This window comes from Trachypithecus francoisi, unplaced genomic scaffold (assembly GCF_009764315.1).
Source record: "Trachypithecus francoisi isolate TF-2019V2 unplaced genomic scaffold, Tfra_2.0 Lachesis_group2, whole genome shotgun sequence".
Taxonomy (NCBI): Eukaryota; Metazoa; Chordata; class Mammalia; order Primates; family Cercopithecidae; genus Trachypithecus; species Trachypithecus francoisi.
In genome coordinates, this window is record NW_022681465.1 from 98099310 (window position 1) to 99252742 (window position 1153433).

The 1153433-nt window shown below is 40.1% G+C and overlaps 4 protein-coding genes, 1 long non-coding RNA gene and 1 other non-coding gene across 18 annotated transcripts; 1 reads left to right on the forward strand and 5 right to left on the reverse strand.

Moving 5' to 3' along the window:
- Nucleotides 1–1391: 1391 nt before the first annotated feature.
- On the reverse strand, nucleotides 1392–1491 carry LOC117066288. Its single transcript, XR_004430265.1, has one exon. It is a non-coding gene; the product is annotated as a small nucleolar RNA U13 (small nucleolar RNA).
- Nucleotides 1492–192735: 191244 nt separating this feature from the next.
- On the reverse strand, nucleotides 192736–193179 carry LOC117064503 (60S ribosomal protein L31-like). The gene has a single exon (XM_033178602.1). The coding sequence runs from the start codon at nucleotides 193146–193148 to the stop codon at nucleotides 192771–192773; it is 378 nt and encodes a 125-aa protein (XP_033034493.1). The 5' UTR covers nucleotides 193149–193179; the 3' UTR covers nucleotides 192736–192770.
- A 134942-nt stretch (nucleotides 193180–328121) lies between these two features.
- On the reverse strand, nucleotides 328122–328618 carry LOC117065203 (NADH dehydrogenase [ubiquinone] iron-sulfur protein 5-like). The gene has a single exon (XM_033179746.1). It carries the CDS (start codon nucleotides 328574–328576, stop codon nucleotides 328256–328258), a length of 321 nt encoding a protein of 106 aa, XP_033035637.1. The 5' UTR covers nucleotides 328577–328618; the 3' UTR covers nucleotides 328122–328255.
- Nucleotides 328619–362357: 33739 nt separating this feature from the next.
- Nucleotides 362358–957430, forward strand: MAST4 (microtubule associated serine/threonine kinase family member 4). 9 transcript variants are annotated; one of them, XM_033179737.1, is made up of 31 exons: nucleotides 362358–363023; nucleotides 520717–520870; nucleotides 549476–549600; nucleotides 633602–633676; nucleotides 662310–662341; nucleotides 679625–679660; nucleotides 829898–829986; nucleotides 871819–871888; nucleotides 877116–877194; nucleotides 881949–882106; nucleotides 885176–885251; nucleotides 886971–887180; nucleotides 893005–893106; nucleotides 896613–896745; nucleotides 903940–904007; nucleotides 906668–906753; nucleotides 916245–916453; nucleotides 917852–917990; nucleotides 919901–920033; nucleotides 920910–921075; nucleotides 922944–923045; nucleotides 928517–928639; nucleotides 928828–928940; nucleotides 930955–931082; nucleotides 931430–931665; nucleotides 935651–935851; nucleotides 938865–939094; nucleotides 939688–939810; nucleotides 948311–948447; nucleotides 950473–950654; nucleotides 951003–957430. In XM_033179737.1, the coding sequence occupies exons 1-31, from the start codon at nucleotides 362655–362657 to the stop codon at nucleotides 954905–954907; spliced, it is 7989 nt and encodes a 2662-aa protein (XP_033035628.1). In that variant the 5' UTR covers nucleotides 362358–362654; the 3' UTR covers nucleotides 954908–957430. The 9 variants fall into 9 exon arrangements, with proteins under 9 accessions (XP_033035628.1, XP_033035629.1, XP_033035633.1 ...); XM_033179738.1 differs by having other exon boundaries at nucleotides 950476–950654; XM_033179742.1 differs by lacking the exon at nucleotides 935651–935851.
- Nucleotides 756110–772327, reverse strand: LOC117065204. 3 transcript variants are annotated; one of them, XR_004429855.1, is made up of 3 exons: nucleotides 759554–759727; nucleotides 758740–758826; nucleotides 756110–757696 (listed from the first exon to the last, which is right to left on the reverse strand). It is a non-coding gene; the product is annotated as an uncharacterized LOC117065204 (long non-coding RNA). The 3 variants fall into 3 exon arrangements; XR_004429853.1 differs by lacking the exons at nucleotides 758740–758826; nucleotides 759554–759727 and adding an exon at nucleotides 771794–772327; XR_004429854.1 differs by lacking the exon at nucleotides 758740–758826.
- An 11497-nt stretch (nucleotides 957431–968927) lies between the features above and the next one.
- Nucleotides 968928–985441, reverse strand: CD180 (CD180 molecule). 3 transcript variants are annotated; one of them, XM_033179748.1, is made up of 4 exons: nucleotides 985175–985441; nucleotides 980813–980960; nucleotides 972820–972986; nucleotides 968928–971540 (listed from the first exon to the last, which is right to left on the reverse strand). In XM_033179748.1, exons 3-4 carry the CDS (start codon nucleotides 972846–972848, stop codon nucleotides 969812–969814), a joined length of 1758 nt encoding a protein of 585 aa, XP_033035639.1. In that variant the 5' UTR covers nucleotides 972849–972986; nucleotides 980813–980960; nucleotides 985175–985441; the 3' UTR covers nucleotides 968928–969811. The 3 variants fall into 3 exon arrangements, with proteins under 3 accessions (XP_033035639.1, XP_033035638.1, XP_033035640.1); XM_033179747.1 differs by lacking the exon at nucleotides 980813–980960; XM_033179749.1 differs by lacking the exons at nucleotides 972820–972986; nucleotides 980813–980960.
- Between the last annotated feature and the right edge of the window lie 167992 nt (nucleotides 985442–1153433).

A 1153433-nucleotide genomic window follows, 5' to 3' on the forward strand; every position in this document is an offset into this window, starting at 1 on the left:
TGGGAGGATGAGGTGGGCAGTTCACTTGAGGCCAGAAGTTCAAGACCAGACAGGCCAAGGTGGGAAAACCCCGTCTCTACTAAAAATACAAAAATCAGTTGAACGTGGAGGCGGATGCCTGTAATCCCTGCTAAGGCAGGAGAATCGCTTGGACCTGGGAGGCGAAGGTTGCAGTGAGCCGAGATCATGCCACTGCACTCCAGCCTGGGTGACAGAGCGAGACTCTGTCTCAAAAAATATAAAATAAAATAAAATAAAATAAAATAAAATAAAATAAAATAAAACAAGGATTTGGGCTATAATGAATACTCCTGTGAATATTCTTAAACGTGTCCTCTGATACATGTAGGAGCAGGATTGCTAGGTCAAAGAGTGAACATATATTCAATTGGGTAGAGATGGACAAGTTCCAGAGTGGTTCTACCAAGTTACATTCCCACCAGCAGTGTATGAGTCCTGGTAACTACATATCTCATTGCCAATATGTGGCATTGTCTTTTTTTTTTTTTTTTTTAGTTTTAGCCATTCCGGTGGGAAGGTAGTAGTGTCTCATTTGGTTGTAATTCACATTTTCATGGCAACTAGTGCTATTGAGCATCTTTTCATAGACTTATTTGCCTTTTGTTTATTCTCTTTTGGGTAGTGCTCGTTTAATTTGGAATAGATTTCAACAGATGGCCTATCTGTCTGTATATCCATGTACATCACATATATATGTGTATATAGCTATATCTAGATGATATATAGCTGGATATACATAAATCTCTGATAAAAATGTTATTGAAATAATTAGTACATACTTTGCAATTGATTGAAAATTGGCCCTAATTCTCCACCTTTCCCTGTAACCACAACCTTTGCAATATAATTTGAAAATCCTCCCATAAAGAGGCAGTGTTAGTTCCCTCCAATCTTTGCTGATCTTTGACTTGTTTTGGCTGATAAGATGCATTGGAAGTGACAGTGTGCCAGTTCTAAGGTCGCGCCTGAAGAGGCCTTGTGTACTTTCTTCTGCTGCCAAGGTAACAGGCTGAGGCTAGCCTGATGGAGCCTGAGGAGTGCTGAGGCCCCCAGACAGTAGCCAGCACATTCTTATTAAAGAAGAAACATGCAAATTTGGTAAATGAACGTGGTCTCATATTTTAATCTGTATTCCTTTGGTTACTAGTAAGATAGAACATTTAAAAATCTGTTTAGTGTCCTTTGCTTGTTCACCTCCTTTATACATTTTCCTTTTGGAGAATTCGTCTATTTGTAGAGCTTTTTAGGTAAACAGAATATTAACTTTTTGTATTGTATATGGAAAAAAATGTTCTGTAGTTTTTTATTTCCTTTTACATTTTATCAAATTTTTATACGCAAAAATTTTAAGGTTTTTTTTTTTTTTTCCACATCAGTTGGGTAATATGCCTACATGGTAACAAACCTTGAAGGAGGCACATTTCACGAGTGTGAAAACCCAGTTATCATGCTTACCAACCACAAAAGGATCATTTCAGCTTTGTATGTGGTTAAATGTGTTAACATTTTTCTTTATAAGTCTTTTTTTTTTTTGGTGCAATGGTAAGAAAAATAGTTCCCTCTCCAAAGTTATATAGTTATTTACTCATCATCACCTATTAGGAAACACAAATATTCAAAGGAAAACATGGGAATTGATGGGCAATTCAAGAAGATAATGTGGGCATGAAGCCAGTATTAATTAGGATGCTTTCGTATGCCAGTGACAGGAACTCTGCCTCAAATTAGTTAAATATAATGACATTCTTTATTTTACATAAGAAATTCAGAAGTATGACAGCTTCCAAAATTGGTTAAGTCAGCAGCTCAACAATTTTTTCCACAAACATGTTTGTTTTGTTTTTTTCCTATCACAATGCCATCCTTGTGCGGTTGCCTTTGTCTTTAGGAGGTTCTTTTCACCATCACGCTGTGGCTGCCAGTGGTCAAAGGGCAACAGGCTTCCTTGTCCTATCCAGGGAAGAGTGAAGTGTTTCTCCCGGTCATAGAATGTATGCTCCTCCCTTCAGTATAACTGGGTCATCTAAGGTCATGGACTCACCCTTAGACCAATAATTAGAGAATACTAATTAAGAATCATCTTAGGTCAATCAGGATTCCCTTTGGGAATGAAAATTAGATGACTAAATATCTAACAGAATTGAGGTTTGGACAGGAAGGAGGAAAGGGAGAACAGATCTTAGACAGGTCACTGAGAGTGTTTGCTCCGGGTCCTTCTGGACATCCCTCAAATTGGGTGCCATTTCCCAATTTGTAGTCTTAAAAAATGTAGCCATTTCCTACATAGTCTAAAACAATTATGGGTTTTGGATTCAACTGCTCCCTGGTTTGAATTCAGGCTCTGTCATTTATCATCTGTGGCACGTGATGTAAGTTATTCAATCTCTTTACATTTGTTTCCCCACCTGTAAAATGGAAATAATATCTAGCTTGTCTGGCACATAGTAGATCTTCAATAAATTATTATTTTTTATTATGACCATTCATAAATCAGTTCATAGTTCCAGTTTCCTTAGCTGTTTTTTGTCTTATGACATTTATGTCGATTTGCGGTTATTATGCTATATTCTATCTGCTTTGAGGCCAGTTTTAAACACTGAGCTGACTTTTCTTTGCAACTGTATTTTCACTCGCCCTTCCACTGTCCTTCTATTTCTCTTGAACTTCTATGGGCTTGGGTGTTTTCTGCATTTTATACATGAATGGAATTGATTTTTTTTTCCAGTGAATGATCTCTAACTTACAGTTCTGAGGGTTAGCATATACAAAAAATGATTCTATGGTGAAGTTGCCAACTCTCTAACATATTTTAAATCATCTTTTGGTTTAATAATAAAAACCAACTCTCTTTTCCCATTTGAAATTACATATGTAAGCCGAGTTCTTTAATTTACATTACCTCATGCTATTCATGTGAAGCTGAGCTTCTTTGAAGCATCACCTGTGTGTGTGTGTGTGTGTGTGTGTGTGTGTGTGTGTATGTGTGCGTGTTTTCCCCCAGTGTGACACAAAGCAATCTGTCATTCTGGCAATGAAGAATGAGTCTCATAGGCAGTAGGATGGAGAAGCAGAAAGTCTCCTTGTGCTGGCATTCTGGGCTGATGACCTGGGGCCCTTTCACACGTCATAGCAGTCAGCACTAATACTCGGGTCATGATCAAATGAAGTGTCTGCAGCTGGCAGCTGTGATGAGCTGATCTGGAGCTGAGGCATACCTTTGTTTTTCCTTCCAATGATGGGAGTGACTGCTTCCCCCTTTACCAAAGCAATACATGAGCCATCTGGGCCTCCTTCACATATCCTGAAACACGCCACACCCACTGGTCTATGTGGCGGTTGTTACCTTTGCACAAAAGCAACATGCCCCCCACCAATATTTTCAGAGGCAATTGGATCTTCCTCCTCTCACTGGGTTTTCTGTTTCTTCCTTAAGGGAGATATCCCATTAGGCCGCAAGATTGGAAGACAGTATAGACTAATGATTAAGCCTACAGGCTCAAACTGGCCTGCCCATGTTTCTAGCTGTGTGGCCTTGTGCAAGTTAATTAACATGTCTGAGCTTCAGTTTTCCCATCTGCATAAAAAAGAGAACAGTACCCACCACAGAGTGGTGTTGAGAAAATGGCTTAGGGGATCCTGTACATTGTTTAGCATGGCTCCTGGCATGCAAATACCAGGTAAATACTCCACAGGTGGGAGTGTGGGTAAAAGTTGTTTTTATTTATTTATTTATTCTTCTGCCATCAGGGAAATTTATGGAAGATTTACACCTGCTTACTCACTTGGGAATTATTTGATTGCATTTTGCTCTATTTTTAAGTTGATTTTTGTTCAAACATTCAGCAAGCCATCCAATTCTGAACACTGTTTTGGAGACCAGTCAACACCACTCCATTACTCTGCAGGATGGCATTGATCCATTCAAAGGAGTTATGAAGAAGCACATCTTCACTGCTTAATAGAGAAGAACAGCCTGCCTATTTAGTGGAAAGCCTTATTGTTTGTAGTTTCCATTTTCCACTCTTGCTTTGTCTTTTAGAGGAAAAGCTAACATTTTGATGTTGTACCCTGCAGAGTTTTACGAGATCCTATGTGCTAGGTCATCTCTGTAGCAGTAAAAGGGCTTAGAGACAAGTCTAGGCAGTGAGTGGAAGGAAAATAATTGTTCTTCTTGAGTCTCACTGGACCATGGAAGCCAAGTGTGTATTGGAGGAGGCTGGTTGGTGCAATCAAATGGCGTTGACGATCCAGACATAGCCCCCTTGGCCACCACCAGGCAATGTAACTAGGTTTGCCATGTGGCCTGCATCATGGATCTTATCATGTGGGCACTGAGATAAAATTAATTGGTGGAAATCATGCTTGTTTTGTCTCTAAAATGTCCAGAGGACCCTTTTTTTTTTTTTGAGATAGAATCTCTCTCTGTCGCCCAGGCTGGAGTACAGTGGCAGGATCTCGGCTCACTGCAAGCTCCGCCTCCTGGGTTCACACCATTCTCCTGCCTCAACCTCCTGAGTAGCTGGGACTACAGGCACCTGCCACCATGCCTGGCTAATTTTTTTGGTATTTTTTTTAGTGGAGATGGGGTTTTACCGTGTTAGCCGGGATGGTCTTGATCTCCTGACCTCGTGTTCTGCTCACCTCGTCCTTTGGCTGGCTTTTATTTTGCTTGAGAAATAGCTTTGCAGACTGCACATTTCTGAGAGGACCTGACAGAGGGGGAGAACCTAAGCCAGGGGGACTCTCCAGCCTGGTGCTGTGGGGTCTACATCCAGAATAGGGTCCAGCCCTCTGCCTCTCTGTGTGCTCGGGAGGATGTGGCTCAGCAGTGCTGTTGAGCCCTCACACACTGTGGGAATGCATCTAAGAAGAGAAAGTGTTTCCTGCTACATGTCACCCGCAGTCTGTGGCCATGGAGGTCTCTCTGTCATCATCAGGATCTCCTTCCTCCTACCTCCTAACACCCAAGGCCTGAGCACCAAGACGCCACTGTCATGTCTCAGCACCACAGGCCCAGGACTTGAGCGGGAGCTCGTGGAAGGCCTTGTGCTTGGGGGAAGCATCTCAAAGTGCTGGACTAAAGGCTCTGGACATCTAGGGCAGTGTTCTCCGACTGTCGCGTGCATGGGAGCCACCGGGGAGCTTGTTGGTGTAGGTTCCATTTCAGGAGGTCTGGGGTAAAGTCCAAGATGCTGCATTTCTAACAAGCTCCTAGGCCATGCTGATGCTGCTGGTTCTGGGACTACAGGTTGAGAAAGGAGGGTCAAGAGCAGGTCTCAGAGTGAGGACCACCCATCAGCAGCAGCCACACCCCCTGGGAACTTGGAAGAAATGCAGATTTTGTGACCTGACCCCAGATGTGCTGAAACTGCAACTCAAGGGTGAGGGTCTGCGGGGTCTGTGTTTCAGCAAGCTCTCCAGGAGATTCCGGTATTTGCTCAAGTTTGAGAACCCCTGGTCTGGATACAGGACTGCTCAACCATTCTGGTATCACCAATGTGCTTTTTCTCAGAAATGACAGAGGGAAACTTAGAATATTAATGTCTTTATGTTTGAAGGTAAAGTTCCTGGACCAGATCACTGTGTAACAAATCTTGACATCAGTTGTTCACATCTGGCTATTTTCATTTGGCTAACAATTCTGAAGAAAGAGAGGCAAACAGCAACAACAACAAATCACAAAGGAAGTCCGTGCTCTCCTTTTAAAATTCACGTAGTACTGAACATTATAATTGAAGAAGTGGAGACTCCCCCTCCTCATGTCTCTACCCGTTTCCTGTGGAAAGTAACCACTGTTCACATCTTGACATGTAAAACAGATCTTTTTCTTCGAACAGTTAAAGGTTTATTTACAAACACACTATCTAAAGCTCCCTCCCCTTTTTTGTTGAGACAATGTCTTGCTCTATCACCTAGGCTAGAGTGCAGTGGTGCGATCATAGCTCACTGCAGCCTCGACCTCCTGGGCTCAAGCAATCCTCTCACCACAGCCTCTCGAGAGTAGCTGGGACTACAAGGGTGCACCATCATGCCCAGCTAATTTTTTGATTTTTTTTTTGTAGAGACAAGGTCTCACTGTGTTGTCCAAGGTGATCTTGAACTCCTAAGCTCAAACAATCCTCCTGCCTCAGCCTCCCAAAGTGCTGGGATTACAGGCATGAGTCACCACACCCAGCCAAAAGCCCATTTTTTAAATATAAAAATTACATTGCCAGCCAGGTGTGGTGGCTCATGCCTGTAATCCCAGCACTTTGGGAGGCCGAGGCACGTGGATCATCTGATGCCAGGAGTTCGAGACCAGCCTGTCCAAGTAGTAGCTGTCTCTACCAAAAATACAAAAATTAGCCAGGCATAGTGGTGGGCGTCTGTAATCCCAGCTATTCGGGAGGCTGAGACAGGAGAAGCACTTGAATCTGGGAGGCAGAGGTTGCAGTGAGCCGAGACTGTAACACTGCATTCCAGCCTGGGCAACAACAGTAAAACTCTGTCTCAAAAAAACAAACAAAACAAAACATTATGTTGCCTTAACATTTGTGAAATACTCCAGACACAGGAATAATAAAGCTCTTATAATCGCCTCAGTGATAGAGATGCAAGGAGCATTTGTGTTCTAATATTTGACCCCAGTTCCTGACACAGAGCTCCTAATGCCTGGGCATTTCCTGGGTGATTGGAGGTTCTTTGGTCTAACGAAATTACCCTTAGTGGGTTCCTGAATGGTTATGGTCACCAGGAAGACACAGCCCTGATTAGAGGCCTGAACTTTCAGCCCTCCCCTCCATCCTCTAGGAGGGGAGAAGAGTTGCAGATTGAGTTAATACTCTATCGTGCCTACATGATGAAGCTTCAATCAAAATCTCTAAAGTATGAGGTTCAGAAAGTTTCCAGTTTGGTGAACACATCCATATGCTGGAGAGGTGATGCACCCCAAGTCCACAGGGACAGAAGCTCCTGTGCTGGGGACCCTTCCAGATCTGGTCCTACATACTTCTTCGTCTGTATCCTGTACCACATCCTATATAATAAACTGGTAAATGTGTTTCCCTTAGTTCTGTGAGCTGTTATAGCAAATTATTGAACCTGAAAAGGGAGTTGTGGGAACCCCCAATTAGTAGCCACATTGGACAGAAGTGCGGGTAACCTAGGACACATTACTCGTGATTGCTGTCTGAAATGGGGGGCAAGCTTGTGAGACTGAGGACCTAACCTGTGACGTGGTGCTGACTCCAGGTAGTGTAGTGATTGAATTGTGTACACCTGTTGGCTTGTGGAGACTTGGAGAATTGGTTGGTGTGAGAAAGCTCCCCACACATTTGGTGTCAGAAGCGAAGTGTTGTAAGACTGAACAGTTTGGGAGGCCGAGGTGGGTGCATCACCTGAGGTCAGGAGTTCGAGACCAACCTGGCCAACATGGTGAAACACCGTCTCTACTAAAAATACAAAAAATTACCCGGGCATGGTGCTGGGCACCTGTAACACCAGCTACTCAGGAGGCTGAGGCAGGAGAATTGCTTGAACTCAGGAGGTAGAGGTTGCAGTGAGCTGAGATTGCGCCACTGCACCACTCCAGCCTGGGTGACAGAGCGAGACTCTTGCCTCAAAAATGGAAAAAAAAAAAAAAAAAAGAGTGGGTAAAGAAAAAGGAGTTTTTCCTTTTCAATATTGTTTTCCAATTTGTTTAGTGTATCTCACCTTCTTGCACAGGTATGTGGACATTTCTGAAAACCTCAAGTTCATAGGGCAGCTAGCACTGTGATCACCCTGTGTTGGTGTAGGGGCGCCCTGGCACAGCTCTTCCCACAGTGAGCTCCTGATGGGCAGCCAGGGTCCAAGGCTCCCTGCTGTAGCTGGGCTGCAATCTGTCCACTTCTCTGGTTGCTGCTCTAGAGAAGGCAGATGAGAAAGCACATGCCTCACGCCTGCTTCTGCTGAAGGCTGTGTAAATGTCTGTCTTTCTTCCCACATTCCATTTGGTTGGAAAGAACAAGTCTTTCTTATTTAATAGGTCGGTCTGGGGTCATATCTTGAGTCTCTTCTACGCTGTGAGAAAACTTGATGATCTGAATTGGTCGGCAAGGCTTCCAATACAGGAGGAGTGTCAGTCTGGGGTCAGTCCCATAGGGCAGCAATCGTTCTGGTTAGTTTTAACATACATAGATTTAATACATTTTGTTGGACAGCCTAGGGGAGGAGGTTCCAGTACCTTGCAGAACAACACGGCAGAATTAGCCCACCAAGGGTGTGGCGAGTGCTACTGGGGCCTCGGTAAACCTCTGCCTCGGCTGCAGGACTACATAGGCTCAGCCAGCAGCCAAGCCAGTAGAAAAGATCACTGTACTCTGCCAGCAGAAAAGCTGCCTCACTGAGGCTTTGCGGATCTTCTGTGGCATGTCTGCTCAGTTGAGTTCTCAGGGGGTCAGGGAAACAATCTTGCTTGCCAGCCTGCAGTGCGTGCAGCAAGGTGGGCTGGAAGGGAAATGCATGAGGTGATCTGCAGTACTTCCCAAGATCTGAAGACTGGATAAAACAAGGATGAAAGCACATTGGCTTCATATTCTCCCAATATTGTTATCAGCATAATTCCATAGCCACAATGTCCTTAAGCTTCATGTGTTTGAATGCTTCTAGAACTTGGTTAAAAAAAAAAAATCTGTTTTACTTTTTTAGAAGTTCGTCAGGCATTATATAAAGTGATGTGTCCTTTCATTTGTCCTTCACAAAGTGCCCAGTACCTACATCTCCAGGCCAGAACTAGGGGCTAAGGGGACCTCAAAATGAAAAAGGAGACAGCCCTGACTCCAACTCTAGTGGGGATCCATAGGAGCCGCCTAATAACAGTGATCATCACCGCCGAGCAGCTACTACATGCAACTCAGTGGCTGCACTTCACAAACCACCTCATTCATGCCTCAGACCTGCCCTGCCAAAGAAGGATCATCTATTACTTCGACAGATGAGCAATCTGAATTTCAAAAAGGTGGAGTAACTTGTCCATTGTCACAGCCAGCATGTGGCAGGACTGGAATTTGATCCCAGAACTGGGCAAAATCAAAGTTGATGCTCTTTACTTTCTATCACTGTTTCCTATAATTGCCTAAGATTTGGAATACAGCTACACATGCAGCCTCATCACAGTTTTACAAATTTAAGCCAAGTGTCAGCAAATTACGACCCATGGGGTCAAATCCAGTCAGTCATCTGTTTTTTGTAAATACAGTTTTATTGGAACACAGTCATAGCTATTCGTTTAAGCATCGTGTGTCGCTGTTTTTGTGCTACAGCCACAGCATTGAGAGGTTGTTGAACAAATGACCTGCAAAACATGCAATATTTACTATCGAGCTTTGTCCAAAGTTGGTCTTGGTTTAAACAATTCCAAGTGGATTCCTTTTTATCCTTTTTCTTTCCAATAAGGAAATAAAGGGAACAACAAACTCACCATTCAATGATTTAACGTTTCTGATTGTTTCTAGTTTTGTAAACTTTCCCGAACATGTGATGATGTGAGGTAGGGAGGTCCAGTCGTGTAGAGGGCAGCTCAGCCTTGGAAAAAACTGCGCTGAGCACTGCCACTTACTAACTCCATAAACTTTGAGAAATTGCTTAATTTGCCTAAATTGATTTGTTCTCATTGATTCACATGTTAATTTAAAAATACTTATTGGATACCTACTGTGTGGCAGATACTGTTCTACGTGTTGAAGACATAGCAGTGAACAAAACAGGCAAAATGCACACCCTCATGGAGTTGTCCTTCCACCAGGTGGAGGCAGACACTCAAAAAAGAAGTAGAAGTTTGTAGTAGAAAGATGACAATAAGTGTCGTGATGAAAAAGAAAGCAAGAAAGGGGGACGGGAAATTTCAGGGCAGGGAGAGCGTGGTTGGAAGGCTGCAGTTTTAAGTAGGGTGGTCAGGGAACTCCCAGTGAGAGTGGGATATTTGATTGAAAACTGGAAGAAGGGAAAAGAGGAAAGTAGGGGAAATATGGAAGAAAGAACATTCCAGCTAGAGGTGAGAAAAATAACAAGACCCTGAGGCAAAGTGTGTCCAGCACACAGAAGGAACAGCAAGGAGGCCAGAGGGCCCGGAGCAGGTTAAATGAAGAGGGTCCAGCAGGAGAGAAGGCCTGAGTGATCAGTGCTGGGGCCATCAAACCAGGGTCTGCTAAGTTATTGTAAAGATGTTGGCTTTTACTTTTAATGTGATGGAAAGCCAGTGGAGAGCTTTTGAGGAAAGAGGGACTTAACCTGATTTAATTTTCAATGTTTGGGTTTTTGTTGTTGTTGTCGTTGTTGTTATTTGTTTGTTTTTTTGAGACAGAGTATCACTCTGTTGCCCGGGCTGGAGTGCAGTGGTTCAATCTGAGCTCAGTACAACCTCTGCCTCCCAGGTTCAAGCAATTCTCCTGCCTCAGCCTCCTGAGAAGCTGAGACTACAGGTGCCTGCCACCATGCCTGGCTAATTTTTGTATTTTTAATGGAGATGGGGTTCACCATGTTGGGCCAGGCTGGCCTTGAACTCCTGACCTCAAGTGATCCACCTGCCTTGGCCTCCCAAAGTGCTGGGATTACAGGCATGAGCCACTGTGCCTGGCCTAATTTTAAATGTTTTAAATGGTCCACTTCCACCACTGCGTTGAGAAGAAACTGGACGTGGGGAGAGTGAGCAAGAGTAAAAGGCGTGACCAAGTAGAAGGTGACTGAAAAATTCAGGTTAGAGATTATGGGGGTTCAGACCAGGGTGGTTGTGGTGAATTGGAAAGATGTGGTTGGATTCTGGCTATATTTTGAAGGTAGATCCAACAGGATTTCTTGACAGGCTAGATGTGGGGTGTAAGAAGTATAAAGGTTTTTGATTCACACCTGTGGAAGAATGAGACAGCAGCTGGGGCAGGTTTTGGGGAAAGATAAGAAGTTGATTTTGGATGTGCTCAGTTTGAGACGGCCATTAGACAAATGGGAATATTAAGTGGACAGCTGGATTTATGAGTTGGGATGCTGGAAATTGATATTATGGAAGGGTGCTGTTGTTGGTAATGAATGGTAAGGGTGTGACCATGGGAGTGAGTGGCTGAGGTAGCTCTTAAGGACCTGAAAAAGATCATCCCTGTGGGTATTAAAATCACTGAGAATTTTGATACGAGTACTGCTGAAGAAAGTGGCAGTCAGCCAAACTCAAAACTCCTGCAGGAATTAGGGCAGTAATGTTGGCTGGGGGGCTCAGTAGATGACTGCCATAGAGGGCCAGTGGATGGGAACAGTGCGATGACATAGGACATGGAGCCCAGGGGAAGGGGCTTAGGGAAGAAGAGGGATCTAGAAATGGCAGTGAAGGGCAAAAGATAGCTATCCCATTCCTGACCAGTGGCTGAAGAGGCATGAGAGAGAAAATGTCCAGCACTTAAAACAGCTGCAGGAGAAGCAGTGTCCTTAGGCTTCAGTTAGAGCAAGAGGTGAAGGAAATGAGCTCAGAGCAGGCTGAGAAGAGAGATGACTTTCTTTTTTCTTTTTCTTTTTCTTTTTTTTTTTTTTTTTGGAGATAGAGTCTCATGCTCTGTTGCCCAAGCTGAAGTGTAGTGGCGCAATCTGGGCTCACTGCAACCTCTGCCTCCCGGGTTCAAGTGATTCTCCTGTCTCAGCCTCCTGAGTAACTGGGACTATAGGCACCCGCCACCACTCCAGCCAATTTTTGTATAGCATGTTTAGTAGAAATGGGGTTTCACCATGTTGGCCAGGCTGGTCTCAAACTCTTGACCTCAGGCGATCTGCTGGCCTCAGCCTCCCAAAGTTCTAGGATTACAGGTGTGAGCCACCATGCCTGGCCAACAGGCGATTTTCTTGAGGACTCATTGTGTGATCCTGCAGGTGCAGTGGAAGAATGTCAGAAGCTATGGGTGGGTAGTTGTGGGAAATAGGGGTCAGAGATGCTTTGGAGTCCTGGGCTTCTTACGGTGGCTGATGTAGCAGAGATAAAGGATCTGATGGTGACAAGGCAGAGGGTGTAGTCAGGGTGTGAGTGACGGGAGGAGGAAGGGCAAAGAGGTCTTGTCAGAGCACTCTGAGTTCTGCGACCCCCCTTGGCTCCTGCAAATGGAACTGCCAAGACTGGAGTGGGTAAAGTCTACCTTGTGGCATAAGGCTCTTTCTCATTCCTGGAGTGGGTGATGCTCCCCCTTGCCTCCTGCCATCAGAGTCACTGAGGTCATAGCAAGGAACAGAAACCTAGCTTTGGAAAAAGAGAGCTTGCTGGAAGATCTCTCGTGGGCTTCAAGGGCTGTCTGATGTTGGCAGCGGGAGCTCACGGTGCCTCTTTTCAGTCTCTGCTGCTAAGACTTAGCAACCAACTTTCAGTCTCTCTTGCTGTCAGTTCACATTTGGGCTTTTGAATGGCCCAGTCGACAGCATCAGGTGGTACAAGCATGTTTCCTGGGAAGTCACATTTCTGGACTGTGGGGCAGAGATTGGGGAGTTCAGGAGATTGAAGATGATTGTGAATTGGTCAGATACTTGCGAAAGTGTCTAATTCGCTAAACTTAAGCATCTCATCTAGAAGTGTGTCTGTGGTGTCACAATAGTATTCTTTTCATTCAGTTGAGCTGAATGAAATGAGATAAATGAAGACAGCACTTTGCACAGCACCTGGTATTCAGTGGGTACTCTATACCTATCAGCCGTTAGTTTTAGAACCATAGGGTCTAGTAATTTGTAATCTCGCTGAGGGACATGTTTGAACTGTTCCTGCTGTGTGTGAATCATTGGGCTCAGGAGGAAGTTGTGGATGAGGTGTGTGTGTGCTGGACAGGATGGGAGTGCTGGGGTCTAGCTAGGTCCCCAGCAGGACTCCCAGCCATGAACACTGACATTTCAGTGTGCCTTTGTTGTTCTTTATCTGGGTCTGAAGAGTGCACACTGCATTTCTATTTGTATTTTATTGCTTTTTATTGGAGGAAATTCTCCTATAGAAACTTGCTTGAACATGGGGACCCCTGAAGGTCTGGGGACTCATTCTCTGCTAATGCCAAAGGCCTCGGTCGGTCTCCTTTGGTGCCGTCTGCTATAGCAGCCCCTTCATCTCACTGACCTTTACAGCTGACCTCTGCTAGCTTCTTTTGTGTGGTTTTCCACTTAGTTTCTATTAGGACAGATCTTGAATGTGAGCGGCCATGCATTCACCCCTGGATGAGAATTTTAGTTAGCTCTTTTATTTGGTCATTTAGAATTTATTGGCTTATGTATCTATCTGAGCACTTGTGGATAAATGTGGGCATGATGCATGCGTATGCCCTCTATTGTGTGCTTTAAAGAGATCATAAATGTATCGATGGAAGTTGTATGATAAGAAAAATGAGGTTTGTGCTGAAATAATTTGGGTTCCCACTGAGAAACCTCGAGGGCACCTAAATGTACTAAGTCTGTAATGTATTATTGAAGAGGAGACTATTCTCATTCAGATCACAGTGATTTGCAGCTACTGCAAGGTCATGGAGACCCTTTCTGTGATCGCCTCTGGATTGTCCCTGGTAGCAGAGAATGCTGAACTGCTGATATCAAATGCTGATTTTTCTGATTTCTTGCTTTATTGCTGTGGATCTTGCTGTAAAACATGGTCACAATTTTGGGGAAATAAGCTGCTATAGACTTGAGGAGAAAAAGCCCTAAGGCATTTTTTTTGACATGAGTCATAAATAAAATACAGTGGTAACTCAGAAAATAGATGGCTATAAAAATTCTTTGAGTGTGTTACTGATGGTATTATTTGATCATTTTCCTCCAATTTATCCCATTAGATGTCTGAAAAGAGTAGAGAGGTGACCAAAGACAGGTTTTAAAATAGATGATTTTAAAAATATTGGCATTTTTTATGCCCACCTGCCAGTGACAGACTAAGTTTCTAAATACGGGAGTTTTCTTCATGATTATTTATGACGAATGATGAGACTACAATAAAGCATCTTATCAGTACTCATGTTCAGTCAGGATTGCCACTGAAGAGGGCATAGAATATACTGGTTTGTTCTCTTTATACTAACTATCATGGTGTTTTGTTACTTCATTCTCTCTGGTTTTAAATGATTTCATGGCAAAATACATACCTTATTCCTTTAAGTGGATTTTAAAGTAACCATGATGTGAAAAATACTGCATGGTTATTATGAAGTATTTTGATGCCATTTGCCTGATTCTTAGAAGAGGAAAATTTATAAAGTTATGTTATCAACTTGAATGGAAAAGAATCATATTTTTATTACATAGTAAAATTCATAGGGTAAACAGGATGTAAACATTAGACTTTGTGTATGGATAAATATTTCAATTGTCACAGACCATAAAACATTGCACCTACAATATACAATTAACTTCCCTCTAGACTGAAAAGCAGAGGAGTCTGCTTTATTCCTGGCCCTGTGTTGGGTCCCTTTTCTCTGACCTGGCTATAGCCTCACACCCTCCATGCTGTCTTGTGGCAATTCAAAGAGCTCCCAGGCCATGGTGGGGTAACTTGCAAAGCAGCTTTCTCACAAGCCATTGAGAGAGAATGGACAGTGTCCTAAATGTAGATTTGGTGTAGGATGTAATTCTGGCATCTGGATGGCCCTTCCTGAGTGGGCCAGGTCCGTTTTCATATGCACTTGTCAAGGCTGGTCCTGGCATGCAGACTAGGGCTGCATTAGCCCCAGGGATGCAGCGGCCATGTGGCCCCCCACAGAGATCCCTATCCACCGGCAAGACAGCAGTGTTGGACTCCAAGTCCACTTCTGTGCACCTGTCCCAAAAGAATGTAGCTGCCATTTGTGTGAGATTTGACACACCCTCCCCCAAAGCCAGGGTATGATAGTCCCCAGGTAGATGTAGTTGACATCTACATGAGCGCCTCAAGACCATTCCTATCATTTTTTCCCATTTGACTTTCCCACCTCCAGGCCTTTGCACAGATTCTCCCCTCTGCCTGGAACATGATTTTCACCAGCCCTTCTCTTGGCTACTTTCTACTTGTCTTTCAGAACTCAGATTAAAGTTCCTTCCCCTGGCAGCCTTCGGAGCCCCCAGACCTGACTGAGATGCTCTTCTAATCCCCCACACTTCTGTTAGTGAAGCCCTTCCTGCTCCCGAGTCAGACTGATTTGTATAACTGCCTCCCCACTAGGCTGTAAACTATTTTCTCTGTACTTTCAAAAACTGCTTCTCTTTTACATTTAAATATTTAACTGATCTTGACTTTGTTTTAGTGTAAAATGTGAAGTAAGGATTTAACTTTATTTTCCAGATTTGCTTACAGAAGAATTCTTTCCTTAGTCTTTTCCCTATCTACACTGAGAAGATCACAACATATCATTCAAAATTTGAGAGACCTCTACATGCCAGCCACAGTGGTTGATGCTGGGGATGCAGAAACGAGTAATGGACTGCTCCTGACCTCAGGAAGCTTCCCTTCTGTTTGAAAATACATCAGTATAAACAAGCATTCATTGGATTATATGAAATTATCATCTTTGTAGGTCAAAAATGGTCAAATATTGGCAATTTCGCATGGTTTAACCCAATACAAAATAAACACAGTGTTTTAGGTTGCATTTCTCTGAAAATGGAGCCCTAGAAAATATACGCATAGATGGTTTATTTGGAAATGATTCCAGAAAGAGACCAAGGAAAGGAGGGAGAACCAATACACAAGGATGCTTTTTGGAGCTGGCCGGCGTTCAGGCCACTTGTGTTTGAGCAGCTGAAACGTCCATGGAGTTTTGTGAAATGTGCCTCAGCATGGTCTGCACAGGGGACAAGGGGGGAAACTTAATCCACAAGGGGCCCAGCAGGATTAGTTACCTCCCTCCAGTTCTTCTGGTGGCCCTGTGCATGTGTCCAGGGGGTTTCTGTGGATGTGCCAGTCTTGGCATCAGAGAAGGCCTGGAGCAGGAAGTGAGAGATGAGCAGTGAGGGCTGAGTGGAGGTGCAGGCAGACTATACCTGCATGAGGCTGATCGAGTGGGCCTGGGACGAGTTGCTCTAGCAGTGGCTGCAGTGAGGGATGGCACTGAGAGGACATGAAGAGATGTTGGGTGCAAATGATAGTGGTGGTATATCCAAAGAGGAATGGTTAATTCTATGAGAGTTTGACTGGGGGGAAGTAAGGAGTAGTGACTAAGGAAATAGAGGAAACCTTCAAGGATTCATTGGCACCAGCGTAGGGGGCTGGGAGTGGGCATTTCGGGTGAAGGGAGCAGCAGGAAAGGACACAGCACACTGGGGGAGCTTGGAGTAGATTGACGTGGTGGACACGGGGCTGGGCGATGGGATGTGACTGGAGAGCTGGGCAGAGACCAGAGCAGGAAGCGAACTTGGTGGGGTATATGAATTTGCTAGGGATGCTCTTATGAAGTACTGTAAACCAGGCAGCTTAAGTAACAGAAATTTTTTGCCTGTAGGCTGGAAGTCCAAGATCAAGGTGTCAGCAGTGTTGGTTTCTTCTGAGGCCTGTGAGGAAGAATCTGTTCCATGCCTCTTTCCTAGCTTCCTGTGGTTTGCTGGCAATCTTTGGTGTTCCTTGGCTTGTAGAAGCATCACCCCAACCTCTGCCTCCTACCCTCTTTATACAGAATACTCTTCCTACAGTGCTGTCTCTGTGTGCATGTCTGGGTCCAATTTTCCCCTATTTATGGGGATACCAGTTACGTTGGGTTAGGGCCTATCCTAATGACTTTATTTTAACTTGATTACTTCAGTAAAGACCCTCTCTCCAAAAGAATGTTACACATTGAGTTACTGGGGGTAGGACTTCAGCATGTGCAGTTTGGGGAAATCAGGGAATCTGCTGGGAGTCAGAAGCTGAACGGAGCCGCCTCTGCTGGTCTTGGTGGGCTGTCAGTTCCCTTTGTCTTCCCATGTTTTGCAGTGAGCCGCAGGTGTTGAGTACTGCTTCTTACACCTGGGCTCATTTCTCTTCCAAGGATCTTACCTGCATGCGATGTTGCAAGGCAGTTCTGCGGGGGTGTATATTTAAATAGGGTTTTTAGAAAATGTCTTTGAACATATGAATCTGCAACATCTTTCCGGGGCTAGATCACTCTTTGGTCAAATTTTATGCCATGGATTTGCGATGATTCTCTTTATTTCTGGGACTTTTTAGAGGGTTATTATGTGTGTATATGTTGTTAAAGAAGGTTGGTGTTAATGAGATCGGGTTTTATTAGATCCTGCAGAGCTACTTACTGACAGGCTTTAAGGCAAGAGTGGCATGGTAGGATTAGTGTTTTTCAAAGATCGTTCTGAAAGCAAGATTAAAAAGGGATTTGAAGAACTCAAAGTTGGAGGCAGGGGTGCCAGGAGATGACTCAGGCAATGATTCAGGCACACAGCAATGAGAGTATGAACTAAGATTTGGATGCATGGAAGAACCCCCAGGAGCTTTAAAAACAACCCAGTGTTCAAGCCCCACCTCAGACCAATTAAACAATCCCTGGAAGCTGGGCCCACACACTGATATGTTTTTATTGACGTTCCCTAGGTAATTCCATTCTGGGGTCAGTGTCATGAACCACAAATCTAAGGCAAAGCAATGGGGAAGGTTAATGGCAGGTAGGGTTAAGAGATTTTAAGAAAGTAGAGTGATGGGCAGAAAAATAACTAGAATGAATATGGTGTCTTGCTTACTTAGGTGTTACTATAGCTACCAGGTATAATTTATACATTTCTAAAGAATTATAATATGCCGAGGTACACTTAACACAAAATTATATTAAATATGACATAATCTTTCTTTGATTCAGAAGGCATTTTGAGACCTGCCTACATATCTCTAGGACACTGTTACATACATAAATACACTTATCGTTAAACACCAAACTAGAGGTCCACACATAGAAAGAAAGGATTGCATCGCAAACTACTGCCATCCACATCTTCCTGTGACACCATTTCACCCACATCAGTGCCCTGCTCAGAACCTTTAATGACTCACCAGTGTTTACAAAATAAATTCCAAATTCCTTACCTGGAGATTCAGGACTCAAGGCTTCCACCCATCCCATAAATAAACCTGCTTCTCAGCCAGCCTGTTTTCTATGGGTTTTAGGCTACTTCACTGTGATAATTAGCATCAATATTGGGTGTGTGATATACACCATGCACTGTTCTAGGCACCAAATACTGTATTCTTTCTAGTTCTCATAACAACACATATGGTTGGCTTTGCTGTCTATCTTACACATGAGAAAACTTAGGTTCAGTAATGTTATGTAGCTTGCGAAGCTTTCATAGCTAGTAATTAGTAGAGCTGGGATTTAAATCCACGACTAAAACCCCTGTCATTCCCACCACACTACACTGTGCCCCAACGGGAGCACTTCAGTTTCTGCCATTTTGCATGCTGTAATTTCCTTCTGATGTGGTCCTCCTCCAATGCTGTGCTGGTAAATGTTTAATAGCTGGCTTTTTCAGTGTAACTTTGACATGAATGTTGGTTGACATTTTAATTTACATTAATGAGCACATCAGAACTTGGCTGTTTATCAACGATGTGAAGGACTTCTTTGCTGAATCAGATAATAATAGTGCTAGAAGAAGATTTCTTCCTTTTTTGGGATCATCTGCAATGTAACAACTACAGATATGAAATATTTTTAGGTTTCTTCTGCATGGTTAATATTTTTCTATCGCTTTCTTACCTCTAAACAACCAACAAAACAACAAATCAAGTCATGCTTTGTGGGGTTTCCAGATTTCTGTTGTGTCAATACTCTCACTATAAAGTTAGGAAGAGATGGACGGAGATGCACTCTTATATATACTATTTTCACTGTGGAGATACAACCAATGTAAATAATCTCAAGAACATAGATAACAGTAAAATGTAGTAAAATAGGAAGTGATGAGTTCTGAGTATTTACTGCCTTTTTAAAAAATTTTAGTTTAGGCCGGGCGAAGTGGCTCACGCCTGTAATCCCAGCACTTTGGGAGGCCGAGGCGGGCGAATCATGAGGTCAGGAGATCGAGACCATCCTGGCTAACACAGTGAAACTCTGTCTCTACTAAAAATACAAAAAAAAAAAAAAAAAATAGCCGGGCATGGTGCTGGGTGCCTGTAGTCCCAGCTACTCAGAAGGCTGAGGTAGGAGAATGGTGTGAACCCGGGAGGTGGAGCTTACAGTGAGTGAAGATCACGCCACTGTACTCCAGCCTGGGTGACAGAGCAAGACTCCGTCTCAAAAAAAAAACAAATTTTTTTTTTACTTTAAATTCTGGGATACATGTGCTGAACGTGCAGGTTTGTTACACAGGTATACATGTGCCATGGTGGTTTGCTGCACCCAACTTGTCATCTAGGTTTTAAGCCCTGCATGTATTATGTATTTGTCCTAATGCTCTCTCTCCCCTTGTTCCACACCCCCGACAGGCCCGAATGTGTGGTGTTCCCCTTCCTGTGTCCATATGTTTTCATTGTTCAACTCCCACTTATGAGTGAGAACATGTGGTGTTTGGTTTTCTGTTCTTGTGTTAGTTTGCTGAGAATGATGGTTTCCAGCTTCATCCATGTCCCTGCAAAGGACATGAACTCATTCTTCTTTATGGCTGCATATTTGCTGCTTTTGAAGATATAATTTATTTAGTGTAAATTTCTATAATTTAATTTTCAGTAACCGCCTCATTTAACAACTGCCTCACAATATTTCTGAGAATGTAACAATCAGCTCTTAGGAGACAGTATGAGCCAGTTCCAGCACACCACTGCTTTCCTTCTTCCTCCCCACTGGCTCAAAGTCTACCCAGTCTTCAAAGTCCAACCAAAACTCTAGCATGCTAGAAAACCTACGAGGAACATCCTTTCCTTCCTTATTGCCAGAAGAAAAAGAAAATCTACCACGTACAGTCATGCATCGTTTAATGATGGGGATTACGTTCTGAGAAATGTGTTGCTAGGCAATTTTGTCATTGTGCGAACATCATAGAGCATACTTACACCAATCTTAGGTGGTATCGCCTGCTACACACCTCGGCTATGTGGTATAACCTATTGCTACCAGGATACAAATCTGTACTGCATGTTACTGTACTGAATGCTGTAGGCAACTGTAACACAATGGTACTTGTATATCTAAACACAGAAAAGGCACAGTAAAAATACTGTATAAAATATAAAAAATGGCATGCCTGTATAGGGCACTTGCCAGGAATGGAGCTTGTAGGAATGAAAGTTGCTCTGGGTGAGTCAGTGAGTGAGTGGTGAGTGAATGGGAAGGCCTAGGACATTACTGTACACTATTATAGACTTTATGTACACTTAGGTTACACTAAATTTCTAAAACATTTTTTTCTTTCTTCAATAATAAATTAACCATAGCTTACCATCACGTTTTTTACTTTATACACTTTTTTCCTCATTCTTTTTTAACTTTTGACTTTTTTGTAATAACGCTTATCTTAAAACACAAACATTGCACAGCCGCACCAAAATATTTTCATTCTTTATATCTTTATTCTATAAACTGTTTTTCTATTTTTAAAGTCAAAATTTTTAGCTTTTTAATCTTTTTTTTTGTAAAAATGAAGACACAAATGCACATATTTGCCTAGGCCTCCACAGGGTCAGTAGCATCAGGGTCACTGTCTTCTACTTCCACATCTTGTCCCACTGGGTCTTCAGGGGCAATAACATGCATGAACCTGTTATCTCCTATGATAACAATGTCTTCTTCTGGAATACCTCCTGAGGGACCTGCCTGAGGCTGTTTTACAGTTAGTGTTAAAAAAAATAAAGTAGACTGAGTATACTCTAAAATAATGGTAAAAAGTATAGTATAGTAAATGCATAAACCAGTAACATTGTTGTTTATAATCATTGTCCAGTATTAGGTACTATACAGAATTGTACATGGTATCCTTTTATACACCGGGCAGCGCAGTAGGTTGGTTTACATCGGCATCGGCACAAACACATGAATAATGAGTTGCACTATGACACTGGCTGGCTACAATGTCCCTAGGCAATAGGAATTTTTCAGTTCCATTATAATCTTCTGGGACCACTATTGTCTATGCAGTCTGTATTAACTGAAACATTATGCAGTGCACAACCCCTGCACCAGGCCTTCTTTCGACCTAAATCCTTCCGAAATCCTTCAACCCTTTTAGCGGACACCAGTCCTTAGCCCTTATCTTATACTATTGCTCCATACTGTCTTTTGGTTTGAGTCAATCTGTTTCACCAACATTCTTTTTTTTTTTTGAGACAGAGTTTCACTCTGTCTCCCAGGCTGCAGTGCAGTGGTGTGATCTCTGCCCACTGTGACCTCGGCCTCCTAGGTTCCAGCGATTCTCCTGCCTCAGTCTCCCAAGTAGCTGGGATTTACAGGCTCCCACCACCACTCCCGGCTAATTTTTGTGTTTTTAGTAGAGACAGGGTTTCACCATGTTGGCCAGGCTTGTCTTGAACTCCTGACCTCAGGTGATCCAACCGTCTTGGCCTCCCAAAGTGCTGGGGTTACAGGTGTGAGCCACCATGCTCGGCCTGTTTCACCAACATTCTGACCACCTGTGAGGACAGGGAGCTTGCCTAGTAACCTTTGCACTTTCTGACAATACTTAGCATAATCTTCACACATGTGGCACTTGATACTATACTATTGATTTAGTTGCTTTTTGGATGAATTACTCATATGCAGTTGTAAAATCTCCATTTGTCCCCACCTCATAAAGTTGAGCACAAAAATACCAATCTGGTTCCAGGTGAATGGGAGTTTATTTGCCTGGCTCAGACTCTGCTGACTTCAGGGGCTGCAAAATTTGCTCAGCGTGACCTCGGCATGCGCTGTTCACATCTCCAGACTCACTTTTTTTGAAAAGATCATCTCTGACTCTCAGAACCCTGGCAGCCCACATGCAGGCATCATTACTGTACAGCATTTCCTGCCTCCCATGGGTCACCTCATCCTTTTCTTAGGCAAGAGTTCTGTCTACCTGTTGAATTTTGAATGAAAACCCAATGGACAGAAGCTCTGCACTGAATTCTCTATTCCTTGCTGAGCCTCCATGAATATGAAATATCAGCACAAAGGGGAGAGTCAGCAGGTAGAGATCAACACTATCCATATTTAATGGAGAGGGAGTCTGAGTTCACAGGTAGAAATGCCGAGTTAGAAGAAGGCCAAGTTCAATAACTTGCCTGTGCTCACTGAGTGAGTGTCTAGCAAAAAAGGAATGAATATCTTAAGACACACTTCTATGATTTATGCTTTAACATAGCACCATCATTTTAATGCCTGAGGAGGAGGAAAAAGAAAACAAGCAAATAAGAACAGGATGAAATAACTATTGGTAATCCGAAAACGTCCCTCATCTGCAATGGAGTACAAAAGAGGGGCCAGGGGCCCACATCCTTCGCCAAGAATCTGAGCTCTCTGTGACTTGGCAGCCCAGAATCTCCAACCCAATTTCTCTTTCCTTAGGAGGAAGACACTGAAACACTCCCAATCTCTACCCTCTACTAAACAGCCAAGGTTGCAGGGCAGAGCTGCCTGGAGCCCAAAGCACAGTAGTCTCCCTACTGGTCTCCAAGAATGTGACTTTCGACGTGGAACCCACAGTGATACTGGCCAGTGGCTCCCACAGTGGCTCTTGGTAAGGCTCTCCCAGTGACTGCATGTCCCAGCTTTTCCTTCTCCAGGCCCAGTGGTTTTTGACATCTTCCCAAGAAACTCCTCTGGTGGGAGCATGATCAGTAACAGTGGCTTCACTCACAGCGCCTGCAGTTCTCAATAACTATTCCTTCCAGAAACCCTCTTTGGGGTTCCCGACATCTCTCATGTGTCTCTAGCCTTCTCTAACAGGTGCCAGGGTTCTCTGTAGCTGTGTAGCCATCTGTTAGCATCAAATACACAAATATGTATATTCTTATAATAACCACATCGACAAATGAAACCTGGGTCCCATCACTTCTATTCCTGGTCACACATGCTCCTTTTGCATTGGACATAGAAGTACCAGTGAATATTACAACCCAGAAAGATCTAACAAATTCTTAACCTATGTTCAGTCAGACTATAGGTTGCATTCTTGTTCACATAGCTGCTTGCTTATTCAAATAATTGATCCATTCTCTAACCACCCTGATATTTATTGAGCATCTAGTATGTGCCAGGTACCATGGCATGGAGGATTAGACCCAGGTCAAAGTGCTCACAGTCTGGTAGTAATAATGATAATGATAATGATAATAATAATACTGGCAAATACTGATAGAATGTTTAGTATGCACCATTCCTCAGTAGCATGAGATAAATACTATTATTCTACCTGCTTTACAGATGAGATAAGCAAGTCTCAAAGAACTTGAGTTGTCCATGTTCACACAGCTAGGCAAGTAAATAGACAATGTTTCATGTCATAAGCCCATGATCCAGGGAAGCCCCACATGCATGGAGCGTACTCAGATTAAGGTGTGATTCAAACCTACCATGCTAATATACTTGCATTTAATTCTAATTACCTATCTACTATATACAGACATCTAATTCCAGGATTTTTCAGAGGTAATTAAATGTTAAAAAGAAGGAATACTTGTTTTAAAGAGAACGCCACAGGGAGGCACTAACAGTAAAAATGAAGTGTTCATTTCAAATGAGAATAATGTTCAGTTTTAGGGTTAGTGTGACCTGTAATTTACATGTGTCTTCCAGTGCTTCTGGCAAAACTCAACCCTCTTTCTGGAGAAGTGGTCTTTACAGTGATGAATTAGAAAGGGCCAGAAAGATTTGTGATTGCTAAAGAACTCTCAGGAAACCTCTTCAAAATAGGAAAGACCAGATGCATGGAACCAATTTCCTTCCATGTGGAAGAAGGTCTGCAGACACAGACAGGGGAGAGTCTTGAAGCAGCCGAGCCGCTGTCGACACTGTGGTGTCTGCTGAATGTCACCTCCCTCTGTTGTGCTAACACTGGCCGTTTTATTCACCCAAAGGGATGCCAGGTCTCCTTGCACTGATCTTTCGATAACTGACAGAGGGCATTTGAACCTAATCATAGGACCAGCAGCTTGAGATGCTTAATAAATACACACTCTGGCTATAGCCAGATGATGAGGGATGATACCAAATCCCTCATCAGCTCTCTCAATTCAGAGAAGAAGAAAAATCAATACACTGTAACCCCCCCAGGTTTCATGGGATTGCAAGAAGTTCTGCTGACATATTCGGCCGTTTGTGTGCTGTCCTGGAGAGGCAGTCCACGGTTTGGTTTCTGTCTTCTTTTGATATTCTGCTTTGGCGATCAGCTAAGAATCCTCACCATGATGAGAGCTGAATCCTCCTCGTGGTATTCTTCCACACGCGTTTGGGACATGACAGAAGTGTTTCCTGTCAGAAGGAGCAGAGGACGGTGCCAAAAGGAAGCAGCTTCAGGAGCAGTGATTCCACACTTATCTCTAGAAGAAAAGACTTTTCTTCCAAAGGTGCTTTTGCAAAGCAGTAATTCTTCATTGACATCTTCCTAATCATACTTTCCTTAACTACAAATGGTTAATCTTTTTAAGCAATAAAGGACGTTTCACTAAAATAGTACTTTGTTGGATGCTAAGAGATTTTGGGGCTTTTGTCAATCTGTTTGAACTGAAGTATGAACCACTGTCTCACTTTGGCTTTAATTATAATTCCTTGCCTTCCTGGCCTCTGGCAGATGACGAAGCATTTTCACATATATTTTCCTATTTTATTCTTCAGACAACTCAATCAAGGGATTAGGTCAGGCATTATATTCCTTAGTTTGAAGATAAGAAACTGATGCTCAGAAGGGTTAAGTATATCTGAACCCCCTAAGTGGCAGAGCTGGGATTGGAATCCATGTTTTCTTCGCAGCACATGCAGATATGCAAACATGTTTGTTTGAGACAGGGTCTCACTCTCTTGCCCAGGCTGGAGTGCAGTGATGCAAACACAACTCACTGCAGCTTCGCCCTCCAGAGTGCAAGAGATCCTCCCACATCATCCTCCCATGTAGCTGGGACCACAGTCATGCACCACCATGCCTCGCTATTAAAAAAAAATTTTTTTTTGGAGGAACAGAGTCTCACTTTGTTGCTCAGACTGGTCTCGAACTTCTGGGCTCAAGTGATCCTCCTGCCTTGGTGTACCAAATTGCTGGGATTGCAGGCATGGCCACCACGCCTGGCCTCAAGCATGTTTTTTTTGTATCATATATTCTGATTTTTATTGTATTGTATTGGACATATATTTGATTGCTTAGGGTTTCCTATGATTCTCTGAAGATTTCACAATATAGGTATGACCTCCTCAACAAGATTATGACTTTTCTAAATGTGGGGATCCTGTCTTGTGAGTACATGGAGTTCTGTACAGGGATGATGAGGGTGTGGTACATATGACATAGGGAAAGGCACTAGACCAAGAATCCACAGACTGAGGTTTAACCTTGATGATCCTGCAGACTGGCTCTGGGACAAAAGACAAGCTGCTCACCCTCTTTGTGCCTATGAAGTGGGGATCACAAATACTCAATATACAATACAATACACAACAGCGAAAACACAGCTAGACAAATAAAATGTTTAATAAACATGCAGTACATTAAATTGTTGTAAGAAGTGGGAACTCACCATGCACATATGAGGTATAATTTGTTAAAAAATTTTCACTATATAAACTTTAAAACACATTCAAAAGTAGGGAGAATAGCATAATGAACCCTCCAGACTCCATCTCCTAGGTACAATGATCAACTCAAGGCTTAACTTCTTTCATTTCTACCCCTATCCATTCCCCACCCACGCTGGATGACCTTGAAGCAAATCCAAGTCATCATAACTGTATGTTTCCTAGGGCTGCCATAACAGGTGGCTCAAAACAACAGGCATTTATGTCTCCCATCCCTGGAGGCTAGAAGTCTGAGATCAAGGTGTCATAATAGTTGGTTCCTTCTGGGTGCACTGAGGAAGCATCTGCTCACACCTCTCTCCGAGTTTCTTATGGTTGTTGGCAGTCCTTGGGGTTCCTAGGCTTGTAGATGCATCACAACCTGTGTCTTCATGTAGCATTTTCCTTGTGCTGTTGCTGTGTCTCTTCTCTTCTTACAAGATGCCTGTCACAATGCATTAAGGGCCTATTCTACTCCAGTATGATCTCATCTTAACTAATTATGTCCGCAATGACCTTATTTCCAAATAAGATCACATTCTAAGGATCCAGGGAAGATGTGAATTTTGAGGGTTACTATTCAGTCCTCTTCAGCTAGAAATATTTCTGCACATGTCTCTAAAAGAGGACTATTGTGATAAAATAAAGCCACAATACAATGACCACACCTCAAAAAAGAGCAATAATTCCCTAATATCATCAGATATCTAATCAGACATACATTTTTCTGAGTTTGTTTAAGTTAGGATCCTTATTATTTGATACATGTCCTAAAGATCTTTTGATCTGCATCACACCTACTTTTGTTTTTCCTTTGCTATATGTTTTGTTGAATAAACTGGATTGTTCATCATAGAGTTTCCCATTTGACTTTTGCTGCTTGCGTTCCAGTGATATCTTCTCAAGGTGATTGATGGCTGATATGGTTTGGCAGTGTCCCCACCCAAATCTCATGTTGAATTGTGATCCCCAGTGTTGGAGGTGGACCTGGTGGAAGGTGACTGGATCATGGGAGTGGTTTCTAATGGTTTAGCACCATCCCCCTAGTGCTGTCTCATGCTAGAGTTCTCAGGAGATCTGGTTGTTGGAAAGTGTATATCACTTCCCCCTTTTCTCTCTCTCTCTCTCTCCTGCTTTACCATGTGAAGATGTGCCTGCTTCCCCTTTGCCTTCTGCCATGATTGTAAGTTTCCTGAGGCCTCCCCAGCCATGCTTCCTGTACAGCCTGCATAACTGTGAGTCAATTAAACCTCTTTTCTTCATAAATTGCCTGGTCTCAGATAGTTCTTTATAGCAATGTGCAGACTAACACAATGGAGTTTTAAAAAGTCATACGCTAGGTGCGGTTGCACACACTGTAATCCCAGCACTTGTGGAGGTGGAGGAAGGCAGATCACTTAAGGCCGGGAGTTCCAGACTAGGCTGGCCAACATGGTGAAACACTGTCTCTAATAAAAATACAAAAATTAGCTGGGTATGGTGGTGCGCACCTGTCAACTCAACTACTTGGGAGGCTGAGGCATGAGAATCACTTGAACCCAGGAGATGGAGGTTGCAGTGAGCTGAGATTGCACCACTGCACTCCTGCCTGGGTGACAGAGTGAGATTCTGTCTCAAAAAAAAATCATATAAATTCGTGGATTTAATAATATTTGATATGTTTTAATATATTGCAATTATTAACCTATTAATACTCAAATAGATCCATCTTTAGCCAGTTGGGCCTTCAGATTGACTCCTGAATTATTTGTTTCTGTCTTTTTAATTTAATTTAATTTAATTTAATTAATTTATTTATTTTTATTATACTTTAAGTTCTAGGGTACATGTGCATAACGTGCAGGTTTGTTACATATGTATACTTGTGCCATGTTGGTGTGCTGCACCCATCAACTCATCAGCACCCATCAATTCGTCATTTATATCAGGTATAACTCCCAATGCAATCCCTCCCCCACTCCCCTCCCCATGATAGGCCCCAATGTGTGATGTTCCCCTTCCCGAGTCCAAGTGATCTCATTGTTCAGTTCCCACCTATGAGTGAGAACATGCGGTGTTTGGTTTTCTGTTCTTGTGATAGTTTGCTAAGAATGATGGTTTCCAGCTGCATCCATGTCCCTACAAAGGACGCAAACTCATCCTTTTTTATGGCTGCATAATATTCTATGGTGTATATGTGCCACATTTTCTTAATCCAGTCTGTCACAGATGGACATTTGGGTTGATTCCAAAAGAAGACATCTATGCAGCCAACAGACACATGAAAAAATGCTCATCATCACTGGCCATCAGAGAAATGCAAATCAAAACCACAATGAGATACCATCTCACACCAGTTAGAATGGCAATCATTAAAAAGTCAGGAAACAACAGGTGCTGGAGAGGATGTGGAGAAATAGGAACACTTTTACACTGTTGGTGGGATTGTAAACTAGTTCAACCATTATGGAAAACAGTATGGCGATTCCTCAAGGATCTAGGACTAGATGTACCATATGACCCAGCCATCCCACTACTAGGTATATAACCAAAGGATTATAAATCATGCTGCTATAAAGACACATGCACACGTATGTTTATTGCAGCACTATTCACAATAGCAAAGACTTGTTTCTGTCTTTGACATGACCTTAATAATCTTTGGTAGTAGCTTTCTTACTTTGTGGTATGACAAGATGTTCTAGGCTTGTCTTATACGTTTCCTCCTCCAGACTCAGACTTAGAAATTTAAGAAACCTTTGTTCCTTTTTGTGAGAAAAGATACTTAGAGACCACAATCTGGGCCCTAGGTATGCTCAGCACACTGAGTTAGTCATTGCTTCTAGGCCTCGTCAGAAGATAGAGCTAGGGATTTTTATTTCAGATAAAATATATTATTAGTTCTGCCAGGCATGGTGTCTCACACCTTTAATCCCAGCACTTTGGGAGGCTGAGACTTCAAGTGGGTGGATCACTTGAAGTAAGGAGTTTGAGACCAGCCTGGCCAACACGGTGAAACCCCAATTCTACTAAAAATACAAAAATTAGCTGGGCATGGTGGTGGGCACCTGTAATCCCAGCTAATTGGGAGGCTGAGGCAGGAGAATCACTTGAACCCAGGAGGCAGAGGTTGCAGTGAGCTGAGACTGCATTGCTGCACTCCAGCCTGGGCGACAGAGTGAGATTTTGTCTCAAGAAAAAAGATATGTGTGTGTGTGTATATATATGATCTATCTATCTAATACATAGAAATATATCAAGAAAATGGGTATGTATATCTAAAATTTCTAAAACATACTGTTAATATACATATATATATTAGTTCATAGTAATAGTTAAAATTTAGGATAAGGGGCTTTTTAAAACCACACCAATTGTATATCAATATCTCCTTTCAAGCTAAAAATCTTGCTTCTTCATGACAACAAAATACTCGTCTGTTTTTTCCCCACAATATGTAAATAATAGTCTTAGAAAAACTATACCAGCACCACAACAATCAATAATTTGATTACAGAAAAAGTATGAGATTATTTTTCAGTTCTTTTGTCATTAGGATATGTCCCACTAGAGATGTATGGCCAAATAGCTGGGTTTTAAAGTCAGTTGTGAATCCTCACCTGCCATTTCACTCACTTTCTTTTTCTTTGACTGATCATAGATATCATTTTTCTGTAAAGAGGCATTGCCCAGTGAGTGTTTTCTACCACCAGGGCAGGCTACCTGACCTACAGACCCAATTCTTCAGCCATCATCAGTATTACTTAAAAAAAAAGAAGATATTATAATCAAAGAAAGTTGGCAAAGTCTTATGATGGGCTATTTTGTAGCCATTCAGTGTGGTATTTATGAAGAGATTGTGTTGATGCTTGAAAGTGCATATGATAAAAATGGGGAGAGTGGGTTGTAAAAGTATATACCCAGAAAATGAACTCTGAAATCTGCTATCCATGCAATGAAACAAAGACTAGGCATACCTTTGTAAAACATAATATTAATAATTTAATATTAAATCTACCTGTTTTGCTACTAAAACAACAAAAAAAAGCCAATTGTAAAGGTACTTTCATTGCTATTATGCCACCAACTGGATACACATTTAGGCTCATTCATTTCACTTTACTTTTGACTTTTATGTTTTGTAAATTTTCATTTTGTTTTATGATTATATGAAATGTATATTTGGTCTGAAAGTGACATCCACAAAATAAGTCCCATTCAATGAAGTCCAAATTCTGTCTCTTGCCTCTCTCTTGTATCCCTTTCTCCTCTTTCCAGTAAGTAACATTTTATTCTTTTTATTTATGGCTGCTGCGCCATTTAGATAATACAAGCAAACACGTATGAACTATCATTCTCTTTTCTTTATAAAAATATAAATCTTTTAATATTCATCTAGTTTTTTTACTACATTGTTTTTAGTTTGGTCTCTCTCCCTCACTGCTCTGCTCCCCTGACCAGTACATATTTGGTATTTAGGAAAGTTTGAAATTGTGTGTTAATGGTTACCTTTATATGAGTACCTTTATATAAAACTCTTTGTTACACCTTTTTTTGCCTATTGTCTGTTGGTTGTCTAGTAAGAGTGATGTTGATATTAGATAGTGACAACTTCATCCCATACACTTCCAGCTCCTGATCTGAAGTCCTATCTTTTTACTCCTGGTTAATACCTAAATGTAATTAGTGAGTTTATCCTCCTTTTCATACATGATCCTCATTCTCCCTCCATAGTTGAGAGATGTACATTACTTATGTTGTCAGAGTGTATAGCCATTATGTACTACACTGTCTTCTTTACAGCCACCAATCCTTATGTTGATGTCTTTTCATATATTTAGTAGATGCCTTAGGAATGTTTTAATGGAAACACATTCCTTGAGTTGTTGAATGTTTGTAATTTTTTTTAAGCCCTTTGTATTTGTGCATCAGTTTGTTGAGATATCAAATCCATGACAAGATATAAAATCATTACATTTTCTTTCCTTGTGTTGCTTAAATATGTAATGACTTTTTTGCATAAAGCATTGTTGTCAAAAAGTCTGATGATATTTTGGTTTTCCTTTCCTCAGAAGTGACTTGGTTCTTTGGCCTGGATGCCCAAAGATACTTGTCTTTTCTCTTTTAAAGACTAATTTTACTAGAATACATCATTCTAGGCCAATATTCCTGAGTATATAGTGATATCTCATTAAGCAGTTTTGTAGTTTCAGGAAAGTTTCAATTTTTTTTATTTTCACAAAGCTTTACTGAATGATAGTTTTCAGTATTTGATCTGTTTCATTGCTTTGATTTTGTTTTTCAAGGACTTATACAATCTTGGGTCTTGTCTGTCTTCTCTAATTGTCAATTTTCTCAAATTTCTTTTACCTCTTCATTTCTTTTTTATTTAAAAAATGTCCAGCCTTCCTTCTTACATTTCTGTTAAGGCATGCTTTTGTGTTGCTTATGGCTTAGTCCTTATTTCTGAAATAAACTTTTCTTTTGTTTCTAAGTACTAATCACCTCCTTTTTAAATCTTTTTTTTCTCATCACCTAATTTATGTGTTTTTCTAATTCTTACTTGTTTCATAGATTCTATTATTTTCTTCCTTTTCGTTTTTAAAATAGTAGGTCACAGTTCACTCTAATTGCCCAAAGGGATGTTGTTCTGATCCTTATTCATGTTTTCCTTAGAATAACTTTGAATGGAATCAACTCTAATACCCCCTCCTCAAGTTTTTTTGGTCATTTCTTTAAGTGAAATGAGTTTCCTTGGACTTTGGCAAAAGAAGTGAGGGGCGACTGGGCCAGAGTAGTATGTTTAGAATCCTGGCTTTGGATCTTTCTCTTGTATTGTATTTGTGAAGTGATCAAAACCTTCTGAGATCTGAGACCCCCCCCCACCCCCTTTTACCTGGGGTTTGTCTTTGCATTTCCCTATTGTTGTTATTCTGTTTGATTTGGACTCTGCTCTCAGCAGTTTCACTTCAGAGTGGGACTTTCTCTTGGAAGGGAATTTTAGTTTATTATTTTTGAGAGTTTACAGAACCCAGACTGTTTAGGCACATCCAAATTTTAAATCTCACTGTGGTCTCCTTGGACATACTTGCAAATTGTAGCTTTGCAGAAACCCTTTCCAGTCTTGGTTACCAATCTCAGGATTTTGGTATTGCTCTTCTTATTGTTTCACATGTTCTTATCGATGATTAAGAAAAAAATTTCTAAAACATACTGTTAGGACTGCCATCGCTCTATAATCCCCTCACTATAGCTTAGCATTCCTCTTATAATAAATTGAGTACATTTTCTATATATTTAGGAGCCATTTTGCATTTCTTTCACTGTGAACTATGTGTTTATATAGCTTTAGAGCCTATTTTTCTTTTTTAAAAATTCAGATAAAATTCACATAAAATGTAATTGCTTTCTTAATCTTATTGTAAGTTTGTTCCTTGCTAGTGTATAGAAACACAGTTGCTTTTTATATATTCATCTTGTATCAAGGATTTTTAATATGAGATCACCTCATCGCTGAACAGAGAGATAGCTTTAATTCTTTTCTAAAGTGAATGCCTTTTATTCACTTTTCTTGCTCAATTGCCCTGGCTAGAACTTCCATTACAGTACCGTATTAAATGTAGATATGGCTATCCCTATCTTCTTCCTGATTATAGGGGGAAGTTTTCAGTCTTTTACCATTAAGTATGATGATGGTGTAGGTTTTTATAGATGTCATTTATTAGGTTGAGGAAGTTCTTATCTATTTCTAGTTTATTGTTTGTTTTTTTTTTTTAAATCGTGAAAGGGTGCTGGATTTTGTCAAATGCTTTTTCTGAATTCATTGATATGGTTATGTCATTTTTGTTTTTTATTCAATTGATATAATGTATAACAATTATATAATGTATTACAAATTATCAATTTATTCAATTGATATTAATGTATTGAATTTTTTTTTTTTTTTTGGATGTTGAACCAACCTTTATTCCTGGGATACATCCCACTTGACCATGGTGTATAATCCTTTCCATATGCTGTTGGATTCAGCTTTCCAACATTTCACTGAGGATTTTTGTATATTCATAACAGACATTAGTCTGTAGTTATCTTTTTTTTTGTTGTTGTGTCTTTGTCTGTCTTTGTTACTTTGGCCTTATAGAATGAGCTGGAAAGTGTTCCATCCTCTTCTATTTTTTGGAATAGTTTGAAAAAGATTGGTGCTAATTCTTCTTAAACATTTGGTAGAATTAATCAGTGAAGACATTTCGTCCTCACCTTGTTGGAAATACTTTGATTACTGATTAAATGTCTTTACTTATTATAGGTCTATTCAGATTTTCTATTTCTTCTAGAGTTAGTTATGGTAGTTTGTGTGTTTCTAGAAATTTTTTCATTTATCTAATTTGCCGACATACAATTATTCATAATATTATTTTATAGTCCTTTTTATTTCTGTAAGGTTGATAGCAATGTGTCCTCTTTCATTCCTGATTTTAGTTTTCTCTTTTTCTTCATCAGTCTAGCTAAAAGTTTTTCATTTCTTGGTTTTTTTTTTTTTTTTTTTTTTTTTTGAGACGGAGTCTTGCTCTGTCACCCAGGCTGGAGTGCTGTGGCCGTCTCTCAGCTCACTGCAAGCTCCGCCTCCCGGGTTCACGCCATTCTCCTGCCTCAGCCTCCCACGTAGCTGGGACTACAGGCGCCGCCACCTCGCCCGGCTAGTTTTTTGTATTTTTAGTAGAGACGGGGTTTCACCGTGTTAGCCAGGATGGTCTCGATCTCCTGACCTCGCGATCCGCCCATCTTGGACTCCCAAAGTGCTGGGATTACAGGCTTGAGCCACCGCGCCCGGCTGGTATTTTTAAAAGAACTAATTTTTGGTCATTGATTGTCTCTGTTGTTTTTCTATGTTCTGCTTTGTTTATGCCTGATTTAATCTTTATTATTGGCTTCCTTCTTGCTTTGGGCTTATTTTGCTTTTCTTTTTCTAGTTTCTTAAAACAGAAAATTAAGCTATTCATTTGAGATCTTACCCTTTTTAGAAGCAGGCCTTTAAAGCCATGAATTACCCTCTGAGCACTGCTTCTGCTGCATCTCATAGGTTTTGCTATGTTGTATTTTTGTTTTCATTCATCTCCATTTATTTTCTAATTTTTCTTGAGATTTCTTCCTTGACTCATTGGTTCTTTAGAAGTGTGGTGTTTAATTTCCACATATTTGTGAATTCTTCAAATTTCCTTCTATTGTTGATTTTCAATTTTATTCCATTGTGTTTGGGGAGCACATTTTGTATAATTTCAATATTTTAAAATTTCCTGAGTCTGTTTTGTGGCCTAAAATATGGTCTATCCTTGAGAATAATCCAAATGTTCTTGAGAAAAATGTGTATTTTGCTATTTCTGAGTGAAGTGTTTCATAGATATCAGTTTAAATCTAGTTGATTTATACTGTTGTTCTAGTAATTTTTTTCTCTGTTGATCTTCTGTCAAGTTGTTCTATTATTAAAAGTCAGTTAGGAAAGTTCCCAACGATTATTGTTGAACCATTGATTTTTCCTTTTAATTCTGTCAAGTTTTGTGTTTTTTTTTGTTTTAGGGCACCATTGTTATGTACATATATGCTTATAATTGTTACATTGCATTGATGTATTCATCATATTCCCATTATATAAAGTCCTTTGTCACTGTGACACTTTTGGTCTTGAAGTTTATTCTGTCTAATACTAGTATACTCATTTTAACTCTGTTTGCAAGGAGTATGTTTTTCTGTCTTTTAACTTTCAACCTGTGTTTGCCTTTCAAACTAAGTGAATCTCTTGTATATAGCAAATAGGTGGATCATGCTTTTTAGTATCCATTCTGTCAACTTCTGCCTTTCCATTCAATAGTTTAATCTTTACATTTAATGTAATTATTAATAAGGAAAGATTCCCTTCTGCCATTTTTCCATTTGCTTTCTAGTTGGATTATCTATTTTTATTCCTTAATTCCTCCATTACGGCTGTTTTGTGTGTTAAATATATATTTTCTAGGGCACCATTTAGGAATATCCTGATTTTTCTTTTCTTTTTGAAAGAGAGTTTGGCTAGAATTCTTGGGTGACATTTTTTTTCTTTTAGTACTTTGAATATGTCATCCCACTGCCTTCTGGCCTCCATGGTCTAATGAGAAATTGCTTTATTTAGAGCACCTTGTATGTGGTGAGTTGCTTCTTTCTTGTTTTCAAGATTTACTCTTCAACTTTCAACAATGATGTGTTTGATTTGTGTCTTGGTGTATATCTCTTTGAGTTTATCTTAATTGAACTTTGTTGGCTTCTTAGATGTGGAGAGCAATGCTTCTCATCAAATTTAGGAAGTTTTTGGCCAATATTTTTTCAATTATTCTGTCTTTCTTCTCCTCTCCTTCTGATACTCCTATTATGCATTTATTGGTATGCTTGATGGTGTCCAAAATGTTTCTCAGACTCTTTCCTTTTTCTTTATTTTTTCTTTCTGTTCTTTAGATTGGGTAATCTCAATTGACCTATCTTTCAGTTTACTGATTTTTTCTTTTGTTTGAAATAATTTGCTGTTGAACCTTTGTTGTAAAACTTCAAGTTTTGTTATTGTACTTTTTAACCCCAGAATTTCTATCTGGTTCCTTTTAATCACTTCTATCTCTTTATTGATATTCTAATTGGTAAGATATTGTTTATATGCTTTCATTTATTTCTTTATGCATGGTTTTCCTTAGCGCCTTAAACATATTTAAACAGCTGATTCAAAATCTTTTTCTAGGTACTGAGCTACCTCAGAGACAATTTCTATTGATATATTTCCCCCTGTGTATGAACCATACTTTCTTGTTTCTTTGCATACTTCATAATTTTTTTGTTGGACCCCGGAAATTTTTAATATTATAATGTGTAGATTCTGGAAATCAGACTCTTCATCTTTCCCATGTTTTCTTGTTTCTACATGTTGCAGTTATTGTTTTTGGTGGTTTTCCTGAACTAATTTTTTAAAAGTCTGTATTTTTGTCACTTGGGACCACAAAAGTGTATGTTCTGTTACCTTAGTGCTCAGCTAATGTTTGGATACAGAGTTCCTGACATGTTTTGAAATAAAAAAATCTTCCAGTCTTTGTAGAGGAGCACTATGTGTGTGTTGGGGTACAACTTCAATAAACAGCTTTGTTTTAGTCCTCACTTTCTGCTTCTGCAGAGAGTAAAGTCAGTCAGAGGCAAGAGCTTAAGGTATGCTTAGGTCTTTCCGGAACATGTGCCCCATCCTGTTTGTGTGTGGTCTTCCAGATTACCAGAAATATGTCGGAGCTTTTTGAAGACCTTATTCCCCAATACATATAATTCCTCAGCCTTTTCTTCTAAGTTTTTTTGTTAGTCTATTGTTTGCCCCAACTGTTACCCATTGCTTTGCATAGCAGTAACTAAAACATTTGCCTGTAAATGTTTTTGATAAATGTCCCTTGGGTAGCAGTTATAGTGCTCAGTGGGTACCAGTTGGGTGATCAATCTGTTTTCTCACTTGTTTCTGGATTTTGAGTCACAGTGAGAAAAAATTTCCCTCTCCGTAATTCTAGAGCAATTTACCAATGCTTTCTTATGGTGTTTGTATAGATTTGCTTTACATTTAAGACTTTAATCCATTTGGGTTTTAACGTAGTGTGTGGTGAGAGAAATTTATCCAATTTCATATCTTTCATATGGCTATCCAGTTATCCTCTCTGCACTGACTATCTTTTCCTACTGATTTGAGATGCCTACTTTATAATGTACCAAATTCCCATGTGCAGTTAGTTCTATGTCTTGGTTTTCTATTCTGTTCCGTTGGTTTCTCTAGTCTTGTGCCAATACGACACTGTTTTTCACTATAGAAGCTTTATAATGAAAAAAGTACTGTACTCCCCAAATCGTGTTACTTTTTAAATTTTTTTTTTCTTCTTCTGGTTATTCTTGCTTGTTTGCTTTCCAAATGAACCTTGTAATAAACTTGCTTTATGCCAGAAAAAAATTATGATGATACAGATGGTCCCTGGCTCACAGTGGTTCAACTTACATTTTTTTGACTTTACAATGGTGTGAAAGCAATAACATTCAGTAGAAACCATACTTCTAACTTTGAATTTTGATCTCCTAGACTAGCAATATGCAATGAGCTGAAGCTCCCAGTCAGCCATGTGATCATGAGGGTAAACACTCCATACTCTACGCTGTACTACTGTGTTGCCAGTGTTTTTTGGATACTGTGATTTGTGTTTTTGCATCCCATGATGTCTACAAAACATTCATTTTTATTTTTGTTTCATTTTCCCTCCATTTCCTGGTGACGAGACAAAATATCCATTTTTGACTTACAATATTTTCAAATTACAATAGGTTTATCTGGATGAAACCCCATCCTAAGTCAAATCTGTATTTTGTACTGGGAGTGTGTTTTGTGTATATATTATCTTCATAAGATCTGATATGCCAAAACATATGTCTCTGAATTTCTTCAAGTATGCTTTTGGAACTTTAAGGGGTGTTTTGTAGTTTTCCTCATAGAGGTTTTGGGCATTTCTTATTGCGTTTGCACATAAGTATTTTATTTCATATTTTGATGTCATAGACGGGGGCATTTTCTTCCACTTAACTGATTTTTGTTTCTATATATGAAATCTCTTAATTTTATAATCTGCTGTTTTACTGCGATTTCTAGTAGTTTTTCCATTGATTCTTGGGGTTTTCCAGATATAAAATATATCAGCTGTTGGGATATATATTTGGTAACTTTGTCAGAATTGTGAAAACCGCATGTTAACAAAGTTCTGGGAGTTAGTATTCAGTAATAAGACCCATTAATCAAGTTATTCTCTCATATGCTTCAACATTTTCTAAGATGTTACTTTGATTTTAGGCCTAGATCAGCCTCTTGCAAATATAATTTGTTTTTCTTTTGAGACAAGGTCTCACTCTGTGACCCAGGCTGGAGTGCAGTGGTATGATCACAGCTCACAGAAGCCTAGACCTCCCAGACTCAGGTGATCCTCTTACCTCAGCCTCCCGAGTAGCTGGGACTACAGGTGTACACCACAACACCCAGCTAATTTTTGTATTTTTTGTAGACATGGATTTCACCATGTTGCCCAGGCTGGTCTTGAACTCCTGGGCTCAAGTGATCTGCCTGTCTCAGCCTTTCAAAGTGCTAGGCTTATAGGCATGCAACACTGTGCCTGGCCGCAAATAGAATTTTTAAAGTAGCATTATCACAACTGTCTTAGTCTGTTTGGGTTGCTATAATAAAATACCATAAATTGGTGGCTTATAAACAACAGAAGTTTATTTCTCACAGTTCTTTAAGCCAGGAAGCCCAAGGTCAAGGCTCTGGCATTTTCAGCGTCTGATAAGGGACTTTTTTCTGGTTTGTAGAAGGTGCCTTCAAGTTGTGTTCTCACATAGTGGGTGGGGCAAGGCAGTTATCAGGGGCCTCTTCCCCGCCCCCCATCAATCCCCCCCTCCACCCCCGAGATGGAGTCTTGCTCTGTCACCCAGGCTGGAGTGCAGTGGCACAATCTCGGCTCACTGCAACCTCTGCTTCCCAGGTTGAAGGAATTCTCCCACCTCAGCCTCCCGAGTAGCTGGGATTACAGGTGCCTGCCACCACACTTGGCTAATTTTTGTATTTTCAGTAGAGATGGGGTTCCACCACGTTGGCCAGGCTGGTCTCAAACTCCTGACCTTGTGATCCACCCGCCTTGGCCTCCCAAAGTGCTGGGATTCAGGGGACTCTTTTATAAGGGCACTAGTTCCACTCATGAGGGCTCTGCCCTTGTGATTTGATTACCTCCCCAAAGCTCTACCTCCTAATGCCATCATATTGGTGACTGGGTTTCAATGTATAAATTTTGGGGGCACTCAAACATTCAGAACATAGCAATGACCCTTTATATCCTCAAAGACACATATAGACACAATCATACATGATCATCTGTTTTGCTTTTGAGAAATAAATGTATGTATGGGGCTGAATATATTCTACCCAATGAGGTCACCAGGCAAGTTAGTGCAGTATTTTTGAAAATGCTATCAAACCCATCACCTATAATTTGTCAAAGCTGAGGTAATAGTTCCTTAAATTTTGCTAACATTTTTTAAAATGCAATTTTGTGCCTGTCATTGCTTTTTAATCATAGTAATCCTATGTCACTACATGGGAGTTTGCTATCCCATTCTAATTCTGAGAAAACAGAGGCTCAGAGGCTAGTCACCTAGCTAGGAGTGGAGCAAAAATCAGAACTCAAATTTCCTAAGCCTTAATGTTCATTCTTTCCAACATACTCAAATACCTGCAAATCCTGCTGCTGCTCTTACAGCCCATTTCTTAGCTGTCCTCAGAGGAATCAGGAAACAGCTGCTCAGCATCCTCTATTGTAATATTCCTTCATATGCATGAATTCTGCGATTTTGTTCCCTTCCAGCTTCCCCTTCAGCAGGTTAAATAGCCCTGATTCTGTTCCTTGTAGAGTTTATCTTCCAACTCTTTTGTCAGTTTTAACAAAGAGGTTGTGACCCTTGGGTTCCTGCTCAACAGAGATCTTCCTCATTATTTTGTAACCTTTATACCTCCTTCCAGGGAGAGTTAAATAAAGCCTGTGGATTTTTGATCTGAATGTCTGGCAGGCACATGCTCACACAGAAAGGTTTCCAGCAGGGCTTGCTGATGAAAGCCTTACTCCAACTACGGAGTCTCATTCACGGCAAATGAAAGGTGGTGGCACCTCTGCTCATCCCCAAACCCACAAATGGGAACGGTGAAGGTCCAAATTCCAGAGCAAGTCCCATTTTGGCAGAAAGAGAGGTTTTAATGAGAATATTTAGAAACTAGGAACCGCTGGCTAATTACTCCGGGTGAACAATTCTTCTTTGGAAAGGCACCATCCTTTCAGCTTGCAAGTCATGAGTAAAAATTACCTCTGACCCAGAATTTCATTACTGCACCTGAGCCAGCCTGAAAACTGGAGAAATTAAATGGCATAAAATAGAAGGAATAAAAAGGAGAATAAACCTTGCACATTAACAGCTACACAGCGTTCTGGATGCTAAAGCACAAAGCATGTCAAGCACACTTCAGTGGATTTTAAGAAATCCACCAGATGCCACTTGTCCGTCAGCATCCTAGGGCTCTCTTCCTAGCCTCTTCTCTCTGTACCCACAAAAAAGGTGCCCAATTTGGATAATGACAGGGTGCTTTTTATCTTCCATAAACTACTACTTGCTTTTCTTCCTTCGGGGAGTGACACATGGCTGATATAACTGTCCTTCAGAGGAAATGGATTCAAGAGTCAGAGAAATGGGTTCAAATCAACCTTTCATGGATGACATCAACATCTGTTATGAAGGGAACCTGCATAGACCTTTGATAAAAGGAAGCTGTGGTACAGTGGAGAAAGCAGTGTTTGGGAATAAAAGGACCTTAGCTGGAATATTTGCTCTGCCATGAAATAGCTGGATACCTCAAGAAGCACTTCTCTGAGCCTCTAAATTAGAGTTGCAAACTGGATCTGGCCTGTGCATCGGTTTTCACCTGCAGACATCTTTATTTTGGCTAAATGTTTTATTTATTTTCCACAGTCCCCACCACTCCCTGGAGGTCAGACTTAGCTGGCTTCCCACTTTGACATCACCCACCTGGCTCCCCTAGTGTGCCATCGCTCGTCATTGCGATAAATCTTCTTAGAATAAGTGTATCTATGTTTCCCTAGTTTGCCGTTGCTCACTTGAGGTCATAATTTCCTAAAGTCAGGAAACTATTTAACTTATTTTCTTCTAGCACAATATTAGGGCAAATTAGTACTTAATAATTACTCATTGATAATGTTTGTGTGTGCTAACATACACCCTCCTTTTTTCCCCTTGCCCTTTCTCGCCTTTCCGGGAAAACCTAACAGGGTTAGAAAGCATGTTTGGGGACTGGGTGCAGTGGCTCACGCCTGTAATCCCAGCCCTTTGGGAGGCCGAGGCAGGCGGATCACGAGGTCAGGAGATCGAGACCATCGTAACTAACACGGTGAAACCTGTCTCTACTAAAAGTACCCAAAATTAACTGGGCGTGGTGGCACATGCCTACAGCCCTAGCTACTCAGGAGGCTGAGGTAGGAGAATCGCTTGAACACAGGAGGCAGAGGTTGCAGTGAGCCGCGATTATGCACTCCAGCCTGGGCAAGACTGTCTTAAAAAAAAAAGAAAAGAAAAGAAAAAGAAAAGAAAGGAAGAATGCATGTTTGGGGAATGGTCATAAGGTCAGATTTTTTTTACTTGGACTTTCCCTGCTCCAATTTGGACCTTCCATATATTTAGAGCCACAAATGCACAGGTGTCTGTGTTTGGAAGGAAATCGTTCTGGGTTTATTGTTACTTTATGCTAGCACATTGGGGATTGTGATGAAAAGAGACTAGATGTACAAGTAGAGCAGAGATGATCCCGGAGGTTATCTTGCTCAACACCTTTGTTTTGCAGAGGGAACAACTGAGCCCCAGATAGGGCAAGTGCCTTGTTTCGAAGCCCACCCCGAGAGCTAGAGCCCAGTACACCCTCTGTTGAGCTCCAGCTTCTATGTCTCATCCACTCCAAAGAGGCTGCATTCTGCTTGGGTCTTGGCTCAACACATTCATGTAAAACTAATTAAATATTTTAAATTGAATACCTATACTGAGTTGCTAAAATTGCATTTTTAAAAATGGAGGTAGTGATGTGTTCTTGTAGAACTAAAAATCTGTTGACTAAGTTTATTTTCTCAAAAGATTTATGAGTCGAGTCACAGAAACCAGATGATTAAAGAATGTAACGATTCATTCAATTACCATAAAATTTCTGAGTATTTAATCACATTTTGAGATAATCATTTAGTTATGCTAAATGCTTTTTGCTTACATTTTTCTTTATTTTATTTAGTATGAATTGTTTTATTGTTCCCAAGAGGATATAACTTTACAATGAGTTAAAATGTTACATTGCATTTTCTTTTATAACATGGAATTCAATTGTATTGCATCTAATTCACTTGTGTTCACTTAAAGGCTGGATTTTTTAGGTGTTTTTCAAGTTACTAGAAGTATAACTTCTCTTTTTCCTCATTCTCTTTTCCTTTCCTTTTTCCCCTGTTTTTCTTCACCCTTCCTCTTTCTCCTAAAATAAATCCTTTAGCATTCTCTCCTGCTGGCAAAGGTCTACAAAGCTGTAGCATGTGACAGCCAGAAGGGGCTATAGAGATTCTCTTGTCAGGGGTTCCTGACCTGTGGTTCACCCACACATGTGAAGTCCTAGGTGGGCTTTGGTGAGAAGCCCAAGAACTTTGTAACTGTATGCAAAATTGTGTGTTCATATGCACTTCTCTGGGAAGAGGGTCTATTGGCTTCATCACATTCTCAGAGGGGTCCTTAACCCCAAAGGTTAAGTAAGAGTTACTGATGAGTACAACAATGCCTCTAGAAATCCAAATAACTCATTCAGGACCACATGACTATTTAGTGACAGAACCAGGAGTAGAAACTAAGTCTTTTGGATTCCAATACAAGGTTTATTCTGCTACACCAAGAAAGCTGTTTTAATGAAGTTTTATATATAGTTGTTATGGCTCCTTAAATCCATATTTCATGGATGGTCTAATAATTAGAAACAAATTACTTATAAAATCAGATTAATTAAAACATCTTAACCAAACACTGACCGAAATGCTTTCTAAATTCCAGGGGCTTTAATTCCTTTCATATAAAATTTCACACACTCTGAGTATGTCTGATATTATATATAACTGCATACAAATAGAGAGAGTGTGTATGTTGGAGTGGGAAAAGGAGAGAAAACTTCCAAATCAGCAAGTGTTTTCTCCTTCTAACTCATGGGGGTTACTCTTCCTTGGGAGTACCCAGGATTTCTTGAAATCCCCAGGGTATACATTCTGCTATATCTTTCTCTTCTATTCAAACAAGTGTAACCGAATGCAAGGGAGAATGAAGCCCTTAACAATTGCCACACCCTGATAACTGCCGGTGAAGCCATAAGGACACTGGGCACCATTGCCAGGAACCACAGTCCCATGGAGCACTCTCTTGGAAAGCCTGCAGCCACCAATCCCCTGGTTTCATAAGCCAGAAGAAGACAGTGCTTTCTGCGGTACTTTCTATCAACTCTCTTCTACCACTCCTTATGGACACCTAATCCTGTCTGGGCGCTATGAGCCCTCCCTGTGGGCTGCGTGACCGGGAAAGATCTATGATCCTGGTCTTCACACTCCATTTTCGCAGTTTCATCAGCTAGTAGAGATTTCCAGCTTCATTGTCCACATTAATGTGAATTGTCTTCTTTTCAGGCACAAAGATCAACTCCTTCCCAAATGTTCTGATCATGGCCAGCTCATTGATTGTTAACGACTATGAATGGATATTAAGATTCGCCTCTCAATCTCTGTTTAGTCCCCAGTATGCAGAGAGAAGCCTTTTTCCCCCCTCCGATGGTAATAAAGATGATGATTTAATCTTTTTTTCTCATGCTGTAATAGGGTGGAGACGAATCATGCTGAGGCAGTTTAATCACATTTGTTATAATAGAGGCTGTCATTCTTTGGTTTCTGTTTTATTAGCAGCATTTAAATATCGACAGTAACTCAAATTGCTGCTCAGTTGGCCTAACAGCATGACATCTATTTCCAAAAAAAAAAAAAAAAAAGGGATGAAAATAAAGGAAAGAAAGGAAAGAAGGAATGTAGGAGGAAAGGAAGAAAGAAAAAGTTAACTAAGCTTGTGACAGAGGCCGTTTGAAGCACTGAGCCAGGCTGGGGTCTGCTTGAGAGGGTGCCAGGAGCCAAGGGTCCCAGAGAGGAGTGGCAGGGGGAGGCTGCCTTTGAGGCTGAGTCACTGACCACACATCCTGAGTGATGGGCTCCTGAGACCTTAGGGATGTGTGCCCCAGGGAGGACACTGAAGTTAGGTCTTCTCTAGAGCTTTCAAGTCTGGACTTTTTCCTGCTGTGGTTTCCCCCTCTGCCCACATAGATCCGAGGGTTATTGGATCTCCATGACTGATGTTTTGAGTGGGTCTTGACACTGCTGAGCTCCTCAGATCCACCCTTTCCCTCAGCAATGAGATGATCAGGTGATTTTGCTGCTGCATTTTCCCCACTGGATTCACCATCCCTCTCTGGGCTGTCAGGAGCAGGCAGTGAGTTTTGGCAAGCAAGATTAAGACCTCAGCAGCCCACAGAGGCATGTCTTCCAACTGTCTGGATAGGAAAATTCACTAAGCCTCAGGCTATGGTGACAACCGTGTGGCATCATGTTCTGGAGCACACAGCACTTGGTGGCAGCCCACTATTCTCAGAGGGTAGAAGGGATGAGTTTTTAATACATCATGACCATTATTTGGTCTGTGAGAAAGATCATCTGCTAGAATCCATTTCCTAGGTGGAGGGAGGGAGAAGGATGCTATGTAGCAGGCAAGTTTCACAGTTGTATTTCCTCGGCCATTAACTTAGAGTCTGAGTTTGAAAATTAGGTATCACCCTGTGAGCCTCCCAGTATGTGAGTGGCCATTATGATACATGAATAAATCTAAGCCCCTCATGGTAGAGACTTCTTTGACTGGCTTTTATACATTTTTTTTGGCAGAAGCTTCTTTAAGTGCTTTTCAGACTTTTTTTTCATTAAGATGGAAAAAATTTTAGATTATTTAGTAGCAATGGTGTGTGCGTGTGTGTGTGTGTGTGTATAGAGTTTTGGATCTTGATATTGAAAGAGGGATAGTCCTACAGTCTTTCAGGGGCAGGGGTTGGGAGGAAGGCTTGTAAATAAAAGAGACTTCTAGTTTATTTCTTACTAAACCATCTGTACAAACACCCATGGACCTTCATATGATACAAACATTCATATCAGCACCCAAAACTAGACAACCCATGTTAGTCCATTTGGGCTGCTGTAACGTAAATATCAAACAAAATACTGGATGGCTTTATAAACAACCGAAATTTATTTCTCACAGTCTTGGAAGCCGGGAAGTCCAAGGTCAAGGTGCCAGCAGATTCAGTGTCTGACTAGGGTTTGTTTCCTAATTTGTAGAGGGTGCCTTCTCACTAGGTCTTTGCATGGTGGAAGGGGCAAGGGGCTTCCTGGGCCTCTTTTATAAAGGTGCTAATCCATTCATGATGGCTCTGTCCTCATGACCTAATGACCTCCCAAAGGCCCCACCTAATACCATCACTTTGTGGGTTAGGATTTCAACATGAATTTTGAGGAGACATAAACAATCAGTCCACTACACAACCCAATGGCAGAATCTGGAAGGGACTCGCTGTAATTTTAAGGCAGATGGGATTGGACTAGGAAAAATCTACTAAAGCTTTAGTTCTTTTTTCCAAAGTAGACTGAAGAAAAAAAGTGTCAAGAGATATTGCATGTCTCCCTACAATTTGTCCTTGCACTAAAAGAACAGGTCCTATATAAATTGAAAATGATGAGTTTTACCTTTTGGGTACCCCTCTTTGAGGCTGGAAAGAAGATTTTTTTCCTCCCAGGTGCCTCCCTTATCATCTTTCTACATCTAGGCAGAGACTAAAAAAAAATCTCAAAATCATTTGAGCATATGTGTGAGTGCATGTGTGTGAGAGAGCATGAACATGTAGGTACAATAGCACTATACATTCTGGGAGATGTCATCTCCATGAATAAAGCACTAGGTTAGGAGCAGAGACATGAAGAACTTGGCAGAATTCCAGTCTCTCATGGAGTCTGTTAGTTCAACTATAAGGGAACAAGCAAGAAGATATATGTAGATACCTCTGCAGTCAGTCAAAGGATTATTAATGAAAACCTTCATGGAACTGAGAATTAGCTTGGTAAACTGGCATATTACACTGTCTTTTGACAAACTCTATTTAGAGAGATGCTTCATTCAAGGAAGACAGAATGATAATATGGGGCACATAAAAATATTGTGGCGAGCAAAGGAAGGGATATAATATCTGGACAATTCAGAGGACAGTCATACCTTTAAAATCGTCACAGTCCGGGCGCGGTGGCTCACACCTGTAATCTCAGCACTTTGGGAGGCTGAGGTGGGCGGATCACGAGGTCAGGAGGTGGAGACCATCCTGGCTAACACGGTGAAACCCCGTCTCTACTAAAAATACAAAAAATTAGCCAGGCATGGTGGTGGAAGCCGGGAAGTCCAAGGTCAAGGTGCCAGCAGATTCAGTGTCTGACTAGGGTTTCGGTGGTAGTCTCAGCTACTCAGGAGGCTGAGGCAGGAGAAAGGCGTGAACCCGGGAGGCGGAGCTTGCAGTGAAAAAAAAAAAGCCGTCACAGAACACAGGAACACAGCAGAGAAGAAAATTTCACAAAGATTTTGAACTTTCTTAAAATATGCATCAGGGGAGGAAGTCAAAAGTAAAAAACAGCTGGAACAAAGAGGCCGTTGGACAAGATGAAAAGAGTTAGATGAATCAAGAGATTGGCTCGTAGCTAGAAGGCAACTGCAGAATTAATGACTAAATTAAAGGCAGCAAAAGCAGAATTGGGGTGAAAAAAAGCAGAGTGCAAATGTCCTACAATCGCCTTTAAAGGGATTTTATTAATAATCTAGATTTTAAATTTCGGATAAATGAAAAAATTAAAGTGGATAGAAGAGGAGAATGTACTTAATTCTTTATCTCTAATAAGTGAAACTGAAAAAATATAATTATCTATTAGTTCTGAAGTAGATCTATGGTTAAAGAATTAATTTCAGAAGCTTGAAGTTATTTAGTGGAATTAAAAAGCTGATTTTCAAAACCCTGGATAATATAAAAACCAACCAAATAAACATAACACTAAAAAAAAAAAAAAGAATCTAGAGAGTAAAACATAAGACATAGAATAGGAAATAAATTATCCTTACTTAAAGAAATAGGTTCCATGTTCTCATGTTAGGTCAAAAAACATAATCCAACTTTATATTGCTGAGAAGCAATAGATCTAAAACAAAGTGAAGCAAATGTTTAAATATAAAAGGATAGGTATGTAATGATAATATAAAAACAGGGAAGGAATGTAAATATGAGGTAGAATATAAGGAACAAATTAAACAAGATTACGAGGCATTTTATATTGATAAAATAATATTTTTGACAAAATATATAACTGTCTTGAACCTTTATGAACTGAATAATATTACTTTAAAATACACACAACAATTGCTATTGGAAGTAGAAAGAGAATTCAAACATCACTAATAAAAGTTACTTTGTAACATATAATTGCTATTATAGAATTTACAATGAATAATTCTGGAATTTATGTATAAAATTTGGTTTGTGAATATAAATAAAAAAACCTTTTCCAGCATCCATGAAAACATAATTAAAACTACTTCAAATAGATCAAGAAAAGTAAGCAAATTTTCCAAAAACTAAGAATTAATAAAACAGAAAATTTAAACAATTATAGAAATTATAAAACACTTCTCTAAATAACTTTTGAGTCTAAATGGAAATAAAAACTGCAAGTACAGATGGAGGAAATAAGCATCATCCCAGAGCCTCATTATACCCTTAATTAGAATGTTCCATTTAGGAATTTATGGAATCTTTTCTCTGCATATCATTAAGAAAATACTAGAACAACTATTTTTAGAATGGATTATGTAAGATTTCTTATAGGCAATGGTTATTCTGAGGTTTCTAAATATATCTTCTTCTTCTTTTTTTTTTTTTTTTGAGGTAGGGCCTCACTCTGTCTCCCAGGCTGGAGTGCAGTGATGCCACCATGGCTCACTGCAGCCTCAACATCCTGGACTCAGGCGATACTCCCACCTCAGCCTCCTGAGTAGTTTGCACTACAGGCATGCACCACCACATTTGGCTAATTTTTACTTTGTATATTTCATAGAGACAGGGTTTCGCCATGTTGCCCAGGCTGGTCTCAAACTCTTGCGCTCACGGGATCCTTCTGTCTTGGCCTCTCAAAGTGCTAGGATTATAGGTGTGAGCCACCATGCCTGGCTCTAAATAGATCTTCTAACTTTACGAGGAGGCAGAGTCGCCCCCTCCCCCAATTAAAAAATTATTTATTTCAATGTGAAAGTAAAATAAGAAACAAAATTTAATTTCCAAAATAAGCAAAAGCAAAAAAAAAAAAAAAGCCCAACAATAAAACAAAATAAAACACCCAATAATAATAATAATAATAATAAAAACCACACACACAACAAACTGAAACAAAACAAGATACCACCACCACCAGCAATATCCTTGTGATGTGGCACAGTGCAAGACCATTTTCCAATCCACACCCTCTCCAAGTCTCCAGTTTGTCATTGTCCCACCACTCTCTGATTGTTTCACTCATTTAAATGACTTGTGTGGCTCTGTGCATTTGCGTTTGCAATCCTTGATAAAGGCTAAGAGCTGAAGAACTTAGATTCTTATTATCTTCTTTTGGGTTAACAGCTATTATGGAGGAGTTTGCACTCACTGAGCCTGCTGGTGGCAGGGCTGGGGCAATCACCCCAGGTGCAAAATAAGTTCAGATGAAGTCTGTACTGGGAAGGCTGCAGCAGGGCTCTGTCAAAATTCTAAGGAAAGATCACTGTCCAATCTTGATTGTGAGAAGAGTTAACTACATCTTCCTAAAGCAAAAGAGAGAAATGGAAAAATGATTAAGGAATGATTGATAGTAGTTGTAGATTTATTAGAATAGTTTAAGTAAGATTTCTTATAGGCCATGGCATTCTAAGTTTCTAAATATATTTTCTAGGTCTACTTCTTTCCTAGGTGTTTTGCATTCATTCATTTATACTCGTCTCATTCCAAAAAGGATTTGAGGCAGTTCCTAAGGTTGTGGCATATTAATAGGTGGGAATAGTCAGCCCCAGGGACAAGCAAAAGAGAAGTTTAAGATCAATAATAAGACCGGCTAAATGTCAGTCTGCTTTTTATTATCATGGGCACTGGCAATTCTAAACAATGTCAGTGATAAAATATTCCTCCTTGCTGAGATAGACCACTTCACTCTTTGTTTTAAATACAGATAATATTTGTATCTATTTAAAATAAGTGTTTGTATTTATTTTAAATTGCATTTCAAAATTGTGTATCATTTCACATAAATTGGAATATAGTTTGTATCACTTCTTCGTTTGTAATAAAACTTTATTTCCAGTGAAAAATATATGTGATATGCCTAAAGGATAACTGGTTGGATTTGTATAGTACCCAGCCCATGACTTGCTTAGATATATTAAGCTGCCTTTTTCTTCAGAGCATTGATCAACCATCACCATTAGCCTAGCCCCATTTGTGCAGTTTAAAGTTGAGGAACTAGGAAAAAATAAGATTTTTGGCATGTGCCAGTGTTTCAATCCTGCATTTAAAAAATGTCAGGAAATATCACTCTAATTTCTGTTTTTGAAACAGTTGTCATGTATATCTAGTGATTAGCAGGACTGACGTTGTGCCACATTTAGACTCTTAGTAAACTATTTGTTGGATGAATCTTTTCCCAAAACAGTGCATTTCTATAACTTATACCCATATGCATTTAATCCACTTTAATTTATAACTCAGGCCATTCCAAGTATCTTCTCATTGGTTCTTCTTCATCAGATTAGGATGTTTATCTTCCCTTGTGGTAAGCAAATGTCATCCTCTTCTTCATGAAGTATTTGCATAGTGTTTCATTTGTGCTCTCTTGCCCCATGAGAGGAAGGGGAGGTCTGCAAACTAAAAACCTTTTCACTCCTTGGTGTCTTGCCACTTTTCAGTTGTTAGGAAGCAGGCCCCACACAGGCAGGTTAATGTCTTCACTTGATGTGGAAATATTAGCAATCTGCTTATGTGACTTTCCTAAGAAGGTGTTAGGCCCGTGACTGTTCTTTGAGAAAACTAAGATAAAGCAACTGTATTTTAACAAAATGTAGTGCTTTCTGCCCACCATTCTCTTCATTTTCAATTATGGACTCCGGTGACACCTTGTTCCTTAAGAAAATTACTCTCCATTACTCAATTTTCAGGTACAAAATGATCTCCATCTAGGTGGGTGTCTACCGATTCCTTTTGGCAGTGGTGTGTGCCTGACATGGTGGGATGGTGAGGAGGGATGCCTGTGCAGATTGAAGATGTGGCTCGTATCAGCTGTAAACCTGCAGAGGTGTATTCTTTTGCTGCAATTCGGTGTTCTTGTAAGTTGTCTGTCACCATCAGGCTCATGAGAAAAGGGACCCAAGAGAAAACAAACCAGTTTGAGCCCTTGAGGGTCTTATGTGTGGCATAGTTCAGGCTAGTGTTACCAGGAGGGGTGAAATTGTTTGCTATTGCCCAGACTCAGAGGGCAAAGACAAGTGTGGCCCAGATTGAAAGGAGTGCAAGAGGGCTGTGGGCTGTGCCCAGGCTCATCCCTGACAATGCTACGTGTTGGATTTATCATGCTGGCCACAGGTCTGGGCAACCGAGCCCAGGTGTTAACATGTAACTTGCATAAATTGTTCAAAGGAGCTTTGGAAAGCATCAGACAAAAGTGTTGCAAGGAGAACAACACAACTGAGACAGGAGATAGACAGGGCTACAACCTCCTATTTTACAAACCTTCCTGTTCCCTTCTTTACATTTTCAGAGGAAAAAAAAAAAAAAAGCACAACATGCAGTTGTTTTATAGCTTGCAGAGGAGTGACTGACAATCTGTGGAAGGCCCACAAAGGACTGGCACTGGGGGATAGAAAGTCCTAATTGTCAGAAGCAGAAACAGGTCTAAAGGTTTTTAGACACCTCTTTACGGGGTAATTATGAATATTACTTGGAATATCTAATATGTTCTTGCAGATGTATTCAAATCCACACAATTTTTCTTTGGCCATCTCTCCTTTCTTTATGCTCATGTCGGAGTCCTTGAAAACTTGGATCCCTAGTGTTATCACATAGCCATATATTCAGGCAAATGGTCCAATAAGGGTTATATTAAAGTTATTTAACAACTGGCAGGGCAAACACCAACCAGTCAAATGGCACCTCAGTGAATCAATACAGATGCACACAACTGGCACAGCTGTCTTAGTACATGCTGACTGAGTGTCAACTCTGGGGATGACAAGGTGAGCTGACCTTGGGAACTTCAGAATGTCTTCATGAGCTGCCGCACCTCATCGGAAAACAGGTGTGCTTGCTCTTTCCCTGACCATGTCTGTCTATTTCTCTCTCACACAAGAGAAATGAGATTTATCAGAACCAGATTAAGGGTCGGGCATACCAAGGCAACAATCTATAAAAAGCACTAAAACATCACTGGAATGAAAGAGAAATATTACGCCAGTTAGCTTAGGGCTTCTTAAAAAACTGGTGAAGTATAAATTTCTCTCTTATTGAAATAAACAGTAACCTGAAGTGGAATATAAGGCACTGATCTATTTTGATATGTGTCTCTGTATGGAGCAAGATTCATGTGCAAACGCAGATTGCACCACCACATCTGAGACCTGCCAGCTGATGATTGCCTGAAGTCTGGGTCAAGTTCAGCTGAGAAATTGGAAGTAAACAAACTATGGTGTATTGCTGTATCCTAGACTTTGTAACAATGGTCATAGAATTTAGAGATTCCCAATAGTTTGTCACTGGTACACTGAGATGTCACAGATGGGTACACATGTGCTACAAGATATTGTTCCTTTCAGCCCTCAAGGTGGCTGGGCAGGGCCTGCAGCAGCAGAGCTCCTGAGCAGCATCATATGGGGCTCCTTGGAGGGCAGCCTGAGTGGAGCAGAGTCTGTGGCTGCTCTTTGGTGGCCCTGGGTGACAAGTGTGTTGAGCAACAGCCAGCACTTATGGCTCTAGGTTGGTGTGTTGTGGGAGGTCATGGTGCTCCACCACTCAGAGAGCACTTGAGCAGCCGCCTGCTGCAGAGTACATTGTTTCTGCCTGTTGTGCACAAGGGTCCCGTGGAGCTGTTGGAGAATTTGTGGTTTTGGTGCCTAAGGAGTGCATAATTGGATGTGGGGAGGGGTAGAGGTTGTATATGGTTCCTGTGGGCCCAGTTCCAGGTCCTGTTTTAGAGTTAGTCACTCTATGTATTTTAGTCTCTCTTTTCCTGCATTAGTTGTCTATTGCTGCTGTAACACTACCATAAATTTAGTGGCTTTTAAGAACATAGATTTACTATCATACAGTTCTAGAGGTCAGAGTCTGTAATGGGCTTCACTAGACCAAAATCAAGGTATTGGCCAGGTTGCATTCCTTCTGGAGGGTCTAGGGAAGAATCCATTCCCTTTCCTTTTATAGCTTTTAGAGGACACTTGCATTTGTCGGCTCATGGCCTCTTCCTCCAGCATCAAAGCCAACAACCCACCATCTTCAAGTGTCTCTCTGACCCTGCCCTCTGTTTCTGTTGTTGTATCTTCTCTGCCTGACTCTCCTGCCTACCACTTTTCCTTAGAAGGACCTTTGTAGTGACATTGGGACCACACAGATAATCAGGATAATCTCCCCAGCTTGAGATCCTTAATTTAATCGCATCCATAGGGTCCCTTGCCATGTGAAACAACATATTCACAGGTCTCGGTCCCTGCAGCAGACATCTTTACTGGGCTGTTATCCCACCTCCCGCACATGTGATGGCTGCCCTTGTCTGATCTGCAGCTGATTCACCCTGAAGGATGACATTCATGCCCTCTGTTTGAGTGTTATCCTTATTTCAAAATACTTGAGGTGAATAAGTTTATTGGATTATAAATCTATTCTCATCATTAAAAATATTTCATTATGATGTTGGCCAATGGGAAAAAAGGAGTGGTTACATTTTTAAAATATAATTTGAACTGTTATACATTTTTCAAAAGTTATAAAAATGACTTAAAACTTTGTATTATCATAATTATGAAAACAAAATTTCTCATTGATGTGACTCACAGACTTGAAGGATCATCATTAAAAACTCTTGATCACAATGCAGCCATTTCACCTTTAAAATCTGGTATAGGAAAGTTATGTTTGTTACATTCATGGACGCAAACTTGAGTTTCTAATTCTAATTTTAAAAAATGTAAAAATTACTGGGAAAGTAATATTCAAATTCAATATTTAACATCTTTCTTAATATTTTATATTTAATTTTTTATCATGATAGCATATAAAACAAAGTAATGAGGTGTTTTACACCAAGCTCTAAAGAGATATACCCATACCTCCCCCAGATTACCTCAGTGTACTCTACAAATATTATCATTTTCTATGTGTGGATAATGTGAAAAAAGGTTGGAGAGAATGGATGTGAGTGACATCATCCTTTGTGACTGTGTAGGACCAACTCATAGCCATTTTAAAGAAAATTCTACAAAATAATAGACTATTTCAATATAAGATTGATTGCTATGTTTAGAACACATAATAGATCCCTTATTTTGACCATAAAGAAAGAAGTCTATAGCTTTTATTCATAAAATATTAGCCTTTCCTCATGCCTGCCAGGAAATGCTGAACAAATTCTTATCATGTGAAGGGGTTCCCAACTATTAGTCTTCTGTGGGTACCCCATGTTTTGGTCTTTCCAAATTATTTCTGAAAGTTTCTTTAGGTCCTTTTTCTTTTTTGGAGACAGGGTCTCACTCTGTTGCCCAGGCTGGAGTGCAGTGGTGGGATCATGGCTCACTGCAGCCTCGAACTCCTGGGCTCAAGTGATCCTCTCACTTCAGCCTCCCAAGCAGCTGGGGCTGTAGGTGTGCACCACCACGCCTGGCTAATTTTCAAATTTTCTGTAGAGATGAGGTCTCCCTATGCTGCTCAGGCTGGTCTTGAATTCCTGTGCTCAAATAATCCTCTCACCTCAGTCTCCCAAAGTGTTGGGATTACAGGAGTGGGCTACTGCACCCAGCCCATCTTTGATTGTAAAATAAATCTGTAAATTTCAAATAATTTGAGTCAAAATGTCTGAAGAAATAATATTTCAGGCCAGGCACGGTGGCTCACACCTGTAATTCTAACACTTTGGGAGGCTGAAGCAGGCAGATTGTTTGAGCCCAAAAGTTCAAGACCAGCCTGGGAAACATGGCAAAACTCTATCTCTACCAAAAAAATATGAAAGTAGCTGGGCGTGGTAATGTGCACCTATAGTCCTAGCCACTTGGGAGGCTGAGGTGGGAGGATGTCTTGAGCCTGGGAGGTGGAGGTTGTAGTGAGCTGAGATTGTGTGGACTGTAGTCCAGCCTGGGCAACAGAGCCAGACTCTGTCTCATTAAAAAAAAATTTTGTTCTACTGTGGATTGCAGTGGACACATTTATGTTTATTAAGAAAGCCAGCAGAAATGACCTCGTAAGCCCATGACCTATAATGGGGTCCCTGTTCTACTGTGCATGGACACGGAGGAAGGGAAGTGAGTGCTGAAAGGCAGTTTCACGCAGTCCTGGCCACATAACAATGGACCTTGGGGCATGAACAGACACTTCAAAAGAAGGCATACAAGTTGCCAACAAGCACATGAAAAAATGCTCAACTTCACTGATCATCAGAGAAATGAAGATAGCTGCAGATACCATCTCACACCAGTCAGAATGACTTTTATTAAAAAGTTTAAAAAAAAATACCCAAACAGATACTGGCAGGGATGCAGAGTAAAGGGAATGCTTACACACTGCTGGTGACAATGTAAATTAGTTCAACCACTGTGGAAAGCAATTTGGAGATTTCTTGAAGAACTAAGAGTTGAACTACCATTTGACTCAGCAATCCCATTACTGGGTATGTATCTAAAAGAAAATAGATCTACCAAAAAGACATTAGCATTCATATGCACATTGCAGCCCTATTCACAATAGCAAAGACATGGAATCAAGTCAAGTGCCCATCGGTGGTGGATTGGATAAAGAAAATGTGTTACATATATATGATGGAATATGATGCACTTGTGAAAAAGAATGAAGTCCTGTCCTTTGCAGCAACACGGATGGAGCTGGAGGCCGTTATCCTAAGTGCATTAAAAAAGAAACAGAAAATCAAAGACTGCATGTTCTCACTTTTAAGTGGGAGCTAAAAATTGGGTATATATTGACATAAAGATGGGAACAATAGACACTGGGGAGTGTGACTGTGGCAGGAGGGAGAGGAGAAATGGTTGAAAAATGACTTATTGTGTACTGTGCTTGCTACCTGGATGACACGTTCAATTGTACTCCAACCCTCAGTATCATACAATGCACCAGGTAACAAAAGTACACATGGACCCCCTGAATCTAAAATAAAAGTTTAAAATAAAATATCTTTGTAAAACAAAAAAGAACAAACCTTGGTCCTGGAACACTTTCCTATCAAAAGCCTGCGTGGCCTGCGCTGGGCGTATTGGCTTGTGTGGAAATATCTTTGCCTGTTGCAAGCCCAGTGTATGCTCCTTTGTTCATTTTAGTCAGGTGCATCACATGGCACTGGGCCAACCTCGTCGCTGTATGTTTCCTCCCCAGGGAGGGGACCAGGTCCTTCTACTGCAGCAGGGGTGCACATAGCCAGTTGCTCTGTGTGGGCAGTCCGGAGAGATCTGCTGGCCATGGGGGACTGGCATACGTTGCTGAAGCAGCTCTTGCTGTGTCTCTTCTCTGTGTAAGTCAAGTGTTGCTCCATCCAGTGCTTGACTGCATCATATTTTCCTTGGCGACTCCAGCACCATAATGCAATGGGCAGAGTGTTAGGACTTGTCTTCCTGGTGGTTGGTATAGTGGTCATCTTTGCTATCCTCTTGGTCTTAGAAATCCTCCCTTGGGATTGGTAACCAGTGCATGGGATTCTCCTCCCCTGGGATTGATAATGGTGAATGACATTCTGCTTAATGTGGGGCACAGTGAGAGCCTCTTTGCTCCCCAAGGAACCCTTGGAAGGAGAGGCCAAGAGCAGCTTCCACAGCAGCACATGAGGATAGGTTGTAGGGAAGGAAGACAGGAGTTACTTGGGTAACCTGTGGCCTTTGTCTGTTCCAGGCATCTCTTCCCAAGCCTACCTCTCTCTTCCAGCCCTGTCATTCCTCCGCTCCAGGATGGAGAAGCTAGTGGTCCACACTGAGCTTCTGGCCCCATTTCATCTTGTAGATGTGAAGACAAAATTCTGTCCAAGTAGTCTTTCCCTGCTGAAGCTAATGCAAATTTGTTCTCTGCTCTCAATACCTTGTACTAATTGCCCAATGTTGTACCACCTCCCACGCCAGGTCAATGGTTCTGATACCTCTGTTTATGACATAGGGTGACATGCATAATAACTACCTCTTTCATTCCCCTCTTCTGATTCAGAAGGTCAGAATCCCTAAGCAGGGGTCACTTTAGTACTTGGCATGTATTGACAGTAAGTGCTCAACAAATACTTATTGAATGAGTGAATGTATAATGAATGAAGAAATGAATTTTATGGAACAGATGAGATTGCATACTAAATGTTTGAGGGAAAATTGTCAGGAACAGGAATTTACCAAGGGCAAAATCCTTAGGTCCCATTTTTCTGATGTGCCCTTTTTAGCTTATATTCTTAGAAGTTAATTATTTATTGAAAAAGTAGTTTATACTCCATTGCATCTATTTTTTTAAAGTTACAGAGAAGTATAAAGAATAAAATAAGAACTGTTTATAATCTCTTGTCTTGTCTCAGAGATAATCATTCCTAGCATTGCTGTATATTTTTCTAGACTTTTTTTCTAGTCATATATGCGTGTGTGTGTGTGTGTGTGTGTGTGTGTGTGTGTGTCCCTGTGTTGCAATAAAGAAATACCTCAGGCTGGGTAATTTATAAAGAAAAAGGGTTTAATTGGCTCACAATTCTGCAGGCTATACAGGAAGAATGACGCTGGCATCTGTTTGGGTTCTGGTGAGGCCTCAGGAAGCTTTTACTTACAGCAGAAGGCGACAGGGAGCAATGTCACATGTTGACAGTGGGAGCAAGAGAGAGAGCAGGGTAAGGTCCCAGATTCTTTTAAACAACCAAATCTCATATGAACTAACTGTGCCAGAGCTCACTTATCACCCCCACGAGATGGTGCTAACCATTCATGAAGGGTCTGCCCCCATGATCCAATCACCTCCCACCAGGTCCCACCTCCAACATTGGGAGTCACATTTCAACATGAGATTTGGAGGGACAAACATCCAAACCATATCAATATGTAGTATATATATGCTTTTTACAAAAACAAAATTCTGTGATCTTGTTTTATAAGATGTAACTCTTAGCAGTACAAATAAAACAGTGTATTTAAATGTTATATTAATGTAGATCATCATCCTTCCTATATATTTAGAGTTTATGTAGGTATTCACATGAGTGTGTGTATTCACATGAGTGTGTGTGTTTGTGTATATATACACATGTATGTGTGTGTACATATAAATATATATATATATATGTATGTATATAAAGAATCTTATATGTCAAGATCCCACAACTCTGGCCTCTGGCCAGGTTTCCCTGAGGCAAGGCAGTCAGACAGGCTGGGGCATGTCTTGGCCTCCCTCCCATATGGGCCCTTAAGTGGGTTAGTCACTTAACTTGTAGACTGCCTGTTTTTACCTTGTACTTTTTATCTGCCTTATAGGATTATTGTAAAGTTAAAGGAGATGAGATGCTTTCTGCTTCTCATCTACAACTCCTGATGCCAATAATGATCATCCAATAAATAAACGTTAATATCCTTCTCCTTTAAACTTTTGTTTTCTTTTTGAGACAGGGTCTCGCTCTGTTACCCAGAGGCTGGAATACAGTGGCGTGATCCTGGCTTACTGCAGCCTTGACTTTCCAGGCTCAAGGAACCTCCCACCTCAGCCTCCAGAGTAGCTGAGACTATAGGCTCACATCACCAGGCTTGGCTAATTTTTGTATTTTTTGTGGAGACAAGGTTTCACCATGTTGCCCAGGCTGGTCTTGAACTCCTGAGCTCAAGTGATCTGCCCACCTTGGCCTCCCAAAATGCTGGGATTATAGGTGTAAACTATTTGTGAAGAAAACGATTCATGCCTCTAAGTTACGCCTCCTGGCTTTTTTTCTTAAGTAAAAAAGATCCATTTCATGAAGAGATGAACTGAATTTACCATTATTTTGATAGTTATGTCAGAATGTCTCACCACTGCACCTTCACAATTTGCATGAATTACTGGTGCCGCCCAAGGCTAGCTGTCAGGGAACTCAGTACAGTTGCAAGGCGGTTTGTCACATCTTTATGTCTTTCTTCTTTCCTACACAGACATACCATTTTCTAATATGGAGGGCAGCAAACAGTAATGGCTAAAAGCAGTTTCAGTATCTTTTCTCCACTGCCTGATCATGTACCACCTCCCACCCTCAGGTCAATGGTTCTGATTCCTGTTTATGACCATAGTCTGCTGAGGAAGCCCCATCTTCTGCCTTTCTTATTTATTTATTTTTTTTTGTATTATACATTAAGTTCTAGGGTACATGTGCATAACGTGCAGGTTTGTTACATATGTATACTTGTGCCATGTTGGTGTGCTGCACCCATCAACTCGTCAGCACCCATCAATTCATCATTTATATCAGGTATAACTCCCAATGCAATCCCTCCCCCCTCCCCCCTCCCCATGATAGGCCCCGGTGTGTGATGTTCCCCTTCCCGAGTCCAAGTGATCTCATTGTTCAGTTCCCACCTATGAGTGAGAACATGCGGTGTTTGGTTTTCTGTTCTTATGATAGTTTGCTAAGAATGATGGTTTCCAGCTGCATCCATGTCCCTACAAAGGACGCAAACTCATCCTTTTTTATGGCTGCATAGTATTCCATGGTGTATATGTGCCCCATTTTCTTAATCCAGTCTGTCACAGATGGACATTTGGGTTGATTCCAAGTCTTTGCTATTGTGAATAGTGCCGCAATAAACATACGTGTGCATGTGTCTTTATAGCAGCATGATTTATAATCCTTTGGGTATATATCCAGTAGTGGGATGGCTGGGTCATATGGTACATCTAGTTCTAGATCCTTGAGGAATAGCCATACTGCTTTCCATAATGGTTGAATTAGTTTACAATCCCACCAACAGTGTAAAAGTGTTACTATTTCTCCACATCCTCTCCAACACCTGTTGTTTCCTGACTTTTTAATGATTGCCATTCTAACTGGTGTGAGATGGTATCTCATTGTGGTTTTGATTTGCATTTCTCTGATGGCGAGTGATGATGAGCATTTTTTCATGTGTCTGTTGGCTGTATGAATGTCTTCTTTTGAGAAATGTCTGTTCATATCCTTTGCCCACTTTTTGATGGGGTTGTTTGATTTTTTCTTGTATATTTGTTTGAGTTCTTTGTAGATTCTGGATATTAGCCCTTTGTCAGATGAGTAGATTGCAAAAATTTTCTCCCATTCTGAAGGTTGCCTGTTCACTCTGATGGTAGTTTCTTTAGCTGTGCAGAAGCTCTTTAGTTTAATTAGATCCCATTTGTCAGTTTTGGCTTTTGCTGCCATTGCTTTTGGTGTTTTAGACATGAAGTCCTTGCCCATGCCTATGTCCTGAATGGTATTACCTAGGTTTTCTTCTAGGGTTTTTATGGTATTAGGTCTAACATTTAAGTCTCTAATCCATCTTGAATTAATCTTCGTACAAGGAGTAAGGAAAGGATCCAGTTTCAGCTTTCTACTTATGGCTAGCCAATTTTCCCAGCACCATTTATTAAATAGGGAATCCTTTCCCCATTTCTTGTTTCTCTCAGGTTTGTCAAAGATCAGATGGCTGTAGATGTGTGGTATTATTTCTGAGGACTCTGTTCTGTTCCATTGGTCTATATCTCTGTTTTGGTACCAGTACCATGCTGTTTTGGTTACTGTAGCCTTGTAGTATAGTTTGAAGTCAGGTAGCATGATGCCTCCAGCTTTGTCCTTTTGACTTAGGATTGCCTTGGCAATGCGGGCTCTTTTTTGGTTCCATATGAACTTTAAAGCCATTTTTTCCAATTCTGTGAAGAAACTCATTGGTAGCTTGATGGAGATGGCATTGAATCTATAAATTACCTTGGGCAGTATGGCCATTTTCACGATATGATTCTTCCTATCCATGAGCATGGAATGTTCTTCCATTTGTTTGTGTCCTCTTTGATTTCACTGAGCAGTGGTTTGTAGTTCTCCTTGAAGAGGTCCTTTACATCCCTTGTAAGTTGGATTCCTAGGTATTTTATTCTCTTTGAAGCAATTGTGAATGGAAGTTCATTCATGATTTGGCTCTCCGTTTGTCTGTTACTGGTGTATAAGAATGCTTGTGATTTTTGCACATTAATTTTGTATCCTGAGACTTTGCTGAAGTTGTTTATCAGCTTAAGGAGATTTTGGGCTGAGACAATGGGGTTTTCTAAATATACAATCATGTCATCTGCAAACAGGGACAATTTGACTTCTTCTTTTCCTAACTGAATACCCTTGATTTCTTTCTCTTGCCTGATTGCCCTAGCCAGAACTTCAACACTATGTTGAATAGGAGTGGTGAGAGAGGGCATCCCTGTCTTGTGCCAGTTTTCAAAGGGAATTTTTCCAGTTTTTGCCCATTCAGTATGATATTAGCTGTGGGTTTGTCATAAATAGCTCTTATTATTTTGAGGTACGTTCCATCAATACCGAATTTATTGAGTGTTTTTAGCATGAAGGGCTGTAGAATTTTGTCAAAAGCCTTTTCTGCATCTATTGAGATAATCATGTGGTTCTTGTCTTTGGTTCTGTTTATATGCTGGATTACATTTATTGATTTGCGAATGTTGAACCAGCCTTGCATCCCAGGGATGAAGCCCACTTGATCATGGTGGATAAGCTTTTTGATGTGCTGCTGAATCCGGTTTGCCAGTATTTTATTGAGGATTTTTGCATCGATGTTCATCAGGGATATTGGTCTAAAATTCTTTTTTTGTTGTGTCTCTGCCAGGCTTTGGTATCAGGATGATGTTGTCCTCATAAAATGAGTTAGGGAGGATTCCCTCTTTTTCAATTGATTGGAATAGTTTCAGAAGGAATGGTACCAGCTCCTCCTTGTACCTCTGGTAGAATTCAGCTGTGAATCCATCTGGTCCTGGCCTTTTTTTGGTGGGTAGGCTATTAATTATTGCCTCAATTTCAGAGCCTGCTATTGGTCTATTCAGGGATTCAACTTCTTCCTGGTTTAGTCTTGGGAGAGTGTAAGTGTCCAGGAAATTATCCATTTCTTCTAGATTTTCTAGTTGATTTGCGTAGAGGTGTTTATAGTGTTCTCTGATGGTAGTTTGTATTTCTGTGGGGTCGGTGGTGATATCCCCTTTATCATTTTTTATTGCATCTATTTGATTCCTCTCTCTTTTCTTCTTTATTAGTCTTGCTAGCGGTCTGTCAATTTTGTTGATCTTTTCAAAAAACTAACTCCTGTATTCATTGATTTTTTGGAGGGTTTTTTGTGTCTCTATCTCCTTCAGTTCTGCTCTGATCTTAGTTATTTCTTGCCTTCTGCTAGCTTTTGAATGTGTTTGTTCTTGCCTCTCTAGTTCTTTTAATTGTGATGTTAGAATGTCAATTTTAGATCTTTCCTGCTTTCTCTTGTGGGCATTTAGTGCTATAAATTTCCCTCTACACACTGCTTTAAATGTGTCCCAGAGATTCTGGTATGTTGTATCTTTGTTCTCATTGGTTTCAAAGAACATCTTTATTTCTGCCTTCATTTCGTTATGTACCCAGTAGTCATTCAGGAGCAGGTTGTTCATTTTCCATGTAGTTGAGCGGTTTTGATTGAGTTTCTTAGTCCTGAGTTCTAGTTTGATTGCACTGTGGTCTGAGAGACAGTTTGTTATAATTTCTGTTCTTTTACATTTGCTGAGGAGTGCTTTACTTCCAACTATGTGGTCAATTTTGGAATAAGTGCGATGTGGTGCTGAGAAGAATGTATATTCTGTTGATTTGGGGTGGAGAGTTCTATAGATGTCTATTAGGTCTGCTTGCTGCAGAGATGAGTTCAATTCCTGGATATCCTTGTTAACTTTCTGTCTCGTTGATCTGTCTAATGTTGACAGTGAAGTGTTGAAGTCTCCCATTATTATTGTATGGGAATCTAAGTCTCTTTGTAAGTCTCTAAGGACTTGCTTTATGAATCTGGGTGCTCCTGTATTGGGTGCATATATATTTAGGAGAGTTAGCTCTTCCTGTTGAATTGATCCCTTTACCATTATATAATGGCCTTCTTGTCTCTTTTGATCTTTGATGGTTTAAAGTCTGTTTTATCAGAGACTAGGATTGCAACCCCTGCTTTTTTTTGTTCTCCATTTGCTTGGTAGATCTTCCTCCATCCCTTTATTTTGAGCCTATGTATGTCTCTGCATGTGAGATGGGTCTCCTGAATACAGCAGACTGATGGGTCTTGACTCTTTATCCAGTTTGCCAGTCTGTGTCTTTTAATTGGAGCATTTAGTCCATTGACATTTAAGGTTAATATTGTTATGTGTGAACTTGATCCTGCCATTATGATATTAACTGGTTATTTTGCTTGTTAGTTGATGCAGTTTCTTCCTAGCCTCGACGGTCTTTACATTTTGGCGTGTTTTTGCAATGGCTGGTACCGGTTGTTCCTTTCCATGTTTAGGGCTTCCTTCAGGGTCTCTTGTAAGGCAGGCCTGGTGGTGACAAAATCTCTAAGCATTTGCTTATCTGTAAAGGATTTTATTTCTCCTTCACTTATGAAACTTAGTTTGGCTGGATATGAAATTCTGGGTTTAAAATTCTTTTCTTCAAGAACGTTGAATATTGGCCCCCACTCTCTTCTGGCTTGTAGAGTTTCTGCCGAGAGATCTGCTGTTAGTCTGATGGGCTTCCCTTTGTGGGTAACCCGACCTTTCTCTCTGGCTGCCCTTAAGATTCTTTCCTTCATTTCAACTTTGGTGAATCTGGCAATTATGTGTCTTGGAGTTGCTCTTCCCGAGGAGTATCTTTGTGGCGTTCTCTATATTTCCTGAATTTGAATGTTGGCCTGCCCTACTAGGTTGGGGAAGTTCTCCTGGATGATATCCTGAAGAGTGTTTTCCAACTTGGTTCCACTTTCCCCCTCACTTTCAGGCACCCCAATCAGACGTAGATTTGGTCTTTTTACATAATCCCATACTTCTTGCAGGCTTTGTTCATTTCTTTTTCTTCTTTTTTCTTTTGGTTTCTCTTCTCGCTTCATTTCATTCATTTGATCCTCAATCGCTGATACTCTTTCTTCCAGTTGATCGAGTCAGTTACTGAAGCTTGTGCATTTGTCACATATTTCTCGTGTCATGGTTTTCATCTCTGTCATTTCGTTTATGACCTTCTCTGCATTAATTAGTCTAGCTGTCAATTCTTCCACTCTTTTTTCAAGATTTTTAGTTTCTTTGCGCTGGGTACGTAATTCCTCCTTTAGCTCTGAGAAGTTTGATGGACTGAAGCCTTCTTCTCTCATCTCGTCAAAGTCATTCTCTGATCAGCTTTGATCCATTGCTGGCAATGGGCTGCGCTCCTTTGCAGGGGGAGATGTGCTCTTATTTTTTGAATCTCCAGCTTTTCTGCCCTGCTTTTTCCCCATCTTTGTGGTTTTATCTGCCTCTGGTCTTTGATGATGGTGACGTACTGATGGGGTTTTGGTATAGGTGTCCTTCCTATTTGATAGTTTTCCTTCTAACAGTCAGGACCCTCAGCTGTAGGTCTGTTGGAGATTGCTTGAGGTCCACTCCAGACCCTGTTTGCCTGGGTATCAGCAACAGAGGTTGCAGAAGATAGAATATTGCTGAACAGCGAGTGTACCTGTCTGATTCTTCCTTTGGAAGCTTCCTCTCAGGGGTGTACTCCACCCTGTGAGGTGTGGGGTGTCAGACTGCCCCTAGTGGGGGATGTCTCCCAGTTAGGCTACTCAGGGGTCAGGGACCCACTTGAGCAGGCAGTCTGTCCCTTCTCAGATCTCAACCTCTGTGTTGGGAGATCCACTGCTCTCTTCAAAGGTGTCAGACAGAGTCGTTTGTGTCTGCCGAGGTTCCTGCTGCTTTTGTTGTTGTTGTTGTTAACTGTGCCCTGTCCCCAGAGGTGGAGTCTACAGAGACAGGCAGGTTTCCTTGAGCTGCTGTGAGCTCCACCCAGTTCGAGCTTCCCAGCGGCTTTGTTTACCTACTTAAGCCTCAGCAATGGTGGGCGCCCCTCCCCAGCCTCGCTGCTACCTTGCCGTTAGATCGCAGACTGCTGTGTTAGCAATGAGGGAGGCTCCGTGGGTGTGGGACCCTCCCGGCCAGGTGTGGGATATATTCTCCTGGTGTGTCCGTTTGCTTAAAGCGCAGTATTGGGGTGGGAGTCACCCGATTTTCCAGGTGTTGTGTGTCTCACTTCCCCTGGCTAGGAAAAGGGATTCCCTTCCCCCTTGCGCTTCCCAGGTGAGGCGATGCCTTGCCCTGCTTCAGCTCTTGCTGGTTGGGCTGCAGCAGCTGACCAGCATCGATTGTCCGGCACTCCCTAGTGAGATGACCCCAGTCCCTCAGTTGAAAATGCAGAAATCACCGGTCTTCTGTGTCGCTCGCACTGGGAGTTGGAGACTGGAGCTGTTCCTATTCGGCCATCTTGCTCCGCCCCCGGGATGCTCCCGCCTTTCTTATTACGTTAAAGGCCTGTAGTGCTGCTGGGGCAGAGAAGCCCACCAGAAGAATGAATAGTGACCCAATTTTTCTCAAAGGCCCAGCAGTATGTAATTATTCCAGTAATCCCATGGGCATTCAGATTGAAGTTGTCATCATACATGACAAATAATTATGAAGTCCCACTTAGCGTTTGGTTTCTAGGTATAATGAATGAGGTGGCAGAAGGTTTTTTGGTAAAAAGGACTGAAATCCATTTAATGCCTGGATGGACATCAGAATTAGGTGAAAGATGAATCATGTGACAGTCAAGGCAAGAAATGGTCTTTTCCAAAGTCGAATAAGCACTAGGTTGACAGTCTCCTGATCATTCCTTAGACTTTCTAGTTCCCACAACCTTGGGACTCTGCAGGTGCCTACTAGGTAAGTGCATGTTAATTTATTGTGTTTAGTATTTTACAATGATAGAAACTGTTCTCTACTTTGGAAGTGTGCAAAATAAGTTTAAATGTTGATAGTGTCTAACAATGTCTACATTCGCAGGTGGGGAAGAATTTAGAGAATTAAAAACAAATGTGTAAGCAGCCTCTTTAGATGAGCAAGGGTGGCTATTCAGGTGTCTACCTGTGGACAAAGTATAATAATTTGTCCTCAGGCGTAGTTGCTTTGGTGTCCTCTGAATGCATCCATGCCTGGTGGGGAGGGAGAATATTACCTAGCTTCAGTTTAGGCATAAATGAATGAGAACAAAAATGAGTAGGCTTTGGCATAGTTTTCAGAAAAGATCAGTGCCTGTTAAGATTTCTAGGCTCTTGTATCCTGGGAGGCAGTGGACAGAGATTGTTGGATAGATAACAATGACACTGCTGCCTCTGTAAGTGTCCTCATCTGCAAAATGTCTGGGTTCGACTGTCCAGCTTGAGCTCAGTGCTCCTTTCCTTCCTTGTCCATGGTTACTTCCTCCTTTGGCTCTTTCCCATTTATTTATTCATTTAATAATTACATAGTAAAGCACTGTGGGGCAAGACAGCCCCTGTCCCCCACCCCCTACCCATGTGACTCCAGGGAGTAAGAGAGACAGATAAATGAGCAGATGGTTGCAATCTAGTGGGGTAGGTGACATGCAGCCTGAGAAGGACAGCTGGAAAAAGGCAGGCAAAGGTATTGGGTGTTAGGAGGTAGGAGGAAGGAGATCCTGACGTGATAGGAGAACTTGAGAAGGGTGGAGAGGGAGTATCCCAGGAGAGGCCTGGAAGTGAGGGAACAAGCGAGGTATGTGCTATCAGGGGCACAACGTCCTTCTATTCTCTAACTGGGGGTCTGCGGAAAGCAGGAAAGTGTATCGTGGAGAGCAGTAAAGAGGTCAGGAAAAGGCAGGACACTGGAGGTTCTTTTCCTTTCTTTTTCTTACTTTTCTTTCTTACTTTGAAACCTCTCCACTTATGTGGACTTCCTCTAGCGTGGAAATATGGGGACGAATAAATCCCTCCCCCATCCACATTCCCCACCATCCGAGTGCTCTCAGACACGCGGGTCGGGTGGTAGGAGAAGTGATGGTGGGCTTCATTGTCCAGCAGAGCGGTTCTCAAGTGCTTGCAGACATCAGAATCGCCTGGAGAGCTTGCCGAAACACAGATCCCACAGACCCTCACCCTTGAGTTGCAGTTTCAGCACATCTGGGGTGAGGCCCCAAAATCAGCATTTCTTCCAAGTTCCCATGGGGTGTGGCTGCTGCCGATGGGCGGTCCTCACTCTGAGACCTGCTCTCAACCCTCCTTTCTCAACCTGTAGTCCCAGAACCGGCAGCATCAGCATGGCCTAGGAGCTTGTTAGAAATGCAGCATCTTGGACTTTACCCCAGACCTCCTGAAACGGAACCTGCATCAACAAGCTCCCCGGTGGCTCTCATGCACGCGACAGTCGGAGAACACTGCCCTAGATGTCCAGAGCCTTTAGTCCGGCACTTCGAGATGCTTCCCCCAAGCAGAAAGCCTTCCACGAACTCCCGCTCAAGTCCTGGGCCTGTGGTGCTGAGACAGGACAGTACTTGATGCTCAGTACAAGATGTGTCTTGGTGCTCAGGCCTTGGGTGTTAGGAGGTAGGAGGAAGGAGATCCTGATGATGACAGAGAGACCTCCATGGCCACAGACTGCGGGTGACATGTAGCAGAAACACTTTCTCTTCTTAGGTATATTCCCACAGTGTGTGAGGGCTCAACAGCACTGGCTGAGCCACATCCTCCCGAGCACACAGAGAGGCAGAGGGCTGGACCCTATTCTGGATGTAGACCCCACAGCACCAGGCTGGAGAGTCCTGCCAGCTTAGGTCCTCCCTGTCTGTCTGGCCCTCTCAGAAATGTGCAGTGTTGGATCTAAAACATAGAAAGAATGTTTACTGATCAAAAGTAAGAAGACAAACCACCCAGTAAGGAAATGGACAAAAGGTTTGAATAGACATGACAGAGAAGATATATCAAATGCCAATAAGCCCATGAATATATGCTCAACACCACTAGTCAGTAAGCAAACATGAATAGAACCAGAGTAGTGGGATACCCCTACACTACACCCATTAGAATGGCAAACAAATAACAGAACAAAATGTTGATCATAACAAGCATTGGAGAGGACTCTCATATAGTGCTGGTGGAAATGTCAGATGGTACAGTCACTTCCAGTTTGGCAGTTTCTTAAAAAGTTAAACATATATTTACCATATGACATAGCCCTTCCATTCCTTGGTATTTATGCAAGGAAATGAAAACATGTGTATAGAAAAACTTGTACACAAATATTCACATCAGTTTTTCTGGGTAATAGCTCCAAACTGAAATGAATGTCTGGCAACAGGACCATGGATAAACTAGAAAAAAAAAGCTAGAAAATAAAATGCAGGACAGATATGCACAATGTGGATGAATCTCAAAATTATTAGACCAAGTGAAAGATTCAGAATAACAACAGTCCATACTCTATGACTTCATTTATCTAAACTCTAGGAAATGGAAAGCAATCTATAGTGATAGAAAGCGGCTGAGAGACTGATTGCCTGATGATGGGGTGGAGGGAGGGACGAGGCAAAGGGATACCAGGACATTTTGCAGGGCAATGGAAATGTTTGTTATCTTGATTGTGGTGGTGCTTTTTCAGTACTGTACATGTGTCAAACCGATCCCATTGTGCACTCTAAATATGCGCAGTTTAGCGTGCTACCATCATACTCCAATAAAGTTGAGGGCTGTATGCCCCATTTCAGTGTTGGGAAAAGCAAGAGTGGGTGATGAAATGGCCACCCTCGGGGTATCTGATGTTCAGAGGCAAAACAGAGCCTCTTCCTGAGACCTGAAGAGGTCTCAGCAGCATAAAAACACCTGAAAGCTTAATAAGAAGGCTACAGTCAGAATCTGTGTGTCTGTTGACTGTGTCAGGACCCTGAATAGACTCAGGTAATTTACCAGACCTTTACTGGCCCTGTGTTGGTTTCAGAGATGGAGAACAAGAGCAAGACATACATAAGAATTATTAGGCTGGGCGCAGTGACTCACGTCTGTAATCTAAGCACTTTGAGAGGCGGAGGTGAGTGGATTACTTGAGGCCAGGAGTCAGAGACCAGCCTGGTCAACATGGCGTTTCTACTAAAAATGAAAAAAATTAGCCAGTTTTGGTGGCACATGCCTGTAATCTCAGCTGCTCAGAAGGCTGAGGCGTGAGAATTGCTTCAGCCTGGGAGATAGAGGCTGCAGTGAGCTGAGATTGCATCACTGCATTCCAGCCTGGGTGACAGAGTGAGACTCTGTCTCAAAAAAAAAAAAAAAAAAAAAAATTAAATGGAGAAATAGAGAGAAATAGAGACATGCAGAAGAACGATGAAAGGGCAGGCATTCATTGTTGGCTGGTGTGGGGACACAGAGCATTTGTGCGAGAGAGAGAGAGAGTGTGTGGGAGCGCTCTGCCTGCCCCCTGCATCCTCAGCAGGAAGTGAGGGTGAGCACAGAAGCTCCTTCATTTGCTACCTGGAGCTGCCATTGTTTAGTAGTGTCGTATTACCTTGGTTATTTACGCCTCTACCTCAGTTTCCTTACCTGTAAAATGGGGATAATACCTATCCCATAGAGTTATAAAATTTTCTGTTAATAAGCTTTATTTTTTAGAGCAGTTGTAGGTTTGTGAAGAAATTTTGCAGAAAGTACAATTTCCCATATACCCCTCCTCTCCCGTTCCTATTTCATAGTTCCTCTGGGTTTCAACAAATGCATGTCATGTATTCATCATCACAGTATCTTACAGAACAGTTTCACCGCTCTAAAAATCCCCTGTGCTCCATCTCTTCATTCCTCCCTTCCTTCTTCCCCCACAACACCTGGCAACCACTGATCTTTTTACTGTCTCTGTAGTTTTGTCTTTTCCAGAATGGCATATAGTTGGAATCACAGTAGGTAACCTTTTTAGACCGGCTTCTTTCACTTAGAATATGCATTTAAAATTCCTCTATGTCTTTTCATTGCTTGAAAGCTCATTTCTGAATAATACTTGATTGTAAATACGGACCAGTTTGCTTATCCATTAATCTACTGAAGGGTGTCTTGGTTACTTCCGGTTTTTTTGACAATTATGAATAAAGGTACTATAAACATTTGTGTGGAGGTTTTTGTGTCGATGTAAGTTTTCAATTCATGGGGGTAAATACCCTAGGAACTTGATTGCTGGAAAGTACAAGCCTATTTTAGGTTTGTAAGAAACTACCAAACTGTCTTCCCAAGTGGCTGTGCCATTTTGCATCCCCACTAGCAATGAATAAGAATGCCTGTTGTTCCACATCCTCACCAGCATTTGGTATTGTCAGTGTTTTGGATCTCAGCCATCCGTAGGGTTTCCATAAGCACTGAATAAAATGATGAATGTAAATCTCTGATCACAGGACCTGGTACAGAGGCGTTGCTTGGTATCCAGCAGCTGTTGTTACTATCTTTGGGTACCTTTCCTCCTTTCTCCATGCCCTCCCTCCTCTTCTTCACCTGCTTTAATTCTCTCTTTTATTTGAGGCACAGTTTTCAGTTTTTAGTCTTTGAAAACTCTTTATCCTCCTCTCTGCCAGCCTCTTCCCCTGAAATCCTTGCCACTTCTAATGAGACTTGTGACATGCATAGTTCAAGAATCACTTGCAGTATTAGTCAGAATTCTACAGAGAAACAGACCAATAGGAGATTATTTATTATCTATCTATCTATCTATCTATCTATTTATCATCTATCTAGAAATAATTTGTTTTAAGGAATTGGCTGCTCACATGGTGATGGAGACTGGCAGGTCTAAAATCTGCAGTTTGGGCTGCAGACCCAGGGCAGACCTAGGGGGCAGCAGATATGCAGTTCAAGTCTGAAGGCTCTATGATGGCAGAATTTCTTCTTGCTCAGGGGAGATCAATCTTTTGTTGTATTCAGGCCTTCAACTGACTGGATGAGGCCCACCCACATTGTGGAGGGTTACTGCTTTACTGAAAGCCCACCAATTGAAATATTAATCTCATCAAAAACACCCTTACAAAAACATCCAGAATAATGTTTGACCAAATATGTGGGCATTGTGGCCCAACTAAATCACATAAAATCGACCATTGCAAGTATGTGGATAGTGTTTTGACATTAAATTAAGAGCAGGAACCTTGTTCTGAACTTTTTCCATCCCAGCCAGCTCTAGCACTGAGGCAGATTCTAAATGGGCATGATAAATATTGGCTGAAAGAAAGCTTGAGGGAAAGAGTCCTTTAGCTACCTGGTTTCAGCTGTAGTATGGGGAGGGATAAGGTGACTGCCGTATTACCAGAGTGATCATTTACATTAAGATATTCTTGCTTGAAGGAATTCACTGCAGAGAATAATTTTGAATTATGTGAAAAATTTACAGAAATTTTAAAGATAATGGTATTTCCAAATGAATTAGGGAGGCAAATTATTAACTTTTGTGATTTTGACTACCTGCCTCCTCTCCTATTCCTTCTTCACTTTTGAAGGATATAAAATAAGAATGAACTGCAACTATACTTGCAGGTGTCCAAGGTTTCTATGGAGACAGATCTTTGCAATTATTACTTTGGGGGTTGTTAGGAACTCACCTGTGAGGTACAGCGAGTGGAAAGTTCTGAGAATCTGTGGCTCAGCCAACATGACTATGTAACCAGTCTTGGTTGGTGGCCCAAGGTATCTCTCCTTTCAGGGTTCAACCTCCAACCTTATTTCTGCTTCCTTCATGTTGGAATTCAAACTGTGAGGTAAATACACCATAGTACAGCTGAAGAAATAAGCAAGCAAAGGCCAAGGGGATCATAATACGCAGGGTAGAAGGGTAGAGACAGTGGTCAGGCAGATGTTAGCTCACAGGGACAAGAGAACAGAAGCATTTGGATAAATCCAGCCATCAGGAGCAACAACTGCTGTAAATATTGCTGAATCACACACTTTCAGAAGTGCGTTTTTGAGGGAATAAGATATAGCTGGAAGGAACATAAGATCAAAAGTCAGAAATTCTGGGTTCAGAACTTCAATCTGCCATACTTATGTGCAATCTTAGCTAATCCAAGTGGCCTCTCTGAATTTCAGCATGTTCATTTCTATATTTGGGAAATGAGATTTTATAATTATATTTTATCTTCATAGGCTATTGGAGCAATTGAATGAGCTACCATTTGTGAAGGCTCTATGCCAATATTATTATTGAGCTACACTCTTTCGTTTTACTAGGGGGGAAGCCGAGATTCAGAGTGGTTAAGTGATTTTTCCAAGGTAGGATATTGATGTTGTAAAGCTTCGTCTTTTCTGTCAGTGCCTTGTTGTTGACTCATGGATGATGAGAATCACTAACATTCACTGAGCAGTTACTGTGTGCCACAAACTGTGCTAAATGCTTTATGTGTATTTTTTCCTCAGCAAAACCTTATGAATTTGGTACTTGCATCAGTTTCTTACTACTGCATAATAAACCCCCATGTCGAGTGGTTTAAACCAATGCCCATTTATTATCTTACACTTCTGTAGCTTAGAAGTCTGGGCATGGCATGACTGAGTCCTCTGCTCAGGCTGAAATCAAGGTGTTAGCCAAGCTGTGTTTCTTCTTTCTTGGGGTTTTGGGGAGAATCCACTTTGAAGCTCATTCATATTGTTGGTTGAATTTAGTTCCTTGCAGTTACAGGGGTAAGATTTCCATTTCCTTGTTGGCTGTCAGCTCAGTCTTGGAGGCCTCCCACACTTCTTGCCACTGGGCCCCTGCAGGCAGTTAACAACCTGGTTGTTGCTATTTCTTTCAGGTCAGCAGGAGTTCATCACTCCGGCTTTTTTTCTCTGTGTCCAATTGAAAATGCTCTGCTTTGAAGGAGCTCACCTGATTAGGTCAGACCCACACAGACAATCTCCCTTTCTTAAAGCCAGTCAGTGCCGTATAACATAACCTAATCAAGTGAGTGAAATCTATCCTATTTACAGTCCTGGAAATTATACACCAGGGAGTATGCATCTTGGGGCCATCTTAGAATTCTACCTACCTTGGCACTATTATTAACATGTCCATTTTACAGGTGAAGAAACTGAGAACAGAAAGGTTAAGTAAACTGCCTGAGGCCACACGGTAGTAAATGAAACAGCTAGCGATCAAAACTAGGACTGGCTGCTTCCAGAATCCATGCTCTTAGGCCCTCTGTTATGCTATCTCTTGCTGCTGCCAAGACCCATGGGGCTCTTGAGAAGACCCTTTTCTTCTGATCAGGAGAGAATGATAGTGCTCGGTCTGACAAATAAATCTCTGTTGGAGATGGCTGTTTACCCATAGGCAGCAAAGTTTACCCATAGTCACCAAAGTTTACCCAGTGGCAATGTGGGCCATGAATATGTTTCTTCTGGTTACTATGCTGCCCTAGGCCAGCAAAAACATTCTGGGGCCCTTAAGTGATGCATGAATCCAGTTTCAGCCAACCTGTTGGGCTACTGCAAGAGCTGATTATGTCAAATGTCCGTTTCAATGTCTCTAAAGAGGTGTCTTGCAGGTGCTAGTCTGTTTTGCTTCCACCCAAGTAAAGCACATGCAACCCTGTGTACACAGTTCTCTCTCTTTTTCTCCTCCATCCTTTTGAAAGAGGCATCATGTGTGAGGACAACAGGTGTCTGGACATAGTCATAGCACCACCTATAGATGCAGAGGGACGCCCAAGCAGAGCCCATGCTTCATGATGCCCCCCATCACGTAGCCACACACCTGCCATCTCCTCCTTCATGGTGTCTGTGCCTCCCTTCTGATGAGGTGGATCTGGACCCAAATGCTGGGGCTTGGGGGATGTGGGAGGCTGGCCAAGGAGTGTTTTATTTCTGCAAGATGGTTCCCTTACTGCTCAGAGGTGAAATAAGCAGGGGAGATATCATGCTTGCATTTTATAGCCCTTACGTTGACCACGGGAGAGATTTTGGGGTTGAATGAAATATTCACAGTCACCCACATATTGGTTTTAGTATTCATCTCCATAGATGTAATCCTTTAAAAACACAACTTAAATTCCTTGGCTTGAATTCCTAAGCTTCTTTACAGAAATCAGGAAGAGAGGGTGTTCTTTGGTTGGAACTCACTGCTAATTAGGGACATGGTATTTTTGTAAGGGTGGGGAGGAGTGGGATTCTTCCATGGAGGCAGGTTCTGGAACCCTCAAAGCAGCACATTCGCAAGCCCAATGTATAATTTGGAGCTTCCATGTATGCTCTTGACATCTTTCCAAACGAGGTCTGGTAAACTTCTCCAGGATGTTCTTCCGTATTCTTTGAAAGGTGGTTGATATGGTTTGGCTGTCTCCTCACCCAAATCTCATCTTTAATTGTAATGCCCATAATCCTTATGTGTCAAATGAGGGAACTGGTGGGAGGTGACTGAATCATGCGGGCAGGTCCCCCATGCTGTTCTCCTGATAGTGAGTGAGTTCTCATGAGATCTGATGGCGCTATACGGCAGTTTTCCCTGCTCTTGCTTGCTCTCTCTCACCTGCTGCCACGTAAGATGTGCCTGCTTCACCTTCTGCCATGATTATAAGTTTCCAGAGGTCTCTCCAGCCATGCAGAACTGTGAGTCAATTAAGCCTCTTTTCTTTATAAATTACCCAGTCTCAGGTATGTCTTTAAAGCAGTGTGAACAACACTAATACAGTGGTTTCAGGAAGATGAGGAGAAAAGACAGGAACTCTGGTAGAATAGTAACAGTTTGTGCTTCTGTGGCAAGCATGGTAAATAGTAACAAGAGAAACAATTATTTGATTTGTTTGCTAGGGAGGCTCAAAAAAACCAAGTAGTCCCTCTAGCTTCATTGAGGGGATCCACTGGGGAGGCCTCAGGAGACTGGTTGAAAACACTGAGGGGGCTGGGCACGGTGGCTTGCACCTGTAATCCCAGCACTTTGGGAGGCCGAGGTGGGTAGATCACCTGAGGTCAGGAGTTCATGACCAGCCTGGGCAACATGGCAAAACTCTGTCTCTACAAAAACACTAAAATTAGCCTGGCATGGTGGCGCATGCCTGTGGTCCCAGCTACTCCAGAGGCTGAGGCATGAGAATTGCTTGAACTCTGGAGGTGGAGGTTGCAATGAGCTGAGATCTCACCACTGCACTCCAGCCTGGGTAACACAGAGAGACTCCATCTCAAACAAACAAACAAAAAACATAAAAAGATGCGGGGTTGGGTAATGGGAAGAAAATGGGAGGAAGGCAAGCAAGTGTAAGGAAGAAAGATGTGGCCTGTGTGTGAACTGGTAGGCAAGGCAAGGGGAAAAGGCACAAACTCCTGTGAGTTGTCCTTTGACTCCATGTGACAGTAAGTGATGGACTGTGGTATCTTGCCCTTGCAGGAGTTATCTGTGTAACCTGACTCTTGCCTCCTTACACTTCTCTGAGCTCCCCTATTGGATTATAAGAGTTTCTTGCACAAATACTTGAAATAATCTTGAGCATTACACACCTTTTGTTATTCTCAAAGACATCATGTGGTCTATATGACCTTGACCTTGGTGGCAGGGGCAGAAAAGCTCCACCCTCAGCCTTCCATGCTCTCTTCTCTTCCCTGGGGGCTTGAAATCCACAAACCATCCTCCCTTCCTGTTAGGTCTGCCGGTACTCCCACAGTGGAGGGCATTCATTGGGAGCAGGCAGGGAGCCATTGTACCTGCCTTAGTGAGGCTGCTGGCAGCAGCGAGTGGCTAAGGACGGTCGTGGGCAGCTGCATCATGGCGGCTTTGGTGGCACCAGCGGGCCTGTAGGCTCCTTGGCTCCCCATGGGCAGCAGCAGCAGCTCCTTCAGCAGGAGCACTGTGTGCAGGTTCTCGTCCACAGGCAGCAGCCACCTGCAGACAGTTGGGTAACCCCCTTCGCCTTGGTGCTCCTACGCCCACACCAAACCTTTTCTTTCTCGTGTGTTCTTCCAGGCCTTCTACCACTTCTATAACTAAACGTCTGTTTACATCCTTTTCTCCTCAAAATATCCCCAGGGGTTTCATTTTCCTGAGCGAACACCGACCCAGCCAGCAATCTTGCCCGAGTCTAAGATCATTCCCAAAGGGGGCCCAGACTCGCCTGTTTTTGTTCTCTTAGCTTTCAGGTTCGGTGTGACAGCTCTGTGGGGCCTTGCACCTATGGTTAAGAATCGTTAATATCATTGTCTTTTTTTTTTTTTTTTTTTCTTAAAGGCAACCAACCAGGAGACTGATGGACATATCAATACACTGTAGTGACTAAAGCTAGGGAAGAAAGTATAGGACAATGTACAGTGATAGAAATTTGAAGCTGAACTCCTCTTGACAGCCTCTGTCCTTCTACTCATCAGGATGTTAGCTGTTACACAAGCTTTGTCAAAAGGTGACAGAATTGTCAGTCAATGATGTGTGATGAACTTGGGCTGACACTAGTTGCTCTACTGATTTTTCTTAAGCTATACTACAGCAGGTCCTCAGATAATGTCGTTTCATTCAGCATCATTTTGTTATAACATTGATGAGAAAAAAGATCACTTCCCAGCTGAGGCCATTGTCTATGTGGAGTTTGCATGGTCCCCCATGTCTGTGTGGGTTTTCTCTGTGTACTCCAGTTTCTTCCCACATCCCGAAGATGTGTGCGTTAGGTGCACCGGTGTGTCTAAACAGTCTCAGCTGGAGTGAGTGTGGGTGTGTGTCAGTGCACCCTGTGATGGGATGATGTCCTGGCCAGGACTGGTTCCAATCTTGCAGCCTGAGCTGTTAGGATAGGCTCCGACCATCCGTAACCCTGAAGTGGTATAAGTGGGTGAATAATTATCTTACTCGTTTGTATTAATATTTCTTTTTTTTTTTTTTTAGATGGAGTTTCACTCTTGTCACCCAGGCTGAAGTATAGAGGCACCATCTTGGCTCACTGCAACCTCCACTTCCCGGGTTCAAGCAATTCTTCTGCCAGCATCCTGAGTACTGAGATTACAGGTACATACCACCACGCCTGGCTAATTTTTGTATGTTTGGTAGAGACAGGGTTTCACCATGTTAGCCAGGCTGGTCTCAAACTCCTGACTTCAAGTAATTCGCCTGCCTTGGCCTCCCAAAGTGCTGGGATTACAGGAATGAGCCACCGCGCCTGGCCTATTAATATTTCTTAAATGGATGTGTAGCTCACATTTATTTCAGTGTTTAACACTGGAAATGTTTTGGTCTTTATTTAGAAGTTTGGTGATGTTTTTGCAACCAGAAATATGCCATAGGAATTTAACTCTTGTCTATATCAAATAATCAATGGAAAGTTGTTATCTTTTCTCTCTCTCTCTTTTTTTTTTTGGTGGTGGTTGTTTTTGTTTTGTTTGTTTTGTTTTGTTTAGAGACAAGGTCTCGGTGTGTGGCCCAGGCTGGACTGCAGCGGCATGATCATAACTCACTGTAACCTCAAACTTTTGGGCTTAAGCAATCCTCTTGTCTCAGCCTCCCAAGTGGCTAGGAGGACAGGCATGTGCCACCATGCCCAGCTGATTAATTTTTTTTTTTTGGTAGAAATAGGGTCTTGCTATATTGCCCAGGCTGGTCTTGAACTCCTGGCCTCAAGCCATCCTCCTGTGTTGGCCTCCCAAAGAACTGGGGTTAGAGGCAAGATTGGTTTTATTTTAAGGTGCAGTTTCCAAGAACCCACAGATGACATTAAGTGAGGACTTACTACATATTTCACAAAGGGGATGGGTGATATGAATATGATTTACTTTTAGAGAATGAAGCAGGGCATGAGTGATTAAGTGATATTTTCAAATACATATTTATTTATGTATATTATTTTGAATATAGGTTTCAGATGAGATGATTTTAATTATGAGTGAGACTAATGGCATAAAGACCTCAAAAGGACTTAAGCAAAAAGAGATTTATTGGGCTCACATGATGAGAAGTCCAGAGATGGGTAGGCATCAGTGCTGGCTTAATCCAGGGGCTCTTGCCCCATTTTCCTAAGATGTTCTTGGCTCTGCTGGCTTCTTCTTCCTGGGCAAGGGTTGTTTCTACAAGCTTGAGAAGCCCTCAGAAAATCTTTTCTCATGTCTCCTAGGTCCAAATTCAGTCATTTGCTCTTCTGAAACCAATTACTGGGAAGGCAATGGAATGGTATTACCTTTGGAACATTCTGGAACTGGAAATGAGATTAATTTTCCCATATGGGCTACATGGAGGAGGATGTTTCCCTGAAGGAAATCAGGGTTTGGTTGGGGTAAAAGAAGATAAAAAGGGGTACCTGGATAATTAAGGCTGTGGAAGAGTGAAGTTCCTTTGATGTTCTGACTCAAAAAGCTCCCCATGTTATCTATGCAACTGATGGCTTACAATTTTTATTCATTCAACAGATATTTATTGAGCTGTTAAATCTGTGCTCAGTACAATGCCAAATGCTAGAGATACAAAGAATAATGAAAATATTGTCCTATCCCTTGGGGATTTTACAGTCTAGCAGAGGAGACATATCGGTGAAAAGATTATTATGAGAAATAGATGAGACAGTTGTTGGATAGAGATAAAGTGAAGTGTTACGAAAACTCAGAGGAAGAAGCAACTAAATCCATGGGTAAGGGGGCTGAGGAGCAGAGGTCTGGGAAGATGGGGGAGGCCGTTCCAGTCAGAGGGAACAGCATGTGCAAGGGCACAGAGGCATGGAAGAGGGTGGAATGTTCCAAAAAATAGGACTACCTGTGTGAACATGACACAAGATGAGCACGTGGGGAATGGTGAGAGATGAATCCTAGGATCCAGGTTATAAAGAGACTTAGACTTCATCCTGTACATGATGGGGAGGGGAAACTTGGTAGGTAGGGAGCCACAGAATAGGACTGAAAACGTGTTGTGGTTTCGGTGTGGACAATGAATTATGGGAGGTAAGCCCGAAGGCAGGGAGATTATTTCAATGGCCAAGTGAGAAATAAGAGGCAGTGAGGACCTGAACTGAGGGACAGAGGGACTGGAGCAGAGGGGACAAATCCAAGGGAAATTTAGTGGGAAGAACAAGCTGGTCCTGATAACTGCCTGAATCAGGGGAGAAGGGGGAGGTTGGGAGGGAGTTGAGAGAGAAGAAGGGATGACGTGAGTCTGGAATGTCTGCTTGAGTGGCCAGATGGTGATAGTGTCGGTAATTGAGGTAGGGGCCCCAGGAGGAGGAGGAATAGGTCTGGGGGAGGAAGACAAGTTCAGTTGTGGACAATTGAGGACAAAATGCTGCAGCTATTGATAGTCCTGGATTCCATCTAGGTGGCAGTTCCAGTGGCATCCAGAACTACCAGTCTAGAGATCAGGAGAGAGCTCTGGTATCAAGCAGGGCAGGATGGGATATTTGAAATAGAGGGCTAGGAAAGACCATTATAAAAAAGAATAATTCAAACAGACACTTGAATGAAATTATGAAGCAAGCCATGCAAATATTTCACACAGGTGGCTAGCCAGCTCTCCAAGCTGCTCTTCCTAATGGCATTAGAGCTGTGGAACGGAGTGTTGGTGGGAAGATGCTCACTGACCAGTAAAGGCATATCCTCCTCTCTCCTCCTCCAGGTCCCATGGGGCAGGAGGCTGTTCATCTGTGAACTCCAGTGAGGCTACTGGCCTTGCTGTTGAGTGTGCGGAGGACTACAGGATTCCCCAGACTCCAGCTATGCCCTCTTCTTCCCCCTTCCCACCCCTGATTTTTGAATCTGGCATTAGAACATCCCAGGTCTTCCCTTTAGGGCTTGACCTGTAGCCTGTATCTAGCTGCAATGAGCTCCTCTTGGTGCAGATACTGCTTCTGAGCACTAGAGGACTCTCCTGAGGACCCATCAGCCTGGATGAGATCCAGGAAAACGTGTCCTCTGAGGTTGGTTTCTTGTAGGATTGTGGTACAACGGATGAAAGCAGGGGTGTCCACTCTTTTGGCTTCCCTGGACCACATTGGAAGAAGAATTGTCTTGGGCCACACATAAAATATGCTAACGTTAACGATACCCAATGAGCTAAAAATCATTGCAAAAAAATTCATAATGTTTTGAATTTGTGTTATCTCCTAAATTTATGAATTTGTGTTGGGCTGCATTCAAAGCCGTCCTGGGGATTGGACAAGCTTGCATTAAAGCATCATACAGCTTATGCAAGCTCAAATTAGATTCTAATTTGGGCTTCAAAACCACCTTATCTGGTAAATGCAATGACTAAGACAAGAAACTCTCACAAAAGTCTTATTTCTTTTGTTGAATGAATGAATGAATGATGAGTACTTTTGCAAAATTCCAGGAGAATTTCCAAAAAGGAATGTGAATAGGAAGTAAAGCAATTGCTGTTTTCCTATACTCAAGGCAAGCCCCATCTGAATGTTACTCCCTGATGACCCTTCCTGCTGTTACTACTGATTTGGGCAGAGACTTTTACTGGCTTCCTGATAATAAAGCCTCATAGGAGGGAATCTCTCAACAACAGAAGGCTGTGGCTACTGGAACGCTGAGTTCTCTAAGACACATTGAAAAAATACTGTCTTGCTACAGTGAAGCCTTACTGTCATGGAATACACTGGACTGGCAAGACAGAGTTTATACTAGCCAGGTCTGAATGGTACAGTACTAAAAAACAGCAAATTCACTGGGTAAAAAGGGAGAACGTCTACCTTTTTTGGATAAAATGCATTTTTTTAAATCTTATTATTTCAAAAGGGAACATGCTGTTCGTTCTTCAACGAAGTTATTCTTCAGTGTCATACCATCTGCTAAGTTAGGTCCATACCAGGCAATATATCTTAGATTTTTGACCCACAAATGCCATATTCTTGCCGCTACAATTATCTACTGTGTCTAAAGGAAGCAGGTTTACAGTAAGCACCAATTTAAATAAAAATGAAAAATATAGCAGACTTGAAGATATTCTGTTCTTTTCTGTTACTGCTGCTACCATATTCTGCATTGGATGTGAGTTCTCAAGTTCTGGCCCATGGGGAATGGGCAAACTATACTATGACCAATAGGCGAGTTTGGTGAATCCATTGTTTTGCCATCCTAAAAATAATAGCCGTGAAGGCTTTCATATCTGCCACCACTAGATGTCACTAGATATCAAGCTTCTTAGAACAACTGCGTTACAGGCTTGAACAACTGCTCCCCTCATTCTATTAATACAGTATTTTATAACTGTATCTGTACTGTATACATTTTCCACATTGAATATTGTACATTTAATGTGACATTCATTCCTAGGAGTGGAGCTTCATTCTGACCATAAGGCAGCTTACTTTTTGGATAGGAATAGCTCCTCTAGCCTCTCCTTAATATGGCAAGTGAATTCAGATTTCCTTTGCAGTTAAAATATCCTGGTAAAGACGTGCGTGATTCTGTTTTCACATTGGCAAAATACTTGTCCTCTGATGGGTTTTGGCTGACTCAGTACAACGTGACAAAAGTAGAAGCTTGATTGCCTTGCTTGCGATTTAGACTCCTCAGACAGCGTGATGCTTTCATAGAGGTCATTTCAGCCATCTGGGGCCTTCAAACAGGGCCACCATGTAAACCATCTGGGACGGGTGAAAAGCCTGTACTGGTTTAGAGACCTCTATAGGAAAGGTCTTTGCTAAAACAAAACCCCTTTCTTTGAAGCCCCAATCCATTTATCTTTCTCTAGGCTTCCTTGTCATATTTTCTATGACAGCTCTCAAGGGACCAAAGCCAGCAGAATTTTCTATGCCTTGGGAATATCTATCTCCATCAGTAATTCAGACAGTGGGAAGGAGAACTTGTCGTGTATTCCCAAAGGGGCCCTTCAATTGTGCATTTGATGTTGACGACTTTCTTTGTCATGAAGAATGGAATTCAGGGGTGCACGGATCACACGGTCTAATGCTAAAACTTTGGACCTTTATGAGGCTTCACAATTTCCAGAGCCCTTTCACATCTACCACCTCATTTCATTCTCACAACAGTCTATTAAGGGAGACGGGGTGAGATTTTTATTTCCATTTCACAGGAGAGGAAACAGCAGCTCAGAAAAGTTAAATGGCTTGGCCTAGGTCCCTCAGCTACAAAAGGTGGTGTCATGACCCCCGCTTGCATCTCCAGGCTCCTGGGCTTTGAAACCTTTCTCCTACCATGACACCAAGTGGCTTCCTCTGGTGGAACTGTTAAGGGCCACAAGAAGCGGGCCTCTAGCAAGGCTGCTTCCTCAAAGCTGGCAAAGGATCAGAGATCTGTAGTGGGAGAATTCAGGGCAAGAGCAGAGGAGTCCCTGGTCTCTTGCTGCCAACTGCCCATCTTCTCATGATATCCATCCAAGGCAGACTAAATGATTCAGATAATTGCTTGAATGGCACTGCTTGCTGAAACTGTTATTTAAAAGATGTGAAAAAGAAGGAAAGCCTATAAAAATACTCAACAATTGCCAGACATTTTGGATAGAAAAAGTGTTCAAGATATAAAGCTTGTTTCACTCAAAAAAGAATAATTGAGAAGGAGAATTTGAATATTGTTGTCAAGTCAAAATCTAGAGCTTATCCTGACCTTGGAGTGTAAGAGAAGATGGACAGGATGGAGTAGACTGAGGCAATGGGAGCAACGGTGCCAAGTGGGATGAATTGACTGCCTTCCCCAACCCTGAGAGTCAGGCATGGGTGGGAGAGAGTGCTGGGAGAATTCTTTTGTCAATATCAGGAGCTACTGTTTGACTGAACTATATCTATAAAGCATTTTGCTAACCTGATGAAAACCACTAGCTAATCACTAAAATAACCCGTTAATCTGTTGAATGGGATCCCTTTCCTGATGAATAGAGACTTTGAAAAATACTGCTTAATCAATGATGACGACTGGACTAATTTTCTACTGCAGCCAATATTTGAATGGATGGAGCTGAAATTTCCTACTTACCAGCCATGGCGGTTGGAAGTAAAGGCACTGGTCTGGTGTTATTTCTGAAAGAGGCCCTACCAGCAAAATCCATGTTTGTGAACTCCTACACAGCTTGCTTTTCAGGCATATTCTGAAATACAGGTCTTTTCACCAGATGCCTAATTATTTCTTATGTCCAGCCCGAGTGTCATTTGAAAAACAGGCAGTAATGTTTGCCTTTGATTTCGGCGGTTTGTTTTGCAAGACTAGCCCTTCAGTTTTCATTAGAGCCAGTGGCTCTCAACTTTGGCTGCACCTGAAAATTGCTTGGTGAGCTTTTAAAAATTGCTGATACTTGGGCTTCACTCCTGAATGTTCAGATTTAACTGGTTTGGGGTAGAGCCCAGGCACTAGTATTTTTTTTTTTTTTTTTTTTTGCCTTCTACCTAATTTTATTATTATATTATTATTATTATTATTATACTTTAAGTTCTAGGGTGCATGTGCACAATGCGCAGGTTGATACGTAGGTATACATGTGGAATGTTGGTTTGCTGCACACATCAACTTGTCGTTTGCATTAGGTATTTCTCCTAATGCTATCCCTTCCCCATCCCCCCACCCCACGACAGGCCCTGGTGTGTAATGTGCCCAGCCCTGTGTCCAAGTGATCTCATCGGTCAGTTCCCACCTGTGAGTGAGAACATGCAGTGGTTGGTTTTCTGTCCTTGTGATAGTTTGCTGAGAACGATGGTTTCCAGCTTCATCCATGTCCCTGCAAAGGACATGAACTCATCCTTTTTTATGACTGCATAGTATTCCATGGTGTATATATGCTACATTTTTTAACCCAATCTATCATTGATGGACATGTGGGTTGGTTCCAAGTCTTTGTTATTGTGAAGAGTGCTGCAATAAACATACGTGTGCATGTGTCTTTATAGCAGCATGATTTATAATCCTTTGGGTATATACCCAGTAATAGGATTGCTGGGTCAAATGGTATTTCTAGTTCTAGATCCTTGAGGGATCGCCACACCGTCTTCAACAACAGTTAAACTAATTTACACTCCCACCAACAGTGTAAAAGCGTTCCTATTTCTCCACATCCTCTCCAGCATCTGTTGTTTCCTGACTTTTTAATGATCGCCATTCTAACTGGTGTGAGATGGTATCTCACTGTGGTTTTGATTTGCATTTCTCTGATGGCGAGTGATGACGAGCATTTTTTCATGTGTCTATTGGCTGCATAGATGTCATCTTTTGAGAAGTGTCTGTTCATATCCTTTACCCACTTTTTGATGGGATTATTTGTTTTTTTCTTGTAAATATATTTGAGTTCTTAGTAGGTTCTGGATATTAACCCTTTGTTAGATGGGTAGATTGCAAAAATCGTCTTCCATTCTGCAGGTTTTCTGTTCACTCTAATGGGTAGGATTTTTTTTTTTTTTTTTTTTTTTGCTATGCAGAAGCTCTTTAGTTTAATTAGATCCCATTTGTCAATTTTGGCTTTTGTTGCAATTGCTTTTGGTATTTTAGTCATGAAGTCTTTGCCCATGCCTATGTCTTGAATGGTATTGCCTAGGTTTTCTTCTAGGGTTTTTATGGTTTTAGGTCTAACATTTAAGTTTTAATCCATCTTGGATTAATTTTTGTATAAGGTATAAGGAAGTGATCCAGTTTCAGCTTTCTACATATGGCTAGCCAGTTTTCCCAGCACCATTTATTAATAGGGAATTCTTTCCCCATTTCTTATTTTTGTCAGGTTTGTCAAAGATCAGATGGTTGTAGGTGTGTGGTGTTATTTTTGAGGCCTCTGTTCTGTTCCATTGGTCTATATATCTGTTTTGGTACCAGTAGCATGCTGTTTTTGTTACTGTAACCTTGTAGTATAGTTTGAAGTCAGGTAGCATGATGCCTCCAGCTTTGTTCTTTTTGCTTAGGATTATCTTGGCAATTCGGGCTCTTTTTTTGGTTCCATATGAACTTCAAAGTAGTTTTTTCCAATTCTGTGAAGAAAGTCATTGGTAGCTTGATGGGAATGGCATTTAATCTATAAATTACCTTGGGCAATATGGTCATTTTCACGATATTGATTCTTCCTATCCATGAGCATGGAATATTCTTCCATTTGTTTGTGTCCTATTTTATTTTGTTGAGTAGTGCTTTGTAGTTCTCCTTGAAGTGGTCCCTCACCTCCCTTGTAAATTGGTTTCTTATGTATTTTATTCACTTTGTAGCAGTTATGAATGTGAGTTCACTCATGATTTGGCTATCTGTCTGTTATTGGTGTATAGGAATGCTTACGATTTTTGCACGTTGATTTCATATCCTGAGACTTTGCTGAAGTTGTTTATCAGCTTAAGGAGATTTTGGGCTGAGATGATGGGGTTTTCTAAATATACAATCACGTCATCTGCAAACAGGGACAATTTGACTTCTTCTTTTCCTAACTGAATACCCTTTACTTCTTTCTCCTGCCTGATTGCCCTAGCCAGAACTTCCAACACTATGTTGAATAGGAGTGGTGAGAGAGGGCATCCTTGTCTTGGGGCACTGGTATTTTTAATAAGCATCCCAGATGATCTAATGTGCAGTCAGGATTGAGAACCACTGCATTAGAGCAGCTACACTAGGTGAGCTGCTTTAGAGGATGCCCTTCTCACAGGTGTGGGTAACGGAGAAGCCCAGTTAGCATAGCTTTCCACTCTAGTTTTCTGTTTCCGTGAAAGAAGCTTTATTTAAATAACTTAGTGCAAACATCTACCAATCAATACTTATTTTATTTAAGAGGTAAATCACATTTTGGCACCAAATTGAAATATCTACCATCACTAGATATAATTTGCACCACAGTTTAATCCAATGCTTCTTACCATGTTTTTTGACCATTCCTATCAGAATCCTATCAGAATCTGAATGCTTGCTAAATGCAGATTTCTGAGCCCCATTCCAGACCTACTGAATCAATTACCTTGGGTGGAAGCTCAGGAATCTGCATGATAGCAGTTGTTCCAGGAGAGTCAACACTAATGCTTAACTGGTTTTCAGTTAGTATTAACCGTCTTTGTCTTGAGACAATAGTACATCTTAGTACTTTTAGTGTTTTCTTTTGTTGTTGTTGCAATTACAAGACTTCTAGCCCTCTGGTCCCCACCATTTCTCCTTCAGAACCATACACCTTTTTTTTTTTTTTTTTTCTGTATAGACTATTGGCTACTGAGAGGGTTGGCCTGATTTTAACCTTTCTGGCATCCTTAACGAGCTAAAATGTCCCTTGTATCTTCTCTCAATTCTGTCACAAAGCAGAAAAAAAAAAAAAAAAGAAAAATGAAGTAGCAGCATGATATCACTGATCTGCTTAAGAACCCTGTGATTGTCTATTTTCAATTAGCAGTTTCCCTGCTAGCTGGCCTCTAAGTTGCTCCAAGCTTGCCCCGGTAGCAGGTATCCAGCTGCTTAGTGTTTGCTGATTTATTTGCATCAAATTGTCCCTTAGTAACTGTGTCTCACCGGATCAAACACCTCTGCTTTTGGCACAGTTTTCTCTCAAGAGTTTGCAGTTACAAAGCCAAGCTCTAGCCATGATGTTGAAAACCTATCATTAGAGAGCATGATGTAATTGTGAAGTAGCTGTAAAATGGTTTCTCTATGCATATGAAATATTTCAGATTCATACTTTACTGTCTGTCTCCTGGTTCTGGCCTAACAGTAAAAAGATTCTAGGCCGGGCGCGGTGGCTCAAGCCTGTAATCCCAGCACTTTGGGAGGCCGAGACGGGCGGATAACGAGGTCAGGAGATCGAGACCATCCTGGCTAACACGGTGAAACCCCGTCTCTACTAAAAAATACAAAAAACTAGCCGGGCGACGTGGCGGGCGCCTATAGTCCCAGCTACTCGGGAGGCTGAGGCAGGAGAATGTCGTGAACCCGGAAGGCGGAGCTTGCAGTGAGCTGAGATCCGGCCACTGCACTCCAGCCCGGGCGACAGAGCGAGACTCCGTCTCAAAAAAAAAAAAAAAAAAAAAAAAAAAAAAAAGATTCTGGGTGCCTTCCTCATAATTCTACTATTATATCTTCTTAAAATCAAGTTGCCTTGAATTAAACTCCCAGCCACACTAAAGGATCAATGTGATGACTTTTGAGTGAAAAGACCAGTCAAGCATTTGCTAAGAGACCATGTTTCCACACCAAACACATAGCAATGCCAGAAATATTAATAAATTATTCAAAGTCAAATTTAAAAGAACCAAGTTGAAATCTTAAAAATGAGAAACAGTCATTGAAATAAAAAGCTCAGTAGATGGGTTACAGTATAGGTTAGATACAGATAAAGAAAGAATTAATGATTTGGAAGATGGAACTGACACAGTCTTTCATTTGTAGTATAGAGAGATCAAGAGATAGAAATATGGCATAAATTAGGAGTCATGGAGGATAGAATGAGAAACTCCAATGTACGTCTAATAGAAACTCTAGGAGCTAAGAATAGAGCTCTGTAAGGAAAGAATAGCAATAATGATAAAAAGCCAAGATTCAAAGGTGCAGTGGCAGAGTATTGTCTAAATATGGAGACATGGGTTTCTAGAAAGAAAAATGCAGAATGTCAAGAAGAATTGGAGGAGAAAAAAAATCTTTTGGTGAGTTCCATTGTGGCAGAACAGCAGAATATAAAATCCTAAAATTCACCAGAGTTAGCTATGAGCCAACAGCAATCAGATTGACAGCAGACTTTTCATTGGTAATTGTCAGAAGACAATAGATACTACTCTGAAACACTCTAATCCTAGAATTTCATATTCAGCTGTTAGGAAGTAACCTAAGCTTAGTCAATCACTGCCTTATTTTTTGGGTAAATTTTGGTGGCCTACAGTGATTAGTAGTGAGTGAGATTTCCTTCTGCACAATCTTGCCACCAGATAGGATATTTATAATGAAAGCAAGTATCAGGGTGAATTCTACCATGGTCACAAACATTTTTGGTAAGCAGGCACACATAATAGTCATGCTTGTTCTTATAAGGTCAAATAAATTATATTTCTCCATTCTTTAGGCATTTCTACTAATGCCTTGCATAAATGACTCTCTAGAGGCAGTTGTGATAATATTCTAGAAGCAGGATCAGCTGACTTTCCTGCTGGAAATTAACAGAGTCCTCTGTGAAATGGTAGAACATGTAGAAACAGAGCCCATTGCTTTGCAGGGAGTTCAGCTGCTGGCTGGACCTACTATTACACCCTGTTCATGTAGAAGTGAAGGAGGTACCTGTACAATATTCCTAACCAACCTGCATAGCTTGACCACCAATTATTTCAACAATGAAAAAATATTTCTAAATCATCATGCCGATTAATGGTGTCCTGTGGTTTTAGACAGCAGTATTTACTGGGCTTGCAGAAGTTGCCTCTGAGGAGTCTAATCTTGAATGCGATCTTTCAATTCTAATTAACTAACCTTGGAGTGTTTATCATTGATTGGGTACTTCCAATCTTTACCAACCACAACCATGGATTACAACTAGCATATATTCAGAAATATATGTCATGCTACTTCTTCTGAAATATTTTAAAACAAATTGTAGACTATATAACACCAGTTGGATGATATTTTAAAAGTGAGGGAAAAATGAAGATACTTTAGATATGAAAGAACTTGAAAAGTTTACCACTCACAGATAGAAATAATAAAGGATGTGTAAAGCTGGAATAAAAATGGACCAAAAAAAAGGTATGGGATGCAAGAAGCAAACAATAACTTATTTATATATTTAAAAGCAAAATATTACTAAAATTCTGACATAAAAATAACATAAGTTTATTTGGGAAGGGAGTTAAAGCAAGCTAAAGCTTAGGAGATAGATACAGATACCAAATAACTTTAGACTCAATTACAAAAATATAGTTAAGTATGTACTTTAAAATCTAAAGAGTAACCACTAAAAGAGTGTACATAGAAAGTGAAACTTTTATTATTATTCAAATTTAAAAAATTAAATTGCAAGTTTTATTACTTCAATAACAACACATAGATTTATTTATTTATTATTTATTTATTTATTTTATTATACTTTAATTTCTGGGGTACATGTGCATAACGCTTATATCATGTATAACTCCCCAATGCAATCCCTCCCTCCTCCCCCCTCCCTGTGATAGGCCCCAGTGTGTGATGTTCCCCTTCCCGAGTCCAAGTGATCTCATTGTTCAGTTCCCACCTATGAGTGAGAACATGCGGTGTTTGGTTTTCTGTTCTTGTGATAGTTTGCTAAGAATGATGGTTTCCAGCTGCATCCATGTCCCTACAAAGGACACAACTCATCCTTTTTTATGGCTGCATAGTATTCCATGGTGGATATGTGCCACATTTTCTGAATCCAGTCTGTCACAGATGGACATTTGGTTGATTCCAAGTCTTTGCTATTGTGAATAGTGCCGCAATAAACATACCTGTGCATGTGTCTTTGTAGTAGAGTAATTTATAATCCTTTGGGTATATACCCAGTAGTGGGATGGCTGGGTCATATGGTACATCTAGTTCTAGATCCTTGAGGAATCGCCATACTGTTTTCCATAATGGTTGAACTAGTTTACAATCCCACCAACAGTGTAAAAGTGTTCCTATTTCTCCACATCCTCTCCAACACCTGTTGTTTCCTGACTTCTTAATGATTGCCATTCTAACTGGTGTGAGATGGTATCTCATTGTGGTTTTGATTTGCATTTCTCTGATGGCGAGTGATGATGAGCATTTTTTCATGTGTCTGTTGGCTGTATGGATGTCTTCTTTTGAGAAATGTCTGTTCATATCCTTTGCCCACTTTTTGATGGGGTTGTTTGTTTTTTTCTTGTATATTTGTTTGAGTTCTTTGTAGATTCTGGATATTAGCCCTTTGTCAGATGAGTAGATTGCAAAAATTTTCTCCCATTCTGTAGGTTGCCTGTTCACTCTGATGGTAGTTTCTTTAGCTGTGCAAAAGCTCTTTAGTTTAATTAGATCCCATTTGTCAATTTTGGCTTTTGCTGCCGTTGCTTTTGGTGTTTTAGACATGAAGTCCTTGCCCATGCCTATGTCCTGAATGGTACTACCTAGATTTTCTTCTAGGTTTTTTATGGTATTAGGTCTAACATTTAAGTCTCTAATCCATCTTGAATTAATTTTCGTATAAGGGGTAAGGAAAGGATCCAGTTTCAGCTTTCTACTTATGGCTAGCCAATTTTCCCAGCACCATTTATTAAATAGGGAATCCTTTCCCCATTTCTTGTTTCTCTCAGGTTTGTCAAAGATCAGATGGCTGTAGATGTGTGGTATTATTTCTGAGGACTCTGTTCTGTTCCATTGGTCTATATCTCTGTTGTGGTACCAGTACCATGCTGTTTTGGTTACTGTAGCCTTGTAGTATAGTTTGAAGTCAGGTAGCGTGACGCCTCCAGCTTTGTCCTTTTGACTTAGGATTGTCTTGGCAATGCGGGCTCTTTTTTGGTTCCATATGAACTTTAAAGCCGTTTTTTCCAATTCTGTGAAGAAACTCATTGGTAGCTTGATGGGGATGGCATTGAATCTATAAATAACCTTGGGCAGTATGGCCATTTTCACGATATTGATTCTTCCTATCCATGAGCATGGTATGTTCTTCCATTTGTTTGTGTCCTCTTTGATTTCACTGAGCAGTGGTTTGTAGTTCTCCTTGAAGAGGTCCTTTACATCCCTTGTAAGTTGGATTCCTAGGTATTTTATTCTCTTTGAAGCAATTGTGAATGGAAGTTCATTCCTGATTTGGCTCTCTGCTTGTCTGTTACTGGTGTATAAGAATGCTTGTGATTTTTGCACATTAATTTTGTATCCTGAGACTTTGCTGAAGTTGCTTATCAGCTTGAGGAGATTTTGGGCTGAGACAATGGGGTTTTCTAAATATACAATCATGTCATCTGCAAACAGGGACAATTTGACTTCTTCTTTTCCTAACTGGATACCCTTGATTTCTTTCTCTTGCCTGATTGCCCTAGCCAGAACTTCCAACACTATGTTGAATAGGAGTGGTGAGAGAGGGCATCCCTGTCTTGTGCCAGTTTTCAAAGGGAATTTTTCCAGTTTTTGCCCATTCAGTATGATATTAGCTGTGGGTTTGTCGTAAATAGCTCTTATTATTTTGAGGTACGTTCCATCAATACCGAATTTATTGAGCGTTTTTAGCATAAAGGGCTGTTGAATTTTGTCAAAAGCCTTTTCTGCATCTATTGAGATAATCATGTGGTTCTTGTCTTTGGTTCTGTTTATATGCTGGATTCCGTTTATTGATTTGCGAATGTTGAACCAGCCTTGCATCCCAGGGATGAAGCCCACTTGATCATGGTAGATAAGCTTTTTGATGTGCTGCTGAATCTGGTTTGCCAGTATTTTATTGAGAATTTTTGCATCGATGTTCATCAGGGATATTGGTCTAAAATTCTCTTTTTTTGTTGTGTCTCTGCCAGGCTTTGGTATCAGGATGATGTTGTCCTCATAAAATGAGTTAGGGAGGATTCCCTCTTTTTCTGTTGATTGGAATAGTTTCAGAAGGAATGGTACCAGCTCCTCCTTGTACCTCTGGTAGAATTCAGCTGTGAATCCATCTGGTCCTGGCCTTTTTTTGGTGGGTAGGCTATTAATTATTGCCTCAATTTCAGAGCCTGCTATTGGTCTATTCAGGGATTCAAATTCTTCCTGGTTTAGTCTTGGGAGAGTGTAAGTGTCCAGGAAATTATCCATTTCTTCTAGATTTTCTAGTTGATTTGCGTAAAGGCATTTATAGTATTCTCTGATGGTTGTTTGTATTTCTGTGGGGTCGGTGGTGATATCCCCTTTATCATTTTTTATTGCGTCTATTTGATTCCTCTCTCTTTTCTTCTTTATTAGTCTAGCTAGCGGTCTGTCAATTTTGTTGATCTTTTCAAAAAACCAACTCCTGGATTCATTGATTTTTTGGAGGGTTTTTTGTGTCTCTATCTCCTTCAGTTCTGCTCTGATCTTAGTTATTTCTTGCCTTCTGCTAGCTTTTGAATGTGTTTGCTCTTGCCTCTCTAGTTCTTTTAATTGTGATGTTAGGGTGTCAATTTTAGATCTTTCCTGCTTTCTCTTGTGGGCATTTAGTGCTATAAATTTCCCTCTACACACTGCTTTAAATGTGTCCCAGAGATTCTGGTATGTTGTATCTTTGTTCTCATTGGTTTCAAAGAACATCTTTATTTCTGCCTTCATTTCGTTATGTACCCAGTAGTCATTCAGGAGCAGGTTGTTCATTTTCCATGTAGTTGAGCGGTTTTGATTGAGTTTCTTAGTCCTGAGTTCTAGTTTGATTGCAATTGCTTATTTTTGTCAACTTTGTCAAAGAAAGATCAAATGGCTATAGTGTGTGCCTTTATTTCTGGGTTCTCTGTTCCTTTCCATTGATTTATGGGTCTGTTTTTGCATCAGAACCATGTTTGGTTACTTATGGTATAGTTTGAAGTCAGGTAATATGATGCTTCCAGCTTTGTTCTTTCTGCTTAGGATTACTTTGACTATTCAGGGTCTTTTTTGGTTCCCTATGAATTTTATAATTTTTTTTTTTTTTTTTTTAGTTCTGTGACAACAACATTGGTAATTTGATAAGAATAGCATTCAGTCTGTAGATTGCTTTGGGCAGTATGGCCATTTTAGTGATATTGATTCTCCCAATCCATGCACATGGAGTGTTTTTCCATTTGTTTGTGTCACTACGATTTTCTTCAGCAGTGTTTTGTAGTTCTCCTTGTAGAGTTCTTTTACCAGTTTAGTTAGATGTATTCCTAGGTGTTTTATTTTTCTGTGTGGCAGTTGTAAAGGGGATTGCGTTCTTTATTTGGCTCTCAGCTTGAACATTATAGGTATACAGAAATGCTACTAGTATTTGTACATTGATTTCATATCCTGAAACTTTACTGAAGTAGAAAGTAAAACTTCTAAATCGGGGTAGAAAATAAAAGATTATGAATGTAAAATTTAGAAGAAATGGACTGAAAGACACATACTAAACCCAGGGCAGTGATTTTCTGGGAGTGAAAGCTTGGGAGTGAAAGTGAAAAAGGCGGGATGAGGCTCATGACTAGACAGCAAATAAAATTGTTAATTCTGCATCATGGTGATATGGAATTCCAAAATATTAATCTTTGCGATTGTTTTTGCATTGTTCAAAAAAAAGAAGTCCTAAGGAAACCACATGTTGCAGCTGTGGATCAGTTTAAGTGCAGCAGCTTGGAGGAAATCAAAGGCTTGGATAAAAGGCACATGGAATTAGTGCCTTAAAAGCAAGAACCAGCTGTTTCAGTTGTTGTATTAAGTAGGGACTCAATAAACTCTTGTAGGTAGAGGTTCGACTCTGAACATGCATCTACTTTCTTCCTGGGACTCCCAACCCCTCCAAACAGCTATCTTTCTCTGAAGGATCAAGATCTCTCTTGGGATCCTCTGTTGTTGTCTCCCTTGATCTACCCCTTCTGAGGGCAAGCCCCAGTAGACTCAAAAGTAATTATGGCTCCCTGGCCTAACCTTGGGATGTCTAGCCTTTAGGTATTTTCAAGTCACTTGGGCTCACTGAACCTTATAAATCCCTCTGTTGAAGACTGTTGAATAAATTCCTGGGAATATTTGAGGAAGCATCCTCAAAACAGTTCCTTAGCACTGCTGGCCTATGCCTGGGATGAGAGTATGCATGCTTCACCTTTGCTACGTGGGGGTGAGCTTCTTGCTCTACTGGGTGTTTGTGGCAGCCTTTCACCTCTCTTTGTAGAATTGCTGTCATCCTTTCTTTATGACTCCAAGAGAAACTTTACTACTGGAGGAAGAATATTCTACCACTTTGGGATGCTTCCAAAGAAATGGGATACCAAAGGAGTGAACTTCAGGTCACTGGAAGTGGCCAAGCTGGAGGGCAACTTATGGAGACATGGTGAGACTGAAAGACCTCTCAGGTCCCTTGTACTTCTGAGATTCAAGGATTTTGGGATCATTGGTGCTAACCCCTAGAATCAGGTTAAACCCTAGAAAACATGCTTGGATAGGGGGCCTCTAAGCAACTAACAAATGTTTCATGCAAAGAAGTAACACTATTGATAGACATTCTGAAGTCAGTTACCTTGTTAGATTAGCAAGGTATTTTCTAATGCTTCTGCGAGGCACCCATTATAGACTATCATAAATTTCATCTGTGAATAAAGCTCTGCTGCTGCTGCTTCCCCTGCAGTGCAGAACTGACCAGGGGCTCCTCTGGTGGAAAGCTATTTGCTTTGCAGTTAGCAAAGGGAATGAAATTCTTTTTGAACTCTTTGATGGGATATCCAGAAATTAAACTTATTCTACTGTCCCTTGAAATGTAAAGTTGCATGGCATCCATTTGGTATTTAGTGCATGCAATCTTGCTTGATGAGTTGTTAGGCGCACAGGTTTTGTTTCCTCAATTTACGTATTACCTTCCAGAGGGAGGAGCTGTGTCTTACACTTTGTGCCATTCACAGTGTCTAGCAGGGTATTCTACACATATTGGTGCTCAATGATTGTTTATTAAATCATTAACATGAGCCAATATAGAGCTTGATAGAAATGATTGAGGTAAGTTTGTTTTAAGGATGATAGTCAATGTGTCTCTCCAATAAAGACAATACTTGTCATTGTTTTCGCTCCTTTATCTTCACAGTCCACTTCCATATGTTCTCCTGTGGGTCACAGGACTGTCTGTACATCCATACAAAATGAAAAACAGGGGGAATGACATCCTAGAATGAATGATGGCAAAACAGCTTCAAAACAGCCAAGAAGACCAACAAAATATGGAGGGAAAACTGAATAAAATTAAATACCCAGAGTAATGCCTCCCAAGGCAGATCCCAAAACAAGGATTTGAGCGCATGTAACTCAACTGAGAGTTCACTCCAGAAGCCACTGGTAGATGAGTGGGGAAGGGAGACGAGAAAAGACGCCAGTAAAGGGTGCATGAAAGCCAGGCACCTGGAGCTGGGGCGTGTGGGAGAACGCTGGGAGACAGTGTGGGACATCCCCTGGGGTCATCGCAGCTGGATATTGATTCGGCAGCTTTTATCACTGGTTCAGGATACCTCTGGGGTCATTAATTCCTTGGCTCCTCCACCTTGCCCTATGTGTCAGCTGAGTATGTTCCCAAAATCAGAAAAAGAGCCCTCCTCGGTCAGACAGTCACAGGGGTTCCCAGTAAGCAGTGTTTGTCATGTTGTGTGGAAGTAGAGCCGGGAGGATGGACAAGTTTCAGGGTGCCACTACAGGTGGCACATATGCGTGCCGTGAGATAACGCTCTGTGCAGCCCGGGAGGGGACTCCTGTGGTGGCAGCCCACATTTCTCCTCCCCTTGGGAACTTGTTTGTCCCTGTCTCACTGTACCTGACTGGCAATTCAGCCTTGGCTCTGAGGTCAGCTTCCTCTGCCACCCTCTTTCCTAAGTGTTAGGCCAGGGCCCCCAACTTTGCTCCTGATGGCCAGGGAGAGCCATTTCTGGGCTCAGCACACTGGGGCAACCGAGAGAACAGTGAAAGAAAGGCTGTGTGGCTCTGACCATTTGACCTCTGCTGAAGTGGTATTTAAGGAGATTCAGCTCCCAGAGGTGTTTTCATGTTAATAGGTGGCTCTCAGTCTAGAAGTCTACAGGATTCAAAAGAGCAGGTGTGATTTGGACACTATGGCAGTCTATTTGTGGCAGGGCCTCAGGAACATCACACACAAGCAGGAGATCCTGGCTCAGTTCCCTCCCCGGTCCTGGCTCCACAGCCTCTATCTCCTCAGAGCAGGAGACTGTAGGAAATCCCATTTCCAGGCCACGGAGATGCAATAGTCCCTGTCCCACTGGTCCATATCCTATCCCATCAACACTGCCTGTCCTCTACTGGGAGTAGGGATCTCGGGGAGAGGGAATTCCCTTCTGGGCGGAGCTGGGCTGGGTGGAAGCCATACAACTTGAAGGGTCTCAGACTACCTGGGTTTGCATCCCTGTCCACTCAGCAGCTATAGGCCTTTGGAAAAGTTATCTAAACTCCCTATGTCTCAGTTTCTGCCTCTGTGAAATGGGGTAATAATTGTACCTACCTCACAGGGTATGTGAGGATGAAATGAGTTATTTTGTGAGAAGTGCTAAGAACTTCTAAGAAGTCCTGGCATAGTAAGTGTTGTGAAATATACAGGACAGGAGTGTGGAGCTGAATGACAGGGGATAGGGGCTCTAACAAGTGGTGGAGTTGACAAGCTGGGTGGCCTTGGAAGGGCCATTTAACCCCTTAGAATCTCAGTTTCTCTTTGTAATATTTATACAAAGTCGTTGTGGGAATTAAGTGAAGTAAGGATGTGAACTATTGAGCACAGGGTTTGTCCCACATAAGACACTTTGGGGCCGGGCGCGGTGGCTCAAGCCTGTAATCCCAGCACTTTGGGAGGCCGAGACGGGCGGATCACGAGGTCAGGAGATCGAGACCATCCTGGCTAACACTGTGAAACCCCGTCTCTACTAAAAAAAAAATACAAAAAATTAGCCGGGCGAGACGGCGGGCGCCTGTAGTCCCAGCTACTCGGGAGGCTGAGGCGAGAGAATGGCGTAAACCCGGGAGGCGGAGCTTGCAGTGAGCTGAGATCTGGCCACTGCACTCCAGCCTGGGCGACAGAGCGAGACTCCGTCTCAAAAAAAAAAAAAAAAAAAAAAAAAAAGACACTTTGGATCAGTATTCAACTGTAGTAGAAGGTCTCACTGAGGATTTGCCTTGCCTTTCGCACAAGAGATGAAATCACTGTGGTGAAACTGAAAAGGAAACTTTGTCCTTTTTGGATGAGGGTGGGAAGGAGAGAAGACGAGGTAGGCTTTGTCCTTTTTGGATGAGGGGGGAAGGGGACAAAGGGGAGCTGTGGGAACTTATCCAAAGGAAAAGACATCATTATAATGAAGGGCCATCTGAACCCCTGTGTTTATTGCAGCACTATTCACAATAGCCAACACCTGCAATCAACCTAGGTGTCCAACAACAGATGAGCAGATAAAGAAAATGTGATACATATACACACAATGGACTATTAATCAGCCATGAAAAGAATGAAATCCTGTCATTTGTGGCACCATGGAGAGAACTGGAGGACATTATGTTAAGTGAAATAAGCTAGGAACAGAAAGTTAAACACTGCATATTCTCATTCATATGTGAAAGCTAAAAAAAGTTGATCTTATAGAAATAAAAAGTAGAATAGAGGATACTAGAGGCTGGGAAGGGTTGGGGGAAGAGGAGGATAGGGAGAGATTTGTTAAAGGACACAAAATTATGGCTAGATGGGAGGAGTGAGTTCTAGTGTTCTATATCACTGTAGGATGACTGCAGTTAACAATAACATACATATAGTTTCATTTAGCTAGAAGCAGGGATGTTGAACAGGAGGAGAACCACTGGATTTCAAAGGCTGAAAAGAAAGATCTGCTTGCTTTCTAGGGGTTGGAGGCACAGGGATGTGGATTACAGGGAATTGAAAGAGTCAGAGAGTTCTTGCTATGAAAAACAATTCTGGGCCGGGCGCGGTGGCTCAAGCCTGTAATCCCAGCACTTTGGGAGGCCGAGACAGGCAGATCACGAGGTCAGGAGATCGAGACCATCCTGGCTAATACGGTGAAACCCCGTCTCTACTAAAAAATACAAAAAACTATCCGGGCGACGAGGCGGGCGCCTGTAGTCCCAGCTACTCGGGAGGCTGAGACAGGAGAATGGCGTGAACCTGGGAGGCGGAGCTTGCAGTGAGCTGAGATCCGGCCACTGCACCCCAGCCTGGGCAGCAGAGCAAGACTCTGTCTCAAAAAAAAAAAAAAAAAAAAAAGAAAAGCAATTCTGACAGAGAATCCCTGGAATCCTGACACCCAGAGGATGACTGAGGAGGGAGGGAGGGAGTATCACCTAAGAACTGCTGTCCTAGAGCCCTTGCTGGGGAGAGGGGTGCACAGCCTTCACTGAGCTGAGCATTAACGTTGACCATCCTCCCTCAGAGGCCCAAAGATATAGGGCCAGCACAGGGTGGAGGGAACATCTCAGACTGTGGGGAGTCAGAGTTCAACAGCCATGTTGGTGGCAGCAAGGAACCAGGGAGGAGTGGACTGTTCAGAGACCAGTGCTCTCCTGGCTTAATGTGGGAGGCAGGCTGGCCATTACTATGGGGCTGTGGTTATTAGGAAAATACTGGACTTATTGCTTTATGATAGGTTGGTGACTGAGGCAGTTTTATTTTATTTTTTTTTAGCGGGGGCGGGGGGAAGGAGAGAGAGAGATTGAGAGATGGATGCACGCTAGCTGTGGCCTGAATTAGTGGAGCAAGTCTTTGCTTTGTGTCTTATTGGTAAAGACAGGAGAATTCTTTAGTGCTCTAGAGTTGCCTCTTCCCACTGGGGCCTTTGGTCAGGAAAGGCAGCCATTCGAGAAACCCAGAAGCTGGACCTGTGCCCCTCCTCACACAGGATATCTACTAACAGGCATTTGTAATGACTTTGAAATTCATGCACTGCTTTTCTCATTTAATTCTCATAATAACCCTGCAAATAGGCATTTCTCTCCATTTTAGAGATGAGAAAATTGAAGCCTAGAGAGGTGCAGTCGTTTGCCCGGTCTCATGATAGAGGAGGTGCTCAAACCCAGGCTGATTTCAAATTCCATTTTGCTTCCCATATCCCATTCTCCCCCATGAGGTTTCACAGTGCCTGTGTGAAGTGCTCTGGATGTTGGGATTGAAAACAATGGCAGTTCTATTGCACACGTTTTTCTTTCTTGCTGGGAGTCTAGGCTTCTTTAAGTGCATAAATAATACATAAATTAGTATGTTGAGCTGATTCCCACACTTTTTCAACAGACCTTCAGTTCTTCCTGAGATCAATAAAGCTTAAAAGAAAAGAAAAAGCCAAGTCAGCTTGTGCGTGGATCCTGGACTTTGCTCTAATACAGACCACGCTCCTGGAGTGTAAGCCATGCTTAACGGCTCAGCTTTCCTGTCACTAATGAGGTGGGATGTGGTTATGCATTCAAAATCTAGCAAGGACAAAGTGAGTGCACCACTGATGAAACATGGAGAGAAATTTCTTTCCAAAGGGCTGTGTAAGAGGAGAAGCAGGAGAGGTATGTAAGATTTCTCGTTTGTGCGATGCATCCTCTGAACCACTGTGATGCCACGGGCTGCTGGACTTTCCACAGGGGCCATTAGGGATGAAATCACACCGATGGAATGAAAGGGAAAGTAACCAAAGATAACAGCAACAGCTCAAAACACCAGAAAAAGCAGCAGCACTTTATCTATCCATCACTGGCCCAACTCGACATCTGGAAAAGAATCCAGAGTAGCTGCCAACCAGATGGCCCCTTGGTCTAAGTGGGAGGAGGTACCTGTCCAGGCACATGCAGCCCTCCACAGGCTGAATTTCAGGCCCCCTTGTGCAGGGAACCCTCTTCCCAGCTGTACATGGTCCTCTGAGCATTTGCATGTAATTCTCTCATCTTTCCAGTCATTCTTCTCTTATTTTCCTTTTTTTAAAGGCTCAGTAGCTACCTTTTTTTTTTTAGGACCATGAAGCTGCAGCCTCTGACATGATATGTAGATAAAAGATGTCACGGGGATAAGAGCTAGAGAAAGCTTTAACGAGAAGAGCTTAGACCACTTTCAAAGCTCCTCCACAGTGCACGGAGGGGCCCAAAGCTGGCGGAGCGCTGGGTGACACGCTCCCGCTCGCACCAAGGCCTCGCTCTGATGAGCTGGGCAATTGGGAGACTGTTTGAACAGACCAAAGAAAAATATCAAAAGACAAATTGGAGTCAGGGAGAAAATGAATAGCCCATGATCTCCAAGGGAGATTACAGAGGTAATGACAAAGCAGGCAGGGTTTTAGAGGGGCTGTTATTCCAAGAAAGGTAATTTTGTTCAACTTACTTTTTTTAACGGAAAAGGGGATGAAGAGATCAGCACTAGCTAAATCATCACTGTCAGATAAAAGATAAATCTTTCATTAGGAACAATATCTTTGCATGCCCTTTTGACATTGAAGGATATATTTGATGTAAGGATTTGGGGCTTTATCAAAACTATAGTATTCTAAACTAAACAAAACCACAATGTCATGTTTTATTGGAGAACAGCCATAAAAAATGAAAAGAACTTTTAAGATTAATAGCACATTTTCCCTATAGGAGCTTTGCTCTTTTTGATAGTTTTTTAAGATCCATACTCACAGAATGTTTGCATATTCAGCAAACATAGGCTTAGATAACAAGAGGAGCTGCCTTTAACCCCTAGAGATTCAGACTCCATCCAGTCTTCCAGTGCCTGCCAAGCTTGAGGAAAGATAAAAGAAACCCTAACCAAGAAAAGACCCTCATGAAACTGTCCTGCTGCTCTGCCTCCTGGGACTTGGTGCTTCCACCAGGTCCCTCTTTCCTTCCTTTATCTCCCATTCTCATTGGTCCCCTCTATTACCTGGCCTGTACTGTGCACCTGCCAAGTCTCCTTGGGACTGGCATTGTGCCCATGTCATGGTTCTTGCCTTTGACTTCCCTAAGCCTGTGCCACATCACCACGCAGTCTGTTCCCATCCCCCTGGGGAGAGCTCTGCCACCTGGCTGGTCTCCCAACTCATTACCATTGGCTGCAATTCCCGAGCTTCTTGCCTTTCATCAGCCCCTAGCTTCTCTGGACATGATCTTCCAACCAGCCAAGTCTCCTCCTCTTGCCTGCAGCTGTGTTCCCACCTTGATATCTGTCCTACTCTGGTAGACAAATATCTTCCCCAGGTTTCTAAACCCTTGGTCTAGCTTATAAAATGCCACTTATTTAGGAAGAGTTCATGGATCTTCATTTTTGAGCTCTGCCGTTAATAGACTCAGAAACCCCACCCCTCTTCTGTGTTTCTGCTCCATTCTCTGGTGACTTAGACTTCTCGTCCTCCACCCAGTGTTTTTTCTCTACCAAGAGTCTCCATTACTCAGTGCATGCTCCCTTAGAATGTCAGCTTCTACGTGGCCCATTTAGCCACTTTGTCTTCTCTCTCTCTCTTTCCTTCCCCTGCTCTCTCTCTCTCCCTATCGGTTATAGGTTTACCTTTCAGCTTCCCTTAATTATTGCCTCACTCTCTGATATTTCTGAGAAATTTTATTTCACAGCTTGCACCTTTTATTTACTTATTTTGCATGAGTTTCAAAACATACAAACAAAGCAAAAGGCAGACAGAATTCTCCTACGAATTGCTTGTTCATGGGACGGGTGCCTACTTCTACTCTAATCAGTCTGGCTACGGGTTGTCCATTTACAGAAAGTACTGTGGATGTGACACCGTTTCTAGGAAGGTCTTAGGGGTGAAGCAGGCACCAGGACATGTCTAGCATTTACTATTTACTATAAAGTAAATAAAGTTCGAATTGAAAAGTAATTAAAAGGATCTAGCTATTCCAGGTGGATTAAAAAATGGCCTCAGATCTTTCCAGATTATCTGAGTTCACGAAGTCATCCAATCCTCAGGGAAATAAAATTAATGAAATCAGATTCTGAAATTCTGAAAAAAAAGAGAAAACGCACAAACTCAAAAAACAAAACAAAACAAAAAACTCTGAAGAGGCAGCTTTGTGCAGTAGAAGGAGTAGTGAATGAGACCCAGAAAACTTGGGTTGGAGTTATCTGTAGCACATTGCATGAGGCATTTTTCTGGGGCTGTAGTAGACACTGTGACCCTGCCCTGATCCCAATCACAGGCCCAGGGACCCATCTCCCAGCTGCTGTGGGCACTGAGATCTAACAGCTCACAGCTGTTCCTTTCTCTGGGAACCATCCACTTCTGATAGCAGCTCCCCACTTTTTGGGGGAAAGCCTACAGCCAGAGCCCTTCAGGCCAAGACTGAAATTTCTCAAGGTCATATCCTTAACCAGCACTTGCTTCTTCCTTATGCTGCTTCTCTTACTTCCTCAGATGTTTTTCCTGAAGAGCATTCCCTCAATAAATCATGGGCACCCAAATCCCTGTCTCAGGCTCTGCTTTCAGGGAATGTGTGACCTAAGATAGCAACTCAGTTTACTTCTCTGTGGAGTGAAGTGGGAGGCTGGGTTGATTAGCTCTGATGTCCTTTCCTACTCCGATATTCCTTGGTTCTTTTTTGTGCATTATCTCACTTCTATTTCCAAAATAGACCAAGCTTAGAAGAAAACTGGTGATAGTATTGGAATAGCTGCATTTCCATGTAGCTTACTGCATAACTGACATAAGCTAAGGGTGTCTTAGCTAATCAGATCTCAACACTTCCTTCGGTTACCCCTGGCAATGGGATTTGGAAGTGTTGCAGGGGTGACCATTGTGGCGTGATTTTTATCAGTGTGCTTTATTATACACACACAAAGTTCCTGGCTTTCTGAACCATGCAGACATTTCAGAGTGCTGAGTTCCTGGAATGTGAACCTATTCAGTCACTTCTATCAGCCTGACTTGGTACTTGTCCACACCTAGGCAGATATTTGGAAGTCTCACATGGTGTTCTTCACATAGAACAATTTGTAAGTCATTTACAGCAATAGGCAGACTGTGTTCCAAGTTATTTGTATCTAAAAAATGTTGGTTGCACATGATTGTATTATTTTCAGTCTTGGCTTGGGTCATGGAAAAACTGAAGATGCATTAGATCATCAAAGTTAATGGCACAAACAACCTTGCAAAAGAAAGGATCTTCTCTCAAATTAAATCTCTTATAATTCCTCTATTGGAAGGTTAATTCTAACTATCCAGTGTCTCCCCTTTTTTGTCTTTAAAAGTTACCAGCCTGGGCAACATGGTGAAACCCCACTTCAACAAAAAATACAAAAAAATTAGCCGGGGGTGGTGGCACGTGCCTGTAGTCCTAGCTACTCAGGAGGCTGAGCCTGGGAGGTCACGGCTGCAGTGAGCCATGATCATGCCACTGTACTCCAGCCTGGGTGACAGAATGAGACCCTGTTTCAAAAAAAAAAAAAAAAGTTAACAGCCTTTGCCAGAGCTTTCTCATATGACCATTGCCAAGTAGCCATTAGTGACTTTCATTTAGGAAACCATATTAAATGAACCTACTGAATATGCAGTTCTTGGTGTGGAACTCAAGATCTGACTGCTTTTTCTTCTACTGACTTCACCTTGTTAGCATAACAAGGTACTCAACACTCCTGTGGCTGAATGAGTTTAGCCATCAGTGGGAGATAATTATTCCCAAAGGGTTCTCTGAGTGTTGCTTAGGGAATACTTAGAAATACTTAGAAAATGCACCCCCAGCAGGGCTCCAAGTCAGCTCACAGTGTTCCTTCCAAACACGCAGAGCTAGCCGGGGATCATAGCAACGTTGAATTCAGAAGTAAGTGGCTTTCTGCTGTTTATGTCCCCAGATCTGAACAGTCCCGAGCAGAGACCCCTTAGGGAGCTCCCTCTGCCTTGGGCTTTGCTTTGAGCTCTGAATGGGGTCTATGGTGGGAGAAGAAAGGTGGGTGAAGGATTGGCATCTACTTATGGGCTTTGTACTAAGGGCCCTGCCTTATGCCAAAGGGACTGATGGAGTGGACTCAGGGCTCCTTCTACTGTGTGCTGTGTGTCCTCTTCAGTTCATTTTCCTAAAATCCAGGGCCATCCAGCTTCCAGGGTTCAGGAGAGGAACGGTTCGATGGGGACAGGACTGGGAGACAGAAGACCAGGCTCTAAAGACCAGTGTGAGCTTGGCCAAATCAGTTAACCAGACAGGACTTAGGTTTCTTCACCTGAAACCAAAGGGACCAAGGAGAAAATGCCTCTTTCAATTATAGAATAGTGCCATTTTAGACATGGTAAAGTATCAGAAATCATCAAGACCAGTCTCCTCACTGATGGATGAAGAAATGGGGTTGGAAGAGTCACTTCTGCACCTGCCAGGTCTGTGTTCAGAGTCACTCAGCACGGGAACTCTAATCACTGTGACTTCTGACTGTGCACCTGCCAGGTTTGGTGCTCGCCCCAAGCTTTGATGATGTTGATGACCCAGAGTCAGTTTCAGGGTTTAGTTTGAAAGTAAACTTTGGGACTCTCTGGACAGTTCCTGGCACCTAATTTGCATCTACTCCTCTATCCAGTGTAGGTAGAGTGGGTGTATAAGGGGAAATTTTAAAAATGTAGGTTATTGTCAATTTCCTTACATACCTGATGTTGTAATTTGAATGTGTCTCCTTCAAAATTCGAGTATTGAAATTTAATGGCCAGTGTGACAGAATTAAGAGATGAGACCTTGAAGAAGTGATTAGGTCAGCAGGACTCCTCCCACATAAATGGGATTAAGGCCGTTATAAAAGAGGCCTCACACAGCAGTGTTAGGCTGTCTTGCCCTTCTGCCTTCCACATGGGAGGATGCAGCATTCTTCCCCTCAGGAGGACACAGCAACAAGGCACCATCTTGGAAGAAGAGAGATAGGGCCCTCACCAGCTGGCACTTTGAACTGGGACTTCCCAGGCTCTAGGACCATGATAAATAAGTTTGTTCTTTATAAGTTACCCAGTTCCAGGTATTTTGTTAAACCAGCACAAAACTGACTAAGACTCCTGAGAAGAAGGTGAGGGGTTCATTGGTACAATACTCGGTTGGGTAGTGGTGGGAGTGGGCACTGGGTGTGTGTCCTACTCAGAGCATAGCACAATGGAGGTGGAGAGAAGATGAGGAGCATGATGCCTGATTGGTGATACAAAGGTATGGGTATTCCTCAGCATACCTCCTGGTGTTACTGATTAAAGGGCTATGGACTACTTCCGTAAAAAAGCTCAGACCTTGGACAGGTTCACTAATTCAATAAGCAGGGACACTACTGTGAGTTGTTTTCCAGGGCTGAGCTGAAAGAACACTTGATTGTCCTACAATGATGGAGTTACAGAGTATGGAGACCCAAGATTAACCTTTCCAAAGCACGCACTGGGAATTACTTTGGGTGTGGCTGTGGATAAAGGAGAGAAAAACTGAGAAACTCAGAGACAGAGTTTGAAGAGGACTTTGTAAGTGAAGGTTTCTACCATCCCTTGGTAAGTGTGCCCCTTTATGGAAGAAAGGGGCTGGCTCCCATTTGGATCTACACATCCCTGGGGAAGATATCAGAATTTTCCATTAATAAACTTAGGAGTTTTAAGATCCATAAAGTCTATGTGGGGAATTGAGTTGGTAGCCAAACCCTTGAATTAAAGCTTGATATCAGAGTCTCAGTAGGTGTGGGTGAGGTGAGGGGAGGATGGCATGGGTGCCTCACCTAAACAAATGAATCATGGAAAATACCTTGAATCACCTAGCCCCACCTTCCTCCCACTGCAGGAATCCCTCACACAACAGCTTAAATAGATGATCCTGTAGCTTCTGTTTTGGTTCATCCATTGACAGGAAACTAACAAACCTCTTAACAATGATAGGCTTCAACAACCCACTGTGGGCTGACGTTAATTGTTAGAGGTTGCTTCCTTGCATGAAATTAAATATGCCTCCCCTTGGCCATAGTTCTGCTCTCTAGAGCTAAACAATTATACTGACTTTCAACATACTGTCATTCCAAAGAGAGCTAGTCATCCCCCACCTTGCTCTTCCCCCACTGTTTTCTTTTCAGGCTAAATCTCCTCAGTTCATCCCCTCGTTGATCACAGAACACACTTCTAGATTTCTCTGGGCTCCTTTGGATGTCTTCTGATTTGTCAACATGAGCTATGACCTGGCCTCTTTCTTCTCTCTGTAAGCCAAGAGGACCATAGCACTGGGCTTTCCTGCATGTGGCAGTTACGAGTTTTCTGAGCCTTCCTGAATGATTTCTTTTGGCAGTCTGGCCTGCCCTGTGCCTAGTGACCATTTGTGGCTGCCCAAAGGTTGGGGGACTTTGCCCAGGTGGGAATAGTCTGACCTGCAAAGCTTCTTTCCCCAAGAAGTATAGGGGAACTAGGTTGGAAAAGCCTTGCCTGTCCTCTTCAGGGATCTGTCTATTCCTTAGAATAGTCTGCTTCTCTCATTTTCTCAAACATCATGGCCCCCCTAAGGCCCAAGGCCACAGCACAGAATTAATTTTAGTCCTAAAGAAGAGTAGATAATGATCTGGCATTCCTGATCTCCATCCATCCATCCATCCATCCATCCTCACATCAATCATTTATCAGCATGCACTGAGCCCTGACTTTTTCATAGGCAATGAACTAGGAGGGGAAATAGGATCTGTGAGATGCAGTTTCCTGCTGAGGAATCTCTCTTCTCTTCCTGAGCTTCACCCCTCTGTAAGTAGTCAGAGACTCAAAGAAGACTTAAGAAGATCCACGAAGATTAAGGCAGAGCCTCAAGAAGGTCACAATCTAAAGTAATTTTATAATGAAACATTTCAATGAGAGGTGATATGGTTTGGCTGTGTCCTCACTGAAATCTCATCCTGAATTGTAGTTCTCATAATCCCCACATATCATGGGAGGCACCCAGTGGAAGGTAATTGAATCATGGGGGCAGTTACCCCCATGCTGCTGTTCTCATGATAGTGAGTGAGTTCTCACAAGATCTGATGGTTTTATAAGGGGCTTCCCCCTTCACTGGGCACTCATTCTCTCTCCTGCTGCCCTGTGAAGAAGTGCCTTCCCCCATGATTGTAAGTTTCCTGAGGCCTCTCCAGCCATGTGGAACTGTGAATCAATTAAACCTGTTTTCTTTATAAATTACCCAGTCTCAGGTATTTCTTTATAGCAGCATGAGAATGGACTAATACAGTAAATTGGTACTGAGGAAGTGATGCGCTGCTATAAGGACACCCAAAAATGTGGAAATGACTTTGAAACTGGGTAACAGGCAGAGGTTGGAATAGCTTGGAGGGCTCAGAAGAAGACAGGAAGATGTGGGAAAGTTTGGAACTTCCTAGAGACTTGTTGAATGGCTTTGACTAAAATGCTGATAGTGATACGGACAATGAAGTCCAGGTGGAGGTGGTCTCAGATGGAGATGAAGAACTTGTTGGGAACTACAGCAAAGGTGTCTCTTGCTATGCCTTAGCAACAAATCTGGTGACATTTTGCCCCGCCCTAGAGATTTGTGGAACTTTGAACTTGAGAGAGATGACATAGGGTAGCTGGTGAAAGAAATTTTTAAGCAGCAAAGCATTCAAGAGGTGACAGAGCATGAGAGTTGGAAAAATTTGCCACCTCATGATGCAATAGAAAAGAAATACTCATTTTCTGGGGAAAAATTCAAGCCTGCTGCAGAAATTTGCATAAGTAACAAGGAGCTATATTAATCACCAAGACAATGTGGAAAATATCCCCAGGGAATGCCAGAGACCTTCATGGCAGCCCCTCCCATCACAGGCCCAGAGGCCTAGGAGTTAAAAATGGTTTCCCGGCCCAGGCCCCCACTGCTGTGTGCAGCCTAGGGACTTGGTGCCCTGTGTCCTGTTGACCCTGCAGGTGCACAGAAGTCAAGAATTGAGTTTTGGGAACCTCCATCTAGATTTCAGAGGATGTATGGAAATGCTTGGATGACCAGGCAGCAGTTTGCTGGAGGGGGAGGGCCCTCAGGGAGAACCTCAGCTGTGGTAGTGTGGAAGGGAAATGTGGGGTTGAGTCCCCACATGGAGTTCCCACTGGGTCATTGGCTAGTGGATCTGTGAGAAGAGGGCCACTGTCCTCCAGACTCCAGTATGGTAGATCCACCAACTGCTGGCACCATGCTCCTGGAAAAGCTGCAGACACTCAATGCCAGCCTGTGAAAGCAGCCAGGAGGGGGGGTGTACCCTTCAAAGCCACGGGGATGGAGCTGCCTAAGGCCATGGGAGCCCACCACGTGGAGCCCACCACGTGGGAGCCCACCATATTTAGAGCATCTACATGACCTGGATGTAAGATATGGAGTCAAAGGAGATTATTTCAGAGCTTTAAGATTTAATTACTGCCTCTTTGGATTTTGGACTTGCATGGGGACTGTAGCCCTTTCATTTTGGCTAATTACTCCCATTTGGAATGGGTGTATTTATCCATGCCTTTACCTCCATTGTATCTAGGAAGTAACTAACTTACTTTTGATTTTACAGACTCTTAGGTGGAAGGGACTTGCCTCATCTCAGATGAGACTTTGGACTTGGACTTTTAGTTTAATGCTGGAATGAGTTAAGACTTTGGGGGAATGTTGGAAGGGCATAATGATGTTTTGAAATGTGAGGACATGAGATTTGGCGGGGGACCAGGGGTGGAATGATATGGTTCGGCTGTGTCCCCATCCAAATCTCATCTTGAGTTGTAGTTCCTATAATCCCCATGTGTCATGGGAGGGACCTAGTGGGAGGTGATTGAATCATGGGGTCAGTTACCCCCAGGCTGCTGCTCTCATCACAGCGAGTTAGTTCTCATGAGATCTGATGGTTTTATAAGGGGCTTCCCTCTTCACTGGGCACTTATTTTCTCTCCTGTCTTCTTGTGAAGAGGTGTCTTCCACTGTGATTATAAGTTTCCCAAGGCCTCTCCAGTCATGCAGAACTCTGAGTCAATTAAACCTGTTTTCTTTATACATTAACCAGTCTCAGGTACTTCTTTATAGCAGCGTGAGAATGAACTGACACAAGGGGCCAAAGGGAATATCCCCATTACAGGGTACATTAAAGGAGATGTAAGAATCTCAGGCAGTAGTATAGGAAAACTGGGGAGGTAGGAAGAAATAGCAAGCTTAGTTCCAAAAGCATTACTTAGATCACCATTATGCCTTTTGTTTAATTGAAGTTTATATACTTAATTTGCTGAAAATTTATACAACTCTAAAAGAGAGTAGGATGTTTTCATATTTATGAAGAGAGGCATGGAATTTTAAAAACGCCAGGAATCCCTGGCTTGGAGCTTATTGGGAAGGGCTGGGCCCCCTTCCCTCACTACTTCTGTTCTCCCTTTCTCCTGAGATGGATGTAGTTATTTTTACTCTCACTGCTTATGGCTTACAGTTCACTGATTCTGAAGAATGGGGAATCTTTTCTTGGCACACCCTATAGATCACCTTCTGGGACATTTTCTACTTCAAGTCTAGCTGCCCATGGAGTGGGGAAGCTGAAGACTAGAAGAGAGGTTAGTCAGCAGGAATTGGCATTTTGTTGCTGTGTCCCCTATCCACTGTCTGGCTTTTCTGCAGGCACTGCCACTTCTGTGCGTGCAAACACCTTGCTTCCTGGACCACCTCAAACCCTTTCCCTTAGTGAAACTGAGTCCAAGCCAAAGGTGGCAGATAGTCTACTCCCACTGCATACCACTGGGATGGTGCTGACATCCCAGAGGATGGTGCCCATGGATGCAGAACAGTCAGTAGTAATGAAACTAACAGTTGGCTAGGAACTTATTAATAGCAGGCAGGGTTTGCAGCATCTCATTCAACTGCCTTGCACCAGCTACTGGAGCCAGAGGTAACACAGCCCTACCTCTACATTCCCATCCCTGCTCCCAGAATTTGCTCTATCTTCCAGGCAAAGCTTTCCCAGATCAAACTGCCAAAAGATTTATCTTACGTAGGTCCTGGGGGACTTTGTTCCTTTAGCTTTGTTTGCTCTAGTCAAGCACCTATCAGTTCCAGGTGGAGTTTACCTGTGTATATAGTAGGTGCTCAACAAATGTTTGTTGAATAAAAGATATGTTGCGCTGTTAAAGGAAGGATGTATTGGGCTGACAGCAGGAATGGTTTTTGCCAGGTAGAATTCTTGAATCTCGGAAATGATTTTCATGGAGGGAAATGTTCCCGTGTGTATTAAGAGTGATGAGCTGGTGTAGTTTTACTACTCAGTTCCCTGCAGAGAAGCTGGGCAGATCATGTGCATTAGAAAGTCTAGAGGTTGAGAAGGAGAGCCTAGCATGCTGAGTGTGTCCACAAACAGAGATATTAGCGAGGCATCTGGGTCTGACCAGCTCCCTCGGAGAAGCAGGTGGGCTGCCTCAGAGGAGGTATCTCACCAACAAAGCCCCATCCGTCTCAGTAAGTGGGAGCAGGGCTGGCTCCATAATTTTCAGGGCCCAGTTAAAATGAAAATGCTGAATCCCTTGTTCAAAAATTATAGACTTTCAAGATAGTAATGGCAGATCATTAAACTAATCACAAACTCTTCTAAGTGCAAGGCTTAGTGCAACAGGTCGGGTTACATGGCCCTGGGTGGGAGTCATTTCCTGTCCTTATTTCCACTTTAAAGGTAGACCAGTGGTAGCATTTTGGGAAAGTATTTTCAGTCAGCTCCTCTCTGATGCATTCCCTTTTTACTCTTTCCTTGGCCTATTAGCATTAAGCCCGCTTTGCTCTGGTTGCAAACTCACTGTTTGTTCGGCATTATCTCCTTGCTCTGCTATTAGCACCGAGGTCCTCCATGGTGAATAACATTATCTGTAATCCTTTCAGAAATGCTTAGCAGTATTTTTACCTCAATTTTACAAATAAGAAAACATATGGTCAGAGACACAAAGTGATTTGGCGAAGGCCACACAATTTGTAAGTGATAGAACCATGATCAGGATGGCTTCACAAACCCATAGTCTTTCTATTCTCTACCTGTTCTTTGAGGGTACAATTGTGTCTTAATTTCTGTGTCATCTGCAGGGCCTCACACATAGCAGGCTCTCAATACTTTTTCTTATGATAAGAGAAGCAGTCAGAGGTGAAACTTGAGAGATTTAGGGATCTTGACTCCCAGGTAGCACTCTGTTCACCTGGCTGGGGTACCATCCTGTCTATTTCTGAGCATCCTAAAATAAAGATAGTTGCTGTATGTTAGGGGTTTCCTGGATTATGGACCTCCATTGATGTTAAGGGTTTCCTTGCTTGGGCTTGATTTGCACTTCTTCCTGCCTCTCATAGGCACTGACCTCATTCCAGCCAACCACATTGTCCTGGATGGGTTCTCTGACTAAACCTATCTCCTCTCCTGCCCTGGGGAGCTGGGCTGATCATGCAGAAACTTAAGCAATTTGCTCTACTCTCTTTTCCCAAAGACTCAGCCAGAGCAGGTCCCCATCAGCTAGCTCTTTGCTCCCTTTCCCCCAGGCTTCACCCTGACCCCCTCAGCTTTCCCAAAGCCCCTCCCAAACAGAAGGTAAGTGGAATTGCTATCATCTCTTCAGGAAAGAGAGGAGAGAGCAAGTGAGCACACAAGCAAGGAGACCATTTTTAAATGATGCCAACGAGTCTACTTCCCATTCTTGCAAGGTAGGAGGAACACAGAGGTGAGCAGTATTCCAGGTAAAGTCATTGTGTGTGGCTATGACTCATTTTATGCCTAATCAGAACCCATTCCAGGTGCCTGCAAGACGTTGGAAGAGCAGGTTTCACCAACATTGTAGATTCATGTAAAATAAAGCTTAATTGCCTTCCTGCTTTCTAAAGCAAGACACACATGTACAGGTGTTTCTTGGCTTATATGTATTAGTCCTTTTTCATGCTGCTGGTAAAGACACACCCAAAACTGGGCAATTTACAAAAGAAAGAGATTTAAATGGACTCACAATTCCACGTGGCTGAGGAAGCCTCAAAATCATGGCAGAAGGCAAGGAGGAGCAAGTCACATCTTACATGGATGGCAGCAGGCAAAGAGACAGAATGCGAGCCAAGCAAAACAGATTTCCCCTTATCAAACCATCAGCTCTTGTGAGACTCATTCACTACCGTGAGAACAGTATGGGGGAAACTGCTCCCATGATTCAACCATCTCCCACTGGGTCCCTCCCACAACACATGGGAATTCAAGATGAGATTTGGGTGGGGACACAGTCGAACTATATCAGCTAATGAAGGGGTTACATCCTGATAAACCCATCATGAGTTGAAAATATTGTAGTCAAAGTGCAATCAATACACCTAACCTACCAAATATCATAACTTAGCCTTGCCTACTTTGTACATTCTGGGAACACTTACATTAGCCTACAGTTGGGCAACATCATTTAACATAAAACTAATTTTATAATAAAGTGTTGAATATCTCATGTAGTTTATTGAATATCTCCTGAAAGTGAAAAGTAGAATGGTTTTATAGGTACTCAAAGTACAGTTTCTACTGAACTCATATTGCTTTTGCACCATTGTAAAGTTGAAAAATTGTACATCAAAGCAGCATAAGTCAGACACCTTCTGTACGCTTCACTGTGCTTGACACACCCACTGCCATGGACAGGTCATGTGACCCAGAGCCTTTGCCCTGAAAGATTGTCTACCATTCCCTGCAGCCTGGACCCTTCATTAGAGCCACCTCTCTCTAAACTATTGCTGCCTTGCCTAGCTAAAATTCCCCTGAGTCTCTGAGTGTGCCTAATAATTTAAGACTCTCCAGTTCAAACTCTTCTCTCATTTTCCTTTGGGTGTGATTTGGTTAGTGCTTTGTGCAGCTTGGGATCTCACTTTGCTGAATTCCTTTTCCACTGGCTTCTGATGAAGAATAAATTGAGAGGGCTGATAGGGATGTTCTGCTGACTCTTGTTGTTTGGGACAAGGGGGTCTGTTGGCAAGTCTCATTTTGAAACTGTCACTTCTTGCAGAATATGCAATAGGACAGATTTTTACATAAATAATGTGGAAAATTGATTGTATGTGCCTGCTGGGTCAATAGGGAATTTCCCTTTTGGAATTAAAATTTAAGAGATGCAATTCTGAGAACACTGCAGCTAACTGAAACGTCCATTTGGAAGAGCATATTCTCTTGAGTCCTTCTGTGTGAGCTGGTTCAGGTTTCATGCTGTTTTGCCCCTCTCTGTTGCTGTATTTTGTAACAGCAGAGGAAGCGGGGAAAAACTCTGATCTTCTGATGTTTCTTTGACTATTGAGGCTAATTGTTCATTTGCTGAAAAAAATAAGAGACCAAGGGTCTCTAAAATACTACATTGTGTGTGTGTGTGTGCACGCACATGTACATATATGAGTATTTTTGCGTGTACATGAGTATACTCTTTGTCCGCGTGTGTTAGAAAGTGAGATGTGAGCATCAAGTTTAAAAATAAAGACAAGAACATTTTATAAAGAATATTCCCCCACCTCTTTTTTTGTCTTTTCTCCCACAAGGCACTGCCTTCCAGCTGTAATTACACCCTGTATTTAACACTTGCGGAGAATCACTTACACATGTCCCTGCATACTCTTGCATCTTCATGTTTATCTTTCAATATATAATTGCGGTAGAAAGACAAAAGGGATGATCAGATTTCAGGAGTAAGAAGCAAGCTGAAATCTGAGATCACAGCTCTTTATAAATGTTTGACTCAGGAAAGAGAATTCTATCTGCCGGACTTGGTGCTCAGACAAAGCCTCAAAACACAGGCAGACCTCCGCAGGCCATTAGAAAAACCATTTCTCTGGAATATGTGTCCGTACAGAGAGGACGAGGAAAAGGTGGTAAAAGCCTGCCTGAGATTGTAGCCACTGGAGACTGCTGATGAAAATTGTGCATAGCTGAAAGAGCAAATCGCTCTAGTTTTTCAGTGATTGCGCTGGATTTTGAAATTAAACCCAGCGGGGCGAATGTACCTGTCTGAGCTTCAAGAGATGTGGCAGGCTGGTGGACTTGTGGGCTTGTGAGCTACGAGCATCTATGTTTCAAGCTGTGGAGCTCTGTGCCTGTCCCGCTGCAGCATCCATGTGACTAGAGTCTCAGGACTGGTGATCTCTTTTTAGCTTACGGTAGTAGGCAGAAAGGAAGCAGATTTTACCTGGAGAGTGTGGTGGGGGAAGCTAAGGGCGGTGGCTTAGGTAGTAAATCACAGTTCCTTCTTTTGTTTTTTTCCACATCAGGGAGGCTTTAATCCTACTCTTCAGGCTAAGCTTAGGGGTGATTTAAACTGTTCAAAGTAAAGACCAGCTCTCAGAAAGCCTTCAAGATTTCTAATTTGGTTAGAATTTACTTGGTGCTAGGCGGACAGAGGTGCTGGAGTGTCTTCTTTTCAGCAAGAGTTAGGTTTTAAAGTCGGCTTGTGGGGTGAAAATTGCAGGTAGTCACAATTAGGCTTGAAAATCCTTTAACAAAGTATCCGTCAAGCTGCTTAGACCAGGGAAGGGTGGGGAAAACTGTGTGGTTGGAGGGGAGTGCCTGTTCTCCCTCTCCTCTAGGCTCACTTGGGGCATTTGCTCTCAGAAAATAGAGTAGGACTGGCAGTATCTAAGTTATTTTTCTCCCAGTCTCATCCAGCCAGCTGGGCATTCTTGAATGTGCTTAAGTTAAATCTATGTAGGATGCAGTTTTACTGCACCAATGGTGGACCAAAGCAAATGTGCATTTGCCTTATTTGGAAGAGGAGTGGGGTGGGCAGAAAACCTGGGACTTGATATCCTCAGCCTGACCTCAGGGACCTCTGGCTCCACTGCGACACATTTTCAGGGCCTCTAGCTAACAATTAATAGTTAATATATCATACTGAAAATGTGCTAGACATTGGTGAAAAGCACTATATATATATCAACCCATTTGATACCTATGATAATGCTATAACATAAAACTTTATTATCCCATTTTACAGATGAGGAAACCACATTTTAGAGCTCATTCACAGTTTTGTGCCTGAAGTAGCCTATGAAGAAGATGAGTGCCAGGAGTGTGTGGGTAGAGGCTGTGGAGAGGAACTGGAAATTTCAGCCTCTTTCTTGGGGTCCAATGGGGATGTTGTAAGTGGGAGGATCTTGCACTGCTCATCCACTGGGGCGTGGTGATGCCAGATTCAGCTGCCTTGCTCTCTGTCTCTGGGTTTTTGCACAGGCTGCTCCATCTGCCTAGCATATTTGTTCCCCCAGTTTCACCCCGGTAACTCTTATTCATCTTGTAATTGCCCTGTGGGTTCTTCTGGTCTGCTGACAGACAAAACCAGTTCACCGAAACCATGGTATAGCAGTAAAGAAAGAGTTTTATTGACGTGAGGCTAACCACATGGGAGACAGAGTTATTACTTAAATCAATCTCCCTAAAGGCTCTGAGGCTAGAGGTTTTCAAGGATAGTTTGGTGGCAAGGGGCTAGGGAATGGGGAATGTTGATTGGTTGGGGATGAAATCATAGGAGTGTGGAAAATGGTCCTTACGCACTGAGCCCCCTCTGGGTGGAGGGGGTCTCACAAGACCAGTTGAGTCATAAGTTGCTGGTCCAGGTGGAGTCAGCCAGTAGTCAGAAATGCAGAAGTCTAAAAAGACATCTCAAAAAGCCAATCATAGGTTCTGTAATAGTTATGTTATCTACAGGAGTGATGGGAAAGTTGCAAATCTTGTGACTTCCAGAACAATGGCTAGTGGTCATTTAACTATGCCTACATCTTAGCAGCATTAGGACCTTTCATTAGTTTTACAAAGGCAGTTTAGTTTTGGGAAGGGCTAATATCATTCTTGCTTTAAGGTTAAACTATAAACTAAATTGCTCCCGAAATTGGTTGGTCTATGCTCTGGAATGACCAAGGAGAGCTTGGAGGTGAGAAGCAAGATGGAGTCAACTATGTCAGATTTCTCCTACTGTCATGATTTTGCAAAGTTAGTTTCAGTCTCTCCTGGGCTCCTGTAGCTGGATTAGTATCTGCCATGCCCTCTTTCACAACCCTCACTCTGTCTCTTTTACTAGACCAGATCCTTTTAGCCAAGGATAAAGACTTTCCACTGCTGTCTCCTCAGCACTCAGCACAATGCCTGGCTCACTGTAGTACTCGGTGAATGCTTGCTAAATGGATGTTGAGTAAGTAAAGAGAATATAATTTCCTATCAAATTTCTAAAACACAGACACCTCCCACTTGATATCAGTCATCCCCTCCTAAAATCAGATGTTGGACACAAAAATGCTAACCATAGCCTATTTCTTATTATTTGAAATGGGAAAAATTACAAAATGGTACACATCAACCCCCAAATCTTTAGCCAATTTCTGAAAACATAGAAAAATGCCCATATGTAACTAAAAAACTTAGAGTGTAAAATACTTAAAACATTCCTTCATGATCCCAGACCACTAATGTGGTTATTGACAAACAACTGCTTTGAGGGCAGTGAAATCTTCTCTTCCTATGTCATGGCTTTCCTCTCTGGTTTTACTTGCTTCTACAAGTTTTTTTTCCCTATACTTTCTCAAATTTTGGGGACGTTTTACAATACTAAGCAAAAATCAAGGTAAATTATCCAAGTCTGTGGAAATATGTTTGGAGCAAGCATAGCACAGGCAGAGCGTGGCTCGCAGTGAATATGAAATCCTACCAATTGAATGTGGAATTTGCCTTGTCTTTTCCATAAATTGTTTGGTTAAAAATAATGCCCTAGTATGTATGGGTATGTAGATGTATTTTTTTTCCTAAAATTCATACATCACCTGAAAAATGTTCTATCATAGCCAGTGCCTTCCTTTCTTCCTTCTGTTTTTCCTTTCTTTTTTCCCCTTTTCCTTCCTTTCTTTTTTCTTTCAAAGTAATTGAGTCCATAAAATTTGGGTATGACCAAGGAAGGGATCAGAATATGCCACATGACATAAAGATTATTTTGAGTAAAAGGCATTTGAGAATCAACAGATGCAGGAAGAGCCTTTCTCTGCACTCCCTCATCTGTCTAAAAGCAGAATCTTCCAAAAGAATTCTGCTATCATAAATCCTGCTTTAAGGAAGTACCAGGGGGGAAAGGGTGACTCCCATTACCAGAGATGAGAAGTTGACACTGGATGCATAAACACACCTTATTAAAATAAGCCTTATTGTACTATGAGGAATTGATTGATGTGATTGTGGAGGCTGAGAAATCCCATGATCTGCTGTCTGCAAGCTGGAGCCTGGGATAACTGGTAGTATAGTTCTAGTCAGAGGCCATGTCATGCCAGAATCCTATTGACTCCGATAGAGATGGCAACGTGTCTGAGAGGTCAAGGAAGAGACCTAGAGACAGAGAACAAGACATAGGGTTTATTGGCGCGACTTACATACAGGGATGGTCCAGGGGTGGTGGGCTGGATAGGAGAACCACTATCATTTGTAAAAAGCATGCAGTTTATATAGCATTTTCACTTAGCACCCTCCACCTAGCCACCTTCACCTAGCAACCTCCATTTAACCCAAAACAAAGGGCCTCAATTCTGTATACAGCTTGTATTCCAAGGGATAGGCCAGAGGTTCAGATGTCCTTTATACATAAGGAGTGAGTCTTTACATTGAATTCCTTAGCTTGAGACTCTGAACACATATTCTTCTTAGAATATGTAGGGTCATTCTTAGGGCATGCTTCCTTTGTGGCTGTCAGGTCCCTCTGCCGTAAAGCCCAAAGGCCTGAGCACCAGGAGGACTGATGGCTCTAGCCTAAATTTGAAGGCCTGAGAACTACTGGAGCTGATGGTGTAAGTCCTATTCTGCGGGCAGGAGATGAATATTCAGTTCAAGTAGCCAGGTAGAGAGAGTAAATTCTCCTTTCCTCTGCTTTTTTGTTTGGTCCAGACCTTCACCAGATTGCAGGGTGCCCACTTCTGTTGGGAAGGACAGTCTGCTTTACTGAGTCCATTGATTCAAATGCTAATCTCATCTGGAAACACCTCACAGACACACCCAGAAATGACGTGCAACCAATTGTCTAGGTACCTTCTGACCCAGTCAAGTTGACACATAAAATGTACCACTTCACTTGCCTTCCGTTGGTTTCTTTATATATTTCTCAGTCATTTCCCACCATTTGTTGTTCCTTGAAACCCTACCCCCTTCTCCTCATTAGAATGGTATATAAGCTCCAAGTTCTAACAGCTTCTTTCTTTGTGAGCCACTTTCTTTGTGAGCTACCAAGTACCTACATGAATAAACACTGTCTTTTGTTTTATTTTCTTTTGCCAGTCTGTCTTTTGTTGGTTTAATTCATAGACCCCCAAATCACTGAACCTAAGAGGAGAGAAGAAAAGTTTTTCTTCCCTGATACTTTAAAAAGGTCCACTTATTTCGAAACAGGACAGAGAGCTGTCTTTTGTGAAGATTTATGAATGGTGATGCCAACATGGATCACCTGTCAGTTCTTTAAGGGCCAGAGACCTGTCCCTAACTCTGAAGCCCTGGCCCTGAAGCGGGCTTGAATCCCATTGGAGAAATCTGCCTACATGGCTCTTGGCTCCTGTGGCCATTCCTCCATCTCTCTGCTCTGTGGAGATGCCCCAAATTCTTGACTCATCAGTGTGATGAAGACACTACATCTTTTGTTATAAAAGCAAATATCTTACAAAAGCAGAGACATTTAATATTGGTTTTTCCCTTCTTTCACATGGTAACAGAACCCCTGAATTTTAGCTGAACATAGAATGAAGACTACATTTTCCAGTCTCCCTGTCAGTTGGTGTGGCCACATGACTGGTTCTCACCCATGGAATTTGAATGGAAGTGATATGTGTCATATCTGGGTTACATATCTGTGTCAGATCTTTTTGGAAGCCTGGGGATCAACAAAGATCCCCAACATTGTCATAAAACAGTTTTTTTTTCCAGCTAGACCTTGTGCAGATTGCTAGAGCTCAAGATTGCACAGCTCACGTTTAGTGAAATTGGGAACATATTCAGCACAGTCCCTGGCATGAAGGAGAAATTCAACGAATACATGTGTTGAGTGAATGAATGGATGAATAAAAGATGTTAGAGACCTAGGTGTTCATGCTGAATGTTGGTCTTCTTTCATTTTTCAGGATGGATGACTTATGAGTCAAAGACAGTCTTAGATATATTTTCAGTGCCTTCAGGCTGCTGATTGCTGTCACCTGCACCTCTCCATTACCTGTATGAGATCCCTCTAGGTGGTAGCACCCTCCTTATTTTGTGTGCCCACACATGACCCCAATCCTCTCATAGGAGTTTTGCTAATTTGTTGGGGCCTAAAAAGGAACAGACTTGAAACTAAAGCATGTTGTTTTATGGAATTTGCCAACCTGCCTTATATCATAGCTAGTTTCTTTCTTTTAAAAATGTATTCCATGGATTCAAGCATAGATTATCAAATAAAGGAACAGAAACTCACTCCTTATGTAGCAGGAAGAGGATACAGCGCCTTGGGTATGACAATCTTTTTCCATACAGGGTAAAGTAGAAAGGGCCCATTTGAAGCCTTCCAGAGTTCAGTTACCAAGAAGTGCTGGAGTTCTCAGAGCTTAATTTCCTTGTACCTGGTGTGGCTGCCTTGAACTTTGCTCTCAATTGAATCAGGCCTTAGGGTGCACTAACCCTCCTGCATAATAGATCTAGTCACACAGGGAGGGAGATAAGCCTGATGCTAGCTAACAGAGGCTTTCTAAGCAGCCTATATCCTTAGCACTGCACCCTTGGATTTTAATCTTTTTTATTTGGAAAAAACTATCACAAGGACACGGGGCTTAATAGCATTGATTGTCTTGATAGTTTGTTGATTAAGTCCAGGAGATGCTGGCATCTGCACATACATCTTATTAGGTATGATCAGGCAAGTAAATTGTCCCTGCCATCCAGCATGCTGCAATAATTAACTCTAATACCAGCAACTAAAAGTTAATCACAGCAGGTGTAAAGCCAGGCTCTCTTTGCCTGCAAAACCTGTTTCCCACCATGGCTTCATAAGGTGTTAGCTCTGAGACTTGGAACAGGTTCTTTGTAAAAGAGCCTTACTTTGCTGTAAAGGCATTCCACATAGTATTATTTTAATTTAATTAGGTTTTAAAAAGGTTAACCATGACATTTTAATAGCTTAAGTTTCATATTAATATTCTGAAAACACTGTTTAGGCCAGCCACTTGTGATTCAAAAAGATGTTTTTCCAGAAAATGAATTGACTTTTAGAACAATTACAGAAAAACAGCTTTCATTTGATTAAGATGGGTATCTTGCTATTAAAACACGTTGTTGAAATGAAATACATATAAGACATTGAAAAACATTAAAACTTTAACTTGATACAATTCATCTTTGAGGGAGGGAGATGGGGCAGTATGTTTATGGAGATTATCTCAAAGATGGCTAATGTCCGTCAGTAATAGGCAAATTAGTGGACCGTGCTTGTGATGTGCTGTGTGTTGTCAACCTAATGTTTTATTTATTTTCCTGAGAGCCACTGTCTTCATTAAGGAGTTTAGCGAGCAAAGTAAGATGATATTTACTAGCCTGGCAAAGGAATAAGCTCTGTTCATGTTTCTTCTTTTGCTATCATGGCTAATCATTGTTTTTTAAAAATAGCTATTCAATATGCTAATGGATCCTGTGGAAACAGGAATAAACCATAACTTCCCTATAGAGGGAGGAAGGAATAATTCAGTCGTACATGCACATATGGCTACTATGTGCCAAGCATTGTGCTAGCTTTGGGAGCACAGAGGCGATGAAGCCAGGGGCCTGCCCTCCAGATACTCCTGACGAGCAGGGAGCTGGCATCGATTATGCAATTAACCCTCATTATACAGTGTAATAGGTGCTTCTCTTGCCCCAAAGAAACACAGGGGACAAGTAATTAGTTCAGTCTGGTGTGATTGGAGATGGCTGCAAAAAGCAGGGAGGAGCTGGGACTTGAAGGACTAGATGATTTTGCCAGAGGTAGACTGTTGCTTAAACCAGTGATTCTCAAAGTTGGTGGAAGGTGTGGTGTGTGTGCTTTTGTGTGTGTGTGTGCGTGCGCACAGTGGTGTGTGTTTTAACCAGCTTTCCAGGTGATTCCGATCCTAACTAAAGCTCAGAACATGCTCATTCATGGCCCCTCTGGTCAACTGTGAGACATTTGACTTGACCAGAGCTTTGGGATTGATGGGGGTGTGGAGGGATGGGATACCAGGCTGTGAAGCTGGAAATGTCAAATGAGGTCAAGTTTGAAGCAAGGGAAGGGAAGATATTAATATTTATATTAGCTATCTGTGTGTGGGCTTTTGTAATGATGGTTCTGGTGCCAGGTAACAGGAACCAGCTGGAATGAGCTTAAACAAATAGGAAATTTACGAGAAAGATACCATGATATCTCATTGCTATCCAAGGGAGAACTGAACAACCAGGCCTCAGGAAGATATTTTTTTTTCTTTCTCTAGTTCATTATTTCCTTAGGATAGGTTTTCAGATGTAAGATTACTGGTTCAGAGAGTATGAACAATTCATGGCTCTTGAGGCATGTGGCCAAATAGCTTCTAAAAGTTTGTAGCAGTATACAAGGCCACCAGCATTAAACATAAACACTGGTTTTACCACATCCTTACCAACATTAGTTTTATCGTTTCTAATTTGATAGGGGGAAATGATACATCATTGTTGCTATTTCAATTGATTGATGACTAATGAAGTCATTAAAATTGTGATTATTGACCAATTGTGTAACCTTCTCTTCCCGAAAAGGATTTTTTTTTTTTTTTTATGAGGAGAGGACATACTCTACTCTCCAGAGATTCCGAATAACCATAATTCTAGTGAAATAAAGAGGAAATCATATTGGTTTGGGTGGTTCCAGAGCTATCAGCTTAACAATGGGAGCATCATCATTACTGTCTTCATTAGCAGCTGAAAAAGGCAAGGTGCCAAGAGGACCTGCCCAAATCCCAGCTCTGCTACTTACAGGCCTCGTGATTTGGCGTACGTTTCTGCACTCCTCTGAGCCCCAGTTTCTTCATCTGTAAAATAGGGTTAATCCGTCCTACCTACTTATGTGATATTTTGAAGATCAGAATGAGGTCAGATATTTGAAAATGCTTGATAAACTATAAAGAACTATAAAAATGTAAGCTATTGCTACTATTATATTGGCTTGTGCGAATGAACAGTCTCCGCGACATTGCATCAGGTCAGGACTTTTACCTTTGATTGAAAAGTGGAAACTTCAGCCTTTTCACTTCTCACACAAATGGGATTCATTTCATAGATGTAAATTCAGGAAAGATATTTACTGTGTTTGAGATATTTTTACTCCTGCCAGCAGATGATGGACTTCGCAAATATATGGAAGGACCTGACATTTCAGACCTTTTGGGTGCACAATTTTCTCCCGCTGTCCCTCCCTCCCTTCCTTCCTTCCATATGCTGAGCACTGGGAGCAAATAGCGAGCAAGAGGTGAGCCAACCCCCGCTCTCATGGAGCTTATGCGCTTATTCAGAAGGACATGCTGCCCAGATGTCCCTAGGTTTGGCATGAGTCTTTAGTTGACTGAACAGTGCTTTATAGTTTATGAGGTATGTTTATAGCAATCAATATATTGAGTCTCCCAACTTCACCATGAGGAGGACTAAGAGGCATAATATTTTGGAGTCAGAAAGGTCAGGTGTCTTGCCTAAAATCCCATGGCAGAGTCAGTTGTGGGGCTGGGACCTATGTCCAGTTCCCTGGTGACTAATTTGGTGCCTTTTCCGTGACAATACACTCCTCTGTCCTTTTCATTCTCATATTCGCAAGGGGTTAAACTTAGCCCTGCTTTGATGAGGGAATCAAAATGATGGGATTCCCCTGCAGAATCCTAACTCAACTTAAAACTGGCATGGCTTTTGTGATGTGTGAAATGCTGCTCCAAACATAATCAAGAAAAAAAAGCCTGGCAGCCAGAAATTAAAAAGCTAAAATAAAAGAGATACCGTCTGAAAAGTCCCCACTGACCTAAAAAACCAGGTAGCAGGTCCGCTGGGGTCAGAGGGGCTGTTGTTGGGAGGTGGCCGTGGCACTGCAGCAACTCAGCTCTGCTCTCTGCTGGAAAAATGTCCTATCAGTCAATGGAATTACTGGAGATGCTTCTGAGGGATAAAGGGAGATAAGTGAGCCAGATAGAAAGCTTGCAGAAAATTGAACGAAACCAGGAGAAGATGAGATGGGCTAAAAAAAAGCAGTTCAGGGAACGTGGGTAAGAGAAGCTTGCATTCCTTAGCCTGTATTCACTGAAGAGGGAGAGAAGAGGTGCAGTCTACACTACTGGCTGGAGGGGAAGGGTTGGTCTGAGACATGGGCCTGGGAATGGCAGTTTCACTGACTCCTCTGAGTCCTCTGCACATTGTGGCTGTACAGTAGAATGATTTACTCACCTGACAATCTCCTCCGCTGGGCTGTGAACCCTTGAAGGGAAGAACTACCGTGTCAGCTTTTGTGTCCAGCATCTGGTAGGGTGCCCTAGGCATATCCATGCTAGCAAGCTGGCATCACGGGATTGTGCAAAGCAATGTCTGCTAAATTTCTGTTTAATATGTTACAGTTTTCAAGCCTTTGAGATATTTTGAACATGAAATAATAAATGCTACTACCTACCAAGTATTCCCTGACTTAAGTCAGGGCAGGAGCATGGAGCTAGACTTGGGAAATAATTCTGTCCCATGAATCTGCAGGTGAAACATAGATATGGGACAATTACCCTGTAACCCAGGCCGGGGTGATTTTTAAAGATCCAAATTTCTGGGAAATGGCTTCATTCTCTGCTTTGGTCTCAGGGAAGAATGGTTTGACTGTTGACTTCTGAATCAGATATGAGCTGTACCATCCTGCTTTCTCATGGACAGAAACAGCCTGCTCTCTGGCTTCACCTTCTGAAGGCTGCAGTAGAGGAAGGTAATAACGAGTCTCTTTTCTGTACCTGCCTCCCTACTCTCTTGCTCCATCTTTTACCTTTTCCAGCCTCTTCCATTCACAAATGCCTGTAACCAAGACAGCAGCTGCCCGAGTACCTCCAATTTCTCCAGCTTTTTGGGACCACCTTCCGGTTGACAGTGCAATAGAATGGCTTGAATCTTTTTCTTGGGAAGCCTGGTATTCCCTCAGTATCACCAAGAATTATAGGTAGTCTTTTGTTGCTTCTCTAGCTCCAAGTCCTTGCTTTTAGTGAATTCTTCATCTTTTCTCCTTGTCTTTCCTCCTGTGTATACTGTCCATTTCTGCACATCATCTCCCCTACAGGGGCACAGCCCCTTCCTTCTCTTTTAATTCTCGGACAACCACACACACAAAGCCATGACCCCTGGCCGAATTTTGGGATACTGGCTTTACTGAGTACCATTGATTACATTGTCATATCACATAACAAATGGTTTTCACAAAGTCAGATTAAAAAATACAGATATTATTGGAGCTTCTTCATTTTCATTAGCTCTACTAACCACCATGTTGTTTTGGGTCTTCCACTTTCTTTCCTTCTTCACATCTCCTTTTTCCCTCCCCCAGTTGCTTTATCCCTCCCTTGCAGATTGCCTTTGGAAATAGACTCAGAAGAAGGAAGGGGAGGAACTGAACTGAGCCAACCCCAGTTATTCTTCTGAAATTTACCAATCGGGGGTACATTTGGAAAAAATAACTTCCAAGAAGAGGGATAAAAACCAACATGGCACATGTATACATATGTATCAAACCTGTACATTGTGCACATGTACCTTAGAACTTAAAGTATTTAAAAAAAAAAAAAAAAAACAGGGTGGAGAGAGGCCAGGAAAATTCTTCACTGGGAAACTATTCTAAACCTGTTGAAATGTGTTAGTTTGTCATTGTCTATTCTCAGCCCAGCCTGACAAGCTTTCATGTCTAAATGTAAAACAGTAGCCAAAAGGAGACTGTGATTTCTAGTGCTTCACTGCTCAGATAGTTTCATAAAGTGGATTCCTTCTGTACTTTAGCTGCCACTATCACTCTTTAGATGTTAAGTGTCACATGCCAGCCAGCAGGCAGCGCAAACCTTCACTGTTGGCTTTTGTTTTCATTTATTTCATGACAGCTGTCATTTAAAATCATCATTTATTGAGCACCTAATAATAGGCCTGGGCTAGGAATGGTGGGATACACACATTTGATTAAGACATGCTCCCAGCCCTCAAGGGAGTCATGCTGTAGCAGAAAATAAACGTAAGATTGTGTTATGTCCTCTAAATGGCTTTTGAAAAGATTACCCTACACTACCTGTGAAGTAGGGAAGGCAGATGATGATCTGACTTGAAGAATGACAAAACAGAAACTCAGAGCTAGGAAGTCACTGGTCTAGACTCTCACAGCTAAGAAATGATAGAACCAGAACTAGGACCTGTGGTTTTTGACTTCTGATCTACTCTCCTTCCTTGTATCATAGGTCCACATTGGGTATATCACATTACCAGAAAGAGAAAAGAATGTTCCAAACGTTATTGGATTGGTTCCACATATGGAAGAAACTTACCAGCTCTTGGGAAAAGGAATATGTTGTGGTAGGCAGTAGCTTTCCTCTTTATCTTTTTTCTTAAAAGCCAGTGTCCAAATGCATCAGCCTCAATAAACCACATTGGGATGATTTCCAGGGGAATTGTACTCCAAGGGGTGTTTAGCTTTTTCAGATTAGGTAGGCATAAATTCTTGTTTTATTAAAGTTGTTATCCTATTCATGGATAGATTTCTAAGCAAATATTACTTATGAGACCTGAATAATTGTTGACACCCCAGAGTTCAATAAACACTTACTGAAGGTACATAATTAGGCAAATTACATGATAAAGTCTATTTTGATATAATTTGCTATTTCTTAAAGCTTATTTACCTTCTCCTGGTTAAAGAAAGCAAGTGAGGAAGATGTGAACCATGAGTGTACAAAGTCTGTGAGGTGGTAAAATCCTAGAAAACAGAGAGGCAGAGCAGGCAGTAAATCTATTTTCAACATCATCTGAATCAGATTTTCATAGTGAACTGTCATTTTCTTTATGCAAGGCTTTATACATTCCAGAACTGCTGTCAGCCATATTGAAATGTATGTGGACTCTGTCTCCAGAGCCACAAAGCAGAGAAAGGAAGCAAACCTTCATGGCATTACTGAGCTGCTGAACAAACAGCTCTGAAAGACTGCCTGCTTCTGACTTGCTGCCTTATTGTTGGGTCAGGTTGATTTGAGGTTTTTGAGTACTTGTAAAACAAAACAACAAAACGAAACAAAACACATTTACCATTTTAATTGTCTCTTTTACTTTACTCTTTCATTAGCACAAATAATTGAGAGTTGTACTATTCTGAGATTTCTGTCTCTGATAGTGTCAAAGTTCTTCTGTAGGACTGTACACAGATTATCCAAACATGTGTAGGTCTTTGCTATGATCACAGAAAAATATATGACGGTTGTGTGTGAGTTGGTGGGAAAAAATTCATGGTGATTTATGTAAATTAATCAGCCCCTAGCATGGTTCCTGGCTTGGATGCTTGATAGTACTTATTGACTATAGATAAATACTTATTGACTATTGGGCTATAGACTTCTGATAAATGTAGAATAAATTCTTATCTCTCTCTTGAAACCATCACTATGATATTAAACACTTGTCTGCATATGGCTTGTGTGTCTTAAATATGTCTTGTCATATTACTCAGTATTATTTGATAAATAATTAGGATTGTTTAAGAATAATAATAATCATTACCATTTATTGTTTTGTAGGTGTTAGGATCTGTGCTAAGTATTTTGTATATGTTGCTTCATTTCATCTTATTAGAATTCTAGAAGGTAGGCATTATTATCCTCATCTTAAAAAAGAGGAAATCGAGGCTTTCTTTTGGTGGAAAAGTTCTTAAGAGAATATATTCAAATGTACCAGTCTTATTGTTTGTAATAAATCCTGTAAGTGTCTTCTTTAAGAAATGTTTCTCTACCTTAAGTTCTAAAATATATTCACCTCAATTTTCTTCTAAAAGTTTCAATTTTTTTGGACATATAAGACTTTAATTCATCTGGGGTTGACTTGAACATGTGGGACCTTTGATCTTATTCCATACGGACAATTATTTTATTTCCAGCTCTATTTAGCTAAGAGTTTCTCCTTTCTCTTCTGACATATCTTGCCAGCTCTGACATACAGCAGTGATCCACATGTGCATCCACACAATGAGATATTCTACAGCAGGTCAAAGCAGCCTACATGCAGAGATATGAATGAATCTGTGCAATATGTGATGGACTAATGAGGAGAGGGTATCAAAAACCAAGAAATGTGATGAATCAAATTCTGTCCATCTGAGGTCCTAGGAGAAAAAACACAACCCCAGATTAAAACAAATTAAATGATTTGCCCAGGCTCACTCGGCTGGGAAAACGGTAGAGCTTCAAAACTGTAAAACCAGTTCATCTGAGTCCAAACGCCAAGGTTTTCCACCCGACAGTGCAGCACAGTCCATTTTATAACCTTCCTTGAAGAGATAACATCTATACTTCCTACTGGTAAACAGAACAGCATGCAGAGTTAGAAGGCTCTAGAAGGTGCCTCCCTCTTGGATCCGTGAGGTCCTCGATCCATTAGCTATCTCCTCTCTCCCCTGCGTCTCCCACCCCCATCTCTTCTAGGCTCCTTTCCACTAACTGATATGCTTGAATTCTTGATTATGCTTGCATATACTTGCATCTTTGCATATACTTGCATCTTGAAGAAAGAAGAACAAACCTTCCTTTGACTGCTTCGCCCTCTCCTCTCAGCACTTGGTATATCTTGTCACGTTTCTCACTTGCTCATCACCCTCTTACACAGAATCCCTGAAGGGCAGGGTCAGCTTTCTTGTTCACTGTTGTACATACTACCTAACACAGGACTGGCTTGTAGTAGGCTCTTAATAAATATTTATCTAATTAATGAATAAAGGTGGTATACTTACATGTTTCGAATCCCCTATTTCTAGTTTTGCCTCATCCTAGACTCTTGAAAGAGTCCTGTTCTGGGGCGAGGGAGCGTGAAATTGTTCTAGATGGGGAACTGATGATTTAGTAGGCCAGCATTGTGGTCCAGCACACTGCTACCACGAGCTCCAGTTCTAGTAACCAGGTTCTTGTTTCATTCCTGGTCAATAAGCTTCTACCTCTTAGCTCAGTGCCAGTAAATAGATCCCTGCTCAATACCTCTGGCAGCCCAAAGACAGGTCCTGCAATGGGTCTTGGTCTTCTTGACTGAGTCCCCTCACCACATGCCCCAACACAGTTTTTCCTCCAGCCTGCAGCCCGTGTACTTCTCCCCAACACACCAACTTCATTCTGCTTTGTGCCTCTTGCAGGGGCCTTCCAGAGAGCTGCCGTATCTTATACACCTCCAGAATCCATCTGCTCACTTTTCTTCACGCAAGTGCCCATTCTAACATGTTGCTCAGCCCCAGAAGAATCCAGCCACCGTCCAGGAGGTCCTTAGGATCATTTCAGGCAGAACCACTAAGCCCCAGATTCTTGCTATCCATGAAGGATGGGAAGGTTGTGGGGTGAGTGGGAGGAGTAGGACAGGAAGGCAGAAGGGTAGAAGAAAGGAGAGCCCCAGGAAACTAGTAGTGGTCACAGTCTTGCTGTAGGTCCCACACCCTGTCCGAAGAAGAGACTCTGTCACGGGGGAGTGGGTGGCCCAAGCTGAGGAGGAAGCATATGTTGTTTGTCTTCTATTTCCAGTACCTACCACAAAGCCTGACATAAACAGGTAGTCAGCAGACGTTAGTGGCATGGCAGGAACATATTCTATGTGCAGGTCATATCCCTAACACCCTATGTGACTTTGGACTAATCAATTCACCCTGAGCCTCAAATTTCCCATCTGTTAACTATGGATCATCATGACTCTCATGTCATTTCAAGGGTGAAATTATTTAATGCACTTGGGAATGTGACATCAATAGCCTCCAATATTTGTTCAGTATGTTGCCCTATCAGTAGGAGGTTTTAAATATACATATTCCAATGTGAATATATTTATATATTTTAAAATTACATATTCATTCCACTATATATTTACATAATACATATTTTTAAGGGATTATGCAAAAATAAATAGAAGTTCTAATGTATTCTTCTCGTAACCCAATGAATGATCTTGTGCACCTCTGGGTTGCATTTATCTTACTTTGGAGATCATGACTTTAAAGTCTGATATACACATAAGGGGGAAGACAAAATATTAAACTGTTTTTACTCACAACACTTCTGACTCTGAATGCATGGTCTTTTCCAATGCCACTTTAACTCTCAGACACAAATTGGGGGTCCTACAACTCAATTCAGTTTTGACATTATCTACCTAGAGTCATCATCAGATTCCACAAATTAAGGATTTAGTCCCACAGGATTGTCCCCACATTCAGATGCCAGTCACAAGTCCCAGGTTGTCACTGGCACTTCTGACCAATTGGCTGTACATTCAGAGGGTTCCCACAATACACTCTGCAGGTTCAATAATTTTCTAGAATGACTCACAGAATTCAGGAAAGCACTTTACTTAGTATTAATGGTTTATTATAAAGGACATGATGCATGAACAGCCAAATGGAAGAGAGGCATAGGCCAAAGTATGGGGGAGGGCATGGGCTTTCCATGCCTTCTCCAGGTATGCCACCCTCCCAGCACCTCCTTGTGTTCACCAAATCCAAAGATCTCCAAACCTATTTGTTTAGAGGGGTTTTTTTTTTTGTAATGGAGGCATGATTGATTAAATCATTGGCCATTGATGATTGAATCCAACTGTATTAGTCCATTCTCATGCTGCTATAAAGGACTGTCCCAGACTGGATAATTTATAAAGGAAAGAAGTTTAATTGACTCACAGTTCTGCATAGCTGGGGAGGCCTCAGGACACATACAATCATGGTGGAAGGGGAAGCAAACATGTCCTTCTTCACATGATGGTAGGAAGAAGTACAGAGCAAAAGGAGAAGAAGCCCCTTATAAAACCATCAGATCTCATGAGAACTCATTCATTATCATGAAAAGAGCAGCATGGGGGTAACTGCCCTCATGATTCAATTACTTCCCACTGGGTCACTCCTGTGAGGCATGGCGATTATGGGAATTACAATTCAAGATGAGATTGGGTGAGGAGAGAGCCAAACCATATTACCAATCTCCAGCCCTATCCCCTCTCCTACGGTCCCCAGGTAGGACTGATAGTTTCCACTGTCTAATCCCATAGTTGATTCCTCTGGCAATCAGCCTTCATCCTGAAGCTATTTAGGGGCCCACCAAGAGTCACCTTATTAGCATAAACTCAGATACATTTGAAAGGGGCTTGTTATGACTAACAAAAGATATTCCTATTACCCCTGTCACTAGGAAATTCAGGGTTTTAGAAGCTCTGTGTCAGGAACCTGGGACAAAGACCAAATATTTATTTCTTATTGTATCACAGATGTCTACAGATTGCTGCTCATATTAGCATTTTAGTGACAAAAAAGTAATGCCACTAAAGTATTGCTCACTGATATTTTTCTGATCAATAAAGTACATTGTATCAATGGTAAAAATATACACCACTCCCTCCACCCCATAGGATTCAGTAAAGTTACTTTCACATTAAATTTTAAAATGCTGATCATAAACATTTATGTTTTTCCTGAGTTGGCTCTCAGCCAGAAAGGGTGGCTCACCACCAGTTTAATGTCACTAGTAGACACATGTGTTTCCTGGAAATGTAAATTCTTGCACTTATTAAAGCAAAATTCTCCTTAGGGTACTATAAACAGATGTTGTGGAGGCATTACCCATATCAGCAGAGAAAACTTCCCTTTTCTTGCTCCATCAAAGAAGTTACATTGGTGATAAGCTGGGGTTCATTTATTCCTTCACTTAACAAATACTTATGAGTACATGGCACTGGGATAGTCCTTGGAAATAAGAGATTAAACAGGAGTGATATGGTCTTTACCCTTGTTAAAAGAAAAACTTTCAGATAAATGTGACAGAGTTTAACTGAGCAAAGAATGATTTGCGAATTGGGCATTGCTGAACCAGAACAGGTTCAGAGACATTCTGGCATTGCCACGTGGTTGAAGAAGAGTTATAAACAGAAAAAGGAAAGTGACATATAGAAAACAGAAATGAGGTACATAAACAGCTAAATTGGTTACAGCTTGGTGTTTGCTTATTTGAATATGATTTAAACAGTTGGCCATCTTTGATTGGCCAAAACTAGGTGATTGGTACAAGAGTAGGTTACAGCCTGTTTACACATCCAGTTGGGTTACAGTTCACTATGTAGGCAGAGACCTTTAGTCTGAAATTAAAATATGTAAGGAGGAAGCTTTAGGTTAAACTTAATTTAACACTTTCAGGGACTTTACATACTGAGGTGAAAGACAACAACATACAAATGAAACAATTACAGATAGAGTTAGTCTATGAAGGAAACACTCTCAGTGCTGAGATAGTGAACTGTGGGGGTAGGCATGGAACCACCTGATGGTCAAGGAAATCTTCTCTGAAGAGGTGACATTTCAGCCTGATCTGAAGGATGGGGAGCCTTATGAGGAGTATGTAATCAGGCCCTGGGACAGAGTGTTGGAAAGCATGAGGTGGGAGAGGGAAAGGTTGGAGAGTGGTAAGCTAAAGGGAGAGAGGCACAATGCACAGTTGAAGAGGAAGATAGAGACCATCCTTGCAAGAAGGTAGAGACCATCCATGCAGGAAGGCAGGGGCCATATGATGCAGGAAGGCAGAGACCATCCAGGCAGGAAGGCAGAGATCATCCAGACAGGAAGGTAGAGCCATCCATGCAGGAAGTTGGAGATCATCTATGCAGGAAGGTAGAGACCACAGGCAGGAGGGTAGAGACCATCCATGCAGGAAGCCAAAGACCATATGATGCAGGAAGTCAGAGACCATCGAGGCACAAAAGCAGAGACCATCCAGGCAGGAAGACAGAGACCGTATGATGCAGGAAGGCAGACAATCCACACAGGAAGGCAGAGGCCATCCGTTCAGGAAGGTAGAGACCATCCAGGCACAAAAGCAGAGATCATCCATGCAGGATGGCAGAGACCATCCATGCAGGAAGCCAAAGACCATATGATGCAGGAAAGCAGAGACCATCGAGGTACAAAAGCAGAGACCCTCCAGGCAGGAAGACTTTACCTTGTTAAGTCAGGGTAAGGAATTGTGATTTTTAAGTACAATAAGAGATTATTAAAATGCTGGGAAGGACACTGTTTAGGGAATATGCTGTGAACAATGGGCTGCAAGCCTGGAATTGGGATGGGTGGTTTAGTGCTATAGTGGATGTGAATCATACCTCAAGTATGCAGCAGAAATGTAACTCAGAATCTTTTCTCTAAAAATTTAGCTTCCGCATTCTTCTGGGTAGTAGAAACTTTATCTAGAGTTTAGCTTGTATAGATTCTAGACAATTGAAGACAAATGCAGTTACTTCAGTGTTTACTTTATCATTTTAGGGCTTCACTGTTTCTCCTTCTCCTCTTTCCCCGAGGGCTAGTCGGGGTTTTGGGGTTTATTTACACACCCTCAGGGCCCTGGGGAGCTGGATTCTGCTCCATGGACAGCATCAGGAAGCCCAGCAGCTTCCCTGAGATGAAGCCTCTGTTGGATTTTTATCATATTTTCTTCCTCTCGCCAGGTTCTTGCAAATCAATAGGCCCTAGATTATTGAGACTACCAACTCTATTATGAATTTAAAACTGTCTGCTAAGAAACTCAGTTGAATTTTGTCTTTTCTCTGCACTGACGTAGGTACAAATGCAGGTCACTATGGGACAAACTGCAACAAGAATAAAACATTGCAAATGATTCCAAATGTTATCTCTGTACACTTTTTTTTTTTCCTGGTGAAGCATTGAATATTTTCTTATGCTGTCTCCCAGTCAACTGCTCACCTCCCACCTCATTGTCTGGCAGCAGGGAGCTGGGGCAGAAAAATAGCAAATCTATTCTTTTTGTGGATACGTTCTTTTCATGGACATGTTCATGAGGCATCCATTGCATCAGGGAGGATTAGGACATCATAGCAGGGAATGCAAAGAGGAAGAAGCTTCTTTGTTCTGCTTTGAAGTATTAAAATTAGATCTTAAATATCAGAACAATAGCAATGTCTTGAGAGAAAAAGATGCTCTGAACCTCTATGAGCTAAGGCCCTGGACTAAACAGTAGGCAAAGACGATGGGTCAGCAGAAGCTTTCTCCACTCCTAGAGAGCGGGTAAGGATTTCCCAGGCTACAAGGGCAGAGGCAAAGAGAAGAATGGTGCCCAGGCCCCCATCGCAGAAGGTGGAGAGTTGTTGCTTCCAGAAGAGAGTGAGGGAAGGAGCAAAGAGTGAGGCCTGGTTTTCTGTCAGGGGAAATTGTATTCCCCCGTGTGCACCCCTTACACCTTGAAGTACCAGGGGATGGGGAAAGACAGAATCCAGATGAAGAAAGGAGATCATCAGGTCAGAGTTAGGTTTCGGTTACAGCTGGGAGGCAGGGCAGGCATTTAGTTAAAAGGGTGAGGGCTGGGGACTCTGTTTTTCCTGGAATGTGAGTTTCAGGAAAGCCTAGGTGTCAGTGTCATATGAGAAGATCAGGTCAGGAGAAATGAAGTGCATGGTTGGCAGAGAACACAGATAATCAGAGGGACTTAGGTATTGGGCAGGAACCAGGGAACAGGACCGGGAGGCTTCGTGGGCTTATGTGACCCCAAGGGTTCCACTTCCAGTCACCTTGGAAGGACCTAGGTCTCCAGAGGAGCCTGGTGACTCCTAGCAGCAGCCTCCTGTGACTGAGGGGGCACGAACGAGCTTATGGGCTCTAAGATGAGAATAACAGTCATGGGCAATGAGTAGTTCCACATCCTCAGAGTGCCTTGTGCTTTGCTTGGTGCCTACAAGGTACATGGGAAATGGGTAATGAGTGAACAAAAATGTGGCTTCCCATTGAATTAGTTTGCTAGGGCTGCCATAACAAAGTACCCCAAACTGGGTGGCCTGAACAACAGAAAGTTATTGTCTCACATTTCTGGAGGCTGGACATCTGAGGTCAAGGTGTTGGAGGGTGGGTTCCTTCTGAGGGCTGTAAGGGAGACACTGTTCCCTGCCTAACTGCTTAGCTTCTGATAGGTGGCTGTCACTTTGCATTTGTTAGCTTGTAGGCACATCACCCCGCTCTTTGCCTTTGTGTTTAGTGCATTCTCTCTGTGTCTCCATCTTCATAAGGTCTCCCACCATATTGGATTGGGAGCCCATCCTGCTCCTGTGAGACCATGTCTTAACAAATTATATCTGCCATGACCCTGTCTGATGGGTCATATTCTGAGGAAGTGAGGGTGAAGACTTCAGCATCTGAGTTTTTGCAGGGACACAATTTAACCTGTGACACTTGTCTCCAGCTCCTTTTCTGCTGTATGGTCTGAACATCATCATTTGAACTACTGCTAACATGTATGGAGTTAGTTTCACACTTCTCATGTGTAAAAATGTAGCTTTTTAAGTTCTTTAGCTTTACTAGATTTCTACCACTAGTCACTACGGTAACTGGTACAGGAAGCCCAATCTAGTCATGTCCAGGTCAACTCAGTCCAATTCAGTAATTTCTCAATCTATTTGGGTTTAAGCTCAGTCACATTCAGGTAATTCTCACTCCCCCCGCCACTCCTTGGTGGGGCAAGACTGTTCTTCCCTTTGTGGGGACGTTACAATGCAGTGGCACTGAGGACATGCTTGGATTTATGGTCATTTGAGCTGACTTTCATGTACTGTGTGCTGTCTGGTCTTGATCATCGGCTTTTGGTGAAGACCCCCCACCAACATTTGCTGAAGTAGGTTGGGCCCACATCTTGGGACCACGCTGCCATCCGTAGCTGCATCTCACACTGATGTCCGTAAGACTCCATCAAGCTCTTTCCCTGGAGCATGGCCAGGATTTGCTCTCCCCACAACTGCTGGGATGTACAGGATCCTGGAAAGCTGCTCTCTAGCCCAGTGTTCTGGACTCTTCAAATGGTAATTGATCCTCTGTGGGTTTATCTGCAGGGCTTTCCAATGTTCCAGAGCTCCAAGTAGAAAGTCACCACCTGCCTCTTTTATTCCTGGATTTCCTGAAATATACTTAAGGGTTCAGCTGTCTGTTTTCACAGGATTCATTGTTTACAGACTGTTATTTCTTAGTCTACTTTTAGTGAGCTGTAAGCCTCCTGTTCACCTTTGCGTCCCCTGTACCCAGCACAGTGTCTGACACATTGAAAATGTTTATTAAAAATCTGTTGAATGAATGATGCTGGAAAGCTACCTTCTGGAGAGAATATGTGACATCTGCGGTGGATGCTATGTCTTAGAAGTTACAATGCAGTGGATAAATCATGGGCCCTGGAAGCAGAGCCAACCCTGCCGTCTGCTAGCTGTACCACCTTGGGCAAGTGACTTGAGCTCTCTAAGCCTTAGCTTTCTTATAGATGGGAAACAACTTCATAGGTTGGGATTGGGTGTAAATTATATAATGTATATAAAGTACTTAGCATGCCTCCTGCTGCTTAAGTAAGCACACTGTGAAAGGATGCTTTTATTATTACATGACAGGGCTTTCTTTAGTTTCTGGTAACTCCTCAGAGCTTACAGATAAAATGATTACCATGAGCTCCAATGAGAGACCAATGTTGCTTTGCCTTAAGTCCATGCTTGGCTAGTAGTTGAGTTGGGTGGATCAAGCTGAACTCTTGCAGACTCTGGAAAGGAGGAGTGAGAGCAGCCATGGCTGACACCTCCGTGTCGGGTCCCCTGAGAGCCATGGTCATCTTGGGTTTGACACTTGCAGGTTAGCCTAAAGGATGCGTGATCCTGGCAGCTGCTCATGTGTTCAGAGAGAGGGAGAACAAAGTTGCTATGGTTGAAAAACAAAACCACCTTTTTTTTTTTTTTTTTTCTAGAAGGTATCAGAAGGTGGATCTGGACTTCAAGTTCCAGAAGCATCAGAGATAGACTGGAAGATTCTAGGCTGTTGGGAAGGAAAAAGATGTATTTTCCTGGCAGGAGTTCCTTTTGGGATGTAGGGTATAAACTACTCTATGGTCACATGCTCTTATCACGTAATGAAGCAGTGGAATCTCGTTCTCTTCTGTCCATTTTTCTTTTCTTTGTTAACTATGTACAGAAAGGCCTGGGTGGGGTGGGGAGCGATGACATCACTATATTCTGTCTCTAGGTTGAGCAGAAGCCAAGTTGAAGGCTGGCTCCTATTTTCCACAATTAGGTCTCACTTCATTGGGGAAATTTTCCAATATCATTCTATTCTGTGCGCCACGCTTTTATTTTTACGGAGGAAACTGAAAGGAGTCTATCAAGTCTGAAGTGGTAGGTGAGTTGTCATAGAATACTGAACTCCTTGTTTCTGAAATGCACCAGGGGAAAATAAAGCTATTCACAACTGGTACCCACACACCAAAAATCAATCTTATGTTCAGAGTGGAGTTTAATGGAATAAGCAGCTAAACAGAAGGCTGCTTCTGCAGCCAACTCCTGCAACAACTTGCTGCCTTGGTTTTCTTGATTGTAAAATGGGGATGAGAATAACAATCCCAATTAAATTACCGGTAGTTATTTCAACTCCTAATAGCAGTAACTGATAGCATTTTTTCGAGTGTGATGTGCCAGGTGCTGTCCTTCATAGCCACCCTTAGAGGTAGGTTTTATCATTTCCATTTTACAGGTAGAAGAAACTGAAACAAAGGGAAGTTAACTAACCTAAGTTTGCATAGCCAGGAAGTTCAGGACCAGGACTTGGACTCAGGCAGTCTGACTCAGGTCAGCCTGTCCCTAATCATACTTTCATCTGGGCTCAATAATAAAGACCTGCAAAGACTGCTTGCTGGTGAGTAGTATGAGGTCATCTTCTGTTGAAGTGAAATGATACAGGAAAAGTGAATTTTCCTAATAAGGGAAGCTTTATTCTAATATTAGCCATTTGACAAAATATTTTCATGAACATCTCTTTTCATCTTTTTTTTTTTTTTTTTTTAGACAGAGTCTCGCTATGTCACCTAGGCTGGAGTGCAGTGGCCCAATCTTGACTCACTGCAAGCTCCGCCTCCTGGGTTCATGCCATTCTCCTGCCTCAGCTCCCGAGTAGCTGGGACTACAGGCGCCCGCCACCATGCCTGGCTAATTTTTTTGTATTTTTAGTAGAGATGGGGTTTCGCTGTGTTAGCCGGGATGATCTCCATCTCCTGACCTCGTGATCTGCCCGCCTTGGCCTCCCAAAGTGTTGGGATTACAGGTGTGAGCCACTGCACCCGGCCTTTTCCTCTATTCCTAAACAGAGTGTGCAAAAAGTGACATAGCCGTTTATACCCTGACGTATGTAACCTATCCTGTGAACCATGTGCCAAACCTGTTCTGATGCCTTGCCGGCACCCCCAGGCACTTCCATCTCCTACTAACCAATGTTAAAAGTGGGGAGAAAAAACCCTCAGCGAGTTAAGTTTAGCAGAGTTTAATTGAGAAAAAACCAATTTGCAAATTGGGCAGCTCTCAAAACCAGAACAGGTTCTAAGAACTCTGGCCAGCAACATGGTCAGGCAGTATTTATGGATGGAAAACGGAAGTGAGGTGTACAGCTTAATTGGTTACAGCTTGTGCTTGCCTTATTTGAATCCGTTGGTTGCCTGTGAATGACTGAAACTCAGCTGCTGTAATGGGCTGAGACTCAGCTGTTTGTTACAAAAGTATATTCCTAAATTAGGCTTTCAGTTAGTTTCCACGCTAAGCCAGGCTGCAGTTCCTTGCTCTTTATGAAGGACCCAATTGCAGAGGCAAGCTCAGGCTAAATTTAGATCAATTTAACATAAAGGAGACAGGTATTGATATTGACCCATTTTTCTGTTTATATAACTGAGGCCCAGAGAGGTTAAACAACTGGCTCTGGGTCACAGAGCCTGGATCGAGCCTGGACTTTAACTTAAGCATTTTGGCTCCAGGGCCCTGTGCTCTTCCTGACCGACATTCTGAATTATGACACTGTGGAGTCTCCATGGCATTCTAGTGGCAATGACCACCTTTGCTCTTTATTGATCCTTGATCGTTGGCTCTGTGCCAAATACTGTAATACTGTGCTAGAAATGCTAGAATGAGCTTGTCCAATCCGCAGCCTAGGATGGCTTTGAATGTGGCCCAACACAAATTCATCAACTTTCTTAAAACATTATGAGATTTTTTTTTTCTTTTTAGGTCATCAGCTATCATTAGTGTTAGTGTATTTTACGTGTGGTCCAAGACAACTCTTCTTCTTCCAATGTGGCCCAGAGAAGCCAAAAGATTGGATATCCCTGTGCTAGAACGATGTGCTGCATCTCACTCAACCCACTCCACAATTCCTCTGAATTAGGTACTGCTGTAATCCTGTTTTAGAGCTCAGGGAACAAAGACTTAGAGAAGTTAACTAACTTGCCCAACGGCACATAGCTAATGAGTGGCAGAGTTAAGTTTCAAGTTAATAGATACAGCACCAAAACTTGTGCTCTTTCAACTACACAACTCTGCTTCTCCATACTGGCCTAAATAAAACAGACATTCATGATTGCTGGTGATTCACACGAGATTTGCCCTCCCGGGGGGCTGGGCATAAGCTCCTTTGCTACCTTCTTTCTGCTCAGCTGCGTCTACCTTCTCCAGAGTTCCAAGTCTTGGTCTCTGTCACTCAGCAGTTCCCTGGCCTGGTGGGATGCATAGAGACTGAGCTGTGCTGGTCAGTGCTGGTTATATCCAGTTCACCCTCAGGCTGAGTCTGTCATTCAGTAATTTTGCAAGATGACCTAAGACCTGGTCCCCATCTCCACCTCTGTTCTTTCACTGGGGCAGCAATTTAGTAATTTTAAAAAATCTGTTGGGAACCATTATTAGATAGTGCAATTCACAGATACACAGGGACCCTGAGCATAGTCACGTGCTCCTTTGCGCAGTAGCACTAGGGTTATTGTTTCTATGAGGAGCAGGGTCAAATTCATGCTAATAGAGGGATATGCCTTCTTCATATGGAATCAGACAATGTTGTCTTCATAGAAAAATTAGTCCTCATGCAGCAGGCATAAACCTTTAAGTTTGAATTAGGGTGTTGAAGAATGCAGGCTCATTGGTCCTCGGAGCCCACCCAGGTCGGGTTCATTGTGAACACGGTCATCCTGGTTCCCATGGTTCTTAGGTGTGGTGATTCTCTGCTGCCTCTGGGCTGTGCTTGACACATAGACAACTTTGGCTTTGATTCTAGTCCAACTTGCCATGATGCACTATGCAGTCATTTTTCTCTGGAGTCTTTTTGCTTTTCCATTGTGGCTGCCAGGACTTGGCTCATTTTTGCTTTTATAACCCACAGAACAATTGATCTCTGTTCCTTCGTTTTCTTCCTTCTTTCTTTGTCCCGCCTTCTCTCCCTCCCTTTCACCCTTTTCTTCCTTCTCTCTTTCCCTTCCACTCTTCAACACAAACCTGAAGGAAAATATCTAAAAATAAAGAAATTCTGATCCCTTTACATTTTTTGTAGAAACCCTATTTGTATTTACCAAATATGACTTCTCTGTGGGCTTAGGCTTTTAAGACAAAAGGCAGACATATTTGCAGGCCCCTTCTGTTTTCTAGTCTGCCACATGTTTTCTACTGACTATAAATGTACTTTGGAGATACTGCAGATTTGGTTCCAGACTCCTGCAATAAGGCAAATATCTCAATACATGGAGTCACACGATTTAGTTTAGCTTTTCCAGTGCATGTAAATTATATTTATACTATACTGTAGTCTATTAAATGTGTAAGAGCATTATGTTTAAAAAACAGTGTACATGCCTGGATTAAAAAATATTTTGTTGCTAAAAAATACTAACAATCATCTGAACATTCAGCGAGTCACAATCATTTTGCTGGTGGAGGGTTTTACCTGCTTGTTGATGGCTGCTAACTGATTGGGGTGGTGGTTGCTGAAGGTTGGGTGGCTATGGAAAGTCCTCAAAATAAGACAGTAATGAGGTCTGTCATGTTGACTGACTCTCTTTCACAAAAGATTTCTCTGTAGCTTGTGATGCATTTAATAGCATTTTAACCACGTAGTAGAACTTCTTTCAAAATTGCAGTCAGTCCTCTCAAATCCTGCCACTGCTTTATCAATTACCTTTAAATAATATTTGAAAATTTTTGTTGTCATTTCAGCAACATTCACAGCATCTTCAGGAATAGATTTCATCTCAAGAAGCTACTTTCTTTGTTCATCCATAAAAAGCAACTCCTCATCCTTTCAAGTTTGATCATAAGATTGCAATTCATTTTATGGGTCTAATTCTAGTTCTTTTGCTATTTCTACCACATCTTCAGTTATTTCCTCCACTGAGGTTCTGAACCCTTCCAAGTAATCCATGAGGGTTAGAATCAACTTCTTCCAAACTCCTGTTAATGTTGATATTTTGACCTGTTTTTGTGAATCACAAATGTTCTTTATGGCATGTAGGATGGTGAATCCTTTTCAGAAGGTTTTCAATATACTTTACCCAGATCCACAAGAGGAATCACTATGGCAGCTATGGCCTTACAAAATATATTTCTTAAATAATAAAACTTGAAAGTCAAAATTACTCCTTGATCCATGGGCTACAGAATGGATGTTACGTTGGCAGGCAAGAAAACAACATTAATCTCCTTGTACATCTCCATCAGAGCTCTTGTGTGACCAGGCGCATTGTCAATGAGAAGCAATATTTTGAAAGGAATCTTTCCATTCTGAGAAATAGGTCTCAACCAGGGGCTTAAAATAGTAAACCATGCTGTAAAGAGAAGTGCTGTCATCCAGGCCTTGTTTTTCTATTTATGGGGCACAGGCAAATTCGATTCAGCATAATTCTTAAGGGCCTTAGGATTTTTAGAATGGTAAATGAGTCTTGGCTTCAACTTAAAGTCACCAGTTGCATAGCCCCTAACAAGAGAGTCAGTTTGTTCTTTGAAGCTCTGAAACCAAGCATTGACTTCACCTCTCTAACTAGGCAAGTCCTAGATGGCATCTTCTTCCAATATAAGGCTGTTTCATCTACATGAAAGATTTGTTGTTTAGGGTAACTACCGTCATCAATAATCTTAGCTAGACCTTCTGGTTTTTAACTCTCTGCAGTTTCTGCATCGGCGCTTGCTGCCTCACCTTGAACTTTTATGTTGTGAAGACAGCTTGTTTTCTTAAACCTCGTGAATCAATCTCTGCTAGCGTCACACTTTTCTTTTGTAGCTTTCTCACTTTTCTCAGCCTTCATAGAATTGAAGAGTGTTAGGGCCTTGATCTGGGCGAGGCTTTGGTTTAAGGCAGTGTTGTGGCTGACTTGATCTTCTTTCTAGACCACTTAAACTTTTCCATCTCAGCAGTAAGGCTGTTTTGCCTTGTTATCATTTATGTTTTCACTGGAGTCACACTTTTAATTTCCTTCAAGAACTTTTCCTTTGCATTCAAAACTTGGCTGTTTGGCCCAAGATGCCTAGCTTTTTGCTCATCTTGGCTTTCAACATGCCTCCCTCAGGAAGCTTAATCATTTCTAACTTTGATTTTGATGCCTGTAATCCCAGCACTTTGGGAGGCCAAGGAGAATGGATCACTTGAGGTTAGGAGTTCAAGACCAGCCTGTCCAACATGGTTAAATCCCGTCTCTACCAAAAATACAAAAATTAGTCAGGTGTGGTGGTGCACGCCTATGGTCCCAGCTACTTGTGAGGCTGAGGCACGAGAATCACTTGAACCCAGGAGGTGAAGGTTGCAGTGAGCTGACATCACACCACTGTACTCCAGCCTGGGCGAGAGATTGAGAATCTCTTTCAAAAAATACATAAAAAGAAAAATAAATAAAGTGAGATATATACAACTTCTTCCTTTTACTTGAGCAATTAGAAGCCATTATAGGATTATTCACCGGCTTAATTTCAGTATTGTTGTGTCTCAGGGAATAGGGAGACCAGAAGAGAGGGGAGAGATGGGGGAATTGCCAGTCGGTGGAACAGTCAGAACACAGACAACTACTGAGTAAGTTCACCATCTTCTATCATAGGTACAGTTTGTGGTGCCCCAAAATAGTGACAATAGTAACATTAAAGATCTCTGGGCACGGATTACCATTGTGGGAGGGGAAGAAGGTGACAGTGTCCCAGTCACTTCATGAGATGCAGCCAAGACAGTTAGAAGGACCCTGGTTATCTTGGGATGCCAGCAGATGTGGAGGGAATCTACAGACCAGCTGTGGCCAAGAGGATTTCTCATCCCTTCAGACCTCATTAGCAGTGAGGTCTGAAAGTACATAGCACTTACCTCCCTCCCATAGGTAGACAAATAGCCTAAAGGACAGGAGAGGTGGTGTTCCACATTTATGTGTCCAGCCAGATCTATCGAATAAGCCTATGTGGCAGCCAGGACATTTTTTTTTTCATTTTCCTTTTATACAAAAATGAATGAGATAGTTATTGCTCTTGAAAAGCTCAAAGTCCAGCATAAGAAACAGAACTTTGTGCAGAAAATTATAGTCCTTAGGGCTATGTGCGTCTGTACGTGTGTATGTGTGTGCTGACTATTTTCTTACATTTCTAATGTCTCTGCCCCAGCCTTCTTGAGGATACTGGAAATATTCTGCCCTGCTTGCCACCTCTCACCTCCTCTTTCCTGGAGCAGGAGCAGTGACTTACCTGTTTGCTGGGAAGGGGAGAAATTAACATCCACTGCTCCACATGGGAAAGAAGGATGTGTTAAGTTCAAGGTCCCCATTCTCACATGGCCCTTTTTCTTTCTCTTTGAAAACAGCTTCCTCTTAGCAGGTACACATGCATGCATTCTCTGTGTGACAAGAGATTTACTCTGTCACGGGAGGCCTGAAGTGCTCCAGCAGCTCTGGGTGGCCAGGTGAATAAGTCAGGACAAAGACAGGATGAGTGTACTGGGGGTGTGTGGCATATTAGAAAGCTCGTTTGGCTTCGGGTGCATCGCTTTTCCGCATCCAGCTTCATCTGTTATGTAATGAAGCTGATATTGTGAGCTCCATCTCTCAGACTCATGTGCATTTCTCAATTGATTCCAAAAGCACAGGGGAGGGATGTCATTTGTAGTTTCCCTTAAATCCTGTAACAGGATGAGCACGATAACAGAAATATGAACAGAGCATTATGGGGTCAAAGAGGAGGGAGTACTAGTCAAGAAAGACTTCACAGAAAAGGTGACAATTGAACTGGGACTTGAATGGAAGGCATTAGCCTATCTGATTGTTTTTTGTCCCCACCTCAGCCTTAGTGCAGAGCAGGGGACCCAGCAGGGGCTTCATAGCTGTCTGTGGAATAGAGAGATGACAACCCCTGGAGAACATTCTCTGAGAGGGATGGAGGAGTCCTGGGAAACATGAGAGGTCCACCTTCTGTCACACATAACCTCCCACCTTCGGTGGCCTGAGGTCCACATGAATGGTGCATAGCAAGAAGCACAGGGCCCTGCCTCATGACTGACCTCACAGGAGGATAGCATGCAAAGCTCTGGGTGGAAGAAACTCAGAAGGCAGAGACAGCAGGGTGGAGTGTGAGGAAAATCCAGTACCGAAAGTTCCGAAGTCAAGAAAATGCAGGAGCTTAACATGAAGGGCTTTGAAAAAAGTTGTGTGCTTGGAAGAGAAACCAAGGAGAGCAATTCAGGTGACACGGAGTCAAGACTTTTCTTGATGCAGAATGCCAACTTTGTTAGAGGATTTCTCCTGGGAATTGGTGGCGGGTAAAACATTAAAGGACTCAAAGAAAACCCAGTGCATAGGCTGACAACCAACTTTTATGGAAAACCAAGGACTAGAAAATTATTATCGAAAATTTGTTTTCTTGTGGTTAATCATTCCACATTTGAGAGCTGGTGGTTTTTCATGGATGTAATTAGGGATTACATTTTCTAGAGGACACTTTTCATGTCAAGCTGACAGTGACTTCAAAGACTAGGAAGGATGGAACTTCATGGAGAGAAAAAGAAGTGCCATGCTGACACAGTGAAGGGGATTTGACAAAAGCACCCTCCTGCATCATCAGCTTAAAAGTACCAGTAAACATGAGCTCATTTTTGAAATATAGTTGCAACTCTGTGATAACACACTCTTTGGGATCTCCAAGTGACTTGGCTGTGTGGAACTTTGCTGGTTCAGTCCAAGTTCACCTAATCTCTCTCTCTCTTCCAGTACATACTGGTATTAAAAATAGTCTCTATCCTAACGGGGGAAGAGGACGATAACAATACAGTGTGGCAAGTGTTGCAGAAGGGGTAAGTATAGGATGCTAGAGAAAGGGGGCCTAACCAAGCCCAGAGGAAGGTCACTGAAGGCTTTCAAAGAGGCCACAATATCTGAGACGAGCTACAAGAGGAGTTACTGAGATTTATTACTTGGTGGTGGCTGTTAAAGTCTTCCTTGGAGCTAATGCTTTGAATCTGCTCTTCTCTTTATGTCACTCCTAGCTCTTGACTTTTGACCACCTGCCTTACACATCTGTTTGGGACTACTAATATCATCAGTATCAGCAGTGTCCTGGCTCCTCTGTACCCACTTCCTCACCCTTGATTGTCTCAGCTGGCCCTCATGATGCCTTTGTGACAACTGACCATAGGTACCTGGTATGACCCACAGCCTTGTTCCATTTAGGCCCCTTGTGTGTTAATTAGGCTCTCCCAGACTTGAGGACCAAAGCCATGCTCCAGGATCGGAAGGCTATGTGAAAGTCACTGGAATTAAGGGGACAGCAGATGTCTCAGCAGCTGTGCAGTCAAGACTTCTGGAGATCTGGGACATGGTTCTGCAGTGATCAGCTTGGCATTTCCTTATAATAGAGGCTCTGGCTCCTGGCTCCAGTGACTCTCTTGTGCTTGACGCTTAGCCTGTCAGTCTTGGAGCTATCACTGCCTCTGCTGCTGCTGTTTTCCTCTGCTGTGGCTGTTTTCCCCTGCTCCTTATTCCCTCCATCTCTTGCATTTGAGCATCCTCAAGGAATTGCTTCCCCAAATTCTGGGTCTAGTTGACATTGCTTGAGTAGCAGCTTTTCTTTTCTTTTCTTTTTTTGTTATATTATTTTACCAACGTCTATATTAAAGACACAGAGTAGCAGCTTTTCTTGATACAAACATGACAGTGTATGTGTCAGGACCCACCCCATGTCTGTTTTGCCTAGAAGGGGACCCAGGGCATGGCAGCATCCTAGGTCTCCACCTAGGACTGTCTGGTCCTGGGGAGGAGTTTCCATTCCTGACCACACCCTTGGTGCCAGAATATCCAAGTATTCTGATCACAGCTCACAGAGTTTAGCCTGTACTAGGATTTCGACAATATTCTCTACCTTGCATCCCCAGTCTTGATTTTATCCTCATTGTGACATCATAGCTCACTGCCATGAACATATTATTAGGTTGGTGCAAAAGTAATTACGGTTTTTGCCATTAAAGGTAAAACCTAATACCTTCTCAAGCTATTATTCTTCTGAAACAATACAATCATGCCTTAGGATGGACCATGAGGGCTACTTGTTCCTAGGCTTGGTGATTGACCAGCCCTGCCTCAAAGACTCTCAGCCTGCCCATCCATGGCTCAGCTTTGACTCCTCACATGCTCTGGGCATTTACTTACTCGCTGGGCTTTCTTTCACTTCAGCAGACTTCATCTTACTCCTATCACTCTATTTGTTACAGTTCTAGGTTATATTTCTTTTAAAAAATTTGCATCATATCACCAATTTTCATCTTTTTCTTTTTAAGTTTTATGAATATTTTACTTTATTTATAGAGACAGAGTCTCACTATGTTGCCCAGGCTGATCTCAAACTCCTGTACGCACATGATCCTCCTGCTTTGGCCTCCCAAAGTGTTGGGATTATAGGCATGAACCACTCCACCCAGACAGTTTTTGTATTTTAAAATGGGAAGTAGAAAGCCCCAAGCTAAGGGTGTAGCCCAGGGTCTATCCCAGGCATAGACAAGGTAGGCCAACTCCAAAGAGCCCAGATCCCCCATACAATCCATACGATCTTCCATCCTGTTCCTGGAAAGCCTTCTTCTAGGTTGCAAAGCCAGCCATCTGGTACAGCCACACCACATGACACTCTTTTGGAAACTCTGCACAGATGAAGAATAAAGATTCCATCCCAAGGGCAATAAGTTCAGCCTCAAAAGTAACTCAGTAGAGCTACTGGATGTGACTGAGTCTTTAAAGGCCATTCAGGGTCTATGCTAAGGTGATTTTTGTCCATCATAGGAGGTCTCCAACTTTCTGCTATTGGCCAGGTCTACAAGCAGCATACACTACGAACTGAAGGGGATATGGGCAGTGTTTTTCTAATTTCAGTCTTTCATAGGCTCATCTTCATCATTTTGACTTTGCATCACCTAGACTATGATTTATATTTATTATTATGCTATTATTATTAACTTGTTTAAATCTACTGAAACAACTATAATATTCACTTTAATCTTATTATAGTATCTGTGAAATCATATTTTTGATATATTACTTATATTTTTCCTAATTAATATTAAATAAATTCAGAACAATTATAATAAAATATTTGCTTGTGTACACGTTAAGCATTAAGTCCTCTTGTATACCTACATGGGGACACATACCACACTTTGTAAAACACAGCCATAGAGGGCCTTTAAGTGACTGGAATGGAACACTTTTTTGTGTCAGCAGACTCCATTCTATGCAACTGATTCACCTCCACTTGAGAGGACTTCCAGAGGATTCTCCTTGATGCTTTGTCATTGTGGAAACCAAGGTCACTTTCACCAGGAACTTTAGTTCTTTACATGTGACAGACTTCAAACTCTCTCAGCTCAACAAGTATTCGCTTGCTCACTATATGCAAGGTGCCATGCAAGGTGCTATGGATGGAGCATTCACTCATGGCCCTACCTCTAAGCAGCTCCCTTCCTTTGTGACGTTACAAGGAAAGCGTATTTCCAGAGGACGATGGCAAAGGAATTCAAGTTCCAGTTACTATGATATGATGCTGTGCCAGAGACCCCACTGAGAAAGTCTGTGGCTGAGGCTGGAGGTCTAAAGGGAACCTCTCCCTCCCCTAAAACCCAAACCTTCTGACCACTCTTCAGCCCATCAAAGGATAGAAAATGAAACAGAGCAGGGGGAGAAGAGGAGAGAGAGACAGATGGCTAGACCTCCTCAGATCCATTTACATCTGCCACAAGGTCTAGTCATGTCCTAGAATTTCTAGTTCAGAGCCTCCCACCACCATCCCTGCATGGGGAGCAAGAAGAAGGGATGACGGAGAAGCCTATCTGGAGAAAGTGGCATTGAAACAGATCCCTCAAGTGGGGTAATGTTTCCAAATTCATAAGTGGATTTAAAGCCCCCTTTAAGGACAGAAATGTTAGTTCTTTCTGCCATTACCTCTCTGGTCAGCCTCCGTTCATCTGGTATCTAAGTAGAAATTAAGTCCATAAATATCCACAACAGGCAATTATTATGGTAGGGATCCCTGGAACAATCTCCCCTCTGGCCTGGGTAGCTCTATGAAAATGCCACTGTGCAATCAGACTTCCTGTCTTTGGTCACCAGTCTGTCTTGTAGAGTAGGAAAAGTATGTGGCCTTAGATATGACCCTGGTTAATGCAGGATTGGAATACTGCAGTTTGATTTTGTGCCAATGCTATGATAAGCATATTATGGCATGACTGTCTCCTAGCTGTATATATGTATGTTTTGTAAGCCTATATTTGAAAGTGTCACTCAGCAACAGTCAGGACCGTACTCAGGTGGTCTCATTTGAAGAGAAGCCCAATGCCCATCTCTTGGGGTCAGCTTAAACCAACAGAATCTGTGTTGGGTCCGAGTCACTGCTGTTCCACCTGCTGGGACTCCATGAAATGTTAAGATGGCATCACCTGTCCCTTTCTGCCATCAGTGTGAGCATAACTCTGCCTAGGTGGTAAGAAATTATAACCCTGAACTCCTAACTTCATCTGGGGACACTTCCTTTTCCTCCCCTCTGGATCTGGGGAGAATAGAAAGTAGAATGAAAGCTTAATTGGTTTTTTGCCTGCACTGTGAGTCTGGCTCTTTTTGTAAACTCCCATTAGATAGAAGAAAAAGAACCCACTTTATTTCTGCCACAGGAATGAGCAAATTAGTCCTTAAGCAGATGAATGCAACATCGACTCTGTCACCAGCTCACCAGCTGTCTAAAGAGGATGGATGATTCTTTAGACAACAACAACAAACACAGCACTTCATACACTTGTGAGAGACTCAACTGGAAGTTGTCTGCAACCTAGCAATTGCTAAAGGCTACTCGAGACATCTGTCACTTGAAAGAGATAGTCTAAGGGACACGCTCCACATCACTTTCACTGAATCCTCTAAGTACTATTTGTATATTAATTCAGGAAGCAGCAAGTGAATGCTTTTGAGGTCCTTAAAGAAAAGACTAGCAGGAGTTAAGACTGAATATTATGCTTTTGAAAATCTTGAGAGTTGATGGAACAGGGTTCATTTTGCAAGTGCCTTTGTATTTTTTGTATATTTATTTTTGAAAGTGTTACTGGTTATACGAGTCATGTTACATTTCCTAAAATTCATTGATAGGAAAAAAAATCTTTGACCAGATTAATGTATTAATTCTCCCAACAAACCTTCATGGAATGTTTTTTTGTGCACTAGGCTCTGGGCTAGGTATTAGAAAATGGATGAAAAAGTATGTTTTTTTTTATCTGAAATAAGCTCTGGGTAGCCCAAGCTGCATTCGTTTTTGCTATATCTGGCAGGAACACCAAACTAAATTTAGTGTTCAAGTACATTAACTACTACTTCCCATGCACAACTATTTTATTTTTGTTATTAATAAAATGAACTCTTATTTTTCTCATTGAAAAAACTATAATGTAAAGAGTTATTTCCCAGTGTAAAATTTTTATATAGTACAGAAAAGTTTGTCAGCTCTCTCTTCGTTTTACATCCTCTAATTGTGCTCCTTAGTGACACCATTAACTGGGTGTTATTCACGAGTCCAGCTGTGAAATACACAAACACATTCACTCTCACACACACTTGTGTTTTATGCCAGACATTTTACACACACACACACACACACACACATCCCCCAAGAGAAAGGAGATTGAAATGGAGTATCCCAGGTGCAGGCAGTAAGGAAGTGCATTATTATAAGAGAATTGTAAAAAATAACACAGCCTTCTAAAAGTAAATATGTTTTTTTTTTTTCAGATGGCATCTCACTCTGTTGCCCAGTCTGGAGTGCAGTGGTGCAATTTCGGCTCACTGCAACCTCTACCTCCCTGGTTCAAGCAATTCTCCTGCTTCGGCTTCCAGAGTAGCTGGGATTACAGGTGCCTGCCACCATGCCCAGCTAATTTTTGTATTTTTAGTAGAGATGGAGTTTCACCATGTTGGTCAGGCTGGTCTTGAACTCTGACCTCGTGATCTGCCCACCTCAGCCTCCCAAAGTGCTGGGATTACAGGTGTGAGCCACCACACCCAGCCGTAAATATGCTTTTTCATTAGCACCATGTACCAGTAAGTCTAAACAATGTCAGGGATAAAATACTCCTCCTTATAAGGTAAACTTCTGTCCCAGTCCCCCTCCCCTGCTGCTAAACCTCTGAACATACACACATTTATACATAGGCAAACACATTTATATAGGCAAATGTATAAAAATATATGTGCGCAACATATCTTTTGTAAAATGCAATTGGGATAATATGTATTATTCTTGAAATATTTTTCTATTCATTTATATTGGACTTTTTTCTACATCATTTCTTATATATCAAATTCTTTCTTAATGACTGTCATATATTCTATCATATAAATGTATCATAAATTTTCTGTCCAGTCCCCTATATATATATATATATATATTTATTATTACCGTGAAAGATAGATGAGTTTTGTTAATCCAGACTGATAGTCTTTTTCTTTTAGTAGGTAAGTTTGCCTCATTTACATATTTTTAAATAACAGATGTATCTGTTACATCTAATTTTGTCACACTATTTGGTTACAGTATATTTATATTTTGTGTTTATGTTTTTCCTTACTTTTTTTTTTTTTTGTTATTTGTTCTGTGCTTTCTTTTTCCTTGTCTTCTAATAATATTTGAAATTTTGATATAAACTTCTAATTTTTGTTTTATCAATCTTGGACAGTTTTTATACCACATCATAAAGGAAGAGGAAAAGTTATATTTCATGTTTTCTTCCAGCTCCTTCCCCTCATCTTACTTTTTATTATTTTTTTATGCTACTGAGATTTACAAAGTATACCAAGCTGAGCTCTGGGAGTGTTATGATACACTCAGTGGTCACCAACAGTTCTTTCATCCATGACTTTCCCATTCATGACATGACTTTAAACACTTTTTACTTATCTTTGGGTTGGGTTGGCTAGATTTTGTCATAAAGTGTCTTTTTTTTTTTTTAAGGACTTGTATATGTGCTATGTTATTAGAATTCGGCATTATTAAAATTATTTTTCTGCTACTTTTAAACATAAAACGTATGTTTCTTGGGCCACACACTTTTTCCCCATCAGAATTCTGTAGAAATTGTTTCACCCACTTTTTACACTGAATATTGCCATCGAGAAGACTGAGGTCAGGGATTTTCTCTTTTTGGGGAACATGTTTTTAATTTTTGAATGCCGGTAGGACTCTTTCTTTATTCTTAACTTCAGGGTCCCCACTAAGATAGGGTTCAAACTTGAGACTATATTTTTCCTTGAACAAAATTTCTATGTTCTAAAGATTTTAATCAGTAGATTTTTATATTTTTCTGTATTTCAGGTTTTCTTTTATATATCTCTTTTTTTTTTTTTTTTTTTTTTGAGACTGAGTCTCACTCTGTCGCCCAGGCTGGAGTGCAGTGGTGCTATCTTGGCTCACTGCAAGCTCTGCCTTCCAGGTTCATGCCATTCTCCTGCCTCAGCCTCCCAAGCAGCTGGGACTACAGGCGCCTGCCATCACGCCCGGCTAAATTTTTTTTTTTTTTTTGCATTTTTAGTAGCATTTTTTTTAGCATTTTAATATATTTTTTAGCATTTTTAGTGTTAGCCAGGATGGTCTTGATCTCCTGACCTTGTGATCCGCATGCCTCGGCCTCCCAAAGTGCTGGGATTACAGGTGTGAGCCACCACACCCAGCCAATATCTTTGAATATTTGTTCATTTCTCCACATTAGGAAGATCGTAGACATGAAGAACATCCTTACGCTGACTATATTTTCAGTATCATCTATTCTTCTGGTTACTTCTAATGCAGTATCTTCTCTATAATCTCTTTTATTATCTATTCTTTTCTATTTAATTTTGTATGAATTTCTTGAGCTATACCTCCATATTCCTGTTTTCAGTATTATATTTTCTTCTCACTACCTCTAATGTGTGATTGATTTTTATTCCTATGTTCATATTATTTTAAGTTTCTTCCAATACTTCTTCAGTTCATTTTAAAATTTCTTTTTATTCTTTCATCCTGTAATCTTTGATTCTATGGTTTTTCTTCTTTACTTTCCCCAAAGAACCTAAGTTCCGTTTCTTTATAAATAGAGTAAAACAATATAAAATTTCCTTATTTTTTCCGAAATGATTCTTTTTTGGAATAGGGTTTTTTTTTTTTTTTTTTAAATCTGCTTTCTTTTTGGTAGGTTTGTTTCTTACTTTTTAGGTACTCTTTTTACATTTTGCATCCTTTGTGCTAATATGTGAAGAGGACAAGTCTTTACGGGAGGATGTGACCAGGGAAAGCCATGGATGTTAATCTGGGAAATGTCTTATCAGAACTCTTTTTAGATTTCTCTTTCTCTACCCTGAGGTCACATCTCTCCCCAGTTTTCTGATCTTCCCCAGTTGGGGGGAGCAGATTATCCAGATAGGAGGTCATCACTGCTGTCAATGCAGACTCCAACTTACAACTGATTGCTTAAACCTTCTTTATAATAAAAATTCAAAACTACCAAATGATATAGGTTGAAAAACAAGTCTGCCCCTACACTGAACCCCTTCCCCTGAGGTAACCACTCTTTTAGTTTGTGTGTATTCTTTTGGACAAAGAGTCTATGGATGTACAACTCTATTGTTCAAATAGTAGCACTGTATATATATGGTTGAGTTTTCTCCCTTAGCAGTATGTGCTAGCAATTGTTCCATGTTGGCATATATGCTATCTGTCCAGTCTTGTTAATGCCACAGGGTATTCTTTTGGACTCACACTCAGGGCTTACTGTGCAAGTTCAGGCGTTCTCGGCCAGCACAAGGTTTCCAAATGATGAGGAGGAAAATCTTCATTCGTTTTAACTTTTTCCATGTATTTTCCCACCTCATGAGAGGCTGGAGTTACCAGGACCCCCTGGAGGCCTAGTGAGGGCCAAGGGACAGAGCCAGCAGTCCTCTTGTTTGCAGAAGATAAAAGGACAATCAGTAATCCCTGCTCATAACTATGCTTGTCCAAGCTTAAAATGCTAGACTAGGAGAAACTTGACTGTGATAGCTTGATGTAACAGGTATTAAATGGGAAAGAAGATTATGTAAGTAAATATGGTACTCTAGAGAGTTTTGTTTTTTCTCTCTAGTTCCCTTTCCTACAAGAGGGGATGAAAACCTCTAGGTACCAAAATGTGTTTTGTTTTAGCATGTCAGAAGCTTGGCTTATACAGCTGGCTTCACTCTATACCTAAAATGTTTTTCATGAAAACAATATAGTTATATCTGAAACTGGGACAAAAAACAAGTTAACAATATCAGATTGATTAAACAAATAGATTTAAGAAGGGCTGAGATAAACCATCTGAAGTTTTAACCTCTACAAGAGAGGTTTTTTTTTTTTTCTTTTTTTCAGACAGAGTCCCCCTCTGTCACCCAGGCTGTAGTGTAGTGGCGTGAACTCAGCTCACTGCAACTTCTGACTCCCGGGTTCAAGCGATCCTCTTGCCTCAGCCTCCCAAATAGCTGGGATTGTGGGTGCACACCACCATGCCTCGCTAATTTTTTTGTATTTTTAGTAGAGATGGAGTTTCACCATGTTGGCCAGGCTGGTCTTGAACTTCTGACTTCAGGTAATCTGCCCATCTCTGCCATCCAAAGTGCTGGGATTACAGGCATGCACCACTGCGCCCAACCGGGAGATTTTTAAAGCAAATCTTGGGTCTGATTTACTAACTTCCATCCATTCATGAGGATAGATAGAAATTTCTCCAGGGGGCTATTTGGAATGCATTTCCTGGTGAGGTGGAACTCTTCTTGTGGTGCTTTCAGCTGCAGGAGAATTCAGTGTATTGTCTCCACACAAACCTTCTACATACGCATTGGTAACTCTTGTTGATCTGTTGGTTGTTGTGAAAATGGAAATACGGTTGGACATTCTTATATAAAAGGATCTTTTGGCTAGGCACAGTGACTCACGCCTGTAATCCCAGCAGTTTGGGAGGCTGAGGCTGGTGGATCACTTGAGATCAGAAGTTTGAGACCAGCCTGGCTAACATGGTGAAACGTCTCTACTAAAATACAAAAATTAGCAGGGCACGGTGGCAGGTGCCTGTAATCCCAGCTACTTGGGAGGCTGAGGCAGGAGAATTGCTTGAACCCAGGAGGCGGAGGTTGCAATGAGCCGAGATTGTGCCACTGCACTCCAGCCTGGGCGACAAAGCGAGACTCTGTCTCAAAAAATAAAAATAAGAATAAAAAACAAATAAAATAAAAAAGGATCTTTTATTACATGTATAATATGTGCTTTCTATATTCCTGGCATTCTGCTAAGCATTTTATATGAATTATCTCATTTAACTTTCACAAACAACATGATTAGATAGAGTCAGACACCTGGGATCAAGTTTTGACTCTGCCAGCCCTAATTCTTGGCAAGATTGTTTGACTTCTCTGACTTTCTTTTCACCTGTATAAGGTGGGGCTACTGATAGCACTCACCTGGACGGTTGAGAAAATTAAATGAGGTAATGCGTGAAAAGCTCCCAGCAGCGTGAGTGTCTGGTACCTAGTCAGCACTCATAAAATGTCTTTTTATATTTGTATTATTACTCTTACTACTTCCATTTTATAAATGAAGAAACTGGGGCCCACACAAAGGGTGTCTTTTGCCATGTCACCGAGCCAGTAAAGCAGATCTAGGTAGAGACTGGTAGAGACTGGCAAAGGGTGTCTTTTGCCATGTCACCGAGCCAGTAAAGCAGGTCTGGTAGAGACTGACCTTTTACAGACGATACTGCCTGTCCTCTTCCACATATCCAACATCACATCTCTGGGGCTCAAGGCTTTTTGGGGATACCCTGTGCCCTAACAAGACAACATGCATTTGAATCTCCTCATACAATAGATGCATTCTCAAAGAACGTATTCACGTTGAGTCCTGTTTTTCCTTGGCCTTCATTATATGAATACTTTTATGATTGTGCCTTTCTTTCTTGCTCAATATTTTCATTCAAAGACTCATAAACACATTTGAGCCCTGATTTACTCTCTGGAATCTTAATTATTCTTTCAGAGTTTTTATCTATTTACTGCAGAATTGCCCCTTAGCTAGAGTTATTCATAGGAGGAGCTCAGGAGTCATTTATTCAATGTGACTAAGAGTCTTACATGTGTCCCTCCACCAATTAGTTATTGCATTCCTAAAATGTTTTGCTTAGAACAAAAGATTGTTTTATGTAAGACCAAGTGGGTATTTACGTGAGAGAGTTGTTTTTGTTTTGACTTTTTTGAAGTATGCAACTAATTATATCTGGAGACAAGAAGACAGCTTTTGTTATTTTAATGTCCTTTTTAGAAGATAACTCTCAAAATAAATGAAAGTATAGCTGATACTCATTATCCATGGGAATTATGTCCTATAAAGTCACTCTGAACACAAAATTAGTGAGTACTAAACAAGGGGAAATGCAGGGTTAAATTCCTGAGCGTCTCTGGTCATAACATTTTTTGTCAATCAATCAGTACATAACTCTATTTTAGGTGTGTGTCTGTTTAAAGATATCTTATTTAATATATAGTTGATTCATTAACATTGAACTCATGGCCAATAGCACTAACTCATGCCTGGAGGAAGCTTATCGAACACTGTATTTTCTCCTTAAGGCACATCACAGGCTTGCTGCAATCAGCAACAACAGCACTACATTTGAGGGCCATTTTAAACAGAGAAATCACCAACACAAAGCACAAAAATGCAAGGAATTTTTTTTTCATGAAGACAAATAGGAAGCAGTGCCAGCATGCCTCTCCCACTTTGAAGGGCAGAACAGTGTGTGGAGACTCTCACTGTGAACTTTTGTTCCAAGAATCACCATAAGAACTTACCAGGAAAACCAAAATAATAAATAGATCCTTTGAAAGAAGTGGCAAACTCCATGAGACAGGCAAAAAACTTTGAGTTCTCAGAGTGGGAGAGGGGGCAGCCTACCTGTGAGCAAACATCCCCACTGGGGAAATCAAAAAATCTAGATCACGGGAGGAGGTTTTAACCCTACTTAGAGCCAGAACAGATTTGGGGAGCAGCATGATATATAAAAGCAGAAGGAGCAGCAGGAAGATCCTGGTAGGCACTCCCAGTCTCCAGCTTGAGCCCAGGGAAGCCATCCCTGACTGTATCAACAAGAGTCCGTGGGGAAGGCAGCCATGAACTCAGTGAGGGGTTGCAGGTGAAAGAAGCTTCCAAATGAATTTTGTGACATAATTTTGAGTAAGTACAAACTCCCTCAAACAGAGTCTGGGGGACAAGTGGGAAGTGCTAAAGATATGCCTGCAGGAGCTGACCGCCCAGCATTGCAGGCAGAAGGAGAGGGCCATGGCCTGAAAGCCATGTGCTTGCTTTCTCAGTGGGGTAGCTTATGTCCTGGGGTAAGGTGTGAGTTCCATGTGCACAGTCTGCCTGGACCTAAACTTGGTGCCATTAGCAAGGCACTGCAAGAGCAAGACCAGACTCATTGCATGGGAGCTGGGTGAGGCCTAGAGCTACCGGCTATTCCCCACTCTCCTTGCAAACTCTACTGCACAGCAGAGGCAGCCATACTCCCCTCTTGGACATAACTCCATTGGTCTGAGAACCACCCCTTCATCCCCTACAGTGGCTGTGGCAGGACCCACCCAAGGAAAGTCTGAGCTCAGACCCACCTGACCCTGCCCCCACCTGATGGTATTTCTCTACCTGTCCTAGTAGGTGAACACAAAAGACATAAACTCATGGGAGCTTTATGGCCCCACTCACTCCCTGAGAAACCAGAAGACCTCCCCTGGCCAACTTAGGGAAAGCTCAAATTCTATTACTACTACTGCAGCTGGTGCTCTCTTGCAAGCGCCACCTCCCCGGCTGGAGGCAAACCAACTCAGGCCATTACAGCAACTCATGACAGAGTGGCCCTGCTCCCAGAAAGGAGAAAACAACAGCTAACACCACTGCCTGCAACACCCTGGCTAACCAGAGGTCCTGAGTCTGTCCATGTGACAACTTTACTGCCAGCATAACCAGCATTCAAGAAAGCCAGCACACTAAGTCAATCCACAACCGAGGACTCTCACACAGTCTACATCACTCTCCTGCCACCTCCATCAGAACAGGTGATGGTATCCATGGCTAGGAGACCTGAAGATGGATCACATCATTGGACTCTTTGCACACATTCCCTAGCAACAGCTTGGAGCCTATTAGCCCCGCTGGGTGGCTCAACCCAGAAGAACAATAATAATCATTACAGTCAAGCTGTCAGAAGCCCCATTTCTAGGAGAAGGGACAGAACACCACATCAAGGGATCACCCCATGGAACAAAAGACTCTGAACAGCAAGCCTTGAGTCCAGATCTTTCCACTGGTGAGAAGTTTCTCACAACAGAGACACAACGGGAGTGCTGGGCGCAGCAGGGGAAAGTCTGCACCTCTCCCCCAACAGGCAGGCAGCCTCTGTGATCATGAAGGGACTTGGAAAAGGAGTCTTTGTTCCCCACTGGCACTCCACTGCAGACACAGCTGGGGTTCTCCCGGCAGGGATGCAGCATGGATCCACCTGTAGACAGCCCTTCTGGAAAAATCCAGGGTGAGCACAGTCCCTCACAGTCCCCTGTGGGAGGAGAACCCCACAGATTCAGGCCTGCATGAGCAGCAGAGTCATAATTCCTCCCTACTTGGAACATCAATATTCCTATAGATTGAAAAAGCTCCCTGTCTGATCTGAATAGCCAAAACACTGAAACAGGAGTAAGGTTTTGAGGTGAATAGCTTAACTGTTTGCCTGGCAGGAGAGCTGAGGTAGCCCCCACTCTTCACCCTGATAAAACCTCAGCACATCTAATTGAGAGCTCCTCCAGCCACCCTTATCAAGGCTGGGACCTCAGGCCACCATTGGATACTTTATCTATTTACCTACCTTAGCAATAACTGGTGCCTCCCTAGGTTTACCTCTCCTACTGGTCTGAAGTCTGAATCATCAACTCAGTAAATAAAGTACTGGGGGAAAATTAAATAAACAAAGTGTACACCATGAGAAAAAGATAAGTTTCAAGACATCCCTGCCATTCCAACTCCATAGGAGACAATGAACTTGCCCACACATCAAGAATACAAATACAACAACCAGCACTGGGGAAAGCCAGTGCACCAACACACTCTATAACTAAGGAACTCATACAAAGTCTTCACCCCTACAATCACCAAGAAATAAATTATGCTAAAATAAACACTAAAGTCTGATCCTCAAGAGGGAAACACAAGAAATAAAACCACACATTCCAATAAAAAATAAATTCAAAAACAACTTGAAGAAATAGTCTACCCAAATGAGAAGGAACCAGAAAAGTAATTGTGGTAATTTGGCAGAAAAGGGTTCTATAACACCCTTAAAATGTCACACTAGCTCCCCAGCAATGGATTCAAACCAAGAAGAAATCTCTGACTTGCCAAATGAAAAATTCACAAGATTGGTGATTAAGCTAATCAAGGAGATACCAGAGAAAGGTGAAAACCAGCTTAAAGAAATTAAAAAACAATACAGGATATGGTTGAAAGATTTTCCAGAGAAATAAATATCACAAAGAAAAAACAATCACTATTTCTGGAAATGAAAGACACACTTAGGGAAATACAAACTGCAGTGGAAAGTTTCAACAATAGAACAAGTAGAAGAAAGAAATTCAGAGTTTGAAGACCAGGCTTTTGAATTAACACAGACAAAGACAGAGAAACAAGAATTTAAGAAATGAACAGTCTCCAAGAAATATGGGATTATTGTAAATGGCCAAATCTAAGAATAATTTGTGTTCCTGAGGAAGAAGAGAAATCTAAAAGTTTGGAAAACTTATTGAGGGGATAATTGAGGAAAACTTTCCTGGCCTTGCTAGAGATCTAGACATCCAAATACAAGAAGCTCAAAGAATTCCCAGAAAATTTATCACAAAAAGATCATCACCAAAGCACATAGTTATCAGGTTATCTAAAGTCAAGATGAAGCAAAGAATCTTAAGAGGTCTGAGGCAAAAGCATTGGGTAACCTATAAAGAAAAACCTATCAGATCAACAGCAGATTTTGATTGGGGTCCTATCTTTAAACAAAATAATTGTCAGCCAAGAATTTTGTATCCAGCAAAATGAAGCTTCATAAATGAAGGGAAGACAAAGTCTTTTTCAGACAAACAAATGCTGAGAGAATATGCCACTACCAAACCAGCACTGTAAGAAATGCACTGTAAGAAAGGAGTTCTAAATCTTGAAATAAAACCTTGGAATACACCAAAATAGAAACTCCTTAAAGCATAAATCTCACAGGGCCTCTAAAACAGTAGCATAATAAAAAACCAAGGTATTTGGCAACAAGTAACATGATGAATAGAACAGTACCTCACATCTTATTACTGACGTTGAATGTAAATGGTGTAAATGCTCCACTTAAAAGATACAGAATGGCAAAATGAATAAATATCTACCAAACAAATATCTGCAATCTTCAAGAGATTCACCTAACACGTAAGGACTCACATAAACTTAAGGTAAAGGGGTAGAAAAAGATATTCCATGCAAACAGAAACCAAAAGCGAGCAGAAGTAGCTATACTATATCAGACAAAACAGACTTTAAAGCAACAACGGTAAAAAAAAAAAAAAAAAAAGACAAAGAAGGACATTATATAATGATAAAATGATTAGCCTAACAAGAAGGTATTACAAAACTAAATATATATGCACCTAACACTGGAGGTTCCAAATTTATAAAATGATGACTACTAGACCTAAGACAGGAGACAGCAACACAGTAATAGTGAGAGACTTCAACACTTCACTGACAGCACTTGACAGATCAAGACAGAAAGTCAACAAAGACACAATGGACTTAAACTATACCCTAGAATAAACTTAATGGATATTTACAGAAAATTCTACCCAACAACTGTGGAATATACATTCTTTTCACCAGTACATGGAACATCCTCCAAGACAGACCATATGATAGGTCACAAAACAAGTCTCAATAAATTTAAGAAAATCAAAATCATATTAAGTATCTTCTCAAACCACAGTGGAATAAAACTGGAAATTAACTCCAAATGGATCCCTTAAAATTACCCAAGTACATGGAAATTAAATAATATGCTCTTGAATGATCTTTGGGTTAACAATGAAATCAAGGTGGAAATTAAAAAATTCTTGAACTGAAGGATAATAGTGACACAACTTATCAAAACCTCTAGGATACAGCAAAAGCAGTGCTAAGAGGAAAGTTCATAGCATTAAATGCCTACATTAAAAAGTCTGAAAAAGCACAAATAGACAACCTAATGTCACACTGCAAGGAACTAGAGAAACAAGAACAAACTAAACTCAACCCCAACAGAAGAAAAAATGTAACAAAGATTGGAGCAGAACTAAATAAAATTGAAACAAAACAATGCAAAAGATAAATGAAACAAAAAACTGATTCTTTGAAAAGATAAATAAAATTGATAGACCATTAGTGAGATTAACCAAGAAGAGAAGAGAGAAGATCCAAATAAGCTCAATTAGAAGGGAAACAGGAGCTATTACAATCAATACTACAGAAATACCAAAGATCAGTCAAGGCTACTATAAATACCTTTACACACAAACTAGAAAATCTAGAGGAGATGGATAAATTCCTGGAAATATACAACTTTCCTAGATTAAGTCAGGAAAAAATAGAAACTCTGAACAGAACAGTAACAAGTAGTAAGACTGAATCAGTAATAAAAAAAAAATTGCCAGCAAAAAAAGTTGAGGACCTGATAGATCCACAGCTGAATTCTATCAGACATTCAAAGAAGAATTGGTACCAGTCCTACTGAAACTATTCCAGAAGATAGAGAAAGAGGGAATCCTCCCAAAATCATTTTACGAAACCAGCATCATCCTAATACCAAACCAGAAAAGGACATAACAAAAAAAGAAAAATGTAGACCAATATCCCTGAGGAACATAGATGCAAAAATCTTCCATAAAATACTAGTTAACTGAATCCAACAGCATATCAAAAAGATAATACATCATGATCAACTGGGATGCAGGGCTGGTTTAACATACATCAATAAATAGATGTGACACATTGCATAAACAAAGTTAAAAATCATATGGTCATTTCAATAGAAGCAGAAAAATCATTTGACAAAATCCAGTATCCCTTTATGATAAAAACTCTCAACAAAATTGGCCTACAAGACATACCTGAAAATAATAAAAGCCATCTATGACAAACTCACAGCCAACATTATATTGAATGCAGAAAAGCTGAAAGCATTCCCCGTGAGACCTGGAACAAGACAAGGATGCCCACTTTCACCATTCTATTCAATATAATTCTGAAAGTTCTAGCCAGAGCAATCAGACAAGACAAATAAATAAAGGGCATCCAAATTGGAAAAGAAGAAGTCAAACTATTGCTGTTTGCTGATATGATTGTATACCCAGAAAACCCTAAAGACTCATCTGAAAGGCTCCTAGATATGACAAATGAATTCAGTAAAATCTAAGGATACAAAATCAATATACATAATAAATGAGTAGCACTGCTATACACTGAACAATGCCCAAGCTGATAATCAAATCAAGAACTCAATCTTTTTTACAACAGCTGCAAACAAACAAACAAAATCAACTTAGGAATGTACTCAACCAAGGAGACGAAAGATGTCTGCAAGGAAAGCTACAAAACACTGCTGAAAGAAATCGTAGATGACACAAATGGAAACACATCCCATGTTCATAAGTGGGTAGAATCAATATTGTGAAAATGACGATACTGCCAAAAGCAATCTACAGATTCAATGAAACTCCCATTAAAACACCATTATCATTCTTCACAGAACTGGAAAAAAAATCTTCAAATGTGTATAGAACAAAAGAGAGCCCACATAGCCAATACTAAGTAAAAAGAACAAATCTGGAGGCATCGTATTACCCGACTTCAAATTATACTACAAGCCTATAGTTACTAAAACAACATGGTACTGGTATAAAAATAGGCATGTAGACCAATGGAACAGAATAGGGAACCCAGAAATAAAGCCAAATACTTACAGCCAACTGACCTTCGACAAAGCAAACAAAAACATAAACTGGGAAAAGGACACTCTATTCAGTAAATGGTGCTGGTATAACTGGCAATCCATATGTAGAAGAATGAAACTGGATCCTCATCTCTCACTTTATACAAAAATCAACTCAAGATAGATCAGACTTAAATCTAAGACCTGAAAAAATTCTAGAAGACAATTGAAAAATTCTTCTAGACATTGGCTCAGGCAAAGAATTCATGACTAAGAACCCAAAAGCAAATGCAACAAAATGAAAATAAATACACTGGACCTAATTAAACTAAAACACTTCGCAGCAAAAAGGACAGTCAGCAGAATAAACAGCAACCCACAGAGTGGGAGAAAATATTCATAAACTATGCGTCCAACAAAGGACTAATATTCAGAATCTATAAGGAACTCAAACAAATCAACAAGAAAAAAAATCCCATTAAAAAGTGGGCTAAGGACATGAATAGGCAATTCTCAAAAGAAGATATAAAAACAGCCAACAAACATGAAAAAATGCTCAGCATCACTAATTATCAGGGAAATGCAAATTAACATCACAATGAGATACCACCTGACTTCTGCAAGAATGGCCATAATTTAAAAAATCAAAAAATTATAGAATTGATGTGGATGTGGTGAAAAGGGAACTCTTCTACACTGCTGGTGGGAATGCAAACTAGTACAACCACGATGGCAAACAGTATGGAGATTCCTTAAAGAACTGAAAATAGAACTACCATTTGATTCAGCAACCCCACTACTGGGTATCTACCCAGAGGAAAAGAAGTCTTTATATGAAAAAGACACATGCACATGCATGTTTATAGCAGCACAATTCACAATTGCAAAAATATGGAACCAACCTTAATGCTCATTAACCAAGTGGATAAAGAAAATGTGAGATACACACACACACACACACCCCCACACCATGGAATACTACGCAGTCATAAAACAGAATGAAATAATGGTTGTTGCAGCATATTGCATGGAGTTGGAGGCCATTATTCTGAAGTAACTCAGAAATGGAAAACCAAACATTTACGTCCTCACTTATAAGTGGAAGTTATGTTATAAGGATGCAAAGGCATCAGAATTATGTAATAAACGTTGGGGACTTTGGGGAAGGGTGGGAGTGGGTTGAGGGATAAAAGACTACATATTGGGTACAATGTACACTGCTCGGGTGATGGGTGCACCAAAATCTCAGAATCACCACTAAAGAACTTATTCATGTAACCGAAAACCACCTGTTCCCCCAAAAGCTATTTAAATAATATTTAAAAACTGTAAAAAAAAAAACATGCAAAACAATGTGGTACCAAACATACTGCAAAAAAGAACACTTGTCTACGGTGTGAAAGGAAAATAAGAACTTGAGACGCCAAACTCATGTTGCCAAAGGGAAAAGTTAAGCTCAGAAACTGAGTCACGCAAAAAAAAAAAACTGCCTTTTTTTGTTGTTCCTAAACAGATGGCTGTAAGATAGACGGCCACACATTTCCTCAGGCAGCCTCCCTCACTCTGACAATGTAAATTAACAGCACATCTTCACAGGTACAGGACAAAGACAAGGCTAGAAATTGTCCCTCTGCCTACCCAGGAGACAAATGCATATTTGACTTCTTCCACTACCCTATGTTTATCTTATCTTATGTAAAATGCACATTCACGAGAATGTGACCACTCACCTCACTAAATATCGTTTCTCTTTTTTTTCTTTTCTCTTTCCCCTCCTGCCCATTTCCCCCCCTTTAAATATTGAAACCTTCAAAACCCTCTTTGGAAAAAGTAGGGGCCACAGATCCTACTGTGACTTGTGTCTCTTTTTCCTGGGTGCATCCTCAACCTTGGCAAAATCAACCTCTACATTGATTGAGACCTATCTCAGATGCTTTTTTGGTTTACAACATTATGAGAGTTGAGACAGGAAGGCCTTGTGGACCTCAGCTTGGGACCTGTGCATTGGGTAGCTCAAATTTTTCACTGTGCTGCACATGCCCATGAATGACTGTGAAAGCCCCCAATCTTGATTCTGAGGTCACAAGCAGATTTTAGTAAGTGGGAAAACTGGCAAATTTGGAATCCATCAATGATGTGGATCAACTGTATTTTGCTTTTGAAATATCCCTTTTTGCCCAGCTTTAACTTGTGGACTTTGGTAGATTGATCTCTCCAATGGCCCTCATATTGGTCTCCCAGTGTCAGACCCCACCCTGCAACTCTTGGTTCCCTCCCACTTTGATTCCAGGCTTGGATAATAAACCTGATATGAACAGAAGCTTGAAAAGCACATGAGCATTTTCTCTTTCTCTCTTGGACCTCAGCCATCACCACAAGAACATGCCGGGCTCACCTGAAACAAGGGTAAGAGAGATAAATGGAGAGCAGAGTTGTCCCATCCGAGACCTTGTCTTCTAGACAAGACAACCATGAGCAGCCCACTGGCTGCCCACAGAAGAATGAGAGCCCAGCTGAGATCACTCCAGCCCCGTTCTGGATCCAGAGACCACGAGAAATAATCAGTCATTTTTGATTTAAGCCACTGTGTATTGGATGGTTTGCTGTACATCAGTAACGAACTGATATGAGACTTGAGCATCTCTAGTTTCAGTTTAGGGATGTTAGCCTTCAAGATCTTCCGGAAGAGCACCAGGCAGCTATTGATACTACTGCTACAGGTCAATGTCTCTGTCTTTCCATCATGTGGAAGGTGAAAAAGGAGCTCAACCATTTCAACATAGACCAGGGCTGGGGTAGAACTGAGAGTATGGTGTTTCACATCTAGTTTCCCAGGCCTTGATGAGGAGGTGCTCTCTTCCTTCCTTCCTTCCTTCCTTCTTTCCTTTCTCTCTTTCTTTCTCCCTTCCTTCCTTCCTTCCTTCCTTCCTTCTTTCCTTTCTCTCTTTCTTTCTCCCTTCCTTCCTTCCATCTTTCCTTTCTCCCTTCCTTCCTTCCTTCCTTCCTTCCTTCCTTCCTTCCTTCCTTCCTCCTTCCTTCCTTCCTTCTTTCTTTCTTTCTTTTTCTTTCTTCTTTCTTTCTTTCTTTCTTTCTTTCTTTCTCCTTTTTTGATGTAGTCTCACTCTGTCACCCAGGCTGAAGTGCAGTGCTGTGACCTTGGCTCACTGCAACCTCTGCCTCCTCTGTTAAAGCAATTCTCCTGCCTCAGCCCCCTGAGCAGCTGGGACTACAGGTGAGCACCACTACGCTCAGCTTATTTTTGTATTTTTGATAGAGATGGGGTCAGGCTGGTCTTGAACTCCTGGCTTCAAGTGATCCACTTGCCTTGGTGCCTCCCAAAGTCCTGGGATTACAGGTGTGAACCACCACACTCTGCTGGTGCTCATTCTTTTAATTGAGCTTTAGCTTGATTAGAACACAACAAGTTATTTTTTTTAATTCCACTGATAATGGTAGTTATTTTATTTATTTTGCACTGAAAGAAAAACCTCAGGCAGGAAAAAGGAGAGGTGGAGGTGGAAAAAAGGGACAGAAATAGTTTCTCATGTTCCAGCCTCAGAACATGAAGGGAAATTCACAAGGGGTACAATACATCAATAACTACAGTATATTTCTCTAGAAAAGCTGCCGGCCCCAAGGCATAATACAAGTTACACTTAAGAAGACCATAAACCTTTTAAAAGTCGCATTTTGAATCAAAATAATTTTCTTATAAAATATTAATTCTCAAAATGAGTTGTGAAATATGAACACAAAATGGCTTAGGCTATTTTTATTTCTGGCAATAAAGCTAAAAATTCTTAGAGAAAATGACAGCTACTAGAATGTAATTCTCAGAGTCAATGAGTGAAAATGTGAGTCTGAAATTCACTCAGATTTGATTGAATCGTGGAGTGCACAGTTAGTGAAGCAGCAGCAGGCTCTGTGCTAGGCACTGCAGGGCTCACCCATCCAGGCTGTCAGAGAAACCTCAAAATACAGCTGGAGCTCAAAATGAAATTTCAAGGAAACTCATCACTGTTTGGTTGCTCTGAATTTATTTTCTGGAAACTGAATTTTAAAAATGAAAAGGTAGATATGAACTAAAGACACAAACTAGAGGTAATTATTTAAAAACAGAAAAAAACCAAATTCACTTAATAAAGAACAGCTTTCAGGGGAACTGAAAATTCTTTAACTGAAAATTACCTTATGAAAATTTATGCAAATATGATACTTTTCAGTTAATGCCAAAAGGATCAGTTCCCTGGCTTATGAATTTTACTATTGAGGTTTTGGGTACAACAAATATTCATATTTTGATGCAGTCCTGTAACAGTATGGGTCCCTGAAGTCAGACTCTCTGGGCTCAAATCTTAGCTTTATCATTTATAAAATCTAGATTTTAAGTAAGTTTCTTAACTGCTCTGGGCATCAATTTCCTAATATGTTAAATGGAGATATTAATATCATCTGCTTCATATCTTTGCAATGTGCATTAAATGAGATGATATATGTAAAGTGTTCATTTTATGTCAACTATTAATAAGTATACATTAGCCGCAACCAAGAACAAGGCCTTTGTCTGACATTTTCCAAATCCATTCTCTGACCCATCCCTAGTGTTGATTCCAGTTCCATCCATGTTAATGCCTTCCTTTTCTTTTCCCCAGTAGTAAATCAATTTCAGGTATTACTATGAGAATCCCACCAGGTACACTTCCCTCCCTACAATATGTGAAATTGAACACTAGTCCTTCCAGGTTTGGCTGACTACACCTAAATCAGCTTCTTGGAGTGGGAGACTAGAGAAAATGGGGACCAATGGTCTCAAGACTGTTCAGAGAACCTGTTTCCAGGCTGCTGCTGAACCCCATAATGCCACTCTCCTGTCCTCCCAAACCCTGACCATCTTTTCCTGCCTCAACTTCCCTGCCTATCTGCCTCAACCTGGAAATTCCCCTGGTTGTTGGATCTGCGAATTCCCTGCCCAGGGATGGGCCCTGTTGATGACAGTCTCTAAAGCTATTTAAAGTATTTGGTTACATCTTTGTTGGATTTCCATGTGCTGTATTTGAAAGTAACCGAACTTTAATTCTTTACAAATTCATTCATATTTTTTCTACATTGAAATAATCTATTTGCTTATGGCCCTAAATTTCTGGGGATTTTCCACCCAACCCTAGGAAATCCTGTGCACCTGGTAGACTCTGAGGCCAAAATGTACCTGAGTAAACTGAATGTACATCCTTGTTCTCCTCCTAACACCTTTTCAAATCTATTTAAGTGCAATTCCAGTCCAGAGCCTCTGGCAACTCCCTATCGGACTTGCTGAGCTGACCTCCTGATTGACTGTCAATAGATCAATCCTCATCTTGCCTTATTTAACGTATATGCTCTCTTGAGCTCCTGTTACACAAGCAACATAAAGTGTGGGGGGTCACGAGGGGTAAGAAGTAATTTAGAGTTGTAGGATGAGGTACAATTTGGAAAGGCCTGACTTCAGCTGACCCAGCCTCCGGCGATAATTCCACGTCGCCATTCACACTGACTGTCATCAATCTTTCCTCTTCCAATTAGCCCCCTTCCCTAAAGAACAGTGACTCACCCACAGTTACATGGCATCCAGTACCAAAGCTAATTAGAAGTTAGGTCTCCAAGCAGTTCCTTCCTTTCCTTACCAAAAATTCCTCATGTTTTCAGAAACTGGAGTTTAAAATAAAGCAAAACAAAAAAGGATAATGACACCTCTTTGTGAAATGGAATCTGTATTTACATGCCAGCATGTTTATTTGGGATTAATAAAAGAACAAAGGAAGACTGGGGCAGGCTGTAATATTATTTAAATCATCCTAATAACAATAATGGCTAACATTTATTCAGCATGTACAATAAGCCACACATTGTGGCAAGAGCTTTCCATATTTTATTTCATTTTGACCTCCACCACCCTCACAATAACCCTGTTATTCATTTAAAAAACCTATAGTAGTGCTTACCATGCACTTGATAAATAAAGAAGAATACAGATGTGACAGGGACAATATTTTCCAAATATTAAGCCAGTGCATTGGAATTTTTCTCCTCTATAGTCCCTGGTAGCCATTTTCTCCCTTATTTTGTCCCTGGGAAAGGGGCAGGATTGTTTCATGTGACATAGGAAAGTCAAGGACAGAAAGAAAGAGGAAGAGGAAATTCTTTTCTCTCCATCCCCCGGGGCTGTGAGAAGAAGAAGGGGATCATATGGGAGAAAAAAGTGATAGAATCATGAGGCCTCTGACTGTGCTTCCTCTGGCTGGAGTCCAGGGGGATGTGGGAATGTGTGTTTGTGGTGGGACGAAGGAACACTGTTAGTTGAGGTAAAACTTGCAATCAGAGGAGAACCTGGCGAGACATCCTGTTTGCGACTCAGGGTGAAAACTGTCTTGCTGAATGAATGACAACCTGAGCAGCCAGGCTGTAAGGCGGAGAGAATGACTGGACCCTGAATGGCATGAAACAGGTCAGCAGTGATGACTGAATAGCTCCCTACTGTTCATGCCTTTATCTTCCTAAGTAACAGAATCCCAATTTGGGGGTAATTACTGACTCAGTTAACAGACTACATTTCCCAGTCACCATTGTAGCTGGAGTGGCCATAGAACTAAGTTACGGACAATGGAATGTAAGCAAAATTTGAGTGGAATTTCTGGGAAGGCCTTTTAAAGGAAGCCAGCCTGGTAGGGAGATGCTTCCCATCCTTATTTCTATTATGTCCTATAAATTTTTGTTGCATTATGCCCAGAAAACCGAACATAATGGCTGGAGCGACAGCTGCTATCTTGTCCCACGAGTTGACCTTGAGGACAGAAACATGTACAACAAAGCAAACAAAGTGAAAGCCTGGCTCCATGATGGCTTCATGGAACCACCACACAAACCCTAGATTATCTCCCTCTAGATTTTTTAAAGTAAGAGACTTAAGCCTCATGCTTTAACTCATCACTATTTTATTTTCTTGTTAGGTAGAGCTGAATGTGATCCTAACAGAGTCTCCTTCGTGTTAGGCTGAAGAGATTGTGGAGTAGGTGGGCATGCGGAGGTAAGTTCACAGTGATTGAGGTGAAGTGAAACTGCAGCTAAGGGCTGAGAGGCTGGCTACTTAATCTGGGGATTGAATAGGAGCCACAGCAGATTCCAGGAATTCACAGTTCCAGCAAGGGCCCGACTGAGGCCAAGTCCACAGAGAAGGTTCACCAGGCTCTGATTTAGCCAAGAGAATGGACATGAGAGACAGACACCACCATTGAATAGCAGTGGCCACCCTGCACCCAGGTGAAGAAGGGGGATCAGACGAGTCAGCAGATAGCACAAGGGTAAGCCCGGGTGGATCATATTTCCCCAGGAAGCTCCCCAAAGGCCAGCTGTTACCATGAGAAGGAGAAACAGGAGGAAGAGAAATGGTGAAAGATTTGGTGTTAATCTGAGAGAGACTGAATTAACTAAAGAAACTGCTATAAATGTTGGACTGGGCTTATTCTCACTGGATTAGATTAAATTTGTTTTCTTCCCCTACTATCCAGTTGGCAGTGAAGGGTATGAAAAGGATCAGTTCAGACACAGAAAAAACAAATACTAGATACATTTGTTTTGCAGATCTGAGCATGGCGCCTAAATTGGCTTCACCATGACAAAGGTATTTTTACCTCCATTTCACAGACGAGGAAACGGAAACCTGGAGTTCAGTAAATTTAAAGTCACACAGCTATTAATCATGCCCATATTTAGTATTCCTATGTCTAACAACTTTTAGGTATGGGGGCCCAACCTGCTTCAGTCCAAGAGAAGAAGGATTGGGTAGTTTGCACAGCCAGAGTTTACTTGCTTTGTGTGTTCCGTGTTGGGTAGTGGATTGAATTAGAATTCATTTTCAGTGCCTCTCCAAATTCTAAACTCCTTTCTGCTAGATTATGCAGTATTTAGGAACTCAGTGATCTTGATCTTACTCCAAAATATATCAGCATATGGATATAAACCTATCATTCTTGTCCACTGAGATTGTCAACATATACCTGATTTTTAAATGAAAGTCAAAAGCCTATAGATCAGCTCCATACATAAAGCAGCAAAACTGAGTCTAATAGATTTAAGGAGTACTGATTTATCAGGGTATAGCTAAAAGGAAGTGAGAATGGCAAATCCTGAAACATTGGCCTTGGATCCTTGAGCAAGTCCCCAGAGCTATGTTTTTCATTTTTTATGCATTTATTCATTCATCAAAAATTTTTTGCCTCCAATAAGCCAGGCACAGATTGAGTGGGGAAGAAAATAACTAGGAATAGCTGGGTAGAGGTTGATGTCTCCATGCTCTATTATCTTTTTATCATTTCTGCAACCTTTCCTACCTCAAATATTCCAATTATTCCAGAAAATTATATTCAAGCCCTCAAAATAGAGAATATCTAAAACACAAACATCTTGTAAATTAAATGCCTAAGGTGAGAGAAAAGGTGTGAGAAATGAATACGTAACACCACCCAAAGGGAAGATTACTCTCACTTAAATTCTAGACTTCAGTTTTGCAAGTTATCAGTAATACCTGTATTTATGATTTATATACTTGATTTGTGTATTTATAATTATGATTTATGTATATTTATCTATAAAATGTTAAATTATTAATAGTATGGCCTTTGACCTAACAATCCCAATCCTAGGAATTCTTTTTTTTTTTTTTTTGGCAATAGAGTCTTGCTCTGTTTCCCAGGCTGGAATGCAGTGGCATGACCTTGGCTCACTGCAACCTCTGCCTCCCAGGTTCAAGTGATTGTCCTGCCTCAGCACCCCGAGTAGCTGTGATTACAGGATTGTGCCACCACATCCGGCTAACTTTTGTACTTTTAGTGGAGACGGGGTTTCATGATTGGTCAGGCTATTGCTGGTCTCAAACTCCTGACCCCATGATCCATCTGCCTCAGCCTCCCAAAGTGCTGGGATTACAGGAAGAATTTATATTTTATTACCATTGTTATTATTATACTTGCAGAACGTGCAGTTTGTTTCATAGCTATACATGTGCCATGGTGGTTTGCTGCACCCATGTGCAGAACGTGCAGTTTGTTTCATAGCTATACATGTGCCATGGTGGTTTGCTGCACCCATCAACCTGTCATTTACATTAGGTATTTCTCCCAATGCTATCTCTCTCCTAGCCCCCAACCCCTGACAGGCCCTGGTGTGTGATTTCCCTCCCTGTGTTCATGTGTTCTCATTGTTCAACTCCCACTTATAAGTGAGAACATGCGGTGTTTGGTTTTCTTTTCCTGTGTTAGTTTGCTGAGAATGATGGTTTCCAGCTTCATCCATGTCCCTGCAAAGGACATGAACTCATCCTTTTTATGGCTACATAGTATTCCATGGTGTATATGTGCCACATTTTCTTTATCCAGTCTATCATTGATGGGCATTTGGGTTGGTTCCAAGTCTTTGTTATGGTGAACAGTGTCACAATAAATATACGTGTGCATGTGTCTTTGTAGTAGAATGATCTATAATCCTTTGGGTATATACCCAGTGATGGGATTGCTGAGTCAAATGTTATTTCTAGTTCTAGATGCTTGAGGAATCGCCATACTGTCTTCCACAATGGTTGAACTAATTTGCACTCCCACCAACAGTGTAAAAGCATCCCTATTTCTCCACATCCTCTCCAACACCTGGTGTTTCCTGACTTTTTAATGATTGCCATTCTAACTGGTGTGAGATGGTATCTCATTGTGGTTTTGATTTGCATTTCTCTGATGACCAGTGATGATGAGCATTTTTTCATGTGTCTGTTGGCTGCATAAATGTCTTCTTTTGAGAAGTGTCTGTTCATATCCTTCATCCACTTTTTGGTGGGGTTGTTTTTCTTGTAAATCTGTTTAAGTTCTTTGTAGAATCTGGATATTAGCCATTTGCCAGATGGATAGATTGCAAAAATTTTCTCCCATTCTGCAGGTTGCCTGTTCATTCTGTCGATAGTTTCTTTTGCTGTGCAGAAGCTCTTTAGTTTAATTAGATCCCATTTGTCAATTTTGGCTTTTGTTGCCGTTGCTTTTGGTGTTTTAGTCATGAAGTCCTTGCCCATGCCTGTGTCCTGAATGGTATTGTCTATGTTTTCTTCTAGGATTTTTATGGTTTTAGGTCTAATATTTAAGTCTTTAATCCATCTTGAGTTGATTTTTGTATAAGGTGTAAGGAAGGGATCCAGTTTTAGCTTTCTGCATATGGCTAGCCAATTTTCCCAACACCATTTATTAAATAAGGGAATCCTTTCCTCATTTCTTGTTTTTGTCAGGTTTGTCAAAGATCAGATGGTGGTAGATGTGTGGTGTTATTTCTGAGGCCTCTGTTCAGTTCCATTGGTCTATATATATGTTTCGGTACCAGTACCATGCTATTTTTGTTACTGTAGCCTTGTCATATAGTTTGAAGTTAGGTAGTGTGATGCCTCTAGCTTTGTTCTTTTTGCTTAGGATTGTCTTGCCTATACAGGCTCTTTTTTGGTTCCACATGAAATTTAAAGTAATTTTTTTTCCAATTCTGTGAAGAAAGTCAATGGTTGCTGGATAGGGATAGCATTGAATCTATAAATTACTTTGGGCAGTATGGCCATTTTCATGATATTAATTCTTCCTATCCATGAGCATGGAATGTTTTTCCATTTGTTTGTGTCTTCTCTTATTTCCTTGAGCAGTGGTTTGTAGCTCTCTTTAAAGAGGTCCTTCACATTGTTGTATTCCTAGGTATTTTATTCTCTTTGTAGCAATTGTGAATAGGAGTTCACTCATGATTTGGCTGTCTGTCTGTTATTGGTGTATAGGAATTCTTGTGATTTTTGCACATCAATTTTGTATCCTGACAGTTTGCTGAAGTTGCTTATCAGCTTAAGGAGATTTTGGGCTGAGATGATGGCGTTTTCTAAATATACAATTATGTCATCTGCAAACAGAGACAATTTGACTTCCTCTTTTCCTAATTGAATACCCTTTACTTCTTTCTCTTGCCTGATTGCCCTGGCCAGAACTTCCAATACTATGTGGAATAGGAATGGTGAAAGAGGGCATCCTTGTCTTGTGCCAGTTTTCAAAGGGAACACTTCCAGTTTTTGCCTATTCAGTATGATATTGGTTGTGGGTTTGTCATAAATAGCTCTTATTATTTTGAGATACGTTCCATCAACACCTAGTTTATTGCGAGGTTTTAGCATGCAGGGCTGTTGAATTTGTTGAAGACCTTTTCTGCATCTATTGAGATAATCATGGTTTTTGTCATTGGTTTTGTTTATGTGATGGGTTACATTTATTGATTTGCATATGTTGAACCAACCTTGCATCTCAGGGATGAAGCCGACTTGATCATGGTGGATAAGCTTTTTGATGTGCTGCCGGATTTGGTTTGCCAGTATTTTACTGAAGATTTTCGCATCAGTGTTCATCAGGGATATTGGCCTGAAATTTTCTTTTATTGGTGTGTATCTACCAGGTTTTGGTATTAGGATGTTGCTGGCCTCATAAAATGAGTTAGGGGGAATTCCCTCTTTTTCCATTGTTTGGAATAATTTCAGAAGGAATGGGACCAGCTCCTCTTTGTACCTCTGGTAGAATTCAGCTGTAAATTCATCTGGTCCTGGCCTTTTTTTTTGGTTGGTAGGCTATTAATTACTGCCTCAATTTCAGATCTTGTTACTGGTCTATTCAGGGATTTGATTTCTTCCTAGTTTAGTCTTGGGAGGACATATGTGTCCAGGAGTATATCAATTTCTTCTAGATTTTCTAGTTTATTTGCATAGAGGTGTTTATAGTATTCTTTGATGGTAGTTTGTATTTCTGTAGGATTGGTGGTGATATCTGCTTTATCATTTTTTATTGCATCTGTTTGATTCTTCTCTCTTTTATTCTTTATTAGTCTTGCTAGTGGTCTCTTTTGTTGATCTTTTCAAGAAAACAACTCCTGGAATCATTGAGTTTTTGGAGGGTTTTTCATGTCCCTGTCTCCTTCAGTTCTGCTCTGATTGCAGTTATTTCTTGTTTTCTACTAGTTTTTGAATTTGTTTGCTCTTGCTTCTCTAGTTCTTTTAATTGTGATGTTAGGGTGTTGATTTTCGATCTTTCCTGCTTTCTCTTGTGGGCATTTAGTGCTGTAAATTTCCCTTTACACACTGCTTTAAATGTGTCCCAGAGATTCTGGTACATTGTGTCTTTGTTTCCAAAGAACATCTTTATTTCTGCCTTAATTTTGTTATTTACCCAGTAGTCATTCAGGAGCAGGTTGTTCAGTTTTCATGTAGTTGTGAGGTTTTGAGTGAGTTTCTTAATCCTGAGTTCTAATTTGATTGCACTGTGGTCTGAGAGACTGTTTGTTGTGATTTCCATTCTTTTGCATTTACTGAGGAGTGTTTTACTTCCAATTATGGGGTCAATTTCAGAATAAGTGCGATGTAGTGCTGAGAAGAATGTATATTCTGTTGATTTGGGGTGAAGAGTTCTGTGGATGTCTGTTAGGTCCACTTAGTCAAGAGCTGAGTTCAAGTCCCAGATATCCTTGTTAATTATCTGTCTCGTTGATCTATCTAATATTGACAGTGGGGTGTTAAATTCTCCCACTGTTATTGTGTGGGGGTCTAAGTCTCTTTGTAGGTCTCTAAGAACTTGCTTTATGAATCTGGGTGCTCCTGTATTGGGTGCATATATATTTAAGATACTTAGATACTTAGCTCTTCTTGTTGCATTGATCCCTTTAGCATTATGTAATGGCCTTCTTTGTCTCTTTTGATCTTTGTTGGTTTAAAGTCTGTTTTATCAAAGACTAGGATTGCAGCCCCTGCTTTTTTATTTTTTTTCTCTTTCCATTTGCTTGGTAAATCTTCCTTCATCCTTTTATTTTGAGCCTATGTGTGTCTTTGCACGTGAGATGGATCTCCTGAATACAGCACACCCATGGGTCTTGACTCTATCCAATTTGCCAGTCTGTGTCCTTTAACTGGGGTATTTAGCCCACTTACATTTAAGGTTAATATTGTTATGTGTGAATCTGATCCTGTCATTATGATACTAGCTGGTTATTTTGCCCATTATTTGATGCAGTTTCTTATAGTATTAAGGGTCTTTACAATTTGGTATGTTTTTGCAGTGGCTGGTACCAGTTGTTCCTTTCCCTGTTTAGTGCTTCCTTCAGGAGCTCTTGTAAGTCTGGCCTGGTGGTGACAAAATCTCTCAGCATTTGCTTGTCTGTAAAGGATTTTATTTCTCCTTTGTTTATGAAGTTTAGTTTGGCTGGATATGAAATTCTGGGTTGCAAATTCTTTTCCTTAAGAATGTTGAATATTGGCCCCCACTCTCTTTTGGCTTCTAAGGTTTCTGCTGAGAGGTACACTGTTCGTCTGATGGGCTTCCCTTTGTGGGTAACCCGACCTTTCTCTCTGGCTGCCCTTAACATTTTTTCCTTCACTTCAACCTTGATGAATCTGACAATTACGTGTCTTGGGATTGTTCTTCTTGAGGAATATATTTGTGGTGTTCCCTGTATTACCTGAATTTGAATGTTGGCCTGCCTTCCTAGGTTGGGGAAGTTCTCCTGGATAATATAGTGAACAGTACTTTCCAGCTTGGTTCCATTCTCCCCGTCACTTTCAGGTGTACCAATCAAACGTAGATTTGGTCTTTTCACGTAGACCCATATTTTCTGGAGGCTTTGTTCATTTCTTTTCACTCTTTGTTCTCTAATCTTATCTTCTCACTTTATTTTATTGAATTGATCTTCAATATCTGATACCCTTTCTTCTGCTTGATTGATTTGGCTACTGATACTTGTGTATGCTTCACGAAGTTCTTGTGCTGTGTTTTTCAGCTCTATCAGTTCATTTATGTTCTTCTCTAACCTGGTTATTCTGGTTAGCAATTCCTCTAACATTTTTTCAGGTTCTCAGCTTCCTTGCATTGGGTTAGAACATGCTCCTTTAGCTGGGAGGAGTTCGTTATTACCCACCCTGTGAAGCTGACTTCTGTCAATTTGTCAAACTCATTCTCTATCCAGTTTTGTTCCCTTGCTGGCAAGGAGTTGTGATCCTTTGGAGGAGGAGAGGCAATCTAGTTTTTGGAATTTTCAGCCTTTTTGCGCTGGTTTCTCCCTATCTTCGTGGATTTATCTGCCTTGGTCTTTGATGTTGGTGACCTTCAGATGGTGTCTCTGAGTGGGTGTTCTTTTTGATGATGTTGATACTATTCCTTTCTATTTATTAGTTTTTCTTGTAACAGGCCCCTCTGCCACAGGTCTGCTGGAGTTTGCTGGAGATCCACTCCAGACCCTGTTTGCCTGGGTATCACCAGTGGTGACTGCAGAACAGCAAAGATTGCTGCCTTTTCCTTCCTCTGGAAGCTTTGTCCCAGAGGGGTACCTGCCAGATGCCAGCGAGAGCTCTTCTGTATGAGGTGTCTGTTGGCCCCTATTGGGAGATGTCTCCCAGTCAGGATATACGGGAGTCAGGGACCTACTTGAGGAGGCTGCCTGTCCCTTATCAGAGCTCAAATGCTGTGCTGGAAGGTCCGCTGCTCCCTTCAGAGCTGTCAGGCAGGGTCGTTTAAGTCTGCTGAAGCTGTGCCCACAGCTGCCCCTTCCCCCAGGTGCTCTGTCCTAGGGAGATGAGAGTTTTATCTATAAGTCCCTTACTGCAGCTGCTGCCTTTTTTTCAGAGATACCCTGCCCAGAGAGGAGGAATTTAGAGAGAAAGTCTGCCTTGCTGACCTGCGGTGGGCTCCACCCAGTTTGAAGTTCCCTGTGGCTTTGTTTACACTGTGAGGGTAAAACCACCTACTCAAGCCTCAGCAATGGCGGACGTCCCTCCCCCAACCAAGATGGAGCATCCCAGGTCAACCTCAGATTGCTGTGCTAGCAGTGAGAATTTCAAGCCAGTGGATCTTAGCTTGGTGGGCTCTGTGGGGTGGAACCCACCAAGCCAGACACCAGAGGGAATCTCCTGGTCTGCTGGGAATACTGTGGCAAAAGCACAGTATCAATAAAACTGAAGTAGAACTGGAGATCAACTTTTACAGATCTTAGATGGAACTATTTTCTCACTTTGTTAAATGAGAAAATTCAAGGGTCTTCCGTATGTCAATATGATGCTATTATTTGGTAATAGCCCATGAGGAGGGAAAATTTATAAAGGGAACAAAAAAAAAAGAAAGAAATGTTTATTTCTTGTTATTGAAAAGCACTTGCCAGATGAAAACCCCTGAATTTGTGCTGTATGCCCTGAATGTGAGTCTAAAAGGCAAATTGGTTCCTTATATTAATATAGATCTCTACAGTCAGCTAAATGTTTTAATGCTTATGATGTGACTGAGATAAGCAGGGGCATAAATCAGAAGTCAGACTGCCTGTGGGTTCCCGCCAGGTACTGTCCTTGCTTTTTCTCTGGGTGAAGTAGGAAGGAGTGTGAGGAAAGCAGAAGAGAGTTCAGAAGAATCTGATGGAAACGAAGCAGGGAAGGGCAGTAGAAAGCATGAGACAAGGGCACTACATGTCTTTGTCTCTCCATCTGATCTCTGTCTGGTCTCTCTATCTAATCTTCTCTCAACAGGAACACCTCCCAGTCTGGAGATGCTGCCCCATGGCCCATATTTGGAGCTGATGTGCTGAAGGATAGAGAGGAAGAGAAAGCTGTAGTTCCTCACCAGAGCCAAGCAGCCCCTCTGAGAGGGCGAGTCAATCAGGCATCCCCACAGCCTGTCCCACCAACTTTATGTGCCTGGCATTTAGGATTCATTAATCATTCAGTGGGACAGATTCATCGTGGCCAAACAGCTCTGTGTCACCATTTCCCTTGTGAATAGAATGTGAACATAATTAAATATTTGCAAAAGGTGGGCGACAGATGGGCTGTTTAGAACAACCTCATTTATGGTCATTAAATCGGACTTTTTGAGACAGAGCACCTGGAATGGTGACGATCTCCTTCCGGGAAGGAATTGTAAATCCCACACTATCTGGTGTCCGGTTCCATGAGCTTTCCCAGAATCCCAAGTGACTTTCCTACAGTCCCCCGCCCAGGTCCCCAGGTCTCCCCTCCCTAACCCAGATGCCACTATGGATCTTGCTTTCTTTCTCTCCCTGTCTTAGTACACGGCGACTCATCCAATACTGCTCAGGTCCTTCACTGCAGAGGAGCAGTTTTCAGCTCTTGGAGAGCAGACAGTGGGGGGATATGGGCCCTTACCTCTGGTGGCATGATGCATAGTCACCTCTGCTTTAGCTTCGCCCGTTCCTAAATCTTCTTCCTTTCCTAAGTGTGCTTGGGAGTGAGTTGCTAAACTACAAATATTGGCATACAGCTCATTTGTGGAAGTAATAAACAGCTCTCATGAGAAGGCTGATATGCATTAGGCTCTGCAGGCATGGAGATGTCCCAGAGTCCTGGAATCTGCATGTCTGAACTGCAAGGGCTGATGGAGGCCTAACTCCTCCTTTGGCATGTTTGGGCCCCAAGTTCAAGGGTTGTGAAGTGCTGTCTAAGTATGCACAGCTGGTCCTCAACACAGCTACTCTGGAAGCCAGTTTGTTCAGTTTCAGAGGTGTGCTTAGACACAGTGATTTGATATGTGGGTGGAGTGGGAGGAGGTTAGTTTTCCAAGGAAAAGGGAGAGGCTCTACTTTGTGGTTTCTTTTATTCTATGGTAACATTAGAGCCCTGCAGGAGTCAGGCCCAAGGACATTAAATTCCTGCATTAAACTCTGAAGGCTCATGCATTCCTTCACACTCTCATCCTAAGGCGTCCAGTCTCCTCTAGAGCTTCAGCCACAGATGCTCCCGTGCCACCCTCCCTGCTTCCCTCACGCATCCAGTCATCCCTCCTGAAGGCCCAGGGCCTCCCTCTCTTCGAAGTCCTCCCAGCAGCCCCCCAGCCTCCACCACTCCTGAGGAGCTTTTTTTTTTTGATGGAGTCCTGCTCTGTCGCCCAGGCTAGAGTGCAGTGGGGCGATCTTGGCTCACCATAACCTCCACCTCCTGGGATCAAGCGATTCTCCTGCCTCAGCCTCCCAGGTAGCTGGGATTACAGTGTGTGCCACCACACAGAGCTAATTTTTGTATTTTTAGTCGAGACAGGGTTTCGCCATGTCGGCCAGGCTGGTGTCAAACTCCTGACCTCAGGTGATCCGTTCACCTCGGCCTCCCAAAGTGCTGAGATTACAGGCGTGAGCCACTGAGGAGCTTTTTATACTCTGATGCAAGTGTTGGTAGATTCCGCGTGTCTGTCCTCTCCTCAACCTGCTTTGAGGAACTTGCAAGCCATATTTGAAAAGGACAATGAAGGCTGGTGAAGCACAAGTGCCACGAGCTTCATAGGGGCCTCATGAGGCCTAGAATCCCTGCAAATTTGACCTCCTGCTCCATGGTACATGCTTTTCCTCAGGCTCCAGCAGAGGAAAAGTCATGTGGGTCAGACCCTGCAGCAGGTGGCTCAGGGGAAAGCTTGAGTGGAAACAGGCCGGCTCCTGCTCCCGTTCTCTTCTTGATTTGCTTCTTTTCTTCATTGTCCATCTCTGACTTGCAGCCTTTAGCTCCAAGCTGCTTTCTGCTGCACCAGCCAGGAGTGTGGCATTAGAGGAGTTGGGCTACTGGGAGGTCTAAAGTTCCTACTTCTGCCGCTATCAAGTATAGGCCAAAATATTGAGGAAAAACATAGAATAAGATGAGAGATTTTGGTGAGATGTGGGAAAGAACCTCTTAATCATTCTGGTACCTACAGCCATCAGCACACTCAGAATTTTTGAAACTCTACCCAGAAAGCCTTAAGGATGGCACAGGAGGAATCTGTATCATTTAGTTTAGTGTGATTCTGTTCTGAGGTGGAAGGATATATTAGAGCTGTGTTTTCCAAATATGGTATTGTATGCATCCAGTGAATCATATATGTATTAATCTGTTCTCACACTGCTGATAAATACATACCTGAGACTGGATAATTTACAAAGAAAAAGAGGTTTAATGGACTCACAGTTCCATGTGACTGGAGAGGCCTCACAATCATGGTGGAAGGCAAAAGCCATGGCTTACATGGCGGCAGATGAGAGCCAATGAGAGCCAAGTGGAAGGGGAAACCCCTTCTAAAACCATCAGATCTCGTGAGACTTATTCACTACCATGAGAACAGTATAGGGGGAGTTGTCCCCATGATGCAATTATCTCTCACCTCACCCCTCCCATAACACATGGGAATTATGGGAGCTGCAATTTAAGATGAGATATCGGTGGGGACACAGCCAAACCATATCAATATACAAAATGTAGATGATATGTGGATCAACATTGCTTATTTTACTACTAAATATCCTAATTTTAATTAATCAAACAAATATCCTAATTTTAATATGTATTAGAAAAAAGTATAACCAACACAACTAAATTTTAATTTTATGGTTATTATAGCCTAGGATGAGGCTAAAGAAAGGTGATTCACTATATAGTTGATTTAGGAAAATATATTAAATGAATAGAATTATAGGCATGATGCAGGAATGGCAAAAACCACAGAGGTGGCACACAGAGGGCAGAAGCCAGGGAAATGGTGGACTCCGTGACAGAGCTCCCACCCTGGTTTCTCACTCCCACAACCTTTGTAAGAGTCTCAGCATCATTTAGATACTGAAGGTCTCCTTCTTTCACCCACTGTCAGTGTTTAAGGCATTGTGACAGGAGAGATTTCACCTGGCTAATGTGAATTTCAGGTGTTTGGTGAGGAGGCCCCTCAGCCCGACCTGGGTAATGAAGAGTTCTTCTCCCTGGCAGCGGAGGCTGCTCATCATCCGCCATGCAGTGTTGGGTGCATGCCCACTGATGAAGATAGAATGACCAGGCCTGCAGCATTATTAATGCCAGCATTGAATCTTTGAGCATCTGTAAGTGAAACAGTGACATGCCCTTCACTTAAGCCCAGGAGGACAATGAAAGCTAGTGTGCAGCTTGGATGGGAGCCAGAATCAGGCCTGTTGTCAGAGTAAAGAAATTCATGAAAGAAGATCTCATAGCAAGGGGTGAAGAAAGGAAAAAAAGAGGGGGTGGGTGCTGATGGAGAGGCAGCACATTAAAACTTTGTCCCTTGAGATAGGATGCACAAATGTCCCTGCCGCTTGAGGAGATTTATGACACAGAGGCCTGGGAGGGATTTGTGAATGCTGCTGATTACCTAGCCACACATCTGTCAGCCCTCCTACTCCCAAGTCATAGGCCCATTTGCCTTCTAGAATCAGAAGAAAGGGCTATCATGACATCTCTGTACAGACAGTAAGATGGTAGAATTCCCATCAGGAGGGTGTGCACCCAACAAAGAATGAAGGCATCTCAAGTCCAGTACAGATAGTAGTAAAATGGTAGTTTGGGACCCAGACGTTAGTATGCCTGGTACAAGTTTGCAAACTTAAAGGGACAAGGCAAGTCACATAACTTGAAGTGTGCCAGGAGTATAGGTGATAGGAAGTGCCAGAGATCATGCCACCCACCTGGAGGGCTCCGGGCCCCATTTAAAGGGGCAGCCACTGCTTAGCACCAGTCAATTGTTTCAATAAGGGAATTCAGGCCCTTGTTCCTAGACCTCCTGAGGTTTCAGGAAAAGCTAGGCATAGGTGTTTTTAAAATATATAAAATCTTTCAATTTGAAAACATTTAATTTACAGTTTTTTTTTTTTTTTTTGAAATCTTGAAGAGAAAATACTAGGTGGATCAAACAAAACTCATCCATGGACTGAATTTGGCCTGTGGCCCTCTGTGGTAGGCAGAATAATGGTCACCCGAAGATGGCCATGTCCTAATCCTCAGGATCTGTGGATATGTTATGTTACACGGCAAAGGAAAATTAAGGTTATAGATGGAATTCAGTTGCTAGCCAGCTGACCTTGAGATGGAGAGTTCCCTGGATCACACAGGTGGGCCCCATGTAATCACAAGGATCCTTCAAGTGGATGAGAGAGACAGAAGAATCAGAGACAAAGTGAGTTGATGTGAAGATGCAGTGCAACATTGCTGGCTTTGAAGATGGAAGGGGGCCGTGAGCCAAGGAATGTAGGAAGCACTGGAAGCTGGCAAGGGCAGGGAAACAGATTCTCCCCTCCAGCCTCCAGAGAAGAACACAGCCCTGTTGACATGTTGATTTTAGCCCAGGAAAACCTGTTTTGGGCTTCTCCACTACAGAACTACAAGGTGATGAGTTTGTGTTGTTTAAGTCACCAAATTTGCATGAATTTGTTATGGCAGCAATAGGAAACTAGTACAGTCTCTATTTTCAAACTCTAATCTAGAGAGTGAGAGGGGGAATGGTAAATACAGTGAAAATAGAGGAATACTGTAAAACTCTATTTATCTTTTCTAATAATGAGGGATAAATGGAGAGGATAAATGCTAGGCTTGGCAGCTTAAGTTCCTTAGTGGCCATTTTGATTAAACAATACCTTCCCAGTTAAGCAGATGCATCTGAACTTTAACTATGAGACACCAAGGCCAATACCAGGGGCAGTTTTTTGGATCAGTGGCTCAGAGGATCTCTAAGTCAATAGTACCCAGTTTACAGTGGCAGAGATCCTTAGTGCTTACCACTATCTGTGAGATGTGCTGCATTTCTCTGCCTCTCCTGTGGTTGGGTTGGGGACATATGGCCAAAGGGGTGTGGGCAAAAGTGACATAGGCTACTTTGAGGCCTGGTCCTTCAATTATCCCATATGATTTCCTCACTCTTCCCCTCCATGGTCACCCTGGAGGCCTTGTATTCCAGATGATTAAGCTACAAGATAGAGGAGGGCTGTCCCACCTGTGCCATGAGGAAGAAATATATTTTTGTTTTGTTGAACCACTAAGATTCTGGGACTGTCTGTGGCAACATTATTTACTCATTAGTTACTGAGTAACAAAACAAGATGGCAGAGCGGATGTGGAGAGACCAGGGAGTTGAAAACCCAGGAGAGATGTGTAAAATGGTTCAGAGTAGGACTATGTTCTGCCAAGTGTGATCTGTAAAGCTCTAATGAAGACTGAACACAGGTAGGTGGCAAACAGAGCATTAAAGAAAGGTCATAGGCATGCATTTATTTGACTACGTATTAGAAAATATTTTATCTAGTCTATATATCCACCCTGTAATTTCATAGATATGTTTTGCCTAGGAGTCAACTAGGAGTTTTATATTTTAGATATAAAAATTATTAAATAAAAGTATACAAGTGGTATGTAGGTATGGAAGAAAAATGCCAAGGTGGCATTTGAATAACTGAAATTTGGGGATGATGGAAGTAGGCATAGGAAAATAAAGGTGGGTTGCAGTATATCACTGGACAGAAAAGACAGCCACCATGGCTTTTGCTATAGGTCAAACACATTTTTTAGCTCTAAAATTCTAGGGCTTAAAGGAGACCTAAAACTACCAGCTCCTTGTTGCCTTTAAAATCATGTCCAACTTCTTAAGCCTGGCATTCAAGACATTCTACATATCTGAAATCTAACAATAGCTTAATTTGCCAGTTTAATTTCTACTGATCTGTGTACATGATTTTACCACCGAATTCCACCCAACTTGTAAGGCACAGCTCAAATCCCATTTCCTCCATGAAGCTTTATGGTATTGCCCCCAAATAAAAGTGATTTCACCCTCTTTAAAAGTCTTAGGGCACCTATTCCTGGTACCACCCAGATATTTGGTCTTTAAGTAGAGTTACTTGGGCAAGCATCTTGCCTTCCCATTTAAATTGTAAGCTCCTGAACAAGATTAATTTCATTAAATTTTTCATACTTCCTGATAATTTTTAGGAACGTCAACATATTCATTGTTATTTTTTGTTGTTAAAACATCTGTTTCTCATGCTTCAGAGCTTTTCAAAACACAAGCCAAGAATTGCTAGATATAGCAGAATTGAGCTCTCCTATGACATAAAGGTAATTTATTAAGCTTGATGTTTGAAGAAATTTCTAGACTTTAATGAAAATGGCTGTTGGGAATGTCACGGGGTTTGCTGTCCTGTAGTTTATTAAAATGGTCAGACTATTGGTGAAATGTTTTCAGGCAGGGTGTTCAAATAATAGCAACTACTTGAACAAATAGACCTCAAGTTTAAATAACAGAATTTTATTTCTCACATATCTAATAGTCAAAGCAAGTCAACTTTCCTTGACTGACTGGAATGTGATCATCCAGGAACCAAGGTTCCTTCTGTCTCATGGACGATAATGGCTTAGCCATTCTCTAAGACCTTGTCATGTGTATCCAGCTGGCAAAGATAAAACAGAATGTCAGGAGATGACAACAGGATTGCAACTCACAGCCCATGGGTGAAAACTAGCTACATGGCCACAGCTAGATGCTATAGGGATAGGAAATGTAATCCCTGGGTGCTATTTTTTCATCACAATTTTAAATTGTGCACGCTCTCTAGTTCATAGTTAAGAATGAGGACAGCCCACCAGCTGTCTTCCAGGTTTACCCACCACTTAATTTGACTTACAAAGAAATGTGGAGGGGTTTGGGAAATAATTGGAGCAATAGAGGAAAACATGGTGGAATAAGATGACCTGAGAACCAGGTGAAACATAAACAAAGCCCATCTGGAGCCTTAAATTGCTCTATTAATATTTTTAGGAGATGAAGAAAGCTCAGGTACTGGAGCGCAGGTATGCTGAGTTCTGGAATGGGAGAAGCACGGAGGGAGTGTGGCTCCTTTAATCTGTGTGTTTCTAAGAAGATTTATTTTGGGATTCCCATCAAGTGGAGGAGTAGAGTTGCCAGGCACTTCCATCTGGACGGCTTGCCAGGATATGCTGCTTCTGTGATTGTAACTACTGGATATGGGAGAGAAGAGCAAATAGCACTGGCACTCAGGTAGAACACTATTTTCTTTCATTGCATTTTCACCTATTCTTTCATTTGAACTTTAAAATAATTTGGTGTAATAGGGAATGTTACCATTTAACAGATTAGAAAAGCGAGGCATGGAAATGACCCAAGACCTCTCATTAATGTCTGAGTCAGGACTAGACCCTAAATTTCCCAACTCTACATTCAAGGCCAATTCAATTACAACACAGTCCACTCTCTGGGAAATAGTTGGTTTAGGCAAACATGAGAAATAAGTCAATTCTGGTCTCCAATCTTCCAGATTTTCTCTTCTATATGCTTTTGCTGTCTCAAAGATCAGTTCTCCAGTTTCAGTCAACACTTGCTCTTATTCCTTTGGTTGTGCTAACTTGTCCCTCTCCTATGGCCATTGGCTTTTTTTCCTAGGCTAAATCTAAACAGATGTGCCTCTATGAGTGGGCCTCCTGTGGGAGGATCTTGCGAGCATGAGGGCCTGTTCCAGCACCTATGAAATGTAATTAGACAATCACATGCTCCATAAAGCCAGTTCTGCCTTCAGCCAGCATTGTCAGAACCATTACTTCTTGCCAAAGTATAAATCACACAAGTCAAATTTTATAGCTGTGAAGAATTTTAGAAATCAGCTAATCTAGCCATTTATCTTTTGGCAATAAACATATGAGTACTTGAAAAGACATTCAATTCCACTAGTGATCAGAACAATGCAATTAAAATGAGAAGATAGTTTTTCCCTGTCAGATTGGCAAAATCAAAAATTTATCCAGTGTTAGAAGGGGTTTGGGAAAATTGGCTTTTTTTTTTATGTTGTTTTATGTGTAGATTAGTAAGTTGTTTTGGGGGGGTGGTACTTTGACATATTTCAAAGCAAAAATTTAAATATTGGTGGACATAGCAATTTTACAGCCAAGAATCCCTATACCTATGGAGGTGCATAAAGTTATTTATGTTCATAAATAATTGTGATTAATTATAATGAAAAAATGGAGAAAACCTAAATGTATTTCAATAGAGGAAGGGTTAAATTAATTATGGAACATTCATATTGCCATATTGTGAAATTTTGTGAAATTATTGAAAAGAATGAGTTAAAAATGTAAAATGGTACAATTGCTTTGGAAAATACTTGGCAGTTCCTCAAAAAGTTAAAGAGTTACCATATGACTCAGCAGAATATACCCAAGAGTACTGAAACCATATGCCCACATAAAAACTTGTGCATGAATATTCACACAGCATTATTCATAATAGTCAACAAATAGAAACAACCCAAATGTCCATCAATTGATGAATGAATAAGGAAATGTGGTATATTAATAAAAAGACATATTATTTAGCCATAAGAATAAGTATTGATGTATGCTACAATGTGGATCAACCTTGAAAATAGTAAAGAAACCAGGAACAAAAGGCCACATATTGTATGATTCTATTTATTTGAAATGTCTAGAAGAGGCAAATCCATAGAGACAAAACATAGATTGATAGGTTCCAGGGACTGGGGAGAGGAAGAGAATGAGGAGTGACTGCTAATTGGTATAGGGTTTCTTTTGATGATGATTAAAATATTCTGGAATTAGATAGTGGTAATGTTTGTAAAACTTTGTGAACAATATACTAAAAACTAATGAACTATATACTTTAAAAGGGCAAATTTTATGGTATTTGAATTATATAAATCTCAGTAAAAAAGAATGAATTAGATTTAATTGTCTGAAATTGAGAGATGTCTCTGGTCCATTGTAGGGTTAAGGAACAAGTTGTGGAACAGTACATAGCCTATTCTTATAACATAACAAAACAAACTATATCAGTCATGATCCAACCAGAAAAATAGAAAACCCTCTAAATATTTAAAACAGAGGAAATTTAATTCAGGGAATTGATTGAAAAGGTAAAACGTACCCTACAAACTTAGGAGATAATATTATCGGAGCCCAGATGCTGAGGTCGCTTATTGTAAGCAGGAACCACGGAGTGTCTTTCCGATGAGAGCTGAAGCCACAGAAAAATTGCAGCTACTACCAGAGATGCCACAACAACCAGTGTGATGGGGAGAAAGACGTTTGGCTTCTCTCTTCTTCCCACCCTCCAGTCTTACCCTATCACCCCACCTCTGCCTCCCTGCCATACACACACACACACACACATGTTGGTCCTATCTACTTGGAAGCCAGAGGGAAAGAGAACTTGAGAAAGCAGTTCCCAGAATAAAGAAAATGTGGACCAGAGCATGGATCCAAAAACAAACAGGCAGTTGCCCTACATGATCAACCCCTTTTGCAACCTGGCATTCATTCTTATTTGCTGAACAAGAGGCATTTGTCATACAAATCAAAATGTTCTCACTCTCTCCCAACAAGGGGAGACCCAAGGTCCCAGTAGTTTTCATATCCATTTCAAGCGCATGATTTCCAAGTGAAATTATCCTTCCCAAAGGTCTGGATGCTGTTTCTCCTAGTCTAGATGCCTGCTGACATAGCTGTAAAGTTAAATATCACCAACAATCATCATAAAAAAAGGGAAAAGGAAAGTAAAAGGAAATAATTGAATAATACAAACCTAACAAAAATATTTATAGCTGCTAGAGTCCTCATTTCTGTAATTGGTTATGAGACAATAGTTAATTTTTATAACTTCCTCTTTCTGTCACCCATTCTCTGTCACCTTGCCCTTACTCAGCACTCTACCTGGTTGGGGTCCTTGACCTGGTGGGGCAACTGAAAACACAATTCTTAGAGGCTCTGAGTCTTTAGTGGCCATGCCTTTGTTGGATTGTTGTAGTCTTCTATTGAACTTTACTTGGAAGTAATAAGAGGCATCTCAGCATATCTTCTGGCTCCAGTGATTGCCTCTTTACCTCCATCGTGTAGTAGCAATGCAATTTCCCCCCTGTTAATTTAAATCGACTTCATTTTCTGTGTTTTGGTGCAGTGACGTGAGGAAATCCAAATAGCTAGATGGCGGTTTCCCCTTCCACTTCCTGTTGAAGCAGTCCTCACCTGGAGACAACTCCAAGATTGCAGGAACAGGAAGCAAATCTCTAGGAATAAGTATAATAGTTAATGGGGTCAGTCCTCATTCCTTGGTTCCCAGACGCATGTGTTCTAGCTAGAGAAGAAAGCGCACCAACGATTTGTTGCAGTTAAAAGCATATATTGCATTCTACAGCATGGTACCAAACCTCACAGGGTGTTGTCTTTCATCTCGCACTGTAACTGAGTCTGCAGTGAGCCATTCCATCAGGCCAGCTGCTTCTGGGCAATTGAGGAATATGGTAAGGCTGGTAAATTCCATGAGTGTGAAGCCATTGCTGTACTTCCTTCACTATAAAGTGTATTACTTGCTCAGAGTGTACATGAGATACCATGATGATAAATGAAGAACTCCCTAACACAGTTCCCTAAGAACTCCATGGACAGTGGAGCTGACAGAAGAATGCAGAGCGCGTTATCCCAGGGAAGTTTTGGCATCCTGATGTAATTGAATGTAGGCAGTTGAATCCAAGTTTCAGTCAACCAATCAAGAAAACTGTGGAAACTGTTTCCAGCTGCATGAGCTAGAACATTGTCTGGAATCTTGAGTAAGTGAATCCTTATTGATAAATTCAGCCTCATCTCATGTTATTTTCTATTCTTGGACTCTCATCCTTCCAATTTACTTGCACAGCTGTTCTCCAGGTTCCTGCTCATATGAATTAGCATGATCCTACATTTCCTTTGGTGCATCAAATATTTTTTCCCAGAACAGATCTTGCTATTCTTCCCTGAGAGTACAGTGGTATCTAATTCTATTTATGCATCCTGAGCAATGAGAACTCATAGGAGTAGGTCTGGAGGAGAATAGTATCCCATTGCAGGAAGCTGCCTGAGATATGATCATTACATTAGAGACTTTAAACAAGGCAAGTCTAGCTTCCACAGACAGGAGAAGTCGGTCTGGCTCCACAAAAAGGGGCCAAGAGGGATTTGTCAATTCAAGCTTCTAAACATTGGCAAACTACCCAAATGTCCTCTCAAGACTCAGGATCCCATGTCTTCTCAACTAATGTCCTAATATTAGCCTATGAGACATGGCTAGGTTTTGTGTTAGTTCACATTGTAACTTGCAACATACACAATTAGATTCTGGGCCAAATCTTCAGCTTTCCACTCAGTGGTTACTAGAAACAAGAGATTATTTTAAGGATGCTAAAGAAGCCCATTGGTTCTGTACCTGTGCCTGAGCTGATAGTTTCTTTTCTGTACGTGTTTGGCACCTTTAGAAGCAGGAGCCCACCCAACAACTTATACCCATTGAATGAACAAGTTACAGTTGTTGTTTAATGAAAAAGACATGCTCTGAGAAATGTGTCCTTAGGTGTACTTTCACAAACTTAGATCTTATGGCCAACTGCTCCAACCACCATGGTATATGAGGTCTGTTGTTGACAGAAACATTGTTATGTAGCACATGACTGTATTTGATCTTCCAAAGCCCTGTCTTAACTGGCACATTATCCCAATCAACCTTTAGGTGACAATTTAAGTAAATGTGTTGCCACTGTCTGCCACATTTTACTTCCATTTGCAAGGAGGTAATCACTATATTTATGCTCTACCAGGTGAGCAACCCAAACCAGAATTTGTCTCTTCCTCTATCTTCCCCCTCCCTCTTCCTCCCTCCTCCCTCCTCCTCCTTCTCTTCCTCCTCCTTCTTCTTCCTCCTCCTCCTCTTCCTTCTCTTCCTCTTCTCTTGTTTCCTCTTCCTCTTTCTCCTCTTCTTTCAATAGTTTTTGGGGAACAGGTGGTGTTTGCTTATATGGATAAGTTCTTTAGGTGTGATTTCTGAGACTTTGAGGCACGCATCACTCAAGCAGTGTACACTGCACCCTGTGTATTACTTTATGCCCCACGCCCTCCCACCCTTCCTCCCAAGTCTCCAGAGTCCATAATATTATTCTTATGCCTTTGCATCCTTATAGCTTATGAGAATATACAATGTTTGGTTTTCCATTCCTGAGTTACTGCACTTAGAATAATGGTCTCCAGCTCCATCCAGGTTGACGTGAAGGCCGTTATTTCATTTCTTTTTATGGCTGAGTAGTATCCCATGGTATGTGTATGTGTGTGTGTGTGTGTGTGTATATACATATATATATATAATGTGTGTATGTATACACATATATATACATATATATATATAAATGTGATATATATATATCACATTTTCTTTATCCACTCGTTGGTTGATGGGCATTTGGGCTGGTTCCATATTTTTGCAATTGTGAATTGAGCTGCTATAAGCATGCATGTACAAGTGTTTTTTCATATAATGACTTATTTTCCTCTGGACAGATACCCAGTAGTGTGATTGCTGGATCAAATGGTATAAATAGTTCTACTTTTAGTTCTTTAAGGAATCTCCATACTATTTTCCATTGTGGTTGTATTAGTTTACATTCCCACCAGCAGTGTAAGAATGTTCCCTTTTCACCACATCCACGCCAACATCTATTATTTTTTATTTTTAAATTATGGCCATTCTTGCAGGAGTAAGGTGGTGTCGCATTGTAGTTTTGATTTGCATTTCCCTGATAATTAGTGATGTTGACTATGTTTTCATATGTTTGTTGGCCATTTATATATCTTCTTTTGAAAGTTGTTTATTCATGTCCTTAGCCCACTTTTTGATGGGATTATTTGTTTTTTTCTTACTGATTTCTTTGAGTTCATTGTCGATTCTGGATATTAGTCCTTTGTTGGATGTATAGATTGCAAAGATTTTCTCTGTCTTCCTGGGTTGCCTGTTTACTCTGCTGATTATTTCTTTTGCTGTGTAGAAGCCTTTTGGTTAAATTAAGTCCCATCTATTTATTTTTGTTTTTGTTGCATTTGCTTTTGGGTTCTTAGTCATGAACTCTTTGCCTAGGCCAATGTCTACAAGAGGTTTTCTAATGCTATCTTCTATAATACAATTTTTATGATTTCAGGTCTTAGATTTAAGTCTTTGATCCATCTTGAGTTGATCTTTGTATAAGGTGAGAGATGAGAATCCAGTTTCATTCTTCTACATGTGGCGTGCCAATTATCCCAGCACCATTTGTTGAATAGGGTATCCTTTCCCCACTTTATGCTTTTGTTTGCTTTGGTCAGAGATCAGTTGTATTTGGCTTTATTTCTGGGTTCTCTGTTCTGTTCCATTGGTGTATGTGCATGTTTTTATACCAGTTCCATGGTGTTTTGCTAACTATAGACTTGTAATATAGTTGGAGGTTAGGTAATGTGATGTCTCCAGATTTGCTCTTTTTGCTTAGTCTTGGTTTGGCTATGTGGGCTCTTTTTTTGTTCCATATAAATTTTAGAATTTTTCTTTTATAGTTCTGTGAAAAACAGTGATGGTATTTTGATGAGAATTGCATTAAATTTATAGATTGCTTTTGACAGTATGGTCATTTTCACAATGTTGATTCTACCCATCCATGAGCATAGGATGTGTTTCCATTTGTTTGTGTCATCTATGATTTCTTTTAGCAGTGTTTTGTAGATTTGCTTGTAGGGATCTTTCACCTCTTTGGTTACGTATGTTCCTAACTATTTTATTTTATTTTTTGCAGCTATTGTAAAAGAGGTTGAATTCTTGATTTGATTCTCAGCCTGATTGCTGTTGGTGTATAGCAGTGCTACTGATTTGTGTATATTGATTTTGTATCCTGAAGCTTTACTGAAGAATTTGTTTCTTAATTGAGAATCTGTTTCTTAAAACTTGTGCAAGAACTATATCATACAGCAAAGTAGAAACTTTTCTGGTGTTTAAAACAAAGTGAATCTGCAATAAGGTGAATACACTTAACACTACTGAACTGTACACTTAGAAATGGGAAAGACGGTAAATTTTATGTTATGTGTCTTTTAACCACAATTTAAAAAACTAGTGTGAGTCTAGTACACAGACTTGGTTTCATTCATGAGTAGGAAGTGAAAGAAGCAAATAGGAGAGAAACCATCCAGTGATCAGCAGGAAACCACTCCTGCCCCTCTACTGGAGGGACCGAGGGAGGGGATCATGTTTCTGTACCTTCAAATCAAGGTCATCCTCTGGGAGATGGAACCTGGTGGGCCTGTCATATGGGTTCTGAAGCTGAGGAGGAGGTGCCAGAGAAAGCAGAGAAAGGCTCTTCCTCCCTCCTACCCTCCAATCTTGTGTCAGTGCCTTCCATTGGCAGAGCTGACCAAGAGCCCATACAAAAGCAGAGCAGGAGAAGGGCAATGAGTCACTTGACCTGTTTGTTAATCTCTTTGTAGGTAGATATAAATGCACAGAAGTAGTCTCCAACAACAAACTTGTAAAAAATAATACATATAATATTCACTAACAATAGTATATTACTAGCCACTGCAGAGAAAACCTATAGTCCCTGCCCACAAGAAAATTGTCATTTGGGTTAGAGGTTGAGGGAAGAAACAGAGTTATGAAAAAATATAACACAAATAGGTTTTTGAGGTATATACAGCATTGAAAGAGCACAGTGAAGAGAACAGTGCTCTCTTAGGGGTTAGGGGTCATCAATGAACACATCATGGAGTGAGTAAATTCTGACTGGGCTTTAAGGCCTGAATAAGAAGTTTCCAGGCAGACAAGGGGAGAAGATATATTCCAGGCAAAGGAATCATCGTGATCGTGTGCAACTAAACAGTTGTATAAAGATTGAACTGAGTTATTATTGGCTAGTTATTCTAAGTATGAGGTTCTATCTTTGATTAAATACATTGTATTAATTTGATCAGATTTCTTTTTTGATTTTGGAATTACCTTTTGTTCTCAAGTCTCAGACATTTTCAGAGGTCCTTAAAAATCCAATGGACTATAGCACTACGCCTGTGGTGTCTAATGGTTAAAACAGCCCTATCTGGCCCCAAAGAGAAGAAGCTATAACCATGTCAACAGGCTGTTCCATTCTTCTGTGCCAGGACATGTGGCAGCCCAGTACCTAAAAGGGCATACAAAAGGCCATCTTCCTGCCTCTGCTGATCTTCCACAGACTCCTCTGTAGCCCATCTCAGGCCCTTTTCAGGCTGCACACATAAAGCAGAGGCCCCAGGAACTATGCCTTTTATTTTGGAAGACAGGATGGTCAGTAACCAAAAATGACTGCTAAGCAGTCAACTGATCCCATGCATGACCCACTTCACTTCTCCATCTGCACATTGGAAAGCTCCAGGCAACTGCTGGTGATATCAGGGGTAAAGCAGGGAGCAAAGGGTCCTAGCCCTTCCATTTACAAGTTGACACATGCACACACTCCCAAAGAATGTTTTATCCAATCTGTGTGTTACAGACTGAATCATGTCACCTACAAATGTATATGTTGAAGTCTTAACCTATAAAGTGACTATATTTGAGGATAGGGCCTATAAGGAAGTAATAAAGGTTAAGTCATAATGGTGGAGCCTTAATGTGATAAACTGGTTTCCTTATAAGAAGAGGAAGAGACACCAGATCTCTAAACCCCTTCTCTATACCGGCATAAAGAAGACGCCATATAAGGGCACAGTGAGAAGGTGGCCAACTACAAGCCAAGAAACAAACCCTTGCCAGAAATCAACCCTGACAGCAGCACTGCCCAGTCAGCATTGTTTGTTATGGCAGCCTGAGCTGACTAATACACTGTTCTTTAGATGTAAGTGATGTATTCCAAAGGACACATAAAGTCCAAAGGGTGTTAGGGAATTGGAAGTCGGATCTGTAAGCCTTGCAACCTATTATAGTCACTCTAGTTTCTAGGGGTGATCATGAGACAGAAAATAGAAAAAATAAAACAAAAAAGACAAATTACTGTAAATGAAAATCACAAAACTCATAGGAATCAAATGCTAAAAAAAGAGTACAGTGAACAATTAGGAAAAAATTCACCTAAAAATTAATTCTATAAAACAATCTTACAAGCTATTTATAATAATGCTTAAAATATTCAAAGAGCTAAATTTAAAAAGAATCCATAATAAAACATAAAACTGTGAAACAGCAACAACAAAGGAGAAATGAAGCAATAAGTGAAGATGAGAAAAGATTAAATTAGAATATTGGAAATAAAAAAATGTGATAATTGAACATTTAAAAACCCAGTAGATAAGATAAACTTTAGGCTTGTCACAATCACAGATGGAATTAATGGATTAGAATGTAGTATTGAAGAATTCATCAGAATGCAACATAGAGATTGAAGATAATTTTTTTTAAAACCTGAAAGCACATTTAGGAGACAAAATAGATAAATTAAGAAACTGTAACAGATATCTAAATAGGGTTTCCAGAAGAAGAAAGAAATAACAAAGAGCCATCTTTGAAAATAAAATAGCTGAGGATATTCCTGAATTGAAGAAAGACATGGTTTTGATTGAAAGTGCACCCTGAGATACAAATAGGATAAATAAAAGTTAAGCCAACACTGAGACACATTATAGTGAAACTAAAAAATACCAAGGATAAAGCCAAAAATGCTCTTACAAGTGATCAGAAAGAGAAGACACTTTATCTACAAGGAGAAACCAGTAAGACTGACAGCAGACTTCTCATCAGCAACAATATATGCCAGAAGACAGCAGATTAGTTTCCTGAAAACACAGGGAGGAATTAACAGTCAACTTAATATTTTACAGTCATTTAAACTATTATTCAAGAATGAGAGAAAAATAATAAAATTGTTAGAAACTCTGCATCTAAAAGAGTTTTACCATTCTCAGAAATAAATCATTACTTTTTTTTTGAGACAGGATCTCACTGTCATTCAGGCTAGAGTGCAGTGGCATGATCTATAGCTCACTGCAGCCTTGATCTCCCAGGCTCAAGTGATCCTCCCACCTCAGCCTCCCCAGTAGCTGGGACTACAAGCACGTACCACCAGGCCTAGCTAACTTTTTTGATTTTTTAGTAGATATGAGGTCTTGCTATATTGCCCAGGCTGGTCTCGAACTCCTGAGCTCAAGCAGTCCTACCTCCTCAGCTTCCCAAAGTGTGAGATTACAGGCATGAACCAAAGTACCCTGCTTAAAAAAAAAAAAAAGACAAAAAAAAAAAAAACCAAAAAACTTTTTTAAGATGAAAGCAAGCCCAGAGAAAAGGCTGAATTACAGTAAACAATTGTGTACCTACAAATAAATAAGTCTATTTTAGATTTTTAAAAAATTTTATTTTCTTATTTCAATAAGTTTTTAGGGAAACAGGTGGTATTTGGTTACATTAATAAGTTATTTAGTGGTGGTTTCTGAGATGTTGGTGCACCCACCACCCAAGCAGTGCACACAGTATCCAATGTGTAGTCTTTTTTTTTTTTCAATTTTATAACTTTATTTGATGTATTTGATGATCGGCGATTAGTTCTCATCCACACTGACTGTCTGTAGATTTTTGAAAGTGGTAACAGGTACATAGGTAACCAAAGTATAGAGCTTATTTGGTGAATCTTCATCCTCATTACGTTTTCTGGACAGCCGCACATGGATTTGATGTGGGACATTCCTTATTCCTTTGGCCCAGACAGCTTTGTTGAGCCTGGTATCAATGCACACACCTGGAGTTCCCATCTCCTTCATGGCAAATTTCCAAGTCTCTTTGAGTGCCCCAGGGGCACGCCTCCTGAAGCCCGCTCCATGGATGTGCTTGTGAATGCTGATGGTGTATTCTCGGGTCACCACCTCGTTGATGGCAGAACAGCCCTTTTTCTTCTCGCCACCCTTCTTTGCGGGAGCCATTCTGCCAGGTCCAAGTTGGAAAAGCTCAGTGTGTAGTCTTTTTATCCCTTGCCATCCCCCACCCTTTCCCCTGAGTCTCCGAAGTCCAAAGTATATGTACCATTCTTTGCCTTTGTGTCTCATAGCTTCGCTCCCACACATGAATGAGAACATACGATGTTTGTTTTTCCATTCCTGAGTTATTTCACCTAGAATAATAGTCTCCAATTCCATCCAGGTTACTGTGAATGTCATTATTTCATTCCTTTTTATGGCTGAGTAGTATTCCATGTTACATATATAACACATTTTCTTTATCCACTAATTGATTGATGGGCATTTGGGCTGGTTCCATATTTTTGCAATTGCAAATTTGTATGTCCACAATTGTTTCTTGTAGCTCTTTATTTCTTTTTATGCACACAATTTATTACCACTGAGACGGTTCTTTCATAACAAGATGGTTCTTTCTTTTAAAAAGCTGGTAAATTTAACAATTTGTTTAAAAATAATTAAAATTTTTGTGTGTGTTGAAAATTTGAGGGTTAAAAAAGGATAAATAACCAGATGGGGAAAGGGGGTAGTCATTGTTTAGTTAAAATGTGCTAAGTCCTTTTCATGTTCTAGAGGAGGATAGAAATAATGAACAAATTTAGACTTTGTGAGAAAATTCATGGCTAAATGTTTATGTTAAAAATTTAAAGATAACTGCCAAAGAAGACAAACACAATTTATAGATTGCAAGCCAGCAGAGGCAGACAAAGCAGAAATATAGAAAAATGTTATCAATCCAACAGAAGGCAGTAAAAGGGATAGGAAATAAAGATAAAGGATGGTAAGCAGAAACACAAAATGTAGTGGCAAAAATAACTCCAACTCTATCAGTGACCAGAATAAATGTAAGGAGATTAAATTCACCTATTAAAAGATAGATTGTCTGATTGGATTTTTAAAAGAGAAAGACACATTATATGCTGCACACAAGAACTACACTTAAACAAAGGCTGAAAAGAAAGCATGGGAAAAGATATGTCAGGCAGAAACTAGGCAGAGGAAAGCTGGGTTTTCAGACTAACTTGAATTTAAGGTGGAAAGCAGATGATTCTAAAATCTCAGATTTTCTCTTTGATTTTTCTTGAGGATTCCACAATGACCTACTGCATATCTATTCAGGGTCTCACAGTTATCTCCAATTCAGTTTTGCAAAACTGACATCATTTTCATTTCTAGGTTGTCTCTGAAGCAATTATTGGCCCTACTCTCCACATAGTTGCCCAGGTACTTTTGGTCCTCAGGCCTGCCACTTTTTTCATGGCCTTGCATTGATTATTAGGGCAACCAAAATATAGACTGTATTTCTCACCAGGGCCCGGAGGCTTCCTGGAAAAGGCATGAACTCATGTCTTTGAGGAGAGTGCCCCACTGAAGTGCCAAGAGCAGAGGCAGGCGGCTCCCTGCAGGCAGATGCAGTCAGGAGCAAGAAATTGGGACTGAACTTTCCTGTCAAAATTGGGTCCTGTCACCCCTGTCTTCTTTATCTGATCCAGCTCTCTCCAAGAGGGAGCAGAGTGAAGCAGTAATGCTGACAAAGCCAACAGCAGAAAAGAAAGCTCTGCTGAGTGGTGAGAAGTAGCTTAAGGGGGACAGAGGCTGGGAGAACAGTGAGTACTGTAAGGGTAGTGGGTGGGTGGTAGGGAAGGAAACTGCCGGATACAGACCTACCACTGTCAGTGTGTCAAATCCTAGCCCATCTGCATGCCTGCCTCAGAGAAGACAGGAAGGGGGAAGCGGGGGCAGGAAGTGTGGAAGCCTCAGAATATTTTGGCCCTGCTTGTATTTGACTATGTCAGTTCCAAGATGTTCACCTCAATCTGGCAGTCGACAGTGTCTTTTACAGCAACACAAATCAAATATTCTATTGGGTCAATGCAGAGCAGTCATTAAGTGACCCACCTCGGGGAACTGGATGCATCATTGTCGTCAAACTGGTACTTTGCTGTCAAGCAGGCACACGTCCGACTGCTAAGGCATGGTTATGTCATGACCCAGACTCGACCACGGGGACAGTAGCTGCATCGCCCTTGTAAACCCCAGGCTTCATTCGGCATATATCAGCATTCTGCCTTAATTGAATTACGTAAATACTCATTTTTTTTTAATGCAACAATGAGGCAATTCCTTAAACAGAATACATGCATTTTTGGTGGCTGTTTCTCTTCTGTACTTAAGGGGTCAAAGGCAAGGCAACCCTCAAATAGTTTGCAATGCTGGGAGTGGCCAGAACACTGAAGAGCAGGGAGGAAGCCTCTCACTTTGACAGGCCTGTAGGATTCCCCCAAGGGCTTAATTACTCTGCTGTCATGATCCTCTATTGCTGGCCAGAGACTGAGGCGTGGACAGACACTTGCACAGTCCGAACACAAGCCTTCCCATCCTGGCCCCCGTTTGAAGGGGAAGCAGTCAGGGCCCTGGGCTCCAGGAAGACCAGAGGAGGTAGGGCCCTGCCTCCTCCAAGCCCCCAGTGGTGGGCCACTGAGGCCTGCCCATCTGCCACACTGACTTGGTTTTAAGGAAAACTGTCCACGTGCTGCTACTCACTCCTAATTATCTGTGCTCTGGCCTGGCTGGCTGACGTGTTTATTTTGTGGCTGCCAGACTGGTGGAGATGGTTCTTTCATAAAGAATCACACCGCTTTCAAGTTGAGTTTTCTTTTTGCCCATCATTTGTTTTTGCAAACATTTCAGGATTAATTGAACACTGTTCCCCCTTCCAACCAAAACACATGCTCACCTTCCCTGCACAATATGGCCATCTTGGCATTTGATCATCTCTGCACACTTTCATTTCTGAGTCCCCAGTGCTGACAAAAGACCAGTCTCAAGTAACCCCAGGCCGCTACGTGGGAGAAAATTGAGTTTCATTTCAGATTAGCCCCTCCAGTTTCTGTCTCTGAAAAGCTCATTTTCTGTAAATCTGGGTTTGGATATCTTCAGGCTCACCTTGAGCATGCAGCTGCATATCTTTTGCTCGTCTTTTTAATTATCAGTATGGGTTTGGAAGCTTCTACAATATGTCATGTTTTGAGTAAGGGAAAAAGGAAGAAGAGAGTTAGCTTGGGGCAGACATTAGAAAGTGTCAAATAAAAATTGTTCTTCTCTAACATAATTTCACTATTAAGACACCACTGAAAAAAAGTAGCTAGAGATTAAAATGACTGTGTCTCCTTTATTTCTACTATTGCACACCTCATTTTGTAAAACAAAACCAAAAAACTTTCTATCAACCTCATTATCACCCCTTCTCTCTTTCTAGTGTTGCTTAATCCCACTCACACAGAAGAATCATCTGGGTATTTTAAAATGTACCAGTGTGTGGTAGACAGAATAATGGCCTTCCAAAGATGTTCCCATTCTGACCTCCAGGACCCGCTACCTTCCATGTGATTAAATTAAGGATCTTAGGTGGGAATATTATCCTGAATTATCCAGGTGGGCTCCAAAAGTAATCACGAATGTTCTTAAAAATAGAAAAAGGAAGCAGAAGAAGAGAGTCAGAGTGAGATGTCACCATGGGAAAAAGGCACAGAGAGATGCAACTTTGTTGGCTTTGAAGATGGAAGAAGGAGGTCTTTGGAGGTTTGAAAGGACAAAGAGACCAGGTGCAGTGGCTCATGCCTGTAATCCCAGCACTTTGGGAGGCAGAGGTGGGAGGGTCACTTGAGGCCAGGAGTTCGAGACCAACCTGGGCCACATATGGAGACCCCTTCTCTACAAAAAATAAAAACATTACTTGGGTGTGGTGGCATGCACCTGTAGTCCCAGCTACTCGTGGGGGCTGAGGTGGGAGGATGGGAGGATTGCTTGAGGGTAGGAGATTAAGGCTGCAGTGAACCATGATCATGTCACTCCACCAGCTTGGGTGATGAAGTGAGACTGTGTACAAAAAACAAAAAAGGCAAGGAAACAGATTCTTAGAGTCTCTGGAAAGGTCTGTAGCCCTTCTGACCTATTGAATTTAGCTCAGTGAGACCTGTGTTGAACTTGTGACCTGGAGAATTAGAAGATAATAAAATTGCATTGTTCTAAGCCACTAAGTTTGTGGTAATTCATTTCAGCAACCATAGGAAACTAATACATCATGTACATTTTCTCTAGACTACCTACGCAGCAGGACTGGGCACCACTGGGTTGCACTGTTTCCAGGTCCTCATTCCTCCCTGCTCCTCAGCCCCTTACAATCTGCTGCTGGGCCCCCAAACACCTCCGAAGCTCTTCTCACACACTAGTTGCCTCCTTGCTGACAAATCCCCTGGACACTTCTCCCTTCTTACTTTACTTAACACTGGACACTTGACCATTTCCCCATCCTGAAGCAGTCCCCTGCTTCAGCTTCCCAGACACCGTGCATCTACTGTTTCCTTGGCGGCTCTTGTCATCCTTGTGATTCTCTGGCTGCTGCTTTTCCTTGGACCAATCCTTAAGTGTCGATGCTGGGAAGGCTGCACATTAGGGTCTGTTCTCTTCTCACTCTCTATACTTTTCCCAGGATGTTTCATCTATCCCTTTGGCTCCTCTGTAGTGATGGATACCTACCCTAAATCTTTTGCTCTGATCTCTTTCCTGCCTTTCACAGCCATATATTCAACCATCTATCTCAAGCCCAGTATGTCTAATGCTGAACCCATTTTCTCTACCATAATTTCCTTCCTCTGTCCATGATGTTGTTATCCATGTGGCAACTCAAGCCAGAAACCTGGAAAGCATCCTGTCTCCTTCCACTCCCTTGCCTGTTCCTCACTTAAATCTGATGAATCACTTCTCTCCATCCACTCACTACCATCTTGGTTCAGGCTACCTTCATCTCTACCTGAATTATTGCAAGAGCCAAAGCCATCACTCAAAGACAAAAATGCCATGACTCTGTGGAAAACACTTTAACATCTCTCTCATTCCTTAGATGATGACCTTTTCACCTGTCTTCAAGTCATAGTGGCACTTTGCTCCTATTTTCCTGTCCAGTGGCACCTCCTCCCATGCTGGCCTCTATCTTCACCCCACCTTCTCTCCAAACTCTATGCCCAGGCCATTATGAACCACCGTACTTTAGTTATCTGAATTCACTATGCTTCCTCTTACCTCAGGCTTTGTACATGCCAGTCTCTCTTCCTAAACATATTCTTGTCCCACTCTGGGACTAGCTAAGTCATCCCAGGCATTGATCATAACCTAGCTGCTGCCATGGACTTTTGTCATTTTTTTAGCTGCTTAGCATCCGTTCATCCTTCCTTCAATATCCTGATTTCCTTCTGGAGAATTAACCATTTTTTCCTTTGTGTTCCCTTGGTTGAATGGTAAAGCCATGTGTCAGGCCCCTGTTGCAGAAGCTAAAGGGTGTAAACTCATTTCTCTCATGGCCCTGGTATAAGGAGGTAGATGAGCTGTGACCTAAGCTGGCCAATTAGATGCTTTCCTCCAGGACTTTGAATCTTATACAAATAGCACAAGGATGAATGAAACTGAAATCCCTCCACATTAGTGGCAGGGCTCTGACCAGATTGTTCTGGCTCTGAGATACTCCCTGGGTTCCTGCTTCCTAACCCTTAAAAGCTGCTTTTCTTTCTGTCCTTTATAAGCCTGTTTCTCCAGATTTTCTGTTTGTACTCAGTATCCTTCCATTAAATTCTTTTATATTTAAGTTAGGAAAACTTGGTTTCTGTTAGCTCTTTAACTGTATTTTCTCTGGCTTCGTAGCCTGGATTAAAAGCCTCTCCTGTGGGCTTATCCTTCTCAAGGTAGTTAATTTTATTTATTTATTTATTTTTATGGCAACAGAGTCTCACTCTGTCACCCAGGCTGGAGTGCAATGGTGCAGTCTCAGATCACTGCAACCTCTGCCTCCTGGGTTCAAGCAATTCTCCTACCTCAGCCTCGTCAGTAGCTGGGACTATAGGCACACACCGCCACGCCTAGCTAATTTTTTGTATTTTAGTAGAGATGGGGTTTCACCATGTTGCCCAGGCTGGTCTCAACCTCCTAAGCTCAGGCAATCCTCCTGCCTCAGCCTCCCAAAGTTCTAGGATTACAGGCATGAGCCACTGCACCCAACCCTCATGGTAGACATTAGAGTGTATTAAAATGGCACTTACTTCTCTTTCTCTCCCACTAGACATAAACTTTTTGAGAGCAGGGACAATACCTTGTTTGTTATTGTATATCCAGTGCCAAGGACTGTGACTGAGATATAGTAAGCATTCAATAAGCCTTTGAGAACAGTGTGAATGCAGTTTCATCCTTTGATGTGCACAGAATAAATGCAGAAAAGGCTCATAGTCTACTGGTTCCAATGTTTCCAAACAAGCTATTGCTAGCTTATTTACATTATTGCCAAAAGTTTTCATTAAGGCTTCCTCTGCCCATGGGCAAAGCGTGTAGACAATTGTGCGAAGTGTAAAGCAAACCAAATCAAACCCAAACTGAAAATATCAAAATAGAAACTTCCACTTCAAGGAAGATGAGTAGACATACTTTTCCCTATTCCAACCCCTAAATGCAGCAAAACTTCCTGGATGTATATAAAACAAACATAAGAAGATTCTGAAAGAGGGAGAGAAGGCAGACCAAGGAGGGACTTCTGAACTCATGCAGTGATGTGGTGGTGAGTTCCCTGAGTTTTCTTTTTGCTTCATATGTCTCAGACTCAGAGCGGAAGAAGCTAGCAACCTGGAAACACTAATGTACACTAATGTATAGACAGAAAGAACTCCACCAAAAACCTGTTCTGTCTAGGTAAAGGCAAACACCATAGAAAACTATGGCCCCATCCCAACCAACACCAGAGAAAGTTGAGGGGGGAGCCTAGGATTCAAGAGGTACCCAACTTCACTCCTGCTAGGGTGGTGTCAGAGAAGGCTGAGTGGGGAGCCAGGACTTTCATCCCCAATGGGTGGTAACAAGCACCTTCTTTTCTCCACATGGTACTAGTGGGAACCACCCAGGGAACCCGGACTTTCATCTCCATATAACTGTAACAAGGTGTGTATTTCCCCTTCCAGCTGGGAAGGATTTGTGGAGGCCTACTGGGGATGCGGAATTCCCATCCCACCTAACAATAATGAGTAGCTCCCTTCTCCAACCAAATGGAGCCTGTATGGAGAACACAGACTTAAACGCCCACTTGGAATTTAAAGTGATGCACCCTTTTGTACCCTGGAAGAGTGGTGTTAGAGCAAGCCAACTAAAACAAGGCTTAAATAAGATCCCAAACCACAGTACATATTGTCTAAACTATCTAGGTTTTTTTGTTTATTTGTTTGTTTGAGACAGAATTTTGGTCTTGTTGCCCAGGCTAAAGTGCAATGGTGTGATCTCAGCTCACTGCAACCTCCACTCCCAGGAGCCTGCCTCAGCCTCCCAAGTAGCTGGGATTACAGGCATGCACCACCACATGCGGCTAATTTTGTATTTTTAGTAGAGATGAGCTTTCTCCATGTTGGTCAGCCTGGTCTTGGACTCCCGATCTCAGGTGATCCGCCTGCCTCGGCCTCCCAAAGTGCTGGGATTACAGGCATGAGCCACCGCACCCAGCCAAAATATCCAGGTTTTAATGGAGAAAAAATGGATTTTTAAATAGAAATTTTATTAAATTTATTAAAAAAGATTTTTAATAGATTAATTATCACAAGAACCAGTGAGATCTGAAATAAAGAAACACAATCATCAAGATGACACAGTTGTTAGAATTATACAACAAAGATTTTAAAGGAGATATCCTAAAAATGCCTCAACTATCATTGCAAATGCACATGAAACAGATGAAAAAACAAAATATCTCATTAAAGAAATATAAAACCTCAGCAAAGAAAGAGAAGCTATAAAGAAGAACTAAATGGAAATTTTAGAAGTGAAAAGTATAATAACCAAAATGAAAAGCTCAGTTGATGGACTAAACAGCAGAATAAAGAGGAGAGAGGAAAGAGTCAGTAAATTGACAATAATAGCAATATCCAATTTTTAAGAATTGATGCAAAATAGATGCACGTAGTTTCAGGGTACAGCTGATGATATACTACACTCATATAATTTGTAAGGATCAATTCAGTGCACTTAGGATATCCATCTCCTTAAGTATTTGTCTTTTCTTTATACTGGAACCATTTAAAATTTTCTCTTATAGCTATTTTGAAATATACAATAGATTAGTGTAAACTATAGTCATCCTCTTTAGGACAGACCTAAAGAAGCAAAGTAAATCTTTGCTTTAGAAACTGAACTAATAATTACCATCCAAAGAAGGTGTATTAGTCCATTCTCACACTGCTATAAAGAACCACCTGAGACTGGGTAACTTGTGAAGAAAAGAAGTTTAATTGACTCACAGTTCTGCAGGCTGCATAGGAAGCATGGCTGGGAGGCCTCAGGAAACTTACAATCATGGTGGAAGATGAAGGGGAAGCAAGCACATCTTACTGTGGGGGAGCAGGAGAGAGAGAGCTAAGGGGGAAGTACCACACACTTATAAATCATCAGATTTTGTGAGAACTTACTCACTATCATGAGAGCAGCAAGGGGGAGATCTGCCCCCATAATCCAATTACCTCTGACCAGATCCCTCCCTCAACATTGGGAATGACAATTCAACATGAGATTGGGGGCGGGGGGGGGACACAGAGCCACACCATATCAGAAGGTGAGACAGTATTTGCAGTCTGAACCTAACCAGATTGATGACCTGCTAAAATAACAACAGCAGCATCAAAATCAACACGCTACAAAGGATTTTAACTGGAGTGAAAGTCTTCACAAGAAAACATCACATTGTCAGGATGCAATCCTGAATTACTCAATAAACAAAGAACCCAGAAACGTGACCAATTCTCAAGGGAAAAAACAATCAATAAATGCCAACCTATGTAAAACAGACATTCGATTTATCAGACAAAGACTTTGAAGTATGAGTATGCTCTAATGAGGGAACATAAGCATGCCTGAAATGAGAGGAAAGACAGACATCCTCAGCAGAGAAAGAGAAATTATTAAAAGAGCAAAATTGGATATTTTCAAACTGAAAAGTATAATATCCGAAATTAAAAATGCACTGGATTGGCTCAGTAATAAAATGGAGAGTATAGAAAAGTCAGTTAGTGGGAAGCTAAATCTACAGAAATTATCCAATCTAAATGACAGAGGAAAAAATTGTTCTCTTCAGTTCATTAAAATGTGTATGACTATGGAAAGGAAAAACTATAACATTGTCTGGTGAGATTTTCAACATATGCATATATAATACATATGTATATAATACGTATGACAACTATGACATAAAGGTCAGCGCTGGAGGCTAAAAGGATCTGTGTGGTTTTATGACACCTACATTTTACTTGATGTAAAATATTAATTTAAAATAGAGTGTGACAAGTCAGGCAGGTATGTTGTAATTCCCAGAGGAACCACTAAAAAAATTATAATTTAGAGATATATGCAAAATGCCAATAAATGAATTAAAGTGAAATTTAAACTAAAACATTTAAATTAAACTAAACTCAAATAACCCCAAAGAAGGCAGGAATGAAGAAAAAGAGGAACAAAAACAGATGACCTACACAGAAAACAAATAATAAAATGAAGACCTAAATCCAACCATATCAAAAATTAAATGAAGTATAAATGTAAGTACACCAAGAAATTCACTTTAAGTATAAAGGCACAAACTAAGAAGATAGTAAAAGATGCATCAAACAATAATAGAGGCTGAAATGGCTATGTTAATATTAGACAAAGCAGACTTGGAAACGGAATATTACCAGCAGTAAAGGGGGGCATTAAATAATGAAAAAAAGGTATATAAGGAGATATAACACTTCCAAATATGTATTCAGGAGTTGTTGTATTAATAGTTTGATTTAAAAAAAAAACTAGTTTATATATATATATATAGTTTTGAGACGGAGTCTCACTCTGTTGCCCAGACTGGAGTGCAATGGCATGAACTTGTCTCACTGCAACCTCCGCCTCCCGGATCCAAGACACTCTCCTGCTTCAGTCTCCCAAGTAGCTGGGACTACAGGTGCATGCCACTATACCCAGCTAATTTTTGTATTTTTAGTAGAGACAGGGTTTCACCATGTTGGCCAGGCTGGTCTTGAACTCTTGACCTCAAGTGATCTGCCTGCCTGGACCTCCCAAAGTGTGGGATTACAGGCGTGAGTCACTGAGTCTGGCCTGATTAGAATTTTTAACAGCTTATCTTGGCATTGTAGGCAGAGTCTAAAAAGAATGAGTATAGTCTTTACTGGAAATTTAAAAATAGTAATTATGGTATACCATCAGTTGTTTCCCAGTCTGTGAAACATCCTGTGGAAGAGCTTGTTCTGCCATCATACAGGGTAGGAATCTTGAGCCAATGTAGCAAATGGTTTCTGATAGGCTGACTCCTCATGTCTTCCCCTAACAGGTGTGAGTGTTTGACACTATAACTTTGATCTGGCATGAGTAATCGTAAATGATCCTACATGCTAACAATATTCTACTTATTGCCCTCAGTCCTAGTTTGCAGAATGCTTTCTGCCTACCAACTTACTGAAAGAGATACTGCTGGAAACCAAAGCCACGGCCTTGGAGATTCTCTCATCTCCCAGCTTGCCTGGCCCCCTCCTTCTTGACGTCAGGAGACCATGATGGATGTGTCTGGCCTGACATGCCACCAGCACGTGTTTCTTGAGTGTTCTTCTTTCCTGGGGTGGAGAGTCATGATCTGATTCTGATTCTTTCTATATTTTCTCACAAGGTAAGGGAGAGATTATGGGCCAGCCTATCTACTGGCTTTTCACCCCTTTGCCAACTGTTCTGCAAGTCACAGTATAGAATCTACCAAGGGAAGTTAGGAATCAAAAAGATGGTGGTGGATTGCTGCAATTAAATACAACCATGAGGGAATTATAAGAAATAAACATCAAGTCCAGGTTTATGTTTATTCTTTTCTTATCTTTTTTTCTTCCACCCCAAAGATATTATAGGTTTATGTTTAAAAGATCAATTTCATGATAATCAGCATATAGGAGGCCACTGTAAGAAACCCTGAGAAAATGGTAGCAAGGTCACCAAGAGTGAAGCTAGCAAACATCAACTTTAAATGGATAAGGACAAAGAACACACACATACCAACACACACACATAAACCTATGGACTATTCTCAGTCATGACGATCATTGCCACAACCCTCAATAAAATGTGTGCAAACAGATAGCATATTAAAAGATTAATATTACATGACCAAAGGAATTTACTCTGTGAATGTAAGGGTGTTTCAATATTTGTGTGTTTATTAATATATTTCACATTAATGGATTCAAATATTATAGAAAGATTTCCATCAATTTTTTAAGAAAAATTCAACATCTATTCTTGATTTTTAGAAAAAGTGTTAATAAAATGGGATTTAATAGATATTACTCTGTTATGCAAAACCCAGTATTATGCCTGTCAGGAAAAGGTAGAAGCATTCCTATTAAAATCCGGAACAAGGAAAGAACACAGCATCACTAGTGTAATTTATCACGGCCTGGTGGAGTTTTCAGCACAATTAGAGAAGAGAAAGAAATGGGTGGTTCAAAAGTTGGGATACAGGACATAAGTTATAATTATTAGCAGATTTATTTGCCTCAAAAAATCCAAGAGACAATATTGAAATACTGTTATAGTCAGGGAATGTAGCAAGGTAACTGAATAAAGGTAGTGTATAGAAATCAATAGCCTTCATATATGCAAATTATAATCAATAAGAACAAGAGGCCCCCAAGGGCAAATACCAAATACGTGAAATACTTAAGAATAAACTTAAGAAATGTACAAGATTTATAGAATGAAAACTTTAAATACTAATGAGGATCACAAAAGGACATTTGAACAAATAAATAACATACTAACTGATAGAAAATTATTATAAAGATATTAATTCTCCTTAAGTTAAACTAAATTTATAACATACTGTCAATAAAATGCAAACTGCAGTTTTTTTGAACTAGACAAACTAATTCTAAAACTTATATGGCCCTGATTGCTTAACGGATAAGGCTTTGGCCTCCTAAAATTTATATGGAAAAAATAAACAATCCAGGAAAACTAGGAAAGTTGTGAAAAAAAAATGAGGGAACTGTTTCTACTAGATATGAAAACATAATATTCAACACAATGCGACACTGAATGTTAAGTAGATAAATATACTAATAGAAAAAGATTAGAAAGTCTAGGAATAGATCCTCAAGCATTGAGGAATTTATTTTGTGATTTTCAAAGCAGCAGGTGAGCTGATTGTATGTTGGCATTTACCCCCATTCCCAACCTTCCATGCTCCCCTCTGTCACAAATATGCTGGCTGGAAGCCAGAGTGCCACATTTCTGGATTTTCTTGTCAGCTGCCTATGGTAAGGTTCTGCAACTGAGGGGCACTCACTGGTTGGGATTGAGGAACAAGAGGTGAGACGGAGCCATTTTTCTGCTTCTGGTGCCTCTTCTGGCTGCAGGAGTGGCATCAACAGCAGGTAACTTGGGCTGCACCAGCATTAGTAAGAATGGTAGTAGTTTGAGCAGCATCCTTAGAAAGTAAGTTCCTGGGTTCCTGGTCAATGTCTATGGGAATGTTCCAAAAAAGCAATGGCCCTGCAGCCAAAAGCTCAGCAGTGAAAATAAACTGCTGGTTTCCAGCCCAGGGTCACTAGCAGCATCATGATCACAGACTGATATCCCTTTCACCTTTTGCTTCTTTAGCCCTTCCAATTCTTTGTCACAAATTGTTTGCATTAATTTATTCTCTGCTGGGAATGTCTAGAGTACTTCCACATTTCCTAATAGGACACTAGCTGATCAAAGGAGAACATAGCAATTATTCAACAAATGATTTTGGTGAAACTAGGTAGAGTAACTCCTCACTTAACATTGTCTATAGCAGGGGTCCCTAACCCCTGCTATCAGTCTGTGGTCTGTTAGGAACCAGGCCACACAGCAGGAGATGAGTGGTGGGTGAGCATTACGGCCTAAGCTCCACCTCCTGTCAGATCAGCTGCAGCATTAGATTCTCACAGGACCATGAACCCTATTGTGAACTGCACAAGCAAGAGATCTAGGGTGCATGCTCCTTATGAGAATCTAATGCCTGATAATCTGAGGTGGAACAGTTTCATGTTTAAACCATCCCCCACCACCCTGGTCCATGGAAAAATTGTCTTTCATGAAACTGGTCCCTGGTGCCAACAAAATTGGGGGACTGCTGGTCTATAGGTAATTGGAAACTGGACACATAATGAAACTAACTTTACCATAGGCTAATTAGGAGAAACAAGAACTGAGTTCCTATGGCATATTTCTGGCACAAAAAAATCACCAAACTTCTAAATAAATACCCCCAACAGTTCTAATCTTAAACATTGAAATAAGTATGAGCTATACAAACATTTAAGAAAGATTAATAAAAGCCAGTAAATGACTAGCCAATTTGTGGTGAGTCAGTGAGTAATGGCAGGTGCAGTGGTGGTGGGTTAAATGAAGGAATAAATGTTTGCAAAGTGACAATTGTGAGGAGCACCTCTTACCACTAGGCAATTCAAAAGTGTGGTAGGCTTGCTGAGTGCTTTTGTACCTCATCGTTTATTGTTGTGCATTTGCATGATTATTGAATACTTTATGAATTTTTACTTTACAATAATCTGTATTCATTCATTCCTTCTCCAGCCTGCTTATTTCAGTTCAAGGTCAGGGTGTTCAGAGCCTATCTTGGCATCTCAGGCATAAGAGGGGAACCAACTTTGGATAGGACGTCATCCCATGACAGGGCACACTCCCACGCACTCAGTCTTACTCACACTGGGACAATTTAGACACGCCAGTAAACCTAAGGTGCATATCTTTGGGATGTGGGTAGAAACTAAAGTACCTGGAGAAAGCCATGCAGATGTGGGGAGAATGTGTGAAATCCACATAGAGAGTGGCTCTGGCTGGAAAGCAATTTATTTTTCTCAGCAATGTTATGAAGAAATCGTGAACTAAACAATGTTATTCAAGGATCTGCAGTCAACTTCTGGAACTAAAAAAAATGTTTGATTCTTTACCTCACAGCTTATACCAAAATATATTTTAGGTGAATCAAAGATTTGAATATAAAAAAATACACCACAAAAATATAGAAGAAAACAGACCAGGTGCAGCAGTTCATGCCTGTAATCCCAGCACGTTGGGAGGCCAACAAGGTAGGATTACTTGAGCCCAAGAGTTTGAGACCACTCTGGGCAACACAGTGAGACCTGTCTCCACAAAAATTACAAAATTAGCTGAACATGGTGGTATGCAACTGTAGTCTCAGCTCCTCAGGAGGCTGAAGTGGGAGGATTGCTTCAGTCTCAGCTACTCAGGAGGCTGAAGTGGGAGGACTGCAGTGAGCCATGATCATGCCACTACACTGCAGTCTGGGTGACAAAGCAGGACCTTGTTCCCCCACCAAAAAAGAAAACATGCGCGCACACACACACTCGCACGCATGTATGTGTATATATATGAACACATGGCAGATCGTTAACCATATGCTCAGAGAGCTGAAGGTGTTTTTTTTTTTTGAGATGGAGTTTTGCTCTTGTTGCCCAGGCTGGAGTGCAATGACACAATCTTGGCTCACTGCAACCTCTGCCTCCCAGGATCAAGCGATTCTCCTGCCTCTGCCTCCCCAGTAGCTGGGATTGCAGGCATGCACCACCACATCCAGCTAATTTTGCATTTTCAGTAGAGATGGGATTTTGCCATGTTGGTCGGGCTGCTTTTGAACTCCTGACCTCAGGTGATCTGCCCGCCTCGGCCTCCCAAAATGCTGGGACTCCAGGTGTGAGCCACCGCACCTGGCCCTAAAGGTCTTTCTAAGATGCTCCAAATAATATAAACATCTGAAAATTTAATTTCATAAGAAAGTTGGCATGAAAAAATCCCACCACAGAGGAAGTTAACAGACAAACAGGGAAAATATTTGCAATGCATATCCACAGACAAACCTCAAAATCCCAACAGAAAAATCAACAAAGGTAATGAACAGACAGTTTACAGAAAGGAAATATGAATGGTTTTCTTTTTCTAAACAAAACCATCAGAATTAATGAATGAAGCCATCCGCTCCTGAGCTTTTCTTTGTTGGGAATTTTAAAATTAATGATTCCATCTCCTTACTCATGATTGATCTGTTCAGATTTTCTATTTATTCATGATTCAGTGTTGATAGGTTGTATGTATCTAGAAATTTATCCGCTTCTTCCAGGTTATCCAATTTGTTGTGATATCATTTTCCGTACTACTCTCTTATGATCCTTTTCATTTCTGTGACATCAGTTGTAAGGTCTCCTCTTTCATTTCTGATTTTATTAACTTGAGTTCTCTCCCTCTTTTTCTTAATCTAGCTAAAGATTAGTCAATTTTGTTTGACTCATCTTGGAAGGTGTTGGATGTCTATTACCTTGATTGTGGTGATGAGATCATGGGCGTTTGCATATGTTCTAACTCATCAAATTGTACACATTAAATATGTGCAGTTTTTATATATCAATTTTACCTCAATAAAGCTGTTTAAAAAAACTCACAATAAGGAAATTGCACATTAAAATCACAATAGATACCATTTCCACCTATCATATTGGCAAAGATAAGAGGTAGAGCTTAATTTGCCTCCCTGTGAATGTGGTTGGACTCAGTGACTCACTTCTAATGAATAAAACATAGCAGACATGATGGTTTGTGGCTTCTGAGACTGTCATGAAAAGCGCAGCTATATCCTACTTGCTCTCAGTTTTGGCTCACTCTCTCTGGGAAAGGCCAATCGCTGTCAGGAGGACACTCAAGAAGTCCTGCAGAGAAGTCCACATTGCAAGGAACTGAGGCTTTCTGCCAGTAGTCATGTGAGTGAGACGTGTTGGAAGTGGATCCTCCCACCCTGGATGACTGCAGCACTGTCCAACCTCATAAGAGTCAGTGAGGCAGAAACACCCAACTAAGTTCCTTTAAATTCCTGACTTACAGAAACAGAGATGAGATACTACATGCTATTTTAAGCTGTTAAGCATTGTGGTAATTTTTTTTTTTCTCTGTGGCCCAGGCTGGAGTACAGTGATCTCAGCTCACTGCAACCTCCACCTCCTGGGTAAAAGCAATCCTCCCCTTTCAGCCTCCCAAGTAGCTGGGAGCACAGGCACAAGCCATTATATCCAGCTGATTTTTTGTGTTTTTGTAGAGATGGGGGTTTCACCATGAGACCAGCCCAAGCTGGTCTCAAACTCCTGGGCTCAAGCGATCGCCCACCTTGGCCTCCCAGAGTACTGGGATTATAGGCAAGCCAGTGTGCACAGCCTACTATTACTTTTTACACAGCAATAGATAACTAATGAACTCTTTCTGTAGTGGGATGTATGGGAATAGGCACCCTCATAAATTGCTAGTAAAAATATAAATCAGATCAACGCTATAGAGACATATTAGACAATACCTATTACAGTAAAAATATAATTCCACATTTAGGAATTGCTTCATTAATATTTCACACCTGTGCAAGTGTATCATCCAAAAATACACTTGCACAGGTATGAAATATTAATTAAGCATTGTTATTTATTGTAGCAGTCTCTGTAATGACCAAAGACTGAAAACAATCTAAATGTGTATAGTTACTAGGACTAGTTAAATAAATATGGTACATCTATATGATGAAATTCTATGCAGCTATTACAGAGAATAATGTAATTCTATAAACAAAGACCAAAGCCATGTGCCCAGTATACTACCATTATATTATACAAAAGAAGACTGTGTATAGATTATCTTTGCATAGATACACAAGAGACTGATAGTGGAAAAGATGGGACTCAGGAGTGGAAGAGAACTTTTCACTGTATATCTTTTTTTGATACTTTTTGGAAGACAATTATTTTATTATGTGTATATATTAACTATTCCAAAAATGAAAGAATTAGAAAACTAAAATAGATGAAAAGTCACTCATATTAAAGAGTGTTTATAATGTGTTGCCTGGAAAGCATTCTACTACAATCACGATAGCTAGGAGAATATCTTCACACGTGGAATATAACTTAAGAAAGTTATGACCTAAGCCATTGTATTTTCTTCTGCTAGAGGAAGAATAGATTTATAGGTGGTGGATGGTCTGCTTAGAGTCTAGATAAAGAGAAATCCAATAGGAAGGATTTGTTGGTGTTTACACAGACCATGGGAGAAAGGCAGTATTCAGCAGATGTAAGTACTTTAATACTAGGGCAATATACTTTATGTGATTCAAGAACATTCTGGGTTTTTTTGTTTTTTGTTTTGGTTCTGTGCTCAGTAAACTTTTAATTACTAATTGTTTCCCTAGGTTTATTTTTTTACAAATGATCTGCTTAATATTAGACACAAGTATCAGTCACTGCAAAAATACAGATCTCATTACAAATTTTTAAAAGGCATTTTCCTTTATACATCAATCTTTTGGAGTTGGATTTGTGTGAATCAGGCCAAAGAGCCAGAACAGCAATGACTGGTGTAATATGATGGAGTTTCTAGACACATAAAACTTAGGAGGAGAATCCACTCAGATTCCATCTCCCTCTGAGGCCTGGTGGAGTAGCCAGCCAATCTCTCTTGGAGAATTTACTCTCAACTTCTAAAATGCAATAAGCATAATAGAGCACAAAGGACAGCATGCTGAATAGCAGTTCATCCGAAAAATCCCCATGTGGTTTGATGATGTGATCCAGCTAAGAAGGCTGATGAAAGCTCAGGACTTATCATTACATAGGGACCACATAAATGAAAATCGTCATCTCACCGGGTTCTTTGTCTATTTGGAAAATCTTTGATGTTTATAATTTGAGAGGGGTGTAACCTAAGATCCTTACAAATTTCCAGAGTTTCTGATACCATTATAGGGCATCATTGGCACTATGAAATACATGCATAATAAAAGTCAAATTAAGATTTGGATTGGGGAAGTCAGCTAGGCTTATTCACTAGCTGGATGATTTAAATGACTTAACTGTTACACTAACCTGGTAGCATCAGTTACGTTTTGTTTTGTTTGTTTGTTCCATAACCATAAATGACTACATTGGATAGGCCTTTAGAGTCACTCACAAATAAGTGAAACTGCAAATGTTAACTTGGTGATTGTCAAAAGCCAACTCTACTGAACCTAGCTCTGGGCACCTCACTGAAAGGAATCATTGACTAACTTGAGAGGTTGAGTAGGGGAATATTTGTGTTTCCCTATACATTATCCATTCACTTACTCATTTGTTTAACTTATATTTATTGAACATCTCTTTGCCAAGAGCTATAGTATGTTTTTGGTAATCTGCTACTAGAAACAGCAGAGGGAACTTCAGATGCATGGCCAAAAAGAATATTTAAAGGGGACATGACAGCTGTTTTCAATCATGTGAAGAGGGAGAAGGCTTATCTATGTTTTTCCAGAGGGCACAATTAGGGAAAGTGAGTAGCAGCGATAAGAGGAGTCAGACTTGGGCGTAAATTGCAGAAGAATATTTGCCTTTGTGAGCTGACCAACAATGGAATCCACTGCGTTGCAAAACCATCTTTAGGCAGGTCAAGAAAACTGCCAAAGCACAGATAAGGAAGATGGGGCCCAGAAAGATTTAGTGACCTGGACAAGGGCACATGGCCAGTGAATGGAGGGCCTGGCTTGGAACCCAGAATGCAAGGCAGTGCAGGTCATTCAACCCTCGGCGGGTAATGATTTTAACTTTTGCTTTTTCAACCACAAAGCTTCATGATGGATTGTAATTTTGATGAAGTACCTGATCCAAGGCGAATGTATGGGAGTGAGTCCCTGAGCTAGCAAGTAAATACCCACATCTGAAACAGACTTTGAATTTCCACACATGTGGAATACACAATAATTCTTGTGATGTATAATAATTTCCTTTTGCTTCATTATGAAAAGCAGTTAATGCTTATGGTAATGAACAAAAAGTAAAGAAAACTAAGAAAGTGAAGGTTCTTACCAGAAATATGAAGGTTTGCATTAATTAGAGTGGTATGTTAAATTCAATGATGATATGCCTCTGTGAGGTGCGTTTGTTTCATTGGATGTGCCATAGTTTTGGCTATCTGCCACAGGAGTATTTGAAGTGTTCAAGGCAATGATCAAGAAGAAAAACAGTATTCTGTACTCGTTCCATTGTTTTCCACAAGTTCCCTTGTTCTTCTGCTCTAAATAATTTGAACACTAGTTGTAGGGAAACAGAAAAGATCCCTAATCAATTCTTACGGAGTATGGGGAGGTATTGCACACAGGTGTCTCATGACATGTGGCTTCCCTGCAGGTCCACACAACCCATGGAAGTCCCTGGCTCCTCTGACTTGTCAGATGTTCCAGGTTGGTGTGACTCCAAATACAGTCTTAAGGACAGACACCAAGTCCAAGATGTTTCTGCCTTTCCCTTTAAGGAATAGGCCTATTCTTGTCAGCTCTAGGCCTGAAGGCATTGTTTCAGAGTCAATCACTTTAAACATTTCCCCCAGAACAGCAGATGCAATTCAAACTTAAACACTGAAGCCGTAGCAGGACTTTTCTGGAACTTCCCAGCCCTCCATGTTTCCCTAACATAGTAGTTCTCAGAGAGCAGGCTGCAGATCTCCACCACCAGCAGCAGCATTAGGGAACTTGTAAGAAATGCAAATTTTCAATCCCCACCCCTGAGGCACTGCATCATAAATTCTAGGGGAGGCCTCAGCGAGCTGTGTTTTAATAAGCCCTCCTAGTGATACTGATGCAAGCTGGAATTGGAGAGCTGCTAGAAGACCTTCAGGAGTAGAAAGAGTGACTTGGGTTTAATGGTTGGTTTGATGTCCAGTCTTGGCCAGCCAGCTTTTTCTCCCCCAAAGGAGTGCTCATGGAAGCCAAAAATGATCTGAACATCTCTGTGTGCATCAAGAATCTACAGGGTTTGTCTGGGATTTCCCGGAACACAGGGCAGTAAGTAGAAAATGCTGTTAGATGCCTTCTGTTTGGCTCCCTGTGGTCCTGCCAAGGTTTAAGTGGCACCCAGATTTTTCATCAATGGAAATAGAGATATCAGCACACCCGTGATGAACCACAGAGAGTGATCCAGCTTGTATAAGCTGTGCCGAGACCCCCAAACCAGCTGCTTTTTGTATATTTCTACCTACAAAGCTGTCAATGCAGCAATTTTGCCAGCTCGAATTTTACACGAGAAAGCCAAAACCCAACCATTTATATGATTCATATCTTTTACTACTAGAACCTTACCAAATTAAATGTTCAATAACTAAAATAACAAATTCTCTGCCTCTCTGTATATTGTTCACCTAGCAAATACTTCAATCTCCATCATTTCCCTCTTCCCTTCCTCACTTGGTCCTTCTTTTTCTTCTTTATGGCAGGCTGTGTTTATGTGACAGCTGGTTTACATTGATATAAACATGCACCCCACTCCAACTGAATAAATGTCAAGAGAACAGCGGGAAGCCTATTTCTTCCTGTTACATTCTATCCCTGCTATCAATGTGTGTGCCCGCTAATGACAAGCAACATTTGCAGAGGCCACACCTGGAAGGTTGTCCACATTCCAAGAAGAGACCAGGGATAAGAGAGGTCTGAGTTATAAACCCAGAGTGGACTTTCCTCAGCAATACTTGGTCACACCTGCTCCCTGTTTATATTGTCAGTGTGTTTACCGAGGCCAGGGTAAAAAGCCGGAGACTGCTAAGAGGGGAGGAGACATGGAGGAATAGGGTGGTGGAAGGGAAAGACCTGAACTCGCATCAGCAACCCTGAAGCAATGTCTCCATAATTCAGTGGTTTGTGATTTGGAGAGAGACCACCAACACTTCTGGATTTTTTAAACAAAAAACATGATATTGGTCTGAAGTGTCATATTTCCAGGTGGTGCTCTGGTGAGCAGAGGGTTAACTGTTTAATAAAGTCTTTCTCTTTTCATTGAAGGCAGTTAATTTCAGACTTTAACCCTGAAATATCTGCTTTTTTTCCTGTGATCTGGAGGAAAGAAAGAGGGAAGGAAGGGGGAAAATACTATAATTAAGATATTCATATTCATACTCATTTTGATCTTCTCTCTCAAAGAGAGTCCTGAACACATTTCTCACTGAAAAATTAACACTAAAACCTTGAGGTGTGGTTCCCTTCAGCTGGCAAGGACTCGGGAGGCTCTCCTGTGGATTTCCTCTCAATTCCTGGGCAGGGGACCTGGGGCCAAATAAGGAACCCGTCCTTGTTCCACTGCTTAAGTGATGCCTGTTGACAGCCTGTGTGACATAAATTTTGGGTTTGTGGATGAAAATGGGCCTCTTCCTATAAACCACTCCCTGGTAGTTAAACAAAAGGCGATTGTTATGAATAGACCAATCTGGGTTGGCCTTTACCTGGGTGGCAGAATTCATTTTCCAGTGTACTTGTTTTTTTTTTTTTTTAACCAAACTCCATGTGCTAAATAAAGGCCAGTGGAACAGTAGGCAGTCTGTTTCATCCTATTATGTCTCTGTCTTGCTACAAACCAGTTTAGCCTCCAAACCTTCCTGACAATACAAGGCTTTAAGGGTGGTACTGCCACAGAACTCTGCATGGCAGGGCTGTCCTGCTGTTCTATTAAGAGTCAAGTTCCTGAACAGCATCAGGATCCTGTGGAAGCTGGGGTGGGTGAGATTGTAGCTAAACTGTGGGGCAGGGTCTGACTCAAGCTCTTGGAGGGTCTTGTGCCCCCCACAGGCATCCCCAACATGGAAACTTCCCCCCTAAACAAAATTCTGGGGCTGGGGGTTGTGGATTGGCAGGGGGTTGTTTGGGAGAAAAGATCCAGTACATGGTTAATGTAAAGATAGTACATAGGTTATGAAATGGAGGGCATTCCTAAAGAAATGGGGGCCCCAGAGCAAATCAGTGTGCTATTTCCCCAAACAGTTTACCATGTACAATTAATTACATTACAGTGAATTACAGGAGCTCTGAAGGTGACATATATAGAGCACATGCTGTGTGCCTAGGCATTGTTCATAACATACATGCGAATTGTCTCTCCTGTCCTTAATACCATGGATTCTCTCATTTGATCCTCTTAATAATCCTCTCATGCAGACACTCTTATTGTCCCCAATTTCACAGATGAGTGAATGAAGTTTAAGTAATGTGCCTGGGTCACACGAGTAATTTAAGTGGAAAACCGGGGGATTCTAAATCAGGTGCTGTAAACCTAGCCTTTACGCTTAACCACTGTTAAGAATGAGTCTCAAACTTTAACGGGCAACGAATCATCCAGAGATCTTGTTAATAGCAGAAATGAATTCCTAAGGTCTGAGGTAGGACCTGGGCTTGTGCATTTCTATCAGGCTCTCAGGAGCTGCTGGTGCTGCTAAGGTGCTCGAGGCTTCTGGCCACCTCTGGGTAGGAGGAAAACAATTGGCCCAAGGGCCTGGGGCCTGGCCTCCTCTCTCAGAGCAGTGTGTTTCCCATTGCACCACTTGTCCTCCCCTCCCTGAAACCCAGGAAGGAGACAGGGAAAGGAACATCTGGAATTTTCACTGTGACACTTACTCCTAGGCTTGGGAGAAGGCTCTGCATCCATGGCCATGCATCCCACCCCCTTCCTGTCTTCATGACCCTAGGGGCCAGAGTGTCCAGCAGCAAGAACATCAAAGCTGTACCACATAAGGCTGTTGATTTCCCAGCCCCAACCCCTACCCTTGTCTCTGTTCTGATCATTTAAACTACATCTTACAGCCACAAGAAAACATTTTTGTGCATTTCCCTTTTGTACTACTAGTGTAATGAAAACCCCCTGGATTAGAAGGCAGGGGCTTGAGTTCCATCCCTAGTTCACATCCTTTTTTGCTCAGAGGCTAGAAGCTTAACCTTTCTAGGCCTTTGTTTTCTCTATTTTAAATGGAGCTAGTAAAACTCATATGACTTGGGTCTGTGACCCCACCCAAATCTCATGTCAAATTGTAATCCTCGATGTTGGACATAGGGCCTAGTGGGAAGTGATTGAATCATGGGAGTGGATTACCCTTTTGGTGCTGTTCTCATAATAGAGAGTGAGTTATCACGAGATCTGATTGTTTAAAAGTGTGTAGCACCTCCCCGCTCTCTTTCTTCTGCTCTGGCCATGTGAAGACATTCTGCTTCCTCTTTACCTTCTGCCATGATTGTAAGTTTCCTGAGGCCTCCCCAGCCATGCTTCCTGTACAGCCTGCAGAAGCATGAGCCAATTAAATCTCTTTTCTTTATAAATTACCCAGTTTCAGGTAGTTCTTTATAGCAGTGTGAGAATGGACTAATACAAAAACTAATCCCCAATGTGTGGCCTAGGGATACTCTAAGGACTAAGAAACCTGCATTTATGAAACAATTTGAACTTCCTTGGAAATAATGTAATTTCTCATTATGGAAATGTGTAAATAACAATATAGGTATTGCCAAAGTCTATGAATGCCTTCTGTGGCATTCAGCAACTTATTAGGCTTGATGAACAGTTCTCCTTCTGTTTGGTTTTAACAACCTCTACTCATTACAGCATTTCCCTGAAGTAGTCAAAGGAAGTGGCTTGCTTGAAATTCACATTTGATTTCATCATCAGTCAAATCCCACTGAAGTGCCAGGACACTGCATTTCTAGAGACCGAATTTCCTATCGCCAACTCAGGCTGTAGTATCCGTGAATGGCCGGGCTTCTATACATAAACAGGCAAAAACGGGACAATTCCATCAGCTGTACTAGAAGCAGACACCCTGCAATGGAACCCAAACTGCTTCTTTGTTTCCCTAAAAATAGCCAGTCATTTGGTGAGTTCCAGACAGGTTCATATTCCCATCACCAGTTTGGGGGAGGTGGGGCTGGATTCATTGGAACAGCAAGAAAAAATTTTCCCAGCATTCTGGGAAGGAATGTAGGCTGAAGAATGTGTGTGACAGGCACTTTCAATCCCTATCCAAAGTGCCACTTCTCACTTTCTCTACAATGTGCAGGAAAATTGTTTTTGTCTTAGGGAATGATTGCTTTATTCAGAAAAGGAGACATTCGCCTGCAGCATTGTCTGCCTGGGAGTCGGGCAATCACATTGTTGAGACGGTGATTTCTCTTGTACATGGAATATCTTAACAGTCTTTCTATGACTTCATTACAAAGTTATGTTTTTATTTCCCCTCTCTCTTGGCATATAGCATAGAGTTCTCCTCCCTTTTCCCATTTGATTTTTGTTTGTTCTCCTGCCGAATGCATTGCAAAGTGAAGGGTTCACATTGCTGGTGACAAGGCTGTGGAATCAGAAATCATTGATAAGCATGGGGCAGGGCTGCACAAATCTAAATACACTAAGAGATTTGAAGGGTTCGTTGGTTTGTTTCCTGCCACACAGATTATCTTTCAATTTCATGTGAAGAGATGAAATGATATGTGTTTACAATTCACCAAATGTCCCTCAATCCAATCAGTCACCCCTCACACAGACCACCCCCTAAAGGCTGGTATATCTGGCTGCTCTGGTCTGCTTCTCTCATTTGTTGTTTTAGTTCTGCCCACCTTTTCTAGGTTTCCTCTATTTTCTCTTCACTCCACTTCCTCTCTTTTTCTCCTTTTAAGTCTTTACTTTGTGTCTGGGACAGCCTCCCACTTTCCTCCCCACCTCACTTAAGACTGAAGTCAAGATGTTCTCCTCTAGTCAATCTGACCACTAGTCAGATTTGTATCTAGATGTAATCCACTATGCAATCCCAGCATGCCCACCTTAATTTTCCTTTCCCCTCTAGTTTCTGATTATCTTTAAAAGAAGTCAGAATTGACTATTACCTCTCTTGATACGCGTGAATCCAATATAGTGTTCCAAATATGAAAATATGCCTCTTTTCTATAATCCCAGCACTCTGAGAGACTAAGGCAAGTGGATTCCTTGAGCCTAGAATTTCAAGACCAGCCTGGGCAACATAGTGAGACCCTGTCTCTACAAAAAATACCAGAATTAGCTGGGCATGATAGTGTGTGCCTGTGGTGCCAACTACTTGGGAGGCTAAGGTGGAATGAGCTGTGATTGCGCCCATGCACTCCAGCCTGGGTGACCTGTCTTAAAAAACAGGGGTGGGGGGATGGAGAAAGAAAATACGCTTCCAGTTGTTGTGAAAACAAAACCAATTCCTAATAATGTACACAAGTATCCCCTGCACCCAGATTGTGTTTTGGTTCTGTCTAAATTGACCAGTGCTGTCTTCTACCCAGTTCCCTTGTTGCCCTCTCCAGAGAGCAATACACTTAAGGGCCCAGGGTTTATTTCAAAGTTCAAAATGCCCCATCCTTTATGGACAGCCAGAATCGGACTCTTTCTGGTGTAGCTTTCTCAAGTTGCTGGCTACTGCAGGGGAGCAGAGGTTTCACCACCCGCTTCTTGATGACTGTTTGACCTTGAGCTGAATATCCCCATCTGCAAAACAGGAATGATAGTATATACCATGTGGAATTGTTGTTAAGGCTAAGATAAAATAATTTATGTAAAATATTTAGCATGGAGTCTGGCATATATTAATGGAAACAAAAATTTGTTAATTCTTTCGTTTGTCAAATACCTACAAAGCATGGAAAGAAGCTCCATTTATGACATGAAAGTGCATTTGCCCACTCTCCCCCACCACGCACAGCTCCTCCTCACTCTATAGGGAATGCTTTTGATTCACAAATCAATTCTCCCTTCTCCACTCTTAACTTTCATTTTTGGCCCTGGAGGCTGATATGTTCCAGCATTCTAGCTAGAGCTGTCTATGACTCTATACCAGGGAAGAACCATAGTAATCATTGTTGTTATGAGATGGACAAAAGTCCCCTCCTGACTTTTGGGGAAGACTTTGTCTATATGGCTTTGGAATGCTCTGTTTTTACGTTTCTACCCACAAAGAGTTGGTTGACATAAAGCATACAAAATAGTTTTCATTTCCTTCACATTGAAAGATCTTCTCTCACTTATCCAACTCAGGGCATTTGGTAAGGTATATTTTTAAGAAAACTTTTCCAACAGTGGAGACAGCTGCTGGAAAGTTTTTTTTTTTTTTTTTTCCATCCTAACAAAAACACTGAGGACGCTGCCCTGGCCTCTCATGTATGTGTTCTTGCTGGTAATATACTTTGGAGGCACTGTTTTACTTTCATTTTAAGTGCTTTGGACTTTAGAGAATTGAGTCCTGTTTTGTTTTGATTTGTTTTAGTTTAGATGTGTGTGTGTATTTGGCGGGGGTTGGGGGGAAGTATTTCATTGCCTGCCAGCTTTACTCTTTTCTATCTATCTTTTCTTAAGGCCTCTTTTCCCAAAGGAATGAATGATATCTATACACTTCTCAAACACTCAGTAAGACTCAGCCCCTATCAAACTCTAGAGCATCCTTCTTGGTAATTTAATATAAGGATGCAGAGAGTACGGTCTCACATAGTGAGCTCTGTCCAAGTTCTAAATCAGTTAATTCAATGGTCAATATACTGACCACATGCAGGTCAATTGCTCCATGATCACTAGCCCTTGATGTGATTTGATTTACCTAGATTGACCATTTTGGCTCAACAACTTAATTGTTCTGCAATTTAATATATTGTTTTTCTATTATTAATTATGACTGTGGAAATAGCCAGTTAGAGAAGAAAACTATTGAATAGGGATACCAGAAGGACACTTCTAAATCTCTCTGTCAAAATCACTTTCAGCTGGAACAAGTGTACACCAAGGCTCTGAACAAAATTCCCAGGCCGATCACTTTTGATTGATTTGACTGCTTAATTTAGTCAAAATACCTACCAATTTGATCAGGTGGCCAATTTGACTGATAATGTATATCTGACACTGCATGTACCCAACAGTGCATTCAAAATGGTCTCTATAGCAACTGTTTTCATTTGTTCATTTACTCATTAATCCAATATGTATTTACCAAGCATCCTACTATATTCTAGGGGTTCTGAAGACTGGGGCCACAATAAGAAACAAAACAGTCCTTGCCCTCATGGAGTTATGTTCTAGTGTGGAAATAGACCATAATCAGGAGAGCAAATAATCCATATAGTAATTTTATTTTTAATTTTTAACTAATTCATTGTTTATTTTTGAGTCAGGGTATTGCTTTGTCGCCCAGGCTTGAGTGCAGTGGCATCATCACAGCTCAATGCAGCCTCAACTTCCTGGGCTCCAGCAATTCTCCCACCTCAGCCTCCCAAGTAGCTGGGACTGCAAGTATAGGCCACCACGCCTGGCTAATTTTTACATTTTCTGTAGAGGCAGGGTCTTACTATGTTGCCAGGCTGGTCTCAAACTCCTAGGCTCAAGCAAGTGATTCTCCTGCCTTAACCTCCCTAAGTGCTAGGATTACAGGTGTGAGTCACCGCACTCAGCCCGTATAGTAATTTTAACAGAGAGAGGTGCTCTAAAGAAAAAGAAGGCATATGGTTGGAGAACAATAAAGAAGATCATTTTATATTAAGTGATTACAGCGAGCCAGTCTGCAAAAGTGGCATTTGAGTCAGTATGGCAAACCCACTATGTTGATCTCTTCCTGTCTGTCTACCCATTCTCTTCTGGGAGAAAGCCTGGAAAATTTTAGTTTTAAATCAATTTCCTTAATATCTACAAAAATTACTTCTAAACTGGCACACCATGGCTGTTTCGAGAGCTTTCATTTCTGCAGGTTTTACAAATTGTAGAAGATAGCGTAGATGAGCAGATTTTTCTGAAAGCCACAGTTTATGATCTCTTCTTTGTCCATTCAAACATGTCTTCTGTAATTTTTGCTTTTACTTGTGATTTAAGAGCCTTTATCTTCCCACAAAATAACAGATATTTAAACAGAACTTAAGCAAGTGCTCAGGCAAAAGTCCATTTCAGTATGTAGGGATGAAATAATTATACCACAAATAAAGCGTCTCTTCCTTAACAATCCTACTTCTTAAATAACATTTTAGTCAAATCTCACAAACCTTATTCCAAAAAAGAAAATGTCTTTGAAATTCCTGTAGTTCCAACCATGAAATGTGTCTGTTGTGAGTTTTTGGTTTCCTGTCAAAGGTGTTTTCTTCCTTACTGAAATCGTCTAAATAAAGTATCCGAAGCAATTGGGATTTGTCCAGAGTTTGTTTAGTTGAACTGAGAGGCTAATTGGATTTATGAGTTTTTCCAAGGGGAGACCATGGTTTCATGAATGCATCATTGCCTACCCATGTGGATTCAACATGTGTAAAGGAGAAAGATGCAGTTCTGTGCGTTTGTGGAAGCAGATACTCCCAGGGCCATTCTTCAGAAATAATAATAACTAGCATTTATTAGTGCTCTCTAAGTGCCAGGTATTGTTCTAAAACTTTTAAAAACTTATTTTTCCAACTCTTTGATTATCTTCATTTTATAGATAAGGAAACTGAGACACAGAGAAGTTTAGTAACCATTCCAAGATCACACAGCTAGAATGGGCAGAACCAGGAATAGAACCTCAGTTGACCATATCTGGAACTCACCCTCTTTACCTCTCCTTATGCAACGTCTCAGTGGCAATCAATAGGAGTTGCATATGCAACCAGTGTATACAAGTGTGACATCATGAGTTGCTAATGCTCTGGCATCCTTCCTGGTTAGTTGGTGGCCCATTCTGATTGGTAGGTACCCGTGCCATACTGATTGCTAAAAATTTTGATTCTATGGCAGCTTTAATCCACTTCCCACATCTCCAAATTCTGACTCTATGTCCTATATCTCATTTGCTGCAGAAGCCAACAGGGTATCAATTTTGCTGCTCAATTGTAGCAGAAATACAGTACAGAAACTGAAAGTGTTCTTTGTATTCTTTAAAGATCTGCTGTTTCAACTTATTCATTTGATACATGAGGAAACTGGAGCTCAAAGGTGAGAAGAGGTCCCCAGATGCACTCAGCTCTGTCCTTGGTCTAGAACCCAGGTTTCCTAATCACTAGACATCCTACTGTATACACCTTCTCCCTCCCCTCCACTCCTTCCATGAACTGTGGCCTCAGAAAAGTTCAGAGCATAGACAGAGATTAGGGAGGGAGTTCAAGAAGGGTAAAGAAAGGCGGAGAAGGAAAGTAACATACTTGCGACATAATATCCCATCAAAGCATTTTGAGATATTGCCAAAATGATTGATTGCCATGCAACTGCTCTACCTGGTCCTGCTGATCACTCCTCTCTGGTCTCCTGTGTGGCTTCATTACTCCTCCCCCAATATATAATATTGATGCTCTCCAGGGGTCTCTTTCAAAGAATACATTCAAGCCTATTCTCCTGGCCAACTTTTAACTGATATCACTTTACTTACCAATGACACATCAATGATTTATATATATTTCTAGGCTCCTCTCAAGATATTTCAAGCTGTCTATGGCCTCAATGGTTCCAGCTCAGCACATCAAAAAATAAAACCCATTATTTCCTCCCCAATCTAATCTTCCTCCAATATCCCTCCTCCATGACCCCTGTCTTGGTTACCACTAACACCATGAACCTGGCATTTGAAACACTATTGCTCCCTAACTCACCTTCTATTAATTGTCAAGACCTATTGATTAAACTGATGAAATCTCTCAAATCTATCTTCTTTCACCCATACATTAATGCAGACCTCCTTATCTTTCTCCTGCATTGAAAAACAATGTTGAATTAAGTCTAATATACATATACATTTAGTATGCAAATAATTGTACACCTGAACATACCCATATGACCAACACCTAGAATCAAGAAGCATAGTATTACCTGAACTACATCAAAGTCCTACCTTCTCAAAGACTGGTGGCTGAAATTCCACTGCTGATATTTGTTCATTTTCAGGTTCTAATAGTTACCAAAATTCAGATATCCAAGGTGGAGTAGTATTTCCAGCTATCATCAGTTAATGTATAGCTAAGGGTGTGAACGATTGAAGAGCACAGTTAATAAATACAGGAAGAAAGAGCATGGGCCACTGGGGAATCGAGAGACAGAAATTTACCCAAGGGTTAGAGAATTTTGCAAGAAGTGGTTGGAGATGCTGATCTACACTGCCAAAGACAAAACACCTGCCTGACTGTTTCACTGAGCACAGGCTCCTGTGGTAATGAAATAGGGTAATGATATCCCCTTGCCCCCAAATGTTCTGTTCATTATTTGGATTCAGTGATTTGTTGTAGAACTTGAAGGAGTCACAAATAAAAACAGCAGAAATAAAAGTGAGGGTGAAACTCCTGAGGCCTTTGAAGTTACAGTAGGTGAGACCTGAGGCCTTCGAAGTCAGAGTAGGTAAGACCAAATAATTGAAAATCCATTTATGAGTGTTTACCTAATTCATGTTATATCAATTTCATTCTCTGCCTCACGGTAGATCAAAGTAAAATTTTCTGTGTTGAACTGCATTTCAGGGAAGATCTTAAACAGTACATTGCTTATCCGTAATTTGGTCCAGAGGAAGGAGCACCTTGCAGCAAGGCTTGTATAGATAGCTTTCTTGTTCCTTTTCTGCAGGGCCTCTTTCTTTAACCTTTTTTTTTTTTTTTTTTGAGACAGAGTCTTGCTCTGCCACCCAGGCTGGAGTGCAGTGGCCGGATCTCAGCTCACTGCAAGCTCCGCCTCCCGGGTTTACGCCATTCTCCTGCCTCAGCCTCCCGAGTAGCTGGGACTACAGGCGCCCGCCTCGTCGCCCGGCTAGTTTTTTGTATTTTTTTAAGTAGAAACAGGGTTTCATTGTATTAGCCAGGATGGTCTCGATCTCCTGACCTCGTGATCCGCCCGTCTCGGCCTCCCAAAGTGCTGGGATTACAGGCTTGAGCCACCACGCCCGGCCTCTCTAACCTTAAGATTGCAATTTTACCCTCAACTATATTTATGCTTTTGGCTACTACTGCTACAATCCTACCTATTTAAATAGCTATTTGTGTAGAAAAACTCTCTAGTTTTCTTTATAGTCATTAAAAGAACACTCAGATTTATTTTTGATAACTTGAATATCGATTAATATTACTGGTTAAAGATTTTGAAAAAAGGGTCTTCTTTAGGCTGGCTCTCATGCCAAGAAGAATTGATACATGCCATGGAGTTATGTCAGAATAATTTTTAAGCCTAATTGAATAGTGAGAAAAAATTTTCAAACGCAATTGAGTTGCTCCCAACTCTATCAGACACTATTCAATTGCCCCTGAAGATATAAACAGGCAACTCAATTCCATTTGATTTCTTCAGAAATGACGGGATGGCTGCTGAGTAATTCAGCTGATTCTCACCTTCTCAAGCAGAGCTCAGTTATATTTAAAAAAAATGAAGAACATGTGGCTAAAGGAATACTTAGTGGATGCCAGTTAACAATTAATCAGATGCCTCTTTGCCCTGCAAAAGTTGGGCTATAGTGATGAAAGGAAATACTTAGGATACAGTAGCACTCACATACCACACATTTATTCCTTCATTAAGTAGTCTATGCAGTGCCAGGTACTGTGCTAGGTGCTAAGGCTCTAGAGGCCAGGTAGAAAGACTATAGTCATTTATCTCCCCAGCTCTGTTCTCCTTTTTCTGGTGACAGTCCCTGATTTGGGGATGGGGAATCCACCCTCCATGCTGAATCTGTGCAATCTAAAGACTTTTATCCCAAAATTTAGGGGTAGAACATGTGATCTTGGCTTAAGCCAATTACTGCATTACATTCCTCTGGCCACAATAATTGATTTAAGAGATGCCACATAGCTTAAACTGGTCTAATCAGAGTGAACCTCAGACTTTTAAGAGAGCTTTCCACAACAAGTCTTGCTCTTTCTGCTACCTGAAAGAATGCTTGCTCTTTTTTCCACCTGAAAGTTGTTGGCCAATAAGTTCATTTTTGGCCAACATCTGCCAACAGCAGAAAGAGAGAGCTCAAAGAAGTTAGGGCTCATCATAGAGCTTAAGCATTAAGCCACCACAGCAGAAGGCTCAGCCAAGGGATGGTGAAAAGTGGTTACAGTGAATTATTTGAGCTCGGAATTTAATTGTAGTGGAAGCTAATCCTAAACCCCTATACCTTGTAGCCCCATATCCAACTTTTTGTGTAAGAGATCAGCATGAATTGCTCAGTGGATCTAGACAGAAAAAAAAAAAAGCCTGAGCTGAGTCTATCTTCAATCTGTATTAACTTAGGATCAAGAAAACTGAGGTTGGTAGAAAGAGAGCAATAGAAATATAATAATATTTATGGGGGGGAAAGGAGTGGTTGGATTCTTTACTTCCCTTTATATGCTCTTCATCTTCAGGATGATACTGACTCAACTGAATGAAAAGTGAAAAAAACAGTTAAGATTTCTAAATGTGTAACTGTAAGTAACCAGTACAGTACCCGGCTTTTTAGTGAATTGATTTGCTGTCTGAGTGACCTGGGCAAATCAAAGACAAATAGCCTTAATATAAGCCTTTAGAGTGTAAAATACATTGAAAGTAACCAACAACTTGGAAAGATCTTAATGTGACACTATGGAATGAAGCGGAAATCCCCCTAGTTTACTCAAAATGCATAGTCTTCTGTGAAATACAAACTGAAGCCGAAGAGTGGAGGGCTTGGTTACTGAGAACAACCTGGAGAGACAGTGGGTAGTGGCTGACTCTTAGATGCAATTTGAGGGACACAAAGAAAGTCACTTCTCTGACCTCATGATTTTGTTAGGAATTTGGGTCCATTTAATATAATAGGAGAAATATACTGCCTAATAACAATCTAAGAGAAGGCATGAAATCACATAGCCACATCTTATGGCTTCAAGTGCTGCTAGATCATGTATGTGGCAATGATAGCTGCTATCCCTTGTATATAAATTTTAACATTGTCATCATCACTTTCATCATGATGGCAAATATGAGAAAAATGGGGCATGGGCACTCAACTTCTAGCTTCCTATCTGGTATGCCTTCCTATTCTTCAGAGACTGGAGAACTAAAAGAAGCATTTGCTAAACACCCTTGCAGCCAAAGTTCTTGATGACATTAGGTTTCTTTAACTAGATTCACCCAAAGGAGATTTGAAAGGCAGAAGTGAGGCATTGGACATCTTTCTACTGTTTTTGCAATATTTTTCTGGCAAGCACACTTGTGAAGGTGCTTCACAGCACCTTCTGTGGAGGATTTTCTGCAGCAGGATTTCAGTGTCCAGTCACTGATTTCATGAGCATCAAGAGGTGAGGTGTGGAGCACCCTTTTTTTTTTTTTGGCCAGTGCACATCTAGCAGGCAAGGGTGTAATCTTGGAGCTTCCGGTTGCAGCATCAGTAATGTCCTGATCCCTGGATCACAGCAAGGATACCATTGGGAAGTCAGCAATTCTAGTGGGAACCTAATGAGTAGCTACTTTCCTGCTTGAGGCCAAGGTAGCAGTTCCCCCTGACGACCAGTTATGTAGGGTTGTTCTTCGAGTCCCAATCTAGCTCCCTATTCTAGACTTTCTCATGAATCTGCAAGTACCCATGACTCTCTACTAAATCTGCTTTCAGATTTTTAGAATGCTGATTGACACAATCACCATGATTCAAAAGATAAACATTGAAAAGATAGAAAATAGTGGGCAGGTGGTGAGAGGAAGAGAATACACAAAGTGACTAAGTTTTGTGCTCAAACTTAGTAGAGTGAGGAGAAATAATTAAAATCAGGAAATCTTCAAGCAAAAAAGAAAAATGAAGTTAGATCCCAACCTTACAGTATACACAGAAATTTATTATTTTTATTTATTTATTTATTGAGATGGAATCTTGCTCTGTTGCCCAGGCTGGAGTGCAGTGGCGTGATCTCAGCTCACTGCAACCTCCACCCCTCTGGGTTCAAGCAGTTCTCTACCTCAACCTCTGGAGTAGCTGGGATCACAGGTGCGTGCCACCATTCCTGGCTAATTTTTTAGCATACACAGAAATTAACTCAAAATCTGTCAAAGACATTAATGTAAGACTAAAACTATAAAACTCTTAGAGGAAAGCAGAGGGGTAAAGTGTCACAATATTGGATTTGGCAATAATTTTTTCTTGGATATGACACCAAAGAAAGGCAACAATAGAAAAACTAGGTAAGTTGGACTTCATCAAAATTTAAAACTTGTGCATCAAAGGACAATGCCAACAGACCGAAAAGGCAACCCACAGGCTGGGAGAAAATATCTTCAAGTCATATATGTGATAGGGTTTAATATCTATAATATGTATTTTTAAAACTCCTACAATTCAACAACAAAAATAAACAACCTGATTCAAAAATGGGTAAGGAACTTGAACAGACATTTCTTCAAAGAAGATATACAAATGTCCAATAAGCACATGAAAAGATGCTCCATGACACTAGTTCATTGAGGAAATGCAATGTAAACCATAAGGAAATATCACTTCACACATATTATGATGACTATTATAAAAAGTCATAATCAGAATAAATCTGATTATTTGAAACCAAATAATCAGAAAATAACAAGTGTTGGTGAGGTTGTGGAGAAACCGGAACACTTGTGTACTATTGGTGAGAATGTGAAGTGGTTCAGCCCCTGTGGAAAATGATATGGTGGTTCCTCAAAAAATTAAAAATAGAAATCACAATATGATCCAGCAATTTCACTTCTGGGTATATATCCAAAAGAAATGAAAGCAGGGTCTTAAACACATATTTGTATGCCCATGTTCATTGCAACATTATTCAAAATAGCTAAACGGTGGAAGCAATTCAAGGATTCTTCAGGGGATAAATGTATAAACAAACTGTGATATATACATGCTATGGAATATTACTCAGCCTTAAAAAGAAAGGAAATTCTGGCTGGGTGCAGTGGTTCATGCCTGTAATCCTAGCACTTTGGGAGGCCAAGGTGGGCAGATCATGAGGTCGGAAGATTGAGACCATCCTGGCCAACATGGTGAAACCCCATCTCTACTAAAAATACAAAAATTAACTGGGCATGGTGGCACACACCTGTAGTCCCAGCTACTCGGGAGACTGAGGTAGTCTGAGAATCACTTGAACCCATGGGGCAGAGGTTTCAGTGAGCCAAGATCACACTACTGCACTCCAGCCTGGGGACAGAGTGAGACTCTATCTCAAAAAAAAAAAAAAGAAAAGAAAAGAAAGGAAATTTTAACTTGTGCTACAACATGGAAGAATCTTGAAGACATTATACTAGGTGAAATAAGCCAGGAAAAATTACATGCTTCCACTTTTATGAGGTATCTGGAGAAGTCAAATTCATAGAGGCAGAAAATAGAATGGAGTGTGAACCCCAAATATCTGAGACAGGTCTCAGTTAATTTAGAAAGTTTATTTTGCCAAGGTTGAGGATGCATTCCCATGACACAGCCTTAGGAGGAGGTCCTGATGACACATGCCCAAGGTAGTCAGAGCACAGTGGTTTTATACATTTTAAAGAGACATGAGACATCAATCAACATATGTAAGATGAACATTGGTTTGGTCCAGAAAGGCGGGACCACTGGAAGCAAAGGTGGGAAAACTTGAAGCAGAGAGGAGGCTTCTAGGTCATAAGTAGACAAGAGATGCATTCGTTTGAGTTTCTGATTAGCCTCTCCAAAGGAGGCAATCAGATATGCATTTATCTCAGTGAGCAAGGGGTGACTGAATAGAATGTGAGGCAGATTTGCCCTGAACAGTTCCCAGCTTGAGTTTTCCCTTTAGCTTAATGATTTTGGGGTCCCAATATCTATTTTCCTTGCACATTTCCCCCTTTTTCTTTTTAAAAATCTTTTGAAGAAAGCATTTTAGAATAAAATGAGTCTCTGGTCCCAGGTTTAGTCTGATCTGTCTTGGCTAGAATGGTTTATTCCTAAACAGTAGGTCCTGAGTTATAAGGAAACTTCATTTTTAGCAGGTTGTGAAGTCTCATGTCCTATGAAGAGAAAATAGGGGGAGGAAGGGAGAAGAACAATAACACAAAGGAACAATCCTGGAAAATCAATAGGCCACATTACTCTGAAATCCATACATCAGCAGGAAGGTATGAATACTGCAGTTCTGTTCTTTTCTTTTTTTCTTTCTTTTCTTTTTATTTTTTTGTTTGAGACAGAGTCTCACTCTGTCACCCAGGCTGGAGTGCAGTAGCATGATCTCGGCTCACTGCAACCTCCGCTTCCCAGGTTCAAGTGATTCTCCTGCCTCAGCCTGCTGAGTAGCTGGATTACAGGCACACACCACCACACCCAGCTAATTTTTGTATTTTTAGTAGAGATGGAGTTTCACCATGTTGGTCAGATGGTCTCAAACTCCTGATCTTGTGATCCGCCCACTTCAGCCTTCCAAAGTGCTGGGATTACAGGCATGAGCCACTGTGCCTGGACAGGTTCCTGTTATTTTTTTCTGAAGTTTGAGTTGTCTAGTTTCAGTTCCCAGGGCTTCACAAAAGCACAGCTTAGTTTTCAGTGACTGCAAATTAGGAAAAATGGAGGAAAAAGAAGGAAAAAAATTGAAAACATTATTTTGAAACCTTGTAGCAAAAAAAAAAAAAAAATTAGAATTTGGTCCAAACTGTAGAAAATAATAAAAATGGAAAAACATTAGGCAAGACTAGAATCTAATTTTTCTCTTTCCAGTTTACCATTTTTATTAAAAACAAATCATGGTAAGACTGATTTGCTTTATTATACTTGGCCTGATTATATATGGTGTAGAAAGAATAATTATTTTTTACATGGGCTTTTAAATTGTCTTTGATGGAACTTTGTTCCACAGAAGGAATCTCAGATAAGACTTTTTTAAAGCTGAGCCCAGCCATGGATCCATGGATTTTTGCCATCAAATACCTGTGAGGTGGGTGAATTCTTCTCCTCTTGAGGCTCCAAGATAAACATGGGGGCCCCTGGGCCTGTCAGAAGGTGACATTCTTTACTTACCACAGGTCAGGAACACTGCATAGGGACTGTATAGACAAGATATGAGGCCAGTTTTCCCAAGGGGCTTTTATTGGCTCCATAAATCAAGTTTGATTCTTTAAAGGAAAGCACACTATTGCAGTCAAAGCCTTGGTAAAATAACCAGTTTCTCCAGTTGTGCCCTGTTATAAGGAAAACAGATTCTTATTGCACTTATGCAAATAACTATATTGCTGTAAGTTAAGAATACTCACAAATAGTTTCCAAATTCTAGAGAAATCAGGTACAAAGGAACAAATATGTTCTAATTTTTGTTTGTAGCATTTGTTCATACTGAATCATAACATACTGAATAGCTCAAAAGAAAAGTTTTCTTGACTCTGAATAAACAAAACAAAGGATCAGCAACGTTTTAAGCAAAAAGTCAAAAAGATTACTTCAGTCTTCTACTAGTTCAGTCCATATAATTAGTTCCTGTTCTGCTTGATCATCATGAATATTTAGTTCTCCATGAACCCTGAAAGTTTTTCTTTTATTCTGATGTCATAATCTACAAAGTTTTCAAAAACTTGTATTCAAGAGCACCTGTTAGAGTTTTATAGTAGATTATAAAACGACCTTCTAAAGAGGACCAAAACAAGATAACAATTGTCAGTGAATGACAAAAACTTTTAGGGCAGCCATAATCAAAGACATGATTGAAAAGTAAATTTGTTACCTCAGTGGCACACAATAATTTAACATAATAATTATAATTATTACTGATGAAGTACACTAAGTCATACTGGAATTATAGAAATTTGCCATAATTTCAGAATGCATACAAATAACATATTTATATAAATACAGCTCAAAGAAAACAAACACCACTTCATATTTGACAATGTTTCCTATGTAATTTTTATACCAAATAAGCCAAATTATATCATTTTTGGACTCTAGGAAACCTAAAATCTTAAAGGATTAAGTCCATCAGAAAAAGACAATTTATAATTTAATTTTGAAAAGTTTGTCAAATATCAAAGGTTTAAAACACTTGATACTACAGGTCATTGTAAAATAAGTTATTCATTTGAACAAAGTAATAATGCAAGGATTTCAAAAAAAGGGTGAAAGCCTTAATTCTTTGAGAGAGGAGACTTAATTTTCCAAACAATAAGCCCTGAATGAACAGCATGAATCCAAATTAAGTTTGTTTTTCAAAAATTTATAAATAATGTATAAAATTTTAATCTTGATCATAAGATATAACTTCCATAAGCCTTTTATAACCATTATACACTTGATTAAGGAGTCGGCTAATGCTTCAAGAAAACCTTGTTAATCTGACACAGAGATCCATATGCTGGTCTTGCGTGAGTGTGCCTTTGATATTAATGATTAATTTATAGAGAAACTGAACTTATTTTATCTCTCAAAATTGGCCCTTACAATTGCACATGCCCACCTCTTCCGTGATAGTCCCTGGGCCTTGAGGAGTTGAATAGCTTTAATTTCTGGCCCTATGTCTTAGGAATGCAGTTTATTTTGATTGACATCTTCTACCAGGCCTGAAGATGAGGCTTTAATTGCTGTCAGTGTTTAAAATTTAGCAGGACTTAGTATCCTTTTTAGACCTAGGAGTCAAAACCCTGTAAGTCAATGTCACAAGTACTTTAAAAGCACATACAGAAAGATACACAGATGTAATAACCTTAACTTAAAAAAATTTTTTAATATTAGTTTTTTTCCCTAAGCAAACCAAAACTTAATAATAATGGCATAGGAATTGTTTTTTTTAATGTATTTATTATTATTATTATTATTATACTTTAAGTTCTAGGGTACATGTGCATAACGTGCAGGTTTGTTACATATGTATGCTTGTGCCATGTGGTGTGCTGCACCCATCAACTCGTCAGCACCCATCAACTCGTCATTTACATCAGGTATAACTCCCAATGCAATCCCTCCCCCCTCCCCCCTCCCCATGATAGGCCCCGATGTGTGATGTTCCCCTTCCCGAGTCCAAGTGATCTCATTGTTCAGTTCCCACCTATGAGTGAGAACATGCGGTGTTTGGTTTTCTGTTCTTGTGATAGTTTGCTAAGAATGATGGTTTCCAGCTGCATCCATGTCCCTACAAAGGACACAAACGCATCCTTTTTGATGGCTGCATAGTATTCCATGGTGTATATGTGCCACATTTTCTTAATCCAGTCTGTCAGGAATTGTTACAATAAACTGTAAAATCTGTTAGTTACCAAAAGGCGAAAAGAAAGATCTGGACTGCACAGAATATTATGTTGGAAGAAAACAATTCCTTTAGACCTTTAAGAAAACATTGTTAGCATTAGGTCACTACAAACAGAACTCGAGGACAGAACTTATATGAGGTGAAAGTGAGTTGAAGGAGAACGTTACTATTTTACAACCTTTAAAAGGAGAGAAAAGCCAGATATGGTGACTCATGCCTGTAATCCAAACACTTTGGGAGGCTGAGGCAGGTGTATCACTTGAGGTCAGGAGTTTGAGACGAGCCTGTCCAACGTGGTGAAACACCATCTCTACTAAAAATACAAAAATTAGCCTGGCATGGTGGTGCACACCTGTAGTCCCAGCTACTTGGGAGGCTGAGGCAGGAGAATTGCTTGAACCTGGGAGGCAGAGATTGCAGTGAGCCGAGTTCATGCTACTGCACTCCAGCCTGGGTGAAAGAACTTGAGATGGTCTCAAAAAAAAAAGGAGAGAGAAAACCAAAATAGTTGAACTTTAGGTTAAAAAAATTAAAGTCTCACATAATTTATTAAGAATAAATCAATCCCTTAAGAAAATTTCATTGTTCTAACCAAATATTTAGTGTTTAAGTGTTTTTTTTACATTATGCCCAGTCTCTAGAAAGACCATTATAATTTCCCTTTAATTATAGACAACATGACATTATAAAAGTTTTTTAAATAAATCTTCCTTTATGCACATGTACCCTAAAACTTAAAGTATAATAATAAAAAATCAATCAATCAATCAATCAGTCAATCAATCTTCTTATTGTGACTTACACAGACCATACACGATATGCTTGGACTTTCTAGTTTGTCCTGAATATTCCTCTTCCTTAAACAACCAGTCATTTTATTCTAGGAATAAATTTATCATACAAGATTCTTTCTCTATAAAGTTATTTCTCTTAAGCTTCTTATAAAAAAAAACCTTTATTTTTATAACTTTCTTTATATCTGTCTTATTTCCTGGTTCCTTTTATCTCATTTTATATGTAACCTTTAAATAAGCTTTGAATTAGACAAAAATTATTCACCTTTTTAAAAAGGAAGCACATTTTTTGAAAGAATGTTTTCCTACAAATACATTTGTATTGGAAAATACCCAAATAATGAAATATCTATTATTTATTTATTTATTTATTTATTTTTGAGACAGAGTCTTGCTCTGTCACCTAAGTTGTAGTGCAGTGGCACACTCTCAGCTGACTGCAACCTCCATCTCCTGGGTTCAAGTGATTCTCCTGCCTCAGCCTTCAGAGTAACTGGGATTACAGGTATGTACCACCATGCCCCACTAATTTCTGTATTTTTAGTAGAGGAGGGTTTTTGCCATGTTGGCCAGGCTGGTCTCGAATGCCTGACCTCAGGTGATCCACCCACCTTGGCCTCCCATAGTGTTGGGATTACAAGTGTGAGCCACTGCACCCAACCTGAAATGTCTATTATTTAATTTAATATAACTTTAGATTCTAAATTAAGATGAGTTTGTCTACAAGTATTTATCCAATTACATTTACCCAATTATTTTATTTTGATCATTTACCTAGATTATTTATGAAAACTGTGATTGTCATTATATAAAGTTATGGAACCACCATTGCAAAATTATAACTGAGGCAATGAAAAAGATCTGATCTAACTGATTCCATCTTGCTTTTAACCTCCAAACTGTCCTTGTTCATTCCTGGGTGTAGGCCAGACTAACTTTAGGGGGAACTTAGTTCATACTTTAGCTTTTTTATGGTTTTTTAAACCATATACCAAATTTTGACACCTTATAGTGTTTGGCAGGGATAAATATGAAACTGCTTAAGTAATAAATGCAAATAAAAATATATGCTGGCAATTCTTAAGACATTTCTAATATTATTATACTTTACCAATGATTTTTAAAATAGCTTGTTTATTAAAAATTGTACTTAAATTACATAAACTTGAAAAAGCAATTGACTACTTTTTCTATTTTCCTGATAATAATTAGAGCTCTTTTATATATTTTCAGTAGTGAAATATTGTGTACACAACACATAAACACGTAGATATATTAGGCATGCCAATAGAAGTACATCTTACAGATTCATAAAAACCTTTTTCCCCAACTTATACTTTCAAATTCTTGTTAACCTGTTTCAATAGGTAACCTGTATCCATTCTTGATAACCCTAGGCAGTTGTCAGCTAAATAGTTTTAAATTTGTATATTAAAGGAAACAACTCAGGTGAAAATAAAATAGTAAGATTTACATCACAAGGTACAGATAGAAAAAGTCTGGTGTGCTAGACAGAAATGAAAATGGATTTAATTGCCAATAAAACATAAAATTACATGCATTATAAAGGCCTTTTAAATACACACACACACACACACACACACACACACACACACACACACCCTATAGCTTTTACTTCAGAACTTTAACCATGAGATAAATACAAATTCACTGGCTTGCAAACAAAAAAACTATTGGATCCAAACTGTGGTTTTTTATCATAATAGAAAAATAACAGCAGATTTAAAGCAGGCAGAAAAGAAAATAGAGAAAAGGGAGAACTTAGGAACTCTATAGTTTGCAAGTTGACCTTAGGGTTCTTTTTCTTTAATGTAAATGTGCACAAAGACAATATTACTTCCATTTTACATAAACTCTGTCAAGTGGAGGTGCCATAAAACCTACAGAGTGTTCGCAAGAGGGTCATTCTTCTTGTTTTCTCCTCATTCTTAGATTATTTGTTTCACACTGTTTTTTTTTCTTAAGAGAAGGAACTGAGCTGTAGCCTGGGGTTTTTGTGTGGTGGATTGATGTGTGCTACTTGTAGACAGGACTCCACAGTGTGTCACCGGTGAGTTGTCTCTGCCCTCTTATGTATCTCAGTTTCTCTCTCCAGAGGTCTCTGACCTCTGAGAGGGCTCCAAACACCAGGTGATCAGCCCTTATATGCATTTCCTAGATGAGGTGTTTTTTTAAATTATTTTTTGTTGGGGATTACCCTTCAGAGCTGTTGCATGTTGCAGGGAGTCAAACCCACAGACACTCCCATGAGAACCCTGATCACCCGGGGTGCCTTTCAGCTGGGAGGAGGAAAATGCCCTTTCTCTTCAGAGCTGAGAAAATTCAGTCTCTCATTTACCTATGGAAAGAACAGTTCAGTTCCTCATGCAAATGTGCACAGACAAGCTGAATCGAGATTAATTTTGGGACAAAAAGCAAATAGAGAAGACCCTTTAGAATGCATCATCAAACTAGAATAAGGATCTTTAAACAATAACTTCCTAGGAGGAAAAAAAACAACAGCCAAGACTACTTCCTGTAAACTATGCTCAGCCACCCCTGCTTTGTAGCTCTCGTTCACCATTACACACGCCAAGGTCAAATCCTCTCACAGTATGAGGTAATCTCTGGTATCCCCAAAGCCAAAGAGGTCAGGTCATGCAATACAGGAAAACAGAGCTTTAGACCTAAGAGGAATCTGCCATGACTCTTGAAACTCCACAAAGGAAATAGAACACCCCAAAAGGGGTGAGTGGCACCTTTGTTCGGAATTTTTTAAAGAAGTTCATGTCATTAGAAGCCTTCTCTAGATTTTTGGTACTGTAGATGGCAAAAGAGGGGAAGGACATATAGGGTGGAAGAAAACAAATGAAAGAACATTTTTTTTGAAGACAGGAAGGCAAATACAGAAACCAAGTGCATGTTTTTTGGGGTTTTTTGAGTCTCCCCCCTTTGCAGCTGGGAGGAATTTTAGCTAACTTAGAGAGGCTTTGTTAAACTGTAATTTGGAATTCTCACTTGGATTTGACCAAGTCAGGTAGAGTTGGTCAAATCTGATGGGAGAAAGACCAGAGCAAACAACAACAAAAGCCCCCAGCAATATGATCACTGAGTGCTCTAATGGTAAGGAGAAATTAAGTTGTTAAACTTTAGCCAAGACAAAACCCCAATTCTGCTACTTACCTAAGGATGGGTCTCAGGCTGAAGACTGCCCTCTACCATCCTAGAAGCAGGAAAAAACACAAACTTGTCCTCTCTGCTGGGAGTGAGCTCAAACTTGATAAAGAGGCTACCTGACTTCCATCATCATGGAAACCAGAAATCTTGCCTTCCTTGTTGGAAGCAAGTAAAACTCAAAAAAAAAAAAAAAAAAAATGGGGGGAGAGTTATACAGCAAAACAAACTTTAGATCTTGACCAAATTTTGGGAGATCAGGGATTCTCTGGAGGGTGTGCTCCCAGATCTCAGCAAATTGTCGTATTGACTTGAGCCATAAAGTTAGCTCAGGCTGGTACCAAGCATCAGTAGGAGATTTGTCCGAATCCCTTCATGGTTACCAAAAATGTGAACCCTGAGTATCTGAGACAGGTCTCAGTTAATTTAGAAAGTTTATTTTGCCAAGGTTGAGGACACATGCCTGTGACAGAGCCTCAGGAAGTCCTGATGACATGTGCCCAAGATGGTCAGAGCATAGTTTGGTTTTATACATTTTGGGGAGCCATGAGACATCAATCAATGTATGTAAAATGAACACTGATTTGGTCCTGAAAGGTGGGACCACTCAAAGCTAAGGTGGGATGATTTGAAGCAGGGAGAGGACTTCCAGGTCATAGATAGATATGATAAGATGGTTGCATTCTTTTGAGTTTCTGATTAGCCTCTCCAAAGGAGGCAATCAGATATGCATTTTTTTTTCTTTTGAGATGGAGTCTTGCTCTGCCATCCAGGCTGGAGTGCAGTGGCACAATCTTGGCTCACTGCAACCTCCGTCTTCCAGGTTCAAGCAATTCTCCTGCCTCAGCCTCCCGAGTAGCTGGTATTACAGGCACCCACCACCATGCCTGGCTAATTTTTGTTTTTGCTTTTGTTTTTGAGTAGAGATGGGGTTTCATCATGTTGGTCAGGCTGGTCTTGAACTCCTGACCTCGTGATCCGCCCGCCTCAGCCTCCCAAAGTGCTGGGATTACAGGCGTGAGTATCTCAGTTGAGAAAGGGGTGACTTTGAATAGAATGAGAGGCAGGTTTGCCCTGAACAGTTCCCTGCTTGACTTTTCCCTTTAGTTTAGTGATTTTGGGGCCCCAAGATTGATTTTCCTTTCACAGGTGGTTGCTGAGTGGGAAGCAGATGGGAAGTAATTGTTTAATAGGTACAAAGTTTTAGTTGGAGAAGATGAAAAAGCTTTGGAGATGAATGGTGGTGATGGTTTCATGACAATGTGAATATACTGAATGTCACAGAACTGTACCCTTAAATGGTTAAAATGGTAAATTATAGTTATGTATCTTTTACCATCATTTCCAAAAAACAAGAGGAAAAATCTAGGCGATAGGTTTTCATTAGGAAATACTAAAAAAGGCCTTGGTAGGAAGTGGAGAAAGAAAGAATTAAGAGCAAAATACAAAATAATGGGAGAGAAGTTCTTGGGTAGCTTGGACAACAGATTTCATTATTTGAGAGTCACCTATCTCTAAACTTTTAGAAGAGCAATACATAAATATATTTCAGTTAGTATTATTATATTTTAAATGAGAAGTAATATACATTTGTGTAATGTTGATGTATGTTACACTAAAGTCAGAATTTCATGGATCCCATATGTCCATGTTTAGATCTCGGACTTAATTCTCCAGTAGGACATTTTAATCTATTTACAATGTAAAATAATAATGATAACAATATAATTTGAGAATTGGCATGGAGTAATTGTCCAGGTTAACTTGCAATAGTACACCATGTATTTGCTCTAACTCTTCTGTGTGACATCATAGTGAAGATTTGATTCAATTATGGAAGATAATCTGTTGGGACGAAGTGCCAATGATGTTTTTAAAAGAAGCTGTGAGTCCTGGAATACTTTGATTTCAAAGTATTAATTCCAAGGGGGACCTTTCTGAGATGAAGTAGTGAGGTTAGTTGGCTATGCAGCTTTCGTAGTCATGAAGAAAAAAGGAAGCACAATTCTTTTGTTAAATTAGCTTTGCATCACGAAAAAGATCTAAAAAATGATTGATTGCAAATATAATGTAGGGAATAGAAGCATCTGGTTCAGGCATAAGTAATGAGGCTCTTCAACATATGGCACTAATTTGCGTTTAAGCCTCTGTAATCTCACCTTTTCAAATTGCTATGCCTTTCTCAAGATGGGCTGCCCTGGATATCAATGTGGAGCAGATAGCACAGGGGAGAGCAAGGGTTTTCCTGGCCTGTCTCTGTGAGGAAGAGGTGTTCAGTATTAATAAAGGGCTTGGGGCAAGTGTGTGTCTCTGGCTCCGATCCAGCCACAATCACAGCTGAGACCCCAGAATGAAATGGCATTAAGTCCAGTCAGAAGGCTTTAAAGGTTTCAATTCTCCCCATTTCTAATGCAAAACTGAAAACCTAGCTTTGGCAAAGCACAAAAAGATAACTTTTTTTTTTTTTTTTTTAAGTCCTGCATCTCCATACCAAAGAGAAGTAGACTACATTTAGAGTCTAACTTGAACAAAACCAGAGAGGACTAAACAGCCTCTTCAAAGTTGGTGGCATCAAATGGATCTTCCTTTTCTTGTCCCTTGAAGAAGAGTTGCAACAACATTCCTTCCAACTGTGGTGTGTCTGCCTTCAGGATTTCTTAATCTCCAGGCAGCCACACAAATGCTGGACACTGGGCATCTGCACTCTGCTTCTAACAACTCACAGAATAAGAAACTGGGAAAAAATACATTTGCAGAGAGGGCTGTAGATGCCCAGTGTTTCTGAGGTCATATAGGGTAATGTTTCCTTTGAATTTAACTATTGAGAAAAATGTCTCTTTGGGAGACATTTCTCCTCGGGTAATGCCACATTTAGGCCTAGCGTCCCTCGATTTTCTGAGGAAAGGGTTCTAACCCATGACAGGGTCCTGCCTGCTTCACTCTCAACCTGACCCTGACTCAAGGCAGCTCGGTTACTCAACCAGCTACAGTCGTGATCTTTGGCATCATAATGCAGGTTATGTCCTTTTTCCAATCTTTGGGAACAAGTCCTGATCTTATAAACAACCATCCTGTCTTCTCATGGGAGAAGCTGTGCAACTTTTCATGACACTTTCTCATAAATCTAATTTTTAAATTGATTTAAAAAAAATAATTTAAAAAAGTTGTTCTCTGAGCTGACTCGTTGTCTGTCTCCCTCTGGTCCGCCCCCTACCACTCCTGAGAAGGAGTCTCACACAAAGTCCCAAGTGCCCAGGGCTAAAAATGAAGCTTTACTAACTCTAAACCTTTTCATATAGATTATCGCTAATGGTTAAGATAAATATTTGTCTTTTCACTTTTTACTTCATTGCTGACACACTTGAATTTTCCTGACAGTAGAATGCCAAGTCTTATCTCTTATCTCTTTGTTGGGGCAGTAGCTTTTGTTTTATGTTCTGCTCCAGGGAAACACAAGCAACTGATTTTGTAGAATTTTTCTCCCTCAGAAATGATTCATGTAATTGAGAGTTTTGAGGCCATGTAGACATAGCATATGCTTTCTCCACTTTTCTAATACTTGAAAAACCTCATATTGGTGTCTGATAAATTTTTAATTACTGATTTTAGCTTAGATTTTCAAACTGGAAGGCTCTTCTCATATTCTAAAGTTATCTCTTAAAGATGTATAATCTTTGCTGGGTGTGGTGGCTCATGCCTGTAATCCCAGCACTTTGGGGGGCCGAGGTGGGCAGATCACCTGAGGTCAGGAGTTCAAGACCAGCCTGGCCAACATGGTGAAATCCCATCTCTACTAAAAATGCAGAAAATTTAGCCGGCTGTGGTGGTGGGCCCCTGTAATCCCAGCTACTCCGGACCTCAGGCATGAGAATTGCTTGAACCTGGGAGGTGGAGGTTACAGTGAGCCAAGATCACACCAGTGTACTCCAGCTTGGGCGACAGAGCAAGACTCCATCTCAAAAAAAAAAAAAAAAGGTTTATTATCTCCATGAAAATCTATCAACTGAATTCAACTGAATAGTAGATGAAAATATAAGTTTTGGATCCATAATAATTCCCTGCTACAGTGAATACAAACGACCAGCTGAAATACAAACAAACAACACCCTCTTGTCCAATTTATTTTTCCTGTATATGTGATGGCTGCTAAACATGTTCATTTCCCCAGTGAACTGCTCTTCTTAAAGAGCATATCCCAATAGACTGGGGGAGGGGATAATTTAGAGGACACAAGATGAATGAAGGTATATCTGTGTTAAACTCCATGTGATTACTCCTATTCTGGAAACTGAATTATATTTACCCAAATTACAAAAATTGATTATTTGCACACATTTCTGGAAAAACTTTGGAAATGTCAAATTATACCAGTTAGGACTTTCAGATTATAGGTTGAAAGCATGGTCAAATGTATTTGGTAAACATAACAGCTACTTGTTGTCTCTGTGGCAGCAAAAGCTCTGGAAAAATCTGCAACTGGGAAGGCGATGAAAGGCTCTGGTCACTTGGTGCTTTCTAGAATGGAGCTGTGGCTCTGTACAGCAGCACTTCAGAAACCCAGAAGTAGCTGTCAGCTTGGGCAGGCTGGAAAAGTACATGATATCAGATCAGTCTGAGCTTCTCTCATTATTATGCTTGAAAACTAAGCTCTGATTTTTTCTTATCTTGCCCAAATTCCTATCTAAGTAAGGGGTCTGGGGAGTCACGCACTACAAACCATAAATTCTCATCAGATGGGTTTTATGAATCCTATATATTGTGACTTACTTTCCAATCTGACTCTGGCATAATATTATGTGACAAAGAAGAAAATCAAAATATTTTACCCCAAAACATGTTTCTTTGCCATACTTTGAAATGACCCTGCAAAACCGTCCTTTATGGAGAAAAATTTGCATCTGTAAAAACCTCTATTAAGATAGTTAGATCTTTTTCTTCCAGGTCCTCCCAATCCTGAAGAGATTAACTGAGAGTCTAGCACCTTTTAAAGATCTGAATAGGAAACATGTGTCATCTGTTGTCTCTAAGGGTAGCCACTATGAGACTTCAAAAGAACCTAGGTCTCCACAATCTCACAATCTTTTATCTCAACCAGAACATTTCCTTTCTATTGATCCCAGGTCTCTTTTTTTTTTTTTTTTTGAGATGGAGTCTCACTCTTGCCCAGGCTGGAATGCAGTGGGGTGATCTCGGCTCACTGCAACCTCTGCCTCCCAGGTTCAAGCAATTCTCCTGCCCCAGCCTCCCAAGTAGCTGGGATTACAGGTGTGCGCCATCACACCCGGCCAATTTTTTTTTTTTTTTTAGTAGAGATGGGGGGGGGTCTCACCATGTTGGCTAGCCTGGTCTTGAACCCCTGACCTCAGGTGATCCGCCCGCCTCAGCTTCTCAATGTGCTGGAATTACAGGTGTGAGCCACCCTGCCCAGCCGATCCCTAGTCTTTAGAAAATTCAACCAATTGTCAATCAGTCAACCAGAAAATGTTTACATTTACCTGTAGCTTGGAAGCCCCACCTCTATGGACCAAACTAATGCGTATCTTAAATGTATTTGATTGATGTCCCATGCCACTCTAAAATGTATAAAACCAAGCTGCACCCCAGCCACCTTGGGCACATGTTCTCAGGATCTCCTAAGGGCTATGTCATGGGCCATAGTCTTCATTTTGGCTCAGAATAAATCTCTTCAAATATTTTATAGCATTTGACTCTACATCGACATGCTTCATCTAGGTGCTAAATCTGATTAAATCTAATGAAACTTAAAAAAAAATCCATCTCTACGTTTTAACAGGAGTTATAACAATTATCCGTAGCAAAAATAGTTATTCATGTAAAATTTTGGGAGACTTTGCATGTTTACTGGAAGGTTGAGAAAGTGAGTCTGCTTTTGCAAGCTATTTAATTCTTTTTCCATTTATTTTCTTCTTCACTTTATTATACAAAGAAGAGGCACTATGCCAGAAGTTAGCTAATGTGAGCAATATCTAAGCATAGTTTGTATATGGGAAATATAGGTAATTAAATGAAAACATTACTTTTATAAATACTCAGTAACAAATGAACCCCATGGGAAACTTCTGTTTTGTTTGTTCCCTTCTAAATCCACCTTTTGCTTTCCTGCCCCTTTTCCATTTGTCCCAGCTTGTACTTTCTCCTTGTCTCTACCTGTTAATATTACACAATATTACTACAGCACAAAACACCATCCTTTATGAGGCAAGATGTGATCTCCACCTTTGACCTTCGTACAACTTAATTTCTGTGCCAGGCACTTGACACTTAACCTGAGAAATGGCTTGCATTAGAGTTAACAAAACAAAGGTCTTGATTTGACTGGGGCAGTGCAGATTTACCTCAGTTCCTAGCATCCCTTCTTATTTACCATTTGCCCTCAATTTTTTTTTTTAACAAAGATTTACTAATAATGTCATTAAAATGCGCCAGGATGGGTTTCATAGATCTCTATTTTGCACTACCACTTTATGCCACAATGTCATCTAGCAGTTTGGGGGATTCACACACTGAACAGAGTTCTCACTTGAACATGTAGTTAATTATAAAGATGACTGGGGTAGTCTCTCTCTTTCCCCAACATTTAAAAAAAATTTTTTTTATTATGCTTTAAGTTCTAGGGTACATGTGTACAATGTGCAGGTTTGTTGCATATGTATACATGTGCCATGTTGGTTTGCTGCACCCATTAACTCATCATTTACATTAGGTATTTCTTCTAATGCTATCCCTTCCCCATTGCCCCACCCCACAACAGGCCCCAGTTTGTGATGTTCCTCGCCCTATGTCCAAGTGTTCTCATTGTTCAATTCCCACCTATGAGCAAGAACACGTGATGTTTGGTTTTCTATCCTTGCAATAGTTTGCTCAGAATGATGGTTTCCAGCTTCATCCATGTCCTTACAAAGGGCATGAACTCATCCCTTTTTATGGCTGCATAGTATTCCATAGTGTATATGTGCCACATTTTCTTAATCCAGTCTGTCACTGATGGACATTTGGGTTGGTTCCAAGTCTTTGCTATTGTGAAGAGTGCTGCAGTAAACATTATGTGTTTATTACATGTGTCTTTATAGTAGAATGATTTATAATCCTTTGGGTATATACTCAGTAATGGGATCACTAGGTCAAATGGTATTTCTAGTTCTAAATCCTTGAGGAATCACCACACTGTCTTCCACAATGGTTGAACTAGTTTACACTCCCACCAACAGTGTAAAAGCGTTCCTATTTCTCCACATCCTCTCCAGCACCTGTTGTTTCCTGACTTTTTAATGATTGCCATTCTAACTGGTGTGAGATGGTATCTTATTGTGGTTTTGATTTGCATTTCTCTGATGACCAGTGATGATGAGCATTTTTTCATGTGTCTGTTGGCTGCATAAATGTCTTCTTTTGAGAAGTGTCTGTTCATATCCTTTGCCCACTTTTTGATGGGGTTGTTTGATTTTTTTTCTTGTAAATTTGTTTAAGTTCTTTGTAGATTCTGGATATCAACCCTTTGTCAGATGGGTAGATTGCAAAAATTTTCTCCCATTCTGTAGGTCCCTGTTCACTCGGATGGTAGTTTCTTTTGCTGTGCAGAAGCTCTTTAGTTTAATTAGATCCCATTTGTCAATTTTGGCTTTTGTTGCCATTGCTCTTGGTGTTTTAGTCATGAAGTCCTTGCCCATGTCTGTGTCCTGAATGGTATTGCCTAGGTTTTCTTCTAGAGTTTTTATGGTTTTAGATCTAACATTTAAGTCTTTAATCTATCTTAAATTAATTTTTGTATAAGGTGTAAGGAAGGGATCCTGTTTCAGCTTTCTACATATGACTAGCCAGTTTTCCCAGCACCATTTATTAAATAGGAAATCCTTTCCCCATTTCTTGTTTTTGTCAGGTTTGTCAAAGATCAGAGATGGCTGTAGATGTGTGGTGTAATTTTCTGAGGCCTCTGTTCTGTTCCATTGGTCTATATCTCTGTTTTAGTACCAGTACCATGCTGTTTTGGTTACGTAGCCTTGTAGTATAGTTTGAAATCAAGTAGCATGATGCCTCCAGCTTTGTTCTTTTGGCTTAGGATTGTCTTGGCAATGTGGGCTCTTTTTTGGTTCCATATGAACTTTAAATTAGTTTTTCCAATTCTGTGAAGAAAGTCATTGGTAGCTTGATGGAGAGGGCATTGAATCTATAAATTACCTTGGGCAGTATGGCCATTTTCACGATATTGATTCTTCCTATTCATGAGCATGGAATGTTCTTCCGTTTGTTTGTGTCCTCTTTTATTTCACTGAGCAGTGGTTTGTAGTTCTCCTTGAAGAAGTCCTTCACTTCCCTTGTAAGTTGGATTCCTAGGTATTTTATTCTCTTTGTAGCAATAGTGAATGTGAGTTCACTCATGATTTGGCTTTCTGTTTGTCTGTTATTGGTGTATAGGAATGCTTGTGATTTTCGCACATTGATTTTGTATCCTGAGACCAAGATGGCTGAGTAGGAACAGCTCTGGTCTGCAACTCCCAGTGTGATTGACGCAGAAGATGGGTGATTTCTGCATTTCCAACTGAGGTACCTGGTTCATTTCACTGGGACTGGTCGGACAGTGGGTGCAGCTCACAGAGGGCGAGCTGAAGCAGGGCGGGGCATCGCCTCACCCAGGAAGCACAAGCGGTCTTGGGATTTCCCTTTCCTAGCCAAGGGAAGCTGTGACAGACTGTACCAGGAAAATTGGGATGCTGCCCCCTGAATACTGTGCTTTTCCACACTCTTAGCAAATGGCACACCAGGAGATTATTTCCCCAACATTTTAAGATGTAGTGTCAACTAACATTTTCCTTTCAAGGACAGCTGGCAGGACACTCACTGATAAAAGCAAGTGCTTGAAATACAGGCAATGGAGGACAGCTTGCTCCGGCCAGCCTCAGGTGGTGGTGGGAGGAACTGACATTGTCGCTCCAGCTGGACACTTGGGTGCTCCAGCTGCACAGTCCTAACATCCATCGTGCACAGAGAGAAGGTTGTTGAAATGCTCTTGCTGGAGCGGATCTCTCCTTTACCATATGGTGCACACAAGTGTTGATTTATTTTATTGTTTAGTAACACTTTTTTTATTTCACAAAAAGCCCTATCATCAGCATGAGCTTGATTATTATCATTATTAAGATAAAACCCACAAACAAAAAACACCCACTATTTTAACCAATTTGAAATGTAAAACTCAGCAGTTTTTTAGTATATCTGCAACTTTATGTAACCACCACCACTGTCTAATTTCACATTTCCATCATGCCAAAAAAAAGAAAAAAAGAAGCCTTGTACCTGTTAGCAGTCACTCCCCACCTCCCTCTTCACCTGTTCTCTAGCAATCACCAGTCTATTTTCTGTCTTCAGGGACTTGCCTATTCTGGATATTCCATAGAAATAGAATAACAAAATATGTAGCCTTTTTGTGTCTGGCTTCTTTCACTTAGCACAATGTTTTCCAGGTTTGTCCATGTTGTAGCATATACCAGTACTTCGTCCCTTATTATGGTTGAATAATATTCCCCCATATGGTTATATCACATTTTGTTTATCCACTCATCAATGAAGGAACATTTATGTTATTTCTACTTTTTTACTGTTATGAATAATGCAACTATGAACATTTGTGTATCCAACATGTTTTCCATTCTGTTGAGTAGATACCTAGGAATGGAATTATTGAATCATAGGGTAACTATGTCTAACTTTTTGAGAAACTACAGAAGTGTTTTCCAAAGGGGCTATACCATTTTACATGGAATGTATGAGGATTCCAATGTCTGTACATCCATGTCAATGCTTGTTAATATCTGTTTATTTGATTATAGCCATCCTAGTGGGTGTGAAGTGATATCTCATTTGGCTTTGATTTAAATTTACTTAATGACAAATGATGCTAAAAGTCTCTTCATGTGCATGTTGGACATTTATGTATCTTCTTTGGAGAAATGTTCATCCAAATCCCTTGCCCATTTTTTAACTTAGGTGGCTTGTCTTTTTATTATTTAATTGTAAGATGTCATTATATGTTTGGATCTTAGACCCTATGAGATATGATTTGCAAATAATTTCTCCCACCAGTGGGCTGTCTTTTCATTCTCTTGATAGTTTTTTTTTTTTTTAAGTACAAATGCTCTTAATTTTGATGAAGTCCAATTTACCTATTTTCTCTTTTGTTGCTTGTGATTTTGGTGTCATATTTCAGAAATCATTGCCTAATTCAAGGTCATTAAGACTTATACCCATGTTTTCTCATAAGGGTCTTACAGTTTTATCTTTTACATTTAGGTTTTGGTTTTTTTTGGTCCCTTTTGAGTTAATGTTTCTATATGGTGTCAGGTAAGTGTCCAAATATATTCTTTTCTTATGGATATTCAGTTGTTCCAGCATCATTTGTTGAAAAGATTATTCTTCCTCCAATGAATGGTCTTGGCATTCCCAGTTATAGGATATTGCTGGACTCTCAATTCTATTCCATTGATCTACGTATCTGTCTATCTTTATGCCAGTAGTACACTGTTTTGAATACTGTAACTTTGTAGTAAGTTTTGAAATCAAGAAGTATGAATCCTCTGATTTTGCTCTTCTTTTTCATAACTGTCTTTGGGTATTCAAGGTCCCTACTTTGCCTTAACTTAATGTTCAGTTAGTGATTAAATAAAGATTGCTTTCAATGCCTGGAACCAAAAAAAATTCCCAATCTTTTCAGAGGGGCTCTGTTTGTGTGTCAGGTTTGCCTTCAACACACCTAGGATGTTTACTCCCCTGCTTTAGTCTGTACTTCCCACTTCTACAGAGGTCTTTCCTGGGCATGGACGTAGCTCTGGGCATACATGTAATCTGCTAGATTCCTAGGATTATGTCAGAGCTTTTCAAAGACCTTATTCCCTAAAGCATCTCACTCCCAACACTTTTCTGTCAAGTATTTTGGTTCATCTATTATTTGCCCCAGCTGTTATTAATATGTATTGCATCAGCAGGGACTGAAACATTTGCCCATGAATGTTTTTGGTAAAAGCTTTCTGCTCTTGTATCAGCTTTATCACAAGGGGAGTATCAGTCAGATGAGATCAAGGTAAGCCATTTGAGCAGGTCTTCCAGGGAGCCAAGAGACAGATCAACTAAGGACAATTTGCAGATGGTGTGTTTTCTGTATGCTCCTTTCCTGGTAAGGTACAGGGAATGTAAGCTATTACTATTAAGGCTACTGTTGAGATGGGGAATGGAGGATTGGACTAGGGTAGGTAGGTGAACATGCCACAAAACTTACTGAGATCCAGCTCATTTTTCTTGAATAAGTCCTCTCTGTGTTGCTGTAAGCTTTTAGTTGGTTTTCAAAGTTCCAAAAAATTTGTGATAGTTTTTGCCAGTTTTTTTCCATTGCTTTTAGGGGGAATGGGCTTTGGGAGTTCCTTATCCATCATCAATTTTCTCTCAGCAACGAACTTTTTAAGAACACATGTTGAATAAAAAAATTAAGAACTGAATTTTAATTTCTCAAGAAAATAAATGGTAGATGTATCATCTCAGCAAAAAACAATTCATTTTTACCAGTCACCATAGAGGTAGTGATGACATTCCTGACCACTTGAATATAGGAGATACAAATTTGCTGAAGAAATATCAAGATCTACTTTAAAAGTAGGTATTCTATGAAGACTGTATCTGAGACAATTTCACATGTATAGCTGCAGAAGTTTATTTACATATCACAATCTGAAATACAACTTTTTAAAAATAAAATGATTGCTATTCTAAATTAATTTCTCTCATTTTGACTCCTAAGTTCTCTTGTGTATGTACAAAAAATAGAATGATAACTGTCCATGTGTTGGGTCCATTAGCAAAAGAAGAAACTTACAAACAGATAACTGAGGTGTGTTTTATATTTGTGACATCAGATGCATCAGAGAGAAAAATCAGTCAAATTGATACAAATGGTGGTTCATTTTTTTCATCAAATTCATGGAGTCAAAGTAAATCTTTTGAAAGTTCATTGCATTGAATTTGAAATGTTTGACATCAATGTAGATTTTATTGTAAATACAGTTCAAAAGTTTAACACTGAAAATAAAATAATTTATTTTTATAGTGTTAATATAAACACAAATTTTGGTAGAACACAGACAGCATTGCAGCAATAGCAATGTTCTTACTAAATTAGGAAACAGAGCAGAAATGTATTCAAAATTAGTTGTGTGCAAACACAATTGATAATTGTGTGTTCAAACAAGCTGCAGTTTTCTACCAATCAAAATAGAAGTTTTAGTTATCAAGATTTACAAATATTTTTATACATGCACACAGTAACAGAACTGTGAAATTTTCTGACAAAGCTGATGCTGAATACAGAAAAATAGTTCAATTTGGCTGTAAAATATTTTCTCTCTTCATTGTCCTTCATCAGTTGGAATTTAGAAAATGTTGTGCCTTTGGAGAACTACTTTGTAAATTTACCTAAGTGACCTAACATGGTAGTATGTTATTTTGTAAATAAATCCTTCAAATTTTGACTGCATTTTGTTCAAAAGCCAGCATTTACTAATACACAGAAGCAACATCCTTGACAAATTTTATCCTATAAAATTAATTGCCAAAGAAAATTAGTCTGAATAGACCGAAAGGCAGTGCTTATGAAAATATTGAACTCAAACAATTATACATTTTAATTTTTAAAGGTAGAGTTGAGGCTGTCCTCCATTTAGTAGAATTTACTTTGAGCTTCCTGCGTACCTCAACTCCTGTAAGAGTGTATTTTCTAATCTAAAATATTATAGCCAGGCCAGGCATGGTGGCTCACACCTACAATCCCAGCACTTTGGGAGACCAAGGCTGGTGAATGACTTGAGCCCAGGAGTTCAAGACCAGCCTGGGCAACATGGCAAAACCCTGTCTTTACTAAAAGTACAAAAATTAGCCAGGCATGGTGGCACACGCCTGTAGTCCCAGCTACTTGGGAGGCTGAAGTGGGAGGATCACTTAGGACTGGGAGGTTGAGGCTACAGTGAGTTGTGATCATGCCACTGCACTCCAGACTGGGTGACAGAGAGTGATCCTGTCTAAAAAAAAGAAAAAGAATAAATATATATATAGTCTACCAAGAGAATTCAGTTTAAGATATCAACAATATCAAATTTAGTAATTATAAATGCAACTTTGAAAATATTAGAATAAATTTTATGAAAAATAAGGAAAAATCATACAAAATATACTTCAAAAAGTATATGGGTCAGAAAAATAACAATTATATACCATTAGAAAATAGATATAAATTTGAAAATTAATTAAAATACATGAATGTGTTCCAGGAATCATTATTCTGTTGTTTAATGTTCAATTAATCAATATAAGAAACTTTTGAAAATTTCACTTTAATATACATGGACATGTAATTTTGTTTGTGAATATATTCATTTAAATTTTCTAGAAAGTTTTTGTATTTGAAAATAGTTTGAAAGAACAGTTTTGTTGATCCAGTTATATCATGATACCAATTTGTTAGTTAATAAGAACAAGTCTGTAAAAATTATGTAACTGTAGATATTCTTAGTGCTTTTTTACTCTCAATGATATCCTGGTTTGGATGATAAATTACCCTAGTTATAATTATTTGTCATGTACTCAGAATGTCTGGACTTCTGGGTAATAGCAATAAATTGATATTAAGTTCTCTCTCCTATAAAGCCCACCAAAATGACTTAAGGGAATAAAATGCTTTAAGTCCATAAAGCCAAAGAGTAGAGGCATGGAAACAAAGAATGCAAAATGGCAAAAACTGCTGTCAGATTTAAGGCAGATGAATGGGGGTAACTTTAATATTAAACAGAGCCTCTGGCTTCAACCCACCTTTGTACCTACAGAGGGGAAAGCCCATCATTCCAAAAAACCCCAACAGCTTCAGGACATGTATAAAAGCATGGGTGAGGCATGAGGGTGAAAACCAGGGGTGTTACTGAGACAGCCTGGGTGATGTAGATTACCAGCCTTTCTCAGCTGGGGATTCTGCAGAGGATTAAACCCTGCAGAAAATGCTTTGAGTTACTAATCTCTCAATTCTCCCAAGGACGGCACAAACTTACAGCCACTCTCCATGTATAGGAGAGAAGTTTATTCATTCCATTCCCTATAATGGATGCCTTAACACATCAGAGCTGACGCCTTTTGCAGCACCCCAGCTTAGAAGGACCAGTTGGAACCTTTAGGGCCACCTGCCACTCTGAGTAGATACTGTTGAAAACATTGAATTCTGAAGCCCTTGGGCCCCTTCCTCCACCTTGCTTCCTGAATGCCAGGAAGGGGAGCATGCAGGTGAGCAGGTGCAGGAGCTGGGGTGAGTGCCTTTGGGAACTAGCAGGGACAAACACTGTACTGGTCTGTGGCAGTGTCTAGGGGTTGCCAGTGACCTCTAAAGTCCCAGAGGGCATGTGTTACAGTGTGTTCTTTTGGCTTTGCTCTCCAAGGATGGCTTACATGTTAAACAGCTCAGTGGAGAGTCAGTGTGACAGCCTCTTGCACCCGCACCTGGGTCCTTATCCAGTGCCCAAGAAGAAGTAAGTCATATAGACTTGAAGGATGATGAATGTGGAGATTTTATTGAGCAGGGGAAGTGACTTTCAGTGGGTGGGGAGCTGGAAAGGGGATGGAGTGGGAAGGCGGTCTTCTCCTGACCGTAGTCTTTGACCATACTACTTCCCCCATCATAGTTTCTGATGTCCAGCTGCTACTTCTCTTCTCAATGGTCAGATGCTTCCCTCTTCTGTGTGTATGTCCTTCTCTGCCATGCTGCTCTGCTCCTTTGCCAGTGGAGCTTAGGGTTTTTATGGGAACAGCTTAGGGTTTTTATGGGCAGACCAAAAGGCAATATTTGGGTGGGAAAACAGAAATGTGAAGTTCTCATTTAGGGCCATGAGTTCAAGCTTGAGGGCAGAGCCCTTGCCAGGGACCCTGCCCTCTTCTACTGCTTCTACTCAGTATTTCCCTGCCTCCTGTCTGTATGAAAGGGACTAAATCAAGAAAAGAGGAGTCGAGATCCAGAAATGAAAATCCAAAATCAGTGAAGAGAAGTCCCAGGATACTTGTGTGCAGCAGCCTGGGTGTCAGTCAGCTCCCAATGGGACAGAAGGACCAGGGATGCCAGGAGGGAGGTCTCCAGGAATGAATTATGACCAATAGATGATGTAATAAGTCTGACTAATGAAAAGTAGTGTCAAGAGCAGTTTTATAGAGCTGTTGGAACTGTAGGAAGAATCAGCAAAAGGCACACAGAAAATTAAGCAAATGAGAAAACAATAAGATCAAAGAAAGAAAATCATAAACATTACTTGGCTTAGCAATACACAACCTTGATTCAACCATAATTGTATACATCTTAGTATTAAGTAAACCAAAAATTGCGATTTAATCACTTTGGGAGATTGACAGTAGAGGAACCAAAGTTGTAAATGAATCTGTTTGTAAAAAACACATTCAACAAAACTTGACCAGGCTCCTGTTATGTGTCCAGCTTTGTGCTAGGCTGAGAGAGCAAGGTGATGAAGATGTGTCTGTAAGGATTGCACAGATGATGGGAGAGATTGCAAATTAATCTGTGTTAATAAGTTGTTTCCAGCAAATTCCCTGAGGCCTTGGTTACAGGTGTGCCCATTCCTTTCTGAAAGCTCGAATCCTTTGAATGGATGCCAATTTACAGTTGAAAAAGGGTTCTTAAGTTATCAATATTTTCACTGCAGGGACCTTTTCATTGTGAGCTTTTGGTACATTTAGTACTTATTCACACACAGTTAAGTGTTGTATAAAGTTAGAGACAGGCTGCAATCCTAAATTTCCCTTCCCAACCAGGTAGAGTGTTATATCCTTGGATCTCAAATATACTCAAGAAATTGCATAACTTTCTCCTCACTGCTCTATATTTATCTCTTGACAGGGGACTAAGCTCCACTAGTCTTGCCCATTTCCTTGGGCCTTTATGAGTAGTATAGTTCCCCAAGGATTCATTGTGTTATGGAACACTTATATGATTCACTTGATTCAGAAACAGGATGATTATCCTGCTTTAACATACCATTGGGAGGTCTGGCAAGGTCTGAAGGTGAACAACCTCTTTGACAAGAAAGGAGGGCATTTCCTGATAGAAAAATGTGATTAAAAAAAAATTAAGCCATTGGACCTCTCCATCAGAAAATGAAATCTTGAATCTTTGAAATCTCTATCCAATAGAATGTTCTGTGATATGGGAATATTCTGTGCTGTCTAATACTTTAGCCCCTATGGAACTGGATTTGTGTGACTATATAGCACATTGGACCATGAGGATATTTAGTTTTTAAAATGTGGTTAGTGAGAACAAGAAACAGACATTTTCATTTCATTTAACTTTAATTAATTTTATAATTATATGGCCACATGTGGCTAGTAGCTACCATGTGGGACAATGCAGGTCTAGAGAGAAGCTGTGTTATCTGGTTCAATAAGTCACTAGAAAATTTTTTAGAATTTTCTGAACCTCTTATTTTCTCTTATTTAGGAACTAATAAGAACCTAGAATTATAAGGGCCTGATTGATTATTTTAGAGAGAATGTAAAAAGGGAGAAGTAGAGATAGGCTTAGGGAATAAAATAATGCCAGGTGGAGGCTGAGGTAGCAGCTAGACATAAGAAAGACAAAAGTACTGTCTTTGAAAGATGAGAGTGATGGGGTAGGTGAGGGAAGGAAAGGGAGGGAGGTTGGGGGGAGAGAGGAGAGAGAAAGGAAAGAAGAAAAGAAGAAAAGAAGGAAATGAAGGAAGGAGGAAGAAGGAAGGAAGGAAGGAAGGAAGGAAGGAAGGAAGGAAGGAAGGACCCAATGGGCTTTCCTTGCCTGCTGCCTAGACAGAGACAATTTATCAAGACAAGGGAATTGCAGTAGAGAAAGAGTTTAATTTATGCAGAGCCGACTGTAGGGGAGACCATGGTTTTATTATTACCCACTCAAATCAGTCTCTCCAATAATTCAGGGATCAGGGTTTTTAAGGACAATTTGGTGAGTAGGGGCCAGTGAGTCAGGAGTGCTGATTGGTTGAGTTGGAGATGAAGTCATGGGAGTTGAAGCTGTCTCCTTGCACTGAGTCAGTTCCTGAGTGAGGGCCCACAAGACCAGATGAGCCAGTTCATCCATCTGGGTGGTATCAACTGATCCACTGGGCCTGCAAAATATCTAAGCACTCATCTTAGATTTTTCAATAGTGATGTTATCCCCAGGAGCCTCTAGCTACATGACTCCTAAACTATAACTTCTAATCTTATAGCTAACTTGTTAGACCTACAAAGGCAGTCTAATCCTCAGGCAGGAAGGGGGTTTGTGTTGGGAAAGGGCTGTTACCATCTTTGTTTCAAAGTTAAAGTATAAACTAAATTTCTCCCAAAGTTAGTTTGGCCTATGCACATGAATGGACAAGGACATCATGGAGGTTAGAAGCAAGATGGAGTCGGTTAGGTCAGCTCTCTTTCACTGTAATAATTTTCTCAGTTATAATTTTTGCAAACACAGTTTCAGAATGAAGGAAGGAACCAAGGAAGAAAGCTTAGAAAACACATCATTGATGAGTGACTGAGCCTGGGGGCTACCGGCTGCTAGGAGAACCCAGCCTACTGACAGATCACACTACAAATAGTGTGAACTCAATTCTTTTATTCATCTTATCAAATTAGCCACTCATTTATCTAAGTAATGTCTTCCAGTTTAAACATTTACATTACCATGAATAAATGAAAATGTATTTCATGTTGGTTAGCATAATAAAAGCTATAATTTTCTTTAAAATTAATAGATGAAGTCCAATATATACATTTACTAATTAGCTATTTGAACACCATGTGCACAATGGTACATGTACACAAACACACACTGATAATCTTACCTTACCGCATTTCCGTAAATTACCTAAATCCTTCCTTAATTTATTGACTGAAGAAATATGAGCAAAGAGCCCAAGGAATTTCCTGTCATTTCTCGAGAATGCATTATGTCTTCTCCTCAGCTTGGCAATAAGGGGCCCTAACTTGAAATGTACAACTTGAAAATTTTTCTCACACACACACACACACACACACATGCACACGCGTGTGTGCTGCTTAGTTTTTAAATAAGTCTTTGGGTAAATGAATAGATGACCAGAATCATCTGGGAGCTTACATTCTATCAAAAGAAATAGCAAGTTTCTTTGGTCCAGATTTGGTCCAATGCCTTTTGTCTTCAGAAAAGTATTAAAATGTATCCTAAATTATCATAGATCTGTAAATCTAGGCTCCAAAAGATACTCCCTTTGGAAAGTAAAATGTAATACAATTTTAAATAATTCAAGTTTGACTCACAACATTATTACCAGGGCTCACTGCCTCAGAGAAACAATTACTACATCAAAGGGGATTGTGGGAAGAATTAGTTAAAACTCTGTAGGTTGATGAAAAAGAATTGATTCAATGGTGTTTATTTATAATGAACACAAATATCTGTATCAATACTGGAAGTAATATGCTTAATTATATTTAGAACTTTATACTGGGTTCTAAAACACTTTTTGACTTCTTTCAAAAGTCAAGACTTGCTCAACAAGTCTTCATTTAAAGAGCTTAAGAGATTGGCAGGTCAGCAAATTTCAGCAGATTAGTGGGGAAAGAAACAGAGCACTGTTCAGGAAAAGAAAAAACAGACATTTTGGATAAAATGCTCTTCAGAGAGGCTGAAATTTTAGTACCCTTTCTTTCTCAGCTTCTTCAGTTCTTACACTAGAAAAGTATAAGGGTACAGATACATTTACAGTGACATACATTTGCCAATCAGTGACATTTATTGGGTCTGCCCTCTGTAGAAACATGAACTGACATAGAGTGAGGGATTTAAAAGAACTGCAAGACCAGATCTTCCTCTCAAGAAATTGCACCTGAAAATAAATGAAAAGCATATTCATAGAATAACACAGCAAGAGCATATGAATAGAGTAAAATCTCTAGGTACATAATTAATGAAGGCTCATTGAGTAGAGGAATTAAGAGAATTGGGTCAAGTTAATCAGGAAAAGTTCTCAAGGAGTGATTTTAAAGCCAGATTTGAAAGGTGAGAAAGAGTTTAATGGAATGGGATGAGAGGATACATCCCTCATTGCTTGCCTATCCCCGCTTACAGATGAGTGTAATTTGGGGCTTGCGCAGTCAGTGTCATTCTTCATGTTGGCTAATGGTGTGACTGAAGCAAGGCAGCGTTACACTGAAAATGCTGCTCATTCACAAGTGCCGTGTTACAGGGCAGGCAGGGGACAGGTTGGTATTCTATGATCCTCCTCTCTGAATGGCAACTTCCAAGCTAACCTCAGATCAAAAGAAATAACAAGAGTACAGAGGCTTCTTAAGAAGAGGCAACTGAGGTCAGGAAAGCATGCTGCCCATTTTGAAACAAAAGAGTTGCTAAGCAGAACTGACTGGAGGCACCATGAAAGAAGGAGGACCCATAGGGGAGTGCGCCCCCTGTGGACCACGGGGGTGGCAATAGAGCAAAAGGAAGCCCAGGTGTTCCCTACAAGTAGGGAGGAAGTGTGTTGCTAACTACCAGGTGCCAAATACCTACTTCTGCTCAGGTAAAGTGATTGCCCTCTCAAGGAGCAGGAATGGGCTGGGGGCGGTGTGCAGCAGGAAAGGTTTTGAGTTCAGGCGCTTATGATATGGTGTAGCAAATGTTATCCTAGAGGGGAGTGAGAACACAGTTAGGACCCAGGGACATGTGCTGCCTGGGAGATGTCTGAAGACCACAGAGCTTGTGAGTGACATTTGATTTTTGAATCAGGCTGTGAAGACTCAGTAGTCATTTTCTAGGTAAAGAAGGTGGGGAGGTCATTTCAAAGAGGGGAACAAGCTGGTAAGAAAATATAGAAGCATGAAAGGGATGTTTCATGTTTAAGCTATACATTTATTTTGTGAGATTTTTCTGCGTCTAAAAAGGCACAGTCTGCACCTTGGAGGAAAGACCCCTACCTTCTGGGCAAGGGAGAGATAAGGAAGAAATGTTGGTCAGCACACTTGTGAAAAGCCAAGCAGTCTCATGAATCCAGTTGCTCATTTGTAAGAAATCCCAAGGTCAGAAGAACACATTGGACGGCACCATCAGGGAGCTGTCAGCAAAATCCAGACTGTGGCAACTCAACCGACCTCACTTGTGCTGTAAGGCAAAGAAAAGGACTGTGGAGGTGTCTGTAGGTCAAAAGAGATTTAAAACACATTAGTGAAAAACTGGGCCAGACAGAACTATAGTTTGTGTCACTTGGTGAAAAGGAAAAACATAAAGGAACACAAGAAAGACTTCTATAGGGGAATTTGGGACCAGGGCACGTGATGGGATTTTTCCAATGACTGGAAAGTTCTTTTCTTGGTCTGAATGGTGGAATTGTTCATTAAGTTTAACATTTATTTTGTGAGGTTTTCTGTAGAAAAAAATTTTAAATAAAATTGTAAGTAAAGTTTTTCCAAGGGTGAACTGAGTTCCATGCAGAGATGAGTCTTATTTGTAGTCTTACTTGCTGGAGCCAAACCCAGCGCCATCTTAATTGAGCCAGAGAAAGGCTGACAGGAAAGATTGAACCTGCTGAAGGCAGCAGAGATCAGCTCTGCCTTACTCTGGCTGTGAGAGCACCAATGCTGGAAGCACACTGACCCGCCTGGTGAGCCATCCGCTTCCACACCTGCTTTTCCCAAGGCAGAAGTTTGTATCAAAAAACAGCCAAATAACAAACTATATGCATTACCCTAGGTTCTCCTTGCTAGAATGCCGCAGATATTTGATTCCTCCATTTACTGGGTAACTTTCAATTTTAGGTAAGTTGGCTGAAAGCGTGTTGATTAACTCTTCAGTTTGCCTTTTAAGATAGAGACCAACATGGGTCAAGGGCCAAATAAATAAATAAACAAACAAACAAATAAATAAATAAATAAAAGCATGTGCATGAAAACCCCCATGTCTTTCTCTCTTACCAATAATCTATGCATTGTGCAGGCCTGGTGTTGACTTTCAGATCACATCCCCCAGTCCCTGAGACAGTCGCACATGTTTGTTTTGTACTAAGGAGTTAAGCATCTCAAACGGTGGGTGTCAGCATTCAGTGTAGACGAGTGCAGCCAGACATTAAGCAAGATAATAATAAAGCAATAAGTAATATGGTTAAACAAATACATTCCCCATTGCCCTTGTCTTCTTCAAACATCTAATGCAGATGTTTCCGTCCTTATTAGCTCAGTGCTTTGGTGTCTCTCTGTTTTTCCCCTGGCATGGTGGAAGCAGTGTGTCTCGAAGAGAGCTTTCATATAGAGAAGGCTGTTAGCCTCTCTTAAATACAAGCAAGTAAAAGTAACTAAGGACTGTTTGTGTGTGTCTGATGCTTTTGATACTGGTCCCTGTAGTCATTCTGGCTTGCTCGTTTTAATGAGTAAGGTTTGGTCCTTGCTGTCTTCGTATGTATTATTAACTCCACACACAGAGGCAGGGAGGATATGGTGGGAATAACAAATCAAGGATCAGATGCTTCAGGTCAACAGGACATTCACAAACATACACTTTTCAATGTCATGACCAAGGTCAGTTGAAACTGTAATACCACTTGGCAGAGGGAGAAGAGACATAGGAAGAGCCTTCAAAGTTTAGAGGGAATGAACCAGCAAAAGTTAGCCAGCATGTGTTAGTTATTCATATAAGAGAGAGCTCACTTTAAATACTAGCTCTCATGCTGATCTTTTGTACAGAATTTGTGGGAGGCTAAAACCTCAGCTTCCTGGTATCCTTTTGAAATTAGTTATTCCAGATAGCTGAGCATAATGAATAGCCAGATATTCATCTAATTAAGCACAAAATATTTTTAATAGCTTATTGGGTGGAACTTTCTGGAAAATGTTTTATGTACTCTTCTGAATGGCCAATAGAAAGAGTGCACACTTTAAAAAACCAAGAAAGCTGGAATACTCACTGCCCTATTAACTAATTGAATGTCCTTTGGTAAATTAATTATCTTACTGAGCTTCTGTTTCTTAACCCTGTAAAATGGGCACAATTGCATTATATAGTTAAGTATCAAGTAAATATTGGTTAATTGTGAGAACTCTTCATTACTGACTTCTCTTAGGCTACCAGCCTGGCTCCAGTCTTTCACATTTTAGAAAGACATTGTCAGCAGGGCACAGTGGCTCACACCTCTAACCCCAACACTTTGAGGGGCCAAGGCAGGAGGGTTACCTGAGGTCAGGAGTTCAAGAGTAGCCTAGCCAACATGGTGAAACCCGGTCTCTTCTGAAAATACAAAAATTAGCCGGGCTTGGTGGTAGGTGCCTGTAATTCCAACTACTCGGGGGGCTAAGGCAGGAGAATCGCTTCAACCTGGGAGGCGGAGGCTGCAGTGAGCTGAGATTGTACCACTGCACTCCAGCCTGGGTGACAGATGGAGACCCTATCTCCAAAACAAACAAACAAAAACAAAAAAAGAAAGACATTGTCTGGAAAAATGCTAATGTCTCACCTGGAATGTCACAGAAAGGGTGGAAGGATACACTTGACGAAGTTGGAAGATTCACGGTTTGAGGGGTTCTAGAAGGAACTGGGATGTTTGTGTAGAGATGGTTCTTAGGGCTGAGTATGCAGCATCTGTGTGATATGGTTGAGAACTGAAAGTTTCCCTTGCCATCTACCTATCATCATAGGATGCCACTTTGGGTGAGACATTAGTCCTCTAGAACTTTTTTATTACACAGGGTCTTAGAAGGTGGCAAGACAACACACAGATCCCTCTTCAAGGAAGGTCACGCTGCCCAACTGCAAGGCATGTGCTTAGCCACAGCTTCCAGCTGTTACTTCAGGGTCAGCCTCAGCTTACTGAGCAAGGTCACACTATTTTTGGAACATCTGCCAGCCAGTGTCTGAGCAAGGGGATGATAGCTGAGGGCACTGAGAACATGCTTTTTTCTTCGTGGTTTTCAGCCAATGATTTTGGAAGACAGTGGTGCTAGGCCCTGGCCATTTTGGCCCAACTTTGGAGCCCTCTACTGGGCAGTAGTTCCCATTGGAATGGCAGAGACTGTCATGTCTGTATCACCGTCTGGGGTTTTTCCTGCCCGATGTTGTTTTCTCCTCTTTCCTTTCATAGTGTTACTTGTCTCAGCATCTGTCTGCTTCCCAGCACAGAATGGGTCTCACATCAGCTAGGGCGGGGAGGAAGCATTAGCACAGCTTAGACCAGTGAGTCAGGGACCAAGAATGGGGGAGACCTCTGCACAGTTTAAAGAGGACGAAGAAAGTTGTGAGTGCACATTAGGGGAGACTCCAGGCAGCCAGGGGACAGCTGCAAGAGTTGGGGTTAGGGAAGAGGGCAGTGCTGTCTTCTTTACCACGAGCTGAGGACCGGACATGGAGGCGGATCCACTCAGGGTCACGGCGATCAACCAGGAACAGGGACAGACACAAGGCAGGCAGGGAAGTTGCTGAACTGTGCTTTACACAGGTGATCTTCAGTCTCACAATAACTCTGCCAAGTTCGATACCATGAGAAAAAATGAGACCCAGACAGGTTTGATATTCGTTTAAGCTGGTAAATGGTGAGAGTCAGCCTGTAGCTCCCTTGAGCTGAGATGCCTCTGGAAAGGAGATGAATATTGCACACTTTTTTGGGTCCACTCAGCATCTTTTGCCTTTAGGAATGGGTAGTATTCATGCCTTTCTCATGGTGAAGGGTGGGCGGGCAGGGAGTGGCAGAACGCAGGCTGACCAATCAGATTACTCAAAATCCCTGGACTTAAATAATGAGCTGGGGAGAGCATGTGACCCAAAGGGGCCAATCAATGTATTACCCTGCCTAGGAAATGATTTGCTAGTGCAGGACTGCTAGGTCTAGGGTGTTTTGAAATGTTCTGAAGGGATTTTGGGTGACTTCCTTCAAGGAAGATGTCAACTTAAGTGTAATTACTATGAGTTGGCAGATACTCTAGAATCTTAGAAAGGGGAGATATAAGGACAAGTTTTAATTGTTCAGTATGTAATATTTAAAAAGGAAGGGCTGGGAGCAGTGGCTCGGGTCTATAATCCCAGCTACTCTGGAGGCTGAGGTGGGAGGATCACTTGAGCATGTGGGAGTTTGAGGCCAGACTGGGCAACATAGCAAGACCTCCATCTTAAGAAAACAAAATAACTTGAAGGGAGGGTTGTTGAGTATTATTTCAGACTTGTATGTGGAAAATAGATACTGTCTAGGCCTGAAATCCCAGACTCCAATGGCTGGTTTAACACCTGTCCCATCGTCAGGCTCCACTGAGCTGCTGCTTCGTGTCTCATTGGTTTTATGAAACACTTGCATTAGCTGGTGGTTGTGGTTGTTCTACCCTCAGGGAAAGTGCTGCTGCTTCTTCTCTGGTTCTAAGATGATATGTCTGACAGGGTCCTTGAAAGTACCTCTAGCGCTCCTTGTTTCAAAGATTGTGAGTCGTATTGTACACAGTTACTCCTCCGCCAACTCTGCCCCGAGGGTTTGGTTTGAGAGACGCATTCAGTGTTCAGCCCATCGCCCACAACTGCTGACTTGCTGGCTTCCCCAGCTCTCTATTTCACTGTCTCTCATCCTCTACAACATCATAGTATTCAACAGCTCATTAATATATGTAGTAATTAATTATACATTAATTATTATATGTAATAATAAACAGAGCCAATGGACTTGGCCCTGTTTTAGGTATTGAGGGTACAATGGTGCACAAGACAAACAAGTATTTGCTGCATTTTATCCTTTATTGTGTGTCATTAATCAGATTTCCAGAAACCTTTTTGAATGAAAAAAATTAAACTCTTGACAAATAGTGGTCTCACAAAGATGCTACCAACTGGTAAAGTCTTTCTGAAATAATTAGCTCTTCCCATTTTCTGATAATTCTGTCTAAATGTGCTTTATATATATTGAGACTATTGGGTTAGATGCATACAAATCCAAAATATTTTTAAAATATTTTTGGTTAATTTCTTCCAATTATCAGAGCATAATGGCCTATTTTATGCCTGGTTATTGCCTTAAAGTTTATTTTTTCTGGCAATATTATCACAAATCTCTTTTATTATTCCCTTATAATATCACTGCTATCTCCTTATGTTTAAACATTCTGTGTTGCAAGTTGGAAAAAACTACTTTAAAGTTCATATGGAACCAAAAAAGAGCCCACATTGCCAAGACAATCCTAAGCCAAAAGAGCAAAGCTGGAAGCATCATGCTACCTGACTTAAAACTATACTACAAGACTACAGTAACCAAAACAGCATGGTACTGGTACCAAAACAGAGATATAGACCAATGGAACAGAACACAGCCCTCAGAAATAATACCACACATCTACAAGCATCTGATCTTTGACAAACCTCACAAAAACAAGAAATGGGGAAAGGATTCCCTATTTAATAAATGGTGCTGGGAAAACTGGCTAGCCATAAGTAGAAAGCTGAAACGGGATCCCTTCCTTATACCTTATACAAAAATTAATTCAAGATGGATTAGAGACTTAAATGTTAGACCTGAAACCATAAAAACTCTAGAAGAAAACCTAGGCAATACCATTCAGGACATAGGCATGGGTAAGGACTTCATGTCTAAAACACCAAAAGCAATGGCAACAAAAGCCAAAATTGACAAATGGGATCTAATTAAACTAAAGAGCTTCTGCACAGCAAAAGAGGCTACCATCAGAGTGAATAGGCAACCTACAGAATGGGAGAAAATTTTTGCAATCTACTCATCTGACAAAGGGCTAACAAAGAACTCAAACAAATTTACAAGAAAAAACCAACCCCATCAAAAAGTGGGCAAAAGATATGAACAGATACTTCTCAAAAGAAGACATTTATGCAGCCAACAGACACATGAAAAAATGCTCATCATCACTGGCCATCAGAGAAATGCAAATCAAAACCACAATGAGATACCATCTCACACCAGTTAGAATGGCAGTCATTAAAAAATCAGGAAACAACAGGTGCTGGAGAGGATGTGGAGAAATAGGAACACTTTTACACTGTTGGTGGGACGTAAACTAGTTCAGCCATTGTGGAAGACAGTGTGGTGATTCCTCAAGGATCTAGAACTAGAAATACCATTTGACCCAGCCATCCCATTACTGGGGATATACCCGAAGGATTATAAATCATGCTGCTATAAAGACACATGCACACGTATGTTTATTGCGGCACTATTCACAATAGCAAAGACTTGGAACCAACCCAAATGTCCATCAATGACAGACTGGATTAAGAAAATGTGGCACATATACACCATGGAATACTATGCACCCATAAAAAAGGATGAGTTCATGTCCTTTGTAGGGATGTGGATGCAGCTGGAAACCATCATTCTCAGCAGACTATTACAAGAACAGAAAACCAAACACCGCATGTTCTCACTCATAGGTGGGAATTCAACAATGAGAACACTTGGACACAGGAAGGGGAGCATCACACACCGGGGCCTGTTGTGGGGTGGGGGAAGGGGGGAGGGATAGCATTAGGAAATATACCTAATGTAAATGATGAGTTAATGGGTGCAGCACACCAACATGGCTCATGTATACTTATGTAACAAACCTGCACATTGTGCACATGTACCCTAGAACATAAGCATAATAAAAAAAACAAACATTCTGTGTTTCAGATGTGACTCTTTTAAATAGCTTATAATTTGATTTAGTTTAGTTTAAAAAAAAAAACTAAACATGAGAGCCCTGTCTTTTAAAAATGTTGAATTCATCTACATTTGATGCAATTTCTGAGGTATTTGAATTTATTCTGCCTTTCATGTTGTGTTTTCCATGTATCATTGTTTGTATTTCTCTTTTGTTTCCTTTTCTGACTTCTATTAGGTTTAAACTTTTTAAAAAATCAACTTTTAATCCTTTTACTAGTTTGGAAGTTACACCTTTCATTTCTATTTTTGTGAGCTTTTTCTTTAAAAATTTTAACATGCACAGCTAACAACAAAATCTGAATTATTGTTACCTAGTGTTTTAGTTCCATCTTATTTTCAAAACCTTCACATCAGAAATTATTATTAAGCATATTGAATTTACCCACAGAAAAGAGGCCTCTTTACTCAACATTGCACCCAACTTCTTCTTTCTTGGTTAAATTTCCTTTTTTTTCTGAATTATGCTTTATACTAGTTCTTTCAGTTGAGGGTATGTGGTTTGTAAACTCTTTCAGTATTTGTCTCAAAATGTCTTTATTTTGGCCTTACTCTTGAATAATAACTTTGCAGGGCATAAAATTGTAAGTTGCCTTTTATTTTCTGTGAAGATTTGATTCTATTTTTTTTTTTAATTCGATTTGTTGCTGATGAGAAATTTGCTCTCAGCCATCCCGCTATAGATACTCTGTCTTCTCTGGTTGTTTATAAAATTTTTCTCTTGATCTTTGCATGCCGAAGTTTTGCTTCAATATGACTCAGTGTGGATTTATTTACATTTACCTTGCTTGGGGCTTGGTATGCTTCTTTAACCTAAAGATCAAGCATGTAAAATTCAGGAAATTTATCTACCATTTTCTTAAAATATTGCTTGTCATTCATTTTCTCTGGACCAGGAGTCAGTAAACTATGACCCACTGGCCAGACCTGTCCACTACTTGTTTTTGCAAATAAAATTTTCCTAGAACGTAGCCACACACATTTATTCATATAATGTTTATGGCTGCTTTTGTGCTACAACCGCAGACTTGAATAGTTTGGCGGATTATATGGCCTATGAAGCCTAAAATATTTACTGCTTATTTCTTTACAGAAAAAGTTTGACAACCTCTGCTCTAGACCCTCATTCTGAAACTTCTGTTAGACATAAGTGGACTTCATTCTATACTTTGTATCTTCAATCCCTAGTTTTCATTTTTTTATAATTTTATCTCTCTGTGCTGCATTCTGGGTAATTTTCTCTGGAGCATGTTTTAGTTAATCCATTCCTTTAAAATTATGTGTAATCTAATATTTAGTCCATCAATAGAATTATTTATTCAGTTCTATTTTTTATTTCTGGAAACTTTTAAATTAAATTTTAAAATCTGTTTGTTCTTTGCTCATTATGGCATCTATTTTCCACCTCCATTGCCCATTTTGAATGTTTTTAAATTGATTCATCACCTTGAGTTTTTATGGTAGTTAACCTTTTTGTATCTGCTGGCTCTTGTTATGGTGTGTCATTTCCTTTAGTGGCACGTTATTTTTGTTTGTGAGCTCATCTTCAGTGAAGATTTGATTTTTCTTCCTATAGTATTTTAGTGTGTCCCTGGGTTTTGGACATATCTCACTAGAGAAGGTTTAATTTTGCTTTTTTTCAGAAACCTCAGGGATTCACTGCTCTGGAATCAATGTTTACATTAATTTCTTGGATTAATAACTCCTGCACCTGTGAGCAATGAAAATTTGCCCTGCATGTTGGTACATGGTATAGGCTTGGGATTTGGATTTTTTTTTTAACTGTAGACTTTTATCTCTCTATTCAGACCCCGTAATAGAGATAAGCATCCTGTGCCTTACCATTTACTTTTCTGAGCCTGTGGCAAGAAGTTTGAAGTTTGTTGGGACACCTTTTCATCAAGGAGGCAACTCTTCCAGGATTCCAATTTTGGCTGAAATCTCATTTTCATGATTTTACTTTGAGGAGCACAAGGACACATTTCCTGTTCTCTATTATGACCCCTAGGAATAGTGCCCTATCCAGGTTTGATTCCTGGATTCTATCTTCCACCATGTCCACTCAAAGCATAGTGCTTTGGCTTCTGTTCCTCATCATTTCCTTAAAAAACACAAACAAACCCCTAACATATAGTAAAGTTGGCATGTTTGAGGTTAGAGTTCTATGAATTTTAATACATATAAATTTGTGTAATTAGGATACAGAACATTTCCATCATGGCAAATTTCCTCATCATTTCTTGCAGCTAGAGATTTATTTTAAGTTCAGCATTGTATTCACTTTTTATGTTATAATTTATGTATTATTTTTATGTATGTGTTTTAGGAATGGGGACCAGTTAATTCAGTTTGCCATGTTTTCAGGACTGCAAGTCAGCCTGTGCCCATTCTAACCAAAACGCTCATGGTAGTCATCAACAAATAATCCAATCATGTCATGTATTATTCAGGGTTCTCCAGAGAAACAGGCCTATAGGATGTGCAAATTAATATATACAAAGACATTTTCTTTAAGAAATTGGCTTATACAATTACAGAGGCTGGTAAGTCCAAAATCTTTAAAGTAGACTGTCAGGTTGGAGACCCAGGAAAGAGCTGATGTTGCAGTTCAAGTCTGAAGGCCATCTGTTTCAGAAGTCTCTTTCCTCAGGAAGGTCGGGCTTTTGTTCTATTCAGGTCTAAAACTGATGGGATGAGGCCCATCCACGTAAGGCAGGGCAATCAGATTTACTCAAAGTTATCCAATTTAAATGTTAATCTCATCCCAAAACACTCTCGCCCAAACATCCAGAATAATGTTTGATCACATATTTAGGCACCAAGGCACAGTCAAGTTGACAGATGAAATTAAGCATCACAACTCTATGCCTTGTCAACTTGGCACCCATATGCATCTTCTTAAACCATACTTAGTCATAAAAATAAAGACAATAACAGGGTCAGATTTCCACCTAACATGATACAACTATCTCTTTTTTTGTTTGTTTTTTGAGATGGAGTCTCACTGTGTTGCCCAGGCTGGAGTGCACTGGCACGATCTCGGCTCACTGCAACCTCCACCAAACAGTTGAAGTGATTCTCCTGCCTCAGCCTCCCAAGTAGCTGGGATTACAGGTGCCCACCACCATGCCTGGCTAATTTTTTTGGTGTTTTTAGTAGAGGCGGGGTTTCACCATGTTGACCAGGCTGGTCTTAAACTCCTGACCTCAGGTGATCCTCCTGCTTGGCCTCACACAGTGCTGGGATTATAGGCATGGGATACAACTATCTTACATGTAAGTGAAAATGTACTACTCTTTTCCCCAGAAGAGGATTCAAAGTCCCTGCGTGTTGCCTACTCTTCTTGATATCTCAGAACTTAAAAACTTTGATAAAGACAAGCTAAATACTATGATATGTATCTTATGTTAGGTGATAAAGGGATAAGAGTAGGAAGAAAACAAAGATGTCTGATACACACATACACATATAACAAAATAAGGAAGAAATGCTCACGAGAATGAAGTCCTTATTTCTGTAACGGGTCATGTGGTTGTAGCTGGTATTTATAACTGCCTACTTCCACTACCTATTCCATGTTCCCTTTGTTCTCATCAAGCACCTTAGCCTGTTATAGTTCTTTACCTGAAAACAGGGGGTTGGGGATGACATCCAAATCCTTCATTCCTGAAGGGTCTGGGCCATTCGTAGCCCAGCCCAGATTGGATTATAGTAGTTTTTCTGTTGACTTTAATCACAGGATATTGTAATACCAAGAGATGCCTTAAGGGAACTCCTATATTCCCGATGTAATCTTCATTACCTCCATCATGGGATTGCAGTCTTATTTCTCCCTGGTAGTCCGAATCAACCACCCTAGCCAGTGCAGCAACACCCTTCATTGTCCGTTGATTTAGAGGCATGAGGAGCCCAAAATGGCTGCATGGCAGAATCATTACTATGATCCTGGTTGAACTAAAACCTCTAGGCTAGCAGAGCATAAGGTCACAGGGACAGAAAACATTTTGCTAGTGAGTCACTAGGAGTAATAATGATGCCACTCCATTACCATCCCTTGATTCCTGGACCCATGAATCTTGGCTGTGAGTACTATATATCCAGTAGTACTATATATTGGAAACTGATTCAAAGTGTATACAGCCTTACAGAAAACCTTGCCCCAGCGCTGCAAGGTATTTCCACCTAGATGGCATGAAGCTGTAAGGCCTACCTATAACAGAGTCTTCAAAAGGCCATACCACTGTTCCAGCAAGCCAGCTTCTTAAGAATGATGGGGGACATGGTAAGACCAGTGAATTCCATGAGCGTGGGCCCACTGCCACATTTGATTTGCTGGGAAGTAATTTCCTGGATCAGGAGCAATGCTGTGTGGAATACCATGATGGTGGATAAGGCATTCTGTAAGTTCACAGATGGTAGTTTTGGCAGAAGCATTACGTACAGGGAAAGCAAATCTGTATCCATAGTAGTGTCTTTTTATTTTTCCTAGCACATAATGTTCTGGGTCAATCCTCCTTTCTAAAACAGTATACAAACATAAACACAGCTGATTACTTGTTGCAGGTACCTTAAAAAAAAAAAAAAAAAAAAAAAACTGGCAGTATGGAAAGCCCACGAAAGAATTAACAGTATTTAAAAACCAGGACAAATTTAATAACCCTTTATATAAATTTGCTGCATCCACAAAAGTATAGAAACGTTCACATTCCAGGAATCAACCTGAGTTACAGAAATTAAAACCTCTCCAAATGCATCCTCAGTTTTCCCTGGTATTAAACACAGCCATCTTCTAGAAAGAAACACCAGTGACCCATATTTTAAACTAAAGCACACAGTGCTTTTTGTAAAAAAGCAAAGTCATTTAAAGCAGCTAATTAAAATACCATTTAAGCAATTGCAATGGGTAACAGGATCATAAAATTATTAGCAAAGTAGGAGTTTGTCACTGAAGCTTCCACATGATCTTACAGACTAGAAGTAGACTGGTCAGGCTTCATAGACATCAGCTAAGTGAAGGCACCAAACTCCATTAAGTCCTCAAATTTCAGTGTCTTGTTTATCTGAGCATCACTAGAACAAGAAAAGAAAAAGCAATGGTAAGAGGAATATAGCAAGACCTATGATAGGGATTAGTTTGAAATTTTAGCCATAAAAGCTTAGTGTTGGTTTATATATATATAAGCCATCTAGGTCAAGTACTTACTGAATACTTATATATGCTTGTGCTTTGCTGGCCATTCTGGGGAAGGATAAAAGACGTATTAAATGCTATGAGATGCTTCAGCCTAATTGAAAAGACTTGGACAATTAAAGCTCAGGGTAGTGAGTATGACAGAGTACCAATTAGATGTGAGAGGTAGTGACTGCAGCAGATCTCAGGGAACTGTGAGATGCTGACCAATAGCACCCTAACCTTAGCAGCTATTCACAGCAAGGATGAATTCACGACCACATATAAATTATGTATTGTTTGGTTCTAATTTGGATAAAATATTTTTATAACTTAAACTACCCAGTCATCTGTGTTGCCTGGAACAAGAACTTCCTAGGAGGCCTAGCGATTCTGCCCTGCTTCAATTATAAATTCCATGCCCCATGGAGTTCTTATTCTTAAACCTGCAAGGCCTGGCCTAGACACTCCCAGGCAGATGGTGAACAGTGTGAAAGGACAGGCTAGCAAAGAGCCTCTGCCCTGGGAGCAGCACATATCTTGCTGCAGCCTTCTTGCCGGTGCTATACTCCCCAACTTTGAACTTTCAAAGTCTCTCTGCCTAGGTGTTCCAGCTATACCCGATCCTTTTACATTTCCTGTTCTCTGGATGGTACTTGCCTTGACTGCTGGGGTTGGCCTCCTGCTTCCAGTTCCATCTACTTCCTTCCATGTCCTTCATGGCTTCTCTAACCTGTCATGCCAACAGATTGCTCATATTGGTAGAACTCTGATCCCAAACAGCCGCTCGGAAACCCGAATTCACTCTACTCTGGATGATTTCACTCTTTTGACCTGGAAGAGGAAGAAAAGCCTTTAAGTGACTATCCTCAGAGATACCGTTTGGTGTTCTGCTTCCCTTATGCTTTCCATGTGGCTGTGCCTCAGGCTGCTGGCCACAGCCCATTTATTTTCTCACTTCCACTCTCTCTCCCTGGACAATCTCATTCCCTTATGCCTGTAAGCTTCATCTTTCCTCTGATGAATCCCCTGTCCCTCCTCCAGGTTTTAGAGTATCTGAACTGGCCAGGGACCTAAGCTGCAAGCCACAGAGGCTAACTCAGGCACTAAAGTAAATTATCAAAGAGATGTTGTGTAGCTCCCAGAGTTGTTAGAAAAACTGGAGAACAAGACATGGAAAACAGGCTGGAAGAAAGGGGGCAAAGCTAAGCCACAGCATTTGTCCAGGGGGGTCCCATCTGCCCCAAACACTGGATGCTGCAGTTTGTTCTGCCAGTGTTGCTCCTTGGGAAATGGATGTTGTTGTCACCTCCAGAATGAATTATCCACTGAACTTGCTTCTTTGAGCAACTTGCTCCTAATTCAGACTCTCAGATGGGTGCATCTGATTGGCCAAAACTAGATCATGTGTACATATCCTAGCTGCAAGGGGGCCAGGAAAACAAAAATCTAACCTTTTAAGACTTTATATTGGGATATGGGCTGTCCCCCATCAGGATGCATTCAGTGGGGAATTTTCCACCTATCCAAAGCAGATGACATTGGGCAATAGAAATAAGTGAGAGAGAAAGGGAAAGCAAAGAATGGAAAGGAAAGGAAAAAAAAAAAAAAACAAATGTCCAGCACAGAGACATGTTTTCAATTGCCCACTGTACAGCTTTACTAGATCTCTTACAAACACCTCAAACTGTGTGTCCAAAAGCAAACCCTCCATCATTTACCCCCAATGTATTCCTCCTCCTCTCTTTTCTTTCTTGGTATCTGATTGTTTCCTCATTCATCTAGTCACTCAAGCCCCTAAACTCAGTTATTCTCTCTCCCTTCTAATGCCTCTGGTCATCAAATGCTTTGGATTACATATACTTTATGTTTCTAAAATACATTTCTTTTTCTGAAAGGTCACTGCCATTCCTTCAGGCCCAACACTCATCAACTTTCATCTAGATGAGCACAGGAGCTCCCTACTATTCTCCCAGCTTCTGACATTTCTCCATGGCACTTGTCACAGTTGCCACTGCATTTGTTGTGGGATTGTTTAATTGTCTATTACCCATCATCCTCTTGGTCTACTTGATTCTGCCCTCTTAATGCCAACTCTGTGGTTATCTAACAGTAGAACAGTGAGAGAACCATCTCTAAATAAATGGAATTAGGGTTTTTTTATTAGAATCTCAGATGACAACCTTCTGCCTTTTCTCACCCTGAGAATTGTGACTATGGAGTCACAATGTTCCCCTGTAAACCTGACTCCTAGAAAAAAAGTAAACTGAAAGGAAACAAATGAGAGGCTAAGTACATCAAATTTCTTCTCAGGTCATCCTGAGTTCACTAGACCTGGAATGGAGCATGGTGCTTGTTGTCATTGTTGAGTTAGAAGTGTAGTAACTAGTCTGCTAGATGGTGCCCAGTGGGCCACATGTCTTAGTATTATCCTTTTCTCTTCTCTCCCGCATTGAACCTGGACTGGACCTGTGACTCTCTTTAACCGACAGAACTTGGCAGAATCTAGTGCTGGTCCTGGAACTAAGTCTTGAGAAGACCTGGAAGCTTCCACTTCTATGCTTTTGGAAATTCTGAGCTTCCGTGTTAGAAGAGTAGCTACCCTTCTGGAGACACCACATGGAAAGACCTCATGAAGAGGCCACAGGGCAAGGGAGAGGCCTTGTTCAACCATCTCCACCAAGGCCCCAGGCATATGAGAAAGCCAGTTTGGACAATCTGGTCCTGTTGAGCCCCCAGATGCCCACAGTCTCAGTTGACCACATGTGGAACAGAACAACTGCCCAGATGAGCCCATTCAACCCAGTGAATCATGAGAATAAGGAAATGGTTTTTGTTTAAAGCTTTTGTTTTGAAGTGATTCCTTATGCAGCAGTAGATATCTGAAACAGGGGGCATTGATTAGGTGTGTGGTCTTCTTTAATTATTCATTTAACTGAACTCCACTTCCAGGCATTTAGTATGTTCTTCTGTGGGTTGATATTAGCTATTGAATGCAAAACCCCTCTAGTTCACAATCAGCACAAGTCTTTGATTTTTTTTTAAACTCATTTGATGGCCTTTATCAATATTTGAAGCCCAGAAAAGCACACACATAACAAAACCAGAGCTTCAGTCTATAAATGGAATTGGCTCGATTATTCTTGCTCTTTTCTCCATCAGCCTTAGCATGGCACCATTACTGTGGTCCATGAGATAGCTGTTTAGGGCCCTGAAATAGATTGATCTAAAGTTCCTTTGGCAAGGAATAAAGACAATAATAGGTAGAAGAATGAAGAAGTTTTAATTTAGATAAATTTTATGAAGTAAGAAGGAAAATAAAAGAAAGCCACCACATTGAATAATGTTCATCATGTTTAAAGATGTTAATTCGACCCACTGTCACCAGGGAATGAACCTTATCTTGTGTTGACATTTCCCCTTACATAAAGTAGATTTGTCACTGGGAAGCAGCTGTCTGGCCAGGAACTGTGTCTCCCAGCACCTTCTGCATCTAGGTGTGGCCATATGACTAGCACTTACCAATGGAATGTCAGTGGAAGTGATATGTGTCGCAATAAGCCACGGCTTTTAAGAAGTCATTATTTCTTTTCCATGCTCCCTTTCCCATTAGGCTGGATATAAGTGACATCAAAGCCCTAGGGGATAGCAGAACTCCCAGATGGAAGAAAGCTGGATGTCTGAGTCATGGCAAGGAGAGCCATTCACCAACTAGGAAACCACCTAGAAATATTCCATGGGAGAAATAAACTTTTGTTGTATTTGAGCATTTCAAAATTTGAGGTTTATTTGTTGTAGCCACTAGCATTTCCCTAATGAATATAGTTGTTCACTTATTTGAAAATTCACATAGATTTTTTCATAGATGAGATCATTACTAGTTCTGAAATTAGCGGGGAAGTTCATTCATTTTCCTTAGCCTCTGTTCTTACATCTATAAAATGGGGCTAATGCTCTGGATCTCCAAGGATTGTTCTCATACCAAATGAGATACTATAGTATTTGCAATAAATGAGATACTATAGTATACTATACTATAGTATATATAGTATAGTTTATACTTAATTTATATATAGTATATATAGTCATATATAGTTTATACTATAATTTATATATACTATAGTATACCATACTATAGTATCTCTTATTGAACATTACCACAAACCAGACCCTATATAAAGCACTTTATATACCTTACCTCATTGAATCATCCCAATAACCCTATGAAGTAATTTCAGTTAGCCTCCATATTTCACACGTAAGAAAACAGAAGCTTAGAGAGGTTAAGTACTTGTCCCATGTTACACAGCTGGTCACGGCAAAGCTAGTATTTGAACACAGGCAGCCTGACTTCAGGGGCCACACACCCAGCACCAGGCCTCTCTGACTAGGACAATATAGAGCACCCAGCATGGAGCCTAATACATAATAAATGAACAATAAACTTGAATTTTATTTTCCCTCCACTTTGAAGAAAGAGACAATACAAAACCTAACTATAAACATATACATTTTTGGTTAAGTGCACAAAATGCACACATACACAAATTTACACAACCTTCGCTTTATTCACACTCATATTCACCTTAGTATGTTTAAACTAGAGCTAAAACTAGAATTTCCTGGAGTTCATGGACAGCACTGCTGTATAACATACACAGGTCATCCCAACCAAGAAGGTTATTTTGTGCTCATAGCCCAGCTGCAGCTGCATGCTTCAAAGAAGCAGCAAGAACACTGAAGAAATGAATCCCAACATGACTAATGCATTTTAAAGTTGCTTGTGAAACATTCATGTTATCGATCTGCTGGAGGAAAACCGGCAGAAAACCTAGCTTAGGATGGACATTACTGCAGGAAGTGCAGTAACGCTGGGTCCCTAAAGTCTTTCTCATTTCATTTAATATACCACATATTTTTTGAAGCAAACTAGTTTAAACACCTAGTCCGAAGTATATCTTAGAAATAGACTGAACTTTATAGTTTTGGTCATGCAGCACTTTGTATACCTGAAGTACTTTTTAAAAAATTACAAAACCATAATGGGAATGCTAGTGCTTTCTCTAAAGTCCTATCAACTATTATTAGATTGTCTATAGAACCCAAGCTCGGAGTGCTTTTTCAAAGAAGGTGCAGCAATTTTCCCCATTCTAATTGCCATACCAAGAGTAATCTGTCTTCTGGGCTTTGGAGCTGCTGAACCACTTTATTCTTTTGCCTAAAGTTTCGTCAAGGCAATATGCTTAATCAATGTTTGCTGATGTTTATGGTCTAATGCCTACTGACAGCAGGTGCAAAAAGAAAAAAAACGCAAAGTATATCCCCATTTGCATAAAAAGCTTCCTTAAATTCACCAGCATGCTGTTTTGCTGTAATTTTAGTAGACAGGTGATTTTTCATGGCACCTTCATGAGTTGCTTTTTCCCCTGTCACTGGCTCCATTTCTCTACCTGCTGTTCCCAGAAGCTGTGGTCTTATTTACGCCACATGTGGTAGCCCCTTTCAGACTATCTACTTGGCTCATTGATCAACTCTCCTTAGTGCTTGATTTTCATATTCTGGTCCAGGAAACAGACTCTATCCCTGAGTAACTTAGAAGCTGTTGCTAATTTATGTGTTAAGCCATGCCAAAGGTGGGCTATGGGATTGTACAGGCATATCCCAGAGATAGGCATGTTTGGTTCCAGACCACCACAATACAGTGAGTCACATGAATATTTTTGTTTCCCAGTGCATATAAAAATTATGTTTACATTATATTGTAGTTTATTAAGTGTGCAATAGCATTATGTCCAAAAATATATATTTACACCTTAATTTAAAATACTTCATTGATTAAAAAATGCTAAAAATCTGAGCCTTCAGTGAATCATAATCTTTTTGCTAGTGCAGGGTCTTGTCTCTATGTTGATGGCTGTTGACTGATCAGGATGGTGGTTGCTGAAGATTGGCATAGCTGTGCCAATTTCTTAAAATAAGAAGACAATAAAGTTTGCCACACCAGTTAGCTCTTCTTTCCATGAAATGTTTCTCAGTAGTATGTGATGCTGTTTGATAATATTTTACCCACAACAGAATTTTTTCAAAACTGGAGTCAATCTCTTCAAACCCTGCCACTGCTTTTTCAACTAAGTTTAGGTAATGTTCTGAATCTTTTGTTGTCATCTCAACAATGTGCACAGCATCTTCCCCAGGAGTAGATTCCATCTCAAGACACCATTTTCTTTGCTCATCCATAAGAAGCAACTCCTCATCTATTGAAGTTTGGTCATGAGAGTGCAGCAATTCAGTCACATCTTCAGGATCCTTTTCTCATTCTAGTTCTCTTGCTATTTCCACTGCATCTGCAGTTACGTCCTCCACTGGTCTTGGGCTCCTCACAGTCATCCACAAGGACAGAAATCAACTTCTTCCAAACTCCTATGAGTGTTGATATTTTGACCTCCTCCCATGAATCATGCATGTTCTTCATGACATCTAGAACTGTGAATCCTTTCCAAAAGGTTTTCAATGTACTTTGCCAAGATTCATCAGTGGGATCACTACCTGTGGAAGCTATAACCTTACAAAATGTATTTCTTAAGTAATAAGACTTGAAAGTTGAAATTTCTCCTTTCAACTGGGCTACAGAACGGTTGTCATGTTGGCAGGCTTGAAAAAAACATTAGTCACTTTGTACATCTCCATCAGGGCTCTTGGGTGACCAGGTGCATCGTCAATGAGAAGTAATATTTTGAAAGAAATCTTTTTTTCTGAGTACTAGGCTCAACATGGACTTAAAATAGTCAGTAAACCATGCTGTAAACAGATGTGCTGTCATCCAGGCCCTGTTGTTCCATTTATAGGGCACAGGCAGAGTAGATTCAGCATAATTCTTAAGGGCCCTACGATTTTCAGAATGGATTTTCAGAATGGTAAATTGGCTTCAACTTAATGTCACCAGCTGCATTACTCTCTTAACAGGAGAGTAAGCCTGTCCTTTGAAGCCAAGCATTTACTTCTCTCTAGCAATGAAAATTTTCGATGGCATCTTCTACCATTAAAAGGTTATTTCATTTACACTGAAAATGTGTTTAGTGGTAGCCACCTTCATCAATGATCTCAGCTAGATCTTCTGGATAACTTGCTATACCTTCTACATCAGCCCTTGTTGCTTTACCTTGCACTTTTATGTTGTGGCCACAGTTTCTTTCCTTAAACCCCTTGAACCAAGCTCAGCTAGCTTCCAACTTTTCCTCTGCAGTTTCCTCACCTCTCTCAGCCTTCATTGAACTGAAGAGTGTTAGGATCTTGCTTGGGTTAGGCTTTGGCTTAATGGAATGTTGTGGTTGGTTTGATCAGGTTTCCAGAGTATTGAAACTTTCTCCATCTCAGCAATAAGCCTGTTTCACTTTCTTATTTGCATGTGTTCGCTTTTGACTTCCTTCACGAACTTTTCCTTTGCATTCACAACTTGGCTAACTGGCACAGAGGCCTAGTTTTTGGCCTAGCCCAGCTTGCCACATGCCTTCCTCATCAAGCGTCATTGTTTCTAGCTTTTGATTTAAAGTGACAGATATATGACTCTTCCTTTCACTTGAACATTTAGAGGCCACTTGTAGGGTTATTACCACTTGTAGGGTTATTAACTGTCCCAATTTTAATATTGTATCTCAGAGAATAGGGAGGCTTCAAGAAAGGGGGAGAGATGGGGAAACAGGAGAGAGACAGGGAAGCATACACAGAATTTATCAATTAAGTTCACTATCTTTGGCGCTTGGTTCAAGGCACTCCAAAAATATTACAACAGTAAAATCAAATGTCCCTGATCATAGATCACCATAACACATATAATAACAATGTAAAAATGTGAAATATGCCAAGAACTATCAAAATGTGACACAGACATGAAGTGAGCACATGCTGTTGGAAAAATGGTGCCAGCTAGATGCAAGGTTGCCACAAACCTTCAATTTGTTTAAAAAAAAAAAAAAGTGATATCTGCAAAGTACAATAAAATGAAAATGAAGCACAATAAAACAAGGTATGCCTGTATCTTTTCAGAGACCTCAGAATAGCTTCACTGACCCAAACAATCTATTTCCAATGGTATAAGGTGAAAGGGAACTTAGCCTAGGGAAGTCCATTAACCTTAATGATAGTCACTTAGTTAATTACCCTTCAATGTGCATCTAACTATAGCCTTTTCCTTATTATTATTATTATTATTATTATTATTATTATTGCTGCAGCAAGGGAGATAAGTGGCTCACCTTTCTGTTCTCCATTAGGGAAGGGTACCTGATAAACTGAAGACAGTGTTCAGTGCTCCAGGCAGGCATTTTTTTCACTTTGGCTTCTTTATTTCAGTTGACCTTAGATTCTTTTAGGCTAAGGTGACAGTTTATTATCCATTTCTGTTAAAGGGGGGAAGAGGAGAAAAGCCTGGCCTCTTAGAAAATCTCTTACTGATTCTCTGGGTTATTAGTGTTTCCATGTCTACTCCTGTCCTGCCAATATGCTGGGTTGCATTGAAGATCATGCAAACTCGAACGTTGGTTTTAAACATTAAAGTAGTATTCAAAGTTAAGGCATTACTTTATCATGCTGAACTCTTAAAATTTTGATAGCACCATGCATTGACAGCAGACTGCTTTGAATCTCAGGGAGCTACAATTAAGGCAGCAAAATAGAACCACAACATTAAATGACTGTTTAGTTCGCTCTTTCTTGAGGAGGGGAAAACACACCCACTTCCTTAAACAGAAGCACTTCACAGACTCCCTGAAGACATGATACACATTTGAAAACAGCTAAGCTGTGAATGTACCACTGCTTCTCCACCTGTGTGGCTTCTCCCTCTACCACACATTATTTCCAAAACACTATAGGAAGATCTTGCTAAATCAGCTTTAAAAAATAATTTATAAAAGAGAAAAAGAGATGGGGGTGGAAAACAAGTCCTTCGGGGGTTCAAAAGCTCGGCACAGAATGACAAGGAAGAGAGAATGAAATAAAGCCATGCTAGAGAAATCTCAAAACAAGATGCATCAGAACCAATAGAAATTCAAGATCAATTGTGTCAGCAGATCAAAGACAAGACCCAGCATAGTGAAGAGTATTAACTATCACCAGGGGAGACGCATCCTACTTACTAGAGTGAAACAGACACTTTGTTCCTCTAAGGTGATATGGCTGGCTTTTGAGTAAAGATCAACCAAACTGAGCAAAGCAGTTACATTTTCCCAGAAGACTGTGGTTAGGAACTGAAGAAAAGGTAAATTCACTTTATAAAAAGCATTCTAGACAGTTTAGTTACCAGAAAATTTAGAGGCAAGAGTTCAGCCTCCCTGTTAGAGGAGCTATTGTACCTAAACAGGTTCTACATTCCCTTGGCAGGTATTTTGTAGGAAGATTTCCTCTGACTGTGCTTTAGTGAGTAACCCTTGCTGTTTATCTGGCAGGTACGCAACAAACCTGTTCCTCGATTTTAATTTAGCAGACTTAAATAAATGTATTGTTGGCTAAGAATCAGGAGCATGGCGTGATGGTAACAGTCAAGGTAGAAAGACTTGGCAGGAACTACTGGACAGATTTGTCCAGACTCTATTTAGAGACCTGCAGGAGATGGCGAGTGATAGCCTGCCAGTGCTCTGTCTAGCTACCAGGAGTCTGTATTCATTCCAGTACTGGAATACTTAAAACAATGCTTGAAATGAACCATACTGTTCATGCAGTACCAATGATATGCATACCTAGAAAAGTAAAAAGGGAACCAAGTGTAACTAAAATTGAAGTCTTCTGAATGTCTATCTTTTTGGTTAAGATAAGAAAGAGTGCTCTCTTACCAAGATATGATAATTACCCATATTCCTGATGGCCCATAGTCAATAGTAAAATAATTCTCAATTCTAAGGAGCAGATGGTGTAAACAGAGATAAAGTATCATGAACGGCAAGTGTGATTAAGCAAATGATTCAAAATGCAACGGAACTGACATATAGTGGTTATCAATGTTGATATTCACTAAATAGCAGTTCCATTAGACGAAGATAGAATAATGGGACAATTTGGCTATTAACTGAATATTTGTGTGGGCTGGGAAATGATGGGTATTGTGAAGTAAATTATCATTGCCATGCTGTACATGAGAAAATGGAACCACAGAGGAATAAGTTCAGCCGATTTGTTCTAAGGAATGGGTAGGTGTGTCTGGAATGATAATCCAGCTTGGATTTTTTGATTACTTCATTGTAACATAGTGCCTACCACTGCTAAGTCCATGTCAGAAATGTTTTTCACAGACACAGTCTCATAAGTTCATGAGTTCAGGTTGATTTGGAAAATTATGTCTATGAGATTCCAGACACCTTGTCCTTCCTGATCCTCACCCCAAATCTCTCAGTTGATAGAGTTTAGGCAGAGGTTGGATGAAAAACCTTAAGATTTCTGATTAAACTTGGCATTCACCTTAATTTCTTTGGCTTGAATTATCATTTGGAACAATTTCTTTCATAGATTTTGTATTCTACTCAGAGCAAAGCATTTAGCATACTTCTTACCTGTTGAATGAAGATGCCAAAGAGATTAAATGAACTGATAAGCTAATTTACTTACTCTCAAAGTATTTGTAAATCTCCCAGTTGGATTGTGGATGCATCCACTGCTTCTTGAAGTGCTTTATATTTTTGCTTTATATTCTAAGACTATATTATTATATGTGAACAAATTGAGTGAGCCTGCACCTCTAGACTGTGAACTTCACAAGTGCTTCTCAGTGCCAACTGTGGGACAAGACAGCTAAAGCAGGCTGCAGTTAGGCATTTCCCTTCCCCCAGGTTAACTTCCAATTAAACCCCAGGAGGTTAGAGTCTGGTTAGAGTTTCTCCTGAGAGCAGACCTTGTTAAGAACAGAGTGCAGGCCGGGCGCGGTGGCTCAAGCCTGTAATCCCAGCACTTTGGGAGGCCGAGACGGGCGGATCATGAGGTCAGGAGATCGAGACTATCCTGGCTAATACGGTGAAACCCCGTCTCTACTAAAAATACAAAAAACTAGCCGGCGACGAGGCGGCGCCTGTAGTCCCAGCTACTCGGAGGCTGAGACAGGAGAATGGCGTGAACCCGGAGGCGGAACTTGCAGTGAGCTGAGATCCGGCCACTGCACTCCAGCCCGGGCGACAGAGCGAGACTCCGTCTCAAAAAAAAAAAAAAAAAAAACAGAGTGCTGGGTGTGGTGGCTCACACTTGTAATCCCAGCACTTTGGGAGGCCGAGGCGGGTGGATCACAAGGTCAGGAGATCGAGACCATCCTGGCTAACACGGTGAAACCCTGTCTCTACTAAAAACACAGAAAATTAGCCAGGCGTGGTGGCAGGTGCCTGTAGTCCCAGCTACTCGGGAGGCTGAGGCAGGAGAATGGCGTGAACCCAGGAGGTGGAGGTTGCAGTGAGCTGAGATCGCGCCACTGCACTCCAGCCTGGGCGACAGAGCGAGACTCCGTCTCAAAAAAGAAAAAAAGAAAGAAAGAAAGAAAGAAAGAAGGAAGGAACAAAAAGAACAGAGTGCTTCTGGCATATTTCCAAAGCGTTCCTTTTCTCCTCCCATCACCAAAAGCATGAGGGGTATTTTCCTTTGATACTTACTATGAGAACCTGGTCAAGCTCTGGGAGATAAAACGCACAGAAGTATGATAACTTCTCTAGGACTGGGTCTCTCTGGAATTGTTTTTAACTCTCAGACTTGTCCACACATAGCCTCCAGCAATTTGACAATTACAGTTCAGGATTTCCTACCCCAGGACTGGTTTCTGAGGCAGTTGCCACCAAGTCTTTGCTATGGTAAGTCTTGAGTACGCACGCACATTTAAAATAATTTTTTCTTTCTGGTGAAGGGAATATTTTATCTTTATAAAGTATCCCTCTTTATCTCTAATAATGCTTTTGCCTTAAATTTTACCTTTTCTAATGTAGTCACAGTATTTTCATTTTGGTTAGTGTTTGGATGTTATATTTTTTTCCATTGTTTTGCTTTCAATCTTTCTATATGCTGATTTTTTTTTGTTATCTCTTGTAATCATATATATATATTTTTTAATTCTAGCTGCTGACCTTTGTCTTTTAATTGAAACATTCGGTTCATTGAATGTAATTGTTGCTGTGTTAGGAATTAAATCTACCATGTTATTATATTCTTGTTATTTCCATCTTTCTTGCCATCTTTTAGATTGATTAGTTTTTATTATTCCATTTCTCACCCTGCCCCTGGCTTGGTGGTTGTTCTGATTATCTGTTGTTACATAAGAAACCACCCCAAAACTTAATGACTTATAACAACCATTTTAGTTTGATCATAATTTTGTAAGTCGGGAACTTAAGGAAGGATTTAGTTGGGCAGGTGATTTCTGATCCACATGGCATGGCTGTGGAATGAACTTCTAAGGTGGCTTCTTTACTCATATATCCAGGCCATGGTGCTCTTTGGCCAGTCTCTTACTCCCTACCTTCCACTCACTCCACATTGTGACTCATCTTGTAGAGTCTCCCCATGTGGCTTGTTCTTCTCACTGCACAGTTATTCAAAATACAGTCATCCCTTGGTAGCTATTGGGGATTGTTTCTAGGACCCTCTGCAGATAGCAAAATCCAAGGATGCCTAAGTCCCTTTTATAAAATGACACAGTAGTATATGGATATATCTTAAGCACAACCTATCATATACTTTAAATCATCTCTAGATTATTTATAATACCTAATGCCATGTAAATGCTGTGCAAATAGTTGTTATACTGTATTGGGAATAATGAACAAAAAAAGTTTTTACATGTTCAGTACAGGTGCAACAATTTAGATTTTTTTCAAGTATTTCTGATTTACAGTTTGTTGACTCCATGGATGTGGACCCCACAGGTACAGAGGGCTAACTGTAGTCACATTTACATGAAGGCTGGCTTCCATGAGGCAGAAGCAGAAGCTGTCATACTAGTTTATGGATTTCTTGGAATTGACACAGCATCACTTTTGTCATACTCTTTGTCATACACTTTGTCACAAAGAAGTGACAGAGCCCACCCAAATTCAGGAGAGTAGAGAAATAGAGTCCATCTCTTTTTAGGAGAGAGGCAAAATCACATTGCCAAAAAACATGTGGGAAGATAGATGTTGCTGTGGCCATACATCTGCCACTGATTATACAGATAAAAAATATACATTTTTAAACTGTTTTTGTTTTGTTTTGTTTTGCTGCTTGCCTAGAGGTGGAAACATATGCACTGACTTATTATGGTTTAGTATACATTAATACTTTACCTCTTACTGGCCAATGAAAAGATCTTAGGACACTTTAAGTCTCTCCATTCCCACATTTATGCCATTGTTTTTACGTATTTTAATTCTGCATTTAATTACAATCACACCAGAAATTATTACCACTGTTTCATACATCAATATTCATTTAGATTTTTCCACATATTTGCCCTTTGGTTGCTTTTCATTCTTTCCTATATTTTTGAGCTTCCAACAGGAATCATTTTCATTGCATGTCCTTTAGTGTTTCTTATGTGTGTCTGTCAGTAACAATTTAAGTCTGTATCTTCTTTTTTGTATATTTCACTTTCATTTTTGAAATTATTTTTATTGATTACAGATTTATATTTTGCAGGTATTTTGAGGATATCATTCTATCATTCTATTGTCTGTTGACAGTCTGTTGACTGTCTCTGTAGAGAAGTGTGATGTTAATCTAATTGTTGCTTTGGGGCTCCTTTGGCTGCTTTTAAGATTTTTCTTTCTTTCTCTTCCTTCCTTCCTGATTGTTTGTTTGCTTGCTTGCTTTTAGTAATTTTGCCATTATATGTCTTGTGATTTTACATTGAATTATTCTGCTTGACATTTTTGGAGCTTCTTGAAAAGGCGCCTTCATTATTTTCACTATTTTTTGGAAAATTATCAACAATTATCTCTTTAAATATGGTTTGTGTTCTTTTCCTTTTATCTTATCCTTCTGGTGCTTCCATTACATGTATTTTAGATATTTTTCATTGAACTCCTGTTTATTACACTCTTTCTTATATTTTCTATCCTTTTTTGTTTCTGTGTTTCATTCTATATATACTCTTCTTCCAGTTCATGAATTCCCTCTTCAACTCTATCTAGTGTAAAATTAAGCATGTAATGAGTTTTTAGTTTTAATTGTTATATTTTCCCAGTTCTATATTTTACATTTTATTCTTTTAAAATGTAGTATCCAGATCCAACATGGGACCATTTATAATGTCTATTATTTCTCTTGGTTTTAAATTGCATGTTCTTGTGGTTCATGTGCCTAATTATTTTTTGCCATCTACTAGTGATTATATATTTTAAGATATAGAAATAACTTGAAGCGTAAGAAGATTTACCTTTATTCTTGGAAGGCAACAAGGGACATGGCTATTCCATAATCTTAATATAGGGATTGATATTATTTAAAGCTAATCTTCAGTCCCAGTGAGGGCCAGATTATTCTAATTTACCTCTGTTTCTAAGTTATAGCTTCTAGGGGTTCCAACAAAAATCATGGAAGTTTATTTGGGACCTTCCTTTTTCATGGGTCCTGGATTCCAATTTTTATTTACTTGAGGAGGCTGACAAAAATCTCTGCTTGGCTGGGCATGGTGGCTCACACCTGTAATCCCAGCACTTTGAGAGGCCGAGGCTGGTGGATCACCTGAGGTCAGGAGTTCAAGACTAGCCTGGCAAACATGGTGAAAACCTGTCTTTACTAAAAATACAAAAATTAGCCAGGCATAGTGGTACACACCTGTAATCCCAGCTACTTGGAAGGCTGGGGCAGGAAAACCACTTGAACCTAGGAGGTGGAGGTTGCAGTGAGCCAAGATTGTGCCACTGCACTCCAGCCTGGGCAACAGAGTGAGACTATATATATATATATATATATATATATATATATATGCTTAACTTCTCAGTTTCTCAGATGGCTTATTAAATTGTCAGTGCTCCCAGAAGATAAGCAGATTTAAGTGCTGAGCTTACCTCTCTGGTCTTTCTTTCTTCCATATCTTTACCTCATAATTTTTCATTGTTTTACTAGTTCCCCTGTATTTTCAATTTTCCTCATTAGAGGGATGTTCCACATTACCCAGTCCAATATTGACAGAAACAGGAAGCCTAGTCTCAAATAATTTAATTATAAAACAAGTTTTAAATTTTATGTAATCCTCATTAGAACTGGGATTGATTCAGAAAGGAATGCTAATATTGAAATATATGCTAGTTTCCAGTTATTTTTTAAACATAATAGAATGTGTGAGGCTTAACTTTTCACAAAATTCAAAGCAATCAAAAGGTGTTAAATAATAAATCGCCCCATTTTAAGTTCTTATACCATTCTCACCCACCCATGTTAAACCTTCTAATTTACATGAAGAAATCACCCTCTATTTCAAAATGAACTTTTATGCTTGCAGAGAGAAGCAGAAAATCACTTTCATAATCCAGAAAAGGTCAATTTGGCACCACAAGTGGAAAGGACAATAATTGATAACTGCTTATAATGCTCACAGCCCAAGTGAAAAGCAATATCTAAAGAACATATTTTATGTAGTTTTAAAACATCTATTGAGCAATTCCTGGATGTAAGAGAGTATACTAAGTTCTACTGATTCACAAAGATGAATGAATCATAGTCTTTCCTGTAGACAAAAGTTTTTCAGAAATTTATAATTATTTATTATTCAAAGCAGAGTCCTACTTGATATTAAGATATATATTATAAAGGGATAGTACAATACAGAAGTGTGTTGCTTGTCAGCAACAGGCAGATCACCCAATGAAACGAAAGAGAAAGCCCGTTAAAAGACTGGTAAGTACCTGAAAACTTAGTATATAATGAGGTGACATCCCAAATCAATCTAGAAAGAAGAGGTTAGTCAATAAATTATCCTTGGACAAATGGCTTTCCACCTGAAAAACTGAAATTGATCTTGCACATCAAGTAGAATATATAAACCAAATGTAAAAAGTAAAATCACAAAGTTAATTAAAAAAAGAGAGAATGCCTTTGTGACTTAAATTAAGAATCTCTTAAATGAGACTTAAGAAAGCATAACCCCCCCAAAAATTAATGGGCTTGTATCAATATTAAAGATTTCTGAATAACAACGGAAACTATCAATAGAGTTAACAGATGAGTAACCTTCTGTGAAAAGATATTTATGGCATCTAAAATGGACGAATGTTTAATAAACAGTATATATGAGTAATCCGTTATTCAGGTCTCTACCCAAATATTACCACCTCAGAGAAGACTTCCTTGACTTTCTGAATACCGCTGCCTCCTTACTGTCTATTCCTTTACCTTACTTTATTTTTCTTCATAACACCTATCAAACCCAACATTATATTATATAATTATGTGTTCATTGTTCTTTCCCTTCCCTAATAAATTCTAAGTTATGTGAGGTCAAGGTTTTTTATCTGTTTTGCTGAATTTATCGTCTTAGCACCTAGAACAATGCCTGACACACAGTATATGTTCAATAAAAATTTGTTAAAAATGAGTGAACAAACTTCTGAAAATGGACAATCCCCCAGAAAAGCATCAAAGGACAAGTATAGACAATTTCAGGAAGGGGAAATCTCAATGGCAAATATATGAGGAGATGGTTAGTCTGACATCAAAAAATGTGAATAAAAAGAAGCTTGAGAAAGCATTCTATGTCTACCAGATGGGCAAAAATTCAAAAGTTAGAAAATATAAAGGGAAGTAGGCAAGTGGAACCTCCTAAACACTGCTAGTGGGAATGTAAATTTGTACAGTCATTCTGGAGAGTCATCTGAAAGCATTCAGTAAAACTAAGGGTTTCCTTGTTACCCCACTCCTGGATGTATAACCAGAATAATTCTCACACTGATCCAAGAGGGGTAATGTATGAAGATGTCTATGGAAACATTGTTTGAGGTAGCAAAACACAGGAAACACTACGTGTCCTTTTGTAAAAGACTGAAACAATATAATATGGCAAGTGTATTCAGTGGAATATTATGCATCAGTCAGATGTAACAAACTAAATTTGCACAAAACACCATGGAAAGAGATTTTTGTTTCTTTTTTCTAATTAAAGTAATAGAATATTTTAAATACAATGTATTATCTAAAAGCAGGTAGACAAAATACATGGCTCTCTGATGATTACATAATTTTTCTGAGTCTGTGGCTCTTGGTAGGAAAAAGATTCCTTATTTCTCATAAATACTTTTTTTTTAAAGCAATTTTGGGAGCCTAATATCCACTCATTCTTATCAGTTTGTTTATATTCAGGAGAGTCATTTTCATTTGCAATTTCTGGTCAGTTTTAGAATCTGTTTAATATCTACCTTGGGGAATGAAGGGCTATGCAGTGCTGTTTCTGGATCTTAATTCACATCATAGCTTTGAAATTGAACAAAATTTACTACTTCAAGGTCTCTCCAACTGGGAATGTTAAAATGCAAATTTAGATTCATTAGATCTGGGAGGACCTGAGTTTCCACATTTCTGAAAAGCTCTAAAGTATGGCTAATGCCATGGATTCTCGGACTACACTTTATGGAAGGGGTTGTTCTTAGGGAATCTGAGATCTCACCCAGGGTCCAGGACAATTCCTAGATTTATGTACATTTAGCAGAAGATTGCTGAAGGGGCATCTGGGGAACTGTAATGTATAGATTGCTCCCCAAAGTCAGACTGGAGAAAGATGAACATGTTACTCTAAAGAGCTCCTGTGTAGGAGGTACTGATGCTGGCTCACACCTGAGCCAACTGCATGCATCTCATCCCAACTCCATGTTTAGTGACATTCTATTGGTATTAATAGCTTGAATTAATATTATTAATATTAATAGCTTGAAATCAGTCTTGGGGTCAGTATTTACACTATGAAGATTGGCAAATGCTACAATTTAGGGCTCTCTCCCCAACCCTGCAGAAAGCCAGTCTGCCAGTACACCACTCTGACCAGTATTCAATAGGAAGACTACTACAGATGACCTTGGAGTGGACCCTGAACAGCACAGGTGGGAACTATAATTTCCCACCATGGTTTCTGGTTGGGATAAGAGTCCAATTTTAGAAGAATCAAATAATAACCACCTCGAGTGGTGTGACGGAGAAACATAGAGAGTTACATGGAAAAATAGAAAATACGGCTTTAAAAAGAAAATTCATTCTCCTACATCCATGTTCCTCACTCCAAGCATGTGTAGGCCAAGAGTAAAGGAACATTATACTTGGATCAAGGGGTCTGCAGCAGGAGCTGATGAACTCTTAAAAACAAATTTTTCATTTCAAGTATTCATACATATTAAAGTCAGGGAGGGAAAATAGAGAAAATATATTATTTAGAACAGGAACACTTTCATTAAAGAATTAGTAAGTCTTTAGTGTTAGCTAAGAGCATGGAGGAATCAGTGCAGTAACTGGGGAGTTGAGTTCCTATTAAGAAACTCCTGCTAAGAAATTGCTTCAACTTATATTTAATGGCTTTAGACAAATTCTGTGTATTTTGGGGGGCCATATTTTCCTAGCTTGTAAAGTAGGACTAAAAATAGCTTTCGCCCATCTCACCTCCTCATAAGCTCCATAGCATGTTGGGATAATAAATTAGGTTGAAATGAAAGTTAGAAAATATCTGAAAATGACTTCGATTTAGAAATAAATGCCTATGTACGAGTTATTATTACCTGCAATCAGACACTCATGTCTTCCTTGGGTAGATTCAGTCCTAATAAAGCCCAATTGGAAAGTATAGTAAGTACGTAAAAGAAGTAAAAGCTATGGAAAATCTCAGTGAGCCACCGCAGGAATGAGCAAAGAGACTGACTAACATCCCTCATCCCAACAATGTGTTGTCATCATTGTCACACTCCTGTATTACACAAAAAAGTCCTGTATTATAACCACTAGCTGTGTAATTAATGTCTGTTCAGTGGCCAACTCAGGGCTTTCATTGCTTCTTCTAGGGGTTTATTAAATTAATATTTGCTAACATTTTTAGAAGGTTGAACTTTGAAATGCCTTTTCAAGGAACCAGTCTTGTCACACGTAATTTATATTCAGATTCAAAATCATACAAAACCAGCAGTTACAAGAGGTATAAAATATAATCTTAAGTTTGCTAAAAAGTAAAATAAATGGTAATCATATGTACCTTCAACAATATGGAAGACTATTTACCAAATTATTTCTATGGCTATCTCAGGATGCTAGGATTATGGATGATACTGATTTTCCTTTATATATTTTGCTTCTTTCTCTAAATTTTTAAAAATAAAGATTTATTATCCGAACAAAAACCCACACTCTTTTTTTGGGGGGGTCAGTTTTCCACGTTTAAGTCTGATACTTTCAACAACATTTCGTAAAACCTCGGATTTATAAGGCAACACTTTCAGAAAGAGTTAGGGCTTGTAATTTGATTGTTCTTCAGTATTGCTAGATAATTTTATATCTGGGATATATTCTGAAGCATCAACTAAAGCTTGTAAAGCCCCATAGCTCTACAAGAAGCTTTTGCTTAGCTGATGAATTGACATTTTAGAAAAAGCTGATTTGTCGAGTCACAGTTGAAAGTGAAGATTTCCTATGTCACTCTCCAGCACTTCACCTTCTGGTTCATTCTGCTTCTTTCTGTTCCTAAAATCCTATAACTTGCACAGGCACAGCTTGCCAGCTGGAACTAGAGTTATGGCAAACTAAGCATTGACATCATCTGGTCAAACACAGAGCCAAGGAAACGAACATGCCTGATATATGTGTATCCTGATTTACTTTGGAACACTATTCTATGGCTCAGAGAAAGTCAGTTGTACTTTTCCACATTACATCCCAAAACCCACATACCACTGGCCAAAGATGAGAGTGTTACAAATGGTAAGGAAAGACAGGAAAATCCACCATATCATATGTACTCTGAGCTGTCTGATTAGGGAAAGATTATGTCTTTGGTGTTATGTTTAGAATATTTTAACTCCAGAATTTCCATTCTAGACTATGTGACTTCACCTGCTTGTAATTTGCATTTTACGAAAAGAATCTGTAGCCCCTTAGGAGACATTACCTCATCAATCCTCCCTATGGTCCTCCAGGAGAGATGGGGTCAGGCATGTTAGGGAAGAGAAAGCAGAAATTAGGCTTTCTCTTTGGAACTCTATTTAGAGGCTTGGGCCCCAGTTCAGAAGGGAACGTGAGCTCCTGAGTCCATTGCTGGGGTTCCTGCACCGGGGAACCCCTCAGGGAAGTAGCTCTTTACTTCAGCACACCCCGTCTCTGATCCATACAGTGGATTTAACGGACCTTCTGGTAGAAGCTCCACTCTTCATCAGTCCCTTTCCCCACAATTTCTTTACCTCCCCAATGTATTCTCAAATCCCTTTTGAATTTAGCTCAAACATATAAACTATTTTGTTTGATCCCCTAGTGTTGACTTGTGATTTTCAGGCTCTTCATTCAAATTGCAAAAAAATAAAAAATAAAAATAAATAAATAAATAAATAAAATTGTTTAACACAGGGATGGTATTTTATGATTTCTGCCACTATTCACAGAACCCGCCTAGCACAGCATAACATACACCCTGTCCTCCACCTCTCTCATCCTCCACCTTCTCATATCTCCCCCTATCTAATCCTTCCCCTTCTCATACCTCCACCTGTCTCATCCTTCTCTTCTCCTTCACCCAGCATTATTTTCTGATTTGTACTTATTGCTTATTGAGTGTCTTCCCCCACTAAAATGTAAATTCCTTGAGGCAAGGGCTGTCTCTGTTTGGTTCATTGCTGAATCCCCAATGCCTAGCCTAGAATAGGGCCTGGTACCGTGGAGGTCTTCAATAAATATTCACTGAAGGAAAGAACTAATGCTCAAAGGAGGTGTTCAGTAAATGCAGTATGTAGGATGTATATATTTGTTATAACTGATTGTTGGGAGCTAGTTCTCCAGTTACTGTGCTCTGATGTCTTTATTTTTTTTAATCTTGTTCACAGAGTAACAAAGCAAAATATCACAATTGACAGCTTTGGGGTTTGCAGAGATGATGAGCCCATTTTTAATGGAGACTAGACGAAGGAGAGCAGAGGAAAGTCAGTTGAATTTCGTATTTAGAGGAGACATGTTTCCTGGCATTGAAGAAAGCTGTCAGCCCAAACAATTCAGAAAAATGTACCACCTAATAGAGGGGCCAGAGGGAGGTGCTACTGTGATGCAAATAGAGAATCAAGCACTTTGCATTTCTTCAGGTTTAAAGAACCTCAGCACAGGCTGCACCTGCTGGATACTTGAGGTGAAGAAACTGGAGTGCAGAGAGATGAATTTACTCATCATTGCACAGCAACATAACATCGGAGCTGACTTCCAGTCAGTGCAGTATACAAAATACTTTCTAGGAATTATTAATTTAAAAATAAATCTATTGGTATCCCACACCTAAGAAAGCTTCTGTGATTTCTCTTAATCCAAAAAGTATCTTAGCTAGTTTTACAGAGTCATTGATCATGTCGAATTGAGTGCAGCATTTTGTATAAGCTTCTGGTTGCATCAGCTCAAACTAGGTTATACCTTGGTTTAGGTAAATGAAGCAAACCTCCTAGGAAGACAAAAGTTCCTAATCTCACAGAACACTTAAATAGAAATCAATCTGTTGCAGCAGATACTTAAATTGCCTACAGCCTGTGAGTACACGAATAATCACCATGCAGGGGTGCTCTTCAGGGCCCCAGCTTTGAGCCTCTTCTCAAAAAACTGAGCAGGGGTTGAATCTGTCACTTCCTACCAGGCTGACAGCTTGAGGGCTGCTTACTGACAAGGAGCAGGACGGTAATGCTGTGCAGGTGACCTGCACAAGCCTTGAATTAAGGGTGAAGCTCTCCTTCTCTATTGAGAGCTCATAGTAATCCTTGTCCTTAGAATGGCTCTCTGACCACCTCTCCTCTTAGGCTGTGCATGGGATCAGAAAACACCATGAATCCAAGTGGCTTAGAAACAAATTAAAACTTCCTTTCCTACAACTTGAATCAAATTAATACTCTTTGTGGGTACTGTATTATGGAAATATAGACTTTGACATTGTCAGTTCCTTCAGGATAAGACTGCCTAGAAATGTGTCTACTTTGAAATTTGGAACAACAGTTAGCTGCCAGGTACTACTCACTGTCATCTAAATGTTCTTCGTCTCCTCCATATATACTCTTGTTATCCATCCTTTTATCGTTATTTCGTTTCCCTTCTGCCCTTCCTTTCTCCCTCCCATCCTTACTTTCTCCCTTCCTGCCTCCCTTCTTGCCTTTCTTCCTCCCTCCCTCTCTCCCTCTTCCTCTTTTTTCCCCTCTCCTCCCCGGATCCTAGGCCTGCCAATGACACTCACAGTCATTGCTTAGTTCTCTCCTGGGCAGGCATGGCTGAAAGAAGTTCCTGACCCCTTCCCTAGCACAGTTCTCAAGATGTTCTTCAACAGGTAATTTCTTTATTCAAATGAGGAGAATATTTAAGGCTATTGTATCAGTCCCCCTATTGCTGCTCTAACCAATTACCATGAACTTGATGGCTTAAAACAATATAAATTGATGATTTTATTTCTGAAAGAAATCCTAGAAGTCAAGATATCAGCAGGGCTGAGCTCTTTCTGGAGACTCTGTTTCCTTGCTATATTCATCTATTCTCGCATTGCTGTAAAGAAATAGCTGAGACTGGGCAATTCATAAAGAAATGAGATTTAATTGGCTCATGATCCTGCAGGCTGTACAGAAATCATGATGCTGGCATCTGCTCAGTTTCTGGGGGCACCTCAGGAAACTTACAATCATGACAGAAGGTGAAGGTGGGGCCAGCACTTCACATGGCCAGAGTGGAGGAAAAGAAGATGGGGGAGGTGCTACGGACTTTTAAACAAGATCTCCTGAGAACTCACTATCCCGAGAACAGCACTAAGGGGATGGTGCTAAATCATTCATGAAGGATCCACCCGCCATGATCCAATCAACTCCTGCCAGTCCCCACCTCCAATGCTAGTGATTACAATTCAACAAGAGATTTGGGTGGTGACAACATCCAAACCATATCACTTACCTTTTTCAGCTTCTGGTGGCCATCAGCATTCCTGGCTCATAGTCCCTTCATTCATGTTAAAAGTCAGTGACGTAGCATCTTCAAACCTCTTCTCTCTCTGGCCTCTGCTTCCATCGTCACATCTCCTCTGACTCTGACCCTCCTGCCTCCTCCTTATAGAGACCACTGTGATTACATTGGGGCCACCCAGATAATCCAGGAAATCTCCTCATCTCAATTCCTTACCTGAATTACATAGGAAAAATCCCTTTTGCCATGCCACATGGACATTTTTAGGAGCCATTATTCTTGGGTTTGGTTTTTTGGTTTGTTTTTTTGAGACAGAGTCTCACTCTGTCGCCCAGGCTGGAATGCAGTGGCACGATCTCAGCTCACTGCAACTTCCGCCTCCTGAATTCAAGGGATTCTACCACCTCAGCCTCCTGAGTAGCTATGATTACAGGCACTTGCCACCATGCCCAGCTAATTTTTGTATTTTTAGTAGAAATTAGGTTTCACCGTGTTGGCCAAGCTGGTCTCCAACTTCTGACCTCAAGTGATCCACCCACCTTGGCCCCCAAAGTGCTGGAATTACAGGCATGAACCACTGCGCCCAGTCCATTATTCTTTATACCACAGCTGTGAAGCCAGTGATCCCAGAAGCAAGTTACTGGCTTGAACATTCTCAAAGAACAATCAGCCTTTGGTCCTCTTGTGGGAATGAGCTCAGTTTCCCAAAACAAAACTAATCAATACACTGGCATGGTCTTGCTTCCAGGTGAATTGTAGTCTAAAAATGATTTGGTTCGGAGAAAGTTGGAGCAGTGGCATGGTCAAGCACAGCTTCAGCATACACCAGACTCAGGGTTTAAAGCCCAGCTGTCACACTTGCTATAGGACCTTGGGTATGTTTGTTTAATTATAAGCAAACGTTTGTTTTCTTAGTTATAAGATGGGATTAATAACTCTTCCCTTATAGGGTTATAGGATTAAATAAAATTATATATATAATAATACTTAATATGATGCCTGGTCCATAGATAATGCTTCATTACAGTTATTTCTTTTAACTCCTTCCTTAGTGATTAGACTGAAGGTCAAGAATGTAATTACAGTATGGCCAAAAGTAAGTAGGTTGAGAGTAGTAAAATAGACGTTGAGCAATGATATTTTAAGGTAAACTCAGAGGACACCCACACAATCCCATGGGGACTGACAAAATCTGTTTCTTCTCATCTGGCTTTAGTCTAACTACATTTTATGTGTCTAAATTGAATGAGGCTGTGTAAAGGAAAACCTGACCTATCTCATGCGTAAGCTTGAAGAATTGCAGAAACCAATTGGAATTTCTGCCATTCCCAAATTTGATTGAAACATATGATCTCAGGATTCAATCAGTCTTTAGGCATCATCCAGAACAATCTTCCAACAATGTCAGCATTCTTTGCTTGTCTTTGCTGAAACATTTTCCACAATGAGAATTTCTCTGCCTTTTGAATCATTGCATTGTTGGCCAGTTCTCACTAGAAAGTTTCTCCTTATTTTTAGCCAAAAAACTAATTTCCTAAAGTTTCTATATTTTGATTCTAATTCTGCCCTCTAAATTTATAAAAACTTAATACAATTTTCATATAACAATTTTACAGATGTATCCACTCTGACTCTTTTTGTCTCTAAGTTAAAATTCCAAACTTTCTTCAACCATTTGTTATTTACTATTGTTTTCAGGTCTTTCTAAATCTCCTAGTTGTCCTTCTCTTATTGTTCTCTGATTTACCAATGTCCCTTCCAAACTGGGTCACCCAGAGCTAAACAGAGTGTTGGAGATGTGATTATATTCATGCACACTATGTGAAACATTTCTTTTTTTGGAACTGGATTATATGTTAATTGATGAATTCTGATTTGCCTCAGTTTCATTCAAAGTAGTCACATAAGACTGTCATTTGGGCCGGGCGCGGTGGCTCAAGCCTGTAATCCCAGCACTTTGGGAGGCCGAGACGGGCGGATCACGAGGTCAGGAGATCGAGACCATCCTGGCTAACACGGTGAAACCCCGTCTCTACTAAAAAAAAAATACAAAAACCTAGCCGGGCGAGGTGGTGGGCGCCTGTAGTCCCAGCTACTCGAGAGGCTGAGGCAGGAGAATGGCGTAAACCCGGGAGGCAGAGCTTGCAGTGAGCTGAGATCCGGCCACTGCACTCCAGCCTGGGCGACAGAGAGAGACTCCGCCTCAAAAAAAAAAAAAAAAAGACTGTCATTTGGCTAATTACAAGTTGATAGTCAATCAAATCCCCAGGTTCTTTGTAAATAAGCATTTGTTTCCCCCATTCTTATCTGTTCAATTGATCTATTATATGTTTGTTGTACAAAACAGTATTGCAAAATGATAGGTAACAAGGAAATAAGTGACCCAGAATCTTATGAACATGACATCAGCAATTTTCAGTTGTCTATGTTCTCACACATATGCTTATATAAATTTTATATAATTTTCATCATAACCTAGATAATATTTCATATCCTCACTTTAAAGTGAAATATATTAACATTTTCCCAAACTACTACACTATTTTTTTATAATTATATCTACCCAGGCTGGAGTGCAGTGGCATGTCATAGCTCATTGCAGCCTTGAACTCTGGGTTCAGGCAATCCTCCTACCTTAGCCTCCTGAGTAGCTAGGACTATAGGTGCATGCCACCATGCCAAGCTAATTTTTTGATGTTTTGAGGAGACAGGGTTTCACTATGTTGCTCAAGCTGGTTTCAAACTCCCGGCCTCAGGCAAGCCCCGTGCCTTGGCCTCCCAAAGCACTGAGACTACAGATGTGAGCCATTGCATCTGGCCCTGTAATTATATATTAAAATAGCTGCATTAAATTCCATAGTAAGATGTATCATATTTATCCAACCATTCCCTGTCTCAGACAGGGAATTGAGGTTGTTCTATCATTTTACATAAAATTTTTTCCTTTGGGGGATTTTAATATATTCCTTTGAAATTAAATGACTCCTTGGGCCAAAATCATAATTTTATATTACTCTGTTTTAAATTTCCTCCATTTTAGTTTTATCCCTGGTCCAGATTTCTATGAGATGGCTTCTCAAATCCCCCTCCTCCTTTTCACCTAACATCATCTTTCAATTCAGAACAAATATAACAGAGAGTAAGTAAAACAAGACCCTGAGACTATAAGCTTTAATACCCACTTTAATTCCTTCAGGGAGCTCATGACTATCTCATACTCATGTAACAACCTCTATCAGTGTCAGCCTAAGAGCTCCTATTTCAGGGGTAGTTAGGAAAGCCATCCCTATCGCAAACATTCCTTTCATACTCGCTAGCTGATGCCTGCAATTAGTGGAGGCCAAATTTTGTAAGTTAGTTGGAGGCAGGCTGTGTGTGGATTTCATGTACCGTATTCCCAATTAGTTATGGGAGGATCTCAGTGAATATTTATTAGTAGAAGGAATGAAAGAATACAGTATAATTAAAGATAAGACTTCACAATTTAAATCAGCCTGGGGAAGATACCACTTCATTCACACTATTGAGTAAATTGTTGGTATTAGTTTTTTCCCTGGGAACACGTTTTACTATAAGGAAGAAAGCATAGGAAGCACTCCAGTTCTGCTTGAGAGAAGAAAATGATGGGCTTGGGACACCTAAAAAAAAAGTACATTATAATTTTGCCTATGGCCAGCCTTGTACTTTATAAACCTATCTATTAGTGCTATTACTAACCATAGAGACTTGTAACTTGTAGGACCTGCAGATTCTACATTATAAAATGTATGAGATGCTTTTGTAGCCTTCTATGTATGATTTCTGACTGGCCTGTTTAACTGGGCTAATGCTATTAACTGAACCTGCCTTTGATGTTACTACAGAAATGTCTGGGGGTGGAGGTAAGACAATGGGTAAAAGTAAAGACTTGACAGTGTGTATGTGTATAGAACTCTACTACTTCTTGCTAAAGATCCAGCAGGGTGTAGATGGTAGACTGGTATCCTTTCCTGACATTCTTCACACAAGTCAGGATCTGACCTAGGTAGGAAGAGTATTAGGGTGACCAATTGTCTGAATTTGTCCAGGATTCTCCAAGTTTTAACACTGAAAGTTCCACATCCAGGAGGCCCTCAGTCCTGGGATAACGGAGATAATTACCCAGTCCAGGAGCTGTCAGCAGTTTGATTCTCTGAGAATTAAATTGAAAAGGGGCAAAATATCCCCAGATTTTTAGATTGTGTGGCCATGCCCCTTGGCATGGTCTATGGAGGGACCATGCTACTGCACATTCACTCATTTTTATTTCCATTCATATTTGCATGAGTATGTTCACCAAACCATCGCTTAGAACTGTGTTCTGAAATTAGAGGACAGCTGATAGGAATATTCTGATGGGCCCAGGGAAGTAAGTATATGTCTGGGAGTGATGCTCTAGTGGGTACCTCAGTGGCACTTTCTGTCCAACCAGAGCAGTAAGAGACAATAGGTCCCTTGAAAAAGAATGGAAAGGCACCAGTTATTTATAATTCAACTTATGATTTTTGTTGATTCATCTTTAGGTTCCAGAATAGAGACACTCTCCCAGTTACTAACTTAGACTTTCAACATTCATATAATTAGTGGGACACTGCTTTTCCTCTTGCCTCAGAACAGCCACACTGCCCCAACATTTGGGTCTCATTTATTAGAGCATCACAAGCTGTGCTGGGTTGGAAACGTCTCCTTGTGGTGGATTCATTGTCTTTATCCTCTTTTTTTGTTGTCTTTTGTTTTTTGATATCCACAGATTAACTCATTACCTCTTCTATACACACATGTTGTTTTTAACTTTCCCTTCTTCCCCTAATTTTCTAGTCATCTCAGGAAAAATTTTCTTTTGTCATATTATACTCTTTTTCCTATCCTGTTTGCCTTTTACAAGTATCTACATTCATATGTGTGTGTTTATATGTATGAATATGTGTGTATACACACAGATATCTATATCCTTGTAGCCTGCTTAGATACACCTGTTTCAAGTAAAAAGGAGGGGCAGAGATTTGAATTAAATGTATTATAGTAAAAGGCCAGGTGTGGTGGCTCACACCTGTAATCTCAGTACTTTGGGAGGCCAAGGCAGGCAGATCACCTGAGGTCAGGAGTTTGAGACCAGCCTAGCCAACATGGTGAAACTCCATCTCTAGTAAAAATACAAAAAATTAGCTGGACGTAGTGGTGCTCACCTGTAATCCCAGATACTCAGGAGGCTGAGGCAGGAGAATTGCTTGAGGCCAGGAAGTGGAGGTTGCAGTGAGCTGAAATCGTGCCACTGTACTAAGACTCTGTCTCAAAAAACAACAACAAAAAAAAACTGTATTATATTAAAAGCTCAGGACCTTCAATTTCTAGAGCACTTGGAAGTGCTTGAAAGATTTCTTTCATAATTTTTACAAAAATTTTACAAAAAAGATTAATCATCGGCTCCTTTGCTTTCTACTAATTTAACCATCCCTTTCTCATACATGGTATTCAAAATAATAGAAGAAAATAATTTCCTACTCATATTTTCTTGTTTTCTTTTTAGAAAATGATAGCATTGTAGTAGCACCATTTTCTATTTTTTGTTCTAAATCTAAGGCATGTGCATCAATATTAGGTGTTAATTGAGGCTTTATGCAGTATATGAAAATGTAAGCACTATTTTATTAGGAATCATTAGAAACAGAGGGAAAACAGGTGTTAAGGTGGTCTATAGAAGCTTCTAGATGTTTGGGGAAATAACAGGGACAAGCACATCAGGATTTTGTGCTATGGGCCTTTATTTGTTATGAGACAGGCCTCAGAAGTCTTTAAAAAAGAGACCTGCAACCTCAGATGTGCTTACAGCAGAGAGTCCCAGTATGTTCCAGCAAGTTTCATTATACTCCAGTGGGTTCCAGCCTGAGACCATCACTGAGGGTGCTACTAAGAGGGTATCAGTCCTGCATGAGCAAGAAGTGATCAGAATTGTGGATCTGTCCTGCAAGTGCAACATCTCCTGGCCCATAAGGAAGGAAGGGGCATTTGTCTTGCCCTTCCAGCTGAATCTGCTTTCCTGAGATCCTGACTGATGGAATGAGGAGGGCAGTTCTAGGTCATCTGAGTTCCAAACAAAGACTTAAATTACATTTGTATGCCAGAGACTTCTTGTGTTTTATGAAGGTCTTTTCATTAAATCACATAGCAAACCTGTAAAACACAGCTATTATCACTATTTTATATATGCTGAGTAATTTGCCCAAGTTAATAGTGTATTTGACTTCTCTCTCTCCCTCAGCTCCAAATAATCAAAGTCCTGTTGATTTTTCCTTCAATATGCTATGCACACTCATTGCTCCCCTGTCATTGTCACACCATCAACCCTGTTCCCAGCCAGTGTCACTTCATGCCTACTCCCTGCAATCACCTCCTAACCACTCTCCTCTCTCCAGCCTGCCTTGGCATCAGGACATCCAAATAGCCAAACATTGCTGCTAGCGTTCAATGCTAGAGTCAATGTCAGGAAACCGCTTTAGCTATGTCACTTCCCTATTCAAATTGTTCAATGACACCTCCGCCCCCATCCCTCTACAGGATAAGGAACAAACTCTTCACCTTGACATCCACCGTCTTCCATGATATATCCTCAGCCTACTTTTTCAGCTTTAGTTCCTCTCACCCTGCATGACAGTCAAGCTCTTTGTACCTCAAACAAGTCTTACCCTCCATGTCCACACTTCTGCTTATCATGTTTCCCCACCGGAAATCCCACCTCTCCTTGCAGATATCCTCATGTTTCCCTGAAAAGCCACACTTAGGGTCTATACCACCCCACTGCTATTAATGTGTAGAGCCAGGTGACATCTCTTTCGTTTCTGTTTAATGTTCTTACTTTATCCTTTATGGTTATTAACTTTTCATGAATGTCCTTATTTTTCATGTTTTCTCAGTTATATAGGAAGCTCGGAGGCAAAAACCATGTGTTCAACTATTTTGATGTAGAAAGATAATATCTTGAAATATTAATCTTTGTGCTTTTGTTTTCTTCTTGTCCTTGTAAGTGACTTTCCTCCTCTCAGGCAGAGGCGTCCACACTGCCTCAAGCAGAAAGATGCAAGCAAAAGAAAAGCAAGAGATTGTCAATGTTCTTGGTGTGTTTTTTGTTTTTTAAACTTTTTAACAATTTGTTTAAATTAAACAGATTAATTGTTTAATCTAATAATTAATCGTTAAAAACAGATTAATTGTTTAATCTGTTTATACGGATTGTTTTTTAAGAATTAATGGGGAAAGTATGAGGGTTTACACCATACCTAGAGTTTGTACCATAAAAATGGAATTGGAAAGAGGATGTGACTTTCTAGAGGCCTGCATATTATTCATGGTGCACTCAGCCAAGGAGACGTCTGTCTGTCTCAAGATTGTACTGACACCTATTCAAAATGATCCACAAAAACACCTACTGCTAGTACTATGGTCCAAGACACTCATGACAGCACCAACAACCCTCAAAGACAATGAAGGCTTTGATGCCCTGGAGATGGAAACAGGAAGAAAAAGCCCAGCACTATGACTTGGGTAGGACCTTGTATTCTACTCTCCTTGTATCTGTGGTGTCCCAACCAGTGGTCACTAGCAACATGTGGCTATTGAGCACTTGAAATGGGACAAGTGTGACTAAGGAACTGAATTAAATAGCCACGTGTGGCTAGTGGCTACTGTATTGGATAGAGAGGCTTTAGAGAGCCTGACCCAGTCTATCTGATTCCAATGACTATCAGTGTCCAGCATAATTCCTGACACATAGTAGTCATTCAGTAAATATGTCTGGAATGAATTGATGATTCACACTATACAAATACCAAATACATGTTGACCACTGTTCAAGATGGATGTGAAGCCTGTCAGCTTCAATGTTCTCTATCTACTGCTCTTATTGTCCCAGATGTCTGTGGATAGAGACAAGGTCACATTAATATTGAAATCACAGCGCTGCAGTAGTTCATCATCTCTTCATGTCTCTCTGGTATTCTTACATTATTTCTGCTACTACTGCTTTGTAATAGAACACTCTCCAACTGGACAAAGCCTCCTTGTCCTGGGAGTCGCCCCAAGCCCTCAGATGGCCCAGACTTCAAGAACACCCTCAGCCCAAGGCTGAGCTCCATTTCACTTCCTAGGCCCTGAAGCAGCTGTCTATGTTCCAAGTCTCATTACAGGTTTTACATTTCTTTGTTTCATTTCATTTTGCTTTGCCTTAATGAAGAAGTAAACCTTTGAGCTTCTGGCTCACCCCAGTCTTTTGAAGCTCAAAAGCAGTTCATCAAGCCCAAAGACTAGGCTGAATCAAGTAATCAACAAATACTTGTGGGCTCTACCATGTGTAAAACTTCTATCTTTTTCAACCGGTAGATACTGAATCCACACCATAACACTTAATATCTAGACATCTTGCCATACTCCTACCTTCCATGTCCCGTTCCTTCATCTTGAAAGCCTGAAACTCCTGTGCATCTCAGTCCTTGGAGTTACAGACCCATTCAGGATCACCAGTTACACAAGCAAACAGATGCCAAACCAGATTGGGTTTGGGACTCAGATGAGTACCAGGTGGTACTCATCTGAGAAAAACACTTGGAAAACCGTTGCCTTAATTATTTGGTGGCTAGCTTTCTAGGAGGGGAAAAAAAAGAAGCATATTTGGATTGGATGTATGATAGTCCTCCAACTTCATCTTAGCTTTCATATGCCCTAAAACATTCCTCAGTAAAGATCTTCCTTGCCTTAATTCAAGAAGACAACAAGTTTGAAATATGAGAATTCTTAATACCTTCATTCTCAGCTCTAAAAAAAAAAAAAAAAAAAAAAACCAGCTCATTTAGGGTTTCTGTAAGTTCTTGGGCAACTTGGTTTGTAGGTGGTAGAAAGCAGTGATTCACTGCTTTCTGTCAAGACATTGTCACTGTAAAGACATTGAGTCATTTAAGCAAATCCTACTGTAAAGACTTGACTCATTAGGTGGAGCTCTATCTGCCATGTGAGTGCATAAGAGTCCACTGTCAGATGGAGAGTGTTATTCCAATGATATATCATAAATTACTGCAAAACAATGTACAACAAAACAACTCATTTTCTTTTCATCATTTGGATAAAATTTCCCAAAAGCCACGAAACATTTACTTAGTTCAGTTAATCCATTAACAAATTCAGTTATAATACAGATGTTTTATCCACAGGACAGTCAGCTGGATGAAATGTTCACTATCGCCACATGTTTTGCTGTCAGAAGATACAGCGTCACTTGAAATGTTTTAAGAACCTGGATTTTTATCTGTATTTAATCACTCTTCTGGTCAATAAATTCTACTTTCAGTGCAACAAAACTTCACTATGGCAATTTAAACTCCTTTCTCCTCATTTCTATCTTGTGTATCAGTAATGAACAATAGTGTTAATTATCTATCAGTAATTATTCTTAATTTATTTGAAGACAGTCACTCTTTATCTTTTTTATGCAAAATTACCTCCAGCCCCTTTTTAAATTTCCCTCATAGATCCTAATTTCAACCCTTAATTTGTTCATAACTGTTCTCTAGGCTCTATTTTTTCCAGGCCCTTCCTTGAAATCTCAGACGCCAGTTGGGAATCCCTTGCTCCTAACTGATGTGCCCTCATCACATGGGTCCTGATGTGAGGGCTGCTACTCCAGGCTCTTCAAGGAGCCTCTGGAATTCCTGGATGCCCCAGCCTTGTTCTGCTAAAACTCTCACCCATGATTTGGCAAAACACTGCATCCACATCTCCTCAGGTTTGAGGAACATGGTGATGTTGCAGGGTTTTGTTTTTAATAGTTAATTTTTAAAATATCAATGAATTCAAAGAGGCTACTAGTTTTATACAAATTGATTCAGTTCAGAGTTAAGTAAAACTGACATTGGGTCCAACTAATGAATGCAGCTCTGCTTGGTTCATTTTCATTTGGGGTACACTTTATTTTAAGGTGAGTTTTACATAAATGAAATTTAAGACAGCTCTCATGGATATGTGATGAAAATAATAATTATCTTTTTAACTGTGAGAAACCTAGGCTTTAGGCTACCCCTAGGGAAGAATCAAGCTATAGATAACAATGGCAGTGTCCTTCATTCTAATCCTCACCTACCCACTTTGTTACTGAAGCCTGAGGCCCTCCAGTCTCCTTTCTTCCAGCAGATTCTCAAATCTCTGGACAGCAGTTATCATTATTTAAAAAATGATTCTGCTAGTTATGATAGAAGAGGATGAAGTTCTGTCCTCACAAATCACACTTAGATCAGCAATTATCAGCCTTGGCTGCTGTGTCAGTTATTGCTGAATAGGAAATTTCCGCACAACTCGGGGGCTTCAATCACCCTTTGTTACCTCACAGGTTTTGTGGGTCAAGAATCTAAGCACAGCTTAGATTGTGGATCCTCTAGCTGTGGGTCTCTCGCAAGGCTACAATCACTGAAGACTCTCCACTTCCCAGTTCACTCACATGATTGTTGGCAGAATTTAGTTTCTTGTGGGTTGTTGGTCTGAGGTCTCAGTTCCTACTGATGTTTCGGCTGGAGAGCCCCACTTAGTTCCTTACTATATGGCCTCTCCATAGAGTACCTTGCATCATGGGGGCCAGCTTCAAGGGCCAGAAGCAAGAGGGCAGGAAACAGTGTCAGCAGGACACAACAGTACCAGTCACATGACCGCTGCGGTCTTTAGAAATGTAATTATAGAAGTGGTATCCCACCACTTATGCTGATTTCTGTTTGTTAGAAGCAAGTCAGTAGGTCCAGCCCACACTCAAAGAGGGGATTACGCAAGAGCAAGAAAAACCAGAGTCAGGGACTACCGGGGTTCTGCCTACTACTACTGCACATTAGAATCACGTGGGAGAGGAGCACTTAAACACCCATGCCCATGCTGCACCCCAGACCATTTAAATTAGTTTTTATCCATGAATGAGGTATAACTTAGATATAGTAACAAAAGTACACAGCTAATTGCCACCACAATCATAATATGATTGTGGTTATTGAATAATCTTATTATTCAATAATAAGATTGAATAATAATCTTATTAATCAATAACCCAGATAATTCCCTTGTATCCCTTTATAGTCAATCCACTTCCCTACTCCAGCCCCTGGTAACCACTGATCTACTTTCAGTCACCACAGTTTTGCCTTTTGTAGGATTTTGTGGAAGTAGAATCATATAGTACATAGTCTTTTGTGGTTTTTACTTCAAAGAATGCTTTTGAGATTCATCGATGTGGTTGCCAGTATCAGTAGTTTGTTCCTTTTTTGTTGTTGAGTAGTATTTCATTGCATGCATCTATGATCATTTCTTCATCCATAAAATCAGTTGATGGACTTTGGATTGGTGTTTGGCTGTCATAAATAATGCTGCTATGAACATATGAATACAAGTCTTTGTGCGAACATACATTTTTGTTTCTCTTGAATAAATGCCCAAGGGTAATGGTGGGTCACATGGTAAGTGTATGTTTAACTTTACACAAAAGTACCGAACTGTTTTCCAAAGTGGCTACTGCATTTTGCATTCTGACCAGTAATGTATGTGAGTTCCAGTTAATCCACACCCTCATCAATACTTGGCAGGCTTTTAAACTTTAGCCATTCTGATGAGCGTGAAATGATATTTCACTGTTGTTTTAATTTGCATTTCCCTAATGACTAATGATATTGAGCATCTTTTCATGTCCTGTTTTTTTTTTTTTTTTTGCAAATATTTTGCCCATTCTTAAAAAATTTGGAGTGTTTGTCTTCTTATTATTGAATTGTAAGTGTTCTCTATATTATCTGGATACAAGGCATTTAACAGATCTATGTTTAACAAACATGTTTTCCACGTCTGTGTCTTGCCTTTTCATTTGCAGGACAGTGTCTTTTAAAGCATGGGTCCCCAATCCCCAAGGCCATGTTCCTATCAGGAACCAGGCCACACAGCAGGAGGTGAGCAGTGGGCAGACAAGGGAAGCTTCATCTGTGTTTATACCCGCTCCCCATCACTTGTGTTACCACATTACCTCCTGAGCTCCACCTCCTGTCAAATCAGTGTTGGCATTAGATTCTCACAGGAGCACAAACCCTATTGTGAACTGTGCATGCGAGGGATCTAGGTTGCATGCTCCTTATGAGAATCTAATGCCTGATGATCTGTTACTGTGTCCCATTGTCCCCAGATGGGACCGTCTAGTTTCAGGGAAACAAACTCGGGGCTCCCACTGATTCTATATTATGGTGAGTTGTATAATTATTTCATTATATATTACAACATAATAATAGAAATGAAGTGCACAATAAATGTACTGCACTTGAGTTATCCCAAAACCATCTCCACCATCCCCTCAACCCCCAGTCTGTTTGTCTTCCACGAGACTGGTTCCTGGTGACAAAAAGGTTAGGGAATTACTGTTTTAAAGAGCAGTTTTTTTTATTTTAATGGAGTCAAATTTACTTTTTTTTCCTTTATAGTTTGTGCTTTTTGTGTCCTAAGAAATCTTTACCTAATGTGAAGTCACAAATATTTTTCCTATGTTTTCTTTGAGAAGTTTTGTAGTTTTAGCTCTTACATTAAGGTTTATGATCCATTCTGAGTTATTTTTTATGGGTGATGTAAGGTAAGGGCCAAGTTTCTTTTCTTTCCTGATGAATATCCAATTGTCCTACATGATTATTTCACTACTGAATTCCTTTTGGTACTTTTACTGAAAACCAGTTGACCATAACATTAGTGAGTGTATTTATGGACTCTGCTATGATCCATTGATTTAAATGCCTATTCTTACATAAATATCATACTTTCTTATTGTAGCTTTGTAGTAAGTCTTAAAATCAGTTAGTGTAAGGTGTCCAACTTTGATCTTTCTTTACAAAATGTTTTGTCTGGTACAAGCCACTTGCATTGCCTTATAGATTTTAGAAAGAGCTTGTGTATTTCTACAAAAAGACTGCTGAGAGTTTGGGAATGCACTGAATCTATAGAGCAATTTGGAAAGAATTGACATCTTTACAAAATTAAATATTCTAATGCATAAGCATGGTATACCTCTCCATTTTACATCTTTTTAAATTTCTTGCTGCAATGTTTTACAGTTTTCATTGTACAAATATTGTACATATTTTGTTAATCTGTAAGTCTTTCATCTGTTAGTGCTATTATAAATGCTGTTGGATTTTTTAAGTTTAATTTCCAAATGTTCCTTAATAGTATTTAGAATTGGCCGGGCACAGTGGCTCACGCCTGTAATCCCAGCACTTTGGGAGGCCGAGGAGGGCAGATCACGAGGTCAAGAGATCGAGACCATCCTGGCTAACATGGTGAAACCCCATCTCTATTAAAAATATGAAAAATTAGCCGGGCGTGGTGGTGGATGCCTGTAGTCCCAGCTACTGGGGAGGCTGAGGCAGGAGAACAGTGTGAACCCGGGAGGCGGAGCTTGCAGTGAGCTGAGATTGTGCCACTGCACTCCAGCCTGGGTGAAAGTGCGAGACTTTGTCTCAAAAAAAAAAAAAATACTGTTTAGAATTACAATTGATTTTGTATATTAGCTTTGTATTCTATAACCTGGTAAAAATCACTTATATTACTAGCTATCCTTTTACATTTTTTAGGACTTTTTACATAGCCTGTTTCACTGCTTCCTTCCTAATGCAAATTTTATTTCTTTCTACTGTCTATTGTAATTTTACTGCTTTCTTTCCAATCTATATGCCCTTTATTTCTTTTCTTGCCTTTCTGCATGATTTTAAGCATGATTTTAGCTGTAGAGTTTTTTGTACATGCACTTTATCAGGCTAAGGAAATTCCTTTCTATTTCTAGTTGACTGTGAGTTATCATTCTTAGATGCTGGATTATGTCAGATCTTTTCCTGACATCTATTGAGATCATCATATGTTCGTTTTTTCATTTTGTTTTTAGTTTGCTAATATTGTGGGTTACATTAATTGATTTTCAAAGTTAAACTAACCTTGCATTCTTGGAATGATATCCACATGGTCATGATAATATTACACATTGTATATATAGCTGGGTTTAATTTGCTAAAATCTTATTAAAATTTTATTATTGTTGGACCTTTATTTAAAAGGGATATTAGTTCTGTTGCTTTCCTTTCTTTGAATTTTTTTCTTTTGGTATTAAAATTAAAACAATGCTGACTTCTTAAAATGGAAGTACTTGAATAGAATCAGTATTATTTCTTTCTTAAGTGTTTGGCAGAGTTCATCAATGAAACAGTCGAGGTTTGACATTTTCTTTGTGAGAAGGTCAAATTACAAATTCAGTTACTTTTCTAGATATGAGACTGTTCAAGTGGTCTACCTCTTCGGTGAGCTTTGATTATTTTTATCTTTCAAGGAATTGATCCTACTAATCTAAGTTGTCAAAGTTATTGGTAAAAAATTATTCATAACATTTTCTTATTATCCCTTTAACATTCACAAGATCACTCTTGATATTGGCAATTTGTGTTATATATTTTTAAAGTAATCAGTCTGGGTAGAGTCTTATCAATTGTATTGATCTTTTCAATAATCACATTTTTGTTTCACTGATTTTTCTCTAGCCATTTTTCTTTTTGTTTCATTTATTTCTGCTCTTGTCTTTTTATTTCTTTTATTCTACTCATGTTAGTTGCAATTTGCTCTTATTTTTCTTGTTTATTAAGATGAGAAGCTTAGATAATTAAATTGAGATCTTTTATCTTTTCTAACATAAGCATTTAATGCTGTAAATTCCCTCCAAGGACGTTTTAAACTGCATCTCACACATTTTGATATTTTTGTTTTCATTTTTATTCCATTTATTTCTCATTTCTCTTGTAGTTTCTTCTTTGTCCTTATTTGTTATTTAGAAGTATTGTATGATTTCCAAATATTTGACCACTTCCCAGATATCTTTTTGGTATTCATCTCTAGTTTTGTTCTTTTGTGGTCAGAAAACATATGTCATGTGACTTCAATTTATTAAAGACTTGTTTGGGCTCAGAATATTACCTATTTTGGTGAATTTCAATGTGTGCTTTAAAAATATGTATTCTGCTATTATTGGATGAACTATTAAACATAGTTTCAAACAGAATCAATTATATTAACTGGTTGATGGTGTTGATTAAGTCTTCTATATCTTTACTATTTCCTGTTTACTTGTTTTACCAATGACTAAGATTAGAATTTTTATATCTCCAATATAATTTTGGTTTTATCTATTTCTTCTTTTGGTTTTATCAGTTTTATTATACTTCAGAACATCTATTATTATATGCATATACCTTTAGGATTTTTATGTCTTTCTGTGAAATATCCTCTCGTTACTATGAAACGTATTATTTCTTGCTCTAAAGTAGGACTGTCCAATCTTTTGTCCTCCCTAGGCCACACTGGAAGAAGAATTGTCTTGGGCCACATATAAAATACACTAACAGTAACAATAGCTGATGAACTAAAAAAAGAAATAGCAAAAAAAAAAAAAAAAACAAAACTCATAATGTTTTAAGAAAGTTTACAAATTTGTGTTGCATTGCATTCAAAGCCATCCTAGGCTGCTTGCGGCCTATAGTCCATGATTTTGACAAGCTTGCTCTAAAGTCTATTTTGTCTGATACTAACACAGCTATTCTGGTTTTTTGTACTTAGTGTTTGCATCCTAAATATTTTTCAACTCTTTTACTCTTAACCTATCTTTGTCTGTACATTTAAAGCTAGTTTCTTTTTTTTTGTAAAGGCATCATACAGTTGGGTCTTGCTCTTACTTTTTCTTAAAATCTCTACCTTTTAATTAAGGTACTTAGTCTATCTACATTTAATGTAATTATTTCTATGGCTGGTCTTAAATATAATATTTGACTGTTTGTTTTATGTTTGTTGTATCTACTCATTTCTTTTCTATTTCCAGTCTTCTTTTAGAGTAATACTTTTTAAATGATTTCATCTTATTTCCACTCTTGGCTTATTAGTGATACCTGTTTGTTTTATTTATTTTTAATGGTTACTCTAATGTTTACAATATACATTTTTATTTTATCAAAGAACAACGTCAAATAATATTAATATTATACCATTTTACATACAGTTTATGCACCTTGTACCTGTTACTTGCACTTCTGTACTTTCACTGTGTGTAATTGTTGCTATAAATTTTACCTCTTCGTATGGTTTGTTTTACATGTTTAGAATATATTTTTTTTTACTTTAAGCCATCAATATTTTTTGTATACGATTTTTAAATAGAGATAGAAGCAATATTTTATATTTACTCAAATATTTACCATTTCTGGCTCTCTTTAGTACTTTATGGATTTCCATCTGGTATCGTTGAACTTCCTTTAATTTTGCTTATAATTCATGTTGGTTGGTAATGAATTTTGGTTGTTTAAAATATTTCTAGTACGCTTTCAAATTTGAAGATATTTTTATGAGGAAAGATTTTTTTATTTTTATTTAAATTATTTTATTTTTAATTTTTGTGGCTACATAGTAAGTATATATATTTATGGGGTACATGAGATGTTTTAATATAGGCATGCAATGTGTAACAATCACATCATGGAGAATGGGGTATCCATCCCCTCAAGGGTTTGTTCTTTGTGTTACAAACAATCCAATTACATTCTTTTTAGTTATTTTTAAATGTACAATTAAATTATTATCAACTATAGTCACTCTGTTGTGGTATTAAATAGTGGGTCTTATTCATTCATTTTAACTATTTTTTATACTCATTAACCATCCCTACCTCCCCAGTAGATTTTTAGATCGGTATTTTGTTCTTTTCATATATTAAAGATGGTTTACTATTGTCTTCTCACTTGCATAGTTTCTTATAAGCAGCTTGATATTATTCTTGTCATTATCCCTTTTTTCATATAATGTCTTTCTTCTCCAGCTACTTTTATCAATTAATTTTAGTAATTTAATTTTAATGTGGCAAAGTACACTTTCTTTATTTCATTCTGCCTGAATTCGTTGAACTTCTTGAATCTGAAAGTTTACAGGTTTTATTAAATTTGGAAAATTTTGACCTTTGTTTACATGTTTTTTGTTCCCTCCCCTCTTTTTTTCTGAGGCTCTAATTACACATCTATTGGCCCACTTGATAGTGTCCCACAGGTCACTATTACCCTCTTCTTAGTTTTTCATTTGTTTTTCTGTTTCATTTTGGTTATTTCCATTATTATGTCTTCATATTTATTGCTCTTTCCTTTTCAGTGTCTATTTACTATTAATTCTACACAGTGTATTTTTTATTTAAGATGTTAGATTTTTTTCTTCAGTAGTTTATTTGGATCTGTTTTATACATTATTTTTTTCTCCATGCCATGGTCATGTTTTCCTTTATCTTCTTAACATATAGAGCATATTTATAATAGCTACTCTGTTTTTTCAGATTCTTGTCTGCTAGTTCCACCATCTCTGTCATTTCAGACTACTTCTGTTAATTGAGTTTTCTCATGCATTTAGTTCTTATTTTCCTACTTTATTGTAAGCCTGTTAATTGGTTATTGGTTGCTAGATGTTGTGAATTTTACATTGTTGATTACTGGATTTTGTGGTATTCTTTTTAATAGTGTTGGATTTTTGTTCTGGTGTACAACTAATTTACTTGGAATCAGTTGAATCTTTTAAAGACTTCCTTTTAAGTTTTGTTAAATTAAAAGAGTGGCCTTTAGTGGTATGGGGCTAAAGAATATCTGATTCCATCCTACACCTTATAGATTATGATTACTTTCCACTCTTGCTCTGTATAAACTCTGGAAATTGTTCTGCCTAAATATCCAGATGGTTATTTTCCTGGCATCAGATAGTTTCTGCTCAGACACACACAGATCAGTATGCAGGCAAAGACTCAAGAGGACCCCTCTATAGATCTCGAGAGCTTTTTCTCTGGGCAACTAGTAATTTGGCCAACAATATTTTACTCCCTGAACTCCTCTTCCTGTATTTTTACCTGAAAGAGACTACTGAACTTTGATTTCCTCATCTCTGCACTGCAATCTAAACTGCCTCCTAAGCAATAAACTGGTACAATTATTCAGCTGACCTTATTTGTTTACCCTCTGTCAGGAATCACAGTCTCTTGATATCTGCTGTTCAACGTCTGTGTAGTAGGCACCTTCTAAGATGGACCCTAATGATCCCAGCTGTTATGGTTTGTCTCTGTGTCCGTACCCAAAACTCATCTCAAATTGTAATCCCCACAGGTCCAGGGAGGGACCTGTAATCTCCACGTGTTGAGGAACGTTAGCAATTGGATTATGGGGGTAGTTTCCTGCATGCTGTTCTCATGATAGTGAGTGAATTCTCACAAGAACTGATGGTTTTATAAATAGTAGCTTTTCTTGCACACTCACATTCTCTCCTGCCACCATGTGAGAAGTCCCAGCTTGCCTCCCCTTAGCCTTCCACCATTACTGTAAGTTTCCTGAGGCCTCCCCAGCCATGAGAAACTGGGAGTCAACTAAACCTCTTTTCTTTATAAATCACCCAGTCTTGGGTATTTCCTTAGAGCAGTGTGAGAACAGACTAATACACCAGCCTACTGGCATTTGTACTTATATAACCCTCTCCTCTTGAGAGTGGGCTGGATCTAGCGACTAACAAATAGAATAAAGCAAGTGTGATAGGATGTTACTTCTATGATTAGGTTACAGAAGGCTATGACTTCTAACTTGCAGCAGATTCATGCTGGCTTTTGATGAGGCAAGCTGCCATGTTGTAGAGATCCAGATGGCAAGGAACTGAGGGTCGCCTTGGGCAAACAGCCAGTGAGTAACAGAGGACCTCAGTCCAATGGCTCACAAGGAACTGAATCCTGCCAGTGACCACCTAAGTGAGCTTAGAAACGGATCCTTTTCCAGTTGAGCATTCAGATGAGACCACAGCACTGAATGCCCTGATTGCAGCCTTGGGAGAGACCCTGAGCCCAAGGATCCAGTTAAAACATGTCTGGATTCCTGAACCACAAGAATGGTGAGACAAAAAATTGTGTGTTGTTTTAAGCTGCTAAGTTTTGGAGTAACTTTTTACTCAGCAATGGATAACTAATTCCATCTGAAAATCATTATTTTATATATTCTGTCTGTTTTTGTTCTGTCATTTAAGATATAAGGATAAATGAGGTCTTTCTTACTCTGTCTAGGTCAGAAAGAAGTCTCAAACCATTCAAATTAATATATCTAAAGACAGGACCAAGATAGTAATAGTTCGTAGAGCTTTTCAGATGATTTCAATATACAGACAACTACAAAAGCCACTGTCTTAATTAAATCAGTGACTCATAACCTTTAATGTTTATGTGAATCACCTGGGAATCTTGTTAAACTAAAAATCCTGTAATCCTAGCACTTTGGGAGGCCGAGGTGGACGGATCACCTGAGGTCAGGAGTTTGAGACCAGCCTGACCAACATGGTGAAACCCCGTCTCTACTAAAAATACAAAATTAGCCAGGTATGGTGACAGGCACCTGTAATCCCAACTACTTATGAGGCTGAGGCAGGAGAATTGCTTGAACCCAGGAGCCAGAGGTTGCAGTGAGCCAAGGTTGTGCCATTGCACTCTAGCCTGGGCAACAGGAGTGAAACTCCTTCTCAAAAATAAATAAATAAATAAATAAATAAATAAATAAAAATTAAAAAATCCTGATTCAGTAGTTCTGTAATAGGACCTGGGATTTTGCATTTGCAGCAAACTCCCAGATCATGCTGATGCTGCTGGTTTGTGGACCACATCTTGAAGAGCAAGGATTTAGAGTATTGAGTGCCTTCTCTTTATTTCATCTGTTGAGAAACTTTAAGTTTCTTAACATCTGTACCAAAGGATATTTGAGTAGCTTTACTCTCTAATTCAAAAACACCACTCTCCATTACTGAGTGCCTCATTTATTAAGTTATTAATTCAGCAAATATGTTTTTTATATTTCTTGTTTCACAACCTCTTTGCTAGATGAATGAGACACAGCCCCCTTTCCCTTGTAATCTGCAGCCATTCTCAGTTTAATGGATAAAGCAGACATGTAAGGAAGTACTTTATAATGTGGGCAGATAAGTGCAAAACTAGAAGCACAAACAAATTATGAACTCTATTAGGATGCAATGATCAGGGAGTCTTCTGAAGAGGTGATGTATAAGTTAGGTTTGGAGATATGAATGGCCTTCCCAATGTGTTAGTTGGAGAGTGATGTTCGAAGAGAGTAAATACTAGGACTTCCAGCTCTGCTTCCTCTCACTGCTGGAGAGCCTTAATCTTGGTGTCTCAGGCCTGGATTTTCAGGCCTCAGGCCCAGATAACTGTTTGCTGTCATTCAAATTGGATTCTTGGTGGTCTTCACCGAGGTCTTAAAACCTGGAGATAGGTATGCAGATTACACCTCACTGTCTTCACCCTCTGTGTTTAAGCAAACACATTTAAGAGATATTATCTTACTTTTAGTCTCAAGTTGGTTTTGTTATCAAAAAGTTTCAACTGTCAAAAATTAACATTTTTATCTTTACTCTTTTTATCAGAGTGGAGTGTAGGGGCGGGGAGTGGAACAGAGAGACAACACATGCTTCACATTTATTTTATACTTATCAGTGTTCCTGACTGTTCCTATCAGGAGAAATATATGTTGTGAAACTTCTTTCAACGCCCTTCCAAAATATTTCAGATTAACAAATGCCAGTAATAGATGACCCTAACTATGCAGAAAGCAAAGCAGAAAAGTTTAAGCTTTTCTCTACTGGGACCATAGGTAACTGTTAGCTTCCTTTGTGCAACGTAGGCTTGTGAACTGACGATAACCTAGAGTTATTCCCCTTGAGGTGGAAAAATCAGTCCCTCTGTATCTCTCCACAATTTCTTAATGAAGATTGGAGAGAAGAACAATACTAGATCCTCCCTATAGTTAGAACCTGAGGCCTCTTTGCTGTTACTACACTGAGCCTAAACTAACTCAGTGTGGCTAAGGTAGTAAAATGTATAATTTCTAACTATTCTGTGAGGTTTGTGGGCACTTCCCATCTAGACTAGCTTAGCTGAGTCCAGATTATTTGCATTGGCATCACTCATACATGTCTGTATTATTTAGGAATGGCTGGGACAGGGCTTCTGTCTGATAGGTCTTTCATCCTCCAAAGGCTAGCCCAGGCTTATTCACACAGTGGTGGAAGAATTCCCAGAGAGCAGCAGGAGATGGCAAACGCCAGTGTGCAAGCAGTTTTCAAGCTTCTGCTTGCATCGCATTTGCTAATGACCCACTTGCTAAAGCTAGTTACGTGATTACAGATCCAAGTGATGAAATCTACTCCACCTCTTGACGAGAAGGCAGCAAAGTCAAGTCGAAAAGGATATGCATATAAGGAATTGCAGTCCACCACAGGCAGCCACATCTTGCTTCTATTGTCAACACTCAGGTTAAATCATCCTGCACATCAGTTATTCCTAGCCAGTCAAGTAAGTACAGGCTGGTCACTAATTGTAACTTTCAGAATTACTTGTTTATTCATATGCAAGCTTGCCCCACTTCTTATTCATCTCCCACCACACAGCCACTTAAGTGGCTGCTCCTTTGAAATCTCGTCTTGCCTCTTGTCATGTTCACTCTCACTTGTCTTTTACCCCAAACACCTAACAACTCTGGCCTCTGCACATGTAGTTTCTTCAGGCTGGAAGGTCCTTCTACAGTTTATTCCTCTAGTGAATGCCAATGTGTACACTAATCCATAACTCAAGTAATACTGCTGTTCAATCCTTTCATGGCTTCCTCAGTTGGTTCTAGATAAGCTCTTACACCTGTGCTCTCAGGTCACCTCATGTATAACACTAGGGTTGTACTGTAACATCACATCAAAATCCATTATCACTCCCACTGGTCTATAAATCTCGTAAGTCAAAGAAAGCTTTTGGTCCTTTTCATCTTTCTGTTCCTGGTGCCTAGCCCAGGGTCTGGTTTGCAGTACATGCCCAGTAATTGTTGATTGAGAACATATGGTACATAGTAAATAAGACATAAGTAATGCCATACTCAGGTAGGTTATATGGTCTGGTTGGAAAGACAATATATTTGCCTGTGAAACATCTGGAGAACAATATAAATTATTTGCTGCAAGAAATAAGAGAGGGAAAAAATATTTCCTGATTCAGTTTCTGACATCTTATCTACCTTAAGTTCTTCCCTTTCCATTATATCTTTTTGTTTCTCTCCACCACCAAATCTAGTCTGTCATCATTTTTCTGCAGCTCCCGTAACAGGCCCTTTGGGTTCCAATCTCGGTCACTTTTGACCTCATACAAGTTACAGGTTATCCTCTGAAAATCTCCTTTTCTTCATCTGTTTCCTGAGGATCTGTGAGGATTAAATAAATCAAGACACCTAAAGGCACTTGGCCCAGTTCTTGATTCACAGGAGTGCTCAGTAAATATTAGTGTTTCTTAAGGTGCACAACATCATTGTTGTTGTTATGTTTCCAGGTCACTTCTACTGCTTTTGTTCTGTCCCTAGTCATTCCTTTCCTGAGTTATTACAATCACATTCTGGAGACTCTTCCCCCAACCCATCCTGCAACTTTTACCTATTTGCCTTGTCTAAAAGAAATCTGACCACATCTTTTGCATGTTTCAAAACCTTCCTTGTTTCCCATTGCCTGCAGAATTCAGTTGGAATTCTGGCTAAGGAGGCCAGAACTAGGCTAAGGAGGTCAGAACCTGAAGGGGATGGGTTCCTAGAGCCAGAGCCCCTGGGAGGAGATACTCACCCAACTATCACAGCCCTGCTCCAGTGAAAGAGGACTGCCACTCAAGAGGGCTCATTTCTGGAGTGTTTACTGTATGCCAGGACTATACTGAACACTCTACCTGCCTGTACCTCCTTTAATCCCCTCAGTATCCCTATGATGGCAATGTTATTGCTATCCTCATGTTATAAATGAGGAAACAGGCTCGCAGGGCTTAAGTAATTTGCCCAAAGTTGCAGGTAGGAAAAAAAAAAAAAGGTGCTAGGGTATTTTAAACCCTTGAACTCAACCAGTAGTTCTCTTCAATCATCTAAAACCATGTTAGGGTCTATTTGTTTTAAGACATTTTTAACAAAAAATTGCCTAAAGTAATATTTAGTGCTTAAAAACATCACAAATTCTACCAAAGTGGCAGAGAGGCTTCATTCACTCTTGTTAGCTCATTTAGCACCAAGATTTGCTTAGTTTTATCTTTTGTTCCCATGCCAAACCACAGTTAAATCTTGGTGTTTGGTGGAGGCTTTTCTTGAGCACCACGTTGCTTATAATTTAAATCTCTGCAGAACTGTTTGTGTTCCTGTAGGGAGATCACTTTACCTGGAGTTTTCTGTAGTTGGCTCTGGGAATGCTGAGAGTGCATGCTTCATCCTAAGTATGCGCATACACTACTTCCCTCTGGCCAAATTGTGCTTACCCATAGCTGTGTTGTACCTGGTTTCATTTCCCCAAGTATGTGGTTTTCTGCCCTTGTCAAAGCCAAGGATGAGTGGAGCAGTGAGTCACATGTGTGATCGTCACTGTTTTCTCTACATTTTACAAGAGAACCCACAGAGACTTTACCTGCTCCTTCTTAGATGTAATAAGAGATCAGAGAAAAGTGCTGTGAATCACTTGGCAATGATGAACAATGGCCTATGGCAGAGAAATGAATATGTCAGGTGTGTGGTTTTTCCAAACCTAAAATATTTGCTTTCGATGCACTTAGCAGAGTTTTAATTACAGGGTGTTAAAACCTTGGAAGTGTCATGGTTACTCAGCACTCAATTTGATGATCCTATGTAAAATAATAATAGCTTTATTGATATACAATTTACATATATTCACAAAGTTGTGTGACCATCACCACTATCTAATTTCGGAACATTCTCATACTCCAGTAACAAGTTCTGTATTCATCAGCTATCTTTATTACTCCCCTCCTCCAGCTTCTGGCAACTGTCTACTTTTTGTCTCTATGAATTTGCCCATTCTGGACATTTTATAGAAATAAAATCATACAGCATGTGGTCTTTTGTGATTGGATTCTTTCACTTAGCATAATGAGTTCAAGGTCCATTCATGTTGTAGCATGTATCTGCACTGCATTCTTTTTTATTACCAAATAACATTCTATTGTATGGATATACCACATTTATTTTATCCTCTCATCAATTAATGGATATCTGGGTTCTTTTCACTTTGGGATATTATGAGTAATGCTACAATTAACACTAATGTACAGTTTTCTGTGTGAACATATGCTTTCTGCTGTCTTAGATATAGACCTAGGAATGGAACTGCTGGATCATATGGCAACTCTGTTTAGCTGTTTGAGAAACTGCCAGACTATTTTCGTAAGTGGCTGCATCATTTTACATTCCCACAAACCGTGTATGAGGGTTCCAATTTCTCCACATTCTTGCTGACATTTATAATTTATTATTTTGATTATAACTAGTGGCTATGAAGTAGCATATCTTTCTGGTTTTTAAGTTTTACTTTTTGCAGTGGACTGAATGTTTGTCTCTCCCCTGTCTTTCTCCTCCACCTGCCATGTGAGGAAATCAGGAAGAGGGCTCTCACCAGAACCTCACCATGTTGGCCCCGATCTCAGAACTATGAGAAACAAATGACTGTTACTTAAACCACTCAGTCTATGTTGTTCTTGTTATAGCAGCCCAAACTGACTAAGACATCATGGTAAAATAGACATAAGATAAAGTTTATAATTTAACCATTTATAGTGTACAATTCAATGGTATTAACTGCATTCACAATGTTGTGCAACCATCACCACTATCCATTTCCAGAACTGTTTCTATTTCCCAAATAGAAACTCTATACTCAATGAAAAATAAATTCCCCATGTCCTTCTTTCCCCATTGAGGTTTTGACTTGCATTTTGCTAATGGCTAATGATATTAAACATCTTTTCATGTGCTTATTGACCATTTATATATATCTTCTTTGGAAATATGTCTGTTCAAATCTTGGCTCACTGCAACCTCTGCCTCCCAGGTTAAAGTGATTCTCCTGCTTCAGCCTCCCAAGTAGCCAGTTTCACAGGCACCCACCACCACACCCAGCTAATTTTTGTATTTTTAATAAAGACAGGGTTCCACCATTTTGGCCAGGCTGGTCTTGAACTCCTGACCTCAAGTGATCTGCCCACCTCAGCCTCCCAAAGTGCTGGGATTACAGGTGTGAGCCACTTAGCCTGGCCCCTTTGACCATTTTTAAATTGGGTCATTTCTCCTTTTATTGTTGAGTTATATATTCTGACTACAAGCCTACTATCAGGTATATTATTTACAAATATTTTCCTTGATTCCATGGTTTCACTTTCTTGGTAAAGAAAGCACAAGTTATTAATTTTGATAGTTTCATTTAGCTATTTTTGTTGTTGTTTGCTTGTGCTTTTGGTATCATATCTGACAAGCAATTGTGTAATCCAAGCTCACAAAAATTTACCCCCATATTGTCTCTAAGAGTTTTGTAATTTTACCTCTTATATTTAGTTCTATGATCTATTTTGAGTAATTTTTTTATATGGTGTGATGTAGGGATCCAACTTTATTTTTGCATGTGAATGTTTAGTTGTCACAGCACCATTTGTTGGAAAGACTATTCTTTCCCCCATTGAATTGTCTGGCACCATGACTAAAAATTAATTAACTGCAAATGGACTTTCACGTGTATTCCATTGATCTATATGTCTTTCTTTATGCCAGAACAACACTGTCTTGATTACTGCAGTTTGTAGTAAGTTTTAAAACTGGAAAGTGTGAATCCTCTGACTTTATTCTTGTCTTTCAAGATTGACTTGGCTCTTTTGGGTCTCTTATATTTCCATACGAATTTCATGATCAGCTTGTCAATTTCTGCAAAGAAGCCAGTTGGGATTTTTATGGAGATTGTATTGAATTTATAGATCAGTGTTAGTAGTTTTCACATCTTAATAATGCTATGTCTTCACATCCATGAAGATACTTTTCCATTTATTTAGGTCTTCTTTAGTTTATTTAAACGTTGTTTCATAGTTTTCAGCATATAAGTCTTGCACTACTTTTGTTAAATTTATTCCTATTTTATTCTTTTGATGCTATTATAACTGTAATTATTTTCTTAATTTCACATTTGGGTTGTTTACTGCTAGAAATACAATTGATTTTTGAATATTGGCCTTCTATCCTGAAATCTTGCTAAAAGTGTTTATTTGTTCTAATAGTGGTTTTTGGTGGAATCTTCAAGATTTTCTAAATATAAGATCATGTCAACTGCCATAGAGATAATTTTACTTCCTCCTGTCTAATCTAAATGCATTTATTTCTTTTATTTTCTTTCCTTCCTTTTCCTTGACTAATTTATTTTGTTTTTTTTTTTTTAGATATGGGGGTCTTACTCTGTTGCCCAGGCTATAGTGCAGTGGAGCCATCATAGCTCACTGCAGCTTCAAACCTGGGCTCAAGTGATCTTCCCATCTCAGCCTTCTGAGTAGCTGATACTACAGGCATGCACCACCATGCCTGGCTAATTTCTTCTCATTTTTATATTTTGTAGAGACAGGGTCTCACTATGGCTCAGGCTGGTCTTGAACTCTTGAGTGTCGTGATTCTCCCACCTCAGCTTCCCAAAGTGCTGAGATTACAGGCATGAGCTACTGCAACTGGTCTAGAATTTCTTTTGTCAGAAGAGAAGAAGTCAAGAAGGGCAAGGCCAAGAATGTCTAGGAGCCCAGTATCTTGCAAATAAATCTATTTGTTGATATTTTATTTTCTCATTCCCTGATTAAGAGATCTCTCTTCTCTGATTCCCCCATTTAGGAAGGAATGTATAACTTAAAGCAGAGTACTTCTTTTAAAACATGTCTTGGACATTACCCAGTGATCCATCAACCAGCATTCAACCAGTTGTCTTTTACCTCCAATCTCCTGTCTTATCCTAAACCACCATGCTGAGCACAAAGGGTAGAAAATATAAAATGTAAACAATAGAAACCAATGAACTTAGGTTGCTATTCATTTGTGTACCCCAACCACCAGATTATGCTTATCAGTTTTTTCTTTTTGGTATCCTCACCCTAGCTTGCGATATCTGATATAGTTTTTTTTCTATATACTCATCTATGTCGGTGTTGGGAAATAAATGTCCCAACTTTGGAGGCTATGTTTATCATCTGGCCTCTGCTGCACATGTGTTACTTAGCCTCCTTATTACCTGACCCATGTGGAGAATGTAAAGTGTCTTCATAAATCTAAATTTAATTTTCTCTCAATAAGAACTGGAAAATATGTCTAATTATAAGGATGCTATAGACTACAAAAGAAGAATATTCAATTCCTACTAATAACCCTGAGAAGTCTGAAATACTGTGTTATTTTTGGAATTACTATGTTACATTTTAGGCTGGCACAGCTATTTCTCAGAGAAGTGGCTGTAAAATAATAGAAAGAACAGTATGTTATGAGTGCAGTCCTGGGTTCTGGTCCTTCTGCATTTAGCTTGGTGTGTAGCCTTGGCTAAGTTGTCACTTGAGCTCTCTGGGCCTGAAATGAAAAGTTTGAACTAAAGAATCCCTCAAGCACTGATATTGCATGATCCTGTGATGTGTATGAGAGGTGCTGTCTGTAAACCTGGTAAAGCGGGTCTGTATGCAAACCAGTTCAAGAAGGCCATAACTTTCAGGAAGCACACTGCAGAAATGATGTCACCATAGCTACCAGGGCAGCAGTCTCTTGAAGAAGGACTTGCATGAGTTTCAATTTCACATCCCAACAAACTAGCTTGCATTGTCTTTCCCTCCAAAGACCACAAAGCAGGAGGGGAAGCATATGACAACATATGGTACTGGAGCATGTATTCTGAATGAGATAATTCTTAAGAACAGAGTTCATCTAAGCAGAAGGCGATGCAAATTCACAATCTCCTGAAGATTGTGAGTGTATTGCCTAGGGAGTTTCCTTTTTGATGTTCCTCCCACTCTAGCCTAATGGCCATCCTGAAGTACGGACAGAGGAAGGCCCAGAAAAGGTCTCCTAGTTATATGCTTGGAATCATTGCTCACTAATATGTCACATGTCCTAGTTTGCGCAAGGTAGAGTCTGTTTACACTTGTTATATTAGTCCATTCTTGCACTGCTGTAAATACCTGAGACTGGATAATTTATAAAGAAAAGAGGTTTAATTGGCTCACCATTCTGTAGGCTGTACAGGAAGCATAGTGGCTTCTGCTTCTGGGGAGGCCTCAGGAAGCTTCCAATCACGGCAGAAGGCAAAGCAGGAAGAAGGTGTTTCACACAATGGGAGCAGTGCAAGGGGACGTGGGAGGTGCCACACACTTTTTTTTTTTTTGAAACAGAGTGTTGCTCTGTTGCCCAGGCTGGAGTGAGTGTAGTGGTGTGATCTTGGCTCACTGCAACCTCCACCTCCCAGGTTCAAGCGATTCTCCTGCCTCAGCTTTCCGAGTAGCTGGGATTACAGGCGCATGCCACCATGCCTGGCTAATTTTTATATTTTCAGTAGAGGCAGGGTTTCACCATGTTGGCCAGGCTGGTCTTGAAATCCTGACCTCAGCTGATCCACCTGCCTCAGCCTCCCAAAGTGCTGGGATTACAGGCGTGAGCCACCATGACTGGCCCTTGTGCCACACACTTTTAAATAACCAGAACTCACTCACTATCACAGGGATGGCACCAACTGGGGGATGCCACTAAACCGTTCATGAGAACTCCACCCCCATGATCCAGTCACCTCCCACCAGGCCCGACCTCCAACACTGGGGACTATAACTTGATGTGCGATTTGGTGGGGACACAGATCCAAACCATATCACCTATTATCCCAGATTATTAATATTATTATTATTATTTTGAGATGGTGTCTCATGCTGTTGCCCAGGCTGGAGTGCAGTGGCATGATCTCAGCTCACTGCAACCTCTGCCTCCTGGGTTCAAGCCATTCTCCTGCCTCAGCCTCCCAAGTAGCTGGGATTACAGGTACCTGCCACCACACCTGGCTAAGTTTTGTATTTTTAGTAGACACGGGATTTCACCATGTTGGCCAGGCTAGCCTCAAACTCCTGATCTCAGGTGATCCGCCCATCTCGGCCTCCCAAAGTGCTGGGATTACAGGCATAAGCCACTGTGCCCAGCCTCAGATAATTATTAATAGGACCCTTCTCCTCTTTAAAGTCTCATGGCTTAGACAATAGATTAAATAATCACTATAAGAGCATGCTTATTCCTAGGTCCACCCATTTGTTTTTTTAAGAAATAAAATAAAATATTGTTCAATTAAATCCCTTCACTTGTTTCATTTTCTAACAGTATCAGCTTCCATCTATTGTGTACCCACTTGCAGCATGCTCTGGGCCAAGGTTTTAGACAGGAAATCTTATTCACAGCACCTTAGAGGGTATCATTAGTCCCCTTTAGATATGAGGAACCTGAGGCTCTGAGAGGAGAAAAGTAGCAGATCCAGAATTTGAACCTAGGTCGGTTGGCATCAGAAGCCTTTTGTCATTATGCTGCTCTGTGTTAAAAAAAAAAAAAAAAAAAAGAAAGAAAGAAAGAAAGAAAAGAGAAAAAACGAAAAAAAAAAAAAACAGAAAAAAGTATTTTTAACCTTCAGGAAAGGTATATTGTCTCATTTGTATTTTTAGATTTAGAATGCTAATGAGTGAAGCACTTCAGATCCTGGCATCAACACCCATTGTGTCTTCTCTCTGTTCCTCAGTTTCCTCTTCAGGAAAATGGGACTAATAGTAGTTTCTATCTCATGGCAGTGTTGTAAGGATTAAGAGCTAATATACATAGAGTGCTTAGAACAGTGCCTGGTGCACTGCACTCTTCTTAACTGTTAGTGTTATTATCATCATCACCTCCACCATCATCACGTGATTGTTTATACTTGAACAAAGTGCCCTCACTACACATGCTTCACTAATCAGCTCCTGCTCTCCGGCACCCTCAGCTCTTCCCAACTACTGCACCTCAGCCCGCCTGCCAGTTTCCACTTACCTCGCCATCTGTCTCTGATTGTATTAATTTCTCATTAACATCCTTTTTCTGTTATAATTTCAGTAAGTACAAAATATGTAAGAATTTTATGTTTTTACTGCAGAAACATAGTTTTTCTCCTTCTATCTACCACCTGATTCATCCAGCTTTGAAAAACTGCAGGGTTCTGCAGCAATACTTGAAACATTATAACTCGAAGAGGTGAGAAAACTGGGGTCTCTGTGACCACTTCTCAATTTTGCGATAATTCACAGTATCACTTCATCCCCCAGTCTCTTTAGCTCTGAAATGGAAAGAACAACGTTTAGTTTTGAGATTCTTATATGGAAGTTATAGTCTTTTTTTTTTTTTTTTTTTTTTTTTTTTTGAGATGGAGTCTCGCTCTGCCGCCCAGGCCGGAGTACTGTGGCCAGATCTCAGTTCACTGCAAGCTCCGCCTCCCGGGTTCACGCCATTCTCCTGCCTCAGCCTCCCGAGTAGCTGGGACTACAGGCGCTCGCCACCTCGCCCGGCTAATTTTTTTGTAGTTTTTAGTAGTCTTAAGGTAAAGAATTGGTAGGTAACTATTGACTTAGGCATCATAATGGTTGAAAAACTTAAAATGTTGAGGATCACATAGAAAACATATTTTTAAAGTTAAATATAATCTTTTTCTTATTACTCAAAAGAATAAAATGTTCATTGTTACATCTAATTTTCATGTATGTGTATTTCTAAATCGTGTGTGTAGATATAAACAAAAATGAGATAAACTGAAGTACTGTTTTACAGTCTGCTTTTTTCCTGTTACAAAGTACTGTAAACATCTTTCCATTCTAATAATATTCAGTACTTTTTCAACTATTTTTGGTAGCAGAACTAATTTTCTGAAAGGAACCGTCCTGCATAAGACAGAAAAAATTGAAGCTTTTGAGGCTGAAAAAGGAACGTGAGAGCCAGGGCATCATCCGCTGTGTCTCCCACTGGTTTATTTTTCTTCCCTACCCTTCAGTTGTTGCCCCTGCTATGGTTTGGATATGGGTTGTTTGTCCTCACCAAAGCTCATGTTGAAATTTGATCCCCAGTGTGATGGTGTCAGGAGGTGGGGCCTAGTAGGAGATGTTTAAGTCGCGAAGGCAGAGCCCTCGTTAATGGGGCTCTTTTTTTTTTTTTTTTGAGATGGAGTCTCGCTCTGTCACCCAGGCTAGAGTGCAGTGGCCGGATCTCAGCTCACTGCAAGCTCCACCTCCCAGGTTCATGCCATTCTCCTGCCTCAGCCTCCGGAGTAGCTGGGACTACAGGCGCCCACCACCTAGCCCGGCTAGTTTTTTGTATTTTTTAGTAGAGACGGGGTTTCACCGTGTTAGCCAGGATGGTCTCGATCTCCTGACCTTGTGATCCACCCGTCTCGGCCTCCCAAAGTGCTGGGATTACAGGCTCTTTTGGTAGTGAATGTGTTCTCATTCTAGAGAGACTGGTTTAGCTCAGGGGAATGGATGCGTTGTTATAAAACCAGGAGGCCCTTATATTTCTCTCTTAACATGTGTCTGCTTCCCCTTGAGCTTCTCCACCATGTTGTAACACAGCATGAAATGCCTGCCAGAAGCCAGGGCCATGACCTTGAACTTCTCAGCCTGCAGAACTCTGAGCCAAAAAAACCTCTTTACCTTAGAAATTACCCAGTTTCAGGTGTTCTTTCATTGCAACACAGAATGAACTATGACATCTGAGACACCACCAAAGAACCCTGTGGATCCAAGGATCATTACAGCATGCCATTCTATATGTAACCAATATCTCTTCATTTAGGTTATTTCCAATTTTTTTCTGTCATAAACAACACTGCAGGGAACATCCTTTTAGCTAATCTTGGCATTTGTTATTTATTTATTTATTTCCTCAGAACACCTTTTTAGAAGCAGAATTTCTGAGTCACAGTACATGTATAAATTTTTAAAAATCAATATTCCAAAAAAAAGGTCTTTTTAGAAAGTCTGTACAAATTAACCTACTAACCTTGGGTGTTTTCATTACAAAAAAAATCTTGGCCAAATGTTTTGGTTAATGGCAAAACCAGAAAATTCAGAGGAAACACCAGATACCATTAAACAGAGGAAGAGAGACAAGAATCTGTCACTTCACCCTATCCTTCCCCCCATACTCACTCTTTCCCTCAGTCTCCACTTCCCTCCCAAAGGAATTTTGTTCTTTAATGTTTGCAGAGATCTCAAAAGCAAAGACCCTACCCTCTAGAGCTTGCATTTTAAGGTTAAAAGATAATAAAATGTAGAGAAAAGCTTGCCCATTCCTATCAACTGGGCTTAGGACAAGTTCCAACATAGAAAACACTCTTGAAGTAGGAATTCAACATGTGCCATGTTGGTGTGCTGCACCCATTAACTCATCATTTACATTAGATATATCTCCCAATGCTATCCCTCCCGACTCCACCCTCCCCACAATAGGCCCTGGTGTGTGATGTTCCCCTTCCTGTGTCCAAGTGATCTCAATGTTCAATTTCCCCTTATGAGTGAGAACATGTGGTGTTTCGTTTTCTATTGTTGCAATAGTTTGCTGAGAATGATGGTTTCCAGTTGCATCCATGTCCCTACAAAGGATATGAACTCATCCTTTTTTATGGCTGCATAGTATTCCATGGTGTATATGTGCCACATTTTCTTAATCCAGTCGGTCACTGATGGACATTTGGGTTGATTCCAAGTCTTTGCTATTGTGAATAGTGCCACAATAAATATACGTGTGCATGTGTCTTTATAGCCGCATGATTTATAATCCTTTGGGTATATACCCAGTAATGGGATGGCTGGGTCAAATGGTATTTCTAGTTCTAGATCCTTGAGGAATCGCCACACTGTTTTCCACAATAGTTGAACTAGTTTACAGTTCCACCAACAGTGTAAAAGTGTTCTTATTTCTCCAAATCCTCTCTAGCACCTGTTGTTTCCTGATTTTTTACTGATTGCCATTCTAACTGGTGTGAGATGGTATCTCATTGTGGTTTTGATTTGCATTTCTCTGATGGCCAGTGATGATGAGCATTTTTTCATGTGTCTGTTGGCTGTATGAACGTCTTCTTTTGAGAAGTGTCTGCTCATATCCTTTGCCCACTTTTTGATGGGGTTGTTTGTTTTTTTCTTGTAAATTTGTTTGAGTTCTTTGTAGGTTCTTGATATTAGCCCTTTGTCAGATGAGTAGATTGCAAAAATGTTCTCCCATTCTGTAGGTTGCCTGTTCACTCTGATGGTAGTTTCTTTTGCTGTGCAGAAGCTCTTTAGTTTAATTAGATCCCATTTGTCAATTTTGGCTTTTGTTGCCATTGCTTTTGGTGTTTTAGACATGAAGTCCTTGCCTATGCCTATCTCCTGAATGGTATTACCTAGGTTTTCTTCTAGGATTTTTATAGTTTTAGGTCTAACATTTAAGTCTCTAATCCAGCTTGAATTAATTTTCATATAAGGAGTAAGGAAAGCATCCAGTTTCAGCTTTCTGCTTATCACTAGCCAATTTTCCCCACACCATTTACTAAATAGGAATCCTTTCCCCATTTCTTGTTTTTGTCAGGTTTGTCAAAGATCAGATGCTTGTAGATGTGTGGTATTATTTCTGAGGACTCTGTTCTGTTCCATTGGTCTATATCTCTGTTTTGGTACCAGTACCATGCTGTTTTGGTTACTGTAGCCTTGTAGTATAGTTTGAAGTCAGGTAGCATGATGCCTCCAACTTTGTTCTTTTGGCTTAGGATTGTCTTGGCAATGCGGGCTCTTTTTTGGTTCCATATGAACTTTAAAGCAGTTTTTTCCAATTCTGTGAAGAAAGTCATTGGTAGCTTAATGGGGATGGCATTGAATCTATAAATTACCTTGGGCAGTATGGCCATTTTCACAATATTGATTCTTCCTATCCATGAGCATGGTATGTTCTTCCATTTGTGTCCTCTTTTATTTCACTGAGAAGTGGTTTGTAGTTCTCCTTGAAGAGGTCCTTTACATCCCTTGTAAGTTGGATTCCCAGGTATTTTATTCTCTTTGAAGCAATTGTGAATGGAAGTTCATTCATGATTTGGCTCTCTGTTTGTCTGTTACTGGTGTTTAAGAATGCTTGTGATTTTTGCACATTGATTTTGTATCCTGAGACTTTGCTGAAGTTGCTTATCAGCTTAAGGAGATTTTGGGCTGAGACAATGGGGTTTTCTAAATATGCAATCATGTCATTTGCAAACAGGAACAATTTTACTTCTTCTTATCCTAACTGAATACCCTTGATTTCTTTCTCTTGCCTGATTGCCCTAGTCAGAACTTCCAACACTATGTTGAATAGGAGTGGTGAGAGAGGGCAGCCCTGTCTTGTGCCAGTTTCAAAGGGAATGCTTCCAGTTTTTGCCCATTCAGTATAATATTGGCTGTGGGTTTGTCATAAATAGCTCTTATTATTTTGAGATACATTCCATCAATACCGAATTTACTGACAGTTTTTAGCATGAAGGGCTGTTGAATTTTGTCAAAGGCCTTTTCTGCATCTATTGAGATAATCATGTGGTTTTTGTCTTTGGTTCTGTTTATATGCTGGATTACATTTATTGATTTGCATAGTTTGAACCAGCCTTGCATCCCAGGGATGAAGCCCACTTGATCATGGTGGATAAGCTTTTTGATGTGCTGCTGGATTCGTTTGCCAGTATTTTATTGAGGATTTTTGCATTGATATTCATCAGGGATATTGGTCTAAAATTCTCTTTTTTTGTTGTGTCTCTGCCAGGCTTTGGTATCAGGATGATGTTGGCCTCATAAAATGAGTTAGGGAGGATTCCCTCTTTTTCTATTGATTGGAATAGTTTCAGAAGGAATGGTACCAGCTCCTCCTTGTACCTCTGGTAGAATTCGGCTGTGAATCCGTCTGGTCGTGGACTTTTTTTTGGTTGGTAGGCTATTAAGTATTGCCTCAATTTCAGAGCCTGCTATTGGTCTATTCAGGGATTCAACTTCTTCCTGATTTAGTCTTGGGAGAGTGTAAGTGTCCAGGAAATTATCCATTTCTTCTAGGTTTTCCAGTTTATTTGCGTAGAGGAGTTTATAGTATTCTCTGATGGTAGTTCGTATTTCTGTGGGGTTGGTGGTGATATCCTCTTTATCATTTTTTATTGCATCTATTTGATTCTTCTCTCTTTTCTTCTTATTAGTCTTGCTAGCGTCTATCAATTTTGTTGATCTTTTCAAAAAACCAACTCCTGGATTCATTGATTTTTTGGAGGGTTTTTTGTGTCTCTATCTCCTTCAGTTCTGCTCTGATCTTAGTTATTTCTTGCCTTCTGCTAGCTTTTGAATGTGTTTGCTCTTGCTTCTCTAGTTCTTTTAATTGTGATGTTAGGGTGTCAATTTTAGATCTTTCCTGCTTTCTCTTGTGGGCATTTAGTGCTATAAATTTCCCTCTACACACTGCTTTAAATGTGTCCCAGAGATTCTGGTACATTGTGTCTTTGTTCTCATTGGTTTCAAAGAACATCTTTATTTCTGCCTTCATTTCGTTATGTACCCAGTAGTCATTCAGGAGCAGGTTGTTCAGTTTCCATGTAGTTGAGCGGTTTTGATTGAGTTTCTTAGTCCTGAGTTCTAATTTGATTGCACTGTGGTCTGAGAGACAGTTTGTTATAAATTCTGTTCTTTTACATTTGCTGAGGAGTGCTTTACTTCCAACTCTGTGGTCAATTTTGAAATAAGTGCAACATGGTGCTGAGAAGAATGTATATTCTGTTAATTTGAGGTGGAGAGTTCTGTAGATGTCTATTAGGTCTGCTTGGTGCAGAGCTGAGTTCAATTCCTGGATATACTTGTTAACTTTCTGTCTCATTGATCTGTCTAATGTTTACAGTGGGGTGTTAAAGTCTCCCATTATTATTGTATGGGAGTCTGAGTCTCTTCGTAAGTCTCTAAGGACTTGCTTTATGAATCTGGGTGCTCCTGTATCGAGTGCATATATATTTAGGATAGTTAGCTCTTCCTGATGATGAATTGATCCCTTAGCCATATGTAATGGCCTTCTTTGTCTCTTTTGATCTTTGATGGTTTAAAGTCTGTTTTATCAGAGACTAGGATTGCAACCCCTGCTTTTTTTTGTTTCCCATTTGCTTGGTAGATCTTCCTCCATCCTTTTATTTTGAGCCTATGTGTGTCTCTGCATGTCTGATGGGTCTCCTGAATACAGCAAACTGATGGGTTTTGACTCTTTATCCAATTTGCCAGTCTGTGTCTTTTAATTGGATGATTTAGTCCCTTTACATTTAAGGTTAATATTGTTATGTGTGAACTTGATCCTGTCATTATGATATTAGCTGGTTATTTTGCTCATTAGTTGATGCAGTTTCTTCCTAGCATCAATGGCCTTTACATTTTGGCATGTTTTTGCAATGGCTGGTACTGGTTGTTCCTCTCCATGTTTAGCACTTCCTTCAGGATCTTTTGTAGGGCAGGCCTGGTGGTGACAAAATCTCTAAGCATTTGCTTGTCTGTAAAGGATTTTATTTCTCCTTCACTTATGAAACTTAGTTTCGTTGGATATGAAATTCTGGGTTGAAAATTCTTTTCTTTAAGAATGTTGAATATTTGCCCCCACTCTCTTCTGGCTTGTAGAGTTTCTGCCGAGAGATCTGCTGTTAGTCTGATGGGCTTCCCTTTGTGGGTAACCCGACCTTTCTCTCTGGCTACCCTTAACATTTTTTCCTTCATTTCAACTTTGATGAATCTGACAATTATGTGTCTTGGAGTTGCTCTTCTGGAGGAGTATCTTTGTGGCGTTCTCTGTATTTCCTGAATTTAAATGTTGGCCTGCCTTACTAGGTTGGGGATGTTCTCCTGGATGATATCCTGCAGAGTGTTTTCCAACTTGGTTCCATTTTCCCCGTCACTTTCAGGCACACCAATCAGACGTAGATTTAGTCTTTTTTTTTTTTTTTTAGGATGGAGCAATCCTTTATTTTTACACACTTTGACAAGGAGGTTTTCTGTAAACAACTTTTCCAGTGGAGAACAGAGAACGGGAAAATCAGCCTCCAGATATCAGCAGCTGCTCTGCTCAGGGCTGAGGCTCCTCCTTGCCAATGTGGTGAGGTGGAGGGGTGTACTTCCCTTCCTTTATCAGCTTATCCCGCTGCCTCCTGATGGTACTCACACATTTTATCATTTTCTGCCAAAGCAAACACTCTACAAAATCATCATATTCTATCTTGCACTCTTTCTCTGCCCGGATAGCACCAATTCCATGTGTACATTCTATCCATTCTTTTTCAAAAGCATGGCATCGAGTAGCAATCTTGTAGGGCTGTTCAGCACTCTGGATTGTCCACCATTGATCTATGTTAAGGCCGAACCTTTTCTGGATGTCCAAGAAAGGCATGGCGATCCGATGCTCATACTCTTGTCTCTTCTCTGGCCAGATTTAGTCTTTTCACATAATCCCATATTTCTTGGAGGCTTTATTCATTTTGTTTTACTCTTTTTTCTCTACACTTCTCTTCTCACTTCATTTCTTCATTTCATTCATTTGATCTTTAATCACTGATACTCTTTCTTCCAGTTGATCAAGTCGGTTACCGAAGCTTGTGCATTTGTCACATATTTCTCGTGTCATGGTTTTCATCTCTATCAGTCCTTTTAAGGTCTTCTCTGCATTGATTATTCTAGGTATCTGTTCATCCATTCTTTTTTCAAGGTTTTTAGTTTCTTTGCACTGGTTACATAGTTCCTCCTGTAGCTCTGAGAAGTTTGATCGACTGAAGCCTTCTTCTCTCAACTCATTAAAGTCATTCTCCATCCAGCTTTGTTCTGTTGCTGGCGATGAGCTGCGTTCCTTTGAAGGGGGAGATGCGCTCTGATTTTTTGAATTTCCAGCTTTTCTGCCCTACTTTTCCCCTATCTTTGTGGTTTTATCTGCCTTTGGTCTTTGATGATGGTGATGTACTGATGGGGTTTTGGTGTGAGTGTCCTTTCTGTTTGTTAGTTTTCCTTCTAACAGGTGGGACCCTCATCTATAAGTCTGTTGGAGTTTGTTTGAGGTCCACTCCAGATCCTGTTTGCCTGGGTATCCAGCGGAGGCTGCAGAAGATAGAATATTGCTGAACAGTGAGTGTTGCTGTCTGATTCTTGCTCTGGAAGCTTCGTCTGAGGGGTATACCCAGCCGTGTGAGGTGTGAGGTGTCGGTCTGCACTTAGTGGGGGATGTCTCCCAGTTAGGCTACTCAGGGGTCAGGTACCCACTTGAGCAGGCAATCTGTCCGTTCTCAGATCTCAGCCTCCATGCTGGGAGAACCACTGCTCTCTTCAAAGCTCAGTTGAAAATGCAGAAATCACCTGTCTTCTGTGTCGCTCATGCTGGGAGCTGGAGGCTGGACCTGTTCCTATGTGGCCATCTTGGGCGTCCCCCCCCCCTTTTATTTCTTTACTTCCCTAATAAACTTGCTTTCACTTTACTCTATGGATTCGCCCTGAATTCTTTCTTGCATGAGATCCAAGAACCCTCTCTTGGGGTCTGGATGGGATCCCTTTCCTGTAATAATTTCTGTTAAGAATCTTGAATGTTACCAAGTACTTCTCTAATTTCATCTTTGTGTCTAAGAATTGGGTTGAATTTAAAGTAGTCACTTTAAGGAAGTTAGGAAAAATAAAGAGAAAGATTAGAAGGGAAAAATTTCTCCATTTTAACAATGTGTTTCACTCTTCTAAAATAAAGCATAAATATTAGGGGAAGGTCATTAACCTGGAGGAAGGCCAAGCACTGGGGCAAGGACATGGAAAGTGTGGGAGGAGACAATATGAAATTAAGATTGGTTTAACATATGAAACACCTTCTTGTAGTGTCACTGCTAAGTAGCTGGAATGGTTAAGAGCAATCACTCCAAGCCAAGTTCTTGGTGCTTCAGAAGGCTGCCACACTTTTTCCTCTGGATGAATTGCTTAATTACTTCATTTGTCTGAGATCTCATCGTGGAACTCATTTCTAAATCCATCAGGACCTAGAGGGTGTCAGGATGATGTAGCAGTCTTATAAATTTCTTTATATTATCTAGTAATTCTTATTGTACATTAAATGCTTCAGAATGACAGGAAGATGTAACTTATCATTGTGACTGGGAATGACTTTGAAAACATCTTTTTCTCCTTTTAAGAGGAGAAAAGAGCAATGGAAAGAGTCTTTCAAATCTCCAAATTAGTATTTAACTAAGTTAGCGTGAAACCTGTTCTCTTTCAAGCCCTTGATTGCTTTATTAGAAGTAATTGCTTATCTCGGTTTAAGAAAATTGATTGAGACAGGTTACTTGCTTTCATGTCTCATTTATATCCACTTTATATTAAGTATTTTGAATGCATTTTTAACCCTTAATGTTTTGCAGACTAGATAGGAACCTACAGAAAGAAGAGATATGTTCTTTTAACATCAATATATTACTCTTATTAAAAATATCATTCTTATTAATGTCAAATGGTCTTTTGGTACCTAATGATCTTGACAAGAACAACCATGTGGATTTGGAATCAGGAGAGAATAGGGTCATTTATCTGTGGTGCTGTGGGAGAGACATTTTCTTTTTCAATTTTCTTTCTCCATTTTCTTATTACAATTACTGTTTGGGTTCATTATGACAACTCCCATCATTATGACTGTTCCAGCTCACAAGCTGGAGAAAGATTAATGGTAGAAGAAAATACAGTCTTTGGCATCAGAGCTACATCTAGCTGTTAATATAACAGAGTAGAAATACATGAAATCCATTTATAAGATTTATGCTTGTGATGGAGAAAGTAGTACAAAGTATAAAATGTTAAGATGTAGAACCTGAAGTGTTGGCAGGTAGCCTGTGAATTTCAATCATTTATTCATTCACTCATTCTTTCAACAAATCTTGAGCATTAATTATGTGTGCATCTTGTACACTGAGCTTGAAATAAACTCTAATAAGACCCAGCCTCATAAGGGATGTGGGATGGGAAGTATGAGCACAGTGGCGGTTGGAGATAGGGGGCTTACATCTCTGGTTTTGACCATTCTGAGGACTTGAGTTTTGATTGTGATTATCTGGTGGGAAGCTCTGGTTCTAGGTGTCTATTATAATGACAACTAGTTTGTTTATTTGTTTGTTTTTTAACACAAAGCTTTGTTGTGAATAACCAAATCTACAAATGAAAACTGTATATTTACTAATTCATTCTGTAGTACAGAAACAATAAAAGCTCCACAGTGAGTCAATACAAGCCTGTAATTTCTCCTCACCTAAGAGATCGGTAATTCTTCCATAACTGTTGTAACAATGAGAAAAGTTTGGTGCAGGCTGGGTTACTTTCTTCCAAAATAGCAGTGTATCCATGTTGTTGCCTCCTTTGATGTTTTTAGAGATGCTTTCCTTGTTGCAGGTCCCTTGTAACTAACTTCAGAGAGTTAGACTTTGTATTTTTAACCTTGGGAAGGTCTGCTGTAGGTCTTGTTTGTGGGAGCACTCCAAATGTTCCCTCTGTGGGGTTTTCTTTCTCAGCTCTATAGCTTTGGGTGGGGTGTTCTAAAAACCTTTGAAGCAGAAGAGTCATTTCCTGTTTGGAGGCCTAAGCATAAAGAAAGCTCTTTGTCATTGCTCAGAAATGGGGAGTCCATGACAATTGCTGTGCAAGAGCATTCAGCACTCTTCCAGTAAGAAATAGGTAGATCGGGTGTTGCCCTTTAATCACTTCTTGCTCAACATCATGTAGGTTATAATCAGCACTGTTCTAGGCACTGGAGATGCAACAAAAGGCAGTGTTCCTATCCCTGAGGAGCTTATAGTCTGGTGAGGGAGTCAGACAGTTATGGAACCATGTGACTAGTGCTATGATACAGGTATGCAGGCAGGGGGTGGGTGCTATGGGATCGTAGAGAAAGGTTACTTAATCCAGAGAAGTTCAAAGCATTTAAAGTTTTGTTAAGTAGCATCATTTTTTGAAAGTTGATTACTCCAAAATAATCTGGGAACTTTATCTAAGATATTTTGTAGCTCTATATTAAAATATATGCATATATATGGAATTATATTTATAAAATAACAAATACATTTTGTACTATGTTTGTTATGGTAGCATTTTGTTATTATTCAATTTAATTAACCTTTAAAATGTGAGATATATCAGGAGGCAGTCAGGGAAGTTTTCCTACGAAGGTCTTACCAAAGCTGAGACCTACAGAGCAAGTGTCAGTAAGCCAGAGAAAGCCAAGAAGGGGAGAGGGTGTGTTCTGTAAAGGGAAACAGCACATACAAAGACCGGAGAGGTAGGGCATGGTAATCCCAGCACTTTGGGAGGCCAAGAGGGGTGGATCACCTGAGGTCAGGAGTTTGAGACCAGCTTGGCCAACGTCGTGAAACCCCATCTCTACTAAAAATACAAAAATCAGCTGGTGTGGTGGTGCATGCCTGTAATTCCAGCTACTCAGGAGGCAGAGGCAGGAGAATTACTTGAACCCGGGAGGCAGAGGTTGCAGTGAGCCGAGATGGCGCCACTGCACTCTAGCCTGGGTTACAGAGCAAGACTGCATCTGAAAACAAAACAAAAAAAGGCTGAGAGACAAGAAGCAATGGGTTGGGAAAGTTGGGTTAGTTCTTCCCATCCTGCATGGAAGAGGGAAGCCTAGAAGTAGGATGGAAGGGGGTGGAAGAGTAAGCAGGGGTATGATAGTGGAGAACCTTACATGTTCAACAAGGAGTCCAGGCTTTATCCTGAAGTCAATGGAAGAAGAGGGGATAATAAAGGACTTTGAAAAGGACTGAGACAAGATTAGATTTTTGGAGGATGAATTGAAAGAAAAAGACTGGAGGCAGGAAGACCAAGGGGATGCTGATGTAATAAACCAGGGAAGAGAAGATGGCAGTGTGAACTTAGGCAAGGGTCATGGAGAACTGAAAGAGATGATGGACTAGATGGTGACTTGGACTGGATTTGGTGACTGGCCAATGAGGGGATGAGAAAGAGGGGAGAATACTATTCCACCTTGGCCACAGCCTGTGGGTCCAGAATGTTTTGTAGGTAGAAATGAATTTTAGATATATCAGTCTAATTATACATATTTTTGGTAAATTTGCTGTAGAGACCAAGATAGCTTTTCCTTTCAAATCTCTACTGCATGAAATCACCTTATAGTTTAGACATCTTAAAATGCAAATCTCAGAAGTCTTACTTCCTCAGGGAGGTACATCTGTTCTTTCTACCAATTGGCGTGGGTTTTGGACCTTGATATTTTTGAATCAGTTACAGTCTCCCTGCCAGCTGAGGGCACACAACATTTCATTACTGGCAATACTGGAGTCAAGGAGCCCTGCCTATCCTGACTCTAGGTCTGGAGTTAGAGCCCATTGAGTCTGTGGTAGTTCCTTTTGCTTTTGATATTTAGTTAGTAGGAAAACTGAGAGGATATTGAATTTCATTAACACTTCCTTAGAAGCACATTTCCTTAGAAGCATGAATATTGCTTGGATTCTGAACACTTTGAATCTTCACCAAGAGAAGAAACCAAATGCCATGGCAAAAGGGTAAGAGTTGTCCTTTAGCTCCAGTCCATTTCTTGACATAAGCTACCTCCATCCTTGCACACCTACCTCCCATTTGGTATCTATTAACCTTCACCTACACTATGCCCTAAACTGCCTTCCCCTCCTCTTTTCCTCGACAATTTTACATATTTTGCCTTTCTACATTGAACTATGTGTATCCCCTTCCTCGCTGGCCCTCCCCACCATAATTGTGCTGTTGTATTTTATCCGTAAGACAGGCACTCTGCCCTATTCCACTTCTTAAACCTTAGTGTGCTTCAGAATCACTGGAGATGCTTGTTCAACTCCTGGGCCACTCGTCCTGTGTTTCTGAATCAGGAGAGCTGGACCAGGGCCTAGGAATCTGCATTTTAACAGAAGGTACCCTCCTCTGCTCCAGGTGATTCTGACTTGGTAAGGAGACCACTCTTTGAGGAACCCCACACTCTGCTGTAGCAGAACAGCCCTGCTTTTTGGTCAGGAGACCTGGAATTAGTTCCAGTGATGCCTCCACCAGTCCTATGGCTTTGGGGAAGTCACTTCAACTCCCTGGGCTTCTATTTCATCATCTAAATCCTGGAGAAGCAGGGAGATACATTACGCTAGAGACCTAAACTCCCTTGCTCCATGGCCTTCCCTTCTTTCCTGGCTGGCAAACCCCAAATCTGGATGGCTCTACTCTCTGCCTTCTCTTCCCTGCACCCAGGCTACTGAATGTGCTGAGAGAAAGTCACGGGTCAGTGGTGCTGCCCAGATGAGCTTTCAACACCATGCAAAGGATCGTGGGCCTCCTCCTGTCAGCAACCTCTCCCCTGCCTTTCCAAATGCTCTTCTGTCTCCTCAAATGCCAGGCCCAGCCATTCCTCCTGCATCTTAACATGTGAACTTACCTTTCAACCTATAGAGAAAGTAGAAGCCACGACAGGAAATCCCTTAACTTCCTACCACCACACCTGCAAATGCAGCGGCTTCCATACCTGTCCTTTCCTGCTTCCTTCTATTGCATTGTCTCTCCTCTGGGATATACCATTTTTATCTCAGATGCTCTGGATCTTGCTCTTTCAGGTTGCTCTGTCTGTCCTGTATCTTCCTCCTCTTCCTCTCTTCAGTTATATTCCTACCACCCAGAGATTTGTGCCGTTAACATATTGGTATAATCCTTTCAGGTTTTGTTTTGTTTTGTTTTAATGTATAAGAGTACATTTTATTATCCCTCATTGCAATTTTTATCAATTAAAGTTCAAAATGAAGCAGGGGGAGCTGAGTTACTATGTTATGGGACTTACAGGAACTGGGCCTCACAATTGTGGGAGGAGAGAAGTGAAGGCCCAACTTGAGAAAATTAGAGGAAGAGAGCAGTCATTTGTCAGTCATCTGAGAAGCCAAGCGCTCCCTCCTGGATTATCCAGGTGGGCCCAATGTGACAACAAGCATCCTTATAAGAGGGAGGCAGAAGGATGTGACTACAGTAGTAGGAAATGTGATGACGACTGGAACCACGCGAGGGTGGGGGCCTGAGCCAACACATGCAGGTGGCCTCCAGAACTTAGAAAAAGCAAGGGAATGAATTCTCCCCTAGAGCCTCCAGAAGATACCAGCCCTGCTGACACCTTGCCGTTAGCCCAGAGAAACTGATTTCAGACATCTGGACTCCAGAACTGTAAGAAAATAAGTGTGCACTGTTTTAGGCCACCAAGTTTGTGGTAATTTGCTGTAAGAGCCCTAGGAAACAAATGCACATATCCAGCCACAAAGGGAGACCACCACGGGAGCATCTCTGGAGACGTCTGTTGAAAGCTGCTGCCTCCGTAGTTATGTGCTCTAAGGATCTGTAGGCATCTGGTGCTGGGCCTGGGACCACTGTTTGTTGGTCAGCAGGGCTAGAAACAAGAAGACCTGGACACAGAGTGGAGGAGAGCTGGACCCCACTAGACACTCCTTTGTCTGTCCTTACTACGTCTGACGGAAAATAACTGCAGAAAGCAATGGCCACTTTATCATCTCTAAATTTCAACAAGCTCCTCTTGAGCCAGCCTTAGCCCGTATAGGGAACAGAACTCTGGGACCCACAGCTTCCACCTTAACTGAGTTGACACAGCACGTTCCAGCATAGGATCATATGGTTTTATTGGTTTCCCACCATACTGAACATTATGGCAAGAGCAGTTTACTATGTTGTGGGAGATTCTTCCAAACTAATTTAGAAGAAATTCTGATGAACCATTATTTATTTAACTTTCCTTCTATTATTATTAACTTAGGATGTTTTCCATTTTTCTCTACTACAAACAGTGCTGCAGCAACTCTCTGTTCATACAAATATTTGTCAGTATCTCTGACATTTCCTGGGAATGGATTCCTAGAAAGGAGATTACTGAATTAAAGGAAGTGAATTTCTACGGAGCTTGATGATTCCTGCCAAACTGCTTTCCAGAAGTGATGTATCAGTTTTCATTCCTATTAACATTGGCCTCAGGCCAGCATTGAATATTATATTTTAAATCTTTTCAAAGAGGCATTTCTTGACTATCTCTGATACAGGTGATCATTACTGGCTCAGGAATTGGATGTAAAGTGAGCTAGCTGGACTGGTGACACCTTCCCTTTACCTCCGTGGGTTCCTACGGCTTCAGAAGCTGCACCCTCGATGAAAGGGGACAACCTGTTCTGGTGAGGAATCTAGCATCTTTCAGTCAAGAACCTGGGGGAAGTATGTTGCTTAAAAATTAAATACATCCTTAGTAAACATGTTATGCACAAGAAAAACTGCTGTTCCTATATCAGAAATATAGAAACGGAAATAGAAAGCAAGTGATTTTCCCAGGTATAGCTAGCAAGTCCCTAGCAGGGTCACACTCAGGATTTTCTTTCCTGAAATTTTCCATCATGATTTAAAACATTTCAAAGCATCTATATTGTGCCAAAAATTAGATTCTGCATCACACATAGGAAAGCACAATTTTCGGCTTATTGCTTAAATACTAAATCACATTAATTGGCTGTTTCCCATTGTAAATATTTGAATTAATAAGGATATTTTTATCACACATAATTTTAAATGATCTTTTTGATTTTCAGCTTTGCTGCAACACAGATGGAACTAAAACAAAATTGTATAATGCTGAAGTGACCCAAGGAGAAAACTTCTCACGTAGATAATTTTGTGCAGAGAGTGAGTAAGGAGTCTATGCCACATCTTTCTCCAAATTTATATTTTCGCTGAAATGTAATGGGTAGACAGATAGTAATTGGTACAGTGAGAAATTAGTTCTGACTTATCTTCTCTCCAAACTGCAAAGTGTATTTTTATATACAATTTCAGAATGATAATAAAATGATCTGGTTTCCATTTATCAAAATGAGCGATGCTGAATGTCTGATGACTGGCTTGCTTTTTGAAATCTTATTTTAGAGTTATCAGACTGTCTGAGATCTTTGGGAAACTTCTGCATGAAGTGAGCCAATTGGCAAATAAACATCTACTTGCCATGTACAAACTATGCAAGGCTGAGCTACAGGGGATGTGGCAGAGATTATCGCTGGTTATCTCAAAATGGTCTCTGAACCAGCAGCATCAGCAGCATCTTGGAACTCATCAGAAATGCCTACCTTACACGTAACGGATCGGAAACTCTGAGGGGAGGCTGGGCAGTTGTGTTTTAACAAGCCCCATGGTGTATGCTAAAGTTTATTTAAGAACTCTGATCCCAAGAAACAGCTTAAAACACATACACACTCACAGGAGTCAGCTCTGGAAAAGAAATATTGTGCCATTAGCATATCAGAACATTTGAAGAAACCTTGAAAGAGCAAAGTTGATGTGGTCACATTGGCAGAGGAAACCATAGCCCAAATCACGCAGAAAAAATACGTTAGTAAGGGAATGAGAATGTTTTAGGAGGAACTCCAGAATAGGAGAATACTAAAAATGGCAGGGGCAAAAAAAAAAAAAAAAAAAAAAAAAAAATCTAGAAAAATTCCCGGCAAAAGCCGCAGCTGTGAGGAGCCTTGTACTCTCAGCCATGGTGAACCCCACCATGTTCCTCCACATTCCAGTGGACGGCGAGCCCTTGGGCTGCGTCTCCTTCAAGCTGTTTGCAGACAGGTTTCCAAAGACAGCAGAAAACTTTCATGTTCTGACCACTGGAGAGAAATGATTTGGTTATAAGGGTTCTTGCTTTCACAGAATTATCAAGGTTTATGTGTCAGGGTGGTGACTTCACACGCCATAATGGCACTGGTGGCAAGTCCGTCTACGGGGAGAAATTTGATGATAAGAACTTCATCCTAAAGCATACAGGTCTTGGCATCTTGTCTGTGGCAAATGCTGGGCCCAGTACAAATGGTTCCCAGTTTTTTATCTGCAATGCCAAGACTGAGTGGTTGGTTGGCACACATGTGGTCTTTGGCAAGGTGAAAGAAGGCATGAATATTGTGGAGGCCATGGAGCGCTTTGGGTCCAGGACAAGACCAGCAAGAAGATCATCATTGCTGACTGTGGACAACTCCAATAAATTTGATGTGTGTGTTTTATCTTCACCACCAGACCATTCCTTCTGTAGCTCAGGAGAGCACCCCTCCACCCCATTTGCTCACAGTATCCTAGAATCTTTGGGCTCTCGCTGCAGTTCTCTTTGGGTTCCATGTTTTCCCTGTTCCCTTCCATGACTAGTTAGATTGCAGAGTTGAATTAAGTTTATGATTATGAAATAAAAACTAAATAGCAGAAAGAAAAATTCCCAGAGCTGAACAATGACATGTTTTCAGATTAAAAGTACCCACAAAATGCTAAGCAGGTTGGAATAGACACATCTAGATGAAATTTTAGACACTAAGGATGAAGAGAAAGTTTCTAGAGAGAGAGGGGGAAAGAAAGATTACTTAAACAGGAGAATCAGTTTGGCATCAGACTTCTCATCAAAAACGCTGAAGACTAACAGGCACTAAGGAATCACTTCAAAGTTTTAAGAAAAAAATTATTTTGAACAAAGTATTGGGTTCCTGGAGAAACTTAACATTCAAGTTAGAGGGCAAAAAGAAAATGACAATTTTAAGCACAAGAAAGTCTTGTTGCATTAAAAAATTTACAAAGGGATTAAAGTTAAAAATATTGAGCCAGTTGGGAAACTATTTTAGTTTGAAAGAAAGAAATATTTGGATTACTGTCAGAATAATTCTCAAGAGGACATTTAGCAAAATTACACATTTTTAAAAACAAAAGCAAGAATAAAAGAGAAAGAGAGAAAGAGGAAGAGGAAGGAAGGATGGAAAGGGAGGGAGGAAAAGAAGGAAGGAAGGAAGGATGGAAGGAAGGAAGGAAAGGGAAGGAAAGAAGGAAGGGAAGAAGGGAAGGAGGAAGGAGGGAGGGAGGAAGGAAAAGAGGAAAGAGAAGGAAAGAAGGAAGGGAAAGGAAGGAGGGAGGGAGGCAGGAGGGACGAAGGAAACAGAAAAGGGAGGGAGGAGAAAAGGGAGAGAGGGAGGGAGGAGAAAAAGGAGGGAGGGAGGGAGGAATGAAAGAAGGAAGGAAGGAAGGAAGGAAGGAAAATTTAGGAACAAGTTCAGATTCAGCAGCTTAGTTAAGTGGCAGAGAAAAGTTATTACTCTCTGATACCCATTTAGTGGCTTATGTGAAATGAACTGGTTTTGAAGTTCGGTTTCTTCCACTTGGAATTTTGGGTTTTACATGCACAGCAAGTGTGGCTAGTACTGCATCCTTGTCCTCCCTTCCATGGCAAGGGCAAAGGACAAAAAACAGATGGACTTCCCTAAAGATTCATCATTGTCACCAGAAGAATAGCTGGGTTTCCTATGAGAGACTATATGCGGTCTTCCTTCATCTATGCAATTGGGGGACAGGAAAGGTATTGTTTGTCCTATGCAACAGTAGAGCACTGGTTTCTTCGCATACCCATATAGAACAGCTGGTTGTGCTCGCTTTGTCTCCCTTATTCCGGCATACAGGGAGTGTACAACTCAGCCATTCATTGACAGTTTTTTGACCCTGAAATATGTAAACAGAAGGATGGTCCAAAGGAATCACAATGTAATCCTCTCATAAAAGTAGTAACAGCTAGCTTTGTGTACAGACAGATTTCACAGAATTCTGATGCAAGCTTCACAAACAGTCCCATGAGGTGAGAGATATAATTATTATATATATATTTTTTTACAGAAGAATAATTTGAGGCTCAGAGGATTAAAGAAAACATCTAAGAACATGCAGCAAGTTAGTCAGTCTGTCTCACTTAGTGAGGACTTTCTGTGTGTCAGAACTTGCTGTTCCGAACACGTCTTTTAAAAAGGGAGTTAAGTCCCTCAATGGGGAATTTATGGGCTAGCAGAGGGAGATGGGTGGTGGTAAACATGTAAGGATATAGCCATAAAGATAATTTTAGGTATGGGAGATTGCCATGAAGAGGATAAAATAAGTCAAGTCGCAGGGGATGACTTGAGTTGCAGTGGGAGAGGGGCTGCTGCTTCAGCGTGGGTGGAGTTGGGGAAATTCTCTGGATTGAGACCTGAATGTTGAGAAGAAGGCATAAGAGGACTGGGGAAAGGACAACGTTTGCAGAGGAACAAGCCCCTTGATACAGCAATGAACTTGGCATGTACAAGAGGTACAAAAACAGACCAGTGTAGCTGGAACACAGTGAACAAAGACAAGGCTGGTAGGAGACAGGGTCCAAGAGGTAGGAAGAAGCCAATCATATAGAACTTTGTGGGCCATGGTAAGGAGTTTCAGTTTGGGTTTTATTCTAAGTGTAATGAGAAGTTTTATATATTTGTTTTCTTAAACATCTTTACTAAGGTATATTTTATATATCATAAAATTCAACTCTTTTGAGTGTGCAATTCAATGACTTTTATAATTGAATTAATTTACAATTATAAAACATAATTATAATTGTGTATTAATTACTGATAATTCAGGAGAGCAACCATCAACATAAATCAGTTTTAGAACATTCTTATTCTTCCAATAAGATCCCTCAGCCCACTGACAGTCATTCGTTTTTCCATGCAACTGCTAATCTATATTCTGCCTCTCTAAATTTGTCTTTTCTGGGCATTGCTGTAAATAGAATCATACAATATAAGGACTCTGGTGCCTGGCTTCTTTCACCAGGCATGCTGGTTTTGAGGTTAGGTAGGATGCGTTAGTAGTCTGCTGTTTTTTATTGCTGAACAGTGTTCCATTGTATGGATATGCCACAATTTGTTTATCCATTTTTCTGTTGATGAACAGGCAGGTTGTTTCCAGTTTTTGACTATTGTGAATAATGAATGCTGCTATGAACAGTTGTGTACAAGTCTTTATGTGGACACGTTTTCTTTCATTCCTCTTGAATACATACCTACAAATGGAATTGCTGGGCTACATAGGAATTTCAGACATTGCCAAACAGTTTTCCAAAGCGACTGCACCATTTTATATTCTCACCAGGAATGTATGAAGCTTCTCATTTCTCAACTCACCAACATTTTTTGTTGTCTGTGTTATTTATGATAACCATTCTAGTGGGTATACAACTATATCTCATTGCGGACTGAATTTGCATTTCCTTAATAGTCGACTGATGAGGTTGATTGTCTTTTCATGTCCTACATTACCAATGGAAGAGTTGTAAGCAAGGGAAAAGATATGGTATGATTTGTGCTTTGAAGACCAATCTGGTTACTAAATGGCAAGTAGACTATGGGCAGTTGTCCAGTTAGGAGATGGTTGCTATCATCCAGAGGGAGATAATAGTGTCTTAGACTTGGGTTATAATAATGGAGGTGAAGAGAAGGAGTTTGAATACATTATGAAGTTAGAGCCAATGGAAGTGGTTGATGGATTGGATATGGGATGTGGGAAAGTGAGGTATTTAGGTAAACAACTGGGTAGGTAGTGGTGCCATTTTTTTGGCCAAGGGGAAGCCTGATAGAGGAGTAAATATGGTGGTGATACTGGGGGGATGGTCATAAACAATACCTATTTTGACCACACTACATTTTTGGCATCTATTAGACATCCAAGAGGAAATGTTGAATATGGAATCAGGAGCTCAGGGGAGAGTTCTGGGCGAGAGATAGAAATTTGAGTCATCAGCATATAGAGGGAATTTAAAGCTTTAGGACCCAGGGAGAGAGTGTGGATAAAAGAGAATGGAGTGGAGAATGAAACCCCAGAGGCATCTTGAAAAAGTTGCTTATACAGATCAGCGGGTAAGGACGAAAATTTGAAAATTAGGATTGAGGTAAGGTTAGGCTAAGGGAAGCGTCAAGAAATATGTTCATTGACTGTACTGTCCATGACATAGCCACTAACCCATGTGGTTCAGTGAGCACTTGAAATGTGGCTTGTTGAATTGAGATGTAAGTACAAAATACATATTGAATTTTGAATACTTAGACAAAAACAGAAGAGTCAAGTCTCAGTAGTAATTGTTGAAATGATATTTTAGATATACTGGGTTCGATAAACTGTTATCAAAATTAATTTCACCTATTTGTGCTTTTAAAAATGTGGGTACTAGAACATTTAAAATCGCATATGTGGCTCCCATTATATATGCATTTTTTGGGGCAGTGCTAGTCTATAATGTTCTACCCACAGTCTCATCCTGGTTTTCCAGAAATGTCACTGTGGCACTTTAAGGCCTGCGTAGGAACTTGAATTTATATAAGAATTCTGTATTTCCCCCCTTCTCACTACTGCACTTGACTATTAAAAAAATGTTTTAAAAATAATTCTGTAGATATTTGCTACAAAGCTTTCTTAAGGTGCTACTAGGCATAGATGACATCCACAGCCTAAAAGAAGAGTGTTAATGTCTTGGGTGTTTTGAGTACATGTTTACATTGTGCAGATAGACCAATATTTTAGCAAAGACAAAGCCACATGGATCATTTGATCTTTGTTGAGCTGGGAAACTACAGTTAAAATGGACCTACTGACTGGGTGTGGTGGCTCACGCCTGTAATCCCAGCACTTTGGGAGGGTGAGGTGGGCGGATCACCCGAGGTCAGGAGTTCGAGACCAGCCTGGCCAACATGGTGAATCCCCATCTCTACTAAAAATACAAAAATTAGCCAGGTGTGGTGGTACGCACCTGTAATCCCAGCTACTCGGGAGGCTGAGGCATGAGAATCACTTGAACCCAGGAGGTGGAGGCTGCAGTTAGCCAAGATTGCACCATTGCATTCCAACCTGGGCAAAAAGAGTGAAACTCGGTCTCAAAAAAAAAAAAAAAAAAAAAAAAAAGAACAGAAAAAAAATGGAGATACCATATCCTTGATATTTGTAAGACTAACATGTCCTTGCTGGCTACAAAAAAAGTTCAATAAAATAAATTCTTTCTTCCATCTGGTTAAATACAACCTGATTAAATGAAGAGAAACTTGTTTAATAAGGTCACTATATGAGTTAGAAATGAGTTGATTTTTTTTCTTTTCATTATCATCTTTGAAATTCTTTACATACAATAAAAATCAGTTTTTCATCAAGTTCTTGTCCTATTGCTATTATGGCAAGAGTTTCCCTTTAGAAATAAGAAGAATTCCCTTTGGCTGGAAATCATAGAGGCAAACTGTGCAGATACAAGGTGGTGAGACTTCTTCACTCTTTTCCCTCTCCCCAGTGAATGAGGTCATTTGAACAAAGTAAATCCCTCAAAGGGATAGAGTTACACAGTTTTTATGTTTTACATGACAGATGACTGGGCAGATTTCATACATAACCCCGTGGGAGCTTTTGCAGTCTCAATATAGAAATTTCTCTAGGGCTTCTGATTAAAATACAGAATCAAGAGCTACAGTAACAGCTCATCCATTCAGTTCAATGAAGGATTGGAGGCCGAGTTTTGTATAGGTTGTTAGAAAATGGGAGCTAGGGCCAGGCACAGTGGCTCACACCTGTCATCTCAGCACTTTGGGAGGCCAAGGCAGGAGGACTGCTTGAGCCCAGGAGTTTAAGACCCGAGTGGGCAACATAGTGAGACACTGTTTCTACAAAAAATATTTAAAAATTAGCTGGGTATGGTGGCACACAGCTGTAGTCCCAGCTACATGGGAGGCTGAAGCAGGAAGCTCACCTGAGCCCAGGAGGTCAAGGCTGCAGTAATCTATGATTGCACCATTGCACTCCAGCCTTGGTGACAGAGCGAGACCCTGTCTCAAAAAAAAAAAAAAAAAAAAAAAAGAAAAAGAAAAAGAAAAAGAAAAAGAGAAAAAGAAAAAGAAAAAATGGGAGTTAGAAAATATTATTAATCTGCCATATTGATCCAGGTTTCCAGGTGGTCATTTCTATAAGGCTAGATCCTGCCTGTCCTACATGTGGAAGTTCTCTGAGATTTCACAGTACCTTCCTCAGACAAACTTTTGGAAGAAGTATGACTTTTCTGGATGTAGAATACAAAAATTGTTCATTTACTGCTTTGGTTCCATGTATGATAATCTTTTCCATTTTAGTTTGCTGTAGCCCTTTTAGAGTTCTATTTTCTGTTAATATTTATAACTGCTCTTAATATTCTATTATTTTGTATGTTATATAAACACAGTTAACATAAAGAGGAGAGGGTTCAAATTTCTATCACTTAATTTTTGAAGATCTTGAAAAGAGATGGTTCTTGTATTTAGTTCAGGACTGAAGGTAGGGGATTTTAAAAACATGCTGTTGGACTCCTGAGAGTAAACCTTTTGTCAGCAACACCTTCATATGTTGGATACATTTTAAGGGGAAGAGAGATCATTAAAGAAAGAAAGTGGTCATGCATGCTCTTCAACTCTATAGTTCGGGGAACCAGTCATAGGAATAATAGTGTTCCAGCCAGGGTAATCAGAGCAGATATGGCTAATAGATTTCAACCTGAGTTGAAATAATAAATGATTGATAGGAGCTGCCTGCAGCGCAGCTGTGTTAGAAAGGATTTTGAGGCCACATCTGGGTTCATAGGACAAAGTGTGATTAATGATGTCTGCCATGGTTGTGAGAGGAGGTAGTGGTGGTAGCCATGCCATGTATTTTTAATCCCTGAATGATAATCTTCTGATGAATAGAACTATCCATCCATGAGGTTTCCAGATTGCAGTTGGAAGATTATGGGCATATTTGGACAGCATGGAGATAAGATGCTAATTCTGTTTGGGCTGATTTTATTCAACTTGTAGTCAGAATGATTTCCTGACTTGCCAGAGCCAGTAAATTGGAGAATAAAGTATGTAATATCTGTATTCCCACTGCTTGGCTTAAACTTAAACACAGGACCATAATGCATCCCAATACAGGCGCAAATAGGATGTCACACAGAAAATGGGATATCAGGCTGTTTGAATTATCATTTTAATAAAAATCTTGTGTTCTAGAAGGTAGGGATGGATTCCTATTTACTTGCCTTATTTTATGCTTTGTTTAGTCAACACACAGAAATGTAAAGAAGAGAGTAATATTTACCCATAATGCCTCTGCCAGAGATAAACATTGCTAATATTTTGGTGTGGAACCTTCTAGAGTCTTTGCTATGTATATGTTTAAATCTGTTGGGATTATATCGTAGATCCTGTTTATAGCCTAAAGTTTTCATGTAACAGCATTTAGACTTCCTTCTAAGTTAATAAATATGACTGCATTATAGTATTTAATGGATCAATAATACTATCACTTTGATGAATACCCTTGTATATAAATATTTGTGCACTAATTATTTTCTTAGCATAATTTTCTAGAAAAGCATTTGCTAGGTCAAATTTATAAATTTTTGTTTTTATTTTAAGGGCTTTGATACTGTCTTCCAAGAAAGTATTAGCAATATACTTGATAATTCTTGAAGAGTATGACATAAAAAGCCCAATGCATTTTCTAAGATTGCTACTCTGAGAGGACAAGACAGCCCGAACTGCCCCATCCACACAGCCACACAGTTTCTTTCTCTACTCGATGATATTATATATCTCGATTATAGAGACCATAATAATTCAAAACTGCAGCAGCCAATTCAGAAGCAGGTATGCACACTTGGACCCTATGGAGTGGAATCAGGTAAGATCACAGCGGGTTGCTTGGTTCTACAGACTAAGCATAGTTCCAGCTGTCCCAAGACTGCTGAGCTCTTCCAAGGAACCAAGCAATTCTGCCTTGTACTTCCTAGGACTTGCTGGGCTCATGTAGACAGATTATGCAGATCCTCTGCTTCCTTCTATTGATTAATCTTTGAGGTTACCTGCAAGCCTGTGGAGTTGGAGAGGCTGGGGAATGGAGAGCTGAAGTCTAGAGGAAGACTGGGCTTCAATTTCCTGGGAGTGCTTCCCCTCAGAATGAACATTCTAAGGAGGGGGGAGTTAATGACCTCCTTCAAGGAAGGCTCCCACTGTCGGTGGGTCAGTTTTATTTTATCTAAATGTCTTTTCTTTTCTTTCTTTTTTATTTGTATAAATTTAAAGGGTACAAGTACAGTTTATTCCTCCTGAGACATATCTAACTTTATCCCATTCCATCATTTTATTTTTCCTTACAGGACTCTTTGACCTTCAAAAACTCCCCTTTGTCATTTGTGGCATCTGAACAAGTGTTCAGTGTTGTGTATAAATATCAAAATAAATGACTCATACATCATAGTTAACAGTATCTATAAAAAGTAGGAAATTAAACCTTAAATAATCTATGCCCACACAATTTAGGGAAAAAAGTTGTCACTGATTCACTTGCAAATAATAGAATCAGTATTTAGTGATTCTAACTTCAGATGTTTCATTCTCCCTATAAATGGTTGTGTTGGTACCTTTTTAAAACTAGTAACCAGAGCAACTAGAGCTACCTCTGCACATTGGAATGAAGAGCGAGCTAGAAGGCATGATAGAAGACTATGAGCTCATGATTTGCAGGGCGAGTTTCCAAACACACCCAGCCTGGAATGAACAGTCATTATCAGTGATAACGGAGTTTATTTTCTGACCTAGAAAATTTGTTGTGGAAACACACACACACACACACACCACACACACACCCTTCCCAAGAGACTAGAAAAAGAGTGCAATTTTTCAAATTCCATTTGTTTTCTTTTTTCTTTCTTTTATTTATTTATTAATTTTTTTTTTTTTTTTTTTTGAAACCGAGTCTTTCTCTATTGCCCAGGCTGGAGTGCAGTGGTGCGATCTTGGCTCACTGAAAACTTTGCCTCCTGGGTTCAAGTGATTCTCATGACTCAGCTTCCCAAGTGCTGGGATTACAGGCGCCTGCCACCATGCCTGGCTAATTTTTGTATTTTTAGTAGAGATGGGGGTTTCGCCATGTTGGCCAGACTGGTCTTGAACTCCTGATCTCAAGTGATCCACCTGCCTCAGTCTCCCAAAGTGGTGGGATTACAGGCGTGAGCCACCGTGCCTGGCCCCATTTGTTTTCTAAAAACAAATTTAAAAACTTTTAATTCCTTATTATCAGGCTATAAATAATTTGATTCCTTAATATGTGTGGACTATGCTATATTGTTTGGAATTGTGCCATTTAACTTGATGTCTTTTTACAAACATTTTTTAGTTTCATTAAATATTTTTCAAAAATATGACTTTTAATGACTGTATAGTTTTCCACAAAATAGATATCAGATTAATTTGACCAATTTCCAAATTATTTCTTTTTTGTTATAATAAATTATTAATAAATGTCTGTATACATAAATCTATGCATTTCTGATTCTTTTCTTAGGATAAAAATTAGAATTGAGCCAGTCTGAAGAATTTTATCCCATTTATATTTTAACTTATTTTTAAAAATTGAGATTATATTATATATATAGACTGTCACTCAGATTTTTTGCTTGGCAAGTTGTGGGCATTGTTCCACATCATTAAATATTTATTGAAAACATGACAGTCTGTTTTAGGGGCCACATGATAATGTACCTTTTGAATATACCATTATTAATCCCTTTTTAAAGCCATTTTCCTATTACTGAATAATCCAATTATTTCTACTTTTTTGATGTTATACATATTACCATTGTGGACATCCTTGTACATATACTTTATTTCATTAAGAAAATGTTCTATCACCGAGATTCAACAATTATTGGCACATGGCTAATCTTGTTTTGCCTATAACTTCCAAATCTCCATTTCCCGGTGGATTATTTTGAAGAAAATATCCCAGGACATTTTTGTTTCATAAAGTACAATAGGAAAGTGATCATTTGGCAGCAGATAACAGCATTACAGGGTCTTTTTGTTGGACATATCTAAGTTTTTAACTTGGTAATTTCTTAGAAAAGTCGTAGAAGATTCACAAGAAGTAGAAAATCACATTGTTAAAAAACGTGGTTTTCAAGTAAACACACTGTTCTTAATTTTACATTAGTAAATTTTAGTTTTTGCCAGATTGTCTGAAAACAAAGGAGTCATCATTAGGATATTCTGTCCAAAGACTGAGATAGAGAAAGTAATTGCTGCCCTTCCTAAATAAGCAAATGTTACCTTCTGAATATCCATAAATGGTAAAAAGAGAAAATGTTAAATATAACTAGAAGACATATTTACTTTATAAATTTTATAAAATGTTCTGTAATTTCACTTAATGCTTTTAGTGCTGCATGTAGGAAGAAAGAGTGAATGTGTGGTTCATAAGAGGAGAAAAACTGTTCATTCTCTAGAAATGCAGTAGCAGGCTTTTTAGAGTGTGATGTATCATGTACCCACCCACTCTGAGCTGTGTGAGGGAGCCTAAAACTATAAACACATCCCTAAAATATTTAAGTACGTCAGAGATCAGGTATCAGTAACAGACACTCCCCGTCCTTAGAATCCAGCCATATTATCGCTGCACAGAAAATTGTCAGCCCCTTTCTCACCCACACTCGCCAGCTTCCTCACAGAAGCTCCTTCCCCAGTTAGTCAACAAATATGTATTCATTACTCACAGAGGATTCAACAAGATGCTAGGTCTTGCTTTTAAATCTTTCCATTCACAATACTATTAGATCAAAATTATTTTTTCCAAACATAGGACCAATATTTCCTTAGTTCTGTTTTTGAAACCATCTGTCTGCTTCCTCTCTTCTTCCCTCACTAACTTTAAGCCCTTTGGTCTCTCTTTGAAGCAGTCACATTCAGTCTTCTTTTTTCTCTTGTTTTCTTTAGTAGCTTTTTGTGTTTTCTTATTTATCCCACCATTTTTTTTTTTAATTTTCAACATTATTTTCCTAACTTTGCTCTATTTTCAGGCTGCCACGTAAGATTTGATTGACTCTTACCTTATCAACTGCTCTCCCTGTATATCCTGGTTAAAAAAAGAAAAGCAAAATGAAAACAATAAAAACTACTGTCAAGTCCAAGCATTCACCCCCTAAAATGGCTGCCTTGTTTTTTGCTACTGGAAAGTTAGCCCTACTCAGGTAAACTTATTTTATATATCTTTAGTAAAAATCATAAGTTCTAATTAGAAAAGGTAACTTTGGAAAAGCTTTGCTTTGTAACCCCAGACCATTTGGAAAGCAATTTTACATACAAAATCGTGATTCAGGATTGATTGCTCAAAAGAGAATGAGAGACTTGAAGAGATGGTAAGAACTTCTAGTTTGGGAAAGAGAATGTCCTAGAATACTCATGCTGTAATTGCAGAGGAAATATCAATTTCCACTAAGATTTGTGGAAATTTGGAAAGTGGGTGGGAGGGAGAGGAACAAGGATGTGTTCGAAAAGGAAGAGAGCTAGAACTTGTGGAGAATTGCTTTATCAATAGCCTAGAAAAGTAAGTGGTTACAGGAATGTTCCATAATCAGAAATAGACAAAGATGTATCAATAAGGGAAAGTGATCCAGAAATTTAAGATTTGATTATTAGGAGGATAAAGGGTAAGTTAATCCTATTTAAACTCAGGATAAACCCAGGATTAAATTAAACAGTAATTAATTATAAGGATTATGAGAAAGGAAGATGCAATTGTATCAAGTATCTGACATTTCTTTAAATCATATCCTAATTATATGTCCTATTTAAACAGAGCAATTAGTAATACTAATAAATATTTGTGCTTGTCTGTTTTAATAAAGAATTTTACTTTCATGGACAGAAGCATAATTACAGGGGAAAACATACTGATCTCTCTCACTTAATAATGCTTATGGGACATCATTTCTGGGAGCAACAAAACCATAACCACCACTAACACTATGACAGCTAACACTATTTATAGTTTAAATGTTTATAGTCCAAGTCCTAGTGATGGAATAGAGTTCTTTAAGGATTGACCTTAGAAACCCAAATTTACAAAATGATAGCAAATGCGAGGCCAACTAAGAAATAAGTAAGTTGCCTTTTTCCTAACAAATAATCATCAGCAAACATTTTAAATTACATAATTTGATCACTTATTATGTGCCTCACCAATGTACTTTTATAATACCTTTGAAATACTATTGAATGTATTTTTTTGGTTCCCGTAAAGTCTTAGTTGCCCTGTTTCCTCCCCATTATATCAAAGGTATTTATTGTCTAAGAAATGTTGTATACTGTCTAGAATAAAGCAATTTTTACATTCAAGAAAGTTTTCAAAGTCCAAAGCAAAGAAAATAGGACTGGGAGTTCAGGAAGAGAATGTGTGGAGTGTTCTAATTACAATTACTGCATAACAAATCACCCTCAAACTTAGTAACTTAAAACAACCATTCAGTTAGCTCATGCTTTGGGAGTCAGGAGTTTGGGAAGTGCTTTGTGGAGGGATCCTGAGATATTGATGAGGGCTCCTCTCATCAGAAGGCCTGGCTGGGCTGAATGTCCAAGGCATCTTCCTCCTTGAAAAGCAATTATACTGGAGCTCATCTGGGCTCACCAGTGTGTCTACATGTGGTCTCTCCAGCATAGTAGTCTCAGGGTGTTTGGACTTCTTCTATAGTGCCTCGCTTCCCCTAGAGCAACATTACAAGAAAAACAGATGGAAACTACATGACTGCTTCTGACAGGACCTTCTAACTTATGCAGCAATCCTTCTTTTGGTTAAGAGCATTCCATTAACTAATAGAGCATTCTGTTGGTTAAGAGCAAATCCCTAAAGTCAATCCAGATTTAAGCAGAGAGGACCTAAGTCCCACCTTTCAGTGGGAGGAGTATCAAAGAATTGGAGGACATGTTTAAATTGCCCCCCCAGGGGACTGGATCTTAGTTCAGTTTTGTCAGATCTATAGACTTCGAGTAGTTGTCAAATTGTCTTGGTGGAGAGAAAGGCTAAACAGGATTCTAAGTATATAGACACTTGTGGGAGAGAGACTGGAATAGAGTCCAGTGAATAATCTAGTTGGCAAGAGTGCAAGGTTTGTGGAGAGAGGTCGAGAAAGTGAACCTGAAAAGATTATGGGGACTTGCATGCTGGGCTAAGAATTTTGGCATTTACCTTATTATCAGTGGGTAGCCCTTGACACACAGGAGAGTGGCATGATCAAGACAGTGTTTCCAAAAGATTGATCTGGCATGGAGGTACAAGATCATTGGAAGGGTCAGACTATAAGAAGGGAAGTCATTTATAAGGCTGTTGGAGTAATCTTAGAGGTAATGGGGCTTACTTGAGAAAGAAGGGATGATTGGAGAGTTATGGGAAGGAAAAGTCAACAGACTTGATGATCGATTGGTTATGGAAAAAATGTTGTCCACTGGAGAGTTAGTTGCATCCTATGGAGGCAACATGATGTAGCTCAGCTTTCCTGTGCGGACAGCAATGTAAAGAATTCTTCAACTCTTGAGGAAGTAACTCCTGTTCCTACACTAGACATCTGATTAAATAAGTACAATTAATCTTCATCCAAGCAATATAATCTGTAAGATCATGGTTTTAAATTAGGAACTGCCATAGGTCACCATAATTGTGAATTTCTTCATATTTTTGCATTTATAAAAAGCACTCAAGAAAACTTAATAATAACATTGAGAACAATAGCAACCAACAATTGAACTTCATACTATCTGGAATTTTACCCTATTCAAGAAGAGCTCTTGGCTTCCCCTGTTGGTAATCCATATTTCCATTGGTATGAACAGTCTAAGAATGGATATCACTCACTGTTTTTATTTATGGTCCATTCTACAGCTTTGAAATTAAGTTTGCATTGGGTGTTAGCAGATATTCATTACCTTTCTAAAATGCTACTTAAAAAACTGTTTGGGGAGTAGGTGGCAAAGGAGAAATCTCATATTCAGCTGGTTGATCCCATTCATAAAAGGCTACATTTAGAAACTCTCCTGTATTTATGGTGTATGCTGTTACTTCTACTAGTGGGCCAGGCTGACTCTCCTGGGCTTCTTTGCATCTTTTCTGTTTTAAAATAATCTTTATCTTGTTTCTGGGGTAAAGTTTTTGTGTTCTGTAAAATATTATGCAAGTCGACAGCAAGATATAAATAATGAACCATCTAAAGCAACATTCCAGCTAGCTAACACAATTTGAGACGCTGATTTATACTGGAATTTTCAAAAAAAGCACAACAAATGAAAAGGAGGGAAGAGACAACCCACTAGAAATGAAAAAATAAGATATAAACAAATCTTTCTTCACAAAGAACATCCCACGTATGGATGCCTGTGAGACTCAGAAATTATGCAGTCCTAGAAGTTGTGAGCCAAGTCTTCTCTGAGGTGCTTTTCTTTCCCCCCAAAGAAGTCATAACAGGTATATATAGAGAGATCTATAATGCCTTTCTGTTGGGGAAATGAAAGTACTTTCAAAACAATCTCATAACATTGTGATGGAGGAAATGATGGCAGGTTTTGTATTACCCCATCATACAGGTGATGGAGGCCCTGATAAATGGAGTCAGTGGCAAAGTCACAAATAGCAGCCAGGCCTTCTGATGTACAGCTAAGACTTCAGTAGTTAAATGAAAAATGTGTTCCTGGTTTGCTCAGCCCTTTCTCATCTTTCAGACCGAATATTTCTCATTGGTTTTAACCCTTGTTCATTGCAGCACAGAAATGCATTCCCCCCACTTCCAAGATACAGGGCTCCTGACTCTAATTTTAAATTTGAATCTTATATTACAAAATGATATCACAAACAATAAATGCTAAGATCAAACATCAAAAATATAGTTGGAAAGTCAAACTCATAAAAGCAGAAAGTAAAATGTTGGTTGCCTGGGGCTAAGGGGAGGGGAGATGGGAAGTTGCTGTTCAATGTGTATTGTTTCAGTTATATGAAAGAGTTCTAGAGATCTGCTGCTGTAAAACATTGTGCTTGTAGTTAATGATAATGTTCTGTAAACAAAAATTTGTTAAGAGGCTGATTTCATGTCATCTGGGTTTTTTAACCCCAATTAAAAAATATAATTGGAATGTACCCCTGCCCCAACAACAATAGCTTTATGACCATATGACCATACACTGATCTACTACAACTTTGGGGAGTGCAGCGATACTTTACTGTTTGGGGAGTTATACACCCCTTTTGAATCTGACAAAAGCTGTGCATGATCTCCCCAGAAAGATACACATCCACAATCACACGGGCTCCTGAAGCCACTTCCATGGTTCCATGAAAATCTTAGTTAAGAACCCAATACAGAAGGGAGAGCATGGACTTGAGAGAGACCTTGGATTAAATCTTTGCCCCATCTTACTGTGTGACTTTGAGAAAAACTATTCAATTTCTCAGCACTTATTTTTCTACTTGTAAAATGGGAATTATGCCCTTGAAGTGGGGTTATTGAGGAGATTAAATACATAATGCACATAAAGCATTTAGTACAGTGTCTAGCATATAGAATGCGTTTAGTATGTAATAATTCTTTTCCCTGATGAGATATTTAGTGGAGAAATGACTAATGTTTGGAGCAGGCACGCTGAAGCTGATGCTCAGGCCCACATCTACCTGATGGCTGAAAACATTATGCTAAGGGCAGATTGGTACAATTAATCAAGGGTTGGAGCCTTTTAAAGTCAAATCATTTTAGTTTACCCTGTTCGCCAAATCTTTTAATACTCCTTCTACATTATGATGGTTCCCTGTGGTGTGAATCCCATCTTCCCAAGATAGCAAGCAAAGCTCCCACATTTCTCAGTTTCTTTGCCGCCAGGGTGCAGTCATGTGACTTGGGTTCTGCTAATCAGATGCACATACAGAGATGCAGATACAGAAGTGATGCATATGAAGAAGCAGGTGGGGTGCAGGACATCAATTCTGCAGGCACAGATGGTGGGAAAGCCAACATGGTTTTGGAATCGTGAGGAACAGCCATTTCCTTCCCTGCCAGTTCTGCATTGAGGTTCTGCGGACTGTGGAAGCTCACTCCAGAGTCTGTTTCTTCACTTCTTCCAAAGACTCAGTGAGCATTCTAATGTCTTTTAATAATCCACTTCCTATTTAAACCAAATAGAATAGATTCCATGACTGGCAATGAAGAACCCTGACTTTCATAATGCTGATGTCCGACCATTTCATTTGATCTTCCTCCTGCCACAATTCCCTTGTTAATTCTGCAACAAGAATAAGTGTAATAAGGGATCCCGATATTCTTACGTGAGTGAAATTTACGTAAGAATGGGGCTTTCTATAAACAAGGGGCATAGACTTTTCCCACCTTGATCAATGTCCTGAGTAATGTCTTTGGGATGCCTGCAAGAAGAATTTTGCAGCTTTAGTCTTGAGAGCTCCTTAAGTGTTCCTTCTACCCTATTCACCATATTCATGCAAGCAGTGCTTACTAATTTGAATGTTTTAGGAAGGCAAATAGTTGCGAAGAAACTACTATGAGCATGACAGAATAATAGTGGTTTGAAGGGAAGCGTTCTATGCAATTATTATTTTTATTAAAATGAAGGACTATTCAGGAACGAGGCCACTTTACTAAACAGGTGCTTTTTTCCTCCTAAAATATTTTGGGTTCATTTGATCAGCCTATACAATGCTTAAACTTTTTATTTTTTGATAAACACAGACTTTTAATAAAGCTGGTTTAAAGTCACATGGTGGCGATTGTCTCAATTCTTTCAATAAGTATTTATCATGAACTACCATATGCCATATGTAGCGCAAATAAGATGCTGAATCAGTAAGATGCAATATGCTCTCTTGCCCTCAAGACTCTTATAACCTAGTAGGAAGACGGACAGACAACTCCAACATAGTGTGGTGCTCGGATCTGTTTCTTCCAGAACTGGAAATGGTCTTTTCTTCTGCCAGGGCACTCTTTTTTTTTTTTAAGTAGTTTAACCTCCAGTAAGAGGGATTTCTTCTTATACCTGAAACGTTAATAAGATTGCTAAAGTTTGGTGGAAACAGCACTCTTATCAAGATCAGGAATACATCATTAAGTTTAATATTATTAACAGCTTTTGGATTGCATTCAGATGTCTTATTTCCACCTGGACTGGGTGGAAATACAGGTCAGCACACCTGTATTTCTTAGGGTTCCTTGGTGGCAAGCAACTGCTGACTTTAGCTAATTCAATCAGAAGGAAGTTTAATGGTAGTTCCGAAAATGAAAGGAAAAGCTGGAGAATAAGACTTGGAAAAGTACTGGAACCATAGCCGCTCTGGATCTGGTTAATGGGAACTAATTGATAGTCTTGTCTGGATACCACTGATCTTGTGTTATTTTTCTCAAGATTCAAAGTCCAAAGATAGCCCAATCCTGTGTTGAAAGGTTGAAGACTGCTCAAAAGGAAATATGTAATTCCTTAACAATAAACTGGAAAGTTATCACCAAAAGAAAACAGAATGGATATAGGCAGCCAGATTCCAAATATGTCTACCATTATGTATATGCTTTGAGTATGAGGTTCTCATGGTGCTATCCATGGACATTTCCCTGAGTGGATATTGGCTTTGAACAGTGATGTTGCTACTTACAATGTTGTTCTCGACCCAAGCTTGGCCACCTGGTGAAGGCAAGATAGGAAAAAAAATTATTTTCCTTGTGTAAAGAGAAAGGAGGAAGGGAGGAATGGGGTCACTGAAGGCTGAAGTGGTAGTTCTCAATCTTGGCTACCATCAGCATTACCGAGGGACTTTTGCATTTTAATTATTTATTTTAAACTAATTTTAGACTTCAGAAAAGTTGTCAAAAAAAAAAAAAAAAAAAGGAGTTCCCTAGTACCCTTTACCCTGCTTCTCCTAGTAACATAATTCTAATAACAATATAATTATCAAGAACAGGCAATTAGCATTGGTACAGTATTATTTAGTAAACTACAGATTTTTCACTGTTTTTTTCCTCATGTACTTTTTTTTTTTTTTTAATTCCAGGATCTTATCCAAGATCACAAATTGTATTTAGGAGTTACTTTTTAGTTCTTGAAATGGTTCATCACACTTTAATTATCTTTCACAACCCTGATACTTCTGAAGACTAAGAACAGTCATTCTGTACAATGCCCCTCAATTTGGGTTTGCTGTGTTTTCTCATGATTGAAGTTATGTATTTTTGTCAAGAATACCACAAAGGTGAGGTTGTGCATCATAGTAAGGGGCTCAGGATGTTGATATGTATTAATAGTGATGTTTCTATGGTTAAGTTGCTGTTTCCTAAGGTTTTCATTGTGAAGTGACTATCTTTGTATTGGTATGTTAGGGGAAGGATTTTAAGTCTATGCAAATCCTTTTCTTCTCAGACTTTTGCCCTCAAATTTTGATGTACATTTTTGGGTTTCATCAACCCAAAACAATGACTGCTGTGGTGTTCTCCTAATGGTGGTTCTCTATTTCCCTCTTTTCTATGTTTATTAATTGGAACTCTATTGTGACGAAGAGCTGTCTCTGCTCCCTCTGCTTACTTTTAAATTTATTTCATTATTTATTTATATGAGTGTGGACTCATGGATATTTATTTTAGTCTATGACTTAAAACCCAATGCTATCATTATTTGTTTGTTATTATAATTTGAATTTATTATTTAAATTGCTCCAGCTTTGGCCATTGAGAGCTCCCTTAGACTGGTGTCTGCTTTCTTTCAGTAAGATCCCATCTTTGTTGAGCATTCCCTTAATTTGTGCACCATGAGTTATTCAAGGCTTATCTTGTATTTTACCTGCTTCAGCCCTAAAAGCAACCACTTCCCACCTGGGGAAGTCATTAAATTCTAGTGTCCATACCCCAAGCCAAGCCAATCAAATCCGAAGAGCTTAGAGGTGGGACCCAGGTGGAGGTAGTTTAAAAAGTTCCACAGGTGATTCTAATGTGCAGCTGAGTTTAAAAATCACTAGACTAGAGTGGTACTCTGCTAACATTAATGTGTCTATGAAGCCCCTGGGAATCTTATTAAGACTGATTGAGTAGGTCTGGGGCAGGGACCAAGCTTCTGTATTTCTAACAAGCTCCCACGTCTGCTCATTGTCAGATCGCACACTGAGGAAAAAGGGGCTAGAAGATAGTATTTCTTCAAGTACCAAAAGCCTTAAAAAGTATTCCTAGTGTTGCAAAGTGGCTTGTGGCTGCAGAGAAACTCACTATTTGCTAGCTAACTATTCAGCATAATTTTATTTTCTAATTAGTTGGCATTAGTGGTAGAAAGAACTACTTGCCATATAGCATAGATAGTCAAGGAGATTGCTCTAAGAATTGAAAATAGAAAATGACTCAGAAAGCAAACCTCCTTAATGAATAAAAGCTAGTAAATGTATTTGCCTGTCTTCTATTTCCTCAACAGGCAAAGGGTACTGAATACATCTTTTGGAAAAACAAAAAGTGATAAAAGAACATTTCATGCTGAAAGCATAGCAAGAAAATCCCAGATGTGAGTATCCATTTTGGAAGACAAATGCAAAAGATTGGAGTCTTCTGTGGGAAATAGGTCACCATTTTGTATTTTGTTTAAACAGAATCCCAAGGGAACATGATCCTCAGTTCTTTTTGTGTATTAGCTCAGTTCTTCCAGCTGTTTTTACAGCATGCATATTCCTGTCCAGCTGCTAAGCTGTCTTTGTCTCCTCAAGGTGGTTGGTCTCTAGGAGAATAAGAAACAGGTCTGAAGAGACACAAGGCGCAGTCAAGATCATTCCAACCACCTTCTTTCTATAGAGCCAGGCACATTTGTCCCATAAAATATCTCTTTGATCTCCAAATTAGGCTCATCTTCAGTAATACTCAAGGCTCAGAATACTTGATACTTCTTTGGGGTAGTCTTTTAAAAACACAGATTCCCAGATCTTTGGGTGGGGCCAGGAAACCAGCATCTCCCACTCCCCTGGCCATCTGATGCAAGTGTTCCACATACAACACATTCAGAAACTTTGATCAGAGAGGTCAGATCAGCAGTATACTCCTCTTCGGTTCATTACAGGCTTGTTTTAATTCGCTAACTTAGCTTAGTTTCCTATCCTTCGCAACGCCTAGGTCAGAGAACCCAACAGCAGCAATTCACATTATTCCTCTTCCTCCCCTGTTCTTTTTGACCATCATTTAAAAATTCTTCGACTTATCTTCTGGAGTTTTGTACTGTAACCCTTCCTTTCCTTAGATACGAACAAAAGCTTGAGAGGCTCTGGGGCTTTTCCTCCTGGCTGGATGATCAGAAACTTCCTGGTCTGTATCATGCTACACCCTTGGGTATAAATCAGAAACCCCAATCTAGCACACCTCAACAGCCGCCTTTTGATAGATGTTTACTTTGTCTTGAAATTGTACTTTATTAGTCATAGGGGAGTAGGCAAATCCATCATTAATAATGATAATAAAAATAGCCTACCAAAGTTGGATAATATCATCATCTTCATAATTCAAAGATAATCTGATATTCAGGATTTTTAGTGCATTAAATAGAAACATATTTACTTGTGATTTTGCAAAAATGTTCGTTCTGAGTTCATGATGTTCTATTTTCATCTATGTAAGAAAGAAGAACAACTGATCTTCCTCCCAACCTAATGTTTGGGAGAAAGGTCATGACACTGGGAGTAGACTTAAGGGTATGATAACTTGTGCTGGAACATCCTCCATCTGGCAGAGACAGCTTGACATTCACAAGAGGCCTCACCCACACGGCAGAGACTGGCAGAGACAACAGACTCCCAGAGGAAATGTCTCCCATCACTTCTGAGAACAACATAGAAACCAGAGGGGGGCATTCAATCACAAAACACAATGAATACTTACCAGATTCCCAGGGGTGCTGTCCTTGAATCAAACACTTTGGGAGCATGTCTCACAGAACACATGGAAACTGATTGCCTTGGAGTACACTGACCTTGTCTCTCCTCGCCTTAGGCTAATTTGGTTCTGTCATGTGAAGCTACACTATTGGCTTTTCAGGAGTTGTGATGACGTTGTTTTTATTTTTCTGGCTCCTGCCTATGGTGACATGGCAGAGAAAAAGCTGGGCTTTCACACTCATCTCTGGTCCCACAGTCTTCAACACTAGACACATTTATAAGAAGGTCTCTTGGAGAAGGCACATTTATGACCACCGAGGAAAATATTTATTATTTAATTAACAAGATAGGAAAGTTGAACTTCAGGATTTAGATAAATCAAAACTGATTTTGGTCCAGTGGTTTGGCCACACCCCAGGAAATTTATCCATGGGTCTAACTAGGATACTTTTGGGGAACTATCCTGACTCTCTGGTCATCTTCTATTTATAGTTATCCTTTGAGTTGGCCCAGTTCTGGTCTGGATACTCTTAGCCTGAACTACAGTTTATTTCCCTCACAGGAGGGTGTGGAGATGAACAAGTACACTTTTAAACTGCAAGTTTTGAAGTAGAGTTTGAAATCTATTTAGTGGACTATAACTAGCATCTTTATTTTCAATAAAATATGAATTTCAGGGTACATGGCTTAAAGGATGGGTAAGTAATGTCTCATGACATTTTATTTGTATTTGTACGTATGCATGTGTCATAAGTTCCAGTGTGAAATATATTTATTTGAGGTTCAGATTTAAAAAGTTCAAGAAATACTGATCTAGTACTTGACTTTGATCTGTAGAGGTTAAGAGCATAAATGCTGGGACTAAATGTTCAAATCTGAATCCTGGGTCCATCGCTTCTAGCTGTGTGACTTCAGCTGAATTACTTAACTTCTCTGTCACAGTTTTCAAACATTTCACAAATATGATACGGGAACAGTAATAGTAGCTACCTCATCGGGCTGATATGAGAAATGAGTACATTAACATTTTAAAGTGCTTAAAATTCTGCCTGGCACATAGTAAGTGCCTTAAAAATGCTTGTGGGACACCGCATGTTCTCACTCATAGGTGCCGATTGAACAATGAGAACACTTGGACACAGGAAGGGGAACATCACACACAGGGGCCTGTCGTGGGGTGGGGGGGGAGGGATAGCATTAGGAGATATACCTAAAGTAAATGCTGAGTTAATGGGTGCAGCACACCAACATGGCACATGTATACATATGTAACAAACCTGCACATTGTGCACATGTACCCTAGAACTTAAAGTATAATAAAAAAAAGTGGGAAAAACAAATATGTTCCTCAAGTATTTTCTTTTACATATTGAATCAATAGAGCAAAGTTTCTTCCCCATGGATATTTATAATATAGTATATACATATATATTTGAAAAAACTGCCTGTTTTGAGTGGCGTTGTATTAATACTAGAATGCCTAGGAAAGAGAGCCTTGGAACCAGACTGCTGGGTTCCAAACCACAGCTCCACTGCTTACTTGCCGTGTGACCTTTGCAGAGCCTCAGTTTCTTAATCAATAAAGTGGGATTAATAGAATCTGTTTCACAAGGTTGTTGCCAGGATTAAATGACACCATCCAGAGAAGATGCAGAGGACTTAGGCGATAATAACTATTGTCATTCTTGCTGTCGATTATTCAGAGCATGACCTTGCTTCTTATTGCCCTATGTACTGAAAAGCAACTCCTCCTCTTCTTTTATGTGCATGGCTGAAATTGTCATTTCAGTTCAGCTCTGGTGAATCAACCCTGTAAGGGCTCAGATCAAGACCAGAACTCCTAAATAGGAAAGGAATTGTGAGGCCCGGGTTAAATTCGGACTCTCCACTGTGCTCTCTCTTCAGCCTTGCTCTCACAACTTAGCTGCCACTAGACTTGACCTTTTGCCTCAGTAGGTCTTCATATCCCTCTGGACAATTCAGAAGCATCACACATGACAGCTGGGTTCCATTTTGCAGTATGGCTGTCTGAAGCAAGATAGACATATTTCCGTCCCCTTCATCTTGAGGGGAGGAAACTGATCAGGACAAACGTTGCTGTCCAATATGACGAAGCCCTCTGTGTGATGTATCGCTTGTAAATACCATGATAGCATGAAAGGCTCACTAGCTAAAGGGGCTTTCAATTAGGGTCCTCCAGTTCTTAAGGACCTTTGGCGAGGCTGCGCTGACAAAGAGCAATCTAAGATGCTCAAGGACCTGCTACTGTTTTTCTGTAACTCTTTCCTCTTCTCCCACACACATTTTTCCTGTATCACTTATCACAGGTTCTAATATGGGTAATAGAGCTATATAACGCAGTATCAATCTCTCGCTTGACCATAAGCTGCTCAAGGGCAGGGGACCTGACTTACTAATCGTTGTATCCCCTGCACCTGGCACACATCTCCATCAACGTACATGGAACTAAGGCGGTTGAATTTATATCCCAGGCCACTGTGCCAGAGCTCAGAATGGGACTAGAGTTGAGGGCAAGAGGGGAATCATTTATTTCCCACTGCTGAACTGAGTGCTGGCTTCCAAGGAAATTCCAGTCACCGGACAGGCAGCATCCTCCAGCCCCAGGGAAGGCCTTCAGGGTATTCTATTGGTACCTTTAGTAAAGTTTTCTCTCCTAGTTCTTAGAAGTAAGGAAAATGAAGCAACCTGTCCTGTATCCTGTTGGTTTACAACCCAGGGCTAGAAGAACCTACATTGGAAAGTGAATCCTTTTCATCCTCTGCTTAGCTGATCATACCGAGACAGACAATGAGTAGGACCACAGAGCTTGGTCCTAATTAAATACAAGAACATACTTTGTTATCTTCCTCCCTATCAAAAGGTTCAAGTCTCAGACTTAACATTTTAGTTTACAAACAGAAATAAAGACAGGAAATAGTCTTTTAAAAACTCTCCGTGTATCCAAGCCAGGCACTCTGCTGATGCATCATATATATTTGCTCTAAGCCTGCCCATAGCCAGACAAGACCAGCAGTAATGTAGCCATTTACAGTTGAGGAAATTGAGGTCCAAAGAGCTTAAACGGAAAAGCAGAGATTAGAGGTCACCCCCCTTTGGGTCCGCTCACTATACCAAGAAGTTTCTGCCCTTTTCCTCCAACACGCTGGTGAGTCCGTGTGCGTGCGTGACTGTGTGTGTGGTTCCTTTATTCCCTATACAGCCCCCCTTGTTCTTGTTTTCTTGATTCCGCTTTTTGGAGACAAAGTCCAGTTCTTCTCCAAGGTCTCACCATCCGCTCGCCGTCTCTCTCTGACGTCCCAAGGACAGTCAGTCACTCCTCCGCTAAGTTCGGAGTCTCCTGGGCTCCGATTCTGGTCTCCGCCCCCACCCTCCAGGTACCCCGGCCTGGTCCCTGCCCCCGCGCCCAGGCGCTCGGGCGGGACCACGGCCGGCTCCCGGGTCCCGACTGCCCTACCTGAGGCCCGCATGGCCGGGGGCGTCGCAGCCTCCGCCCATCGGCGCGCCTGCCCTTCCATTGGCTCCGCGTGCTGCCAGTCTCCTCGCTCCGTCCCGGAGGCAGGTTTTGCAGAAGCCGCAGTCCCGGCGGCTCGGGCGCAGCGCTAGAGTACCGTGGAGCGCAGATCGCGGACCCGAGCGGGCATGTCCCCGTGCGCGGGAGCACCCGTTTGCCGCCGGGCCTGGGCGGCTGTGAACTTAGCAGCGGGCTCCTGCGGCCCCGTCGCTGCCATGTAGTCGCCGGCAGGGCTCCCTGAAGTCCGGGAGCGGCAGTGCCAGTGAGCCTGAGCCCAGGAACCCGCGTCTTCCCCGGGAGGCGCTGAGTGCGCGCCGCGCCCCCGCCGCTCGGGAGGCGCTTTGGGCCTGACAGGGAAATGGGGGAGAAAGTTTCGGAGGCGCCGGAGCCGGTGCCCCGCGGCTGCAGTGGCCACGGCAGCCGGACTCCAGCCTCTGCGCTGGGCGCCGCGTCTTCTCCGGGTGCTTCCTCGGCCGAGACCTCCTCGGGCTCAGAAACTCTGTCGGAGGAAGGGGAGCCCGGCTGCTTCTCCAGAAAGCGGCCGCCGCCGCCGCCGCCGCCGCAGCCGTCGGGAGGCGCCCTGGGCGCCCGGCCGCCAGCCGCGTGGGCTCCGGCACGCGTGCTGCTGGAGCGCGGAGTCCCTGCGCTGCCGCCGCCGCCCCCCGGAGGAGCTGTGCCGCCCGCGCCCCGGGGCAGCAGCGCGTCCCAGGAGGAGCAGGACGAGGAGGTGGGCCCCGCCTTTCCCAAGCTCGCCCACTCTGGGTGCCGGCAGCCGGGCAACCCCAGCTTCCCATCCCGCGCGCAGGCGGTGGTCGGGAGAGCGCTGTGGCCGGAAGATAGGGAGGGACCCCAAGCGCTCTGCCTCGAGTCCGGGGCAACGACAGTTAAGGAGCCCCGCCGTGGGTTATTGACTTCCCTGTGGTTGTTACCCCCGTGTGTGTGTCTCCCTGTGCTGCCAATGGTGTGTTTTTAAAATGTCAGAGAAGCAAACTCCTTCGTGTCTGTATCTGCCTTGGTCGATCTGTGAGTGGATGCGATCTGGACACCTGGCGTGTCCCCACAACTCAGCTCCGATTCTCCGAAGTGGGCGTTGTTTTCCACCAAAGCACTTGGGCCGAGGGGCAGGGGGTTGAGGGGGAGAAATGGTGCCTTGGGGACAGGAGGTGGTGGGGGTGGGGGGCAGCGGTAGCCGCGGAGTTGTACGCGGGGGTTTCAGTGGCGCCAGCCCCCTGGGATCGCCCGCGGGTAATTTTGGCGCGTCCCCGCAGCGTCGGTCCTCTGAGAGAAGAGGACTACCCGCGCTCCCTTTGCGGCGCGGGCGTGCGCGCCTGCAGCTCCCGTTCAGACTTGTTTCCAGCGTGTCCAGATGAACGCTTGTCACTAAACCGAGTACGGATCGTCTTACCTTTTGCGGGGCGGAGCGGGGTGGGGGATCTGTATCTGCCCAGTTTCCTGGAAGGATGTTCCTCCAGAACTTGTGGGTCGCTTCCTGACACACTGAGCATAGGACTCTGATGTCCTCCTCGCTGCTCTCTCCAGCTTATTTTCTGCTTTTGGAGGACAGTTAAAGAAGCGTATAATTCTTCATGTCTCAGAGCCAGACTCAGTCTCAAAAAAAAAAAAAAAAAGTTTGCTTTGGACGTTTCTTGTGGGGAAGTCATCTTGATCAAGCAGGGCCACAAATAAAACATCACCCTAACATAGACTTATTGTGAAATTATTTCTTGAGTGCCAGTGTTGTATTTTCCTCATCTTGGATGGGGTTAGCTTTAGTAAATATTTGCCTTTGTCCCTTAGAGTAAGCAATCAGAGGCCAATGCCCTGGCAGTAGTCCCCAGGGCCCCCAGTCTGGAAGCAAAAACTGGATCTGGCACAAGGTTGAGAGGAGACGAGTCCTAGCCTGGCAGAGATGGAACAAGCCTTGGCTGCTTAGCTAGTTCTTGGCCAAGCCACTTGCAGTAACCATGACCCATTCCCTCATTCCTCTAAGCCCCCATTGCAAGGATCCTGGATAAGTGTCTGCAGGCCTGCTCTCTAGAACTGTCTCTGCTACTGAACTGTGAGACCTTGGGTATATTGTTTCACTCCTCTGAGGTTCAGTTCTATAATCTGTAAAAGGAGGAACTTCAAGGTAAAGTTCATTTTTACACTCATACTCCTGTTTCGAATCAGGAATTTCAGCTGAATCGATGGTTCCAAATCGATCCTAGCGGCAGGATGTCAGGAGTTTGCTGCATGCCTCACCCACCACAGAGCTACATCCTAGCAGAGATGATCAAACTCTGTACTGTCCCAGTGTTCCTCCCTGATTACATCTCCCTTTCAAGATGCGAGGCATGTGCCACGTGTTTGCCCCTTAACTTCTGCCTCCACTTCTAGAGATGAGCACACTGGCACTGGGAAGCTGGGGGTGTACCCTAACTTAATGATTCACCAGTAGATCTGGATTCAGTATTGCTGCTGGTAGAGAAGAGAGTAGTTAGTTGCTTTATGTTTTCTATTTAGCTAGGAGGGTGCTTCATGGTAAATGACATGGTCTTGCAGGTGGAGGGGAGGGATGTTGGGGAACTTCTGATCCCCATTCTGTCGCTGATTTATTGCCTGGCCTCAGGGTGACAGTGCTTTGCTTTGTTGGAATTGGATTTGATAACTTATTTCACAGGCAGTGCAGTGAGAATTGGTTGATTGAAACACATTTTGGAAAGTGGAATGATTAAATAACGTGGATCACTATTTGTGAAATCTCAGAATTACATGTAAACTGATACAGTATTGCAATTTATTATGTAACTTAACCTGTGGCATGGGATGCTGGAAATTGCCTAGGAGCAAAATCTTGACTTGCTCTGATAATTTTAAAGTGCAATGAAAACCAAACCATGTAGTTTTTTCCCCTCTTGTGGAGTAGAGGAATGATAGTCTTCGCGAAAGGGGTTGAGGTCCAGTGTGCATTTTCTGGTTCTTACACTGGCGATGGTATGGGGCAGGGGGTCTTCACTGTTTGTGGGTTTGTGGGTCTCTTTAAGGAGCAAATGAAAACTCTTTTGCCCCTCTCCTCAAAAAGCACACCAGAGGATTCGGGAATGCCAGGTGATAAGCACTCAGTTTAGTGGAAAGACGTGGGTTTGATTTCTAGCTCTGCCACCTTGACCAGTTGTGGGATTGTGGACCATTCAACTTTTGCAAATCTCAGCTTCCTACCTTCAATGGGAATAATAGCAATAAAGTTAGGCATTTTACACATGCTATCTAATTTAATCCTAGCACAGTAACTGACATATAGCATCAAATGCCAAGTAAGTGTTAGTATTTTTTAAGTTCACTTTTGATGACATTTTGCAAAATAGGAATAAAAAGTTGGGTTATCCTGTTATTTTACTGATGCATAAGTTATGTGCTACCTACTTTCAGAGAATCGGAGGCTATGTCTACTTAGCTTATACTCATAAAATGGGAATAAACCGGGAAACAGTTTTTATTTGTCTCCAGTTGTTTTGTGACAAGGCAATGCGAGTGTAATGTTATACTGCAGAAAGGCTCCGAGTATAAAGCATTAAAAGGCTTGTGTGCAACTCAAAAAATGGAATGAGGTTCATTTAAAGTTGTTATATCTAGCTTGGGGAATTGATTATTTCCAAAGATTTTTTTTTTTTTCTAACCATAACTTATTGTATCACATTTTGAAGAGCAGCAAAATTCAAGTTTCTAGTATATTATGGCAGTGCTAATTTCTTTGGCAAACTTGTTAAAACTGTTTTGAATGTATTTAGTAATGTCAACAGAGTTTGACCTATTTTTTACTTTATCTTACTGTCAACAATTGTATAAACTTAAGTCTGCCCTTAAAGCTTTTGGTGTCTTAAAAACAGTAGTTTAATGTGACAGTAATGGTAGCTTTTATGTCAAGCACATGACAGCTAGACATACAGCATGACTTTTGTTTAAGAAAACTGTATCTGACTTCTTCTCTTTCCCCAAGCCTTTGAATTTGGGGTCTGTGTGTGTTGAGTAGGTAGCACACTCATTTCTGAGAGTTAACACTGTTTAGATTGAAGGACTGTTCCCCTGACATCTCTGAGATTTGCCCTTAGGCATTCTGCCTTGTCCTTTCCCGAAACACCCTGTGATGACTTTAAGAAAGCACTTGGGTGCTGTTTGGTAACTGTCTCCACAAACTGGCCAAGGGCAGAAATTTTGTCTTTGCATGCCTAGCATGGTACGGTTAATATATTAGTAGAGGCTCAGTAAATATTTGTCGAATGAATGAGAAAAAATGGCATCTATGAAAATAGTTGCACATTTGATTGAAGGGTGTGTATGTGTATTCATTTATTTTGTCTGTTGTGAATTATGATATACAAACCTCTAGATCTCTTATCGAGAGAAACCTTGTAGATCACAGTGAGAAACGAATGGTTTTTCCAGGTAAATTTTGAACAAAGTCAAATCACTGAAGTTCCACTCAGAATGCTTTTGAAGAGACTTGTATATTAACTGTTACTGACTCTCCTTTTCACTGTGTTTATTAGAACTTGAAACGTGCAGGGATCCTTAGAATGGCAGAAAAGGGCTTAGTAATTAAAAGGATTTCCAAGTCAGCAAGAGACAACCTATTTATACTCTGCTACACTAAGGGACTTATTTTGTTGGTATAAGTTGGGAAACGGTTTCTCTTATTAACATAGGCTTGGCCGGGCGCGGTGGCTCAAGCCTGTAATCCCAGCACTTTGGGAGGCCGAGACGGGCGGATCACGAGGTCAGGAGATCGAGACCATCCTGGCTAATACGGTGAAACCCCGTCTCTACTAAAAATACAAAAACTAGCCGGGCGAGGTGGCGGGCGCCTGTAGTCCCAGCTACTCGGGAGGCTGAGGCAGGAGAATGGCGGAAACCCGGGAGGCGGAGCTTGCAGTGAGCTGAAATCTGGCCACTGCACTCCAGTCCGGGCGACAGAACGAGACTCCGCCTCAAAAAAAAAAAAAAAAAAAAACAAAAAAACATAGGCTTACAGTGATAGGATGACTTTAATTGTTCTATTAAGTGGTATATGAGCACGAGGACTGCTTTTAATATTTTGAATGTGTGTATGGGGTGGGGGGTTTCCCATGTGGTACTAATGCAGTAGATGAGTTTCTGGTGTTTGTTGGTTAAGACATTAAATAGCAAAAAGCAAGCAGGAATTCAGCAAAGCTTTTCATTGAATTTATATTTTATTAATCACAGAAGCTACATAATTCTAAAAGAGAAGTAGTGCATAAATCTTGGCATATTTATTATTTAGTCTACTTTTGGACTCTACCAAATTCAGTAAGAGCCACAGGATCAGAAAATCAGTCAACCAAAATGTATTGAGTCTGACTCTGAGACATTGTCCTGGGCACAGAGATGGTTTTGACCCCAGGAAGCTTCAACTCTAGTAAGGGCGATAGTCACTAAATACATGACTATGAATTAATTGGCTTCAAAAAGTGGCAAATAGGGAACAGGCTGTGAGGTAGCACGTGGCCGCACTTGTAACTCACTGAGTCTGGTGTTCAGGACTGAGTCACTGAGGAAGTGATCTGTGAGCTGAGACCCCCAGGATGAGCAGGAGTTAGGTGGGGGAGGGCAAGGGAAGGGATAGGTGTGATCCAGGTGGCAGGAGGCCCTGAAGCGGGAGAGAGCATGGGTCCATAGCTCTGAGAGGATTCTGAGTTGTTAGGTGTGGAGGAGAGAAGAGCATGACATCTCATGACATTTGATAGAGAAGCAGCAGCTGGGTCATACAGAGCTGTCTGGACTTTATTCTAAAGGCAGTGGGAACCATTGAAGGATTTGAAGCAAGGAAGTGACATGATCAGATTTGTATTTTGGGAGAGTCAGGAAGTATGAAGCCCACCTGCTGGTAACTGTTGGTATAGCCTAATTGTTCCAGAGTTGGAATTGATAACCTGATAAGATGTCCCTTTAGTAAATTGTGTGGGGGTGAGATGGGGTCATCCCTAGTAGCTTAGGTACTCCAAGTATATACATATACCTATGAAATACATACATATGAATACATATGAAATACGTATGAAATACAATATGAAAATACATACATATGAAATACTTTTGATCTGTTGAAGAGAACATCTTAGTGTTAATATTAATGTTACTTTTCACTGCCATGCCATTGTAACTCTAGTATTGAAGGAAAAACTTTATTGCCATGATGGGAGAGTGAGGAGAGGGCCTTGCAAATGCTCATTTCCAGAGTAAACTTCAGGGACGGATTTGCCTGGGGTGAGCATGAGGGGAGGAGGTCTGAGGTTGTACCTCTCTGTTGACAGGAAATGTGGGGTTTGTGTACTAACACGCATTACCAGAGTCTTTCTTGGATTTTCCTAAAGAGGAAAGGGTCACTACCAAAGAACGAAGGCTTTTACCCTTTCCACTTCTGGTCTGAGGTACTCCAGGGAATGTCAAATACTTACATTTTGCCAGTGTTTTAGAGCCTGTGACAAAGGCTATCCACTCAGACCTAGTGGATACAGTGCAGGAATCCAGGTGGATTTTTTTTTCTAGTTTGGCTCTGTAAGGAAGGGCATGGAAGTGGGGCATAAAGATGATAAACTGGAAAAAGAATCCATCCTCATAGGATGTGGCCCACAGTGAGAAGGGTCCATGACGTGGTGGCTTGGCCTTAGAGAAAGCTGAGTGAGGGCCAAGGGGTGTGCATCTTAGAAGAGATGATTGTATGTTTTAGATGAAAACCACCCTGTGTGTTTTCTGATTATGTTCTTACATTCTATAGTGTTGCCAGAAAGGGCTTGTGTTCTTTTCTTTCATCCCTTTAGAGTTAGCAGCCAGTGTTTCCCTGCTCTGAGGTCAGGGTCTGTAGTGACTGAGGGCACAGACTTTTGATCCTGGTTCAGCCACTTAGAGGCTGGATGACTTTGGCTAGGTTCTTATTGCTGAGGCTGTTTCCTCATCTGTAAAATGGGCATGTAGTTTTTATTCCTGAGGGTCATTATGAGGATTAATGAGATGTTTTATGTGAGTACCCAGCATGATGCCTGGTGCATAGTAAGCACTCCATAATGGTATCTGCTACTATTACTGAGTGTGGAAAACCTGGTTTATGCAGAGTATTGGTACCATCAGCACCATAGGCAGGTACATAATAAGCAGGAAACCTACAAGTCCCTTCCCTGATGGATTATGCTTCTAGCATATTTTGTTGGTAGTCCTGACAGGCTCTTTCATTCATGAGTAGGTAGATATGTAACAGTTATCCCTTTTAATTTCATGGGCAGAGCATTCCTTATGAGGTACTAACAGCAAGGCTTTATAGTATATGATTCATTAACCCTTCTATTAAGACACCGTTTCTCTTTTGCTCATGGAACCTGTTCTTAGTGATCAGTTATTAAATAATATTCTGCAAGACTTTATGAACATGTAAATTACTAGCTGCACCCAGAGATTTAGTCAGAAGGCAGTGTGTCAACCATGTGCTGGGGCTGGTGACATGACCATGTACTTCATGTCAGCTTCCTAGAATAATGATTTGGGGGATGAGAAAGGAATAGGAAGGAAATCGGGGATTGTCTGGAAGTCAACCTTGGTTCATATAAGTGTGAAAGATGGGGCAAGGCAGATGGTGTGCAGCCATCCCAACTTCTCAGAAGGGAAATTTGTTAGGAATGCAATAGAACTTTCAAAAATGCAAGGACTCCTCTATGCAGATTACCCAACACAAATTCTGTTTTGTCCCCTTTGAACAGTGTAAACATTTTGGTTTTTAAGACAAAAATGCAAATAACCTAGTAGCCCTTTTGATATAACTCAAGCTGGTGCAGTGATTGCAGTTCACTTCTCTTCCAGACAACTGGTGTTCTGCTCTATGCACTTGTTCAGGCTGACATTTACACAACTTTGAATCATTTCGTTCAAAGGATCTTGTTCTCTTTCATGTGTCCAGTATTTTGTCTGGCTTCTTATTTGGTGATGTTATTTTAGGTTAAAGCATACCAAAATACAAAATCAAGCGGAAGTCGGTTTCACCAATAGCTTCTGTGCATTTGTGTTTCTCCCTTTCTCCACCCTTCTCTCATCGCCCTCTCACCTGGTTCAGAATTCCTTGGAGGGATTGGATAAAAGTCACCTGTGCTTCCAGGGTTAGGCGAGAAAGCCAGGCCCTAAATGTAAAATGCTGGTTCAGGACTGTGGTCCTTGGTACAGACACATACTCTGAAGTCACATTTAAGTTTATGGAACTTGTGTGAAATTCCTGGTGGCTGTTCTAGCCTCCCTTAATGAAAAGCGGTCACTGCTTATTTAATGATTTGAATTCATAACTAGACACGTGTCTGCGAGACAGCTTATAAATTTGTATCCTAGGCCTGTACTCTTGCCAGCCCATCAATTCCCCTCTCAGACACAGTCGATATAATTTTGATCATGATACTTACTTCCACTGAACCTTTCAGTCCAAATGCTTTGTAATACTAGGGGGAATGATGGTAGGTGGGAGGGAAGATGGAATACTGACAAATTGAACTTCTTTTCTTAACTAATTTTCTAGGCTATCATGTGGAAAATGAAGAGTTAATTTTAATGTTCTTGGTTTGTGCTTTTGCGGTGTTTTCAATGGTCAGCAAGATCGCAAGTGCACCCAATTTAGTGTAGGTGGATGACTGTCTGTTAAACTCACATCAGGTGTTGGTCTTTTGGCCTCTTCCTTAGAACTTGGCTAGCTCCTTTTTTTTTTTTTTTTTTTTTTTTTACTAAGCTGAGAAGTTAGGTGTGTTCCTTTCTGGCTGGTGATTTTGTGCCTTTTTGTGTTTGTCTAACAAAAATAATCTCAGATTTCTTTCTTAACATTTTTCTTTTCAGGCATTTCTTCATACAGAGATGGATGTACCTGCTATAATGCAGGAAGGGCCCCACGGCCTCATCAGTGATAGGGAAACTCAGTTAAATTGGGTTAAAATTGGAAGCTAAACTATTATGTCGGTGTACACAGTCACCGAGACTGACATTCACAAAATCCTCACATTTGAAATTACTTCTTAGGGCAGTCATAGCCAGCGAAATTGCATTGTGGTATTGAAATGGAATGAAGTTGTGATGAAATCTGTTTTGTGTATAAAAGTTCAATGACTAATTCCACAAATTAGTTTATGAAATAAATTAGTTCCCTGTAAGTATATCTAGCTCCCACACAAGACAAACTCACAAAATTTGCTTTTTACTCACATACTTTTAGCTGGAGTGGCTTGATTGAAATAACCTGAGCCCTCACCTAGGCTTCATTTTAAGAGTGGCTCTGAGGATAATTAGACGCAGCCAAGAAGAGGAGGGGAGGATTGCTCTAGAGGAAAACCCAGCCCCAGAGAAAGAAATACAGAAAGGTTTTACTTCAGGAGAAGGGTTTCAGACATCCTAAATGAGTAGAATATATACCTGGAAAACCCAAGAAAATGTTGACTTTCCTGTCCTCGTGGCTCTTAGCAGACTAGTAAGTAGAAGCGTCCTGTTAAGTCTGTGCAACCTGAGCTTGAAAACTGAGGGTGCCTGAGCAGGAGGGCGAATGAGAGGAAAATTACTTGTCAAGTAAGACTCCCTTTGCCTTACATTTTGGTACTTTACTGTTCAAAATACTACACTGGTAAATTTTAATTCACATACTTTTTTATTTCCTTGGAATTACTTGGTTATTTGTTCTACAGTCATTGATCAAGTTTCCCTAAATGGCTACCCTGGGTTATTGTTGCTTGGGGAGTGAGATAGTCCCCAAAGAGCCTGTAAGACCTCTGAGGGTCAGCTTTAATCCACGGTGGTGGGTGGGTTCTCGCCACAGTGCAGATTCCCTTTTCAGAGGACAAGGGATTAAAGGGAAATTACAACTTTGAACTCGCTTGATTTTTCTCCTTAGAAACTTCAATTTCATTTTTGTTTTCAAGATTTCCACTTTTGACATTAAAACATTTCTATCGGCCGGGCGCGGTGGCTCAAGCCTGTAATCCCAGCACTTTGGGAGGCCGAGACGGGCGGATCACGAGGTCAGGAGATCGAGACCATCCTGGCTAACACGGTGAAACCCTGTCTCTACTAAAAAAATACAAAAAACTAGCCGGGCGAGGTGGCGGGCGCCTGTAGTCCCAGCTACTTGGAGGCTGAGGCAGGAGAATGGCGGGAACCCGGGAGGCGGAGCTTGCAGTGAGCTGAGATCCGGCCACTGCACTCCAGCCTGGGCGAAAGAGCGAGACTCCGTCTCAAAAAAAAAAAAAATAAAAAAAAAAAAAAATAAAATAAAACATTTCTACCTAGAGAAAGCTTAGCCTAAGTGTGTGAGCAGCCTGAGGGCAACAGTTTTAGAATTATCAGGTAAGACTGGTTGGGAAGAGTTGTGCTAGTAGAGTAACAACAATGACAATTTTGTAACATGCTAAAATCATACCGTTTTATATTCTTTTAAAGTTATTTTTGAATCACCAGTTTCTGTGTATCAGGTTACCTGTCATTCCTTGTTCTTATTCTTGCTTCTTTTTTTCTTCTTCTGTATCTTAAGCTTTGTCATCAGAACTTTAAAAAGAACACAACAAATGCTTTAGCTAGAAGATTGCAGAAAAACCTCTTGTTAAACAGAATGTTTGGGGGCAAAGCCTTTTTTGGTTACTGAATTTTATGATTCATAAAAGATTAATTTGAAAGTTCTTTTTGTTCTCACCTTGTTGCTTACCTCTTTTTCTAGAATGTCATGGTATGTTTTCCTGCCTTATTCTGTGCTGAACAAGCTATTTTTTTTTTTTAAATAATTGGACATCTTGTAGTGCTTTAAGGCTCTCTGGCCATCAATCATCTTTGAAAACTATTGAAGATGTGAAGGTAGAAAGTGAGTATAAAGGCCGGGCGCGGTGGCTCACGCCTGTAATCCCAGCACTTTGGGAGGCCGAGACGGGCGGATCACGAGGTCAGGAGATCGAGACCATCCTGGCTAACACGGTGAAACCCCGTCTCTACTAAAAAGTACAAAAAAACTAGCCGGGCGACGTGGCGGGCGCCTGTAGTCCCAGCTACTTGGGAGGCTGAGGCAGGAGAATGGCGTAAACCCGGGAGGCGGAGCTTGCAGTGAGCTGAGATCCGGCCATTGCACTCCAGCCTGGGCGGCAGAGCGAGACTCCGTCTCAAAAAAAAAAAAAAAAGAAAGTGAGTATAAAATTGTGCTGTTAACAAAAGTAGTTATCTTGATTTCTCTTTTCTCACTTTAAAAGCTGAAGTTAGCAAAATAAGTTCTGTTTTTGGAGGGTAGTGATGCATTATCTTTGTTCCTTCATTGTGCCAGGTTTTGTATATATGTTGTTAATATTTGTGGTGCTTAAAGTTTGCAAAGCCTTTTTTCATATTGCCTATTTTCCAAAGATTTCTCTTTGTAAATCTCTCCCACTGGTTTGCGAATCCCTCGGGTAGAAACTATGTCATATCAACTCAAATCTTGCAACAGGGAGGATGCATGGCGTATAGTGTGTAGTGACAATACGTTACACAAAATTGCAATTGAGACATAATGGGTGGCATAGCAACGTTCTGAACGTGAATTTACTCATTTAAGTTAAATAGTAAATGAGTATATGAATTTACTCATTTAGTTTTTACACAAGCCTTTTTGAAATTCAGTTGATAATTAAATTGGTCTACACTACCATGTTACAGCTAAGTGACCCATTCAACCTCATACAAGTGAGGATAAGAATGTAGGGAGATAGTGGGACAAGGGCAGGTTTGAGGAGATCATCAAGCCTCTTGGTCATCTCTGCATCCCAGAGCCTAGCACAGAACCTTGCATGATGTGGCACACAGTAATCAATGGCTAAATAAATGAGGATGCCATTTAGGGGATAGGTCTCTCTGCACTTAGCATAAAGGTTTAGATTAAGTGTCTGTAGGACTTTTGTTAAGGTTAGTGCTAAGACATAAAGCTGCTATAATCTTGGGTTTTAGGACATCAGTTAATGGGATGAGTGAGTTTCTACAAATGAAAGAGTTTGCCTGTAAACCAATTCTTATTTTCCTGTTGGCTTTGGGGAGTTGTATTCTGCCAGTATAATTCTTGGTTATTCATTAAAATCATACTTGTAGCAGTTAAGGCATTTTTGGCCACATGTTAAAAGGAATTATTTTGATTTCTGATGAAGTATTGACAGCAGGCTTTAACGTGTTAATGGTAATTATTAACACTTGAATAATTACTGTACTCAGTTCTCAGGGTAATGCTGCTGTGAGTGGAAATGGATTGCAGGAATTTCATCAGTAGTGAAAGTGTTGACCTGGAAATTGGGAAATCTGAACTCCTGCCTTGGCTTCTTGCTAGGCAAGTTATTAGCATCTCTGATCCTTATCTGTGATGAAATAAGAGGTCCTTCTTAGCTCCAGTTTTTTTGTTTGCCTCTTATTATAAAATATAACCTTTAAAACTTAGTTTTCATCACTCTACACTTTTTTAGAAATTGTTGATTGACGTTTTTCTTTTGACAGACTTGATAATTGGTGGTTTTCTGATTTGTCAATAGGCACCTATTCTTCCTGTCCCCCCAGCTTTATTAAAGTATAATTGACAAAATTGTATATATTTATGGTATACAACACGATGTTCTGATATATATACATTGTGAAATGAAATGATTAAGTCAAGCAAATTATACCCATCACCTCACATGTTTACTCTTTTTGTTTTTTTCGAGACAGAGTCTCTGTCACACAGGCTGGAGTGCAGTGGCACGATCTCAGCTCACTGCAACCTCTGTCTCCCTGGTTCAAGTGGTTCTCATGCCTCAGCCTCCTGAGTAGCTGGGATTACAGGCCTGTGCCACCATGCCTGGCTAATTTTTGTATTTTTAGTAGAGACGGGGTTTCACCATGTTGACCAGGCTGGTCTCGAGCTCCTGACCTCAGGTGATCTGCCTGCCTTGGTCTCCCAAAGTGCTGGGATTACAGGCGTGAACCACTGTGCCTGGCCCCACCCTTTTTTTTTTTTTTTTGGTGGAGAGAACATTAAGGTCTATATATATATTCTTGACAGGAATTCTCACAAGGACCCTTACTCATGAATTCTACCTTTCAGATAATGCTTATATAGGAAAATATGGATTACTTATGTTCTGCTTTAATTCCTTCACAATTATTTGGTATGTCTCTGTCAGTATCCCTAGCACGTGTTGAGGGTACTGTCTCACCTCCCAATCCCTGCGGAGGAGTTGGACTCCAGAGAACACCGTCAGTTCTGTGTTTGTCTTGATGCTGGAGCACTCTGCTGTGTCATCTCACCCATTCAAATGCTCAGGCTTCTGTGTGGCTTTTGAAATACTTAGATTTTTTGGATAGTCATTTTGAGCATGGCATGTCAGTTTTAGAAGAAGTCTTTTAATAGAAGACTGATAGAAGCAGCAGAGGAAAGCAGGGGGAGAATGCGAGTCTTCTTTTCAGTACAGGGTAACTTTAGAACCTATGAGTTAGGGTCTTAACTGTCTGACCTCGGACTGTCCTTTAGAAAATGCTGTGGTGTGGCTATCTGTTGAGTTGTTTTTGAAGTAATCTTAACACTAGAAGATATTGTTCTAGATGGAATCACAAAGGATGATTTTTGGTGCTAGCCCCTGGAGACTGAGTGCGGAATTGGATCTTTCTCCCTTAGATTTTTTTTTTTTTTTTCCTGCAAATCCTTGGATCAGTGGCAGAGTCTGCAGGCTCCAAACAGAAAGACTTAGGTTTGCATTTTGCCTGCTGCCAGGGATGATTTTCTTTGGGCTACATGTCACAAGTCTATCACTCCTGTGTCCTAGACCAACTACTTCTGATTTTTAAGAATTAATCTTTTAATTAAAAGGTTTGTAGGATCTTCATTGTCCTAGGCAGCCAGGGCTTTCCTGTATGTTCTGGACATTAGCTGCCCAGCCCTTAGTGGACTGAAAGTCTATTTACACAGCTAAGTTGAAATCTATCAAAACTTGTTTTTGACCAATGCACTGATTTTTTTTTTTTGCTTTTCAGACAGGTTCTGGCTCTGTTTCCTGGGTTGAAGTGCAGTGGCACCATCTCAGCTCACTGCAGCCTCTGCCTCCCAGGCTCAAGCCATCCTTCCACCTTAGCTTCCCAAGTAATTGGGGCTACAGGTGTGGCCACTGTGCCCAGCCTGATTTTTTTTTTTTTTTTTTTAACAAAGGCAGATAGTTCTCAGTTCTGGACTAACCTATTGGTGAGTTGTTTCATAAGTTTGTTTGAAAGTCAGTTGTTTGGAACTTGGAGTGTGTAGTACCATAGAAACGAATGGATGTGAAGCCAACCAAAAGAAACCACCATCTTGGCAAGCATCTGTGCTTTAGTTTCCTTTAGCACCACTACAAAGTACCACACATTTGGTGGCTGAAACAACATAAATTTATTGTCTCACAGTTCTGGTGGTTAGAAGTCCAAAATCAAGGTGTTGGCAGGGTTTTATTGGGTTGGTGCAAAAGTAATTGCGGTTTTTGCCCTTTTAATGGTAAAAATCACCATTAAAACGAATGGTTTTAAATCACCATTTAAATGAATGATGATCTGTTCCATGCCTCTTTGTCAGCTTGCAGTAGCCTTGGGTGCTCCTTGGTTTGCTGATAGCCACCTTCTCCCCATGTCCTCACATTTTCTGTCTGTACATGTCTGTCTCTGTCCACATTTCCCCTTTTTTTTAATAAGGACACCAGTCATTTTGGATTAGGGCTTACTCTAGAGACCCAGCTTAATTACCTCTGTAATCTTTGTCTACCTCCACATAGTTTTAAATGGTGATTGGGCTTCTAGATCAGCCTACAAAAGCTTAATTAGTTCCCAGGATGATAAATTCCTAGGAATGGGATAATAGTGCTAGAAATGGTGAAGACAGTAGAATTTTGAACCTGAAAAGCCAAAGGCTGTTTTACACCCTGTTTTGCCCAGAGAGGTTGAGTGAATACCTGGCCTGAGCATCGCCAGGGCCCTCTGCCTCTGTTAGTCCCTCTTGTCTCTTGGTGCAGTGCTGCCTCTAGCTTTTTGTTAGAACATGATTTCCACTGGGGCTTCTGAAGGCAGGTCTGTCTGCTCTGTAGTGTTGGGCAGTAGAGCAGCTTCTGGGGTGGATGACTGTGCACAGGTAATTCTCAACATCTGCATTCCTGCAGGAGCAGGGCCCTACCCTCCTAGGTGTTCTGAGTGAGGGAACAGGTAAGCTGGAAGAAGGAACTCACACATTCAGCCTTCACTCCCAGCCACGTTATGGCTCTGGGGAGCCTCTTGGAGACGTGTCCATGACTTTTCTTTGTCTTTAGGACATCTTCATTGGATGCCCAAGACTCCTTCACTAATGGGGGCAAGTAATTTTAACACAAAATTAAATGTCTCCTACTGCTTTTCAGCTCACTTCTAACAGGAGATGCCAGTGAAGGCTCAGAATTTAAGAGACAAAGTGGTCACTTCAGAAAATCCATCAGAATGCCTTTAAAAATAAACCAAGTGCTATCACTGGAAATAGTTACAGCCAAGGGCCCTGTGTCCATAACATTTTTTTCTTTGTGTAACAGAATTTATTTATGCAACACGTTCTAATTTGCGTGTTCTGTCTCCTGCTCACCAGCAGACTTTAAGACTTTAAATTATCTCATGGTTTTTCTTTTAGTTTAAATTCGGATAGTGGGATAGCTCCTGTAGATGAGGCTTTAAATAATTGCTATATGCCCTTGTTCCAATGAGGACCTTACACGCAAATGTGTGTTTTTAGGGACCTCTTTGTTTTTGGAACCCAAACCCACAGTTTGTGGAAGGATGTCTGCATCATTTCAATGTTTTTATTTATTACGCTGCAAGCTGCTTGTTTTCTCTCCTCTTTTCCCTTCCTCCTTCTCTCCTCCTCTCATGAGAGGGTTAATGCTGCATTGTGGAATTAGTGCAATTTGTTCTTCTAAGATATGGCACAGGCCCCATCAAAGTAGTCTATAGTCAAGTTCTAGCAATGAGAGTGATTCCTTCAGAGCCTCTCTTGATTCTCTTTAGGGATTTTCTGTGGCATTTAAAAGGAAAGTGAAATATGGGTTTTAAAAAATGATAAATACAGTCTTACCAGTTGATTTCATAATGAGAGGTGTAAGCCATTGCTGGGATACATCGGAAGGTGCTCGCTTTGTACTCCTGAAAAACCTGTAATCAGATGGTCACTGTCTTGAATTGTTAAAATACTGTTACCTGCAGTTTTTAGAAGTTTGTTTTGATATTTAAGGACATCTAAGGATGTATATTTAATTACTGCTGCTTTCTTTTCATTTGAATGAAAAGTGGTGGATTATATAACAATTGCCACTAAGGTATAGTTTTCTTTTTTTTTTGAGATGGAGTCTCGCTCTGTCACCTGGGCTGGAGTGCAGTGGCCAGATCTCAGCTCACTGCAAGCTCCGCCTCCCAGGTTCACGCTATTCTCCAGCCTCAGCCTCCCGAGTAGCTGGGACTACAGGCGCCCGCCACCTTGCCTGGCTAGTTTTTTGTATTTTTCAGTAGAGACGGGGTTTCACCATGTTAGCCAGGATAGTCTCTATCTCCTGACCTCGTGATCCGCCCGTCTCAGCCTTCCAAAGTGCTGGGATTACAGGCTTGAGCCACTGCGCCCGGCCTAGTTTTCTTAAACGTGAGTTTCATGGATGTTCAAAATTTTGTTTCTGAATGTGTAATACAGATTAATAACTTAAGTCATTACTCTTAGATCTTGGGCAGTCAGAATAATTTGAATTTTGAGGGGCAGCTTTAACAGCTTCCCACTTAGGATGTCCTAGAAAATGAGGGCTTGATTACAGCAAGGTTTTGTGTGTATGGCTTGTTTTAACCCAAATTCACAGGCTGGAGCTATATCTCTGGCATTGTTTCAAGTACTGTGGAGGTGAGTGGGTTGAGCCAAATCAACTTCTGAGGTTTAGGCTTCATTTTTGCAGTGTTTCTTTTTCTTTCCCTTGCCTGCTCACTTGACCTTCTAAAGGGCAGAAAAGGAGAACATCAGGCTGGCTGGACATCTGGGGCAGGTGTCTCAGGGCTCCTGATTCTCTTCCCAAGGGCCTTCTCAGAGTGCTGAGAAGTTGAGGAGGGTGAAGCCCAGAGCAGGCCTCTTTGGAGGTGAAGGGCTTCTCTTCTGGATTGACAAGTTCTGTAAAACCCCCAAGAAGCCAGGGTTTTGCTTTCTCAGGCTCCTGAATGGCAGCTGGCAGGGACCTCTGTGTGAAGGGACAGCTTAAGAGAGTGCCTGGACACTGCACACTCTATCTTCTGAATAGGCACACATTTCAAAATGTTTGCAAAAGCAAATTCTGGACAAGAAGAGTAAGACTTCCTTGCGTAAATAATAAGTACTGCCCCTTTCTTTCCTTTTACTAATAAGTTTCCCTGACAGCACTGCTTGCTGGCAGCTCTTCTCTACAATTGGTTGCTGAATTGCAGTGCTCAATTATCTGTGTAATAACATGCTATAAAAACATAGAAAGCCAGGAAAAAATGGTTTTAACTAAAGTGGTTGAGCCTTGAAAAGAGACACCTTGCACATTCACATCTGGACTGAAAGGAGAACATTAAATCTGTCATTAATGATTTAATTGACCGGATTTTTTTCTAAAAGGTAAAGGAAAGCATTAAAATGGAGTATGAGGCACTCAAATTACCTTCCAATACAACCAGGAGCAGTATTTGGGTTTAAATACTGCTGATTTAAAATGTTTGGGTTTTCTGATGCCATTAATGAGAAGTGATTATCTGTGGCTGTTTAGCTTTTGAAAATGTGGCTAGTGCATCACAGCATGCAGTAGGCCTCCAAGAAGGCCAATGCTGGGCACTGCACAGGTGCTTTTTGTACATTATGGCATTTAATTCCATCCTCAATCTTGCCAGTAAGGTGGGGGATATCACCATTTCCTGGTTAAGGAAAGTGAAACTTACAGAGATTAAATTTACTCATGATTCACATGATTTCAAAACCAGTGCTCTTTCACACTTCGGGTCAGTAAAAGCAGAGAAGGGCTATTTTTTTTTTTTTTTTTTCTGTTTAAAAGTTTCTCATGAATGGACGTATCGATTTATTGACAGTTACTTTTAAAAATGTAAAAGATTATGTAGAGCGTAATTGCTGAGCTGTGCCTGAATTCCTGGCTCATGAAATTGTGAGTTAAAATGAAACAGTAGTGGTTTTAAGCCTCTAAACTTTGCGACAGTCTGTAGCACCCAGTAGATAACCATACCCGTTGTTCTTTCTGTTCCTCTTGTCCACATGCATGCTCACCCTTTCTCCACAATCCACCCCTCCCCATGGTACCCCCTTGCGGAGCTTACCATTGAAGCACGGATTTGGAAAGGCCAGTGACCATGAACAAAGTAAAACATGAACGCATACTAATAAAGGGAGAAAGACGGTGCTCAGGAAGGCCAGGAATGCAATAAGCAGAATATTTAGCCTATGTTCCTGGCAGCTGGGCTTGGATAGGGAACTAGGTGCTAGGGCAGTATTTTTGGTCCCTGCTTTGACTCCATTTGAATCCCCTGTGGAGCTTTGACATTGTCTACACTGGGAGACCTTGATTCTGGGAGGAATCGGGGAGACCCCTGACTCTGCGTGTCTATGTGTGTTAAAGGCCTGCCAGGTGGTTCTGTGAGTTACCAGGGTTGTAGGAGCACTGGCCTCCTGCCCGTTGGCTTGTGGAGAAAGAGAATCTTGACTGCCGAGTGCTCTTTCCTGCCCACGGCCTTTTCTGTGCAGGAACTATGCTAGATGTTTGCACGCATCAGCCCTTTGATCCTCACAGCAAGTCTGTGAGGGTGCAGGGTAGTAGCCCTGTTTTATGGGTGAGGAAACAGGGATTTCAGAGAACTCAAGTCACTGGGTCTTCCAGTAAGTGAGAAGGACAGGATTTGAACCTGTCTGTTTTCCTTTCAAGTGTCTGACTTTGTTACTGTCTGATTTTCCCTGACCTTCTCCCTCAGTGTAACAAAGGATTTTGGACACTTGATTATACTTGCATTGTTCATGACTATTTTTGTAACATGTAGAAGACTCTAGATTTTAGTGTGCATGTTTTTGCTTAAAAGCATACTTACAAATTTATGTCACCACCCCAGCCTAACCTGTTGGATGAACATTAATGTTTCATTACAGAACTAAACACTTCCCTCTGTATTGAGGGGAGACAGACACGCTGGTTTAAAAGGCTTCAGATTAACTAGATGCGACTTTTGATGTTTACCGTGATCATTTTTGAGTGGATCTTCAAATAGCAAGGCAGCTATTAAAAGTGTTATTCCCATTAGGAATATTGTGCTTTTCATTTCTTTTAGTAGTCTGAGAATTGCTAGTGCACGTTTTATAAAAAGAAAAGGATTTTTTTTTTCTGACTTAATTTTGCTGAACTGATGGATATTTGAGTATGTGAAGAGAGAGGAAACAGAGAAGGAAGCCTGCCTCTCTCCCTTTCCAGGGCATGAGTGTCTTTCTGTGGTCTGTAAGCCCGGGAAAGAATGTTTTCCAACAAAAGCACCATTTTATAAATATAGTATTCTTTTCTTGGCAATGCACTGAATGCTGGCCTGTCACCCCGAGTCTTGTGGAGGGCAGTAGGGACAGTGGAAATAAAAGAAATTAGCAGGTGAAGAGAACACTTGTCTATCTAACACTTTTTTGTCATTTGTTAGTACTTTGTTCCTCAAATAGATGTATGGCCATTGTGAGAGAGTAACTTTTCACAGGAGGAACTATCGTAGACAGTTTTGCATTTGGGGATTTACCGGGGGTTCTGCTCCTGAACCTTTGAGCTCTAAACACATCAGGGGCTTGCTGGGTACCAAATTATGCCTGTGTCACTCTCAGAATAGGGACTTGGTGAGTGAGAGCCCCAGGGTATATGTATTTCATTCACTTGGATCTGTCAGGTCTTATCAACCTTCGTTAGGAATATTTTTCTCCCTGAAAACTCATAAAAATTCATGTTGTAATATCAATGCCTGCAGGATCCTGTGGAATTTTGTTGAGCTGCTTATACCCTTTTCTCCTAATAGAGATATAGAGAATGATACATTCTCCTCATATACACGGGTGCAAATGTGTGCTTGTGAATCTATACAGGAAGCTCATGTATGTGACAAAGTAAGTTTGTTGAGGGGAATGAAATAAACTAATTTTCCCCCCACTGAGTCAATATGACTAAGATATTTCTGTGCATAGTCTCAGAATACTCCATTCTGGGGAATATTTAAAATTTTATTAACCTTGTACATATTTTGCCAGATTCCTATTCAGCATACTTCTTTATTTTATTACCATAGTGATGCTCTGTTTACTCATATATCTGGAGAGAAAATTTAGTAGATTTAATTTACAAAGATTTATATCAAGGTCACCTTTTTGTTGTTTGAAACGATAGATTTGTAAGTTCTTACCAACACTGTATATGTACTTAGCCCTATAAAGAAAAATTATTTTATATATGTAAATATATATATAAAGTATCAGAAAAGATATATACAAGATATATAGATATAAGATATATAGACTTTATAGGATATATATTATACCAGAATTTTAGTGTTTTAAATATAGGTCTTGAATGAAAGACTTAGATTGCTTTTTATTCTTTTTTCATGGAGTAATAAGGAAAAGGGTAGTACTTAAAAATAGTTGTTACCTGATGATTATAGTTCATTGTTAGCAAAATATTCTATAGGACACATCATATCCCATTATGCTGAAGATGAAACCCTGGTATAGTAGAAGGTGGATGCTTGTGTTTTCTTTAGCACTTTCACAACAAAGCAATTATATTGTATTACATGTAAATATTTGTGAGTGGGGAAAATACATAGAAGTCTACAATACTACCTTCCCTTCTCATTAAAACCATATGAAGTTATGCCTACAAATTAAAAATATTGTAAAAGCTCAGTACAGTTTTAAATTTTCAACAAAGTTCTGTAGTACTTCTTTATTCGTAATAATAAAAAGTATCGTGTGAAATTGGTATGGGCACATTATCTCTAATACTTGCCATTAATAATGGCATTCAACCCTAACTGATGGCTTTTAAAAAAACAGCAAAGTATGCCCTTTAGTAAAACAAAACAATATGTCACATGTCTGTAGAAATGCTGTAGTAGAGAAAAATTTAGCTCTATGAGCAGTAGTCTCATTTATGGGAATGGTAATTATCTGTAAGTTGAGACTTAACATTTTTGTAGATTTTATGAGAAAATATTTGCTAGTCCTTGTTTTTCACATCTTTTTTTCCTCCTACCTCTGTGTCTGTCGATCTTTTCTCCACCTCATATGGGGACAATTCTGTTTTTACAGGTCCTGATTTCTTTTTTTTTAATGTCTCACCGGAAGTGATAACTCATTTTGTTAGAATGGTAGGGAGCTCAAAAGTGGAGGATTGTGACTTTAGTTGTGGCTTAATCAGCCCAAGCAGGTGCATTCTAAGTAAAAGAGATACTGTTTTAATGCAAATGTCCCCCCTAATTCAGAGAAAGGGAGACATGTATAGGAAATGACACAGCCGTTAAGTCAGAATTGTTTCTCAATAGATTGTTTTTTTTTCCCCCTGAATTCTCTGTGCACCAGCAGCAGTGTCCTGTTAAAGTGAAGAGAGAGATAAATGAAGAGGAGTTGAGGATGACTATGTTAATTTTTTGTTCTGAGGGATCAGAAATACTTAAGAAAAATGAAGTCAGAGATTTACATAAATAGGTGGTAGCCTCAGTAGTGTCATGTTCATTTTAGAGTAGAATTTGATTCTGGGGACCTCAAATAACAGAAGATGATTATATTCAAAATGTCCAAAGCCCTACTGTAAGGCAACTTTAACTTAAATGGCATGTGCCTTAACAGAGTGGCTTTATAGTGAGGTTCTGGAATTTTTCTCATTCTTTTGTCTCGCGGTGTGCTATTGTATGAGTAGCAGCGAGAAAATGTTTGGATAGCATGTCTAAGAACCAGAACATGCAGAGAAAACAGGGCTCTTATTCTACTTTGCATCTTAGTTAATTTGGTTTTTAGAGAAGCACAGTATTTTGACTTGAAAGGCATTAGCCATATCTTCTTATTTACTTGAGAAGTGGTGGTTACAAGAGTATTCTATATTTATTTATTACACTTTGCTTTTATGTTTTAGATATTTTCTGCATATTTCACAATAAAAAATGGTTTAAAAAATCACTAGTGTGTTCTAGACCTTTGAAGTCAACCATACCAATTTATTCATTCTTCCATCTACCCAACAAATACTAATTGAGCACCTACTGTGCATCGGGTACTGTTACTGGCACTGGGAATACATTAATGAACAAAGCAAGCAAAAGTCCCTGGTCTCATGGGGTTTATATTGCATAGAGAAGAGGCAGATACTATGTTAGGCAATGGGTTAGAGCAGGAGTTGACAATCGTTTTCTATAGAGGGCCAAATAGTAAATACTTCAGGCTTTGTGGGCCAGATGGTTTCTGTTGCAACTACTCAACTCTGCCACTGTAGTGTGAGAGCAGCCATAGCCAATGTGTCTGTGAAAGGGTATAGCGGTGTTCCAACAACACTACTATTTACAGAATCATGCGGCAGGCCAGATTTGGCCCACAGTCTCCATAGTTTGCAGACCCCTGTGTTAGATGGTAGTGCACCCTAAGAAGAAAAAAAAATGGAATATGGAGTGCCGGGGTGTGGGGTGAGGGATATTTATAGTTTTTGACAGCATGGTCAAGGAAGATGTTTCTCTGAAAGTGACTTGTGTGAAGATTTGAGCAAGATGATGTGTTTGGACATGTGTCTGTCTGGAGAGAAGGGGAAACAGCAAGTGCAAAGGCCCTGACGTGGAACATATCTCGAGAATTCAAGGAATGGAAAGAAGGCCAGAGTGGAGCAGAATGAGTGTGGGAAGGAGTTGTAGGAGATGAGATCAAAGGCTAGAAATGAAGTGTAAGGCCATGTCATGTCACCTTGTAGGTCCTTGTAAGGCCCCCCCTTTTTTTTAAAGCTTGGAAGTCAGTTTCATAGTCACTGGAAGGTTTTTAGTAGAAGGGTCACATGATCTAATTTTTAACAGGCTCACTGGCTTCTGTATAGATAATAGAATAAAGAGGCTTGGAGTGAAAACAGAATCAGTTAAGAGGTTACTGCAGTCATCAGGTGAGAGGTGAAGGTGCTTGGAGCAGGTTGACAGTAGAGGTGGTAAGAAGCAAACAGTCTCCGGATGTGTATTGAACATAAACTTGACAGAGTTTGCTCACAGAGTGAAAATGGGAGATAAGAATTGGAAAAATCAAAGAAGACTTCTAAGCTTTTGGCCAGGTGAACTCAAAAGGGTAGCGTGCCATTTATGGAGTGAGGAAGATGTAGGACAACCAGCCTAACGACAACCTTGCTGCACAGAATCCCAGACCCAATAAAGCACCCTAGTGAGATGTCAAACTAACCAAAGTTATGCCATCTTCCGAGTTTGTGTGTGCGCTGGTGGCCATAGGTGTCCTGTTCTAAGGCTGCAGCTTGTGCTCTCCGTGGTGGGGTTTGCTCAGAGCCTTCAGTCTGGTGCTAAGTTATGGACTTTGTGCTACTATGGGTCCCTGAGAGTACTGAATTCCTATGGGACAGGTGAAGATGACACAGATCCTTTGGGTGAATCCCTTTTGATCCATAAAGTTATCAAAAGAAACCCTGATATCCAGTGGGTCACCAGGGAAGCCCTCAAACACAGAGAGATGTGTGGGCTGACATCTGGTGGCTACAAGGGTTATGGCCTTATAAGAACCATGGTTCAAAAAACTAATACCAAGCCCTCTTAAATGCTTTTCAAAAAGTAGAAGAGGGAACATTCCCAGACTCATTTTATGAGGCCAGTGTCGCCCTGATTCTAAAGCCAGACAAAGACACCAAAAGAAAAGAAAACTATAGGCTGTAATCCCTGATAAACATAGATGCAGAAATCCTCAATAAAGTACTAGCAGACAACATTCAGTAGTACATTTTAAGGATCATACATCATGACCAAGTGGAATTTATCCCTGGGATGCAAGGATGGTTCAATGTACATACAAAGTGATATTCCACATTCACAGCATAGAAGATAAAAACATTTCAGCAGATGCAGAAAAAATATTTGACAAAATTTAACATTATTTTATGATGAAAAACTCTGAACCAAATAGGCGTAGGAGGAACTTAGTAAAAGCTGTATATGAAGAACCCACAACTAACACTATAATCAATGGACTAAAACTTAGTTTTTCCTCTAAGATTTAGAGAAAGGCAAGGATTCCATATGTCATCACTTCTCTTCAACATTGTACTGGAAGTCCTAGGCAGAGAAAACAGACAAGAAAAAGAAAAGGCATTCAAATTGGAAGGGAAGAGGCAAAATTATCTGTTTGTAGATGTCATGATCATATATACATAGAAAATCCTAAAGACTCCACAAAAACTGTTAAACTGATCAGTGAATTCAGTAAAGTAAGATAAAAATCAACATACAAAAACAGTGGCATATCTATACATCAACGATAAACTCTCTGAAAGGAAAATTAAGAAAATCTCATTTACATTAGCAAGAAAAAGAATAAAATACTTAGGAATCAAGGAGGTGAGAGACTTGTACATTTAATTATAAAATATTGGTGAAGGAAATTTAAAACATAAATGGAAAGATCTCATGTTCACAGATTGGAAGAATTAATATAAATTTTTTTTTTTTTTTTTTTTTGAGACGGAGTCTTGCTCTGTCACCCAGGCTGGAGTGTAGTGGCACTATCTCGGCTCGCTGCAAGCTCCGCCTCCCAGTTTCATGCCATTCTCCTGCCTCAGCCTCCCCAGTAACTGGGACTACAGGCGCCCACCACCAGGCCCGGCTAATTTTTATGTATTTTTAGTAGAGACAGGGTTTCACCATGTTAGTCAGGATGGTCTCGATCTCCTGACCTTGTGATCCGTCTGCCTCGGCCTCCTAAAGTGCTGGGATTATAGGCGTGAGCCACCACGCCCAGCCTGTTAAAATGTTTATACTACCCCAAACTACAGATTCAAAGTAATTCCTATCAAACTCTCAATGGTACCTTTTAGAGAAAAAGAAAAACGACCCCTAAAATTTATATGGGACCACAAAAGACCCTGAATAGCAAAAACAATCTTGAGCAAGAAGAACAAAGCTGGAGGCATCAAACTTCCTGACTTCAAATTATATTACAATGCTATAGTAATCACAACAGCGTGGTACTGCTCTAAAAGCAGATATATTGGCCAATGGAACAGAATAGAGAGCCCAGAAATAAACCTACATATTTATGGTCAACAATTTCTATAAGTGTGCCAAGTGTGCAATGGAGGAAGGATAACCTTTTTAGCAAAAGAATAAAATTGGACCCCTGTCTCACACTGGTCACAAAAATCAACTCAAAATGGATCAAAGACTTTAACATAAGACTTGGAATTGTAAAACTCCTAGAAGAAAACAGGGGAAACCTTCTTGACCTTGGTCTTGGCAGTACTTTTTTGGATATGGCAACAAAAGCGAAAATGATATTACATAAAACTAAAAAGCTTCAGCATAGCAAAGGAAATAATCAAAATGAAGTGGTTTTTTTTTGTACATGCAAAGCTCTAGAGCACTACCTAGCATACAAAAAACATTAATTCTCCTAATTCTGGTGGTCTCCCTCAGCTCACTGTGACACTTGGCCCTATTGTTCCTTTCCTTCATATGTGTGTGTGTGTGTGTGTCTGTCTTCTCCAGCAAGATTGTATTGAATATGGGATTTAGGTTGAGATAAATGAAAAGACAACCTACAGAATGGGAGAAGACCAACCTCTCTTGCATTCAGTTTCCTTCTGTGGTCTTTAAGCCTGTGGAAGGATGTTTTCCAACAAAAGCACTATTTATAAATACAGTATTCCTCATGGCAACACTATAAATGCTGGCCTGTCACCCCCATGACAAGGATATAACCCTTGTTGAGTAAAATATTAACAAATCTGGTAAGAGATTAACATCCAAAATATATAAAGAGCGAATACAACTCAATACCAAAAATACAAATAATTCAATTAAATGGGCAAAGTACCTAAATAGGTACTTGTCAAAAGAAAAAATTTAAATGGCTAACAGGTATATTTAAAGGTGTTCAACATCTTTCTTCATCAGGAAAAAGAGTCAAAACCATAAAAAGACAACAGATAAATGTTGGTGAGGATATGGAGAAAAGGGAATCCTAGTACACAATTGGGAATGTAAATTAGTATAGCCATTATGGCAAACAGTATGGAAATTCATCAGAAAATTAAAAAAGGAAGCACCATAGGGCCCAGCAATCCTACTTCTGGTTATATATCCAAACGAACTGAAATAAGGATCATAAAGAGATACTTGCACCCATGTTCTTAGCATTATTCACAGAAACAAAGACGTAGAAACAATCTAAACGTCACTCAAGAGATGAGTAAAGAAAATGTGCTATATATGTATACAATGGAATATTATTCTGCCTTTAAAAAGAAGGAAATCCTATTTGTAACAACATGGATGGAGCCAGAGGACATTATGCTAAGCAAAATGAGACACAGAAAAATACTGCATGACATAATGTAAGGTAGAATCTAAAATATAAATAATATAAAATCTGAAACTTATAGAAGCAGAGAAGAGAGTGGTTATGGGATGATATTAGTCAAAGGGTACAAAGTTTCAGCTATGGTAGATGAAGTTCTGAAGATTTGATGTACAGCATGGTGACGCTAATATTGTATTATATACTTAGAATTTGCTAAAAGGGTAGATTAAATCTTGTCACATACACACGTGCACAAATGGTAACTAGAGGTAATAGAGATGCATTTCACAATATATATGTATTCCAAAGCATCAAGTTGTACCTCTTAGATACTTACAGTTTTCATGTTCATATCTAAATAGAGCTGTTAAAGAAAAATCATGGGTTCCATGCACTACTGATGATTCTCACTGTATATCTTGAAGAAGGTGCAATAATCTTCCACTGCACTGTTAGTACATTTAAGTAACATGTAAAATACAGCACCAGTAAGCAATTTATGACAGTAATGTCTGCTTAAAATGTTCTGTAAATTCTCAGCTAGAACATTTGCAAATTGTTTCCCAAATGCATTGCAAATTTGTGACAGTTAAAGTGCAGCAATGTTTTAAAGACTGTAAGCAGCGTTTCCTGTTTCTCATAAGACAAATGCTGTAGTCTTACCTTTGTCTTATTAGAGAGTTTTATGTCAGTGCTGAAAATGCCGTGCTGTAAGGTATAAAAGGTATAAAATCCTTTCAAGGGGTGAGGGTTGAGATTTCTGTTAAACACCTAAGTGGAGATGTGAGAAAAAAAGTTGGATAAAAGCCTGGAAGTCAGGAAGGGACACCCAAGTGAGGGATGTTTGGGGAGTCTGCTGGTAGAGAAAGCTGTGGGACCAATGGGATCATTGGGATAGTTAGCAATGCCCAAGGCACTTCATGGCTTACAGGTCAGGGAGATATGAAGTAACTAGCAAGGGATACTAGGTCAAATGGCCAAAGATAGGAGGTTTGTATTAGTCTGTTCTCATGCTGCTAATAAAGACAAGTGACACTGGGTAATTTATAAAGGAAAGCGGCTTAATTGACTCAGTTCAGCAGGGTTGGGGAGGCCTTAAGAAACTTACAATTAGGGCGGAAGGGGAAGCAAACACGTCCTTCTTCACACACGGCAGCAAGGAAAAGTGCCAAGCAAAAGGGGGAAAAGACCTTTATAAAGCCATCAGATCTTGTGAGAACTCACTCACTATCACGAGAAAAGCAGCATGGGGATAACTGCCCCCATTCTTCAATTACCTCCCACCAGGTCCTTCCCATGACACGTGGAGATTATGGGAACTAAAAGATGAGATTTGGGTGGGTACACAGCCAAACCATATGAAGGTTTAAAAGGAAAACGGTGGTGTCCTGGAAGGCAAGTAAAATGGTGTTTTGAGGAAGAGGATGTGATCAACCATGTTCAATGCTACTGAAAGGAAGGCAAGACTGAGAAGTAAGACTTCGCCACGGTAGCAGTCATGGATGACTTGGTTTAGAACATTGTAGATAGAGGAGTGGTGTGTTCGCGTGAGAATTTTTAGATGCTGCAATGACTGCAAATAATTAAACTCAGCATATGCAATTTGGGCATCCGTGACCTGCATTAATGACTGCCATCTTTCTTCTAACCATTTATCACAGTCATTATCATTTTAGTATTATTAAAGGAAAAACTTCTTATAGCAAAAACTAGAGTTTATCTGTTTTAAAAAAAAAGCTGAAATAGGGAGCTGTAAAGCTGCTTTTACAACATTTTCATTGGTTTAATCCCAGTTAAGTCATGTGACTGTGGGATCTTGCATATTGTCACCCCAGTTTCACTGGGTTCACACCATGCTCTTTCAGACTTACTGGAAGTTTGAACAGATTAAGTACCTTTTAGCTCCTCTGGACAAAATGCTGTCTGTGCTCTGCCCCCCACCCTGTCCCCACCAATTGCTGTTTTATGTTGCTAAAAACAAAACTTTCTTTGATTTTTAAAATTTTTTAAAATTGATTTTTAAGTGTTTTTTGTTTTGTTTTGTTTTTTTCTTTTTTTAGAGCCAGAATTTTGCTCTGTTGCCCAGACTATATAGTGCAGTGGTGTAATCATAGCTCACTGCAACCTCGAATCTCCTGAGCTCAGGTGATCCTCCCACTCTAGCCTCCCAAGTAGCTAGGAGTATAGGCACAAACCACCACACTGGCTAAATATTTTTTATTTTTTGTAGAGGTGGAGTTTCACTGTGTTGCCTAGGCTGGTCTTAAACTCCTAGGTTCAAGCGTTCCTCCTGCCTTGACCTTCCAAAGTGCTGGGGTGGCAAGCATGAGCCACGGTGCCTGGCTTTTTTTGTCTTTTTTAAGTAGGCTCCAGAACTACTTAAAAATAAGGTCATTGTGAGTAGACCAAAGATGTAGGGGGAAATTGCTGCTTATCTATTTAGCTAAAATGACAGGTTGATTATTTACAGTGATTTCATCTAACGCAGTCACGTTGAATTCCTTTCTATTGATTATAGAGGGAGTTCTACTTGTGCTCAGAGGATAAAATTAATAGATTGGGAAACTGGAGCAAAGGAAAAATTATTATTATTATTTTTTTACCTTCAATCAACTTGCCCCAGCAAAGGGAAAATTAAAGATAGAGGGGCGGGGGGAAAGTCATAGTGAAGTTAGCATACAAGAATGTATGATAGCAGATCCTATGTATTTGCTGGAAGAGGAGGGCCAAACTTGCTTCTGGATTTCGTAGCATTATAACAGCCTTGGCAAAGAAGGAAACATGATTATGTGATTCAGTATTCTGAAAGCAAAAGCAAAGCAGTTACTCAGGAGAAGCAGAGCTTTTCTTGGTATTGAGGTCTGATAAAATTTTCCATAACATAGAAAATGTTGAATAGTGAATGTACAGTGTCCTTAGCAATGTCCCTGCAATAGATAGTCCAGAGTTACCTAGAATTGTATAATATCTTACACTGAGAGATCATGTTAAAAGCATGATTATATTAGGGATGCAAACAATGTTATCATTTTTTGGAGAAAAACCTTCTCAGCAGGTACTGGTGTTGTCCGCTTAAGGTCATCTTCATGTGCTTTGAAAGCTGAGAGAGAGAGTGCAGGCTGAGATCTTTTGGAAGTTGAGCCTGCATTGATAATCACCAGTATCCAGGGACAGGGTGCCAAAGAAGGCTGGGCTTCTTACTGGAATCCCTTTAGATAAAAGAAACATACTTGGCATATAAAATATGTTCTCCTTGCACCCAGATTCCTGAAGAAGGCTTGTTGCAAATTCTGGTTTTGACACTGGTAGTTTTACTGCAAACTAGAAGAGGTAAGCATATTTTCAGGGAGATCTGCATTTGATACCTGTGCAGTTAGCTCTGTGATGAGCCTGGCAGACTTGTGCCTTGGCCTCTTCCTTTGGAAGCCTTTTTCTTTCCCATCCCAGCTGTCCTGCTCTGCTCAAGTTTTAGCTAATTACTGAGAGCATTTCATATTTAAGATTTTGAACCATTTCCACCTGGGCCCACACATATCTCCATTTATCTCAGTGAAAGAATTTCAAGTGGAGCTTCAGTGTGTTTTACCACATTTATAGCAGCTGCTGTCTGCCTGTCTCCTGTTCCACTGGTATAAATTGAAATGTGATGGAATACTCTTGAGATATTGTGGGACCACAAGGAATTGTCTGCCCATGGCCTCTGGCTGCTGGGAGCTGATGAAAGAATGGGAACTTGTGGACTAATATGAAAAGAACTTATTAACAAGTTGTTATAGTGCTCAATAATTTTAACCAACTGGAAAGATGTCTATGAGTAGCTAATATTCACATTTGAATAGGAATATAGTTTTATTATCGCTTCTTGCCTTTTGGCTAAGATCAAGTGTAGGAATATAGTTTTATTTTGAAACTTTGAAATATTTGCCTTAACTATTAACTTGTAAGTAACAAGGATAGAGTGATAGGCTTTTTCAGAATGGGGTAAAAGGTTTAATAACAATTTTTACGTTTGTTAGGTCGGATCTTTATAAATAAGAAAGGACCATACTAGGGAGTGGTTCTCAACACTGGGTGCATATTAGAATCATGAGAGGAACTTGGAAAAAAAAAATCCTTGGTCCCACTGTCTAGACTAATCAAATCAGACTCCTGGGAATGGAGCCTAGGTATTTGCTGAAGTTCCCCAGGTGCTTCTGATGTGCAACCAGGGGTGAAAACCACTGCTCTAGGATGTTACAGACTCTGGCCGTCAGAATGCGGTGATGTCAAACCATAACTTTTTGGTTATAAAGAGTTAGTAAAGTCTTTAAAACTTGATCACTTTTGTTCTGCAGCATTATCATGTCAACTCCGCATTTTGTTTTCATCATTTTGGGAAAATTATGACTCTTTAAATACAGTGGGGAATAGTTATAATTTTGGATTTTGTGATTTGGGGGGAGGTGACTTGGGTAGCATCTAGACTGAAGTTTATCCTTGTTCTATCTTGAAAAGGAGACTTCGTTATAGACAGCATAAACAAAGTTGTAAGGGGAGTTTAATATAGGTGATAAAACAAATTTACAAACACCTTAGAGTTATTATTGAAATTTAAAGTATTCACATATTATATTTATTATTTTCTCTAAAGGTTCTATAAGGTTCCACCTGGCAAATCTCATTTACTGGTTTTTATCACAGTATGTATAGTTAAACTCAGACTATTTAGAGCTTTTTGAGAAAACATTATTTCATTATCTCAGTTTTCTCAGATAACTTATCCCAGCAGAGAACATTAGTACTTAAAAATAAAGAAGTGGTTCCATAGAGCGATCTCTCTGAATCTCTGGTGCCTTATAGATTTCTAGATAATTAAACTGTTTAACATTGGCTCAGGAGTAACATTACAGACACATGTGCTAGGCCGAAAAGGTGTTGCATTCAGGAGCAATTGGCAAGGCTGCTGTTTGTCCTTTTTCTGAGTGCCTTCAGACTACTGAGGTTTGAGTTCTACCTTATTTTTACTTTTTTAAATTTAAGCCTTGGTCTGGCTCATACCTTATTTTTATCTTTTTTTTTTTTCTATAGTAGCTTCCATGTTTTTTTCTCTCAATTTGTTGATTCTAATCTGCCATGGATCTGGAAACCAGGTGATCAGATTAGTTAGTATTGTGGGTTAGTTAGAATTGTGGATCAAATAAGAAAGAATAGGTTGTCAGTAAAGGCCTAAGGACTTCAACAAATAAAATCTGTGAATTGCCATAAATGGACTGAACGGACTTTTTGTTTGTTGTCTTCTGGTCCTTTACCTGTGTCCTAGAAAGCTGTGCTTGATGGTAATTTCTAAGTAGGGGCTAAGGAGTTGCTATGCAGAAAGCAGTGAATGAGGTGTTAAATGAAAAACATTCTGGAATTTGGAGTTTCTGTGTTTTGTGTATGCTTTTATTTCAAAATCCGAATCTCTGATTTCAGTACTGGGTCTTGCTGAGGAGGTAAGACACATACACACATGAAGGAAAGGAGCCACAGTAGGGCTGAGTGTCACAGTGAGCTGTGGGAAAACAGAGTTGGGAGAGTGAATCATTACGTAATGCCTTTTGTGTGCTAGGTAATACTTTGTATGTACAATAAGCTCCCCAGCAACACCGCCAAATAATGTAACTTTGGTCATAAAGCTGTTGGTGATTGCTGGGTGCTTTGGAGCCAGGCTAACAGCACAAGCTTGCCCTAGCTATAACCTCACAAGAAGAAGATTTTACATTTTGCATGATTTAACATCTTGGACCCTTTATGTAGTGTTGTGATAAGATTTTACTGTATTCACTTAATTCTTGAAAAAAACCTATGAAGTAGATATTGCCATCCCCATTTTACCAAAGGGGAAATTGAACCAAAGAGAATTTAAATAATCTGCCAAGAGTTGTTCATTAATAATTGGCAGAACTGGGATTTGAACTGAACCTAGGCAGTCTGACTTGAGACCCCCACGCTCCTGCAAGCTATACTCTGTTGTGTTGGAAGATGGTTGAGAGTGTTCTATTCATCAGTTGATTTTGGGTTTTTATTACAATAATATGCTTGACATCATAAAATTTTTCTCCTTTGGGTTATTTTCCTGGGAAAAATCCTTAAAATCTAGGTGTCATGGGTTAGATTGTAATTGCCTAAAATTTGTATGTTGGAGTCCTAAGTCCCACCATTTCAGAATATGGTGCTATTGATAGTTCTACTGTTGTTAACTTCTGAAGAAAGCTGTTAGAAGTAATGTAGAATTATTTCCTTAGTGTTTTTCATTTGCTCTTTTGCAAAGTAACTACTGGAGTGGTAGAAATGTGGGAAGTGTTTTTTAAATGCCAGCCCTAATGATGGGATTCATGTTATTAATACAAATTGAGTAGGGCCTTTAGAGAAGTCATCTGGGCTAAAATCCCAACTGTGAAATGGGAATGGCAGTGTTTGTCTCATGTGGTGCTTATTTAGTAGGTGAAGGATATTAGCCATTATTTACCCTACATTTGTGTACAGTGCACCCCTCTGCACACTGTCTGCAACCTAGAGATCTCGTTTCTAGTTTATCAGGTAGTTCATTACAAAGTTCTACTGCTTAAGTTATTTTGATAAAGTGAGTTCTCTCTGTGTATATGTATATAGGTGTGTTTTCTGACTGATGTAGATACTTGGTAATACTCAGTATAAAATATTTTCAAGACTAAAAATTATTTAGGCTTCGATATATAGAAGAATTTCTTATGTAATTCAGGAATTGTTGATAAATATGAAAGGAAATGTTTTATATATAGATAGGCAAAATACACATATACATGTGTATATAGATAAAACACATATAAATAGAATGATGAATCTAAAATAACAGGTAAAATACACATAATATACACACCCATGTAAATTTAGTGCAAATGAGTTTGAAATTTTTTCTTTTCATTCATTAACCAGTAATTTATGTTAATTTTCTGGTAGTCTATTCAAATATCCTGAATTTAAATGACTACTTACCACTGTAAAAGGGATGCTTTAGAAAACTGTACCACCTTTCTTCTGTGGCTTACATATTCACATCACCAGTCGTATATTCCTTGAGGCTCAAATACCCCAGTTTGAGAGTCTGATTCTGGGGCCTTCATTGCCCCTTTACCCTGTGTCTGAAAAGACCTTCAAGTTAATTTTTGAAGACAATCTGGTCATGCCTGTAGCTGTTTCATTGAATGACTTTTCTACAAAGGTGAGAATGCCATCTTTTCAGGAAAAGGTTCCTCAGCACTACCACCTCCAGGTTGTAGGAGCTGTAAAACATTTGAATTTCTACCTGACTGGCACCTGAAAGATAAGCATTAGGTATGTTACAGGGTGTACAACTAGGAATTCATAGACATGCAGTGATATAACCAGATTGGGAGGGGAATAGTTATAGAGACTTGTCTGCAGGTTATACAATCAATCCAATGTTTTTTAATTAAAAATATTTTATCACCATACTTTATTTGCCTGTCATTTGATCCATTTGTATAGCAATATCAGGGCCTTCCAAAAGTCCCTCTGGCATCCTATTGGATTCTGTTGGTGGGAATGTTAGATTTTTAGTAATTAAAAACTTTTAAAGATAGTTTCAAGAATTCAAATACTTTGTCAAAGCATTCACTGGAGACTGGGTTGGTTTGTTTTCCAACTAGATTACCAGCCTTTGTGGCTCAGTTTTTTAATATTTTTATTATTTTTAATATATGCCTATCGTTTTCATTTTTTCCTATATGCTAAAATTTGTTGCTGGATCAGTTCAGCCTACCAGACAGCTGATTCCTGAAAACTAGTTTTAGACTTGGTTCTTCTGAATGGTGTTTTGGTGCAAGGCCGTCAGCTTGCACTGTGGCACGCTCCTGAGAATCCCTGTGGAAACCTTTATGAGGATCATATTACACAGCTGCCTCATTATGAGGACACAGGGGAGACCTTCCCCCTGCTCTCAGTACTGAAAAGAGTTGTGTTGTTCTAGAGTAACTGCTTTGTTTCTTTTTTTTCATTCATTCATTCATTTGAGACAGAGTTTCGCTCTTGTTGCCCAGGCTACAGTCTAGTGATGCAATCTTGGCTCACCGCAACCTCTGCCTCCTGGGTTCAAGCGATTCTCCTGCCTCTGCTTCCTGAGTAGCTGGGATTACAGGCATGCACAACCATGCCTGTCTAATTTTGTATTTTTAGTAGAGATGGGGTTTCCCCATGTTGGTCAGGCTGGTCTTGAACTCCTGACCTCAGGTGATCTGCCCGCCTCGGCCTCCCATAGTGCTGGGATTACAGGTGTGAGCCGCAGCACCTGGCCATGGTTTGTTTTTTTTCTTAGGAACATTGTTTTTCATGCAACTCATCCTGTTTCTTCTTCACATTGCCCATGACCACACAGCCACAAGGCCTCGCTGTAGTGCCTAGAACTTCACATCATGGTTTTTTGTTGTTGTTTTGATTCTTTTAAAAAAAATAAATTTAGTCTTGTGCTCATCTTTTTTAAATTTTAAAAGATTTCTTTTTCCTGCTGATTTCTTCCCTTACAGAAAAAAATGCCCCCCTTTTTGGGGACTGCTGTAGGTGCTTTTTGGGACATGTTAGGGAGCAAATAATCATAATAGGTGCTCCGTGAATGTTGAAGCCAGTTTCATGTGGTCTTCTCAGCAATGAGCAATGGAAGTTGTTTATACTTTGTTGCAGCTACCTGAACCTTGGGGTTGTTGTGAGGACGTTGGGCTGGGCCCAGAGTAGGCCCTGAGTGGTGGAATCAGCTCTACCCCAGTTACTCTGTGAGGCCCAACCGGGCCCAATATTCTGAAGCCCAGTGTGAACCTTCTGCTACCTTCTCTTAGGACAGTTTTCTTCAGGGCTCTCTGGTGGTCCTGCCCCATCAGTGCTCCAGATGTGGCCAGATGTGCAGAAAACTCAATCCTGCCTCTGGGATGCAAGTCCTGTCATCCTAGTATTGTCTTTGAAAAACTTTGGGCCTTTATTCACAAGTGACAGAGGTCTATAGCTTCTCATTGTTGTACCTAATTCCTGTTAGGCTAGTTTATACTGCACACCTAAAGAGCACCAAATCTTCCTGGCTTAAAACAGCATTATGTTGCCTATCACAGGTCTATAGGGGACGCAGGCTCCCTGAGCAGCCGCCATTTCCAGCCTTGCTGGTAACCGTGAAGAGTGAAAGAGCTCTGAGAAGTTTCTATCAGCAGTTAAATGTCCTGGTCTAGAAATGACATGTTAGTGTTGTTTGCAGCTTCTTTGCTAGAACTTGATACCTGTTCCAGGCAATTCTGTTATGTTCCTGGAAAAGAAGAGAACCAGAAATACTTGGTTCGTCACACTAATGACTAGATTTTGTAATTAGCATTATGTTTTGTTTTATTGTTTATACTTACCTTCCTACTTTTATTCTAGAAAAATGTTTTCTAGGATATTTGAACTTCAGAAAAACAAGACAGTTTGGGGCAGAAATTAGTACAGGAATATGAACTGGAATCAGGTGTGCAGCTGTTGCAATGTGTGCATCAAAACCAACTGTGTTTGTTGAAGGTGGACATTGAAAGCTAAACTTTCCAGCAACCCATGTGAAGAGGAAACTTGTGAGATACACACTTCACCCATAAGATTGTGGATTTTTTCCTTTTCTTTCTTTTCTTTTCTTTTTTTTTTTTTTTGAGACAGAGTTGCCCAGGCTGAAGTGCAGTGGTGTGATCTTGGCTCACTGCAGCCTCTGCCAAGATTGGGGATTCTTAACATGGAGATGGGAGATGTCTCTGAGTTCCCTGAAATTGCATGCAAAGTCTGGCATGTGTACACGGAGAGAAAGGAGTCATAGCTTTTTCTCAGGGTTATGTATGACCACACTCCCTACCCAAGGTTAAAAATCAATGCATAAGATAAATATAGACTTTTTTTTTTTTTTTTTTTGAGACAGAGTCTCCCTCTGTTGCCAGGCTAGAGTGCAGTGGTGTGATCTCAGTTCATCGCAACCTCCACCTCCCGGGTTCAAGTGATTCTTCTGCTTCAGCCTCCCGAGTACCTGAGACTATAGGCACACACCACCACGCCCAGCTAATTTTTGTATTTTTAGTAGAGACGGGGTTTCACCATGTTGGCCAGGATGGTCTTGATCTCTTGACCTCGTGATCTGCCTGCCTCGGCCTCCCAAAGTGCTAGGATTATAGGCCTGAGCCACTGTGCCTGGCCAAATATAGACCTTTGAATCAGAAGATGCACCCTTGACTTGTGATGCTTAGCCCAAGCAGGAATTCCTCTCCAGGGTAAGTTTAGGAGATGGCCATGTAACAAGTATCTCCCGCACTTACAGTAGACATGAGGAATTTAACAGGCACGCTTACGACAGTGCTTTGCAATATAAGCTGATGGGATTCCACAGAAGCTAGTTCAATAAAAGCAAATATGTGAGGGAGGGGAAGGGTTGATACTCATTGGTGGTGGTGGTGGTTAAAACAATGAGAGATGAGGCCAAACTGCTTTTCTGCTGATCTGCCTAATCTAGATGCAGATTTAGAGAAGAAAAGGCAGATTCCATAATCCTGTGGGCTATGATCCCTAAACCCAGTTTTTGGTAAGTCTCTGGTGGTAATGACATCGAGATTGTAGTTACCAATAGTACCTGGGGTGTAGCTTTCCTGTGTTGCATGTTTTGTATGGCACAAATGGCCAGGATATACAGTATACTAAAGAGAATGTTGTGCTGCGTCTACTTGGAGATGAGCTGAAAGTGTGTCTGGAGAAGTGCTGAGATTGTCCTTAGAAATCTTTCCCTTGCTTAAGAGGGTGGTTAGCTTTCATCTTTTTCTATGTCCCAGAACATTTTAAACAGGCAGATTATATTTTTTGAAAAGATTATATTTTATTACTGTATTAAAGTAATGTGTCATTATTGTTAAAATCTCAGAAACTTAAAATATAAAAAAAATTCGTTTGTATATACCAGTGATCTAGGGATAACCCCACTGTGGAAATGTTGGTAGCCTTCTAGACTTTATGTACATGCATATACTTTTTATAAAACTAAAATGTGAATCATAAAACACATATGATTTAGCAATCTAGTTTTTTCCCCCACTTAAGCATTGTTCCATATTAGAAAAGCTAGACTTGTAAAAAGTGATTTTGTATTGTATAGATATACTAAAATGTAACTAATTTTCTATTGGGCATAGGATTTTTCCATTCACTTTTAGTTGCAAACCATATTTTGATTACACTTTCACGTAAGTGTTCCTGTTTGACCCTCTCCTTAGGGTAAATTCCTGCAAGTCAAATTGGTGGAACAAAGAGTAGATATGTTTTTAAAATGTTGGATATGTATTGTCACATCATCCTTTAAAAAAAGAATACAATGTAGGCCGGACACGGTGGCTCACTCCTGTAATCCCAGCACTTTGGGAGGCCAAGGTGGGTGGATCACGAGGTCAGGAGATCGAGACCATCCTGGCTAACACGGTGAAACTCTGTCTCTACTAAAAAATACAAAAAATTAGCCGGGCGTGGTGGCGGGCGCCTGTAGTCCCAGCTACTTGGGAGGCTGAGGCAAGAGAATGATGTGAACCTGGGAGACGGAGCTTGCAGTGAGCCAAGATCGCACCACCGTGCTCCAGCCTGGGTGACAGAGTGAGTCTCAAAAAAAAAAAAAAAAAAAGTAATATAATGTATATTAGTATTTTTCTCATACTTTTACCTGTATCAAGTGGTATTGTCCTTTTAAAAAAGTATTGCTCTGATTAAATGATTAAAATGAAAATATTTAAACATTTATGATTAATAATGAAAATATTAATCTTGTTTTAATTTGTACTTCTTTGATAACTAGTGAAGTTGAAAATTGTTATGTTTGTGGGTAGCTTGCTTTTCTTTCTCCAACTTGCTTGTGTCTTTGGACATTTTTCTATTAGGCAATCAATCTTTCTCTTACTGATTTGTAAGAGCTGCAAATATTTTTAGAGTAGCAATGTATTGATCCCTTCCTATCAAAATTAGAAATTGTTATATTGGGGAAATTTTCCAGTTTTTTTTGTAGCTTGAAAATTTTATTTTATTTTTATTTTAAAACTTTCTTCTGTTACAGATAGAAAGTTTTGATACATCTTCTTTTTCTTTCTTTTTTTTCTTTTGAGACAGGGTCTCTGCCTCCCAGGCTGGAGTGCAGTGGCGCGCTCACAGCTAACTGTAGCCTTGACTTCCTAGGCTCGAGCTATCTGATCCTCCCACCTCAGACTCCCTAGTAGCTGGTACCACAGGCACATGCCACCACACCCAGCTAACTTTTGTGTTTTTTGTAGAGGCGGGGTCTCACCGTGTTACCCAGGCTGGTCTCAAGTTCAAGTGATCTGCATGTCTCGGCCTCCCAAAGTTCTGGGATTACAGACGTGAGCCACCATGCCCAGCCTTTTGATGTATCTTTTTTAGTTGTAATTTATTCCTCAGTTTTCTTAATTAAATTTTTATGTTTTTTGTTTCTGTATCAAATACTTCAAATTAAATTAGCTCCCTAATCACTGTTAGGAAGCTTCAAGAGTTCCTTACTCTTACACTTGTGGCAGCTCCCACTCAGGGGTTCCTACCCTTCTTTGTGTCCTGAATTCCTTTGGGAGTCTGGGCAGGTCTTTGGCAGTGGTGTTCCCAAACAGGAATGGTGGGAGTGATCCCTGCTGTGTGTAGGCAAAATGCAGATTCATGGCCTGGAGAGAATTTAAGGACAATATTAAAACTGACAAACAGCTGGATTCCTTTTCTGTGCTGGCAATCCTAAGTAAGTCAACGATAGAATGCCTCTCTCATCCTGGGTCACTCCTGCCTTTCTCCCCTCAGTACACCTCTGTAGGTAAGTATCCCTTATCTGAAATGCTTGGGACCAGCAGTGTTTTGGATTTTTAAAAAAGATTTTCTAATATTTCCATATACATAATGAGATATCTTGGGGATAGGACCCAAGTCTAAGCAGAAAATTCATTTATGTTTCTTATATACCTTATACACATAGCCTGAAGGTAATTTATACCATACTTTAAATAATTTTGTGTAGCAAACAAAATTTGTGGACTTTGAACTATTGGAAAGCAAAGGTATCACTCTCCCACTCATCTCTGTGAACAGTCTGTGGTTGTTTGGCATCACCATCATTCCTGACTCTGAATCTATGTGCCTACTGATAAGCAGTTATTTTCTTACACTTGTACTGTGACCTGTCTTGTGAGGTTAGGTGTAGGATTTTCTACTTGTGATGTCCTGTCGGCGCTCCAAAGTTTCAAGGATGATGCTTGGGTTTTTGGTGTAATTGGGTGCCATTTACTGAGATGGGGAAAACGAACACTTTTGTGGGGAAAGCAGTAGTTAAGGGTCCTGTTTTGTACATGCTAAGTTTGGGATAGTTATTAGATCACTATGTACCAAAGTTTAGTGGATGATTGGGTACTTGAGTTGGAAGCTCAGATAGCATGTAGATGATATTTAATGGCATAGGAATTGATGAATTGTATAGAGAGAAGAGAATGGATCTTGGCTTAATCCCGAGGAGCTCTAATATCTAATAGGTAGGGGTTTGGAGGAAGGGAACAATTAGGAGACTAAGAAGGAAAAGCCAGGGAACTGAAGAAAAACCTGGATGGAATGATGTCATGGGAACCAAGAGAGGGGAGTATTTCAAGGAGGAAGCGGTCAGTGTGTTGATTACTACTGAGAGGCAGCGTGTGTGTGTGTGTGTGTGTGTGTGTGTGTGTGTGTGTTTTAAGAAGAAACAGAAAAGTGGACAACAACAAAAAATTAGTTGGAGAAGGAAACGTAGAAGAGGAAACACCTCGTGTTTTGTACATTTGATTTTTGAAATTAAGCAAGTGTTTTACATAATCGTAAAGCAAAATTAAGATTTAATCCTTCAAAAGCAACATGTAACAAATGCACATAATTATGTTGAGAAAGTGGTGTAACTATGTTCGGTGAAACTGTATCAAATGACTTTAAGCATGGTGTTTTAGTATATGCCTAAGGACAAAACACAGCCCAAAAATGTTTCAAGTGCTTTTAATAATCATATTGTTGATAATAGTGTTAGTTTCATTATTCTGAGACTGTTATGTGTGTATGTGGGATAAAACAAATGAACTATTTTGGTGTTGTTCAGAACTGGGATTTTTTATGTGTTTATGAAAGGAGATAAAAATGTAAGATTAAAGCTAAGTAAGAACCTTGTAATCTTGAATTTAAATCAGTATTATAAGTATGAATTCATGATTTATTTTTTAAAATTTTTGTGTGTATTTAAAGCACATGACTTGTTTTTATATTCATAGTGAAGTGATTAGTACAGTGAAGCCAATTGATATATCTATCATGTCACATGGTTACCTTTTTTGTGTGTGGTAAGAGCATCTAAACACTATTCTCGATAAATTACAGTTATGATTATAGTCCCCATGCTGTACATTTGATCTCTAGATTAATTCATCCTACAAAACTGCAACTTTGTATCCTTTGACCCACATCTCCCCATTCCCCCCCTCTGTTCTGCTTCCTTTTTCTATGTATACAACAACTATTTTTAGATTCCACAAATGAGATAATGCAGTATTTTTCATCCTGTGTCTGGCTTTCTTCATTTAGCATAATGTCCTCCTGGTTTATCCATATTGTCACAAATGGCAGGATCTCTTTCTTGAGGGCTAATATTCCACTATTTGTGTAGATAGATGGATATCTCACAATTTTTTTTTTTTTGAGAGGGAGTCTCTCTCAGTCCCCCAGGCTGGAGCGCAGTGGCGCGATCTCGGCTCACTGCAAGCTCCGCCTCCCGGGTTCACGCCATTCTCCTGCATCAGCCTCTCAAGTAGCTGGGACTATAGGCATCCGCCACCACGCCCGGCTAATTTTTTTGTATTTTTAGTAGAGATGGGGTTTCACCATGTTAGCTAGGATGGTCTCGATTTCCTGACCTCGTGATCTGCCAGCCTCGACCTCCCAAAGTGCTGGGATTACAGGCGTGAGCCGCGGTGCCCGGCCCACAATTTCTTTATCCAGTTGTCTGTTGATGAACACTCAGGTTATTTCCGTATCTTGGCTATTGTGAATAATGCTGCCATGAACGTGGAAGTGACAGTATCTCTATGAGGTGCTGATATCATTTCCTTTGGGTGTGTACCTAGAGAGGAAATTGCTGGACCATATGGTGGTTCTATGTTTAATTTTTTGAGGAACTCCCATACTGTTTTTCATAATGGCTGTACTTTATGGTCCATTAGCAATGTATCAGGGTTCCCTTTTCTCTACACCCTCTCCAGCATTGTAGTTTCTTGGTGTTTTTGATAATAACCATCCTAACGTGTTTAAGATAATATCTCGTGGTTTTGATTTACATTTTCCTTGAATCTCCTCTTTTGAGAAATGTCTCTTTAGGTCCTTCGCCTATTTTTTTTTTTTTTTTTTGAGACGGAGTCTCGCTCTGTCGCCCAGGCTGGAGCGCAGTGGCCGGATCTCAGCTCACTGCAAGCTCCGCCTCCCGGGCTCACGCCATTCTCCTGCCTCAGCCTCCCGAGTAGCTGGGACTACAGGCGCCCGCCACGTCGCCCGGCTAGTTTTTTGGTATTTTTAGTAGAGACGGGGTTTCACCATGTTAGCCAGGATGGTCTCGATCTCCTGACCTCGTGATCCGCCCGTCTCGGCCTCCCAAAGTGCTGGGATTACAGGCTTGACCTTCGCCTATTTTTAAATTGGATTATTCAGTTTTTTTGGCATTGACTTGTGTGTTTTTTATATATTTTGGATGTTCCCCTCTTACCAGATAGATGGTGTGCTCATTATTTATTTTTTATTTGTTGAGACAGGGTCTCACTCTGTTACCCAGGCTGAAGTGTGGTGGTGTGATCTCGGCTCATTGCAACTTTTGCAACACAATTCTTGTGCCTCAGCCTCTTGAGTAGCTGGGACTATGGGCATGTGCTACCATGCCTGGCTAATTTTTTGTATTTTTTTTTTAAGTAGAGATAGGATTTCGCTATGTTGTCTAGCTGGTCTTGAACTCCTGGCCTCAAATGATCTGCCTGCCTCAGCCTCCCAAAGTGCTGGGATTACAGGTGTGAGCCACCATGCCTGACCTCATGATATATTTTAAAAATGTGTTTGCTTGTTCCTCCACTAAAAAGGCTTAGAAATAATGTTCAGTCCAGTGGCAATGAGCATCCCTAGTGCTCAGATTGTGGTCTCTAAATATTACTTCCCAGTAATATTTAGAGGAACTAGGCTTTCTGGGATAAATGGCTGACTCCAGGTCTGGTGTGGAAAATAGAAATGATGGATCAGAAATAGCTTGTCAAACCAGAAAACAAGGAAGCTGTCAAAGACTAGTGAGTTTGTATTAAAAAGGATTCAGGTATCTCTCATTAGCTATACATGTGACAGTTTGGAGATCAATAAATATAACTATAGAGGATTGAAACATTCAATATATTAAAATCTATGACTTCAAAATTATACCAAAAAACCCTAGGAAAAAAATAACCAGTCTGCCTTTCCAATCGGAATTGCACCTCAGGATGATGAATAATTAATAAATTTCTCTTTATAGAAGTATTTTAGCTAATAAATGAAGAATTGATAGATTTAGAGTATTACTGTTTTGCACACCCTGATAAAATAATGGATTCAGGCAACGATCATTAATAACTCCTAATATCACACAGAGCTAGACATTATGTATTTCCTGATGCAAGTAGAAAGCACCACCTAGGATATATTCTTAAAAAAAAATTGAATCTAATTCTGTTCAAGTCTCTGGATCTAACTGCCAATTTATAAGAAATATAGTGGAAAGGGGAACGTGTTTAATGATACCATGTGGATGCAGTCAGAAAAAGCTGAACCAGGGGAAACTGTGCATAAGACAAATTACAGAGTTTCTTCAAATAAATCACAAATGATGAGAACATGGAAGGAGGAACCTCAACATTATAAAAGGCTTAAGTGTATCAATTGTATGAACATTATTTTCATCTTGGTTCAAACAGACCAACAACATCTTCAGACAATTAGGGAAATTGGACAGTGACTGGATATTTTATATTAAGGAATTACTATTCTTTTTTTAGGTGTGATAATGATATTGTTATGTTTAAAAAGAGTTATCTTTTAGAGAGACGTACAGAAAGTTGATGATATGATGTCTGGGGGAGTGGGCAAGGACAGAGGAAACAAGAATGACTGCAGATTTGGAGGCTGGATTTCTCTACTTGAAGTTATTTCTTTTAGAAATGACTCTTATTCTCACCCCCATCAAGAATAGCTAGATATAATTATGATGATATTACTTATGATTATACACACTGAGAATACTCAGTTCCGAGACTATTCAAACAAAATTGGTGGCTGAGCATTTTGTCAAATATTGGTTCTGAATTGTGTATTGTATGCTCTTACAATACCTGGTGTTTTTCCTCTGGGAGTTTAGGATGGGTGTGGTGTTAATAATACCTTGGAGTATTATTTGCTGTGGTTTCTATATTGTTATTTCTTATATAGCTGGAAAGCTGGGAAGAAAGGGTGCCATGCCATTGGTCTAAATTGAACCATACCTTTTGAACATAAACCATCATGTAAATGTGAATTTCAGAACATGGGCCATTTAATTTCTCTTTCAATGGACTGAATGATTGTTTAAAAAATATATATGGCTGACATGCTCAGATCTGTATTCTAGGGCAGAAATATTTCTTGCTTGAGTCGGTTATCTGACATTATAGAATTAAACATAAAAACAACTTGCAGGATAGACTTAGAAAAAATCCACTTGACATGTTTGTGTTTGCTTCCCATAAAATGTTGGGAACCATATTTTCTCAGAAGAAGGTACTCTTTGGACTTCCAGGAGTGCTGACTTCAGGAAATCTGTGCGGAACTTCCCTTATTATTGAGTTGAAACTCAGTAATAATATCTGTTGAAGCTATTGCTGTGTCCCTGTGATATGAAAGAGACTATATATTATAATGCCCACATTTGTCTTCTATTTAAAAAATTTTGTTTTTCAGCATTACAGTCACATGTAAAGTTCAAGGTAGCAAAAAGAATTAAAAAGAGCCACAATTTAAAACTGAAAGTAAACAAAATGGATATTTGAGAGGATTTTAGTGAGAGTGGTTTTCAGTAATTTATTGTTGTGCAGAGGACAGCTACCCTGTATTGCATCACCTGCAGACTAGGCCTCAGGCTATATGTTTAAATTTCTCTTTGGTTTTGGCTGTTTTTTTCTATGCCAGATTTTCCCTTTTGACATGCTTTTTGTTTTGCTAGTCAAAATGACTTTCTTTTCTTTTAAACATCATACTCCTTTTGGTTCAATCTACCTCTGAAAAATTAAACTGTATTCATTCTGTTTAAGTCATGATTAAGTTTAAATGCAAATGGAAAATCCATTTACATTCCTAAATTGTTGCTGATGTTTCTGATTCTAAGGGATTTATTGAGCTGGAAAGAAGAACCATAGCTTATTTTTTTTTTCCTTTAAATTACATTTGGGTGACCCAAATAGCCTTCAGAAGTATAAAATGAATTTTGACAAAGAGTTATATTAGTCATTATTGGCTATATGACTTAATAATATGTCCTATATTCTAGAGTCCTCTTATAAATAAAAGTGTTCGTCTGTAAGCTTTTTTTTTTAAAAAAACAAAAACAAAAACTGTGTTCTTAGATTGTTAGTACCCTACTGCATTTTAGTAGTCAATAAACTGTTGGAGAAAAGTCCAGTTTGACTTGATTTTTTTTTCAGATTTAGAAGGAAAATTAAGATTCTACTAGATGTATTTATGAACAATATCCATAGCTTGTCAAATCTTAAATTATTGGAATAGTAGCAAACAGCTTTATGTAATAGGGATTTACTCACCAGACCTTCATTTCTCTGGGGATTGTATTCAAGGGACATTTAGGAGATTTTTGGCTTTATGGCCAGTTTGCATTTAGGCAGAGGAAAGGATGAAAATACTAATTATTGTGCCGATCAAAGTCTATGCTTTAGGTAACTTGTTCATACATTCCCACCATTTTTCTCTAGTTGCTTTGTTTCTTCATTCAACTTAGAGAGAAATCTCATTGGCTCAGCTTAGAGATTGAATTTCCCTGAGAGAGGTACCTACACCTTGTGGAATTATTATTGTTCCAGAACAGTAGTATTCCATCTGATATGGTTGGCCTCCAAAGGATACAAGTAGGAATGGTCAAGCCTATAGAAAGTGGAATCCAAACTGACACTATACAGTCTCCCAAATAGGGATCTGGAAGAGATGATCATGAGGGCACAGTTCTGATGCGTTATGATTCTTTGTTTTGGACAGCTACATTTGAAGTAGTTTTTTTTTTTTTTTTTTTTTGTAAATGAAAATTGGATGTCATGTATAGGATATTCTTAGGTCTTTGAAATGTACTTGTCCATTGTCATAGCCAGACTCTGACTGTGGTGGGTATGGCCCAATCTTTTAATTTTGGGAGGTAATTTATCAAGGGGTAATACCCTGATGACAGTGTCAGAGTATCAGAACTAAGTGGAACCTTATGAATATTCCAGTAGAAGGATTAGAGGTGGGGTCAATGGATGAGCTCGGGGGTGGGGGCTTGGAGGTTGGAGGAACTGGTCTGTGTGCCTGGAGTCAAATAGAAAGTGTTGAGGCATGTCTGTTTCTTTTTGGAAGTGGGATGGGGAGGGGAGACACTGGGTCTTTAATCCAAATGATGGCACCTGTGCCCAGGAAAGATTAGAACCACTCTAAACCAAACTCTTTCATTTTGCAGATGATAAAACTAAGGCCCAGAGGGATGAAGAGCTGTACTTCAAGTCATTTTTCTGAGTCATTGGACAAATCTAGATGATGATCTAAGTTTCTGTTGCTCTGTCTGTTGTTTGTATAGGCACACTGATTCTTATAGACAGTTATCTAAAATGTGGCATTATAAATTTCGTTCTTGCAAACTCTGAAGCGGATGGGGAAAAAGTTATTCCAGTTATTTCTCAGAATTAAGTGCAAAGATGATGCCTAGGCCAATGTTATTTTAATAATATAGTTAAAAACTCAGCTGGGGCTTTGGGGAAGTGGTAGTGGTGTTAGAAATTTGAAAGTTGTGGAACATTTCTTTCACTTTTATTTTCAAGCACATATGTTGACCATTCTCAACCAGTGGGACATAGAGAAGGTATTTTACGCTTTAATTAATTTAGCGAATGTCTACATATAGAGGGACTTTTAACGCATTTTTTTCTCCCAACCACTTAAATATCTTGAAATCACACATAGTATTTGCTTAGCAGCCCTTTTATTATTAAAAGAGTAAAGGTAAATTAGGTTTAAAGTTATGTGCTTTTATTAAAAAAACAGTTTGAACTGCAGCATTTACAATTTTAGTTTTCACTTTTCAAATGCTGAAAAGTTTTTGTCCTTCAAATTCTGGTCCGTTCCACCTTTCTTTCCTTTTCCCCCTTTTCTCATGTATGGAACATTCTTCCCAGATTTGAAATTTTTTCCGTCTTTGGTTTTAAAACATTGTAGACAGAAATATTTTCTTCACATAAGACTTAAAATAGTTGTCTTTTGTCCTATATTGCTAATGTTCTGATTTCACTATAACAGGTTAAAATGTTCTGGAATTGAGATTGAGAGGACAGGAAATTATAGGACATTTGCCAATAATTGAAACGAGATTATTTTGTAGTTGAATTCCCCCTTCCCCATTTCATAGTCGTCCACGCTACAACATGCAGTAGGTAAATGTTATAAACACTTTTTGTCTTTCAATCAAATATCAGGATTAGAGAATATTTTGGTTATTAATCATTATTAATGGATATATTTTAAAAAATGTTTTATGATAAATCATTTTTATTGTTTTTAGAGCCCAACATTTATAAGGGATGCCACTGATTATTGGCAGACATCAGAAATTGAACTGTGACAGCAACATAGCAACACATCTCTTAAATCCCATTATAAGCTCTGATTTTAACCCTTCTTACAGAAGCCTTGAGCTTCTCTTAAGTGCTAAAAATTCTCTTCAATTGCTAGGCTTAAAAAAGTGACATTCTGTCCCTACTTGTCATTTTGGTTTATGTAGGAATAACAAAAACACGGTGATAAAGTATAAACCTAATATAATTTTTCCAGGAAGAATATAGCATTTATTATATTGTAAGGAAGAATATAGCATTTATTACCAATATTCATAGAGATATTAATTTTTTAATTCTGCTTTAACACCATGTATAAGAAAATCATTGTACCCTCTACTTCCTACTTAACTCTAATTCATGGTTAACTTATTCCTCAGCTTCAGTGGATGATGTCAGATGTGTCAAGAGCACTTTATGAAACCATTTATCATGACTGTGTAAGAATAGGCCAAATAACTCCAGAGTGTTGTAGCCCCAAGCAGCTCCACTCTGGCTGACAGAGCAAATGTCAGATTCAAGATAGACATCAGGTTTCTTTGTAATGCTGGGCTATATAACTTTAAAAGCTTATTGTTATCAATGTGATTGAAAATTTAAATGACTTAAAATAACCTTTAAATAAGGTGTCTTTCTTAGCTGTTTGTCTAAGTCATTCCTGTTGATTTCCTTTTTGGAGATATGCCCTCTGCTTCCAAGTATAATATAACATCCATTGGTTTTTTCCTGGCACACTTACCTGGCCATAATATTATAGGATTACGATTTGGGGTTACGAATGATAGTGCTTTGTATACTAAATTTCTGGCCAAGTCAACTGCCTCTTCGTAGCCCGTGTCCCTGTTCTCTCCTAAACACTTGGGATGTTTTTCTTTAGTTTGGCTCCAGGATCACTGATTGGGCCATCATTTAAATATTTTATACTTCTAAAACAAATCTTCAAATGTTTAAAGAAATGGTGAAGTAGGAGAGCCCTAACACTAGTCATTCTGACCTCTGATTCACCTCTCCTCCCACTCCCCAGTGATTACCCCATATCCTTGAGTACAACATCAAAACATTTTTTTTTTTTGTTTTCATTGCAAAATATCTAAGAAGTTGTTTTTACCAAGTGACACTGGGTATTGAATAAAAAATCAGTAATTATACTAGAGGTTCAAAGTTATTACCCAATGTTTTATATAAATAAACCAAATCTAAAAAATTTTTATCTAGAATTATCTGCATTATTTCAAATAAGGAAAAAAAAGGAAGTTAAAATGTCCTAAATAATCTAACTGTGGCGTAAGTGGTTTGTAGTTTGATTGAAGCTTTAGTATTGGTATAACCAAACAAAATTCCTGTGGTATGGGAGTGATGTGGGGTTCTCGGCTCCTAAACATAGTACAGGAAGTAAATGCCCAATTATATACTCACACCTGGCCAGCTCCTACCTCTTTTGCCACTGGCGGGCCATAAATGCTTCTTGAGGATTTACTACACCATTCACTTTTAATGCCTCAAGGAAAATATCTCAGTTTTTTTAGTTGAGCTTTAGAAATGTAGAGAGAAAGGTGGGAATTAAACCTAATTCTAACTATCTGTACTTTAATTACATTTGATAAGTCATTTACATTATTGATGCTATACAACTTGAAGGAAATTCCTTACTTCATTTGAGTGGTTAATGTAGGCCTGTGTGTGTGTGTGTGTGTGAGTGAGTGAGAGAGAGAGAGAGAGAGAGAGAGAGAGAGAGAGATTTAGTATTTCCTCTTTATTTTCAGGCTTTGTGGCAATGTGGTAATTTGGGCCATAATATAAAAAAAACAAAAAAACAAAAAAACACAATTCTGAAGCTGCTTTTTGCTATAGATACCAGTCATTTCAGGGAAGCTTTACTCAGTTATTTTTACTGGAGTTTTCTGTGCTATGATTAGAACAAGAAGATTTGGGAAAGTTTAACTTGGCATGGCAAAGAAGGAGCTGAGCAGAAAAATATTTGGTGAAAAAAGAATCAAATGAACAGGATGCTCAAGAGTGAAGTTCAGCAGAAGCAGGAAAATAAAACAGGGCGCCTGTGTTACGTCTCTTCCATAATTTATATTTTGGCTTTTATACTGGAAATGCCTCAGGTGTATATTTAATGGTAGCAGAGAAAGACAGTAATGGCTTGGTGACTTTTTTTTCTTAAACAAAATTATTCTGTTTTGTCTTTGGCATTCCTATTGAGTTTTTTACCCAAGACTCCAAAGAAAATGTCCTTATTAATTTTAATATTTCATTGCAGAGTAACAGTCTCAAAAGAATAGATTGGTGCTCGGTTGAACTGTATCCTGAGGTGTTTCTAAATGAAAGCCTTGTCAAATATTCTTTTTCTTTTGTGTTTCAATATTTGAATTGTCATCTCATAGAATGACTTTAGTATGCTTGATTTCCCAGTGCTGCCAAAATGAAGTTGGTTTTTACATTATTTGCAGGGTAGTCATACTTGTAGAATTAGTTCTTGAAGTGAAAATCTTACAGTAAGACTTGATGTTTTATGTTTATGACCATTCAATATGAATTGGGGCTGTTTAAATTAAAAATATTTACATTTTAAAAATCTTTACATTTCATTTTTCTACTTAGAATTGCTTAACTGGGTGTCTGGACATACCTTCAGAAGTATAAGTAATAGGTGTATGCTTTAGATTTCAAAAAGTATGTAAAGAATGTGGTGGTCTCCAAATGCCTGTGTTCTCTCCCTTGGTTGGGAGTTCAGACTCTTTCAGCTTTTGTGATTCAGTGTTTCATGGAAGCCATTTCCCTAACACTGAATCAATCAACTTGGTTGTCTTGCCACTTGTAGAGAGTACTTGTGTATAGATGCTCTTATTTAATATGGGCCAAATTTGAGCTGTTGAGTTTTGTTCCTCAGACATACTCAGGGTTGTCTCTCAGGTAAATGGATAAAGCATCAAATGAGAGGTGAGAACAATTGCTGTAATCAGTGCCTGAACACATGTGTTGGGCCAGGTTCTGTGCATGTCTCTCTAGTAAGCAGATGCACAGGAGTCTTCTATGAGTGGCCTCCACCTGACGTAGAGGAGCGGAAGTGGGCCATACCCTCACCCTTTTGATGTTCACAGCCATCTGTGATGCCTTTGATCGAATCATCTGTCAAGTCCAGCCCATGTCTTATCTCTTCTTTTCATTGTGGCAGCTCTTCATGTTTTAGCCTTTAGTTATTTTGATTGAACTATTGGAGCATTTTCTGCTCAGAGATCATTTCCACTGGGACGACTTCCCTGGTCCCATGAACTGGTCACATCCTCTCCTGTGTGCTTCTGTAACACCCTGCCTTTGTTCTTTCTGCTGCCTCTTAGCACGCTGGACCATACTGGCCTCTGTAATGACTGTTTCTCCCTCCTCTGTAAGGACCTTGACTATAAGCACTTCCTCTTTCACCCTGAATCCACAGTGTCTGCTATAATCCCAGCACTCTGGGAGTCTGAGGTGGGTGGATTGCAGGAGCCCAGGAGTTCGAGATCAGTTAGTCAATACTGCCATCTCATACACTGTGTTATTTGGGGTATGACATTTTATCAGTTTCTCAGTGATTGCCCATTGGCTTCTCACTTTCAGGGCCTATACCAATTCACCTTTTTTTTCCCCCCAAATGTCAGTCTTACCACTTCTTATAGGCTAATTGACCATGCTCTAACTTGGACCATGTATTTCAGTCAACCATTGCCACAATAATGTTGAATAACACTGTCCCTAAGTCAGCCTATTCAATAAACATTTATTCTCAGACTCATGGTCCTGCTAGTTGGATATGGACTGATCAATCTAGTCTCAGCTTGACTGGTGGCTCTGCTTCAAGCTGTGGTCTGGCCAAACTTGTCTCCTTGCTCTGGCTTGGGCTCGTCTGCTCCATATATGATCCTTCTCAGGTGCCCCAGGATGAAAGAGCAAGACTACTAGGAATCATTTCTCATGGTGATAGAAGCCTACCTGGCTCTATGGAAGAAAAGATAAGACCTGGTTTGTAGCATTTACCCATTTCTGTGGAGTAAATACTCCCACCACAGCCTATTTCAAGCTACCGATATGACATCACTGGAAAGAACAGCACAGTAGCATATCATTGGGTAATATTTTCATCATACAGCTAAAATACACAACCTCAAAAGCAAAAGTAATAGTAAAATGTAGTAAAATAATTAAGTTATGAATTTTGAGTATCATTGTTTTTCTATAATTTAATTCTAAGCTAATGTAATTTTTATGAGTATGTTTAGCCACCTGCCCTGTAAGTTCCTGAAAATTTAATCAGCATCATGAGCTGGTGCAAACTGGCTCCAGTACATCAGTGGGTTAGCCCAGATACACACATGGAATACTCTAATACAGCAGTACTCCAGAACATCACTGGATTAACCCAAATATATAACATGGAATACCCCACTTTAATACATCAGAATTCTAATACATCACTAGGTTAACCCAAATACGTGCGGTAAAACCTAGGCTCCAAACTGGCACATTGTCATTTCTGTTCATATCCCATTGGTCAAAACAAGTCTCATGGTAGAGCTCAAAGTAATTGCATGGGCAAGCACACTCTGACTCTAGGAGGAGGAGCTGCAGTCACATGGCAAATGGTGTGGCTACGTGGAGGGTGAAGAATTGGGGCTAGTGATTCAGTGAATCACTCCGGTTACATACTGGCTGTGTCACATAGTAGAGCAAAATCTGTGTTATGTTAACTGCACTTAACCCCATCTTTGAAGTGCTTAAATCATACTTTTGTGGGAGTACCCATGGCTATAAGTTCTGTTAGCAGATATGATTGAGAATCTGTTTTTTTGAAAAAAGTATGTCTCATACAGTGTAATAGCTGCTATTCAGGAAAGATTTAGGGGTAAAAATTAAGTCTGAATTTTTACTCTCCATATTGTAAGGCTTTCTTAGGAATAATAGATGCAGATTGTCATTTCCTAGTGGATTGCTACTTTATCGTTTGATCTTTTTATACTTTTTCCCCTGAGGACCTTTGTCTGGTATTACATACTCAGTCTTTTTCTCCCATGTTTTAACTTTGTGTGTCTTAAGTAGCATTGGTATCTTCAAAAAATTTGTCAGAATTCCTTTTTTGATAGTTTTTAATTCACTTCTAATTTGGGACAGCAACCAATAGTGATTGCTACCAGTGGCAACTTAATTAGATAAATTTCAGATACATTAGATGACAGTGGGTAAAAGATAGATTACTTTATTTCTGTGTGACAAATTCCTCCAAAATGTAGCAGCTTAAAACAGCATTGTCTGCTGATTTCTGGTGATCAGGAATCTGGATGTGGCTTAGCTGGGTGCCCCTTGGCCTTAACTCTTTCACAGCACTACACTCTAGGTATCAAGCCAGGCCTGAAGTCTCATCTGAAAGCTCAGCTGGGGGAAGACCTACTTCCTAACTCACTCATGCACTTATTGCTAAGATTCACTTCCTCTCTGGGTGTTGGCCAGAGAACTCCCTCAGTTCTGTGCTATGTGTACCTCTCCATGGAGTGAGCAAAGCAAGTCACAGTTTCTTTGTATGTTTCTAATGTTGGAAGTGATAAACTATAATTTTGCCATGTTCTGGTAATCTGAAGCAAGTCACTAGGTCCAGCCCACATTTAAGGGGAGGGGATTGCCTAAGGACATCAATCTGAGGATGTGGTTATTATTGGGGGCCATTTTAGTTGTTGCCTACCATAATTATATTGTTGTATACTGGGTAAAATTGTTTCGCTTTTATAGATTAGGAAGTGAGGAAGCAAAGAAGTTAAATTATTTGTTTCAAGGCCTGGGTGCTAGCATACAATGTAACTAGTTTTTCAGCTTGGATCTTCTTCATCGGAGAAGACTGTTTGAAACTTTGAGGTCAAAGCAAATGCTAGAATGTAAGCTGCATAAAGGAGATGTTCATTGTAATCATATCACCCTGCATAGTGACAGGAATGTAATAAGTATTTCATAAGTGCTTGTAGTGAATGAATGATTAAATGTCAATGAGAGTATGACTTTCTTAGCTGTTCCTATTCTCGTTTTGTGTTTATTTCCCTGACAACAGAAAAAGAGATGGTACAAAGTAACAAACACATTTAAATTTTAAAAGTTCATTAGCTTGGCTTATTTATATTACTGCAACTTGTTTAAAAATGGTTGCTCTGTTTTCCTAAGACTCAAGACTAAAGTAATGCAACAAATTTGACAAAGTAGTTATAATTAAAATTTGTTCTTTATTTCTGAAAAAGATGTAAAAAACAATGTATCTAGCTAAATATCCATGTTGCCTAAGAAATAGAATTCAATTTTTAATGCAAGCTGAGAGAGAATAACATCATTTTCCTAATTTATTTTTGTTGCCAGTTCTTAGTTTATAGTAGGTCTTAAGAATTCAGTTGCCTAAATGTTGTATGTATATTTATTTCCTTTTAGCAATATGCCTGGCTTTGAGAACTGTCTTTGGAGTTTGGGCATAAACTAATATTATGTTTAGCTTTCTTTAGGTTCCTCTTTTTATTTGAGGGAAAAAAAATTGTTTGCTCTCTTTGAGGCAAGCGCTATCATTGCTTCTCCCCACTAAGTACCAACCTTGAACGTTTGAATCACTGTGATCTTGATCTTTGCCTTGTCAGTGTGGTTGTTGATACCTTTGTCAGGCCATGCGGCTCTGTCTGTAAGGAGTAGTTCATATCATAGCCTGTGATGTCATAACTTTTCAAAAGGGCAGAACTGTGCTAGATCCATAGTAGATTTTCTATAGTTCATTCTTGCCATCAACCTCATTTAGCTAGTCTTAAGTGTTACCAGTTGGTATAAGGACTTAAATATTCGTTAATAGCACTCTGCTGTCTCATCTCCCAGGGCGTGGTAGCGTACATTCCTCTGATGCAAATGATGCATGTTAATTCTTACTCCCACTAAAATCACATCATTTCTCCCTTTCTGCTTTTATCCCCTTTTACCGACCAAGAGGTGGCAGTTGTGGGAACTTGCACAGTCTTCAGTGTTTGTTACTTCTCTCTTTACCTTGTCAATACCTGAGCGACCGTTCCACCTTTGTTGGTCTGCTTGCCTCCAGTCTTTTCTTACTTGGTGGATCCTGTAACTGCTGGGCCAGCCCCTTTCCAGTGCCAGCATGACATTTCCTACTCAACCTGTGGAAGTTTCCCTTTGATGATGTCACATGTAAATACTTCAGTGTTGCATTCAAGGCTCTTTCTAATCTGGCCCTTCATAATCTGTTGCCCTGCTGCCCAGCTTGCTTTCTGTTCAGCAGCATGAGTCTCACATGTGTCATTTCCAGATGGGCCAGGGTGATTCACATCTCCTTCCTTGGCATCTGCTTTGCCGACCTCCTCTCACTGTGCAAGGCCATCTGAACTCTTCTCTAGCCCTAATTTAATTCCTCCACCAAACTCCAGCATAAGTCTGGCTTTTTCCATGTATCCTCTGATGGCTACAGTCATTCGTCTCTTTCTTCCTAGGTGCTTGGAATCTATACCATGCCTTTTGACAGTGTGCATTTTTATCTAGCTAGTGTGTCTTGCTTCTTCAATAAAGTTGTAAGTTCTGTAAAGGAGGAGCATACCTATTACTTTTTTCCTTAGAGCCTGGCATAGTGCGGAACCACATACGTGTCCCAGAATTCATTGTTCAACAATTTTATATTGAATAGTTGTGTTTTAAGAAACAGTGTACCAGACATTCAGCCTCCATTGTTAAATGATCAGATAAAGTCCTTGCCCTCATGGGGCTTACAGATTAGGGAAGGAAGCAGATATTAAATAAACACATGCTGTGAAAAGTGCTGTCAAGGAATTGGTGTGTTGCGATAAAGAATAGGGGCTACAGAGGGGATGGTCAGAGGAGACTCCTCTGAGGAGTAATGTTTAATAATGTCCTGATGCTAAAGTTTAGTGTCTGGGAGATAGAAGTGATACAGAATAATCCTCCCTTAAGCAGTCAGAAGGGAGAGTGGTATCCATCAAACATCCTTCACCCCAATCGTTTTTATAAGGCAACCAAAAGCGGTTTGGTTCTAAAGGGCTGTGGTTGCTGTGGAGTAAGTAGATCTCTCCAGGAGCTTCATAAAAGGACTGGGAGCCCAGAGGCAGAGATGGAGTGGTCAGAGAAGAGACTGGAAGGGAGCTTGAAGATGAGGACAGAGCTACAGAAGGTGCTGTCTTGCAATTCTTGATTCGGAGGAGAAATGAGATAAGGGAAAGGTTCAGGTGCTTAGAGGAGATAGGAGAAAATTAAAGATTTAACTGTTAAAGTTTCTTTTGAATACAAATTAAGTATCATACAAATTAAGAAATGAAGTTTAGAGGAAAGAATAATTTACTGCATCAATAAAGCCATTTTAATAGGACAAATAATTGTTCATTTTATTGGTAGGTGGCTTTATTCAGAATTATGTTAAGATTATTTTTAAGCAGGAAACAAACAAGATTCAGCTCAAAGATGAGAGAATCACACAAAATTAAATATGGAAATTCTAGGTTGCTGGGATATGCTTTCTGTGATTATGTTTGGTTAGTGGCCAACAAGTGAATGCATCATTTCTTTTTTTTAGGGAATTTATGAATAGACTGAGTTCTGTTAACTTATTTACATTGAAATTGTAGGTTTTAATGAAAATCTAGAGACCTAGGTTCAATTATATTTGTTTCAATATTATAAATAATAATAATAGCTAATATTTAGTGAGTGCTTTACTAAATGCCCAACATTGAACTAAATGTTTTGCATGCATTCCTTGGTTTTACCTTCACCACAGCAGCAACATTGTGAAGTAGGCACTGAGTTTAGCTCCTGGGATCAGCTCAGACATGCTGCATTGTGATGGGAGTCTTAGAACTTTGGTGTTAAGTGCTTCATAACTGTCTTTAGGGTATTGATGCTTGCATGTTAGAAGATTGCTACACATTTAAAAAAATTGAGGTTCATGGGATTTTCATAGATGAATAGGTTTAAGCATATTGTAGTTGAAGGAGTCAAAAGAAATGGAAGTGATTTACCCAAGTTAATGTAGCTGGATAGTAGCAGAGCTGGAACCAGAATCCAGATATTTGGTTCCTGGTCAGTAAAAAAAGAAGACAAAGAGCCAGTTTTAGAAACTGAGAGTTACTAGGAAGAATAGTACTTTTGATGTTAAGAGATTTCAGTTCTAGGCGTGAATTTGCCAGAGACCAATGATCTTGATGCAACGCAACCTTTTGTCCCAAGTTTCTTTGGCAGGAACCCAATCTCAGGGTGGGTCCAGCCTGATTTGCCAGCAAATACGTAAACCTAGGGCTCCCTGAGGAGAGGAGAAAATACAAAGACAGCTCTTTGTTACAAAGAAAGCACCTAGAGTAGTTTCTCTCTCAAGTTTACACCTCAATTTGGGAAACAAGATGCATCACTTTGTAATTATTCTACACTTACTCATGCATCATAATGTGTGAAGTGCATGTGTGTTAACATTCATACTGTGGAAATTGCCTCATTAGTAAACAGGCCAATCTAGCTGAAGCATGGTAGATAGTATCTATTGTGAGGACAAAAAATGGCCTGCTGCAGAACTTTTAATATGTTTAAAAAATTGCAATCCACAAACTATTAGCAGTGTCTCCCCCCATATTTATTTTTTTAACTTGGAAAATATTTATTGAAAATGTAAGCCCTTAGAAATTTAATGGCTTTGAAAGTTCAATAGTAGTGTATAAAAGCTGGGAATGGCATCTTGAAGGAGATGAACCAAGAATCTGGGAATGAAGAAAGCAGGGCATGTGACTTCCCAGAGGATTTGAGAAAGGCAGGCTTGGTGGAGGCAACCACAGGTGGGCCAGAGGCATGAGTAGGGGCTGGTGCAGCAGAGGGGGGATGGAAGATCTTTCTGCTTTGTACTTGTCTTAATAATGGACTGACCACTGCATGTCAAATATTGCTCAGGGTTAGAGTTTGCTTAACTTTTTACAACCCTGAAATAATATAAATGTTGTCTCCACATTATCTTTCATAAGATTTGCCTTCTCTAGCATGTTTTCCTCAGAAATTGCCTGTTTGCTTGCTGATGAGGTTGGGAATGTTGTTAAATCCTGTTTCATTAAATTCTACATTTAACCCTTTTCCATTTAGACAGTAATTGCAATAGCTTCCCTGGGTACGTTAACTCCATTTAACAGGGAAAAATAGGCTTGTGTGTCTCAGCCATCAGTCACAGGGTTATCCGGTCTTTTGTAATTGGGCAAGAGGAAGCATTGAGGAATATTGATGAGAAGACTGTGGGGGTAGGACTCTAGATTCGATTAAAAAAACTCTGATGTCCTCTCTTGATTAGGTTCACTGGTTTTTCCATGCAATGCAGAGACAATTCTAAGGTAGCTCGCTTTATTGGCTAAAAGAATGCTTTTTGCATTGCAAGCACACCTGCTTTCTGCTGTGTCTTGACTTTATGAAGTAAGAATACCTCCCAGTTTTAAAGTACTCTAAAGTGTTAGGCCCACATATATTTTATAAGTTACTAAGTGAAATGTTTTTCTTCTCTAGTGCCTTGGAAAGGAAAAATGCCTTTGTTTATACCTGTGAGATACAATTCTTGGGTATGTAATGCATGTAAGTTCAGATATTGCGTGTATTGGTTTCATTTTTCCCAAGCAGAATTGTATTTTGAGAGCTCATATGTCTTACTTTGCCCAGTAGTATCAAATCTGTTTCTCCTTTATCTGTTTATTTTTGCAGTTACTGAGTAAATATTATTCACCTGTTTCTGAGAAGATTCAGTAAAGGTAGGAAACTTAAAAATGTTCATTCCAGAGGTTTTATGAATTATTTCTACTTCATGGATTGATTGCTGATCAGCTGAATAAATCATCTGTCTTTGCCTTCTTTTAATGACTAAATCTAGTCACCATTCATTGTTGTTTGGGTATTTGGATGTCCAGTCTAAATCAATAGCCTATCTAGTTTACTGACAGACAAGTATAGATAAAAATTATCATTGTTTTAACAGAGGACACTGTCTTATCACCAAGGAGAATATCTTCAGAGTCTCTAATAGTTTAGCAGTCTGCAAACTGATTACAATTGGACAATACCCAGAGACCCCTTAACATTCTAATTGTATCCTCATGGAATAAATTTATTTCTATCCTAATATTGCTTAGAAAAGAAATTGCATATTCTGTGTTAATGTGCTGATATTCCATCCACCTCCTCCATTCAGTAGTAATATTTTTCTTCAGCATTTTACAAATGAAGGTAAAATCGGTATTTGTAGTATAATTTCCTGTATACATTTCCAGTTAATTGAATTTTGCTTCGGTAATATATGGCTCTGAATGAAAGATACATGTGTGAGTAATATCAGCAAGGGAAGTTTAATTTCCATTCAGCTTGAGTTCTGCTTATTTCTGTGTGTTCTTTCTTCCTACTTTGCTGCCTGTCATTTCCCTTATCCATGAACATGACTGGAAAATGTGCCATGGTTACTGATGGTTGTACAGGTTTCTTCGTTCTAATGGAATGTGACAAAACATAGAAATGGTTAGATGGACCCCACCCATACAGGTTGGGAGATGGCAGAGCAGAAAATAAATGAGGAAAGTAAAAAGTTGAAACATACTTCTTAAAATCTTCCATAGTGCTTTTATGTGGGGGAATATATTTGTGTTAAACTATATGAAGAATATGTACAAGTTTAGTGTATGCATATATATATTTATGTTATGGATACTAGTGAACTTTGGATGATCGGTTTGCATTTTCCAGTCCAGGGTAACCTGGTGCTGCCACTTCAGGACCTGCTGATCACGCTGAAGAGAAGCATTAATTGGAATATATTCAGCATATAAAGAGAGCTGAGGAATAGGAGTAATTGAATACAGGCTATGTTTTTCTGCTTTTAAAAATTTGTATCATGAAAATATATAGGTTACACAGTTGGCTTTTAGGCATAATTGTGGACATACCTTTGATTCTTCAGCTAAACATTTTAGATTGGCCTGTCCAGACTAAAAAGGAATGCAGTTCCATTCTCGAGAAAAACAAAGTGTTACAAAGACTGGCCTATTTCCAGCCAAGTTTTATGTGAGCTTAAATGTGTTAACTGTAGAACTGTTAAGGGTTTTTTCCCCCTCTTTCCTTTTAAATCAATATCAAATTAAACCGAAGTAAGTGGAATTGTCAAGGCAACAACTAGCATATAGTTTTTCAGGGAAAACACTTTACTGAGAAAAGAGTAACCAGTATTGTTAAAATGAATTTGCAGAAAAGCAGCATTTTGTAAAATAAGCATTATGAGCTTGCAGGGTGTGGTGGGAAAAAAGCCTAGTCTTTGAGTTCGAGCACTGCCTAATGGCTCCTTCATTAGTGACATTTGCATGCCTCCTGGGTGCCAGACATTGTACTCTGGTTTAGGAATGCAGTAACAAATACATTTAGCTGGCGGAATGGCTCACACTTGTAATCCCAGCAGATTAGGAGGCCAAGGTGGGAGGATCACTTTAGCCTAGGAGGTCCAGACTAGGCTGGGCAACATAGTGAGACCTAGTCTCTACAAGAAATTAAAGAATTAGCTGGGCATGGTGTTGCACGCCTGTAGTCCCAGCTACTTGAGAGGCAGAGGCAGGAGGATTGCTTGAGCCCAGGAGTTCAAGGCTGCAGTGAGCTATGATTGTACCACTGCACTCCAGCCTGAGCGACAGAGCAAGACTCTATTAAAAAAATAAATAATTAAAAATTCTCACAACAGCTTGCAAGGTAGGTGGGGAAACTACCTTGCAAGTAGCCTGGATGCCATGGATGGCATGTTGATGGTGGTGGGAGGCAGACAAGTTCCTGGGTGAAAAGGGGTGAGTCCCTGGTAAGACCCTTCCTTCAAGCTAGGAGCAGCCTGAAGCCTGGGGACTGGGCTGCTAGTTCTGGGGGAAGTCCACAGCCTGGAGTGAGAACTTCCCTGATGGCTGTTCGGCCAGTCAGATGGTGGGAAGTATAGCTTCCTTGTTTGATAGATGGGAAGTAGCAGGATAGATGGGAAGTAGCAGGATAGATGGGAAGTAGCAGTAGCAGTTTGATAGATGGGAAGCAGAGACTTGAATATGGTTCATCTGATTTCAAATCTGTTTTCACTGATACATCGCATTGCCATATGCATCCATCTCAACTGGATGCTGTAGCCAATGAGACAATGGATTTGTAAACACATGTTAAAGTGTTTTTAATCTAAAAGCTGGCCTTAGTATCCAGAGTTTTAAAAGATTTATAGGCCAAATGGTGAGCTAAGCAATGCTGCATTTTCCTTTAAAGATTCTGTTTAAAGTCAGTTTAGCTTTATGTAGACCCTGTAAGTCATAACTTAAATTCTGATGCATTTTTTGTCTTCATGTATTCATTGAATCATTCATTTTGTCATTTGGCCAACATTGACTGATATTGTTCCATGTCTTTCATAGACTCTAGAGATGCAAAGATGAAGAAAACATAGTCTTCACAAGCTGCTTACAGCCAAACAAGAGATCCATAAATAAATAATGATAATGCTGTGTAGCGCATGTGCCAGCAGAGGTGTGAATAACTTTGTGAGGGATGACCTCACAAAGAGAACGAGGCAATTGTTCTGGGTGTCTTAGGATGAGTAGGAGTTTGCTAGGTGGGAAAGTGAAAGAGTGGCACATGAAAGTGCTACATGCGTGGCCGGGCGCGGTGGCTCATGCCTGTAATCCCAGCACTTTGGGAGGCCGAGGCCGGGGGACCACCTGAGGTCAGGAGTTTGAGACCAGCCTGACCAACATGGAGAAACCCCATCTCTACTAAAAATACAAAATTAGCTGGGCATGGTGCGTGCCTGTAATCCCAGCTACTCAGGAGGCTGAGGCACGAGAATCGCTTGAATCTGGGTGGCGGAGTCAGCCGAGATCATGCCATAATAGCACTCCAGCCTGGGCAACAAGAGTGAAACTCCGTCTCCAAAAAAAGTGGCATATGCTTGTGAAGACATTGAGATGTGGCTAGCTGCTGTACATTATCCACAGATGGGTATTTAGCCTCTTTCTTCTTCAAAACCAGAGGATATGGGATTATAAAAGTCAAGTCTCACATCATCTCCAACCTGACCATAACCAGGACTTACTTAGAGAACATCTGTAAATATTTAGTGACACTTCACTCCATGTTGTCTGCAGTATCTTGAAATTTGTGGTAAATACAATAAAGCTGGTATGACTTGCCTGACCATGGTCTAGGAAACACTGTCTTCATTTGCAAGTCAGTGGTTTTTGTAAGCCTCGGGAAAGATATTAATTTGGGGGATTAAACTATTTTTTTGATGGTAGCAAATATTTTAGAAACATTATATACAAATAATTATCTTGCTAATTACTAAAATGAAAGTAATATAATTAAATTCTGTAATTCAGACTTGTCAGTAATGGTGATTGGATTTCCCAACTCCTGTGTGAATTTCTAAAGTTAATTTCATTTAATAAAAGAATGTGTCTTCTTGAAAGCTTAATTTCTCTTAGCACCAGACTATTGCAGTCAGGCTTTCAATATTACTGCTTTGCTAAAATGTGAAAAATCACATGTTAGCATGTAGCATTTTTTTTTTTTATTGCAGTAAATATGCTGAGTTAATAAGTTTTGGGAGAGTAGTATTTCCTCTGATCCTCTAGTCATCTCTAATGTATATCAGCCAGGATTAGATTCAGTGACAGAAATGCAACGTGAACATAGTGGCTTTACCCTGATAGAGGTTCTCTGTATTCGCATTGAAGGAAACATAAGGTGGGCAGTCCACAGCTGGTACAGTGATTCCGATGTTCCTTTGGGAAATCCAGACCCTTCTCTCCTGACATTCACTCATCCTTGGCATGTGCGTGTTCCCTCTTGGTCTTCAGATTATTGCTCCAGTTCTAGTAATTGCATCTGCCTTCAATGGGGGGTGAAGGGGGAAGGGAAAAGACATGCTCCCGCTGTCTGCTTGGCTAGAAGCCCCTCTGGCCACTGTTTAAATTCCTGTCACTGGCCAGGACTGTCACTGGCTACTCATAGTGACAAAGGAGTCCAGGGAATGTAGATTTATTTTTTTTCCTTTAGTTTTTTGCCAGGCAAGTTGCTCTTCTGAAATAACTCTGAACTCGGCTAATGAGAAAGAAAAGGAGGATATTTGGTGACTGCCTATAGTATTTGTTGCACTACCTGCCCCATCTAAGGGTTTTCAGATCTGCCTGTTCACAGCCTGGGTCTTTCATGCATTTACCACATCAGCTTTGGAGATGGAATGAATATTTCATCTGGCAAGAGAAAGACCAAAAAAGAAAACTCAAAGCCAAAGTGGACGCCTGTATTTGCCCTTCATAAGTTAGGAAATGAAATGTGCTACAAAAAAGAATTTAATGTTTTTAACCAAAGGCTACACTCAAATATTTAGCAGTGATTGAATTCCAAGAACTGTGGTCAATTTTATTAATAGGTCCACCTAAGTTTTTGTTTTGAAAGAAACAGTGGGATGTCATAGTATTCTCTGTTATAAGCTAATATACTTTTTGGATGCTAACCAAACCAAAAGAGAGTCATGAATTATAGGTGATACTTCTTCGGTGGTGATAATCAAAATAAGTTGGTTTGCCCTATACTGTGCCCAGTATTCACTGTACTAGTTAATCCTTTTTTTTTTTAATGAGCACTTAGCCACTATTCTAGGCTCTGGGGATATAGCAGTGAAGAAAACAGACATTTCTGCCTTCATAGACCTTGAAATGTAGACTGTTGAGTGAATTCTATATTATCTGATAATTGGAGCTATTTTAAAAAAAACACAACACTCTTTGGACTATTCTTATTGCCCTTCCATTTTGCTTTCCTGTCTTTCAGAGTTTTGTTGGCTATATGTGAGACATACTGGTTAATTAAGTTATAGTCTTCCATTTCAGAGAGGCAATCAAAAGTTGCGAGAGAAAGACTTGTCTTTAGAGTCTGTCAAATCATTTCATTTTAAGCTCTTCATTTCACATTTCCGTCATGTAAAGTATCTTAATTACAGAATCTTTTTTATTTTCTAATTAAATATTGTAATACAGTTAAGGAGTTTAGTTCTGTAGACACTTCATAATATGCTTAAGAGCACTTAGTATTCTGAACTTTGAGCAATCCACAAACACGGTTTGTTTTAAAGATAAAGGGGCAGTAGTATTTTAAAAGCTATAGTTTAGTAATTGGAGTTGGAAGCATGCCGGGTACCTTTTATTGCTTCCATCTGTTTAAAGATAATGAAAATAAGAAATTGAAAAAAAAAATTCTAGGAGACTATAGATTATTAGCCATAGAATATTCCCTTCTTTTTTTTTTTGAGACAGAGTCTCTGTTGCCCAGGCTGGAGTGCACTGGCTCAGTCTTGGCTCACTGCAACCTCAGCCTCCCAGGTTCAAGCGATTCTCCTGCCTCAACCTCCCAAGTAGCTAGGATTACAGGTGCCCACCATCACACCCAGCTAATTTTTGTATTTCCACTAGAGACAGGGTTTCACCATGTTGGTCAGGCTAGTCTTGAACTCCTGACCTCAGGTGATCCACCCTCCTTGGCTTCCCACAGTGCTGGGAGCCACCATGCCTGACCTCTTTGGTAATTGTGGCCTTTGCTTGCTGGGCCCTCAGGATTGTATATTTGTGCTTATGCTGTATGCCACCCACCTCAGTGCGTGTATGTATACATGGATTGTTTTAGTATCCTAATCACAAACTCCTTTTTAGGAATGGTCTTTGTGACACATTTAGTTTTTAGGAGTGGTCTTCATCTATTACTGATTTCTTAGCAGTGAACAAAACAGACAAAATTCCTGCCTTCATGGAGTTTCAAATGTAGAAAGGAGACAATTAACCTTAATTTAAAAAATTGATGTGAAATGGAGAAAAATAAAGCAGGTTAAGGGAGCTAGGGAGTGATGAGAAGAGTTCCTGTCTTTTACTGGTTAGTTATGGGAAGTATCCTTGAGATGATAGCATTTGGATAAAGAGCTGGAGGAAGTGAGGGGTGATTCACATGGATGTCAGGGGAAAGGGTGTTCAAGGCAGAGGCAGCAAAAGGTGCATAGCCCTGAAAGGGGCATGTGTGACTTCTGACTTGTTCAAGGAACAGCAGTGGAAGCCACTGTGGCTGGAATAGAGTGGGCAAGGGACATTATCAGAGCAAAAATGGGACAGATTCTATAGGACCTGTGGACCATTGTAAGAACTTCGCTTTTTATACTGGTTAAGAAGAAAAGTCAGTGGAAGGTTTTGAGCAAAGGAATGAAAGACGTTTCTTGAGTCTTAAAACCAAGATCACTCTGGCTACCATGTTGAGGATTGATTGTGGGAGGCCAAGGTGGAAGGAGGAGACCAGCTGGAGTTACTGCAGTGATACCCAGGAGTGGGGATGGTGTTTGAGCCAGAGTGGTGGTGGTGGAGGTGGTGAGAAGTAACCAGAGTTGCATCCCATATGCATTTTGAAGATGAATTCAAAGATTCACTGATGGACTGGATGTGTAGGGTGTAAGAAAGAGAGGAGGTAACAAGAGTTTCTGGTATGAGAATAGAATTGACATTTACTGAGCTATGGAAGATTGCTAGAAGAGAAGGTGCTGAAAATCAGGAGTTTGAGGCTGGGTGTGGTGGCTCATGCCTGTAATCCCAGCCCTTTGGGAGGCCAAGGCAGGTGAATCACCTGAGGTCAGGAGTTCAAGACCAGTCTGGCCAACATGGTGAAACCCCATCTCTAATAAAAATACAAAATTAGCCGGACGTGGTGACAGGTGATCCCAGCTATTTGTGAGGCTGAGGTAGGACAATCGCTTGAACCAGGGAGACAGAGGTTGCAGTGAGCTGAGATGGCACCACTGCACTCCAGCCGAGGCAACAATAGCAAAACTCCATTTCCAAAAAAAAAAAAAAGAAAGAAAAAGAAAATAGAAAATCAGGAGTTTGATTTTGGTGATATTAACTTTGATGATAGGCTTACAAGACAGCCAAGTGTAGATATCTAGTAGGCAGAGGGATCTAAGAATCTGAAGTTAAGGGAAAAGGGCTGGAAATAGTACTTTGGGAATTATTAGCATAAAGAAGTTATTTAAAGCTGCAAGACTGGATGAGGCCATGAACTTGTTGTGTAGATAGAGAAGAACAAGGAGAGGATAAGACTTGCTCAAAAACCAAGAGAAGAAAAAACCCAGAATAGAAACATACAATTCAGAAAATGGGCACAGATTTTAAAATAAACTATCAGTCTGTTAAAAGATGAGACTGTGAATTTTGATAGGAGAACTGGAAATTTAAAAACAAATGGAAACATTACAACCAGAAAGTGAAATAATCAAAATAAAGAACTTAATGGAAGATTAGACTCATCTGAAAAGAGAGTTAACTGGAAGGCAAGTCAGATGGGCAACTTCAGGCTGAAGCACAGATAAGAGCTGAAGAGGTATGTGCAATGTGGGTGGAAGGTCTAACATACATGTCGGTGGAGTCTGAAAGAAGAGGAAAGGCGGAATAGAACAGAGCACTATTAGAAGAGGTAGTGGGTAAGAATTCCTCAAAACCAATTAAAGAGGAATGGGAGGAGAACTTGATGTAGTGCATATAGAGAATATTTTTGAAGAGTTTTGTGTGAAAGGGAGAAATGAGGTAATAGCTATTGGGACGTGGGGACAAGCAAGTCTTTGATTGTTTCTTTTTAGGTATTAGAGCATGCTTATATGCTGATAAGAACGATCCAGGAGGGAGACCAGTGGAACGGGAGAGAGTGGGGACAGTTGCATATGTCTTTTAACGGGTAACAATGGCTGGGATCCAATGGCAAGAACAAGACGAACATTTCTTCATGACCATCTCCAAATCCCTATTTGCCTTTAAATTAAATAATGAAGAAAGTAGATCTGCTGTAAGAATACTGTTTCTTAGAAAGCAGAGAAGTATTTTAAATGGTGTAATTCTTACTGTCTTTTATTTGCTCTAGTTTTAATAACATATTTAATAGCAACATTTCTCTCATGCCCTCACTCTGGTGATCACCTAACCCCCAACCCCGACCAACTTCTTCAGTATGGAGGCACTTAGGACATCTCAGGATGTCTTTAGTGGTAGTATTTGAAATACAGAGTCATTGTTAAGACGGGCAACTGGGGAGACTGATTGCTGAGGTTTGAATCACATTTTCTTACTTATTAGGTGTGGAATTTTGGGCAGTTTATGTCATCCTTCTGAGCCTCAGTTTCTTCAATGGTAAAATGTGGTGGGATGGTATATTAGTATCTATTCTATGAGGTTATTTTGAGTATTGAACTTGATAATAAATATATGTTCCTGTAGCAGTGCCTAGCACATAGAAAATAGTCCATACATGCTTCTTGTAGCAATCTCTGGTTCTGGAAAAACCTATTGGAAGTAGAAGGGTAGTTCTCACATTGGGTGTACATTAGAGCCCCACTGGGGCTTTTCAAAAATACCGATACGTGGGTACTCCCCTTTGAAATTCTAGTTTAATTGGTTTAGGTCAGATCCGAACACTTCAGTTTTTCTGATTTGCAACCAGGGTTGCAGTGGTCCAGGAAGGTTATTCGTTTAGTTTTTCAGTATATTCCTGCCCCAAGAAGATTTGTATTAGTCTTATATTTGCCAAGACCACGTTTACAAAGGTACTTTTGATTGAGCCTTTAAACCTTGGCTCATATTTTTATTCTGGATGACTTGGAAATGTTTGTGATGGTAATGATGTTTTCAGACCCCTATCTAATGGTAATGATGTTTATACCTCCAGACTTCCAGTCAGCTAGAAGTGTACCGTTCTTGCTTCCCATGTCATATCTGGTCATCTGTATTCTGCTGTATTCTCTTTCATGGAACTTACAGTCTAATAAAAATTGCATAAATCACACCAAATGAATTGTGTGGTATGCCCCAAATAAAATGGAGTATTCACTGTTGCACATTTGCTTTTTTCATTTGACTTAAAATATACAGCCTTTGGGACAGTTGTTATCACATTAACTCTACTATGGCAAGGAAAGCTAATTTAGTAGAGAAATTGACCGGAGTGTCTCATCTAATCGAAATAAGCATGAAACCACTTTGTTGTCTCTTCTTTTCAAGGACTGCTGTTTTTCCATAAAATTTATAAGCCCACAGTTTGATACTGAAGCCCTTATAATTCATGTGGCTGTGACTTTATCATTTTAAATATTAATTTCCTATAAATTAATAGTCTGAGAAATGTGAGGCTATTTAAAAATCACAGCTTGCAAATGAAATTTTGGAATAAACTTTTGGCATAGCTAGCAAAGGGGCCAGGTGAGTAAACAGATGCTTATAATGAAGTGTCACCAATGCTAGGGTAAGAATAGGGTTGGTTTGTGTGCAACCAGGTAGTGGGGCAGTCAGTGGGACTTGACTGGCAGCCTGCCAGAAAGAGGCAGTATCTGTAGTGAGAGCTGCAGGATGAGGAGGCGTAGCCAGATGCAAGGGGAAGGAAAGAGGTCAATATCATGCTTTGGGCTAAGGGGAAGAGCATATGGGGGTCAGAAAACTGTGTGGTCAAAGGAAAGTTTGACCATACCCATGTGTGCCTGTCTTGCATAATTATTAATAGCCCCTTTTTACTCATGCTTTAGACCATGAGTTAGGTATCTAGTCTCTCTACCCATGGTTGAAATTGAAACTTGTACAAAGGAATGCTACAAGAAAACATATGGGCATTATTTCGTTAGCTGCTCTTCTTTCAGATGGCCCCTCATTCACACCCAGCTAATTACTCCATTTGGAAATAGTAGGTTGTACTTAATACACTACTGTACTATAACTGCCAGTATCTTCTTCCTCTGGGAGAAACCTTCTTTATCTTGTTTTTCTTTTTCGTGAGATTCAGTCGCATTTTAGGATATGTGATGATGTTTTCTGCTTATTGTATTTCTCTCATCTTTTTGTATGGCCAGAACTAGGTCCCCAAATGCTGCTGGCAGAATTATTGAACGCAGTGATATCCAGTTAGCAACCCCAGAGTTGCAGTTTATCGCCAATTCTCACCTAGTTAATTCTCTGTCCTTGTTGATGCTGAGTTCCTACTCCACCACTTATGGTCACTGAATTTTAATCTGTTCTTCATTTTACTGCAGACAGACTGATATCTTAGGAACACTACCTATTTGCTTAATACGTTAGTCTATGGAATGGGGCTGCCGCTACTAATAGCATCTCTAACAAATTATCATTGATTTCTTTTTGTTCTTCAGCAAGTGGTGAAGAAATCTGGTATTCAACTTGTCAAAATGCAATCCATTTTCATGTATTCATCGTAAATTAAAAATGTTAAGGGCCAGGTCTAGTATTTATCAATAGTGAGCCTAGCTTTTAAAAGAATTGCATTTTGAAGTTTGCCTTATTTATTGAGTCATTTCCTATTCATTATATGGTAAGGAAAATCTTCCATTTGAATTTAAATGAGGAAGTAATTCCATGGGATCAGTGAGCTGGTTCACAGCTTTGTACCAAATGCCAGATCACTCAGAGTACAATCAAAGCTGTGCTAATTTGGAACAGTTTTATTTTATGATAACAACTGGAAATGTAAAGAAAGAATTAGAGTTATACTTTCTATCTTTGGCTTAATATTCTGTAGTTAGATGTCAGTACCTGTGGTCAGGAGGTCTAATGTAGGGAACTCTAATTTCGGAGTGGATTTTATATAGAATTTTTTATCCTGAGAGTCTTGTTTACAGGCTTTCTGAGTGTTAGTATCTCCTCTGCTTTATTACTTGCTTTGACTTTTAGTTTCCTTGCTTGTAGCAGATACGTAAGATGTTTGAAACTTATTCTCCAGGCTTTTTACTGACTTTATAGAAAGGGTTTGAAAGATCACTTTTCTGCCTCGGTTGGTAATTTGTATCCATTTAAGAAGGGAGTCTGGAGTGGGTTGTGGAGAGATGCTGAATCGGGGGTATGTTAGAGGGAACTAAGCAGATTTCCCACCTGTCCTAGTTAGATTTCCCCAAGAGGAAGACGACTCTTCTCTGTAAAATGGGGACAACAATAGTACCAACCCCACAAGGTGATTGTGAGGTCTAAGTGTTAATTCATGTAAAGTGCTTAGAATAGTGCCTGGAACATAGTAAGTGCTGGAATGTTAATTGTTGGTTTGGTATAATTTTGTTTAAGAGAATCTTCAGGACATCAGACTTTCTCAAGAGAACTGTCCATGTTTGTGAAATATGATTTGCTTAGTATTCAGAGGTAGTAGGAGGAAGCCGGAGGTGGGAGGAAACCTGGCTTTGACCGAACTTGATTGACAGCTTGTGGTTGCTGAGAGGCTAGCAACAGTGGGACGTAGCAGATCTGCTTTGGCACAGTGGAAGGATCCAGCGAGGGAGGATCTGAAAACTACCCTAGACTTGCAGAGACAAAAAAGTACCCAGGAAGTATCCAGAGCTCTAAAAATAAGGAGCTTACTGGATATCGCGAGACTGCAGCATCCTTAGTACATGTTCCTTTTTCTAAATCTCAGTCTAGTGCCTGTATAAGAATTCAGTTAGAGGAAAACTGTAGAATCAGTATGAGAATTTCCTTCTCCTCCAGCATCTACCACATCTCAGGCTTAGCTTTCAGGGAAGCTGGTCTTAAAGAGATAGAAGGGTGATCTTCTCAACCTCTAGGTGGATGTGCTCTGGGGCGGGGATGCTGCTTGAAGACTCACAATCTCAAAATGTGCCGTGGCTTCTACAGAGTGGGCGCTCCTGGTAGAGAAGGGGGTGTACCCTATGCGTATTTATTTAAAATGAGAAGAGATCAGTGGGTGTAGTGAAAAGTACCCGTTTCCACACAGCTCCTTTTCTTTGCAACACTGCATGGGTAAAACACATCTGAGGCTATTTGAGGATGGTTGCTGTGGGAGGAAGCAGGTGAGGATCACATACAAAGGACTGTAGAGTGTTGCAACCCAGTGGAGATTCTCCCTCCTGGGCTCAGCAGCAGTAGGAGAGGTAGGGAGCAGATACCAGGGAAGCAGGGTAGAGCTAAGGCTGCCTGGCGTTGGGCTGGGAAGTTGGACAGGTGAGGAGGGTCTGAACTTGAAGCTGCTGGTTAAAGAAGGTGTTTGAAGTGCTGCTCGCAGTGCCTGCACTGGAGAAAAGGAGACTATTGAGGGCCTGGAGAGCTTGCAAGAGCCAAGGGGCACTGTTTCTGGCATGAGAGAGCGAGTACAGTGGGGGTGGGGGTGTGGAAGGAGTGTTGCTTTTGGGCTGGGTTACTACTGGGTGTCGGCATTTGAAAGGTGACATTTGAGGTAAGCCTTGAATGAAGAATAGGTTTGCCAGGAAAAGGGGCAAAGGCCAAGTCTGAGGACAAAGCTTATCTCCTTAGTGTGAAGCTGAATGTCTGTCTGGCATTCAGGTAGTAGGAAGAAATGACAAGAGGTGAGCCTGGGAGGCCAGATGACTGCTGAGACGTTAATGCCTTGCTCAAATTTGTTTGTTTACACTGCAGAATTAGGGTGAGTTCCAGCGAAGGTGTGGCAATTAACCTTTTGCACTGCCTGGTTATAATTTTTGTGAGGCTATTATGGAAAGTGACAGTCCTGTGCGTCTTCATCTTATTCAAAGGAAACATAGGAGCAAATACGCCAGGGTCAAATAGAAATGGCTCTTGGAGTTACTGTGATTTTTGGATTAGTCATAGCTCTTGCAGACTCTTCTCCAGTGGTACAAATAACCACTCCTTAGTTGTGTATGTCTCAGTTTTAAGAAACATATAATTAAAATATTTTAATTTTTAATACAATCATACTCATTTGCAATAATTTACCAACTTCTAACCATTGATTACTTTTCTCTTAGGTGAATTGATTCCTTCCAGAGTTTATTATAAATCAGGATTGTGGAAGCCATTTAATTATGTTACTTGGTGAACACAAACTATCGTATTTTGGATAAAATATACCACTTGACATGAAAGTTTTGGCTGGGGAATTTCTCAGAAAAACTTTAATTGAAGGCATAAAGAAAAATATTAAGCAAGAAATTTCTTTTCCTTGAGGATGCCTGGCAGTGTATCTCACTAGAACTATTTTGCACTGACTTCCCTATAAGAACAAACACAGAATAGGTTCCCAAGAAGATGAAGGGCTATGATTAGGCAGTCATCTAGAAAAAGTAAGCATGATTTTTTTTTTTTTTTTGCCCTTTTGTAACTCAAAAGGTGAGATAAGGACATTACTTGAAAGTTTTCGAACAAACTAAAAACGTTACTCACATATTATAGCTTGCTTGGGACAATCTCTATTTACACTTACCTCAGCATAATTATTAATAGCGCCCTTTCGCTCTGAAGTGTCCCGGTGTGGAAAGATAAATCATTTTGTCACTTTACCCATCCATAGGCCTACCTCCTTGACACATCCATTTTTGCACTGATGTTATATTTTAATCTTTTACCATTGCATTAGTTTTTTCTTATATAGTTGCTGTGATAGTGTGTGTGCCGTTTCAGTCTTTTTCATTTAACCTGCTATAAGCATTTTCTACTTTGCTGCACAGTTTTTGTATTTTTTTAAATTGCTGCTGTGTCAGTTAAAAATGCATTTAGGTAAAACCCAACTGATAGTATCTTAACCAATAAGAAGTTTGTCTATTTCTATTTCACTTGGCAAGAGCTGGTGCAGTTGCTTTAGGACATTACCAAGGAAGGAGACCTCGTCTTCCCATTCTTTCATTCTTTGGGGCCTGTGTTTTATCCTCCTGCTGTGTTTCCAGCATCACATTTGTGTTCCAGTGTGAAGAGGGTACAAGAGTGAAGGGTAAAAGGGAATCTGCCAGCTAAGTCTGTCCCTTGGCAGAAATCTTTCCCTAAGACCTATCTAGCAACTTCTCTGAATGTTTTCTTGGTCGGAACTGACTCCTGTGTTTACCTTAAGCTGCAATAGTATCTGGGAAAATTTCCAATTCTGCACTGGAGGATGACCAGGAAGAAGGGGCTGTTAATAGCTTTTTGGTAGCCAGTCCACAGAGTCTGCCACAGCCATAAAATATGGTTTTGCCTTAATGTGGGAATATGGTTTTGGAGAGAGTAATTTTCCTTCAAGAGTTAACCGCTGCCTTACCACTACAAAACTCTATAACAGCCATGACTGAGCAAGAGTGATGAGAGGTTAATTTAAGCTCTTTCAAGTGAGGTGCAGTGATCTTACACAAAGTCCAAGTTGATTTTTTTTCCTAATATAATTCTGAAAATAAAACCAACTAATTCACCCACTCTTTAAAGAGTGTCTGTTTCATTATCCTAGATTGTGGTGAGCCCAACCAACTGTAGAAGATCATTAAAAATGTGAAAAAAATAAAGCTGTTTAATTTTTAAGAGCATCTTGTAATATCAGTGTCTTACACTGGCAAACTATAATTTCTCCCATTTTTTAGCTCAGTTAGAAACTCAACAATGATGAGCATGAATATTTTAACTTGTTCAAATCCTTCCAAGTGTCTTAATTTTGTTTGATTTAAACATGCAGTGTATTTTATTTAATATCTGTTGCTGCTGTGAATCCAAACCATGTTCAGTAAATTTTCGATACAAATAATGAAATATAATTGATTTACACAGACACATATGTGGGTTTTAGCTTACCATGTTTACCCAGATCCTGTGTGCATATGTGCATAACTCCTTGCCCCGAAGAAAAACTGCCCCTATCTATTGACACTTGGGAAACATCATCTTTTCGTCAGTTAAAAGCTTTATTAAGTGAAATGTCCTTCCCTTTTCCCTGCCTCTCCTTTTATCCCATGGTCAATTTTTATTCTCTCCCATCCCCCACAGGCAATCATTTTAATGTACATCTTTTTGTTTCAATGAGTGACTGCACAACCAGTATTGTTTCATTTGAATGCATTTTTGTCTTCTAGCTTACATTGCTTATATTATTTGCATTTCAAAAAAGTATATATATCCCCAAGGATTTTGGAAGAAATCAGGAGAGAGAAAGGATACATAGTATCTTAAATTACACGTTATATAAATCACCATGTTTCTCAGGCCCCTTTTTTATTGGCCTGTGTGCATACAGTTCCTGTCTCTTTCTGTCACCTGTGATGCATCCACCGCAGTTTACTAACCACTTTCTCATTGATGGGTTGCTTTTAACTTCTGGCCACCACGAAGGGTGCTCCAGTGAACATTTCTGTCCTTGTTGGCTTCTGGACCCAAGTGAGGAATTCCATGGGATTTATACCCAGGGGCAGGGCTGTTGAGTCATAGAATAATTACATACAGTACATCATTTTATAATGATCTGATCTCTTAATGCCTGATCTCTCTAGTGGCCTATCAGGTACATATCCCCCAGCCCTTACATGAGGGGTCCTCTGTCCCCCACATCCCTTGGTATCTTTAGCTTCCAAATATCTGCTGATCTGATTGGTGTAAAGTAGTAACTTTTTGTTTTAATTAGCTTTTCTCTAATTACCACTGTTTGAGCATGACATCAAGTGCATATTATTTTGTGGGTGTGTGAGTGTTTTTCTCTTCAGTACATTGCCTTTCATATCCTTTGGCCATTTTTTTTTAACTGGAGTTATTTTTTGTTGATCTGTAGGGATTTCTTGGGTATTGTAGAATTTAATCTTTTGTCAGTTTTATACATTTAAATTATCCGCTTACACTTTCTCAGCTGTTTATTAATTAACTTTGTCCATAGTAGTCTTCTTTAGATAGAAATTCTAAATTTTGGTGTTATTATGGTCATCATTTTTGTGTGTTTTTTTTTTGCAGATTCCTAGCCAATTACCTGTCTCCTTTCTTCTTTTGTTGTTAGATGTTCTAAAAGTATTTATTGTATCTTAATTTTGAAGAAACATGATTTTTACTTAGCGTCTTATGAAGTTACCATCCCTTTCTGAAACTTAAATTGCTATATATTTGTCTATTGGGACTACAATAGGCTAGATTTTTTTGTTTTGGTTTTGTTTTGAGACAGAGTCTTGCTCTGTAACCCAGGCTGGAGTGCAGTGGTGTGATCTCAGCTCACTGCAACTTCCACCTCCTGAGTAGCTGGGATTACAGGCGTGCACCGCCACACCCTGCTAATTTTTTGTATTTTTAATAGAGACAGGGTTTCACTATGTTGGTCAGCCTGGTCTCAAACCTGACCTTCACCTGCCTCGGCCTCCCAGAGTGCTGGGATTATAGGCATGAGCCACTGCACCCTGCCTAGGCTAGATTTTTTTTTTTTTGAAAGATCTCTAGATGGAGTAGCTAAAACTTAATAGAAATGGAAAGCTTTAATTTCCTTCATGGCTTTTGAGCCTTCATCTTTCTTTAGCATAACAAACTGGTCATCTACATGAAACTATACCTTGTATTTTTATGTTAGTTAAAAATTTAAAAACAGCATTGTACAATGTAAGGCTCTCAGGATTATGTAAAGTCTGAAAAAGTGATGAGTTGGAAAAGTCTATTCAACTTTGTTTCTCCAGAAGAGAACTTAGATACATAATGCGAAAGTTAAAACTTGACAGAAATATGGCTAACCATTGGGTCATACAACCTGATATTCCCTTAAAAATATGGTTATACTGCCTCGGAATTTTGAGAATATAAACTTAGGAAGGATGACTTGGGAATTAAATGCTTTATTGACCTATGCTGGAATGAAGTGTGATGACAAAGTTTTTTGGGGAGGAAAAAGGTAGTAAGGCATGAGAGAGTAACTGTCTTTCTTTTTGGCCGGGCACGGTGGCTCAAGCCTGTAATCCCAGCACTTTGGGAGGCCGAGACGGGCGGATCACGAGGTCAGGAGATCGAGACCATCCTGGCTAACACGGCGAAACCCCGTCTCTACTAAAAATACAAAAAACTAGCCGGGCGAGGTGGCGGGCGCCTGTAGTCCCAGCTACTCCGGAGGCTGAGGCAGGAGAATGGCGTAAACCCGGGAGGCGGAGCTTGCAGTGAGCTGAGATCCGGCCACTGCACTCCAGCCCGGGCGAAAGAGCAAGACACCGTCTTAAATCAATCAATCAATCAATCAATCAATCAATCAATCCAGAGGCCAACCACCTGCTGTTTGCTGTAAGAGAGTTTCTGGACCGTTGTGGGCAAAGACCACTTAGCTCTTCAAAGAAAAAAGCACAGGGATATGAGACTACTACTTGGAGTTCTGGATCCATTACAAAGGAAAAATATAAAATTTCTTGTTTGTTTTGTATTCTTGTTAAAGAGAATGATAAGATGGTTGGAAACGGTGGAAACAAGCCTTGATAAGAGGGATTAGAAACAAAAGACAAGTGAAAAGATTAGACAAATAGCACCTTTCAGTTTACATAAGTTCAGAGTCTCTCTTTTGGTTGAATTGCATTCCAGTGTCCTGAGAAAACCTGTAGATGGAATTGCTGAGCTTACAGCTGAAAGAATTCTGAATTCTTTCAGAATTCCTGGGGAGTGAGAACAGTGCCAGAAGCAGAGATAGTCACTTCTCGTTTTCAAAAGGGGTAAGGGTAGATTCTGCTGTGTTGCTATGGACCCTGGGCAGAATTCTAGATTGATTAATCAATAGATCTGTAGCTGTAGTCAGAGTCCTTGGTTGCAAATGGTAGAAACCAAATCTGAATAACTTAAGTACAAATGAATATTTTTAGAAGGATATTGGATATCTTGATGGAAACACTAGAGAACCAGTCTCAGAAAATGGCAGGCACCAGGAGAGGCCAGGCAGCTAAGAACACAGCCAGCCTGTGCTGAGGGAATGGAGGCATTAGAAGGCTGCCACAGTGCTCCTGCTATAGGACGGTCGCTGCTGCCTGCCGGACTCTTGACTCTGCCTGCCGTGTGCATTCGGAACTGCCTTCGCCTTCTGTGCCGTGCACTTCAAACGCACTTCAAAGCCTACATAGGCACACCTATTTGCTAAGCCTGAGTAAATTGTCTACGCTCTAGCTGCCTGTGTTCTGTGAGACTATACATGTATTTAGCTTCCTTTTTACCTTACTTAGTAGAAGGTGGAGTTCCCTCATCCCCATTAGGTCTCTCTCATTGGCAGAACTCTCAAACATAGGAAGGGTGTTCAGAAACTACATCCAAAAGGAATGGCAAACCTTCACTGCAGTAGTCCAGAAGAAGGGAAAGAGATTGCCACTGGAAACCAATGTGGTTAATGATGAGCCATTCATATCAGATGAAATTCATCCTTTCTGATAGGATTTCTCAGGAAATGGTTGTGCTGAATTTTAGAAAGGCCTTTCCTGAACTCCCCCACAAGTCTCATGTCTCAAGTCTTATATACAAATCATAACTGATTGAGCATCTGAATCCAAAGACTGTTGGGTAATGTGAGTGATGCCTGGAGGCATCTCCAGGGAGTGATCCTGGGCTCCTTGATGATTTGGCCAAGAACATCAGGGGGAGGCTCATCAAATCCGCTTTTGAAGTTAAGCTGGAAGGGCTAGGGAGTGCATTGACGAAGAGAATTAGGATCCAAAAAGATCCCTGTGAGCTGGAACAAAGAGCCGAATCTAACGGAATGAAATTTAATGGGGAATAAATATTACATCTTGTTCTGATGTTCAGGAAACCAGCTGCGTCTACGTGATGAATAAAGAAGGAGCCACTTTACAGCATCACATGTGAAAATGCCTTTAACATTTTAGTTGAATGGAAGTATATGAGTCAAAAGTTTGACATCTTTTTAAAAGCAAAAATCTCTAGTAGGAATCACGTGCATCCATCACAAGGTAGAGATTTGCCTTATTTTATGTGGCTTAGGTGACACATGAAATCTTCATTGATTTTTGGACACACTCAAGAATGCTTGCTTGGGCAGAGAGTGACCAAATGCAAGTGGATATAAAAGTTTGGCATGTGCAGGGCAACTAAAACAGTGAGTTATTACCCTTGAGACCTGGGAGACAGGTTAGCTATCTACAAATATAGGCAAGTGTCTGGAAGGAAGCACATGTGGTATGACTATGGAGGGGAAGAGTTAAACCAGTGAATGTCAGTTGCAAAGAGGGAGGTTTACAATACTATGCCCTGACTGTGCCTTGATGGAAAGTAGTAACTTGCACGTCACTTGTGACCGCTACTTGTGGCCAACTATGCTCTTGGGGGATATTCAGATATTTCATGAGCATATTTGCCCATGTTACTTACACAGGTCTTAAGTCTCCCTGAATGTTGAACTTCCCCAAGACTCTTTTCCTCATGAGGCTATTGAAAATTTTAATATCTGCATGGAGTTAGTGAAAGACTCAGAATAACTTTCAGACCTGGGAATACGAATTCATCATAAAGCTGGAAGAGAAAGTCTTAATAGAGAGCAACAAGAGATAGTAAATATTTGATTTGAAAGATGGGATCATAAACCAATCAGCGGAGCACTTGCTGAGAATGAAGTTTTTTCTTAATTGGCGCCAGGCTGCCATAACACAAGTGGCCGCTCTTTAGGAGCTTATAGTTTTCACATTAAAGGCATTTTACTTTAAACGTATTTTCATCCTGAGATGTCAGTATGTAGAGTTGCCTGGCTGATCAAGGAAATTCTAAAGGTAATTGCTATGGGAGTTTAACTTGCCAGAGACCTAGAGAAGTCTCTTTCATGCTTTAAAAGATGTAAACAAGTTGCAAAATAATGGTTCTGTCAAGAAAATCACACATCGATTCATCATCCAGTATTGGGAGTTGGGCTAAAGGGTTTATAAAACATCTCCTTTTTGAAGGTCATCTGGTGGAGTGGTGGCTTTAGGATTTTGTAGGTTTGTAGCCTGTATGATCACCTTTCTCAATGGACATTTATGGAGTGCCTCCTGCTACCATTATTGCAACAGAGGAAAATCTTGGCACAAATACCCAGAATGGAAGTTAAAAGTTTTAAAAGTGGTATTTTCAAGGTTTTTGGCCTTTACAGTGCAAACAAGTACATGTATCTTCTCTAGCAATAGTATTTATTGACAGAGATTAGCATAAAAGTAGTTAGCTTGCAGCACGGTTTGAAAATTGTAGCCTTGTAAAGGATCCCCAAGTTACAACGGCCATCACCAGAAACTGCATTGTAAAAGTCTGTGCTGGTGTCTGGACTAATTTTATTCCTTTGGCATTTCTCCTCCCTGTTCTCTAACCTCTCTTTTAGTTTATTGTTCTGGAATAATGAAAAACTATCTGAGGGCAAACACTGCCAGATATCCATTTTGCATTTGCTCAAAGTTTATGTGTTTGTTCATTTATTCAAAATTTGGTCAGCAATATTTATTGGGTGCCTACTGAGTGTCAGGGTACTAGTGGTGATTTTAAAAAATCCCTCTCTCCTGCAGCTGTGAGACTAGTAAGAGAGATAGAAAAGGAGATCTACTGTGTTGTGTCTGCTATGCAAAGGGAGCTTGGGATGCCCAGAGCAGAGGTATGTGTCTGAGGAAGTGTTCCCAAAGAAGTGATGTTTAAACCATGTCTGGAAAACTGGGTAGAAATGAGCCAGGCACACTTACGGCAGGGTGACTCCAGTAGCAAGATTAAAATAACATCTGCAGAGGTTTGGAGGAGGAGGTGGTGGGCCTGGAGATGGATTTGGAAAGTGTGACCTTTAGGGCAGGGTTCTTGTGATGTAGCTCTCTACCAGAATCACCCGATGAACTTGTTGAAAATGCAGATTCCTGTATCCAATCCCTCCCCCTCCCCTTGAGATCGTTTTTTCTGGAAGTGGGACCGGGCATATCTGATTGTGAAGTCAGGCAGAATTTGAGAACCTTCTATAGGAATTGGAAGCATTGAAGAATCTAAAGCTTTAAGTGCCGTGGTCAGGTGAGATTTTTAGGAAGATTTTTCCAATCTAATTTGCTGCAACATGGATGAACCTGGAGGACATTATGTTGACTGAAAGAAGCCAGGCACAGAAAGACACATACTGCATGATTTCACTTACTTGTGGAATCTAAAATAGTTGAACTCAGAAGCAGAGAGTAGAATGGTGGCTGTCTGGGACTGGTGGGGGTGTGTACAGGGGGAATGGGGAGAAGTTGGTCAAAGGGTACAAAGTTAGGATGGATAAGTTCCAAAGATCTATTGTACCACAGTGACTATAGTTAATAATAGTTGCTAATAATAGTTAATAATATAGTTGCTAAGTAGATCCTAAATGTTCTTACCACAGAAAAATGACAAGTGTGTGAGGCAAGTATGTTCATTAGCTTGAGTTAAGCATTTCACAAGGTGTATGCATATCAACGATAATTTTTTTTTTTTTTTTTTTTTGAGATGGAGTCTTGTTCTGTTGCCAGGCTGGAGTGCAGTGACATGATCTCGGCTCCCTGCAGCCTCTGCCTCCCGGGTCAAGTGATTCTCCTGCCTCAACCTGCCGAGTAGCTGGGACTACAGATGTGCGCCACCACATCCAGCTAATTTTTGTATTTTTAGTAGAGACAGGGTTTTACCGTGTTGGCCAGGATGGTCTCGATCTCTCGACCTTGTAATCTGCCCACCTTGGTCTCCAAAAGTGCTGGATTACAGGTGTGAACCACTGCGCCCAGCCCCCAATTTTTTTTTTTTTGAGACGGAGGCTCACTCTTGTCACCCAGGCTGGAGTACAATGGCATGATCTCTGCCCACTGCAACCTCCGCCTCCTGGGTTTAAGCAATTCTGCCTCAGCCTCCCAAGTAACTGGGATTATAGGCGTGCACCACCATACCCTGGTAATTTTTGTATTTTTAGTAGAGACAGGGTTTTGCCATGTTGGCCAGGCTGGTCTCAAACTCCTGACCTCAGGTGATCCCCATGCCTTGGCCTCCTGAAGTGCTGGGATTACAGGTGTAAGCTACTGCACGTAGCCTCAACTACAATTTTTATTTGTCGATTATACTTTAATAAAGCTGGGGAGGGGGATGGTAAGAAAAGATTACTCTGACATGAAGTCAGGTGAAAATGATGTGAGCCCGGAGGCAGAGGGGATATTGAGATAGTTCAGGGGAGAGGTAAGGGCAGGGATTAAAGCTCTAGTGGGGATTGGTGAGGAAAGCAACAAATCTAAATCATATAGAAGATAGAATTGGCCAGATTTAGTGGTCAATTGCATGTGGTTAAGTGGGGACAACTCCTCAGTTTCTGGTAGAAATCAAAGACACCTTATGCTCAGAGAGACCTCGGGAGCACTGTTGTGGGAGCTGCCCTGGTGGCAGGTGTAGGCTTGGAGCAGCTTCGGTGTCAGAATGTTTTGCCCTCTTTCATTTCCTAACTGAGAAAAGAAGATGGTATGTGTATAAACTCCTCTGAAGAGGAGACCTGGTGAGATTTTTCTCTTCTTTATTTGCATACTCTTACCTCTCTTGCTTCCCCACTAAATATCAGTGTATTTGGCAATTCTGAAGTGAACGTGTTGCATGGAAATCATCCATAGTTACACCATTCCAATGATTCTAAAGAGGTGGAAGCTGTAGGCTTCTCGGTGGGGGTGTGGGGTTGCAGGCTCTCCAGTTGGGCAGGCACTTACCTCTGTATTCTGAGCATATACACTTTGCATATGTCCTTCACAGCAGGCACTCAGCCTGCCCCATGCACAACTATTATTTGGCTGTAACCTTGACCACTGCCACTGGGCTGATGGTGGAATTCATCATCCTTTGAAACCTATATTCTGAATTACTGAGCTCAGTGTACAGTTTTTTCTTTATGTTACAGTCAATATTACTTGTATTATTTTTCTATTACACATAGACTTACAAACTCTCTGCATGTAAATTGGCTCCTTCCATCCCCTTTGGGTAAAGACTGATCATGAGCAGCTTGAAGAAAAAAGGAGAGCCTTCTATCCTTAGCAGAGAACCCAGTTTTATTTGTTTGGATTGGGCCTCTGGCCTAAGTTCGAAAAGATACACTTAAATTGGAGGTGAGCTGGGGAAAGGCTGAGAATACACTTTGTTCTGAACTGGGGTCCCTCTTAATTTACTAGTTCCTGGCTCCTTTCATACTGGAAGGATGTGCTAAATTGAGGCAGAGTTCTGTTGACTTTCTTTTTTAGAGGATTCACTGGTTTGTAATCTAATTTATTTGGTTGTCTTAGAAGAAAATAAGGGAAGAGGCACGCAGCAGTTGCTAACCCTGTATCTGTGCTGTCATTCATTGTCTTTCCTGACTCCCTCTGTCCTCCAGGGTACTTCCTAACCTCATTGACAGTCCCCTCGGCGTCTGCTGCCGGTGCCCCTCCTCCCTTAGTAATTAAAGAGGGAATGAGAATGTCAATTCAACTTCTCACTGAGGGTTGGCGCTAACCACAGAGCTTATTTTAGGGCAAGGCCTTTCCCCTCTAGCTTCTTTAAATCCCCTATTAATTCAGATGCTTTATTTACTGAACAAACAAGCTGTGATTTCACAGAGAACAGTGAACAGGGGCTATACTTCTGGGAGAGAGAAAAATAAAGCTCTTTGTGCTGTTCTGCTCATGCTGAAGCATGGGAGAGGTTTTCCCCGTTCTTTGTGGTGTCACCCCCCGAAAAAGGCAAACCCGAGGGAGAAAGAGTAAAGAGAGCAGCAATGTCCTGGTGGTTTTGATAAAAGTTCTTTTTATGGGCAAGATCTTTCAGGAGCCTCTTCCAGAGGAGGAGTCACCTTGACCTGGAGCAAGCGCACCTGAAGACATACCACTTGGTCTGAATGCCCAAGCACCTGGGCTGGTTGTTGACACTCCCTGCCACCTGGACTGGTTGTTGACACTCTTCTGGGCACAGTCCTCTGACCTCCCAGTCATGGTGGCGCATGCCTTTGGCCACAATGGGGATGAAGGCAGAGTATGATTCCACTCCAGAAGCTATTAACAATGTGATGCCACTCCCAAATCCAGAAGGTGTTAACAATGTGTTACCACTCCCAAATCCAGAAGGTGTTAACAATGTGATGCCACTCCCAAATCCAGAAGGTGTTAACAATGTGATACTACTCCCAAATCCAGAAGGTGTTAACAGTATGTTACCACTCCCAAATCCAGAAAGTGTTAACAATGTGATGCCACTCCCAAATCCAGAAGGTGTTAACAGTGTATTACCACTCCCAAATCCAGAAGGTGTTAACAATGTGATGCCACTCCCAAATCCAGAAGGTGTTAACAATGTGATACTACTCCCAAATCCAGAAGGTGTTAACAGTATGTTACCACTCCCAAATCCAGAAAGTGTTAACAATGTGATACCGCTCCCAAATCCAGCTTTACATTACCTCTCATACCTGGGCTGTGCATGTGCATACCAAAGGCATTAACTTTGCAAGTTTGTGAAGCAAAAATATATCGGGCTATCAGATTTAGTCTCAAAAGCACTTTTCACAGTGACAGTGTTTCAGAGCTAGAAGAGACCCTTAGAGAGCATTTCCATTCTCCTTATTTAACAGAAAAAGACCCAGAAATACTACATAATTTGCCTCAGGCCCTGTAACTTCTAAGCACTTATAAGTAACTGAGTCCCAGTGTGAATCCAGGTCTCCCGGTACTAATTCTAGATTTGCTTCCCCAGCTGTTGGGCAGGGATGACTTGAGTCAGAGTTTGAGCCAGTGTGGTCCAGGCCACCTGCATCAGATCACCGGGGTCCATTGAGAATGCAGGTTCCTGGGCCCTACTCCAGAGGGACTGAGTCAGCATCCTGGTGGGGGCGACTCGGCAACCTGCATTGGAAACAAACTTCCCAGGTGCCTATCACCACACTGGTGTTGAAAATTGTTGATGGAAGTCCTCAGGCTGAACTTGGGCTCTGCCCTTGTTCAGCTGCAGGCTTCTTCCTGAATGTGCTTCTTTGGCCCTAATTCTTTATATTGGTGCTTCTCATACAAAAAGGCACCGCTTGACGGATGAGAGGGCATTGCAGGAGGATCTGGGTGTTTTGGAAATGAACTGTGGTGGAGATAGTGCAGTTAGTGCTTACCCACCTATATCTCTGCTGTCTTCTCTGTCCTCCCAAGCTGCTTCTTCATTAAACAACAAACTTATTTTTAATTGTCATTGTTTTTCTGCACATCTTTCCTCTAAGGGACACTGGGCTCCCCTAGGTAGTTTTAGCATCATAAACTCACGTTGGGCTCATTTAGGGGGATGGGTGATGATGCCTGGAGCATCAGTTAAGGTGACTGGTTACTCCAGAGAAGGCAAGAGGACTGGACAGCCAAACAGTCTATCGTGTGTGTGTGCTAACTGCTTAAATGTGTACACAGGTGTCCAGGCTTTATTTCACATCATAAACACATGTGCTCCCTGACCTACATGAAGCCATCTAGCTTGGACAGGCCTGCCGCCACTCTCTGGTATGAAGCTTCACATAGAAGTTATAAGGCTGCCCCGTAGGTCAAGACCAAGAGCTGTCGTGAGTGGCCCCACACCCTAGAAATGGATTAGAGTCAACACCTGGCCTAGAGTGCTTGGTGCCTGAACTGCAGAGGCACTAAGGTTAATATCATCAGCATTTTCATGAATGCAAATTGCAGTTTACGTGCCTTCTTGTTCTTAGGAATTCTCAAAGAACAATGTGAGGAATCACCTAGACATTAACTGTTTCCACACATGAAAGATGCTGTGTCAGTGCTGCTAACAGTGAATTGCGTTCAGAGCAGAGCTGAAATTAAAGGTGGGGTCAGTTGAGTTAGGGCTGTGGAGTCGGATCTGCTTTGAATTCTGGGCATTCTGGGCCTACTGTGTGCCTAGCATTATAACTGGGAAAAGAGGACAGTAGTAGGGACTATCCTTAGAACTGTTATGTTAGATAATGCATAAAAGCATCTACTATAGTGTCTGGCAAAGAGTAAGGAGAGAAGTGAGCATTATGTATGTGTTGCCTTAGAGCGTGCCATTGGTAGCCATCTACTTATCTGAAGAGGTGAAGGGGTAGGGAACAAGTAACTGCATAAGTAAGCGAAGCAGACCATTTTTTTCCCCCTATGAAAAAGAGGTCTTGCTGTGTTGCCCAGGCTGACCTCAAACTCCTGGGCTCATATGATCCTCAGCCTCCTGAGTAGCTGAGACTATAGGCCTATGCCACTGTACCCCACTTCATCTGGATTTTAATTCCTCAAAGGCCCATCTTTGAGAAGGCTTTTTGTTGTATTGTAGATGGTTCTTTGGCTGTCCTCTTGGCTGGTGGTAATGAGGAACCCTGGATAGAATAAAGGGCAGGCGAAGGGGTGGTGGGGCCTTTGGAGGAAAGGAAGACTCACTGGAGCAGTCCTACTCCCAGGGCCTCCCTTCATCAGGGACAACACCCTGAATTTTAGTGTTGGTGTGCAGTCCCTTCTGATTCATCAGCATCTACCTCACTGTCCCAACACATAAGCTCCTCTTACTTCGAGGTCTCATCAGCATCATTTTGGCTGCTACATAAAAATTCCTTAATTAAACTTCCAATTCTAAATATGGAGGTTAGACCTCTGACATCACTTCGTGTGAAGCAAGAATACCATTAAGAGCTAACTCTTGGATGCCCCTTTGCAGTTTACTTACTTTGATTTTTATTCTGGTCCATTGGACTGTTGAATGCTTTCTGCAGGCTGGTGACCCTTTGTATTTAAAAGGTACATGTATTTAAAACATGTAATGATGTTTCCCAGATTAATCTAGCATTTAGCACCTGACCTGAGGTAGTAAACATCTGTCTCCATAGTGCTGTCCTTACACGTACTGGCCTGTCCTCTCTTAGATGTCTTGCCTTCAAGGCCTTTTCAAGCTAGGATCAAGGTTGATAGCTTACCAAAAGTAATGTAAGATGAAGGTCTCAAAGGTAACTTTGTTGTCATGCTGGCATTCCTGGGGCAGATGTCCCTGAGCAGCCATGCCTCCCTAAAAACCACTCTGGATACATGCAGATGACCTGCCTTGGGGTTGTTAAAATGTGTGTGCCCCCGAGCATGACCTGAGACTGGGATTTGGTTTGCCCCAGGATAGGTAAGCTAGACCCCTGGGATCCATCCTCCAGCCTGCTTTTCTAGCTCAGAAATAACCAGTAGGCCAAAAATTAAACATCGGTGTTCCCCTTGGTACTATGAGGCAGGCTGACAGATGCTGCAGAGACTGGTATTCCCATCCACCTGGCACCCAAGCATGTTCTTCAGGATGAAAGAAAAGTTGGAGTGGAGGGCAGGGGTTTGTGCTATGAAAGTAGGTATGACGCCTTAGGAATGACAGTGTCAGATCACACGAGTCATGTGTTTTTCGCCGTTATCTCTTAGATGTTGGAGAACAAGCATTGCAACATGAAGTACTAATGTGGCCATCTATTTTAAAAGACATAGTAGAGTGAGAGGATGTTTAAGGAAGTCAGTGGGTTGTGTTCCTCACTTCTGATGAAAGCTGGGGCAGTGCTTGCTCTGCAGAACCTTTTTAAAACATCTTTCCATCCAAATAGGGCACAGATCTAAGTGGCCCTCTCCCTGCATGGCCATCCTGGCTAGCCTACCACAGCACTTAAAGACTGACAGTGAAATTGGAGGAAAGGGAGGGAATCTATTTTACAGTTGTTGGAGGGAAAATGTAGTTGCTTCTTTTCTTCCAGCTGTACCGGAGCTTTTTTTCCTCTTTTCTTTTTTATGTTCTGTTCTCAAAGAGTACTAGTTAATGATTCACATGCAGTTACCAATTAAGTAGAAATTTCATTCGAAGCTACAGTAGGTTCAATAAAATGTGTTTGGAAATCAGGTGCCTAAATTGCTGTGGAAGAAATCTGAATATTTATGTATGCAGGCATTGTGAATGTGGGTGTATTTAGGTGCATGTATGTTTTATACATATACATTTGGCTAAAAGTCAGGGTTAAAAACCTGCCTAAAGGGCGAATTGCCAGTTACATGTCTAATTAATCACAGATGTGAGATGTAACCCTTGCTTTGTGGGTTATAAGCAGAGAGATTTTCATTTTCATCCCAGTGTTCCTGGAAAGAGTAATGCTAGTAATTTTGGGGGGCTTACAATATAAAAGTTGGGGAAAGAGGATGAGGGGTCACTGTCTCAGTTTAGAAATGCTGCAGAGAGCCAGCAGTTGCTGGTTATTGAGTCAGCACCTGCTGCTCAGTGCTTGCGGGAGATAAAAGGGCGTGATGCTGACTACTACAATTCTAGTAAGTTCTTCTGGCATAAGAGCAAGAACAAATGGATATCCGGTTGGGCATGAGTATTTGTAAAAAGAATAGCTGGCCAGGTGGGGTGGCTCATGCCTGTAACCCCAGCACTGTGGGAGGCAGAGGCAGGCAGATTGCTTGAGCTCAGGAGTTCAAGACCAGCCTGGGCAACATGAAGAAACCCTGTCTCTACAAAAAATACAAAAATTAGCTGGGTGCGGTGGTGCACAGTTGTAGTCCCAACTACTTGGGGAGGCTGAGGTGGGAGGATCGCTTGAGACTGGGAGGCAGTGGTTGCAGTGAGCTGAGATCACACCACTGCACTCCAGCCTGGGTGACAGAGTAAGACCTTGTCTCAAAAAAAAAAAAAAAAAAGACCCAAAAAAACAAAAAAAATCCCAAAAGAGTAGCTAAACACACAGTCAAATTAGTTCTTCACAGATGATTTGGTTTATTTTAAAGGATCAGAATATAAAAGAGCTGGAAGAAATTCATAGGGATTAACAAAACGTTTGCAGAATTGTTTTAATAGGGACGCAGTTGACAATTTTACTTTCTTCCTAGAGAATTTTTTCCTAAAAGAAATCATTGATAAAATAAGGAAAGAAAAAAAAAAATTGATCAAACTAGGGAACAAAATTCCCCCACAGAATGGTAGTGGTTAAGTAGGTGTTTCATAGAAACAACTAGGTTGACTGTAAGTTTGTCCTTTGAGTCGCCTTGGGGAACCATGTTTAGGAGAGAGCTTATTACCACATCCATTGCTATACAAAGAGATGTGCTTTCTACTCAAGTTTGCTTCAGAAGAAAGGGTAATGCTTGATCCTGTCACTTAACATACAGTTTAAAAATGTGCACTTTAGAGCAGTGGTCCCCAATATTTTCGGCACCAGGAACCAGTTTTGTGGAAGACAGTTTTTCCATGGACTGGGAGGAGGGGTTGTGGGGAATGGTTTCAGGATGAAACTGTTCCACTTCAAATCATTAGGCATTAGATTCTCAAAAGGAGCTCACAACCTATGAGAATTTATTGCCACCACTGATCTGACAGGAGGTGGAATTCAGACAGTAATGCTTGCTCACCTGTCGCTCACCTCTTGCTGTGGGGCTCACTTCCTAACAGGCCATGGACGGTCTGTGGCCTGGGTGTTGCGGACCTCTGCTCTAGAGTCACACCACCCACATTAAAATCTTGGGCCTGACAATATCTTTGTGATTTTAGGGTAGTATTAACCTCTCTAAGCCTCGGTTTCTTATCGGTAAATGAGGGTAACATTATTCACCTCATAGGTGGCTGTAAGATTAACTGCATTATGTAGAACAGTACCCAACACAATAATCTGTTTAACAAATGTTAGCCATTAGTAGTTATTACTATTATTATTATTGTATCATTATGGCTGTGTACACTTCCAAAAGTAGACGAAAAGTTTACAGAAAAGCCTTTCTGAGTAAGCAAACTAAAGAGTCTTAACAAATTTGCTAATTTTGAGATTTAAAAATGGGATAAAAAAACTGCCATGAAACTAAAGCTTAAAGAATTGTTCCTTAACATTACTCAGCCATTCCTCATGAGGACAGGATTTTTCTTCATTAACTCTGCTGCCAGGTTGGCATTTAAAAGTAGCACATTTTCTGGTATCAGGATTCCAGTTGGATGCTTCGGATTGGATTGCTTCCTCATTAGCCCATAACCAGCTCTTCCCCTGTGATTCTTCCCTGCCCTCCAACCTACATCATACGCTCTTTTAAAAAATTACTTTGTACATTTCAGTGTCTCCCGGAAGTTGCCCCGCCCCACTGTCCTGTAAGAGTTTGTGAGCTCAGAGGGTAGGGACTACAGCTTATACATCTTTAGTATCACCAAATACCTAAGTTGGTGCCATGTACGTAGAAGGCATTTATACAAAATTTAAAAATTAAGAGTATAGCCATTGTATGTCAGTATTTAGCTAATTTAAAAAATTTATTTCTAGGGTTTTTCAACTGTTGTCATTTGTAAGACTGAAATTCAAGTGTGCAAAGAATGTTCTTTTAAAATTTTTTTTCAGTGGATTAGTGGAAATCCTAATTTCAACTAGTTGTTTGATTTTTGTAGCTTTCTTATTTCCAGCAGCTTTTTTTGTTAGTATTTTAGATTCAGTGGGTATGTGCACCGGTTTGCTACATGGATATATTTTTTAATGGTGAGGTTTGGATTTCTAGTGAACCCATCACCCAAATAGTGAACATTGTACCCGATAGGTAGTTTTTAAACCTTCACCCCCTTCTTTTCCCTCCTCCTTATGGGGTCCACAGTGTCTGTCATTGCCATCTTTGTGCACACCCGTTGTTTAGCTCCCACTTATAAATGAGAACATGCAGAATTTGATTTTCTGTTTCTGAGTTATTTCACTTAGGATAAAGGTCTTTGACTTCATCCATGTTGCTGTAAAGGATGTGATTTCATTCGTTTTTATGGCTGTATAGTATTCCACAATATGTATGTGTGTGTATGTATACATACATATACACATATGTGTGTGTATGTATATGCATGTGTGTGTGTGTGTATATGCACCACATTTTCATTATCCAATCAACTGTTGATGGACACTTTGGTTGAATCCATGACTTTGATATTGTGAATAGTGCTATGATAAATATAACAGTGCAGGGATCTTTTTGATAAAACAATTTCTTTTCCTTTGAGTAAATACTCAATAGTGGGATTTCTAGCAGCAGTTTTATTTTTAAGGATTTAAAAATGACTTAATGTTAAGTTCAACTGATGTTTTTGTTTGAAGATGATGTGGCAGTTTTTCAGGTGCACAGGTGCGGCACACAATGTTAGCTCATGATCAAGTCATTGCATAAGTAGTTGGACTCTCCTTATGTCCAAATCTTATATCCATGAAAATTGTTGAGCATGTTCTCTGTTGGGTAAACCTTTAGCTTGGTTTGGACATTAATATGGAATGGCCCACTCTCCATCTATGGTCATGATAGCTTTTAGATTTGGCTTTTTAGCACAATTCCCAGTAGGTTCACAAGTCTCTGCCTTGGAGCATGTTGATGTCAAGTCTACCAAAACGAATGGCCTGTTTTCCAAGACTGCTGTGCCACACTGGTGTCAACTGGGCATATCAGTAAGGATGCCTGGAGTGATTTGACACGCCCACTCAAATGGATATGAAGTAACCTTAGGAATGTCTTGGCAGTTGTATCTTCTGAAGTGCTGTCTGCATCTGATTCAGTCATATCTCCTGAAGTGCTATATGGAAGTGCTGTAATGGTTTCAGACCAAGTTTGGATGAACTGAGCCTTATTGGGTGGCTAATTTCCACAGTTGCCATTTTGGAGGACTGAATTCTGCAGAAGTTGAACCAGACAGGGTAACAGGGGCCCTGACCTGTGTTGAGAAGAGGTTGCTCTCTCTTTATATCTCTTACTCTGTTTCCTTGGACAAGAAAAGTGCCACTCTTTCCAGAGACTCTCTTGGATCATTGGTGAGTAGAGTGCTATCTTTTTTAGTACTTCTGGAATAAGACAGAGGAAAGTATGATTTCTGTATGGTACCAAATTTACTTAGGGAAAAATGATTTCCATTCTAGTTTCAGTGAGTTCAGGAACTGAGAGCTAGGGTGACTTTGTGGACTCTTAGGCTATGGGAGGGATGGGGAAGAACTTTGCTTATACTGAGACTGGCTGTTAAAGCCAGTAGGACAGAGCCTGTAAGGACCTTCCCATGGCAGCTCTAATTGTATGTTGGGACCAGGGATGTAGTTAACTGAAGAGGAACATTATGTGAAATTTAGCTGAAAAGCCCTACATTTACAAGTATGTCTCTACCTCTCCTCATCAGAATAGAACCTCAAAGGGGCTTTTTCCCAAGCTTTTCAATGTTTATTCTATCCTTAGGAAAAAGTTTTAAAAGGAGGATCTGAGGGTCTCTTAGTAACAATGTCTTCAGTGTCAGTAAATGTCTTGCTTAAACAGTTCCTTTTTTTTTTGCAATTTAAGCTTTAGTGAAAATTAAAACAGTGGGTTACTTTGATCTGTAGAAAATTTCTTCATATTTGTGAAGACCATTAATTGGCACTTAGTATTCTTGTCTTCAGGCCATCTGACTTCATGTTGCTTTATCATTCTATCTTCTGAAACATCTTATGAGCTCTTAGAAGAGAGACCAGGGTCAGGTGCAATCTCTACTGTCCCCTAATCAGAGTTTCTTCAAATCCAGGAAGAGGAGAAGATTTATTTCCTTGGAGTACTCACTTAAACTGAGCCCTCATCCACAATTCAGTGCTTTTGCCTATTCTTGTCATTTCTGTCTATTGACTTTTATCATTTTTATGTGCGCGTTTCCCTTCCCAGGTGTTTCTCTTTCTCTTACTTTGCTTTCCTTCCTAAACCTACCAGCACTCTGTCTTCCCTGTTAAACAATAAGGCAGTGGGCTGAAGTTTATTTGACCTGCCTTGATCTGAAATATCCAGTGACTTTAAAAGTCATTTGGCGTTCTAAGCCTGCCCTTGTCCAGTGTACGCTGGTTACCTTTTGGAGTTTGTCTGTCCCCAGAGTTGATAAATAACATCTCCAGTGACTATGTAACTTTAACTCAGCATTTCTGAATAAACCATTTACTGTTTACCCCAACAGTCATTAAAATGTACAGTGCCTGGTAGTGTGTTGCACAGTGCTGACCATATGGAAACCATAAGGAGTGAGAGAAGGTGATGCCATCTCCAGTTATATTTGTTGAGTATCCTGCTAAACCTACTGAGTAGCAGTAACCATAGGTCTTTTGGGCTTTTTTCCCACATGAATTGGGCACACCTAGACTTGGCCCCCTCTATTGGAAAGCTGTAAGTGTATCATAGGCCGTGCTGTGGAAATTTTGAACAGCTAGAATCCTTTCAGTTGCATTAGTCACCATAAGTAATGATTAATCTGTGTGAGACGATGGAAAAGGTCTGACTTAGGGAAACTCCACTCCCGTTCCCTCACTCACTGGGCATGTGACCTTGGACAAGTCATTAGCTTTTTATATCTCAGTTTTGTCATTCAGCAAATAAGAACCACCATACTTGCCTTGTTTGCCACAGAGAATTGTTAATTTGAGGGTCAAATAATGACTGTAGAAGCACTTGAAGAACTTTGGAAACTTTTATCAGGGTAAGATATTATGTGTTGCTATTTAATAAGTATTATAGGATTCTGAAATCTGGAAAGGGGATTAATGTATATGCTTCTCTTATTTTAGAAACTCCACAACCCTTATTGAGGAATTGCCGAAGTTTGTTTTCATTGTCCAGGATTAGAAAGGGCTTGTATTTTTCTTCTAGTTATTGCTTCCCAGCCATGGGCTAAAATTTCAAATGCCACCGGCTAGCAGTTTTTGGAAGATTTTCAACTCCCTTTTCTTCAAATACAAGAATATTCTGAATGACCCTTATGTTCCTTTCTCTTTCCTTGATTACAGTCACTTCATCCAAGCAGTTCTAGCCTTTCTTCAGATACTTGTTTTTAGTTCTGAGAGACAAAAACAAAAAAGAAGCAATAGTCATTTAAAGAACTTCTTATCTAGCACTGTTGAAAAATTGAGGAGGTGATTTTTCAGAGAGACAGAGCAATGGAAGTTTTGGTAAAGGTGTCATCTGTACTTTGATAACCTCATTCCTGTTTTTCTGGAATATGAATGTGTTCACTGGTGATTCTGCTGATGATGCCTTTACAGGGGTGGCTACTCTTTTCTCCAGCGATAGATGTCCTGTGGGTCATCTTGAAGTAGAATGTTGATAGTTGCTTTCAATTTTAGACTGGTAAATAAGAATTGGACATTTGAATTTCAATATACTCACTGTGTAACTGTTATTGAGTATACTTTAAGTAGCCTATAATACTGCTTCATTTAACTTTGTTTTATCATCCTAATAACTCTTAGAGTGACAATAACTTTCAGATTAGCCACTTGCCTAGGGTTCTAAAACCAAGTAAATGGTGGAGCTGGAATTGCTGTTGTTGTCAGTCATAGACTAGATAGGTTTTCTTCTTCCTACACATTTTATCTACTAAAACATTTTGAAAAAAGATGTTTTTCTATGGGAAAAATCGGGAATGTCAGATCCCTTTGGAGATGGTTTATTAAGAATTCAGTACCTTTTCAGTATCTATTGGTTATGATAGCTTAATTTTAAATTACTACTTTTTCAAGTGTCTTAACTCCCCTAGGGTTTTTGCCAACCCCAAAGAAATATCTCATATGATATTAATGCCATTTATTGATGTGCAAAGACTAAATTGAGTAAAAAACTTTTCAGAGTAGATGGATTACAGTAAATAAAATGCCTACATAAAAAATGAACTTGGTGTCCGTTCAGGTTCCTGTAACAGAATACTATAGACTGGGTGACTTATAAACAACAGAAAATTTATTTTGCACAATTGTGGAGGTTGGGAAGTTCAAGGTTAAGGTGCTAGCAGATTCAGCGTCTTGTTAGGGCCCACGTTCTGGTTCATGGATGGCTGACTTCTTGCTGTGTCACCTGGTGGAAGGGGCAAGAGACCTCCCTGAGATATCTCTTATAAGGGCATTAATCCTATTGTGAGGGGATCTGCTTTCATGACCCAATCACCCCCTCCACAAAGCCCTGCCTCCTAATACTATCACATTTAGGATTTCAATATGAATTTTGGCAGAACATAGACATTCAGTCTATTGTTCTTAGTAATGGCCATCTCTTCATTCTCTATGGTAGTGATTTTGAGTGTCCTAGGCTGAGAGTTTATTAAGAATTTACAATGAATGCTGCACAATTTTATTTTGACTCTCCCCAGGGCAAGAATTTTACGTGTGTATGTGTAAAAATTATAGGAACCCAAGGATATATATAAAAAGTCTCCAGTGAAAGTCATCTTTTGTTTTTGTGTAGCCGTGAAAGATGCTAAAGATTACACTGCACTCTCAGGTATGTTATATGAAGTATGCTTCTTGCATTTTTACACTCTTTCTCGCACTCACGCTCATGTGCTCTGTGTCTCTTAGGTGTTCAATCGCATGGTAAGAGAAACATCCGAAGAGTTACAAGAACATTTAGCCTCAGTTCTAACTTCACTGGGCCTGAGGCTTGAGCACACTTATTCTTTCTGTTGCTTTTCTGTATCCCCTGTCTTCCTATATAAGCTCTTTTTTGCTCATATTTTGTTCTTTGTTCAAATCCACGTCTCTTTTGATGAGTCTCTCCTCTCTCTCTCTCTCTTTTTTTTTAAACCTTTTTGTAGGGCTTTCCTGATTCACATAGGCTAGACCCAGCTTGGGGAATAGCCCTGGTTCATTTCCCAGTGATGGAAGATGAACATGGGCTATTCTGCAAGCTGGGCTTCCATCCTTTGAATATTTGAGGCAATAGGTGTTCCACCATCAGAACACTTAAGCTAGTCTTTTACTTCTGCAGTGGACTTGTTAAATCATTTTGCTAGGGATCCTAATATATAAAACAACCAACTTGTTTGCATATCATTTATCACCTTTTGATTCCCTTACTGTTCTGCAGTCATCCCATTGTGAGGGCTCTGGTCTAGCTCATTGCTGACTGTCTTGCTATGTCCTCACTTGGTGGAAGGGGCAAGGGAGTATGTATTCCGGTGTGCTTTGAAGTAGTAGGTCAGTGGTAACTGTCAGCCATCTAAGAAGAAAAGAGAAGGAGTGTGCTTACACAGTCATCTGTCAGTTGAATAATGAAATCTATTGCTCATGTAAATATATTTCTCTGATTTTAAAATTTGTTTTTTTTTTTTGCTTCACTAACATGCTTCCGGGTGAACTGTAACAATGAATATCCACAATAGTACAAAGGTTACAAAATTTTACAAGATATTTTCTAGGAATCAGCAGGTCTCTTGCTCTATTTAATATGTTATTGGGACTGAAAATTTGAAAGTCTGAATTTAGCAGCCAATCCCCTGGGAACACGTTACTAATGTTTCTTGTCATGCTTTGCTTTGCTTTCAACAAGTCATTAAAGATCAGTGTTGTAATCACGTGAATTATAAATGTTTTACAAATGTTGACTGCGTTTCATACAGTTTACAATTGTAAGGCATCTAAAAAAAATCTAAGAATAAAATATTCCAAAAACTGTGGAAGTTTTATAGGTATAACAAAAGCTGCAAAGTAGAGACTTTATTATTTATCCTTGTATTCTTTTAATAAGTTAAGCTCTTTTGGAAAACCGTGATTTGGAAATGAAATTGTTGAACTACCAAGTGTGTGTTTTATTTTCACTTCACTACAAGAAAATGAAAGAAATGCATTTGCCACAATTCACTAACAAGATGAGCAAGATGTGATTTTAGGAAGATTTATTAAATGCCTACTATTGTGAAACACAGTGCTAGATGCTATCAAATGTCTTAAGATTATAAAACAAAGTGCTAGATGCTACCAAATCTCTTAAGATTATTAAACAGTGCTAGAGACTATCAAATGTCTTAAGATTAAAAAACAAAGTGCTAGATGCTATCAAATCTCTTAAGATGTGGTCCTCGCTCTCCTAGAATTTTTAATCTAGATGGGGTGCCTTTAGAGAGCAAGAAAACTGTAAGTGTACAAATGTGGAAAGAGAAACAAGCTATCAAGTACTTTGGGAGGAGTAGGAAGTTCTTATCCAAAGTTGTGGTGATCACACAAAAAGAGCTTTATACAAGGGGAGGGATTTGTTCTAACACTGAAGTATGGAGAAGGCGTAGGTAGCTAAGGATAGAATATTTTAGGCAAAGGGAATGGTACATGAACATACTTGAGGGAAAACTCAAGCTAGATTTAAGTTGGCTAGACTGGAGGCTTACAGAGAAGATTAAGTTGAAATTCACAGTGGCTGGGACTGGTTTTCAAGATGGACTAAGCTTCCGAATCGTCAGGGAGCACATTGAAAGAATCAGATACACACCCTGGACATCTTGAATTTGAATTTCTTGGAATAGAGCCTGGAGCTTGGGTGTTTTTTCAAAAGTTCCCCAGCTGAGTCTGAGGTGTGGGCCTGTCTGAGAACCATGCCATTGGCATGAGAAGCCAGTAAAAGTGTGCTGAAGGTCCACCCCTTTCAGTGGTTTCTGGCAGCCAAGAGTCCCTCTCCCTTAGCTCGTATAAGTCAGCTTGGAAGTAGGGGAGATATTCTCCCTGCTGCTGTTGCCGTTTCCAAGCTACTGTTCTTTCTCATTTTAAAATTTGTATTCCTCTAATGATCAGTGATGTTGAGCTTTTTTTTTTTTTTCTTTTCTTTTCTTTTTTTGAGATGGGAGTCTCGCTCTGTTGACCAGGCCAGAGTGCAGTGGCACGATCTGGGCTCACTGCAACCTCTGCCTCCTGGGTTCAAGTGATTCTCCTGCCTCAACCTCCTGAGTAGCTGGGACTACAGGCGTGTGCCACCACGCCCAGCTATTTTTGTATTTTTAGTAGCGATGGGGTTTCACCATGTTGGCCAGGCTGGTCTTGAACTCCTGATCTCGAGTGATCCGCCTGCCTCGACCTTAGAAAGTGATGGGATTACAGGCGTGAGCCACTGTACCCAGCTGATCTTGAGCTTTTTCTCATGTTTGTTGGCTGCATAAATGTCTTATTTTGGGAAATGTCCATGTCCTTTGCTCATTTTTAATGGCTTTTTTTTCTTGTAAATTTGTTGAAGTTCCTTGTAGATTCTGAATATTAGACCTTTGTTGGATAGATTGCAAAAATTTTCTCCCATTCTGTAGCTTGTCTGTTCACTCTGATGGTAGTTTCTTTTGCTGTGCAGAAGCTCTTTAGTTTAATTAGGTCCCTTTTGTCAATGTTTGCTTTCGTTGCAATCGCTTTTGACGCTTTTGTCATGATATCTTTGCCCGTGCCTATGTCCTGAATGGCATTGTCTAGATTTTCTTCTAGTGTTTTTATAGTTTTGCGTTTTATGTTTAAGTCTTTAATCCATCTTGAGTTAATTGTCTAAGATATAAGGAAGGGGTTCAGTTTTAATTTTCTGCATATGGTTAGCCAGTTTTCCCAGCACCATTTTTAAGTAGGGAATCCTTTCCCCATTGCTTGTTTTTCTCAGGTTTGCCAAAGATCAGATGGTTGTAGATGTGTGGTCTTGTTTCTGAGACCTCTATTCTGTTCCATTGGTCTGTGTGTCTGTTTTTGTACCAGTACTATGCTGTTTTGGTTACTGTCACCTTGTAGTATAGTTTGAAGTCAGGTAGCATGATGCCTCTGTCTTTGTTCTTTTTGCTTAGGATTGTCTTGGCTATATGGGCTCTTTTTTGGTTCCATATGAATTTTAAAGTAGTTTTTTTTCTAATTATGTGAAGAATGTCAATGGTAGTTTAATGTGAATAGCATTGAATATGTAAATTATTTTGGGCAGTATGGCCATTTTCATGATATTGATTCTCCCAAACCACAATGAGATACCGTCTCACGCTAGTCAGAATGGTGATTATTAAAAAGTCAAGAAACAACAGATGCTGGCAAGGCTGTGGAGAAATAGGAATGCTTTTACACTATTGGTGGGGATGTAAGTTAGTTCAACCATTGTGGAAGACAGTGTGGCAATTATTCGAAGACCTAGAACCAGAAATATCATTTGACCTAGCAATCCCATTATCAGTTATATACCCAAAGGAATATAAATCATTCTGTTATAAAGATACATGCACACATATGTTTATTGCAGTACTGTTCACAATACTAAAGACATGGAATCAACCCAAATGCCCATCAATGATAGAATGGATAAAGAAAATGTGGTACATCATGGAATACTATGCAGCCATAAAAAGTAATGAGATCATGTTCTTTGCAAGGATGGAGGTGGAAACCATTATCCTCAGCAACTAACACAGGAACAGAAAACCAAACACTGCATGTTCTCACTTTATAAGTGAGAGCTGAACAATGAGAACGCATGGGGATAAGGAGGGGAAAAACACACACTGGGGTCTGTCACAGTGGGGAGTGGGAGGAGGGAGAGCACCAGGATAAATAGCTAAAGCATGCAGGGCTTAATACTTAGGTAATGGATTGATAGGTGCAGCAAACCACCATGGCACACATTTGCCTATGTAACAAACCTACATGTCCTCCACGTGTATCCCAGAACTTAAACAAACAAACAAACAAAAAAACTGTACTCATTGAAGTACTTGTCTTTAGGCTTTAGCACCTCCTACAGGCTTTAGCATCAACCTCCTAGTCACACCCACTCATTCACTGATGTCATTCCTTCCTCCTTCACCTTCTACCCCTTTTCCTGAATACTTCTGTCATTCTCATAACTTGAGCATCAACATGATGGTCAAGTCAACATTCTGACCTCTCTGATGCTTGGCTTCCTCAGTCCAACTATGTTTTCTTCCCCCAACTTCAGCTGCACCCATGCATTCATGGCCATACTCTATGCTAGCAATTGGTTCTCAGAGTGTGGTGGGTCACCCACTGGATCCTTTCAAGAATCTGCAAGATTAAAATTGTTTTTATAATAATACCAAGACATCATCTGCATTCTTTTTTTACTACATTTACATTTGCACTGATGGGCAAAAGTAATGGTGAGTAAAATTGCTAGCACTCTAGTGTCCAACAACAGTACTAGTAGTTATTGTATCCTTTTGTCACTCACTTGCAGTAAATATGACACTTTCACTTAATATCCTGATGAAGCAGTAAAAAAAAAAAAAAAAAAAAAAAATCTTTTATTGTATCTCAACCCTTGAGAGTACTTTTAAAAAATATTCTGTGTGATGAAATGGGAAGTATGCAGACAGCATTTCTGCACAATGAAATATAGTTGTCTCAAGGAAAAGCTCTTGTGCGATTGGTGGGCAGACTATGGTTATCAGATGTAGACATTTGGCAGACATTTTCTTGAATGGAAAGAAGTCAGCTTCTCACTTCAAGGAAAACAACTGTATTTGTTGCCAGTGATTTTAAGTCTTCAAGTGAAAATTAGGATTTTGGAAAACTTATATCCGCTACCCTGAACTTGAGAGCTTCCCAATATTTAAAGACTTTTTTCATGTATCTGTTTTTGGAACATCTGTATAACTTAGGGAACCAGTATTTTCCAAATGACTGATGTACGATGCTTCAAAACTATGCATGGATAAAAGATCCATTCAAAATGCAAGATAGACTAATACATTAATGATATGGAAAACAGAAAGTTCATTGATATGATTGCAAATTTTAATTACAAATAACCTGTAAGAAACTAGCAATTGTTGAGTTTTAGTGTAATGTTGAAGAATATCCACAATTACCTGAAAGTCTGTTACAATAGTCCTTACTTCTTGCAACCACATGTACCTATGCAAGGGCAAATTTTCTTCAGGCAGTTGAACCAAAATAAGATACCACAATAGATTGAGTGCAGAAGCAGATATGAGATTGCAGCTGTCTTTTAAGCTGGACACACAAGAGATTTGCAAAAAGGTAAAAACAATGGCACTCTTTTACCATTTTTTAAAATATAGTTATTTGTTCATAAGGATATTACTTTTGCTGACATGTAATAAATTTATTTTAAAATGAATTATTATTCTCTGGTGTTTGAATCAGGGTGAACTAATGTTTTTTAAATGTCTGCTTTGATTTCTAATATGGTAAATATCAACAGATATAATCACAAGAATTTATCATAGATATGACACCTAATAACATTTATGAGTACGATGGGGGCCTGAAACCAAAGTCTTCAGGAACGGTTGCTGTCCTAAGCTAAGTGAACACCCATAAACTACAGCACCTCCCAACTCGATTCCCAACATTCCATGACCCACCCACTGCTTTCTATTCTTCCACTTGTGTGTACTTCATTTCTCCTTGGGAACCTCTGCTTCAGTGGTTCTACTTGTTTCGCTATCCACCACCCATCTCGTGGCCTGGCTTCCCTCCTAACCCAGTTTAGAGTATGTAGTCTGGACTCCTGCAAAATCCCTTGCCTCTCCCTTGCCTGATGGACTGGGCTGAACACACCCCTGACTTTGTAAATCCAAGCACCCCTACTTTCAGTTGCCACAGCTGAGTATCCTGGAGACAGCTGGGTAATCAGTCTCACTGGTGTAACCTCAGCTCTGCTGTCCCATCTTACTCATTCTCATTCCCTCTTCTCTCCTTGTCTCAACCCTACTCTCAGCTGCCTTACCCACCCCTTTCCATCCATCCCCACTCCTGCCCCCTCCCTTCTTAGGCTACTGTGTCCCTATCTGTTCCTGACTCTCCTCTCCCCTCGATGGCTGCTTTTTCTCTATCTCTTTTACAGGTACCTCTTTCTCTGCGAAGTCTACAGAGGTTGGAGTAGTTCGAGGTTTTATCCTTGGCTCTCTTCTCCATCTAGACATTTGCTTTAAGTGATGCAGCTATCCAGCCCTCAACTCTAAATACCGCCTGTAAGGAGTGTCTCCTGTACCTCTGGCTCCATCACTGTTCTCTCACAGGATCTCCATATTCATGGTCCATCTGTCTGCCTGGCCTCTCCACTTGGATATCTGCTGGGCATCTTAGTGAGCATAACAGAGCTTTTTCTCGCCATCTGATAAATGGCACCACCACATACCGTTAGACTCCCAAGATGTGAATTGTTCTTCATTCCCCTAGTATTCTTCACATCCTCCACACAAGTTCTGTGAGTTCTGTGGCCACTGCCTTTAAGCTCTCCCTCCATAGCCATAACCCTCTTGTGGGATACCCCTGTTCTCACTTGAACTCTTGGACTTCTTTGGTCTCTCTGCTTCCACTTTTACCTCCCTATAGTCCAATCTCTGTCTGTCAGCTTTTATCTTGTTTAAAGTATAAACCAGTTTACATCATTTCTCTGCTTAAAATCTGATGACATCTTAGTACAACTAGGATACTAGTTTACCACCTCCAGGCCCTATGTGATCCAGTCCCCATCTTCCACTCTGACCCTCCCTCCAGCACAGTCTTCCCCAGCCACATTGGTCCTCCGTCTTCCTTGCTGGTATCCTGTACTCATCTCAGAGTCTTTGGGTTTGCTGTTATTTCTTCCTTAAATGTTCTCTTCCTTAGATCTTACAGTCACACCATCTTATCATTTAATTCTCAGTCAAATGTGATCTTTCTCAGAAGTTTACTGACTGCCCCAGCAGCACACACTCCCCCAAGCCCTGGAATTCTTTTTTTTTTTTTTTTTTTCTGAGACGGAGTCTGGCTCTGTCGCCCAGGCTGGAGTACAGTGGCAGGATCTCAGCTCACTGCAAGCTCCGCCTCCCAGGTTCACGCCATTCTCCTGCCTCAGCCTCCCGAGTAGCTGGGACTACAGGCGCCTGCCACCTCGCCCGGCTAGTTTTTTGTATTTTTTAGTTGAGACGGGGTTTCACCGTGTTAGCCAGGATGGTCTTGATCTCCTGACCTCGTGATCCACCCGTCTCGGCCTCCCAAAGTGCTGGGATTACAGGCTTGAGCCACCGCGCCCGGCCCAAGCCCTGGAATTCTTTAGCACATTGCCCTATTTTATTTTTTCTTCAGAGAACTGCAGGCCCTAAGGGGTGGAACTGTTTTTATTGATGTTCATCCATTTCACTTTGAGCAGAAGTTCCAGAGGGATTTTTTCTTAGTCACCAATCCATTAATACTGTTTTTCTCATGGAACCAACCCAAATGCCCATCAATGATAGACTGGTTAAAGAAAATATGGTACATATACATCATGGAATACTATGCAGCCATGAAAAGGAATGAGATCATGTCATTTGTAGAGTCATAGATGAAGCTGGAAACCATCATTCTCAGCAAACTAACACAAGAACAGAAAACCAAACACCACATGTTCTCACTCATAAGTGGGAGCTGAATGATGAGAACACATAGACACAGGGAGGGGTACATCACACACCAGGGCCTGTCGGTGGGGTGGGGGTGGGGCAAAGGGAGGGAGAACATCAGAATAAATAGCTAATGCATGTGGGGCTTAATATCTAGGTGACGGGTTGATGGGTGCAGCAAACCACCATGGCACACGTTTGCTTATGTAACAAACGTGCACGTTCTGCACATATATCCTGGAACTTAAACAAAACTCTTTGTCTCATAGTAGGTGTACAACACATTTTTCTTGCATGAATGAATCAGTTACTAACAATGCAGCTGTGATTGTGAAACTAGATGTATGATAGAAACTGCATGGTTGCTGTTACAGACATTTTTGGTGTTGACGGCAGCCCAGTGTCTTCTGCTCTGTGGCTTTGCCTCTATCTCCCTCCTCTCCTCCCTTGAGGCATAATAAGGGTTTTATGGCCAAAACGGAAACTGGTAATTTTGTTTCCTCTGTTGGCAGCAAAGGGAATAATTAACTGTAGTTCAAAAAGCAGAATTACATTACCTTTGCATTTCTTAGCAAGGTGTTTTATAGAAATGATTCTATTATTTCATGATGGAAAATTGTGATGATTTATCACTCCATTGTAACCCCATACAAATTTTTGTTCTCTTTTTTTTGTATTCAAAATATCTTTAATCTTGGTAAAATCCTTTAAGCTTTACATTTTGATATGATATGCTTTAATGTTTTGAATTTTACATTAACCGTGTGTGTATGTGTGTGTGTGTGCGTGCGTGTGTGTGTGTGTGTGTGTGTGTGTTTCGAGATGGAGTATCACTCTGTCGCCCAGGCTGGAGTGCAGTGGCGCAATCTTGGCTCACTGCAAACTCTACCTCCCAGGTTCACGCCATTCTCCTGCCTCAGCCTCCTGAGTAGTTGGTACTACAGGCGCCCACCACCACGCCCAGCTAATTTTTTGTATTTTTAGAAGAGACGGGGTTTCACCGTGTTAGCCAGGATGGTCTTGATCTCCTGACCTCATGATCCACCTGCCTCGGCCTCCCAAAGTGCTGGGATTACAGGCGTGAGCCACTGGGCCCGGCTGACTATGTTAACCTTGTTAGAACTTGTTAAAATTAGGTAGACTATCAGAATTTTATAAGCTACAAAGTCACACAGAAACAGAAAAACATTGCCTATTGGAAGCCTTATTAATAGTTAAAACATTTGCTACTTTTAAAAAACTTCGCAGTGCAATACTCCTGTGGACCATTTAACAGTTTAAACCATTTAAAAGTATGGCTTTTAGTCAGTTTTTCCCAAAGACTCTCCTGCATGGATGTGTATCTTCTCCAAGTGACCTTTTGACTGAATATTCACCTGTTACGATATGATGCAAAACTGACTGGGCTGGGCGCGGTGGCTCATGCCTGTAATCCCAGCACTTTGGGAGGCCAAGGCGGGTGGATCACCTGAGGTCAGGAGTTCGAGACCAGCCTGGCCAACATGGCAAAACCCCACCTCTACTAAAAATATGAAAACTAGCCGGGCTAGTGGTAGTGGGCACCTGTAATTCCAGCTAACTGGGAGGCTGAGGCACAAGAATTGCTTGAACCCAGAAGGCAGAGGTTGCAGTGAGCCGAGATCATGCCATTGCACTCCAGCCTGGTCAGCAGAGTGAGACTCCGTCTCTCAAACAAAAACAAAACAAAACAAAAACAAAAAGCAACAGCTGACTCTGAGCGAGTCTTTTCTCTGTGTGGAAATGAGGCTGTGAGATTTAAAAAAATGTATATATATAGATACATATATTAGATCTATTGGATAACACATTCAAGTGTCCTTTTATTTGTATAAAATGGATTGCTTTTGGCTCTTTAGATCTTTTAATATACTGAGATCATCTTGGGAATTATTTAAGACTGATTTGCAAATATGTTTTTAATCTTTTGTGTTGCGTTATAAGTTCTATTTACATTTCCTAATAAAGCACATTTATTAATCATGAATATAATCATTAATATAGTTGATTACAAAAATAATTGTTATCATTACTATTTTATTGAAGTCATTACTAGTGCATTTTTGAACTTGTTTCAACAAATCATGATTAACTTAAGGTTTGCATTCTGGGAAGTGACCAAAACTTGAGTATTTCTCTTTATAGGTTGTATGACATGCAGTGATTCCCAAGACCTTTGAGATAAATCATACAACTTGCTTTTTAATGAATTTACTATAAATACATTGTCAGAGATTATGGAACTGCTACTCAATGTCTTATAGCACCCCACTGTGTTTTCTTTGTTGTTTTGCCTGGTTCTTTATAATTAGTAAGGTGTGTCCCCGTGTCTCTCCTCACAGAGAGGGATCTGTAGCTCTTATGTCTAATTTTCTGTTTCACTTCCTTGCTTATCTGTATTTCAAGCCTAGACATGTTTACCTGTCTAGTTTTTGTGGTACATTAGGCCTTAGTTTTCTGATGTAGCACACTGAGTTTCGCAAGAGTTCAAAGCCATTACTATTTGAATTTGGATGCTTCTTTAGTTAAGTCTTCATTTCAAAGATTACTTTTTCTGTTTTCTGAACTTGGTTTTCTGTAAACACAACATAAATCATGGAAAAAGTAGTGCATTTGAAATAAAAAATAAGGTCAGGTCCTGATGCTGGAATTTCACTGCCTTGAGCGAATTGCTTAAGCTTTTTTAACCTTCATCTGTTCTTTACCAAATGGAAGTGGTGATCATATCAACCTTATACAGGTTATAGGGTTTTTTTCTTTTTAAATGAAAATTCCCTATGAGAATTAGTTTTCACCTTTTAGAGAACTCTACTTTACCTAAAAACCTGAACTTTGCAAATTAAAAACTTTAGAAAATTAAATTCATATACAGTTCAAAATATACTAGACTTTTCCATTCACTTTTGTCTCTATTCTTGTTACTGAAAAAATATTTTTCCCTGTGGAAGTGTTTTGGGATATGATAGCTTTTGCTCAGATAATTGTGAGTCTTCAGTGAGTGCTACTCCCAGGAGAAGACTTCGAAGTTTCATGATAGAAAAAGTCTCTAATGTTGATTGACTCCTTGGCCCTTTCCTCTTTCTCCCATCAGGGACGGGAGCATTGGCTGCTGGGTCTCCTGGCCCAGGAGTGGGTAACTGCCTTATGGCAGAGCAGAGGATCCTCATCCCAGTGGTCCCTTGACTGCCATGGAGTTCACTCTTGTTTTTTATTCACTTACTACCACCAAATATTTATTTAGAACTTTCTATGGGCAGGCTCCATTCCACGCTCTGAAGATAGTCTTTCCTCTTATGGAGCTGCCATTAGGGGTAGAGGGAATGTGGAGATGGACAACACAGAAATAGTTACGTTATGTCAGTGGTCCAGTGGTGTGCTAAGATAAAAATAAAGCAGGGTAGGAGGTCCATGGATGGATGCTGTGCATGTATGTGGGGAGTGATATTTTAGATAAGTTGGTCAGAGAAGGCCTTTTAGTTAGGGTAACATTTGGGTAGAGGCCAGAATGAAATGAGACAGCCAACTTTTAAGGGAATCTGCAGCAGGAGGCTTCCAGGCAGAGAAGCAGCAAGTGCAAAGACCCTGAGGCAGGACTGTGTTTGAAGATAAAGAGGTGAGTGTGGCTGGAGCAGAACAGGCAAGAAAGGAAGAACAGGTTGACAGAGGAAATCAGAAAGTTACCAGAGACCTAATCAGGTAGGACCTTGAGGCCATTGTTAAGTCTTGGCCTTTTGTAATGAGTGAATGCAAAACCACTGGACAGTTTCAGTGTGAGGAGTAACATAATTCAACTTAAGGTTCTGAGAGGATCACTCTGGCTGCTGTGTTGAGAATAGACCACAGGAAAGTAGGTGGAAGCAGGGAGATCAGTGAAGATGCCCTTGTAGGAGTTCAGAAGGGGGATGACAATGGCTTTACAAGGAAGTGACCAGATGTGACTAGAACCTGGACCTATTTGAAGGGTGGGCCTATCAGGATTCGTTATGGATTAAATGCACATCCTTGTGGCTCCCTGACAAGGTGGCTGGCATAGCACTGCTAGTGCATTCTCCATCCTTCATGAGTGTGTTCCTCATGTGGGGAGGGGAGTGGGGGGAAGGAGGCTGTCAGCTTCTCAAGAATTCCTTTGGCACTTTGAGAAAGAAAGGCTTGATTCCCAGCAAACAGATTCAGGAAGAAAATGATGCTGACATGATAAGAGTTCTTAAGTTTTAAGCTTACTTTGTGCAGCATTTATGGCATAAGCAGTCTGAAAAATGATGCCTTTACCGAGTCATATATAAACAATAATATTGACCATCTTATATGTATGCATGGATGATCATTGTCATAAAAATCACTTTACATTTTGAGTAATATCTAGGTTTATTAGTTGAATCAGTGGGAGTGTGGGGGTGTAGGGATATGGAATGGGAGTAGCAAGATCAGCACTTTCTCTCCAGAGCCAGTGACCCAACTTCTGCAGGGTGAGCTCTACAGGGGTGCAGCAATGAATGAAGCAATGGAGTGTTGTTTTTTAACAGCTTTATTGGGATATACTTTATACACATAAGATGTGCTCATCTTGCCGGGTGCAGTGGCTCACGCCTGTAATCTCAGCACTTTGGGAGGCCAAGATGGGTGGATCACGAGATCAGGAGATTGAGACCATCCTGGCTAACACGGTGAAACCCCATCTCTACTAAAAATACAAAAAATTAGCCGGTCGTGGTGGCGGGCACCTGTAGTCCCAGCTACACAGGAGGCTGAGGCAGGAGAATGGCATGAACCCGGGAGGTGGAGCTTGCAGTGAGTGGAGATCGTGCCACTACACTCCAGCCTGGGCAACAGAGCGAGACTCTGTCTCAAAAAAAAAAAAAAAAAAAAAAAAGATGTGCTCATCTTGTGTGTACCATTCAATGATTTTTAGTAAACATACAGAGTTGTTACCCTCATGCTCATTTACTGTCACTCCCTGTTCCCTCCAGAAGAGTGGTTTTGTTATTCTTAGGCATGTCCAAGGTTTGGAAATAGTCATTAAGCTAGTATACAGGAGATCAAATCAGGAGGAAAGAAGTATGTTTATCTGTGCTCCAGTTTGATCTGTTTAGGCAATCAGAAAATGTGAGCTGTCTTGGAAACACAAAGATCATAACATTTTGAGTCACAAACTTTTATAGGAACCTGAAGCATTAACACGTGCAGACACCACTACCTTGTCCATATTTTACATAAACTACAAGAGTGTTGTAGGTGGATGATGATGGTCAGTGTGTTTTTAGTGATTGCCAGGGTAGAGGAAGGCCAAATAGACCAGTTTTCATCAACATTATAATGTTCCTAGGTTAGTGTGTTCCAGAGTTTTATGATTAAGAAACACACTTCTTAAGTACCTGAGGTTTTTTTTCCCCTGTAACCATTTCCATCTCATTTTATTATACCACATCTATTTGGAGTGCTCAAATCACCCTTGCAGAAGTACGCATGGTTGGGTTGACTCATTTGTTCATCAGAAAAATAACTGTAGTGTATCAAATACGTACTAAGTGCCAAGTGTTCAACATCAGTTTCCTTATCTGTGAAATGGGGATCCTGAGAACTACCTCATGGGTTGCGTATAAATCAGTTAATAAGTTACTCCTATCTATGTAACGTGCCTCAGTTTTGAGCTACAGGCTAGACTTGATTGACCATAGAGCTGCCATTCCATCCTTCATCTCTGTTGAAAGCTCCTTTCTTCTGCATCTTTCCTATTGCTTGTTGCTCTGCTCTTCCACTCTTAAAAGCTTGCTGCTAATCACTGTTGTTCTTGCTCCCTCACTTTCCTCTTTCTTGTCTTTCGTGTATTCTTTTCATACGTAAGAATCTTGAGCTCGCTTCCCAGGAAGCAGTCAGGGAGAAGTTTCAGCTGTTTTAGAGGGCTAAGCAGTCCTAGAGGTGGAGTCACTGAACCCAGCATGAGAGTTTTGGTGCTTCCTGGCCTGGGATCAAGCTGTGAATGTTTGGTGCCCACCAAGTCACAGTAATTGTTGCTCTACAGTCATCCATAGTTCCTCTGCTGACCCAGTTCTTGCACGGAAATTCATTCCAGAAATGTCCCGTAAGCCATCTCTAGAGAGCGGAAATTGAAGGATCAGGTTTCCTGCTTTTTATTTACATGTGGTAGTTTGGAATTCTGCTTGCACAAATTCACTTGAGATTATCTAAAGATTAAACTTACTGTGGTGCTGTCTGCATTTCCCTGTAGCCTCCTTTTTTCTGTTTTTAATGGGTATAGCATGAGCATGTTCAGAATAACACCAGAAACCTCACTGTAATTAAATACATGTGCTGCTTCAGTTCTAGAAAACTCTCAGGTGTGTTTCTAATCTCTGCTGTATATAGGGATTTTTTTAAAAAGATAAAAACAAAAGATATAAATGATAAAAGGAAATCTGAGCCAAATATGTAATTATACAGATGAATGTTGTGGTGTTATATTGGACAGCAGAGTCAAATCATGTTTCACAGGAATGGTTTCAGGTTCCCCCGAGTCTACTTTGACACCTCCATTTAAAATGCTGTGAAATGAAAACCTAGTTGACTGCAAAACTGCATTTTCAGAATGTATTTTTGTAGCCATACGCCTGGCACTTACCATTAACTATTATTTAAAAACGGAGCACTCAAAGCTTCATGATTTTTTAATCAGAAAATATGTTTCCCTGATTCCCTTACCATATATTCATTTTGCTGTAATAAAGGGTTAATCAGTCATGCAACCAAAATTAATAAATTCAAAATTCTTTTGCATATCATGTGAATAGCTAGCATTTTTGAATACTTGCTATATGTTGGGCAGTGTTTGAAGGTTTTATGTATGTTATTTTGTGTCATTCTTTTTTTTTTTTTTTGAGACAGAGTCTCGCTCTGTCGCCCAAGCTGGAGTGCAGTGGCCGGATCTCAGCTCACTGCAAGCTCCGCCTCCCGGGTTCACGCCATTCTCCTGCCTCAGCCTCCCGAGTAGCTGGGACTACAGGCGCCCGCCACCTCGCCCGGCTAGTTTTTTGTACTTTTTAGTAGAGACGGGGTTTCACCGTGTTAGCCAGGATGGTCTGGATCTCCTGACCTTGTGATCCGCCGGCCTCGGCCTCCCAAAGTGCTGGGATTACAGGCTTGAGCCACCGCGCCTGGCCATTTTGTGTCATTCTTTAATACCTCTTGGAGGTAGGTACTGTTATTATCCCCAATATTTAGGTAGGGAATCAAGGCTTAGTAAGGCGAAGTAACTTTCCCATAGTTACACATGATGTAAATAACAATGTTGTATTCTAAGCCAGTGGCCTTAGCAGGTTCTGTATGCTGCTTTGCATCTTAAAATATACTCGGAAAAAGAATCGATTGTGGAGTTTTATTGCTGTGAAGATTCCTAGGCTCTACTTTAAGTCACAAAATCTAGCCCCCCGGATGATGCTAGTTAAGTTGATCCAGGGATATATCTTTGAGAAATATTGCCATACTGTCCCCAAAATATTTTTTATCCATCAACAGGACAAAGGACATTAGGGAAATGCAGAGACCTTAGATGAACGAATCCATGCATTTGATGATGGCTGTAATCCACACCAGGGGCAGAGAGGATTCAGTAATGTCACAAAATGAGTTGTAAGACAGAGCCAGGCCCCAAACTCACCATTATTCATAATGCCATATGAAATGGGAGGGCAACTTAAAATTTAAAATTAAATTTATGAGAAGAGGAGGCAGTATTTGAGCTTCATAAGACACATTATCCTATATGTTCTTTTAAGGAACATTTAGTACTTGTTATAATGAGTACTCTTCGTAACTTCCTTTGGCTGAATGATATTCCACAAAAATGTAGAATTTTCCAAGAAAGTGTGTGTTCTGAGTAATGATGAAAGAAATAGTAATTTTTTTGTTAAAGTGATCAGGTAAAACCCTCAAACTAATGATTCATAAACATTCTTCATCTTCAGTTAGTCCATTTTATTCTCCATACGTGGCTGTTTTGAGTAGTTGCCATTATATGAAAAAGAGACTTAGTTCCCTGGTGTTGATCCAAAGATTTTGGCTTCGATTGACACATAGCTGTTGCAGAATTACTCATTGTTTATATTAAATATTTTGATTATAAGAAACTTTGTTTTTAGGCCTCATTAGAATGTTTAATAGTAAAATTTCTTCATACTCTCATGTATGTTAGAGTTCATAGTCAAGATGTATGTCAGATATGTAGTCAACAAACTACAGATGCCATGCTAGCCTTTCAGAGTTGCTGTAATTTCAACTTCTAGTTATACTCACAGGAACTTTGAAAGCTTTGTGGTGGTCTCGGAAATTCAGAGTGTGGGGTGCTGTCTTCTGTCCATTAACCTGCTTTCCTGCAGAGAGGCCCTCCCCGTGAAGAGAGCGCATTGTCTTAAGATTCCAGTAAGAGGCTCCTGAATGCCAGTCCCTCCTTGGGAGGTCCTGTCAACTAGCCAGTGATGTTGAAAGTGCTGGAAGATGTTGCCCTTTTGTGGACTGAAAATATGTCACAAACGGGCTTCCAGCTCACCATTCATTTGTTTCCAGCCATTGTTTCCAGCCAGGATTCTGGCACCTAGGTGCTGTGATAGTAGAGCCACAGCTGTGTGTTCCTCCTCCCTGGGTTGGGCTGCCATTCAGAGAAGAGGTCACTTGGTGGGTATACCAGTTTGCTAAATCTGCTGTAACAAAGTCCCACCAACAGGGGCCTTAAAAACAGAAATGAATTTTCTCACAGTTCTGGAGGCTGGAAGTTCAAGATCAAGGTGCCAGCAGGGTTGGTTTCATTATGAGTCCTTGCTTCTTGCTTGTGGTTGGCTCTCTTCTCTCTTTATCTTAACATATCCCTCTTTATCTTCCATGCCTGGCTGTCCTAATTTCCTCTTCTTATAAGAACACCTGTCATATTGGATTAGGTACTTAACCTAAATACCTCTCTAAAGATCATATCTCCAAATACAGTGAATTCTGAAGTTCTGGGGGTTAGGACGTCAACATGATTTTGGGGTACGGTGGTGGGGGAGAGCAGAATGTAATTCAGCTAATAACAGTGGGAAAATGTAAGCTTATAGACTGATGGAAACCAAGGGCAGGGGTGTGTGCTGTGGTAATGAACAATGGCTTCTACACTCTGGAACCCTGGTTGATTTCTTTTGGTAGCATATGCTCAGGAGTGCTTTACGAAAGACTTACCATGAAGATGGAGCCTATATTACCATTGACGACAGTTACAGCTACCGTTTGAGTGCCTGTTTGTACCAGACTCTTTACACGTCAACTCTGGTCCCCACAAGGACAGGACAAGGATGTTGCTGGTAGGTCCGTTTTAGAGAAGACTGAAATTCAAAATAATTAAATGACTTTTCTGAGTGTGCAACACCAACCTAGATTCAAACCCAGGTCTGCAAAGCTAGTCCTAGTTTCACTACACTGTGTGGCCTCTGTGTCTTGCTTACTTTTATTTGTGGAAAGAGTGCAGGACTTGGAGTTGGAAGACGAGGTTCGTGCCTTAGCTTAACCATCAAAGTCTGACTACCTTGGGGCAAATTTAACTCTGTCTGAACTTTACTTTCTTGACGTGTCACATGGTATTGGTGATAATATCTCTATCACTGGAAGTAAAAGCATTACATGAGAGTGTGAACAAACCTCTCGTAAGCTCTAGGTCATGTTGAATTTTGTTGTTAAAGGAGCAGTTCATAATTATACAGAGAATCTGGTAGTGGAACCCATCATACCTAATAGACTCTGGGTGAGCCACTCTGAGCTTTATTTACCTTTTCTTTAAAAAGGAAAGTAGTACCTGGCATGTGGTAGCCCATGTAGACTGTTCTGACCTCCTTATCTGAATTGAGGTTGCTGTTGGTTTCTGTTTTGTATAAACTTAGCCTTCCATTTTCTGTTATGATGAGCATCCAGCATTCATTGTCCCCTGGTGATAGTGAGCTGCATGCTTGGCTATTAAGGTTTTAGATGGGCAGGCTGTTGCAAACCGGCTTAGTAGCCATTAATCATTTAAAACAACAAAAGTACTATCCGGAAAGTGGAGTTTCAGTTTTCCATGCATCACCTTTGACCATAAGTGAATTTATTTCCTGGGTGGCAGCAGTGTTTCTAAAAATATAAATGATCGGGGGAAAAAGCATTAAATGCTAAAATTTCTTAATAATGGGCAAATGGGATAGAAAATGGGTTGGTAATAAGAAGTTTATCTTGAGAGATAATTACATCCTGTGCAGGCATAATGCATGTAACTTTCTTTACTAGGACCACAACTAGTTTTCCAGCTTGGTGTTCTCTTTCCTCCATGTCTGTCACTTCTTTATTCCAAAGGCATTTGAAATATTTTTTTTTGCAGGTGGCTGGCTGTATTACAGAAATATTCAGTGACATTAATTTTTTTCTTCTTCTGTTGAAATTATGAAATACTACCTATTTCCAGGAAAGCACCAAGAATATTGCAGATACCATCTAGCTTTTGCTATTGCTGATATTTTGCTTTGTTTGAAATTTTAAAAAAAAATTCTGAAGCTTAAAATTTACTGCCCTACTTTATAGGCACCAGGGAATTTGTTATGTTCAGGAATACTGAAGCATCAAAATGATTTTTTTTTTTGAGATAGGATCTTGCTCTGTTGCCCAGGCTGGAGTACAGAGGTGCAAACATAGCTTACTGTAACCTCAAACTTCAGGGCTCAAGCAATCCTCCTGACTCAGCCTCCCAATTAGCTGAGACTACAGGCATGTACCACTGTGCCTGGCTAATGTTTTTCATTTTTTGTAGAGATAGGGTCTTGCTATGTTGTCCTGGGTGGTCTTGAACTCTGGGCCTCAAGCAGTCCTCCCATCTCAACCTCCCAAAGTGTTGGGGTTATAAGCATGAACCACCATGTACAGCCCCCAAAATGAATGTTTAAGACCAAATTGGCATTCTGGCTATTTTGTCTCTGTTTCTTTTTATAATTATTATAAAACTTATATCAATTATATAAATTCAGTTAAGTTATATGTAATACTTACTTTGGTCAAATATTGTAAGAAATAATCACCAGACTGTTTGAATCCCCACTTTATAACTTACTGTCTTTGTGATTCCTAACCTCTTGGAGCCTCCTGTGGCACCTGTGGGTATTAAGGAGATTTGAAGCTTTAGAAAATGAGGTATTCCACTCAAATTTGGTACCATACAGGCAAGTGGGCTGTGAGCCATTTTAATGTTAGGACTGGCTATCTCCTTTTCCAGCCAGTGTTTTCTAGTGGCCCACCATACAGCTTGATACCCTTGACTCTCACAGTAAAAGGGGAGAAAAGTTCTGGTCTCCACTGCCTCTCTGCTTACTTTCCTGAAGTCGGCTCTTGCCGTCTGTGGAGTTGGTGTGATCCATTTCTGCTTTGATCCTACTGATAGTGCTGCAAGTTTAGCTGCTTCCATGTCTTTCCTGGATTTAGTAATTTTTGGTTATAGAAGTGAGTGACTGCATTGAGATTCATCCTGATCTGATTTACCAGAGGAAGCAAGCAATATTTGGTTTTTCACATGGAGAAATATTGTGTGTTTTTTTAAACTCTCCTTGCAATAGGCAGTGTCTGTTTTATAATATATGTTATACCATGTCAAGGTCAGACTATTTAGACTTTTATGCTTCTATTACTTGATAAATGGACAAGAGAGAAGGGTACTTTAGTAACATCTTGACCTTGTTAGGTGGCTGGGGTTTTTCTCACTGATCATTTTCCTTCCCCTTCATCTTTTTTCCTTAGATGTAGGTCTACAGACACAGGTTACATCTTCCGTAGCCCAGGGAATTCCCTGGACTTGCCTACTAAATTCTTATTCTACTTTTGTTATATAAAATAATAGGCTGATTTTTTGGGGGGAAAAATCAAGGTTATGGAGTCTTTTTTATTCGCAAATAGGTATCTTCCTTCTGTGAAAAGCATTGGTCGGTTGGTTTGCCAGGAATGTAATTCTTTCTCTTATGGACTCACCGTCTGGGTTGTCAGTGGTCTTGTCTTTCCCTTACTGTGTGAGAATGGCCAAGCTCCAGCACTGCTCCCGGGAGGTGCTTCCCCAAAAAGGATTTATTCTATGAGTCATTTGAATCTAATAATTAAAACAAAACAAAATAACATGTAGCTTTTAAAAAACATTGTTATTTATATATAATATATAGAGAGAACAGTAGGTACATTATGTGCATACAATTTTATGAATTTTCTCAAAGTGAATATGCCCATGTAACCAGCACCCATATTAAGAAAGCGGTTATTCCAAAAGCACCCTCACCTCCTTCAAGTCAGTGCTTCTTCCCTGAGATGAACACTAACCTCTAATACTGTGGATTAGTTTCGCTAGTCTTTGAACTCTATAAAAATGTCATCATACAGGATATTCCATTGTGTCTTGCTTCATCTACCAAATGCTGCATCCATGAGGATCATCCTTGTTGTGTGTAGCAATAGTTTATTCTTTCTCATTTCTGCATTCTATTATTATTTACCTATTGTGATTGTGACAAATTATCACAAACTTAATGGCTTAAAGCAATACAAGTTACTTCTTTTATGGTTCTAGAGGTCAGAAGTCCAAAATCAGTTTCACTGGATAAAAATCAAGGTATTGGCAGGGCTTATTCCTTTTGCAGGGTCTGGGGGAAGAATCAATTTCCTTGACTTTTCCAGCTTCTGATGGCTGCCAAGATTCTTTGGCATGTGGCCCCTTCATCCTCAAAGCATATAATTCCAATACCTGTTGCCTTTTCATATCACCTTCTCCTCTTCTGTCATCACATCTTCCTGCCTCCTCCTTATAAAGATGCTTTTGAGGCCGGGAGCAGTGGCTCACGCTTGTAATCCCAGCAATTTGGGAGGCTGAGGCAACTGGATTACTTGAGGTCAGGAGTTTGAGACCAGCCTGGCCAACATGGTGAAACCCCATCTCCACTAAAAATGCAAGAATTAGCTGGGCATGCTGGTGGGCGCCTGTAATCCCAGCTACTCAGGAGGTTGAGGAAGAATTGCTTGAACCCGGGAGGCAGTGGTTGCAGTGTGCCAAGATCACGCCATTGCACTTTAGCCTGGGTTACAGAGTGAGACTGCTTCAAAAAAAAAAAAAAAAAAAAAAAAAAGACACTTTGGATTATATTTGAGGCCTACCTGGATGATCTTGGATAATCTCCCCATCGCAAGACTCTTAATTTAATCACATCTGTGAAGTCCCTTGGCATGTAGAATAACGTTCACCAGTTCAGGAGATTAGGATGTAGATATTTTGGGAGGCCAGTTTTCATATTGCCATGCCCATTGTGTGAAAGTACTATCATTTATTTACCCATTCTACTGTTGATGGACTTTTTGTGTTGTTTTCATTTTGGAGCTATTCTAATTCATGCTGCATGAGTATTCTCAGTATTCTTGTGCATGTTGTTCTGTGACTGTTATACACACGTGCTAGTGTGTGCACATACACAATGCACACTTATGTAGTATGTATATATTTAGGAACCAGTCACATGGTAAATGTAAGTTTAACCTTAGAACATAATGTCAAACAGTTTTCCAAAGTGGTTGTACCAACTTCTGTCCCTGCTAGTAGTATATGAGATTGCCAGATGTCTTTTATAAAGAATAGAGCATAGGCCGGGCGCGGTGGCTCAAGCCTGTAATCCCAGCACTTTGGGAGGCCGAGACGGGTGGATCACGAGGTCAGGAGATCGAGACCATCCTGGTCTACACGGTGAAACCCCGTCTCTACTAAAAAATACAAAAAACTAGCCGGCGAGATGGCGGGCGCCTGTAGTCCCAGCTACTCGGGAGGCTGAGGCAGGAGAATGGCGTAAACCCGGGAGGCGGAGCTTGCAGTGAGCCGAGATCGCGCCACTGCACTCCAGCCTGGGCGACAGAGCGAGACTCCGTCTCAAAAAAAAAAAAAAAAAAAAAAAAAAAGAATAGAGCATAGTTTGGACCTGGCAGTTTTGTTCCAGAATTACACCCATTGTTAGCCCCCATTTTAGACCCTTTGTATATATTCCAAGGTTTTCCAAAGTATGTTTAGATGAATAGGAATCTGCAGAGACTGTCGGAGAAAAGACTTATTTGTCTTATTTTATCAAATGAATTCCTGGACCTTGTTGGGAGCCTCACACTGTAGAAGAACACATTAAAGGTCTTAATCTTGTTTAACTGTTTATTTGTTTGCTTTATGTCTGCCAAAGTGGATGGAACTTTGACTCAGTTTCCCTTTTGATATCTCAAAGAAATAGAGTTCCAAGAAATACCCTTTGAAAATTCTGGGGTATAAATTCTTGAATCATAACTCAGAATGTTCTTTGCTGAAAAGGTAATGAGAAATTTCCTTTTAGAAGGAAAAAATAAACCCACTAGTATGTCTTTGAGTATTCACTCCACAAAGACCTATCTATAGAGAAATAAAAACTATCAGAAAGTGGGTTAAATTTGCCCCTATTTGGTTTTGTTTTAGTGAAATGTATACATTAGGGAAAGTTGATTTGCAATACTGCAATCTTAAATTTCACATCAAGGAACCCAATGTAAAAAATAGTTTCTAGTAACTGAGAACGGTGTCAGTGTAATTCTTCCAAAAATATTTGTCCCTGATGTACTTATTTTCCATCTGGTTCTCTCCACCTATTCCCCCACACCTACCCCTGCTCTTACCTTTTTTTACTTCTCTAAATCAGCATGTAACAAGAACAACCTGCTTCTTGTTTCTTCTTTCTTTTGGTCTTTGTTGTTGTTGTTGTTGTTGTTGTTGCTTATTTAAATTCTAATCTTGTTTGTATGAGTGATGGTTCTCCTTGTACCATATAAAGGTCAAGATCCTTGCTCTGGGGCACGCAGCCCACCTGGAAGATACCCAACTCTCCTTCTTCAAACAGCCCTGTACCTTTCCTGGGTCACACAGTAATCTGCTAATGGTGATCTGGGGAGGACAGGCTGAGACTGATGGGACCATAGAATATGAGTAGAAGCAGCACTGAGAGTGGCTGAAATTTAGTTTTGAGGTTAAAATAACCAGTGTATGGATACCACTGAGCATGAGCTCTATAATTACTTCACCTTTCTTCCTTGGCTTATGTTGAGTGTCAAGCTAGACATGAATATATTACTCAAATATTAGGAAATACATTGTTCAAATAATATTTTACACTATGAAGTTTGGGCTTGTTACCCTCCTCCATTTCCTTTGCATTTCTTCTTCAATTGAATCAACATCTTTACTAGAACTTTTAAAAAAGGTTTTAGTTTGTGCATTACTTATTGCAAACGTTTCCTAATATGCCCTTTTGTGGGGTATGTTGTGATGCTTTCATTAGTAGATTAGTTGTCAGTATTTATCGCTTTCTACAGTGGCTGGTGAGACAAGTAGAGAATTAGAGTTGAGGTTCTAATCTAGTTTGGTGATTTCAGCTTTAGATCTGAAGACTTAGAAATGAGGCCTGGACCAGATGGCCTCTTATTTTCTTCATGATGGTCTAGTTCTCTCTCAGCAATGACAATCACAATAGCTGAAATGTATTTCCGTGTGCCTGATACTCATAAATACCTTGTATATATCTCAACTCATTTAATTCTGATGATAATTCCATGAGGAAAGTCTTTTTGTATTCCCATTTTACAGATAGAAAAGTTGAGACACAGAGCTTTGTTTAAGATCACCCAGATGGTAAGTGGGGGAGCCACCATTCACCCACAGGTGTCTGACACCAAGTCCCTCTTCTTAGTCTTTCTGCTAGACTGCCTCTCTCTGTGGCTACACAGATGAGTCACCCAAGCTGCTCTTTAGTCTCCAGTCTTTTTCAACTGCTTAATATACAAGGGGAGGACATGAGTCACCTGAGGGTGTGCAAATCAGGCCCTTTGCTAGTTGCGCATGGATATATTCTTGGTGGTCTTGGAGATTCACTAGCCACGAGTCTGTGCCTGTGCCTGTATCATCGAAACTGTCCACTAGGTTTTGGTGTTTTCTCCTTAGAGAACACAAGAATGATGCTCTCTGACTTTAAAAATCCAGGAACTGAGAAGAACAGACCTCCCATTTATGAAGATAACATTGAGCACCTCTCTCTTGATGTACCAGTGTCTGGACAGGCCTGGATGAATCCTGCAGCACAGTGATTCGAGTCATTGTCTTCCTTCCTTCATCTGCATCTTACTTTGGTCCTGTGCTCGTACTTGGCAAATCCTGTTTCTCCACTGAAAGTGAATTCCTTGAATTTTCTTAAATCCATATCTGAATATAATGCCTACAACTTTCTTCCATAGCTTTTTCTGCTGTTATTGCTTTTTGTCTTTTTTAAACAATACCACTTTTTGAATAATGAATTGTTGCTTTGCCGCATACTGAATGGGAGCCCCTGCTCATGTCCGGCCACTGGAGAGATGGTCTCTTCTGTCTGTTGTACTTTGTGGTCCCCACAGGTCCTACCTGTGGTTTTGCTGGGCTTGTTTGGTCTTCTGCCCTGCTAAAGCATTGGCTTCTCTCACGTACATTCTCTCCTTCCATTGTATTTGAATCTGTTTCCCCCACCTAAGGACAGACCTCTGGCAGACTGATCTTTGAAGTCAACAGATACGGGTTTATGTTACCCCTGGGGTCCATGATGACTTTCCAAGAGGCACTGGGCACATGGAGAGTAACAAGGAAATTATTTCAGATGTTCAACTTCCCTATATACGCTTTCCCAAAACAAATCCACCTGGGGCACAACTGGACTAATGGGTTGTCTGGCTTTACCTCTCCCAAATCTCATCACGTCATATAGTCACATGAAGTAACCCCCACTCCTCAGGGTGCCAGAAAAAGGGACAATGAGAAGATTGTTGTATAGAGGGCATGAATCTAATGTCTTAGAAGTTAGTCCTTTTGCAAATCAAATGTCTTCTAATTTTTTTAAAGAAAACTGAACATGACCCTGAACAGTTTGTCAAAAAATGATGATTATCATGTAAGTTTGTGTTTATGATTTTTTGGGGGCATAGATCTCAGGGATTTAAAGAATTAAGGGCCACAGCTATCACAACACTTCTTTCATTCTCATCAACTTATTTACATGAACAAGGCTTTTACTTTAATACCAAAAAATGGAGTGGAATCACTGTTGAAATATTGCTTCTTCTGACAATAAAAATATTCATTTATGGATACAGATATCAAATTGTCCTATCCATCTCATTGAGGAATGCATTTCCAATAAAAATTTACTTTAATGCTTTAATTTTTAATCATTATAAAATTATACATTTGTTCTGTCAAATTGCATTCTACTAATAGTTTTAATGATAATCAAGATTAAATTTTTAACATTTAGAACCATTTGGTCACAGGAAGTAAAAAATACGTTCTAATTTTCATAACTATTTTTGTTGGAGAAGGAGTAGGATAGTATGATAAATAAAAAACCCTAAAACATAAAAGTGTTTTATTAAGATAAAATTCTGTGGGAGAAATGGAATGGAAATACAAATTTAAGGAAAAAAAGGAACTATAAAAATTTGAGCATAAAAGGAAAGGTTGTTCATGTATTTTAAATAACAATGGATACATTTAAAAACTTGAATAAAAGCAGTTTCATTTTAAAATTTCAATATTTACAGTGTGCAAGAAATTATATACCATGCCAGAATTTAAACCTAGGATGAACAATTTTAGATTTGATCTCTGTGTGTGTGTGTGTGTGTGTGTGTGTGTGTTTAGAGAGGGGGTGTTACTCTGTTGCTCAGCCTAGAGTGCAATGGTGTAATCACACTTACTTTGAACTCATCAGCTCAAGCAATACTCCTATGTCAGCTTCCCGAGTAGCTGGGACTACAGGTGCACATCACTGTGCCCAGCTAATTAAAAAAAATTTTTTTTTTCTGTAGAAACAGGGTCTCCCTATGTTACCCAGGCTGGTCTTGAACTTCTGGCCTCAAGCAGTCCTCCCACCTTGACCTCCCAAAGTGCTGGGATTACAGGTATGAGCCATTGTGCCCAGCCTAGATTTTTGACTTTAAATTGTGTTAGAACATATATGTATTTTAATATTCTTTGTAGACCACTTTTCCAGGGCATCCGACCTGGCCAGGTAGGGCTCATGACACAAGCATACATCCCTTGTTTGTTGTGTTTTTTGGCTATCACCTTGACCACATAAACCATTGTAGTAGACTCCCATGACTAGAACTGGTGTCACCTTTATCAGTTATATCTTTCCCTTCTGTTTTGACTTAATTCCCAATAAGCCAAGCGATATCCATTCAACAAACACATGTCTCCCGGTGCATTATGCGTGGGTCTCACAGGTGAAGAGGACAAAATTCTCCCTCAAGGAGCTCATTCTGTAGGGGGAGACCAGCCCTTCTGATCCCAGATGATGAGTATTAAACTGGAGGGAAGCAAGGCTTTCCATGGCACACTGGACCCTGAAGAGGAGGGTTTCCTAGAGGAGCCTGGACTTGAGGCTAAGCAGGGCCCTGGAGGATGGGGACCCAGGATGGGCCCAGGACTCTCCAGCCAGGTGAGGGAGGAGGCTACCCTATACTCTGTGGTTTGGAGGTGGAGAGGAGGGATTCATTCCTGGCAAAAATGCTGCTATTAAGATAGAAAGATAGCCATGATTCTTGAATTAGGAGTCAAGGGGGCAGGGAGATGCCTATTTCTATGGTTTTCAAAACATTTCTTCTCGAATTTTCTATGTAGGCGAAGGTCAAAGTGGATATTTTTACTATGTTAAATTAGTAGCTATGCCTATATTCGTAAAGAAAAGCCTCCTTTGGCACTTTTAGTTTTGACTGTTTTCTAGCAAATTGTGGGTGAGTACCATATCCAGTATATTAATTTTGACATATGGTCACTCCCAGTGCAACCTCAGCCAAGCAGTCCCTTGGGGTTACAAAGGCATAGAGTTAAATTTCCCAAGTTGGAAAAAGGCTTTCAGAAATGAGTTTCTCACTCCACTGGAAGTGGCTTTGCTACCGTTTCCCTGGGGAGGTTGCTAGGCATTTAATAGATCTCCATGTTAGGAAAATAAAAATTCTTTCTAGCATTGCAGCCTAAGGTGTTTTTCCCCCACCCCTTGGCCTCAGATTTGTGTGGTGGAGGCTGCAGCTAATCTCCTTTATGTGTATATTTATAAAACGTTTCCAGATGATTATCTTTTTCCTGGTGTCATTTGGCTAGTCCCAGGTATTCATTGTCTCAGTCATTCCCAGTTAGGCATAGCTCTGCTTACTGCCTGAGGGAAGGAAGGAGGCCGTGGGACCGCTGGGTCTAAGCCTGGTTCCCACCACCTCCCCACAGCTGTTAGCCTTCCTCCGTCCCTGAGCTCTCACTGGGACATGAGGGACTGCATTTCAGCTGTGACAGTGTTTTGTTGCTCTTGGCCGTTGCACAGTGGCTTACATCCTGTGTGCTTTAAGAAAATGTCTCTTTCAAAGGCTCTTTTCAGAGTCCATGGGATGAGATGCACAGAGACAGACTATATATATTTAAAACCAGTGGTTGGTTTTTTTTTTTTTCTTTGCTAAGAAAATAAAGCATAAACAAATCAGAGGGACTCTATTTGAAGGTTTTTTTTTTTTTTTTGAAAGCACCTTTTACAGCTTCTCTTTCAGGATAAATGATTAAGTTATGATGTCGTCTTGCTCGTTAGACATACGGCTTCTTCTACATGCTGGCATTTTGGTATGGTGAAGGCTATTTTGGTGTCTCCTGAACCTGAGGACCCCATGAGGGCCTGGGCCAGTTCAGGGGCCCAGGAGAGGCTGATAAGAGAGTGAGTGTGCTTGGCCCCGTGTGTGGCGGTGTCTGTCTCAGGGCCCCTGCCTCTGGCAAGGTCATGTGGTACATAGCCTTTTCAGAGAAAGGGCCGGAGGGTTTTGTGGACAGCCTTAAAGATATCTATTACAGTGTTGTTTTGTCTCTTTGAAAATAAGAAAACTGAGCAGTTTTGAGAAATATCACTGAGTTTTTCACTAATGCCTAATCTCCCCAAGTTTATCTGGATGTTCTCTGTTCCAGTAAAGCCAAGTTCCTGTAAAGCTTCGTTATCCTCCTTGAATCTTCTTCCTCATTTGTATCGTGCATTTGAGGTCTTGTTCCCTCTCGAGCTATTCCATTTCTCTTCTGTGCTTCTTGCTTGACTTCAAGTATAGTTTGTGAGTGTAGCTCTGCATTTTGAAAGCATGACCTGGCGTCATCCTTAGTAATAGCTTTGTAAATTCACATGCTTAAGCATGTAGACTGTAACTTCCCTCTCCTTTGGTCTTTAACACCAAGCAGAGTTATACACTAGCATTACCTAAGCAACATCCAATTTCCGGAAGTGTCTAGAGGAGAAGTGGCAGGTATTTCAAATGCAGAATTGTTGGGGTGAGTTATGGAAGTGAACTGCATATGTTTGGGAATTATTTTCCTTTTGGGGGCTAAGAATCCAACTACAGTGGACCAGTATGAGGTTGCATTGCTGTAGGGCTCACCACCACCAAAGGCACCGCCTTGGGTACTTCATCTTGCTTGGCTATTTTAAAAGCTTTCTCAAACCTAATGAGTTGTAAGAAAAGACATAACTATTGCTTTTCGGAGGAAATATAAACTAGGTTTTTTCCTTATGAGTCTTCTTCCCAGTGGGAAATCACAGAGAAACAGGGCGTGGAAGGAGAAATAAGAGTTTTAAAAGTTTTCTTCCCTAGGCTGAAGAATTTCCTATTTGTGAACTATCAGCTGAGTAAACACTAAGACCATGTGTTTAATGGGTTATACATTATTGTAAATTGTTTACAAAATGAGATGAAATCTTGTCCCCTTGTTCAGTGTTTTACAGACTTGCTTTTCTTTTTCTTTTTTTCGATTTATTTTACTTTAAGTTCTGGGATACATGTGCTGAATGTGCAGATTTGTTACATAGGTATACAAGTGCCATGGTGGTTTGCTGCACCCATCAACCCGTCATCTAGGTTTTAAGCCCCACATGCATTAGGTATTTATCCTAATGCTGTCCCTCCCCTTGTTCCCCACCCCCTGCATTTCTTAATTCATTGAAATTTGGGCAAACACTAAGATCTACTACATTGTTGAAACAAAATGCAATTAAACCAGACTTTATTTTCCTTAAAGTATTTGTGTTTCATGTTTTGTTTCAGAAAGATTTGTAATTACTTTGCCTGAATTTATGCTTGAGAATTTTCAAGCAGTTGTCATAGTCATTGTACCATTACCTCCTTTGAGGAGAGGGAAGAGTTATCCTTATAGAGAGTTATGTATCAGTGGTAGGAACAGATATTCTTGTTCAAATGTATTCATAGTAATACCATTAATATTGCAGCTAATGCTTATTAAGCACTTACGTATTTCTGAGGTTAATGCAAAGGCCTTTGGTAGTTCATTGTGAAATAGGGTCTCAGATGTTGATTAGTGATAAATATTGTTTAATGTGAGTTTATTAAAATTTTTTATCAGAAATGATAATTTTTTTTTCCAAATGGAATGTTGGTATTTAACAATATGGTCACATATTTCTTGTGCAATTTTTTGAAGTTTTGATATCAAGGTTATGCTGACTTCTGTAAAATGAAATGGGAAGACTTTCCTTGATTTTTCTGTACCATGTAACATTTTCAATAGCATAAAAATTCCATTAAAAAAGATTTGATAGTGTTCCCCTTTAAATCATTGTCAGCATTGTCTATTTCCATATAGTTATTGAATTTTTTAGAGTCTACTTTGTGAATCAATTTTTGATAATTTGTATTTTCTTAACAATCGTCTCTTTCAATGTATTTTAATTTTCAGCATAAAATTGTATATATTCTGTATACTTGTATTACATTTCCTTTGTCTCTTTGGCTCTATCCATTTTCTTACTTCCTATGTTGTATAATAGTATTTTCTCTCTTCCTTGATGAGCCTTGCAAGAGGCTTGTGTATTTTATTGATCTTTTCTAAGAACCAGCTGTTCCACTGTTTATATTCTAATCCTTTAATTTCTGCTTTTATCTTTTTAATGATTCTTTCTTTTGTTTCCCTGAAGTTTATTTGGCAGGAGGTTTTTCAGCTTGTTGAGTGGAATAATTTTTTATTTTCTTGTTAAATAATTTGTAAGGTGACTTTTTCTCATTTTCTCTCTCCTCAAACTTTAAACATCTGTCCTTTCAGCTTTGCTTTTAGCCGATGACCTTGAAGCCTGCATTGGTGAGAAAATGGAAACAGAAGAGGGCGTCCAGAGACTCCCCCATCCCATTTCCCCACTGTCAGCATCCCCACTCCCACTCTCTCTTCCTGCTTGTTTTCTTAGGTAACTATTCACGCTTCTGCCTAGAGCCAGTCCTTTCCTGTGTTCCCCATCCTGTCTCCTCTCGCCTGGTTGAAAGAAACCTCCCAGCCTTTCTCCCCACCTCTTACGTCATCAGACTTTCCTTCTCTCCTGCATCGTGCATGTCCACACACAAGTATGCTGTCATTGTTTCATCTTCCATTAAGCTTCTCTTGTCCCCACTTTCTCACCAGATAGCTACAATTTTATTGCTCTGCTGTGCAGTCAGATTCCTCTGGAGTTTTACTTGTCTCAAATTCACCTCCCCCTACTCTCTCTTGAACCCCATCTATAAGGCTTTCATCCCTTTTTCCGTAAAGACTACTCTTGTTAATGTCATAATCACTGATCTCCACTGGTCATTGAAACATAATGGTCAGTTCTCAGGCCTCATCTGGCATGACACAGTAAGTTCTCACTCTTTTGTAATGTGTGGTCCTCACTTGGCCTCCGGGACACCTCCAACTCTTAGTTGTCTTCCTAACTCACTAGTTGCTCCTTCTCACTCTCCTTTGCTGGTTCTTCCTTTTCTCCTTGACCTCTTAATGTTAGAGTCCCAGAGTGTAGTTGTAGTCCTTCTCTCTGATCTGTTTTTACCCTGCCTTTGTGATCTCATCTAGTATAATGGCTACCACCTATAAACTTATAGCCCCCAAATTAATGTCTCTAGCTCTGAGATCTCTCACAAACTCCAGAGGTGCACATCTAACTGCCTACTCAATATCTCTATTCGAATGCCTGGTAGGTACCTCCAACTTAACCTGTGTCCTGAACTGAACTTCCCGTCTACCCACCAGTCCTGTTCTGCTGGACTCCTCCATCCCAGGAAATGCCTGCTTCATCTTACTAGTTGCTGAGGCTACAATGAAATCATTCTTTACTATTTATACTCCATATCTAGGCTATTGGGCAACTCTTTTTGCTTCACCTTCAAATATATCCAGAATCTCATCACTTCTCACCTTCTGCACTGCTGCTACCCTGGTCTAAAAGCAACCATTTCTCATTGCAAGTACTGCTGTAGTCTCCTAAGTGGTCTCTTTGCTTCCATCCCTGCCCTCTGCCCCCTGCCCCACCCCCATGGTGTGTGCTCAACAGAGGAGCCAGAGTGATCCTTTTGAGATGTCAGCCAGACCACTCTTGTGCTCAAACCTCTGAAATTGTGAGTAAAAGCCAAAATTCTTACATGTGACTTGGCCCCTGTTACTCCTCAGACCTTACCAACTCCTACTTTTTTATCCTTCATTCCGCGCCAGCCATGTGCTTTCCCTGTTTTTGAGATGTGCCGTGCTTTTGCCTCCTGTCTATTTTGAGCCTCTGTGTAGAAATGTTTCCCCTATCTAGGGGTTAATTCCTTTAGCTCCTTTAAGTCTTCACCAAATGTTATCTTCTCTGTAGGGCTTAGAGTGACCACTTGATTTAAACTGTAGTCTTTCCCCTTACTCGTTTACCTGGTCCTTTTTTTTTTTTTTAATGTAGCATTTTAAATGATCTATCAAATTATATAATTGATATTTATTTATTTTCCACCTCCCTCATCAGAATGTGAATTCCAGCAGGGTTGGGATCTGTGTCTCTGTTTTTCACTAATGTGACCCAAGCACAAAGAACAGTGCCTGGAACATTGAGGGAACTCAATGAATATTTGTCAAATAAATGAGTGAATTAAGGCTATGATTTTGCTGCGAGAAATATTGGCTGCAGCTCATAAAATTTTATATCCAGCATCTTCATTGTACTTAGTCTCTAACTAGTTTTCTGGGGTTTGTAATCTGTTTCTGAGTGAAGAGAGATGACTGGTTAGGGAGGCTGTCATAGCTGCATAGCGAGGGAGAGGTGTCTGGGGAGCGATACCCTCCTTACTTCTGAGTCGGAGTCTAAGGCAGAGAACAGGACACGTGCCGCATAGTTGAAAAGGGATGTGTCTGAGTCAAGGAAGTGCTGGAATTATGAAGCAACTTCCCACTATTTTAAATAAAGTCAATTAATGGAGTGAAGTGAGGGTGTTATAAGCAGAAGTATGGGTATATTTCTGCCTTTTCATCACAGTGGGTACTTTTCAGATTCTGACAGTAATCTGTGTCTTCAGCAGCCTTGGTTTTTGGAGGTATGAATATTCACTTGTAAGTCTTCAGTGGTACTTCAGTGAGAAATTGGGAGAAGTAGCACCAGGAACTTAGATACCATTTTAAATCAGGAATCTGTTAAGGTATCAGTTATTGGAAGCCCTCGTCCAGAATGTTAGTTGACCATTTCTGAGTCCTAAAGGATTCTTCTTTCTATTGGTAATTGAAATGATTCTTCCTAAACACAAAGGGATCTGTTTTAGATTCTAGACTCTTGCTCTCTCATATTAAGCCCTATTCATTAAATGTCATGAGAAATAGCCTAGAACTAAGTTTGTTCCACTGCTATGGAAGTGGCAGTGCTGGAGACTACAATTGCTGAAAGAAGGGTTAGCTTTGGAACTGCTGACTTTGCCCTTTCAGAAGGCTTCCTTCTGGAATTTTTAAACAATGGCATGAAACTATTGATAAGAAAGATGCTAATTATTTTTTATTTTTGATCACATATTGAGATGTGAATAATTTATTAATGGAAAGTGCCTGTTCCCTTATGAAAAATTTGAGCTTTCATTATGGCTTTATGAATCCATGAAAATGGGAATCTTTGGAGATGCTACTTGTGTGCTTTTTCAAGGAATGATCTTAAGTGAATTCTTCCTTTTTACTTTTTAATCATAGATTCTTGTATAAAATTTTTCTCACCCAGATCATTTAGGAGGAAAGACCAAATTACTTAAAACAAAATTACATTTTTATCAAAACATTACAGATGATGACTTCCTAGTTTGTTTCAGTCTCATTTGTAGGAAGAACATTTGGTGATGGTGAAATTTATGTCAGGCAGATCCTCCCCTAAGCAGTTGCTGGACTACCTCCCTATGCCCCCACCCCTCTTTGCCAAATACATGGCCAGGATATTTCTGGGGATAGTGAGTTGAAGGGAAACAAGGGGGATATTTTAAAAGTTTGACTCAAGAATATAAAATATAAAATTGTCACTCTTAGTGGAATTATTCTCATTTTATTTCTAAGCAAACATGCTGATTGCATGTTGGCCCACTTTACCAAGCAAGGTATTAATTTTCTTCCTAGCAGAGGAAAGAGCTCAGTTCACTGTGTTCTCTTTCCTTTTACAACAGTTATAACAACATTTGATTTGTGATATTTTAGTTGTAAGTTGTTGATTTAAAAATACACTTAGAAGGTGTGGAGCACAGGGGAATACAGGGCATGGTTTTGTGTATTGACCTGTCAACCCTGGTTAACTAGGATGTCACAGAGCAAGTTTTAAACTCAAACACAGTAAATTATCCAGGTGGGATTCTGGCCACTTGTGATGAGTTATGGATTTGGATTTGGATCGTTCTTGCCCTAGCTTGGTAACAGGGGAGTGTATTTATGTATTATGAAATGTAAGACCTTTTTGAATTATGGTCATGTGTCACTCATGGATGGGGATACGTTCTGAGAAGGATGTCATTAAGCAATTTTGTCATTTCGCAAACATCATAGAGTGTACTTCTACAAACTTAGATGGTGCAGCCTACTACACACCTAGGCTATATGGTATAGCCTATTGCTACTGGGCTACAAACCTGTATAGCTTGTTACTGTACTGAATACTATAAGCAGTTGTAACACAATCATAAGTATTTTTATATCTAAATGTATCTAAACCTAGAAAAGGTACAGCAAAATTATGGTATTATAATCTTTTATAATATATAATATATGTGGTCTGTGGTTGGTTGAAACATTATATAGCACTGACTGTATCTTAAATGGTCAATAATTTTTGCTTAAAGAATCTTACTAGTTGATGGCTTCGAAGATTAGGCTCCCTCTATAGGCCACAACCAACCCTTTGTTTCTCTTTGAATGTTCTTTTCTTTTTGAGAATGCTTAAAATTATTATTTCCTTATTTTCCAGCTAATTCTGCTTTGTTCTTAATGAAATATTATTTCATTTTAAAGAAATAGTGGTGTTTCTGGTCATATGATTTTTCTGTTTTTTTTAATTTTTAAATTTCTGCCAATTTTGTTCAATTGATATCTGAAGGACAAAGTGATACGGTATACTTTTTTTAAAAAATCAAAACACGTATTAATTTTTTTCTCAGTGTTTAAAAGATGGCTTTATGCTTTTTTTTCTAATTGTAAGTATTGTTTACAAATTTGTGTTTTACTAAAAATTACTTAATATGAGATTTGAACTTAAAGAACATATGCATATTTTATCCTTCTCCTTACATTTTTGATTTTTAAAATGATCATAAATATTGGATGTGCCTGTGACTTATTGTGAAATAAAAGCCTCCTGACCCCAAAGAGTAAGATGCCTGATGGTTCACTTGCTTCAGCTACTGTCTGAGCTTTAATGGTTCTATGATTAACAAATATGAATGCTCAAAATATGGATACTAAAAGCCCTGTCCTTTGTACCTTCATGCCGAAAAGGAGAATGTCTTTTCAAAATAGTGTTCACTTCTTTGATTTCTAAAACTTCTTAGATGGCCTGCCTGTACTACAGGTGTGTGATCTTATAACATTTCTGCTTGCTTTTGGTCAGATAGCTGGTCTGTCTAGCCTTATATTTCTTTCCATTCTGTGTCTATTGAATGAGAAAGAATATGAGGCAAAAAGAATGCATCCTATGTGAGTTTCCATTTTCACTTTTAAAAATGCAAATATTTATTGATTGTGTAGCAACTCTGTAGGAGGCACTGTGATATGTGCCAGGGATTCAAAGTTGAAATAGGTGTAATCTCTGATGTTGATGATATTCACTCATTTATTCATTGAGCAAGTAGTTTTTGAGTGCCTCTTATGTAACAGTAATAAAACAGACAAATAATTGAGCTGGCATTCCTAGTTGTGGAGATACACACAAACTAGATAATAAGTTAAAATCGGTATACATATACGAACATTGTGTGTGTGTGTGTGTGTGTGTGTGTGTGTGCGTGTGTAGATGTACACATAAGTTAGATTATAGTAATAAGGGGAAAGAATAGAAACCAGTGGAGGGAGCTAGGAAGGGGGTGGGGAGGCAATGATAGATTGAAAATTTAGATACGGTGGTCAGGGAAGGGAGGGAGGGTCTCACTGAAGTGATGTTTAAGACTTGGAGGAAGTAGATAAAATCCTTCTTGCCTAGTGGAAGTGGCAGGCGTATAGGTAATCTAATTTTCATGGGGACATGAGAGCAGACAGATGTAGAAATAGAGTATGCTGGAGTCCAGAGTAGATTCACTTAACCACATTCCAAGGTTCCAGCAAGCCTCTCTAGAAGAAAAGACTCCTGAGTGGAATCTCAAAGGAAGAGCAAGAGCACAGAGGCAAGAAAATGATAAGATAGCTGCTTGAGTGTTCCCACTGAGCAGTTACTGAGGCTGGAGTTGCAGTTGAATTTGGAAGGTGCTTGGGGTGACGTTTGTGAAGTGCCTGGTACACCATGCTAAGGGAACTTTGATTTGATTCTATAGACACTGAAGGCCTTTAAGTTGGGGACTGACAGAGTCAGGTCTGCATTTAAATACATCAGGGGCCCCTAATCCCTGATCTAAGGTTCTTACTGGTCCATGGCCTCTTAGGACCTAGGTCATACAGCAGGAGGTAAGTGATGGGCAAACGAGCATTACCACCTGAGCTCTGCCTCCTGTCAGATCAGTGGCATTAGATTATCATAGGAGCGTGAACTCTATTATGAACTGCGCATACGAGGGATCTAGGTTGTGTGCTCCTTATGAGAATCTAATCCTGCCCCCACCCCCAGTCCATGGAAAAATTGTCTTCCATGAAACTGGTCCCTGGTACCAAAAAGGTTGGGGACTGTTGAAATAGATCATTTGGCAGAGAGGTGGAGGCTGATTTAAGGGGACCATATAATATAGTGGAGAAGGGTTTGGAGACTGTTCCAATGGTTCTGGTGAGAGATGTTGACCTTAGTTAGGAAGTGGTGTACACAGAGAGGGGAACATAGTGGCCAGGATAGATTTAGGAAGAAAAGTCAGCAGAACTTGGTGGTTGCATGTAAGGGATGAAGATGAAGAAGACTCAAGTATGTTTTAAACTTATAGTGAAAAATACATTTATATCACAACCTGGTTCACATGCTACCAATATACACGTAACTAACTGATCATAGAATATGTTGCTGAAACAAAGTTTTACCTTACTGTAGCATACTCTGATATTTTCTCTTCCATTCTATTTCAATTTCTGCAAAATGCTAGCATTCACTCTGCATTGATTCCACTAATGGGTCAAGACCCCCGGTCTGAAATTCACCTGCACAGGCTTCTCCAGGTTATCCTGCAATGAACAGCATGTTTCTTCCTCCTTGGATTTCTTTGTGGTCCAGTGTATCCAGACACCTTTCACTCAGGGGAGAGAGGAGGAGGGCAGTAAAAAGTATTGTTTCCAAGTTCAGTGCATTATAGAAACATTTGAGGCAAAATTGTGCTGACCACTTGGTGAGCCAACTCATGGCCACATGGTGAGACAATTAAAGAGCTGCACACAAGGATGCGTCACGGCATGTCTGCCAAGAGGATGGTTATTTGTGTTGCAGATGTCATTTATGTGGATTTTTTGGAGGAATGGGAGAGGATTATCATTTTTTCCTACTCCCTTTGCTGCCAGAATGCCTGTTCTTAGAATACAGAGTTGGTAGAGTTTTGGGTGCCAGAAGGGCCTCAGAGGTCATGAGTCCACAGGTCCCTTGTCCAAAACTGCTGACTACTTGGTGTTGCCTGTGGTCATGGGTCACTGCCAACTCCTTGTGACTCACTTCAATCACTCTTTTTAATGTTGTAGTGGAAAGCCCCCTGCAGCTGTGGTGTTTGCTTCCGGGACTCTGGATTGGGTTCATGTTGAAAACCATTGTTGGTTTTCTCTGATCAAATAACTCAGGTTTTTAAGCTCTAAAATGGGGGATAATACCATATACTCAGTTTGATTGTTTCATGAGGATTAAATGAGACAACTTGCAGAAAGTATAGTGTCTGAGGCACAGGAAACATTTAAAATAAATGGCTACTGTTATTTTCTTCCTGTAACTAAAATATTATGGACATTGGCCTACTTTGCTCATTTTAATTTGCACTAGGAAAGATGTGGAGCCTTTCTCACTTTCATATATAGAATGAGCTAAAATTAAAGTTCTTCTGTTGGTGTATGCTGAAATTTTTAACAGTATAGAAATTTCCATGGAAAATAAAAATGCATTTGCATTCAGGAAGAAGGATACTAAAATACATCCAAGTTGAGATGGTTCCGTAGGTAGCTTCTTAAGGACCTCAGTTTTGAATTTGCTTAGGGTGAACAAAGCTGTTCAACAGTGCTGGCTTTATGCATGTGAATGACATACACATATCTATAATATGGAATATTTTAATTTATTTTTGCTATAGTCCTTTGCATCCTAGGTCTACAGTGCATGTGAAATGACTAAACTTAAAATTTTAAACATGAGATTTATTTGAATGATGGAAATGTCATGACTAAGAGATTGATTTCTTCTGACTAGTGTAAGTTAGAGTTTAGCTCAAATCATTAGTACAAGTCTATGGAAAAAGGTAACAAAAGACACCTTCAATGGAAGAATTTTATTGGGATCAGTTTTTATGTTCCCTTTAAGTCAGATGTGGAAGACAAGATGAAGGAATGTTATTTTCCTTTGGAAGAACATGGCAAAAAGCTCCTTAATAGAAGTTGTGATGGCTTTCTTTATACCAGTAGGTGGTATGTATAAGTTTCTAAGAAAATAACACCAAAAGTCTGTCCCTTCTGTTTGGGTCCTGTGGAGGGGATAGAGGCTTACACTGAGAGAGGAGGAGGGAGAGAAGATTGTTGAATGTTGTTTGGTGCCTGGGTTCCTTGGCTACCACCAGCTTTTTGACAATTTTTCTCTGTTTTGTAAACAAAATACTGTATTCTCAGGGAAGCTAATCGAAGCAAAACCACATAATATTGAGCTCTTAAATTTGCATTTTAGAAAAGGGAAAGAAGTGGAACAGCACTTAATTGACCCGTTTGAGTGGAAGGATAAGATAAGTGTGTGTTTTATGTCAGTGAGTGTAATGATTATGCAATTAGGAATATTTAGGTATGAATTTTGTACTGTGATTTGAGTAAGAATAGTATAGCTTTTATTAATGCTAGGCTTTGAAAGGGGATATCTGTTAAATGATAGAGCACATTAGAAATCAGGTATTTGGGGGTAAATGTGTTAATATGAACATTTACATTACAAGTGAAATATCTAAATGGCCTTTGTTGAATAAATGAGACTGTTGATTAGCTTTACGCCTTGAAATTCTATATATTTAAACAGCTTGGTACTTGTTTTGCTTCTGTTGAGCAGTGTGCCCACACATTTGGTCTGACTACAGCATTCTTTTTTCATAATGAAATGTATATTAACTATGCAGGCCCTTCATAGAGCAGTATTTTAATCATTCTTTATTGATTTATACATCACATCAATGCTGCATATTGAGGGCCTCTTATTCTAAGTCTGCTTTACTGGGATTCTCATTCTGTCTACCTGACTTGCATACTGTTCTGGGACCCTCTTAATTTCTCCCCGCCACTGTGGGAAGCCGTCGTGATTAGGAAGGCACAAAAGATTAGACGTATCATTGCTTTCTCTCAGCTTTCTGAGGTTCATAGGAGAAATAATGGGCTTAGAGAAATATTGTCATTGTCCATAACTGATAATAGGTATCAGAACTTATTTAAAATTAATAAATGCTAAGTTTAGAGCTTTGGCATGAGCCTGAATGATTTATTGCAAGCCGCAGATGCCAAGAGAATGTTTTGCATTTACCAAAGCAGTGAGGTAATGACGAGAGGACTGTCAGGGAGCAGCCTCATGAACGGTGGTTGTTCTTTGAACCTAGGGTTGTTGCTACAAGCTGGCCAATACGAATGGGAATATTTTAGTTTTTTTTCTTTTGTCCTAATGTTAATTTTAGAGAGAGGAAGTATAGATCTGGTGGATGTGGATGAAGGATGCATACATGGGCTTGAATAAATAAATCAAATCCCCTGACCTCAGCCTGCAACTTAAAATCTCATTTGGATTGAAAGACTAGAGCTAGATTTTACACATGAAGAAAACTCTGCCCACTTCATTATTATTCATGGTGAAATCCCCAAATCTCCTCCCTGAAGAGATGTATTCCTCCCAGCAAATTAAAACATCCTCTTTTTTTAGAGGCCAAATGATGATGCTGTCAACTATTGATGAAGATGAATAGGTAATTCTTTTCTCAATTTATACATTTCCCCCAACCCCCTCTACTGTTCAGGATGGGATTTACTCATTTAAACCAAGATCCAATATTTCATTTACTCTACTCTCGGTAGGTTGTTCGCATTGTGTAAATCTCCTGGTCAGGTAATGGAGGAAAATGTTTGAAAATGTGATAGCTCATTATAAGGGCATTTGACATAAGCATACTTGCTGATGATGGATTGCCGATCAGTGGTAATTTAAAGGGATTCTGAGCAGTAGTTAAGGCAGAACATTTTCCTCAAATTAATCAGTTAAGATCAGGATAGCTTAAATTACAAACAGCTTTCAAAGTCTGTAAGGAAAATGTGGATTTTGGAAGCAGATCATCCTGTGAATATACATACCCCTTATGCCTACCTACTGTGTGTGTGTGTGTGTGTGTGTGTGTGTGTTTCCTCTACTTAATTCAATTATGAAAGAAAACCTTGGTTGACAACATGCCATTTTACTTTATGGATCCACATATACCATCCCCACCCCTCCACCAAAAAAAAAAAAAAAAATAGGGAAAAGAGTACTTTACACAAATGTTGGAAAATGAGAAACTGGGACTAGAGTGGGAGAGTTGGCTTTTAAAGTTGTCTAGATATTGGCAATAGAAATAGATATCAAGTCCTACCTAAGTAGATATGGGAACTTTAATCAAGTATGTCTTTTCCAGTTTAACCTAGTTATACATACTGTATAAAATAAGCATTAGCCCACCTCTGAAAATTATTTCAGTTTTTGTTTATGAAAAAACTTAGATGGGTCACAGGTGAGTCATTGTTGTTTAGAGGCATTTTGGAGCTCCCATAGGATACACAATTGAATAATAACACTTCAGTTTAATCGTGACATGCTTTATGATAAAATAGCATTGGGTGCAGCTTAGCAATATCCAAAGATCAGAACATCTGTTATCTGCGGAGACACTGGGGTATATCTGTCAGACGTTTGCATATAGAACAAGGTGTTTCAGTTAATGTGTCATGATAGTTTAATTACATCACCTTTCTTGGGAGTTTGCTTGATTCCAGGTTCAAGAGCATCCAATGAGATGGCAACCTATCCATTTTTCTTTCTTCACCAGCCTTCACTTATGCTATTGCTTAGTTAGGTTATATCTGCTTATTTCTAAAACATACATATAGGAAAAGAAAAAATAGGTGTCTATCATTCTATTTGGCTTTTCTATGGCATTTAATCTTGGTTTTGAAAACCACTTTGTCCTTTTTCTTTCCCAACTTTTTTGTTTGTTTGTTTGTTAACAAAAGGCAATCTTTTCCTCTGGCTTATAGTCTTCTAGCTATCCTCCCTCCTTAAAGAGTGGTGGTCTTGCCTTTGTCTCCACTCTCATTTCTCTTGTGGTTTCTGTATTGCAACTTCCAAACTGATTGCTTCTGCTTGATGTCTCTCCTGCTCCTCTTAGCTGGATTTTCACCTGCTTTCTTGATAAATCCATTAGGGTGTCTCAGAGGCAACCTGAATTCAACATGTGCAAGAACAAATTTCCTATCTTTCCTCCCCAAGGCCAGCCACCCTTGCTCCCCACAAGTAAGAACCCCATGGAGATCTGTGACTCTGTCCTCCTTCACCTTCCCTTCAGGTAGGCAGAAAGACTGCTCACTTTGCTTTCCAAGTATCTGTCCAAGTGTTCTCCCTTCCTGTGATGCCAGTCTCACGCAGGCCCTTATGTCTCAACAGCTTCCTCAGTGGCCTCTTTTCCTAGCTCATCTCCTCTATCCAGTTCACGTCCTAGACTACTGCTTGTGTGGTCTTTCTGAAGCATGTGCCTAATTTGTACTATTTCTTAGCTTTACAATGTCCGGTTTCCTATTGCCTTTCAGATACTGCTGGTCATTCTCAGCACTGGTTAGAAGACTAGTTCATAAACTCATCCCAGCTTCCTCTCTGGCAGACTCTCCTTCCTATTGCCCTTTCTCCCACCTTCTCTATCTCTCCCCCAAGCCTCATTTTCTGGCCCCATTCATCATTTCTTCCACATACCACCCACTTTTCAGGCTTCCCCAGTTTGCCTCCGCTGTTGCCTCTGATAGAAAAGCTTTTCTTAACATTGCCTCTTCTTCCTGGAAGCCTTTGCTGACCCAGGCATCTTCTGTGTTCTTCTAGCACTTTGGACACACCACTCTCCTAGCACTGATCACTTTGTGCTATAGCTATTTGCTTAGGAAGCTGGCTTCTGACTGGTTTCTTAAGGGCAAGGACAATGCTTTGTGAACTTTATACATCTGGTGCCTGCCATATGTCGGCAGTCAACATTTGTTCTTTGAATGAAAAACTGAACAGTTGCATACTCCATCTGCAGATGCTCGGCATCTGGATGTGCTGGGGACTGGGGACAGAGATTGTCCCTTTTTCCACTTGAGCCTTGGTCTATTCTAGCTGGTGAGGAAAATACGTAGATTGGGTGGGACCCATGTGGTTGTGGAGTGGATTGATCCACTTGCTTCTGTCTCTTGCTCAGCTGCACGGTTTCTTTGGCTTTCTTAGTATTTCGCCATTTGATCTCTAAAGCCTTGCTTGTTTTGGAAGGTATGAGAATTATTTTTTCTGGTCCAATTTGAAAGTCCTGCTGTTCTCTGACTGCACCACACTCCCCCTTTTTTCCCAGCATCATAATCCAGGTCTTCCCTTCATTGTGTCTGTTTTTTATGCTTCAGCCTCCATGGCTGGACTTCCAACTCCAAGTCTCGTTCCAAGGCCACATTCTCCGGAGCTACCAGGCAAATGTGTCCCAACCTTTGCTTTAAACAAAAATAGATTCCTTTTGCCTGTCAAATACAGGCATTACATATAAGACTTTCCCTAAACACTCCCTTCCAATTGTCCTCTCTCTGTCTCCCTCCAACTCTTCTCTCTCTTCCTCTGACTATTCCTCTCCCGCTCCCTCTAACTTTTTCCCTGTTTCTCCTCCCTCTTCCCCCCACCACACACATGCACACACAGTTTTCTAACCCTATTTTTACAGATATGGTTTCCTTTCTTCAGATAGATAATTTACTAATTCCTACCACAGAAATTCATCTTATAGATATCTTTCATTCTGTGAGTTGGAACCCATGAATGGAAAGTTGGCTTAATGGGTCATTAAGAGATGGGGTCGCCCAGGCTGGAGTGCAGTGGCATGATCTCAGCTCACTGCAACCTCCGCCTCCCAGATTCAAGCGATTCTCCTGCCTCAGCCTCCCAAGTAGTGGGGATTACAGGCGCCCTCCACCACACCCAGCTAATTTTTTGTATTTTTAGTAGAGAGGGGGTTTTGCCAGTTGGGCAGGCTGGTCTTGAACTCCAGACCTCAGGTGATCCACCCACCTTGGCCTCCCAAAGTGCTGGGATTACAGGCATGAGCCACTGTGCCCGGCCAACTTGTGTGTGTGTTTTTTCTTTCTAAAGTGAAATTATAATAGAATATATCATAAAATGTACATTGCAGTATGGCTAAATTATTGCTTTGTGAAATGTTTACTTAGTGGTATAAGCTTACTGGGTAATAATATAAAATGTCTTAGTATAGTTTGTAGTTAAATAATTTTGAAAGTTACTGACATACAGTAATACAAAACCATTAGTTTCTTCAATATTTAACTAAAAGCTTACTTTCTTCATGAGCCGTTTAGTGACAAGATAATAGGCTGCATGTATCCCTGTCATCTAAGCTTTTCTGTCACCTTCCTTTTTACCAAATTTTAAATAATTTTATGGCTCAAACTTTGCCTTTCTCCTCCGGTACTATGTCACCTCTGCATTTTCAATGAAAATTTGTGGCTCTGTGACCTTGTATGTATCTACGTGTTTTGTATTTCTCCCATAGTTACTGTGTGAGGCTTCTAAAACTCCCCAATTAGATTGCAGAGTTTTGTGGGGGCCTTTAGAAACTTCTGGGCACCAAGTTGGATAATAGATATTAGGAACTTGGTGCATACTGTTATTGGCTGGCAAGGAAGAATAATCCATAGAACTTCCACTGGTTTGGAAGCTCCTGAACTGGAATCTCAGATGGGTTCTAGGGTATCATAGGCTACATTGTGTGATGTGGGTCATTTATCCATTGCACTCAAAATTCTTAATCTTGACTGTTTTCTACCTCATTTGCATCAAATTACCTTCCTTTTTAAATAGAAGAACTTAGCTGAAAATGATGTACCTGTGAATCTGTGTACTTTCTGTTCAAGACTAAGTAACTTCTTAATGTTTTCTGGGCTCTCACTTTATAGAGTATTGCTGTCCAATAGAGCTTTCTGAGAGGATAGAAATGTTCTATATTCTGCAGTGTCCAGTATGGAAGCCATTAGCCGCATGTGGCTTTTGAGCTCTGAAAACAGGTAGTGCAACTGAGGAAATGAATTCTTAGTTTAAATTAAATCTAAATAGCCACATGTGGTTAGGGGCCACTGTATTGGACGGCACAGTGTCGGAAGCTTGAAAACACATCAATTTGTATTTCTTTTTCTCTATTTTCTAGCTGTCGGACTCTCCCCACCCCTTGCATTCTTTCTCTTTGTTCTATTATTCCTTAATTCTTCCACTGGACACCTGTTAGCGTTCCATGCTCCACCCTTAAAAATATCCTCTGCCCTGTTATCCAAGAGCCTGTCTTGGAAGACACTGCAGAAACTATGAGAGGAGATTTTATTTTTATATTTTTTAAATCCTTGGTACCCAATTCACTTGTCATTCCTGTTTTCTTTCTGACAGCATAAATGCAGTTTATGTAGAGAAACTAACTTTTTTAAAAAGGGAAACATTCAGGTGAATCTTTTTTTCTACCAGTAATATAGCCCCAAATTATTTAAACCATTGAAACTAATGAGAAGTGCTCAGCTTGCTATCTTCGAACTACAGAAAATGTTTTATATTCAGAATTAATCTTACAAAATAATTATACTTAGTATAAGGATGAGGTTAAAAATGTAGATCTCACAAATTTAGGTTTCATGCAGATTTCATTTTAGTTCAATTACTATTGCTTGTAAAAAGTGATGCCAGAAATATTAGTAAATGTTAATTTTATATGTTACTTTTACATGAACATACATATTTTGTCCTCTGTGATATTTGGTATACAATAAGATGGAAGGTGGTGTTTTCAGCTACTTGGAAGAGAGGCTAGGCTAATATCTAATGTTACATATTATATGATACTTGCTTATTAAATAAAATCTTGTATTTTTTTCTCCTGGTAGAGCAAGATATACTTATCCTAGGATCCATGCACTTTGACAATTTATGGATAACCTGAATTTGTTAGCAAAATTTTGTTTTTATCTGTATATGTGTTTATTTGGAGAGAAGTATAGGATTTACAAAGGGATCTGCGACTCTTAAAGGTTAAAAGTCACTTGTTAGGTTGAGAGATTCTTGACTGTAGGAGCTATGTTTATCACTGTACCCCCACCCCCATTCGTAGTGTAATGTCATGACACAGAGTAATTACTCAAGAAATGCTTTTGAAATGGAATTGGAAACCATTTCTTTCACAGGTGACACACTGCCTTTCTTTTTAAGCAGAAGGAATCTATGAAGACCTTTATTGTTTCATGCTTCTGATGTTAGGTTTCCATTATTGCTGTAAGGTAGGGTGATATGGAACATTTAATCTTAGAGCAAATAGCTGTGGGGTTTGGGGGATCTGGAGAAGTTATCTTTCCCATTTCTATCACTTGTTTTCAGATATCCTGTTTCAAAGCTGCCTCCATAGCAGACCCTAGCACCATCTTATTTGTTAACCTTACCCGCATACCATTGATCCATCCTTTCCATCCTTATTCATAAACATTGTCACAGAAGTTAAACCAAACCTTGGGCTGCTTAATGATCGTCTCCCTGCTACCACTTACACTCCAACTAAGAAAGAGGCAAAAGATGCAGAATGCCAGGAGATGGAGAATACTTTGGCAACCATGTACGTGAGGGAATTTTTTTTTTTTTTTGGTGCTTATATGTGTATGCCTTGCCTTATATATGCCTCTTAGCCTGCTGACACACACACACAACTGGAGCTATAGATTGGCTCTGGGTCAGTCACTGAATTACTATTTAATAAAACAGCAAATTACCTAGAGAATGAAATGCAAGTTCTTGGGCAGGGAAGAAAGGTAGCAACAATGATTCAGCTACTGAAGATGACAATGGGTCAGTGTCACAGAAAGTGATTCCTACTAGGGCTATTTTACTAAGTTCTTTAAGTCTTTTTTTTTTAGACAAAGGTAAAGTATGAGGACATAAGGATTAAAGTAGTTTTTCTGCAGTCCTGCATTCAGGTACTGTTAACAGTGGTCTATTCTTGTCTTTGCTCTTTTGCAGTTCTTCAAGAGTTTGAGTCATGAAATGTGAAGCCTAGAGATGGTATGATGCACAGAGATGAAACTTTTTCACAGGTGATAGATGGAGGGCTATTTTCAAAAGATCAAGGCAGCAATGGAGGGTACCACTCTTGTACACTTACATATGATGAATAGGAAAACCTAGGGTTAGGAACTAGAGAATGCTATACTTGGTTGAACATGTTTGCATCCCCTCAGTTATATCCGAGTCATGTGGGCTGGTGTATAGTACATTCTGTGAAGTCACTATGAACACATCATTTGTATAACACTGCACATACTCCGGCTAGAGGACACTTGATATAGCAGTTACCTTTTCCTGTGTAAGGAATTATCCCCCACATTGAGTAGCTTAAAAAAAGTTTTATCCCAGTTTTTTGAGTTAGGAATTCAGGAGTAGCTTAGCTGGTTGGGTGGCTCTGGGTAATTCAGGAAGGTGCAGCCAGGACTACAGTCCTCTGATGGTTTGACTGGGGCTGGAGGATCCACTTCCAAGACAGTTCCTTTATGTTGCTGGCACATTGGTGCGGGCTGTTGTCAGGAAGCCTCAGTTCCTCACCATGTGGACCTGTCCATTGGGCTGCTGAGTGTCCTTGTGTTGTCCTTATCAATAAAAGAAAATGCAAAGAGGAAGCCACAATACCTCTTACAGTCGAGCTTCAGAAATTACACACCAGTATTTATGGTGTGTTTTGTTTTTCAAAAGTAAGTCACTAAGTAGAGCCTGCACTCAAGGGGAGGGTACTACCTCTTGAAAAGAGGAGTACAGAGGAATTTGTCTGCCTATTATAAGATTACCGTGCCTGGGCAGCTCAGAGTCCGTCTTTGACCTTGTATCTCTCTGTGTACTTTGATCCTTCTGTCTTCTACTTCTGGATTCTTTCTGTGTCTAGGGTACATACTGAAGAGACTGCTTCATCCTTTGAGGTCCTGCGCTTTTATGGAAGGAGCTTTAGGCTTATTAGAGGTTTCTGAGTGATACCTCTACAAGACAAGCCTCTCTTTTGCTAATATTGATCACTCCTTATAGCATAATTTCCAAGTCACTCTCTTGACTTGGATCAATTAGAGAATTCCTTAGGACCGCTTGAGGAAGATATGAAAAGAAGAGAATGAGGCTGATTAGGAAAGAAAAAACCAAAAAGTCCCACCTGTAACCTGACCTGCCATTTGTATTCTTCAAGAACATAGTTTTTGACTTAGTACCAGGAAGGACATGTGAGTTGTTCTAAATTAGAATGGGGTGCATTGTGAGCAAATAGTTCCCCTCAGAACTCATCATGCTGTATGAGCTCTGCAACGAGAGCTGAGAAATTCAACCACAGATTTTTACTGAACGCCTGCCCTATCAGTTGGGAAGCGTGATGACAACCCCTGACCCTCAGTGACATAAAGCACAAAGGGGTATACTCATGCTTTATATCCATTGTGTGCTGACTGAGGCTCTACCTGGCAGGGTCCTCACTCTGGGATAGACTGACAGAGCAGCCCCCATTTGGAGCAAGCAGTCACTGAAGCAGAGCTAGGTAAGAGTGTTCTGGAGAATCTCACACCCACAATTTAGTGCTTTAGCCTGGACAGGACACATCCTGCCTTTTCTTACACTCACTGGTCAGATTTTGTCACCTGGCCCTGTCCAACCACAAGGGGCCAGATAGTACAATATTATTGTATGCCCAGAAGGTCGAGAGCACAAAAGAGTCTACTTGGCCTTGGCCCTATTGGCTTTCATACCTGCTATGTGCCAGGCCCCTCTTCTAGCCTCTGGGGATTCATCAGGGAGCAAAACAGACCCTGCCTTCATGAAGCTTATGTTCTAACGGCAGAAGGAGACAATAAGCCAACAAGTACAATGTGCAGTGTGTTAGATGCTAGGTACGGTGGAGGAGAACATAGCAGGAGCAGGTGCAGAATGGGTTCTGTGTTCCAAACATGTTTAATGGAGGCCAGCCATAGATGGTCATGATGCCCTCCTCCCGATTGAAAATGCTCCGATGCAGGTCTGCTTTCTCAGATCTTGATTGTGCTGAATACTCAGCTACTGCCGGACCTTTTGCGCTGTGAACCACACCATACTTTTAGGCTGTTCATAAATCCCTTTCTTCTTCTTTGACATTTTATTTCTAACTTAAGTACCATTGTTGTTTAAATTTTTGTTATGAGATATTGTGACTATGTAAGACTGAATTGTAAGAAACCTTAGAAGGTTTTTGGTCGATGACTTCCCTCTTTTAGAGCAGTTATGGAAGTCTTAAATGATTGATACCTGCATTGCCATTGCCATTTTCCTATAGATTTTTTTTTTTTTTTTTTTTTGCTTAATTAGCTACCGTGATGAAGACTGCTTTATTATCAAGCAAAAAGGGCCGTCACTTAAATGCATTTGTGTGATTTAGGTAACAGTCATTCCTAAGTTTTCAAAAGTAATTTTTTATAGTTGAATTTCCTGCTTTTTCCTATATCCTCATTCATTGTGAAAATGGGGAAATGGCACATAGTTCTCATTTTTAGTGAAATATCATTTATGTAACATAAAGTGTAAAATTATGTTATGCTTCCTTCTTCAGAGGACATCGAGTTGTTTAGTCTCATCTTTCTTGGGCTGTGGGGGCAGCAGTCCTTCTTGCTTACTTTCCTTGACCTCTGTGTTTCCTGGGGCAGGAATTCTCAGGAGAAAAAGAGGAGATGAGTAGCACTGGTTTGCCTTAATTCCAAAGGGGTAGAAATAGATGCTAGAGAATGACTGGGGCCCTTCTTGACCCTGCTCCAAGGAATATTTAGAAATAGCCAGCCCTCCTCTCTTTTCACATATATAGAGGCATTTTGACTTTATTTCAGTCATCTCTTCACTCCCCCTCAACAGCACATCTCTTAACGCCCTGGGGTAGTTGTCATCTAATAACGTCAAGTATAAGTAGATGTTTATTCCTATGACACGTATGCCAGGTGTTCAGTATGTCAAGCCTTTTGCTCAGTGTTGGGGGCCGCACATAAGACATCGGGATTCAGAGCAGGCAGCGACCTATTAAGGAAGAATGGGATTATGTTTTCCCATGGCAAATGCTAAAACAGAAGAATCAGCTAAGCATTTTTTGAACATTTTTTTTTTCCTGCCAAGCAGGATGTTATTTTCCATCACTCTTGGTTTTTTTTTTTTTTTTTTTTTTCCATCCTGCTTTTTGTAGGTGACATTTATTGAAGAATACTTCCTCTCCAAGACATGCTGCTGTTGAAGTTTGTCGTGAATGATTTTTAGGTTTCTTAGTAGTATTATGTTTAGGGCTGTACTGGGGAATTAATCCATATCCTTGTCTTGGGAATGTTGGGAGGTAGTGAGAAGTCACCAAGAGGCATAACTGCCTGAGGGCTGCTAGGCCTGTGGGAGGAACGGAGTGCGGATGTGGGTGGGTGGCTGCTGGAAGACTCCTCAGTTGTGCCCTGTGTAAAGTTGAAACCCTAAATAAAGTCAAAAGGCCATCTCTTCACTTGAGGAAAGCATTAGAGGCTGATGTAAACTCTTAAAAGAGACAGAGGAAGCTGGTGGAAGGCAGCAGAGAACATGTTGTGAGGCAGGAAAGATTAGGCAGTTGCTGTATGTCTTGGCTCAGAACACTGGCTGATGATTGATCTTGAGGAACACAGTGAAAACGTGCTGTCTCTTAAATTTAAATTATGTTTGCTGTGGAGGCTCCTCAAGCAATTCCTGCTTGTGGAATGCACAGGTCCACATGGAAAATGCTGTATTTTTCTACCTTAATATTCTCATTAACTGTCATCTCCCAGAAAGAAGGTCCACGGAGTGCTTGTTACATCTGTGCTTGGCTCACAGAAGGCCTGCAAATGTTCGTTCTGTTTCTCCTTTCTTCTCTCCCATCCATCTATCTTCCATAACTGGGCTGTTTGTTTTGGAGGTGATCTTAGGAGGCTTACATAAATGTGGAGTTGGAGGAAGTAGAGAAATTCAGTGAGAACATGATTCAAAAAAGCAGAGTGGAAAAGGAAGCAGGCCCAGTGGAGCCTCTTCCACCTGTGCAACTTGGATCAGGTACAGTCGTTGCTCAAGCTGTTGGTCTGTGGCTGGGTGACAGTGCTGGTGCTGCCTGCGGGAATATGGAATGGGAAACAGTTTGGGAACGGCTTGTGTTTGACAGCTAACTGTGGGTTTCTGATACCTTGGGCAAGTCAAAGTAAGCTTCGAAAACCTCAGTTTCCTTATCTTTGAAATGGGGGTGATAGTAATACCACATCAGAGGGTTGTTTTAAAGATCAAATGCGATAATATTCTGAAAACACTTAAGATGGTGCCTGGCCTGTGTGGGAGAGGGCTGCTAGATTGTGACTGTGGAGAAAGGGGACATTGCTCACTCACCTTGCTTGCTTTTTCTCAAACATACTGAATGCACACTCTGACTTCAGGGCTTTGATACTTGCCATTTCCTTGGCCTGGAAGCTTCCACTCCCTGTGCAGCTCACGCCTTCCTTCCTTTGGGTCTTTGTTTAAATGCCCCTCTCTTGAGAGTGGTCTTCTCTGGTCACTAATATGATAGACTAACCCTCATTCTCTGTCGCATCTCCTGCTTTCTTCTTCACAGCCCTTATTACCACCTGAAGAAAGGAACTTCGTTCTGGTCACTAATGTCTGCACAGTGGCCAAACCACACTTGGCACATAGTAGATGCTCAGTGAATTTATATAAATCAGGCACCCACAAACCTGTTCTATAAAGGGCCAGATAGTAAATATTTTAGGCTTTGTGGGCTATATGGTCTCTGCGGCAGCTGCTCGACTCTGCTATAGTAGGCAGCATGTAGACACGACATAAATGAATGAGTGTGGCTGTCATCCAATAAAATTTTATTTGGCACACAGGCTGTGTTTGCCAATCCCTGGAATGTCAATAACAGTGAAGGTCAGGAATGTACCTTTAGTGGATATATTGGCTTGAGCTTGGTGGGAATAGGACCTCTCAACACTGGACTCTAAAGGTGACTGTAACCTTTAGAGAAATATGTGGGATTGGAGGAAAAAGAACCGCATAGCCCTGGTGGCAAGGTGGCCTGGCTTTTGGCAGCTGTGATGATAGTCATGGTCAGGAGATCGGTGTGCTTCACCAGCCAGGCCAGTCAGACGGGTACATCCTCCTAAATCAGAGCTGTTCTTTCATTTCTTTTGAAATGTTTTTTGTTAATTTTTAAACACCTACATGGCAGGGGGAATTCACTGCTTAAAATCCCTGTATAAGGAGAGGAAATCGAGTTGATCTACTATAAGTTCAGGTTGTTATATACTAGAGCCCTAGATTTATTGAAAGGATGAGCATCTGTACCCCCCAGAGCGGAGTGCTGTGTTCTCAAGCAAATTTCAAGCTCGCACTTAGAAGCTTCCCCTTAGCTTGTCTCTCGTTTCCAGTCTTTCGATCCACACGCCTTCATTGCAGAGCTGGTCTACCAGCGAGGTGCAGGCAGGAATGGGAAAATAGACACTTGGAGCGTGGAGAAGGAGCTGGGTCAGACGCTGACCGTACAGTTGCTCTCGCGGTTCATGTGCCCGAGTCTATTTTCAGAGTTCTTCAGATGCCAGTGTGTTCACGCTTCCCGAGGCAGCGGCTGGTTGGCAGTCCAGCTCATTAAGTTGTTCCCTGGGGTTCTTGTGTATTGGTGTATTTTGTTTTTGCCCTTTAGGGGGAAAGGAAACAGAATTGCTACTCTTATTGGCTAAGATTGGTTGTCATTTTATTAATAATTTTAGAATACATTTGTGTATAGATATGGTTAAAAAAACAAAAAGGAATGTGATACAACTCTCAAAGCGCCTGAGTGCTCCTGCAGCCGCTGCCCTGGCCTTATTTAGGCAACCCCACCCAATCCTTGGGGGCTGCCTGGAAGACTCAAGGGACTCTTGACAATAAATTATTTTCTGTTTTTACTACACTGTGGCTTCCGTTGAATACTTCTTGGTTTTTATTTTTTATTCATTTTGTTTTTTTTTTTTTGAGATGGAGTCTCGCTCTGTCGCCCAAGCTGGAGTGCAGGGGAGCGATCTTAGCTGACTACAAGCCCCGCCTTTCAGGTTCACGCCATCCTTCTGCCTCCGCCGCCCGAGTAGCTGGGACTACAGGCGCCCACTACCGCGCCCCACTAATTTTTTGTATTTTTTAGACGGGGTTTCACGGTGGTCTTGATTTGACCTCGTGATCCGCCTGCCTCGGCCTCCTAAAGTGCTGGGATTACAGGCGTGAGCACCGCACCCGGCCAAATACTTCTTTTAGTGGAGTTGTGAACCTGTACCCAAAGGTGAAATCTTTTCCTTTCCTGATTGCATGTGAACGTGGGAACGTCTTGAGTAACTTTGTGCTCTTGTAACCTACAGGAGAGTTTTCTTCTGACAGGCAGAGGGTTCAGGCCTGTTTGGAGCCAGATTGTCATCAAGAACAAATACATGGAGGAGGTTTGAGGAATGGTTGGTCAGCTAATCATAATTCAGAGTACAGTGTAATCAGGTGGCTCACATGCTCATAACTGGGGTGAATAGTAGAATAGGAAGAAAAGTTCAAGTAGATTTGTTTTCTAGGGAATCTGTCAAGCTATTAATTGTGAATAGTAGCTTGCACTTGGAATTCTCTCTAACTTCAGGGCCTTGACATTTGCCGATTTCCTGGCCTGGAAACTTCCACTCCCTGCGCGGCTCACCCGCTTCCTTCCTTTGGGTCTTTGTTCGAATGCCGCCTCTTCAGAGCGGCCTTCTCTAATCACTCATATGATAGGGTAGCCCTCTGATCCAACTCCTGCTTTCTTCTTGTTCACAGCCCTTTCTTCTTTTTCTTCTGTTTTTCTCATTGCATTTCCCACGTCCCCTCTTCCTCCTCAGGTATGTGCTTCTGTCATTTTATCCTTCCCCCTTTTCTCTAGTTCATGTTCCCTTGGGAGGTTGGCAGGTTAGACCTGGCCTGTCTCTTGGGGACTGGGAATCCAGTGGGGAAGGTTGCCTTGGGATTCAGCCCTGGGATGGCATGACCTGGGAAGAGAGAAGCTGGGGTATCAGTGCCATTACCCAAAGTTTTAAAGCAAGCCCTAAGTTCCTGTGTGCCTCCCACAGAGGTGGGGCGGGCATTTGGAAATGTTTTGGGCAGGCTGGCAGCACAGGTCTGGCACTGGGTCAGAGTCCAGGCTTCCACAGGCTGCATTTCAGAGGCAGGAGTCAGTCAATGCAGGACGCTGGGCACAAGGTGGCTCCCAGACCTGGAGTTCTGGGGACACAGGGCAGGGAGACTAGTAATGGAGAGGCAGAGACTCAGCCCAGGAAAACAAGGAGGATAGCAGGGCAGAAACCCAGTCAGATAGAATTGAGGGTAAGACGAATCTGTGCTGCTGAGCCAGGGGGGCTGCTGTTTTAAGGTCTTGGAATTTTAAAATTTGTTCTTGTGGATTATACTTATAATTATTTATTAATACATATTTATTAAAATTGCATATTATGTATCATTTGGCTAAGAGAGATGATTGGTCTTTGGTTCTACAGTGGGACACATCTTCGAGTAGAAGGGGGAGAGGACACAGCTCTGGGGAACTCGGGAGCTAAGCAGGGCATTGCGTGTTTTGAATATCTCTTATTTGGCCACTTTCTTCTCTTTTCCTCTTCCTCTGTCTCTTCTTTATCACTTAGTCATTTCCTTCTCTTTCTTCACCATTCCCTTCACGTTTTCTGGTTATTTTTTTGCTTTAAGAAGAAATAAAGCTGACAAGATAGTTCAGATGGCCCCGTGCCCCTCCATCCCCCAGAGCCATTTCACCCTCTTACCATTTGCCAGTTGCTCAGTGGTTGTCTTTCTGCATGATTTCCATTTTAACCACGTGGGGCCCCTGAGCTGCTGAGAAATCGCAACTCATGTTTCTTAAGAATGCTTTTCTTAAGAACGTTTATTTTGCCTCTTGGGTCAGAGCTATCCACTATAGAGTTCCTCAAACAGCTCGTTTTTCCTCTTAATATGAAGTCATGAAATGAATATTAATATTTAGCATTTGTCCAATTAAAGAACTGAAACATTATTTTCTAAGAAATATGTATTAGTTCTTGCACTGCTATAAAGAAATACCTGAGTGAGTACTTTATAAGGAAAAGAGGTTTCATTGGCTCATGGTTCTGCAGACTGTACAGGAAACATAGCAGCTTCTGCTTCTGGTGAGGCCTCAGGAAACTTACAATCTTGATGGAAGGTGAAGGGAAAGCAGTGCACGTCTTACATGGCAGGAACAGGACCAAGGGGGTGCTATATACTTTCAGACAACCAGATCTCAGGGTAACTCACTCACTATCACCAGAACAGCACCTAGAGAATGGCGCTAACCCATTCATGAAGGGTCCACCCCCATGATCCAATCACCTCCCACCAGGCTCCTCCTCCAACATTGGGGATTACAATTCAACATGAGATTTGGGTGGGGATACAGACTCAAGCAATATCAAAGAGTTTATTGTAAAGCTTTTTCCAGAAACTTGTATAAAGTTTATTTTTGGCTTCAATGCATGTTATTGAACAGAAGGTCAACAATTGATTGTTTTCCTTTATAGTTCTGAAAAAATGTACTAGGCTAAGAAAGGGTAGGGAAGGGGAAGAGAATAAACAGTTGAGAGCCTTTTTGGTGTCAGATATGATCCCAGCTGCATATTGATCATTAATTGACTGAGATCCTGTGAGGAGGATATAGTTATCTTTATTTTATAGATGAAATTAAAACTTGTTCACCTTAAATTTATATGGCTGATAAGTGGCTGGATGAAGTTCCAACTGTGGGCTTGCCTCAAACCACTGCGTTCCTCCTCACCATTGTTTTCTGATCCTTTCGGGTGGTGGAATGTGATGAGTTGCACGACGCCTTCAGCATCTGGTCCATAGGAAGCAGTTGCTGCCTAAAGAAGGGTAGATGTTTAGGATCTTACAGGCCCATATTATGATCTCTTGTGACCATGGGGTGGGCGAGACTGCTGTTTCTCTCTTACCTCTTAGAACATGGTGGATGGATTTGAAAAGCCCCCAATCAGAAGGAAAATTATTATAGCGTGTGTTTAGATACTGCTAATTATCAATTAATCGATCATTGATTAATGATCAATATACAGCTCCGTACTGCTCTGTGCTCCTTCCTGGACTGGCTTCTGGGTACCTGAGAAGACTGTAACCTATATGAGTAGATGCAATTGAAGGCATTAAGCAATACCAGCATTGCCCAGCAAACAAGGTAAGGAAAATAATTTATTAGGTGCTGGACCATAGCTCTGCTCAAAGCTGTAGAATTGCTTGTACCTGACTCTGTCCTGGCATTTGCCATGTTGTAGTGGTTGTGGTTTTGTGTCTGTGGACTTGGATGGAAGTGTCCCAAGGAAGATGACTGTGTCTTTTCTGTTTTCTAGCTTTAACCCTTAACACAGTGTCTAGTCCATAGTAGACATTTGGGTAAACAATTTTTTTAAAAAACAATTCTGGGTTGATAGAGTGTGTAGGAATAGAAAACCAGAGGAAATCATATACTTCATTGTAACAGAGTGATGAATACTGTGGGACTGCAGGAAGCACAGCACATAGGCAGTAGATCATGGGTGTAGAAATTTGGGTTCTGGTCTGCGTTCGTGCACCAGTCATCTTTCTAAATCTGGGCAGTTCATTTGACTTGTCTGGGCCTCCATCTTCCAGTAAAACCAGGAAATTCGACTGCAGATGATTTTTAGGTCCTTTCCACTGCTTAATGTTTTGTGATTCTGTAATTCTCACTTAAAAATTGCCATGAAAGAAACTCTAGAAACTACTTGTGTAGCCAGCCAATTAGGATTGAACTGGATCTTTTGGATTGGTTGACATCAGGTTCTAAGAATCCTGTTTTTGTGGAGTCTTCTCAGACTGGGGATGTAAGAGGAGGTTAAGGTTGACTTTCCAAGGCTTTGGGCACCTTGCCACAGTGAGCTTTTCTGTGGAACACAGTCTGGAACAAAGGGAGAAATGTGGGCTTTGTAGTTGGCCATCTTGGGCTTGATTTCTCATAGTACCTCCTAATGAGCTGAGAGCTGTGAAGGATTCATCTTTCTGAATCCATTTACTCTTTGGTGAAATGGGAATAATACTGCCTAGTAGGGAGTCTGCTTTCTCTGCCAAAGCTTTGGAAGCAGGCACATAACATCAGGTTTTGTGGCATCGTGTGGGAATATTCTCCTCTGACTTTAAATGGAAGGAAGATGACTGGTGAGCAGTGTATTCTGTTTCTGCTTGTTAAGCATGGTCAGACTCTTCAGTTATGTTACTGATGGGGACATGATGGTATCAGGGCAATTTAATGACTTCAGATAGGTAAACAACTTCAGGCATAGATCAAACACCTAAATAAAGGTCAAGGGAACATCTAGAATATTAAAGTGACAGGAAAACAGGTGATGTATATGCAAAGTCAAATTAGTATTTTCCATGTTCTCCCAGTGTCATTGTTCCTAAAGTAAACTTTGAGAAATGATTCATAATTTGAAAACTATGCACAAAGTGTGCCATGTTTTAAAAAACTATAAAATGATACTAGCTTTATTTATTTATTTTTTTTACATCTTTAGACTGTTGAATTTATTGCTTAATCACAGTCAGTTGCAATTAAATGCCTACAGTGTGGTGCTCTGTCCTTGGGGCTCTGATGAAATTGTCTTGCTGTTGGTGGATGTGTGCATGCTCATTGTGTGTGTGTGGGTGTGTGTGTATGTGTGTGTAGAGAAAAGGCATCGACTTTCTTGAAGTTGAGTTGACAGACAGTTGTGAGATAGCAATATCAAAGTGCTAATTTACATATTTCTCTTGGAAGGGAACAAAGAAAATCAATTCTCTTAAGAAATGAAACTAGTGATACAGCTCTGTTTATGTGAATGCCACTGTAGTTTGATCTAATACTGTATTTGGGGATGCTTCTGAAACACTTTATATTTCTATTGAAGTTTGTGATTCAGAGAATTAATTATAAAACCAAAAATGGAAAACGATATTGGTATCTAGTACATCTTCCAGTTTAAACACATTCTATTGATGCATTCTTTAAAAATATGGACATTCTTTGAGAAAGTGAATTGCAGTGAACAGTTAAATAGTTTGGGTAAATTGATGTTGCTCAGCAAATTATTTGCTTACCAAATCTTTGGTGACATGAACAATTTTTGCTAAGATTCTATCTGTGCTCTTCCTCTGCCCCCCTTCCTGTTCTCAGAAGGCTTTAGGATGACCTACAACCACACATAACTGAGCAAGGTGATGCATTCAGAAATAGGTGAAGAGAGACAAAAAGGAAAGCAAGTGTAAGGCAAGGGTTCTCAACAATGGCATTGCTGATGCTTTGAGCTGGATAATTCTTTGTTGTGGGAAGCTGCCCTGTGCATTGCAGGAAATTTAGTTAACCTCCCTGGCCTGTACCGATCCCAAGTTGTGACAACCAAAAGTGGGTTCAGATACTGCCCCATGTATTCTGAAGGGTGAGGGGGTGGAGGGAAAATCACTATGAGTTCAGAACTGCTGGTTTAGAGGATAAGGTGAAATCTGGACCAAGGTTAGCAGAGCACATGGACCTGTGAGGTCTCGATTGGACATAGGACATGCTATGCTTGTTGGCGATGGGGTGTGGGCTTTGCCAGGGGATTTCTAGGGACTGAAGTAGAGAAACATAGAAGGTATGTGGGACACGGGGTTCCCAGGATAAAAAGAATCTTAATGCAAAGAACCAAAAGGATTTTCTCCAGATGTTCCTCTCCCCAACTCCAGTGAAGCTCCCAGTGGGTAGGGATTTTTGTCTGTGTCATTCTTTGCCCTTTTGCCAACTGCTGTGCCCAGAGCAATACCTGACATACAGCCACTTAATAAATGTCTATAAAAAGAGATGAGTCTTCACAAGGAAGGATGCTATGCAATATAGGCCCTTCTTTACTTGTTTATAAGAACAGAGCGGCAGGATTTATAGGACCGCTCCCTCCCTCCCTCCTTTCCTTCTCTTCCTGTTCTTCCTTTTCTTATTCTTAGACGACATCTCACTGTGTCACCAGGCTGGAGTGCAGTGGTGCGACCTCGGCTCACTGCGACCTCTGCCTCTCAAGTTCAGGCAGTTCTCCTGCCTCAGCCTCCCAAGTAGCTGGGACTACAGGCATGTGCCACCACACCCAGCTAATTTTTGTTGTTTTTAGTAGAGATGGGGATTTCACCATGTTGGCCAAGATAGTCTCGATCTCTTGACCTCATGATCCACCTGACTTGGCCTCCCAAAGTTCTGGGATTATAGGTGTAAGCCACCATGCCTGGCTGGGACCATTTCTTATAGTATCATTAAATGGTAGAATGCATTCTGGGTGGTATAATCCAATATGAATGTCAGCAAAATCAATTAATAGGTCCCAGGATGGTATGGTCTAGGTCTTGTTGGTCTAAATCAATCTATAGTTTTTAAGATGCTAGGGAAGGGGCCTTGCATATTCTTCAGGCACTGCAGAGAATAATAAATGTTTTTCTATTCTTTGAGTGGTATAGAGCAGAGATAAGAGTGCCTGAGAGGTGTCACTCAGGAGGGCCCATTAAATAGAGCTGCAGGTTGTAGCAGACATCAGGCCAAGGGAAGGGGAGGGAGACTTGAGCTGAGCCTAGGGTGATAGTGACATTTACCAGTATCACTTGTTACTGAGTGTGTCTGTGTGCCAGCTCTTTTCATGCGTCATCTCTCTGCATCCTCACTGCATCTCTGAGGTCTGGTCTCAGAGAGAGGTAGCTTGTCCAGGACATGGCATTGGGATTCTGTTCCTGGCAATTCCCGTTGGGGCTAGGTCCCTTACCACTGTACTGCTCCGCTTCATGCCAGAAACATAGCTGTAGATGCCCATAGCATAGGCGATCATGCCCTAGAATTCTGTGCTCTGGAATACAGGTATGAGTTTTACAGCCTGAAATAATGTAAATGCAGTTTAAATCAAATTCTCACTTGAGCCATAAAAACAAAACCCAAACCAAAACCTTGGTACACTTGTAAAGAATTTAATTTCCTTGTGAACCATTGATGATGATGTACACTCACAGAGATGTTTGCCTAGACAGCCAAGTGACTTAGTACAGGACAATGATATTAATAACCATAGCTGACATTCATGGTGCACTTCCTTTGTGCCAAGGACTGTCTTAGGTGCTTTACATATATGTACTGTCTTCATCCTTACTGCCACCCCAGGAGAAAGATATGTATTGTTATTAACATCTTGTGGTTGAGGAAACCGGTGCAGAAATAGTTAAATATCTTAATTAGGATAGTAAGTGTTGGCTCTCATCTGGGATCCTAACCACTGTGGAATTAGGATGAAACCAATAATGAGTGTTTTAACTGTAGAAGCCTGTTCTATCAAATTTTAAAATATTGATTATAGGCTTTGGTTTGAAAGTAAATGAAATCCAGTTTTGAAATAAAGTCATTTCAGGTTGCCAATTTGATTCTTTATTGGGTGGCAGAGATGAGAGAGGGCAGTTAATTAGGATTACAAGCATAGTCTCTGCAGTTTTATAATCATCTATTTTCATATCTTTGGTTTCTTAAGATATTTAATATCAAGAAACAGAATAACTGAACAATGTCTTCATAATCTATGTTACTAATCAGTCTCATTCTCTTTGTCTAAGCATAAAAAGGACTTTACTGGTGAGCCTCTCATTATGTATGCAGATGACAGTGGTGATCCCTTTGAACTAATGAACTTTGGCCTTCGGGCACATGCATTCTGGATGAGTCTTTAAAATGCATGTGCTACATCTTGGGGATGAGTGCAGGCTTACAGAAAAGAGGAGTGGAGTAGGAAAAGGTTGGAATGATTTGGACAAATATATATGCTAGCAGGAATACAGTTAAAAAGTTGAGTAGTTATTTACGAATTACCTTTGGAGTTAGCCGTGTTCAAAAATTAGCACATTAATTTGGTATATGGAACAGATTCTTTCAAATGATGTGGTTTGCCATAACCTAAGAGTCTTTTCCATACATGAAGTGTTCAGTTTGTCAAAATACTAGAGACTCACTTTAGTTTCCAGTATGTCACCTTGAATAACATTAATATAATTTTATTCTATTTTTTCAATAATTAAAGCCCTTTATATTAAAAATATTTCTATTTTTTTCTGTTATATTTTAAAGTAAGAATCAGAGATTTGCAATTCATTTGCTTTTTCCACAAATATTCACAGGTGCTTTTTATGTAGTTTGCAGTGTTCTAGGGATCCAGCAGTGGACAAAACAACATAGTGCATAATTTCATGTAACTTTAATTTTAGCAGGAGGAGAACAACAAGAAACAAGTACCAAAGATCTCATATGTCATGTGGTGATAGATGCTCTGAAGAAAAATAAGAACAAGGAATAAAGGTTGAGCATGCTGTTTTACATAGGCATTTACAGAGGGCATCCCAGGAAGAGTGACATTTGAATAGAGACCCAGAGGACAGAGGGGGCACAATAGCTAATATCTGGAATGTGTCGCAGGTAGAGGAGATGATAAATGTAAGGTCCTGGGTGGGAAGATGCCTGGGGCATCCAAGGTCTGGCAAGAGACCAAGGTGGATCAAGTGGAGTGGCAGGAGCTGGGATTAGAGAGGAGGACTCCAGCAGTGGAATTGGAGCATCTGGCTTCATGTTTTAGAAGGGTCACTGCTGTGGTGCTGAGAGGATGGAAGCACAGAGACCTCTTGAGATGCTATTGCAAGAGAGAAGGGGGTGGCAGGGACAAAGGTGGTAGGCATAGAAATGGTGAAGTATCTTGGATGTATTTTGGAAGCTGAGCCTGGAGGATTTACTGGTTGGATATGGAGTGTGAAAGAGAAGTTAAGAACAACTGAAAGGTTTTGTGACATGAGTAGCTAGAGAAAACAGAATCGCCATTTACTGAAATTGGAAATTTCTCTTTCTGCTTATATGACCACTGTTAATATTTAAAAACTATGAATTACAGAACCCATGTGCTTGGGAGTAGACGTGTCTGAAAATGAGGTTGGAGAAAATTGTCATTTAAGAGGCTGAAAGTTCTGTGTTTGTGGACAGTTCTAAAATGCCTTTTACAGACGGATGGTATTACTAGGGCATACAGCCGTAGATAAAGAAATCTGTGGTCCATACTTGCAGATGATGGTGATGGTGATGGCGGAGACACTAACCAAAATTAGATCGAGGCTTGTAAATGATGTGCCTTCATTTTTACTTTTTAAAATTTATTCTTTTAATTGAAAAAGAAAAATTCTACATATGTATATGCATTGTAATGTCTTAAAATATGTATGTATTGTGGAATGGCCAAATCAAGCTAATTAACATATGTATTACCTCACATGCTTATCATTTTTGGGGAGTGAGAACACTTAAATCTACTCTGTGATTTTCAAGAATACAATACATTGCTATTAAATGTTAACTGTGTGCTTTTAATTCATCTTCATTGATATGGCCAAGCCACAGTGTCATCGTGGAGGATCTGTTTTTTCCTCAGCCTGATAATTTGTAAAACAGCATATAATGGGTGAGGGCAGTAAATATAGAAAATACAGGTATGAAATTCTGGTAATCAGCATTTCTATAGAACTGACAGTTTTGGAAACTTTCTTTCAATTCTGCATCACACTTACCTTAGTTATACACCTTTTGTCCCTTAAGATGCTAAATGTTTCTTGTGATAAACTGCTAGCAAGAGTGGGTATACATCCCTCACTTGAAGGTGATATGCTGTGCCCCTGTCTGACTTCTGCATTCAGTAATATTAAAGGAACCTCTTCCAGCTTTTCTATGGCTCTTGTTGGAGGTTGTAAGAACTAACATAGGAAATTTTAAGCAAATCCAGTCACTATAAATCAGTATTTACTATTGGTGCATGAGGTAAGGACTTGTTGCTATTTCAATCGAGGATACTTTGTGGCCAGCAGCATGTAGGTGACCACAGAGTAGGGCCTGGCCCTCCAGGAGTACACAGCCTGCTTAGGGAGAGGAACCACAAGTATCTGAAGCAAGGGTATCACGCCCAGGCTTAGATGCCCTTGAACATCAGTGAAAGTTTCAAGACAGCCTCTGTCTTTAGTTCAACTCCTTGTAGTATGAAGACTTTGGGAGTCTGGGAACACTGGAAAACATTAAAATGGAATCATTTAAAGGACAAAGTCCAAACTGGCATGTTTGATGTCTACCATAAGCTCTAGGGTGTGATGAAGTGTTTTAAAAGGGATGATGAGTATTTGATTCAGTACAAAAAATGAAAAATAAATTGCAGGGCTGCAGTGGACCATTTTTGAGAAGCTTTGACTAATGATAGAAAGAATAGTAAAGCCACTGACAACAGAGCAAATTTGGAAAAATGATCTATTCAGAGAGAGCCCTGTTGGGAGTGTGATTGGATGTGAAGAGGAAATGGGATCTTGGAGCATTGCACTGTGCTTATAGGTTTTCTGCTCATACTGTGCCTGAAACATTTGCAGCCCTCACAGTTCACTGCCTCAATTTTCCCAGATTTAAAATAATACTCCCTTCTTGGGGTTGTGATTTTGATGAAAAACCTTGGCTTGTGGACTAATAGCTCATGTCTATATATGTGTGATATGTGATGAATTAGGTTTTTTTTTTCTGTTTCCTCCTTGATTTCCTTCTCTTTCTTCCACATTTGTTCACGTCTTTTATGGCTTTGTTGGAAATATGTACGAAAATAACCTAATTCCTATGTAGGAATTATCTTCTTTCCTCTGCTTGTTTTTCTGCCCTCTGTGAATTTGTGATACAACAGTCTTCCCCAGAGTAATTAACTGTAATTCTACAAGCTGAAAAAATTTTAACTTCTGGTGAAAAATAAGTAGCAGATGCTGATGAGAAATATTACATGAGAAATATTTGTATTTTATGCAGCTGTCACTCATAATTAAGAGAAAATAACTAAGTAGAATGGACCCTAACTTGCTTGATTGCTTCACAGGGTGGGCATCCATTCTTAGTGCATTTACTGGGACTATTAAATAGTAGCTATTATGGGACATTTTGTTCAATGTCTATGGCACATTGCCACCTTGTGGCTGCAAATTTGTCTTGTAATGTAAAAGTAAATTTTTTAATGTTAAGTCTACCTGATATAATCTTAATGTTACATTTTTCCTAGTATTTATACTTTACTTTGTTCACTGAAGCTTTGAGACACCTTATAAGACTACCTGGAATATAGGATAGGAGAACTTAAGAGAATATTCTTGTTCTTAGAAGAGGCATGTTGAAGTATTTGGGAGGTGGGGCAGTGAAGAATCCTACTGCCTGCAACCAACAGTCACCGTGCATGTGTGAAGAGAGGGAGAGAGAGCAAAAGCGGTGTGGCAAAAGGTTAACAACTCACCATTGAGAATATGGGTGTTTACTGTTCCTGTAACTTTTCTGTAGTTGCAAATGCTTTTCTGAAAAGTTTGAAATTTAAAAATTGGCAGAAAAAATAATTGGGGTATTGAGCACAAAATTGAGCCAAAAAGGAGGCAAAAATAACCTCCACATTCTTTAATGATCTGACTCTAGATGAACTCAGTGATTTGGTTCTGCATTTTCTAGAGGCTATATGGAAACTTCTCCTTGGAGGCCCTCCTAAATAGGACACTGAAGTAATGAACAGCAGCCCTTGGCAAATACCTTGTGATAAGTTCAGCTCTGCATTTGAAAGGGTGTGGGTTTTTTTTTTCTTTTTTCTTTTTTTCCTTTTTCCCAAGTGCACTCTGGAGTCCCTTTTTCCTACTGATCTGGCTTTGATCTTGGAGTGGATGGGCTGCCAGTTCTTCAACGGCCTCTCACTAAAATACTGACCGGCAATGAGTGTGAGATGGTACTTACAGAGAAGTGCTTGAAATCCAGGTGTTAGGTCTTACTAATTAATACAGTTATGCTTAGGGGAATCTCTTAGTAGCTGAGCAGATGAGGTCTGTTCTATCTTAACTAACTTGGGAAGGGTTGCTCATAAACAGGATCAAATTTCCTTTCATGCAATAGTTTTTATTTTATTTCTATTTAATTATTTTTTATTATTTATTTTTTGAGGCAGGGTCTTGCTCAGTTGCTCAGCTTTAAATGTTACTTGGCTTTTCTGTTTTTAAATTTCTGCAAAGTTAACCTTTTTATGTACTTTTTTGAGGGATCTTTAATAACTAACTGGACTTATGTAGGTGTACATGAAAATTTTTGTCCTTTGCAACTATCTTAGACACATATTCATATGTACTTACTTGAAGGTGAACATTTTAGATGGTATGGCTCCATTATGAGAGGCTTTCTTATAAAAACAGGCAGATCTTGAAATAAGTGTTGTGACACAAGGGATTCTTTTGTAGAATGCTGTCTCTTGAAGTGACTTTGCTTTCTCTGATTCTTGTGACAGGTTTTCTTTTAAAAAGCTATAAAGTGATGTAGGGATGTATTGATTTCCATTAAGGGCTAGGGTGCTTAGAAATTTTTCTCCTGTACCACATATATTTGTGAGCAATATGTGAATTTTCTTTTGTAACCAACTAAAGAGAGTGATCTATTGCTTCTCTATAGAGCGACAATCTTCAGTTTTGGGGGAGACCATGTACAGAAAGACATATTTTATATAGTGACCTAGGATACACACACATACACATATAACTGAATAAAAGATTTCATGAAACAATACTTTCCCTTTGTTCATTGGACGCTGATAATTTCTATTCTATTGCATTAAAAAACACCAGTCACAATCTACCAAACTTGATTTCATGACCCACTAATGTGCTGTGACCCACAGTTTGAAAATCACTGCTGTTGAGATTTTGCAGCAAGCCAGACTCTCTTTCGGATGGAAATGTGACAATGAAATTCTGAATTCTCTAAGGTAGCAAAATTGAACATGGGATTGGACGAATGGGGTTTGAGAAGGAGAAGAAAGGAAGAAAAAGTGTGAATGACTGGACTGGTCTTTCATTCTAGGCTGTGCTGATGCCCTAGCCAGTGATGCCATTCTTCCTCTTTCTGCAGCTTGACCACCTATTATCCCCTCCACCCATGCCGTTTCGGAAATGCAGCAACCCAGATGTGGCTTCTGGCCATGGAAAATCACTGAAGTATAAAAGACAGCTGAGTGAGGATGGAAGACAGCTAAGGCGAGGGAGCCTGGGAGGAGCCCTGACTGGTGAGTCGTGGTGGCTTGGATGAGAGAAGGAATTGCGTTTCTTTACAGGGTCCTGCATGGCCCCAGAGTTCCACATGTAATCAGCCTGCTTAAGAATGGGCCTGCCCGGGCGCGGTGGCTCAAGCCTGTAATCCCAGCACTTTGGGAGGCCGAGACGGGCGGATCATGAGGTCAGGAGATCGAGACCATCCTGGCTAATACGGTGAAACCCCGTCTCTACTAAAAAAAATACAAAAAACTAGCCGGGCGTCGAGGGGGGCGCCTGTAGTCCCAGCTACTCGGGAGGCTGAGGCAGGAGAATGGCGTAAAACCCGGGAGGCGGAGCTTGCAGTGAGCCGAGATCCGGCCACTGCACTCCAGCCTGGGCGGCAGAGCAAGACTCCGTCTCAGAAAAAAAAAAAAAAAAAAAAAAACAAGAATGGGCCTGCCTCTGCAGACCATTTCATAAAAATGTTATCCAATCCAGAAAGCAGTTAAATTGAAAATTTTATTAATAAACTTTGCTGAAATATAATTTGCATACAATGACAATATCCCCAATTTTTTTTTTTTTTTTTTTCTTGAGACAGAATCTCGCTCCATTGCTAGGCTGGAGTGCGGTGGTATGGCGTGATCTCGGCTCACTGCAACCTCCGCCTCCCAGGTTCAAGCGATTCTCCTTCCTCAGCCTCCTGAGTAGCTGGGACTACAGGACACGCCACCATACCCAGCTAATTTTTGTATTTTTAGTACAGACGAGGTTTCACCATGTTGGCCAAGATGGTCTTGATCTCTTGACCTGGTGATCTGCCTGCCTTGGCCTCCCAAAGTGCGGCGATTACAGGTGTGAGCCACCGTGCCGGGCCAGTATCCCCAATTTTAAGTTTCCATTTGGATGGATTTTTGCAAATTTACACCTCAGTTGACTGCCGTGATCAGGATATAAAATGTTTCCCATGCTCTTCCTCGTCAAATTAACCCTCTACTGCCACCCTCAATGCCAAATCCTTGGCCCTAGGCAGCCATCGATCTTCTCTGTCATTATAGATTAGATGTACTTTCTCAAGGGCTCCTTTGTGTCTGACTTCTTTTGCTCAGTGTGATGTTTTTAAGGTTCACCTATATTGCTGCGTGTATTAGTAGCATATGTTTAACTTTGTCAGAATAGATTCTAGTGTTCTATACTACTGTAGGATAACTGTAGTTAACAATTATATATAATTTCAAATAGCTAGAGGGAGGATATTGAATGTTCCCAACACAAAGAAATGATAAATGTTTGAGATGATGGATATGCTAATTACCCTGATCTGATCATACATTATATGATTGAAACATCACTAGTACCTCATGAATATGTATAAATTATTCTTTGTTAATAAAAATAAAATTAGAAAAGAAACTGCCGAATGGTTTTCTAAAATTGTACCATTTTACATTCCTGATATGGATGAACGATCCAATTGCTGTGCATTCTTGCTAACCTGTGGTATTGCCAGTTTTAAAAATTTTAGCCATTTTCAGTGTTATACGGATGTATCACATTGTGGTTTTCATTTATGTTTCCTTGGTGACTGGATAATGTAGAACACCTTTTCATGGGCTTATTGGACAATTATTTGTATTTTGTGAAGTATTGGTTCAATTCTTTCACCTCTTTTTAAATTTCATTGTTAAAATTGAGAAATTTTCAAATCCAGAAAACTCACACATTATTTTTTACTGCAAAATAGCCAGATTAAATTAAAACCGAGCTTTTAAAAAGTAACTCACTACTTAAAAATTGTACGTTATTAACTATATTACTGGAAGCTAGATTTCCGTTATTTCATCAGAGTACTTTTTCCTCTAGATACAAATATTTTCAGGGAACTTTGTTTCTTAAAATCCCTAAACAGTGTTTTCTTTCCATGTGATGGTTTTGTCTGCCAGTTTAAAAATGGCCTGGAAAATAAGTTGAATTACTCATTTTTTTTCTTGGAGAACTATGATTTTGGCTTTTTGAAGATGAAATTTCTGAGAACAGAAGTGCTACTGCCACATGATTAGTGGAGTCTGGGACATCTGACCCAGTGTGCCACTCTGCTAGAACAAAGGGCCAAACTACCTCAGGGCAAGGGGGAGAAATTCATCAAAAAAATTGCTGCAGTTTAAGGCAAATCTTTTCCCTTGAGTTTACTGATGCTCTTCTAATGCTTGTTAGGATATTTTTATTTGCTTTCATTTGGTAAATGCAGACTATTTGCTTTTTAAAGTAGGAGATCCCAAAGATTATTCTAACTCTTATAGGTAAGAAAATTAAATCTTAAAGGTTAAAAGACTCATCCCCTTATTTATTAATTGCACTTAGGAAATTGACTAACCTTGATTCAACTATTTTTGACTGATAGGAGGGACAGTAATTGTTCTATCCACTTTTGCTAAAGCAGTTTACATAAAGCTTTAAAATAATGCATGGGTGTGGCTGTTGATGCAGATATATAATCTCAAACATGAAATTTGGCCTTTAGCTTTGAAAATAAATAGATGGACTTGATTCTCTTGTCATAATTTTAACAGCTCTAGCAAGTCTATCCTTAGACAATTAGTTTGCTACACAATTATTTTTGGTAACTAAATCTTTGGTCAGGTAATTTTTTAAAATCTTTAATAGTACTTAGAAGAGCTTAAAAAAATCCACTGAACATCAACCTGTTTTTGAAGACAGTTCCTTGAAAATTATATTAGAATATTAAAAAAACCAATTTTTAATTGTTCCTCTATATAGTTTAGCTGAAGATGTAATGAAATAATATATACAAAGCAGCTAGCCCAGGCAGCTGTTAGTATTATGTGCATAACTAATTGAATTTGGGGGGATTTGGAGTTGATGGGTGGCATGGACTCATGGAAATGAGTTTGGTACCCTGATCGACTGGCTTGCTACTTTGTGTTAGGCACTGTGGTCATATCGGGCTAGTGTCAGGTGTTGGAGCACAGAGAAGACAGCATCTTCCCTGATCTTTAAAAAATGTGTTTTCCACTAGTTTTAGGTAACTAAATAATTACATGTGTTCTCATCTTGGGACATACCCTGTTGCTAAACTTAAAATAAGCCATACTGGTTTTTCCATCAGAGGCCCATACCCGATCTAATCTGTTACTTAACGACTGACCACCTTCTCATGGTTTTATTTTGTTTTAATCCAAGGATCTTTTCTTTGGCAGTATTCTACTTTCCTTAAAACAAAGATTTTTGGTTTATAGTTGGACAGTTTTGCCAACCAATTATCCTTGATAAGGTTCACTAAACTTTTAGCTTTTTGAAAGGAAGATCTGTGATTAATTTATATATTTATCCCGAATAATGATAGCTAATATTAAAAGCTTACTGTGTAGCAGGCATTATGTTTAGGGAATTATATTTATTGACTTATTTAATCCTTGCAACATCTCTATGTGTCTATGAGGGAGACACTGTTAGCCCATTTTACACATGAGAACACTGAGCCACAGGTAGGTTGAGTAACTTCCTTGAGGTCACAGTTCTCACAACAGCAAAGCCAGGATTTGAACCCAGGCATCGTGGCTCCAGAGTTCATGCTCACAACTGCTACACTGTTCCTAGCATATTCAGTACCTAGGTTTTAAATAAATTCTTAATTCCAGCAGTATTAATTGGAGTGAATCTTAGATGGGAAAATTATTCACTCAGTTGGAATTTGTGGCTAACTCAATCTGTAGGGCTCCCAGTCATTTAATTGTAAAAATAAAGTAAAACTAGGCAATTAGTACATATTTAACACCTTAAAATTCACACATTGGTTAACCCAGAAATTCGACTTCTCAGAATTCATCACAAGGAAATAGTCATATGTCAAGAGAATTAACTTTAGTTATATTTAAAGCAGCACCATTTATAATAATTAAAATTTCATATTATCTAAATAGCTGGCAAATGAATACTGATTAAACATTATGGTATGCATATAAAATGGAAAACAACTGTAAACATTAAAAGTCATATTATAAAGAATATGTTTTAATACTGAAAGAGACTCACAATATATTAATGTGAAATCCCATTGTTAAATGGTCTCATAGTGTCTCATACTTCCTAAGACTTACTATATTTGTAATTAAATAATTATATACAGATGGTCCCCCACTTACTATGGTTTGGCTTTTGACTTTTCAACTTTATGCTGAGTTTAGTGGGGTATGAAATACATTATTGACTTAGGATATTTTTTACTTCTGATGGGTTTATCAGGATGTAACCCCACTGTAAGATGAGGAGCATCTGTCTTTAATGAGGAGGAGGAAAATACTTACTTTCTGCTAAGGAATTTTCTCAAACTGGAGTGATGGTTGAGTAGGTTGTCTTTAAAAATGGGCAAGTGAAGGATGCTATGGCCTTTTTTATACCCTGCAGCTTAATCCATGGGATAGTTTTTGAGCCTGAGTTTTTCTGTGGCATTTGGTGGTGTATCAGTCAACAACAGTAATGTTGTATAACTGCAACTATCTCAATGGTAGACAACAATAAGTATTTTTTTCTTGTTCAGATGGCTATAGGTCAGTTGGGGGTTGGCTGTAGGTCACTCTGGGCCCTACTGGGCTTGGTTCCAGGATGCAGTTTGGGGCTAGATTTGCTCTATGTGTCTGTCTTCTTTAGACCAGCAGCTACCAAGGCATCATCTCCTTATGAAAGACAGAAGCGTGAGAGAGCAAGTTCTCCTGTATAGGCACATTTCAAGTTTCTGCTGGTGTTATGTCTGCTAATTTCATATTGGCTAAAGCAAATGGTATGGTCAAGCCCAGAGTCAAGGGGTAGAAGCACACTTCCCTTTGATACCTTGGCCAGGATGCAGGTACAGTCATGCGCCACATAAAGTCATTTTGGTCAGTGATGGGCCATATATGTGACAGTGGTCCCATAAGATTATAACGGAACTGAAAAACTCCCATTATATGGTAATGTCTAGATGATCCTGATTCTGTGTAGGCCTAGGCTAAGGTGTTTGTATCTTAGTTTTTAAACAAAAGAGTTTAAAAAGGAAAAGAAAAAATAGAAAAATAAAAGCTTATAGAATAAGGATATAAAGAAGAAAATGTTTTTGTACAGCTCCACAATGTGTTTGTATTTTAAGCTAAGTGTTATTACAAAAGTCAAAGTTTAAAATTAAGAAGTTTATAAAGTAAAAGTTACAGTAGGGTAAGGTTAATTTATTATTAAAGAAAAATGTTTTTTTTAAAATCAGCGTAGCTTAAGTATACAGTGTTTCTAAAGCCTACAGTGATGTCCTAGGCCTTCATATTTACTCACCACTCACTGACTCACCCATAGCAACTTCTATTCCTGCAAGCTATTCATGGCAAGTACCCTATACAGGCATACCACTTTTTATCTTTGATTCTGTGTTTTTAAGGTAGCTTTCCATGTTTAGATATGCTCATACTGATCACTGTGTTGCAGTTGCATACAGTATTAGGTGCAGTTGCATGCTCTACACGTTTGTAGCCTAGGAGTAATCGGCTATATACCCTGTAGTTTGGTTGCATAGTAGGTTACACCATCTGAGTTTGTGAAAGTACATCCTATGATGTTTGCACAATGATGGAACTGCCTAAGGAAACATTTCTCAGAATGTGTCCTTTCTGCTCAGCAATACATGACTGTATGTACAGTTGTCCCTCAGTATCCACAGATCCCAGGTTCCAGGATACCGAAGTTCATAGTTGCTCAAGTCACTTATATAAAATGGTGTAGTATTTGCATGTAACTTACGCATATCCTTCTGTAAGCTTTAAATCATCCCTAGATGATTTATTTCACCTAATACAGTGTAAATATTAATATTCTGTAAACAGTTGCTGTACCGTATTTTAACATTTGTATTATTTTTATCATATCACTATTTATATTTTTCCAGATATTTTTGATCCACAGTTAGTTGAATCTGGATGTGAGAGCTGACTTTAATGTTACTCCAGAGGAGTAAAGAATTGGAACTGATAATTCAGTCTATCCTAGTTAGCTTCTTTTAAAAAAATCTTTTACAGTAAAATTTAACTATTTTTAAGTTTCAACATAATATGTATTCAATGTAGACAATTTAGAAAATACAAAACACTATAATGAAAAAGCCTAAAACCCCATAATTTCACTATGCATAGACACTCATGATTGAAATGTTCACATTTTCCTCCCTAACTAAACTTTTGAATCACTAAGGGCATTAGATTAAAGACGAGAAAATAACCAGTGCGTTTTTTGTAGGACTGGCATTTAAACAATAGACCTGGAGCTTACTATGCACATTACTGCCTGGATTTTTATTTTGGAGGCTGATGTATTTCCTGTCTTGAAGGTCGACAGTTTGCTAAATAGGCACCTAGAAGCCTCATGTAAACATTGACTGAGCTTTGGAGCCCCCTGATGAGGAAGTGGAGCATTATTCTAATTGTTATACAGACCCTTAAGTCTGGGCATGGATATTGTTGGTAATATGCTGACAGCTCACAGTGAGGAAGCTGCAGAATGAAGGACAGAATCTCGGGATCTTGAATCCTGGCTTCTTGATATGCAAATGCATGCCCCAAATCTTTGTCCTGCATTCTACAGCTGTGATGTATGTTGCAGCCTTAATAGCCAGAAAATGAGTGCTGCTTTTCCCCATGAAGAGAGTTTTTTTTTTCCCCCCAAATGTTTGGGTTGGTGGAATGTAAAAGAAAGACAAAAATCTATATATGTGTATAACATGCACATAATAATAAGAAATCAGCTTTGCAGACAATATAAACTAGAATTTTAAAGCTGTTAGAATCATGACGTTCTATCTTGGGAAGAAAGTTAAGAGAGTTTTCTTTTTTGGACTATGGAAATCAATTTGGAATAACGTCTGAAAATTTTTAAAAAGGCATTTTTTAGTGTTACTTTTTTACTTGAAGCGAGAAAGGAACAACACAATCCCAGAAAACATTCTTTCCTTTAAAATTAACCTGGAAGCTGTTGCTTTTAATTACTGTGTAGTACCCAATGGGTTTCTCATCCTAAAAGCCTCCTTAGCTTAGTGGGCAAGTCTGAAATAATTCAGATTCAAGATAATTTATATAAAGTATGGCTGTTTTATGGGTAGCTTCGGTATTTACTAAATGTCACACTTAAATACAACTTAAACTTTCCTATACACTCTAGATTTCTTCAGTTTTGTAACACCATCAAAAGAATGTCTGTATAAAAATGGTGTGTGTTAAGATAATGCTACATGCTATGATAAGCAAACCAGAAAATATCAGTGGCTTAACACAATAGTAGTTTATTTCTTGCTCCATGTAGAGTTCAAAGTAAATGTTTGGGTTCATAGGCAACTCTCCTCCCATGGTGACTCAGGGACCCACATTCTATCTTCTGGTTTTGCTCTTCTTAATAGCCTTGAGGTACCCCGTTTCCAGTTGGTAGAAGTGGAAAGAGAGACGAGAAACCCTTCTGACTTCTTAAAAGTCCCAGCCTGGAAGAGACATGCTAATTTCCATTCCTGTTCTTTTAGAAAGATCTAATCACCTGGTCACAGATGAATGTAAAGTGCACGTGTGTGTGTGTGTGTGTGTGTGTGTGTGTGTGTTGGGGGGGTGCTAGGGAAATATGGCCTTTGCTGGCCTTGCGTCAGCATTCAGCTAGATAAGAGATAGGGGGAGCAGGGCACTTACTAAGTCAGGAAAGACTAGGAGAGAAACAGATTTTAACAAAGACACAGGATGTCATGAATTCCGTTTTGAGTATGTTTGAAATGCCCGATGAGACATACTAAATAGGTATGTCAAGTAGGACTGTGGAACCACAGAAGGAGAGAAGCATCTTCAGAGGAGGAAATGATAAAATTATAGAACTGGAGGACTGATTTGTGGTTGCCAGGGATTAAGGAGGGGATGAGGTAGGAGGGAAGTAGGTATGGCTATAAAAGGGCAACATGAGGGATCCTTGTGATGATGGAAATGTTCTTTGACAGTGTCAATATCTGTTCTTGGGTTGTGATATTGTACTAAGGTTTTTTAAGATGTTACCATTGGGGAAACTGGGTAAAGAGAAGTACTTGGGATCTTTCTGTATTATTTCTTGTAACTGCATGTATATCTATAATTGTATCAAAATGAGATAATTAAAAAAGTTGTATCAGTAATCTTTTTTTTTTTTTTTTTTTAATTATACTTTAAGTTCTAGGGTACATGTGCATGACGTTTATATCATGTATAACTCCCCAATGCAATCCCTCCCTCCTCCCCCCTCCCCATGATAGGCCCCAGTGTGTGATGTTCCCCTTCCCGAGTCCAAGTGATCTCATTGTTCAGTTCCCACCTATGAGTGAGAACATGCGGTGTTTGGTTTTCTCTTCTTGTGATAGTTTGCTAAGAATGATGGATTCCAGCTGCATCCATGTCCCTACAAAGGACGCAAACTCATCCTTTTTTCATTTGCTTTAAAAAAAAGCAGAGAGTTACTGGATTTAGTGGCTTCATTTTTCTCAGTGCATTATGAGAGACCATGGGGAGAAGGGTTGCAGTTGGGAGGGTTATATGGGAATTGAGAAGAGAAGGAGGTATAACGTAGTCTTGAAGAGTAAGAAGGGAAGCTATAAATGTAGTAGGATTTCTGGAAAGCATTGACAGCCCATTAAAAGTCTGAGATCATGAATTGAAAGTGAAGGCGGTCTATGTGTTTGTGCAAAAGGTTAAAGCACCAGGGAAATTCATGTACTGGGTATACTGGTTCCAGAAAACAGAGAGAGGCCTGGTCAAGGGTCATTCATAAGAGTGGTGAGGAAGGTGGACCTGAGCTATACAGGAATGAGAGGCAGTTTTAGTGCCCATGGTGGGATATTTCTGGGGCTCGAGCCAAAGCCAGTGGGAATTTGGAAAGAGGACTAGAAGCTGGGACTTGGGTGCATGGTGGGGCTGGGGAGCGAGCGGTGGGTGAACTGAGTTTGACTTAACCAGCCCCTGAAGGGTGACTGAAATGTTAATATAGTCATGCATCGCTTAATGACGGGGATACATTTTGAGAATGTGATTTCCTAATACAAACATCATAGAGTATACTTACACAACCTACCTGGTTTAGCCTACTGTAACCTATTGCTCTTGGGCTACACATCTTTACAGCATGTTACTGTACTGCATACCATAGGTAACTGTAACACAATGGTAAGTATTTATTTATCAGACATACCTAACATAGAAAAGGTCCAGTAAAAATACAGTATTATACTGTTACAGGACCACCCTCCTATGTGTAGTCCATTGTTGACCAGAACATTACGCGGTACATGACGATGTTTTGAAATTTGGCGCCATTTGAAATTTTTAAAGGGCAAAGAATCTTTATAATTCTCATGATGTGCTCTCTTGTGATACTCCCAATTTGGGTTCTTGGCTCTTGGCCAACCAGAAAAAGCCCGGATCCACAAAGAATTGACACTTAAGGTTTTACTGACTTAAAAACATCCTGCTGGTATTTGTTTTACTAGTTCTTAGTATTTATAAAATCGCTATGCTGAAGGCACATAACTAAGGACAAGAATTCTCTTGAGTCACTCTAGTGTTGTTTTAGAACTTAAAAAATTGTGTAGTTCATCAGTAATAGCTTTTTAAGCTGAGGAATGTCTCGATGTATTTTTTTGAGTCACCAGGCAATGAACAGGCAATTCTGTTAGCATCTTCTTCCCAGTGACAATGCATGATTTTAAGAAGCTTTAAAACCATTTATTGTCTTTACTGCTCCTATGACAGTTTATATCCTGGATATTTTGTTTGCTATCTAGGTGTTCTAGATAGAAGGTGTGACTATTTTGATGTATTTTTGTAAGTGTTGCAATTCCTCCTTGTCAGGAGTGGGAAGGTCTCATGAGACCTCGACTTAATGGGATGCGCAGCTGTCAGCGAGTTCCTTTGGCAGATGCTGCCTCCCAGTGGCTCTCTGTCAGGGAGCCTTCTGCTGGAGCTCATCTCCCATGCAGATGGTCTATCGATGAGTCATTGCCCTTCTAACGGGCTTACATGGTGGTTCCCAGACCCAGGTCACCTGCCACTTAGAAACTGCCAAGTGGCCACCACCTTGTTCAGAGTCAGGCTGCAGCCTGTTGGGAGCCCAAGTCTCTCCTTCAGGCATTTTGCACCAGGGAAGCCTTCCCAGGAGGTGACAAGACAGGCATGAGGGGAAAATTAAGGAAAGAACCTGAATGAGGACTCTAAGAATCAAAAGCATTTCTCTTATACCCGGGGCAGATGAGAGACTGGGCTGTTTGCTTTGATGTGTACCTGAGCTCTGGGTAGTGTTGGGAGCCATGCTTTGTCAGCAAATCGGGCACTTCAGAGATCAGTTTTACAGTTCCGTACCTGATAGTTTGAAAAACTTAACACTTGGTCCTGAGAGTTAGTTAATGTTTTCCATAGGAGGCCCAGTTTCTCTTAAGATGCTTGAAGCCCCCTTTGCAGAGCAAAAGGTAACGTGGGCTTTCAATCACTGTTGACATAGAATTTCAAGATTACTCGGGCAGGAAAATACTCAGATACAGCTAAACCATTATCAGCTGCAAAATATGTTGGCTATCTGGACCTTTGGCTGGGTGTGTTAAATGTGGCAAACCAAACCCAGTAACTGGAATTCTTCAACATACACCAGAGAGGAGGATGTCTAGTAGTCCTTTAAAGTTTTTGCTGGCATGAATTTAAAACTTGTATGTGTGTAAAATTTTTTTTTTTTTTTGAGACAGAGTCTCGCTCTGTCGCCCAGGCTGGAGTGCAGTGGCGCGATCTCGGCTCACTGCAAGCTCTACCTCCCAGGTTCATGCCCATTCTCCTGCCTCAACCTCCCAAGTAGCTGGGATTACAGGCACCCGCCACCACGCTCGGCTAATTATTTTATATTTTTAGTAGAGACGGAGTTTCACCGTGTTAGCCAGGATGGTCTTGATATCCTGACCTCGTGATCCACCCGCCCTCGGCCTCCCAAAATGCTGGGATTACAGGCATAAGCCACTGTGCCAGGCCTGTGTGTAAATATATTTCTATCAGGAAGCTCTGTATGCCAGTTAGGCTAATGAAGAAACTTAAACCAAAAATGTACAGAATAACAGGATCTGTGAACAGAAGGCTTCCTCCCCCCACTCCCGTGCTCATTTCTTAGGTTCTAGTGTGATTCTACAAATAATGGGCTTTGGTCCTTCTCTAGGAAACATGATTAATTTATTGAATCCATATCTTAAAAATTTAAGTTGCTTTCTTCTTAGAATTCCCTTTAGAATAAGAAACTGATTTCAGGGCTTTTTTTTTAAGCCTGTTATCAAGGTGTTGAGCTTTTTGGGTGAGGCATAATCATATTCCTTTTTCTTTCCACTGCTTTTTAATTTTGTCTTTTAGTACTTCCCCCGAACTCTCTTTCTTTCTGACAGGATGGACTGTGGCCCAGGCGCGTCTGGGTATGGCTTTCCTATCCTTCATGCACTGTGCTCTTTTCGGGTCTGAAAAGCACACTGATCCAAGCTCATCTTCTCAGTTCCCTGTATTTGTAGACCCTCAGAGGTGAAGCGGCTTTAGCTCCTCTGTGAGTCTTTAGTAGAGATGAGGAAGCCACAAACAATGACTTGATTATATTACAGTTAACAGTGTGAAAGATTTATTGAAATACTGGAAAATTAGTACGAACTAGTAAATCTCACACTTCGTGTCCTTGAGTTGCTGGGGGAGGAGGAAGTAAGGTTGGGAAAGGTAAGAAGATGGTGGGTGGTGCCATTTCACACCACGCTGGAACGCATTTACAGAGCTGGACATAGGTAACTGGCTCTTCTGGTGATGTTTCAGTTTCTATTTTGTACTTTTTCCCTTTCTTCATGTTTCAATTTTTTTTTTTTTTTTTTTTAAGATCTTACCCTCTTATAGGAAACATGGGGAAAGGCTATGTGGCTTGACATATACTACTGGGTTCCAAAGTAAAAGGCCAGTGACATCTTATTTCATACAAACTGTAGTACTAATGAGGTGCTAACTGCTCGTGTACTGGAATTAGTAAACTGCACTATACATGAATCCCCTGGACAACAGAGGCAGAGAGTAGTAGGGTGCGATGCAGTAGGGAGTGGGAGATATAGATCAGAGAGAGAATGGAATCACTGAATTAAATGAAACAGAATTTAAAGAAAGCAAGTGATTTGCCTGGGTAGAGACAGCGTCTTGCCATCTTATACTACTGTTTCAGGGTGTAAATGGAAGAACGTGAACTGGAGATCTGAGGTCCAGATTCTAGTCCCAAGTCAACTTCTAAGTAGCCTTTATTGCTGGCTCTTAGTTTCTTCATCCAAGTGGGCGGGTTGGATCCTATACTCTCAAGGTCCCTTTGAGTTAAGTAGTAAATAATTTTAGCTACCGTGGTGAGGGAGGGAAAGTCTTTGTAGAAAATGGGTTTTCTTCATTTTCCAGCCCCTGCACCCTCCCTTGAACCCCTGTGCACACACACAGGCTTTATTTGTTGCTGCGCGAGGACTCCCACCTTTGCCTCTATTAGAGCTGCTAGTAGGTGTCCTGTCACTTGAGCACACTCAGGCCATTCATCTCTTGCTTACAGCTCATTTTTTGGTGGCCAATCAAAGCCACTGGGAATGTAGAAGTTTTTTTAACTTCCCAGATAGAAACTGAAAATGATGCTGACTTTATGTCAGTTCCACAGGAAAAAGAGAGGTAAAGAAATGCAAATGCCACCAACCGGGAAGTTGAAAGATTTGTAAAAATTAGTGTTTCTGATATATTAATGACTTTGGTGGTGGTAGCCCACATTTGTCATTGTCATGTTCCATTGTCATTCAAGTACTTAATCACCTCACATTGTGAGGGCTAAATTTATTTTCTTGTGTCTGCCTAGACAGATAATTTCTCTATTCTTTGACAGTATTGTCTCAGGCATCTGAATCAGACCTAAGCCTGAAGGGAGAGCAGAGGGTAAGTCCCCTCCTTGCATTTAACTCATTGCTGACTTGTAAAAGAGAGAATGATATTACTTAAATGTCTGTTTCCTTCTTTGAGTAAGAACACAGGGGCAATCGTATCATGGTTTGTGTCCTCTCTAAAATTCGAGTGTTGCCAGTTTGATAGTATTTAGAAGTAGGGCTTTTAAGAGATGATTAGGCTATCCTAGGGCTGCTCCCTCATGAATGGGACTGAGACCCTTTTAAAAGAGGCTTCTTTTACACAGCAGCATTTGGTGAACTTGCCATTCATTCTCCTTCCGCCATGCGAGGATGCACCAAGAAGGCCCTCACCAGACCACATGCCAGCACCTTGATCTTGAACTTCCAGCCTCCAGAGCTGTGAGAAATAAATTTCTGTTCTTTATAAATTACCCAGTCTCTGTTATTTTGTTGTAGAGGCACAAACTAAGACAAATTGTGACTGCTGTAAATTATTAATGCTGCACCCAATCCAGCTTCAAGAAGGATTTTGCATAAGGTTGTGCAGCTCCCAGTTTCCCAGTCTGTGTAAAGAAGAGGCATGTATGTATGTAAGTAACATACATGGGCATTTATGTGTTTATATGTATGCATGCACACACTGCATTGCACCCTTGGTTTTTATTTAGTTCCAATAATGTAGGATGGCCTGTATTTTTGCCCTAAGTTACTCTGAAGGAGAGTTAATAATTATGTATGTCATTGACCTTTTATTAAAACTTCTGAAACAAGTTTATCTGTGCTCAGATCAGGAAAAAAGGGTTTAGATTGGTCTCATAATTTGAATTCTTTCTTTTGTTAAATAATGACAGCTGAGTAAACCCACTGTTTCTCTTTTTGTCTTGGTTGCCAGGAATCTCAGTGCTAAGTGTTTTATTTTGGTTTTGCTCCATTTTGCTAGCTTTTGGCTGCAGTGGTGTATATGTAAATAACACTAAACAAAGTGGGGAATAATACATCACGCACATACCTGTGGCTATGAGTGTTGTTGTACCCCTGCCCTCTTAGGTGTATAAACTGATAATGAAACATGTAATCTTTAAGACCTTTTTCTACATTCAGATTCCGTTCCAAATACCGTCATGTTACTTTTGCTGACTCTTCCACTTCTCTCTCCTTTGATACCATCTTACGTTATTCTTTTCTTGAAAGATAGATTACTTTTAATTTTTTTATTTGTGTACCTATCATTCTGTTTGCTAGTTTATAAATTTATTGAGGACTTTTTCCTTGTATCCTCAAAGCAAAGCCTTGTGCATTTCTAATTCTTATATTGCCAGATAAAATATGGGGTATCCAATTAAATTTTAATTCAGATAAGCAACTAATAATTTTTTTTATTATACTTTAAGTTCTAGGGTACATGTGCACAATGTGCAGGTTTGTTACATATGTATACATGTGCCATGTTGGTGTGCTGCACCCATTAACTTATCATTTACATTAGGTATATCTCCTAATGCTATCCCTCCCCCCACTCCATGACAGGCACCAGTGTGTGATGTTCCCCTTCCTGTGTCCAAGTGTTCTCATTGTTCAATTCCCACCTATGAGTGAGAACATGCGGTGTTTGATTTTCTGTTCTTGCGATAGTTTGCTGAGAATGATGGTTTCCAGCTGCATCCATGTCACTACAAAGGACACGAACTCATCCTTTTCTATGGCTGCATAGTATTCCATGGTGTATATGTGCCACGTTTTCTTAATCCAATCTGTCACTGATGGACATTTGGGTTGATTCCAAGTCTTTGCTATTGTGAATAGTGCTGCAGTAAACATACGTGTGCATGTATCTTTATAGCAGCATGATTTATAATCCTTTGGGTATATACCCAGTAGCAACTAATAATATTTTTAGTATCCAGTGCTATGTTAGGAGCATATATATTCAAATTTACTTGAATTTAAATATAGGTATGCATCCTGTATTCTTATTTGCTAAATCTGGCCATCTTATCAATAAATACTGGAATGGTTCTGTGCCTAGGAGTTATCAGATATAGTCTCATAGGTACAGGCATGGTATGAATGGCAAGTGTTTAGAGGCATTATACATAGACATTCATTCAATATCCTTTTCGTGCACGTGTGTTGTGTGTGTCTGTGTGTGTGTGTGTTTTCCCCCTGTAGCTGCTTAGTCACATGGGAGTCAGGACCATCTTTGCAGACAACCCCAAGCAACTCTGATAGATGATATACTGTACTCTTTGATGTCTAAAAGTTTGTGTGCATTTGCCCTATTACAATGCCTTCAATAGTCACAGTGCTTTCTTTGTGGATCAAATAATGGGAGATGTAATGCATTTAATGAAATAGCTACAAGAAAATGACCTGGCTTTCAAGCTTGAGAGATGACCATTTGGAGGGTGATTGGAGCAACCAAAACACTACCTTCCCCCAACTCAGCCCACTGATTCCCCATAAGCATGGCTGAATTCTCTAAGTAGGAATGCTAAGTAGCTGGCAAAACTATTACCGTAAAACATGAAGCATTGACCCTGGAGTTCAGGGCTACTTCATGTCATCCGAGCTTTCAGAAGTTGTCAGCGGCAACTGACAATTGATAGACCAGAAATGGAAAGGATGAATTCCAACCCTACACCTACCATTAATTTTCAAGCAGTGCAGAGGCAGTCATGATGCTAATCTTGGCTTTGACTTTTCTCATCTTAAAAACAAGGGCATTGTTTTGTGAAGCAATTGGTGTTTTGTTAGGATTTAATTCAGCATGCAGGGTTGGATAACAATGGTTCTTAGATCCTTTTGCTTTGAAACCAGGCAGAGTGGGCATTAACTTTCCTCATAAGGGAGGAAGAGAGCAGGTTACCCAGTTCCTAACTGAGATCTTCACTTCAGAAGTAGGAACTTTTAACAAATGGCCATTTGAAGGCGCTGGAGGAGATGCACTATGGTATTTTTGAGGAAATATTTTATGGTTATGCTCTAGATTTCTTATTCATTGATCGATATTGACAAGCATTTCTTAAGACAAAAATATTACATTCTTCAGGTAACATACATAGATATTGTTGTTGAGAAAGAATTTGAAATCTGTTGGAATAGACCTAGCATGGAACTAGCAAGTGTTCCAAAGAAATAGATATGATTACATGATTGTGAAATACACGATTATGTGAATTAGACTGTATGTAAGAGTTTCCTTGTAAAAATAGAGAACCTGTTAGGAAATTTAGACTTGTCTGGAAGTTTCTGCATAGGTTGTGATACGGAGTTTATTTTGTCACCTCTATGGTGGCTTTTGTTCTTTTTGTTTCTCTTGTAAAACTACTGGTCCCCAACTCCTTAGCCTCTGTCATAACTGTTTAGATGTAGGGTGGTTGTCAGAAATGTTCTGTGTCTCAGGGTTGCCAGTGACATTTGAGGGCATCCATCAAAGCATCTTGGTGAGCAAAAGAGTGTCACTGAGTAGGATTCATAATTTCTCCAAGAAGTAAGATATCAAATATAAGTTGTCCTCTGGGGTATTGAGGTTAATTAGCTTACCTTGAAAATATACATTATATTGTGGAGATGGTAGACTCTTTTTGAGATGGTTTTTAGAAGAGAAAATCACAGCTGTAAGAAGTGACACGGTCTCCTCCATATCAAGTTTAAGGCCTCTGAGTTTTCTTCATTATTGTTGTCATTATAAAACAAACACTTGAGCCAAACTTAAATATTCTTCTAGGCAATGTATAACTAAATAATAATGAAAAATATGATCCTTGGGGGAAATTTAAATGAGAGACAGATGGAAAGTCAGTACACACAGACTTATGCATCTGGTTCTGTAAAGTCTAGTGTGTTTCACATGCAGGATATTGAGCTAGGTGTGACGTGGGGCTACAAAAACAGATGAGATGCACAAGTTACAGTGTAGTAGAACATAGTGCATACATAAATAAATGGCACTCTGTACATGTGCACCCACACATAGCAGTGGGTGGTGTGATGGGGGAAGGTAAGGGTAGTAGCCTTCCTGGTTGGCACCATTGGCATTGAATCCTACTTGTGGATTCCATTCCAGTGGTGCCAGAATAGGTAAAAGCATCGTGGAGGGGGACCTGAACTATCACTGAGCACAAATTGTGTGTTCAATTTTGTGCTGGGCACTTTAACATGTGTTACCTACTATCGTCATCACTAGAGGTAAGGAAATCGAAGCTCAGAGAGATCAAGTTGTTTATCCGGGGCTCTCTAGCTACTAAATGGTGAAAGGAGGATGCAAACTGATGTCTGACTGCTTTTCCATTCCGTACTCCTGAGTCCACCTGGTGGATGGAACAAGAACCGGGTATGCTCCAAGTTCTCAGTGCTGGAGAGAATTTGATCTGATCTGAAGATGACAAGGAGGAGGACTGTTTCCAGGAGGAGCTGTTTAACATTGAAAAGTAGAGTGGATAAAAAGTAATAATTTATTTTGGACCTTTTGTCAGATGGTATGATAGGTTCTTTGTTTACATTCTAAATTAATTCTCATCACCTCATAAGATTGGTATCATCATCATTGTACAGCATGTTTATGGTAACTGAGACTTAGAAGGTTAAGCCTATCCAAAGTCACATGGTGGATACATGATAGTAGCCAGGGTTTGATTTTAGGATTTAAACCTCATGCCTGGGACCTTTGGTGATAGATGTGAAATCAACAGTTTGATTTACAAGTTTAGAAATTAAGGGTCTTTCAAGGATCTGGAGGTGAACACATTTAGATGGAGTGAAATCTTAGGGTTGCACCGACTGGATTGAGAAGTCACAGTGTGATGGGGAGGAGGAAGAGATGACTCTTATTCATTTGATTATTATTTTAAAGAGGGCCAGGTACTGGTCCTCAGGGAGGTTTTAGAAAGGTATAGATAAGGCAGCTGGGGAGAGGGAGGACGAGAGGAAGACAGAAGAGGGAGCTGACAAGTAGTTTAGCAGCTGTTCCACATATCCACAAAATGACTCTGAGAAAAAATGGTTCTATTTATTTGCCGTTTCCTTCCATATATCTTGCCAGCAGCATTCATCAATATCTGTCATTTCCCAGGGGGGTTAGACATGTCTAGCAATTCATTCTACTGAATTATATTTCAATACGTGAATCGAGGGAGACCAGATTGCAGATGTTAACACTGACCTCTGCCCAGCATTGCGCAGACACCGCCACCACCCACCTCTTTGGGTGCCCTCACTCAGGCAGACATTCATTCTAAGCAACGCTGCTTGATGTCAGAATCTTGTTACCATGTTTTCATTAGGGTAGGCTCTATTTAATACTTCTTTAAAAATCAATTTTAGTTGTCACATTAGTCTTTGGTCTCTGCAACTGGAGTTTGGGACCAAACCATTATTTATTTTTTGATAAGAATTTTAAATCCAGAAAAATGCTACCTGAAGGACAACTGCGTTGGTGGTCTGGGTAAAACAGGGAGTTGGTGGCCAGGGCTGGGCCTTATTGCAGAATGGGAGAATTTGCTGGGTGTTGGTAAGCCCAAAGGCAGTGATATGCTTGTAATGATAGAAACATTATAGCTTACCAAGCTTTGTCGCATGTATTAATTTGGTTCTAATATCTGCCCTTATTAGAATTTGACTGAGAGTGATAATCTTGGTAGATAAGAAGAAATATTGTTTTTTTTTTTTAGGAACAAGTTAAGGGAAAGTAAAAGAAAGGTCAGATATATTTCTCTTTAAGTCTGACTTTAATGTGTTTCCATTTAAAAATAAACTATGTGTTAGCATTTTGATATCATGGCAAGAGTAACAGGGTGGCTATCTATGATTGAGGGTGAAAAGATGACTTCATCTTTGAATCACCTTGCCATATTACCCATACCAAAAATTATTCTGAACACTGCAGCTCTGGTTCACAGTGGCAGTGGCAGCTTGAGTTTCTGCTCCATAGCCTCACGGTTTGTTCAAAGACTTTGATTTCTGTATTGTAGACATGTATGTTCTATCGTTTTTCACCCGTCCCTAGTTCTCTCACAGCATGGAATTGGGCTTTTTAGTGACTCCTTAAAACATTTGTCAGGTACTTAGTCTGTCTGGGCTTGCCTGAAAGAAAAACTTCTGATACCCATACCCCTTGCTAGGAGCTTCCTTTCACAGTGATGCTCTGACTTGCTCACCAGGCAAATTTTATAGTTAGCAATGTGGTGTTGGCATTCTATGTTAAGTATGGAATGCTGGTGATAATATTCTAAAAAGTGAAATTGGGCATCTCTGGTGGATTTGAGTCTTGTGGAAAAACAGTTTAGCAAAAATATTTGAGTCTTACAATCTTGATTAAGACCTTGATGCCCTCTTGGCATCACCCTACTCCCAGAACCAGTCTTCCAAAAGACTTGCAGGTGCTCTTGGTCCGGCTTTCAGTTTCCTTGTCAGTTGGAGATCACTGGTCAGTAGTCAGTGATGTCTTTAAGCACTTATAGTCAAGGCTCTGCTTTGGACTTCCCTTGTGTAAGTAAACACACAGCATTTTTTTTTTTTTTTTTTTTTTTAAGGCTAGAATAGCAGTTCAATATAGGAGTCAGTGAACTTCTGCACTTTCTGGTCACAGATCTGTTGGTTTCTCAAATTGTATTCATTTATGCCATTAAGAAGAGTGATTTAGCAGCATTGTTGATGCTGTCTAGGTACAGTCATTCTTTTGCAGTGAGGACAAGAAATTGGAAGTCAGTCACCCATGTGAGTGGAAGATGAAGGGAACCATGTCTCTGTTGTGGGAGCACAGCTGAAGATGAATAAGGGAAGCTGTAATTGCCCGTGAGGATGACAGTCATGACGATGAGGGAACAAATGTTTAGGAGTGAGCAATGGGGCAGAGAAGAAGAATCTTTTGATGGCAATGGAATTAGGGTGATGGCTGCTGAGTCATGAATTCTGTCCAGATTTAGACAGTGACTCTTTCCGGTCTTTGCCCCTTCTTCATTTCTTAAGTTTGACAGGTTCTTTAAAAGCTCATTTCCTCTAACTTATAAATGATTGGGAGGGCTTATGTTATAAAGTATAATTTGCAAAAGCAGGTGGTGGTATAGTTAATGTGGATACATCCTTTTGGACAACAAAAAGGATCTCCTTATTTTTTCCTCTATAAAGTACAGTGGTATTGGCCAAGCAAGGGATTAGGGGGCAGGTTAAACACTGTGGTAAAATATATATATATCAAAATTTACCATTTAACTATTTTTACATGTATAATTTAATGGCATTAAGTACAACCATCAGCACTCTCCATCTCCAGAATATTTTCATCATCCCAAACTGAAACTTTGTACCTATTAAACAGGAACTCCCCATTCCTCACTCCCACCAGCCCCTGTAAACCACTGTTATACTTTCTATGAAAGAATGCATTTGACTATTCTGGATACTTCACATAAATGGAATCATACTGTGTTCAGAATTGGTTCCTTCTGGTAGTTTCTTGGTCTCGCTGACTTCAAGAAGAAAGCTGCGGACCTTCGTGGTGAGTGTTACAGCTCTTAAAGATGGTGTGTCCGGAGTTTGTTCCTTCAGATGTGTCCAGAGTTTCTTCCTTCTGGTGGGTTCGTGGTCTCGCTGACTTCAAGAATGAAGCTGCGGACCTTCGTGGTGAGTGTTACAGCTCTTAAAGGGGGTGTGGACCCAAAGAGTGAGCAGCAGCAAGATTTATTGTGAAGAGCAAAAGAACAAAGCTTCCAGTGTGGAAGGGGACCCCAGTCGGTTGCTGCTGCTGGCTTGGGTGGCCAGCTTTTATTCCCTTATTTGGCCCCGCTTGTGTTCTACTGATTGGTCCATTTTACAGAGCACTGATTGGGCCATTTTACAGAGTGCTGATTGGTGCATTTACAATCCTTTAACTAGACACAGAGCACTGATTGGTGCGTTTACAATCCTCTAGCTAGACAGAAAAGTTCTCCAAGTCCCCACTAAACCCAGGAAGTCCAGCTGGCTTCACCTCTTAATACAATGTCTGACCTTTTGTGACTGGTTTATTTCTTTCAGCATGTCTCCAAGGTTCATCCATGTTGTAACACAAGTCAGTTACCTTCCTTTTTGAGGCTGAGTAATATTCCATTGATATATATATAAAATTTTGTTTATATATATATATAATTTTGTTTATCCATTCATCCCTCCATGAATACTTGAGTTGTTTCCTCCTTTTGGCTATTGTGACTAATGCTGCTATGAACATGGGAATACAGATATCTATTTGAGCCCCTACTTTTACTTCCTTTGTGTATTTACCCAGAAGTGAGATTAAGCAAGAGAGATTTTACTAGATACAGGGGAAGGTAAAATGGTGAGAATGTCCCTCCTTCCAGGTTAGTGGTGGGTGTGAACTTTCTGGGAGCTGCTTTGAGAGCTTCAGTAGAGATGTCTAGGCAAAGAGAGGCTGTTAGCCAAAACCTATTAACCTATATACCTGTAAAGATATAGGACGAGAGAACAAGGTTTGGCAACAGAGCCTGTGCCCTGTCTGCCTGCTCATGGCACCAATTCAGTGCCAGCTTGCCATTGTTCTTTTTGTTTCTATTCTCTTAACTTCTTCAGTGCTACCCCTGTTCTTCCTGCCTTCCTTTTATAGCCGTCCTTAAAATCTCCCCAAAACCCCTGATAGCAATATCTGGGCCACTTCAGCTTCCCCTTTTCCTGGTTGGTACCTTAGAGGGATGTACACATTTTTTTCAGAGTTCTCCTGTATGACTGAGAACCAGAGATCATATCAAGAGAGAGCTTTGTTATGTAGTTACTAGGTCTTATTTTCTCTTTGATGTCCTGCTTGTAGTCCAAGAAAAATAACCTAAAATGTAAGACTATGGACTGGCTAATAAATATATGTTGCACTTCAGGTGATATGGAACTTTTTAAATGGAAGCTTTCAAATCTAGTCAGGTACCATTATTCCCCAGTGATAAAGTATGGCCATTCTGCTAAAATTATTGCAGACTTGGTATTTTTCTACTTCAGAGGGATACTTTCATCTTTGGGGTGCTTTGAAAGCATGTATCGTGGCTGGGCACAGTGGCTAACACCTGTAACACTCCCAGCATTTTGGGACACCGAGGTGGGTGGATCACTTGAGGTCAGGAGTTCGAGGCCAGCCTGGCCAACATGGTGAAACCCTGTCTCTACTAAAAATACAAAAATTAGTCAGGCCTAGTGGTGGGCACCTGTAGTCCTAGCTACTCGGGAGGCTGAGGTAGGAAAATCGCTTGAACTGGGGAGGTGGAGGTTGCAGTGAGCCGAGATCGTGCCACTGTACTCCAGCCTGGGGGACAAGAGCGAGACTTTGTCTCAAAAAAAAAAAAAAAAAACACACACACAAAAGAAAACACATTCCAGGAGAGGTAATATGTAGGCTTGATAGAACCAAGGCATGATCTGGGTCTAGATTCAGTAATGTATTTATTTTAATATACATATAACATACAAGGCTACAGAACTTTCCACTCTGTTAACTAGAGGCCTTTTGACTCAAACAGCAAAAATAACCAGTACAAAAAGTCCATTCAAACAACCCACACCTCTGTGGTTGAGATTTGACAAGCTCTTGTATCAATCCGTCCAACTGAATCCAGCTTTAATACAGACCTTTATTTATTGCCTCTAAATTTCTAGTCATGCCAGTAGAAAACATTTGATACATGTTTCAATAAGTATAGTAGAATTTTAGAAACATTTTTCCAAAGAACACAGAGCTAATCCAGTTCCAGTTGTAACAACAAGTTCAGTTCGGTATTAAAATAGAGCAGCCAGATTGCTAGGCAAGCTCACCTCTCATACGACAAATTAGAAATGGTATTATCCATTAATTTCCACCCTGTGCAGCTGAATAATGCCATTGACAGATGCTAATTTTCTTAAATTGTAGGCAGCAAATGATGCATGAATACGACAGCAACACACTTTTTAGAGGCTCTTGATAGTCATCAAAAAGTGAATTTATGTAAAGTTCGATGTAATCACTATCAACTATAGTATCATGTTAGTGCCTTCTAATGACTGTCTTAAATCCATCTGTTGTCCTCTTTTCTCTATTAACACTAATGGGGGTCTAGGCAGGAATAAAATATCCCATGTGTTGTATTAACAGACCCTCCAATTTATAACATTCATATGATTCCTCAGGACAAGACCTATGCAAATAACGACATCTAAAATCTAACCCATTATTGCATTATAAGCATTTCATTGTATATGTATATAAGTGCTTCCTAATTTTTTCCAGTGGTTTAACAAAATTTTATTTCTGCTCACTTTATAATTTAATGTGTGTTGGGTAGCTCTTGGTGTTTCTTATTTTTTAAGCTTATATTTATTGAGTGTTCATTCTATATTTTCTATTTTTAGATTTTACAACAGCCCTAAAGTTTGGCCCTGTTCTACGTAGGAACCTGAGGTTTAGAGAAATTCATGTTATAAGTGAAAGGAATTTAGAACAGGAACTCAGCAGTCTGACATTTAAGTCAACCACGACTAGAGCAATTAATTTTTTACCATTACTGGCAAGGATCTTTCTGTCCTGTTGGGCTTGAAGAAGGTGTTATATAAAAATATGGGCTAAGGACAGATCAGTTATTAGATGTCAAAGTCTTGTCTTTTGGGTTAGGCTGTTGAGGTAACAAAGGAATTGAAGGCACACCTTTGGTCTTGTTACCAAGATTGGACTTAAACGAGATAGCCATAAATGTACATGATGTTAAATTGAGTGATTTCAGAGAAGGATGAGATGGCATGCATGCTTGTTCTCAGTGGTCTCTGCTTGCTTTACAGTATCCTGTGAGATGTAACAAAACTGTAGTATTCAAAGCGTGGCTCAGAGTGTGGGGAGAGAAAGGGCATGGCTCAGGTGTTCCTTTCTTTGTGTTCCCCAGCACTGGGTGCTGGTTCTGGGTTCTGTTCAGAGTCCAACTTCTCATTGAACCATGCGTAGTCTCATTGAGCCAGGGTCCTAGCTTATGAATTTCCTGTACTGAGACCTTACCTGGGAGTTATGCCTGCTTTTGTTTCGCCCTCTCACTGGCAGAGAGAGAGCGCCTTTCCCAGTCCCTGTTGCTGTGACTTTGATGTTGAGATTCCTCATGGTACCTCTCTGCTACCATTCCCCATCAAATTTCTCCCCTGGCTCCTTGCTTTTCAACCTAGGACCTAGGAGTCCTCCACGATCACCCAGACCTCTGGGGTCCCTGACCTGGGCCATAGGAACTACCATCTTGAGGAGTTGAGGGAAGATGCTCCTGGCTAGTTTGCCATGCAAGAATATAAAATGCATTTTTTTCTATGAATTATTAAAAGTAATACTATAAAATATGTACAGAAATTAATAGAGAATAATTCTATACAACTCCATATACCTATCGGCCAGCTTTATCAAAGCTTAATATTTGCTACATTCTCCAGATACATTAAAAAATTTCATATTAAATTTATTAAAACCACAAGTCAAAAACTTAATTCCTCATTTACACTTTTAAGTTGAAGTGCAAACCCTATTATTCCCTGCTGGTACTTTTTAAAACAATAAAACATTACAGATCCAAAATACTCCTCCCTGCACCCACCCCTCATTTTCTCTGCCAGAGATGGCTACAATTCTGAATTTGCTGTTTATCACTTACAAGAAGAAATATTATTTGTTTCAATATCTTTCAATATGATTCTTTAGTGTGTGTGTGTGACCTGGCCTAAGTACCCAGTTACCATGTTTCATTCTGTTGCTATGGTGGTGGTGGAGGATGCAGGTCTTATGATAATATGAAGTGTAATAGTATATTGACTGCTTTTCCATGTCCTAGGTCGAGTGACTAAGTGTATTATCTCCTTTAATCTTATCTACCACTTTGTAAGTTATTATCCCCCTTTTAGAGATGGGAATATTGGGGGCTTGGAATTAAATAAGTTGCTCAACTGCATGTGACTGTAAAAACTGGGTTGCAGACTGAACATGGTGGCTCATGCCTGTAATCCCAGCACTTTGGGAGGCTGAGGTGGGTGGATCACTTGAGGCCAGGAGGCGGAGGTTGCAGTGAGCCAAGATTGTACCATTGTACAACATGGTAAAACCCTGTCTCTGCTAAAAACAAAAATTAGCTGGGCATGGTGGTGCGTGCCTGTAATCCTATCTACTCGGGAGGCTGAGGCAGGAGAACTGCTTGAACCCGGGAGGTGGAGGTTGCAGTGAGCCGAGACTGCGCCATTGTACTCCAGCCTGAGTGAAATAGTCAGACCCTGTCTCAAAAAACAAAACAAAACAAAACAAAACAAAAAACCCTAGGTTGCAGATCCATTAGTGCCTGATTCCAAGCCTGTGGTTTGAATCACTCTGCTCCCATCTTTCCAGGTGCTTTTCTCTCTTAATATATGTTATTTTTGTATACATATAGAATCATTCTATCTTAATTTATAACTTGTTCTTCACCTAAGCATATGTGATGAATATTTTCCTGGGGTAGATTGGGCTTTCGAGTCAGAATCCTGATTTTTGCCCATTTCTGTAGCTGTATCCCCTTGCCTAGTTATGTACCTCTCTGGGTTTAAACTGGAGATAATAATACGTATCCCATACGATTGTTAGGATGTGGCAGTGCCTGGTATATAATAAGGCTTCAATGTATTTTAGCTATTATGTTATACTTGTAAAGGAAATTTAAGAAAATTATCTGTTCAGTGGTTTTCTTCCTGTTGAGACTTCACCAATTATTGTTCTAATAGTATGGTTTCCCTGCATTTCAGTCAACAAACATTTATTGAACATTTACTAAGTGCCAGGCCCTATAACAGGTACTGGGGATACAGAAAAGAATAAACTTATTTCCTCACATCAGGAGAATTATATAGAGACAGTCTAATAATTATGTTCTGTTTTGTGTTATTATTATTATTATTATATTTGTTGAGATAGGGTCTCACTCTGTCACCCAGGCTAGAGTACAGTGGTGCGATCTTGGCTCACTGCAACCTCCGCCTCCTAGGCTCAAGCAGTCCTCCCATCCCAGCCTCCTGAATAGCTGGGACCACAGATTTGGCTACCACACCTGGCTAACTTTTTAATTTTTTGTAGAGATGGGGCCTCACTATGTTGCCCAGGTTGGTCTTGAACCCTTAGGCTCAAGGGAACTGCTCACCTCAGCCTTCCAAAGTGTTGGTATTACAGGCGTGAGCCAATGCCACCCAGCCTAATAATTATTTTCTACTAAAGGAAAAAAAGATTTGTTGAATTCTTCACTGAATAAAAATACGTTGCCTTTAATTTTTTCTATTTTACATTAAATTCTCCCAAGTTTTTTTTTTTTTTAAATCTACCCTCAGTTTTCTTTAAAATGAAGCATATGGAGGCAGAACAACAGTGAGGCTATAGTGGGTTCTCTCCATCATGTAAACCTTGGCGTCATATAGCTTCTGTACCTCTTATCATTCCCTTTCCAAAACATGAACAAAGAAAATGCAAATAAACTACAAATAAATAAATATAAATAAAATATAGAAAATGACATAGGAGGGAGAAAAAAATGGATTCAGATTATTGGAGGTGTATATATTTTTAACAAGTGAGCCCTTCAAATACTGAGTGATTTCTGTATTAAAGAAACCATTTATCCCTGTAATATTAATGCAGCATTCCTAAATGCAATCTATAGTTTTCCTGCTCTTCATCATTAATTACCTGCTTTTGGGCCTACAGGGGACCTATTTCTCAAAGCCATTCTTAGTTCAGCTTTTAGTTCACATTTCGAAATAAGGCAAGGAAAAAATTAAAATTCTAGACGTCAAATGCAACATACCTTGTCCAAAAATATGTCTGAATGTTTTCGGGATGGTGATCAGAACCACAGAGGTTCACTATCACGGAATCTTCAATGATAGTGTTTAAATTAATTGACATTTGCTGCATTTATTTGCTTGGAAAAGGTCAATTTATTATGTGGAGTTGGCAGGAAGCAGGTGACAAAAATCAGTTTCACATTTTGTTTTTGCAAGAATATATAGGTTGTAGAAAGAAAGTCTAGAGGAAAATCACTAAAGTGTTGATAGTGGTTTTCTTTGGTGTGATGATAGGTAATTTTTGTTCCTTTGTATATATTTGCATTTTCTTCTTGTGAATGAAAAGTCTAGCCCAAATAAAGAGGATACTTTTCATTTTTACTGCTGTTATGGCTAAATAGTTAACATTTACTGAGTACTGTACTTAGAAATTTCTCTAATGCCCTCAATAACTACGTAGTCAAGTCTATCGCCCCCATTTTAGAGATGGAAAAAACCAAGTCTAAGAGAGACTAAGTTTCCCAGTGTCATTCGGCTACAGAGCAGGATTTCAAAAGAAGATCTAATTTTTCTCCAGAGTCTGTGCTTTCACTCTATAATAAAAGAGTGGAAAAGCAATTTTGGCAAAAGAAGCCATTTTTTCCTCTGCAACTAAAATACAAATTTTTGAAAGCACTTGGCTTAAATAAAGCAATGGACTTCTTCACATGGACAATTGATGGGAGATGTCCCTAGCTCCTGTGCTTTGACAGTGCTGGTAGTTAGCATGTACAGTAATGGTAAACTAGTTAATGTACTGCAATCGTTATTAACCAGTGCAATATGCTTGTGGGATGCATGCCTGAGGGAAGAATGAGGAACAGATGTTACCTGTGCTACAGGGCCACCAGCTATGCATGCTGTAATCCCTCATGATTCTGGACAGGAATGAGACTGGAGTCCCCAACACATGGCCCTCAAATGAGATTCTCTGTGTGGTCTGCCATCTTGTCATTGTCTGTTTTTTTGGAAGAAAATGTCTACAAGCCCTTTCATCGTTTAGTAAATATTTATTGAGCAGCTATTATGGCCAGCAATTATGCTAATACTAGGGCAAAACAGATGAAAATTAAACACAGTCTCGACTTTTACTGACCTTTATTGCTATGTGAATATTCATATCCATCCTAACTTTCCTGAAGTCAAAAACCATTTCTTGTGTGTTAATATTAGTCAAGTCCATGTACCAAGGAAGTAACATAGTGTGAATTGGTTCAGCTGTTTGACTTTTAAAAACATATATGTATATATTAGAGTTCAAGGTTGATGGAAATTGCTCAGTGTACCTAGACTGACACTGATGTCCTGATTTATGCAAATGGATATAATTATGTATCCCACAGACAAGGTTGGATGGCCACCTGCACTTCAGAGAAAAAGGGCTGGGGGAGAGGCACCAGCCCCATTTCATCTTGAAAGAATTCTGCTTCCTTTTGTTGGTCATGATCTCCACTTTGTAGATTATTTTATAATTGAGTCCTAGATCACTTTCCATATTAGATTTTTTCAAAAAACACTTACAAATGCACACGTTTGCTTCTGTGATGCTAAGAATGCTTTGTGTACTTATATATATTCTCAACGCATTCCTTTGGTATAGGCAGATGGAAAAAAAAACCTCATCCTACCTTGATGAGGCTACACTCATGCAGGAGATGATGTTGGAGGTCAGGGCCAGACCCTGCCACTGGATCTCCTGACTTAATTAGAACACGTTTTCCCAGGTTGCTATTAATAAATGTTATTAGTGGGTATGGCAGAAGTAATACAGAACAAGGTTGGCCAGGAATAGACACCCAACCCTCACCCCCATTGCAATAAGACTACTGCCGTCTGCCTGTCACTTACATTTTCTTCTCTTTAACTCCAACAGGGAGATACCTCCTTCCAAACCCGGTGGCGGGACAGGCCTGGCAGGCCTCTGCGGAGACGTCCAACCTCGTGCGCATGCGCAGCCAGGCCCTGGGCCAGTCGGCGCCCTCGCTCACCGCCAGCCTGGTGAGTGTCCGCGGGCGCCGGTGGAGGCTGCTCCAGCTCACCACCTCCCTGGGGACAATTTAAGTTAATTGAGTTTAACTATATTTAAACGTACCCACGTGTGACGTTAAGCACAGATTTGGCAATGTGAAATTCCTTGCTTTCAATGTGCTAATTTCTACGCCTGTACCCAGTTTGGAGGATTTCTCTCAATTTTGGCCTCATCTCTACCCGTCTCCCAAAAGAAATGAAAGTATTTCTTGGCCTTTTTGTAGCTTTTTATTTGGAAGTAATATAAAACTTATGGAAAAGTTGCAAGAATAAGAAAAATTCTTAGAATACCAGTTTATCCTTTATCTAGATTTGACTAATTAACGCCTTGCCCAATTAGCTTAATTTCCTTTCTCTTTATGTGTATGTGTATGTATGTGTATATATGTACATACACACATGATTTTTTGAGCTATTTGAGAGTGCATCATCTATATATCATAGACCTTTGTTATCACGGTTATCAACTGGAGTAAATTTATGACTGATACAATCCAGTTATCTACTCTGTCACCTGTATTTCAGTTTTATCAATTGGCTAATTGATATCCTTTATAGCATTTTCCTTCTTCCAGTGTAGCATCCAGTCTAGGGTCATGTATTGCATGAAATTGTCCCTCTCTTTAGTCCCCTCTCATCTGGGATGTTTCCACAGTCTTTATCTTTTATGACATTTGATATTTTTGAAGAATTGTTTAATGGCTTGTTTTTAAGGGAATATTTCTCATATGTGTTTGCTCTCTCCTCATGGTGAGATTCAGGGTTTTGCATTCCAGGCAAGAATACGACACTGGTGATGTCATGTCCTCTTAAGGAATGAGCTCTGGAGGCCCATCACATCCATCTGCCCCTCTCTGTGATGTTAATTGCGATCATCCGGTCAAGGTGTTGCCTGATTTCTCTCTGTAGTTACCACTTTCTCTCTCGCAATCTATGAGCAACATGGGAGGTACTTTTAAGCAATGCAAATACGCTTTTCATCAAAATTTCCCCAAGAATCCATTGGTGATTCTTACCTGGATCACTCTTTTCTGTGTTTGAAAATGGCGATTTTTCCACCTTCAGCACTCTCCATAAATACATGTGTATTTGTTAGCAGCATGGACTCACACATTTCTATTTTTTCCCCAGTGTAGACTTTTATATTTAACATGCTTATTAGATTTTTTTTTTTTTTTTTGTGCTGGTGGCCCTTTCCTAGTTTTGGCCTTTGGCTCAACTTAGAAGTCTGTACAAGTTACTTTTGCATGGCTGGTAGGGTTGTATGATATGGAAATCGATTTTTAAACATTTTTTATTGATGAAGATGCAAATGATATATAAATCAACGTATTGTGTCTTCTAATTTTATGCATTGGTAATAAATTATGTTGGATATTTGCAAATAATGCAGTAATGGATAGAGATTTTGTTCAGGTCTAGTCTCTAGTCCTGCTTTTGCCATTAGATAGCTGTATAAACTTGGACAAGTCCGTCTCTCAAATTGTCTCACCTCATTTGTACCTGTAAGGTGAAAAGAGGCATTAAACAGTCTATAAAGTCCTTTCTTCTCTGGAATTCCCTGATTCTTCTTTCAGAATAATTTTGAATGTGTGAAATAATTATTTTTAAAGAAATTTATTTCAGGATAGTTTATGACTTCAAAATTGACTAAACCAAAATTCATCTTTTTTCTCTCATGAAAATACTGGGACTTTTAATTCACTTTTATTTTCATTTTTAGGGAAAAAATCTTGCTTTTTTGCCCAGGCTGGAATACAGTGGCGCCATCATAGCTCACTGCCACCTCAAACTCCTAGGCTCAAGGGATCCTCCTGCCTCAGCCTCCTGATTAGCTGGGACTACAAGCGCATGTTACTATGCCTGACTGGGGCTTATTTTTAAAAGATACAATTAACGTGATGGTAGAGAGCATTTTCCTCCATCCTACCCCCAAGTCCAAAGGGACTTTTTCTCCTTACGGAATTTTATTAAAAGCTTATTTTACTCTGATTATTTACTTTTTAAGGAAAGAGGAAAATACTTCACAATTCATGATTTTTTTTTGACAGAAGTGCTTTTTTAGCCACTGCAACTTTATTCTTCACACCTAAATAGTAATCCTGTATGTTTATTGTCAAGTCAATCATTGTGATTCAAACAACACTGTCACAAATACGTGACAGTGATAATATGTCTTCTTAAGTAATGTATCTTCTTTTTGTTTGTTTGTTTGTTTTTTGAGACGGAGTTTCTCTCTTGTTGCCCAGGCTAGAGTGCAGTGGTGCAATTTTGGCTCACGTTCAGGCGATTCTCCTGCCTCAGCCCCCGAGTAGCTGGGATTACAGAAGTGCACCAGCATGCTTGACTAATTTTTGCATTTTTAGTAGAGACGGCGTTTTGTCATGTTGGCCAGGCTGGTCATGAACTCCTGATCTCAGGTGATACTCCTGCCTCGCCCTCCCAAGGTGCTGGGATTACGAACATTAGCCACCGTGTCCAGCCATTCTTAAGTAATATATCTTTTTACTAATACTGATGGTCACATACCAAGAAACAGAAACGGACTTATTCACTGATGAAATGCATGTCACGTGACCTAAGATATTTGGGAAGAGGATGCAATAAGAACTATCAGTAGAAAACATGAGAAGAGTCCCTCCCAAAATCTATCAGATGATACTGTTATCAAGGAATCACTTAAATTATTAGCTTGTTTACCTGCAGGTTTTTGTGTTTATAGTGTTTGCTTAATATAACACTGGGGAAAATGCTGAAATACCATGTAGAAAACACTTATAATAGTACCTGGCATATAACAAGTCACAAATGTTAGCAATATTATTATTTTCTGTTGTTGTTACTATATTGTAGGTAAGCTTGGGCACAGAAGCCAGAATGTGAAGAGTCATTTACTACTAGATAGTGAATATTTAAAATTTAACCCCTATCTTTCCCTTCAGAGAGTTCATTAGTTCCTAATTGTAGTCTATGGAAAACTCTTTGCCCCTCACCTTCTGTTGTATTAAGAGCAGCAGCCAGAGAAGAGCTGCCAGACGGATGACCATCTTGATTTCCTTATTACTCTGCTGCCATGTGCCCAGATTTCGATGCCCTATCACTTACGTTGACATGTCACTCGAGTACATGTTAGTGACCTTTTCTGCTTTTGGTACCCCTTGTCAAACCACACAGTTAAAGGGGCATTAAAGTTGATCTGTTTTGTTTCTACCTCATTTAGATTGGATTATATCAAAATTACCTCTGCCAATTACAGCTAATAGATCTGAGAGAGAATTGTGCTGAAGAGGTGGGAATGTACACCTTGTAGAATTTTGTTCTTTGTGTTTATGCCAAATATCTCTCTGCTAGACTGCAAGCCCCTTGAGGGCAGAATTCTTGTCTGAATTTTACTTTTTACTTTTCACTGCTCTCAGCACAAGGCCTTGCACATAGAAGGTGTTCAATAAATAATGTTGAAGAAACAAATAATTATTTATGGAAAAGTGACTTTCTTTTTAGTTGCAAAGTGAGCATGATGGTGTGATTCTTCATGCTGTAATGGGTGGCCTAATAAGATCATCCATCTAAAATCTCTATGGCTTTGCTGTTCAGTGTGCATCTTACAATTGTGATTGGCCTTAAAGCCCATGTTACAGGCTAAATCCCATTTAGTGTCACATCAGCCGCTCAAAAAATATGGTGACAAAATTCGTGAAGAGATTATTAGTGTCTGTATTCAAGGAAATTTCATTAGTCTGCTTTTAAGCAATCATGTAGTCACATTTGTTTATATATTTTGTTGATTCATTGACTAAATTGAAGTGATATGTGTGTTCAAGTATGGTGGGGACTGGAAAAACAAGGAACCAAATTGGCTTATGTCCAGATGATAGCATTACACTCGATATAACAATTCCATGGCCAATTGCAACAACATACATTTCAGAAAAGTATAGGCCCTCAATGTGAGAAGTATTAATACGTTAGTAAGATATAAATGAAGGCCCTGAGGTTTGGTAGGTATGAATTTTAGTAAATGCATGACCTTTAGTGATTTAAATGCCATAGGCAAGCTTGAAGGTATTGCTAACTACCTTCTCAAGGAAGAGATTAATTCCTAGCCTGAAGTATCTAGTTTTCCTTGGCAATGCTAAATGTAGTTGTGTTCCCTTTCCCAGACACATTGGGCATTTCAGATAAATGGCATGTTGCCAATTCATCCTAAGTAGCCTGGTAGCTGGCAGAATACATGCTCAGCCAGTGTCCGCCTGCTGGGACACCAGCCGGGAGTGCTGATGAAGTGTCAGATGTATACTTCATATACATTAATCTGAAGAGGGGAAAACTCATTTTCCCGTTTGCTTCCTCCATCTTTCTGTCCTTCCCCACACACATGGGTAGTTTATCATAGAAGTCATAGTCGTCAAAAGCTGGGGGATTTATACAGATGCTGCTTTCTGGCAAGAAAGATGGAAATTTCAGGAGGCAAAAGCAGGACCAGTGGCAACTTATTTCTTTGTAGGAAAATAAGGTTGTAAGCCTTGATGCTGGAAGTTTAAAATGGCTTCTGTGGCCATCACCAGAAATATTCACTCCATTTGTACTTGGAAGTAATAGATAGATGGCAGAAGCACCATGAACATTAGTTTCTGGTAATTTTCTCCAGTTTTCTGTTTGGTTGGAATCCTGTGCCTCTCTTTTTTGTGTGAAGGTTTCATTTACATTCTTCCCACTGAGGTCTTCCTTGGCCATCCTGTTTCAAACTGTTCCTACATTGCTTGCCATGTATTTCATTTCCTTAATTCATTTTTCTCCATAGCTTATCACTGTCCAGTACACCATATCGTTTGCTTATTTTATTATATATCTCTTACTACTCTAATGCAAATTTCATGAAGGCAGAGATAATTCTGTTTTCCCAGCTGTCTCCTCAGTGCCTAGAATAGTGCCTGGCACATAGTAGGGTGCTCAGTGAACTTGTTGAATGCATAAACATATGTTTCTTTTCTGTACATTTTCAGTGCTCTAGAACAGACTCTTGTATATTTATGGTTTTGTTTTTAATCTGTGATCAGTTTCTTGCTTACATTATGTAGCCTTACCAAGAATCTGTTCTTCAAGCCAGAGAGAAATTAGTTATGGAAGCCTTATTCAGGAATTAAGCTGTAATCATTTAGTTAGAAAATGAGAATGAAAGGGAAAAGCAGAGTGGTTGAGAGCATGGGCTGCCTGAGCTCAACTCCAGCTTCTACAATTTATTAGCCTCAGTTGGGGCTAACTGTGTGGACTTCAGCTTCTTCCTTTGTGAAGTGGAACTAATGGTTGTAATAACCTCATAAGGTTATTGTGACAATTAAATGAATTAACTCTTGTGCGGAACTTTGCATAGTGCCTGTTACTCAAGAAATGCTGTCATCGATGTTCTTGGGGTTGGTAGAAAAACTGTTTCTTGGAGGTTGTGAGGTAGCTTTAGGTGGGATGGTATTATCCAGAAGGGAAGAAAACAAGCACTTTTCCCTTCGATCATTTGAATTGAGGTAGGAATTTAACCTTTTTGTCCTTACTTGCATGATGTGGGAGTTGCTTGTTTCTTTCTTTCTTATCTTTACTCAAAATGTGCCAACCAAACTGAAAAATATCTTTCTAGAATCCTTAACATTTTTGAAGGGACAAGGTGCTTTCAAATGCTATATTTTAACTTTTAAATATTAGGTTAAGTGGCATAATTTGTTTCTTCAGTGGCTGTCTTTTGACATCGTATACATTTATTTTAATTGAGAAATTATATTTCATGATGTTCTATAAATATGAAAACCAAACTATTTAAACTGTAATATATTCAGAGAGCCTTGATGAATATTCATCTTTTCCATTTGCAAAAAAAAAAATGCATTATAAGAAGTCAGGGAAAATTTACTAAATGTATGCAAAAGTGTATTTTTCCTTTTTAATTCATTCAGAATGTAGAGACATAATGTCAGCATTTATTTAGGGTACAGACTTTATTTGCAGTCGTTTAATATTATATCAATACTTCATTAGCCTTATAGCTCAAAAACAAAAACCTGATCTGAAGTCCAATTAGTTAACTCTGAGAGAGTATCTGTTAAATATTGATGTAGGAACAATTTGAATGCCCTTGAATAAATTGCTTAACCAAAGTTGTAGAATTCATCTATGAATTAACATTTCTCTATTGCTGTTATGACTCAATTTAAAGGCTGCATAATATTCCAGTATATGGATTTATCATAATTTACTAAACTGTTCCCTTTAGGTTATTTCCAAGTTTTTCCTACTGCAAATAATGGTGATGAGTAGATTTAAAATAAGTCCTTATTCACCTCTAATGATTTCTTCAGGTAGATTCTTGGGGTGGGATTATTGGGGCAAAGAATATAAGCATTGTTGACGTTCTCCATAGCCCTTGGTAAGCTGTTTTCTAGGAATGCCGTACAAATTTATACTTTTAGATTGGTAAAGTACATCTCACTATACCCTGGTCAGCAGTCAATACTGTTATCTTTAAAACTTTGTTGGTTTGGTTATAAAATTATTCTTTTAAATTTATGCTTTAGCAAAATCGATATGGTTATTGGACCTGTTGAACTCTTATGCTAAAGCCAGTAGATAAAGCGAATGTGAAATTAGGGTTATCTGTGCTGCCTCCTGTAACATCTTTCTTTTATTCCCTAAATCAGCTTACCAAACCAACTGTTGGTAACCTGTATTGCTCTTGGGATACAGGAACTGCTGAGTGTGATTACAGTGTGTGTAGCTGAAGGCATTATTCCACAGCTCAGAATTTTTTTCATCTGGAAAGTAGTAATCTCAATTGTGAAATAGTGCCTTCAGCTGTGGACATTATAATCAGAGTCTCTGGAGTGCTTGTATTCCAGGAGTAATACATCTCATAGTTATTACCCTCTGAGCTAGGTTCTGTTTATAGTGAAGGGATGAATTTTCATAACTCAGTGCTGAAATAACAGTGGGGAGCCCTGAGCAGATTATTATAGGACAGGCCTAATCCATGAAGATCCATCTCATTATAGGCTCACCTGGGCCCATCCACAGAGTAGCTGCTTTAACATGAGTCCGTAAATCAAAGATCAGCTTACAATGAAGTCTAAAATCCTCTCTGTAATCCAACTACTGTCTCTGTGAAAAGATACTGTAAATGTGTGTTCTTATTGTAAACACGGCTGGGTGCCCAATGGATAATTAGCAGGCATGTGAAGGGCATTGCGATTCGGTCTATGAAATATGTAGTGAAGACCTACATATTTGGGGGAGAAGTTTGTTTTTCCTAAAATGAAATTCCACTCAGAGCAGTCACTTAAAATGTCCATGTCTTAGTTTTTTTTCTCCTTTTCATTTTGCAGAGGTTAAAAAATGTTCATTACCTTCTTGAGGTGTTATCCTTCCTGGAAAGGATTGGGCACCAGCTGGAGCAGCTCTCTGCGTGGGTCTCTGCGTGGGTTTGCCTGGACAGACCAGTCAAGTGTGACTTCTTGTTATCAAAGGCCCATTTGACAGCCAGTGAGGCGAACGGTGCCCATATACATGATGTGGGTTTTAAAGAATAGAAACACATGCCCTCTTTTAATTATTTACCATCACAGAGGGGAGCAAAACAAATTTGGAACAGCAGTACTACACATATATGTACATAGATCTCTATGTGTTAGAGCTTATTTATTGCCTGTTTACCCAACTGGTATGCCCACTTAGGAGGTGGTCAGCTTGTCCACCAAGCATAAAGAGATGATCCATAGGGTGGTAAATGCCTGCACCTAGCTGTCCTATTCCTTACTGTATCTGTAGCACCAAGGGCAGTGCCTGATCTGTACTTAGTACTTAGAAAATAGTTATTTATGAAAGGAGCACTGAAGAGATGTTATTCTGTTTCTGTCATTTTTGGAGGCTCCTGGTGCCCAGACTAGCTGAATGGTCAGGCTGTTCAGGGTTTTACTGGTTTCCATGTTTGAAGAAATGATTAAAATAATGTGGCAAAGCAGTGACGGACACTGTTATGGAAATGCCCACTGGTGTGAACAGGTTCCCCTCTGGTGGACTGCTGGGGTGGCACAGCTTGTCCTTTCTGGCATCCTATTTCCTCCCATGGCAAAATACCAGCATTGACCTGTTTGCTGTCTTATTCTCAAAAGAAACCAAGAAACCCATAATAATTAGCTGTTTATTAGGGGAAAGGTATTGGGATATAGCATTTCCTGTCTTGGGAAAAAATGGAAAATTATCCTTTTACTTCAGAGGCTTCTTAGGAAATTCCTGGTTATTGTGACTCTGGGAAAACATGCCTCAATATGTTTCCTACCTTGCTTTTTCTAGATATAGTTTTGTGGTTAGTATAATGAATAGTAGTGGTAATTATACTTATTCCTGGTTCATTGGCACCTGAAGCTTCAATCTACTCTGGGATTCTGAATCAGTGTATTCCCCAGGATGCTTATTGATCATTTAACTGGCTATTAATGGATTCCCTCTTATCTGACTAGTATGAAAAACTGTATGACACGTGGTCTTGCTTTTAAGGAGCCTATAAACTAGTTGGAAGAAGACTTCTGGGAAATCCGAGATCAAGGTAGAAGATAACAACATGCTGGAGAGTTCAGCCATGAGAATTCATAGAAGCAGAAGAATGACTTGACCTGCAGGTGTCTGGGAAAACTTTGTACCTTGAACTCAGTGTTAAACATTGAGTAGATTTTGGTTAGGCAAGTTTCAAGGCCAAGTGGAAATGTATACAGTGTGATGGGGTGGGGAGTGGTAGGTAAAGGTGGACAGTGCAGTGGACAATAATGTTTCTTCCTAATGTGGTATTTCTAGGATAGTTGAGAAGGCAGAGGAACCACCTGAAAACTCAGAGGCTCATGGATATCAGTGATGAAATGAGTTCTGACTTAATCTGCACCCTAGAACCTCACCACCACCACTCATGGTGGTGCCATATAAAGTGGATGGTGAGCCTTCACTTCATTTTCCTAAGTTAAGCGAGTATCTTCAATTTAGGAAATCTCCAAAGTGGAAAGCATGGTATTTTCTGGTACTTTAGCCAAAAGGAAGTAAGTCTGTGCATTTGTTAGATTCGGTGGCTACATATTCATCATGGCCTACTGGATTGTGAGATCTTTGTGATCTGACACTGGTAATTTGTTTTTAAGTGTAATGTGGAGCAGTGTGGTAATGTCCAACTTGGCTACTTGGGATTTGCTAAATCTTTTATTGTTCAGGGTACATCAGCTTCCATTAAAAAAAAGTCTTCAACAATGAGTGCTAAGTAGTGGCAAGCATTTTTACAAATAATATGTAGAGGCATAAAGCCCTTGCTCAAGTTTTGATAATTCTGACCCCATACCTAGGACTGGTTGTCATTCCAAGCCCTAGTGCTTCTTCAGATTTGTTTCCTCGGATCCCAGACTTCTGTTCCTTCTGTCAGTCATTTACTGATTTGTCTCTGTATCTTTCTTTCCAAGATGATTCACCAACAAAACTTGAATTCTTCTCTGGATGGTGTATATTCTAGATAGTCTAAGAATTGAAGGTACATTATTGTTTTCACAGTAAAATTCTGTATTTACTGAGTAACAATTGGGTTCTAGTATGTCATGGATGAATATGTAACCCCAAGAAAACAGGGGCATACATTTATCATTCTTTTCACAAGAATTAATGCCTTTTCTAGTACTCTTAAGTAGGAAGTATCTCTTCATTGCCTGTAACCAACTTGTTTTTCTTTAATTAGAGATGCCTTCTGCCTTTGTTTATAAGGGTGCTTCGTTAGGTTTGTATGGGTATTTCTTTCCTTGTTTGTCTGTGTAAGTGTAAGTTGGCATTTTTCCCCCTTTGGTTCCTAAATACAGTGATGAAGTTTAGCTTTATAAATGTGTTGAACAAGTGATACTTTGTACCCCCTTTTTATAAACCTGTGATTTAAAAGTCATTAATTAAACTTTAAAAAAACTCTTGAGTGTTGTTCCTGTTTTCTGGATACATTCATCTCCTTGACAGATTCACACAATGGAGGGCTGAGGTTTCTCGTTTTTAAGTGCTTCTGGAGTTTGTCAGAATAGTGGGTGGCAGTGAACCACCTGCCATTCATTCCTCCGACCTTGGACGCCTCTTCCCAGCCTCTTGCTTATTCCGGAAAGAAAACTCTTCTCTACACAACTCTCTTCTCTGCCTGGACAATACCTGCCTGTACTTTAGCAGACACACTGCCTCTTCCTTGCCCTCTTTACCCACCCTCACCCCAACCCAGGGTACATGACCCTCCTTGGAATAGTGCATATCAGAACCAAAGCATTTATTATATAATTAGGTAGGACTGGAAGCATCTCTTCCTGCCTTCTCCCCCTTTTCTCATCGTCCCCAAAATGGCCTGAATGCCTAAAGAGCCCAGGAAAATGAGCTGCAGCTATTGAAGATATGAATCTAGGATATTTCCTTGGGTGGGCTCTTTTAAATGACACCAGATGAAATATCATGGACTTATATTTCGTTGTGCCCATAGCACCTCTACGTTTTAATTGAACTTTGAGAGCTCTGCTTTTGAATATGAACCCTGTTATTGGAGAATTTCATGGATGGAACAGATAGACCTTGGCTCACCCCTTTCCCATTGTCCGGAGAGATCATGCTTTGCTGTGGCCCTAACCTCAATTGTGATCAGTTGTGTAAGTACTTGATTTAGAATTTAATTGTTATAGGCAGTTTAGAGTAATGTTTAAGAGCATGGGCTCCAGTGCCTGGCTGCCTGGGTTGGAGTCTTGACCTTACCACTTACTGGATATGTGACCTTGACCAGAGAATATAACCTTCCTGTGCATCTGGAAAATGGGAATATTAATAGTACCTATCTCATGTCGTTGTTACTGGAGTCAAGTGAGATCATACAACTGAGGATATCCACTTGGAACACATAAGAACACAAAAATTATTAACTATTATTGTCATCTTGGACAAGAGGAGCTGATGTATTATTAGATTATGGAATTTAAGTTTCATTAAATGTACATCCAAAGTTTATGATTTATAGAACTGATTAAGCTAGCCTTGTGACGATAAGCTTTTCTATGATTCTTTTCAGGTAACTGCAGATCTGCCATGTTTTCTGCGGGATGACTTGTCGGACATGAGGCTTGTTTGAAATTAGAAGTTATGGGTGAAGGATAATATAACATTTTTGACATGAGTAGACTTTAAGAGATGATGCCTTTAAAAAATAAGAAGGCGTTCTTTCAGTTACATTTTGGTAGACGGGATAAAGAAAATGGGTGCAGATACACCATGGAATATTATGCAGCTGTACCAATGAACAAGATCATGTCCTTTGCATGAACATGGATGGAGCTGGAGGCCATTATCCTCAGCAAATTATCGCAGGAACAGAAAACCAAATACCGCATGTTGTAACTTACAAGTGGGAGCTAAATGATGAAAACACGTGGGCACAAAGTGGGGAACACCAGACACTGGGGCCTGTTTGAGGGTAGAGGGGTGGGAGGAGGGAGAGGATCAGGAAAAAGGACTAATGGGTGTACTAGGCTTAATAACTGGATGATGAAATAAGCTGTACAACAAATCCCCATGACACAGGTTTACCTATGTAACCTGCGTTTGTACCTCTGAACTTAAAAGTTAAAAAACACCAAATAAATAAATAAAAAGGCAACTATAAAAAAGAAACCCAACTCATTTCTTTTCATCCTTGTCATTGGATTACACAGAAGATTACACAAAAGATCAGGATCCTGCTCTTCGTGAATTTTCTTTTTGTATAAAAAATATGACTTGTGGGTGTTCACCATATACAACAAAAATGTGACTTGAACAGACATCTTGCTTTCTTTTGAATTAACATTTTGTATACTGCTACCATACTACCTGTATATTTGGACCTTTAGAATATTAACAATTTTTTACTGAAAGTATTATTAATATTCCCATCTTTTTTTGCCTTTGCCAAATTTGGCTATCATTTGCCCAGGTGTAACAAAGTTAGAAGATGCCTGTTGGGGCTCTAACGATTTTTCTGGTTCAGCCCATCAGTAAAAACATTTTTTAGTAAGCATCCCTAATATGTAAATGTATTTTAAAGTGATTGTTATGTGCTTAGAGGAGGTACTGAAGTATTTTTACAGGCCTGTGCATCTCCACTAGGAAACTGTTAGAGAGGACATTTACTGTAGAATTTCAGAAGGGACCTGGAGGCAAATTCAGTTGCCACTATCATCGAGAGGATTGGAGAATCCTGGGGTCGGTGATAGGGAGGTTAGGGTGTACTTGGAGTGTTTGCAGCTGTGACTGTCCGCCAACCTGTAAGGAAGTGTGTTAGCCATCAGTACTGGTACATACCAGCCATCAGCTTGAATATCAACATATGAAGTGTTCTAAAACCAATAAAAAGCGATGTTAAGAAATGAAAACTGATGTTCTAATGTTTGTTTTCTAAACCCCAGTTGATTATATTGTGCACCACTGGGGTGCCCATACCCCGATGTTTAGACCCCTGGAATAAACCACAAGATCTGATTTTTAAATCATCTGGAATAGAGCTTTACTGATTAAAAAGAGTTTTAAATATTCAGTGAGGCTGCCTGTCTTTTCTTTTTGGAAAGGTTTATTTTATTTTTAAGTGGAAAAAATAGCAGATCTTTGTTACAGATGTCATTAACTGCCACTAAATTGACACAAGTGTTGACAGCTATTGTGAGAACTATTTCAAAGCTAATTATGTTAATTAGAATGTAACATACCAGTAATTGCATGTATTCAAACATCATACCATCACTTTTTGTGTTTTCCAGATGTAAGACATTCATTTGTTGCTTGAAAAGCTGCAGAATTATAACTAAGATAACAAATAATTGTCAGCAAATAAAATTGGTTCCGTAGAAATATACTCTAATTGGTTAGCTATGTAAAAGACAGAAACAAATGTTAGCATGTTAAGAATATAAATTAGGAACATTGCTTATGAAATCCTTAGTTTTGGGCTTTTCATTTAAATAAGCCCTCTTATTGCAATTAATATTATCATTTGGTTTATGATCCTTAAAAATATATTCCCTTTCAGCATTTCTTGGGGTTCTAATTTAGCTTTCTTATACATGTTAGACGATTTGCAATTTAGATTTTAATTTGATTTCTATTCTTTCAAATACCATTTTTCTTGTATTTCATTTTTATTTAAAGCATGATTCTCTCTGTATTCGTGGAAGCTGGGCATAAACAAATGGCTAGAAAAATCAAGCTATTAAGTGAGCTGAGAACATAAAACATTTTAATAGGAATTTCATATAACTAAACTAAGTATTTGAGAGCCCAACCAGAGAATTATGGCTCTTTGAAAACAAACTTTAGGAGACTTAGTGTTCCTAGTCTACCCTCTGTTACAGTTCTTTTTTAAAAAATGCATTTCTACTGTTGACTTTAAATCTTTGTCATTTCTTGTATATGTAAAGGTTAAATGTGTCTCTGCTTAATGACTTGGGGGCCATATCTGTTAGAAGACTGAGTTTTGGTCTCTTAGGTCTTTAGAGTTTTGAGTCTGTTTTTATCTATTGAGAGTCTTAGCGTGAATATCTCTCTTCTAATTTGGGAGTATGGGGGATTGTTTTGTTTTTCCAGTTGTGATCCTCATAAATCACCCCAACACTTTCAGTGTCATGACCTTAATTCTCTAGGACATGCAATATACCTTTCCCAATTAAGTGGACTCGTGGTTTGGCTCAAGAGTGATAGTCTCAGAACGGAAGAGCACTTTTTCTTGACCCCTCTTAGAATGACCACTGTGTAATTCTGCTTGCCTATTCTGGGTTCTGCCTACTTTTCTGCTAAGATTTGTATTCAGTGTTTTTGAGGCTGCTATCATCCTTAGCATATAGGCTCTTTGCTTTGCTTTATTAACTGTTCTTCAAAACATAGCAGATGATGAAAAAGACTCGTACGTTTGAGGCAGAGAAACTTAGTACTGAATTCTAGTACTGACATTTCTTGGCTCTGTAATTTTGGATATCTGTCCCTTAACCTCGTGAGGCCTGGGGGTGTCCCTTAGTAAAACAGGAATGGTTAACCTGGCAACATTGTTGTAACAATTGAAGGACATAATTCATATCAGAGCAGATTGCTAAGTATTGGGTGTATTTCTCTATATACATGAGTCTGTTTCTGGGCTCCATTTTGTAGTTGGTCAATCCATCTGTCCCTGTGCCAATGTCACATTTTCTTAATTACTGTAACTTTTAACAAGCTTAAATAACTGGTCAAGAAAGTTCCCTTATGCCATGGTTGTTCTTCAAGAGCGTTGGCTGTTTTTGGCAGGTTTATCTTCTGTTTAAATTTGCTCATGAAATTCTGTAAGCTGATTGAGATTTTGATTAAAATTACATTAAATGTGTAGATCAATTTGGGGAAATTGACATTTTTATTATGCTGACTTTTACTATTCTAGAGCATGGTATATTGCTCTGTTTACTTAGGACTTTAATGTTTTTCAATAAGGTTTTATTTTTTACAGAAAGAAGTTGTACATCCTTTGTTAGATTTATTCTTTGTAACCTTACTATCCTTTAAAAATAAACATTCTAGCTGTTTGCTAATGTATGGGAATTCAGTTGGCTTTATTAAATGAAGATTGCTAATTTATAATGATTCTTATCTGTACATTTGAAGGAGGGGGTAATTTTGCATATAATAATCTGCAAGTAATAAAAGCTGTACTTTTTCCTTTTCCAATCTTTGTAGCTTGTCTTTCTTTTTTCTTATTTTCACTAATTAGGACTTCCAGGATTAAGTTGAATAGACGTGGTGATACTACACATCCTTGTCTTAATCATAAAGAGAATGCTTTCCACATTGCATACTAAGTATGATAAATGCTATGGGCTTTTTTTTTTTTTTTTTTTTTTAAGCTCTGTATCAGGTGAAGAATACGCCTTTTCTTGTTTCTTAAATTTGTCTTTTGCTATTAAGTGCTTTTACTACATTTGTTGATGGCCATTAATCTTACATTTTCAGAAAAAATACAACATTGTCATGACAAATACATTTATACAATATTTTCGTGCGTTTGGTTTATTAATAATTTGCTTAGGATTTTTCTATGTTTATAAGTGGCATTAACCTGTAGTTTTCATTTTTTGGACTATCTTTGTGTAGTTTTAATATCAAGGTTATGGTAGCTGAACAAAGTAGGAATGTATATCAGCCAGCTATTACTGTAATAGGGCTGCATAATAAATCACAATTCCCCAGTGGCTTGCATTAATAAGGATTTCTTGCTGTGGGTCTGTGTGTTGGCTGGGTTAACTCTGCTTTGGCCACTGATCTGTGGTTGGCGTAGCTTCCATCCAGACTGCAGTTCCGATGTCTGCTGGTCTACATGTCTTCCCGTGGGACCCAGGTGGAAGGGCAGCACTTATCTGTGGTATGTTCTTCACATGCTGAAGGTTGGAAACTCCTAGAGTGGTGAGCAGAAACAAGGACTAGACTTGGAACTGCCACAGTGTCACTTCTGCCCACTGACCAAAGCAAGCCACATGATTAAATCTGGCATCAGTGGAGTGGGGAAGTCTTATCTTTCCAATGGAAGCAGAGAGTGGGAAGGGTGTATTTGCTAAACAGTAATTTGATCTACCATAGGGAAACTTCCATCTTTTTCTAATCTCTGGAAGAGTTTAAGAATGGACTCTTCTATATGTTGCCTATAAAGGCATCTGGATTTGATATTTCCTTTGTGGGGGGACTTTTTTTATTATTATTATTATACTTCAAGTTCTAGGGTACATGTGCATAGTGCAGGTTTGTTACATATGTATACTTGTGCCATGTTGGTGTGCTGCACCCATCAACTCGTCAGCACCCATCAACTCGTCATTTACATCAGGTATAACTCCCAATGCAATCCCTCCCCCTCCCCCCTCCCCATGATAGGCCCCGGTGTGTGATGTTCCCCTTCCCGAGTCCAAGTGATCTCATCGTTCAGTTCCCACCTATGAGTGAGAACATGCGGTGTTTGGTTTTCTGTTCTTGTGATAGTTTGCTGAGAATGATGGTTTCCAGCTGCATCCATGTCCCTACAAAGGACACAAACTCACCCTTTTTTATGGCTGCATAGTGTTCCATGGTGTATATGTGCCACATTTTCTTAATCCAGTCTGTCACAGATGGACATTTGGGTTGATTCCAAGTCTTTTCTATTGTGAATAGTGCCGCAATAAACATACGTGTGCATGTGCCTTTATAGCAGCATGATTTATAATCCTTTGGGTATATACCCAGTAATGGGATGGCTGGGTCATCTAGTTCTAGATCCTTGAGGAATCGCCATACTGTTTTCCATAATGGTTGAACTAGTTTACAATCTATGGGGGAACTTTTAATTGATCCAAATTGTTAATGGTTATAGGACTATTCTGATTTTTAAATTTTTTCTTGGTGTTTTATGATTTTATGGAAATTTGATTATTTAACTTTGAAGATTATCTGTTTATGCATTCTATGTGGCATCTTCAGTTTTAAGTCTTTCTTCATTCTTAATATTGTTTAGTTTTGTCTTCTCTCTCTCACTTTGTTAGTTTTTCCAGAGTTTTGTCTACTTCATTAATTTGAAGTGGCTTCTGAACTTCATGTCATGCTTAGAAAGATACTTTGTCATCTTCAATTCTAACAATACTGTCTCATATTTTCTCTTCATATCTTTATGGGTTAATATTTAGTGTTTAACCTGTTTGAAACTCATTTTTTAAAGGAGTAAAGGAGCGGTTCATCTTCTTCCTCTTTTTCCGGAGATAGCCAGTTATTCCAGCATTATTACTGGCACCTTACTAATCTATAATACCACTTTTCACATATACTACATTCCTAAGTACATTATAGATCTGTTTCTTGACTCTGTTCTATTCCTTTGATTTATCCTCCTGTATTTGTATCACTCATCAAATTCTTCTCATTTCATGGTATGTTTAGCATCTAGGTAGGACTGGTAGAGGAGCCTTATCATGCTTGCAGTTAAATTTATTTTCACTTACATTTAAAAGACTTCTCCTCATTTTAACATTTTTCTATCCCTGGCAATATCTGTATCATTTTATTTGAAAACCGGTGAGACAAAAATCATCCCTTGTGAAAATATTGAACTGCAGCTACTTTTATATAGTCATAGTCCTTTTGGGTTGTCATTGAGGAGAGAAACTGTAGTTTTGTCAGTTTTCCTTGTTCAGCTCCTGGCCTGGGCACAGCACAGTGTTGAAAGGCCATCCCTGAGGCTGATGTGACTAGTTCTCTTGGAGTTTTATGACACATAACCCCGGACCTTGTTGCTTCCTGGAGCAGGACTCGATGATGACTGCAGCCATCAGCCTGCGAAGCTGGACCTGGGTGGTGGCAAGTGTCCAAAGGCTGGGGATATTTTCAGAGACAGGCGTTGAGATTGTGAGGTCCAGGTCTTCTTTTCAACTTAGAGATTTGCTTTCATTGCCAATCTCAGGGGCTACTGCTTTGATTTTTTGAAGGGAGAGACCAAGCTTCCTTTTAATTTGCAGTTGTGAAATTATAAATATCTCCAACTGCCATGCTAACTGTAGAGGTGTTCTCTGCTATGGAAACTTTTTCTTGCTGGCAATGTCCCAGGAGCCAACAAAAGGAGAAGCGAAACGTTAATGACTGTACCACTTTGCTGGGCATGAGCTTTTTCCCTAAACTGTCTCTACCCTGAGTTATTCAGAACATCCTCTGCCTCTTGTGCTGATGAGAAAGATGTGCTCAAAGGGGGGATGGGTGCTGACAGCACATCAGGAATAATTCCCCTCATCCATCAAGCCTGACAACCCTTGGATTCCTTACCCTGTCAAAGCAGGGAGAGGCTTGGGCAGGACTGAATGGTCCCCACTTGTCTGGCATTTTAAACAAATCTGCATCTGATATGAAATTAACTAGATACAGCTGAAGTTGCTGATGGCAGTAGTTTTCACTAAAGTCGGAAGCTTCTAACCTGTCCCACAGGCTGTAGAGTGTCACACACTTGCATCTAAATTATGAGCATCATCTGTGCCCTATATATGCTGAAAGTTCTTCATTAAGAGGGAAAGACTGGGAGTCCTACACCAGGGCAAATAAAATCCTGTTGTTGATCAGGTAGAACTCAATTTAGCTTCCTCTCTCAGGATCATAGATCTACTTGATCAATTGGGAAATGCAGGATTAGATAACTTCTGCATTCTTTATTGAATATTTTCTATCATAAGTTGAAAAATTCCCATAGACAATTTTAAAAAATGTTCTTAAACTGGAGAAAAATCGTGCATAATATACAACCATTCTTTTTTTTTTTTTTTTTTTTTTTTTTGAGATGGAGTCTCGCTCTGTCGCCCAGGCTGGAGTGCAGTGGCCGCATCTCAGCTCACTGCAAGCTCCACCTCCCGGGTTCCCGCCATTCTCCTGCCTCAGCCTCCAAGTAGCTGGGACTACAGGCGCCCGCCACCTCGCCCGGCTAGTTTTTTGTATTTTTTAGTAGAGACGGGGTTTCACCATGTTAGCAGGATGGTCTCGATCTCCTGACGTCGTGATCCGCCCGTCTCGGCCTCCCAAAGTGCTGGGATTACAGGCTTGAGCCACCGCGCCCGGCCTTACAACCATTCTTAACATCTTTAAACATACATTTTTTTTGTGCATCCTAGTAACATGTGATAGAAAATGTGCACTTTTTTTTTTTTTTATTACATCTCCTGTTTTCCCCAAGATGCCAGTCTTGGGCTGAATTTCATATCTCATTGGTTTTCTTGCCTGTGTGATTCGAATTTCTGCCTTTGGCTTTCTCTCTAACCCTGTTTTCCTTTCCTGTGGTTCATAATCTGGCAGTGGAACTCTGAGGGCTTCCATGTGGTAGCAGGTACTAACCCATTGTCCTGGGTACCATGTCTCACATCACTCTTATCTTCATTAAATGTTTAAAAAGCTTTTAATTTTTGTGGGTACATAGTAGGTACATATAGTCATGGGATACATGAGATGTTTTGATAGAGACATGCAATGCGTAATAATCATATCATGGAGAAAGAGTATCCATCCCCTCAAGCATTTATCCTTCATATTAAAACTCTAATTATACTCTTTTAGTTATTTTAAAATGTACAATTAAATTATTACGGACTGTAGTCACCCTGTTGTGCTTTCATATAGTAGGTCTTATTCATTCTTTCTATTTTTATGTGTATCCATTAACCGTTCCCACATTTGATCTCTTCCTACTCATTCCTCTAATTCCCCGTGCCCCACTTTCCCTGCATAGAGGAATTTGCATTCTCATGCTCATGGGAACCGTGGGGCTGAAGGTGCCCTGTCTGTTGGGCATTTCCTCCTCGCCCTCTCCCTAAACCTGGCGAGGACCTGGTTCTGGAAAGAATGTGTCCCTCAGGCAGCCGCTTCCCTAAGACTGCTCTCTTCCACTTCCACCCCCATCAGTGCTTTTGTGTTGGCTGCATTGATATCAAAGCTGATATTCCTGGATATCTCTAGATGGCAGCATCCACCTCCCTCTGCCTTGAGGCTATGATGGAAAAGAACAGTTGACTCGCTCCAAGGATAATGTTTACTATGCCGCCCTGGTCTTCACTGCACATGTTTTTCCTTGCCCTTTCTTCTATTTCCACGTGTATGTGAAACTCTGCAGACAGTCTTGAGGTGGAATATCCAGTACACTCTTTCCCCAGCTTCCCTGTCACAGTCTTCAACTCGCCAAGTCAGAGACATGAATCTAATCATTCTGTCGTGTTCAGTCCAGCGGAATTTTTTTGGGAAGAGCATTGCTTGACACCGCAGCCTGAGTTTGTTAGGTAGTTTCTTACAGGACTGCTCGGGGGGCTCGTGGGTAGTGCTGCTGTCTCATGAAGGAGGTGAGGTGTTAAATGGCAGGTCCTGTTCTCGTAGGCATGCCCTGTGCAGGCTGGGCAGCCCCTCTGGCTTGTGAAGCTCTGTTTTGGTTTTCTAAGCAATTCAGTTTAACATTCATGTCAAATAGCCCCTATTAACTAAATTAAGTTGTTTTTTTGGTTCAGAATACTTTATATTTAAGGATAATGCAGAGGTCAAATCAAGCACAGAAGAATATTCTGTTTTTAAAAGTAGTATTGTGTTGGAATTTTAGGCTAATTATACTTTTTGTGAACCTACCTGTTCCCCCGTGAAACTCTGGACTCCTTGAAGCCCAGCCAAGGTTGTGTCTCTGTGTCCTCTGCCGTTGCCAGATCAGGGCCGGGATACAGAGAGTGCTTCAGAAACATCACTGCATTCACAGCATCCTTTTGCCCTGCATTTGGTAGTGCCTGATCCTGTAGCACAGACATTTATCTCAGAATATTTAAACACATATTTTCTCTGTCTTACCTTCTGTGTTCTGGTGGAATCGTGTTCAGGTGATTTAAACAAAATCTGGAGCAGCTCAGGAGGCGCCTGTGTTCTACTGGAGGCGGTGCCTGTGTCCCAGGCCAGCCTTTTCCCTGCCTTCGTGGAAATTAAGCCCACGCAACAGAGATGAGCCAGACTCTGAATTGTAAGAAGCATTTTTGTATAGCACTTCTTTGGGAGCTGTACAGGTGGAAGAGGTATTTATTTTCTGAGGGTACTTTAAAAATGAGACCTAGAATTTCTCCTTGGATGGGAGGGATCATTCCTAACTGTTGACTACACCGTGGCTGCCTGTCAGCAGGTATACATCCCCCTTGTTCTACGTTTTTCTTTCTTAATGCCTTTCTCTACATAGTTTGAAGTAGAACTTCCCCCCAGCCCCCAAAATATGGTGTTCAGACAGTTGGCTTTGGACTCAGAGGGGAAGACGTATGAATTCATCTGGGAGAAAACTTACACGGAGCTGGCCCTTAAGGCATTTCTACAGTGATCACTAATTAGAAATGTTCTTGCCACGTGTCACTTTTCTAATCAACTAGAGGAGGCTTAATGGTCACCCATGTCACCATTACAAATTCAGAACTGTATAGTTGTGATTGGCAGTCGATCAACAACAACTTGTAGCGTCCTCATTTGGGGGATAATCTTCCTGGGAGGAAGAGGTTCAGTCATCCTGTTGTGGTGTTCCTTCCTTCATCGCTGCTGATTTGCATTTTCACAGTAGCTTTTTAAATACAAGGATGTATGAGAAAGAAAAAAGTAGCCCACAGTGTTACTACTCCATTGACATTTTTATAAGAAGTAAATATATAAAATATTACAAAATCCCAAGAATACAGAAAGGTATAAAATAAAAAATGATTCCTTTCTCTCTTTCTTCTCCCTATGAGTAATTATCACTATTTGTTTCTTGTTCCAGAAAAAAAATATGTACAATTAAAATATATGACTTTTTGTTTGTTTGTTTTCTGAGACAGAGTCTCGCTCTGTCGCCAGGCTGGAGTGCAGTGGTGCAATATCGGCTTACTGCAACCTCCAACTCCCTGGTTCAAGCGATTCTCCTGCCTTAGCCTCCGGAGTAGCTGGGATTATAGGCACACACCACCACACCCAGGTAATTTTTGTATTTTTAGTAGAGATGGGGTATACACAGTTTGAGACTTGCTTTTCAACTTAATCTGAAGATCTCTTATAGTAGTACATACAACTTTCCTGTGTCCTTTTTAATAATGGAAGAGTCATTGCATAGATGCACCATTGTATAAATTGCCTTGCCAGTCCCTGGAGGGTGGACTCTTAATAGTTTTAAAGCCTGTGAGTTCTGTGACGCCCAGTGTGGGAATGCTTGGCACACCATTACTTTTAGTTGTAAGGGGATTTGTAGTTGGTGAGGTAAGTCTTCTCCTGGTGTTTAATCAGGATGCCTTAGAGTATGTTGTGTTGTATTAAATGATGGGTGCTGTAACAAATACACTTGAAGTTCTCACTGGCTTAATATAAAGAATTTGTTTCTTCCTTACCTACAGGCCATTTTTTTTTTTTTTTTTTTTTTTTTGAGACGGAGTCTCGCTCTGTCGCCCAGGCTGGAGTGCAGTGGCCGGATCTCAGCTCACTGCAAGCTCCGCCTCCCGGGTTTACGCCATTCTCCCGCCTCAGCCTCCCGAGTAGCTGGGACTACAGGCGCCCGCCACCTCGCCCGGCTGATTTTTTGTATTTTTTAGTAGAGACGAGGTTTCACCATGTTCGCCAGGATGGTCTCGATCTCCTGACCTCGTGATCCGCCCGTCTCGGCCTCCCAAAGTGCTGGGATTACAGGCTTGAGCCACCGCGCCCGGCCCCTACAGGCCATTTTTGCAGGCCCATGCTCCATTCCCTGTGGTCACTCAGGGACTCAGGCTGACAGACATTCTGCCATCTTTATGTCACTTCCAAGGTCCCTCTGGGTGTTCACACCCTGATTGGGATATGGGAGAAGGAGTGCATGGGAAGTGTTAATGGGCTAGATCTTGAAGAGTGGCACACATCTACCCATATTCCATTGTCTGGAACTCAGTCTCGTGACCACACCTACTGCAAGGGAGGCTGGGAAATTTATTCGAGCTGTGTCCTCAGATGAACAAGTAAGTAGCCAGTTAATATGGCCAAAAGCATGAATAGGAGTGCTACCAAAGCATCTGTTGCCCTGAGAAGTGGTATGTCTGAGTTGTCTGCTGCCTTCTCCAATGTAGCCAGCATTGGGCCTACTGGCAACAGTTCTGGAAGGGCTGCTACCCACTCCTCTCTGCAATTCTTTCTGCCTTCCCTGCACCATCATAGGCTTTACTGACTGTCATAGGGTATTGGCCATATGTAGAGATTTTGATCCATACATGTGGCTGAACTTGAGCAGAGAAGGGAGGTAGCAAAGTGGGATAGGAAAGTGTCTGCTGAGTCCCCCAGAGGACTTCCTTGTGAAAGCAGAAGTTCTGATAATGCTGCTATCACTTTGCAGAATGACCACATCCTTTCCCTCTGTTCTTTTAAGTGGGGACTGTTTGCAGGAAAAACATCACTGGGGGCTTTTCGGGCAATGGCTTTCTGGAATAGAGCAGAGCCAGGCATGCACAGGAGCTGGACAGAGGCTTGGAGGATCTGCCAGGCAGAAGTGGCTCATGTTGGCCTCTCCTGTGCGGCCACCTGGGCTCCCTCACAGTTGGCCTCTGAGCACTGAAGAGAGAGATGTCAGTAACACTCTGCTGCCTCTCAGCTCTGCTGCTGAGGAATCCTAGCCTGGCTGTGGCCAGGAATAAACAGCTTATGGCCACATGCAGCTTGATTGTTTGCAAATTAGTGAAGGTAATACATTACTCTGCAACAGCACTCTGCTTTTTGTTTTTAATGACATCATTTTTGGGTAGGAGGGAAACATAAAAAGTAGCCTATATTCATGAAAAAAATGCCTAAAGGACAGACTCATGTAAACACATGAGAACTTTAACTGAGAAAATGATCCAGGAAAGATTGGGTAGAGGTACCAAGAACCTGTTTCCCAATCTTTTTTTGTTTTTATTCAAATAAATCGGATGTATTTCCTAGCTGGGGAAAGCCTAGGAGTATTTCTGATGTCTTGATAGAACATATAATACATTCTGGGTAGGTTAACATCTGTTATCTTAAGCTTTTTAGTAGTCAGTCATGTCAAGAAAGTCTAATCTGGTAAACATCTTGATTTAGCCATCTGTTAGGTCCTAGCGCACTCGCATTTAAAGGGAGCAAATGGGCAATAAAAATGAGTTTGACCTGTTACTCTCAAACAATGAGGGCATTGCACACTCTAAATAATGGTACCTGTCAGGTTTTTGGATGCTTTCCTCAGAAAGGAGAAAATATATTTAAAGGATAGCTGCAAATGCAGCAGGGGTGGGTAGAGAACCTGGTGACTTTAGGAATCAGTACTGGAATTGTGTACCTTGGCTATAATTTATCAAAACATCTCCAAGTATTTTACAGAGGAGTACATGAGTGCCCTAATTTTACAAATGAAGCAATTGATGGCTGTAAACTGCTTCTTAGCCATGGTCTAGGGCTATGTTCGGGTCAGGAGGGAGAGAACCGCAAACAACATGATACAAGGCTGGCACAGGCACGTTGGATAATGGTGAAATCGTATGCATTAGAAGGCCATCTATAAGTCTCATTACCACACAGCCATTGGGTACAGAGCTGACTGCTGAGCCACACCAGACCAGGAAGTAGGCCAAGGAAATAATCAATAGAAGATATATTACTGAAAATTAATATTCTGCTGCTGAATTATTTTTATCGATTTAGGGATTGTGAGAATGGCCTTAGACAATTTTATGAACAAAAAGCCTTTGTATTTCTTGAGTAGAAGACCAAAATAACAGAGGAAATCCCATCGCTAACACAAAACCTTGAAACATGGCCCAGGAAACAGAACACTTACTGTCTGTCGTCAGGAGAGCCCCTGCCTGTGTTTACTTAGAGAGGTGGGTTACCTTGCAGAACCACACGGGTACAGCTTCATTGCCGTGGTCAAATCTTGGCTCCGATAGAACCTGTGTTTAGTAAATAATCAGAAGAAACATTAATAGCGTAATCTACAAAGTGGAAAAAGAGCAATGCTTGCATTGTGTGAAGTGGGTCAGATTGTTGAATTAGGGAGATGTAGGACTGAGGGGGAATGTGTGAATTTTGAACATTTGGGAGTGGGGTAGAAGGCTGTGGTTTGCTCAGACAGACAGCTCTTCTGCATTGCCCTTGGTACGTAGTAATGCTGTGTACTGTGGGGCGCTGTCAGTGGGTTTTGGGAGCTGCTGCTCTTGACCATGTGTGGTTACCTCTTCCTGCTCCCTTCCGGTCCCATCTTCCCTGTTCTCTCCTTTTCCTTCTGAAGTCCCCACCTCTCTTGTAGTTTAGAAGTGTATTATTTATGGGAAATAAAAAGTTAGCTGATAAGAAGCAGCATCACTGGGGCTCAGTTTACACATGACTAAAATGGAGCATTTGAAACACATGGTTTCCAGCTCCGAAGTGGAATGTCTCTGGGATTCAGCTAAGACCGACCTTTCTTATGGAAGCATTTCCTGGAAAGTGTTAATGAGAATGCTGTTGCATTCCAAGAGCTTTTAAGGAAATCTAATTCCTGACAAAAATATTCTTAGGAAATCTTGCTCAATATATAGTTATTCATCTTTTATCACCTTCTTTTGGGGAGCTTTTCATCTCAAGACTTTTCTATTAAATTGAAAAAAATGTGTTTGGGTGTATTTTCACAAAAATGTATCGCAATTTTAGAGGAATATTCACATTTGCTGAATCTGGGTATAAGCATGTTTATTCTTCCACCTTTACTGGAGGTTTGAAAATTTTTAAACTAAAATATTGGAGAGTAAAACCAGACAAGTATGTTTTTCCCTCCTTCAAGGAAACTAAGACAAATGAAAGGAAACAGTTTATTAACTGAGTTTTCCATGGTCATACAAGAGTGTAGTGGAAGAACCAGAAAGAGATTCCAGCTGTTCAGTTGCCTTTCTTGTACTTTTTGGCCTTCTCTGCTCCCTTAGGAAAAGCAGATGCAGGAGAGTCTCCTCCAGGTGCAGCTTCTGAACAAAATATCTCTTAGTCTTGCAACATTGCCTTGTATTTTTACTTATAAATTATCCAAATGGGAAAAGCAGGAGATTGGTACTTAAGTGTCAGTTTTATAAAACTGCTAATTACATGGCATTGAGTAGATATTTCACCTACTGAGAAGAAATAGGTGGTTTTAGCTCTGAACCTGGAATTTTTGTTTCTGACAGCTTGAAACAGAAAATTGAGACCATAGGAAGTAGTATTTAGTTGTGAAAGAAGGAATGTTAGATGCAAATCTAGTAGTTTGATGGGGAGACAAAATAAGAAATATATGCTGCACTCTTACATTGCTTTCAGAATTGTTTTGTTGGAAGGTTACTGAGAACATGAGATAGTGTGATAAGGTCTTTAATTATCCTGCTTGTCTGTTCATCTCTGGAAAGTTAGGAGAGAGGAGTTGAACACTTTCTGCGTCACCCAATCCCAGGGACCTGTGTGGGTTAAGAAGAGGAATGGGCCTCCAGGGGCCACTTCTCAGGAGCAGACTATGCTGTTTGGCTCCTTCTCTCTCCCCTGGGACCTTAGGGAAGGCGATATTTTTCAGTTTTGTGATATTCCCTGTCCTAGTAATAAATTATGAAATCAGAATAACCTGTTTATGATCAACATGTACTTCAAACTTACGGCATTTGGAAAAAGTAAAGAATTGCTTACTGTGCCTCCTTAGTGCTGGGGAGCTCTTCGGTGCTTGGTCATCAACATGGGAGGGAGGTGATCACTTTCATCCTGGCCTCAAGCAAGCATTGTCCTGTTGTGGGGCTTTTTTCACCTTTGGCTACCTCCTTTGTGCCTAATCAAGCATGAGGAGCAGCCACAGGTGTGCAAAAGAGGCCAGCACTCCCTTCTGGCTCATTCGGAGCATCACCTTCTAGAGCACCTTTGATGGGACAGGCTCCGCATTTCTCATTCGATGATCCTCTGAAATATATTTCTTCTGATCTTCACCTCCAGAGACAAGGTGAAGTGCACTGATGGAGGTGATATTTTGTCCACTAGGTGGCACATCAGCAAATCTCCTTTGCAAAGGATGGAGGTAAAAATGTTGGGGATTTTTTAAAAGATGGATTCGTCAAGCATGTGAGATAAAGGTATGCTCTATGTGCAAGGTGATTCACTAATTCAACTGGAGGAAGAAAACGTTCTCATTCTCTCATTGTAACAAAATTGCCAGGAAGAACTTTTTAAATGCTAATAGACTGGTTGAAATTAAAAAGCTTTATGATGTATCCCGGAGATTTTTCCCCCCACAAAAGTTGGGCTGTAGATCACTGCCGCAAGTAAGAGAATGCTGTTAATCTTGCTAGCATTCTGAGTATATAGAATAATGCATGGAAGACGTTCAGACATCCTTGGTTTATATATTTGAATTATGTTCTGAAAATGGTGCATACTTGAGCTAGAGGGATTCCTACCAGTAACTTTTAAAAAAATTAGTGAAACAGGTTAGGTATAACTTACATTTGAAGGAATAGACTTCATGTTGCTAGAATGCATTATCAGTAATTCTTATTGCATGCACAACTAAACATAGCTAAATGAATAGCTCCATGCTGAGCATGTATTAGTTATGATTTTTATACCAAAATGTTTAAAGATACTTCTTTAGAAGCATATAAAGGAAGCAATATTTCTACTTCTTAATCCAAGTATCCCTTCTGAAAACTGAGTAGTAAAATTTGGAACACAGTCCCCCCTTATCTGAGGCTTGACTTTCTGTGGTTTAAATAGGTGAATACAGTACAATATTTTGAGAGATTACATTCACATGACTTTTATTACAGCATATTGTTATAATTGTTCTATTTTATTGTTAATCTCTTACTGTACTTTATAAATTAAATTTTATCATACATATGTATATTTTAATAGAAAAAAGCAGTATATATGGGGTTTGGTACTATCTGTGGTTTCAGGCATTCACTGGGCATCCTGGAACTTACCCCTAGAGTGGAAGGGGGGACTGCTTTTCTTATATTTCAGAAGACAAATAACGTTTTAAAACAATTCTGCTTTCTGGTGAAGTATTCAGATTTTATTATATTTTTCCCCCTAATGAAATTGGTATTATTTCTGATGACTTAGGGTATCGCTTTACCAATAAGAATCAGATGTAATTTATTAGGTTTGTCTGTAGGTAAAACAGAATACATACATCCTTTTGAATCCAGTTTTCTTTAGAGGACAGTTGAAGTGTACAATTAACAGGCTCCTCACAAACGTCCTTACCTGCTGTCCCAGAGGAGAGTGGTGACAGATTTTCAGGGTTGTCAGGTAAAGTCTGGAATCATCACCAGTGTTCAGGTGGCATTAGAGAAACCTCAAGGAGGAAAAGAAGGAGGAACCTGTTTGCTTTTAATAATTGAGTCATGTAATGTGTTTAGTAAAGCCAATATAGATAGGACTTATCCAGTTCACTGAACTTCAATTTTAGAGGAAGATTGAGGAAAAGTGCCTTGCCTTTCCATGCAAATGCTCGTCTTTGGTGAAAAGAGATTAAAGTCATATTATTTTATGGCATGCTTGTCTAACTCGCAGCCCAGGACGGCTTTGAATGCAGCCTAACACAAATCTGTAAACTTTCTTAAAACATTATGATTTTTTTTTGTGTGATTTTTTTTTTTCTTAAGCTCATCAGCTATTGTTAGTGTTAGTGTATTTTATGTGTGGTCCAAGACAATTCTTCTTCTTCCAGTGTGGCTTAGGGAAGCCAAAAGATTGGACACCCCTGTTCATGGCCACAGGAATCAGTGCTTCCTTTCCCTTCTGTTTCTCATCAATCACCTCTCTCATCCCCTCACCTTTCCTCAAGTTTTATAATCATTTATGATAAATATTACAGGAACATAGTAAGAAAGTCTTTTAGGTATTTGAGCTGTTTTATGTAAGAGTGTAGTAAGCAGAAGGAAATTACACTCTGCGAACCTGGAAAGAGGGAAATGGACAGAATTTGTGGGGTCTGGTTTTGTAGACCTGTACGGGTATCAAAGTCCAGGATGGTTTGAGGTTGGAGAGAATGGCTGCCTTAAGGAGCCAGGCCCACTGTACCCTGGCTGCCATCACACTGCATTTTCAGCTCCATTACCCGTGTTTGCCTTTGCACATGCTGCTCTCCGGGCTTGGCATGCTTCCCCCAGCTCCCCATCGTCTTCTACCCCACTTAGAATTTCTGCTTCCATTAGACTTGGGATTTCTAAACTTGTCTCCACGTGGGGATCACCTGGCATGACTTCAGAAACCACTTACTTCCAGAGATTGTGATTTAATTGGCCTGTTTTGTGGCCTTAGTTTTTTTTTTGAAATTTATAAAAGACCCTCTAGTGATTCTAATGTGCAGATAAATTTGAGAACTGCTATTTTGGACTCTGTTCACCTGCTCTCTCAAACGTGCCCTTACTCTTTACCCACCCTTCTGAGTTATTCCCTTCCTCGGTGCTTCTGTCCCACTAGCACCTGGAGTATCTTGTCCCCGTGTCTCTACTTATCTCCTTGTATTTTGTTTGTTTATTCATGTGTCTTGCGACCCCATGACTGCATTCTGGTGGGACTGAGCCTTTTTCCTCTTTCTATTCTCAACATCCATCGTAATGCCTGATTCATAGTAGATATTTAATGATTAGTTTTTGAATCAAGGGGCTAAAACAAAATAGTAATACAGTGATTTAAACAAATCGATTCATGTACTTCTGACTCAAGACATTTTTATTGCCCAGGTAGATATTTCTCCCTTACTTGAAAAACATTGACTCCCTAATCTCCTGTCATTGCTTAAAGCAATGATAAGTATATAAAATTAAAGAGGAATATGTTCTGTTGTGTGGTATTAGCTTGAGTCACGAAAGCCAGCTTTAGATAAGGGGACAAAGAGGGCTAAGCCTATATTCAATAAAGCCCAAGGAAGTGAGAGTAAAGTGCTGTCAATTTCTTACAAAATAATTCCCCATCGCCTCACTTAAAGAATAGTATTTATCTAATTGATGATAATCTGCTCAATTTATTATAGCATTAAAAATGCACATCAGTTAATATACCAAAATATTCATTGACGTGCCTGAGAGTTTTTAAATTTTATTTTATTAGGTGATAATGGGAGGCATAATTGTGAATGTTTGATTCTGGCAAAATACAATTAGTTTCTGTGAAACACATTGTGCATTAATGGTATCATTAAGATTAATGAATATAAATGAATGAGCTGGGGATTTCTAACAGAACAGAGGGACTTTATATCAGTGTATAAAACTTGAGATAGATTGCCTTGATTTTTAAGGATAATGTGCTAAAGCCCCTATTAAATTCTTGTATAAGCTAGAGAAACAATAAATCCAAGAAGTTAAATCAACTTCCAGAAGGATCAAACTTCTTAAAACATCTACTGTCATTTTTTGGAAGTCTGTTGTAAATGGATTTCGGTTAAAGAAAGCCATCCTTAAATTTTACTTTAAGAGCTATTTTAAAGACAACTTTTAATAGAAGTTTCCAGGTCCTGTATACATAAGAGTGCATGTACAGTTTGGTTATAAATCATTGCTCATTTAAATTAGATATGACTTTAGGGTGTTCTTGTGTCTTCCAGATATTCTACCGTAGACATCTATTACTTTCATAATTTTAAAATGTTATTAAGAAAACTAGACATATGTTTGTTTTTCTTGAACTAAGAGATGGAGAAAGGCAAAAGACAGAGCAGCTGCTCATTGGGGTCTTGGGGAAGAGCCATGGGCTCAATGTATACCTTGACCCCAATAATCATATGGTATTTTGAGTATTGATGCTCGACTCTGTGGTTTTGTAGTATAAAGAGAAACTTTGCCACTAAAAATAAAAAAAAAAAGAACAGATTTCACTATGGTCTGTGCCCTTGTAATTTAAGCATTGTAATTTCCACATCCTTTTGCTCAACTAGATAAATAGAAATACTGTGTCCTCAGGTGGTGCTTAATGTGACTTCTTCCTATGTATATATCTCCTTGGTCTGATCTTCACTTAATGCTTCTGTTTCTCCCACTATATGCATATGTATGCGTGGGTACGGGCACATTTGGTTTTTTATTCGTTTGTTTGTCTATCTGAAAGTTCTACAGGGCAGCGCTTGCCCTTGGATTGCTGCTGCAGTGGTGATGAGAAGGAGGACGAAAGTGCAGGAAGAAGGGGAGGTGATCAGGAACATGGCAGCTGCCTCGGCCCTGCGTTCTGGCCTACGAAGCCTGAATTCTCTTGTTAGCTCTCCCTTTTTTACTGTTTTCATGACCTTGGGCTCTTCTTGGAACCTCATTGTCTCATTTTCCTCATTGGTAAATTGGACTGGTCTCTTCTCTTTTTACTTCTCAAGAAACTGATGAGGATTAATGAGATAGAATCTGGAGCCCATTTTGTGTTACAAAGAGTCCACTTAAGGGATGCTAGAAGACAGAGTTAATGTCGTAGAGAAGGGGAACACACATTGCTTACCGTGTTATGTGATAGACTCTCAGGGAGCACTTCTCTTTCAACTGTTAACTAGTTGGCAGGTGGCAACCTCATTTCTGTTTGTGTCTGAAATGGATGGCATGTTAGCACAGGATGATAGGAAGTCAGACCAAATGTAGGGAGTAGTGGAATGGCGAGCAAGATACATGGAGGAACTTCTAGGCTTCTGCATTGCTACCTGAAAGAAACTTAGCTATTAAGAAAAAATTTATATATACCTCTCAAACCTATTTGGCCTCTCAGTATTTGTGAAAGTCACCAGAAGTGCTTGGCTATGTATGTGTAATGCAAACAAGATCAGAGTGAAGCTTGTGGTCAAAATCTTAGAATTAGTTTAACGTGATGCCTCTAGGTAGCCTAAGGCTGAAAACATGATCTTAAACTTAGGGTTTAAAATAGTCAGCTTGCACAGTCACTTCAGATCTATATTGTAATGCTTGTCAATATAAAAACACAGATGTAAGAAAGAATGCTTGATTGACACGAGGGATCCCATACTAATTTTAGTTAACATGTGTATCTTTGGTCAATCATATTTTAAATTCCAGGGTGACAAGCTTGGTTTTTCTCCTTAGAAAATTTTCCAGAGTCTTTTCCATTTTGTGTTTACTTTTTTTTTTTTTGAGAAGTTTGGCTAGGCAACAGTGCGTTTAATCTAGAACTTAGCTTCTCCTCACTGTGGGATTTTCTCTCTCTTTTTTTTTTTTTCCAACAGGGTCTCACTCTGTCTCCCAGGCTGGAGTGCACTGGTGCAATCTCAGCTCACTGCTGCTTAGATCTCCCAGGCTCAATTGATCCTCCCACCTCAGCCTCCCAAGTAGCTGGGACTGCAGGCACACAGCACCATACTCAGATAATTTTTGTGGGATTTTTTTTTCTTTCTAGAGATGGGGTTTCACACTTCTTAAACATTACAAACTATGTTGCCCAGGCCTGTCTCGAACTCCTGGGCTAAAGCAATCCACCTGCCTTGGTCCTTCAAAGTGCTGGGATTGTAGGTATGCGTCACTGCGCTCAGCCACTGTGGGATTTTAAAATACGTATATAACCTGAACGTGCTTTTTCTGATCTCTGATGTAGTAGCTATACTTGGAATATAGAGTCCAAAGTTTAAAAAATAATAATTTTCCTTGATCTTTTATCTCTTGGTACATCTTTTCACTTTAGGGATAATTGTAGGAATCTCTGTTTCAGAAGCTCATAAAATACTTAGATGATGTCGGTAGTATTATCTTCAGTAAATATACATGTTAACATATGAGCTTCTAAAGCTTGTGCAATGGATAGGCATCATACAATGGCAATACTGCCAACATCACTTCACTCATCTAGTTCCTTCTTAATCTGTATCTTAATATGACATATGGGACTTTGCTAAATATTAGGTCATGGTCCCAGTGTTAGCTGTGCATCATTTAGACAGGAAGGGACATAATTGAAAAAATATATATTGGAGCTATTTCCAATCGTCAGATCTTCATAAACACTCTCGTATGAAAAAAATGAAGTTCTATTACCCAGTTTTATTAGAAATGCTATATTTTGTTGGATTCGTGTGTTTGCAAAGTAGAGAATATTTTCCTGCTGTGATTGATGTTAGGGCATTTATGAGGATAGTCTGCTATATTTCATATGTATATGAGGGTGTCATTGTTAAAATGTTCAAAAGAAAATTATGTATGTGATTTATATTTTATTATTTCCTCCTAGGATGTAATTTTTTCAATACCATGATTCCTGTCATATTGTCAGTAGTGATTTGATGGCTAATATGCCAGAAATAATTAGATAAAAAAAAGATGATGCAAACGTCAAGGCAATATAGCTTTCTTGTGAAAAGACTTAAGCAAAATCATGCATGTTACCTTGTAGAAATCACCAATTGCATACATTTAAGACGTCTTCAGGATTGCAGGTGGGAAGGAAAACAGAGCTGAACGCAGGCAACATGGGATGTGGCTTATTTCATAGGCATATGCTTGCTACTGACCCCACCTGCAATTTTTGCTAAATGAAACGTGTTTTAGAAAATGCTACTCTTTGGATAAATTCAGACTTTGTTGTATTATCAGTGGGAAGGTGTGAGACACTCTCTTTTCTTTGGAGTGGAAAAAATTCCTTCTTTCCCTGGAAGGCAGACTGCCCTTTGTTTTAGTCTTTCTGACAGGTTTAAAGTGTGTTTTATTTGGTGAGAAAAAGACATATACAGTACATGTCTGCTGTGTCTTTACCTTTGTTAACTTTAGAGGTTAGAACTTTATTTAAAATTTCAAATGACTATTTTAAAATATAGGGAAAGAAAATTTGTGGCTTTGGTATTTGTTCCTGAGTGTGATATCACCTGGCACTTTAAATAGTGTGGAACCTGTTTCCAGGTGTCATTTTACTTTTGAGTTTTGATGACATGGTAATTAATATCTGGTTCATTTGTATGTTACTTTAATGAATAGTAAATATTCCTAAAGATTAGCCATTAATAACAGCAGGCAGTAATATTGTAATGTTATGACATTAATTTTATATGGTAATAAAGATTCATGTCAACCTTAGCTGAGGATTTAACCTGTTCTCAGAGTGAACATTAATGCTGTAGTGTGTGTTTTAGGCATGTGAGGCTCAGCTCATCACTGGTTTCTGAACTCTGCTGTCTGACTTGGGAGATTGGTGTTGAGGAGGGGCTGATGGGAAACCTCGGTGCCCTCCTCAGCCTTGAGCATGTTCAGGGCAGGATCCTTGAAGCCAGGAAGGTAGCTGAGCAGCTGTGTGAAGCAGACGCTTGGTGAGATAGTAATGGCCTGGAGGAGGATAGAGCATTAGGAGACAGGACTGTGGGTTCAGTAGGGAGGGACCAGGTGTCCACAGTAAGGGGCATGGGCTGCCTTTTTACCTTGAGGGCAGTGAAACCAGTTTCTCAATTTCCCAGAAGGTTGCCTCTTCTTCACTTCCCCAGCTTCCTGATGATAAGCCCATAATATTTTCATTTTACAAATGAGAAACCAAAGCTCAAGGAAGTTCAGGGACTTGCCCAGCCTACCAGGTTTCTCTTTGGCAACCAGGTTTCTCTTTGGCAAAGCCTGCACAGGGACTGGCTCTCAGCACCTGGTACTTATAAGTACACTGGGGAGGCATGGCTTCCGGGAAATCAAGGCAGATGTTAGAGTTGGGGTTTTTCCTCCTTTCTTCCCAGCACTGCTCAGAACAGAGTGAGTGGCCTTGCCCTGAGTCATTTCACCTAAAAGGAAAGAGAATTAAGGAGTTGCCTTCCATGGTAAATTCCAGAAAAAGCATCAGACTAGAAAATGAAGAGCTGCCAGAACCCCTGCAAGTTAGCAGGGATGTGTGTTATGCCTGGCATGGCAATGGAAAGGGTGCTCTTAGTTTTGTGGAATACACTTGATTGTAAATAAATGTGTTATATTTAGGACTGTGTAATTTTGAAGTCAGAAGGATGAAGAGTTGTTCAAACTCAGAGAGGAAAGTAGAAAGAAGCCTGTTTCTGACCAGCCCTCTTCCTCCACCCCTCCTGCCTGGGGGGTATCTCTAATTTCCCCTCTAAAGTAGCTGGGGGCCCTGCTGCTTTTCTCTTTTATAGGCACATGGCTCAGAGAATAGGGGATTGGAATGCTCTTTCTGGTGTGCTCTGACCATTGACAACTTATGATGTGCTCATTTTTTCTCAGGAGCTAAAGGATCTGACACCTTTCACATTATTAATTCACTTTGAAATCACTGTTTCCTTCTTTGTTTAAACTCCAAGAGGCAGTAGAGCGTGGTGTTAGGAGCCCAAACTCTGGAGTCAACCTGATCAAGGTTGGTATCCTATCCCAGCTGATATGGTTTGGCTTTGTGTCCCCACCCAAATCTCATCTTGAATTATAATCTTCATAATCCCCATGTGTCAAGGGAGAGACCAGATAGAGGTAACTGAATCATGGGGTCCGTTTCCCCCATGCTGTTCTCATGAGATCTAATGGTTTTATAAGGGACTCTTCCCCTCTTCACTTGACACTTCTCCTTCCTGCCATGTGGTGAAAAAGGTGGCTTGCTTCCCCTTCACCTTCTGCTGTGATTGTAAGTTTCCTGAGGCCTCCCCAGCCATGCTGAACTGTGAGTCAGTTAAACCTCTTTCCTTGATAAATTTCCCAGTCTCATGCAGTTTTTTTAGGTAGTATGAAATGGACTAATACACCACCCCTACCTTGGCTTGGCTGTGGAATCGAAGGAAATTATTTAACTTCTCTGAGTGTTGATTCCTCATCTGTGAAATGGGAATTATAATGGCTCTTCACTCATGTTGTGAGGATTTGATGAGATGATACATATAAAGAACTTATAGCAATGACTGGCACGTAATGTGATCAACAAATGTTGGCTTTTTTTTTTTTTTTTTTTTTTTTAAGATGGAGTCTTGCTCTGTTGCCCAGGTAGGAGTGCAGTGGTGCTATCTCAGCTCACTGCAACCTTCACCTCCTGGGTTCAAGAGATTCTCATGCTTTAGCCTCCTGAGTAGCTGGGATTACAGGTGTGTGCCACTACACCCTGCTAATTTTTATAGTTTTAGTAGAGATGGGGTTTCACCATGTTGGCTAGGCTGGTCTCGAACTCCTGACCTCAGGTGATCCACCTGCCTCGGCCTCTCAAAGTGTTGGGATTACAGGCATGAACCATGGCACCCGGCTGGCCATTGTTATTAATATTTAGAAGTGAGACATTAGGGAAAGTAAAGTACAAAAATTAAGAAGGAATTTAAATGTAGACACTAATCTCACAGCTGTGTTGCTCTTTGGCATTCAAGATATTATAATCACAATAATGGATGTATGTATTTTCATGAATCATCTGTTTCTCCTTTGTAATCTTTTATGATCTAATACAACATATTCATTGGCCACTGGCAGTTATCTATGAATGGAAAGAAGTAATCAGTGAATGAATGGAGATATTCATCCACTTGGCCATATTGACTTACCTCTGAATGAACATGTAGAAAGACATATGAACCCTTGGTCTGTTGTCTACAAGTAACCAATGGGATATCTATTTTATGGCTCTCTGCCTTGTTGAGAAGTAGTGATCGTGGTCACACTTAACGCAAGATGGTGTTCAGGAGAGATCCCACCCCAGACTGTAGTGATGGTGTTGGAAATCACATTCCTAGCACACCCAGACCTCTGACTGGTGGGATGAGGGACAGGGCAACACAGTGGTACTCCTCTCTATCACTCCTCTGTCACTCTTCCTTCTGGCTAGTGTGGTGGGAGAAACAACGTCTTTACCAGAGGACGATCCTCTCCACTGCCCTCCAACTTCAGCTCCCATGATTTTTGGGTAGGCAGTTCAGTGAGAGCTGCCAGATGGGGCTAGATTAGGCCAGTGGAGTGGAGTGGAGTGGGAACTCCTCCAGTGTTCCTCACAGTACTTCCTCGATGAACATTTCCGTTGCTGAAGAATGGGTAACATCAGAAGATTTGTTTACTTTGGGGTAACCAACACAGAACTAGTGAAGAGAGGTAACTTATTTCTAAGTACAGATATGTGTCACTTAACAGGGACATGTTCTGAGAAATGTGTTGCTAGGTGATTTCATTGTTGTGTGAACATCACTGAGTGTACTTACACAAAACTAGATGGTATAGCCTATTGCTCCTAGTCTACAAACCTATACAGCATGTTATCGTACTGAATACATAGTCAGTTGCAACTCAATGGCAAGTATTTGTATATCTAAACATAGAAAATGTACCTTAAAAATACAATATAAAAGATATTTCATATCTGTATAGGGCACTTATGAATGGAGCTTGCAGGATTGGAAGTTGCTGTGGGTGAGTCAATGAGTAAGTGGTGAGTGAATGTGAAGGCCTCGTACATTACAGTGTACTAGTGTAGACTTTACAAATAATGTACACTTAGGCTACACTGAATTTATAAATAATATTTTTCTTTATTCAATAATAAATTATCCTTAGCTTACTGTAACCTTTTTACTTTATAAACTTTTTAATTTTAAAAACTTTTGAATTATTTTGCAATATCACTTAGCTTAAAACACACATTATGTGGCTGTACCAAAATATTTTTCTGTCTTTATATTCTTAAAGTTTTTTTCTATTTAAAAATGTATTTTTTAACTTTGTAAACTTTTTTGTTAAAAATTAAGACACACATACACACACACACACACACACTGGCCTAGTCCTACACAGGGTCAGGATCATCAAGATGTCATTAGGCAATAGGATTTTTTCAACCCTATTATAATCTTATGGGACCACCATCATATATGTGGCCCATCATTGGCTGAAATGTCGGTATGTAGCACATGACTGCATGTGAAAAATATCTGGCCGTGTAAATCAAAGGACAAACCCATATCCTTGTACCAAACATCACTGTGGACAATATTACAAAATCTCAATGTACGCTTTTTTGAAATATGTTCAACCAGACCTTTTCTTTCCCGCTGTCTTTTCTCAGTTAGTATTTGGAGTTGTTATTGTTTCTGTAAACCATTTAATTGCAATAATTCTTAAAATTTAAATTTGACCTTTATGACAGTGACCATGGATTTTGAGTATTCCAGGAAGTAAATTATGCCTGTAATAGAGTGGGCATGTGGTGTATCCATACAAATAATTTTATTTTAATGAAATACTACAAAGCCCTTGGCTTTAGATTACAATTAATGACAAAGCCTACCAGATTTTATGATTTGAATACACGTGTAAAAGCAATACATATTGAGGCTGGTACTTTGTGAATTGACTTACAATATTGTGAACATATTCCATGAAGGTATAAAATTGCAGGAAAAATGAGTTTATTAATGGAAATTAGGCTATATCCTAATTATTACCTGTGAATAGTGTCATCATTTGAAGTTTTTATTGCATTTTAACACATGGCTTATCTTGATGAGAAAATATACAGCAAAGGGTAAATGTAGCAATTTTCCTTTTACTATTCCCTCCGCTAAGCCGTTATTGCTTGATGTTATTTTTCAGCAGCCTTTCATTTTTGTCCCAAATGTTTTTGCCTCTGGCTGGTTTTATTTCTTTAAAATGTATGTGTATCACTTCTCAAAATGATACATTTTGACAGGTAATCGATATTTTTTCATACTAGATTTGATGGTATGATGGTCATAATCCTCATTTTAGACTTAGTTAATGGTGGAACACTCACTTAGATTTTATTTCAAAATATTCCTTTGTTAAGAAACATACTTTTCGTCCTTAGCCAGATTCCCATTTATCACTCCCACCACCTCCCAAACACCTCGAGCTGCAGAGTGCCTAAGATGCACGCACGTCAGCTGACATTTTGACAGTGTGTCCTCGAAATGTCTTCTGATAGTGCTTCCAACAAGCTTACATGATTGGTCACAGAAAAGATACTTCCGGGCTCTCTACCTGTTTTGTTTTGTTCTCCTGATGACCCATTTTGTGTTTCAAGGGGGAAATCGATTTGTCCCCCCACGAGCCCTCCATCCCCCATCTCTTTCTCTATAGTGGGAACTTGGTGTCCTTCTCTAGACCCCGGTTTTTCTAGAAGGACCAGCACAATGAAGATGGTGGTCCTCAGAGTAGAAGTGTATGTGAGTACACCATGCTTGACTTTTGCTTTTAAAAATTGAGCTTCTTGGGTCAAGATATTTTCCAAACTCAGTCAGGACTTCCTTTTGCATCTGTGGGCAGATAGCAGTGACACTGTAAGTTGGTAAATATATTCGGAGCTGCTGCCAAGGCTTTGTCTAAAACAACTCTTGACATTCAGGGAACTTTTTGTGCTCCTCTCTCAGGAGGGTGACTTGAGGGACAAAGCAGGCAACAACTATCATTCCCTTTGTTTTCACTGAAGAGCCAGATTTTTTCTTTGCAGGAACAGATTAAAGTGCAGGTGAGCCTGTGAAGGTTGGGGTCTGTTCTCCACCAGCATTACAGATTGCCAAAAGATATAACAAGGCTGGCCCTTTCTCCCTCTCTTAGGTGGTTTTTGTTTATTTTGTCCTTTGATTTAAACAAAAAACATAGTTTTAAAAGTCTTTTTAAAAAATTCATTTGTGCTAGAATTTGTTGATACACTTTGACTTGAAGAATGACTAGTTTTTGTGCTGTGTTTTGCATTAGAGATGATATTACTCCTCCACATATAAGCAAGAGCTAAAATCTCTCTGGGGCTTTCTTCCTTAAGTGGTATCAAATGAACATGCCTAAGTGGAAAAATACCCTGACACCTTTCTCTGCTAGGTGTGGCATTTCTTGACAGGCTTCTCTTTGTATGTCTAGAGATGTACGCAAAGACCTTTTGGGAACATAAAATGCAATCAATTTTCCTCAGTGGTTAGATTCATAAATCCCTGAGCTATTTTTAATGACATAATCTAATCAATCGATAGCAAGCCTAATAGTGTGTTGACAGACAGAAAGAGATGGAAAATGAGTGGAATAGCAGGTGAATGGGTCGGAACCACTAGACACTTCCTTCCCCTCTCCCACATTTAAACATCACTAGATAACTGGGTTAAGTAAAATCCAGGAGTTAGTGATTTACAAAAAAATGTTTATACCTGTCTTCCTAACTTTCAAGAAAAATAATTAATCTGATGGATAGCGTGAAAGAGGTAGTTCTTAGACAAAGTACAGTTAGTCCTTGTATCTCTCTCAGGATCAAACTATTCTCTGAATTTAAATATATTTAGAATAGACACCAAGGAGGAATAATTTATTGTAAATTGGTAGTGTCGTATGTTGTTACTCCTGTGCCATGCCAGTAATGAAAACTTAATATTCATCTCTTGGTTGCTTTCAATTGAAATAAGATGAGGATGAGCGGAGTAAACAAGCTGAAACAGACTGTGAAATTGCACATGATGGGAATTTTTTTTTTTTAGCTGCTTATAGACTATACATAGGCTAAATATTCCAACTAATGATGGCTCTTAGAATCCTCCCCCAACCCCCGTTTTTACATTTTGGTCAGGTATCAGCAGAATTAAGTTATTATCATGAGAGAAATTAAAATCTAAACTGTTTCTGTCTTTGGGCTAGGAATTGACTGGCAGGTATTTATGTAAATGAATGGGCTTTCATGCTGGGAGTTGTAAAGGGTTCGGTGGCTGGAGAGCAGCTGCCCTGAGCCCTCCGTTTTCGGGTTTTCAGGCAGCATGTGTGTTCTGCTACGTTTTTGTTTTCTTTGATGCCTTCAGAAGAGATGAGCGCCAGGCATAGTGGTGCTGCTTGGCTGACCAGCTGTGCCCTAGTTTTTCGCCATCCCAATCAGCGGCTGTCTTTTACAGAGGTGTCTGTCACCGCTGATTTACTTAGCCACTGTGACCTTATAGTTGCTTCAGATGGGGCTTGACCCAAAGCTCCTGCCAAAAGCCATTTAGTGGTCTCCTGGAATGCCACAGCCAGCATTTTGAAGAAAAGAAAATAAGGATCTCACAATTTCCTGTCTAATAGCAAGAGCCTCCTCTGCCTGGATAAATGCATTAGGTGTCTGAGCCCACTTGCTGCTCTCTCCCACCGAACTGCAAGCATCCGTGATCTCCGAAGTTGCTGGAGTGAATAACTAAGCTGGACCAGCTGACTCTGGGCTCCAATCAGCTAGAGCGTGATGTAAGTATTTAGCAGCTGCCGGGCTCTGAATTAGCGTGCCGAAGTAGAGGTAGTACAGCATGGCTAGACTGTTGTGAGAGGCTCAGAGAAAGCAGAGGGTGAGATGGATGAGTCCAGCATTCTAAGACGAAGAGGGCTCCAGGTAGGAGACTGCTCCATTCTTGACATGTAGCATTGTCAGTGGCCAGCCATTGAGGATTTCAAAGTTCCCTTGTCATTCCTTTACTGGGCACGAATATGTGCATAGTTCTTAGTATCTACATGGCAACGCTATACGGAGTTTCTAGTTATAGGTATGACACATCACAGGGTTCAGTGAGGAAGCTGCTTTTGTCAGAGACAATAGATACGACTTTTAGTTTGACACTTTGGTGGTTTGTTTTTCTACTGGTTATTCAAGAATAGTTAAATCATGGCTGGCAGTGACAGCTGATGCACTGATCTGGCATGCTGTCAAGTGTCTGGGAAGTCTGTCGAGGGGTAGCAACTCCTTTCAATTCTGGGAACACAGGACTCAGTTTTGTGTCGGGATCAACCTCCGCTCGGCGGCATCTGTCTGATCGCCTTGCAGTTGTGTGCAGCTGCTGGGAATTTTCCCCGTCAGTGAAATGAAAGTTTTTGCTGGCAGTTCAATCAAAGTTTGCTGTAATTTGTTTATGTTGAGAGGAGAAAAGATATGTATCTCACTGCCTTGCTTTTTTTGTGCCCAAGTTTCTCTAATGAAATTACTCTGACTTTATTGTACAAATACATTCTGAGTTAAAACTTGGCAAATGAGAAAACTTGGGAAAAAAAAGAAACAACAAAACATCTGCTTGGCAGTTTATAAGTTTAAGGAAGCCAGAACATAAGTATGTTCAACATCAGTATGGCTAACTCCTGCATAACTCTTTGTCCTGTGTATAAGTGATATTTTTTCTTTGTGAAAGAATCTAATCATTAGCCATTGTTAAACTTATATATTATTTTCATATTAAAAAATGCTTGAGAATACAGAATATACAGCACATTTAGAAATGTTTCCTTAATATTAAGTCTTAGAATCTCAGCTGGTCTAGCTCTCTGCTTTTTGTTCTAAGTATCAATTATTAATACTAATAGTCACATTACTATAATATTAATATTATAATATAGGCAGCTAAAGGATTATTTGAAGCTAAACAAAAGAGGGATTAGAGAAGTTGGGGTTACATACCATCTATTGTTCAAACCTAAGTAAACAGACTACCTCCTTAATGAATTTCAGTGTGGTCATTGTTTTTGAATGCACAGTGTGGTTAGTCACTGCTGTGGATTTCCTTTTCTTTGTTTTCTTCACCTCTATAAAGTTCTGGTAATGCACAGCTGTTTGTGTCCACGTCCTCCTCGGGGTCACTTGTTAAATATGGAAAGGCTCTTTGTTAAAAAGATGATTAACTCTATTAAACTCTGAATAGTTCAGCTTATTAGTGACTGGATAGTAATTCTTCTGTGAGTTTTCTCTTTCATTTAATTCATTTTCAATGATCTGAAAATGTGTTTTTCAGAAGAAATTCCTTTTTGAGTTTTTGTCATTTCTGTAATATGTCTATTATCACAACTTCAGAGGAGATGGTTGAAGCCTATAGTGCTTGTGAGGGGCGTGAATTTCATGGGCCTCTAATTTTAGAAATAAAGGAACCATTATTTGTCATTAATTAAAATAATGGAACTGTTTTCTATTTAAAAGATTTGCTACAAAACAAAGGAATACTTACTAATATATTATTAGAGTGCTAGGTTTTTATTGTACTTAATATACTTTTACTACACCTGCTGTCCTCTGTATAATGGATAAAGAATATTCCTCTTCTGGATGAGATAAGTCTTCATGCTGTGAAAAATAACAACATAAAAGTGCTTAAAAGTTCTGCTACTTCATGGTTACAACTTCACCCTGGCTTAATACAAAACCTAATTTGCTTTTACTCCTATTGCATCTAACATTTAAAGAAAGACATTACGTAGAGTAGCTGTTTTTAGAAATTCCAATGTAAGGAGACTACTTACAGAATACACATTTTATGTATTTATATTACCACAGATGTCACTGTAGAGTTCATAAGAGCAACGCCACCTAGTGAATTTAAGAATTAACTTAATTTACAAATATAGATACCATGTGGAACATTTGAACCTGCCAATGAGGTATATTTGTGTTAGTAAAGCTAGGCTGAAACCTGCATATCTCCATTCCTGGCTCCAGCCCTATGTTGCAAGATAATCCTGAGCAGGTCACACACCCTCTTGGTGTCTGCATATTCTTCTGTAAAATGCACACTGTAATATGTGACTTTTGAGTGTACTAAATAAGTAGATGCGTATAGTTGAGTTATTTAAAATTAAGGGTCATATAACAAATGTACTAGCATCTAGGAGGAACTCAATAAATATTGTTGAAAACCCAGGGATGATTTCTGTTCTTTATAATATTCCATATCATTGCTCATGAAATGAACTTGTTGTATTCATACACCATGTTTGTTGTCTGAATTTGTCCTTAAGTTAGAACAGTTATCAATAAAGCTAGTAAACATTTATTTACAGGAATCATTATGACAGGCTAATATAGGGGAGTTTATATTATTTTAAAAAGCATCTGTGCATTGAATAGATACATAGTATGTGAGACAAACCAGCTCTTTAACTTAAAGCCCAGTGTGAAAAATCTGGAGTACACAGTATTCTAATTATCAAATCTAATTGTACAATCATGTATTATGTGTTTAGTATAAAATGATGCAGTATGTATTTAGGACCAATTTTAAAAAGTTCAGTACCTCTAGCTTTTAAAACACAAGACTATTAGTGGTGTTTTTAAAATTTGGACTTTGAAAAATTATTTTTAGTCAGAACATAGAATTTCTCAAAGCATGACAACCTCATAAAATGGCAGCACAACTGAGTTGTTCATCTGAAGTGACTGCACTTTTCCATCTTTTCTATGGACTGTATTAATATTTCCAGTACTACTGATAGCACTTCAATCACTGCCTTTGAAATGAGAATGAGAGAAAGCGGCCCCAGTGGTTCCCAGTGTTCGAATCTAGGAAACTTTTCAGACTGTATCTCAAAACATAGGGAATTCTGATGGGTGAATGGGCTTGGGCAGACCTTGTACTTGGGGCAATTTGAATTTCTAGACAGGTCTAATTCATCAAGGGATAACTGGCTCCTTTTGGGCCTAATATTCCTCATACGTGGATCATATTTTTTAACTGTCAGGGAAATTAATTGTTTCAGTGATTTCTGTTATATGTTTCTCTTTATTTGTTTTAATGAAAGTGTCCCTACCCCTAATGTGATAGATTCTAAGGCTGGAGAACAATGAACAACAGGCATCATAAGGCAGGCATGACTTACTAAAAGAGAGGGGCATCCCAGAGTGGCTGACCGATGCCTTTCCTGCCATCCTCTGGTGCTTTGCTCTGCCTGGCTTAATCTCCTGATCACACCCCTCTCACACCTCCTCCCCCCAGTTAAATATTACCATTTCCATCCACTTCCAGACTCTCACATGCAACTAGAATGTGAAAAAATGTTTTCCCCAAATTTCCTGTATGATGCAGTTAAACATCAACAAAAAACAATGAAATGTTTATTATTTAGACTTCTAGATCTGTGAGTGTGTTTAGTTTTTTTTTTGTTTTGTTTTGTTTGCTTCTCTTTCTTCTAAACCCGACCTCACAACCCCCACCCCTGTCCCCTGCCCTTCCCACCTTATTTGAAACAACAACAAAAAGATAACGTTCTTACCTTGGCCTAGGCTCTGATTTTCCACTGGCCTTGGTCTAGAATTCAATTTTAGAAAACAAAAAAGCAGATAGATTCTTATGTTCTAACTGAGCATCAAACTGCCTCTGTCTCATGGTGCATGAATGTATATTCAAGTCACAACATCTTAACGTTTCTTCTGTGTCAACTTTGATGTAATTATGGGTATGTTTAAACTTTATCTGAAATTCAATAGTAGGATCATTACATGGGAGTATTACTCTGTCTATATTCATTTGAAGAATCTGGGTGGCTATAGGGAAGAAGTCTAGTTAGAGGATTATAATAGAAACATTTATGATAATATTAATTCATCTTTGGGATAAAGCACTTTTGTTCTTCAGCAATTCCAGAAAGACACTGAGACTTCCTTGGGACAGGAAATATCCAGATGGCAAATGAACTTTTTGCAGTTGTGGGTCCTTAGTTTATTAGACAAATCAGTGCCATATCCGAGTGGTGTTTCTTATCCATTGGAGTAGTTCAATTTCTGCCTCTGAAATAGATATAGTGCTGTAGTTTCTATTTCCTGATCCTTAGGGGGATAAAAATGGTATGTCCTCAAAATCTTGTGTTCAGAAAAAATCCTATTTTATACTCTAAGAATTGATTTTAACTGTAAGATAAACAAATTTGTTTACTAGCTCCTCTTTTGCACCTTCTGGCTGTCTGGTATAATTGTTAATAAACTACAACATTGTCATCTCTGTATTTTGGTCAATGAAACAGCAATTCTCCAAGTCATTCTAGTTCCCACTTTTGATTTCTCTCTCTCTTTACTCCTGTCACCAAACCCTGTCAATTCTACCATCAAAGTATGTCTAGAGGCTAGGTCTAACTTCTACCACACGTGGATTGTGGAAATGTCTGGTACTCCACTGAACCCAGACCCATCTCCAATCCATCCTGCTTTTTAGCCTACAGCCCACATCACTGCTCTGGTGTAGATCCTCCTATGACTTTCCCTGATCTACTCCAGGATAGGCCAAAAATGCATACTGTGAGTTTAGCCACAGTCTTCCTTTCAGGTCTCATCTCTAAATCTTTGCCTTCCAGATGCATGTTTTATAACCTGTTCTCCCAGTGTTTGGAATCTCCAAACTGCATGCATCCCCTTTACCTACAATGTCCTTGCTTTATTTTGTACAAATTCTTCCTGCTTATTAGCCATTAATGTGAATTTTAATTTTCATGAAATATTCTATATTTACTGCATTCCGTTCTGAACTTGATAATAGCCATGATTTTATTTGCAATCTAATCCTATAACATGCATTATTTTAAATAATTTAAAATTATTTAATGTAGGAGTATCTTACACGGAAACTGTAAAACCATTGAGGATTACTGGTTTTAGAGTCAGATATGTGTTCAGTGACATTGAATAGCTCTGTAACTTGTGTTAAGTTTCTTGATCACTCTGAATCTCCACGTCCACATCTGTAAAATGGAGATAACTAAATAAGGCATTTAAAGGTTAAAGGAGATTATAAATCTTTTAGCACAGTGCCTGGCACATTGTACTTAATCTTAGCTCTCTTCCCTCTATCACTACGAAGACTTGCACAGCAATTTTAAGTAATTAAATATGGGTATCAGGCAGGGTCCAGGCAATGAAAAGATGACATACATGTCTTAGATAATTTGAGAAGAACTTAATAGCGGGATTGCTGTAAGAAGGATAGGCAGGAATTGGGAAAGTTTAAGAGATGGTGCAGCACCAGGAGCTAGAAGTGACAGGGAGCCATTACCACCTCTAGGCCTAAAGGGGTGAGAGAGGGAACAGTTACAGAACCCGGAGACAGCAAAGACGTGAGACAGGACCTGTGACCTTAGATAAAAGGACACAGCCAGTCATATCTGCAGGGAGGTACCAGGGGATATCTCAACCTTATTTTCTGAACTCTTGTTGTGCTTCCCATTAGCAGAAGCCAGCTTAGACACCAGAGGGCAAGGGAGCCCATGGACGTTGTGCATGCAGGCCAGACTCTGGGGCCCAGTATGGGGCGGGGAGTAGATCCAGATGGGCAAATGAAGTACACCTAACGCTGTTTTATAAGGAACACATGCTGAGCTGCTCCTTGCTCTTAGCATTTTGCCAGCCAAAGTCAGTGTTCAGGTGTTCATGGCCTACATCACTGGGGCCCGAACAGTTCAGGAATTCGAACAGATGCAAAGCTGCTTTTCATGAAAAGCCATGGCCCCCAGCCATTGCCCACTGTTGTGTGAGATAACATAGACTCTCCAGTCAGGCTCCTAATCCTCATGGGAAAATGTTAGTTCATCCCCTTCCATTTTAGTATCTGAAGCACATGGCACTCCTTTGAATCAATAATGCAGGATACCTGTGCTGCAGGTCCTGCAAGCAGTCTCAATTTTAAATTGCTCTGCTCTACAGATCCTGTGATAGCTTGGCTCAGAGAAGTGATGTGTGAGAGGAATAGCCCAGGAGACCTCTTACCATTTGTCTCCTGGATTCCCAGAGGTCTGCCCTATAGCACGTCCTATCACCAGAATGCAGTGCACCTACACCACCCATCTCTGCTCCCCTTGAAATCCCTTTACAGAATTACAACTTCACATTATGTCCTTGGCTTTTATTGAGTGTTGCTAAAAGGAATGACTGTGAGAAAACATCTTTGCGCTTTTTGTAAATCTCCCTTTGAAGTCTCATCCATTATGTTGTGCCCTGTCTCTTATATTAGGCCCACATGATAAATTAGCTTAGAGTTCAGCACTAAAAAAGTTTCTCCCTCTCTAGGTGAACCAGTTTACTTCTTTTAATCACATAATGAGAGCTGTGATCTATCCTGTGTCTTTCCATTCTTGCCTTAGCTATCCAGACCTGTTTCATGCTCAGTTGCAATAGCTTTCTAGATAAAATTAGCCACCACTTCATTATTAATATTATGGTTCCTTTTTAAGAGTTGTGTGGTTTTATTATATAAAAAATTAAGTTGCCTCAAAAGATTTCTTATGATGACCAAAAATTTTTGATACTGCATTTAAAACAATAAAATCATTTGAAAGAATGACAAAAGACAAAGGAGACTGAAAGCCCAGCTAATCAATAAACGAGATAAACTATAAAACTTGAGAATTACATGAACTTAGGAAGATCAATATGCATGCAACCACCAGTCATTTTGTTGTTAGCACTAGAGCATAACCAAATAAGATGTTTGACTTTACTTGAAACTTATATTTCAAATAAATTATCCATAACCACGGAGCTTTTTAAAGTGTCCTAGAAATCACTTTTTTATTTTTGGAAGCAATCAAAATCCTGGAGATTGGCAGGTAACATGAGATACACATGTTGGAGGACCACATTGCCATTAAAATCATGCTTTTGGACTGGGTGCAGTGGCTCACGCCTGTAATCCCAACATTTTGGGAAGCTGAGGTGGGCGGATTGCTTGAGCCCAGGAGTTTGAGACCAGCCTGGGCAACATAGTGAAAACTTGTCTCTACAAAAAAATACAAAAATTAGCCAGATGTGGTGGTGTGCGCCTGTAGTCCCAATTACCCGGGAGACTGAGGCCAGAGGATCGCTTGAGCCTGGGAGGTTGAAGCTGCAGTGAACTGTGTTCGTGCCACTACACTCCAGCCTTGCTGACAAAGTGAGACCCTGTCTGAAAAAAAAAAAAAAATCATGCTTTTGACAAATATTTAATGATATGGGGAAAAGCTGAAAATAGTGTCAAGTGAAAAAGCAGACTAACTGTCTATGTAATGTATGTACAGATCATTTAAAATGTGCATTATATGTTGGTGAGGTGCAGAGAAAAGGCAATGCTTATACACTGTGGGTGGGAACATAAATTAGTTCGGCCACTGTGGAGAGCAGTTTGGCAGTTTCTCTAAGAATTTAAAATAGAACTACCATTTGACCCAGCAATTCCATTATTTGGGATGTATCCAAAGGAATATAAATTGTTCTGTTGTAAAGACACATGCACGCATGTGCTCATTGTAGTGCTATTTACAATAGCAATGATATGGAATCAACCTAAATGCCTATCAGTGGCAGACTGGATAAAGAAACTGTGGTACATATGCAATTTGGAATACTGTGCAGCTGTAAAAATGAATGAGATCATGTCCTTTGCAGCAACGTGGATGGACTTGGAGGCTGTTATCCTAATCATACTAACAAAGGAACAGAAAACCAAATATTGCATGTTCTCACTTTCAAATGGGAGCTATAAACTGAGTACCCGTGGACAAAAACAAGGGAACTTAAGACACCAGAACCTACTTGATGGTGGGAGGAAGATGAGGACAAAAAAATGACATATGGGGTGCTATGCTTATTACCTGGGTTATGGAATAATCTGTACACTAAATCCTCATAACACACAATTTACCTGTAAAACAAGCCACATGTACCCCAGAACCTAAAATAAAAGTTAAAAAAGCAAGTGAAGTGTGCATCCTACACAGATACATAGACACACATACATGTGTCTGGGTAAAAGATCATGCAGGAACACGTGTGTGTGTGTGTGTGTGTGTGTGTGTGTATGTGTATACTGTAGCCTAGTGGGGTAGAAGGAAAGAGCATTCATGAGCTTTTGAGTGTTAACATTGTCTCTAACTGTTACTGCGTGATGTTGGCTAGGCTATTTAATTCCTCACCAATAAAATACTAGCACTTTATTTTAGCAGAGTTGCTGAGTATGAATTCAAATGAGGTATAGAAAGCTTAAAAGTATTTACTGTAGCTAATATTGAGAACCTGTTTTCTTTTTCTTCATTATCTAAAATAACATGAAAATGTACTAAAATGTTAATATTCATTATATCTTAGTAGGATATAAGAATTTTTCTTTGAACCATCCAACAGTAAGCATGTTTTACTTTATAATCAGTTAAATAAGTGGGTTTTGGGTGCCTGTTTGTAACTTTACTTTCCTTCATTGTCTGAGAAAAGCCTTTATGTAGTATTTAGCACCATCAATGAAAGGTCCTTAAAGGCTCTTTTCTATTTTGTGCAGTCTTTTGGAATTGAGCAAGATAAATCAACTTTAATTTGGTGCATGTCTCTAAACCTTAGGACGTGGTTCACCTGTAGCTGGCTGCCCTATTGAACCACCTGGAAAGCTTTCTAAAGCCTGTAGTCTAGATACAATCACAGCAATTCAATTAGCGTCTCTCAGTGGTGTGCAGCCAGAGTTGAAAACCCCTGCTCGTAGGGGATCAGGAGTCCAAGTAACACCCAAGTCATCAAACCTACAACTTCTCAGTATCCAAATGTAAGGTTTGACAGCCTTTAAAATGTATGTCAGTGCTTTGGTCTCCTTTCTTCAAGTGAGACTTGATAATATATATATATATATATTTTAATTTTTTAATGTGGAGGTGTATGGAAGGTGGATATACTCACCATATTTATTTTTTGAGCTTCCAAATAACAACAATGATAGTAACATGAGAGCTCAAACCATTAACCAACCTGCCTTAGGGGGGCAATTATCATAGTGGGGTAGCTGGAGGCAGCTCTAGACCATTACCTCGAAGGGACCCATGGCACTGGCAGTGTCCAGGTGCAGTTTTATGTTTTTAAAATTGCTGGCACGTGCTCCATGGTTTCCATTAGAAAACCACCTCCAGGGCATGATAAGACAGTTGCTTTGTCCCTTGATATGTTTTCCTAATGCTAGATATAATAATGCCTGTGCTTTGGAAACCTTTATCATACTCTTCAATAATGTACATGTTTGAATTCTCAAAACATTGGCTATTGTACTTAGATTGTGAATGTATATGCTTTTTTGATGAGGCAGTCAGGGACAGAACCCCATTCTTTACTTTTCTTTCAATAAATGTTTAATAATAATAATAGCATATATTGAACTGTTTGTGTCAGAGAACTGTGTGCTGTATCTTAAACTTACACTATTGTGCTTTTATCTTAGACTCTAGCAGTATAAAAATGGGTGGAATATGACACTGACCTGTGAGGTTTCTATTATGGTAGGTAAGACAGACAACAGTTTCTGAAATAGCAAGTGTTACAACTATCATCAGTCAAGATACAGGGGCCCTGAGCATGGCGCCCTGCTCTGCTGAAGGAGGCTGGGAAGGCTTCATGGAGGTGGAGATATTTCTGCCAGATGGTGAAGGATGAACAGGCGCTGATTAGGCAAGATGAGGATTATAGGCGGAGGAAGCAACAGTATGTGCAAGGTGTGGTGGCTGAACAGGGTGCACCTTTTTCAAGGAATTGCAAATAGTGCATGTGGGAAGCAGGAAGTAATGAGCAGAGTCTCAAGAATGATGCTGTCCGTGTTCAGAGATTTGGGCGTCATAGTCTAGCAACAGGAAGCCATTGAAAGACTGTAAGCAGGGCATAGAAATATTTTATCAAGTGAACTATTCTGTCAACTATTAATGAAGAATGCTTGGGAAGAGGCCAAGAATAGAAGCAAGATAAACAGCTAGGAATTTAGAAATGAGGAGGTGGTAGATGATGATGCTGGACCGCGTTGGTGACAGCGGAATGGAGAAAAGGCAACCAAAGGTAGAATTAACAGGACATGGTGACCTGTTGATGGCTGGCAAAAGAGAGGTGGAAGAAGCTTGAGGTGACGCTATGGTTTCAGGAGTTAGAGATTAGAAACAAGAGCAAGAGATAAATGTGACTTGGATGCTGAGAAGAGAATTAGTTCGTTCTGTGCATCTTGAGTTTGAAGCACTTGTGGAAGCCATCTAGGTGCAGATGTTCAGTAAGCAGCTGGATATGTAGTTTTAGACTTCTAAAGAGAGGTCGAGCCTGGGGAGAGACTCTAAAATTATCAACTTTAATAATTAATTGAACTAGACAATGAATAAGGAGAGAATGCAATTTTACCCAGACTCATAGATTTCTGTTAGAAGAGTTTTCAAGAATTGTACCATAATGTGTATCTTAACACTTATTTTGCAGGAATGGTTAAAATTACATGGTGCACAAAGTAGTTCTGTGGTTTAGTATCAGGTCTTGAAAATAATATGTCCAGTTTTGAAGATGTGTAGTTTTTTTTTTTTTTTTTTTCCCAAATTGCTTCCAACTTTGACAACTTGCCTACAAGTCTCATTCCAATACAGTTTTTAAAAGGCAGAATGAAACATCTCAAACTAGGGTCTGTAATGGAAAAAGCAATTTATTTTTAAATGAAGATGATGAGGTTGGTGTACGGTATTGCTTGAACACTGAATGAATTTAAAAGAGTGAGATTACATCAAATTCAGCCGACTTTTGTTCCATTTGAATGGAGTATCTGTAATTGAAGATGGGGGTTCAACTAAGAAAAACACATGACATGTACATTTTTATCAGTTTTCTTGTACTCTGTTTCCAGTTTCTTTGTGCACATGAGTGTGTGTTCACAAAGCCATTACATCGTATTGATAATTTTTTTTTTAAAAAACGGATGCGTTCTTGTGCAACAAATGAGAATACAAGCTTAATTTTACTAGCATCACTTTCTTTTTGAGCTTCAACCTAGTAGTTTAACACGTTGAGAACATGCAATCCTCGGGAAAGTGGTAGGAATTCAGAGGTAGAATCTGTAACAATGAGCTCAAAATGATTAGAGAAAACATTAAATATTTTCTAATTGGAAATTTTAAAATGAAAAATTTTTAGCTTTGTGCTAAAATTTAAAACCTAGGTCTAGAAATATTTCATTTTATATTTTTATCTTAACATTTTTCATGATGAGATAGTGATTATTTAATGTTTTTTAATTACCTGTTTTCTCAATTTTAGCATCGTTGTGAATGAAGGTAAACATTGAATTATATTGATTCAAGATTGATTTGACTATATTTTTTCATTAATAATATATTCCAAATATAGACTGTTAAGCTCACAGATTCATTTTCCATTTCTGTTTAGCAATCGAGCTAAGAGACAACATGGTTACTATGAATCAAATTTGAATAGTGTGATAGATTCAATCGTCTTAATTTTTTACTTCCTGTAATAGCCGTGTACATGCATTCCCTTGCTTGGCCTCATGATAGGCAGAGATACTCCCGCCCTCCACCTCTTGACTTTGGGCTCAGCCGTATGACTGTTCATTGGCCAATGAGCTATTAGTGGATGTGTCATGAGCAGAGGCTTAAAATACACTTCTGCAGGTTCAAAGTCTTGTACTTTGGTCATCTACCTTGAGAAGAAGATGCCCAGGATAGCTACTGCCTGTTTACTCTGGGTCCCAGAGCAAACGCCTGTGGAGCTGACATATGTAAACCTGCAGCTTGGAGTCAAGGCCAACAGACCCACGTTCTCCCTCTAGACCTACAAATGTGAGAATAAGCCACCAAGTTTTGTAATGAGTTGTTACCCAGCTTTATGATGACAAAGATGACTAATATGGGGAACAAGCTTATGTTATGGTTAAGAGTACTGAAGCATACTACTAGGAGCACTGAAGTCTATTACATTTCTGTTTGAATGTTGGCCCACCACTTACTGGCTTTATTTTCTTGGGCATGCTATTTTCTTCTAAACTTTATTTTGCCATCAGTAAGATATTATTACTTAGCTCCCAGGAACATGGTAAAACTAAATAAGATGTGTGCATGTAAATTACTTAAAGCAGTGCGAAGCAGAAAGTAAAATCACTGCAAGTTCATAATATGTTGTGGCTGCTGTTACTGTTGTATCTGTAGACAGCTGAGCCTCCTCTTCTCCTTCCCTTGCATCATATGGCTTTCCCGAATTCTACATTTATGACTCTGGAGCAGGTTAAAACTTTTCTGAGGCTTAGTTTCCTTTTCTATGATATGAAGATATTAAAAATTAGCTGACAGGATTATTACAATGACCATACCAATGGTAAGCAAATATCTAACTGTCTTAGTCAGTTCTGCCTGCCCTAACAGAATGTCATAGACTGTGTGGTGTGAACAGCTGACATTTGTTGCCCACAGCTCTGGAGACTCAGAAGTCCGAAATCAAGGTGCCAGCAGATTTGGATTCTGGGGAGGGCCCTCTTCCTGGTTTGCAGACAGTTGCTTTCTTGCTGTATGGTGGGAAGAGATACCATGTCTTTTCTGTTTTTAATAAGGGCACTAATCCCATCATGAGGGCCCCACCTTCATAACCTAATTTAACCCTAATTGCCTCCCAAAGCCCCCATCTCTAAATGTTCATACCATCACTTTGTGGATTAGGACATCAACATGTGAACTTTGGGGAGGGGGATTCAAACATTCAGACCACAGGGTTAGCTCTGGCTAGGCCAATGAGTACTAATAAAAATAGCTTTATTATGTTCACTATCCATATATTCTTTCACTCCCTTATTTATTCATTTCTTTAAGCTCGGTTTTTCATTCCTAGTTTTTGAGTTTCTATTATGAGCCATACGTAAGGCCTTGTACTTTTGACTTAATTCTTGGTTTCTAGCAATCCCTGTTCTCATTACAATGAAGTAAGAAAGACTGTGGAAGGCAGAAATTGAAGGAACAAAAGTGCTGCAATTAGGAAGGCATGATATATTAATAAGGTCATTCAAATAGTACTTGTGTATTTGTTATACTATCCTTTTGCTCCTGTGGGCTTTAAAACAGTAACTCTTTGGAATAAGGGGATTTATAAATGGCAAGGAGTTGCTAATGTGAAACCAGTAAAGGTTTTTGATTGTAGAATTACAAAATGCAAATTAGTAGAGATTCAGCATTAGAGGGCATGGTGAATGGGGTGGGGTGTGGAATCACGGGGGACCTCATATGTATAGTATGTCTCTATTAATCGGTGTAGCAGAGATGGCATCTAAAATGCTTTTGTTTTAAATGGACAAAATTTGCCAAACACCTTTTTGCCTTTCTACCTGGAAAAATGTTTTGATGTGTTGGCTTTCCATCTCCTGATTCTTCCTCCCACCCCCACCCCCGCTGCACTGCGGCACCGCCCCACCGCCCCGCCAAATGTACACTGCCTTGTCTGTTTCATTTCCACGTGTGGAAATGACCACATTAGCTAGTAGCTCCTGGTATTGTATGCTTCCTATCCAGAATTTGTTCCCTGGAAAACCTGTGTCTTCAACATACTTGCTTTGAAATTATTTTGATCTGTATCAGCGGGAATAAGTTTTGAGATCCTGGATATTAACTTCTGTATGCCACTCTCTCTAGAAGCTAATTGACTGATTTGAGGTGGAGGCCAGATGAGAGTCTATACATTTGACCAATTTCACAGAGCTTACCTTGCAAGCTATTGAAATGCAAATACAGACTAGCCTAGAGATTCTAAGAATTCACACATTCAGTTGTTTTCTTCTGAAAAATAAGCATTCAAAATTCATGCACATTCTATTATTCATGTGCCTTATATTTAGGTTCTGCTTGTATGTCTAGATAAATCTTATCACCATTATTTAAAATTTCATGAATGAAACTTTGCATCTCTAATACCAACATTAGCCTAGACCAATCAAAATAATTTGAAATGCAACCCTTAAATGAACTCCTCCATGTGTCTATATATATACATTTACATATACAACTTTGCCATTGCCTTATCTACAACTCTTTTAAATCTACCCCATGTAAAATAGGTAACAATTCAAAACCTCTTTTGTATTGTTTTGCCTCAGAAAAAAACAGTATCTTTGGAATGTGCTGCTTAAAAGACTTCTATGAGATAGAGCATTAATGTCAAAGCACATTTTCTTTGTTTGATAGTTGTCACATTAGTGGTCCTGAAACAGAATACTCTTTTCTGTGCTGTCCATTCATTTGTATTTTTAAGTCATCCACCACTTTTCATTTGTCAAGCACTTTAAAAAGAATATGTGTGTCAGCAAGACAGTTCCTCTGTCATTTGATCTACAAGTTAGCCTTCCTGAACAGTTAATGCCTTCAGAATCACTTTTTTCCATAAGCCATGGTCACTTAACAGAGGGGAGAATGATTTTCTTAGCCAGATCCAAGACTCCCCCAGCTGAGTCTCCTGCCTAATGCATGTTGGTGCTAGCACTAACATTTTCTGATCCATTCTTCGATATGTGAGGAGGCTGAGTATACGGCATTAAGTTTGGAAGAAGGAACATAGACTTAAGTGAAGTTCTTTGTTAAGCTTTATGTCCCTGTAGAGTGTTGATGGTGGTTTGAACTGAGTCACTTCCTGTCACTTTCTGGGAGCTATATCAGAAAAGACTTTATCAGTTCTCTTTGCTGCCTTTGAAGTTCTGTAATGTCTAGGTAGGGTCAGGTTTCTGGGAAAATAACAAAAATTCATGGGAATTTTGGTACACAACCAGGGTGTATTAGTGGCTCATACTTGGAGCACAAAGGGGTTTCACAAAGTAATGGAATTGGACCCTCTTTCCTAGTTTCATCAGTTATCCCAGGGTTTAGCTCCCCTCACCCCCAGGCGTTCAGATTTGCTCAGATGGATGTGCTGGCGGGGATAGTGGTGGTGGTGCCCGGTGGCTGCATCATTTCCTGCCTCCTCATGCAAGGAGGTGTCTTTCATTATACTAGCCCTTCCCGTCATTGTCAGACACTTTCCTTAAGTTGTTCTAAACTGAAAGCTGGTGTGAAGTCTGGCATTCATCTTTAACAGCTGGTTCCAGTCAGTCGTGTGTGTGTGTGTGTGTGTGTGGTGTGTGTGTGTGTTGGGGCAGGGGTGGTTATGGGTTCTTGGTTTCTGCTATCCACAATTCCCCCTACCTCCTGGGTTTTCTTAGTTATGGACTCCTATGACCTTTTCAGCTTTCAAATGCAGGCACACATTTATGTTCTTTTCAGTATTAATGGAATCACTTTGGACATAGTATAAGAATGTTGATTTGTTGGAGCATCTTTGGATTCTTTCTGTATGCTGAAAACAGTAATCAGCTACATTCTTCCTAGTACTGTCATCTCTTCGTATTAACTTGTGATCTACGGGAAGGTTTTAGCTCTATGGGGTCATCATTGGACCAGTCTCATGAGAACATTCATTCACTCACCCGACGGATATTTGTTGTGCATTTTTGCTTTGTGCGAGGCTGGTTAAACAAGGACAAATGAGACCCAATTCCGGTTGTCTTCTGGGTGCTTATGGCCAGAAATGGAGATGGCAGACTGGTAACTAGACAATGCAGAGTGAGTACTATGATGGTTAGCTTGACGTGACGCATAGTAGGTGCTCAAGAAAGGGATAAGTAGATGAGTATAAAGAGTGCTGTAAGAGTACCTAAAAGGATGCTCGTCCAGCTATGGAGGTATCAGAAGCCTGGCATCAGTGGTTGAGTTTGGCAATGATTACTGTTCCGTTCACCTTACATTTTGGGTCCTATTGAGAAATTCAAAGGGAGAGATCCAATAGACAAGAAGGATATATATGAGCTTGGAGAGAGAAGGATGCAAATGGCCTAGAGATAACAATCTAGGTGTCATTATATTATGGGTGCTAAATGAAGCCATGGGAGTGGAGGAGATTACCCAGGGAAAGCCTGAGGCGCAAGAAAGAAAGGAGGACCTAGAAAATAACACTGACCCATTAAGGTCACTCATCTTTTTTTTTTTTTTTTTAATTATACTTCAAGTTCTAGGGTACATGTGCACAATGTGCAGGTTTGTTACATATGTATACATGTGCCATGTTGGTTTGCTGCACTCATTAACATATCATTTACGTTAGGTATTTCACCTAATGCTATCCCTCACCCCTCCCCCTACCCCACAACAGGCCCAGATGTGTGATATTCCCTGCCCTGTGTCCAAGTGTTCTCATTCTTCAATTTCCACCTGTAAGTGAGAAAATGTGGTATTTGGTTTTCTGTCCTTGATACACTTTGCTCAGAATGATGGTTTCCAGCTTCTTCCATGTCGCTACAAAGGACATGAACTCATCCTTTTTTATGGCTGCGTAGTATTCCATGGTGTATATGTGCCACATTTTCTTAATCCAGTCTATCATTGATGGACATTTGGGTTAGTTCCAAGTCTTTGCTATTGTGAATAGTGCCGCAATAAACATACATGTGTGTGTGTCTTTATAGTAGTGTGATTTATAATCCTTTGGGTATATTCCCAGTAATAGAATGGCTGGGTCAAATGATATTTCTAGTTCTAGATCCTTGAGGAATTGCCACACTGTCTTCCACAATGGTTGAACTAGTTTACACTCCCACCAACAGTGTAAAAGCCTTCCTATTTCTCCACATCCTCTCCAGCACCTGTTGTTTCCTGATAAGGTTGCTAATCTTTAGGAACACTTTAAGATTAGTGGACCAAATGAATAAATAAATAGACATTTATTTATTGGATGGTATATATTTGGCCTTCTTCTGTGCTGGGACTTCAAGGATGCTCTTGAAAATTGTACCCTATGAAAGAATCATAAACATAACATTTATTGAACTTCTAAGTGCCACGTGCCATTCTGAGTGCCTTACATGTGTCAGTTCATTTCATTTCTATGACATACCCTTGGAGGAGATGCTGCTATCCTCAGTTTTTAGAGAAGAAAACTGGAGAGTTACCTGATCTTTAGTGAATTCAGAGAATTAATAAGTGACAGAGTCTGGCTTCAAACCTAGATACCTGGATTCAAATCCAGGGAGTTTGGCCACATTCTTAATGGTCTTATGCTTTTTTACCTTTCTGAAGTAGGCCAGACTGATGGCCCCACTTACGGTTATCATCCACTGTGACAAGTTCAGTAGAAGTTGTATCCAGGATAACATGGAAACTCAGAGATGGGTGTGGTTAGGGTATCTATGCGGAGGTGGTTAGTTGGGTAGAGGAAATTGTGATGAGTTCCACACATCCATACTTCTCCAATAGCCTTGAGGAGCTAAAGGTATGATGTATTTTTTTCAATTTTAGGCTTAGAGGGGGATATTAGTTCTTGATATTTTATCCATGAGAGGCAGGATGAGATAATGTCCATTATACTAAGAGGCAGGCTTTCCTGGTCTACGGAGGCACAGCCAGTTTGTTGCTAGAGATTAATGACGAGTCCTGGAGAAAATAGAGTTAATCCATGACTGTAAATTATAAAGTATGTAACTGTATCAGAAGAGGTATGTTATGGTATAAAATTTCTGGAATATTCTCTTGAAGGCTGAATTCCGTAAACTAGTTGGTATGTAGAGTCAGGCTGGTAAACAGAGAAATGAAGAAGGCCAGAAAATGGAGATTTTTTTTTTTTTTTTTTGAGGCGGAGTCTTGCTCCATCGCCCAGGCTGGAGTGCAGTGGCCAGATCTCGGCTCACTGCAAGCTCCGCCTCCCGGGTTTTACGCCATTCTCCTGCCTCAGCCTCCCCAGTAGCTGGGACTACAGGCGCCCGCCACCTCGCCCGGCTAGTTTTTTGTATTTTTTAGTAGAGACGGGGTTTCACTGTGTTAGCCAGGATGGTCTCGATCTCCTGACCTCGTGATCCGCCCGTCTCGGCCTCCCAAAGTGCTGGGATTACAGGCTTGAGCCACTGCGCCCGGCCGAAAATGGAGATTTAAAATTTTAGTTGCTGTTTAGGTTAATTTTAGTTCTTATAAGATAGGATGAAAGACATCTAAGGGGCTCATGGAGATAAAATGGTGTATGGAACATTTATTAATTTTATTATGGAAAATAATTTTGAGTTGTGTATAATTTGCCTACAACTTTGTATGACTTAACTAAATTCAGATATTCCTGCATTAGAATGTGTGGTTCCCTGGTGGTGTCTGCCTCCCTGGCACTCATTTCCCCAGTGTCTTCTTTATCAGCCCGTATTTTTCCATTTGGGAAAGATTTTCTTTCTTACTGGACATTAATTAGGAAATACATAGCCTCAACAATAACTCAGAGCTATTTTGAGTGTTTAAAGAAAGCTTGTTTAGGAAGATGGCAGTGCCATGAAAAGTAGGGCCAAAAGATGGTTTTGGAAAAGTTGACACTGATCCAGATCTAGGGGAGCATGTGATGTAGATCTGTCTTAATTCTGTCCCACGGACTGCAAGGATGGCATGTGACCTACACTGAGTCTAGCGGAGTGAGTTTCTGTCCCGTTACTGGGACTGCTGAGGCAAAGATGCTTTTTCTTGTTGGACATTAATTGGGAGATACAAAACTGTAACACGGCCAGGCATAGTGGCTCACACCTGTAATCCCAGCACTTGGGGAAACCGAGGCGGGAGGATCACTTGAGCCCAGGAGTTTGAGAGGAGACTGGCCAACATGGCGAAACGTTGTCTCTAATAAAAATACAAAAATTAGACTGGGCGCCGTGGCTCATGCCTGTAATCCCAGCATTTTGGGAGGCCAAGGCAGACGAATCACCTGAGATCAGGAGTTCAAGACCAGCCTTGCCAGCGTGGCAAAACCCCATCTCTTCTAAATAATACAAAAATTAGCCAGACGTGGTAGTGGATGCCTGTAATCCCAGATACTCGGGAAGCTGAGGCAGGGAGAATTGCTTGAACCTAGGAGTCAGAGGTTGCAGTGAGCTGAGGTCATGCCACTGCATTGCAGCCTGGGTGACAGAGACTCCATCTCAAAAAATAAAATAAAATGAAACAGCAACAACAATGACAACAAAAACACAAAAATTAGCCGGGTGTGGTGGCGGGAGCCTGTAATCCCAGCTACTTGAGAGGCTGAGGCACTAGAATCACTTGAACCCGGGAGGCGGAAGTTGCAGTGAGCTGAGATTGTGCCACTACTCTGCAGCCTGGGCGCTGGAACAAGACTCCTTCTCAATAAAAATAAATAAATAAATAAATAAAAATAATAAAAAAAAAAAAACCTTAACAGTTGCTCAAAGCTAATCTGGGTGTATGAAGAAAGATTGTTTTAGGAAAATGGCAATGCTGTGAAAGGTGAGGCCAAGACTTGGAAAGAAACCAAGTTCTTAGAGCCACTGTAAGGCCACTGGATCAAATGTTGTCCTAAGCAAAACCTCTTGCTGGACTTTTGTGTTACACCAGTGGGTAAATCCTTTATATTGTTTAAGTTACTGTGATTTGGGTATTTTGTTACTTGGAACAAAAAGTATCCTACTGTTTTGGGGTTTTAATTTGCTTACTATTTGCTTAAGATACAGATTTTTTTCTTTTGAATATTCAGAAATTTTTGTTTTGGTGTCAAAGTAAATTTAGTGTATTCCCTTTCTAAAATGTCTTGATTTTTCCTTCTACAAAGTTTTCTTATCTTTTGTTATTTTACAATTAAAACATGTTTTATATATAAGTAATTTGTTTATGACAAGATTAGAAAAGGCAGAAAAAAGGTGATAACTTAAGGAATGCAAATTTATTTCAGTGATTTGTCATAAACTATTATTTTTTTTTCTTCTTTGAAGGATTAGTATGTTTGTGCTTTTACTCTGCTAACCTCTTAAAAGCAGACAGGTGGTTTTTTTGTTTGTTTACTAAGAATTACTAGGCATGACTTCACCAGTGATCAGTTAGCGTCCATTACTACAATTTTTAACCTAAATGATTTGACAGTGATAAACAGCTGATGTGGCAAGTCTGTGAAAAGCTTTATATTGTTATTGCCTTTCATCACTTGTGCTCTAAATAATTGTTCTCATCTGTTGGCTGTTAGATGCAGTTTTGTGAGGATTAGGATGTATGGAACAGAAAATCCTGCCTAGTGATTTTTTAAAATTCTCTATTTCTTTTCCTTCTTTTCTCCCTAGTTTTCTTCCTCTTCTCTCCAGTGTGTTTACTTATGAAAGTTGTACTCATGATTGAAGATCCAGTTCCGTAGACCCTCTTGCCAGACCACATGTATTTCTGTAGCTGCAGCATTTATACACACGGCACAAGCAGCTGGGATGTCTGGTGTGCTCATATCAGAAAACTCTTGTCAAACATGTGGAGATGATTGCCTTTTATGCTGCTTTCCCCAGCGTTATGCTCTTCCTGCATCATGAGTTGAAGCGATGGAATTTTGTTGAGGGTCAGAGCCTCTGCAAAACAGGAAACCTGTTGCACTCAGTGAAATAATGACTCTCAATGTTCCCATTATGGATAATTGTGGGTGTCCTTACTCTAGGTTTCCTTGGCTCCTTTATGCATCTTTGTATTGTGATGAGGGGGTCATAAGCCAAACTGGGGTTCCATGTCTAGAGACTGACCGTGCAGCGTTGTTGCAGAGCTAATGGAAATTTTGGGGGTTTCTGTCTGGTTTTGTCTGGTTTGCTCTTTTCTGGTTCATACCCCAATTCGAAGCTGAGGAAGCAGCCAGAAACTAGAGTCTGTCAAGTCTTCGCTAAGGTAACATCTGTGCCCTTCTCCTGAGGAGCATCTCTCCGTTTGTTGGCTGGCTCTCCCTCCTTCTGCATCCAATTCCTTCCTCCTGTCTATTCTCCCCTTCACCTCCCCTTTCCCTTCTCTCTTTCCCCTACTCCTCTTCTGCTTTGCTCCCCCCTTTTCTCTTCTCCTGTCCTTTTTCATTTACTCCATCTGCTCCTTTCCTGGAGTTCACTTGGGCAGTTTTTTGCCCAGAGAAGTAAGCCAGGGTAAGGCATTCCTTCTGCAGACCCCCTCACTTAGCTGAGCTCTGGTGAGAGTCTGTGGAACTGCTTCTTTCCTGTCTCTTTCCACCCCTTGGGTCTGTAAACTTCTTAAGATCAAGAAAATTGTCTTGCCCCCGTTATACCCCCAACACATGGTCAATAAATATTTGTTATTTTCAAGGGCTGCAGTTAGCAGTTGATTTTAATTCTCTTTGTGTTTTTGAGCTATTCCATTAAGAATTTATGTTATGTATTATTTTTATAATCAGGGCAGAAAGTTTGAAAAGAAATATAATTTGATAAAAGCTGTGTGCACAATAGAGGAATCTCTCTCAAGGTCTGCTCAGATGTTAATGGGGTCCTTGGCAAAAGCATATTACCTCACAGGCATGAGGCAATTATTTATAGTGATTACATCAGCCAGAATAAAGATGATGAATTCTGGATTCTTGTCCCTTCACATCCTCTGACTCACTGAAGAATTCCAGGTAAAGAATTTGCCTGATTTGCCTTTTATTGCCTCTGTAACTCCTCCAGGGTTCAAGTTTAGAGCTTTTCTGTTAAAAAATAAAAAATAAAGCATTCTTTTGCCTCAACAGCTGAAGACTGAGGTGCTTTAGAATTAGAGAATTGTAGAATTTTAAGTCTAGGAGAGAAAACTTTGATTTAATCTAGCTTCATGACTTCATCTTTCAGCTAAGAACACTGAATTTCAGAGAAATAAAATGAACTGAAGTTATCAAAATAGTGAATGTCAAAATCAAGGTGTTTTTGTTCACAGTCGTCAAACATTCCTTTGTTTGTTCGCTTTGTCTTTCTACACGTAGCTGATGCTTGAGTTCTTCTGTGTGGCCACATTGAACTACAGGTGGAGCATCTCTTATCTGAAAATCCAAAATTTGAAAGGCTGTGAAATTGGAAACTTTTTGAATGCCAACATGATGCTATAAGTGGAAAATTCCACACCTGACCTCATGTGTGGATGGGTCACAGTCAAATCACAGTCAACCTTGTTTCATGCACAAGATTATCATTATTATTATTTTGAGATGGAGTCTTGCTCTTGTCGCCGAGGCTGGAATGCGATGGTGCGATCTCGGCTCACTGCAACCTGCGCCTCCCAGGTTCAAGCAATTCTCCTGCCTCAGCCTCCCAAGTAGCTGGGATTACAGGCATGTGCCACCACGCCCAGCTAATTTTTTCTATTTTTAGTAGAGACAGTGTTTCTCCATGTTGGTCAGGCTGGTCTCGAACTCCCGACCTCAGGTGATCCACTCACCTCAGCCTCCCCAAATGCTGGGATTACAGGCGTGAGCCACTGCGCCTGGCTCATGCACAAGATTATTAAAATTACCTTCAGGATATGCGTATAAGGTGTGTAAGAAACACAAATGAATTTCATGTATAGACTTGGGTCTTATCCCCCAAGATGTCACATTATATGCAGATATTCCCAAATCTCCCCAAATTTGAAACACTTCTGGTTCTAAGCATTTTAGAGGATTACTTAACCTGTATACTTTTTTTTTTTTTTTTTTTAAAGAAACTAAGGCCGGGTGCGGTGGCTCAAGCCTGTAATCCCAGCACTTTGGGAGGCCGAGACGGGCGGATCACGAGGTCAGGAGATCGAGACCATCCTGGCTAACACGGTGAAACCCCGTCTCTACTAAAAAATACAAAAAACTAGCCGGGCGAGGTGGCAGCGCCTGTGGTCCCAGCTACTGGGGAGGCTGAGGCAGGAGAATGGTGTGAACCCGGGAGGCGGAGCTTGCAGTGAACTGAGATCCAGCCACTGCACTCCAGCCTGGGTGACAGAGCGAGACTCCGTCTCAATAAATAAATAAATAAATAAATAAAACTAGTTCTTGCCTAACAGAAATTACTCCATTTCAGAGTGTTCATTAATATCCTTCAGTGTGTCTTCTGATTCAATTTAAATTGCAAAACCCTGTCCCAAGATGTTGCCAACATTTTAAGCCTTTGTTTTGAAGGAAAAAAATGCATACATGTGAGAAATGTGTTCTCTTATAGTGGAGAGAGGGTTTCTCCTGCAAGTACAGGCTGCTTAGGCAGTATTTATACTCGGTGCATGCCCAGCAACATTTCCCCATGGATGATAATGTCTTCTGTAATTTCGAATGGTTTCAAATCATTCTCAAATCCGATGGGATTTTAGCACAATATTTCATCTTGTCCCTGTTTATTATAAGAACCATAATCCAATCTTATCTGTCTATCTGTCTATTATATCCAAACATTCTGTAATATTTCCCAAATTGACTACTTTGAAGTCTACATTCTCAATTTCCTGCCCGTCTTTGTACCTATCTATTCCAAGCCTCAGCAAAAAGGCTGAGAAGAGAAAAAGAATTGGGTAGAGAATCTCCTTAACCAGGGTTTAATTGGAGGGTGGGCAGGAGCAGCAGTCTAATTGATTAGGCTGCTAGGCAATTTGAGGCAACCTCTTAGTAACACATTTTTGTTACACAAAATTTAACACCTATGGCGAGAGCCGTGAGGATGCTTTGAGTAGCCTCAGATGCATTCTTTTTGTGTTGGCCGTTGCTCTTAAAGGACAGTTTAATTCGTGTGAGCTACTGTTGTGGCCTGCTGTCGCTTTTATTCCTTGGGAAATGACTCTTCAGAGTCACCGTTTTCTTAATGTTTTAAAAACCTGTGCTACGTATCTCAATCCCTTTTTATTTTCATTAACACCACATATCACTGGATTACTGTAGTGCCTGCGCTTCTCTTAGTGGAGCTCCTGTCTGTATCAGTGTTTCCTTGGTGCAGACTTCCTTCTGAAAATGAGCAGTAGCTAGTTGTGGAATAATTCTTTTTGGGAACATTTTTGTCTAGACCCTTTCTTTTGACTGTTTTCAGACTTCCTAAGTGTGCCTAATTTCATCGTGTTATTTATTTTAGAGCTAGATAGGTTTTGGAGGTTCCTTTAGTTGGATCCCCTTAGTGTCTCATCCAGTGAGGTTATCTGACATTAGTAAACTCCCAGTATACTTAATGAATAGTCATTTCCATGAACAGTTTTAGTACTGGGCTCAATGTGGTGGACTATTTTGAAAATATAACATACCATGTTATAATGAAAGTTTACTAAATAGTAAATGTGCTAGACACTGTATGTGTGTGTGTGTGTATATATATATTTTATATATATATATGCGGTAATCCTCAAAATGGCTAGGAGTTATTAACTCCATTTTTTTTTTTTTTGAGATGAGGTCTCATTCTGTCGCCCAGGCTGGAGTGCAGTGGTGCGATCATGGCTTACTGCAGCCTCGACCTCCCAGGCTCAGGTGATCCACCACAGCCTCCTGAGTAGCTGGGACTACACGCGTGCGCCACCATGCCCAACTAATTTTTGTACTTTTTGTTGAGATGGGGTTTCGCCGTGTTGCCCAGGGTGGTCTCAAACTCCTGGGCTCAAGCAGATCTGCCTACCTTGGCCTCCCAAAAGGCTGATATTACAGGCATGAGCCACCATGCCTGGCCTATTTTTTTTTTTTTTTTTGAGACGGAGTCTGCTCTGTCGCCGGGGCTGAGTGCAGTGGCCGGATCTCAGCTCACTGCAAGCTCCGCCTCCCGGTTCACGCCATTCTCCTGCCTCAGCCTCCCGAGTAGCTGGGACTACAGACGCCCGCCACCTCGCCGGCTAGTTTTTTGTATTTTTTTTTTAGTAGAGACGGGGTTTCACCGTGTTCGCCAGGATGGTCTCGATCTCCTGACCTCGTGATCCGCCCGTCTCGGCCTCCCAAAGTGCTGGGATTACAGGCTTGAGCCACCGCGCCCGGCCTACCTGGCCTATTAACTCCATTTTACAGAAGAGGAAACTGAGGCTCAGAGATATTTGACAAATTGCCTGGACACCATAACACTTGTCTGTGTGGATACAAATCTGTTATCTCTTTGGTTTCCAATTTGTGCCACGGTCTGGCCCTTTCTTCCTGCAAAATAATTTTGAGGGAGAAGTTGGGCTGGATTTTTGCACAACTGAAATTCATTTAGACTATACTTTTGGCTACATTTCTTCCCCCAAATTAGAAACAGATAAATCTTTTGTATAGAAAATACCATTGCAGTGCAAGTTCTCAGAGCTCCATTGTGTCAGTGGGTTGAAGTAAGTTACAGAGATAGTTGTCAGTAATCTTCAAAGGATATCCTAATGAAATGTCAACTATCTTCCTTCCCTAAATAGAATTCTCATTATATTCCCTTTGGTGAGTGAAGAAAGAGATATTCAGAAAATATGATGAGCTGAAGAGGAAGACTGTAGGATCCTGTTTGAAAGTGGAAAACAGAGATGACATACTCTTCTCAACAGTGTCATAGTGGATGGTACACCCTGGTCAAAGCCCAGAGTGAGTCTTCAGAGGAGGGTGGTTAATAAATCTCAAGTCCCTTTGTGATTTTCCTCCCATATATTCTGATGTCTATTCCTTAGTTCATGGCCTCGTGCCATGATTGGTAGAGAGTCAAGTTATTGCTTGTAATGAAAATGAACTTTTGTTCAAGTCATGTTGGTTAAAGTGGATTCTATTAATGGGAAGAAAATAGAGGCATGTTCGAGAAGCCTGCATAAGCAGGGTGATAATTTAATCTACCTGGAGTAAGTGTAACTGTTCTAGTCATAGGTTTAATAGATCCCAAGTGTGTGTGTGTGTGTGTGTGTGTGTGTGTGTGTCACTGAAAAATCATTTCCCCATATCTTTGTTTTCTATTTATTCTAAATGATCATATTTATTTAAGTAGGATGGTTAGGTTAGGATTCTGTGGAAAAGCTGATGGTATTTTAAAAAATAAATAGTATTAAACAAGTGTTTTATGAATAAGTGAGAAAGAACCCTCCTGTTTTTATGAGTCTGTCCCTTCTTGTTAGTATATGGTGAGAGGGAAAAGTTATATCACAGAAGATGGAAGTCTCACATAAGTAATCTTGTTCAGTAACGATTACATGTGTTTATTCTGAGTTTGTGAAGAAGTTACTAAGTCTCATCAGAAAGAGGAGAATGTAGACTTCAAAATAGTTGATTTGGAAAATATTACAGAAGGTTTGGACATAAAGTTTTTCAATTCATTGCTTCATGGGTTTTCTGCCTGTGGGAATAGTTTTTTGAATGAATGGAAGGAAAAGACCTAATTCCTGCAAGGATTTTTTGTGGAAAAGGAAATCAGAATTCTTTTCTAAATATATAACTTATGTTTCAAACAGATTGAATAAACCTTTAAGTATCTTGCATCAAACATAAAGTGCATTTAATTTAGCAAAGCTATTTTAATTATATACTTAATAAATTACTTAAAGGCTCAGTAGAAATTAAACATTTATAACAAATCGTAGTTTAAAATAAGTTAGGGAAGTTGCATAAATAGATTTGCTACAAATTTTGCAAATTTGCCTTTTCCACAAAGGCAGGGACTATTTATTTATTTATTTATTATTTATTTATTTATTTATTATTTTTATGAAAGATGGTGTCTCCCCATGTTACCCAGGCTGGTCTTCACCTCCCCAGTAGCAGGATTGCAGGTGTGCACCACTGCCCCTGCCTAGTGTCATTTTTAAAAGTTAAGCTTTGTGCCTATGCTGCCTAGCACATAGCATAGTAGATGCTTATTGAATGAATATGTGAAAGAACAAGAATCAGACATCAGACACTCTCTGCCTAGAATGTTTATCCATATTCTTGTTGATTTAAAATCATGATTAGTGTGTATACTGGTTATCTGTGGAGTTGTGACAAATGACTCCAAAACATATCTGCTTCAAACAACAAATATTTACCATGTCATAGTTTTTGTGAATCAGGAATCCAGATGCAACTTAGCCGGGTGATCTGGTGCCAGGTCTGTTACAAGGCTAATATCAAGGTATCGGCTGGGGCTGTAGCCACTTCAAGGCTGGACTGGGGCACCACCTGCTTTCCAAGCCCACTCAGATCCTTGTCATGTTGTCCTCCTCATAGGACAGCTCGTAGCATGACAACTCACTTCCGTCAGACAGAGGGAGCATGGGAGAGAGCAAGAGAGGGCAGGCAGGTGACTCCTTCTTGAAAGGAGAAGTTACAGTCTTGTAACCTAATCTGGGAAGTGACACCTCCTCACTTTTGTTGTATTCTAGTCCTTAGAAGTGAACCACTAAATCCCATACTCAAGGACAGACTAAAAAAAGGTATGAAGACCGGGAGCCAAGGATGTTTAGAAACCATTGTAAAAGCTGCCCCATCAGTTAGAAGAGGAAAAAGACGTGAGCTGGGAGCATCTCCGCAAGCAGAAGCAGTCACCCTTTCCTCAGTGCTTTGGTATATTTTGTACCCGCCTTGACATTAGCCATTGTCACATTTTATGACGTGTGTGTGTGAATTCTGCCTTGCTAGATTTGTGAGTTCCTTGACGACAGAGACTTCATCCTGTTTATTTTTGTGTCTGTGTTCACATGCTGTTTGACCCTCAAGTATTTAGAAAATAGTAGTGCTATGCTTTGGGTCTGTGGCCCTGCCAAATCTCATGTTGAGATGTAATCCCCAGAGTTGGAGGTGGGCCCTGGTGGGAGATGTTGGATTGCAGGGTGGGATCCCTCATGAATGGCTTAGAGCCATTCCCTTGAATGAGCTTTTGTGGAATCTGATGGTTAAAAGTGTGTGGCACTTTCCCCACCTGCCTCTCTCTTGCTCCCGCTCTTGCCATGTGAGACTCCTGCTCCTCTTTCACCTTCTGCCATGATTAAAAGCTCCCTGAGGCTTCCCCAGAAGCTGAGCAGATGCCAGCACCAACCACTTTTCTTTATAAATTACCCAGTCTCAGATACTTCTTTATAGCAATGCAAGAATGGCCTAATGCAAGTAGAATCCACGATTAGGAAAAATACATTTAGAGCTGGACTAGGTGATGTTTGCTCGCTTCATTTGCATTCTCTTGAGAACAGAGCTGGAGATGAGGATTTGAGGGCAAATAGCTTTGGGATGTTGTCAAGAAGCAGAGATGAGGGAGGTGAGATAAGGAAGCAATGCCAGTGTAAGGGTGCTGTGATGGGCAACGGGAATGTCATTTGACTGACACCTCCTGAGACACACTGAAAGAAACACTCTGGAATTGGCTATCTGAAGGTCTCTTATTGGAAACCAGAGCATTTATCTACCACCAACTCCTGTGCTCTTTGGTAATGGTTGTTCTCCCAGAGGAATGGACTTTGTTTCACTTCTGGGCCTTAGTGGGCTTACATGGTTTTGGAGAATGCCTGGGGCAGAAGAAGAAAAGTGTGTCTATTTGAGATGCAATACTTGGCCAGGCCTGGTGGCTCATGCCTGCAATCCCAGCACTTTGGGAGGCTGAGTTGGGAGGATCACTTGATCCCAGGAGTTTGAGACCAGTCTGGGCAACATAGCAAGACCCTATCTCTAGAAAAAAATATTTAAAATTATCTAAGCATGGTGGTGTGCACCTGTGGTCCCACTTGGGAGGCTCAGGTGGGAGGATTGCTTGAGCTTAGGAGTCTGAGGCTGCAGTGAGCCATGATTGCACCACTGCACTCCAGCCTGGGTGACAGAGCAAGGCCCTGTTTCAAAAACCAAAACAAAAGAGAGAGAGAGATAGGACACTCTGCATGAGGTTAGTCCGAGCTTGCACTGAGTCACCACTGTGGCTAAGGCTGATGTCAAAGGGTGCAGGGAGAACCTGTGGGGTGTGATGCAGGCCTCCCCAACCCCCAATCCCACATCGGGGAGATCAGAGACATGGTTAGCCTTCACCTGGAACTTAAATGGAGAAATCCTTTTGTATAGTAGTTATTGGAAGATTTAAGTTGATTTATTTACTGTTTCCATTTGAACAGAAAGAAAAATGAGATATTGGTCTCAGTTTTGAAGAGTTATTAATTGCCCTCACATGTGCCAGTCAATGTCAGTGCTGTCTGGAGGAAAAGATTAGAAGTTCCTGTGTGTTGCCTTTATCAGGAAGACACATACTGACTGATTGCCTTCCTGATTTTAAATCTGATTTTGCTTATATCTGATTTTGAATCAAATACTGTGCATTTGCACAAAGACAGCCCTTATGCCCACATTACTGTAGGAAGATCTTTTGATTGTGCTTTTTATTAAATTAGACTGTCCTCTTGTTTTGAATATTGACCTAGACAAGAATTATGGTGATGTGGCTACATGTCCAGCTGTTAAATGTGGTCTTTAAAATAATTGGAAAAGGTTGTGAAATGCTGAATAACATAGAGAATGATATAACAAACACCTCTCTATCTGACATCTAAAATTAAAGTTTGTATTTTGTCATTTTTCCTCAGAGAGTATTCTTTATAAAAGCAATTGGACATTATAAAAAGAAGAAAACGTAAAACATAAAGGAAATGTAACAAGACCAAAAACCCCTCCTCAGTCTTCTGTTCCCTTCTCTGTTCTCCCTCCCAGAAGCAAACACTGTTGTAGATTTGATATGCACATTTCTAGTTTGTGTTTTTATTCTCTCATGTACATTTTGGAACTTTTTCCCCCCACTTAGAATAGGTTTTTAGATATCCACATTGATTCATACAGATTTAGTTCATTCATTTTAAGTGCTAGTTACTATTTCATCTCATGAACATACCAGAGTTTATCCTTCCCCCTAACAATAAACATGTTAGGTGTGTCTAGTTTGGATTTTTGTTTTCACTATTACAAACGATGCTTCAGTGGACATCCATGTGTGGATTGCTTGCTGTCTGTAGGTGAGTATGATTGTAGGATCTATGCCAAGAAGCAGAATTGCTGGGTTCTGCAGTATACACATTTTTAAACTTAATGGATATTGCAATAAACTTGTCAAAGTTCTGAATCATTGTATGTTTCTACCAGCAGATCTGTTTTCTTTTACACCAACATTTTGAGACATTTGGACTTTCACTATTCCGATGGGTGTGAAGTGACAACTTTGTTGTTTTACTTTAGTTTTTACTAAGTTACGCCAAAGAGTTTATGTATCTTTTTATATGTTTAGTGGTCATTTTGGGTTTCATCTATTCTAAGTTGTTGGGTCATATATTTTGCCCACTAATTTTATTATTTCCCTTTTTCTATTAACATATATATTTTAGATATTAGAAATATCTTATTTCAGTCTGCTATTTTCTTTAAAATTTACTTATGGTGTCATTTGTCATGTAGAGGATCGAATTTTAATGCAGTTCAATTTGCCAGTCCTTTTTTATGAGTTTTACTTTACCTATTTAAGAAATATTTTCCTATTTACAGGTCATAAAATATCTTTTTTTCTAAATTTATTTTTTCACTTTTTTAATTTTTTGAGATAGAGTCTCACTCTCTCACTCAGGCTGGAGGGCAATGGTACAGTCTCAGCTCACTACAACCTCCGCCTCCTGGGTTCAACTGATTCTTCTGCTTCAGCCTCATAAGTAGCTGGAACTGCAGGTGCATGCCACCATGCCTGGCTAATTTTTATATTTTTTACATATTGTAAATACTTTTGTAGTTTGTATTTTTAGTAGAGACAGATTTTACCATCTCAGCTAAAGATAGATGGCCAGGCTGGTCTCAAACTCCTGGGCTCAAGTGATCCTCCCACCTCAGCCTCCCAGTGTGCTGGGATTACAGGTGTGAGCCACCACGCCCAGCCTTTTTTTCCTAAAATTTTAAAGTTGTGTTTTGACATTGTTTTTAATTCATCTGATTTTTGTTTTGAGTATGGTATGAGGTATGGATCAAATTTATTTTTCCAGGCAGAGAGGGAATCTTTGGCGTATCGTTTACTTAGTGTGTCTTTTTTTCTTGTTTGTTTCACCACCTACAGTTTATACTACATTCACATTGGTGTTAGGGTCTGTTTTTCAGTTCTCTAGTTGCCCCAATCTATTTATTCATAAGTGAATCCCACATGATTTAACAACTGCAGTTTTGTAATCAATCTTGACTTTTGTAGGGCACATCTCTTATTTTTGTTCTTCTTTTATTTAGAATTGATTTAGATATTTTTGGCTATTTATGCTTTTAAGTAAATTTTTAAAATTGTTTAATTTCACCAAAACAAATCTACTTATAATTTTGGTTAGAATTATGGTGGCTCTTGAAATTAGTTTGGGGAGTATTTGAGCCTTTCCTTCTATGTATTTGGTATATGTTTCTGTTAATTCTGTATTCATTTGTGCCTATTAGGCTGTTTTACACTTTTCACTATTATAGATGTTCTTCATCCTTTTTGATAGATATATCTCTAGATGCCTTATGATTTTTATTGCTATTGTGAATTATATCATTTTTTAATGTTTTCTAATTGGTTATTACTAGTGTATGTAAATAGTATTTATTGTTTGTTGATCTCGTATCTAAAATCTCTGAGCTCTTTTAATAAAAAAATACATATATTAATAGAATCTCATATTTTAGTAGAGACATTCTATCAACTGCAAATAGAATAGCTTTCTGATTATTTGCTTCTTAATTTTTCTTCTATTATTGCATTAGTGAGGACTTTTAGTATCTTGATAAATCACAGCAATATTATAACGCTTCTTATTTTGTTGTGCAGCATGAGAATTAAATACTGCCTCTTTTTCTTGACTCTAATCTTCCTTCCTGTAATCTGTTAGGCATACATTAAGATTTCTTATTCTGTCCTCTCTGTTGGTAATTTCCATTCTACCTTTTTGGTGTTTTGACATTCCTTCATACTATACTATATTTAAGTGTTAAAATACTGAAGTTTTTGTTGGTGTTAGTACTTTTATTTAAGACGCAGGTCAGTGTCTTCATTGGTTCTCTCTCCAATCCCATCACCCCTGTCCTTCCTTGCCTCCCCATTGCCTTAAACCTGTTACCTTTCCCATAAACCCTCCTTGTTCCACCACCAACAGGACTGGATTGGAGAGTTTTCTTTTGACTAACTCTTCAATTCATTGACATCTTTAAACTATGTAGCAGTTTAAGGGGCATCTATATCTTACCACCTATTTTTATCAAATTCAAAGATAGTTAGAAAGCAGTGACACTGAGGAATGAATTAAATGCAGTCCCTGGTTTTGAGGAAGCTGGGTGAAGGCTTGTCACTGAGTGCAGTGTCACATGAGATGAGTGATTTAAATACAAGAGGAAGAATAACTTAATGAAGACAGTACAGTCTGTGAGCATCTCACATCCTCAGAGTGTGAGTGACAGCAGTGATGGCAGAAGAGAGTGCCGTGCTGTCTAAGGGCCCATCATCCTAAAAGTTAGGGAGGCATGCCTGAGACTGTAGGTCATATTGTTTATGGCTCTTTTAGAATTGGGCTTTTAATAGAGCAATAGATTTTGGTTGAAGTAGGTATTTGGAAGTCTCCAAAACATCTCAGCATACTTAAGGTCACTGAACTTAAAAAGTCAAACTGATAACTCAGTACCACCTTAAGGAAATGATTTGATGTATTTTATTAATCAGTTAGGACTAAGGAGAGGCTCTTTGGGGTAGTGGTTAAGAGCACAGACCCTGGCCAAATTAGATTTGAATTCCAGCTCCACTTACCAGCTCTGTGACCTCAGACACATTTTTAAACCTTTTACACATTTATTTTCTCATCTGTAAAATGGGCTAAAAAAAGCATTTCCTAGGGCTGTTATAAAGAATACAGTAGTTGATACGTATAATACACAACAGAGTGTAACACATAGGAACTGCTATATGTAACTGCTAATTATCTGAAAAATCATAGATCCACAAGGATATTTGCTCTTTTAGAGAGCAAATTATTGCCTTGCCATTTTATTGAAGCAATAAAAAATGCTATCCTGGCATTTGATTTTTGCCCATAACAGAGGTTCACAATTATGAGAAGTGGTGCTCACAGCTGTAGGTCATGGAATGCTCCTTATTCCTTTGGGAGTACTTCAGGATTAAGAATTAAGGAGTTAAAGACAGAAATCTTACAATGTTTCTTTAAATATCTTTCAGCTGCATAAGATTAGCACATTTTTCTTGGCAAAGATCACCTTTTTAGTTTTTTTTTTTCTGGAGTATTTTTCGTCAGCAGCCTTTCTTGTTTTTCCTTCCAAACATTTCCTGTGCTTCTATCTTTCTGTCATCTGCCCTTATTCTATTCCCCATGCCTCAGCACTTCCCTCCCACCTCTTCCCAGCCTCAAACTTAAAAAAAAAAAAAAAAAAAAAGGAAAAAAAAGCCCAAAAAACAAGTGTGTTCATTGATTGTTTAGCATGCTTCCTTCCTACTTTGCATGCCACTAGGCGTCTGGGACAATCAGGGTGGAAGTGTGCTGACAGCATAGGAAAGGCCCTGTGGATGGCGGCGGCACTTTCATGATGCAGTGGAGATCCCTGGCTGGTGGGCAACAAAATGCAGTGCCTGAGTCTGGTGCTAGGAAGGCCAGCTACGTGGCCATCTGCTCCTAGTCTGGAGTCACTGCTCAGTTATTTTCAAAGAGTTTTGCTCAGGATTTGCCTTATAATTGGGTCACAGTAACTGGAGGCACCTATTACATCCATCTGCTACATGTGATTTATTTAGGTGAAGACAGGGGATCTGAGATATCAATGGTCCTACAAAGTCTGGAGCTCATGGGGACCTGAAGCCCCTCTCTAGGTTCTAGTGCTTTCATTCAAAAATGTAAAAAATGCTCAAAATCCCCATGAAATCAATTATGTGGAGTTTATAACTGGAAGTGAATTGGGTCAGTGTTAGAGGTGATAGAAATCAGCAGGTGCTGAGAGCCTTCTCTGTGCCACTAATAACCAACATTTATTAAGTGTTTACTCATGCCAGGGACGTGCTGAATATGGCATAGGCATAATGTATCTCACAGCCCTGTGGAGGTAGCTGTTATCCCCATTTTACAGATGGGGAAGCTGAGGCTCTGCTAGGCATGTAGGGCCAGAATATAAACATCTCTGGATCATTTAGACCTTTTTCACTATGATAGAGTGCCTTCCACACATGCTGTGTGAACCCGACAGGGCAAAGCCTAGTAGTAAACCACTGTGGGGAGCCAAAATGCTGTGTTTTACATTCTCCTGTTAAAAGTAGGTGTTAAAGAGTGCAGAATGACATTATGGCAGTGTGACCTAAACATGAATGAGGATGATTTCATTTTCATTTATTTGAAATATGCAGAGTTCATGTCTTCTGAGCCTCGGGGCTTTTATTAATAAGAGGGAGGGATAAGATGACCTTTCATCCATATACCCCACCCTAGAATTTATAGTGATTACACCCCTGGTAGAAGATGTGATTATTGTTGTGTTATAGATTAACACTGTTCTATTAGGTGTTCAGTATTGTAATGATGATTAGTGTGTATGTGGGTTCTTCATCTGTTTCACATAGGAATCTGTGTGGTAAGAAACTGCCAGAAGAGAGAGAGTTGCGATAAATGCTATCGTACCCCAATCTGCAAAGCCAGGCTGCTTCTCCTTTCCTGGGACCCTGGGCATTCTCTTCATGCCTGCTAGGACAAATGAAACAAGTCAAAACAGCTTTGAGGAGTACAGCACATCCCCTGCTTAATTTAAACACCAATGAAGTCCAATTTTCAGAGCCATATTACTTCCTGGCAATAATTTGCTTTGGGTACAACTTACAGCTATGTTGAAAATTTTATTTTGCCTTCAGAAAACTGGTTTATCTTTAGATTTCCCCCCACCCCACATTTCCCTGTGGAAAATTGGTTCTCTTAATTTAGGTATCTTGTAATTTCACTCATTAAAAAATGTGTGCCATGTGATATCATTAGATTTTTTTCTAAACTGAAGGGACATAGTGGGCTGACATATGTGCTGCAGTATAATTGTGCTGTGTTTTTGGAGCTCCAGTCAGTAATTACATCCATAAACTTATTGTCTATGGTAAAATATGTTAACTGATCTTTGACATAAAATTCATTAATTTGAATCAATATGTAATGTTTCAAAATGCTCTAACAAAAGATCGTTGACCGATGGATGTAATATAGTCTAAGACCCACACATTTCTCTGTGAACAGCAGTCAAGGTAAACGTTTTCTAAATAGTTTGTCAATGCCATGATTTCCAAAACACACATATTATCAAGGCTACAAGAAACTTGAACTATGACATGAGCCCAATAATTGAATTTACTCATCTATAAAACAGAGTATCTTAGATATTTTTGATCTTTGTAAAATTGAACTAGCTTTCAGGCAGGGTCTTGGAGTTTCAGACTTCAGATCCCCGCGCCTAATTACCGATATGGATGCTGAGGTCCAGGAAGGCTGAGTGACTTGGCCCTGTATATACCACCAGTTTGTGGCCAGGGGGAGAATTGCATCAGTTTCTCTTCCCACTGTCCCTCAGAGAACTTCCTTCTCCATGGAATCTGAGTGGATTCTGTACAGAATGGCTTTTCTACTTCCTAATGTTGAATAACTTTAAAAGGTAAATTGAAGTATAACAGGGTTGGGAAATAAATTTGAATTCAGAGTAAGAATGGCATCAGGAATCCAATCCCAGGGTTTTCTTTTGACTTGAGACTGCAGACCTACAAAAATTACAGTAATGTGAAACCTTGACAAAAGAAAAATCCCAGTGATTAGATATGTGGGCTTCACAGATAATATCTAGTTCACCCCTTCAGCATTTCTGGAAAGTGAGAGCCAGAGGAAAAAATCTACTGTGCAGCTTCCCTGCTCAAAGTGTTTGCCTCTCCTCCCATCAGACACATAGGCACGTCCACAGTGTTTGTTTCTAAAATAGCACATTTTTGAAGGTGAAAAACACTTGCTCTTTAAGAAACTGGGACTGGGCAGAGAAGGAACAAGGGAAGGAGTCACTGTGGTTGTAGCTGCCGTTGGCCCAGTGGTTGTGCGGGTGCCTTCTGGCTTCGGTCTGACCTCCAGATCGCTTTGCACCTTTCCCCATATCTCCCTCCTCCTTGTTTCTCTCTTTCTCCTCCCACCCGTACCTCTTTCCCTTTTTCTTTTCCTCTCCCCATTTCTCATGCTTTCTTTTCTTCCCTCTGTACCCTTCCTTCTTCCTTTTTCTTTCTCCCACCTCCTCAGCTGCCACACGTCAGCCCTCTGGTGTCTGGTTGGGTTCAGCCCCATGGGGAGTCCTGGCAGGAGACAGGAGACTAGAAGGAGGTAGAATAAGAGAATGTGATCGAAATCATTGCTCCCTGGCTCCCTGCTGGTGACTTTAGCATTGGATGGCTGAATGCTTTACTGAAAAAGGAAGGACACCTGTCAGGTGACCTCTTCTCTTTTAAATTCTGGAAGCAGCTTCCTCCCTTTTCCTCTTCAGGCCTAGGGGTGGAAAAAGAGCCCCACTCCTTTGTAAGTAATCCCTTCATCAAATTCTTCTCAAGCCACCCAATGTGAGAGTTCGATCTATGTTTTGCAGGAATCCTGACTGAAACACTGAGTACGATTGAGCTGATGATGGGTAACTGTGCATCCCACACACACATACACTCTTGCTCCACTGATTGGTTTAATAAGTATTTATTGAACACCTACTAAGTGCCAGGTAGAGAACAGATGAGACAAAGTTCCTGGCTTTGTGGAGCTTACAGAAAGACAAACACATACGTATACAGTATTACGTCAGGTGATAATAAATGTTATGGTGTAAAGGAAGATGGAGAAAAGGAGTGATGGGTGCATCCCTCTTTTAGAGGAGGGGACATTTGAGCATTCCTGAATGAAGCATGGGCATTCTTTGCCAAATACTTAAGGGAATGTTTTCCAGTGAAGGGAATCCCAGAGATCCTGAGTTGAGAATGTGCTGGGAGGGCTCTGGGAACAGCACAAAGACCAGTGTGGCTACAGTGAAGTAAGAGCTGGGAGCCGGTGAGCCATAGGAGTCCAGACAGGCCGCCAGGCTGGACCCAGAGAGTAGAGGGAAGGGCAGGGGAGGTTTGGGAGGAAAGTGACGTGGGTTGTCTTATGAGAGTATCTTTGCATATTACGGCATCTGCCCTTGGTGGAATACAGAGAGCAAAAGTAACAGAAGAGAGAGATGAGGCTATTGCTGGAGTCTCCATGACTCAGATGGCGTTGTGGGTTGAATTGTGTCCCCCCGAAAATACATGGAATTCTGTATAACCCCCAATACTGCTGGTGGGATGAAGACACAAGGAGAAGACAGCCATCTAGAGGCCAAAATGAGGCTTGGAACAGTTTCTTCCCTCAGCCAACAGAAGAACCAACCCTGCCAACATCTTCATGTTAGACTTCTGGCCTCCAGAGCTGTAAGACAGTTTCTGTTGTTGAAGCTACCCAGTTTATGGTACTGTGTTACAGCAGCCCTAGCAAACTGACGCAGATGGCTTAGATGAGGTTGAGGACAGTAGAAGTAAGAAAGGGCTGAATTAGTAATATATTATGAAGTTAAAACCAGTAGGATTTGCTGAGGCATTAGACATAGGAGCAGTGCTAGTTGTTTGGCTCATGAGAGAGAACAGGAGAGAGAAACTGAGATCAAGGGTGAGACAGTAGTGTTGACCCCTGAGTCATTAGAGCCACTGGGTAGATGGTAGTTCTCTTTGCTGGAGATGACAAACACTGAGGAAGGTGGATTTGATGGGCAAAGGTCAAGAATTGGCAAGGGACATGTAAACTTTGCAATCCCTGTTTGACATCTCAGATAGTTGGAGATGTCAAGGAGATGTGACAGAGTCATACATGCCAGCTATGGTGACCATCACACTCTACCATTGCTACCTCTGAAACTATAAAGCTTGGACCACTCATTGCCACTGAGGGCCATGCTTTAGAACTGGTTTTTCAGAGGTAGGGTGGGCACCACTGGTTGCACACAGGATTACACTAGTCAATACACAAATAGTTTTAATTTAGCATTTAATATTTTTAAATATGTATAAGGAAAAATGCATATTACAAAGACACATTTTCAAGATATCATTACATAGGCCATCATTAAAATGGAAGTATTTAAGTTTTTTTAACAAGTCATCTATTTAAATAAAACTGTTAAGAAAATAGCACATGAACTATATGTAATAGTACTTGTAGTGCTGCATGGATATGGGAAAAATTAATCAATGATTGAAAGTTTGGGACACAACTTAAAGCATTTATAATGATGAGTTTTCTAGCCCTATCTCATCACAGTCTAAAAACCACTTTCTTAGGGCTGTTTTTAACTACAAGTCACATCATCAATTCAGTAAGTAAAGACGAGCATTTGTTTGAAAAATCTGGAAACAGGCCGGGCGCAGTGGCTCACACTTGTAATCCCAGCCCTTTGGGAGGCCGAGGCGGGTGGATCACTTGAGGTCAGGAGCTCAAGACTGGCCTGGCCAATGTGGTGAAACCCCATCTTTACTAAAAATAAGAAAATTAACCGGGCGTGGTGGTGCATGCCTGTAATCCCAGCTGTTTGGGAGACCGAGGCCGGAGAATCGCATGAACCCTGGGGGTGGAGGTTGCAATGAGCCTAGATCGCACCACTGCACTCCCGCCTAGGTGACAGAGTGAAACTCCATCTCAAAAAAAAAAAAGAAATCAGGAAGTAGAGTACATTGCTGGTAATTGCTGCCAAAAGTATTGGCAAGTATTGTTTCCTGATGTAAAATATGAACGTTACGGTGAAAAATAAGTAGCTGCTGTCTTCGGGTCTGCATGATGGTGGTATCCCATTTTGGTGACTCACTTCTCAAACTAATTGGAAAAGTCTGGGTTTAACTGGACTTTTCTGGAGATGAAGGAAAATGATCTCTTCTCCTTACAAGGTTATTAATAATAGAAGTTTCATAAATTGTGATTAGTTTTATGGGTTTTTAGAAGCCTATGATGTCATAATTGAAAATGTGCTCTACTTCTAAACGGCACATTTCTTTGATGTTCATTTGGGTTTCTGATCCCTATTTTGATATGCTTGATAATGGTTAAATCTCCCTGTCTTACAGATTCTGTCAATTGATTTATTTTCATGGAATATTTTTGACTTTGCATAATCCTATATGGCTTTACTTATGTTCAGGGACCCCTTTAATAGTGCCTATTTGTAATAGCTTTGTTACGTTTCAGTATAGTGTTTAGTAAGAGCTTTGGTTGGGGGTGAGATATGAACTATCTCAGAGGTGAGTAGATAAATTTATTCTTCTCTGAAAATGCATGTGATTCTTTTCAGAATTAAAACCCTTTTTTTTTTTGTTTGTTTTTGTTTTTTCTTTTGAGCCAGGGTCTCACCCCATCATCCAGGCTGGAGTGCAGTTCGTGATCACGGCTCACTGCAGCCTTGAATTCTTGGGCCCAAGTGATTCTCCTATCTCAGCCTCTCGAGTAGCCAGGACTATAGGCGTGGGTTACCATGACAGGCTATATATATATTTTTAAAGTAGGTCTTCTCATGTTGCCCAGGCTGGTCTCAAACTCCTAAGTTAAAGAGATCCCCCCACTTCAGCCTTCCAAAGTGCTAGGGTTACAGGCGTGAGCCACTATGCCCAGCTAATCTGAACGAATCTTTTGAATGGACTTTTAAGAAGCAGGCTGGTGGGCCTTCAAATACTTGTGTGCTCCAATATATGATTTTCTGGTTTTCTAGGCTAGAAGTGCCTAATGACAGATTTTTTTTTTTAGTGGAACTAGTGCTAAAATTATAGATATACTTAGTTTTAAATTTTCCTTATGCCTCTCATTTTGATGTGAATAACTTATACCTGATTTAAAGAATTAGGCTTTTATAAATTGTCTGATGTTAGCAACTAAATTCACTGGGCACCCGTTATTTCATGCCTGATACATTGTTTTCCATAGAGCATTCTTGTAAATATGTTTACATGATGCAAATTAAGCTAAAGTACTAAGCTATCAGATCTGTAATGTTAGGGGAACAATAATTTATTTAAAAAGTATGATGTGTAGTATTAAGGAATATTTATAATTTCTAAAATGACTTAATAGGAGAAGGCTTGGTGAAAGCATTTAGCATAGAGATGAAATATGTCTCATTAAGTTTCTTCATTATGCACATGTCAACTCTTCTTTTATTACTCTCTAAGAGTTTATTTACATAACTGAGGGTTGCTTCTTTTATTAATGATAGTTATCCCAGCAAAATGATTTTGGTTGGGTTCACCTAAGCGATAGAATGTGCTTCCCTTTCCACAAAACTAATGGTGAAGAATCCACCCCTTCCTCAGCCAGCTCCCCTTACAGTGAAGAGCCCTATTGGCATATGCAAATAAGCCATTCAGTTTAGAGCCCTGTGGGGCTTGCCCAGGTCAAATTTGTTATTTTGCTGATGTTGATGGCATTAACCAGGAGGTAAGTGATAGCAGGAGACTGATATCTCAGTCTGGAATGACAGTACCAGAGTCTGAAGGCTGTCATTTAGAAAGAGAAACGGATTCTTAGAATTTGGGAAAATGAAGTCACAGATTTTGCCTTTAGTGTTGCGTGACATAATTTAATGTTCTCCTGAACACGGAAAGCTATGTGAACAAATCTGTTATATAGGATCATCAGTTCCCTGTGATATCACTTATGAGAGCCCTGTTTGCTTTTTCAAAAATGTATAAAGTATTACATAATTGAACTGATACAGCTGTACTTAAATGACTAAGCTCAAAGGTTTAGAATTTGTACCTTTCTTGGATGTGTCATAGGATCTGGTAGGTAGCAAGACTGGGAATAGGGAAAGAAAAATATTTTCAGGTAGGATCTCCCTAAAGTGAAGAAGCAGGCATGTTCAGCTTCTAAGGAATTAAATTGTTCTCAAAGGTTACCATCATGGATCTAACTATATGCACCTTTCCACAAAGTCTCAGTGTCACCAAACTAACTAACTCACTCTCTCTCTATATATATATATGCATACACATAACCATCACAAACTTTTTTTTTTTTTTTTTTTTTTTTTTTTTTTTAGCAATAGAATACCAAGTGACTAGTTCATTGAAAATTAAGGTTAGTTTAAGGTATGAGTCACATGGAGAAAAACTTGTGGTGAGCTGTTTACAGTTCCTTTATTTTCACTCTATATGTAATGTATTAAATGACTTTAATCCTCCAGGCTCTTCCTTGTTTCTATGAAGATGTATTACTGGAATCTCTGCGTAAATACATTGATTATTTCATATCCCTATTTGTGCATTGCGAGCAGACTATTGTTACAAATTTATTGTACTTGAAAATAAATTAGATAAAACGGACACCAGGTTTCAAAAACCTAACCCTTGAAGGATGAGCTTGCTCTCTTTAAACTAGTCTCCCACCTACTGGGAGTTTAAGATTCAGATCCTGGGTTTAATATCAACATCTGCCCCCTGCCGAGTTCATAGCACAATTAGCTAATTAAAAAATAAAATAACATTTTCACCTTGGAGTCAGAAGAAGAGCAATAAACCACAGGACCAGGATTTAGTTAATTTGCGCATTGACTGTAATTGTGTATTTAATGCTGAGGTTAATTTTTTCCCGATGAGTGGGAGCCTGGCACTGTGCTTTGGAACTCTTAAATCAGTTGTAATCATTGCATAGGGAAGGTTAATAAGGGTGGTTATTCAGATAGATTAATGAGGATAATTTTTTTTTACATTTGATAACTTTTAGGGGGAAAAAAGCTTTAAAACCACCTTCTGATAAACCATTAAGTTGAAAGGAGCACTTTCACATCAAACTAAATAAATAATCCACAATGCTTTTTTTTTCAAACACTGTATTTCTCATGTGAAAACTCTTGATTCTATGGACATGGGAAGACATGCTTGGGTTTTTGCTTGGTTTTGTTATGTCCAATAGTCAGTAAGTCAATGGATAGATTCTCTGTTCTTAAAGCTTTGGTACATTTTCTAGGTCAGCCGAGTTTCAAGACTGTTTCCTTGCATTTTTTTCCCAGAGAGGGTAGAGAAAGAATGCATGTTGGCAGGGCGGTTACTAGGAAAAACATAATCCTGACTGGCAATCTGCTACTTAGAACGTTTCCTTTTTGAAAGGTAAGCATTATACTGTGAATGCCGAAGCAGTGATTGTTGGCAACTCAAGTGGGTGTGATTGATACAAGTCTTAAAAGTAATAGAGCTGTTACTCCTAGAAGAAGAAGGAAAAGAATACTTAAGTATTGTAATATAGAAATTGCATTTTGATCTAAGGAGGTCTTTTCACCCTCCTCTGTGAAGAGAGCTGAGCAAATGCTAGCCCTCATATGAGGGGCATTTCACTGCTGGTGTTGGCTGTCACTTGCATGGGGCCTTTAAACCCAGGGATTTTGTGAGACCATCTCCTGGTTGCTTTCATCTCCCTTTCCCTGGAGTTCATGCTCACAGTGGGTAGTACTTGCTTCTTAAGTTCTTGTTCACTGTTGTCCAGCTCTGAGAGATGGAGAAGTAAAACTCTATACCATTAATGAGGTCCCATTCCAGACTTCCCTTTTAAATGTAGTACCTTGGGTTTTATGTGTGTTTGGCATGGAATGAATAATAGGAAGGTGTTACACCTTTCCATGTGACCCATATGTCCAATATGTATACGAGGGCCTTAACAGGATCGGTCTTAGGAGAGACTACTCTTTTACATACGTTTAAATTACAAACTTAATGCTAAATCTCTGTTTCAGCCAATAAAATATCATATACATTTAGGGGCAGAGTTTATGGTGGCTGTCAGACACCATGGATTCTGCCAGGATGACGGAGAGAGGAGCTTCTCAGGCAGGACACTTGTCATGGTTTGGAGGAAGATTGTGATTTCCACATCATTTTGTTCATATCTAAATGGGTGGCAGTTCTAACCCTAAGCAGGCTCTGCAGTACTTTCTGTTAGTACAGGAAGATGGACTTCATATTCAGAGAAATCATGTTTCAGTTTCCCTTAGTATTTCTGAAATAGAGACAATTTTCAAATAATAGAAAAATGAAGATCTGATGGGAAATATCTTAATACTGGGTTGTGTTTGTGACTTTATTACACACATGCACATACAAGTTTGTTTATAACAAAATAACTTGCACATCACGTGTGCTTTTGTGGGGTAGAATGTGTCTTGTGTTTTTGTTGTTGATGTTTAGCTAAAACAAAATACAGTGCCGTTAAACACTGTCCCTCTCCCTTTTCTGACCATTTCTCCATCATCCCACACCCCACCTTCTCCCTTCCCACCTCTCGTTCACTCCCCATCTTCCATTCACTGTCAGGAAGGGCAGCCTCCGAAGAGCCATTTCAACTCAGCCCGACATCGCCAGAGACTAGTGGACCCAGCTGCTTCAAAAGTGAGTGTGTCCCGTTGCCCTGGGCAGCGGGTGTGCATGGCGGCATGGTCCCGCCGTGGTAAACAGGGTGTGGGGTTTTATTTATGCTGCTATATTCCAGGGTTTCAGAATATGGATATTGAGAGGAGTCAAAGTCTTCTCTGTTAAATCAAGACTATGCACATCAGTGGTATTCTGGTAAGTGTTTAACAGCCAGTCCTGAAAACAAAGTAAATCCCTGATGGTAGCATTTGCTGGTTTCCCTGGTGTAGATACTCCCACCCTGGCCAGTTTCCAGTACCGGTGTGACATCACTGAACTCAGAGCTGGAAAGAGAGGCCCAGTGGAACACTATTATGTAGTTTTTTCACCGTATAAATACAAGTGACGTAAACCCTCGTAAAACGTAGCAAACTACATAGGAAGTGTATCAGTTTTAATTATCTATTACCCTTGTTTTCAATATAAGATATTTACTTTAAGTTATTTTTAATTCACAATAATGGCAATTTTTAACAAGTGGCTTGGAAAGCTCCTGAAAATTTACCAAGCTGGGATGGGTTGTCTTCAGGGCAGCAGTTATTTATTTTACGTACATGTTGAGAATAGTCTTAAGCCAATTGGTCATGCCCAGTTCTTTTTAATAGATAGCAGTAGCCACAGAAAAGTGACTGAAGTTTTGCGTGAGGATTTGCTCATCCCACGCAGCTCAACTAAGTCTCAGGCCAGTTCTGTGTAACAGACTTTTATTAAACAGTTATTAGCAAATAGGTATGAAGCATTCATGAAGCCTGTCCTGTAAACTCAATGAAGTTCCAGCTTTCTGGCTTTTTTAAGTGCTCCAGTCTAATTTTTCTGGACAGTTCCACTCCAGGTCGACGTGTCAACTTTCCAGAGGCAGGATTCTCTCACCTTTTTAGTGGGCACCAGGGAGTGGGCATCCTCTGACCCAGCTGCTGGACATAAGGCCATTTAGCAACTGAACATCAGATGTCCTGAGGGTACAAGCTGTAGACATCCCTAGATTCTCATGCTCTGTTCATACAAGGGTGGAAAATTTTGCCAATTCACTTATCTTAAATACCACTAGTTTCATTGATGAAAACCTGTTATTAAACATCTGCCACGTGAGCAGCAAGCCACTGATTTTGATTTCACCAATGAAAATCCATTTGAGTATGCCAATTAGCAAAATCTGTGGTGTTGACTAAGACACAGATGCCTCTGATATAATGCTAGTTTACCACCCTGGTGAAGTCAATTCTGATTAGGACCACTGACTGTGTATAGGATATAATTGTTTTTTTTTTTTGTTTTGTTTTTTTGTTTTTTTGTTTTTTTTTTTTTGAGTCAGAGTCTCACTCTGTCACCCAGGCTGGAGTGCAGTGGCGTGATTTCGGCTCACTGCAACCTTCACCTCCTGGGTTCAAGTGATTCTCCTGCCTCAGTCTCCCAAGTAGCTGGAACTACAGGTGCCTGCCACCATGCCCGGCTAATTTTTGTATTTTTAGTAGAGATGGGGTTTCACCATATTGGCCAGGCTGGTCTAGAATTCCTGACCTCAGGTGATCCACCTGCCTTGGCCTCCCAAAGTACTGGGATGACAGGTGTGAGCCACCACACCCGGCCAGGATGTAATTTTAATCCATAAATATATTACATTGCCTATGCTGAAGTGTTTGAAACTAGACTACAGATGTCATAACTCTTTGTCACATTTATTAAGTGTCTAGGGCTTCCCTTCCCGCCAAGCCCCAGACAACTCGCTGTAGCTTAGTAGCGTCGAGATGAAGTCATGGGAGTTCTGTTGGCACATGAAGGAAAAAACAGACTAGCTTTGAATAAGTCATATGGTTTCATCATGTAACGTGAATTTTGCTAATGTAGAGCACAACTCAGAGTACAGTGGGGCCTTCTTGAACCCTGCCTAAGATTTTTCGCTAATGAGGCACTAAAATACTGGGTGCATTAAGTACATCTACTGTTATACACAGCGTGCACCTCTTGATTGGTGGTATTTTAAGGACTCAGCTCAGCATGTGCTTTTGTTCCCCCTCTTTCTTTTGTCCTGTATTCATTTCTTTCTGTCTTGGCATTTGCAGAAATACTGTGCCTCATCGTGCAGTGTGTTCTATAGTACACTGTAAATTAGCTAACTTTCTTCTACTGGTGGTGAGAGTCTTTTTGTTGTTCTGTTTTGTTTTGAGCAAGAATCATGGCTTCTTTTTCTGGGCACACTTGAAGAGAAACTCATTAAACTGCCATAGAGAAGATGTCTGTTGCCTTAATGTGCTTTGTGAATTGGTTCAGCCACATTACCAAATAGGTTTAAAAGGTTACATTCTTTCCTCCTCAAAACACTGCAGTGCTAGAAATTTGAGGAAGGCCTAAAAATGTTTTCTAACATTAGGAGGCCATAGGAGAAGCCACGGTTTGCTGTGTGGTTGCATTACTTGGACAGTAAATGGCAAATGGAAATGTGCATGTGTATAGCCAGTGACCTTTCTTTATAAGCACACTTTGCTTAGATTCTGCACTATGTCATTTTCAACTCAATAACCTGAGTCGTAGTAAAGAATTCTTACAAATTACCGATTCCTATATTCTGGGGGTCAGTAACAAATTACTGGTAAACCAGCTGCCAAATCTTTTGAGAACATTGATTTTATTGTGAGTCTACGTCGAAGTGTGTTCAGATAGAAATGTTTAGCTTTACAATGGCAATATGATATGGTGCAAATAATATACTGGACTGGATTGTATGTTAGGCTTTGTCATTAACCAGCTCTGTGGACTTGGGTGATCATTTAACACTGAGCCCCATTGCTCTAGATTTTCTCATCTGTGAGGAGAGTATAAGAAATGTTCCGTTAATCAAATATGGAATTGTTGCGTTTTTCCACTAAGGCTACTTATAACTAGATATATTACCATTTAGTCTGAGGTTTTCGCCTGGTATTTCTCAATCCTAAAATCTCTCTACAAATGTCATTCCTTATTCCTTGCATAGTATTATTATTAGGCAGTCTTCTCTCAGTATCTTCAGAGGAAGTTAATTTTTAAAAGAGAAATTACTTTAAAGCTATAGGGAAAATATGGAGCAGAAATAAGGGATTCATTTTTCTACTCAAGGAGTTGGCTTTTTTTTAGCCTGATTTTTTTCTTTGTCTTAGAAAGCCTTTTGTACTTTGAATCTAGAAAAACAAGCTTTTAAATCTGTTTTATTTGAATAAGAGTAAAGGGTTAGGGGAAAACAAAGATAAGTATTGTGCCTGTGATTGGCTAAGCTTGTCTGCTGGGAATTTCTAAAGTGCCTTTCACTTTGAGAATATGCTCACCTGTCTGTCCCTCAGTATGAGTGCTGTAATACAGCAAATGAACAAAGAATGAAGCAAAACGGGCAACAGGAATAGTAGTTCAAAGACCATGGAGCAGTTATTTGTGGAGCTGGTAAAGGCCCTGTTAAATAAAGATCTATTTGATGTGGGAGCATCAGGGACATGATCTGGTGGACAGACGAGAACACGAGAGTGTACAGAGGATTAGTTTTCAAATCTCCTGGCATTTCAGCACAAAAGAATGATGAAGATGTATTCTACATGAGCTGTCATTTTACGCTGGAAGCTTTGCTGATCCAGAATAAACAGGTTCATAAAGATGGTATGAGATTTTGAGTATGTGAGAGCAAATAGTGATAGGCATAGCATCTGATCAATTTCAAAACCCGAAAGTGTTGTAACAGTCTACCCTTCTTTAAAAAATGAACCAAACTACCCAAATTCACAGATAATCCAACTACCAAAAACCTGCATATAATTCTAAAATACATTATTTCTGTCTGCTGCAGGACTTGAAAATCTTTTATCCTAATTCTCAGCAATTTCTTTACTTTTCTCTAATGATAACAAGGTTTCTAAAACCTGGGCTTTCCTGCTGGGAAAATCCGCCCAGAGCTATCTCAGAGCAGATGGTCTTCTTTTCTCACTACTGTAAACCTTTTAGGATTGATCCTTTTTTTCATTTTTACCTATCTGAAGAATAAGTGTCTTTGAGACCTTAGAAACCCACTGTTCACAGGGAACAAGAAGCTGTCTTGGCCGGAGTTCATAGTTGCATAGATGATATAATATAAAGGTAATGGAAAATCAAGGAATTGTGTTTCTGTCTGTAGCATCAAAAAAAAAATAGGTTGATTTTTAAGCACTAAGGGGATAGGCTTTAAAATATCTACATTTTTGAGCCTTATTATGCATTGAGTTTCTGGATGGTAATTAACACCTTCCTAGTCTTAGGAATTTCAAGTGTTAAAGAATAATTTCTTCTTTTTCAGAGGGTGCAATACTTGTTACTATATTTAAAGACATAGAAAGATGAGGAAGGGATTGGAAGACTGGTTGCCATAATTATTCTGGGAGTATTTTAGTCACATAAAATGTTGTACTTTGTAAACTTTTTATAAAGGCCTTTCGGGATGATAAATTTCTAATAGAAAATTCTGGGCCGGGCGCGGTGGCTCAAGCCTGTAATCCCAGCACTTTGGGAGGCCGAGACGGGCGGATCACGAGGTCAGGAGATCGAGACCATCCTGGCTAACACGGTGAAACCCCGTCTCTACTAAAAATACAAAAACTAGCCGGGCGAGGTGGCGGGCGCCTGTAGTCCCAGCTACTCGGGAGGCTGAGGCAGGAGAATGGCGTAAACCCGGGAGGCGGAGCTTGCAGTGAGCTGAGATCTGGCCACTGCACTCCAGTCCGGGCGACAGAGCGAGACTCCGCCTCAAAAAAAAAAAAAAAAAAAAAAAAAAAGAAAATTCTGAGGCAGCTTATAGTTTTTTTGTGTTTTTACATCAGTCATTTATAAATTATCTTTGGTCCCAACTAAAATGAGCATGAATCTCATTTCTGAGACTTACTAACCATGACTTTGAGTCAATTACTTAATCACCCTGAGAAAATCACAGCTTCCGCATCTGAAAAATAGGGAACAAAATAATCTCAATCTCATCAGGTTATTTTGAGGATTAAATGAGATAATGCATAAACAATTTTTACCATATGGTCAGGCACTTAATGTGTACCAAATTACAACAATCTTTTAAGTTATGATTACTGTTACCATAGTTATTTGGTAATCATTTTTTCCCCTCATTTGTAAATAAGCAGTTAGGACCACATGATTGTTGAGGTAAAATGTCTGCATTATTAAAAGTCTTTACAGTTCTATGTATTTTTATTTTTTTATTAAAAAGTAATTGTAGAGACAGGGTCTCACTTTGTCACTCAGGCTGGAGTGCGGTAGCAGAGTCATAGCTCAGTGTGGTCTCTTAAGTCTTGGGTTCAGGTGATCCTCATGCCTCAGACTCCCAAGTAGCTAGGACTACAGGTACACGCCGTCACACCCAGCTCACATTTTTATTTTCATTTTGGTAAAAATGGGGTCTTGCTATGTTGCCCAGGCTGGTCTCAAACTCTGGGACTCAAGCAATCCTCCTGCCTTGGCCACCCAAAGTGCTGGTATGATCACAGGTGTGAACCACTGTGCCTAGCCCCAGTTCTACTATACTTTTTTAAAAAATGCTTATCGTACTCTCAGCAGTGTGTTAGCCATGGAGGAATATAAATTGCAGTATTTAATTCCTACCCCCTCGAGTGTCATTTAACTGGCAAAAATAAATAAATGAAGCAGAGACAGTAATGAATTGCCTGGTAAACACTATCAGTGCAATGTTGATTTTGAGTGGAAGGAGATCTGAGTGGCAGCCAGAGAAGGTGTCCTTGAAGTGGTGGTTTTCCATGTGGGTCTGGAAGGTGGGATGGGACTTTTTAAACAGCATAAACTTAGGCATGTCCATTATGGGAATGCATGCAGTAGTCATCGGTCGGGCCAGGAGATAGGGGATGTGACACAGGCTGAGATGAGGTGGAAGGTATGCTCCTGTCATGGCCCTCTGTGGTGGGAGACACTGCAGCTCTGAGGTCATGTGCCCTATTTTCAAACTCTGTATACCAGCTGTGAAGCAAAGGGAAAATCTTCTATCTTATCAGTACAATGGGGGAAGTCACACCATGTACCTCATTAGGAATGTTATCATTAGATGATCTGGTGAAGCCATTCCATAGAGTGATCAGGCTGTTTTGGCCTAAGTACGGCCAGTACTGAGTTAAATGAGACATAGTCTGCCCTATGACCCAGCAGCCTCAATCCTAAAGAGGGCATGTTTGTGTGAGGACATGTACCCAGGTGTCTTTTGGAACATTGTTGTGACAGAAAGTCAGAGGTTTTGTGGGCGTTGACAGTTGAGGGTGGTTGGGTAAATGGAGGAATGTCACAGAGTACCATTTAGCCATTGGAGGCAACAGCCCAAGGGAACACGCAGCAATGCGGATAGAGCCTAAAACATATTACTGTGTGGAACCAAGCTTAAAACATCAATTCTTCAGTATCATACTTTTAATGTCAGTCAATTAAAAGTACACACCATGCAATGTACATTTTATAGGAACATGTGCAAATAGCTGAATATCCATCAGATATAGAGAAACATTGCTTGGAGGCAGGAGGGAAGGGCCTAGGACTGGAAAGTAGCCATGCAGGTAAGTAAACGGATGAGTGATTGAGGAGTAGGAGGAGTCAGCCTACTCTCTCCTGTACACTTGGATCTGCACAAGGAGAAATTGGTAGGCAAAGAAATATGACATAAGGGAGGCTTAAATGCTTGAGAAGTGGATGCAGCCACCTGTAAGGTAAGTACTACTATGGGGAGCAATGGAGTAGCTAATACCGACATAGTACTCACTTGGGCCCAGCATACTCCCAGCTGCTTTACACAAGTGTGAACCACTTTCATCTGCACAGCAACCTGAGGATTTTGGGTACTGTTAACACCATGTTGCAGATGAGGAAACTGAAGCATGGTGAAGTTCAGTAACTTGCACAGGGTCACACAGCTGGTAAAAGTGAAGCCGGGATTCAAGCCCAATTAGTCTGACTTTAAGCCCCTGTTCTTAACCACTAAGCCTTGCTGACTCCTGATGGATGTAACTAAAGTGGAGATGAGAGGTAAAAATGCCTTCCACAGGTGGTACCACTGGCACGGGCCTCACATTTGCAACTGCTTCCTCTCTGTGGAGGCTGACCATTTTCTTTCAGTGTGTGCACATGTATATAAAACTTCTTATTGAAATATAATATAAACTCATTAGTGTACAGTGTGATGAATTTCCACAAACTGAACAAGATCAAGCAACGCAGAACAAGATGGACAGCCCTGAAAAACTAAGGAAAACAAAAACGTCTGTCATTTGTACCAGGTACTAAATTATGATGCTGGAAAACAACGTCATGAAAAACATAAGCCTTTAAAAGTAAAAACAATAGAAATGTAAAACTTACTGAAATTGCTAGCGGTATCAGGCCTTCCTAAGGCATAGAAAAAGCCCCTCTACCTTTTCATTGATTTTTTTTTTTTTTTTTTTTTTTTTACTACAGTTAGTTGCTTTTGTTATGACTGGCCAGGAGGCATGGATGACTCATGAAGGAAAGCAGAAAAATCTCTCAATGCATTTAAAGGCAGCCTCCTGTTATCAAACGATAAAGCAGTTTGAGCTGCAAGCGTTAGTTAGACATAAATAAATAGATAAATACCTATCATGATTGGATCATAAGGAAGACCTTGCAGTGGCCAGATAGATGAATTTTCTTCTCTCCTGGTCATCGTTTAACTCTGTAGGACAACTGTCTTAGATGTTCAGTGTCGATTCCTGTGGGCCACATTTGCCAGTTTGCAGAACAAAGCTATGACAATGTGTATCACACTAAAAGGATAATGTTTTCCCATATTTCAAATGGTCAATTCTATGTCCAGAAAAAGTGTCATGTTGTGTTTTGGGGCTACTCGTAACACATCTTCTACCTACCTGGCAAATTTGTACATAACAATTCAGAACCTTTGGGCAGTGAAGTTAAATAACTCACACAAGATCCCAGAGCTAGTAAAAGGTGAAGCTAGGATTCAGACCAGTTAATCTCTGTACTTTGCCGTCATAGCCTAGTCGTTGCCACCAACACCTAGGAAGGACTGGGCCTCTTTCCTGGGGCACAGACTGTGCTAGGCAATGCAAGATTTCTCAGGGTTCAAGAGGAAGGCAATATACCATCTATACCATCTTTTTTTCTCTTTTAGCCTGAAGTAATCGTGATGTTCTTTACACCTAAATACCACAGAAATCTTTTGTCCTAGATACCACTCTTCTGGCCCCTGGCTCCTATGGACCTAGGTAAAGCTGCAAAGCTGATGGAAGAGTGTGCATTCTCCTTATGGTTCCTAGCCCAGTTTACAAGGATTTTTTTTTTGTCTCCGTTGGCTTTAACAAGAACTGCAGACCCCTCACAATTCTATTGAAAAATGGGCAAAGGAAACAAATGAACAGTTCACAGAAAATCAAATACGAATAAATGGCTCATATGCATAGGAAATGATTCTCAACTGCCCTTATAAGAAAAGTACACATTAAAAATTGTACTGATATATATATATAATGTTTAAAATAAATAGAAGTTTAAAATAATATATATACACATATGCACACACATATATACACACACACATATATATTAATTACCTGTTGGTTTGGCAAAAATCTAAAACTGGGAGTATTTCTGGTTTCTAAAACTGGAAATCTAAAACTGAAAGTATTTTGCAGCTATACTTTCTGGGAAAATAGCTTGCTTTCTTTGTTTTGTTTTGTTTTTTGAGACAGTCTCACTCTGTCACCAAGGCTAGAGTGCAGTGGTGCCATCACTCACGACTCACTGTAGCCTCGACCTCCCTAGGCTCAGGTGATCCTCCCACCTCAGCCTCCTGAGTAGCTAGGAAAACAGGCGCACATCACCACACCCAGATAATTTTTGTATTTTTTGTAGAGATGGGATTTCGCCATGATGCCCAGGCTAGTCTCAAACTCCTGCGCTGAATTGATCCACCAGCCTTGGCCTTCCAAAGTTCTGGGATTACAGGCATGAGCCACTGGTCTGGGAAATAGCTTTCTGATAATTCTGGTAGGAATGTAGGTTAGAACAACTTCTGCAGATGGCAAATTGTCAGTGTTAATCAAAATACATGTACCCTTTGACCCACCAGTTCCTCTTTGGGGAGTAAAGCCATCCGATAGACCAGTGTACATGCTGAATGAGTCCTGGAAAATATTATTTATTATAGCATCCTTTTTAATACCAAAAGATTGGAAACAACCCAAATATCTTTTAGTAGTTAAGTGGATAAACAAAGTATGTTTCCTTTGTGCTATGGAATACCATACAGCTATATAAAAGACTGAGGGCTTTGCACTGATATAAAAGGATCTCCTGGTCAGAGGGAAAAGTCAAAGGGCCAAATAGTAGCCTTAATATGTTTCATTTGCTGTAAAAGTAGGAGGGGAATAAGACTATGTACTCATTGGCTCATGTAGTCAGATATTACATATTTGCTCATAAATTCTGGACAAGTTCATACAAAACTTAGAACAGTGGTTCTCTCTGGGAGAGTAATGTGGGAATTGGGTGAATGGGGGACTAGGATGGAAAGGAGTTTTTTAAAAACTAAATGCTTCTCTATACTTTATAGACTGTGGTAATATATTAACCTTTCCAAAAAAAGTGGGTTTTTTTAAACATAAAGAAATCCAGAGCCCTTGACCCAGAGTTTCTTCCTTTCATTCTGTGCCAGCTGCTAAAGCTCCCTGGTCCCTTTCAACTTCTACTGGATTCCTCCTGAATTGCCTAGCTTCCCCTTAACAATGGACCATTTGAGGACATTCACCATCCTCTAAAGTTTATTGCAACAAAAGGTGGAGAAGGAGAAGTAGAAGACGAGAAGGAGAAGTAGAAGAGAATAGAGCTTATCTCGTTTGTGTTCAGCCTAACATCTCTCTACTCAGACCCATACAAGTAATTCTAAGGAGAGTGGATTCCACTTATTTTCCATGATGCTATGTATAAGGTGTGATAGAAACATAGTATTAAAGCACCCAAAAATACCAAAGATAAAAAATATCTTTGAAACTCAGTTCCACTAATGCAATATATACTGACATTCCCTTTGTGGCCAAGCACTGTGCTAAGTGCTGGAGATTTAGTACTTAGACTTTTGGAAGGTGAGTATAACCAGCTGCCTTTTGAAGAATCACTCCTTCCCATAGACCTTGAACACTGTTTTATTTCTGTTGTAAGAGTAACACATATCCAGAAAAGTGCAAGTATTAATGAACTTTCACAAATTGACTCTACTCATGTAATCAGCACCAAGGTTGAAAACAAAACAGCATCACCAGCCCCCAGAAGATCCCCTTGTACTATCTTTGTAGCAAATTTTATATTCTATTTTGAATTTTCTATTGTTTTGAAGTTTTGTTTTTGTTTTCAAAATCTTATGTTTTTCATGATACTGCTTCCCAACATTATAATTTATTATCCAGCAAAATGACAGCTGTTTTGGTTTTTCTATGTTTTTAAGGAAAGGATGGGATTGAATTTTAGAACATGGGTAAAATAATACGTGTGAAGATCATACTCACTATGGCTATTAAAATTTCAATTGCTGCAATTTCTATGTTAAGTCCACTTGAATATTGTGACCAAAAACATCTGGGAGGAAAATTATATTTAGTCCATTTCTCTTTCCTAACACAGGAATGCAGTTATTTTTCTCCTGTTTTGCAGCTGGCAAAAGTTGAGTAGGCATAGGCGAACTGTTACAGTCCCACCTCTCCTATCCTTATGAGGACTTTTATTTTTAAAGACTTAAAAAAATTGGTGAATTATTATTTGTTGACTTTTCCTAGTCATCAGAGTTGTGCTTGCCAAAGACTGTGTAACAGGAAATTTGCCAAGATGGGATTAGCAATTTGTTTGGAGAAAGGGTGTAGGAAATATTTTAAATTTAAAGGTGAAAAGATCACAGACGAGGTTAAGTACAAGTTACTCAATTTGGCTTCTATTTACGAAGAACTACTGAAATTATCCCTTTACCTTTAGGGACTTCTGTGTTTCATTTGCCCCCAAGTCCCCTTACCCGTCAGGCAACAAAAACAAGTCAAAACATAACCAGCAACACCTTAAAAAAAATTAAGCATTTAACCGGGCAAGTTTTATCAAGTTTTGTCCTGCTTCTGTGGATTCTGGAAGGAGTCTGTTTCCTAGTAGTGCTTGAGAAGAGAAACCTGGCCTAGGTTTTGCTGGCCAGTGCTCAGAGGCCAGTGATAACTTTTTGTAACTGGTTTCAGTGTCTTGATAACTCTGTTGCCTGTTTTAACAAATTTCAGGTTAATGTGTTTTGAGTTCTTTAAATTTTATTTTATAGATACTCCCTTTCCATTACCTCACACACCTTTATCTATTTCCTGCCTGAAAAAAGAGATTTGACCCTGATGTGCCCAAGTATGGTTTTCCTTGAATTTATTCTGCCTAGGATTTGCTGAGCCTCTAGGGTATGTGGATTAATGATTTTCATCAAATTTGGGGACGTCCTTGGACATTATCTACTTAAATATATCTTTTAAACCACTTTCTCTTCTCTCCTGGGACTCCATTTATATCTATATTAGGAAGTTTAATATTGTCCCACAGATCTTAGGCATTCTTTTTATTTTTGTTTTGTTTGTGCTTTTTTTTTCTTGGCAGTTCATTTGGGATAATTTCTATTATTTTGACTTAACTTTGCTGATCATTTATTGTGCTTTACTCTGCCAGTTAGTAAGCCCATTTCATTGGGGGTGAGCCCATTTCATTCTAATATGTTCTTCAGGCTAGATTTTTCTTTTTTGTTTTTGTAATTCAATCTCTCTGCTAAAAATTCCCACATCTTCTTTATGTTGCCATACATTTGCCACTGTATCCTTTAGCATACTTTTTAGTCTGTCTGACAGCACCAGCATCTTGACTATCTCTGTATCTGTGTGTCTTCTCTTGACCATGGGTCATAACAATATCCAAACCTAGCTCAAGCAGGGAACAGAATGACTCAGCACCCTACTACAGTGTATGACGCAGAAGAGGCATACGTTTTTCTGAAACTAAGTAGTATTTACCTCAGCATCAGTTTCTACCGAGATTTAAAATGTTTGGCACCTACTTGAAAAATTACCAATACGAGAAGAAGCAAAAACTCCTATTTCTGAGATTTCCTTTACCACCTAGGAGGTAGACTATAAGCAGGGACCACTGCTCTCACTCCTACAGTCAAAATAAGCTGAGTAAGTAATAAAAATCATAGTTTAAAAAAATCGTAAAAAATGCTAAGAACATAAATCTTGAAAAAGTAAATTCCAGAAATTGGCAAACTCTTCAACGGAAAGAAGAGGCCCATGGTTTCTTTCACCCCGGTGGATTGGCAGGAAGAGGAGGAATCTGCCATGAATGAGGTAAGAGGGAATCAGCCAAATTGAAAACCTACTTTTCACTTCTAGCTTTTCTTTCTGTCTTCACTCATGTTGTGAGCAGTGGTCTCTTGTGTTTATTTACGTCCTATGTGGAAGTCTCAGAAATAGGAAATTTGTTCAAGGAGACTAGGAAATTTGCCAGTAGGGAAAAGAGTACAGAGACAAGCCTTGGCCATTGATAAATAGGGCACAGTTATGTTGTCCTGTCACTGTTGTAAACGCATGGACGTGGTAACACTCCTTATTTTCTGGATTTATCTTTCATGTGAACTGCAGGCCTACCTATGGTGTGGTAGTCATGTATTTTTATGCCTTGTGTTTATTTCTTTAGAGATTTGATCACTGTAGTACACAAGGGATTTGTTTCTGTAGCTCTTGCTTTTAGACTTTTTTTTTTTTGGATTTGTTGCTGCAATCTTGCAATTGTCCAAAGGGACACTTTATTGAATTACAGCGTAGGCCACCGCCTCTTTCATCATAGCACAATTCAAGACTGAAATTCTAAGTTACTAAGTACAATAACTGGTACATGGTGTGACAATAACAGTCTCCATTTTCCTTGTGGTCATTCTATGATTGCACTAAAATTAGGGCTCATTTAAACCCCCATTTTTCAAAGTGTATTCTTTCAGAAGCACATCCTATGTTTTCCCAAAAAGTGTTTCATATTAAATTTGCGTAGCACCAGAGATTATGTTCCTTGCTCTTAGAAAATAAAATGCTAATGATTGTAAAAAGTCTTGGGGAAATCTTAAAAGAAGTAAATCCTTTAAGCTATTAGTTTAATTAGGTGTTTCTCAAACTTCCTTGAATACAGAACCTTTTAGCAAAGGAACTTTAAGTTTTTCTTGTCAAAGCCATTCACAAAGTACAGAACATTCTTTGGGGAAATGTTGAGTTAAATGGACTCTGTTGCTCTATATTTTGGGGAGTATGAATAATTCATATTGGACTATCATTCTGTACACCTGGAAACATCTTCTCCACTGTTTCCTGAGAAGAACCCGGGAAGCTTGCATTTGGAGGAAGGAAGAGCTCTACCCCAGAAGCCTGTTTGGTTGCAGCGTTATGGCTTAGGTCTCCTCATTATAAGTGTTAATGTAGTAATGCTCTGCTACTGTAGGAGTATCCTGATCTCGGCTGCCTGACTTCTCCAAGGACTGTCCTAGTTTGCTAGTCCAGGAAAATAAGCTAGGTCAGCTGTCATATCCCCCCAAATGAAAAAAGACAGTTAGCTGCCTAGACTGCAATTGGAAGGAAAGGTCAATCAATATATTACCTTTCTTTCCATGTGTTCCTTGGCCGCCGGCAGAGTTGTGCCTTCTCACTAGTGGTGGTAATCTCTTCTGCTAAATTTTATTTTAACCTTGCAAATAGGTGAAAGGAAGGGCACAGTTAATAACGTCTTCCCCCATATACCTCTGAGCATATTATTTGGGCTGAATCTTGCCCCTCCTTCCCCTAGCAGTAAGGCCTGCACAGTCCTGCTTCGACAGAGTGTTATACAAGTAGCTGGTTTTATTTATTGTGGGAATTTCTCCTAGAGCTCTGTCATGCTCTTGCTTAGACAGAGTGCAAACATTTTTGTGATTCTTGACAGTAGCTGGGATCTACGTGGAATGGGGGTTTTCAAAACATTTCTCAGTCAATATGTTTACTCTACTTCACCAGCCATGCAGTGTGATACGGTGCATCCCCAATACTTGAAATAGACTGCAACAGGAGGTCAGAATGGAGCATAGATTTTCTAACACAGCATGTTAGATGAAATGATTTTGTGTACTTTGAAGTGGAAAATTCAATCAGAATTTTCCACACTTTTTAGTTAAAGCAACACTGTTATTTATTGATGAAAGGTAGACTGAGAAAAATACAAAATGCAGAGTCTAGCATATTATTTCTGGTCATAGCAAGAAATACTTTTCTCTTGCAATTTAATGAAAGCTATGCAAGATAAAAAGGATCTGCTTAAAATATACAGCTATGGAATGCTTGGAACATATGCCAATATGTTTAGCATGTGGGTGGATAAAAATGGAATCCAGCTTTGTAAGAGGTTTTTCATTAAGAAATGGACTTCATGCTTGATAAATGACAATTACAATTGCCCAGGTAATCCATTTTGGCTTAGTTTTAAAGTAACCAAGTTCATTTAAAGGCACCTGGGAGTATCAATAATAAATTAAAGGATAGATTCTCTAAGTTTTCATCAAAGTTGGCTTAGATAATATTTAAATTTATTACTAGTTTTCGTCTGTCCTTTGGTGCACTGAAGATACATCAGCATAACTACCTGTTATGTAGATGAATAATTTATACTTCCAAATTGCAAAACCTTAGGGTTGCAATGTCAGATTTGTGCATGAATATTTAAGATAGAATAATAATCTAATAGTAGAGTGCTCAGTGTGTGCCGGTTACTCTAGGTGCTTTACATATATTATTTCATTTAGTCCTCACAACAACTCTGACTTCTCAAATCTACAATATCCAGCGACGGAAGAAAGCCACAGAGAGGGTAGGTAGTTTACCCAAGGCCATATGGAAAGATGGGGCTGGCACTCACTTTGGCATGCAGACTCCCAAGCCAGACTTCTGAGACACTTTGCCAGGCCATGTACCTGAAGCTCTGCCACCTCAACATTTTCATCCTGGTGGTCCTAAGTAGGGGTGAGTAAGCCACTTAATTCAATTAGCATATAAGACTTGTTTTTAGATTCTTTCTTTAAAAGAGGCATAATTCTTCAAGAGTTTCTTTTACTCTAGATACTGTTATTTTTTTTCTGGTTGATATACAATTCAACTCAGTGTAATTCAGTTTTCTTTTTTAAACTAGCATTTAAAGTGACAGAACCGTTTAAAAGTATTAGTGCAAATTTAAAAGTATTGTCCAAATAGTGTAGCTTCAAATGATAGTTTAGGCTGCCTAAAACTTTGTGTTGTTCAAAGTTCCTTTGTTCTAATGTTGATTCTCCCCACCTCCTTTGTTCGAACTATTTTATATCATCAGTTTTTGTTGTTGCTCTGTGTGTGTGTGTGTGTGTGTGTGTGTGTGTGTAAACTTTTATTCTGAAGAAAGTGAGTCCAGAATCAACTATCAGTTTCATGTTTCCAAGGCAATCCAGTGTAACTCTGTGTAAAAACACATACGTTCTGTGTAATTCGGTAAGCATGCCAATCCAATACGATCTAGTATGCTTTTTAATTTTCGAAAGAAGAACCTAGTTAGTATAATAGAAACTAAAGTGAAAACCACCTAAACTCATTCATACATTGCAGATGGCTGCATTCATGTGTAATTAGGGTAGGGTCTTCTTGCTTGGAAATGACTTGATTTTTTGGTGAACAAAAATAAGTGGCCACCTTATGAACATTTTCTTAAGTCTCAAAAATAAGTGTCCACTCAGTTGTATAGTCTTTGTGATCCCAAAAAACCGCAGGGGATCGTTTTGACTTTGAGGGAAGGATTCTGTCTTTGTAGCGAGAACAAAATTCAGTCTTTAGGAAGAAGCAATTAAAACCCCAGAGCCTTTTATTGCTTTTTAAAAAAAAAAATCTCACTGCACTGAAATATTTTCTGCTAATTAACTGTCACAAATATGATGCCATTAAACTTGGACTCTCTTTGGTTAACTTCAAAGTCACTAACACGCACTATGCAACCCTCCCAAATCTATTTTGGAAAAGGGAAACAACTTGACAGATCTGTAATCCATGTTTTCAAGGCTTTTGTTTCTCATAGAACCTAATCCTGATTTAAGAACATGTTTTCATTTTCTTTGGGTAACATACACCAACCTTTTTGATGCTAGGGCTGTGTTGATGTCTGGTGTGTATTTGGAAACACGATGCCAGAGCTAATTTGCAAAGTTGATTTAGTACTAGTATTAGCCAGGAATGTACTTAGCTACAGGTAACAGAAAACCCAACTAACAGTAGCTTAAATAAATAGAGATTTATTTTTCTCATATACGAATATTTGTTGGTAGAATGTCCAGGGCTGGTGACATATGGAAACAGTGTCATCGAGGACCCTGGCTTCTTTTGTCTTTGCTCTTCTTTTTTTAATGTGAGGACCCTGACCTTGGGCAAATCATGACATAACTTTCCTAATACTCAATTTCCGCATGTGAAAAAATACTGAACATTCTTCCTATAGTTGCAGGATAGGGTAAGGCTTGCATGAAATCCTATATGAGAAAATGTCCCTTTCAGGAATAAAGTTGATGTTTAACACTGCAATGGCAACCACAGCTGTACTAGTTTTCACAGTGGTGATGGGGAGGGAGGATATGGAGTGGGGAATAGGGGATCTTACCTGCACCCATGGTCTTCATTCTCGAAGTTCTCGATTCCTGCATACTTTCAGATGATGTTATTTAAAATAGTACGTTGGAGAAAATACTTTTAAAAATGGCAGGTACTGTACCCTGTAACAAATAGAATCTATTACTGATTAAGTGATATGTATCTTCTATAAACTAATTGTTTATTCTGTGACCTCTTTACAATAAATTTCAGTACCATTAAAGGCTTAAGTTTACATTATTGATTATTTGAATATGTGTGTCATTAATCTTCCATTGTGCTCAGACATTTTATATGTACATTTTAAGTGTTGTTTTTGCATTTAGATGGAGAGGAATGGCCAGAAGAAAGTAGACTTGTGGATATTAGCTTCATATAGCACTTCAAGAGGTCCCTTGAGCTGATTTGCCAGTAAATTTCTACACTGAAATAGGCTTTCAGAATAAGGACTGCTAGATAAACCACAAGGTGTCCGTAGTAAATAAAAATGATTAATCTCAGCAGAGTAAATTCACTATCACTGGTCAAATAGTCTCATCCAATTCTGTTTCCTGGTTCTATAAAAAGCCTTTTTCTTTTTGTATTAAGGTTGTCTATAATTTTAATAGAACACTTGAATTATTACCTGATTTTAAAAAATTGGTTCATAAAAGGATATTGATTCTTCAAATTAGGGGTAGTTGAAATGTACGTATATTAGCAAACTGGTCCCTTGATGGGTCCTGGAAAGTCCTGTCAAGAAAACTCATCTTAAATCTATGTAAGAGACACCTTCTTAGAAATGATCACAATTCTTAATGATTGGCTGTGAATTGGAGAGTGAGGTTGGTGTGGAAATGCAAGCGAACTGAAAAGCAAAAGTGGAAATCTGTTAAGTAGGGTTCTTTCTAGTTGCTGAGTTTTTATTCCACATCATTGATACTCACTTCTTTCCCAGGGCGTTTTCCTGGGTAATGAGAAGACTCTAAAATCAAATAAAGCTTTTGAACATTGAAGATGTTTGCCACTGTTCTGTTGAAGAATCCCATAGATTTATAGTGATTCTAAAAGGTGTCTCATATCCACTATATTAACTAGCTTTTTAGAAGCTTATGAACATTGTAGCTTTTATTGATTCTAGGGAATTGGACCCAACAATAAGCAATAAAAGTCGATGGTAACTTTCTTCCCATATAGGGTTGTGCAGATCAATACCCTGAATTTACTGTAATTTGCTGGTAATGGATAGAACTGAAAACATTGTGGAGCCTTGTGGGGCACAGCTGTGCAGTGTTGCCTTTTTATCTAAGCTCACTGGAGGTCACAGGCTTTCCCAAGTAACAAGAAACGTAGTTAAGTGGCAGGGCTGATACGCATATTTATCAAGAGCCTTCATAAGTCATTCTAAGGAAAAAAAGGAAATCACAAAAGTTGTCCACAGTGACTTCAATTTTATAGAGATCCTGAAAGACCTCGATTTGCACTATCTTAAAGACAATTAAAATTCTAAATATGTAACTAGCATTGGTGTTTGATCTCCTTCTGCTAAAGTAATTTTCCTACTGATTAATAGCAGGGTGTGTGATTTCACTGAAGTCTAATTTGCTTCGAATCTTCCAATGTATTCACAGCCCTGTGCCCAGGTGATTTAGAAGTGGAGAAGATGTGCGGGTCACACACCCTTGCTCTTTCATTGAGTCCTTGTTGTCTCTTTACCATAGCTCTGTAGTTGTGCCCTAGGTTCCTTCTTCTAATTCAAGTAGTGCACTTAAATAGTCATAGCTGACACTAAGGGTGCTCTTAGGTTTAGGAGCTGTGCCACATGCAGGACATGTGTTAACATTAATCTTCTCAACACCCTGTAAGATAAGCTGTATTATCTTCATTTTGTAATTTTGGAAATTGAATCTTAGGGAAGTTAAAGTTTCTGAAGGATGCTTCCTGGCATTGACTTGGATTAGAATACGGGTATGTCTGAATCCTGATCCTATTTGTTTAATTACTAGAAAACATACAATTGACTTAAATAAGGATTGTTTTAAGCTTTGAGTTCAATTGATCTAATACATGTTTTATATTTTAGCTTCTTTTGTTATGAAGGACTGTGCCTTCTCTAATTTGATCAAAACTAGTTTCTTTAATTTTAAAAACGATGCAGAAACCTTTGCTTGAAAGAGACAGTTCTTTTGTTCTTTGAAAACAAAGTGAGCACACAAAGTACAATATGACTGTGGGCTGGAAGCTGTTAACCTTGATATAATAATGCACTTCACTTAGTATATAATAAACAATAATCTAGAGCTGTTATTCATGTAAGTGTTGGTTACTACTCAGCAAAACCCTGCAGAGAAGCATGTAAACTTTGACTTAAGAGACAGATTCTCCCTAGGTCACACCGACTTGGAAGACAGTATGTATACAGATGTCTGATTCTCAAGCTTGATTTTGACATCAAGGGTGTAACGTGTAAGGAAGCATCAAAACCCATAGTAATTGGCTAGAAAGGAAGCTTGTTTCATTTGTCCATTTACTCGAGGTTAGCTGATTATTTGACTTGTTACGCTTCTTCTGCTTTAAAAGGTCTGTGTTAAAAGTAACATATTCACAGGGCTTTGCTTCAAATAAAATCAGAGTCTATAAAAGTAAGTGTGAAATTTGCTTAGAAAGAGTTGCCAAGATCTGTGTTTTGTCTCTCCTAAGAGTAATTGACAGTGTGTTACCAACTATGAATGCAGCTTGATAGCCTATAGGAGGAGTCTGTGGTGCAAATGTATCAAGTCATTACTTGGTGATGAAAAATAATTAACATACTCTGGACTTGGGCAGATGTGGATTCAAAGACAAGCTAAGCCTTTTACCGGCTCTATGACCTTGTGTGAGTTACTTAGCCTGTCTGTACCTCAGTTCTCTCATCTGTAAAATGAGAATAATAGTGAAGTTTAAGATAATGTATGTCACTGTGCAGTAAATGTGAGATGCCATTATTAAGGTAGTGAAGGTAGATGAGCTTAGTAAAGAAAGACAGTTCCCACTATTTGTGTAAAAAATTTAAAGTGGAAAAGGTGGTTGTCATGAATGATGTTTAACTTTTCATCTAAGCAAAATCTGGGATTTTATCTTACAATTTGTCTCATATTCCTACTCATCAGGGACACGCTGGTATAACTTAAATGGTTTTGCCATCTTTTCATCCACTTTCAGATTTTCATTACGTTTAACTTCCGAAGGACCCTCAGTGCTTTTAGACAGTCTTTTTTCCTCATCTCTGGATGGTACCCTGTCCTGAGCTCCACCATGACTGTTCTAAACCGGCCCAGGAGTTGAGCATTTCCTCTCAACTCCTGTGGATCCTGTACACACAATTTTCTCTTGACTCTGCCCCTCCTCCTCCTCCTCCTCCCTGCCTCTTCCTTGTTCCTGGCCCTCAGCCATGCTTCCTGGATAATTAAAGAAGTGTCCTAACTTCTTTCCCATGTTGCCCTCCCAGAGCAATGTGACACCTTAATGCCAGAGTAATCTTTTTTAACATGTTGATTAGGTCATCTTATTTTCTTCTTCAAAATGTTCCATGAGCTCCCCATTGCCTATAAGATAAAGGCAGCCACTTCCAAAACCCGTCCCTGCCTCTATACTCCTGTCCTGCTGATTTTTCCCTCCTGCTGTCTGTTCCAGCCATGTTGTTTCATGACTGTGTTCTGTTTCACTCCACCCTACCTGATTGCGTCTGTTCTCTTTTCTAGAATTCCCCTTCCTCACCTACTCCCAAGGCTGCCTGGCTAATTCCCAGACATTGCAAAAGAAAGACCAGGCTCAAGTATTGTGTCACTCAAGAATTTTTGAATTACAAAGACTAGAAAACGCAAGTTAAACTGGTTTAAACAATAAAGAGACTCGATTGGCTCATATACCAGAGAAGTCCAAACACACGCAAGGGTAGATGTGTTGTTTCAGAGATTTCACCCAAGTCCCAGTTTCCACCAGGCTTTCTTGTCTGCCACCTGTGATGCCTATTCTTGTGGCTGCCATTAGCTTCATGGGTTTAATGCTACTTCTTTCCCATTAGATCTCTCGGACAAGGGAGGAAGTTCTTTCCCAGAAACCCTGAGCAAACATCATTTTGCATCTTACTTGCTCAGGTTGAGTCACATGTCATCTTTAAACCAATTACTTTGACCAAAACAGTGAGTTTTGTCATTAGTTTAATTGGAGCTTATCCTTGACATTGAAGGTAGTATCATTTCCACTGTATTTTGTTAGCATGAATAACAAGAAATGTTGGGGAAGAAACAGTCCTGACCCTCCTCAAAGAAACTGATCACCCCCCTCCCTTTTGTATTACTGAATTGAAAAGACCTCCATTCCAGGCCTTTTCACACTGCATTTTACAGTGAGTAAAGTCCTTTATCCCCAGGGTCTGGCATAGCACCAGCCATATCCACCTTTACTAAAAAGTGTGTGATTGAATAAAGGAAACCCATTTTGTCTGCTTTAATCCCCAAATGTGCCCTTGCCTTTGCCCTTGGTAGAAGAGTTTTGCCTTCTGTATTACTGAAAGTACAGAACTTCAAGTGAATTGCTCCAGTTTTACTTTGCTCCATCTTTGAAAACTATCCATTTTCACCTGTTCCTTTCTTCCTCGTTAGGGGAAGAGTGCCCTCTTTATTATCAGTACCAGCCTCCCTGCTTGTGTATTTATTCAAACCTCTCCTTTCAGTACCTCACATCACCACTGTCTCCCACTCTCTGGCATTTCCATGGTAGAGTATAGGGGAAAAAACTGGAACTGGATGATATAGGTTCATTTGATTCCACTATCTCATGGCTTTGCAACTCTGGTCAATTGCTGATCTCCTCTGGACTTTCCATGAGAAGACTTGTGTGTCCTATCCAGGCAGCCAGCTGATTTTGTGATGAAGCTTATAGACTCAGTTTATGATAAAATCTTTTAAGCCACACTAGACAGTGACTTTATCTGTATAAAGGGCTTATGAGAACTGATATCACAGTCTTGTTCATTTGGGTTCATGGCAGAAAAAGCCAACTTGGAAAGAAAGGAATAAGGTAGCTAATTTCTTTATTTTTCAAAGAAAGTGAGTGTTGTGGTTTTGATCAAATAAAATTTACATATAAACCCAGCAAGCATTTTGTTTTAGCCTTTTGTGGTTTATTTTGTTTTTTTGATGTTGTTGTATTTTTAAGTCAGAGTCTCGCTCTTTAGCCCAGGCTGAAGTGCTGTGGCACCATCTCGGCTCACTGCAACCTCCACCTTCTGGGTTCAAGCAATTCTCCTGCCTCAGCCTCCTGAGTAACTGGGACTACAGGCACATGCTACCACATCCAGCTAATTTTTTTTTTTTTTTTTTTTTTTAGTAGAGACAGGTTTTGCCATGTTGGCCAGGCTGGTGTCGAACTCCTGACCTCAAGTGATCCACCCGTCTCAGCCTCCCAAAATCCTGAGAGATTATAGGCATGAGCCACTGTGCCTGTCCAGTTTATTTTGCTTAACTTTACTAGCACAAATAAATATATGGAAGTGCATTATGATTATAGATACAAAAAGAAAATGAAATAAAATCTGTGAAAAGAGAAAGATAATTTAGGATTCACCATCCATGTCACATTTCCCACAAGGATTTTACTGTTGTTTTACAGGTTGGGTGGTTTGACTGTTCAGGCATTTCTATGGGGATCTCCTTACTGGTTTTCCAGCTTGACTACTGTCTTCATTTAGGAAAACATGTATTTATGAGCAACTTACTGGATTTTTCAAGTGTTGTTAGAATGTAAACCATTTTTGCCTTCTGATGATTTACAGCTAAGTCCTGTGTAAGATTTGGTTCTATGGTATGAACGTTTTTGTCCTTTGCTTCTGCCTTCACAAGTGACTCTCAGAAATGCAGACCAGAAAAATGGCACCCAAAGCATTTCTTTAGGAGATCCTATCCCTGGATGAGCCTGTGCACCCGGCTAATTTTATGCTTCGTCAAGTAGTGAGAGCTCCATTTTGAGTACCTTTCCTTGCCTCACACTGCTTCCCACTTGCAAAGGAAATAAGTAAAAACCTGAAGCTTTACCTTTGTAATCACAGCCTAGAAAATTAATATTCCCTAAAGAGAAAAACAATCCAAAGGCAAATGGTTTATGCAAACCAATAGTCCTTAGGGGGACTTAACTACCAACCTCTAATAAACAACATACGCAAACCACTCTCTCTCTAGATCTCTAGGGGTGGGGCTCAGGCGTTAGTATTTTTAAAAACTCCCTGGGTGACATTAATGTGTTGCCAGGCTTCAGAATCACTGCTTGAGCTGAATTATCTCATTCCTTTTTATTTTCTCTCCTCTGTTAGCATTTACACATTCAAGTAATACTGCATAATCTTGCACCTGGTGATAACTCTTTTGTTTTATATGTGTGTGTGTGTATGTTGCCCCAACTAGCTTTTAAATGTGTTTTGTTTTTCCTCATGTGTCCCTAAAAGCACCTGATATACTGCCTTACACATCTCGGCTTCTTTGAACTCTTTTCGTAAATTAATTGTTAGTGCAGAGTCCTTGCAGTAACTCAGTCATAGGATGAGGCCACCAATGACTAATGAAAGAAAGATGATGATGGGGAAGTGCATGCACTTGAAATTCATTGGTGTCAGGAAAGGGGTCAGGGAATGGTGTGTGCTGGACATTGCCACTCTGTTTCTGTGTGGGGTTTGGGAGTGATGGTGCAAAAGGCAAGTTGCTCAACTTCCAAATTCCCTTTGTTTTTTGGAGGAACTCTCAAAGTGTGGATCTTGGTAGACTTGGCCCCACCTCCCACTATAGTAGTGAGGGAGCCAATATTCCTTTTTCCTGCCCACTTGGAAGCTGGGGCAGAGACCCAGGTGTGATCATGTAACCCTCACAGGACACCTGCAAGGAGAGATGAAGTGAAGGTATGTGGGGGCAGTTAGGGATTCTTCCTGGAGGCTGAGCTCCCACTCAAGGTTCAGCTGCAGAAGTGTCCTAACTGGGCTTTTCCTTGGGTGTGGTCATACTTTCTGGGTTTAATTTTTTGGTTCCTGCCCACTTTCTGACCTTGTCTGCCCAATCATCCTATTGCCTTCAGGGGTGCCAGTAGCCGTCCATACATTGATTGTTTACTTGCCAGTCTCATTCAATTTCTGTTGCTTTCAAGAATCCCAGCTACTGGATAGAGCAACAGGTTAGTTAACAGTGCGTAGCACAATCCTCCCTTCTTCTTTATTTTAAATGGCAAAGCCCCCATGGCTTTGTAACCAGGTGTGTCTGTTTTCCTTTTTCTATCAATTATCTCCATTTCATCCAGTCCCGTAGCTTTACATACAATCTTAGTGTTAATGACTCCAAAATCTACCTCCAGCCTTAACCTTTCTCTTGCACCCAGATTCATTTGTCTAGTTGCCTGTTTGGAATCTTCTACTTGGAATTCTTACAGACAGACATCCTGAATGTAGCATGTCAAAGCTGAACTGTTTTTCCGTCTAACTTTTTGCTCAGGCCAAAAACTTATGACTTCTCCTTGCCTTGTCTTTCATGCTTCACATCCAGTTTCTGTGTAAATCTTACGAAAATGTCTCTCAAATCTGACTACTCCTTCCCATCTTCATTGCTGGTCCTAGCCAGAATCTCTCTCACCTACAGTATTTCTATAGCTTCCTAAAAAATTGGTATTAAATATTATCTTAAAGTAAGCTTTGAATATTTAGATATTTATGTGTTCATTTCTTCTGTTCTCCAGCCCCACAGCAGCCTTCCCTTCTCCCTGTCTCCCCGTTTTGATACGCTTTCTTTAATATTTTGGAATAATTTTAAAATTTACAGAACATTTACAAGATAGCTCAGAAAATTATTGTATACCCTTCTTCCAGTCCCTCAAAATGTTGACCTCATATGTAACCTTAATACATTTGTCAAAATCATGACTTTAACATTGGGACATTGTTGTCATCTAAACTACAAACTTTATTTAGCTGTCACCAAGTTTTCCACTAATGTCCTTTTTCTGATTGAGAATCCAATTTAAGATTCTTCGTTTATTCAAGATTCTTCATTGCCTTTAGCCACCCTTAGTCCTCTCTCATCTGTGACAGTTGGTCAATTTATTCTTGTTTTTCACAGCCTTGACAGCTTTCAGGAGCACTGGTCACATGTTTTTAGAAGGTTCCTCCATTTGGGTTCGCCTGAGGCTTTTTCATGATTCGAATGGGGTTCTGGATTTTGGAGAGAATACCACAGGCATGAAGTGTTCTTCTCGTCACATCATATCAGAGGATGGCAGCGTGATGTCAGCGTGGCTTACCACTGATGATGTTAACCTTGATCACTCAGTTATGGTGGTATCTGCAGGTCTCCCCACTATAATGTTGCTATTGTTCCCTTTCTCTATTCTGTTATTTGGAAGTGAGTCACTAGGTCTCAGCCCACTCTCAAAGAGAGGAGATTTAAGCTCTACCACTTGAAGAAGGAAGTATCTACATATATTATTTGGGCTTCTGTAAATGTCCTCTTTCAAATCATAAATTTACCCTTAGTTAGAAGAGTTCAGAGATTCTCTAAACATGTCCAGCATGTATAGCAATATTGTTTTGTTTGTCTATGAGTAGCTGTTAAATACTAAAAATTATAAATAGTTTTAAAATCACCACTGTGGCGATTGCTCGTACCTGTAAAACATTGCAGTTTTCTCCTCTGTCTTCATGAATGAAACAGTTGCCTTCTCTTTTTGAAGCTAAGGATGGCTGGGACAAAGGAGCAGAATCATTTACCCTTCTTTCTTGTCAGACTCTCCATGAGTTTTCTTCCTGGATTGGAGAGATCTTTTGGTATCCTCAGGTACGTTGAGAGATCTCAAAACTAACAGGATTCTCAGACAAGATTAATTTTATTTAATCTTTATCTCTAATGCAGATATTTGCTAGTTAACACTTAAAAGTTCGGGGAAAGGATAAAATATCAAGCAAGTAATGATAAACAGGAACTCTAAAAAATGTTAAACATCATTGAATCATCAATATCAATGAAAATCTAGAAATTTTTAATCTTAAGAATTTCTTTAATCCAGTGTCAACAATTAGCAAATTGTTTAGTTCAGATGGATACTTCTTGCTGTTTTTTCTTTTTTCCCTTTTTCTTTCCTCCTCCAATTCTTACCTGACAGTAAATTTTTAACACACACACCACATAGGTCAAGCACAAGCTTAGGTTTATGACTCAGACCAATACCACGTCTTATCTAATTATCTGAGTATGTGTTAGTGACCTTATCCTGACATTAAGAAAATAAAATGAGGACACATACACAAAGTACCGCAGGGACTTTGGCGATAAAATGCCTTGATGCTGTTCATTTACGTCTGACGGGTGCAGATTTATCAGCATGTGGCCCTCATCCATTAGGGCAGGAGCTGCTTCCTGCTCAGGCTGCAATTGCTTAGCCCTCCTGGTATTTGCAGACTTTTGCAGCTACTGTTCACAAGGTCTTGGCCACAGCACATTCATTTCTCTCACTTTATTACCATCACATGTGATTCCAATTTGTTACCAAATTGAGTTTCCAGTCCTGAGCCTGACATTCAAGCCGTCAGGTGGATTAGCTCCTTCAGCTTGGTTAGCGTGGTAGCTTCAGGTCAGTTGACAGTGGCCTATTAAATGTCCTTTGCTCCTCATCTTGGAATCTCGGCTGCCATCCTGTGGAGCAGCAGTGCTGGGTTACCCACTGTAACCTTTCTCCTTGTTTAGAACTCATAATTCTAGACCTACTGGAAAGACTTCTGATTAAAAGCAGAGTTGGTTTTTATCCCTTATCTTGCTGTTTCAGCAGCTTTTTCTCAGAGCAAAGCAGCCAGTTTAGGCTCGGGTCCTTTGGTGGAATATGATTGATGGAACTGTTCGGGTCTTATTTGGTCCCTTTCCTCTTATGTCTTCTGAGTGACCTATTTGCATATATAGTTGAAATAACATCTGATTTATTATGTTGTTGTTATTAATGATAATACCTCAGGTACCCTTTATGCGGCTGTCAGATCAACTTACTGGACAGAGCAGTATTATTCATTTGGTCTCTAGACCTTTTGCTCTGCAGTAGTATCAATTTCTTTCTAGGAGAAATGGCCTGGGTCTGGTACAGTGTGGTGTACTTTGTAATCTCGGCTACTCAGGAGGCTGAGGCAAGTGGATGCTTGAACCCAGGAGTTTGAGATCAGCTTGGGCAATGTAGTGAGACCTCATCCTAAAAATAAATAAAAATTAAAAATTAAAAAATATAGTGTGTTGAGCTATTACGTCTAGGAAGTTCTTTTTCTTTTCTTTAACCTGAATACAACACTGATTTCTCAATGCTTGTCGTAACCAAAGATCCACGTATAGAAAATTACTCATTGGTTTTCTATTTATGTTTCAGTTCCCAAGGAAAACGGTCTTGGTCAGAGACTTTTCTCTTGTCATTAGAGGTTTTAGTAAATGAAGGTATATTTATGTTTCAGAATCAGGGAGCCAAGTTCAGCAAACACTATAATTTCTTGGAACTAATCAAGGATTCAAGAAAAAAGCAAAGCAAAACAAAACAAAAAGGCACTTTACCACTGAACCCTAGAGCTCTTGAAAAGAAACCATTTGCTGTTGGGAGAAAGAAGATGACACTTCATTCCTAAAGTTGCTGATTGTTCTTCTTGCTTTTGAACAGTTATATGATTACTATATCTGCATGGAAATATATTTGCCAGTTAATAAGTAAGGCCTGCTGTGTTTAAAGCAGCAGCCACAGAACTCTCCTCTGCTCTGGTCTGACACTCTTGTGGCCACTTTCTGTAAGCTGTGCTGGAGTAAGTTGTGCTGTGGAAAAGTGATAGCTGAGCCTGCTGTCCATGACAAACATTGAAATAGTCAGTAAAAATAGGAGATAGGAAAGGTGAATTTGAAGCTGGTGGGGAAATACCTTTCAAAGGATAATGCTCAAGCACCTGAAAGGCAGAAAAATAAATGAGAATTATGGGCATGAATAACCAAATTTAGTCATAGTGTGCTTCATTTTGAGTTTAAATAGCCAAATGGCTCATCGCTTCCTATTCTTCAATAATTGACAGCAAGTAATTATTCTTGAGCTTTGAAAACTTCATTAGTGGATAGAGGTATTTCTGAATCTATTTTTGTTTATTTCTTTGGTTGGCTTGTTTTCTTGCGTGTTTTTTTTTTTTTTTTTTTTTTTTTTTTTTTTTTTTTGGTTTTCCACAGCCTCTTGATGATTAGGTAGATAAGAATCTCAAATTGAGAGAAGTGTGAAGGCACCCTTTTAAAACTATGAAGCACACTAATAATTGTCATGGCTGTCTGATTACCTTTTAGAAGTTGATTAAGGTGCTTTTAAATATCCCAATGAATAAATGGATGTTTTGAGAAATAACACCAAAAGGAAATCTTTTCCATTATCATTTAAAAAATAGAAAGTGCAATCTTTGGTATGCATAATGTTTTGCATGAATATATTTCTGTTGAGGGCAAATAGTTTGATTTAATTGTCTCTTTCATTGCACCTTTCATTTAATTATAATCCTGCAAAATGTCTCCTACTTCTTATAGCTAAATCCTATTTGGATAAATTCTTTGCTTGCTCAGATTTTCCGTATGCTCAATTGTAGGGCCATGTAACTCAACTCAGTATTTTACTGTAGTTGCTTTGGGAAGATTGATGGTTTTTCTGCTCTGGAATTCAGATAAGCTGTGTTTGTACCTTAAACACAGTGTGTAAAGAGAATCGTGTAAGAAGGGATCCAGCATAAAATTATGACATTAAAATGTTTTCAGTATAGGAAATGCCAAATCAAGCATAATGAGGGATGATACGTTCTTTGTTATCCATTTGGTATCCTAGTAATCTAAGGTTAATGCAGCATCACTTATATATGTTTTTTTTTTCTTTTGCAGAAGGAGCTGAGTCTCCCCAGAAGAGGAAGTTTGTAAGTAGTAGGATTTTGTTTCCTTGTTTTCTTTTTATTAATATATAGTTTATAGTATGATTCTTCTCTGATTCATTAGTGGCAATTGTAAAATGAATGATAATCAACTGAAGAAAACAAAAAACTGAATTTACTTATAAAAGTCAAACAGTAATAATTTCATAATTTCCAGGGTTTGTTCCATATGGGCATTGTAAACCTAAATGCATATTTATTCCTTGGAGAATCTTAATTTTTTTAATGCTGTTATATGATCAAGCAAAAACATTATTTGGTCAGGAGATAGTGTAAATTGATCTGAATCAAGAATCAGTATTCTTTATGATCTGAAATCCATGATATTTTTATACTATGGATTTTATATGGAGTAAATTATGTACTTTTGAATCTGAATTGGAGACTTGGAATCGGTTAAACTTTCCATTATTAGATCTAGATCTTATTGAACTGATTCATGTCATGCTCTTGTATTAAAATAATGGATTTATGAACTTTGACTTGATTTCTTTATAGTGTGTTTTAATCTTTTATTTTTAAGACCATTAATATATTTACACAAATCATAGTTGTTTTTTTTTTTTTTCCATTAGCAAGTTGCAGAATGAAATTGAGGACAGAATTAACTACCCTCAATATTTTACTACATTTAAAGTCAGATTTGTTATCCAATAGTAGTGTGTAAGGGCTGGTCTGGAAACATTTACATTTGATGTCTGATTTAAGTTGAAGAAGTTAGTAGATGGAGCACCTCCTTTAAAAAAATAGTATTTAAGATAAGTTTTTACAACTCTCCTCTTGGAGGATTAGAAAAAAATTTGGTGATTGTTGAAATATAGGGTTTATTCTAGGCTAAATTTTGGAAAATTTCAGCCTTTGCATCTAAGAACCAAAAATTCATCAGCTGTGAACATTTTATTACTGTCCATTTTGCTTCCTGTCTTTTGTACAAGTTTAGGCTGCCAGGCAGACACTGGATTATTATTTTTGGAGAATGTGCTGAGATAAATTGTCCACTAGCTTTTAGCTTCCATCTCTCTGTGCTAGAGTTTAACAGAAAATAGTTTGCTATAGGAAATGGACTTAGAATTAAACTCTTTCCTCTTCTGCATCATGATTAGGACTCTGTTGCCTAAACTTGTAAAAGTCCAAACTTTTTGATATTTCCCATCATGACGAGACAAAAGAAAAATAGAAAACTACATGAAATACTTTTATAGAAAAAAACTCATTTGCTTTTTTGCACTTTTCTTTAAGGCTTAAACACCCTTTCTTTTTTATTTGAAAACTTCAGAACTTCAGTCAAATCTTGCTTTTAGCCTTTTTAATAGATTGCACATGGGTTTTGTTTTTTGTTTCTTGTTTTATCACATTAGTGTTTCCAATAATATTATAAAGATCATGTTAATTACAGAATTAGATTTCATGTTTCTATTAAAGGGTAATTTCCTCTTTTGCACTTGAGTAAGTCTCAATTCTGTTAATGTTAGTTGATAGCCATAAGTTGATGTGGAAATATGTGATAAGGAAAGTATTTTAAGTTTCTTTATTTGAGAAAATGGGATCTTTAATGAAAAAAGAATAATGACATAAGTTGTTTGGAGCCCATCCTCATAGTAAAAGAAAGTTTGATTTACATCAGAGCCATTTAAACTCCCCTCCCTGTTAAAAGTCAATTGAGCATTCAGATGATGAGCATGAAGCACACTGTATATGTGTATGTGAACACAAATCTACTTTTTTTGTGAATTCTGGGAAAATTAGTATTTTCAAGTGAGGTAAACTAAAAATAAACATGCTATTTTGTATTTTCTGTTTAACACGAATATTCCCCAGAGAATTAACGATGCCTGATATAGCTGTGCTAGAACCCACTGTCACTCAGCATTTTTAGTGAATACTGTACAGAATGCCAGTAATTACTCTCCTCGTGCAAGGTTCTCTTATGACTTTGAGAAAGGGAAAATGCTTTTTAAAATAAATGCTAGAGTGATTTTGTACAAATCTAATGAAGCAAGGCACAAATGTATCTTTATTAGTATCAGCTAGCCAACATAATAGTACTTGATAATTAAACCTGTTAACACTTTCTTAGTTTATTTACTGCATACATGACTCCTCCATAAATGCTTTGAAATCTTTTTATATCTTCTCCCAGAAAGATTGGAGATTTGCTCCTGCTGTTCTTTTCAGTCTCTTCTTTGTTGTTGTTGTTCCATATTAACATAAGCAACTGCACACAGTGTGATATATTTCTTATTGTCTTTGGTTATATAGCAATGTGATCCAACTTCTTAGAGAGTGTGTACCTTGATAAAGACTGAAAAGGCCTCTTTTGATATATCTGCTGCTTCAAAGCTGTATGTCTTGAAATATAGCAGTTTTAAAATTGCATTTTCAGCATTCTGAAACTTACGGGGTTTTCCACATTTTTTTGAAAAATTTGAATATTGCTTTAAATAAGCTTAAAGATAACTTTTATATCCAGAATCGTGGTAAAAACATATATTAAATTGAAAACTTTCAGAAATGAAAGACCTCAGGAAATTTTTTTTTTGTTATTAATTGAAAGTATAAAAAAGCGAACTATTCTGTTTAGAAAAAGAAATTCAGATCCTCACTATTATTTATGATCATTTTAATGAGAACTAACTTGAAGACTCTCTTGTTTTATAAACATTTTTAAAGGGTGTAGAAGCAATGATTGTGACTGGGTAATAGACAAGAGAAGTGAGGGAAACAGCTTTCTAGGCAAGATGCTATTATGAGATAATCAAGTAACTCAAGATCACTTTTCCAGAGGCATTACAGCTTCCTAGACAGCTGGATTTTAGCTATTTCTCTTCTTTTTCCATTCAACGAATAGCCATTTGCCAAGGCTGCTTTTGATCCCAGATACTTCCTGTACTTTCCCCCTCATTCTCCTTGGAACTAAAGTTATCACATTGTCTTATCCCCCTCCTTCCAGCTACCTGTCAAAATCATAATATAGTCAGATAGTGAAATATTATACAGCAGGTAAAGTAACCGGACCAGAGTATACGTATCAGCAGGTATAATTATCAAGAATAGAATGATAAGTGCTAAAAGCAAATTCCAGGTACAAGATGGCATTTATATTATAAAACTTAAAAGTATGCAAAACAATATGTTGTGTCTGAATACAGGCATTTACAGTAAAGGTATAAAAGATGCATGGAAAACAAGTTTATGATAAGGGTCACTTACTAGTGGAGACAATGAAATAAATTGGATTTGAGAGGCCTCTGCAAGGAGTTTCACGTATATCATTAATGTGGTAGTGTGTATATGGGTGTTTATATTATACCCTCTGTATTTTTGGTATTCTTGAAATATTTTATGTAAAATACTCAGTGATTGTATGGAAGTAGGATTAAAATTGCTTTAACCAAGTGTTTATGTAGATTTTTAAGTAATTTGAATAATTATGTAAACATTCTATTTTGAATAAGAAAATATATCACACCTGTATTTGTGTGTGTGTGTCTGTGTGTGTGTGTGTGTGTGTATTTGGTTAATTTTGTCTCATAATGAAGATTGCTCCAAATAAATATGATTTGACAATAACTAAAATATCTACAGTGGCAGATACCAATTGGTTAATGCCAGAACATCATAGAAAAAATTATGATGATAAGTTGTGATAATCTTGAAATGCTTTAGTATATACTACCTGAAGCCAGGGGATGAAGCAAATGAGATAATAGCATTTATGGTGGTATATTATTACACTTAGCTTCAGAACTAGATTTGTTGCTTTAGATTTTTATCCCATCCAAGAGATGTGACTCTGAATGCCTGTTCTTTGTGTTCAGCAAGGTGCCCGGTATAGTAACTACATAGCGCAGACATTTGTGGAGTCTGTACAAATCTGTCTCCCCTTCCTAGATTGGGAGCCTCCAAGCAGTAGACCTGCCCTGTTCTCTTAGGTTCTGTCACTGTGCCTGCTCCATGAGGACAAGTGGTGATGCCATGGCTGGATGGCTGATGTCAGATCCTTCATGGTTTCAATTCAGTACGGAACACATCAACCTTCTGCATGTTGTTTGATTTAGATTTTTCTAATAACTAATTTGTACTGTCTGTATTTATGAAAGTGCCATTATTGTTGTGGTACTTTTTTTCTAAAATTCACCCATATTTTGCATGTAAGTCCTGAAATCACATTTCTAAGTGGAAAAATTCACAGGGAAATGTTTGTTTTCAGGCAAGGAAAGTGCAAAAAGTTGAAAAGCCCAAGATGTGAGCCCAAGATGGTTAGGAGCAAAACCAAGGTGTCCTTGGCAGCCATTATTTATTTTTAAAGGACTCCTTTGTGTTTTGTTAATTGCCTAAATAAACAGCTCTCCAGGACGGAGACGGAGATGCTTCTTTTTCATGGAATTCCCTAGAGTGCCTTGATGGTGTTTATACCCTGGAGAGAGGAGCAGGAAATCTGCTCAGGCCAGCTCCTGTGCTGCCTCCTGCTTTTAAGTGGTCTTGCAGATGTCTTCGTACAGAGAAGAAGGAAACTGTATTATCTATTCTTAGCAAATAGGTTCTCCCTGCTACTTAAAATGACCTTTCATCCACCTTGTTTAATTATAAGCCTGGTGCATTGTTTCATGGCTTTGTAGGTCTGGGATCTATAAAATTATCTGCAATTATCACTTTATTTTAGTAGAAGCAGTGACTAACACTTGGCAGTTTCTTAGCTTTAAGTTCTCTGGCCACACATGCTTGCTTGCTTGATTGATGGATTGGTTTATGATATTTGATTGCAACAGCTGTTTTAAATGTATTTTTATTTATAAAATTTTTCCAACTCTTTCGAAAAATAATTTCAACTTTTAGGTTCAGGAAGTACATGTGTAGATTTGCTACAGGAGTATATTGCATAACACTAAGGTTTGGGGTAAAAATGATCCTGACACCCAGGTAGTGAGTGAATATAGTACCCAAACTGTAGTTTTCCAGCCCTTTCCCCCTTGTCTCCCTGCACTAGTGGACCTAGTAGACCCCAGTGTCTATTATTCCCATCTTTATGTCCACACACATGCTTTAAGGATGCTTTTAAAGGAATATCCAAGGCCAGGCGCGGTGGCTCACGCCTGTAATCCTAGCACTTTGGGAGGCCGAGGCAGGTGGATCACCTGAGGTCAGGAGTTCAAGACCAGCCTAGCCAACATGGAAAAAATCCCATGTCTACTGAAAAATACAAAAATTAACCAGGCTTGGAAGTACATGCCTGTAATCCCAGCTACTCCAGAGGCTGAGGCAGGAGAATCATTTGAACCTAGGAGTTGGAGGTTGCAGTGAGCCGAGATCATGCCCATGCCAACCTGGGCAACAGAGTGAGACTCTGTCTTAAAAAAAAAAAAAAAAAAAAAAAAAGGGCTGGGTGCAGTGGCTTACATCTGTAATCCCAGTACGTTGGGAGGCCAAGGCAGGCGGATCACAAGGTCAGGAGATCGAGACCATCCTGGCTAACACGGTGAAACCCCATCTCTACTAAAAAATATAAAAAATTAACTGGGCGTGGTGGCGGGTGCCTGTAGTCCCAGCTACTCGGGAGACTGAGGCAGGAGAATGGCGTGAACCTGGGAGGCAGAGCTTGCAGTGAGCTGAGATCGCACCACTGCACCCCAGCCTGAGCGACAGAGCGAGACTTCACCTCCAAAAAAAGAAAAAAAAAAAAGAATATCCAGCAGCAGGAACCCAAAGCAGAAGCAGCTCCTAATACATGTAATAGTCCTGGAAAAGTACATCTCTGCATGCTGAGGAGTTGCTTACAGTATTCAAATTATCCCAGAGGCAATTTAAAGGGTTTTACTTATTTTAATTAACTGATCTAGCAACAATACTAGCAGCTGGTAACAATATTCCTTTTTATAGGATTTGTCAATGAAAAAGAGTCAAACTGTAAAATATTTGAAGGGATTTATTCTGAGCTCAGTATGAGCGACCAAGGCCTGAGGCATCATCCCAAGAGGTCCTGAGAACATGTGCCCAAGATGGTTGGGTTACACTTGGTATTATACATTTTCAGGAAACATAAGACACCTATCAATACATGTAAATTATGCATTGGTTTGGTGTGGAAAGGTGGGATAGCTGGGTGGGTGGTGCTTACAGATCATAGGTGGATTCAAAGATTTTCTGATATTGGCAGTTGGTTGAAGAATTATTATCTAAGAACTGGAATCAGTAGAAAGGAGTGTGTCTGGGTTAAGATAAGTGATTGTGGAAACTAGGGTTCTTATTATGTAGAATAGATGGTAAATGTCTCTTGTCAGGCCTTAAAAGGTATCAGACTCTTAATCTCTCCTGGATCAGGAAAAGTTCTGGAAGGGGAAGAGAGTCTCTACAGAGTGTAGATTTTCTCCACAAGAGACAGATTTGCAGAGCCATTTAAACATCTATCAAAAAATATATTTTGGGGTAAAGTACTTTAATTTCTTTCAGGGCCTGCTGTCATGTGATGCTATACTAGAGTCACATTGGAATTTGGTCTCTTACACTCCAAAGAGCCTGCTTTGTCAGTCTTCAGATCTCTGTTTTAATGTCAGCTGGTCAGTTGTGCTGAATTCCAGAGGGAAGGAGGGTATCATGAGGCATGTCCGACCCTCTCTTCTTATCATGGTCTGAACTAGTTTTTCAGGTTTGCTTTGGAATGCCATTGGCTGAGAGGGGGGATTCATTCAGTCAGATGGGGGACTTAGAATTTTGTGTTTGGTTTATATGTTTTTATGATTTTTCTCCATTCACCCTTTCGTTATTCCTCTGAGAGTGGTTGGAGTCTATTAGGACTGGCCTTGGAATAAGTGGGCTAGGTATCTACTGGCATTTGATAGTTTCAGGTCTGCTAGGAGGTCCACCCGCTCTGACCGCCAAGGGGATTTCCATCTTAAACACATCTGCCACATGTCAAACGTTCCAATACTAGAAATTCATCTGCCAGATCTTGGAGATGTCTTTGATACCTCACTGAAAAATGTATGTACCTTTGGTCAGGACAGGTTGTCACCCAAACTAAATTTAGCACAGCAGAAGAAGATTCATTAATGGGATGCTTCTGGTGAACTGGCAAGAAACAAGGCTAGCAGGAAGTTGAACAGGTATTCAGAACCATTTTACAGTGTGAATGCATTAATAAATGTATGAAAAGAATAATGAACTTATTTTACCGCCTTCTAATTTTGCCTTTCTTGGTTAGGGACAGTAAAGGGTGTCCAGAGATGAGATGGAAGATGAGAGTGACCAACAGAGGGAGAGAATATTGTCAAAAAGTAGTTAGGACTACAAAGCAGGGGAACTTGATGGTAGCTTCTGGGTGGAGCTGGGCCTGCTAGATTTCTGAGATAGTTTGTCTTACAGTAGATATATTTGTTGGAGAACTTTCTCCTTAGTTCAGCTAAAACTGGGCTCTTATCACACGACCAGGAAAGATTAGGCTCGTGGACATACAGAAGGGTGGGGAAAATGGAATTTACGGGGTGAAAAGGAAAAATAACTCTCAGCAAAGTGAGAGAGAGAGTCCTGCTAGGAGGTTTCCCACCTCACAGATAGAATCCCAGGTCACCACACGAACAGAAGAGGCCAGGCTCCTCCCCTTTGCAAAGGGTGCAAACTTCCCGAGGCTCTACCTCATCCTCCCGGGGTGCAGGTGGGCATTACTCAGAAAGAATCAGCTGAAAAAGGGAGGGCTTCATCCAGGACCTGCAGTCTGGTATTTCAGCCTTCAGGCTGTTTTAGGCTTGAAAGTGGGATTTTGTCAGGGACCCTTGGCTGTCTCCTGTCTCAATCATATTGAATTGTATGTATTGGATTAGGGTATTTCTAAAACTGGAATTCCTAATTTTGACACAAGATAGGAAGTGAGCTTCTGTATAATTGAATGGGCATAGGTCGATATGTGTGTGTGTGTGTGTGTGTGTGTGTGTGTGTGTATTTTTTAAAAAGACTTACATTCAGGCCTGTTATATATCAGAAAATACTGCCTTGATTGCCTGTTTAGAAAAGTAGTTTGAGAAAAATGAGATTATTTCTGGAAGGCAAGGAAAGGGAATCACCTTGGCTTTCAACTTACTTGAATTACATTGGTGAGATTTTCAGCAAAGTAAAGGCAATATTTCCTGAAAGAGGGAGTTTGATTCAAACAAAATAAAGGACATATAAACCATATTTGAATAAGTTTTAAAATAAATTTAGGTTTCTTAGCACTTTCTGTCCTTCCACCCCCACAAATATTGAAGCAAGAATTCAAAATATTCATTGTCAAAGCCACATGGAAGTCCAGTGTCATTTTGAATGTTAGAAACCCAAAAACAAAACGAAGAAAAAAATCGAGCGTCGCATCTGAATTAGCATTTAAAGTGGCATGTTTATATAAAAAGAAAACAGTGTAATCTATCCTGAGAGTAAAGAGAGGATTTCAGACTGTGGAAGAATGTCAATTGCATTTATATATTCATCGAATAGCCAGTTTGGTATTTGGCGCGTATTTGCAGCTTTCCTTATCACACATGCGTTTGTCTTCTGTGAAGTGGGTAGGGAAGAGATTTGGGAGATAGAAACAATGTAGGATTGATCTTCTTACCTTTGAAAATTATATGAAGACCTTAGTTTTGTCCCAGGGGAGAGGGTTAGGTTACCTGTGGGAGGTTTGTCAAAAATCTGTGTGCCTTGCCGAACACCCTCGGGAATGCAAATCAGAGTCTAGTGTGTATTGAGGGCAGGGTGAGGTAGAGGCTTGAGTACTTTTAACCAGTTTTCAAGGTAAATCTAAAATGCCACTCCCAGTTGAGAATTAATATTCTTAGCGTTTTGGTGGGTGTGCATAGTGGTGAAGTGTGCTTTTGGATAGCCAAGGGCAGGAGCAGAAGTTCCCTATTTCATATTTACTGGAATAACTTTTTAGCAAATCAGAATCAAGTAGGATTGGGGGCAAGTTTTTTAATGAGCAGTCCTTTGCGTCAACGCTTATTTAGAGGGACCCATTGAGAGAGGCGGATATCTGTGCCGTCTCACTAAAAGCCACCTTCTCACATCTGTTAATCAGTAGGTAATCCATCACTGAGTAGCATTTCGGAGCGTGGACTCAGAAGTCACACTGCCTAGGTTTGAATCCTGTCTCTACCATTTAGCCGACTGTGCGACCTTAACCTCTATGTACCTTAGTTTCCTAAAGTAGAATGATAATGTCATTGTGTCCTCAAGTTATTTAGAGGATTAAATTAATATTTGTAAAGTGTTTATAGCAATACCTGGCATACAATAAGTACTGTATATTTTCTTAAATAAATAAATAAAATATATTGGGAATTATGCCCTTCTTTCTCTCTCCCCAAATCATTTATTTTTGTCCTGTTGAGTTAGGCAAAAGACCACAAAGTAGGCTGGGGAAATCCCCTTAAAGCCAGCTCATTGGAGTAGCATTTTCTTAGGGGCTGTTCTGTTTCCATGAAGAGGTGTGAAAGGGGCAGTTGACCCCATGTCCTTGGATAGCTCTTTCATTTGTACCCAGCGTTGGTCAACCCTAAGGACACGAGCTCTCTGCACTGCTGTGGGGACAGATCCCACAGGTGTTCTGGCTCAGTATCATTAAGCCTTGAGGGAACTCACTTCCTGTCCTCAGTGGCCCCTCTATCAGATTTAAGCCATGTCTTCTCAGCAGGGTAATCAGGGCACTCCTTGAAATTGTGTTTTGGGACTGACAGGTGTTGAGAGAATAATATGGTATATTATAGCAGTCTATATGGAAAATTTTAATCATAGAATTTCAGAGCTGGAAGAAGCCTTAAGAGAAGTCTGACTGAAAATATCTTTATTTAGTAAACAAGGAACTAATGACTCAGAGGGTTTGAGGCTTGCTTGTGCTCAGGGAGTATATATGTTGATTGCAAACCATGACCAGAATTTAGGGTTCCTAACTCCCAAGGACTGGCAAGCAGCCTTTCCTTTTTGAGGTCAACATGCTTGGGTTAGAAACACAGATATCAGCAAGGGAGTGGGTACTGATATGGTTTGGCTGTGTCCGCACCCAAATCTCACCTTGAATGGTAAAAATCCCCATGTGTCAAGGGTAGTGCCAGGTGGAGATAATTGAATGATGGAGCTAGCTTCCCCCACACTGTTCTCATGGTGGTGAATAAGTCTCACAAGATCTAACGGTTTTATAATGGGAGTTCCTCTGCACAAACTCTCTTGCCTGCCACCATGTAAGACATGACTTGCTCCTCCTTCACCTTCCGCCATGATTGTTGGGACTCTCCAGCCTTGTGGACCTATGAGTCTATTGAACCTCTTTCCTTTATAAATTACTCAGTCTCAGGTGTGTCTTTATTAGCAGCATGAGAACAGACTAAGACAGGTATGTTTTGTTTTATAAAGAAATGAGAGCATCAACACCCACAGTATGGACCCAATAAAGGGTAGACCTCATAGAGTTTGCTTGTCACCATGTTTGTCATAGTTTCTTTGAACATTTTGGAAAGTAAAGCCTCAAACTTGCCTTAAGAGCGTCCCCTTAACACTGTAGCTGAAGGGGAAACCTGTAGCCACACACCCGGCACTACCAGGATGCTGAGTTTATCTCAGACTGTAAAGAGAATAGTGACAGCCACACTGGTGTGGTGTAATGGTCCCAGCTGCAGTAACTGGCAGTCCCCAAATATATTCATTATCCAATTAGCCATGTGAGCAGAGCAGCTGAATTCTGTATTGTTCTCTCTTTACCCCCGTTGTGTGGTAGCAAGTTGGGCCCTGGTAGCTCTAACAGGGAACTGTGGAAAGGTAGGACTTCTCTTGTGTCCTGGTGTTTCTTGGAATCTGTGCCATCTCCTTTGCCATTTTGACTCTTAAGATTTAAATTCTTCTTTCACTCCTTGTGGCAGTAGACTGTCACACCTGAGTAACTAGAGGGAAAAACCACACCAAAAGGTTTTCAGGGTTTCTTTCTCTACTTTTCTGAGTTAGGGACCTCACCCTCTGAGGATTTTGGTGGGCCATTTATTTTCCATCTGAATACACATGTGTTTTCTTTTCTTTCTTTCTTTCTTTCTTTTTTTTTTTTTTTTTGAGACAGTCTCACTCTGTCACCAGGCTGGAGTGCAGTGGTGCAATCTTGGCTCACTGCAACCTCTGCCTCCCTTCAGGCGATTCTCCTGCCTCAGCCTCCCAAGTAGCTGGGACTACAGGTGCACGCCACCATGACCGGCTAATTTTTGTATTTTTAGTAGAGACAGGGTTTCACCATGTTGGCCAGGATGGTCTCGATCTCTTGACCTCATGATCTGCCCACCTCGGCCTCCCAAAGTGTTGGGATTACAGGCGTGAGCCACTGCACCAGGCCCATGTTTTCTTTTAATAGGTTGTTTTATGACATCACCTCTTTTGGGATGATGTTGAGGGCTTTCCCATGCTTAAGTACAGGAACATGAGACAAACCCATGGAAATGCCAGTAACTGCACACTTCCTCCCAGTGACCGTGTGAGCTCTGCTTCATCCCGCACATCACTCACTTAACTTTTGACCAGCACCATAAGGAAATTCTCTGCAGATAGTTCTGTGAACACATTTGCATGAGAGGAAAAAGTTTTATTGATTACAGTCTATATGTTTGATTTGCATGTGGAAATGGGTGGCAGGAATCTGACCTAGCATAGACAGACACATTTAAAACTTTTTTTAGATTGCAAATTCTAATAATAAATTCAGGCCGGGTGCAGTGGCTCATTCCTATAATGCCAGCACTTGTAGAGGCCAAGACAGGGGGATTGCTTGAAGTCTGGAGTTGGAAACCAGCCTGGGCAAAATAACGAGACCCTGTCTCTACAAAAAAAGACAAAACAAAACAAAACAAAACAAAACAAAAAAAAAAAAAACGAAAAAACAACAACGACAACTACAAAAAAAAACAGAAAAAGTTAGCTGGGCATGTATCTATAGTCCTAGCTACTAGGGAGGCTGATGCGGGAGGATTGCTTGAACCCAGGAGTTTGAGGTGCTGTGATCATGTGCCTGCACTTTAGCCTAGATAACAGAGTGGGACCCTGTCTCTAAAAAATAAATAAATGAATGAATTTAAACATGTATATTGTAGAAATATAAAGTAATCTTTCAAGAAATATTTACATATTTTGTAGATGTTTATGTGAAGATGTTCTTTGTCAGAAAATACTAATTTAGCTTATGCTTTGTTCTCTTTATTGTGCAGAAAAAACGATTTTTAACTTTTGGTGTGTCATAGAGATCAATGGGATTAACCTTTTGGTAACATTAGCATCAAGTGCCTAACTCTTCCTAAACCCTGATTTTCCAGTGCAGTCTTTTATTGTTTTTGGGGGTAGTGGTATATGCTTTTACTTAGAGGGGTCAGCTTTGAGGCAGAGATTATCTTCTAGATTTATTTTATTTTTAGGAAATTGAGGAGGGCATTTGATTTGAGAAATTGGTACTGTGTGCCTTCCATGTGCGGCTGCTGTGGAACAAGTGGTAATGTTAATTGCAGGGAGAATAGGACCTTCCCACTGGACTAGCAGCAGGACAAAGTAAGGGAGACTTCTGCTCCTTTCTCAGCTCCTTTTGACCCCTCTCCCTAGGCAATAAACATTCAAGTTTGCTTTGTGTGGGGCACATGAGTGAGTTTACCAGGGGGTTTGTATGTCAGCACATAAACCATAGTGTTTAGTACCTTAACAAATCAAGAATCAATTATCTGCAAGAATAAGCAGAAGGTTTTTTTATGTCTAGAATAAATTAGCTTAAATGCTAAAACCAGTCCTTGTGGATTAAAGAAGCACTTGGAAGCAATGAAGTATATTTTTAAAATGCACTTGACATCATACACTGGAATGAAATTAATAGATCACTACACCAGTTTCATGTCTTAGAGGAATAGTGTTGGCTTTTTAAGGTGGATTTCTAAGGCACTACCAATATGTATGTAGATGTAGTTGAATTTGATAGAATCATGGGGAGAAATGCCATCAAACACCTGGTTAAAAGCATATTATTTGATTATTATCTTTGAGAATTCAGGCCACTTAGCTTTATTCTCTTTTTTCTTTCTTTCTTTTTTCTTTTCTTTTCTTTTTTTTGCTGAAAGATGTTGGTCAGACATACCTTTAAGATGATGGTGGTGATTGTCTTGGGAGGCACTTAAAAAGAGAATTAAAGCAAAGACACTTTAAATTGGTTTTCGTAGGGGTCTAAGTCTTTCCCTCCCAACACACACCACATCTACTATTTAATATCATCTAGGCTGTATTATGTTCATGTACCCAAGAATTGTGAATTCTGTTTGTGTTAACCCACAGAGGAGTTTAAAACCACAAAACAAAACCTCTAAAACTGCTTCCTTTCATGGATTCCCAAGTAGCATGATCCAATTTCATCTGTCTCTACATGGTATGGTAGTGAGGTTTTCCCCAACAGCTAGCATTGCATTTCTCTCTTAAAAAAGCATTATTGAGACGTCATTGGCATACAATAAACTGTACATAATTTAAAGTGCACAGTTTCACACATTGATATGTGTATACACTCATGAAGCCACCGGCACAGCGAAGATAATAAAATACCCATCTCCCCCCGAAGTTTTCTCCTGCCCCTTTGTCATTGCCTCCCCGCCCCCACATCCCCAACCAGACAACTACGAATGCTTTCCATCCCTAAAAACTAGTTTGCTTTTTTTTTTTTTATTTTACATAACTAGAGTGATATTGTATGCACCCTTGTTTCAGGCCTGGCTTCTCACTCAGCGTAAGTATTTTGAGATTCATCCATGTCATAGCATATGTCTATCATTTATTAGGGTTTTTTGCTAAGTAATATCCTATTGAGTGACTGTGTCAGTTTCATTAGTCTCTTGCCACTGGACATTTGGGTTATTTATAGCTTTTGGCCATTATAAATAAACCTGATATATGTGATCTTTAAATGTTTTCTTCCAGCCTGTGGCTTGTGTTTTTATTCTCTTTGTAGCATCTATTGAAGAGCAAAAGCTTTATTCGTTCTTTAAATGCTTTTGGTGTTGGATCTAAGCCATCTTTGCCTGATCCAAGGTCACAGAGGTTTTCTCCTATGTTTTCTTCCAAAAGTTTTATAGTTTTAGATTGTACATTAGGTCTATGATTAATGTGTTGATTTTTATACATGGGGGTGAGATATGGATTGAAGTTGCTTTCTGCATACACGTCTCTAATTGTTCCCGCACCATTTGTTGAACAGGCTGTTTTTTCTCCACTGAAATGCTTTGAACTTTTGTCAAAAATTAGTTGTCTGTGTATTTGTGTTTCCATTTACAGACTTTATATTTCATTGATTTGTCTTCATATCAATCTACTATCTTGATTATTATAGCTTTATAATAAGTCGATCTCAGAAGCATTAGTATTCCAACTTTGTTCATCTTTTTTCAAAGTTGTTTTGGCTATTCTAGTTGTTTTAATTGTAGAATCAGTTTGTCAGCTTCTACAAAAAAAAAACCTGTTGATATTTTTATTGAAATCATATTGAATCCATAGATCAACCTGAGGAGCTTGGAAAGTTGACCAGTATTTGTACTGAAATTCTAGTCTTAGAGATGGATTAAAGAGGACAGTGTGTAAGCTGATACAGTGTGGAAAGATGGGATGGAATGGCCCCCAGGTGTGTTGATGGAGGGGAAGGACCAGGCTGGGGAGTTTGGGTTGAGGAATGAGTGATCATAAATTAGCAAATACTTTGTCCAAAAAGCCCCTCAGAGAAGTGCAAGGGATGTAGTTGGGTGGGTGGTTCAGGGAGTAGCTCAAGTCATGATTTGAAGCTGAAGTCAGAAGGAACTAGCCACATTTCTTCTAGAAAGAACTATAATGGAGAGCTCACGCTTAGCATAGAGAGGAGGTAGAAGAGGAAGAGTGTGACCAGAGGAGGTTCCGTGGCTGGGGAGAGGACCATGGGTCCAAAATGTTGTGATGCAGGAGACACAGAGGGTGACATCATGCTTTAATGATTGCTACAATGCCTGAGTCTGATACAACAATGAAGGTCGGTTATACTTGAACTGATTGCTTGTCTAGGACAGTGGGTCTCAACTGGGGGTGATTTTACCCCCAAAGATGACATTTGACAATATCTAGAGACCTTTTTGGTTGTCACAACTATTTGGGGACCAGGGTTTCTCTCACTATCTTCTAGTGGAGAGAGGTCAGGGATACTTCTAAACACCTACAGTGAACAAGACAACCCCAAAGAATTATCTGCCCAAAGAATTATCTGTCCAAAATGTCAGTAGTGCCAAGGATGAGAAACTCAGGTCTGGAGAGTGAGAATCAGAAAAGAAGGCAGAGGCCCGGCGAGGTGGCTCACGCCTGTAATCCCAGCACTTTGGGAGGCAGAGGCGGGTGGATTACTTGAGGTCAGGAGTTGGAAACCAGCCTGTCTCACCTGAAAATACAAAAATTAGCCGGGCATGGGATGGTGCACACTTGTAATCCCAGTGATTCAGGAGGCTGATGCGGGAGAATCACTGGAACCCGGGAGGGGGAGGTAGCAGTGAGCTGAGATCGCACCACTGCATTCCAGCCTGGGCTTCAGAGTGAGACTCCATCTCAAAAAAAAAAAAAAAAAAAAAAAGGAAGGTGGAATGAGAGCTGATTGGTTGCTCTGAGATTTCATGTTTTCTTCTGAGGAGAAATATTTGTTCTCTTGTATAGTGACTGGGATGTTTCCCTGGATGATAAGAAATTAGTCTGTGGGACTCTTCTTTGGGGATATTTTCAGAAGATTTCTAAAAAAGGTTATCAAATAAAGCTAGTTTAACAAAAGAATAGCTTGACTAAAAGTAATTGGAAGAAAATTTTAGCATTTGAACTAGTGTACTTAAGAAAATCATTCTCTTTGGATGTGACACTGTCCATAGATGAGTTTGTCAATGAGTGTACTTTTCGATACAAGTAATAGAAAACCTAACTCAAAGTGATTGGAGGAAAACATTGTTAGCTGTGTAACTAAACAGTTGAGGCTGCACGCAGACGCTGGTCCCGAGGCTCAGTGCTGTCTCAGGGACACAGGTCCTTCTGCACTGGGGGGCTGGTCCTGAGGCTCAGTGCTGTCTCAGGGACACAGGTCCTTCTGCACTGGCTGCAGGCTTCCTTCCTGACTCATCCCTCAGTGTCTGCCTGCAGTTTCCAGAGTTAATGGAAGAAGAAGAAATTTTCGTCTCCTACCATTATGGGTTTCTCTTCAATTGGACCATTTTAAATTTTGTGTTTAATCCTGAATGTGGGAGTGTTTCTAGCATTGCCATCTTTAGCTTAGACCTGCGCTGTCCAGTGTAGTAGCTGCTAGCCACATGTGGCTCTCAAGCTCTTGCAATGCGGATAGTCAAAACTGAGATCCAGAAAAAGAATGCGAAATATCTCATTAGTAATTCTTATGTTAATAGCATGCTGAAATGATAGTATTTGTGGATATATTGGGTTAAATGTTATTAAAATTATGTTAACCTGTTATTGTGACTACTAGAAAATTTTAAATTGTATAAGTGGCTCTGAATTGTATTTCTGGTGTAGAACAGTAGCTTAGCGCGTTCAGGAGTCCTTGGAAATGGAGTCCACCCAAACTACATGACTGATACACAGAGGGGAGAGAGAGATGGAATGGATATTAAGCAAGTAGCCCCAACTGAACACAATGGTGAGACTGGCATAGGCAAAAAATGTTTGTTCATTTACTACTGTTTTACTAAAGATGAATGTATAGAAATACTACTGTACTACCATTTATAAAAGTTAATAACAGTTTTGAAAATTATGAAATTACTATTGTGATCATAGTAACTAGTGAAACAGCACAAAGATATACAAAGAGGAAGTAAATAATCCCCATCCCTTCCAATCCCTGTCTCTATCCACAACCTTAGGCAGTCATTGTTAGACTGGTGTGTATTCTTCCATTCTTCGCTTCATGTGCATATAGGTGCAGGTACATTTGTGTACCTTGATTCATTGCAGTTGTTGCTACTACCTGTCTTAAACAAGAATGTTAAACACCCACTCTTCGATTTTCTTTTGTCACCTTATCAGTCTGCCAAGTCAGTAGATACAAATTTATCAGATTTATTTTAATAATTATATTATGTTCTACATTATAGATATACCACATTTTATTTAACCATTTTCCTATTAACTGACATTCTTGTTGTTTTCAGTACTCCCTTTCTCCCCTCCCCACAACAAACAATGCTGCAATAAACATTTTTGTACCTATATCCTTACGTACTGGTCCTTTTTTTCCTATAGGATAGATTCCCAGAAGTGGAATTGCTTGGTCAAACGGTAGGTGTATTTCTAATTTTAATAGCTATCACTTTACCCAAAAGAATAGCAAATCACCTTCACACATAAGAATGTCCATTTCCTACATTCTCACCAGCACTGGATGCCACTGCCCTTAATTCTTTCCAACCTTATTACGCATGGTCATTAATTTAAATTGCATTTCCTTCACTGTCACTGGTGTTGAGTATATTTTCATATGTTTACTGTTCATTTACATTTCTCTTTTCTTCATTTCATGCTCATTTTCACTGCCCATTTTTCCATTTAGTAGTGTTTTTCAGTTTCTACAAACTCTTACATGAAAGTATTAATCTGTTCTTGTATGCGTGCAACTGTCTTTGCAGTTTTTATCTGTTTATGATGTCTTTTGCCAAATGAAATTGTTAATTATTATTTAATCAAATATGTCTTTTTCTTTATTGCTGCTGAATTATTTGTTTTGCTCAGAGTGGTATTGTCCACCCCAAGGTCATGCAGATATTCTCTTAAATTTTCTCACCATTTTAAAAAAACATTCAATCTTCAACTTAAAATTTTGTACACGAGATAAGGTAGGATTCTCTTTCTTTTTTTTTTCCCTAGATGGATGACCAGTTACTTAAGTCCTAGTTAATACAAGAAACTTTATTTTTCATAGGATTGAATTGTTGTCCTTGTCACATATAAAGATGCCATGTATATTTGGAACTATTTCTGGACTGTCTATTCTGCTCCTATCTGTCTGTTTCTGTGCCAACACCATTCTGTTTTGAATACACTGGCTTTTCTAGTGACTTGTAATTTCTGGTAAGTTCTCCTTCACTCTCCTTTCATACTTTCATGACTTTTTTTAGTCAGTTATTTTTCCACATTGTTCTGGTTCAACTAAAAATTTTAAATTGAAGGAGGTTTATCCTAGATGCTTTTAAAATGAAAGGTAATACAACACTACTCAATAAATAGAACCAAATATTTAATATTCCTCAATGTGGGGATCTCTTTACCTGATGCCACTAATTGGAAGAATATTTACTGAGAAACTAAAGATTACTTCTGTCAGTTTTAATTATTTAAATGTGATTTACTTTATCTCTGTGATGATTGCACAGTTATGCCAAGATGCAAATATTGGGATACAGCCATAACTTTTTAATTATCAATAATTAAATTATTGCATTAAAGCTTAAGGGGTTAAAGTTTTCAATGAATGTAAGTTTCTAGTTTTGTATGTCTGTTTATGTACCAAATTATGAAGTATACCCATATCTGGACTGGTTGAGAGATTTGTAAATATGATGTGAACAAAGAACTATAACTGAAATGCACAATAAACCATGTACTTTGGAATCTTTTATGATTTAATTATTTTTAAGCTTAATGTTGAATATTACATGGACTTCAGAAATTGTCACACTTGAAACTGTGGATAAAGTTTTCTGGTATTTGATAGCTTTTGACCATTCTTTTTAATTTACACTGTATTAATATAGTATTAATTGTTTTTACTGACATTCTTAATTTCTTTTTGAAATTCATTAGCTTGTATAATACTAAAGTAATAAATAGCTTGTGTTTTTCTAAAGGCATCTGAAATATTGGAGCTAAATACTAAAACTCGGATTAAAAATAATGGTAATTTTAGCTTACAAATGAAGACAAACAAATGTGAGGTCTCTATTTTACTTATGGAAGTAGAAGGACATCCCCATGTAGGTTCTACCTATGTTTACTTGATGAAGTAGAAAAAATTATTAGTTTGTTCTGTAGCCAAAAATAAAATGGTGAAATGATTGGTATATATGAATGAATGGTATATATATATAATGAATGGTATATATTAATGACATACTTAGATAAAATAAAATTGTTTTAAAAATTGAGATTTTGTTCGTGACCAGCCTGGCCAACATGGTGAAACCCCGTCTCTATTAAAAACACAAAAATTGGCCAGGCATGGTGACACGTGCCTGTAATCCCAGCTACTTGGGAGGCTGAGATGGGAGAGCTGCTTAAATCCGGGAGGTGGAGGTTGCAGTGAGCTGAGATCATGCCACTGCACTCCAGCCTGGGTGACAGAGCAAGATGCTGTCTCAAAAAGAGAAAAAAATGGAGATTCCTTCTAATTTTAATAGTAGTATAATTCACAGAAAGAGATTGATATAGCACTTTCTTGCATGTATATGAATATTAAAGATGATAATTAGAAAAGAAGGGGAAATTAAGTTATTTGCATTAAGACCAAAAAAGGAAGTCCACATAGAGTTAAACTGAAATCTTCCATATGAACTTATCATCTTTACTAAATCAAAACAATTTTTCCATCTCATTCAAAAGAAGGTAATAAACAGGCTGGGCATGGTGGCTCACACCTGTAATCCCAGAACTTGAGAGGCCAAGGTGAGCAGATCACTTAAGGTCGGGAAATCGTGACCAGTCTGCCCAACGTGTTGAACCCTCTCTCTACTAAAAATACAAAAAACTAGCTAGCGTGGTGGCACATGCCCGTAATCTCAGCTACTTGGGAGGCTGAGGCAGGAGAATTGCTTGAACCCAGGAAGCGGAGGTTGCAGTGCACCGAGATCAAGCCACTGCACTCCAGCCTGGGCAACACAGCAAGACTCCATCACAGAAAAAAAAAAAAAAAAAAAGGTGATAACAGTTACCTTCTCTAGTAGTCATATAAAAAACTAATAGGCACTTTATTTACCCTGATTTTGGTCTCTAATATTATTCTCCACTAAAGGTAATCAGGACTGTTTTTGGAACATAACTGGATGTCATGATTGAAATAGGCAGAATTTTGTTGGAACATTTTCTTTTTTTTTTGGAACTCTCTCTCTCTCTCTCTCTTTGTTTCTCTCTCTGTCTCTTTGTTTCTCTCTCTCTCTCTCTCCCTCTAACAAGGATGCTTTCAAGGATGTGTGGAGGTTGAGCAGATGAACCAAATTGAGGTAACTTCTGCTGGCCAGTAGTGAAAATTTAAGTAGCAAAGAGGAAATGGTAATTATAAGCCATTTTAACAAGTTGAACCTCTCAAAAAGCCAAGAGTCAATCATGATGTGTTCAGAGGTGACAAATGATACAAACTATTGCTAAATAAAAGGCATATTGTGTTTCCAGTATTTTCAAATAAGTTGCATTTTGAGCAACTTAAATTGTGTTTCCCACACTCATTTTAATCATTATCAAAATTGACAGAGTTGATAAATATAAAAAAAAGAGTATATTTTAAATATAACTCTGTGTATCTGTGTAAATTCCACATTGTTAATTTTAAGGTAAAATTGTTTTAAAATACAAGTAGAATCAGATTTAAAAACAGTAAAAATCACTATATAACAGGTATTGTAAGATTAACACCTGTTTCTTTTATAATACTTGCATTTAAGTGTTATAAATGTGTTTCTCTTTTAATACCTACATTGAAACATTGAATGTTTCTTTTCTTTTCTTTTTTTTTTTGAGATGAAGTTTTGCTCTTGTTGCCCAGGCTGGAGTGCAATGGCATGATCTTGGCTCACCGCAACCTCCGCCTTCCGAGTTCAAGCGATTCTCTTGCCTCAGCCTCCCGAGTAGCTGGGATTACAGGCATGCACCGCCACACCTGGCTAGTTTTTGTGTTTTTAGTAGAGATGGGGTTTCTCCGTATTGGTCAGGCTGGCCTTGAACTCCTTACCTCAGGTGATCCACCCGCCTCAGCCTCCCAAAGTGCTGGGATTACAGGCGTGAAAATCTTTCTTTTGTAATACTTATATTTAACCCTTGAATTTGTTCCAGGGCTGCTTAATTTCTAATGACTCTGGAAGATAGAGTCGTTTACATTAGAATAGAGAACTTTTCTGTTTTTGTGAAACAAGTGAACATAAACAACCAGAAAGCCTGGGGGTTGGAGTGAGGATTGGAGTGCGCAGACAGTGCTGTGACTGTGGAGTTTATTATTCCCAAAGCCAGAAAAATCACAGCAGCTGCAGTGGACTAGGACGCCCAAAAAGCCACTTATGATTAGAGGGTACAAAGTGATAAGTTGGGATGCACTAGAATAATAAAATAATGTTCACATGACTTGAAGAATAAGGTGGGGTGGCAAGGGGGTTGCCCTAAAACTGTAGCATTGGGTTAAAAAAAATATCATGTATGTTGATTTAAATGAATCAACTAAGGTTAGGTTAGAGCCCCTAAGTCTGACATAAGGATACTAAGCAAATGAGTATTCTGTGCTGACTAGAAAACAATAATATACCTCCAAAAATTTTCAGGTCTCATGTTCAAAGCAGCACTCCGTAAAGGCCGGGGACATCACTCCTGGACCTAATGAGGTGAGGTAAACTGCAACCCACCTTCGTCAGAGGCATTCTTAATTTGTATCAAACTGAAATAAAACCCTTATGTGACATTATAAAAGATGAAAAAATAGTACAACTAAAAATTAAAAGTGCGGCCGGCACGGTGGCTCACACCTGAAATCCCAGCACTTTGGAAGGCTGAGTTGGGCAAATCACTTGAGCTCAGGAATTCGAGACGAGCCTGGCCAACATGGTGAAACCTCATCTCTACTAAAAAGTACAAAAAATTAGCTGGTATGGTGGCACACGCCTGTAATCCCAGCTACTCAGGAGGCTAAGGTGGGAGGATGGCTTGAGTCTGGGAGGCAAAGGGTGCAGTGATCCTAGATTATTCCACTGCACTTCAGCCTGAGTGACAGAGTGAGACCCCATCTCAAAAGAAAACAATGAATCAAGATTAATGTTTTGCATACATTAATTATCAGTTTAAGACTTGTAAAGTTTGTGTACAAATGGCCAAGGTAAAATGTAACTTCATGTAATGTTCTAATTAAATAATAATATCTTCTCGTGAAAATGCTGCCTTTATTCAATAATACCTTCATGTATTTGGTACCATCTTAAATTGTCTCAGAATGAAATGCCACAAGTCTTTCATCTTTATTTTGCCTTAGTCCACTGGTCGAGTATGTTAAGCCTCCCACACACAGGAGGTAGCAAACTACTGACACAGCAGATTCAGTGCCTCTGCGGGACTTCCATATTGCTGAAATTTTAAACAGATCTGTCAGTGGGAAAGTGTAGCATCCCAAGACAGGATGCAGTTCTTTTGGAATACGGACCCACTCTGTTTCTGGGCTCACTGTGGAAATTGTAAATTAGCTGTAATTGTGACCTGAGTGCTCGTCTTCCCTGGTATCATGTCTTCTTGCTATTAAGAGATGAGTTGAGACTGCTCCATTTATTGAGATGAAGCCATTGGGTCAGTAGACAGTGACCCTTATTCTCTGTGCCTTAAAGAGAAATAGCAGCCTCTTTCCTTTGGGAACCTATTGTGAGCTGGTGACATGTACTGCCAGCTGCATGTAACTTCCAGGTTGTCATGTCAAAGGACTATCTTTTAAAGCGACACATTGAATTTGGTCCCTAGTTATGAATTCCCCAATACTTGTATACATCTAAATGTTTAAATGTCATCCTCTTCTCCTCATCCTCATCTCATTTCTGCTAAAAATGACACAAATTCTAATGAATGAAATAGCTACTTGCAAAAAATATATACTGTCTCTTCTAGTGTTGCCTTTGTTAAAGGCCAGCTTACTATTGCTTAGAAATGGATAGGACTATTGAGATGTATGAATAGAAAACTTCAAAAGTGAAGCTGTCAAAGTAATGGAAAATAAAGATATTTTAAATATAATTGCAGTTGAATTCAGTAGTGAAAAAAAGTCAAAGGATTTCTTCTTATTGCCATCCTGAGGTGTGGAACATTTTGTAAGAATGAGTAGGATATTCACAGGAAGGAGAGCACCTCAGCATTCTCCAATTTAGGGCGGCACATGTTCCCCAACCTCCAATTTATCTGACCAGGTCTCCACCGTATCTGTTAAGGCCCCTTCATTTTCATCTTCTCAGACGTCCAGCTGTGGAGCAGAAGATCACATTTGTTGGGGGCACTGCGACTGAACAAATATTTTCTTTTACATGGTGCTTTCAGAAGAATTCTTTTATCTCCTAGATGGCCAGGCTCCTTGGAAGCCTGAACAATGAAAAATCTGAGCGATCTATTTCGGCACCAGAATCCTGTGAGCTCAACAGACTTTGAAGTGGATTGCTCCCCATTGTGGGGCCACAATAAAAAGTGGAGTTTTTCATAGTCCTTGTATTAATGTCTGCAAAGCCAGCTGGCTTTGTAAAATGAGCGCAAAAGCAGTATAACTGATTAAAAGAAATGCTAGGTAGTGAAAGGCTTTCATACCCAATGTGAGTCTGGCAGAAAGCATTGTCCTCTGGGGATACGTTAATATTGGGGAATCTCACTCTCCCGTCTTCAAGGGTCAGCCGAAGACAATCGAGACAGGTGTTAGTCACAGGAGGCTTCAACATGAGGGCTGAAAAAGTACGTCTAGCTGGCCATTGAGAGAATTGCCACAAAACAAAATAATGCAACTGACTGATGAGGGAAGTGCTTTCTGTAGGTAGAACTTTCTGAGGTTGTGGCTGTCACGTTCTCTTTTTCCTGGCTTTTTGTGGTCATAAATCTGCATCCTGCTGTAACCCCCCCGATTCCACTGTCTCACACCTAAGGGTAGCCAAACTCATGATTCTTCTCAGTATAGTCTAAATGACTCTTGAGGTTGCAAAGATCTTGCCTGTTGGTTGCTGCTCTAGAAATCATCCTGCCTGTGTTTATAACCCTGCCTGCTGACCTTGACCTCACAGCACAGTCATATATTTCAAGTTGTTTGGGGAGAAGGGGGTTGATGAAACTTGGCCTTGTACATAAAGGGATTCAGAGATGTGGCAAATTGTTCTCTGGCTTCATAAGCTGTCATTCAATTATTGGGAAATGGCATTCAGGACCGAAGGACCAAAAAGCTCATCTTAAGATGCATTTTTAAAACCTGTCGTAAAAGAGTTAGGTGGCCCCTGGTTTAGTTGCTTTCCCATCATCAGGAAACCCTTTAATCCTTCAATGAATGACATATGATAGGATTTTAAAAACCAAGCCACCTTGCTGTTCCATTTTCTCCTTGCTGCCATCTCATCTCCCTGACTCATCAGATTTGGTACTGATCTGCTTACAAAGTAGGAAAGGCAGAGGGCCTGGCACCTGTCTATTCAGTTGAAATAGCCAATTTCAGAAGAGTTTGTACATTTTGACCTTTTTGAACTTCTATGGATCCTTTTGAAGAGGGAAGTAATTCTAACCTGGAGGCATGCCCAAGAATTATTTTGGAGAATAAACTGATATGTGTATCCCTATTATTGTGGTCTATCTTTCAAGTAAAAATATAGAATTTATAATATTTTAATAGGACTAGTTGGTCTTTGTAGAAAATAAATATTTCAATTGATCATGTAGGTGGCCATTTTAGAAAAACTAGAAAATACAGAGAAGAAAAAATGCATTTAAGATTACCCCATATTTTATCACTTAGGGAAAAGATAGTTTACAAAGCAGAGAACTGAGTTTTACTTCCATCTTTTGATGCACTAAATAATTTTTCCTTTAAGTACTTTCAGTGTTACAGTCTCAGCATTTAAGAAACAGGATAACATTTTATTTTACTGTGAAAATTCTTAGATCATAAAGCATGGATCATTTTTTCTGAGTATTTATATTGCAGAAAAATACATAAATGTGAAGAATAAGATAGTTTTCACCCATAATCTGACCATGTAGGATAGTCGGCACAAATGTTTTTCTATGTGCTTTTAGACTTCTTTTCTAAATTCTTATTTGATAATTATTGATTCTTGGCATGCGTTTTCTTTCTAGCTGGGAAGTACTTTCTGTAACTGACCGGTTGTGTATTAGTTGAGTGCTCTGCTTGCCCACAACATTTGCTGCATCTTTAAACAGAAACAGCTGGGAGAGCAAAGTATTAGACAGTTTTTAGTGGTCATGTATAGTTGTTTAGGGTACTGAGGCATTTCCCCAGTTTCAATAATTCATTTTATGAAATTCCAAAAGGTAACATTTTTCCTTCAGCTGTTGGTGATATTTGTTTAGGTTCAAGAAAGCTTTTACATTTTATGTGCAGGAAATCACTCTAAGCAACACATTTAATAAGTTCCAGTAGTCAACAGAGATGCTATATTCATTTAGGGAATATAAGAGATTTTCTTTGTTTTGCTTTAACACTTGGGGCTTTATAAGATTTCCCCAGAAACCAGCACTGTAGCCATTCTTAGCCAAGTTATGATGTATAGAGTGATTTATTGATCATGGAGGATTTCCCAGAGTTCTTCAGGATATATCATTAATGTAAGTTTGTATATACTGTCCTGCTGGAGGGGAGGCTCCCTAGGGGTAAGGAGTTTTGTTCCCTGCACTGTGCCTAGCATGTAACAGGTGTTCCATAAATATTTATAGAATATTGTTTTGTGTGATTTTTAAATCATGTGTCTCTCTTACTGCCTAGCACTCTCATTGACTAACCCTTTAATTGGTCAAGTAATTATTGAATTCCCACATTAAATTGCTCCAACTTTTAATAAGAACATGCTATGCTCCAAATATAATGGTGAATGTTGAGTCCTCCATTTAATGAGCTTCCAGCCTAGTACATTTTTTTTTCTTTTGCATTTAAGTCTTTTATGAGAACAGATGAGCGATGGATTCACTACTGATTAATGTTTTACCAGTCTTCTATATAAAGGAATACAATTTAATTCTCATCCATTTGGGATTTTTGTCAAGGAGAGATTTTGGCATAGGTGATGTAGGCTCCCATTTACTGGTATGAATTAAGGAGTTCCAGAAATAGATAACTATGCAAATTATTTTCCATTAGTCTAGCTTGAATTCCTTATATCACAGCCTCATTGGTGGTGGTGATGGTGAGATAATACAGGTGAAAAATAGATATCAGCTGATAGGAATAAAATTAAATTATGTTCTGGCTGGGCGCGGTGGCTCATGCCTGTAATCCCAGCACTTTGGGAAGCTGATTTGGGTCGATCACCTGAGGTCAGGAGTTCAAATATGGTGAAACACCATCTCTACTAAAAATACAAAAATTAGCCGGCATGGTGGCATGCACCTGTAGATAGTCTCAGCTACGCGGGAGCCTGAGCCAGGAGAATTGCTTGAACCTGGGAGGCAGAGGCTGCAGTTAGCTGAGATTGCGCCACTGGACAGAGCAAGACACTCTCTCTCTCTCTCTCTCTCTCTATATATATATATGTGTGTATATATATATGTATATATATGTGTGTGTGTGTGTGTGTATGTATGTGTGTGTCTATATATATATATATAGCATTGTTCCTATGGCTTGAATACATTGATAGATTTTTTGTTGTTTTTTTATTTTTGGGTTTTTTTTTTTTTTTGCTATATGAAGGAAGAAAAGGAAAGAGTTAAAACAAATGAAAGTAGTAGGACTGTGGCCAAGGAACACCATCATTTTGGGTGGGTTTTCTTTGTCCTAAAAGTATAAAGACATGCTAGAGAATAATCACCAAATTTACATCAGTGATTACATCTGAGGGGAGAGAGGGGAACTGAGATGAGAGAGAGTTCCAGAGCCTTCAGCTGTGTTTATGTATGATATATCAAGTTGGGTAGTTAATATGTAGGTAGGTATTCATTATGTGATTCCCTTCCTATGTTTTTTAATTAAAAAAAATAAAATCTGGAGAATGGATATGCATGGAAGTGAGATTTCCTCCCGTTCTCTTTTATCATTAAAGGGTCTGGCTTTCTTCTCCAGCTCTTATAGCCTCTTCTGTTTCCTGTGTCTTCCAGACAGATCCTGTGGCAAGATGGCCAGGAGAAGGAAAGAAAGAGAGATGTTATGGAAGCAGAGAATTACATTTAAGAGACAGTAACCCATAGAATACACTGAGATATTTGGCCTTGTTGAATCCTCCGAAGTGGGCAGTTGTAATACCTCCAGATGTGGAATTATTTACTTGTCCTGTTCTTTCACTCAGTTGGTTTCTATTTCTACATAAGCCTTTGACAGCTACATATCCAGGTGTTAATATCACATGTGCAGGCTTTGAAATTTAGGTACCCAATTTAGCAGCATCTGACTTCTCATTTTCTTGCTCATAGTAGTATATGATCCCTGTCAGGATGGAGGGGCCCTGTGCCTGCTGCTTACTCTCAACCAGTGAATATTCCTGGAAACACCCCTGAAGTCTGCATGGCTGGAGCCCCATGTGTATAAATGATGATGGCCAAAGGGGCTTGAGAAATAACTTGGTGGAGACAGAGAGTGGGCAATGATGTGGACGGACACTTGAGAGGAAAGGAAGCAATGTGCTGGACCCAGAAAGGTGCTCGAAGATGCTCCATCTGCCTTGTGTATCAGTTTGCCAGGGCTGCCATGACAAAGTATCACAAATCACGTGGCTTGAACAATAGAAATGTATTATCTTACATTCCAGAAGCTAGAAATCTGAGATCAGAGTGTTTGCAGGTTTGATTCCTACTGAGGACTATGAGGGAGAACCTGTTCCATGCCTCTCTCCTAGCTTCTGGTGGTTTGTGGGCAATCTTTGGCTTTCCTTGGCTTGCAGAAGCATCACCTCCATTTCTGCTTTTATCTTTACATGACATTTCTCTGGTCTGTACGTCTATCCCTGTGTCAAAATTCCACTTTTTTATAAGGACACAGTTATATTGAATTAGTGTCCACCCTAATGACCCCATCTGACCTTGATCATCAGCAAAGACCCTATCTCCAAATAAGGTCAAATTCAAAGGTACCAGGTGTTAGGACTTCAACAACTTTCCAAGGGCACAATTCAATGCATAATACCCCTCCATTCCCATCCCTACTGCTCAATCCTAGAAGGCAGATTCCACCTGCCAGCAGACATAGCCCAATTGAGCATGTTGTGGTTTGTGGGATGTCTCCTCTTTTCTTACTGAGTTCTTCAGAATGGGGTCCATAGTCCCATTGATAGACAGTGAAAGGAGTGTAGAAAAACACAGGGATAAGACAAATTACTTGTTGGGGAGAGGACAGTTGAAGGGTGCATTTGCCAGATTACAAAGTCAGGAAGAGGGATAAGTTGCTCTTTGCTATTGTTTCTTTCACGCTCGATCTGGGCTTTTCTCCACAGCTCATTAAGGCAATATCTAGTTTATCAAAATCCAAACAATCCCACTTTCAATAATGGCAAATAAATACCATCTCTACTACATTATCTGTTAAACTGGCCTTTGTGGGTAAACCTAGAAACCTCCCGGCTGTTTATAACATTGTTTCTCTAAGAATGTGGTCTGGTTTCTCAAACTTACAGATGCACTTCAGAGCACAGCTTTGTATGTTGTGGAGATTAGCTGGGGAAATAGGAGTTGGTGAGGACTAGGGGTCATGCCAGCCTGAATTCTTTTTCCATGTTGAGTGCTTCTGGAAGGATGCAGAGGGATGCTCTGGGCAAGGGTGCTCTTCTGTGCTAGAAGGCCATTGCCCGCTCAGTAGTTGTGTCTCCTTGGTGAATGGTGATTCCCCTGAGGTGGAGGAGATCATGCTCAGGCCCAGAATTAAAACTGACTGGGTGACTGGGAGAAGCATCAGCTAACCCAGAGTCTGTGTGTATTAGCTGTGTTCTCCAGAGAGAACCAATAGTGGATGGATGAATGGATAAGAGGGGATTGATTAGGGAAATCTGTTTATATGATTATGGAGCTTGAGAAGTCCCACAACAAGCTGTCTACAAGCTAGAAACCCTGGAATGACAGCATGGTTCAGCACAATACAAGTCTGAAAGCTTCAGATGCAGGGAAACTAATGGTGTAAATACCAGTCTGAGGCAGAAGGCCTGAGAACCTTGGGGGCCATTAGGGTAAGTCCTGGATTCCAAAGGCTGGAGAGTCTGGAGCTCTGATGTTCAAGGGCAGAAGAAGATACATGTCCCACCTCTAGGAAATGGAGAGGAGACAATCACCTTTCCTCTGTCTTTTTTGTTCTATCTGGGCCACCATCTGATTGGGTAGTGCCTGCCCACATTGAGAAAAAATCTTCTTCACTTAGTTCGTGGACTCACATGTCAATCAGTCTCCTCTGGAAATACCCGCAAAGACACACTTAGAAATAATGTTTTACCAGTTCTCCAGATGTTTCTGAATCCAGTCAAGTTGACACCTAAAATTAACCATCGCACTGTACTTCCCCTTTGCCTTAATGATAAAACTCTGCTTTTGTCAGGCTGGTGATGTTTTCAGCTAAAAGGATATACCTATCAGCCTCCCTCTCCCACAGCTAGATACAGTTATGTTACTACGTTCTGGCCGATGAGATGTAAGCAAAGGGAATTAAATTCAAGGGATAGACCTTTAAAGGTGGGGAGTTTTTTCCTTTTCTCCTTTATCTGGAATGAATTTGTATTGGCCAGAGCTCCAGCAGCCATATTGGTCCATGAAATAAACATGAAGGTAGACTCTACATGCTACGGATGATGGAACTGCAAGGTAGAAGTAGCTTGAGTCTGATGATTTGGTAGCTACCAAACCACCTCTGCTTCTGAAATTCTTTTACTTAATGAAGCAATAAGCTATTTTGCTTAATCACTTATTTGACTTCCCAGTTATCTGCAGCCGCAGCTAATTCTAACCCATAGAGAGACCCTTTCCATAGGAACCCCAACCACTATCCTGTAGAGGATATAGTGTGTTCAAAAAGAAAGGTCAACCAAGTAGAACGAAGAAAAGAAAATTGCTTTCCAAGACCTTAGGAACAACAGGTCTGCTGTGTGCCATGGTATCTTTTTCCCAAAGCATCTTGAATGTGAGCACGAAGAGAAGACTGAAACTGTACCCCCTTGAGCTACTTCCTTGTTTCATCAAATTTCGCTTTTATCTAGTACCATAGATGGTGTTGGCCATTACCATATTCTGCTAGCTCACATTGAGTTACAGCAGCAACAACATTTTGGCAGTAAAACACTGTTTTGAGTACTTCATTGCTTTTTACTGTTGTTTCAGAAAGGTGAGTAGAAAACAGAAGTATGTGCTGATTATCTGGTAAAAAGTGTAGTTCCCGTAAACTAAATGGAGCTGACACCACAGGGAAATTATCTGGCTTTCCAAAAAGGTCTAATCTTTAGCTTCAATAAGACATTCATTGTATTTGGGCCGGTGGTGTGTGTATATGATTGTGAATGAGAAGAACAAAGGTAAAGGATGTGGACAGATCAGAAGTATATCACTGAGTATATGAGGAAGAATTAGGAAGTTTGAAATGTTTTATGTCTCAAGGAATAAAAACTTCCCTGACAATACATATTTGACCCTTTGACATGCTTTCAGGAATGTATGAAGCAGGAAAGTAGAGAGCTGCCTTTATACCATTCTATCTGGGTTCACTGTCTTGCAGCAACTGAACCATTCTCTGATAGAACATCGTGGATTGAGAGGAAATAAGGATGGGTATGCCTGCTTTAGATCACACAGTGCTGGACCTTTGAGGAAGGAGAAGCAGAGATGGATAGAATTGTTGTGGCAGAACTGAGCTTGGTCCTGTGGAGGGTGTCCACTCTCCTTCCAGCTGTGGAGGGTAAATAAAGGTTCCTATAAAGCTTCTTTGTCTGTCTTGAATGATTCATGTTTCCCTGCATCTTTGGATTTACAACCAACCCTCAGAGATGAAGATCATGGAGGACCAGATTTAGGGGAAATAGAGCTTCTGAGAACTTATTTTATCTGTAACAAGGCCAAGTCAGTTTCTAAGCGTCTCATTCCAAAGTCACAATGATATGAGACCCTAAGTAGTATCTACTGCTTCAGGAACTGAGAATGCAATTCATGCTATCCATTTATACTTACTTGATTATATAAAATGAGATATTTTCTCACTGAATGTGTTTATACTTATTTTTATGGAGTTTCAGACATTTACAAGGGTTTTCTAAAGATTTATTTCTAATCGCAGGTCCTAGTACCCTGTTTTTCCCTCAAGCTATTAATTTTTCCAATTGTGAGTTTACTTTTCTTGGTGCTTATCAGGAACCTAACTCTTTGTTGTGAGGGTGGAATTTCTGTACTGGGTTTGTGGAAATCTCTTCTTTCTGTATCTTTTTTTGGGAGGGAGAGATGTTGCAATGAGGTTGGTGAAAGGAGCCGAGCCAACTCTGATTCTAACAGTTTTCTTAATTTATTTCTATTGAAGTTACTATAGTTGTTTTTTTTTTTTTTTTTTTTTTTTTTTTTAATGAGACGGAGTCTCGCTCTGTGCCCCAGGCTGGAGTGCAGTGGCAGGATCTCAGCTCACTGCAAGCTCCGCCTCCTGGGTTCACGCCATTCTCCTGCCTCAGCCTCCCAAGTAGCCGGGACTACAGGCGCCCGCCACCTCGCCCGGCTGGTTTTTTGTATTTTTTAGTAGAGACGGGGTTTCACCGGGTTAGCCAGGATGGTCTTGATCTCCTGACTTCGTGATCCGCCCGTCTCGGCCTCCCAAAGTGCTGGGATTACAGGCTTGAGCCACCGCGCCCGGCCTTATAGTTGTCACTATAGGATTTCATTTATTGATGTCTAGTTTTTCCATGGCAATCTAGAAAGTTTGGAAATGGTGTTTTCTTTATTCATGCAATACCTGGCCTCCATCACAAAAAATATTTAGTTCATATTGAAGACAGCATTGTTGCCTGAAAGGCACGTATATATTAGTACACGGTATCAAAAAAAAAAAAAAAAAAAAGGAGGAAATAGCATCCAATTCCCCAATACAGGACAATAATAGTTTCCCACTGAAATTACAACCAGAATAATACTGACACCTGGTGATCCCGTAGCATGGTCTCACCAAAGCTTTAAAAGTACATGGAAGGAGCCCTGAAACCATGTTATCTTCAGGAAATTATAGTTCGCATCCAGTTTCGTTTTTTCAGGGGTGAGGAGGAGTGGTATGGAGTATATCTTCAATAGCTTAGCTGGTAAGAAACATCACATTGACTTCCTCCTTCAGTGAACTATCCCTTCTGAATTGCTCTACATAAAATCTTAATGAGGGCTTTTTATACATAATCTGTTTGTCAAACTGTGATTTGAATTATTTGAGAGGTTTCTGGAGATGAGTAGGTAAAAAGTCTTCATCAGGTCTGTCACCATTATCAGAAACATGCCAAAACCTTATCAGTTTATATGAGGTTGGCCTTTTCATTGGGAATTATTGGGCACGGAGAGGGGGGTTCAGTCCTATAAAGGAATGCCTTGTTTTATCTTCTAGTTTACTTACTCAAACAGTAAATTCATAAGATGGCTTTTCCAAAGAAGACTCCAGTTTCTTTACTTTCTTTTAGCTGGATAACATGTGATTTTGGAAGTGGAGGTGACTGAGATCTCAAGGCTACCCCACAGGTTGTATATTTCAAGAAATAACACAGTTTGTTTTCTCATGAAAATAAAAAGGGACAAGTAGAGAAAAAACGATATGAGATAAACACGTGTTGAAATTGTGTTTATGCTTTGAATTAAATTCCTTGCATGGCTGATTCTTATTTAAGGCCAGAAATGATGAAACCTTGATCTGAAAGCTGCATTACAGACTAAAGAGGTGATGAAAGTTTTCTCCATATTGGGGTTGGTAATTAGCTATGCGTGGGTCACGGGTTGATGATTAGTTCTGTTCCTCAGAGCATGTCTGCAATCTTTGATATCTACTTAAGCTATGTAAATAATTTACACAGTTTTTATTATGATTTTTTTATTAGTCTTTGATAGAATGAAACCTGGTATTTTCTCTGACAAACCATGAAATTTCGCAATTAAATCCTTGTATTCATCTAAAGTCTGTACTTGGTGAAAATAAGTCTCAACAAAACATTGTGTTGGGGCTTTCAAAATATTATTTAGTGGTTCTTTGGCATCTAGTAAACATAGCTTTTCATAATTATTTCTAATCTCCTCATAGTTATAGTCTTTAATTCTCACCTAAATAAGAATCATATTTTGAAACCCATAGCCATTGGGAAACCAGAGATTTTTTGCTCTTCAACACCTGACTTTTGCATATCTCAAGTTTATTATTTTCTACTACATTTAGTCCACCATAGATTCTGTTCATATCTCTTTAACTGAAATAAGCTAAGTACTTATAGTTGTGATAAACTCTGTATGCCTTCATTGCACTTGTATGCCCCTTTTATATGGAAAAATCTCTAGTAAATATTTCAGTGGTGATGAACTGTTTTCATAATTTGACTCACTGGAAGTGAGATTGTGAGATCTGGAATTGCAGATACATGTGTTTAAGCTTCCATCAGCAAAACCCATTAATAATTGTTCCACATTCTTTTACTGCTGCAGAAAAAAATTATTTTTGGTCCCAACTTATTTTTCTCTTGATTGCATGCCATCATCTTCTCCTTATTAATTAAATAATGCACCTCTTACAGACTATTCTTATTCTATCTTGTTTGGGTATTCCTATCCTGGAATCAGTGGATAGCTTTCTGGAGTCTGTGAATTCCCTGAAATTGTGTATAAACATGTGTGCATGTTGCTCTCTCATGGACCTTCTCCCTCTCCCTAAATCTTAGGCTTCTTGTGGTACCGTGATCTGCCTGACACTTGTTCATTATGGAGTACCTAATGGCAAAGTGGCCGCATGTGGAGATTGCTGAGTTCAGTGCTTCCCAAGCCAAGTGGTAGTAGTTTGTCTTTATATTTAGAGGTATTCTTCTAATTTAAATAATGTATGAATGTCTTTAAAAGAAAAAAATCCATACCCACAATATTGACTTAAATAATTGTTATTTTAATGATACTTTTTTTTTTTTGCTTTTATTTATTTTTTTGAGATGAGGTCTTGCTGTGTTGCCCTGGGTGATCTCGAACTCCTGGCTTCAAGTGATCCTCCAACCTCAGCCTCCTGAGTAGCTGGGATTACAGGTGTGAGCCACCACACCTGACATTAATGCTACTTTGTTTATAAAGAAAAAAGTCAGATATAAACTTCTGTGTTTAACAGTTTTTCTGCTAAAGCAATTTAAAATAAATACAACATAATTGCAAAAAAGTAGCATGTAAAGTAACAATATGAATTTAATATTGCATATTAATGTGATACTCTGCTGAGACTAAATCACTCTTTACAATATGAATATACTATTGACTACTCTAGCAGAGGCTTCCTTTATTTTATTTTATTTTTTTGAGTTGGTATATTTATCATAGGCAATCTCAATTCTCCTATAACTTTTCTGATACAAAGCCTTTAGTGACGATTCCATGATATTCCATAATATCATTTGGTCCTCACTTCATTTGTGTATTAGACCTCTGATCTTTTCTCATTAGCTCAGGAAAATTGAAGCAGCAATATTTAGCCAACTTGATTATTAGTACATATGAAATATGGCACTGAAATCATGGGGCAGTCTGAAATTAAAGGATAGTAATCATACATTTCCTATTTTATAAGACTGCTAATGACATGGCAACAAAAATTTTAAAAAATGTATTAAGTATTAATATGTCCCTGAAAATTTTCTTTTCAGATTGCAGTTTGAGGAAGACTGGCATAGCATACACTAAGAGTAAGAATTGGTGCAAATTACTTTTAGTGGATTAACTCCATAAACCTAAGCTTTGCATTTTTTTGGTATTTGGCTTTGGCTGTCTCTTTGTCTAAACCCAGCCTTGCTCTTAGCTGTCTCATCTGCTACAGGTAAACTAACCTGGCAGCAAAGGAGGAATTCAAAGGGCGAGATGGCAGAGAATGTTGTCAAACCACGAGCTCTGATGAGTAAAAAGGTCTCTGCCATCAGTGGTAACATGGAACTCTTTACTGGATGATTCTATAATTTCTGTAAATATGTTTCCCAAAGACATATGCATTTGAAAGCGATAATTACTATAGTTAGGATCATGTCCACAGTGTTTTTTCAGGAGGTAAGGCTGTCTTCCAATCTAGTTCTGCCACTTAGCTGCTGTATGACTTTGCCTCTGCTAAAATGGGAATGGTGGAAATAGGACCAATCTGAGGCTTTCATGAAAGAGTGTATCAAAAATGCTTTTCACAGTCCTTGGCTTACGCTTGGCACCAGTGGATGTTTGCTGACTCCTAATGCCACTACCAGTACTACGAGAGAAATATTCCCAGTAACGACTCTTTGAATTCATTTCACATACAGAGAATACAAGTAAAGCTCTGAGACAGGCGTCCCCATTTCTCAACTTGCGGTTAAGTCATTAGATTTTGATACTATGTGGTATGATGTTTTTAGCATAGAAGGTGGTGTATTATCATTAGCTTTTTTATGAGAGTAATTACCATCTTCTAGGGTACTAATGGAGGCCAATTATATTGGAACCTTGCAACCTCATTACTACCCTCTGAATCTGCCCTTTTGCCCTTTTCCAGCCTGGTTATCCCTCCTTTAAATTCCCTCAGCTATCATTCTAGTGTGTCCTGTTTTCCTTTTCTGTACAGGGAAGCCTAAGGGAAGCTTTGTCAGCTCCGTACTCAGTGTGCCACTTATTGCCAAAGCAGTTGTAGCTGCATTTGCCACCATTGTTGAACTTTGTGCTCCTCGGTTGTCAAATGCTTCTCCATAGACACTTTTCTCCCTGAGTCTTTCTTCTTCTTCCTTTTTCCCCTTTCCTTTCCCTTCCCTTCCCCTTCCCTTCCTTTCCTTTCTTTCTTTTTTTTTTTTTTTTGACAGTCTTGACCTGTCACCCAGGCTGGAGTGCGGTGGCATGATCTCAGCTCACTGCAACCTCCGCCTCCTGGGTTCAAGCAATTCTTCTGCCTCAGCCTCCCGAGTAGCTAGGATTACAGTTGTGTGCCACCACACCTGGCTAATTTTTGTGTTTTTAGTAGAGACGAGGTTTCATCATGTTAGCCAGACCGGTCTCGAACTCCTGACCTCAAATGATCCACCTACCTCTGCTTCCCAAAGTGCTGGGATTACAGGCATGAGCCACCGTGCCTGGCCCCAAGTCTTTAATTCTAAAGTCAGGTTGCATTGTCTCCACTTAACTGATGTGAACACCAAGGCCCAGAATGATTATTTAGCCTGCCCGGGGTCTCAAAGCTATTAACTGACAGAGGATCCAAGCTCCAGTCTTTATCACTTCTTTGATAGTTCCCCTGTTTTCTTGTCTTTGTGTTATTCTGGTTTCAAAACGAGAAAGTGTGAATTTGCTTTGGGCAGGGTCATGTGTTTCAAATGGACTCTATCAATGGGAACATATTTATAGCAGTCTGAGTTTAATTCCTGGCTTTGCCATGTAATAGTTGCATGATCTTGGACAAGTTACTTAACATCTCTGGTCCTTCCTGTCTTCACCTGTGCGATGGAGATAGTCATAATGGCATGCTTATCATGGGTTGTTACAATGATTAAATGAAGTGATATTTGTAAATGCACCTGAAATAGTTCCTGACGAATATTAACCTTTATGTGGGTATGTTAAATAACAATGAAAATGACTTCAAATTACAAATCAATGAAAAAGTCTTTTTAAAATTTCTTTTCCCAGCATCATCTTTTTCTTAGATAACCTTCAGTGCTGAACTCCTTATGTGGCCCAAATCCTTGCTTTTAGAAAGTCCTGAGACTGATGTGTCTGGGACCTCACTTATATGCTCTTTATCTTTAGCAATATCTTCTCTGCTACTCAGAAGCTCTTATACCCATTTCTTAATTACTCAACGCTTTCGCCTGGATACCGTCTCTCCTCCTCACTACAGGGCAGCTTTAATTACATCTCCCACTGCTCTCTTTCTCTTTAATCACTCTGCAACAGACAAATTCCAGTAAGCTTTCACTCATTGGAGGTGGAAGGACAAGAATCCAGGCTTTACTATGGGAAACACAGAGAGGCCCTCATGTTATTTTTAAAGCACTTACAGTACTTTACTATTTAATAAATATTTGAACCCCTACTGTATGTCAGGCACTGTACATTTAGGTGTGAAAAATATTGGGGAGGCACAGTGAACAGAACAGACATGGCCCCTTCTAAACTTCATAAGTACTCATTCAAATTAGGAGAACAAAATCCCTCTCACCAGAAGGGCTAAGGGGTACCTCAGTGCACGCTCATATGTACTGCTTCATTTATTGCACTACCAGACTGTATTCCCATCTTTGAATCTCCAAGACCTAAAAGTATATGGCACCTAGTAGGCCTGGAACAAATGTTAATGGTCTAATGGATTGGGCATTTATTTTGGTGCATAGTAGGATAACATTTTCTTCCCCTTTTGCTAACCACTTTATCCTCCAATTACTTAGTAATCCTCCTCTCCTCACAGAAATTCTTTCAGGTTTAGTGATCTGTATTTTCTTTAGCCATTACTACATTATTTTTAACAAGGATTGACATATGTTTCTATATTTGCTCTTCTTTTACAGGTTTTTATGTAGTACATTCATCTACTCATTTTTTTCAACTATTCATTTTTTTCTAGATAAGTTAGAATCATGGTTGAGGTTCTCCTTCCATACTGTATTTCCCTAAGGCGCATATTAAAAGTATACATTTGAATTGGAGGGGCGGAGCAAGATGGCCGAATAGGAACAGCTCCAGTCTCCAACTCCCAGCGCGAGTAACACAGAAGACCCGTGATTTCTGCATTTTCAACTGAGGTACTGGGGTCATCTCTCTAGGGAGTGCCGGACAATCGGTGCTGGTCAGCTGCTGCAGCCTGACCAGCGTGAGCTGAAGCCGGGCGAGGCATCGCCTCACCTGGAAGCGCAAGGGGGAAGGAAATCCGTTTTCCTAGCCAGGGGAACTGAGACACATAACACCCGGAAAATCGCGTAACTCCCACCCCAATACTGCGCTTTAAGGAAACAGGCACACCAGGAGAATATATCCCACACCTGGCCGGGAGGGTCCCACGCCCACGGAGCCTCCCTCACTGCTAACACAGCAGTCTGCGGCGATCTATCCGCAAGGTAGCAGCGAGGCTGGGGGAGGGGCGCCCGCCATTGCTGAGGCTTAAGTAGGTAAACAAAGCCGCTGGGAAGCTGGAACTGGGTGGAGCTCACAGCAGCTCAAGGAAACCTGCCTGTCTCTGTAGACTCCACCTCTGGGGACAGCCCACAGCTGAGGTCCAATAGGGAAAGCAGCGGGGGCGGTGCAGAGGCGAACGACTCTGTCTGACAGCTTTGGGAAGAGCCGTGGATCTCCCAAGGCGGAGGTTGAGATCCGAGAACGGACAGACTGCCTGCTCAGGTGGGTCCCTGACCCCTGAGTAGCCTAGCTGGAGACATTCCCCACTAGGGGCAGTCTGACACCCCACACCTCACAGGGTGGAGTCATCCCTGAGAGGAAACTTCCAAAGGAAAATCAGACAGGTACACTCGCTGCTCAGCAATATTCTATCTTTGGCAACCTCTGCTGCTGATACCCAGGCAAACAGGGTCTGGAGTGGACCTCAAGCAATCTCCAACAGACCAACAGACAGTCCTTCTGACTGTCAGACGGAAAACTATCAAACAGGAAGGACACCTATACCAAAACCCCATCAGTACGTCACCATCATCAAAGACCAGAGACAGATAAAACCACAAAGATGGGGAAAAAGCAGGGCAGAAAAGCTGGAAATTCAAAAAATAAGAGCGCATCTCCCCCTGCAAAGGAGCGCAGCCCATTGCCAGCAACGGATCAAAGCTGGTCAGAGAATGACTTTGACGAGATGAGAGAAGAAGGCTTCAGTCCATCAAACTTCTCAGAGCTAAAGGAGGAATTACGTACCCAGCGCAAAGAAACTAAAAATCTTGAAAAAAAAGTGGAAGAATTGACAGCTAGACTAATTAATGCAGAGAAGATCATAAACGAAATGACAGAGATGAAAACCATGACACGAGAATACGTGACAAATGCACAAGCTTCAGTAACCGACTCGATCAACTGGAAGAAAGAGTATCAGCGATTGAGGATCCAATGAATGAAATGAAGCGAGAAGAGAAACAAAAGAAAAAAGAAGAAAAAGAAATGAACAAAGCCTGCAAAGTATGGGATTATGTAAAAAGACCAAATCTACGTCTGATTGGGGTGCCTGAAAGTGAGGGGGAAAATGGACCAAGTTGGAAAACACTCTTCAGGATATCATCCAGGAGAACTTCCCCAACCTAGTAGGGCAGGCCAACATTCAAATTCAGGAAATACAGAGAACGCCACAAAGATACTCCTCCAGAAGAGCAACTCCAAGACACATAATTGCCAGATTCACCAAAGTTGAAATGAAGGAAAAAATCTTAAGGGCAGCCAGAGAGAAAGGTCGGGTTACCCACAAAGGGAAGCCCATCAGACTAACAGCAGATCTCTCGGCAGAAACTCTACAAGCCAGAAGAGAGTGGGGGCCAATATTCAACGTTCTTAAAGAAAAGAATTTTCAACCCAGAATTTCATATCCAGCCAAACTAAGTTTCATCAGTGAAGGAGAAATAAAATCCTTTACAGATAAGCAAATGCTTAGAGATTTTGTCACCACCAGGCCTGCCTTACAAGAGACCCTGAAGGAAGCCCTAAACATGGAAAGGAACAACCGGTACCAGCCATTGCAAAAACATGCCAAAATGTAAAGACCATCGAGGCTAGGAAGAAACTGCATCAACTAATGAGCAAAATAACCAGTTAATATCATAATGACAGGATCAAGTTCACACATAACAATATTAACCTTAAATGTCAATGGACTAAATGCTCCAATTAAAAGACACAGACTGGCAAACTGGATAAAGAGTCAAGACCCATCAGTCTGCTGTATTCAGGAGACCCATCTCACATGCAGAGACATACATAGGCTCAAAATAAAGGGATGGAGAAAGATCTACCAAGCAAATGGAGAACAAAAAAAAGCAGGGGTTGCAATCCTAGTCTCTGATAAAACCGACTTTAAACCATCAAAGATCAAAAGAGACAAAGAAGCCATTACATAATGGTAAGGGATCAATTCAGCAGGAAGAGCTAACTCTCCTAAATATATATGCACCCAATACAGGAGCACCCAGATTCATAAAGCAAGTCCTTAGAGACCTACAAAGAGACTTAGACTCCCATACAATAATAATGGGAGATTTCAACACTCCACTGTCAACATTAGACAGATCAACGAGACAGAAAGTTAACAAGGATATCCAGGAATTGAACTCATCTCTGCACCAAGCGGACCTAATAGACATCTATAGAACTCTCCACCCCAATCAACAGAATATACATTCTTCTCAGCACCACATCGCACTTATTCCAAAATTGACCACATAATTGGAAGTAAAGCACTCCTCAGCAAATGTACAAGAACAGAAATTATAACAAACTGTCTCTCAGACCACAGTGCAATCAAACTAGAACTCAGGACTAAGAAACTCAATCAAAACCGCTCAACTACATGGAAACTGAATAACCTGCTCCTGAATGACTACTGGGTACATAACGAAATGAAAGCAGAAATAAAGATGTTCTTTGAAACCAATGAGAACAAAGATACAACATACCAGAATCTCTGGGACACATTTCAAGCAGTGTGTAGAGGGAAATTTATAGCACTAAATGCCCACAAGAGAAAGCAGGAAAGATCTAAAATTGACACTTTAACATCACAATTAAAAGAACTAGAGAGGCAAGAGCAAACACATTCAAAAGCTAGCAGAAGGCAAGAAATAACTAAGATCAGAGCAGAACTGAAGGAGATAGAGTCACAAAAACCCTCCAAAAAATCAATGAATCCAGGAGTTGGTTTTTTGAAAAGATCAACAAAATTGACAGACCGCTAGCAAGACTAATAAAGAGAAAAGAGAGAGGAATCAAATAGACGCAATAAAAAATGATAAAGGGGATATCACCACCGACCCCACAGAAATACAAACAACATCAGAGAATACTATAAATGCCTCTACACAAATCGACTAGAAAATCTAGAAGAAATGGATAATTTCCTGGACACTTACACTCTCCCAAGACTGAACCAGGAAGAAGTTGAATCCCTGAATAGACCAATAACAGGCTCTGAAATTGAGGCAACAATTAATAGCCTACCCACGAAAAAAATCCAGGACCAGATGGATTCACAGCTGAATTCTACCAGAGGTACAAGGAGGAGCTGGTACCATTCCTTCTGAAACTATTCCAATCAATAGAAAAAGAGGAATCCTCCCTAACTCATTTTATGAGGCCAACATCATCCTGATACCAAAGCCTGGCAGAGACACAACAAAAAAAGAGAATTTTAGACCAATATCCCTGATGAACATCGATGCAAAAATTCTCAATAAAATACTGGCAAACTGGATTCAGCAGCACATCAAAAAGCTTATCCACCATGATCAAGTGGGCTTCATCCCTGGGATGCAAGGCTGGTTCAACATTCGCAAATCAATAAACGTAATCCAGCATATAAACAGAACCAAAGACAAGAACCACACATGATTATCTCAATAGATGCAGAAAAGGCTTTTGACAAAATTCAACAGCCCTTTATGCTAAAAACGCTCAATAAATTCGGTATTGATGGAACGTACCTCAAAATAATAAGAGCTATTTACGACAAACCCACAGCTAATATCATACTGAATGGGCAAAAACTGGAAAAATTCCTTTGAAAACTGGCACAAGACAGGGATGCCCTCTCTCACCACTCCTATTCAACATAGTGTTGGAAGTTCTGGCTAGGGCAATCAGGCAAGAGAAAGAAATCAAGGGTATCCAGTTAGGAAAAGAAGAAGTCAAATTGTCCCTGTTTGCAGATGACATGATTGTATATTAGAAAAACCATCGTCTCAGCCCAAAATCTCCTTAAGCTGATAAGCAACTTCAGCAAAGTCTCAGGATACAAAATTAATGTGCAAAAATCACAAGCATTCTTATACACCAGTAACAGACAAGCAGAGAGCCAAGTCAGGAATGAACTTCCATTCACAATTGCTTCAAAGAGAATAAAATACCTAGGAATCCAGCTTACAAGGGATGTAAAGGACCTCTTCAAGGAGAACTACAAACCACTGCTCAGTGAAATCAAAGAGGACACAACAAATGGAAGAACATACCATGCTCATGGATAGGAAGAATCAATATCGTGAAAATGGCCATACTGCCCAAGGTATTTATAGATTCAATGCCATCCCCATCAAGCTACCAATGAGTTTCTTCACAGAATTGGAAAAAACTGCTTTAAAGTTCATATGGAACCAAAAAAGAGCCCGCATTGCCAAGACAATCCTAGGTCAAAAGGACAAAGCTGGAGGCGTCACGCTACCTGACTTCAAACTATACTACAAGGCTACAGTAACCAAAACAGCATGGTACTGGTACCACAACAGAGAAATAGACCAGTGGAACAGAACAGAGTCCTCAGAAATAATACCACACATCTACAGCCATCTGATCTTTGACAAACATGACAAAAACAAGAAATGGGGAAAGGATTCCCTATTTAATAAATGGTGCTGGGAAAATTGGCTAGCCACAAGTAGAAAGCTGAAACTGGATCCTTTCCTTACCCCTTATACGAAAATTAATTCAAGATGGATTAGAGACTTAAATGTTAGACCTAATACCATAAAAACCCTAGAAGAAAATCTAGGTAGTACCATTCAGGACATAGGCATGGGCAAGGACTTCATGTCTAAAACACCAAAAGCAACGGCAGCAAAAGCCAAATTGACAAATGGGATCTCATTAAACTAAAGAGCTTTTGCACAGCAAAAGAACTACCATCAGAGTGAACAGGCAACCTACAGAATGGAGAAAATTTTTGCAACCTACTCACCTGACAAAGGGCTAATATCCAGAATCTACAAAGAACTCAAACATATACAAGAAAAAAACAAACAACCCCATCAAAAAGTGGGGAAAGGATATGAACAGACATTTCTCAAAAGAAGACATCCATACAGCCAACAGACACATGAAAAAATGCTCGTCATCACTCGCCATCAGAGAAATGCAAATCAAAACCACAATGAGATACCATCTCACACCAGTTAGAATGGCAATCATTAAGAAGTCAGGAAACAATAGATGTTGGAGAGGATGTGGAGAATAGGAACACTTTTACACTGTTGGTGGGATTGTAAACTAGTTCAACCATTATGGAAAACAGTATGGCGATTCCTCAAGGATCTAGAACTAGATGTACCATATGACCCAGCTATCCCACTACTGGGTATATACCCAAAGGATTATAAATTACTCTACTACAAAGACACATGCACACGTATGTTTATTGCGGCACTATTCACAATAGCAAAGACTTGGAATCAACCCAAATGTCCATCTGTGACAGACTGGATTAAGAAAATGTGGCACATATACACCATGGAATACTATGCAGCCATCAAAAAAGGATGAGTTTGCGTCCTTTGTAGGGACATGGATGCAGCTGGAAACCATCATTCTTAGCAAACTATCACAAGAAGAGAAACCAAACACCGCATGTTCTCACTCATAGGTGGGAACTGAACAATGAGATCACTTGGACTCGGGAAGGGGAACATCACACACTGGGGCCTATCATGGGGAGGGGGGAGGAGGGAGGGATTGCATTGGGGAGTTATACATGATATGAACGTTATGCACATGTACCCTAGAACTTAAAGTATAATAAAAAATAAAAAAAAATAAAAAATAAAAAAAAAATTAAAAATAAATAAAAATAAATAAATGAATAAATAAATAACATTAAAAAAGTATACATTTTATTTAGGAGAAAGTGTCATCCGGTGGCATCTAATTTTTTCTTCCAGAAACATTTTTTATGTTCAGTCTAATGACACTGATATTAGTTTCTCTTTCTAAAGTGTTTTGTTCCCCCTTGTAGTTAACCCATATTTTTTTTATGGTTATACTTTTTATTTTAGTTTTGTTTTTATGTTAATAGTTTCTTCTTTTATATCACCTTTTCTTGTCATTGGTAGCAAAATTGGAATTTTATGGTTTTCTATGGGATCCATTCAGGGCACTTAATTTTTATATATATTAATTCCAATAGTTTTTCAGTTGAGTCTGGTTTTCTAGATATAAAATTATGTACAAATAATGATCATTTTTCTTCTTTTTCAATATGTTTACCTCTTTTAGAACTGTCATGTTGCATTGAATCTTATTCCAAATCAGCATTACATAATGATTATGGTAGATGGTTTTTTATTATAGTACTTTTAGTGCCTTATTAAGATAAATCTAGACTGTTAGTGTAAAATATGCTCTCTAGTATATGAAATATTAAAATTTTAAATGCCATATAACTGAAAATTTGTTTTTAGTTACATGGTAATTTTGTCACATGGTGCCTTGTTCATATTTAAGTGAAAGCTTCTTGCTATCCAGAAAGGAAAATGGTTTCAAGATAAGAAAAAATTGCCTGAATTTAATGGACCTATGTCTTTTAATCAGAAGAACACTGTCTTATTGGCTTTATAATGATAATGATTGTGTTCTATTCATGAGGTTAAAGAAGAGTTGGGCAAAGGCCCCCAGCTGTCCATTGAAAACCCAGGGGGACCTTCACCCTGGGTACACGGCCGAATCTGAGATACACCAAATTATACCTAAACCATAACCAGCCTTGACTCAGCTCAGCCATGATTGCACTAAGGTGATTAATTCTCTATCTGCCTATATGAGGAAGACTAACACCCTCTTGTAGAAAATAACATCCTTTAGAGCATGTGTTCTCAGTAGGTACAAGATTAGTTCCTCCAGTGTGAAACAAATATTAAATGTTACAGTGATTTGTGGACCTTCAAAAACCCACAACATATAAACAGATACAACTGGCAGGTTGGGGAAATTAGTAACAAAAAGTCTAATAGAGTTCTTTATGGAGATAATAGTGAAAAAATAAAGGTTGGGGAACACTGATCTAGAGCCTTTTCAATTTTTTAGTATAATACCTGATAATTAAAAGTTATAGATATTCTAAAAGACAAAAATATGTGACCAAAAGACAGTAGACAGACAATGTAATGTCCATTTGCAATTTTGCTTCAGAGATTGGAGTTAGAACATATGGACTTAAAAATACATAATTAATGTTAACTTATATTAATCAGTTAACAAAATATGTAAAGGAAAAACAGATGGAAATTTGGAAAATTTCATCAGAGAATTGAAATTTGTGAAGAGAGAAACAGAAAACTAAAAAGCATAATATCTGAAATTAAGAACTCTCTGGATGGGTTTAACAGTTGATTAAACATAGTGGAAGACAGGATTAGTAAACTAGAAAACAGGTAAATAGAAAATCAAACTGAACCAGAGAGGAAATAATATATAAATGTATGCCACTTGCAAACTGTTTGTGAAGTACCATCTTTTTCCATGTCCTTGCCAAAAATATGTATTTTAACAATATTTATATTTTACCAGTTTCTTTGTAAAGTGATATCTCATTATTAATTTGAATTTCACTCAGTAACAACATTTTACCTTTTCATTGTATTTTACTAGTTAGGTGTTCTTTTCTGAGAAATACCAATTCATATTTTGCTATTATGTATCTGGGGTCATTTGTATCAATTTGTAATTTTTTTCTGAGGTAATAATCTTTTGTCATTTCTGTTACAGATAAATTTTCTAGATCGATATAACATTTGTGATGAATATACTGTTTTATTTTACAATAAAAATCTGGATTTATTTGTATACAAGGTACCTCAGAGATATTGCTGTTTTTTTTTTTCCCAGACCACTGCAGTAAAGTGACTGCAATAAAATATCACAATAAAGCAGCACACAACTTTTTTGATTTCCTAGTGCATATAAAAGTTATGTGTATACTATACTGTAGTCTATTAAGTGTGCACTAGCATTTTGTCTACAAAAACAATGTACATTAGCCAGGCTGTGGTGGCTCATACCTGCAATCCCAGCTACACAGTAGTCTAGGGCAGGAGGATACCTTGAGTCTAGGACTAGAAGGCTGCAATGAGCTATGATCACGCTCCTACCCTTCAGTCTGAGCAACAGAGCAAGACCCTGTCTCATAAATATATATTTAGCCTTCAGCGAGTCATAATCTTTTTGCTAATGGAGGCTCTTGCCTTGATGTTGATGGCTGTTAATTCATCAGGGTGGTGGTTACTGAAGGTTGCGGTGACTGTGCCAATTTCTTGAAATAAGTCAACAATGAGGTTGCCACAGCAATGGACTCTTTCTTTCACAAAAGATTATCTGTAGCAGTCAATGCTATTTGGTAGCATTTTATCCACAGTAGAACTTCTTTCAAAATTGGAGTCAACTTTCTCAAACCCTGCTATTGCTTTATCAACTAAGTTTATGTAATATTCTAAATCCTTTGGTTTTATTTCAACAATGTTTACAGCGTCTTCATTAGGAGTAAATTCTACCTCCAGAAATAACTTTCTTTCTCATCCATAAGAAGCAACTCTTCATCCGTTCAAGTTTTATCATTAAAATTTAACAATTCAGTCCCATCTTCAGGCTCCATTTCTAATTCTAATTTTCTTTCTATTTCTACTATATCTGCAGTTCGTTTTTTCACTGAAGTCTTGAAACTCTCCTAGTCATCTGTGAGAGTTGGAATCAACTTCTTCCACATTTCTGTTTAGGTTGCTATTTTGACCTCTTTTTATGACCTTTTTTAGAAGGTTTTCAATGTACTTTGCCCAGATTCGTTAGAGGAATCATTATAGCTGCCACAGACTTAGGAAAAATATTTCTTAAATAACCCAACTTGGAAGTCAGAATTACTCCTTAATCCATGGGTTGCAGAGTGGATGTTTTGTTAGAAGGCATGAAAACAACATCAATTTCTTTGTGCATCTTCAACAGAGCTCTTGGGTTACAAGGTGCATTGCCAAAGAGCAGTAATACCTCGAGAGGAATCTTTTTTTCTGAGCACTAGGTCTCAACAGTGAGCCTAAAATACTTCATAAACTGTGCTGTGAACAGATATGCTGTCATCTAGGCTTTGTTGCTCTATGTATACAGCACAGGCAGAGCAGATTTACCATAATTTTGAAGGGCCTTGGGATTTTCAGAATGGTAAATGAGCATTGGCATCAACTTAAAGTTACTAGATGCATTAGTTCCTAAAGAGGGAGTCAGGCTGTCCTTTGAAGCTTTGAAGTCAGGCATTGACTTCTCCTCTCTAGCTATGAAAGTCCCAGAAGGCTGTATTGTCTAGATTGTAATCTGTTGTTTAGTGTAGCTAGATCTGGATAACTTGCTGCAGCTTCTACATCAGCACTTGCTGCTTCTCCTTACACTTTTATGGTATGGAGATGGCTTCTTTCCTTAAACCTCTGCTAGCTTCCATCTTCTGCAGCTTCCTCACCTCTCTTGGCTCTCATAGAATTGAAGAGAGTTAAGACTTTGCTCTAGGTTAAGGCTTTGGCTTAAGGAAATGTTGTGGCTGGTATAATCCTCTATTCAGACCACCAAAACTTTCTTCATATCAGCAAGAAGGCTGTTTTACTTTCTTATCGTTTGTGTGTTCACTGGAGTAGCACTTTTAATTTCCTTGAAGAACTTTTCCTTTGCATTTACAGCTTGGCTACTGTTTGGTGCAGAAGGTCTAGCTTTCCATCTGTCTTGGCTTTTGACATGCCTTCCTCATGAAACAATCATTTTTAGCTTTTGATTGAAAATTAGATATGTGTGTCCCTTCCATTTTCACTTGAACACTTAGAAGCCATTGTAGGGTTACTAAGTGGCCAAATTTAATATTGTGGTGTCTCAGGAAACAGAGAGGCCCATGGAGAAGGAAAGAGGTCGGGGAATGGCTGATCAATCAAACAGTCAGAACCCATACAACAATTATCAGTTAAGTTCATTGTCTTATATGGACACGGTTTGTGGTGCCCCAAAATGGTGATAATAACAACATCAAAGATCATTGATCATAGATTACCATAAAAGATGTAATAATAATGAAAACAGTAGAAATATTGGAAGAAGTACCAAAATGTAACATAGAGGCATGAAGTAAGTACATGCTGTTGAAAAGATAGTGCTGATAGATTTGCTCTATGCAGGGTTGCTATACACCTTCAATTTGTTAAATAATGCAATTTTCTGCAAAGCGCAATAAAACTAGGTATGTCTATTCTGAAAATTATACTGGAAGACTGTATAAGGTGATAAAAGATTCGCTTTCACAACATATTCTAAACAACATTGGTAAGCATATAGTTACTATGTTCTGTATTCCAGACTGTCATACATGTTTTTATGTGCATGTTTCTGATAGTTACGCATGGTAATTTAGCTTGATGACAAAAGCTGTTAGGGAATCCCAGTTAGGTTTCTTCATGACCACCTTCTTGGTCTTGGATTAATTATATCAGGTTACTTTATGCTTAAAAATTAATTAATGTAACCATTGTCCGACTTGCAAATTTAAAAGTTATTTAGGTATAATTAGCTAGTGGCTGTCATGCAGTGTGAAATATCTCTCTGGTGATGCTGGTATGAGAATGTGGGTGAAAGTGAGAGAGAGTGAGCATGTTGTACTATTGCAGATCTAAAACTGTTTGATTATTGGCATACATGTGTACAAAAATGTTTATTGATCTCTTCCTGTCATGATAAAGTAACCATAATCTATGTCATGCTTCCAATGTTTAAATAAGGGTAGTTATGTCAGGAATGATAGTGTAACATAATGATTACTTATTTTGTCTTTGGAAGTTGACTTTCTTAGTCCATTCAGGCAGGTATAACAAAATATATAAGCTGGGTGGCTTATAAACAGAAATGTATTTGTTACATTTCTGGTGACTGAGAAGTCCAATATCAAGATGCTGGAAGATTCTGGTGAGGGGCTCTTTCCTGTTCATAGATGGCCAGCTTCTTGCTGTGTCTTCTTCATATGGCTGTAGGTAGAAAGCGGCATGGCAGCTCTCTGGGGCCTCTTTTATTAGGTACTGATGCCATTTATGAGGGTCCTGCCGCATGACCTAATCACCTTCCCTTTCCAAATACCATCATATTGCGGGGTAGGGTTTTGGTGAAATGCAAACATTCAAACCATAGCACTGGCAATCTCCATTCTACCTCTTATCACCCCACTTAATATTAGAAAAATTAAATATCCCTTCTACGTCTTAATTTCATTACCAGTGAAATGAGGTTGATAATGGTATGTACCTCACTGAATTAAATATGATAATGCACATTGGGAGCTAGCCCAGAGCAACCATTTATAAACGGAAGCTATGGTTAGTATATCTAGCAAAAATTCATGTTCTCATTGTGTTTAGCATAAAGGGTGTTAAACAAGACACTGAGATAAAAGAATATTTTAAAGGTGCTTCCCCATTTTATAAAGTTAATTTTTTTTTTTTTTTTTTTTTTTTTTTAAGCAAGCAGTAAGTGCAGGGAAGTCTCAGGAGCCTAAATAGCTCTTGTTTTCTTTTTTCTTTCTTTTTTTTTGTGTGTGTGTCCATGTTATTTATTTATTTATTTATTTTTTATTATTATACTTTAAGTTCTAGGGTACATGTGCACAACGTGCAGGTTTGTTACATATATATACATGTGCCATGTTGGTGTGCAGCTCTTTGCTTTCTGCATGGCCACATGAGTTGCACTGCATCTGTTTCTAAAATAATGTGTTTAATATTCTACCAGTACTGAGAGTTGGTCCTGAATTGCCTTATGTGATAAACAAATGGGTTTGTAAAGTTGCTTCAGAGGTCACCATCTTCTACCCTTTGGTGGTTGTTCTGAGTACTTTTAAAATGAAAATCTTCAAAGCCATCTTTAGATAGTACCTTTGCTTTCAATCATGATAATGAAATTAAAAATGTTATTAAAGTGGTAGTAACTTGGCTTTAAATTGAAACTCTATATTAGCATAATAGAAGGCTTTAGAATTTCTTTCTAAATAAGACTTTCTTTGCAGGAGATAACATTTGTAAAGCATCTACCAGAGTGGCATAATAAATCTCAAATATCTTGCCTTGTTTTTCTTTTTCTCTTTCTAATATGTGTTTTGTATTACTTCTGATGTCTCATCTCCCTGTAGTTATAGAAACACATAGACTTATACTTAGGTTCTGTTATTAGTTTCTTATCGCTGTGTAACAATTTATCATAAACTTAATGGCTTAAAACACCCATGTATTATCTCACAGTTCTGTCAATCAGAAGCCTACACAGGGCTCAGCTGGGTCCTCTTCCAAGCTCTCCTGGCTGTTGGCAGAATTCATTTCCTTGCAAGAGTAGAACTCATGGCTCTTCCATGTTCTTTGAGGTTGGCAGTTCTCTGATGCTTCTGCTTCTTTTAAAGGACTTACCTGATTAGGTCACCTACTATAATCTCCTTTTTGATTTAGTCAAAGATGATTGACTGATGGCCTCATCATGGGAGTCATATCCTATTGTTTCCACAGGCTCTCACAGTCCACAGGACCATGGGGATTATACAGAGTGTCAGTTGTTGGGGAGGTCTTAGAATTCTGCCTGTCATATCCTGGGTTTTAAAACTTTTATATGGGGAAAGTCATTTAAGGAAGAAAGTAAATGAACGTCTGTTGACTAGGTTGCTAGGTACAATGGTGTGACTTCCATTTTATAAATGAGTAAAACTTAAATTTGCAGAGACTGATTGACTCGAGATATCACCAACTTAAAGGGCCAAATAGACATTCTTAGAGGCAAAAGCTCCAGTTGAGTGAGAGCCTGGTTTTTAGTTGCTTTTTCCTAAGCAGTTCAAGTTTCAAATGAACTCTTTCTAAACAGTTCACATTCAGGGGTTGTTTAAAACCTATGAACATATTTCCCCAAGGAAATCATGCTATAAATGATAAGTTCCCAGTTGGCTCCGCAAAATCCAACTCTACACATAGTCTCAGGACAATTGTCTTCAGAGTCATCCAGAACCTCTTGGGGCCTAATCCCTGTGCCCCATGAAGGTAGTTGAGGCCTTATGGCTGCTTGTGTGGGGAATGCCCCTCAGAGATGAAAGTTAACTGTGGCTCATCCAGCAACAAGGAGAAGCCCATACCGTGCCCTTAGCTGTCTCTGTGTCTGCTGGAAGTAGGTGAAGGCACTGGCTGCATCCACTCTGTTTTGGTAGGGAAAGCTTCCAACACTGAGTATTGGGATCATATTTAATTTGTCAGTTAGGTAATTATGGTATACCCTATATACAGAATCTTACTGGCTGAATGATCTTTTATAGAGAATCATTATGTAGTGATAGTAGGTTTGTTAATGGTGCCCATTAAACTTGCACATAACTTGCACAGCAGGTTAACTACTTAACAAGCATTTTTATCCTTCAGCTAGTTTCTTCAACTATGTTCCTTTGAATCTGTATAAAGAGATGGCTTATAAGGTTTATTTCAAACAGATATTTACGTGTTAGGTAGAAGCATTTCAAAATAATGCAGCCTGTCTTTTTCTTTTCTTCCCATCTTGAGTTCTCTCACGTTCTTCCTGTCTTTAAAATGTGCTTGAGAAAAGAGGGAGAAACATGAACAATTCCCAGGGAATCCCCGCAGGAAGAAGGAACCACTCTCAAACTGAAATTATTGAAGAGAACCATCGTGCTGCTCATGACTGGAATACAGAGGAGCTGTGTGTGTGGAAGGTCAGGCAGAAGGTGACTGAGAAGGAAAAAAGTCAGAGGAAGGAGTATCTGGTTTTATTTTTCTTTAACTCCTTTTGTTGCTTTGGTCTCTATTTTTATACCTCAGTGTCATGCTTCGTGACTTAGATGAAATTATTGAACTTCTTTATAGCTCTTCTAAACAAGATATTGATGTTTGCCTAAATTTAGACCTTTCCTAATTCTAAATTTTACTTTCTTTTCATTCACCACCTCAGGTAAAATAAATAAATAAATGAATTCTATTCCCTTTTGATCTTCATTTCAGGTTATTCAAAATGTATGGCTGACAGCCTTCAAAGGAATGATACAGGCATTGGATGTTTTATTCAGTATATTGCTGCTCTGCCCTTTTGTGCAGCTATTCAAATTGCTGTAGAAGTACCTGAAAGGTTGTCGTGGATTTTGCCAACGGTAAACGACAAGCGGTCATATATATGGTGAATGTTCCAGGTGTATTGGAAATTACCGTTGCAGTTCTATTTCATGGAAGTTTGTTTTTCATGTAATGCTAAAAGTTCAGTCTAAATTCTTTAGTCAGATAGATTCAGGTCTTACCTCACATGTAATATGTGGAGTAAAAATAATTCAGAATGCAATTACGAGTCAGGAATGCATAAAAGCACATGGTAACTTTTAAAACAGATTGTTTTTAATAATTCTGTGCCTTTGGGACAAATGACATTCTTTTTTTATGCTCTCCCCACTTTAGACATCCACTTTCTTTTTCATTGGCCGCAGTGAAACTTTGGAAGATCATTACCTTAGTGCCCCCTAATGAGATGTAAATAAAATGAATGATTACAGCTTGATTATGGTCCAGTATTTATGAGGCTCCTGGTAACTTGCTGCGTAAATTTAAGTATGTGAGTAAATTCTCTTAGGGACAGTCAATGTGAGAGTATTTTATTTTTCTTTCTTATTTTTTATGATGTACTAATTCTTTTCACCTCTGGGTTCTTTATTGTTGTTTCTGCCCTAGAAGAAGTAGGACCGTGGAAAATGAATATATTTTTTCTGCATGACTTTTATGGTCCCTGTAGGGTTTGGACCAGACCTGAGTTGCTGCCTGATCCTGACCTGTCAAGGAACATTGAAATAAAGGAATATGGTTTGTTTTTTTTTCTTCCTGTGCCCTATCCATCTCCCTACAAAGAAAAATGTATGAACATTTCTCTCTTCTGCTTTTTCTTATAAAGCACACCAACTTTCAAGTCTGAGCTTTTGTGGAAATCACAGTATAATGGGTTAACAGTCTTCTCTGATTCTTCGAGGTTTTGAGTATTTTAAGCTTTTTACTTTGCCATCTAGATATTGGAAGCTAACCTCCCACTCACTTTACTACTCAACGCTGCTTCTCTGTGCAGCCTCTTCTTTCTAGAATTGTTATTATAGTGAAATATCCATAGGAGTATCTTCCTTGCCTTATATAATCCTCCTCCAACCTGCAAAGCATTTCCCCATGGCAGGAGACAACTTTTTTCCTAAAGCTTGCACATATTGGCAAAGCCTGGTTGGGTAGTGTATCCTGGACCCCACGGGAAAAGTAAGTTGATTTTTTATTTAGATTTGAGATCATGGGTATATTTTAATTCTTAATGTTGGGTCTCAAGAATTTCCCCTCTTTAGAGTCAGTAGCTGATGATGTGAGGAGGCAGCATGAGCCTGAAATTGGTAAAGATACATTAATACTTATTTAATAATCTCATGTCGCCTGGAGACTGTAAAAAATCTAATCTCTTTCCCCTGCAAAATACAAAGGAAAATAGAGTGCCTAGATGACAGAGTTCTCATATGAAGTGGACTGTCTCTCTTATGCACAAGCCAAGTGTCAGAGGTTCCATTTCATCCTCCATACCCTGCGTATAAAGAAGGGGTGGGTGACGAAGGAGGCTGGCAGCTTAAAGACTTAAACAGGCTGAGGGACTAAGTTCCCAAGTTGGCTGGGCAGACAGAAAAGGAAAGGCAAGATGAGAACCCGTGCCATATTCCAAATTAGATTATTTGTTACAGAGCCAAAGACTGAGTTCCAAAGAGCCAAAGTTGGAGTGTGAGGAGGGTAAGATACGTGTGCAATCGGATTCCAGGTTTTAGATTATCTAGAGGCGGGAAGGCATTACTGGCGTTCATATATAAAGTCTCTGTGTAATGTTACCAGAGATTGCTCTTCAGTAGCTCTCTGCTTGTTTGGTTACAGAATTATCCGAACATGTGCTTTTATACTTCTTTTCCACCTCCTGATACCCAGAGCCTTTTGTTGTCCCCCTGCTCCCCAAGCTTAGGTAGGGCACAGCAAAATCCCTCAGTCTGTCTTTTTCAGGGCAGCTTGCACCATTCCTCCACAGCACTTTCCAAGCCATGTAACTACTCTTGGTACTCACAAGCCATGTCGCTGGGCTTTAAAATGCCATCAGTGTCCACTGGTGTGGCTGGAACTGAGTGAAACATGGCAAGCTGAACTTCTTAAGATGGCCCAGAGTAATTTGAATTTCTCTAGTCAAGAATGGGTAAATAAGCCATCTGGAAATAGTCTCCCGGTTGAATTTAACACCCCTTATGACTCAACTTTTAGTAATCTTTGTTAGCTAATTAGCTCTTTGCTTTGTCAGGTGCCCACTGTGTGTGCCAGCATGGTGTTAAGCACTTAATATAAAACAGTGACTGTAAAGGCATGTGACTCCTGCCTTCATGGGGCTTTTAATTCACAACCCCCAACAATTTTTTAATAGCACTTTTGAAAACATTGCATAAAGTCAGATATATATATACACACACACACACACATATATATATATATATGATATACATGCCAAAAGGTAAGCTGGAGGTACTTGTCAAAGAACTATGAATGCAAACAATAGCAAAGAGACAAAAATATTACATTAATGAATACATTACCTGGGCAAATACTACTGGAATCATTTTGTCAAGCAACTCGTCCATACTATGATATGGAAAAGTGTAGCTTACTACAGTAGAAATAATGTAGTAGTTGGAGTCAGAACTGATTTCAAGTCCCAGCTCAATCACTTATTAACTATTGATGTTGGGCAATGATATGTTTTTGCCCTGTGTCCCCACCCAGATCTCGCCTTGAATTGTAATGATCCCTCCATGTCAAGGGCAGGACCAGGTGGAGATAATTGAATCATGGTGGTGGTTTACCTCATGCTGTTCTCATGGTAGTGAGTGAGTTCTCATGAGATCTGATGGTTTTATTATATAAGAGGCTTCTGCCTTCGCTCGGCACTTCTTTTTCCTGCTGCCATGTGAAGCAGAATGTGTTTGCTTCCCCTTCCACCATGATTATAAGTTTCCTGAGGCCTCCCAAGCCGTGCTGAACTATGAGTCACTTAAACTTCTTGTCTTTATAAATTACCCAGTCTCAGGTATGTCTATTAGCAGAGTGAGAACAGACTAATACAGGCAAGTAATTAATTATTTTGGTTACAGATAGCTCTGTAAAATTTATCGCTTTAAGATTCTGTGTTTTCTGTTATACTTAGGGTTCTATGTTTTCCCACGGATTTGTCTTTTAATCCTATTTTTTGTGATTCTGATTTAATTTACTTTTAATTTTCTACTTTGCTTCATTTATTGGCCTAACAAAAGTTACTGAGTAGTCTGTGTATGTGTGTATTCTTATGTATTGCCTCAAATCCTAGATGGAATGATGCTGAGTATAAATAACTTTTTTAAAGAGGGAGTATATTTGAGAAGTGTCTGAAAGCTGTAAAACCTCTAAAATAGATTCTTTGCTTTATGAGAGCTGCAGCTTGAGACTTTGAGGAATCCCCAAATTCACAAGCTTGGAGAATTTTCAGAAACTGCAACCAGCACCTAGGAAAAAGAACATGATTCTTGCCTTAGAACTCCCCTTTGAAAATCCTGCCACTACTTTGCCCCACCCTACGCCATATTCCACCACCTTAACCACTATCCTGCCTCTAATAGCGTAGGTTGCCTATGCCAGAAATTTGAAGTTACATATATAAGTAGAGTCATAGGGTAAGTATAGTAGTATACTGTTTTTTTCTTAGTTGTGGAGAATATACCTAACATAAAATTTTTGTTTTAGCCATTTTTAAGCATTCAATTCTGCGCCATTAAGTACATTCACAGAGTTGTGCAAGTATCACTGCCATGCATCTCGAGAACTTTTTCGTCTTTCCCAACTGAGACTTTTTCCATTAAACACTAACTTCCCATTTCTCCTTCCCCTAGTCTCTGACAATAGCCATTCCACTTTCTGTCTCTATGAATTTAACTACAGGATGTGCCAAAATAGAGTAGTAGCTACCTAGAGCAGCCTCATAACAATATTTGTCCTTTTGTGTCTGACTTATTTCACTTAGTGTAATGTCTTTATAGTTCATCCATGTTGTAATGTGTGTCAGAACTTCTCTTCTTTTTAAGGCTGAATAATATCTATTGTATGGATACTACCACATTTTGCTCATCTATTCATCTGTCAATCAATGCCTGGCTTGCTTCCACTTTTGGCTATTGTGAATCATGCTGCTGTGAAAATGGGTATATACATATCTTAGTTCCTCCCTTCATTTCTTTGGGTATATACCCAGAAGAGGAATTGCCAGATCATATGGTAATTCTGTGTTTAAGTTTCTGAGAAGCTGCCATACCATTTTCTGCATCGGCTGCACCGTTTTACATTTCCACAGTTATACTTACTTTTGCTCAACATTATGCTTAACTTGATGTTTGCAAGGTTCATCCACATTACTGCTTGCAGTTGTGGGCCATTCAGTCTCATTGCTGTGTGGTGTTTCATCATGTGAATGTGCCATAATGTACTTAGCCATTTTGCTATTGATAAGCACTTGGGTAATTTTCAGTTTTGGGTTATTACAAGCAGTGCTACTATTAGAGGGCATTTAAAAATTAGGCCTTGGCCGGGCGCGGTGGCTCAAGCCTGTAATCCCAGCACTTTGGGAGGCCGAGGTGGGCGGATCACGAGGTCAGGAGATCGAGACCCTCCTGGCTAACACGGTGAAACCCCGTCTCTACTAAAAATACAAAAAACTAGCCGGGCGCAGTGGCGGGCGCCTGTAGTCCCAGCTACTCGGAGGCTGAGGCGGGAGAATGGCAGGAACCCGGGAAGCGGAGCTTGCAGTGAGCCGAGATCGCGCCACTGCACTCCAGCCTGGGGCGACACAGCGAGACTCCGTCTCAAAAAAAAAAAAAAAAAAATTAGGCCTTAAGATTCCATAGCCTTGTTATTTTCTTATGAAAAGGAAAGCATTAAATCGAAGACATTATTTGAACAACAACTCATAAAACTTTCCGGTTGTATCACTTGGTAATTTTTGTAGCACAAGTGATGGAATAGCCAACCCATGTTATCCTAAGAAAAGGGGACTTGGCTTATCCATGACTGAAAAGTTTAGGTGTCCAGCTTCCAGCAACACTGACCTATTCCTTGCCTCCTGGCCACATCAGTCCAACCTCTGATTTTGTCACATCTTCTCTAACTGTATCTCTTGTATCCCTCTTTTATCTTATAGGAAATCATGATTACATTATATTACAGATAATACAGAATAATCTCTTCATCTCAAGACTCTTAATCACATCTGCAAAGCCCCTTTTGTCATGTAAAATAATATATTCACAGGTTCTGAGGATTGCTACATCTTTAGAGAGGCCATTATTTTGCCTCCCATGATGTGTGTGTGTGTGTGTGTGTGTATGTGTATTTTTTCCCACTGATGAACCAATGATAATATTCCTCTCCTTTATAACTTTGTGCTTTTCTTTGGAGTTAGTAATTGGGGTGTTTTTCTTCTCTTTAGGTTTTATGTAGCTGTTATGAATCATTTCCACATTGTTCAGTAGAACTATAAAACTCTTGTTTGCACTTTCCATGTTATCAAACATATCGGATAACCTGTAAGTTTTTTTTCTCAAAGCCTCCTTCCTGGATGCTCCATTGCTTCTGTTCCAAGCTGGATGGTGTGCTATCTACGTCTACTGCATGGCGGCAGTTTTTGGTGATTTCCCTCACCCTTATTAACATCATGGTAATTCCCTTTGCTTCTCTCCACGTACCACCCTTTCTTTGATCTCAACCATTTCTCTTAAATGATTTATTTCATTGTTTATGTGGAGCACATCCTGCAGGAGCTGCTTGAGAAGAGGTGTACAGGTGGCAAACTTGATACCTTAGGTAACAATGATGAACCCTCTGTGATTGGGGAGAAAGAAGCCCATGTTGTCTGGGGAAGGAAGAGAAGGATGAGAGAGAGACGGATGAGGAAGAGAGGAAGATGTTTCCACCTTGGTCTTTTCTCATAATGCCTCTGTAGACCAGAGTCATGTCTTAGTCATTTTGCTTCTTTAATGCCTTGCCCACAGTGAACGCTTAAGATATGTTCTTCAGTGAATGAACACATACAGATAGACTCATATTTCCTGCTCTTTGAAGTGGTAGAGAGTCCTTAGAAGCCATTAGCCAGCTTCTTATAAAGACCTGCTCAAAAAATGAACTCCCATTATTAAAAGATGCCACCAAAATCAAGCCTGTTTCTTACCTCCTCATCATATCGAACATAAATCTGATCCCTTCTGTTAACTTTTATTCTACTCTCCCTGCTTCACCAGATGATACAATCCTTGAGACCCAAACTTATATATGGATCGTCTTTGCATCCCTGATAATGCCATGCATTGTATAATGCTCACTAAAGGTTTGTTAAATGACTCTTCATCACACACATGGCCTTTCCGATGTGCATTGAATGAGCCTGCCTTGTTCCAGTGTCAGAGACTTTGCAATTGCTGCTCCCTCTACCTGCAGCACTCTCCCCAACTCTCATGACCTGGCAATTTTAATCCTGCAGATGAAGCTTGCCCATCATCTCATCTTCCCAGCCTGATCTAAAGATACTGTCTGTTCCCTGACTCACTGCCCATCATCCTGTGATGGGAGTACCTGTCATTATCAGAAATGACCTTATGTGTGTCTTTATTTATTTTCCCTGATAAATGGAGACTTTATAGATGTACCTTTCTGTCTCACCCACTGCTGTATCTCCACACCTAGAACAGGGGCTGCTGAATAAAAGTGTATTAAATGAATGATATGAGCTGTTGAGAGAATGACAATGTTAATAACTTTGTCTAACCTTTACTGGATTATGTGAGTGGTTAGAGAGCACATACACATTCACCTTCTTTGAAAGTTTTCCTCAACTGTGCACATCTTTTAAGAATATAGAAATAATTGAGCATTCAGGGAACACGATTGCCCTAAGATTTTGTGTATTCCTTATGGCTGCCTTGGATCTAGAAAGGAAAAAGGTGAGAAAATATTGCATTGGGGAGATCTGTCCCTTGAATTTCATCTGAGTAGTCAAAACTCTTAGTTTAAATCCTGTCTGCCCAGGTGCCTCAGACACATGCAACTGGCTTTACTCTTGAGTCAGCCTATTTAGCTATGGCCTCAAAATAAGCAGTGGTGAAGCTTATTTTGTATGTAGTTTGGGTCATATTGCTTTTAAGAATTCCATATCTAGGTTGCTATTCCTGTATGGCATGGAGACCCTGATAATTAGGTTTCTGTGACTTAGAGACAATCTGAGGCTCTGTCTATAAAAAGCCATTTCTCCTGAAAACGGGGCAGAAGTATATACATACACTGAAATAATATTCCCAGAGAAGAAATGTGGCATGAGAAGCCAAACAGTTCGACTGCTCCTCCCTCACCCCATTTGAGTGCAATGAAATCAGAATCGGCATGTTAAAACTAGTCAGTGATGACGAGGGTCCTGCAGAAATTGACCCTTGTCTCTAGAGCAAGGTTTCTAGAATAGCACTTTTGATTTGGGTCTGGATAATTCTTTATTGTGGGGCAATATCTGTGTGCCATAGGATGTTTAGTGGCATCCCTGGCCTCTACTCACTAGATGCCAATAGCAGTAACCCCCTCATTCCCTGCTGTAAAGGGTAATACCAAAAATGTCTTCAGACATTGCAAAACCTGGTTGAGAACCACCACTCTAGAGAATGCATAGAAGGATCTAGCTTTAAACCATGCCTCTGGGTTTGTTTAAACCCCATATTTCCACCATTAATGCAGCAGTGGTAGGGAAGACTCCTTAACTTCCACCTTGTCATATATATATGTCTTCTCAGTCATATCAAAGTACTGTAATTTAAACCAATGTCCCCCCCCACCCAACCCACCTCTACGCATGACTCTAGCGTAGCCTTAGGCTCTTCTTCTGCATGCACGTGTGTACAGCTAATCCATAATGTATGCCTTCCAGCCAGCAAAGGTCATTTCTGGGTCTTCATGTGGTATCTGAACATGTCCCAATTCTCCAGTTTCTTAAGACTACTCTTTGAGGTCATTGGTCTGACACTGTTTAGTTATGTAGTACTGTGGTGAGCTACAATTATTTAAAAAATGAAAAATCTCCTGAATTGGTGGTTTCTGCAATATAGGGAGGGTCATTCATTCATTTTCAATGCGTATTTGTTGAATACGTATGTGGCTGCTCTTGGCGCTGGGAATAAACAGCTATAAACAACACACAACACACTTGCCTTCTTGGAGCCTACACTCTGATAGGGGAAGACAGACAGTAAATAAATATAACATATGTTAGGTGAAAAATACATCAAGATGAGAAGAAAAGCTGGGCGTGGCATCTCACGCATGTAATCCCAGCACTTTGGGAGGCTGAGGAGGGAGGATCACATAAGCCCAGGAGTTCAAGACAACTCTGACCAACATGGTGAAACACCATCTCTACTGAAAATACAAAAATTAGCTGGGTGTGATGGCATGTGCTTGTAGTTCCAGCTACTCGGGAGGCTGAGGCAGAAGAATCGCTTGAACCCCGGAGATGGAGGTTGCAGTGAGCCGAGATCACACTACTACACTCCAGCCTGGGCAACAGAGAAAGACTCTGTCTCAAAAAAAAAAAAAAAAGGGAGAAAGGGCAGATGTGGTTGCTTATGCCTGTAATCCCAGCACTTTGGGATGCTGAGGTGGCTGGATCACTTGAGTCCAGGAGTTTGAGACCAGCCTGGGCAACATAGTGAAACCCGTCTCTACAAAAAATACACACACAAAAATTAGCCGGGCATGATGGAATGTGTCTGTGGTCCCAGTTGCTCAGGAGGCTGAGGTGAGAGGATTGTTTGAATCCAGGAGGTGGAGGCAGAGGTTGCAGTGAGCCATAATTGTGCCATTGGACTCCAGCCCTCCAGCCTGGGCAACAGAGTGAAACCGTGTCTCAAAAAAAAAAAAAAGAAAGAAAAAAAAAGAGAGAGAGATGAAGAGAAGGAACACTAGATGAGGGAGTCTTGTGTTTTTTTTTTTTTTTTTTTTTTTTTTTTTTTTTTGAGACGGAGTCTTGCTCTTCCACCCAGGCTGGAGTACAGTGGCCGGATCTCGCTCACTGCAAGCTCCGCCTCCCGGGTTTATGCCATTCTCCTGCCTCAGCCTCCCGAGTAGCTGGGACTACAGGCACCCGCCTCATCGCCCGGCTAGTTTTTTGTATTTTTAAGTAGAGACGGGGTTTCACCGTATTAGCCAGGATGGTCTCGATCTCCTGACCTCGTGATCCGCCCGTCTCGGCCTCCCAAAGTGCTGGGATTACAGGCTTGAGCCACCACGCCCGGCGAGTCTTGTTTTTTCAAATAGGGTCAAGCAAGATGTAAAGGAAGTTCAGGAGCAGGATGTTTGGACATCTCAGGGGAGAAGAGTTCTAGGCAGTGGGAATGGTAAGTGCAAAGGACAAGAGGCAGGAGTGTGCTTGGTATATGTGAAGGGTAGTGAGGAGTGTCAGGGAGGGAGCTGTAGAAGAGCGGGTGTGGAGGTGTGGTATGGACATACCATATGGAGCTTTAGACTCCAGGTGAGACTCTTCTTCAATTTTTTATAAGACAAAATTTCAAACATACACTGAAGTGCAGAGAATAGTATAATGAACCCCTTATATGCCTATTACCCAAGTTTAATAAATTGTAACCAAAGCCACTTTAATTTTATATACTCTTACTTCCCCTCCCCAGATCATCTGGAAGCAAACTCTACATGTATTATTTCATCTGTAAATATTTTTGTATGTATCTATAAAAGATAGGGAATTAAAGGTGATCATGATCCAATATTATACTTTAAAATGATTGGCTAGTTTTATCAGATATCCAAACCATGTGTGTATATATAGGCACACACGTATATACATATACTCAATATATATTTCAGGCTGAAGTGTGTACATATATAATATCATGCTGATTATTTCCTAAATGCCTGATTATGTGTGTGTTTATTTATAGTTTGATTAGTTTGATATCAGGACCCATTAAAAAGTTCATATATTACAATTAGTTGATATGTCTCTTAAGGTTTTGTTTGTTTGTTTGTTTGTTTTTTGTGAAAACAGGGTCTTGCTATGTTGCCCATGCTGGTCTCGAGCACCTGGCCTCAAGTCATCTTCCCACCTCAGTCTCCCAAAGTGCTGGAATTACAGGCATGAGCCACTGTGCCTGGCCTTCTTTTAAACTTTGGGTTCCCCTTCCATCTCTTTTTCCCCCCATTACAATTTTAAGAAACCAGGTCATTTGTTCTGACTTTCGTATCTCGCTTTTACTGATCACGTTTCTGAGATATTGTTTAACATATCCCCTTGTCTCTAACCTGTAACTTGATATTTCGATGTAGAGACTTGGTTGTATCCTGGGTACTAGAGTCTTTTTGATAAGACTACTTCGTGTGTGTTGTCTTGAGAGGCTCCCAATGTCCAGGGTTTCTCTCTTTGTGATGTCAGCAGTCATTGGTGATCATGGCTTAGATTCCCTGGTTCTTTAGAGTCTGAAAAATTGTGATATTTTACGACCTCAATTCCCCCTTTATTTACCAATTGGAATGCATCTATAAAGTACATGATTTCCCCATCTGTGAGGTATAACTCATAGGGAATGCAGGGGATGTGCTTGATTCTTTCCCTTTATCAGTTTTCAAGATGACTGCAGTAGTTCTCTAGCATCCTTTCAAGGTGACGTAACTTTCTCTTCTTGAACTCATGACTTTAAACATTTGATATGTTGTAATACATTACCATTGTTGTTCCTATTGATGCTTGATTATCCCATTTGGGGCCAGATGTGCTAAATTTATGGCTTTTACTCACAGGGAAACTGTTGGAGGATTTTGAACAGAAGAGCAACATATTCTGAAAGAGATCACTCTGGAGTTTGGGTGTGGCCACCAAAGTGTGGAGGGTGCCAGGGAGGAAGTAGACCAGTTAGGAGGAATAATCTAGCCAAGATACAATGTATTTTGGATCAATGTATTTTGACATTAGGTGGAAATAATGGTGGCATTCTGGATCTTTTACATTGGAAAGAGGCTTATTTTGGGGTTTTGGAGGGCAGGATGGTGAGTTTTCTTTTGGGTGTGTTAAATTAAGGGTAGTAAAAGGAAACTGAAGTGAAAATGTATTGTAGTCCATTGGCTATATGGAACTGAAGTTTACTTCAGAAGATCTGTGTGTAGAAGGCTATGGAATAATATTCTAATGTGTTTCCTGAGATGAATGTCTACCTTAAAAGTTAAAGAATTTGGGGATTTTGCTTTATTTTTTGGTATAGAGTGGTAACTGATTTTTTTTCTTTTCTTTGTTTATCATAATCTGGCTGTGACACCCATGCTTTCGAACTTTCCCCGAACAACTTTCCTAAGGAACGTTGAGCCCTCTTTTTTGTGTTCTATTATATCTTGTTTGTTTGTTTGAGATGGAGTCTTGCTGTGTTGCTCAGGCTGGTCTCAAAACTGCTGAACTCAAGCAGTCTTCCCGCCTCAACCTTCTGAGTAGCTGGGATCCATTATATCTTTAGTATTTCCTTTTGTGAGGCTTTTTTCTCTACTAAATTACAATTACTTTTTACATCTCTATCTGCCTGTCTATGGAGTTGGTGACTATATTTCAGGTATGGATTTGTTACCTCCAAAGGGTAGGAGGATTGGTTGGTTCTGTGAGCTCACACTGAGAGATAAGTTGGTACCTAGTTAACATTAACAAATGGCCCAGAGCAAGTTGATAGCTAAGGATGTAGAAAAGAGTTCTGAGAATATCTTATAAACCTCCACAGGCCCATAAGCACCTTTGTGGAGTTAGAAACAGGGAGCCCTCCAGAAGGGCACAGAGCTGAGGGAGACTTCGTGAAAATGAGAAAGATGGGGTGGAAGCAGCCCAGAGCCAGGTGCAGGCATAAAACCATGGAAAGCAGACTAGATGTTGGTTCCACCTCCCTCCTTGCCCAGGGCACAACCTGAACAGCTGCCTATGGCATCCCTGCTTGGACAGGCCTCTGGGATAAGAGTAAATTTACAGACCAGGATCTAATCCTAGTATAGCCGCCAACTGTGTGCCCTCAGTTTCTCCATCTGTGAAAAGATGGAGTTTGAATTCATAGCCTTTGAAATATAACTGCTTGAATATACTTGCTATTTCTCCGTAGTATGGCACTCTCTCTCTCTCTCCTCTCTCTCTCTCTCTCTCTTTGAGTGTGTGTGTATGTGTGTGTGTGTGAGAGAGAGAGAAAGAGATGCCTTGTAGTACTTGAAAATTAGAGTTCTTGATAAAATAAAGCTCTAATTTGCTCTAGTGTTTCTCCTCAACAAACCAGAGGTTGCCAAGTTTTAAAACATTTTAAAATGCATTAGAGGAAGTGAGTCAGTTACGTTCTTCATACACTACAATGGAAGTACACTTAGTTCCAAGTTATGAATGCTGTCAAAAATTAGGTTCTTTGAATAAATACAAGATGAAACTTTCAGGCTTTCAAAATTCGTGTTCTCTCTTTCCCTCCTTATTCATATTAGATTGCTTTTGTAAAGTATACAGCACTGCGATCTTAAAAATGAGCTTTTCGAAAATAAAAATCCAAGTGCCAAGAAAAATCTCTTGCATTTCCAGTTGGTAGTTTCCTATTGTCGGGTTTGCCTGTTCACACAAGTCTTTGCCGTACAACAGAGTCAGACTTCCCCCAAATTAATGCAGTTAGTTTATTCCGTGTTCTCATGATTGCCATATATAGAGAAAGATCTAATTATTTTTATGTGGCACTATTCCTCATTTCTTTATTGGGGACTATGAGTGATTTAGTTAACTCCACCAAGGGAAGTGTAAGACGAGCCTCCTCACGGTGGCTGAATTCTATTCGAGAGCATCACAGGGAGGTGGGGAATAGTTGACGTGTGCTGAGATAAACTCTTTTAGAAGTGTGACACTGTTGCTTTATTTTTTTCCTCCAGTCTGCAGGGTGAAAAGGACTTTTCATTTCACTGAGGTGAAAAGTGGGTCTGTGAGTAAAGCGACTTTCTTTAAAAAAAAAAAAAAAAAATCAGAAACCAATTACTTGATATGCAGAGCTGCAAGCCTCATTCCTTTAACAAAATCAGTGCAGTGTGCACTGCCGTTAACCTGAGGAAAGCAGCTGACATCTCTTGATTACGGCTAGAGGTGGAAGGACCCAAACTTGCAGCCTCCCCCTCCCCCTCGAGAGAGTGTTAGTCCAGTCCTTTAGAGAGGTTCGGTTTGGCTCTCTGTCATCACCGGGACGCTGGCAGGGAGTGTGTGTCATGGTTACAATAGAGTGTGCTAACATATAGCAACCATGAAAGCCCAGCGGGAAAGGCTACAGATTCCGGGGCTGACCTTGGAGTAAGTATTGTCTGTCTTTAATATTTTAATGCTTTCTGCATGGCACTTGCTTTCCGGCGACCAATAGCTATTTAGCATTTGTTTGTACTGACAGCCTCAGAGCACTGCAGTGTGAGGTGGAGGAACATGTCTTAAATGCATGGTATTTGGTTTCAGCTAATGTGGACACCCAGACCAGCATTTTGCATTGCAGTCAGAGGAAAAGCATTGCTGCATATTTAAAGTTACTAAACCCCAGTTCTGGAAACATCTTAACAGCTCATTGTGAAAGAATGTATCAGTAGGCCATGGTGTATCTGTCTTTTTCTCCTTCTCTCTTACTGTTTGTTTATCCCCATGTTGCCTTTTTCTAAAGAAAGGCCTCTGTCTGCATTGAATAATAGAAGACATTACAATGGATTAGAGTGCAAGAGAAGGGTTATTTGTGACGTTCATTAGATGTGATCCATGTTTTATCTGTGCAACAGAATATTAATGAACTGTGGTACATTTAGAATCCTCTCTGCAGAATCTCCAGCCACTGCATGCAATGTGTTTACCTAGTTGAGCTGTGTGTTTGCTTAGCTGTTTTTTTTTTTTTTTTAACCCATTAACTCATCTGACTACTGCCTTCTGATGTAATGTAGCTATATGAACATGTCCACATCTAATTTGTGGCGCAGAAGTTAGACATCTGTGATGCAGGAAGTGTCAGCAAATTTTTATTTTAAATCTGTTAGTCAAAGATGCAGAAGCTGTGAGTTAGTCTGTGCTGGCACACTTAAAATAATAAACAGTAAAATATAAATCCGGTAGAAAAAATATAAATATCCCTCTTTCTAACTTACAACACAGATATAAAATTACATTTTAGTGAAATCTGTACAGTCCCAATAATCTCATACTGGACTGTCTCCAGAAAGAGACTGCAGGATGAGAACTGTGCTTGGTTCTGGGGATTTATTATTCATCTTGAATTTTGTAGATGCATCATACAAGAGAAATAATTTCCTTAATTAATAAAAGCATGACATTCTGAAGTGAATACTTTTCTAATCAGTCCTTGCTCTAAAATTGTGCCCTGATTTTATACTAACAAACAGCTCACTTACAAAAAGTTAGAGGGCTCTTACAACCTTCTTGCTAGCTGTGACATTCTTCATATTAGAGGTTTGAATAGTATTTACCCATTGCCCTAATATTTCTCCCATCACCACCCCCACCCTAACATTCAACTCTCACCATCTGTGTGGAATATTTTAGTGGCATGCACTCATTCTTCTACTTAACCCTCCACTCTCTAGTGTTGTGGAAATGCATAACTAAGCCATAGCTCAATGTTTAAAACCCAGGGGCATTAACCTCCGGCTTTGCTTTAGCCTCTGTTTTCTGTTGTGCTGTTTCCTGGCCGTTTTCTTTGGACTTAGTAGATATCATTTCACATTAGGCTTTTTTTTTCTTTCCTCTTCTTCCTTTACTTTCTTTTCCTTTCTTTCTTTTTTCAATCTTGTCTACATCAAGAGGAGACACTTGAAAGTAACTTTTTAAAAACGTGAACTCGGTTGTATCGAACATTCCATTTTATGATTAGAAGGACTGAGTTATGCCACGAGTTTTATGACCTTGCCAACGTTGACACAGGACATAACAGTCAGCTAAACACGGGATCTTTGGATGTTGTTTTGGTATCAGGCCACGCCCCCTCCGTCTGTCCTCTTATCTTGGTAAATATTACCGTGCATTTAAAATAGATAATTCTGTTTGCCTAGGGAATGTGAGAGTGAAATAGAGAATCACTCTTAAATATCATCATAGTATTAGTATGTGATTTACTTTGAACATTTCGTTTACCTTGAAATGCAAAATTACTCTAAAATAGACATAGCTAACTTTACATTCATTCATGAAGAAAGCTAATTCTGCAGTCTTTGAGTAAATTCATCTTCTAGCCACTGCAGAGGAATGTTATACTGGAAAGTCTTATCACTGATTCTATTAAAAGCAGATTTAATGTATATAAATTTAATTATTTGGCAATCTTATAGTCTTAACTCACACAGCAAATGTGTAGAACAGCTCTCGAACTTTTGTTCATGGGACATTACTGTTTTTCTTTCAGAAGAGTTTATTCCATAAGCACTGCAGCTGTGGAGTATTACATGAGCCTATTTTATGCTCTGTAGATGCAATCTAGAATTTTCCATCGGATTTATCAATACACACAGGGCAGTTTCTGATTCCTGTTTCAGATATTGAAATCTTAGGTGTGAGACATCAAATATATATTTCAGAAATTAATAAGTTGTTAATTTATAAGAAATTTATGATGCCTAAATAGCCTATGCATGGCTTTCCAGTTTCTGAGAAAGGCAGATTTTTTTGTTTTTTCTTTTTTCATTGTAAGTATAGAATCGGGTACGTAGACACTTCATAGTATTCATCATGTGTGTTTCCGCATGGAGACAGGGAGCAGCTTTAGTGCCTATGCATGCCGATTTTAGGACCAGAAGGAATAGATAAGACTGTTCTTAGACAAAATGATGGACATATCAGGGGACATTCCTGAGAGCTTTCCAATGAGCTGCTAAGTTAGAGTACAGCATGTTTAAGAGCAGCAGCTTTTGAATATGCTCTGAGTGTATAAGGAAAATAATTCCTTACTAATTCCAAGTCCTGGTACCAAATCAGAGAATGGTCTTAGAAGATATAAAACTTTACTCTATTGAAACATTATATTTTTAAAATTAGAGCATTTTGAGCAATAATTTTATATTTTAGTTTAAGACCAACACAGCCAAGTCTCAATTATCCATATAATGGGAGAGAAGGATGGCATTTAGAATTTGCAAACCATGGTAAACCCAAATCTGACTTTAGCCATCGTTGCCAACTCTCTGTGCCAATGAAGAGCATGACAGCTTGAATCAACCGAAATGCAGCTCTGTTTCAAGACCCCATTCTCTAAGATAGGAAAACATGATACAGTGTAGAGCCATCGTCCAGCGGAGAGGCAAAATCACATTCTTTAAGAAGCTCTCTGCACTAGCCAGGCATGGTGGTGCGTGCCTATAGTTCTTGTTACTCAGGAGGCTGAGATGGAAAGCTGTCTTGAGCCCAGCAGTTCAAGTTTGGCCCAGGAGGTATATCAAGACGCCATCTCTAAAAAAGGAAAAAGGCAGCCACGGTGGCTTACACCTATTATCCCAGCACTTTGAGAGGCTGAAGCGGGAGAATCACTTGAGCCCAGGAGTTTGAGAACAGGCTGAGCAACATGGGGAAACCCCATCTCTACAAAAAAAATACAAAAATTACCCTGGTATGGTGGTGTGTGCTTATAGTCCTGGCTACTTGGGAGGCCGAGGTGGGAGGATCACTTTGAGCTCAGGAGGTGGAGGCTGCAGTAACCCACTACACTCCAGCCTGGGTGACTAGAGTGAGACCCTGTCTCAAAAATAACAAAAAAAAAAAAAAAAAAAAGAAGAAGAAGAAGAAGAAGAAAGGAAAGAAACTCGTTGCACTTTGGCAGGAGTTTCTCTTGCTCACTTCAGTTTGAGAGTTGGGGCCAGAATACCTACAGAATACTTAGCTAATTTTTACTTTGATTAAAAATACTTGGTAACTGACTAGCATCAACTTCATGCTTTAATATCTTTGGTTAAATTGTTGTACTGTATCTAATTTAAGTTTTATCTCCCTAAAAATAAGAGACATGAGGCCAGAAAGAAAAAAAGATAAATGAACTCTATTCCAACCACACTGTGATGAATATTTGAGAACTGGCTGGAATAATCGTGGTGGTTTGGATGGTTGGGTGGGGAGTCGGGGGTGCAGGGATTATAATGGTTCATTGACAGTTGGATTTGAGAAGACCTTTCTGGAAGGTAAAATAATGTATAACTACCTGTAATAATTTTTGAAATTGTTTATTTTGAATATACGCATAGGAACACTGTTTCTCATTGCCCCTGAGGATTAGATAAAATATTGGGTCTTTGTTATAAGGAAGACTTGTTTTTCCTTGCAAAAGTGCTTAAAAACATATCTTCCTATGTGGAAATGTTAGTTGCTTTGCTTTTTAAAAACTACGGTATTTCACCTAAATTTTTATTTGCATTGTCTTCTTAATCTGGAGTAAAATATACTCAATATAAAATGGCACTGGATTTTCTTTGATGCAAAAATCACATGTCAAAGATATCTGCCAAGTTGCTTTGTGACAAAGAAAAGGCTCAAATAAAAATGGCAGCTGTAGTTTTTAAAATGTAAATTTCAGCAGGAAGCATTTTACTTGTTCTGTATTTTAGAGCTGAAAAGGGCAAGTGATTAGATGATTACCTAGTGGTGTTGATAAGCTTGCCGTAGTGATTCTGGCCTAAAGGGAACACAGTCCCTTAACTGAGCTATGCTATTTTTACTGCAATCAATTCTCCCACTTGGAATGACATTATTTTAACTTTCAGTCTCACTCCCAGGAGCCTGAGTCCAACCCCATCCAGCCCAGGCAGTCCTTGTAGTCCTCTCTTGGCCTTTCACTTTTGGAGGTAAGCATGCTCCAGGGCCTGCCCAGGGCTGCTTTGTCTTTCTATTGCCCCATTACCCACCACCAGCATTTGATTACTTCAGACTCTGCAATCCACAATAAACCATTTCTTCTTAATTGTTGCCCTAGCATTAACATACAGGGTGAGGAAACTGGTTGAATTGCTTACTTGGTAACTTACTTGATCACTTACTCCATGTAGCATATTTACTCGTATTTCACTTGGTGTCTCTTGACTCATTGTTCAATGTGTGTGTATATATGACAGTTTTTCATTTGCTTTCTTAGGAAGTGATCTGCACTGAATTCTGTAAGTTTTGGTCAATATAAAGATATAATGTATTAGTTTCTAGAAAACATTTCATAATTCCTATGAGAGTATCATAATACCTGTTGCCTGAAACTATTTTATACCCTATTATTTACAGGATAATGTATTTAAGTTGTCTAAAGGGTTAATATTTTTTAAATCATTTTTTAGAACTCCAAGATATATACTCCTCCCCCCTCACTCATAGGCTGATTATATTCACTTTTCTGTGTTAGAGAACTACCCCCAAGAAACTCTTACATTTTAGCATAGTTTGTTATAAGAATACATGATAGAAAATACTGCTACTATAGTATCTATAGTATGTATATTCTAATAGACTTTTCATGAATTCACTACTTAGGATATAGTGAATCTAACCGTATCTAATCAGAAGACATACATAGAGTACCCAGCATCCCTTTCCCCTTTTTAAAAATCCTACGGGGCTGGGCGCGGTGGCTCACGCCTGTAATCCCAGCACTTTGGAAGGTTGAGGCAGGTGGATCATGAGGTCAGGAGATCGAGACCATCCTGGCTAACACGGTGAAACCCTGTCTCTACTAAACATACAACAAACTAGCTGGGCATGGTGGTGGGCTCCTTAGTCCCAGCTACCCCTTGGGAGGCTGAGGCAGGACAATGCTGTAAACCCAGGAGGCAGAGCTTGCAGTGAGCCCAGATCCGGCCACTGCGCTCCAGCCTGGACGAAAGAGGGAGACTCCATCTCAAAAATAAATAAATAAAAATAAAAAATAAAAAATCCTACGGAAGAAAGTAGAATCAAATTATCCGTTGATGCAAAGGACAACTTAAATTTTTTTATGAATACTTTTCATTTCATAAATGCAAATGAATGATGAATTTGCCACTATGACCACTTCCTTAAAAATATTAACTTACAAGCCTTAGATGATGTGAGTGGGACAATTTAACACATTTGTTTCTTTATATTTCTAAAGTAAGGCTGAACTGAAATCTGCAAAGAATAATTGACTAGGGAAACAAATTAATGACTTGGAACTTTAGTTCTACTCTTCTGCTGATGGGATTATATTTATTATTGTAAAAGTGACTTTCAACATGAAAGGTTCTTGTAATAGCTTTTATAAAGCATCCTCTGAATTTAATAGATCCTAAAACATAAGAGTAGTTTTTTTTTTTTTTCCCTATCTGGAGAATTCCTTTGCTCTTCTAATGTGTCCATTTTGGTTATCCAACTGCAAGAAATTGAACTGTGTCCTGAACTTTTTTTCTTCAGTGTAATATGTTTTCATTAAATACAATACTCGTATTTCCTTTTCTTTATTCTTCCTAAAGGCAATAGGCTATTCAATATGAAGATGCCATCATTAGTAGAAGAGAAAAGAGAATTGGATTCAGTGCTAAGGTACTGCCGAGGAGGATGAGGTTCTGAAGAGTGTTTTGGGGGAAAAGTTTTAGTGAACTGGTTGCGTTTGAGCTGGACCTTGAAAAATCTTGGAGGTTCAGTGGGGAGGGATTGGTGGGGGCAGGGCAGGGGGTGAAGGATAAAACCAGACAGAGAAAAAAAAATCTAGGATGTAAGAAAGCATAGTATATGGTAGAAATAATGTGTGTCACTAGGACATAGGATAGGTGAAATAGAAGAAAAGTTTGGAACTGTATAGAGATTGATATAAACTTGAAAATTAATTTGGAGTCATGCATGCTATATAAGGCTTTGAATACTAAAGCTAAAAAGTTCGACTTTCATTTTGTAAGTGTTCAGGAGGCAGAAGATGTTTTGAATAAGGAAATGACCAATCTGAGTCCAAACTGAGGAAACCTACCTTACCAATATTAAGAATACATTGTATTTTAGGCAGAAACTCCAATGAGGATGCTAGTACAATATATCATGAGTAACAGGTCTGGGATTAGGACAACTGCAATAAGCTAAATTAAAATTTGCAAAGTACTTTATAGTTGGCCAACTGGTTTTATATACATGGCTTCATTCCATTTAATCCACCCAACACTACATGAGACAGAAATGAATATTGCCTTTGTTTACAGATGAAAATGCTAACATATATAGAGTTTAAATAGTAGCCTAGGACTCAAAATGAAGTCTCAGATCTTTCCACTGTGACTTACTTAAGACATACACATGCTGCTCTGAGATCATTTATATTGAGTTTTAAATATCTGGTTTAGGTAGACCTTGTGACCTTGTTTAGTCATTTTTATTTCCCCAGTGCCTCACTCTGTATATGGAATGTACTAAGTGCTTGAAAAATGCTTATTAAAGAATGAATAAATGAGTGAATAAGAAATAGAAGATGTATTAGTTACAGTGCTGCTAATATATCAACCACCAAATAAACATACAATGGCTCAAATACAATGGAATTGGATTGTTCACTCATAGATGAAGGGTTTGTGGGAGGATCTACTCCATAGAGTCATTAAGGGATCCAGGGGGATCTTTAACCCCTGGCCTTCAAGGATGCCTTGGGCATCAACATTTAGCTGGTGGAAAGGGAAAGAGCATGAAGGATGGTGCACTGACAGACCTGAAGGTGGCACACATCACTTCCATTCACATTTCATGGCCTGGAATGTGGTGTTCTGACTGTATCTAACCACAGGGAAGCCTGGGAAATATGGCTTGCTGGTGTCCAGGAAAAGGAGGAAATAAGTTTGGTTAAATAGTTAACAATCTTTGTTGTAGAAGTTGATGAAATAAGGGTGCCCCGTAGCAGGTGTTCAGTAGATAATTTTCAATGAATGACTTACTTACACTGCAATTTCTAGCATTAATGACTTGAACCCCAAAAAACAGAGTTGGGGAGGGAGGAAAATGTTGTAATGATGAGTCTGGTCATAAACACGGTGAGAAAGTTCTAGGTAGAGGTATCTAGTTGGCAGCTTGGAATTGGGTATCTCTGATAGTGTCCCCCAAAATAATGGTCTAATATTATAAATTGCAAGACTCAAAATATGTTCATGCTATTACCACAAAAAAAGCATGTATTGTATCCCTGCACAGATTTTGTTTTCCTACCATTGATTGTGACGGGTCAGATTTGTTCTTTATTCCTTTCTCGTGAGTGGGGCTTGAAGGTCTAGGAGAGAGTGGTGGTGGTGAGTATCACAGTGTCTGTGCCCTTTTGAGGTGCTGACACACAGAGTTTCTAAATATGGCAATAGACGATTCTATTCTTTTCATAGTAAAACCCTGGAGGCAGGCTATGCAGAGACATGAGTCAGCTCTCCATCTCCAGCAGAACTCCAGGGACTTCTCCAGGCCAGGCTTCCTGAAGGTTGGCCAGAAGTAAGACATCTGCAGCTTCCAGGACAGCTCAGTTGCTAAATACGACTTACGTTTTGTTTGGTATGTCTGGGTAATAAGACCTTGCACTGCTGTATGGAGGTTATAGTAAGACAAATTTGGACTCAGTATGAAATAAAGAATTTTCTAAGGAAGCTTTCTGAACTTTTAATGGGCTGCCTCATCAGACCATCAGGAAAGCCAGGCACCCAGTGAGCTGGAAAGATGCAGACTGTATTCCTGCACTGAGCAGAGGGTTAGACTACGTTATTCTCAAAAGCCCTTCCATCTTGAAAATCTCACACTTCTTAAAAAAAAAAAAAAAAATCTTCCATCAGGGCTGGAGAAATAGCAAAATACATACTTTGTCTACAAACTAAAAAAAAAAAAAAAAAAAAAAAGAATATATATATATATATATTTAGGCCATATATATATGGCCCTAAATATCAGTTTATTAGTTACCAGTGTGACAGCACCACTTTAAGACCTTAAGTGGAATTTATGTACAACTTTCCTTTCCTCCTTCTGAGGCAACCATAACTACTCAGAATTTCTCATGACCTCCAGTTCTTAATAAATTGGCTACCACTTAGGGGCTGTTTGTATAATGGTGACATCAATGCCTCCTGAGTAATATAGATGTGACTTGTGCCAGCTCCTAAACTGGACTGTGATTAGAGAGCAAGATTCCAGAAGAAGCTATCTCATTTCACATTCTCAGTGTCTTTCTTGGCACGGAGCATGCCTTGCTGTCAATAGGGACCCAGTAAGTAGCTGTAGGCTGGAACACCATTACTCAGTGGCCAAGTTTTTATTATGCCATAGTGATGTTCTTTTGTACTTCTGTTTCATCCTCCAACATCTTCCTGGATGATAACCACTCGAGAACCTGCTGGCTACATGTCCTGTGTTCCTTGTATTTTTCTTCTTCCATCCTTTTCTTTGCATCTCCATTTAGTTTCTGGAGTCTCAGGGTGGTAAATACACAGTCAGCTATGCGAGAGTTGGCAGTAGAGGAGGTACAGTTTCTTCTCCTTCCATCTCCCAAATCTCTCTCTCCCTGTTTCAGCTGTGACTGAAAACACACATGCCATGTTGCTGGTAGGATATAGTACTACTTCCAGAGAAGAATATTATCACTGTGCTATCACCTCCACAAGGACAACCATTTTTGTCTACTTTTTCACACGTGTATCCACAAAACCTAAAATAGTTCCTGACATACATAGGAGAGTCTCCGTAAATATGTACTGATTTAACGAATGAATGTGTTATTCCCTGGGATTCAAGCCTGTTCTGATGTTTTCACCTGTGCTTAAACATGAGATCGAGTTATATAGTAGGTATATTTTGAGAGCAGTGCTGGCACCTTGAGAGAAAGGGCTTATTTTTTGTTCTTCTATAAATAGTAAGTTATAGCCATCAAAATGTAAAAACTGAGTAGATATCAGTTATCTAGGACAAAGTAGAAAGGCATTGTTAATTAAAGTTAAACCCCAGCGTATATTAACAGATATGCCTGGCTATGGTGAGGGACAGAGAAAATGATACAAAAGTCATGGCAGATCACACATGGAAGAGGATAAGTTACTCTAAGGAACAGTAGAATAGAAGCGCTGGAGGGCAAGGCCTGTCTATCTTACATACTGCCGTCTCCCTAGCCCATGTAGCATAATGTGCTACTAAATAACTAGGTACTAAATAAATTATTTAGCTGTTGTCATTAAATGTGCTTTGAAGCAGTAAGAGAATTGTGAATTGGGGACTGCTTTTAAAAACCCGAAGCCCTTTAGTGAGTCTGTGTTCCTTTGCAGCCACGTTCTGTCTGTGACTGGGACCCTGCGGCACCTTTTAGAGCTGCCATTCTCCATTTCAGCACAGACCCCACCTAGCTGGCTTCATTCATTCACGGTACCTGACTAGCCCTGGAGACACTTGAGTTTGAGACTCCACAGACTAGGAGTCATAGTGCCTGAGTCTTGCTCACAGACCTTACCACATACAAGCTTTGTGACCTTGGGCAGGTGTTAAACTTCTTGGACGCTTGTTGTCTTTAAGAATCCCCTACCTCATTGGCAATGTAAGAACAGTAGCTTATAGATTTTTAGTGCAATAACTTTTTGTGAGCAAGAATGGAGCATATGGTGGTCCTAAGAGTGATTGGCAGGAAAGGTAGACAGCACCTTAACAGGGAGGGCATCCAGCATAATTCTCACCTAGTCCCGTTTGCCAAGAGCTGGCCCATTTGTCCTGTTGCTGCTTGAAAAGGTTACTGGGTATCCATGGCTGCCTGAATCCCCCTCACTTCACTTGTTGCCATGGTGAGGGGCAGACATCATAGCCATTTACCAAACACATGGCAATATGTTGTGGTTTTGTGTCTCCTTTTCACAGGGAACCTGTAAGACTAAGAAAGTCGCCTGATGGCTACACCGCTAAACCCTTTTAGTTTATTTTGCCTTTTCGGATGAGAGGGCCCATTTGTCTTTTTTATTCTGTTTTTCCCGCTTTCACTTTGTGGAGAACATTGGAACATCTGAAGATGCTCGTACCAGATGGTAATTTCTTTGTACTCTACAGACACCAGTTCCCGTGCTTTTGTGAATGTGATAGTTTAATGAATTCCCGGAATTTTGTTTCTGAATTGTCATGTAGGATCGAATCTGTGTCATGCAGGCAGTCTTAGGAATGGCTCAGCCAAGCAGAGATGAACTTGATTATGAACGCGGTGCCAGCCCTGTGGGTGTGGGGCTGGGCAGCAATGAGGAAGGTTGGTAGTCTCAGCTGTCACTGGGGTGGTATGGACAGGCCACTGAGCACTTCCCTCCACCCCACCCTTGCTGGTTTCTGCCAGTGCCACCACCTGGAGACTTACCTTGCTTAGTAAGAAAGAGGATGTGTGTGCAGTGCTCCAGAGGAGGAGAGGGTAAGGGTTAGGAGACTTCACGTGGGTAGCAGTAATGGGGAAGGGCAAGCATAATAAACTTACTGCAGAAAATTTGTTTCCTTTGATTTTTCTGAAATATAGTGTTTTTAAAATGGATATAAGCTCATCTGCTGTAAACTTGCAGAACATAGGGGATGAAGTCTTGTGAGGTCAGATGGCAAGCAGAGCTTTCAGGTCCATGGGGTCCTGGCACAGCTGAGTCCTTGCAGCGCCTTCACTCATCCATGTATAGACACCTACATGTTCCAGGTCCAGACAGCCATTCCAGGGCCATGTTTTTTGTCATGATTATTTGTGTTTTTTTCTCTATGCACTCACCTTTTCACATTAACTTTTCTGTTTTGTCTACTGTTTTGAGTTAAAGGCCCAAATTACTAAGCTAGATATCTGCATATGCAGCAGGTTAGTGTCCAGCATTGATGGGAGCTTGTGGCATGCCTGGCACTGTTCTTAGTGCTGCACATATGTTAACTCACACAGTTTTCACCCTGTGGCTGGGAGGCAGGTACTGTCTTCATTTTACAGATGTGAAAACTGAGGCACAGAGACAGACTTATCTGTGGAGCCCACACATCTCAGTTTGCCCAGATGCAGGTTGATATATGCCTTTTTTTTTCCAGTGGGATGCTCAAAAGCACCCCGCTTTCACTTTCGAAACCTCCAGGTTTGACCAACAGATTATGCCCTGTTCCCAATGTCTAGAAAGTTACCTGGTATGGTTCAAGCTCAAGTCTCTGACTGGAGAGCCTGTGCCCCTGTTTCTTCAGGACTTCAATTTGTGGTCATTTTCATTTACATTCACAGTGTAAGATTCCATTTACTGGCAGGTGGATTTGTTACTGTGTCTGGAGCTTTCTTGCTTGGTTCCCTAGATGTTTTAGTCCTCTGTTGAGAGTGCACTCGTGGGTATGAGGAGCATGTTTTGACTTATGAAGCCCAATATTACTTCTTTAAAATTTTGTTTTGGACAGAGCCTAGGTGATGGAAAGAAGGTTAAATTGGGTTTGCTTTGGAAATCAGGCCATGGGCCCCAGCAACTCCAGTCTGAGCAGCCTGTGCCTTGTTCCCTCAGCCCAGGCCAGCCTGCTTCGGCCCTGGGGGTGACAGTGTTCTCACCATTGCTGTGTTATTCAGAGGGCTCCGGGAGCCCTTTTAGGAGATCAACCACTTCAGGCCTGAGTAAGAATTCCTCACCCCATTTGCAAGGAGCCCGGACACTTTCTTGATACCATCCACTCTTAAACATTTCTTTGGACCTCGTAGCTCAAGATGATTCATTACTATGTAGTCTTTTCTGGGCCAAATATTGCGACTACTTTACTTAAGTAACTTTTTAAATTTTGGTTTTTGAATATATTGAAATTGTTCTATGGAGGCTTAACAGTTATCTTTTTTAGTAGATCTTCTTGGGGTGAATAAAAATTTACTTTGCTCTGTGTGTGTGTGTGTGTGTGCACGTGCATGTGTATGTTGGGAGGAAAGTTAAGTTGTATATTCCATTTTGTTAAGGCATTTCTTTGTCACAGGAGAAAAAGACATTTCACATCATTTTAAAAAACCTATTTCCAACATTTAAAATATGGATGCAGCCATTAACACCCACCCTGTTGATATGAGAAGTAAGTTGTGATGTTCTTTGAAAGCATAAGATGGTGATGATAATGTGAAACTCAGAGATGCCTCAGTAAAAGGAGTAATACAAATGCAAAAACTTTAAAAAATTGTCAAGTTTCTCCAGCAGTAACATAGATAATAATGCCTCTTGGAGGTGGTGTAAGAATTAATTAGGTAATGTATGTGAAATGTTCCAAGAAGAGTGTTCTGTTTTGTTATTATTAGTGTCATATTGTTCTTGGAACCCAGCATTCAAAATGAACTACAAAACCCGACCTTTGTATCAAGGCATGTTGCATATTCTAATTGAAGTGATAGTGAATGATGAGGCATTATGAAACTGGGAGAGCTGTACTAATGGTCTGGGGTGAAAAGGAGATGAGCTAAATTACATGGAGTCTTAGGCTTTTCTACTTACTTATCTGACAATTTGTTTAGCTGAATCATTACTGGCTCTAGTTAATAAAACATGGAGATACCCCATGTTGAGAGAACATGTATTTTCTTGTAGTGGTGTTGTTTTTTTCTCTCCTCTTTATATAAAATACAAATTGGGCTCAACTTTAATCAAGCTCTTAGTCAAAAGCCATCTGTAATTCTTCCCTTTTAAAAATCTTTGCAGTGTGCACATGTGTGGATTTGGGGGGCATGTGCGCATCATCCACTAGGAAGTCCTGTTGATTCTGCCTTCGCAATATGCGATGCTGACCACCTCTCCTATCCCGCCTTAGTCTGAGCCACTGCCATTTATCCCTTTTATCCCTAGATTTGTGTAGTAGTAGCCTCCTAGCATGTCTTCCTGCTTTAGTTCAACCTTTGCCCTCCTATGATCCGTCTCCATCCAACTCTCAGAGTGATCTTTGTGAAATGAGATCTGCTCCTGCTCAGAACCTTCCAGTGGATGCCCACTGTCTTCCATGATCTGGCTTCCTGCCATGTCTCACTCATTCCCTCTGGCCTCATTGGACTCTGCCTTTTCTTGAGCACTGCAAGCATGTTCCTTTGTCAGGGCTGATCATTCCCTGTTTCTAAATACTCTCTTCCTACCCCTTCAGCTTTCTTTTTTAAATCCCAAACCTGTTTTTAAGAAGTTGAAAAAATTTCATCTTGATTCACCGGTTAACACTTGCCACATTAGATCTTTCTCCCTGTCTTCCTTTCTTAGCCCCTAGATGTATTTAAACTTTTTTTTTTTCTGCTAGAGCATTTGAGAGTAATTTGCAGACATTCAGACACTTCACCCCTAAATACTTAAGCATGTATCTCCTAAGAATAAGTATATTCTCCTATATAACTATATTATTATAATAGCCTTAAAATTGAACATTATTATATGTGCTATGTCAGCTTTCTCCTGTTGTTTCAAAAACTGTGTCTGTAAAAGTTTTTTTTTTTTATTTCAGGATCCAGTTAAAGATCAGATGTTCCACTGCGTTGTTGTATCTCTTTCTTTAGTCTCCTTTAATTTAGAAAGTTATACTGTCTTTCATCATCGCTCAGTACTAGACAACTTTTCTGTTGAACATCCCACAATTTCAATTTGTCTGATGGCTTTGTCATCTTTAGATTCAGGTTAAATCTATTTGCCAAGAAAAGGTGATGATGTCCTCCTCATAGCAGCACACCAGGAAGTCCAAAAGCTGGTGTCTGCCACATTTTCCCTTTATGGTGATTATGCCTTTACCTTATTAAGTAATCTCTGGGGTCAAACTTTTAGTCCATATAAATATACTCTTCCCAACAAGATTTCACCCAGTGGTTTTTTTTTTTTTTTTTTGTTTTTTTTTTTTTTTTTTTTTGAGACGAAGTCTTGCTCTTTCGCCCGGGCTAGAGTGCAGTGGCCGGATCTCAGCTCACTGCAAGCTCTGCCTCCCGGGTTTTACGCCATTCTCCTGCCTCAGCCTCCGGAGTAGCTGGGACTACAGGCGCCCACCACCTCGCCCGGCTAGTTTTTTGTATTTTTAGTAGAGACGGGGTTTCACCGTGTTAGCCAGGATGGTCTCGATCTCCTGACCTCGTGATCCGCCCGTCTCGGCCTCCCAATGTGCTGGGATTACAGGCTTGAGCCACCGCGCCCGGCCCACCCAGTGGTTTTTGCATTCAATGATGACCTTGCTTTAATCATTTATTACATTGCTGTTTGTCACAATTTTTTATTTCTATTATTAGTTGGTGTTCCTCAGTTGAAGAATATTCCCTCTTTTCTCTCCCTTCATTTTTAGGAATATTGACTCATACATTTTTCTATAGAAGAAAATGGAAGACAAATATGTATTTGATGTGTAATAATCTATAACCAGCATTCCTCTTTTTGTTGGTCAAGTTGTCCTAAAATTCATCAGTGGGAAGTGGGAGCTGTTTAAGCTGGCTCCTGGGTCCTTTTAACATGATGCTATTAATCTTTGAACACCTCTTCACTTTCTGGCACAAGATGTTCTAGCTGTCCAGAACAGCTGAAGGAACACTGAAATGATACCTGAATGGTGCTCTCCTTCACTTCCTTAGCATCTGTACTAAATGTTATTGAATCAAAGGCCTTCCCTGGCCTCTCTATGACAGCATCACCACCACCTTTTGGATTGCTTCATGATATTTCTTTTTTTTTTTTTTTTGAGACGGAGTCTTGCTCTGTCACCCAGGCTGGAGTGCAGTGGCCGGATTTCAGCTCACTGCAAGCTCCGCCTCCCGGGTTTACGCCATTCTCCTGCCTCAGCCTCCCAAATAGCTGGGACTACAGGCGCCCGCCACCTCGCCCGGCTAGTTTTTTGTATTTTTAGTAGAGACGGGGTTTCACCGTGTTAGCCAGGATGGTCTCGATCTCCTGACCTCGTGATCCGCCCGTCTCGGCCTCCCAAAGTGCTGGGATTACAGGCTTGAGCCACCGCGCCCGGCCCATGATATTTCTTATAGTGAATTTCTCACCTGATATAACATTTATTTATTTGTTTGTTATTTATCTTACCCGACTAGCATGAAACCTACAAATTACAAGGGATTTGCCTATTTTGGCTATCATTGAGTCCCTAGTATCTGGCACATAGTATGTCCTCAACAACCACTTGTTATAGAAATGAATAAATGAATGAATTTATCCCCACCTTGAGCCTACATCATACTTTTCCAGATGAGCTACTACTGCTTTTCTATTTCATGACACTGAGATGAATCAGACTGACTGCAAGGGGTTTATAGATGTTTGTCTGGAGTTCATTGCAATTTTGCTTCTAGTAGCTTTCCTGCCTTTGGGTTCTGGTAGTATTTGGAAGTATTACTAACAATGCATTACAAATGACACTTCACTGCAAGGCACTTGCCATGGACAGTGGAAACATGTTACAATGCATTTCTTTCTTCTCTAGCTTCTCTGAACAGAAAGTTTGACCATTTTAGAAATAAAAAATGAAACACTTGACTATGTTAGAACTTTTTACCATGGAATATAATGCTGGCAACTAAAAATTCAGTAGAGTAAGGGTTTTATTTTCTAAATGGAAAAAAAATAACTATTTGTTCTCTACATAATACCTTGAAAGCTTTCATGGGATTTTCAAAGTATAAGAGTTGCTTCTTATCTTCAAAGAATTTCTATTCTAGCTGAGATTGTAAGAATTAAGAATATGGGGTGGGAATTGTGCATTAACACTTAATATAGCTGATGCATGTCATGGGCTGAACGGTGGCCCCAAAGATATCAGGTTCTAACCTCTGAAACCTGTAAACATTACCTTAGGAAAAAAGGAGTCTTTTTAGATGTGATTAATTTAAGGATTTCGAGATGGGGGGATTATCCTGGATTATCTCAATAGTCCCTAAATTCAATCATAAGTGTCCTTGTAAGAGAGGCCGAGGGGGATTTGGCCCACAGAGAAGCCAGAAGATGCAAAGAGCAGATTCTCCCTGAGAGCCTCACAGGGAGCCTGGCCTATTGACACCTTGATTTTGGCCCTTTGACACTGATTTCAGATTTCTAGCCTCCAGACTGGGAGAATATCTCTCTATTGTTTTAACCCACTAAGTTTGTTGTCATTTGTTAAACAGCTGCTGCAGGAAACAAATGCAGTGGTAAACTGCATTCTGTTGTTTTTCCTGAGACCCCAAAGTGATGAAGTGAGGGCAGTGTGGTGGGCACTTTCGCATTCATGTTACAGAAGAAGGAGCCCAGTGACTTAAACCAGCTGTTCCAACTCTGAGCCCAGTGCCCCTTTCACTGTGGCCCCCAGCCTCCTCCTAGTGACTGGAACCAGTGCTCACAGAGTGCTCATCATGATAGTTTAAAAAAGACAGACCACTGTGGCTGGAGAGATTAAGGACAAATGTGTGTAAGGTGAAAACACAAGGGTATCCTTAAAGGAGAAAAATATTGAGTCAGAAGGTGACCAATCCTGCTTCCCACAGTCCAGGGATTTAGTCCCTGCTTAAATGCTGTTTAGGCCGGGCACGGTGGCTCACGCCTGTAATCGCAGCACTTTGGGAGGGCGAAGTGGGTGGATCACCTGAGGTCAGGAGTTCGAGACCAACCTGGCCAACATGGTGAAACCCCTTCTGTACTAAAAATACAAAAATTAGCTGGGCTTGGTGGCGCATACCTATAATTTCAGCTACTCGGGAGACTGAGGCACAAGAATTGTTTGAGTCCAGGAGGCAGATGAGGTTGCAGTGAGCTGAGATCACACCACTGCACTCCAGTCTGGGTGACAGAGCTAGACTCTGTCTTAAAAAAAAAAAAAATACTGTTTAACCTTCCAGATGTTGGATACCTCTGAGCATTATATCCATGTGTCTGTCTGTGCATGGAGAAGAGAATCCCTTGCCATGTAGTTGACAGCACATTTTAGCTTTACCTCATGGAATCTTTGCCTCTGCTGTTGCCATGTGCATGTACCATGTACATATGGGTAACACCAACATGAGACTCCAAGAGAAAGCCACGGGATGAACTGGATGGTTCCAGCCCTCCGAGGCATTACCCCTTTCTGGAAGGCACTCAGATGGGCTCACTCCTTCTTCCTGGCAACCATCAGAGTTCTCCTGCTACAGGCCCTGCTGTGAACTGCTCCAGGCCTCTTGATCCACACTGCTGCCACTGCTGCATATATGATGGGTCCTTTCTGTTCTCTAGTTTACTAAACAGTCATTTTGCTTCTGTAAGCCAAGCACAATACTGGGGAGATGAAGACTTAAAAGGATTCCATCCCTCCCCTCAGGGAGCTCTCAGACTTGTATGGGAAACAGAAAGGGAACTAGCTTGACTGAAGTGTGATAGCAGAAGTATAGAGACGGTAATCTCATGCTGTCCCTCTGCCCACAGGTGCGGAGAAAAGAACAATGTGTTTAATGCACAGGTCTTTGCAGGCTCATCCTGGAACCAGGAGATAGAAGGGATTCCATAGGCTGTGGCATTCAGGAGAGAGATCTGGACAATTAACATCCCCACAGTGTCGATCTGGAGATTTTGGTGTGATGATTATAATGTGTTGTAATTCTTTACCCATTACCTTTATGAAACTTATAAACTACCTGAGAGCCTTGATCCTGTGGGCTTCCTATTTAGCTCAGTTTGAGATTAAATAGAATATGGATAACTAAGTACCCTTTTTAACACTTTTAATAGCCACTGACCCCTATCGTCAACTTCTTTGCATCTATAGTTTTCTATTGATAATGATTGGAAATATAAAATGAACTAAATTGTATAGACATCATGTAGAGAGTGGCAGCCCAGAGCTTTAAGCCAAGCTACAGATCTCTGTGGCATTGGGGTATAGGGTCAGCATCAGGGCTGATATAGACAGTCTCACCTTCATGAATATGAGGATCCTTTCTATTATCAGATTTTTTTTTTTTTTTTTTTTTTTTTGAGACAGAGTTTCACTCTTTTTGCCCCGACTGGAGTCCAATGGTGCCGTCTCCGCTCACCGTAATCTCCGCCTCCTGGGTTCAAGTCATTCTCCTGCCCCAGCCTCCCTAGTAGCTGGGGTTCCAGGCATGCGCTACCATGCTTGGCTAATTTTGTATTTTTAGTAGAGACGGTGTTTCTCCATGTTTGTCAGGCTGGTCTGAAACTCCCAACCTCAGGTGATCTGCTCGCCTCAGCCTCCCAAAGTGCTGGGATTACAGAAGTGAGCCACCACGCCTGGCTCTCAGACATTTTTAGAACACCCCACATGATCTCTTGATTGAGAAAGTAGGCCGGGCGCGGTGGCTCAAGCCTGTAATCCCAGCACTTTGGGAGGCCGAGACGGGCGGATCACGAGGTCAGGAGATCGAGAAAGTAGAAAAAGCAGAAAATGACTGCAACCTCAGGGCATTTACTTTTTTAAATTTTATTTTATTGATCACAACAGCAGCTGTACACATTTGCGGGGGGCGGGGGCAGGGGCGGGAACCTTCTGCCCCTATGCATGATCTTGTTTATTCAGTCTATTGTCAGTGTTTAGACCCATAAATCCCTCATAATAGCTTCTTAGGCATGAGTCGCTGTTCCTCACCTTGATGTCCGCATCAAGTTCTGCTCTTGGGTTTACATTGGCTGTTGTTTCTTTCCAAAAGGAAAAAAGATTATATATGACTACAGTTACAGAAATAAATGAAATGTCATTTGATTCTGTGTTCTTTTGTGAAAACAGAATCGAAAGGCTTTGGCATAAAATGTAGTTTTTTTTTTTTTTTTTTGTCAGTTCTGTGTATAGCTTTGCGCATTCCAGTGACATCTTAGAAAATACTGGCAACTATAGAGGATTCGAACTCAGAACCTAGAACCCAGTGATCATCCTGTCTCCAAAAGCATTTTTATTTCCATTCTCTGCTTCTTTGAAGTTTCAAAGTAGATTTTCTTTTTCAGTTGGAGATGCACCCCGGGGAGAATGTTCGGAACTTCATATATAATGTAGATGAAGGTGTAGGAGGTGTTAATGGAGACACTGAGGCCTCTTTAAAATTGTGAGTAGTGGGGGCAGATGCTCTGCAAAATCCACCTTGCTCCTTGTTCCTGTGGTTTAGATGTGGACTCAGAAAAAATATATAGTGATTAGTTTGGGGAAGCATGTTCAGCTGCAACCTACAACTGAGATTTCCTGAGTTCAGTTAACTAGGGAGTAAGCCTGGTGTTCTGCTTTGGAGAAACACCTGAATGGCCTTAAGGTCCAATTTGGGTTCACCCTCTAGATCCACTAGAGATGCCCCAGAAGCTAGAGAATGATCCTTGGTTGTGGGGGCCGGGACACATTTGTTTGTTCTTTCTACTACTAGGATTGGGCTGCTGGAATTGAATGTCATTAATACATCAAACTAGCTGTCAAGAGACCAAATGAGCTTGCTTTTGAGGTCCTTTCACACTCCAGATACTGAAATTTCAGGCAATAATTTGTCCACCTTGCAGGTATTCTATATATATTATTAGAAAATGTCATTGAACTTTGTGAGAAACAATGGTTATTGGAGCTCTTTTAGCCTCACGGCTCACAGTCATTAAGTGTGTAATTCACATATGTATAGAATACATTTAACTCAGAACTGTCTGCCTATTACGAGTATAGACAGTTGTTATGGATCTGACCAAGTTTTGCAGAACAATTCTGAATGATGTCATCTTTAATTTGTCAGGGGAAAATCATTGTCAGGCACCACTATTATTGCAAGATTTTTGGTGTGCAGAAGTTATCTGAGGAAGAATATATGCCTTCCTAACTTCAAGCTACTTGCTGGATGCAAAATTCTGTTTGGATATAAAGAAATGTTTTATCAGTTCTGAATAGCTGGGTTGTGGGGAGTAGATGAAATTTACTGTCTCTTGCAGTGGCTGAAATGTACATATCTGGCCAGAGATAAGTCCCCCAAGGGTCAAGGATGGCCTGGTAAGTAGAGCCAGCTGCAGCCACAATGCTAGATGCATGATAACGCCTCACACTTGGCTGTGTGTTCGTCACTTATACCTACCTCCTTTGAAAAGGATTTAAGGTAGTTTACAACAAAAACATACATGTGAAATTAGTTAAAAAGGATAAGCAAGTACTCAAACTCTAAGATACTTTTATGTGGCACTTGAGTAAGATAACTAATCTAATTGACGTCTGAATTTAACTTAGTTTCCTAGTAGTCAAAGCTAAAAGGGAAACAGACTAAAGAAAACATGTGTGGCTTTGGAGCTCTATGACTTGTCCTCATGTGGAATTTTACAAGAAGTCTTTCACGAAATGGCTAATGACCTCAATTCATCAGAAAGGGTGAAAATATATTTTAAATGAGTCTTTTTTAGTATGGCTCAACAAAGAATGTTGTAAGTTCTGTATTTGTTGCAAGAATATTGCTTCCCAGCAGTGATCTAATTCATCTAGGGCCAGAACTCAGAGATACATTTACATAGCGTGTCTCTTTGCCTTTCAGTTGTCACTCTTCTCCACCTAATTTCGATCATTTCCAAGGAGTCTTTTGTTTTAGAATAAATGCTCCGGCTGGGCCTGGAAAGTGTAGGTATTCTGGGGCAGTCAAGAAGAGAGCCTTCTGCTTTTGATGCTGGTGAAGAGCCTGAGGCCTGACAGTAACACGCTTCCCCCTCTTACCCAAGCAAGCAAACTGCAGGGATGTTTGCTGATCAGGATATTTTTTTTCTCATGAAAGAGTAAAGACTATGCTAAAGAAAAACTAGTGCTGAACTGAGACTCCAAAGCTCTGCACAGGGGATTATGGGAGAGAGCGTTTGGGCATAGAAATTTTAAAGTCAAAAGTTTGTAATCCTGTACCTTTTCCATTTACCTCATAATATGGTAAAACATGTGACTTTGAGTGGCATCACTTATTTTTAAGCCTACAAGTGGGAGTTTTTTTGCAAAATGTTACCTAGAATAGCTGAATATATTGATTTGATGAATACAGCTATTTAATAATGTTTTTATTTATTGGAAATTATCAGCTCAAAATAGCAATTTTGTTTTGGAAAGGCTTTGGACTATGCAGTCAAGTGTTCATTTCTCTGCTTTAGGAATGGCTAATAATAGATATTTTCTGACGACATCCACTCAGAAGTTTGTGTTGAGAAAGATTCTGAGGCTCCGTCTGGGACTTAGTGGCTGAAAACTGTATAATCAATCCGCAGTATTTACTGTGGTGATGGAGGGATGGGGGTGGGGATGGCAGCACCTGTGCCAGGGATTTGCCAATGGAAATTGCGTTCAGAAACTGGCAGAGTTGCATTGAATTTATTTTGTCAGAAATTGGCCAGAAGCTTCAGATGCTTCTAAAAACATCCTTAGTTTGTTGTTCTTGGAGAACATGGATTTCATAGCCCTATAAACAGATTTGGGTTTTTGAGAGAGAATGCAGACTAGGGCCAAGCTTATTTTTGCCCCATTTAAATTTGAGATTTCATTTTTCAAGAGAGGCTCTGACCCACTTTGATTCTGAGGGCTGTAGAGTAGTATTGCTTCTGGAGGAGCATTAAAAACTCAGTGACTCTGCCAAGATCAATTGGCTCAGTAATTGTTAAGTGCTCTCTAATTTGAGGACACTTCTCACACACAAACTCTTACTTGATTCTCCTAAAAATCCAATGAGATCATTCTTACTCTTTGTTTATTTGAACTTTATCCCATGATTTTTTATTGTGTTTGAGGCAGCCATAAAATGATTTGAGGCCTCAATTTTGTGGGACTAGGTAGAATAGGTGGAGTTGTTTGATGATGTTATTCTTATTTTAAAGATGAGGAAGTCAGGATTTACAGAGAGAGGTGGACTTGTCCTGAGTCTTACAAACTAGGAGGTGGCAAGGCCAGGATCTGGTCTGCTCCTGTATAATGGCCTTGCACATCTCAGCTTTCTGCAGGTGACATGTTCTTTTATCTTTTAACATCTTTGGCCTTATCCCATTCTGAACCATGAGCATCCTGTGTTTGAGAGTGTGTGCTTTCCTTTAACTTCTCCATTTTTCCTTACTTCCGGAGACTAAAGTCGATTCTAATAACAATTTGGTAAAGTATCTCACTTGGCATGGAGGGTCACTTAGAGATGTAATATCGAGTGATCTGAATGTGTCTTGACACCATGACCTGCCTAACTAGGAAAATGATGTCATAAAAGAGTATTTATTTATTAAAGTGTGTATTTCTGAAGCCACCGTGACAATCTATTAGAATTTCCTATTGGTAGTCAGGAAATTCTGACTACCAGAATTGATGTCATTTTGTTAGCATATCCTAACAAAATGACATCAATAAAAAGCACTTAAAGAGCTGACATTAGAAACAAAACTCATGTTCCCCTTGAGAATGTCATATTGCAGCTTAAGCCCATACCCTGGGCTGTCTGGCTTAGTAACAGCATCTTGCTTTGACAGCCTTTTGTTCTCCCTAGCTGATATTTTGGCGGTGGATATCAGCACATCAGTTTATGTGCTTTCCCTCCTGTAGGAACTGATTTGACTACAGTTGTGTTAGCTCATATTTTCTCCCTCATTAAAGTGCCTATTTGCAATTTGTTCGAAGGAGGTTGCCAGCCTGCAACCACTGTTGGAGTGTGGTGCCCTTTCACTGGTGATTAATTTGCACAACTATACAGGGTTCATTGTCTAGCTGGATTTAGTTTTCATATCAATCTGAATTACACTAAAATAGATATCAAGGAATGCTGCCCCATTCATCAGAGAGTTATAGCTTTTATTGAACACATAGCATTTATATCACATTTTTATTTAGGAAGCTAAGGGGTGAGTATTGCCTTCACTATGTAGCTAGCTTCATTTCGTGGAGGTAGATACGTGGTTTAAAGTTCCAACCCTTTGCTGCCACGGAGCTTTTCTTGTGCTCTTCATACCTATGTGCACCTTCTTCATTAAGAGGATATGAAATGTCAGAAGTAGTCAGTTTCTGCTCCAGGTAGCATTTGTGGGTGAGATCCCTGGTCAAACCAATGCATTGATTTAGTTTTGGAGACAATAGTTAATGCCACCTATCTTTGAGGAGCTACTTTTCCATGATCACAGATGGCCATACCTTAGCTTTGTTCCAGAATCTGTATGTGTGACTTTGGAGCTGATCATTTTCATGATTTTGGTAGAAGCTAGACTTTGGGATTCTGCTTTAATGGTGAAGAGAAGGTTATTTCCATATACCTGGTTCTCCCTCTGAGATATTTTAACCTACCATTTGCATGATACTTGCTTTAAGGGACTTGGGGCTATTTGCATAGCATCTCTTAAGTGCCAGTTTCCTCATCTATATATCGGGGAAGTTAACATTAATCTTCCCATGTTTGAGGATCATTAAGTACCAGGCACAGGGGAAATGATTAGTAAATAGTTGCTACAAAACTGAGGAGGAGGGGAAGGAGGAGGGATTAGAGGTATTTGCTTATGTCATGTTGTGATTTCGTTATTTCATTATGTAATGTTGTGGTTTGTCAACAGAGGGTTTATGCCAGTGTTATGACTTTATACAAAGCCTTAGTAGAGGTGGAGCTCCTGAAGGAATACAAACATGTAACCTATGACATCAGATCGTGGAGCTTATAGAGTGAAATATTGTTCAATTCAAACAGAGGAGGATGGAGAAAGAAGTCCTGGACCATGCATCTCAAAATATTTTGGCCGACAGTGTTTAGCGGTAACACAGAGGAGGCACTGTGTTCATTCACACAATCTTCATTTCAGCAGGTGTTTTTGAGAAGCTACCACCAGCCAGGCTGTGTTCTAGGCTTTAGGGATACAGTAACTGACAGGATAGAGAAAGTCTCTGCTCTCATGGAGCTTATATCCTAGTGGGGTGCAGGGATTGGGAGAAGAGGATATAACATAAACCAGAAAAACACTGCAGAGTGACAAGTGAGCTGCAGAGAAATAAAACAGGGGAGCCGTGGCTTCTTTCTTCCTGAAGGAGTGGAATGCAAGCTGGAACTAAATGACCAGAAGGCAACAGCCATGAGAAAACCAAAGCAAAAGCCTCACAAGTAAAGAGACCGCCCAGGGCAGGAGCAACCTAAAGAAGAGTGGTGTGGGCACAGGGCACACATGTGGATGAGTGGGCAGAGAGGCAGGGCCAGGTCCACAGGACTTCATAAGTTGGAGTAAGGAGATCGGGCTTTCCCTTAAGCAGGATGGAAAGAAAGCACTTGATTTTTTTATTTTAAGTTCCGGGCTATAAGTGCAGAATGTGTGGGTTTGTTACATACGTACGTAGAAAACACTTGATATTTTAAAGTAGGGCAATAACATAATCCATTTGCCTCTCTAAAGTTACCCTGGTTTCTGTGTAGAGGGTGGATTGAGCTCAAAAAGTAGTTTAGAATGAGAGAGAATGTTGCTTTGGACTACGGGGTAAATAGTGAAATTGGAGAGCAGTAGATGGATTCAGGCTGTATTCTGAAGGGGAAATGTGTAGGGCTTGCCAAGGGATGAGTTGGAGGATGGGGGCGGGACGGGGGACATTGAGGGAAACAGCAAAAACAAGGATGGGTCCTAGATTGTCCACCTGACTAACAGAAGATCACGGTTCTGTTTACATAGGTGGGGAAGACTTGAGAGGGCGGGGAGCAGGATCATGGAAGAAAATTAGAAGTTTTGTTTTGTTTGTGTTGAATTTGAGATCCTTATATGATACCCTTGTGAAGTCTGGAATTCCAAGGAGAAGTTAGGTCTGGAGAAGTAAATTTGGGACTTTTAGGTAAGTAGGTGGCGTACAGGGTCAGGGGACTGGATGAAGTCAACTAGTGAGAAGTAGCTTCAGGACAGATTCCTGAGACTGCAGATTGAAATGTCATGCTGAGGATCTGGAGAAGGCATGGCCAGAGATTAGGAGGAAGACCAGGCAGGTGATTTCAAAGAAGCAGAATGAAGAAGGAGTTTCACACAGGAGAGTGGTCTCCTGTGTGGAGTGATGCTGATCCTTCATTAGGAGGATATGAAATGCCAGATGCCGAAAAGTCTATGCCCATCAGTGCACAGGCCATGGAATTAAAGGACCATTTTGGGGAGGATTCAGGAGAGGTAGGTGAGTAGAAGGTAGAATGCAGGTGCTGGAAGAAATGTTCGACGAAAGACAAAAGCCTTTAACATGTCAGCAGCTTGAGGGGCCCTAGATTTTCCTGCTGGGCAAATTGGAGTTCTGGATCTTTGAAAGGTACCGAAGAACTATCCTTTTTGATGTCTTTCCCTTCTTTGTTACCAAATCAGGTTTATTTTTAGTGCCAGCCTTATCTGGGTAGTAGGCCTGGAATGATTTTATAACCTACCTATTTATTTTCCTTTAACCTGTAGCCTGCTTGTGTGTCTCTGTGTAGCTGAAAGAGACTTTGGAGTAGGTAAGATACAAGGTTGGGCTTAGAGGAAGGATTAGGTTTTGGGGTAAGTGGAACAAGGGTGTATGGGATGGGAAGGGGAATCAAAACAAAGGCAAAGAAGGTAAAAATAACTTTAATATGTGGGGCTGCTTCCTATGTCATTGAATTAGAAAAATAAAATGGCAATGTATTTAGCATAGTAGTGAAAACTTTAGCAGGTAGTACAGCAACAAGGGAAACCTAGCTTCATTGATTCCTTGCATCTCACCTACTTCTAAAAAGATTCAAGTCACCTACATGTAGACAGCACAGTGTAGAACCACTCATTCATCCTGTAAACATATATTGATTGCCGATAATGATCCCACAATAGAGGCTGTGCTACCAAGATGGGTGACCCATGACCTTCCCTCAAGGAAAACAGACAAAAAACAACCATAATACAGTAACAGACCAGAGGAAAGGATTAATTCTGTCTAATTCTGTTTCAGCAGGATGTAGAAGGATGAAAAGTTGTCTATGAGGAAGAGAGGAGGAGCTAGCGAGGTATCCTGTGCTGGGCAGGGCAGGGTCACAGCAGGAGCAGAGTGCAGGGCAGGTTCCCTGGGGAGCACAGTGCTGGGAAGGGCAAGGAAGAAACGTTAAGTGCAGAGTCTGGAAAGGGAAACTGAGCCCAAGCGGGACTTGACTTTTGTAGAGAGTATGGATCCGTATGTTTTTACACAGAGAAATACTTGCTCTTCATTTTAGAAAGAAAATCCGTAAATGTGCATCATATCCCTATGTCTTTTTCTCTGTTTATTTTTAGCCCTGTGCGTCCAAATGCTGGGAGAACATCACCCCTTGGATGAATTGCCACCACATTAAATAAAACATATCCAAAGCTCATATTCTTTCCTTTCCAGTACTTTCTCTCTGTCTCTCCAAATAGACATATATTAAAAATATATATGTATAAATTTAAATATATATATATTTATTTGTTTGAGTCAGGGTCTCACTCTTGCTCAGACTAGAGGGCAGTGACATGATCATAGCTCACTGCAGCCTCAAACTCCTGGGTTCAGTTGATCCTCCCACCTCCTGAGTAGCTGGGACTACAGGTGCACATCACCATGCCTGGCTAATTTTTTATTTTTTAGGGATAGGGTCTTGCTATGTTGGTCAGACTGATCTTGACCTCCTGGCCTCAAGCGATGCTCCCACCTCAGCCACCCGAGAAACTAGGATTATAGGCATAAGCCACCACGTCCAGCTAAACCTGTCTATATTTTGTTTCAAACAAATGTGCATGTACACGTGTATGCTCTTACCTCTCAAAATCTTAAAGAAGTGTAAGATTATATAAACTTACTAGATTCTTCATGGTGTTGCATGTGTTAGAGTGAATCTTCCTCAATGCTTGTATATTTAGTAGCCTGAAAGAATAAATGTTTTTCTAGTGGGCATATTTTAGCTGTGGTTTTTTTAAGTTAAATATGTATATAAGTGTGTATAAAGTTTATGTGAAAGAAATGAGAGCCTTGTTTTTGGGAGCTCTTCTGTGTCTTGAAGGTGACAGGTTTTTGCTTTCTTAAGTGACTTTGCAGATGAAAAAGGAGTCACACTTTTACAGTTGATTTGGTGTAACCCTCCTTCATCAGTGTCTAGCATATAGAGTATGCTGATGAGTCATGTGCAATGTGTTTTGAAAATCAGAACTTTTCAGATGAGCTGGAGGCCTATCCTGAAATGGCTTAGGACATAAACTGCTCAAACATAATTTTAATACTCTTTTTTTTGTGATTTTTTTTCTACTTTGTTTTTAGGTGCTCTGCAGGTTCAGAGAAACTTCTTTAGTAACAGACTGTAGAAATGATCCCTAAAGTATGGTGTTTAATTTCAATACTCTTAAAGGAAATCCAGTTTCCTTTGTAAAATGTTCCTTATGTAACAAAACTGTACTGAAAAAATGTGGTGTTTTTCTGTCTCTTTATTTTGTCTGCCTATACCACTGAGAAGTTAATGGTTTAAGGAAAATATTTCAAGCCCTACAGATCATGTCAAATATTTGGCTTGGTAGGATTAATATTTTACTGCAGAGTGACAATGCTAGTGCTGTCCTAGTTTTAGGGATGATTATGTAAACTAATGAGCCATCCATTAAAAAACTTAGGGAAACAAAAAGCTATTTATTATGTGGATTACACTGACTATAGTTAGGATTACACTGACTATAGTTAGGACATGGAACTATGAAACAGTTACAACGTGGTTGCATTTAATTAAAGTTGCTCTTTTTGTGATGCTAAGGTTAATAATTATGACACTGTGCAAATGTTTAATATTGCTTTATTAAAAAAAAAAAAAAAAACTCAGTGGTTTGTTGTTTTGTGCCTAGTTCTCCACTGGCCTAAAGCTGACTTTTCACTTAAGTTTACCATCCTCTGAATTATTTCCATGACAACAGACCCTAAGAATGCAGTCGGCTGGGGGCGTTGTAATTGTATACTTCAGCCACTAGAGGGAAGAGACTCCAGTATTTATTCTGGGGAAAGAAAAGGTGCTTAGTCGCTCTGATTCTGTCACTGACCTTTAACCTGAAGGGGGTTATCCTTAGCATTGGGATTACCCTTCTTCCTCTTTTAGAGAAGAAACTTTGGGAAGGAAAAGGTAAAATTAAGGATATTGGACCAGGGCTTGGTATATGGATATATCTGCCTGAAATTTGGGGTTCATTCCTTTCCTTCAAGACAGCTTCCAATGGGTGAGCCGCTTTGTTAGGGGAAGTGAGTGATTCTTCCAGAACTATTCCAGAACTGTTAGGTATAAAATAACAGTAACATGACTAACATTTCTGGAATATCAGACACTGTTTTAAATACTTTAAAAATACTAACTATCCTAGCAACAGTCCCATGAGGTAAGTACTATTATTCCTATTTTACAGAATAGGAAACTAAGGTACTTGGAGGTTAAGTAACTTATCCAAGATCACAGAACTAGAAACTACTGATATTGTAGTTAAAAACATGGGCAGTGGCTCCAGGATTTATGTTCTGAAGCACTGTACAATACTGCCTTTCCACTTACACCCAGTTTCTCAAGCATGAAGAGACATTCACAGAATTTTGACAAGTTTGAGTCTACAAAGAAGAGAGAGATTTTGGTTGAAAACCGCAAGAAAACTGTAGAATCAAAATTTATACCATAATTTACCTAGGAACACATACATTGTTCCCATTTTAATGTTTCTAGAATCAGGTTGTGGCTTACAGCTTTATTCAGGGAAATAAGACATATTTGTAAACATAATATATCAACTTCAATAATTGTTAAATTTAATGCTCACAAAAACGTTGCATTTGAAAACAATTTCTATTTTAGATCTTTGTACTTCATGAGAATTCCCAAGTGTGTGTGAGGATTACTGAGATATGAAGCAAAAATATAAAATAGTTATATTTTACAGGAAAAAAAGATCATTTGGGGTGTTGGTGTGTTTTAATTTGTTTGACAATATGTCAGATGGGGCTTCCAAAGGTAAGAGTTTCTAGGACCTTGACGTTGTTAAATGGCCTTGGATCCTGCCTCTTCTCTAGGATCCACGGAAGCATTTTCAAACTGCACCTGCCTCTCCTTGTACCTCCTTGCTCGTAATCGGGTTTAGGCTCCTTACTTTCCCTTCAGGAAGCCAGTTATTCTCATCAAGGCTTTAGAAACAGTCCTAGTGTTGAGCACCTGGGAGAGCTGCTTGTCTTCAGAGTGGTTTGACCCAGTCATTGATGAGTTGAAGTTTTCACTGTCTCACTGAGGCATGTGGCAGCTCAGAATTCATTCAAGCAAACTGGGCAGAGTCTGTGGTATTCAGGAATGGAGGCACAGCAGGAATGCAGGTCTGTGGCTTTGATCAAAACCCCTATCTGCAAACAAGCAGAACTCTGTGAATGTGGTGAAGCATAATTTTTTCCCCACTGACATTTTGAAATCAGCTCCCTTACAGAAAGAAATACAGTTTTGGATAAACTTTAGGGAGTTTCCAAAAATTTTCAATAAACAACACAGTCACACTAAGCAAAAATTCTTTACAACCCAAGAAGAATAAAACATTTTTCTAGAATATATAAAATATGGTAGTTTTATTTAGTAAAAATATAAAGGAATTTTAGACTATCTTAAATCTCTGTTTTAAAGGATTTTTATTTCATCCTCATATTCTTTAAATTTTTTAAATTTGTAATCAATGGCAGAATGTTCGGAGACCAGACACATAAATAAATGAGCTGAGAAATGTGCTTTTGTAGCTTTATTCTTGATCTCCACCTTAGGGCATTTCTGTGCTCTCCAGCAAGCCTTCACAGGTTTCATAGGGAGACACAGAGGATTGAGACTTAGAATTTGCCAGCTGTTGACAGATCTATGGAAGAGTCAGTGTGGTAAGAAGTTAATTTCATAAAATAAAATTTATGAATTGTCAATGGATTTCTATTATTCATGCTTGTTTTCTTTTAAAGACCTCTTTAAAAATGTACATGGCAGTAGAAACTATTGATTTTGTTTGGAAATCAGTAATAAACCCCAGAAATATAGTCTAGGTTGGGTATGGTGGCTCACACCCATAATCCCAACACTTTGGGAGACTAAGGCAGGAGGATCACTTGAGCCCAGGAGTTCAAGACCACCCTAGGAAAACATAGGGAGACCTCATCTCTACATAGAACTTTTTAAAATTAATCAGATGTGGTGGCATATGCCTGTGGTCCCAGCTACTAGGGAGGCTGAGGTGGGAAGATTGCTTAAGCCAGGGAGATCGAGGCTGCAGTAAGCTATGATTATGCCACTGAACTCCAGCCTGGGAGACAGAGGCCTTGTCTCCCCATCACAAAAAATCCTATTAGTTTATATTGAAATTTAAAGAGTTATATGAGCATTCTGTATTACTTGTCTCAGTTGTTAATAAACTTACTTGGTCATGTTTCTCTATGAGACTTTTTCTTAAGTTACTCGACTTGTAAGCTTCTAGGTATAAATCTCTTCTAGAGTTTCCTGGAATCTGACAGATTAGAGTACATGTGATTTCTTTGGAGAAACATATTATTTTATTTATTGGACTATTTCTTAGATAAATAGTTATGAATTTAGTTATTCCCTATTGAAATGCTGATTCTTTGGATAAAATATAGGTTCAGAATTATTTGAGTGAAAGCTTCTCAAAAATAGTGACTCTGAAATTTAGGACCTTAAATTGCTACCTCACTCAAAGAAGAAATTGTGTCCTAAACTGCTCTGAAGTATCAGTGGGTTGAGAGAAGGGATGTTACAGAGAGTACAGGCATGAAACAGTCTTCTGCTACTTTGCGACTATAAAAACTGGCTGGCTGGTTTGCCGATTCTGGTCTATTCATTTCTTCACTGTTTCCCACTTGTTCTTTCATTTGCTTCCCTTGGAGAGTAGCAAGTTGAAAAAAATTCAGTAGTTTTGGCATGGCTCATATTTAGGAAATGCCACCAAGAGTTCTTTTTCGTTTCTCCTCGAAAATTGCCCTTGTTTGGATATTTACATGTTATATCATGGGCATAACCCCTGGGTCCCGTGTTGACAGAGGAGTATTAGACTCACCCAGAATATTACCTGTCTTATATCTTTAAAGCACATATGAAATAGCCTTTGTGATTTGAGTGACTGGGCCAGTGTTCTCCATTATGTGCAGCAGGCTTCACTCCCCAATAAAGCCGAAAGTAACAGACAATACCTCAAGTTTTAGGTACTTTACAGATACCTGGCAGCTCTCTGAAGTATATCCAATCCTGTTTCTGGGACAAAATCACTGGATGGATCTTTCTGAGCCATGATTTTTGCAGTAATGTTTCTGAAGCTATAGCACTAGATACAAAGGATAAATATGAAAATGATTATTTTGAAAGGGGAAAGAAAGGACTCTGGCAGTATCTGATGCCACTCTAGATGTTAAATGTGGTTATGTTTATCATTTAGCCCCAGGCAGTTTATAGTTTAGGATTTTTGAATGATTGAAGGATGTGCCTCTATGAGCCCTCACCAGAGACAGCCTGGGCCTTACTGCTTTTTTCTGTGTGTTTTGCATCAAGCAGTGTTATTTCAAGGTAGCTGTGGTTCCTTCAGGGAAGAAGAGTTGGCAGCAAGGCAGAAGGATATAGTCATGGAGCAAGTCACTAAAGATTTGTAAATCACTCTTAAAATATATGATGTGATTTAATATATATTAAAACAATGATAGCAGAAATAAATAATAAATCACATAGGATGAATGGTTTTCAGTTTTCCGTGATGCGTACAAATCTTTTTCTGTATGCATACATGACTTTATGATTGCAATCATAACACAGGTGCACTTTTTTCTGTTGTTTTTTCATGTAACATATTACCATGCTGCTATATAATCTTCATAATGATCATTTTTGGTGTCTGCATAATTAGTAAATAAGTCATCTACTCTTGATAACTATGAGGAAAATAAAAGAGATAGTGTCTAGATCAAGGACTGATGTCCTTTTCAGTGTCTCGCATCTTCACTTCTGGTTTTCTCTAATGAAAATAAATAGGGAGATGGAGTGATGGCTACCACTCCTTGGGGAAGCCTGTCTCTAAATTCTGATGGGCAGCATCACCTACTAAACTCAGAAAACTCAGACTTCCAAAGTCATGGGTGGACTCTCCCCATCACCTTTGTCTTGTATTTTCATCTAAAAGTTTCTAAACTGTAAAGCCAGCTAGATGGTCACATCTTCTACGTTATCAACTAAACATTACTTCTTAGTTATCAATCTCATCTAAAGCCTTAGGTGAGATTGTGCAATACAGGCAAGAACAAGATGTAGGAAAGGGCAGTTGTGAAAGAGGAAGAAGTGTGCTAGGAGACGAGATGAACAGAGGGAGCCAATTGTGAAACATTACTCAGATGAGCTGATCTGAAGTCTGTTCAACTTTGTAACTCCTCCTAAGTGCGACGGAAGGTTTCACTGTGTAAGCTGACATTTCTGAGCCAGGAGCCCCATACTGTGAGGCGGTGGCCAGCAGATTGCAAACCTTGAGCACTGTTGATGTAGCACTCTTGATTCTCATCTGTTCTCTGCTATGGCTGTATGTGTTGATCATGTTTCCAGCAGGATTGAGTTTCTACCTTGGAAAAAGGTCACCCTGCTCAAGTTCCTGTTTTTATTCATCTTTTTAGAGGAGACAAAATAACACTTTACTTCAGCCATACTTATTGGGAAGGAAAGTAAAAACCCAATAGTGGTGCTTGGATCATTTATTAATAAACCTTTTAAATATGCCTGAATATCATGGACTTTTTATTGATCATTTTATTACTCATTACGAAGATTGTCAATAATGGCAGTGCTTTAAAAGAAAAATCATCCAGCCAATTGACAACAGCAAGCTGATTCTGGAAGCATCCCTTAGGGCTTATCTGTAGAAGTTGGAAAAAGAGAAAAATAACTGTTTTTGTTTTTAATTAACCTTAGAAAAAATGTGTGTGCAACCATTCATTCAGCTGAGTGTCTGGTGTGTACTCTGAGACATACACAGATGAATAGAAACTGTCCTTGTACTTGGAGAGCTTTAAGCATAGTAGGGAATTAGACCTGTAAAGACACAATTGTGCTGCAGTGGAATGACTGATATAAAAGAGACACGCATATGAATAAAAGTCATTGGGGAGCCAGGAGAAAAACCACTTATGTCTGCAGGAAAAAGTCAGGACCACTTTGCTGGAGAGGTGACCTTACAGCTCATGCTTGAAAGATGTCCTGGTTTCCAGGCAGAGGAGCTGGAAATTCTAGGAAGAGGGAACAGGATATGCAAAGGCAGTGAGGTGTGGCAGAGCTTACAGTGTCTGAGGAGCTTAAAGTAATTCGGTATTTCTGACAGGTACATAGACAACAGAGGGCATGTGTTAAGGGATGAGGCAGGAGAAATAACAAGGGATTATAGCATAAAATATTCCATTAAAAGAGATTTGATATTTTGGTGGAGTACCTCTCAAACTTTAAGAATCACCTGGACATTTTAGTAGAATGCAGATTTCTGGGCTGTACTTCCAGAATTACAGAATCAATAGATGTGCAAAAGACGCCCCCCCTCCAAAATCTGCATTTCTAACAAGCATTCCAGATGATTCAATGATGGTAAGACAGAAACCATGTGTGGAGAAACATTGCTGTAGAACAATGGGGACCCATTCAACTTTGTTACATGGGAGAGTGATATGACTGCGTGCACCTGTTTGAGCTGAGCAGTTTCGGAAGAATGGTTTCACATTGACAGTGACGAGCACCAAGAGGAAGGAACCGTACTGCATTAATCTACACAAGAGATTGCGGAAGCCATGACCAGAGTCATGGGAAGTGAGGAGAAGACATGAAAATCTATTGTTCCTTTATCATTTTATATGGAGCGAAAACTCATACCCAATTTTCTTTTATTTTCCAATTTTCCAATCTAGTGTATTTTTCAGCCACTTTTAAATGGGATTTGCTTTTCTTTTCAGTTTTCTATTACTGCTGTGTACATGTCATCTGGCCTTGTTTTTCCTTCTCCTTCATATATGGGCATTCTTAATTCTGTATGTACTTCATTTCCTAAAAGCTACTTGTAAAGACAATTCTTGTTTCACATTCTTTCATTCATCACTCACCTGTCACTATATTGGGTGACTTGACTGGCTGTTGTTCTCATTCCTATTAACTGGAGTAACTTCTCTTTGAAAGTTTTTTGATCACCAGGAACTTTAATACAGTTGTCTTCTATAACATGTATGACAGTACATTGAATACAAGAATATTTCTGTGGTTGGCAGCAGAAATGTTGTCTTTACCTTTCAGTACTCTCAGTCTAACTATATAAAGACAGTTAAAGCTGAATTATCTAGTCTCATGGGAAATAACAAGTTTGTGTGTTTTGGAGAAAGGAGGAAGTAATCCCAAATTATAGTTATTTAATTCTTTGAAATGCAGAGCATCATTTTTTATTATATACATGTCTTGATAATGTTAAAAGTAAGTTTGCTTCTCAAGAGTTCATTTTTTTTTTGAACAGTGAAAGAAAGCTTTCATTGTACAACACGACAGAGGGAAGCAGGTCTGGAATTCAAAACTGTTCACATAAATGCACAGCCTCACCAATCTGCAAATAATGACACATATATTCAAACAAAAGCAAAGCCCTGCATGGATTTAAAGCCCAGTCAGCTTTGAAAATACCTGTTTGCCCAGTTGCCATAGATAAGGTAGTAAAGACTTATATCTAGAAAACAGAGATTTTTTTTCATTTTCATATTATAAAATTCCTGGGAGTAGGAAAGACTTATTTTTAAAAGCAATTTTAGTATTTATTTCCAAGACTTATAGATCTTTTATTAATACATATGCATTATTTAGTGTGTGAAAAATATCAATCAAATTTTATGAAAATACTAGAGTAAAAGTGTGTATTGTTTCTTAAGTTTGTAAATTCTTCAAAGTATTCTAAAATTCTCAGAAACTTGAACTTTCAGGTCATGATAATAGGACTGTCAAATGTGTGGCTCCTGGAAATCAGAATTTTTTTTTGTTTTGTTTGTTTGTTTTTGAGATGGAGTCTCTCTCTGTCTCCCAGGCTGGAGTGCAATGGTATGATCTTGACTCACTGCAAACTCCACCTCCGGGTTCAAGTGATTCTCCTGCCGCAGCCTCCCAAGTAGCTGGGAATACAGGCGCGCACCACCATGCCCGGCTAATTTTTGTATTTTTAGCAGAGACAGGGTTTCACCATGTTGGCCAGGATGGTCTCAAACTCCTGACCTCAAGTAATCCAGCTGCCTTGGCCTCCCAAAGTGCTGCGATTACAGGCATGAGACACTGTGCCCAGCCGAAAATTTTTAAAATTTAAAACAACCTAGGCACAGCACAGTGGCTCACATGTGTAATCCCAACACTTTGGGAGGCTGAGACAGGAGAATTGCATGAGCCCTGGAGTTGGAGCTTGCAGTGAGCCATGATTTCACCACTGCACTCCAGCCTGAGAAACACAGCAAGATGCTGTCTCAACACACACACACACACACACACACACACACACACACACACGTACACAGACTTGTAAAAAAAAAAGTATAAAAAAGGAATCAATCATAATTCTGTACTTGTAGATGTTCATTAAAAATACTTTGTTGGCCGGGAGTGGTAGCTCAAGCCTATAATCCCAGCACTTTGGGAGGCAGAGGTGGGTGGATCACCTGAGGTCAGGAGTTTGAGACCAGCCTGGCCAGCATAGTCAAACCCTGTCTCTACTAAAAATACAAAAAATTAGCTGGGCATGGTGGCAGGCACCTGTAACCCCAGCTACTTGGGCGGATCACCTGAGGTTGGGAGTTTGAGACCAGCCTGACCAACATGGAGAAACCCTGTCTCTACTAAAAATACAAAATTAGCTGGGTATGGTGGCACATACCTGTAATCCCAGCTACTCAGGAGGCTGAGGCAGGAGAATCACTTGAACCCAGGAAGTGGAGGTTGCAGTGAGCCGGAGATCATGCCATTGCACTCCAGCTTGGGCAACAAGAGCGAAACCCCACCTCAAAAAAAAAAAAAAAAAAAAAAAATCATTGTTTTAGTTTCCTCTGGTTACTATAACAAATTATAACAAACTAGCTTAAAACTAGCTTATATTTATTTATTCTCTTAGAATTTTAAAGGTCAGAAGTCTGAAATCAATTTCCCTGTGCTGAAATCGAGGTGTCAAGTGGGCTGAGCTCCCACTAGAAGCACTGAGGTGGAATCTGTTTCCCTGCCTTCTCCAGCTCCTAGAGCTGCATTCCTTGCATTTTTTGGCTCTTGGCGCCTTCCTCCATCTACAGGCCCAGCAGCCTACCATCCCGTTTCAGTGCCACATTGCTGCTGTCTTCAAATATCCCTCTGCCTCACTTTCATAGAGACACTTGTGATTATATTAAGGCCCACCTGGATAGCCTAGGATGATCTCCGCAAGATTCTTAATTCCATCTGCAAAACTCTTCATGCTGTGTAAGGTAACATATTCACAGGTTCCAGAGATTAAAACCTGGGTATCTTTGGAATCTATTATTCAGTCTACTGTAATTCTAATTCTTTACTGGTTTTCTAAAATTCTATTTTGTGACTGCTTTAGGACTTATTAACAATTGCCCTTGTCTTGTACCTTTGGCTTTTTCCCCAATATTATGCTATTATAAGCAATTCTGAGATTAATTTCCATATCCACAAATCTTTGTGTGCATACTTGATTGTATCTTTTGTATAAATTTTGCATATGAAATTATAATTCAAATATATGTGTGTATATATTATATGTATGTGTATATATGGACACATACATTTATATATGTGTTTGGACACATATATGTGTGTCTACTACATGTATATATATGTATGTGACCATATATGGGTCTATGTGTGTATATGTTTTCATTTCCAAATTGCTTTCCAGAAAGTTAGTAGAGAGTACTTATCTTTCCCATGCCCTCACCAACATTGAGTATTATCCTTTTTTAATCTTTACCAGTGAAACAGGTAAAATTGATACCTAATTGATGTGTTTTTTTTTTTTTTCTTTTCTTTTTTTTTTTTTTGAGATAGAGTTTTGCTCTGTTGCCCAGGCTGGAGTGCAGTGGCATGATCTTGGCTCACTGCAACCTCCATCTCCTGTGTTCAAGCAATTCTCCTGTCTCAACCTCCCAGCTAGCTGGGATTACAGGCACCTGCCACCATGCTAATTTTTTGTATTTTTAGTAGAGACGGGGTTTCGCCATGTTGGCCAGGCTGGTTTTGAACTCCTGACCTCAGATGCACCACCTGCCTCTGCCTCTGAAAGTGCTGGGATTATAAGTGTGAGCCACCGTGCCCAGCCTGATTGATGTTTTAATTACATTTTATGATAACTAGTAAGAGTTAACTCTTGTCAAGCCTGACATTATATTTATGCCCCTATGAATCAACATTTCTTTTAACCTTTCTGTTGGTGTAGAAGTGATATAACTTAATAGAACTCCTTGACTAAATAACTTCATGTCCTCCCTGACATACTATCTTCTGATGTGTGGAATAATTGGAATTGATCTTAGCAATGGAAGGAAATTCCGATTGTTACAGAAGCATGTGATTTCTACCTCTCTATATGCTCCCTATATGGTACTTTGATGAAAACTCATACTTCTCATTTTAATGGCATAATTTTCCATAACTTTAGATGTATGATCTAGAAAAAATAAGAAAAGAAGAACAGATAAATTAACCTTAATCTTAAATTACTGAAAGGTCTTAGTGTCAGCTACTAAAGGGCTAAATATAACCATGCTGACCCACTTAAACCAAATTGACACTTCTTATAATTGCACTATAATTCATGCTCAAGAGCTGTATAAGGAATGATGCACCTTAGACCCAAGCTTCTGAATCAAGAAGCACCTTGTCCTTGAAGTTAATTCCAGATTGAGCATCTAATGCAATTATTAGTAACTGGGGTTCACTGTTACCATCAAAAAGCATTTAGCACTTCATACACAACTAGTTGTATATTTATGCTTAAACGCAATTCGTTACATATCGTGGTCTCTGCTGAGATATTGAAATTTGAAACAATAGACCTGCCTAATAGGTACAGCTTATATAGATAATGGAATGGACTCATGAACCCATGAAACTGAAATTGAAATAGACAGGAAAAGGTTTTTAAAACATATATAGGGTCAGTCTAAAATATTAGGCAGGTGGCGCTAACTTTGTTATCACACATCTTTCTAACCTGTAGCAAATCCATCCTCACTCTCTTCTTTCCCCTGCCCACCCCTTCACCCCCAATCCTTTCTCTATCTTTTCTTCCCTTTCTCCCTTTATTTAATATTCATCCCAATGGTGGTAGTGATGGTTTAAAAATGAGGGGATAAAGCCCCTGCCCTCAAGGAGCTCTTACTCTAATAGGGACTGATAATATACACAAACTGATTTGGATTTTGATACAGTGGAAGAACCCTGTCATGCAGGAGCTCTCAGGAGCGGAGCCCAGTAGAGGGATATCTAATTCATTAGAGATAGGGGACTCCCATGAAGGCTGCCTAAAGTAACAACAAGGTTGGTCTTAAGATAGGAGTTAGGTTTTCTCTTTGTTGGGCGATGCATTGATCTCCAAGTGTTGCTGTCTACTTCATAATTGGATTGCTGGTTTGGCTGGAGGCCAGTGCTCCATGTGGTTTATTGATAGATCTTCCAGACAGCTGTTTTAGAATGGAGAGATATACTCATCTCTGGATCTCACCCAGTAGTCTCCTTCTTTTGCATGACCCCTTCATCCCTGTAAGGATGCCACGTGTTTTCTGGCAGTGTGTTCAGCTCTTCTCCCATGGGGTGGAACTCTGTTGGGACTAAGCTGTGGAACTTCCCCTACTTGAAAGTCAGAAGGTAGAGTGCTGGAATGTGCTTGCAAGATGTGATTCTGCACCTTCCCCAGTCCTATGGGCTGTGCGCCATATGTGTATTCTACTCTACTTATCAATCATACATATCAAGGAGTCACTCACTGCCTTGGGAGGTAAGTGCTTCATTTCCCATATCAATGTACTGTCTTCTCTTCTATTTTGTTAGCTTATAGGTTATCTGCTAACCTTTTCTGTGTCTGATTTTCCTGGGATCCAGAGAATGCCTGAGAAAGACCTTGCATTCTCTTCCCATTCTGGCCAGTCTTCAGCCTGTACTTTACTTGCTTTGGACTGGATACTTTACACCACCTTTGGAGATTGCGTAGTTCTTTGCTCAACCTATCAGGAAATAGAATTCTTATGTTGTTTCCAGTTTTGTTTTTTTTTTTTTCTTTTCCTTTTTTGCTTCTGGGTTAATGTTTCTTTCATTTTACTCATTCACTTTAAAAACCTGAACCTCTCTTACTTTGTGGTATTATTTTAAAGTATTTTTTGGTATTTTCCAGGATGATACAACCTTGCCTATTATCTATCTTAGTTTTCAGCATTCAGACCTATCCCTACAAGTTAATTTTTGTCTATCTTTTTATCTTCCTCCGTATTTTAGCACTGTACTACAAATTTGTTTAATAATACTAGAAGCGCTTTCTTTCAACCTGTTCCTCATTGATGTAACTTTCTTCCCATTTCTATCCCAGTATTAAGCTTTATTTCTTGGGATGTACAAAATGATTACAAGGATTGCTCATTCAGGACAGCCAGTTTGCTGTTCACAGTTCTAGCCTCAAACTCTCAAGACTACATTTAGAGGGTATCCAAAGTGGACTTGAAGTTGAAGGTGTGGACAGCCCTGGGGAACTAGTCACTTCTAGTGCTCTGAAAATGGGGATGGGAAAAGGTCAAAGTTAGTCTAGGACACAATCCTTAAAATAGGCTAGGATCAGGTAGAGTGCTTATGAAATCTCGACTTAGTGTCTTATTGGGCATGGCGTCATGTCCCGAATGTCCTGCACAAGTAGCTGACAGCTTTGCAGATTTCACACCTCTACATTAGAAAACTGAGTCTTTTCATAGAATCTAAGTTCAAGATAAGACTCTGGGCATATTATCTCTTAACACTGTTCTATGTGTACTGGAGAAAACTCCTTCTTAAAGGGCATATGTTGCTGGGCGTGGTGACTCATGCCTGTAAGCAGTTTGGGAGGCTGAGGCGGAGGCGGGAGACCAGCCTGCCCAACATGGTGAAACCCCGTCTCTAGTAAAAACACAAAAAATTAGCCGGGCGTGGTGGCGGGCGCCTGTAATCCCAGCTACTCAGGAGGCTGAGGCAGGAGAATCGCTTGAACCCGAGAGGCGCAGGTTTCAGTGAGCCAAGATCACACCACTGTACTCCAGCCTGGGCGACAAGAGTGAAACTCCATCTTAAAAAAAAGGGGGGGGGGGGCTTGTGTCAACAGGTGGGCAGTAAACAATTCAAGTCAGTAAAAAGGACCTGGCCTTTTTTGGATGTAGGAGGGGAGGTAATAGTGAAGGATTTGACCCTTTCTTAAATACTTATTTCTTCCTAAGCTTGCATTTTAGTAGGATGACAAACATTTTTCAGTTTCATTTACCTTATAAAACCAAGGGCTGACAATATCATTCTGATTAAATGAATGAAAGTTCTGAATCACAAAGCTTGTCCATTGTTGTATAGGCTTAGTTGTTACACAATAGAAAATCTTGCTGAATATCTGTATATTGACCTAGACCAGCTCTAGTCTTAAGAATTTCCAATAATCTCAGTACCCTCTTTGTTCTGCAGTTGAGTTTTACTGCAGTCGCAACGATTGTTTCTGCCCATATAATTATTTTATAGGAAAATGTCAGTAGTTTTGACAATTTTAATTCTTGTGTTTACCTACTGCTCTACCTTCTGAATCATATGTAACCAAATCAAGTCAAACAGGTTAGAAGACAAGTCATACTTCAGTGTCACATCTACTCTTATCTTCATGAGTGTGGGAATGTACCATCCGCTTTCACTCACTATATTAATTCATTCTGGCGCCTCATGTACTTAACCTGTTTTTATTTTTTTCAGTTTGGATACAACCCAAATCCTCCTAAGCCTTTTAAATGCAAAAAAAAAAAAAAATAATAATTAAAGTATATGTAGTTAAAAATACTCATGTCTTTACCCATCTTTACCCATTCCTTTGAGAATTTCTATAGAGGCTTTCTCAAAATGCAGAGAGTGGAAGTAGTAATGACATCTGATGCCTGGAGATTGGGGTATCTGTCATTTAATCAAGAGAAGAAATAAACATTTTATGTCATTGATTTCTCCGTTTTAGTTGCTATCATCTTTATAAGTTATGCCCCATCTTTATAGGTTATAGGTTATGGGCTTTTCTAGAAAAACTATTGAGAATATGAGAGTTGGGAGGTATTGAAGTCCTCAGGTCTTCAGACCACCTAGAGGTTGTGTTCTACTCACTGTATCTCCTTCAAGTTTTCTCTGCTCCAACAGCTCTCAAAAAACCCACTCTTGTGTCAGCTCTTTTCATCTTTGGATCCAAACCCTCTTTCACATAGTTCCTATAGTTTCACATAGTTGTATTCAACTACTACTTGTTCCCTAAATTTTTTCTTCTTTACTTTCCACACAGAGTTCTTCAACCCAAAACTTGTATAGCACAAGTTCATGTCCACCTTGATTACTCTTCTCCATGCAGCTTATAATATGTAATTATCCCTCTTGATCTTGGATACCTACAAGTGAGCACAAAAAGTTATTCTCTGGGCTTGCCTTTGAGGAGGGGACATGGGACTCAAAAGGAGTTCCCCTTGAGTTGATTGTGACATTTCTTAGAGCCATGTAAAGACCTGAGGAATGTTAGCACTGATATCTTTCTAGCTACATGATATAGATAAAAATAAGAGAAAGTCTTTAGAATTTAACAGCATCTTCATGGGATTCTTAAAAATTCAGTATTCTTTGAGAAAATCAACAGATCTACTAGTACTAATAGTTTCAGTGCATCTTAAGAGAAGTAAGAGGTACTTGGGCTTCTGAAGTATCCATTCAAAAAGGATTTACTAATATTAAATGCCTATATAAACCCAGGAGCTGTCAGGTTCTAAAAATATGAAGATCAGTAAAATGTGGCTTTAGCCTTGAGGAACTCAGACTAATAGGAAAGACAGCAGTAAACAGTCAATTATACACAGTGTGATCAGCAGCCCAGTAGAGACATGTTGAAGACCCTAGAGAGTAGAAAGAAGCACATTGTGGGTGTCCTCTGCTCCAGTCTTATGCCTGTCAGCATAGTATTCTTTCAGCTTCTGTATACTGCCTACATTTATGTGCAGTGAGTGTGCAGACACTGCATGAAAGGGCTTATGTATACCATCTTCTCTTCATTTATATATGTCAGCCTCTTAGAGGTTGGTCCTATTACGGACCCCATATTGCAGTTGGGGAAAATGGGAAGAGATTTAAGGTCATAGTAAGTGTCTATCCAGAATTCAGACCCAAAATTTTGCTCTTAACCAGTGCTCTGTATCACCCCTCTCAGAGAAGCCTTTATCTGGAAAAATGGTTCCCAACCAGGGGTGATTTTACCTCCCAAGGGACATTTGGCAATGTCCTCAGACATTTTTAATTGTTAACACTGGCATCTAGTAGGTCGAGGTCAGCAATGCTGCTAAACACCCTCCAATGCACAAGAAAGCTCCTCAGACAAAGAATTATCCAGCCTATGTCAACAGTGCCGAGGTCTAGAAACTGCTCTGGAGCTCAGGGTCTATCTTTTGTGTCAGCCTTCAAAACATACTTTGCAATACTTAGAAATACTTTTTAAAGGAAGAGCATGGGGCAAAAATGCTGGACCAAGCTCATTAATATCTGTTGAAGTGTATTTTATCATTTAATGTCCCTGAATGTTTGGGATAAAGTCCCAAATGTAAAATTGAGAAAATAATACCTTCTTTGTCTACCTCTGGGTTGCAAGGATCTGTGGAGGCTCTGTAAGAATGTGAGGCGATAATGCATATGAAAGCCTTGTACACGAAACATCATCCAAAACTCTTGGAGCCCTTGGTGTGAAAATATTAATGTGGCCACAAGAATTAGATAAAGAAGATCCCACCGCAGGCTTCTTTTTGTTTACCCCGCCTACCTTGGCAGCTTACGCCCCCTCTACCTTCTCTTTATCCTCCCATCTTTGTAAGCGAGTTTGTTCCTAGTATTTACTGCATGGATTAAGCCATTTTTAGAGGTAATTTTTGCTGAATATATACTTTCTTGATTTAGTATTTCTTCCCATATTACACCAGACTTAAGGCAGCTAATTTAAATTATATTTTTTCTTTATGTACTTTATACAAACATTCATGGATGGGGAAGAGATACTTAAATACCATGCCTTTCTTCCAAATGAGTAACAAGAACATTCAGACCCCTTCATTCCGTCCTTTCAAGGTCTAACGTTCTTGAAGGGGCAATACTTGTAGCATTTGCCACATAAATGCCAGGTTGTGTCTTTCCACATCGGGGCTGATCATTACCTAGATCTGTAGTTGCCAGCCATGAAGAAAAACAGGTGTGCACCGTGGTCATTGATGGAACAGATGTAAACTCATCAATTTAGTATACTGAGGTTTTCGGTGAGTGTGGCTTCCCGTCCGCGTGCTTTTCCTATACAACCAGCGGCGTCCCGGCAGAGGAGTCACTGTGGACTTCCCTAGAGCGTTGTCAACTGCCATCCCTCCCGCGGTGAATCACAGGTCGGCCTCAGGTGCGCGCAGCACACACCCGGAGCAGCCGCGGGTTTATTTATTTATTTATTTCCGGGACGGATCCATTCCGGGCTCGGGGGAGGGGGAGCAGTGGCCGAGGCTGCGGGGCTGTCCCGGCACTGGCTGGGGTCGCACAGTGGCCGCCTGCTCCTTTTCCCGTGAGCCCCTGCTCCCCAGGCGCGGCTGGGGCTGGTGGGGGGAGCGGGGACGCTGGGGATGGGGGACCGGGAGAAGCTGGGGGCGCGGCCACCAGGCTGTCCAAGGACAGGGCCCTGCCGCCGCCTTCTTCCAGCCGGACCCTGGAAGGGTCTACAAAGGTGTCAGGTTCAAGTCCTCCAATAGGCCCATTTTTAAAAAGTGCTTTCAAGTTTCCGTTTTTTTCAGGAGGGGAGGGCAAGAGCAGCTTTTTCTATTCAAATTCTTTTCCTTGTATGTAGATACCAAAAGGAAACTCGGCACTGGGCATGTTCGGATGTGAATGGTTTTGCTGATAAGCAACAGCCTCCGGAACTAAAGCCTCAAAATAGTCGTCTCCCCCGCCCCCCGCAGAAGCGGCGAATGGTATCTGCCAAACAGATGACAAAGTACCTCGGACTGAATCCCACAGACAGCGTTTTGAGCAGAACGCACGGCTCAAGTCTTGTAATTACTGTTTATAGCTGGCCGAGCCTGACTAGGAGAGGGCAGACCCGAGAGGAAATCAGTTTCCCGGACCTTTGAGAGGAGACTGTGTGTTAATTAAAGACTAGGACGGGACGGGTACTTCTCAGACATGCTCCAAGTTGTTCTTGAGATCACAGTTCCCACCACGTTTTCTCTGGAGGGAGTGAGTAGATAATTGGGATTTTTTTGTTTTTTGGTTTTGTCTTTCTTTCTTTCTTTCTTTCTTTTTTTTTCTTCTTTTTCTTTTTCCTCCCCCCATTTTAGTCATATGGCCTTGAACCCACAGTGAATTGAAGAGAGAAAGAAATGGATATGTCTGACCCCAATTTTTGGACTGTGCTCTCAAACTTTACTTTGCCTCATTTGAGGAGTGGGAACAGGCTTCGGCGAACACAAAGGTAAAAACGCGGGGATCTCTGCCTGGAGAGGGAATGCTTTCACTTCCCAGGGGCCCACAGGCGGAGCTGCCTGTGGGTTTTGTGTATTGGGTGACACTTTGAAAAGTTTCTGCCCTGTTAGGGGAGGGGGCACTGTTTCAGGTATTTCATCGTCCTTGTGGTTTCCTGGGTAACCCTGATAAATGTGCTTCTCGTAGTTTTTCTCCTTTTGAAATGTGGATAATAAGACATTTCCATGTGAGAGGTGGGGAGAGAAAAAGGGAAGGAGGAGGAGGTACTTTGTCTAAGTCTATCCTTTGATCTGATCATGTTTATCCATTTCATTCACCCAGTCATTGAGGTTTCTGGTACTTCTGGTTGAGCCCTTCAGGTGTTCCTATTAAATATTTGACCTTTATAAGATGCAGATGTACAATGCAAGGATAGCCCAAGTTAGCTATTTCATACTATCTGTGGAGAGGCAGATCTACATAACTTTGTCATTTTGATTTTTCAATGGTTTGCTGACATTTATTACTAATACAGGACTGGCCTTTTCATTTTGTAACATATATTTGACAGAAAAGATGGGGGAAGAAAAAGAATTTTAAAGTCAAGATGAAGCTCATGCCACAAGTGACAGGCAGTTCCAAGAGTTTGCTGACACTTGTTTTGAGGGACTATGATTTTAAAGGAGGCATTTCTCGCCACATTTGTGTCCAGCACAGAAAAGTAGGATTGTTGTGCTTTTAAAGGGGCACACCCTCTGAGTTGTGTTAATACTGATTCTTTGTTTTCCTTCAAAACTTGCCTTGCATGTACATGTGAACATGCATGAGAGCAACTTTGCAGTCAAATAAACAGGATGCAGGCTATCAGATTGGGAGCTTCACAATCTCTATGCTTCAGTGTTCGAAGAACCCAAGTAAATGGTTTGTTCTTTTTGATTATACCTGTAACTTTTTGTAGTATAAATGTGGATGTGTGATACTTTAGAAAACTTAGTTTTTCCTTTTGAAGTTTTTCATGGTGTTTCTTACATTTCAGAAACATCCCGGAATACTCACATACACTGTTTATATACACAGGTGCACACACAAATCGCATGTGTACCTGTGTGTATGAGAGAGCCATCTGGCAGGTTTCAAAGTCATATTTGCTTTTTGATGCAGTTTGAAGTATTGAAACTACTAAACTATGTTGGATTCTGAAGTTGTGCCTTTTAAATAACGTGACTGTGTTTTTCTCATTCTGCCTTATATGGTCAGAGACTCTCTCTTGTAGTATTGCTCATTTTTGTTCAAGTTGTGTCAACCATGCATCAAACCTCCAAGAAACTGATAGAGTTGAAGGAGATACATGCTACACATGAACTGGGCCATTGCTGATTATGGTGATAATTTGTGTAATTTCTTACCATTTCAACTTGACAGAATCTCTTAAATATTTCTGAGTTGTGTAGTCCTGGCTGCGGTACAGCCTCTACTCTTCCCTGGAACCAGTTCTTAGAGAGAGAAGTCTGTTCTGGCATCGTACGTGTGTGTCTGAACCTTGTAGAGCAGTTGGAGCCTTTCTTCTTCCTACCTACCTGTTGACAGTATTATTGGAGAGAGTCAGATGCAGGAGGATTCTCAGGCTGTTCTGAGCCTGGCTTAAGGGCAGTACCTATCCCACCTGAACACTCCAATTCAGACAGCTCACACTGACAGAGAGCCTAGGTTCTAAGGTAACCTGAATTCTTCCCAGTAAAATGGGAGAGCATTGGGTGGGCTGTTTCCACCCCAAGTCATGAACCCGCATCTTCAGTTCGGCAAAATAGAGATGGAAGTGAATTTTGTTCTCCCCGTTTTAAGAGTAGAGGTTATGATAGCCTGTTTGTTGCTGGAGATATTCAGGTTTTGCAGTTTGGAAATAAACACCCCAAAGATTATCTCTACATCCATTGAGTCATTGTCTGTCTCAAGGGACTATCATTGCTTTATATTTATTATGTAGATTCGGAAGGCCAGGTGTCCTCATCTCCAGGGCAGCATATGTGGCTATCGCATCCTGTTATACAGTGATGAATTTTGGCTCCATGTCCTTCCCTAAGGACATGAAACATGTGCTTACATTGTGACTTCCACTTTTGGGATGCCCCTTAACTGTTCTAAATCCTGTTTCCTTTTCCAAGTTTAACCCCATACCTTACCTGGTTGAGTAGTTTGTCTCCTTTCCAAAGGAACTTTCTGTTCCCAAGTTGTCCTGTTTTGCCATCCTTGATAAGGGTGTCCCCAGTGTCCAGGTGAGGATGGCTTGCTCTCACCATCAATCAGATATGCCTTAACCCTTGAGATATCTCTCATTCCCAAAGTTAGTTCCTTTCCTGCACACTTGCTGACTTGTGTGACAGATTGTTCATTTTGAATATTTTATACCAGCTATTTGTTCGGACTCACATTGTATTCTGGAGGACTTTATCTTAGCTTTTTTAAAATATCAGCTTCTTGCTTCTATCAAAGGGTGAAATTCAGCTTTGAGCCTGTGAATGAGCATCTTAGAACTCATAAGGATAGAATGTTTGTAACACTTAAATGAGAGCTTGAATGGTTTCAGACTCTTACCTTAAACCTTCATTGTAGTAGAAATTGTCATCATGGAGACTTTTGGTTTGCTACATTACAGTTGCCTTATAGTTCAATGTGATGCTGGTTTGTTAGTTAATTTACTCTCGGAGAAAAATATTGAAGGTTTTTCTTATAACCCACAGCCCTACTTTTGCCTGTAACTCGTGGAGTTCCTGGGGAAAGAAGCCTACAGACGTACTCTCAGGCCTAGGTTCTCAAAGATGACACAGTACTGATGAACTGAAAGACTCTGTCTCTTGTGCTACGTCCCAAGGACGGTATATTGTGCCCTTCATTCTTTTTTGTCTTGACCATTGCAGACATGAGATTGTTGGAATGCACACTGGCTTTTGTCTACTGTTTTGCTGTACAGCTTACATATTCCATTGGAAATAGTTCCTTCTATATAACCGGCTTTGTCCTTCTCTCCCTTTCCCTCATTTCCTCAAGGTAGTCTCAGTACAGCCATTCACCTGCTGCTTTGAGGGACAGAAACCTAGGCTTAAATGAAGAGACTTTTTATACCAAAATGTGTTGGTTTAGACTGAAGTAATGATTGCATGTTTTAGAGATTTTCAGTTTCATAGGTCTGTGGCTATTCCATTCATTGAGGATCCTCTCACAACTCAGAATGGAAATGAGTTGGCCTGTATTCATGTCACTGCTTATGTTTATAGCATCTTTTCTTTGCCCATTGGATTAAAAACTTTTGGGGGGAAATGAATCAAGCTTCTCTTTTAATTACATCTGCTCTCTGTCACACCTTAAGCTACAATTGATTTCTAAATGTTGCTAAGTTTTGAGTTGGACCTTTAGATCTGCTGAAGTGCACTCTTGAGACTCCAGAAGATGCTTGTGTTTTAACCTTAATGTTCAGAAATCTGTCATGTTTTCATTTTGCTTAAGTGATAATCTCTCAACCTTGATGACGCCTAAATCAATAAAACCATTATCCATGCCAATGGGTAGTTTGTGACTCAGTACATCACTTTCAGCAAGTTTCCAAATTATTTTTTTGAGAACCAAAAAATAAGTTTTAGAGGTTTTTATTTTGGTAGTTTTTTTGTTTTTGTTTTTGTTTTTTTTGCAGAATTCACATTACTCAGCAATTGCTATGAACAGCAGGTACCTTCAGGGATCTTAAACTAAATCCTGTAGTTGTCAGGATGTATTGAATTTTTTATGCATTCGCCATCTTCCCTTCAGAAACATCTGTAGTGTTTGATAGATTTTCCTTTGTTTTGCTCATGAATGTATGTCATGACTATGAGAACTATGGAAATCCTCTTCCCTCTTGCCCTGGTATTCCAGGTGTTAGTAAACCTGTACTCACCCCTTTTACCCAAATCTCAATTAACTTCACATTTATTAAGCACCTAATTGTGTACCTGGGCACTGTGACCCAATTCTGAAAGCCATAGGCTTGCTGTCAATGAAGACAAGTAAATTAATCATTGCAAACCAGGATAATCCAGAAGTATTTACAAGGTACATATAAGCCATAGGAGTGGTCAGTGGGTAAGAGAGAATTTGGTCTTAGGGAGCCAGAAGAGACACCACATAGAAAAGGTTTTGAAAGATATTTTGGTATTGACGAAAGTGAAGAACAGAGCCTTTCCAAGGGGCAGGAGAAATGGTGTGTACGAAGGCTTGGTGACCTTGGCAACACAGAGTCCCAGGAACTAGACATGGCTTAGTGTGACTGAAGCAGAGAGTTGGAAGGGGCAGTACTACACAGTGGTTAAGAGGGTCGTTCTGAAGCGCATTTACCTGGGTTAACATCTTGACTATATGAGATTGGTTATGTTAACTTTGGACTTAAGTTGCTCCGTCTATAAAATAGGAATAAGTATTTATCTTATAGGATTGTTGTGAAGATTAAAATGCATTCATATGTGTAAAATATTTAATGAAATGACTGGCATATAAAAATTCTCAGTAAATTTTAGCTGTTAGTGTTATTGCTGTCATTACAAATGAAGATGAGTAGTGGGTGATGAAGCTGTGGAGGAGAGCTGAGGTGCTTGGCATTTGAAGGAGTTTGGTTTTGATCCTGTGCTGGGGAGACATGTCTAGCCATACTAGGGTTTAGGTCCGGGACTGAGGGTGAGACCTGGAAGCCAGTTAATACATTCTTGGGGTAGTCTATTTAAAAGATTTTGCCGGGCTAGATAAAGAATGAAGTGAGATTGTGCCTTTGAGAGATATGAAGGATATGACTTTGAGAGAAGTCGGTGAGCCATTGGCTCTGAGGGAAGAAGAAATATTCCATGATGGCCCTGGGGTTTTTGACACTGGGAATCAGGGAGAGGGAGGAACCACCTGTACTTATGAGAGTGAGGCAGGGGAAAACACGAGAACCTATATTATACTTGTCCCTTTTGTCCCCTGCAGCTCAGTTATTCACATTTATTGAAGATCTTTTGTACACTGAACACCATGGGATATTTATTCCTTCATTCAGCCAATATCCCAACCCTGTATCCCATGCTGGTCAAGGGGCACAGTGATAAATGAGATAGACAGAGTGCTTAGGCCTCACCAAGAAACAAGTGGCTAACTAAGTCAATTGCCAAATTGTGGTCAGTGTTCCAATGGCTGTAAGCAAGAACTGAGATGAGAACATAACCCTGTGGGGTGGTGATGGGAGTTACTTCAGATAACATGGTCAGGGAAGGTCTTTCGAGAAGGTGATATTTAAGGGAGCCCTAAAGGATGAGAAAGAGCCATCGTGGGAGGAGTTTGGGAACAGGCATCTGGGAACATCAAAGGCACTGAGACTGGGAAGAAAGAGCCCCCTGGGCAGGCAGCTGAGTACATAAATCCAGAGCACTCAGACAGGCTGTGCCAAAATAATAAACATGGGACTCACCATTAAGACCATCTGAGAAATACATCAGATTAATACATGGGAGAATTAAAGATACCCCACTTAAGGTGTGGGCAGAAATGCAGCGAGGTACGGGAAAAGAGACTTAGTCAGAAAAAGTCCCCTAAGAAGGGAGGGGACCAGGAGGGCGCTGTCCTGGAAATCCCTGGAGGAAAATGGTCAACACCCCCAGCACTCCACAGAGAGTTGAAGTGAAGGTGTGTGTTTTATCTGGCAACTGGAAACTCATGGATGATTTGAGCATGAACAGGCGCCCCAGGGTAGGGGTGTCATAACCCAGAAAAGAGTGAAGCAAGGACTTGGAGAACATGGGTGGTGGCCACTCTCTGTGGGCAGCTAAATACAGCAGCAGCCCAGCTATGATGGCCTTGCCTCTGCACATTCGTGGCTGGCCCGTCAGCCCTCCTCCCTGAATCATATCCCCTTACTCACTGTTGCTCACTTTGTTGTCAGCTTCATTGCCCAAATTGGCAATGACAGTTTCCTTTTCACCTCCCTCTGGAAGCTCAGATTTCTTCCACAGCCTTATGACTGTTCCCTTCTGACATGTTTATGTTTGGAGTTTCTGTTACTGTAAAGCCCTGACCGAGTGTCTCTGGCTCCCACACGCCACCTTTTGCTCTCCTCCTGAGGCCCTGGTACTCCAGCCCCTCCCTTGCAGCCTAGTCCACAGGAGACTGAAGTCTGGCCCCACTTGTTGCTCCTCTCCTCCTCTCCACGCCTGACCTGCAGGCTCTGCCCCTCCCTGAGTCCCTGCGCCCATTTCCTCCTACTCCTTGCTTTGCCCAGGCCTGTTTCATAGTTGCTTCCTTTCATCCTTGTACTTTCTTTATGCTCTTGACTGTGTCTTCGGCAGGCAGTACAGGCTTACAAATCATGCAGGGCTCGCCCCTTCAGTCCTTCTCTCATTTCTAGTTAGCTCTCACGTTGCTAAAATTCCATGACGCCGTCCAGCAACCTGGGCTGCCCTTGCTCTTGACCCTCCCCCACCCCAGCCTGGTCGGGGATACCCCTAGAGCAGAGGAGAAAGCCCAGAGCTTCCAACAGCTGAGTGGCTCCTGTTGAGAGCCTGGCTGTCCCAACTGTGGCAGCATTCTGCAGATTCTGGGCATCTAAGGCTTACCAGATAAAAAGGATGGAAGCAGAAATATGCACAGTTCAAAAATGTTGCTTTTAGCTTCTAGTGTGAAACTTACAATAGGTGATCACAGACTGTTTTGCCCCTGTAATATGTCGGTCTTTTGTGAGACAAGAGGGAGGAAGGAAGCGAGGAAAGGAGTGAGAGAGAAGGGGAGAGAGAAATGTGTGAGAGTGTAAAAAGTAGATTTCAAAAGAAATTCATTAAAAATAAAACATGAGAATTATGGAGCATATGCTGCATGGGGAGTCATGGACTATTCACTGCTATTGTGTGTGAGAGAGCGAGTGTTTCTGTGTGTGTGTTCTTCACTCAAGGCAGTGGTGGGAGTAGTATATTGATAAGTGCACAGTGATGGGTAGAACATTATATTCCTTAATGGTTTTGCTTGCTTCTCTTTACACATCTCTCCTGTTATCAGAAGCCCAAGTGCTGATACCTTTAAACAGGAATCATAAGCTTCAAGATAGAGACCATTTGCCTTCCGGGTTAAGGATTGACAGGTGTTAGGGTCAAGGAATCATTTGCGTTCCTGTATGGAGATGGCCCATAGAAGAGGAAGCTTGGAATAGAATTCAATCTGAATAATTTGGAAAAGTCCTCCTTCTGTTGGTTGAAATGGAAATAGCTGGTCTCTCACAGAGATGGAAACTTGAGGCCCTGGACCCCAGCCTCACCCTCCATACCCACATAGAGATGTCACACCCATCTCTAGTGTGAGTAAGCATGCACAAAGCTATGTTAATCTGAGCTGTCTTCACTACCTGTAACTAGTCATTTGGGAGTGACATCATGGTAACTGAGTAATGCTTTTGAAACTTAAATAGTAGAGCCAAGATATTAAAATGGTCCTGGGGCTACCTAGATGAAAGTAGGTACAAAGTGTGCATTAAATTGTCTACTAAAAGTAAGAGTTAGTCTCTATCAGTAGGAACTTGGTTTTTGTGATAATGTAGCACATTTTGTAACTAGATACGTCTCAAAAGTTCATATATTTGTTAATACTTGTAGTTCTGGTACTCTCCTTATTTCCAGGCAGACAGAAGAAAAGAAAATGAAAAATTCCACTAGGAACTTGGTTGTAATTTCTGAAAATGTTGACCTTAAACCTTATTAATAGAATAAAAGGACCTGTGGGAATTTTAGCTACATGTATGTCTATTGGACATGCCTATTTGAGAAGGTAATTATACTGATATCACAAGTGACATATCATATGGTTTTATTTTAAAGAAAAAAGACCATAGCAGAGAATGTAGGCTTTGATCAGTACTTGAAGATAAAATAGGTTGGTAAGAAGAATAGGCAGTCATTAATGTATGTCTCTTATCTGAAGCACCCCGTTGCTTACTTTATTATAGAATCCTGGAAATTTTTACATTCTGCTTTGTGGTCCTACATTTATCAGTGACTGATTTTGTCAGAGTTTGGGGGCTCTTAGCAAACTGTAATTGCAGGCACTAGTATAAGCAAAATGCAGATCTTGACATCTGGTAGGCCAACCACCATTTTTATTCTGAAGTTCTTGAATAAGCTTTTATCTGTTCAAAGTAAGTACCAGCACCCTGTGCCCCTGGAAAGTTTCTAACCTGACATGGAAGTTCAAGTGGCAGTCTCTTTTAGAGGTAGTATATTAGGTTCTAAGTGAATCACCTAGGTGGAGGGAATGAGAAACTGGAAATTGGTGAAATTTGCTGAGGTTTCCTAGAATTCAAAGGGGAAGAAAGCTAATGGATTTACCAGGCCCATTTAGCCATATGAGTGTTTGTTGAAGCTATCAAACAAAACAAAAGCTGTAAAGAGGTATGCTTTATTCTATCTAATTTTAAATGTTACAGTGTATGTGTATGTCTCACACTTTACTGGGTTTCTTAAGAGTCATTATTAGAATATTATCTAGTCATTGACAAATTTCTCAGCTGTGAAATCTATAGAAAAACACTGAATCCATAGCTTATATAAAAATCACTTATGCTCCTGTCACATTAATGTCTTCTAAAATGCAATATGATGAATATATTTAAATTGGGAATTATAATAATTAAATGTTTTACTTTTGTAGATTTTTGGAGGGGTTGAGGGAAAAAAATTATGTTTGACATGGGAAAAACTGCCAGCTGAATAAAGTACTCGAGGAAATATGGTAAATGAAGCCTTTGTTACAGTAAAACAATAGCCATTAAGTGGCTATTATGTAATGTTATTTCTTATGTCTGATTTGAGTGGCTTGTTGATCTTGGAACTTGAGATATAATTCCTGTAAAAATATTACTTTCACTTGCCTAATCTCAAGACTTTTGATACAAAAATCAAAGACTTTTCCAAATAGATTGCCTAGATCAGGAACTAAGCACTGGAGCTACTGAAGCTATGTCAGATTTTTTGTTGTTGTTCATGTAAGGACTGATTTTATCTACTTACTATTCCCTATCCTAGTACCCGTCCAGATAAACACAAGTAATTTGCTAACCCAAAAGCTGGTTTATTGTAAAATTAACCTAGGCTTGTTCAACCACTGCAAAGGGCAGGCGTGTGGCAAAACAATTGATAGGCACATCAGCTGCCTTGGCAAGTTGAATGGATGATTGTAAGTTCGCATTTCCATAGTGGGTCCCTAAGCAGAAGGATTTCTCATCTTTGATCTCAAATAGCCTTAGTGACCAGTGGAGCTAAACAGATGTGGGATAATTTGGGTGCTTTAGGTAATAGTTCTTGTTATGGATTCTGCAAAATAAGCCTCTAAGCTTATGAATCATAATTTCCTACATGTTTTAGGATTTGATGTCTGGGGTTATGTATTTGAACCATGGAATAAAAATTGCCATATTTTTACTGTGTGGCCTGTAAAGCTTATATGTAGCGTTCTTTCTTGGTAGATGCCTTCTCTCCTGTGAAGTTCAGGCAAGTTAGCCTTTGAAATCAAGGATTTTTAAAGTGAAAAATCAATAGTGGTTTTGTTAACATTGGATCCCAGGCTTGAGATCGGAGACCTGCTCTCTTCAGTCCAGAGTGCTTTTAATGCTATTTTACTAGCAGGTAGACTTCATTTTTCTGCAACACTGTGATTGATTATATATTATTTGATGGCTTCTTATAGGGGAAGCTCTTTAATCAAGAGCAATCATGGCTTTTCTTACCTTTTGAGATTTAGCCTTACAATTAGTCTACCTTCTCACATCAGATCTAGGGTGATTTGGGGGCCAAAAGGTACTGATACTGAACTGGTTAGATATTAATATGATACAACATTTTTATGCCATTTGTAGGATATAGAAACATTCCATGGAATGGGTCCCAGGTTGGAAATCCATGAGGGAAAAGGGTTCTGACTCTTGGCGCTGATAAACATATTCAGAAATGTTGTATTCCAGCCAGAGTAAATATATATGCCCTTTATACTTTTTTTCAGTTAGCAGAAGTTACTTCTAAACACTTATTTTGGCATTAAGGAAGCTCGTCATGACCTATTGTTCCAGAAAGATTATAGTCCTCGTTTTAAGCCAGTTCTTTAGTTCCCATGTAAGTGGCTTGCCCGGCCTGGAGCTGAAGAAACAACCCCGGCTTTTCAAACCTTCCATTCTTATATGTGTGCCCAGCAGGCAGTGGCTTGTAGCTGTTCCTTCAGCCACTTAACAGGTTTGATTTCAAAGCTTTTTAATAGAGAAACTAACATGTTTGGAGGGGATTCATGGCCCAACATTTATGGATTTTGTTGGGAAGTCTCAGGTGTGTATTTATCTTAAAGTATATGTTAAGGCCTACTAGATGAAATTAATTGTTTGTGCTTTGTTCTGTTTTGGTTTTGCCTTCTAGTCCTAGACTGAATTTCTTAAAATTATTTTAGGGATTGGATTGGGAGGGAGTAGTTCTGAGTCCCGAAGGCTATATACCTTCTCTTGCAGTTCCTTTTTTTTGGCTGCCTGGAAGCACTAAAGAGGAGTCAAGTGATTGTAAATTCGGCCAAAAGACAGAGAAACCAAGAGCTGGACGATTAACCTCTGAAACATGGGAAGTTAATTACATTTACAAACACTTGGAGGGGTTATTTATGAGTCATGCATCTCTCTGTGACCCTTTTACTGCTTTGGGAGCTTGTGGATGAGGCTGAATCACTCACTGAAACCTGATAACCTGATAACCTAGTTTGGCTAAGTTTGGCTTCTGAGAACAGGGTCTGAGGATTTATCACATCACCTCATTTTTTCATTTGTATGACAAATATTTATTGAGTTCCTTTTATGTGACCAGGGCTACGATTATCACCTGGGAAACGAAGATATGTATAGCATGATCCTTGATCCTTTTCTTCAAGTAGTTCAATCTAGTGGGCTTTAGACAGTAATACAGACAAAGAATTAGAGTGACATGCAGTAACTGGTAGATCTACCAACATCGGCCGAGGAGGAGGGAGGGGGAGAATATCTATGGAGACAGTTTGATATAGTCTCATTTAATCCTCACAACAACTCCATGAAGGATATGTTATTATATTTATTATACAGATGAAAAAATTGAGGACTAGAGAAATTACCTAACTGTCCCCAAATCTCACCAGTAGTAAGTAGTGAATTTGGATTAAAAACTTTACTATCTTATGGCCAAAAGAAATATAGCTCCAACAACATTCTAATTACTGAAAATAATATTTATAAAGCAAGATTTTAGTACCTTTTTAATTTTATAGGACAGTACCCCCTTGGCAATTCAGAAGATATTTGTGGAATATAGAGCTCTGATAATTTTGATCTTTCGTTTAGAAAATGCTGCCCGCTGTCTGAGGGAAGAGAGTGAAAAACAGAAGTAGGTTTTACTTTGTTTTAAGATTGCCACCTGCTGATTCTCTTTCCTGTTAATGGAAATTGTAAATGTATTCTGCTGTAATTTCCTCATCTTAAAGTATCACAGTGTATGATGGTGTTTAAATGGGTTTGTGCTTTTAAATTGAAGCTTTACTTACGGTGTAGCTCTGCACAGCTGCTGTCTTCCAGGCCTTTGAATGAGTAACACCCCACACACTCAGGCTTATTTTCCTGAGCTTTCCCTCTATGTTTTATAAAATCCTGCACATTCACATAAGTGTATATGTTATCCACACATTTCAAAATCCATGCCGATCTTGTAATAATGCATGTAGTTCATCCCTTAGAAAGGACAAAAATTCTTTCTGCTTATATGGATGGCAATACAATGGGTATGCCAGAAAATAACTGTTGGGAGATTTTAGAGATGAATTACTTATAGTCTTCTTTCCTTTTAAAAAATGTAACAATTTGTCTTGAAGGTGCTATTGCTAACTATTTTTAAGGAGGAGATGACTCAATGGCACTCAAATACACCTTTTCCTTTGAGAAAATTACTGTGTTTAGAGAACGGAAAAGTAACTGCTTTGTAATATATAAAACAATTGCATAAGAATAGACTATAAATAATCTACAACACACAAAGGACACAAATATTGTGTCCAGAATTCTCTAAATCACACACACACACACACACACACACACACACACACACACACAAACTTTACTGGCCATCTCTTAGCTTTTGATAATACAATGTTTTTGGGGAATAGCTGCCCCTACCTAAAGACGGAATGAAAGAAGTCTTCCCTCTAGGGACTTTGTTAAAGGTTAAAGAAAGTGTGTTTTATTACTACTAACCTAGACCCAAGACTTACTCAGATTTGTACTGACACAGGGTTTACCACTTGTATTTACTCCAGGCAACTAGGTGTTACTTTTGTTTTGTTAAGATAGGTTTATTGAGATAACATTTACACACGGTAAAATCATCCTTTTTCAGGTATGTAGTTCAATAAATTTTAACAAATAAATTTATGTAGCTAACATGCAAGTAAAGGTGTAGAGTGTTTATTTTTTTATTTTTTTATTTTTATTTTTTTGAGACAGAGTCTCACCCTATCACCCAGGCTGGAGTGTGGTGGTGTGATCTCAGCTCAGTGCAACTTCTGCCTCCTGGGTTCAAGCGGTTCTCCTGCCTCAGCTTCCCGTGTAGCTGGGATTACCGGTGTGCACCACTATGCCCAGTTAATTTTTGTGTTTTTAGTAGAGATGGAGTTTCTCCATGTTGGTCAGGCTGGTCTGGAACTGCTGCCCTCATGATCCGCCCGTCTCAGCCTCCCAAAGTGCAGGGATTGCAGGTGTGAGCCACCGTACCCAGCCGAGTATTTCTATTACCTCAAAAAATGTTACATAGATTTAGCAGTTTGATGATGCTGATATACGATTAGACTAAGACATTTGTTTTGCTCTCCTTTCCTATTTTATAATTATATTTTACATTTTATTAATATTTCACAATTTTTTCCTAATATCCTTTTTCTATTCCATCCAGGATACTATGGTACACTGTGTCATCTTCTTTAAAAATCATTTTTATTAGGAAATGATTAACACATAGTTAGATTACATGGTGATATTGTCAAGTGAAGTACCAGAAAAATGCATCAGAATGAAATACCTGAAAGATAAGCAAACTAAATTATGTGGTCCACTATTAATATGTAATAGCTCATTTGGACAGACAACAGTTGCTTATGCCTGTAATCCCAGCACTTTGAGAGGCAGAAGGGTCACTTGAGCCCTGGAGTTCAAGACTAGCCTGGGCAATATAGGGAGAGCATTGTCTCCATAAAAAATTTTAAACAGCCAGGCGCCGTGGCTCACACCTGTAATCCTAGCACTTTGGGAGGCCGAGGTGGGCTGATCATGAGGTCAGGAGATTGAGACCATCCTAGCTAACACGGTAAAACCCCGTCTCTACTAAAAATACAAAAAAAAAAAAAGAAACAAAATTAGCCGGGCATGGTAGCAGGCGCCTGTAGTCCCAGCTACTCAGGAGGCTGAGGCAGGAGAATGGCATAAACCCAGGAGGTGGAGCTTTCAGTGAGCCGAGATCGTGCCACTGCACTCCAGCCTGGGCGACACAGGGAGACTCCATCTCAAAAAAAAAAAAAAAAAAAAAAAAAATTTAAACATGCATACCTGTGGTCCCAGCTACTCCAGAGACTGAGGTTGGAGGATTGCTTGAGCCTGGGAGGTCGCAGCTGCAGTGAGCAATGATCGTGCCACTGCACTTCAGCCTGGGTGACAGAGCAAGACCTTGTCTCAAAAAAAAAAGTCCCTTTGATACTACATAGATGAAAAAACTTATAAGAAACCAGATAAACAGATACGACTAGCAGGAAATTGTTAAAAATAATTTGGGGATGTTTATTGGGGACGGAAACAGGGCCTTGACAGTGGAGGACTTGGAAGGTGTATAATTTAAGATATAGATTATGATTGTTGGAAAGTAAGCATGGAGATCAGAAGGAATCGTAGAGTTTTTCTATGCAGGTGAAGATGGAAGAAAATATGTATTTTATAAAAGATAAATTACAAGGGCCTTATTTGCTTTGTAAAATAACTTATCAAGTCCTTCCACTATTTTTATTATATTTTAATTTTAATGAACCTTATATAACCTTTAAACTAAATTTTAAACTAATACATGCTCAAGACAAAAAATGGGGAAAATATATTTTTAAAAAATCACCCCAAATTCTAGTACTCAGATATAACCACTATTACAAACTTGGCAGAGTAATATTTTTCCTCTCTGCATATGTGCACACATGTTGCATGCATACCACAACGCAGATATTTTATTGTACCTCCTGGTTTATTATCTGCTGTTTTCCCTTAATGAGATTCTTTTAAATGCCCAACTTTGCAATGGTAAGATTTCTAGAAATTTTAAAAAATACCTATAGTATACAAGAAGACTGGGGCGGGTTGATGGTAAGTCCTGGGGCATACTGGAAAGGAGTCCAGAGGCTGCTGTGCTAGTTAATGCGCAGCTGCACCCATTGTGGGCGTGTCCACAGCCAGCTTCCTGGTATGCAGTGGAGATGGAGCCATTGACACTAGTGAAGGCACCCTGGATGGGCTCACATTTCAGGTCCTGTTTTTCTCCTACTGTATTCGGATCTCTCTTGAAATGCTTCCTTTAAAAATACTAATCCTAGCTCAGAAAGACTCCAATTACCATCTCCCCACAGGCTTAAATGTTAAACCTCAAGATCTAAACTTTATCCCTTATGTATGTGAGCAGGCTTGCCAGATGGCAGGCCAATTAATATATTTTTGCAAGGTGTAGAAATGTTTTTTCTCCATAGGGGAACAATGAATCCATCTGCTCCTCATCTTCCTTTCCCCTCTGTCTTTTGGGGAAAATCATATTTAATTTTCAGACATAAGTTATGCAACTTTGTAAGTGATAGTTTCTGCTTTTTAAGGGGAGTAGTTTTAATAATTGAAACTTTTTTTTAACTCTAAAGATGTGAAGAACCCTGTCATGGACTAAAATATATGGACATCTAAGTTCTATCCAGGGAATTATTGTTGTTGAAAGTTGGGTATATAGAGTCATATGTTGAAAATCTGATTCATGGAGATATAATCTGGAATAGACTTTCAGAAACGTCTAGTTGAACCCCCTTATGGTGAGGTAGGAAACTAATGTTTAGGTAACAAAATTTCAAGCTGGTAAACAACAGAGATGGTCTGGGAATCTTATCTTCAGGTTCCAAAGTAGGACAACCGTGGTGAAAATAGAATCTTTAATCTCTTGAGGCGAAAACCTAGTTAAGATTCAACTAGGAGAAGTATGCTCATATTTATGCCTATTCTCCCTTGAGTTTCAGGCACTGAACTGTACATGTCACCTCTACAGTGTCTTTTTGCCCTCAAGTGGCAATTCAGATCAGCAGGTAATTAACTGTTTAGTGACTATGCCTTGCCTCCCAGTTCTGTTGAAAGTTCTGAAGGACAATTGCCACATCCTCTTTTAAAGTACTTATGGATGGTGTACTACCTGGTCATGGAATGAATGAATTACTGAATATATAGATACCAATGAGGTTGTTTTACAAAATTCTCTCAGAGAGTGTTGGAATTCTAGGAGCATGACCACATTATAGCCTTCCCACAATCTGCCACATTATCATACAGAATTTGGTTTCTTTTCCCTTTGGTATGAAGGAATTTACCACTGACTATTCCAGAAGCTTCTCTTAGAAGGATTGCTTCACCTGCTTACCATCATGTTTGATGTCCTCCATATTTTGGTATAGATGGGCTTACATCAGTTACTGTTAAACAAGAAGGAAGTCCTTAGACTTGGCATTATTTATTTTATTCAAGTTGACACCTTTTCCTCTGTATTCTTGCTAAGAGGCCCTTCTCATATAGTAGAAAGGGTTTAGACTTTGGATTTGGACAGACAGTTGGAATCCTGAGTTAGACTGTGACCTTGGCAGGCCATCTCATGTATGATACTTGGTTTCCACATCTTTCAGTATGGAAAAGAATCAGCAAGCCTTTTTTGTACCATAAGTAAAATGGATTGTGAAGCACTTAGAGCAGGTGTAGACAGACTACAGCCTACAGGCCCAATCTGGCCACTGCCTGGTTTTGTGTACTGACCTTTATTAGAACACAGCTACACTGATTCCCATGGGATGGTCTGTGGCTCTCTGTGCTACAATGACAGAATCGAGTAGTTGCCACAGAAACTCTGGCCTGCAATTATCTGGCCCTTGACAGAAAGACTTTGCTAGCCTCTTACCTAGGACAATCCCTGGCAAATATAGAGACTCAATAAATTGTAATTTTACTCTTTTTCCATTGGTTGTTTCAAGTTCAATCTTTCCTTTAGGCACTTTTTCAAGAAAGTGAGTTCAGGCATGACCTTCTCTGGTAACCCTTCTACAGCCGCACCCCACTTCTGGAGTATAGCCAAGGCCTTGAGCCGTGGTACAGGACAGAACATGTTGAAAGAGGTATCTTCATGGCCCCCACACCCTGATATGTATCATGTCCTGACTTGAATTGAATGTTGTGCATGTTACAGAAATAGAATTTTCTCTTATCCAAGTGTAAATACAGGCATGCTGTATAGATTGCAACATATCCCGATTTAGCTTAGATTATTTCTTACTATATATTGCAAGGTGAGTCCAGTCTATGCTTCTTCAAAAACTTATAAACAAATTTGAAAATACACTAAAAAAAACATTACAAATTACAAATACCATATTTAGCAAGAGACCTTCTGAAATCTTAAACCAGGAATTTCTGAAGCAACTCTGAGCCATTTGAACAAAAAAGTTCTCAAAGGAGCAATAAGATTTTTTTGGTGTGTTTATTTTGCTTTGTTTTTTAAGCAAAGTGAATTCACAGTTTCTTAGCAGTTTTGATTAGGGACATCCTGGTGTCTGATAGAAGACTAAGACTGAGAATAGACTGTGGTAGAATGTGCCAGGTGAGGACTTACTGGTTGATTACCACACTCTAACTCCCACACACAGTGGAGAGAAAGATGAGAACTTTTGAGAGCTGCTAAAGGCAGTTATGTTTGCTTGATATTTTTTATTTTAAAAAATGTACTGAGGAGTCATTTTTCAGGATACTAAAATGATTTATTTGTTCAGTATTTTAACATTTCCTTGTGTCTTAAAAATACTGAAGAAATTATAAGAGCATTACCCAAAATTTTGTAAAGTTCTCCTTGATCTGTCCCCTACTTCCTGCATATTTTAATATTTCCTTTGCTTTCACACAGTCCTCAGTTAGCATTCATTCCAACATGTTTTAATTCTGTATATACTTATCTGAATTCCAAGCTGACTGCGAGTGTCTTGAGGCACAGACTTTATGCCAGCATAGTGCCTGGCACATAATAGACACTTAATAAAGGTTTATTGAATGAAAGCACCACACAGTGAGCATATTTGTGCGTATAGCATTTTCTATTTGGACTATGTCCTTAGGATAATTTCCCAGAATAGAGATTGTTATGCCAAAGTGATGTGAACATGTTTATGAATTTTAATACATCATGCCAAGTAGCTTTTTGTCTACTTGAGGTGCCTTCCAAGTTTGTGACTCTCATATTGCATGGTACATTATTGCTAGAATGTCAGTCTGGTGTTCCATATTTTTCTATACCAAAAAAAAAGATGACAGTAGGGTACATTATTGCCAAATTCAAGTTTGGAATGAACATTGCATATACTTTAGGACGAAGAGCTTCTAAGGAATAAAATTCCCTCATGTGGAACTTGGGAAACAGGGAGGCAGGCAGCAGTGGCAAGGTACTGGGTAAAAGATACTGTTATGGAGCAAAGAACTTCTGGAGTTTCATTACTACTATGAACCTTTACTGAATTGCCATCAGAATTTCAAGGAAACAATTGAATATTTTTGTTTACTTTTCCCCTTTAACACATTTAATGTTCAAATATGAAACATCACTAAATGCAAATTGCTGTTAATGCATATTCTAAGTTCTGCTTTTAACAAAGTCTGAAACTGTTTGTGTAATGTATAATACATTTCCATCTTCAATAGATCTGATTTGTGTGTGTGAAATAAGATGGAGCCTCCATGCTGTGACCTTGAGCAACAGTAGCTTTTTTTTTGAGTTTGATATTTCCCCTCCCATATGCCTAGAATATGGCAGGCCCATAAATTACCAATGATAAATAGCCATATCTACCTTTTGGTGCAAGCATGTAATTGATGAACAGACAGAATCACCCAAGTGATACTTTATAAGATGGCTTGTAAAGTTTGTGGGGTCTAAGCTAAATAGAGCAAGAACAATGTTCTATTAGAAATATCCTGTGGAGATTGATGATTCTAATGAATAGGAAGGTTCAACAGATATTCTAAATAACTATGATTTATGATTACTCTAAGTTACATATTCCATTGTATATATATTATCGTCCAGCTTAGCTTCAACCCACATTAAGCCATGACTTCAGTTTCTGGGGAGACAGTGACATAAAGGAATGAGAAAAAGTTCTTACATTGTAGATCTAGCTTTCAGATAATATCCCTCATCTTTTCTAGCAATCTAGAGTCTGTGGGCCTTGACCTACTTAGACATTTTTAGGAGAATCTTTGAGAAGCCAAAAATTACATGGTAGCACGTGATCGTACATTGGTCATTCCAAGCCGTAGCAGCTGAAAAGGACTCTATGAACAATGATGTCACTGTTTCCAGAGCCCATTGCTTCAAGACCTTAAAGATACACCTAGGTGGCTGCGGAGAATCGAAGTGAGAAAGTCTTTCTGTGGGCCCTGTGTCCTATCATTTAAACAGTGCCAAATGAATCTTCATTATGTGGATCGGAGTGAACATGCTGGAGGACTAAGAACAGATCCTCCTAACCCAATGGCTTTAACTCTTTTAAGATAGGTACTTTTATTCTGAGTTATTTGCAAACTTATGGGTGGAGGGCAGGATGGTGGAGTAATTATGACATGATATTTTGAGTGTTTGAAAGACTGGCAAATGTAGGATAAATATGCCTCCTTAGCTTATTCATATTCTGCACTCAGTTTTTTTTAAATTTTTGTCCAATTATTGCTGCATCTCTTCTCCATTCTGTTCATGTCTTTTATTTTTTAGAATAGAAAAAAATGTTTAATTGTGTGCACATACAATTTACCATCTTGGCCATTTTTACGTGTACACGTTAGTAGTGTTAAGTACATTTACAGTGCTGTGCAACCACAGAATTCCTTTCATCCTGCAAACCAAACTCTACTCATTAAAGAGCAACTCCCCATTCCCTCTCCCCCAACCCCTGACAACCCCCATTCTAACTTTCTGTCTCTGTGAATTTGACTACTCTAGGTACCTCATTTAACTGGACTCATGTAGTATTTGTCTTTTTGTGGCTTGCTTATTTCACTTAGCACAATGTCCTCAAGGTTCACCCATGTTGTAGAATGTGTTGGAATTTTCTTCCTTGTTTCAGGCTGAACAGTATTTCATTGTGTATATACATATCTATATATATACACACACATAGATAGCTATATATGTACACACACGATATATATCTATATATACACACACATACATAATCGTACAAGCATATATATGGAGGGTATACTGTTGTGCTCAAAATGTGGGGTATATATATATACACACACACATTCAAAAGACTTTTGAATCTCTTTTCTAGAAAGGATTGTGTTATCTTCATCCGAAATAATGTTTAAGTACTATTTGCAGTCATTGAGGATAATCCTCTTTGATGGTAAATAGGTAAACTGATTTTCTGTTTCTTAGATGTTTGAGCTTTAACACTTAATATCTCAACTTGCTTTTGAATACCTTGAACGAAGAAACTGATAGGTCCACACGTACTGATGATGATGAAAGATTGTCAGACGGAAAGGGATGATGCTTGTGAGAACCCAGTGCCTCATTCAGTGCCTAGAACATGCTTCCATTTTATGTTTGTTCTTTTGGGGATCCTGTGTGTTTTTTTATTTTTAGCTAAGGTGATCTGGAATGAAACAGTGTAATGAGATGAGCCCTGAAGTGTGACTCCAGAGATCTTGTTTTATATAACTGTGTACTCCACGAATATGTACAATTATTATTTGTCTATTGAAAATAAGAATTTAAAAAGGGATCTTGTTTCTATTCACGTTTCTGCCACTAACTAGTTGTGTGACATTGGCAAGACATTGTAGATTCACTATTCTTACCTGGTTTTTTTTGTTTGTTTGTTTTAGTTACAGATTCCATTGGCAGTATAGTAAAGCCTATGGATGTAATTTCAGAATAATATTTTTAAATGTGTAACATAAAATACGTAATATTATAAAGGAAACCAATTATAATGAAATAGTCACAAACACATTAAAATATTTGTGATATATGTGGTTCTTTATTAGCACATAAGATGCCAAGATCTAGAGGCATGTCTAGTAACTACCGTAACTTTGAAGTGATAATGAATACAAATAATTTTTTTTTTTTTTTTGAGACAGGGTTTTGCTCTGTCACCCAGGCTGGAGTGCAGTGGCATGATCTCGGCTACCTGCAACCTCTGATTCCTGGGTTCCAGCGATTCTCCTGCCTCAGCCTCCCGAGTAGCTGGGACTACAGGCGCCCGCCACCATGCCCGGTTAATTTTTGTATTTTTAATAGAGACGGGGTTTCACCATGTTGGCCAGGATCGTTTCAATCTCCTGACCTCAAGTGATCCACCCACCTCTGCTTCGCAAAGTGCTGGGATTACAGGTGTGAGCCACCGCACCCGGCCATAATTTTTTAATGTATCTGCAACGACTGTTAATGTGATATGGAAAAATACGTGGCTAATACTGTGATGACTGATGCATAAATGAAGGCAATGTTACATTTCAGTTTCTGGTTAGTGAAAATAATAATTTTTTTGAACAACCCAAGTTCATGGACACAGTGAGTTATTTTCATAGACATCTTAGAAGTCCACAGACTCCAGGTCAGAAGTTCTCTGGTGTCTCCAGTGGCTTAAACCCTAGTAGTAGAGTGAAAAGCTGACCTGGGTGGCCTCTGGAGTTTGTCATGAAACTTGATTATCAGGGGCCTGGCATAATTGAGGGGACGTTATACCAAAAAAGCAACCTTTGATTTACCTGGTCAGCACTCCAGTCAGAAAAGTGCTGGCTTTCATCAGTTACATTTACCTAGCATGTAGCTAGGAAAGCCCAGGAGTATATTAAAATGAAGAGGAACTATATGAAAGGAGTAGAGTAATTATCACCAGGATCATTTGCCTCTGGAGGGCCCCAAGGCCAGGACCTGCGGAAAGGTGACTGTGTCCCCTGCACTTCATGTAGTTCTTTAAAGGAGCCTGTATTTCTCAGCATCTCACCATTCCTTTGTCATAACTGCATGCTTTTCCCTAATTAAATGTGGCCATGAATGTATAAAGATTGTGTACTGCACCTACCTACTTGTCAGGCTTGAATTGGTATTGCTCAGCTGGAAGTAAAATCTTTGAAATACAAAAAAGCTAAGGAAAAATAATGATAAAGCTCTTCTCATCTGTTAGTCTTAAAGCAGTTTGTTTTCTAGAGTTTGTAAGTGTTTTAATGATCAAGGTCTAAGTATGTAATGAATAAGAGAAGTGGTGAGCAAAATTTATCCTAACCTTTTCAGAGGAGTGAAGACATTTCTTCTCATTACCTACATACCTACCACCTTCGATGCTACATTTTAGAGGGGAAAGAAATATTTTAAGAGGCAACGCCTCAAATGCTTTTAAATGCCATGCCACTTGCCTACTACAACAGCACCTCACAATAGTTTCTAATGGAGAGGAGCATTCTTTTTGGCTTTACAGTTGCTGCATTAATGCCTCTGTGTTAATCCGGGTACAGACTCACAGCCTGATAGAATGGGGAGTAGAGCAAAGTACAGAGATTGATTTGTCTATCTGCTTGTGAAATATAATTCATGCAACCATCAGCAGAATGCTTTGTAAACATGGAATTATTTTCAGGTTATGAGATCCTCTACTAAATTAGATCGGAAGCTTGAAGCATAGACTGTAAGCAATTTTTCCTCCTTTAGTTGCTGCTATGGATCAATACATTTCATTGACTCTTCTAGGGTTTGCATACAATTTTCTATCATGGTCATTTATGCTAATCAGCATGAGACAGAATAATTGTAAATCATAGCCCCTTAGGCATACTTCTGGAATATTTGAGACCACAGAATTCTGTTTTAAAGAGAAGGAAAAAACAATTCATCATTTTTTAATGACTCATGGAGACTGATACAGATGTGGAGGGCAAAGACTCCCTCCTTATCTTTGGGCCTCACCTTATATTAATGTTTTAATTCTTAATGCAGATGAGAAAGAAACTCTTTGAAAATAAATCAGGTTTAAATTAGCCACTTAGGCCGGGCGCGGTGGCTCACACCTCTAATCCCAGTGCTTTGGGAGGTCGAGGAGGGTGGATCATGAGGTCAGGCTATTGAGACCATCCTGGCTAACATGGTGAAACCCCGTCTCTACTAAAAATACAAAAAAAAAAAATAGCTGGGCGTAGTGGTAGGCGCCTGTTGTCCCAGCTACTTGGGAGGCTGAGGCGGGAGAATGGCATGAACCCGGGAGTCAGAGCTTGCAGTGAGCGGAGATCATGCCACTACACTCCAGCCTGGACAATAGAGCGAGACTCCATCTCAAAAAAAAAAAAAAAAGCTAGTTACCTTTATTTGTGAAAATCCAAATATACCATGTTAAATATGGAAGGTAGAATATAATATATCCTATTTTTAATGATTTTACATAAGATTATTAAGTTATCTTCAAGAACGCTTGTTTATATAATTATTGTAAAATATCAGAGTTATTGCTAGAAAATATGTAAGGATATTTATCTACATTTTTAATGATATAATTCAGAGAAATAGCATAGAAGACAGCAGTTTTATACTTTAATGTTGTGCTAAGAAAGGTGATCTGAGTGCTGTTCACATTTATTGGCAGTACTGAACTCACTGAAATATGTAATCATTACAAAAAGAAAATAAAATATATCTGTCTTGACCAGTAGTTCATACAGATGTTCTTTATTCTCATCAGATTCCCAGCTATGCTGTGGAAGCAAAGTTGAATCTAGCCACATACCATATCTCTGTATGCACTCACAGATGAATGTAAATATATGTTGTGCACATAAGGATCTAGAGGGGCTAACTGGTACAACTGCAAAAAGAAACACAGTTTAGTGATGGATGATGGAGTCTTAGACATGGTTCCTGGATGCACAGTTGTTTCTAACCATAGAACTGCATCAAAGATGGCAGAACTTCCTTCTAGTTTTCTTTTGATAATTCCAAATAAAAACTTTACCTGTCAGAATAAAAAGTAGAAGCTGTGCATTTTATAAGAATAAGCCCTTTCACCATAAGGGTTTTCAGTCTAAAAACATGTTTGTGGATTGTTAATGAATAGAGTTGGATGAATAAGGAATATTTTGACTTTTAGTCTATATTAAGCAATTCAGATATGAAATATCCTTACTTCTCTGGAAGCTACTCTTTAGGGTAGGACCTGTTGTTATAACCACCTCTAAGTTTAAGATATGTAGAGGAGATTTCACTTGGAGATGAAGCTTGGAATTTGGAGCTGAGTGTAGTTGACTTTCCATCCTCTGTATTTATTTGTTCATTAATTCAGTAATATTAGTTGAGCACCTTCCATGTGTTAGGGATTGTGCTGGAGAGGCAGTGGTGAAGGACACAGATGAGTCTCTACCTTCTTGAGAGCTTGCAACTTTATAGGAAATGCTGTGGAGTTGGGTGTAGAGACAGGAAAACACAAAGAAGTAACAGAATTTACAGTATCGTGTGTGAGTACATGTCTGTCTTACCCCTCTCAGCCATGCCATGGTGGGGAATATTGTAGACTTTGAGGGCATCCAGGAGACACAAAACAAAAAAATGGGCTGTAAAAGAAGTAAACAACCCTGATGGGTAAGAGATCATCGAAATGTGGAAGACTATAATCCAGGCAAAACAACAACACCACCACAAAACAAATAGCTGTAGTAGAAAGAGACTCTGGAGTGAGAGTTGAGGAGAAATTCCATTAGAGTGACAAACAGGAAATGTACTCTGAGGGTAGGACGTTTTGTACAAAACACTGAAGGGTTTTGTACAGGACAATAAGATCACATTTGCCCATAGGAAAGATTCCTAGTAATGAGGGATTGAACTGGAGTTGTTCAAGGAGTCCAGGATCTGAGTTAGAGCAAGCATCATGGGCTGCTGGGGCAGATGGTGATGATGCCACAAGCAGATTGGTGGCTGTAAGAATGAAGGGAGATGCTCAGGAAGTGGATTCTGCAAGACTGGATGACTAACTGAATGATTAGAGTGAAGAAGAGCTAAAGTGGAGGTGGTGCTCATAGTTCTGCTTTAGCCTGTTAGATAATGGTGCCAATTGCTGAAATGGGGAACACAGAAGCAAGATATGTTGGATGAAGATGATAACTTCAGTTTGGGATTCATTGGATTGGAGCTTCTATAGACACACTCAAGTGGAGATGCTGGATGTGTGGATCTGGATGGAAGGCAAGAGAGTTCCAGATTGGGGATTAAGAGTCATCCACCACTGGGCATGGTAACTTATGCCTGTAATCTCAGTACATTAGAAGGCCAAAGTGAGTGAATCCCTTGAGCCAAGGAGTTCAAGACCAGCCTAGGCAACACGGCAAAACCCCATCTCTACAAAAATAAAAGATAAATTAGCTAGGCATGATGTCATGTGCCTATAGTGCCCGCTACCTAGGATGCTGAAGTGGGAAGATCACTTGAGCCTGGGAGGTTGAGGCAACAGGCAGCCATGATCACGTAACTGCACCCAGCCTGGGCGACAGAACAAGACCCTGTCTCAAAAAAAAAAAAAAAAAAAAGTCATATGAATAAAGATTAATGAAGAGTGCCAAAGTTATTTAGTGTTGAATATTTCTTTTCCAGGAACTTCAAGTATTTATGGTTTGCTTAGACCCAGGTCAGAGTCTAATGTTTCTGGCCCTCTGCATTCCCAAGAGAAATGGAGGTGGGGATGGGGAGACAATTTGTTATTTAAAAAGTGTTTTCTAGGAAGGACAAGCCATAGAGCCTTCCATATACTTATCTTTCCCATAGGCATATATGTTTTGTTTTACTTTGGAGTAATATTTGGGATGTAAACATCTTTGCTTGTAGGAGGATCAGATATCTACTGAAATTTCATCAAACTGCTAGCATGTTTCTTTTAGTTAAGTATACTGAGGGATCTCACCATTCTGTGTATTTCATCTCTAAGAAAAAAGAAATAAGGCTGGAGAGGTTTGAAAGAAATTGAGCAGGAAATTGGGGTTGCAGAATTCCATGGCAAGGTGATGGTGTTTTTTGATTGTTGGGTTTTGTTTGTTTATTTCTTTTTTGATAAGAACAAAAAGTGTTTGCTACTTAGAAAACCTTTATTGGCAGCATTTCTGGGTCCATGAAGAAGAAAAGTGAGGTGGACAGAATAGTAGGAGTTTTAGAAGGAAAGTACATTTCCTCATGGGAAAAAGGTAGGAGAAAGGAAAATATAAACTCATTGCTATTGACTTTATAATTTGATATTAACAACATTATTGAAATGGCTGTGGACCTGAAAAGTTTGTCCTGTTTACGAGTTTGTACAAAGTTAATCCTAATTATTCTGAAACTAAGACTCATTTTTTCCTACATTTGGACTTCTCTAAATTATATACTTAAATTTTGTGTAATGAAATTTTTTCAATTAAATAAAAATGTATTATATGTTTAAGGTTGGAATATACTAATATTTCACATGATTCCTTGTTGAGTGTTATATATATTCAGGAGCCTCTAGGAAATTGTAAAACCAAATTTCAAATTAAATGTATATTTTTATTATCCACATATTTTGTATACATATGGGTCATTCACATCCTTATAGGTTTTTATTTAACAAATCATTTCTTAGGGCAATACAACATAAAGGCTCTATAGTTAATTTAGTAATAGCATAGTATGATACCTCTATTCTGTATCTCTTTTGTTTTATAGTATTAGAAGCAATATTTGATGGCTTAGGTTTGTTTTCTTTTTAATCTTTGGCTTGAATCAGGTTAGCACTGAATGAGAGCTCTGAGATGACCATCTGATGTTTATTAGATAGCTGTGGTAAAATGGCATAATCATCATTTTGGTTTTGAAGAGGTAACCATAGCACTGGTGGCAAAAATGGATCATCTAAGTGACATTTTAACTCAGAAAATAAATACCGTTTCATTTCTGTACATCACCATTCCAGAGCAGGCCTGGGACAAATTGGTCAGAGTCCCAAGGGGTGATATTTAGAATAAGATCTGTTTTGTATTAGTAATGAGGCTGTGGTTTTAAGCCCTTCCATTCTGTTTTGTAGTTTCAAGGGAGTTTAGTTTAAAACATTAAAACCATACAAACATTGTATATTTGGAACACCTTACGTCTTCTAAGTGTTCTGTACCTCAGCAGTTTTTTATCTTGGGTGTTTGTGTCACTGTCTTACAATGTCTCCTTTTATAAAGCCTTGGGTATCTCAATCACTATGTTTTTATTTAGTATTTTAGTTCAATAGAACATTGTGCTAAAGAGGCCAAGGTCATGGATGTTGATTCTATGCCAGTTAACTGTTATGGTGAAAGTTTTTTCCTATAGCTTTAGCTGGTATTTTAGAACTTGCCAGAATTTGACTATTTTTGTTCAAAGTGTGGATAATGCTGCCTAACTCATTAATTGTCCTGTAAAAAGTAAAATTGATGTCTATTGGGTATAACACTTCCACATAGAATTTTTTTTTTCTGTGTGAAAGAAAGCATTTACTTTCATCTGTGGATAATCTCTGACTAGAGTAAAATGTATACATTTATTAAATAGATTAATATCAGTTCCCGGTGGGTGGAGATTATCAGTCTTTAAATTACTACCCTTTGCTGCTGTCCTCTGCATAGACACAGAGAATCTGTCAGCTCCCTGGCTAGTCCAGCAGAAAGCACTGGACATTTCCCAGAGTTGATGACAGAGGAGGGTCGTCTCTTGTCACGTTTTTAGCCTGATTTATTGCCCTTGAATTTTTTAATAAGGACATATTTTAAGTTCTGTCTGGGGACTAAGGGCTTGGATCATTCATGCAGTGAACTTTGAATAAGTTGGAAAGATTGGCTGGGCCCTATTATCATAATGGATGGCGACTATTTGACATTTACAGTGGTATGCTCCATTTGCACTAAAATAAATGAATTTGTATTTAGAAATGATTTGCAAAATTTTTCCCTTTCACACTTAAAGCAGAGGTTATTTGCATTCGAAGTTAAACACTGAAAAACTGCATGCAGACTTAGTGAAGATTTGTAAAATACATGTTAATTGGTATGTAACACCATTAAACCTGATTGTGCTGATCTGTTAGCTGGAGAACGAGCAGGAATCGTCTTGTTCCCGTATCCCTACAGTCTAAATTGTTAGAATTTCTAAAGACGGGGGACTTCTCTGAAGTGAATACTCCTGTCAGGCCTGTTGACCTTACTGCCTAGTGACCTATTTATAGGTGAGGATGGCAGTTCTCCCTGCTGGGTCAGTTTTTATTCCACCTTCTTTCGTTAGAGAACTAATTTGTACACCTCTTATAGGTGGAGAACTAGATCACTGGCGTCCTTTACTGCCTCTGATATATGTGGAAATGAGTCAGTGGAAAATTCAGTTACTCATCATGACCTACTTCTGTCACTTGCGTTGAAGGGGTGCTTATTTGTCAGAAGCAATCTGCCCCCCTTCCAAAAACTCTTGCTCCATGGCTGCTTTAACTCATTTAACCCATAGATTCTTTCAGAATGTTTGCAGTTGCCTGAATCTTTCTGTGAATTATCCTGCGGTACCTGTAATGCATTTTAGATTGAGCCTCTGGAGGCCAGTGAAAAAATCTGACTTTGTATAGCTCTCAGCGCAGCCTGACCCACAGTCTCTGCTTTCTAATGAAGATTCTAGGATCTTTAGGAGAAACTGTAAAATGGAAACTTCCACTAATTTAAGAAGGGGGAGATTTAAGAAAGGTTAGGGTTTATTATGACTAAACTTCCCCACCCACGGTTTCAGCAAAATTGATATTTTCTCATTTTTATTAGCTTATTCTTTCAAAATATTCATTTATTCAGCAAAGTTTAATTAAGCGTGCCTCTGTGCCAGGTATTGCATTAGGGTCACAGAAAGAACAAGATATATGCTTGTCTGCAGTGCCTAGTAGGAGAGCTATGGTATCATGTTAGAATAAGTAAGACCAGTTTTAAATACCATTTTTATTTTGGGGTAGTGCAGAATTATTTTACATCAAGACCAAAATAAGGGTTACTTCTTACCTGACTTGGTGATTTTCAGCAGCATAGTCTGGTCTGTCTGGAACAGTGGGTTTACCTATTTCATATGATCACATGTGTGGGTATGTACAATGGTTATTTACCATAGACTTTTAGGTAAATGATGAGAGGATTATTGAGAACAACAGAATTCAAAACCCTTGAAAAAGAAAATGATGTGTATCATATATTTTAAGCAGAAATACACAGACACACTTATAGTAACTACAAATAACATCTAGTAGCTCAGACCTATTGCCATTTATTTCATGTCCAATGTTGTACAAAGTATGAAAAGTGATATACCGTATTTATACGCATACAAGGTGAATTTCAATCCAACATTAAGATAATTACTTTATGTTGTAGAATAATATATAAATACTTTTTGCCCTGTTCTAACCATGCTCACAAATACTTTCAGGTTAAGAATGAATGGTCATACTTAAAATAAATAGAAACTAGTATTTGATGAGGAGAATGGTATTCCTTTGGAAACCCATCTCATTCTTGGCGGTTAATTAGTTCTTACTGTGAACATCTAACCCTTAAAAAAAAAAAAAAAAGAAAAACACTCTTGCTGACTTGATAACACTTTTTAAAAAGTGACAGCTATTAACATTAAAATAACAGTGAAATTTTTCTCTCAGCTAACTGATCGAGTTGTAAGGATTACTTTTTTGGGTTTTCATTCTTTGTGGGTGTGTGTGTGTATGTGTTTTTTTTTTTTTTTTTTCAGATTGTTGCAGATACTTCTCCTTTTTGAAGAAACTACACAAAAGGAAAAAAAAAGCAGTCAAGCTGAGCTAGTTTGACATAGTATATTGCAACATAGGCATAGTCAGGATTTATATTCTAAAAAAATATTCTGTGTTTTTTGGCCAAGGAACAGAAACTCCTGGTCAAAGTCATAAATGAAGCAGCCGATTCAAAAGTAACTGAGTGTTAGTTGGCATTAGTGAAACAGTCACAATGCTAAAGCAATGATGTGTGGTGCCCTGAGAATTTTGCTACATTATAGTGATCTAGATTTCCTAATATGATAAGTTGATTAACTTTGACTGTCCTGTGGAAAGACAGTCTGCCTGTGGGTTTTGTTTGTTTGTTTCTCATTACCATTGCCACCTTGACCCTGGCTTTTGTAACCACAGTCAGTGATAAGCAAAATAAGTTTAGGTTTCAAAGAAAAGTATCAGTTTATTGTCAAATAATATGGCATTGTGAATCCGCATCCACATATGCCATCCATCTGCAGATGGATGTAAACAATGAAGTATGAGAATAAATTTTTTAACTCTTATTTTATCTCACTTTAGATGTGTAACCCTGTTTATCTATTTGGTCTTGAATGAAAGAATCCCTTCACAGCAGCTTACTCTGTACAGCAGACCACATTTCAAATAAGAGATTAGAGCATAAACCAGTTGGCTGGTGACTTAAGTACAAAATGTCTTATCTAGCTTTGTACAGTCTATCCATTTAAACAACTTGCCTAAAAGGCTTATATCTTTTGTTGTGGTGTCATCACAAGCCACACCTAGAGAGTTTGTAATTGTTCCTTAGAGCTTATTCAGATGTTTTCTGCTAAGTTGCCTTTATGTAAGATGCTGAAAGCCACCTGGACCCTGAACTCCTGACATAATTGAAATGCTCTTTGTCACCACAGAAGCATGGCATTTCTGCAACCTATATGGAAAGGGCTCAGGAAGGAAATGGGCGGGATCCATGTCAAGTCATACTTGTGGGCCTGTTTAGGCTGGGTAGAGATAGGGGTAGGGGGCTGGGTAGAGATGGGGTAGGGGTTACGTAACAATGATTTCAAACCCACAGCGTCCCTTCATTCTCTCTGGTGCTAGATTCCTAACTTATGTGTTTGCTCCATCAGTTCTCTAGCCAGAAGTTCAATAGCGAAAGTCAGGTGACCTTCCTGAAATGTCAGACACTGCAGTAACAGATAATTCAGTCCATCTCACTAACCCCAGGACTGCGAGCTTTATGCTTTAACAAGTGACTGTGTGATTCTAGTTAGATTTGGCATTGCAGCTTTGACTTTGTAAGTTTTCTGCAAATTGGATGTGAGACACTTTATATTCCAATGCAATATGATAATCACTGCCCAAATATAAATTCAGTAATTAAAGCTTCAAAAGGAGTGAATATATTTAACAATAAAAGCTGGGAAAAGATGACGTCTGTGGAGTTCTTTATTATTTTAGAGTAGCTGGTTATGTCTAGCACTATAAAAATTGTGTGCTCTATGTGGATTTTCTAAAATGATAATATCTTCATTGATGAGTGCACCCCTGTAACTCAGAGGTTAACTTTGGTTAATTTATAAACCAAAAAGAAAGTTCCCCTATAGGACTGCTGGTTTAGAGTGAACCATAGAGACATAGAGATAACTTGCATTCACTTTCAAACCTCTGCAATTCAAGTTGTGTTTTTTTCAAACCTCTGCAACTCAAGTTCTGTTTGTGCTTTTTGCATTTTAAGTAAAGGAGTCTTTTTCTTCTGGCTTTGCTATTTCTGAAATTCACCAAACCTGCCAAAGTTTGGCTGGGTCTCTCCCACATCATCAATAACTATTAGAATGGGCCTGGCCTGGCTTGGCTTTGATTAGCATGGCTGTGACTACTCAAGGAACAGCCATTGGATTGTAATTTAAGGGGTGCAAACAATTCCTTTCATTAGCAAACTGTACGGTCAGCATTCTGTGCTTTGTTTTTGTTTTCACATATTAAGTCAGGTTCTGAGGAGGGACAGACTTTGGCTAAAAAAAGAAAAAGGCATACAGAATGTTGACAATTTCCTGAAAAAGACAGTTCGCTGGTATTGTGGGTTGCCGTTGAGTAAGTTGGGGCTGGCTGGTACTTCTCAAGAAAGCTGGATCTACTATGTCAAGTTTTCTACTGTAACTGCTTGCTATAGCCTTTCTGATGTGGCCAAGTGACACAGAAACCAGGAATCATCAGATTCTTCCTACTCATCAGAGTTACTTATTGTCCAAGCCCACATGGAGTGATGTGGCCTGTTTTAAGCTGGGATGTGGTCCTCCTTGATGCCCGTGGTGGACAGGAACATCTGTAACTGGCACTTACAAAGTAAGCTTGGCTTCCTTTCTTCACGGTGTGTTGCTCACCTCTATCCCCGAGCCACACAATGCCCACCGTGGGGCCTGTCATCTTCCACCCCTTGTAGTCCTTCAGTGGAAAGGAGTAGCAGGTCTTTGTTACTCACATGGTTAGCTACACAATCAGACACTACTGTGTTTAAATCATATCTAGGGTACTTATAACACCTAATACAATGTAAACGCTATGGGGAGGCCAGACAACACTGCCTCCCTCATTCCCCACCCTAGTCTCAGGAAAGCAGACCCCTCTAGGCTTGAGAAGCTTACCCATTGCCCTCCCTGTGGGAGTGCCTCAGGAAAGAGCCTGGGTTGGGGCTTGCTTTTAGCATGCCTCCCAACATCCACTCCCTTTTGGGACCAAAACGCATGAAATACCCTTCAAGGCCCAGGAGGCCAGACTCTGAATACAAAGACTTGGTACAGAGGAAGGAAAAAATACTTTTCATTCTCTTCCTGCAGAAAGAATACCACAAATTAATATCTCAATAAAGTATCCTGTGGCGGGACCCATTGCTCGCCCTCTCTAGCTTCTGCCTTTCTGCTTGGAAATTGTGGCTAGCAATATTTAAAAGGACATCAACTTTTCTTTATAAAACTCACATTTTCCAAGTTAAGAGGTTGAAATATTCATGATTAAAAATTTTTGAAAACCAGAGCACAAGCATACATACATTCATACTCCCATATTCCTGCCACTGAGAAGTAATCACTATTATGATTCATGTACATTTTCTTCCTATTCATTTTCTTTGCATTCTCTATGCAGTAGTCCCTCAGTGTCCTGAGGAGTTTTTTCCAGAACCTCTCTTGGAAACCAAAATCTGAGGATGCTCAAAATTTGAGGATATTCAAAATCTGACATAAGATGGCATAGTATTTGCATATAACCTACCCATATCCTCCTATATACTTTAAATCATCTGAGGGTTCCTATAACACCTAATGCAATGTAAATGCTGTGTAAATAGATCTTATACTGTATTGTGTAGGGAATAATGACAAGAAAAAATCTGTATGTGTTCAGTACTGATGCAATTTTTTTCACCAAGTATTTTCTGTCTGAATTCGGTTGAGTCTGTGAATGCATGGCTCACGGATACAGAGACTGATGTTTAATATCAGCCTTTGGATGCTATATATTTTCTCTTATGTCTTTGTAAGCATTTTTGGAGTAATCCCATCTTGTGGTTATAGTATAGCTTAAGTACATTTTATTCAGGATTTTTAGGAGAAAGAGACTAATCATTTGTCCTACACTGTCTTTTGTTCATTGTCTTCCCAGAAAAAGGCCAAAAAAGGATGTATGTATTGGGGAGATTGGTTGTTAATTGGCTTGATTAGAAACAAAACCCTGCCACATAAAAGAGGCAGTTAATTCTAGGGTGGTTGTTGAGTGGTCTCCAGTAAAAAGGAAAGGTCGGGTGCAGTGACTCAAGATTGTAATCCCAGCACTTTGGGAGGCTGAGGTAGGAGAATCACTTGAGCCCAGGTGTTCAAGACCAGCCAGGCAACATAGCAACACCCCATCTCTATAAAATAAAAAGAAGAAATGGAAAGTTAGTGGCTAAGCAGAGAGGTGATTGTTGAGGGTTCCAGCTTCCCAGTTCTTGGAAGGCAAGCCTGTTCTGTGTCAGGCTCAGTCCTTGTTCTCTTTTGAAATGCCCTCTCTTCCCTCAGTTCTAGACTTTGTCATCATTTGATTTTAGGCTAGCGTGACTCAGACAGAACTAGATCTGTATTGTGGGGTAGAGTATTAAAAATGCATAGCTCATTTAGTACATAAAAAACATTTGGAGGACAGGAGAACCAAAAAATGAGCTATCCTAAGAAGCGTTGTCAACCCTATTTCTATTCCTGGATCTTATCAATTTTTAATAAAACATTTAAAAAAGATCAGGGAAGCAGTTTTCTTCATTTCTGTACAAATTGATTAACTCTTTCTCCTGGATGAGCTAGAGATTAATCTTTTTGCGGTAAAATCATCTCTTAGAAGAGAGAGTAGAAAACTAATCAGTGTTCTTTCTCTAAGAGGAAGTTTTAACAGTTGAAAAATGACCCATCTCTGAAGCAAGGCTTTGACAACAAGAGCCAGGAGAATTTGGGAGATAGAGTTATCATCTAAAATTAATATATCATTAATTCTTTCTAACTATGGTGCCACACTCATTGCCTAGGGTTTTTTTTTTTTTTTTTCTTTTTTGAAACTAGAACACAAACATTAATTGTTGGTTCTTCTGGTGTTTGCTGTGATACAATAATCCAAAAAAATTATTTCATAGGTGGAATTATGTTTTGTTTAACAATATATTATGGACACATTAATCTTCCCAGAGACCTCTTCCATCAACCTTTTTCATATTTCTTAATGATAAAAAAAAAATTACTTCTTTGTTAAATATCTTCTCTTTCTACAGCACTTATTTCAGAAAATGCCTTAACCTAAGATGGGGTACACTTTGTCTACCTGGCTATTGAAATCTTTCTCTAACAGTTGCATTTCTAGTTTAGATGACTTTATATGCTGCTTTATCTTTATTTTTGCCTTTAGTTTCTCTCTTTTTTTTTTTTTTTTGACATAGCTTTTGTCAAATCTTAGGTAGACTGATTTTTATTATTTATTTTTGTCCTCCCAGTTATACAAAGTCACTTAACTGAACAATGGATCTATTTAATAATGCAAGGAAAAGTCACCCTCCCTAGATTTCCTGATTACAAACTCCTTGTAAGCACTTGTCTTGGGCCCTGGTACCAGTCCTCTGCCTGGGGCAAGATACTCTAAAAAATGCTGGAGGATTTTTGGTGGAGTAACATGGCTACTTACACATCAGAAAAACAAGTTGACTTAGAACAAGTAAACCAAATTGATGATGGTGTTGATGGAGTGGAGTGGGAGTTAACTTTGTCCTATGAAACTATTTATCTCCAAGTGCTAGTCTTCAATTTGTAGAAAGACAGCATAACCTCATGCTTACCACTCATCTGCCTTCCTATACATTATTTTAAAATATTGACACATTTAGATACAAAAATAGGTGCTCATGTGATTTTTTTTTTTTAAAAGTAAGTCGAAAATGATTTCTTCTTATTTGAAATACATAGCATCAATTTTTTGGTGTGCTGTCCAGGAGGCAAGCTAATAGTACAAAGTGTTTTCGCTCCTTACCATATACTTTTGTGAGTTCAGAAAACATTGCAGCCTACTGTAATAAGCAGTCGCTGAAGCTAGTATCTGAAGACCCAGGCCTCTGGAGAGAGATCTTTAATTTAAGGATGTAGAGAACACTGTTTGTTTTATATAAGTGAGCTCCACAATTTTATGATTATACTTGAATGAAAATATGTTATGACCACAAAGCCAAAGGAATGACTCGCTTGGTAGCTATTGACAGGTTTTATTTTCAAGATGGATTTAACTGCATTGTTGTTTTCAGACATATTTTACCCTTTCGATAGGATTAAGGGTCTATTTAGAAAAATTGTAAGTGGAAGTAAGCAATAGAAGAGTTCATGTTTATTTCTTTCATAGTACCATTGATTTCTTTTCAGTAAGTTGAGACATCCTAATTCTGGTCTGATATGCAGTTTAATTTCATGTGGGTGAATTATTCGGGATCCCTTTCAATATGGAAAGTTGACACAGTGGAGTCCCATCTGTCTATACTATTGAATTTCTGCTTAGAAATACTTCCATGTGAAGGTCAGGGATTCCATAGCTTTCATAAACAGGAATCCAGGGACACAATGAACAAGAACTCTCTGAGTCACTGCAGGGAATGCAGAATGAGTTTAGGTTGGGTGTCTGGTGAATATGGTGAGGAGGAATTGATGTGTTATCCTGGAGCTTGGAGTACTTACTAATAAGGACCAAATCTCCGACTAGGGACAAATGAGTTCATCTCATTAAACAGAAGGCTGAACCTGTGAGAAACAAGTGGTCATACCCATAAGAGGCAGGCCGGAGATCTGAAAGTGACTGAAACCATGGTTAAACTTTTCCTTATTAACTGAAGCACTCTGTCTCATCCCATCTCCTGCCATAGTTTTAATCTAATCCACACAATTTAGTGAGGCCTCTTTCTACACACAGATCCCTCTCCTATTTGCTTTCTTAGAGTCTAGGGAGTTCTTGGAGGACGGTAATGGTGGAAGGTACCCGACGAAAGGAATGACATCTTTAAAGAATTAAGTACAACAGAAGAATCTAAAATTTGAGGTTACAAGGCTATAAGATTTGCAAATATAAGATTTTTACTGTTGAGTTTGCTTTATTTTGAGATATATGTGTGTGTGTGTGTGTATATATATATATATATATTATCTCAGTTAATCTCCACATAGCCCTCTGTGGTCATTGATATTCTTTTGGTTTTTGTGAGAGTCTTGCTGTGTCACCCAGACTGGAGTGCAGTGGTGCGATCTCAGCTCACTGCAATTAGTGATATATATATATATCACTAATGCAATATATCTTATTCTGATTTGCTGGCCAGATTTGCTTTCTGATTCATGTTATAATGTGGGCATTAGTTCTTTTCCCCAAAGCCAGTGCTGTACGAGGATACTTCATATCATAAATCTGATTTCTGGGTTCTCTTGAACACTCAGAGTGAGTTATCTAGAAATAAAAAACCAAAAAGGTCATATAAAAGGAGGCATGGGAGGGGCAGAGCAAGATGGCCGAATAGGAACAGCTCCAGTCTCCAACTCCCAGCGCGAGTAACACAGAAGACCGGTGATTTCTGCATTTTCAACTGAGGTACTGGGGTCATCTCTGTAGGGAGTGCCGGACAATCGGTGCTGGTCAGCTGCTGCAGCCTGACCAGCGTGAGCTGAAGCAAGGCGAGGCATCGCCTCACCTGGAAGCGCAAGGGGGAAGGAAATCCGTTTTCCTAGCCAGGGGAACTGAGACACATAACACCTGGAAAATCGCGTAACTCCCACCCCAATACTGCGCTTTAAGGAAACAGGCACACCAGGAGAATATATCCCACACCTGGCCGGGAGGGTCCCACGCCCACGGAGCCTCCCTCACTGCTAACACAGCCGTCTGCGGGGATCTATCCGCAAGGCAGCAGCAAGGCTGGGGGAGGGGCGCCCGCCATTGCTGAGGCTTAAGTAGGTAAACAAAGCCGCTGGGAAGCTCGAACTGGGTGGAGCTCACAGCAGCTCAAGGAAACCTGCCTGTCTCTGTAGACTCCACCTCTGGGGACAGCCCACAGCTGAGGTCCAATAGGGAAAGCAGCGGGGGCGGTGCAGACGCGAACGACTCTGTCTGACAGCTTTGGGGAGAGCCGTGGATCTCCCAACGCGGAGGTTGAGATCCGAGAACGGACAGACTGCCTGCTCAGGTGGGTCCCTGACCCCTGAGTAGCCTAGCTGGGAGACATCCCCCACTAGGGGCAGTCTGACACCCCACACCTCACAGGGTGGAGTCATCCCTGAGAGGAAACTTCCAAAGGAAGAATCAGACAGGTACACTCGCTGCTCAGCAATATTCTATCTTTGGCAACCTCTGCTGCTGATACCCAGGCAAACAGGGTCTGGAGTGGACCTCAAGCAATCTCCAACAGACCAACAGACAGTCCTTCTGACTGTCAGACGGAAAACTATCAAACAGGAAGGACACCTATACCAAAACCCCATCAGTACGTCACCATCATCAAAGACCAGAGACAGATAAAACCACAAAGATGGGGAAAAAGCAGGGCAGAAAAGCTGGAAATTCAAAAAATAAGAGCGCATCTCCCCCTGCAAAGGAGCGCAGCCCATCGCCAGCAACGGATCAAAGCTGGTCAGAGAATGACTTTGACGAGATGAGAGAAGAAGGCTTCAGTCCATCAAACTTCTCAGAGCTAAAGGAGGAATTACGTACCCAGCGCAAAGAAACTAAAAATCTTGAAAAAAAAGTGGAAGAATTGACAGCTAGACTAATTAATGCAGAGAAGATCATAAACGAAATGACAGAGATGAAAACCATGACACGAGAAATACGTGACAAATGCACAAGCTTCAGTAACCGACTCGATCAACTGGAAGAAAGAGTATCAGCGATTGAGGATCAATGAATGAAATGAAGCGAGAAGAGAAACCAAAAGAAAAAAGAAGAAAAAGAAATGAACAAAGCCTGCAAGAAGTATGGGATTATGTAAAAAGACCAAATCTACGTCTGATTGGGGTGCCTGAAAGTGAGGGGGAAAATGGAACCAAGTTGGAAAACACTCTTCAGGATATCATCCAGGAGAACTTCCCCAACCTAGTAGGGCAGGCCAACATTCAAATTCAGGAAATACAGAGAATGCCACAAAGATACTCCTCCAGAAGAGCAACTCCAAGACACATAATTGCCAGATTCACCAAAGTTGAAATGAAGGAAAAAATCTTAAGGGCAGCCAGAGAGAAAGGTCGGGTTACCCACAAAGGGAAGCCCATCAGACTAACAGCAGATCTCTCGGCAGAAACTCTACAAGCCAGAAGAGAGTGGGGGCCAATATTCAACGTTCTTAAAGAAAAGAATTTTCAACCCAGAATTTCATATCCAGCCAAACTAAGTTTCATCAGTGAAGGAGAAATAAAATCCTTTACAGATAAGCAAATGCTTAGAGATTTTGTCACCACCAGGCCTGCCTTACAAGAGACCCTGAAGGAAGCCCTAAACATGGAAAGGAACAACGGTACCAGCCATTGCAAAAACATGCCAAAATGTAAAGACCATCGAGGCTAGGAAGAAACTGCATCAACTAATGAGCAAAATAACCAGTTAATATCATAATGACAGGATCAAGTTCACACATAACATATTAACCTTAAATGTCAATGGACTAAATGCTCCAATTAAAAGACACAGACTGGCAAACTGGATAAAGAGTCAAGACCCATCAGTCTGCTGTATTCAGGAGACCCATCTCACATGCAGAGACATACATAGGCTCAAAATAAAGGGATGGAGAAAGATCTACCAAGCAAATGGAGAACAAAAAAAAGCAGGGGTTGCAATCCTAGTCTCTGATAAAACAGACTTTAAGCCATCAAAGATCAAAAGAGACAAAGAAGGCCATTACATAATGGTAAAGGGATCAATTCAACAGGAAGAGCTAACTCTCCTAAATATCTATGCACCCAATACAGGAGCACCCAGATTCATAAAGCAAGTCCTTAGAGACTTACAAAGAGACTTAGACTCCCATACAATAATAATGGGAGATTTCAACACTCCACTGTCAACATTAGACAGATCAACGAGACAGAAAGTTAACAAGGATATCCAGGAATTGAACTCATCTCTGCACCAAGCGGACCTAATAGACATCTATAGAACTCTCCACCCCAAATCAACAGAATATACATTCTTCTCAGCACCACATCGCACTTATTCCAAAATTGACCACATAATTGGAAGTAAAGCACTCCTCAGCAAATGTACAAGAACAGAAATTATAACAAACTGTCTCTCAGACCACAGTGCAATCAAACTAGAACTCAGGACTAAGAAACTCAATCAAAACCGCTCAACTACATGGAAACTGAATAACCTGCTCCTGAATGACTACTGGGTACATAACGAAATGAAAGCAGAAATAAAGATGTTCTTTGAAACCAATGAGAACAAAGATACAACATACCAGAATCTCTGGGACACATTTAAAGCAGTGTGTAGAGGGAAATTTCTAGCACTAAATGCCCACAAGAGAAAGCAGGAAAGATCTAAAACTGACACTTAACATCACAATTAAAAGAACTAGAGAGGCAAGAGCAAACACATTCAAAAGCTAGCAGAAGGCAAGAAATAACTAAGATCAGAGCAGAACTGAAGGAGATAGAGTCACAAAAAACCCTCCAAAAAATCAATGAATCCAGGAGTTGGTTTTTTGAAAAGATCAACAAAATTGACAGACCGCTAGCAAGACTAATAAAGAAGAAAAGAGAGAGGAATCAAATAGACGCAATAAAAAATGATAAAGGGGATATCACCACCGACCCCACAGAAATACAAACAACCATCAGAGAATACTATAAATGCCTCTACGCAAATCGACTAGAAAATCTAGAAGAAATGGATAATTTCCTGGACACTTACACTCTCCCAAGACTGAACCAGGAAGAAGTTGAATCCCTGAATAGACCAATAACAGGCTCTGAAATTGAGGCAACAATTAATAGCCTACCCACGAAAAAAAGTCCAGGACCAGATGGATTCACAGCTGAATTCTACCAGAGGTACAAGGAGGAGCTGGTACCATTCCTTCTGAAACTATTCCAATCAATAGAAAAAGAGGGAATCCTCCCTAACTCATTTTATGAGGCCAACATCATCCTGATACCAAAGCCTGGCAGAGACACAACAAAAAGAGAGAATTTTAGACCAATATCCCTGATGAACATCGATGCAAAAATTCTCAATAAAATACTGGCAAACCGGATTCAGCAGCACATCAAAAAGCTTATCCACCATGATCAAGTGGGCTTCATCCTGGGATGCAAGGCTGGTTCAACATTCGCAAATCAATAAACGTAATCCAGCACATAAACAGAACCAAAGACAAGAACCACATGATTATCTCAATAGATGCAGAAAAGGCTTTTGACAAAATTCAACAGCCCTTTATGCTAAAAACGCTCAATAAATTCGGTATTGATGGAACGTACCTCAAAATAATAAGAGCTATTTACGACAAACCCACAGCTAATATCATACTGAATGGGCAAAAACTGGAAAAATTCCCTTTGAAAACTGGCACAAGACAGGGATGCCCTCTCTCACCACTCCTATTCAACATAGTGTTGGAAGTTCTGGCTAGGGCAATCAGGCAAGAGAAAGAAATCAAGGGTATTCAGTTAGGAAAAGAAGAAGTCAAATTGTCCCTGTTTGCAGATGACATGATTGTATATTTAGAAAAACCCATCGTCTCAGCCCAAAATCTCCTTAAGCTGATAAGCAACTTCAGCAAAGTCTCAGGATACAAAATTAATGTGCAAAAATCACAAGCATTCTTATACACCAGTAACAGACAAGCAGAGAGCCAAGTCAGGAATGAACTTCCATTCACAATTGCTTCAAAGAGAATAAAATACCTAGGAATCCAGCTTACAAGGGATGTAAAGGACCTCTTCAAGGAGAACTACAAACCACTGCTCAGTGAAATCAAAGAGGACACAAACAAATGGAAGAACATACCATGCTCATGGATAGGAAGAATCAATATCGTGAAAATGGCCATACTGCCCAAGGTTCTTTATAGATTCAATGCCATCCCCATCAAGCTACCAATGAGTTTCTTCACAGAATTGGAAAAAACTGCTTTAAAGTTCATATGGAACCAAAAAAGAGCCCGCATTGCCAAGACAATCCTAGGTCAAAAGGACAAAGCTGGAGGCGTCACGCTACCTGACTTCAAACTATACTACAAGGCTACAGTAACCAAAACAGCATGGTACTGGTACCACAACAGAGAAATAGACCAGTGGAACAGAACAGAGTCCTCAGAAATAATACCACACATCTACAGCCATCTGATCTTTGACAAACCTGACAAAAACAAGAAATGGGGAAAGGATTCCCTATTTAATAAATGGTGCTGGGAAAATTGGCTAGCCACAAGTAGAAAGCTGAAACTGGATCCTTTCCTTACCCCTTATACGAAAATTAATTCAAGATGGATTAGAGACTTAAATGTTAGACCTAATACCATAAAAACCCTAGAAGAAAATCTAGGTAGTACCATTCAGGACATAGGCATGGGCAAGGACTTCATGTCTAAAACACCAAAAGCAACGGCAGCAAAAGCCAAAATTGACAAATGGGATCTCATTAAACTAAAGAGCTTTTGCACAGCAAAAGAAACTACCATCAGAGTGAACAGGCAACCTACAGAATGGGAGAAAATTTTTGCAACCTACTCATCTGACAAAGGGCTAATATCCAGAATCTACAAAGAACTCAAACAAATATACAAGAAAAAAACAAACAACCCCATCAAAAAGTGGGGAAAGGATATGAACAGACATTTCTCAAAAGAAGACATCCATACAGCCAACAGACACATGAAAAAATGCTCGTCATCACTCGCCATCAGAGAAATGCAAATCAAAACCACAATGAGATACCATCTCACACCAGTTAGAATGGCAATCATTAAGAAGTCAGGAAACAATAGATGTTGGAGAGGATGTGGAGAAATAGGAACACTTTTACACTGTTGGTGGGATTGTAAACTAGTTCAACCATTATGGAAAACAGTATGGCGATTCCTCAAGGATCTAGAACTAGATGTACCATATGACCCAGCCATCCCACTACTGGGTATATACCCAAAGGATTATAAATTACTCTACTACAAAGACACATGCACACGTATGTTTATTGCGGCACTATTCACAATAGCAAAGACTTGGAATCAACCCAAATGTCCATCTGTCACAGACTGGATTAAGAAAATGTGGCACATATACACCATGGAATACTATGCAGCCATCAAAAAGGATGAGTTTGCGTCCTTTGTAGGGACATGGATGCAGCTGGAAACCATCATTCTTAGCAAACTATCACAAGAAGAGAAAACCAAACACCGCATGTTCTCACTCATAGGTGGGAACTGAACAATGAGATCACTTGGACTCGGGAAGGGGAACATCACACACTGGGGCCTATCATGGGGAGGGGGGAGGAGGGAGGGATTGCAATGGGGAGTTATACATGATATAAACGTTATGCACATGTACCCTAGAACTTAAAGTATAATAAAAAAAAAAAAAAGAAAAAAAAAAAAAAAACAATAAAAAAAAAAAAAAAAAAAAAGAGCATGATCCAGAAATGTGGATTTGATTTTTAAATCCACGAAAAAACAATAGAACAAAAAAATTCTGCTACATGTGTAAACACAGTTCTCTCCAGAGAGTTGTGTCTGGCTGGATCTGTTGGTTTGGGCAGGGATAGGGAAGGAAGTGCCTGCTTGACATGGGTAATTCGTGTGTTGGATCATCTACCTATGGATCTTTGAGAATACACTGTGGGGGAAGGAGTGTCCACATCATGTCCACATCTTACCTGTCTACCATGAGCCCGAAAAATCTGTACACAAGTGTATCCTGGGATAAAAATCATGCTCCACTTGGTAATATCGGACTGTCTGTCCACCAGGGTCAGACTTACCGCCTCCAGAAAAACCTCACAATCAGATGTAAAGCTCCATAGCTTGAGCCATCTCTTGTACCTGACCCTCATGCTACAGACTTAAAAATCTGGTTTGATTGGTATCCCAAGTACCAGCTCCATCTCTTAGGTGTGGATTCCTAGTTACCAAGCTCATGTGATTTCTATGTATGACCAGAATGCTGAGATATTAACTTTTAAGTGTACATATAATCATTATTGGGCCTAGGCCCTTCAAAAGTCTTATTCTCTGCTTTGTAGACAGTCTAGCAAGATTGTTAAAAGCGCAGGTTCTGAAGGCAGACTGCCTGGGTTTAGATCCCGGTTCTCCCACTTACTAGTTCTGTGATCTTGGACAAGTTACTGAACTTCTCAGTTCTTCACTTTTTCACATCTATAAAGATGTGGATAAAAATAAGTCCTACCTTATAGGATTGTCATGAAAATTAAACCATTGCTTGGAGTGTGTTAAATGCTTTGTCAATGTTAGCAGTTATTATTATTTTTGTTCTTTTTAATCACTTTTGGGCAGACCTCTCCATGAAGCTAATCAGAAGGTTGTCTGGGGACTGTGGTAGCAGAGCAAGATTGGGCCGATGTGCGTGGTTTTGACAGTTGTTCCAAATCACCGAAGTCTGTTGAGTGCAGGCCTTTGCATGTTGCTCCAGCTTGATGTTGACAATTAGAAGCCCTTGGCCAGTGTTTGAGTGGATCCTTTGAACTTGTGGTTCTGAAGTTTTTGTTTTTCTATGTTTCTAAAGCCCACCAATTATACTTCTTACTGCTACATTCTTTCGATAACTAGGATAATATTTACATTTACCATCAAGCCTTGCTGCTGTAGAACTAACCTCTTGTATAAAAACAAATATGCCTGAGAGAATGTATACCAGGGAGAAAGATCAAATATTTTATTTTGTTCTTTTTTCTTCCACAACATCAAGTACTCTAGAATTATTTTGATGGCTAAGATTTATAAAGCACTTGTGACTTTATAAATTAAAAAATTATAAAAAAAAGTGTGTGACAGGCTCTATGATAATTTCTTTACATACATTATCTCAGTTAATCTCCACATAGCCCTCTGTGGTCATTGATATTCTTTTGGTTTTTGTGAGAGTCTTGCTGTGTCACCCAGACTGGAGTGCAGTGGTGCGATCTCAGCTCACTGCAACCTCCGTCTCCCAGGTTCAAGTGATCCTTCTGCCTTAGCCTCCTGAGTAGCTGGAATTACAGGCATGTGCCACCATACCCAGCTAATTTTTGTATTTTTAATATAGGCAAGATTTCGCCATGTTGGCCAGGCTGGTCTTGAACTCCTGACCTCAAGTGATCCGCCTGCCTCGGCCTCCTAAAGTGCTGAAATTACAGGCATGAGCCACTGTGCCTAGCCATGGTTATTATATTATTATCCCTGTTCTACAGATCAGTAAATTGAGGCTTATCGGGTTTGGAATTTGACACTAGGTCTACTAATGTCAAGTCCTTGTATTTGATGGTTGCATTCTCCTAAAAAACTGAGTCCATTTAATTTAAAACAGAACTATCTCCTCCCTTGTAGAACAGAGTTACTGTATGTTCACATAAGAAGTAGTCGAGTATATCCATATGTCTCATGCAGATTTCTACCTTCCAATGTACCCTGGTTGTGGGAGCCACTTATCCTCCCTTCTTAGGCTCTGTTTGCCACTAACTGGTAGTGCTACGTTGGCAAGTCACTTCATTGTCTTCCAGACCTAAAATTCTGTTACTTACCCCACAAATAACAACAGCAAGGAACACTCATTACCCAGACTGAATACTGAGCATCTTAAAGGCCAGCATCTTCTGGTAATTCCCCAGCCCTCCTGTCTTTAGCAACAGAATTGGTTCCTTGTGGCCAATTTCATCTTTGCAAAATGAGAGAATGACTAAGAAAACATTAGTGGATGCAAATGAGGAAAAGAAAAGACATCTGTCAAGTTAATTAAGGGAAAACATTCCTTTGACCTCTTTTTTTTTCCCTGTGCTTTTCACCAAGGTGGGCTATTCTTCCTTCCTTAGAGACTACTTCCCTTTTCGTGTTAGAAACAAATAGTAAGGACCAAGCACGAAACTATGGGATAAACACACAACTAATTTTAATATCCATTTGGCAGTTTTCCTGTTGCTTCTCCATTTAGGAAACATTTTCTTCTACTTCTGCCCATTATCACAGCTTTGACATTCATTTCATTAACAGAATGTCAGTTTGCAAGATACTGAATTAGGAGCAGCTAGCAACAAAACATACTGAACAGAAAGACACTGGCTTTTTGCCACATGACTTCTCACAAAAAAGAACAAAGTGGAGCTCTGGTGTCGGTTTCTTATATTTGTATGTTTGTGTTCTGATTGCGGAGGCACATGAAATCAGGGACAGTTCACTTGTGGGCAGAACATTATGCCAAACTGCTATCTAAAAGCCAAATGCTGTAGAGCTGGGAGGTGTTAAATAGTCATGCTGTTCATTCTGGGCTTGAAATAAATTTCTGTTGAGTGTCATAAAAGGAGATTTGGTGGTCATGGAAGTAAGCCCCCTTCCCTTTTGTGGGTCAAAAATAAGCAGTCTTTGGGTCCTCTGAAGCAGAAGGAAGGATATTTTTATGGTTAGTGATTAGCTATGTAGCTAAATTATAGACTAAAATATATTCACCAAATTAAATAGTTCTAGTGGTAGCAAGTTAAACTGAGATTTAATTTCTGCATAGAGAAGGCTGAAATGGGTAAAACTATTTTATAATAATTCAGTTGCTATGTATATATGCAAATAAGTTTTGGATATAAGGACATCTCCCAATCAAGCTTTCTAAAGCCAATGACCCTTTCATAAAAGCAGTGCAAGTGGGACATGAGGTACAGGAGAAAAAAGTTAATAGTAGAATTTTACTGTGTTATTTCCCGAAAGGAAGACTGGAACTAGATTTAAGTTATTGTATTAACTCTGGCTTGGGACTGCCCCCACTGTCTAAGGTCTTTTTAAGAGTTACTTCCTTATCCCTGGCCAATTGAGAATAATCTAATGACATTAAATTAATTGATTAAAGTAATTTTAACAGTAGGACTTTGAACTTGGTTTTTCTGCTACTTGGAAAAAGATATATCAAATTGTGACTTTAATATACTTATATTGAGTACAAAACACGGAAGTTAAAAACAAAAAACAACTTGTTTATGTCACACACATCTTCCCTACCCCCAGCACACACTTGTAAAGTAGATGTTTAGAAAACCATTAATTTGTGTTTTGTGTATCTTTTCTTATTTGCCCAGTATGCCTGTTGACTTCTCTTTGGTCCCTAATAATAACTGAAGTATGGACAGCCAACCATTTGGATGTCTGTCTTGTAGGTATTTGATCTGACCTTTTCCCCTGTTATAAAACTGGCTCCACCACCTCCACTTTCCCCCAACTTTGCTACTTTGATAACCCAGCTCTAGGTAGGGCCAGCCTGGTCATAGCCGCTCTTTATCCTTGCAGGCTAGATTAGACCATGTGAGTTTTAAATGACTTTATACTACGTTTTAGGTAGCATCAGCCCTTGGAGAAGTTTCCCAAGTTACAGCGCATGTCCTTTAGCTCTTAGAGATAATTACCTGACCTTTCCAGTACTCTCTTCCCATCTTCATCTCAAATGGTAACACTCTTTATTGTGTGTCTTTGATCTTTGGGCTGTTGTACTAATCTTAAATCCAAAAGCCATCTCCGTCATTGACTCTCCCAGCCCTTGAGGTCCTTCCTGTAAATAGATGACCTGCCCCGATGACCGAGAATCCCTGGGGTGGGCATGCAGACTAGGTATCTTTTGACTCATGTTGCAGATAAATTGCACTAAAAAATTAATAGGCAATGAGATATAGGCCCTTCTTACATTTATTACTTTTTACTTCTAACATTTAAAAAAGTTGGATTTATTCTGCTACTATAAATCCTTCCTTCTTCCCCACTCTTTTTTTTTTTTTTTTTTAAATTAGAGAGGGTCTTGCTCTGTTGTCTAGGCTGGAATGCAGTGGAGTGATCATGGCTCACTGCAATCTCAAACTCCTAGGCTCAAGTTATCCTCCAGCTTCAGCCACCTGAGTAGCTGGGACTAAGGCACACACTACCATGCCTAGCTATTTTTTAAAATATTTTACAGAGATGGGGTTTCCCTATGTTAACCAGTCTGGTTTCAGACTCCTGGCCTCAATGAGCCCTCCTGCCTTGGCCACCCGAAGTGTTGGGATTACAGGCGTGAGCCATACAAATCCCATTATATCCAGCTTCTACTTGACTTTGATCATTGTGTCTTGCTCCCTCTTTTAATTAGACTGATGATCCCATTGCAGTTTTATTCAGAATGATATGTAAGTTGATTGTTCCAGAAGGATGTTTGATACCATGCATCCAGTACCACAGACTTCATCAGCTCTTTGTGTTTTCTTAGCTATGTACATTGCCTTGATCAATCCAGTAGTACTGGACTATAATATGACATTTTAGATCAGTTTAGTCTTATAAATTGGACTATATGTTTGTCCTCCAAGTTAAATTATAAACTTCTTGAAGGCAGGGACCACATTTAGCCAGTCATTCAAAAGTATTTAATGTATATCTATTCAAGTAATTTTTTTCTGTGTTCTTCTGGGTATCCAAAGGGATTCAGTGTTACATAAAATATAATCCTTGTTCTCAAAAAATTTATAGCCCACTCCTAGGTTGTAAGCTTCACGTACAATCCCAGGTTATGTGTTATGTTATTGAGTAAATGATCACCAAGTGATACTGTGTTTGCCAGGTTTACTGCAGTATGACAAGGTGAATGTCAGCCACCAATAACACGTGCTAATACTGTGACGTCAGAACCCTCCATGTTAGCCATGTAGAAATGGCTATGCTGATATGTCCAACTTTGAAATAGAGCCACAAAATGGAGAATAACTCAGGAGAAATGAGTTGTTAAAAAATGTACATTCATGCACAGTGTAACATTTCAGTCAACAACAGACCACATATATGAAGGACTGCATATACACAGGTGGTCCCACATGATTGTAATGGCATATTTTTACTCTACCTCTATGTTTAGATCCTGTCAACCTGAAAGGAAAAGTTCAAGGCAAAATTAAGATAAGTAGAGAGTTTCATTGGGGCTAAGTTTGAGGATTGCAACCCTGAGCAGAGATTCAAGTTGCTCTGCATATACACTCCAATTAGCAGCAGTTACAGGTGGATTTTTAAAGGGAAAGAAGAGGTAGTTCCTAAATTGTTTACCAAGAATTTATGTTAAAATGACACAAGCTATTAATTGTGTATCCATTGTCATTTCTGTCATAAATTCCAGGAACATGAAGATAATGAGTGAAGCAACTAGTCAGAAACAAAATGTCTTTTTTTTTTTGAGACGGAGTCTTGCTCTATCGCCCAGGCTGGAGTGCAGTGGCCGGATCTCAGCTCACTGCAAGCTCCGCCTCCCGGGTTTACGCCATTCTCCTGCCTCAGCCTCCCAACAAAATGTCTTTAAACGATTTTCCCCCAGGCAAGGTGAGGACGTGACTGAAGTCCCTACTCCTGCCTCTCTGGGCCTGATACACTTTGCATATTTCACGTAGCTCTGACTGCTCTGAGCTATTTTTCTTTTCTCAATACACAAATACCGTTGTGTTGCATTTGCCTCCAGTGTTCAGTACAGTAACATGCTGCACAGGTTTGTAGCCTGGGGTCCATAGACTATCCCATATAGCCTCAGTGTGCGGTAGGCTCTACCATCTAGGTTTGTGTAAGTGCACTCTGTGATGTTTGCACAAGGACAAAATAGCCTAATGAGGCATTTCTCTAAATGTATCTCTGCTAAGCAACAGGTGACTGTATTTTCGTCAGGCAGATCACTGAAATTACGAGATTATTTAGGGAAGTCATATGAAATGGATGGATAATCTGCAATGCATAGTATGTTCTGTAAAATTCTAGTGTTTATTGTTTATGAAAATGTATTTAAAAGCTGAATGGGAATTTATCTCACACTTCAGCAAATTTTTGTTATCTCTTTTCCAGATTCTGCCTTAGAGTCTAGTTATCTGTGAATCAGTCTTGTCTCGCCTTTTATACTTTAAACACTTTGAAACAGCTTCATTTTCTTATCTCACACAGTACTTTGTACATGAGAATAGACATTCCAGAAATACTTGTTATATTGGATAGTGCCTTTTCTTTTTTTTTTTTTTTTTTGTATTTTTTAGTAGAGACGGGGTTTCACAGTGTTAGCCAGGATGGTCTCGATCTCTTGACCTCGTGATCCACCCGTCTCGGCCTCCCAAAGTGCTGGGATTACAGGCTTGAGCCACCGCGCCCGGCCGCCTTTTCTAATATCTACATGTTCAGCTGTTTCTCTTTTCTTCTATGAAGACAGAGAATTAGGCCAGAACTCACTGTGGATTTTTCTTAATGGATTAGATATATTTCCAGGAAGTACTATATAAGCTAATATCTACTTTCCTATTGATTTTCTTCAGAATTTTTGAAAGCTTATCCCTTTCTCTAGCTATTGAAATTAGCCTAAATTTTTTTTTGTTCATAGGTGAAAGCAGTGTAGGCAACTATTCATTCCCATTGTAATTAATGCCTTTAGAAGAGGTTTTCTGCTAATAGAAAAGTTAAGTTCAAGTATCATGCCAGTAATGTCAATAATTACATCCCCCTGATCACTATGACCTGGATCATTACATTGATACAAATATGGAAAGGCCTGAGGCACTCGGGCTTGAGTCACCTCAGTATCATCACTTGCTATTTCTCCAAGTTTTTTGAGGCTGTACAAAAGAGCACAGACTGATGTAACACTTCCATTGAATTTTGGAGCTGTTTTTGTACAAACTAATTTTTAAAGTAAAATACTATATTTGAAAGCAGAATCACAGGCGATAAGAGTGCATTCAAGATGCACATCAATTCGACATCCTAACTGGTCCTCCTGCTTCCTCCTTTTAATCTAGCAGCCAGAATGATTCTCTAAAAACAAAACTCAGGTTATATTCAGAACCTTCCAACAGCTTCCCTTGTCACTCAGGCTAAAAACCTGACTCTGCACTGTGGCCTACAGGCTGCTGCAGACCTGCCTCCTGCCATGGCTCTACCATCTTCTGCTGGCACTCTTCCCTGGCTCTCTGCACACCTGCCATGCTCGCTTGCCTGCTGCTCCTAGAACACTCTGGCCTCAGGGCCTCTGCTTTTGCTGAATGCTCACTTCCTTGCTTTCTGGTCTTATCCTCTCTTACCTCCCCAGTGAGGCCTTTCCTAACCACCTGTTTGAAATTGTGAACTCCTACCCCTGCACTCTCTGTCTACTTTGTGCATTATTTTTCCTCCATCGCTATCTCATGTACCACAAATTTTACAAATTTATTATGTTCATTTTCTGCTTTTCCCTCCAAAATGTAAGCTTCCTTGAGAACAGAGACTTTTGTTTGTTTAGAATAGTGCCTAGCATCTTAGGCACTCAGAAAGTAATTTATTGAAGGAATTAATGAAAGCTTGGGAGGAGCCCTGATTTCATGGGCCATAAGGAAGATGATCCCTGTGAGTTTCTTAACTTCACATTAGTAGCAAAGGGTGTGTGACAAAGGCAGAGAACAACTTTGTTCTCTGCTGCCTTCTAAGAAGTAATAGTGCTTATCCAGCCAGCTACTAGGTGTGGCCTTGTGCTATTCAGAAAAAGTGGTGGAGATGTAGACTTGAAGATGCCTAGAAAGAAAGGGTTGACTGATTTACATAAGAAAGACAGTTATTTCTGGGAGAAGACAACAGAATGTAAGCAAAAGTAGAAATATCCAGGTGAAGCAGCAATAAGCAGGATTTGGGGAAGAAGTGTCCAAAAAGATTTTAAGAAATGTTTGCTTTATGTTGCATGATATAACATGATATAATTTTTCTTTCAAATATAGCCTCTTGTCAAAGACATTTTTCAAAGCTTTTTCAATCAAGTGCACAGAGTTCTAGATCTTTAATGTTGCAAAGAGGAAACAGAAATGCCCATGATATATAATTTTAGTGCATTTAGGAATCCTAAAATTTGCTTCAAAGGAATAATCTAAAAAAGGAATGAATTAGACCCATATTTATGTTGCCATGGTTAAACCTCAAAAACATAATGCTGAGTGAAAAAAAGTAAGTTACAGAATATCTAATTCTGTATAGATATTCATCCAAAAGTATAATTCATCCAAAAGTCAAAAACATGACCGTCATACAAATATGAAATGAACATGTATCAAATATTTTGTTTAACATATCAGTGAGGGCAGCAGTAACATATTAAAACAGGTTCAAAGAGATTTTTTAAAATCAGATATATATGAATATATATACATATATAGTCAGGAATTATGAAACAAATTTGCTCATAGATGCAAAATTAGTATCTTATAGGACATTGATAGTAAATATTTGAGGTCATCTTTCCTTGGGGTGGACATTAATTGTATCTTCACCAAATAAAATTCATTCACATTATTATGGATGAGAATCATTTGCATTAATCCCAGTTTTCTACTTAACTTAAGCTTCTACAGAGTTTTAAAATCACCTAGTCAATAGAAAAACAATGTATATACCTTTACAGAATCACATAATTCCCAGGGATCGTCTACTATACAAAGCCCAACAAGCCACTAAAAGGTAACTCTTAATTTCTTTTGTACAATTTCAAGTCTCTGTTTTTCCTGTTATGTGATACTACTAGTGAAAAGTGGAACCACACACATATAGTGTGGTTATACATATAGAGTGTGTGTGTGTGTGTGTGTGTGTATGTATATATATATATGCTACCATACCAAGAATGAACGGAAAAGCTACAAGCCCCAGTTCTTTCAGTAGTTGCCTTTTGGGGACTGGAATATGTTATTGGTTTGGACTTCAGAGAGTATATTTTGTTCTCTCTCTAATTTCCATGTCTTTTTTAAAGATTGGAAACCAATAGGACAAATGATACAGTTGCTTGTTCCAGTGTGGTAGGAATTGTTGGATTATTTTTCTATTTTTTAAAATTTTTGAGACCAAAAAAAAAATAAGTTTATGACTATTTCTCTCATCTGTTTCAACCTCTTCATTGTGAAGAGATGGAGATAGAAACCTGCTTAGTTTATAACATTTATTCTGCAGTACCACACTAGCTAGACAATTTCTGCCTTCCAGTCATGCCCTATTTCTTCCATTTCAGACTTCTTTGTTTAAGAAATATTCATATGATCATCTTCTCTTAAGGTGTGAGGAAACAGTTAACAGATGTTCATGGACAGTAAAGCTCTGGTCTATGATTGGTCTCCTGTGCAAATTTATCACATTTTCATCAGGACGAAGTAATAATTCTAGCTTTCCAGAATTACCGGGGCCCCTCTTACTCAATTCACTATATTATTACTGCCCCTCAATGGTGGTTAGTCTGATGTTTTACTGAATGTCAACCATTCAAATCAGCTGTAAATGTAAAAATCATTGCCTGTTGGGGTTTCCTCTCTTCATTGTTCTTGCCATGGTCAGAAATGATCTGAATTTATGTCTCAAAGTGAATGTAATTTAAAATTAAGTTGGATTTCAGCTACTCAGAGTAATTGGAAAAGGCCACAACCTGGTGGGCCTCGCAGTTTTTAGAGACCTGGTGGGGGATGGCTAACAGGTTCTTCTGCCAGGAAACAAGTGGCAGGCCCAGATGTGAAACTTTTACAGGTCCCACCAAGCCTTTCTTATGGAGCACGGAGCATAAGGACAACTTCTGCAGAAATGGAATAGGGTACTTGGAACCAAAAATACATACACCTCCTTCCCCACCCGCCTCCAGCTTAGTAGCCCATAGTCCTCTTTGTCCCTTACACTGAACCAGGCCTGACTTAGATGATGAAATACATGGCCTGTCTCTTTATCTTCCTAGCAAATGGGAGGTGCTTTTGGCAGCAATTAGGAAATTGAGAAGCTCCTTGTGAAACTGTTTTGGCAATGGTAACAGTGAACTCAGGGAGCAGGTGTGGTGCCTTGTTCAATCCTCATTTCGCCTGCCTGAGCAAAAACCATGCAGACAAATAAAACACTTCCTGGTGGTGACCTCATGTCACTCCAAAGCATCTCCACCCAAGCACCCATTCAGCTGTGACATTCTTACACACAGTGTTCTGCCCATGCCTGCTCACCTCCTACCCCTCAGTCCTTCTCCCTCAAGGTCCTATCATCAGAACATCTTTCCCCCTTCCCATTCTTCTCAGATTCTGTAGTCAGCAAGGTGCATTTCTTGTGCTCTGAGTTATCTTTCTGTGCCTCATAGTTGCCCCTAGGAGGAGCTTCCCAAGGAGGTTCCAGATAAATGAAGAAAGTAAAAATAAATGCTTACTTGTGATCATCAGCTTCTGTCCTAATCCATTGTTTATGCCATTGTCTCAAGTTGTTATATGACTGTTTTCTCAACCTAAATTGTGCATTTGCAAGTAGTGACTCTGTGCCATTATGTTAATAGAACAATAGTTGTCACCTTCTAAATTCAGAGAACAAACTGTGCATCTTATCCACAGAAAAGTAAGTTTTTCCATGTGCTGCTTCAACTGGAGAACTGAGAGAGGAGGTACTTTGTGGGAAATGGTTAGTCTCATGTTGGGCTTTCAGATTGGAGTATGGGCATGGTGGATGGCTTCTAGCTGTTGAAGAATGAAGTCAAAAGAATGCATTTGGGGATGGAATAGTTGCAACTTGAGTTCATAACTTTTCTTTAGTTTCATTTTTTGCGGTCATGTCCCTGTGTCCCTAAGGATGAAAACTGGAGATAACTCTTTACAAGCTCAAATGCTTGGATAAGGGTGAATAATAAAACAGAGATTTCTGTTACAGGAGAAGTAGTATTCATGTTTAATCTGGTCAGACATCACCTGTTTTTGCCTTGGGTGACTTTGCTTGAAAAAAAAAAAAGGAAGGCAGAATTGACTTAGTTGTGCTGGTGAAAAGGAAGGAGGCTTTAATTTGCCTGAGTGGAGATGTTTCCACTATTTTATCACTTAATGGATTAAATGAGTAGGCATGGCCATGAACACCTGGAGAGACTGCCTGACATGCAGGTGCCATAGACCTCTGCTTTCATGGGCAGAAAAGTATGTGATACCTGGAGAACAGGGGTAAGCTCAGCGTTTTGCACCAATGTTATTATTACTGTGGGCATTGCCAGGTGCTGTGGCAACCTAGGTGGCAGATACAGTTCCAACTCACTTGGAGTTTTCTTACTGTTGGGGTTAAGTGCTGGTTTTAATTCATTTATTGGGAATCAGATACTTAGAGTAATAAGATTAGGTGGCTGTCAGATATACCAGAAGCAGGTACTATTGAGATTGGATGACTCTTCCCTCCTGTACCCTGGAAAGGTTTTCTACAGAATATCTCAGTAGGGTCCTAGGATTTTAAAAGTATTTAGATATATATATATATATATATATATATAAAGGCCTAGGTATTTGGGAATGAAATGCAGTGTAAAGTGTCCCTCTACCCTTGAAAATTTTAGCAACAAATTCATTCATAAGGCTAAGACCCCATTTCATAAGTATAGAGATTTATCTCCTGTACATATGGAAATATATCTTAGCCTATACTATATAAACACGCCTTTGCTACTTTGGGAACATTTGATGTTTAAAAGCTTTCCATTTCATTGTCGAGAGAGATTCCAGAAAGTTCCAAGTCTGTTGTAATTTTAATATCATCTCTAGCTTCATTTTGAAAGGAAAAAAGGTTAGAGGAGACACTTTCAGTGATGAGTTATGCTTTGATTATTCATGGCATTTGTCAATAAGATATACCTTCGATAATTTGTTTTGTGTATCATACTACCCATACCTTAAATATGGTAAGCTGTTCAAATTCTGAGGTAATTTGTTTTTAACTTCTCTTCTTTTAACTTGCGCATGTATTCATAGATGAAGTAGCCTGTTTTCTTTCACTCTGCATTGCATTCATAATGAATCATCTGTTTATAAAGATTAGAAATCTGTGTAGAGAAGTAGACGCACCCAGGATGACTGTAATGTAAATCTGTTAGTATATTGACCAAACAAGTATATTTTATTTGTGGGTTTTATTTAGACATTTCTTTTTGAGATTTTTTGAATCACATTTTTGAAATCACTTTTCTACCCCTTTTTGATAGACTTTAAATAACTAATACAATTGTGAGGGTTTGTTGTTTGTGTTTTCATTTTTTTAAAATCTAAATTGTTCACTATTTTGCCTGTTGTGGTAATATATGTATCTTAGTGTGTATGGTAATATACATTTCTTAGAAAATTTTTAAGTTTTTCTTTAAGAAATAACATTTTCTAAATTTAAAGTATATCAGTATATTTTATACCTAGTTAAGATATTCATTAGATTACTATTTGCACTGATACACATTTCTTATTAATTTTATTTATACATATAAACAATAAATATGTTGAAAAGATTTTTATACATGATGTAGGTCAAGTGCTAAACATGAAAAAATATAGCCATTTTATAACAACCTGAATTTCAGTTAATTTGCTGAAAGAAGTTTGCTGACATTTCCAGGACATAAATCTGTCATTTATAATTTCTTCTATTAGCAACAGCAAGTTAATATATTTAATATTTCTGTATTGGAATGAAAGGAGACATTAATTTGAATTAACACTAAATATACAGTATCTTTTAAAAACAATCAGACTGTCTGATTTAATGATTGTGAATTTAATAGGTTGAATACATACATTTCTTGATAGATGAGTTGATAATATCCAACCCACCTTCATAATTAAATATCAAAAGTCTTTTCTTATTAACAACTGCTTTAAGGCTGAGTAAACATTATCTTAATTAAACTCACAGATAATACTAGGGAATGCTGATTGCTGCACTAAGGAAAACACAGTGATGCAGCCCGACCTTAAGAAATTATAAATATGGGACTGTTGACAAATGATAATAAGCAGCAAACATCTAAGAGAAGATAACTCCGAAGTTCGTATTGGTGAAAGAAATTGGGTTTGATTTTGAAATGTATTATTTGAATATTTAGAAATGTTATCTCACTGTACCTAAATTAGAAGTCCAGAGAAAATTCCTGTTTCAGGAATCTGGTATAACAGAGGTCTGTCCTGCATTAAGAAGGCATTGCAATAAACTCTTAATGGTGGTTGAGGGCAGCATAGTGTGGGAGGATAGAGGCACAGAGCCCTAAACCTTGTTATAGGTGAATTAAATGAGGTAACTTGCTGAGTTTTATCACCCTCCTGTGACTACTGTATTGCTAATAGAGAATTAAGTGCCAATCTATTTTGAAGAAAAGCAAATGAAAATGAGATAATATCCACTTCACCATCCGCCAGTTTTGTATTTGTCTTATTCTTTAAGGCTTGTGAAAGTTACTTTGAAATCAAATTAGCCATTTTATAACTTCCTACTAGCAGAAACAGGAACAAATTGTTGCCCTGTGCTCATGTGTATTAATTTATTTCTAAGCTCTGGGTATTCAGGATCAAACCAGTAGCTAGCATGCTTGTGAAAGAGGACCATCACTATTGTTTTTATACACTGGGATCTGATTTTATGATTCCAGAACATTTACCTTAATAAAGAATTTGTGAATGCCATATACAAGATGAAAAATGAATGAGTGGTGAGATACATTTATCTTAGGCATCAGCTATTCTGTTGACAAAAGGCACAAATAAGAAATTTTGTCTAAATAATTGGATTTTTAATTAGTGCATCATTATAAGATTAACATCATTGCGCTTCATTGCATGTAATTTTGTATTAGAAATTTTGTGTCAACGAAGATGCTACCTGTGGTTTGCTGATTTGAATCCTTAATTTATCACTTGTGTGTATGGCATGTTGCATATTTGCAGTCAAGCGCTGGAAGAAGGTATTTGATTATTGCTCCACTGGTGGTAAGGAATATTGATGGTGTTGTGCTTTATGAATACATTATATTTTCTGATATTCAAGAGGCAGCCACCCCTCAAATATTAGTGAATGCATAATTGTAATAATTTTAATAATAACATGAGCAGATAGGTTGTTCAACCTGGTCCATGTCTATCTGGAACATGCTTGAACATTATCGATGCTGTATTCTTTTTAAACGTTGTTTTTTCTTTCCTTTTGATAGTTGCCGAACAAGCAACCGGAAAAGCTTAATAGGCAATGGGCAGTCACCAGCATTACCTCGACCACACTCACCTCTCTCTGCTCATGCAGGTAATTGGTTACCATTTCTTGAGTTTTGTTTTATTTCTTTATTTGTTGGTTTTTAAAATAATTAATGCATTTTGAGATTTGGTGTGTCTTCACATGTTATCTTTGTTTTCCTGTTGTTTTATCCCTAAGTTGTTCTTTGCAACATGTTAGCCCAAATCTTATCCTCTCTGTTTAACTGTTTGGACTCTAAAATATAGAATTCCTTTTTATATGGGGTCCCTTTTTAATTATTTCTTTCTCCATTTCTAAATGCCTGGATGATACAAGACATGGTTTCCATGTTAGGAATATCCTTGGGAAATGTAAACATGATAACTCATATGAAAAGTACTCATGTTAAGAACTGTTCAGCATATTTCTCCCTAAAATTGAACTTGTCTGATATATTGTGATGGTCATTTTAGGGACAATGAAGATTTAAGAGACAAAGCCTTTGGCCTCAAGTATGTTATAGAATTATAAGGAAGGTTAGAGCAGTACTGTAAAAACTGGACAATGATAACTGCTTTATATGCTGTTTTTTTTGTTTGTTTGTTTGTTTTTTGTTTTTTTTTCAAAGTTCTATCCATGGTGATGCAAAGAAGAGAAGGGTTAATTCCAATAAAGAAAGTCTGGAAGCCTTTAAAGGAGCCATTTGCCCAAGATGTTGAAAGATGAGCAAGACTTTGTTGGCTGGTAGAGATGGAGTGAGAGAAAGGGAATTCTCAGTGTATGGCTAGAGTGTGGGATGTGTGTACTTCATTAAGAGAACATAAGGATGGAAAGGCAGAGGAAGGTCAGGAAGTGGGAGGAAGTTTCACCTTGAAGCCCTTTTAAGGATTTTAAGGAGGATCTGTGTTATAGGAAGGTATCTTCAGGATTGTGAAGGATGAAGGTTAGAAGAATGAGCTCTTAGCCCTACTTCACTGTACTCTTGTGAAAACTCTTAATTTGACACTCGTGTTCTCAGATGATCTTGACTTCATATTTAAATGCAGGGCTATCACTCTCACCCAGAAAGCAGTTCTTAAGCTCAAGGGGCCTTTCAAGTTCAGATTGGGAGTTGTCTGTTATATCACTGGGGAGAAGAAGGGAGAGAAAAGTAGTTGCTCCTTTGGAGTGAAATTTTATTTTCTCTGTAGAAATAATTAAAGGAATTAAAGGTGGTAAAGTAAAAAGGTAAAAGGTAAATAGATAAAATTATGACACTGTAAAATGACCACTAACATCTAGAAAGGCCTCTGCCAGGTAAAACCTTAGAGTTGGAGAAGCTCTTACACAGATGAAGACAAGTTCTAGACCACTCATTGCAGCATCATCTGTAATAGCTAAACATTTGAAGTAACCTAAGGTCTATGACTTGGAAAATGGATAAATGAATTGTGGCATAGTTATATCCAAAATACACTGTGCACATAGAAAACAAATGAACAATACTCAGATTTGCTTGGATGGAGCTCAAATATATTGTTGAACAACAAAAGCAAGTCACAAAAGAATATTATGTAAGCCTTTCATATGAAGTTAATATGCTACATACAATATTTTGTTCAGGGAGATATATATATATATATATCTACACATACATACATACACACACACACACGATATGTATTTATCCTACAATATGATTATATTCTATACATTCATTGTATTATATTTTATGTATTTTTATAATGTAAGAGCCTAAAGGAAAACATGATATGATAATATTAAAGACCAATTTCATGATAGTAGTTACCTCTGAGAGGGCATGAGAGGGATATAATTAGGGAGTGGGTGTAAGCAGTGGTAACATTATATTTCCAGGGCTACATGATGAGGATACATTACTTCTATTACTACCATTTCTGTTTTTGAGATTGATATTACACCACTGTCATTGAAGTCCTACAGAGGGTCAAACAATGCCAAATACCTTACTTGGGACATCACTCTGGCACCCAGCACAGTAGTGTATGCTAGATGCTAAGTGAATGATGGATTCTGTTTTTTAGTATATAATTCTGTGATTTAAAGATTTTAATTTCACTCCTCTTTATAGTATTTATAGCAATTTCACCATCCTTTATGTGCCTGTTGATTAGTCTTTTATAGCTGTGATTTTCTTCACTTCTAATATTGAGAAGACAGAACATGTGGCTAAGACTTTAATGATCCTTTTAATTATTTTTCTTTTCTCTCATAGACTTAGCTTAAGTTCTTTCTCCTTCAATATTAATTTAGAATTTAATCAGAGGAGTGGGCAGAGGGAAGTCTGTCATTCAGGTTCTAAGAGTGTTTTGTTTTTGTTGTTTTTGAGACAAAATCTCCCTCTGTTGCCCAGGCTGGAGTGCAGTGGCACAATCTCAGCTAACTGCAACTTCTGCCTCCCGGGTTCAAGGGATTCTCCTGCCTCAGCCTCCCGAGTAGCTGGCATTATAGGCCATGCCACCATGCCCGGCTAATTTTTTTTTTTTCTTTTTGTATTTTTAGTAGAGATAAGATTTCACTCTGTTGGCCAGGCTGGTCTCAAACTCCTGGGCTCAAGCAGCCCTCCTGCCTCAGCCACCCAAAGTACTGGGATTATAGGCATGAGCCACTGCACCTCACTCAGCATTGTTTTTCTATATGTTATGGAGCCAACAGATTATTGTTCTCTCAGAGGCGGTAGAAGCCTGTCAGACTTTCTGTGAGAAGTGGCATTTATCACTGTCTGATAGATTCCTATTTCTGTATGAAAGGAAGAACATGTGAATACGATACAGGACTAGGTCTCACATCTTGATAACATGCAGCGCCTCTTTACCGGCCACTCCTTTTGCCTCACCCTTTCTATTGCTACCTTCTCTATCCTGCATTGGACACAGAGTGCCAGCGAGGTTTTCTAAGCATCTCCATCAAAATGAGATGGAAAAACCTCCATCTTTCAGCACTTATTAACCTAAAAGATGAAATTGCACTTTCTACTTTTCTTAGGTGGGGATTACATGAACCAGGCCAGTCATCACGGACACATCATTTGTACCTATCAAATGTATCAGTAGAGAGTGCTCTGGGGAGAAAGAGATACTGGCATACACGGTGCTCTGGAGCATGTCTTCACAAAATAGTGTTTGTGGGGGGCCAGAGATTCCTAAAAGAACAGTGAATAGGACAGTCTCATTGAAAGATAAAAAAAATAAAAAGAAAGAAAAGGCATAGAAAATCACAGGCTCTCACGTCCAGGAAGATTCTAAGCATGAAAAATAATCCAGAAGTCCCAAAGGGAAAAGACTAGTGTATCTCTCTTACAATGAAAATTTCTATATCAAAAACAAACTCAGAAGAAATCAAAGTACAAAAAATGTTTGTGCCCATAACTGATCGCCAGTTTACATGAAGAAATTGTGTAAATTGATATGAAATATTGAATGCATCAATAGAAAAATGGGCAAGAGATGCAAATAGCATGACATAAGGAAAAAATGGCCAACAAAACATGAAATGATATGTCATTGCAGTTATTTAAAACAGTGGCCAGGCACAGTGGTCACACTTGTTATTGCAGCACTGTGGGAGACTGAGGCAGGTGGATTGCTTGAGCCCAGGAGTTTGAGCCTAGATGACATAGTGAGACCTCATCTCTACAAAGTTTCTCAAAATTACCCAGGCATGGTGGCACATGCCTGTGGTCCCAGCTACTCAGGAGGCTGAGGTGGGAGGATCGCTTGAGCTGGGGAGATCAAGGCTGCCATGAGCTATAATGGTACCACTGAACTCCACCCTAGGTGAAAGAGATGGTGTCATTCACCTAGCATGGGGCCAAAACCCTTTTTTAATTGATAAAATTCAGTGATAGCAAAGATGTGGGGAAGCAGTCCTTTTCCCATGATCTAAGGGTTGATGTGAATTAGTGTAACCATTTTGACTAGTGGTTTTCAGTATTGGTGAATATTTCAAATGTGTTACCCTTTTGCCCAGCAAATTCATGTAAAGGAATTTATCTTACTGATATTCTCATAAAATAACAGAAAATTATAAGTATAGCATGGCTTTTGTACCTAGCAAATGGAAAGGTACCAGTTTTCTTATTTAAATTTTTCTTCAATAATGGACTAGTTAAGTAAATAATGATTCAGGTGTATAACCCAGCACTAAATAGTTGTTACAAAGAACAAGGTGGGCTTTTATGTGCTGGTACTGGAAGGATACACAGGATACATTATTAGGTGAAAACATTGCATGTTGTCATTTCATGTGCATCTGTGTTTTAGAGTGTGTACATACAGATGAAAGCACACTTGTATATTCATGCATAGTCATAGAAATTTGTGGAAAAGGAAAGGAGAAACTGTTAAGTGTTTAGGGAATAAGAAAGTAGGGAAATTAGCACATAGTACCTTTCTGATAAAAATAAGGCTCTAAAAATAAAACCCATAAGAAAACAATATAATATCTGCAGTAGTTTTCTATTGCTGAGTAACAAATTACTCATAATTTACTAGTTTAAACAACATACATTTATTAATCTTACAGTTCTTCAGGGCAGAAGTCTGGGCAGGCTCACCTGGGTTCTCAATGCTCAGGGTATTATAAGGCCAAAATCAAGGTGTTGGTTGAGCTGAGCTCTTATCTGGAGACTGGGAAAGAACTCACTTCCAAGCCCATGCAGTTGTGGACAGATTTAGATCATTGCCTTTGTAGAACTGAGTTCCCTGCTTCACCCTGGCTATCAGCAAGAGGCTGCTTTTCAGCTCCTAGAGGCTGGCTGCCCTCTGCGATCTCATAGCCAGCAGGCCCACATCCGGTCATTCTCACACTTCAAATCTGACTGCTCCTCCTTCCATCAACCAGAGAAAACTCTTGCTTTTTAAAGGCTCATTTGGTTGGGTGAGGCCCCACTCAGATATCCTCTATACTTGAAGGTCAACTGACTTCGGACAATTACAGCTTAAAAATCTCTTCATAGTAGTATTCATTTTTGATTGAATAACTAGGGGACTGGAATTTTGAGGAGACCATGGTTAGAATTCTGCCTACCACAGTAACACTTCATATTGTATTTTGATTTAGATAGGTAGAAGTGGGAGCTCTAAGAGTGATACTTAAGAGGATGAGCCACAGAGGAAAAGGAGATAAATAACTGAGACACAATGACTCCAGGCTTTTAAAGTGCTTAGGTAGCAAATGTAGCCCTGTTGGCCAAAATACCTATTTTCTGTGTGTTCAAAAGTTATTTTACTGTGAATTTGCAGGTGGCTACTTTGATGTATTTTTAAAAGTGTTTCTATAAGGAAGGATGGAAAGGAGTTTCACTTTTCTGTTGGGCAACTTTAGGAGTTATTGAAGATAGGAAATATCCCTAAATCTCTGTCTATGTGTATATATAGATTTAGGTTACAAAGAAACTTCATTTCTTAAGAGTTAGTCACCACTGTACTTATGCAGCTGTGTTCTGCTTGTTTGTTTAGGGTAGGCACATGGAAACCAGGCAACAAACACAACATTCCGAATCCCACTCTTCAAAATGAATCACATGAACATTTTAATGCACATCCCTTCATTATCTTCTCTGCCTCCCACCCCACAATCACCCATGGGGCTTTGACTTAACAAATAAAACTCAGCTTGTAACTTAAGAGGGTTTCCAAGGAGAAACTATATGACATCATGTACATTTTTTAACATAATATCTTCATTATTTCAGAAACCTCTTAAAGACCTTTCTCTTTTTGATTTAGAGTCTCTCTTTTTGAGCCACACATGAGAATTGTTTGCAACTTGCTCACCTTGCACTTCAGCTATATCAGTTCCACTGCCCTCAATCTTGCAACTCGTTCATTAGATGAGATACTAAATTGGATAGTGATAAAGGCAATGGTTTTATAAACAGGCATGTTAATGCAAAGAACTGAAAGTTAATAGTCTGGCAATAAGGTAGATAGGGAAAAATAAACAAGGCGGACTAGTGAATTCAGAGAAGACAGTCTAGGGTAGAACGGGGTAAGTAGATATTCCAGTGTGCCGGAGATACTCCTGGGAGTATCACTGATATAACCTAGTGTCATCTTTGTATCAGCATGAAAGTTTGTAACATTCTACTGCCCCAGGACTTTAACCTTGGAAGATGTGTAGTTGGGCCATAAGGGATTTAGTAAAACCTGAAATTTTGGCACACAATGCCAACCAAGCACTTATCTGTTTACTAATATGCATATGACTGTTTCATTTTAAAATTTCTAGAGATTTTATAGGCTATATTGCCATGACTCTAATCTTCAAGGCTTGGTTTGCTTTAAAAGCATGAGTTTCTGATTATAACAGTACAGCTAATAGTTTGTAAGAAATACGAGAAATCACCTGGGAAATATAAATCCTCTATCAACCCATTACTCAGAGATAACCCCTGTTACCAGTTTATTGTATCTCTTCAGTCTTTTTTCCTGTATGTACTCCGTGTGTGTGTGTGTGTGTCTGTCCATCTGAACATGTGACTGAAATGCCTATGCTGAAACTTTTATTCTCCCCTTATCATCACCAAATAGTACAGTGTTTAAGAGTCCATCAATACAAGCCAAATATAATATCTTAGTATTTGTAATGTACATGTTTTATTTCTATGGGATTTAGACATTTTCCATACTCATTAACCCTTAGTATCTCCTTTTATTATTTACCTTTATTTTTATCCTCAGTCCCTCTCTTTTGTTTAATTTTTATTTTATTGGTTTATAAGAAGTGAGAATTGATATTAATCTTTTATAATCTCACCAGTATCCTTTTTCAGTTTGCCATTTCCCTTTTTATAACAGTGAGTTGTTTTTTTTTTTTTTTTTTACTAATAGAAGTTATTATTTTTCTTATTTTTCATTTTTTTTTTTTTTTTTTTTTTTTTTTTTTTTTTTTTTTTTTTTTGAGGCGGAGTCTCGCTCTGTCGCCCGGACTGGAGTGCAGTGGCCAGATCTCAGCTCACTGCAAGCTCCGCCTCCTGGGTTTCCGCCATTCTCCTGCCTCAGCCTCCCGAGTAGCTGAGACTACAGGCGCCCGCCACCTCGCCCGGCTAGTTTTTGTATTTTTAGTAGAGACGGGGTTTCACCGTATTAGCCAGGATGGTCTCGATCTCCTGACCTCGTGATCCGCCCGTCTCGGCCTTCCAAAGTGCTGGGATTACAGGCTTGAGCCACCGCGCCCGGCCTATTTTTCATATTGTGCGTGTGTGTGGTCCAATCTGTCAATCTTTTTTTTTTTTTCTGATTTCTTCCATGTTTGTTGTTATGTATAGTTGTATAGAGTTTTGCTTTTTTAACAAGACTGGTCTTGCTTTCAGCATCACCTGCTCTGATCTCATTGCTTCTCCTCCCTCTTTCTGCTTGACAAGTTCAGTATCGGTGACGCGTTTCTTTACCTTTTCATACTCTTAGTCTGTCAGTATAGGGTGATGATTTTCCTAAGCAGTAAGTTTTTGGGCAAAAAAAAAAAAAATCTGAATTCTTTCTAAACTATATTGGTGAGCCTACAATGAAAGGACATCTGTAAGCCAAATGGGCATTACAACTGTTTTTCACCTCCCCAGACTCCCGGAGTTGACTTACACACACACCTTTCTGCTCAGGTATTTGTGGTACCATCAGATTTTCATGCAGTGCTCAAAGGAGAGGCTATTACTTATGAATTTTAGGTTACTGGTGAGAACAGTTTAGTCATTAGAGATGAATGATCTTTAGGTGCCAGTGAAAAAATTCTCTTTGTAAGATGAGGCTGGGCTGGGCACAGCGGCTCAAGCTTGTAATCCCAGCACTTTGGGAGGCTGAGGCGAGTGGATCATGGGGTTGGGAGATCCAGACCATCCTGGCCAACATGGTGAAACCCTGTCTCTACTAAAAATACAAAAATTAGCCAGTGTGGTGCTGCACGCCTGTAGTCCTAGCTACTCAGGAGGCTGAGGCAGGAGAATTGCTTGAACCCAAGAGGTGGAGGCTGCAGTGGGTCAAGATCATGCCACTACACTCCAGCCTGGGTGACAGAGCGAGACTGTCTCAAAGAAAAAAAGAAAAAAGAGAAAAAAAGTGAGACTGGAGACATGGCCCTGAGTGAAATATTGCCTTTGTTGTGTTTATTTTGTGACTTTCATTCAGAAGCCTTCAGCAGATTTTCCATGCTTGAAATATTATTTCCCAAATAGTTGAACCTGCTTTATAGATCTTTAATAAAAATGTTCATTCAGCAAGACAATGACCTCCTTTGGCTGCATAGACATGATAGTACAAGACAAATAGTTCCCTTGCCTCTTTAAATTTGGGGAATAGGATAAAGGAAAATTATGTGCTCACAGAGATGTAGCAAATTAATTGTTAGCCTTAGTAGGAATTAAGTTTCCTGCTGCCCCACATAACCACTGTTTCTTTAAAATAATATTAACTTTCTTTTTTTTTTTTCAAAGGGATTTCTGACATCATACATTTCCTTTTTTAAAAAAATTTATGTCAGTCTCAACAAAATCAACTTGTAAAACCTTATCTTCAATTTAGAGCACCTTGCTGTTGTCCTTGTAGAGTGTCATTTTATGTTGGTAAAACAGGCAAATCATGTGGCTAAACTTTATCCAGGTGATCCCTTTAGTTAGCCATGGGTAAAGCATCACCTTGGAATCATCTAATTTTATTAAAACCTTTCTCAATGAGTCCCAAAATCAGATTTCTTATAGTGTGTATGTCCAAGCTATATCATTTCACAGTGCATCTATTCTGTGATTTCACGTCATTTCGTTAGTAAGTTTCTCTGCATTAGGGAGAATACCATCTTTATGTTCCATGCTGCTCTCACTTTTTTTTTTTTTTGTCCTTAGCCTTTGTGTAATTGCCAATTGTTACTTAAGTAATGACACATCTTGCCCTTCCTGCTTAGGGAAAAGAATGATAAAATCAGATGGACTGACGTCAGTCAATGTGTTTTCCTAGTCTGGGGTACTGCTTTGTGTTGAGTCAATAATCGGGTGTATATACCAACATCGTTAGTCTTTGTTAATTCCTTTATGCAGATCCATCTGCCCTGTGCCCTTCATTTATCATTTTCGCCCTTAAGAAGTCAGTAATGTTGATGTATAATCTATTCCTAATAATAATTCAGTGACATTGTTCATTATTTCCCTAATCTCGGGGTGTAAGAGAACTTAATCTGAATGGTCTTTGATTTAGATTTTTATTCTCTCCTTTATTATAAATCAAAGCTGTTGGAAACTGATGCCTACATTTAATTTTAAAGTTCCTCCATGTTAACAAAAGTGGTAGCAACTTTTTTTTTTTTTTTGTAAGAACATGAGTCATCCTGGGCAGCTACTCACAGGGCAGGTTTTTCATTCTGTTTAATTTTGCTTTTTAATCAAAATTTTGCAGCATTTTTGTTGTATTTATGTATCCACTGGGGACTTTGTTTAGCTAGGGTTGGCTGCTGAAGTCCCAGCTGGATCTTAATTACATATTTTCCATGTTAGAATTGACAGTCCTTAAAGAAATATTGGCTGTGGGGTGAGAGAGAGTTGGTCAAAGGTGACTTCCAGCTTGCTGAGAATATGGAACACTGGATGGGGCATTTCTCAAGATGGAAGAAATAAGAAAAATGAATCAGAGGTCATACTTAAGAGTTCACTTTGCTGCATATTGGGCCAACTTGCTCATGACATCCAAGTGATGTAAATAGGCAGTTGTTGTTACATAGGTCTGAAACTCAGAGGTTGTCTCTGTATTGGCGATGTCAGTTGGAAGCCATTAATTCACTGATGGTGTTTAAAACCATGAGAGGGGAGGAAATCATTGAAGGGAGAGTTGGAGTGAGAAGAAGCCAAAGCCTGGCTCTACAATGCTAACATTTGAAGGTCCTGAGAGGACACATGGCCAGCAGGAGACTGAGAAGCAGAAACCTGAGAGGCCGAAGGGAAGGTGGAGAATGCAGTTCCATAGAATCCAAGAGCAGACAGGTGCCCAGAATGAGGGAGGCATCCATCTTAACATCAAGTCAGCCAGCCCTATCAGGCGCTTCACAGATGTTCACTGAAATAATAAACAATTGTTTATAGATAAATGGCCAAAGCCTCATTTGACTCTTAGGACCAAAATTCAGCATGTGCCCTAATGCAAGTCAAGCATTACTTCCCCCAAAAGAGGGAGTCTTCCTTAATACTGAAGTGCCTACAAAGCCCTATACATCATACATTATCTTAATTACTTTATTTTGAAAGTAGTTTTAGCAGATCCTTTATTTGCCTTGTCCATAATATAATCCGTTTCAACCATTGCTAAGCTGAATGGAGGCTGTTGCCTTTCAAACTCTTCCATAATTTAGTTGCCAAGGTGAGACTGATATACAACCTCCCAGGTCCACAAAGCAGCCAAGCTGGGCAGTGCTTCACCTAAAGCAAGGAAATCTAAAATTTTCTTTTTTTTTTTTTTTTTTTTTTGAGACGGTGTTTCGCTCTGTCACCCAGGCTGGAGTGCCGTGGTGCAATCTCGGCTCACTGCAAGCTCCACCTCCTGGGTTCACGCCATTCTCCTGCCTCAGCCTCCCAAGTAGCTGGGACTACAAGCGCCCGCCACCACGTCTGGCTAATTTTTTGTATTTTTAGTAGAGACAGAGTTTCACCATTCACAGGATGGTCTCGATCTCCTGACCTTGTGATCTGCCTGCCTCGGCCTCCCAAAGTGCTGGGATACAGGCATGAGCCACCGTGCCCGGCCTAAAACTTTCTATTTTTGACAGAAAATTGACATTGGGAATTCTTGAGGTTACTTTTTCTATGAGAAGAGATTCTTATAAATTTTAGAGAGGGGAAGAACTCTTGAAAAACTGGAGTCTCAAAATAGCCAACTTCTTGAAAGTTACTGAGATAGGATAATCTTTTTAATAACAAATTTTGTAAAAAAAAAAATACAATTGGAAATTAAAATAATTGGTTTATCTGCTTTGTCCATTTTTGTATTTGATGTTTTCAGATTTAAATCTGGTACAGCATATAATTACATATTTTATTGCTTAAAATGTCTAAATAAATAGTATAAATGACAATGTATTAGTATATATATTCTAAGTCCCTGAAAGTTCATATATTCAAACTGGGAAAAATAATTTTCTCATCTGCTAGTTGAAAATGAGAAATTGCCTTGTGTCTAGGATTGCTTTTGTTCTAAGGTATGATCAGTGACCACCTAGAAAGTAAAAGGTACATTTAAAATTCTTACTAAGCCACCTCTCACTCTTGTGGTTTTGCAAACATGGTGGTCTCTGATGGGACAGTTTCAGTGACCATCATAGTGATTTCTGTGGCTTTGGCTTTTCTGCTCCTAGCTCACTTGTCAGCAGTTTACTCTCAGGTTTATCTCTGAATTTGAGTTAGAAATCCTCAGCTGTGTGTAAATAGAGACTGTCTTCCTCCTGTCATTAGCTGGTGAGAGAGTGTGGATTTGTATCACAGGCAAACTAACTGTTCCACAGAGACAAAAGGACTTGAGGCAGGGGCCCTGTTAGCATGGGGATCAGCCAGCTGTCTTCATTAAGTGCTCAGTGCCATAGACAGAAGGCTGAATGCCCAACACAGCCACAGTGGCCTGTACCCATCAGGCAACCGGTAAGGGAAGTTTAAAAGTCTGTATCTTAAAATCAAGTATATATGCCAAAAAGCATTTTCTTTTTTTGGCACATTTAACTATCATGTACAGGAATGATATCTCTATCTTTGAACTTATTCATTCTGGCATAATTGCAGCTTCAACTTTATGATGCTTTAATGCAGATTTTTGAAATTGACTGCAGCAATGTATGAGTATTTCTCTACAAAAGCCATGTAAACTGCAAACTTTCAAGTTCTAAGCTTTCATGTTTGGAGTAACAGTGGGTAATTGCAGAGCTTGTCATTAAGTGTTTAGGTGTGCACACACTGTGGTAACCCAGAAGTTTAGAGGGTTCAACCCTGGGGAGGAGGAGCCCATCAGCAGTCTGCACTAGAGTTGGTAGCATATTTTGGTTTCCCTAGTCAAGGGAGGAGAGAGGTGAATAAAATTTAGAAGTGTATAAATACAAGAACAGTCATAATAGTTTTAGGAGGGAGAGATGAATTTTGATGGAAAAAAATCTGAGCTGTTTTAGATGCTTTTAAAAATATTTTTAAAAACTTCTTCTATTTACAAAAGCTGTATATTTTCAGTATGAAAAACTTGGAAAATACAAGAACAAAGAAGAATTGAAAAATTATCTCTATTGTTCCCCTTAAAAGAAACATACAGATAAAAGAAAATAGCAATAAGTAAATATAAATCTATATTCTTATCCATTACTCAGAATTAACTACTTAACATTTGAATGTATGTCTATGTATTTTATATATCTATATTATACTAGTTATAACATGTTTACATAAATTTCTATATATAAACATGATTTATATATATACATTTGTATATACATGTATAAATGTATGATCATAAATATAATTTTATGTCTATATCATTTTCTTTCAGTGTTATGTTTTGACTGTTTTTATATGTCATTAAATATCTTTTTTCCCCTAATAGTTGGTTTCAAAAGATACAAAATACTCTATTTTATGAAAGTGCCATAATTGCCTCCCCCTAATGGACATTCTGGTTGTTCCCAGTATTTTTGTTCTTATAGGTAATGTTGTGGTGGATAGCATTATTCATGAATCTTTGCAATCAACTCTGATTAGTTTCTCAGCTTAATCCAAGAAAAATGTTCTTTCAGGTGTTGGCCTTTTATTGTCTTGTGTTTGTGTTGTTGGGCTTTCCATTATTTCCTTACTTAGATTTTTGAGGCCTTAGAAGCCAAAGATTGTATCCACAGGAAATGCTCTTTAATGCTTGCTGCAAATGACATTTAATAAGCATCAAGAATGTGTTGTATAGGCACCAAAATAACTTTACACATATCTAAGTACCTCTTAAGTATGTTCTCCCTAGCTGAAACAATAGCTAGTTGTGTTAAACTTCCAGGAACTTTGTACCCAGTGACATCATCATGACCTGATGATGTCAGTGAGATGAATGAGGAAGGAACTATTGCAGGAGGCTACAGAGCCTGTCACACTTTTGTTCCTCCCAGACATTGAGGACTAGACTTTAGTGTTGAAACCCCCATCTACTATGTAACTCAGAAATTCTGCTGCCCGAACCCCTTTGATTTTGAGATGGCTGACAATTAATGATACACTAAGTGGTGTACTTAATAAATACTGGACCTCAGGGTAAAAGATCTGGTCTTTGCCTAGCCCTCCCAGTTAGTAGCAGTGCTACTTTGGGCAGTTCACTCTCTGGGTCTCAACCTCCTCATCTATCAAATGGAAGCAGTCAAACTTGCTCTTGGAACCTCATATGATTGTTTAAATGGGAAAGTATTTTCAGTGTTATAAAGTACAGCAACAGTGTCAAGTTTTTAGAAACTACCAAAGGATTATTACAATCTGAATTTATAGGTAGAAATCTATAGCTAGAAATGATAGGACATCATAGTGTATAAATACAAAACAAATTAGGACACAGGCTTATTGGCATCTCCAAGTGGATTATTGACAAAGGCATGTGTCATCCATGTAACAGTGTCTGCTGGGACACACTTTCAGTAGTCTGTGATATTTTCATTTTGGTATACCAACCTTTGGAGGTCCCTTTGCTAGTACAGTTACTCTGGTTGAGAGCTGATTTGGGAAATTAATGGCATTAAAAAAAAATCAACTCCAGTGGATCAGAACCACGGCAGTTCCAGAGAGGCTGCCTCAGTGATAGGGAGTGGCAAGGGTGATCTGGTAGTGGGATTCACAGCCTCTACCCCACCTTTGCCTCATTCAACCAGAGAAGCTCAACCATTTGGACTAAGGAATAATCTTTTGCTTGAGCTTTAGAATTGGTGTACACACACATACACGTGGGCTTGAAACCATTCTAGGGAACGAGACCCAGTACACCTAGGGTCCAGGATCCTGTGACTTGCTGGTGTCTGAGCCAGCTCTGGAGCTCTGCTCCCCAGATCTCTGCATCTTGCACTCCTCCCAGTGAGGCCCTGGGGTCTGTCCCTGAAGACGCCTTCTAGAAGAATCAGGAAAGACCTGGGACATCTCCAGAGTCAGTGTGAGCCTTGATTCACTCTTCTCTCTGGGTCCTGAACACAGTGTTTAGATGAATGGTTTTCTTCATTTATGTTTCATCTGTCCTATTCTGTTATATTAGTCTGCTCTCATGCTGCTATGAAGAAATACTCGAGACTGGGTAGCTTATAAAGGAAAGAAGTTTAATTGACTCACAGTTCTGCATGACTGGGAAGGCCTCAGGAAACTTACAATCATGGGGGAAGGTGAAGGGGAAGAATGGCACCTTATTCCCAGGGCGGCAGGAAAGACTGAGAGCAAGCAGGGGAAATGCCAGATGATTATAAGGCCATCAGATCTTGTGAGACTCACTTCCTATCCTGAGAATAGCACGGGATCCAATCACTTTCCCCGGTCCCTCCCACAACACGTGGAGATTATAGGAAATACAATTCAAAATGAGATTTTAGGTGGGGACATAGCCAAACCATACTATCTGTCAAAGAACTTGGGTCCCCCATTTAAATAGATAGTGGTGGGGGCAGAGCAAGATGGCTGAATACGAACAGCTCCAGTCTCCAACTCCCAGCGGGAGCAACACAGAAGACCGGTGATTTCTGCATTTTCAACTGAGGTACTGGGGTCATCTCACTAGGGAGTGCCGGACAATCGGTGCTGGTCAGCTGCTGCAGCCCGACCAGCGAGAGTTGAAGCAGGGCGAGGCATCGCCTCACCTGGGAAGCGCAAGGGGGAAGGGAATCCCTTTTCCTAGCCAGGGGAACTGAGACACACAACACCTGGAAAATCGGGTGACTCCCACCCCAATACTGCGCTTTAAGCAAACGGGCACACCAGGAGAATATATCCCACACCTGGCCAGGAGGGTCCCACGCCCACGGAGCCTCCCTCATTGCTAACACAGCAGTCTGCGATCTAACGGCAAGGCAGCAGTGAGGCTGGGGGAGGGGCGCCCGCCATTGCTGAGGCTTAAGTAGGTAAACAAAGCCGCTGGAAAGCTCGAACTGGGTGGAGCTCACAGCAGCTCAAGGAAACCTGCCTGTCTCTGCAGACTCCACCTCTGGGGACAGGGCACAGTTAACAACAACAACAACAAAAGCAGCAGGAATCTCTGCAGATGCAAATGACTCTGTCTGACAGCTTTGAAGAGAGCAGTGGATCTCCCAACACGGAGGTTGAGATCTGAGAAGGGACAGACTGCCTGTTCAAGTGGGTTCCTGACCCCTGAGTAGCCTAACTGGGAGACATCCCTCACTAGGGGCAGTCTGACACCCCACACCTCACAGGGTGGAGTACACTCCTGAGAGGAAGAATCAGACAGGTACACTCACTGTTCAGCAATATTCTGTCTTCTGCAACCTCTGCTGCTGATACCCAGGCAAACAGGGTCTGGAGTGGACCTCAAGCAATCTCCAACAGACCTACAGCTGAGGGTCCTGACTGTTAGAAGGAAAACTATCAAACAGGAAGGACACCTATACCAAAACCCCATCAGTACGTCACCATCATCAAAGACCAGAGTCAGATAAAACCACAAAGATGGGGAAAAAGCAGGGCAGAAAAGCTGGAAATTCAAAAAATAAGAGCGCATCTCCCCCTGCAAAGGATCGCAGCCCATCGCCAGCAACGGATCAAAGCTGGTCAGAGAATGACTTTGACGAGATGAGAGAAGAAGGCTTCAGTCCATCAAACTTTTCAGAGGTAAACGAGGAATTACGTACCCAGTGCAAAGAAACTAAAAATCTTGAAAAAAGAGTGGAAGAATTGACAGCTAGACTAATTAATGCAGAGAAGGTCATAAACGAAATGACAGAGATGAAAACCATGACACGAGAAATACGTGACAAATGCACAAGCTTCAGTAACCGACTCCATCAACTGGAAGAAAGAGTATCAGCGATTGAGGATCAAATGAATGAAATGAAGCGAGAAGAGAAACCAAAAGAAAAAAGAAGAAAAAGAAATGAACAAAGCCTGCAAGAAGTATGGGATTATGTAAAAAGACCAAATCTATCTCTGATTGGGGTGCCTGAAAGTGAGGGGTAAAATGGAACCAAGTTGGAAAACACTCTTCAGGATATCATCCAGGAGAACTTCCCCAACCTAGTAGGGCAGGCCAACATTCAAATTCAGGAAATACAGAGAACACCACAAAGATACTCCTCCAGAAGAGCAACTCCAAGACACATAATTGCCTGATTCACCAAAGTTGAAATGAAGGAAAGAATCTTAAGGGCAGCCAGAGAGAAAGGTCGGGTTACCCACAAAGGGAAGCCCATCAGACTAACAGCAGATCTCTCGGCAGAAACTCTACAAGCCAGAAGAGAGTGGGGGCCAATATTCAACATTCTTAAAGAAAAGAATTTTAAACCCAGAATTTGATATCCAGCCAAACTAAGTTTCATAAGTGAAGGAGAAATAAAATCCTTTACAGATAAGCAAATGCTTAGAGATTTTGTCACTGCCAGACCTGCCTTACAAGAGACCCTGAAGGAAGCCCTAAACATGGAAAGGAACAACCGGTACGTACAGCCATTGCAAAAACATGCCAAAATGTAAAGACCATCGAGGCTAGGAAGAAACTGCATCAACTAACGAGCAAAATAACCAGTTAATATCATAATGGCAGGATCAAGTTCACCCATAACAATATTAACCTTAAATGTCAATGGACTAAATGCTCCAATTAAAAGACACAGACTGGCAAACTGGATCAAGAGTCAAGACCCATCAGTCTGCTGTATTCAGGAGACCCATCTCACATGCAGAGACATACATAGGCTCAAAATAAAGGGATGGAGGAAGATCTACCAAGCAAATGGAGAACAAAAAAAAGCAGGGGTTGCAATCCTAGTCTCTGATAAAACAGACTTTAAACCTCAAAGATCAAAAGAGACAAAGAAGGCCATTACATAATGGTAAAGGGATCAATTCAACAGGAAGAGCTAACTCTCCTAAATATATATGCACCCAATACAGGAGCACCCAGATTCATAAAGCAAGTCCTTAGAGACTTACAAAGAGACTTAGACTCCCATACAATAATAATGGGAGACTTCAACACCCCACTGTCAACATTAGACAGATCAACGAGACAGAAAGTTAACAAGGATATCTAGGAATTGAACTCAACTCTGCACCAAGCGGATCTAATAGACATCTATAGAACTCTCCACCCCAAATCAAGAGAATATGCATTCTTCTCAGCACCACATCACACTTATTCCAAAATTGACCACATAATTGGAAGTAAAGTACTCCTCAGCAAATGTAAAAGAACAGAAATTATAACAAACTGTCTCTCAGACCACAGTGCAATCAAACTAGAACTCAGGACTAAGAAACTCAATCAAAACCGCTCAACTACTGGAAACTGAACAACCTGCTCCTGAATGACTACTGGGTACATAACGAAATGAAGGCAGAAATAAAGATGTTCTTTGAAACCAATGAGAACAAAGATACAACATACCAGAATCTCTGGGACACATTTAAAGCAGTGTGTAGAGGGAAATTTCTAGCACTAAATGCCCACAAGAGAAAGCAGGAAAGATCTAAAATTGACACTCCACAATTAAAAGAACTAGAGAAGCAAGAGCAAACACATTCAAAAGCTAGCAGAAGGCAAGAAATAACTAAGATCAGAGCAGAACTGAAGGAGATAGAGACACAAAAAACCCTCCAAAAAATCAATGAATCCAGGAGTTGGTTTTTTGAAAAGATCAACAAAATTGATAGACCTCTAGCAAGACTAATGAAAAGAGAGAGGAATCAAATAGACGCAATAAAAAATGATAAAGGGGATATCACCACCGACCCCACAGAAATACAAACTACCATCAGAGAATACTACAAACACCTCTATGCAAATCAACTAGAAAATCTAGAAGAAATGGATAATTTCCTGGACACTTACACTCTTCCAAGACTAAACCAGGAAGAAGTCGAATCCCTCAATAGACCAATAGCAGGCTCTGAAATTGAGGCAATAATTAATAGCCTACCAACCAAAAAGTCCAGGACCAGATGGATTCACAGCTGAATTCTACCAGAGGTACAAGGAGGAGCTGGTACCATTCCTTCTGAAACTATTCCAATCAATAGAAAAAGAGGGAATCCTCCCTAACTCATTTTATGAGGCCAACATCATCCTGATACCAAAGCCTGGCAGAGACACAGCAAAAAACAGAATTTTAGACCAATATCCCTGATGAACATCGATGCAAAAATCCTCAATAAAATACTGGCAAACCGGATTCAGCAGCACATCAAAAAGCTTATCCACCATGATCAAGTGGGCTTCATCCCTGGGATGCAAGGCTGGTTCAACATTTGCAAATCAATAAACGTAATCCAGCATATAAACAGAACCAAAGACAAGAACCACATGATTATCTCAATAGATGCAGAAAAGGCTTTTGACAAAATTCAACAGCCCTTCATGCTAAAAACGCTCAATAAATTCGGTATTGATGGAACGTACCTCAAAATAATAAGAGCTATTTATGACAAACCCAGAGCCAATATCATACTGAATGGGCAAAAACTGGAAAAATTCCCTTTGAAAACTGGCACAAGACAGGGATGCCCTCTCTCACCACTCCTATTCAACATAGTGTTGGAAGTTCTGGCTAGGGCAATCAGGCAAGAGAAAGAAATAAGGGTATTCAGTTAGGAAAAGAAGAAGTCAAATTGTCCCTGTTTGCAGATGACATGGTTGTATATTTAGAAAACCCCATTGTCTCAGCCCAAAATCTCCTTAAGCTGATAAGCAACTTCAGCAAGTCTCAGGATACAAAATTAATGTGCAAAAATCACAAGCATTCTTATACACCAGTAACAGACAAACAGAGAGCCAAATCAGGAATGAACTTCCATTCACAATTGCTTCAAAGAGAATAAAAGACCTAGGAATCCAACTTACAAGGATGTAAAGGACCTCTTCAAGGAGAACTACAAACCACTGCTCAGTGAAATCAAAGAGGACACAAACAAATGGAAGAACATACCATGCTCATGGATAGGAAGAATCAATATCGTGAAAATGGCCATACTACAAGGTGATTTATAGATTCAGTGCCATCCCCATCAAGCTACCAATGAGTTTCTTCACAGAATTGGAAAAAAACTGCTTTAAAGTTCATATGGAACCAAAAAGAGCCCGCATTGCCAAGACAATCCTAAGTCAAAAGGACAAAGCTGGAGGCGTCACGCTACCTGACTTCAAACTATACTACAAGGCTACAGTAACCAAAACAGCATGGTACTGGTACCACAACAGAGATATAGACCAATGGAACAGAACAGAGTCCTCAGAAATAATACCACACATCTACAGCCATCTGATCTTTGACAAACCTGAGAGAAACAAGAAATGGGGAAAGGATTGCCTATTTAATAAATGGTGCTGGGAAAATTGGCTAGCCACATATAGAAAGCTGAAACTGGATCCTTTCCTTACTCCTTATACGAAGATTAGTTCAAGATGGATTAGAGACTTAAATGTTAGACCTAATACCATCAAAACCCTAGAAGAAAACCTAGGTAGTACCATTCAGGACATAGGCGTGGGCAAGGACTTCATGTCTAAAACACCAAAAGCAACGGCAGCAAAAGCCAAAATTGACAAATGGGATCTAATTAAACTAAAGAGCTTCTGCACGGCAAAAGAAACTACCATCAGAGTGAACAGGCAACCTACAGAATGGGAGAAAATTTTTGCAATCTACTCATCTGACAAAGGGCTAATATCCAGAATCTACAAAGAACTCAAACAAATTTACAAGAAAAAAACAAACAACCCCATCAAAAAGTGGGCAAAGGATATGAACAGACATTTCTCAAAAGAAGACATTCATACAGCCAACAGACACATGAAAAAATGCTCATCATCACTGGCATCAGAGAAATGCAAATCAAAACCACAATGAGATACCATCTCACACCAGTTAGAATGGCAATCATTCAAAAGTCAGGAAACAACAGGTGCTGGAGAGGATGTGGAGAAATAGGAACACTTTTACACTGTTGGTGGGATTGTAAACTAGTTCAACCATTATGGAAAACAGTATGGCGATTCCTCAAGGATCTAGAACTAGATGTACCATATGACCCAGCCATCCCACTACTGGGTATATACCCAAAGGATTATAAATCATGCTGCTATAAAGACACATGCACACGTATGTTTATTGCGGCACTATTCACAATAGCAAAGACTTGGAATCAACCCAAATGTCCATCAGTGACAGACTGGATTAGAAAATGTGGCACATATACACCATGGAATACTATGCAGCCATCAAAAAGGATGAGTTTGCGTCCTTTGTAGGGACATGGATGCAGCTGGAAACCATCATTCTTAGCAAACTATCACAAGAACAGAAAACCAAACACCGCATGTTCTCACTCATAGGTGGGAACTGAACAATGAGATCACTTGGACTCGGGAAGGGGAACATCACACATTGGGGCCTATCATGGGGAGGGGGGAGGGGGGAGGGATTGCATTGTGAGTTATAACTGATATAAATGATGAATTGATGGATGCTGACGAGTTGATGGGTGCAGCACACAAACATGGCACAAGTATACATATGTAACAAACCTGCACGTTATGCACATGTACCCTAGAACTTAAAGTATAATAAAAAAATAAAATAATAATAAATAAATAAATAAATAGATAGTGGTGGTGGGGTTGGAAGAAACCTCACTTCTCCAAAAAGAAATACAGGCATTTTTTTGTTTACGGGCATTTTGTTGTGATATTTATAATTTATGGGATCTTTTAAGTATAGAAAAAAATTCTAGTATTATTTTAGAAATGAACTATATTGCCGTGGTACATTAAAATAGTAGTCAAGAGATAAGCAAGATAATAGTAAGCTAACAGGTCCCATGCAACTAAGTCAAGTCAAGAATAGTCAGCAGGAGATGGCACCTACCTGAGAAACATGTGGGCTGAGAGAGGAAAACTTACTAACCATTGTAATAAAAACCGTGCATTTCCTAAGTATTCTGCTGACCCTCCTGCTGACACCCTTCTCATTGGTGGAGAGTTGCTGATACACGTACACCTATGGACGTTCCCCAAAGCATGAGCATTCTACAGTGGTCCGTGTATTAAAGTATCCGATGTTTATGAACAGAGAGACTGGCATTTAATTACATGGACTCTGCTCATCTTTTATCCTTGGATATAAAGAAGTTATATTTCAGGTTAATTTTCTTAAAGTTTTATCATGGTCTGCTAACAATCAAATATGACTTTGAACAATTCTCTTAACTTGGCTTTAATTTCCTTTTCTGTTAAAGGAGGAGGTTGGAGATATATATACCTATACATATATATATATAATTTTTTAATATTCCTTCTAAGGCTGTACCTTCATATTTCTAGTTTTTTGCCTTTAAAGAAGATTTTCTTTCACCCTGTGTTCTCAGGATTAATTTATATCTGCCTTGTGTTCTCCATTGGAGGCATGCTTTTAATATTCCAGGTCTGATGACAAATGATACTCTCAGCATCTAAAATATTAAAGAGAAGAGAATGGGTTAGCAGGTTGGGCCCAACAGACATAAGATGTGAGGGCATGCCCGAGTGACCCCCAGCATGTTCTGGATATGTACTCCACATTTCATTAGCATGTGAGGATGGACGTGTCCTTTGGAAGGAACTTTGAGAGGAAAACAGGTTATCCTGTGGACCATGCCTCCCAGGAACTTTGAAGGCCAGGCATCCCCTTGTTTATCTGGAGAAGCAACACATCGCAGTTTGTGGTAATTATATCTATCTGCTGGAACAATTAGGCCTAAAGCCTATTTTTGCATATGTGGGAATGTACTGGAAGTTCTGCAATAGTTACCAGAGTGACCGGCCAGTGTTTGAAGGAATGAACGTAGTTTTGAAGGCTTTGAGAGAGAGAAAATGTGTGTGTGTGTGTGTGTGTGTGTGTGTGTGTGTGTGTTCCTCAGCAAAAGAACATGCCCTACTTCAGTGTTTAGAGATGCAAATCATCTTAAATAGGCCAAATGCAGGAAATGAAACAAGTTCCTTAATTGGTAAAAAGCCCACTTCCTTGTGGGATCAGTAATTTGGCTTGGGAATGAACACATTCTAGCATCCTTGAAATTGAAAGAAAAAAGAAATAGGTGAAGTGGTTCACATTTGGTGCTCTTATGCCATTATTTCAGTAGGAAATGTGGGTTTTAAGGTTATCATTTCATTTGACAGTTTTGATTTCCAAAAGAGAGGGACCAAATGCAAATTTTTCTCCCTTCTCTGGAGACATAGGCAGACTTTTAACATCAAGAGATGTACATACCTCCCCTGACAACACATTTCACATAAGCAGTGTCGGTCTGCCCTGTCAGTGGTCCTGTGAAGCTGTTTCATTTCATCCTACTGTTCTTATTGTTGACAAAAATGAGGGAAGTTCATTTCTTCTAGTGATGTGAGCTTTTACTGTTTCTGTCATGAGTGCAGTGTGCCTATCTAACCTGAATCCTACTTACCATTCATTTCCTGAAATTGTCTTTACTAGCAGGGTAGAAGTTACAATATCTAAATTTAAGTTGCTGACCTTTATATACTTCAGAATGAGCAGTTGACTTGTGAGTTTATGTTTGATAGCTAAATATGCATTCTGCTTTTTATTAAAATACCCATAACATCTGCCACCACCACTTATTTATAAAACTGCTATAATACTGGAAACTAAGAACATACCAATGATCATTCACATCTTGAGTAGGAATGAATCCTGTTACCTGTGTCAATACAAAATCTCATGTCAGTAATCAGCTCATGGCTAGACCACAGAAACAGTATGATAGTGAGATAGGCAGGAGACAGAAGGTGGATTTCACCTTCCTGGACTGCATACCCTGACATCAGAGACTATATACCTGTCCCCACAATCAGAATAGTTGGCAGTCACCACCCAACCCCACACCACAAAGAAGCCGCATTTTGTGCTGATCAGAGCCATCCATTGCCCTCCCAACAGTATTGTCTTTCTGCAGGAGATTTAAGAAACTATACTTTCCAGTATTAAACGTCCCACATCAGATAAATTGGAGATTCATTTATTAATCTGTAATAATATGCCTTTTTGGTGGGGGAGCCAGATTAATGGAACAAAATCAATGATCAAAAATAGTATCAATGAAGACTTTTATAAGTCAGAAAACAGTAAAATGGGTACAAATAGTGGAAACAAACAAAACTCTGCTCTAGAGATAGTCTTGTGACTTTTAAATTTTTAAGCAAAGAAGGCAAGAGACCTACAAACAACTGAAATTATCTGAGCAGGATAAAAAATAAAATAATTGCTAACAAAGGAATAAAATGCATGCTGACCTCAGTCATACCTTTCACTGCTAGATAATGATGTAATGGCCAGAGAACTCTATTTGCTAAGAAGATGTAGGTAAGTAGGGAGGGAGGTAGGTAGATAGATAAAATCATATATTTAAGAACACACAAAATAAGTCCATGGAGCTTTCCTGGAAAAGTCACTTAAAGATATACAGAGATGGCTGGGCGCAGTGACTCATGCCTGTAATCCCAGCACTTTGGAAGGCCAAGGTGGGTGGATCACCTGAGGTCAGGAGTTCAAGACCAGCCTGACCAATATGGCAAATCGCCGTCTCTACTAAAAATACAAAAATTAGCCTGGCGTGGTGGCGTGCACCTGTAGCTCCAGCTACCCAGGAGACTGAGGCAGGAGAATTGCTTGAACCCAGGAGGCAGAGGTTGCAGTGAGCCGAGATCATGCCGCTGCACTCCAGCCTGGGCAACAAAGCAAGACTCCATCTCAAAAAAAAGAAAAAAAAAAAAGGATATACAGAAGATGACTGAAAAATTAAAATGAACTTAAATTGGAAAGATGAGTTATAAAAGTACTATAGTATTGATAGGAAAATGAAAGTTTAAAAAGATAATTTAAAATGTAGCATAAATGATAATCCACTAATAGCAATATAGATCTAGAACTCATATTACCTAAGAGACAAGGGTGACAGAAGCACACCAGAAGCACACATGTGCGAAGTTCCTTAACTTACTTTCAGGTGTGGGGGAGGAAATAAGAATAAATATTGTATTTCTTTTCAACTCATTAATTAAAATATGCATGCAGGTGTGTTTTTTAAACATTTTGGAATAAAATTTACTAGCATGAACAGCAATTATTTCCTTTTATGTAACTGAAGATAAAAATAACCAGCAAGGAATAAGAAAATTATCAACTTTACTTTGAAATATAAATGTTACAATTTGGTAGAACAGTGTAAGAATTATTTACTGTGAATTTTTGGGATTATAAGAGTGCTGATTAGTTTAATATTATAAACACTGTTAATACATCATAGCAGCGTATCAAATGTTCATCTGAATAGACATTGAAAAAGCCCTTGATAAAATTAAACATCCATTTCTGCTGAAAATTGTTTAGAAAATGAGAATGAATTGAGAAATCCATAATGTAGAAAGACGTCTAATTTAGACTAATGGCCAATGTCTTACTTTAGTGAAATACCAGAAGCATTCTGTTAAAATCTTTCTCCATTTTATAACACTTTAGTCTACACATTCTTTGCAGTCAGATAATACATAAAATGGAAACAAAATATGTAATTCAAAGATGGTAAAATTTGTTACGTTCATATGACATAAAGAACCTAGAAAATCCAAGAGAATTCAGTGAATAAGTTTTAAAATTAATAATGAAGTAGATTGTATACAAGATGGATATATAGAAGTTAATGTTGTTGTATATTACCAACTGTGACAAGTTAGAAATGATAGTGGGAGAAAGGGATGATATTCTGTGACAGCATTCCATGCCCTTTTCCCATAACCCCACCCCCACTGCCCACCCTCCACAAGGGCAGAAAATATCATTCTTTGAAATAACCAGAAAACTTCAAAGGGATTGCTGTGAAAACACAACAAACTTTATTTGAAAACGAAACTGTTATGAATAATGGAAAGATATGTCCTGTTCATTGGTGAAAAGGCTAAATATTGTTATTTTCCCCAAATTATAGTTTTGATGTACTTTCAATTAGACTTTTCATGAGTATGTATATATGTGTGGTTAACTGTTTTCTTTATTGCAAATACTGAATGCACTCTGTCTAGTTTAAGCAGGGGAGGAATTTATTAAATCATATTAGGTAGCTCACAGAATTAGTAGTAGTATCAGAGAGTGAGCATTGAAGGCCAAATACCCTAAAAGAACACCCAGCCCACACCATGGCACTGTGCCAGAGCAGGTCCAGCTCCTGCTGCTTCCGATCTCTGGGTTGCAGAAACTCTTGACACTGATGCTCCCCAAAAGGAATGACTCTGCTGCCACTTTTGTCACCAAAATTTATTTCTTTGGCAGGTCTTCTTATTATTGCGTTGTTTCAAGCCAAAGTTGAGTTTAGCTTAAAAACTCAAAAAAAGCCTAGCCTGTATTCTGACTGCAAGCAAAGTTGGAAAAGTGAGTGGTGGCGTCAGCCCTGCAGAGGCAGGACTCAGCTCACGATATGGGAAATTCCTCTTACATAAGGAGGTTGCTTAGAAGATAACTGGGGGACCAAAAAGATGACAAGTGCTTACAGTGGTAACTTGACGTGATGACTCCAGGGTACATCTAGAAAACTCAGTAGATACAATTAGCCAAATAAATTGGGGAATTGGACCTGACCTACCTGAGATTAACACATATCAGAAAGTGACAATACAAGCATTCATATATGAATAAGAACTGGAAGGAATGGATGAAGATATATTGAAGAAAACATCACAAACCACTGCAAAGGAAATAGTTTAATCAACAAATGGTACTGGGAAAAGTATATGAAAAATACTTAAGGTGAGCTTCTTTCATACTGTATACTAAAATTATTCTCATATGGGTTTTAAATTACCTGTAAAAATTAAATGCAAAAAAGGAAAATTAATATATAGTTGAACATTTAATGTACTTAGGATGGAGAAATAACTTCTGAGTATGAAAAAGTAGAAGAAATCACTGAAAGGAAAAGATTTATAATAGAAATTAAAAATTCTGTAAGTTAAAAAATACTGTGAACAAAATTAATACACTAACAAATAACTTAGGACATATCTACGAGAAGTATAATGGGCAGAAGATCAATATTGTTAAGTCATAAAGAGCTTTTTTTAATGAACGTATGACAATATTACCCCACTAAATAAATAGGCAAATGACATGAACGGACATCTCACAAAAGAAATAGAAATGACAGATAAACATGAAAAGTTCAAACCTCTCATTAATCAAATAAACGTACAGCAAAACAATGAGACATCAAATGATGAGACCTGATTTGCAAATATTAAACAGCAAACATGGTAATATTCATTTCTGATGATGGTATACTGAAATGGATATTTTCACTACATTAATGTAAATTTACAATAGTTTTAAGAGAGCGGCTTGATATTTTATGTCAAGAACCCTAAAAATAGTTCACATCACTTGAACTATTATTTGCATTTTAGGAAATATAATTTAAGGAAATAATCAGAAAAGTACTCAAATGTATATTTTAGGATGTTAATTGCAGCATTAATATGTAATATTACAAAATTGGAAACACCCTAAACATTAAATACTAAGAAGAGTGATGGTTAAATTGTAGTCCATCTGTATAATGGAATAATTTGTAGCTATTTAAAAATCACATTTTAGAAAAATATTTAATAGCATAGGAAGATTGTAATTATAATCTAATTATAAAGAGCAGGACACAAAACTGAGTATGGTTTGTGATCTAATTTGAAAGTATATTTGTGTATACATGTATACACTGTAAAAAAAGACACTACAATATTACATTAGTAGGGTTACCGATTTCATTTTTATACTTTAATGTATTTTGCAGATCCTCTGCCATGATCATGTGTTAGAGTCAGATTTTAAAAAGTTATTTTAAAGGTGAGCAGTTCTTTTCCTATAGATTTTAAACATTTCACTAGAAAAATTCATGTGCATATTGCTTTCACCCTCACCATCTGCCTCAGTCTAAAACAGTTAAACAGTTTTATGTGTAGCGTTTTCCAATATTAGTAGCAGTACTAAAGTTATCCCCTCAGTCTAATTTGTCCTTAGTCAGCCCCACGGTAGTGATGGGCATATGTTACTATCTTCTACCTAACATCCACCTAGAAAGGTATACGTCTGCTGGAGGTTAGTGTAGGATCTGAATGAAGATTGGAATGGGTTTTTTGTTGTTTTTCTTGTTCCTTTTTAGAGAGGGTTTTGCTCTGTCACCTAAGCTGGAGTGCAATGGGATGATCATGGCTCCCTGCAAACTTGAACTCCCCAGGCTCAGGTGATCCTCCCACCTCAGCCTCCTAAGTAACTGAGAACTAGAGGCATGCACCACTGTGCCTCACTAAGTTTTTGTATTTTTTGTAGAGATAGAGTTTCTCCGTGTTACCCAGACTGGTCTTGAACCTCCTGGGCTCAAGTGATCCACCGGCCTCAGCCCTTCCAAAGTGCTGGGATTACAGGCATGAGCCACCACACCTGGCGTTGGAGTGTTTTTTTATGACATGCATTGCTGAATAAAAATGTCATTGGTGGGGAGTTGAGTTCATTGATGTTGTAAAATATTACAAAACTATTTAGCAGAAGTTTGTCATCTTTATCTTTTAGTTAAAAAAAGTAAATAAAAAATGGCCTAAGAAACATTGTTCTCCATTAGGATTCCAAAATGATAAATCTGTTAGCCTTTAGGGGAAGGGTCAAAATTTTGTTTTGCTGTAACTATAGGTCATAATATATAAAAGCTAAGCACTTCCTTAGGCATTATCTCACATATTTTTCCACCTGATAGCACATTTTTAAGTTGTAACATCATACTGTGAAATGATTAGCTATTATAACATTGGAGGTTTTTTATTTTTGAAATTATAATTTAATTAATTTAATAACCAAATGTAGATCTTGTTATTTATTATCTTTATTATTATCTGTTATTTATTATCTTATTGGTAAAACAGAGCCAGGAATTCCTACTGTAGTAGCCCTGGGAAACTAGTCCAGGTGTAACATTGCCCGTGATTAATTGGTGATGTACTCAGCCTGACACCATCCCACTCTACTGCTCCACTGTGGGAGATGCACCTTGATTGCCCAGTGGCCTAATCTGATCCAATGACCTCTTTCTGGGAAAGAAAAAAAAAATTGAACCTGAGCACCCTGCAGTATTTGATACCAGGAACCATCTCCAATTTCTTGAGTAGTTGTCTTCTCTTGCTTCCTACGGTGCTTGCTTCTGTATTTCTGTTCTTGTTGGCTCCTTTTGCTTCTTCTACCATTTTAACTATTGGAATCCCTTGGATCACATTCTCTGTCACACTTACTTGTAGCGTAAACTCTTTTACCAAAGTCCTCTCTTTCATGTGTGTGCTGATTTTTCCCACAGCTTTATCTTGGGTCTGGACATTTCTCCTGAACACAGATGCATGTGTCTGTTTACTAACACTCTGTCCATCTGATTGTGTCGCACCAGCACCTCAAATCCAGCTGTTACCCAATACCAAATTGATTTTCTCCAATTTCTGTTTATTCTCTCTGTTATTAGCAACATCATCCACCTTGTCACTCAAACTAGAAATCTCAGCATCATCCTTTGTTACACCCTCCTCCCACTTTCCCTCTGAAAAGTGTTTTACCCCTGAGCCCTCTCCCCAGTGCCACAGCCACTGGTTCCGGGATGTTGCAGTGACAGAGAACTGGGAGCCTGCTTTGGCACTTCCTGGACTCCACCTCCATCAAATCTCTCTCAGACACTGAAGCCCATTTTTTTGAAAGACAAGAACTTAGTTATGTCTTTTACCTAATGTAAAACATTTCAGGGTTCATCATGACGTACAGGAGTATGGTGGTTATTAAACTGATTCCCAGAATGGCAGCAGCATCCGCCGCCACCGCCAGACTAGTTAGCAATACAAACTCTGAGGCTCCAACCCAGATCTACTAAGTAAGTGGCTGTGGGGGGTGGTGCCCAGCACTCTGTGGTCTAACACATTTTCAAGGCGATTCTGATACACTCTATAGTTGGAAAATTACTGCCCTGTAGGTTCTAAAGCCTGGCAGTGCATTTGAGTCACATATGGAACTTAAAGACATACCCAGACCCAAGGCCAATTAAGTCAGAAACTTAAGGTGTCTGGCCTGGCCTGGCCTATATCTTTTTAAAAGCTCCCCAGAGATTTTGATACAGAGTAATGGTAGAGAACAACTTAAACTGTAAAATTCACTTTTTTGTCTTTTCCAGCGGAATCTAAAGTAGTGTTTCTGAAACCTGAATGCACACTGGAGTCACCTGGGAAGCTTTAAAAATGACTGATGATTGCCCTCCACCTCCCTCCCCGTTCTGATTTAATTGGTTTGCGGTGTGACTTGGGCTTTGGGGTTTTTTAAGTTCCCTAGGCTATTTTAATGTGAAGCCAAGGTTAAGATCACTGTTCTAAAGCTACGATTCAGAAACACTGTTGTGCCTAAGAAGCACCTGGAGTACTTGATAAAAATAAGGGCCCCACTCAGACAACGAATCACCTGGAGTACTGCCGTGAAGAGTATTTCCAACTGGCCCCCGACTGTGGTAGTTATGCTTTCATCCATCCACTTTGCTCCTCACCATTCACTGCTCTGCCTTAATTTCCTACAACTCCCCGTCCATGGCATCAGATTACTTCACTTTACTTAAATGTGTCTTGCTTAAATCATTGGAAGAAAGTGTAGGTTATTCAAGCCAATAAATTGTCCTAAATCAATTGATTAGCCATTTGGAAAAGAGGTAAGCCGGACTGCTATCTCACTCCTTCCAAGAAATAAGCCCCATATAGATTTAAAAAAATGAATTAAACAATAAAAGTACTAGAAAAAGGCCATATGCAGTGGCTTACACCTGTAATCCCAACACGTTGGGAGGTTGCGGCAGTTGGATCACCTGAGGTCGGGAGTGTGAGACCAACCTGACCAACGTGGTGAAACCCCATCTCTACTAAATACAACAAAATAGCTGGGTGTGGAGGTGGGTGCCTGTATTCTCAGCTGCTGGGGAGGCTGAGGCAGGAGAATCGCTTGAACCTGGGAGGCAGAGGTTGCAGTGAGCCGAGATTGCGCCATTGCACTCCAGCCTGGGCAACGACGGCAAAACTCTCTCAAAAATAAATAAATACATAAATAGGAAAAAAGTATAGATACATTTGGAAAATAATTTGGGATTGGAGAAGGGCTTTCCAAACAAGATAAAACACTAAAAGCCATAAAGGAAAGTGGTTGACAAATTTGATTAGATAAAAACTTTTCCACAGAAAAGTTACCATAAGCAACATTAAAAAGTAAACATAGATGAGAAAACCAGTCTTCAATATATTGACAATGTTGCCTTGATGTGGAAAAAATAAAAATAAAAAATAAAAGACTAACAGAAGAACTCAGTGGAATAAAGTATGAACTCTGCGTAGTTTGTACAAAAAGAAACACAAATCGTCAGTTAACATTAAAAGATGCTCAGCTTCACTCATAATCATCTGAAGAAACATGATAATTAGCTTGTTAATTAGCTTGATTGTGGTAATCATTTTAGAATGTATTTGTATAGCAAAACATTACATTGTACACCTTAAATATGTACAATTTTTGTCAAGTATACTTCAATAAAACTGGAAAGATAGATAAATAGATAGATAATCTCAAGCAATCTTATGTTATCTATCAAATTGCCAAAATCTGAAAAAATTTAGTATTGGCAAGGTGGAAGGTAGACAGCATCCTGTATGTCACTAGTGAAAATACCAGTGCGATGTCTTTGGAGAGCAATTTAGCGAGAAGGACCAAAGTGAAAAGTGCACTGTACTCAACTGTACCCACCAGTTTTGCTCATAGGAATTTAGCTCTTGGAAGTAAGTTTGTAAATATTTAGAAGATATTCACTGAATCTTCAAAACACTAAAATCAGTGTAAATATTCATTCATAAAATACTAAGTAAATGATGCTAACTGAAATATTGGAATATTATTTGCTGCTGAAAGATGATAATAGAGATTTAGATGGGCTAACTCAGAAGGTTACAGATAATTAAAAAATAGCAAATATAGAACTTTAAGCTATATAAATATAGAGCATTATATTTGATGTATTATTTTGGGAGGAATTTTTTATACACATAATATATGCTTGTGAATATACACATATTTCTAGATAGGTACATACCCTATCAAAAGAGGTCACTTCTGAATTGTAGGACTGGGGATGGGGAGGTGGAGGTGGAGATGCAAAGTCTGGTACAGAGCCTGACACAAAAGTGTTTGAATGAATCAGTGAATGACAGAGGTTGAGAGAGGTTTTTTGACTTTATCGTATGTCTACTTGAATCATTTGAATTTTTTTCCATGTATATATAATTGCTTTTGTAATAAAAATTAAAATATGTAAAAACATGCAGTTCATTTTTGGGACTCTGTCCCTTCATTTTCCTCTGCCTCAAAGCCTTTCCTTTCACTTTTTCCTCTAGATGCAGATCGAAGGTTGCCCCTGCAAAGCTATCCATTATTGTCTCTTCCGAATTCACTTCTTCCCTATTTTATTGTTACCACCATGAACACAGTTCCATATGCTGGATCTCTCTTCCTTGCCTTGTGGTTTAGAGGCTTGTGGTCAGGGATGGTCTGATTCAGCCTTCTTTCTGCAAAGGCTACCAGGGGCCTGCAAAAAGGGAGGGAAAAGTGGCAGTGCTTTACTGTCCAGCTTCTTAGCACTAGTCTGCCTTATAGTCACACCTGACCTGACACGCAAAATAATTCACCATTTCTGACCCCTTGAGTATTCTCAGAATACAAAGCTTTGGCTTCATTAAACATAGCCTTCAGAATGGTCAGCGTTCCATTGCATCCATTGTCACTGCCAACATAACTTGAAGGAAGCCCCAAGTATCATTTGTCTTTGACTCTCTGGCCCCAGCTAAGTGTCCTGCATATATTAACTCTGCATAAGTGCTTGCCAAATGATTTAAAATTTTTAAATATGTGCCTTTTATGTACTTACTTTTTCATTCAAAGAGGGACTTAAAGACCCTGCCATGTCCTTTAAGAGAATAATCCCCACTTTTTTTTCCCATCTCGGTGCACCCCAGAATACCTGAAGGATTCAACACCTTGCAATAGTAACTGTGGCTGTGTAAGGTAGTGATTCTCTGAAGGTTGACATTTGTGCATACAGAATCTCAAGAGTCGCATGTGACTTGAAACAAGCTCCACTAATCACACTTATCAATTATTTTCAGATTATCTACTAAAGATATCATGGATGCATGTACAGAACATAATGAAAGGATCCGAATGGCCATATTCCTATTATGGATAAAGAACAAATTATGTTTTTATGCAAGAGGGAATGATAAGAAGAATTAGAGTGAATACTCTTAGTTTTGCTTCTGATAATCAGTTGTTGAATCTAGATCCTGTGCCTTGATTTTAACTGTCCTAATAATTTTAAATATTCTAATATTACATGGACCGTATAATAGGCATTCTGCCTCTTATAAAAATGAAAGCAAGCACGAGATGCACAGATTTTAAGTCAAATATTCATGTTTGTTAGGTACTGATTAAAATGAAAACTGGTTTGAACAAACATGAGTAAAGTTGATAGTGAAAATGTAAATATTATGGTTAATGTTTTCTTTATATATTATATATAAATATATAATAAATATTTAACATATATAAATATGTAATAAATAAATATATTTTTTTTACAGAGGTTTTTAAAACTTAGCCTAGGAACACAGGAGCAATAGAAACTTAGCATGTGGGGAAGGGTTCCTATTTTAGAGGGAAGGGAAAACTGTTCATATAATTGGGTAAGAGTAGCAATAGGATTTGGGGTGGGAGAGGTTATGTACCTGCTTAACCCAGGAGGATACCTGTGGGCATTTGGGATTTCTGGATTATTGACATGGTACGATATACTATTTGTTTGGTTTGATAGGGAAGAAATTTCAGGTCTTAATGCTGTTTTGACAATACTTAGGTCGAAGTGAGGTGAATGTATAAAACAGACATCGAACTAGTATGATTGAGACAAGGAAGACGAGATGCTGAATTATGGGAGAAAATAGGGAAGTGAGAAAAAATTTTAAGACTTCCTGGTTAAGAACTCTCAGGGACAAGTGGAAGCTTAGAACATGATCTACAGTATACGAGGAATTCTAAGGCTGTGGTTCTCAACCCTGGCTGCACATTAGAATTATCTCATTTAAAAGGGGTTGGCCAACTTCACCACTATGTAATATATCTCTGTAACACAACTGCACTTGCACCTCTAAAACTATAAAAATAATTTTTTTCAAATGTTGACATATATAGCATTTGATTTGTAAAATATTCTAGTGTGATAAAGGATACTTTTTGTGAAAATAAAATTTCTATGCTCCAGATATATAGAAAGCTAATGTTGTATGAATAAGATCTCAGTTTTTCTATTATTTGTAATGACATTTTAAATGTGTTGCAGAAAGTGCCTGGGATTCATCACAAAGGGAAAAATAATAACTGTACAATGAAGAACTGGTAGACACCACCTTAGCCACGTGACCAAAGTTATCAATAACAGGATAAATCAATTTAATGTACCTCTGGATATGTTACACTGAGAAAGATACTTCATTACTTACATGATATTGCTCCCCTGCAAATTTCATAACCTAAATCTAGTTATAAGGAAATACTACACGACCCAAATTGAGGGGCATTCTGCAAAACAACTACCTGCAATCTTTTTTTTTTTTTTGTGACGGAGTCTCATTCTGTTGTCAGGCTGGAGTACAGTGGTGGGATCTCAACTCACTGCAGCCTCTGCCTCCACGGTGCAAGTGATTCTCCTGCCTCAGCTTCCCGAGTAGCTGGGACTACAGGCACATGCCACCATGCCCAGCTAATTTTTGACAGGGTTTCACCATGTTGGCCAGGATGGTCTCCATCTCTTGATCTCGTGATCCTCCCAAAGTGCTGGGATTACAGATGTGAGCCACTGTGCCCAGCCTACCTGCAATCTTTAAAAGTGTCAAGGTCTTTAAGGCAGAGGTACAATTGAGGAACTGTTTCAGACTGAATGAAAACAGAGAGACATAGCAACTAAATGCAATGCGAAATGCTGGATCAGATACTAAAGCAAGAGAAGAGAATAGCCCTAAAGGACATTATTTGGACAATTGGTGAGATTAAATTTAAATATGGAGTACAGATTACATAATAACATTGTATCAATATTGTATTTCCTAATTTTGAAAATCGAACTGTGGGTGTGTAAGAGAATGTCCTTGGTCATAGGACATATATACAAAAATTTAGAGTTATAAGACCATGTTTCTGACTTATTTAAATAATGTTAAAATCCAAATTTAAAAATATGGAGAGAAATAGTAATAAAGTAATTGTAAATGTTAAACAGGTGAATCTGAGGAAAGAGAGCAGAAGCTGTCTCTACTATTGTTACAGCTTTCCTCTAAATTTGAAATATAAAAAGTGTCACCAAAAAGGGAAGTTGGGATAGGGGTTGGACGTCATTTTTAAAGCTTCAAAGGTGGTTCTCATATGCAGTTCCCATTGACACCTGTTTATTGATCTAAGGAAATGGAGGAAGTGAGTGTGAGAAAAATATTAGAGGAATAAATATCTACAAGCCAAGAGTTTCCAAGATTTCCTGTATGGTTTATGGGAACTGAAAAGTCAGAATTCTGATTTGATAGATTTCTTAGCACATCACATGTTATTTTATTATGAAGCAACAGGGTTAAATGCCTTTGATCCTTTAAGTCTGAACACACTTCTGAAGTTAGAAATTGAAAAATGATTAACTTAAAAGGAAAAGGAAAACATCTTTTCACATATTTTGCTTCTTCTAGATAGAATTCATGTGTACCAGAGGCAAACAAAATGTTTAGCATTTGTTAAATGGGGCCACATTAAAGTTAGTGTTTATTTTTTAACTAAGAGCCAAAAGAAAGAGATTTATAATAGAGAATACCTTGAGATGGAATTTAGAAAGTTATATGGATATGTGTTTCATTTAAATACTTTCTGTTTGACTAGAAATTACTCAGCAATTGAAACAAACAGTCTGAGAAAAACCCATTTCCTGATAACATCCACCCTTCTAGGAAAAAGGGGAAATTATGTGTATCTAATTATGTTAAGGAATTAAATCCCTTCATGTAAGATAGAAAAAAAAAATACGTACGCATTAGGTTACATTCTTTAACTCAGAGTCTTATCCAGGTTCAGTCTATAATTAATTATGTAAGATTAATAGAATGAATCAAGTTTCATGAAATTGCACGAAGCTTAGGAATATCTGTTACAGTGGCTATGTTCTTACCTCCCTTCCTTGACCTTACAAATGCTACTCAGTAACTTTAAACAAGCGGTAAAAGTCATCTCTTCTCTGTTGCTAGGAAGATGAATTACTGTAGATGGGAGGAAAACATACAACTAAAAATCAACTTTCTTCATCACTCTTGACATTCAGCAGTCTTTACTCGGGATCACCTTGAGATGTGACATCAATTCAGAGTAATAAGGAAGGGTCAATGAAAAGCTAAAACATTCTCAAGAACCCATTATAACACATCTCCAAGGGATTCCTGTCAATGCCACGGCATTTCAAATACAGTACACAAGTTCCAGAGAAACAGCTTCATGAAATGGAGACAATGGGTATCTGTGTGAGTCTTATGACAAGAAATTGACCTCTTATTGGGTCTCTCTTCCACTCCCTACATGTGTTTCTCTCTATAACCTCATCAGTCATTCCTTAGAAAACATTACATGTCCATTTATCAACAGTCTATTGTGAAACAGTTTTCTTACAAAGTAAATATATTTAAGGGCTTTGATTTAAGAAAGTTTCTTTGTCGCATGGATAAGGATCCAGAACTGATTTCACGAAGTAAGTCTGGAGTTGGATATACACATCTGTATCTATTAGTAGACATTTAGCTCTTTACATTGTGTTCACCTATAATTGGTTCTAGCAGATAGCTCAAAGCCCTGTGCATAAATAGAACTGATAAATAATTATTAAAGTAGAAAAAAGCTGTTTTCAGCTTGCTATATAACAGGGACGAGATTAGACACTGAGAACTCAAAGTACACTTTTTGTGTATCTAGATGTATAACTGGAGTTTATCCCTTACCATAACTTACAATTATAAATTATTTAGAGAAAGAAGTGGAATATTGTCTACCTATTGTTATATTCCATTTAGTTTTACGTATGGGGACAGGAGACAGAATGATTAAAATGATCATTATCCAAACTTTAATATTTAGCCTGTAGAATTTTCCTTCTCTACAAATATTTTACTTAGCATTGTTGACTGGTTTGAATGAAATAGATTAGGGCCATTAAATTCATTATGCACTAAATAATGAGATTAAAAAATGTTATTTGCTCTAATATACAATAAGAAAATTGTAACAGGATTCTTCAGTGTTTAGGTACTCTAAATGTTACATTTGAGAACTGCAATTAAATGTAACATTGTTATATATGATTGCAGAATTGTGGACTATGAATACATTTAATATATTTGAAATTATTTTATGTGGAGCCTCCATAAGTAAAAAAAAAAAAAAGACTAAAGCTTGCCCAGGTGTTCAAGTTTTGCCCTTAATTCTCTCTCACACTGATAAACCATATTCTCCCTCAGTCTTCTCCATCTCAATTGATGCCACCATATACTCACTTGCTTCTAAAATCTTGAAGTCTTCTTTGCGTTCTTTTCCCCTTTATTCCACGCAATCCCATTTTCCAGCAAATCCCATCGGCTCCACTGCCAAAACGTAACAGCTCTTCAATCACCCTATCTAAATCACCATCTCTCTTACCTTGTCTGTGCTGGTAGCCTCCTAACTCATCCCCCTGCTTCCGCTCTTGCCTGCTTAAAGCCCACTGGCCACAGAACAGCTAGAACGGTCTTTCTAAAATGTAAATCAAATCATGTTATCCGTCTCTATAGAGTAGATGTTTAGTAAATACTTGTTGGCTCAGTCAAGCAGTGAGTAATGGTGCTATAACTATGGAAGGGTCAATAAGACAGGGACAGGAAAAACCAAAGATTCAGAGAGCCCAGATTATAAGAAAGCCTTGATTCATTGTGTATAATTCTGTCTTTACTTGAAACTTAAGCATATGAGTCTACTTCTATTCATTAGCCTGCCTGTGAACACTTGACAACTTACCCAGAGAATTCCACTGAAGGCCAATCAAGGTTTTTTCTTGGCCACTTAGAGTCGAAACAGCTGCCTAGGTTTAATTAATATTCTACAATTATATCTGGAGAGGAGCCAGTTGGAGACAGGTGTCTAAATGAAAGGGAGATTCCTAGCTCTTTTCATGAGTCACCTGTCTGGGTCTGGTGAGATGGATTCAAAGTTCTCAGGGGAACGGAACTGTTATTTTACAGAGTTCACTCTGGTTGAGGTTCCTGCATCGTGTTCCAGTGCCCACTTTATCTGCTGGTGTTCATCATACAAGGAGATCCTAGGTTTGATTCTGTGAAGTTTGGTTTTAGGATTTTTAAGCAGTGTCCATTTGCCAGGAATCTCCAACACAGCAATAAGAAACACAGCACTGATTGTTATGGTGCAAATGTCACAACTCATTTAAGGGGATCATCAAGTAATGGCAACATGGATTCAAATGGGGGGTTTACTCTTTGATCCACCAGGAGTTTAAATGGCAATTATCATTCATTCTTGGATTCCCTCAGTCTTGATAGAAATTCAAGTCATCAGAAACTATCATTTCGCAAACAGACAACTATTAAAAGCACATTAATAATCTATAGAGGGCATAGCATATGCCTTTTAAAAAGATTTGCAGCTTGCTTCTCGTAGCAAAGACACAGGACTTCTCCAGTCTAATTATAAAGTAATCAAACAATTTAATTAATCTGGAAATCACTTTCTTAACAATAGCTGCCGCTAAAATGAGGCACCCTGTGTAGTGCCATTAGGTAAAGTATGTTTTTCCTACACTGCTTATGTATTAGCCATGCTAGTGCCCCATGGGGACCATGGAGTTAATTACCTACCTAATGCCTGACCACTACTAAGGTTTACTTTACCAGGTCAGAAACAGCAGCAGTGATACCAGCAGTCTATAAAGTATCCTAGCCCTCAAACATCCAAGAGCCAGCAAATCCCTGAGAGCAGCAGGATTTTAGTTATAAGCAAGTGCTGCACATATGGGCAGAGAATTAACTGGCACCAGTTTTCATTTGGGAGTCTCTCAGGTATTGCTTTGCAGATGGGTGGATGAATTCAGAGAGCAGTGCTATGAGGAGTGAAGGTCATGTATAGGACTCAGGTTCCACTCCTTCTTGCTCTCATCCTGGGAAAGCACTGTGCATATGCACAGCAGCCAAGTCCTCATTGCTGAGTTTGGAATACATAGTATGTGCTTTATAATTTGGCCTCTTCTAAATTTTGATCACTGTATAACAAAATAGCATTGCTAAGTCTTCAGAGACTGAGTAGGAATCAATTTTTATTTCAAATAAGAACGAAGACTTCAAAGATTGACTTCTACCTGCCAAATCTGCTAGTCTTATAATTCCTCCCTAAGGAAAATGGAGGAATTTCTGTAATACATAACACAGAAATCTATAGACTGCTCATTTGCCCTTTTCTTCTGTTACCACCACCACTCCATTTCTCTCCCAAAATTTCCTATTAGGGGATCAGTCATTTTCCCAATCTACGCACATTGGAAACATCAGTCACTTTTTTAGCCTGTATCCTTTTTCACTTGTTTCTAATCCGCTGACGACTATGCTTGGTTTGCCCACCAGAATATCCTTTCTATTGGCCTTCCATGTCCTAGTCTAGGTCCCTCCTCCTCTGCTACTCCCCTGGGCACCCACACCAAGTACACTCAGGCCAGCTTAGAACCTCTGGCATCTCTCTCTTGCCTCCAAGTATTTCTTAAAGCCTCTAACTAATCAGTACCAATAAACACAGCTCACTGGCTTTCCCAGTCCCAATTCCCTTCAGCCAGAGAAACTGTCTCGATTGCTTTGCCCTACTGTGTTTGGGTTGTTTCTGACTCCTTCCTGAAGTCGCCTTCTGTTTCTCCTCTTACCTAAAACCTGCTAAACTGCCCCCAAATTGAGCTAGAGTCCCTTGTCCTTAAGGAATTATCAGTTTCTCTAGCCCACATCATTCTCACTCATTTTCTCTAATATCCTCTGACAGTTAAGAGCCTTAATGATAATTCATGTGTGTATGTCTATGTGTGTGTTTATGTGTGTGTATATATATATGTGTGTGTGTATAAAGATATGTATGTATATATACTTGCATTTTAATTTAGCTTTTTGGCCTGACATGAAACAGAAACATCTGTGATTAGTAAGCTAGAACCAACACCTCTATAGTCTTGAAGTTGAAGATGTGGGAATTTAAGTTAGGTTTTACAGCAGTGTAGTAGATGAGAAGAAAATGAGGAAAATGTTCAAGCAATGGACCTAGAAACGCAGCCTAAGATGCGAGGGCAAAATCTGAATATGGGAAATGGTTAATGGCAGCCTTGTCTTTTGTTTGTTTTTTTTTTAAGAGCAGAGTTAAATTCACCTTTTTATCTATGTCTCTGCCTGTTCCTCCTGAAGATGATGGGTCAGCATGGGAACCATACATTAATATCCCGAAAAGTGAAAAGGGTTTTAAGTCAATTCCTTGTTTCTTCCTTCTTCAGATTAAAAAATATATATTAATAAGCTCTCTATTGTTCTAGCTGATCACATTAGAATCTCCAGATATAGTGTTTTCTTTCCAAAGCACACAGGGCTAAGAATTTGGTGCCAGGTTTCATTAGCCTTATGGTTTCATTTTAAGTGAATAGGTGTAGCAGGGATTGTTCTTAGAATGTCTTGGCTTCAGATAATCAGTTGTTGTGTTACGCCTAATTATTTACTGGTAGTTTGCTCTATATGGTGTGTGAGCAAATTGAACACTTTTACCAAATGAAAAACAAAATTTATGTGAATATTTCTGGCATTAGATTATTTCCTTTAGGAAACAAAATTTTTAGCCATCTTGAAATTTGAGATTTTTAAAGGAATATGAGGAGAAATGTACAAGCTAAATTAGGGGTGTCAGGAGAGGGGATGAAGGCTGTTGAGAGAAGTTGAAAGAACTTAATTTAGCTGTGTAGATAAATGGACAAAATGAATCCTGTATTACTGGATGGCAAAAGCAGAATTCATTTCTCCAGGGGCCCAAGGAATAACAGATGCAAAGCCGTGATAAATTTCATTGCAGCAGGGGGAAAAATGCTTCATGATTCTCTATCCATAAAGAAATGGGCTTCTCAGCTCTTCCCAGTTAAATGGCTGTGATTGTGCTGTCTGTCATAAAGTTAATGGCATTTGTTGAAGACGTCACTATAAAATTTGCAACCTTAAGTTAATTGAAGAATTTCAGTAGAGATATAGTCAGTCCAAACGTCCTCAAGGTAACACTAAATGTATCCTCCTTAATGTGTTAGTCTATTCTTTCTGCACACTGGTAATAAATTGTTTACAGCCAGGTACTGACTTTGATGTAAAATCTTGTATTCCTTACACCCAATTACAGTAGTCACTTTCATTAAGAAACCAGTAATGTGGCACTTGACTTGCTGTTAGGGATTAAATGTAGCTTCCTGATTTATTTTTCCTTTTTCCTTTTTCTAGAAGGTACAGGATTGCTTTGCAGCCTTTCCTTGCCTACTTATTTAAACCAGCTACAGTTCCATGTGGTCCTCAGACAATTCCGCCAATCTAATTAAACATGCAGAGGGAAGCAGGGTGGTCTGGAGCATCCTGAACTTGCCCTCGCCAGCTGCTGGCCAAGCTTTCTCAATGATCAGCAGCAGGTTGAGTGGGCTAATGGAGAAAGTAACAAGCCCCAGAGGAGCTGCCCTCCTTCCAACGAGCAATCACTGCTCCACACCACCCCTGAAGGCCTGGGGAAGGTGGGCTCTGCCAGCCTTTGTGTGGCTGTGGCTTTTTGAGGCTGCCTGGTCAGTCACAGTCCAGCTGCTTAGGAGCAGAGGGATTGTTGAGGAAAATATTGACAAGGGGTAATCCTGCTGAGCCACTTGGCAATGCTGAGATAGATCTGGGTCATTGAGAAATAGGTCCAAACTGCTGTGGTCTTCCCAGTGTTTTACAACTAGTTCTGACACATCCACTTTTAAAATATGTGCTTCAGAATATGAGGATTTATCTTCAGGAACCCAGACTCTTATTCAGTCTACTGTAAACAAAAAGTACTAAGGCTGCCTGCTAAAATGGAAAACACCTCCAATTGAAGCATATGCTTAGCCTTGCATCCTGCTCATTGAAATGTTCGCATCTGGAGGGTCACAACCAAGACTTGTATATATTCGTTACTCTATCAGATTGAAATATTTGTATTGTTATATCCATGCAGGACTCCTGGTTGGTGATATAGCTGAATGTGTTTATTCATGTGTCTCGCACACTTAAGAAAGCTGTGCTGGAACTCATGCTCCCCCATCCCCATCTCCTCCCCCGGCCCACCCCACCATCCCTGGTCCAGGTAAAACTAAAGCATTATTGGAGGAAAGGACGTTCTGCAGAAATGTAAATAAACTTATTTCTAAGGAGAGGATTCTTGAGGTGAAAATGATACAAAAACAAAATCATGTAGTAAAATTTTCTCTTTTTTCTCTCTCTCTAGGAAATAGCCCTCAAGATAGTCCAAGAAATTTCTCCCCCAGTGCCTCAGCCCATTTTTCCTTTGCACGGAGGTAAGGACTTTATGTGAGTGGAGGCATAAAGTCTTATAGAGAGAATCCCATTTTCCTCTCCCGCTCCCCACTTTTCGGCCTCCCCACCTCTCCCCCTCCCCGCGTCTTGCCGTCCCCGCTTCTCACCCTCCCCTGCTCCGTGCCCTGTGAGGTCCTGCTCATTATTCTGTAAGGCCTTCTCCAAAGCCCCACCAGCCAGAGGAGCTTAGGCTGCCACAAAGCTTTGTTTTAACACACCTGCTTTAGCAGTTTCAAGCCAGCAATTTAGTGATCCCATTGAGAAAAAGCCACGCATGGGCTATAGGATGTTTTCTGCTTTCTCTTCCTATCATGTTTGCAATTGGGCACCAGACGTCAAAGATAGATGTCTTATAACTCGACCACTGAGTCAAGAGGAAGTGTTTTTGTTGTTCAGAGGATAGCAGGCGCACAATGTCATGTCACACCATGTTCATTGTGGATTTTCTGCTATGATGTAGCCAAGTCAGAGGAGTGTGCACAGTCATGTCTTCTGTGTTCTGCATGTGGAATTCATCTGCTTCGCCCTGTCAGATGCAGTCCTTCACCTTCCTGGGCTCCTTCATCCCTCTCACGTGCATAGCTTGTCCTCTTCTGCCCAGGAAAAACACCAAAAAAACAAAGTGGCACCTTCAGCCAAGTTTCTGAATATTCAGGAGAAACTCGGTTTATGATCTGAATGTCCTAGATATTTACTCAGTTTTCCTCAGAGACCTAACTATGTCCTGAAGTGGATTAAGGTAGCACTTAATAAAGACACATAGGTAGGTTAAAAAAAAATTGTTCTTACACACATAACTAACCAGCAAAACTTGCAGTGCCCTCACGACCGTTTGTCAGCATGTCATGCATTTTACATTACTAAGTCTAGAAAAAACAGTTGCCACCTTTTCAGATTTCTGTGTAATTAAGATTTCATTATGAATCTGATGTGAAAAGGTTTGTTCTTTCATAGTTAAGTTGTTTCCCATCATGTGTTAAATGCCTTTATATATCTCACCATGGGGACAATATAAGAGTGATAAAAACATCATCTCCAGGGAACTTATTGAGACCCAATACGCTGTTTTTACCCCCAGCTCCAACTTCTCTTTTTTTAGCTTCTTAAGTACTGTAAGAAAATGTACTGGTCCCAGAAAGCTTGTTTGCCCAATGAATATTAATTCATAATAGTGCTACTATTCCAAGTGGAAAAAAATCCTATAAAAATTCATAAATAAGTGTTTACTATAGTCTACTATAGTCTTTAAAACCTACCTCTGTAAAGGGGAGAATGCATTTATTATAAGTAATAAGAAAAATGGAAATCTCATGGAGTGCATTTAAACATGACAGAAATCACAGTATCTTAATCCTGGCAGATTTATAAAAATGAAGAGAATCTAATAATTAAATAGGTGACTGAAGGACACGTGAATCTGGTTTCCATGCTATTAAAAAAATACATAAACCCCCCAGGCATGTTAATTTTTGACGAATAAACCATAAACCATGACAGGAGATTATCACAGGAGACCTCTAGTTCATTTTGCATGAATTTCCGAATGGAACTCCCTCCACACTCTTCAAAAAGTATTAATTTAGATTAGGACATGAATGATCATCATTTTAAACTGTTATTCAAGTAACCAGTGTTATGAAAACTCAAATTGGTGTATTTTTATGTAACATCTGGGATATTTCTCTCCATTTTAGAGTTGATTTTTCCTCAGGCGACGTGGAGATTCCACTCCTAGGTCACCTTCCATTTGGTGCGCATTGCTGAGCCTTTAAGAAGTAATGTCATTTTGAGACTCCCACATTTTATTGTTTTGTAAAATTTAGTCCAACTGAGGAAATATTGCTCTGTTTTTAAAAGTAGTCTTGGGTAAAGGAATAAAAGTCTGGCTTATTAATCTTTTCTGATCTTTCTTACCTTATGTGGTAATACTTCCCTAGTAGCCATAACCCTGTAACAAAATAGTCCAAGTATAGACTACAAAGTATGATGACACAGACTTGCTTTCTATATTTTCAAATGCAGATTTGAGAGTGAAATTATCGAATTAATTTTTTACTACTAAGTAAAATAAAAGATGAAAGTGAGAACCATAGTATAGATTTTGTCTGGAGCAAGGAAACATTTTCACATTGCTAATTGTGGTATTAATTTACAATCCACCTGATTGTGGACCTACTTAATCCTTTTTTCCCTGGTGGTAAAATGGAGGTAAAAATACTCTCCTGCCATTCCCAGAAGTTGTGGAAGTTTATGTTTTGCAGATTGCTTTCACTTTTGTAGGAAACATAGAGCCTTCCAAGAAATGCTGTGGGTCTCTCCTAGTTGCCTAGTTATTATGCACTAGGTTGAATCTCCAAGTGTATTTCTACAAGCCAATTACTACGACAAACTTGCCTGCTGAGTTCAGGTCATCAGACAATTGTTGAGTACTGGGCTGGAAGTCAGGCCTACTAAAGATCATTGGCTCTTGTTATCAGTTTCCAGATGAGAGTGTTTTTCCTGCTCCGTTTCTGTTTTTATGCATTTGAATCTGCTGAGTCTGATCATTGTAACCTCCCAGTTACACCTCCAGAATTCTGGAGTAGATTTTAGTTAACTATATTGGCATAGTTCAACTTTTTCCAGCATCAACTGGAATATTCGGTGTATCACTCCAGATAACTATAACAATAAATCTGCTTCTTCTTCATACAGTTAGAATAGCCAAGTTGATATTGGAACTGTTTATTCTTTCTTTGTTGTGTACCATATTAATCTAAATTTTTGTGAGTGGTATTGAAATAAGGGTTGTTATTTTTTTGCTGATCTTTTTTGTGTCCCGTGTTCCCATCAGATGTTTTTCTCTTATTACTTTTTAATTTAATGTAACACCAAGATTCCCACCCACAAGGGAAAAGACTCTTTTCAAAAAAGGCTTGTTGCATTGGCAAGAATGTAGTCTTGTCTTCCTGTAACATTTTAACGGTAGCTACTGCAAAGAAAAGACAACATTGTTAGCAGGATCCAAATTGTACTTGTGTGATAGCTTTCTTGAAAAAAGGGCATGTTCTCTCAAGTACTGTATATAGCATGTACAGTGACTTCTGATGTGCAGTTGTCATGGTAATGAAAATGCAGTGGTTCTTTGTGCTCCATTTGAATAAATAGACACAGACAACTTAGGGAACTTTATGAGTTGTAAATTATTTCTGGTCCGTGGCTGTACAGAGTACTGAGCACATTCTTGTTTAAACATCTTTCTAGTTGTGTGTTTTCCGGAGCAAGCAAATGTAATTTATGCTTCAGAACTAATAAGAACATGTCTTCTCTTGGAATTGCTCATTCATCTGAAATATGTTCATTGATACCTGAGGGGAAGGAGAGTTAATGAATCACAAAACAAAATCATAGCGGGGGGAAATGGTGTCCCTCACTCTTTCCAGAGACTAGTTTCTGATCATTGCTATTAAATGGACTGAACAATTCTTTTAAAATCATATCCTTTTCTTACTTTATCAAATTGGAGGTGCTTAAAATATATCGTGCAGGTATGGATTCTTAACTGTTTAATAAGTGTCCATTTAACAATTAAGTATCTTTATAAACATGTTATATAATTACTTTCTTCTTAAATCATTAACATTTTCAGTTGTTTAAAAGTATTTCAAAAGAACATATAACTTATCTCAATTTGTTTTATCTGGTATATTTACATACATCTTATTTTGCTTCTTTTTTTTTTAACATACTTGATTCAATTGTACTCCAATCATGGTACAGAAATGACAGGTAAATTTTACTAAAATCTTAACATTGTGGTAGTTCTGTGATTTGTCCACTTGACTTTTTCCATTTTGTCTTTATGGACCATTTGCATTTATTGGAGTTTATATCCATGGCAGCCTATAATTTTATTTTTCCATGAATATAAATTTAGGCTAAAATGTCAGTTTTTTACATTAACATCTAACGGTGACATTTCTCAAATTCAAGCCTAATACTGTTGAATTCCCTAACTTCAACTTATTGTGAATGTGTCTCTGGTAAATTTTGTCCACTCTTGTCACTTGGCAAGTTAACATAATTACAAACGTAATAACACAAATTACGAAATGTCCATATATGACACTGCAGTCTTATTGATCTAAGAATGCAATGTTGCTGATTTTAAAGTGTGTGTTTCCTTTTTTGCCCCTTGGCAAATTTACATAGAACATTCAAAATGTTCTATGGCTTTTAAGGCACAATCTTATTCAAAATTGCATTTAAAGTAATAGCTCTGGAATGCCAGAGATTTCAGAAAATTTGCTTTCTGGTGTCCCTTTCCCTTTGCAGCAGTATTGTTTCTACTGCTGCATTCACTCATCTGAGACCCTTGTAATGACCCTTATTCACAGCCAAACTCCAATTGAGAAACCACCCATTCTGTCATCACTTGAAGATACAAACCACCCTCTTCATGGCTCCTGCCAGCTTTGCCTCTAAGACTGAGGCAAACAACTTAGTCTTTGCATTAAGTTCTATTACTGATGGAGAAGGTTTCATTCTGCCCCGACTGTTAACCAGCCAGAGCTGGGCTGCATGCTCAAAGACTCGGCAGGAGGCTTTGCTATAACAAGCCAGGTCATGTCCGAAGGCAGTAACTCTTAAGAGATTCTAAGCATAAGGTCAGTTACTTACTTAATGCTAAAGTTATTTGACACTTCAGGCCTGAGCCAGCCATGAACCCAATGATCCCTTCTTCCCTAAGCATGATGAGTAGAACTGTTCCCTTGAAAATCATAAGCAGAAAGTGTTTCAGATGCAAAGAAAGTCCCCACAGGCTCTTGTGCCATGCTGGAAGTCAGCCCCTTCCAAAGATCATTTGCTCTGGTTATCAGTTTCCAGATGAGAGTGTTTTCCTCCTCCCTTTCTGTTCTTATTCATTTGAATCTGCTGAGTCTGACCATTGTAATTATCCCTGGTATTCATTTTGTCAGAGTATGTTAGTGAGACATCAATAATATGGATCAACCCATTCACTTTCTACTTGTTTGGTTGTATTGATTCAGTTTAACTAAAAGTCAACCTACTGTATAATGTTTGTTTACCCTGACCCTTGCTGAGCATTTCCACATCCTCACAGACTATGTTTGTATCATTTGTTTGACTAAAAATACTTAGTTTCCCTGGAGTTCCCATGTGACAGTATGCCAGCGTTGGCCTAAGCTAAACTCACTTTCTCAATAGGACTGATGGACGCCGCTGGTCGTTGGCTTCTCTCCCTTCCTCTGGCTATGGGACAAACACACCCAGCTCTACGGTCTCTGTAAGTGCCTGATTTTTTTTTTTTTTTTTTTTCTCTTCCTCACAACAACAGAGCTATTACACAGGCAGTGTTCTCTGGGTGTTTCCTGGTAGGGAGGAGAAGATAAATTCTGCATGTCTGACACTCTGAATAAGCGACACATCAAATGATGGCCTGACAAACATAAAAAGGACATACTTTCACTGCAAGCTTTTAAACTGTAGTGCATAAATTGAGGAAGTTCCAGGATCACACGTTTGAAGGAGATTGGAAGCTTTCATTTTAATAACATTTGGTGTAGTTTGGGGGAAAAAACACAATCTAGTTTTATTGCTTTGGTTCCATGCCAGTGACATTAGTGCTAAAAATGCCATTGAACTTTCACAGACTGTGTCTTTCTTCCTATGTGGCTTAGAGGTTTGTTTTGTTTTGTTTTTTTCTCTCCTTCAAAGAAAAAAAAAGGCAAGTCTTAATTTATGCCTTCTAGGTAAGAACTTTCTTTTAAGAAGAAATTAAAACAACTTGGAAGAAGGTTAAGATAAATAGAGACATGGTGGAATTATGAAACTAGGATAGAGGAAAATGGATACTCTTGCCTCAAACTTAACATTTCAACAAGAGACCTAGCAATTACTGGAAACAACTCAGTAGGTTAGATCTATGTTTTTTTTAGTTTACATTAGTAATCATGTGGGATAACTGTATCTGCAGGGCTGTAGAAACAAGTTGGTCATTTAGATAGACCTAGTAGGTTGCAGATGTTCAGTATATGGAGTGATCTAGCTCTATTTGTACCAGCGAGGAATGTGGACCTAGAGCCTCATTTTGTCAAAATCTCTGGTTTATTGTTTAGGGATATCCATCTATTGTATTTTTTATAGCCCCCAGCACTCCATTAAGCACATAGATTTAGCCACTTAATAACACTTGAATGACAAGAAACTACAGTTAAATAGATAAATTCTAACTGGTATCACCTCTGCCTTATACTGATGTATTTCCAGAATTCCAAGTATAATAATATAGCGTAGATTTTCTGGAGTACCTTTAAAACCAAATTATTAAAAACTGTTGCATTATTTTTACCATCTCTTTTTGATATTTCATTGAGCAAAGGTAATTTATTTTTCTATCCATTATTCCATTTTGTTGTGATATATGAGTCTATTGTCCATTTAGATCATATTTTTAGAAACATGCTAACAACCTTGAGTGGTTTCAGAGGCACATCAGCATCAGTAAAGGATGCTTAAAAGTCCTGAATAGCATGAATGAATAAAATTGTCAGTAAATAATAGTGAAGTAATCCTTGATTCTTATGGCAGTCAACTATCAGTGGTTATTGGCCAGTATTTTAGATGTGTCTTTTAACTCCAATTTTTTTTTTTTTTGTTTCAACTCTATCACCTTGCATTGCCTTCAGTCAAGTTTTATTATAACTTGGACATAGAAATCTCTCTTTTGCAAGAAAAATAGGAGAGAGTTCAGGATTTGTATTCTTTCCATCTTTAGTAAGTCATTCATTTTTAAAAGTGAATACATAATAAAAGGTGAGCTACATAAAATCAGACCCTGTTTGGTAGAAATAATTTTTAAAATAATTTTGTTTTATAAATATCTGTTATATGCCAGGCCCTGGTCTAAATTCTTAAAATGCATTGGCTCATTTAATCTTAGCAACATCCCCTATCAGGTAATTGCTGTTTTTTTTTCATTGTATGAGCCAGAAATCTGAGGCACAGAGAGACTGTTTAACTGAGTGACTGTTTACTGTTCCATTGTTTTCTCAGTAAGAATATGGTGAGCAGTTTTAGAACCCAGTCTCTTGGCTCTTTTAAAGGAATTTACATGGTATTTCTTCAGATAAACCTTGTAATTAATAAAGCTGACCTGGTCATCAGTCCAAATGGAATCGTTGCTGTCTCTAAATTCTGTTTGTGCCTACGGAAGACACCCCCAAGACCGTTTTTAGTCTACACACATACTTTGTGTTTCTAACAGCTCTTCTCTGAAGTGTTTATTTTATTGGAGACATTAGTATCATATAATTATTGGGATCAATATTCCAATTTTTTCCTCCCAAATGAAATTTGAGCTTCCAGAATTACTCCTTTTGCCAACAGACAGAAGGGACTATTTAGATTATGAACTGCAGGTGCTGTAGTGTGAAAGTTCAATTATTTTTTTTCTTTTTATTGGTTATTGATAAAAGTGATGAGTGAAAACTAGAAAAGCTACTTCTCTATTTTTCTCAGTTTCTTTGTGGTCCTACTCTTTAAGTATTAGGGCAGAAAGTGTGTAAAACTTCTTAGTAGTTACAAGTTTTTCTTTTTTAAAGCTAATCTGAATCACCTTTAGATTCTCATTTCCCTGGGTTAACTGTTAGTCATTTAGCCAATCAGAAATGTACTTTAACTATTTAAAAAATCAAATGTAGAATATATACAAATAAAATTGCAAGCACTTTGAAAATATAGTTTAAACTTTACAGATAATTTCAGCTGTTGTCTGAATGCCAGACTGAAATGTAAACATTATAATATCTGTATCCTTTGGTTATTATGGAAACTGCAAAATTGCTAAATGTTAAAAATGCTATATTCTGAAATTGGAAAGATTTAGCCAGATGAAGTAAATCAGTCCTCCCAGAGAATATTCAGTGTTGCAATTTCTTCTAACATCACAGTTTGCAGTTAAAATTAATTTGTGGAGCTTTTCCAATATGATATTCAGATAATTCTTAATTTTGAAATAAGTACTATAGAATTGTAGCAGTCAGAAGACATTCTCCCATATGTTTCTTATCAGATAAATTATTTTCTGCTGAGTGAAAGTACAGAAATAAGAATATAAGTACTCATAAAAATATGAGGTATGTCTATAAAATGATATGATTTAATAAAAAGTAGAAACTTGTATGTGCATATGAATACTATCCTTGGCAAAATGGTTACCTGCAGAGACTAAATGCTTATTGAGTGATATCGTGACTCAGAAAATGGTTTTGGAACTCTAATTGCTTTAAGAACTAGCAGCATAATTTTTTTTGTATATCTTCATTCTTTGGACCCTTCTCTGAAGTCAATAGATACTGTTCCTGTGCAAGTACAGTTGCATAATATCTTGAGCCTGGTGTGTTTTGAAATTTTCACTTTGAGAAAGGTAACATCCCTGTTCTGTACATAACAGACCAGCAACAGTGGGGCCAGCCGCTCATAATCAAATATATTAATATTTCTGCAGCAATTTGAATCAACATTCACACTAAGTAGATTAAATAAATATTTTAAACAGCTTCACATCAGTTCAGTTGGTGCTTTGCCACCAAAAGAGATTACTGTAAACTTAGGAACAAACTTCTGAGTTTGTGGGTTTTGAAATCTTGGATACAGGATTGTGGACATTGATTTACCTTTGAGACATATCTGCAGATTCTTAATTCTGTTTTTCTATTTGCTAATTTCCTTATCTTTCCTCTGATCACCACTGCTTATCTCCTGCTTGCATTGATTTTATTTTTTTTCTTGATTTCTTGACTTGATTTAGATCATGTGTTTTATTTCTTTTTTCTTAGTGAAAAGTGTTTAAGGCCATGACTGTACTTACTGAATAGAGCTTTGATTTATCTCATAAGTCTTTCTAGTAGTGTTCTCATTTTTTTATTGCTTGTAAAATAATCTCATTACATTATAAAAATTCCTCTTTGTCTTAATACGTACTTAGTAAGATGTTTTATAATTTCAAGTTATAGGAATAATTTTTAAGCTTTGGGCATTAATTTCTAGTTTTGCTACATTGCAGTGTTTTAGTATTTATGAAGGGTACTCTTAATATAATGATTTTTTTTAAAATGCTTACTAGAACTGACATTTTAAAATAAGTAGTGTCTTTCAAAATGTGCTTATTCTAACCATGTTTCCATTTACTTAAAAATTTCTCAGTCTCTTTTATTAGAATTACTTAGAGAGTTTACTTCCGACTAAAAATGAAAACAATAGTTTCTTTGCTTTTTAGTTAAATGTTTCAGATTGATTAAAAGCAGGGTTATTTAGCTCTTCACCTTTCCTGTCTTTCCTTGTTCCAAATGTTGAATGATGATTTCTAAAAAGCAAATCTACAGGCATGTAACAAAAAACTCAACACCACTTGAAAGTTTTTTTTTTATTTTAAGTTATAGTCTCAGTCCTCCACTCTCCCTGAGAAAAAGGAATAAAGAAAACTCAATTCCAGATTTTAAAACAATGGCTTTATTGAGAAAAGTATCTTCTTTAATCCTTCCCCTGTTTTCCTCATGGCACACTCTGATGCATTATAAAAAGAGGTTTCGTTGTCTTATTGACCATCTCATATCATATCATTTATTTTATGTTATTTACCTAAAAGTCAGTATTTGATTTTGAGCAGCAGTAAACTCGGGGGTGCCATGTTCAACTGAAAGCTAATCTGCGATACAGTGCTCCCTAATGTCACTCCAGTGGTCGCTTTCTTGCTTTGGCTTTGACTGGTTCCGATCCATTTTCAGAGCCTGGGTTTTCTCCAGAGAGAAAACTACCTTTTGGGAAATTATAAACAAATGAGGCAAAATATGGAAAGCATTTTGAACTCTGAGAGAGAACATCAAGTTATACATTTAGGCAGTATTTCTTACAACTTTAACCTGAAAAAGAAACAATAAAAATGGTAGTATTACCCAAGTTTAACTCATCGATCTCTCCTATTCATTTGAAGAGTTTCTTTCTGAAGTAGTTATGTGACCTCACTTTGGTTTGTTTCAGTCATCCTGTTCCTCCCAGGAGAAGTTGCATCAGTTACCATACCAACCAACACCGGACGAGTTACACTTCTTGTCGAAACATTTCTGTACCACCGAAAGCATCGCCACTGAGAACAGATGCAGGAATACGCCGATGCGCCCCCGTTCCCGAAGTCTGAGGTGTGTGGGCCTGGCTGAAAATCATTACTTAATTGGATTCTCTATTTTCAAACATTTTGAGTGAAGACTTTGGTCCATTAGTTCATGTGTGTGTGAACTGACTTGCAAACTATTACAAATACAGCGTGATGTTTCCATGTACACATAATTTTTTTTTTTTTTTTTTTTGAGACGGAGTCTCGCTCTGCCGCCCAGGCTGGAGTGCAGTGGCCGGATCTCAGGTCACTGCAAGCTCCGCCTCCTGGGTTTACGCCATTCTCCTGCCTCAGCCTCCCAAGCAGCTGGGACTACAGGCGCCCGCCACGTCGCCCGGCTAGTTTTTTGTATTTTTTTGGTAGAGACGGGGTTTCATCATGTTAGCCAGGATGGTCTCGATCTCCTGACCTCGTGATCCGCCCGTCTCGGCCTCCCAAAGTGCTGGGATTACAGGCTTGAGCCACCGCGCCCGGCCCATAATAACGACTGAAAGGCATCTTATAATTTTCCTTTTCAGTTCTCACAATTTGCTGATTGCAGCAGTAGTAGTAATCATGATGGTCTCAGAACTACCTATGAAAACGTCTAGCCACTGGAAATTTCAAGGCAGTGCAAAAGCAGTTAATGTTGTTATGTTAAGAAGTAACAGCTTGGTGGAAATAGAACAACAACAAGAATAGGAGGATTTTTTAAAATTCCAGATTCCATATTACAAAATATCTTTTTATTCTTTCTTCCCGTCATAAGTCTTACTTTCACTAAGACTGTGAACACATTTTTAGGAGTTTGTGTCACCTGAAGTTTGTGGATGCCAAATGTAGTCCACTTGACACTGAATAGGGCCAGTTTTACTGTGAGTTTGTTTCTTTAGGAAGCAGAATCTAAAACAGAACTTCTTGTTCAGGATGTTTCTCCGGGAGTGCTTTTGAAATTAGCACCTGTGGAAGGGAAGGGGGAGGCAGGATTGGGCAGAGGGAGAAGTCCAGCAGCTTTAGCCAACTCCACAGAGAGCTCGGGAATGACAGGACTCAGCAGAGTTGCTCCCTTGGCCCAAATGTGCCTTCGTTTACATCCCTACCTCAGTCATTGTGTCCCTCACTGGATATGGCACCCTGGGAAAGACTCAGCCTCAGGCGAGATGACTTCTTGCAGCTGATGCCATCCCTGCAGGGACTGACAGCTGAAGGTTTCTGTGGACAGCACTCCCAGCAGCCGGCCAACAGGTCCTTCTTTGAAGCAGGGATCAGGACAGGGCATCACCTTGTCCACTGCAGTGTGAGATCTTGATGCTATAGAATTAGTGAACTTTGATATCTTAAGGTTTTATTATATTAAAAAATAGCTTGTTTATTAGGTGGTCAGTTGAATATCAAAGTTTAATGAGAAGCAATTTGCCTTTGTACTTTTTGTCTTCACTTAGTCTCATAAGCTAATAGTGAATATAGCCACACTGGATAATTGTGAGACATGTTAGATTATTCTGAGATATGAAATTAACAACTGGTTTTACTATTTCATCTGCAGGCACCGTGTTTTACCACATGGGTGCCATTTTTTGTTTTATTAAAGGAATTCCTAAGATGCGTAGTGTAAGCTGTATCCCTTTAGGAATATAAATACACTGAAGTTGCATAACTATATACCACTAGGAAGGAAGATGAACCTACTATTGAAAGAGTAAAGAAGAATGCACAACAGTTGTATGCCTCTGTTTCATACATAATGCCTACCTCAGCATCCCAGATAAATATTTTCTAGGCTAGAAAATGGATTTCAATTATGACACCTGTGCCATGGAAGACTCAGACCTTTTCAGTGATGTGTGGCAGACCACAGGTGTATGATAAAAGTGTGAAATTACACTGTTAAACATGTCCTAGATGTTGCTATTTGTAGCTACCCTATTTTGTTTTATTTTGCAGTTTGTTAATTGTTTTCCAGATCTTATGCAAGCTCACACTATGTGCAGAATATAATTTCAATTTACAAACACTTTCTGAACTAGTACTGTATTGTAACTATGATGATTTTGTGGCATTCCACTTCTTGAGCTTTCTTTTTCAGTCCTATTCAGAGTGTCTCTGTGTTTGTGGGAATGTATGTGTGCATGTGTACTGATGACTGATTGTCCCGACCTGCAGGACAGTCGAACGGGCCCTGGAAGGGGGAGTGGGAATGGAGGAGACAAGAAAACACAAGAAATGGAGACAAGACAAGTAGCCTGATCAAGTCTCGTTTATTGAATGCAGGGTCATGCCTTATATAGGCTGGCAGAGGAAGAGGTTGGGCCAGGGCGGTGACGGGGGGGCCGGGTCTTCTCAAATTACAATCGCGCATGCGCCGTGGGTTTGTACTGGTCCCGGCGCGGGATCGCGCCTGCGCCCTAGGCTGCATATCTTCCTGGGCGGGAAAATGTTTACGCGCGCGCGGGAGCAGTTTGGGCGCGCGCGGGAAAAACAGGCGCACGCGGGAAAAGCTTTGGGCGCGCGCGGCAACAGTTTTGGCGCACGCGGGAAAACTTAGGCGCGCGCGGGAAGGGTTTGTTTTTTTTTTTTTTTTTTTGAGGCAGAGTCTCGCTCTGTCGCCCAGACTGGAGTGCAGTGGCGCAATCTCGGCTCACTGCAAGCTCCGCCTCCCGGGTTCACGCCATTCTCCTGCCTCAGCCTCCCGAGTAGCTGGGACTACAGGCGCCCGCCACCTCGCCTGGCTAGTTTTTTTGTATTTTTAGTAGAGACGGGGTTTCACCATGTTAGCCAGGATGGTCTCGATCTCCTGACCTCGTGATCCGCCCGTCTCGGCCTCCCAAAGTGCTGGGATTACAGGCTTGAGCCACCGCGCCCGGCCGGAAGGGTTTGTAAATAAAGAATCCGGGAATGTGCCGTCCTGTCTCCGCTTTGCGGAGATCAAGCAACAGAGGTCGGCTAGTTCCGGGCCTCATGGCTCCGGACAACTGATTTTGTAGTTTATTATCTAATATACTTTTCTTACAAAGGTTGCATAGTACTTTTGATGCAGCTGACTGTTTATAAATAAAAAGCTTATTTTCATTTCATGCTGTGGCAAGTTTAAAAGGGTAATTTGCTTTGCTTGCAGCCCTGGACGTTCTCCCGCCTGCTGTGACCATGAAATAATTATGATGAACCATGTCTACAAAGAAAGGTTCCCAAAGGTAATGAATTGAATTGAAGATGCCTAGCATCTAAACGAACAGGCAGCATAGGTTTAGAGTCTGTAAGGTGGTTTTGTTATGGGAAGTAAGGGTCCAATCTAGTAATGATTTGCATAAAACAGCTCCATAGTCTTCTTAGAGAAAATAACTTTAAAAAAATGTTAAGCTAACAACTGCTGAGAACTAGCTATGCTCTCTCTATGCTGAGCTGGCTCTAAAGTGAACCTGCCACTTGTGCACCACACATGGGGTATGCCTGGTGAGGTGCCGTAGGGAGGGTCTACTTTGAAAGGCCTCTAGACTGTGCACTTTGTACCCATGTTCTGGGCCTGCGCCATATTGTTAAGTAGAGACTGTTTTTCTCCATTAGAAGCCTGTAGATTGATGTGTCATGAGAGTTTTTTTTCTTTTCCACATTACTTTTCTGTGATTTCCCATCTCTTTAGACATTGTATTTCTAACCCTATTAATTTAGAAGAGAAGGCACAGTTGTCGTGTTCTCCAGTTAGACTGGTAAAAGAACGTGAATTGAGAGAGCAACTGTGAAGAGTTGCTGCCAAGCCCTTGGCTGCAAGGACCTGGTCTCAGATGGTCCCATTAACTCACCTTGTTTCCACATCTTTCCCGCCAAAGCATTTCCGCACATTTGAGAAAAGGCCACTCTCCATGTTTTTCCTGATCCGCCCCCACAGCCTGTGTTGCCCTAAGCTGGAGAACAAATGAAAATCTTTGGTTTCATAAATCAAGAGTAGAGTACTTATTATTTGCAACTAACCCAGCATTGATGTCATTGATTAAAGCTATTTTAGCTATTTATCACGTGTCACTTGCTCACCAGGGAAACAGATGCTGACTGTTACCTAGTTAATGCAGGTTAGGATATTAGAGGGGAGGAGGAGGGAGGAAGGAGAAGGAGTCTCCCTGCATATATAATTAATGTAAGTAAGGAATATGGATTAGGCAGTGGGTGGCCAGAGAGAATGAAATGAAAGTTGGAAAGGAAATTTTAGATTTATTTTACCAAGGGAGTCCCCTGGGACTTTTGCATAGGATGTAGGTTTTTGGGAAAAGAAGATGATATAAGATGTGTGCTCCTGGCACATTAAAACCTAGCCAAAAAAGATACATTTTTAGCTTAGGTCATGGAACTCTAGCAACATCCTGATGTTTAAGTACAAAAACATAAAGAAGTATTTGATATTTTGGACAATCCGTCTGAAGGAGCCCAAGATCTTAAATGAAAGCATAACAATTCACAGATACAACTTGAGTTACTTGAAGAAGCTTACAGGGACCATTTTACATTTGATAGAACACAGAAAAGGGAGATTATCATTCTGAAATATCTTTATTTCACATGCTGAGGCTGCTGCTTTTTTTAAGCAACTTTTTAAGAACAGTTTTAGCTTCACAACAAAATTGAGCAGAAGGTACAAAGATTTTCCATGTACCTGGAAAGGCTATGTATGAACACCCCCCACATGCATTAGGGTTCATTCACCGTTTGTGTTGTACAATCAATGGGTTCGGACAAATGTCTGATGACATGTATGTACCATTATTTTATCAGAAGTGAGGCTTCTTTTAAATTTGATTTCTAGAATCCTATTTAATGACTTGTGGAGGTCTCTGAAAATGCTATAAAAAATGTGATGGTCAAATTGTTTACATGTGTGTTTCCTCGTATTACATCTGTGTATGTGTGTCTTCTCTATATAGGCTACAGCTCAGATGGAAGAACGTCTAAAGGAAATTATCACCAGCTACTCTCCTGACAACGTTCTACCCCTAGCAGATGGAGTGCTTAGTTTCACTCACCACCAGATTATTGAACTGGCTCGAGATTGCTTGGATAAATCCCACCAGGGCCTCATCACCTCACGATACTTCCTTGAATTACAGCACAAATTAGATAAGTTGCTACAGGAGGTAAGAACCATGCACCATATAGTTTTCTGATTTATTTTGCTTTTCCCTGAAAAAAAAATTCTTTTTTTTTTGCTTACAAAGAAACTCACCTGATTGCTCCTTGCTATAAATTGATTCTGGTCATCACTTATAGTAATAGAAAATTAATATAATAACCTTTACAGGAACCTTGGTACCCAACAATCTATGACTCTAGGATAAGTGGATTGTGAAGGATTTTGAAGCAGTGATTTCTTCCCCCTTTAACCATAAAGTTATAAATTGCCTGAGTGTATGTGTGTTATTTGATGATGCTATCTAGTTCTAATATCTGAAAAAGCTAAATGGAAAATTGCTGGCTTCTTCCAGGCTGTGTGTTCTATTAATTAACCTGCACGTGGTGTTGGGTAGTAAATGGCAACTTATATTTTCATTAGTGTCAGTTCGTTTTCTGACAAAATATCCAATTTCCAAAATGACAGATAAACACAGGACCTGTCTAGGCCTAACACTTGCATGCCTAGCACCTGATAACACCCAGGACAGGAAGAGAGTCTGTATGGGGGAATGGAATGCATGTATAATATTGCTCTTCTGACTGAAATTGACCAGCCACAGCCTACAATGAAACCTATTTAGCCTATGTATTTGTATATATTGTGTTTCTGTATCTCACAAGGCACAAATTATGCCTGTGTAAACATAATTATAGATAGTTTTCTCTAAAACATGAATATGTAAATAATGGCAGAAAATTGAAGGAAAATATTAGCATCCTAATTTTTGAGAACTCTAACTGTCCTTGCCCCTGCAGAATTTAGCTGGCGAGATAAGATCCTTCTCTGGCTGGCAGCTGCTACTTTTCTCCCCTTTGCCATCTAGGCCTTCTATACTCTTTCCCGGTTTCTCACATTGCAACTGACTGCAGTCCACTGAAGCAGTCCCTTTCAGACTATCCTTAGGGGTGAACACATTGTTTTGGGGTTTTTCTGTTAATTTCTTACTTGGCATGGACCTGTTCTCTCCCATAAACTAAAAGGAAAATGAATTTTACAGGAAAATGATCATATACTTGGGTTTCCTGGCAATGTAAAAATTGTTAAATGAGTTACATTACAATATAAAATTGCTGTAAGAATTGCCACATGCTTACGCTTAAAATTGTACTTAGATATCTCATCACGCACAGATAACAGTGGTGGACTGGTCCCAGTCCACAGGCTGCCCTTTGACTGCTCTACAGTAGAGTATAACGTCTCTGTGGGCAGGGATATTATCTACTTTATTCACCTAGGATGGTGTGTGACACACAGAAGGACTTTAATATTTTTTGAGTGAATGGCTTCTGATACCCCTCAACTCACTGACATCCTCCTTATTGTCATATCCACTGGACATTTTACTGGAATATTACTGCATTCAGCAGTGTTAAAACCCTCCTTTTGTCTGTCTTCCTTTTCATTTATTATTCTTGGGACATCTCTGACCATTTCTTCTCTGCCTCTTCCAGGGGTTTATCTTCCAACACCTGTTTTCTGTAAGTTTTCCCATGATCACATCCGTAGTCTACTCCTCCTCCTTCTCTCTTAGCCATCTTGTTGACTGTCTTCGATTAAAGAATAGACTCTAATGGCTTCAAATCCTTATCTCAGACCAGTAGTCATCTTTCACATTTCAGAATCATGGATCCACCTGCCTGCTGAATCTCTTTCTACCTGGACAGCCCACTGAAGCAGCAGTCCCAACCTATGTAAAACTAGACACCATTTCCTCAACCACACATGCTTCTCCCACATTCTTTTCATCTATCATTGACACCGCCATCTACCCAGTCACCTGCTAGAACTCTGAGAATACTAGACTCCCTCTTTCCCTTCGTCAAGCAACCCATTAGACCTCATAGTTTACTTCCTCAATATTTCTACAACCCTTCTTTCCTGTTCTACAATCACTACCTGGCTCAGACCCTTATCTAGCTCAAATCCTCATCCTCACCAATCTGCCTCCCTCCAGTCTTAACTCTTCAAATTCATACTTTTATGCAGCTGCAAGAGTATCTATCTAAAACTCTTTATTGGCTCTATTTGCCATAGGTATAAACCATAACAAGGCCCGTTGCTGTGCCCTTCGTCTCAATGCATTTAGCCGTAATGAGTTGTACTGACTTCTGCAGTCTCACTTTACCAACAGACAGGGGGCTCTTTGAGGAACAGGAGTCATCTCTAAGTCTCTGGTGCCGAATTCAGTGCCTGGTATTTATCAGTTCCTCAGAAACTGTGGAAGTGGGGAAGGAAGAAAATAGATACGACTGCATGCCAAAATATTCAACCTATTAGGATGTATCAAATAATCTAATTCTGCTATTGCTTTAATCAAATCAGAGTCCAGAAAATGCTGGAAACACTATGCATATTACTATTTATGAGAATATTTTGAAAGTATGTTTGCTAAATAGTGCACTTTTGAACAGAAGAGGCAGACGCAGGAATTCTGTAGTCAGCCTCTGTGAGATACTCCTAATTCTGCAATTCTGTCCCAGGATATTACCATAGTTACCAGCTTAGTCCTGTGTTTTTCATTCCTTTATAGGGATGCCCTGAAAAGGGTAGGATTGCTATCCAAAGCTATTTACACTGAAATCCCCTACTTAATTTTGTTTCTGTGACAGACACAGCAGATTGTTTCATGACAATTAAAATAAAATCTTAGGGTTTCACAGATCACGTGATGAGTCCTATTATTATTTTTTAAATGCTTATTTTATTTTTTTTTAAATTTTTTTTTTTGAGATGGAGTCTCGCTATGTCGCCCAGGCTGGAGTGCAGTGGCGCCATCTCGGCTCACTACAAGCTCCGCCTCCCAGGTTCATGCCATTCTCCTGCCTCAGCCTCCCGAGTAGCTGGGACTACAGGCGCCCGCCACCACGCCCGGCTAATTTTTTGTATTTTTTTTTTCAGTAGAGACGGGGTTTCACTGTGTTAGCCAGCATAGTCTCGATCTCCTGACCTCCTGATCCGCCCGCCTCGGCCTCCCAAAGTGCTGGGATTACAGGCGTGAGCCACTGCGCCCGGCCTAAAATGCTTATTTTTAAAGAAATTTCTTTTTTGGCCAGAGAAGCATGTATACTTGTGGCATAAAGGTCTTGTTGGATATAAATAAGAATGGTTTCTTGTTTAGCTTTATAGATAAAGAGCTTCCTTCAGTCCTTTTGTAAAAATTTAAACTATTTGCCTAATCACATTTATAGTATTTTTCCAGAACATGGAGCTAATCCACTGCAGGGGGGCCTGCCCTTTTTAGATAGAGCCAAATTGTGGAACTTGCCTTGATTTCCCCAAGATGCAGTTGTCAGTTCCCAACTGTGGTATTCTGTGCTCTGTAGGCCTGTCTCCCAGCCATTTTTCCCATTGTCTGTCTTTTGCATAACCCAAGTAAAATCCCCATAAGGTTTGAGCAACTTAATGCCTTTTTAAAGCCCTGAGGCCTAAGACAATTCCAGATGAATGCTTTTATGTCTCCATTCTTTTTTGCACTTACAGCAGTTTAGCCAGAGACAATAAAATACATAGGAAGCTCTAACCTACTCTCAAATCTGGGTCATGGCTATGTTTTATAGTGGTCAGCCCTTAAAATACAGACACAGGGTATCTGTTAGTGTTTCCCCTTTGGAGCTTGGTGGTAACAGCCAGGAACCAATTTCTCTTCACGGGCTAATTGTGTCTTTATTTTGTGTTGTTTTAACAGAGCTCCTTCTCCTCACTTAAGTTAGTAGATAAAATACTGTTTGAGTTAATGTAAATTATATGTTTTATCCTTGGCTATGACTGATAATTCTTAGAACTAAGAAGTTAGAATGAACTGATTGTGATTTTTGAAATTGAATTTATTTAATCTAAACTGACTTTTTTAAGTTTATTAAGATACAAAATTCTAATTCCTCTTTGAAGAGACAACCCAAAATGTATTTAGGCTTTTCAGATTTTCTTTATATTCCTGAATTTATAAACCAAAAATTATTATAGTAAGAAGAAAGCTCTGTATCCTGCCCAAAGTGTTAACTAAGAAGTTAGGTGTTTTGTTTTTTTGTTTTTTGGTTTTTTTGCTTCATCGTTAAAGTTTTCTGTTTAGTTTGGTTGAGGATAAACCATAAAGAAGATGTAACCATGTTTTTTGGCATTCACTGGATCTTCCAAAAATCTGTTTTTGTTGCAAAGCAAAAATTGGGAAGAAAATGTAAAGGCAGTTTCAATATTTGAGATGCATATATATGTGCATCGTTATATATGTCCTAGCATCCTTCCTGGGTACTAGGACCTGTCATTATAGTTACTAGTTGGTTTTCTTTGAACACATTCTATTCTACGATTATTCACCGATGGTCATTTTTCCTTTTATTTTAATGTCAAAAGCTAACTGTTTTACTTTTGCCGGTATATGGTTTTTGTACCTGTGTTTTGGAAAATGGCTTTGGATTTGATGGTTTAAATTCAGCAGACTTATTACTTCTGAGTACAATCATTTTTTATAAATTTGATCTCTGCCAGTTCTTTTCATGTGGGTAGGGGATTGGTCCTTGTCATTGTAAAGCACCTTCAAGAATGACTGTAAATGTTTATTATTGTGTCTGTGAAATTATATTATATTGTACCAGCATCACAATGAAATGTTATTTTTTAATCCTTAGAGGAAAGTAAATCATAAAAACAAAGATTAAGAAAGTCTAAAAGTGAACGTAACAGAGAAGTTTACATTAAAACCTCTAAACTTGTTTTGTGCCTGTCTTGATATATATTTATCTGATTTTTTTCAAGAAAATATTATTGAAAATTTAAATGACTATTAACAAACAGCTTTGCTCTCAGAATATTTATTGTGCTTGGGCAATATATAAAATAAAAATTTTAAAGATTTTAAGTTAAATTTTACTAAGTTAAGTGCCTAGGTATTATTTATTCAATGTGTGAAACTGAATTCACATTTATATACCCAGGTATAGGTTGAGCATTCAAATTCCAAAATGCTCCAGAATATGAAACTTTTTAAGCACCAACATGATAACACAAGTGGAAATTCTCTTACCTGACCTCATGTGATGAGTGCACAAAATTCTTTAAAAATATTGTATAAATTTACCTTCAGGTTATATGTATTAGGTGTACATGAAACATAAGTGAATTTTTGTGTTGAGACTTGGATCCCCTCCTCAAGATATCTCATTATGTATATGCAAATATACCACAATTTGAAAAAAATCCAAAAACTTGTGGTCCCAAGCATTTTGGATAAAGGACACTCAACTGGTATATACTTTATCCAGCTAACACTTGAAAAATGCATTGCACACTTTTTATATGTGATAATATAATTAATTTATAGGCGAATCATATTGTATATGTGAAATATACTTCAAGAATGTGTAAGTGTCCAGGATAAAAGCAGTCCTTCACTATATTAATCATTTCTTATGTCTAAGATGTTCTTAACTGGAAAATCAAGGTTCTTGATCAGCTTCCCATTCTACTTGTACCGTGTGCTTAATGTGTCATAAACTTTTAATGTCTCTTTCATTCATGGTTCACATTAAGCACCCTTTGTTTTTTAGCACAGATAATATATCAGAGTTTTGCAATTAAGGTTTAGCTAATAGAAAGATTTTGTAGATATAGGAGTTTAATAGTGTCCATTTATATACAGATAATGTCTGTTTATCAATCTTTTAACAGCATTTTCTAAATCACTTGATTTTTGAACATTTGCAGTGATCTAATTAGCCTGCTTTGCTGATTTTCTTTTCCATTTAATGAAACAACTCTGCATCATCACTCTCTTTATTGCTTTTTCCTAGGCTCATGATCGTTCAGAAAGTGGAGAATTGGCATTTATTAAACAACTAGTTCGAAAGATTCTAATTGTTATTGCCCGCCCTGCTCGGTTATTAGAGTGCCTGGTAAGTTGCCCCTCGATGTGACTACATTATTTATTGTTAACTGGGAAAGCAGTTACCGTCAGAAAGCTCCAGCTTCATTTGGTTTCCAACACCAGAGCTAAATGGAAAAAGTCAAAGGGAATTACAAGTTGTGAATGTTTATGACGTTGATATGTGACTTGTCCTTTCTGATTTTAAAGAGGTTTCTAGGACTTTTGCTCTATTAAGTGATAGTCATATCATATTCTAGGCAAACTTGAAGTAGAATCATAAAATAATGTGCTTGACCTTTTCTCAGCATAATTACTTTATATCACAGCTAATTTAAAACTCTTGCTGTACCTCACTTTTTTGGAGTTGCCAAGATGCAGAGAAGGAATAGAGATAAATACAGAGATAAATAGTAACCTGTGATTTATAATTATTCTTTGTTTTAAAATGTGGCAAGTTAGAAAATAAGATGCTAACCATCCCATTTGGGAAAATACAGTAGAGCCTCATGCAGACCTGAAGGAATGAGACTTTTAGAGATGATTAGTTCATTTTAACAATTATATGTTTTTGACTGGGCATGGTGGCTCACGCCTGTAATCCCAGCACTTTGGGAGGCTGAGGCAGGCAGATCACCTGAGGTCAGGAATTCCAGACCAGCCTGGCCAATATGGTGACACTCCGTCTCTACTAAAAATACAAAAATTAGCCAGGTGTGGTGGCACACGCCTGTAATCCCAGCTACTTGGGAGGCTGAGGCAGGAGAATTACTTGAACCCAGGAAGTGGAGGTTGCAGTGAGCTGAGATCACGCCACTGCACTCCAGCATGAGCGACAGAACGAGACTCTGTCTCAAAAAATAAAAAATTAAAAAATTAAAAATAAATACAATTATACATTTTTGGCCAGTGATCATTTTCCTGTTGAAAAGTTTTTGTTTTATGCAATTTTGATTTGCGGTTTCAGTTAAAACTGTGAACAAATATTAAGCTGTGAACATAAGAATTATTTTAAGGATCTACTAATATAGCATCAAAACTCACTTTTAAGTTTCACTGGCTATTAAAGTAATTATAACACCACATACAATACAGCTTTTCAGAAATACACACATACATACCTACATAATACACATATGGTTGCAGTGCTTTGGTCTTGCCGTTATTTTAACTATCATCCATAATAATTTATAATAGTGAAATATTCACAGCACCAAAAATATATACTAGTGCCTTGTCAGACACAGAGGGAAAATCTTGAGGAGAAAGTTAGGGAGTTGGGAGGTGTAGGGAAGGGCTTTCTGTCAATGGTGAGGACCCTTAGAATCATAGAATCAAACACACCATTTGGCATTGAGTGTCTCTGGAAGGCTAAAAGGAAAAAAACTTGGATGCTTCAGGGAGAACTGGGTGACTGGTAAATCCAGGTAGAAGGGTTAGTTAACTTTTTACTGCCTCTCCTGTTGTAGCTTTTGAATTACGGACCACATGTTTGTACTTCCCAGAATTGTTTAATTTAGGGGAAAGTTTCATTTAGCATTAAAACTTGTTTTTCTGGACAACAGATATGCTAAGAGCAGATCTTGCTTTAAAGGAGGAAATCAACTTTTTACAGTAATCACTCAGAATCAGAAGAGAAAAAGTATAGCTTCTCAAAGATAGAAACAAGTGAACTTAGAAGTAGCTTGGAAATATTGCTGCTTTCAAAGTACTCTTTAAAGCTTAGATGAAACTGGAGTTTCATAGTATTAGAGGATGCTTCCCCCAAGCTATCATCTTATCCCTATAGTACCCAGGCTTGCTCTGTCAGTCTTTGTAGTAGGTATATATGTAAAAGACTCTGGGTATTTACATTGGTTTAACTTTACTCCATTTACAGCAAGTTTTTTTTTTTTTTTTAATGACCTTTAGAAACTCCAGAAAAAATCCAGGAAATATAACTGAAATTAATAACTGGGTTTTAAGGCAATAAGCATAATTGTTTACAACACATAAATCCATGGCATCCCTTTGGGCATAGAGGAAAAACCAAACTTGGTTTCTCCTGCTGTGCTCTCACAACATAATTCTGACACCAGTTATGTGGGAGCCCCACACAACAAGCAAGCAAGCAGTTCTGCAGCAGACGCCAGCTGGGTGTCCTCTAGTTCCATTCCAACACTGTCTACCCAGAGATAGCATCAGATCCCACAGGTTGAGGGGTCAATTCCACAAGAGTGCCCCTTCTTCCAATGTCAGTCGCGAGCTCCAGATGGTTTGCCTGTGCCTCTCACCATCTTGCTGTAAACCGAGGTTCCTATGACCCCCTCTCTGAGTTTCATTAGCTTGCTAGAGTGGTTCACAGGACTCAGGGAAACACTGAAGTTGACCAATTTATTATGAAATACATTAAAAATTCTACAGATGATGAGATGCATAGGGTGAAGCATGAGGAAAGGAGTGCAAAGCTCCCTGGCTGCACTGCCTTCCAGGAAACTCCACACGTTCAGCTATCCGGAAGCTCCCCAGATGCGGTCCTTTTGGTTTTTTATGGAAGCTTCATTACATAGGCATGTTTGATGACATCATTGACCATTGGTGATCCACTTAACCTTCAGCCCCTCTCTGAAGTGGAGGTGAGGATGGGGCTGCAACTCCCAACCCTCTCATCATATGATAGGCTCCCCTGACAACCAGCCCTCTTCCAGAGGCTACCCAGAAGTGTCCAGCCACCCATCAACTCACTAGAATACAGAAAGCCACTTATTACTTTGGAGATTCCAAGGGTTTCAGGAGTGGTATTTCAGAAAACAGGGATGAAGATGAAACATACATTTGATAGCATCACAGCATCCATCTAGAGTGTGGTGATCCTGAAGCTATTTATTACACACTAGAAGCAACAGGCAGCCACATATACACAAAAAATTAAATAGATAGGAAAAATATATTCCCGAAGTTTTATAAGAGACAGAGGCTTTAATTTCCCATTTTTCTTTCTTGGTCTTTATGTGAATAGTGGTAACTTAATTTTATAGTTAACTAATCAAAAATGGTAACTTTGAAGTTTTTCTTTCTAATGTTTTTGGATACTTCTATATTAAGAAAGTTTCCTGCAGCATTTTTGAGTAAATGCATTCTAACACTCCTTTTATTGCTGGTTGAGTGGAGAGAGAAATTGAATCTCAAATCTTCTGGATGGAAATTCCCAGATTTTACAACTTTGCCAGAAAGGCACAATTAAAAATTAGACCTGTTCATTTCTGATGAGCAAGATCTTAAGTGGAGTGTAGTACCTTCGTATTTACCATTACAAGCAAATTGGAAATGATCATTATCTTTGGGTTACCATGTGCATAAATGTGTTGGCTTAGAATATGAATAGGCTTCAAATATGAAGTGAGAGTTACATACTTTTAAAATCCATTTGCCTCCTTTCTGCATAAGTAACTTACAGCCATGTATATCCAGCAGTTTTATTGTGAATGGGATTTATGTAATAAAACCTCAGACAATTTTGGCTCAAAGAAGTATCCATCTGTGTTTGTCTTCTGCTAGGAATTTGATCCGGAAGAATTTTACTACCTATTGGAAGCAGCAGAAGGCCATGCCAAAGAAGGACAGGGTATTAAAACCGACATTCCCAGGTACATCATTAGCCAACTGGGTCTCAATAAGGATCCCTTGGAAGGTGAGTCCCTGGGTTGTTCCTACCTTTGACTTTGTTTATGCACCATTGCCTCATAGAAGAAATCTTAAGTGGCAAGTCTTTATTTTTTCCTCATGTTTTGGCTTTATCTATTGAAAAGTCCATATCTGGGGACTGGTTGCTATTTGAAGGAAATAGCCATAAATTGGGTCCTGAGATGTGACTGAACATGACCCATTTTGTGTCTACCTAGAGTGTGGGTCAAGGCCTTGACATCCTTAGAAGCCTGTCAGCCTGAGAAGGCCAGAGTGTCCCAGAGGGTTTTGATTTCAGTCTTCATGAGTAGTTTTTCTCCTGCAGAGCTCAGTTGGGCTCTTTTTGAGAGTACTTCTAATTTTTAAAATGTTGCTAAAGACATTATCATTAATTAAACTGACATTTAAATTTGCTTTGGAAGTAATGCAGTTGATGATAGATTACTTTAAATTGAGTATAGTATTCATAGGTATATTCTTGTTTACTTAAAGTATAAAACATAGTAATATACAGGAGAGCCAATAAAAATGTGTTTTTAAGCTTGTAAAAGGATTTATGGGCTGGGCGCAGTGGCTCACTCCTGTAATCCCAGCACTTTGGGAGGCTGAGGTGGGTGGATCACGAGGTCAGGAGTTCCAGACCAGCCTGGCCAATATGGTGAAACCCTGTCTCTACTAAAAATGCAAAAATTAGCTGGGCATAGTGGTATGCGCCTCTAGTCCTAGCTACTCAGGAGGCTAAGGCAGAAGAATTGCTTGAACCCAGGAGGCAGAGTTTGCAGTTAACCTAGATTGCGCCGCTGCACTCCAGCCTGGGCGACAGAGTGAGACTCTGTCTCAAAAAAAAAAAAAAAAAAAATGTTGATTCACTTTTAAAAATAATATTATTAAATTAAATACAGAGAATAGGAAGCATCCTGCCAGTGAACTTTTTAAAATCTGATATTGGTAAACCACTCCCCTGACAACCTGTTCCTGTTCATGATTGTTTAGGATTGTTATTTATAACATTTAGTTATACACTCCCCCAAAAGACTCAAAAACTATCATTGACTCCTTCATTCAAAATTATCTTCCCAGTTCATTAAATTGAATTTGCAAACAGTGTTTATCTTGTTAAATTGTTTGTAATGGTAAATGTTGGCACAGCGATTTTCCCATCTGAAGCCAGGGAACCTGCTGCTCTCTGCCCTGCTCTCCTGTTTCCCTGCTTTGTTTGCTCCTATGGCCATCGTATCTTTGCTTCCAGTGAAATGATGCATGCATTACTGTGAGATAATGCCAGATAAATTTATACTGTACTGAAAGCAATTCCACAACAGATTCATCACTTATCAGAGACTGGTGGCTGCTTTTCTGAAAAGTTCCCTGGGGAGAGATTTTCCCCCATGGCTTTTAAATTACCATCTTTACCTTTTTGAATCATTGAGTCTTCAGAAATGGTTTAAATCAATGAAATAAAAAGGGCAGATGTTTAATGGTATTTAGATGAGTTTTAAAAATCACTTCAGGCATTACAAAATGATGCCTTAGCTTCCTGCTTCAAAAGCTGACTCTTGGTTCCATTCCATTACTACCCACTGCTTACAAATAATATGTATTTCTCAGATAATAGTTATTTAGCAGAAATTCTATTTAAAACAGAACCATCTTTTAATTTTTTTTTTATGAAAATAGTTGGAGTTGGGGAGGCTGTCAAAGTAGATTATAGTGACTCTTCACGCTGGTATAGTTAAGATTGCGTCAGCTCTTGAATTGTGAACCAAGTGAGTTCTTTAGTTTTCTTACCTGGCAATCACTGTAGGCTGAACTTTGGTAGGTGAATAATCTGAGGCCCATGTAGAAACTAGCTTTCTAGAGGCTCTAAAGAAAACATGAATAGTGATCTTTAACAAGTTTGGAGTTTAATCAGTGGGAGTTGTGTTTTTAACTCTTGACACTTAATTTAAGAACTGAGGCTAGTTTTTGTTTGTTTTTTTGGCTGTTTTTTTTGTTGTTGTTGTTGTTTTTGGAGATGAAGTCTTGCTTCATTGCCCAGGCTGGAGTGCAGTGGTATGATCTCGGCTCACTGCAACCTCTGCCTCCTCAGTTCAAGTGATTCTCCTGCCTCAGCCTCCCGAGTATCTGGGACTACAGACGTGTGTCACCATGCCCAGCTAATTTTTGCATTTTTAGTAGAGACAAGGTTTTACCATGTTGGCCAGGCTAGTCTCAAACTCCTAACCTCAGGTGATCTGCCTGCCTCCGCCTCCCAAAGTGCTGGGATTACAGGCATGAGCCAGGGCACCTGGCCCTGAGGCTAGTTTTCAATCTATTTGTTAACATTTGAAATATGACTTCTCAAGGTAATTTAATAAACAATTGCACCATGGTGAGTGGATCACCTGAGGTCAGGAGTTTGAGAGTAGCCTGGCCAACATGGTAAAACCCATTTCTACTAAAAATACAAAAATTAGCTGGGTGTGGTGGTGGGCGCCGGTAGTCCCAGCTACTCGGTAGGCTGAGGCAGGAGAATCACATGAACCCAGTGAGCCGAGATGGCACCATTGCACTATAGTCTGAGTAACAGAACAAGACTCCCTCTCTAGAAATAAAAAATAAACGATTACAAACTCTGATTGTTCTACATTTGTTTCCCTTTCCTGTCAGCGTCTAAATTAACATACCTTAGACCTGTCTTTTGAAGGTTAGGAACTGGGAGTTCTGGAGCTGGGCTGCCAGGTCGGCACCCTAAGCCAGCACTGCACACTGTGTGATTCTTGACCATCCAAACTGATGCGCCTCTTTGTGCCTCAGTTACTTCCATAAAAATGAGATAATAGGCCGGGCGCAGTGGCTCACGCCTGTAATCCCAGCACTTTGGGAGGTCGAGGCTGGTGGATCACGAGGTCAGGAGATCGAGACCATCCTGGTTACTCTGGTGAAACCCCGTCTCTACTAAAAATACAAAAAATTAACCGGCCTTGGTGTTGGGCGCCTGTAGTCCCAGCTACCCGGGAGGCTGAGGGAGGAGAATGGCGTGAACCCAGGAGGCGGAGCTTGCAGTGAGTCGAGATTGCGCCACTGCACTCCAGCCATGGCGATGAGCGAGACTCCGTCTCAAAACAGGGATGCCCTCTCTCACCACTCCTATTCAACATAGTGTTGGAAGTTCTGGCTAGGGCAATCAGGCAAGAGAAAGAAATAAAGGGTAGTCAGTTAGGAAAAGAAGAAGTCAAATTGTCCCTGTTTGCAGATGACATGATTGTATATTTAGAAAACCCCATTGTCTCAGCCCAAAATCTCCTTAAGCTGATAAGCAACTTCAGCAAAGTCTCAGGATACAAAATTAATGTGCAAAAATCACAAGCATTCTTATACACCAGTAACAGACAAACAGAGAGCCAAATCAGGAATGAACTTCCGTTCACAGTTGCCTCAAAGAGAATAAAATACCTAGGAATCCAACTGACAAGGGATATAAAGGACCTCTTCAAGGAGATCTACAAACCACACTGCTCAGTGAAATAAAAGAGGACACAAACAAATGGAAGAACATACCATGCTCATGGATAGGAAGAATCAATATCGTGAAAATGGCCATACTGCCCAAGGTGATTTATAGATTCAATGCCATCCCCATTAAGCTACCAATGAGTTTCTTCACAGAATTGGAAAAAACTGCTTTAAAGTTCATATGGAACCAAAAAAGAGCCTGCATTGCCAAGACAATCCTAAGTCAAAAGAACAAAGCTGGAGGCATCATGCTACCTGACTTCAAACTATACTACAAGGCTACAGTAACCAAAACAGCATGGTACTGGTACCACAACAGAGATATAGACCAATGGAACAGAACAGAGTCCTCAGAAATAATACCACACATCTACAGCCATCTGATCTTTGACAAACCTGAGAGAAACAAGAAATGGGGAAAGGATTCCCTATTTAATAAATGGTGCTGGGAAAATTGGCTAGCCACATATAGAAAGCTGAAACTGGATCCTTTCCTTACTCCTTATACGAAGATTAATTCAAGGTGGATTAGAGACTTAAATGTTAGACCTAATACCATAAAAACCCTAGAAGAAAACCTAGGTAGTACCATTCAGGACATAGGCATGGGCAAGGACTTCATGTCTAAAACACCAAAAGCAACAGCAGCAAAAGCCAAAATTGACAAATGGGATCTAATTAAACTAAAGAGCGTCTGCACAGCAAAAGAAACTACCATCAGAGTGAACAGGCAACCTACAGAATGGGAGAACATTTTTGCAATCTACTCATCTGACAAAGGGCTAATATCCAGAACCTACAAAGAACTCAAACAAATTTACAAGAAAAAAACAACTCCATCAAAAAGTGGGCAAAGGATATGAACAGGCATTTCTCAAAAGAAGACATTCATACAGCCAACAGACACATGAAAAAATGCTCATCATCACTGGCCATCAGAGAAATGCAAATCAAACCCACAATGAGATACCATCTCACACCAGTTAGAATGGCAATCATTCAAAAGTCAGGAAACAACAGGTGCTGGAGAGGATGTGGAGAAATAGGAACACTTTTACACTGTTGGTGGGATTGTAAACTAGTTCAACCATTATGGAAAACAGTATGGCGATTCCTCAAGGATCTAGAACTAGATGTACCATATGACCCAGCTATCCCATTACTGGGTATATACCGAAAGGATTATAAATCATGCTTCTATAAAGACACACGCACACGTATGTTTATTGCGGCACTATTCACAATAGCAAAGCCTTGGAATCAACCCAAATGTCCATCAGTGACAGACTGGATTAAGAAAATGTGGCACATATACACCATGGAATACTATGCAGCCATAACAAAGGATGAGTTTGTGTCCTTTGTAGGGACATGGATGCAGCTGGAAACCATCATTCTTAGCAAACTATCACAAGAAGAGAAAACCAAACACCGCATGTTCTCACTCATAGGTGGGAACTGAACAATGAGATCACCTGGACTCGGGAAGGGGAACATCACACACCAGGGCCTATCATGGTGAGGGGGGAGGGGGAGGGATTGCATTGGGAGTTATACCTGATGTAAATGACGAGTTGATGGGTGCTGACGAGTTGATGGGTGCAGCACACCAACATGGCACAAGTATACATATGTAACAAACCTGCATGTTATGCACATGTACCCTAGAACTTAAAGTATAATAATAAAAAATAAATAAATAAATAAATAAATAAAAACAGAACGAAATAAATAAATGTTCTCAATAAAAGAAAATAAAAAAAGAGATAATAATAGCATCTACTTATAGGATTGTTTTGAGGATTATATGTTCATATTTGTAATTGCTTAACATAGTGTTTAATAGATGTTAGCTGCTGTTGCTGTTTTATTTAAACACGATTAATTTTTGCCCCTTTCCTTGACAGCCCTTCCAATTAGATACATTTTAGTTCACCTCCAAGTCCACAAATCTAAGGTGCTAGTCATATTGGACATTGACATCATTTGAATGAGACCAAGAAAGTACATAGTTTGCACTGAACTCATTTTTATTCTGGAATTTCCCCTATAGGTAAACTGAGAAAGTTATTGTCAATGTCCAGTTATTCCAGAATCTAGAATTTATAAATTTTTATGTAAAGGTAATACTCCAATGTTGTTTTGTTTCATAGCTCTTATGCATAATACCTGCCCAGAAGGGATGATCATATTTATAAGAACATGAATACATAAAATAAGAACCTAAGAAATGTTTTTAATTATTTAATTTTAAATAAAATTAAGTTTATTTAAATTGAAAATTTTAAATATATTTAGATGCACACAAAAATATGTAACTAAAAACTGACTTTTATTATGCATGTTCAATTTTGAAAAATTGGAAAGTACAAGTAAAAGCAAATATTATCTCTGATCCTGTCACTCAGGTAAGACCTATCATAGTTTTAGAGAAAATTATTTCATGTTTTTTAAATAAAAAATGATTTTTAAAAGTTTAAAAAAGAAAATGAACAGTAAAAGAATTTGATTTTCTCATCTACTTCTATAAATTCAAGGATGCATTCCAATGTGAATTGATCAATTTAGACACTTTTGTCTCTGAACTAAATCATCAGGGTAGTACTTAAAGCTGGTGTCAAGCATGTGATACCAATCCAAGGCTGATTATACAATATAATTAATAATAAATAACAGTCAACATTTAATAAGCATTTAATTTTTGTTAGTATGCTAAGAGCTTTACATGCATTATCACATACAGTACTCACAAAAAGCTCTGAGAAGTAAGTAATATTGTTTACATTTTACAGCAGAAGAGCTTGAAGTTAAAAGGTCGGTCAGTCAGTAAATGCAGATAGTAGTGGTAACCTAAGTCTTTTAATATCCAAATCCCTCTTAACCACCATTATTACTTCCTGTCTGACAAATTTCAAATTCTTCATGTCTTTGGCAGGGTATTTCTCAGTGGATATGAAGGAATGGAGCAAGAGATATGCACCACAACTTAAGAATCATTCCCTAGGCCGGGCGCGGTGGCTCAAGCCTGTAATCCCAGCACTTTGGGAGGCCGAGACGGGCGGATCACGAGGTCAGGAGATCGAGACCATCCTGGCTAACACGGTGAAACCCCGTCTCTACTAAAAAAATACAAAAAACTAGCCGGGTGAGGTGGCGGGCGCCTGTAGTCCCAGCTACTCGGGAGGCTGAGGCAGGAGAATGGCGTGAACCCGGGAGGCGGAGCTTGCAGTGAGCTGAGATCCGGCCACTGCACTCCAGCCTGGGCGACAGAGCGAGACTCTGTCTCAAAAAAAAAAAAAAAAAAAGAATCATTCCCTAGCTGTAGTCAGTGCTGCTTTGATGCCCGCCAGAGCCTGGAAAGACTTGCCTCTCTCGGATACCTGATTCTAAGCAGAGTTGTTGACCCACCGAAGCCTTTCCAAGCTATGGTGATTGCATCAGCCAATGAGTTCCTACGCCCCGCCTCTAAAGTTCCTATGTCTAGGTGTTTGCAAGAAACGGGGTTCTGGGGAGGGGTGTATAGTGAACAATTTCAAAATACCAGTTGCTGCCTTTTTTTAGATTTAAGATTTTCCCATAGGCACATGGGAATCTAGAGCAATTTTTTTAATATTGGAGAAACTATTTTTCTTTTGTTTCAGCTTAGGATTCTTATCCAATTGCAATATTTTTATTAAGCTTACCTTTTTTTTTTTTTTAAACTTAGAAATGGCTCAATTGGGAAACTACGACAGTGGGACAGCAGAAACACCAGAAACAGATGAATCAGTGAGTGTAAGTATATTTCTTGATGAAATATGATGTTGGTTTTTCTGTTTAGCATCTGGAGACTTTGGCTGCGTTCGTTTATTTATTCAACAAATGTTTATTGTGCTTCTGTGTGCAAGGCACTGTGCCAGGCGCTAAGCATACAATTTTAGCCCCTTCTTTCAAAAAGAAACAAAACTTAATAAAAAATCACATGCAAAAAATAGAAATGATAAATATGAATGAGATCTATGAAGAAAAAAGACCATGTGCTACCATAACGTAAAGATATTTGCCATAGTCTGTCCATTCCCAAAAGATTTCCCAAGGAAATGGCACTTGAGCTAAACGTAACAAATTACTAGGGTAAGAAGGGGCAAAAGGAACATTGCAGACACAGGCTGCATCAGAGGACTAAGCAAAGGAGACAGCAGAAACTAGAGCACTTGAGTAAAAACTGGATGCTTAGGTCCCTGTTGTTCATGTTTGTCAGGTTTTTTGTTTTTGTTTTTTAAGAACAATGGGACTGAACTTTGGAGGAGGTGTATGGGTATATGAGGGTGGGAGGAATGGATAGGGAGATAAACCAATCAGAGTTATCACTTGAAAAAAATCACACTGCAGTGCAGAAAGCAATGGGGTGGGAGGAGGGAGTGGTGACCATGTGGAAGCCAGTTCAGAGGCTGCTGCCGTGGCACAGGTGAGAGGCCCTGGATGCTGGTGCCGTTCTCCTCAATTATGAACACGAAAAGAGGAACCAGGATGCATCAGATTAGGGATTAGGAAAGCAGGAGCAGGCTGTGTAGCCTAGGGGATAAGAACCCAGGCTCTGGAGTTAGGTTGCCTAGATTTGAAAACACTCTTCTTTCTACCAGCTGGGGGTTGGGGAAAATTTCTGTGTGCCTCAGTTTCCCTGTTTGTAAAAGATTAAATGAGATTTTTATGTAAAACGGTTGGGACAGTATCACATAGTAAGTGCTAAATAAATGATAGCTGGTTTTTTTTGTTTGTTTGTTTGTTTGTTTTGTTTGAGACGGAGTCTCGCTCTGTCGCCCAGGCTGGAGTGCAGTGGCCGGATCTCAGCTCACTGCAAGCTCCGCCTCCCGGGTTTACGCCATTCTCCTGCCTCGGCCTCCCAAGTAGCTGGGACTACAGGCGCCCGCCACCTCTCCCGGCTAGTTTTTTTGTATTTTTTTAGTAGAGACGGGGTTTCACCGTGTTAGCCAGGATGGTCTCGATCTACTGACCTCGTGATCCGCCCGTCTCGGCCTCCCAAAGTGCTGGGATTACAGGCTTGAGCCACCGCGCCCAGCCATGATAGCTGTTTTATTAATTTTATTATCTGACTCATAATTTTGAATGTATCGAGACTAAAGTTCTTTTGAAACATTCAAGAAGATCCATCAAACTGGCAGCTGTATATAAGGTCTGGTATCTTCTGGCACTCAGAGGGAGAGTTTCTGGTGGAGGTGGAAGTGACTTAGGAGTCATCCATGAACATAAATGAGATTACTCATGTAGGGAAGAGTTAATGAGATTAGAGAGCCTTGGACAGAGCCTTGCAGCCCAAAGCCATGAAAGAGCAGTAATAGTGAGTGAATTACCTTCTGAGCCAGTGCAAAGTAGATAAGAAAATAAAAGAAGAATAAAAAAATTAAAAGAGTAATAGTGAGTGACTAAACAAGTAAGTGGTCCCAGTCTTGAAGTCTGTTTTCTGTGATGGAGCATTGGCAGGTGATGACTAGATAGATCCAGATCTTGGCCAGAGGCCAAGGGGGAGAAGAGGAGACAGATGGTTCAAGTTGAGGAGGTCAAGTAGTCTGGAGGCCAGAGTGTTGGGTGGGTTATATGTGTAGACACTGAAGTCACCCTGTATGGTGACAGAGCTCTTGGGCAGAGAGGAAGGTGGGTAGCCAAGTCTTCCAAAGATGAGTGGGGATGACAGGGTCAGCGATGACAGCGCTGAGTTGAGGATGATGGCACCTACACAGGGTTTCTTCCGAAACAATAGGAAGGGAATTCTGGACTCTTGCAGAGGGCAGCAAAGAGCTGGTAACTCCCTCTCCGTGCTAAGATAAATGGGGCATGAGAGAATTTCTTTTAAGCATTTTTTTCTATTCCCATCCTTTGAGCTAAACTTTTTAAAGAGCTGTCTTTTTGAAACTTGTTTTGTAAGCCATGTTAGATTTCTAGCATGGAAGTGAAGAAAGGCAGGCGTTCTATACTTGGGTGTTCCACATGTTGCCTACTACTTTTCTGAGCAATGAAGATTGCCACAGGAATGAAAGAGACACGCTCTGTCAGGGATACAGCCCCATGTACAGCCACTCCGGCCCATTCGTTTTTGGCCGACAGAAACCAAAGGGAAAGCTTATTTTGGAGTTAAATCCCAAAATGTTAAAAGACTAGGACAAGGCCGACCTGAGTAGTTTACAAAAAGAAATTAATATCAGGAATTGTCCTTGATTGCCTGGAAATGTGGATTCGCTTAAGTGACAGTGTCACAAGGAGTTTGTCAGCATTGCTATGGATGATGGCTCTGTAAAGCTATCCCTCAGGTTCCTGTGGCTGGAATACTGTACTTCAACATATTATATAACAGCATATAATTCAAATATTATCTATTTGCTGATAAAATAATTTTCTTAATTCTAAACTACTTTTAACTTCCATATTTTGTTTCCAAGAGCTCTAATGCCTCCCTGAAACTTCGAAGGAAACCTCGGGAAAGTGATTTTGAAACGATTAAATTGATTAGCAACGGAGCCTATGGGTGAGTAATTCAAGAAAAGCTCTCTATTGTATTTCTGCACACTCAAGTAATACATTTATTCTTCACATTTATCTAAGGCCAAATAGATGCTGTATAAGGACTTGACTTTTCAGATCATTGCTCCTTCCCTGAGACTTGTACTGTACAGCCAAAATCACTTCTTACTGGACACCTCATCAGAAAACATGCCAAGTGACCAAGTAGTTACTTTAGAGGGTTAGAGAGAAAGACTTTCATGGAAAAATTTTATTTACTCTTGTTTCTGCCTCCTTCATTTTTGCCCTTCTGGGTTAAAAGAAGCACCTGACTCTTGATTGAGATATATATGTATATATTAAATACTATATTATATATAATCATATATTTGTAATTTTCTGTAGAGTATTACTACATGACAAATAGCCTGTATTTCATGTCTGACCAGCAGACAACCTTAAGATAAATGTCTTTAAATAAGTCTGGTTGAAGGTTTAGAGCAGGAGTGTCCAATCTTTTGGCGTCCCTGGGCCACATTGGAAGAACTGTCTTGGGCCACACATAAAATACATTAACATGAACAACAGCTGATAACCGGAAAAAAAAATCACAAAAAACTCATAATGTTTTCAGCATGTTTACAAATTTGTGTTGGTCTGCATTCAGAGCCATTCTGGGCTGCATGCGGCCCACGGGCTGTGGGTTGGATAAGTTTGATTTAGAGTAATATGTTTGTTTTAGTCTTTATTACACCAGGATTTTTTTTTTATTTCATTTTGTTTTAAATTTATTTATTTATTTATTTATTTTTGAGACAAGATGTTTCTCTGTCCCTCAGGTTGGAGTGCAGTGGTACAATCATAGCTCACTCACTGCAGCCTCGAACTCTTACACCAGGGTTTTCAAAATTGAGCTGTATGCTATAATCTAATGATATTAATGGTGTTCCTTCCTTGATCCCTTTTTATAGACACACAATTTTCTCCTTGTGGCAGTAAACAGTGACAGGATCTTCTGAGTTACTAATAATTTAGAAGGGTAATTAATGCACAAACTATAACCTGATCCAGTTTAGACAACCCAAGAATTCTAGTTTAATTAAATATTAATTCCAATTCTATCTGTATATAAAGAGCAATAAACAATCGCATAGACATTTATTGCTGTTTATCACACAGATGAGCAGATGAAATAAAAGAGGTTTTTGTTGTGCCACAAGGGATGTTTCTGTTACCATTTTCTCGCCTCGAATATTTTCCACACCATTAACTTAAGAACTTAAATATTTGTGAGTCCCTTCTGTGCTTCACTGATTTGTTTTCAGGATATGTCAAATGCCATATTTCCTGTTGTGGCTTATAAATGCTTTCTGATGTATTTTTGCAATATTTTATTTTTCAAGTACCTCATTGAAACTTTTCTAACTAGGAAGATGGTTCTAGCATGCAATGGTTTGTGGTTTCTACTTGCTTATCATTTGTTTTTTAGTTCTTTACACTTTTGGAAATGACCTGAAAATTTCTTTCTTCATTAGGGAGAAGATTAAACTTTGATTTAATGGGTATATGGGTTTGAGCACTGCTAGATTTTATTAGCAGTGGAATTCTGGAATAAGATTATCTGTGAAGCACCACTTTTAAAAATGCAGGCATATATCTTAGCAGTATTTGGAGTTCTAACTGGTTGAGTAAACTCATTTGTAGTGCGATTAAACCACTGTATAGTAGATGAGGTATATCACACTTTGGGGAATAGTTGGGAATATACAAGAAGTTAAACAAGCTGTGAATCAGTAAACACCCAGGATGCAGGCCAAGTCATTAATGCACTCACAAGCTGCCTGTGGGAGTCTCTGCTGATCAGCCAAAACTCTTGTTTTATTTTTCTCTTCTCAGATTTAATCTCTCATTTTATTTCTGATAGATTTTCTCCACGTTTTAATAATCTTTAATTTGAAATTTGAATGGAACCACCCCTATTGGTTCACCCAGTTAGTGAGGCTGATTGCAGGCTTATGGGAACTGGCTGAACAAATGTATCCCCCTATGGGTGGCTGAAATGGCCCTTTTAGAGGCTTCCTTAGGTATCCATGCACAGGGTCTACCACTCACATCAGTGACTCGGAAAGACACCGATTCCATGACTCCTCAAAAACTGGTGGAGCTGGGAACTAACCCTGTCCTTAGGAAGGGCTTCTATCTGCAGTGCTAACACACACACGGCTTTCTCAGCATTATACTTGGTGAAAATTCATGTTATAAAGCCAAGTTGATAAACATCTGATTTCCTTCTCTGTTTAACACACTTCTGATCCCTGACTGGAAGTTAAATGTGTCTTTTTGCCAACTTAGTGCTTTATAGAAAGCTGGGGCTATGTGCCTGGCACTGTGCTAGTTTCTTTATGTATGTTCTCTTCTCACAAGAGCCCTTGTGTGGTAGTTGATATTATTTCCACTTACATGTAGGCAAGGAGAGGCCCAGAGACAGAGTCACGGATATCCTGATTTCTAAGTGGAACTCTCTTCTCTCTATGAGGTATCCATTTGTTAAAATGTTTAGCCATCCTAACTGGAGTTGTAGAGGTACTGCTTCTTCCAGTGAATACTTCCACCAGGATCTTTAAGTCATAACTTCGGATGTTTTCAAAGTAAAGGAATAAAATTGACTTAAAAATTGTAAAAGTAAAAAACTAATTTTGAAAGGCACACCATTTCTCCCCCACTTTGTCTTTCCTTCTAATCTTGATGCACATAATTCTCTTTTACCTGTGAAGGGGCCTGGGACATGTCTCAAAGAGGCACATGTGCACAAGCGGCATATGCCCTGTCTCCCACATGCTCTCCCTGTGGTCTTTCCTCTCAGCTTTCCTCTGGCACACGCACCCTCATTCCCACATGGAGATTTGCTAGCACGGAGTCACGTATTGGGCTTTCAGAGTCGTGCATAATTTTATATACGCTAGACATTCATGCTCGCAATAAGGGCTGATTCATTCTACTCTAGATCCTGTCAGCTTCTAGTTCCACTTCTCCCCACCCTCCTACACCTCAGTTCTGCATGGGTGGGGAGAAGCTTGGCTCAGAGAGAACTAAGGTCTTTGGTTACGTCTTCCCCGCCCCCCACCTTCTACCCTTGGGTTTTCCTGTTTCACAGGGAGGTCAGTGTAGGAAGAGAGACCAAAGCAGCCTCTTCAAAGAAAGCACAACCTCTGGGACCAGAAAGCAGAGAAGAAATGTGGAGCCATATCAATCAGTTCACTACAACTTTTAACACTGGGAGGTTTACAGTCCACTCAACAGTGTTATATATCTGGCTGTCGGTGGCTGTCGTATCTCTCCTTGTTTCTCCTGTCTCTCTCTCTCTCTCTCTTTGCTAACTTTAAGCACATTTGGAACATCAACTTAAAAGAGAAAAGGTATACATATACATATATATATATATATATATATACACACAACAATTATATATATACAACAATTATTACTAAATAAACAAATTTCAACATGAAGAGTAACATTCCCAAAGCAATACAGAAATGTAAAAACCTAAGAACAGAAAACAAACAAAAAATCCACCCACAACTAATTCTAACTAGGAAGTCTGTTTGACCCTTGTGACTTCATCAAGATACGCATGTCCTTAGGCAGCGATATCTCAAGCTACTTATAGGATTCTTTTAAATTGGTTTAGGTCAGTTTTCCCAAGGATTAACTGATTATTGTAAGTACATCATAGCAAGGGAAAGCAGAAAGTCAAACAAAGTTTTATGAACTGAAAATCTGAGAATAAAGACTAAAGCCATTTTTTATACAGTGCCACAGAGAGACCCAGTAAGGATGCTGGTCATACTGGGCCGGAGGCATATTTGTCTTTTATTTTTTCATAAAATCATGGATAAGTCCATTCTTCCTTCACTCCTATTCTCAAACATATTGCAGAGTAGTTATTTATGTAAGAAATGGTGATTCTTGATTGAAAATCAGAATGGCCACCTTGTGATCATCTGTGAAATTCATAATATACGTCTAAGGCTCCTCAGCACTAAACTTACTCAAAATCAAATATTGAAGGAAGAGATAATAAGCTGTATGCCACTTTACTCTCCAGAATAGGCAAACTATAATACAAAGATACTGGTTTCTCCCTGTCAGTATTTAAAATTCTAACTTTCATTTTGAAATATGTATTTCCTGTTTGAAAACCCCCCGTTTGGGTTCTTTTTTTTTTTTCATTATTATACTTTAAGTTCTGGGGTACATGTGCAGAACGTGCAAGTTTGTTACATAGGTATACACGTGCCATGGTGGTTGGCTGCACCCATCAACCCGTCATCTACATTAGGTATTTCTCCTAACGCTATCCCTACCCTAGCCCCCAACCCCGCTTCAGGCCCCGTGTGTGATGATCCCCTCCGTGTGTCCATGTGTTCTCATTGGTCAGCTTCCACTTATGAGTGAGAACGTGTGGTGTTTGATTTTCTATTTCTGTGTTAGTTTGCCAAGGATGATAGTTTCCAGCTTCATCCATGTCCCTGTAAAGGACATGAACTCATCCTTTTTTATAGCTGCATAGTATTCCATGGTGTATATATGCCACATTTTCTTTATCCAGTCTATCATTAATGGGCATTTGGGTTGGTTCCAAGTCTTTGCTATTGTGAACAGTGCCACAGTAAACATACGTGTGCATGTGTCTTAATAGTAGAATGATTTATAACCCTTTCAGTATATACCCAGTAATGGGATTGCTGGGCCAAATGGTGTTTCTAGTTCTAGATCCTTGAGGAATAGCCACACTGTCTTCCACAATGGTTGAACTAATTTACACTCCCACCAACAGTGTAAAAGCATTCCTCTTTCTCCATATCTTCTTCAGCATGTGTTGTTTCCTGACTTTTTAAGGATCACCATTCTAACTGGTGTGAGATGGTATGTCATTGTGGTTTTGATTTGCATTTCTCTAATGACCAGTGATGATGAGCTTGTTTTCATATGTGTTGGCTGCATAAATGTCTTCTTTTGAGAAGGGTCTGTTCATATCCTTTGCCCACTTTTTGATGCAGTTGTTTGTTTTTTTCTTGTAAATTTGTTTAAGTTCTTTATAGATTCTGGATATTAGCCCTTTATCAGATTGATAGATTGCAAAATTTTCTCCCATTCTGTAGGTTGCCTGTTCACTCTGATGATCGTTTCTTTTGCAGTGCAGAAGCTCTTTAGTTTAATTAGATCCCAATTGTCTATTTTGGCTTTTGTTGCCATTGCTTTTAGTGTTTAATCATGAAGTCTTCGCCCATGCCTATGTCTTGAATGGTATTGCCTAGGTTTTCCTCTAGGGCTTTTATGGTTTTAGGTCTTGCATTTAAGTCTTTAATCCATCTTAATTTTTGTATAAGGTGTAAGGAAGGGATCCAGTTTCAGCTTTCTGCATATGACTAGACAGTTTTCCCAACACCATTTTAAACAGGGAATCCTTTCCCCATTGCTTGTTTTTGTCAAGTTTGTCAAAGATCAGATGGTTGTAGATGTATGGCATTGTTTCTGAGGCCTCTATTCTGTTCCATTGGTCTACATATCTGTTTTGGTAGCAGTACCATGCTGCTTTGGTTACTGTAGCCTTGTAGTATAGTTCGAAGCCAGGTAGCATGATGCCTCCAGCTTTATTCTTTTTGCTTAGGATTGTCTTGGCAATGCAGGCTCTTTTTTGGTTCCATATGAAATTTAAAGAAGTTGTTTCCAGTTCTGTGAAGAAAGTCAATGGTAGCTTGATGGGGATAACGCTGAATCTATAAATTACTTTGGGCAGTATGGCCATTTTCATGATATTGATTCTTCCTATCCATGAGCATGGAATGTTTTTCCATTTGTTTGTGTCCTCTCTTATTTCCTTGAGCAGTGGTTTGTAGTTCTCCTTGAAGAGTTCCTTTACGTACCTTGTGAGTTGTATTCCTAGGTATTTTATTCTCTTTGTAGCAGTTGTGAATGGGAGTTCATTCATGATTTGGCTCTCTGTCTGTCTATTAATTGTGTATAGGAATGCTTGTGATTTTTGCACTTTGATTTTGTATCCTGAAACTGCTGAAGTTTCTTATCAGCTTAAGGAGATTTTGGGCTGAGATGATGGGGTTTTCTAAATATACAATCATGTCATCTGCGAACAGAGACAATTTGACTTCCTCTTTTCCTAATTGAATACAGTTTATTTCTTTCTCTTGTCTGATTGCCCTGGCCAGAACTTCCAATGCTGTGTTGAATAGGAGTGGTGAGGGTGGGCATCCTTGTCTGGTGCCGGTTTGCAAAGGGAATGCTTCCAGTTTTTGCTCGTTCAGTATGATATTGGCTGTGGGTTTGTTAACTCTTATGATTTTGAGATACGTTCTATCAATACCTAGTTTATTGAGAGTTTTTAGCATGAAGGGCTGTTGAATTTTGTTGAAGGCCTTCTCTGCATCTGAGATAATCATGTGGTTTTTGTGGTTGGTCCTGTTTATGTGACGCATTACATTTATTGATTTGCGTATGTTGAACTAGCCTTGCATCCCGGGGATGAAGCTGACTTGACCATGGTGGATCAAATGACAATATTTGTATATCAATACTTATCTTCTATTTGAGGGATGGCCAAGTTATTTTCTGTGCTCCTTTGTATTTCTGTCCTGCTACCATCAGCTGATTAGGGGCAACTCAAGTTATCTGTGGATTCTTGATAGTAGCTGATCAGTAGTTGAAAAAAGAAAAATATACTAAAAGCCTTTAATCTGATACAAAAAGAACTAGTAGTTTGTTGTTTAATTTAAAAGTTAGTCAAGGCCGGGCGCGGTGGCTCAAGCCTGTAATCCCAGCACTTTGGGAGGCCGAGACGGGCGGATCACGAGGTCAGGAGATCGAGACCATCCTGGCTAATACAGTGAAACTCTGTCTCTACTTAAAAATACAAAAAACTAGCCGGACGACGAGGCGGGCGCCTGTAGTCCCAGCTACTCGGGAGGCTGAGGCAGGAGAATGGCGTAAACCCGGGAGGCGGAGCTTGCAGTGAGCTGAGATCCGGCCACTGCACTCCAGCCTGGGTGGCAGAGCAAGACTCCGTCTCAAAAAAAAAAAAAAAAAAAAAAAAAAAAAAAAAAAAATAAAAGTTAGTCAAAGTAGAAAATAATTTAAAAAGATACATATTTTAAACATTTTAATTTAGCCTAAATATACATAAATTTCCTAGTCTGTTGATAGAAGGCCTTTTCAAGAAAGTCAGTGTAAACTAGACTTACAATACATTGTTTCTGTTTTCCAATTTTACCTTCTTTAATGGTGAAACGAGAACTTGAAGCAATATGAATGTAGGAATCTAGATTTTTGTTATTCTTTCAACTTTTGCCAATCTTGTCACCCACATTAAATCAACAGGAATTTAATTTAGTAGCTCACATTTATTAAGATTTTCTAAAACATTTGTTTAGTTTTCTGATAAACAATCATGCTTTCCCTTTTTACACTCATGTTTCATCAGTTTAAATATTTGTTTAAGTTAGTTAACCTTAATATCAAATCTAGCCAGCAAAACAGGTGTGGGAATCACTCAGAATGGTGGGAGCCCAAGGCTTTGGTCATACTGAAGAGTACCACCAGTTGGTGTGGAAAGCGCTGGGCATCCAGCTGGCTGGTTTACCATGGGAGTGACAGCACTAGATCATTTGGTGCATTGATTATGGGAGGTATGGTGAAGAAGCTTTTTACTATTCAGTGAAGGAAGAACTAAAAAAACAAAGAAATGAGAAAAGAAGAAAAATATGAGCAAAGGAAAAATAATAATAATAATGTTTAGACCAAGACAAAAATATAGATGTGTGATTTGCTGAATAAAGGAAAAAGATGAGCAGGATGAGAAGACAGAGATAAAGATACACATACATGAAAGAAAAAGTAATTCCTAGCTGAACACTTAAGGGAAAAATGTTAACGTTGATTAAACTGGGATTGAATATAGTTGAAATTTATGTCAGTAAATCACCCTGATATATTGATTCAGTGGGAGCATAGGGTATCCTAGGCCCCCTTGCAGTCATTATTCAGGGACGGTTAAGTAACTAGTGGAAAATCCATTTCAGATCACATACCACCTGTTTTATAAGGTGGGCACCGGACATGCTTTACTGCGATTGATGGCTCTTCAGGTAAATGATTTCTTGTTTGATTATTGGAGATTTCAAACTTGTTCTCCCATGATATTGACAGGTGAGGAGGACTTGTGACAAAGGAGCCCATCCAAGACATGTTCCTTGTTGCTCATCATTTCCAGATGAACTGTTAAGACTCCTCCTTCTAATTCTCTTCTTTCCTTTATCCCAAGCCTCAGTGGGTCCCTTGTCTTTACCTAGACATAATTGGCTCTATAAAATATTTGGGGGAGGCTTTAGGCAGAAATTGAGTGCAGCCTGGTCTGGTTGTAAAGTTCCCTGACACCTTGACCATGGATTTGAGAGAACAGAAATACAGCTCCATCGCTGGCCCGCTCTTATGCTGAGAAATGCATTTCCTGTTGAAACGGCCATGGGGTAGCACATGCTGAGGACTGCAGTGAGGAAATATACTACCCTTTTTTGCAGGACAGCCCCATATAATGTGTTAAACACATACTTCTCATTTATCTAGAAATTTCTTCGGAAGTAAATGTCTCTGAATTGGAAGCCAGATACTCTAAGAAGCTATGGAGTTTTTTGCAGATCCCAAGGGTATCATTTAGAAAATTATTGCTTTAGGGTCCAGGCACGGTGGTGCACGCCTGTCATCCTAGTACTTTGGGAGGCCAAGGAGGTCAGGAGTTCGAGACCAGCCTGGCCAACATGGTGAAACTCTGTCTGTACCAAAAAACACACACTAAATTAACTGGGCATGGTGGCATGCACCTGTAATCCCATCTACTCAGGAAGCTGAGGCACAAGAATCATATGAACCCAGGAGTCAGAGGTTGCAGTGAGCCAAGAGCGTGCCACTGCACTCCGGCCTGGGTGACAGAGCAAGACTCCATCTCAAAAAAAAAAAAAAAAAAGAAGAAGAAGAAGAAGGAAAAAAAAGAAAATCATTGCTTTCGTTGGTTGAGAAAAAGTGTGTAATATATATCTAATGCTAGAAAGGATCTAGCTTGTTATATGTGTGTAATTTTGTTAATTCTTTCCTGTTCTGACATATATCGGATTTTGATGTGTTTGTGGAAAAACTGAAAATGTCAGCTAGCTATTAGGAAATAGCTCACTTTGGGAACTGCTCATTTCCTTCCTTCAGCAGTGAAGATGAATCTGATGCCTGATTATGACCCTTGACCTTTAACTGAAAGAATTTAAAAAAAATCAATCTAGCCAAAGGAGTTTAGCCTGGGATGGGATGTTCGTAGCTGCCAGCTTGTGGGAGCTACATTCCACCTGCCGTGTGAACTTTTAAAAAGTTGATGATTTATATGGTTTACTGTATCCCCAAAACATCCTTATTTTCTCTCTTCCTGTCAACCCCAATACTTCTGCTCCCTTTCAGGGCAGTCTACTTTGTTCGGCATAAAGAATCCCGGCAGAGGTTTGCCATGAAGAAGATTAATAAACAGAACCTCATCCTTCGAAACCAGATCCAGCAGGCCTTTGTGGAGCGGGATATCCTGACTTTTGCAGAAAACCCCTTTGTTGTCAGCATGTATTGCTCCTTTGAAACAAGGCGCCACTTGTGCATGGTCATGGAATATGTGGAAGGTATATCAGTATCTGACACAGAGAACATGACACCTGTACCCAGAAATTCCTTGCTCATTTGTGGTGTTGAAGCTTTCTGTATTTGTGCCACATAATGGCTGTATCCACCTAGGAACTAAAGCCCAGGCAAATGAGATGGCTGTATTCCCAGTCATTATCTTCTGATAATTGCTTGTAAAGTGCCTGCTCTACTATAACAAAGGGAAAATTAGTGCTATCTGGAAAAAGGTTGTTTATCTTTTTTAATAGTTTTTAATCCTAACTCCCTCCTCTAAGATGGTCATTAAAGTTGGAATATAGGTGATGGGATTTTTTTCTACTTATTTTTATTACGTATCATAAAAGTACTCATCACAATTAGTCTTACAGAAAGAAATATATATTCTTTTCAGTCTATGGTATGAAATAAAATGGAAAAGGAGGTACATTCAAGAAAATGAAGCCAGTCTTCCTGATTTTTAGCTTTTTTTTTTCTTTCTTTAAGAGGTTTGTACCTTTTCAATGCTCCAAGTAATCTTATTTCCATCAATTTTACATTAAGTTTCTGAGTTCAAGTGACCATGACTTGTTGACATAAAGTTAACAAGATGAATAGATCAGTAACAATTTCAAAGCATCTAATTTAAGCTGTTGTCATTGAACAGAATCCTGAAACTATAAAACTCAAACATTAGATATCCTTTTAGTTTAACCTTTCCATTTCATAGATGAGCGAAATAAAGTCCAAGCAAGGAAGACTTACTAGATAGAGTGGTAGATAAAAGACAAAAACGTAGCTTGCCTTATTTTCATCTAGTGTTTTTTCTACCACACCAATATTTTGCTTTTTTAACCTCTGTTGTGGTTATCTTAACAAAAACAATAACTAACATTTATCACACATTTAATATGTGATATGTGTTGGGCAATATCCTAAGTTCTTTATATAGATTATCTCATTTAATTCTCATAAGAATTCTAACAAAGATGACATTGTTACCATCCTCGTATTACAGATGAAGGAACCAAGAGTAGTTTGCCTAGGATGTCTCAGCTTGTAAGAGGCAGAGCTAGAATTTGGACTCAGGTAGCCTGATTCTAGAATCCATGTTTTATGCTGGTATATTTTAAATTGTTACCATGATCCTAAAATTATGCTAGCAGTTCTTCAAAGTACAGTTTCACTTCAGAGCCAAACCTTCTCTCTTATGAATACTACTTCTTAAATAAAAATCTGTATTTTCTGCATACCATGTCTTAGTTAGAAGCATGATAGGTTCACACACAGACTCCAGTTGTGACTATGATATGCTGTGTCTATGGATAGAGATTATTTCACCTTGAAATTCTGCAGTCTAAACTGATTTTCTCCATTAAGCCTTGATCCTATAGCTACTAACTCTTTTTCCTGTGTTATAGGGGGAGACTGTGCTACTTTAATGAAAAACATGGGTCCTCTCCCTGTTGATATGGCCAGAATGTACTTTGCCGAGACAGTCTTGGCCTTGGAATATTTGCATAATTATGGAATTGTACACAGGGATTTGAAACCAGACAAGTATGTACACAAATGAAATATATATCTTCTTTTGCCCAATACAAAGTTCTTGTATGTTTATAAAGATGTTTTCTTTTAATGCAATGTTCATTTTTAAATTCTTCCATAATGTCCAAAATAAGTTGTTTTAACTGTATATATGGTAATTTGTATGTAAATCTTTAAAGGATATGCTTATTTGAAGTTCAGGAAACTCATAGAAAAAAGGATGCAATGCATATGTGTGTGTGTGTGTATATATATATAAATATATATATTTAAATACTTTAAGTTCTGGGATACATACGCAGAATGTGCAGGTTTGTTACATAGGCATACACATGCCATGGTGGTTTGCTGCACCCATCATCTACATTAGGTATTTCTCCTAATGTTATCCCTCCCCTAGTTCCCCACCCCCCACAATGCTTATATTAATAATTTATCAGTCGGACGCGGTGGCTCACACCTGTAATCCCAGCACTCTGGAAGGCTGAGGCGGGCAGATCATGAGGTTAGGAGATCGAGATCATCCTGGCTAATGTGGTGAAACCCCATCTCTACTGAAAATATAAAATAATTAGTCGGACATGATGGCGGGTGCCCATAGTCCCAGCTACTTGGGAGGCTGAGGCAGGAGAATGGCATGAACCCAGGACGCAGAGGTTGCAGTGAGCCAAGATCAAGATCATGCCACTGCACTCCAGCCTGGGCGACAGAATGAGACCCTGTCTCAAAAAAAAAAAAAAAACACAACAACAACAACAACAACAACAACTTACCAGCAACAAGAGAAAAAGATAATCATAAAGCCAGAATTAATTTTTTTAAGTTTTTTTTTCTTTAATGATGTAAATGTGATAATGGCTTCATAGAACGCTACTAGTTGTTTTCTGGATAGTTTCTTTATTTGGTGTCATACTTAGATTACCTTTTCCTACTCCAAGATGAAGTGCTTGATATTATATTCTGTTTTACTCACAATTTTTTAGTAATTTTTAATTTACGTGGAATTGATTTTGGTGTCTGATTTGAGATACAGATAGACTTTTTTTCCCAGATGACTAGCTATTCATCTTGACACCATTTATTAAATATTTCATGCTTTATCCACTAATTTGAGATGCCTCTAAAAACATTACATATTAATATGTAAAGACTTTAAGTGTGCTGAAAAGTTTATGATAAAGTTGACTCATGCTTATTCTACAAAATTTGAAAAATTCAGGGAAAAAAAAGAGAAAAAAATTCATCCACAATATTACCAAAGACAACTATAACATTTTGGGATATTTCCATCCAGTAGCTTTTTTAAAAAAATCCCTCTATTCTTTTAATGTTTAAATTACTATAATACTGTATATACTATTTAAACTTTTTATTTTCCCACTTAAAATGAAAAGTTTTAAATATATTTAATTGCAGATTCTTTGCATGTGTAAGAAATACAGGTTTTGTGCTTAATGAGTAGAAATTTAAATTAGAGATGAAAGTTGAAATCTGAAACAATATTTTTCTGGTTTTTTTTTTTTTTTATCTTGTGTCTCATTTGTATCACAAATGGATTGCTTACTTCCTGGTGTGTGCTGTTTCTTTTTAATTTTCTTATTGTGAAAATGGAAAGGGATCAGAGTTTCATACTTGAATTTTTCCAAAAGTTTCAAAGTGTTATAAATGATGCTGTATGTGGCTGCTCCAACAAAGATTAGCTATGCCTTGTCTCTAGCCCTCCTTTGTGAATTACACTCAGCTGCTAGATGGAAGTATTTGACATCTTGGTGTGACTTCATCTCTTTCCAGGCTGGGTTTTGTAATAAGCTTGATGCCCATATATTAAATAGTCTTAGAAATTGATAGGGGTAGGGGGGAAATGAAAATAGATAACCAACTTATAAAGTGATTATTGTGTTATATGTCCTTCTGCCTCATAGCTTGTTGGTTACCTCCATGGGACACATAAAGCTGACAGATTTTGGATTATCTAAGGTGGGACTAATGAGCATGACTACCAACCTTTATGAGGGTCATATTGAGAAGGATGCTCGAGAGTTCCTGGATAAACAGGTAAGCTTGGGTGCCATTTAGTTTATTGAGAAATACAAAGTATGGTATTGCCAGTGAAGTTCAGAATCAACTTGTGTGGGCCATCTTCACATTAGTGCTGGTGGTTTGGATGTCTGTATAAACCTTGCATTTAATAAAGTGCAAATTGCTTCCATTTTTCTCCCTGGGCCTCTTTGAACTGTCTGCTCCATCTACATTCCTCTCCCAACATTATGGTCTATTAGCAAGACGAATGATCTAATTGCACACAAGTGAGAATGTGAGAGAGACAAATGGAAAACTGTTTTTGTAAGGAATTCAGGAGTCTCAGTAGAGTACTTGTGAAACTCATGATGCATTGTACCATCATGGGTGCTAAATCCAAGCCACGGCCCATTTCCCTTTAAGCATGCCTCATTACCATGTGCCCACAATCTGTTCATTGTAAAGTTACTTAAGGTAAACACAGCTCAACTGTCATTGCTTTTATGAAATAACCTGTGTGTGAATGTATTTTGGTCATATAGATACTAAAACTCTCTCTGACAATGACAAACTTAAAAATGCATTATTATTTTAAATTTAAGGATTATAAGTGGTTTTAATATTGTATAATAGGTAAAACTACCAAACAGGGTCAGATTCTCAATTTGAAAGTAAACATTACATATAATTTAACATTAGAGCAGAACTGTAAACTTCCCATCTTTGGTAATAATTCTTTGCCTTGGTATTTTAAATACCTTTTTATAATTGTTGCTCTTAAGTTCTTTGTCCATGTGGTTCCATGTGGTTGAGCAGGTGCATTCTGGGCAAAATAATTGGTGACTAGCCATCTTGCTCATTTTAATTCATGTCTAATATTCCAATTATTTGAATTTTGCAATTATCTTTTAGGTCTGTGGCACACCTGAATACATTGCACCAGAAGTGATTCTGAGGCAGGGTTATGGAAAGCCGGTGGATTGGTGGGCCATGGGGATTATCCTCTATGAATTTCTGGTTGGATGCGTGCCCTTCTTTGGGGATACTCCAGAAGAGCTATTTGGACAAGTCATCAGTGGTAAATATCATCAGGAGTTAACTTTAAGTCACTGTTGGGAAGCAGCTATTTAATGTAAATCTGTTGAGTGTCACAGTTTTTACTACCAAAATGTTAACCTCTATCAAACAGTTGAGCCAACGAATTAAAAGAACTCACTCATCAAAGCATATAACTGACATTCTTAATCTCAAGAGAGCAGTTTTTGTTGAAAATTGATCTGAAGAAATTATGTTAACATAGAATTTGGAAATGTACTAGCAACAAAACCATTTTTTATCGTGTGCTTTTTCTGCAAAGGAAATTGGTGTGGGATTTACAGGCAATTTAATTGCCGTCCAGTCTTCCTTTCCATGATAGGAAAGTTGCACCACGAAGAAAAGGTTAATGTGGGTAACGTTTACATAAATGGGGAAAATGGCTAGTGGCATAATGAAGAAATTAACAAAAATGTAATAAACCCTAAAACAAATGTCTACCAAATAATAAATGATGAGAATGGGAAAGAAGCAAATTGAATCCACAGATTGTTAATGATTTCATTGGTAGCTGTTATGGTGTAATGTTATTTCTGTAACAGCTGTTCATCTTCCATTTAAAATTCAATAACTTTCAGATCTTAACCTGCAAGCTGACCCTAACTATTGTATGTGGCCTGTGGCAAAACTAAATGATAATTAAATAGGGTGTATCACTACTCTACCTGACGATTTTATAAATTTCCCTGGAACAGATCAGAAGGGTCTCTCTTCTTGAAAGTTTGTCAGGCATCACTGATATCTTTATCAGCCACCTTCGGTCTATTTGGACTGTGTTTACAAAGTCCAGCAGTGGAAGTAGGGGAAAAATTCATTTTGCATATGAGGCCGTTTTATCACAGCATTCTTTTCTATCATTGACTTTGCAAGCCAGGCATATTTGTAAACTTTAACAAAGCAGATTTGTGAGTTGCCTGCAGTGTATGACCCCTTTATACAATATCTGAGCTGTTTATGGATTTATAACTAGGCTGTTTTCTGATATACTAAGGCCTGAATGGCAAAGGGAATCAAGTGTTTAATTAACACAAGCAGCAAATGCTGGCTTTGTTCTTGATGCCTTACGGCTCAGATGCATATTCATGTTGTGTTTTCCAAATCAGATTTAAACTGCAGCAGAGGAAGCTAGAGGCAGGCACACACAGAAATAACTCATGTTTTTATTGCATTTCCGTACACACAAGCACGCACACCTATCTTCAGGCAAACTCCTTCAGAATGAGAATGTATTCTTAATATTTATGACAGATTTTAAATACTTCCATTACTGTGATTACTTTGTGGTTTTTTTTTTCTTCTTCTTCAGTCTTAGCACTTTGACCTTTTTTGTTTATTTGTTTCCGGAAATAGTTATTTTTGCAAAATTACTTCTTGTTTCTTAGAGCTGAAGAACTCTATGGCTGTGGCCAAATTCTCAGCTGAGGAAATTAAGAGAGAAAAATCCTACCCTGAGATAATCCTTGGATGGATATATTAGCCACCTGACATGGAAGTGTTTAGAGTTTCTATTATTTTAAGTCTTTTAATAACTAGAGAGGCAACTTTTTGGAAGCCAATTCTTTGAAAGAAAAATGAATTTAAAAAGCAAATGAAAGATCTGCTTATTGAAATATTCTCTTCCTACCTTGTAAAAAATCTGTGCTCCTTATGTCTTATAAAATAATGCTTCTCAAACATGACAGTGTTTAGGAATCGACTGAAGATCTTGTTGAAATGCAGACTCTGATTTAGTAGGTCTGGAGTGGGCCTGACATTCTGCCTTTCTGACAAATTCCCAGGTGATGACCATGTTGCTGGGACCTGGACCCTCTTGTGAACAATACGGTTATAAACAACTTTTCTTCCTTCTAGATGAGATCAACTGGCCTGAGAAGGATGAGGCACCCCCACCTGATGCCCAGGATCTGATTACCTTACTCCTCAGGCAGAATCCCCTGGAGAGGCTGGGAACAGGTTAGAGCCCATGTTTTAATTTTGCTAATATGCAAGAAATAATGTCTACATGGAGCGCTCTGAAGCTTTTGTTGTTGTTTTGCTTTTGCATAGGCAACATCTGTTAGTTGATGTAGAACATGACTGCAACACTTTATAGCAATAATATTTTGGATTTTGTTTCCTGATTCAAAGCAGTGTGTACACTAAGATGGTTGGTTGGTTGTCTTTGTTTTTTGTTGTTTTTGTGTTTGGCAAAGCAGAAATTATGCTTAATTTGTTTCAATAAATAAAGCTTCTCTGGAAGAAAACCTCAAAGGCACATGTAACTCTTCTGTCCTGAAAAGCATGCATCTTAAATAACTTGAAACAGAGGATTCGCTATTTGGAACTCTTTTTGTTTTTGTCTTTAAATATACATCCCCATACGGATTTGACCCAGCATGTTACTATCCACAGGCTTTGAAATGGGTTATCAGTGCTTGGACTAATTACTAGAAATGAGTGCCTAGGGTTGAACCATGCTGTCCTGTCACAGTGATCGGCACAGTGATGAGCACCATGACCCAAGAAAGCGAATTAAAAACCACTGCCTTTCAGGATTAACAAGATAGTAGATTTGCTTCTTGCTGATTATTTTTTCTGACTGTTCTGCCAGCATTTTATTCCCTTTTCTTCTCTGTATTCTGAATAGACAGACGTAGCGATCCCAGTATAGAGTCCCAGTCTGCCCGAGTATGTGAATTTATGTAGATGAGACTAAATATTAAATATAAATGCACATAGTCTAGCCAGCCTCCATAATTTTCATCAGTGAAAAGTGTTAGCTTGATGGATTATTTACTCTGAGCTGTTTCATTCTACCCCCATTTTAATAGAAATAACAGAAAATACTGAAGAAATCATTTCTCCCCCATTTTTTTCCAAGACAAAAATTTGAAACAGCTCCAAATATTTATTGTATAGTATTCTCCACATTCACCCACCGATTCTCCTATTGGAGGACTCTGTTCTTACCTAAGTATAGATGAAGGCAGTGCTACTAGAGTTTATGATAATGCGTTACAGCAAGGGTCAGCAAGCTACAGCCAGATTTGTCCCACAGCCTGGTATTGTAAATAAAGCTTTACTGAAACACCTCCACGTCCCACTCATTTAGGTATTGTATGGCTGCCTTCATGCTACAAGGACAGAGTTAGGTAGTCATGACAGACCGTATGCTATGCAAAGACTAAAATGTATACTGTTTTGCCTTTTACACGAGAGCTTTGTAGACCCTGCATTAGAGAATCCAAAAAGGCTTAAAATTAGGGCTTCACTAGAAAACTTCTTTTAGTTGAGCCTCTCACTAGAGCACCTTGTGCCTTTTTTACCTTTTTCAGTGGGTGAGTGGACTTTTAACCTGAAAAGCCAATAAAATTGAGGTTGAGGGCATAAACTCCACAGTCAGCTAACCTGAGTTTAAATCTCAGCTGTATGACACTGGACAGGTTACTTCTTTTTCTATTGCTCATCTCCTCATTTGTGAAAAGGAAATGTTTGAAGTGCTACCTCATAGGATTATTATAAGGATAAAAACAGATCATTCTAGGGAAGAGGAGGCATTCTGATGGATGGCTTTGTAAAACATTTCCTCCAGAGTCATCTGCCTCATTAACAACAGTTTTATCTTAAAATTATTTTCTAAGTTCATAAACTGACATGATTTCTTATTCTGTTATGAATGCATACTGCCCTAGTCCTTCAATCAGCCCATAATATGTGTTTTTTGTTTGGTTTTTGGTTGGTGGGTGGGTGGGGTGGTTTGTTTATTTGTTTATTTATTTAGAGATGGCATCTCACTCTGTCACGCCGGCTGGAGTGCAGTGGTGTGATCTTGGCCCACTGCAACCTCCGCCCCCCAGGTTCAAGCGATTCTCATGCCTAAGCCTCCCGAGTAGCCGGGACCACAAGTGCATGCCACCATGCCCGGCTACTTTTTGTATTTTTAGTAGAGATGGGGTTTGGCCATGTTGGCCAGGCTGGTCTTGAACTCCTGGCCTCAACTGATCCACCCACCTCGGCCTCCCAAAGTGCTGAGATTACAGCCTCATGAGCCATCGTGCCTGGCTCCATCATATATGTTTTCATCCCTGTTACCTGAGGTCAGGTGTAGAATTTTCCACTTGTGGTGACATATTGGTGCTCAAAAAGTTTCAGATTTTGGAGCATTTCAGATTTTAAATTTTCAGACCAAGGATGTTCAGCCTGTATTCTGCCCTGTATTTACTCCTCCAGGAAAACTTGGATTCTTGTTTGGGCTTCGTTTAACTAGACAAGGATGTGATAATGATCAGCATCTCTGTGTTTATAAATCATAGGCTGCAAGTTACTTCTCTGCACATTTTCTCGTTGACTGCTACTTTCAGTCTTTTTAGGGTTTGACAGTTTGAAGAACGAATCTCCTAACAGAAACCCAGAAGAGACATTTAAAAGACCCTACCCAAGCTCTTAGAATTGTTAAGTGCTTGCCAAACAGGCCAGTACAACATGACAGGTCCCAGTAGGGCCCAGAGCCTGAGGCTGAGAATCCCGCAGGCCTGCCATGCTGCTCCCAATGACAGCATTTTGTATTTAATGCATATTTAGTGGGCAAAATAATGCACCGTGAAAATGTGCGAATGCACATTTGCCCAAGAGATTAGAGAGGCTGAGAAAAAGGGTGTGAAGAACATAATGGATGTTTAAGAAACTTCCATGAAAGGAGAGAAAAGGGAAAGTGTTAGTGTCAAAGCATAACTTGCAGTTTGGGAGCTTGTCCTACTGGAACTATACTTTTGAACTTGTAGAATATTGAGTGGCAGCCTGACTCATTGGACTTCAGAGCTGCTCAGATGTCACTGCTACCCATGTCTTGAATAGTTTCTTCATTGCCCTGAGTCTCAGTTTCCTAGTCTATGGAAATGGGCGTTTTATAGACTTCACAGGATTATTGTGAGGAGTAAATGCAAAAATGTTCATGAAGGTATCTAGTTCATTTACTAAATACCTAGCAAGAGCTCAAGGAATAATGTTTCCTTTCCCTTCATGATGAATTCTTACAATGAGAACTATCATTTGCATGAGTGATTTGTTTTTAGCTCACGATGCTATCACCCATATTTTATCAAAAATTTAGCCCAGAGTCATTTTCCCCCAATTCCCCTCCCCACTCCGCTTTCTTGTCTTCCTTATCTCTCCATAAGTGCATGAGAAACTGGACCAACTGATACCAGCTTCTCATAAGTGAGGCACAAAGGCCAAAGGGTGAGAAATGTGAGCTAAATCAACCATGGGCTGTGAGTCCTTGAGGAGGACCCATTTGTCATTGTCTACAGAGATGAAATGAAGGCTCTCACCAGCTTGCGCCCCAGAGGATAGCAGGCAGTGGGGTAAAACCCCCGACACTGACTGCAGTCTGATTGAGCTCTTGGCCCTAGAGAAACTGCTTTTCTGATAAAGTTGAGCAACCCAAAATGTGAAGGCTGGACTGTTGATACGGCCCCATGAGCAGCAGCTGAAGTGATAGTCATTGTGGTCTAGTGGAACCATCACTGCACTAGGAGTTCAGAGATGTGTGTTGTGGGCCACTAACTAGGGCTTCCCCTATCCAACATCCTCACCATGCTGATGACCTCCATGTTGGGTAGGGAAACAGTTAAGCCCTCTTAGCTTTCGTATTCTGTTTCTCCAAGTAAAAGAGCGTTATAAGAAAATGAGATGGGCAGTTGTATATACGGGCATTGATTAGGGATAGGTGAGAGCAAGGATGCATGGTTGGCTGGAATGAGACTCTGCAGAGGTGCTGTAGAACAGCCACATGAGTTGGCTGTTAGGCTCAGGTCCCCAGTAGTGGCAGTTCTGAATCTTTGCATTTGCAAAGCAATGCAAGAGAGATGGTGGAGTAGAAACAAATTAAAGCATGCCTCCACCTTATATGTGGCACTGAGGTTGGATCTGGGTGTTTTTAGGCAGGCCTAGGTTCAGCCTTGAATCTTTACCCTCTGGGGGATCATGGTCCGTGGTGCTTTATTGCTTATGCTTCATTTCCACATCCACAAAAGGTGTTGTAATGCCCACTTTGTGTGGTTATATTTGATGATTTAATTAAAGGAAACAAGATACCTGTCCCGTAGCATCTAGTGCAATACTTGTCACAAGTTGACTCTCAGTCGTAGCTGCTCGTGCTTATTGTCAGACTTCAGTATTTTGCTAGAAATGTGGAAACCACCTGGATAGAATAGGGTAAAGATTCTAATTAAATGTTTTATAAGGAAGAATCCATTTCCCCCTTTTTTGGGTAATTTCCTCGCTTTGATGTTTTCACTCCATTCCATCATTTTCAGAACACCAATTTGCCCTGGCTGGATTCAGAGCTAGGGCTGACACTATGCCTTATGCTAGAGGGGTCCAATGAGGACAGAGTCAAATCTTTGATCCACAGACAGCAACCCCCAACCAAGATTCACAGCCCATTTTGCATTCAACTTGGCATTTCTCATCCTATTCTTTTTGTACCCCACAGAGGACAGGATGAGAGGCCTGGGTGACAACTACAAGAAAGAGGCATTCACTTGCACCTAGCAGAGATCTTTTGGCAGGGAGGCTGATTAGACCCTTTATTAACATCTCAGATATCTCTCAGAGGTTTTTCAGGGTTGATTCTTTGTTATCTCTCTCTTCAACAATATGTGTGCTGGTGGCAGGGCAGGGGTCTGATTCTTATGCTGTGATATGATATCATGTACCTTTTTCTCTTTATATGGGATATGGTATTCATATTTTTGATGGCCTGTCCTTTAAAATCACTCTTTAAAATTATGAACTGAATTGAAAACATTTCACTGAATTATGCTATCATGCTGACTTGGCAAAAAGAAGCCTAAAACTTGGAAATGGTGATTGATATTTTAGAGGCATTAAAAGTCTATAAAACAGATTTGTCAGTTTCCTACTTACAAATCTGTAGTTCACAGAATCTAATTCTTATCTATGTTAATGGGCAATCCAATAAAATTGAATGGTAACCCCTATAAATAATATTTAGGAAAAATTTATCAATATTCACTTCTCCTCCAGAGGAAATGTTGCTGTGAACACATTTTGCACCTTGTTAGAATTTCTTTGGGTTTTTATTGAGTGAGTCTGCTGTGGGCCAATATTTATCCACATCTCCAGGTTCAGCATAATATGATTTTAAGTGTCCACAACATTAACCTTTGAAAAATGGAGGAAGTCATGGAAAAAACTAACAAAAACACTGCCATAGCAACTGCTGTTAGCAACATCACATCTCCTACTGACAAATTATCAGAAAAATTTGTGGGGCTTCGGTTGTAGAATGAAAAAGTATGATTTTCATGTCTGTATTTCTTTGCTGATATGTTTTCAAAATTGTTAAAAACTGATGTTTGCCTTTGCTTAGTGGGGATAGTTTAACACTTTCCTCTCTGTCTCTACCTGCCCACTTCCAGGTGGTGCATATGAAGTCAAACAGCATCGATTCTTCCGTTCTTTAGACTGGAACAGTTTGCTGAGACAGAAGGCAGAATTTATTCCCCAACTGGAATCTGAGGATGACACAAGTTATTTTGATAGTATGTGCTTTATCTGACATAAAACATTGTTTGGCCTTTACTCGATAAATAATTACCTTTGCTTTTGAAACTCTTCATATCTCTGAGTTCTTAAACATAATGCTGATTCGATACAGAAACTCATAATTAAAATATCTAAACACTGAAAATCTGAGTAATTGGACCTGTTCCCAAACATTTCACTGCAGCTCGGTCTGAGAAGTATCATCATATGGAAACGGAGGAAGAAGACGACACAAATGATGAAGATTTTAATGTGGAAATAAGGCAGTTTTCTTCATGTTCACATAGGTTTTCAAAAGTAAGTGAAATGTGGCATAAACATACAGAGTCTCTCTGGGAGGATCTCCCGCTGGCCAGATAGTATCCCCGAACAGCTGGACACTTACCCTTTTCCAGGGTTTGAGGTCTCCTATGCCCAAACTTCCTTTTTGTTGAAGAAAAGTGATCCCCTCAACTTATAGTCTGTCCCTATGCTACTGTGAAAATATATTTCTCTCTCCATGAATTAAGATCTTGTTTTCTTAGGGGCGTAGCCTTGCACCCAAAGTCTTGTTTTTGGAGTGTGTGACTGCTACTTATATGATGACCTTGCCTTGAATGTCTCACCTGGCTCAATGCCAGGCTGTGGAGGCACCACTCGTTGCTTTCAACTTAGGATGATGAGCGCCAGCTTCACTGTGTGCACAGTCATCTCCTAGGGATTACACAGAGTACAACAGAAGGAGAAGGCTCAGTCCTTGACATAAGCAAAGATACCTGGGGACAGTTGACTGTAAGATTGTAAAGTCTCGTAACTGCCAGGCATGGTGGCTCACGCCTATAATCCCAGCACTTAGAGAGGCAGAGGCAGGAAGATAGCTTGAACCCAGGAGTTCGAGACCGGCCTGGGCAATATAGCGAGTTCCCGTTCTCCACAAAAAGGAAAAAAAAAAAAAGACTCGTAACTAGTAAACAGAAATTATAAGCCACATTGAAAAGCCAGTAGGAAGCCAAGCTAGAATCATGAAAATGGTAGAAGATAATAAAATGGATGATTGAGAAAGATGCCTTTTTACTAGAAGAGGTAAGATTAAAAAAAAAATTAATCAAAACAAAGAAAACTGATAGTTCTGAGACAGAACAGGGCCCTAGGAAAAGTGGAAATCAACGTGAGGGTACCCTACCTCCCTTTTGCTATTTTCAGTAGCTACATATTTTCTGTTGCCATGGCATTTTGCATGATTATTGTTTAGCTTTTCTATAACATTTAGTGATTTTAAAGTGCTCTGTAGCTTTTTCTAAATGATCACCTAGATGCACCTGCAAATTGGCCAGCACTACCCTCCCTGTTTATGGGAATGGCATTGAGGTAAGGATTTCCCTGGAGAAGGTGGTAGCCAGTCTGTCCTAGAGTCAGGACAGAAGCTTTGCTAAGTGTAGACTCAGACCAGGACTGTTCTCTGGGCCATCAAAGACAACAAAGCCAACCCCTAAACACTGCTTCCTTCTTTGCCTTGGTGGGTATTTCATTTTCCCACTGTCTCCTGTTCTTTAGCCACTTTCCTGCTATTCCTAGTAGATTACAGGAGGCCTCAGGACCATTCCCATGAGAGCAGCAAGTGTCTGAGCAGGGCAGTAGGGAGTGCTTCCTGCCCTAGGCTCTTAGACCCCCATTTTACCTTCTCTCTTTCCTGTGAGACAACAGAGGTTCAGAGACAGCTGAGACCTTGGGCTTACCTGAGATCCAATCCCCTTCAGGACCCCCGGCACCAACATAGGAAACTGCCTGTCTGTAGATGTGATTTGTAAGCGAAACAAATACCTCCGGCTCTTACAACGAAATATGTACTGCATCCCTGCCACACCACCACCCAGTCTTGAAACAGAGAATTTATTCTGTTTGTACTCAATTCCAATTCATTGTTCTTCCTACCCCTGACTGGTGGCCATTAAATCTTTTTCTCTGTTATTTTCTTTTTCCAGTTGACTTCATGGTTAAAAGGTAATCAAGATGTGCATTGATCCCGAGGCCTAGAACTCCACTGCATCTGTGGATTTTGTTTGCAGATACAAAGTCCGCAACAAGATATGATGAGAGGATGATGAATTCATAGCTCCCTATTTGTATATATGTACACACACACACTCACACTCACTCACTCTGACCCTTCGTCTCAGGATTCTGGTCAACAACACTGGAAAGTACTTTCTGAATACACAATTTCAGTTCAGAATTTAGTTATCCTCTCAGGTTTTCCTCCCAAGACTTGGAGTGTTTTTCTGACAAACTCTTTTTAGTAGATATTAATAAGCACCGATTATTTGCCTTCCAGGTTTTCAGCAGTATAGATCGAATCACTCAGAATTCAGCAGAAGAGAAGGAAGACTCTGGGGACAAAACCAAAAGCACAACCTTGCCATCCACAGAAACACTGAGCTGGAGTTCAGAATATTCTGAAATGTATGTGAAATGCCTCTTAAGTAATATAAGCAGTAGCTACTAGAGCAGAGTTTCTTAAACTTCAGTGAGCATTAGAATACCTGGGGGACTTGTTAAAACACAGATCTCCCACCTCCAGAGTTTCTGATCCAGTAGATCTCGGGTGGGGCCTGAAAATGTGCATTTCTGACAAGTACCCAGATTATGCAGATGTTGCTGCTCTGGGTACCACACATTAAGAACCATTGTACTAGACATCTCTTGGTTAGGCTTATCCAAGTCCGATTTTCACCTGGTTTCTTCCAAAATTCACCTTTAACACAGTTTTCTAGTATGTGTATATGACTTTGTTTTTGCTTTTAATTAAGGCAACAGCTATCAACATCCAACTCTTCAGATACTGAAAGCAACAGACATAAACTCAGTTCTGGCCTACTTCCCAAACTGGCTATTTCAACAGAGGGAGAACAAGATGAAGCTGCCTCCCGCCCTGGAGACCCCCATGAGGAGCCAGGAAAGCCAGCCCTTCCTCCTGAAGAGAGTGCCCAGGAGGAGCCTGAGGTCACCACTCCAGCCAGCACCATCAGCAGCTCCACCCTGTCAGGTAAGCCTTGGGCCATAGTGCCTGCTGTCCTCTTCACCACACTAAGTGACTCCTAGCGCTCAGTCCCAGGGATGGCCTCGCCAGGCAGTAAAGATGGGTGTTTTATGCTACTAGACTTTCTCCATGGCCTCAGTCCTTAGGCTTGAGACACGATCTTCTGAGAGCTAAGATGAGATATCTCAGATTGCTCCTCATTGCTCAGCCATGCAGCAAACTGTTACTGCTTCAGTTTGACCTTGGAGCCAAATTTCACTTTCTCAGCCAGGTTGCAGGGAATCTTTCGAGGGAAATAAGTCAGAATATACTAAGGGAGTGTGTTCACAGTTGTTGATGCAAAGGTATGTCTTACGCAGTTGCATCTAACTCAAAGTTCAGTGTGAGAGCCAGTATCAAGTAGTCAGCTTGTCAAAATGACCCTTGAAGATGTCTTGAATCACCCGTAAGGCACAGTATAAAGCCAGATTTCTCTCTAGCATTGAAACAGATGGTTGTTTCTTTGATGGAGTTGGCTTTTGTTAAAGGGTTATGTTGTACCAAATAATTTCTGTCTCCACAGTAGACTCAGGCTCAGTGCAGCACGACACTTAATGCTGTCCTGGTCCATCTAGGACTAAGGAGGGGAAAGGAGAGTCAGAAATACCAACATGATTTAAATTGGTATGTTACGTGCATATGAAATAACTCCACTGAAGACAAAAGTTACCTTCCCCATCTCTGGGTAATTGGAGTAAGAAACTCCTGAGACATCTTTGCATGTTTGGGAGGCAGTCAAGTGGGCTTGGGCCTTTGAAAGCACTTTTTTAATGTTACCTTTGTGTGATGTAACCTTCCTGACAAGAGGAACAGTGTCTTCACAGATTTTTTAAGGAGCTTAATATATCATGGATACTTGCTGGTCATTAATAATGGAGGTATCCTCACTAGATAATCAAACTTGCAATTAACTGCCCCAGAACAAGCCTCTTAAGTTCATTTAAAATATCATTTGGTTTATGAAAATTTTATGCACAGCATGTTCTTCTATAGAGTATGTGCATTTATGCTTTTTCATAAAGTAAAAGATGTATATGGCTTAGAATTGCTATAATGAATGTTTTCATTAAGCTACATTCAATATGCTGTATTGATAACCATGAATGATTCCAAGATTTTTCATCAACATTTTTTAAACTAAGTGAATATTCATAGTGTAAGCTTTTTTTTAAATCATTTCAAGAAAAACAAATTTTATGGGCTGGATTTATTTCAACCTCACTAAGAAGTTTGGATCTGTGAAGCTTCACATGTGCTTATAGTTTATTGTGGAGGAAAATAAGGTTAGATTTTCTTCTCTCTCTTCACTTCGGTTCTGTTTTCATGTTGCATAATTCCATTTATCCTAAACGTAAAGCCAAGAGAACAGCAATGAGGAAGTAGTGTAAAGGCAACCTGTTAGACTAAGATTCCTGACCATCTCTAGCTCATGTTGGTGCTCAGATCACATGTAGATATCTTGGTATTTTCTATTCCTGGTTACAAAAGCCTTTATCTGGTTCTTAGTTACCTTACTCTGAATAGAGTATATTCACCTCGATTTAAAATTTATTCTGAATATAGTGAACTGTTTACTATCTCTTAGTCTCCTCAGCCTACTCACTACTGGAAAGGTAGGAGGGGAAGGGAGGGGAATCGTGTCTAAGCATTTGATTGATTACTTTCATAATTTAAAAAAAAAAATCCACCTAGGTCCTGCCATGCATTCTGATTAATAGATTCACACCATCTTTCTCTCTCTCTCTCTCTGTCTCTCTCCCATACACACACTAAAAATAATCAAAGGCCTTGGGGGCTGTGCAGAATAGAGAGATGAGCTGATTTGCTTATAGCCAAGGGTAATTAGGGAGTCTGAAAACCGTGACTGTAGTAAAATTAAATTTGTTGATTTTTATATTGCTCCACCACCAAAAAGAAGGAACCCTTGACATTTAGAGAACATTAAAGTGACATTATCTACCATTGGTAGAAAAGAAGCTCACGCTTATGTGCAGTGCTGCAAAATGAGATGGCAGAGGCAAGGGGGAGAGGTGACACAAAGTTGTATATCCACACTCTGGCATTTAGGGAAGTACAACTTTATACCTGTTTCTCTTTTATCATGACTACATTGTGTTTGAAGCCATGCAAAATAAATGTCTTGAAGTCTTAGGTGTAGGGGTTGAATGTATCCAACAATTACTCATTGTAAAGAGATTCAACTTTTCATTTTAGACTTGTCAGTGATCCCATCCAAACCAAATTACAAAGAAGCAAGTGTGTACCTTACTCAAAGGGAAGCTTCAGTTTTGCGAGATGAGATTTATTACTTGCGAAGCAGTTTTTATCAAGACCTTCAGTAGTTGATTTCTGTAAGAGAATGGAATATACTGTTAAATGAGAATGATCTTATCTTATAGGAGTAAAAAGATTGATACTTGCCTTAACGTTATCTCCCTTTGTTGGTCAGATGGGTGTTATGTGTAAGTCCATGAGTATTTTCCTGTACATACGCACCATCAGTATGTCATCAGTAGATGACCACAAAGTGTGTCATGCCTAAAGCCGCTGTCCAAATTCCCAGCTTCCCTTAGCCTAGACCACAGCTGTAAGATCTGAACTTTGTCCATGAGCTTGGACCAAACTACAACCGTACCACTAAGAGGTGTATAGACAGCAATGTAAGAGAAATGCTGGTTAAGTATAGGTCTAATTCTTTCCTAGGCAAACAGTGTCATATGGTCAACAGTGTCATAAGATCGTTTATAGTGGTGTTAAATACTCTGCATGGATTGTATCTCTAAAGGTGATGAGACAGTTGAAGATTTTTAAGCACATGGGGCTTATAATGTAGCATTTAGAAGTAAAAATGAGATGAGCATTGTCTCTCCTGGATGGACAAAAATGTGCTATCAATGATGTTTTTAAAGAAAAGCAGGATAGAAGACCAATAACCTGGGAAAGAAAGAGTAGGACAAATCAAAAGGAATAGCTGTTCAGCTTCCTTCTGGAGGACTCAACATGTCACCCTGCTGCAGAGCTTTCTTTACTCTCAGCCTCTGCATTCACCGGGCCAGCATCAGTGATGTTCCATTTCTGCACCCACCTCCATATTTATCCTCTCTTATGCTCCATTGTTGAGGGAAGTCCTCATTTTTTTAAGTTAAAAATAACTCCAGTTTATATTAAAGATTAACAAAATTAAAAGTAAAGAAGGTGTGGTTTAGAGGGGAGAGGAAATAGCATGAGGGAGGATCAGCATTTGATACGCTGGATTAAAAGCCAGGAGGATGAAGTGAGCTTGAGTAATGGAGAGAGTAATATCCCCTTTGTCTTGCTTGTCCTTTGAAATGTATAGGGAGCTTAGAATGGAGGCATACAGCCTGAGAAGTGAGAAGAGACACGTTAGGCACTTTTCTGTCCGTTACTTGCCTCAGTCTAGTATGAGGTGTGTTCTAAGAGCAAGGCATAAGTCTACGGGGAGTGATGAAACAATGTCCACGTGTCAAAATTATGATTAACAGCATTGATAATGATAATCAATATCATAAGGTACTCACAGTATGAAGTGGGTGGCCATGGTGTTTGGGAGGTAATGTTTGATTCATGGCACAGCCTTTCATGGTATGTGTGGTAGGGGCACCAGAATTGTCTCTGCAAGGTTTCAAAAATATAGATTGTTGAAAGAAACTAATTCCTTTGGTTAAGTGGAGTCATGGATTGAGAATTAGCAGATATGTGTACAGGTAGAATGAAGCCTAAATAGACGCCTCTTCTATCTCTTCCTTCTCCGCGTCACCTTTCTCAAACCAATCACATGTTGTTAATGTTCGCCTGACACTGTCGGGACTTACCGGCCACATAGGAGTATGTTCTCCAGCATTTACTCTTCCTGCTGTCTCTCTCTTCCCCTCTTCCCACCTCTCCTATCCTAGAGTTTCCTGAACGTGTTTATCCCTTCTTCTTTGTACAGTTGGCAGTTTTTCAGAGCACTTGGATCAGATAAATGGACGAAGCGAGTGTGTGGACAGTACAGATAATTCCTCAAAGCCATCCAGTGAACCCGCTTCTCACATGGCTCGGCAGCGATTAGAAAGCACAGAAAAAAAGAAAATCTCTGGGAAAGTCACAAAGTCCCTCTCTGCCAGTGCTCTGTCCCTCATGATCCCAGGAGGTAGAGAGATACTACTCGCATGAAACTGTGTGATTTGTGCATGTGGTCCCGTCCCTCCTCTCCCAATTTGGAATGCTGAATGAGTTGCAAGATTGCTTGAAGTAATAACGGGTCATGTCCCAGGACAGCTCTTGAGAGCTTCTGCCTGCAGACTCTGAATTCTTCCTGCAGGATTTGTAGGGCCCCCAAGGAGCATTTTGGCCTATTTCATCTCACTTTCTGCATCAGGGGTACAAGAGAGGCTTCCTTCCCATGAAAGCTTGTTTCTATTTTGTTTCCTTTCCTTTTCTTTTCTCCCTCCAAGTTAAATGATAAATTTTCCTTCCTTGAATAATTTTTTTTTTCTCTAGACTGTATAATTTATACACTTTATAGAGCTGTTTACAGCATTTGTGTTGGAAAGCTAAGTATATAGCTTTTCTCATCTAATGAATGAGGAAAATAGTTACAGAATGTAAGCTTTTCATTCTGGAGATAGAGTCACAGACAGCATTGAAATTCTAGGTTTTCCCAACCCTGTCGGTTGAGCTATGCTTCCTCCTACTGGTAGCAAATCATCTTCTGCCCTGTTTTGGAAAACTGGGCTTAATTGAAGTTTTGTTGAACTGTAGTATTTTCCCACAAACTGGTTTTGCCTTTACTGATCTCTGAGTCTGTAGTAATCCCACTGGTAGAAATGAAATATACACCCTGATGGTTGTGATATCACTCCAAATGACAGCAAGAGACTGGAGTTACATTGCAGATGGCTTGTTTTTGGAAGAATACAGATCATGTATAAAAGGGATTGTTTTTGTTTTTAAAATTTCATATTTGTGCAGAAAGCAATTTGACATAAACAAATGCTCATTTGGGAGTAGTGCTCAGTCTAGCAGATTCAGTTTCTGGGAGGTGTCCCGTTTAGCTCCATAAAACAAACACCTGTATCCCTAGTCTGTATGACTCTTCATAACCTGAAGATGATGGTCCCGGTGCAGCTGCACAGACAGGAAGGTAAGTTGGATATGGGCCAGTGTAGTTTTGAAAGCTAGTGAGGAAGCCTATACTTTGGTAGAATAAGGAAATCATTCAATTTGGGGAGATAAGGGAGACCAGAAGGTAAAGAAGAAGGGGCCTGGCCTTTCAGCAGTTTGGATCTGTGTGTGTCCCCAGTGCCCTACTCCCACCTGCATGTCTTGAAGTTCCCTGCCTGCCAGCATGCATCTCTTCACCTGTCCTTTGATTAGACAGAAGGGATCCAGCAGAAAAGAACCAAGATGCTACATGAAGTCAGAGAGGGAAGGAGCATGGGTTGTGATGCAGTTGGCTTTGCTCTTCTTTGAACAAGCGTAAGAATTGAAATAGTGGGTAGTATGGATACTTTCAGCTTATGGTAGCCACAGTGGAACTCACCACACCCTGGTGAGCCTTCGGTAGCACTGGGAACTTTGTAACCTGGCTCCAACTGAGCTCCTGTCTAAACTTCAGCATGTTTTGTAGATTATTCTGCCTTTTCTCAAGTGCACACACACACGCACACTGACAGTCTCACATAATTGGTTAAGGTCTGTTTAGATTCATGTAGATGAAACAGGGATATGAACTAAAAATAAAAGTGTTCATTTCTGCTGCTATAACAAAATACTTTAGACTGGGCAAGGTAACAACAGAATTTGTTGATCGCAGTTCTGGAGCCTGGAAAGTCCAAGATCAAAGTGCCGACAGTTTCAGCATCTGACAAGGGCTTGTTCCTCATGGACTGCACCTTCTCTGTGTCCTCACATGGCAGAAGGAAAGAATGAACTCTCTCCAGTCTGTTGTATAAGGGCACTAATTCAGTTATGAGGGGCAGAGCCCTCATGACCTAATCACCTCCCAGAGGTCCCACCTCTTAAAACCATTACTTTGGGGGTTAGGTTTCAACATAGGAATTTTAGGGGGACACAAACATTCAGAGCATAGCAGTTGCTTCTAAAACAAAGAAAGCAGTAGATTTGCTGTTTTGGAATATGTACTGAGATTCTCCTCAGGTTTCTCTATCTCACCTGCATTATCCTCTCAGAGACCTTATTAGAATTGCAAGTAATATGTGAAGAGAATCAATTGTCACCACAGTAATAGAGAAGTTTATAGAGAAGTCACCATTTCATTGTTTTCCTGATTAAAATTTCTTTCCTTTTTTTTTTTTTTTTTTGAGACAGGGTCTTGCTCTGTCGCCTAGGCTGAAGTGCTGTGGCACAATCATGGCTCACTGCAGCCTCAACCTCCCAGACTCACGTGATCCTCTCACCTCAGTCTCCCAGGTAGCTGGGACTATAGGCACATGCCACCTTTCCTGGCTAATTTTTTTGTATTGTTTGTAGAAACAGGGTTTAGCCATATCACCTGACTGGTCTTGAACTCCTGGGCTCAAGCCACCAGCCCACCTTGGCCTCTCAGAAGTGCTGGGATTACAGGTGTGAGCCACTACACCCGGCCAGTTAAAATTCTTTAATCAGTATTCATTCAATAGCATTGTAGAAATCAGCTGGTAAATTGATAAACTGCTTTCCTGGCCATGTGTGTTGAAAAGGACCATGTTAAAATTGTTTAGTGAAGAATTTGGAATCCAGTATCTGTTAATATAATACATACAGTCTTCTCCACTTGAAGACACACTTGAAATACATGCATCTATGATTTATTTCTCTACTTAAAATAAAACATTAAAATTTCACAGCCAGAAGGTAAGCTTTGTTTTAATAAGCATAGAAACTAAAAAATTATAACATGAGACTATTGAAATTTCTTTCTCTTTCCTAACTGAAAAATTAGTTAAAATAGCAACACTCTTGAAGTGTGACAGTTTTGGAATTCATCCTCATTACTGATAGAAACATTTTTATATTATTTTGTCTTCATTTGGCTATTGGAAACAAATGGATTTGTGTTGTGACTGTGCCCCCAGTCCTGGAAGGGCTCATGGGGTGAGGGTTGCCTGCATGCATGCTTGTGTGAGCCACATGGGCTTTGATAACTGGCTTCTTTGTTACAGATATGTTTGCTGTTTCCCCTCTGGGAAGTCCAATGTCTCCCCATTCCCTGTCCTCGGACCCTTCCTCTTCACGAGATTCCTCTCCCAGCCGAGATTCCTCAGCAGCTTCTGCCAGTCCACATCAGCCGATTGTGATCCACAGTTCAGGGAAGAACTATGGCTTTACCATCCGAGCCATCCGGGTGTATGTGGGAGACAGTGACATCTATACAGTGCACCATATCGTCTGGGTAAAACCTGCATGTCTCACACTTGGGATTTTTCATTTCCAGCCAAGCTGGAGAGTGGATAGGTTGGCTGATAAATAGCAAATGTATTTACTTTTAAGTTTGCACTTGGGACCTGTTTCATTTTCCTTTTAGAACTCCATCCCTGAATGTATACGGTGGAATTGAATTTAGCAAAAACGAGTATCTCATAATTCTGTCCAGTTTTCATATTTGATTGTTCTTTCTTACATACCAAGCTGGTAGACATAGTCAAGGGCAATCCTATTTCTATCCTTCTTTTATTTTTTCTTTTTTTTCCTAACCTTCTTTTTAAAAATTACCTTCTCAAATCACGTGAAATGTTTTGGTCATTCATTTTTATTTTTTCTTTGTGACTCTGGTACGTCAGTCTGAATCACCTGAAAATTTCTGAGTACCATAGAAAGTTTCCTATTTTAGAATAATGATAGAACAGGAATAGTAACCATACCTGTTAGATTTTCTATTAGAAGCTTAGGACATTGCTAATTAGCTCATTATTCTTTCAGAAGACACAGTAGGTGTTAGAGTTGTCATTTGTTTGCCTACAAATATCCTCTCTTCTTTGACTGTAGAACGTAGAAGAAGGAAGTCCAGCGTGCCAGGCAGGACTGAAGGCTGGAGACCTTATCACACACATCAATGGAGAACCGGTGCATGGACTCGTCCACACAGAAGTTATAGAGCTCCTACTGAAGGTATTGTATTTTTTTTATGTCAGGGCCATGCTGATGAGACAGCATGATGGTACAGCCCCAAAGGGGCTAATACCAGGAGATTGATTACCCTGTGGCACACCCATGTCTGATTACTGAGAAAGTATTCAGTAGTCTCAAGTTTAAAGACAAAGATATTATGAACTCTCTGGTTTTATGTAATGAAATGATGTCTTTATTTCTGCATACTCATTCCCTAATTTAATTTTGCTTCTCATTCTAAATTGTAAGTAGTAAGAATTCTCTTTGTTTATATACTTTACACAGTGACATCTCTTTGGGAGTCACCTGTCCTAAAGGTGACTTTCTTCAGGAACTTCTAACAGGTTTCATTCTAGTATACGAGAAGACAAAATTGTATTAAACTGTGAGGTTTGATCTGAAGGTTTAATCTGAGAATTAGAGTTCCTTTGAAAAACAAAATTGTAAATATATACACATGTACTATAAATTATAAAAAATAAGTGGTAGTGAAAGAAGAGGTCCCAGCAATTATTAGACCTCCCTCCCCTCCATACAAATTCACTTAAACAGGGATCAATTTATATTTAAAATGTAAGCTGAATAGAGCCTATGGAGTAAGAAGGTCACAGGAAGCATGATTGTAAATGGAGAGAGAGAAAGGACACACACTGATCCTGTCAGACTGTTCTGTTTAGTTATTTGATTTGCTACTTGCTGACTCTAGAATATAAAGTTATGGTTCAAAATATGGATCTGGTTAAAACAAAGATGAATATATGGGTTTGAGTTAAAATTTTTACAGAAAATGAAGGCTAATTAGTCTATGATGAGAAATGGAGTCCCTACTTAGAGAATTATTTTACAGATCAACAGATTTATGGACAACCTCTTGTTTCTTAAGCACTGTGCTTTGGACTCTGGAAGGGACAATGAGCCAGAGAAATGTGAGCCATAGCTGCAAAGAACCTACAGACTATTTACAGAGACAAAGCATAAATACATATAAACATAAAACACTTGCACATCATTTAAATATAATGTTCATTCAGACTGTTCCTAGCACACTTGCTCTGAAGCAGGTGCTGTTGTAGACACTGGTTACATGGGGACTGAGGTGTGGTCTCTGCCCTTGAGAAGTATGGGAGATGTCAGTAAGCAAAAACAACAACAACAAAACAAAACACAATTTAATTAAGGCTATAGGAGAGAGAGGAATATCATACTTTTGGAGAGAACATTCTATAAGTGGGGAGAGGCCTCACAGGGAAGTGACATTGAACTGGAATTTGGAAGGCACTGTAGAGAAGTGGGTGTGCACATCTTTCAAACGTGCAGTGAAATGCCTTTTCTCCTCTCTTCTCTGCCATTTCCCCAGCCCACATAAGTGTATTCTTCCAACAATTCAGAGTCTGGCCTAGGTTCCAGAAAGAGTAAATATTGTGTATATCCAAAGGTCCAATGTGGAGTAGTAGATAGGAACATTATTGCCATTGATTAGTTCACAGTATTGATGAGACTTTGGTCTTGGGCTCAGACCCCACAGGGGTTGGGGGCTCAATAATTTTGTGGGATTAAGGTAAACCATGAAGTTTTCCTTTCCTTGCTGTCCAAAAGTTACTATAAAAGGAGCTAAGTTCCCTGTGGCCACTTTTATTGTTTCCTGATTCATGTTTTGCTGTACATGTCCTTCAGTTTGGTAGCAAAAGCCTTAAGATGACTGGGGTTAGCCTACACTTTTGGCACATATGGCCACTGCTTAGAAACAAATGCCACTTCTGGCACCTATGTGGATAAGATCTGAGGTTTTTCGATGAGCATCTGTCTCTGATAATATTTTTGTCCAACTGGGATGGAACAATGATTTCAGAGTGAGCGTCCAAGGAATGGGAGGCAGAGCAGGATTGCCAACTGAGATCCCTGGACTGTGAAACTTACCTGCAGTGACCTTAGACTCCTCAAGACAGAAGTCAAGATGAGACACAAAGTTTCATGAGTTTCACCAGCTGCTTCTCTCACAATCCTGAATCCTGTGGTCCATGGTGGTCCCTTTCAGCTCAGAACCACCCGTTGTGGACAAGAACCCAGGGAATTGTTTGGTTTTTTTATCCTTTGTTTTCAGTTTGTAAGGATTGCAAAGATAGGCAGACTAAGGTGCTTACTCTTTAAAGCGCTGCCTGAACTTTTCTAGGCGCTCACTTTGACCCTTTGCATTAGAGAGTAAGTCTGTGTTCTGTGGAGGAGCTTCGCTCGGTGTCACTCATCCCGCTACACATTTTCCAAATCTTCTTATCAGTGATTTAAAAATGGCTAAAGGGATTTCAAATGGTAATATGTGTTTTGTCTTCTACATTCTTTATAGCAGCATTGCATTTTATGCAGAACAGCTCCTGCGACAGCGTATCTTTAGATAGTATCATATGTCTGTTCACAACATCAGAATAATAAATAATATACTGAAATATATATATTGAGAAATATACATTGGCTTATTTTGCTCAGACATAATTGATCACTTTCATGATTTACTTTGTAAAGTATTTTAATAGAATTTTGTATTTTAAAACTTATCTTCCTGCTTCTATGAAATTTGAGTGTGTATTTCCCCTAGAGGACTCTGGCAAGGTCTCTTAGCAGACTCAGATGATCCCATTTCTATTATCTTGCCCTCGTCTGATTATGGAGCACCTTGCACAACTCAAAGCCTTCATTTCTGGATGCAGTCAACGTGTGTCACTGAAACTGCTTAAACACAGTGGAGTGGAGAGCCATTGGCACCCTCTGAGGCCATGGTGTACTCTGTCACAAATCCAAAGAGCATCCTGCCTGTGTTCATAAAGGAAGCACTCAAGAGGAGTAAGCAATGTCATGAAACCAAGAGGATACAAGGGATTTAATTATCTTCCCAGTGAACTGTATAATCATGCAGCTTCCTTCCAAATTTAACCAGTGACTCTTGAAATCAGAGTATTAAGTGACTAGTGTCAGTGGTGGGCTCCTGTGTGCCATCATTGGTTTAACAGCAGGGATGTTGGCTGTACTATGGTACTCTCGAATGCTGTTTACAGTGTTTTATACTTGCAAAGGACTTTACAGAATGTCATGGCACTCTTAGAGAAAGGGGGAGAAGTCCTGACAGAGGGCTGTAGGTGTATGTTTAGAACTGCATGACTACCTGTACAGTGTTTGTCTTTTGGATTATGAATATAGTAAGCATTTTCCATGTTTCATAGAATCACATTTGGTCTTGTTTACCTTCACAACTTCAAAGTGAACCTGCTATGGGAGCAGTATCTTCCATGCATAGACAAACTTGTCTGAAGTCACTCAGCATCCTCGATCCATGGAATTATAAAATGTCATGGTTATCCAGTTCCGCTCCCCACTGGCTATGTGAATCCCTGACAGTGTCCTCCTTCAGCTTCACCTCAAAGCTTTTCTGCCATGAGGAAAGCTTGTAGACAGCATCAGTCTTTCTAAAAACAACTTTATAAGTAGACTGAGGTCATTCTTCACCCACTAGTGTTACAGGTGGAGATGATACTTGGCCCAGTCCTATTACCTGTTCCAATTAGCCAGGCTTAACTTCTGTGATCCAAGAAACTTTCTTCTCAACCAAGCTGCTTTTTAAGTATAGCATTAGTTTAAATCCCCAATGCATAGAAGCCGTAAAACTTTACCAGCCTCTACTTCAGAAATTTCCTTTCCATGGACACTGGGGAGCTTCTGTGTACTAAAATGGGGGCCATCAAATAGCTTGATTACCATCCTCCCATATCTGTCAAGCCCCTCATATGCACAGAGCCTTGTGCAAAATACGGCAAGGGCCACACAAAAATGACACATAAGGGCTGGGCACAGTGGCTCATGCCTGTAATCCCAGCACTTTGGGAGGCTGAGGTGGGTGGATCACGAGGTCAGGAGTTCAAGACCAGCCTGGCCAAGATGGTGAAACCCCGTCTCTACTAAAAATACAAAAATTAGCTGGGCATGGTGGTAGGCTCCTGTAATCCCAGTGAGACAGAGAATTGCTTGAACCCGGGAGGAAGAGGTTACAGTGAGCCGAGATAGCACCACTGCACTCCAGCCTGGGTGACAGAGTGAGATTCTGTCTCAAGGAAAAAAAAAAAAAAGACACATAAGGATAATAGTTAATGGGGCAAGGGTGCTTGATGCCTGCCACACTCTTGTCTGTGGTTTTACAGGAATAAATGCATGTAATCCAAACAGTTACTCTCTGAGGTAGGTGCTATAACTATAAATGTTCCCATTTCACAAATGAAAAAAAACAAAAGCAGAAGAAGATAACAAAGCAGCCTAAGCTTATCTGCTGGAAAGGAGCATAACGTGATTTGCACCCAGGCGGTGTAGCTCCGGAGCCTGCACTTTCCACCACAAGCACACTGCTCTACATGTGAAGTCTCCAGTTGCCAGTAACTTAGAGTCTGATGTTCACAGGGGGAAACAGTGGCAATGCCAGGTTAAAATCAAAATGTTCAACTTAAGTAACAGACTATAAACATGGCAGAAGTTCCAAAAGAGGGATGGCTTTTCTCCAGGGTGGACAGGAATGGCGTCAAAGAATTGAGGGTTATCCATGCAAGGCTTTGATGAATGAGTGGCGATTCAGTATATAGTCAGGGGTGCACAATAGTCTAGGCCAAATAATGAAGTGTGTAAACACGAGGACAGGAGGTATCAAGATTTATGAGGTATACAAGTGAACCATCAGGCTGAAGCCTGGGTTAATGTGAGGATACAGTGTGCAAGATGGCCAAGATTGGGTAGTGAAGGGGTTGAGGATGCAGGGATGCAGGGGGCCCACCCCCCATCTGTACTTCCCAGAGAAGGAAATGCAAAAGCGGTCGTTCGGTGAGTTACCCAGGGCCAAATTGATAAGCTAACTTAGAGCCAGACCGAGAGAAGAAATTGGACAGCCTGACTTCTGCTATTATATTCAGTTCCAGCAACTTGAAATAATTTTCTTCACACTGTGCACCAGTCATGAAAATAGTTTAAAAAGTGAATTAATTGAACATTCAACAGTCTGCCAGCTGCATTTTTGTTATTTTTTCAACAAGTGCTACAGAAATTCTCCTATATGAGGTCAGTCATTAATCAGGAGAAGTTGATTGTGGGTAAAGCGACCTAGTAAGCCACCTTGAGCAGTTCAGGTAGCACTCGCTGTAGCTGACTGGATCCACCAGGTGGCAGGCTTCACAAATCTCGCCTCCCACTTTTCCAGTCACTTACCATTTTTGTAACCATTAATACTTCCAACCTAATTATTGTACTCTGTAGCCTTTGTGTCTGTATTTCCCCTTAGAGAAGTTGTCTTTGACATATGCCTGTAAGTTAAATTAATTTCCCTCTGGAACAGCCGTGTGTGGAGACAAGAAACAGAACCGGGCTTGGTCTTTATAATGGTAGGAGCATTTGTACTGAGTCTAGTGATGTGCTGTCATTTAGCAAGCCCTGGTCTTCACTATTTTCTGATGATAAGTATGTTGAGGATTTATATGTGTCTCATACAATTTTATATGTTTATGGCTCCTTCATTTTATCTTGACAGTCTTATACTTTGACCATGTCACATGTCAATCAAGTGCCTGTTTCCCTCACCACCACTCATTAAGTACCAGCTACGCACTGTGCCAGGCTCAGGAGAGGTGGAGAGGACTGGGGGACATTCCCTTCCTACAGGGAGCGGGGTTTGGTAGGAGGAGCATTGGGGGTGAGCAGCAAGAGAGGCAGCGTGGGCTCTTCCACTGGACTCTCAGTGACCTTGGGAAACAAGAACCTCATTGTCTCAGAACCCATTTTCTTCATCTGCAAAGGAACGATGACAAACTCTTCCAGGCCATGAGGGTAAAACAACCCTTATGACTTGTTTATGAAAATACATTTAGAAAATATATATGAAAATGGTTTAAAAATAAATATATGCTTTTAAAATGCCAGGTAGCATTGTTAGTCTCTTATGGCTCGAGATACAGAAGTCAATCCTGAATTGTATTCTTAGAAAAGAGCAGAACTGGATTCCAGCTCCAGTGGCACACATGATAGAATAGCCCCAGTGATCATTGTGGTTCTGCACGTCCACTCTCTGCATATGAAAAAGGACTGAAGGAACATCAGTGACACAGGAGCTTGCCATGCTTATTGCCCCTTTCCTTCACCATAGGAAATACTAAAATTTCAGCATGGCCTCAATTTGTGAAGAGAAGACCCCACTCCAAAAAACCTTCAATGGTAGACCTTACATACTTACAAAATGATTTTTCTCATTAAAGAACAAATAAAATGCAATCTCTACTATCAGATAAAGGTTTATTTTTAATGTTTTGGGGCCTGCATAAAGAATGTTTATTATTTTACAATAGAAAACAAAATAAACTTTTTTCTCTTGTTGAAGTTAAAGCCCTCTTTCCCTAAAATATTTTCTGCAAATATGATGTTAAGTATGAAAGTATATTGTCTTAAACATACACAGAATTCTAAGTCAGCCGTGGTTGTGCACTCCTATAATCCCAGCTACTCAGAGGGTGAGGCAGGAGGATTACTTGAGCCCAGGAGTTCGAGGCTGCGGTGAGCTGTGATCACACCACTGCACTCCAACCTGGGCAACAGAGCCAGATCCCATCTCAAAAAAATTTTTTTAATTTAAAAAAATTAAAGAACTCTAAAACAAATAATAAAATACTAAGACCTTCCAATATTAAACTGGATGTAAGACTGAATAAATCATTTCTTAAAGAAACACTAATAATCAAACTAAATAAGGGACAACATCAAACCGTATAAGAATTTAAACATAAAAAATCATCAGCTGGGCATGGTAGCTCACCCCTGTAATCCCAGCACTTTGGGAGGCCAAGACAGGCAGATTGCCTGAGGTCAGGAGTTCAAGACCAACCTGACCAACATGGAGAAATCCCGTCTTTAATAAAAATAAAAAATTAGCCAGGCCTGGTGGCACATGCTGTAATCCCAACTACCTGGGAGGCTGAGGCAGGAGAATTGCTTGAACCTGGGAGGCAGAGGTTGCAGTGAGCCGAGATCGTGCCATTGCACTCCAGCCTGGGCAACAAGAGCAAAACTGTGTCTCAAAAAACAAACAAACAAAAAAGAGAACAATAGCAGTAAGGAAATATTACATAATTTTGATTCACCCATCTGATAGGATATATTGCACAGCCAGTAAAAATCGTGTTTTTAAAGGTTATTTAATGATAAAGGGAAACTTTTTCCAAATTATATAATACACAAAAAAGCAACATAAAGTTGTAAATAAACTGAGATTTAAATTAGTTATAAAGCATGTGTACATATGTGCCTATTTACACATGCGTGAGAAAAGACGAGCAGGAAATATGACTACTGGTTGGGTGGTAAGCTTCTCAATGTTTTTGTTATACTTCCCTATTGTCTTCTTACTGTAGCATGGATTACTTCCCAAATCAAAGGGGAAAGTAGATGCTATCTTTAAGACAGTCATTCCCTGTCTTTTCCGTCCTCTGCTGCCACCATACCTAACTGCCCCGAACTCCCCTTCACTTGGTACCACGTTGAGCTGAGCTCTAGGTATCTTCCATGCATGGGCCTTTAGAAAGATCCTTTTCCTTGTACCTCTTGTACTTTCATGGTAATCGGGGCCATCTGTGACCTTGAAAAGACAGGTTTACCCCCTGGTTATTATGAAATTCAAGAAGGGTAATTAGTGCCAGGGACTACTCACCTGCCCTGGGCCCCCCCCTCGGCCTGACTGCTGACTCTATGCTCAGTTTCCCTAGAGGCTGCCCAGCAAGCCCCTTCCCAGGATTGAGAGAAAGGACACCGAAACTCACCAGAAATTACCTTACCCTGTATGACCTGGTTAAAAAGATGTTTCCCACTGGCTGGCATAAATGTTTCAGTTCTGCAAACTGACAGGTTTTATGGTGATAGAAAAGGAGCCTTTTAAAATAATTCAAATTAAAAGTCTCATTCGGTTTTGTTACGCTACAATTTTTAGGCCAAAGGAAAACCATAAAAAGGAGAAAAAAGAAAAATCAACCAAGAGCAGACAGCCACTGGGCACATTACTACTTAACACTTGTGGGATAATTAGTTACCCTGTTTATAGTGTTCTTTCCTGGTGTTGCACTGGGTGCAGAAGGCTTTACAGACTTGCTCTCATGTGGTCCTCAAATAAGCCCCAGGAGATAGGTAGGATTATATTGTTAATTGGCACAGGAAGTTGAGGTGTAGGGAGGGTAGCAGCCTGCTAAGGGCCCAGAGCTTGGATTTGAACTCAGATCTGTGGACCCCAGAGCTCACCCTCTTAAAGAACCTTCATATTTTGCCTTCCACCCAGTTTGTATTCTGGCAGGACTTCATTGATTGAAGGGCTATATAGAAACAGAAGGCCTTTTATATGTATGCTCCTTTCTATTTGTATTTGTCTACGAATCTCTCATCTCTGTTCTGATCTTGCTTCATCACAGAATTTCCCTTTAATACCACCTCATCTTTTCTATAGAGTGGGAATAAGGTGTCAATCACTACTACCCCATTTGAAAACACATCCATCAAAACTGGACCAGCCAGGAGAAACAGCTATAAGAGCCGGATGGTGAGGCGAAGCAAGAAATCCAAGAAGAAAGAAAGTCTCGAAAGGTTAGTAAAATCGGTATTCTTTTTAAGTTTGGTGTATACCTATGTTGGGGAGAAGTTACCCCTTAATTAAATGCTTACATATGAAGATCTGTTTTTCCGTGAGAAATTTTATGTTATGGTTCACATATATGTATACATAAAAGTCCATATTCATAATAGCATTAATTTCCATGGTAAAAGGACTTACATATTTACATTGTAGAAGGATTCAGATTGTTTTTTATCATGTGTGAATGTCAGGAAAAGCCCTTTGCTGTTTTTTAAGCCTCTTCACTTGATTTCAGTTGAGTTGGATTGAGGAACTGGATCTTCAGGCGGTTTTTAACATGAAATCTACATTTAAAATGTCCTTTACATTATCAAAAAACAAACAGTTGCTATTTTTAAAATGCCAGATATTCTAAAATAACCGTATCTTTAAAGATTCCAAATAAGCCTAGAAGTAAAAGGGCTTTGTTTTACTCACTGAAAAACGAACTAGCTTATATAGTTCTGTAGCCTGGGAAGCACCGATCAGTATCTTTTTGTGCTGCTTGCAGACACTAGCAAGATGTATGTGTTTCTGGCAGGGCTGTTTCTTGCTAGGCAGCTTTCTGGATGTGCCTCCTTTGCAATGCCATAGCATTTCTTCTTTACCCAATTGGACCTGATGAGTCACATCATATTAAAAGGATTTTTGATGATAGACATGTAGAAAAACAAGCAAACGAAAAACCATGTATTAACTCTGGGGGTAAACAATAAAGTTATACAAGAAAGGAACAGAATTATGTTTCATATGGCCCAGCTGTGAACAATATTTATAATATAAAATGCAATACTGGCCATTTTTCTAACCAAAAATTTAGCTTTCACTATATTGGGAAGAATAGAAAAGGAGAAATATATTTGGTTGCAAAGTGGAAGGGTGTTGTGTAAGAGCTTAATTATCATCTTTCATAGTAGGAAATCAACAGATAATTTCTAAAACTGAAAAACTAAAAAATAGCAGTGTACAAACATTTAGCAATATGTAGACAAATGGGAGAAAAAAACAGGTAAAAGAATACAAAGCAACTTCTTTGGAGAGTAGAGAAAAACTTCAGTAGAGGAGTTGCTGTTTTTCCTTGTACTTTTATAGAACTATTTGACTTTTTCACCCAAGTACATTTATTACTTTGATTAAAATTACACACACACCAGTTCTTCTCTTTATTATTATGCTTTACATTTTGGCTGTGCTTTAAATCATTTGGAACAAATTGTTTCAAGGGCTGGCAACCAGAAACTTTCTGCTTTAAGCTCACGTGGAGTGGGTTATATCTTACCATATATAGGCTTATATGGTAAAAGAACTCTGCACAGCCCGATGCCCTGCTAAGCTGTCAGAAGCTGTGCTTTTTGCCTTAAGATGTGCTCGTTGAGTACCAAATCCACATTTGCTTCTGCTGCAGTACAGTGTCTGCTGCCCTGCTGATACGATACACTTCAGCTTCACCTTTCTCGGTTTTTCTATGTCATTGTACAGCCTGCATTGTTGTTAGGAATATTCAAGAGCCCACAATGGAAGAAGCACAGCAAATAACCACTTCATTGGCCTCTGCCTAGCCTATCACCATTAAATAATTTGATTTCCAGTACAATGGTTTTGCTCTCAGAGGTTTACTTTGTATTATCTCTTAGTTAAATTGTGTCCACATATTTAGGGGTAGGTACTCAGAAGCTTTCAAGCAAAGAACATCCTCCTCATAAACCTAACAAGTAAATGAATGTATTTTAAATACATTTTATATTTTTCCTATTTTCCCAACTCTTCTTAAGTGTTTGGAATTGAGAGAGCCTCCACTGTCTACTACCAAATGCTCTTCCTTTACATGCCGTAAGAAAGTTTCTAACAGGAAATTGGTGTTCCGCTCTTTAACAGGATCTCCTGTTGTATGCCTGTCCCTCACACGGAGTTATTGAACTAAGCACACTGGTATTTTGGGGAGGCAGGAGTAGTTCTAAAAGAAGACTCTGAACAATTTCTTCCTGTTTTTGCTCTAGAAGGAGATCTCTTTTCAAAAAGCTAGCCAAGCAGCCTTCTCCTTTACTCCACACCAGCCGAAGTTTCTCCTGCTTGAACAGATCCCTGTCGTCGGGCGAGAGCCTCCCAGGTTCCCCTACTCATAGCTTGTCTCCCCGGTCTCCAACACCAAGCTACCGCTCCACCCCTGACTTCCCATCTGGTGAGTGAGTCTCCTAGTCTAAACAGCAGAGGGGAGGAGGTAAAGTCATGTGAGGTCCCAAAAAACATGAAGCTTGTTCCAGCTAAAAAAGCAGGTTGAAGGTATAAATTATAAAGGCAGATTTATAGAGAGGTCATAAGATGTGGCTATTCTGACCAATCAAATAAGAAGTTGGGGACTAAAGCTTGGTGTGGAGAGGTTTATCTGAGAAGTATTTATTCCACTAGTTAAATGCTGAGACAATTTGCTGACCTTACCTGGCCTTACCTAATACAGTCTGGGCTACAACCGTGGGAAAAAAGGGAAAATGACCATGGATGCTCACAGCCTTCTGTTTTCCACCCACAGGTACTAACTCCTCCCAGAGCAGCTCCCCTAGTTCTAGTGCCCCTAATTCTCCGGCAGGGTCCGGGCACATCCGGCCCAGCACTCTCCACGGTCTGGCACCCAAACTCGGCGGGCAGCGGTACCGGTCCGGAAGGCGAAAGTCGGCCGGCAACATCCCACTGTCCCCGCTGGCCCGGACGCCCTCTCCAACCCCGCAACCCACCTCCCCACAGCGGTCACCATCCCCTCTTCTGGGACACTCACTGGGCAATTCCAAGATCGCGCAAGCCTTTCCCAGCAAGATGCACTCCCCGCCCACCATCGTCAGACACATCGTGAGGCCCAAGAGTGCAGAGCCGCCCAGGTCCCCGCTGCTCAAGCGCGTGCAGTCCGAGGAGAAGCTGTCGCCCTCTTACGGCAGTGACAAGAAGCACCTGTGCTCCCGCAAGCACAGCCTGGAGGTGACCCAAGAGGAGGTACAGCGGGAGCAGTCCCAGCGGGAGGCGCAGCTGCAGAGCCTGGATGAGAACGTGTGCGACGCGCCACCGCTCAGCCGCGCCCGGCCCGTGGAGCAAGGCTGCCTGAAACGCCCGGTCTCCCGGAAGCTGGGCCGCCAGGAGTCTGTGGATGACCTGGACCGCGACAAGCTGAAGGCCAAGGTGGTGGTGAAGAAGCCAGATGGCTTCCCAGAGAAACAGGAATCCCACCAGAAATCACATGGACCCGGGAGTGATTTGGAAAACCTTGCTCTGTTTAAGCTGGAAGAGAGAGAGAAGAAAATCTATCCGAAGGCTGTGGAAAGGTCAAGTCTCTTTGAAAACAAAGGGGCTATGCAGGAGGCGCCACTCCTGGGCAGCCTGCTGAAGGACGCTCTTCACAAGCAGGCCAGCGTGCGTGCCAGCGAGGGTGCGACCTCGGATGGCCCGGTGCCTGTGGAGCACATCCAGGGTGGCGGGGACTTCAGACGGGCCCCTGCTCCTGGCACCCTCCAGGATGGTCTTTGCCGCTCCCTGGACAGGGCCACCTCCGGGAAGGGGGAAGGCACGGAGAAGGCCCCCCAGGCCAAGGAGCTTCTCCGATGTGAGAAGTTAGACAGCAAGCTGGCCAACATCGATTACCTCCGAAAGAAAATGTCACTTGAGGACAAAGAGGACAACCTCTGCCCGGTGCTGAAGCCCAAGATGACAGCTAGCACCCACGAATGCCTGCCAGGGAACCCCGTCCGACCCATGGGTGGGCAGCAGGAGCCCCCGCCAGCTTCTGAGAGCCGAGCTTTTGTCGGCAGCACCCATGCAGCTCAGATGAGCGCTGTCTCCTTTGTTCCCCTCAAGGCCTTAACAGGCCGGGTGGACAGTGGAACGGAGAAGCCTGGCTTGGTTGCTCCTGAGTCCCCTGTTAGGAAGAGCCCCTCCGAGTATAAGCTGGAAGGTAGGTCTGTCTCATGCCTGAAGCCGATTGAGGGCACTCTGGACATTGCTCTCCTGTCCGGACCTCAGGCCTCCAAGACAGAGCTGCTTTCCCTGGAGTCTGCACAGAACCCCAGCCCAAGTGGTGACGTGAGGCCCTCTGTGCCACCAGCTCTCCCCAATAGCAGTGGGAAAAGGAGTGATACCACCAGTGCAAGAGAGCTTTCTCCTTCCAGCTTAAAGATGAATAAATCCTACCCGCTCGAGCCTCGGTTCCTGCCCCCCAGCCGGGGTCTCCAGAATTCACCAGCAGTTTCCCTGCCTGACCCAGAGTTAAAGAGGGACAGGAAAGGTCCCCATCCTACTGCCAGGAGCCCCGCAACAGTCATGGAAAGCAATCCCCAACAGAGAGAGAGCAGCTCCCCCAGATGCCAAGACCACACCACCGACCCCAAGCTTCTGACCTGCCTGGGGCAGAACCTCCACAGCGTTGACCTGGCCAGGCCACGCTGCCCGCTCCCACCTGAAGCTTCCCCCTCAAGGGAGAAGCCAGGCCTGAGGGAATCGTCTGAAAGAGGCCCTTCCACAGTCAGAAGCGAGCGCTCTGCTGCGAGGACTGACATATGCAGAGAGCCCTCCATGGAACTGTGCTCTTCAGAAACTGTGAAAACCAGTGACAACTCCAAAAATCTCCTCTCTCTGGGCAGGACCCACCCAGATTTCTATACACAGACCCAGGCCATGGAGAAAGCATGGGCGCTGGGTGGGAAAACGAACCACAAAGATGGCCCAGATGAAGCGAGGTCCCCGCCCAGAGACTACAACTCTCTGCACTCAGCTGGAATTCCCTGTGAGAAGGAGCTGGGCAAGGTGAGGCGTGGCGTGGAACCCAAGCCCGAAGCCCTTCCTGCCAGGCGGTCTCTGCAGCCACCTGGAATTGAGAGTGAGAAGAGTGAAAAGCTCTCCAGTTTCCCATCTTTGCAGAAAGATGGTGCCAAGGAACCTGAAAGGAAGGAGCAGCCTCTACAAAGGCATCCCAGCAGTATCCCTCCGTCCCCTCTGACCCCCAAAGACCTGCCCAGCCCGGCTGCCAGGCAGCATTGCAGTTCCCCAAGCCACGCTTCTGGCAGAGAGCCGGGGGCCAAGCCCAGCACTGCAGAGCCCAGCCCGAGCTCCCAGGACCCTCCCAAGCCTGTTGCTGTGCACAGTGAAAACAGCAGCCACAAGCCCCGGCCTGGCCCTGACCCGGGCCCTCCAAAGTCTAAGCACCCCGACCGGTCCCTCTCCTCTCAGAAGCCAAGTGTTGGGGCCACAAAGGGCAAAGAGCCTGCCACTCAGTCCCTCGGCGGCGGTAGCAGAGAAGGGAAGGGCCACAGTAAGAGTGGGCTGGATGTGTTTCCTGCCACCCCAGGCTCCCAGAACAAAGCCAGCGATGGAATTGGCCAGGGACAAAGTGGGCCCTCTGTCCCACTGCACACTGACAGGGGTCCTCTAGACACCAAGCCACAATCCATCAGTGGTGGGCGGCCCCTCGAGGTGCTGGAGAAGCCCGTGCATTTGCCAAGGTCAGGACACCCAGGGCCTAGTGAGCCAGCGGACCAGAAACTGTCCACTGTCGGTGAAAAGCAAACCCTGTCTCCAAAGCACCCCAAACCATCCACTGTGAAAGACTGCCCCACCCTGTGCAAACAGACAGACAACAGACAGACAGACAAAAGCCTGAGTCAGCCGGCCACCACCACCGACAGAAGGGCGGAAGGGAAGAAATGCACCGAAGCACTTTATGCTCCCGCAGAGGGCGACAAGCTCAAGGCCGACCTTTCCTTTGCGCAAAGCGAGGCCCGGTTGAAAGGCGCCGAGCGGCCAGCCGCGGGGGTGGGGAAGGGCTTCCCTGAGGCCAGAGGGAAAGGGCCCGGTCCCCAGAAGCCACCGACGGAGGCAGACAAGCCCAGCGGCATGAAACGCTCCCCCTCAGCCACCGGGCAGAGTTCTTTCCGATCCACGGCCCTCCCTGAAAAGTCTCTGAGCTGCTCCTCCAGCTTCCCTGAAACCAGGACCGGAGTTAGAGAGGCCTCTACGGCCAGCAGCGACACCTTTTCTGCCAAGGCTGCCGGAGGCGCCCTGGAGCCTCCAGCCCCCAGCAACAGGGACCATAGGAAGGCTCAGCCTGCGGGGGAGGGCCGAACCCACATGACAAAGAGTGACTCCCTGCCCTCCTTCCGGGTCTCCACCCTGGCTCTGGAGTCACACCACCCCGACCCAAACACCGTGGGCGGAACGAGCCACCGAGACAGGGCTCTCTCGGTGACTGCCACCGTAGGGGAAACCAAAGGGAACGACCCTGCCCCAGCCCAGCCTCCCCCAACTAGGAAACAGAACGTGGGCAGAGACGTGACCAAGCCGTCCCCAGCCCCAAACACTGACCGCCCCATCTCCCTTTCTAATGAGAAGGACTTTGTGGTACGCCAGAGGCGGGGGAAAGAGAGTTTGCGTAGCAGCCCTCACAAAAAGGCCTTGTAACGGGGCAGGCCCCGGGGCAGGACTGTGGAGACCCGTCCTGAATGGGCGACTGTGTCTTGACTACCTTTCAAAACCAGCACTGTGTGGGAATGTCCGCCAGGCAGAGCTTGGAGCCTCATTGAGAAAGGGGACAGAGAAAGACAAAAGAGAGGACCTTCTTCCAGATGCCTTCCCAGTTGTAACCGGTAAAACTGTTACCAGATAGTGTTTGTACAAAAGCAACAACAACAAAAAATTGCCTTTACAATTGAGGGTTGTTGAGGAAAAAGATTTTCTCTGTAAATATGTAGCACCGTGTTTGGTTTGGGATGTAGAGTCTGTACCTGGCTGCTGATTGCGTCGTTTGCTACAGCTTTTTTTAAATAAGATTTTTGATTTACCATTTATCATAATGCAGTAATGAAGCAAAATGGTTAAAACTGGGTGTGTGTGACCAGAGATACACCCATATTCGTGTATATACACATCCACCTACATGTTTTGGTCTGTGGTTTAAGAGACTATTTCAAGTTTCCATTTTTATAAGCTAAAACATTCTAAGTGAAGATGGAAGAAAGTCCTAAACACAGTAGATTGTGAGTTTTTATGTGTATTTTAACCAGAGTTTCTGATAGTACTGTATCTGGCTACCTATATTTCCAGATCTAAAGCAAGAACTACTCTAAGTACTGCATTTGGAGTCCTCCTCCATTAGGAATGGCCAGGACAAGTGGAGCTAGCCATTTTCATTACATGGCCATCCCAATGGACACTGGATCCCTGGTCCAACTGTCTAAAAGGCCAGTTGTTCCTGTCTGTGGATGTGGATGTCTGGCCTTCACCTGAGGTAGAGCGGGGACTAGAAACACACATCAACTTTCTTTCTGTTTGCTTTATTTTCCTTCTTTTCAAACTCTTAAACTTAGGCCTTTATGCTGTGAGTGACTAGTCCAAGAAGCACACATTTAGTAGTAGTCCTGCACCAGCCCTGCTCTTGAATAAAAAGGAATATTACTGGCTGCACCCAAATCTTCTAGTGAGTAATAAGCATCAGGCATTGGAAGAGGTTTTAAATTTGCTTTTTTGAGGAAAAGAACTGGGGGTAGATTTTGGCATCGTAGCATATCGATTAAGGAATAATCAGGACATCAGATACATTTTAATACATAGCTGGGGCCTTACGTTGTAGATGAAGCTTGCTGTTTTTAGCAAGTTCCTGGGTTTCACATTCATTTCTGATGCATCTAGTAGCTCCATACATTTCATAACCTGATCTCTTTATTTGTATGCAAAAAATACTGTCTTAATACAGAGCAGCATTTTTGTAACAAAGAGACTGGCTGGAGCTATTTGGTGCTTGAATGTGACCATCCTTTTTACTTTTGCTAAGCCTTATTTAAATTTTGTATACCGTGGAATACGTAGAATTTGTCAAATCATTTTAGTGCTGAAGGTTTTTGATTTTTGTTTTTTTGTTGTTGCAGTTTCTTTGGTGGCTTGTTTTGTATTGTAAGATGGCACTTGCTGATATAACTACTAAGGCACTAAGAGAAAATACAGATAAGTATTTATAAGATGCTTGGGAACCATAGCAGAATTTTTTGTTTAGTTTTGCGAGAGAAAAAAATTACCAATAAATAACTAATCTAGCACCCAAACTCTCCTGGGGATGTCTTAGTATCTTCAGACTATAAAATTGTTCATCTAAGCACAGCATCATCTTACGGCCCTATGGATTGTAAATCTTCTAGTGAGGCTGTAAACTCCACTCTGAAAACAAAGGCATAACTTAACCGACTGCTCGGTTGTCCTTCATTGTAAAATGAATTGGCACTGGGAAAAAGGAAAAAAACAACAAAAGAAAAAAGAAAAAAGCCTCCTCCTTGCCCCTAATTTTTTTTTTCCATATGGTTTTAGCCATTCCCCATCACTACATTGTGAAGCTATAAAAAATACATATATATACTTTACAAGAGTTTAAATGAATTTCAAAACTGGTCTCAACGTTTATAATACGTATCTGTGTTTGGCAGTTGTCATAACCCAATCCTACACTCAGCCATTGGGACAGGTCTATCGGGGAGATAGTTCATGGTTTACAAGCCTTTGCTTTATAACTGTCCAATTTCCTTTAAAGCACAACTAGCTATTTGTTTACAAATGATATTTTTATGTATATTTTGTATAGCGTATCATCATTTTGCCAAATACGTTTTTCATTATGAATGAGTAAAGAGTACTTAAGGTTGCATTCATGTATTACATGTTTGTTGTTGTAAACCTCTCCAATCAGCTGGTAGAAATTCTCCTCATTGTGTTCTATTTGGTCGGTCTCTGTATGATTGTAGGATGTGCTCCTTGGTAGTACTCCCAGCTGTAGATTTACCAGCTTAAAAGTTTGTTAGGATCTGTGCAATAAAGTGTTTGCAGTCTTATTTTCTCTAAGAAATTCCTTATGGATGTCATAATTGTTGTATATTGAACAAAGTATTTATACTTATGCAGTTGCATAACATTGAAATAAAAATTTAGCATGAAAGATAATGACTTGTAAGTTTTTTTCTAATATATACATTCCACCTCCAAAAAAGATTACTGATTATTATTCTGCTATTATGGAAAGGATGGGCTTTTGCAGATTACTTTTTGCTGAGTGGAACAGTTTGCCGCCTTTTCTTTTTAAATGTACACAAATATTCTTCAACATTAAGTCCTTTAACTGGGCATAGTGGTGCTCACCTGTAGTCCTAGCTACTTGGGAGTCTTAAGGCAGGAAGATGGCTTCAGCTGAGGAGCTGGAGACCAACTTGGGCAACATAGACCCTATCTCTACAAAAACTTGAAAAATTAGCTGGGTGTGGTGGTATGCGCCTATTGTCCCAGCTACTCAGGATGCTGATATAGGAGGATTACTTGAATCCAGAAGTTCAAGGTTGCAATGAACAGGCTGTAATTGTGCCATTACACTCCAGCCTGGGCAACAGAGCGAGACCCTATCTCTAAAAAAATAAATAGATTAAGTCCTCCTTTAACTTCTTCCTATTTTTTTTCTACCAAACTTCTTCCTTTCCTGCAGAACTTACCAACTTCTACACCCACACTCGCCATCTTCCCACACTCAGAGGGTCTTAATTCCTCTTTCTCTGTGACACCACCACCACCTCCTCTCATTCTCTCATGAACTTGCTCCATCTATTACCATAGTCTGCCTCAGCTTTCTCATTTTCCTCCCCACCTGTCTCTTTCCTTTGAGAAAACCCCTTTCTTTACCTGGCCTTTTCCCTCTGTCCCTTCTCAGGTGACGTCCTACAAGATGTCACTTAGTATTTTGGGGTCTTCACCCCTCTTAAACCTGGCTCTGTCCCCCATGCTATCAACATTGCTGTGGCAGAGGTCACCAGTGACAGCTGACTCTAAAGCCATCTTGTCAAGACATCACTTAAGTAGACCATCTTGAGAACCGGTCTCTCCCTAACGGCCTTCTCTCCTAGTTGTCTTCAACCTGTTCTTTTTCTCTCTTTACAGAATTTCTTCCTTGTCCTCTTGTCCTTTTAAATACTGGTGTTCCCTGGGTTCATCCTTGGTCTCTGAGCATTTCAACTTGGCTCAGGCACCTCACACTCAAAATATCCAAAAATGTGCTTATTCTGTGCCCCTTCTCTCAAAGCTCACTGTATTCCCCATCTTTTCTCCAAGTCAGATCCTAGATTTCTACCTAAACTCTTTTTTCTTTCCTTACATCTTAAAAAAAAAAAAAAAAGGTTTCACCAATTTCACAATATACTCTTCCGTGCAATCCATGTCCCGTCTCTATTGTGCTACTGGCAGCCTTAGTTTGGTCTCTATGATAGTCTCTCTCCAGATGACTTCAACAGCCACTTAACTGGTTTTCTTGCCTTCACTCTTAACCCTTCTAGTCTGTTCTTTACAATGTCCCTAGAGCGATGTTGCTCAAGTGTGAGCACACCATGTTACTATCCTGCTTTAAACTTTTAAATAGCACCCATATTCTTTGGGTAAAGTCCAGTTCCTTAAGTGTATCCTTACTCTAGAGAACTACAGCTTAGCATGTATGCTGGACTCAGACATCTGGAGGAAGCCTTTTGGAAAGGCCTGGACTGACCTGTGGACCCTCTTTGCTTCACTGTGTATCTGCCTCATGGCACTCACTGCATTATTTCGGACTTATCTTTCTACACGTATATCTTCTTTGCTAGACTTCAAGCTCCCTGGTTCTCTGTCTTGTTTTTTACTTCTAGGACAAAGCACATAGGAGACATCAATAAATATTTGCTGATATGTTTAGGCTTTGTGTCTCCAACCAAATTTCATCTTCAGTTGTAACCCCCATAATTCCCATGTGTCAAGGGAGAGACGAGGTAGAGTAACTGAAGCATGGGGGTGGTTTCCCTCATGCTGTTCTCATGATAGTAAGTTCTCATGAGAACTGATGGTTTTATAAGGGGCTCTTCCCCACCCTTCGCTCAGCACTTCTCCTTCCTGCCGCCGTGTGAAGAAGGTGCTTGCTTCCCCTTTGCCTTCCACCATAATTGTCAGTTTCCTGAGGCCTTCCAGCCATGCTGAACTATGAGTCAATTAAACTTCTCTCCTTTATAAATTACCCAGTCTTGAGCAGTTCCTTATAGCAGTGTGGGAATGGACTAATACATTTGCTGAACTGAATTGAACAGGAAAGGAAGTATTAGTAGTTGCTACTGTTTGTAGCACATTTACTAGGTGCCAAGTAACACACTAAATACTTTATTTGCATCTTCTCATTTAATTTCCGTGCCATTTGAACTATACATTGCTTCATTTTATAAATTAGGAAGCCAAAACCCGGAAAGAGGTTAAGTGACTAACTCTTGTGATTGGCAGGACTGAGGCTTGAACTCAAGCAATCTGACTAGACAGCCCATACATTTAACCTCTACCATTAGACAAAACCTGCCTCCTCCCACACACTATTCTACTACAATATAAATTGCAAGATGAAATGGGATAGAATCATGACACAATGCTTTTCACTGCCTGCATGATGTAGTTTTCCCTGCTTAGAGGAACCCACTCTGCTAAGATTCACAGTTTTTAAAAGTAAGTATGGGCCGGGCGCGGTGGCTCAAGCCTGTAATCCCAGCACTTTGGGAGGCCGAGACGGGCGGATCACGAGGTCAGGAGATCGAGACCATCCTGGCTAACACAGTGAAACCCCGTCTCTACTAAAAAATACAAAAAACTAGCCGGGCGTGGTGGCGGGCGCCTGTAGTCCCAGCTACTCGGGAGGCTGAGGCCGGAGAATGGCGTAAACCCGGGAGGCGGAGCTTGCAGTGAGCTGAGATCTGGCCACTGCACTCCAGCCTGGGCGACAGAGCAAGACTCCGTCTCAAAAAAAAAAAAAAAAAAAGTAAGTATGGAAATGGTCATTTTAATGGGACTGCATATCATGCTATGCAGAAAAGTCGGTCTTCATCATAAAAGAAAAAACCCACAAAGGATATTAAGTACACACATCACAGAGCCAATAATGGCCATAGCAAGAGCTGTTAAGTGAACAACCAGTTTAGAGCGAATACATAAACTAAATGAAAAGCAAGAGATTAAAATTTTAAAGGTATTTACCTTGAGCTGGACCAGGTAAAACTAATGAGGTCATTAAAGGGCAAACAATTAGATATACTCTTGTGGGTCTGGCCAGTCTGGGGCACAATTTCTTGTACTGTATTTTCAGCATCCACATAGTGTTATTTTATCTTATTTGGGATTTTAAAAAATTGAAATGTAGCTAAATATGTGTTTTGGTGTATAATATTTCCCTAATAAACTGAGGGCTACCTCTTTTAAGCCCAAGGCAGTTTTTTTTTTAAACAGACATCTGTTGCTCATGCTGGCCTCAAACCCCTAGGCTCAAGGGATCCTCCCCGCTCAGCCTCTCAAGTACCTGGGACTACAGGGGTGCCCAGCTCTTCAAGGCATTATTTTTCCTTCTTTAAAACAATGTAAGCAGAATGTGATGCAGCCTACAAAAATGACAAGTTCTCCCTTTTGGAGGAGGCATGATGTGGGGACATGGGGCAAGACTATCAAGAGGACCAGAGAATTCATGAACTAGAGATAGGAATTAAGGAGAAATCACTTCTAAAAATCATACCAACCCTCCCACAGAGGGCAATGGCAGCTTCCCTTGGCTGTTGAGCACCGAACTGCCAAGCATTTACAAGAGGAAAAGGGGCTGACTTGAAGACTTCAGGTGAGGTAGCACATCTCAGCTCTAACGTGCACGTGATTCATGTGGGGATCTTGCGAATTCCGGTTCAGAAGGCCCATGGTAGGGTAGAAAATTCTAACAAGCTCTTCTCAAATGACTCAGATGCTGCCTGCCTGTTGACCACATGAATGCCCTCCGTGGCCACACCAGGGAGTTAGAATCTCTGAAGATTGGGCGTAGGCATCTGTAATTAAAAAATAATAAAATAACTTCCACAGGTGGTTCTAATGTGCATTCCAGGTTGAAAAGCAAAAACAAATTTCCCAGCTAGAGGATGACACTTGACTCATTCTACCACAACATGAAATCATTATGATCAGAGCTTGAAGACATTTCCCATATAACTGCTGGTCCAGTTGAGCCCTAAGGACCCTTTCCACTCAAAGTGTGGTCCTCAGACCAGCAACATCTGTGTGACGTGGGAGTGTGTTACGAATGCAGAATCTCAGTCCCCTGACCCCCTGGCCTTCCCCACCCCTGGACCTGCTGATTTTCTGCATTTCCATGATAGCCAAGTAATTTGCTTGCCCTTCAAAATTTGAGAAGCATTGTTACCACTACTCCCCAAACTTTCTAGAAGATGAGAATTACTTGGAATATTTGTTAAAAATACAAGTTTCTAGACCTCATCGCTGATCCACTCACTCAAAAATCTCTAGGGCAAGGCGTGAGAAACTGGGTTTATAATCAGTGGACATGAGGGACAGGTGATTCTTATCAGGGAGGCAGGTGAAATAGTAATATAAGAGTATATTTACCATCTGTGCTCAAATTTGTCTCCAGCTAAAGTCTACTTTGATGATTATTAGTGGTTTTTAAACCTTTGGGCATAGAAAACTCAAAAACCATTGAAACCATCAGGAAGGCAGCAACCTAAACACTTATTGTCCACCTACTATGTGTATGTGTGTGTGTATACATATATACATACTCAGTACTAAGCATGTGTGTATACACACGCACATATATATGCTTAGTACTGAGCAAGATGCTTTTCATCTGCCCTCCGACTTAAACATCAACACAATTCTCAAACCCGGTCGTGCCATTCCCGTTTTATAGATGAGAAATCAGGCCCAGCCAGGATACGTCGTTTGCTTAACATACACCCTGGAAAGAGAGCTTGGATTAGAACCTGAATTTTTCTGGTTCTGAAGCTCTTGACCTTTCTAAGTATTACCAGGTGCCATGTAATGGAATTCAGGTTCAGGCCCCTCTGTGAATAATCTAAGCTATCTTATTTCCTCTTTGCATGTAGAAAAATCACATGGTGCTAAATTATGAATTTGATGATTGGTGGGAAACGGTAAGTGAAGGAAGCTAATAGTTCTCTGTAATAGGGCTTCTTTATCAGTTCTAATTAATCAGTAGACAATTTCTCATCTAGCATTTTCGGTTCACAACGCAAATGTAACATGAAAAAGTGTAGCTATAGTAACTACAGAAATTTACTTCCTTCATTCTAGGCCAGGCATTAAGAAAATCTATGGTAGGGCAGTTCTCTAAATTTCATTTCCCTCCCTGCCAGGATGCTTTTATTCCTCAAAGCAATCATTTTGTGTTATTCCTTTCTTTCTCTACTCCCTATACGTCTCATATATCTAGAAAATTTGGAAGTGACCAAGGCTTTGCCAAACCTTGGTTTGATTATGTTTTGTGATGCTGAAAGCCAATCCCCCTGACCCATGTTCAAGTTATCTGGCAGTTGAGACACCTCAGACCCTGAACTGAAGTCATTAGCACTATTCCTTATAGGAAAACACTCAGCAACATCTCACTGATTTCTGAGACCCAGCATTTCAAAAGACAAGATCACTATCTCTTACAATATCACTGGCTGATGGTGGGGCTGTCAATTCCAATACTTGTATGCAGGCAAGCACTTGAAAAAGGGGATGGGTCCCAAGACTGTTCTCCGTACACTCTGTGAAATGCCAGTTTAGTATGTCCAGACGTGGGAAAAAGATCTGTTGCATATGGTTACAAGTTATCACCCCACACAGCTTGATGAAATGTCTATTGCTCTTGTAAAGCTGAAAGCCTCTAACAAATAGTCATCTGCCATTTCATTAAGCGCTGCCAGGAGATGGCTGTCAGCATCTGGGAAAGGAAGAATGAAAAGTTGTTTGCAAGGCCTGCAGCAAGAATGTTGCAGCTACAAAGTCTGCATATGTCAGGCTGGCATCACCATATCCTCCAGCCTTAACCTGTCTAAATAAAACTCATTTGCCTAAAAGTTCTGTCTCTTTGGAATATGTATGCTGTGTTAAGCAGTGCTGTACTGAAGTAATTTTCCTGAGTTGGAGACATATCTGCTCCTGTTGGGGCTGGAGGCAGTTCTGTGGACATTCCCTGTAATGCATGTCCTACTGCCCCATTCAAATGGGGATCCTTAGAACAGCTATGGCTCCCTCTGTTCCCTCAGAAAGAGGTAAGAGCAACATACAAAGTTTGGGCTTTACCATTTGCATTTGAAAACACAAAGGCTTAGAAAAACATTGCCTCCTTTTCAGTACCTGTACATTCTCACAACCAATGGATGATCTCTTTGTTTTTTATCTTTTTAAAAGCAAAAGTCTTCCTTAAAAAAATAATTCCTTTTTCTCCTTATTGCCCAGACCTGGTCATTGAAGGCATGTTGGAAATATAAATAAGAAGAAAGCGTTTGAATCCCTGAAATCCTACCAATCACTCTGTTTCTTTAACTTATAGGTATTTTTTTGTTTTGCTGAATATGAAATAACAGTGGGCATGCTCTTTAGCCCACTCTTCTACTCTTCCACTTGTGTCACCAAAACACCAGGGATTTGGTCTAGGTCCTGCGGCTCACTGCACAAAAAGCCAACCACTGACATGACAGGTATCACCAAGGAAGAAGCCTTTAATTGGGTGATACAGCAGAGGAGAGGAAAGCTCAGTCTCAAATCCATCTCCCTGACCAACTGAAACCAACGGTTTAAATAGCACACACAAAAAAATGTAACAATGTGTAAGAAAACAGGAACTTGGGAGGGTCAAGGAAGCAGTCATAGTGAATGGGGGGTGTGGCATCTGGTGTAGCAATCTGGTTTCAGTTCTTTGATACTTTTTGTGAGAGTCCTGAAGGTCATTTCCTGAGAAAGGAACTCAGATAAAACAGAAGTTTCAAGCTTTAACAGCAGAAGGGTCCATATCTATGTTTATCCAAAAGCAGCTGTCTATGAAACTCTTGGGCCAGTTTCACTTGAATATTAAAACAAATATATTTCAATGTTTATAAGCAAACTTCTGCAATATGTATAATGGCTGCACGGTGTTTCATTATACGTTTGAGCCATACCACTTTCTTTCCTGTGGTATGGCTTTCTTTCAATAAATGTTTTTCCTTTCTTTCAATAAATGTGTTAGAGAGCCTCAGGTACAGACCATGGAGGCCATCTTACTCTTCTGTTCCTGGCACATCAACCTTGGCCTATTCTAAGGTTCATTTAATTATCCCAACAGTCCCTTCCATTCTCCACCACCACCCCATAAGCAATTATGTTAATAGTTTATCTTTTTGTTTTTGTTCCTGCAAAATGTACGTATCATTGTTTTTATGCATGCTTTTTTAAGTTATGTGGATGACCATGTTAACATATTATTTTGTTGACCAGGTGCGGTGGCTCATGCTGTAATCCCAACACTTTGGGAGGCTGAGGCAGGTATTACAAGGTCAAGAGATCAAGACTATCCTGGCCAACATGGTGAAACCTCGTCTCTACTAAAAATACAAAAATTAACTGGGCATGGTGGTGTACACCTATAGTCCCAGCTACTCGGGAGGCTGAGGCAGGAGAATCACTTGAACCTGGGAGGCAGAGGTTGCAGTGAGCCAAGATGGTGCCACTAAACTCCAGCCTGATGACAGAGTGAGACTCTGTCTCAAAAAAAAAAAAATATATATATATATATAAATACAATTTTGTTTTTTCCCATTAAGTTCTATATGTTTATGATTCAACTACATTGCTATGGCTGCATCTAATACAGCCATACTACTACTACTACTAACTACTGTCTAGTGCTCCCAGTCTTAAGCATCTTCCCCATTTTACCCACCTACTTCTCTTAGTGCAGAACACTCAAATTGCTGTGAACTTTCCCCTCCACAAATAATGCTGCAATGAATATCTTTGTGGACATATGATGCTTTCTTGGGAAAAAACCCCAGAGCAGTTTGTGGGTAATACATTTAATTTGATTAATTGTTGCCAGATGGTCCTAGAATGGCTGTACCAGTCTACATCCCCATAATCAGGGCATGTAGTTCCTAAAACCCCACAGCCCCAACTAGACTATCATCTAGCTTTCTCTTTTTGCCAGATATAAACTTTTATCTCATTTTAACTTGTATTTCTCTGACTGCTAATAGAATCAATATGTTTTTAACGTTAAGATGTTGCAACTAAGAGCATGGAATATCTCCTCATTTATTCAGATCATCTAATATCCGTAATCATTTATCTATTGTTGCACATTTAGGTTCCCTCCAAGGAAGAGAGAAAGAGAAAAAGGGAGACCCAATTTATTTAGAAAGCCCATTAATCACCATGAAGGGCGGAGGAGGAGATGGAATGGATGCTCTGGTGGCCACTTGTCCTTTGCTTACCTTTACAGGATCCAGCCAAGTGCTCAGAGAACACTAACAAAAGATGGGGAGGATTGAAGGATGGTGTTCAATGAACTTCACTGCTTAATCGTTCATGAGCAATAACAGCTTTTAAATAGAATGTGTAGATTAATTCTTACCCTTTATCAAGTTCCACAGTATTCAACAAATGATTTCAAATTGTCAATAGCTAGGATAAAGTAGAGTGGGTGGGAGTGGGTGGGAGAGCAGGGTGGCTTTAGGAGCAGGATCTTGCGGAGTATGGCAGTGACAGCAGAAGGGACTAACGAGCTGCCGGACTAGGACGTTTCACCCTTGGATTTGAGGGTTCCTTAGTGCTTTTTTCCCATTTTGTTAAGAAATTTCCTCTTATGGGATATAGAGCAATTCTCCAGCTCATTTGACTCATGGGACCTAACATATACTTGTGCTATTGGTTGATAACATTAAGATAAGGGAAGGATTTTACATGGCTGAGAGTCCAAGACCAATCCCAGTCTAACAGAATCCCAATATCTAGGGGTGAAGCACAGGAATCTGTTTTGTAAAGAAGTCCCCCGATTATTCTGGTGTTAAACTAGAAAAGCCCACTGGGCTCATCCATTCCTCCACAGCCTTCAAGCTAACTGCCACCATGTTACACCTTCATACTCAACATGTCAGGCAATCAGCTCCAGCCCAACACTTGGGACCCACCAGTCATGACTTGCTAAGAAACAACCACATCCCCTCTTGCTATAATTCAAGCTTCTATTCAGCATTCAGGGCCAATGTCAGCTACCCATCTTGCACACTATACTAATATAGGAAAACATACAAGAGCCATTTGTTTCATACTTTTATAAACATCAAAATTGCAAACAACCCTGATTGGAGAGTTGGACAAATAAGAATGGCATGACAGTTTTCTGTCTTGGAATTTTCAGGTAATGCCTGTGTTCAAGGGCTGTGCTGTACTAAGCAGTGGCTGCTGGCACAGAGAAAGGTGTAATTCTCTCCTGGATTGTAGGAGTTGCAGCTCACACAGAGAGACCTTTATGATGTAGGCCAGTCAGCTTTTATGGACTTCGATGCTATTTGCTTCAGTACCCTTTGAAATGCAGGGTCAGCTCACTGAGCTACATCATGCAATAATAACACATTTTTATAGGAGTAGCTTGTCAGGGCAGCAACAACATGCAATACATAAAACCAATAAACACACCGTGTTACAGATTCTATCCTAGTAAACAGGATAAAGCAATAAAATTGACAGCAGCCATCAAAATGCTCCCTTTCTGACTTTGTGGGGTGAATTTACTGTTGCTTAAAACAGAGCAGCTGTCACAAAGCCTTAGATCAGTTATGGAGCAGCAAGCTGCATCGCATGGAAGGGAGCGGGCCTGAGAAGGGAAAGCAGGATGGGCAATTATGCTTTGCTAAGGCTTGGGCCCCTTTCACCGTTAGTGTGATGCAATTCACATCAGAGATTTTCTACAGAATTATTTCGTTTTTCCAAGTTACATATTAAATATTATGGAGGGCAGTATGTCTATGGGTTGGTAAATCAGCAATTAGTATTTCCCATCTGCAGCTTAAATCCCTAAGGCAAGAAAGGGCTTACGTGTGACAGAATATGCAGGGACTCAATGGGTTGGTGCTATCTAAGACTAGATTCTTACAGTGTGGACCTTCCACATTTTACATGGACAATCATTTGACTGGGAACCCAGAGTCAACCTTAGTCCAACAGCATCTCAGAATCTGGGGGTGAGGCCTGGGAATCCATTTTGTAAAAACTTCCTTTTGAGATGCCAGTGAAAAACATGTGGGAGGCCCAGGAAACTGTGGAGAGGTCAGGAGCTAAGAGTCAGCGGCATGGGCATGGTGTCAGCACTAGGAGCTAATAAAGGCTCAGGGATCAGCACATATTAAAAACATTGAGTCTTGGCTGGGCACGATGGCTCACACCTGTAATCCCAGCACTTTGGGAGGCCAAGGCGGGCAGATCACTTGAGGTCACGAGTTCAAGACTAGCCTGACCAACACAGTAAAACCCCGTCTCTACTAAAAATACAAAAATTAGCCAGGTGTGGTGGTGGGCGCCTGTAATCCCAGCTACTCAGGAGGCTAAGGCAGGAGAATCGCTGGAACCTGGGAGGCGGAGGTTAGAGTGAGCCAAGATCTCACCGTAGCACTCCAGCCTGGGTGACAGAGCAAGACTCAGTTTCATATATATATATATAGAGAGAGAGAGAGAGAGAGAGAGTCGTTACTATGTCCCAGGCATGTTCTAGGGTATCCTTGGGCAAAGACCCTCTCATAGAGCTTATATTTGGGAGAAACAAGACAAGACAGACTAATTAAAACAAATGAAGAAGATAATTCCAAACACTGATAAGCATTATAAAGATAATAAAACCAGGTGAGGCATAGAGGTTACTTTGGATTAGCTAGGTCAGAGAAGAACTCCCTGAGAGGAGAAAATATTAGCACTAAAATCTCAAGGAGATAAAGGAACAAGCCATTTGGAGGTCAATGGCAGCATCTTCCAGGCAAAGGAAAGAGCAAGTGTGAAGGCCTGAAATCCCTGAGCTGGGAAGAGGTTCACCCACTGCTGTTCCCTGCCTGTCCTGCTTTTCCTGGGGGTGAAGAGACAAAGAGGATGACCCCCAAGTTTCCACTCTGTTATGATGTCCCACTAGTATGCCCTCAACTTAAGGGCTAACGTATTCTGATTGGTTTGATCCATTTTTACTTTGTTAGCCTATCAGAATTTCATAACTATAAGTTACCATCTCTATCTCTACCCTAAAATTGATTATGGAACAGAATCCAGGCCTTGTTAATGCACCACTTGAGTCCAGGAGCTCCCGCCCAGCTTGTCTGGCAATCAACTTCAGAAGATAAAGGCCTGCGTTTGTATGGCCCTTTAGGTCTAAGTCGTGACATTGCTCTTTGTCTATCTGCATTCAGTGGTCCAGGCCACTGTCCATTGCTGGTGTGACCTTTACTGACATCCCCAGCCTCAACAGAAAACAATTCTCACTAATCCAGCTTTACTGTGTTCCCAACAGCTAGCATGCAGGGATGTCTTCTTCCTCATTTTCATGTAAATGTGCTATTTCAAATGCTCTCCAAAGCAAACAGGCTTTTAAGGGCTAGTCTGAGAACCAAACCATTATTTATTTCATAGTTCTTCTGGGAAAGAGGCTTCTAAGAACCAGATGAGAAGAGCATTTTGGATCACAGCCCACCTGCAAGTTAGGATCTGTAACGTTAAGAGCCAGAACACCAGATAGGCAGAGAGAGCCTGCCTGCCTGGTTTCTGAACTGAGTGAGACAAACATGGAAGAAATTCTAAACCTTGGGGATGGGTTCTTTTCTTTACAGCCATTCACCCCCTAGGGGCATTACAGAGACCTTACAGACCTAAGGATTAAGAAGATTAATGGAGTCTATTTGATACCAAGTTTCATTTCTCAGCCTTTTCTGTTAAATTTATTATGCTTTTCTTTTTTCATTTAAAATAAGCATTGAGACTTTGCCCCCAACTAAGTTTCCCAAATGGCTACATTACTGAGAACCCAGACCCAAGCACAGTGCTGTAGCTGGGGTGGGTAGCGGGCTGGCTTCAGTTCTGCCAAATTGTGGGGGCTGATGATCTCCTTTCAGGGGCGGGGTGTGGGGTGCTGGGAGGGATGTCAGTGAGTAGAAGGGGAACGGCCTCCCTGTGGATGACTCTGGGGCTGGCAGTCCTTGTCCAGCCCCTCCCCCTGCTTCCTCCCACTCTTCCACATGCGGAAAGGGTTCTGTGCCTCTCACTGCAGCATCTGGCCCTCTGGCCTGAGTCGGTTCGGTGTACTTGCCTAGAAGGTTATTTAGCTCTGGAACTCACAGGAGTAAGAAGCTCAGAAAAGCACAGTGAGTCCCTGCCCAGCTCCAGGACCAATCTGAAAAATTCTGGTCTGGTCACCAGCACATGACAGTTCCTTCACTTACAGCAATTTTGTTAAGCACATTTATTTGCTTTCTCTGGAAACCTTCAGCACTAAATGTGTCTGTATTTCCACCTGAGAAGGTTTTTAACTGCAAAAAAGAGCAGAATAGTGAACAATAATAAAAATACTGTGAGAAAGAAAATGCCTATGGCTGTAATCCCACAGGACAGCTTGACATCAGATAGCTTAACTCCCCTTACAGACGGTGGGTTTGCACACGTGGTCTCCTCCGAGCCTTCAAGTTTGTGCAGGTTTTCTTTGTACCATGTTAAGAAATGAATATTCGAGCAAGTGCAGTCCAGGGGATTGTGACTGAAATTAATGGTGCTCTGCTGGGACAAGATGGGGAGGAGATGGCGTGGGATGATGTTAATGCTGTTGGCGGCCAGATTGAGGTAGATTCCCTTAAAATGACTAACAGAAGCAATGCTGTCACATGTCAGGCTGTTGTGGCTTAAGTCTACATGGCTCATTTTTCCCAAGCTGTGGAATGCTTGCTGGTCTATAGAGAGGAGACCACAGGAGGATAAAATCAGAATCTCCAAGCTGCCCACAGTCTGAAGTAGGTTGGTCTTCATGATAGTCCCATCTTGAAAGTGATTCCCTTTTAAGTTGAGATGCCGGAGATCTGGTAGGCCTGCTAGAAGATGCTGATTGCTGGTATCAAGGAAGCAGTAAGTGAGATTCAGAACCTGCAGGAAATGGAGGTTTTGGAAGGGACTTTGGGGAACATTAATGTGTAAGCGGGTAAACGCCAAATCCAGGAGTTCTAGCCGAGGACATTCTTTGAATGCCTGACTCTGGAGACCAAGAGGCTCATTGTGGCTCAGGTTTAAGGTTTGCAAGTGGGACAGGTTTCTGAGTTGCAGATTGCAGCAGTCAGAAGCCTCTATGTCATTATGGCTTAAATCAAGTGTCTGAAGGTTTCCTAGTTTCTCCAAACAGCCAACACCGAGGTGAAGTTTCTTCACGTTGCCTCTGATGTAGAGGTGTGTAAGGGAGGGGAAATTGGCAGCATTGATTTGACACAATTGGTCAAAATGATTTACACTGAGAACTAATTTCTTGAGCAAGTTCAGACCCTTAATCCCAGACGGTAACCCTTCCAAGTGAGTTGCTGACAGATCCAATTCCTGGATTTGGGTGAAGCACTGAAATGTGGTGGATGAGAAGTCAGAGAAGCGGTGTTTCTGCAGGTTGAGGCTCTCAACAGACATTTCACAGAGTCCCTTGAGCATGGCTGAACTAATGTCTTCATCATCAATGTCCTCAAATGTTCCCAACCAGAGAGACTGAGTAGTAGAGTTCTGCAGACCATTGAATATAACAGACAAATTTGGAGTCCCTCCAAAGTTCAAACTTTGGAAGACTGTTGAACCAAAAGCCCCAAGCTCGATACCTTTAACATTATTGCCATTGAAGTTCAGGCTTAAGTTGGTGGCCTGCTCCAGAGACCTCATGTCTTCTCTAGAGAGGTAGTGTATAGCATTATTCTGAAAATCCAGTACTTTCAGATTCCGTGCTGGGAAGTCTTTGGGGAACTTAATGGAGGAAATATGGTTGCTTCCAAGATACAAGCTTTCCAAGTTTTCCAGATTGTGCACTGGAATAAACTCGAGATTGGATATTCCCGTTTGGATTAAGAAAAGATGCTTCAGTGACTTGGGCCCATTAAGCGATGTTTCTGCCATGAATATCAAGGGATTTCCAGTTAACACAAGTGTGTTCAATTGATGATGGCTTTGAAAAGTGTCTTCATGTATCCAGTTAATCTGGCACCTTGAAAAGATAATTGTATTTAACAATAATTCATTTGCAAAAAGGAAAAAAAACCTTTACAGTGACACACATTAACAAAGTCATCTTTTGTATCATTCAAAATCAAACATAAGAACTTTCTTCAGTATCAACAGATGGCCTATTGAAGGAATTAATGAGTAGCCTCACTTCTGAACACTCCAATCTAGATTTTTTTCCGGGTATCTCACCCCTTAGATTGAACTCTCAGGGGTTTGTGCCTGTATTCTAATGAACCACGCGTCATTTGATTGTGGGCAAAAATCAAACTATTATTTACTGTTTTAAGTAATACAAAATATGTCATATAGAATGCATAATAGATAATATATACTATAAAACACATGTATATATATACACAAAAATCTGTCATTCCGGGCAAGTTACAACTTTTCTCAACCTCTGTATTTTCATCTGAGAAAACTATCCTGGTATTGCACCTAAAAATACTGGATTACACACACACACACACACACACACACACACACACAGATGGTCTCCTCATCTAACCATAAGTTGGATGATAATATGCACCATGGAACCTCACAGTGCTGGTTTTAAAGATGAAGCGGTACTATGGATGTGGACATTCTGTCCACAGAAGCTGAAGTTGAGGCACAAAATAGAAGAAGCAGAACTGCCACAAGGGGTGCAGACTGAAGGTACACACAGAGCCTGTCCCCTCTTACACACACACACACACACACACACACTGTATAGTCCTTTCATTTTCTTCCCTTGTTTTCTTGTAATACTTCTGCCTACTGGTTCTCAAACACTGGCTCAGCATGTGGAATCCCAGTTCTGCCACTATAACAAAATAATGGAACTCATTTTCCAATTTGTTGGGGCGGGGTGGAAGTAGATGGTGTGCTTTTCTCCTAGAAATTGTTCTTAAATGTCATTACCCAAAAATAAACTATGCCAAAATTCAGCATAGTTTGGCATCTGATTTAATACAAGATTATTTTCATTTTTGCTATCAGTATTCTTTAGAACTGCTCAGTATTCTTTAGAACAACAATACTGTACTAACTGTTGTTGCAACTAGTTTGAGAGCAATCCACTTTCCTCTCCATTGGTTGATGTTTATTTAAATTACATTTCACCCACACAGAAGTATTTCATAGGGAGGTGTAAACATGTAGTATAAGCAGATTGTCCCTGGGCCCCCAAAAAAGGTCCTGCAAATAAATTGAGCACATACTGTACTTTAACTTAAGTAAAATATCAAGAGCACACATATAACTCAGATACATACCTAGTTAAATCCAAAAAGGTAAGATTCATGAGTCTGTTGAAGGTTCTATTGTGAATTGTAGGCAAAAAATTAAAGCTGAATTCCAAAAATTCTGTTGTGTTTGGTAGAGTGTCAGGGATCTCACTGAGACCTAAATTTTCACAGTTATATGTTTTGTTGGCTTCTTTCTGATTGGAGAAACAAGGTAAATTAATATTAGACTTAATAATTTGATTGACTATCTAGCAAAATTATATATGTTTTACCTTCCAAGCAGCAATTGTACTTCTAGTAATCTTTACCAAATATACACTTGCCAAAAACAAGATGATGAATGCACATTATTAACTGTAGTAATTTTTTTGTAATAGCAAGATTGACAATAAACAGACTGTTCATCAATATAGGACTACTTGAACAAAATATGGTACATTCACAAAATGGAATCCTTTAAAACTGAAAAAATAAAACTCCATATATTGATATGGAGTGATATCCAGGATATATTTCAAGGTGAAAAAAGCAAACTGCAGAACAATATATGTATTGTATATAGTATACAGTATGTAGTATAATGTACAGAGTATGCCTTTTGTGTAAGAAAGGTATGTGTGAATTTTCTTATATTTGTTAAAACAAACCATGCAAAAAAACCCAACAACTGATTGCCTTTAAGAAGAGGGAAGAGACCAGACAGAAGAGCAGGGCTAGATGTAAGACTTCTCTGAATGCACTTTGTTCTACAGTTTTGATTTTGGTTGAATGGAAATGTGTAATTTCAGTTTGAAACAAACAAATCAACCTTAGATAAGTATCACCAAAATCAGACAATCAAACATTACATACTTTTGGATGTGAGACAATGTGAGGTACGCAGCATTGTCTATGAAATATTCTTGCCAAGAAAAAAATTAAACTTGAAACTCATCAAGATTTTAGGTTTAATTTCACATCTCAAAGTGATATGTTGAGTTTAAGTGGGACATTCTATAGAACAACTGACTTTGTTTTATCTCTCTCTCTCTCTCTCTCTGTGTGTGTGTGTGTGTGACAGAGAGAGAGAGAATGAGAGAGGAAATAGTGCTTGTTAAAAGACACAGAGATATAAAATTTACTTAAGAGACATAACCATCAAATAATAGAGTAGCCCTCATTTAGATCCTGATCCAAATAAAGCAGTTCAAAAAGGCATTTTATAGACTGTCAGGGAACTTTGAATGAGGACAGAATTCCATGATATTAAGGAATTCTGGATTTTGTTAATGACAGTGGACTTGTGGTTATGTAAAATAAATGTTCTTAGTCTTTTGAGATGCATATTTAAATATTTAGGAGTAAAACGGCATGATGTTGGAATTGGCTTTACAATACTCTGGCAAAAAAGGATGAGAGGAATGTAGAGATGAAGTGAGTAGGCCAAACGCTTATGATTGTTTCATTTTTAGGTTCTTTGTTACTATTTTTGTATATGTTTAACATTTTTTCTTAACTCAGTGCTTAAAAATCTAGCAGGGTGGCATAGACCTGAGGGCTTGCAATCTTGAAGTATGAATTAATTTTAGATCTCTGGATTTGTAGGCTGCTGATACCAGACGGTAGGCTTTTGGGCACGATCCTACACATAAGTTCCTACACGTGAGGTTGTTCCTCATCCTGTGCCCCAGGGTAGTCATGGATTCTGAAGCCTGCCAGTTATGTCCTAACACAAGTTATGTGTTGAACTAAGTAGGTAAAAAATGGGAAGTGGTTGTTTAGAAGCCTGTAGAACTGTGGGGTCATTATTTATCTGGCTAATGCTTTAAGATGAAGGGTAGTAGGGCAAATACAAAGGTCTGACAGGGCAGGTATGAAAGTCTGATGGAGTATATTTTGCCTGTGCAGTCTCCTTGGAAAGATATAAATGATCTCCAGGGAAAGTTCCTGCTATGCTTTGAATATGTCCTTCAACGTTCATGTGTTGAAAACTCAATTGCCATTGTAATACTAAGAAGTGAGGCCTTTGGGAGGTGATTGGATCATGAAGTTTCCACACTCATGAATGAATTAATGCTATTATTGCAGAGTGGGTTAGTTATCACGGGGCTGGACTCCTGATAAAGGGAGTAAGTTATTGGGAGGCCGAGGCGGGCAGATCACAAGGTCAGGAGTTCGAGACCATCCTGGCCAACATGGTGAAAACCCGTCTCTACCAAAAACACAAAAATTAGCTGGGCATGGTGGCGCATGCCTGTAATCCCAGTTACTCGGGAGGCTGAGGCAGGAAAATCACTTGAACCAGGGAGTTGGAGGTTGCAGTGAGCCAAGATCGTGCCACTGCACTCCAGCCTGGCCACAGAGTGAGACTTCGTCTCAAAAAAAAAGGGGGGGGGGTAGTTAGGCCTCCATTTGCTCTGTCCACATGCTTGCTTTCACCTTCCTCCATGGAATCATGCAGCAAGAAGGCCCTCACCAGATACCACAGCCAGGCTCGTGGGCTTCCCAGCTCCCAGCTATGAGAAATAAATTACTTTTCTATACCAATTACCCAGGCTGTGACATTCTGTGATAGCAGCAGGAAACCAACTAAGACAGTGACCTTGGGGGCACAAGAACAAGGACATCCCAGGACCTTGCGCCAGCTCTCAGATCATCTCAGGCTCCAGGTGAGTTAATTCAACCTTCCAGCCCCTGCCTTTCCCTGACACATATGGGCTCACTAGAAGCCCCACTGAGACTTCCCTGGCCTGGAAAAGATCTACTCTGGTACGGACTCCAGATCAGTGGCTTTTCTCATGCTGAGTTACAAACAGATCTGCTTAGTGGGAAACAGAACTGCACACATCCTGCTTTGCTCTGAAGCAGGAGGCTCTTGAGATGTCACCATTATAACCTCATTTTCTTTCATTCCAATTTCTGTTTAGTGATGCACTTTTTTGTAGCCACAGAACATGCTCATCACAGAAAGTCACCAGTTGTCTTCGATATTGTGACAACATTATGACTGTCACTGATGAAAATGCTTTATTTATATGTCCTTGTAATTTATTCTTCATTTTATAGACCGAAAGTCCTCCAGGCACTGCCACAAATCCACATAATGTTCTTGAAATGCACACTTTGCGTTTAAAACTTAGATTTAGCTGACTGGTGGGGAAAAAAACCACGTGTTGCCAGACCTATCCTCGGTGCCCATGAATATGGACGACCCAGAGAGAATATGCATGTGCAGCTGCTGCCCCAATAGTTGCAAAGGTGCTGATCAGCTTAGAGGAGACATTTTTCTTTTCTGGTCTCCTTTGGCATAACTGATGTCACATACGGTTGGAGAAAAGGGACTTCCTCAGTTTGTCTCACTCTATTCTGGCCCTACAGCAAAAGGCTCAATGCTATCATTTCCCTCCTTCTCCTGAATATGTAAGTGCCCATGATACCTAAATTATTCTGTGCCTCAGCCTTTTGTGTGCTTTACTAAGCACTTTACTGCACTAATGTGATGCAGAAGATTGAGCATCCAGGAGGAGTTCTACTAAACCAGTGGCCTGAGTGAGCTCCTTGAAAATAGAAAGCAGGTAAATGAAGTAGCTTGGTTTCAACCCAGTGAAAAACTGATAATGAGTGGATGACGCTACCAAGAGGATCAAGAAGGCCACCATGAGCCTGTGCCATAATATTGAATCATCTCTGGTTAGGTGGAAATGGCAATAGATCCTGTGCCTTTGATTTTTAGGAGAAAGAGGCAAGTGACAAGAAATACAACTGATAAGAGAATTTAGAAACCAAATACATTTTAGAGAATGTCTAGGGCTCAGCATACACGTAGCCCTTCCCTTATAGCTTGTATAATTACAATTGTATCATCAAAATGGCCACAATGATAGAGGCACCAAAGCACCACATGCTCTGGAATTATCTAGGAAGCATTAGATTGTTTTCAGACTATTGTAATTTTTTAAGACAGAAAGTACACACACGCATGCACACACACACACTATTATTCACATTCTTTTTGATTGAGAGTACACTACTGACATCATGACCCTTAAACCCTAAACACCAAGGTTTATATATCCTAAAATCAAGGATATTATATGACTACAGTGCCATTATGAAATTCAAGATATTTAACATTGATACAATGTTATTATCCAACGTACTGTCTAGATCCAAATTTTGACAATTGTCCCATTATTGTTCTTTACGGTAATTTTTGTTTTTCCAATCCAGGATCACACATTACATTTAGTTGTTGCATCTCCTTAGACTCCTTTAATCTGAGACAGTTCCTCAGCCTTTGTCTTTCATGACATGAATGCCTTTCGAAGAATGCAGGCTCATATTTTATAGAATGTCCCAGTTATGGGTTTATGTGTTCCTCATGATTTGACCCTGGTTATACATTTTTGGTAGAAATATTGCATTAGTAAGGGTGTGTCATTCTCCCTATCAATATTCAAATGAAACTTTTTGAGCATGAGATCTGATAGCCAGGGTCCCAGAACAGTAGAATGGTAATGCAACAGAGAGTCAAAGGACAAGATGCAGAGAAGGAACACTGGGCCCCGGCAGACAGCATGGCCACCGCCAGGACCATGTGCTTCTGTTACCTTTTCCGGGCAGACACCCACTACCATTGCAGTTTCTCTGATCTCCACATGACCATTTCCCATAAACCCAGCCTTTTCTTCCTAGAGAAGTCTAGAAATGTGGTCAATTTCCAAAGTCCCTTTCTCACCTCTCTGCTTCTGCTGGCTCCACTGCAGACGGGACTTCTTGATGTGAATTCACACAGTGAGCAGAGCTGTGGCAAGGCCACGTGGTATTCATGACATCATGTCCATCACTATTCTAAGTCAAGGGGCATTCGCTTGGGACCCACTGTGCACTGGGACCTGTGTCATCTGCTTTGTCTCCAGCTCTGTCTCAGAGCTGTGCTCCCAGAGCTACATCTGTATTTGCAATCCCTTTTCCCGCTAGGTATTCATTTGCATTTTTTCAATCAGGCTCTTATTTTCCTCCCTTCTGCTGTATATCTAACTCCCTCTCATCCCGCTGTATTTTCTTTCCTTGCAAGTGTTGAAACATTTTCTAATTTAGAACTCTTTGAATTTCACTCAAGTGTTTATTCTCACCTTTTCGAATTTCTCATCTGCACTTGACACACACAGCAGCCAGCCCCCCATGCATGAGAAGTCTGGGACACTGACCTCTAACCCTTCCTCATTAATCATGCCTCCATCCAAGACAGCAATTGACTGAGTCAAATCCCAGAGCAACAATTACCCTCTGAAAACAAAACAAACACTCCCTAGAGAGCACATCCTTATAACTTCTAGTTGTCAATCTGATTCCTCCAGGCAAAGGGCATTCCAGTTGCATGCACTTTATTTCCTGTTTGTAAAGTCAGACTGCTTGAGCTCAAATCCTAGCTCTCAACCACCAAGCTGTGTTATCTGAGCCTCCCTTTTCCTCAACTGTAGATTGAGGTTAGGAACTTCACCTTGCAAGTTTACTGTGAGGATTAATGCGATAATGTGTGTCAGCACTAAACAAGAAGAGTTAGTGTTTAACTGGATCATCACAACCTCACATCACTATCGAAAGCTATTGGGAACCCCTTGTGTCTATGAACTTGGAGTTCCTTTCAAAAAAGAGCTCTGCTAACCAGTCCCCATCCCACACCTAGGGACTGAAGGGCTCACTTCTATCATAGTTTTGAGGGAAAAGGATGGCCAAGCTGAGCTCACTAAAGGGGAGGCATGCCCGTATTCTCAAGTAAATATTTCAAGAGTGCATCTAAAATGATACCACAGTCGAAATCACAGAACACTGAATTCCAGCTGCTCTTTGCATAGTTATCAGCTTCCAAAGACTTGATATGGGTCCTAATATTTTTGTTTAAGTCACACATATACAGGGACACAAACATTCACAGAGAGAGAGAGAGAAAACACGTAGCATTTGATAATGGAATAATCTATGTAGACCATAGGTGTTCATTGTAATAGTCTTAGAACTTGTAGGTAGGTTTGGATATTTTTCCAAACAAAAAGTTTTCTTTAAAAATTAATCTTGACTCCTACTTGTATGCAAAAAACCAAAACAATTCTGATGGATCTAAATGTGAAACCTAGAAATAGAAAATAAATACAAAGCAATAAACCTTCTAGAAGAAACATGGGATAATATCATGGTCTTGAGGTAGGCAAAGATTTCTTAAACAGGACAGAAATGTACTGAAAATACAGGGAAAAAAAATAAGTTGAGGTATATTAAAATTAAGAACTTTGGGGCCAAGTGCGGTGGCTCACACCTGTAATCCCAGCACTTTGGGAGGTCGAGGCAGGCAGATCAGGAGGTCAGGAGGTTGAGATCATCCTGGCTAACACAGTGAAACCCCATCTCTACTAAAAATACAAAAAATTAGCCAGGCATGGTGGAGGGTGCCTGTAGTCCCAGCTACTTGGGAGGCTGAGGCAGGAGAATGGCGTAACCCTGGGAGGCGGAGCTTGCAGTGAGCCAAGATTGCACCATTGCACTCCAGCCTGGGCGACAGAGTGAGACTCCATCTCAGAAAAAAGAGCTTTGGTTCAGCAAATGATACCATTAGGAGAGTGGAAAGGCAAGCCACAGGGTAGAAGGTATTTGCAATCTGATGGAGGATTATATCTACATTACATAAAGAACTCCTACAAATGAATTAAAAAAAGGCAACCCATGTGAAAATGGGCAAAACATTTCAACAGGCATTTCACGCACATAAAAAAGAATATGCAAATGACTGATTAATTGAACAATTTAATTGTTCACCAGGAAAATAAAAATTAACTCCCAGTGAAGTACCAACACCCACTCATCAGCATTGCTAACATTTTAAAAACAAACAATACAAAATGTTAGTGAGGCTGTGGAGCAGTTAGAACTTATGCACATTGCCACAGAGTATAAACTGATAGTAACACTTTGTAAAACTGGCAAAGTTTGAACATAATGTTTACCCATGATCAAATACATCCACTCCTAGGTATACACCTAACAAACATTTGTACATCTGTTTACTAAAGACATAGACAAGAATGTCCAAAGCAGCATCATTCATAATAGCCAAAAAATTGGAATCAATGCAAATGTCCATTAACAGCAGAATGGATAAATAAATGGTGGCTCACTAATACAACAGAGTAACATTCAGCAATAAAAATGAACAAATGATTGCTGCACACACCAATAAGTCTCACAAATTTAATGTTGAGCAAAAAAAAGCCAGACACAAAAGAGTACACACTGTATGGTCCCATGTATATAAAGTTCAAGACCAGGCAAAACCAGTTTCTGGTGATGTAAACTAGAATATTGGATGGTTTCAGGGGCTAGTGCCAGGGAGCAGGCATGAGATGAGGAGGGCTTCTGAGGTGCTGAGAATGTTCTGCATCATGATCTGTGTGCTAGTTACGTGGATGTCCTCACGTGGTGAAAACGTTTAACTGCACACCTATGACTTGTGAACTTTTCTGTATGTATGTTTTACTTCAACAAAAAGTTTATTAAACTCAAAACAAAGCCAGACAAAAACTATTTTTAGGCTAGGGCTTATAAACAAATGTGAACTGAAAGAGCCAGCCAATCCTTCAAACTGAACCCTTTGTTAGGCCTTTCTTGCATTGTTATAAAGAAATACCAGCACCGGCCGGGCGCAGTGGCTCACGCCTGTAATCCCAGCACTTTGGGAGGCCAAGACAGGCAGATCACGAGGTCAGGAAATCGAGACCACCCTGGCTGGCACGGTGAAACCCCGTCTCTACTAAAACTACAAAAAAATTAGCTGGGCGCGGTGGCGGGCACCTGCAGTTCCAGCTGCTCGGGAGGCTGAGGCAGGAGAATGGCGTGAACCCGGGAGGCGGAGCTTGCAGTGAGCCAAGATCGGGCCACTGCACTCCAGCCTGGGTGACAGAGTAAGAGTCCGTCTAAAAAAAAATAAAAATAAAAATGAAAAAATAAATAAAAATCGAAAAAAGACAGACAGAAAGAAAAAAAATACCTGATACTGCGTAATTTATAAAGAAAACAGGTCTAAATTGTCTCACTGCTCTGTAGGCTCTACAGGAAGCACGGTGCTGGCATCTGCTTGGCTTCTAGGGAGGATCTGAGACACAATCATAGCAGAAGGCGGAGGCGGAGCAGGCACGCTGCATGGTGAAAGCAGGAGAAAGAGAATGACAGGGGAGGTGTCACTCTTTTCAATGGCCATATCTCAGGAGAACTCATTATCACCAAGACAGCACCAAGCTGTGACGGAGCTGCCCCTACACGCCTCCCACCAGGCCCTACCTCCTCCACTGGGGATTACAATTCGACATGAGATCTGGGCGGGGACACAGATCCAAACTATATCAGATCCCAAGTGGCGAACTGGGCCTAAATTTTAAATTGAGCCAAGAAGCTACTTGCTGACTAGAGGTCATACATCTATTCTGAATTTCTGAAAATTTCCATCTCTGTTTAATTTTGGAACGTTCAGATCTCATCTGAACCAACCAATCAGGGCTCAGCTTTATCAACCAGTCAGGACCCGGCTGCACCAACAGATCAGAACTAAGCAAGTTTGAATCCTTCCGCTGCATAAATGAATCTGACTGGGAACCTGAGTGGGAAATTTCTCTCTATGGAAGCCAAGTTCCTCATTTGTTCTCTGGAATGCACCATACAAAAGCTACATGCCAAAGGCCATGTCTCCCCAGTTTGTGAACTGTTCATTGGAATAAAGTCTCGTTCCTCAAATTCCTCTTCAGAAAACTTTTGTTCACAGGCTTAATAGGGTAATGGTGGTCACATGAACATGCAGACGCTGTGTGGTTAACAACGCATGACCTGAAGGGGGAAGAAGTAAAGAGGAAACAAAAGCAGCTGGGAAGGGTGAGTAAAGTTGGGGTAATTTACGTTTGAAAAAGGGCCAAACCCTTAAGTCAAAGGCAAGAGTTTATTCTTTTAGCCAGCCCTCCTTTTATCCCTTGCCAGCAGCCTGGAAATTTCCAGACTCTCAGGAATAAGTTCCATTTGTCTTTGCATCCCCCAGCTCCCTCGCTGGTATCCACACAGTAGCAAGAGCTTCCTAAACAGCCTTAGAGTCTTGTTCTTGAGAACTCACACATGATAGATGAAACAAAAGAAAATACAGATCTGATCCTAATTGAATAGTTCACAAGGTCATTTAAAATCAGACTTCTTTCAGAGGGAGGGCTGCAGGAAGGTTGTTGTATTGGAAGGTTTCAGTTTCATCTGGCTTATCCAAAAAGGAAAGACTTTGCTGCCACACAGGGCTAGGCTTGCAGGCTCTGGAACCCTGAACACCATTCCTGAGACATGAATAGCACTGAAGGCCCCAGAACAGGCAGCCAAAGGCCTCGGGGGCCTCCCCCGATGCAAGGATTTCAGAGTTAAATGTGTAGGTATATAAGAGTGGGGCATTTAAAACAGCCTGCTTCCCAATGAGCTGAAAATAAATGGAGATGTTGTCCTATCGGAGGCTGTTGCCTGGAAGTGATAACCTGTGTTCCTGATCACTGAGGGGATGGTGTCCTCATTCCTACCCACTTGTCGTGCCTCCCAAAGGTCTGGATGACATTGACCTGAAACCACCTTTGCAAAATTATGACAGCAAGAGAAATATGACATAGGTGACTCCATCTTACTTCTAACCTCCAGTTTCTCCTTGGTCATTCCTAGGTATAGACCAAGCTGAATTTGGGACAAATTTAGTTTATAGTTTAACCTTAAAGCAAGGATGATAATAACCCTTCTTAAAACAAAAGCACGTTTTTAAAGCTAAAGAAAGGTCACCAGTTAGGATTTTGAGAGGGGCTTGAATTTGCCTAAGGTGTTGGCATAGTTACTCCTTACTGTGCAGGAGTCATGTGGCCAGAGGTCACAAGATTTGTGACTTCCCCAATTGCTCCTATAGATAACATCACTGTTACAGAATCTAAGATTTTTTTGAGATATCTATCAGACTAACCCCACTCAGACTTCTGACCCAACCCATCCTGTGGCCTCACCCAGAGGTAGACTCAGAACTGAGGACCATTTTCCAAAACCTTATGACTTCTTCCCCAACCAGTCAACATTTGCCATTCCCGTGTGCCCTGCCCACCAAACTATCCTTGAAACTCCTAATCTCCAAAACTTTGGAGTGATTGATTTGAGTAATAGCTCTGTCTCCCACCTGGCATGGCCAGTCTCGCATCAATTAAACTTTCTTTACTTCAGTGCCATAGTCTCAGTGGATTGATTTTGTCTGTGCAGTGGGCAGGAAGAACTTGTTGGCAATTACAGACCTTCCAACCTGAAGGATGAGGGGACAGCCTTCTGGGGCTGATAGAAACGTCTTACTCTTCCTCTTCTGTTATGAGCTGAATTTTCTCTCCCCCACCACCAAATTCATGTTGAAATCCTAATCTCCAGGACCTCAGAATGTGACTGTATTTAGAGACATGGCCTTTAAAGAGGTCATTAAGGGAAGCTGAGCTCATATAGGTGGGCCCTAATCCAATCTGACTGGAGACCTTAAAAGATGAGGAAATTTGAACAAACAAAAACACACCAGGGACGCTCATGCACACAGGAAAGGCAGTGAGAGGACAAAGAGAGGAGATGGCCATCTGCATGCCAGGGAGCAAGGATGCAGAAGAAGCAAACTCTGCCAACACCTTGATCTTGAAATTCCAGCGTCCAAAACTGTGAGACAATTTCTCCTGTTTAAGTCACCTAGTCTGTGGTATTCGGGTTTTTTGGTTTGTTTTTGTTTTTTGGTGTATTTGTTTGTTTGTTTTGAGACAGAGTCTTGCTCTGTGACTCAGGCTGGAGTGCAGTGGCACAATCACGGCTCACTGCAACCTCTGCCTCCTGGGTTTGAGTGATTCTCCTGCCTCAGCCTCCCAAGTAGTTGGGATTACAGGCATCTGCCACAACGCCCAGCTAATATTTGTATTTTTAGTACAGATGGGGTTTTGCCATGTTGCCCTGGCTGGTCTTGAACTCCCAGTCTCAAGGCATCCACCAACCTTGGCCTCCCAAAGTGCTGGGATTATAGGTGTGAGCCACCACACCCTGGCCAGTCTGTGGCATTTGTTATGACAGCCCAATCTAACCAACACGCACCTTCCCAGCCTTCATTTCTCATGGCCATGATGCCTCCTCTTGGCCTGCTGCTAATTCCATCCTAATGCCAGACTAACAAGGCTCTGCTCACCCAGCTCTGAGCCTTACCCCAGCGCTGGCTTTGCTCTGCTCTTCTGATCCTCTGGCCTCCTTCTAGTCCTGCCCCAGGGCACCTCCACATCTGGCTACTCCTGGCTCTCTTCTTCTTCTTCTTTTTTTTTTTTTAGACGGAGTCTCGCTCTGTCGCCCAAGCTGGAGTGCTGTGGCGTGATCTCAGCTCACTGCGAGCTACAGGCGCCTGCCACCACGCCCGGCTAATTTTTTGTGTTTTTAGTAGAGACGGAGTTTCACTGTGTTAGCCAGGATGGTCTTGATCTCCTGACCTCGTGATCCACCCCACTCGGACTCCCAAAGTGCTGGGATTACAGGGCTGAGCCACTGTGCCCAACCATGGCTCTTACTCTTCTTTTAACCTCAACCCAGACCAGCAGCTCACCAAGCCACCCAGACTCACGGTCCCTCCTGTATGTAGCCCTTGTCTGACAGACCATGTGGTATTGGACACTTGTGGGGTCAGAGAAAGCGGGAGGAAGTTTGAAGAATTTCAGAGGATGGCAAGAGACGGAGGTCCTTCTCCTTTCTCTCTCACCACCCCCTCCAGAACTTCCCACAGGTTGATAAATATTGCTATGGTCCAAAACAGAAGGTGCAATTTGGCTCTATTCTCAGATTTTCCTCCTGTGGGTTAGTAAAACAGATGGAGGGCTGTCCAAGTCGAGGAGAAAGCCAGACTCATTCAGAGTGATCTTTTCAATGCTCAAAAACCTGGCACAGGCCTGTCTTTACTAATTCTCACCCTGAGAGCCAGGAGACCAAAGGACTCATTGGGCTAGTGGCCATGTGAGCGTGGGGATGTTAAACCAACAGCTCCCCAAGGCTGAGGCAGGTTTAGGGGTCTGCTTTGTGCACAGAGACCCTATTAATATCTTATGACCCACTTGGGATTATTTGGGTGGAATTGTTTGAAGAGGAGAAAAATTCTCGTTGCTTCCTATTAAGATGCCACCATATGATCCCCTGGCTGAGTTCTTTGGCACCTTTCTCACAATAATGAAAAAATTATACATATACCTCATTTCCTTTTTAAAGACCCTGGATAATGGGATGCCAAGGCTCAGATTGAACTGCATGCTAAATCTCAAAATTTTCAGTTTAATCTGCATGAAGACAAACAGTTTGGACTCACCTCGATGCACATCTGATCCAAGGAGGTGATGACTTTACAGCCAGCAGAAAACAGCACCATCCAAAAGAAGCAGCTGACGTCAAATGCCATCACAGAACTGGTGCAATCCTAGCTTGGTGGGTTTACCCAATGCTTGGAGCTGAGAAATGGAATCAAACTATGAAGGCCCTGGCAATTTGGCAGCCAGAGAGGTACTCAGAAGGGTGATCTTGGAACAAGAAACACTGTTGACTGCTCAGCATTCGGTAGCTCTGTGCTGAAAAAAAAAAGGAAGTCCCTTTTGCATACCACCCATCTTTGCCAAAAATAACTGAGGACCCAGCCCCAGAACGGCCCATTGTATTTCCTGGCACTGAACATGAATCAGTTGTGCAGTCCTTTTGGGCTGATCACACAGACTTTCATTGTGATGGTTCCAATTGACTTTATGCCAACTTCAAGTATTTGGCCAGCTCCAACAGCTTCTGGTCCTTTTCCCCAAGAGAGGCTGTGGAAGCTCTACTCACCAAGGAGGCCACTTTCTTAGTTGTCCTAGGTGAGTGAATAGAAGAGGTGTCGGAGAACATGGAAAGGCAGAGCACTCTGTGGGGGCAGATTGAAGAAATGAGCCCTTCAGTGGCACCTGCTGAGCTGGGAACTGGAGCAGGAGGGAGCAGGCTTGAGAGTATATCTGCTCGTTGAGCCTCAGCTGCTGCCTTGGCCACCTTGTCCATCCCCACCTCTGGTCTTCGTATAGGAGGAAGATTACTTCATCTCTTGACCTGGCGATTCAGACTTGTTAAAGCAGTTGGGGTGAATTCCTCTCTTGTTCCCTCCTAACCTGGTCTGGGGAAGTAGGGGACACTGCCATAGATAGAGCAGCCTGGCTAAAGGAGGGCAGAGTTAGGGATGCCAGCCTTGGCTCTATTCTTAGAAATAGCTTTGAAGCAGGATTGCAATTACCCTTATTATGGAGCAAGATGTGGCAATGATTAAAGAAAGCCAAAGTTCAAACATCCCTCAATAGGCTGCATTTAGCTACCTGTTCTGTCTGTTCTTCAGCCCTCTGGTATGCAGGATATATTTGGTGTTGCTGTTCTCCCACTCCATTTCCAAGAGCCCAGTTTGTAGTATCAGAGTTCACAATGACTTGACTACTACTACTACTGCTACTACTACTGTTACTACTGTTACTACTGTTACCACCACCACCACCTCTACTGTAGTACTATGATGAATCAAATGACTATAGTATCTGCCATTTATTGAGCCCTTACTATGTGTCATATACTGGGTCAGGTTTAATTTTTTTTTTTTTTTTTTGCTGCATTTTCCTATCCTTGACTGTTTCCACATGTTCTATAAAAGAGATATTATTGTTTCCCTCATTTTATAGATGTAGAAACTGATGCTTAAGAGAAATTAAATGATCTCTCCAAGTCACACAATTAGAGAGTGGTGGATTAGGGCTTCAGATCCAGAAAATCTCACTGCAGAGATTGTGCTACTACTCTTCACGGTTTAAGAAAGGACTTTGCCTCCTGAAGGAACTGAAGAGTAGATGCAGTGAAGAATGTTGTTCATCTGGAGATTTCAGAGAAGATGCTAAAAAGCAGAGGAGATTGGAGGAAATATGTACTTGGCACTCTGCTAGGCCTGCTACACATATTTGGGCTTTTCCTGGTCACCCTTAAAATGCCATCTTCATCAACAAAATCATCTCTGAAGATGCTATCAGCAAGACACAGTCTTAAGCAAACCCAGACCAATGACAGACCACCTTGCTTCAAATAAAACATCCATCATTGTGCAATGGGAAGAGCTGAGGACTGGGAAGGGTGTAGTGCTAGACCGCAGATCCTTGCTTACCAACTAAGTGACCTTGGGCAAGTTGTTTCACTTCTCTGTTTTCCCATCTGAAAAACAAGAATTATAATTCCTGTTCTGCTTACATCACAGGGTAATTATGAGGATCAAATAGGATCATGTATGTGAAAATGCTTTCCTTGCCTTAAAGTCCCACATAAATATGCAGAATGTGAGGCAAAGATTGAGTAACGAATTCTGATGTCATGTAAATATCACTCTCAGGGAATTGTGTCCTGCCCCAGAGATGTTGAAAGGCATATTACTTTCCTTCTTAAAGAAAGGTCTGATGGCTCAGTTACGGCCATCAGATTTTGTCATTTTCTGAGGCTATATCATTTGCATATGATTTGCATGTGTTTGCGTAATGAATGCAAAAGACTCACTGCAAGTATATAAGAGTAAAATAAAATGAATGAATATGAGTGACCTTCTGCCACAGCATTCAAATCACATATTCAGGGCATACTACCCTGAAATATGAAATAGATTAAAATTTAATCTATTGCAAACAGATGAGAAGATAGGTTTTAGAGTTTAAAGGCAAGAATGAAACTCTTATTTGGTCCCAGAAATTGGATATAAAGAATCACATCCTCTTACAGGTCACCCCATCCAAATGATTTTCATGCCTGAATTCTCTCCTATACACCCCTTAAATCACCCCTCTCTGTACACAAAAACATACTCTCTGAATTATTTTTCAGTCTATTCTGAAGTGCTTCAGGTGACAGAAAACTCATCATCCCTCACCCCTCAATGGTTTTGGCCAATTTTGACTGTTTAAAACGTTTTATCTTATATTGAACTGTTAAAGTCTCCTTTGGCTAACAGAGTAAGTTCAAGGCCTTTTCTACCTTCAAGTATTTGAAAATAGCTACCATGTCCCTGAATCTTTCCCTTTCTAGGTTAAAAATCTGTAGTTCCTCAAACTATGTCATAAATTCATGTATTACAACCCCTAGCAGGCTGTTTATCTAAATGTTTTCCCAATTGCCCAAGAAAAGCACTGACTTGAATTTTAATCCTAGCTTTGCCACTCACTGGTTGTGTGTCACTGGGACAGTCTCTCAGTCTCAATTTACTTATCTGCAAAATGATGGAGTTGAACTAGCTTATCAACAAGGTACTTCTTTATTTAAAACCTCATTACTATATTTCAAAACTATGATTTCCAATTTAGTTTTGTAACAAAGTTTTGGCCGGGCGTGGTGGCTCAAGCCTGTAATCCCAGCACTTTGGGAGACCAAGGCGGGCGGATCACAAGGTCAGGAGATCGAGACCATCCTGGCTAAACCGGTGAAACCCCGTCTCTACTAAAAAATACAAAAAACTAGCCGGACGAGGTGGCGGGCGCCTGTAGTCCCAGCTACTCGGGAGGCTGAGGCAGGAGAATGGCGTGAACCCGGGAGGCGGAGCTTGCAGTGAGCTGAGATCTGGCCAGTGCACTCCAGCTTGGGTGATAGAGCAAGACTCTGTCTCAAAGAAAAAAAAAAGAAAAAAAAAAAAACAAACTTTTTGGCTTGAGCCAATAATATTAAGTTACACTTAATTTTTGTTAATAATCTGCTCTTTCTTTTTTCCAAGTAGTCTCACATCTTCTTGGCAAACAAAAATTACAGAGAGAAGTTTGGCTGGGTGATGGACACCGTGATTTCTGCAATCCCAGTTGACTCACAATGCCATTAAGGGATCAAACTGCCATCACCCATGCTGAGAAACAGTTCTTACAGAGATATGAAGAGGGAGAAGAGAACATGAGAAAAGGCACCAGAAATGTGCCTTTTATTTCTACTGATCAGCATCCATGTCAGTGAGGAAACAACAGACTGTGGACCCCAGAAGTTTTCAGAAGTTCAAGCATCCTTATATTAGGTATTAACATATATTTACATACAAATCCCAAATCATTGTTTTTGTTGTTGTGCTGTCTTTTATTCTACTACATTTGCATGCAGTTCGTCCCTTGTGGTCAGCTGTCTCCCTATGGGTGACCCCGTAGAACTACCCAATTTCCTGTCTGGTAAGGCCCATACATTCCCTTCCTTTTTGCCATGTATTTATAATCTGGGAGTGATTTGGCATTCTAGGATACCTTATTTGGCTCTTCAAGCTCTTTCCTGGTGATAACTCAAAGGCTAATGTACTTCCTTTTTTTTTTTTTTTGAGACGGAGTCTTGCTCTGTCGCCCAGGCTGGAGTGCAGTGGCGCCATCTTGGCTCACTGCAAGCTCCGCCTCCTGGGTTCATGCCATTCTCCTGTCTCAGCATCCCCAGCAGCTGGGACTACAGGCACACACCGCCAAGCCTGGCTAATTTTCTGTATTTTTAGTAGAGATGGGGTTTTACCATTCACAGGATGGTCTCGATCTCCTAACCTTGTGATCCACCCGCCTCGGCCTCCCAAAGTGCTGGGATTACAGGCGTGAGCCCCTGCGCCCAGCTGACTAATGTACTTTATTTCAAGGATGTGCAAACCAGAATATGCTTTTGTGATCTAAGGTTAGCAAAAAGCTAGATGTTTTTAAAATAATTTCATTAGGGAATTAAAACAATAATTTATATTATATCTTATGGGCACCAGTTGGTATTAAAATGACCTATATTTTTCCCCTCTGTACGTTTAGTTGTAGTTCTGCGTTTTGTTCAAGACTTCTTTAGTACATTCCTGCCTCCAGATGGTTAAGTTTATTTGCATCTAAAATTTAACGTGAATATTTTAAATATTGTGTGGTCAATTTTACTCTTTATTGTTATATTTCCCAATGTATGTTTGTTTATTTTATTTTATTATTATTATTTTTTCAGATGGAAGTCTTGCTCTGTCACCCAGGCTGGAGTGCATTTGTTCAGTCTCAGCTCACTGCAACCTTACCTCCCAGATTCAAGCAATTCTCCTGCCTCAGCCTCCTGAGTAGCTGGGATTACAGGTGTGTGCCACCATGCCCAGCTAATTTTGGTATTTTTAGTACAGATGGGGTTTCACTATGTTGGCCAGGCTGGTCTTGAACTCCTGACCTCGGGTGATCCACCTGCCCAAGCCTCCCAAAATGCTGGGATTACAGGTATGAGCCACCATGCCCTGCCTGTTTATTTTTTTAATCAAATTATTATAGCCCAAGGTTCAGAGCCATAAGGGCCCAAAGTCAAGCCCACTTCTCTCTGAGGGTTATTGTTGTGCGCTTCATGAGTGCACCAGAACAAAGCCATCTGTTCCTCTACTCTTGCCTTCTTGTTATGCTGCTTATGCTTCTGTTTTTGTGGTTAATGATACTTGTGAGGCCACCAAGCTAGACAGAGCAAGTGATGATGATGCTCCTCTCACACCTTGAGAGGAAACAGGGCTCTCCTCATGTCTGGCTTGATTTTATAGGGGAAGAAAGACTTTTCCTCTACCCTCTTTGGTTCTCAGACTGGAGCCTATGAATTGAACTGACAAAAGACAGATTAACAGGAGAAAAAGCATAATAATTTTATTTGATGTTAATATTTTTATGTGGCACAAGGGCTTCCTAGAAAGACAGGAAGATCCCAAAGAGGCTTAGACCCAGAGGATTACATACCATTTTAACAAAGAGCAATCAATTGTGGAGATGTCACAAGACAAAGGAAAAGGGATTTGAGCTAGGAGCAGTAAATTGTGGGAAAGTGACTGGGAAATATATGGGGAAATTAATGAAAGGTAAGGGTTAAGTAAGGTCTGTTTTGACTCCTTGTCTCCAGTGATAAGAATATTCTCTTATTCCTGGTACAGGAATGGCACCTTTCTCATGGGAAATTTATGTCCTGTTTTTATGTAAAAATGGGGAGGGCAGGAAGTCTCCCCTGCATCTGCAATTTCTCAGTTACATTCAGGTCAGAGTAATCAACACATCAAAGTGGTGTATTTTGGGGTGTTATGTTCTGGTCCCCTTCAATTTTGAGCTCAACTGTGTACTTTTGAAGCTGGACAGGCTTGTGATGCTGACCCTCATCCAGAATTTGACTATTTCTCTGCACTTTTCTTTTTGTTTGTTTGTTTGTTTGTTGTTTGTTTGAGACAGAGTTTCGCTCTTGTTGCCCAGGCTGGAGTACGATGGTGCAATCTTGGCTCACTGCAACCTCTGCCACCTGGGTTCAAGCAATTCTCCTGCCTCAGTCTCACAAGTAGCTGGGATTACAGGTGCTAACCATCATGCCCAACTAATTTTTTGTATTTTTAGTAGATACAGGGTTTCACCATGTTGGTCAGGCTGGTCTTGAACTCATGACCTCACATGATCTGCCCACCTTGAGCTCCCAAAGTGCTGGGTTTACAAGCGTGAGCCACCACTCCCAGTCCTCTCTGCACTATTATTGGCACTGCTGCCAATACCACCACCAACAGTGCAAGCATAGTATCTTCACATTGACATAGAAATTTTTTTTGTGACAGAGGTGAGCTGTCTAAGTCCTTTCATGCCTCTGAGCCCAAATTTTCTTGGCTTCCATACTCAGGGGAAGAGGAGGTCTTCACTTGTCTGATCCAAGGATGTTTGCACTCCCTGCCCCAGGATTTACCTCTTTCCAAGATGAGTGATATTGGAAATATTCATTCTCTGGGCTTTCATTATAGCAATTTGAAAACTATCTGATGTTGGAACATTCCCCAAATCTGGGTTTCACTATTTTTTTGTGGTCATCCAGTTACATATATATAGTTCTGAAAATATGTGTAGCATGTTAGAATATTTGTCAGGCTTTAACTTAATTAACCATAACATCAATGCCATTCACTAACTTCTCTTTCATCTGATGCATTCTTTGACGGCAGAAATGTTAAAGGCATCCTAAGGGTTTTTCTCTCAAACTGTAAATGAATGTAACATTAACAGGAACTGAGATACAGGGACTAGAGTGAGTATAGGGCTGGGAATTGGGATTCTGAGATAAACTCTCAACTCTGAAATAAAGTAGCTTCAATAGTGGTGCATTAAAATCAGAAATTTTAAGCTAAAAATAAGTTTTAAAATAATCTAATCCAACCCTATCATTTTTTCATTAAGAATGTAAATGAACAACCTATCAGTCTAACAGTCCCAATAGTTGAGATTACTTATATTATTATTCAACTTACTTATATTATTATTACTTTTAGCCCTTCAGGAACATTTTTCATATCCTGTCTTATGTCAGGCTTTTTACTGTGAGCATTGTATTAGATTAAATTCCCACGGCCCTTTACAGTGAGCGTGGGAGGAAAGGATTGCCCAATCTGGCTAAGAGTAGGCAACTACTTCCGTAAATGGCAATGTGGCATCCTTCCTTCATTCTAGTGAACCTCAGAAATGTCCCATCAGTATGACTGGGAGCATTTGTTGCAGGCAGGATGGGGTAGGGGAACCTTTTGTTTGTTCCTCTGCTCGGTGTGCAGCCCTGTCTTCCTCTCATGAGCAGAATTAGCAGCAGACAAGAGTTCAACAGCCTTTATGGGTTTCCATCTTCAGACACAGATACCTATTTGACCTTGGACATGTCGTTAGACTCTAAGTGTTTCAACTTCTTCTACAAAAGAGAAATACTATCTCCCCTGCTTACCTCTGAAGAGTGCTTGTGAAAGAAAGGACTATAGAGAATAACCGGTAAAGGACTATAAAGAATTATTTTTATTTTATTTACTAAATTTTTTTTTTTTTTTGGCTGGGCATAGTAGCTCATGCCTGTAATCCCAGCACTTTGGGAGGCTGAAACAGGCAGATTGCCTGAATTCAGGAGTCCCAGACCAGCCTGGGCACCATGGCAAAACCCTGTCTCTACAAAAAATACAAGAATTAGCCAGGCATGGAGGTGAATGCCTGTGGTCCCAGCTACTTGGGGGGCTGAAGCAAGAGGATCGCCTGAGCCCAGGAGGTCGAGGCTGCAGTGAGCTGGGATTGCACCACTGCACTCCAGCCTGCGTGACAGAGTGAGCTCCTGTCTCTAAAAAAAATAAAAATAAAAAATTACAAAATTAGTAATTTAAAAAAAGTTTTTTAGAGGTAGAGTTCTTGCTGTGTTCCAGACTGGTCTTGAACTCCTGGCCTCAGGTGATCCTCCTGCCTCGGCCTCCTGAGTAGCTGGGATTATGGGCATGAGCCACCATGCTTGGCAAGAATAACATGTTATTTCTAGCATAAAGCATGTGTGAGTGACCAGGCTGATTTATTGTCCATATTCAGTTTGTGATTTTAAGGAGCACCTCCTCAGGAGGCAAAGTAAAAGGAAGAGCAAAAATAAAATGTATGTAGGGAATACATACTATATGCCAGGTACTCTTGTAGACACTTGATTTGCATTATCACAAGTCATTTCAGAACTACTTGTTGATGTAGGTCCTATTTTTATCCCATATCTATCGATGAGTACACCAAGGTTAGAGTGGTTCAGAAATACACGCAAGGTCGCAGGTCAGAAAGTGGAAGTTCCAGGGCTCCTAACTCTCTCTGTCTGATCCCAGACTCACTCTTGCTCCTCACCATACTGCTTCTCAAGAAATCCCCTTGCTTGTAGTGGAAAGAATCCCAGAACCCCAGCCATATGGCAGGAAATGTGTTCAGCGCGGACTTCTCAGGCACTCAGGTTTGCATTCAGGCCCTCCCAGTTTGCGGTCCTCTGTGGGGATTCTTTCTGGCACTTATCTGACAACCACATTTCATAGGATGGAGAGGGTATTTGGAAGAGATGTCAGCCTTAGAAATTTAATCAGCTGGGCCAAAAGCAATCAAGATGCCATCTGGACAGGCTCTGACTTCCTGCCCAGAAGATAAAGACATCTGGACTTAGTAAATGCCAAGGACATGCTGACTTGGTCCCCAGGCCCGTGGGCCACTCCTTGCTTCATGCAGATGTATTTTCTTAATTGCACAGAATCTACGGACTCTGAGCTACTGCCGGGACCACTGAGTGCCTATTGCTGTTGACCACCAAAGTAAACACTGCAAGCTGTAGTGACTTTCCAGTGCTAAGGAGATGTAGTGAATGCAAAGGCCACAGTAAATAGGACTTTTTAATGACAGGGCAGGAGGAGGCTGCCCCAGGCCCAATTTATTGTTGATACAGAGTCTCTGAATTAGGGCACATGATGACTGCTGATCATTAAGTAGGGCTGCTAGGAAATGTTTGTACATATGAAGAAGCTAATTAAGGTGGCTTGCCAGGTCTGCATACTCAGTCTCTGCTTATTGAGGCTTCTTCCTTCTGTGAGAGAGGCTCTCTCCAATCACGTAAGATCTCCAGCAGTCAGCCTGCATGTGAGTGTCCTGGGCAGAGTATGAAGGAGCTTGGGGACGAGCTTGGGAACTAGAAGTAAATGGTTAAGATTTTGCAGAGGGCTTTTATTGTGGCAATATCTGAACATTTGCACATATTTTCTAAACATCTTTCTAGATATGACTTGAATCTCACATACCTGTTTCTGTCTATTTTAAAGCGGAGTTTGGGTCCTTCCAATAAGTGCCCAAAGCCACCAAATTTGGTATAGCTGGGACCAAAATGCTTTGTTTTTCCCCAATAACTTCCCCAGAGAAAAGTGCTGCTTGCTCTAAGTAGACTCGTGAGATTTCCGTTTTGTAAATAACACTGATCAAAACTATTGTAAGTAGTTCTCTTTCAGCTCCTGCATTGCTGGAACATATGTAAGATTTTTAGGTTTTTGAGATTTGCTAGTTCGAGTCAATTTACATTTGGGAGTTTTCATTTCAAAATAATAAAAAATGCTGTGTCTCTGAATGTTTCCCAAGTTTTCAATTCTAGCCTAAGTTCTGGAAACAACTATCATTTCTGACTTAAGAACAAAACCAAAGCAGCCCCCAGTCGCAGAAATGTATCACTTTATTATATGGAGATTGATGGAGAGTTAGTCAAAACCTTGCCCAATCGCTCTGACATCCGTGCTCAGGAAAACACATCTTCATTATTTTTCTTTGATTTTTATAGGTTGCATTTGTTTCTTTACCTGTCATTCATTTCACTTCGATTGCATTTTCTTTCTGAAAATCTTTTTCCTGTAAGGTCGGTTTGGTCAGCATTCAGTTCTTGCTTTAATTGGGCCTATCTCTTTAAGTTTTCTTCCCTTCAAACTTTTATATTCCTTTTTATTGTTGAATCACACTTTAAGCTGTGGCTTTACATTGTCGTACCTTCCCATTTGTTCCTCATTCACCAGAACTTTGTTTCTGGGGGATCATCATCTTTCTTGGTCTGTGGAAGGCCCGGGTAGCACCCATATGTTTTCTTCCCTCAGTGTCTCGTTGGGGCCCACTCATCTGAGTCCTTGGGGTTGCTCAGATGCCTGATCATCTCTGCAGCCAGCACCATCAAAGAGGAAACCTGCCTGAGATCCCGGCTCTGAGCTTATTCCAGTTCAGGGTCTGGGACCTAGTGGCCAGCTGAGGCGCCATGGGATGTGTTTGTAGGAGGTAAGTCAGGAAGTGGTGGGCTCCAGCCCCCTGAGATGTGACATGCCCCCCAGCCCTGACATTGGCCAAGGCGGTAGGCAGTTCACCTCTGAGGTGGGGCAATTCTAGCTTTTTGACTTTTTTTCCCCTAAATGAGATGCGAGATATGGAGCCTGTAGAGAAGAAAATAAGAAGCTAAGAACTGGTGTGTCTCAGGTTTTCAACCAGAGAAAAAATCCAGTTTATATTGCAGATTAAGCATATACCATGATAAGACCAGCCATAAACAGACATCAAGGTAGAGAAAAAGTCCTTACAGAGACATACCATCAGCAATGGCCAAGTATGGTGATATTCGAACATTCTAGTTTCAAATTCTAGCATAGTTTTTCTAGTTGGAACATAATTACTGTAGTTCCTGTTGCAGTCTATAATTAATGAACAAACAAAAAAATAAGTAAAAAGAGGAAATTCTAAAATTCCTCTTTTTCCTGTTCCCACCTTCTAAGTATGGTTTAATATGCTTTAAACAAATCTACCATAACAATTTTAATTTGTAGAACTGGTAAACATTATCCTATCAAAGGACTCATATTATTTGTGACTGTGAATTTCTTTAAACTGTAACAAACCTGGTGCAGGTTTTTGATGATTTGATTTTTAAAAATGTAACTACACATATCTTGGCTGTATAAAGCAAGGTTGACTTGTAACTTTGAAACATGCACATTAAATAGTCAAGAGTCAATAAAGAAACTGAACAAATGACAAAAAATGTTTGCTTCAATGAGTCAGTCGTGTCAAAACTACTTTCAGAATTGATTTGGAGATAGCCGAGGCTGTGGTTTTCAGAGAAATCTGTACAGCTGGGTGGGGCACTGTGGTATGGTAGTTTCTGGAGAGGTCAAAATGTGAAGTCAAAATGGTGTGCTGATATGGGAAATGACGGAGCTCCATTGCAATTCAGACCTATGACGGGGTTAAGGCACCTGCTAGCCCCAGGCCTCAAGCTCTGTGTGGATGCAGTGGAACTGGATACTTGAAGAGCTGGTTGTTTTCCAGGGCAGGAGATGGCCTGCTCCCAATCCAGAATTCTACCAAGAAAGTAGCCTGGCCATGGCCTATACTTCCCAAATAGGTGCGCCTTTCTTTTTGGATTGTCACCTTTTGGAAAAAAAAATACATACTTTCACCAGCAGAATTGAATTTGGAACGTTGCTGATGTTTTTTAAATTCATAGAATATGAAGCATTTACCATCTTCATAAGAAAGTTCATTAAAATACTACCTTTTATCCCCCTCTCATCTGAGAAATGAATATCTAGCACTTAGTGCTTATTATTGCCAGGTACTGTTCTAAGTATTTCAGAGATCAAACTAATGCAACCCTCTGCCTAGACTCTGAGTAGTCTTTTCTAGGCAAATAAACACAAGGAAGCTAAGTCAATTGCCCAAGGTCATTCACTATGTGGATGGGCTGGGGCTTGAACCTAGGGAGTCTGGCCCTAGAGATCAAACAACAGAAAGAAGGCATCAGGGAAGCCTGAAGAAGGGGAAAAAAACCCACCAGAACAACCAGTTTTGCCCAATGCTTTGAAGAAAACTTTGAATTCTGTCTCCTTCCTTGCCCATGAAAAATGTCCATTTATTTATACTCAGGGTCAAGGGCAGAGCGAGGTGGGAGAGTGCCAGCCTGATGCTCTGTGACCCCACCCCAGCCTCGTCCCCTAGGCTTTCTCTTATGCAGTGCTCTCCCAGGCTCTGTCATCTCCTTAAACATGGGTCTCCTTGCCTGGGCGAACCCTGCACATCCTTCTGAGCAGCACCGCCCAATAGAAATGGGAGCCGCATATGCAACTGTAAGTTTTCTATTAGCCCACCTTAAAAATGTAGAAAGAAAAAAAAAAACCACCAAACAAATCTGTCATTGCTTTCTTCTTCCACATTTTGCTTTTTAAACTTGTGTTTTATTTTTAAGTTTTTTACTTTTAAAAAAATTCCCAAAAAGTAGACAGAAAACAGCTCCTGGAAGAATTTACAACCAACTGCATCGGGGTCTGGGAAACTGGACCAGGGTGGGGATGAGTGGACGGGAAGGGGTCCACTTCAGTCACTGCAGCCTCACTGGAAGTTCAAGACAGCGAGGATTCTTCAGTCAAAAGGGAAACAGGGAGGAGAAGGGGGAGGAGGGAGAGGAGGTGGGAGTTGGTTGGTTGGAGGAGACGAACAGAAAATAAAATGTCATTGTTGTCTGCTTGAATCCAGAGAAAAATATCTGGCCCTGTATGGAGGGAGGATGCCCTTCCAAGGGGAGGGAGGGGGTCTGGAGGGAAGCAGGGTAGGGAGGCCGCCCTGAGACCCTGGGCCTGGGCAGGCCCTGCTGGAGGAAGCGGGCAGGGGCCTCCGGGACTGTGGGACACAGTAGCTATTGTGTTCTTGTGCCATCACCCTGTGTGTTCCCAGAGCAGCTCCTTGCTTCATTTTGCTTTCTCTTAATAGATGACATGGCAGTCCTCCCTGCCTCAAAGTGAAAAATTAATTAATTTCAGGAATATATTTTATTTAACTCAATATATCAAAATATTATTGCAATCATATAAAATCAATGTAACTGATGTGAAATATTAATGAGATGTTTACCTTCTGACTTCATATTGTGTCTTCAAAACCCAGGGCTTGTTTTACATTTCCATCACATCTCAATGTTGGCACTATGCTGTCATTGGAAATATTTGATCTGTATTTAGATTTCATAAAATTCATAGCTAAAAAACTAGATTCACATAACCAAGTTGTTCTAGGCACACTTAAAAGTTTTTCAACCACTGAATCGAGTAGTAATTTTTAATGTTTAAACAAGTTAAAATGAAATAAAATTTAATATTCAGTTTCTCAGTCTCCATTTCAAGTGTTTGAGAGGCACACGTGAGCTGGAGAGAAATGAAACCAAATAAACACGGGTCAATGAGTTCAGATTAAACAGCCACCTGAAATCATTATTGACTGATGACTCTTCTTGCCGGCTACCTCGGCACGGCTAACTGCAGGCAGGCCTGAAGTTTGGGTTTTCCGCATGGAATGTTGTCAGGTTCATTCCTATATGGTAGGCAGTGACAGGAGTTATTTTGCAAATGTTAACCCTGCCACCTAGTGACCACTTTCTGAATATCACTTGGAGATTACCATCTGAAAATTCGTGTTGACTTCAGCCTTGCCACCCTTCCAGACATCTCTGACACTTTCTCCTCCTCGGAGGCCCCATGTGGCATGGTGCTGCTGATGTGTCATAACTGTTTGGGGGCTGTGTTAGCGATCCCTGGAGAATATGCACTGAGTTATATCTCCCTTTGTTTTCCCACAAGAGTAAAGTGCTTGGAGAAGAAGGGGCGTGTCTCAGGAGCATCCTATGCGCTGAGGAGATGGCTTCTGTCCCCACAAGGGTTAGCGTTCCCAATTTCTCTTGTGCCTGATTCGATTGTAGCACCTGAATCTTCTGTTTGTTAATATGTGTCCCTCTTCCATTGAACTGCGAAATCCGTGAGTTCAGGGACAATGTCTTTCTCATGTTTGAGCCCATCCCATAGTTTGGTGTCTGCCTGACAACTGTCAGGGGAATGAATGGCTGGATGGCATGGCTATAAACTCCCAGTCTGCCCAGCATTCTTGCCATAGTTCTCCAGGTGGGGCATCTTCCCTTTTCCACTCTCAAGATGAACTGTGTCATCTTTATGTTTCTTCACCCCTTCGTCTCCCTCTTCTTCCATTACATGCTCAGCACATGCTTAGTAGATGACCTTGCCTTGAATTTTGGAAATAGAAAGCTGAAGTTAGGAATTCCTTAATTTACACCCAGCAAACCTTTGAACCCACCTATCCGTGTGCCTGCACATGCACCTGATCCTCCCTGGATGCACTGCCACGCCTTCCAGGTGTGCTCCGAATCCCCGGAACCACTCATCAGGATCACATGGGGAGCTTTGACAGTGATTGATGCCTGGGTCCCAAATCAACAAGTCTGATGTCATTCGTCTTGGGTTTAGGCTGGGCATGGGGATTCTAGAAAATGTCCCCAGGGGATCCTAAACTGCAGTCAGGATTGAGACCTGCTCTCTGCATCCTCTGTTTCTGCCTTCTCAGGCTTCAGCAGTGTAGCCCCACTCTTACCTGCGTTTCCAACCATTTCCGGTTTTGGATCATTTTCCAAATCGTGCAATTGCCCTAAACTCTGCCATGTGAAAATAAGAATAAAAAAAGCTTTCCTGGACCAATATTTATAGCAACTATCTGCTTTCTTTATGCACTTTCCAGGCCAAACTTCAAGAATAAGTCACCCACACAGGCTGTTTCTGCTTCCTCCTCATCCTTATCATAAAATGTACTCCAGATTGGATTCTGTTCCAGGGATGATCACCCTGTCATTCAAAACGACTCACCTCCCTTGGCCTCCAAGACCCCATGTTCTCCTAGTTTCTTTCTCAGGCTACCTTTCCACCTGATCTCCCAATGTTGAGAGTCAGGACACGTGCTTGGCTGTCTTTCTTTCTCACTTCACTTCCCATGGTTTTTCAGTCCCTGGAACTTTGGAACTTCAAGCCTGTGCTCAGACCATTCTGTCAGTCCCATACCTGCATATCCAAATCCCTATTTGGCCTTCCTTTCCAGAGGGGTGTGCTAGACGTCTCAGATTTCATGTTCCAAATGAATTTTTTAAAAATTATTTTATTATTATTATTATTATTATTTTTGAGACAGAGTATCACTCTGTCACCCAGGCTGGAGTGCGGTGGCACAATCTTGGATTACTGCAACCTCCACCTCCTGGGTTCAAGCGATTCTCCTGCCTCAGTCTCCTGAGTAGCAGGGATTACAGGTGCATACCGCCACACCCAGCTAATTTTCGTATTTTTAGGTAGAGACGAGGTTTTGCCATGTTGGCCAGGCAGGTCTTGAACTCCTCACCTCAGGGAATCCACCTGCCTCGGCCTCCCAAAGTGCTGGGATTACAGGCGTGAACCACCACACCTGGCCCCAGATGGAATCTTGATACCTAGAACTATTGTATAATAGTTCCTATTGTATTAATTAGTTCCTATTGTATTAATTAATAAATTGTATTAATTTCCTATGGCTTCTGTAATAAATTACTAAAAATGAGCTGACTTAAACCAGCACACATTTATTTTCTCATAGTCCTGAAGGCCAGAAATCTAAAATCAATTCCTCTGGGTTGAAATCAAGGTGTTGGCAGGGCTGTACTCCTTCTGGAGCCTTAGGAGTGAATGTGTTCCTTGCCTCTTACTGCTCCTGTTAGCTGCTGGTATTCTTTGGTGTATTAGTCAGTATTCTCCTAAGAAACAGAACCAATAGGATCAACCTATCTCTCTAGAGAAGACCAATGCTCCAGCTCATGCAGTCACATAGGAGAAATTCCCTCTTACTCGGCCTTTTTCTTCAACTCAGATCTTCAGTTGATTGAATGAGGCCGGCCCACTTTGGTGAGAGCAATCTACTTTACTCAGTTTATTCATTTAAATGTTCATCTCAACCAGAAACACCTTCACAGTCACATTAAAAATAACGTTTGGTCAAATGTCTGGGCACTCCATGGCTCAGTCAAGTTGACACATAAAATTGTCACACTTGGCTTGTGGTGGCATCACTGCAGTCTTGGAGGCCAGCATGTTCAATTCTCTTTCTGCCCTGTCTTTACATGGCCTTCTCCTCTGTATATGTATATATGTTTTAATCTCCTTCTGCCTCTTTTTTATAAGGATACAAGTGACTACATTTAGGTTCCACCCAGATAATCCAAGATCATCTCCCCATCTGAAGATCCTCAGTCACATCTACAAAGACTATGTTTTTCCAAATAAGAGAACATTTACAGGTCCCAGGGATTAGGACATGAATTTCTTCGGAGGACTATTATTCAGCCTATTACATCAATTCATACAACAGCAATTTTATCCACCCAATGTCTTAAACCAGAAATTTGGAACTCACAGTTGTCATAAAATTCTCCTCAACACCATTTAATCCATCCATAACTCCTGTATTTTCTTTTAAAAAATCTTTTTTTCAAGATCACCATGTTCTCGTTAATAAATCTTAAATTTCCTCAGTAATTTCCCTCTCCTCTGCCACCAACCTAACCAAAAACATAATATCTTTCCCATTCTTTTTTTTTTTTTTTTGAGACGGAGTCTTGCTCTGATACCCAGGCTGGACTGCAGTGGCCTGATCTTGGCTCACTGCAGCCTCCGCCTTCTGAGTTCAAGCGATTCTCTGCCTCAGCTTCCTGAGTAGCTGGGATTACAGGCGTCTGCCACCACGCCCGTCTAATTTTTGTATTTTTAGTAGAGATGGAGTTTCACCATCTTGGCCAGGCTGATCTTGAACTCTTGACCTCGTGATCCACCTGCCTTGGCCTCCTAAAGTGCTGGGATTACAGGCTTGAGCCACCACACCTGGTCCCCATTCTTATTTTAATAGTTCATTGATGCCCATTGTAATTTTCTCTTTATTTGTGATGTTATTTGTTAAGTATCTGTCTCTAGTCACTAGATTATTGGCATTGTGAAGGCAGGCCCATACATGGTTTGTTCATCACTATATTTTAGGTCTCAGCATATAGTGCTTAGTACAGAGTAGATGCTCAATAAATATTTAATATATGTGTGAATAGATGGATGGCACATTTTCCACCATGAGGAAGCTCCCAGTCTGGTAAAGGGACCATTAAATATATTTTTTAAACCCCAAATTACTTTGTTGATTTAAACTGTTCCTATGAGAACCATCTATATGCCAGGCATTGTATTAAGCTCACAGGATCCACTAATTAACACATAATATGAAATTCCTTGTTTTCACAGAGCTTTACCTTTTAGCTTGGGAGAAGACAGATAAAGGCATAATTAATACATAATAAATGTATTTTATGTATGTATATGTGCTTAAACATAACCTTAGAAAGGGATAAGTGATACGAGAAAAACAGAGTGGTTTAGAGAAGGGTTGCATACATTTGCAATTTTTAGATGGTGCAGAGCTTCTTGAGAAGTTGAAATTTGAGAAAAGGACTGAAGGAGGTGAGGAGGTGGGTGAGTCATGAATGCATCTCAGAAAGGAGTTCCCCAGGCTGAGGGAGCTGCACCTGAGGAAACCCAGGAGGCAAAGGTGGTCCTCCTCAGGACGGATGAGGAGGCCGGCGTGGCTGGAGCACGTGAGCTAGGTGGAAAGAGGCCATAGTTGAAGGCAGAGCTGCCGGGGGAGCCAAATGTGTAGGATCTTTTAGGGCAGTGAAAGGACATTGGTTTCTTGCAGCAGAGAAGGGCCATCATCTGACATATTTTAAAAGTATCTCTCCAGCTCCCTTGTGGACTGTAAGGGACCAAGAGTTGAAACAGGCACCCAGGAGGAGTCCTTCCAGCAACTGAGGTGAGAGACGATGGTGGCTTGGACCAGGGTAACAGCAATGGAGGTTCTGAGAAATAATTAGATTTTGGATACATTTTGAAAACAGGGCCAGTAGGAATTTCTGACAAATTGGATACGGAGGGGTGGGGGTTTGGGGGAAGAGAGAGAGAGAAGAGAGAGGTCAAGAATATCACCAAGGTTTTTGGTTCATGTAACTGAAAGCTAGCCTAAATTCAGAGTTTTGTCTGGAATTTCTACCCCAAACATCTTAATTCCCTAAAGTCACTGGAATGGCTCAACAGCGCTGAACTTTCCAGACAGCTGCATGGAGTTGTCATCCATCCTTCTCTAAACTTACGCCCTGCTCCTCTCCCCTATTTGCGCACAGAGAACTTGGTCCGATTCCTCCTCCAGAACAATGCTCAGCCCACAGCCCTCATTCCCTCGGTGATGAGCAGTAACTGTGGACCCTTACCTTCCTTTTGAGGTTGGTCTGAGTCTTGGCATTTACACCCACAGCTCTAGGTAAGGACATGCTTTGGGGTGTCTTTCTGGCCCTTGCCTTTGAGTTTGGGCATAGGGCTCTAGTGGCCCAATTATGTTGTTGCAGCAAAGTTTCTCCTTGTTCTGGTCTGAAGCAGTTGAGGTCATTCAGCCACTGGATCTCTGTTGGCACAGGTGGCTTGGCTGAGTGCCACTTTAGGTAACTGTGACCTGTTTACTCAACTTCTTCCTGGAATTTTGATATTCTTGTTGTCAGGGCCTCTGGGAAAGTTTATACGAGGGGCTCAGTGAAGAAGCCGCAGCTGTTCTGAAATTAGGCTCCTTTCCCCGTGAATGTGCAGCTATGCTGGTGTGTGGATCGGGTGCACAGGGCTTTGAGGAATATGGCGGAGACTCAGTGACAAGAACAGTTGTCTGTGATTGCTGGGCCTTGTTTTGACCCAGTCCCTCACCCCACATAAGCCTCTCAGCAAGGAACATGGAAGGGTCGGGCCTCTCACGTTTCCTCCCCTGTGAGATTGGATCGCCACTGTGATGGCATTTCTCCCCATCTTCAGTTGCCGGGCAGACCCTGTGTGTGTGCGCACACGTCCATGAGCCCACAAACCTTGTGTATTTGCAACGAAAGTCTCTGGGGACAATGAATTTAAATGGACTCTCAACTGTTTGTTCTGGAACAGCATGGCACGTGTTTACTTAAGTCACCAGCCTCCTTCCTAAATGCAGTCACGAGCTCTCCCAAACTCCACAGACACCGAAACGACCAAATATTCAGAGAACCCGTGCCCTTCCCCTGCTCTAGCCCTACAGGCCGGTCTGGGTTGCTGGTCCAGGAGCCGGCTGGGCAGGGTGGCTGTGAGCTGCCGGTGTGGCCCCAGGCTAGTCAAAGGGTCCTCGGTGTTCAAAAACAGGAAGTGCTGGCAGGCTTCCCTCACTAGGGAACTGAAAGTGGTGAAAACAGAGGGTGCGTTCCTCAGGCTATCACATAAAGCCCTCTGCACTGAAAACTGCTTCCGAAGAGAAACTGAAACTCCACTGGTCTCTTCCCCATGCCTTGCCCTTGCCCTAATTAACTTCTGAATTTGCATCACCTGTGAGTTCTGCCCTAATTCAGGGACTTGGGTGGATAGGTATGGGACAGTGGCCAAAAGCAAGGGACTGTCCACATGACCCTTTAGAAACAGACGTGACCTGGTGCAGAGCTGAGCCAGCTTTGGCCACACTCTTTGGGATGCTGACTCAACACAGCTCATTATATCTGATTGAATTTATCTTTCATTACTGCACAATCAAATTAAAGGACAAGAAGGCATTTTTCTCAGTTTTCTGAAAGTGATTGCAGCAAAACCCACTATGAAGCATTTATTCTTTCTTGTATTCTTTAGGCTTGGCAGAATCAGAGGGAGGTAGGTGTGTGACTTCATTTAGGGGAAGGTGAGCTCTGATGGCAATCTTTTCTCCAGATGCCACACATGAAGTGAGAGACATGACAGTCAAGGTGCAGGGACCCTATCTCTGAAAATGTGAGTGGAACAAAGCACCTCTGGGCTCTGGATCATTTTCTTGTGTGCTCCTAGGGTCTAGTTGGTTTAAACTCTTGAAGGCTACAGTGTGTTTTTTGATATGCCCCATGTGAAGGGACATTTATTTAGCATTAACTGTGGACTGGGCACTGTTCTAATGGCTTTGCATGTTTTCACTTAGGTTTACAAATTACTGAATATTGTTAACAAAATCTAAGGAGCACAGGAATGTGCACTGTGTTCTTTTGTTCCTATAAAAACAGCAACCATTACATTGCAAGTGAGGGAAAAGTGGAAGGGTACCCGAGAAAATGGTAGACTGGTTGTCTTTGAGGAGATGAACTCAGGGACTGTGGTGTGGGAGGGAGACTTTTCATTGAACATACACTCTGCTCTGTTTCAATTATGTTTGACCGTGTGGGATGCATTCTTATTTCAATATAAAAACACTGCATTTATTTTTAAAGGGAACAAAATGAAAACTTTGTAGGCCCAGGCAACTTTATGGGTCAGATCCTGGGGGCTGAATCCTGGAGTAGGGCAAGTCCAAGGCAATACTGTATGTAGAATGGCAGGATGGGAGGGGGAACTTTGAGAACTATTTTTCTTCAGACAAAAAGACACAAAAGAGCTTATTATCCTGGTGACTAAGGAATAGTTCTAATCTCAAATTGGAAGCTAGAAATTTAGGAAGGAGAACTCGAAATAGCAGTAAAGTCCACTTGATGTGAACCAGTAGTCAAGGTAAAATGAGAAATGGGAGCCCACCCCTGTAACTCACCCACTATGTATGTGGTGTTCTAATTCCAAGATTCCTCACTCTGCAAGTCAGGCAGGCCTTGCTTTCCCATCCTACCAGACTCAGACCCAGCTGATGAAAACCTACGGTGTGTCTATTATACATACAGTCAGAACGCTGGCCCAGTCATCTGTTCCTCAAGTATATGTATTATAGATGGAGGTTACTGTGCTAGGGTTGTGTGGAAGTCAAGACAGATGGGACTCAAAGCCTGCCATTCCTGGAAACCACTCTCTACAAGGATAACACATACATCAAAAACTTGGAGAACTGACTGTGATTAGGACCCACTAGAGGAATAGGTAGAGGGGCATAGGGCTTCAGAGAAGAGAAGGATTACATTAGTCAAGAGGGAAGGAAGGATACTTCTTGCAGACAGAGTGGCTTCAGCAGGGAGAGCCAGGTGTGTTTAGGGAACAGGTACAGAAGTGGTTAAAATGCATTGGAAAGGGAGTGGAGGGAGAACAGCCTGGAAAGATAGGGAAGGATAAGCTTACAGGGAGTCTTGAAGTTATACATTCTGTGTAAGCAATGGGAAGTCATTTCATTTCATTGTTCCAAGCAGAGGAGTGGCAGGACTTGAGCTGCAGTGCAGCAGAGGGGAAGAGGTAAGAATGAAGGTTTGGGAAATGGATTTGGAGGCTTTGGGATTCATGGTCCAGCTGAGAGCTCGTGAGAGGAGAAGCAGAAGGAAGGAAAAGAGGCCATTAATGACAGATTTTTTCAAAAAGCAGAAAAGAGAAATGACAATTGATTGGGTGTCAGAATAGAGGGAGCAAGGGGTGAACTTTTGCACCTGGTTTATCAGGAAGAAAGGGCTGGAATAAGCAAGTTTGGAGGCAGTGGTGCCAAGGAAGATGATGAGTTAGCACAGGGATTTTGGGGGTCTTGCACACAACATAGAAAAGTGAGACTGGAGCTGAGCAGAGGATCTAGAGATATTTTTGGGAGTGACCTCTGTGGTTGAAATAGTCCAAGCCCAAAGAATAGATGATCTTTGCAATTAAAGATTTTTGAAAGGAGAAAACAGAACATGATCTGGCAAGGTAAGCCAAAGAAAGAGGAGACAAGACAGAATAAGAAGTGGAAGGTGGAATCATGGAATCATCATAGTTCTGGCAGTGCAACACAGGAGTTTGTGATACAACTTGCTACATGCACAGAAGTTTGGGGAGGATGAGATGAGAAAGGCCACTGTTTAAGGCAGCTCAGAGGTCACTGGTGACCTTTAAGAGAACTGATTTTGGAGAGCATTGGGTGAAGGAACAAAAGGTTTAAAGCATAGTTTGCAAATTTCAGCACCATAGGTTGAATTTGACAAGTAGTATTTTATTTGATCCTCAATACTTAAAACATCAAATAAGTGTATAGCATTTAAAAATTGGTAGCTTTCACATAAAAATTCATAATTCCAAACCCACGTGATCTGGTCCCTCAGATCACGTGGGTTTGGAATTCAGGCTCTCATTCCTCTGTAGCTGGGTGTTGGCTGGAGCTCTTCTAGCAGAGGCATGGGTCGAGGAGGTAAGTGGAGTTGCCCCCTCTGTAAATGCAGGACCAGCCAAAACTGGGCCTACTCTATTGATAATGGAATGTCAAGTTACCTTGTAGGTAGAACAGAGACAAACTGCAAATCATATAGCCTGGGCTGGCACAATAGAAAAACACCTAACAACAACTGGAACCCACAGTTCCTCCCCATGGAACCAGGAAGACTGTGACATGACTCGAACATGAATACTGGAACCCTTTCAAAAGTGAAGGGGCCATTGGCCCAGGAGATTTGGGTATAAAATCCACCTCAACCTACTTTACTGTAAATGGTCAAATTTGAATCTGTCCAATCAGACCCTTCCAAGCCAACATTCCGAAATCCTCTCCCTTGCTCTATCACCCCTTAAATCTTGTTCTAGACCCCAGATTGAGGAGGCAGATTTGAGCATCTCCTGTCTCTTGCTGGCTAGTCTTGCAGTCAAGCCTTTCTTTTCTCAAAAGCTGATGCCACAATATTGGTTTTTTGTGCATCTGGCAGCGAGCCCCTTTGCTCTACGACACCTCCCGTGTGCCCCATCTGGTCTGGCTCTCTCAACTCCACTGCCTGTCTGTTTGCGCTTCTGGTGAAAGCATGTGGAGGTGGTGAGGGAATACAGGTTATTTACACAGACGATGCCTTTGAAAGTTTGGAGATGATGTGCAGAAAAGAAAGAGGATAGTACATTGGGGTGCTGGGGGGGAGAAAATGGGTGTGTTTGGGTAAGGCAGACTCAAGCCCTTTCTGGTGTTGCCCAAGGGGAAGGACTTAAGTAAAGAATAGGGGACAGAAGAGGTGAGAGAGAAAATGACTGACAAACTCATAATTCGATGTGGGAACTAAGAAAGAAGCAGCTTTGGAAAGGAAGAGGAACCTCTGCCTTTGAAGTAGGAAAGAGAGCAAAGAACAGAAATGGCTCAGATTGGGGCAACTTTAAGAAGGAGAGGAGGGGGGTCGGGCACGGGGGGTTCATGCCTGTGATCCCAGGACTTTGGGAGGCTGAGGCAGGCGGATCAACTGAGGTCAGGAGTTTGAGACCAGCCTGGCCAACATGGCAAAACCCAGTCTCTGCTAAAAATAGAAAATTCGCTGGGCGTGGTGGCAGGCACCTATTATCCCAGCTACTAGGGAGGCTGAGGCAGGAGAATTGCTTGAACCCGAGAGAGAGAGGTTGCAGTGGGCTGAGATTGTCCTGCTCCACTCCAGCCTGTGGGATAGAGCGAGACTCTGTCTGAAAAAAAAAAAAAAAAAAAAAGGGAGAGGAGGGAGGGGAGGCAGGAGAAGAGCTGGGATAATGTTCCTTGCTGGGCATGCTAATGAAATGGGGCTTCGGTCAAGGTGAATCAGCACATGTGGGGTGGATTCTAGGGCAGAGCAGTAATTTGGTGGCCCTCAAGTGGATCTTCGTTAAGTATTTGTCCAATATCCATTTTGTGATGGCAAGGAGATACCAATTTTCTCTTTAAAACATTGCATCCTATGTTTATATTTTGAAATTTAGGCTTATTACATAAACTGAATATAGTTTGTCACTTAGGTGAAATTGTCTTTCACCTCACTTTTTTCTGTAGTGTTAGGCGCTCCCATTTACTAAGTATGGAGAAAGTTACATGGACAGTTAGTAACATTTTTTTCAAAGTGTATTTAATGGCTATTTTGTAAAATCTCACATCCACAATAGCAAAACATTTTCTTTATTTCTTTGGTCCACTCTATCTTTTTTCTTTTTTTTGAGACTCAGTCTCGCTCTGTCACCAGGCTGGAATGAAGTGGCATGATCTCAGCTCACTGCAACCTCCGCCTCCTGGGTTCAAGCAATTCTAGCGCCTCAGCCTCCTGAGTAGCTGGGATTACAGGCATGTGCCACCACGCCCAGCTAATGTTTTTAGTTTTAGTAGAGACGGGGTTTCACCATGTTTGGTGAAACACCAGGATGGTTCATCAGGAGATCATCAGGATGGTCTCGATCTCCTGACCTCGTGATCCACCCAGTTTGGCCTCCCAACGTGCTGGGATTACAGGTGTGAACCACTGTGCCTGGCCTTTTTTTTTTTTCCCTGAGCCAGAGAACTTCCTAGGAGACTTATTAGAGTAATTGCATTGAGATAATAAAGTGAACAACTGTGACTAGTAAATCAGACTGCAGCCTGCTTTGTGTAATGTCTGTATTTCCTTAGCTCCTCAAGTGTGCCAGGATCTCCAGATCTAATCCCAAGATCTGTGATTCTGTCTGCACTGAACCATCCAAAGTGCTGGAGTGTGCCACAGAGAAAGATCGTGTCGTGCAGAATGCTTTTTAACTTTACACATTGGTGGGAACCAGGAGTGGACTTTCTTTTGGCCGGCAATGTGAAAAGTGTCATGTGGAGAGCTGAAGCCACTGACAACATATTGCAGATTTACTTCCCTGTTGGTTTAGTTCCCCTTTCTGATAAATTGGCAGCTGTAGTAGCTGGCCCACTCCTTCATCTGATTTTGGATGGGGTTTGGGCTCAATATGGAATTGGTTTGCTGTCAATATTGCTGAGGATACAAAAGGAGGTCTCTTCAAGGTAAATAAAAGGACCACAAAGCCTCAGACAGCAGGCTGCAGGTCTGTGGCAAAGGCAGAGACCAGAATGATTGTCTCAAGAGGCTAGTAGGGTGAGCGTGACTGAAATGACAGGATTTGCAGGCTCTTTGTGGGGCCAGACTTGCATGTGGACTGAGGGTGGCCAGAGATGGGGGGTGGCTGGGAAGGGAAAGAGAGAAAATTAGAAGTATAGAAGTACAGGAAGCTGTAATCAGATTTTGGAATTCTAGTCTCTATTATTGTTGCTGTGAAATCTTTTCAAAGTCTCTTTTTTTAAAGTACAGTTTGGAGGCTGGGTGACTCACGCTTGTAATCTCAGCACCTTTGGAGGGTAAGGCAAGAGGATTTATTGAGACCAAGAGTTTGAGACTAGCCTGGGCAACATACAGAGACCCCATATCTAAAAAAATAAAAAATTAGCTGGCTGTGGTGGTGCAGCTCTAGCTACTCAGGAGGCTGAGAGGGGAGGATCACTGTAACCCAGGAGTTTGAGCGATGACCATGCCACTGCACTCCAGCCTGGGTGAGGAAAGAAGACCCTGTCTCTAAAAAAGCAAAAAAACAAACAGCAAAGTACAGTCCTATAAAATGATAATTTCAAAAATACTTGGTCTATGATATGTGAATTGCTTTGAGGACTGTCAACATAAAAGTTTCATGTCACTAAAACACTTCCTGTTTCCAAATTGCCTTTGGTCTGAACATCCAAATTGTAATACATTTGTGGCAACCTCCAAAATAATGCATTTCTCACGTGATGGAACATGGCACATCACTTTACCTGTCATTTTACTTTTAATCATAACTGAGTAGCATTGGTCACTTACACCTATTGATGAGAGAGGCAGCCTTCCTGGATATATTTACATCTTATTAAAATCATGTAATTAGCATTTGAAGAGGGAGGAGACACATCATGGTGATCATGGCGGTGGGTTAAACTCCCTGGGTCTTGGTTTCCTTATCGTAAACTCTGGAGGACTGATGGTGGCGTGGGCTGGAGAGTTTCTAAAGCACCTTCCCCTTTGTAAATGTCTGAAACATGACAAAAGCTAAGATGGTGTTTAGGACTGAGTTTGAATGTTTCTGATAAGCAGGCAGCAGCGCAAATGTCTCAGGTTGGGATTTGTATTTGCTTGTTTTTTGTTAGGAAAATAGGCCATTTGTATCATTGCCTCAAAAAACTCTTTGGAACTACATGAAGGCAATTACTGTCCATTACGTGTTTAAAGCTCCCCATAGCTAGGATGTACATTTGCAGGCTGAATACAATAGAGCTCTTTAGAGAACACAGGGAGGCCTTATATAATCAGTGTGAACAATATATTTACTCTCATTTTGTAGGATTTAGGATATGGCATTGCTACTTTCAGTGATTCTGGAGACTGTGGGTTTTGCTTCCTTGTTTGCTATGGATTGTGTGATGCTGCTAATGTCCAAGATCTGGTGCAAGGACCAATGAATAGCATGTGTCTTTCCTGAAATGATTCCACTCTACGGCCCCCGCAAGAATGGAAACTTTCCCAGAGAACTTTTTAAGGAATGTTTCAGGTCCCAGTTTCTGTGGTTTTACTTATTTCCCCTTTTTGAAGCAGTCGACTTTCAAGCATTGCCCTTCTGCTAGTGATCACTGGCATATTGCTGGCCAACATGAATGAACCCTGAGGGCAAGAAAACCTTGCCGCCTCCAACTGGATACCTCCTTTAATGGTAAGAATCCCACACTTTCCAAATCAGCATATTGATCTTATCCACAGAAATGGTGTGGTAGCCCAATTTTTCTTCTGTCTGCTTCCACCTCGGAAACTGCACTGGAATGTGTCTTCTGCTGGTTGCACTTACTGAAGGTCATAAGAAATAGTTGATGAATTCTGTTTACCTGATATTTAGTTACCAGGTCCCCTAAAACCTCATTTTTGGTGGGCAAGTCATCTGAATCCCATAGCACAATATGCTGTCATTTAATCAACCACTTCATTACCACATAGTGTGAACAGCTGGCTTCGCATCCTGGACTAAGGAAGTCCTTAGTGCAGTCCACTTTGAAAATGGGAACTAAGGCCAGGAGTGGTGGCTCATGACTTTAATCCCAGCACTTTGGGAGGCTGGGGTGGGTGTATCACCTGAGGTCAGGTGTTCGAGACCAGCCTGGCCAACATAGTGAAACTCCATCTCTACTAAAAATAAAAACTTAGCTGGGTGTGGTGGCACATGCCTGTAGTTCCAGCTACTAGGGAGGCTAAGGCAGGAGAATCACTTGAACCCGGGAGGTGGAGGCTGCAGTGAGCTGAGATTGTGCCACTGCACTCCAGCCTGGGCAACATGGCGACTCTGTCTCAAAAAGAAAAAAGGAAAAAAGAAAATGGGGACTAGAAATCAAAAAGAATTCTCTTTAACTCTGTGGGTCTGGGGTTCGATACCCTGAGAATTTTTGGTACCTAGTGATGTCAAAGTTTAAGTTTTGAAGGTATGGGCTATGAGTGGCAAGTAAACAACAGGATAGGTGTAGGTATGTATATATGTATGTGTGTGTGTGTGTGTAAGAGAGAGAGTGAGAGAGAGAGAGAGAGAGAGAGAGATTTGAAAAGATAGGGCTATGAAAAGACTTTCTTTTGGCCATTTTGTTGCGTTTCTCTATAGAAGGCATGGTTTAGAAATCATTGCACTGTATTCTCATTGATTGCTTTATTAATCATATATTAGTGGCTATTATGGAGGTACATGGTCCTGCATTGCTTTTATACAGCTTCCAGGTAGGGTCTAAGTCAGGAGGAGAGTGACATACTTTTCCTCCCAGAGTCTCTCTAACAAGTATATGGTGCATGATAGAAGTGCCTCACTATAGTTGGGAAAGCAAGATTATTACCCTTGTCTCCAACGCTAGCATAATGGTGGAAATCCTGCTGCAAATTTCTATGGCATGTATTTTTGACTACTTTATTTAAAGACATTTGGAAGTGGTACATCCTTTTTACTTTCTGCTAGAATTGTGAGTGTGTTAATCATTCCATTCAGGTTTGCCTTCTGAATCTAAATATAATGGTGTCTTAGACTCTAGGCAGAGTGACTAGGAAGGTGGAAGATCCACATGGCACCAGGAAGACCTTTCTCTCCCCCTGGTCGTTGATTGAATGACCTTCAGCAAAGTACTTGGCCTCTTTGGTATCTACACACCTGGGAAAATGGTGCCTACCCTTAAAAAATTCACAACAAGAAAAGTTCAAATAGGGGTATCTACAGGGAGTTGCTCTTACATGAGTGGAATTGTAGATATAATTACTATTATTCCTCCTTTTCTCCCAAAGCCTGATTTGTCAACTGACTTCAGATATTTTAGCCGCTTCTCATGAGGATGGACTGACAAACAAGGCAGGGCATGATGTTGTTCTTGAGTGCAATGATTTCTAAACTAGAAGTGGTGTGAATGAACATCCCTGTCTTGTTCCTGATTATGGAGGGGAGCACATTCAATATTTTAACGTGAAGTATGATGTTAGCTGGAGATTTTTCATAGATGCTCTTTGTCTTAATGAGGAGGCTCCTTTCTATTCCTGGTCTGCTGATAGATTTTGTGATGAATGCATGTGGAATCTTGTCACAAGTTTCGCTGCATCTGTGGTGATGATTCTATGGTTTTCTCCTTTGTTCTGTTAATGTGACAAATTGCATTGGATAATTTTTGACTATTGAACTAATCTTGCATTCCTAGGATGACACCCATTTGGTCATGAGGTATTATCTCTTTTATTTGTTGCAGATTTTAATTTACTAATATTTAAAGACCTTTGAATCTGTGTTCATAAGTGATATCAATCTGCAAATTTCTTTTTGTAATGTCTGTCAGATTTCCATATCGGGGTTAGTCTGGCTTTAGATTTTCTGAAAGCCTGTGTAAGATTGATATTATTTTTTTTCTCAAATGTTTGATGAAACTCATTAGTAAAAGTTATCTGGGCCATCAGCTTTCTTGGTGGTAAGGTTTTTAATCACAAATTTGATTTCCTTAATAGGAAAACTAGATAATAGTTTAATAAACTCAAAGTAAATTTAATAAATAGATATATTTAGATTTTTGTATTTGTTCTTTCATAAATTGCCTTTTCCAGGAATTTGTTCATTTCTCTTAAATTGTCAAATTGATTAGTGTAATTTAAAAAATAATATGCCAGTATTATCTTTTAATAACAGCTATAGTAACTATCCTGACAGACCTTTAAGTCTGTTATTGATAATTTGTATTTTCTGGTTTTTTCCTTGATCAACCTTTCTAGGAATTTTTCAATTTAATGGACATTTTAAAACACAGTGTTTTCTGTTTGTTGTTTGTTTGCTAGCTCATCAGTGTCTGTGGCTGAATGGTTGGCTACTTTTGTTACGTTAGAGATCTGCTTCACAGTGCTGTTAGGGGATTATAATAGCAAATGGTAACTAACAGCTAATAATGAGCTACTTATTAAACTTCCTAGGGGGGCAGGTTACCATATCATGTACTTTGCAGAGATCATCTCTAATATTCCATGCTAAGTTAGGTATTATTTTACCAATTTTGCCAGGATGAAATGGTAGTTTGGAAAGATCACATGCCGTGCCCAGGGTCACACAACTAGCAGTGGCTGACCAGGAGCTGGGAACCTGCTGCCTGCTAAGCCTGTGAAATTTCCTCTCTACCTTGTTTCTCTGCAGGGCTTGGAGGGATTCTGGTTGAGTTGATGGCTTTGATTTCTCTTGTCTCCAGCTTTTTCCTAGCCTTTCACTCTCACTCATGTGCTCCTCAGACAGAATGTCCTCTCCCCTCTGTCAGGACATATCCCTATTAGTTTAAACCCAGGTTAAACACTCAACTCCTCTTCAAAGCAAGCACCGACTCAACCTCACCTGACTGTGACAAAACTGTCCAAGTGCAGGTGTTCTCGTTCCAAGTCTGCAGATGAGGCCTGAGAGCATGATTTTATCCTTAAAGATTATTCAGTTAAGTAATAAAAATGTGTTAAACAAAAGTTAATTTATCATGGTTTTTAATGATTTATACCTGTCTAATTCCAAAAACTATACCAGACAGATTAAAACAGCATGCGTAACATTGTGCTAGACTTTATTTATATTAGTCCTTGTCCCCACAAAAATCCCATGAGGAAGGGATTATTATTCTTTTCCAAGTTCATGTAATGAGAAAGGAGCAGGTTCAAATTCACGCCTCCTTTCTCCAGTGCCTATGCTTTTTATCACACCCACCTGCCTATTTACTATTTATACCATAGAGCAAGAAAGATAATTATAAATCATACAAAAGTTATTTATAATATTGAAACTGTCTTTGCAAAAGTATGACGGAGACAGTGAAAGAGATCTAACTTAACCGACTCCATCTTGCTTTTAACCCTCAAGCTGCCTTTGTTCATTCCTGGGCTTAGGCCAAACTAATTTTGGGAGAAACTTAGTTTATAGTTTAAACAAAGACAGTAACAGCCCTTTCCCAAAGCAGACCTCCTTCTTGCCTGGGGACTACATTGCCTTTGTACTACTTAGCTAGAAGATTAGAAACTATGGTTTAGGAGTCATGTAGCTGGAGGCTACAAGATTCTGACCCTCCCTAAACTGCTCCTAAGATCAGTGCTTGAGATATTTTGCCAACTCTCTACTTGATGGACCAGCTGGCCCCACCCAGATTGATAAACTGGCCCATCTGATCTTTTGGTCCCCACTCAGGAACTGACTCAGAGCAAGAGGACAGCTTCAATTCCCTCTGATTTCATCTCTGACCAATCAGCACTCCTGGCCCACTGGCTTCCCTCTACCCACCGAATTATCCTTAAAAACTCTGCTCCCCAAATGCTCTCGGGGAGACTGATTTGAGTAATAATAAAACTGGTCTCTCGCAGAGCCAGCTGTGGTGAGTTTTTCTTTCTCTATTACAATTCCCCTGTCTTGATGAATCGGCTCCGTCTAGGCAGGGGGCAAGGTGAACCCCTTGGGCAGTTTCAATATTAGTGACCAGATTCTACCTCTATTACATTAATGTTTGGAGATTAGCACAAAAACTTGCTCTGAGATTCCTGGTAGGAAGGAAAAAAAAAAAAAAAGAGAGAGAGAGAGACCTATGTGCTTACACATTTAAACATATTTAAACATACATTTATGGTGGCAAATTTGATGAGGAACTTTACACTTAATTAAAAAGTCAGACTGTAGTTCAATAAAAAATATTTGAAGTCAGTTACTTAGTTTCAAAATGTTTTAAAAGGAGATTGTTTAAATCATAATCCTGAATAACACGGTTTGCTAGAAGTACAGAGCTCAAATTAATAAGAAGCAGCCAAATTTCTACTCACTTTATGCTATGTAGACCCTGCTAGTCTCCTGTGCCTATTCAAGAAGCTGTGGTGGAAATATGGGCATTAGAGAGAAAAGACCTGGGTTTTCCTCCTGGAACCATCATCTACCACCAGATGAGCATGTGGCATGTTAGTTGCTGCCAAATCTCCCTTGCTTCGAGGGTACGCTACCTCTGTCTCCAACCCCTTGCAAGAGTAACTTCTCTGAGCATCTCAGATGGGAGTTTCCTTCTTCAGTCTGATTCTGTTTTTCCTCTTTCCAGGATTCCTTACAGTTTATGGTCCATGGGAAGATTCCTACTCTCGTCTCTGAATACATATACATATATATGTATATGTATGTACCTGTGTGTGCATATAAGTATACATATGCATGTGTGTGTGTGTGTTTGTTTCTATCATTTCTAAGGACCTGGAACAGGAGAACATTCTGTGTGCTTAGTTCACCTTCTTGGACCTTTCAAAACCTACTTTCAAATAATGACATAAAGGAGCTGGGCAAATAGCAAATAAAAGGTTTATAAAAAAATAGATTGTTTAAAGCACTGAATGAAATCCCATGCCACCCCTGCTCCTTTAATGGACAAGTTCTAGATGCCAATCTGTAGATGATGTCACCTATTTGCAGAAAAACCTATTGATCACAAGGTCCCTAATATGTGTGTGTAATACAATAATTGTATATTACCATTTTGTTTATTGTTATATATTTTTTTGTCTTCACCTCTGGATTATAAGCTCCTTATGGGTAGAGACTCCTTTTCTAGGTCTCTCAGATCCTTTTGGGAAACATATCAGAAGCAGACCCAGGAAATTCTCACTAAATACTGGTAGACTCTAGTCTAAAGTACTTTGAGGCCATGACAGGAGACATTTAGTAAACAGGGGGGAAAAAGATGACTTAGACGCCTGGTGGGAGACAAATCGTGCAAGAGGGAAATCGGCTCGGCAGTCTCGCTGTCTGCTTGCAGGACTTCTTATTTAGGCTTCAGCAACCTCAGATGGGGAGATTACAGTGCTTCATGCTGTTCCCCCCCTGCTGGGTGGAAGGGACACTTGGTGGGGTCATTAGGCAGCTGTGATCTGCCATGACTCCAGGTTGGGTGGATATTCAGGCAGATATTTGTTTTTTGAACAACCAGACAGGCTGTCTCCTGAGATCTGACCAAAACTGGAACTTGGAGGAGATTCAACTGGCTTTGGTTCAAACCAGAAAAACTGAAACAATACTAATAGCCCGGGAAGCTATTAGCGAGAAATGCTTACTCACCTTCAGCCCGTAGTCTATAAACTCTTAGCATGAGGATTTGAGTAGCCTGCGGTCCCCTGTGGATACCCTCACTATGCAAAATTATGAATTCAGTTTCCCTTATGGGGAAGAATGAGAGCTAAAAATTTATAATAAAAACATTAAGTGACATTGTAGCTATGTGAACATGTCATGGCCACAGGTAAAAATGACAGAAGCGCATTCACAATGTGGAAGGTTCTTAGGCTGTAGACAATTAGACTAAACTCCTTCAAGAAATCCTAACGATGCCATGTATTGAGTGTTGATCATGATCGAAATGTCAGGCACATCTAACCATCTGGACTCAAGTGGGTGAAAAAGAAAATGTCTCCTAAGATGGAAATAAAATGGAGGGGCGAATTGGCAAGAAGGTTGTTTGTTGGTCAGTGCTTTGGAAGCAGGTGGCCTGTTCAAGCTACTGTCAGCCTGCTGTGGCCCTGTGAACCTGGTGCCTAATCCTCATGCATTATACAGTCTTCCGTTTGTGTCAGAAGACTTCTAGCCTGCGCTAGCTTGTGCTAGCTTGAAACATAGCAGCCAGGCAAATTCTATGGCTTCTATGTCTCTCTGTCTCTGTCTCTCTCTGTTTCTATCTCTTTCTCTCTCTCTCTCTCACACACACACACTCACATACATACACCCACACACGTACACACGTATGAGGGAGAGCAAGGTGGAACAGAGAATGTGGTTTAACTTTCACAGCCTTAAATGAGAACTTCTTTGTTAGTAAAAAGCAAACAGAACAAACTGCACGCAGGGTCAGCGTGCTCTGGAATGCAGAATTGTTTGTCCCTAGTCAAACAGCCGCCTGATGTTGAGTTTACATGATGTTTCAGCAAACCGAAACAATAAGGACGTTTACCATTAACTCCAGGCTTTAGCCATAAAGTCAGGATGTGGAAGATCAGGGTCACTAACTCTGATCCTTAAGGCTCTCAGCAAACAGCACTACCCAGGGCAAAACAGCTACTTAGACCAAGTCATCCAAGTTTATTAAACACCTAGGCTTTTGCCACAGAGTCTGTGGATGCAAAGCTGGGCAGTCTCAAGCTTCTTCATAGGACATGCCTTTAAGGACCCTGTTGAGGTCCAGCTGAAGACAGAAAAGCAAACAATGGTGATATGATTTTTATTAAAGTGATATTCATTTTAAACACAATGTCCAATTTGACTATAGCAGAAGGAAGTTCAGAAAAGTTTCCAAGGGAAGGTAGCATTTGAGTTGAAACTTGAAGGAACAGTAGAAGTTTGCCAGGATGGCAAACTGGAGGCGATGGGGTAGGAGCGGAGGTGCATGCTGGACAGAAGGTGAAGTAAGTGCAAGGTGTGAGGAGCACAGTCATCCCAGAAACTACTACACTATAATTTAACATTGTCAGGGTGGAGGTGGGGATGGCAGGGGATGGGGTTGGGAAGGTGGTGGCTGGATCAGGAAGAGTCTTCAGCGTAGATCGGCGTGGGTGCTCCCGCTGTGGAAGGAGGGATGCCAGTGAAATATTTTGAGCAGAGGGAAAGGCTTGGCCATCTTTGCTTCTTAGAAAGAGCGGTGGCCTCAGGAGGACAGGTTGCAGGGTGGATGGCTAGAGGAGGTATGTGGTTCTATAGAGAAAGGGAGGGCAAGTTTGCAGTGGACATTGGCTGGGAGCCTCTGAGGCCCAGTTGAATGATCAGAGACTGACACAGGTAGCTATGGGGATTGTGAGTAGGAGGGGGGAAGGGGGATAGTGGGAGTGGGATGTTGGTCAGCCCTGGCTCTGAGCTGCCCCAGGGCCTTACCTCTGCCTGGCTTCTGACAGCTGTTCTCCCTGCTGGACAGTGGCTTCACCACTGGCCTGGGGCAGCAGGGGCTGGATAACCAGGTCATGTCAGCTTCGAGAGGGGCATCTGATATATGCTTCTCTGCAGTGTCTGGAGTTCAACAGTAGGTTTTAATAAATATTTGCTAATTCAATGGAGTCAAGCACTGGTATATGAACCGGGGGTGTAGTCGTGAAGAAATCACAGCAAAACCCTGTCCTTGGAGAACACATATTCCAGGTGATGAGACAGGAAATCAGCAATAGAAATAAAATACATAGAAAGCTAGGTGGTGAAATGTGCCATAAAGAAAAAGTAAGGTTGGGAAGGTGGTTTGCAATTTTAGATAAGATGGCGAAGGAAGGCTTCTCTGAGCAAAGACCTTTAGGATGGAAGGGGTCATGGTTTTGAGATGTGAGAGAAAAGCATTTCAAGAAAAGGGGAGAATTTGTGCCAAGATCTCAAGCTGGGTTTGCACTTAGCATATTGGGGAGCAGCAAAAAGGCCGGTATGGCTGCAGGGGGAGTCTGTGGGGGCTGGGGAGTGGGGTGCTGGGCATGTTGTGTAGGGCTGAGTGGACTCAGCCCTCCACTCTGCGTGAGATGTAAAGTCAAATGTACTCTCCTGCTGACCTTTGCTGTGCACAACTGTCTTCTTCTACTTGTCCAGTTGCAACTCACCCCTGCTCGGGGTGGGACATTTTGTAAGACAACTGGCCTGGACACATGTAAAAAGTCACTATCATTAAAGTAAGAGGTAAGAGAACTGGTCTTTATTAAAAGGGCCTAAAGAGCTACAGTAATCAAACACAATGCTTGAGTTATTGGGATAAGGAAAGCTATTGGGATATAAAGCTATTGGAATATGGCTAACAGTAGATGATATGAATTACTCTTAATTTGTTAGGTGTGATAATGGTATTAAAGTCTTGTAGGAGAATGTCCTTATTCTGAGAAAACAAATGCTGTGATATTTAGGGGTGAAATGTCATAATATCGGCAACTTACTTTCAAAGGGTGAGGCCAACACAAGGCCACACACACACATAAGATCAAACGGATACATAGGCAGATAAAGCAAAAAATGCCCAAATATGAGCACTTGGTGAGTGTGGGTGATGGCTGTGTATGTATTTGTTGTACTAGTCTATCGCCTTTCATTTTTGAACATTTTCATATTAAAAAGTTAGGGGAAAATCGTCTATGCTATGGTCTGTTTCTTTTGGGCCTGTTTTTGGTTGCTGTTATTTATTCTCATGAGTTTCTGGCCAGCCCCCTAGACCATTTATTTACTCCAGATGGGAAACGTTTGCCGTAGGAGACTCAAAGGAGACACTGACTGCAAGAATTTGGGTGAGGTGTCAGAGTGGGTGGCATTCCAAACCCTTTTGGGCTGGCCCATAACAGGACTGGGAGTGAAAGGATGGCGGATGCCTCACCATTTTACAAGACACTTCCAGGACAAGGAGAAGGCAAAGGAGAGATGCAGCCTTGGAGAGCCTAATTCCTCTGTGGAGTGCGTGCTTTTCCCTGATGTCAAGATTCTAAATTCTTCCACTGTTTACCTGCTGCGTGACTTGACAAAAGGGTAATGTGATTTAGAAACTCAGCAGTCGTCCAGAAAGTCTATTTTCAGCCAGCCGGTTACCAGGCAATGTCAGGGGATTGGACTCTGCTGTATTAAATCCCAGATTTAATCCAGGAGCTGATGTGTCTGTGAATATCAGAAAAGCACAACAGCCTTTTGCATGGGTCGTATCAATTCCATACAGTATTTTCCTTGCGGAAGTAAGAATGAACACATCCAGAAAGCTAGGCGTAGCACCTTTGGATCTCCTGATGAAAATTTCAGCATATTGTTAGGATGTGAGCATTTATATACATACTGTGCTCTGCCTGCTGCACAAGACAGAAAAATAAAAAATTACCCTGGGAGAATAACTTAGATCTTGGAGAAAAGAAGAATGCAGGTGGTAATATATAAAGAATTCCCTGAAGATACAGCTTGCAGCCTTTTACTTTGTTTTAAAAAGTCTTTTGTTTTGCTGCAGCAATAGAAATAAAAGGTAAAAATAATTTGAAAGTAAAAGAAGCAGAAAGATAGTCTTTGTAGGTTTGTCTGTTCTTGAGATGGTAATCATAATGGCAAACCCAAGGACAGCTAACATTTTTTTTTTTGAGACGGAGTCTCGCTCTGTCGCCCAGGCTGGAGTGCAGTGGCCGGATCTCAGCTCACTGCAAGCTCCGCCTCCCGGGTTCACGCCATTCTCCTGCCTCAGCCTCCCGAGTAGCTGGGACTACAGGCGCCCGCCACCTCACCCGGCTAGTTTTTTGTATTTTTTAGTAGAGACGGGGTTTCACCGTGTTAGCCAGGATGGTCTCGATCTCCTGACCTCGTGATCCGCCCGTCTCGGCCTCCCAAAGTGCTGGGATTACAGGCTTGAGCCACCGCGTCCGGCCAGACAGCTAACATTTATTGAGTGCTTACTATGTGCCAGGCACAGTAAGCACTTTATAACCTTAACTAATTTAATCCCTGTGACAAACCTATTAGGAAGCTTTTATTATGATCCTCATGTTAAGGGAGCTGAGAACCAGAGAAATTAAACAACTTGTATGAGGTCACATGGCCAGTAATGAACAGAGATAGTATTCAAACTGTCTCTTGAGTAAGCTAAATAAAACGCTATCCTATTTTTTGTAGAGCCATATATCTTTATTCTCTCCTTTCTCTATGGTAAAGTTTGTTCTGGTCCCTCTGTAGGATTACAATATGTTGAAAATGCAGGTCCCACGTAATTCTAACAAGTCAGATCACTAAGTAGCATTGTCAGGGGAGTGGTTCCCAATCCATGACTCTCGACCTTGGGGCAGCAATGATTTAGTATTATCACTAACAATAGCTCGCTATGTGTCATGTCTTCTGCTACATATTTTATTTCAGCATTTAAAAAGATTTACATGATCCATGATTGTTGTAAAGCAGGACTAGGCTATATATACATATTTGAAATGAAAGTTTCACAGAACATCATTTACCTTTACTATGTGTGACACACTTTGCTATTTTTCATTTAATCTACTTTATTTAAACATGCTGACTGTGGCCACGGGCAGTAGCTCACGCCTGTAATCTCAGCACTTTGGGAGGCTGAGGCGGGTGCATCACCTGAGGTCTGAAGTTCAAGATCAGCCTGGCCAACATGGTGAAACCTTGTCTCTACTAAAAATAAAAAATTAACCAGGTGTGGTGGCACGTGCCTGTAGTCCCATCTACTTGGGAAGCTGAGGCAGGAGAATTGCTTGAACCCAGGAGGCAGAATTTGCAGTGAGCCGAGATGGTGCCACTGTACTCCAGCCTGGGTGCCAAAAGCAAAACTCTGTCTCAAAAAAAAAAAAAAAAAAAAAAATGCTGGCTGTGACATGTAATTGATTTTATGTCCTCCTAAATGGTTTAGGAAAACGCTTCTTCTTTAGTTCATTTTGGTTTTCACAAGAATCTTATAAAGTCAATATGATTTTAATACCCATTTTACGGATCAGAAAACTGAGTTAATTTGCTCAGAGTCATGCAGAGAAACCAAAGTCCATAGCTTATACTTTGCATTGTATTCCTTTTTCAAAACAGATTTAGTTATGTTAAACAGCTTTCCAGATTCTTACGTACTTAGTGCATTGCCGGTGGACTGAATAAATACAAGATCTCGCACATGTGTATGTATAGGTACTGTTCTAGATCTAAAATATGCAGATGGTGTTGTGAAATACAAAAATAAAATATTCCTAAGTATATTTAAATTTAGATTTAGTTATGCATGTTTTCAATCAGATGATTAAAAATTACAGCTTCTAATACACAACAATCTAAGAAATTATTAGAAATTAGAATTTCTTTTTTTCCCTAGGAAACGGATTGAAAGACAGAGGCCACACTTCAGCAGAAGCAGGCTTAACCAGGGATTTATGAGTTACATTTTTAGTTTCACCAAACTTAAAATATGCATCAATTATTAGTAGACAACTACAGCAGTATTAGGATACAGGAATTTGTCATCAATAGAAATTACTGATATTTTCATATCATCTCACAATGTTGCAAATATTCCAAAATATCCATGCTCCTTATCACATCAAAATTACGCCAGTTATCAGATCCACCATTAGATATTAATATTTAGTGCATTGGTAAAGAAACCACCTGCATCAGTATATCACAAAATTTGTTTTATAATATTTTGATTGATAATTAAATTTCAATATAATTTTATGCATTCAAATACATTATAATTTAGAAAATAGGAATGTAAAAAGGATTCCCCGGCCTCTCCAGACGACCAAAGTAGGAAATGGCTCCAAAACAGATGAAGGCTTTAGCTAGAGCAGGGGGAGGGGCTTCAATGTAGCTGATGGTCTATGGATTGCCTCTTTAGAACTGGGTCATCTTCCCAGCTACCCAACAGCAACATCGATTATTGTGAACCATCTGGCAAAGGGGCAAATGGGGTGCTATTTCTAGGAGAGGTGAGAATTGATGAGGCATAGTGAGTTGTTTGGTCCTTTAAGCCTTTCTCTGGTCTCTAGTCTGCCCCTCCTGTTTCAGTGTCACATCTGCCCCTCCTGTTTCAGTGTCACATCTTTATCATCTTATTCCCCATGATGTGCCTCTGCCTCTTGCATTTACCACACAAACTCATGTAAGGAACTTAGAATTAATTACTGTGTTTTGCTGAATTTCAGTTGAGAAAGGCACCATGGCTTACTGGATGCTCATTGTTCCTGATCTCAACAAGAAACCCACATGACTGATGTTCTTCAGAACAGGGTGGCAAAAGCCTACATTTCTGGACTGAGTCCTGGCATTAGTCTTCCTAAATTATCATATTGCCTCACAGAAATAAAAGGCTGGGGAAGTGACCAGTGGTTTAAATTATTTCTAGGCCAGCATTGTAAAGTGCTGTGAACACTAAATAATAAATAACAGACCTACATGCTCACAAAAGTCTCTGCTTTGATGAAGCCTTGTGCTGGTTTCCATCTGTGGTGTTAAATTTAGCCATAATGTTCTGTACATTTACAGAAAAACAGATTATTGTATGATCTATGAATTTAAATGGTTGACAGAGCAGAATTATTTTTATCTTGGGATCATAAAAATACACTAGCTTTAATTTACCTCTGAAATTCCTTTGAGATGGTATAAACTGCATGATTTTAACACAGTTATCTTTCTTAAAAGCAAACTGAATTAGTCCCTCCTCCTTTACAGTCTTCATGTTCCTCTACTGTTGATAGGTTGGAGTTCAAGGTTTTTAGGATGGAATCCAGTGTTCATGGATCTGCCTACCTCTTCCACTTCATGGTTGGCCATTTCCCCACATGTATTTCTATTTTAACCTTACTAATGGTATTTTGCATTTTCCTGCACACATTTTGACTTCTCCAACTTGCATGACTCTGCACAGGCTATTCAATCTTGCTTCCTGCTTTACTTCCTAGAAAACACCTATTGGTCCTTTGAAACAACTCTCAGGTTTTACCTTCATTCTGAAGATTTCCTTTATGTTGACCTCCATTCACTGCTACCCATCCATTTTAAGTAGGAGAATCTGTCTGTGTTCTCGTGTTAACTGACAGTGTTGATCTGAATGCATTAAAATGGTTAATTAGCACAAGAACAGTGTCTTCATATCTTTTCCAGGTGCCCAGCATGTGGCAGAGGCATATATGATGTTGAAGGAATATTGGAGTTACACGTACCTAACTGATGGCACGTTGGGAGGATGGAGTAGTACAATTTAAGGATTTCATGCTGTATGGATCACTTCTTGTACCCTTTCTTACATCCTCTTAGCCTATCTTTTGACTCCAGGCATTGCTGTGATGACTGCGTGGTTGTAACCTATCAGCCTCTCTCTTCAGTTGCACCACCAAACTCTAACTTTCTGACCTGGGGCTTCCCTGAGGCTGTTGCTGACTTTGCAGAAACCAGGTTAGCCATTCTGCCCTATGCACACACTGGAAGTGGGAATGAATGAAAACCCCATGGGGCAATGATGGAAGCCGAAGATGGTACTTCCCTTGGCATCCCTTAGAAAGACATACCCGGGACTCATTCTGCAAGGCAACCCAAAGCATCCCAAGAGGGGGGCGCCTCGCATGCCCATACCAGTGGTCAGCTCAGTGAAAGACCTCCGCACTGGTTTTCCCTCTGCCTGTTTCAATCTGCCTTGTTCTCTCCTCCTGTTCTTTGGAATCATTTCCCAAATAAACTCCCTTATCTCAGGCTCAGCTTTTGGGGAGAACCCAGACTAAGACAGCTTATTTAAAATCAGTTCTACTCAGCCAGGCATGGTGGCTCACTCCTGAAATCCCAGCACTTTGGGAGGCCGAGGCAGGTGGATCATGAGGTCAGGAGATGGAGACCGTCCTGGCTGGCTAACATGGGGAAACCCCTTCTCTACTAAAAATACAAAAAAAAAAAAAAAAAAAAAGCCAGGCATGGTGGCGGGCACCTGTAGTCCCAGCTACTCAGGAGGCTGAGGCAGGAGAATGGCATGAACCTGGGAGGTGGAGCTTGCAGTGAGCCGAGATTGCGCCACTGCACTCTAGCCTGGGCGACAGAGTGACTCTCCATCTCAAAAAAAAAAAAAAAAAAAAAGAAAAAAAAGAAAAAAAATTTAACTTTACTCAGTTAACTTTTTCTTAGATTTAGAGATGTTTGGGAACTATTTGCAAGACTCATAAAATAAACACTAAATAAAGATGGTATAGAAAACAAGTAAATAGGGTAGCATCCACTATATTGTATGTAAATGTGCTATAAAGTATGAAGTATTGTGAATTAGGCATTCTTTCTTCAGTCAAAAGACAGACTCAGACAGTTGCTTAGTTTTGTTAAAATATTTATCCATAATTCTACAGCTGTGTCTTAGATGGTAACTGAATAGTAATGTTTTGATTACAGCTTTGCAGATGTTGAGGCCCTAGACACAGCAGCTTTCTTCAATCAAGTGGTGAGGCCCTAGAAGACACATGTCTTTCCCGTAGGTCAGTGCAAGGATCTTGAGCATGAAACCCTATGCTCAGAGCAGTGGACTGGAAGGCTTGCTCCCGTGTGTGTGTGTGTATGTTCGCGTGTGTGTGAGTGTGTGTGCGTGTGTCTGTGCCTGCACGTGTGTGTTTCTTTCTGTGTAAGCACAAAGTATGGATTCCAGTGTCATTATTTTGTATACCACAATCTTTGGATTACAAATAGAAAATGACGTTTCTTTTGGGAATGGGGAGTATTGGACAGTAAAATTGATATCTGAAACCCTGTGCATTTCCAATCGCTTAAACCACAGAATTTTTGTATCTTTTGCAGCTAGAAGAGACATTCAAGTGCACTCAGTGCTACAGACCTAGATCGTTTCTAACAGAGAGCAGCACTAGAAACCGAGCCTTTGGAGGCCCCTTCTCGCATATCACACAGCCTTCTCTTAATGATCCTGCTTTTAAACCAGAGGTCAGCAACCTTTTCCTGTAAAGGGCAAGATAGTAAATTATTTTGACTTTGCAGGCCCATGGTCTCTGTTGCAGTTGCTCAGCTCTGCCATTGTTGTGCGAAAGCAGTGGTAGAGGATACTTAAATAAATGAGTGTGGCTGTGTTCCAATAAAGGTTTATTTACAAACATAAGTATAGGTCTGACTTGGCCCACAAGCTGTAGTTTCCTGACCCCAGTTTTATACTGTTGAAGTCATGACAATTTCTGTTTGTTGGTCACTAAAAGGCTAGTGAGTCTTAGAAAGGCAAAACTTACCTGGTGGTAAGGTGAGCTGTTGCATCACAGTCCCCTTGGCTTCTTTCCAGGCCTGCATGTGCTCAGATCTCCAGCAGCCAGGAGAGTGGGCCTGGCTCCCACAGTGCTCCAGTTTCCGAAAGGAATCACACATTCCCTTCCTGTGCAGATAAAAGAACAATTGTACCATGGGAGAACTTACTGGAAAGTAATGCGAGGTCACCAGGAAGGAATAGGAATTCACTCCTCGGTCACAGTCTTCATAGTCTGGTTGGGAGTCAATCAGATCTAAAAAGGTCAGTGAGAATGCAAGTCTGACTTTGGAAGGCCTCCGGCGCCTTACAGTCATGGAATAGCGTGTTGGGTTGTTGTTATTTTCAGAGCCTATTCAGAGCTTCCTTTGGCTGCTCTAGCCATGTCGTCTTCCTTACAGGCGAGTATATAATTCCCCCTGCCACGCCACCCTTCTTTCTCCCTCACTTATCATCTGTCAAGGCAAAGCTATTGTTCCTGTTAACTAAAATCACCAATAAACAAAGATTTTTTTTCTCTTCATTTCATCCTCCATAAAACTTGACTTTCAGGTCCTTTCCTCTGTCCCCTTGTCTCTGGGAGCTGGTCCCAGGTCTCAGGCCCAAGAAAGCAAACATCTTCCATAAAACGTCAGTGCAGGGAGTTTCGGTGAAACCTGATGCTGATGCAAATGGGCTAGAGGATTGCTGTGGTGATTGTGTAGTTTCACGTGTGTACACGTGTATGTGTACGTGTGTGTCTGTGTATCTGATTCTGACCTTTAAATTAAGCTTCTTGAGCCCCTGCTGAAGGAAGTTCTTTCAGCAGCGTGGGTGTCCTTGATTAGCTTCCGGGTGGACATACTCTCTTCATTATTGTCAAGTCTTCATTCTGTCCCTCCCATTTTTCACCATGTGAATCCACTTTATGGTCTGTTTCAAAGTTGAACGAGACAAGAACTTTCAAAGCCTGGATAAAGGATGGAATTTTCAATGAATTTAATGACCTAATTCTCAAAAAGGTACATGCAAAAAAAAAAAAAAAAAAAAAATCAAAACAATATCTGCAGTTACCTGTTCTCCTGTCTTTTTTTTTCCTCCCTGATTGCATCATCTCTAAAGTTGCCTTTCTTGATGATCAACTGGCCAGATCTGTAAAGGGGCATAAGTTGCTAATGGGTCCTTGGAGTTGAAGTGATTTAGGGGAAAAAATCATACATTATTATTATTTTCCCCAAGTAGTACTCTGATGCCTGGGGAGAGGGATGCTGGAGTTGTGTGAGGAGTGGCAGAAATGAGGAGGAAGGAAGGAAGGAAGGAATATTTGATTATTTCTTCATAAACAACCAGTTCCTTTAGCACCTGCTATGGTTCCTGCTGCTGTGAGAGGAATATCAATGGCTTCTATATTCCATTGTTTGTGACTGAGAAGCATTTGCCTGCTGTTCTGGGCTGCTTAGTTTTCAGACTGGCCACAAGGCAGAAAATGTGGCAGATATAAAAGGAAAATGTTGGCCAACATGCCCTACATCAGGTGAGTTTTCTCTCTAAAGCCCATTTCGGAGTTACTGCTTCTGCCCTTTTTGTTTCTTCACAGCCTTTGGTTGATTTTTAGTTACATTTCTTTTCCCTGACGAGTGGCACACCCTTAAGTGTGCAGGTTCTACTGTTCTGCTCACATTAACACTTTTGTTAGTTTTTTTTGTAATAGCCTACTTTGTTTTGATAAAATCATTACTTTCTTCAGCAACACTAATGCAAAGGAATGATTCATGAATACAAATGAAAGAAAGAGCTCACAAAACACAGAGGAGAAAAGGTGAGGAAAGAAGTTACGTTGGGTACTTGAAATGGATCATTACCACCAGGTGGCGCTATTAAAACACCTCATTTTAAAATCCTAAAAAAGGGTTGCAAATAAGGAAAATGCAAAATTTAGAGTATTTCACACAGAAAATACTTTTTATCAAAAAGAGAGAGTGAGTGAGTGTGCGTGTGTGTGTGTGTGTTTAGAACGTAATTGTTTTTGGAAGAAGTAAATATTATGGGAAGTGGTGATGCTTTCTTTTTAGAAAGATGGCTCACAATTGATATTCTTGTAAGTTAAATACTAAAGCTTTTGAATATAAATATATTTAATTCCAACTAGACCTTTTCTAGAATCTTCTGAAGCATGATCTTGTAGACATCAGAAAGATGGTTTACGTTTACCATTCCTCAACCCACTTTGATTCTACATAGAGAGCTTGCACAGTGGGGGCATTTATGTGAAAACAATTAGTATCCCATTAGGGGAAACATGAAGCCTGCAGGTCTCAGATGTTCTTGACTGCTTTGGGAACTTGGCGTGTAGAAAGCTGGTAAATTAATACTCCGTGGAAGAGAATTCCTTACTTTAAAACATGTTGTCTATTATGTGACTCCCTGCTGCTGGTACCATTGTTATTTAAAGTGGACATTTTCATGTTTGTGCATTCTGTATGTGCATAGGGTATCCATTTACTGACAGAGAGATGAAAAGCTGATAATTCACATGTTTGTACATCAAAGATAGGGTGTTGATATAATGGTCCAGATAATCTTGCACTTGAAGAGAGGCTAGAAGTAGAAAGTGATCTAACACAAAAAAGCATTAATGCCCCGAATTTTACATTGATTCTCCCTTATTTCAGCCCCAGAGCAACTCTCTGAATCAGATGATGTTGATAACTCCATTCTTAAGGCGAGGCTCCAGGAAGTTAAATAACTTGTCAGTTGTTACAAAGCCACACTATATGACAGAATCAGGAGTTAAGCTCAGAAATTATTCTAGGGAGAAAAAAATGCAAGGAAATGAAAGGGAAAAGGCCTATGTTGTTTTGCAATCTGTATTTAGGTAAAATAATGTGGATAGCCTTGAAAGAAAGTGGAAAGACATATATATATGTGTGTGTGTGTGTGTGTATTCTACTTATGTAATTTTTTTCAATTCTATCTCAGTATACTATAACATATTCCATCATCCACAAAGCAGGAAGCCTGGGAAAACTGCTGGGTTTTTCTATACCTGGGAAAGACAATACAAGTTGCTCATGAAAGTTGTAGCTGTGATAGCTCCCACATAACTCACACTACAGAGGCATTGACCCAGCTGGAAATGCAATGCATTATATAGAAATCAGCTCATCCCTATCTGGAAAAATATATGTTAATGGATATATGTGACTCCAAGGAGGGCGCCTGGTATATACTAGACACTTAACATGTTGGCAGGATCTGAGCCTACGGCAATATAAAACCGACAACTTTATATTGTTTGGAAGTATCTGATGAACTCTGTATTTCTTGTTAGAGTTTCTAATTGAATTGTATTTAGGGTAGTAGCAGTTCTTAGCCACATTTTGCAGAGATGCTTCTGTGTCCACCTGGGAAGTTTTATGGGGGAAAGATCGTGTATAGAGGGCAGTGGTGTGTGTGGTGGGGGAGTGGGCTCTGGCATCCACCCTAGCTTATGTTAGAGCAGGTGGGCTATTTCTGATACATGTGACATTTCTAATACTGTGCTTGCATATTTTGAATACTTAGCTTTGATGTCAAGTCCTATAATACATCAGGGATTTAAGTGATTTATTTGAAACAATTCATCACTTAAAAGATTGTACTTAAAAGATTCAGAACCTTTATGATTTTTATAAAATGATAAAAGATCCCCTGTGTTCTATGGTTATCAGAATTGAAGGTGACACAATATCTGAAAAGAAAAAAAAATCATTATATGTCTCAGAGAGATGCATCACAAAGGAATTTAATTCCTAATTTGATGAAAATGAAAAGAATCTGATTCTTTGATGATAAATCTTGAATCAGCTGGAGGCTGATTAATATATATAGAAGTAAGAGCAACTCAGAAGTGTTTTGACAGAAACAGAAGACCTGGGGCTTATGTTGAAGTTTCTGATTATGTCCTCTAATGGTTCTGAAACATGACCAGGAATGCTATTTATTTATTTGTTTCTTTGTTCACTTATTCATTCATATGTATTCTGAGGGCGACTCTTTTTTTTTTTTTTTTTTTTTGAGACAGGGTCTTGTTCTGTTGCTGAGGCTGGAGTGTTGTGAAGCAATCACAGCTCACTGTAGCCCCAACCTCCTGGACTCAAGTGATCCTCCCACCTCAGCCTCCCACATAGCTGGGACTACAGGCACACACCATCACGCTTGACTAATTTTTAAATTTTTTGTAGAGACTGGGTCTTGCTATGAGGCCCAGGCTGAACTTGAACTCCTGGGCTAAGGGGGTCTTAAAAGGTGTGCTGTTCATATTCTAGCCTAGTAATTGTGTTTTCAGTCATTGATGTCACAGAAGTGCCACCTGCCTGTTGTTCCAATTGGGCTGTTACCACTTGTCTATTTTACTACTGGTTTGCTACAGTTGAAACATAGTGTGATTTGGTCTAGCTCCCAGCTCCCAGAGACCACAGGAAACACAGACAGGTACCTGCTTGATCCTCCCAAGCTGCAAACATTCTTGGGCGTGTGTTGGGCAGTACACACTGTACTTCCTGTGTCATGCCCACATCCAGCTGTCAGGCCCTCACCCCTGAGGGCCTGGGGGATACATGGGAGAAGTTTGTTGATTTGGGCTCAAGGTCAAGCAGTCTATTTTAGAAACCTTAGGAGACTTAGTTTAAAGAATATTAAAAGGTCTCATAAAAGAGATTTGTAAGGTTGACTAGCAGTTGATTTGTTATGAGATGGAAGAGTCATACATTATCTTGGTATTTAATCAGTTAATAAATTGTTTCAATATGGTATATCTTTTTTTCTTAAAGCAGTTTTTTTCATAATAGCAAAGGATGCCAAGATTATTGCAATCTTTGGTAATCTCCTGTGAAATATGCCCTTTGCATTTCTTTTCATAAGTTTCCACCCTTCCCAGTATCAAGAAACAACAAAGGAGGGGAAAAAAACATTTAGGGAAAATCACCAAATGCAGAGTCAGGAATCAAATTGAGATTTTTGGGCTCCAAGTCCAGAATACCATGTTGACATTATAAATAGCCAACTAGGTATTTAATAGCTTATCTCTAAGAGCTTGAGATTGTGGCTTCGATTTTGAGACTCACATAAAAGCCAACTCTTAGGGAGCGACCCCTAAGGTGCACATGTATTACTGATTTATTTACACAAAACCTCATTCCATAAAATAAATAAAGTGGTCTGCAACAATAACACGTACTGTATAATAATGGTAAAATGTCATACTGAGGAACCAAAAGATAAAGATCAGGATAAAATGCTGATACGAGCTTAACCAAAGGACTTCAAGTATGTTATGAGGGCTCAGACAGCTGTTACAATCCAGCCTCATATCTGGAAGCAAGCCAAACTGAATCCAAGTGTGAAGGGGGCCATGAGACAAAAAGTAAGAAGCACAGAGCTTTCTCTGACAAAACATTTCATCTCCGAGTACTCAGAATTTTCATTACTCCTTAAATCACTCATTTCACTGCACACTAGACAGCAAAATAGTTTAATCCTACTAATTTGTCTCTGTATCAAATCACCACTTATTATTAGAGAGAGGGCCCTATGCAGGTAAGTTTTGTTGGCCAAAGAAGGTCAGGTCAGGAGCTTAGAACCTGGAAGCTGAGATCTAGGCAGGCAACCCGAAAGGCTTGGGACCGGGGCAGGGAGACAGAAGTATGAAGCCAAAGAGCTCTGATGACAAAATGTGATCTACATCACAGTTTTTGTCTTTGTCTTCTAGCATTGGTCCTGGTGTAATTGATTGCAAAGTAAAAGTAAGGAAAGGCTTTATAATTGCTTTGTAGAGAAATAGTTCTAAGAAAAGAAAGTAGTTAAGAGTTGCTCTCTTTCTACACAGGAAGACATAGAAAAGTTTTGTTTGATGTTAGCTATAACAGTATCATTCTAATAAGGCCAAGTTAAGACCCAGGGAAGCAAAGAATTCAGGTGAGCATGATTTTATTTCCCAGTGATACAGTTTGGTTCTGTATCCCCACCCAAATCTCATCAGCAATTGTAATCTCCATGCAGGGAGGGAGGACTTTTCATCCCCATGTGTCAAGGGAGGGAGGTGATTAGATCATGGGGGTGGTTTCCCCCATGCTGTTCTCATGATAGTAAGTTCTCACAAGATCTGATGGTTTTATAAGGGGATCTTCCCCCTTCTCTTTCTCCTCTCTCTCCTGCTACCATGTGAGACATGCCTGCTTCCCCTTCTGCCATGATTGTAAGTTTTCTGAGGCCTCCCCAGCCATGCAGAATTGTGAGCCAATTAAACCTCTTTTCTTTATAAATTACCCACTGTGAAAATGGACTAATACACCCAGTCCTTCCCAAACTTCCATGTGTCAAATTGTGATGCAAGGAACAGGTATCTGCAAATGAGCTCAGGTGCCCACTTTGGGTTGCCTTGACAAAGATTCACTGTACTGAGGGCTTACCCTCTAGTAGTGGGAGGTGCTGTGTCCAAGCCCAGCTTCTCTCATCTGACATCTATACCCAGCCCACCTAGCATGCAGGAGTCTCTCTGTACTCCCTGCAAGAAGGCTACTTTCTCATGTATACCCTTAACAAAGGTATAGAGACAGGGGCGTGGGTTCCTTTAGTGGAATGTAAGCCATGCTGCTTGTCCAGCAGAGTGCCTTGGCCCACAACTCCATGGGGACAGTGGGTGACCCTAGCCTCCTCTGCTGTTGTGGAGCCTAGCTGTGCAAGTCTCCATTTTTTGCACTAAAGCCCTTTCCTTAACTCATACTTTGAGACTTCATGGCGTTCTCTCTGAACTCCACACATGACAGGTTGCAATCCATGAGACTCAAATTTAGAACAATTGTTCTGAAGCTAACAGAAATGGGAATCTTTTAGAGCCTAGGTTTGCATTGTGACCCAGAGGTCTGTTGAATAACAGCAAAATGGCATTTTCTTTATTATTAAAAGTCATCTTGTGTTCAGGGTTAATTCTCATCACGAAGCTAATTGACTCTTCTTAGGCACCATGATTTAGCCTCACAGGGTAAAATGCTCCCTCTACTTAAATTCTCATCTCATTACTGTTAATTGTATTTTTCTCTGTAGGTAAGTACTAACTAGGCTATAAAAAGAAGTGCTTCTGGTCAGATTTCATATTGACTCTCAAGTGAATGATGTGGCACACTGTAGAGGCCTTGTCAACGCAATCACTGTCACTAATGATTATTTCTGTAGCTCAGGGAGGTACTCTGCTGGGCTGGCTGCATGCTGAGTGAATTCTTGCGTTGGTGACAAACACAGGCTCTAATGTCATGAAAACAGTACAGTCTTATGCAAGTGTAAGTCATCACTGGGTTAGTATTCTTTTTATTGTTGTTGGAACATTGGTTAATTCAATTCTGTCTCTGAATTGAACTTTAGGATTTGTTTTTACGACAACTAAGAGCATTGCTCATAAATGAGGGAAAATGAGGATTGAATTGGTTTTCACAAGTCTTTCTTTTAACCTTGTGTCTGAATATAGTAGAATTGTGTAGTCCTTGTTGTTGTTTTAGCATAGTTTACTATGTAGGTTCCAATAGCTCCTGAGTCCATAATGTCCCCGAAAATAGAACATCTGCTTATACGAAGCCTTATATTGCATATTAAGCCCACTTAGGTGTATTCAGTTCTATATATCTACCACTTTCACCATTAACAAAGGATTTTGAGTTTTAGAGAAAAATCTAAGTCATTAAGTGGAATAAAAAACAGTGCTATTTAAGTTGAAGTGCTATAAACATAGATATTATGATAATAGATTGAGGATTATACACTGCAGGAAGATTTTCTTTATTTTTTTTACCCCTAGGTGCACAGAATTTTATTGCTATTCATCATAATCTTTGTTTCAAGAAATATGTGGTTCAATATTTTTAATAATATAATGAACATCCAGGGACCAACTGCCCAACCCCAGAGCAAGAACATCACCAAAAGTAAAATCTACTGTTACTATTACTCTTTATTAACTTGTATTGTCCCCTACTGGTTGTTTTAATTATCATCATCATCATCATTTTATTGAGGCTGAGCAACATCAGCACATAGATTTTTAAAATATATCAGCTATTAAATTTTACTCCCACAAGCTATGTAAACTGCATGCTGCAGAAGATTAAGCTAATACAACCAATACTGCACACTTTTGGTCAATCAAAAAATATCATGCTCCTTTGGGAGTTCTCTATTTGCAATTGCAGCCTAAACTGCAGACCTCGTGAGAGAATTCTACTCCTAGCCAGTATCAATATCCCACATCCCTGAGTCTATGTGACTATATAGTTGCAATCTTGGTTCTTCCACCTATTCATTTATTCAGAGGAAATTTTCTGAGCATCAGACACTGGGCTTTTTACCAGGGTTTCAAACACAAAATGGGGGAGGCCAAGTTGCAGAGAGATCATTGTAATTTGAAGTGATAAGTGTGAGAAAAGCTCTGTACTAAGGAGGTGGTTTGAGCAGGAGAAAGGAAGCATACTTCTTTCTGTTCTGGGAGTATTAGGGAAGACAACCAGAGAAGGTGATGTTGACATGAGGATTTTCCTGATGAAGAAGAGGGGGAAGTTTAACACAACACCGAATAAAGTTACTTTAATGGAGAATGGGGAGGGAGATTTGAGACCACTCTTCTTCATCCTCTGAAAGCCTGCTAGCTTTGTCCAGTTGTTTTCACCTGCCACTAGTCAGAGAAGAAAAGGCTTCAAACTACTCTGAGACCCCATCCCTTAGTTGGGGTTTCTACTGTGCAGATGCTATTGGAGCTCAGGTTTTTTTGAACAAATGGAAAGATATACTTGTACTGTCTCAGAATGTGCCATGTATAAATATAATGAGCAGCAAGCATATAGTTGGGAGAACAATCTTTACTAAACCCAAGGACCAAAGGCTGTCTTCTAATTATCAGTGATATGACAGTGCCATTCTGGAAGTAGCTGCCCTTCTGTCTCTTAAACAGGTACACAGTTTGGTCCTTTCTCCAATGGAAGTACAAAATGCATTTGGAAAACTCCCAAGAACCAAACAGAGCCATGTCCCCTGAGGCTCCTACCTCACCAGCTTGCTGGAGATAATGTGGGAAAGACTAGTAACCAAGTATTAGAAAATCACATTTGGGGTGTACAGTCTATATAATGATGCCGTGACAACAATTCTTTGTTTCTTATAGTAATTGAGTCAAAGGCTTATAGTATTATGATTCTACAGCCAGAGCCGACAGCAGATTTCTGTGGACCTTACTCTCTCAATTAGATTTCTGTGGCTTAGACACAGGAAGCCATCAGAGGTTAAAGATTTAATTTTTCTCAATGGTGTGTCCTGAAGAAAAATGATCAGTATGCAGTTTTCCTACTGCTTCTATGTCTTGTAACATTTTAGTTTATCTTCCCTTTCCTGCCATTGTCATTATGGCTATTTATTATTATGGTTGTGATAAACGGGCTGATGGCGTCCTTGTTCTCACTTGCTGGGATTATCCTTTAGTTTGAAGAGTCTGCCTTGTGTGCTGGGAGACACACAGTTCATCCAGACTGACCCCAAATCTTCTTTAATGGGCATGGGTTAGATTCACAAAGTTAATTTTCTCTTCCCCTTCATAAACCTTAGTTTTAAAATCATCCTCATCTGGTGGTAAAGAAATTCATTCAGAAGATTCATTTAAATTTCCTCTCAGCAGATGGAAACAATGGACTTTTGTGGACTGTGCTGAAAGTTATTTTCAGTTTTCAAAAATACCAACCAGTACTCATGGGCAAGGGTACGATATGACAAGGCAATGAGTGGTAAGGTGCAGGGCATGATCTAATTGATACTTGGAAGATGCTTGGAGGGTTCTTTTTCATGCTTTATAATCTTGAGAGCATTAGAATGGTGTTATCTTATTTTCCTTCTTCTGACTCCATAGGGGCCCTCTAAGGTGAAGATCTGGATATTCTGCATTTTGCCAAGCAATGAAAACCTACCATCAGGAACTGTGTCCTGAGAACAGGTCATGATTTGTAATGACACCTGCAGAAAGTCACAGGGAGGGCTGGAAACCAGAAAACCGTGAGTCAATTTCTGCATCTCCCTTTGATTCTAAAGGCAGATAGCACTGGATTTTTAAAAATTCATTTCGCTTATTGTGATGATTAATTTTATGTGTCCACTTGACTGCCCAGAGAGCTGGTAAAACATTATTTCTGGGTGTCTGTGAGGGTGTTTCTGGAAGAGATTAGCACTGGAATTCTAGTCAAGAGGATCTGTCCTCATCATTGTGGGTGGACATCATCCAATTCATTGGAGGACCAAATAGAACAAAAAGGTAGAGGAAGGATGAAATCACTCTGTCTTCTCGAGCAGAGACATCCGTCTTCTCCTGCCCTCAGACATCAGAGTTCCTAATTCTTGGGCTTTTGGACTGCAGGACTTAACAGCAATTCTCAGGCCTTTGGCTTGGACAGGGAGTTTACACCATGATCTTACCTGGTTTTTGAGCCTTTGGACTTAGACTGAATTACACTCCTGACTTTCTTGGTTTTCTACCTTGCAAATGGCAGGTGGTAGAATTTTCTACCCTCCACGATCTGCTGAGCCAATTCCCATGATAAATCTCCTTTGAGATATCTCCCGCTCTCTTTCTCTCTTTCTTTTCTTTCTTTCTCTCTTTCTCTTTTCTTGTTGGTTCTATTTCTCTAGAAAATCCTTACTAATACACTTACGCCAGTTTTTTGTTTATTTATGGAAGTGAGTAGATGACTCAGGTTTACCTCTTCTACCTTGTGAGACAAGGTACAGAAAGTCCCTGTTCATCACACCCACTAAGGGTGGGGAAAGACATTTATCGCTATCTCTTCCCTTCCTTCTTAGGACACAAGTTCACAGAAAAAAAAAAAAAAAAAACCATGAAAAATCTCCCATGAGTTATCTCTGAGTTACATAAGAGCTTCAATAAACTTGCCCGAGTTCCTTACAAATCCTCACTTATTGTATTCTCTTTGCAACATTATGATGTAGGTGTGATTATCATTCCCAGTTTGTAGACAAGAATACTGAGGCACAGAAGGGTAAAGTAACTTTCTTAAGTGCACACAGCTAGTGAGATGTGGAACAGGGATTCAAACTAAATAGTTTATTCTGGATACCCCACCCTCAGTCTCTACACTTGGCTGGTTCTTCTCTAGTATTTCTTAGATAAATAGATGCCACATGTCTGTTTAAAAAGCAAAGAAGCCAACATGCACATACAACTTCTTTATTATCAGAGGCGACTGGTAATTTTGTGCCCACCATTTTCCAAGTACAGCGAGCCCTGATCCTAACTAAGGCTACTGACAATTTGGAGGGTGCCACAAACAGGATTGTTGGCCATTTTGGTGACCAGCCTACCCTTCCTAAGATTTAGGAAAATTGCGTCCATAAGCTCAAACCCCAAAAGTGTTAATGAATCAAAACAAAATGAATGGGCTTCTCAGTTGTAAACTCCAAAGGAAAGTGTAGAATAAGCCATGGCAGTGTTTTGATAGTCAAGGTCAAAGAATTCATTTCCTTTTTCAGAATGAACCACTTTTACTGTGTCAGACTTTTATAGTCTTGTATAATTTATGTACTCCCCTGATGTTGGAGGTTCATGGAAATTCAATGAAATTGCTCTAGGAAACCATAATCATTGATTTATTGAATTTTGGATCCTCCTCTGGGGATTATGTTTAATGCCCCCTTTTATAATTCCAATGTTCTATGTGACATCTGAGTAATGAGTGTTTTCCCCTAATGTGGTATTAAGATTACGGACCCAAATTGTGTTGATTTGTAGCAAAATGGCAGTTATTTGTTGACTCTTTTGACTGTCCTTGTCTTGGACTCTATGTTCCAGTATAGGGCAGGGAATAATTGCTGAAATGTCTATTCTCTCTGAATTTCAGAAAACAAATTGCAACAGAGACCTATCCCAAATTAAGTGTACTTCCTGTTTTCCCCTTAATTTGGAAGTTTCATTTAATCTAATAATAATGCTTTCTGGGCATTAAATTTCACAGCTCCCTGCTGTAAAAGACAACATAGGTAAAAATGCTAGCTGGTGAGTGGAAATAGCTCAGGAATGGGTAAAAAACTAACATATCGTGAGTATCTACTGTGTGCCAGGAATGATACTAGTGCTTTATAGTATAAAGCCAATTCTCAAACCAATCCTTTAGACGGTTACTAATCACATCATTTTATGACTAAAGAAAGCAATATTCTAAGACTTTGAGTATTTTTCCCATAGGTTCAAGTTAAATAAGGACTGAGACTGAGATGCAATATGGGTCGACCTGTTGTAACATGTGTGCTTCTTCCATTAAACAGTGCCCACCGTGAGTCAGAAGATCTGGATTTGTTCATTCATCCATTTATTCCACAGATTTTTTCTTGAGCACCTACTGTGTGCTAGTTACTCCTCCAGTCTTAGCAGTTCAGCAGTATTCAAGATAGAAATTCTGACTCCTCTAAATCCTTACCTTCAAGGTGGTGATGAGGGGCAGGTTGAGGGGAGATGATACACAAGACACAAATAAATAAATAAAATTTATAATACACATTTTTATGAAAATAAAACAATGAGATTTCCTCTAGACTGAATGGTCAGGGAGCACCTTGTTGAACAGGTAGCATGACGAATTTGATCAGAAGGAGCAGCTATCAGGGAGAAGAGCTTCTAGGTAGAGGGCACAGCTTGTATAAAAATACCCTAAGGAGGAAATGTGTACATGGGCAACTGAAAGAAGGAAAGGGTGATGAAGCACGCTGAGCAAGGGGAGAGCAGGCAGGAAATGCGGCTGGAAAGGTATGTGGCGCTCACATCACGTGCAGCCTCACTGGCCAGAGAAAGATGTTTGGACTTTTAATTTGTTACAGGAAGCACCTGGAGAGTGCTAAACAGGGGATTGATATAACTTGTTCATTTCTGAAATCCAAAGAATCGGTTAAAGCAGGAAGTGTGGAATTGAGAGGACCAGTTAGGTAGTTATAGTACTAACAAGACAGGCAAAAGTTGCTGGTGCCTCCACCAGGGTGGTGGCAATGGAGATGGGGAAAAGTGAACTATTTAGAAAGGAATCCTGCAGACAGACTCGTCAGGACTAGGTAGTGCCTCTTTTTGCTAAGTGTTGTTGCACAGGAAATGGGGGACTTTTCAAAGTAGTATCGCTGGGCATCAACCTTGTAAAAATGAAGACTAGTTGGATTCCAGTTGTTTAAGTCTAAGTTTCACAATAAGCAGTTGTAAAATATAACAGGGATGAGGTTCCATTCACATAACAGCAGACATTGTAATACATATGAAGAAGCGAATGCATTATTGAGAGAAGTCAAAGAAAACTCGAATATATAGACACACCTTGCTTTTCCTGAAATAAACAATTTACTCATATAAGGCTATCAATTATTTCAAAATTATACCAATAGTGTAACAAAATTCTAACCATACAAACATTTCTTTGGAAACAGAATTTTTAAATGCATTTAAATGAATAAGCAGTTGGTAATAATGAAGAGAAAACTGCTATCTGAGACATTAATATGGCTTATGAAACTATAATAATGCAAATAGATAATAGTGGCATAGGAATCAGGACAAAAGTTTGTGAAACGGAGCACTAATTCTAGATATAAACAGAATTATATATAATGTTTTGGTATAAAATACAGATCTAATTTTAAATGAGTTATGGATTGACAGACTGTATAGTAAATATTGTTCTGACATTTGGCTTAATAAATAAAGTACATCTTATATCAAAAAATGCTGCATAATTTAAACATTTCAATGTAAAAAATAGTTTGGAAGAACAAGAAGAAAATTTAGGTGAGTACTTTTATAACTTTGAAGTAGAGAGAAATTCTTTTTAAAGATATCAACAATTGAAACCAAAGAAGAAAGATAAAAATTTAAGTTCTCTGCAGTTAAAACAATTAAAAATTAAAAGCAAATGAAATAATTTGGAGAAATATATTGGACACATTATTTTGGCAAGCAATTACTATACAATGAGCCCTGAAAGAAAAATAAGCTATTGACATGAGTAGGGATTTCACAAAAGGTGTGATACTAATCCCAAAGAACATAGGAAAAATGTTTCACTCAGTAATAATTAAGGAAGTCAAACAAAGCATCGGTGAGATCTTATTATTACCCCATTCAAATTGGCAAAGATGATAAAATGCCTATGTCCAATGTTGATAATGGTGTGCAGAAAAGGAGGGTTTAATACATTGCTGAGTGAGGGAGCATTCATATACTTTCCCCAGGCAATTTGGCAATATGTGAAAAATGTGCATTTTGTTTCTAGGAATTTATCCTAAAGAGATAAAAGTGTGTGTAAGAATGTACCTATTAGAATATTTATCACAGTACTCTGTATAAGACCCATGATGTCCAATAATTGCTTACATACATTATGGTATAGGGATAACCATGGAAACCAGTATTAAATATGATGCGGTGGAAATGTATTTATTGATGTAAAAAGACCTCCACAAGGTATTTCTCATGAAAATACAAAGCTTATACAATGGTACATGAAGCATGATCTCCATCCTCCTTTTTCGTTAAATTGTGAATATATGTAGAGTGTATGTTTGTAGAAGAGGTTTTGTAAAGTTACCCCTGAACGAATATGGACATACAGTTGACCTTGAATAACACAGAGGGTAAAGGAGCCGAGCCCAACCACAGTTGAAAATCCTAGTACAACTTTTGATTCCTTCCAAATTTACTAATAGTCTACTATTTGACTGGAAGCCTTACTGATAGCATAAACAATTGATTAACACATATTTTGTATGTTATGTGTATTATATACTACATTCTTATAATAAAGTAAGCTAGAGAAAAGAAAATGTTAAGAAAATCATAAGGAAGAGAAAATATATTTACCATTCACTAAGTGGAAGTGGGCCATCATAGAGGTCTTTATCCTCATCATCATCTTATTGAATGGGCTCAGGAGGAGGAGAAAGGGAAGGGTTTGGGTGTGCTGCCTCTGGAGTGGCAGAGGTGAAAGAAAATCCACTTATAAGTGAGCCTATGCAGTTCAAACCATGTTGTTTAAGGGTCAGCCATAGTTGTTTTTGTTCTCCTTTTGAATGTGTCTCATAAAAACAATTTCTATTATCAACCTATTTGAAATTGTGGGCTCTGGATTCAGGTGGACCTGTGTATATCTTGACACCAGGAGAGTTAACTAACATAACCTCAGGCTTTCACCTATAAAACATATATACAGTTGTACACCACATAATGACATTTTGATCAATGACAAAATGCTTATACATGGGTGTATCATATGCTTATATATAAATTATAAAGGAGTTGAAAAATTTCTATCACACAAATATTTACCATTGTGTTACTATTTCTTTACACTATTTAGTACAGTAACATGCTGTGCAGGTTTTCAGTCTAGGAGCAATAGGCTATATCATATAGCCTAGGTGTGTAGTAGGCTATACCGTCTAGGTTTGTGTAAGTATATTCCATGATGTTTGCACAACAACAAAATTGCCTAACAATGCATTTCTCAGAACATATCCCTGTCATGAAGTGACTTGTGACTATATTTTTTATTTCTCACTTGTGTCAAAGAGTGTCACAACGCAGGTTGCCAACAGCCAGGGCAATGCAATGATCACTTTGGGAGGATGATAAAACTACCCTGAAATTACTGTTTCAGGGTGTAATTCCTGAGAGTGCCACATCCTCTACAGTTTCAGTTGATCAGCTGTGAAACTAGTTGATTTTGGAGAAAAATAAGTTAGGAATAGCATCTGTAAACACTTTTAAGTAGTTTTAATGTTTTCCTACCTGATGGATAAGCAAGATATAGCATATTAAAGCAACAGTGAGAGAGTTTAAAAGTTTGGTTTGCTTCAAAGGGTTTGTGATACAAACACAGTGCATGTGATTCCTTCTGAAATATGCCCTGAAAGGGGCAGGGACCAGTCTGTGGGTTATTTATCCCCAAAGGAGTCTTTGTTCAGACCCATGGTCATGCCATTCATGTTTCAAGAAATAATATTTTCCAAAGTGGTGCCTCTTAAGCTTTTGTTTAGTTATACTTCCAGTTCTCTGGGGCTGAAGGTAAGAAGGGAGGATTAATTATGCCTCAGATGAATGTTCTTTTGTCATTAAACTCTTGACTCCTTACTCTGCTTTTCTTCTCTTGCTCAATTTCTTCTTTCTTCACCTTATCTGTGAAACACGTTAATATCCTATTCTCAGTTTTTCATCCAGGAATAGATAGACTTAACTGTTATAGAGGAATGCTTTATCCACACTTTTTTCATATTTTTCATGTGCATAACTGCAGTCTTCCATCTGAAGGTTGCAAGGAGCAGGGTGATCATGAGTTATAGAACCTCTTTGTCTAGTCAAGGAATGCCACCAGAAGTTTTAAAGGAGCTTCCCATCTAGTCCTTGAAACTAAGAAAGTGGGTGAGCCTGGGAATGGCCTGTGGATATTTTTTTTCCAATAGGCATTCATTTTAGTTGCAAGAGAAGAACTGGAGCCAATGAAGTATATACAGGATGACAAGTGGCTTATTTGAGTTAATATGGAAAAATACAAAATAATGGGAACTAGGTCAAAAATGGCAAAAGGGATTATAGCTTAAATGGAGACAGGCTTCCAGACAATGAAGGGAAGAGGGTCTGATAGTAATAGTGTCTCTAAACCCATACCCATCAGCTTCACATCTGGTGGTAAGTAGGAGGCCAAAGGAATACTGTGATGAATTGACAGATGACAAAAATGAAAATGAGAAAGAGTTGTTAGGCTCTGTGGAGCTGGATGGACGTACAGAGGATGAGGAGGGCTTGAGTTAGGAGAATGCAGGGGAGCTTCTTTTCCCGTCTCTTTATGGGTGGCCAGGTGATTGACTCACAGGAGATGAGAGGAAGGCAGAATGGTAGATGGAAGGAATGGTGAGAAGATGGGCATGGGATTTCCTGTTGCAGTGACCTGCTGGGACTTCAGGTGTCACCACCTGTGACTTCTTCAGATACTCCGGTTTTTCTCCCTGTGAGCCTTGTGGCTTTTCTGTCACTGTTAATTTGCAGCAGTCTCCCTGAAACCAGACTCCAGGAAGAAGTCAACTAAGTAAGGTCCTTCTTAGCTAGGACCCCTGCATCTTTCCTAACATCCTGTTACTCAGTCTTTTTCCCTCCAGCCTCCTGACTCCCAGGGAGGCCATGCATGCTCAGACATGACAGCCTTTTGGACTTTAGCACTGATTCTCCAAGCTTTGCCAGTCTCTTCCATTATTGAACCAGGACACATATGAGCTGGGTTTAAGAGAGCAGCTGGATGCCTTTCAAGACTCATCTGAACTTCAGCTGCAGTGTATTTTTTGTGTGTTTGTCTACATTAGGGATGTCTGTTCATGCTGGGAAGCTGAGCAGGAATCCTTTCTTTTCTACTTGCTCTGCAGAACACCATGTGAAGGAGGTGTCCAGTCAATACTCCAAGGTAGTTAGGATTCCTACGGAAACAAGGGAATGGACTGTACAAAAATAACCAATGGCTCAAATAGACATGCTGAGCTCTGGAATATGAATTCAAATGTGGCTCTTTGGCATTTGAAACCAATATGATGTCCTAGGAGGATGGGGAAAACACAGTCTGTAGAGTGCTTTCATCAAGTCAGTTCCCAGCAGGGTTGGGTTGATGCTCTGAGGCCTCTTAAGGTGTAAGAGAAATATCAAACAGGTAAGCTTAGCAAGGTCCATCCTAAGGGAGCAGCATGAACTCTCATGGATCAACTGAAATGCTCATAGTTTCGTTCCCAGTAATGACTTAGGCACTGGCCCCCAAATGTGAGGATAATCAGATGGCTCACATGGACTGTGTCTCCTGATAAGCCTTCATGACAGTTTGATGCCTGGTTGTATGACAATGGATGTCATGATTCTGAAATTTCTTTCATGTTTGTCTTTCAGAGTGCTTCCTAGTTACCAAGATATGCAGTCTCAGCCAACCCTTTAAAAACTAAAGTTAATTTATTCAATTGGAAATAAGCACCATCTAGGGCACTGGGAGATACAGCCATGAAGAAAAGCCCCATAGATGATTACTTTCAAGGCTCAGATGTTCTTGTAGATGGTGAGGGGAAATGCATAATTAATAAGTTATTGCCTAGATAGTATAATAAATGGTGATAAATACTAGGCAAAGGAAAGGCAAGAAGGGCTTAGAAAGTGTAGGGAGAGTTGACTTTGATTGTCTTAAAATATTCAGGTGTTTAGCAGTACAAAGATATAATTTTTGACGTCTGGGTGATTATTTTCAAGTTATATTCAGTTTGGGTGAATAATATGAGATTTGTATAACATAATTTTCAAAGAACTTTCATGTTTATCATTTCCACAAACTTTGCCTTCACCAATCTCATGTAGATAACTATCTTGCTCCATTCTGGCTCAGATTTGAACTATATTAAAGGTAGTCTTTACAATGTATTTAGGTGATTACTGAAAAAATGCTGTGTTCCACCTTATGACTGTCTCATAGTGAACTGCATCAAGCATTCCTTCAGGAAGCTTAAGAATGAGACATCTCCCCAGTGGCCTGGTGGACTGTTAAGAAGCTCTGGTTTAGGGAGTTGTTGTTGAACACATCTGCTGCATGCCAGTGTTCTATCACATGGCCTGGGATATTTGTGAGGATAATCTTCCTCATTCATGGATTTGGATCATGTAAGTGACAGAGAGACCCTGCAGACCATCACAGTCACATATGTGTGGACATTTCACAATGATTGTCATGCCCAGCCTCTGATACTCCAGCTAGGCTGTGCATTTCTCCTTGGTTGTCCTACTTTTCATATCAAATTCAACTTGTCTAAATGAAGCTCATTCTCCTCTGCTGGACCCTTCCCATCTGGCTTTTCCTTCTGAATCTTAAATCTTGGAGGATTCTTTACACCCCTACCACATCTCCCCACCAACCCAATTAGAAATCTGCTCATTTTCCTGTCCTTTCTTCTAATTGCCTGTGGGCCAGTTCAGGACTTATAAACTCTGATCACACATGTGGCAAATGGTGATAGTCTTCCCCTCTCTGGTCACCTCAATGTCAGTTTCGATCTTCTCTTCCTTTGGATTCCCATCCTTTGTGGGCATAAACCTCATGCCCTAATTAGACCAATCTGAAAATGCCTGGCAGGTTTACATCTTCTATTCACTTTCCTTATCACCCCTCCCACTGGTCCCCAGTTAGGAGAACAAGTTTCCCTTCTCTCTGTCCTCTCTAAATTTGACTCATCTTTCAAGATCTTGTTCAAATGCAGCCTTCTCAAAGATAGGGTGCTAGATAAAGTACAGAACATTCAGTGACACGTGAATTTCAGATAAAAAATACTTTTTTTTTTTTTTTTTTACTATAAGTATTTCTTAAACATTGCATGGGGCATGTACTAAGAAAGTATTTGTTGCTTATCTAAAACTGAAATTTAACTAGGCATCTTATATTGTAATTTGCTATATCTGGCAACTCTTCTCCATAAAGTTCTCTTTGACTACCCCGTCCTTCACAGAGCTTGGTTTTGGTCTCGGTGCAGGGCCTGGCCTGCAGCACTTACAACCTTGAATCTTTTTACAAGAAAGTAGAGTGTAACTACAAAATTAAAAATGAGCACTGGAGCCAGGTGCAGTGGCTCATGCCTATAATCCCAGCACTTTGGGAGGCTGAGGTGGGAGGATCTCTTGACTCCAGGAGCTTGAGACCAGCTTGGGCAACATAGGGAGAAGCTGTCTCTACAAAAAATAAAAAATCAGCCAAGCATGGTATGCATGCCTGTGGTTTCAACTACTTGGGAGGTTGAGATGGGAAGATCACTTGAGCCCAGGAGGTCGAGGTTGCAGTGTGACATGATCATGCCACTGCACTCCAGCCTGGACAACAGAGTGAGATTCTGTCTCAAAAAAAAAAAAAAAAAAAAAAAAAAAAAAAAAAAAAGAGAGAGAGAGAGAAAGCACTGTTTTTATTCTTTAATTCAGATGTTACTGAAAATCTATGTGCCAGGAAGGGTGTAAGGCAGTGTGGACACAAGGATAAAACATGGTCCCTGTTCTCAAGAATCACCGAGTGCAGCAGGTCCCACCAGCACACAATTATGTGGTAGCATATTGGTAGCCACTGGTGTTCACTATGCTTGCATGAGCTTGAACTTGAAGGATGGCTAGATGTGGGGGAGCCAGGAAGAAGGTCATCTGGGGCTGAGAGAGAAAGATATGCAAAGACCCGGATGAGGGAGAAATTATGGAATGACCAGGAATTTGAAAGAAGTTCATTGTCACTTGAGGGGGAGAGTGAGTCGTATAAGATAAAGCAGTGGTATGTCTGCAGGTATACTTGTTAAACATTTACCAGCATATTCCTGAAGATGAGGTTTGGAAGGTGGACAAAAGCCAGATCATGAAGATTTTGCATGTCATGCTCAGGAGGCTGAGTTTTATCCTGAAAGCCATGGAGAGCTATTGGACCATTTAGGGTAGAGGCATGCTCAGATTTAGGTTTTAGAAAGATAACTCAGAGAATGGACAAGATTGGCATCAGGGAGACAAACTGATAGGCAGCTGCGGTGGTCATGCTAGAGCTATTGAGGGTGGTGGTATTGGGGTGGGGCAAAACGTTCAAGAGATGCTAAAGGTGTATCATCAACAGGGCCCGGTGGCCAAGTTGGATATGTATGGTGATAGAGGGGGAGACCTGGTCATTTCCGGCTTGGACAACTGTGGGGATGGCAGACACATACCTCAAGTTAGAGGATATGGAAAGATAAGCAGGCTTTGGGGGTGAGGATTATGAGGAGCTCTGTCTAAACTTGTTTTGTCTCATATTTGGCATTTACTATGTTTTCTGTTGTATTTTGTTACTCATCTTTTTAGGTGGACTCTGATCCTTCTGAGGTCCTGGATCAGATTAACCAACGTGGGTATGCTCCGCACCTTTCACTCATTACCACCCCTCAAAAAGTCACTTTGCCAAACATGAGTACATGAGCCCCCACGCTAAGCCTGTGAGCAGCTGCAAGCCATATCATCTGCACAATTGAGCACGGCAGGAACTTTGAACCAGGACCCAATTTCACCCCAAGGATGTGCTTCTCCTCTGAGGGGAGCAAAGCCCCTGGCTTGACCTGGCTCCCTTCTGGGAGGGAGGACCATGTCTCAATTTGACAGCAGGAGGCTGTAGGTCAGTGGGGTGATGACCTGGCCCTGGGAGACCTGCTCTTTCTCTTAGCAGAACCCCATAAATCCTTCAAAAGGAAGTAAGTAATTCCCTCGGGATCAAGAGAGCCCTCCGCATTCTTGAAATAAATGAAGGCAAAATGTACAGGGATTTCTGAGAAAAGTAAATGTGGTGTGAGCATGATCCCTGGGTGTTACTATGCACAGAAAAGGCTTTTTTTTTTTTTTTTTTTCCTCCTCCCCTGAATGGTGTTCTTTGCTCTCAAGTTAACTCATGCACTGGATTTGGTCCAAGTACATTTTGTTTCTTGATTTCCAGCCAGGCTTCTCTCAGTTGTGATGCATTCTCTTCTTTGCTTCCCTCCTTCCCCAGTCCTGTTCTCTCTTTTTATAATGCTTTCAACTTTTCCATGTGACTGAACCAACATAGAGGAAAACCCACCGGCTTAGGTAGGGCTTCCTCCAGAGTGGGGCCAAAGGGACTTCTTTGTGAATGGCCAGCCCCTCACTCAGCCCTGGCCTGCACGGCGAGGTTTGTCTGAGGCAGCTGAAGCAGAAAGCATTTGAACTCTGCCCTTTACCAAACGATTTCCAGATGTGTAAACCCCAGCCTCCCGCTGCACTCTGACTGTAGCCCTGCCAACGTACATCTGCAGATTCCTAGTGCACAGGAAACTTGAAAGAGTATCTTTTACAACATCTGCTGTCTTTTCTCAGCTCTCCCTCTCTGCCTTCTCGGACTTTGCCCTATATTTTATATCCTCTCTTCAACAAATCCATTAGAGAACCGCTGCACAGCCCTTCTTGGCTCACAGATGCCAGCTGTCTGTTTCACCCCAGAGCCTGTTCTTGGCTCTCTGAAGCACCACTAGAATCATTGACCGAAGCACCACTAGAATCATTAAAGAAGCTTATTGGGCTCATAGAGGGGAAAAAAGGACCAAGTTTTCTCCATTGGATTGGTGCCAGTCCACAAGCTGCAAAGGGAGATTTAGCCATAAGGAGGTCAGAGCAGAGCCCTAAAGATGGAAACATGAGTTCACATGGAGAGTTTGCCTGCTATACTTGAGAGAAGGTGAGGTCTGCTTACAGGGGAAACCTTTTTCCATGGACATTCAGTTTCTTGGAACAAACAAGGCAGGCTTCTGTAAAATGGGAAGTATTGATGTACAGAATGAGTTCCTTGCCTTCCCCTTCCCTAGGGCATGCTACCCATCAAGCTAAGAGGCCAGAAGAGGATCTTTTTATAATGTAACTCAAAGGAGGGGAGAAAAGAGCCAGAGACCCTTTTAGCAAATGGAGCAGATGATTTTTACTGAGGTGTGCACTCTCACTAGGGAAATGACTTGATTGCTGTGTAAATAGATACTTGACCTTCACACTGCCCTTCATCCATATGGACCCTAAATGCTCTCCAGCTCCATCCTAGGGACATGGAATGGAGGCAAGTGTCAAAATCTTGGTAAGGAAAAGAGGGTGCACTATAGAAGGGAGCAAAGAATTGAATGGGCCTATGAGCTCAGGAGCCTCAGAGAGGAATAATTATAAGTGAGAGGTCCCCACCTACATGGGACCTATGCCCTAAGCATGCAGGCTACCTGGGAGGCAGTGAGCTAGCTGGGTTAGGGAAAACTGTTCCTGATTGCCACCCATGGTGGGTCTAATGTGGCTTAAGAGGTGACTTTCTGGTTCCTGGCAAGACCATCTCACCCTCTTATCTGCAGGACATAATAGTAAGTGGGTGACATTTATATTTTCTGCTTCAATAGTCCCAAACACTTTAGACAGACTGAGGCTCTCAGATGAAGCCCTATGACTTGGCTGACTTGGTGCCACAGTAGCCTCCCTATTTATAAAAAGAAAAACAAAATCCACCAAAACACATTGGCCTTGTACTTCAAGCAGGAAATATAAGAAAAACGAGGGGGAAGAGATAAAGCAGATTTTAGAATTCCTTTCCTTCACCCATATATTTCCTTACAGGTTTTCCAAAGACATTAGAACAACCCCGTAGCCATAGTAGCTCTTTTTTTAAAGAGGAGAGGAATCTGTAGATTCTTTCATATGAGGGTGAGTGAGTAAAAGTTAAGCAAACCATTTCCTTGTGCATGATTATTTAACTTATGGTTAACCTATGGTTAACTGTGGAGCTCTGATACTCTGGCAACCTCCTGAAGGTAGAATGCAAACTCCATTTCTAGGCAGCATTGCTGATGATAAAGATGACCCCTGACTGGTAGATTGCATCTGGCCTGGGAGGAGCCATAAACAAATCGTAATATCTGCCGGGCACACGATGCTTTGTGCTTCCCTTAATGTGATGAGGTTTTTAAGGTGCATCTTGGGGCAATTAAATCAATGTCTAGGGAGTTGTCACAGGAGATATTGGCTCCTTTGAAGAGTGAGCTTTTTAATCAGATTAGTCCTCACATCTGCCCAATGTGGAACTCATCCCTCATACCTGAACTGCCTCTGGGTAGAAGAAAATGCTGGATGACTGTGAGTTCAGAGGATTTGAAATGGAACACAAAGTGTATTAGATACACCTAAGCCCAGGGTCAGACAGATTCTAAGCTAGTCCTGGGTGATGATCTCTACCTCCTAGTATGTATAATCCTTCCCGTTGAGTAACTTGCTTCTAACAAATAGAATATGCAATATTGAAGGTGTTAAGTCTATTACTAGGTTACAAAAAATTGAGATTTCTGTCTTGTTAGCAAATTCTTTCTCTTATTGACTTTGATGAAGTAAGTTGCTATGTTAGACAGGTCTACATGGCAAAGAACTGAGGGCACCATATCGTTCACAGTTAGCAAGCAACCAGAGTTTTCATTCCAGAGCCTTTGAGGAACAAAATCCTGCCAACAACCACATAAGTGAGTTTGGAAGCAAATCTTCCTTTAGTCAAACCTTCAGATGAGATCTCAACCCTATCTGACACCTTGGTCGCAGTCTTGTGAAAGTCTTAAAGGAGAAGTCTAGCTAAGCTCTCCCTGCATTCTTGACTCTCAGGAACTGTGAGATAAATACATATATATATATATATATTATTTTAAGGTGATAAATTTTAGGGTAGTTTGTTAGTAGGATGACCAACAGTATTGGTTTGCATAAGACTAACTCAAGACTGTCCCAGTTCTAGCACTGATAATCCTGAGTTCCAGTAAATCCCTCAGCCTTAGACAAACTGGAACAGTTGTTATTCTATTTGTGATAGACAATTAGTACATGTATGCATACGTTATTTCTCACTTAAGCAAGTGTATCTTCAAGATAGACTCCTAGAAATGGGTTCTTGGGGTCTAAACAGTAAAGTCACCTGGAATTTTATGTTTCTAAATTCCCCTTCATAAGATTTGTACCATTTTGTACTCCCATCTGCAAGGTGAAAATGCTTGTTTCTCCATGGTCTCCTGTTTTCATTACTGGTTTATTTGATAATTAAAGCAATTTAATCTTTTATTATCTAAGTATAAGCTGATTCATAGTCTCTTAGAATAAAGAAATACATTCAAACATTAATTAACACTTATAGAATTGAACTGTATGATTTATACTTTATTTCGATGAACTCATTTCACTGAATATACTAAGAGAAACAAACACATTTAATGGAATGTAGTCAGACTGTCACTGTGTATGTGTGCATGTGCATGTCTCCTCCACCTTCTTCCCCCATAACTTGGTCTCATATAACTGATTGTCTGGTCTTTCAATTTCATAATCATTCTGTTGCTCTATCATGAGTACAATTAGCCCAAATGGCATATTTACCTTCAGTAGTGGACTGGGCACCAAAAGAACATGTGATGTGGTGGAAGAAAAGGTAGTGGTTTGAGTGGACTCCTTTGTGATTGCTAGCAGAGTTGGCAAGTTCAGATGTCTATATCGTCAGGGAGATAAGGAAACGAGCATGGCTGGATTGGGAAGCCAGTGAGCTGTACAGCATATGCCCTGTCTAAGAAATCAGTTCCAGCCATCCTGTGGCCAGGGAGGGATGCAGCTGAGTTTGCTATTGCAGTTTTTCAAGTTAAACTGGAAATCTTCAATTGTGATGCCTTACAGCAGAAAAAGAAGAACACAAGATTCAGCAGAAACCATATTTATAGGCCGGCACTGACCTGCAGGCTGCCAGTCTGGAGATGTGGAAATGTGGAAAAATGAAAAATAAATCAGCATTTACTGAGCACCTGTGGGCCACTGTTTCTCACCTAATGCTGGGATACATGCATTATTAACCAATTTTCTGATCAGGACACTGAAGCTCATGGAAGTTAAATAACTAGTCTAAGATGATCTAGCAAAACAGTGGCAGATCCGTGGCCAAGTCTTTAGATCCCTAAATCTATTCTTTTCACTCTACCAGGTCATGGTTGGCACCCTCTCTGGTGTACGTGATCTCTCAGTTTTCTTTAGAAAGCATGTTCCAGAGCTGAAATAAAAAAAGCAATATCCCCATTCCTCTTAACTCTGTTACCCAGTGGCATAAACCACACAGTTACGCTTGCGTTTGCAATTGTTTGGGAAGTGTTCTCGGGTGGTTCCTGGGGCAAGACTCCATGGAGTGTCACCTTCGGTGTGTGTGTACAGTGGCTTGCTTTCAGCTGGAAGGGCAAGGAACAAAAACCTTTCAGTTTTTATTTCCCCTGTACTGATTTGAACCCCCTTCTAAGAACCATTATGGGGATGAAGGAAACGCAAACACAGGTAAAATTAGATTCTAAGCCCAGTGTAGATGAGTGGTTCTGCCTTAGGTCCTGTGCCTGGCAGGGCTTGTGATCTTGTTTATTAGCCTCCTGTTTATAGTCCCTGCATTCCCCACATTGCTTCCCCAGTCAGTTTGGGAGGTGGTGTGAGTGGAGGATTTGTGAAATGGTGTAAATGGGGCTCTTGTAAACAGAAATGATGCTGAGAAGGTTCAGGCGTAGTGGCAATCATTATGCTAGCTGCTGGTCCTCTGCATTTTATAACCTAAAGAGGCTCTTTTATCATTATTTTTATCATTTCTTTTAGTTATTTTTTCATAAATCTGCTTTTGAGCTCTTCAATCAGCAATCCTCCCTATTCTTTCCACTCATCTGGGGCCTCATTATTTTTTTTTAAGGTTTTGGAACTTGTACCTTTATCCCTGTTTTGTAGATTTAATTATGTTTGCAATGATTTGGAGAAAATTGTCTGCATTCTTTATAGTCCAAATAGGTCAGCCTCTATAAAATGCATAGTTTTGTAGTTTACTAGGATATGTTTTGATGTTCTTTGCGTACATTGAGTATTCATATAAGAGGATGGGTGAAGTTAGTAATTTGGCTGCTAAGGTAACTTTTTCCTGGTTTGCAGCAAGTAACAGAACTGGGTACTCTTTTCATGCAGTTCTGGAGACACGGAGAAGTGTGACTTGTAACTTGTATGATTGTCTTCATTTTCCATTTGACTGAAAAAGAAAAGTGAGATCAGCAAAGTAAAATAGTAGAAATATCCTATGACATCAGCAAATGTGTTTTCTGAAAGCTAAACCAGGCGAAAAATCATGCTATCAACAACTTTTCATTTTAACGTTCTCTCTCTAGTTTTCAGTATCATTTGATAAAGTTAATTAGATCCTAGAATAAGTTAGGAATTGCTTTGAATTGCTACTGAGACATTAACAAAATAAGGCCTTATGTGTTGCCTCTCACGTGAAACAGAAGCACGGAGTCCAGGACTGTGAAAGCAGCTCTGCAGTCATTCGGAGCCCAGGCTCCTTCTGGGTGTTTTGCTCCTCTATCCTCAGTGCTTGTTTGCTATATTTGAGGTTACCTCACTGTCTAGAGATGGCTGCTGCTGGAGCTCATTCCATGATTTCTGCCTTGCAGACATCAGGACAAAGAAAGGGAGATGGAGATAGGCACTGGTGACCCACTTGAATCAACTTCTTTTGAAACATTCAAAATGTTTCCCTGAAGCATTCATTGATAACTTCTGCTTCATTTGCCAGCAACCTGCATCTACAAGAGGGGTTTCGAAATGTCGTTTTCAGCTGGGCACACTGCAAGGCCGAATCATGCAGGTGGCGGTTACTAAGAAGAAGGTGGAACGACTGGTGGGTGGGGAAGTAGCAGCTTCTGCTGCAATTCCTGTGCCTGACTCCTGGCTCTCCTGCCCATTCGGGGATAGGCCTAGCACTCTAGGGGTGATGGTGATGCTAGGGAGAACAGTGCAAGCAACAGGCTACCATGATCAGTACAGTATGAGATGAACTCACACAAGGCCTGCTTCTGTGGCCAAATTAGCCATGAATGTCCATATCCTTGTATTATTACCATGCTGTTACCATGTGGTGTATTAGTTTCCTATGGCTTATGGCTGTTGTCACAAATTACCACAAATTTGGTGGCTAAAAACAACAGAAATTTTTTCTTTTGCAATTCTGAAGGCTAGAAGTCCAAAGGCAGTTTCACTGAGCTAAAATCAAGGCATGTACAAGGCTGTGCTTCTTCTGGGGAATAATACAGAGGAGAACTATTTCTTGCCTCTTTCAGCTTCTTGCACCTGCCAGCAGTATTGGGCTTGTGGCTACATCACTCCAACCTCTTTCTCTGTCTTCACATTCTTCTCTGTGTCTCAAAACTCCTTTCCATATAAAGATACATGTGATTACGTACAGGACAGACCCAGATGATTCAGGAGAAGAATGCCTCTCAAGACTACTAACTTAATCACACCTTTTGCCATAAGGTAATATTCACAGGTTCTGAGGATTAGGATTTGAGCGTGTCCTTTTGGGGCCACCATTGAGCCCACTACATATGAGAAATAGTTTGTACACTAAAATGTCTTGTCTGGCATCTATGTAAAATTTTTTTTTCTCACTGATAACCCTAAGGCTAGTTGATTTTCTTCCAAGTATATGAAAATATGTTATATATATATATCATCAAAATCATACGAAGAACCATATATTTATCTTCTTGTATATGTTATAGACATCAGGTAGTGTTAAATTGACTTGTCAGTTAGTATGACCTTGGAGTTTTGGTTCTGATTGATTGTTATTTTTTTTTTTTTTTTTTGAGACGGAGTCTCGCTCTGTCGCCCAGGCTGGAGTGCAGTGGCCGGATCTCAGCTCACTGCAAGCTCCGCCTCCCGGGTTTACGCCATTCTCTCGCCTCAGCCTCCCGAGTAGCTGGGACTACAGGCGCCCGCCATCTCGCCCGGCTAGTTTTTTGTATTTTTTTTTAGTAGAGACGGGGTTTCACCGTGTTAGCCAGGATGGTCTCGATCTCCTGACCTCGTGATCCGCCCGTCTCGGCCTCCCAAAGTGCTGGGATTACAGGCTTGAGCCACCGCGCCCGGCCGATTGTTATTTTGTATATTTTTTTCTTAGGTTTTTTTTTTTTTCAATAAGGTTTATCAAAGTATAGTTTACACACAATAAAAATCACTCATTTTAGGCATACAGTTTTATGAGTTTTGAGAAATGTATACTGTTAAATAGTCCCACCAAAACCAAGCTATAGAGTATTTCCATCATCCCAAAATGTTTCCCCATGCTCCTTTATAATTCATCCCTACCCGCCCTGGAAACCACTGGTCTGATTTGACTTCCTACAGCTTTTGCCTTTTCAGTAATATCATAAAAATGGAATAATAGAGTACATGGCGTTTTGTATCTCATTTCTTTCACTGAAAATGATACTTTTGAAATCCATCCAGGTTGTAGCACATATCAGTAGTTTGTTTATCCCTTTTCACCACTGAGTAGTATTCCAATGTATGTATGTACCACAATTTTTCTATTTCCTAGTTGATATTCACAAATGTTGTTTCCAGTTTTTGACAATTATGAATAAAGACGCTATAAACATTTTTATATAGTTTTCTGCATGAAAATATATTTTCATTTCTTTGTGATAAATGCCTAGGAGTGGGATATTGCTAGGTTGTGTGGAAAATATATGTTTGACTTTCTAAGAAACTGCGTAAGAGTTTTCCAAAATGGCTGTACCTTTTTGTGTGTCACTGGCAAAATATGAGAGTTCTAGGGCTTTGCATTCCTGCCAGCCTGTGGTAATGACAGCTTTTCGTTGTTTGCTTAAATTCTAAGAAGTGTGTAGTGTTATCTTGCTATGATTTTAATGTACATGTCCCTAATGACTAACAATTTTGTGCATCTTTTTATTTGCTTATCTGCCCTCTATCTCTGTGATGAAGTGTCTCTTCAAATGTTTTTCTCATTTTTCAATAAGATGGTTTATTTTCTTTTTATTATGTTGTGAGAGATCTTTATGTATTCTGAATAGCAGTCCATTATCAGATATGTGTTTTGTAAGTATTCTTTTATAGTCTTCACTTGTTTACATTTTCTCAACTATCTTTTATGCAGCAGAAACTTAATTTTGGTGAAGTTCAGTTTATCAGTTTTTTCTTTTATGATTCATACTTTTCTGTCCTATCAGAGAAACCTTTGCCTAACCCGATTTTACAAAGATTTTCTCCAATGTTTTCTTCTAGAAATTTTGTAGACTTAAGATTTTATTCTGAGGTATTTGACCTATTTAGAGTTAATTTTTGTATGTGGTATGAGGTATGAGTTGAGGTTTATTTTTTGCATATGTATGTTCAAATTTTCCAGCATCGTTTCTTGGAAAGACTATCCTTTCTCATTACCTCCGCACCTTTGTCAAAAAAACAATTGACCATATATCTGTGGGTCTTCTGTTTCTTTGTGTGTGTTTATCCTTTCACTAGTAACACACTGTCTTGATATTGTCTTGATAAGAAATCTTGAAGTGGCCGGGCGCGGTGGCTCAAGCCTGTAATCCCAGCACTTTGGGAGGCCGAGACGGGTGGATCGTGAAGTCAGGAGTTCGAGACCATCCTGGCTAACACGGTGAAACCCCGTCTCTACTAAAAAATACAAAAAACTAGCCGGGCGAGGTGGCAGGCGACTGTAGTCCCAGCTACTCGGGAGGCTGAGGCAGGAGAATGGCGTAAACCCTGGAGGGGGAGCTTGCAGTGAGCTGAAATCCGGCCACTGCACTCCAGCCCGGGTGACAGAGCAAGACTCCGTCTCAAAAAAAAAAAAAAAAAGAAAGAAATCTTGAAGTTAGGTAGTGATAGTTTTCTATCTTTCTTTTTCAAAAGTGTTTTGGCTATTTCAGGTTTTTACTTTTCCATAAAACTTTTAGAATCAGCTTGTCAATTTCTTCGAATAAGCCTTCTGGGATTTTCATTGGGTTTGCAATGAAACTATAGATTAATTCAGAGAGAATTGACTTCTTAACTATATATGCATATATACACACATATATGCATATATACATATATACACACGTATATGTATATATGCATATATGTGTGTATATATGCATATATAGTTAAGATACCAATTGTGTGTGTGTGTGTGTGTGTGTGTGTGTGTATGAGATAGGGTCTCATTCTGTTGCCAAGATGGAGTGCTTGATGAGATCACGGTTCATTGCAGCCTAGACCTACTGGGCTCAAGTGATCCTCATACCTCAGCCTCCTGAGTAGCTGGGACCACAGGCGAGCACCACCCACCCAGCTAATTTTAAAACTTTATGTAGTGACAGGATCTCCCTATGTTGGCCAGGCTGGTCTTGAACTCCAGGGCTCAAGGAATCCTCCCACTTCGGCCTCCCAGAGTGGATTAACAGATGTGAGCCACTGTGCCTAGCCATCTTTACAATATTGAGTCTTCCAATTTCTGAACATGTTAGGCTCTCCATTTATTTAGGTCTTTTTGTAAATCTACTTAAAAACATTTCAATTTGTAATTGTTTATTTTTTGTATGTAAAATTACAAATAAAAATATTGGCCTACTATTCTAAGACCTTGGTAAAATCACTTATTAATTCTCGCAGGTTTTTGTGTGAATTTCTTAGGATTTTCTATGTAGGAATCACATTTTTCTGGATATAGAGGCAGTTTTATTCCTTGTGCTGCAATCTGGATACCTTTTATTTCTTTTGGTGCCTTATTGCACTGGCCAGGACCTCTAGTAATATGTTAAATAGGAGTGGTGGAAGTGGATATTCTTGCTTGTTCCCAACTTTAGGGGAAGGGTATTCATTCTCATAACATGAAGTATGCTATTAGCTGTAGGCTTTCCATAGATATCCCTTATTAATGTGAGGAAGTTCTTTTCTAAGTTTTCTGTGAATATGTCTCATAAATGTGTGCTAAAATTTATCAATTCTATTTCTGCATCTGTTGAGATGATGATATGGTTTTTCCTTTTTTAGCCTGTGATATGGTGATTTTTGAATGTTGAGCCAGTTTTTCATTTCTTGGATAAATCCCACATGGTGATAACATATTATTCTATTCATATATTGCTAGTTCAGTTTGTTCATGTTTTGTTAAGGATTCATGTTTTGTTACTTTCCCGAGGGATATTGGTCTGTAGTTTTCTTGTAATATCTATGTGAGTTTTGGTATCAGAATACTGCTATTTTCTCCTCTGCTTATTGTTAATTCTACTTGTTTGGGCGGTTTCTCAAACTGGCTTTTGTATTCTGTTTTGTTCTCCATCACTTTTAATCTTTAGGTCACCAGGACACCTTCCCCAAGTTGATCTTTCTATATATGTTTTTTTCTAATATGAATATTAATAAATAAACATGTTGAAAATATGTTATCATTTACTCTCCTATTTGTAAACCCCAATATCCCTAAAAATATCAGTAGCAAAGGGAGGAGTGGTGTAGGGGGGAGAAACAGTGTTTGTGTAAGAGCATAGGGCTTCTGTCCTGGTTTTCCTTCTACCTTTCTATTTGCCCCACTGATTGTATGAGATCTGTGTTCTAGAAACTGTGTTTAAATATACTTTATGTACATTGCCTCATATTCTTCCTTATAGCATTCATAGAAAGAATTTGTATTTTTCCACTTAACTGATGAGGAAACCAAGGGCTAGATGCGTTAGCTTGTCCAAAATAATCCTCTCAGTAGGAATTTGAAGCAAGTCTGCTCCATCCCTTCCAGCTTTGGCATTTGAAGACAGAGGGGACCGCCCTCACTGGTGTCCACTGACTTGTGACTGACACTCTTCCCTCCATGCAGTGAGACTGAGGAGGCCTGGCCCAACTTTCCCTACCACAGCTTTCTTCTGGCATTCAGTGACATGCAAAAGTTTCCAAGAAGAGTACATTGTAAAACAGATGGCAGAATATTTCTCTTTTTGTACCCTTCTCCTCGTTTAGACCCAGCAGGTGAAGCTCCGTAACAGGAGAGGGTAAATCCTTCTGGGATGGTAGAGCTCATGAATAGGAAACCTGTGACCCACAGAGCTAAGGAAACCTCCCCCAACACACATACTTGAGGCCAACAGTAAGGACAGAGAATCAGGGGCAAGGAGTGTGGGAGAGGGAAGGGTGAAGTGATCCAAAAGTATGCAACAGATCAGTGGGTAGAAAAGGGGCTAGGGAGAGGCATGTCTGAGATACAAGGGCATTTGGTACATTTCCTTCTTCCAGGTCTCTGTTGTACAGAATGTGTGGCCCAGAGACATAGAAGCCATGGGGCATCTTTCCAGGCACTCAGGGGTGTGTCCAGCATGCTGCCCCTCCACAGGGAAATTAACAGAGCCTTAATGGGTAGAAAGCATTTTTAATGAGAAAAACTTGGAATTATATTAAAAAAACATTCCCCCAACCACAAGGGGTACCAAGAAACCAAAGAATGACTCAGATAAGTCCAGCTTGGCAAGTAGGTGAGATTATTAGGACTTACATATGAGGCGCTCCCAGATGGCAGCAGGGCAGCTATTCATATCCATGCCACCTCCCATTCCTAAGCTGCTTTGAAGCTAATTTTCTGACTCTTTGCCAATTGTGTGTGTGTGTGTGTGACTGTTTGCTTTGGTAGGTTCTCAGATACTATGCAGGACATTTGGGTTCTCAGGAACACCTGCTCCTCGGCTGGGCACCATGGTCTTGGGTCACGGCCTGGGCTTCAGGGTTCAGGCAGCAGATATACACCCTTTAGTAACTGGGTGGGGGAACTGTCACATGACAACAACTCTTGGGAAAAGGCTAGGATTTAGAATACAGAGGCTGTGGAGTAGGGCGTTTGCTGGTGTTTGAAAAGCTGAGGAGGTGAAACTGCTCAGGGACGCTCCCTCCATTTCTCCAGTATACAGTTCCGTCACTTTTTCTGAAAAGCTGACTTGATAACATTCGTGGAGGTGCTCATCTCAACATGGGAGACTGTGAGCCTCCTCTTGTTAAGACCCATTCCCACTGACTGCCTTCAGTGGCATTTCCATAGCCCTCCTACTCCACCAGCCTGGAGCCAACCCAGGAATCAATTCCTTTCTTAAACCACTCTTCTCCACCCTGCAGCGCCTCATGCTGTGAATACTCCTGGATTACCCACTGCTCCCAAGGTACTGTGGCCCCAAGTCCCTATTACTGGACCCTGGGGACACCTCTCAGCATTTCCTCTCATCCTAAGCTCATCTCTGCCATTTTTCATTCCAGTATGTACATTCTAATTGCTAAGATTTTAATTCCTGAAAATGGTTAGTGCTTAAGATCTTAAAGTGGCCAGACTGAGCCACACCTCTTATTTCCTCAGTGGGAAAAAAGGACGATTTTCTGATAATGAAAAATGTGAAGATGAAGAAAAGCATAAGTGGAAATGAAAGTCACCCGTGACTTAATACCCAGAGAGAACTACCACTAATATTTTGTTGATTTTTCTTATTTCTTATTTTTTGTTTTAAAAATGTATTTTACAATAAAGGTTTGTATCCTATTTTTGTCTCAATATTTTTTATGAAGAATATTTCCTTACTGGGCGTGGTGGCTCACCCCTGTAATCGCAGCACTTTGGGAGGCTCAGGTGGGTCACCTGAGGTCAGGAGTTCAAGATCACATTGGCTAATATGGTGAAACCCCCGTCTCTACTAAAAATACAAAAATTAGCCGGTTGTAGTAGCGCACACCTGTAATGCCACCTACTAAAGAGGCTGAGGCAGGAGAATCACTTGAACCCGGGAGACAGAGGTTGCAGTGAGCCGAGATTGTGCCGTTGTACTCCAGTCTGGCTGACAGAGTGAGACTCTGTCAAAAAAAGAAAAAAAAAATTCCTCTTTCTTGAAATATCACTTGAAGATAAATTTTAAATGGCTACAGAGTATTCTATTATATAGATGCAAAATAATTTAGTCTACTATTGTTGGATATTTGTATTGCTTACAGGATAGATACCCAGAGTTGGGATTATTGTGAAAAATAGAATATTTTAAAGATATGTATTGCCAAGTTTCTTTATAGAGAGGTTGTCCCAATGCATACCCAGAGTAGAGGTACATGGGATGCACATCTAGCCACAACAGCCAAGGATTCGGTTCTATGCTTGCCAGTTGTATAGATAATTAACAGAAATCCCTTGAATCAGTCAGTTCGTTCGTTAGTCAACCTGTGTGCTTATGGCTGAGCTCTCCCAATTACTGTTTGGATGACCTTTGGCATCTGGCCTTTCTATCTATAACAGCAAAATGGAGAATTTTAAAAACAGGTAGAGTCTTTATAGTTTCTTTGCTTTCATTTCAGATAGTTTGATAAATAAAATAAAAATTGAAAAATATTTTATAAATCATAAAGCATCATCCGAACATAGTAAGCACTGCTGCATGGCCAGTAATCTTTTTGACCTTGAGGGAGAAGGGTTGTAAGGAATATATGGAATATCAGTCTTATAATTCAAAAGCTTTAAAAATTGGTAATATCCTACATGTGGCATCATTACAGCAACTTGTGTCCAGGATTTCCTGGAACTGTCTTCCCTCTCCCTGAAAATTCCATGTGCCAGACATTGTGTCTCAATTTTTGGTTCCAAATATATATTAATTATAGACATCATGTCTATTTTATAGGAAAGTTTATAAACTTCATTGAAGTTAATAGGTTTAAGGATGATTTCTGTAATAATGTAAATGTTTTTTAGTTTTGAAAGACGAAAAAGGCTAGTTGCATAAATATATTACTTCCTTTGCTTTTGGTGAGTCTGAAACATTGTGTGTGTGTGTATCTGTGTCTGCATGTAAATATGTACATACACATATATTTTTTTAATTGGCAAAAGTTCTCTCCTTTCAGATTTGTAGTACATGATTAGTTTCATTTTCCTTCCTTTAATATAAAGTTGATTTCAAATCAACTAAGCACAATGTCTTCACTCAAGCGTCCTTCCTTTCCCTTCCCTTTCCCCTTCCCCCTTTCTCCTTTTCCCCTCCCTTTTCCTTCCCTTTTTCCTTTCCTTTCCTTTCCTTTTTCCTCTCCTTTCTCCTTTCCTTTAATAACTTGATCCAGCCAAGTGAAAATCATCCATCTCGGCCAAAAGTTTGTTGGCAAACTGATATTATCCTACAGTGCCATCCTGAAAGGAACAGTTTTTGCTGAAGGTAAAAGTTTTATGAAAGAAAGCATTTTCATAAAGAAAATAAGTCCTGTTTTACTTTGTTTCTGTGGCATTGCTGAGTTGGACAGCAGGTTTAGATCACTGATGTCCACACAAGTAGGGTCACCGAGGAACCAATGTTATTCTCATGATGACTCCAGCAGCTGTGATCATGGTGAGCTCTGATGGTCAACAACGCGGTTCAAGATTTTGATAGGAAATATGCGCATCATGTCTTCTCACACACAAAAATTTTAAATGACTGAATCATTAAAAACATCCCACTCGTCTGTTTCTTCCTGGTCTTTTCTGAAGTAAAACCCAAGCAGAAATCTCCTAAATTAGTTGTGTTTTCGAGGAGCTATTGCTCTAACTGTACCTGACACAAACACATACAAAGTCAAACACATAAGTTCCTAGCCTCAGGGATCTCCACCTGGATTCTGGGGCATCTTTGGATGCAGATTCTGGAAATTAGATGAAGAAGTTGAAAGGAATTGGGCTCTTCTCATCCCTGCCCACCCACTCCCCTCATTTATCCTACTTCTCCTCTACCATCAAGGGCCCCTTGCATCCTTCCCTAGGGAACCTGAACATCCCGGGAGGAGCTGGTTTTGAAGGCCAGACACTCCCCACACCCCATGTCCTCCAACTCTCCTCCAAGCCCAGATGGGAGTGGTTGGACCTAGATTATCTCAATACAGATAAAAGGCTTTCAACAGATAATTTACTGAGTAGGTAAGTCAAGGAGTATCCCTTGGTTAGGCCTAATCATTCCTGCCAAAGTGCTGGAAGTGGGAACATCAGGGAAACCTTGTGTGGAATCAAGATCTGGTGGCCTGGGACCACTCAATCATTGCCAGATTCTGGCATTCTCCTACCCGAATACACCTTTGGACTAGAACAAGGCCAAGGAAAGAAACGAGATTCAAGTGCCCCAACCTACTCCACAGAGGTCCTTCATTGCAGGGATTCTCAGCTGCAGTGTGGGAGGACTGCAGAACCTTTATGAACCATATATTCCTACAGAGTTTATATATATGTTTAATTGGTAAAAATTAAAAATATATTAAAACTATATATTAAAAGTTAAAAATATATTTTGCTCCAGCCCCAACTAACTCCTTTGTTAAAAATCATGGCCCTGCTGAGCAATGTTTTTGATTAAAAGGTGTCACATCCCTTAGGTGAGTTGGGGATGAAAAAAATGTTGAGGACAACTTTGCTAGTGGACTTTGTAATGCCATAGGCTTGTGATCTTTGCCCATTCCCAAATCACTCTAGGCTGAGCTGCTAAGTCCAGGAGCACAATAGGCAAGGACTTATGTAACAGGAGAACAAAGCACTAAACACTCAGAAGGATGACTTTAATATGAAAACTTCTCCTTTCCACAAATCCGTGCCCATGTAGCCGCCACAACAAATGGGGATATAAACAATGCCAATTGTGCTGACTTCACAGCACCCATAGATTGCAGCCACTTCTCAGATTCATTTTAACAAAGGCATAAATCGAACTTGTTGTCGGCTAACAATCCCACATTGTCTTCTCTCTCTCTCGCTACATTCTCAGAGCTCTAAGAAGCACTGAATGCTTGGACACAAAACCCCATGTGACAGTAGATATGTGCCAGCTACCCCAAGATCCAGACTTGCTTGACACTTGATCTGAACATGACCATAACAGCAGCATTACAGCCTTTAATCCAAGTAATTTTCATCTATGGAGGGCCTTTTTATCAACAAGCCTAGTCCAAGGGCTGCCCTGGCGGGCATGTGGAATGTCTAACAGATTACTCAGCCCAGTGCCTCAAACTGGGGAACCATTTTCCTCTTTCTTCCTCCTCAGTGTTTAGCAGATATAATTACACGTTTGTGTGATTACAGTGTGTTATTTACCATGAGATAATAGGGTGGCCAAAGCAGCTTGAGTGCAGGAATTGAAAATGCACAGATCGTTTACTTTAATGGCTGCATAACCTTGGAAATTGTCAGAGGGTCAGAATTTCATGACAGAATAACTTATCTCAGGTCTCAACATCCAACAGGAACATGGCCTCTGGCTTCTCTGCCTTGGTGAAGGAATCTTTAATGGGGAAAACAAACCTCTCCCCTTATGGTCCCTGGAAAGGCACCCAGAAGTCTCCCCTTTCTTATCTGTCCCTCTCCTGTGATGCTGCAGAGAAATGGACAACTTTTTGTAAAGAGCCAGCTCTTAGGCTTTGTGAATCATGAGCTCTATATTCAGTTCTTCCAATGTAGCACACAAGTAGCCATAGAAAACACAATACATGAATGAGGGGAGTTGTGTTCCAGTAACATTTTATTTATAGACACTAAAATCTTTGAATTTCACATAATTTTTCCACGTGACAAAATATCCTTCTTTTGATTTTTCAGCCACTTAAAGATGTAAAAACCATTCTTAGCTTTCCATTTATACTGAAATAGGTAGCAGACTGGTTTGGCCTGCAGGCTGTGGTTTGCTGACCCTTGTCTTAGAGCGTCTCAAGATGCAACATGGAATTTGGAAAGGAAAGCTCCTGTAGGGCTCCTTCCAGCCATGCAGATCTGACATTTGGGTAGAAAAGCCTTATGCTTGGCCCGAAGGAGCTTGGCCTTAGTGTTCTCATCTTCTCTCTTGGGCTACCCTTATTTCCCTAGCAGTCTGATTCAGGAATAAACTAATGATAATGAAGTCCTCAAAGGAACATGAATTCATGTTCAAACATCTTTTACGTTGTGACTTCCTTTTTTCTCAAATTCATTGTGGTTTTGAAACATTTTATTCCTCTTTAGCCAACTGTTCTGAGAGTGTTGTTGGCTTTGAAAATTGTAGTAGTTTCAATGAGAGAAGCTTGTCAGATTTTTGAAGCAAAGAAAGGTGTGAAAAGTCACTGAATGTCAACACGCCAATGGGGCCACTTTAGGTTCTGCTGAGTGCCCAGTGGAGCCCACTGAAAAGCTTTGTCTCTTGTCCATTTCTCTGTTCTTGTGTCTGCATAGAAAAAACCTTTCCTCAGATATCTTTTGGTTTTCAGTGATATATTGCTTTTGTGAACCTTTCAATGAAAGAAATAGTTTTGAACATCTATGTGTCAGATTCTATACTTGAAAATATAACAGACCCTTTGGATAAGATTCCTTGTGAGAACTTAACGACGAGTTATAATTTTCTTTTGTAGAGCTGAACAACCTTTAATATGGCTTTAATTTTGTTACCTCTGAGGATTTCAGGCTCCCTGACCTTAGATAAAAGACCAATATATGGGAATAAGAAAAGGTGAGTGGATCACAAAAGGCCTCTCTTGCCTTTGCCTGCACTGAATCTGTCCTTACAAAGGAGTTAAGAGAGATAAGCCTACAAGATGCTGTCATCCTTCTGTCAGAGACTAGGGTTGTACCAACACAGTCCCCTCTCTCTGATTTTTTTGGCAAAGAAAGACAGAAGGCAATAGTTCTGTCCTTTTTAATGCACATAGGTTGGAAAAGGATTTTGAAGCACAGTTTAGTACAATTAGACTGAAAGTCTTAATGTCGTTCTTCATAAAAATGTTGCATGGCTTCTGAAAATGCTGAATAGCTTTATCAGCCACATTCAAAACTTCAGCAAGCAAGCAAGCCCTTCTCCCTCAGCCTGCCTGGTTCAGACGCACCGAAGGGCCCAGTGCTGAGCTGAGTAGCCCTGGGCCAGGGAGCAGTCAGTGGACCCAGACAGAGTCCAACCCTGGACAGTTGTTAATGGATGTTACCTGTTTCAGGGTTATTCTCAGCAAAAGGTGAGCAGCTTTTCTATGCCTCTACCCTCAAGTGGGTGCAGGCAGCCTTGAGTGCAGACAGTCTTCCCAGCCTAGAGGGAGGGAATATTCCCGGGACTTGGACATTTTAAGGCAGTGACTAAGAATTTGCTCTTCCTCAGTTTCAATTTTACCTGTAAATGTGACAGGATGATTCCTGCCAACAGTGCCTGGCACAGAGGAACTTGGAAACACAGGAACTTCAGACATCAACACATACTTCCTGGTTCGTTCTGACAACCTATTGTCACTACCTGAGAGTTAGTCCTTATATTTTTTTCTGTGTCCCCATCTCTCTCTTCCTACCTCACATGCATGAACACACACACATATACACACATGCACACACAAATTTCCTACTTGAGACCTGTGGCTAGATATAGTGGTCATCCACAAACTACAGAACGCATTGACCGCGTGTAGGTGGTGGGAAGAACCTTCAATACTAAACCAAGCAAGTGCACCCTCTAAGCCCTGAGTACTGTTCCTATCATTGGCTGCCACACAAATACTATTAAAGGTGGCTTGCATTTCTATTCCCTATTCCACTTCCTATCAAGAAATAGAAAGATTGGTTCCACATAAGATGTGAAAAGCATTCCTATTACATCCGATACTAACTGAGTGATTACTACCTGCCAGGCACTGAGTTAGAGATAAGGATTTGAGTGATGAGACAAAAAAGATTTGCCACTCTCTGGGCCACAGATTATGTGCTTAACCTTCTTGGGCAATTCTCTGAACTTCTCTGGACTGAATCTCTAGGATTGGTGCCTGCTCTGATAGTCTAAGAATTCAATAGAAATGGGGAAGCAGGAGGGAAGGATAGCTTTGGTGTCAGGAGCAGAAACGACTCCTGGAAAAATGTTTGTTCAGTGACAATACTATCAAGACGAAAGAATGAGAAAACAGTAAATGAGGTAACAGCCACCTGGACACGAGGAGAGAGCAGCCCATTGTTGAGGGAATTAACCAGAATTTGGAGATCCCCTTCAGAAATGGATCATTTGCCTCTTTGAAAACAAGGAGCTCTTTCACCTGCACAGGTTGCGTACAAGGGGAAGGAGAATTTTCCTCTTCTTTGGCTGGTTGTTGACTTGGTCATCTGTCCCTTCTTTGAATAGACCAAGGGATCTAAGTAACTTTCAGCAAGTGGATGCTCCTTGAGTATGGAGGGTTTGGAATGGAAATGAAGCATAGGAAGAAAAGTGCAAGTCTTGAAGCCACTAAAAGCAGCCTTCAGTCACACACTTTAATGACTTCTTGGACCATCCTAGGCAAACTTTTAAATCTCTATTTGTCTTTGTTTCCTCCTTTTTACAAAGGGGGCTAATAGGAATTCTTCCTGTTTGGATAAGAATTTACAGTTTTCATATGTGTGCTCATTTAACTTCATGTGGGAGGTAGGTGGAAAGGAAGACAGATGCTAATTTGCTCAAATCCTTTGATAATAGGCTGTCCTGTGAACAGTTAGCTATAAGAAACATTTGAGCTAGAGTTCTAGTCTATCTGGAGTAACTTTTAAATTGGTCTTTTAGGAGCCTTTCAACCGTGAGGTTCCCCTGAACTTACAGCCATTCTAAGAGTGGTTATTATAAGTGTAATTACCCACACATAACACAAGATTCCAACTCTGCACGTAACAAGAGCTAGACTTATCTCTAAGAAGTGTGTCACTGTATTTCTTCCAGCTGGCACAATAAGCTCTTGGAAGAATTAAACACTACTGAGACACGCATGGGGGATTCTAGATGCATTGAGCTTATACTTCCCAGGTGGTTGGCTTTGTCGATAAAGCACCTAGCACAGCATAAGTGGTTGGTTCTTCCATCTAGTTTGTCTCTAACCCTTCAGGATGAACTTAAGAATGAAATAGCAATTTCTTTATTCTCCATCCCAATAGAATTTTGAAGGATTCTTGCTGTATTGTGCATGGAAAGCCCTCATTAGCAATGCAAGCACTTCAGAAGGCAATGAGTGACTCATACAAGGTCCAGAAATAGCACTGAGGAAAATTGCTTTTATGTAATTTTTTTCCCAGAATATCATGCTGTGACTACTTATCATCTCAGCAGAAACATGTGGGAAAGATCACATCTTCCTGGGCCTGCAGGGATGTTCTGTCTCTCAGAGTCATGTCACTGCCTTACAGGCCTCCAGGAGCAACCAGAAATTTGAAGGAAGCTGTTTAAGCACAACAGGGGAGTGAATAAATGCAGGGTATACGTGAGTAGTAACTCCTGTCTTCAGTTTTAATAGTAATGCATTCAGCACATTTGCTTTGGTTTATGTTTTGTTGGTCTTGTTTTTGCTCCCTGAGGTACACTTCAAAATTTCAGAAAAAAATTGTGTTAAAACATAAATGATACAAAATTTACCATTTTAATAATTTTTAAGTGCACTTTTCAGTGACATTAAGTACATACACTTTTTTTTTTTTTTTTTTTTTTTGAGATGGAGTCTTGCTCTGTCGCCCAGGCGGGAGGGCAGTGGTGTGATCTTGGCTCATTGCAACATCCGCCTCCTGGGTTTAAATGATTCTCCTGCCTCAGCCTCTCGAGTAGCATGGAATTATAAGTGTGTGCCACCACACCCAGCTAATTTTTGTATTTTTAGTAGAGTTGGGGTTTCACTATGTTAGCCAGGATGATATTGATCTCCTGACCTCATGATCTGCTCCCCTTGACCTCCCAAAGTGCTGGGATTACAGGCGTGAGCCACCGCATCTGGCCAAGTACATACACATTTTTGTGACACCATCACCGACACCCATCTCCAGAGCTTTTTCGTCTTCACAAACTGAAAGTCTATACCCACTAAGCAGTAACTTCCCATTTCCCTCCCCTCAGTCCCTGACAACCACCGTTTTGCTTTCTGTTTCTGTAAATGTGACTATTTTCAGGTACCTTATATGAGGGGAATCACACAATATTTGTCCTTTTGTGATTTGCTTATTTCACTTAGCATAATGTCTGCACGGTTTAGCCATGTTGTAGCATGTATAGGACTTTCATTTCATTTTAGTCTGAATGATGATCTCTCATATATATGTAACACATTTTGTTTATCCGTTCACTCATCAAAGGACACTTAAGTTGCTTCCACTTTTTGGCTACTGTGAAGAATGCTGCTATGAACATGGGTATAGAAGTATCTGAGCCTCCGCTTTTACTTTGGGGAGTTATATACCCAGTGGAATTGCCAAAAATAGATTTTTGAAAATGAAATGGGAAGATCCTGAGGGAAGTAGGTGATACAATTTTTACTGCATCAATAAATTAGAAAGAGAAAGGGCAGAAGTATATGATCCAGGACTCTGAACCTAGTGAGAGGGATGGAGGAGGTCACCCAGGCAGGGTAGGGAAGGAGAGTGGGGCAGGCTTGATCTAAAAGGAGGTCAAGCTATTGGCAGGTTGAGATTTAGGCCTTAAAACATTCCTTGGAGAGGCTGTAGCCAGGTTAGAAGGAGCTCTTTAAAGAAGGAGCTCTTGAAAGCCAGGGTCAGCACATCCAGGGGCCATTTGAATGGATACCACCAAGTGCTCATTCAGAAGACTGACACCAGATCTCTCTCCTTCACTGCTGAGTGAGGTCCTGTCATGGACAGCTCTGCCCATAGCCCAGTGATTACCCAGCAGCAGGATGTCTGCTGGTTTCCCTAAGCAAGAAAAATGTGTGACCTCGAAGTGTTCTGAGTTGAAAGCTGTCTTGGAGTGGAAGGGATGGACACATTTCCTGCAGCTTCCTCGATTCAATTGGCCATTGGGAGCCAAATCAGACTCCAGAGCTTAACACATGGTTTCTAAGGAGTCCACAAAGGGTGACTCTGCTGTGTGCAGCATTCCCAGCTGTGAAGAGCATGTGGGTTGGAAGGCAGATAAGATGGGGGTAAGCATGGAAGTTATAGCAAAAGCTTAGGATGGTTACCCTTGGTGGACTGGACTAGTCTGACCTGGCACTAGAACCTGTCCTCCCTGGGACAGGCCCAGCCGGTTCCCCAAGGACTGGCATTTTGTTCCATGCAGCCTCTAGCATTAGGCAATGATTGTAGCACCCTGGATAATGACCACTCTTGGAAAGATTAGCATTCTACATACTTAGTTTTTGAAAAAATTTACGTAACTGGTGTTCTACTTTTTCCTAGAATCTTTGCCTCTCTAAGGACAAGTCTTTGCTCTTGTAAAGGGAGAAAGGGATCCAAGAAAATATTGGTATGCAGTAATTTTTGATTAGCATCCCTTGCCAAGTGATAAAGATATACTACATGCTCCGAAATTCTATAAGAGCCCACCCAAATCCCGAATTCATTGCCTAAAGGGGCCCTTTGCAACACAATAGCTTACACTTGAGGCCCAGATTTCAAGAGGACTCATTAATCAGTGATGTGAGTTGGTGAGTGAGAGGGTTTGGCTCCATGACAACTTGGAAAGTTTGCCATGATTTGGAAAGAACGGCAGCCCACATTCTGAGTAGAGAAAGGGAAAAGGGGACAGAATTCTGTGCTGAACAATAATGAGAATAACATGGAACTGCTTCAAAAAATGTCCAGCCAGCAGTAGAGGAGTACACCTGTGCATATGGCGAATGTTGGGGTCCAGGCTTGGTCATGGTCACGTCTGGGAACAGACTGACAGGGATCAATGGGATGCTCACTTTAAGAGTATCTAGGTAACTGTCATAAGAATGTGTTTTATTCAGAATAAAAAAAAAATCACTGTGTTTGTAAAAACAAGGATGTTCTTGTTTAATTGTCTAGGTTTCTGACATTTTGACTTGTGGATCCTCGAGACTTGAGTGGCAGTGGAGATACTAATTTTTATGCATGTTGGGCATGAGATATAAACAAAGTAGGTGTCTCTTTTATGACTCACAAAGTAGTGGGAAGGATTCTGCTTTAGGAATCAGGGGCAATGGAGCTAATTCTGCTGCCCTGCTGCAACTCTATTTGAAACTATGATGTATTATTTTACCCATCAGGCCCTCTGCTTCCTCACATCATTATGGGGCGGGAGAGGATGGAAGGTAGCTGGGTTAGATGTCTTTTATTCATGACCCAGAGGGCTTCAGAGATCTTGCCAGTCCTCTGGAATAGTTGATAATATGTTATGTCTTTGTGGATATAAGTATTTTTTCTCAAAAGAAGGCTTATTGCTTTTATCACATTTTCTAAAGTGGTCTGTGGCTCCCCAAATGTTAAGAACTCTTGTACTAGATCGCTAAACATCTCCTCTAAGTCTTACAGTCCTTGAATATGCTGTTGCACATCTGTGACTCTAAGGTTTATCCAGTTTATTATGAAAGGTGACTGTGATGCTGTCTTCCCTAAATCTGTTTTGTTTCATTGTAATGTGAGAAAAGTTGCAGGTATGTGAACTTTCCTAGTTCATTCTCATTTTCTGGACTCAGCTGGCATTTCTTGGGAAAAATAATTGAAAAGTAGCAAATGGACATCTTTAACCCCTTTAATCTTTACAACTCCTGATTGTGTCTGCTCATCCCACCTCGCAGGGTCTCACACAGCCCCACTGTGAAGCCCAAGCAGATTTCTGCTCTCAGCTCTTTTCTCGTTGATCCCTTTCTGCCTTCACCCCACCCAAAGACAGATGTTCCTTGACTTACTATGGAACTGCATCCTGATAAGTTAGTAGTAGATGTTCCTTTACCAGACACAGAGGGGAACCAGGAGGTATTAAAAGGTTGATCCACTGAAGGTTGAAAATACGTTTAATACACCTGACCCATCAAACATGAAAGCTTAGCCTGGTCCACTTTACATGCACTCAGAACACAAATTTACAGTTGGACAATAATCATCTAGCAACCCAGTACACTGCAGAGTATCAGTGTTTACTCTCGTGACTGGGAGCTGTGGCTCGCTGCCACCGCTCAGCATCATGAGGGAGAATTCTACTGCATGTAGCAAGCCAGAGAAAAGAAGAAAATTCAACACTCAACGATTTCTATGAGCGCATATTTCTTTTGCGTTGACATAAAGTCAAAAAATTGTTAAGTTGAAGCATTGTAAATCAGGGGCCATCTTAATGCCCATTCTCCATCTGTTCTCTAAACAACTGACTTTAATTGAAAAGCTAAATGGGGAATGATCTTTGAGCAGGTGAATCTTTTAATATCTCCAGGATCCTCTCTGCATCTGGTAAAGGAACATCTACTACTAACTTATTGACCTCTGCACGTGCAAAAGCAAGTGGAGATGGAGGGATGTGTTCTTTCTGAAGGGGAGAGTTCCTGGTGCAGATTTCTTACTGGTTAAACTTGCTGGAGACACCCACAGAAGTGGCACATCAGACCATTCTGCCCACAAGCATTTTAAAATAAAAATGAAATCAAATGATCCTCTGTTCGACATACACAAAATTCACTGTTTCAAAAACACTTTCAAGATGATTTTTGTTCCTTTAGATTTCTCATTCTAAGGATTTTGCCCCACCCAGCAGGGGAATTACTGAGTATTCTGAAAACTGCGTCTTCTGCCCTGAGAGTGACCTTCTCAGTGTAAAGCCATGCCTCAGGGATGGTCACAGACAGAGCATGAGTCTTTCTAATGGAAGTGAGAGAGTATGTGTGGTGGGGGGAGGGTGGAGAGAGAGTTTTGCCAATACTACTATCCTGTTCATTAGCAATATTCACAGCTTTGCTTTCTTTGATTTGTGGGAAAACTCTTTTTTTTTTTATTTTTTATTTTTTATTTTTTATTTTTTATTTTTTTTTTTATACTTTAAGTTCTAGGGTACATGTGCATAACGTTTATATCATGTATAACTCCCCAGTGCAATCCCTCCCTCCTCCCCCCTCCCCATGATAGGCCCCAGTGTGTGATGTTCCCCTTCCCGAGTCCAAGTGATCTCATTGTTCAGTTCCCACCTATGAGTGAGAACATGCGGTGTTTGGTTTTCTGTTCTTGTGATAGTTTGCTAAGAATGATGGTTTCCAGCTGCATCCATGTCCCTACAAAGGATGCAAACTCATCCTTTTTGATGGCTGCATAGTATTCCATGGTGTATATGTGCCACATTTTCTGAATCCAGTCTGTCACAGATGGACATTTGGGTTGATTCCAAGTCTTTGCTATTGTGAATAGTGCCGCAATAAACATACGTGTGCATGTGTCTTTGTAGTAGAGTAATTTATAGTCCTTTGGGTATATACCCAGTAGTGGGATGGCTGGGTCATATGGTACATCTAGTTCTAGATCCTTGAGGAATCGCCATACTGTTTTCCATAATGGTTGAACTAGTTTACAATCCCACCAACAGTGTAAAAGTGTTCCTATTTCTCCACATCCTCTCCAACATCTATTGTTTCCTGACTTCTTAATGATTGCCATTCTAACTGGTGTGAGATGGTATCTCATTGTGGTTTTGATTTGCATTTCTCTGATTCTCAGCACCACATCGCACTTATTCCAAAATTGACCACATAATTGGAAGTAAAGCACTCCTCAGCAAATGTACAAGAACAGAAATTATAACAAACTGTCTCTCAGACCACAGTGCAATCAAACTAGAACTCAGGACTAAGAAACTCAATCAAAACCACTCAACTACAGGGAAAATCTTTTAGTGAAATGACACCTGAGACTGTCCAATTCTAAGGCAAGGGTAAAGTAAACTGATAGAGAAGTTGATAGGGCGCTGCTGTTACAGGTTACTTTGTACCTGTTTTGCAAAACTTGCTGAAGTGTGAGCTGGATGGTACAATAGTGAGATCTTCCTATGTTCTCTGACAGGCACTCTGATTTTGTTTTCAGAGGATAAAAGTTCATTTTAAGCCATTTGAAATTCTGAAAACCATGGAATTTCATTTTTCTTCTCCTTTTTAAAACAAAAGTTCTTCTCCATGTAAGATACATTAAATGTACAATTTTTTAAAGGAATTACTTTGTGAAAACAAGTTCGTGGATTCAATTTTAGACTTCTTATTCTTAATGTTTCCAGCACCCATCAACAGGCACACATGTGGCCCCACAATTCCCCATTTATGCAGGCTACATTTCAATGTGGGGGGCAGTTAACCTTTTCCCTTCCATTTGGCGATGCCCTTTACCAGCTATCTTTATTTCCTGTAGAATATTTTAAAAAAGAAAATGTAGGAGACATTTCTATTCACATCACATGTTGTCAAAGCCCTCTTGTGGGATGTGGTTTAACTCTTTAACAGTGGCCCTTTGATAGCTGAAAATTTGATGTTCAGCAATTACTGCTTTTTGAGAACTCCAAGTACATCCAGCATTGCAGTTTTTTTAAACAATTGGCTCTTTTTTTCTGGGTCCATTTCTCATCTCACTTGGCTCCCCATAGAGATATGAGACAGGCCCTCTGTTTCTATTGAAGTAGAACAACTGACATTTATGGCTCAGCTGGAAGTAGAGAGGTGGATTGACTGATTCAGGCTTTCATTTTTTTTTTTTTTCTCCAACTGAAAATGTGATATGGGTTTGTTATGTTTGCTTAATCTTATTTCAGGCTTCCCTATAAAAATCCTGGTGGGAGAAAGAAAGCATAGCATCAGCATATGTGTTGAACTTGGAATAAGAAACTTTAATCCTTGGAAAAATGGTATTGTGTAAATTATAAGTTGTAACTCGTCCCAATATATTCAGACAGTGGCAGGAACATTTTATTTTTTGTTTTAATGCTCAGTTCACACAACAGTGCATTAAAGTGGTGTTTTGAATGCTGATTTCCCTTAACTTTTCTTTAGGCCTATATTTAGTTTATTTGAGAGAAACCCTACGCCTTATATGAAGTAAAACAGATGTTTTGCATTTACGGATGGTGCACCTGACAGTCAGAGGTTGAGCAGGTTTGCTAGTGGCCAGCTGTTTGCTCGTGCCCTCAGCATCGGTATATATTTTGACTGCAGAGAACAAGTAAAAGGCTCCATTGATTGGGCACTTATGTGCTGAGCCCTGTGCTGCATGCTTCAGGTTCAGTGGTGAATTTAGGACTTACAAGATCCTATGAGGCAGGTCTTCTTACCAGCCTACCACTTTATTGATGAGGAAACTGTGGATCAGAGAAGAGAAATAGCTTTTCCAAGGTCACATTTGAAGTTAGGAAGAAAAGGGGAGTATCTGAGTACAAATCAGTACGACATTATATCACTTTGACTCAAATGTCAGATGCAGCCCCTCTTGCCACTTCAAAACAAGATTGCCTTGATATCTACCCCCATCCAAAAATCTGAGAAAAAGTTCAAAAGCATTGCGTGTGTTCACGGGATGAATCATCTTCGGGAGAGGTGGTTCAGCTGAGTGATAAAGAGCCTGGGGTCTGGATTATGTTACTCAACCTCCCAAGCTTCGCCTCCCCCATCTAGAACCTGGAGGTCAGAATAGCTTCTACATCAGGTGATTGTCATGAGGATGAAACTGGTTCTTTCATGCCACAGATGTTGTGTCTCAGGGCAGTCCTTAGCCCATGGCTGTGCTTGGGCCTCAGTCTTGTTGATTATTGTGGATGTCACTTCTCGACCGGCTCTCCTGCCTCCACTTCAGGGTATGAATGGTCTCATCCTTGGTACCTGGGTCTCACCTGTGTCAACCCTGACGAAGAGCTTAGCCCTTTTGATTTCCATAAAACTACACCTATTTCTCCAGGCCTCTCTCTCTCTCTCTCTCTGTGTGTGTGTGTGTGTGTGTGTTAGGTGTTACCAAGGGTCTGAAAGAATCAAGAATAATGTTACATTTTCATGTCTCAGTAAAGCACATGACCTCAGTTGAGAGTTAGATACACTTTTTCTTAAAAGTTCACGTTGCTCATGCTGTATTTTTGATTGCCTTGTCTCCTGCTAACCCTTGTCCTCACATCCTCCTATTCTACCTTCTTAAGTTGTTTTCATAAAGAAACAGTTTTCTAAAGAGAATTCTGGAGCTATCTGTTAAGGCAATTTACTTGAAACTCTAACACTGACTTCAGGAAAGGGAAGCCTTTTTGTCGTTGTTGCTGGTTCTTTCCTTTTCTTTTCCCCTCCCCTTCCCTTCCTTTCTTCCTCCCTCCCTTCTTTCTTTCTTTCCATCTTCCAAAACATAAGGAAAGTGCAAAAGTAACTGATTGGGTATTTTCTAATATCAAGAAAAATATGTCTCTTGAAATGTGATTTTATCCCTTTCTAGTGCTATTGAATTTTCAGAGATTTTTTTTTCCTTTTTCTGCTAATTACCTCTTGGAAGAGTGTATTTATCATACACATAGCTCAACACAGACTGATGGTAGAGCCACTGCAGAGCTGTTGTCTGACAGCAAGTTGCTCCTCTCAGCGGGACATCCTCAGTGTGCCCCCCATGCACAATTTCATCTCCCCACGGGCTCCGTGGTGCTAAAGCAGGATGGCTGGTGAGGGATGGGATGCTCTTTCTAGATGGCCTCCATCCCCTCAAGATAGGAGCCCACTCCCTTGGGGAAGAGAAGCAGGGAAAAAGTGAAAAGATGCCAGTGGCTTAAAGAGAGGAGGGAAGAGCCTGGGCAAAGAAGAGAGGAACTGACTGTAGCTGGACTGACTTAGCAGAAGTGTGGTTAATATACAATGTGTATGTGTGTATGTGTGTGTGTGCATGCAAGCACATAGTTATGTAACTCTTTTTCTGATTGCATAATTAATATATGCAAAATAATTTGGTTAGGAAAACATGAAAAAAAAACCCAAAAGAGATCAATAAAAATATTCATAATTTCACCACCCAGAGAAATCTCTGCTGAAATGTTGCAATATTTTTTTGCAGTTGTCTTTTGGTGACTATACACACACAAATATAACGTATATTTTAGATCAGAAATGAACATCTGTTCACTATCGATAACACTATTTAGGATAAAACAGAATAAATGACAAAGGGAGCTTGCTCCCTACTCATCACAATGTTCTGGGAGCCTCTGCTTCTTTAGAGTGAGCTCACCATTTTGTAGAATTCACTCAGCTCAATCATGTGTATCTCATCGTTTGCTTCCCTACTCATCCTCTTGCATCCACTTTCTTCACCTTTTAGTTAATGCTAAATATCCTCAACTCTGTGCATCATCTGGCCCCATCTGGAGCTTCACAGATTGAAATGCCTATTTGCAAAAGTTTTTACACATAGATGATCTGCAAGAGACACCTACTGTTTTTTCATAGGCACCTGTGAAATATGTCATTTCAACATTCAAAAGTAAAGCAGGATAATATCCAGTTTGGAGGTACAGTCTCTGAAGGCAGGCAGACGTAGGTTTGGGTTCCTTTTTTTTAGCCACAGTTTTATCATCGGCAAAATGGTAAATTAAAAGTGAGAACTTGACTCTGAATTATTATAAAGATTCAATGAGATAACCTGGGACATGTGCTCAGTACAGCATGTGGAGAGTACGCAATTTGTGAATATAATGGTTCAGCTGAAAGATGGTAGAACAAAGTAATGGGCAGTATTTGTATGATATTTTCCCAAGGTGAGCCAGACAAGATTGAACTTCCCTGCAAGTAACTGACATCAAGGTGAGCTGAAGTAGTCCTAACAGTGCAATATGATAGGAGCAATAGCTACTTGAGTACTTCCTACAACCCCAGCACTTCACAGCATTTCATTTCATTTTTGCTGTAAACCTATGAAAAGGTTACCAGCATCTTGTCAGTTAGGATATTTGAACCAGTTAGGAAGCTGGTTTAAATGATGAGAAACCATGACAGGAAGTCCAGAATTAGATCAGTCTGCAGAGTTGGTTGATTCAGTAATCCAAAATGTCAAGTGCAGTCCTCATCCTTTCTCTGCGTTCTGCCATCTCCTCCACTGGCTTCACTCTAAGACTAGAAGCAAGATGGCGGCAGCCGTTTCAGACATCACAGCCAAACATAGCAAAGTCCAGAGTGAGACCATCTGTTCCTGTGCCTCTCTCTTAGAAGTGAGAAATATTTCTCCAAGTGTCTGCAGCAGATTTTTCTTTCTGTTTTATTGTTTAGAGTTCTGCCCATTTCTGAACCAATCATTGGGAAAGCAAATGAAATTACTCTTAGATCAATCAGATCTACTCCCTTCTGGAGTTAAGGGTGGGATAAGCTCCTCTGGGGCTCATGGCTATATGAAAAGGGGCAGATACCTGGCAAAACTGGAGTTTTGTTATGAAAGCAGAATGAAAGCAGTATTGGCACCCAACCTAAAGGATCAACTCTATTTTTTAAATGAGGAAATGGCAGTCAAAAATCTTAAGTAGAGTGTCTGAAATCCTGTGGCTAGCAAGGGACAGAGACAAAATTCTAATCCATGGTTCATCTGACTCCAATGATTACACATATCTCTAAAACAGGTAAACCTATAGTTTGTCCTGTGTCTTTTGAAAATATTCAAGCCATGAGACTGCATTAAGCAAGATTATTTTAAGAGGTTGTAAAAGCTTATGGACCAACTGAAGCTAACACTTTGCAATGTAGGATGCTGAGAAGCCATATACAGCCAGGGTGATCTGGCATGGAGCCAGAAAGGGAGTAGCACCTCTGGAGAAGCTGTGGAGGTGAAAAGGTGGATCCTTCTACAGTGACAGCTCATAAAAAGAACATGTGTGATCTTGTCCCAGAGTCCAAGCTGTGGCAAGGATAGTGAGACAGGAAGTAGTGTCCCCGTTACCCATCAGTGATGTTTCCAATACCAGCTTCCAGGCTCTCTCTTCTTCACAGATGTTTACTGAGCTGTTTAACAAGAGAGCCAATAGAGAGAAACAGTCTTCCCATCAATATGCTTGGTGAAAAGGGGAGTTAAATGTTAGCACGAGGTCCGAGTTGGAACCAGAGTCCCCTGGCCGAGCGCTCTAACCACATTCCCGTCTCTCTCGCAGCTCCATCAGCTGCCCTAATTTGTGTTCCCTGGGATTACATCCTTGACCTTTCCTTGACTTTATGTGCCCTCCCCAACTATCTTCAAAGACAACCTGGATGCCAGTGACATTTAGTGACGTGTTGCAGACTCCTATCTTCTGCGTAAACTCTAGGGCTTGGTTCCACCTATCTTTGTGTGCCTTCGTCTGATTACTTCATAGGATTTTCAGACTCAGTATGTCCAAATACATCTGTATCTGTCACCACTCCCACCCAAAACACAATAGAGATGTTTGTTTCTATTCCTTCTGGCTGTTGGTCCAAGAATAGAATCCTTGGGCTCATTTTGACTCTAAAGTCCTAACACATCTCAGTAGCTGACATGTCCTGGTCCTATTCAGCCATCTCCATCTTTCTACCTGTCGACTCCATCCTAATTCAGGCTTCATCCTTTCATACTTAGGCTATTTCAGTAGTTTTTGCCTTGTCATCTCTCCTTTGATCTTTCTGCCCCATCAAACCCATACTCCACACTGTCACTAAAGGTATCTTTCTGAAACATAGATATGGGCCCACTACTTCATGAGTGAACTCTGGAAGTGTTCTCCAGTGTCTACAGGGTAAAGTTAATCCTCTTCGGAATATCATATAAGGCCATTCACAGTATTGTCTCACTTTATCCTTAGAGATTTTTCTTATCCTTTAAAGAACTCATACCTATCTTTTAAGATCCAGCACACATATTCCTCCAGATTTCCCAGGTAGAACTAATCATTCCTTTTCTGTGCTTCTCCAGTGCTTTGTGCATACCCTGGGGTCCTGACACTGTGCTTGGAGCATTATATTGTAATGCCTCATTTTTAGGCTGCGCCACTCTAAACAGTGAGGCTCACGTTTCTCTTTATATTTGCATCTCCCATTTAGCTAGTGGTATTTGGAAGACAAGTGTTGATGGAAAGGAAATAACTTCTTTCAGTTATGTGCAGTGAATGTTCATAGTGAAACACTAAACTAACCAATGCCTGTATTTCAGTTTTTCTTTTACTTGTTTTTTAACCTTCACATTGTTCATGTAGGAAACACATAACCTTTGTAACAACTTTAATTTTTTGGTAGTGATCCTCATCCTTAGACAACAGGGTAGATGGAGGTACTCCTTCCTCCTTCCTCCTTGTTTCTAGAACATTACTGCTCTATACTACTATAGATATGTTTAAAATCTTAAAAGCTATCAGTTTTAAGTTCATATCATGTGCCAGACTTAGTTCCTCATTGTTGTACATGTATTACTTCATTTATTTTAATTATTTCAGTAACTCAATGACCATAGTACTACTCTTTCCCCAATTTACAAACGAGGAAACTAACGCACAGAGCGGTTAAGTAACTTGACCAAGATCACACACTCAATAAGTAATGAAACAGGGATGTGAGTCCAGGCTGTCCTGTGCCAGAACCAATGATCTTGACCACTAATGGCCTCTGGAACCACTAATGACAGCCTTGTTTTTATCTTATAGTCACAGTTAATCATTTGTTTGCACAAAAGATGTGACACCTCAATTAAAATCATTAGTGGTCAGGAGCAAATGTGACTATGTTTGAATTTCTTGCCTTTGGCATCTTCTAGCTGGGACTCTGTTCTAATCAACACATTCTTCTACTGATACATGGAATCAAGACATTTCATCTCACACTCACTTAAGTTAACAAATGATCACTTCTCACGGATGTGGGTAACAAAAGATCTGAGTCATTAATTTGCTAAAATGTTTTCCCCATTGTGAACTTTAAATCTTTTCTCTTGTATCCTCATAATAACACACATATTTTTACCCCATATACACTGATAAATAACAGAATCTGGCTACAGACTAGAAATTCACTGACTCGGACCTCAAGGAGGAAAGAAAAGGGAATGCACTCCCAACCAACAACCATTAAAGATGAAGGGCTCTAATTATTCTGCTGGAACTGGAACCCATGGTTACAGGGGTCTGAGCATTTGAAACCCTCAGGCTGAAAAATCACTTAACTTTCTGCCATGTGTGTGCATTATGGGGCTGGGTTGTGTGGAAGGAAAGGAATAAAATAAAATCCATTTCAAATTCGGAGTTCACCATCATTTTGCTTACACTCTGGAGAGAAGAAAAATGATCCTGTCACTTTAAATATAGCATAGACTGCCATATAGATCTTATGTTTTGTTCTTTCTTATTTTCTTCCTTTTCCCTCCCACCATCCCTCCCTCTCTTTCTTTGCCGCCCTCTCCCTGTCTTTGTATGTCATTAGCCCACAGTTTCTCCTTGTTCTGCTATTGAAGTCACTTTGCTGTTTCTTTGCATTTGTTTTGGGATCATTCTGCACGTTTGTGTGCTCTCTCGTTATCTAGAAGGTCCACCCTTCATCTTGGTATCTGCTTGTTTCCTCTCCACACTACCCACTTAGAATACAATTTTGGGCATGAAAATGTGTGCTAAGCAGTGGCTTGGGAACAAATTCCCTCTGCAGATGGCCAAAGCCCTGCACTCCTGGGTCAGTGGTTGAAGAATTCTCCTTTCATTGTGTATAGCCTTCCTTGTTTTGTGGGTTTGCATTTTTGCCTCTAATTGAGTGTCTCTGTTTAAAATCAGTAAGACTATAGGAGGGCTGATTCTGAGAATTAGAAGGCACTGGGATGGAAAAAGTCATAAATGTGTAGGGCTGGGCAGCCCAAGGTCTGATTTGTTCAAATTAAGTGAGATAAACCCCATGGAATACTTAGGAGAGAAATCGGCGTATTCAGGCACTGTCCAATGTTTTCTTCCCTTCTTTTAATTGTTCCCTCAATTATTTTTCTCCATAAACACTTAATATCTGTTCAAGCTTTCCAGGGGGAAGAGTGCTTTTTGGGGGGCAGATGGGGGTATAAGGATGGGATAGCTTACACAATGCATAGATAGAAACTCATTCAAGTCCACTGGTGATGTGATATTGTTCGTTGGATTCTACATTGACAAGTTTTCCTTTCTACTCCACATCATGGGCTGATTTTGGGATATTTAAGTCTCATTCTTTCTGTGGTATTTCAGTCTCAGTCATTCCACCTGGGGAGGTGGAAGGACAGAGAACTTACAAAACATACACAGAAAAACCCCTCTGATAAACACAGGTAGAATGCCATGTAAAAACCAAGGCAAGGATATGGGTGATGCTTGTGTAAGCCAAGAAATGTCAAAGATTGCCAGCAAACCACCGGCATCTGGGAGCGAGGCATGGAACAGATTTCTCCTCACAGTCTTCAGAAGGAACCAACCTTCTGACACCTTGATCTCAGGATCCGAGCCTCTAGAACAGTGAGAAAATATATTTCTGTTGTTTAAGTCAAAAAAATAAAAAATAAAAATAGGAAACAAAAATAATCCTCTCGTGATTTACTGTTCTGTGGAGCTTGAAGGGGAAGAGATACCACATGTTAAAATTCCCAGCCCAGTGGTCATGAGTTTCTCACATGCTGGGTTGCACAGGCCTTCCCTATATGGTCGAGGCCTGTTGAGAAATTGTGAGTGTTGGAGGCCTTTCCAGGGCCGCCCTCAGGAGAGAGAAATCCTGCTGCAGGGTAACTCCCTAAGATTAGAAAAATGTAGCTTCACTGGCCAACTGAAGCAAGGAATGATTCATTTCCTGTCATTAACAGAGTGAGAAAGACGTTGTTCACAAAGTTCTTTAAGCTGGAAAAGCGAATTATGTGAAATACTCAATTTCCTGCTGGATGGCATCAGCTCTCCTAACTTGCCTTTCAGCAGCAGCATTGCTTCTGGACGGTTCCAGATTCTGGGGGCTGTTGGGTCACATGCTAAGTGGCTCAGGTGCCTGATGTGCAATTAGCTGGGGGAGAAAGGACATTACGCTAACTCAACCCTGGGTTAAAATAATAACCTTGGCTATCCCCTGGATGATGTATCGATGTTTAATCCTCAAGTTGCTATAGAACATTTCTAAATATTTAGCAACTGGATTGCAAGTTAAAACTTTCATGTTCAGGTTCTTCTGGTTAAAAATCAGCTAAAACAAAACCAAACAATCTGAAAAAACGAAAGACCAAAACTCGACCTCGCATTTAAAATTGTGCTGGTTATTATTTGCAGATAATCCCTTCTTGGTGAACGAATCTTTTCCCTCGAAAAACAAGTTTACTTCATATAGTCTATTTAGCTTACTTTCTGATATTGCCAGATTATAGAATCATAGGTTTGAATTGATAGAACATTCCTTTTTAAGGAGCTGAAAGAATTTAATCTTCTTTCCTATTTAGTTGCAGAATGCCCACAGGAGAAAAAAGATGGCAACTAAATTTCCTTTTTTACAGGTGCCAAAGAGCCTATAGTTACAGAGAGGATAAGTAATTTGCCTAGGATCATACAGCTAGAATTGGGATGTGGAATAAAAACCTTAGTGCTGTTTGCAGTTTAATGCTGCCAGCACTTGGCACTGATACCCCATCTTGAATGACTAATAATCTCTGTGTATGAAGTACCTGAAGAATACGGCCTAGGCTGTCTATCCCTGGGGCTTCCAAATGATACCTTACTTCATCACCACAGAGTTTTATGATGCTGGCATTTTTATCCCCATTTCACAGGTGAGAATATTGAGGCTCAGGGTCATATAGTAGAGAGAAGGGTTTGAATTCTGATCTACCTGACCATGTTATTCACTGCCTCTGGAACATATATAAGAAAAGATATGTGGACAGGAAACATACAACAAGCAGTGGTTCAATGACATCCAGGAGTCAGTGTTCTGGGAGAAACTGAAAAGTAAATATTTTAAATAAATGTTTATTTTCTGGCTCCTGGTTATAATAAAATTGTTAGTTTGTGTTTCCTTTCAGTCAGAGTTAATACTCTAAAAGAAAGTGAGAGTTGCAGATAACAGAGTTTTTATGTAAGAGGGGAAATAAAAGGAGCACAAAAAGGAAAGGAGGGTACTTGAAGACAACTTCTGTGCAGTGTGGCATTGGCCAGTCCTGAATGGCTTTGGAGAGATCTGATTTTGGGCAAGGATACCTGGACAGAGAGGGAGAAGGGGCAGGAAAGGCATCACTGGCAAGATATAACTAGACTTCATGAGCCTCAGGGCCCACCTCACCTCAGTCAGAAGTATTTAGGCAGTATTTAATTAGGCAGTATTGCTAAATACTAAATGCTAAATTTAGTATTTGCTAAATACTAAATGCCAAAATCCCAGAGGGGAAACGGTAAAAACCCAAGACACTCAAGGAGAGAAGGGTTTTGGAAATGCCAACAGGAGAAAAAAAGATTTTCCTGGCTCAGGCCCTCTTTGATGACCTAGGAAAACTGGCTTGGGAATCAAAGTCGGGTGAAGTATGGTCCTAGTATCAGCATCACTTGGGAGCTTCTTAGAAACCAAATGCTCAGGCCTTACTCCAGACCTACCGAATCAGGAATGCTGTGTGGGGCCCTGCTGTTCAGGTTTTAGTCAGCCCTGCAGGTTTTGGATGCGCCTAATCTTTGAGAACCACTGCTCTGGAACATACAGAGGTGAGCCCTGGGCAAAAGGGTGAGAGAGAAGCTTGTCCCAGGTACACCTTTACATTTATTAAAGTGATTATTTGATTCCTAGCCATGTGCCCTTCTAGGCTGTAAGTCAGACTGTGTGGCACACAGGAAGATACATTACTCAGCTTCCTTTGCAGTCAGATTGGAGCCATGTGATTGGGTTCTGGCCAATGGAATGTCATGGAAGTGAGGTCATCCATGTCAAAGCCGGGGTCCTGGTTGGTATACAGCCAGCCTGTATGGGGACTCTGAGAAATAAACTTATATGAAGCAACTATGATCCAGGGGTTGTTTTTCACAGCAGCTTCATTTCCCTGATCAATACAGGCTATGAACAAAAAAGTGGGCAAGGTCTGATCTGTTTTTGCTTGTGATTATATTCAGGGTGATCGTCGAAATGTTAACCGATGCTGTGTCAGTGGGACAGTCACTCTACACAGACACTGACCACAGGGCTCATAGGGGCCTGCAGGCCCCCTCCATTCCCAGAGTTAACCCTTTAGATCAGGGATCCGGGCGAGCTCCAGAGGTTCAGCGGGAGAGGGCATTGGCTGGGACAGTACAGAAGAACTTCAGTATTTTAATGGCCCATACAGCTGTACTGGTGCATGCCAATTGTATCACTAATATTCAGTACAGTCGTGACACAAGTAGGCAGACAACAAATGGTTTTTTGAATCAAAACCACATAATTTGAACATAATGTAGTTAGGGTCCTATTGAGCATTGAAGATAACAATTGCAGACATCTGTTAGGAGTCTTCCCTGGAATAACTTGTCTATGGAATCTACAGGCATCCCTGTGGGCTCCATTTGAGCCACTTCCTTACTCTAAAAGATGGTTGGTTGGAGACCTCCCATTAGAATGGAAGTCCTTGACTTTGTTGGGTTTCTGAATCCCTTTGGTGTTTAATTTGAGCTCCTTTCCTAAACAAATGCACGTAAATATAAGGATGTGGATGCTGTTTTAGAGGGTTCATATGTCCTTTGGGCTCCATCTCCAGGAATGAAAAGTAAAACAAGGAGGAAAAAATTCCTGGAAGTGGCTAAGTGTGAACCAGGACCTATTTGCCTTTTAGCATAGAATACATGTAAATTGCAAAACCAGGACTTAACGAGGTTTCTGGAGCATCTGTAACTTTCATGACATTTTATTTTCTCCGCTCCTGTCTTCTCATCTGTAGTGAATAGCAATACAAACTCTTAAAAAAAAAAAAGCAACAGAAAAGAGTGTTGCAGCTTTGTGTAGAAATGGGTATTAGCATTCATGTCATAATTTGTAAATTGAGTTTATCAAGGCAGTGTATTAAAATGCTGCATGGGGTGCTCAGGCACTTCCTTCTCTGTCTCAGCTTCTTAGAGCTACAAGAGGTTCTTCGTGCTTCCAGACCCTGTTTATTTTAACACCCACCAGAGGGGACCCGTCTTCCTGTTTCCCCACTGGATATAAAAACCGTTGGATGGTGAATCCTGCAGATCTGACGGGAGGAATTTCTGGCTAGTGGGAGGTGGAATGATTCACTTACTGATGTTAGTACAGTGAGAAAAATCTCATTCATAAATGTTCTCTCACTCGCAGCAACTTTAACTTCACTATGTTTTTATTACTGGATCATTCCAGACCCTGATGAGTCTTCAGCATGATCTAGAAGGATGTGAGGACACTTGCTATTCCACAATGGCCTCTTTAAGGAATAGTGGGCACTCCAGGGACCAGAGGTAGACAGTCATCCTGAAACAGAGGTCAAGGTTATGCTTGACAAAACAAAAGCATCAGTTTTTTTTTTTAGATGATGTTAAGTCAAAAATCAACTCCCATTGAGGTTAAAAATGTTCTGGCTGCCTAGCCCTGTTGCTGTCAAAGCAGCCCTCATTTTCTCAAGCCTGAGAATTGAATATTTTAGGGAAAGAACTTTAGAGGCCTTCTGCAATTTGCAGATGAGCTTGAAATCCTGGGAGATGAAAGAACTTGCTGAAGTCCAGTGGCTGTCCAGGGGATGACAATACTGCCACTTGGCAAGGGCAGGGTTTTTTTGTGGAGATGTGTGATAGGGAAAAGGTGAAGCGTGGCCAAAGGAAGGGGTGCGGGTAGGTTTGGAAAACCTTTGCAAGGATTTGTGCTTAATCCTGGGAACCATAAAACATTACTCAAGATCTCTGAGAGTGAGGGAACCATTGCCAGGATTTGTCCATGAGATAAGTTGAGAGGGGAACAGAGACGGCACATGTGGTGAGTGTGTGGAAACAAATCACCTGATTAGTAATTTTTGCCTTGAGCCTACCACGAGTTTGGTGCTTAAACTCAGGGCAGTCCTCACCCACACACCCCAGAGGGGTTCCCTCCACATGTGATGGGCTGGCGGGGCTGAGCCAAGGACAGGAGTGATCAGGGAAGGAGGACATGGTGCCAGGAATAAGGGAAGCAAAGTAGAGGCCAGGGGTGAGGGAATTAAAAAACTGGAACAAGGAAGGATGCCAGAGTTCCTAGAATCGTGATCCCTCAGGAGCTGAGGAGCTTGTGGGATTTGGAGATCCTCACAGTGTAGCTCATCAAAGCCAGGGCACAAAGGCAGACCACCAGTCTCCAGAGAGAAAAGGTGCTGGGCCTGGGGCTCGGGCATGGTGTTCTGTACCCACTGACTCATTTCCTGCTGAGTCTCCGGGAGGTTTGGTTATTTACACTCAATTACACATCTTAACTCTGCAAATGTTGGCACTAGGATGTAGGCACCTGTTTCATTGCTTTTAGTTGCAATCAGATAGGAAAAGGAACAGATTAGTGCCTGACATAGAGTTAAGTCCTCAAAAATGTTTAGATGTGAGCACCTTGTTGGTAATGATGTTGGTAGCTCCTTGCTATCCATTTTCACATTAGCCAAGAGTCGTTTCTCATGTTAACCTGGGAAGGTGGCACTGAGTAGAGATATCTTGGTGGGGACAGAGCTTACAAAGAGAGAATTTTGATGGGGCTCCCTGGAGGAGTGAGAGTGTACCACGCCTGAAAAATTGCTTATTAGCTGGTGAAATAAAAGCTCTTGGATTACTCAGTGCAGGAAGTGAGTTGCACAGTAGATAATGAGGGGGAATTTCCTCCCCAGCTGTGGCCTGGTGAAAATGTAGACCAAGCCTCAGTAGTCAAGGTGGTAAAGGGGCGAAGTGAAGGGAGAAAGACGAAGAGGGGTGGGATGGATACTCTCAGCTAGAAGCAGAGTGGAACCTCCTCTCAAACAGGAGGTAGAACATGGACTGGCATTAAATTCCCTCTTAGAGGCTCTATGTGAGGCCCCATGAAAAAGCTTATGGAGGCCGGGCGCGGTGGCTCAAGCCTGTAATCCCAGCACTTTGGGAGGCCGAGACGGGCGGATCACGAGGTCAGGAGATCGAGACCATCCTGGCTAACACTGTGAAACCCCGTCTCTACTAAAAAAAAAAATACAAAAAATTAGCCGGGCGAGATGGCGGGCGCCTGTAGTCCCAGCTACTCGGGAGGCTGAGGCGAGAGAATGGCGTAAACCCGGGAGGCGGAGCTTGCAGTGAGCTGAGATCCGGCCACTGCACTCCAGCCTGGGCGACAGAGCGAGACTCCGTCTCAAAAAAAAAAAAAAGAAAAAAAAAAAAGAAAAAGCTTATCGCCTAGATGTGACATTTTCATGAGATTAAAATGAGCCTTGACGAAGTTGAGTCAGATGGGAGTGAGGGAATGAGGATTATCTATGCACTCCAGCTTTTTGTGAACTGAAGAAAGTGTATATAAATTATCTAAAAAGCCTCAGCAGACCAGTAACTACAGATTTTGTGTAGTTCTAATGAGAAAGCATTTTAGTTTGGCAAACACATCAGTGCTGTGTGTCCCCAAAGCCCAGTGGTATTTGCCTGCTTAGCTTTTGAACTCCGAGAAGTGGTATAGCAATCTCCAGTGATCACAGGAGATTTCAGATCACCAATAGGTTTATACAAGGAACATCTTAGCACATGGCTTAAGAAAACCTCACACTCTAATTACATGCTGAAAAAGGTCATTGCGCAGAATTTCCTAAGAAGAATTCCAGTGTTTCCTACAGAGAGGTTTGCAGGCTGAGGCTATTGTGACATCCTGCTGTAAAGCCAGTTTTTTGTGCAATTTCCATGGAAAAGTGGGGAAGAACTCTATAGCCGTGAAGTCTATGTGAATTTGGAAGGCTTCTTCTTCTAGCAGAAGCTCTTTGGTAAAGAGATTCTAAGGGAGTGATGTATATGGAAAAAGTGGGTGGATTTTGAAGATTTAAAAATAACCAACACATTCTTGGGGTTCATGTGACTACAACTCTATTGTGTGGTTTCTTTGAAGTGCTGGGTCTTTGGACTGAAATTTTAAACTCATCTCACTGTGGCCTTTGGAAACAGAGCATTAAACCTCTGTCATGCACGTTAATGCTGGGGCAGAAGAGGACAGAATATAATTGTATTCCTCAATATTCACACTATCTTTAGATGAGGGAGGGTGAGCGCTCGTTGGAGAGGGTGTATGTTTATGTCACTTTTCTGAATCTTATACAGGATGCAGCAGTCATGCGATGATCGCCAGGTTGCACAAGATCACTAAGGCCACAAGAGGCAGTGGATGAAAACTTCAGGTGGGTTTCAGGTATCTAGGGTATCGGCAGGCAGCAAACCTATACATGTCTCTAGGGCAAGGTCTAATTGTATGTGCATGTTAGTGAGAGGGTGAGTCTTATTTCAGTATATTTTGTCCTGTGGTTATGTAGGGCTGAAGTTACCTGTGTAGACAGACTTATCTGGCAGGGCGATAGCTCTAGAAGGTTTGAGGTAGGCAGATTCTGTGTCAGAGCAAAGACCGTTTTTAGAGGCCGTCACCAGTGAAGGTGTTTTCTAAAATAACATTAAGACTTCTCACTTACTGTGTTGAGATCTACTAGGGTTTCTGTTACTACTATAATTGGACTTCTTAGATCCAGGGTCCAAAGCCCTGAGTGCCCTGGGAACTGACTTCCAGCTTTGAGTGTGCCATTACTCCTCTTCGGCCAGCCATACCTCTTACCTTCCTTGTACTGTTGACAGAACAATTAATGATCACACATTGGGTGTTTCTCATCATATTCTCTGGTTGCTTTATTCCTGGTAGTGCCTCAGCTTTTCTAGGATGGAAGGTGAAAGGCTTGTTGCTTGGTCCCATGGAGGGTTTTTCTATTTGCTGGCACAGCCTGTAGAGTATAGAACATAGCACAAAAACGTAAGTGCTACTTCCAGTTCTTCTCTCTCGTGGGTACTTGTGTGGGCTGCGTATCTGAGACCCTTGTGGTTGGGAGGGGTCATCTAAATAGGTCTGACCAATGAGTTGTGAGCAAAGCAACATACATCATCTCTGAGTTGGAATATGTCATTGTCAATGTGAGACCCTCCAGAGCTCTCCCTTACTTCTGGGAAATGCTTAAGATAGTGACCTATTATAAACAGCCCTTCTGCTGACCCATGATAAGATATCTGCAATGCTTAAAGTCTCTAAAATGTTGGGATGTTATTGCAGCATAACCTGACCATTCTTGACCAATTTAGACAGTTCCCTTTTACGAGATTCAGGATCTTCTTCCCTGTTAGGGAGTAGCCTGTTGTGATTTTAGAGGTTCCAGAAAGGCTATTCTGCTTCAGAATATCACCACCTCTACATATCTCCTGTACCAGCCCATGAGCTTACCACACCTGCCTGAAGCTATGTGACTTAGGGCAACTCATTCTTTGTCTTTCTGAGCCTTTGCACTCCAGAATGAAAGATTGGAGGAGATGACCTCCAGGGCCACACATAGCTGACTTTCTCTCAAAGGCAAATTGTTCTCCTAGGCACTTATTCTGGTAAGACTAATAGCTTGAGAGGGGCTTTGCAGAGTTTATGGATCCTTCTTTAAGGCCACAAATGTTTCTGCCCTTTGTTCGTGCTAACATCAAGGTCTTTGCATGTTTTATTTCTTCTGCCTTAATTACTCAGGCTCGGGGATCTCAATTGTCATCTCCCAAGAGACACCCAATGTGACACAAGTTACTCATTCATATTACCCAATTTCATTTTCTTTTTTTTGAGACGGAGTCTCGCTCTGTCGCCCAGGCTGGAGTGCAGTGGCCAGATCTCAGCTCACTGCAAGCTCCGCCTCCCAGGTTTATGCCATTCTCCTGCCTCAGACTCCTGAGTAGCTGGGACTACAGGCGCCCACCACCTCGCCCGGCTAGTTTTTTGTATTTTTTTAGTAGAGACAGGGTTTCAGTGCATTAGTCAGGATGGTCTCGATCTCCTGACCTCATGATCTGCCCGTCTCGGCCTCCCAAAGTGCTGGGATTACAGGCTTGAGCTACCGTGCCCGACCCCCAATTTCATTTTCACCAAGGCCCTTAATAGGACTTGCAGTAGTCATATCTGTAGATTATTTTATTGTGTAGAAAATAAACTGTGCTAGAGCAAGGAACTTGTCTTTCTCATTCATGGCTATATTTTCAGTACTTACAACTGAGCCTGGCACATGGTGGCCCTCAGTTAATACTGTCTGAATTAATGACTCCTGTGCTAGGGGCTGGATAAACTAAAGGGAACAACAGCCTGAATCATGTGTGAGCAGGCCCAGAAGTCACAATAAGCAAGCTGCCATCCATGTGCTTGCTCTTTTGGGCAGAGTCTGCACACAAGAACTGGTTTGTTGGGAGCCTAATAAAAACAAATAGTAGTATTTCCCCTGGTGATTCCTATACCTGGAGAATCAAATTCATAGAAGGTATTCCTGTTAAGATAGAGTTTGGGTATTTGACAGAAAAAAAGGCATAGTCTATCTGCTTGTGAGGAGGAGGGCAGAAAATTGGAGACAAGGAGAGCTGGCCTAGAACCCCCCAGGAGCACCAGCACCATCTGTGGTTCTCTGCCTCTGGCTGCAGATGAGACCAGGAGTGGATGTTGCTTTATTTATTTGCTTATAATGATTATAACACTTTCAAGGAAGAGTTTTTAAAGAAATTTCTTTATTCCCAAGACTCCTACTGTGTATACTTTGCAGTGAATTTCTAAGTGGGCATTTGAATATTGGTGTCATAAAATCTTGGTCTTCTTTTCATTATTCATGATCTCATTTCTCTACATTTGTCTATTTAGTAATAGCCAGAAAATGAAATAAAAACTGACAACAGACTCTCATTTGATTTTGTTTGGGAGAGTAGATTGGCTCTTTAAGTAGCATCCATATTGCTCCTCAGTGAATTAGGGGTCAGTTTGGAAGCAGGCAGCTCTGTCTTCTTCTGTTGATTTCAGCTGGTATAGGTGTTAGAACACTGAAGAGCCCCTGCCACCTCCACTGCCAGCATGACTGTGTGCATGGATGCCCCATGCCTGCTGATGCGCAGGTTCCCCACCATGCCACCACCACTGCCACAAGTGTGTATATAGACAACCCCACCCACCCCCACTGGCACCCCACATAGCTGATGCATGTGTACCCCACTGCACCCCTACAGCTGCAGCTGCTGGCACATACAAGTTAGTATGGATTCTGCTGCTACTGCCCATATGAAGCACTTTGGCCAGCACCCCCAGTTGGAGCACTGGGGAACCAGGAACACCTCAGTCCCTCCAGTGCATCAGGTTTCTAATCTTGAAGGGCCAGAGAACAAAGCTGGGGGCCTGGGACCAGCCCCTGAGAGTTGGAGCACACACCCAGAAGTGCTGAACTGAGATTTGGTCCCCTGAAATCTTTCATAATTGAAGCCAGTCAGCTGAACCCAACTTATACCACACGCAAACCCCCAAGACCATTAAAGAAGATAAAAGCAAAAAAACCCTGAAGTACAGCAACTTCAAAAATTAAAGGAACATCAGCCCACACAGATGAGAAAGAACCAGCACAAGAACTCTGGCAACTCACAAAGCCAGAGCATCTTCTTACCTCCAAGCAACTGCACTAGTTCTCCTGCAATGGTTCTTAACCAGGAAGAAATGGCTGAAATGACTGAAATGACAGTCATAGAATTCAGAAGATGGATAGGAATGAAGATCATCGAGATTTAGGAGAAAGTTGAAACCTAATGCAATGAATCAAAGGAGTATGATAAAATGATACATGAGCTGAAAGATGAAATGACCATTTGAAGAAAAAACCAAACTGATCTGATAGAACTGAAAAACACACTAATTTCATAATACAATCACAAGTATTAACAGCAGAATAGACCAAGCTGAGGAAAGAATCTCAGAGTTTGAAGAATGGTTCTCTGAATTAACTCAGTCATTAAAAAGAAGAAAGAATAAAAAGAATGAACTCAAACCTCCAGGAAATATGGGATTATGTAGAGATCAAATCTGTGACTCATTGGCATCCCTAAAAGAGAGGGAGAGAAAGTGAGCAACTTGGAAAACATTTGAGGATACTGTCACTTTAAAAAATTTGCCCAACCTCACTAGAGAGGCCAACATTCAAATTCAGAAAATGCAGAGAACCCCTGCAAGATACTATCAATATACAAGACAACCGTCCCCAAGACACATAGTCATCAAATTCTCCAAGGTTGACATGAAGGAAAAAATATTAAAAGCAGCTAGAGAGAAGGGGCAGGTCACCTACAAAGAGAGTTCTATCAGGCTAACAGCAGATGTGTAAGCAGAAACCCTACAGGCCAGAAGAGAAATGGGGGCCTATATTCAACATTTGTTTTCCAAGAAGGAGTCTCGCTCTGTCGCCCTGGCTGGAGTGCAGTGTCACGATCCTGGCTCACTGCAAGCTCTGCCTCCCAGGTTCACGCCATTATCCTGCCTCAGCCTCCCAAGTAGCTAGGATTACAGATGCCTGCCTGCCACCATACCAGGCTAATTTTTTGTATTTTTAGTAGAGATGGGGTTTCACCATGTTAGCCAGGATGGTCTCGATCTCCTGACCTCCTGACCTGGTGATCTGCCCGCCTTGGCCTCCCAAGGTGCTGGGATTACAGACATGAGCCACCGCACCTGGCCTATATTCAACATTCTTAAAGAAAAGAAACTCCAACCAAGAATTTCATATCCAGTCAAACTAAACTTTATAAGTAAAAGAGAAATAAGATCCTCTTTCAGGCAAGCAAATGCTAGAAGAGTTCATCAGTACTAGACATGCATTATAAGAGGTCCTTAAGAGAGTGTTAAATATGTAAACAAAAGACCATTACCAGCCACCACAAAACACACTTAAGTACATAGACCATTGACACTATAAAGCAACTACACAATCAAGTCTTCATAATGATCAGCTAACAACATGATGACAGGATTAAATCCACACATATTAATATTAATATTAACCTTGAATGTAAGTGTGCTAAACACCCAAATTAAAAGGCACAGAGTTGCAGGTTGGATAAAGAAGCAAGGCCCAGTGGTATGCTGTCTTCAAGAGATCCATCTCACATCTCACATGCAATGACACCCATAGGCTCAAAGTAAAGGGATAGGGAAATATCTTTTAAGAAACTGAAAAATAAAAGCAGCAATTGCTACTCTAATTTTAGACAAAACAGACTTTAAATAAAATCAAAAAGACAAGGGCATTATTTTGTAAAGGGTTCAATTCAACAAGAAGACTTAACTATCCTAAATATATATGCATCCAACACAGGAACACTAAGATTCATATAACAAATTCTTAGAGACCTATGTAGAGACTTAGACAACTGCACAATAATAGTGGGAGACTTCAATACCCCATTGACAGTATTAGACAAATCATCAAGGTAGAAAAATAACAAAAATATTCAGGACCTAAACTGAACACTTGACTAAATGGTCCTAATAGACATGTACAGAACTCTTCAACCAAACCCAGCAGAATATACATTCTTCTCATCTGCACTTGGCACATAGTCTAAAATCAACCACATAATAGGCCACAAAACACTTCTCAGCAAGTAAAAAAAAAACAAAAAAAAACTGAAATCATACCAATCACATTCTCAGACCACAGTGCCTGTGGTCCTAATAAAAATAGACTTATGAACTATTCAAACTGTTCAAAAATAGACTTATGAACACAAAGAAGCAAACAACAGACATTGGGCTGTACTTCACGGGGGAGGGTGGGAGGAGAGGGGAGAGGAGCAGAAAAGATAACTATTGGGTACTGGGCTTAATACCTGAGTGATGAAGTAATGTGCACAACAAACTCCCATGATATGTGTTTACCTATATAATACACTTTCATATGTACCCCCACACCTAAAATAAAAGTTAAAAAAATAAAGAAAATCAATATTAAGAAAACCATACAATTCCATGGAAATCAAACAACCAGTTCTTGAATGACTTCTGGGTAAACAAGGAAATTAAGGCAGAAATCAAGAAATTCTCTGAAGTGAATAAGGACAAAGATACAGTATATCAGAATCTCTGGGATACAGCTAAAACAGTGTAAAGAGGAAACCTTATAATGCTAAACACCCACGTTAAAAAGCTAGAAAGATCTCTAATTAACAACTAACATCACACTTTGAAAAACTAGAAAAAGAAGTGCAAACCAACCCCAAAGTTAGCAGAAGAAAAGAAATAACAAAAATCAGAGCTTAACTGAATAAAATTGAGATGTAAAAAAACCAGAGGAAATATCAACAAAACCAGAAGTTGGCTTTTTGAAAGATTAAATAAGATTGATAGATTGTTGTGTAGCCTACTAAAGAAAAAAAGAGAAGATTCAAATAAACACAATCAGAAATGACCAAAGGGACATTACCACCCACCTCACAGAAATGCAAATACCACTCAGAGACTATAACATACACCTTTATGTACACAAACTAGAAAACATATAAGAAATGGATAAATTTTGGAAAGCATGCAACTTCCCAAGATTGAACCAGGAAGAAATAGAAAGTCTGAACAGACTAATTCTACCAGATGTATAAAGAAAAACTGGCACCATTCCTACTGAAAGTATTCCAAAAAATTGAGGAGGAGGGACTCATTCTCAGCTCATTCTGTGAGATCAGCATCATCCTGATACTGAAGCCTGTCAGAGATGCAACAAAAAGGAAAACTTCAGGCCAATATTCTTGTTGATAGATGCAAATATCTTCAACAAAACACTAGCAAACCGAATCCCCAGCATATGAAAAAGCTGATTCATAATGATCAAGTAGGCTTTATTCCTGGGAGGCAAGGTTGATTTAACATATGTAAATCAGTAAAGGTGATTTGTCACATAAACAGAACTAAAACAAAAACCATGTGATCTCAATGGATGTGGAAAAGACTTTCAATAAAATTCAGGATTCCTTTATGTTAAAAATGCTCAACAAGGCCTGGCGAGGTGGCTCATATCTGTAATCCCAGCACTTTGTGAGGCTGAGGTGGATAGATCTTTTCAGGTAAGGAGTTTGAGACCAGCCTGGCCAACATGTGAAACCCATCTCGACTAAAAATACAAAAATTAGCCAGGTGTGGTGGTGATGCACACCTGTAGTCCCAGCTACTCTATTTGGGAGGCTGAGGCAGGAGAATTGCTTGCACCCAGCAGGTGGAGGTTGCAGTGAGCTGAGATGATGCCACTGCACTCCAGCCTGGGTGACAGAGCAAGACTCCATCTCGAATGAATGAATGAATGAATGAATAAAACCCTCAACAAACTAGAGACTGAAGGAACATACCTCAAAATAATAACAGCCATCTATGACAAACCCACAGCCAACATCATACTGAATGGGCAGACGCTGGAAACATTAACCTCTGATCACAAGAACGAGACAAAGAGACCACTCTCACCACTCCTATTCAACGTAGTAGTGGAAGTCCTAGCCAGAGCAATCAAGCAAAGAAAGAAAGAAAAGGCATCCAAATAAGAGAGGAAGTCAAACTGTCCCTGTTTGCAGACAACATGATTGTATATCTAGAAAACCCATAGTCTTGGCCTAAAAGCTCATTCAACAGATAAACAACTTGAGCAAAGTTTCAGGATACAAAATTAACATACAGAAAATCACTAGCGTTCCTATACATGAATAACAGCCAAGCCAAGAGTCAAATCAGGAACAGAATCCTATTCACAATTGCCATAAAAATAATAAAGTACCTAGGAATTCAGTTAACCAGGGAGGTGAATGATGTCAACATTGAAAATTACAAAATACTGCTGAAAGAAATCAGAGATGACACAAGTGAAAAAACATTCCATGTTCATGGATAGGAAGAATCGATATTGTTAAAATGGCAATACTACTCAAAGCAATTTACAGACTCAATGGTATTCTTCTCAGAATTAGAAAAAAAATTATAAAATTCATATGGAATGAAACAAGAGGCCAAATAACCAAAGCAATCCTAAGGAAAAAGGATAAAGCTGGAGGCATCATGTTACCTGACTTCAAACTATACTACAAGGCTATGGTAACTGCAACAGCATGGCACTGGTACAAAAACAGACACATAGACCAATGAAATAGAATAGAGAGTCCAGAAATATTGCTATACAACCATATGATCTTTGATACAGTCAACAAAAACAAGCAATGGGGAAAGGACTCCCTATTCAATAAATGTTGCTGGGATGACTGGCTAACCATATACAGAAGAATAAAACCCGATCCCTTGCTTATGCCATATGTAAAAATCAACTCAAGATGGATTACAGACTTAAATGTAAACTTAAACTATAAAAACTCTTGAAGAAAACCTAGAAAATACCATTCTGGACATAGACCCTGGCAAGGATTTCATGATGAAGATTCCAAAAGCAATTGCAACCAAAACAAAAATTGACAAATAGGACCTAATTAAACTAAAGAGCTTCTGCACAGCAAAAGAAACTATCAACAGAGTAATCAGATAACCCACAGATAACTCACAGAATTGGAGAAAATATTTGCAAACTGTGCATCTGACAAAAGTCTAATATCCAGAATCTATAAGGAACTTAAACAAATTTACAAGCAAAAACCAAACAACCCCAGTAAAAAGTGGGTAAAGAACATGAACACTTTTCAAAAGAGGACAGACATGCAGCCAACAAGCATATGAACAAATGCTCAATATCACTAATCATTAGAGAAATGCAAATCAAAACCACAATGAGATGTAATCTCACATCAGTTAGAATGGTTATTATTAAAATGTAACAGATGCTGGCAAGGCTGTGGAGAAAAGGGAATGCTTATACACTGCTAGTGGGAATATAAATTAGTTCAGCCACTGTGGAAAGCAGTTTGGAGATTTCTGAAAGTACTTAAAGCAGGCCAACCATTTGACCCAGCAATCCTATTGTTGGATATATGCCTCAAGGAATATAAATCATTGTACTATAAAGACACATACATGTGGAAGTTCGTTGCAGCACTATTCACAATAGCAAAACATGAAATTAACCTAAATGCCCATCAATGGTAGACTGGATAAAGAATGTGTGGTACATACACACCATGGAATACTATACAGCCATAAAGAAGAACAAGATCTTGTTCTTTGCAGCAATACAATGGAGCTGGAGGCCATTATCCTAAGCAAACTAATGCAGGAATAGAAACCAAATACCACATATTCTTACCTATAAGTGGGAGATAAACATTGAGTACACATGGACACAAAGAAGAAAACAATAGACACTGGGGCCTACTTGAAGGTGGAGGGTGGGAGGAGAGTGAGGATCAATAAACTACCTATTGGGTACTATGCTTATTACCTGGGTGATGAAACAATGTGTACACCAATCCCCTGTGACATACAATTTATCTATATAACAAACCTGCATATGTATCCCTAAAACTAATATAAAAGTTGAAAAACATTAAAAAAAACAGATTTTTAGAGTGTCTAGCTTCTTTAGAAAACATCCATTCATTGTCAAATGTCTATCAGTCTGTTGGGTACTAATAGTATAGTCCTATAACTTATAAGAACATCAGGCAAAAAGCTGGCTAAGCAACTAGGGGATCAGCTCAGTTGACAGATGTGTTCATACTGCCTATAAGCCTCTGAAAAGTCAATGAATCCAATATGTGATTCAGAAATTAGAATTAATTTTTTTTTTAAATGTGGCTTTTATGCACAATGCATTTTTCATTTTCTTCTTCTGGAACATGGAGGGAATGGACAACCTAATGACTCCCCCTTTCATACCCAAGCCATCTCTAGCTACTTTGGAGGACTTTTTACCAGCCAGGAATTTGGTTTGCATGTGATATGGCTGGTGAGCCTGTTGAGGCTGCTCTCAGCTTGGTGCAGAGGATTGGGTTCTGCATATTCTCAGCACAAGGGCCAGTTATTCAGTCCTCGCTGTTGGCAAAGTAGCAAATTGCTCTTTTGTGGGGCTTGGGGAAGTCACAATTGGTTGTCTGTTTCTTGATGGACACAGTAAAGAGGCAGAGCAGCTCCATCTCCCTGAGCCCAGCACAAGAATTCAGGCACTTTGCCTCCTGCCTCCAGCTCTCCCACTAACGGGCTCTCCCTGCAGAGTCAGCCAGCCAACCCTCTGTGACTCAGCTCCTTCCTTTGCAAAGTGGGGATGGTCAGATTTATTCAGGATTTGTGAGGCATGCTTAAAAAGGCCTTCAAAAATGCCAGCTCCCGCAGATTATTCTGTGATTTGTGAACTGGCAAAAAGGTCGGGGAATTTCCCTTTGTTGGGTGTAGGTCTTGGCTTTCTGTGTGGAAGTTGGGCTGGCCAGCATAGAATTCCCTTGATTTCTTCTGCTTCCTCTTGGGACATGGGTCACACGGAAGGCGGCCCTATCCTTGGCTGTCAGAACCACATAAGCCCTACCATATCCTAGGCCTCTCCTTGTCTCCTCCTATTTCTCACAGAAACTCACTGCTAACTCTCAAAGGATTTGAACAGATGGTTTACATGGAAGGAAATGTAGTAAATGAAACATCATATGGAAGAAATACGTAGCCTTGAAAATAATTGAGGAAATGAAAATGAAAGCAACTTGAATTACCAATAATTATAACTGATCCAACCCGATAGTCTCAAGGGACACATGCCCATTAATTGCTTTGTTAGAGGCTCTCTATTGTTGTAGTCTTCTGAGCAGTCATCCACCATGGTGTAATAAAAGTTACACACACTTTGAGGAGTATATTCCAAAAATAAAAAAGAGTGATTATTAAAAAATGCCCATAGCAATGAGGTGTACTGATTAATACATTAAAAAGAGGTCAGGCCTAGTGGCTCATTTCCTATAATCCTAGCACTTTGGGAGGCTGAGGAAGGAGGATAGCTTGAATCTAGGAGTTCAAGACTAGCCTGGGCAAGAGAGTGAGATCCCATCTCTACAAAAATTTAAAAAATTAGCCAGGCATGGTGATGCTTAACTGTAATCCTAGCTTGGAAGACTGAGGCAGGAGGATAGCTTGAATCCAGAAAGTCAAGGCTGCAGTGAACTATGGTTATACCACTGCACTCCAGCCTGGGCAACAGAGTGAGATTCTATCTGAAAACAAAACAAAACAAAACCTACATTTAAAAAAAAGGAACAATAACCCAATGTACCATTGTCTCTGGTAGGAGGTTGTCACCTCCATAAGATATATAGAAACAGAAAAACAGATAAAATTACTATTACAAACAATTACTGAAATGTTAACATATAAGTTCAGGGAATTACATGATATATATGACATAATATTTATTGAAAAATATTTTGTGCACATTAATTATAACTGTGTAAAAAGGCATTTATGTGTTCTTATGACTATCCAAAATGCACTCAGAATGATATACAATGATATAAATTTGTTTCAGTATTTACTCATTAAAAATATAGAATTTTAGAAAAAAAATTAATGATAACCAAACACAAAACAAGCACAATTTTCCAGTGTGTTTCTCTCCTGGAAAGAGGCATGAATTTTTGCTTCTCCTTTCCCCAGCACATGGTACAGTGCCTGGCACTTAGTAGATGCTCAGTGTACATTGGCCAAAAGTTGTATTGACTAGCTAATATATAACCATTTCTGTTGCTGTCTTTCACACTTAATAGTTTCATTTAGACTAGATTCATGTATATTCAGAGGGTTTTTTTTTTTTTTTTTGAGACGGAGTTTTGCTCTTGTTAACCCAGGCTGGACAACTCCAGCAACCTCTGCCTCCTGGGTTCAAGCAATTCTCCTCTCTCAGCCTTCCGAGCAGCTGGGATTACAGGCATGTGCCACCACGCCCAGCTAATTTTTGTATTTTTAGTAGAGATAGGTTTCACCATGTTGGCCAGGCTGGTCTTGAACTCTTGACCTCAGGTGATCCACCCGCCTCAGCCTTCCAAAGTGCTGGGATTACAGGCGTGAGCCACCATATATATATATAAATATATATATGAGTATATATGTTCATATTTATATATATGAATATATATATTCATATTTTTATATATTCATATATAAGAAATGAGCTCAATGCCAGGAAGGGAGAAAGGTCTGAATGGTTTTGGTGAGAAATTCCTTAATTTTCCATTCAAATAACTAAATTTAAGAAGTCCTCCAGTAGGCCTTGTCCTGACAAAACAATAATGAGGGGAGAATGATATCTCCTTGTCATGATCCGTCTTGTGATGCTCTGTGATGACACACAAGGAAATGGAGAGGAATATAAGGAGTTTAATTGTTCAGTTGAAACAGACTTCTGAATACTTATGATTTCCTCATCTTCATAGAATGCACTGAGGTTTTCCCTGAAAGAAGTATCACTGCTTTTTAAGACAGGAAATAAGGTGGCTCTTGAGATTAGAGGAGGGAGATGCTTTCTCCTCTACTCTCAAAAGTGACACCAATGTCATGGGGTTGGTGGGGAGGGGACATCTGAACACAGTATGGTTAATGATTGAAGCTCCTCTGTCCCAGCTCTTCTGGCCCTGGGGTGGGGGTGTGGTTTGTTCTTGGTGATAATGTGACTCTGTGTGTGTGTGTGTGTGTGTGTGTGTGTGTGTGTGTCTGTCCACTGAAAATACAGTGTAACTAACTGAAGTAGCATTGGGAGTCCAGGCTACAATGATACAGAATAAATAGAGCTGCAATAGAAATTTTCTCCATGTACTAGAAATCTGGGGCTCTTCATCTTAATAACAGAGATGCAGTCTTAGCCTAGGTTCACTAGGAAACAGCCCGAGGCAAAAGCTAATGTGCTTTTCTGTACTTCATGGAGGGAGTACCATTCCAGGGAAGCAAGAATGAGGAGGAAAAAACGATGTGAGACAGGGAAGGAGGGAGAGAAAATACAGTGAGGCTCATGTTACTGCATGGACTACAGCTTCATACTATGCCCAGCTGACTACTCAGCCACTGGGATGTCTTTGTAGAGGCCACATGAAGAGGCAGCTCAGAACCACCCATACCCGCTGCACTTCTGGGTTGTGTAACTAGTCGTTCTGGGAAACAGCTGGGGAAGTGAAGGCCTCTGTGGGTCCAGCCAGCCAGTGCACGGTTTCTCTTTGTCAGTTGTGGATTGAGGGTCCACCGGTCCATATAGTGGCAATGGTGGCAGTAGCACCAGTGGCAGCAGAAGTCTCAGCTTTCTTCTATGGGAACACCTTGAGCCATTGCTAGGGCTTCTGTGGCCTAGGTATAAAAGACCTGTCTAAGGCTGAGGGGGTCCAAGCAGCACGTACTGTATCTAGTGCAGGTGGGCATGTGCTGATATGGCCACAGTTCCTCTAGCTCTTTATTCAGTACATAGAACTGAATCAGGCTGTTAGAATGCCAGTGTCAGTGGAGGGAGGGACATGCCTAGTTCATTGCATATTTCCCAGCAGTGGACCATGATTCTGCTGAGCTGCCAGATCACTTATTTTCAACAACACCATGCAATGGCTCTGGATATGACAACAGCAGAAACTATGTCCCTATACATGGTGGATGCTAAGATTGATTTTGTGGTTTTCTCCATGAGACATCATGAGGACTGATTCCCTGCTGGGTCCACTCTGAGGTGTTGGACTTATCAGAGGAAGGGAAAGAAAGTTACTGATCCTTAATAAGGAAGCTTGGAATCATTTAATTAGAATAGTTAAAAAATATGACCTAATTTGTATATTTCAACTTAATAAAAAGGGACCTACCCATGGTCTATAATCATCCACATATCTTGATTACATTTTGAGGCATGAGTGAGTTACTTTGTTAGGGTAAAAAGTGAGAAAGCAGAAGGTGGAAGAATGGAAGAGTACTTAGTATTTAAATGTTCCTTGGTAGTGATTTTGTTTAAGTTAGTATAGATGTAATGGCACCAGTGGCACTCTAATTATAACTTGGTAGGGCTCGGCACATGGATTGAGACATACACATTCCAAGAATTCAGCTTTTAGCAGCATGTGGAATACACCTTAGTCACTTAGTCAAGAGACTGGAATCCATACGCTTTCCCATATGTAATGTGTTAGTTTATATGTGCCGTGCTATTTTGGAGAATAAATAATAATTGACTGTGGGAAACACACATGTCACGAATGATAAAATATGTTATGTGAATAGCAATTTTATTTTTTCAGTAACCAATAAATACTTACTAAGTACTTAATTGAGTTTTAAATGGTCTTTGGTTAGGCCCAAAATAGGGCTTTTTTATCTTGATATTATGTATTTTTAAACATTGAGGTTAGAGTCGATCAATGAACTTTCCGTTTAGAGGGTCTGGCATTTCTCCCATGAGTCCTGTCAGTTAAATAAAAGATAACAAGATTAAAATTCCTATAATGTCAAACACTTACTGTCTTGAGGACTTGGTTTATCTTCTGGGTGTATGATGCCACCAGAACATCTCATTCCCATTCTTACTGGCCTCATGATCTTGGTGAATTTATAGCTGTGGCTACTTAAGAGTGATAGCATTAGACCACACAATGAATTGTTGATTTTAAATGAGTATTGATTAGAGCCCAATCAATGAAGAATAAGAAAAAAAAAAAAAAAAAAAAAAAAAAATATATATATATATATATATATATTTTCTGTGTAGAAGGAGTTTAGTGTTATTTAGGAATGGAATAATAAGTCTCTGGGTTTTCTTTGATTTCTATGTCTGGACAAGACTGAGACTTCTATTCGCAGTGTCCTGTGGCATCAATCACATTCTGCTTTGTACTGAGGCTGTTTTGCAACACTCACTGAAATAGTTTGGCTCTGTGTCCCCACCCAAATCTCATCTCAAATTGTAACCTCCACGAATTTTAATCCCCACGTGTTAGGGCAGAGACCTTGTGGGACGTGATTGGATCATGGGGACGGTTTCCCCCATGCTGTTCTCATGATAGTGAGTGAGTTCTCCTGAGAGATGATGGTTTTAAAAGTGTTTAGCAGGTCCCCCTTTGCTCTCTGTCTCTCCTGCAGCCATGTGAGATGTGCCATGCTTCCCGTTTGTTTTCTGCTGTGATTGTAAGTTTCCTGAGGCCTCCTCAGTCACGTGGAACTCTGAGTAATTAAACCTCCTTTTAAAATAAATTACTCTGTCTCAGGTAGTATCTTTAGAGCAGTGTAAAAATGGAGTAACACACCCACTTTTTTTTTTTTTTTTTGACATAGAGTCTCTCTCTGTTGCCCAGGCTAGAGTGCAGTGGTGGAATCCCAGCTCACTGCAACCTCTGCCTCTCAGGTTCAAGCAGTTCTCCTGCCTTAGACTTCTGAGTAGCTGGCACTACAGGCATGCACCACCACATCTGGCTAATTTTTGTATATTTAGTAGAGATGGGGATTCATGATGTTAGCTAGGCTAGTCTTGAACTCGTGGACTGAAGTGATCCACCCACCTCGGCCTTCCAAAGTGCTGGGATTATACGGATAAGCCACTGTGCCTAGCCTACACTCATTTTTTCACCTCGATTTTAATCTGCTTGAGGTCAGTGATGGTTTGTAGTATCCCTTACAGAGTCTTGAATTTAGTAATTCATGCTCTTGATTGTATAAGAACTGAAATTTCTAGTAAATTATCCAAGGTTAGCTAAGGGTACATTTTAATTGCCTCAGGACTCTGAAGCTTTGCAGAAGCATTCTGACACCTTGCCTTGAATCACATTTCGATAAAGGTTCTTATAAACTATTTCCAAGCAGGTGAACTTTTTTGAATGTCATATGTAAGGAACCATATGGGCGTAACATTGGCACCCCCAGTGACACTAAAGATATGTTCCAAGCATGCCAGATTACAAAGCCCATTGATTATGTCTGCAAATGTCCTCGATCTTTGAAGAAAGTATAACCACTTATATACTTGCTTCCTTTGAGCAGAATCCTTTATTTGCTTGGAAAACACTGGTTTATGTGCTACTCTGAAAATAGGGTTAAGACTAGGGAATTGACAGGGAGGATTCAGAATTGCTTCTGGAAGGAAAGATAGGCATCCAAATTCTCTTGGAATGAAGTTTTAGTTAAATCACAACTCTTTATTTGATCCTGCATAGTCAGCACCCAGGTTTCTTTTGAAGTATAGTCCTAGGAGCTGTTAGTACCAATGACCTTCTAAAGTCATGCCAAGGCTTAGCAGAGAGATAGCACTGGAGCTCAGACTAAAGATTCTGAGAAGCTTGAACATATTCTGAGGAGCCATCTTTGTCTGGTTCTGTTTTTTATGGTTGCTTTGAGCCATGAGCCCCTAGATGTTCAGCTGAGCCTTGAAGATAGTGGTGTTTGAATCAAGGACTCCATTGGTCATCCCCAGCCCAAAGGAGTCTTTAGTGTAAACCAGGTGGGGGACTGTATTACCACTAGCATACACAACATTTACTTCTTTTTATACCTTTGAAGGTTACATCCTTCATCCTCATTTCAAAATATTGGATTCAAAGGGCATGTGTCTGTTTTTATGTTTCTTTGGTGATGGGGTAGAGATATGTGTGATCACACATATTGTTTTTCTTCTTCGAATCTTGAACTTTCAAACCCTTTCTAAGGATATCACAATGAGTCCAGGCTGCCTAATACTTCTTCCCTGGACCCTCTCCAGGATTTTGAGCCAAGTGTCCTCAGGGGAACTGTGTACCCATCATGCCTGAATGGAGGAAAGAAAAATGTGCCCTCTAGACATTGCAGTGGATGTCGTGAATGCTCAGAACAGCAGCCTTTGCATCAGTCTTGCTTAGGGCTAAAAGAGTGAAATTGGAATCTTCCTAACACAAATAAATGACAAATGCTTGTGGTGATGAATACCCCTATTGCCTTGATTTAATCATTACTCATTGTATGCTTGCATCAAAATACCACATGTACCCCATAAATATGTACAGCTTTTATGTATCTATAATAATTAAAAATAAAAAATTTAAAAATCTTGTTTAGTGCTTCCATTAGGGCAATCTGCCCATGCAAGTGGTCTAATGTATAGAGGTTCCTCTCCACCCCTCCCTGTCCAAGGCTAGATATGAATGTGCATGAATTTGACTATAATTAGGTCACAGAAGAGATGCTGTGAATCATATCATTACCAGGGGAAATGATATATGGTACTGCTTTTGACAGAAACAATGTTTCATCCACATTTGGAGCTTTTTGCTTTCATTTACCAGGCGATTGTAAAGATAAGTCTAGCATAAGGCAGAAATACCTACCTTCTCTTGAAAATAGGTCTCTCTCAGGGACAGATATTATCTGGCATGGGAGGACTTGCTTTCTTGTGCCAATGGTGATTAAACAACAGCAACTAGAAAACAGCCTTGGTACGTAGTGCCTGTTGCCATTTCTCATTATTGTCAGAATGTCTTAAATTGCCAGGGGTGCTTTTTCCTTGTTGTTATTGGTTTAATTATGGCAATGCCATCCTACGGGAGAGAACTAATTAACCTTCTGTCAAGAAACCAACTCTGCTATATTGCATATGACATTAATGGCTCAGAGTGTTTCAGGGCAACTTTTTAAAGCTACTTTTCTGTTTTGTTATTGTTGACACCTTCAAAAAAAAGATATTTTTTCTTTTTTTTTTTTAGCAAATATAGTTGTATGCAACCTTTTGAAATTGATATGGATATTGTATTGCTGCTGATTATTATTTAAAAAGATGACATATAAAGGTCAATTTAGTAAACTGCAAGAGTTTCTCACAAGATTATTTACCACCTGAAATAAATGGAAAGGAGATATCGAAGTGAGGAAAGAGAGGGGAAGGAAGATGACATTCTGCAGATGCTAACGGAACACAAGATACTTCATATCTCCACAACCCTGCAAAGTAGGATTTATTATCTTCTTTGTATAGATGAGAAAAGTCAAAGTTCTGAGAGGTTGTAAAAGTAAACTACAGAACCAGTGGTCACATACAATCAGCATGATTTGTCTCTGTGAGATGAAATAAGTTAGCTTCATTCTGAATTCCATTTTATGTCCTGTCTTGTTTTTTTTCTATCTTTCCTTAGTTCCATTTCCTGTATCATCTTATATTCTTACATATTCATGTCAGCTGTCTTAGCTCCTTTCTGAAAAAATCATAAGGTATGAATAAACAAAAATAATTTTCTCAATGACCCTGTAAGGTAAACATAACCATTACTGTTACTTTATAAAGAGTGAAGAGGTGAGACAGCTCCTTCTAGGAAGAAACAGCTTGCCAGCCTTGGAGAAAATGGCTGGTACTAATGTATTTCCCTTTCCAAGAGGAAATTATACTGAAATAGCATGGTCAGATTTCAGGACACTCATGGGGGCCACATTTTCCAGTGGGAGAAGTCCCACTCATGAATATGGCTCTCCCTGCTGCTTTCTCCATCTAAACAATGATTAGAGTAAGAACTTGACTCAGACCTGTTTTTTCTTCCCCTTCTTGATGGCTAGGTAGCCAGGTTCTTCTCAAAAACACATTTTTGTATTTGAGAGTTCTCATCACATTTAACTTGGTAATTGAAAGGAAAAGACCACACTGAGCTTAAGCTTATGTCAAGGACTCTTGTCCAATTTACCAGAAAACTCTGGTTTGCAGGTGATATGCTTCTGGCAAATGGTAAAGTGCAGTCTTATTTCCCAGTTCTCATTGTCCTATGTATATATATACCACACAGGAAACCAAAAAGTTGGAGGGATGCAGATGGTGGTGAGGATATAGAGCAACGCTTACTGGGCCAAGGCAGAATGTGGACCTTTTGGCATCCTGGCTGTATTGCCACTTTACTATCTCAGCCCAATTTCTTTTTCTTTTTTTTTTAGGTGTATAAATGATAGTGACTCTGTGTTTTTTCTTATGTTTTATTTTCTTTTTAATTGACAAATAGTAATTGTGTGTATTTATGGAGTATACTGTGATGTTATAGAGTACAGTGTGGATTTATAGATTTACAGAGTGCAGTGTGATTCTACATGTATACTTAGTGGAATGATCAATTAGGCTAATTCACATATCCGTCACCTCAAATATTTAACATTTCTTTCTGGTGAGAACATACAAAATTCTCTTTTATTAGCTTTGAAATCTACATCATTATTTACTATAGTCATCATTCTGTGTAGTAGATCACCAGAACTTATTCTTCCTGCCTACTGAAACTTTGTACCCATTGACCACTGTCTCCCCTTTCTTCCTCTATCCTCTATCCCCCAGCTTCTGGGAACCACCATTTTTCTCTATATTTCTATGAGTTTGACTTTTCCTAGATTCTATAAATAAATGAGATTATATGGTATTTGTCTCTCTGTGCCTGGCTTATTTCACTTAGTATAATGTCTTCTAGGTTCACCCATGTTGTTGCAAATGATAGAATTTCCTGCTCTTTGAAGGCTGAATAGTCTTTCACTGTGTATACACATTACATTTAAAAACTCCATTCATCTGTTCATGTGCACTTTGGTAGTTTACATGTCTTGGCTATTGTGAATAAGGCTACAATGAATATGAGGGTGCAGATATCTCTTTGACATACTGATGTCAATTCCTTTGGTTACATACCCAGAAGTGGGATTGCTATATTATATGGTAATTTTGCTTTTAGTTTTTTGAGAAACTTTCATACTGTTTTTCAAAGAGGCTGTATTAATTTATAATACCACTAGCTGTAAGTGTTCCTTTTTCTTCTCATCTTCTCCAACACTTACCGTTTATCTTTTTGATAATAGCCAGTCTAACAGGTTTGAGGTGATATCTCATTGTTGTTTTAATTTGCATTTCTCTGATGATTAAAGATGTTGAGCATTCTTTATATATCTGTTGGCCATGTGTATATCCTCTTTTGATTAACGTCTATTCTGGTCCTTTGCAAATTTTTAATGGGATTTTTTTGTTTTCCTTTTATTGAGTAGTTTGAGTTCCTTGTTTATTTGGGGTATTAGCCCCTAATTCAATAGATGATTTGCAAATATTTTCCCCCATTTGTGAGTTGTTTCTTCATTCTGTCAATGGTTTCCTTTGTTGTGCTGTGTTGTTTCCATTTTTAGTTTGATCAAATCCAGTTTGTCTATTTTTGCTTTCATTGCCTGTGTTTTGGGGTCTTACCTAACAAATCACTGCCAAGACCAATGTTATAGAGCTTTCACCTATGTTTTCTTCTAATAGTTCTATAGTTTCAAGTCTTACATTTAAGTTTTTAATTCTTATATAAGAGGTAAGATAAAGGCCTATTTTTACTCTTCTGCCTGTGGATATCCAGTTTTCTTGATACTATTAATTAAAGGCTGTCCTTTTCCCACTGTGTGTTCTTGGTACGTGTGTAAAAAATCAATTGATCATGAATGTGCAGGGCTATTTCTGGGCTCTCCATCCTAGTCCGTTGGTTGTTGTGTCTGTTTTTATGCCAGTACCATGCTGTTTTGACTACCATAGCTTTGTAATGTATTTTGAAATCTGGTAATGTGGTGCTTCCAGCTTTGTTCTTTTGCTTAAAATGGCTTTGGTTATTTGGGGTCTTTTGTGGTTCCATATACATTTTGTAAATGTTTTGATCTATTTTTGTGAATAATGTTATTGAAATTTTGAAGTGATTTCATTGAATTTGTAGCTTGCTTGGGTAGTATGGGCATTTTAGCAATATTAATTCTTCTAATCCATGAACCTGGGATATCTTTCCATTTATTTGTGTCTTCTTCAATTTCTTTTATCAATATTTTATACTTTTCAGTATACAGATCTTTAACCTCCTTTGTTAAATTTACTTATAAGTATTTAATTTTTTGATACTATTCTAAATGAGATTTTCTTAATTTCTTTTTCAGATAGTTTATTGTTATGTAAAAATGCTACTGATTTTTATAAGTTGATTGTTTATCTTGACACTTTACTGAATTCCTTTATTCAGTAAAGGAATAAAGTACTAAAAATACAATTTGGCTTTGTAACACATTCCTAAATATATTACAAAGCTATGGTAGTTCCAACTTTGTGTGTGTGTGTGTGTGTGTGTGTGTGAAGTCTTTAGAGTTTTCTAAATATAAGAAGAGGCCATCAACAGAGACAATCACTTCTTTCTTTCCTATTTGAATGTCTTTCATTTCTCTTCTTTTGCCTAATTGCTCTGGCTGCTAGAACTTTCAGTATTATGGTGAATAGAAGAGGTAAAAATAGGCATCTTTGTCTTATCCCTGATCTTAGAGGCAACGCCTTCAACTTTTCACCATTGAGTATGATGTTAGCTGTGGGCTTGTCATATGTGACCTTTATTGTGTTGAAGAGTATTCCTTCTATACATAATTTTTGAGAGTTCTTGATTATGAAAGAATGTTGAATTTTGTCACAATGCTTTTTTTTGGCATCTACTGAGATAATCATATGGTTTTTGACCTTCATTCTGTTAATATAGTGAATCACATTTATTGATTTGCATATGTTGGATCATCCTTGAATCCCAGGAATAAATCCCACTTGATCATGGTGAAGGATCATTTGGAATCTTTTTTTTTTTTTTTTATTATACTTTAAGTTCTAGGGTACATGTGCATAACGTGCAGGTTTGTTACATATGTATACTTATGCCATGTTGGTGTGCTGCACCCATCAACTCGTCAGCACCCATCAATTCATCATTTATGTCATGTATAACTCCCCAATGCAATCCCTCCCTCCTCCCCCCTCCCCATGATAGGCCCCAGTGTGTGATGTTCCCTTTCCCGAGTCCAAGTGATCTCATTGTTCAGTTCTCACCTATGAGTGAGAACATGCGGTGTTTGGTTTTCTCTTCTTGTGATAGTTTGCTAAGAATGATGGTTTCCAGCTGCATCCATGTCCCTACAAAGGACACAAACTCATCCTTTTTTATGGCTGCATAGTATTCCATGGTGTATATGTGCCACATTTTCTTAATCCAGTCTGTCACAGATGGACATTTGGGATTTCCAAGTCTTTGCTATTGTGAATAGTGCCGCAATAAACATACGTGTGCATGTGTCTTTGTAGTAGAGTAATTTATAATCCTTTGGGTATATACCCAGTAGTGGGATGGCTGGGTCATATGGTACATCTAGTTCTAGATCCTTGAGGAATCGCCATACTGTTTTCCATAATGGTTGAACTAGTTTACAATCCCACCAACAGTGTAAAAGTGTTCCTATTTCTCCACATCCTCTCCAACACCTGTTGTTTCCTGACTTCTTAATGATTGCCATTCTAACTGGTGTGAGATGGTATCTCATTGTGGTTTTGATTTGCATTTCTCTGATGGCAAGTGATGATGAGCATTTTTTCATGTGTCTGTTGGCTGTATGGATGTCTTCTTTGAGAAATGTCTGTTCATATCCTTTGCCCACTTTTTGATGGGGTTGTTTGTTTTTTTTCTTGTAAATTTGTTTGAGTTCTTTGTAGATTCTGGATATTAGCCCTTTGTCAGATGAGTAGATTGCAAAAATTTTCTCCCATTCTGTAGGTTGCCTGTTCACTCTGATGGTAGTTTCTTTTGCTGTGCAAAAGCTCTTTAGTTTAATGAGATCCCATTTGTCAATTTTGGCTTTTGCTGCCATTGCTTTTGGTGTTTTAGACATGAAGTCCTTGCCCATGCCTATGTCCTGAATGGTACTACCTAGATTTTCTTCTAGGGTTTTTATGGTATTAGGTCTAACATTTAAGTCTCTAATCCATCTTGAATTAATCTTCGTAAAGAGGTAAGGAAAGGATCCAGTTTCAGCTTTCTACTTATGGCTAGCCAATTTTCCCAGCACCATTTATTAAATAGGCAATCCTTTCCCCATTTCTTGTTTCTCTCAGGTTTGTCAAAGATCAGGTGGCTGTAGATGTGTGGTTGTTTTCTGAGGACTCGGTTCTGTTCCATTGGTCTATCTCTTGTGTGGTACCAGTACCATGCTGTTTTGGTTACTGTAGCCTTGTAGTATAGTTTGAAGTCAGGTAGCGTGACGCCTCCAGCTTTGTCCTTTTGACTTAGGATTGTCTTGGCAATGCGGGCTCTTTTTTGGTTCCATATGAACTTTAAAGCATTTTTTTCCAATTCTGTGAAGAAAGTCATTGGTAGCTTGATGGGGATGGCATTGAATCTATAAATAACCTTGGGCAGTATGGCCATTTTCACCATATTGATTCTTCCTATCCATGAGCATGGTATGTTCTTCCATTTGTTTGTGTCCTCTTTGATTTCACTGAGCAGTGGTTTGTAGTTCTCCTTGAAGAGGTCCTTTACATCTCTTGTAAGCTGGATTCCTAGGTATTTTATTCTCTTTGAAGCAATGTGAATGGAAGTTGATTCCTGATTTGGCTCTCTGCTTGTCTGTTACTGGTGTATAAGAATGCTTGTGATTTTTGCACATTAATTTTGTATCCTGAGACTTTGCTGAAGTTGCTTATCAGCTTAAGGAGATTTTGGGCTGAGACGATGGGGTTTTCTAAATATACAATCATGTCATCTGCAACAGGGACAATTTGACTTCTTCTTTTCCTAACTGGATACCCTTGATTTCTTTCTCTTGCCTGATTGCCCTAGCCAGAACTTCCAACACTATGTTGAATAGGAGTGGTGAGAGAGGGCATCCCTGTCTTGTGCCAGTTTTCAAAGGGAATTTTTCCAGTTTTTGCCCATTCAGTATGATATTGGCTGTGGTTTGTCATAAATAGCTCTTATTATTTTGAGGTATGTTCCATCAATACCGAATTTATTGAGCGTTTTTAGCATAAAGGGCTGTTGAATTTTGTCAAAAGCCTTTTCTGCATCTATTGAGATAATCATGTGGTTCTTGTCTTTGGTTCTGTTTCTATGCTGGATTACGTTTATTGATTTGCGAATGTTGAACCAGCGTTGCATCCCAGGGATGAAGCCCACTTGATCATGGTGGATAAGCCTTTTGATGTGCTGCTGAGTCCGGTTTGCCAGTATTTTATTGAGAATTTTTGCATCGATGTTCGTCAGGGATATTGGTCTAAAATTTTCTTTTTTTGTTGTGTCTCTGCCAGGCTTTGGTATCAGGATGATGTTGGCCTCATAAAATGAGTTAGGGAGGATTCCCTCTTTTTCTATTGATTGGAATCGTTTCAGAAGGAATGGTACCAGCTCCTCCTTGTACCTCTGGTAGAATTCAGCTGTGAATCCATCTGGTCCTGGACTTTTTTTGGTGGGTAGGCTATTAATTGTTGCCTCAATTTCAGAGCCTGCTATTGGTCTATTCAGGGATTCAACTTCTTCCTGGTTTAGTCTTGGAAGAGTGTAAGTGTCCAGGAAATTATCCATTTCTTCTAGATTTTCTAGTTGATTTGCGTAGAGGCATTTATATTATTCTCTGATGGTTGTTTGTATTTCTGTGTGGTCGGTGGTGATATCCCCTTTATCATTTTTTATTGCGTCTATTTGATTCCTCTCTCTTTTCTTCTTTGTTAGTCTTGCTAGCGTCTGTCAATTTTGTTGATCTTTTCAAAAATCAACTCCTGGATTCATTGATTTTTTGGAGGGTTTTTTGTGTCTCTATCTCCTTCAGTTCTGCTCTGATCTTAGTTATTTCTTGCCTTCTGCTAGCTTTTGAATGTGTTTGCTCTTGCCTCTCTAGTTCTTTTAATTGTGATGTTAGAGTGTCATTTTAGATCTTTCCTGCTTTCTCTTGTGGGCATTCAGTGCTAGAAATTTCCCTCTACACACTGCTTTAAATGTGTCCCAGAGATTCTGGTATGTTGTATCTTTGTTCTCATTGGTTTCAAAGAACATCTTATTTCTGCTTTCATTTCGTTATGTACCCAGTAGTCATTCAGGAGCAGGTTGTTCAGTTTCCATGTAGTTGAGCGGTTTTGATTGAGTTTCTTAGTCCTGAGTTCTAGTTTGATTGCACTGTGGTCTGAGAGACAGTTTGTTATAATTTCTGTTCTTGTACATTTGCTGAGGAGTGCTTTACTTCCATTATGTGGTCAATTTTGGAATAAGTGCGATGTGGTGCTGAGAAGAATGTATATTCTGTTGATTTGGGGTGAAGAGTTCTATAGATGTCTATTAGGTCCGCTTGGTGCAGAGATGAGTTCAATTCCTGGATATCCTTGTTAACTTTCTGTCTCATTGATCTGTCTCATGTTGACAGTGGAGTGTTGAAGTCTCCCATTATTATTGTATGGGAGTCTAAGTCTCTTTGTAGGTCTCTAAGGACTTGCTTTATGAATCTGGGTGCTCCTGTATTGGGTGCATATATATTTAGGAGAGTTAGCTCTTCCTGTTGAATTGATCCCTTTACCATTATGTAATGGCCTTCTTTGTCTCTTTTGATCTTTGATGGTTTAAAGTCTGTTTTATCAGAGACTAGGATTGCAACCCCTGCTTTTTTTTGTTCTCCATTTGCTTGGTAGATCTTCCTCCATCCTTTATTTTGAGCCTATGTATGTCTCTGCATGTGAGATGTCTCCTGAATACAGCAGACTGATGGGTCTTGACTCTTTATCCAGTTTGCCAGTCTGTGTCTTTTAATTGGCCATTTAGTCCATTTACATTTAAGGTTAATATTGTTACGTGTGAACTTGATCCTGCCATTATGATATTAACTGGTTATTTTGCTCGTTAGTTGATGCAGTTTCTTCCTAGCCTCGATGGTCTTTACATTTTGGCATGTTTTTGCAATGGCTGGTACCGGTTGTTCCTTTCCATGTTTAGGGCTTCCTTCAGGTCTCTTGTAAGGCAGGCCTGGTGGTGACAAAATCTCTAAGCATTTGCTTATCTGTAAAGGATTTTATTTCTCCTTCACTGATGAAACTTAGTTTGGCTGGATATGAAATTCTGGGTTGAAAATTCTTTTCTTTAAGAACGTTGAATATTGCCCCCACTCTCTTCTGGCTTGTAGAGTTTCTGCCGAGAGATCTGCTCTTAGTCTGATAGGCTTCCCTTTGTGGGTAACCCACCTTTCTCTCTGGCTGCCCTTAAGATTTTTTCCTTCATTTCCACTTTGGTGAATCAGGCAATTATGTGTCTTGGAGTTGCTCTTCTGGAGGAGTATCTTTGTGGCGTTCTCTGTATTTCCTGAATTTGAATGTTGGCCTGCCCTACTAGGTTGGGGAAGTTCTCCTGGATGATATCCTGAAGAGTGTTTTCCAACTTGGTTCCATTTTCCCCCTCACTTTCAGGCACCCCAATCAGACGTAGATTTGGTATTTTTACATAATCCCATACTTCTTGCAGGCTTTGTTCATTTCTTTTTCTTCTTTTTTCTTTTCTTCTCGCTTCATTTCATTCATTTGATCCTCAATCGCTGATACTCTTTCTTCCAGTTGATCGAGTCGGTTACTGAAGCTTGTGCCTTTGTCACGTATTTCTCGTGTCATGGTTTTCATCTCTGTCATTTCGTTTATGATCTTCTCTGCATTAATTAGTCTAGCTGTCAATTCTTCCACTCTTTTTTCAAGATTTTTAGTTTCTTTGCGCTGGGTACGTAATTCCTCCTTTAGCTCTGAGAAGTTTGATGGACTGAAGCCTTCTTCTCTCATCTCGTCAAAGTCATTCTCTGACCAGCTTTGATCTGTTGCTGGCGATGGGCTGCGCTCCTTTGCAGGGGGAGATGCGCACTTATCTTTTGAATTTCCAGCTTTTCTGCCCTGCTTCTACCCCGTCTTTGTGGTTTTATCTGTCTCTGGTCTTTCATGATGGTGACATACTGATGGGGTTTTGGTATAGGTGTCCTTCCTGTTTGATAGTTTTCCGTCTGACAGTCAGAAGGACTGTCTGTTGGTCTGTTGGAGATTGCTTGAGGTCCACTCCAGACCGTTTGCCTGGGTATTAGCAGCAGAGGTTGCGGAAGATAGAATATTGCTGAACAGCGAGTGTACCTGTCTGATTCTTCCTTTGGAAGTTTCCTCTCAGGGGTGTCTCCACCCTGTGAGGTGTGGGGTGTCAGACTGCCCCTAGTGGGGGATGTCTCCCAGCTAGGCTACTCAGGGGTCAGGGACCCACCTGAGCAGGCAGTCTGTCCGTTCTCAGATCTCAACCTCTGCGTTGGGAGATCCACGGCTCTCCCCAAAGCTGTCAGACAGAGTCGTTCGCGTCTGCACAGGCCCCCGCTGCTTCCCCTATTGGACTTCAGCTGTGCGCTGTCCCCAGAGGTGGAGTCTTCAGAGACAGGCAGGCTTCCTTGAGCTGCTGTGAGCTCCACCCAGTTGGAGCTTCCCAGCGGCTTTGTTTACCTACTTAAGCCTCAGCAATGGCGGGCGCCCCTCCCCCAGCCTCACTGCTGCCTTGTGGATAGATCACCTCAGACTGCTGTGTTACCAGTGAGGGAGGCTCCGTGGGCATGGGCCCCTCCCGGCCAGGTGTGGGATATATTCTCCTGGTGTGCCTGTTTCCTTAAAGCGCAGTATTGGGGTGGGAGTTACCTGATTTTCCAGGTGTTGTGTGTCTCAGTTCCCCTGGCTAGGAAAACGGATTTCCTTCCCCCTTGTGCTTTCAGGTGAGGCGATGCCTCACCCTGCTTCAGCTCTCGCTGGTCAGGCTGCAGCAGCTGACCAGCACTGATTGTCCGGCACTCCCTAGTGAGATGACCCCAGTATCTCAGTTGAAAATGCAGAAATCACCGGTCTTCTGTGTCGCTCGCGCTGGGAGTTGGAGACTGGAGCTGTTCCTATTCGGCCATCTCATTTGGAATCTTTTTAAATCATTTTGAAGGGTAGTGGAATACAATTTTATAGTAGTCTGTTGAGAATTTTTGCATCTATGTTCATCAGGAATATTGGCTTGTAGTTTTCTTGGAGTGTCTTTGTCTGGCTTTGTTATCAAGGTAATGCAGGCCTCATAAAATGAGTTTGGAAGTATCCTCTCCTCTTCAATTTTTTGAAAGAATTTGAAAATGGTTGATATTTATTCTTTAAATGAGTGGTAGAATTTATCCTTGAAGGCATCTGGTCCTGGGATTTTCTTTGATGGGAGATTTTAATTACTAATTTAATCTCCTTACTTGCTTTGATTTGTTTGGATTTTCTATTTCTTTGTAATTGAATCTTGGCAGGTTTATGATTCTAGGAATTTATCCATTTCTTCCAGGGTGTCCAATTTGTTGGCATGTAGTTGTTCGTAGTAGTCTCTTATGATCCTATATATGTCTGTGTAATCGGTTGTAATGTTTCCTCTTTTGTTTCTGATTTTATTTGTTTGAGTCTTCTGTCATTTTTCCTTAGTCGGCTAAGGATTTGTCAATTTTGTTCAGCTTTTCAAAAAACCAACCCTTAGTTTCACTGATCTTTTCTATTGTTTTTCTAGTCTCCATTTCATTTATTTCTGTGCTGATCTTTGTTTTATCTGTTAATATTGGGCTTTCTATATTGAGCTTAGCATGTCCTCCCCACCCCCATGTTCCTTGAGGTATAAAGTTAGGTTGCTTATTTGGGACTTTTTATCTTTTTTGATGTAGGTCTTTATTACTATAAACTTCCCTCTTGAAACTGCTTTTGCTGCATCCCATAATTTTCCTTGATTCCTCGTTATTGATTTCTAGTTTCATACCATTGTGATCAGAAAAAAAAGTTTGATATTGTTTTGCTCTTCCTAAATTTGTTTGGACCTGTTTTGTGACCTAACATATGGTCTATCGTGGAAAATGTTCCCAGTGCACTTGAAAAGAATATGCATTCTATTGTTGTTAAGTGGAATGTTCTGTATATGTCTGTATATGTATATGTCTGTTAGGTCCATTTGGTCTAAGTTCAAGTCCAGTGTTTCCTTATTGAATTTATTTATTTATTTTTTTGAAACAGAGTCTCGCTCTGTCACCCAGGCTGGAGTGCAGTGGCGCGATCTTGGCTCACTGCAACCTCCGCTTCCCAGGTTCAAGTGATTCTCCTGCTTTAGCCTCTTGAGTAACTGGGATTACAGGTGCGCCACCATGCCTGGCTAATTTTGTATTTTTAGTAGAAATGGGGTTTTGTCATGTTGGCCAGGCTGGTCTCAAACTCTTGACCTCAAGTGATCCACCAGCTTCAGCCCCACAAAGTGCTGGGATTATAAGCATGAGCCACCATGCCCAGCCTCCTTATTGAATTTTGCCTAGATGATTCGCCTGTTGTTGAAAGTGGGGTATTTAATCCCTTATCATTATTGTGCTGCAGTCTATGTCTCCCTTCAAATCTCTTAATGTTTGCTTTATATATTTAGATACTCATCCCAATTTCCTTTATTTATTTATTTTTGACAGAGAAATAACTTACTATAAGAGAAGTTTGCTGAGTTCAACACTTTCTCAAAGTGTGGTCTAGAATAAAATTGCTAAATGCCTGGAGAAAGGATAACCCTCCTGCCTTCTGCATTTTACAGCAAACACTGAAAATAGTTCCCCTATTTTCTGCTAAGCTTCATGTGGCTTCACAATCCCAGTCTATATCCTTATTCTGTCAGTCATTACCTATTGATGAGAGATGGCATACATTAGAAACATAGTCACCAATTTGGGTGAATTAACCAGGGCTCTTGTCTTATAAAATACTTAACAAATTCTGGCTCCAGAGTGTAAAAGGTTGGGGGAAAGTATCAAAGACCTGTAGATTACCTTGCTAATCTGTGTTCCATCTGTACTACCAATCATCAATCGATTAATATATATACATATATATATATGTTAAAAACACATGAATATATATCTTATTTTCTCTCCTAACCCTCCTTTATTATTCTTACTCAGTATGTGCCTAAAATTAAAGTCTATATTTATTCCCTTGATTCTGTCTTTCTTGTAATAATTAAAACTTTACTGTGCAGAGGTCTGCTTGTGTACTACTCCATCTTTAGCCTTTAGAACTGCAGTTGGCTCATGATATATGCTTATAAATATTTGTGGGATAAATGAATAAATATATGAATGAGCGTAAATGAGGCTCATTACTTTTTACATTTATTTTTAATGAATCCAGAAAGAAAAAAACCTCGGTTCCACTGAATGCCAATTAGAAAGCATTCATCCATGGGAGCTGCATTGGGAAAATCCGCTCTGAGAATGGAGGCACCACTGAGAATATGGAAAAAAAATTTAGGGACAAAACAAGCCTCAGTCCTATTGCTTGAGCCCAAGATAGAGAGACTGGTTCAAAACCTGCCCTACATCTGTATTTTCTAGTAATTGATCTTAAAAAAACCTCCTGTATTATCTAAGGTGCTTTGAGCTGGAATTTTTGTTAATTGCAACTGAGGTTATTATTTATCTGCAGGGATGACGTCTGTGACAAGAAAGTTTGGATTCAGAGAGGAAAGAAGGGCAAAGCAGGAACTCAGAGTAGGGCCAGCTAAGTAGAAGCTGCAGGTACTTCAAAATTTCGTCTACAGTAGGCTTGATCTCTCTTGCCTCCTCCTCCCCAATGTTTTCTTGAAGGCAGGAGGAGCTCTGATAGGAAATGATGCTGAGCTCAAATCCCTTATCTAGCACTCTCAGGAGTGTGACCTTATCTCAGACCTAAGCTGCTTTGTATGGAAAAGGAGGATAACACCTGATTACAGGGGTTGGAGGAAATTAATAAAATAAGCACGTGTCATTCCTAGCACATAGACTGTGCTCAGTGGTGTAAATGTTCTCTTGCTTTGGTGATCTGACAAAGGAAAGTTGAACAATTATGTCCCAGATGGATGCTGAAATATTTATTCAAAAGTAGTTAATCCTATGTAAATGGTGTTTCTAAATTGCCGCCAGTTTTTGAAGGCCTAGAGATTCATATAATTAATTAATGACTTTCAAAACAACGTCTCTATAGTAATAATCCCAGTGAGAAGAGCAAAAGCTTCTTTTGGAGGAGAAACTGGAAAATTTCCTGCTTTTTATTTGGAGCAACTATGGGGCAATTCCTTTTACATGCTTTTGCTTCCCTAAAACATAGTGGCGCTGATTGAAGGATACATACATTAATTAGGAAAGACCTCCTATTGTTGCCTGGAGCAAATTTATAACTACAGAAGATACTTGAAGTCATGTGTTTTATTCACTATAATGTTCAACAAGTTTATGTATATGAGCTTAACATTTTTTTTTTTTTCCCCCCTGGACCTTTGAGTGAATGGAACCTGGTATACGGCAAGATCTAGGTGCTGTGCTACTTTCCCATGACAAACTGAATGCTTTCCCTAAAAATAGTTGATCTATTGAGCCTAATGCCAATTTCCAACATTTCCTTTTTAACATTATATTCAAGTGATCATGCATGTTGCAATTCATTTCATTTTTGATCAACTTTGTGGAATGCCTCCTGTGTGCTTGCTAGAAGGAAGTTTTACAGCTGAATGCTCTACCCCATAGCATTATAGTCTCTGTGGTCTATTTTGGAATTTCTCCTTAAGTTTATTACAGGAGTTTTATTTATGACATTTGTTTTGTATTTTATGCTGTTCCAAGTTGTAAACATGCCACAAGTAATTTCCCTTTCTCTTCTTCTAAGCTTTATTTATGTTCTTTGGAATTCATACAGACACATCTTGATGTTCTGAGGAGCTGTTACTAATGTGCCCCTCTGGGATCAGACTGATTTTGACTGTGAGAACTGGCATCTTTGAGATCCCATGAAAAAGAACCCCACATCAGAACTGCAGGCCTGGGAAGTGCCATCCCATTGTTCCATCGAGCGAATGCAGGCCAGAATGAGATAGAATGATAGATGTACTACAATTCTTTGAGGCTGTGGATGAACTTTTTTTAAAAATACATTTTTATTTTGGAATAGTGCTAGATTCACAGAAAAGTTTCAAAGAAAATACAGAGTGTTCCCAAATATTCCTCACCCAGTTTTTCCCATTGTTAGTATCTTTCCTTACCATGATATGTTCGTCAAATCTAACAAACCAACATTGTTCTAGTACTAAACTCAATTTTTTGTTTTTCACAGATTTCCACATTAATATTCCTTTTCTGTGCCGTGATTGAATCCAGGGTACCATGTTGCATTTCGTTTTCATGTCTCCATAATCTCTGGTGTGTGACAGTTTCTCACACAGTTTCTTGACAGTCTTGAAGAGGCCTGGTCAGGTATTTTGTAGATGTTCCTCATTTTGGATTTGTTTTATGTTTTTCTCATAGTTAGACTGGAGTTACAAGTAAGAGAAGAAGTTCCTAACCAATAATCTGTCAATGTGAAATGTTATCAGGGAACATGTTATTGGCATGATTTATCACTGATAGGTTAACCTTGATCATTGGGTTAAGGTAGTGTTTTCCAGGTTTCTCCACTGTGAAGTTATTATTTTTCCCTTTCATAGTCTATTCTTTGGAGGCAAATCACTGAGTCCAGCTCATGTTCAAGGTGGGAAGGGGTCTAAGCTCCACTTTCTGGATGGAAGATTATCTACGTATAGTAGCTGGAATTCTTCTGTAAGAAAGAATTGTCCCTTCTCTTCCAAATTTTTTTTTTTTTTTGAGATACTGATGGGATGAATGTCTTCGAAATCAGTAAGAGGCCTAGTGCTATTTTTTTGAGAGATGTATAAACATTGATTCTCCCACCTGTTTCTTTGAGAGCATCAGGAGACTTGAGAAAATTCCTGGGGCGAATATTTCTGCTTCACACAGACAAAAGCAAGCTTGCCCTGGGCCCATGATTCAGCTCCCCTTCAGCATTTTTTTTTTTTTTTTAGACGGAGTCTTGCTGTGTCGCCAGGCTGGAGTGCAGTGGTGGGATATCGGCTCACTGAAACTTCCATGTCCTGGGTTCAAGCGATTCTCCTGCCTCAGCCTCTTGAGTAGCTGGGGCAACAGGTGTGCACCACCACACCTGGCTGATTTTTGTATTTTAGGTAGAGATGGGGTTTCACTATGTTGGCCAGGATTGTCTCGATCTCTTGATCTCGTGATCTACCCGCCTCAGCCTCCCAAAGTGCTGGGATTACAGGCATGAGCCACTGTGCCCAGCCCCTGTCAGCATCTATCTGGGCCTGCTTTTCCCTAAGTGCTCACCAGGAGCCAGCAGCACCCTTTGAAGACCATCCGCCAGGTACCCAGGACCTTGGAATTGTCTTAGCCCGAATGGCTCTGAGCCTACTTCCAGAATCTTCATGGTCTTCTTCTGTGAGCCTTTTCTTCAAAATGAAGACTGGGCCACTGATGTGCATACTCCTTGGCCTGACAGGTAGTCAGATGGCTGCTGTGGATGGAGTCTGGAATGCAGTCTGGGATATGTGGAGGAAGAAAAGTCCCCTCCTCATCAACACGCCACATTATTCAGGAAGATGATATCAACATGATTTATCATGGATGAGGTTAACCTTGATCGTTTGATCAAGGTAGTTTTTCAAATGAAAAGCAAACATCAGAAATTGACCAGTGCCTCTTTCAAAAGCTTTTTCACTGGGATTCTTACTGCTTAGAAGTTGTTTTGAAAGTGATTAATCAATTACATGAACCTCTAGGCCTTCCAAAATTCTGAAGCAGTTTAGAAACAACATTTATGTAGGATAGAGGTGTAGAACAGAGTCGAGTTTGGAGGGGAGGGGGGAGAAAAGGACAGTGGTCAGGTCAGAGGCTGGCATTGGTTCTCCTCTAGATGCCATGTTCTGAGGTCACATTCTGGTGCAAATTCTAGTAATTTGGAATTTGGACATTAGGGTTGTTTGAAGGAGCATATTTGTTAAGGTAGGAGAAAAGATCACATTGTATTTAGCAGTTTGTTTGCTTGATTTATAATTTAGACATATGGTGTATGGGCTTGCCATAGGCCCTGACAATTTCAGGCAGGCCTGTTTCTGTGAGCAAAGTTAAATGAAGAAAATGTCAGGGCTGTTGACCGTAATCTTTTCCCCAACTCCAGCCCTGTGGAATGTAATGCCCTCAAGACAACAGCTGTCACTGGGTCTCTGTGGACTTCCCTTGTGGCACACAATTTTCTTCAGATTCCTTGAGAGGCCTGGGTGGAGGGCTTTGCCACTGACACAATAGAGGGCTTGTCTTTGTATTTGTCTGCTGAGAATGTCCTTTATTCACCTAGAATCCCATGCTCACTCTTCTCTACCTACCCAACCCTCCACTATCTGGAATTCTACTTCTTCCATGAAGTTTTCCTTAATTCCACAAATCCCCTTCACAGAAATGTGATAAGGTCACTTAGTAGCAGTTGTGGGTTTCCACAGATGGCTGCCTCTTTCCTCTAGGCACTTTGAATGTAGTGCTGGTAGGAGGCCACAAGGGGAATAGCAGCTCCAAGATCAGAGGGCTGTGTGGCCCCAACCTCTCCGTCCTCCTCAGGCACACTCAGCGTGGCTTTATACTCAAGGGGCTGAATATAAATGTGCTATTTTAAAATCTATTTAAATAAGATGTATATTAGAGCAAGGCTGAGATAAAATTGACGGTTATTCACTAGTCACTATTGATACACTCATCATGATTTTCTCCTAGATTTATTAAAACGTTTTTTTGTAAGTCATCTGCAATTAATTACTTGAGTCAAAATCTCTTTTGGGGGAAGATGTGGAACTCTAGGATTTCAAGTAACTCTAGGAGGTGCCAAAACCCTGTGGTCATACCCTAATCAAAATGACTTATTGGCTCTTGAGGTTAATTTTTCTTTCCCAGCCATGCATGGGACTTCAGCTGTCCTCTTTCTCTTCATCTTTCTCTCTCTCTCTCTTTTTTTCAATAGGTATATGGGAACACTTTTTGTTTTTAGAGCTGAACAAAAATACACAGAGAATAATATTCAGGTTGGAAGGAACTCTTCCTTTTCTTGTTCCTCCCAACACTGAGTTTCTTCAGTAAAGTACTAAAGGTATGTTGTTTTTACTACTTGTTTTCACAGCTTAGTTTCTCTAAAGATATGTTCTTCTTTTTCTTTTTTTTATTAAAAAAAAAGCTTTATTGAGCTGTAATTGATAAATATAGATATTTAATATGTACAATTTAGTGACTCTGAACATGTAAAAACACCCATGATACTATCACCACAATTCAGGTAAGACATATTCAACATCTTTCTTTATTGGGACACCAAAAACAGAGATTCCTCCTTCCCTGTCTCTTCCTCCCTCCATCCCTCCCTGTATCTTCCTTCCTTCCTCCCTCCCTCCCTGTGTCTTCCTTCCTTCCTCTCTCCTTTCTCCCCTTTCTTTTCTTTCTTCCCTCCCTCTTTCTTTTCTTTTCTTTTCTTTTTCTTTCTTTCTTTCTTTCTTTCCTTCTTTCTTTCTCTCTCTTTCTTTCTTTCTTTCTTCTTTCTTTCCTTCTCTCTCTCTCTCTTTCTTTCTTTCTTTCTTTTCCTTCCTTCCCCTCCCTCCCTCCCTCCCTCCCTCCCTCCCTTCCTCCCTCCCTCCCTTCCTTCCTTCCTTCCCCTCTTTCTGTAGAAGGACTTAATATGAGACCTACCTTCTTAACAAGTTTTGAAGTGCACAATATTATATGGTTAATTATAGGCAGTATGTTTTACAGCAGATTTCTAGAACTTACCCATCTAGCACAACTGAAACTTTAAACCCATTGAACAATGAGTTTTTCAATTTATTCCTCTTCTGTGCTTACTAATCTTTGTTTTTGAAAATAAGGTCACTGTGACTATAAGAGAACATACCTAAAAGGTAGCAATATGTATCAAGGTTTTAAAATAGAGATATAAAATGTACTCATTGTAAAACTCCCATTACATATGTTTTTGATTTCACATCGTTTAATTATATTCTATCTTTCACTGTCCTTCACTTGTTTTATTCATTCATGTATCAAATATATATTAAGCACCTATTATTCTAGGTCCTAAGGAGATAGCAGTGAACATACAGACAAAAATTCTCAGTGTTATGAAGAAAAATAAAATAAGAAACAAGGATAAGAAGTGCTGGAGTGAGAGTGGAAAGTTGTAGTTTAAACAAGATGATCATGAAAGGTCTTACATCAAGGAGATACTTAAGCAAAGGTTGATGGAGATGAGGGTTCAAGGCATTTGAATCTGGGAGAAAAGGCATGGGAAATAGCAAGTGCAAAGTCCCTGAGGGAGCAGGCCTGGTGTGTTTGAATAGGGAGGAAGGTAGGGGAGAGCAGGGTGAGTAAAGAGGGTCAGAGAAGAAGAGGCTGGGTGACAAGTGGGACCACCTGCGTAAGATCTTGTTGGCTATTTAGCACCATCCCTGGCCCTACACACAAGAGGCCAGTAGTATTTCCTCAGTAGCTGTAGAAACCAGAACCGTCCCCTATGTGGCAAAAGCACTGCCATTAGAAAAATGCTGCCTCAAGAGAACATGTGGCAACTATGACTGTGGTCCCTTCCAGGTCTAAAATGCAATCATTTTGAACCTACTGTATATGTGATCCTTCACTCATGTATATACACAATCTTTTAAATTCCATCTAACACCAGACTCACTAAACTTAGGATCACTTACATTTTTCTTTCTCTCTTCTATTTTTTCTCCCCTTCTTTTTTATCTGTGAGCCATAGAACGATGACACTTGTGGGAAATAAGTGTAAGAATTGAGGCAAAGTTACATCTTTTGTGAGAAAAAGAAAAATCAGAAGTTTTAACTTAAAAACACCATAAAGAATCAATGCTTTCCATTTTAAAGCCCTAACAAATATATAAAAGCCAGGATCTGCAATATCTTCTGTTCCTACCAAATAGCCTTTTGATTTAAACTCTCCCTTAGGCACCAACATTCAACCTTAAGCATCAGGTTGAATAAAAACCCATCTGGATTTAATATTTCATGATCATAGTTAATTAGTAACATTATAAGAATATGACTTCCCACTCCGAGGGTCTACCTTGGGAACAGAGCTACCACTGAAGGAATCATATTAGGATAATACACACTTGGAGTTCCAATAAGTGGCTTTGAAATGAACTTTTGAAAATGATTTATAAACATATGACAACATCTGCTTTTTATGGTTGACTTATAGCATAGACTTAGTGCACGGTTCTGCGGAACTGAGTGTGTCCCAGTGTGGCTTTAAAAAAATTTGGTTTCTGGCTCATGAAATAGAGAATTGAGATGAACAGTGCCAAGAATGGTTCCTGACACCACCCATTGACATCCATCACCTTCTCCAGTAAGTGCTTCTTTGCTAGGTATTGTGAGGAGTTAAACAAGCTGTCATGGTCCCTAAGTATGTTTTGTCTATAGAGCAGGCAAGAAAAATAGAAAAATGTACAGAAAATGCAGATATGCATAATGCCATCTATGTTTCCATCATCCTGAGAGTTAAATAACTGTGGCTGGTAGGAATAAAATAAATAACAGGGGCCAAGTGGGGTCAGTCAATAACCACCCAGAATAAATTGCTAATCAGAAGCGGAGCTAGCACAGGCTGATAAATAACAAGGTTACTTTATCTGAGGAAAGAACCTGCTTTTCCTCATGTTGGTAATTATATCAATACAGAGAAAGAGACAATTTGGCGTTCACTGGATTACTGCCAGATGATGTTCTAAATTGATGACATGTTCTCAGGCATCCTCTCCTCCAGTTGCCTGGCTCAAGTATAAGTGGCAGCTAATTCTAGTTTGTATTACCTGAGTAGCTTGATAATCGCCTTTGTGCCTAGTGTGTGTGTGTCCTGAAAACTTGGGCTCAAGTCCATGCAGAGCAGTGCTTTCAGACTTCACCATGTATGCTAATTACGTGGGGATCTTGTTAAAATGCAAATTCTAGTTCAATAGGTCTGGGTAGAGGCTTGAGATGCTGAGTTTCTAATAAGCTCCCAGGTGAAGCCAATGCTGCTGATTCGTGGAACACAATTTCTCTTTTAAGCAGCCACACCGAGCATGAGCCCCAAGCAGTGGGTTTATGGGGGTGCACTGCCTGTGTAACTTGAAGAGCTGACAGGTGACACCCCCACCACATTTGATCAGAGGAGTATTGGGCTGAAGAGTTCATCAAGGGGAGGGAGAGAGAATTTGAAAGCAGTGGCAATAGAAGTAAGAAGTGTGGATCTAGGGTGATGTCAACAAGACAGCTGACTAGAAGTGCCTAATGCTCATGCCCCTAACAAAAAAAGAACCAGAACAACAAACACACAACTACATCTTAACTAGAGTGACTGAAAGAGAGTGCTGGAGTACAGCAAGAGAGTGATGGAAACCCTGGGAAGCATAGAAACTCAGGGCAGACACATAGAGAAGGGAAGAAAATGCTTTGCCTCTGGCACCCTATCCCCCAGTAAGGAGCAGCTCCGAAACATAAGGGGCTTCTCTCTGCTGGAAGATAAGCAGGAGGCCCCCGGAGGCCTCTGTCCCTGCTGTGTACACCTGCAGTTTTGGATACTGGAGAATCCTGAAATGCTCACAGGCCATGAGCCTAGCTTTGGGAGATGCTTGGAGTTCACACAGCTGTACTACTCCAGAGAAGGCTCCCACTTGTGCCCTGCCCCCATGGCCCAAGCTGCTATTGTGCTGCAACATCTCAAACTAGAGCCACTGCTAGGGTGTGTCCTGCTCCAGGGCCCTGTAACCACTACATCTTTTCATCCCTGAGGCTCTACCATCATTGCACCATGCTCGCATCCGTGGTAGCATGTTGTACTCCAGCCAAGCCGCTGTAGCTCCCTACTGCCTGGGAACAAGCCACCTAGGAGGCAGTTCATCTCTCCAATCCCAACGGCTGCAACACCCTGGCTACTTGGAGCCTGGGTCCAGTGGAGCAGCCACATCCCCTGGACACCTGAACCAACCTGGTGCCCCACACTGAGGGAATTGGAACTTCAGCCTAGGGGATCAGCCTCATCCCCAGTGCCTAAGCTCACACAATGCCTTGCCTTTTGGGGACCAAGTGCACTCGTCCAATGGAGAAGCCACACCAGAAAGGCAGAGCCATACCCCTCACTGCCTGAACCAGCCTGGTACCCTGACCTGCTGGGAACCAGCATCTAGGGGTCTCTTGCTTATTTTTTTTCCCACAAGGAGAAGCACCTTCTAGTTTTGAGCTGATCCTAACTGGGGGATTAGAGAGGCACGGCATTTCCTTCCCTTCTGTATGTGACTGCCCTGAGTTTCCATGCTTCACAGGGTTGCCACCACACCCTTGCTGTATTCTAGCACTCTCTTAGGCACTCTAGTCAAGACATAGTTGAGTATTTATTTTGATTCTTTTTTTGTTGGGGTTGGGGATGAGCATCATGCACCTCAGTCAGCTGTCTTGTTGACATCACTATAAATCCCCACCCTTCTTTCTTTTATTCCTAGTTATTTCAAATTTCACTTCTTCCTCTCCTTGATAGACTCTTCTTCAGCTCATTATTCTTCTAAAAACATGTGTTCAATTGGAGCAGCTGTACCCCCCAGTGCCTGAGCCAAAGTGACACCCCACCCTGTGAGGAACTGGGGCCCTGGACCAGCAGAGTATCTGTCCCGCCAGGCACCTGAACTGATGTGGCACCTTGCCTCCCAAGAAGACAAAAGCTTGTTTGAACTGTGCCACCACATGCTCTGGATCAAAAAGCCACAGCACTCCTTCCTGCTGGATCTGGATCAGCCCTTTAGAGTCAAATTACTGAGGTGCTATACCTCTCTGGGGCATGGAGCCATTGTTGCACTGCTTCCTCTTCCCTGTAGCCCAAGCCACTGCTGTGTCCTGTCATTCCTGGGTCCTTGTTGCCACCACACCTGGCCTTGCAGAGCCTGGGTTACTTCTGTGTCCCACCACTTCAGGGTTCAGAGGCACCACTACACAGTGCCCCTTCTCCTGGTGCCCAAGTTGCCACTCTTCAGGAACCAAGCATCTTGAACACCCTGTCTTCCTTGGAGCCATGCCAGGGCTACACCCTGTTTCCCAGGATCAGAGTTACAGCTACATTCTTGTCCTCCTGGGCCTTAGCTACTGGGGAGTGTGTCAGAGTCATAGTCCTTAGCTTGGTGGAAGAGCTGCATCACCTGTGTTTCAGAGAGTGAACCCATTCAGAGAGTCTTACCCTATGAAAGCTGCTATAAATTTGGAATAGACGACTGTTCCATCAGATGTGCAGATATCAGCACAAGAACACAAAAAACATGAGAAATCAAGAAAACATGATGCCACCAAAGGAACACAATAATTCTCCAGTAACTGATACCAAAGAAATGAAAATTATGAGTTGCCTGGAAAGGAATTCAAAATAATAATCTCTAGGAAACTCGGTGAGATACATAAGAATACAGATAGACAATTCAATAAAATTAGGAAAACAATCCATGATCTGAATGAGAAATTCAACAGAGATAGAATCTTAAAAAATAAGTAAATATTAATAGCATTCTTGGAGCTGAAGAACTCAGTGAAAAAATTACAACTAAGAACTTCAATAGAAGACTAGCTCGAGTAGAAGAAAGACTTTCTGAACTTGAAAAATAGGTCTTTTGAAATGACCTAGTCAATGGAGAAAAAAGAAAAATAATGGAACAAAGTGAAGAAAGCCCACAGAACTTATAGGACATCCTTAAGTGAGCAAGTTTTTGCATAAGGGAGTTCCAGATGGAGAAGAGATGAAGAAAGGCACAAATAAATTAATAAAACAATGACTGAGAATTTCCCAACCCTTAGGAAAGATATTGACATCCAGATTGATGAAATACAAAGGTTCCAGAATAGGATCAAAGAGGTCCTCACCAAGGCATAGTATAATAAAAATGTCAAAGTCAAAGACAGAATTTTAAAAGTATCGAGAGAAAAGTGTCAAAGGGCATACAAGGGAGTCTTCATTAGACTGTAAATGGATCTTTTCTTCCTTCCTTTCTTTTCTTTTCTTTTTCTTTCTTTCTTTCTTTCTTTCTTTCTTTCTTTCTTTCTTTCTTTCTCTCTCTCTCTCTTTCTCTCTTTCTTTCTTTTTCTTTCTTTCTCTCTCTCTTTCCCTCTTTCTCTCTCTGTTTGTTTTGTTTTGTTTTCTGAGATGGAGTCTCACTCTGTTGCCCAGGCTGAAGTGCAGTGGTGTGATCTTGGTTGACTGCAAACTTTGCCTCCTGGGTTCAAGCGATTCTCCTGCCTCAGCCTCCTGAGTAACTGGGATTATAGGCATGCACCATCACACCTGACTAATCTTTATAGTTTTAGTAAAGACAGGGTTTTATAGGCATGCACCATCACACCTGACTAATCTTTACAGTTTTAGTCAAGACAGGGTTTTGCCATGTCTTTACCATGCTGGGCTGGTCTTGAACTCTTGATCTTAGGTGATCTGCCTGCCTTGGCCTCCCAAAGTGCTGGGATTACAGGTGTGAGCTACTGTGCTCAGCCCAAAACTATCAGTGGATTTCTAAGCAGAAAACTTGCAGGCCAGGAGACAATGGTGTGACATATTCAAAGTAATCAAAGAAAAAAAAAAACTTGGCAGCCAACAGTAGTATAACTGCAAGTCTGTCCTTCAGAAATGATGGCAAAATGAAGTGTTTTTCAGAAAAGCAAAAGCTGAGGAAATTTATCACCACTAGACCTACCTTACAAGAAATGTTTAAGGGAGTTCTTCAGCTGTAAACAATGAAAACATATCGTTATCATCATGAAAACATATGAAAGTATAAAACTCACTAGTAGAGGTAAATACGTAGTCAAATTTAGAATACTCCATTAGTGTAATCGTGGTGTGTAAACCTTTCAAACTTCTAATGTGAAGGTTAAAATTTGAAATAATTAAAAATATACCTATAATAAATTGTGCAGGAATATACAATATAAGAAACTGTAAATTCTGACAACAAAATTATAAATTATGGATGGAAGGGTAAAAGTCTAGAGTATTTGTAAGTGATCAAAGTTAGGTCATTATCAGTTAAAAGTGTCTATTATAACTAAGATATTTTGCATAAGGCCCATGTTAACCACAAAGCAAAAAAACAACAACAACAACAACAAAAACAACAACAAAAAAGCAAAACGACAGCAGATACACAAAGGGGAAAGAGAAAGGAATAAAATCTTAGCTCTACAGAAAATCACCAATTCACAAAGGAAGACAAATGAGAAGGAAGGGAACAAAGGATCTACAAAACAACTAGAAAACAGCAAAATGGCAGCAGTTAAGTTCTTACCTATCAATACTAACCTTGAATGTAAATAGATTAAACTTTTAATCAAAAGACATACTGGCTTAATGACTAAAAAAAGATTCAACTATATGTTGCCAATAAGAGACCCAATTTAGCTTTAAGGACACCCATAGGCTGAAAGTGAATAAATGAAAGAAGATATTCCATGCAACTGGTAAACAAAAGAGAGAAGGAGTGGTTAGACTTTTATCAGACAAAATAGAATTCAAGCAAAAAACCATTACAAAAGAAAAAAAGTCATCATTTAATGATAAATGAGTCAACTCATCAAGAGAAACAATATAAACATTCATGTACCTAATATCTGAGCAGCTAAATATATAAATTGAACATTACCAAATATGAAGGGAAAAATAGATAGCAATGCAATAATAATAGAGGATGCCAATAGCCCCACTTTCAACAATGGATAGACCAACTAGACGGAAAATTAATAAAGAAATATTGGATTTGAACTGCGCTTCATACCAAATGACCTAACAGACATATATATAAAACTTTCAGTCCAAGAGCAGTAGAATATACATTCTTCTCTTGTGCAGATGAAACATTCTCCATGATAGACCATTTATTAGACCACAAAACAAGTCTCAGCAAATTCAAGAGGATTGAAATCATATCTAGTAATGCTTCTGACTACAACAATATGAAACTAGGAATCAATAACAGGAGGAATCTTGGAACATTAAAAAAATACGTGGAACTTAAACCATATGCTGGTGAACAACCAATGAGTCAAAGAAGAAGTCAAAAAGGAAATAAAGAGTATCTTGAAACAAACAACAATGAAAACAGAACATATCAAAACCTATGAGATGCAGCAAAAGTAGTTTGAAGAGGGTAGTTTATAGCAACAAATGCCTACATTAAAAAAGAACAAAGATTCCTAAATAAATAGCCTAAGATTATACCTCAAGGAGAGAGAAAAATTGCATGCTAAATTCAAAGTTAGCAGAAGGAAGGAAATAATAAAGATCAGAACAGAGATAAATAGAGAATAGAAGTACCATAGAAAGAATGAATAAAATCAAGAATTGGTTCTTGATAAAATAAAGAAAATTGACAAAACCCCTAGCTAGGCTAATAGACTAAGAAAAAAGAGAAAAGACTCAAATAAAATCAGAAATGAAAATGGAGATATTACAACATTTGCCTTAGAAATGAAAGGGATCCTAAGGGACTATTCTGAACAATGACATGCCAACAAATTGGATAACTCTGAGGAAATGGATAAATTCCTAGAAAAATATTACCTACCATGATTGAATTAGGAAGAAATAGAAAGCTTAAATAGACCAATAGCAAATAAAGATACTCAAGATGTAATTAAAAACCTTCCAACAAAGAATAGCATAAGACCAGATGGCTTTGCGGCTGAATTCTACCAAACATTCAGAGAAAAATTACCAATACTTCTTAAACTTTTTCTGAAAAAATAGAGCTAAAAAGAATACTTCCAAATACATTTTATGAAGTCAGCATCACCTTAATATCTAAGCCAAACTAAGAAAGACACTGTAAGAAAATAAAACTACAGATGAATGTTTTGTGATGAACATTGATGTAGAAATCTTCAGTAGAATATTAGCAAACTGAATTCAACAGCGCATCAAAACAATTATACTTAATGACCAACTGGGATTTATCCCTCGCAATTAAAGCTGGCTTAACATATGCAAATAAATCAATGTGATACATCACATTAACAGAATGAAAGATAAAAACCACATGATCATCTCAATTGGCATGAAAAAAGCATTTGCCTTTCTTGATAAAAGCTCTTTATGGTTTAGGCATAGAAGGAAAGTTCCTCAACATAATAAAGGCCATTAAAAAAAAAAAAAAACCCACAGTTAAAATTTCAATGAATAGGGAACAACTGAAAGCTTTTCCACTAAGATCTGGCACAAAGCAGGAATGCCCACTCTTGCCACTTCTATTCAATGTGGTACTGAAAGTACAAGAGCAATCAGACAATAAAAATCAATCAAAGGTATCCAAATCAGAAAGGAAGAAGTGAAATTATCTCTATTTGCAGATGACATAATCCTATATGTAGAAAACCTTAAAGATAACACAGAAAAATTATTAAAACTAATAAGTGAAATCAGTAAAATTGCAGGATACAAAATCAACATACAAATATTTGTAGCTTTTCCATACACAGATAGTGACCTAGCTGAAAAAGAAATCAAGACAATAATCCAATTTAAAATAGCATAAAAAATAGGAAAATTTTAATCACATAGGTGAATAATTTATGCACTGAAAACTCTAAAACATTGCTGAAAAAATTGAGAGTCACAAATAAATGGAAAGATGTCTGTGTTCATGGATTGAAAGAATTAATATTGTTAAAATGTCCATACCGTCCAAAGTAATATACAAATTCACCACAACCCTTATCAAAACTCCAATGGCAATCTTTACAGAAATAGAAAAGAAATCTTAAAATGTACATGCAATCACAAAAAACCTTGAGTAGCCAAAGTAATACTGATAAAAAAGTTGGAGGCATCACACTTCCTTCCTGATTTAAAATTATAAAACTACAGTAATCAAAACAGTATGGCATAGGTGTATAAACAGTAATATAGACCAATAGAATATAATAGTTCAGAAATAAATCCAAGCATATCCAGCCAACAAATTTTGGACAAGGGCACCAAAAGGACACAGTGGGGAAAGAATGGTCTTTTCAATAAATGGTGCTGGGAAAACTGGATTTTCCTACATGTAAAAGAATGAAATTGAATCCTTACCTTATGACATACACAAAAAGCAACTCAAAATGGATAGAGAACCTATATGTAATGCTTGAAACTATAAACTCCTAGATGAGAACATCAGGGAAGTGCTCTATGACATTGACCTTAGTTAGACATGAGGTTTTTGATATTATACCAAACTCTGAAGCTACGAAAGCAAAAACAAATGAATGTAACTACCTCAAACTAAAAAACTACTATACAACAAAGGAAACAATCAACAAAATGAAAAGTCAACCTATGGACTAGGAAAATATACTTACAAGCCACATATCTGATAAGGGATTAATATCTAAAATGTATAAAGAACCCTTATACCTCAATAGCAGATTTTTTTTAAATGAGCAAAGGATCTGAATAAACATTTCTCCAAAGAAGACGTAAAAATGGCCAACAGGTATATGAAAAGGTGCTTATCATCACTAATTGGCAACATATAGTTCCTTTATCCATGTTCACATTGCACTAATGTGCAAGGTGAAGACTACAGTTAATAAAATTGTACTGTATTCGGAATTTTTGTTAAGCAAATTTTAGCTGCTCTTGTCATGAAAAAGTAACAATGTGAGATGTCAGATAAGTTAATTTGTGTCACTATAGTAACTATTTTATTATCTGTATGTATCCTATAACATCATATTGTAAACCTCAACTATACTAAAAAAAATTTACTTAAGAAAGAAGTTGTGGATTTAATTCTTCTCTCCCTCCAGTCCCTCTTTTTTTATTTTTCTCTTTCCTCTCTTCAGGGCTGCATGCTTCTTATCTTCCCTGCTGCCCAGCCCCTTACACACACTAGACCAAGAGAACTGATTTAATTGCTCTGGGTTGGGGCCCAGGCATTCTCATTGCTAACTCCTCACTAGATGATTATGACATGCACATCTGCTTGAGATATACTGATTTATCATCTTTAAAAAATACTTTATTTTTGAAACAGTCTTATTTCAACACCTAGAATTGCTATATGCAATTAAATTCATAATATTGATTCTTGTTGATGATAACCAACATCTCACATGTAACAAAGTTGATCCTATTCCACACCGCTGCAGCATGTAGCATCCTTGTCACCTGGACTCCTAGGCGAAAGCCTCCTAGCTGGACTCCTTCCCCACAGCCCCTGCTCACCCCATGGCCGGTTCTCTAGGTTCTAGAGAACCTGTGGCACTGGTATCACTGGCCTTGAGACGCAGAATTCTAGGCCTTGTCCCAGATCTAGTGAACTCAAATCTGCACTTTAACAAGGGTCCTACTTTCACATTTCTGGGTCAATATTTTAAAACACAGTTCTTTCCAGTGACTCTCTGGGTATCCCCTGTGTTGCACTCCTTATTGTGTGAGTCTGGAGTCCAGCTCAGGGCTCCCATGTCTGCTGAGGACAATGGAGGGAGGGACCTGCTTTCCTTCCCAACACTGCCCATTCTGCAGTTTTCAGTCTGCCAGATGGTGGCATGACTTCCTTCCTCGTATGAAACTGTGCACTGGTGGGTGGAAATTTTTCCCTGAAGAAGTGAAATTCTGACTAAATTAATTTGCTTTTGGGTCTGCACTGATTTCTGAACATCAGGACAGGTAGCAGGGGTCAGCGTGGTCCTGAAATTCTCATTAAAGTTGCCTCGATGGGTATGGCGGCTTGTGGTCCCCATGGAGCATCTTGCATTCTAGGTGCCAGCCTTCTGCTCACAGATGACCTCTTCAGCACAGCACTCGGGCCATGATGGACCTCTGTTGCTCCTTTCTAGAATATCTTCTTGACAGCCCACGTTTCATAAATGTCCTCATCGATGAATGGAAGTATCTGTATTCAAAAATGAACATGCCAAAGGCGGCTTAGACTATTTTTCCCCCTGTAGCTTCCTGTCATTTGTGGTGTTCTCTTCATAAACCGCAGGGCTCGGCAGTAACGAGTGGCTGTTTACAGAGCTCTGGCTATAATTAAGTCAAATTGGGTCTGCTCTCTGAGTATGGTGAGGAAATACACTGACATCCATTATGCACAAGCTGGATGGGGGAACAACACAATTCTTGTCGGTTTTGATTCATGTTCAAGCTGGAGGACATGTGAAGGAAGAAAAACTTTTGTGGATCAAAATAATGTGTTATGTTAGAAGCAGAGCTGCCAAGGAGCTCCTGGCATTGAGATCAGGAAGAGAAGGGAGGAAAGGCCAGCTATCTGTGGCTGGGAGGAGAAGAACATGACAGTAGAAGGGACTCTGGAGTGACATGGTTGGACTGGAGAGAAGGTTAGTAGGTAGTATCAATATTTTCCGTGTGAATGTCCCAGAAACATCTCATCCTAAAAGTTGATATTGCCCTGGATTCTACCCCGGTCACTCTTTATCACATAACTCTGTTTTTCTTTTTCATAGAATTGATCACAATCTGAAGTCATCATCCTGATTTATTTGGTGACTTACTTATTGTTTGTCTTCTCCTCTAGAAAATTTAAGCTACACGAGAATAGAGACCTTACATGTCGTGCTATTGCTATACTCAATGCTGGGTATTGTGACTAGAAAATACTAGGAGCTGTATTCGTTTTCTATGGCTGCCATAACAAATTACTAAAAACTAGGTGGCTGGAAACAACAGACATTTGCTATCTTGCAGTTCAGGAGACCAGAAGTCCAAGCAACCTGTTGGCAGGGTTGGTTCCTTCTGGAGACTCCGAGGCACAATCTGTTCCAGGCCTCCCTTCTAGTCTCTGGTGGTTACTGCCAATCCATGGGGTTAACTCCTTGGCCTGTAGCTGTATCACTCTAATCTCTGCCTCCACCATCATGTGGCCTTCTTCCCGGTATGTATCTCTGTGTGTCATCTCCTTTTCTTATAATGACATCAGTCATTGGACTTAGAATCTACCCTACTCCAGTATGACTTCATCTTAACTTAATAATTACATTTGTAAAGACCCTCTATCCAAATCAGATCACATTCTGAGGTTTGAGGTAAACACTATTCAATGCACTGTAGATGCTCAACAAACATTTGTTGAATAAATGAGCCATATGAAGTTTCCTGTGACTTTCGGGTTTAAGATCAAGGGCAAATAGAGGACAAAAAAAAAAAGGAAGAGGCTACTTTTGGTTCTAAATAATCTAGAGGGCAGCTCAACCTTGTTTGCTGAGTACAAAAATCCCATTGTTCTCAGAAATACTTTAGTAGGAAGACATTGAGGAGTAGACAATGTTCTTTACTATGGGAAGGTCGGTGGATTTCTAAGCAGAGGCAGCTGTAATGTTAGCAAGGCTCTTGGAGTAATTTACTCATGTATAACTGGAGGCTCTGACACTGGACCCAGAGCTGGAGTTCCCCTCAAGCTGTGTGGGCTTGGGGCACCAGCAAATAAGGATGTCAAAAAAAAAAAAAAAAAAAAGACAGCATCTTGAGAAAGTATTTGAATTAAAAATTTGTTTGAGAAAATACCAAAATCATCATGATAAAAATGATAATTTCATTAGATTATACTTATTCTTTAAAACTGTTTAATTTTGAATCCCACATGATCTAGGGACACTGTAATATTCTCAGTGCTCTCCAGTGGTTTTAATCCAGGCCTTATTGAACCCCCCCCATACTTCTGAAACCTCCATCAGAATAAAGCAGGGGCCAGGGAAGATAGCTGCTCTTTGTAAGCTGCTGGCAGTTTCTGTTTAGCTGGAGATTTAAGTTGACTAATCAAGTCTGTAAATCAGTGCATGTGAGATAAAGCCAAAATCAGATTCTGGACCATGGGAAGTCAAGATGCTGTGCCTGCTAATATGGAAGTCACCCTTCTTGAAGTCGGCATGTTATCTCTGAGAGATGATGACCAGAAGGCCAACCAGTGACCAAGGGCAAAGAGGAAGCTGTGTTCTAACAGAGATGCTCAGGGGTCCTGGGCTCCCTGAAGTTCAACCAGAGTAAAGTACGATCTCCCTTCTGTCACCCACAACAGTTGGGTGGCCTGAGAAGATTGAGGTATAAGCTGATCACTCCATCTATGGAATGGCCTGGTTTGTGGATCCTTTGGTGGGAAATGTTCTGTTTAAACCTTTTATTCTACATGGTTATTCCCTTGAGTATCTCCTGAATTATCTATTCTTAGACATCATATACTGGTTTCAGTGATTTTTGAGATTGCTAATGCTTAGGAAGAAGTAGTTCAGGGAAAAAGATAACAGCCTGGACAGCTGTTGTGGGCTGGCAAGAATTGACCCACTGGAAGGGAAGAGTCACTGAGAACAAGATGGCTCATTGAGGTGGCAAGTGACAGCCAGGACTGATTTGTGTAATATGTAAGTATCTCCAGAGAGATTGAAGGGATAAACTTTTCAAAAGACTGCACTTGATTTCTTGAAGTTCTGCAGAATGGGTTCTCAGACTACTGGATATTAAAGGCAGAAATGACTTGTGACAGCTAAAGTGATGGGAAACCTGGATTGCACACTCTAATTCAAATTCTTCCAAAGTTACTGGCTTTTCATATATCTTGATTCAACTTGTCTGCTGTTGGCATTTTTTTTCTCAACTACCATCATTCATCGACCACAACTAATTCATTTCTCCAATTGATCTGTGTGTTGCCAATAAATTGCCACATCAACAACCATTGTACCAGCGAAGTGAGGCTTAGCTGTTGAGGTCTGACAGCTAGCTTAAACAACGCTGTGTGTGGGACTTCTGGGGGACTGGGTCTTTGCCAAGTCCTGAAAGGCAGTAAATGATGTTTACTCACAGACGTGCTGGCTGTGGTAAGGTATTGCAAGGAAGAATAATTAGCATATGATTTTTAAAGAGTTTCTTAATTCAGAGGAGCTGTATTTGTTTTTATGTAAATAACAGAGAATGTCCTGTTCAGCGGACTCTGGAAATGAATGCTTCAAAGCATGCAACCTCTTAGAAAAGAACTGGAAATTTGCACACATTTGCATTGCATGATTATCATACTTATGAGTAAAATAGGAACATGGACAACTGTAGTGCCTGACCTGTCGCACCCTCCCCTTACGGTGAGGAGAGCTGCTCTGTTCTAGGGTGACTGAGGTTCCTGCACATGCAGAGCCTCTTTGGGCACTTAATCTCAAGGACCCCATTTGCTTTTGAGTCAATAACATTTTTGGTTCCCAGCAGAAGGCTGAGTGTGAACTTTCTATGGGCCCTGACAACAGCTGGGGATTCCTTTCCTTCCCCTTCTGTTTTCCTGCCTCCCACAACCTCCCAGGAGGCAGGATAAAAGAGTACAGCATTGCTTTTCCTTTCTTCTCTAGCTTTGATTTCCTCCTCTTCCTTTGTGTTTCTGAATACTTTAAAACAAGCAAACAAGTAAAGTATAACTCATCCCCTCCTAAGCCTTGCTCTCCTTCCTGGTGTTTTCCCCCTTTATTGTCCTACCTTACTTTCCTGCTGACTTGTTTCTCAGTTCCTCAATTCTCTTCTCTCTCTTTGTATTAGTTAGGATTTGGGTTTGGCTGCTTCAAAGTAGAATAAATAACAGTGGCTCAGACTAGATCAAAGTGGATTTCTCTCTCATATAACAATATGAGCTGGTAGGTGATCAGAGGGGTGGGGCAGTTGGCTCTGTGTGGGGGTCTAGGAACCCGGGCTCCTTGTAGCTTGTCCTGCCATCCTGTAGGGGGTTGCTCTCATGCTCTTGGTCAATGTTGACACTCCATGACCCCTATTTCTGATTTCTAAACTAATTTCTAAACGAAAGGTTCTTATTAAATTCTCTTGTGAAGAAAGGAAGAGGGAAGATGTGGAGGTAAAGGGCAACCTGGTAGGTCCTGGAAATTGTATTTAGCACTTCCACTGGCATGCTTTTGGTTATGTTTAGGCACAAGAGAGTTTGGGAGAAGTCTCCAGGTGATGGCCAAGCACTCAGTTAAAACTCATGGGGCTCTATTATTAAAGAGAAGAAGTGGAGAAGGATGTGAGGAGACACGAAATAGGAGGTTAGCTTATCAAAATACTAGCTTATGCAGTTGGAAGGAGAAGAGAAGTAAATACAAAGTATTTCAGAAGGCTGTCTCAGCAAAACAGCCCCAGTCTTAGCGTGTGGTTGTAGTCAGGCCGCATCTTTCATTTATGCTGAGCGTTCTGTGTAGAAGACCAGCCTTTCAATTTACTTTAAAAACATAAATTTAATATATCTGAAAGGTCTCCTTCCTACTGAGTAAAATCAGAGTGCAGCTCAATAACGGCTTTCCAGTTAGTCTGCCTGAATCTTGTCAGAGCTGGGTCCACCTAGGAATGTTGCCAAGTAGGTGCGATGTGTTTTAATTTCGTGGCTCTTTTTGCTAAGCTGTCAGTATGAGTCCCAGTGGGGAGAGCAAGTCATAGTACATGGATGTATTTCCAATTGGTTAGCTCAATATTTAAACCCTTTTATACAGACTGGTAAATAGCCCTCCAGTGGTAGTGACTTGTAATTGTAGCTGACGAGGAGAAAACAATAATGGAGCCAGTTATTTAGATTACATCTCTTCAATCCCTTGGAGCAATCTGGTCATTTAGAAGAGTCTGCCATCCAGGATGCATAATTGCTAAAATAAAGGTTCTTATTAAATTTGCACTGGGCAACTCTGGTGAATGAATGCATTGGTAAAAATCCTTTGATGTTCTGGACGCTTTTTAGCAACTGGTTAGTCCCTGTGGTTTCTCTCCTATAATTGTGCACAGCAGGCCAACATGAAGAGCATAACCTTTTTTTTGAGGTGTGAAAAAGCATTAACTTGTGCTATTATTTTGAAGTCATGGCTACTGTTGGGGTGAGCAATATGGAATAAACATACACCCCTGAGTCTTCACTGTCAAGAGCTTTTGTAGCCTCTTCTTTTCTCCCTATTCCTGAAAATACTCTTGCAATTACTTCTTTTTAGGCTTTAAAGAAAAGATTTTGGGTGATAATATATATCAGAGTAAAACATCAACTTTATTTTCAGTATTACATTCATTTATTTATTAAACATTGAACAGTGACTGCATGCTGAGCCCTGTGCTGAGTATAAGTAAATGAAGACAAATAACACATAAACCATGCTCTTAGGAAACTCACACATTATGAGTAAGATAAATTAATGTTACCATATTGCATGGTTTCTTGAGTGTAATAAAGAAGGAAAAAGCAATTTTTAATTCATATAAATTACCCATATATAAATGATAACCCCTTCAAAACACTAGTTGCACATAAAATCTTTTACTGTCATGCACGCTTGCTTTGCATGATAAAGATATTAAAGAGAAAATCTGTTTTTAGTATAGGCGTCAATATTCAAACTCTAAATTATTCTGCTAAAGGCCTGCAACACCAAATTTGATTTATTTTAATTGCATCTGGGGCATTTCAAAAGTCTGAGATACTGTTGCTACCGACACTGTAGGCTTACCTGCATTGCCTTTATTCCTCCCTTTTCACCTTACTTTGCAGTGAGAAAGGTGTCTCTCTTCCTATCCAAGGTTAATTTTTGTCCACTTTTTTCTTAGTCCAATCTTTTCCTACTGCTTCAAGATGTCTATCTTGAGTCCTTGTCTATCTTTCTGCTTCTATAGGAGGTTCTCTGCCTCCTAGGGTAAATTCTACTAACATGTCAGTGTACCAGAAACTCTCCATAATAAAATATTATCTTCCTCAACCTCATGCCCCCTCTGGTAATTGCCCTATCTTCATATTCAATCTTCTAGAATGAGCTATTTACACAGATTTTCTCCTTTTTTATTTTTCCTATGTCATTGCTATCATCCACAAACCCAGTCTTATCTCTTTGCTGAAGATTTCTTTTCTTTTCTTTTTTATTTTTTGACACAAGGTCTGGCTCTGTTGCTCAGGTTGGAGTGCAGTGGTGAAATCTTGGTTCACCAGATGCAACCTCTGCCTCTCAGGCTTAAGCCGTTCTCCTGTTGCAGTCTCCCATGTAACTGGAACTACATGCACATGCCACCACACTCAGCTAAGTTTTGTATTTTTTCTAGGGACTAGTTTCCCCATGTTGCCCAGGCTGGTCTTGAACTCCTGAACTCACGCAATCCACCTGCCTCATCTTTCCAAAGTGTTGGGATCACAGGCACGAGCCACCACTCCCGGCCACTGAAAAGATTTCTATTAATTCACTAATGACCTCCTTGTTGCAAAGCTAGTTAATATTTTTCAGTTTGATTTTACTTTATTTATCTGTAGTACTAATACAACAATTATCTTTCTTTTTAATTAACTTAGAAACTACACAAATGCAAGATACACTCAAGGTAATACTCTACCAATATTGGAGGTATATTAGGTAGTAATTTGCAGCCCCTTTTTCTCTGTGACTCTCAAGTCTTATTTCTTAAGGACCTATTTTTGGCCATCTCTTCTGTATTTCTCCAGAAATATTCATTCAGATTCAATATTTAAAAATATACAATGAGATCATACCACACATATTGTTCTTCAACCTGCTCTTTTCATGCAATGTAGTTCGAACGTCTTCACATTATCTGCACGTACAGAATCCATTCTTGATAATTGCAGCATATTGTTGTAAACTACTCCTTCTGAAAAACTCCTGCTCTCCAGACCACTGCAGTGTCCCTCCTTCCCTCTGCAAGCATTTTCTGTTTCCTCTGCAAGATCCAGTTCCTGCTCCTGTGTGAGTTTGCTGAGGATAAGGGCTCACTTATAAGTGGGAGCTGAACAATGAGAACACATGGACACAGGGAGGGGAATGACACACACTGGGGCCTGCTGGGGGTTGGGGGGCACTAGGAGGGAGAGCATCAGGTTAAACAGCTAATGCATGTGGAGCTTAATACCTAGGTGATGGGTTGATAGGTGCAGCAAACCACCATGGCACATATTTACCTATATAACAAACCTGTACATCCTGCACATGTATCCTGAAACTTAAAATAAAAATTAAAAAGTAAAAAAAAAAAACAAAAATCCAGTTCCTGTTCTAAGTCTCAACTCCTACTTTCATCTTCTCCATGGTAGATGTCATCTACTCCCATTGTAACTATTATGTGCTGTTGACTCTCTGATGTTTATCCTTTGTTCAGACCCCTCTTCTAACCTTCATACTCAATTGTCCATGCATATTTCCACTTGTGTATACTGCAAAAATCTAGAACTGAAAACATCAGGAACTCAACTCATTATCCTCCTTTGATCCTGTTCCCCAAACCTACTTCTCTCTAGTTTCCTATCACAGTGAATGCTATTCCCATCCAACAAACTGCTAATGTCAGACACATGGGGTCCTTCTTAATTTTGCTGTCTCCTCAATCTTCCTGTTATCACCATTCTTTCTGTTTTTAAAAATTGTTATTTATTTTTAGATTTCAATAGCTTTAGGGGTACAGGTGGTTTTTGGTTACATGGATGAATTATATAGTGGTAAATTCTGAGATTTTAGTGCACCTGTCACCTGAGTAGTGTATATTATACTCAATATGTAGATTTTTTTCCTTTACTCCTTCCCATCCTTCCCCTTCTGAGTCTCCAAATTTCATTATATCACTCTGTATGCCTTTGCTTACTCATAGTTTAGCTCCCACTTATAAGCAAGAACATATGGTATTCGGTTTTCCATTCCTGAGTTACTTCACTTAAAATAATGGCCTCCAGCTCCGTCCAAGTTGCTGAAAAGAACATTTCATTCCTTTTTATGGCTGAGTAGTTCCATGGTGTATATATACCATGTTTTCTTTTATCTACTCATTGGTCAATGGGCACTGAAGTTTGTTCCATGTCTTTGCAACTGTAGATTGGTAATTACGAATTCTTATTGAGTCGAATTCCTAAATATTTTTTAACAAAATCACTTATTTACATCCTCATTGTTATTTCCCTAACAAAAGCCAACATAATTCCTCATATAAATTATTGGAATAAACCTGCTAATCAATAACCCTTCCTCTAGTCTTCTCCCTTTTAATCCATTCTTTTCACTATGAGTGACATTTCTAAGACACAAGACATAGCAAAGTCTTAATTTCTCCATGCAGCCAATAAGAGTCTTCAAGTTCAAACATTGTCTGTTTTTCTGGTCTTATATCTCATCACTTTGTGTATCAGTTCTACACAAGCTAGGATAAACTTCTTTTGCAGTCCTAAATGGGCCCGACCATCTCCCATATCTGGGCCTTTGCCCACGCTGTTGCTTTCTCCCAGAACCCATCTCCTCCATGCATATTCTCTTTCTGCAACTTGATCGACTTTTGTTCAACTTCTGGTCTCAGCTTGGATATAATTTCCTGAAGCAATATTTTTTTCACTGCCCCCTAAATCTAGTTGGCTGTCCATTTCACATGTCCGCACCTCCCTTCACACACGTTACAATTCTAATGACATTGCTTTGTAAGTTCTTGTTTCCATGACTTCATCTCTTGCTATACTATAAGCTTGCCGAGACAACAATCATGGCAATGTTATTTGCAGCTCTATCTGCCTTTATTGCTTAGGCCGGGTAGATTATTAAATATTTATAGAGTAATTCAGTTTCATGAAATAATCTCTTAACTTCATGAGAATTGACAGTCCTTTCCTAATTTTCTTTCTGTTGATTGGGTTATTTTATTTAAAAATGCGGAGGTACTAGGCTGTATCCTTTCTTTCTCCCATTCCCTGCTTATCCCGAAATGGTGCATATTTTTATTTCTTTAGAGAACTCAAGTAGAAACTAGGCTCCCAGATTCTTAATAGAATCAGGAAATGACTGATAACCGCTTCCAGCTTTTCCCAAGTTGATATGCATATCTCTTCTGTGATAGTGTCCTCCCAAGGCACAGAGGGCCCAAGGTCACGCCTGCTCTTGGCATTGGAAACTGTGACCACTTGTCACAGTCATGAGGCTGTAGGACAACTCTGACTCTCAGAGTCCCCTTCTCTATAGCAAATAGACAATGATGGCATTGGTCTGGCCAAGATATGAATCTTAAAATTCTTACATTAATTACCTGCTAAAAGAAAGCTAGGAGGGTGACAAGAATGTAAAGTTTCAGGAAAAAATTAAAATGTGCAGCACTTTCCTACAAGGTAAACAATAATTTCTGTAAGAAAATGTGGGGCCAGAAAGGTGATATTTTTATATAATTCTTTTCATGGAATGCCACCATGGGGTCCTATGTATTCTGGATTTAATTACTGCTGTTAGCCTGGGGCCATGTTGGAGCTACTTATCAAATATTTTGCTGCCTTGACTTAGAGATGGAGAAGTATAATAAATTCATAAAATATCTGGAATGCAAAATTTATGGGACTTGTGATTGAATTTGAGAAATGAGTGGGAGACGTTGGGAATAGGTTTCTAACATGGATAACTAGATAGATGGGGGCTCCATAAAAAGTGTAGGAAATAGAATGAGAAGTAGGTTTGAAGGCAGGAAAGGAATAATATTATTTTAGACATTTTCCGTTTTACTTTTCTGTGGACCGTTCAGGGGAAGATGGCAATTAAGATAAAGAGTTGAGACGTTCATGAGAAATACCGTGCTACAGATAGAGATTTCGGGATTCCTCAGCATAAAAATGGGAGCTGAAATGACAGCAACAGAAAAAAATTGGCTCTTAGTTTTCTCTAAGTGGTCATTTAGGCAAGGGTCCCCTATTCAACTCTGGTACCCCTTTACTTGAAATTTCCAAACCAGGTCCTCTCCGTTCCTGCATCCAGTAACACCTTCTGAAATCCCAGCACATTTATGATTCACTTTCTGATCTGCTGGTGCTTCTTTCTGCCCGGGGTGGAGAATGTGAGAGCGAGTATGTGTAGCATGAGGAAAGAAGAAGTAGGCAGTGACAGGGGAACTCACCAAGGAAACAGAAAAGAATCCATCATAAAAGCAGGAACAACTCCAGGAAGCTGAGTGAGGAGAGCTTCAAGAAGGAGGGAGTGGTTAGAAAATAGCTCCTTTGGATTTTCTTCTGAGCTGGTAAAATCTGAGTTTCCTTCTCCCAGAAGACAGTGACCACAATTGCCCTATTGCTTGCTGCTTGCTATGATGTTTTTCATCTTTAAGAACATTTCTAGAAGGAGCCAGAGTGAGGTAAGATGAAAGGTCTCCCTTGGAAAAGTGTGATACATGGGAGAACTAATTACTTTGGGAAATTACATTTAAAGTGACCCCCATACTAATTTATTCTATGGGTGGGAGGCTTGACTGGTTCTTTCTCAGACATGCATCCCCTAGCAAGTTGCTTCATTGGCTTTCTACCTTGAGCAAGGCGCTTTGCTCGACGTGACTCGGCATCTGAGAGTACCTCACTTAGTTGTCACTGGGCTTCCCTGTCAACCACAAAGATGGGTACATGTTACTTTGAGAGGAACCTTCACCCATATGTTTCAACTAGGTTACGAAAGTGAGCACTAAATTTTCAGCTTAGCAAAACTCTCAAGGAATGTGGGAAATAGCTATCCTCAATCTTTCTCTTGAGAAAGGGGTTCAGGGTTGAGGTGAGGATCATGGATAAAGCAGAAGGTCGGCAACGTCTGCCTTGCACATCACTTTGTAATTTTTTTTTTTTTTTTTTGAGACAGAGTCTCGCTCTGCTGCCCAGGCTGGAGTGCAGTGGTGCAATCTCGACTCACTGCAACCTCCGCCTCCCAGGTTCAAGCAATTCTTGTGCCTCAGCCTCCGGAGTAGCTAGGATTACAGGCATGCACTACCACACCTGGCTAATTTTTTGTATTTTTAGTAGAGACAGGGTTTCGCCATGTTGTCCAGGCTGGTCTTGAACTCCTGAGCTCAGGCAATCTGCCTGCCTCGGACTCCCAAAGTGCTAGGATTACAGGCCTGAGCCATTTTTTAGTCATTTTTCACTTTGTTCATAGTAGTTTTGATGAGACTATGTTCTAATATCCTCTTCAAATAAACAGTTTAGTCTAAATGCCCTGCTTTGGTAAAATAGGTCCCAAGTACATGCCTTACAGATTGGAGAGGGACTGGGCGATTGGGATGGGATAGGACAGACAGCAGTGGCAGCAGTTCTTTCAGTGTGGAACAGACATTTAAGCTACTTGTGGATGTGTATATTTTAAGGGCAATGGGAAAGGAGTTATTGAATATCACTGTGTTGGATGCTTCCCACACACGTGTTATTGTGTAGGTATTACTGTTCCCATTTTACCTGAAAGGGAAATGACAGAGAGATGAACTTGTCCAAGGCCACACTGTAGATTACAAACATTCTGACTCATGAAGTTCCCAATGTAGGAATATTTCTTATGAAAAAGATGAGGCATACACTTGATTTGGGTAACACAATGCCTTGATCAGAGCATTATTTTTGTTTCAGTGCCAATGACCACGTATTTTTGCAGCGAGATACTGATGTTTGTCTTTTATCCTCACTTGCTCAAATGAGTCAGAGTCACAGACTTTTAAAAGCTTAAAAAGGTAATTGAATAAACTGTCCTTGTAAAAGCACTCTGGGCTTAAGGAGGTTTGACTGTTCTGGCTTATGTTAAAGACAGAGAATTATATTTTAAAGATAATTGCATGCTCTTTTTGATAAACCAAAACATTCACAAACACAGGCACAGAGTCAGCCTCATTTGCTGAGCCAGCTGATGGCTGTGATTAGCTTGGTGGTAATGACTCTTCTATTCCCTAGGAGAAGGGAGTCTTGCAGGATCTTAGCAGGTGAAGGGAGAACAGACTGGCTCAGTGGGCCAGCCTTCACATGTAACTCAACACTGCTTTCAGAATCCAATACATTAATTCAGAAGGCTGTGAGTGAACACTACACTACACACTGACAGTTAAGTTGTACAAGAGGCCCTAGGAAATGACACACAACTAAAGTAACACAGCTACTTGCAGCATATTATTTAATATCTCTAATTGCTTCCATAATATGTATTGAACTAATACTCACTGATTGCTCCTTCTCCGTGTCCTTTGCTAGTCTGTCCATATCTTCCAGATCTCCATGCTTTCCAGGGCTAGGATCCTCTTCTCTCTATCTGATTCACTTACTTAGCTATCTTATCACAGCTCACCAAATGCCATCTGGAAGCTGGTGACTTCCAAAGGTAAATCTTCAACCCAACTTCTCCTCCAAACTCCAGGCTCATATCTAATGGCCTCCTTGACATTTCCTCTTGATTTCTAATAGACTTTCTAAACCCAATATGTTCAAAGTGGACTGACTTCCTAATCACCAACCTTCCCAACCTATTTTTTTTTCTGTATCGTAGTAAAAATCTGTCCAGTTTCTCAGACTAAATAAATTTTGAATTATCCTTGACTTCTCTCTTTTTCTTACTCTCCACATCTAAACCATCAACACATTATATTAGTTCTATCTCTAGAATATATCTGGAATCCAACTACTTTTCACCATGTATTTCTGTATCATCTGAGTCCAAGCCACTGTCATCTCTCATCACCCTTACTCAGCAGTCACAGTGATCTCTTTAATGAGATTTAAAAGACATTGTGTTCTGTCAGAACCCTCCAGTGGATTCCTTATCACTTGGAACATAAGTCAAAATTCTTACAGTGGCCAACGATATTCCCTGCTCCTACCACCACCCTATCTTTTCTTTGACCATATCTCTTCCTATTCTTCATCTGACTCTTTTCACTCCACCCACACTCATCTCCCTGCTAGTCACTGAACATATCAGGCACACTCACTAAGAGGCTTTGTTAAAACACAAATTTCTTCCATGCAACAGGTTTGGGGTGTGACTGGCTAATTTGCATTTTTAGGAATGCAAATTGTTAGAAATACAAACCTAGAAAGGTTCTAGGTGATATAACTATGTGATGCTATGGTGATGAACCAAATCTCTGGATGAGTGGGTGGAAGCTCTGACTTACAGTGTTTGCTGATTTCTGTCATGTGAATTCTTCCATCACAGCCAGTATCAAACTGATGAACTGGCTCACACAATTCCTGAAGATTTACCAATCAGCTATCACGAGTGCACCACCACAGCCTATGATCCAGAAGAGCTCTCCAGGGCCTACATGGGGGAAAGAGTGAGGAAGGGAGCAATTATGTATTGAGCATTTATGATATGCCAGTCACTGTTCTGGTCCTTGACATAAAATGTTTCACTTGGTACTCATAACAAACGTATGAGATTATGTTTTGCAATTTTAGTTTTTTAGAGGAGGAAACTGAGAAGTAAAATTACTTGAGTCACACAACTGAGATTTGAAACTGGAAACCCAAAGTCCTTCTCCTTCTAAAACAAAACACAACAAAACAATACCTTGGGCCTCTTTGGGTGGCACCATATCACTGGGGACATCACTGTAGGGCTGGGGGATGAAAGATGTGAGAAGCTGAAGGTAACCTATGGCATACATCTAGTCTGACGTTAAAGGCGACAACATGTTGTCCAATTGAGTTTTTGGAAGGGAGCTGTGAAGAGTAAACCTGTACTTGAAGTAAGTTAACCACGTGGGGGCTGCAGCCAATAAGCCAAGTGCAGCTAGAGAACATGTGCCCTTCCCTGGTTACTGCCTGATAATCCAGGAACTAGTAAGTGCAGATCAAAGGAGACTGCAAAGCTCATATATTGAGAATTCTGATGCCAGGTGCTAAAATAACCTTCCTTTGAGGGCAAGTAAATACCTTCAATTGATGGAACAGAAGTTGCTCCAGGCAAAGGTCCCACTTGTTCCTCTGCTTAATTGCCTTGCTACCCTCCTTCTGGATGGAGCTTCAATCACTGTACTTTCTAAGCTTGGAACCCCTGGGACAGGTTTCCACTGGCATGCTTTGTAAGCAACTGGGGTGATTATCCAGGCATCAAAATTGCTTTCCTCGGGCTTTTTTTAAAAGCCAAGTTTAGTTTCTGCTCTTCTGAATCATCTGGAACTTTGCCCTCTGCTTCACCATCCTGTGCCAGTGGAGACCTGGTCTCGGGCTGGGTAGTTGAGCTACCTGGCCCAAACAAAAGGGCTCCAGGCCCTAAAGGTTACAGATCTTATGCTGACCCAAGAATCCAAGGCAATGCAAAGCAAAGTCCAGGGTGATGAAAATGAAGTTGCATATTCTGAGCTGCCTTGTTCTTCACAGTTTTTATTAGGTTATTTTATGGAGAGCTCTGGACTCTTGCAGCCCCTGAGGCATTTCGATGGAGCTTAAAGTGGCAGAGGAAAAGTAACCCTGAAGAGGAACAGGGAAGGCTCCATCTCTTTTCTGTAGATGGGCAAGCAAAGGATATTTCATTTCTTTCATCATTACACATTCATTCATTTATTCATTCACTCACTCATTCACTCATTCAAATGCCGTTAGAGCAAGTATGGTGGAAAACTAGAGGAAGGAGACATTACTGTGTAGATGAGAGAACACTTCTTGGAAAGCTTTAAGAATAGCTTTTGGAGATATAGTTATGAGGACATGCTAGGTGGGAGGAAGGGAGAGACCCAAGGCTCAGAACCTGCAAATGTCAGAATGCGTGTGCGTGTGTGTGTTTTAACTCACCCTAAAGGACAAGAATCAAGTTAAAGCCATCAAAATGTGGAATTCTTTTGATTTGTTATGTTTCATCTAAGCCCTTCTTATAGTCCTCAGGACGGACTGAGAAATGTACTGCCCTTTCCTTTTCTCCTGGTAAGGCCTCCTATACCTCAAAGCCAAAAAGCAGAAAGGGATATAAGGTTTTGTCTGATATGAATCTACTTAGAGAGAGTGAAGGCTAATTTTTGGAGTTCATATGACTACTGCTTACCTGCAGGGGGTACTTTGAGAGGACCTAATAACAGAGAACTGAAATGTCACCTTAGTGACTAGATGACCAAGGGATGCCGAGCTGAGACAGCACACTCACCCACCCAAGCCCTGACAGGAGGAGCGATGGGGGCGTGGCCTCTGGTGTGAAAGAAGCAAGGTACTGGGAGAAGCAGCCTGTGTTTATTCTTCCCATTACCTCCTTACCACTCCACTTCCCCCGGGGGAGTGCAAAAAGGCAGGGTTGGGGGCGGGGAGCCAGACCAACAGTGGGGTCCCCTCCACCAGGACAATGGGAGTGAGGAAGAAGCATTTAACCCTAGTATCATGCACTGGTTAGAGAAAGGAAATGTGGTTGGAGGTTATGGTTGTCCTCAAAAGAGGCAAGGCGAACTTCTTCCACAAATCAGGGTCATCACAAAACATCTCCAGTGGAGCATTTCTTTCTTCTTCTTCCATGAAATGTAGAGATGGGAAAAGCTTACCTTACAGAAACTAGTCCCAGGCAGGCAGCCGACCCTCAGTGGGTTCTGTTGACAGTGATTCCTGGCAGGCAAAAGAGGAGTGAGAAGAGGAGTAAGAAGGGTCAAGAGAGAAAGGACCTGGTACAGCAAGAGATGGGCCTGGGGAGCCTTTGAGGCTTTGGGAATAATGCAGATGTACCTTGACTCTATCTCTTCAGGACTTTATAAAAGAAAAAAGGATGATGGCAATTTTGTAGGGCAAGAGTAGAATAAGGCTGAGTTTGTACTTTCTTATGCGTTCAAAAGAGAAAGAAGGAAAGAAGGACCAAATATGGAATTGGACTTCATTTCTAAGCGTGAACCTTCATCACTTTCATCAGTAGCCATCTGGCATGCTGCGTTCCATGGCATTTCTCTAAAATGACTGGCAACCTCCAACAGTTTCCTTGGCACCGCCGCAGAAAAGCCTCCGTCCTTAGCGATGTGCTGGAAATAGTCAAAGCTCAACACACACAGGTGATGATACTTCGATTATCAGCACCTTATTCAATCCCAATAGAGCGAAGCCTTCCCCTCTGTGTGATACTTCCAGATGCAGATTCAGTACTTCTTTGTTTTTGTCTCCGTCTCATGAGGCTTCTAGAAAGAGTGCCAGTAATGGAGAAGAATAGCAACTCACAGATACATATAAAAATCCTCCCCTCCTTTAGGTTTCCATATCACTGTAATCACATATCTTTACAGCACTTATTATATAGTACTATAATTATCTGTTTATATGTCTGTATCTTCCAGTAGATTTTAGCACTTAGAGGAGTGAAAATACATCCATTTCATCTGTGCATCCTCCTCACTGAGCACAGATGCTCAAGGAAGGCTTGGATGGACAAATTTTTCAGCTTTATGCTTTCTACCCTTAGTACAACTGGTTCACAACAGGCAAAGCAGTCACCCATTTTCAGAATATAAATGAAACTCTTAATTTTTCCAAAAATAGATAATTCTGAAGAAGATTTTCTTTTGTTTTCTAAGAAGTATGAACCTTTCTCCAGGTGCTATGAGAGGAATCAAGCCAACACCCAAAGCAGCCCTGACCATAAAAACCAGGACATTTTCCACAAGTACAAAAGTGTTCTGGTATTCCAGCCAACATTTGGATTTGGCAATTGATTTGACTGACTTGGTCCAAGAATTTATTCAGGCTTTCAAGACACCAAACTGAATCTCTCAGCATTTTGGAAGAGAGAAAAACATATATACACACACAAAAAGATCACACACACGAAGATTTGACAGACCGATAAAAGTTTACGATAATTGTGTCATAAGAAGTTTACTTTATGCTAGAGGGAAGAGAAAACATACAGAACCAAGATTTGGACAGAACTAAGTTCTCTGAAGAACGGAGCCCATAGATTGGCAAGTCCCTGTAACATTTTATGAAAAAAATTTTGATGGAGCAAATAGCTTTTATTGATTCAATTTGCACATCCAAATGAAACGCTGCTTGTTTTATGTTACAGTTGGTTTCTAAACCTGCTGCTTTATGCTTGTATCTGTGGGTGCACATGCATACTATCTACTTAGTAATATTCAGTGATGTCAAATGCCTTCCTGAAAAAATGGATGTGTCTCTAAACCTCAGGTGATGGCTAAATTATGTGTAACAATGTTTGACACAACAAAAATTCCTGAGCAAGTGAAGAACTTGGGGTATATCTTAAAGATATCACTATGGTTTTTGACTTGTAGTCAAATTTTCTTATAAGAGTTTTCAGACTATTAATTACCTGATGTGAAGTAGCTTCTCTCGTTGACAATACTTTCTGAAACTGTCTAAGCTCTGAGGATACTTATTTGCGGTGGCATTTGGATAGCCTCCTCCAGGATCTACTTTGCAGAAATTTCACTAGGGAAATGCACATGTAAATACCCAAAAAACTGGAATATCTGTACTGAGAATGCATTTTCCATTTTATTACCTCCCAAACAACAAAGACTGGTTTGTTAAACCAGCTAGATATCACTTCCTGAAAGCAATATTTCTCAAGTTCTGAAACAAAATAGGCTTCTTTAAAACATTTAAAAACAATAATTTCAACTTTAATTTTAGATTCAGTGGGTACATATGCAGGTTTGCTACCTGGGTATAGTGTGTGGTTCTGAGGGTGACGGTAGTGAGCCTAGTACCCAATAGCTAGTTTTTCAACACGTGTTCCTCTCCCTCACACACCCCTCTAGTAGTCCCCAGTATCTATTGTTGCCGTCTTTATGTCCATGAGTACCCAGTGTTTAGCTCCCACTTATAAGTGAGAATATGTGGTATTTGGTTTTCTGTTGTTGTGTTAATTTGCTTAGAATAATGGCCTCCAGCTGCATCCATGTTGCTGCAAATGACATAATTTAGTTATTTCTTGCGGCTGTGTAGTGTTCCATGATATATATGTACCACATTTTCTTTATAAGTCACTATTGATAGGTACGTAGGTTGAGTCTTTGTCTTTGCTGTTGTGACTAGTGCTGTGATGGACATACAAGTAGTTGTGTCATTTTGGTGCAACAATTTATTTTTATAACA

What these genes read in the sequence shown, in the direction of transcription:
- MAST4 (XM_033179737.1), top strand. Translation starts at nt 362,655, where the DNA reads ATGGGGGAGAAAGTTTCGGAGGCGCCGGAGCCGGTGCCCCGCGGCTGC. An exon ending in GAGAGTTCCTGGATAAACAG is followed by an intron (nt 920,034 to 920,909) that starts GTAAGCTTGGGT and finishes ATTATCTTTTAG; the next exon opens with GTCTGTGGCACACCTGAATA. An exon ending in CCTGGAGAGGCTGGGAACAG is followed by an intron (nt 923,046 to 928,516) that starts GTTAGAGCCCAT and finishes GCCCACTTCCAG; the next exon opens with GTGGTGCATATGAAGTCAAA.
- LOC117064503 (XM_033178602.1), bottom strand. Translation starts at nt 193,148, where the DNA reads ATGGCTCCCGCAAAGAAGGGTGGCGAGAAGAAAAAGGGCTGTTCTGCC.
- LOC117065203 (XM_033179746.1), bottom strand. Translation starts at nt 328,576, where the DNA reads ATGCCTTTCTTGGACATCCAGAAAAGGTTCGGCCTTAACATAGATCAA.
- CD180 (XM_033179747.1), bottom strand. Translation starts at nt 985,264, where the DNA reads ATGGCATTTGACGTCAGCTGCTTCTTTTGGATGGTGCTGTTTTCTGCT. An exon ending in TGGATCAGATGTGCATCGAG is followed by an intron (nt 972,987 to 985,174) that starts GTGAGTCCAAAC and finishes TTCTCCAATCAG; the next exon opens with AAAGAAGCCAACAAAACATA. An exon ending in ACCTTTTTGGATTTAACTAG is followed by an intron (nt 971,541 to 972,819) that starts GTATGTATCTGA and finishes TATCTTTTCAAG; the next exon opens with GTGCCAGATTAACTGGATAC.